Source organism: Schistocerca serialis, chromosome 4, assembly GCF_023864345.2.
Source record: "Schistocerca serialis cubense isolate TAMUIC-IGC-003099 chromosome 4, iqSchSeri2.2, whole genome shotgun sequence".
NCBI lineage: Eukaryota > Metazoa > Arthropoda > Insecta > Orthoptera > Acrididae > Schistocerca > Schistocerca serialis.
This window is the reverse complement of record NC_064641.1, coordinates 828852734-830006166: the sequence shown is the minus strand read 5'-3', so window position 1 is coordinate 830006166 and position 1153433 is coordinate 828852734. Positions and strand designations below refer to the sequence as shown.

The 1153433-nt window shown below is 43.0% G+C and overlaps 1 protein-coding gene, 1 non-coding gene and 2 pseudogenes across 2 annotated transcripts; all 4 read right to left on the bottom strand.

Annotated features, from left to right (window-relative positions):
* Window positions 1-254642: 254642 nt before the first annotated feature.
* On the bottom strand, window positions 254643-1115008 carry LOC126473435 (uncharacterized). The gene is made up of 21 exons (XM_050100479.1): window positions 1114507-1115008; window positions 1002513-1002566; window positions 644745-644784; window positions 557542-557640; window positions 503259-503359; window positions 472660-472804; window positions 445452-445602; window positions 426840-427072; window positions 377987-378012; window positions 361423-361598; window positions 355268-355346; window positions 348504-348669; window positions 339967-339983; window positions 337801-338022; window positions 337679-337701; window positions 328988-328996; window positions 327414-327490; window positions 305094-305274; window positions 298006-298217; window positions 277772-277868; window positions 254643-258487 (listed from the first exon to the last, which is right to left on the bottom strand). The coding sequence occupies exons 1-21, from the start codon at window positions 1114585-1114587 to the stop codon at window positions 258277-258279; spliced, it is 2400 nt and encodes a 799-aa protein (XP_049956436.1). The 5' UTR covers window positions 1114588-1115008; the 3' UTR covers window positions 254643-258276.
* On the bottom strand, window positions 316594-316711 carry LOC126475620 (5S ribosomal RNA; annotated as a pseudogene).
* Trnap-agg (transfer RNA proline (anticodon AGG)) lies at window positions 564904-564978 on the bottom strand. Its single transcript has one exon. It is a non-coding gene; the product is annotated as a tRNA-Pro (tRNA).
* On the bottom strand, window positions 994917-995034 carry LOC126475643 (5S ribosomal RNA; annotated as a pseudogene).
* Window positions 1115009-1153433: the final 38425 nt, after the last annotated feature.

The window sequence follows — 1153433 nt, the reverse complement described above, 5'->3', positions numbered from 1 at the left end:
CGGGATCTTTTGAATGATATGAACCGTATATTGACTGCAGAATGTGGACTGAGAGTAAATCGAAGAAAGGTGAAAGTAATGAGAAGTACCGGAAAGGAGAACAGCGACAAACTTTATATTATAATTGGTGACCAAGAAACAGATGAAATTAAGGAATTCTGCTACCCAGGCAGCAAAATTCCACATGACACAGGTGCAGGAAGGACATAATATCAACACTAGCACTGGCATAAAGGACATTCATGGCCAAGGAAGGTATACTAGTATAAAACATGAGTCTTAATTTGGGGAAGTAATTTCTGAGAATGTACGTTTAAAGCACAGCATTGTATGGCAGTGAGTCATGGACTATGGGAAAAACGGAACGAAAGAGAATCGCGGTATTTGAGATTTGGTATTACAGAAATATTTTGAAAATTAGATGAACTAATAAGGTAAGGAGTTAGGAGGTGCATCGCAGAAACTTCGAGGAAAGGAATATATGGAAAACACTGACTAGAAGGAGAGACAGGATGATAGAAAGTCTGTTCAGACGTCAAGGAATAACTTCCATGGTACTATAGGGAGCTGTGCAGGGAAAATCTGTAGAGGCTGGGATACATCCAGCAAATAATTGAGGACGTAGGTTGCAAGTGCTATTCTGAGATGAAAAGCTTGTCATAGGAGAGGGATTCGTGGAGCGTCGCATCAAACCACTAAGAAGACTGATGAATAAAATAAAAAGGTCCTTACGTGGTGGACATCGCTTAACAATGCTTTAAATGAATTCTAATGCTTGTTAGGTTATTCTCTTTATTATCAACTCTTTCCAAAATGTGCAGTCGTAAGTTAATTTGTTTCTTTTTCTCTAGAAGTAACAATAAGATAGTATCTGGTATTAATATATACACCACTAGAATTACAATAATTGAGATGGGTCCATTAGTATAGGTATCTAGTATTAGTTGGCAGTTATTACTATCAGTACCTTATAAATAGCTATATGTCCCTTGTTACCCTTGTTTTTTATATACTTAGGTGACAAAGGTCATGGTATAGTGGTATGCACACATACGGATGGTGGTAGTATCGCGTGCATAACGTATAAAAGGGCAATGCATTGACGGAACTGTGATTTGCACTCGGGTGATTAATGTGAAAAGGTTTCTTACGTACGAGGGCGAGTCAAATGAAAACCTTAAATACTTTTTTAAATATTATTTATTGTGCAGAAGTGGTACAAAGCTTTATCACTTCTCAACATTATCTCCCCTACGCTCAATGCAAGTCCTTCAGTGCTTACAAAGTGCATAAATTCCTTTAGAAAAAAATTATTTTGGTTGTCCGCGCAACCACTCATGCAAAGCGTAGCGTACCTCTTCTTCCTCGTTCTTCATACTGCAATGTCATTCAGCGTCACTCGGCGGTTTTCCTTCACTATGCCTTCAACTGCTGCAACGTTCTGTGGAGTCACAACTCGTTGAGCCTGACCTGGAGGAGGAGCATCTTCCACTGAAGTCACACCATTTGCGAACTTCCTACCCCATCCGTAGACTTGCTGCTGTGACATGCATCACCGTAATGAACGTTCATTCGTCGATGAATTTCAATAGGTTTCACAAAAAATGGTTCAAATGGCTCTGAGCACTATGGGACTCAACTGCTTTGGTTATCAGTCCCCTAGAACTTAGAACTACGTAAACCTAACTAACCTAAGGACATTACACACATCCATGCCCGAGGCAGGATTCGAACCTGCGACCGTAGCAGTCGAATAGGTTTCACATCTTCACTACGCAAAAACCGAGTAACAGAACGCTGTTCTCCCCTGGTGCAAGTCGCAAGTGGGACGTCCATCTTTATACTGGTACTGCGACGGTATGTGTACATCTGCACTATGCTGCTACCTACAGGCCATTCTGCACGCTGTTTGTAGCACGCTTACCAACTTACAGGATAACGGCGCGAAATTTCGATTTGTTATTACAAATTTAACAATGGGAATTAGCAGTCTCTAAACGCAGAATTGTAGTTGGGGCTAGACGCACGGGACATTCCATTCCGGAAATCGTAAATGAATTCAGTATTCTGCGATCGACAGTGTCAATACTGTGCCGGGAATACCATATTTCGCGTATTAACTGTCGTCTCGGACACCGCACTGGACGACGTATAATTGAACTATAAAATTCCAATTACGAACATGTAAAACCAATATAATAGCTGCTTTTTGTATTGGCGGTTAAATTCCGTAAACATTTCTACCTTAACGACAGAGAACTGCCACGTCTGCGCAGAGTTGTCAGTGCTAATAGACAAACAACACTGCGTGAAGTAACCACATAAATCAATATGGGACCTACGACGGACGTATCCGTTAGCATAGCGCGGCGAAATTTGTCGTTAATGGGCTATGACAGCAGACGACCGACGCAGGCGCCAGCACTACATCGCTTGCAGCGCCTGTCTTGGACTTGTGAGCATATCGGCTGGACCCTGGACGACTGGAAAGCCGTGTCTTGGTCAGATGAGTCCCGATATGAGTTGGTAATAGCTGACGGTGGGGTTCGAATGGGGCGCGGATCCCACGAAACCATGGACACAAGTAAGCAGCAAGGCACAGTGCAACCTGATTATGGTTGCATAATGGCGTTGGCGGTGTTTCCATGGAATGGACTGAGTCTTCTGGATGTTCGGGTACTTGTAGGCCATCTGGAGCCATGCTGGAGCCAAAACAGCGATAGAATATTTATGGAAGATAGTGCACCATGTTACTGGGCCACAACTTTCACGGTTGGTTTGAAGATCATTCTGGGCAACTTGAGCGAGTCGTTTCGGCCATCCAGATGGCCCGACCTGAATCCCATCTAACATTTATGGGAGACATCTAGAGGTCAATTCCAGCACAAAATCTTGTACTGCAGCTCTTTCTCAGTTTTGGATGGCTGTAGAGGCAGCCTGGCTCCGTATTCCTGCAGGGGAGTTAGTTAAATAATTTATCAATTGTGCTGAGTGCATTCCACGTCGAGTTGTTGCACTGCTCCAGGGAAAAGGAGGTCCGACGTGGTATTAGGAGGTGTCCGATGACTTTTGTGACCTCTGCGTACATTACAAGAACGCAGCATTTTCATCTTTTTTATGTAAAGTAGCGGCAGTTATTGATTGTAACATTAGTCCATTACTAAAATTACTACTGGTTCACCAAAAGTTATTAATCACAATTGATACACAAAATGTAAAGTGGAAGTAGGTGCCAAGGAATAACTGGTGAAATTACACACAATTTTCAGTAACACTCTTTATTTAAATTTGGTGCAAGATTTTACGATATTAAAAAAAAAAAAAGAAAAAACTATCATTTAACGAATAAGTCACAATTTACGATAGGAAAGGACTTTTAAATTATTAAATCATTATAAATACACTCCTGGAAATTGAAATAAGAACACCGTGAATTCATTGTCCCAGGAATGGGAAACTTTATTGACACATTCCTGGGGTCAGATACATCACATGATCACACTGACAGAACCACAGGCACATAGACACAGGCAACAGAGCATGCACAATGTTGGCACTAGTACAGTGTATATCCACCTTTCGCAGCAATGCAGGCTGCTATTCTCCCATGGAGACGATCGTAGAGATGCTGGATGTAGTCCTGTGGAACGGCTTGCCATCCCATTTCCACCTGGCGTCTCAGTTGGACCAGCGCTCGTGCTGCACGTGCAGACCGCGTGAGACGACGCTTCATCCAGTCCCAAACATGCTCAATGGGGGACAGATCCGGAGATCTTGCTGGCCAGGGTGGTTGACTTACACCTTCTAGAGCACGTTGGGTGGCACGGGATACATGCGGACGTGCATTGTCCTGTTGGAACAGCAAGTTCCCTTGCCGGTCTAGGTATGGTAGAACGATGGGTTCGATGACGGTTTGGATGTACCGTGCACTATTCAGTGTCCCCTCGACGATCACCAGTGGTGTACGGCCAGTGTAGGAGATCGCTCCCCACACCATGATGCTGGGTGTTGGCACTGTGTGCCTCGGTCGTATGCAGTCCTGATTGTGGCGCTCACCTGCACGGCGCCAAACACGCATACGACCATCATTGGCACCAAGGCAGAAGCGACTCTCATCGCTGAGGACGACACGTCTCCATTCGTCCCTCCATTCACGCCTGTCGCGACACCACTGGAGGCGGGCTGCACGATGTTGGGGCGTGAGCGGAAGACGGCCTAACGGCGTGCGGGACCGTAGCCCAGCTTCATGGAGACGGTTGCGAATGGTCCTCGCCGATACTCCAGGAGCAACAGTGTCCCTAATTTTCTGGGAAGTGGCGGTGCGGTCCCCTACGGCACTGCGTAGGATCCTACGGTCTTGGCGTGCATCCGTGCGTCGCTGCGGTCCGATCCCAGGTCGACGTGCACGTGCACCTTCCGCCGACCACTGGCGACAACATCGATGTACTGTGGAGACCTCACGCCCCACATGTTGAGCAATTCGGCGGTACGTCCACCCGGCCTCCCGCATGCCCACTATACGCCCTCGCTCAAAGTCCGTCAACTGCACATACGGTTCACGTCCACGCTGTCGCGGCATGCTACCAGTGTTAAAGACTGCGATGGAGCTCCGTATGCCACGGCAAACTGGCTGACTCTGACGGCGGCGGTGCACAAATGCTGCGCAGCTAGCGCCATTCGACGGCCAACACCGCGTTTCCTGGTGTGTCCGCTGTGCCGTGCGTGTGATCATTGCTTGTACAGCCCTCTCGCAGTGTCCGGAGCAAGTATGGTGGGTCTGACACACCGGTGTCAATGTGTTCTTTTTTCCATTTCCAGGAGTGTAGCTTCACGCCAGTAAAAGGCAAGTACAGGCAAGCAATTAACGTATACAACGCGACGCTGCATAATATTTCAAGCTCAGCTAAATTACGGGTGAATTTCACTCCATTAATAAATGAATACAATTTATTTGAATATATGACTTCACTGTTGGGCAGACAAATTTCCCATGTGGTTACAACAGCCGAACGTATGAGTCATGAACACGGGGCGGGGGGACACTCTCAGTTAATAACATTAACATTCCCAAAATATATAAAAAACAAATTTTACAAATTTCTGCCAGTTAACTTAAGGCAAACACATACGCTCTCAAGGTAGGAGTTGCGAACTTTTACAACATTCTCCTTTCAAGCCAACAATTTCTACCCGTAATGAAATGGCAAACTTTTACACGGCCTGAAACGCACTAATAATCAACTACCTGTTATTAAACACATAGGCACGTTGAGTAAAAGCCTTAAAAGGTATTGAATTGGAAAAAAACACACAACAGTTTTTGCTGACTAGAAACAATATAAGAAATCCACTACGCCATACATTAACAACCTTGCTCGATTGTAGCCAAATATACATAAACAGAAATTTACGGGAGTTAGAACTTCCAGATGAGCAGGAATTCATTATGCAATTGACTAGTTCTTACCACGATTCAAAAGGAATTTTTCTTCTTTCTTAGAGTACCTTTTACACGTGAGTCTAGTAATACTAGTTATGACAGGCGAGAGATTGGATCAGCTCTTGGCGCCTTGCATTTTAAACAGTACAGCCATTGGTGCCTTAGACTTTCACATACATGGCAGAGGCTAACAGTCGAATAAACCCGTAGGTAAACTGGGAGGGGAAAGAAGCAATCCGAACCACAGATTTACTCTGACCCCCCCCCCCCCACCCTCTTTCGTCCTCAAAAGGGGACAAACGGACGACCCTTTCTAATATTACCACCTCCCCGCGGGTGGGCAGACGAGAATGAATGGCGGGAAACCCCCAAAATATACGGCTGGTATAACTAACAAGACTAAGTAAATTGAATTGAGTTAAACTTCATAAAATCTGTTAACAATACTCAACTTCAGGTGCGTTACGACTCCAAGGACTGAACCAACGCAGCGCCCCCAAATGCTCTGTCGAGCCGCCCGCTGCCAGCCGTTTCAACGGACGCAGGAAGGCACGCCGATTTTCACAACCTCCTCGCTGATCGACAGCATACGACCGAACTGCAAATTAGGCCCCTCGCGGACCCACGCTCAGGAAGATTCCTTTCGCGACGAGCAGTTAACGCCCCATACCACGGAGCCGCTGCTCGCGTCACTTACGCTGATGCCGCGGTCTGCGTGCTGTCCCTCTAGCACCGGCAGAGAAGTCGCTTCTTGATGCCCCGACTGCCAATTCTCCACGAGAGCCCATACACGAGAACAGCCCACTTTTCCGCTTTCCCGCTAGAGGGAGACACCGAAGCCTTCAATTGCGACAACGGTGCCACCAGAAAACGGAGGGCGACAGCTTCACTCTACGCGCTGCGGCGCGCTTTCCAAAGCTAACTCTACTACGGCTCAATATCGGGAACGAAGACGGGCAGGAACGGCATTAGCAACGCGCAGGTGGAGACCAGAGAAGTGCATCAGAGCGCACAAACGAGTTGCCAAGGTCGACGTTATCGAGTATCGGACCTGGAGAGGAGGTGGCAGGCGCGCGTCTGCCCCGCTGAGCGGCGACGCGACCCAACCAACATTCCGCGGATGCTCAATGGCGCGCGCGACAGGGATTCCCGATCGGCACTGCCCGCCGCCACCTACCTGTGGGCGCCAGCGAAGGAGTCGTGGGGGCAACAAGGCCGTCCCGTTGCCGCGAGCGGCAGACAGATGTTCTGGCAACTGTACGGGCGTTGACACTGGAAATTGGAAATTTGTGGTAAGTCCTATGGGACCAAACTGCTGAGGTCACCGGACGCTAGGCTTACACACTACTTAATCTAACTAACACGCACCCATGCCGAAGGGTGAACTCGAATCTCTGTCGGCGGGGAGGGGGGGGTTAGTTGACCGCGCGGCTATCCTTTGCGGCGCTCACCCTGAGCATGCCCCATCATGGAGATGGTGAACGTCGATCTTTCGACTCTCTTTCCTGGTAAAGAATGTAATCGTCCTACGGCGACCCTACCACTAGAGTCATTTTACCATGAACTTCTTCGAGTCCTTATATTCAAGCGACTGCAGGGACAGCAGTCAAAACGCAACACTGTGCTGAGCAGCAACATCAGCACCTGCCGTATGTAGACGTTTCAGGGACCCCATATCACTCTGACTGCACACGCCCCACACCATTACAGAGCCTCCACCAGCTTTAATAGTCCCCTGCTGACATGCAGGGTCCATGGTTTCATGAGGTTGTCTCCATAACCGTACACGTCCATCCGCTCGATACAACCTGAAACGAGACTCATCCGGCGACGCACCCTGTTTCCAGTCATCAACAGTTCAATTATGGGCCCCAGGCGAGGCGTAAAGCTTTGTGTAGTGCAGTCATCAAGTGTACACGAGTCAGCCGTTGTATAGTTCGCACGCAGGGCACTATTCAGGCCAAAGACACATATCCCCCCTCTGTTCCACTCACGGATCGCGCGAGGGGAAAACGACTGTATGAACGCCTCAGTACTAGCTCTAATTTGAAAGTTGATGGCGATAATATATGCTCTACATCCTCGGCTAAGATCGGATTTTGGAATTTAGAGCAGCCCCTTCCGTTCAGCGCGGCGTCTATCTGCAAGTGGGTCCCACTTCAAAGTTTATATGAGGTTTGTAACGTTCTTGCGATGACTAAATGTACTAGTCACGTATATGTATTATGTACTAGTGACTGCAGATTGATTGTATCTTTCCTAAAGTGGAGATAGACAGCATAATCATTCAACAGAACTAGATACGAAAATCTTCTCACAAAATTCTTCCAACATCGAAAGCCTATACGTCTTACGACTGTACCTGTGCCGTCGAACCCTTTGGGATCATCAGATGAACAAGTTCCTTGTCCTCTGATACGATGCTCTATATGGTTCTTTTACACTGACTTTTTCTCTCGCACTGGAAAAGAAAACAACTTTCGAATTACTTTTAACATGGTCAAACCTTTTTTTACCAGACATCGATGCTGTCACAACGACATTTGTGACTTCAAAAGCGAATTATCGAGTTCTCGGTTCAAACTCACTACTATTTTCCTTTAAAACTGTGAGACGGCGCGTGGCCAATTACAAAAAACCATTTTTTATGTCAGATTATTACGGAATTAAGTTACACAGTTTTCTCTCAGAATGTTAATTAGATATCAACTTGTATATTAGAAACAATTTTACATATCATCGTTTCGAAGATATTGCATCGATACCTAACATGCCAGTTTACCTTCCGGGATGCGTTTTACCCCTTAGAAGTGAAACTGGGCAGAATCAAAAAATACGCGCCCCATTTTTTGCCTGCTTTACACACCCGTCGAGTTTCATCACTATCATTTATTGACACTTCGAAATGTTCGCTTGCAAGTTTACTGTAGAATGTGGCCTTGTTAGAAACGTGGTTTCCCTGTGTCTTTCATCTAAATCCCAATATTCGTGTGTGAAGGCGCTTTTCCTCGTTACGAGCTGAAGTTTAGCAGCACCAGGATGTGCTCCTCGAGAGAGATGTCATTCTTCTTGCTGTTTGGTTTTAGCGGTTTTCTTCAGTAGTACCTGCATGAACCTTACCTAGTCGAGGAAACACAATGTAATGTTCTCTGTCATCCTCTTCGAAAACGAGATAGAGTTTTTGGTATTATAAGCTACAACGCTAACCTGGTCATTGAACAAGCCGCATACAGACAAAGTTTCAGCTTGCAAGTAGGCACATACCCGTTCAGATTGTGGGAAAATTTATGTGTGTCTGGGAAGCTTATAACTTATATTGCACGAATTACGCACTGCACTACGGGATTCACGGGTGAGACGTCATTGATTCATTCGAAGTGTATCAGCTGTATTATCTAATGGCTTATCACAGATATAACATTTAACTTCATTCTTATACAATGTTTGAATCTCGGGTGCTTTAATTAGAGGAACAGTGATGTTACAAATATTAGCAGTTCCCTCTGCAAGTTCTTCAAACTCAGAGAGAAAACATTTCGCTTGTTTTTATTAATATATGTCTCTAAAGGATCAAGAGATGAGTCATACTAACACACGACTTCATAAGTGACTGCAAATGATGCATGTTGTTCTCTAATGATGCTATATGACGTAACTGCATTTCCCACGCAGCGTACCACAGGTTTGAGTAGACACTCGAAATCACCATACACAGCAAACGATTCTCGTTCCTTGCGGAGGAAATTCTTAAATTCAGAATTTATTATCTTTTGCAGATATATCTATACATACCCGAGATGTTATAGTACCGTTGCGTTGATACTTGGTAAGTTTTTCGATTGTGTAAAATTCGTTCAAGTATGTTTATTTAACTGAGGTGAAATAAGGCAAGATATGTTCTTTATCCAGAAATAATGCTGTATGTCACCATCAGTGATGAGCAAGAAATCTGCATGTTTTTGTCTCAGAGGAAAGAATTCGAAGAGGGGGCCTATCGTTTCATATGTAGCCTTTTCACTTTTTGTCATTTTGGACTTACCAGATTTTTAAGTACTGCTTTCAGAGCATAAATGATTCACTTCTACATACAATCAATAATTGCTTTAAGACTGGTACCTCTTGAGCACTAAAGAAAGCAGTCTTTTGTTAAAAGCATAATGGGAACATGTCCATTGTCACAGCTGGCATGGTTTCTAATGTCAGCGCATGGACTGTAAATAAAACGAATAGACTATAAGAAGATATGGGAGAAAGTACATTGAAATTTAGAGTTCTAGCCGAGATAAGCTAGTAATTACTTTGCAGAATTAATACATGTGAATTAACTAAAGAGTTAAGAAGGAGACTAAGCTGTTGAGCTCAAAAGAGTAACAACAGTAATTTCAGTTCTTTCAGAGTCATTGTACATCAACACATTTTTCGTTTTATTCCGGAATGGAAAAGGAGTATTAGGCAACAGCAGCGGAATGGTGTGTAGGAGTTGAAACGAAGCAGCCTGTGGTGGTTACTGGGGAAGGGAAGGCCTGGGCCAAGAAACTGAATATCATTCACCAAGACAGCACTATTTACTGTTCCCTGATGTAGGATTAAGAATAAAATCAAAAAGTTTTATAATACAGCAGTAGATACAAAATGATCAAACCGTGGGACTCATTAGCGGAAGTGCCTCTGAGGACAAAACTAAAACCCAGACGTCACAAAATAGTCTGGAGTTAACATAGAACCCGCTGACAAGATCATGTCAACATCAGATACTTGTAAGACATTTACACAGATACCTTAAAGAACAAATCTCAACAAATTAAATTTTAAAAATAAACAAACCAACAAGGGTCGACCCGACCAGTTAATAACCTCAAGCACAAGTTACATTCCTTTAGGAATGATAAGATCAAATAATTTATACACAAGGAAACTTCTGTTAGCAATAGTGAGTTTTAAGTAGTTTAAGCCCTACTTACGTACTACAAAAGAATGAGATTTAAACAAGATAAGCAAAAGGTAAATTATGGGAAATAAGATAAGTACAACTGAAAGGCCAGGTAAAGTTTATTAAAGACTTTGAGGTCTGCATACTCTCCCCTTTCGAATAACTCACTGTAATAGGATGTAAAAGAAATAACCACCCCCTTCAAAGTTTATGTATTGCCGCGATGAGTCTCCAAAACAGTCACAATTGCTATGTAGGTAAAACTTCTTAATGTAGTAATCTTAGATCATTAACATAAACCAAACATAATCTAGCAGAGGAGTTTGCGCACAGACGATCTGCAGTCAGTGACACAGGTAAGCAACCTCTAAAGAACGTAATTAAATAGAGAATAAGAAAAAATGCAGACCAGAAAGTAGACCCCGGGGGCGGGGGCTGGGGGAGAGAAGGCTGATGCATGAACCAGAACGCCAATAATCGGTAATCGAGCTCCGGACCGCAACGAGCGACGATGAATTATATGAGGCAGTACACTATCACCCACAATCACAAATATATGGGTTTGAATCGCACTCACCCGATATAACTCTTCCGGACGGAGATCTACCGCTGGTAGTTGACTTTCGTGGCGTGGCGGGTATTGTCCTGTGGCAGACAGCCTCTTCCTCCCAAAGCTGCTACCCGCCCCACCTGTGGGTGACACCTGTCCAGGCGATAATGCGTTCCTGATTACAAAGTGCTGGCCACGCTATAGAGCGGGCTCAGGCCGCGTGTCCGCTGACGATGTGACAAAGTCATACAGCAGCTGCTCGGGAAGGCAGCTGAATCTGTTCGGTCGGTCCTATGTTGCCCGGCTCGGTCGCCTTCTCTCGTCGCATCCGAGCAGCCCGCTCGGCTCTTGTCGACGGCGAATCCCACACCTCAGAGCAGCAAGGCGATGCAGGACAGTCGCAGCCATTTCCTTTCTCCACTCGGTACTATCAGCAACTGACCTCCTACATCGCGTGAGGAGCCGTTAAGAGCACACACCTCCTGGCGGTGGCAGTTCATCGACATACGTCTGTGGACGCAATGAGCATACCACGACCCATAGATTCTCCCGGGACCGCCAGGAGCGTACTACAAGTAAGGCAGTAAGAGTTCTAGCTCTCTCCCTGATCAAATTAAAGAAGAAGGGAGATAAAATATATTACTTTCCTTCTGGAAAGTTTTTCTTATTTTGGTTGTCAATCTTCTGAATGGTTTGACGCTGGCCACGAATTCTTCTACTGTGCCAACCTCCTCATATCAGAGTAGCAGTTGTAAAATACGTCCTCAATTATTTGCTGGATGTATTCCAATTTCCAAATGGTTCAAATGACTCTGAGCACTATGGGACTTAACATCTGTGGTCATCAGTCCCCTAGAACGTAGAACTACGTAAACTTAACCAACCTAAGGACATCTCATACATCCATGCCCGAGGCAGGATTCGAACCTGCGACCGTAGCAGTCCCGCGGTTCCGGACTGAGCGACTAGAACCGCTAGACCACCGCGGCCGGCTTTCCAATTTCCCTCTTCACTACAATTTTTAAACTCTAAAGCTCCTTCTGGTACCGTGGAAGTCATTCCCTCACGTCTTAATAGCTGTCCTGACATCCTGTCCCTTCTCCTTGTCAGTATTTCCCACATACTGCTTTCCTCTCCGATTCTGCGCAGCACCTCCTCATTCCTTACCTTATCAGTTTGACCTCATTCTCAACATTCGTCTGCAGCATCACATCTGAAATGTTTTGCTTCTCTTCTGTTCCGCTTTGCCCACAGTCCATGTTTCGCTACAATACAATGCTGTGTTCCAAACGTACATTCTCAGAAAGTCTTCCTCAAATTAAGGTCTATGTTTGATGCTAGCAGACTTGTCTTGGCCAGGAATGCCCTTTTTGGCCGCTTTTTACGTCCTCGTCGCTCTGTCCGTCATGGGTTAATTGCTACCTATGTAGCAGAATTAATTACCTTCATCTACTTCGTGACCACTAATCCTGTAATTAAGTTTCTCGCCGTTCCCATTTCCGCTACATCTCATTACTTTCGTCTTCCTTCAATTTATTCTCAGTCCATATACTGTACTCATTAGATTGTTCATTTCTTTCAGCAGATAATGTAATCCTTCCTCACTTTCACTCAGGATAGTAATGTCATTAGCGAATCGCATCACTGATATCCTTTCACCTTCAATTTTAACTCCACTTTTCAACCTTTCTTTTACTGCCATCACTACTTTTTGGATGAACAGATTAAATTGAAGTAGCGAAAGACTACATATGCGTCTTACATCCGTTTTATCCCGAGCATTTCGTTCTTGATCGTCCCGGTCCTACCATTTCTTCCTGGCTCTTGTACATGTTATGTATTAGCCGTCTTTCCCTATAGATACCCCTGTTTTTCTCAGAATTTCAAACAGCTTGCACCATTTTACACTGTCGAATGCCTTTTCCAGTTTGATAAATCCTATGAACGTGTCTTGCTGTTTCTTTAGTCTTGCTTCCATTATCAACCGCAACCGCAGAATTGCCTCTCTGGTGCCTTTACCTTTCCTAAAGTCAATATGATAGTCACATAGCACATCAGCAGTCTTCTTTGCCGTTCTTCTGTAATAGCATTCTTGTCAGCAACTTGGATGCATGAGCTGTTATCCTGATTGTGCGATAATTCTCGCACTTGTCACCTCTTGTAGTCTTCGGAACTGTGTAGATGATATTTTTCCGAAAGTCATATGGTATGTCGCCAGACTCATACATTCTACACACCAAAGTGAATATTCGTTTTGTTGCCCCTTCCCGCAATGATTTTAGAGATTACAGTCACTAAACTATGTACCTTTAGGGACTGGCCCATCCATGTCAAATTTTGAGATTTTCGGAGGCAAAATGATTCTAGAAATACCAAAAGCATTAGTTTCTAATACTTCTTAAGGATTTTAGTGAGATTTGTAAGACAGTGTATCCTCCACATATAATAATCTTTTATTCAGACCCATGTACTGGCCGAAACTTGAACATCAATATGTAAATACTAGAGCGTGACGTCTCAGCAATCGCTAACAATATCTTGGTATCAGGACATCCTAACTTACCTAATGATTGTGATTTTTGTTTAGTGGAGAAAGCCAGTAGATAAATTTTGCCATTTACACAACCATTGATTGGATGGATATCGTTAAGCAAGCAGAGGAAACGTCCTCTAGATGTGCTGTCACTGAAATGAAATTCTCACAGTTCTTACCCTTCAAAAACTTGGAGAATTCAGTAACGAGCAGAAAAATGGTTGATTTTTATGGAAATAATTGGCCGACTATGAGGTGGTAGCTTTATAAAATAGAATCTTCTTTAACCATCATGCTTAAGCAGGCTCTTAATTCTGATGTGTAGTTTCACAGAGCTGACTTAGGACAGAAACCCGACCATTCCATGACATACTTTGTAACATTTTGCAGTACCCCCTTTATACCAAACGTCGACGAGTCACTAAAGGACGTCAGGATTTACTAGTCTACATTACACCTGTCGAGAAATGCATTTTCTGTACTGTTTCTTTAATGAAACCTGGTGACTAGAGTAAGGAGGAACATACAAGTACAAAAGAATCAAGTCCAAAATTTTACTTACCTACTCAAGGTGGGGTCTAATACCACATAAATTTACCCTTCTCTAACATGGAATATATTATACGCTATATCATCTACCATTGAAAAATTTTGAAATCATGTAAACCTTTTTCTGTTTTTAATTATTCAGCAAAATATTTATTTCTGTTTTTCTCAAAACATTCTTAATGTGTCGTGTCCCCCTTGTGTAGTGAACGCCCCATATGTGGAATGCTAAAAATGATCAGTATCAAGATCATTAATGGGATACTCTATTCTCTCATGTTTATAACGCGTAGAAACAACTCATAGTTCGCAGGACGCTCAGGACTGTGCATGAAATTATTCTTGCATGCTAGAAGAGACCATGCAAAACATAACCCTATTTATTTCGAATGTTAACAACAGCACGTTCTAATGCTATATCCTTCAGAAGTTTGGTATGCGAAGTTCCTCCAGTTCAACAATCCTAGACGTATGCGAAATTGTCCAAGTGCAACACTCTGTTAGCCTGGTTTGTAAACAGTTATAAATCTATTTCTTTCACCATTTGGTGAGCGAGATTAATTCTACTCCATAAATGTATGATTGGTAGTCAACTGGAGCCATGTGTGTTAAGAATTTCAAAATCGCTGCAAAGCAATGCCTTAATTTAATAGCAGGACACTCTGGCTTCTTTAAAATTTTAGAAGCCCCATGTTCCCAAAAAAGTTTGCACATATTTAGAAATATGAGGGGATCGTGATAACCAGCTTGCGTTATTCTTTCTCGAAGCGCACCGCGAATCACTGAATATTGTAATTTTGTGGCAGGACGTTCATTATCAGAGGAGCTACTACTGTTATACCTTAGACCAACGGAATTGCTTGTGGGTATGTGTAAAGTTATCCATCTTGAACAGAGATGTTGCGGATACTAAGACCATCTCTGCTGCAGAGATGGTGTGAGTTGTACTGTCCGCACAACAAGCGAGCCAAATCCGAATACACGTTCATCATATTAAAAAAAATGGTTACAACTGTTAGAAATGAAATTGTGACTGCACTTTGGTAGGCAGGGTTTGAGGGGTCATGAATGGACACATTGCACTTGTCCCAAATTGCATTAAACACCTCGAACCAGAAGAGGTTGACATACACAGCCAACGTGGACAATGTGGATGTGAAGGCTGCGACAACTAAACATCCCTAAGAACAAACACCTTTACATAGGTATTGTATATTTCTTATAAGATGTACAACTGTTATAACGTTACTTGAGTATCACACACCTTGGGAGAACTGATGTACCGTTGAGGGAGCAGCAAGTTCTGCATCTGTACTGCGTTGGAGTTTTGGTATCTCCCTTTTCAAAATACGCACAAAATTTTCGTATGAGCCCTTCTGCTCCAAATCATCTTCACTGAACAATGATTGAAAGACCTCTTCATCTTTACGTTGATGTTGTTATTCTAAACCAGTAACAGCATCTTTCTGATTCAACTATATATGCCAATTTAGTTGATTAACTGTCATCAGCAACTGACACACTCACAGAGTGTGGCGAGTGAATAATCAAACAATGACATAAGTAGCAGAGGAAAAGTTACATTAAGACATTTAAAGCAATGTACTACTTACCAAAAGTTGTAGGTGATGGTCGCAGTGACTCCAAAATTTCTGTGACAAAACAAATATATAAGCATCAGATATCTAAAAATATTGTGCTGGTAGAAGAGGAGTATCTACAAGGGAACATTCCCAAGTGTTACAAACCGATCTTGATGAAACTTAGAGGGTGTATAGAGAGGGAAAAATAATGCAATACCAATTATTTTGTTTGTGCTAAGTTTCGTTTTTAAGTGATCAAATACACCTTGAAAGATAATTTGCATATTGGGTTTGGAGTAAATATCTTAGAAACGATGCTATATAAAAAGTGATTTTATATAAAGTTTGATATGTAATTGACATTCTTGAAAACTATATAATCCAATTTTGTAATAATACAAAATTTTGCGAACTACACCACAACTATTGACTAATTTGGAAAATAATTTTTTTTTCAACATAAATAAACTTGCAAGTTAGTTCCATACAGTGTAATAAAGTTGGTTCATGAAATACTATTTTTAGAAGATAATCTGTACACAATGTGCTGTCAGAGTATTTTCAACATACCTATCTAAAATATGTAAACATTAATTATTAGTCTAGCTATTGTTTTAACATTTTTTAAGTCTGAAATTGTTATTTTACATTTCCATTCATTTTTATATATAGTTCACCATTTCACATACACATATTTTGTTAACTGAAAATAACAAGTAACTTATTATTACACTGCAAAATTATTACAATATTGATAATCTGTAAATAAATGTTAAAAACATTACATTTTCTAAATTGTTACATGCAATTCTCTAAATATCCTAATCTGCATCAGGCACATTTTATGGTATTGGTAAGCTGTGAAGAAAAGAATCGATTATGCACTAGTGACTGCTACTTATTATATTTGTCTCAAGCAGAGATATACATCACAATTATTCCATATAACTAGATCTGGAAATCTTCTCGCAAAGGTCTTTCAGATTTGAAAGCCACACACATACTATGTCTGCACATGTGCCATCGAGTCCTCTGGAATTACCAGACAAACAAGTTTCTCGTCCTCGGGCATGATGGCCAAAGCATTTTCTCACACTGTCCATCTGCCTTTTCATAGTTTTAAAATAAAATTATTGCGAATTCGGACTGAGAATTCGAGAGCCTCTTTTTGAAGCCCTAATGTCCTTGTGGCAGCATCTAAATCTGGTGAACAAACATCTCATCAGGTTAAAAGATATTTGAAAGCTGTTTTCTTTATCACTGGGGGGGGGGGGGGGGAGGGTGAAAAATCTGTATTATCGTTAGAGTGTGAGGCTTATCAGTGTTATATAACCGTATAAGCATTGTGCCTAAAGACAATTAGCTTGTTCATTTTGTGATCCCAAAGGCCTCAACAGCACAGGTACAGTTGTGAGAAGTATGCAGCTTTCGATGGTGGAAGAACTTTGTGAGAAGATTTTCAGATCTAGTTCTGCTGAATGATTTTGATGTCACTCTCTATTTCAGGAACAATATAATTAAGCTGCAGTCACCAGTACATAATCACATGTTCCCAATTTAGTGAAATTTGCCTGATAGAAATCAGGATATTTAGAAGTTCACATGTGGCAATTTGAAATCTTGCTGAATTTTGTTTAATATTGTTTCCTCTGTCATGTATAATATATGAAGAAATTATGTTCATCTTATGTCCATATTGTAAGAAAACATTACGTTTAAAGCATTAATTCACAGATGATCGTTAATGTAATGATTTTGTATGACAATAATAAGTTACATATTATTTTCTGTTAACAAAATACACATATGTGAAATGGTAAACTTAAAAAAAATTTAAGATGTAAAATAACAATTTAAAACATTAAACGAATGTGATTTACATAAATAACTAGGCTGATAATTAATGTTTAAGTGTATTAATTAGGCATGTTGAGAATGCTCTGACAGCACATCATGTACTGCTAATTAGACAAAAACAGTATTTCTGAAACCAACTTTATTACACATGAATGTAGGTAGCTGGAAAACTTTTTCATTTTATGTTTAACAAAAGTTTTCATTTTTCAAAAGTAATTAATCATAGAGGGCCATTTTGCGAAATTTCAAATTATTACAACAATCTGTTATAAAATATTCAAGAGTGGTCGTTGCATACAACTTTTATATAATAAACATGTTTTTATATATCATCTTTTCTAAAATATTTCCTGCAAACTTAATATGCTAAATTACCTTTTGAGGTGTGTTTTACACTTTAAAAGTTAAGTTGGGCTCTAACAAAGTTATATGTATTGGTTTATTTTTCCCCCTGTACACACCCGCCAAGATTCATAAAGATCGTTTATTGACACATGGGGATGTTCCCCTGTTACTCATAAATGAAGTGCCACAAAACTCCCACATTTATGACTTACCAGGAGCCCGTAGAATTTTTTGTGACCCCGTCAGGGTCGTAGACATTCGAGGTAGCAGATATACTTAAATACTATTTAAAGACAGATATACAGAAAATTTGCTACTTATAGAACAAAGATTCAGGCACATCATTAACAGTAGATTGCTTCTTCTGACGATTATTCTTGTCGATTCTACACAAAAGATCCAAAGAAACTGGTACACCTGCCTAATAATGTGCAGGGGTCCTCGCGAGCACGCAGAAGTGCCGCAACAAGAGTTGGCATGGACTCGACTAATGTCCAAAGTAGTGCTGGAGGGAACTGACACCATGAATCTTGTAGGGCTGTCCATAAATCCGTAAGAGTATCAGGAGATGGAGATCTCTTCTGAACAAAACGTTGCAAGGCATCACAGATATGTTCAATCATTTTGATGTCAGGGGAGTTTGGTGGCCAGCAGAACTGTTTAAACTCAGAAGAGTGTTCCTGGAGCCACTCTGCAGCAATTCTGGATGTATAGGATGTCTCATTGTCCTGCTGAAATTGCCCAAGTCTGTCGGAATGCATAATAGACATGAATGGAAGTACGTGATCAGAAAGGATGCTTACATACGTGTCACCTGTTAGAGTCGTATGTAGATGCATCAGGGGTCACATATCACTCCAACTACACACGTTCCACGACATTACAGAGCCTCCACCACCTTGAACAGTCCTCTGCTGATACGCAGGGTCCATGGATTCATGAGGTTGACTCTGCACCCGTACACGTCCAACCGTTTGATACAATTTGAAACGAGACTCGTCCGACCAGGGAACAGCCCAATGTCGTTGTTGACGGGTCCTTTGTGTCGTGCGGTAACCAAGGGTACACGAGTGAGCATTCGGCTCCGAAAGCCCATATCGATGATGTTTCGTTAAATGGTTCGCACGCTGACACTTGTTGATGGCTCAGCATTGAAATCTTCTGCGATTTGCGGAAGGGTGCACTTCTGTCACGTTGAACGATGCTCTACAGTCGTCGTTGGTCTCGTTCTTCCAGGACCTTTTTGTGTCCGCAGCGGTGTCGGAGATTTGATATTTTACCGGATTCCTGATATTCGTGGTAAACTCGTGAAATGGTCGTGCGGCAAAATGCCCACTTCATCGCTACCTCGGTGATGCTGTGTCCCATAGTTCGTGCAACCAGTATAACACCACGTTTAAACTCACTTTAATCTTGATAACCTGCCATTGTAGCAACAGCAACCGTTCTATCAACAATGCCAGATATTGGTTGTGCTATACAGGCTCTGCCGACCGCAGCGCCGTATTCTGCCTGTTTACAGATCTCTGTATTTGATTAAGCATGCCCATACTAGTTCCTCTGGCGATTCAGTGTTGTTTTTAAAATGTCATTGTCAGTCACTTCTACTAAGATAGTAACATTATATGTATTCACCAGGTATGAAAAACGAAAATCCCATCATCATGTATAAATATAACTGATATGTGCTGAGTACTTCATGAACAGCGGGGGTACATCCAATCAAGTGTAGACGTGTAATCGTCGGTATATAGATTGCACTTCGTAACTTGATATCTCTATGAGGCAAGAGAGAGTAAATATATAAATACTCTGTCACAATACGAGGACACTGAGAGTCGCTTGAGTCCTGAAACCCATTAGCACTGTGTGGCTTAATGACGGTAGAAGATACCTCTGCTACGTCTTGCCTATTATACAGCGCAGAGACCTCATTAACGTAGCATCTATGCGTTCTCTCAGCATAGGGTAACACAAGTTCTGTTGTAAAAGATACAGGCGGTAGACGCACGTCTCGAATTTGCCCTGTGCGCTTGGAAAAAGTGTCGTAACAACCGACTGCTACTGGCCTGATGTTAGGAGAGTGTGAATCAGAACGACAAGTAAATGTAAATTGTCTTTTTTAATTAATATATTGCTAGTTGGGGTGGTGTACCACGCCGTGTCACGTTCACATCATGTTCGACACTAATTAAGGTAACTTCTTATTTGTTAACCATTTTATCGCCGGTAATACAATTACAGTTGGAGGAAGGTCATAGAAGTTCATCTAAGAGAAGGAATGATTCTTAAGCAAATTATTGGTAAACGTTTATGAAGAATAACTTACAAAGCTACTGTCCTCAAACTTATAAACAATATAATAGTCTTACATATGTTTTTCGATTGCAAAGTTACTTTTAGCAAAGGAATTTACTTCACTCACTAGTAAAACTCATGATGTTCATAACGCAGACCCTGCCACTATAAGAAACAAACACGCCTTCCGTTGTTCATAAGGGATATATGTATTAACAATCCGTAATTCATCCTGACGACACATAACATTAAGGTCATACGTTTGTGATTCTTGTGAAAATAAAACAAAGGTGGAAAAATTTCACTGCAAAAGATGTAGATACTATTAAACTTCCTTCTAATCTGCAGGAAGATGTCAAACCTGTAATCCTGAACTCAGCCAGTGCACTATATAGGCCTTCCTCAACGCTCTCGAATGAAAAATATTTTTCTAGCAACAGATATGAGTGTTATTCCCTCCACACACACACACACACGCCATGCCTCACGCGCTACATGTATACCTCCCCGCATATTGTGTGATGTGAGCTGGAAAACTGTTTCAGTTACAGAGGCTACACACTTGATACTGTGCAGCAGTGTAACCAGCGCTGCAACTAAAACATTATTCTTTATCATCGTATCGACTGTGCTAGTTTACTTCGGAGTTGGTGTATACACAAAAAAAAAAAAAAAAAAAAAATACTCACAGAACCAACATAACTATCGTACAAGCGACATCCATAGGGGTACATGTAGACTTGAGAGTGGTACACGTTTTGCTAGGTTCTGCATTCAGAACTTTCTCTGACTACAATTTAACGATTCTGTCAGCATTTTGATGCCTAGCTTAAAACGCGTACCACTCGATCTATTCCTACATAAACACTACAAATCGTCTTAACAAAAGCAGGAGTGTTTGAGCATAGTCAGAACGATTCAATTGTTGTTCGAAAATGGTATGATCGTTACACTAAAATCAATAGAAAGCCTACAAAGGCAGGTAGCTAATCATGAGTATGATGAGTTACATACATCTTTCTTTGGTTATGAATGATTACCAAACGTCTAGGATTTACTTCTCAAAATCTTTCACAACTTGGTTCCGCCTGTGGGCACTCAGTTCCGTGTCGCCTTCACTTTGCACCAAATGTCATAGCTGTTTCACACCTTGGCTAGGGCTTCACCGCTGTATCATGAATAAGTTTTACTGTAAATCGTTTCCAATTTTTCATCCTGTATTGTTGATCTTTGACCTATCAGGTTAGTGTTTGGACGCAGTGACGTGATAAGTGTTTAAACTATTCACTCTGTAACATGGTAACAACGTTAACAGGGCGGTGCCAGCTTTTAAAGCGAAAGTAATATCGGACCGTTATTTCCAACGGACGTAATTACTACTATGTCTGTATTGGTTAGCTGTAATCTCCACTAGGTAAAGTGCAAATGTTTACAATGATAATACTTTATTATCGTTGGAAGACTTACGATTTTGAAAAGGAAACGATAAAATAAGGCAGAAGGGATCGATATCATTTCTAAAATCATTAGGGGAGGTGGAAACAAAACGACATTCACGTTGCTTTATAGAATGTATGAGTCTGGCAATACACCGTCTGATCTGCGGAAAAATATCGTCCACACAATTCCGAAGACTGAAAGAGCTGACAAGTGCGAGAATTATCGCACAATGGGCGCAACAGTTCATGCATCTAAGTTGCTGACAAGAATAACATATAGAAAAATGGAAAAGAAAACTGAGGATCTGTTAGATGATGATCAGTATGGCTTTAGGTAAAGCCTCCAGAGAGGCAATTCTGACGTTGCGGCTAATAATGGAATCAAGACTAAAGAAAAATCAAGACACGTTCATAAGATATGTCGACCTAGAAAAAGCATTCGACAATGTAAAATGATGCCAGTTGTTCGAAATTCTGAGAAAAATAGGGGTAAGCTATAGGGAGATACGGGTAGTTACAATATGTACAAGAACCAGGAGGGAATAATAAGAGTGGAGGACCAAGAACAAAATGAGTGTAAGACAGGACTGTAGCCTTTCGCCGCTACTGTTCAGTCTGTACATCGACGAAGCAATGATGGAAAGAAGAGAAATTTTCAGAAGCATACTTAAAATTCAAGGTAAAATGTTATCAACGATATCATGATGACATTGTTGTCCAGAGTGAAAGAGAAGAAGAATTACATGATATGCTGAATAGAATGATTAGTCTAATGCATACACAATATGGATTGAGAGCAAACTGAAGAAAGACAAAAGTACTGAGAAGTAACAGAAATGAAATCAGCGGGAAACTTAACATCAGGATTGATACTCGCAAAGTAGTTGAGGTAAGGCAATCCTGCTAAATGGGCGGTAACATAACCAATGACGGACGGAGCAAGAAGGATATCAAAGGCAGACTAGAAATCGCAAAAAGAGCACTTCTGGAGAAGAAAATTTAACTAGTATCAAACATGGACCTTCATTGAAGAAAGAAATTTCTGAGAATGCACTTTTTGTGCACAGTATTGTGTGGTAGAGAAACATTGACTGTGGGAAAACGGGAACAAAACAAAATGGAAGCATTTGAAATGTGGTGCTACAAACGAATGTTGAAAATTAGATGGACTGATAAGGAATGAGGAGGTTCTGTGCAGAATCGGAGAGGAAAGAATTATGTGGAAAATACTGACAAGGAGAAGGGTAGGATAATAGGACATCTGTTAAGACATCAGGGAGTGACTTTCATGGTACTACAGGGAGCTGTTGTTGAAAACTGTGCATCCCATCATACTTAACAATCAGTGGGGGTTTAATATTTTTTTATATTGATTACCATACACAGTTTTCATTTTATCATTGTTTTCCTTATGTACTTTTGTCATGGATAGTATTTCTGCATGTATCTTTATATTTAACTTTAGAGTTCTGATACTTTTTATTAAAAATGTCAGAGTTAATAAACCAGATGTTGATACAAATTCTCTGTCTCTGATATGTATTACTTTCTTTTTAATTTTATCGGACATGTACCATGCCTACACAATCTTTCAATGCCGACACCGCATGTTCTATCTGAAGCTACAGTTCTATGTTAACTAATACATTCTTTGACAAATCATCATCCCATTAACCATTTGCTTTATTAATAACAAATTGTAAAACGTATTCAGTGCTTTTGGTAACAGGTTTCAATTTTTCTTCAAAATACTTATCTCTAGTCTGCTGTCATGCTCTTAACAACAGTAATTTTTGGCGAATAGTTTTATGCACATGTGTAATTTTCTGATTGGACGACTTTAGAGCGATTCTGTCGAAAAACGAAAACTATCAGTAACCCTAATCCAACCGTACTTAGTGGGGGACGCAAAACATCTCACCCAGTTTTGCCAGCGGACAGGATCCGAAATGATGCTTCCACTGACAAAGATGTTAAAGTCATTGGAGCCAGAACTCAGTGATATAGAAACGTGTAAGAGAGTTACTAAACGAACAAAAGAAGCCAAGCAGTAAGAAATACAACAACATTATTAAACAGTATTATCTAACAGAAATGGCGGCAGAACAAATGTTTACATGCAGCACGTGAAAATAGATAATCTGTCTACGCAATTTAAATATTACCGCGATTCAAACGAGACGGTTAATCGTGTACGGCTACTGATCGCTTCGGCAAATCTTGAGACCACACAGAATGTAATTTCGGTAAAATCAGAGCTTCAAGAAAGACGTATTATCGAATAGTGTAGCATGTATTTATCTTCCGTTTCACTAGAGGCTACGAAAGCATGCACTTCTGGTTTCCTGAGATGATGGCGGCAGGGTGCAAGCTATATACAACTGTGAAATTTCAGTTAAAAATTAAGGACAATGTAGATGCTGCGACTAGGCTTCGGGTTTGGACAGCTGTACAGAGCTGTGCACTAGACGTTGTTGTGAAATGAGCATTGTGTGAAACATTTTCTTTAATGTTCAAACGCACGAAGCCTCTGCTAAGGTTTATTTAGAATATTTTCTGTATTGGCATTCAGAATCAGCAACTCTCAATTTTCATCATGTAGGGAAAGATGCAGGGGGTTAGCTGAGAGAGCTATTGGTAGTTCTTACTCCTACCGGATACAAGTAATATTGTAAACAGGTGGTGAAAACAAGAGACATCACTTCCGTCTAGCACAGCTTTCAGTAAAACTTTGAAAGGAAGGAGTGTGTCACTGGCAGACAGTAATTACTTTCTCACTGGGTATTTCCGTACGTACGCTTCTGTTTCCATTGAGATTGTCGTGGTTCCACACACTATTAAGAAAGTGTGCTTTGCTGAGCGTTACGCAGTTATTCATGATAACAATTAGCACATTAGTTGTGAAATTTAGCAAGAACATTATGCCATTTACATACATGTCACAGGGTATGATGGCTACGAATCTTAGAGTACTGGCGACAATTGCACAGAGCTCAAAATGCGAGTAAAAATTAAGCTATTTATACACATGCCGCAAGGTTTGAGAGATCGGAAACTTAGAGTAGTAGCAAAAACTCGTAGCGGTGAATGTTTTTGTGAAATTTCACTTGAAGAATAAGCTACTTATTAACGGAATGCACGTTGCTACAGGCAAGTCTGAGACCTCAAGGCACCGCAGTTTAAAGTACTTAGCACAATCGCATACATCTCAAAATTTCCCATGAAAATTGAACTACTTACACATACACGGTCCAGTCACAGTAACCTGACCACCGACGTGAACGTGCATTTACGGGTAGAAACAGCGTGTTGGGAAGACAAGGAGAAATGGAGCAGATGATGCAGAGTATTATAACACATAAAAATGGGGCGACCTATCTGGCGTCCAAGAAGCCATGACCATTGGCTTTCAGGCCAAGGATGGAAGTATTTCCGAAACGGCAGTATGCAGTGATTGGCATTATGGCGGTATCCGAAACCAGCGCCGAGGTAACTATGGTTCACAACGGGCCATTATCTCGTAATTTTTAAAATGATCAAAGTAAATACTGCTTCATACAATGATAATTGTTCCGTTATTCCTATTGTATGAAATTTTTGTTAAAAGCCACGGGTTATTTTTCTCAGGGCGCTATCGCCAGAAATATCATATGTATCCCAACGTAAAGATATCCGTCTTATTCACGATGGATTAAAAATCTGTCTTTAATAATACGCCATAGTCCAAGAAACACAATTCTTAATTTTTTTATGTGGGGCTTGATGTTCCAGGAGAGCTGCCTATGTGCAATGGCAGCGTACACATTTATAGATATCACAGTTAATAAAAAAGTAGGTGCCTTTGGCCCAATATGAATCGGAAAATATTACAAGATGCAGTTTTCAGTTTATTGAGATTATTGTTTTTAATACTTTTAGGATTAAGTACTCGTTAAAATAAGTTATATGATCTTTGTTATATGATTTTTGTCATCAATGGCGTCGCTACAATAGTGAGCCTACACAGAAGGGCCAGGGCAACATTTAATTATTACGTAACTGAATCATATGCAGGATAGGTACTCGCAGCTGACAAAAACACATATTACCATAATTAACTTTATATATATTGAACAGAACGCTATTATTACTACAGATAATTGTATCAGTTACAGACCGTGAACAATAAGCTTCCGTCATCTAGAACATCAGAATCGATAAGGTAATGGAATAAAAATAAATAAATAAATAAAAATAAAAGTAAACTCATTCTTCTTCAACAAAAGGGCAAAGATCATAATAGAAATTGCTATTCTGAGCACGCAGATCACTCTTTCATTGCTGGGTATCGATAACTTATTTATACTCTTTTTTACCAGAGGCCATTCTATACCATATACTTATGGAAGAGATGAATGATTGCTGCGTAGATGTCTAATCGCGAATTGATGTGCTACTGTTGAGCAACTGACAGCTCAGATGAGCCATGGGGCTCCCAACAGTGTTCCCTCAATCACTGTTCAGTGAACATTGCACCGTACGTGGCCTCTGCAGCAGGCAACTGGTTAATGCATCCATGCTGACAGCTGTTCATCGCTGACGAAGGCTGAATTTTGCACGCTAAAATAGTAACTGGACACCACTGGGTACAGACCGGTGGAATTTTCAGATGAATCACGTTTGAGCTCCCCACACAGATGACCGTAGGCATGTACAGCGTGAAACATTTGAAAGCAAACACCCTGCAAGAAAGGCATTGCTTGGGTGGTCATTATGGAAGGCACAATGGATCAATACAAGTATGCATCTATCTTTGCAACCGAACATGCAGTTCGAGGGCATCTACCAGCAAGACCGCGAAGTGTGTCACACAGCTGGTAGAGCACATACAGTGTTCGAAGAGCAGCAGGATGGGTTTATCGAACTACCTTGGCCACTAAACTCCCCAGATTTAGATCCAATCGAGAATCTGTGGGACCACCTCGATCGGTCTGTTTGAACCATGGATTCTCAAACGATAAGGATAGAGCAGCTGCCCATGGCACTAGAGTCAACGTGGCTCGAAATCCATGTCAGTAACTTCAAGAACATCAGTGACTCCCTTCATGTACGTCTCAAAGCGATACAAGCTGTAAAAAGGGCTTATTCAGGCTTTTGACAGGTAGTCACGTTAATGTGACAAGACAGTATATTTATATGAAGTTAATAACTGCTCTCGAAAGAACAGATACCATTGATGACCATGCAGCTTCTCTAGAATAAATGATATTTAATTGAAACTCTCAGCTGCTGACGGGTGTTGTTGGTACACCTCGATGGGGACAGCTGAAAATGTGTGCCCCGACCGGGTCTCGAACACCAGTCAGCAGCTGAGGTTTCAATTAGTTATTAAAGCTGCACGGTCATCAATGGTATCTGTTCTTTCGAGAGCAGTTACTATCTTCATACACAGTTACGGGTTACCCAGCCACTGACCTTCGTCTGCGCAAATGCGCACAATTTGCCCGAACTCTTACGAAATCATCACCTTAGTGTGCGCGAGTAATGAGTGGTTGGGCAAATATCTATTAGGTACATTATGTATGTAGTTTGTGGACAGTTGGGAATGTGGGTCTCACGGGAAGAGTGCAAGGGGTAAGTCCCTGCAGTTGCGCTATTCATCGGTGTCCTCGGTGGTTCAGATGGATAGAGCGTCTGCCATCAAAGCAGGAGATCACGGGTTTGAGTGCCGGTCGGAGCACACATTTTCAGCTGTCCCCATCGAGGTATATCAACAACAGCTATCAGCAGCTGAGGGTTTCAATTAATTATCATTTACAGTATGTTTGCTTGTGTCGGTAGATATTGTTGTGAAAATTAGACGTGGCTCTGAAGCTTAAGCATTATTGTGAAATTGAGAAAATTTCGCTGTTTTGTTATAGCATTTACATGAATTTACGCTATTTACCTATGTCACTCGTTGAACGTGGAAACTCGTGCCTGTGATGTTAAGACACATGAGACAGCCTGTAGGCTGTGTGGTAAAACGATTTATCTATCGGTGTCAGAACCGTCAACACTTACTTTCATCGTATCGGAGAATGCCACGACTGTTAGTGAGAACTATTAGTTTCACTCCTACCCGATAGTCGGTATGCAAACAGGAGATGACGACAATTAATTAAACTTCCTTTTGCACAGCTTTTTGCAGAACACTGATATTTTAGAGTGTGTTACTAACAGCGGTTAGTAATTCAGCGTTTATTTCCGTATGATGGTTTCACAGGACGTCGAAACCTGGGAGTATGTTACGAACAGACAGCAGCTGATATTCCGTCTGTGTAATTCTGCATGATAGTCTGTACAGGAAATTGGGAACTGGAAGTGTGTTACCAGCAGATTTAATAGGCGTGTTGAAGAGAGGTGGAAAATCGTAAAACCTTTATTAGGAACATCATATAGGCCAGTGGGTACATGGATCAAATTACTGCACTCAGAACCTCGAATACCTGGATCTTAACACAATACACGTTGTTACAAACATACGTGAGCCTTCAACTTATTGAAATTTAGAGAACTTAAAATAACTATACAGGGTGTTACAAAAAGGTACGGCCAAACTTTCAGGAAACATTCCTCACACACAAAGAAAGAAAATATGTTATGTGGACATGTGTCCGGAAATGCTCACTTTCCATGTTAGAGCTCATTTTATTACTTCTCTTCAAATCACATTAATCAAAGAATGGAAACACACAGCAACAGAACGTACCAGCGTGACTTCAAACACTGTGTCACAGGAAATGTTCAAAATGTCCTCCGTTAGCGAGGATACATGCATCCACCCTCCGTCGCATGGAATCCCTGATGCGCTGATGCAGCCCTGGAGAGTGGCGTAATGTATCACAGCCGTCCACAACACGAGCATGAAGATGTTGGTTGGGTGGTTGTTTTTGTGGAAGGAGACGAGACAGTGAGGTCATCGGTCTCATCGGATTAGGGAAGGACGGGGAAGGAAGTCGGCCGTGCCCTTTGAAAGGAACCATCCCTGCATTTGCCTGGATCGATTTTAGGGAAATCATGGAAAACCTAAATCAGGATGGCCGGACGTGGGATTGAACCGTCGTACCCCCGAGCATGAAGAGTCTCTACATTTGGTACCGGGGTTGCGTAGACAAGAGCTTTCAAATGCCCCCATAAATGAAAGTCAAGAGGGTTGAGGTCAGGAGAGCGTGGAGGTCATGGAATTGGTCCGCCTCACCGAATCTGTTGTTGAGAAGCGTACGAACACTTCAACTGAAACGTGCAGGAGCTCCATCGTGCATGAACCACATGTTGTACTTGTAAAGGCACATGTTCTAGCAGCACAGATGGAGTATCCCGTATGAAATAATGGTGGTGAATCGAGGAAGTATAGTACATAATGACGAAACTAAACTGAGCTCTAACATGGAAATTAAGCGTTTCCGGACACATGTCCACATAACATCTTTTCTTTATTTGTGTGTGAGGAATGCTTCCTGAAAGTTTGGCCGTACCTTTTTGTAACACCCTGTATACAATTCAGCATTGTTGTGAAATTTCATGTGAAGATTAGTGATGTGAACTGACATGCCAACTAAACTGTTTTCACATGGCTCTGACGATTAAGCATTTTTATGAAACTGCAACAATTACGCTGTTTTGTTGTAACAGTCACATGAAGGTAGGAGTCCTTGTGAAACTGAGAGCATCGCTCCGTTTTGTTGTAACATTTACGTGAAAATATGATATTTACAGTTGCACAGGTCAAACCAGTGCCGCGAGGGCAGGGGCCTGGTGTAGAGGGCTTTAATCTATGGCTTTACGGGCAGGGACCTGGGGGGAAGGGACCTTGTAGACGGGGACTGGGACCTAGGGGAAAGAGGATTCGAACTTAAGTCCTACGGGCTGTACTTTGCACAATTATCTACACTAAACGCTTTTGTGGAACTTCTGTCACATTACATGAAAATAAAATATTTGCACATTCTGGGTGTCGAACCCTGAACCATTATCCTCCAGATTTTAAGCATTGCTGATAAATAATTTATGACGTCATATGTCCTTAGGCACACCTATTTCACTTGCACTATTGGAATGCGCAAAACTGGTTATGACTGGAGGAAAACGCGTAAACGTGAAATTAGATCAGTGTAATTATAATGTGACCCTGAAGAGCCGCTGACTGCCCATTACTAACCTACTTGTGGAGGCCTATCTTCGGAGCCTTCAGACTGCCAATGATGTTAGATAAGATCCATGGCAGAAGGTGGAGATGAACTGGGCCAACTTCTGGTGAAGCACCGTACCAAGGGACTGTTATGAGTCCCTTGCACGCTGTGGGGTTCTTTAGTCGATACAGGAGCGGGGAACAGATGCTGTCTATGTACAGAGAATTCAGATATCAAGTAGCAACAATAACACATCAAACCGTGGATTGCAGCCTCACTTGCTAACTGTAGATTTCAGTGTAGAGGTATATAGAGATACGAAAGCTTTATAAATGTGTCACTCTTTAGTACAATGTATATTCAGAAGGTGTCTTAACATCAGAGGCACGAGTTTCCACGTTCGACGAATCACACAAATAAATAGCGTAGATTCATGTAAATGCTGTATCAAAACAGCCACTATGAAAGTCTGTAAATGTTATTCAACCGGCAAACACACTAAATGGCGTCAGTACACGAATCTTTGAACTTGTGTAGATCCGCCGCTGGAGCTCCGGAGAGGGGATGCTTGCAGCTCATTAGCAGCGGCGTAATCTTTCGTGGCAGCCCCCTTGTGCTGCAGTGTTGGCTGTTAGCAAGTGCGATGGCGTAACTGCCGACGCGCTTGTTTGCAAGTGCGGCCGACCGGATGGCGACCGATACCGCCTGGACTGCAAGCTGCCGCCTTCAGTTTGTTTGGCAAGACACCTATATATCGCAACGTACGTAATACCCCCTCCCGGGATGTACACTCTGTTGCTGACTGACATCCTTCGCTTCTGATTTCTTGACATACGCCGTCAGTGGTGAGCCGTTCGTACACGCCTAAGCGCGCATCAGTCTGTGACAGCGCCGAGGGATGTAACACTTGCTGTTCATGAGTCGCTGTAGCCTTGCGTCTGCAGATTGCCCTTTCTGTCATCTGAACAGCATTATTGATTATTAATGCCCGCAGCCTCCAGAGTGTTGGGTTCATATTCTTCATGATGCATGGGTGTGCAACTCAGCGCACCTTCCCTCATGCCGGAAAAGATAACACTTGTTGGAAAATTATGAATAATAAATAGGTTTCTAGACAACGCTGTTTAACTAATGCCTTCACTTGTATGACAGCCAGCCTCACCGGCTCTCTTAGCTTGACATCCTCCACCTGTAGTGCCACCATCACACCTGTTCAGCCTCCACGCCCACTAAAATCCTGAGCTCAAGAGGTGCCCACTGCACAACAATCTAGTTTTGGCGTTGGAAGCATTCCTCCTCAAATCTTTTGTATCTGCCAGAAACACAAGTTGTCAAGAATAACCGTGATGAAGAGCACAGCTTTCATTATGTTTTCTGTAATATCCATAATGACAAATCAACTTACAATGTACTGCTATATTGAAGTTCTGATCTGCCTAAGATCCTCGTCAGCGGGGACTGAATCTGTAGAACTCATGTAACAGAGAGTATGCTCAGTTCCCTGTGTTATGTGGTGGTATGTTCTAGGGTATCTGCTGCGATTATAACAAGTATGTACCATAAAGTTAACAATATCGGAGGTAATCGTCGGTACCATTTGTCACGGTGTGTAGTGACCACCACGTTCCGAAATCACTGTCAATTATTCAGAGCTATGCGCCGCTAAAAGTTACAACATAATTTTCTACGCAGTATGCTTTATGGAGCGAATAAGTATCCGATGTCCTTGACCACATCACAAGATTTTACCGCGTGATAGTGATACGCTGCTTGACCCATCTTGAAACCCAGCCCCGGGAATTTACGTGATTCTCCTGTGATTGATATGTATCAATACACTTATACATCCTTTACTAGTGGTAATATTCCAAAATGGATCGAACAAGGGTTTAGTATGCTACTTCTTCAGTGGTTAGATTACTTTTGTTTTGAAATTCGTCAAATGTCTGTTTCTGGCACCTGCTCAACACAGCAAATAGTTTTCTTGGGGTTGTTGGTTATCTTACGATTGTCACTGTTACCTATGGCCCTTCGCCAGTTGCAGAATGGAACCATAGCGGACCTTACTAGCTATTCCGTCGTAATAAGTTTCATTTATTTCGATTGGAGATCAGCTTCCCGTCAACACATGGATCGGAGCTCCACTGGAGATATCCCAGCATTTCACTATGGTTTCATAGCGTCGTTGCTATATACATCATCGTCTGCAAAAAATCTCAAAGGGCTTTATCCCAAAATAATTGAAATGTTTAAAAACTTTGTGGAGTAATCATATGTGATTCTACAGGCTGACAAATTTTATACCTCAGTCAGCACGAAACGCACTAGAAATGTTAAATAAACTGTGCTTCGTTCGTTAGTGTTTTGTTTACGAGATACACACTGCCTCCCAAAAATGTGAAGCACCCAAAAGGAGACGAAGAAATGAAATGAAGCTTTACGGGTTAAAACGATGTGTGAGGTTATTACAGTGATTTCTAAATCGAGTCAAACTGACCAAGGACTTTGCAGTACAGCCTACTTATCAGTATAACGTTGCAACTTCTCTGGCCAGGATGAATGCAATGATTCAGTTGCTAAGGGTGTCGTAAGGCCGTTGTATACTCCCGTTTGGCAGGCAATACAACTTCGTATCTCTATTATGTCCTAATACTCCACAAATCTGGATATTGCACGATTGGACCAGCCAGCCAAATGAAGAGCCCTTTGTCAGGTGTTGATAACATTGTCTCACACGAATATGTGGGAACTCCGTGTCCTTCACACAATGATGACTCAACTTATGACGCCAGTTATATACCCCATGAGGCATGATTATGACACTAAACAGAAACAACACCAATGCACTCCAGTGGCGCTTCTATCTATGACAGAAACTTGCAACTCTAATCATTTCCATAGCCTATGATGATTGTCCGTGTTCGTATTCCACTCACATTTTATCATGTCAACTGGAAAAAAGGCAATTTTCTAGAAGAAATACGAAGAGAACGCATTTGGTTTCTCAAGACACACTTTATTACGCATTTTGTTCTGATATGAGCACCTGTATAATTTTACAGTTGTGGTAACCAGACTACTTGGTGGGATTCTGTGTTAATAGCTTCCTTCAGGTGGAAAGGAGAAAGGCGAAACTGCAGACCACGATCGCTCTTAGTTTCAAACGGCAAACTTTTCCATGTGTATTGTACAAATTACAACACATATACTGCGAATGAGTGGTGTAACAGTAATTTTTCGTAACCTAAATGGGACTTTCTGGTATTAATTTTATGTTCTGAACACTTATTCGCGCCAAAGTTGAAGATCAGCATGTTACGCTAAGCTCGTATGCAGTTCTGTTGCTGCATACGACGGGGCTCCCGCGATATCGAGTCTTGGCGAGGGGGAGGGGAGGGCTACCTAGGGCTATGGAAGTCGTTTACGGGGCGTCCTTGGCAAATAGTGGAAGTGGCGCCAGGAGAAGTAAGACGAGGAAGGCTCCAGGGGCAGCAAAGAGACAAGAACGGTGCAAGAACGTGGAGGACCATTCGCTACCGACGGCACGTTCTTTTATGTATTTGTCTCCTTATTTGCACAGTAGCAACACAAATTATATTTTTACAATTACACAAGTTATTAGCAATGGTACTTATAATTATTGTGATAGTAAATATTTCGTCCATGGAGGGCTGCATCTTGTGGGCTGCAGCTATAGATAAACATTAGTAAAATAATTTACTGCATCAGTCACTTCTTCATTTTCCCATTATGGTTTTCGATGGTTTACATCATCAGCTGTGTTGTTACATTCCTGGTGTCAGACTAGAGCACACATGCCTTTTCACATCACCACACTAAGATTGTGTTTGGTCTTATGTGGTGATAAAATTTAGTTTTCCAGTAAAGGCACTATCAAAATTTAAAAAAAATTAATTCGTAAGCTACAGTGTATTTACAAGGGTGCGTGGTGTTACGTGTTACATATGTTCTGCATTGTACATTACCTTTACACTGCCAGTTCATATAAAAATGTTATACGCTTCAGAGATATGCTTGCTTAACGTAAGTACAAAGGTGATTGAAGCATCCAGTTCCTGCACCTTGGCTATTTGATACGCACATCACATTTTAATTTTTATATTAAATGGTCGCGTGTGGGTGTTGTTTTGCATTACAAACCGTCGAAGTGCTCCAACAGAATTTGAACATTTGCACAAGCAGGGGAGAAAGTCATCTATGGAAAGAACGAAGCTCATTCAGTGATTTATAATTCAGTTGGGATTTGATGATAATTGTAACTGTATTATTGATTTAAAGAATAAAATATCTAAGAAAACGCAAAAATATAATGTTGGAGGTACCATAGCTTGGAGTTCCCGCTGTTTTATAAGCAAAAACTTTAAATACAGATTTATGTATATACACTCCTGGAAATGGAAAAAAGAACACATTGACACCGGTGTGTCAGACCCACCATACTTGCTCCGGACACTGCGAGAGGGCTGTACAAGCAATGATCACACGCACGGCACAGCGGACACACCAGGAACCGCGGTGTTGGCCGTCGAATGGCGCTAGCTGCGCAGCATTTGTGCACCGCCGCCGTCAGTGTCAGCCAGTTTGCCGTGGCATACGGAGCTCCATCGCAGTCTTTAACACTGGTAGCATGCCGCGACAGCGTGGACGTGAACCGTATGTGCAGTTGACGGACTTTGAGCGAGGGCGTATAGTGCGCATGCGGGAGGCCGGGTGGACGTACCGCCGAATTGCTCAACACGTGGGGCGTGAGCTCTCCACAGTACATCGATGTTGTCGCCAGTGGTCGGCGGAAGGTGCACGTGCCCGTCGACCTGGGACCGGACCGCAGCGACGCACGGATGCACGCCAAGACCGTAGGATCCTACGCAGTGCCGTAGGGGACCGCACCGCCACTTCCCAGCAAATTAGGGACACTGTTGCTCCTGGGGTATCGGCGAGGACCATTCGCAACCGTCTCCATGAAACTGGGCTACGGTCCCGCACACCGTTAGGCCGTCTTCCGCTCACGCCCCAACATCGTGCAGCCCGCCTCCAGTGGTGTCGCGACAGGCGTGAATGGAGGGACGAATGGAGACGTGTCGTCTTCAGCGATGAGAGTCGCTTCTGCCTTGGTGCCAATGATGGTCGTATGCGTGTTTGGCGCCGTGCAGGTGAGCGCCACAATCAGGGCTGCATACGACCGAGGCACACAGGGCCAACACCCGGCATCATGGTGTGGGGAGCGATCTCCTACACTGGCCGTACACAACTGGTGATCGTCGATGGGATACTGAATAGTGCACGGTACATCCAAACCGTCATCGAACCCATCGTTCTACCATTCCTAGACCGGCAAGGGAACTTGCTGTTCCAACAGGACAATGCACGTCCGCATGTATCCCGTGCCACCCAACGTGCTCTAGAAGGTGTAAGTCAACTACCCTGGCCAGCAAGATCTCCGGATCTGTCCCCCATTGAGCATGTTTGGGACTGGATGAAGCGTCGTCTCACGCGGTCTGCACGTCCAGCACGAACGCTGGTCCAACTGAGGCGCCAGGTGGAAATGGCATGGCAAGCCGTTCCACAGGACTACATCCAGCATCTCTACGATCGTCTCCATGGGAGAGTAGCAGCCTGCATTGCTGCGAAAGGTGGATATACACTGTACTAGTGCCGACATTGTGCATGCTCTGTTGCCTGTGTCTATGTGCCTGTGGTTCTGTCAGTGTGATCATGTGATGTATCTGACCCCAGGAATGTGTCAATAAAGTTTCCCCTTCCTGGGACAATGAATTCACGGTGTTCTTATTTCAATTTCCAGGAGTGTATTTCTTAATTTCTCTCTTGGGTTCCAAAGGTCATTAAAGCAGACCATATTTACTTGCTGTAGGTCGATTAAAACGAATCATACATATATACTGTAGGTGAAAATAATAGGTATGTGAATAGAAGTTTACACAAATTGCTGTGCACTGAAATTTATTGTAAATTATGAAAATGTTTCAAGTACTTTGTCAAAGATTTTGAAAACCTGATTGAGCCTGTTTCTTTTTCACTGATCAGATTTTCCCCAAGATTCTGTGGATATAAATTTCTAGTTCATCATTAACCCATCTGGCGTGCTTTGTTCATTGATGTGTAGCAGCTTTAGGTAGCTAGCAAATGGATGTCCTGTTATGCGGCGTGCTGTATCGGAAGGTGTTGAAGTGTTCTTTGTATCTGACGTGGAAGTTCTGACCTGTTTCACATATGCACTGTGGTGGGCATTTACTACAGATGATTTTGTATATTCCAGAGTATGAAAATTTTCCTTGGTTGCTGTTTAGGTCGTGAGAAAATTTTATTCAATGTTTGAAGACATTGGAACTTTTTGTGAGGTATTACCAAAGTAGGGAATCGATGTTGTTTGTTTATTTTCCTGGTTCTTATTTAGTTTACTTTCATTTCTACTTAGTTAAATTGTCTGTTAGTGTGAGTTTACACCACTTAGCGACAGCTATTTGTTTTACGAACCTCGTTTGTTTCTGGACTTTCTTATCACTCACTTGGATTTTTAGAGCTCTTTGAATCAGTGGGTGGTATGCTGCTAATTTCTGCATGTTGAGCTGCTAGAAGGAAACGTATATGTATGTCATTGGTGGTTGGTTTCCTGTGTATTTGGAAGACACATTTATCTTCTTCCTTGGGGATGATTTTATCAAGCAAGTTAATGGTATTTTTTGTTCATAGACGAATTTAATTACATCTTCATTCTTCACCAGAAGCTGATGGTGTGAACCATCGAAACATGTAGTGGGAAAATAAACAAATGTTTGCTATAGTAAAGTGTTTTATTTGTGTCCCTAACTGTTTAAACAATGCCAAGGAGAATTTAAAGCATGTGTTTTAAAATAATGGTATAGAATTTAACGTCAGTAAATGTTTTCAGTCCAGAAGAACCGTCTTTGGCAAAATGAAGACCTTCCAGTATACATGTTGTGAGACACACAAAGGTAGCACAACAAGTACTGCAGACTCTGCAGACTCAGAGATCGGTTTGTTCCCCAGACAGGATCAATATTTCGTTAATTTTCTTATTTTATCTTCTTTCTTTGCTCCTTACATTTTTATTATTTTTTTATTTATTAACATTACAGAGTAGCCCACCACCTAGGTAACAATAGTGGGTCATGTGCCACTACAAACTAGAAAATTTTCTGATTTTTAGTACATTTCTTGTTTTTATATAATTAAATCCCTAATTAGAAATAAAACAAAACAAAACAAGAAACACAAGATATGTAAAGCATAATTGAAAAATAAAACAAATTTTACTATATTCTTAAGAAGAAAATAATACAGAAAATGAAAGATTTAGAAAGCAAAAGAGGTCCCATTATGTTGCTAAGTGGGAAGGTTTCAGTAAACACTTCGAGCCTTTCTCACCTGAATTAGCATACTGCATTCTAGTACAGCTACTACTATATGTAAGTAAATCATGATATTAACTCTACGTGATTTGTGTACAAGGTACGAGAGTACTGTTTGATTACTACAATTGCTTCCTCCATTCAACGGCTTCATAGACGAGAGGAGCCTCAGAAGGTGCCCTTGATCCCAGTCTTCCCGACAGGCGTTTCTTTACTGCGTTGTGCCATTGTGTTGGTATATTTACGTCTTATTACACTGCATATGTTCGTTTTATGCACAATTTTATAAAGTTCACATGTTTTACAGTTTGTATCGTATACATTTCACAAATTACCATCTTTATATATTTGAAAATGATTATCTAAGAAACTAAATAATTACTTTTTTTACTTGCACTAGCAGGAAAATTCGTTGTTTTATTTCTATTACTGACTTATTTCTAAATTCCGTGTTTGTATTACTTGTAATATCGTTGCTGTCGTGTGGTCTGCTGCTATGCCATATACAAATATGTATCTGGTGGTATTGGAGTGTGCATGTCATCATCTGTGTCTATATGTTTATCTGTTTCCATATTACTGATAGAATCAATGTGGTCCTATGCATCATATTGTGGTATTGGATATGGTTCAGGTCATGATCTTGTATATGGTTGTTTTTGCTCATAAATCTTGTGTAGCGCTCTTTATATTTTATCAGTGATGTCGCTAATCATGCAAAGTTATCTAGGTCTCTTAAAGCTTGCTCTGTGTCTTCTATTTCTGACGACGTCACGTGTGTGTGGCACATTTTAGTGTTATGTGTCTGGGGAATCTATGTTGCTCACATTCATACATATCACTTTGGCACTGGCCAAAGCGGTTCAGGTGTTTAGGGTAAGGGCCATTGCCCGACAGCAAATGCAACATACCACAACTTGGCTCAACGTGTCTGAGCCTCAACCGTTCCCGGATGTTCGGGAAGAAGGAGAAAACCAGACGGCCCTTGTCAGATACTTCCCAATCTTTTTGCTACGTCTCAACCTTCCAAAGAGTTAATTGGCGTTTTTCTGTAATATGCTCCCCTATTATCTCATATATCTGAGACGGTAAGCTGCTGCTTTGTGTGTAATATTTACGTCAGTAAGGTATGTCGCAAGTACAACGCATAGCCCTTCCAGGGACGTGGTACCAAATGCCACTGACATTCTGAGCAATACACCTCTTTGTCCACACCTAACAATGGTTTTTTGGGTCATGAGTGACAGTCTGTGTGCCCAGGCACTTGCTGCGTAACACATTATAGGTTCAAAAGAGGGCTGTATGATACATTTGTAGCGTCTGCAGTGGTAGTCTATAGTGAATTGAGATTAGCGTGGTGAGTTTGTGTATGTTTTTTCGCTTTTTCAGTTGTACGTCATATGCTCTCGTTGAACATCAGCCGATCGTCAAGGTGTATCCCTAGGTATCTTCTTGTCATTTCCCTCTGCATGCTATTCTTATTCAGCATAATGGTGGGGTTTTTCCACAACACCCTTTTGACCAGCAAATATACTGTTTTGTTTGCCGCAATTGTGAGCTTGCTAAGGCTGCACCGTCACTTATTGTTATACGGAATTCTGTAGCCTTGCTTTCGAGTTGCATTCTCGAGTTTGCACTTATTACAGCTAGCAAGTAATCACCATAGGGTACTACACCGTTCAATCTACCATCTTCGTCCAGACTGTTTATGAGCGGTTCTATGGTAATACCCCAGAAAATTGGAACCACAGATTGATCCTTGTGAGCATCCTTTCCCCATTTCCTTGATAGCCTTTTGTGTACATGCTCGCCATTACAACATCCTACATTGACAGGAGTCGAGCAATCTATTGTATAAGACTCTTGATGTCTGCTTCCTTCGTAGCCTTGCGAACAGGGCAGGCCACCAGGGACTGTCGAAGGCGCCTGCTACATCTATTGCTACTGCTACTGCATAATTTTCTTGTGTGTCCTGTACTATTCCCGCCGCGTGCTTAACTTCATTGTCCATTGAGATTTACCTACTAAAACCATACTGATGTACACTAAGGCTGAAGAGAGTTCTGTGTGAGTGTAGTCGATTATACAGGAGCCTCCTGCACCTTACCCAAAGTTCAAGAGGCAGGTGGGCCTGTAAGTCTTTGAGTCTTTTGGGTCCCAAACCTCTGACTTTTTGATGATTACGACGTTCGCTGTTTCCCACATGGCCAGGACCGTATTTTGCAGCAGTTTCATTCAGTAACTCTGTAAGAATGAGGGTAACCTGTGCAACAGTATTTTTTAGTGTTTCTGAGTGTATGCCATCTGGACCGGGAGTGATCTTATTCTTTGATTGTCTTACTGCTAACGCAACCTCCTCTTCGGCCAACAAGTAACGGGGCCATTTATGTAGGTGTCCTCCATTTGTCTTCGTAAGTCTGTGTGAGTTTGCTGATCATTCACCTTCTCGTCATCAGGGAGAAGCTTGTTCAGTGGATGCTCTGCTGAACATCTCCAGCCTCTTCCAACAGTGCCGTCTGTGCGCCTAAGAGCTGACAAGGCTTTCAGCGTCTTTACCTTGTCTGTTAGAAGTTTAAATGTTCCCCCAACCCCCCCCCTCCGCTTGTATTGTTTTGTAGCTGAAGTTCGACAAAATTCTTCCAGCGGTCCTGTATGTTCTTGTACAAATTTTGAAAATATTTTCCACTTCTCTCTAGAGTCTTTTCCTTGTTTTATAACTCAGTAGAGTTTCTGTTTCGGTGTCCGATCGGTTTTTGGGGTAGCTAGTTTTTGTTGTTTTTGAAACAGGTTCGTCAGAATTTAAGCTTTATAGTCTATGGTACCACTGATTGTATGGAGAGAAAGTTTTTCAGTCACGTACCTTAATTTTTGCCGCACGAGATTAACCATGGACTGTGTGGTTGATCCCGGCGGAGGTTCGAGTCCTCCCTCGTTCGGGCATGGGTGTGTGTGTTTGTCCTTAGGGCAATTTAGGTTACGTAGTGCGTAAACTTAGGGACTGATGACCTTAGCAGTTAAGTCCCATAAGATTCCACACACACATTTTTGAACCTTAATTTTTGTCTGCCACCCGTGTTTAGAAAAAGTCGCTTATGGTGATGTGAGGTGTGTGTGTGTTCGTGTTTGTGTGGACGAGTATGGCGTTGTGTGGCGTTGTGGCCACCGTATGTTATGGACTTCGCATTGGCTAGTGAGATGTCAATATCGCTGGATCCTACAGCATTGTTGCAGTATTTACGTGTTGTCAGTTTTTTTTTTTTTTTTTTTAGAACTAAGAGGCTTCATTCATTTATTGTGTCAACTAAGGTTTGCCCCTATTTTCTGTTCTGTCTGCGTGTCATCGAGTCGATCGTGCACTGATGTCACTAACTGTAAGAAATCTTGTGTCCCTAGACAGTTGTGCTATACCTCTTATTTGATTAGCAGAATTCTCTATGTCATATGAATACTGTCTATTCATGGATGTCATAATCCAAGATTCTCATCCATGCGTAATTTCAGCAGTGGCTGCATGCTCTGAAAAAAAAGTTGTGTTATTTTTGTGACTGTGTTATTTATGTTGGCTGCTACTATTGTACGTTTATCATTTTGGGTCGAGGTAATTGTTATGACATGCATGGGAAGGTCTGGATAGCTCCAACCATGCATATATGGCTTTGGGAGACAGATTATATCTGCCTGTACTTCATTCAGAAATCTACCCAGTTCCACTGCAACCAATGTGTTCCTATTGCAGTTTAGTTATCAGATCTTCACAGGCACAGCACTAGGTGTTGTTTCGTTAGGGTCGTAATAAACGCGCCCATACCTCCTGTCGAGGTCCTCATAAACTTTTTCTATGTTTAAACCTTCATCACTTCGTGTGCACCCATGTCCTAAATATGTAGAGTCTACGATGGTCGGTTGGCGGTTCTCTGCCTAAAGTATCATTCTGTCGGTCTGTTCTGTTGCAGGAAAACATTTTTTCCCCTTCCGGGTGACTGGGCATATCATGAGACGCAGAGAAGTCTAGAAAATTTCGCTGTTTACTAACGTACTTAAGGGTAAGTTATTCACAAGATTGTCATAATCAATTACGTCATTATTGTGTTCTTTGGAGTTTCTGTGTGTATCCTGTGAAACATCCTGATATTTGTTTTCCTCTGTTGTTTGTGCACACTGGGAACTGTGTGTGGATGAAGTATTTTTAACCTTATTATTAAGTAGACTGCTTGTATTTAGCATGGGACTTTCAGTATCTTTGTTTTGGGACTACTGTTTGCCAGTCTTGAGGTTATTTGGCAACTGAGTATTTTTTTGTGGATATTTCCCTGTGTGTCTGTGCCGTGTGTGCTGCCGCCATATGTAAAATGTACCGAGTTTATGAATGGTCTGCATCTGCTGAAGCCCTATTCTGAATGAAATTTTAATCATATGTCTTGACCTAGTGAACTGTAAACGAGCCCTGCATCTTTTTGTGTTTCTTGTATTGTCGTGTCAACATGTCTATCTGTTCCTTGTTTTTCGGTGTTATGAGACGAATATTTGTTGGTATAACTGAGGTTTCCTACAGTATCCTTTTTGTGTTTGTTTTCCGATTGTTTTGTTACATTTTCCGCTACTTTGGTAGGAACGTCCTCTTGCAGCTCTTCCACTCGTAGCGAAAGTCCGGTCTCGAAGATTGCCCATTGGAACGTTTCGCGTTTTATCTGCTTTACTACGTGGTAGTCAATGGCTCCTTGCACACAGATGTCTTCTACGTAATCAACGACGTTAAAATATCCTTGGTGTATTAGTCACGCGTTTGCAGGATGTAAGTTTGTTTTTTCAAGATCTTTTAATTGTGCTATACTCAATCTTTCGTTTTAGGTGAGGGAGACTTATGTTTAGGCTTGCATGTATTGTTTCTTTGCATGTATATACCTGTATTTAAGGAGGGCTTTAGAGCCTAACCGTTGTAGTTGTATTCCGTGATAGTGAACGTTGTCGGTGATGTCATATTCGGTGCACTCTATTTGTCTCTCTTACTATTGCTTGTAGGTAGAGCAGTCATGTCCAGCTGCCTTATCACATGTCCTGTTTCTATATTTGTATGGTATACATCCTACTGTAGCTTCCTCTCGGCATTCTGACGCCTTGTGGCCTGGCTTCGCACATTTTCCACAGGTTGGTTCACGTAACGTTTTGGAAGGTGATCTAGGATCCAGCAATTGAAGCATTCCTGAACAGCCACAGGATTTTTGATATATAAGGACTTAGACTGAATATAAACTCTTTCCTTTTGCAGCAGAAGAAAGGGAATCCTTGGAGTGACTTTCAAGACGTTATAACTTGTTCGTTTAACTTGTAGGTCTATTTCGAGCTTTATTTTGATTTCCTCGTAGAACTTATAACACTGTAACTGCATTTACGTAGCTTGTGCAATCAAATACCAAGTTTGGTTTATTACGTACTGTGCCCCAACAGAACAAATAGTCCTGTCACGGAAAAGCCACGTATAACACTACCGTGTGCTAATGCTTATACCATAACCTTAAAGTTGGAGGCAGTTAGTGAAATAAAAGTATCTTGTTAAGGCAATTATGGTATAAAGCAACAGAGCAGTGTTACCCTCTGAGAGGAATTTTATGTTGACCGTGTTGTACTTAACGGAGGTGGCTTATCGGAAGTGAAAGTCAAAATTATGTAAACATTTAAACAGTAACAAACAATGTTTTACCTATCTACACTGTTCAAAAAATAAAGAAAACGATCGCCAGCCTAATAATGCAAGAGAGTGAGCAACATTCTTGTTCAAGATCTGAAAATGAGTAATTTCAACGGGCAAACACAGCCTATACTTTTGTCACTCGAGAGTGCAATGAACTCTGACACCTGCATATGTTCACGGTAAGGTTGGATCTGACAGAGCAGAACAAACTATTTCCGTAAATATAACAGATAACCATACACACTATTACTTTCAGGGCTTTTTCAAACTGAATGAACTTTATGACATTACTATTAATATTCACTGTAGAATCATGGATTGAACATAGGTTCAGTACTACTTTTCAAACATTTTCCTGTCTGACAAACATTGTAAGTGTAGCTCATTGCATTATTATGAACTGGTCATAGATTAAGTCTCTCTCAGCTAAATACTTTTCTATGTAGAATGAAAGATAATGTATTTCACTAACAAACAATTTCTCACTGAATTTTGAATAAAAAAAAGTTACTATTTTCATAGATAGTGATCTTTCTGTTAATTGTTAATTGTCATGAGCATAAAGGATAAACTGTGGATCCTATTACACTATTAATATACACTTTCAATACACAAGAGGAACCCAATATTGTACAGAATTTGACTTGAATAGCAAGAGCAATTAAAACTTTCTATAATTAAGCAACTCTGTGCATTTGAACTACTTTCAAGGGACGGGGGTGCCCTTAATCTTGACCACTGTAGCAAAGCAAACGAAACACACTTTCAATACACTAGAGAAACAAGTACTTAGCAAGTATGAACATACATCTCTCAACAGTTGCAGTTCTGAACTTTTACTGCAGTGAAACACAAAATTGAGATATTTGTAAGATCCTTTCAACAAACAATATTAATTTTAACACACTCTAATGCAATAATAATTTTAATATGCCTTCAATAAAGGATACTCGTTAGTCACTTTAGTCAAACGGAGAGGAACTTGAGAGGTGTTATGATAAGGAAAAAATCAAGGTAGATACATAAATTCAGTTATAAATTACCTTATATTTGAGCACACTAACACATCCAATAAGCTGATCCTTCACTGTACATTACAATAGCTCTTCTGTTCTATTACAGTGATTGCGCAATGTGGTGGCGAGTGCATGTTGATTGGGGGATTTGCAGATAGAATTGTTGGACTCTGTCATTTCTTGTTAGCGATGATAGATATCAATTCCAGAATAGTTCCAGCTCTTTATCCATCCATTCGAGGCATTGGAAAGCGTCAGGAGAAACCTCTCTCGGAACCAGCACAATACACCACTTTTAAATCAGCAGTTGACAGTTTTTTTTAATGGTTTTAGGGCGCACAACTACAGTGGTCATTAGCGCCCAGACTAAATTATGAATGCATTGCGAGGCACAATGTTAAAACAGCAACTAAAAAGGGCATCACTATGAAAGGCACACCAACAGGCAAGGGATTAAAAGAAAACAGCATAATCAAATGTCCTGAGACAGGTTTGTCAAGTGGATAAAACGAAGAACGCGGGCAGCTGCTCCTGGGTCATCCGCTAAAATTTCATCCAGAGTAGATGGCAGGCCAAGATCAATGCGCCGTGTATTAAAAGTCGGACAGGACGTTAAAATGTGGCGTACCGTCAGCAATTGCCCACATGCGCAAAACGGCGCCGGCGCAGCCGTCAGCAGATGGCGGTGGCTGAACCGGCAGAGTCCAATCCGTATCCTGGCCAAAACGACCTCCTCCCGCCGGGAAGGGCGTGAAGAGGTCATCCAAGCCGTAGGGAAAGGTTTCAAGGCCCGAAGCTTGTTTTCAGTAAGTGTAGACCAATCGGCATGCCACAGCGATAAAACGCGCTGACAAATGACGCTGCTAAAATCAGAGGAAGGCACACAACAAGAAGCTGTCCGAGGCCGGAGGACCGCAGCCTTGGCCGCGGCATCAGCAGCTTCGTTCCCAGGGATACCGACATGGCCAGGAACCCACAGAAAGGTAACCGGAGAACCGTCGTCCGCCAGCTGCTGAAGAGAGCTTTGTATCCGGTGCACGAAAGGGTGAACCGGATACGGATCACTGAGGCTCTGGATGGTGCTCAGGGAATCAGAGCAGATGACATAAGCAGAATGTCGGTGGCGGCGGATGCAAAGAACAGCCTGATAGAGGGTAAATAGCTGTGAACACCGAACAATTGTCATGGAGCCGGTATTTGAAACTGTGTGCCCCGACAATAAAAGAACACCCGACACCGTCATTGGTCTAAGAGCAATCTGTATAAATGAAGATCGTATTAATGAACTTCGAATGAAGTTCGACAAACCGCGAGCGGTATACCGAAGCTGGGGTAACCTCCTTTGGGAGCGAGCTGAAGTCAAGGTGAACGCGAACCTGAGCCTGGAGCCAAGGTGGCGTTTGGTTGTCGCCCACTTGAAAGGTTGCAGGGAGTGGAAAACCAAGTTGCTGAAGGAGGCGACGAAAGCGAACCCCAGGGGGTAGCAGGGCAGATACATACAATCCGTATTGACGGTCGAGAGAGTCGTCAAAAAAGGAACGATAAGACGGGTGGTCGGGCATTGATAATAGCCGACAGGCATACCGTCAAAGCAGTGTATCGCGCCGGTTGGTTAGTGGCAATTCACCGGCTTCAGCATGAAGACTCTCGACGGGACTCGTGCAGAACGCTCCGATCGCAAGACGTAACCCCTGATGTTGTATAGAGTTGAGGCGGCGTAAGATGGACAACCGTGCAGAGGAGTATACAAAGCTCCCATAATCCAGCTTTGAGCGGACGATCGACCGATATAGGCGAAGTAGGACGGTTCGATCCGCTCCCCACGACGTACCGCTGAGAACACGGAGGACATTTAGGGAACGGGTACAACGGGGAGCCAAATATGGCACTTGTGGAGACCAGCTAAGTTTCCTGTCAAATGTAAGACCTAAAAATTTTGTTGCCTCCACGAATGGGAGAGCAACGGGAGCGAGACGTAAGGACGGTGAGAGAATCTCTGTGTAGCGCCAGAAGTTAATACAGACCGTCTTCTCGGCAGAGAAACGGAAGCCATTGGCGGCACTCCAGGAGTAAAGACGGTCAAGACAACGCTCCAGGAAACATGTACGTTGCGCGCTGCAACAGATGATAAAATCGTCTACGAAAAGGGAGCCTGATATATCTGCTGGGCGGCAATCCATTATTGGATTGATTGCTATGGCGAAGAGAGCGACGCTCAAAACTGAGCCCTGAGGCACCCCATTCTCCTGGTGAAAGGCGTCGGACAGGACATAACCCACACGTGCCCTGAACTTTCGATCCATTAAAAATGCACGAATAAAAAGACGGAGGCGACCGCGAAGGCCCCATGTATGCATGGTGCGGAGAATGCCCGCCCTCCAACAGGTGTCGTAAGCCTTCTCCAAATCAAAGAACACAACCACTGTCTGGCGCTTCCGCAAGAAGTTATTCATAATGAAGGTCGACAAGGTAACCAGATGGTCAACAGCAGAGCGGCGCCTACGAAATCCACATTGTACATTGGTAAGTAGGCGTCGAGATTCGAGCAGCCAAACCAAACGAGAGTTAACCATTCATTCCACCACCTTACAGACACAACGGGTAAGGGAAATAGGTCGATAACTGGAAGGCAAGTGCTTGTCCGTCCCCGGTTTAGGAATCGGGACAACAATAGATTCGCGCCAGCATGTGGGAACATGACCCTCAATCCAGAGGCGATGATAAGTACGAAGAACAAAGCCTTTACCCGCAGGAGAAAGGTTCTTCAGCATCTGAATAGAATCAGGCCCCAGAGCGGAGGAACGTGACTGGGCAAGTGCACTTTCGAGTTTCCGCATGGTGAATGACGCATTATAACTTTCAGGATTCAAGGAGCGGAAGTGAGGTGGCCTTGCCTCCTCTGCCTGTTTTCGGGGGAGGAAGGCAGGGTGGTAATGAGCGGAGCTCGAAACCTCTTCGAAAAATCGGCCGAAGGTATTGGAGACATCCTCAGGGGCCACAAGGACGTCATTCGCGACCGTCAAGCCAGAAACTGGTGAGTGGACCTTAGCGCCAGATAGCCGGCGCAGCCTACCCCAGACAACAGAAGAAGAAGTAAAACTGTTGAATGAGCTTGTGAAAGCATCCCAGCTGGCTTTCCTGCTTTCTTTAATAACACAACCACACTGCGCACGTAATCGTTTATAATTAATACCATTCGCCATCGTAGGGTGGCGTTTAAAGGCAAGCACGTCCACGAGCACGTAAAGCGTCTCCACACGCTGCGGTCCACCAGGGGACCGGTACGCTACGTGGAGAAGAAGTAGTATGAGGGATGGAATATTCAGCAGCAGTGAGAATGACCTCCGTGAGGCGTGCGACCTATCACAGCTTGCGAAGCTTGGATCCTGAAATGTCGCCCTGAGAGAAAAGAGCCCCCAGTCTGCTTTGGAGATGTTCCAACTAGTTGAGCATGGAGATGGGATATGATGCAGGAGATGGATAACACAAGGGAAGTGATCGCTCGAATACGTATCAGAAAGAGCGTACCACTCAAACCGACGTGCAAGTTGGGTTGTACATATAGAGAGGTCTAAATGGGAATAGGTGTGAGTTGTGTCCGAAAGAAAAGTAGGGGCGCCAGTGTTGAGGCAGACAGGATTGAGGTGGTTGAAAAGGTCTGCTAACAGGGAGCCTTTCGGGCAGGATGCTGGAGAGCCCCAAAGGGGATGGTGGGCATTGAAGTCTCCAGTCAACAAAAATCGTGCAGGTAGCTGAGCAATAATTTGCATCATGTCTGCCCTAGTAACGGCAGACGACGATGGAGTGTAAACAGTACAAATGGAAAATGTGAAAGTGGGGAGAGTAATTCGGACGGCAACTGCCTGCAGATCGGTGTGCAATATGATGGGATCGTACTAGATATCATCCTGGACCAGCAACATAGCCCCACCATGAGCCAGAATACCTGCCACAGGGGGTAGGTCAAAATGCACACATGCAAAATGCACACATGCCAAGTCAATACGATGGCATGGGCGTAGCTTCGTTTCCTGAAGAGCTACGACAAGCGGACAGCGCAAGCGAATGTCGCGAATATTCCAATGAAGAAGTGCCATCGCGAGAAGAAAAAAATAAAGGAAAAGCAAGAAGGGGCCACCTCGAAGGCGCTGAGGGCCTGGCTTCGAGCGAGCACTGCTGCCGCTATCAATAGGCGGAGAGTCATCGTCCATTTTTTGAATATGTTCGTCGGCCATCATATTAAGATGGTCGGGAGGGGGAGCTTCCTGCGCCTGTGAACTGCCAGATGTTCGGCTACCAGCGGTGCGGCCGGGCGAAACGGATGACGGCCTGGGGCGTCAACCGCTGGGTGGCGCAGGAGAAGAAACGAGCCGTGGCGGAGAAAGAGAGCTTTTCTTCTTATGAGCCTTCTTGGAAGATCGCTTAGTCGAAATACTGGTCGATGGCTGGGAGTTCGGGGTACGTAAGAAGTCTTCACGGGATGGTTCCTTCCTGAAGGCCCGTGCATCTGACTTCTGGGTCTTCGTCTTGGCAGAAGCTGATGAAGGTGCTTGTTAGAGTCCTGCATGAGCGAGTAAGCGAGCACAAAATACGAGATGGGGAGAGCACACCCTAACTAGTTAGGCTGCCCGCACTAGTCCTAGTGACCGAGCAGAGAAGCCGTGACCGGATACATAGCACGAAACTTCAAACACATTACACGTGTCATTATCCGTGTGAGACTGCAGCCAGTACGGGCTTCTGGTTTGTGGAGTGTCTCTCTCTGTAATCATGCAGCGCGAGGAAGCCAGTGCTGTAAGACGTAAGATTGAAACCAGTGCTTACACACTGAAGAAACGGGAAGGACTAAAAAGCCAAGTATGGAGTACCTTTCTGTTGGTTGTAGACGAAAACAGTGTGTCTACTGGGTACGTATCGTGCATAAACTGCTTCACATTATTCCCGGGAACCACTCATTTAAAGAAACACAGTTGCAAAAAAACCTCACAAAGATACAGCTCCGTCAGGGATACCGGCAGTAATAAAAAATAGTATTACAGCAAAGTGTGTTGCAATGTGTGCTAAAGATATGAGACCTTTCAATGCTGTTTCTGGTGAAGGTTTCAGAGAACTAGGCCAAGAATTAATACATCTAGGTGCGCATTATGGAGAAGTTAACGTGGCAGATGTCATGCCACATCCCTCTGCTATAATCAGACATGTCAAAGAACAAGCTGATGCAATACGAAACAGTATAATGCATTCTGTTATTGCGGAAGTTATTAATAAAACATGTGCTGCGACATTTGATATGTGGACTGAGTGGCATAATCAGGTGCACTATTTGACGCTTAAAACACATTACATTAACACAGATAGGTCTCTTGTGCACAGTGTTTTACTGATAGCAAAATTGCCGGATGTTTGAAGACGGGAGTAAATATTATGCAATTGAAGAAGGATTGTTGATGGGAACATGTTGCCGGACATGTTGCCGGACATGTTGCCGGACATGTTGCACAGTTTTGTTTTTGTCTCCGACAAGGGTGCCAATGTAATAAAGTCTTTGGAAAATCACGAAGGAATTCCTTGTGCTGCTCATTGTATAAACACAGCACTTAGCCATACTTTCGACAAAGATAACTTCTTGTTAAATCATGCCCCGAACGTCGCATCAACAATAAATACTGCAAAATGCATTGTAAGGTACATTAAGAAAAATTGCCTCTGCTCGTCTTTGAAATCATCGTTGAAACAAGAGGTCTGCACACGCTGGAACAGCTTGTATACTATGCTGGAATCCTTACACACTCAGTATAACGAAGTTGCTGCTTTGCTGACGGAAATGGACTCCGCTTACAGATTGCAGGGATATGACAATGAGCTTGCAGGAAAAATTGGGCAGTTTCTGAGACCATTTAAAGAGGCCACATGATTTAGAAGGCGAAACAGAACCAACAATCCAGTTAGTTCTTCTTTGGTTTCACAAACTGCAACAAATTTGCAGTGTCAATGACACTGACTGTCAGGTGAGTAATTACTGCATTAAGGGCAGTGTTTCATTATGATACGCGATAGATTTATAATTAACTAGCGTAACTGATGCGTACTAACAAATATGTATTTTTTAGCAGGAGATACAAAAGATTAAAAATCGAGCCTTGACTCTCGTTTGTGAGAAGATTGTGATCACTTCCAGACATAAAATTGTTACGTTTCTTTGGCCATCTTTCCGTGATCTTAATACGTTTGAAATAAATGAAAAGCACGAAATTCTTAGCAATGTGCGACAAATGTGTGCTGCTTATGCAGGTACAACGCGCAATCATTAACATAATCTTTTTGCATAGTTAGTGGATAGTGTATTACAGAGAAACGGGAATGTCATAATTCTTATAATATTTCATTGACGTAAACCACCTCATTTTTACGGGAACGTTTCGATGATTTTCACATCAGTTCTGTATTAATTGTCTCTTTTGTTTATTATCATAGCTCCTTCAAGCACTGTGTCATCACCACCCAGAAAGAGAGATAGTTTCAAGGAATGAGGGAACAACAGATCATCCGCAGTAGATGAAGTAGATCTGTACATTTTAATGCACCCCGGAGATGATGATGACATCTTAAAGTGGTGGAGCAGACATGAAACAGATCTGCCAGGCCTGGCTGCAGTTGCAAGACGTATTTTATGTATCCAAACAACAAGCGCACCTAGTGAAAGATGCTTTAATAAAGCCGGCATGTTATTAACAAATTGCTGCAGCCAATTAAATCCGGAACGCGTTAGTGATTTACTGCTGATCAACAATTACTATAATTTTATTTCTGTTGCAAACAAGTGAAAAGTATGACAAGTTACGTCTGTAAATGTTTAATGTTCTTTGTATGCTTTCTTTACGAAGATGGTTGTCTTCTGGATTACAGGAACAGCACTTATTTAATGCATCCTATTAATGAAAGGAAAAATACATCTTCTGTTTGGGAATGAGACTCGTCTTCTATCCGCGATTGTATTGAAATATCATTTTACTTTCCAAGTGCTTTATGAATTTAGCTGTGTCACGCACCCGTTCTGGGAAAGGTTACTTTTGTTTTAAAAAGAGAGAGAGAGAGATACATTGTGTGTGTGTGTGTGTGTGTGTGTGTGTGTGTGTGTGTGTGTGTGTGTGTGTGTCTGAGAGAGAGAGAGAGAGAGAGAGAGAGAGAGAGAGGCGTTGGATTTGTACAGGATAGTGCAGCGAGCCATGGCGAGGGGAGGTGAGACGTCAGCGGTGCCCGGTCATGCTCGGTTATCCGCTGTCCGGAATCCGGGCAACAGACATGGGGCGAGTACGTGACCGAGCCGAGTCGTGTGGGGCCGGACACGAGCGGCTGGGTCCCCCCGGCAACAGGCGAGCCGTGATCGGTCAAACCATGGAGGTAAGAATAGAGGGAGCCGCCGTGACGTCACAGCTGTGAAGCTATGTGAAGCCGCGGGTAGCCATCTCAATCCGACCAAAACATTGCTGCTGTAAGCGTGTGTGCATAGGCTTGTCGCTCGCTTTTGGAAGGATTTTGCGCTATTATGGTGACTTGTGTGGTGTTCGCATGTACGAATCGTTCTGATTGTGATGCGAAATCGAAGGGAATAACATTTCATGTGTAAGTTGTCTCGTTAAGTGTGATTTTACAACTTCATTGTGAATGAACGTGTGCTACAGCGGTACTTGTACTATAGCGTGTTTTTCTCCTGTATGAATTTATAGATTTCTTAAAAATGAAAGTCGGAAAGCTCTGTGGGAGAATACCGTGAGGAGGAAGAATTGGCGTGCGTCTAAATGGAGCTCTGTATGTTCTCAGCATTTCCGAGAAGAGGACATAGACCGAACTTCCCTTTCAACAGTAAGGCTCCGAGAAAATGCTGTAGCATCAGTTTTCCCTACACACCCAAAACATTTGCAAAAGGTATGTTGATTCAAAGAATTAACTTCTTAGTTTCCAAGTTCACGTTTCAGTATAATACGTACGTATCGCCGATAGTCGAAGTGTTGAGTAACTCACTTTGTCTTCATCATGTACCAAATTAAAAGCTAACACTACAGTAACTGGTGTAAAGTATAGGCCTAAACAGGACACTGTGTAGATTTGCCATTCTGTGTACCGTATTTCAGTAAATATTGGTGGTAATGAACAGTGTTTCCCAGTAGTGTAACGTAACTGAAATGTCCCAGTACGTATTACAAACAAGATGTATTTATGGGGCTTTGGAGGGAGGGTACAGCTAACTTAGTTTTCAGTTTCTATTATTTAGTTTGTGATACACGTTTATTACTGAATTAACAAAATTGTATCGTTTACATTGAAGGCTAGCTATTCGTAATATTACATTAAAAACTATTTTTAATCAGAAGAAACGCGGAATTTCGCCTTTGCGAGATTTTGTTTTAAACAAAAACTTTGAAACAACCAATCTGATGACGTTACATGCGTATATGGTGCAATTAGCGACTGTAATACACGCAGCGCTATAGCACACTGGCAATGTTTTGGTCAGAGTGTCATGGCAGCGAGCCACGCCCCCATGGCTTCAAAACGTAGTACAGCTGGGATACGTAGCGCCATCTCCCCTTATTCTTACCTCCATGGGTCAAACGTTGAGAGCGTTGCAGCACTCTAGTGCTTGTGTCTTAGGGGTGACGGCAGGAAGAGGACACGTTCACTGGGCGATCTTAGCACTGGCCGAACGGACGACCGTAGCGCTAAAGGTCAGATCGCATTTCTGCGTCGATACGTCCCTGGTAGGCCGAGGAGAGGCGAGGACGGTGCTGTATTTCCCCGCTGGGAGCAGCATGGGCTTCCTGCTAGCAAAAAGCTTGCGAGCAGCCGAGGTGGACACTTTCTCTTTGACCCGAATTTCCTGTATACAGCGTTCATCCTTGTAGATGGGACAGTCGCGAGAGGACGCTGCATGGTCCCCCTGACAGTTCACGCAACGAGGAGACGGAGGTGGACAGTCACCCTCACGGGCGTCCCTGCCACAAGTGAAGGATTTAGCCGCATTAGAACAAGACTGGCGGGTGTGATTAAAACGCTGAAACTGGTAGCTGCGCGTAGGTGTCGGGACATAGGGGCGAACAGAAATAACCTGATAGCCCGCTTTCATGCGTGGCGGCAGCTGAACAGTATCAAAGGTCAAGAAAAGTGTCCGGGTCGGTACAAGGTCATTGTCGACCCTTTTCATGACCCTATGGACAGCCGTCACGCCCTGCTCAGCGAGGAAAGACTGAATCTCCTCCTCAGTCAAACCGCGACCACGCGACGAAGTGCGGTGAGCCTCCACCCGGACAGGGAACGTGTGCAGGAGTGTGGCCCGAAGGAGTTTTTGTGCCTGAAAGGCACTCTCAGTTTCCAACAACAAGGTACCGTTACGCATCCTGGTACAAGACTTGACAGGTCCGGCTATGGCATCTACACCCTTCTGAATAAACCGTTCCGTCCTCTGATCTAGAAACTACGAGGAACTTTGGGGCAGGCGGTAGTACTTTTGTCACTGGTGGCTTGTCAAGTTTCCGTTTTTGGGCAGAAGTCGAGAGAGAAGAAGAACACAAATCCATTGCGGATGAATCCCCCATGATTGCCAGCGTCTCCGATGACGCGCTCCTTCCTTGTGGGGACACTCTCAGAGGGCGCTCACGCCTTAGTTGTATGTTTACACCCCAGGTCACACCACCCGAGAAACGCACGGAGGGACCAATCGGCATGATCGGAAGCTGTCAGCTTGGGCAATCACCCCTCCTCGGGCCTGGCTTTTACCAGGGGGTACGTACGGGCCCTACTTGTCTACCCAGGGCGGGGAATTACGCTTTACCCCGTCACCGGCTATGAGTGCGAATGCGTGGGTCGGCCTTCAGGCACACACAGGGAGGAAAGAAGAATAGGAAAAAAAAGGGAGAGAGGGAGGGAAAGGACAGACTGAAACGCCGAGGCGGAGACCATAGGGTGGACAAGAAGGCAAGTAGAAGAAGGCAAGGAGAAGAAGGCAAGGTAAAAAGTAAGGAAGACAGTGAGAGAGGGAGAAGGACAATGAAAGGAAACAAACAAAGGAAGGAAGAAACCAGAATAAGCGAAAAACCAAAATGACCACAAATGTAAGTCTGGACGCAGGCGCGAACAGCTCCCTTGAGGGTGAGGGACTCCTTTTAGTCGCCTCTTACGACAGGCAGGAAATCCTCGGGCATATTCGTACCCCAGACCCGCGGGGGCACAGTTAACAGTTTGGTAGCTCGTCCCCGACTGACTCTTGGTTCCACGTTTTCTACCTAGGCCATCCACAATTTGCGCGCGCTACACAGTTCCGTTCCCGAGGGGAGCCACAACACCTCTTACATACAAAATAACTAAGAACCTTAAGTGAAGGTCAGCAGTTTACATAACAGCAAAGAAACACTTTAAATAAAACAGAACATTTGCATATATTGATAGTTCTACACAAAATTATTTAATTTTAAAGATAACCAAAGAGATTAAATGAGGAAGACAAAAGATCATTTGCTCATATTGTGTATATTACAGAGATTACGCTTAATTACAGTCTAAAAGACATCAAAGTTTTTACAAATAAAGGAGTATACAATTTTGTATTAAGGATTCAATCAAACACATTTACAGAAGCTCAACGATGTAACATTAAATAAAACAAAATGCAAAATAAATCAGTAGAGCATTAGAGCTATGGTGTTTCAAACTCTTCCTTGGAGATGTGTTCATTTAAATTGATCTCATGTGGTTACTCCAGGACGTCCTTATAAATTAGAGCAGTAGAGACCTGATTCAATACAAGGAGAGGTCGGGGTTTCTTCGTTTTTTCCACGTTTAATATCTTTTAGTTGGGCTATCTTTTCTATGATTTTCCTTTTATTTGCTTGTAGTTCCGTTTCTAAGTAGGCTGTTTACTGTGGGTCTGAATGCTTTTGATTTTACTTTGTCTTGTATGGGATTGATTATTTTAGTAATTTTTTCACGTATCACGTTGGCGTCTTCATTGTTTTCCGATTCGTAGAAGAGAACACTCGACTGTTTTGGATGGTTTGCTCTATGTGTTTTTTTATTTTGCTCTTCGGTTTTGAAGCTGAGCCAGCGGCCGCGGCTGCCCCAAAGGATAGTGGAGTTGACTCAATTTTAGTTCTTAATCTTTGATTTTCTGATTTGAGATAGGTTACTTCAGATTCCAAACGGATTTATTCGTTCCATCCCATCTGGTGCATGGCGTTAGCTAATTCTTTACGTAAACTTTCATTCTCTTACACAACTTCTTATTCTACCCTCCTAATTTTCCTTCAGTAATGACTAATGCCCAAACTTTGTTTTTCACTGTTCCTGGTACAGCTGTAACAGTTCTTTTGTGCCTCTCTCCTTAATCTAAGGGATAATGCAATTTTCCAGTCAGGATTTTCACTAGATCCTTGGGCTTCTTTGGGTCCGCACAGCCTTCAGTATAATGTTGAGCCTAGTTTACTGTGGCTGGAGTCTAGATGCACCACGTATGGTATCTAAAGGAGTTGTACTTCTCAGGAATTTTTATCTGGATTGGTTGATGTCAGCAAGTGGTTGATGGCCATAGAGAGAGTGATCTTTCATATGTTACATTTTACACACTCTTGCAGTTTTTGTTACTTCCCGCATTAAGATTTGTGCTGCAATTTGAACTAGGATACAACCTTCTTCGGTGGCTATCCACTTGAAACAGGTCATCTTCCCTGATTATGTTAGTGTCAATATTTGAAACAAATACGTATTAAATACAAAACATAATTTACAATACACACAGGTCTTTCAAATTTGCTGTTGCTATTAATTTTCGTTTTGTTTCATTATTTTCCGCTCTCTCAGTTCCTGATTTCGATTTTCAGGGTTCTGTGGGGTGGATCTTCAGCGGCCAAGGTGCTAACCAAGTCTCCACTGCACTTCACCCCTCATCTATTTCTGGTCACGAGGCTTCTGAGATTTCTCTGATACAGTTCTTTCCACTATTCCTGTTTTATGAAAACCGATATTCAACATACTACAAATCTTTTTTCATGACACTAAAAATATATTATTTTGAAACACTATTGTTCGATATATAACGTGAAAATGAAACCATCCTTTTCAAAATGATTAACTATCTGAGTTACACAGGTCACATTAGCCAAATTTAAGGCTCGTTTTGGATTTTATATTTCGCATAATCTTTTCGATGCTATATTTCAAAACTAGTTTTCATTGTCATTTTCCACTTCGTTTTACGGCAAATCTTCAGTCATCCGTTTCGTTTTACACTAACACAGTAGTTTACATACCATAGCTGTATGTAGTAAATCACTACGATTCTCAGTCTGCAATGGATTTTTTCTACGTCTACTGGAATTAGCCTACTTCTGGCGTTGTTTCTTGAAAGATCTGTCCAGTAATATACCTTACAATGTTTTCTAAATTTAGATTAACTCTCTTTTTGTACAGAATTGTACGTTTATGATGGATATTAACGAGGTAAATCCTTCCTCTATCTGCACGTATTGTGCAGGTTGTTCCCTTTACTTTAAATAGTTCTCCTTCTCACAAAAACTGCTGGCCTTACTAAGTATATTTGAGTTATTTGTTTAGGCGCAGGAAATCTTCGTTTAAAACATTAAGCTTTGTGTATGGTACACAAATTGATCAGTTTTACTCTGTGAATTTTCTCTATATCACACCACTGGCTTTCAGTTAATGCTCCTCGGAAGCTGTTTAGCACAAATCCTAGAATTTTATGGTTGCTTACAGCTGTTTCCCAGTGAGCCTGTAGATCGTCTTGCTGTATGAGATTCATTATTTTTACCAGTACTGCGATATCATCTGCATAAACTCTCACTTTAAGTTACTGTTAGAGTATATTTACTCCTGACATTTTCTTTATCGTGTTTGCAAAAAGAGATTCTAATGAGATAAACATTATCATTCATAGAGGACTTTTTTGGGGGACTCCATGTTTTATTTCTGTTTGCTTTATATGAATGCCCATTTACGCTAATTTTTGTGATGGTTCCCATTGTCATATTTGTCAATCTTTCCTGAGGCACATTTTCTTCGTTTTTTTACCAAATAGTTGTAATGGACTGTGTCATATACATTATGAAAATCCAACAATACCAAGCTATGCTTCATATTGCTATTACGCTACTATTTCATACTCGCTAGTAAGGGATGTAATGGGACTGAGATCCTTTAATTTCCTGTTTTCTTTATTCTTCGAAATCAACAGTATTCCCTTGCGTGATGCCCTAAGGGATTTTTTTTCTTCTTAAAATATCATTCATAATTCCTGTAATACCATTGACTGTTACATGTTTTGTCCTACAAAATTCTGTCGCTAATCTATAAGGCCCTGCCTACATAGTCGTTAGCGATTTGCAGATTATTTCGCGTATAACATTGTTGGAAAATTCTGGAAAGACATCGATGTTATCTTTTATGTCAATGTGATTTCCATTCCGTCCAATTCTTCTTAAATTGCGTTTTCACTTATTTCTAAATGAGAGTAAAGTTTTATTAAGTACAGATACGCTTCGCTCAGGACTTCTGACTGCTTAGTGAGTAAGTTTCCGCTGCCTGTTTTAGCTTTTCTATCGAATTTATTTTTCTGTACTTCCTATATTTTATTAAGCGATATAATACGTGGTTTCTTCCTGTATTGAAATTTAGGTTTTGGAGTTTATTTTTAACTCTTTCCAGTTGTTGAAGCTTTACAGAAAGTATTTTGACTTTAATTTTTTATATTTCTTATAGTGATCTTTCTGAACCCTTACACCGATTGTCTAAATGTTTAACACTTAGTAACAGAAATACAACAGTGTCTTTGATATTTCCAAAATTTTACTTGATGTAATTTATTGGTGGCCTTCTGAGTTCGGGTTTGCTACTTTAATCCAACATTCGACCAGTAATGTGACAGACATTTTTTTTCAGTGAAACAGTGACTGCATAATTATCCAAAAGGCACGCGAGAATTACTTCGAAATATAAGATACTCTTGGTTATATTCTCTGAGACATAGATACTATTTAAGCAACTGCACGAGTTTAGCCACAAAATTTTTAAATCCCCATATATAATCTAGCCCCTAGTTTTAAAAAGGTGCTTACATTCTTTGGGATATACGAAGTTTGGAATCTAATCTGTTCTGTGAGTCAAACGGTTAGAATGCCTAGTGATTGATAAAGGTAAAAGGTTTCTCCTAAGTAAATAGGTTGTGTCTTCTCTAAACCTAGCCCTTTGTGCCTTCTCAGTTATGCCTAATTAAAGTTTGCTATAGTAAAGTCGTAAATTAAATTGATTTCTCCTTCTCGATTCAGATTGTTTTAATTTTTGGGTTGGTATGTCTTCCATCCCCGGAACACTTGCTCCCGTCCGTTCCTCTAGCGATATATTTACATCTTTGTTGTATTGTGATCTATTGAATTCAGTGATGTTGACTTCTTGAACGAGAGACACAAGCTTCGTTTAAACTGACAACCATGTGATCTAGAGAGGGTAAGGCGAAGTTTAGTAAATGCGTGTTCATCCAGAGATATTGATATTAAGGAAGGATGTTTATGTAAAACTTACAATATTGAAAAGATTCACCAAATCCACAATTTTGAAGATACGCCAATGAAATTTTGTACCTTGCTTTACACGAAATTAACACATTTATTGTTAAGTTCCTTGGATCCAATATGTTTAGCATTTTTATGGCTTTAAAATATCTAGTTTTAAAAAATTAATATATGTACCTTTTCCTCAGAAATTAGTGAGTAGATTTCTACAAAGTTTTCTAAGTTCAATCGCTTTGCAAATAGTAAGTTTCTCTCATGAGGTTCTTTGCGTCTGTCGAACAGGAGAATTTTAATATTTTTAATTATGATTCTGTAAATACAATACGAAATTGATACACTGTTCCATGCACTTTGCCCCATATCTCAGCTTACGCTCACAATTTCAAAATCACATCATTTAAGGGTTTATGGAAATAAATGTACAAAATTTGATAGTTCTAGCCATCATAGATTCTAAGAAAAGGTATGGAAACGTTAAAAAACACAATTTTCTGGAAATGCAGTTTGAGATTCAACCTAAAGTTCTTTTGTGTCACCACTTCAGAAGGTTTCACATTGTACTCATAGCCCTTGTTCTCTTCATGGCTCCCCTTCTGGTTTCTTGTTTACTGTCTTCCTTCCTTTACCAGGTCTTCTACGGACTTTTCAGCTGCAGTTAGGCGCTGTAAATCCATTTTTCTCAAAATGTTTTCACTGAAATTTTCTATCTTCCAGCCATTTGTCTCCAATACCTTCATCCTCCCTATGTTTCCACTATTACATACATGAACTGCATCATGAGAAGTTGCAATTCTGAGAAATTTAGCAGATTAAAATGGGACTGTAGGACAGCGTATCCATATGAGTAAGTTTAGAGACTCATTTGAATTCTGGGGTTTGCCAAAAATACGCATTCTTAGAAGTTCAGGATTACTAAATCAGAGCACAGTCTAACATAGTCTCCCACCATTTTTTTCTGTTTGTATGTGAAGGCTGATTTCGTGATCTACTGTAGGGATACTGAAAGCACCGGGATACAATTTGAAATTTTCTCCTTGTGAATGCAGTGGTTGTTATCCTCGTGAGCCTGTAGATATTCAAGTTGTATCAAAAACCGTGCATGGCAGGAAGGTCGGCTCACGCATTTCATTATTTTTCAGGCACTTCGGATACGATTTCATGAGTTATACTTCGGGATCTTATTGTCCACGAATTCTGCTAACAAAGAAAAGAGATAATAAATTGAAAACTGAAGTTTTGGGTCGGTTTCATGAACATACCTCCTTATATTAATTTACATGTTTATATTTTACATCCCATATACACAGCCTTTATTGACTACAATAAATCTTTTATTAACAGAGCTAAATTACGGGAAATTTTAGGAAAAAATAGTATATCCAAGCATCTAATAAGTTTAATTCAAAGTATATACACACATATTAAAATCAAAGTACCAAAAAGAGGTCTGCTTGTGAGAAACATATGTTGAGGAGAGAGACAAGGGTGTATTTTGTCATCCACGTTATTCAGTACAACAGACTACATCACAAAATATGGCAGAATAAAGCAGTGCATCATCATAAGCTTAATAAAGTTATAACTGCACCTTTTTTGCCCGGGATCTAATATTCTTAGAAGACTCAGAAGATAAATTACAGAGATCAATTTGATCCTTGCACAAAATAGCAGATGATTATAGTCTAAGAGTGAAACTATATAAAGACATTCAATGGTAAGGAGCAGTTAAGTGCAGAAATTATAATTGATGATAAACCGTTAGAATAAATAAATCTTTTAAATGCCTGGGATATGACGTCTTATGCATCACACACAATGATCAAGAACAAAAATTTCAAAAATTCCAGTATTTGGTAGATACTATAAGGGATACTCTCCTCAAAAAAGTTACAAAAGAGACAGTACTAAAATTCTATAATGTGATGGGAGTACCCGATCTAATGGATGGGTCATGACTTGGACTCTATCCGCCAGTCAAATGAGGTAGCACAGATCAGACTCCTAAAATCTCTAGCTGGTTATAAACGCATAGATCGGATCAAAAATAGTGAAATATGGAATGCACTGGATGTCAAAAGCGTACTTCCGAAGTAGATGAGTACAGAAAGAAATGGCACGAATACATTCAAAGGATATCAGAAAAATGAATACCTAGATTAGTATACAAATATACACCTCAAGGGAAAGTGAATGTTGAGAGATGGAAATATCAGCTACATTCTACTTGAAACTGGAACAGGCAAGGACGCCTATGCCAAAACTGGCTGTGATTATGGTGATTTATAATTTTATTGTGCAGTGCAAAGGTGATCATATTCACTGCTAAACGACGCGCTATAGCACAGTGTCTTTCATTCGTGTAACCTGTAAGGGGGATAAATTCCATAGTGCCATTTCGCAAGTTTTAAGTTACATGCCTCTGGAAGAACATTAATTGCTTTACTATCTCATATCCGCGTCTAGATCATTTACTTTTTTTAATTTAGCTCATTTCTAAGTTTGATTTTTATCGTTGTTTCTTATGTTTCTCCTACATCTATTACTAAAGTAAATCCTTCACCACCTGCGCGTGAGGGCTGATCTCAGGAGATACAGTAGTACTTTGCTTACAGCTATGACTAACAGACAAACTGATTCATGACGAAAGTTTGCGTATATTATTTATAATTATAGTAATGGTGAGTGTATAATATCTGTATTGCTATCTGTTCCATGTGTAACTTGCCTTTGGAGTGACATCTTGTGACGGAAGCTGCGAGCTGGTCACAGAGATGGAGGTGTATTGTGGGGAAATCAATGAAGTAAACAGCCATCGCAACTCCAGAGAGCAGTAAAGCTTGACCAGAAGCTATACATATCTATACATATTACTAAATCAGAGCACAGTCTAACATAGTCTCCGAGCATTTTTTTCTGTCTGTATGTGAAGGCTGATTTCGTGATCTACTGTAGGGATACTGATATGATTTGCAGATACTAGCCTGAGTCACGAGGGAGATATCTGTATATTGCTCACTACCGCTATGCCAGACAAACCGGCGAGCAGTAGATATTAGTAAATTATTGACACATGTAATGCTATATGTCAAAACTCAGGGCTGTTACGGGCAGGATGGCAGACTAGAGATGAGTAGGTCCAAGAAAAATTGAAATATGTTGCCAAAAGCAATGAGTACGTTTCACAAAAAGTTATTAATAAACCTCCTGTTCAAGAGGATGATGATATGACAGAAGCATATACACTACTGGCCATTAAACTTGCTACACCAAGAAGAAATGCAGATGACAAACGTGTATTCATTGGACAAATATATTATACTAGAACTGACATGTGATTACATTTTCACGGAATTTGGGTGCATAGATCCTCAGAAAGCAGTACCAAGAACAACCACCTCTGAGCGTAATAACGGCCTTGATACACCTGGGCATTGAGTCAGAGCTTGGATGGCGTGTACTGGTACAGCTGCCCATGCAGCTTCAACACGATACCACAGTTCATCAATCGTAGTGACTGGCGTATTGTGACGAGCCAGTTGCTCGGCCGCCATTAACCAGACGTTTTCAATTGGTGAGAGATCTGGAGAATGTGCTGGCCAGGAGAGAAGTCGAACATTTTCTGTATCCAGAAGGGCCCGTACAGGACCTGCAACATGCGGTCGTGCATTATCATACTGAAATATAGGGTTTTGCTGGGATCGAATGAAGGGTAGAGCTACGGGACGTAACACATCTGAAATGTAACGTCCACTGTTCAGGGTGCCGTCAATGGGAACAAGAGGTGACCGAGACGTGTAACCAATGGCACCCCATACCATCACGCCGGGTGATATGCCAGTATGGCGATGACGAATACACGCTTCCAATGTGTTGCGGCGGCGCGGTTCTTTCCGTCGCTTTACGACTAACCTGTAAGTACCTGTGAACATTGTCTCAGCATATCATCAGTAGGGAAGCCGAGCGAAACCTACTGTACATCGACGTGAACCAGGCTGCAATTAAAGTCAGTAATCTACGATTCGGGAGAAAGTTTTCACACGAAATGAAAGGTTGGAAATTTTGTCCTCAGTTATTATATTCTGAAACTTAGGTGAACAAGTATCACTGCCAAGTCCGTGCTAGTCTTAACACAGTCACTCACAATCCTATTCACTCACGTTTGCAAGTTTATGGTGTTGCATTTCCCGAAAAAGTAATAGCTACAAAAATACTGATTGAGAATGCTCGCCAAATATTAAGTCTGTCGGTACCAAATGCAGTCACCGTCTTTAGCCTCCGACCTGCTCAATACGGCACGCGGAATATATGTCTTATCTTGTCACAAAATTCACTTAATAATTCCAAAATTTCTACACGCCCATCGGAATAATTATGCCGTCACTTTACCACACTTTTGATGTATGAAACACTGCTACATCGGGCAACTTATCGTTTCCGTCGGAACTACTACTACACACGTCCGAACTGTTTCATGGCTAGAGTCCCACTCTTCTCTAGAATACTCTTAAGTCTTCTCTACCAGCAGACAAAGGCGCACGAAGAATATTGCTTTACCATTGGTCAGTGTACTCAACAGCCAATTGGAAAACAACGTTCTCCCGCGTCAATCCGCGATTTTCATCAATAACAAATCGCAAAATAGTAATCCTAACGACTGCAGTTTTTACCGACGTAATTATCTAATATGCTGAAGTTTTGCTTATGCGCGAAGTTATTGACTATTGTTATTTATACCTGAATTAACTTTCCCTTTACCATAAACTTACTGTACAAATCTGTTCTACAAAAATCCGCTATGTCCATATCCATCCTTCTTCGAAATGTTCCCACAATAAATCCTGCCACATAATTCGTTAATCAATTATCTTAATACTAACCTTAAACCACACTCACGCACCATTCATACTGGTAAAACACATTTATAACCTTTATATACAGAAAAAGACATAATAACACATTATGAAAATACTATAACAGTTTATGAAAAACATTCTATTACTTTAGTGCACTCTAGTGGGCACAATCGAAACTAAAATCACAGTCCCCCTATCCAATATTGTCCTCTGTCGGCTGATACATAAACTACGTGCGCGTCCAGTCTCGCGTCACCATCTGTCACTATCCAGCTCTGAGGCACCCACTTAAGCGCCTCCAAGGCAGGATCTTTATATGGTGCTACGCCACAGTCCGTTTACTGCGATGTCACCAAACACGGGCGTGACCATCATGATGCTGTAAACAGAACCTGGATTCATCCGAAAAAATGACGTTTTGCTATTCGTGTACCCAGGTTCGTCGTTGAGTACACAATCGCAGGCGCTCCTGTCTGTAATGCAGCGTCAGGGGTAACCGCAGCCATGGTCTCCGAGCTGATAGTTAATGCTGCTGCAAACGTCGTCGAACTGTTCGTGCAGATGGTTGTTGTCTTGCAAACGTCCCCATCTGTTGACTCAGGGATCGAGGCGTGGCTGTACGATCCGTTACAGCCATGCGGATGCCTGTCATCTCGACTGCTAGTGATACGAGGCCGTTCGGATCCAGCGCAGCGATCCGTATTACCCTCCTGAACCCACCGATTCCATATTCTGCTAACATTGTATCTCGACCAACGCGAGCAGCAATGTCGCAATACGATAAACCGCAATCGCGATAGGCTACAATCCGACCGTTATCAAAGTCGGAAACGTGATGGTACGCATTTCTCCTCCTTACACGAGGCATCACAACGACGTTTCATCAGGCAACGCCGGTCAACTGCTGTTTGTGTATGAGAAATCGGTTGGAAACTTTCTTCCTGTCGGCACGTTGTAGGTGTTGCCACCGGCAACAACCCTGTGTGAATTCTCTGAAAAGCTAATCATTTGCATATCACAGCATCTCCTTCCTGTCGGTTAAATTTCGCGTCTGTAGCACATCTTAGTGGTGTAGCAATTTTAATGGCCAGTAGTGTATTAAGCAACATAGAGCTGCAGATTTAAATAGAGCATATCAAAAAATCGTATAGACTTGGTATACATCCGATTACATTAGGCAGGAAGGAATACATGTCACAGACAAGAAATTGATGACTACGTCTAGTTTATTAAACCTAAAATTCGTTAAAAAAGTCATCAAAAATCTGAAGTTACACAACAGAAGAGGTAAACACATGTGCAGAAATACTGCCTACGACGAAAGTATATGAGAAGAGTGACAGTGAATTAGAAAGTATATGTAATAATAAACATAAAAGTTATTAAAGTTACATTAGACAGTGTATATGGTGGCAGTGGAGAAATAGTTATCGACATTCAGCATAAAAAAATGATAACTTCACACAAGCAGTTCATATATTACGATGGCCAAACTAGCTTGTACAACATTTAACACTGTTGAAGAATCTGACAACTGCTGGCAACATGGCACATTATGAATCAAACAGTTTTAATTACTGCGGAACACTGGTACCGAGGCGTAATCAAATACGTATGGAACTATAATTAACGAACTTCACAGGCCGGCATGGAAAATTTTTTCTCGAAGGCGTTTTTGATATAATGATTGCACTACTTATGGCAGCCAGATCTTGTAGATATGAAACAACATGCAAAAGAGACTAAAGGTTTCAAATATATTCTAGCGATCATTGATAAATAATCTAAATATGGATGGACTATAACTGTAGAAAAATGCAGAAAATATCATTGCATGAACAATAGAACAACTATTGCAAACTGGAACCAATTGAATTCCGAAGAATCTACAGACAGATCACCGAAAATACGTTACAGTCATTACTTCACCACCATGATGAAACATTATCAAATAACCCACTATTTAATGTTCTCACATATGAAAGCGTCTATTGTGGAACGACTGAACAGACAGTATTAAACAGTAAGTGGAAACAATTGAATCTACATGGATCGTATACATGAGCTGATATATTTACTCAAATGATTCTGTGGCACAGCAATACCACGTATCATACGATGCATATGACAAAAGGTTTTATATTCGCAATGACATGCTTCTAGATACAGTATACAGTCATGTTAAAATGGCTAATCCACGCAAACAGGGGTTTAACGTCGCTAATTTCGTATGTATCTCAGAATTCAAGACATCCTTCAAGAAACGATATTACCGAACTGGTTGACAGAGGTATTTACAGTTTCTAAAGTACAAACCCTACGACCTGTATTATGAAAGACAGTAAGGGTGATGTTTCTACACATAAGAAATACAGAAAACAAATGAGCCAGATATGTAGGAAATGCAATGCTGTTTCGGTGGCTTGGGTTTTGGCTTGGGTTTCTGTGATCACGTGATAGATCGACTGCTATTAATGACTTGCTAAATAACAAGCTCAAAAGTGCAATCTACATAGCTGTTTAGCATGATTTCTAGAAGACGCGTAGTTTACGGAACAGGCAGTATTCTCGACCAACTGCGACTTTAACTACGTATACCGATTTTCAGTTACTGTAGAGCTGGAAGGAAGTTACGGAAACGTTTAGCGACAGATGATGATGGTATTAAAGAATCAGGCGAACCTGTAACATTCACGACGTCGCATAAGCTACAAGTAAATATACAACTGAATGTCACGCTTTAGCTAAGAAGACTTAAAAGATTGTTCGAGAAAAGACATACGTTTGAGACAACGAACTGCGGCGTTAGCAACTAATAAGACAATGAGGGAAAAAGTCGTATTTGGTGCAGGTATGAGTTTCCAAGTAATTGTGAATGCAGTTCGTCATTCAACAAAGCCTACTGGGTGTATATCAACATGTATTCGATCGTCATTAGCAGCTGTTAAATGGGCTGTAAAGCTGAAACGATGAGAGAAAAAAAAGACAAATTAAATTACTAGTTCTAGCACTACCTAAAACATCCGGTGGCGTTCTCCCTTTTATAATACCTACGTTAGCTGGCCTATCTGTGATGGATTTATTGGCAGGAGGACCTAATGCAACAGCCTACACGGTTAACAACGGAAAAACGCGCAACAGCAGCTGTACGAACCTCGAAGACACAAAAGTATTAATGGAATCTATAGCTGAAGGACTATATTCAAAGGCATATAGAAATGGACTAGGATCGTTCACAAAAAAAGTTCATGAGCATTTTGTCAGACAGACCCCTCATGAATGTATCTCTGCTTAGAAATGTGAAGAAATTCCGTATACGAGACATAGAGGAACTTTCATGCATGATACGCTATCCAATAAGGCGTACAGTAAATATAAATGTGGAGGGAGGACTTCGAATGTACTGGGCGGCACATGTTAAGAAAAATCTGACTGTTGTGAATGACTTCGACTCATTTGGGGATCTGAAACCTCCTGAGGAATCGCGTCACTATTTTACCGACAGTGAAGCGCTCTTTAATTTTCAACGATATCAAAACTTCAGTACATACCTATGCATTATGTTCCTCATAATCCAAGCAAAGAAGAGTGACATATAAAACGGTGTCCACTGGACATCTACACATCAGTTTAACTTTAAGTGTAGCGGATGTCAATACACTCACGTTTAGAGGAGGATTATCAACTCTAAGTGTGAATTACCTTCCCCTGTTACATTTGAGCAAAGCCTAGTGCATGTAAATCAACATGTATTCGATCATCACAAGCAGCTGCTAAATGGGCTATAAAGCTGAAACAATGAGAGAACAGAAATAGTTGAAGTACTGGATTGACATCTTTCGATATGTATAACTGTATTCCAAATACACTCAGGCAAACTGTAAACTACAGTCAACAAACGGTGATGTTACGCGGATACCATACGGCACATACGAAATTGGTGACACAAACTCACTTAAAACACAAAATATGTCGGTTCAGATTACGTGCAAACTCCAATACGCTCAAATCAGAGATAACACAACTGTTTATGGTCTCGATTTTTACAAAGGAAGATTCAGTAGAAATAATTTTAGCTTTTTCTAGAGCACAGTGTGATTGCTGACATGTTCTTTGAGTCTGATCTGCGTACAGATATTTTAACAAGTAAGGTAATTCATATTGAATGCAGTATAGCAACAAATATGTACTTCAATAACAAGTAGTTATGTATGATTCACTGGGTTTTTCTGGAGTAGGTTCTGGTTACAAAATACGAGAGGTCCCATCTAGCTTAATACGTCTTCCTGTAACCGTTCAGAATTGTATGCGCTTGAGCTGAACGTTGTCTACCAAGGTGGACTCCTTATCACCTCTTTCGCTGCTATGAGCATGTATACAACTCCTACTACGCTGTTACTCAGGTTTATGGACGAGTATACGCGCCTTTCTTGGATTTTACTACAGTGTCACGGACATCAGAATACAACATCAGCATCTGATGGCGGCGGACGAGTTGCTTCCATATCTGTATGAACAAAAAACATTCAAGTATTTACTATAACTCGTTACGATATCTTGAATCGAGTATGAGATACGACGATTGTTATGACAACATCGAGATGCGCGCGACGTCCTTTGGATACAAAACCCAATAACCCGGAACAGAAATGAGCTATCCTTCTGCTCTCAGTTATGAATAAAATTTATAAATGTTACCTACATTTCACTTACTCCAATGTGTTAGCTAAAATCGACCATATGTAGACTACATGCAATGCATTTTTACCTCAGCGAAATATTTAAAATTTCGTGCAATATATTACTTAATTTGATGCAGCTGAGTAACTATAGTACACAATGAAAATAAATTCAATCCTTTATTAAGCGAAAATATCAGACTGTAAGATGTGCAGATTTTTTCAACTGACAGTTTTCTTAAAAAACGGATGATAACAGCCAGCAAGTCCGCATGGGCGAATTGGGCGCTTGGCGCCCGATCGTCAGTCGGTTATGAAACACAGTAACTCGAAAACAAGCTGAGATATCGTTGTTCTCTCAATTTTAAATAAAAATTAAATACGTTATCTAAGTTTCATTCACTGCAATGTATGAGCTAAAATCAACCATAGGCAAAGTTTAAGCAATGCACTTTTGACTCAACAAACTCCTTAAAATTTCGTGCACTGTTTTATGTAACTTGATGCAACACTCTAAGTATGACCGAATACGAAATTATATTGAGTTCTTTGTCGCGTGAAGATATCTGACTGTAAGACGTGCAAAAATCAAATTTTTTACATAACAGCTTACGAAAAATCGGATGAAACATATTTCAGATCGACCACAACCCAGTCTCTCAGCATAGGTACCAGTATTTGCTGAGTAATGAAGCCATAACAAACGCCGTCTCAGCAAGGACAGCGAAGAGCACTTCTGTACCAGCGAAGGGATTAACTCTTCGTGGTGATGATACGGTTAATCTAAAGAAAGGGAATGGGGGTGCGACACAATGGCGGAATGCACACGCAGTAGGACAACAATCTTATGTTTAAAACCGTTGCATTAATACTGACAGACTACGAACATTTTAAATTATTAGCTTTGGAAGTACGCACTGTCATTATTCGACATAAAACTGTCTGTATAATTCGACGAAAGAGTTACGTGGTACGAGTATGTCTCACACAAACCTTATACATCAATGATATGTCATAATTCCGATAAGATCAGAATAACAATCCAACATCAAGACGCCATCACTCTTCCAAGCAGGAATTATTTATACATTAAAGCGAAATTCGTAAAACATTTGGATCTGACACGAAAACGTCACATCCAACACGTAACGCTTTCGCATTTCATTTTCAAGAAAGGGTATAAGAACTGAACAGTGTCGAGAAAAATCGGGGTTTGTAACGTACGCGTAACACCAGCTCTTAACATGTGTTTTAGCATCAACATCTGTGCACTGGAAAACGCAATATGGGTTATAGATAAAACACAGCAAACACCTTTGCCTGAATATAAACGAGTTTGTATACTACCGAATATTTTAATGGGGTACTTCGAAGATATGCAGAAAGTTCTTCGTTACCTGAAACAAGAATTAATTCTAATAAGAAACGCTACACACAGTTACTCTTACAGTCAAGGAACTGGGGAAACAGATAAAGGTGTAACTCACAAACTCGTATAGAAGGTACCGCACATTTCTGTAAACATCAACGAACGTCTACAGTTATTGAATGTTATTAGTTGAGGAGTTACACTGCCCTTGATTTAGGTCACGGAAGCTACACGAATACCCACTATTTGCACCATCTTCAAGACATTCATGGACTTAAAAATGTCGACACAGTTTAACTCTCCTTGTTATATCGCTCTTGCACTGCAAGACTATCCGTAAATCGAATCCTTAAATTAATTGTATTGTATTTTATAACTGCAGGTCAATAAAAGTTCCCAAACGATGCATTCCACCCTCACAACCGTCAACAAAATTATGAACAAAAATTGACACTGATTTATACAACGTGAATGCAAGATTTTGTAATTCGTATTATGAAAGCGCTTAAGATAACTGATGTGTGTTAAACCTCAGAGAGTTTAGAAATGTGGCACCTGTTGCTGTATTTGATTGTTCAAAGCAGAACGAATCTTTGACAAAGAGCCCTATTAATACGAAAATTGAGTTTGTATCCAAGGAAAACTTTCCTTCAGTTACATCGGCGTAGGCTTTGGCTTTACTCAAGTTGAAGCGCAACCATGATAAGAGACGCCTGGTGCAGATGCGAGTCACTCCGCGACCGCCTTACATGTCTATTATAAAAAGGTTGAACTGAAATTACTACGCGTCTCGGTGCACACATTTGCATAAAGAAAAAAACTAATTGGTATTCACTATGCAGGAATTTAAATCGAAATTGTTACTGAAAAAGCACAAACATAATCAAACTTTAACTCCCCAAAAAAATTGAAACACTGAAATTACGTAGGAATTCTATGAAACACATACCGTCACTGGCCCATTAAAAATCTGAATTATAAAGAAAATGCTTAGAATTCGCTCAATGGAAAAATGAGATGAGAAACTTGAGAACCGACCAAATTTGAAAAGAACCTCACCTGAAAAATTACAGCATTATTAGCAGCAACAGCACAGTATGAAGAAATAGCGTCAGTTAAAATATGCTACAGCAAAACTAAAATACTGGAAGGAAGAGAGGGATGATATTTTCATAATAAAAAAAAGAAAAGGAACCTCTTACTTGAACTGAAAATACTAATCGGTTCATTACAATGACAGTGTTGTATTTTTAAAATGAAAAAAAAAACTTTGCGTTCTTTACAAAAGTCTTACATGGTAATGGCTTTACAGTTATGCAAATTGAAATTAATTGAACTGAAATGACGTAAACTGAGGTGGGAAGGTGGACTGTTCCGTTGCAGGAATCGCTAACATTATCAGTATACACCAGCAAAAATTATTACTTTAAAACGTATCCATAATGCAAATCCATTCTCTCTGCTGTGTCGGTAAGTTCCTCCATGCGATTAATCGTTCCTAACAGTTGTCTTCAGCTAAATCCTCCCCCAATACGCACTACGCTAAAAGTTCTGCCAGCTCACTCAACGTCCAACACTCGACTACTCTCCGTTCTACAACTCAGGCAAAGATAGACGAGTTGAGAGATGCTACTGTCACTACCCTAAATCGACTATTTCACAGATGTCACACGCGACTGATTCGCTCTCGTAACACGAAATTTTCACCTATTGTGAAACTGCCCACGAATAAATGTCCTCTTCACCTTTACATATCCACCTTTAACAATCCTCCATACCATTTGATGAAATTTTCATACACTTTTATATTGTCTAACCATGTGAAATCTACGAAAATTTTGCAAGATGCATAAACATACAAAATTTTACGAAACATATAAACTGAAAACATGTATATAAAGAAATTGAACATGTGGTTTGTTTTTAAATCAGTGATCAGGGTATTGTCAAGTTCTAATTAGACACACAAATGAAACACTTAATCGTCACACGAAAATATAACGACAGGATGGAAGTCACGGCAGTCCATATAAATTCTTATCACAAATAACATCTTAACAGTCCATGATTTGCCTCAGTCAGTATATTTGTATTTGAAGCTGACATTTCAGCCCCTCGAAATCCACTTGTGAAATACCGTCATCACTATTGCAGTGGAATGACCAATGAGGGCTGGAGTTCACCCAAACGACCAGAAAAGATTCATCTTGAAATGGAACATCAAATAATGTTTAGAGTCTGGGCAAGTGAACAACAGAAACTCCTCTTGTAGTGGAACATTAAGCAACAACTGAAGTCAGACCAAGCGACCAGCATATAAAATTTTCTCCTGTCAGTCATGACCCATTTTGATAGCAGTGCTGAAGTTTCAAGATATGGAATGCTACAAGAAGTCCTTCACTGAACAACATAACGTCTTCCAAAACGAATTATCGCTTGTCCACCATAATTTCCTACACTTGTAGAAATTTACGTATTGCAATAGCGACTGATGCTTCTCGCTGACAAGTAAACCGTCTCTTGGCTGCAAATTTCGCATGCTGGAGAAAAAACTAAGTGATGCACAGAAAATCACAGTGCAGATAACAACACAGTCCTTCATTTACTAACCAGACAGAAAGTTATACCACATCTGAGAAAAGTTTGCACTAATGGTTTTATCCCTGGTACTTGCAAAAATATTACTGTGCTTGAAAATGATGTGCAACTTTTTACATGACATAGAATTATTCCCCGAAAAAAGAATTACATAAAAATATATAAGAAATTACGTAAAACATCACATATACACTTACACAATATGCTGATAATCATGAAAATTCAGACGTTCACAATAAACTGCTCATAACAAGCAAAAGATATGACATGTTGAACAAGCAATAAAATCACGTAAGATTCAAATACGAAAAATATAAAATAAGAAACTTAGTAGTGTAATAAGAATAAAGTCATGTGTGTTTAGAAGAAATATAAAAAATTATATATTAAAAAATGGTTCAAATGGCTCTGAGCACTATGGGACTCAACTTCTGAGGTCATTAGTCCCCTAGAACTTAGAACTAGTTAAACCTAACTAACCTAAGGACATCACACACACCCATGCCCGAGGCAGGATTCGAACCTGCGACCGTAGCGGTCTCGCGGTTCCAGACTGCAGCGCCGAGAACCGCACGGCCACTTCGGCCGGCTATATATTAAAAATTGGCATCTTTAAATATAAACCATGAAGAGCAAAAAAAATATAACCTGTCTCTAGAAACATATATTCTTTGCTACCACAATTACCACTACTATAAAATTTCAGATATTTGCCTTCGTTTCATGATGATGTGTTTAAAGAAGGGAAAAGGGAGATGTCATAGAGTCATGTGTCAACAACTTGTGTTCACCTAAAATTGTCAAACCTCGCCATGCATGCATCAGACACTTATTTCGTCATCAATACATCAAAAATTACTGAAATTATTTTCCATTCTTCAATTTCTTAAATCTTGGACAGCTTAACTACAAAACCTCATATTCATCACTCACATTTTACAAACATTTTATCATTAAATCGTGTAACTTCCACAGTACTCAAATTATACCTAGAATATTGCTCAAACTTGATACCTAAACTTCACGATATCCAAATTATTAAAACAATGAACTCAGAACCTTCTTTCTCAGTCATACATACGTCAGACCACCATTTCATATAAAACTATGTTCTTTTATCAAATCTTGAATCACGCATCATCACTTCAAATCATTTCTTTAACTCTCATTTGCCAATCGTTGTTAACTATCATCTTAACATATACCCCTAATATGTCAGTGCTAACTCATGAGTTTCTCCCTTATATCTATTGCTTAAAGTACGGAGGTCTTGCTAAAATAAGGTAGCACACCACACTCATTCACATAACATAGAATGAAGCTAAGCACCTAACTACAAGCAAAAGAAGCTCCAAGCAAATTATACTACATGACATCTTAAAGAAATTTCATCACTAATGGAACTGCAACCAAAGAAACACCGAAAACGCAAAACCATAGCAAAGTAAATTGTCATAGCACATCCAAGAATGTATCGCATCCTAGCAAAATTGACAATCCATTCTCTCTGTTTCATCAGTGCTGCATCAGTAAGTCCTTCCATTAGATTTATTGTTCCTAATAATTTTCTTCTGCAAAATTCACTTCCAGTGTACCCTACACTAAAAGTTCTTTCAGCTCACTCCAACACTCGACTGCTATGAGCTAAAGATATACAAGTTCAGAGATACTACTCTCACTGCCTTAAGTCGAGTATTCCATAGATGTCATATGCGACTGCTTCGCTCTTGTAACAAAAAATTTTCACTCATTTCGAAACTGTCCTGAAATAAATGTCCACTCCATATATATATATACATTCACCTTTCAGTAGGTATATGTAAACCCTATCAGAGGCAGTGAGGGTATATTTAATTTTTATGAAGTGACACTGTCGAGGTAGGTCCCAGGACACTACGGATCCTCTATGTTGTAGTATAGGTAAATATTATTTATTTATTTTCACTGTTGTTTTATAGAAATTTGCAACTGAGAAGTGTAATTTGTATCACAGATTATGATGATGAACTTGACTGAATGAGTTTCGTTGTTGATGACATACGTGAAATGAGTAGCGATGGCAGTTTCGAGTACTTTCATCTGCTGCAGCAGTAGCAGTCTCATGCTGAAGACATGTTTGAATCTTTATTCCGTAAGTAGTGCAATTGCTCTGTACATGTATTAAAATGAAATTAAGAGTATATTCTAATATACAAAGGGTGTTTCCATAATAGCGTGAAAAAATTTAACAGGACAAAGAGGTTGCTCCACCGAACAAATTGAGATAGCAAACCTGGGGTCGGAGAAGCCAGCTTAAGGAGGTAATAGGAATAAAATCATATTACTATGTATCTTATTTTTTACATACGTTACAGTTAACTGCAAATACCACCACTGACACAATGAACGTACCATTTGTACTGTATCTTACAATATGTGCGGGTAAGTGACGGCTATCAACCTCAATGCAAGCATGGCGTCGGAGAACAAGATTCTGCCGCGTCCTAACAAATATTCCTGGTGTGTCCAGAATGAAATTTTGACCCTGCAGCGGAGCGTGCGCTTATATGAAACTTTCTGGCAGATTATAACTGTGTGCAGGACCGAGGCTCGAACTCGGAACTTTTGCCTTTTGCGAGCAAATGCTCTACCAAGTGAGCTACCGAAGCAAGACTCACGACCCGTCCTCACAGCTTCCGTTCTGCTAGTACCTCGTCTCCCACCTTCCAAAATTCACAGAAACTTATAAAGGCACATTTGCATGCCGAGCGTGAGTTTCCTCGGAAACTCGAGATATTAATTAAATAAATAATCAGTGACAAATAAATAAAGCCTATGGCACACAACTGCAGCGCTGTGTCGCTGATAAAACAAAAGCACAATTACGTTACTCTTATGTTTGATTAAGAAAGAGAGAGCTCTGGTTGAAGTGGTGCGAGAAGCACGTATTTTATTTTATTGTCTGGCACACCGCCATATTTCATGTTATAGAAGAATACTGCGAGTTGCAACCACACTAGGCACTCGATTCTGTAAAGAATTATATTTATAAAAGTAAGTAGGATTATGAACTGTAGGCTTATTCATTGAATATATCTGATTTAACTAACTGTGTAACTTTTTTATGTTTAGTAGACAATCACCTCTGTACGACGTATTGGCATGGCTGGCAAATTATTGTAATATTGAGATTTAGATTATGAGTCCGCACCTACCGCAGCAGTCTTTGGAAACGATTTAATTACGAAGTCCGATTATTCAGTTTTATTTCACGGTCAACTACGAGTAACATTGCCTTTACGAAAAAGCCATTGTCAAGCGTCTGATACCGAATAATTAAACGTCCACATTCCAGATAAGAAAAATATTAATTACAATTGCAATCACAATCACCATCATACAGATATAATAATTAACATATTTAAAATAACAATATATATCTTATTTTATTTATTTTATATTGGCGACTGCGTGTCGGACTCGTTATTTTGTCATTTGTTACATTGTTCTCTTTGTTTCATGTAAAAAATCAACTTTCTGGACCTGGACGTCAATGTGTGAGAGATAACAAAATCTGAAGATATTTTCCAATTTTGAAATTTTGCGGGAAGACGCAATGAAACTTCCAGCAAAATAAGGTAAGATGCAGCATCTTTGCATTAGCAGGCTTGACCAGACGTATAATTCAGTGTATTAGCTTTTCAGTAAATTCTGTAGTGTTTCTTTTCTGCATAACAGTTTCAGTGATAAATTTCATTCTCAGTACTTTTCCCTAAACAATAACGTATGCAACAATACCAATACACGAGTGTACAATATGGCCGACTTCTGTACGATATCATGTAACATGGCTAGCAGCCATTACCAATAATCTCAAATTCAGTTTATATTTTTAAATTAACAGACAGCCATTGTTGCTACGAGCGATTCATGCTCAACTACATTTTATTTTAAAATCAGTGTCAAAAATTTTCTTGAAACATATATCACGTGTGGCATGGTAATAAGTAGAAAACAATACGCAAAAATCGAACAGCAAGGATGTACTATTCAGACGCAATCCGACTCGGACGTGAGACAAGTGTTAGAAAATGACTTTACGACAGCAACCGGTAGTGACGATTCATCAAACATTGACGCAAGTGTTGACGAAAATTTTGACGATAGGCCGTCCACTACAAAAATTTCAAAATCTCAATCAGAGCCCATGTTAATGCATGACGTCACGTCTAATGACGCGGCGGGGGCAGAGACCTTGCAAACGGTAAACATTGCCGACATGTTACAAATGCTAATGAAACAAAACGCAGAAAATATGGCAACCATAAGGAAACAGAACGCCGAAAACATGGCAACCTTAAAGGCACAATTAGAGACACAAAATAAACAGTTAAAAACACAAAATGACGAAATCAAATCTGATCTCATAGCAATCAAGATAGGTAATGACACTTTATGTAAGCGTGTGGAACTTATAGACGCCACACTGACCAAACAGATGACCGAACTCAGTACTAAATTTTCCCAGCTCAATACGAGACAAGAAAAGACTACAACTGACGTAGCACTTTTACAGACACAAGTAAAAAACCTTAATGTCACGTGTGAAGTTCTTACTGAACAAATTCAAACATATCCTTCAGTACATGACAACCTTGAAAAACGAATTACTGACGTACAGAATAAATTTGACAATGTTGAACAACACCTGACTGACATCTTACAATCAGATGCCACAGCTCATTTTCAAAATATTAATAAAGAATTTCATGATTGGGTTGAGAACAAAGACAAACATTTTGATAGATGCTTACGTGAAAATTTACCAACAATTGTGCACTACTCCGTAGCGCAATACATTACTGATAACAAACAGCTGATCAGTGACGCAGTACAATCCGTCACTGCACCCATGAGACAATTCACCGATCAACTACAGTCTGAATGTAACGAAAATATCAGTCAAAATGTACAGTTCAGAAACCAATATACATTCGAGTATGATACACACATTCCGCACACGACAAATACACAAGAACAAAACACACCACGACTACAACACATACCACGATGTGGAAACACAAACACAAGCTATTATCATGGTAAACCACAGCAACATTATCGTAATTACTCGCCAGCTGAACATACCAGTAATTACAGGGGAATAAATCCATATCACAATGCGAAGGAAGATGAAAGCTTAATGGAACACAGGCAATTTCAGATTTTTATCCCAGAAAAACGAACCATTCATCCGGTGATTTTTCTTAAATCTTTTAGTAACGCATTTCCACGCACTTGGAGTGACCGGAAAAAGATTTCATATATTGTCGGTCACATCCAAGGCGATGCAGCTGTCTGGGCATACAGTCAAGCTGACGTATGTACCACGTACAGTGAGTTTGAGCGTGCTTTTCTGAACAAATTGTGGTCGCAATCCGTCCAGGAGCGACTCAGAAGACAAATTTTAGAACCTGAAACTTTTAACAGTAAAAATGGTAACTTACGCAGATATTTTGAAAAATACTTGAACATGGGACATTTTTTAGACGAACCAGTCGCAACGCGTGATATACTCCGAGCGTTGAAGGCCAAATTGCCTTTCAACATTAAGGAAAAACTTCTACATATCCCGGATGACGATTCAGATTATTTTTTAACAGCTTTAGATTCGGTTGACATGTTACTTGAAGATCAGCGCTTCGCGCGGCAAAACAGCAGCCACAATGTTTACACTAGTGATATGCAAAACATGCAGGCTTGCCAACACAATTCTGGCGCGCCCACAGTTGGATACGCGGTACAACAAAAACAGCAAACTCACATGCCGTCTCAGTACGAAAATCAAAATCAACACGCGTATTCCAATCCAAACAATAGTTACAACAGTAATAACATTTCATGCGGCAATCCATACAAAAGGCACCGCGGTAATAACTACAACGGTAACAACGGATACAAAGGTAATAACAAAAACACAAACAGAAATAGAAATAATAATAACTACGAGCCAAGACAGCATCAAGGTTGGACTCGTAACGATCAGTACTTTCATTCAAACTCTGCTTTACCACAGCAGCCACCAGGACAAAATTGGAGCATACCTTACGACCGACAGGTAAGTTATAATGCGCAACAGCAACAACAACCGCAAAAGTTTGGAGATCATAATAGGCAATATCCGAATGTGAATATAATAGAAATGACACCTGATGCACAACCTCAATCTGTGTCAGTACCTAGTACAAATGATAATCCAACAAACTAGAAACAGTCACTACTTTGCCCCAGGTCGTGGCTGAAGAATTCTTGGGGGGCGACTTCAATGTTAATCAGTTATTTGACACCACACTTGAACAACAGAATAATGATATGCCGAGTAATTCTAAACAAAAACTACCTGTTTTATTTATAAGATACAACCACAATAACAATATATCAGATGAACTTTTACAAGACAGTACACAATGTCGTTTAAACACAAATGAAATTGTTTTAGCATCTACTACTGGTGTAGTAGGTGGGATTCCAACTACTATTATCCTAGATACAGGTGCAGCTGTGAGCGTTTTGTCTTTTAATTTCTATAAAAAGATGTGTGAATTGGAACCTGTGCCTGAGTTTCCTGCCCAAAACTGTAAAATAACTACTGCACTAGGTAATAAGTCATGTAGGGTTACGAAGCAAGTTTTTGTAAACGTTAAAATAGATAATGGAACCGTACAATGGCCATTCCTGGTTGTACAAAACCTTGTGACAAATTGCATATTAGGAATAGATATTATGAGCGAGAAGGACTGCATTATAGACTTCTCCAAAGGTAAATGTATTTTAAATGATAAAGGCAGTGTAATTATTATTGATTTGGACAGGAGAACTCTAAAGCATGACAAACACTGTACAGGGTACAAGGTTCAGTTAGTACTTGACAAAGACATTCAAGACATGCAAACACACTCATCTGACACAGAGATAATGGACTTGAAAACATTGCTTGATCATAAGATAAGTGAAGCTACAGCTCTCAGTGTACATGAACGTATAAAACTACAAGAAGTGTTATCCAAATATTTACAAGTTTTTACCAACGATTAGGTGTTATCAACACGTATGTGTACAAGATTGAAGTTAAGCCTCACAAGATCTTCTACCATAAGACATATAACGTACCGTTATCTCAACGACCTGCTGTGTGGCAAGAATTAAAACAAATGTTAGACTGGAAGGCCATTGAACCATCCACCTCACCTTATTGTAGTCCTCTACTTGTTGTCAAAAAATCAAATGGAAGCATTAGGTTAGTGTTAGACGCACGAGCTATTAATGAAATAATTTTACCGGTTCACACAAAACCTGAAAATTTAGAAGAGCAATTACAGAAATTTCTAGATGCAAAATATTTTTCCACAATAGATCTCACTAATTCGTTTTGGCAGATGGGTATCACTCCTGATTCTCGGAAATATACTGCATTTATGTTCGGGGGGCGAACCTATCAGTTTTGTGTTCTACCCTTCGGACTGAATGTCAGCTCTGGGGTATTCATTACAGCCCTGGATACCGTGCTTGGCGACGATTTAGTTGAGACAGTCACACACTATGTAGATGATATACTGATAGCTACACAATCTTGGAATGAGCACGTCGACACTCTTCAAAGAATTTTAGAAAAATTTGCTGGAGTCACAGCCAACCTAAGAAAATCAAAATTTGGTTGCAGTGAGATAAAGTATTTAGGACATATCATTAATTCACAGGGCATACGTCCGGATCCCAGTAAATTAGATGCTATCAGAAACTTTCCTAGCCCTCGAACTAAAAAGCAGTTAAAATCATTCCTTGGGCTATGTTCATTTTTCAGACGTTTTTTGCCACAACCACTTTTGAACAGTAAACATCTGCTAAATCTACTCAGAAAGAATCAAGTTTGGATCTGGTCGGAACAGTGCCAGAATGACTTTAATACAATTAAACATGCTTTAGTGAATGCTAACATATTGAGCCATCCAGATTTCAATTTAGATTTTTGTATGACTTGTGACGCTTCACGTACTGGCTTGGGCTGTTGCTTATTTCAAGTTGTAAAGAATAAAGAGGAGGAAGAGATAAGAATTATTGGGTTTGCGAGTCGCACTCTAACTGAATGTGAGCGTACATACTCCACTACTGAGTTAGAAACACTTTCCATAGTATGGGCATTCAAGAAATTCAATTATTATTTATTTGGAAAACATACGGTAATTTACACCGATCACCAGGCCCTGACATTTTTGTTAACTTGTAAACTTGTACATCCTAGACTATCACGATGGGCAGTTACACTTCAGAACTACTCTTTTGAAATTAAGTACATAAGAGGTAAGGACAACACCATTGCAGACACTTTGTCTAGACTTCCACAAGGTATGAATGATACCAACAGTGACTTAGAAAATATAAATGGCTACAGGATTCTCTTAATGCAAGACAAGCAGTATCACCAATATTATATTGATATGTGCAGAATCATGGCTGAATTACAAAAATCTGATCCTCACTGGTATAAGATAATAACATTACTGGTAGAAAAACACAATCATCCTTTGTCTAAGTATTACAAGTTACACAATGATGTGTTATTTTACCGCCGACATCCAAATGCTACTAACTGGTGTGTATGCATTCCCAAAGAGTCTGAACGTAATCTAATTTGGCACACACACTTAGTCTGGGGTCATTATGGGACGAAAAAGTGTTTGGCAAAGCTCAGTACATACTGTTATTTTAGCAATATGAGAAGAAAAATTTACAGGGAACTAAAAACATGTGTCATATGTCAAAAATCAAAACCTCAGAATTTATCCACAAAGACAGATTTACATTCTATTTTACCTAGTAAACCCCTGGAAATTCTGTGTACTGACATCAGTGGACCGCATCCAGCAAGCTCTGGAGGTGTCAAATATATCTTAGCTTTTTACGATATATTTTCTAAACACGTAAAACTTTATGCTTTAAAATCCGCCACTGCAAATGCTATAATACGAAGATTCTCAAGTGATTACCTGACGCACGTGGGAAAACCTAAAGCAATTCTATCAGATAATGCAGCATACTACTCTGGGTACAAATGGAGAAATTTCTTGAAGGACAATAACATTAAAAGTATATTTATTTCGAGGTTTAGTCGACAATGTAACGCGACTGAGAGACTTTTCCGAGAATTAAATCGATTCATGAGGACCTATATTTCATCAAAACATACTAATTGGGTGTCCTACCTAAGTCTTTTCGAAGACGTACACAATAACTTCAATATTTACGATACGAATTACACACCTAACGAGATCATGTTCAATTGCAAACAGAACGATCAGTGGATAGAACCATTACCTAAGTTGTCGGACAAGGAAATCACACCTGAACAGAAAATAAAAGAAGTATTGACTACATTGACACATCACGCACAAATACGAAACAAACATCACAGAAACATAATAAAAAGAAAACAAAAATTCGAGGTAGGAATGCTTGTACTACTTCGGACTCATCATAAATCTGTAGCACTCAAACGACGCGACGCTAAGTGGCGTCTGCTATATGAAGGACCTTATATAATTGTTAACATACCGCATCCTGGTGCGTATCTGTTACAACATCCTAGAACTAACAAAATTATTGGGCTATACGCACACCGAGATCTTAGAGCATTTCATGCTGAATAATGTCAAGGTCATACCCATCAAAGTATTGCTAAGCAACTCGAAAAACTCTGTTGTTACAACACAGATAATAAGTAGTATAGAAATTTTCATTTCAGCGGTTCCAGTGACGCAGTTGAAGACAGAAGAACTCTTCTTTCAGCGCGCGCCTCCACCTGAAAGACGGAATATTAAAGTAAAATTTATGATTACGTAGCAGTGGATGACATATTAATTTTCACGGAACATTTGTTACTGAAGGTACCACTGACTTGGTGTGACACCTGACCAACTGACAGACGTCATCTGTGAAGCGATCTTTTACTTTGAGAAATAGATTAGACGCACATCTCTCAACACGAAAAGCATCTATCAGTAGTCAAGGCCACACAGACACTCTACACACACGCACAAAACGCGAGGAATCGAACATTTTCTCTCTCTTACTATTTTGAATATTTATTAAGTAGTGAAAACGCCTGGTCTTGCCTACTGATGTAATGAATGTTGTGTCTAACCTATCTTAATTTCAGATGACATCACAAAAAACATCGATAATATCCCAGCAAAACCGCTAAAGAGGATGTAAATATCTGCAATTCATGTAATCAAATGTGACACAATGTAATAACCTATAGCGATGTAATGATGATGTAAACATGTTTATGTGCAACTATATTATGTTTATGCTAAGAAAATATGTGACGTGTGTATGTATAATTACTTATTTTTTTTAACTGATGTATAGTGCAACTGTTACTATGTAAAAATTTGAACAAAACGAGTGCCAAAAAGACATTGCATAGTGAACCACTGTTCACGGACATTAACGAACATTACTAACTCTGCAACTACGCGGAAACCTATGTGAAAGAAACTGTTAATGCCATTCATTATGCAGCGTATCTATGTGAACGCGATGAACGATTTCCTTGATTAATAACTACGAACATTTAGGTGAGCTATATTCAGCAAAAAACTGAAAATGTGAAGTGCATAATTCGTGCATCGTCTAGTGATATTACTACAGTACCCAACTTCAAGATGTTAACTGGATTAAATGGACACAAAGTGCCTGTCCAGAAAACAACACGACGGGTGGAAGAATTTTGGTTGGAACTTCAGGGAATGAAATGTTCTCGAAATGTGACGGACACTCTTACCTGGACTGTCCAAGGATCGACGCCAGCTATGTGCCGTCCGAGGTTCTGCAACCAAGCTTCCACGGAATGTAAAAAACGAACTGCACGTGGACCAATTACTCGACGGGTCACGTCTGATCTGTAATAAGCAATGCTTTTAGTCACAACGAACTGCATCACTACGACTATAATGGAAATGAGAAATGGACACGCTTATGTATTAATGACGTTGTTATACAACGATGTTACTGTGATCAAAAAACTTTACCACGACGATACTAACCTGTAAAAAATTATTGTGCAGCGGATGAATATGAACTGTAATAACGACACGATGTGGATAGGTCAATGCACCTGAAAAATACGGACATTTTTCTTTGAAGTATTTCAAAACAATACTATGTAACTAAAAACATTCAACAATCTAAGTTGTATTGTGTTATAACAAATATTGTAAATTTAAAACTAAGTTACCTGTCATAGAATGTAGTCTTCATATGTAATCTTGGTTGAATATTTTCTTTGTGCAACGACTGAAAAACGCGCGCACACGAACAATATGATCTGCAATACTGTGCCGCGTAATCTAACTGTACGATATAACGGCAGTGCCGCAGTTACACAGACGCTTCTGCGCATGCGCGCACTCTATCTGCCAACATTAGAACTTTTACGGCGCACCCGCGTCATTCAAATTTTGTATATAATGTGTATAATGTGTAATGTAAGTCATGTAAATAGTTGTAGATAACTTAGATTTTCTTGTGCCTTTAGGAGAATTGCTCGCCTGCAGGTGTGTCCTTTCGCCTCGCAATTCAGGGGGCAATATAAAGGCACATTTGCATGCCGAGCGTGAGTTTCCTCGGAAACGCGAAATATTAATTAAATAAATAATCAGTGACAAATAAATAAAGCCTATGGCACACAACTGCAGCGCTGTGTCGCTGATAAAACAAAAGCACAATTACGTTACTCTTATGTTTGATTAAGAAAGAGAGAGCTCTGGTTGAAGTGGTGCGAGAAGCACGTATTTTATTTTATTGTCTGGCACACCGCCATATTTCATGTTATAGAAGAATACTGCGAGTTGCAACCACACTAGGCACTCGATTCTGTAAAGAATTATATTTATAAAAGTAAGTAGGATTATGAACTGTAGGCTTATTCATTGAATATATCTGATTTAACTAACTGTGTAACTTTTTTATGTTTAGTAGACAATCACCTCTGTACGACGTATTGGCATGGCTGGCAAATTATTCTAATATTGAGATTTAGATTATGAGTCCGCACCTACCGCAACAGTCTTTGGAAACGATTTAATTACGAAGTCCGATTATTCAGTTTTATTTCACGGTCAACTACGAGAAACATTGCCTTTACGAAAAAGCCATTGTCAAGCGCCTGATACCGAATAATTAAACGTCCACGTTCCAGATAAGAAAAATATTAATTACAATTGCAATCACAATCACCATCATACAGATAGAATAATTAACATATTCAAAATAATATTTTATTTAATTTATTTTATTTATTTTATAAACTCTCCTAGCAGATTTGATACTGTGAGGACGGATAGTGAGTCATGGTTGGGTAGTTCAGCTGGTAGAGCACCTGCCCGCGAAAGGCAAAGGTCCCGAGTTCGTGTCTCGGCCCAGCACACAGTTTTAAATTGCCAGGAAGTTTCATTCCCAGTGTGTTTCGAAGCACATCAAAGGCAGCTACAGTTCTGACAACTAAACTGCTGGCAATTAAAATTGCTACACCACGAAAATGATGTGCTACAGACGCGAAATTTAACCGACAGGAAGAAGATGCTGTGATATGCAAATGATTACCTTTTCAGAGCATTCACACAAGGTTGGCGCCGGTGGCGACACGAACAACATGCTGACATGAGGAAAGTTTCCAACCGATTTCTCGTACACAAACAGCAGTAGACCGGCGTTGCCTGGTGAAACATTGTTGTGATGCCTCGTGTAAGAAGGAGAAATGCGTATCATCACGTTTCCGACTTTGATAAAGGCCGGATTGTAGACTATCGCGATTGCGGTTTATCGTATCGCGACATTGCTGCTCGCGTTGGTCGAGATCCAATGACGGTTAGCAGAAAATGGAATCGGTGGTTTCAGGAGGGTAATACGGAACGCCGTGCTGGATCCCAACGGCCTCGTATCACTAGCAGTCGAGATGACAGGCATCTTATCCGCATGGCTGCCGTTCGCAGCAGCATGGACTATCAGCTCGGAGACCGTGGTTCGGTTACTCTTGACGCTGCATCACAGACAGGAGCGCCTGCGATTGTGTACTCAACGACGAACGAGGGTGCACGAATGGCAACACGTCATTTTTACGGATGAATCCAGGTTCTGTTTACAGCATCATGATGGTCGCAGCCGTGTTTGGCAACATCGCGATGAACGCACATTGGAAACGTGCATTCGTCATTGCCATACTGGCGTATCACCCAGCGTGATGGTATGGGGTGCGATTGGTTACACATCTCGGTCACCTGCTGTTCGCACTGACGGCACTTTCAACAGTGGACATTACATTTCAGATGTGTTACGACCCGTGGCTCTACCCTTCATTCGATCCCTGCGAAACCCTACATTTCCGCAGGATAATGCACGACCGCATGTTGCAGGTCCTGTACGGGTCTTTCTGGATACAGAAAATGTTCGACTGCTGCCCTGTCCAGCACATTCTCCAGATGTCTCACCAATTGAAAACGTCTGGTCAATGGTGGCCGAGGAACTGGCTAGTCACAATACGCCAGTCACTACTCTTGATGAACTGTGGTATCGAGTTGAAGCTGCATGGGCAGCCGTACCTGTACACGTCATCCAAGCTCTGTTTGACTCAATGCCCAGCCGTATCAAGACCGTTATTACGGCCAGAGGTGGTTGTTCTGCGTACTGATTTCTCAGGATCTATGCACCCAAATTGCGTGAAAATGGAATCACATGTCAGATCTAGTATAATATATTTGTCCAATGATTACCCGTTTATCATCTGCATTTCTTCTTGGTGTAGCAATTTTAATGGCCAGTAGTGTAATTCCATTTCCATGTCCACTGGGGTCTCATACACAAATGACTTTAGATATCGCCGTAGGAAAAAATCAAGGGATCCAAGATTGGTGGCCTCACAGGCGATGGTGTAGGGCCCCCCCCCCTCCCCCCACCCAATCTCACTACCAGAAAATACAGCATTGAGATGGTTGCGGACATCCACATTGAAATGAGGGGATGCAACGTCGTGTTGTATCCAAACCCTCTCACGAACAACCAATGGTACGTTCTTCAACAACTCACGTAGAACTCTTTGCACAGACCTAAGGTACAGACGGCCATTCAGGCGGCCAGGTAGAGTAAATGGTCCAATGAGATTGTTACCGACAATGACACCCCGGCTCGTCTTCCTTGTCTCCTTACAGGTAATAAATAATGTACTCGTAAATAATCAGCACAATACGAGTAAATTTATACCCATGTTAGATGCAAATAAGCTTTAAAACAGTAATGCTACACAAAGCGGTAGACAAACTTACTTCCATGTCTCCTTAGGCTGGCTTCTCCGAATATTTCCGTATCTCCTTAAGCTGGCTTCTCTGAATCTACATTCCTTGCATCAGGTCGTTCAGAGGAGCATTTTCTATATCTTCTTACAATTTTTGCGCGCTGTTATGGAAACACCCGGTACATATTTCTTTTTTGACAAATGAATCTGTACCTGTGGAATAGTTGGAAAACCTTGAAGGGCCTAAAACTTCGTTAATATATAAGTTATGTTGTACATTTCTACTGTTTTCATATAATATGTGATCCTTATATATGATTGTTTTTGTTGCAGATAATTTAGCGTCATCTGTAAGCCCTGTATGGATTCCCGATGAGCTACCAAGCACTTAGTTTATGATTCAAGCGTACTATCACTTTTTGGATATTATGTATTACTATCATCCTTGTTTTTGTCACAGAAATTGTGGAATACTTGCAATCCTCTCCTCTCCTGTCTGCGAGTATCACATTATACTATATGTGTAACGATCTTTTTTCTGCTTCAGATATAAGCTGCTAGTTTACAGCTTCAGTAGGACTTGAAAAATGTATATGGCTGCAACATAAGTAGGCGGCATCAACTGATTTAGAGAACGTACAGCAGCATAAGGCAGAGGAGATTACTGGCATTCTGTTTTGCGCAGATCGTGGTTCAGTGTACTTGAGCACATGTGATGAGTTGATGCACATTTTGAAAAAAAAAGAGTTCCAAACCTTCACTGGAATTCAGAACTGGTACAAACACGGCGGCTATACGCAGTTTAATATGAAGTGAGTAACACGTTATAGCAATTAAGTATTACTGCTTGTACTATTATTTTTATGTACTACATGTTACTTATATTTTTGTTTTTTATACGGAAATAATGGAGTCGTTGCAACTCTCCCCCTCGCAACTATTGATACAGGAGGAATTGTTTTATTTTTATTTACACGTCAAGTTCCGTAGGACGAAATTGAGGAGCAAATCCCAAGGTCATGGAACGTGTCAGTACATGAAATTACAACATAAAAGTAATAACAAGTAAAAATAAATGTTTGTGAACCCGAAAAAAGTCAGTTAATAAGCTTATGTGCACGCAGTCAACAATACAATAAGAATCAGCTTAATTTTTCAAAGAACTTCGCGACAGAATAGAATGAGGGACCCATGAGGAAACTCTTCAGTTTCGATTTGAAAGCGCGTGGATTACTGTTAAGATTGGTTGGTTGGTTCGGGGAAGGAGACCAGACAGCGTGGTCATCGGTCTCATCGGATTAGGGAAGGATGGGGAAGGAAGTCGGCCGTGCCCTTTCAGAGGAACCATCCCGGCATTTGCCTGGAGTGATTTAGGGAAAGCACGGAAAACCTAAATCAGGATGGCCGCACGCGGGATTGAACCGCCGTCCTTCCGAATGCGAGTCCAGTGTTACTGTTAAGATTTTTGAATTTGAGTGGTAGCTTATTGAAAATGGATGCAGCAGTATACTGCACACACCTTTTTGCATACAAGGAAGTCAGATCCAAATGCATATTTGATTTCTGCCGAGTATTAACCGAGTGAAAGCTGCTTATTCCTGGGAATAAGTTAATATTGTTAACAAGAAGTGACAGTAAGGAATATATATATTGAGAGACCAATGTCAAAATATCCCGACTCGTGAACAGGGTTCGACAAGAGCTTCGTGAACTTACACCACTTATTGCCCGAACCACCCGTTTCTGAGCCAAAAATATCCTTTTAGAATCGGAAGAGTTACCTCAAAATATAATACCATACGACATACGCGAATGAAAATAAGCAAAGTAGACTATTTTTCGGGTCGAGCCATCACGAACTTCTGATACCGTTCGAAAAGTAAAAACGGCAGTATTAACCACTTCAACAATTTACGGCCTTGCCGCTGTGGCAGCACCGAATCGCGTCAGATCACCGAAGTTATGTCGGACCTGCTAGCATTTGGATGGGTCAGCGACTGGGAGAAATATACTCAGCTGCATCGGAGGGATGGCGTTACCGGTTTATAAAGCAGAGACAATGTAAATCCGGGGAGGTTGTTATGTCACTGTTCGGTGCAGATGGTGATTCAGAGGAAATGAATATGCATGATGATTTCATGTTGTTGTTGTTCTTGTGGTCTTCAGTCCTGAGACTGCTTTGATGCAGCTCTCCATGCTACCCTATCCTGTGCCAGATTCTTCATCTCCCAGTACCTACTGCAACCTACATCCTTCTGAATCTTCTTAGTGTATTCATTTTTTGGTCTCCCTCTACGATTTTTACCCTCCACACTGCCCTCCAATGCTAAATTTGTGATCCCTTGATGCCTCAGAACATGTCCTACCAACCTGTCCCTTCTTCTCGTCAAGTTGTGCCACAAACACCTCTGCTCCCCAATTCTATTCAATACCTCCTCATTAGTTACGTGATCTACCCATCTAATCTTCAGCATTCTTCTGTAGCACCACATTTCGAAAGCTTCTATTCTCTTCCTGTCCAAACTATTTATCGCCCACGTTTCACTTCCATACATGGCTACACTCCATACAAATACTTTCAGAAACGACTTCCTGACACTTAAATCTATACTCGATGTTAACAAATTTCTCTTCTTCAGAAACGCTTTCCTTGGCATTGCCAGTCTACATTTTATATCTTCTCTACTTCGACCATCATCAGTTATTTTGCTCCCCAAATAGCAAAACTCCTTTACTACTTTAAGTGTCTCATTTCCTAATCTAATTCCCTCAGCATCACCCGACTTAATTCCACTACATTCCATTATCCTCGTTTTGCTTTTGTTGATGTTCATCTTATATCCTTCTTTCAAGACACTTTCCATTCCGTTCAACTGCTCTTCCAAGTCCTTTGCTGTCTCTGACAGAATTACAATGTCATCGGCAAACCTCAAAGTTTTTATTTCGTCTCCATGGATTTTAATACCTACTCCGAATTTTTCTTTTGTTTCCTTTACTGCTTGCTCAATATAAAGATTGAATAACATTGGGGAGAGGCTACAACCCTGTCTCACTCCCTTCCCAACCAGTGCTTCCCTTTCATGCCCCTCGACTCTTATAACTGCCATCTGGTTTCTGTACAAATTGTAAATAGCCTCTCGCTCCCTGTATTTTACCCCTGCCACCTTTAGAAACTTTCATGTATATTCTGGAAAAATAAATTCCAAACGTTCAATGGAGTACGAGTGTACCCCTGCTCCAATACTACAACATCGCCCCTCTCAAGATGAGTAACATCGTAACAACTAACGACATTTCTTTAAGTGATCTCAGAGTTGCAACTTCCTCAACCGGAATTCTCGCAATAGTCCAAAATGTCATCTTCTCCACAGCCTTGCTCTTCGCGGTGGTTGACTTCCTCCCAGATGACTGCAGTGATACCTCAGTCCACGTCCACTCTAGTGCAGCCACAATTTCAAAGTAAGGGCAGCTCTACTTGTTATAATCTAACAGCTGTAACCATTTATGGCCTTACCAAAGCGGCAACACCGGTTCGCGTCAGATCACCGAAGTTTAGTTATGTGGGGCCTGGTTAGCACTTGGATGGGTCACCGTCTGGGCCTGCCAAGTGCTGTTGGCAAGCGAGGTGCATCCGGCACTTGTAAGGCCCATCGAGGAGGTACTTGACTCAGGAGTAGCGGCAGCGGTCACGAAAACTGACAGCGGACGGGACAGCTGACCAAATGCTCCTCCGTATCCACATCCGGTGACGGATAAGGGCTGAGATGACGCGACTGCCGGTTGGTGCCACTGGGTCTTCAAGGTCAGTTCGGACGGTATTTGTTTGCAACCAGTTACTTGTTTTTCGTTTATTGCAGCGACTGCGCACCCCACATCCACTCTGCAACAGATGCAGTCTTCACCAGTACCGCATCTAGAACTGTACCCGCAGTCCAGCTGTTCAAGATCGGTGAGACCAACACCAAAACCCGGGTGTTTGAGCTGGTCTACACCTCTACCACCTTTGAGGAGTTCCAGTGACCGAGGTTATATCAGCAGTACTTCTGCTAATAATGAATCAGCTTCCACAGAGTTACGATATTCAGTGACTAGAGATTGACTTAGAAATAGGATAACGCAAGCCCGAACTGAGAATACGACTGGTTATCACGACCCCTTGTATTATTAAATGTATGTGAACCCATTTGGGATGTAATGAATCCTCAAAACACCTGCATTAAATGTATTACTGTGTTGTGAGTTTCCTATTCTTAAACCGCACAGCACTAGTTAAATACGTGTCATCCATTTATGGAGAAGTATCAGTGTAATATCTCAAAGCCCTTCGCTCACTGATTGTCAAGAAAATCATATTTATCATCGTCTTCAAAACCGACAAAGAGAGTTGGAGGACAGAGAGTCCGATAAAGTGCTAAGTAATGTGTTGTACTCGGACGTCTTCCCGTACATCTTACGTCTACGACCCGTGTAGTAGTGGATCTTCACACATAGGACTCCCGAAAGATAAAGAATTGAAACATTTCAAGTACAATCCTGAGCGTGTGGTGTTACATTTAAACGCATTTTACAGAAACGGTCAATTAACAGAACATCAACGGAACTGTTCTAAAAAAGATTCAGTTTATATAAAAATGCCTGCAGAGGATAATAAATTCTTCAGTTTCAAGAATTTCCTTCGCAGGGAGAGAGTACCGTTTGCCGTGTATGCTGACTTTGAGTGTCTACTCAAACCTATAGCACATTTATGAGGGTAATCCTTCTATCACCCATAACACAGCTACGGAAAACCAAGTGCAATCTGTAGTCGAGTGTTCATATGATTCATTTCTTGATCATTTCGGATCATGTACTGGTAAAGACCTGGAGAGATGTTTGTTCTGTGAGCTTGATTTTGGAAAAGAGAGCTAATGGGCTTTATGACACCTGGTTTCTGTACTTAAAAAGCTCAAAAATTGTACGAGAGTGCAGTTAAATGTTATACCTGTGGTAAACCCTTAGATAGAAGAGTTGAAACACTTTGTATGGATCATTGCTATCTCACTGATAAATTCTGTGGTGCAGAACCTATTGGAATTGTACGCTTCCCCGTCATACCTGCTTTTCGCACAGTTTAAATGGTTCAAATGGCTCTGAGCACTATGGGACTTAACTTGTGAGGTCATCAGTCCCATAGAACGTAGAACTACTTAAACCTTACTAAGCTAAGGACATCACACACATCCATGCCCGAGGCAGGATTCGAACCTGCGACCGTAGCGGTCGCTCGGTTCCGGACTGTAGCGCCTAGAACTACTCGGCCACTCCCGCCGGGCCCACAGTTTAAGCGGATATGATGTTGTCTTCCTCGTTGAATCTTTAGATGAATTCGGATTACGTCATGAGCAGATTACCGTTAGAACTGAGATTACTGAAAAGTAAATCTCGGTTTTGAAGAAGATGACTAAGAATATTATGTCACGTTTCCTCGACTCACTAAGCTTCATGCTGGTGCAACTGCACAAAATTACTGAAACCATGGGACAGGAAGATTTACGTGTCACTCGGGCAACACACTCCAATGATGCTAAGTTTCATCTCATAACGAGGAAGGGTATCTTCCTTCATGAATATTTGGATTCAGAGGAACGATTCTGTGAAACTGGGTTACCTATCAAAGCCGCATTGTTCAGTAAACTTACTAGGAGCGGCATAACGAACGAGGAATGTTAACACAAATTCATGTTTGGACGAAATGTACTGTCTCCAATTTAGAGGAGGAGGCAGCTGATTCTAATGTAGGATATGTCCTGGACGTAGACATGACATATCCTACTAGCTTACATGATGCACACAGCATTCTACCCTGTGTCCAGAGCATAGAGTTTCACGGAAGGCTTCCCAGCCCAAACTAATGACAACGTTGAAGGCAAAAACGAGATATGTCGCACATCAGAGTTTAAAGCTAAAATCTTTCATGTTATTAAATGTTATGCGTCTGCCAGGTTGAAGAAATATATAGATTTAAATACTAAAAACAAAGCACTGCAAAGCATTAATTAGAAAAAGAGTAATTCTGTTTCTGTGAAAAGGATGAAGAATCTTCGAAAACATCGCGATATTTATTTGGTCAGTACATGAGGTTAGAATCGTGCCAGATGTCAACTCTACTATTTTCATTAAGGAGTTTGTTGCTCTGTAGATAGGAATGTTTCCGGCACATTTCGTGAAACCTGTTTACGTACATATGTGTACATTAGACCTGTCTAAGCTTCACAGGTACGTGTGTCGTATTTAGCCAAAACTCAGTTTAATCACCCTAAGTTATTTTACATGGACACTGACAGCTTTAATTATTGGGTGAAGGAATGTGATCCATTCAAAATTGCTGGTTATAAGGTTGATAATTCTTACGGCATGTCACCTGGAAACAATAACGTGACGAGCCTTGTGAAATTGGAGACGAATTGGTTGCGAAGAGAAGAGTTTGTTGGTATTAGTTCAAAATGGTATCCATACCGTACAGCTAATGTTTGAAGCTTAGACTGGATAATGGTGTGAGTCGTGCAGTACAAAAAATCTTACAGCTGATCAATACTTGAAGTGTCTCTATGACAGTGGTAGTGATGACGCTTCGCAGCATATAGTATATCAAGTGAATTTTTAATCATGAAAACATGTGGTGCACACTGCATTGCAACCGATGATCGGATTATTGCGTTATGACGATAGATAGGTTATGTGTGACGCTGTTCATTGAACTGCTGCATGTATTTATTGTGTGTGCAGAATAATATGACCTATTTATCATCGTTGTATGTATATATTTGCTGATTCTGTTATGATTTTTTAGTTGTAATGTTGTAATTGGGACTGCGTTAAGAAAAACGTATGTTGTAAACTGAATTGGTTCTTATTAACATGTTTTTTCGTACAGAAGTATATATATATATATATATATATATATATATATATATATATATATATATATATTCTTATTATTCATTCTGTCCTGCATCTCCACAATACTGCCTAAATAACTGATTCTGATACTCTATAAACTTTACTTATATAACGTTCCAACCAATAGGAGAAACATATGAAATATAGGATCTGTAATTTAAAGTTCTATTGATTCAATGTTTATGGGAGTAACGGCAGCAAACATCGGTACTGCATGCATACATACATTTATACATTGTTCTGAATCATCTTTTATGTTATATTCATAGTCCACAAAATGATCCAATACTGATTTCGCAAATGGTTTTAGTCGAGTGTTGCAATCCACAGTACGCTACATAACCAAAACAGATTATCTAGACTTGAATGATGTAAATAGACATACTGTAAAAGGTTTTCTAACGAGGGTAACTTATCTGTAGGAGCTCCATACAAGTCGGTGATGGTGGTCTTCTTCCTGTGGTTGGTGATGTCCGGAGGAAGGTGAGCTGAAACGAACTCTTTGTCGTCAACCTATTGATGTAATTTATTTGCCAGTACAGTTCAACAGACTCCATCTCATGAAGCTGCACTTTCGAGTTGCAACGAATATTTTCAGTTTCCCCTGTTATCTCACTGTCATTGTCTGATGCTAAACTGACAGTTACACGTTTTTATTCATACGCTGTTGGCATGTCCGTGTTGTACGCTGTTGGCATGTCCGTGTTGTAAAACAGTGACATTTAGTAACTAGCAATATGAGTTTTATGGCTTATAACTTCTCCACAGTGGTATGAGGCATAGAGTGAAAATTATAAAGGTACGTATTAGCACAGAGCTCAAACTTGTAGTGAACTTGGGGCGTAGAGCATCACTGCATGAAATTAGGCTGATTTGTTACGTGCATATTAACCCCAGCATTACCAACGGGGGGGCCTCGTAGGCCCACTGACTCAGTTTTTCTATGTTGTATCCACACCCTTTGATATATGAACTTGAAAGCAAAGGTAATTGTTCGTTATTGAATGTACTATTGACTCATTACAGAATTTCGGAATAAAAATGTAATTAAAATTCATTTACTTGATTTAATTCTCTGTGGGCCTTAGAAGCCCACCCGTTGGTAATAGCAAGGAAAGATTTACGAGGTTGAGTCTCTCGTTTCAAATTCTTACCATGAAACGAATTTTGGCATTGTTGCCTTCAGACATATTATTATGAAGCGGACCATTGTTATTTTCAGTGTTTCTGCTGCTGTTGAACCAGCAACATGAGTAGACATCGTTTACGTGATAGTTCCATTGAAAGAGTGCTAGAAGAAGTTTTGAACGAATCAGATTTAGAGGAAAGTGAAGTGGATGATGATGTGGAAGAAATTAGAACTGATTCATCGTCTGAGAATGAAGATGAGGTTGAAGCCAATCCACCAGATGATAATGATACGGAATGTGATAAATTCATTGCAAAAAGTGGACGAGAGTATATTACGAAGCCATCTCGACAATATCGGCGTTCTGTACAAAATATAGTGCGAGAAAGAATGGGGCTAGGACAACAAGGAAGAATTGCGTCTCCGAAAGAGGCTATAGAGCTCTTTTTTACACCTTTACACCTCAAATTATGAATCTAATAAAACTACACTCAAATGAAGAGGCTTCTCGACTAGGTATTCAGCACACAGATGAAGATGAGTTATTTTGTTATATAGGACTCTTGCTAATCATGGGTTCAAATCATGACAATAAGATACCTGTCCAAGATTTATGGTCTTTGCTTCAGGGCCGACAAGTGTACTATGGATCAATGAGTCGGACCCGATTTTTCGAATTGACTAAACTATTTAGGTTTGATGATAAGAACACAAGAGAAATTCGTCGCCAGACTGACAAGTTTGCTCCAATGAGGGAAATTTTTGAAAGCTTCAATTCTTCACTTCCATTGTATTTCGTTCCTGGTCTACATACAACAGTGGATGAGATGTTGTCTTTGTTCCGTGGTCGCTGTCCATTCAAGGTGTTTCTAAAAGAAAAACCTGGAAAATACGGCATTCTAATTCGAATGCTGTCTGATTCTGAGACTAGATATGTGATCAGCATGGACATCTATACAGGCAAGTCAGGAAATACCCAGCATTCAAATGGACCGATGGAAATTGTAAAGAGACTAATTAAAAACCTATTGAAAAATCAGGCCGTAATGTTACCACAGATCGGTACTATACTTCAGTAGAGCTTGCTGAGACTCTATGGAATGATTTTCACCTCACACTTGTTGGCACCCTACAGTCTAACAGACGACACATACCTGAAGAGCTGAAGACTACAACTGGCCGCAGTTTACACTCTTCCATCTTTGCTTATACTGACCCTCAGACACAGAGGCCACCAGTTACTCTTGCATCAACGCTAGTACGCGAGAAGCCAAAACGACTGCTGTTGATGCTTTCAACTTATCACTCAGAAGGGGTGTTGAATGAAGACTCAAAAAAGACTAACATAAATCTTTTTTATAATTCTACAAAGGGAGGCGTGGACACCATAGACCAGATGGCAAGACACTACAGCACAAAGAGAGGAACAAGAAGATGGCCTTTGTCCCTCTTCTACACACTCATTGACATAGCAGCAATAAATGCATATTCACTCATCCTCCTCAACTTCCCGAATTGGAAAAAGAATTTGCTAAACCGCAGAAGAGTTTTTATCACTAACTTAGGTCTCGAACTAATAAGATCTCAAGTAGATAAACGGGCACAAAATTTGTATGGACTTCAGAAGCCAGTAATAATGGCAATGGAAAGCATCACACAACGGAAGCTCAGCTGCTCTGTAGAACCATCATCCTCAACAGCAGAACCAGGAACACGTGGACGGTGCCACGTATGCTGCCAAGAAGCTGCATCTAAAAAGATCAAGTACAACAAGCTGGGAAAGTCAACTGTTATCTGCTCTCAGTGCCACAAACACGTCTGTGGGAAACACTGCAGGAAGACAGTGTTGTGTGAAAAATGCGTTGCAGAATGAGACAGTAAATTTTGTTTGCTTCATGTAGTGTATCGAATTAAAAAAGTCGTTTTTATAAGAAAACACTATTTTGAAACATTATTCCAAAAAATATATAAACTTAATCTCGTGATTTGTTCATTTTATTCCTATTATAATAACATCTTTTATTATCCAGTATACAAAAACAATGTCTAAGCATTTTGAATTGTTATTAGAGGTATCAGAAGTAAATAAACTTGATTTATGATAAAATAAATTGTGGTATTCTTTATGGGCCTTTGAGGCCCCCCCGTTGGTATTACATGTAACAAAAAATGCGTTGGTAATGCTAGGGTCAACAGTTTGAACTCGAAAGAGCGATCTGAAGTTCAAACGCTGTTTTGCTACACGCAAATTAAGCTATTTGCAAGCACTATTGCATGAAATGACACTTCTCAGTTATACGCAAGTTAATTTTTTTACTTATGCTGCGCTACAGGTCCACAGCTCGTGAAGCTCTCGCAACTGCGAAATTTTGGATAACTGCACAAGCTGGGGGTCGAACTCAGAAACTTTCGGCTTAAGAGTGCTTATGACGCCATACTTCCTTGGACACATACGCTAATAGAGTGCGTAACACTTCTTTTGTAATTGGAGCTAATTGCATGCATGTGAAAGTGGGTCAGACGAGTGGCTGAATGGGCCATTGTATATTTCACCTGCGTCGTGCGTGTAAGGTTGTTTAAGGGTTCATTTCCATTTGTTAGCTTTTCGTTCACATAAATTTGTATCAAGATTTATGTGCCAGTAAAATTACACCCAAAAAATTTCGAGATATTTCACTTCACGATTTCGACGTCGCTGAAAATCTATCACGATATTAAAACTGAGTTAGAGCTTTACATTATACTGTACATTTCACTACATCTGATCATCTACACTAAATACTCAAGACGTTCATATGCACTGACTGATAAAATAACAACACCAGGAAATAATTAATGCAGAATAATTAAATTTTGTGAATACGACTGCCTAGGCAACGCATTTAAGTGATTAACAACGCTAGATCACAGGTTAATGTAAGCGTGAGATTAACCATTGCGAATGTGAAATGCAGGTACATTACCAACCGGTATAACAACTAGAATCTTGAATTACAGCATGCAAACGTGCATGCATTGTGCTGTACAGGTGTAGGATGTCAGTTTGTGGTTGGAATTCCATGCCTGTTGCACCTGGTCCGTCAATACAGAGACAGTTAATGCTATTTGTGGATTACGTTGGAGCTGCCATCCGATGACGTTTCATATGTAACCGATTCCAGGCAGATCTGCTAACTCAGCAGGCTAAAGCAAGATGTGGGCACTTTGCAGGACAGTTGAGTTACAACAGCAGTGTGCTGGTGAGATCATCCTGTTGGGAAACAACCCAAGGCATGCTGTTCACGAATGGCACCACAGCAGGTCGAATCACCAGACTGAAGTACAGTTTTGCATTCAGTGTGCGTGGGATAAGCACGAGAGTGCTCCTACTTGCATACTAATTCACACCCCTGACCAGAACTGCACGTGTACGTCCAGTGTGTCTAGCACACAGACTGGTTGACTGTAGGCCCTCAACTTGCCTCCTTCTAACCAACACACGGCAATCACTGGCACGGAGGCAGAACCGGCTTTGATCAGAAAACACAAGACTCTCACCCCGTCTCCCAATGAGCTATCACTTGACACCTCTAACGTCTCGAATAGCGGTGGTTTGGGATCAATGGAATGTACGCAGGGCAAGTCGCCGACCGCTGGCCACACACCTGCACTGTCCGACGGAAGGAGGCTGGAGCGGGCACGACCGTTGATTGGTCCTTATGTCGGCTGTCTCATCGGGCGACGTGTATTTGGTCGCCGACTGCCTTTGGAAACTTGTATGTGTCGGCTTGTCGTTTCTCCTTGCTGTTCCAGGGTGATTGGTTTTAGGATTGTCGAAGTTCTTGGTGAAAGTGTGTGCGTGGAATTGTGTGTACTTTCTGTGATTTCCACTGAGAAGTTATGAACGCTGTCTGTGTACTGGAGTGGTTATTGTGCCTTGACTGTGTTTAGATGCCAATTATCGAGACGTAGTGCTGCTGCGATCTGCGTCCTCGCTGGTATTTTCGGTTGTCGTACCGTTGGTTGATTCGAAGGGAATTGATTAGGTTGCTGGTTGGTTCTTCCGCCGTCCCTGGGTCGTGCTGCCGCCCGATTATTTAGCGTTGCGCTTGGCTGCCTGTCTGACCTAAACTGTCCTTAGAGTTTCCTCCCTAGGCCGACCCTTGGAACACTTCAGAGCACCACTGTTCTGTCGTTTGTGATTGTTATTTTCTTTTGTCGCAATTACTGTGAAAGGCCGTGTATTAATTTTGTCTGTTCTATGCTCTCGGCCGAACCTTATGTGAAGTATTTTAAGAGTAGGCCTTCAGCCGTGTTTTATTTAAAATTCCTGTTTGCTCAGTATTGAGGCCTTCAGCCGCGTTTGCTTTAAAATTTGTGGCATTGAGCCGAAATGTGTAAATTCCTGTGGGTAAGGTTTCTCTTTATTCATCTTGAATTCTTATAATGGACTTCAGCCGTACTGTGTAAATGCTTATCTTAAGGTTTGTGTTTAATTATTTTGAATAAATGTTTGGGCCTTCAGCCGTTAAGATATTTCAGGTTTTCTTAAGATGATTTTCTGTTGTACTGTGTAAATGCTTGTATTTAAAGGCTGCCTTGTATTATGCTAAAATATTATTTGGCTTTCAGCCGAGGAATTAATTTAAATTTTCCTTTACATGACTTTTAGCCGAGATTTGTAAATGCTGGCCTCTTAAAGAATTTCCTTTGCTAATGTGAAATATTATTTGGGCTTTTAGCACAGAAGATATTTTGATTTTACTTAAGTAAGGCCTTCAGCCGTTTCTCTAAATCCTTGTGTTTTAAAAGAAATCATTTAAACTGTATTATCGAAAAGTTACTTGGGCCCTCAGCTGTGAATTGATCCTTGTTGGCCGGCCAGTGTGTCCGAGCGTTTCTAGGCGCTACAGTCTGAAACCCGCGACCGCTACGGTCGCAGGTTCGAATCCTGCCTCGGGCATGGATGTGTGTGATGTCCTTAGGTTAGTTAGGTTTAAGTAGTTGTAAGTTCTAGGGGACTGATGATCTCAGATGTTAAGTCCCATAGTGCTCAGAGCCATTTGAACCATTTGATTCTTGTTGTTTTAAAGAGAAAACTGTGCATTGGTTTTCGAGGAATAAAGTTGTATGTTCTTGTGTAACCGATTGTCAGGAGTTCATTGCATCACTGCGGTGCCAACTGCTAGTCAGATTGCTGCTGCAGATGCTGTACCATGCGCCAGAGCCATACACCGAACATGATGGTCTCCACTCTAGGTAATGCCACGTGAGCGTCTGAAGCATGGTCATTTTGAGTACTTACTTTCTCTGAACACCGCTGTCAGGAATGATGTACGGTGCCTACATTTCTGTCAAGTCTTTGTACAATATCGCAGAAACAACATCCTGGTTCTGTAGACCTATTGTACTATATCGCTCAGACTCAGTGAGGCGTTGATAATGGTGTCTTTCTCGCCTTAAAGGTGTTCTTGACTAACTTCAGCCAACATGTCGAATCTCAATGGTAACTAATGCTCATGACCGTTACAGCGTGTATTTAAAGCATCCTCACAGTGGCAGTACTAGCGCCACTCCTATGCGACTGGCGCCAAGTTTTAAACACTCGTCATCTTTCAGATGTAGATACAGGCCTACCAACTTTATGTTTTGTTGCGAAACTCGTTCTTGTGATATTTTTCCGTTAGTGTATTTTGCAAGTAAATACAGGGTGTTACAAAAAGATACGGCCAAACTTTCAGGAAACTTTCCTCACACACAAATAAAGAAAAGATGTTTTGTGGACATGTGTCCGGAAACGCTTAATTTCCATGTTAGAGCTCATTTTAGCTTCGTCAGTATGTACTGTACTTCCTCAATTCACCGCCAGGTGGCCCAATTGAAGGAAGGTAATGTGGACTTCGGTGCTTGTGTTGACATGCGTCTCATTGCTCTACAGTACTAGCATCAAGCACATCAGTACGTAGCATCAACAGGTTAGTGTTCATCACGAACGTGGTTTTGCAGTCAGTGCAATGTTTACAAATGCGGAGTTGGCAGATGCCCATTTGATTTATGGATTAGCACGGGGCAAAAGCCGTGGCGCGGTACGTTTGTATCGAGACAGATTTTCAGAACGAAGGTGTCCCGACAGGAAGACGTTCGAAGCAATTGATCGGCGTCTTAGGTAGCACGAAACATTCCAGCCTATGACTCGCGACCGGGGAAGACCTAGAGCGACGAGGACACCTGCAATGGACAAGGCAATTCTTCGTGCAGTTGACGATAACCCTAATGTCAGCGCCAGAGAAGTTGCTGCTGTTCAAGGTAACGTTGACCACGTCACTGTATGGAGAGTGCTACGGGAGAACAAGTTGTTTCCGTACCATGTACAGCGTGTGCAGGCACTATCAGCAGCTGATTGGCCTCCACGGGTACACTTCTGCGAATGGTTCATCCAACAATTTTCAGTGCAAATGTTCTCTTTACGGATGAGGCTTCATTCCAACGTGATCAAATTGTAAATTTTCACAATCAACATGTCTGGGCTGACGAGAATCCGCATGCAATTGTGCAATCACGTCAACACAAATTTTCTGTGAACGTTTGGACAGGCATTGATGGTGATGTCTTGATTGGGCCCCATGTTCTTCCACCTACGCTCAATGGAGCACGTTATCATGATTTGATACGGGATACTCTACCTGTGCTGCTAGAACATGTGCCTTTACAAGTACGACATAAAATGTGGTTCATGCACGATGGAGCTCCTGGACATTTCAGTCGCAGTGTTCGTACGCTTCTCAACAACAGATTCGGTGACCGATGGATTGGTAGAGGCGGACCAATTCCATGGCCTCCACGCTCTCCTGACCTCAACCTTCTTGACTTTCATTTATGGGGGCATTTGAAAGCTCTTGTCTACGCAACCCCGGTACCAGATGTAGAGACTCTTCGTGCTCGTATTGTGGACGCCATTCTCCAGGGCTGCATCAGCGCGTCAGGGATTCCATGCGACGGAGGGTGGATGTATGTATCCTCGCTAACGGAGGACATTTTGAACATTTTCTGTAACAAAGTGTTTGTAGTCACGCTGGTACGTTCTGTTGCTGTATGTTTCCATTCAATGATTATTGTGATTTGAAGAGGAGTAATAAAATGAGCTCTAACATGGAAAGTAAGCGTTTGCGGACACATGTCCACATAACATATTTTCTTTCTTTGTGTGTGAGGAATGTTTCCTGAAAGTTTGGCCGTACCTTTTTGTAACAACCTGTATAAATGTACCAAGAAACGAACTACCTTTTTTTTTTTGGTGTTTTGGCCAGATTAGTCACGCATAATCTCTGTGGTCTGTCACTGTTACAAGTTCCATAGAATCGTATCTACGTCCCCATGAATGTTGACGCAATGATAAAACGAAAGGTTAGAAATTTCATTCGGACCCAGTTCGGCATTCAGTCTTCACTTGTCTCTCTGAAGCAGGTTTGAACTTCAAATGTGCAACGCCGAGCTGTCAGAGAGAGAAAGAAAGCAGTAAACGCTAATTGCCCTGGTAACGAGAGGTTAGGAAAGACGAAAACGCGCCTGCCGTCACGGATGGCCCTGCTGAAAGCCGATGGGGAATTTCCGTCGCTGCGGCATTGCAGACAGCCGGACGGCAGTGAGAGCCATCGACGTAATTGAAATGCCACTCAGCGGCGTAGCGGGACTCAGCGGGCAGAGATTTGGACGAGCGGCGCAGTACGCGCTGCCAAACATGGTGCGCTAATGACTCAGCACTGTCAACGGCTGGACGGGGATGCGCGGCGAAGGCTGCACCGCGACGCGACGAAAACAGGTACACTGGAGCGACCAAAGGCGTGCGATAGCGACAGCACATGTATAAGTGGCAGTAGCAACGCGTATACGAGTTATAAAAGGTGGTGTGCATTGGTGAAGCTGTCATTTGTACTCAGTCGATTCATGTGAAAAGGTTTCCGATGTGATTCCAGCTGGACAACGTGAATTAACAGACTTCGAATGCGGGATACTTGTTGCGGTTAGACGCACGTGACTTTCCATTTCGTAAATAGAGAATTTAGGACTCCGATATCGAAAGTGTCAAAAATGTTTCGAGAAAACATTTCAGGTATTACTTCTCACCACAGTGGCCGACGGCCTTCACTTAACGATCGCGAGCAGCAGCGTTTGCGTTGAGACATCGCTGTTAACAGACAAACAAGTCGGCGTCAAACGCCCGCCGAAATCAATGTGGGACGTACGACGAATGTATCCTTCTCGACAGAGTCGCGAAATTTGGCGTTCGTGGGCTGTGGCAGCAGACAATCTACGCGAGTGCCTTCGCTAACAGCACGATGTCGCCTGCAGTACCTCTCCTTGGTAAGTGACCACATCGATTGCACCCTCGACGACTGGGAAACCATGACCTAATCAGATTAGTCCCTATTCAAGTTGGTTGGAGGTGGTGGTATTGTTCGATAATGGCGCAGATCCCACGAAGCCATTTCAACAAGGAACAGAGCAAGCTGGCGGTGACCCTGTAATCGTGTGGACTGTTTTTACATGGACAAGGGCGGATCTTCTGGTCAAAGTGAATCGATAATTGATTGGAAATGGTTATTTCCGACTACTTGGAGGCCATCTGCAGCCATTCATAGATTTCATGTTCCCAAACAACGATGGAATTTATATCAACGGCAGTTTTTTGCGATTGGTTTGAAGAACATTCAGGACAATTCAAGCGGATCATTTGGCCGCCCATCGTACATTCCTGGGCCCTAATAGTGAGGTCAGTTCGCGCACAAGATTCTCCAGTGGCAACACTTTCTCAGTTATGGACAGCTGTAGAGGCAACGTGGCTCAATATTTATGCAGGAGACTTTCGACGACGTGTTGAATTCATCTCACTTCAAGCGGTATTGGGAGGTATCCCGTGACTTTTGTAATCTGAGTATAGAACTCAGATAAAGGCTTTCTTTAAAATAAAAGGTATATTCCAAGGCAGCAGTCTTCTGTCAGGTATAATGAAAGTAATTTTTTGCTGCACAGAAAATTAACTGTCTGTGTGGCTGAGTGAACCCCTGGATTTATTCTGCCACTTTATGCAAGACTTTATATTTTACTCTATTTCGACGATTCGCGCCTCGACGAAGATGAGATGACAGGATTAGGACAACACAAACGTCCAATCGCCGATGAGGAAAACCTCCGACATGGCCAGGAATCGAACCTGTGACTCCGCGATGTGCACGCAGCAAGGCTAACCATTTTCTTCTTTTTACTTCTTTTCTTGGTTCGCTAGAACATGCTCTGCCACTTTCATCTTTTCTTTTTAGGACTCCTCTTTCCGCTCTCCATGGGTTGCCGTCTTGGCTTAGCTTCATTGCCTTTCAGATTCGGTGTTCTGTCTGCAAACAGTAGCCTTCCGTCGTAATGAGTAACGACTAACTTAACTTGTCTTCTTCGAAATAAAATGAAACAGTACTAAAAGGCGTGTTTCTTCTTTCCTTCTTAAGGATTTAGAATCGACCAACTCATAAAAATACCTGAGTGCAACTCTTCGTAGGGATATCAACTGGAACGATAACATACCTTCAGTCATGAGTGAATCAGGTGGTAGACGTTGATTTGCTGCTAGAATACTGGGGAAGTGCAATCAGGCTACAAAGGAGATTACTTACAAATGAGTTGTGCGACCTGTTCTATAGTATTGCTTAGTGTGTGGGACCCGAACCAAATAGGACTAAAAGGTATATGGAACATATACAGATAAATGCAGCACGAATGGTCACAGATTTGTTCGATCCATGGGAGATTATCACAGAGACACTGAAGGAACTGAACTGGAAGGCTCTGGAAGATAGACGCAAACTATCCCGAGAAAGTCTTAGCAAAATTTCAAGAAGCGGCTTTGAAAGATTACTCTAGGAATATACAACAGCCCCTTACATATCGCTCACATATGGATTATGAAGATATAATTGCTGCACTCTCAAAGGCATTTAAACAATCATTCTTCCCGCGCTCCATACGTGAATGGAACAGGAAGAAACTCTAATAACCGGTACAATGGTACGTACCATCTGCCATGCACCTCACGGTGGCTTTCAGAGCATTGATGCAAGTGTAGATGCCTTCTTCCGTGCTTATTATATCAATACCGACGGGTACAATATTCACTAAGCACTGCTGACCCCCTTGTAACTAAACTTCTTCGTTGAAACACACAACTATAAAATAAATCAGCTCTTCCTGCAGCAGGTATTGGAAAAAAAAAAACTGAGGTTTCTTCCATTTCGTATATCGTACTGGTTTTCTTCCACAATAAAAATTACCTTTACTGTCTTTTTTAAATAATACAAAATGAACACAACTTATTATTAGGAACTACGGCAACATATTGTGTCCCGTCACAGAACTGAACACGACGTTCAAACTCGTCACCATGCAATTCCTGGTGCATAGAAATATGGTACGGATGCAATCGATGTTGATGTAGCATTCTCAACACCGACGTTTTTGAGATTCCCGGTTCTCGCGCAATTTGTCTGCTACTGATGTGCGTATTAGCCGCGACAGCAGCTAGAATACCTACTTGGGCATCATCATTTGTTGCAGGTCGTGGTTGACGTTTCACATGTGGCTCAACACTTCCTGTTTCCTTAAAACTGTCCGACAACGGTCCGGACACTTGGATGTTGTCGTCCAGGATACCGAGCAACATACATAGCACACGCCCGTTGAGCATTTTGATCACAATAGACATACATCACCACGATTCGACCTTTTCTGCAATTAGTAAACGGTCCATTTAAACACGGGTAATGTGTCACGAAGCAAATACCGTCCGCACTGGCGGAATGTTACGTGATACCACGTACTTACACGTTTGTGACTATTACAGCGCCATCTATCACAAAGCGAAAAAAGTGGTCCAAAAATGGGGCTTCCTATTTAAAAAAAAAAAAAAAAAAAAAAAAGGCAGCTGACATCCGTTTGACTTATGGCAGCGCCATCTAGCGGTCCAACCATAGCGCCATCTGGTTTCCCCGTTCAAGCTAGACGAGTTTCGTTCTTTCTAGTTTTTTCGTTTGATGCTTACTCCGTAGATATCTGGCCCGGTCACTATCAATGGACCACCCTGTATATTTTTTTACATATTATTCTATTCTGCAAACTAGTTCCCTCAGCTTGGTACAACATTATTTTTCAATGCTGGTTGCTCTGCCGAAGATTTTCCGGTGTCCTACTGATACTATCATTGCCGTCACATCTGTTCGGGAGAACTAACGTGCCATTTCATACAGCAACGATCAAAAAACATTGGATAGAGTCAGACCGACTCTTCGCAGAGAGATAGATACATAGATATTCATATGAGCACCTTTTCATTCTAGTCGTCTTTCCTCCACTCCTGTCAGGATGTTAGTGATTATTTGTTCGTCCCCTGAACACGATACGACACAATTCCCATTGGGAAAATTTTTATAGGGCATTCATTGAATGTCAATGAAACTACCTACAATGCTCTTGGACGGGAACTCACACCGTTCGTCTATCCTCATAAACAACGGAAACGAAAAATGTATGAAAATTAAGTACAAGAGTCGAACAATATTTCTGGTAGTGAAGTGAAATGTGGTACGTGTCCAGCCTTCTTACGGAGTTGACCAGCAGTAAGCACTCATCACACACTGTACAGTGAGATAAAAAACTAGCGATATGTACATGTAGATATGGCGGCAGTATCGCATACATAAGCTATAAAAGGGTAATGCATTGTCGGAGTTGTCATTTGTACTCACGTGATTCATGTGAAAAGGTTACCGACGTGATTATGGCCACACGACGGTTATTAACTCACTTTGAACGCAGATATGTAGTTGGGGCTGGAAGCATGTGAAGCTCCATTTGGGGAAAAGTTGGGGAAGTCAATATTCCGAGAGTCACAGTGCCAAGAGTGTGCCGAGATTATCAAGTTTCCTCTCACCACGGATAACGCAGCGGCCGAAGGCCTTCACATAACGACCGCAAGCAGCGGCGTTTGCTTAGACCTGCCGATGCTAACAGACAAGCAACACCGCTTGAAATAACCGCAGAAAACAATGTGGTACGTACGAAGATCGTATGCGTTAGGACAGTGCGGTTAAATTTGGCCATAATGGGGCTGTAGCAACAGACGTACGACGCTAGTGTCTTTGCTAACAACACGAGATCGCCTGCAGTGCCTCTCTGCAGATCATGACCATACCTGTTGGACCCTAAACAACTGGAAAACCGTGACTTCGTCAGGAGAGTCCCGATTTCAGTTGGGAAGAGACAGTGGCAGGATCGAGCGTGGTGGACACCCCTCAAACCCGTGGACCCGAGTTGTCTACAAAGCACTGTGCAAGTTGGTGGTGAGTCGGTAATGGTGTGGGCTGTGCTTACATGGTATGGACGTGGTCCTCTGGTTCATCTCAATCGATCGCCTGCTACTTCGAGACCATCATTATTCATTAACCTCATGCTCCCTAAAAATGATGGAATCTTTATGGATGTCAATGCGCCACATCACTGGGCCACAATTGTTCGTGATTGGTTTGAAGAACATTGTGGACAATTCCAGCGAAGGATTTGGCCACCCACATCACTAGACATGAATACCTTCGAATATTTATGGGTCGTAATCGAGAGGACAGTTCCTGCACAAAATCCTGCAGCTGGAATAGTTTTGCAATGATGGACGCCTATAGGGACAGCATGGCTCAGTATTTCTGCAGAGGTCTTCCAATGACTACTTGAGTTTGTGTCACGTCGAGCTGCTGCACTACATCGGGAAAAAGGAGGTCCGACAAATATTAGAAGGCACCCCACGATTTTGCCATTTCAATATATTAGTTAATGGGAAAGTGTTGTGCCTGAGGTTTATTACCAATTTTCGGACATTGAGAAATGTCGAATCATTGACACGAAGGGCATGAGAGCATAATGCCAACACATGTCATACAGTTGCCTGTAGTGCATTGAATGTGGAAAGGGTGATGACGGGATGGTCTCAGGACAACAGCGTGGCAGGAAGAGTACACATGGGTCCTTCCAGAAGAAATGCGTCACGAGAAGATAGCGTCTGGCGAATAGACGGATGGCAGCAGCTGAAATCCTGCCGAGGTTTCAGGCTGACTAAGAGTCACTACGAACCGTTGTGAACAGATTCTGGTACCGCACACCGCGGAATTTGAATCCCCGCCAGACGTCATGGACGTCGAAGACCCCTAGAGGTCTCTGCACCATCGCGCCGTAAGCTGTGGCGGCGCGCGCCTCCTGGCCCGCATTTGGCTGCGTTCACTCTGCCGGCCGGGCCGAGCCGAGCCTGGCCGGGCCGCCGCCCGCTTTGATATCAAACACATGGTTTTGAATTGCGATGTTCACACTGGCGGCCGGGCCGCGCCGACACGGCGTGAGCCTCTCGGAGCTGAGCCGGCGACATCCCGAGTGTTTAATATTGCCGGCGCGAGCCTGTGGAGCAGCACTACAGCTTCTGCAGTACACGCATCACTCGTCTCCGTTCTGTGTGACTGCACACGTCTTTTATTTTAAGATGTTACCTCACATTTCACAATCAGTGAGGAAAAATTACGTTTATTATAATGATACATGCGACATTACTTTTATTTCATTTATTTGATCTACCGTATTTACATGCATTTACAACAATAGCTTGCTACTGAATAGTTCGCATTTACTTGCAAACGGAGGCAGATATGAGTGTCACTGAGGGACGGAAATGTGTCCCTACCAGATGACAATGCATTGTAAAGTCATGCTGTGGCACGCTACTATAAGCTGTTGTCTGTGACATTTTTTGCGATGTTGTTACTTTAATGAATGCAGAATAACATATACATGTCATTAACTTGTGTCAATCAATTTGGTATCAGAAATTCGGCTAGTGTGACTAATTATGCAGTTTCCAGATTATGGAACGAAGTAACCAAGGAGTGTGTTTCAGATAGTACGCACAAAATTATTTTCCTTTATAATTTTATTTGCTTTATTTACAGTGAAATGAGATACACAAAAATACAGTAATTCCAAAATTTATTTTTGAAAGGTTTTTTAATTAATTTAAGTTGCATTTTTAACAAAATATTCAACAAAAGTGTTCCTGACAGTTTTCGAACGTAATGTGGAATATCTGTTGAATGTGGCACCAGCTGTCTGCATATCAGCATTGTTACAAAACTTTTCAGCTTCAACATTGCATCCTTCTCTGTCAATGACAATATTATGAAGTAGACAAATGCACTTGACTGTCATCAGCTACGTCAGTGGATGTTTCAATTTCCTTCCTCAGTAGTATTGGTCATTATACCAAATGCACATTCAACAACTTTTCTTGCTGTGGAATGCATATCATTGTATTGAATCTTCTCGTTGTCCAAATTTCTGCGAGGGAAAGGTCTCATCAAATTCTCTAATAAGGGGTAAGCTTCATCTCCCAAAATGACGTACGGTAGTTCCTGACACATTCCTTCAAGTCTTGGTGGTGGCGGTATTAACAGCTCCCCATCTGTAAGTTTCTTATGTAACATACTTTCCTTAAACACGCCTGCATCAGATTGTTTACAGTAGGCACCACCATCTACAGCTATAAATTTGTAATTTGCATCAGTAACTGCTTGGAGTACAATCGAATAATACTGTTTGTAATTGTAAAACATGCTTCCAGAAAGTTTAGGACATTGGACACGTATGTGCTTCCCGTCTATACATCCAATAGTTTGGGAATCCCCATCTCGTATGCATTTCACTGGCAATTTCTTTAAATCGAGAAACAGTTGGCGTTAGTAAATGAATGGGAGCAAGTGACTCCCATATGGCCATACAAACGTCTTTCACCACCACTGATACGGTGGACACTCCTAATCGGAATGACGATGCTAGTGCATGAGAGGAGATGTAAGTGGACAGATACCTGAGAAAAAAAATCGTAAAATGTGTTACTCAAGTGTGGTGTTGGGCGAAGTTTTTACAGTTTTGTTTGCACAGTAGATATTTACTTAGTCCATGTCATTTCACAGTTATACGACAGTAAATAATTAAAGAGACATTTTCTTGCACCCTTCTATATTCTTTCAATTAAAATAATGAAATCGAAATGCAAAGACCTGAGAGACAGTTACAGAAAATAACTTGTATAACTTGGCAAAATAAGGTCATGTGATCCAGGGAATAGTGTATTAAAATGCAATTCCACTCGGGCTTTGTTCTGTCATACGATTTTCCTAAGTTCCAAGAGCGTTGCGAAACTAAGAAATCACGCGAAACTAAAAGTAGACTTTCTTTTTTCACGACGTAAGTAATGCTTTTAAGGAAAAAATAAGTTCATAAAACAATGTGGCGAAGTCTTATATACGGCTAAGAATTTTTAAAACACGAAAATCGGAGAAGTGGGTTTTCCCCCATTTCACCGTCCCGGCTCGGCGCGGCGCGCAATGTGAATGCATTACACGTCGGCCTGAGCTGGCTAGGCACGAGCCGAGCCAGTACACGTCATCCCGGCCCGGCCCGGCCGGCAGTGTGAACGCAGCCTATTAGTGTGGGAGGATGCTAAGTTCACCGGACTTGGATACGATGTGACGTCATTATGACGTATACATGCTACATCGAAAGCGATAGAAGCCGTATATCGACTATTCGACCTTTGTGAACTTTCGAGAGATTGTGACAGGGTAGCGCTTTGCTCTCCGCCATTCGTTTAAATGTGTTTTACGTTCCTTGTGTTTAAATCGTGTATTGTTCTGTGTTTGTGTCCTGTGCGTTGTTTTTCGTTTGCTCGTCTCTAATTATGTGTTCAGCATTCGAGAGACTAATGAGAGGAAAGCTTACCACCATGGAATTCTTTGACACTATCATACCACTATGGAATGCTTTGACACTGCATTCAATGATTTCATACGTCAATCAGTACTAGACCCTAACCCTTGGTTAAGATTACATTGAGAAATCCACTTCCCCTCGTATTTCATCTCCGGTCGACGATTTTTCTTCAACAATGCCTCATATTTTTCTTTTTAAGTTCGAAATTCTATCATTCTACACATCAGTCATTACTGGACACTAAGGTACCTCTCTCTGCCGTCCGAGTGTAAAATTACTTGGAATTATGGTTGATAAAAGACTGTCTTGGGATGGACATATAAATTACTTAGCTAACAAACTTGCACGAGTTCTCTTTCAGCTATATAAATTAAGAAAAAAAAGTCAGCAAGAGTATGCTGCTACAGTCTAATATGTACTGACAAAACCAATTGTATGAAACCATGCTAAAATGTTGATAATAAATAAATATTATTTTCGGCGTAAGCATTCAATACAACAATTACACAATCTAATCTAGTCGGGACATAAGAAGACTTCACTTTTTTTACGTGGTGTTTTCAAGGCCACAGTCAGGAATACTTCTATTAGTATCCAGCTCTTTTATTTTGGCGAAATACATATACGCTGCCACACTGAGCTGTTTTCAGAATCGCACGTGTCAAAACAAACCACTAGCTGACGACAGTTTAGAATCTCGAACGTTCGTAAAAGTCGGTAGGTGTGTTAATCGACTAAAGCGTATATACGACATAATGACGTCACGTCACATCATATCCAGATTGGGTGAACTTAGCATCTTCCATTATTGTGAAGGCGCCACAGTGGAACACGTGGTTCCAGCGGCCAATAGCGGCGTCCCCGGTAGAGTATTTAAACGCCGGCCTCTCGCTCAGCCAGCGAATGTAGTCGTTGCGTGAGTCTTCACATATCGCCTCGACAAGAGACAGCGTGTTTACCGTTCTTTGTTTTCATTACTAGTGTACGTCTTGGATTCGTTTGGTTGTCTCTGTCACTCAGTTGCTTCTTGCGTGTTGTCGTCGTAAGGTTTCTCCGTCGTTGTTTCGTGTCCGTCCTTTCCCTTCGTTTGTTTGTTCGCGGGCCGCTCTCCGTTTGGTCCCACCGCGCTTCGTTCTTGGCCACCCCGCGACCGTTCCGGTTACAACACAGATCACTGGAAGTTGGTTTGAGACCTCAAGTTGCCATATACCGCTTACTGCTGACACGATGCCACGAACAACACGGACGTAAATGGTGCAGAGTCAACTGGGATACTGAATGGCATTCTGCTAAGTTTTGTGAGGAGCCTCGCCTCTTATTGCGATGGTGATATCGAAGCTATTGTGTCCGTAAGTTATGGGGAGTAAGATCAAAGGAATTGGTGACTGTCGAGAAGAATATGACTCCTGAACTCATATCAGGAGTTACTGGATTTGACAGCAGGAATAATTTGGTAATTGTTAAAGGAAGCTCGAATACCAACCCATATATAGCATGGACCGTGAACACTGGAATGCTTTCATTGTAGCGGCAGGGAATATTCGACTAAGATATTTCGAAACCCTACAATGCACTTCACGTTGACTGGCGTTCACAGACCTCTGATTCGTCTCCCATGGAGGATGTCGGAGATGCATTGCGAAGAAATGCACTGATGTGACTAAATTCATGGGATACCTCGTAATATCAGGTCTGACCTCCTTTTGCCCAGAGTAGAGCAGCAACTCGATATGACATGGACTCAACAAGTCGTTGGAATTTCCCTTCAGAAATTCCGGGCCTTATTGCTTCCATAGCCGTCCATAACTGCAGAATTTTTTGGTACGATATGATGTCTCGATTATGTCCAATATATGTTACACGTGTGGCCAAGTCATACGTTCCAATTATCCAGGCTATTCAAACCTAAAACGAAAGGTTGTGGCCCAGTGACATGGCGCACTGTCATCCGTATAAATTCCATTGCTTGCTAACATGAAGTCCATGAATGGCTGAAAATGGTCTACATCTAGCCGAATAAAAGTATTTCCAGTCAATGATCGGTTTGAAATGTGACTCTTCTGTTTTCCAGTCGTCTAGCTTCCAACCGATATGGTTACGATCCCAGGAGAGGCACTTCGGGAGATGGCATACTGTTAACAAATGCGCTAGCGTATGTCGTCTGCTGTCACAGCCCCATTAACGGCAAATTTCACCGCACTGTCCTAACGGATACGTTCGCCGTACGTCCATCACCGACTTCTGTGATTAGTTCACGCAGTGTTGCTTGTTTCTCGTCACTTGCAGCTCTACCCAAACGCCGCTGCTCTCGGTCCTTAAATAAAGGCCGTCGGGCGGTGCACCGTCCCTGGTGAGAGCTAATGCCTCAGGTTTTAGGTACTCTCAGCACACTCATGACGCTGAGGCTCTCGCATTGTTCACTTCCCTAACGATTTCCGAAATGGAACGTCACATGCGTCTACCTCCATCTACAATTCAGCGTTCAAAGTGGGTTAATTTCGTCTTGCGGCCATATTCAGGCCGGAATCTTTTTCACATGAATCACCTGAGTACAAGTGAGAGCTGCGCCAATTCACTGAACTTTTATACCTTGTGTACGCGAAAGCACCGCCACCTGAATATGTGCATATCGCTATCCCAGACTTGTGTCACCTCAGCGTATTTTACGGTAGTATCACGTCGTAGCTGATTTGAAACAATTTCTTTTTGCTCCAATAAATTTGTAACATTTTTTTTCCAACCATTGTCAGGCTTTGATAAAGAAATTTTGTTGTTTTTCATTATGGATGTAAAACTAAAGCAGCTTTAAAGTTTTAGACCAATAGCCTATCGAAGTTAACGTAACGCTGGTAAGTGCATCCTGGATGGGCAAGCAAGTTAAATTCTGCCAATATATTTACAAAAAATACGCAATTAATACTGATTCATGCGTTTTCTTACTTTTTATGATAATCGTACTTTCCTGGAGGCGATGTTACGAAGAGTTGCGTCGGTGCGTCAACGTAGACGAATATAACGTATGTATACCGTTAGAATTAACATATTTACTCATCGCTCTTCTACCAGTTAGCAATCCCCATGGAGAGTAAAGCAAGCGTTCCACATGTTTAAATGCAGAACCACGTCAAACTAAGACTCTAATCCCTTGAAAATGAAGACACTTGTGCCTCGTATCCTCCTTGGGATGCGCTCAGTGTGACACCTAACAGGGGACTCGTGCTCTGTTCTCAGTTGGAGGCCAGTGTGGCCGAGCGGCTCTAGGCGCTTCAGTCTGGAACCGCGCGACCGCTACGGTCGCAGGTTCGAATCCTGCCTGGGGCATGGATGTGTGTGATGTCCTTAGGTTAGTTAGGTTTAAGTAGTTCTAAGTTCTAGGGGACTGATGACGTCAGATGTTAAGTCCCATAGTGCTCAGAGCCATTTGAACCATTTTTGTTCTCAGTTGGCGCGTTCTCTACGCGCCCTCTACCGTTCCGTTTGGCGCGCTTTTGCCACCATAGCACAAAGTACCGAAGACTTCCGTCATAACCTCACTCTGCTTGCGGCCTTGCCAAAGAAGGCGGAGGCGCGGACTGAGGTTGAGGGCACTCTCTTGCCCATAGTATTGCAAACTACCCCTAAAAGCAGAAGAATCAGCAATGATCAATTGCATGAGGACGCACATAGCACTGCATTAAAGAAACATGGCATGACAAAAAGTACCAACACAGCTGTATCTAGAGAATGTCTTTATTCTATCACACGACTAGTTTCGGCGGCACATTATCGCTATTTCCTCCTGCCTGAGGATGGCGGCAATGTGCCGCCGAATATTCCTGTGATGGAATGAAGACATTCTCAAGATACAGCTGTGTTGGTACTTTTTCTCATATGTATCATCAGCTGAAGTCCCTCGTCCATTCAGTAAGATGGACATCCATAAAAAGACACATTATGTGTATCACCGTACATGTGCGCTGATGACCTCGATGTTGAGCGCCCATAAACCCCCCCCCCTCCCCCCCCCCCCCCCCCCGTACATGTGGCCTGTAACATAAAAGTGTCATGAGAATCTCTACATTGGCAAAAGATTCCGGAATAAACTCGCTTTCGGATCACTGGGAGGGGACTGCCAAGGGAGAGGTAAATGGAAACGAGCGTTTGGCGTTATTGGCCGGGAGGCCGCTTACAGGGCAGGTTCGGCCGCCTTGGTGCAGGTCTCATTAAATTCGACGCCACAATGGGTGACCTGCTCGCCGGATGCGGATGAAATGATGATGAAGACAACACAATACCCAGTCCCTGAGCGGAGGAAATACCCGACCCACCCGGGAATCGAACCCGGTCCCATAGGACGGCAATCCGTCACGCTAACCACTTTTTTTCATTTTGTTCGGTATCGTTCGTTGCTTTTGGTCTGGGCGGACGTCACAGGACATCCGTTCAAGTTTATCGTTGTTTCCTTTACACAGTTTTCTTCATTACAGAGGGCAAGCGGCTCTCTGAATGAACACGCTGAGCTACCGTGCCGGGACACCACTAAGCTATCGGGGCGGACAAGGGAGAGATGACCATGAGAAAATGAACAACCAAGGAAAGGATAACGTTCTAAGAGTCGGGGCTTGAACGTAATAGAAAAGCTAGAAAAATCTGAAAAGGGAAATTCTGATGCTCAGTCTAGACATTTTAGGGGTCAGTGTAGTGAAACAGAGAGTAGGAAAGGATTTCTGGTCAGATGAGAATAGGGTAATATCAACAGCAGCAGAAAATGGTATAACGTGGTTATGATTCGTTGTGAATAGGAAGATAGAGCAAAGAGTGAATTATTTTGAACAGTTCAGTGATACGGTTGTTCTCACCAGAATCTACAGCAAACTAACACCGAGAACGATAGTTTAGGATACATGCCGACATCGCAAGCGAAAGATGAAGCGATAGAAAAAGTATATGAAGATACTGTACGGATAATTCAGTACGGAAAGAGAGATGGAAATACTGTATAATAGCCATGGGAGAATGGAATGCGCATGCAGAGCGAGTAGAAAAAAGGGCTGCGGGGCAGTAAGGGCATGGTACTAGAAATGACAGAGGAGAAATCTTAATGGAGTTCTCCAATACATTGCAGATTGTAACAGTGAATACTTTGTTCAATAATCAGAAGAGGAGGAGGTATACTTGAGAAAGGACGGATGACACGGGGAGATTTCCGTTAGATTATGGCGTGGCCAGGTAGACCGAAATCAGTTACTGGATTGTAAGGGGTAACGAGAAGCAGATATTGACTCAGATCACAATTTAGCAGTGATGAACAGTAGGCTGAAGTTCAAGAGCCTAGCCAGGAAGAATCAAAGCGCAAAGAAATGGGATACGAAAAGACTAAAGAATGAAGAAATACGGTTGAAATACTCAAAGGTTATAGACATTGCGATAAGGAAAAGATCAGTAGCCATTTCAGTTGAAGAGGAACGAACATCGCTGAAATGGGCAATCACGAAGCCAGAAACAAAAATACATTTACAGTGATGGTAAATGCAAAAAAAGAAAAAGGAAAAAAAACATGGCCAGCATAAGAAGTACTTCAGATGATCGATGAAAGAAGGGCCTAGAAAAATATTCCGGGAAATTCAGCAACACAGAAATAGTGGTCACTTAGGAATGAAATAAACAGGAAGCGCAGGGAATCTAAGGAGAAATGGCTGCATAAAAAATTAGAACACATCGAAATGAAATGATTGTCAAAAGGACTGACTTAGCACATGTAAAAGTCAAGAGAACTTTCGGTGAAAGGAAAATCATGTGTGATAACATTAAGAGTGCAATGGGAAGTCTTCTTTTAAACGTTGAGGAGAAAGTTGATAGATGGAAAGACTACTCGTACGTTGAAGGTCTCTATGACGTATCTGATGACGTGAAAGAAGAAGAAACAGGGATCGATAAGGAAAAGATAGTGGATCCAGTATTGCCGGCCGCGGTGGCCGTGCGGTTCTGCCGCTGCAGTCCGGAACCGCAGGACTGCTACGGTCCGCAGGTTCGAATCCTGCCTCGGGCATGGGTGTGTGTGATGTCCTTAGGTTAGTTAGGTTTAAGTAGTTCTAAGTTCTAGGGGACTTATGACCTAAGATGTTGAGTCCTATAGTGCTCAGAGCCATTTGAACCATTTTTGATCCAGTATTGGAATCAGAATCTAGAAGAGCTTTGGAATACTTAACATCAATGCATTTGGATTTCTAAAATCGTTGGGGAAGTGGCAACAAAACGATTATCCACGTTATAGAATTATAAGACAGGCGATATACCATCCGACTTTCGTAAAAGTCTTACCCATACAATTTCCAAGACTGCAAGTGTGGAAATTACCCCACAATCTGTTTAATAGCTCACACATCCAAGTTGTGGACAAGACTAATATCCAGAGGAATGGAAAAGAAAATTGAGGTTCAGTTGGGTGACGATCAGTTTGGCTTTAGGAAAGGTAAAAGCACCAGAAGGGCATTTCTAACATTGCGTTTGATAATGGAAGCAAGAATGAAGAAAAATCATATTCACAGGATTTTTCGACCTAGAAAAAGCGTTCGACAGCGTCAAATGGTTCATAGCGTTATAAATTCTGAGGAAAATGGGGGTAAGCTGTAACGAGAGAAATTCTGAGGAAAATGGGGGTAAGCTGTAACGAGAGAGGGCCAAAGAACAACATGTTCGACAGCCAAGCGGGAATATTATGGGTGGAAGACCAACAACGATGCGCTCAGATTAAAGGATGTAAGACAGGAACGTAGTCTTACGCCCCTACTATTGAATGTGTACATCGAAGAAGCAATGATGGAAATAAAGGAAAAGTTCAAAAGTGAAATTAAAATTCAAGGTTAAAAAATATCGGTGTTATGATTCGCTGAAGCTACTGAAATCTACAGTGAAAGTGAAGCACAATTACAGCACCTGCTGAATGTAGTGAACGGTCTAATGAGAACAGAATATGAATCGAGAGTAAATCGAAGAACGACGAAAGTAATGAGAAGTAGCAGAAATGAAAACAACGAGAAACTTAACATCAGCATTGGTGATCACAAAGCAGATGACGTTAAGGAATTCTGCAGCAAAGTAACTCATGACGGACGGAGCGAGGAGGATACCAAACGCAGACTAGTACTGGGAAGAAGAACATTCCTATCTAATAGAACGTAGTCCTTAATTTGAGTAAGAAATTTCTGAGAACGTACGTCTGGGGTTCAGCAGTGAATATTTGTGAAACATAGACTGTGGGAGAAACGGAACAGAATAGAGTCTTAGCGTTTGAGATGTTTCGCTACAGAAGAATGTTGAAAATTAGGTGGACTGATAAAGTAAGTAATGATGAGGTTCTCCGGAGAATCAGAGAGGAAAGGAATATATGTAAAACACTGACAAGAAGAGGGGACGGAATGATCTGTTAACATATGAAGGAATAACTTCGATCGGACCAGAGGGAGCTGTGGAGGGTAAAAACTGTAGAGGGAGACAGAGATTGGAATACATCCGGCAAATAATTGAGCAAGTAGGCCACCAGTACTACTCTTAAGTGAACTGGGAAGAGGTTGGTACAGGAGCTAAATTCGTGGGGGTCCGCATGAAACCAGTCAGAAGACTGTTCACTCAAAAAAAAAAAAAAAAAAAAAAAAAAAAAAAAAAAAAAAAAAAAAAATCCTATCTTCTATACTCTCGTTACAATACTTCTCGATCCGATACAAAGACCTGTAAACGATATCATGTTTTACAATTTACAGTACGCACAGAAAATTACCAAATTACCATATGACGTAGGTTGGTTGGTTGGTTGCTTGAGGTTAAAGGGACCAAACAGCAAGGTCATCAGTCCCTTGTTTCAAATAGACTCCATTCTACTAACGGGACATCTCAGTATAGTCAGAAAAATAAAACGGATAAAGGGGAAACGTAAAAGGGCAGTCACGTTGTCATTAGTAAAAACAAATGAGGGAAGTTGGCAAGAGAACGAACCCAACACTATGCTGAAACAGCATAGGCAAGACCACCTGTGACTTAAAAGGTACAACTGCTATAATGCAGAAAGTACGTATGGGAACAGAAAAACTAACCAAGCCTTAAAAAGAAGGGGTAAAAACAGAGTAAAAGGGAAAGAAAAGAGGATTCCGGTCAGGGAGGTGAATCGGGAATCTCTGAACACTGCCTACAGTGGGAGACACCCAAACACTCACCGCCCTGCCCCAACACCAGAGGGAGATTAAAAACTTTAAAACTGAGAATAAAAACCACTCTCCCGGAGGAAACCTAGAACCAGAGAGACCATCCGGGAATCGTCAGCCAACATCAAAGGTAAAGTGTGGGGGAGTCTGTACTTAGCACGCAGAGCCAAAAGAAGGGGGCATTCAACCAAAATGTGGGCCACTGACTGGAAGGCTCCACAACCACATAGCGGGGGTGGCTCATCACGCAAAAGGAAACCATGGGTCAGCCTGGTATGGCCAATGCGGAGATGACACAGTGTGGTCGAGTCCTTGCGGGAGAGGCGAAAGGAAGAACGCCATGGGCCTGTATTCACCTTAATGGCACGAAGTTTATTAGACAGTGGAGTAGCCTCCCAAGAATTGGCCCATGACTGTGCAAAGTGGGATTTGATGTGAAGCCGTAAATCCGCTGCAGGAGGGGTTACAGAAAATGGGGGGTAAGTAACTGCTCCCCCAGCCAAACGATCAGCGAGCTCATTACCCGGGATACCCACATGGCCCGGGACCCATAGGAAGTCAATGGAACAAGCAGCACGGTGAAGATCAGCGAGATGGTCATGGATGGCAGAGACCAAGGGATGGCGCGAAAAACACCGGTCAATAGCAAGAAGGCCACTCATCGAGTCCGTACATAACAAAACGCGGTTGTGTTGGGATTGTTTAATAAAGGTAAGGGCCCGGGAAATTGCCATCAATTCCGCAGTAAACACCCCACATGAGGGTGGCAGTAGATGATTTTCCGTTCCAACAAAGGACGTGAAGGCATACCCAACATGATCAGCAGATTTAGAGCCATCAGTGTAAAAAACAACAGCATTCCGAAACTCCCATAAAATTTGGCGGAAAAAGGAACGGAACACCACCGGGGGGATGGAATCTTTCGGACCGCGGCGGAGATCCATCCGAATTCGAGGCCGAGGAACTAACCAAGGAGGGGTGGAGGGGAGGGAGCGAGGAAGACAGGACAAAGAAGGAAGCCGAAAATCACAGGTAAGAGACGCAAGGCGCAGCCCAACCGGTAAACCCGCCCGAGGGCGGGAGTCAGGCGGGCGACGTCCATGGTCTGGGAATAGGATAGAATAGGAAGGATGAGCGGGAGAAGAACGGATAGTAAGGGCATAAGACACCAGAAGCTGGGACCGCCGAACAGAAAGGGGGGGGGATCCCAGCTTCAACCAGGAGACTATCAACAGGGCTAGTAGGGAAGGCACCGGTGGCCAAACGGATACCACGATGGTGGACTGGATCCAGCACGTGCAGCGTGGAAGGAGCAGCTGAACCATAAACTTGACAACCATAGTCCAAACGTGACAGAACTAGAGCACGATAAAGACGGAGGAGGAGGGAACGGTCCGCACCCCAGGAGGAGTGGGCAAGGAAGCGAAGGACATTGAGTTTACGGAAACATCCTACCTTCAGGAGTCTGATATGGGGCAGCCAAGTGAGCTTGTTGTCGAAAAGAAGACCTAGGAAACGAAACTGTGGAACCACAGGCAATCTTTGTGCAGCGAGATAGAGCTCTGGATCAGGGTGGACCGTAGTACGGCGACAGAAGTGGACCACCCGCGATTTTAAAGGAGAGAATTGAAACCCGTGGGAGAGGGTCCATGCAGAGGCACGCCGTATAGCCACCTGGAGCTGCCGTTCTGCAGATGGCATCGAGGAGGAACTAACCCAAATGCAGAAATCATCCACATACAGGGCAGGGGCGACCAAGGGACCGACAGAGGCCACAAGTCCATCGATAGCAATGAGGAAAAGAAGGACACTCAAGACAGAACCCTGTGGGATGCCCGTCTCCTGGGTCCGTGGAGAACTGAAAACAGTACCAACTCGAACTCTGAATGACCGATGGATCAGGAACTGGCGGATAAAAATCGGGAGTGGGCCCCGAAGACCCCACTGATGAAGGGTTAGTAAGATGTGATGGCGCCAGGCCGTGTCATAGGCCTTGCGAAGGTCAAAAAACACTGCAACCAAATGGCGGCGCTGGGAAAAAGCCTGCCGAACTGCGGATTCCAAGCGAAGCAAATGATCGATTGGAGATCGTCCCTCTCGAAAGCCACACTGGTAAGGGGACAATAGATCCCGAGATTCGAGGACCCAAGTGAGCCGACGGGCGACCAGCCGTTCAAGTAACTTACAACCAACATTGGTCAAACTAATTGGCCGATAGCTGTCAACAGATAGGGGGTTCTGACCAAGCTTAAGGACAGGAACCACAATGCTATCCCTCCACTGAGAAGGGAAGTCACCCTGGAGCCAGATACGGTTAAACACCCGAAGAAGATGGTGCCGTTGTGGAGCACTGAGATGTTGAAGCAGCTGGTTATGAATGGAATCTGGGCCAGGAGCCGTATCATGAGAAGCAGATAGAGCAGAAAGAAATTCCCATTCAGTGAAAGGTTCGTTGTAAGATTCTGACTCACAAGTGGTGAAACATAAGGTGACAGCTTCAGCCTGCTGTTTTTGATGAAGGAAAGCAGCTGGATAGGAGGCCGACGCTGATGCCACTGCAAAATGGGTCGCAAGATGTTCTGCGAGAACTAATGGGTCCGTACAAATGCCATCTGGGAGGTGAAGGCCTGGGAGGGTGGACTGCCGATGGCAACCTTGGAGAGAGCGAAGTGTAGCCCATACCCGTGACAGAGGGACAGTGGAACCAAGGGAAGAAACGAATCGTTCCCAACATATCCGCTTGCTCTGTTTGATTAAATAACGGGCTTTAGCGCGAAGGCGCTTAAAGGTAGAAAGGCTGGCTACAGATGGGTGCCTCTTAAAGTGTTGCAAAGCTCGACGGCGATCACGGATGGCAATGGCAATGGCCGTACTCCACCACGGGACTTGCCGACGACGAAATTGTCCAGATGAGCGCGGGACAGCAAGGTTAGCAGCGCGAACAATCGCGTCAGACACGTCACGTAGGACGTCATCAATACAACCCGACAAAGAGGGAGAAAACTCGACCTGTGCAGTATATAGAGGCCAATCGGCGCGGTGGAAAGACCAACGAGGTAACCTCTCCATCGGGGAGCGGGAAGGGAGCGTGATAATCAACGGGAAATGGTCACTATCACAAAGGTCGTCGTGTGGCGACCAGTGTAATGAAGGGAGGAGAGAGGGAGAAGAAAGAGAAAGATCAATGGCAGAAAAGGTACCATGACCAGCACTGAAATGAGTAGGGGAGCCATCATTAAGAAGGCACAGGTCGTGGTCTGCAATAAATTGGTCGATAAGAAGACCTCGTCTAGATGGATAGGCACTGCCCCACAAAGGATGATGAGCATTAAAATCCCCAAGGAGGAGGAAGGGAGGAGGAAGTTGCTGAAGAAGGGTGGTTAAGGCAGCAGGTGTAAGAGTTCTGTCAGGAGGGAGATAAAGATTGCATACTGTGACTGCAGAGTCTAAGTGGACCCTAACAGCAACCGCTTCCAATGTAGTTTGGAGAGGAATCCACGTGCTAGCAATGTCTGTACGGACCAACGTACAAACGCCACCAGAAGCCCGCAAGGGTCCGACCCGATTTCGACAGAAAACACGGAACCCACGGAGGGTCGGTGAGTGAGCATCAGTAAAATGAGATTCCTGGAGAACCACACAAGCTGCTGAGTAGGACGAAAGAAGGGATTTCAATTCCGGAAGGTGACGATAGTAGCCATTACAATTCCATTGGAGAACCACAGAACGATGGTTTAAATGAGGGCTGAACACGCTAAATCCAGTCATACCGCCGGGTCCCCACCCGTCACCGACAAGGAGGGGGCGACATCCATAAACGACAGGTCAGAATCCGGTTGTGAAGCCGGGGAAGGGACCTCCGGTGACACCAGAGGCTCTTTGTCCCGGGACTTATGTTTCTTCTTCTTTTCAGGCTGAGATCGAGGAGGGCTGTGTGGCATAATGGAGCCAGCTGCAGCAAGATCAGGAACAGAAAGAGACCAGGCGACCTGGGGGCCGATAGACCGCGGCTCTCGCGGTCGCCGCGCTGCAGCAGACCTTTGACCTGGAAGGTGCCGGGAAGGGGCATCCCGGGAGAGGCGCCCTTGACCAGCAGACGCCGAAGGAGTGGGACACTTCTCCGGCTGGGGAGGGGGAGCGGCGCCCAGAGGAGAAGGTGTGGGAGCCGCAGGGGAGGGGGGAAGGAGAGGGGTCCGGGACGGGGGTAAGGAAGGGGGAGGAAGGGATGAAGATGTAACCAAGGCGTAACTAGATGTCATGGACACAGGGTGCAATCGTGCATATTTCTTACGGGCCTCTGTGTAGCTTAAACGATCAAGAGACTTATACTCCTGTATCTTTTTTTCTTTCTTATAAACTGGGCAATCTGCTGAACGTGGAGAATGACTACCATGACAATTTACACATACAGGAGGGGGAACACAGGGACTCCCCTCATGGAGTGGACGTCCACAGTCACCACAGAGAGGGTCCTGGGTACAGCGAGAAGACATGTGGCCAAAACGCAAGCACTTAAAACACCGCATAGGAGGTGGGATGTACGGCTTCACATCACAGCGATAGACCATAATCTTAACTTTCTCAGGAAGGGTATCCCCTTCAAAGGCCAGGATAAAGGCACCAGTATCAATACGATTATCTTTAGGACCCTTCTGAACACGCCGAACAAAGTGAACACCCCGCCGTCCGAGATTGTCCCGAAGTTCCTCATCAGTTTGAAGGATGAGGTCTCTGTGAAAAATCACACCTTGTACCATATTTAGAGACTGGTGAGGGGTAATGGACACGGGAATTGTGCCAAGATGGGTACAGGCACGAAGGGCCGCAGATTGGGCAGCCGAAGCAGTTTTTATCAGTAATGAACCCGACCGCATCTTGCTCAGGGAGTCCACTTCGCCGAACTTGTCTTCAATGTGTTCCACAAAGAATAAAGGTTTGACACTGGTGAAAGTATCTCCATCAGTCCTGGTGCAAACTAGATAACGGGGGAAAGGTTTTGCCCCTAGACGACGGGCCTGACCCTCCTCCCAGGGGGTAGCCACGGAAGGGAAGGCCGAAGGGGCAAGAGAAGCAGCACTTGAGGAATCAGTACCACGCAGAGAGACGGCCGCAGAAGAGCGGCCAGAGGTTTGGACCCTTATGCGTTTCATCTGCATAGCGTCCGCCCTGATACCACCCACTCCGATCAGGGGCTCTCCTCACGGGCGCCACCCAGCCACAGCAAGGGCCGTCTGGCACGGCGGCCATTGCCGGGAGTTCCGATGCTCCAGGATGACGAGCAACCACTCCAAGGCATGCATGAGGAGGTCACAGCTCAGGTATCAGAAGTGTGATCCCTGTGTGTTCAGGGGGCTCAACCAAAAGGGTACATAGCGACCCCACCACACGGGCTGGCTACCGTGCTGGCTATGCACCCTAGCATCAGACAACGACGTAGAAGAAAAGGTGGAATATACTAGGAGGGCAAACGTCGGAGACACTAGGTAAGGTGCTCTTCCCCAAATGGCTCACACTACGGAAGAGGAATTTTGGAATGGAGGTCAAACCCCAGAGGGGGACCAAGGAATGCCAAAAGGAGGAGATGATTACGCAACAAAGCCAGAGTGTAAAACCAACAGAACCAGGAGGATAGCGGGGGCCAACATAAGCAAGGACACCAATAGAGGGAGAGGAGAGGGCGAGGGGAAAGGGGTATGGAGGGGAAAGGAGAGGAAGGGAAAGGAAATGCAGCCCGGGAGAGAAAGAAGGCTGCAATGGCTCGGGGCCCCGTGCTCGCCTCGCACGTATCCACGAAAGAGTTGTGGACCCCCTGGGGGGACCATATGACGTAGAAAATTACGACATAATTAGGTATGCACTAAATGTTGACAACGTCTGATTTAAAGACAAAAAATATAGCCAGTGACATGAAGGTTGGCGTAAGTAGATGGTGTACCTGCACACATCCACGTTTACACGCGTCTGGTGACACATCAACATTCGCCAACCATGTTGGGGATTTGGTGAAAATTTCTGTGTCGCAGAACCGTACTTCAGACTGGGACGCGAAGACGAGACGTGGCGTCCCAAGCACACAAACATCTTCTCTGGCGTCAAATCCTCTGTGCAGTCCTCGAGAAGGACTGAAGCTTCCCTCGCCCTGCGCCCCTCTGGTGATAATCCGCTTCTCTCCTTCTGAGCGACGCGACATCGCAGAATTAGGGTTTGCCGCAGTACGCGTAATCAAGGTTTCTGTGACACTCCCTATCCCTCTAAGCGACGTAATTACACTACTGTCGGTGGAGCTGGATCGATGTTCTGCGCTGCTGAATTAGCCAAGTAGTTTACGTAAATGTCGCCACGTGCAGGGAGTATGGATTGAGAATACGCCAAAGGATGTCTAATATGTTAAGGAGCTAATGAGATTACAAGTAATACGGGAGTTACGCTTTCTCTTGCGACTGTATTTAGTGCCATACAAGGTAATCCCTCGATGATGGTTCGAACTTTTCTGGCATTAAGGAGAAGGGAGGTAAATTTATCATTCCAAGCTAAGGGACCCTAGTCCGGAAACTACCCAGTCAAAAGGCAGAAGCCAAAATCCACTGAAGTTCCGACTTCAGCTGTCGGCACATGTACCGTGCTTTGGAACGTCATCGTTGAGCGGTGCCATGTTCAACGTGCTGCTCAACGCTAAGAAACGATGCGAATTGTGCATACGATACATGTGCCTCAAGGTGGTTCACGCCATCTCAGCGCTCTCCAGCGGCAGTTGTCGACTGAATATAGCTCGCAAATCAGACTCTTCACGAAGTGGATGGGCGTAAAATTCCTATGTCATCTATTAAAAGGCACCTTTTCTCCCTTGTCCATATGGTAGTCATGTTTTCTTTTAAGTACCATCACAAGCAGTGCGTTACAAATTTACAATAGTTCGCCTTGTAAGTTAAAAGTTATTAAGTCATTCTCACTTTTTAGTAAGACCCTATAGTTATTCTAACTTGATGACTATTCCTTTTCAGTAGCACAATACTTACAACATGTGAAACACAAAACTTAAAGCAAGAAAGTGAAAAGTATCTTGCTGTAATTTGTGCAAGCTACGGTGTAGATGATGCCAATCGAATGAATTCACATCTCAGAAAGAGCGCACTTATGATTACATAACATAGAATATCATAGAATATTAAACAAATCAGGAAGTATGGCGCCTCGCGACTCTGTGCTGATGAAAAATGGCGGCACATGACGTAAGTGGCGTTCTTCCAACTCATTGGTCTATATGCTAAAAATGTTCTAAGGCAAAGATCGCATAAATATTTATTGTTTTAAAACAAGCGGTTTCGACAGGCTTTGCTGTCTCCTTTAGGCCTTCAAAAATCTTTTTGTGGTGAAACGTGTTCATTTTAAGCTGGACCTCATGCCAAGTTGTCATGTGGATAAAAAAACAGGTTGTTCATAGCTAAAACACTTAAAAACCAAAGCATATTGTGCAATTGGCATTTAAGTATATACAGTATATACCGCTTACAGATGATTGTCACGTCACAAAAACACAGTACACAGTAGCACATCTGATGACATAAGATGGACATATTCTAAACAATGAAAAGCCATCTACTACCTCGTAGCAGCGAGAACTCTTTCCAGGAGATTCTCTTCATAATCGACAGGCGTCTCGCACACAATACTTTTCACAGGGTCCAACAAGAAGAAATCAAGTTAGGTGAGAGCAGGTGAACGTGCTGCCACCCTGCATGTCCTCTTTTCAGGAAATGTCTTATTGAGGTGTTCACGAATCCTCAGTTCAAATTGAAGTGCGGCTGCATTATGTTGTAACGACATCCGTTGATGATTAACAAGTTTAATACGTTCCAGTAACCTAGGTACCATGCAATCATAGCAACTGTACCAGTGCTTATGTTTCACTGTCAGAGGCTTCACAACCATTTTTGCTTATAACCGGCAACTCGGTCGATTCCGGACCAAGATCCGTTACTCAAATTCGTACATATACCTTTCTCCACCACCCAGATTCTTATTACCCATGTTTTCTGTCTCGGACATTGTTTCCATGCGAACATCCAAATCGAGAAGTTCGATTTTTATACTATACACTGCACCGACAAAGAATGTTTTCTTCTTTTTTTTTTTAATACCAACACCTCGTGTACTTCCCAAACTTTGTTCCGCTCCTGCGGAATGGAAGTGTCCTCTTTTGCTTTGTTTTTGTCGTTGTTCGTATAATAGGTGTCTTCCATAAGATTTGGCAGGCGTATTTTCTCTTGTGTTTCGGTAGATACTTTCTATTTCGTCTTTATATTGTGTAGCAGAAGTCCGCCCAAACAAACAATGCTCATCACGTCTTTCATGTGACGCTCAATGTCTTCGGAAAGCGTTGATTTGTTTCCCGTTACAAGCAAAATGATTTTTAGAGCTGAGTTTTACAAGCTCATCTATAACTTGTCCAAGATTAGTGCAGTGCGATATTCGTTTCATCGTTATGTACTAACAGGGACATTAGAACGGGAAAAATAAACAGTACGATAGTAGCGACAGGCCAGCGCTGCTGCATGGCGGAAGTTGTCAGTGCGGGCCAGGGCTGTGATATCGCTGCTGGAGTGCTGGTTACTTTTTCTGTTTCTGTATCCTTGATAATAAGTACTTGTGAAACGAATATCGCACTAGACTAACTTTTCACCGTTCCAAAGAATGGTCACGTAAAATTCTTCTTCATAAATCATTTTGACTGTAACGAGAAAGAAAAAGAAAACGACGCTTTCCATCAACAGTGGGCCTTGCGTCAAAGACATGCGGAGCAGTATTTGTTTGGACTATTTCCACAAGTACACAAACACAAACACACACACACACAAACACACACACACACAAACACACACACACACACACAAACACACACACACACACACACACAAACACACACACACACACACACAAACACACACACACACACACAAACACACACACACACACACAAACACACACACACACACACAAACACACACACACACACACAAACACACACACACACACACAAACACACACACACACACACACAAACACACACACACACACACACAAACACACACACACACACACACAAACACACACACACACACACACACACAAACACACACACACACACACACACACAAACACACACACACACACACACAAACACACACACACACACACACAAACACACACACACACAAACACACACACACACACACACAAACACACACACAAACACACACACACACACACACACACACACACACACACACAAACACACACACACACACACACACACACACACACACACACACACACAAACACACAAACACACACACACAAACACACACACACAAACACACACACACACACACACACACACAAACACACACACACAAACACACACACACAAACACACACACAAACACACACAAACACACACAAACACACAAGGGTCGCTACAGCGAGATCGTAACAAAGCGTACGAGGTGAATATGGTGTACAAAAACGTGCGAACGAGAAAATATTGAAATGTATGGAAAACACAATTTAAGATCCAAAAATGTGAGTCATAACAACTCCTTATAATCTCATACAACTAATTTATAAAGAAACCCACAATTTTGGCGCTGGCCACTGAAATTCGTTAAATGAAATGAAATGGGTCTTGTCAAAATAGGACTGGGTACAGTCACAAAAGACGGCACAACTCTCTTAAGGCTGTGACGGCGGAATAGAAGATCTTAAAAGTAAAAACACAGCCTTTAGAAATGAAATTATAGTTAGCATTAAAATTGTGGTTAACAGACTTTCGTAATTCGGGTGTGTTGTAAGCAAAGTAACGCGTGTTGCGGTAGCAAGAACAATACGAGGAATCACAGGTCTTATCAGAAACAAATTATTGAGAATGTACGTCTTAAGTGCAATACCGTATTGAATTTTACCACATCCTAACAGGAGCAGAATCGAAGCATGTAACGCGTGTTATGAGAGGATGCTAAAAATAAGGCTCAAAATTGAGAAATTCTCCTCCGACACGACAAGGAAAGGTATACAGCATGATTCAGCTGTCCTTACTTAGGTACACAGGTGTTTTATGCAAATTGCAGTGGCTTGAAATACCACGCACAAGATTTTTATATTCTCTCGCTCGCAACATGCAAACTATTGGTCCCACAGAGAAAATGAACTGGACCTTTTTAGAGCAAATTTGATATAGCTTAGTCATGTACTGTGATACGTTTTCCCTGGCGGCCATAGTTTTCGAATTATGTAAGGAAAATCTACAAAAGTGACATTCACACGCCATTATCATGAATAATTCGAAAACTGTGGCTTCCAGCGAAAACGTATCCTAGTACAACATTTAACTACATTAAATTTCCAACGAAAAGGCCCTGTTCATTTCTTCTTTAGGACTGTCTGTGCATAATGAGCAAGAGAATACGGAAATCCTGTATCAGATTTCGAAGGTGTTGCAGGTTGCATATAACCTACGATTAGGGGCAGCTAAATCATCGTGTGTATGGGAAACACCAACTAGAAAAACGGATAGAATGGCAGAAAATATGTTGGGGCGTTAAGCAGTAATTTTCGGAATAAAGTGGGGGACAAAATGAAACTGGCCAGAAAAATAATAAGGCTGATGCGAAAATGATCCTTGTTAATGAAGAGGATAACTGCACATCACAGAAACTGGGGGAAACCGTGATTTCGAACCACCAATAGATTTCTGCCACGCTTCTGTGCATGCACATCTCCTTCATAATCCGTCCCAGAACTTCGCTGTGTTTGTATTTTTGAATGAGTAAGAGCAACATACGAGCCTCGTAGGCAGTTGCATGCAATGGGAAATGGTGCTCACGATCTAAACAGCACTTTTTCGTTGTCGAGTGTTACGCGAAGCACAGTTTACGGAAAATATGAGGCGACTGAAAACCGTAATCATCCGACAAGGTTTCAAATCCGGAAAGTACTGCTAGAGTGATCGAAAGCCTGGAATAAGGTCCGAAGATATCTCAACGTCGTACCAAAAAGTTATCAAAATGAACCTGCATTTGTATCTTTTCAAATTTACTGTTGTGCATTAGTTAATGTTTCCAGACACGTCCCTTCGCGTGTTGAGCTCCTCCGGTGATTGCTGAGTGAAACGAAGTAAGGAATTTTGGATTGTCAGCTCTTCATTTCCTCTGATGAGACCTGATTCAGCTTGTCGGAGTATGTGAACTCACACAACATGCGCCACTATGCACCAGAAAATCCCCCACAGTACTTTGAAGTGCCGTTTCCGGACTAATTTTATTTTGGACACCCTGTGCTATGGAGCTGAAGAGGACAAAAATTATATGTTAAGACAGAAATCAGAAATAGTGAAAACTTATACATGTGAGAATTAGCGATATTATAAGCAAAAGCTTTCCAGCAAACATGGAGCAGGAAGATATTAGTGTTTAACGTCCCGTCAACAACGATGTCATTAGGGAAGGAGCAAAAGCTCGGATTAGGGAAGGATGGAGATGCAAAGCGGCCGAGCTCTTTCGAAGGAACCATCCCGGAATTTGCCTCAGGCAATTTAGAGGAATCAGGGAAAACGTAAATGAGGATGACCGAGTGCGACTCCAGTGTACTAACCACTGCTATACACTGCTCGGTCAGTAAATAGAGTTCCACAAACTAAGAGTTTAGAATATGATATCGAGGGGCCGGCTACGAGCCACCAGTGAAGATACAATGACGGACTGAATATTGCAACTCCACGAAGGGGTTGGGCGACATAAATGAAGGTTGACGGGTGACTTTCTACATCTGAAATAAGATGTCTGTTCAATTTTGTCACCAGTAGCATACGAGTGCGGTAGTACCGCTACTTTGATGATGCAAATCAGTTTTGCAGTTATCAACAACTAGCTGAGTTTGAAGGAGAGCTACGAGAAGCTGTATGTTCCTTCTGCCATATTACAGAAAAACTTTGTTGGAACGTAGCCACGGTACATGATTGCTACTAGCGGTGGTCACGAGCAGCGGATGTTTTCAAACAGAATAACTCTTCGCAAATTAACGCACTCTTCAGAGTGTCGACGTGTTGGCGGCCCGATCACCAGATTCGTCTCCATTTCAACAAATATGGGACATCTTCGGACGGCATCTCCAGCGTCATTCACAAAGAGTACGAACCGTCCCTGTATTGTTCGATATAGTGGAACAGCCATGGAACTCCATCGCACAAACTGAGACACGTCACCTGTACAACACAATGCAAGCATATTTACATACTTGCTTTCAACATTCTAGCGGTTACACTGGTTACTAATATACCAGCATTTCACATTTTCAGTGGTTTATCCTTCGCTTACATTAGCTTGTGATCTTGAAGTGGCTCCGTAAACTTTCCCCGCGTAATAATTGGGTGTATTCGTATCCAGCCGGAACATCTCGTTATCTGGACATAATATTTCGGTGGTCCACCTGGCCGACATCTTCAGGTGAATAGGCCGTTGCACTATCTCGCAGGAACCTAAGGCCGCAGCTCGTGGTCTAGGGGCTAGCATTGCTGCCTCTGGATCCAGGTGTCCCGGATTCGATTCCCGGCCGGGTTGGGCATTTTTTTCTGCCCGGGGACTGGGTGTTTGTGTTGTCATCATCATCATCATCATCATCATCATCATCATCATTTGTACGAGTGACTAGATTGGACTGTGAAAATAAAATGGACTGTGTAAAACCTGGGACTTTGTACGGACGCTGATGACCGCGCAGTTGAGTGCCCCACAAACCAGACATCATCGACGGAACCCTAAATCAAACACACCGCGGCGGCTCCTTTAAACACCAACTGTGGGTCCACCGCGCGTGCGCGAAGATAACTGCCCTCTAGTGACAGGCACCACAGCCCACCGATCGTGAAAGCTCGCGGAAACGATAAATCAATATTAAAAACTATCGACAATTTTTGAATACCGAGAAAACTACCATTATCTCTAAATGTGAAACATAATAGGGTTACAACTCTTACTTAAAGGATACCCCTTATCTCTGTTTATAATATTGTCAGATAGACGGATTTCGATGGCTTCTTTCAATACACAGTCGCAATACCGCGACGCAGTCTCTTCGTACAACATTTTATGTCCTTCAGTACGACAATGCTCCGTCACTGCGGATTTTTCTGGCTGAAATAAACGTGTGTGGCAATGGTGCTCCACGGAACGATCCTGGACCCTACGAGTCGTTTTTCCAATACAGATTTTCCCGCAATGGCAGGGAATCTTGTAGATTCCAGGCTTTCTCAAACCAAAACGCAGCAGGGCTCTGGTCTTAGCTGGCGGAAGGAATACACATTTAATATTAAATCTCTTTAAAATTCTAAATATTTTTGAATATATGCTCCTCGAAAAAGGAAGGAATGCCACAGATTTGCTTGCATCTTCTGTTGGTTCTCGCGAAAGTCCAATCTGTAGAGCACCACTGATCCGATTGTCAGTATAACCATTCTGCTTGAACACAGCTTTTTGATGGTCCAGTTCTTATTTCAAACTAGTTGCATCTGAGATGGCTTAAGCTCTTTTTACCAATGTACGTAGGGCCCGGTTGCGTTGGTATGATGGATGACAACTTTATGCGTGAAGATGCATGGGCTTACGAAAAAGATATGTCCTCATGTTACATCATCCCTCTCGTAGACTAAGTCATCTAAGAATGGAAATTTTCCATCCTTTTAAACTCCCAACGTGAACTTAATATTGGGATGTAGATAACTAAAATGACCTAGGAAACGATCCAGAGCATCCCTCCCTTGTGGACATACCATAAACGTATGGTATCTCCAGAAACGAGTTCGTTTTAAGAAGACCGTCCTCAGTGACATGTCCTCAAAATCTTCCATAAACATTATATAAAAAGTACGTCAACGTCAACACATGTCGACAAAGCTTAGTTGCTTCTTCGTCCAATTTTTCACTAATTAACTGCAAAGAGTCTTCAAGAGGAACTGGTAAACAGAGGCAACATCAAAACTAACGAGCAAATCCGTGGGACTGAGGCACAATGATTTCAAAAGCTAAATAAAAACCAGAGAATGGGAAATTTAGTGGTCGTATTTTCCGACGTGGGGACAGAGAGTGGACGCTAAATACTTGGCTAAGTTGTAAGTAGGGGCGCCCAAATTGCTAACAATACGCCGAAGAGGACCTCCTTGCTTTTGTACCTTGGGCAAACTGTATAATTTCGACGAGATTGCAGCACCAAGTCGAAGTTTCTTAAGAACATCGTGAACTAATAAACTCCTCTTCAAAGATGAGAGCGTCTTGCGTTTTATACGTTCAATTGGATCGTTCTTCACTCTTCGGTACGCCGAGTGTGCAAACAAAAGATTCATTTTACCCACATAATCCACCCGTGAAAGAAGAACCGTTGCATTGCCCTTGCTGGCTGGAATAATTACTAAATCCTTGTGTTCTCTTATGAACCTGTTCGCGGCTCTTACACGCGAGAAGATGTTACATTGCGGGGGTGGCAACGAGTCGACGTATTTGACACCTCTTGTCGAACCTCATCAGCCACAACGTACGGAAACCTACTTCTGCAAAAATGACGAAATTTCTCATCATAGATTTTCTTGAAAATGAGACATCAACTTTTGATATGAGAACATTTGCTCAGGTCATCCTTTATACAACATTTGTTAAAGTAATAGATAGTGAAGGTCTTCGAATGACTAGTTGAATTAATTAAGTTTTACTTCATACAATTAAAGAAACATATTTCCGAAATGACTAGGTTCGCATGTGCCAACACAGCAGAGCAGCTAGAGCCTTGGAATAGTCATGATAACACATGATGCAGAAATGTAACAGAGAGAGAGAGAGAGAGAGAGAGAGAGAGAGAGAGAGAGAGAGAAACACAATTAAGAAAGATCAGCTACATAGTTAAAACACCAATATAAACAGTTAGTTGGACTTGTACATATAAATCACGACATAAGCCAATTATACTTGATTAGGTAGAACTAGGGTTAATATGCCAGAATTGATCTGAAAACATTTAAAAGGTTAGAGCGGAATATAGAGAAATGGTAGTGTTTTTAAGTGCTACTAATACTACCTTCAGCTTTGGCACTCCCTAAATTATCACAATGACTTAAAAAAAAACAATAACTCTAAATGGCCCCCATCTGAGGAAGTAAATTAAAAAACGTTAAACACGGTAGTCAACAGTTAGCAAACGGTCCAGCAGAAGACAACGCACATACTACAAATACCTGCATTTGCCACTGCTTACATTAACATTCAAGTGATATTGATAAACACACAAGTAAACTATTAATGACGGCAAACACAAAATGTAAGTAGTCAGCCCAGTGTTCGTGTGAGATGAGAAATAACGACAGCAGCATGTTTGAAGGTGCTCGCAGAATAATTTTCGTCTATGATCGTCATGGAGTGACGGATTCACAGCCTTTGATGTCGTGTGATCAGTCTTTGTTCCCTCAAGCTAATTTCCTTCTCAAGGCGCTTAATCTAATGACAGCCAGGCCTGTACTGCTGAAAAGGACCAGTAGTAGACAGGCGCCAAGAGGATCTTTCTCACTCGGCCACAACATACAGGTGTGGTAATGTACGATGCCTTTCCCATGTCCGGTGATTGTGCCACAAAACTACAGTTCGGTAGCTTTGGCACAGTACATAAATGACGCAGTAAATGGTAGGATTACCGGTAGTATAGGTAGCATTGGTAGGGAAACAAACATCAATGACTGCATAAGACAGAAACTGGGAACCGACCACTTCTCTTCGTTTTTGTTTATTGTTTGTTTGTTTCGCACATAATTAAAAGCGTATATCGTTCAGTGTTAGTCCGCCGTGTATTTGCTAACCCCAGACAAAATTATGGGCAGCAAAATCAAGTTAATCGCTTAACTTCTGTGCTTTTGTGCAAAGTATGAGTTCTAATTGACAATTCGGGCGTTTTTACAACACAACTTTTAGTTACATGTGTCTACTTGGAAATGACTGAAAAACAACGAAAAGTCGCAGTCACGAAGCCAGTAAGAATTTCCTACTAGAGGCAACAAAAGATAACACAAGAGTCCGTCGTAAGACACATACACTTAATTCCAAATCCTATTCCGATAGCGAAGACGTAGTCTTCCATGGAGACATCCTTGGGGTCGGTATTCGGCGTGAACTCACGTCCGGTGTTCTTTTCTTTATTGTTATTTTAAAGCCTGTACAAAAAGCAGGTAGAGTGACAGCGGCACACTACGCCGCTCTTCAGCCATAGCGGTTACAATAGTAGAAGAAACGGAGCATGATAATGATACAAAGTGACGGGCAAAAGAGAGAGGTCACAGAGACACAAAAAACACGGAGTCGTTCACACATGACGATAACAACACTGAAAAACACGTTGGCACGGCGCACAGAACACTGACGAATCCGACGGCACAAGTGAATGTAGTAGTGGGACGGCGGACACCAAAAACACTAAACGACGTCACACACACGAGACACAGAAGGCGATGATGTCCGGCGCGCGAATGTTCACTTAGCGTGTGCGAGTCCGGCGACCTGCCAAGAGAGGAGGAGGAGGAAGGGGAGTGGGAGAGCGAGAGGGGAGAGTAGAGATGCCACGGGCAGGGGAGATAGGGGGAGTTGAGGAAGGGGGAGAGGAAGCCTGGGGGATGAGGGGGGAGGGAGGGGACTGGGAAAAGGAAAAAGAAGGGAAGAAAAGAGAAGGGAGGGAGGGTGCCGAAAGGAAAGGACACCGGAAGTGGGGGGTGGGGCTGGGTCAAAGTTGATAGGAGGGGTAGATGGAGGGGACGAGGACATCATCAGGGAGAGGGAGCTGGCGGAAGCCACCTTGGGAGAGGGTAAGGAGGGTGGAGAGATGGAGACCGGGCGGGACGTGGGAATACAGGCGCGGCAGCGGGCGAGGACGGGAGAGGATCGGGGATACGAGCGTGTGAGGAGGATCAAGATTATGGGAGGTGTACAGGATCCGTATCCTTTCAAGGAAAAGGAGGAGGTGGGGGAAGGGGATGAGATCATACAGGATCCGCATGGGGGAGGGGAGACGGATGCGATAGGCGAGGCGGAGAGCATGGCGTTCAAGGATTTGGAGGGATTTATTAAAGGTAGGGGGAGGGGAGATCCATGCTGGATGGGCATAACAAAGGATAGGGCGGATGAGGGATTTGTAGGTGTGGAGGATGGTGGAGGGGTCCAGACCCCACGTACGGCCGGAAAGGAGCTTGAGGAGACGGAGGCGGGAATGTGCCTTGGCTTGGATTGTCTGGAGATGGGCAGTCCAGGAGAGGCGACGGTCGAGGGTGACGCCAAGGTACTTAAGGGTGGGAGTGAGGGCGATGGGACGGCCATAGACGGTGAGATAGAAATCAAGGAGGCGGAAGGAAGGGGTGGTTTTGCCTACAATGATCGCCTTGGTTTTGGTCATGTCCGGTGCTGATTCTAGCCTTTAAATAGTATTGGCCAGCCAATCAGATGTTGGTGTAGTAATACTTCCTGCAGGCCATATCGAACTCCCTCTGCAGGAAGTAGTACGCAGAATGTCTGTTTCCTAAGCAGCCGATGTTTACCATTGCTTACGCCTTCAGGCCTAGGCAACCACGGGCCTGGGTCGTGTTGGATGTGCTGCCGACCCGCAGGGGCTACCTTGGCGACGGCGCAACAGAAAGCAGTTGTTTTATGCAAGTACAGTTTACACGCATAAACACAAAAAATCTATATAATTTTTGTTGTTATTTTGTGCTGAGTACAACATTTTTCCACTTGAGCAAAGGCAAGGGTGTCTTGTTATTGCTCATACGTGCTTAAGTTGTTTATGAATAAGAGAATGTTTCACGTAAGCCCGACGGAGTAGTAGAGCAATATTTGATACGTTTTTGTCTTGTTTTTTTTTTAACTTTACTTTTTTTGAGGAAATTGTGTTTTCTACTCCATATGACAAAGTTCCTCTGTGTCGTGGGACGGATCAACAGTTTTCGGATAAAGCCGGAATTAAACAGTGACAGTTTAAATTTTGGAAAAAATACTGTTTATTTTTATGTAACAGGTAGGGGGATAGCTCCGTATGTGGCCGTTTATATATCCTCACCTGTTTTTAGATGGTTCACCGCTTCCATTTACTGGGGAAATCCACTAAGAAACTGATCATGTTCGTAAACAAAGTCATAGAAATGAGGTAAAGCCTGGTAGGTTTGCATCACACCTAATGTACAGGTAACGCAGTTACGATCTTAGTTGACCGAAGTTGCTAGGAAAACTAGCATAGTCTACACTTGCTGATAATAGTCTACAGTAGTTCTGCAACTCAAGTCACAACGCACTCCAGCACATGATCAACTCAGCGAGCTGTGGGCGTTGGACAGTTAGTCTTGTGCCACCCTGGTGGGCATGATGTAATTTGTTTTGGGAACTATGTTTTGGAGAATTGTGATGTACACAGTAATTTTAATTTTGACGTACCAACGCAACGCTGATTTCATGTTTTATATACCGGGAAATTCAATGAAAAGATTTCGTGTGTAGCTGACACAAGATGTTTGTAAGAATCTTTATGACGATCTGAAGATGATAAATTAGTTTTACAGAAACCGGTTATCCGCCGTAAGGATTTTTATAGCGATCCCGGGTAAGAAGTTCTTTCTCTCCTAACTAATCTTACAGGTTGTCCCTTCTAGCACCACGTGAGTAAACTAATAAATACAAAACTGCTTCAGGACGTTAAATGTTATAACTTCCTGTACACTCGTAACTGTTAATGGGCGTATCCCACGTGTTGTCCTCTCGTTTGAGGCTAAGTACTTCACGCTTTGAGGTCACTGTTGCTGCCTCTCGATTGATAGTAGAAAGAATACAACATGCGGTTGAGCATATCTGTGATCAGTTACGAGTCTGATGTTTACTTGTTCTTAAGCACGTGACAGCACGTCACTAGTTAATGGGAGTCTTCTGATATGGTCGGTCGTGAACAGAGGGTCGGAAGAGGTATTCGGAATAGCGCAAGAGGTGTTATATATTTTAAGGTCCCGTGCCGGAGAAATACTGAACGGTAACCCGCAAGCAGGGACTGTCGTACAACTTGCAGCTTTGATAAAAGTTGTTTTATTCGAATCTCGTGGTATGATTTTGTTGCTATAATTGAACAATACAGCCGGCCAGTGTGGCAGAGCGGTTCTAGTCTGGAACTGCGCGACCGCTATGGTAGCAGGCTCGAATCCTGCCTCGGGCATGGATGTGTGTGACGTCCTTAGGTTAGTTAGGTTTAAGTAGTTCTAAGTTCTAGGGGACTGATGACCTCAGAAGTTAAGTCCCATAGTGCTCAGAGCCATTTGAACCCTTTGAACAATACATTTCGACAAGGGATGTAATAAATCAGTAGTGGCATCTCAATTCAGTGCTTCATAAACTCCAAGCAACCCATGGTGAAATAGTACTATCGATGAACGCATCAGCAAGAAGGAGAGAAATAATCAACTATCAGTCCCCGGATACCTCGTAAAGCCTGACAAGAGCACAGTTCACTGTTCCAGTATTTCAACCATTTCGACGGGAGTGCTGTACTCTTTGAAAGTTCCCTTTTCTTTCTGCACTTTCATTGCTACACATTATATTTTGTTCTTATTAGCTCGCAATAACCATCTTCGCTCTATTTCGTTCGAGTTGGCTATAATCAGTCTCAATTAGCCGACATAAGCACTGCAGCAGCCTCTTTGCTCTACATCTTTGGTGAGTCAGTTTGTTTTCCGACCAGCGGGATTCGTTCATGGTGTCGGACCTTTTGTCTCTGCTCATTTCAAGAGAATTAGCCATTCTGTTTCTATTGTTTGAGTTTAGATGACTTGTGTGTGCTGTGTTCCTTGTCTGGCAGTGTTTCATGTTGTTGGGCAGATGCTACAATGAACGAAGAACTAGATTTTAGTTTACTTACTGTGGTGAAACTTACCAGGAGAAGCACAGTTAAATTCGCTCTGCTTAGATGCAGTTGCTCCGAGAGCGCTGTAAAATGGATGCTCATTGGTTTCGCATAGTTTGCTGAATGGAAGCGGATTACAGCATCGCAAATTACCATTTGTATCCGTCGTGCCATAAGTTCACGATTGTCACTACTCCTGAGGAATTGTGAGAAGCGAGCGAGATGTTCTGTCTGGTCTTCTTGAATCTGAATATGTACTCGTGGGTTAAATGTCTAAGGTGATTTGTAAGTTTATTTAATTGTGGGCTGAAATAATACTATGGTTTATTGCTGTAATTCTTTCGAGTTCATTTCAAAATTACTTGCCTTTTTTGTTACTTTGTGCTTGAGATTTTTGCCAGGTCGCCTGTCAGCCATCGTGTTTTCAAGTGAGCTAACCACACGAGTCACATGCACTCTAATGCAGAGGCGATCAGCTGTTGACCCATCACTAAGGAATCTTACTAATAAGTAGTTATTCTCTTCATGCTAGTAGGTTTCTAAGAGCTGATAAAGGTTGGTCGACTTACGTTGCTTGCTGATCGTTGTTTGTAATACAGCCTGCTAGGTAATCCTGTCCAATACCGTGGTGTTATGCAAGAACGATACTCAAGATTTAAATAACTATTCATACGATTTAATTCTGTTTGCAAATCAAATTTATGTTTCCTCTAACGAAAAGACAACCTCATCGCACAGCTGCACACTATAAGCAGAAATCTTGCACTGTTCACAGAACGAGATTTTTTTTCTGCAGCAGAATGTGCGCCGTTAGGAAAATTCCTCTTTGATTAAAACTATGTACGAGACCGAGACTCGAACTTGCTGCCTTTGGTTATCACGTGCAAGGGCTCTACTGACAGAACTACCCAAACACGACTGACGAACTATCCTCAGCTATCTATTACCTTCCAATCCTCACAGAAGCTCTCCTAAGAAAGTTGCACGAATGGCGCTCCTGGAACAAAGGATATTGCGGAGACATGGCTTAGCCACAGTCTGGTTTGCGTTTCCAGAATGAGATTTTCACTCTGTAGCGAAGTGTACGCTGATATGAACCTTCGTTGGAGGCCAATATTATTTACACATATTTACATGATTTACCGTGTTATTAAAGCAGTGACAGCTATAAGACAGTTCACTAAATCGAAATAAAAAGTGTAACACTTACGACTGTTACTAAGATGTAAACTTTCACGCCCGGAAATATCATGTCCATTATAATTATCCAGGCTGTTATGCCGTAGTCGGTTGATGAATTCTGAGGTGATTCCCAACGTTTCGTCTCCGACTGCGGGAGACATCTTCAAGGGGGTCCGTAGCTTGATGGAAGGTCCAACACACACACTGGCTCACTACTGACTGCCACTAAATTTCGTGTCCACGCGCCCCCGCGCCGCGGCGTGACGTCACGTGTTTTGAAAACGTCAGTGCAATTGGCCGCTGCCCGTCGCCGTCGATCGCCGTTGCCATCACCCAGTAGTGGACGAGTGGTACACATCTTCTTTAACACCGGCATCCATATACCGTTTAATTTGACGCCCTCCTGCTTTCGGTTGAAATTATTTGGGTGTTTAACGATTTCGATTGCCTCCCTGTAGAGCCTTTCGTAGTATCCGCTCGTGGCCGCTAGTACTTGCGTCTCCTCGAAACGAATATTGTGGTTCCCTGGCTGGAAAGCATGCTCCACAACAGCTGATCGTTCCGTTTCTCCTCTTCTACAATTTCCCTTGTGCTCTTCCAAACGTGTAGAAACAGTTCTTTTGGTGGTACCCACATAAACATCACCACAGCTGCATGGGATCCTATACACTCCAGATTTTTCCAATGGTTTGCGAGCGTCCTTGGCAGGCCTAAGGTATTCCTGTATCTTCCTGGTGGGCTTGTAAATTACGGTAAATTGGCCAGCTTCGATGTGGTATCGCTGTTTACCACGGTTCCACTTAATGATGTATTGGAACAGCTGGATCGAATTTTTCCTGCCGATATTTTAGAGCTGTTTAAGTGTTGTTTGACGACCACATACTTCAAGTGGAATGAACAGTTTTATGAGCAAACGGATGGCGTGGCTATGGGAAGCCCCCTAAGTCCCGTAATTGCAAACTTCTTTATGGAGAAATTCGAAGAACAGGCCTTAGGTACTGCCAGCAAGAAACCAAATGTATGGTTCCGATACGTGGATGACACGTTTGTGTTGTGGAGACATGGTAGGGAGGAACTAAGCCGGTTCCACGAACATCTGAACAGTATAAACTCAAGAATTCAGTTTACTATGGAGGAGGAGGTAGACGGCAAACTACATTTCCTCGATGTGCTTGTGTTTAGAAACGAAAATTGGTAGTTTGGGCCACTCAGTGTACCGCAAACCCACGCACACGGACCGTTATTTGCACCGGGATTCGAACCACCACCCACAACAGAAGCGGGGTGTTATCAAGACGTTAGCGGACAGAACTAGAAATATATGTGAACCTGAGTTGCTCGACGCTGAGATGGAACATCTCCACAATGCACTAACGAAGAACGGATATTCGTCCGCCGAAATAAAACGTGCGTTGAGGCAGCCACGGAGAAATCATACTGACGTACAGGCTACTGCAAAATCTAAGGTTTTCCTGCCATTTGTTAAAAATGTAACGGAAAGAATAGGGAGGATCTTGACGAAGTGGAATATTACCGCAATTTACAAGCCCACCAGGAAGATACAGGAATACCTTAGGCCTGCCAAGGACGCTCGCAAACCATTGGAAAAATCTGGAGTGTATAGGATCCCATGCAGCTGTGGTGATGTTTATGTGGGTACCACCAAAAGAACTGTTTCTAAACGTTTGGAAGAGCACAAGGGAAATTGTAGAAGAGGAGAAACGGAACGATCAGCTGTTGCGGAGCATGCTTTCCAGCCAGGGAACCACAATATTCGTTTCGAGGAGACGCAAGTACTAGCGGCCACGAGCGGATACTACGAAAGGCTCTACAGGGAGGCAGTCGAAATCGCTAAACACCCAATTAATTTCAACCGAAAGGAGGAGGAGGTCAAATTAAACGGTATATGAATCCCGGTGTTCAAAAAATGGTTCAAATGGCTCTGAGCACTATGCGACTTAACTTCTGAGGTCATCAGTCGCCTAGAACTTAGAACTACTTAAACCTAACTAACCTAAGGACATCACATGCATCCATGCCCGAGGCAGGATTCGAACCTGCGACCGTAGCGGTCACGCGGTTTCAGACTGAAGCGCCTTTAACCGCACGGCCACACCGGCCGGCCGACGCCGGTGTTAAAGAAGATGTGTACCACCCGTCCACTACTGGGTGATGGCAACGGCGATCGACGGCGACGGGCAGCGGCCAATTGCACTGACGTTTTCAAAACACGTGACGTCACGCCGCGGCGCGGGGGCGCGCGGACACGAAATTTAGCGGCAGTCAGTAGCGAGCCAGTGTGTGTGCGTTGAACCTTCCATCAAGCTATGGACCCCCTTGAAGATGTCTCCCGCAGTCGGAGACGAAACGTTGGGAATCACCTCATAATTCATCAACCGACCACGGCATAAGAGCCCGGATAATTATAATGGACCTTCGACTGTACAGAAATTCTTTGAGAAACCAAATTTTCTTGATACCACTGTAAGCAGTGTAAGTGATGGTTTGCTTGTGTGTGTGACATTCTTTACAAAAGAGTAGGCATAATATTTGTAAGTAGACAGACGAAAATACTATTTCTAAATTTAGCATATTTAAAAAATTCACTTGATAGTTGGAATGAATTCTCGAAATGCAGTGTGCTAAGTGGGGGAAAAATATGTAACTCAGATCACGAAAGTCTTCTGCTCTATCAGAATTAGACTGAATCACCTGAATGTGCCAATTGACAATGCTTGATGTTAAATCATTATGTGTATTACTTCAAATATTTTGTTTTATACTGCCTCTGGATCAGATTTCTTGTTTAGATTAGTGGAATAACATATTTCTTCCATTATTTTGTTGGATTATTTCGTTAACTGAATTTTGTCCTGAAAAAATTTAATTTTAATTTTTTATATTTTTGCAACGAAGCGCTTGGTACTTTTGTTGTGTGTTGTGGAATTGGTACTATAGCTCTGTTTCAGCCGCACTGAGTGGCCGCACGCTTAGACGCGCCATGTCACTGATTGCGCGGCCCCTTCCGCCGGAGGTTCGAGTCCTCCCTCGAGCCTGGGTGTGTGTGTCGTTCTTAGCATAAGTTAGTTTAAGTAGTGTGTAAGTCTAAGGACCGATGACCTCAGCAAAATGGCTCTGAGCACTATGGGACTTAACTTCTGAGATCATCAGTCCGCTAGAACTCAGAACTACTTAAACCTAACTAACCTAAGGACATCACACACATCCATGCCCGTAGCGGTCGCGCGGTTCCAGATTGAAGCGCCTAGAACCGCTCGGCAACAACGGCCGGCGATGACCTCAGCGGTTTCGTTCCTTAGGAATTCACTATTTGAACATTTTTTTTGAACATTTGAAGTGCAGATTTATTTAATGTAACTAAGTTACGCAAAAGAAGATACTTACGCCTCCACAACTCCCATCTCTTTCACTGCACAGCTGCAATGCTGCTGCGTCCCTTTCGACACTTATCATTCATTCTTACAACTAGATAATGCCGAACACGTTTATTTATGACCATTGTAATTAATATTTTGTTGCAAATTTGTTAGTCTCCTGATCCTTCATTATTGAATCTTCAGCGTTTCTAGGTATATTAGTCATCGTGTAAATGTCTGCGACTCTCCACTCCTGTGACTAATCAGACGCGCAAAACAATTCAGACAGTGGTTAACTAGCCCACACCCAATATTTTACAGATCTTAAGCTGCGCAAATTACTCAGTTCATTTTGGTATGTGACTTTGGAAAAAAATACTTTTTGTGATATGTTTAGCATATATATATATATATATATATATATATATATATATATATATATATATATATATATATATATGCCTCAACTCAAGAAGGAGGACACAGCAGACGGAATTGGGTGTCATGTCGGCGTGCGCGACCGTCATCCTACGTCAATCATAATCTAGCATCCCAAAATTCAGGTGCTACAACTGGGAGCCGATCAGAAAGTGTATATACTCTTCGTCCATGTAAAGTAGGTCCACTGCATGGAATCGTGCAAATCCAGTAGAGAAAACTCTGATAATTTTGCAGTATTAAGGTTTTTTTGCCTTTAATATTTAAAAGAAATATATTTAAAATGGAATTTTTGTATCAAATGATAAGTAGAAGTGGTATAATTCTTTGCGATAAATGTTAACTATTGAACGTCAACTTTCAGATACAAAAAACTTTTCTTAAAACAGTGCTAATTTACTGTATTAATGAGAAATCGGGAAATTTCGTAAGACTACTCGGGTAATTTCGCAGTAGCAATTATAATTCTAAAAAAGTACTTTTGTTTCATCAGAACATGATTTAATGTAAACAAACACATTACACATTTAACATTTAATGTATTTAATTTAGTTAATTATTATAACTGATTTAATGAAAGGTAATATGATGTATTTTTACGTTGTAATAACTGTCTGATAGTTTAGACAACGTTAAGACAAATGTGTAACAGCTGTTGCATAAAATTTGCAGATAAACAGTATTTATCCTACAACGTTGGTCTGAGAATCGGGCTGCTTCTTTTTGTTTCTCTGCCATCTATCGAGAAAGATTCATTTAGATGACACTTCGGTAGAATATTATGCTGCTGTTATCCATCCTCTTCTTTCATTCTCATTTCTTGAAAAACATATTATAATCACACTATTAATACTTTTTCTAAAGCAGAGTTTGTAACATGTTTGCGTCTTACAAAGAACATAACAGGTCTGAGAACAACATATATCAAACTCTACATATGCTAATCTCACACCGACGCTCTTGGCCCAAATACTCGTATTTCTTTAACTATTACAGTTCCAGGTTCCAGAACCGACGAGAACAGGAAACAGTACAAATTAGTTATAACATGACTGTCTTAATGGAAACTGTTATTCAGGTTTTATTTGTATATTATTTTCTGAAAACTATTTTTTAGTTGAAAGTTGGTAGGCCTAATAATAAACATCAAAGGTTGGAAATTTTTACAATCTGAAAAATAGAAGCTTTCTGTTATTTTAGACAATCGATTTTATTGTCAGTAGCAAAATTAGAAAAAATTGTTAACGAAGACAGAAATTTTTTTGCATAAAAATTGAAGCACAAAAATGTTATCTTTATAATATATTTCATTTTTGATCATTTGAGTACAGAATTGTGATTCCTAATTTTTGTGTTCCTATATGAACAATAAAAATGTATTAGACTTCCAAATACACTTATCAGACAGAACATTATGGCCATCTACCTAATAGCCGGTGTGTCCAACTTCGACACAGATTACAGAGGTGCCGCGTCGAAACGTGGAAGCAATGAGGCCTTGGTAGATCGGTGGAGAGAGTTGGCACCACATCTGCACGACAAGTCACTTAATTACCGCAAATTCCGACGAGGGTGGCAATGAGCTATGACGCCATGTTCAGTCACATCCCAGCTGTGTTCCATCGGGCTCATATCTGTCGGGTTATGGTGCCAGCACATACACTAGAACTCGCCACGGTCTAATTCAAACCACTCCATCACATCTTGTGACTTTGCGCATTATCTTGTTGAAAAATGCTGCTGCTGTCGGTAAACATGATCGTCATGTACGATACTCCTTGGCCGCCATGGTGCCTTGCACGAGCTCCACTGGACTCAGGGATGCCCACGTGAATGTTCCCCAGAAAATAAAAGAGCCGCCGCCAGCTCGTCTCCGTCCCGCAGTACAGGTGTCAAGGAGTTGATCACCTGCAAGTCAACAGATTCGCGCCCTCCCATCAATATGATGAAGAAAGTATCGGGATTCATCACACCACGCAACACTGCCGCTGTGCCAATGTCTGGTGCCGATGGTCACGTGAGCATTTCAGTCGTAGATGCCAGTGTCCTCGGGTTAACAATTGCATATGTACGGGTCGTCGGCTCCGGAGGCCCATCGCTAGGAGTGATCGGTGCACTGTGTGCTCAGACACACTTCTACCCTACCCAGCGTTAATGTCGCGAGTTAGTTCCCCACAGTTTACCACGTGTCCAGTTGTACTAGTCTGCCCAACCTAGGATGCCCAGCCTCGCGATGTCTGGACGTGGTGTAACACTGGTTTCGCCACGTGTTGAAGACACTCACCACAACCCTCATCGGACATTCTGCAAGTTGTGCGGTTTCCGAAATGCTCGTGGCGAGCCTCTGGGCCATCATAATATGTCCTCGGTGTAACACAGACAGATCGCGCGTCTTCCCCTTTCTACACACAGATAACACGCTCGCTGATACTATATGCACTGTGTGTGTGTCTGACTAGCAGCCATTCCTTTGCGGGTGAGGCTGCTATCGCCTGCACCGCTTTATATCGATAGTAAGTCGATGTTAATAACCTTCTGGCTGATCAGTGTATGTTCAGAAATATCTACAGATGAGAAGAAAGTAATTTAAGTGAGAAAATTCACCCAAGTCTGACCGAAATTTATACGGTATCGAACACTTCGGTAAATATGAAAAAATTCAGAAGTGGATGAGATCATTGTGGAGAGCACTGACATCCCAATGACGCGGATAACTCTCAGTCTTTCCGGGACGCAGTTGAGATCACAGATGATTCTGTGGTCTTATGGGGACATATTTCATACCTTGACTTAGGGCTACTAATTCAGGTTAGCGTGAACACGAAACAGGATGTTTATTTCAACATTGTTAGTGATGGAGTACTGGACTTGCACTTGATGTGGACATGCATGCATATATTCGTGCTTTGATGAACACCCATGCACCCTACTATACCATACGTGTCCCGATAAATCATTTGATTCCAATTGCGTACATATGTCTACGACTGTTGGAAGCAGTGGCCGAAATATAGCGACTAACACTACCGAAATACGGTAGCTCTAGCTCATGTGATCATCAACGACTAACTGCTGCTGTCTTCCCCGCCAAACTGAGGCCGTTATAGAGGTTTGAATGGATATCTCCAAAACGGGCTATAACCAAAGTTGGGCAGTGTACTGTATCTCCTGAGGTGGTCAGGAACTTGAAGTGTGTAAATGCCATCTATCGATAATTATTGTCTCAATAGGTGGCGAAGCATGCCAGCGAGTAAACACTCGAGATTCTGTGTCTGAACTTTATACTCCTTTGTGTCTTCTTCTGTAATTGGACTTCAAGAGAAAAGATTGTCTGAAGTTCATCTTGCTGTAATAGTCTATGTAAGTTGAAAACGAAGAAAAAATATAGTTGTTCATAACTTAAAATTTGTGTATGGTATTCAATAATGTCTATTCTTCAACCTTACTTGTCCTAAGCAGACGTGGCCTGAACGGAATATTGACCATTGTTAAGCGCCATACTAGAAAATAATTAGTAATTTTCTTTCAGCTCATCTTCAAGACGTACCGCCGGTTAGGACACCAAACTTTCTTTCAGATTCTACGAACTAAGTGGCCGCTAAGAATAATTTAATATATTTCACTTTCAGATTTTCTCAAGGTTGCGGGATAATATCCCAGGCAGAGGCCTGGTCACAGGATTCTAGTTATAATATAAGATGTCTGCAGGAATGCAGACTGGAGGAATGCAGAGTATAGGCAATGAGGGTAACAATGTACTTAACATCGAAATGACGAAGGAGATGTGCAAGGAAACAGCACAAACCTGATCTCATATTTTAAGGAGAAGAACATCACACACTCAAGATATCAGCGGCAGCAATCGATCCTGCCCAAAATTTTTGGGCCATAATTCTGATAGCATGCACTTCCAATCATTTTCAAGTACAGCTTTTGTGTTTTCCTGCACACCGTTTGATTGTTATTGCTCCACCCCTCTTCAGTCGCCTAATGCTCCATCTCGAAGTACCGCAAAATTGGTGTGACAACCCGAGCTCTCCTATTAGCAGGATGTTGAAGGCTAGGGAAGAGGAGGGGGAAAGGTTACACATCTCCCAAACGTGTTTTCAAATCTTGTTTCAAAACACACCTTAGCTTACTCGAGAAATAGTAATTTGAGCACGTAATATGTCTACCTCACGCACATACGTTCAAAATCATTCTAACAATATTCTCGTACTGGCATTCTGTAACTATAAATGAGCCTGAGAGTCAAAGTGAATAAACCTTAGCGAATGAATAATTATCAAGGAAAGAAGTTAATGATTCTCGAGTTACATTTTCATCACGCAAATCACGTTGAAGAATAGCGCATCTCCTAAATATGTACTTCACTTTAACAGCACCAGCATTAGGATCCGAAGAAACTGACGCACGTCAGCGATGTTGATACTTAAGTAGTGCTGCGCAGCTTCTTTGGTGACACACATATTCGTTTCATTCAAATACACAGCGTTTGTGAATAGCAACATAGAAATCTGTTGTAACCGTGACAGGAACGGTCACGGGGTTGCCACTAACGAAAATGCGGCGGGACCGAACAGGAGCAGCCAGGGAACAAACAAGATGGACGAACCGGAATGGAAGGACAAGCACGACGACGTACAACCGAGCAAGATACCAAGATCAACAACAAAGGATTAAGCATCGGGGTCACAAGAGATAACCTCATGAAATCAAAACAACGTCCACTCGTAAACGGGAAGTAAGCACATGCAACGAAACACGATGTCTGTAAGCGAGATATCACCGACTCAACGTGAATACCAGACTGCCTGTCTGAGGTTTTTTTTAAATTGTCATTTCATTCCTCTGCCCCATGTGGGCAGGGGAGGGCTGTCAGTGGCACAATCCGCCGCTCTTCAGCCGGGTGACATGACAACTAAAACAAGAATAAAATGCCACATATATAAGACGATAAAAAAAGGGGAACATAAAACAGAGTAAGGGGAGATAATGGAGGTAAAAATACACTGACAGGGGGATGTTCATGGGGGGGGGGGGGAAGAAATTAAAGGAGTCATCATAAAGTTAAAATACACAGTTGGCGATTCTTAGAACACAAAGAAGACACTGAATGCACATGCACTGGTTAAAAATCGGCCACAGTATTAAAAACACTCCAGAACAACACACTTAAAACCCACTTATAGCACACATGGTGAAGTATAAAACTGCCAGGTGGGACCTGCCGAGGCAGAGGTCGGAGACGATGGAACGAAAGCGGTGAGCGAGGGGCAGCAGGGAAGGCGGCGGGATGAAGAGAGTAGGGGTGTCAGCAGGTACGCAAAGAGGCAGGAGACTGGTGGGGCAGGAGATAAGAGGGAAGACAAGGCAGGAGGAAGTGCAGAGATACTGAAAGGGAGCACATGAGAGGGGGGAGTAGGAGGGGGAAGCAGCTCAGGATAAGGGAGGGGGAGGAGAGGGAGCCCTGAGGAGGAGGCAGCAAGATGGGGTTAGAGTCGGTAGGAAGGGTAGATGTCAGGGCGAAGCTCATCATCTGGGAGGGGTAGATGCTGAAAGTTGCATGGGGAAAGGAGGCGGAGGGTGTGGAGATGGAGAGAGGGTGGGACGCAGCGGTAAAGGCGCGGCAATGTGTTGGGGGTGGAGAGGAAGGGAGACACCAGGGGGTGAGGGGAATCAAGGTGGCAGACAATATATAATGTGCGGATGCGTTCAATGAAAAGGAGAAGGTGGGGGAAGGGGATGAGGTTGTAGAGGATGCACGTGGGGGACAGAAGGTGGATGCGGAAGGCGAGGCTGAGCACATGGCGTTCGAGGATTTGGAGGGCTTTATAGAACCAGGGAGCGGCGGAAATCAAGCTGCACTGGCATAACAGAGGATGGTGGAAGAATGCAGACCCCACGTCTGGCCAGACAGGAGTTTCAGGAGGTGGAGTCTGTTGTGAGCTTATCTTTGGAAGGTAAGGAGATGGCGACTCCAGGTGAGGTGACGGTCGAGGTTGAGGCCAAGGTATTTGAGGGTAGGAGGTGGATAGGATGGCCATAAATGGTGAGGTAGAAATCATGGAAGGAGCGGGTGGTGTGGCCTATGATGATCGCGTGCCTCTCTGAGTGAGAGACAGCCGCCTAAATACACGACAGGGTATGTCGCTATTGGCCGCTGGGACAACGTGCTCCAGAGTGGCGCCCTCACATATACCTGGGGCCAGGAGCGCGCGCAGCCACAGCGTACAGTGTGACTGTTGCAGAAACCTCAAGTGGCCATCGAGTTCCATGCCGTCTTGCGCGGATACGAAACCCGCAGCTCTTGGTACCAGAAAATATTCAAAGCAAAGAGATCTCTGTCTCCAGCTATAGGTTAGAAACCGCTCACTTCCACGCAATGTATAAAGTGTGTAACCAATGTCAAAATAGTATTTCACAAAGCTCTTACTTTGTCCCAGACTTTGACATAGTGGACAAAGTGTGTCACCAGTGTCCAAATAGTATTTCACCAACCTCTTACTCACCCTACTGTACAGAACTTGGCGCTCGGGCATTTAAGCGGTTGCAGGATGGAGCGAGTGACAAAAAAACGGTGTATGCCAAAGTTTAAAGGCTGTAGTTTTAGCGGGTAATAAATGCGTACAATTACGATTATGGCGCAGATTTTCACGCTTGATAGAAGCTTACGGAAAATGTTCTGCTTGGCTGCTTCTCTCTCGTTAAAAAATGGGGTCAAGCTGGGCTACATTTCGGTACTAGTTAAGTAATTCTGGCACCTTGTAAGGAAAATTACATATGACGGACGAAGAAAGATGGACATAAAGGGCGGATTAGCAAAGGGAAGGAGAGCATTCCGGGCCAAGAGATGTCTGCTAATGGGAAACATCTTCCTTAATCTAAGGAAGAAATTAACGAGAGTGTACGTTTCGAGTATAAGATTGTATGGCAGTGATTCGTGGAGTGTGCAATGAGTGGGAAAGAAGAGAATCGAAAGGTTTTAAGCTGTGATAATTATTTGGACTTATAACATTAGAAATGAGGAGATTTTCCACAACATTGTCGATGAAACATACGGAAAACACTGACAAGAAGAGAGGACAGTATGACGGAACATGTGTTATGCCATCAGGAAATGACTTCAATGGTAATAGAGGCAGCAATAGACAGGGAAAACTGTGTCTCAAGACGGTGAATGGAAGACGTCCGACCAATAATTCAAGTAATTGTGAACGTAGGCTGCAAAAATCAAACCAGTGACCTCCCCCTCCTCCAACATCACCCCCTGAAGTAAATTAAGGCTACAGGCGGTGTTCCACCATATTAATGTGAGTTTTCCTGAGATGAGTATCATGGCCCTCAGCGTCGTTGTATGGATTAACGCAAGTGAGAAACATGAGGAAAAAATTATTTATAGGTCACCCAAATGAGTAGCAGGCTGTTGCCACACCCATGGACGTCTTCGAGAACACGATCGCCGCAGGACGATTGCGGGTAGTGGCCGAGTGCGAGAGCGGAAATACGAGGCCGGTCACCGCCTAAAGGACCAAATTGGCGTAACAGCGAGACAAACGGCTAACGAGCGAGCGACGCGTCGCTCACGAAATACCGAGCGTGTCTCGGAGGGACTCAGACGTCCAGGTTAAAACCACTCTGGATCTTGTTACAGTCACTTAATTGTTTCTACAGTGACGGAAGTCTTCTCCGGTGGTACAAAATGATGGCTGTTTCGTTATTGTAAGAATACATGGCTCTTCGTTTCTGGAGTGGAGCCAGCCCTTGATGCTCGATCCAATGATAGGTTTATCAAAAGGCAAGATTACAGCAGGTCTCTGTTACAAGCCCCTGGACAGTGTTCGCAACCGTAGCCGAAATCTCCAAACGGCACTCGTTTGCTAGCGCTCGGCGCCAAGATAGCTGGTTATAATCCTATTTTTCTTTGGGTTATCAGTATTCTGACAGGTTTTATGCTGCCTTACTCGGTTTTCTCTCCTGTACAACGTTTTCATCTCAGAGCAGCACACCCAATTGCCTTAGATGTATTCCAATCTGTGTAGTGCCCTACATTGTCCCATTCTACGGCTTCCTCTACTACTAAGTACGTTGTGCCCTAGTATCTTAATACATGTCCTCCCACATTAACCTTTCTCTTGTCAATGTTTCCCACACCGAGTTTGCGGGGAACCGCTTCATTCCTTATCGTGTCATCCCGCCCAATTTTCAACATTCTTCTGTAGCTCAACATCAGTATGTATTCTTAGCCAGTTCTGGCGCAGAGTAGGTTACTGATGAGTCATCGACCTCATCATCGATGGGTCAAGGGATTTTCGCAACCAACCCCTGCCCCATCTTCCAAAGGCCAATTTGCCTTTGTATAAAATGGCTAAAATTTAAATGTTGGTGGGAATTTCAAAAGTAGCACAACTGTGGTAGCGTTTTTCATGTAGTAGAAGGGCTGCTGTATTAAGTGTAAATTGTCATACTGACTGACTTGATATATTGGTCCTGTTATATGACATCACAATGGAGCTCACGACTGGTGCCCTAATCATAAACTGCTGGTAAAGGTAAGATGGCGCATTACCATGCGGGATGACTTGCGTAGTGTTCCACACTGTATGAGATCACAATCCGATTCACAACTGCTATGCTGTTTATAGCACTTGGTTCAAATGGCTCTGAGCACTATGGGACTTAACTTCTAGAACTTAGAACTACTTAAACCTAACTAAGGACATCACACACACCCATGCCCGAGGCAGGATTCGAACCTGCGACCGTAGCGATCGCGCGGTTCTACACTGTAGCGCCTAGAACCGCTCGGTCACCCCGGCTGGCTTTATAGCAGTTGGACTCCTGGTATGCTGCCTCAGAGTTGGAACACTGGCATAGTTCTATGACGTCACAAACCATCTCAGAAATTTTCCAGCATTTTATAACTGTTTGGAACTCTGGCATACTGCCTCAGACTTGAGATACTGTAATGGCTCTATTATGACGTCAGAATCCAACATGGGTGGTCAGGAATACAAGATGGCAATCGAACATGGCATCCAAAATACACTGGGACAGGCTCTACATCGTCAGAATGTGACTTATGGATTACTGGCATTATGACGTCAGAGACAAAACGCTTGTGCCATTTGCTAACCTACATGAAACGTTTTGCTTGGCTATGTTGCGTAATCCCCACCGCACCACCTTTTTACTTTATATGCAGTTTATATGGCATAATATTTTAATAAATTTTATACTGCTTATTGTTGAGAGCACTACAGATAAAATACGACGCTCACTATTAGTTTCTGCAGTTGAAAATATTTCAACTTTATGCACTTCGACCTATTATCTGGGGATACGCACGACACTGAAAGATTTCCTGCTGTGGCCGTACGATCTTTAATTTGCAAACTATTTTTATATAGCACTGATCCGACTTGTTAGATATGGAACATGGTGTCATTACTCTAACTAATTATGGAATAAAAAAATGCCCTACGCTACTTTCATCTCTTGAATGCACTGAAAATTACTCTTATTACCTGTACGGAAGCTACAATATGACATGTTCGCTAAATGTAAAAGCTGCAGTGATTTTTTTAAATATTTGAACACTGTTAACTGCCACGACTAAAATGAGAGCATGAACCTAAAAAAAAAAATGAAATCTAATTATTATGTTATTAGCCGGAACAGGTTTTGCACAGCAGTCTTTGATCACACACACATAAAATTTTATCACTCATGAGTTATTTACGTAACTGATAACAGCAACTGCCCATGTCCACCTGAAAATGACATAATAAAATCCACAATTTCCCTCTGAAGTCTCCAGAAAGCTGAAAGAGATAATTTTAATGTTCCGTTACCTGCCCGCTATTACTGCGAGAAAACTGCTTTCATTCAGTCTAATTTGAATTTGCCGCGACAGCGGCTCCCGCGATCGCTGCACCGCTCTGCGTCATGAAAAATTCCTAATAGGCTGAAAACGGCTAAGAATGTTGAGTGAAATCTTGGGCAAGCTAGCAATAAATCATTACAGGAAGTAATTTTAACAATTTCTATATTCAAAAAATCCACATAAATTGAAAGTACACACCTTTTACAAATATCACCCTCCAATGGCGACTTTCTCGATCAAAGGACAAACGAAGGCTACCTAAGCATTCAAGCGAGCGTCACAGGCTCTTACAACTTTAACGGCTACAAGAAGAGAGAGACAGGAATGTTTCAACCTCCACTATTTATAGGCAGATAAATATGCATCATTGTAATTATTTTTAATTAGCATTGTATGCTTCGATACATACATTCGCCGACCACAGACGTTATTTGTGAAATATAGATACATAAATATTGCACAAACATAAAACGAAAAATTGTCATTTCCTTTTATACATAATCTACAACCATTCATACAGTAATGAAGTAATAATAATAATAATAGTAATAATAATAATGGATGATCTAAAACTCCTGGCAGCAACAAATCAACAACTCAACCAATTACTAAGGATAACAGAAGTATTCAGCAATGATATAAATATGGCTTTTGGAACAGACAAATGTAAGAAAAATAGCATAGTCAAGGGAAAACACACTAAACAAGAAGATTACATATTGGATAACCACAGCGACTGCATAGGAGCGATGGAAAAAACAGATGCCCATAACTATCCAGGATACAGACAAAACATAGGAATAGAAAATACAAATATTAAAGAAGAACTAAAAGAAAAATATAGGCAAAGACTAACAAAAATACTGAAAACAGAATTGACAGCAAGAAACAAGACAAAAGCTATAAATACTTATGCTATACCAATATTGACCTACTCATTTGGAGTAGTGAAATGGAGTAACACAGACCTAGAAGCACTCAACATACCTACACGATCACAATGCCACAAATATAGAATACATCACATACATTCAGCAACAGAAAGATTCACATTAAGCAGAAAGGAAGGAGGAAGGGGATTTATCGACATAAAAAACCTACATTATGGACAGGTAGACAATTTAAGAAAGTTCTTTATAGAACGAGCAGAAACTAGCAAAATACACTAAGCAATCACTCATATAAATACGTCGGCTACACCACTACAATTTCATAATCACCTCTACAACCCTATAGATCACATAACATCAACAGATACGAAGCAAGTAAATTGGAAAAAGAAAACACTACATGGCAAGCACCCGTATCATCTAACACAGCCACACATCGATCAAGACGCATCCAACACATGGCTATGAAAAGCCAATATATACAATGAGACGGAAGGATTCATATTGCAATACAGGATCAAACAATAAACACCAGATATTACAGCAAGCATATTATTAAAGATCCCAATACCACAACAGATAAATGCAGACTTTTCAAACAACAAATAGAAACAGTAGATCACATCACAAGCGGATGTACAATACTAGCAAATACAGAATACCCCAGAAGACATGACAATGTAGCAAAAATAATACATCAACAGCTTGCCTTATAACATAAACTTATAAAACAACACGTTCCCACATACAAGTATGCACCACAAAATGTACTGGAGAATGATGAATACAAATTATACTGGAACAGAACCATTATAACAGATAAAACAACACCACATACCAAACCTGATATCATACTCACCAATAAAAAGAAGAAATTAACACAACTAATCGAAATATCAATACCCAATACAACAAATATACAAACGAAAACAGAAGAAAAAATTGAAAAATACATCCAACTAGCTGAGGAAGTCAAGGACATGTGGCATCAGGATAAAGTTGACATTATACCAATTACACTATCAACTACAGGAGTCATACCACACAATATCCACCAGTACATCAATGCAATACAGCTAAATCCAAACTTATATATACAACTACAGAAATCCGCAATTATTGACACATGTTCAATTACCCGAAAGTTCCTAAATGCAATATAACATATACCGTACAGTTAAAAGGAAGTCACGCTTGATCAAGGTCCGCGTCACTTTCCATTTTTGACCAGACATAACGTCTGAGAAAAGAAAGAAATAATAATAAAGATAAATGTTTGTTTTTATTATTTTTATATATATTATAACGATTATGTAAATGTCTTGCCAGGAGACGTCATAGATACTATGCACTGTGTCGTATGGTCACTGCCTCTTCTAACTCAAACTTTCACCTTCTCCATATGCGTTTTTGTTTGGCGTAAGCAAACACTGGGAGGAACACAACGAATACCATGAGTTAAGGTCTAAACTTTACACCATTTAGTAGGAACACTTGGGTCTTTATTTGAACACATACTGTTTCAAGGAGACCTCCTTTTTCGCGATAGATAAGTATGCCACCGCACACCACGCAGGTTAGGAACAAATGTCAACCTCCAAGTGACTTAAGATATAAATGTCACCGAGCGGGGTGGCGCAGTGGTTAGACACTGGACTCGCATTCGGGAGGACGACGGTTCAATCCCGCGTCCGGCCATCCTGATTTAGGTTTTCCGTGATTTCCCTAAATCACTCCAGGCAAATGCCGGGATGGTTCCTCTGAAAGGGCACGGCCGACTTCCTTCCCAATCCTTCCCTAATCTGATGAGACCGATGACCACGCTGTCTGGTCTCCTTCCCCAAACCAACCAACCAACCATATAAATGTCCGGCTGCCGATTGTTAGCATACAATCCGTCAGTAACGGCTACGGGCACAGAGGGACACAGAAACTACGATTAGATAACCTAGCAGTAGAGTGAACACTTGCACAGCGGATCTGAAGGCGCCCCCTCCCCAACCTCCTTAAAAAAGTATATATGTTAAGGACCTGTCTTCGTGAAACTCACCAGAAAATAAATTGCGTAAGGAACGGGCAGTGGCTATTTACCATCAATAACATAGTCATCGTCACAGAACAACTTCTTTTTGTTTTTTTCGCCCCGTAGAATGCAGGATCATCGTTAGCGGCGATCGACATGTCTTGGTGTCAAGTAGGAATGTGTGTTCACTTCATTTATTTGTTAATCTTTTGCGGTTAACTTATCAGGACCTTTGTGCTAGTCCGTAAGATACGTCCATCTGATGTAGTAGTTCATATTTTCATTGGAATAATGATCGTGGTACTTTATAATGGTGCCATGGGAGTGGCATTGTCCGACCTAATGTTCATATATGGTACACTGAGCCTTTCAAGTTGTCTACTTCATTATGTAATTTCGTCGGCCGTTTCCTGATTGCTTTAATTATTCATTCTATAAGGCGTTCGTTATGTAAACTATTCTGATGTAAGAGATGGCACCAAGTATGCATCGAGATATCATATTCCATACTACTTGGAGGTGATTTATCTGTGTTTGGCTGGACACACCCCAAACAGAGCTGTCGTACAGCATTTTTGGAAGGACTGTGACTTCATGCTGTCATAATTTGGCGGTGTTGCTTAGGTCCAGGCTTTAAAAAATGGAAAAAGTTTATTAGTCATTCCAGTGACTTTGTTTCTATGACCTTCTATATGTTTATGCAGGAAGAATTGTTTTTAACTCGTAAATATGTCGCCTTAGTACTCCATGGAATGTCTTGTCCATTCAGACTCAGTGTACCAAGGGTCGGTGGGCGTTTTTTTACTGAAATAAATAGCATTCATCTTAGCCAGGTATAGCTGCAATTTGTTAATCTTGCACGATGTCGCTGTGGCGTCGAATTGTTCTTGCAAACTTCTAGTATTGGCCCGGATGTGTCTTCCGCTGGTACAGTAGACCGTATCATCAGGAAACTGTGTTCTTTGCACTCCAGCGACTGCTGGCATATCGTTTACATAAATATTGAATGTCATCGGTGAGAGAACCGATTGTAGTATTGCTGTATTGCTACGCCCGAATTGTACTATCAGCCACTAGATGTTCAAAGATAAAGCGTAGATATCGCTTTCTAAAGTTTTGGTCACTCCGCTTAGGAGGCCAATTGGCCTATAATTCTAGGCTATCGCTACAATTTCCCGACTTTGTGATCGGCCCTACTTTAGCGACTTTCCCGGATGCAGGCAAATATTTGTGCAGGAGGCAACCTTTGTAAATTCTGGTAAACAGCATTTGATGTTATCTTGGCAAGTTCTTACTGTATAGGCTGCTTATTTTGTCAATGTCTGAAGCCCTATTCGCTTGTAGTTTCTTCATACCTTTCTTACCTCAGTTGATGTAGTGAGTCTAGGTTCCGATCTGTCTTCTGTTGTCATAATCCAGTTCAAAAGTTGATTGGTGGTACATTCAGACTCTCTCTGGGCTACGTTTAATGGTTCCCTCAGTAACGTCGTCTGCTGTTCGATGGTTGTTGCAAAACTTTACGCTTTGGTCAGTGGGACTGCCGTTAGTCCCTGTGGAGTTTGGATTGGTTTTACGGGAGTTGGATCGGTTCTTGTAGTTTTAACTAGTTTTCTTTCATCTTTCGTCTGGAGTAGGAAGGTGGACATCCTGTGTTCCCGCCTTTCCACACGCTATTCCGCTGTTCTTCACCTAAGTAGCCGTTAGAGCCTGTGCAACTGTTGGCGATACGTCGGGTTTCTGGTTCGTTGCCTCAGCTTATGGGAGAAGTTCTTCGGGGGTCGCAGTTCTTCTATGAGTGGTGGAACAGGTTCGCTAGTCGGATATTTCTCAACATACATCACAGAGAACAATTTATGCGCCATCCGTGTTTTGCGTGTTACGTAGTCCACTGCGTAGTGGATCTGAGCCTGTACCTGCACCTCCAGTGTGGGGCATATGTTGTTGAGGTATCTTTTAAAATGGGCCCAGTTATTTTCTCGGAATATTCGTTGGGAATGTGGGTGATTGGTTCTCGAAAGTGTGGCCAGAGGAAGCTCGTGGTACGATGATAAATCATTTATAGTGACCAGTTGAGGGTCTATTCTGAGTCCTTTGGTGATAACAATATCTAATACACCTTGGTGCTAGTGGCCAGGGTATGGGGTATGAGTTGGTTCGAATGGGCCCCAAATCATCAAGTCTAATTTCTGTTCTTGGTGATGAAGTTACAGGCCTCTCGGGTAGATGACTTGAGTACCAAGTAGGCTGCTTGGCCTACCAGTCACCTTCAATGATCGAACAAGGTAGCGCAGTGGTTAGCACCTGGGTCTCGCATTCTGGAGGTCGATGGTTTAACCCAGTGTCTGGCCATCCTTATTTAGGTTATCCATGATATCCTTAACTTGCTTCAGGCAATTGCTGGGAGGTTCCTTTGAAAGGGCACGACGGACTTCCTTCCTCATCCTTCCCTAATCCGAAGAGAACGATGTGTGTATGTGTATTGAACTGGGGACCTAGAAACGACTGAGAGGCTTCGTGGCACCGTAGTCCGCAGAGGTCCTCAACTCCACAACAGGCCACAGCAGACCACCCACCCCACGGACGCCCCACACCGAACCCAGGGTTATTGTGCAGTTCAGCCCGCAGTGGACCTCCCTCCCCCCCCCCCCCCCCCCCGCCTCCACCCACCTCCGGGAACGTCTCATACCAGACGAGTGTAACTCCAAATGTTTGCGTGGTAGAGTAATTATGGTGCATGCATATGTGGAGACAGTGTTTGTGCAGCAATCGTCGAAATAAGGTGAACCAGCCCTCATTCGCCGAGGCAGATGGAAAACCACCTTAAAAACCATCCACAGGCTGGCCGGCATATCGGACCTCGACACAAATCAGCTGGGCGGATTCGTACCGCGGCTAGCAGGGAGTGCTGAGACCGATGACCTCACCGTATGGTCTCTTCCACCAAATCAACCCGACTCACCTTCAACGTACGTCATTCCATGTGGTGCCAAGGCAGTTCTTAAGTCCAGTTCAATTAGAGTTGAGCTGCTGGGTGGAGATATGTCGCAAGTACAGTGATTTCTCCTAGGTCAGTCCAAACGGTAAATGCTGTTCAAATGGTTCAAATGGCTCTGAGCACTATGGGACTTAACTACTGAGGTCATCAGTCCCCTAGAACTTAGAACTACTTAAACCTAACTAACCTAAGGACATCACACACATCCATGCCCGAGGCAGGATTCGAACCTGCGACCGTAGCGGTCACGCGGTTCCAAACTGACGCGCTTAGAACCGCACGGCCACACCGGCCGGCGGTAAATGCTGTCGCCTCCAGTTCCGCAGTTGTGGTAGGTCTACTTCTCGATGGGTTATGGTGCGGCAGAGGTAGGTAGCTACATCTACATCTACATTGATACTCCGCAAGCCACCCAACGGTGTGTGGCGAAGGGCATTTTACGTGCCACTGTCATTACCTCCCTTTCCTGTTCCAGTCGCGTATGGTTCGCGGGAAGAACGACTGTCTGAAAGCCTCCGTGCGCGCTCTAATCTCTCTAATTTTACATTCGTGATCTCCTCGGGAAGTATAAGTAGGGGGAAGCAATATATTCGATACCTCATCCAGAAACGCACCCTCTCGAAACCTGGCGAGCAAGCTACACCGAGATGCAGAGCGCCTCTCTTGCAGAGTCTGCCACTTGAGTTTATTAAACATCTCCGTAACGCTATCACGGTTACCAAATAACCCAGTGACGAAACGCGCCGCTCTTCTTTGGATCTTCTCTATCTCCTCCGTCAACCCGACCTGGTACGGATCCCACACTGATGAGCAATACTCAAGTATAGGTCGAACGAGTGTTTTGTAAGCCACCTCCTTTGTTGATGGACTACATTTTCTAAGCACTCTCCCAATGAATCTCAACCTGGTACCCGCCTTACCAACAATTAGTTTTATATGATCATTCCACTTCAAATCGTTCCGTACGCATACTCCCAGATATTTTACAGAAGTAACTGCTACCAGTGTTTGTTCCGCTATCATATAATCATACAATAAAGGATCCTTCTTTCTATGTATTCGCAATACATTACATTTGTCTATGTTAAGGGTCAGTTGCCACTCCCTGCACCAAGTGCCCATCCGCTGCAGATCTTCCTGTATTTCGCTACAATTTTCTAATGCAGCAACTTCTCTGTATACTACAGCATCATCCGCGAAAAGCCGCATGGAACTTCCGACACTATCTACTAAGTCATTTATATATATTGTGAAAAGCAATGGTCCCATAACACTCGCCTGTGGGACGCCAGAGGTTACTTTAACGTCTGTAGACGTCTCTCCATTGATAACAACATGCTGTGTTCTGTTTGCTAAAAACTCTTCAATCCAGCCACACAGCTGGTCTGATATTCCGTAGGCTCTTACTTTGTTTATCAGGCGACAGTGCGGAACTGTATCGAACGCCTTCCGGAAGTCAAGAAAAATAGCATCTACCTGGGAGCCTGTATCTAATATTTTCTGGGTCTCATGAACAAATAAGGCGAGTTGGGTCTCACACGATCGCTGTTTCCGGAATCCATGTTGATTCCTACATAGTAGATTCAGGGTTTCCAGAAATGACATGATACGCGAGCAAAAAACATGTTCTAAAATTCTACAAGAGATCGACGTAAGAGATATAGGTCTATAGTTTTGCGCATCTGCTCGACGACCCTTCTTGAAGACTGGGACTATCTGTGCTCTTTTCCAATCATTTGGAACCCTCCGTTCCTCTAGAGACTTGCGGTACACGGCTGTTAGAAGGGGGGCAAGTTCTTTCGCGCACTCTGTGTAGAATCGAATTGGTATCCCGTCAGGTCCAGTGGACTTTCCTCTATTGAGTGATTCCAGTTGCTTTTCTATTCCTTGGACACTTATTTCGATGTCAGCCATTTTTTCGTTTGTGCGAGGATTTAGAGAAGGAACTGCAGTGCGGTCTCCCTCTGTGAAACAGCTTTGGAAAAAGGTGTTTAGTATTTCAGCTTTACGCGTGTCATCCTCTGTTTCAATGCCATCATCATCACGTAGTGTCTGGATATGCTGTTTCGAGCCACTTACTGATTTAACGTAAGACCAGAACTTCCTAGGATTTTCTGTCAAGTCGGTACATAGAATTTTACTTTCGAATTCAATGAACGCTTCACGCATAGCCCTCCTTACGCTAACTTTGACATCGTTTAGCTTCAGTTTGTCTGAGAGGTTTTGGCTGCGTTTAAACTTGGAGTGGAGCTCTCTTTGCTTTCGCAGTAGTTTCCTAACTTTGTTGTTGTACCACGGTGGGTTTTTCCCGTCCCTCACAGTTTTACTCGGCACGTACCTGTCTAAAACGCATTTTACGATTGCCTTGAACTTTTTCCATAAACACTCAACATTGTCAGTGTCGGACAGAAATTTTCGTTTTGATCTGTTAGGTAGTCTGAAATCTGCCTTCTATTACTCTTGCTAAACAGATAAACCTTCCTCCCTTTTTTTATATTCCTATTAACTTCCATATTCAGGGATGCTGCAACGGCCTTATGATCACTGATTCCCTGATCTGTACATACAGAGTCGAGAAGTTCGGGTCTGTTTGTTATCAGTAGGTCCAAGATGTTATCTCCATGAGTCGGTTCTCTGTTTAATTGCTCGAGGTAATTTTCGGATAGTGCACTCAGTATAATGTCACTCGATGCTCTGTCCCTACCACCCGTCCTAAACATCTGAGTGTCCCAGTCTATATCTGGTAAATTGAAATCTCCACCTAAGACTATAACATGCTGAGAAAATTTATGTGAAATGTATTCCAAATTTTCTCTCAGTTGTTCTGCCACTAATGATGCTGAGTCGGGAGGTCGGTAAAAGGAGCCAATTATTAACCTATTTCGGTTGTTTAATGTAACCTCCACCCATAATAATTCACAGGAACTATCCACTTCTACTTCACTGCAGGATAAACTACTACTAACAGCGATGAACACTCCACCACCGGTTGCATGCAATCTATCCTTTCTAAACACCGTGTGTACCTTTGTAAAAATTTCGGCAGAATTTATCTCTGGCTTAAGCCAGCTTTCTGTACCTATAACGATTTCAGCTTCGGTGCTTTCTATCAGCGCTTGAAGTTCCGGTACTTTACCAACGCAGCTTCGACAGTTGACAATTACAATACCGATTGCTGCTTGGTCCCCGCATGTCCTGACTTTGCCCCGCACCCGTTGAGGCTGTTGCCCTTTCTGTACTTGCCCAAGGCCATCTAACCTAAAAAACCGCCCAGCCCACGCCACTCAACCCCTGCTACCCGTGTAGCCGCTTGTTGCGTGTAGTGGACTCCTGACCTATCCAGCGGAACCCGAAACCCCACCAACCTATGGCGCAAGTCGAGGAATCTGCAGCCCACACGGTCGCAGAACCGTCTCAGCCTCTGATTCAGACCCTCCACTCGGCTCTGTACCAAAGGTCCGCAGTCAGTCCTGTCGACGATGCTGCAGATGGTGAGCTCTGCTTTCATCCCGCTAGCGAGACTGGCAGTCTTCACCAAATCAGATAGCCGCCGGAAGCCAGAGAGGATTTCCTCCGATCCATAGCGACACACATCATTGGTGCCGACATGAGCGACCACCTGCAGATGGGTGCACCCTGTACCCTTCATGGCATCCGGAAGGACCCTTTCCACATCTGGAATGACTCCCCCCGGTATGCACACGGAGTGCACATTGGTTTTCTTCCCCTCTCTTGCTGCCATTTCCCTAAGGGGCCCCATTACGCGCCTGACGTTGGAGCTCCCAACTACCAGTAAGCCCACCCTCTGCGACTGCCCGGATCTTGCAGACTGAGGGGCAACCTCTGGAACAGGACAAGCAGCCATGTCAGGCCGAAGATCAGTATCAGCCTGAGACAGAGCCTGAAACCGGTTCGTCAGACAAACTGGAGAGGCTTTCCGTTCAGCCCTCCAGAATGTCTTTCGCCCCCTGCCACACCTTGAAACGACCTCCCATTCTACCACAGGTGAGGGATCAGCCTCAATGCGGGCAGTATCCCGGGCAACCACAGTCGTAGTCCGATCAGGGGATGCGTGGGACGAGCTGGCCGTCCCCGACAAGCCCCCATCCCGACCCCCACAGTGATGCCCATTGGCAACAGCCTCAAGCTGTGTGACCGAAGCCAACACTGCCTGAAGCTAGGAGCGAAGGGATGCCAACTCAGCCTGCATCCGAACACAGCAGTTGCAGTCCCTATCCATGCTAAAAACTGTTTTGCTAAGAACGTCTGAACTAATCTACAGAGAGCGCAAACAAATCGACAAAATTTAAACGGTTATTAAAATACAAGATTGCCTAGTAAATGCAGTAATGCTGCTACTTGCGCACTGCTGACACTGCTCGGCGGCGGAAGGAGACTAAGCGAAATTACACTATTCAGGTACTAAAACACGATGCTACACTCTCAAATACTATAATACGCCCGAAATTTATGAATTAAACAATGCAAGTACCAAAAACACGCAAAGAAATTAAGAATTAAACTATGTAACAAATGAGTGAGCTAGGAGTATACGACTTGCTGCTCAGCTGCTTATCCAACGGCGGCAGGGAGCACACTGACTGCGACCAACCGACACTGGCCGTTCAAAACAAAACAGTAGACAAACGACTACGCGAATTTACACTATTCAGGTACTAAAACGTGATGCTACAACTCTCAAATACTATAATACGCTCGAAATTTATGAATTAAACAATGCAAGTACCAAAAACACGCAAAGAAATTAAGAATTAAACTATGTAACAAATGAGTGAGCTAGGAGTATACGACTTGCTGCTCAGCTGCTTATCCAACGGCGGCAGGGAGCACACTGACTGCGACCAACCGACACTGGCCGTTCAAAACAAAACAGACAAACGACTACGCGAATTTACACTATTCAGGTACTAAAACGCGATGCTACAACTCTCAAATACTATAATACGCCCGAAATTTATGAATTAAACAATGCAAGTACCAAAAACACGCAAAGAAATTAAGAATTAAACTATGTAACAAATGAGTGAGCTAGGAGTATACGACTTGCTGCTGCAGCTGCTTATCCAACGGCGGCAGGGAGCACACTGACTGCGACCAACCGACACTGGCCGTTCAAAACAAAACAGTAGACAAACGACTACGCGAATTTACACTATTCAGGTACTAAAACGCGATGCTACAACTCTCAAATACTATAATACGCCCGAAATTTATGAATTAAACAATGCAAGTACCAAAAACACGCAAAGAAATTAAGAATTAAAGTATGTAACAAATGAGTGAGCTAGGAGTATACGACTTGCTGCTGCAGCTGCTTATCCAACGGCGGCAGGGAGCACACTGACTGCGACCAACCGACACTGGCCGTTCAAAACAAAACAGTAGACAAACGACTACGCGAATTTACACTATTCAGGTACTAAAACGCGATGCTACAACTCTCAAATACTATAATACGCCCGAAATTTATGAATTAAACAATGCAAGTACCAAAAACACGCAAAGAAATTAAGAATTAAACTATGTAACAAACGAGTGAGCTAGGAGTATACGACTTGCTGCTGCAGGTGCTTATCCAACGGCGGCAGGGAGCACACTGACTGCGACCAACCGACACTGGCCGTTCAAAACAAAACAGTAGACAAACGACTACGCGAATTTACACTATTCAGGTACTAAAATGCGATGCTACAACTCTCAAATACTATAATACGCTCGAAATTTATGAATTAAACAATGCAAGTACCAAAAACACGCAAAGAAATTAAGAATTAAACTATGTAACAAACGAGTGAGCTAGGAGTATACGACTTGCTGCTCAGCTGCTTATCCAACGGCGGCAGGGAGCTGTGCTGCCACCTCGTCGTTGTTGTCTGTCTACGATATCCCACAGTATTTCGAAGTTTGAAGCTTTCAGTCGGTCAGAGGTGTCAGAATTATATCGTGAAATGAATTCCTGAAATTCATTCTTTTTGTGGCGAACACCTGTAGCGTTCTATATACAAATTAGAAGGTCCTGTCTTTGTGTGTCCATTATGTTAGTCTGACCTTTCGAGTTACATTCGGGTCTCTACTAAGAATGACAACTTGTCTTTTGCTGGCAGTATTTGTTTCCCAGCGAAAATCACAGAACAGTCCCACACACGAATTTATATACAGGGTGGTCCATTGATAGTGACCTGGCCAAATATCTCACCAAATAAGTGTCAAACGAAAAAACTACGAAGAACGAAATATGTCTAGCTTGAAGGGGGAAACCAGATGACGCTATGGTTGGCCCGCTAGACGGCGCTGCCATAGGTTAAACGGATATCAACTGCGTTTTTTAAAATAGGAACCCCCATTTTATAACATATTCGTGTTGTACGTAAAGAAATATGAATGTTTTAGTTGGACGCCTTTTTCGCTTTGTGATGGATGGCACTGTAATAGTCACAAACATATGGCTCACAATTTTAGACGAACCGGGTAACAGGTAGGTTCTTTAAATTAAAATACAGAACGTAGATATGTTTGAACATTTTATTTCGGTTGTTCCAATGTGATACATGATGTAACTTTGTAAACTTATCATTTCTGAGAACGCATGCTGTTACAGCGTGATTACCTGTAAATACCACATTAATGCAATAAATGCTCAAAATGATGTCCGTCAATCTCAATGCATTTGGCAATACGTGTAACGACATTCCTCTCAACAGCGAGTAGTTCGCCTTCCGTAATGTTCGCACCTGCATTGACAATCCGGTGACGCATGTTGTCAGGTGCTGACGCTGGATCACGATAGCAAATATCCTTCAACATTCCCCACAGAAAGAAATCCGGGGACGTCGGATCCGGTGAACGTGCGGGCCTTGGTATGGTGCTTCGACGACAAATCCACCTGTCATGAAATATGCAATTCAATACCGCTTCAACCGCACGCAGGCTATGTGCCGGACATCCATCATGTTGGAAGTTGTAACCTCCCCACAAAAATTAAAAAAGACAATATTACATAGAAATGGAGCCAAGAAGCAATATCGTCCCCACAGAAATATTTAAATAAAAAATATGATAATAAATGGGAGCCAAGTGTAACCTCCCGCAATGAAATCTACTGACAATGACAATTAAACAAAAATTAGCAATCTGACCCAAGTATAAGTTCCTCACAAAAATGAAAGTTCATTCAGTGATAAGAAAATCTCAGTGATAATGATAATCCAATTAAACCGAAATATCGGTCTTTGGCCCTGTGCAAAAAATCAGAATTAATTTCTTACCTCATTGAAACTGCTTGTCAAATTTCTGCTCTTATTGTTGGCCACGGCTTGGAGGAACTGCATTGCAAATAACATTTTTTTTTTTTTTTTTTTTTTGAAATTTAACTGAAACTTTTCTTTAAGGGAAATGGAAGGAAATCGTTGGTTCAATTAAATGATTTTTTTTTTTTTGTTAAAGATATTGCTTTGAAATGAAAATTATTATTGGGGCACTTGTTGAAAATTAATTACAATAAATAAACTTTACATTATCTGATGATTACCTTAATTAACAATATACCTCATTCAGCATCTTGACCAGAATGCCATGTGGACGCTCGCCGACTCCTCACACACACAACTGCACTCGACTGCTACTACCGACATACTGCACGCAACTGAACTGAGCTACTGCTATCGACAGACTGTACTGCACGACTACTACTAGCGTACTGCTCGCAACACTCGCGCGGTCAAGCGCAGACTAACTACGATAAATGGCTCTCTGGTCAAAGATTTTAACGTGCCTCACCATCGCTGCTACGTTACATACGTGTTTCATAACCCTCCACTGGGGGGGAAAAAATTTGGCAGCGATGGTGAGTCATTTGGACTTGCCATCGCAAGAAATTTTTACAATTTACAGAATATTCAAATGTAGTACATAAATTAAATGTGGTGCACACGCACCAAGTACAAAATATATCAGGCAGAGACAAAATGTAAGTACAAAACCTAGTAGCAAATCAGAAAAAAGTATATACAAATTATTTGACAGATAACAAAGTGCACACGCACTGAAAAAATTCTTTAGCATTTTCAGAACAAATAAACAGAATGGCAGAAAATCATGTTGACAAGTGACATGAGTGTACTCGCACTGGAGTTGAGAACATATCAGCAAATGACGAAATGTATATACAATGAGTTACAAATGACATAAGTGCATAATGAACATATCAGGAAATCATAAAAGGTATACAGAATGAGTACAAATCATATTGAAAAATGAGAAAAGTGCACAGGCACTGAAGTTCAGTAGAAAACATATTAACACATAATATAAGTGCACATGCACTGTAGTTCAGAACATATCATCAATATAAAAATGTATATGCAATATAAAAGACAAGAGTGTACATATACTGTACTTCAGAACAAATCGAAAAAAGTCTTTAGCATTTTCACAACAAATAAACATAATGGCAAAAAAATCATGTCGACAAGTGCTATAAGTGTACTCGCACTGGAGTTCAGCGAATCGAAAAAAAAATGTATAACCCATGAACATAAATGATGTTAGCAAAAAATGATCTTCATTATGTGGCAAGAATTAGGATAGGAAAGGGAAGGATTGCATCATGGTTGTAGCACTTTAGATAGCACATAGCTGTTCTGAAAGTCCATATCTTTCCACAGAAGTACAACACCAAGTGACACAATTTGAAGTTCTTTTCCCATCAGAATTTATCAGCGTACCCAAGACACTGAACTGTCGTAGTAATGTTCCATGTTTTCATTTTGGCAGTACACTAGGTACACCAAACAGTGGGACCATAATAACGTCTTCATCGCTCACGGTGGTGGACAGCATGTCGTGTCAACACCACGCTCTTACAAGGCACACCAACGTAGAATTGGTGCAAAAACCAAATATAGTGCTCCATGATCATGAGGATGGACAGGACAAATCGACATTGCAATAATTCAGGGTAGTTAGCTCATAAGGTGAAGGACTTTAAGTCACATAATACTGAGAATTACAGTAGTAGTTTGCGGCATTCATAGCCCAGTTATTGAACATTTCTGTGCCATGTATGTAGTATTACAGAAAAATGTTCATTAATTGTTTTACATAGAATCAGTAGCCTTCTTTTCCTAGTTACAAAGCATTATTAAATAATCGCATTCTTTTCCAGTTACAAAGTATAGCATAGTTAATTAATCATTTGTCATTCCAATATAGTATTAATCATTAGCCTTCTCCTAATTACAAAGCATTATGAAACAATCACATTCCTTTCCAGTTACAAAGTATGGCATAGTTAATTAATCATTTGTCATTTCAATATAGTACGAATCATTAGCTTTTTCCTAATTACAAAGCATTATTAAACAATCACATTCTTTTCCAGTTACAAAGTATCAACATTGAAAACAAAAGCTAATTAATGGCATAATTAATAACATAATTCATTGAGTGATATTAATTATTGGCACTCAGTGGCCAGCAAGTATTGAATAGAATAGAATATTGTTCATCATTCAGTATTATTCAGATCATTACGAAGTCATTATTAAAAATCAGTTAATTACAGTCATAGCATTAATAATCATGGGCATTATAAGTAGTCTCATTACAATAAACAGTGGCAGTTATTAGCCAGTTACAAAGCATTATTTTATATATATATTTTTTTGTATCATTAAGAAGTCATTACTGAAGTGACATACTATTCAGAGTTGATCAGTATTGTTCAGAATTATCATAAACTAGTGACATTATGTGGGACTGGTAATACCTCTTTTAGCAATGCATTGCGTTGGGATCGATAATTAATTGCTGAGGCATAACACTATTTGCTTTTGACCTATTGCTGCAAATGAGGATAGGTAATGTCATTCGTCATGAGTCAGCTGTAGCAAGGTTATGTAACAAGGCAGTATATGTGATCACATTTATAAATGATAAACACAAATGGGTAAAAAATACAAATGCAAGTACTAGAACAGGTATAATAAGTAACAGGTTTAGTAAGTATCATGAAAAGCTTCTCCTGGAAAAAATACAAAATGGATTATTGACCTGAAAGAAGAAACGCACACTATGCTGAAAAGTAGTGAACTTCGAATTAACAGGTAGTGAAATGTGTATAAAAATGTGTTCCATAGCTGTCCTTTCCAAAACCTTCAGTCATTATACTATGCAATATAACACCTGCTGTCAAAACAAACTGCAACAAATACTTAAATAACTACGTAGCATAAATACATAACTTCAACATTATCCTCATCTGTGAAGAAAAAACTTCATTATCAATCACTTCATTATCCATACTATCATAACTTCATTATTATCATCACCTGTAAAGAAAAACTTCATTATTCATAATAGCATATTCTTCATCATTATTCATCAGCATTCATTATCATCTGCAAAAAAATCACTTCATTACTCATTACATAACTGTTCCTTATCTCTAGCATATTTCATCACTAAAACTAAGATGTGTAGTTCTGTCTGACAGCCTGCATCAATCACCTTGTATTCTGAAAGAAAAAAATTAGTTAAGACTGCTATTCTACGATGAGTATAGTATATTCTTGTTAATGCTTGTTAATCCTGATCCATTTACTCTTCCTCATAAAGTTATTGCATCTTCTTTCGTTTATTCCGTAGGTGAAATTCCCATTTCTGTTGAATTTATTTCTTACGTGCATCATTTCTTTCTGAAATTGATGAACAGAGATTAATGTCTTGCATTTAAATCATATACCTACTAAATAATGACTGGTTTATGGTAACATAATTAAGTATACAGCATAACATGACAGAAAACGTAATATGTCAAAGACATTGACAGTGTTCAGATGCAAAAATGTGCACAGAATAATACAATGCAGCAGCAAACTGTGAAACAGTCACGATCTTGAGGTGTCATAGGGCAACAAAAATGTCAAAGTCAACTGCTGTGTGTTATATCTTAACTATTTCACAGTGCATACAAACAAAACTGAAGTACAATCATACACACACAAAAAAATGGAAAATGTACTCGGTCTGATGTGTAACGACAAGAAAAACGACCTGCTAACCTTACCTTGCCGGGCACTTGCCAAGAAAAAATACGATAATCATCAGTAATTAGTCAGGTGAATATAATTGCATTAGTAAATGGCATCATAGTGTGTTGAATTATACAGTGTCTTCATTCAATAAAGGGTTTAATATTTGACCAATGGTGGTTGCCTTTCGATTTTCTGGTTCTCAAAGTTTCGACGTGTACAACATTGGGGTGAGGGATGCTGCGAATCCGATATGGACCTGCGTATAGAAGTTCAAATTTACTGCACTTACCTTTTAATTTACTGGATAAATAGTGTGTACGTACTAATATTTTCTGTCCAACGTGAAAGTCGCGGCGTGCAAACCTGTTTTTGCTGTCTTCTCCGGCGCTCTGCGGCACGTTTGATGTTGTTCAGCGCAATGTCAATTATTTCGTGGTGTCTTAGTCGACGACATTTAGGGAAGTTTACTAATTCTTTAGTTTTGTTTGGTGGTTCAACATTTTTCAGTATAACAGACGGAGATAGCATAGTGGATTCATTTGGAATGGAATTAATTACATCTTGGAATGAGAGTATGTGTGTATCCCAATCAATATGTCTTTTGTGGCAGTATATTCGGCACAGCTTACCAATTTCTTTCATTAACCGTTCACAAGGGTTCGAAGAAGCATGGTACTTAGATATATAAATCGGAGAAATGTTTCTAGCTCGTAACATGCGTGTCCATATGCCAGAACGAAATTGAGATCCATTGTCAGAAATTACTCTCATCACATGCCCTACATGAAATAGAAAATGTTTTACAAATGCTTTCGAAACAGTTTTAGCAGTAGCTTTGCGTAATGGAGTGAAAGTAACAAATTTTGAAGTGAGCTCAACAGCGACAAAGATGTAGCAAAAACCTCTGTTAGTTCTCGGAATCGGACCAAAAATATCTACTGCGCCCATATGTCTTAATTTAACAGGTATAATGGGATATAATGGAGGAATATGTGAAGTGGTGTCTGATTTAGCTTTCTGGCAAATTTTACAAGACGCTAAAACTCGTCGTATACGTTTCTCCATGTTGGTAAAATAACAGTTCTGTCTCAGTATAAGAAAACATTTTCGTGCTCCGTAATGTGCGTAACTTAAATGAGTGTACCAGATTAATTTGTTAACCAGTTCGTCAGGAATGCATAATAACCAATTGTTGCTGTCAGGATGAGAGCGGCGAAACAGAATGTCATTGCGCACAGTGTAATGGTTTCTAATCGTAACATTATTCTTATCTTGCCAAAGGTGTTTAATTTCTTTCCACACATTGTCTTTATTTTGTTCTTGTGCTATGTCCTGTAATGACGATGAAATAAAATTTTCAAATGCAACTTGCTGAATGTACATGACACTGAAATTTGTTTTGCAGAAGTTGGTTGCTACGTCTTGCTGATTGTTGCTCAGAGAACGCGATAGTGCGTCTGCTATAACATTTTGTGTGCCGGGAATGTGAACTATTGTAAAATTAAATTCCTGTAAATAAAGTTTCCATCTGCTTAATCTATCGTGCGTGAATTTGGCCCAAAGTAAAAATTGTATCGCTCTGTGGTCTGTGTAAACGGTGGTATGTCTGCCATAAAGAAAGTGCCGAAATCTCGTGAAAGCCCATACAACACATAATGTTTCCAGTTCTGTAACAGAGTAATTTCGTTCAGCAGGTGACAAAATGCGACTTGCAAATGCGATGTTTTTAATTACTGTAGAGCCATCTTCTTCAATTTCCTGGAAAATGTGTACCCCTAAAGCGGTGTTGGAACTGTCGGTGGCAATGGAAAAATTTCTGGTAAGATCTGGGTGCGATAAAAGTGGAGCATTCAACAAAGCATGTTTCAGGTTCACAAATTCGGAATGTGCTTGCTTATCCCAAGACCAAATACTGTTTTTACCTGTTAATTGGCACAATCTGGGTGTGTCTAAAGCAGAGTGATGAATAAATTTACAAAAAAAGTTAATTAAGCCCAAAAAACTGCGTAATTGTTTCTTCGTCGTAGGAACAGTAATGTCACGTAGAGCTTGAAGTTTTTCCGGATCAGGCGCAATGCCTTCTGCTGAAATTACGTGTCCAAGAAATTTTATAGAAGTTTTGCCAAAGTGCGATTTCCTAAGATTAACTGTAAGTCCTTGTGCATGGAAAGTTTGTAACAGACGTTCTAAAATCACATTGTGTTCAGACCAGTTAGCTTCTGCAACAAGAATATCGTCTACGTACGTCGTAATTCTGTCTTTAAGTTCTGTCGGAAGTATTGTGTTTAATCCACGAATAAAAGCTGCAGAAGAAATAGTTAAGCCGAACGGTAATTTGCAAAACTGATAACAGTCCCCAAAACAAAGAAATGCTGTGTATTTTCTACAATTCAGATGAAGTTGAATTTGCCAAAATCCCGATTTCAAATCTAATGTAGAATAAATAGCTGTACCATGAAATTTCTGTAGAAGTTCCTCTAATGTCTGTGGTCGATCTGTTTCATTAATAATAATGTCATTAATGTGACGTGAATCAAGTACAAGGCGAAGTGAGCCATCTTTTTTCTTAACAATATGCAGCGGGTTTATGTACGGACTAACTGCCGGTTCTATAATTCCCTGATCAAGCATATCCTGCAACTCTTTTTTAACTTGTTCTCTGTGAATGTAGGGAATGGGATAATGCTTTGCTTTAAATGTGTCGTGCTGTTTCACTTGAAATTCATACATAAAACCGGACATAGTACCAGGAACGTTGTCAAAAACTGGAGCTTGCTGTAAAAGAATTTTGTGTAACTGCGTTCGTTCGTCGTCTGTATTTGCACTGCTTTGTTTAACGTTATCGGAAATCATCTGCATTACGTCGTAGTCAGTTTCGTCTGAAGTGTTATAGTTGTGTACGTACGTATCTGTGAACAATGCAGAATTACAGTCTTTGTTACGTGTTGCGGAAATGACCTCTGTGCGGTTAATTGTTTGTTCTTCCGCAGATAATGAGTGCTGAAATTCTAAAGCAAGTTGTACATTTTCATCCTTTAACAATAAATAAGAATTTTGAAAATCGATAACTGCGTCGTGTTGTACCAGAAAACTCGTACCTAAAATAACGTCTGTTGTCAATAAAGGAACAATCCAAAAATTAGAGTGGAAAGTATGACCTCCAATACAAAATGATAAATGCGTCTGTAATTTAACGTCTACTCCTTTACTCGATACTGCTCCTTTCACTTTTGTTTTGCCTAATGGTAATGTCGGATACGTATTCTCTTTGTTGCACTCGTTGAAAGTCTCCTCATTTATTACTGATATAGGTGATCCGGAATCGATTACTGCTGAGAATTTCGATGAACCAATTTTAATTTCGATAACAGGATGTGAAATGGTTTTCTGAATAACTGGTCTTTCCTGCAAGAGAGTGTCTCTGATATCGTCAAAAGTAATTACATTTTCGTGAACAACATTTTGCGTGTCTAAAGTAGTGCTCGTGTTACTGGAAGATGCGACCTGTACAGTATCTAGTCAGATTCTATCTGACGTGTTACTATTATTAGGAGGGTTCTGTGGCATTTCTACTATTTGAACTGTTCTATTACTTCTTCCAGACGTATTACGCTCTGGATGATACCTACTGTCGGGTTCATTCATGAGAATAGGTTCTTGTGTATAATTTTGCTGTTGGTATGTCCTACTGTTGTTAGATGTACGCTGAAAATTGTTCTCATTATTTTTACGTCTGTCGTAATAGTCATTTCTATACGGTGTATTGCGATAGGAATTGAAATACTGTCTTCTTTGTACGTAGTTGTTTCCTTGCTGCCGTGCGTTACTATTTGTTGGATCTGGGACTATACGTGCACGCGGCTGAACATTAAAGCCTGGTTGACCTTGTGCATTACATTGTTGGTTACGTATGCTAACCGGTTGACTTTCATGCTGTTGCGGTGGAAAACTTCTATTGTTACCAAAATGTGGTTCCTGTTGCTGACGATTTTGACGATATTGATAATCAGAATTCTGTCTGTGATTTAAGTTCTGGTAGTTATCGTTCCTAAAGCGTCTGTTACTTTTCCTATTGAAATTATTACGTCCCTGATCATAATTACTGTAAGTTTGTTGACCTTGGTTATTATACGAAAAGTTTTTGTTTACAAAAGAATAATCAGATTGTTGTACTTCCAAGAGCTGTAACAAATCTCTGAATGCTGAAATATTTTCTTTTTGCTGACCTGTTAGAAGTGACACTCGTAATGACCGTGGTAATTTGGAAATGCATAATTGTATAAGTGCGGATTCACTGTACGGTTCACTTAGGTACTGGTTCTGTTGCACCATGTGCTCAAAAAATTGCGTTACACTGGGAAAATTTGAGTTTTCATAATTTGGCAAACTAATTAGTTGGTCTTTAATTCCGCGCTGTGTCGTCTTCGACCAGTACGCTGACAGAAAAGCATTCTGAAATTCCTCTGCTGAGTAGCATTGCCTCGCGATCGGTCTCATACGAGTTGCCGGTTCGCCTTCCAAAAAACTGCAAATAAATTCAAGTTTATGCGTTACAGGCCAAGTCGGTGGAAGAGCAAAGCTAAATTGTTGAATCCAATCCAGTGGGTGAATCTGCGTTCTATCGTTTTTAAATACTTTAAACTTTCTCACTGACAGAAAATGTTTGTAATCGAAATTATCATCTCTGTGTGATGGAACAGGTTCAGGATCGTAAGAGAATCTATTGAACTGTGGTTGTTCGGAATCTAAGTCCCGTACTCTCTGTAGATTACTCAAATTATACGCGTTGCGCGATTCTGACAGATGTTCGCAAAGTGGCGTCTGCTGTGATGTGTTATTAACTGAAATACTTTTCATTTCTGTTACTTCTTGTTGTAAACTCGATAACTTTCTACGCAACGTGTTATTAGACGAATCGATCTCATTAATTGTCTGCTGTAAATTTTGAAATTCAGGTGTTTGGTTAAATGAAACCGGTGCAGTATCGTCTGATTTATTATCACTATTACTTTCAATAGCATCAATACGACTGGCTAATTCATCATATTTTTCAGTCAGTATTTTTGCCTGATCATCGGTTTTAGAATCGGACGCATTAATCTGTTTTTGCAACTTACGCGTAGTTTCGCTCAGTTTTTTAACATCAGCTTTGATGACATCGCAATCTTGTGTTAGTTCTAATTGTTCGAATCCGTCTATCACTGTTTGAATATTTACTGTGTGTGTATCTGTTTTTGATTTAAGATCAGAAATTTCATCACGTAATTCCGCATTCAACTGTTCTATGGTATTAATTTTGTCGGACACTGTAGTAATATTATTGTCTACATATGTCTTCGCTTTCGCGAACATTTTACGTTTGTCTTCTTCTCTTTGTGCAGTGATTGTTTCCATGACTTGTCGTTTTATTTTGTTTTGATCCTGAATAAATTTGCGGAAACGCGTATCACTATTTTGTATGTGAAGATTAAAGCGTTCGTCAATTTGAGAGTTCTGTTGGTCGAATTTCGCGTCTATCTTTTCATCCATTGCGCGCGAAAGTTCTGCAGTCATTGTTCTAAACTCGTCACGTAATTGTGTAACCTTTTCAGAGCATTGTTTAGCGACTCCGCTAATTTCGTCTCTGAGTGTTTCTGTTGCGGCTGTTTGCATTTCCCTTAATTCCTGAGCAACAGACCTAATTTCTTCGCTACTTTTTTTTTGAACAAGCCTCAATTTCCACGCGCAACTGTTCCTTAGTGTCATGGCACTGCGCGGCAACAGCTCTAATTTGTTCACTAAGCTGTCTGGAATTGTCGTCTAATTTTTTATTTAAGTGTCTGGAATTGTCCTTTAATTTTTCATTTAACTGTTTGTTCTGCTCACGAAGTTGTTTGAAATTTTCGTCATTATTGTCAAGTTTTTCATTTAAGTGCTGTTTGAGATTTTCGTTATCTTGTTTGTTATCTTCCCTCTGTTGTCTGACCTGTTCACTAAGTTGTTTGATATTGTTGTCTATTTTCTCACTTTGCTTTTCATTGCGTTCTATCAATATTGCCATAAATTGCTCCAAGGTGACATTACCTACTCTATTCTCAGTACTGTTTGATGGTGTATCTACAATTGTCGCGTTATGTGTGACCATTTGGTCATTCTGTAATTTACAAAAAGGTTTATCAGTCGTATGTACACTGTCGGTCACTATTTCGGAATTAAATGAATCCGTCCTACTTTGAGTATCCTGATCACTTTCATTAGAAGAATTTGTCTGAACGTTATTTGAATTTTCCAAATCGGGTGTGTTAAGCTCGGCAGCGCTCATTACAATAGAGTGTCCCGCGTCATCAATTGTCGTCAAATTAGCAGAGGAGACAATTGAGTTCGTTTGTTCATCACTAAGATAAAAGTCATCATTAGTGGTTGGAATGCACTGATTGTTAGTGAACGCAGGATTGTCATCATTACACTGCGTGTCACATGTCCTATCGGTAAAGTTGTTTGAGTCAGTAATTTCATTCATAATACCTCGCGATACACTATTCACAGTCTTTCGCGGCATTTTTACAATAGTCAAAATTTTTCACAAAATAAATAAGCACAATGCAAAAGCAACACACAAATACAACAGAGCAACCAATTGCTGTTGACCTGTAGAAAGAAAGTCACAAGTTAATAAAAGCGTTGCGCCAAATCCTAATTATATTTAAGCAAATAAGAGCAGATATCTGACTGTTGTTCAAAAGCCTCTCAACGAAATACGATCCTGGCAGGGTCGCCAAGTGTAACCTCCCCACCGAAATTTTAAAAGACAGAAATAATATAGAAATGGAGCCAAGAAGCAATATCGTCCCCACAGAAATATTTAAATAAAAAATATAATAATAAATGGGAGCCAAGTGTAACCTCCCGCAATGAAATCTACTGACAATGACAATTAAACAAAAATTAGCAATCTGACCCAAGTATAAGTTCCTCACAAAAAAAATGAAAGTTCATTCAGTGATAAGAAAATCTCAGTCATAATGATAACTCAATTAAACCGAAATATCGGTCTTTGGCCCTGTGCAAAAAAATCAGAATTAAATTCTTACCTCAGTATAACTGCATGTCAAATTTCTGCTCTTATTGTTGGCCATGGCTTGGAGGAACTGCATTGCAAATAATTATTTTTTTTTTTTTTTTGAAATTTAACTGAAACTTTACTTTAAAGGAAATGGAAGGAAATCGTTGGTTCAATTAAATGATTTTTTTGTTAAAAATTGCTTTGAAATCAAAATTATTATTGGGGCACTTGTTGAAAATTAATTACAATAAATAATCTTTACGTTATCTGATGGTTACCTACATTAACAATATACCTCATTCAGCATCTTGACCAGAATGCCATGTCGACGCTCGCCGACTCCTCACACACAACTGCACTCGGCTGCTACTACCGACATACTGCACTGCTCACAGACTGCCCACTGACAGACTGCTCACAACTGTACTGCACGACTACTACTAGCGTACTGCTCGCAACACTCGCGCGGTCAAGCGCAGACTAACTACGATAAATGGCTCTCTGGTCAGAGATTTTAACGTGCCTCACCATCGCTGCTACGTTACATCGTTACATACGTGTTTCAAAGTACATCGCCATTCTGTCATGCAGTGAAACATCTTGTAGTAACGTCGGTGGAACATTCCGTAGGAAATCAGCATACATTGCACCATTTAGATTGCCATCGATAAAATGGGGGTCAATTATCCTTCTTCCCATAATGCCGCACCATACATTAACCCGCCAAGGTCGCTGATGTTCCACTTGTCGCCGCCATCGTGAATTTTCCGTTGCCCAATAGTGCATATTATGCCGGTTTACGTTACCGCTGTTGGTGAACGACGCTTCGTCGCTAAACAGAAAGCGTGCAAAAAATCTATCATCGTCCCGTAATTTCTCTTGTGCCCAGTGGCAGAACTGTACACGACGTTCAATGTCGTCGCCATGCAATTCCTGGTGCATAGAAATATGGTGCGGGTGCAATCGATGTTGATGTAGCATTCTCAACACCGACGTTTTTGAGATTCTCTTGTGCCCAGTGGCAGAACAGTACACGACGTTCAAAGTCGTCGCCATGCAATTCCTGGTGCATAGAAATATGGTACGGGTGCAATCGATGTTTTAATTCCCAGAATATTACTTGAGAATGAAAATAATAACAGTATTACAATTAGCCTCGGCGTATTTGTGCTTCAAAGAGCATGGACTCAAACATTGAAGTTATTGTGGACTCGAATAACATTTGAAGAGTACCCCTCGGCCCATCATATTCCGGCAGTGGTAGTCGATTCCTAGCTCTCGGCGTAAGCTGAAAAGTAAAAGAATCACTCGCAGTCTAGCAGCCGACCCGAGGAGACAGCTTCTATCTGCACGTGGCGTGGCCGCCCGCTGACGGCTCTTCCGAGTGGTCTCTATCAAGCTACAAGAGGCGTAGCTGCCGGTGACGCTCTTCTGAGCGTCACGAACTAGCGCAAGCCGATTAACTCTCCCGAGTGCTAAACGGAAAGAGCTACTGCTCAACAATCCGCAATCTCGGTTGCAAACCCCCAGCAGGACTCTCTCGTTCTTTGGTAGGATTTTTTTCCGTGTCACGGGCTCGTTCATGTCGGATAAACCCTCGCACTGTCGGCCGCTCTCTTTTACCCGCGCTCTCTTGCGCCGCGCATTGCATGTCGCACAGATAGGTCGTAGCGACTCCCCTCTAGCCGGCCGGTGTGGCCGTGCGGTTCTAGGCGCTTCAGTCTGGAACTGCGTGACCGCTACGGTCGCAGGTTCGAATCCTGCCTCGAGCATGAATGTGTGTTATGTCCTTAGGTTAGTTAGGTTTAAGTAGTTCTCAGTTCTAGGGGACTGATGACCACAGATGTTAAGTCCCATAGTGCTCAGAGCCATTTGAACCATTTGACTCCCCTCTTCCGTAGGTACACAGTATACTGCACTCTCGCCGAAGAAAGTAAATGTTGTCGTTTCGAAAAGAGCAAAATTGTAGTACAACCATCCGTATCCAAATAAAACTTCCCAATGCAGGAAAGATGTCTGATCATTTCTGCATATCCCCACCAGTAACGCGCAGTAAAGCTGCAGCACAACAGGCGGTAAAGCTGCAGCACAAGAGGCGGGAATGCCGGCTGTTCTCGCTAGTATTTCCGTCCCATTCTCCACCTTCCAAGAGGCAGTTGCCTCTGAGGACCAGCAGATTGCAGATCAGCAAGAGCTCATCGAGCTGCTGATGGGGAGTGAACAAACACAAACACACGCTCCACACACACAAGCGCCTGCCGCAAACACGAGAGATATGCCCTGGCTCTCACCTCTGGCGGCTCAGGCACCGACGGAATCGGAGCCAGAGAAGACAGAAGACGCGAACAACTCCGAAGACGGACAGTGGCAGCAGGACGGTCCACGACGCAAACAGCCAACAAACGCACAAACAAGTGAGTCCACAAGCTCACGAGGCGCCGAGTGCTGCTGACAATTCTGACAATATCGCAAATTAACAACACCAGCAACACAGGGAACAATACGAACAACCCTGCGACTGCACCACACACAAACACACTAGCAGCTACGCAGAACCAGAACAAACCTTCGGCTGGCTTCCCAACGGTCATTTTACACAACTACGGAGACCTTAGTCTCCTAAACAAAGAATTTAATAAGAAACACAACCCCACAATATTCTACTCAAAACTCACCGGCGACCACGCCGCTCTGAACGTGCCAAACAAATCAGACTACTCGAATCTGCTGTTCTGAAAGAAAGAAAGGTAGAACATTTCACGTACAGGACAGTCCTAGAAAAAACACAGCAGTACGTGATTAGGGGATAGACCCACGAACCCCAATCGAGACGGTACACGAGGAACTCACAGCCCTCAGATGGAAGTCATGATGATGTTAAGGTCCCGAACTCCTAGGAGCGTAGGGAGCGATGCGGGAGACCCGCACCGCCGACTAGGCAAGGTCGTAACGGAGGTGGTTTGCCATTGTCTTCCTCCGACCGTAATGGGGATGAATGATGATGATTAAGACAACACAACACCCAGTCATCTCGAAGCAGGGAAAATCCCTGACTCCGCTGGGAGTCACACTCGAGCCCCCATACGCGGGAAGCGAGAACGCCACCGCGAGACCTCGAGCTGTGGACAAAGTGGAAGTGCATTCATGTAAATCGAATGACAGAGTTCGGCACAGCATGACCATCTCACATGGCGGAGTTGGCCGACACAGCCAAGTCCCGCGACCTGTTGAACTTAAAATTATTTCTTCACATGATCGTAAAAGTAGAAGTCTACAACACGCGTGCGCACCCCACAACAGTGCCACAACTACCAGTGCTTTGCACACGCGGGTATCCGATGCGGTCTCGCTCCCCACTGCCGCAAATGCGCTGGTGGTCACACGACCCAACACTGCAAACTCCACAACACAGCACTACGCAAATGCGCCAACTGTGGTGCGGCCCATACGGATAACTACAGGGGGTGCATTGCGTACAAAGAAGCTCTGAGGCACAAAATAGCAAAACACACTAAAACTACCGCCGTCACAGCTCCGAAACCGCCCCCGCGTCCGTAAAAACTGGAATATCCTTCGCTGGAGTGGTCGCCCGGCAGCCCCAGCACGCGGGACGGTCAGAGGAGCCTCAGAGCTCAGGAAACGCACAACAAACAACGCCAGCAACAGACACAAACCAATTCACATAACACCCAACACCACACCCGCATCGGATACACCACACAACACCAATAACAACACCACCCTACTCCCTTAGGTCGCGGACTGCAGCCCATCACAGGCTACAGAAAACGCACCAACACAGGGACAACCACAACACCAGACAAGGAGAAGGAGAAACAATCGGAACAGGAGGAACACGACCACACCGCAATAATCACACAGACAATAGGACGCCGGACGTCACGAACACAATTCGGACACCAACACAATGACCCACCCAACACACCCACTCACCACAGAAGCCACACAGGCACCCACAACCGTCACTCAAGCAGTTGACACACAAGCCAGCCCTCACCAGATGCCAACTCAAGCGCCAGCGGCCGCCAACACAACCAACAACTCACGGGCCGACACGCCCAACATTATCTCAATATTCCGGAGAATAATAGAGACATTATTCCCCGGATTCACGGCCTCCGAAGTAGTCATAAAGGTTATGGGATGTGTCACACAACTCCTCAGGGAGTTCATCTCGGACTCTCTCAACTGGACTAGCATCCAAGGCACTATCATGCCACTATTTACACCACTACATGGATAATGCACCACACCATTCCCGAAGCGCAGACCTTAACACAAATCCACAGATCCTGTTTTGGAACGCCAACGGGATCGCAAACAAAAGAGCCGAAATGGTCGCGTTCATGGAGCGAAAGAGTATCCGAATCGCCGTACTGAACGAAACACTGCTTACTCCTCGCAAACAGCTAAACACCCCAGGCTATTGAGTTTATCGTACCGACCGAGCGGATGGCAGGAAGGGAGGCGGCACTGCAATCATCATACACGAAAACATAGAACACACGAACATCGATCTCCCTGCGCTAGAGAGACTAAATGCCACAACCGTCAGGGTCACGTTCAAAGGAGCCTACACCGCACTGGTATCGTTGTAGAATCCTCCGAGTGATACAGTAACACAAGATATCAGCACAGTTCTCAACATAGCACCGCGGGTAATCGCCGCTGGAGACCTAAACGAAAAACTCCCCGATTGCAACTCACGAATACGTACCTCCAAAGGCAAGAAACTATACGAACACGCACTAGACCGAACTACTTGGGCCGGACGTCTCCACGTTCGTGCCTATACAGGCACGACACACGCCAGACATGCTAGACATAGCCCTCATCAACGGCATCACATGCACGCTGAACTTTATGGTTGAAAACAATCTGGACTCAGACCACATGCGTGTAATACTGCACACGGAAGAAACACTGCAGGACACAGAACCACGCAGGATACTAAACTACAAGCGCGCGAATTGGACACTTTTCAAGGAAACGCTCGATAGTCGTATTCCTGACACCCACGAAATTAACAACACGCAACAAAATGGATGAGGCTGTGGAGGCTCTTATTACTGCCGTCCAAGACGCAGTGACTGACGCCATTCCACGTACAACACCAAAATAACACTCGACGGCCCTGCCCCAGGAGATCCTGGGTCTTATCTCAATGAGGAACCGCCTCATGAGATACTGGCAGCGTACCAGGCACTCGTTCTACAAACTACACGTCAACAGACTCCAGGGTACAATACGGGACAAAATACAAACATTTAGAAACGAACAATGGGGACAGAAACTCGCTGGGCTAGGTACCACACGTCCTGGCGTGTGGAAGCTAGCCAGACACTTCACCAGGGGGAAACATTACACTCCCACTCTACAAGGACCAGACGGCCCAGCTTACTCCGCGACGGAGAAGGCAGAGCTTACGGCCACAACACTTGCAGCGTCTTTCATGCCGAATATGGCTCCTTCAGATCCAGTTTTCACACTTGAAACGGACAGCAGGTTACACGACTTGTAGCCCGGCCCACGCGTGACGCAATTAGATGCACTAGCACATATGAAATTACATGAGCTATCAAGCATACCAACGCTAGGAAAGCCCATGGGTCTGAAGGCATTCAAAACCCTGTCCTCCAGGAGTTCAGGGATAGAGCCGTAGAATACCTTACACACATAACGAATACCATTCTAAAATACCAACACTTGTTTGACTTTTGGAAGGCGACCAGGTCCTGATGTTCACAAAGCCAGGGAAAGACGACTCCTTCCCACAAAATTACCGACCCATCAGTCTGCTGTGCTCGCTCAGGGAATACTAAAACGCATCTCTAGGCACTGCTTCGCCAATGACACCCTAAGACCGGAGCAATTTGATTTTAGGAACCACTACTCAACAACACAACAACTCCTCCACATAGTCGAACATACTGTACTGTGTAGCACACGGGTACAACTTGAACAGAGGCACAGGGGCCATGTTCTTGGAAATCGAAAAAGCTTTCGACTGGCTTTGGTAAAACGGCCTTATACGCAAACTAAGCGAAACTGGTTTCCGAGACGGACTCGTACGTCTCATACACTCATATCTCACGAACAGATGTTTCAACACTGACGTGAAGGGCAGACAATCAACACAAGACGGTATCCAAGCTGGAGTACCCCAGGGAAGTATCCTAGGGCCCATCTTGTTAAACCTGTACATTAACGACTTCCCAGCAACACAAAACACGACGTTTCCCATCTACGCGGATGACACAGCCGTCATTGCGCAAGATTGGAAACCGTCGAACATTAATTCACGAATACAGACGCCACTCAGAACTGCCGAGCCTTGGTTGGAGCGATGGCGTATTAAAGTAAACGTCGACAAGTGCGAAGCAGTTCTGTTTACACACTGATCGAAACTACTGCGCAAACATCAATACAGTTGACAGATAACACTACATACACTCCCAATACGTTTCCGAGAAAAAGATATCTCGGTGTCTGGCTGGACCGGAAACTAACATGGGGGACCACATCGAATACGTTACCAACAGAGCGCACGCGAGGCTCAAACAAGTCTACCCAATGCCCAACAGGGAATGCACACTGAAGTGGAGGGTGTCGAGGTCCAAATACATGACACTGATTAGACCTCTGATGACGTACGCAGCTCCCGTCTGGGATATGCAGCTCCTACACGCCTACGCCGCCTGCAGCTCGTATAGAACAAAGTGCTACGAATCATTAGCAACGCTCCACGCTACAGACGCATCGTGGACCTTCACAATGAATACCGCCTTGAAACCCTCAAGACGACCCACCAGACGACTATACAGGAACTCGAGACACTCGAACAATCCTTTCATCATTACTCTGAGAAACTACGATCACAACCATAGGTGGAAGCATAAGCGGCCAAAGACTCTACTAGCTAGGGCATAAACACCTATGGCAAGCCAACATACACCAACAAGCGACAAACGTTGGCAACGTTGACTGGATGTACCAGTTGCTATTAATGTTGACCAAAAGGCTATACCATGGAAACCGACGAGCTCGCCCGCTGACGCACAAACAAATCGCCGACATCACCCTACACTGTGCATCTGATACATGACCTATCGGACACAAAACGATGATGAACCTAACTGTTACAGGTATGGTGGCACTGACCGAGAGATCAACACCGGCACCCAGCGGCAGCCGCCGAGTAACAGCACTGCACAGCGTCAAAAGTATCGACATGCATGATACCCACTACTAACAAAGCCTAACCTTGCATGACCTGTCGCAGGGAGCAAGACATCCGCTACTGCTCTTGCTACCCGACTTAACTATCGCAGAGATTTTTTTCCCCTGGCTCTTGCCGTCGCACTTTCTTTCCTCTGACCTTCAAACCGCTACCCTTCGTTCGACTTTCGACCCAATCTCCAGATGATCGCATATTAATGGTTTACCTTAACCAGACGTACGCAGACATCGCAGTACCCGCATCCTGCGACACCGCACTTTAGTGAAAACTAACCTTTATGCAGAGGTGGCAGTAGACCTTTTGAGATGGCCCTCATGCCGGTGTGGGCGTGGAGGGGCTCGACCTCTTGTCAAAAAAAGAAAATGAAGTAAAATCCCTGAAACTAATGTTTCTCTCCGCTGCGGCTCATTGCTGTGAAAAAAATTTTTGTTAAATGATAAAGCGGGCGATCTCAGCGCTTCCCTTTTGATTTCGCTTTTTTTGATCGACGCGCAATGGCGTCCGTTAAAGCAGTGGCCGCTAAAATTGTTGAGCTGTAAGCGTGTTACGAAAAATTAAACCAATGCAAGGACCATGACAGAGGGCTCACTGTACATCGAAATAACTCACATATAAACTTTAACGTACTATATTAACAAGTTTAACAGCACAAATGCTTACTATTGCTTTTGTGCTACGAAAAGATGTCTGCTTCTTGACATCAGGAACAGACGAAGAAAGAGGTAGAGAAGAACAATCTAGGAGCGTTCTTCTCTCTTATTAACGTCATAAAAGTTTACTCCTTGATACCACGATTAAATTTGATATTTACTATAAAACATGGATACTTTACGCCGCCTATGCCGTCGGTGAAATACATAAGGTTCGTGTACATTTATTCCGTCGTGAGATACGCCTCTGATCCAAGTTTTTGTTTTGTTTTAAATATCTTTACGACACAATTGTCGCTGGGACGGCACAATGCCCCCCCAAGTGCTCGTGGCACATCAATTTTTTTTTTTTTTTTTTTGTTTGTCGATAACATTTCTTTCCGTGCGTCCACAGCACTCGCACACTTTGTAAAGTCTTCACGGTTTACACTTTAGCAACAGTTTCAACATCTCGCTGAGATTACAAATTATTTTGGTTTTCATTTACATTCGTAGTCATTTAGACAAAACATGAAACTACACAGTACTTAAACAAGATAAACATAACATATACAAGTAGTGAAATTACAATGAATAAATGTTCAGTGTCTTGGTTTTGTAAAAAAAATGTAACTATATTTCTATACAGAGGTCGTATCTTACTTTGGCTGCTTTGACTTTGGCTGTTGCAGTTCAGATTGTGCTTAGAGGCACTCATATGTGGGTTAACTAAGATTTTGGAAATTCCCAGGGATTGTGACTATTCGTTCCCCATTTGGCATGGCCCGTGGGAAATCCCGGGGGAAAACCTAAGCGGAGCGCTAAACTAACCCATTTTCATAGTTATTGAACTATTACTTAATGCAAGATTTCGGTAATACCATAGGATGTGTTTGATTTTTGCCATGATATAGGCGTATGCGAAGTTATGTACGACAAATTGTTCATTCGTTGCGGAGAAAGCTGTTCTGCGTCGTGTTGTTGAGGCTGGTTCCCGGCGGTGCTGGTAGGTGCTGGCCGGTAACCGTTGGAGGCCGACGCCCTGTTCGTGCAGGCGCGTCTGTTGTGGACAGCTGACGCAGCGCCTTGCCATCGTTATCTGTCGGGTCGGCAGCTGAGCGAGTCAGAGTGGAGTGAGGTCCTCTCCACCCGCTCAGTGACAGGACTCCGCACAGCAACTCGTCTCCGTCAGTGTACATGGAAAAACATGCATACAACGTAATACTCCCTTCCCGCTACAGACGTTTTAACTAGTGGGAAAAGGACGAATCATTAATTTGGCACTTCAGTCCGGAACCGCGCTGCTGCTACGCTCGCAGGCTTGCATCCTGCCTCGGTCATGGATGTGTGTGCTGTCCTTAGGTTAGTTAGGTATATGGGATTGATGACCTCAGATGTTAAGTACCGTAGTGCTTAGAGACATTTGAACCATTAATTTGGCAGCTAATGTGAAGCTTTCACCGGTCTCGAAGTCGAAGTCTTGGCAGAACTCATGACAAGTTTTGTACTGACACGCAGTCCACACGTTATATTAGTTTCGTGTAGACGCCTCACTTTAGTTTCGTGAATGACACTTTATTGCACACTTCGCACTCGCAGGCACATTTTAGCGTCCAATGACCAGTGCGCTACTATTTACCAAGCATTCGTTGCGCCTCTGCGTTCGCTGTATTTCTAACAGTACGCGCATAGTAGAGCAAATGCGTATTGTTAGTCGAAATGAAAGTATAGTCTTGTCTCAAAGACATAGGCTTGTGTTCATTTCGTGTTAAAGTTCCCACACTTTTAGAGAAAACACACACAATTTTTCGTGCACGATATTGTCGTCTTCGTGTCTTTTCAATATATAACGTTCAGTATCTGGACTTCACTGCCTACAATAAAAAGTTTAACTTTCACATTTCCACATGGTTCAAGGTTATTTGTCTCGGCTAGCAAATTCAGCACTGACGCTTATAAATTCAAGTCAGACTTTTTTTCAGTTCATAATTATATTTTGCGTACGTATAAAATGCCTCCAACAGATTTTAGACAATACTATTGTATTTTCGTCCTATCTGTGGTGAGTCCCATGTCATGTCTGCACCTCATGCCCACTTGTCTCCCAGAGCCAGGCTCGACTTTACAGAAACTTTGCCCGTACTGTTATCTATGTATTTTTAATTTATTTTTTGACGTTTAAGACGTTCATATAGGCTCAAAGTGCAAGCTGCTAAGTTTAGGGCTGCCTAACGATTTCAAATCAATCATAATTATTTAAAGAAAAATATCTTAGTAATTTCAATCAAGGTAGCATTTTACAAGGTCCTATCTTCATGTTAAACGCGTAATTTCCTGCACACAAGACACATAAGTTATCTTTGGTGTCAGCGCACCCAACTCTCATTTTCGCCTCTCTAATAAGCTTTCGCACATTTCTCATTTCTTTTTCCAACATATATCCTAAGGACATAATATACAACATTTATAACTATATACTTAATCACTAACAAGAAATAACACCTTTTCTAGACACTAATGGAAAATTCAAATCAAAATTATTTCAGAATTTTGTGCTATCATTTACGCTTGGATAAGTCTTTAGAATATACACAAACTTATGGCAAACATCATATTTTTCAACATTTGAAATGATTTCAACAGCAGTAGTGTTTTGCACTTGGTATAATTACTCACATAAACTAACTTTTAATGCATGGTTTTCTCTACATACAACTATTGAAATATTCTGTCTTCCCACTAGAAAAAAAAGAAATATTACAAGTTTAAACTACTGTTTACAAATTTAGGTACTGTTCTACTTGACAAATCTTTGTACGTGTATAGTCCTTTGATTTACTGCCTCCTTTTTGGATTGTGGGACAGTGTAGTTAGCATGTCAAAGCGTGCTATGAGGCACTACTTCTATGTTGTAGGTGTAACCCTTGCTAGTAACCGGCCTTTCTGCGAACACATTCTCATATTGTATTAGCAACTGAGTCAGTTCTTTTTGTTGTGCAGGAGACAAAATGGTTCAAATGGCTCTTAGCACAATGGCACTTAACATCTAAGGCCATCAGTCCCCTAGACTTAGAACTACTTAAACCTAACTAACCTAAGGACATCACACACATCCATGCCCGAAGCACGATTCGAGCCTGCGACTGCAGCGGTCGCGCGGTTCTATACTGAAGCGCCAAGAACCGCTCGGTCAATGCGGCCCTTCTGCAGGAGACAACTATTCCGATTCTAGCACGTTACTTTTTATGAGTTCCCTTTTTCCTTCGGTGTTCTCATTTCTAAATTCATGAAATATTCGTTTGGTTCACATAAGCCTGCGTCTGAATGCATAGCCTGTAAACTTTGATAAATTACTCGAAAGCTTCGGCAGTACTTGCCGTTGTTTTCTTGCGTCCGTGACATTGGCAATATGACTCGCTTAGCCTTGCTTACAAGACTTAGTTCTCCGCACAAGAGGTCGATTATTGCGTCCCATTGGCGCAGGAACTCTTTTTCCAGGATGCAAGCAACCATCAATCCTTTGACTAATAGGAACCAGTTCTTTATGACTTCATTTCCTACTGTGAACTCAACTTGCGTCTGGTGCCTTAACGAGACTGTGCGCCGATCCCGCCTCTCACTCGGCAATTTTTAACCTGTAAGAAGGTATACTGTTATTTCGACTTATGTGCTTATACAGTTCTAGACTCTGGACGTTCACCGATGCGCCTGTGTCCACTACCACCTGGATCGGAACGCCAAGGATATCTACTTGTAATATGGCCTACACAAGATCTTTATCGCCGGCTGAGGTGGCCGAGCGGTTCTAGGCGCTACAGTCTGGAACCGCGCGACCGCTACGGTCGCAGGTTCGAATCCTGCCTCGGGCATGGATGTGTTTGGTGTCCTTAGGTTAGTTAGGTTTAAGTAGTTCTAAGTTCTAGGGGACTGATGACCTAAGAAGTTAAGTCCCATAGTGCTCAGAGCCATTTGAACAACATCTTTATCGGTTTGTTGACACTTCTGAGTTACGTTCATTAATTCATCCTCATTGTTAACCCCATTATTGTACTTCAGCATTTTTAGATTTGCGTCTTGTGTGTGGAATGTGCCCTCACTACACTGTCTCACAGTTAGCAATGGAGAGCAGACTGTGGCTGGTTTTAGTCTGACGCATCGGTTATAGTGGGTTGACAGTTGTCGGTAGTCACCTCCACTATCCTCACGTGTTGATTTTGATTATTATTATGATTGTTGGGTCTGCTGTTTTAACTCCCCCGTGGTGTAGTTTGATAAGCCGTATTATTTTGATATTGTTGCTAGTTGTTGTAACCAGCTGTCATATTCGGAGGTTGGTTGGAGTTCTGTGCCCATTGTGGCGCCGTATTTGGCTGCCACTGCGCTGGTTGTTCATTGTACTCGCTCTTTGGTTACGGTTACTTTGTCACTGCGGGTTACCGTTACCTTTGTATCCGTGGTTGATGTGCCTGTGGTGACGTCTTTTTCTACATTGATTCGTAGACCCATTACCATTAGTCGGCCCCCGATTTGGTTCCCTCCATTAGTTACGACTACCATTGCCGTCAGGTGTTTGGTTAATACCGTTGCTATTGTTTTCAGCTTTTTGCTTGCTACAACCTGCATGCTTAAGTTCGCTTTTCATGTCTTCGAAAAGAAAATCGAGAGAGTCAACAACTTCCATTAACTGTTCAGTGTCGTATTCCGGTACATTGATAAAGTACTTTTTATGTCACTAGGTAATTTCATTTAAATTAGCCTTATTATGTCTCGGTCAGACATTGGTTCATCCCAGTACCTAGTCTTATTAATGTACTTTTCTAACTATTTGAGGAGGGTTCCTAGTCTTGGATTGAACATCTCAGAACTGTAAGACTCTTTCCTTAATCTTTCCTGTATACAACTGGAACAGAACTTTCGTAGAAATGCGTACTCAACCTGCTGCATTGTATGGCATCTCTCGGACGCATCCGTTGCTCAGAGTGCCGCGTCACCTTGTATTAGTGGTACAATGAATTGAATTCTTTGCCTTTACGTTCATCCCCGTGGAAAAACATTACGGAAAGTTTTAATGAATACCACGGGGTGTACGGTCCGCTTTTCATTGTTGAATGGTTGAAAGTGCCTATGTTTAGTAACATTGTCCTCGTTATGCTACAGTGAATTAATTTCCATCCTCATATCCGGCGGTGAACCGTAAGGCATTCCGCACTGTGAATTACTGTTGTCAACCGGTGGGGCATACGCGTAGGCGCTCTGCATATTGTTTATGTTATTGCTCATTTCCAACAAAGGAATCTGACTGGCTACCGGTCTTCGACTGTCAGCTTGCTTTTCCTTTTCGATTAATCTCCGAGCGACATCTCCTTCCCAGACGAGTAACTCCGCTGGTCTACGTGACTCTAGCTGTGCGAATTCTGCTTGAATTGTGGCAGCGCTGGCGTCGGTTATCGCGCTCAGATCCGCTATCGCTTATTCAACAGCTGATTTTATGCCTTATGCTGAGATTTCGCGATACTTTACAGATAGCCACTCATCAAACTCATTTTAGACCTTTACTGTTTGGGCGTCTAGATGTTTTTCTGTTTACCGACGTGCCTCAAGCTCTATATTTTCGACACGACTTGCCAAGTTTTGAACTTCGTCTTTAAGGATACTATGAGCTATTTGTAAATTTTGCATCCGACTAGATCAGTTTTGGACTAGATCCGGTATTATGTTTTGCATAAATCACCCATTTCCACAAGTTCGGAATGTATGCTACTCAGTTTTTTTCTATGAAATTTGTTCTCTTTGTTCAAGGTTCTAATCGAGTCGTCTAAAAAATTCTGCGAAGGGGTCGGCAATAGGTGAACACACCGGTGTTCCACCCATCCCACCACTTGACTCGCCTCCCTGCACATGCAGTGGAGTTATAGGTATCACTTGTTCATTCCTCTGTAGTGCATTACCTGGTATCCACAGAGCCTCGCACTCGCTTCGGAAGGTATGTTTTCTTCATTCTGAACATTGTTTTCTACTTCCACATCGAGCAAATGGTGCTCGTGAGATACAGGTGCCTTTGCCTGATCTACTGTACCCATCATGAATTTAATGTGGCGCGACTTAAAGTTGAAACACTAACACAAATGTACATATATCCCTTCCAAAATAAAACACACAAATACATACACAAATGCACTCACTGCACTGTTAGCACTGCTTACCGGTTTTAGCGAGGATTCCTCATTTGCTTATGGCCTTGATATTTAGCACAAAATTTTCCAGGACTCTTGCACTTTAAGCCTTACTTTTTTGTTATACAGGTTTTGTAGTTTCAATTCCTTTCGTTTCCTTTCTCAAGAATATCTTCTTTCTTTTCTCTCAGGGTATCGGTTGTTATGCATGAAAAAAATTTTACATAGACATTAATATCACACAATGGTTATGTAAGTACATAAATCACACACATATACATATATAAATTTTCATGCGCCAAAGTTGGGCGCCAAATGAAGTGGCTGTTCTTCGGGAGGGAAGTATATTTATTTATTTTTTTGTTCGGTGTCGGTAAAAACACGCATAAACATAATTGTGTGGACCAATATGCAAAAATTGTTAACTGAGTTTTACTTCTAAGAATATTACTTGAGAATGAAAATATAACAGTATTATAATTAGCCTCAGCGTATTTGTGCTTTAAAGAGCATGGACTCAGACATTGAGGTTATTGTGGATCCACACAACATTCGAAGATTACTCCTCTTACCGTCATATTCAGGCTGTAGTAGTAGTCTAATCCTGGCTCCCGGCGTAAGCTGAAAAGTAAAATCTTAAAACTAATGTTGTTCTCCGCTGCGGCTCATGGCTGTGAAAAAGTGCTTATTAGATGCTAAAAACGCGTAATGGCGGCCGTTGAAGCAGGGACCGCTAAAATTGTTGAGCTGTAAACGTCTTAGGAAAAATTGAACCAATGCCAGAAACGTGACAGAGGGCTCGCTGTACATCGAAATAACTCACATATAAACCTCGACGTACTATATTAAGAAGGTTAACAACATAAATTCTTACAATTTCCTCCGTGCCACAAAAAGATGTCTGCTTCTTAAAACCAGAAACAAGCGAAGAAAGTGGAAGAGAAGAACAATCTAGGAGCGTTCTTCTCTCTTATTATTGCAATAGAAGTTATTACATAAATAGTTTACTCCTTGATACCACGATTAAATTTAATATTTACTATAAAACATGGATATTTTACGCCAGCTATGCGGTGGGTGAAACAAATAAGGTTCGTGTACATTTATTCCGTCGTGAGATACACGTCTCGTTCCAAGTTTTTTTGTTTTGTTTTAAACGTCTTTTAAGATACAATTGTCGCTGAGACGGGCCTTACGGGCGCCTCACCCAACGACTGACTGTGCTTTTGTTCACTGCCTGGTCTCCGTAGACATTCTGCAAGCTCCTGTGAGTAATTGTGATGTTCTGGTTTTCGGCCGAAAGATACGTACTGACAGTTCTCGGCTTGGAGCTAAACACCTTTTAATTACTGTGTAGGCTCAATTTAATCCCCTTGTTTATAAATTAAAAGTAATTTTCCCAAGCCAGCTGAAGCTTGCCTAAGTAGACGAGTATCGAATGACAGGGCGGAGGAAAAAATGGCTCTGAGCACTACGGGACTTAACTGCTCAGGTCATCAGTCCCCTAGAACGTAGAACTACTTAAACCTAACTAACCTAAGGACATCACACACATCCATGCCCGAGGCAGGATTCGAACCTGCGACCGCAGCGGTTTCGCGGTTCCAGACTGTAGCGCCTAGAGTCGCACGGCCACTCCGGCCGGCCATGGCGGAGTAATTTTCCTGATAAATGGTCATTTATATAGTAAAATACACAAGGTGGCGTATGTCTGCAGCAGTTCCAGCATATTCATGCCGAGGCAATGTTTGTGCGTAGGGACACCAAACTGTCCCGCAGTGAGGTATTTGGCACCACTGCCCTGGAACGTCACCGTGTGCTTTGGCGGGCCAAACTGACCGTCGGCGAAAGACAAGGTGATGTTAGCCCGAAGCTAAGTTGCCTGTAGTGGAGCTTTTGCTGTCGGAGGAAGCGCGCAGTGTGCGAGGATCGAAGAAACAAAAAGTGCTGAGAGACGACCTCTCGACCTCAGGTCGTTGCACTTACTGGTAGGGTATACTTCCCCACCAGCAGTTGTACGGTAGTTACCGCCATAATCGCGATGCATATGTTTCTGTCACTGCAGAAACATACACTATATTGTTACGTTCAGTTTCATCCGAGACATTCGCGGTAGAATGCTCGTAGCATATTTGCCCGCGATTAAGCTCCACGGTATTTGCAATGCTAGAGTGGTAATGTGCGCGCTCACTCAAAGCAGGTCTGTTCATGCCTCACTACCTTCGTTTCTGATTCAAATACCCCACATTGACCTCTACTTACTGCATTAATACACTCTGTAGGCTGTAGCCTAGCTATCATTAATTCTCATGTGCTTTTGCTTCGCCCATATCAAGCCTAAGAGTCGCATGAGTAGTCCCAATTTGTGGTCTGTTTGAGACTGTTCGCATTTCTACGTGTTTTCAAGAATATATCAAATTTCATTCAAGCTGTCTGACTGTTACTGGACTGTAGTGTCCCAGTGTTCCCCGCCATTAATCAGTTAATTTTAATTGACAATTGAAATCCCTGTAATAAAGGTAGGGATCTGATGCTGCTACGGTTTAGGGAGTAGGAAAGTATCCAGTGAGGACATTTTAATCTGGTGGCATGGAAGATGGTGAGAGGTAGAACACATATCCCTATCAAGCCAACCTCCTACAACATAACTGCGTAATTTGCGTAACATCTATGATTCATTTCTTACCCAAAATTTATAAACATACGCTGAGGTGATAAACGTCATTTGATACCCCCTGATATCGTGGTAGACCTCTTTTTGGTCAACGTATTGCAGCAGCTGTACGTGGTATGGGCTCAACAACTCGTTGGAAGTCCCCTGAAGAAAAGCTGAGACATGCTGTCTCTGTAGCTGTTCATAATGGCGAAATTGATGCCACTGCACAATTTTGTGCACCAACTGATATCTCGATTACGTCTCATAAATGTTCGATGCGATTCCTGTCAGGCGATCAGGGTGCCCAGAGTGTTCTTCAAGCAATTCGCGAACAACTGTGGCCAAAACATATGTCTCATTTTCATTTGTAAGAATTTCATCATTGTCTGGGAATATTAAATCCATGGATGCGTGCAATGGTCTCCAAGTAACCGAACTCAATCATTTCTATTCAGGCGCTTATACGACTGTTGTCCAGAAAGTAAGTTCCGATCGGTCGCGAAATGGAAACCACCGGGAAAATCTGGTAAAGCTTTGCACAGGTGTGTTGGGCAGTGTCTCTAGTATCCTTGTCGATCGTGTCGCGTCGCTCTTTTCAGTTTTGAGTGAACAGTGAGCACGTGAAGATGCGTAGGGAATAGCGTCTCCCGCCAAGTATGAGGGCCTGGTTAGAGATTTCGCCTGTGTCATGCAGCCCACATAACACAACTGCCGAGCAGTTCCTTCTTCATGCCAATTCTCGGCCGCACACTGCACGGGCAATGAAGACGCTCCTGCAGCGTTTCCGGTGAGAGTGATCACCCACTATACAGCCCGTAATTGGCTCCCCCTGAGTCTCGTCTCTGCTCACAAGAACCGCTGGCTATGAAGACAAAGTTTTTCCACAGACAACGAGCTGCAGACGAATGCAGGTACCTGGCCGAAATCACAGCACAGGCGGCTGCTTTCTATGACGAGGACATTGGAAAGTTGATACAATACTACGAGAAAACTCGAAATTGGAGCAGCGACTATGTAGAGAAGTAGGTGAAAGGTGTACCTAACTGTTGCAAATAAAATGTTCTGGTTTTCACAGTGGTTTCCACTTCGGGACCGATCGGAACTTACTTTCTGGATAATCATCGTATTCTCCTCCTGTAGAGGCCGCTCCTGACGTCTTCTCATGCCCTCTCTGGTTTTACATTCTTGATCGTCGTGTCGGCGCATCTCGTTACGCCGGAACATTATATGTGCATATCGCTATCGCATGACCTTTCTCACCTCAGTGCATCCCTGACGTGTATCGTGTGCGTAACATGAGATGACGTCTCATGTTACTCAAACAACTGGTGAAGCTCTTTTCCTTATGCCACCGTTGTAGTTGGATTTTTGGAAATGGAATAGTTCCGAAACACTTTGTGATCAATAAGGTCATTCTTCATCTGGTGTATGACCTTTTACGGGACCTATCCAGCTTAATTACAAAAAAAATGGTTCAAGTGGCTCTGAGCACTATGGGACTTAACTGCTGAGGTCATAAGTCCCCTAGAACTTCGAACTACTTAAACGTAACTAACCTAAGGACATCACACACATCCATGTCCGAGGCAGGATTCGAACCTGCGACAGTAGCGGTCGCGCGGTTCCAGATTGTAGCGCCTAGAACCGCACGGCCACTCCGTCCGGCGCTTGACTACAGATCTACGCATATTTACAAGAATCGCTGAAAGTCTCATACGTGACTTTATAGCTCACGTTTATTAATCTCCGTTCTGTCTGGTAACTGGAAATTGGTCCATTTATGTAGAATATTCGCTAGCAAACTGAAGCCGTGAACGACGAGCGCCAACAGAAAACGAGGGTCAGTAAACGGCAAACACCGCAGCTCCGCTTCCAGGAGCTGGGTGATGGCGGATGGGGACGCTTCTGCTTTCTGAATGTTTTTATGTGAACTATCACCAGTTCCTTTGTAAGTAGACTGTTTAGTTTTTTTATTGGTAACGCCACGTAGCGCTCTGTATCAAAATCACTGGCTGTGCTGTGTGCAGTCTGTGGCTAGTTTGCATTGTTGTCTGCCATTGTAGTGTTGGGCAGCTGGCTGTTAACAGCGGGTAGCGTTGCGCAGTTGGAAGTGAGCCGCCAGCAGTGGTGGATGTGGGGAGAGAAATGGCGGAGTTTTGAAATTTGTAAGACTGGATGTCATGAACTGCTATGTATATTATGATTTTTCAACACTATTAAGGTAAATACATTGTTTGTTCTCTATTAAAATCTTTCATTTGCTAACTATGCCTATCAGTAGTTAGTGCCTTCCGTAGTTTCAATCTTTTATTTAGCTGGCAATAGTGGCGCTAGCTGTATTGCAGTAGTTCGTGTAACCAAGATTTTGTGAGGTAAGCGATTTGTGAAACGTATAGGTTAATGTTAGTCAGGGCCATTTTTGTAGGGATTTTTGAAAGTCAGATTGCGTTGCGCTAAAAATATTGTGTGTCTGTTTAAGCACAGTCACGTATATAATTTTTCAAAGGGGACGTTTCACCTTTCCTGTGCCAAACTCTTCATCTCAAAGCGACACTTGCAACCTAAGTCTTCAATTATTTGCTGGATGTATTCCAATCCTTGTTTTCCTCTACAATTTTTGCCCTATACACCTTATTCCCTGATGTCTTAGCAGATGTCCTACGATCATGTCTCTTCTTCTTTTCAGTGTTAAACATGTGTTCCTTTCCTCCCTAATTCTTCGGAGAACCTCCTCATTTCTTATCTTATCAGTCCACCTAATTTTCAACATTCTTCTGTAGCACGACATCTCAGATGCTGCGAAACTGTTCTATTTTCCCCCCTGTCCATGTTTCGCTACCACAGAATACTGTGGTCCTAACGTACATCGTCAGAAATTTTTCCTCAAATTAAGATCTTTGTTTGCCACTAGTTCACTTCTCTTGGCCAGGAATGCACACTCTCAATCAATATTCTGTACTGATTAGACTGTTCATTCCATTCAACAGATCATGTAATTCTTCTTCACTGTCACTGAGGACAGTGTTGTCATCAGCGAAACTCATCATTTATATCCTTTCACCTTGAATTTTAATCCCACTCTAGACTCTTTCTTGTATTTTCGTCATTGCTTCTTCGATCGAACAGTAAAGGCGAGAGACAACATCGCAGTGTTATACCCTTTGTAATCTGAACACTTCGTTCTTGGCCAAAGGCAGAGACTCGGAAAATTGTTTGTATTCCTGGCACTGCCGTGCCAGACGTTGCAAGCTCTTTACGAGAAATTTGGAAAATATGATATTGCACATGGTCGTGGTGAATACGGTGAAAAGATACACCCTGGCGACCCGCCGCCTGCATGGTGATCACTTTACAATATGTCCCATCTGGCAGTGTGCCTTCTGCACAGGGCATTGTGCATTAGCTCTCGAGTTCGTGGAAGGTATTCTCTAGTCGTGAAAGCTTCGACTTGGGTGTTCTGAAAAAGACAGCTAAAGACACGGGTATCACTGAATTTTTTTGAGAAGGGACTGCGGATCAGTAGTTTAAGGCACGAAGTTCTGACAATGACCCGCTTCCCAAAATTCCCGAACAGTGCAAGTGGGAGAAAAGACCGTTGGAGGACGATTTTTAGAAAGATCATATTGGGAGAAAAGAAAAACTGCGCTGTTGCAGAGGGTTATGTGATCTTTATATCCATTGGTGGGAGATGTTGTTTCTTGGGGGAGGGGCGGGTGGCTCTGAGCGAAGCAAGCTCGGGAGACGTGTACTTTCTCATTCTGCCGGCAGACGGCAGTTTAACAGCTTCCACATTCTAGAATTCATTCAAGCAGTAGTTTTTCTCACCTGCAGCGTACTTCGACTCTGGCACCAGGTGGCTCTTAGAGAACGGGCTGTATGGTTCACATATATTTCCTGAAATTGTACACTGAAGCGCCAAATAAACTGGTACAGACATGCGTATTAAAATGCAGAATACGGCACTGCGGTCCGCAACACCTATATAAGACAACAAGTGTTCGGCGCGGTTCTTAGATCGGTTACTGCTGCTACAATGGTAGTTTATCAAGATTTAAGTGAGTTTGAAAGCGGTGTTATAGTCGGCGCACGAGTGATGGGACACAGCATCTCCGAGGTAGTGATGAAATGGGGATTTTCCCATGTGACCATTTCACGAGAGTACCGTGAGTATCAGGCATCCGGTAAAACATCAAATCTCCACATCGCGGCGGCCGGAAAATGATCCTGCAAGAACGGGACCAACGACGACCGAAGAGAATCGTTCAATGTAACAGAAGGGCAATCCTTCGGCAAACTGCTGAAGATTTCAATGTTGGGCCATCAACAAGAGACAGCGTGCGAATCGTTCAACGAAACATTATCAATATGGGCTTTCGGAGGCGAAGGCCCATTCGTGTACCGTTGACAACTGGATGACACCAAGTTTTACGAATCGCCTGGGCCTGCCAACACCGTTGATGACTGGAAACATGTTGCCTGGTCGCACGAGTCTCGTTTCTAACTGTACTGAGCGGATGTAGATGTACAGGTATGGAGAAAACCTCGTGAATCCATGGACCCTGCACCAGCGGGGGACAGTTCAAGCTGGTGGATGCTCTAATGGGGGGGGGGGGGGGGGGAGGAGGGGGGGAGCAGTTGGAGTGGTATGGGACCCCTGATACATCTAGATATGCCTCTGACAAATGAGATGTACGTAAGCATCCTGTCTGGTCACCTGCATCCATTCGTGTCCGTTGTGCATTCCGACGGACTTGGGCAAATCCAGCAGGACAATGCGACGCGCCACACGTCCAGAAAGGGTATGTCTATGGGACGCAGGAGGTCATACACATGGGGCACTTTGGTCACAGCGTCCTGGACACGCAGCAACTGCCGTCTTGGGTTGTACCCAATAGTACCCCACAGAATAAGACCTTGAGTTGGCGCTGTATGTCTTGTGCGAATGAAGTCACCGTAATGGAGCTCCCCTTGTCTGCGGCGAACCAAAATGCAGCCATCATTTTGAAACATACAGAACCTGGATTCGTCCGAAAACATTGTCTGGTTCCTGCCTTCAGTCACGTCGTACCATACACCATTTCCGTCCACCATGTTCCTGCACGTTGGTCAAAGGTAGACGGAGTGTGCACGACGCGCACGTAACCCATGCCGCAATAATCGGTGACAGACTGTCACCGCCGATGGTTTACGTTACGTTACACTGTTCCATTGTTGAGCCAGAGCCGAGGAGGACGCAGATACATTCCTGAAATGCCAATCGAATGACTTGTCGATCTTTTCGGGGCATGGTGTCAGTGGTGCGACCTGACCCATCCCGTTGTGTTCTACGCCCTTCCGTGAACTATTCTCACACATTCGTTGCACTGCTGAAACACTTCGTCCCCAACGAGTAGCAATTTTCCGGACGTATGCATCACATTCTCTCATGCCAGTAATGCGCCCTCTTTCAAACTCACTGATTTGACGGTCCAGTTCACGCATACCTCTGCGAGGCATCCTGCACGTCTGCTGTAGTCACACTGATCCATTCCCTTAGGTTTATAGTGTCAAGGAGAAGCCGCAGGCACATTTTACCGGGACGTGGTGTTGCGCAGCGATATCGATGTTGACCTTGAACCTGCGGGCCGACATGGTTCAAATGCTAATCATTTCTGCAGAACATAGTAATGTACATATCGTGTGAATATGAACGCCCTATCTCTAGTCGATGAAGGTGCTGGTTTTTTCATTAATAAAAAGAGTCAGGGTAGCATACGAGATGCCAGTGAGAACAATTTTTTAGTTCATATTTGTACTTTTTGGAATGTCTGTTCAAATGGCTTGGATCAAATGGCTCTGAGCACTATCGGACTCAACTTCTAAGGTCATCAGTCCCCTAGAACTTAGAACTAGTTAAACCTAACTAAACTAAGGACATCACACACATCCATGCCCGAGGCAGGATTCGAACCTGCGACCTTAGCGGTCACGCGGTTCCAGACTGCAGCGCCTAGAACCGCACGGCCACTTCGGCCTGCGGACTGTCTGTTCCTTCAGACATACTTGCACTGGGGTCTTGGCCGCCGAAGCATTTGAAGGTTTGGATCGGTTCTGGAAGTGTACACGGGTAGTGGAGCTGGTTAAGGCGATCGCTTGCGATAAGTGGGAAATCCGCTGTAGAGACCATGTCCGGCACAAATTTTCATGTGTGCCCAGTGAGTATTGGTACCGAAAGGGCATGTGAATCAAGCCAACACGTCACGGTGAAACACCATCTCCAACCGGGGCTACAGACGAATCGTGCCTACCTCCCCAGCGCATGGCAAATTGCCACACCAGGGTGTCTGGCTTCCGCTCCGAACTAATGCAAAGACCTCTGTAGCCGTGAGTCCGGTATACGATTAAGCGGGTTCCTCTCCGGTTTACGCAGACACCAGCCGTCGCAAAAGACATGCCAAGGACTTGTATTCTGAGTAACAAATGGAATAATCTTGAGTACTGTTTTGTTGTGTCTAACGACGCCACACAGCTCCTCGCTCTGCATCCTGATAAAACAATAGGGCTTTCCAGCCCGGCAGTGGACTACCCCTACAGTATTCTTTAATGTCAAAATTATTTGCAATTGCGATTAAAATTTCGGAATTCTGTATTACTGTACCAGAGTTTGGAATCCTTATCGAATAGGGCGACAGCAGACCTCGACCGAATTCTAAGACGTGCTGCTAACATCATAACAAGTGGATACAACCCATACACATGGGAGGTACAGTCCTAGAATGTATAAAACTTCCACATAACGCTTCCTCTCCGTCGGTGGGACACAACTTGAGACGTAAAGTGGCTAACTGCAACCCGAGCTCGAGGGAGCGCCCAGTACACTATGTGATCAAAAGTATCCGGACACCTGGCTGAAAATGTCTTACAAGCCCGTGGCGCCCTCCATCGGTAATGCTGGAATTCAGTATGGTGATGGCCCACCCTTAGCCTTGACGGCAGCTTCTACTCTCGCAGACATAAATTCAGTCAGGTGCTGGAAACTTTCTGGCAGATTGAAAATGTGTGCCGGACCGAGACTCGAACTGGGATCTTTGCCTTCGGCGGGTAAGTGCTCTACCAACTGAGCTACCCAAGCACGACACGTCCTCACAGCTTCAATTCTGCCAGTACCTCGTCTCGAGTCTCGGTCCAGCACACAGTTTTAAGCTGCCAGGAAGTTTCATATCAGCGCAAACTCCGCTGCAAAGTGAAAATCTCATTCAGGTGCAGGAAGGTTTCTTGGGGAATCGCAGCCCATTCTTCACGGAGTGTGGCACTGAGGATAGGTGTCGATGTCGGTCGGTGAGGCTTGGCACGAAGTTGGCGTCCCAAAACATCCCAAAGGTGCTCTATAGGATTCAGGTCAGGACTCTGTGCAGGCCAATCCATTACAGGGATGTTATTGTCTTGTAACCACTCCGTCACAGGTCGTGCATTATGAACAGGTGCTCGATCGTGTTGAAAGACGCAATCGCCATCCCCGAAAACATCAATGAAGGCCTGTGCTGTGACAGTGCCACGCAAAAGAACAATGGGTGCAAGCCCCCTCCATGAAAAACACGACGACACTTTAACACCACCGCCTCCGAATTTTACTATTGGCACTACACAAGCTGGCAGATGACGTTTACGGGGCATTCACCATATCCGCATCCTGCCATCGGATCGCCACATTGTGTACAGTGATTCGTCACTCCACACAACGTTTTTTCACTGTTCAATTGTCCAATGTTTACGCTCTTTCTACCGATCGAGGCGTCGTTTGGAATTTACCGGTGTGATGTGTGGCTTATGAGCAGCCGCGCGACCATGAAATCCAAGTTTTCTCACCTCTCGCCTAACTGTCATAGTACTTGCAGTGGATCCTGATGCAATTTGGAATTCCTGTGTGATGGTCTGGATTGATGTCTTCCTGTTAAGCATTAGGACGCTCTTCAACTGTCGACAGTCTCTGTCAGTCAACAGACGAGGTCATCCTGTACGTTTTCGAGCTCTACGTATCCCTACACGTTTCCACTTCACTATGACATCGGCAACAGTGGACCTAGGGATGTTTAGGAGTGTGGAAATATCGCGTACAGACGTATGACGCAAGTCACACCCAATCACCTGATCATGTTTAAAGTCCGTGAGTTCCGCGGAGCGCCAAATTCTGCTCTCACTCACGATGTCTAATGACTACTGAGGTCGCTGATATGGAGTACCTGCCAGTAGGTGTCAGCCCAATGGACCTAATATGAAGAACGTATGTTCCATGGACTTTGCCGTTGGTGGGGAGGCTTGCGTGCCTCAGCGATACAGATAGCCGTACCGTAGGTACAACCACAAAAGAGGGGTATCTGTTGAGAGGCCAGACAAACATGTGGTTCCTGAAGAGGGGCAGCAGCCTTTTCAGTAGTTGCAAGGGTAACAGTCTGGATGATTGACTGATCTGGCCTTGTAACAATAACCAAAACGGCCTTGCTGTGCTGGTACTGCGAACGGCTGAAAGCAAGGGGAAACTACGGCCGTAATTTTTCCCGAGGGCATGCAGCTTTACTGTATGATTAAATGATGATGGCGTCCTCTTGGGTAAAATATTCCGGAGGTAAAATAGTCACCCATTCGGATCTCCGGGCGGGGACTGCTCAAGAGGATGTCATTATCAGGAGAAAGAAAACTGGCGTTCTACGGATCGGAGCGTGGAATGTCAGATCCCTTAATCGGGCAGGTAGGTTAGAAAATTTAAAAACGGAAATGGATAGGTTAAAGTTAGATATAATGGGAATTAGTGAAGTTCGGTGGCAGGAGGAACAAGATTTCTGGTCAGGTGACTACAGGGTTATAAACACAAAATCAAATAGGGGTAATGCAGGTGTAGGTTTAATAATGAATAGGAAAATAGGAATGCGGGTAAGCTACTACAAACAGCATAGTGAACGCATTATTGTGGCCAAGATAGATACAAAGCCCACACCTACTACAGTAGTACAAGTTTATATGCCAACTAGCTCTGCAGATGACGAAGAAATTGAAGAAATGTATGATGAAATAAAAGAAATTACTCAGATAGTGAAGGGATATGAAAATTTAATAGTCATGGGTGACGGGAATTCGAGTGTAGGAAAAGGGAGAGAAGGAAACGTAGTAGGTCAATATGCATTGGGGCTAAGAAATGAAAGAGGAAGCCGCCTGGTAGAATTTTGCACAGAGCACAACTTAATCATAGCTAACACTTGGTTTAAGAATCATGAAAGAAGGTTGTATACATGGAAGAACCCTGGAGATACTAAAAGGTGTCAGATAGATTATATAATGGTAAGACAGAGATTTAGGAACCAGGTTTTAAATTGTAAGACATTTCCAGGGGCAGATGTGGACTCTGACCACAGTCTATTGGTTATGACCTGTAGATTAAAACTGAAGAAACTGCAAAAAGGTGGGAATTTAACGAGATGGGACCTGGATAAACTGAAAGAACCAGAGGTTGTACAGAGTTTCAGGGAGAGCATAAGGGAACAATTGACAGGAATGGGGGGAAGAAATACAGTAGAAGAAGAGTGGGTAGCTTTGAGGGATGAAGTAGTGAAGGCAGCAGAGGGTCAAGTAGGTAAAAAGACGAGGGCTAGTAGAAATCCTTGGGTAACAGAAGAAATATTGAATTTAATTGATGAAAGGAGAAAATATAAAAATGTAGTAAATGAAGCACGCAAAAAGGAATACAAACGTCTCAAAAATGAGATCGACAGGAAGTGCAAAATGGCTAAGCAGGGATGGCTAGAGGACAAATGTAAGGATGTAGAGGCTTATCTCACTAGGGGTAAGATAGATACTGCCTACAGGAAAATTAAAGAGACCTTTGGAGATAAGAGAACCACTTGTATGAACGTCAAGAGCTCAGATGGAAACCCAGTTCTAAGCAAAGAAGGGAAAGCAGAAAGGTGGAAGGAGTATATAGAGGGTCTATACAAGGGCGATGTACTTGAGGACAATATTATGGAAATGGAAGGGGACGCAGATGAAGATGAAATGGGAGATACGATACTGCGTGAAGAGTTTGACAGAGCACTGGAAGACCTGAGTCGAAACAAGGCCCCCGGAGTAGACAACATTCCATTGGAACTACTGACTGCCTCGGGAGAGCCAGTTCTGACAAAACTCTACCATCCGGTGAGCAAGGTGTATGAAACAGGCGAAATACCCTCAGACTTCAAGAAGAATATAATAATTCCAATACCAAAGAAAGCAGGTGTTGACAGACGTGAAAATTACCGAACAATCAGTTTAATAAGCCACAGCTGCAAAATACTAACACGAATTCTTTACAGACGAATGGAAAAACTAGTAGAAGCTGACCTCAGGGAAAATCAGTTTGGATTCCGTAGAAATACTGGAACACGTGAGGCAATACTGACCTTACGACTTATCTTAGAAGAAAGGTTAAGGAAAGGCAAACCTACGTTTCTAGCATTTGTAGACTTAGAGAAAGCTTTTGACAATGTTGACTGGAATAATCTCTTTCAAATTCTGAAGGTGGCAGGGGTAAAATACAGGGAGCGAAAGACTATTTACAATTTGTACAAGAACCAGTTGGCAGTTATAAGAGTCGAGGGGCATGAAAGGGAAGCAGTGGTTGGGAAGGGAGGAAGACAGGGTTGTAGCCTCTCCCCGATGTTATTCGATCTGTATATTGAGCAAGCAGTAAAGGAAACAAAAGAAAAATTCGGAATAGGTATTAAAATACATGGAGAAGAAATAAAAACTTTGAGGTTCGCCGATGACATTGTAATTCTGTCAGAGACAGCAAAGGACTTGGAAGAGCAGTTGAATGGAATGGACAGTGTCTTGAAAGGAGGATATAAAATGAACATCAGCAAAAGAAAACGAGGATAATGGAATGTAGTCCAACTAAGTCGGGTGATGCTGTGGGAATTAGATTAGGAAATGAGACATTTAAAGTAGTAAAGGAGTTTTGCTATTTGGGGAGCAAAATAACTGATGATGGTCGAAGTAGAGAGGATATAAAATGTAGACTGGCAATGGCAAGGAAAGCGTTTCTGAAGAAGAGAAATTTGTTAATATCGAGTATAGATTTAAGGATGTAGGTTGCAGTAGGTACTGGGAGGTGAAGAAACTTGCACAGGATAGAGTAGCATGGAGAGCTGCATCAAACCAGTCTCAGGACTGAAGACCACAACAACAACATGTTTTTTGGGGTGTCCGGATACTTTTGATCACATAGTGTATATGGGCAGTGTAGATGGTACCAGAGCCCATTACTTGATGTCGGTTACGAGATTCTCTCTGGTAATGCCTGTTATATCCTAGCCAGGAATGCCACCCGAGCCCGCTGCCAAAAGGTTGGCAGCATCAAAGTCCGGACGCCGTCCGCATAAGCAGCGCCAGCGAGACAGGAAATCGCCGCAAGTCTGCGCGCGCCACCGCTGGCTTCTGGTTTCTTAAGCGCTGGAGTCGCGAGCGCTAGGACAGTTCTGTATTCGCCGCTCAGTTGTATACTCGCCACCGAATTGTGTACTTGCTAGTCAGTTGTGTGTTCATCGCAGCAGAGTTGTTGTTTGTCGTCAGCCGACACTGACCTAGCCGCTCCGACTCGAACTAGACCGATCTCTGTAGACACGGAGTTCACTACTGTGTTTCTGTATCTTCGTTAATAAAGATAAGTACCGACTTTTATTTAATCAGAGTGTTTGGGTTTTCATCTTTCTGTTCACTGTTCCAGCGGACCGGTCGGCCCGCTATTAAAAGTGTGGCGGTGACTTCGTAAGCCGTTTCTACAGCGAATTGTTTGTCGCTACGAACGCCGCCACAAAACTGGCGACGAGGACTTCCGAACTCGTGTGCAGGGCTGGTTCAACTTGTTTCTGGTTATACTAATTATAGCGATAAAATTTTGGGGGCTGGTTTAATTTGTGTTCACTATGTCTGCCGAATTACAACAGTTGATCTTGTTACAGAGTCAGCAAATACAAAGTTTGGTGGAAGCAATCGCCAAACAAGCGGCTAATCCTCCAACACAAAAGGAACAAGCACAGGCAGCACCACCTTTCCGTGCTTTTGATGCATCTAGAGAAGAATGGCGAGAATATTTCGCGCAGTTGCAGGCGCACATGACAGTCTACAAAATCACAGGTACTGAGCGGCAGCTTTGTTTAATTTCCACTGCAGGCGTGGAAGTCTATCGACTGCTTTGTAAGTTGTTCCCGGAATCCAAGCCAGAAGCTTTAGACTATGACGTTGTTGTTAACAAGCTTGCTGAGTATTTCGAGTCGCGAGTTCATGTGGCAGCAGCCAGATTCAAGTTCTTCAGATTGAAGAAACTGCCACATCAATCTAATAAGCAGTGGTTAACAGATTTACGGGGCCTCACCCGTCAGTGCCGATTTAATTGTGTGTGTGGAGCTTCCTACAGTGATGTCATGTTACGAGACGCTATTACTCAAAACATTGCAGATTCTCGTATTCGTGCTGCTATCTTAAAGTTGCCTGACCCGTCATTAGAGACTGTGATGAACATCATTGAAGCCCAAGATACTTTTGACTATGCTGAGTGTGAGTTAGATCAGCCATGTATTTCTCAAATTGCCTGTGCTAAGCAAGTTATGTCACGCCCGCGGCCCCACCGGCAGAGTCAGACTGTCAACACTAGCCGGCCGCGTCATGTTAAACACATTCGTCTGCCGTGTGTGCAAAATGATAGAGTTAAGTCTTGCCCTAAGTGTTTTCTTGCTCATCCTCGTGAACGTTGCCCGTTAAGAAACGCGGTTTGTCACTTTTGTCAAAGGAAAGGACACATCCAGACTGTTTGTTTGCGTAAACGCAAGAACAATTCTAGTGCTGCCCAGCCCATGGATATTCATGTTCTTCAAAGCCAGCCCGCCCAGAAGGTCGCGTTTAAAGACTCTTCCACGGTTCGTGTGGGTAATAAACTTGTTCGCAATAAGCCACCCACCCAGCCCTCTGCTATGCGACCCAAGCGTAATTCAAACGCTGTAAAACGTAATGTACAGACTGCAAGTGAAGCGGGAGTTGTTGTTCCACCCGCCCAACCCACGAGTTGTCGTAAGCAGTGAACACGCGCTAAACGCGCTGATTTTGTGTCTTCCGCCTCCACTGCACCGATCCAGAGACAGTGTAATAAATTATTTGTGAAGCTACGCATCCAGGATAAGACCTTCAATTTACAATTAGACACTGGTGCGTCTGTGACTCTCATAAATAGTGCTACGTATGCGGCTATCGGCCGCCCTAAACTTTCAGCGGCAAAACATTCTTTGGCTACTTATAGTGGACAACAAATTCCTGTGTTAGGTGTATGTAGCGTGCCAGCCACATTCCGTGGCAATACAAAAACAGTTTCATTCACAGTGCTCCGCGCTACAGACAGTGTAAACATTTTCGGATTAGACTGTTTTGGCTTGTTTGGCCTGTCTATCCAAGACAATGTGTTGCAAATTAATTCTGTTGTTGTTCCTCAAGACAGCATAACCGATTTGTGTAAACAATACAGTGACATATTTAAAGACGAACTAGGTTGTGCTGCGAACTTTGCCGCTCATATTACGTTAAAAGATAATGCTCAGCCTCGATTTTTTCGTGCTCGTCCAGTGCCTCACGCCCTCCGGGCACCTGTAGCAGATGAACTTCGTCGTTGGCAAAACAACGGTGTTATTCAACCCGTTTCACCGAGCCAGTGGGCTTCTCCCTTAGTTATTATAAAGAAACCGTCTGGCAAGTTACGTTTGTGTGCTGATTGTTTTCCTTTGCCTAGACCGGACGAGCTGATGGATAAGTTAGGGGAAGCTCGTTTCTTTTCCAAAATTGATCTCCGTGAAGCATATTTGCAATTGCCCCTCGACGAGCAATCACAACAGTATTTTGTCATAAACACGTCGTTGGGGTTGTTCCGTTTTCTGCGTTTGCCTTTTGGTTGTGCGTCAGCTACAGCTGTTTTTCAGCGTTTTTTGTCACAACTTCTGGCTAATGTGCCATCGTGTTGCAACTATTTAGACGATATTATTGTGCCCGGTCTGACGCCTGCTGAACATTTCCGTAATTTGGAGTGTTTGTTTACAGTGTTGTCTCAGGCAGGCCTACGTTGCAACATCGATAAATGTTCATTTTTCCTTACGGAGATGGAGTATCTGGGACATGTTATTAATGCTCAAGGCATTCATCCCTCCCAGTCACATTTAGCAGCTATTCGTGATTTGCCCGCCCCTCGCAATCTGCAGGAATTGCAAGCAGTTCTTGGCAAATTGACATATCATATTAGGTTTATACCTAATGCATCACAGATTGCTGCACCGTTGCATCGTCTCCGCCGTAAGAATGTTCCGTTTGTGTGGTCAGCTGATTGCCAATCACCCTTTCAGCAGCTTAAAGAGGCTTTATTGAATGATCGTTGTCTGGTCCATTACGACCCTAACAAGCCTCTGGTGTTAGCTTGTGATGCCTCTTCTTTCGGCCTCGGTGCTGTGTTGTCTCACCGAGTCGGTAACACCGAACGTCCTATTGCGTTCGCATCTAAATTGCTAAACAAAGCTCAGAGTAATTATAGCCAATTGGACAAGGAAGCGTTGGCTATTGTGTTCGGTGTCACAAAATTCCATCACTACCTCTATGGTAGACCATTCTATTTAGTAACAGATCACAAGCCCCTGACGTCACTGTTTCATCCGTCTAAACCAGTTCCTCAGCGGACAGCTCAGAGACTACAACGTTGGGCTCTTTTGTTATCACAATACCAGTATGAGATACTGTATCGCCCTACAGCTCAGCATGCAAACGCTGACGCGCTTTCTAGATTGCCGATTGCTGCGGATGATGTCTTCGATTCCTCTGACGACTCTTGCCATCAGATTGACGCCGATGAGCATCAATCCCTCCGGGATTTTCCGATTGATTATCGTCAGGTGGCACGTGAGACAGCTACGGATCCTCATCTGAGTTTACTATTACGTTTTGTTCAACGTGGTTGGCCGTCCAAGGCAAAGGACATATCGGATCCTGTGGTTCGTCGCTATTATCCGCAACGTCATCTGTTGTCTGTTTCGCACGGAGTTTTGCTGTTACGCACCGAGAATGACCAGCTTCGTGTAGTGGTTCCCCAAGTGCTCCAATCCAAGGTCCTCGACTTGTTGCATCAAGGTCATTGGGGAGTGGTCCGCACCAAGCAGCTTGCCCGCCGTCATTGTACATGGATCGGCATTGATAAGCAGATTACGCAGATGTCTACAGATTGTTCGACGTGTGCCGAACACCAAACTGCTCCGCCTCAACGCTATTTTGAGTGGGCACGCCCTGCCGGTCCCTGGCAGCGGGTACATATTGATTTCGCTGGTCCATATTGGAATTCTCGTTGGCTCATGGTGATAGATGCATTTAGCAATTTTCCGTTTGTTGTGCCCATGCAGTCTACAACGTCTGCACCAACTATTCAGGCGTTGACTTCAATTTTTTGTATTGAGGGTCTTCCAGAAGTTTTAGTGTCTGACAATGGTCCACAATTTACCTCTGCTGAATTTGAAAGTTTTTGTTCTGCCAATGGCATTCGCCATGTTCTTACTCCGCCGTTCCACCCTCAATCGAATGGTGCAGCGGAACGTTTTGTACGCACTTTCAAGGATCATATGGACCGCCTTCGTGCTACGCACTCTCGTCAGCAGGCCCTCATCACGTTCCTGTCGTCGTACCGGACCACGCCACGCGACGGCCCTTCGCCTGCGGAGCTTCTCCACGGCCGTCGTCATCGCACCCTACTACGGTTGTTGCACCCCCCGGATCGACCCGCCGCTTCTGAGCATCGCACGCGTTTTCAGCGCAACGACGCCGTTTTTTTCAGAGTTTATCACGGTCACCGTCGTTGGGAACGTGGTACCGTGATAAGTGTCCAGGGTCGCGGTTTTTATATTGTTCACGGTGCTACTGGGGTGCACAGGAGGCATCAGAACCAGTTGCGCCGCGCTGGCCGCCCGGATTCTGCCGCTCGTTCTTTGTCCACAGATTTGGTCCGCGGCGGGTTCCAGCCGCGCCTTCCGACTTCGCTGCCGCCCCCAGGGCAGCAGCAGCAGCAGCAGCCGTCGCCGCTACCACGCCGACAGCCCGTCCCGTTGATGCCTCCCACGCAGCTTCATCCGGGAGCGCCCCAGGTGGTCGCTCCGGCGCCTGCGGTCCCTCTTCAGTCGCCACCGCCTTCGGAGCTGATGCACGTCGACCCCTCAGCCGGGCCGCCTTCCCAAGCGGTGGCTGTGCAGCCTGTCCTGCAGCCGCTTTCCTTGGGCACCCCCAAGGAGTCTGACACCGCAGTGCCTTGTCCGGCGCCCACTCAGCAGCCGTCGACGCAGCGTCAGGAGACGCTGCCTCTCTTCGTGGGTCCCGACGCCCCGTCGCGTCCAGTACCAGAAGCTGTGCCCGTGGTCACAGGCGTGCACCCTGACCTCGGTTTTCAGTCGGTGTTTCCCGAGGCCCCGCGCAGCCAATGCTGGGGTGCGGACCGGGGACTGCCACCGACAACAGTCTCCGCCCCGGTCTCTTCTGCTACGCCTGCGGCCAGACCCCACCCCCGTCGTCGACGCTCGCCACGTCATTATTCAACGACGGTGCGGCGATTTGGGGGGGGGGAGGAGGGTTATATCCTAGCCAGTAATGCCACCCGAGCCCGCTGCCAAAAGGTTGGAGGTGGCAGCATCAAAGTCCGGACGCCGTCCGCATAAGCAGCGCCAGCGAGACCGCCGCAAGTCTGCGCGCGCCACCGCTGGCTTCTGGTTTCTTAAGCGCTGGAGTCGCGAGCGCTAGGACAGTTCTGTATTCGCCGCTCAGTTGTATACTCGCCACCGAATTATGTACTTGCTAGTCAGTTGTGTGTTCATCGCAGCAGAGTTGTTGTTTGTCGTCAGCCGACGCTGACCTAGCCGCTCCGACTCGAACTAGACAGATCTCTGTAGACACGAAGTTCACTACTGTGTTTCTGTATCTTCGTTAATAAAGATAAGTACCGACTTTTATTTAATCAGAGTGTTTGGGTTTTCATCTTTCTGTTCACTGTTCCAGCGGACCGGTCGGCCCGCTATTAAAAGTGTGGCGGTGACTTCGTAAGCCGTTTCTACAGCGAATTGTTTGTCGCTACGAACGCCGCCACAAAAATGCCGACATTGTCGATAGTCATTCTTAGATTCTCAAATCTACGGTCGACATTAAAGAAGAATGATTAATGTAACAAGATCAATCACTTCGCCCTAGGAAGAGAATCAGGAAGGACGAGAAAAGATGGCCGGCCAAAGGGTAAGGTTTTCCTTCCATTCATCAGTACCATTGCAGATCGCATTGGGAAGTATCTTCAGGGTCACCAGGAAGATAAAAGAATATTTCAGATCGGCAAATAATATATGATACCCTTTGGCTACACTGGGTGTATATAAAATTCCTTGTAGTTGTGGACTGGTTTATACTGGTACCACAGAAAGAAGTGATAACATCCGTCTGGTTGAACACAAGAGGAATTGCCGCCTGGGAAATACAATTAAAACGGTAGAAGCGAAAACCTTTGTTGAGAGGGTAGTCATGAAATAAAAATTCACTGAAACGAGTGTCATGTCCAAAACATAGCATTATCGTGTGCGCATGTGTAAAGAGGCTATTGAGATTTATAAACACCGTAATAATTTTAAAAGAAAAGACTAAGGCGTTAAATTAGATAAAGTCTGGATGTTTACATTGCAGTGTAAGAATGACGATCGATTACTTCCAACAGAGAATGCTGGCTTTACCAGAGATAATCTCGTAGCGGACGTCACGTGACGGTTTCTGGTGCCCTATACGTTGCCCATATATTCAGCACTCTCTCGAGTTCTGAATGCAGTTTGCCATCTTAACTCTGATGTATCCCGGAGAGGAAACGGTAGGAGAAGTTTTATACATATGCAACTGCTTATTTGTCCGAAAGCCTTAAGAGGTGTCAGTAACAGCCGTGAAAACTTACATTGTATGAAGCTCTGAGAAATATGAATCCTTAGATGTCGTTATTGTGAAACCCCGTCGAGTATGTTTAAGGAACATAGATTCGAAAACGACAATGCGACTATTGTGTTGCAACTGACATATCCCAGGTTTGGGTGGTAGGAGAAAGACAACAGACATTGCCGAGTGTGCTGAGCCATTTTGATAATCTTATTTCCCTCATTATGTGAATGGGATAGGAAAGGAAACTGGTATCACGGTTACGATTTACCCTCCGCCACGGCCTGCGTAGTGGCTTGCACAGTATTTACGTAATTCGATCGAGGGATAAAGTGTTACTGTGGTGAATAGTAACTAGATGCAGCAAACTAGGCAGAGGTGATACACTACCCTCCATAAGTTTGCAAACACCATTATTACAACGAAGCAAGTGATCTATGAGAGTTATTGGTCACAATACTGAATAGTACGTTCAAACGAGATTAATAATGACACTTACAGTATTGTACAGATGATAACTGTATACACACACACACATACACACACACACACACACACACACACACACACATATATATATATATATATATATATATATATATATATATATATATATATATATATATATAAACTGACTTAACCTGTCCAAGCAGTTCTACTAAACACCCCGTTGGGGCCTGCAGACGGCACGACTGTGTAGAAGTGCGTTGTTTACAGTTGCGTTCAGGTCTAGTTCCGTTTGTATGAAGATAGCAGACACCGCAAAACAACATTAATCTAAAATAGCTTCAAAGTGTCAGATTCCTTATGGTTCATGGGTAAAGATAATAATTTTCCACCAAGCCAGCGTGTACGCAAATATCAAAGAAAGTGAAGATTTCCAACAGCGGAGTTGTCAAGCCCACACACGGGCATCGAGATACAGGCTCCTAGGGTGTTCGTCATTCCTCTGGATCACCCAGGAAAATATCAGACGGCCAGGAAAACAATCTGGTAATGGCCAGTAAACGTAATATGTTTAAAACTTCTGAACTGAATACATCCGGGGTATACCAGTGAGTGAGTCAACACTGAGACGGCGGCTCACGCAAAACAACTTCCTTGGATATATAGCACCAGGGAAACCATTGTTGCTCCCTGTTAACAAGAAGATAAGGTTTAATCGGGTTACGAGACCCCAATATCTGACAGCAGGGCATTTGGGACAATATTATTCATTTATGAGTCCAAGTTCGAAATATTTCGAAGTAAACACCGTCTATTCGTATCCCGTTGACCCCACGAACGCTAGAGCCCTCAGCGCGTATTTCCAACTGTGAAGCGTGGAACGGCTCCTATGATGGTCTTGAAATCTTTTGGAGAGAATAAAGTGGGAGATTCGATAACAGCAGATGGAAAAATTAACCAAAAGTATTATCATGTCAATCTCCAGAGACATGCCAAAACGTCTGGTTTGCGTGTGATTGGGAAAGGGTTAGTTTTGCAGCACCGCAACGATCCGAAACGTACATCCCGCTTGTGGCAGAAGTCTCTAGGCGTACAGAAAACTTTGAATACGTGCCATGGGCTCCCCAGTCCCCTGATTCCAACGCAATCGAGGTACTGTAGGATGAGTTGGTGAGGAGGATCCGAAGAGGAGGATTCTTGAGTGAAGACATACCTGTGGGATGTTCTGCAGCAAGAATGGAGACAAATTCCAACTGAAACCCTGGTAAAATGGACTCGTTGCGTTCCGAGAGCGTGCAAGGCGCAACTTTCAGTCATCAGTGATAAAACAATTAATACAATAAAAGTACAATTCAACTACCACCCTTTTAAAATTTTCTCCTAAAACAGCAGGACATTTAAAAGCAACGAAGGGTAAAGAGCAATAGCGCCACATGAAGCACATACAAGCAAAAGTCATATGCTACAGCGAAACGAAACTTAAATCGTGGCGGACCATAAAGTAGTGTGGAAAGAAGGTAAAATAGTATGGCACTGAAAAATCATCATCAACTCTTGAAACACGTCATACTGGTAAAATACTTAAACAGAAAGAAACCTAATACAGCATGTAACTTTAAAATCTATTCTAAATGACGCTCCATAAGTAAAGGCAGAAATTAAAACGCTAGTTTATCTCCTACATTGTACCAAATGTTAGGGCCCATAAGCTCACATACCGACTAGTATGTAAATATCACAATATCACATACGCAAAATATATTTAGGAGTTAAAGCCAAAGGGTAACAGCTATCCCAGTGAGAGGGAAGGAAAGGAACAACTCCCGGAAAAGAGGCGGAGGGCTAGGGAGGGGAAAGGGTGAAGAAAAGCAAGACCGAAGTGTAGCCAGAAGAGGCGATTGGTGTTAGGGGAAGTGCCCTTTTGAACTGCCCAAAATGTTAGGCAATTAAATAAACCAAGTCGAAATAAAAACAGACCTGATAAATATACCCAAAAATTTGAAATCCATGCAGAACGTAGTAAAAGCCTGAATGGAATATGAAACAACCTGAACTTGAAAGTAGTGAAAGAAGCTTGTTAAAAGGTGGAAAAAAATGCAACATTATACAGTTCGTTGTTTACGTTTAATTAAGAATCAGAACTGATAATATAGTCAGGAATGTAATGGGCATATCATTCACATGGGCTGTTCCTAAAATTGTTACAGACACGTTACGCTACTAAAAGGGACCCGGATTATTTTACTAAAAGTGCACTCAACTAAAGTAAAACAATTCGTTTATTTTTAAAACTTGACATAGTTGCAAGTATAAGTATAATCTTGACTTAGTGTGTGTGCTATTTCGGAATATACTGTTTTGACTGTCTTGTACGTGTATCCTGGTAAGATACGTTCTGTGTCTAGGTGTATGTATTCAGTAATTTTTAGCAGTTTCTTGGATAAACTGTAATTTTAACTTTCCGACTCGAGGAATGATTAGAAAATTAGTTCTGGTAACATAAAACCAGTCATCAATTATACAAATAGTGAATCTTGCAACTTTGGCTGTTTCTATATCGAAATGGTTAGCGTAAGATGCAGTCCTTCAATTCATACAGCATGCTTGGAATCGCTAAACATGATTTTAACTCTATGTCAAACACATACTGCTTCAGAGGAATCCTCACACTGTTAAAGAATTTAGGAATTATATGTAAACCAGCGTAAGAAAACCGGTGTATAAGGGTATGTTAGAAATAGTTGATCTAGTACAGAATTAAATGCATCAATTTGATGTGTTCATCACATTTTATAGCCATTATCAGTACGCTTCGTATTCTACTCATTATTTTCCTTTTTCTAGTTTTTTGCTTTATGTTTAATGCTCATTAACTAGATTAGTTTGATATAAATGACTCCTTTCAGGTTTGCAGAAAAGCGTTTTGAGTGAATGTGAATATGGGAAATATTCATCGTTTACTGTGACATACACAAAGTCGGGATATTCGTCTTCGAAATGTGGAAAGGATCTGAGACGTGAAATGTGTCCCCGATTCCTGTTTGGTCCTCTGTGTCGGATCACATTTCTCGAAATCGTCCTGTACGACGAACACCAAGTACTCCTAGAAGTCCGGTGGGAGATAGGGGTAATTAGCCCTTGCAGTAATCTTAGGCGGAGAGCGGGTTATCCCATGAGAGACCCTTACGTACTCTGGTCTGAGTTTCACAGGTTCCGGGACATCAGTGTAGGAGTTTGGATCTCTAAAACTCGAGATAATGAGAAGCCTGTCCAACATCTTGTGTTAAACCGACGTTACATCTACATCTACATCATACTCCGCTAGCCACCTAATGGTGGGTTGCGGAGGGTACTTACAATACCACTATCTGATCCCTGCCACCTTTTCCACTTGCGAAAAGTGCGTGAAAAGAATGATTGTCGGTAAGCTTGTGTATTGGCTCTAATTTCTCGAATTTTCTTCTTCGCGGTCAATACGCGAGATGTATGATGGGGGAATTAATATTTCGTTTAACTCCTCCTGAAAAGTGCTGTCCCAAAATTTCAATAATAAATCTCTCCGTGATGCACAACGTCTCTCTTGTAACGTCTGCCAGTGGAGTTTGTTTAGCATCCCCGTAACGCTCTCGGCAGCTACACGATCCGGCGTCTAAACGCGCCGCTCTTCGTTGGATCTTCTCTATCTCGTCAATCCGCCCTACCTTATAGGCATCCCAGATAGATGAGCAATATCCAAGAATCGGGCGAACAAGCGCCTTATAGGCCACTTCGTTCGTGGATGAGTTATATTTCCTTAAGAATCTTTCGATGAATCTGAGTCTTGTGTCTGGTTTTCTCACTATCTGTTTTGTATGGCCATTTCATTTACTTATCACAAAAGAATTTCCCGTTTGATCTACAACCTGAACACCTGCTACAGCAGAAAGGGCTCTTGTTCAATTACACTTACTCTGCATTGCAAGACACCGAAGAGAGTTTCTTATAGCAATAATACGTACTTTTTACAAAAAAAGAAGAGCAGAGAGAAGTTTATGTTTATTATCCCGTCGACGAGGAGCTCATTAAAGGCGGAGCGCAGACTCAGATTTGATGAGGAATGATTAGCTGTACAATTTCTAATTAATCGTAATTAAACCTTAAACTACTATGTAGTAACTATGTAGGAAAGTTAATCCAACAGCAATAGAGAGTTTTGTAAACCTTGTCGGGAAACAAGAGTGGCAGGGTGTTTATAGTGCCGATAACATAGATGATAAACACTATGCTTTCCTTAACACATTTCTCATGCTCTTTCAGAGCTGCTTTCCATTATAACGTTCTAAACTGGGTACTAATACTAACAGGCAGCCCCGGTGGCTGACTAGTGGGATAAAGATATCTTGTAGAACGAAGAGTGAATCATATCAAAATGTTAGAAGTAGTCAGAATCAAGATACAGTAGCCCATTACAAACAGTATTGTAAGGTGCTTAAAATGTTATTAGGAAGGCAAAGAGTATGTGGTATGTAAATAGAATAGCTAATCCACAGGATAAAATTAAAGCCATATGGTCAGTTGTGAAGGAAGTGTCTCGTCAGCAGCACAAGGTCGACGATATAAAGTCAGTTCGCGGTAAATATATTTCTGTTACTGATAAATCAGATATATGTACAGTATTTAACAATCATTTTCTGAGCATTGCTGCCGAATTAAATAAAAGTTTAGTTTCTACAGGAAATCATATAACTTTCTTGGCAAATGCCTTTCTGAGATTGATGTCTGAAATACTCTTCTGTGATACAGACTAGAGGGAGATGGAGTCAATAATTAAATCACTGAAGACTAAGGACTCTCATGGTTATGAGCGAGTCTCTAGCAGCATATTAAAGTACTGTGCTGCACATGTTAGCCCTCTATTCAGCCATATTAGTATTTTTACCTTTAGGAATGGTCAGCTTGCTGAGCGATCAAAGTACTCAGTAGTAAAGCCGCTTTATAAAAAGGGAGAAAGTGATAATGTAGATAATTTAGACCTATTTCTCTGCCATCAGTGTTTGTAAAAGTTATTGAAAAGGCTGTATATATAAGGATAATTGATCATTTTATATCACATCATTTGCTATCAAATGTATGGTTCGGCTTTAGAAGTCGTTTAACAACTGCAAATGTTATATTCTCTTTTCTCTGTGAGGTACTGCATGAGCTAAACAAAAAGTTTCGAACGCTTGGCGTATTTTTTGATATAACTGATGCGTTTGATTGTGTTGATCACAAAATATTGCTCCAGAAGTTGGACCATTACGGAATACGGAGAGTAGCTCACAATTGGTTCACTTCTTACTTTAGCAACAGATAGCAAAAGGTCATTATTCACAATGTTGATAATGGCTGTGATGTGGGATCTGAGTGGGATACAGTCAAGTGGGAAGCGGGGGCGGGGAGGGGGGGCGAGCCAGTGATGAATGTTGGGGCTGTTCCCTACTTATATAAATTGTATGCCCTCTGGTATTATGGGTAACTCTAAAATATTTCTGTTTGCTGATGACACTAGCTTAGTAGTAAAGGATGTTGGGCGCAACATTGACTCGGTTTCAAATAGTGCAGTACATGACCTAAGTTCATGGCGTGTAGAAAATAAACTAACGCTAAATCATAGTAAGACTCATATTTTACAGTTTTCAACACAAAATTCAACAAAACCTGACGTTTTAATTTCACAGAACGGGCATATGATTAGTGAAACTGGACAGTTCAAATTTCTAGGTGTTAAGATAGATAGTAAGCTGTCGTGGAAAGCCCACGTTCAGGATGTTGTTCAAAGACTTAATACTGCCACTTTTACTATTCGATCGGTATCGGAAGTAAGTGATCGTTCGACATGGAAATTAGTCTACTTTGCTTATTTTCATTCGTTTATGTCGTATGGTATTACATTTTGGAGTAACTCTTCCCATTCTAAAATGAAAATTTTGGCTCGGAAACGGGCGGTTCGGGCAATAAGTGGTGTAAATTCACGAACCTCTTGTCGACCCCTGTTCACGAGTCTGGGTATTTTAACATTGGCCTCTCAATATATATATTCCTTACTGTCACTTCTTGTTAACAATATCAGCTTATTCCCAAGAATAAGCAGCTTTCACTCGGTTAATACTCGGCAGAAATCAAACCTGCATTTGGATCGGACTTCCTTAACTCTTACGCGAAAAGCTGTGCAGTACACTACTTCAGCCATTTTCAATAAGGTACCAACCCAATTCAAAAATCTTAGCAGCAATCCATTCGCTTTCAAATGGAAACTGAAGAGTTTCCTCACTGGTCATTCCTTCTATTCTGTCGAGGAGTTCCTTGAAAAATTATGCAGATTCTTATTGTATTGTTGATTGCGTTTACTTTAACTTATGGACTGAATTTTTTCGGGTTAATAAACATTTATCTTTAGCTGTTATTACCTTTATCTTGTAATTTCATGTACTGACACATTCCATGACCTTGGAGATTTGTTCCTCAATTTGGCCCTACGGAACTTGATGTGTAAATAAAATGTAAAATAATAAATTCAGTGAACTCATGGAAAATCTAAATGTGGATGGTCGGACTGGCACCTGAACCGCCTTTCTTCCGAATGCGAGACTGATGTCTGAAGGGAAGCTGATAATTATTTAAGTATTGCATAAAACAATGAAAAAAAGAGATTGGTGAATACTAGGCAATACACGATTCGTTAATGTGGCCACCTTCAGTGTTCAACGTCGACGTGTATAACTACTTGCAGACGACAGGTGGCAGTACTAGCATTCCAGGATATTTAAAGGCTGTCCTGTTTAGCTGTAAACAGTGTAGTTGTTGGCGTATTGCTAGAACGGAGCGATTTTTTCGACGTCCAAAAGGGCACGATCACTGGCTTTCGGGCCAGGGGTGGAAGCATTCCGCAAAGACTAACTTTGTTAACTATACGCGTATTACCATGGCAAAACGGCGCTGTCCATAACATGCGACGAGGAAACTGTGGTGCACCATGGGCCACATATGACAGGGGTGAACCGTGGCTGCGGAGATGTACTCCAGCGAATAGACTTGTAGGCTCTGAACAACTTACAGACCTACTGAACAGTGTCACCTAAACGATTAATCACCGAACGTTGCTGCGAATGGGCGTCCACAAAAGGCGCCAGGTGCACGCACCCTTGCTGAATGCTGCTCATAGGCGACGCAGGCTGGAATCTGCACGCCAGTACCACAACATGACGTCAGCTGTGTGGCAAGAGGAGACCTTTTCAGATGAATAACGTTTCATTTTCCATCGGGCTAAATGCAAACACCCTGCAAAATATCACCCTGTATTTTGGCTCAATGTAGATTATGCTCACTCGATCTGTTAAGATGTAATTTTGTTCTGTTTTCGCATGAACAATTTTATAACTGTGCATGATCATACCTCAAGAACCCCGTTCGTCGGATATTTTGCACCACAGTACTGTCAGTATCTAAGTGATCGCCCGTTTTGACTCTATATGTTATAGTTCAGAAATCTGGTAAATGAGTGGATTGGCCTAACCAGAGTAACTGGCGCCCAGGACAGACTACGACTTTGCGCTCCACACCTCCAGTGCAGGTAGAACGCAAATTGGTCGGTAATCGGAGGGTACTGTAGTTGATGAAATTCTACTCTTGCCTTTTGAGAAGGGCTCACACCTTTTGGTCGCTTCAAGGGTCAAATTTATGGTGGTTTTGACTTTGAGGGCTCTTATGAGCTTTATTTCCACCCCTTCTTCGAAATCTTCTTTCGTAAGAATTCATTCAGCTGGTTGTAAAAGGAATTTCTCGTCTGACGTAATGTTTGGAAGTTTACCCGTGACTACTAGCCTTTGGCCATGGCTTAGCCAGTGGACGAAAACAGCAGGTATAATGAAATTAAAATCTTCTGGGTTATTAAGCCGCGTAATATTTCTTCTAAAATGATTGCCTTTTTGACCCCTCTGCTGGGATCTTCCTCAGGATAATCCGGTGTTCTCTACTGCAAGAACAATGTCAGAGACGAGTGCCCCGAGCTCTTATAAAGGGGAGTTTTCCCGCGTTCCTGCTGGAGAAGTTCAAGTGTGTGTGAAATCTTATGGGACTTAACTGCTAAGGTCATCAGTCCCTAAGCTTACACACTACTTAACCTAAATTATCCTAAGGACAAACACACACACCCATGCGCGAGGTAGGACTCGAACCTCCGCCTGGATCAGCAGCACAGTCCATGACTGCAGTCCCCTAGACCGCTCGGCTAATTCCACGCGGCCCTGCTGGAGAAGTGGTAGTATAGGTTAAAATTCTTATGGCTATCATTGGTGTGCCATAGTCATAGGCTAATATTCCCGCACTGATGCAGAAGAAGGGGCTAAACTCCTGTGGAAACTATTAGTGGCTCATCGTCGTTGCATAGAAAGGCACTATTCCACACTTACGCTGGAGGAGGGTTATTGGTCGAAATTCCTATTGACTGGCCGTCACCATTGGCTAGATTCGAAACGGACAGAATAAGGGAGGGAGAATGTTTACCTAAAATATTATTGTCCGCCGAGGTGACTTGTAGCGCGTTGTTTATGTCATTTGCACACCACCGGCGCATATTTACTTCCCTGATGGCAGGGAGCCACGATGCCGGAAGCCTTTAGGCTTCATCTCTATTGAAATTGGATGCATTCCTGGAAATTTCAAACACTTCTCGGACCTTTCTTCTATAAATTTTTGTTTCCTTAGCCAGCACACGTACGTTATTAATAAAGATATCAGAGCCACAGTTCTCATGATGTTCCGCTACTGCCGACTTTGCACTTTGTTTTAGCCGCATGTGCCGTTCGTGATCTTTAATGAGTTCTCTAACAGTTCTTTCCGTTTCGCCTGTATGTACTTAGCCGCAGCCACAAGTCACTTGACACACATCTGCATTGTGGAGGCAATCAAGTGCATCCGTTTTCCGTTGGTAAACCATCTTTTATTTTGTTTTGACTAAAGAAAGATGTCTGAATACCATTTTTCCTTAGAATTCAGCTTATGCGAACAGTGACCCCAGAACGTTACGGAGTGAGAAGCGGTTCCTCGCCATTCTTACTAACGTTATTAATATTCCGCCTAAAATCCCTGTCGATTGAAAAACTATCATAGCCATTTGCCTTCAAAGTCCTCTTTAAAGAATTTAACTCCGATTCCAAGTTGTCGTCGTCAATGACACGGAAGGCACGTGAAGACAGTATGTTGAGTACTGCTTGCTTCTGGGCTGGATGGTGGTGCGAAGTGGCATCTAAATAGCTATTTATATTAGTCGGCTTTCTATACACTCTATAACTTAGATTGTTATCAGGTCTTCTATATACCAGTACTTCTAGGAACGGGAGACCGACCTCACTCTCAACCTCCTAGGTAAATTTGATTTCGGTGTGAATTCCATTTAAGAAATTGTGGAACGCGTGAATTTCTTCTTCGCTGTGTGGCCATATAACAGATGTATCGTCCATATAGCGGAGCCAGCAAGAAGGCTTCAAAGGAGCAAAACTTAACGCCTGTTTCACAAAATGTTCCATAAAACGTCTGCTGTAACTGGCGAAATGTGTGAGCCCATAGTACGTCCGTTAGCCTGTTCATAGAATTCACCATTGTATTTGAAATAGCTTAAAAGAATACATAATTCAGTTAAGTCACAAACATTTGGAGCAACATTCTCCCTCATAATTTCCCTTGTATCTGATTCTGGAGCGTTAGTCGATAACGATGTCACATCGAAGCTAACAAGAATGTCACCTGCAGATATCTTCAGTATGGGTATAATTTCTAAAAGAAGTTTCGAATCCTTGTCTAAAATATTTGTTTTACCAACTAGATGTCTCAGTTTACCAGATAAATGACGTGCTAAAAAATAAGTCAGCGAGTTAACACCACTGACGATAGGCCTCAAAGAAACCGATTCTTTATGTATTTTGGGCAGTGCATACATCCTGGGTGAGACAGGTATTTGAGGTGTTAGATTCTATGCAAAAGTGCTGTCCAGTCTGGAGTCTGACATCAGTTTATTCTCTTTCCAAACGATTCTGTTCGTCGGATCGCTTTTTATCTTGCGATACAAAGGCGCAGCTAGCAGTTGTTGCAACTTCCTGTGATAATCCATAGCGTCTATCAAGTGTCGTGTGGCTGCGGCAAAGTGTATAGTGGCGAAATGGGAAGAACTGTTAAAGAGCTCATTAAGGAACACGAACGGCACATGCGGCTAAAACAAAGCGCAAAATCGGCCGTAGCGGAACATCATGAGAACTGTGGCTCTGATATCGTTGTTAATAACGTACGTGTGCTGGTTAAGGAAACAAATATTTATAGAAGAAAGGTCCGAGAAGTGTTTGAAATTTCCAGGAATGCAGCCAAATTCAATAGAGATGATGGCTAAAGGCTTCCGGCATCGTAACTCCCTGCCATCAAGGAAGTGAATATGCGCCCGTGGTGTGCAAGCGACATAAACAACGCGCTGCAAGTCACCTCGGCGGACAATAATATTTGTGTAAACATTCCCCCTCTCTTGCGCTGTCCGTTTCGAATCAAGCAAGTGATGACGGCCAATCAATAGCAGTAGGATGAATTTCAACCAATAACCCTTCTCCAGCGTAAGTGTGGAACAGTGCCTTTCTATCCAATGACGATGTGCCACCAGTAGTATCCACAGGAGTTTAGCTAACAAAGCTCCTTCTTCTGCATCAGTGCGGTAATATTAGCCTATGACTATGGCCCACCAATGGTAGCTATAAGAATTTCAACCAATACTACCATTTCTCCAACACGAACGCGGGAAAACTCCCCTTTATAAGAGGACGCGACACTCGCTTCTGACAGTGTTCTAGCAGTAGTGGACACTGGAAGATCCTGAGGAAAATCCCAGCAGAGGCGTCGAAACGTCGATCATTGTAGAGGAAATATGACGCGACCTAATCGCCCAGAAGATTTTAATTTCAGTTACAACGGCCACGAAAGCCTGCAGACTTACATAAAGCACATATAATGCATATATATTCTCCTACCCCTTCTGTCTGTCCATCCCCTCCTCACATCTTTTTCTGCCTGTCTCTTCATCTTCCCCCTTTCTATCTTGTCCTCTCTCTATGTCTGTCCACCCCTCTCGCAATCTCTACTCGTTTTATGCCTGCCCACTCTCGATATCCAACTGCCACCTGCCTGCCACTTCTCCCCCCTTCCTCCCTCTGACCCATTCCCCCTCCCCCTTTACCTCTGTACCTCTCACTTGCCCTCTTTTTGTCCATCTCCTCTTCTTCCTCCCACTCCTCCTCTCTCTCTCTGCCCATCAGCTCCGCGCCCTCTCTGTTCATCTCATCCTTACCCCCCTATCTGCCCATCTCCTACTACCACCACAATCTGTTCATCTCATCTTGCCCCCTTTCTCTGACCATCACGTAATCCCCCTCTGACTATTCATCTCCTCCTTCTTACTCACTCTGCTCGGCCATGCCCATCCAAACATATAGCTCTGAAACACAATCCAATGCTACCCACAGAATATGTCTGTCATGCAGAACAGCCTAGATGTCAGGAGTTACTAAATGTTTTCACCCCACACCCAACACTATGGGAGCTAGATAGGTTTTACCCCAGTAGTACTTCTCCCCAGATAGTACATTGTACATTTTCAAAATTTGGTTCAATTCGTTCCATTGGTTTAGGACGAGATGTGGAACACACCTCCCCCTGCCCACAGACACATCCATTTCTGTATATTCGCATGTTAATGGTCTGCCTTTTTTAGTTTCCCCAAACTTGATGTTTCATGTGCCTACTGCTTTTGCTAGATTTTTACGGTCTTGTTGCATCACTGTCTCACAACAGTCAGTGTTGCCCTGACCACCTTCAATCTTAGCTTTTATATGTCTGTAACCTTTTTCCCTAATTAGGCTGTCTCTATTTGCTTTTGTGTTGTGTTCGTTAGTGTACTTAATTGACAAGCTTGTGGCTTGGCTCACCTTCACCTGTTTTTCTGTCACCTCAGTTATACTGTGATTTCCATTCCGACTGCCACTACAGACGTGAAATATAGTGACAGTATTCTTCTTCTGCTTTGTGAAGTTTACTATTTTCCACTCCCAGTTTTCACTGTTTCTTCTGTAAGAGTTCTGTTTAATCCCTCGCATTTGTTGAATTGTCAACTCTTAGCTCCTCTATTTGTTGTCATATTCTCTCTTTCTGTTCCTTGAGAATGCCTGTAGGCCGCACAAGTAATGATGGCAAAGAGCACATGAAGAGACTGTGGTTTGACGAGCACATTTATCGAAGTAAGCAATTCTACCAGTTGTCTTAATCTGATATTTTCTTTGCTTATGATGCCTGTCTGTCCCTCCAATTATGATTTCACTAGTGCTAGGTTACCTATTACTCCTTACGAAAGCAGATATGGAGGAATCACTTTATTTTCTTTTAAGCTCAGTTACGAATTCACTTGCAGTAATCTTTCTTTCAGCTGGACATGTATCTAGTGGAGAATTAAGAGCAGTCATTGCAACAGGCCTTATGTGTTTGTCTCCATCATCAATTAACTGCGATAATGCACAGTGCTTGTCTCCATCTTGTGCTTGCAGCTTCAGCATGGAGTTGCCCTAATTGGTGTTCTGCTGCTTCTACTACAGCTCAGTTACAGTGCGTTGTAAATACACATTCTACGACTAGAAATTTATATATCAAATTGTTCAAATGGCTCTAAGCACTATGGGGCTTAACATCTGAGGTCATCAGTCCCCTAGACTTAGAACTACTTAAACCTAATTAATCTAAGGACATCACACACATTCATGCCCGAGGCAGGATTCGAACCTGCGACCGTTGCAGGCCACTGCGGCCGGCAAATTTATATGTCATACTTGCATGTAGGTTCCTTTTTACTCGTCCCTCTGGAACAAAACAGTCGACTGTGATGTAGTCCACATCAACATAGAAGTGGCGTGCAGTGGGGTATGGCAATCGGAACACGCATGACGATGGCACGTAAAAATCACACATGTAGTTCAATACTGGCGCTATTAGCACAATCCTGGGTATGTATTTTGTTTCCCTCTCCTGTAAGAAATGTTGTTGTCGTTGTTGCTGTGATCTTCATTCCAAGGCCTGGTTTCATGCAGCTCTCCATGCTACTCTATCCTGTTCAAGCCTCTTCATCTCGAAGTAACTACTGCAACCCACATCCTTCAGAATCTGCCTACTGTATTCATCTCTAGGTCTCCTTCTACGATTTTTACGCTCCACACTTCCCTCCAATACTAAACTGGTGATCCCTTGATACCTGAAAATGTGTGTTACCAAATGGTCTCCTCTTCTAGTCAAGTCGTGCCACAAATTCCTCATCTCCCCAAATCTATTCGGTATCTCGTCATTAGCTACATGATCTAACCATCTAATCTTCGGTATTATTCTGTAGCACCATATTTCAGAAGCTTCTAGTCTATTTCTGTCTAAACTTCTTATCATCCATGTTTCACTTCCATGCATAGCTACACTCCATACAAATACTTTCAGAAACGACTCTCTGACACTTAAATGTGTACTCATGTTAACAAATTTCTCTCCTTCAGAATTTATTTCCTTGCCATCGTCAGTCTACATTTTGTACCCCCTCTACTTTGAGTATCGTCAGTTATTTTGCTGCCCAAATATCAAAACGCATCTACTACTTTAAGTGCCTCATTTTCTAATCTAATTCCTTCAGCATCACCTGATTTAATTACACTATATTCCATTATCCTCGTTTTGCTTTTGTTGATGTTCATCTTATACCTCCCTTTCAAAACACTGTCTATTCCATTCAACTTTTAACTACAGTTCCTAGCCCTTTGCTGTCTGTGACAGAATTACAATATCATTGGCATACCTACAGTTTTTATATTTCTTCTCGCTGGATTTTAATTCCTACTCCAAATTTTCTTTTGTTTCCTTTACTGCTTGCTCCATAAGATTGAATAACATCGGGGATAGGCTACAAACCTGTCTCACTCCCTTCTCAATCACTGCTTCCCTTTCGTGCCCCTCGACTCATAACTGTACAAATCGTAACTAGCATTTCGCTCCCTGTATTTTGCCCCTGCCACCTTCAGAATTTGAGAGACAGTATTCCAGTCAACACTGTCAAAAGCTTTCTCTAAGTCTACAAATGCTATAAACGTGAGTTTGCCTTTCCTTAACCTAATTTCTATGAGAAGTCTTAGTGTCAATATTGCCTTGTGTGTTCCTACATTTTTTTGGAATCCAAACTGAAGAATCTGCAAGAATTATGACCTGATAATTAACGTAAAACCGAAGGAAAACACAAGAGAGGAAGAGAGTTAGAGATACGAGCTGGCACTGCTGACGAGACGCATCATTCTGCTTGCAGAATCTAGCCAATGCGAACGGATATCACAATAGATATCGACAGTCTCCACCAAAAATATTTAGTTGACAAGACAGCATATTCTAAACGGAATTCTGGGTGCAAATACTCATTAACTGTGATTCATGTTTACCGTAAATAAACATGGGTTGCTACCTGTAAATACAAACTAGTGCGGCAGTTCCGACTGCCCTTAGAGTATATAAAAGAATAGCAAATGGATCGCAGTATGCGTCGTGCACCCAGCTGGCGACTGGCTACACTTCCGCATGAATGAGTAACGCCAGCTATTAGAACTTAGAAAAATATTTCCTCCGCGTTTCCTTACTAATTGCCTCACGAAACATTCCCCTCCACTTTAGTGAAATTCTTCCAGAATTTTAGCCTTTTCTGTCTGTTTGGTTAACTATCTTTCGTACTACTATTTACTTTGAACCTTTTCCTTCTTTCATCACAAAGCATCTTATGATAGCTCATCATTATTTTCTAGCTTTTTATTTTTTCATTTTACTCTGACACCTCTTACCTACTAGTACTAACCCCTTCCAGAGGGATTTCATTGACAGTGGCTTCTTTTTCTGCCGGCCTCAGTGGCCGTGCGGTTCTAGGCGCTTCAGTCCGGAACAGCGGGACTGCTACGGTCGCAGGTTCGAATCCTGCCTCGGGCATGGATGTGTGTGATGTCCTTAGGTTAGTTAGGTTTAAGTAGTTCTAAGTCCTAGGGGACTGATGACCTAAGATGTTAAGTCCCATAGTGCTCAGAGTCATTTGAACCATTTGAGCTTCTTTTTCTAGCCAAAGCAGAGTAGAAAAATAAAAACTAGTATCACCATGTGACTAGTGCTTGTTACATTGATTGAAGCAATATTTTGTTTACGCTTCTTTTGAAATATCTGCACATGCTCCAACAGTTGATCTACCAAAATTTGCCCTCTTTCTGCAATGAGTAACTCATCTATTGAACACAGTAATGTGGGATCTAAATTATTAATTAGTAAGGTTAGGTTTTGCATGAGTAACACGCAGGAAATTTTGTCCGGCAAATGCTACATTGATCGAGTTCCTGTACTTATAGTGGTAGTATAAACGGCTATATTTTAACGTGCTTCTGCAGTGCCTTTGCTACCGTCGCCGTTGGTGGCGCATTGTACCTGTGTATAGATCTCTGAAGGCAATGGAGATCGATCTGGCTGGCCAATTTAATAAACAGCAACTGATTGCTGGCCCTAATGTGTTTCTTGGAATCAGACTGCAGTCCTCCTGTGATAATTGTAGTGGGGTGGTGAAACTTTGCTACGGCTAAATCACAATTGGTATCATTTACTGATAATCCACTTTGTTTTAAGTCTAATTTTCTCATGCGAAAATACAGCATATAAACAGCGACTGTGAGCCGTCTAAAAATGTAGCTGCGGCAACTACACTTCTGTTTTTACACCTTGGTGCTGCTGTTTTCTCCAGGAACAAGAATTTTACACGATTGTTTGTCGGTTCGAAGTATCTATGTTGGACTGTGTTGAAACAATTGCTAAGATCTCCTACTGACATAACAACATGTTTTCTGTGCAAATCAGGATATCTTGATTATTTATTTTATTATATTTATTTTTTGTTTATTTAATTATGTGCATCTCTTCAATCTTACACAAGTAACACTTCATTAGTACGCACTTCTGCCCTCTTATCAACAATTTTCCATTTGACCGGAAACAGATGGATAGTGAAACACTGGTAATGGGAATTTAAACTAGCAAAAGGAAACCCTATGTTAACATACACCCTAGCTCGTTCTGAACCAACATTATGTCGTATCCCTGTTGGAAATTCTTTGTCCGCTTTCTGCAGTCCCAAAAAAAGCTGTTGTTGTGTCAACAATGTTGTACGTGACTGTAAATGTGGGCATTGTTATATCGCTTCTTGTAACTGTTTGTTCAATGTTTCCAACGTTCCTTTCCTATACTGCTGCAGCTCGGTTGTTATTTCGTGCATATTTCTCGTTACGTTTAACACTCCCTGTTCCTTACTTGTAACTTGTGTCGTACGGCAAATAACTATTGTTTCTGTGTTCCTTGCCCTCTCTTGTACCATCCCTGTCGTACTTTTTAAACCTGTGATGTTAGCCTCTTCTGCTGGACCCAAAATCATTTTTAATAATTTCCCACTAGCATATAACCAATCTCTTTTCTTTCTTAATAGCCTTTCTGGTGTTACCTTTATCATACGCTGTCACTGAGCCCGAAGCTCCTCGTAGGAAAAAATCTATTCCTGGTATTCATTCTGCTTATCTGTTAGCATTTTCCCTTTGTCCGCTTCTGTGGATACATTTACGAACATATTCTGTAAACGTCGAATTTCATTGCCTTATTTCCCAAAAGTCAAACTTGAGTTTTAATGACAACTTGTGGTTCGTGGGAAGTTCGTATGATTGGTGTGATAACAAGATTCCCACGGGTAGATTTTAATGATTTCTGCTTCACATAGCTGTAAAAAGGTTATGCCCACGCTCACGTATCGTGACGTCATCTTCGACACCGCCTATGAGAAAGGAATTGCCACGAATCCCTTCCCTCCTCCACAGTAAGGTGTGTCTCACACAAAAACTACTATAGCAAACTAAAAAAAGGCTATATTAATCAAGGTGACGTAACACAAAATTAAACGCAATATACGAGGGTTTCCCAGAGAGTAATGCACCGCATTTTTTCAACAATTCTTTATTGAAATAATGAGAATGAGACACACGAAAGAAATCTCCATCCCGTTCTATGGCATTCCTCCAGAGCGAAACAAGGGCGTGTATACCATGTCGGTCCCAATCCTTGTTCTGGTGGCGGAACCAGTGCATTGCTGTGTGAATCACCTCCTCATCGTCCCCAAAATGTCTTCCACGAATGGCATCCTTTAATGGCCCAAACAAGTAGAAGTCGGAGAGGGCTAGTTCAGGCCTGTAGCGTGGATGGGGTAACACTGTCCATCTGTTTTTTGCAGTGAGTTGAGCAGTCCTCACACTTGTGTGGGGCCGTGCGTTATCGCGTTGCAGCAAAATATCTCCTGGGTTGCTGTGGCACCAAAGTCGCCGGAAGCGCCTCTTGAGTTTTTTTAATGTGTTCACATAAGCTTCTGAGTTAATGGTATCGCCTCCTGGTATCACATCAATGAAAATCACACCTTCAAAATCCCAGAAGACGGTGATCATGACCTTACCAGCGGAAGCAATTGCTTTGAATTTTTTCTTCTGTGTCGAGTAAGAATGGCACCATTCCATCGACTGTCGTTTTGTTTCGGGCTCAAAATGGTGAACTCAGGTTTCATCACCTGTCATAATCTGGAACAAGAAGGTCTCCCCATCAGCTTCAAAACGTTGCAACAAATCAAGACAAATGTTTTTGTATGCGATTTGTGATCCTCATTTAGACACCGCGGGACCCATCTTGAACACACTTTTGAATATCCAAGAGTGCGGATAATTGCATCCACACTTCCTTTGTCATATGCAGCGCTAACTGTGGAGTCCCTCTGTCCTCGCGGCTGACGACATCAGCCCGCTGCAACAGGCCAGGTGTCACAGCCGTGCATGGTGTCCCCGACCGCTGCAAATCGTGGCGCTGTGCCGAAGCGCCTTCTGATGACCTCACCCTCCGTTCCCAGCGGTTAACTGCACTTCTGTCGACAGTAGATGCTCCATAGACTTCGCAGAAGCGATTGTGTATGTTCCCCACAGTTTCATTCTCTGCAGTGAGAAATTCAATGACGGCACATTGATTGTAACGTACGTCACCTATAGATGCCATTTTGAAACTGTCCTGCAGGTATGATATCCGTCGGAAGTGACGAAAACTTGGCGCGTTCTCTCAGGAAACGTCAAATAATACATACGCAACGTTTTGCATTCGTAGCACTTTTTTCGGCTAAGAAAAACAGTGAGGTGCAAAGCTTTTTCGGCAATCTTCGTACTGATATTTTATCGCTTATCCCTCGATCTAAACTCGTTTCTTTCGTTCCATGTAATAATTTCTTTTTCTATGTCAATGTTGCAGGTATTTGTGGTAAATCATCAACTGTACCCTTAAAAGGTTGAACTTGGCTAACATGTACATGTACATGTACTTCTTGGCTCATCGGTGAAGGTATGTCCTCGAAACTTCTACAAAAGCCCGTACCGAGCTACTGAGCGTCTCTCTTGCAGAGCCTTCAACAAGAGTTTATCTATCATGTCCGTAACGATTTCGCGATTACTAAATGATCCTGCAACGAAGTGCACTGCTCTCCTTTGGATCTTCTCTATATCTTCTATCAACCGTATCTGGTACGGATCCCAAACCGGTGAGCAGTATTCAAGCAGTGGGAAACAAGGTACTGTAACCTACTTCCTTTGTTTTCAGACTGCATTTCCTCAGAATTCTTCCAATGAATCTCTGTCTGGCATCTGCCTGACCGACGAATAATTTTATATGGTCATTCGATTTTAAATCACTCCTAATGCGCGACCGCTACGGACGCAGGTTCGAATCCTGCCTCGGGCATGGATGTGTGTGATGTCCTTAGGTTAGTTAGGTTTAAGTAGTTCTAAGTTCTAGGGGACTGATGACCTCAGATGTTAAGTCACATAGTGCTCAGAGCCATTTGAAACATTTTTGAACTCCTAATGCCTACTCCCAGATAATTTATGGAATTAACTGCTTCCTGTTGCTCACCTGATACATTGTAGCTAAATGATAAAGGATCTTCCTTTCTATGTATTCGCAGCACATTACACTTGTCTACATTGAGATTCAGTTGCCATTCCCTGCTCCATGCGTCAATTCGTTACAGATCCTCCTGCATTTCAATACAATTTTCCATTGTTACAACCTCTCGATATACTACAGCATCATCCACAAAAGCCTCAATGAACTTCCGATGTTATCCAGAATGTCATTTATACATATTGTGAATCGCAACGGTCCTACGACACTCCCCTGCGGCACACCTGAAATCAGTCTTACTTCAATCCAATCACACAATTGGTCTGATAGTCCTTATGCTCTTACTTTGTTCATTAAACGACTGTGGGGAACTGTAACAAATGCCTTGCAGAAGTCAGGAATCACTGCATCTTCCTGGGAACCCGTGTCTATGGCCCTCTGAGTCTCGTGGACGAATAGCGCGAGCTGGATTTCACACGATCGTCTTTTTCGAAACCCAACAACTGATCGACGTTAGAGATATAGGTCTATACTTCTGCACATCTGTTCGACGTCCTTTCTTGAAGGCGGGGATGACGTGTGCCCTTTTACAATCTTTTGGAACATTACGCTCTTCTAGAGACCTACGGTACACCGCAGCAAGAAGGGGGGCAAGTTCTTTCGCGTACTCTGTGTAAAATCGAACTGGTATACCATCAGGTCCAGCGACCGATCCCCTTTTGAGCGATTTTAATTGTTTTTCTATCCCTTTGTCATCTATTTCGATAGCTACCATTTTGTCATCTGTGCAACTATCAGTCTCCCTCTGTGAAACAGCTTTGGAGAAAGACATTTAGTATTTCGGCCTTTAGTCTGTCATCCTCTGTTTCAGTACCATTTTCGTCACAGACTGTCTGGACATTTTGTTTTGATACACCTACTGCTTTGACATAAGACCCAAATTTCTTAGGATCTTCTGCCAAGTCAGTACACGGAACTTTGCTTTCGAATTCGTTGAACGCCTCTCGCATAGCCTTCCTCACACTAGATTTCGCTTCGTGTAATTTTTGTTTGTCTGCAAGGTTTTGGCTATGTTTAGTTTTCTGTGAAGTTCCCTTTGCTTCCTAGCAGTTTTATAACTCTGTTGATGTACCACGGTGGCTCTTTTTCATCTCTTACGACCTTACTTGGCACATACTCATCTAATGAATATTGTACGATGGTTTTGAACTTTGTCCATTGATCCTCAACACTATCTGTACTTTAGATAAAACTTTTGTGTCGAGCCGTCAAGTACTCTGAAATCTACTTTTTATCACTTTGGCTAAACAGATAATCTTCCTACCTTTTTTAATATTTCTATTTACGGCTGAAATCACCGATGCCGTAACCGCTTTATGATCGCTGATTCCCTGTTCTACGTTAACTGTTTCTTCGTATTGTGTTTTATTAATTTCCTTCATTTCGCTTGTACATCTGAAACATGAAGAGCAAGCTTCATTCTCGCACACAGTAGCATGTAAATGTCACATCGACGTTAAGTAATACACACATCAAAAAGAGTTCCGAGAGTTTCGGAACCTGTGCAGAATATTGAAATAGAGATCAACATAAATATCATTTCCGCCGTTTTTATTGCTCATGAAAACCACACGTTGCATGTTGTACCACCATACAGCGAGACCTTCATAGGTGGTGGTCCAGACAGGGGTACACACCAGTACCTCTAATACCCAGTAGCACGTCCTCTTGCATTCGTCGTGGCATACTATCCACAAGTTCGTCAAGGCATTGGTTGTCCAAATTGTCCCACTCCTCAAAGGCGATTCGGCGTGGTTCCTCCAGAGTGGTCCAAAACAGCCCTTTTCATTCCATCCCAGGCGTTTCGATAGGGTTTGTGCCTGGAGAACATACTGGCCGCTCTAGTCGAGTGATATCGTTATCCTAAAGTCATTCACAATATGTGCACAATGGGAACGCGAAATGTCGTCTATGAAGATGAGTGCCTCTCCAATATACTGCAATATCTGTCGGAGGATGAGATTCACCTATCTTACAGCCATTACGGCGCCTTCCATGACCACCAGCGGCGTACGTCGGCCCCACATAATGCCACCCCAAAACAGCAGGGAACCTACACCTTGCTGCAATCGCTGGACAGTGTGTCTAAGGCGTTCAGCCAGACCGGGTTGCCTCCAAACACGTCCTAGAAAGTTGTCTGGTTGAAGGCATATGCGATACTCATCGGTGAAGAGAACGTGATGCCAATCCTGAGCGGTCCATTCGGCATGTTGTTGGGCGCATTTGTACAGCGCTGCATGGTGTCTTGGTTACAAAAATGGTTCTCGCCATGGACGTCTGGAGTGAAGTTGCACATCATACAGCCTATTTTGCACAGTTTGAGTGGTAACACGAAGTCCTGTGGCTGCACGAAATGCATTATTCAACATGGTAGCGTTGCTGTCACGGTTTTCCGAGCCATAATCCGTAGGTGGCGGTCATCGACTGCAGTAGTAGCCCTTGGGCGGCCTGAGCGAGATATGTCATCGACAGTTCCTGTCTCTCTGTATCCCTTCATGTCCGAATAACATCGCTTTGGTTCACTTCCCTTGCTGAGAGCCCTTCCTGGCACAAAGTTACAATGCGGACGCCATCGAGCAGTGGTATTGAACGTCTAGGCATGACTGAACTACAGACAACACGAGCCGTGAACCTCCTTTCTGGTGGAATGACTGGAACTGATCGGCTGTCGGACCACCTCCGTCTAATAGGCGCTGCTGATGCATGGTTGTTTACGTCTTTTGGTGGGTTTCAAATGGTTCAAATGGCTCTGAGCTCTAGAACTACGTAAACCTGACTAACCTAAGGACATTACAAACATCCATGCCCGAGGCAGGATTCGAACCTGCGACCGTAGTGGTCGCGCGGTTCCTAACTGAAGCGCCTAGAACCGCTCGGCCACAGCGGCCGGCTTGATGGGTTTAGTGATATCTTTGAACATTCAAATGCACTCAATGTACAATGCTCACAGCATAGTTGATTGAATTATTTATGTGCTACAGACGGACGTAGATTCAAGAATGAACAGTTTAGCCGGTGTTCCATTTTCACACTCTTAGACTGCGGTCCATTCATAAGAGTTTTAACGACTGGTCCATGCAATTAAAATGTTTTTCCGTATATAGATATATCATTTGAAAATAAATTTTCTTGATGTACAATTTTCATGTGTGTACGTATTATGACAAGTGAACGAGGAAGTATTGGGCCTTTTCTTTTATCACCTGTTTAGTTATGCAAGGTGAAACCTCAGACTAGCACAACAAATATTACGGAAAGGGAAACGGCTGTTGATGTGCGGTTTTCACACAATGGGTTGGTGCTCAGGGGCACGAATTGTTGGCAAATAAACAGATTGCAATAATAATTAACAAGTTTATTATTTGGACAAACATGTACTTTTCGAATGGAAGAATGCTAACTGACATTAATAAACTATATTTAAGGTAAATTAGATAGTCAGTTGTGTTTTTGCAGGATTCTAGAGCGATTAATTTACAAGACATCGTATTTTTAATGGTTACCACACCGACACTTGTACAATATCCTTGGTAACAGACTCTAAAGTATAATACAAGTGCTACTCTAGTTACGTGGATTCTGACCAGTAAAGAGACAACTGACCATCACAGATTGTGTTAAAAATTATCGCCAGCAGCGGCAATACACGCTTTCAGTCAGGTATGGAATGACTGTTGTACATGTGCTAGCATTTCAGAGGAGATGTCCGAGCTAGCTGCAGTAATACGTCGTTGGATATCATCGGAAGTGGTCGGTGTGTAATTGTAGATAGAGCTTTTCAGCTTTCCCCACAGAAAGACGTCTGCAGGCGTCAAAGCTGGGAAACCTGCTGGACAATGTAAAGACTTTCTGCGTCCAGTCGAGTGACTTGGATACATTCTTGAAGACATGTTGTAGTACTTCGCCGGCCGGTGTGGCCGAGCGGTTCTGGGCGCTACAGTCTGGAACCGCGCGACCGCTACGGTCCCATGTTAGAATCCTGCCTCGGGCATGGGTGTGTGTGATGTCCTTAGGTTAGTTACTTTTAAGTAGTTCAAGTTCTAGGGGACTGATGACATCAGATGTTAAGTCCCATAGTGCTCAGAGCCATTTGAACCATTTTGTAGAACTTCGTGCACTATGGGTTGAACAGCCGTCAAGTTGATACCACAGGTTTCTCCTAGTCTACAGAGGAACGTCTTTTAGCATCCATGGAAGACTGTCTGTTAGGAGATTGCGATATTTGTACACGTTCACTGATCCGCGTATAAAAAGCGGACTTATGAGCTGATGGCTCACCATCCCACATGACACGTTTACAATCAATGGACACTGATGTTCCTCTTAACGAAGCCAACAGGGATTGTCAATAAACCAATAGTGCATGTTTCGGCGGTTTACCTGGTAAACGTGGCTTCATACCTAAATGAGGAACATGATACAACTGCAGTATCCTGTCTTAATGCCCACATACAGAAGTTAACACGATCCTCATAATCGTATTCATGCAGCTCTTGATGGATAGAGAATTCGTAGGGGTGGAACCTCTGTCGATTGAAAACCCGTAGGACACTTGCCTGACTCATGTCACTTCCCACTGCGACTGTGCTTGAGCTACCGTGCGAATAAACTGCAATAGCACCAAGAACATTATTTTCCACCTCTTCTGACGTCACTTGTTTCCTTCTTTTACGTTGTTCATGTGTTACACACCCACTTTCACGTAACTGGTTGAAGAGGTAGATAACTAATTACCGATATGGTTGACGTCTGTTGGGATGTCTTGGCGCATACACCGTACAAGAAAGGACTGCATTCTTCCTACCCTCGCCAGACACCACGAACGTGTGGCCTGTTTCTGTGTTCGTAAATACCATCTTCCACTCACGGCCTATTGGTTGAACTGGCGCCTCCTAACTGACCAGCAAGTGGCAGTGCACTCAAATAACACACAAGCAAACATAACAACATCGTACCTAGTAACTATGCAGATTGAATGGCACAGGCAAGTGCCGGTGTGGAAATTATATAAAGTAAGACATCTCGTAAACGACTCTCACTAGAATGCTACAAAAAACACCAATGACATTTTAATTTACCTTACTTTTAGTTTCTTGATCTTGGTAGCAATTGTTCCATTTAAAAAAAGTGCATGATTGCCCAAAAAGTATTCTTTCTAAGTACGCTACTGACCACTAAAACTGCTATACCACGAAGATGACGTGCTACAGACGCGAAATTTAACCGACAGGAAGACGATGCTGTGATTTGCAAATGATTAGATTGACAGAGCATTCACACAAGGTTGGCGCCATTGGCGACACCTACAACGTGCTGACATGAGCATAGTTTCCAATCGACTTCTCATACACAAACAGCAGTTGACTGGCGTTGCCTGGTGAACGTTGTTGTGATGCCTCGTGTAAGGAGGAGAAATGCATACCATCACGTTTCCGAATTTGATGAAGGTGGGATTGTAGCCCATCGCGATTGGGGTTTATCATATCGCGACATTGCTGCTTGCGTTGGTCAAGATCCAATGACTGTTAGCAGAATATGGAATCGGTGGGTTCAGAACGGTAATACTCCCGTGCTGGATCCCCATGGCCTAGTATCATTAGCAGTCGAGATGACAGGCGTGTTATCCGCATGGCTGTTACTGATCGTGCAGCCACGTCTCGATCCCTGAGTCAACACATGGGAACGTTTGCAAGACAACAACCATCTGCACGAACAGTTCGACGACGTTTGCAGCAGCATGGACTATCAGCTCGGAGACCATGGCTGCTGTTACCCTTGATGCTGCATCACAGACAGGAGCGCCTGCGATGGTGTACTCAACGACGAACCTGGGTGCACGAATGGCAAAACGTCATTTTTTCGGATGAATCCAGGTTCTGTTTACAACATCATGATGTTCGCATCCGTGTTTGGCGACATCGCGATGAACGCACATTGGGATCGTGTATTCGTCATCGCCATACTGGGGTATCACCAGGCGTGATGGTATGGGGTGCCATTGGTTACAATTCTCGGTCACCTCTTGTTCGCATTAACGGCACTTTGAACAGTGGACGCTACATTTCTGATGTGTTACGACCCTTGGCTCTACCCTTCATTCGAGCCCTACGAAGCACTACATTTCAGCAGGATAATGAACGACCACATGTTGCAGGTCATGTACGAGCCTTTGTGGATACAGAAAATGTTCGACTGCTGCCCTAGCCCGCACATTCTCCAGATCTCTCACGAACTGAAAACGTCTGGTCAATGGTGGCCGAGCAACTGGCTCGTCACAATACGGCAGTCACTACTCTTGATGAACTGCGTTGTCGTGTTGAAGCTGCATGGGCAGCTGTACATGTACACGCCATTCACGCTCTGTTTGACTCAATGGCCAGGCGTATCAAGTCCGTTATTACGGCCAGAGGTGTTGTTCTGGGTACTGATTTCTCCGGATCTATGCACGCAAATTGCGTGAAGATGTAATCACATGTCAGTTCTAGTACAATATATTTGTCCATTTTATCATCTGCCTTCCTTCTTGGAATAGCAATTTTAATGGCCAGTAGTGTATTATTACAATCTATTTGTTGGCGAACAATACGAGCCCCTGACTACCAATCCATTCTGTGAAAACCGCACAGCAATAGCACTTTCCATTTCTTCAATACTTGCGGTGCAAGTTTTCGGTGATTCGGACTGTATAATCCTTTCTGATGATATTTATTAATTCAGCGAAGCTGAAATCCATTATTCATGTACTAGGGCCTTTTTCTTTTTTAATACGCTGTGCAAACTTAAATTTTTAATTACGTATTTGAATGTGTCGGGAGCTTTCTGACTGCCTGGAAGTCGACCTGGACCAGTGTTTGTTCCGCTACCATATAATCATACATTAAATGATCCTTCTTTCTATGTATTCGCAATACATTACATTTGTCTATGTTAAGTGTCAGTTGCCACTCCCTGCACCAAGTGCCTATCCGCTGCATATCTTCCTCCATTTCTCCGCAATTTTCTAATGCTGCAACTTCTCTGTATACTACAGCATCATCCGCAAAAATCCGCATGGAACTTCCGACACTATCTACTAAGTGATTTATATATATTGTGAAAAGCAATGGTCCCATAACACTCCCCTGTGGCACGCCAGAGGTTACTTTAACGTCTGTAGACGTCTCTCTATTGAGAACAACATGCTGTGTTCTGTTTGCTACAAACTCTTCAATCCAGCCACACAGCTGGTCTGATATTCCGTAGGCTCTTACTTTGTTTATCAGGCGACAGTGGGGAACTGTATTGAACGCCTTCTGGAAGTCATGGAAAATGGCATCTACCTGGCAGCCTGTATCTAATATTTTCTGGGTCTCATGAACGAATAAAGCCAGTTGGGTCTCACACGATCGCTGTTTCTGGAACCCAAGTTGATTCTAGGTTTCGCGACATGATACGCGAGCAAAAATCATGTTCTAAAATCCTACAACAGATCGATGTCAGAGATATAGGCCTATAGTTTTGCGCATCTGCTCGACGACCCTTCTTGACAATTGGAACTACCTGTGCTCTTTTCCAATCATTTGGAACCTTCCGTTCCTCTAGAGACTTGCGGTACACGGCTGTTAGAAGTGGAGCAAGTTCTTTCACGTACAAGACCCGTATGTGAGATTCTGGATCTTAATGCTGCGTAGACGTGCACTGCCTGCATGAGTGTTCTGCGTGCACCAGGAGAGCTGCACCTTCACTACATGGCGTGACAAATCCGTACAGACATCGGCTATCATTTGACAGACTTTGTGTGGATGGCGATGTGTTTATTATTCTCTATGGCGCATTTCGGCCATAGCCATCAAAAGATGTAGTAAAGACATAGAAATACAGACACTTTTTGTGAATAGCTGCTGCTGTAAGAACTGAAGGACTTGAAAGGGAACCAGTGATAGAGAAAAAAGGGGGTGAGACACGGTTGATGAGTACTCCCGATGTTATTCAACCTGTAAACTGAGCAAGCTACAGAGGAAACCAAGGAGATTTTCGAAAGGGAATTGAACTACATGGAAAAAAGAGGACCTTGAGGTTTGCTGATGACATTTTAATTCTCTCAGAGACAGTACAGGATTGGGAAGAGCCGAATGGATAGTACCTTTAAAAGAGATTATACAACGAATAACAAAAGTAAAGCAAGAGTAATGGAATGAAGTCAAATCATCTAAGGTGGTACTGAAGATATTAGCGTAGGAACTGAGACAGTAAAGGTATTACTACTTGTGTAGGAAAATAACTGATTATAACCGAAGTGGAGCTGACGAAAAAGGCAGAATGGCAATAACAAGAAAATCGTTTCCGTAAAATAAATCTTTCTTAATATCTAAATACATTTATCCCTTAAACAAGTCGTTTCTGGAGGTTTTTGTCAGGGTTGTTGCCATGTACAGAAGTGACACGTGAAGCATAAACAGTTAAGCCGAAAAGTGAATAGAAGCGTTTTGGAATGTAAATAGAAGCGTTTTGGAATGTAGTGCTATAGAAGAACACAGTAGATTATTGGGTAGCGTAAGAACTGAATGGAATTAGAGACATAAAGATATCTGTGGAATACACTGCCAAAAGGAAAGATAGAGCATGTCCTGAGACATCAAGGAATCGTCAACTTGGTAAGTGTGAGGGAGACGATGGTGCAAATACAGGAAGTAGTTTGTAATGCAAGCAAGTTGCAGTAATTATGCAGAGATGAAGAGACTTGCAGTGAACAGAGTAGCATGAGGGGCTACAGCAAACCAGTCTTTGGACTGAAGACAACAATATGAGCAACAAGATCTTCCAGTCTATTTATCCAATGCTCGCGGATCTGTCACCTACCACTATTCAGATTATCGGCATGAGTTTCATTTTGTGTTTAAAGGAGGAAAATTTAACCGATGTTTGGTGAGTGCCCTGCTGTTCTTAAGACAAGCGAGCACCAACAAGGCCACTCAACAACCTCAAATTCACTGACCATCAAGAACATTATGTAGGTCGCGGGAAGAAACTGCAACCACACCTACACACACACACAAGTCACTTAATCCCTGTTAATTCGGAGGAGAGGGACGATGAGCTCTGACGCCATATTCAATCACATCCCAGATGCGTTCGATCGGGTTCAGTTCTGGTGAGTTAGGGGGCCAGCACATCAATTATAACTCGCTACTGTGTTTCTCGAACAACTCCATTACCCTCCTGGCCCTGTGACACAGCACGTTATCTTGCTGGAAAATGTCACTGCCTTCGGATAAATGTGATCGTCATGAAGGAGTGCACGGAGTCTGCAACCAGTGGGTGTACGATACTCCTTGGCCGTCAGTGTTGCCCTATACGAGCTCCATGGGACCTACGGATGCCCACGTGAGCGTTCTACAGGTCATAATAGAGACGCCGCCAGCTTGTCTCTGTCGAGCAATACAGGTGTCAAGGAGCTGTTGCCCTGGAAGACGACGAATTCGAGGCCTCCCATCGGCATCATGAGAAACGTGAGCCGTGTGCGGCTCGCGTTCTTGCCGTTCATAACTTGGCATCTTGTAATAGCGGTAGTGGCGTCTTGTTTCCTTCTTGTGTTAATGGCACCACTGAGTTTGCTAGTGTTGTTTGTCGGCGAGTGGCAGCAGCAGCGGTTATCGATAGCCGATACAATGGTACTATCTTTGGTGCCACGGCTAGTATTTCTATGTCGTCTCGTGTGTGAGGCAGTTCGGCTTAGGACAGAGCAGCGAGGAGGTCCGCAGTACGAGGGCAGGCCGGGACTGCTGGCGGTGTGCAGGCACTGTCGGACCGAGGGGCTGCAGATGACGACCGAACCAAGCACACTTGAAGATGAGTGACCCGAGTCCTGTACTGAAACCTCCACTGTTTGAGATCTTGCTGTTGTTTGCGTGTTGCTGCTCCCAGTGTCGGTGAGACCAACCGCAACAAGTGGAGTCTGTCAAGTTGGTGGAAGCTGTTAGCGGCCTTCTACTCCTTGATGTTAGTTTGGATTTAGTATTATTCTTATTAGTGAAGTGCAACCAGCGGTATTTTTTGTCTTGTGGCCGCTGACGCCCCAGTTACCTGCCCTGAATGTAAGCGTACTTTTCCGGCAGTGTACTTTTCCTCGTCGTGTTGATGCTTTCCGACACGGCGTGTAGTTCGACAGTCTCTTGAATTGTACTGTGCATTTGTTTTTGGGAGGTCTACCATGGTTCTAGTGTTTCCTTCGCCCTTGGATGCGTTTCTGAAGACGTGATGTTGTCCGTCTCTTCGCCCTTGCCTACAAATATTCCATCATTGTACCGGTGATCGGACGTTAGGCGGATTGGTTAGTTGGTCGGTCGGCGCTTAAGCTACTCCTAGCGTGAGTTGCCATCCTGTTACGTGAGTACAACTCTTGGCTGCCTGTCTCACCGCATACACAGCTGTAATCACCTTCCTCAGGTCGACACAGGGACCACTGTCTGTGGATCACTCTGTCTTATTTGGACGAGTTGTCATAATCATTTAAAATTTACCCTTATGTTTTAACATGTTATTGCCTTCCCCACTTGTAATTCTGGCCTTCAGCCGTTAATTGTTTGTAACACTGCTTGTGGCCTTCAGCCGACAATAACTTGCAATTCTTCTAATAAGGCTTTCAGCCGCCAGTGTAGTAAAATCTGTAAAAATGATTGTTGAGACTTTTGTTTTTTACAAATAAAGTGTACGTGTTTTCTGTGCAACCAACGGTAATTGATTAGGCCCCGTCCACACCTATCCTGCTTTCCCTAAGTCACGTGTCTCAAAAGGTATTGGGATTTACCAGACCATGCAACTCTCTACCACTGTGTCAACATCCAGTGCCGATGGGCACGTACCCATTTCAGTCGCAGCTGCTGATGTCATGGTGTTAACGTCCGACATCTGTAATGGGGGTGGCCGCCCAAACACACGACGTCTGGACGTTGTTTCACCTTGGTTTCGCCACATGTTGAGGACACTCACTGCAACACTCCTATAACACCCGAAAAGTCGTGCAAATTTCCGAAATGCTTATGCCGAGCCTCCGGGTCATCACAATCTGCTCTCGATCAAACTGAGATATGTCGCGCATGTTCCCCATTCTACACACTGGCAGCACACTCATTGATACACAGTCTGTGTGTCTGACTATCTGTCATTCCTCACCAAGTGACGCTGTTTATGTCGGTGGTCATAATATTCTGGCTCAGCAGTGTTGGTGTTCAAAGACGTATCTGGTCATCACGAACATAAAACCTATCCGCCATGGAAACTGTATGTGGAATGATAACGTAACTCACCACTCGTTCAGCTGGTCATTTACTGAAGCTTGAAGATATGTGAAAATTAAGACAAACGTTGTGGATAACGTGTAGCAACACAATATACGCCACTGATTTGACTCTACACATGTGGGCCTGAAGGACTGCCCAAGTGAGACATACAAATATTAACTGGGTCTGATTGACTTCCCTGTCCCTCTAAATTACTCTAAGAGTGGTGTATGTTGACAGTGCTATAGACTGTGTTAATATCGCTGACAGCGCTCTGTGCCCTCGGCAAGAGATTCTGTGGTTGGACGGACTAGCAGTTAGCAAGTGGATAGGTAAGTTTATGGACATGATATTCTTAGTGGAGACTCTGTGTTGGTAGGACATTCCTTGTAAAGTGACATGAAATGATGTGTATATTAGAAAATACGCGAGGAAATGTACCGGGTGATCAAACGTCAGTATAAATTTGAAAACTGAATAAATCACGGAATAATGTAGATAGAGAGGTGCAAATTGACATACATGCTTGGAATGACATGGGGTTTTATTAGAACCAAAAACATACAAAAGTTCAAAAAATGTCCAACAGATGGCGCTTCATCTGATCAGAATAGCAATAATTAGCATAACAAAGTAAGACAAAGCAAATATGATGTTCTTTACAGGAAATGCTCAATGTGTCCACCATCATTCCTCAATAATAGCTGTAGTCGAATAATGTTGTGAACAGCACTGTAAAGCATGTCCGGAGTTATGGTGAGGCATTGGCGTCGGATGTTGTCTTTCAGCATCCCTAGAGATGTCGGTCGATCACGACACACTTGCGACTTCAGGTAACCCCAAAGCCAATACTCGCACGGACTGAGGTCTGGGGACCTGGGAGGCCAAGCATGGCGAAAGTGGCGGCTGAGCACACGATCATAACCAAACGACGCGCGCAAGAGATCTTTCACGCGTCTAGCAATATGGGGTGGGGCGCCATCCTGCATAAACATCGTACGTTCCAGCAGGTGTTTATCAGCCAGGCTGGGGATGATACGATTCTGTAACATATCGGCGCACCTCTCACCCGTCACGGCAGCAGTTACAAAACCAGAATCACGCATTTCCTCGAAGAAAAAAGGCCCGATAACGGTAGATGTGGTAAATCCAACCCATACCGTGACTTTCTCGTCGTGCAGTGGAGTTTCCACGACAGTTCTGCGATTTTCGGTAGCCCAAATTCTGCAGTTGTGGGCACCAGAATCACGCACCTCGGAGAGTGAAATGAGCTTCGCTTCGTCGGTCCACAACACGTTACTCAACCAAACGTCATCTTCCGCCATCTTTTGAAATGCCCACACCGCAAATGCCCTCCGCTTCATTAAATCGCCAGGTAACAGTTCATGATGGCGATGGATTTTGTACGGATAGCATCGGAGGGTAGGCCAAAGTGCCAATCAAACAGTAGTGTATGGAATGCTTGTGCGACGTGCGACTGCACGACGCGCTGACTTCCCCGCGCATAGACGAACCCGCTACAGTCTCCATTTCTTCCTGAACTGTCTCAGCAGCATTACGCCTTCTGCTCGGTCGGCCACTACGGGGTCTATCGTCTAAACAATCCGTTGCTTCGAACTTCGAAATCATTCTCGGCACAGTTGCATTTGCCGACGAACATTTACCCGCTCGAATCCCCTTCCTATGGCGATAGGATCGTAACACTGAACTAGCACATTCCCCATTCTGATAATACAGCTTCACTAAAAGCGCCTTTTCAGGTAACGTCAACATGCTGCGACCGCTGGCTCATCTGATTATCTCTCTCATTACAGCTCCTTTTATACACGATTGTCATGCGAAGTCACTGACGTTTTGCTGTCCAGCACCATCTGTCGGACATTTTGTGAACTTTTTTTTTTATTCTAATAAAACCCCATGTCATTACAAGCATGTGTGTCAATTTTTACCTCTCTATCTACATTATTCCGTGGTTTATTAAGTTTTCAAATTTATACTGACGTTTTTATCACCTGGTATGTTGATGGATGTTTGGTTGATAATGTTTTGGCAGTGGAATTATTGACAACTATATAATTTTTTGGAGCTGAATGTCGCTTGTATAAGGTAAAATTTTCCAAATACATTGTTCGCTCGTCGACAAAATCTTTCCTTCGCTAACCATATGCGTACTAGTAGTAAGAGTCTACAGTAGTTAGAATCTTTTTATTAAGCTAGCCGTAGTTGCTAGTTGCTGTAATCGCTGTAGTTCGTGTTATGAAGATTTTCCGTGAGGTAAATGACTTATGAGAAAGAATGGGGTTTTCAATACTGGGATTCGTGATTGAAATGACTTTAGGCAATTAACGGAGTTGGAGGTAGTTTCATATTTCTTTAATTTCATATTTTTGGATTTGCATTGTTGTTGGGATTTCTTGCAACTCAGGGCCATTCTTTTGTGTTAACTATTGAAAGTCATGTTGTCAACGTATAGCAGTCAGACTGCGTTCTACTTATATATTGTAGATAATAAATGAATAGGTAATGTTTGAGTTGTCTTTGTCAATGAAAATTGTGTAGATCAGTATTTAATAAAACTAACTGAAGAGGTACTTTCACCTGTCGACCTTTAGCCGAGGATACTTCAATGAAATTATCTGCTTTCCTTGTAGTTTGAACAATTAGTTCATGATCGGAAATTAGTAATTGTTTACTGATAGCGCGTAATTGTATGTATGGAATTTCCTTTGGAGTTGTAGTTTATTATTTTTGTACTGTATTGTCATGAGCAAAGTAGTTGTGGCATGCATGTGGGTTTTCAGTGAGTATCTCACAATCACTTCTGCAACTAAATAGATATTTATTTTTTTCTGTGCTATTTTAGTATTTCTTCTTATTTGTGCTTTTCTAATCGTTTTTGTGTGTTATTGTGGAAAATAGTGTGATAATCATGGCGAGTGAAAAGCCTGACACTAGGCTGCAAATCAAATTGAGCAATGACAGTGACGACGAGCGTAGGTTGTTAGCGCCACCTAGTAACGAATTGACAAATGTTCATGAGAATAATTTGGTAACAGTGCATACGGACAAGGACCAGACAGTAATTAATGGGGTGGAAATTGAAACAGTCAGTGAACAGGGAACTGTTGACTATCAATCGGTCGATAACGGTTCGCCTCAGGAATGCGAAATAAGAGAAGAAAATCTTAAAAATACCGTAGATTCACGTTTTGCATCAGTAAACTTTTCTCAATTAAGTCAAGACGCACTCTCTGCTTTTCACAATACGAATACTGCTGATGGAAACGCACTGATGAAAAACACAAAGGAACATGTTCCAGTCACCAATGAATTGTTATTGCAATTAATTCAAAAATTTGATCAAACAGACTAAAAGCTTCAAATGTTAGACACAACTGACGAAATTAAACAAACACTTGGACAAACACGTGACGAGTTTACCGCCGAGATACACAAAATCGAATCGAAATATCCAAACATTTCTAAAGACGTAAACACACAAATTTGTGAGCATTTTTAGCCTAGACACAGTACAGTACCATGAAGCAGCAATAAAAGAACTGCAGACCACCGTACACGAAAATTACGACACCTTGCAGATTAAAACTGACGCTGTTGCATCTACCGATACGGTTGCGAAACTTTTAAAAGATCAGAAAAACTTAAAGGACACAGTAGATGCGATTACGACACAAGTGGACACTCTAAAACTTGACTCAGAAAAACACACGGAGGAAATCAGCACATTATCGGAAAAAGTAGCCGAACTTTCGGATCGGTTAACAAATTTATCTACGAATGTAGATAACGATTTGAATAATACAAGACCGGTGGAGTTTACTGAAACAGAGAAGTACGAGGAAATTAGCAAATTTAAACAGAGTCCTAAAGAAATTAATATGCAACACAAAAGAGGAATACGGGAAGTACAAAATCAGTTGGCACAGGTGATACAAGTGTTGCTTATTTCAGAGGATACTCACGCTCCGACACGGGAAGACGGATTTAGAAATACGCAAAAGTCACACGGTAATAATACATGGTATTTCGGAGATGGTCAAAGGAGTTGACAGGGAGCACCGCGCCTTGAGATGGATCCGCCGACACGACGTGACAATGACCGATTTGAGACTCGCCGATACGGTGACTTTGAGTATAAGCTCTTCATGATAACTTGTAAATTTAGAACATTCAAGAATTCTAGCAATGACATAAATCCACAAGCTTGGCTTCATCAATTTTCTCATTGTCTTTCTCCTGATTGGTCATTAGAGCATGGATTAGAATTTATGTGTGGCTATTTAGAATATCGACCACCTGTAAGAATGCGATCTGTTATTCATGAGTGCCAGAGTTAAGGAGATTTTTATCATGCCTTCCATTCAGCATATTGGTGTCAGACTACACAAGATCGAGTCAAACACAGTATTATAATGATGAAGCATTTCGAACAGTCTGAATTTTCCAGACCTGTAAAATATTTTCAAGATATGTTAGACAAGAATCAGTATTTGTCAAATCCGTACAGCCCGTAGGAACGTTTTGCATTTGCTTAATTAAATTGCCTGAACACTTAAGACATATTATTTTGGCTGGACGCTGTAAAGATGATATCGAAGCTTTTCAGGGACTTTTGTAAGAAATGGAAATCGACACGGACAATCGCATGATGCGAAAACAGAAAAAAAGCAACTATAGGTGACATCGATCATAATTTCGTGACGACAGGAACAATAATCGTACACGACAAGTCTACCGCTATAATCTAAATCGAGACAAAAACAGACACCACCCGTATGACAATCATTGGCAGAATAACAATAATTACAGAGACACATCACATTTCCATGGTAATGACTATGGTAAGACAACCGTAGAAACAGACCATATGGGAACCAGAATAATTATTATCAAGGAAGACATAATGACTTTAGACGCAAGAGTTCCACCCCGTAATTACGACTCTGGGAGGAATTCTCAGTCACCTAATCGACAAGAAAGAAACTACAGAAATTACCGACAAGACGACAGATCCTATAGTCATGACAACAGAACTAAATGTAATCAGAACTGGCGTGATTCAAGTAGGCCAGGGCTCTCTCGACAAGTTGAAACTGTAGAAATTAGACCGCAAAATCCCAGTAACGACGCGAGAAAACAAAGAGATAATAGACAATGACTCGCAGCGCAGGCAGGTACAAAACGTATTTATGAGGCTGACGATGTAGCTGCCATGACTATCAACTATGTGAAAATGGAAAACATTAGGGACATTTAACTTCAGGAACATGATCTGAATCAGAACAGTACCGTATAACCTGTAATTCACATCACAACAAATGAGATAAAATTTATCGCAGTAATTGACTTCGGCAGTCCCTATTTCGGTAATTAGTGAAATAGCTTCTTTCAGTAAAAGCAACAAATCGAACTTTTGCCCCAAACTTTCTATAGTAAAATTAAATTACAAAGTGCAGTTTTTGAGGAAAGTGTAGATGTACACCAACATACTAACTTAAAATTCCTTTGTCAAAGTCACAGATTTATTATGAATTTTCTTATTGTTTCATTATTGTCGACAGTGATTATATTCGGTGTAGATTTTTGGAATGAGTATAAAGCAATTTTAAACTTTCATGACGCTGAAATAACTTTAGAGAAAGAAGATGAGTCAACCGCTCTGAAATGTGAAGATTGGTTTTCAAACCATGATCATGAAATTAATCGGTTTTACCTTTTGTCAGATCACAGCTAGGAACGTTGACGGAATTTGACACTAATGATAACTATGCAAGAACTGACAGGGATGATACTGAAGACGTAATAGATACTAACGTTTCAGTTCAGAAAAAAAACAATTGAGACATGTAATGACACTGATAGGAAAGACCTTTCTGACATCTTACAATCCCATTCCACAGTTTTTGCTCACAAAACAGGAACAATTAAAGAAATTGAGTACAAGTTTCGTGTTCTTGAGCATAGAAAATTTTGCGCCAGGCCACACATAATTCCGGCGCATTATAGGGAGCGTGTTAGGAAGGAAATACAATCTATGCTTGACGAGGGCATTTGACAAATTTCGTTTCTTTCTTTCTGCAAAACATGTAAAAGTTTGTATTGATCATCGAGCATTGCAATTTCTTATGTCTTCAAAATTAAATCATGACCGGTTTAAACGTTTAGCATTATTTCTGCAAGAATTCTGCAATAGTCTACATTCCTGGCACGGAAAACATGGTTGCAGAAGCACTTTCACGTGCACGGGAAGGCCTTGAGAAAAGTATCATAGAAGCTAACCTTGAGAAAAATTTCAGTATTCTTGGCATTCAAAAAGTAGCATTTGAAAACTTCGTGACTGCATCTTTAAGGGACATTGCTCATGAGCATAACAAAGATCCGATTTGGAAACATTAAAAGTAAATGGCATGAAAAGACACACATGCAGATTCGTCAATGTTATCTGGCTAGAAATAATATACTCTTCAAACGTTGCACTGTTGATGACAAGCTACGGGTACTTTCTATTCAAGACGATTTTGTTAATAAGCTCATCTGGTACACTCATTTCAGCTACGCACGTTTAGGGTCACGAAAATGTTATAAAATACTTTGGACGACTTTTTATTTTAACAACATGGAAAAGAAAATTAGGAGAGTTCCGTCTATTTGCAAGCTTGGTCAAAAAACTAAACCATCTACCATCTCAAATCGTGCTCCATTGTTTCCTATTATTCCTACTAGATTAAAATAATTAGCTGCAGTTGACCTTCTGGGACACCTTGATAAAACACTGAATGTATTTTCGTACGTTTTCGTCGCTGTTGAACTGCCTTCAAAATTTGTTTCTTTCACACCGTTACATAAAGCCAGTGGACGTCCTGCATACAAAGCCTTTGTTAAAAATTTCTTATGTAAATTTGGCCTCCTTGACAAGGTTATTTCAAATACGGACAACAATTCAGATCTGGTATTGGTTACGCATGCTTTGGAATTGTAAAATCAAACCAGTTTCCCTTTCACTGTACTCTCCACATGGTAACCCATCTGAACGCATTATGCAAGAAATTAATGAGCTATGCAAACTTTATTGTCATAGGGAGCATCAGTATTGGGAGAGATACTTACATTTACTTCAAAATGTACTGAATGAAATGCCTCATGACTCCACTGCTTTGCCGCCTATTCTTGTACTGAAAGAACGAGTAACCTCCGAACAGAATCAGAGAGCTTGTATCTTTTCCAAATACATGTAAACTTCTACATAAAGACATAACTGATTTGGCAGTTATAAATTATGCTGCAGACAAAAGGAGAAAAACCACACGGTAAAATAAATGCAAAAAGTTCTCATTAAAGCCCGTTCATTGTCACACGAGAAGATACATTTGAGTCACAAATTCTTTCTTATTTACAATGGACCTTACAGGACCCATGGTATACCGCATGATAATTGCGTTGAAGCTGAAACTCCGCATATTAAGATAAGTAAAGGATTGCATCACATTTCACACGTAAAACCGTTTATTGAGAAATAATGCTTTCTGACTCAGTGTCTGCTATAAAATTTTTCGCTTCACGTTACTATTACACTCTGTTACATTTAGAAACTGTTAACATACAGCGATGTTTTGTAGTTAACTATTAAGTCAAGAACCTATACTTTGTGTACCATGCGTGTGGGAAGTGCAAGAACCCTTAGCTAATATGGTATTTGCTTACAAAGTTTTACACATCGGTACCATATTTCTATAACACAGAATTACACAGCTAGCTATCATTTAACAGAGAGAAATGAACATATTTACTATGTCACTGCCACATGTCTACATAATTGCACAGTTGGATTACTTTGCATTTATAAAATTGTACTTTGTCTGCATTTTGTGAACTATTCACATATATTTTCGAATATTGTATGTTATCACGATTTTTGAGGTATGCTTCAGGTAGATGACACTATTGAAATGGGCAGAGAGCTTTTTTTAAGAGGTCACTTCCGTAATTTTTCAACAAGTGAATATTTTTTATTTGTGTGAAGCTGTTGCTGTAGCTGAAGGTGCTGTTATAAATATTTTGGTGAAGAGTGTAAGTGAACTTGACGTAATGCTCTTCTGTGCTGAGCTGCGCGCTATCCACCTTGAAATATACCCATTGTCGTGTTGCCTTTCAACTTTACTGGAGCCGCTTCAGCCACTTTGAAGCTCGCCGCACACCTGCAAGCGCTCGTATAGCTGTAGAAAAGAGAGGCCATTGACCTCGATATTGACATTCCTTTGCAGAACACACCACAAACACGACATACACTGCTACTTCTAGACATATGATTACACTTCGGAGTTTGACCTTTGTGCTATTTACTGAAATGCTTATGCATTGATGAGAAATATTCTTACGTTTACACGCCTAATTATGACTAGTGTCTCTCTACGAGAGTTGAGAGGATTTCTACTGGCTTATGAAATATCACATGGCTATTTAATGCTGTTTTTATGGTTTGATTTGTACATATTTGCTTATTTTATTTGATGTCTGGTTTCTGGCTGCACTGCAGCATTGGTTTTATAAAATAAAATTTGATACACATGTTAACGTGAACACTTTCTGTCAATAGATCCATTAAATAATTTTATGACCCACATTCTTAAAAAAGGAGGACTCGGAAAGGAAAGAATAATAAGAACGAGAAGGGACTAGTAAAAGAAAGTGCATACATAAGTTTCTTTGCAAGAACTTAGAATTTTTTTTTTCTTTTTTTTTTGTACAAAAGTTGTTGTGGTGCAGCACTTTAGTGTTAAGACGTGAAATCGAACCACTGCATTTCACACAGTTGATAGTATCCCGTTCCTTGTGCTGACGTTTTGCATAGGTCTGATGATCACAGAGGAACACATGCTATTGTAAGCTTACACTACATTTCCTTTATCTGAACTGCTGTCTTTACTGTAATATTTTTTCTTCTTGTGCTTTGTTATGTTTAGGTATAAGTTATTGCGTTTGCTGCTGCTATTTGTCAGGCAATGTCCTACTGAATTTTACTTTGTATTACTGTACTAAGCCAGTTTTACCACTGATTTATTTTTCTTGTTTGCTGCATATTGCGTTATATTAGTTGTAACGTTGCATTTGCTTTGCTAATTTAGTTATGCTTCTGCTTGCTTTGCCAATTTGCATTTTCGTAATTGTTGTTTCTATTAATTTTTTGTGCTGCTGCATTTCCCAATTCTATAGTTTATGTATCAGGACTCAGTAGGTTTAAGTTAGGTTAAGAGGGGGAATGCTATGTAAGAAAATGAGTTGTGATGAGTTGGGAAGAAACACTTTGAGACGCTATAAGGAAAAGGTCTGGCCAAAGCGTATTGTATAACAAGGAACAATTGTTTTGAGAGAGGAAATGAACAGATGTAAGTAGGTTATAGTGACAAAAGCTTTAGGTAGGATTTTCTTGGAATCAAACGATGATGTAAGAAGAATATGGAAGTATAAGCACTGGTTGAAAGTATAAATACAGATAGGATACTTCGGTAGGATTTTTGTGGAAGCAAATGTTGAAGTAAGAGAGGTCTGTGAGAATTAAATGAAGTCTTGGCTGGAAATGAAGTAATTTTGGTTGAAAGTAAAGGAGACATGAGCATGAAGGATATTATTGAAAAGAGAAAAATGAAACAGAGGTACTAAATGCATATCACAAGCACTGCAGTTTCAAATGTTACACCTACACTTACACTCTGACGCGTTTACACTTGGAAACAGATCCTGTCCTTTCCTCTTGTGTTATTCCGATATGTTTAAGTGTACCCTTGTGCTTCTGTGTTTTTCCCATCTCTTTGTGTTCACCTGATAAGATAAATTTTGTAGAATGTTTTTCCTTCTAGTACAGGGGCGCATTCACTATGATGTGGGATACTGTTATCCTCAAACCGAATCTCTGCTTTTGTACCATGTTCTTTACGTTAGGAAGATGTTCAGACATTATTTCTTCTGTGATGTTTTCTTTTAATATTCATGTGTCAAGCCAATGTTTCGATTGCTAGATTTTCTTTTTCATTTATTTACTTATGTCATAATTCCGTTAACGCTCATGTATATGCTTATATCTGTTCTTTTCGTGAAGCCTGTATTACTACAAATTTCATTTGTATTATCATGTTCGTTACTGTAATGATGTTTTCTTTACATTTTTAATTGCAATTTTATGCTGTAAAATTGTAATTGTATAGACACCAGTTCTATAAGTTAGGTAAATAATATGGATTCCACATTTGTCTGTTGATCGTACTAAATGTATCAATTCTCAGAGATTATATGACTGTTGTTAATTCAGCAAGGGACTGTTTAACAGCATTGCTGGTTGTAAGGATATTGCGATAAAACTTAGTGAGTGCACAAGTGGTTGCCTAACCAGTGGTGGCTGATGGATTTCTATATAATCCTCAAGGCTCCTCAGTTGTGCTTGTGCACCCACACAGTCGCAGTGAATAGCTGCTGGCCATCTCTACCAGGACTACCGTGGGTCTGCACCTTCGATGCGCCACTTCTATCATAATCTCTACTAAGGCTACAGTGTGTCTGCTCTGTGGTGACCCAACAATTCTACCGATATTCTTCAAGACTTCGACTGATATCGGTGTCGGTGTGCTCTGTTGTGTCCCATTACCAATCTTACCATACCACTTCAAAACTTCATGTCAAGAGTTAGCAGTGTGTTTCTGTGGGTGGAACAACACTACTTCTTCAAGACTGCATGGTTGTCCACTGCTTACTTGTGCATTTTCATATACTGGTCAGCGTTTGTGCGTAAAACTGGCATAGACTTCTCCCCTGATGAATTATTAGGACTGCCTTCAGGGACTGTTAGGATAATTATTACTTTATTGAACAACAGCATATTACTTGACCTTTGTGTGCGTCTGCTCTATTTGATATTGTTAATATAAACATTTTAACAACTTAGTCTTGGCCACTGCACAAAACACTTAGTAAAAATTTTTTAGGGTAGCATGGGGGGGTATGTAACTACCCTTTTTGTATGTCGACTGCGCTATAGACTGTGTTAATATCGCTGACGGTGCACTGCGTCCTCATTAAGAGATTCTGAGGGTGGGTGGACTAGCAGTTGGCATGTGGATAGGGAACTGTATGGACATGTGAGACCCTGTGTTCGGAGGACATGAGCTGTAAAGTGAGATGAAATGATGTGTTTATAAGATAATAGGTGAGGAAATCTATGATGCTGGATGTCAGGTTAATAATGTTTGGGCAGCGGAATTATTGACAACTATATAATGTTTTGGAACTGGATGTCACTTGAATAAGGTAAAATTTTATAAATACGTTGTTCGCTCTTCAATAAAATCTTTGTTTCGCTAACCATATGCCTCATAGTGGTAAGAGCCTATAGCAGTTTGAATGTATTTATCTTGCTAACAGTAGTTACTTCTTGCTGTAGTTGCTGTAATTCGTGTTATGAAGATTTTGTGGGAGGTAAGGGACTTATGAAAAAGAATGGGGTTTGCACTATTGGGTTTCGTGGCTGAATTGAGTTTAGGCAATTAATAGAGTTGGAGGTAGTTTCATACTTCTTTAATTTCATATTTTTGGATGTCTGTTACTGTTAGGATTTCCTGTAATTCAGGACTATTCTTTTGTGTTAATTATTCGAAGTCATGTTGTCAATGTATAGCAGTCAGATTGTGTTGGGCTTGATTATTGCGGGTAATAAATGAATAGGTTAAGTTTTATTTGTGTGTGTCAGGGAAAACTCTGCAGGTCAGTGTTTCATAAAAATAATCAAAGAGGTAGTTTCAATTTCATTTAGAGACAAAAATACCCAGTTAGCAACGATTTCAAAATTTCGTAGTAAACATAATTTCTAGGTACAATGAATTAGATTCCAGATTTTTTTATTACTGTAACCGATATTTACTGTGACATATACTCATTTATAAAACCTTTTTCTTGCTTTTATAGTAAGTATTTTCCATGAGGAAAATATTGTATTACAGACAAAAAAATAAATGCTTTAGTCAAAAGTCTTACATCGATAATTTGTCTTTTAATAGATAAAAACATACAGAAATGATGGTCCATATGTCACCAAAGTCAATATACAAGTCATGTAATAACAGATAGTTCATACACAGACTTTTGTACACTTGAGAATGGTCTCTCCATTTTTTTCTGTCACAAGTAATAGACAACTTGTCCCAATTGGCAAATTTTAGGGTGTGCAATGTGGTGAAGATTTGACTGACACAGAACTACTAAGGCTGAGTCATGTATAGACAATGATTTTCTTCCGATGAATATTTTCAGCCATTTATATATACATACTTTCTGGTGGGGGAAAGGAAATATAACAGGTAAATGAATAAATAAGAATGATGACACTCTGCAGCAGAATGTGCGCTGATATGAAACTTGCTGGCGGATTAAAACTGTGTGCCGGACTGTGTGACTCGAGTTCGAGTCTCGGTCCGGCAGATAGTTTTCATCCGTCAGGAAGTTTTAGAATGATGACACTTGTTGATGAAAATTTTTGCTTATATAACGAGGTCAGTGTATAGAAGTGCTGTCTTTCCTAAATTTAGAACAAAGATAAAATTTGACAAATAAACTATTTATCACTCAGATTTTATTAAAATGTATTCCTCTTACACATAATGAGAATAGTTACGCAATTATACAAGACACTCGCCGACATAATTAGTGGAATTTCTTGAGTGATAGTTCTTTAGAATGGTATCTCTTGCTGTGTTTACAAATAGTTTTACAATGTTGTTTCCATATAGGGAAACGAGTGCATATTCCTAAGCATTTTTCAAAGTGAATGTACACTGAATTTGCACTCTCGAGTCAACATAAAAAAATTAAGCACTACAAAATAAGTAGAGAGCTGTTTTTCATTGAGTAGTAGCTTTGAATTACCACGCCATCGATTGCTGGACTTTGTGAAGTTTTTCAACGTGAAGAGGAAGAAGTGTCGTTGTTAAGAAAAAGTATCTGATCAACTTAGAATATGTGATAAATATTAAACTGTCCCGTGTTTTCATAACATTACAACCCATGGACCCTCTAGGAGCAACTTCGGTTATACCATATTTCTCATACATAATTTGTATTTGATTTACAGGCCTTCCTTGCTTTTACATTTCTAAGCTCATAACATTGGGTCTCTTAAGATTTAAATTCAACAAACTGGAAATAAGATGTTTCAGGTTTAAAAAGAAGATGAATTTCATTCTGTAAGTAATGAAATCACAGCTTGTCCGATTTGAGAAGCTCCATTTCTGTAACGCCAAGGAACAAATGTCGCAGGACTTCTGAAAGCATTTATGAGTACTCAGAAACACACAATATATCTGCACTGTATATTACAACGAATTAACTTAGTCCACTTAAACGAAGTCATACATGCACACAAACTATATGACAGCACAACTGAGTTCAACATACTTTTACATTCAACTGCAATGAGCAAGAAAATGTAACATTTGTTTCTCGAGCTTCAGATATACACATATATACGCACAGAGACATACACAAACATTTCGTGTAATTATTTACATCTCCCACTTTGTTTTATCTTTCTTATGTTTTGCATTTCTTTTATTTTCACTTGCTATACACTCATGTCATAAACATGTGTTATTAATCTGCTATATACACATCAGCTTGAATGCTTAAGCTCTTCGTTTCACAAAGGCGTAATTTTTGTGAAAGTAACTGGAATATATACAAATCATTCCAGTGAAATCCTAATTTAAGTGCCACATAATGTGAGAATTTTATATTCTTCGGCGCACTGAATTTTAATAATCCATAACAGAATTATCAAACATCAATTTAAACAATAAAGTCTAATGTTCTTTAGACTGCCTCACACAAATAGTTCTATATGATGACATTAATATTATAACTTGATTTAGATACGTCTGAATCAAAATTCTGAACAGCTGGATGTATAACCCCAGAATAATATCGTTAATCACATTGTCCAAAAACGTAGCTTTCAAAAGCTTTTCTTTGAATATTTCAAGCAATAATGACAGCAAGACAATCAGTGAACACCCAGTTTAGTTTCTGAAATGGTAATAAATGAACAAAGCATATGTGACAAGACGTGTCGATGACCATACATATAAACTGGCGCCAATGTGGCCTCAGTTGAGCTGACTTGGTCAGTGAATATGTGGTTAGCGCCTGCTTTTACCACTCTGTTCCGCCGCTTGCGGCAGGTGGTTATATCTGCCTGTGCTTGTTTCAGTGACTCTGTTTTTTCGATGGAGAAGTGAATATACACGTGGTAACTGCCGTGATGGTGCAGCTTTGGTCGCCTCAGTGTTATTTTTTGTCGTGCCTTGTACACGGAGTTGCGGTGTACTCAACGCCCCTATGGTAGAAATTTCAGTTTCGTCTGTCGACTAAAAAGCTGTTCACGATGTTTGCCGATATATTTTGGGGAGTCAGGGAACCATACCAATGCACTGTCCTTATGAGCAGTAGCAGCGTGAAAAACTTTTTAGATCCGACACTGCTGACGACGTATCACTGGCATTCTTCTGACCCTACTGCAGAATTTGTCAGCGGGTTTATGATAGTTCTTGGAGTCACGTTGTGCTCAGGGACATTATGTTGTAAATCACTCTTTCATCTGATTGCCAACAACTGATTATGATGCCAGCCAGAAGCCTTCTGGGCACTGATCAGAACGTTGTCTTCCTGACAGTGATTTTTTAGGATGAACACTACTGTCAGTCCTTTATTGGTGTTTTTCAAGGTGTCCAAAATAAAACTGGCTCAGAAAATGTTTCATGAACCTTATGTCAGGCAAACCATGTATGTCATCCGCAGCGGACTATGTAATTTGAGTTGCCTACCTCAACGTGCATGAATTGTCTTGAGGGTCAGTTTTATTTTTTCCGGCTCTGTAGACTCTGAGTTGCACCATTGGTGGCCTAACTTCCTCACAACGACTTCTGAGTTGTCCTGGTGGCCTACCTTCCTCACAACGACTTCTGAGTTGTCCTGTACTTGGCTGAGGAAGTGAAAGGAGAACCACACCGAATTCAGGCAAAGGCTGGTAACGAAGGTGCTGCTTACGGCAACGCTTTATCGGGAGAAATGTACAGTGTAACCGGGAACACAGGCGAATGCTGTACATGGAAGCCGTAAAGTGATATTTCCTATTGTACCACTGATTTGTAGTAGGAATGAACTAGTTTTGGGCATCATACATGCAGAATGATACCAGGCGCTTCAGTTTTCGAGTTGTATCACATTGTACAGACCGCTGATGCCGCTGCTGCTATTGAAGTTAATATGTAGTCCAAGCTGCGCGTTTTCTAAAGGATAGCCGTGGTCTCTGGATGGTGTGAGGAAAAGTGTTACCAGGTGGCACTCCATGATGACATCATTTACTGGAAGGTGACGCCGACGCGTGTTGTTTCTGACGCTGCTAGTTTTCAGTGGAAGAGTGTACAATGACTGGCTCAACTCCGCGTGACGTCGCGATGTTGACCGCGGTTGAGGTTGCAGCCGCCGCTGCAGCAGCTGTTCGGTGCTGGACTCGGTGGCGCCTGGTCGATCTGCCTGGCGCCTTCGGTCTCTTGGACGGCTGCCGCTGCTGCAGCTGCCCTGTTGGGGGGAGGAAGGCGTACTCTGGCTGAGCCGTCTGCTGATATCACATCCTGAAAGACGGCCGCCGCTGCTGCTGCTGCTGGTGCTGTTGCTGCTGCTGTTCGGTGGGAGGGAACGTGTAGTCTGGGCTCAGGTTGGAGAAGTCGACGTAGACAGGTCTGCGGCCCAGGGCGCCCTCCAGGTGCTTCGAGATGGTCGCGAACGACGGCCGGTCGTCCGCGTTGTGCGACCAGCACATCATCATCAGCGAGTACCTGCCGACAGCGACGTCACGGTGTGTACTCATGCAAGACGCTCTTACCGCTTTAAATCACATAGGCTATGTACATTCCGGAAAACATTACATGACACTTATAATCAATATTCAGTCGACAGGGGGATTCAATAATATATAAGAAACTGTCAGTCTCGATTGCGGTAATGAAACCAACCATTACCTAGTTTTCAACCCAAATAATTGAGACTTCTTCAGAAGATATACCTGAATCTATTATATGTCTAAGAGGGCATGGTCTAGAAATAAAACTGAAACAGCCTGAATAGGTGTAGTCACATTTTAAAAAAGCGGTACATAAGTACTAAGTCAACACCAAGAGCGCTGCAGTCATAGACTGTGTGGCTGGTCCCGGCAGAGGTACGAGTCCTCCCTCGGGCATGGGTGTGTGTGTTTGTCCTTAGGATGATTTAGGTTAAGTAGTGTGTAAGCTTACGGACTGATGACCTGTGTAGTTAAGTCCCACAAGATTTCACACACATTTGAACATTTTGAACAACACCAAGACTTAAGCTCTGGCGTCACCATGGACCCCATTAGGTGAGCCTCGGGACCTCACGTGGAACTAAGCAGGACTAGATAAAGCGCTGCAAATCAACATGGCGGGGAACATTGCGCATGTCTGACTGAGACCACGACTGTCAAAGATAAAAGACCAACGCAGTAATATCTTAAGACAAATAACTTACAGAAATGTTGAAAATCTTATACATAAACCCTGTGCACCAGGTTATGACTAAAGTGTAACAAACTATGCATGGCTTTATATACGTTCGAACACACTACCCCGACTTACCCTATCAGGATATATCGGCTCTTTCACAACGCACCCATCGTTATTTTATGTCCTATGCTATCTTTCATTAAAACGATGGGCCCGTTATGCAGAATTCGTTGTGAAAGAGCCGATATATTCTAATAGTGTAAGTCCGGGTACTGTGTTCCAACTTACATAAATCCATGCATAGTTTGTTACATTGGTGCAGAGGCTTCATGGTTCAAATTGTTCTGAGCACTATGGGACTTAACTCCTTAGGTCATCAGTCCCCTAGAACTTAGAACTACTTAAACCTACTTAACCTAAGGACATAACACACATCCATGCCCGAGGCAGGATTCGAGCCTGCGACAGTAGGGGTCGTGGGGTTCCAGACTGTAGCGCCTAGAACCGCTCGGCCACTCCGGCCGGCGCAGAGGCTTTATGTTTAAGATTTTCAACATTTCTATAAGTTATTTGTTTCAAGATATTACTGCGTTGGTCTTTTATCTTTGATAGCCATGGCATCAGACATGCGCAATGTTCCCCGCCATGTTGACTTGCAGCGCGTTATCTAGTCCTTCTTAGTTTCACGTGAGCTCCCGAGGCCCACCGCACGGCATCCATGGAGACGAGGCGCACGCCAGAGCTTAAGTAAAATCTTGGTGTTGACTTAGTACTTATGTACCGCATTTTTAAAATGTCACTACGCCTATGCAGGCTGTTTTAGTTTTATTTCTAGACCATGCTCTCTTAGACATATTATAGATTCGGGTATATCTTCTGAAGAAGTCTCAATTATTACCGCAATCGAGGCTGACAGTTTCTTATATATTAGATTATCACGATTGCTGACTGTGCTGCAATGCTGAAAGTACAAGGATTCAATAATATACATCCAGTTTCATAAAGCTATCTTTTCTATATCTATATAAACGATTTAGGAGACAATCTTAGCAGCCCATTTTAATTGTTTGCAGATGATTCAGTCATTTACCGTCTTGTAAAGTCATCAGATCATCAAAACAAACTGGAAAATGATTTAGACAATAGAGCTTTATGATGGGAAAAGTTGCAATTGACCCCAAATAAAGAAAAGTGTGAAGTCATCCATATGAAATCTGTTTCGGTTACACAACAAATCAGAGAAATTAAAGGCTGTCAGTTCAAATAAATACCTGGGAATCACAATTACGAACAAGTGACACTGGAACGGTTGCACAGATAATGTTGTGGAGAAGGCAAACCAAGCACTGCGTTGTATTGGCAGAGCAATTGGAAGGTGCAACATACTTACTAAAGAGCTTCTTACATTATTCTGCTAGAACACTGCTCAGCTCTGTGACATCCTTACCAGATAGGATTGGAGGATGTCCACAGAAGAGCTGCTCGTTTTGTATTATCGCGAAATAGGGAAGAGACATGGGGATCGTTAGGAAAGTCCAGGAAAGTGTAATAGGATCGTTATTCTTCTGTACATAACACAGACTTGCCCTTTCCATCTTAAAAACCGGCAGGCAGCTAGAGCCCTCAAAATCACGTGGGAAGAAACATCACTAGAACACTGTACGTATCCCAAATACCTAGCGGTCACCCTTGACCGTGTATTAACATTTAAGAGGCACTGCCTACATTCCAAGCAAAAAGTGGCAGCTAGCAGGCACAACGTATGGAGCACACGCCAACACTATGAGAAACTCTTCCCTTGCATTGTGTTACTCTGCCGGAGAATACGCAATCCCAGTGTGGTTCAATTCTTGCCATGCCTAAACAGTAGATATCGCTCTTATTGATACTTGTCGTATCATCACTGGGTGCCTGAAGCTTACTCCTCTGGATAAACTGTACAGCCTAGCGGGAATTACACCCCCAGACATCCACCGAGATGTAGCAGCAAAAAGTGAGAATAAAAATCAGAAATTTCCGAAGCTCACCCCCCTCCCCCCCAATACGGCTATCAACCAGCAAACCCACGACTAAAATCCAGAGGCTCTAGCTGGGGCACCACGCCAATGCTGATTCGAACTATGGCGTGCAACGCTTACCAGTACTGTGGGATGGATTACACCAAGCGAAAGACTACCACCCGGCTACACAGAGAATTCGAGTACATGGTGATCCCTCAACAGACTACGTTCGGGTGTCACGAAATGTAAGAGCAATCTAAGTGGGGTGTCCTAGAGGAATGGCCACTCTGTGTGGAGCTACGTAGACGACCTTCCACCTGCTCCAGTGTACCTAAAGTCCAGCAACATGCACAACAGAGGACCCGCTACATAGAATGCCAAATCCAACAGAGGTCGCTAACTTCAGGGCGGCAAAAGTGTGAATAATTGTCTTGTAAATATATATACACAAACGACATGTAAATATTGTACATCATTTTATACATCGTAAATCCTTGGGTAACAGAAGGGATAATGAATTTAATTGATGAAAGGAGAAAATACAAAAAGGCAGTAAATGAAGCAGGCAAAAAAGAATACAAACGTCTGAAAAGATGAGATCGACAGGAAGTGCAAAATGCCTAAGCAGGAATAGCTAGAGGACAAATATAAAGATGTAGAGGCTTATCTCACGAGGGGTAAGATACATACTGCCTACAGGAAAATTAAAGAGACCTTTGGAGAAAAGAGAACCACTTGTATGAATATCAAGAGCTCAGATGGAAATCCAGTTATAAGCAAAGAAGGGAAAGCAGAAAGGTGGAAGGAGTATATAGAGGGTCTATACAAGGGCGATGTACTTGAGGACAATATTATGGAAATGGAAGAGGATGTAGATGAAAATGAAATGGGAGATATGATACTGCGTGAAGAGTTTGACAGAGCACTGAAAGACCTGAGTCGAAACGAGGTCCCGGGAGTAGACAACATTCTATTAGAACTACTGACAGCCTTGGGAGAGCCGGTCCTGACAAAACCCTACCATCTGGTGAGCAAGATATATGAGACAGGCGAAATACCCTCAGACTTCAAGAAGAATATAACAATTCCAATCCCAAAGAAATCAGGTGTTGACAGATGTAAAAATTACCGAACTATCAGTTTAATAAGTCATGGCTGCGAAATACTAACGCGAATTCTTTGCAGACGAATGGAAAAACTAGTAGAAGCCGACCTCGGAGAAGATCAGTTTGGATTCCGTAGTAATATCGGAACACGTGAGGCAATACTGACCCTACGACTTATCTTAGAAGCTAGATTAAGGAAAGGCAAACCCACGTTTCTAGCATTTGTAGACTTAGAGAAAGCTTTTGACAATATTGGTTGGAATACTCTCATCCAAATTCTGAAGGTGGCAGGGGTAAAATACAGGGAGCGAAAGGCTATTTACAATTTGAACAGAAACCAGAAGGCAGTTATAAGAGTCGAGGGACATGAAAGGGAAGCAGTGGTTGGGAAGGCAGTGAGACAGGGATGTAGCCTCTCCCCGATGTTATTCAATCTGTATATTGAGCAAGCAGTGAAGAAAACGGAAGAAAAATTCGGAGTAGGTATTAAAATCCATGGAGAAAAAATAAAAACTTCGAGGTTCGCCGATGACATTGTCATTCTGTCAGAGACAGCAAAGGACTTGGAAGAGCAGCTGAACGGAATGGATAGTGTCTTGAAAGAAGGATATAAGATGAACATCAACAAAAGCAAAACGAGGATAATGGAATGTAGTCGAATTAAGTCGGGTGATTCTGAGGGAATTAGATTAGGAAATGAGACACTTAAAGTAGTAAAGGAGTTTTGCTATTTGGGGAGCAAAATAACTGATGATGGTCGGAGTAGAGAGGATATAAAATGTAGACTGGCAATGGCGAGGAAAGCTTTTTTGAAGAAGAGAAATTTGTTAACATCGAGTATAGATTTAAGTGTCAGAAAGTCGTTTCTGAAAATATTTGTATGGAGTGTAGCCATGTATGGAAGTGAAACATGGACGATAAATAGTTTGGACAAGAAGAGAATAGAAGCGTTTGAGATGTGGTGCTACAGAAAAATGCTGAAGATTAGATGGGTAGATCACATAACTAATGAGGAGGTATTGAATAGGATTGGGGAGAAGAAAATTTGTGGTACAACTTGACTAGAAGAAAGGATCGGTTGGTAGGACATGTTCTGAGGCATCAAGGGATCACCAATTTAGTATTGGAGGGCAGCGTGGAGGGTAAAAATCGTAGAGGGAGACCAAGAGATGAATACACTAAACAGATTCAGAAGGATGTAGGTTGCAGTAGTTACTGGTAGATGAAGAAGCTTGCACAGGATAGAGTAACATGGAGAGCTGCATCAAACCAGTCTCAGGACTGAAGACCACAACAACAACAACAAAAAATGCTTCTGACACGAATAAAATAAATAAATCTACATAAACAAATTTCTTGGCCGTCACGATGGGCACCAGTATGCGGTTCTTTCCTGATGATGCTGTGATGTACGGTAAGGTGTCGAAGTTGAGTGACTGTAGGATAATACAAGGTGACTTAACAAAATTTCTAGTTGGTGTGATGAATGGCTGTTAGCTCTAACTGTAGAAAAATGTATATTAATGCGGATGAGTAGGAAAAGCGAACCCGTAATGTTCGGAGACAGAATTAATAGTGCCCTGCTTGACAAATTTGCGTCGTTCAAATATCTGGGCGTAACGTTGCAAAGCGATATGAAATGGACGATAATGTGAGGATTGCGGGAGGAAAGGCGGATAGTCGACTCCGGTTTATTGGCAGAATGCTAGGAAAGTATGGTTCATCTGTAAACGCTGCTGGATTTGTTACTGGTAGGTTCGAACAACACGTAAGTTTTGCGGAGATGCTTGAAGAATTCAAATACGAATCCTTGGATGGAAGGCGATGTTCGCATTGAAAATCAATGATGAGAGAATTCAGAGGACCGGCGTTTGAAGTTCACTGCAGAATGATTCTGTTGCTTCTAATATGCGCTGCGCATGAATATGAGAAGTTAGGGCTCATACGGAGACCCATGGCGTAACGAAAGAATTGGTGTGCATTTTTTATCGATTTGATGCGTCTTTCTCGGATAATTCTATATAAATCAGAGTTCTTCCCCAATTTTACATTTATCTCGACTTCAGCGCCATCTATAAATGGTTTTAAAAATATGTTTCAGACAAAACTTGATTGCTTTTTTGTGGAGAATCCGAATCTGCAATAAAAAATCGGTGTTTCCATTTAAGATTTAAAAGTTTCCTCCTGCCCCACTCAAGGCGGCGGGGACTGGAGGTCACGTGTAGCATCATTTGATGACCCTCTTTGATTTTATGAACTTGTCTTACCAACTATTTTTACCTGATGTATAGTTTTCAACATAATCTCATCCGAAACTTCAGATGGACCACCCTGTACCTAGTTAAGTAACTCCACCACCGCTCCAACATAAAACTGTCTTGCAAATTGTGCACTGGTCGTTGATGTTGCTTATATGTTTATTACTTGCATATACTGAAAATTGTAGGCAATACTTTCGTCAGTTTTTGGTAATGATATGGTGCTATTTCTCAATCCTTCTTGTGTAATACTGCCGTACCCGCTGCACTGTCTCTTGGTTCGGTCCTGTTTGGTTTGTGGGATGCAGTTAGTGATCAGTATCGAGCTTAATGAACTGGCCAACATAAGGTTTGTTACACGCAGAAGTGGGTCATCTACTCTGTGAGTTGTCTTTTATCCATTTGTGTTGATGTAACCTTTTCTATGTGTCTTTCGTTCTTTACCTTTCTGGCGTTGGTTGACAATCCAATTGGCCCCTTGTGAATGTCTTGAGTGAATGTTGTCGTCCATTTTTGATCCAGTTTGGTCACTGGGATTGCAGCATTTGTTTCGCGAATATTCAAAACGTCGCCTCTTACACTATTAACAGTAGTCGTGATTGGACTCGAAAGGCGTGTTGGTAGGTTGACGGTACACAATAGATTCGAGTGTCGAGGTTGGAATTTCAAGTTGTGGAACAATATATGCGTGATTTGCTGACTCAGTTTGGGTTTTACGGTCTTATTTAATTGTAATGATTTATTGTTAGATTGAATCTGAATGCTACTAACGAGTGTTTGTTGGCGAAGTGCTTCGGTAAGGTTCTTGACTCGTGGCTCTGTCTGTATAGGTTACGGGTTCTGTTTTCATTCGCAAGGTGTCATCCCGTATGACGGGGTTTATTCGTTTTACTTTTGGTTTGCGGCGAAAGATGAGCATGGAGGTGACCTACGGCTCCATAGTACTCACAGGAGCGACTCTGTTGTTCAGATTGAATTAGAGTTTCTTATTCCTGTATATTTCGATAAGACGGGATACGTTTAAGGAGGTCTTGGCGCACTGCTCGTATACTGCTGTTGAAATTATGGTGTTTCAAACTAGGAGTAAGGGCAGCATCGGTCGTAGATTTTTAATCCTACTATTTCAACAAACAGATTAATAATTTATCAACAATGCTGTGCTTCCTGCTGCCCAGGTGATTTCTCCCAAATGTCACGTAGAAATGGTCACCCAGATCGCGTGATTTGACGCCATGTGAGTTCTTCTGTGGGAGAGTTTGAAATCTCGTGTGTGGGTCAACAGGCCACTATCACTTCCACAACTCAAAATCAAGATTCAGCGTTTAATTTCGGAACTAGAGATGCAACAAGCCGTAAAGTTAAGGAAAATTTCATCTAAAGAGCAAGAGTTTTTATTATAATTATATATTCAACTTTATCAATAAATTTCTATGTCTCTGTGCAGTCGAAAGCTTCGTTCCTTATGGGACAATTTTTATTTGTTAAAGGACATTTTCAAGTTTTTCTTCTCGGCGGTTTTTCATGTGTTGTACTAGTATCCTCTTATTAAACGGCGTACACAGGGTGTTACAAAAAGGTACGGCCAAACATTCAGGAAACATTCCTCACACACAAAAATAGAAAATATGTTATGTGGACATGTGTCCGGAGACGCTTACTTTCCATGTTAGAGCTCATTTTATTACTTCTCTTCAAATCACATTAATCATGGAATGGAAACACACAGCAACAGGACGTACCAGCGTGACTTCAAACACTTTGTTACAGGAAATGTTCAAAATGTCCTCCGTCAGCGAGGATACATGCATCCACCCTACCGTCGCATGGAATCCCTGATGCGCTGATGCAGCCCTGGAGAATGGCGTATTGTATCACAGCCGTCCACAATACGAGCACGAAGGGTCTCTGCATTTGGTACCGGGGTTGCGTAGACAAGGGCTTTCAAATGCCCCCATAAATGAAAGTCAAGAGGGTTGAGGTCAGGAGAGCGTGGAGGCCATGGAATTGGTCCGCCTCTACCAATGTATCGGTCACCGAATCTGTTGTTGAGAAGCGTACGAACACTTCGACTGAAATGTGCAGGAGCTCCATCGTGCATGAACCACATGTCGTGTCGTACTTGTAAAGGCACATGTTCTAGCAGCACAGGTAGAGTATCCCGTACGAAATCATGGCGGTGAATCGAGGAAGTACAACACATACTGACGAAACTAAAATGAGCTCTAACATGGAAATTAAGCGTTTCCGGACACATGTCCACATAACATCTTTTCTTTATTTGTGTGTGAGGAATGTTTCCTAAAAGTTTGGCCGTACCTTTTTGTAACACCCTGTATAAACGATCGGGAAGCGAGCACACGACGTGCAAGCATCTGAACCTAAACCAGAAAGCTAACTGCGTGCTACGCTAGTCATTTTAATAACTAATGCCACGTTATAAGACACCGTGTGAGCTCGCTTTCGTTGATTAATTCTGACGCTTGCACCTTAAGTGATCGCTTTCTCATCGGTTATATCCGCCGTTTAATAAGCGATAATTGCATAACACGTCGACACCTACGGCGCTCGAAAATTGCCCGTAAACCCGCAATTCACCAATCGGGCAAGGTGTGATAAATGGAACACTTGTGAAAAACATCAAGGGTGGAAAACTGCCAAATGGACTGTAAGAAATATGCGGCTGCGATACCCCACATGAAGAAAATGATTCTTAATTTGAAAATTATATTGGGCTACTGTTGCTTTTTTTTGTCTAGCTAGTCACTGAAGCTGTAACCTGCAAAAAAGGGGAAGGTTAAAAGTAAGGAAGTGAGTTTTCATTAAATACGATGATCACTTACACCCGATACAGACCCGTGGTTCGGAATATTTAATGACCGTGTGCCTACATCACAGGTAGCTGTTTCCAGTCGGCGCTTATCTTCTGAATGCTGCAACCAGAAACCGGAATTTAATGCTATATTTGTTTAATTAGTTAGCTGCAGGATGGAAGAGCACACACATAACGGGGACCACAAATATCTTCTAAAGATCCACGTATATTTTACCAGTGAAACACACTAATGTGGGCTGGACCACTCACAGACTGTTTTGATCCTACAATAGACGTAAGTTGCAATTAGCACATTAGTCACAGCGGCTTTACTAACAGTGCACTGAAATCTACTGCCGTGCTGTTCACTCACACTGATTGTTCACTACCGCCTCAGTCACTTACAAATCACTGTTGAGATAATTTGTTATCGGTACATTTTCTTATGATTAACATTAGTACATCCTAATGATGCTACCAGTCACTATCATGAGCGTACGGGTGACCTTTTCGCGACGTGCCTGGTTGTTGAGCTCACGTCATGATATACAAACGAAATTATCTGTTCTCGTGAATTTTGATTACGCAGTTTATAAGCCTTTCTCAATTAGAGTGTCCACTGAGCTATGATCGAGTCCTCATCTGTTGATGTGGATGATTTTCCTTCGACGACATGACACAAGAATGCGGAAACTATACTTTTCATAATAATTTCCAAATAATGTTGGTGCTCAAATACGATGTAAAACAAACAGATGTACGGCAAGGGTTTTTACGCTACTCGTCTAGAAATGCTAGTGGCGTCCACAGCGAAAGGTCACGCACCACTCTACACAATCACACCCAGCCCTCTCGAGAGAGTCAACTCTCGATTTGTAGGCGGGCAGCGATAGTATGGTAAGCTTACAAAATGTCGAGAGGGTATGTATTATCACCTAGTAATTGTAATATTCCGTTTTGACCAATGTTTTTATAACATACACTTTTAAGCGTTTCAGCTATGCTGATTCTGCATCAGAATCTGTTAGATAAAGAGGCAAATGAGACGTTCTGCTGCCCGGTTGGTTGGTTGTTTTGGGGGAGGAGACCAGACAGCGAGGTCATCGGTCTCATCGGATTAGGGAAGGAATGGGATGGAAGTCGGCCGTGCCCTTTCAGAGGAACCATCCCGGCATTTGCCTGGAGCGATTTAGGGAAATCACGGAAAACCTAAATCAGGATGGCCGGACGCGGGATTGAACCGTCGTCCTTCCGAATGCGAGTCCAGTGTGCTAACCACTGCGCGCTGCCCAATGATGCAATTTTATATTTAAGTAGGGTGTTTCAAATAATTTGTTATTCTCTCTAATTTACGAAACAATAAGTGAGAGAATATTTATTGAGATAGATTAACATAAGAAACATTACTCTTTCTGCGGAGTTAAGAAAACAGTTTATGTACTTATTCCAGAGAATTACACCAACGAGATATACTTTTTTCAAGACAATGTAATTTTTAAAGGTTTCAGGAATTACTGCAATCAATCGCCGTTTTTTCTTCAATTTTTTTCCAAATCCAGAATGGATAAAAGTTTTATAATTTAATTTTTATATCATGTAGATGATGTATTTTAACAAGTTGTGCACAAATCAGTTTAAATCAAATTTATAACAATTTCAGTAGAGAAGATAAAAGCATTCGAAGTTTTAGGGGCAGATGCAGCATTCCGTACATAACTTTCTGTGTTTAGATGGATTTTTGGGTGCGAAATGTTCATTTGAGGAGGTGTTCAATCTAGCGCTCATTTTATGGAATTTGCAACTCAATAATAAACAGAAGTTTTTAACATTTTACAACTGCCATTATTTTTAACCTTGCTTATCCTTTTAAGGTACTATTTTGGAAAAAATGCATATAGAAAACGTAAGTGGACATAATGGGTGCCGTTATCTTCCCTGCTTACCCTATGGCCTAAAGTTTTTCCCTTCCTTCATTTCCTATAGCCCTCTCTTCCATACTTTCGGTATAAATAGCACATGACAGCATTTTAAACCAGTCCCTTTTAAAACGTGATAATGTGATGTATAATCCAGTGACTTATTTTATACGTCTTTGCGATGTTAACAGTGCGTAACTAGAACTGTTAAATATCACGACGAAGCTGTTAATTGATTAATCACTTCTGAAGACAGTAATCAATAGCCGTAATCTGAACCTGTAGTTACTAAGCGATCTTCACGTAATAGATTACTTTCGTTTCTGGTTATGTTGTAGTATTAGGCGCAGGTTTCATCTTACTGGAAGTGGACTGGGAGACTCCACTTCTTATGGAGCAGTGACAGGGATGGAAAATCATGTGAAATGTTCTAAATACCTTATCTGAAAATTGCACTAAGCAGCATATCAGAGAACTAACTCGTGAGGGCAATGGCTACAAGCTTTTCGACTCAGTTAGCGTTGAACAGGGAATCGGTGATCATAAGAATGTCACAGCATCACTAAATAAGACTGCAAATAATAATATGTAGAATGTAGGAAGATATTTCCGATTGTCAAGAGTGACAGGAAACAGTTTTTGGATTACTATGAGCGGTCAACACGAAAACCGTTTCCAGCACTGATAATGATGAGTATCAAAGACAAAATTCGTGAGTGTTGTGCGGTACGCCGTAGATACACGAATATATTTGCCGAGCAAGGTTATGAAAAGTGTGAAAGACTCGCCGTCGTTCGCCAGTCACGTCAGAAAGCTGCTGCGAAAGCAAAGTGTGCTTCACTGCAAGTTAAACGTACCCAGAACCCTGTAGACAAACAAAAAAGGAACCAAACCAAATTTAGCGTGAGGAGAACCACGCGGGAAGCAATAATCAAATTCATAAGTAAATTTCAATCCACCGACTTGACAGGAAGTCCTAAGAGTTTTGGTCTTATGTTACACCAATGAAGGAATCGAAACCATCTGTCGACTCCGTGATCATGATGGGATCGAAACAGAGGATGACGGAGAGAAAACAGAAATACTAAATCGCGTTTTTACAAAACCATTTCCCCGAGGAATACTGTGCTGTAGTTCCTCCTTTAAACATACATAAGAACGACAATTATCGAAGTAAGTCACCATGGAATATCAACACGACCGAATTTGGTAAATAAAGGAAAATCCACTGAATCTGGCATGACATAAATTCAATTCTACGTAAAGTATGCGAAAGAACTTCTTTTCTAGCAAGTGTCCTGTAGGTGGCTACAGGGGCGAAGCTTTTCTATAGATCGGAAGAAAGCCCAGATCATTCCCGTCTCCAAGAAAGTTCATCGAACAGACACACAAAAGTATAGCCCTATGTCAATAAAACTTTTCAGGGTTTGTGACCGCATTGTCAATATGTGACATTTTTCACGGTGTTATTGTTTTTGTAAAACCATCCTGAAGAAGGTCACTTGCAATAGTGACCGAAACGTCGGTAGTTTTACATATTGGCAAATCGGTCACAAACCCAGAAAAATTTTGTTGATTGGCCGCGGAAAACTACGTTTATATATAGCCCTATTTCTAAAAGGTTCAAATTGCTCTAAGCACTATGACTTAACATCTGAGGTCATCAGTCCCCTAGACTTAGAACTACTTAAACCTAACTAACATAAGGGCATCACACACATCCATGCTCGAGGCAGGATTCGAACGGGTGACCGTAGCAACAGCGACGTTCCGGACTGAAGAGCCTAGAACCGCTCTGTCACAGCGGCCGGCGCCCTGTGTCTCTGACATTAACCTGTTACAGAACTTTGGAAAATGTTTTAACCTCGCTAGCTATGACATCTGTGAAGACCGAAAACGTTCTCTGTAGGAATTACCACGGGTTTCTAAGACAACTATCGTCTGATATCCAGCTCGCTCCATTCGTCCACAAGACGGCAGAAGCGGTAGATAACGTGGCTCATGTTGATGGTGTGTCCTTGATTTCCAGACGGCGTTCGGCACAATTCAGCACTTTCGCGAAATGAACAAAGTAAGAGATTGCGGAATATCAGACCAATTGCGTAAGTGCAGTAAACAGCTTCTAAAAACAGAACACACAATGTGTTTCTCAACGGAGGCAGATCTTCAGACGAAAAAGTCAACTCTGGCGTATGCGAAGGTAGTGATCTAGGGGATAACATCGGAAGTTCCATGAGGATTTTCACAGCTGTGATACACAAAGAAGACGCAGCGCTAAAAAAACCATACCGAAATGCAAGATGCCCTGCAGAAAATCGGCGCTTAAAGTAAGGATTACCAACGGGCTCTCAAGATTTTCAAAAGTAAGGTGCTGAGCATAAACAGATATGAAGGCGCGTTATTTTTTAATTACCGCTGAAAGAGGCGCATGTAGACCATACATAAATACACCACTGGCCATTAAAATTGCTACACCACGAAGATGACGTGCTAAAGACGCGAATCTGAACCGACAGGAAGAAGATGCTGTGATATGCAAATGACTAGCTTTTCAGAGCATTCACACAAGGTTGACGCCGGTGGACACCTACAACGTACTGACATGAGGAAAGTTTCCAATCGATTTCTCGTACACAAACAGCAGTTGACCGGCGTTGCCTGGTTAAAAGTTGTTATGACGCCTCGTGTAAGGAGAATAAATGCGCACAATCTTGTTTCCGACACTGATAAAGGTCGGATTGTAGCCTATCGCGATTGCGGTTTATCGTATCGCAAAATTGCTTCTCGCGTTGGTCGAGGTCCAGTGACTGTTAGCAGAATATGGAATCGGTTGGTTCAGGAGAGTAATACGGAACGCCGTGCTGGATCCCAACGGCCTCGTACCACTAGCAATCGAGATGACAGGCATCTTATCCGCATGACTGTAACGGATCGTGCAGCCACGCCTCGATCGCTGAGTCAACAGATGGGGACGTTTGCAAGACAACAACCATCTCCACGAACAGTTCGACGACGTTTGCAGCAGCCTGGTTTATCAGCTCGGAGACCATGGCTGCGGTTGCCCTTCACGCTGCATCACAGACAGAAGCGCCTGCGATGGTATATTCAACGACGAACTTGGGTGCACGAATGGCAACACGTAATTTTTTCGGAAGAATCCAGGTTCTGTTTACAGCATCATGATGGTCGCATCCGTGTTTGGCGACATCGCGATGAAAGCACAATGGAAGCGTGTATTCGTCAACGCCATACTGGCGTATCACCCGGCGTGATGGTATAGGGTGCCATTAGTTACACGTCTCGTTCACCTCTCGTTCGCATTGACGGCACTTTGAACAGTGACGTTAGATTTCAGATGTGTTACGACCCGTGGCTCTACCTTTCATTCGATCCCTGCGAAACCCAACATTTAAGCAGGACAATGCACGTCCGCATGTTGCTGGTCCTGTACGGGCCTTTCTGGATACAGAAAATGTTCAACTGCTGCTCTGGCCAGCACATTCTCCAGATCTCTCACCAACTGAAAACGTCTGGTCAATGGTGGCCGAGCATCTGGCACGTCACAATATGCCAGTCACTACTCTTAATGAACTGTGGTACCGTATTGAAGCTGCATGGGCATCTGCACCTGTAGACGCCATCCAAGCTCTGTTTGACTCAATGCTCATGCGTATCAAGGCCGTTATTACTGCCAGAGGTAGTTGTTCTGGGTACTGATTTCTCAGGAACTATGCACCCAAATTGCGTGAAAATGTAATCACATATCAGCTCTAGTATAATGCATTTGTCCAATGAATACACGTTTATCATCTGCATTTCTTCTTGGTGTGGCTATTGTAATGGCTAGTAGTGTATCTGGGAGTATGAACATGAAATTATTTAAAGTTTAATGACCCCCCAGGAAGCGAATCGCTGATAAGGCTGATGCCAGGCTGAGATTCACTGGAAGAATCTTCAGGAAGTATGCTCCACTGACAACCCTTGTCCGACCAATAAATGAGTGTTCCTCGTCGGTCTGCGCTCCGCGACACAAAGGACTGACAGAGGAAACTCAGGGGTTCCAAAGAAATGCAGCGCGTTTCGTTACGGGTTCGTCTGCTAAGCTCGAAGCCGTCACACACGCGCTCAGGTAACTCCAGTGGCAGAAGCTGCGGGGCGGCATTATGGCGTGGTTTACTGTTAAAGATCCGAGAGGATACATTCTTAGAAGATTAGCTTCCTGCTTCCTTTATCTCGAATTAAAGCCATGAACATAAAATAACTGAGAATAGAACCCGCACAGAAACTTCCCAGTAATCGTTCTTGCGTCGGACCATTCACGACTCTAGATGGAAATGGGGACAGTGAAAGTGGCAAGTTAAGTACCCTCCGCCACACTCCGTAAGTTGGATCGCACAGTTTAGGTGTAGCTGTAGATGACACATAAAGGTATTGTGTCTGGTATCACAAATTGCATCTGTTTTCCGAAACGCCTTCACCAAAGAAGACGAAGTAAATATTCCTGAATTCCAATCAAGAACAAGTGCCAAGATGAGAAACATAGAGGTAGATATCCAAGGAGTAACGAAGCAGCTTAAATCACTTAATAAATGCAAGGCCTCCGGCCCAGATTGCATACCAGTCAGGTTCCTCTCAGAGAGTGCTCGCTCACAGAAAGATCCGTACCTAAATGCTGGAAAATTGTTCAAGTCACACCAGTACCCAAAAAGGGAAGTAGGAGTAATCCGCTGAATTACAGGCCCATATCACTAACGTCGATTTGCACTAGGGTTTCGAAACATGTACTGTATTCGAACATTATGACGTACCTCGAAGAAAACGATTTATTGACACATAGTGAGCATGGTTTCAGAAAATATCGTTCTTGTGAAACACAACTAGCTCTTTATACTCATGAAGTAATAACTGATACCGACAGTGATTCCATATTTTTACATTTGCAGAAGGCTTTCGACACCGTTCCTCACAATCGTCTTCTAACCAAACTGCGTGCCCACGGAGTAGCGCCTCAGTTGTACGACTGGATTCGCGATTTCCTGTCAGAAAGGTCACAGTTCGTAGTAATAGACGGAAAGTAAAACAGAAGTGCTAGAGGCGCTCTGTTTTTCTTGATCTATATTAACGACATAGGAGACAATATGAGTAGCCGTCCTAGATTGTTTGCAGATGATGCTGCCGTATACCGTCTTGTAAAGTCATCAGATGATCAAAACGAATTGTAGAATTATATATATAAGATATCTGTATGGTGTGGAAAGTGGCAATTGACCCTGAATAAAGAAAAGTGTGAAGTTATTCACATGAGTAGTAAAAGAAATCAGCTAAATTTCGATTACACGATATGTTACACAAATCTGAACGCTGTAAGTTCAACTAAATACTTAGGGATTACAATTACAAATAACCTAAATTGTATCGATCACATAGATAATATTGTGGGTAGAGAAAACTAAAGACTGCGATTCGTTGGCAGAACACTTAGTAGGTGCAACAGGTCTACTAAAGAGACTGCTTACACCACGCTTCTCCGCCCTATTCTGGAGCACTGCTGTACGGTGTTGGATCCGCATCAGGTGGGACTGACGGATGACATCGAAAAAGTACAAAGAAGGACAGCTCGTTTTGTATTATTGCGAAATAGGGGAGATAGTGTCACAGACATGATACGTGAGTTGGAGTGGCAATCATTAAAACAAAGGCGTTTTTCGTTGCAACGGGATCTTCTCATGAATTTAGAATCACCAGTTTTCTCCGCCGATTGCGAAAACAATCTGTTGGCACCCACCTACATAGGGAGAAATGATCATTACGATAAAATAAGAGAAATCAGGGCTCGCACAGAAGAATTTAAGTGCTCGTTTTTCCCGCGTACCCTTCGAGAGTGGAACGCTTGGGAGACAGCTTGAAGGTGGTTCATTGAACCCTCTGCCACGTGCTTTATTGTGAATAGCAGAGTAGTCACGTAGATATAGATGTGTTTAATTTGATTCTGTAAACGACGCTACGTAATACAAGTAACAATGTTTGGGGACATTTACCCATTGTGCCGCATTTCAAGAAGATTCAACCAAATTTATTAGACTATATCTTTTACATGAATTAAACAGAAACCTTAGGTGAACGTTAAATTACGAATCGAAACCTAATGTTTACCGTGTGGCCAGTTATAAATATGCTTGTCGGGTAGGTTCTCACTGGAGCTTGCTCGCTTGTTCATTTTGTGCGTTGAGTCGAGAAGGCAGTAACACAGCAAGGAAAGGCGTTTTGCAGTCTTAATTTCAACAGTAGCAATTCAATTACAGCTGCAATTCTTAACTACGAGATGACTCAACGCTATATCGGCCACAAGATGCGCACGGATCTCACATTGAACTACTAGCTTCCACCTCAAATTACGTGAGTTTTTTTATTGTGGTGATTTACAAAAGATTCCGTTGTTTAGCCTAGACTTCCACCAGCTCGGGCTGAAGTGGAAGACGGCACCAGTTAATGAAGTATCTCCAGCCATGCTCGAAAATTTCTGGGACGAGGCTGGTTACTGTCTGGATGTGTCTCGCGTACCCAATTGAAAACATATTTAACGTTTTTGAAATGTAAATGGAACCTTTGGTCTTAACGGAACTGTAAAAAGTACCATAGAATTTTCAATACATTCATGTAAAAGATATCTCCTGGTAAAATGAATGTAAGATAATGCATAAAACAAAGAGAATGTACTCGATTGTAATTGATAACAAACTTAGCGGTGGGCAAGTTGAGCACAGTAAATCTCGTAATTATTTTCGTGCAGTAGTATGAAGTAACATCCAATAGTGTGACACGTTAAGTCTGTAATAGGGAAGGCGGCCGGCCGATGTGGCCGAGCGGTTCTAGGCGCTTCAGTTTGGAACCGCGCTGCTGCTACTGTCGCAGGTTCGAATCCTACCTCGGGCATAGATGTGTGTGATGTCCTTAGGTTAGTTCTAGGGGACTGATGACCTCAGAAGTTAAGTCCCATAGTGCTCAGAGCCATTTGAACCATTTCACTATGACAACCTGTCGTTCTGTAGTGAAGTGCTCCATTACTGAGGCCGGTATTGGCCTATCACATTTCTTTCAGAAAGAATTGTGATGATACATTCGTCGAAATTCTTTGACAAAAATCTTTGACGTGGCGCTATTACACTGTCATCATGTTTTTCGTCAAAGTTCAAGATGGCTGACAAGAACAACTTGTTAAAATGCGCCGCATTTGCTTTTACTACGGTTGCATTGTGTGTGCATTTGCAAGGGAAGCGGTGGGTGAAGCCGTGGGTTTTATCGCTGTAACAAAAGCACTGAGCAAAATTTATTACGAGAGCTGCAGGTGGAGGACGTCAAGTCTAATAAGAAATACTTACGTATGGTTGAGTGTGCATTTCAATATTTACTCAGTAAAGTGGCTTCTCATATTAAAAAGCATATTACTCACTTGAGAAATGCTATGTGTGCACAAGACAGGCTCGCCTCGCCATAACACAGCGATTGTTATTACAGAGTAGAGCTACTCTAGCTTACAATACAGCACCCTAATACCACAGTGCATTTCAACCGAAATAATACCAGAAATAAAGTACTGAAGGAAGGATGTTGAAAGCAAATAAATATGTCGTACACTATATGGGCATTAAGAACTATTTTTATTTTCGAATAATTTAATTAACAGAATTAGTGTTTCCGTAACTACAAAACTGATAAAAAGTACGAAACGGTGAAGCACTTTTTAACTTGTAGCATCAAGATTTCAAAAACAGAGAAAGTAGAATGAAGAGGTTATTTTTATTTTTATTTTTTATTTATTTATTTTATTTTTTATTTTTTTTTACCTTTAGGATCTATACTTATCCTCTATTCTGGTTTACTGAATAGCTGCCTGGATGCTTTCAGATGTAGAGGTGGATGGCTGTACCTGTGATTGTGGATTTAAAGTCGCCTGCAACGTATCCCACCTGCCTATCAGCACACGATTAATATAATGCCTTGTACCCACTGCTCATCCCCCACCCGAATCGATGCAAGGTTATTAAATAGAGTGGAAGGAACACACAAACAAAGCTTTGATGCCACATTTACAAACACACGGCAGACGTCAAATATCAGTAGTGACGGCAGCGCTCCAAGCGGTTGCATTTCACATTGCACTGAACAGAAGGCGAACGACTTTTATGACAAAATCTAGGGCGAGGCATTAGATTTACTCATATTTCTATGACGAAATGCGAGATTTGACAAAGTTTTCTACTACACTACCAAAGTTATTTGACATAAATATCTTCCTTATATCTTTGACGAAGCAATATGACAGTTTAACACCGATCTAACCATAAATAAAACAGATGAAAACCGTTCAAAGCGCTGTCACCTTAGTAGAACAGAAACTGCGGATTTCCCAAAAGTTTAATTCTTTGTGCGACAGTCTTTGATCAGCCGACTTCGTTGCTGCACAGGCGATGAATGCGCACTGCTGCGAAAGGCACGTCGGATACTCACAGTTCATCGGTGCAGTTGTCCGGCTTCTCCAGCCTGCGACCTTCCAGCAGGAACCTGAGCAGGTCGTGGTCGCTCACCGTCGGGTACGGGAATCCTCCTGCAACACACGTCAGACACACACATTGTCAATTATTGGTTCATTTTCATGAAAGTGTGCCCAATATCGGATTATGGACTTGACGACGCCAGATAACTACATTCCATAGAATGAGGCAAGATCCAGTGTCACTTGACCACTGTATTGTCTGCCATCGGGTTCCCCTAATTGGCAGGCAGCACCGCATAACAGCCACGCTATGAGGGAAACAAACCGACAGCCAAACAGGCGAAGACATCAGGTTAACACGCGGAATAGTCCAGTCGATTAATAGGAACCTCTCCTTGCAGAGGTCGCCGCGACATATCCGGCCACGGACTCCTACGCAGGGTTTCTATTGGCTCCAGCTCACTGTGTAGGCCCGGCCGGTCCAAGGCAGACGTCTTCGTCCGCTGCTAGTGGCAACCGCTCTAGCACAGTCTCCGATAAGATATCACCGAAGCCGCTGTACTGCACCGCCGATCGAAGTACCAGCCGACTGAGAGGAACCACATCTCCGGCTAGATCGACGGATGTCTGTATCTATTGTACAGCCAGCTATTGTATTGTAGAAGAAGATACGTTCAATAAACTGTTGGAGAACACAACAACCACTTAATTTCCTAACTATTACAATGAAATTTTTCTCATTGTATAACAGCCTCCCAGTTAAAATTTTCCCGAGCGATGATGATGAAGTCCCATACTCCTTTACAGAGGACAAACAAAAATTACGCGAAGCGAAATTTAGTGTGAGGAGGGCTATGCGAGAGGCGTTCAATGAATTAGAAAGTAAAGTTCTATGTACTGATTTGGCAGAAAATCGTATGAAATTTTGGTCTTATGTCAAAGCGGAAGGTGTATCAAAACAAAATGTCCAGACACTCTGTGACCAAAAGGGTACTGAAACAGAAGATGACAGACTAAAGGCCGAAATACTAAATGTCTTTTTCCAAAGCTGTTTCACAGAGGAAGACTGCACTGTAGTTCCTTCTCTAGATTGTCGCACAGACGACAAAATGGTAGATAACGAAATAGATGACAGAGGGATAAAAACACAATTACAATCGCTCAAAAGAGGAAAGGCCACTGGACCTGATGGGATACCAGTTCGATTTTACACAGAGTACGCGAAGGTACTTTTCCCCCTTCTTGCAGCGGTGTACCGTAGGTCTGTAGAAGAGCGTAGGATTGGAAAAGGGCTGAGGTCATCCCCGTTTTCAAGAAGGGACGTCGATCAGATGTACAGAACTATAGACCTATATCTCTAACGTCAATCAGTTGTAGAATTTTGGAACACGTATTATGTTCGAGTATAATGACGTTTGTGCAGACTAGAAATCTACTCTGTAGGAACCACCATGGGTTTCGAAAAAGACGATCGTGTCAAACCCAGCTGGCGCTATTCGTCCACGAGACTCAGAGGGCCATAGGCTCGGGTTCACAGGTGGATGCCGTGTTTCATGAGTTCCGCAAGGCGTTCGATACAGTTCCTCACAGTCGTTTTATGAACAAGGTAAGAGCATATGGACTATCAGACCAACTGTGTGATTGGATTGAAGAGTTCCTAGATAACAGAACGCGGCATGTCATTCTCAATGGAAGTAAGAGTGATTTATGTTGTGCCGCTGGGGCTGTCGTAGGACCGTTGCTTTTCAATATATATATAAATGACCTTCTGGATAACATCGGAAGTTCGTTGAGGCTTTTTGTGGATGATGCTGTAGTATACCGAGAGTTGTAACAATGGAAAATTGTACTGAAATGCAGGACAATCTGCAACGAATTGACGCATGGTGCAGGGAATGGCAATGTAGACAAGTGTAATGTGCTGCGAGTACAAAGAAAGAAAGATCCTTTATCATTTAGCTACAATGTAGCAGGTCAGCAACTGGAAGCAGTTAATTCCATAAATTATCTGGGAGTAGGCATTACGAGTGATTTAAAATGAAATGATCATATAAAGTTGATCGTCGATAAAGCAGATGCAAGACTGACATTCATTGGAAGAATCCTAAGGAAATACAATCAGAAAACAAATGAAGTAGGTTACAGTACACTTGTTCGCCCACTGCTTGAATATTGCTCACAAGTGTGGGATCTGTACCAGATAGGGTTGATAGAAGAGATAGAGAAGATCCAACGGAGAGCAGCGCGCTTCGTTACAGGATCATTTAGTAATCGCGAAAGCGTTACGGAGATGATAGACAAACTCCAGTGGAAGACTCTGCAGGAGAGACGCTCAGTAGCTCGGTACGGGCTTTTGTTGAAGTTTCGAAAACATACCAGTCAAATAGTATATTGATCCCTACGTATATTGATCCCTAAGTATATCTCGCGAAGAGACCATGAGGATAAAATCAGAGAGATTAGAGCCCACACAGAGGCATACCGAAAATCTTTCTTTCCACGAACAATACGAGACTGGAATAGAAGGGAGAACCGATAGAGGTACTCATGGTACCCTCCATCACCCACTGTCAGGTGGCTTGCGGAGTATGGATGTAGATGTAGATAGAGCGTAGGGGAACGATGCGGGAGACCCGCAGCACCGCACTAGGCAAGGTTGTAGTGGAGGTGGATTGCCATGGACTTCCTCCGGCCGTAATGAAGGCGACACAACACCCAGTCATCTCGTGGCAGGTGAAAATCCCTGACCCCCCTGGGAATCGAACCCGGGACCCCGTGCTCGGGAAGCGAAAACGCTACCGCGAGACCACGAGCTGCGGACTCCTGAGTGAGGCCAAGAATCGAATTTGGCCGGATGGAAGTTCGAATGAAACTAGATGCACATTTTTCGATGATGGACTGTTTCCTGCGGGATGCGCACAGCCGGATTTCTTCCATTAACTCTTTTTGGGTTATCGCTCTTCTGACTGATTTGATGCGACCCGTCACAATTTCCTCTCAGAGTTAAATCCAACTATTTGCTGTCGCGCCTCCTCTTTCTCTGAAGTTTCTGCTACCTCTAGTGACAGCTATTTTCCGACGTCTTAACTTCTACGATCCTGTCGCATCTTCTGGTCTCCACATATTCCTTTCCACGCCGATTCCGCAGAGCACCACCACATTTCTTATAATATCAGTTTGCCGTATTTTCCATATCTCATTGTGACAGCATAGCTCAAACACCCCGATTCTCTTCAGTTTCAGTTTCCAACATTCCGCGATTTTCAGATATTCCATATCTCTTGACAATCGTTGTTCTTACGTTGTTTTAGATGCCTGTCATTTAAACATCATTCCTTGTAGACGCTATGGGGTGTCGACAGAATCGATAAACAAACCAGGCAACTTCATTCAAGGTAGGTCATGATCACGTCCCAACACATCAGACGCTTTATGTCATTCTGTCTCATCAACACGTCGATCCACCTTACAGCACCTATTGCATACTACCGATTCGCACTCAAACACAACTTCATTGCCATGACTTACGACTGCAATGAAGGATCACATGGCCATCCGGTACCAAATCTACGCTATCTTTTATGTCCAAAACACACCAAATTCAACAGTCGTTTGGTTGCCACTTCCCCCAATGCTTTGTGAAATTCCAAAGTTGTGGTTTCTGTCTATTTGTCTTATTTGACCTGTGACTCTAATATTGGATCTCCGATGTCCCCTATAACGACTCTCATTTCTGCCTATATCGCGTGAAGTGACAGTTTCTGCGCGTCGTAGAGGCCTTCATTGCACTCATTCCACCAACACTCTGTGTATTTAACAATGGAGTTCCTCTTGCTCTCTCAATGTCACCACTTTATTTGAATTTCCTGTATGCTGAATCATACATTATAATGACCAGTTGTTCTCGAAATCCTTCACATTTATCCCATAGCCATTGCGCCTTGTCTTTGTTGTACTTTCACGTTATTCAGTTTTTGAGTGACTTAATCTGCTGTAATTCTTTCCTTCCCCGAACGTTTTTTGTGCTTCCTTCTTTCGTCGATGATTTCAAATGTATCTTCTGTTACCGACGGTTTCTTCGTAGTTGGCTTCCGTATATCTGTCAGTAAAAATTCAATGACTGCACGATCTAGAGAAGTCCATTCCTCTTCAGCTCAACGCCCTACTGTGGTATGTATTATCGCAGTATCTGTCTTTTTTGGAGAACTTATGACTCCAGATTTCTTAGTATATTGGCATCCCAGTTCTTTCCACGCCGATTCTTCCGAGGGATTGTCTTAAATTTTCTTCTACTCATCATCATTACTAAATATGTTCCGATTCTATATCTGTCCTTGTTATTCCTTACCGTATAGTACTTGATTTCTAAATCTCTGTCTGACAATGATGTAATCTAGCGGGAGTATTTTCGTCTCTTTAGGAATTTTGCAAAGTATACTTCCATTTCTCTTGTTTGACCAGTGTATTCTGTAATGGTACTTGAAAATTTTTGAAGGTCTCTATCAGTTTCATCCCTCACTCGTGCCTATTACCAGGCCCATATTCTCTCCTTACTCTGTTTTCTTTTCCGCCACCATACTACCGCATTCCAATCGCTCCACGATTATAAAAATATCTTCTCCCTTTTCATACTGAATTACCCATTCATTATCCTCATTTGCAGTATTTTCTCTAACTATTCATCTTCGTCTTCTGACGTCGGTTTGTATACCTACGATCTGGTTATTGGCGTAGGTTTGCTGTCGATTCTGATAACAACTCTATTACGGTACTGAACTGTTCACTATAGCTCGCTTTCTGCCATACCTTCCAATTCATAATAAATCCTTTCCATTTTACTTCACCTCACTGACCACCACTATATTAAATTGAGGCTTTTCATTCACGTGTTCAGATTTTCTAGCCTCCCTAACACGTTCTAACTTCTGACAGAGTACGCTCTGACACGCAGTATATTGCCCTTTCGTTAATTGTTCAGTCTTTTTCTCATAGGTACCTCCCTCTCGGCAGTCCCCTTCCTGAGATCTGAATGGGGAACTAACCAGTAGTTTGTTACCAATGGTGAGATCATCATGATACTTTTTCAATTACAGGTCACATGTCCTGTGGATACACATTATATGGATCAGTGATTTATATTGTCCGCCATATGCTCTTACTGCTGATCATTGCTGACTCTTCCCCTTTTATGGACAAGATCGTGACCCATATCAATGTGCGCTTCACTACCTTGCGTAAATAACAACGAAAAAATTGTCTGAAATCGTGTGTCTCTGCTGAGGAAGAGATGGCCACAATCAGAATTCGAGAATAACCTGAATTCCTTTATAATATTTGGTGCCAGGTGCGGATTCACACTGGATTGTTCCCAGTATCCGTTGCACTCCAGATGCAAGAGCAGGGAGTTCGTCCACAAAGCATTAATTGATCCCTACGAGCCATATCGTCAACATTCACAGTGGGCGCTGTTCTTTGGTCCAAGTCAGTGTAGATATTCTTTCTACAGTGCCGTCGTTACACAGAAGCATCGTGCGATGGACTGGCTGAAAGCCGCTATGTGCCAATTTTAACACCCGCTACAAATGCACTCACGCTTGAAGAAATACACAACTGGCCATAAAAATGATAAACGGGTATTCATTACACAGATATATTATACTAGAACTGACATGTGATTACATTTTCACGCAATTTTGGTACATAAATCCTGAGAAATCAGTACCCAGAACAACCACCTCTGGCCGTAATAACGGCCTTGATACGCCTGGGCATTGAGTCAAACAGAGCTTGGATGGCGTGTACAGGTAGATGTGCCCTTGCAGCTTCAACACGATACCACAGTTCATCAAGAGTACTGACTGGCGTATTGTGACGAGACAGTTCCTCGGCCACCATTCACCAGGTGTTTTCAGTTGGTCAGAAATCTGGAGAATGTACTGGCCAGGGCAGCAGTCGAACATTTTCTGTATCCAGGACGTGCGACATGCGGTCGTCCATTATCCTGCTGAAATGTAGGGTTTCGCAGGGATCGAATTAAGGGTAGAGCCACGGGTCATAACACATCTGAAATGTAATGTTCACTGTTCAAAGTACCGTCAATGCGAACAAGAGGTGACCGAGACGTGTAACCAATGGCACCCCGTACCATCACGCCGGGTGATACGCTAGTATGGCGATGACGAATACACGCTTCCAATGTGCGTTTACCGCTATGTCACCAAACACGGATGCGACCATTATGATGCTGTAAACAGAACCTGGACTCATCCGAAAAAATAACGTTTTGCCTTTGGTGCACCCACGTTCGTCGCTGAGTGCACCATCGCAGGCGCTCCTGTCTGTGTTGCAGCGTCAAGGGTAACCGCAGCCATGGTCTCCGAGCTGATAGTCCATGCTGCTAAAAACGTCGTCGAACTGTTCGTGCACATGGTTGTTGTCTTGCAAACGTCCCCATCTGTTGACTCAAAGATCGAGACGAGGCTGCATGATCCGTCACAGCCATGCGGATAACATGCCTGTCATCTCGTCTGCTAGTGATACGAGGCTGTTGGGATCCAGCGCAGCGTTCCGTATTGCCCTCCTGAAGCCACCGATTCCATATTCTGCTGACAGTCATTGGATCTCGACCAACGCGAGCAGCACGATAAACCGCAATCGCGATAGGCTACAATACGACCTTTATCAAAGTCGGGAACGTGATGGTACGCATTTCTCCTCCTTACACGGGGCATCACAACAACGTTTCACCAGACAACGCCGGTCAACTTCTGTTTGTGTATGAGAAATCGGTTGGAAACTTTCCTCATGTCAGCACGTTGTAGGTGTCGTCACCGGCGCCAACCTTGTGCGAATGCTCTGAAAAGCTAATCATTTGGATATCACAGAATCTTCTTCCAGTCTGTTAAATTTCGCGTCTGTAGCACGTCATCTTCGTGGTGTAGCAATTTTAATGGCCAGAAGAATCACGAAAACACGCCAATTATGGATGCCATAATCATTGGGCAGATTCGAGGAATGACGTAACAATATTGCATCGTTAATTAACACAATTAACCATCAAGATGTTCTTTCTACAAACGGGTCCAAATCCGGAAGACGCGACATTGGACACTGGACCCTTATTTCAACATAGTAGCGACGGTGTTGCTGCCCAACATTCCTGGTACACGTACCCGGAACCTGTCCGAAAGGCTATTGAATTTCGCAGGCTTAGCGCAGAAACTCATTACCCTGTTTCTCTTTGTCACACGCTAGAGGTCATTAAGTTATCGCGGAAGTGGGCTTTCAAAGCGCCGCTCGAACTCTATGCCGCATAGGCTTTCCCTCCTTGAACTCTTTTTCCGGAGAGATACTGCTGTAGCAGAGAATGACAACGAGCTTCTGTATTCCTGAGATACTGCTCCTCCATAGTTCGCAAGAACTTAAGATTTCTTAAGTTTTTCTTTCCTTTAAGGAGAGACCTTCAATTACATGCAACTAGCTTACGTGGGTAGGCAAATTTGAAAGTATGAAAATCCTTGTCATTAAATGGACATCGTATATGCATGAGAAATTCTGCAAAAACAGTTGACAGTCTACTTCAGGATAACTGTACATGAAATGATGATATGGCACACTCTGGTGAACACAACGTCCCCATTTAAGATTCCACAGTAGCGACTGTTTCTCGTCCCGTTTTCATGATTTTTTTCCAGGAAAACGTCTCATCATAATTTACGAGACATTATTTATGCTAAACTGGTTCCACCAATGGGATGTTGGTTTATGAGGCTGATGAGCACAATTTCAAATCTTGACAAGTATCCATTTCTGGAGAGAAAGCAAGCGTCATTGCTGGTGTGATACACACATGATAATTTTTTGTGTATATGCCAAATTTGGTCCTTCCCTATGATTTTACAATATACGGCTACTTCTACTCTCTTCCTCTCATTGGTGTCCACCTAATCCTTTCCATGTCAATCGCTATTTAATTTTCAGTGTCTCTCTGTAACACATCTCAAAGTTTTGATTTTCTTCTTTTTCAGCACCGTATGTACGTTTCTGATATTAAGGCTTAAGTTCGACAATATCAGACTGCTTTTGGGAAGGAAAGTGATTATATTCTGTGCTAGTGTACGTATGTCACCCTTGCTTCGTCATACCATTTTACAAGTCGTATAACTCTTCTTCATTTTGACGGAAGATACATATGGCAGTGAATGTTGACATCGATATCGTATCAACCCGAATGTTAATACCAGTACTGAACCTCTATTTTATTTCCTTCAAAGCTTCTTCGATTTAAAAGTTAACAATTAGAGGAGAAATACTGCATCTCTGTATTACACCCTCTTCAGAGTGAGGACTTTACTCTTGGCCTCCCATTCTTATTATTGATTCTTGGTTATTACACATTTTGTGAATACGATGAAGGAATGTAGACACGTTAGAAGAATACTGAGACACTTTTACAAGAACGGAATTCATATTAAAATTCGAACTGAAATTTACAGTGAAACTAAAAATCACGTATTCCAGTGCCACCTGCAACAAAAGGATGGAAACATGCTGACTGAAATATGTTTTAATTTTTCTATATAATATTGCAATAAAGTGCTTTAAAAGTACCAATTAAATCCTTTGCCGTACTTCAGTCGGTAGACACGCAATCCTTATACTATCACTTTTATGTCTGGTTGTCAAAAATGGTTTAAATGGCTCTGAGCACTATGGGACTCAACATCTGAGGCCATCAGTCACCTAGACTTAGAACTAATTAGACGTGACTAACCTAAGGACATGACACACATCCATGCCCGAGGAAGGATTCGAACCTACGACCGCAGCAGCAGCGCGGCTCCGGACTGAAGCGCTCGGTCACATCGGCCGGCAGTCCGTCTGTCTGTTTGTCCAACTGCCCGTGGCCACAACGGCCGGCTATGTCTCGACTAAGGCCTACCGTGTCTCGGCGTCGTGAAAAATTTAACCTTTTACAACAACGAAATCAAACGATAAGCTTTCTATAAAGCGTGTGACTGAAACAGAGGAGTCACGGGCTCGAATCTTTGTCACAACATAGAACTCAGTATTGGTTTTCACCTAACCTTCACCTCTTACGATGTGTGGAGTCGCCAGAAACAACACGTAGTTCGGATTCCATCTTAAAATTTAGGGCCTTTTTCCCGGTTGGATGAATGGGGTAAGTTAGGAACACGCAAGTCGCTGAAATGGCCTCCAATAGGGAAAACTTGCTTTGGGACATTGAGCCATACGAAATAATAATAATTATTATTGTATTATATTATATTATTACTCGCACTTGTCCGATTTTTTCCAGTCATCAGTCTTCTGACTTGTTCGATGCGGCCTACCACAAATTTCTTTTTTGTGCCAACCTCTTTGTCTCAGAGTAGCACTTGCAACGCTACGCCCTGAGTTATTGCTTGGATGTATTACTATCTCTGTCCTCCCGTACAGTTTTTAATCTCCCAAACTCCTTCTACTACTAGTGAAGTTATTTTTTGATGTCTTATCATCCTGTCACTTCCTGCTGCCAGTGCTTTCCATATGTTCCTTTCTTCACTGATTCTACCAATTCATGTAATTGTCAACATCGGTCTATAACAGCACATGTCGATTTTCTTCTTTTTCCGGCCTGGAATTTCCTTTTTGCCTATGCTAGTCTGCTCTTTATGCGTACGTCATGGATTATTTTGCTTCCAAGCTATCAGAATTCCTTAACTTCGTATATTTTACGATCACCAATTTTGATGGTAACTTTCTCGTTGTTCTCATTTCTCCTGATTCTCATTACTTCTGTTTTTTTTTCGGTTTACTGTCAATCCATATTCTGAGAAAAGTAATGTCATTAGCTAATCTCGTCTTTGTTATCATTTTATCCTGAATTTTACTACCGCTCGTAAACCTTCCTTTTATTTCCGTCGTTGCCTCTTTCGATGTATAGACTGAAATTAGGCAACATCGCTGACTAAATACTACTCTAAATAAAACATGGCGTTTCAGTCTTCGATCGTTATTCTTTATTTTCAATCACCGGTTTCGGGCTAGCTGCCCATTAGATGGAAATTTACTTTACTTATGACAGCGAACCGAGTGTTCTGTACGGACAAGTTACTCTGTAACTACAATATATGATTTGAAGATGGGCAGCTAGCCCGAAACCGGTAATTTAAAATAAAGAATAGCGATCGAAGACTGAAGCGCCATATTTTATTTAATGAACGATCGCGGAATTCCCATTGAAACAATCATGTCCAGTTTTGATAAATACTACTCTCACAGCAAGCTCCTCGTGGTTGGTCTTACATTCCTACAGTTCCCTATTGTTTATAGCACATCTTGCGTATAATACGCGTTTCTCCATCGGATACTCACATTTTCTCACGTTAGGACATCTTGCACTATTTTATAGTGTCGAATACTTTTCCAAGTAGACAAATCCTATGAAAATGTGTTGATTCTCAAAAGACTTGTGTTCACTATCAGTCGAAACGTCAGAACTACCTCTCTACTGTCCTCGTATTTGCCAGCCCCAACCTGATCCCATGTAGTAAAGTTTCAGTTTTCTTTTCCATTCTTCTGTGTGTTACTCGTCTCCGTAACTTGGATATAAGAGCGTTTAACGAGATTTTGCGCTAGTTCTACCGCTTATCTGCCCTTGCTATCTTCGGGATGTTGTGGACGATACTTTTCCCGAAGTATGATGGTATGTGTTCAGACTCATAGATTTTACACACCAACTTGAATAGAGGTCACTTGGTTACCACTTTTCCACTGATTTCATAAATTCCATAGGAATGTTATCCATACGTTATCTATCTCTGCCGCCTCATTTAATCAAAGTCATCCAGAGCTCTGTTATCTCTGCCTTCGCTGAGTACCCTATGTTTTTTTTTTTTTGTTTTCTTTACTGACTCTCATTTTTTCGTCAATTACTTCACCAGACAAGTCTTCCCCTTCATAGAGGTGTTTTCACCTATCTTTTTTCTTTCTCTCTCTGTCTCTCCTATGCCCTTAACAGTGGAATTTCCATTATACTCTTAATGTTGACAACCTTCCTTTAACTTCAGTTTTGACTTTTCTATATGCTGAATGAGTCTTTCCGACGATTTCTGTTTGGACTTCTTCACTTTCTTCCTGCACCCATTTAGTCTTGGCCTTCCGTGTTATTCAGTGTTTTTCTCTTGATCACATCCCACTTGGTTCACCCCTCCCGGAGATCCGAAAGGAAAAGTTATCATGATACTCTTCAGTTACAGGCCACATTTTCTATGGATACATGTTACGTGCTTGTGGTTCAGTTGTTTCAATTGTCTTTTGCGTCCTCAGGGTGATGATCATTGCTGAATCTTCCACCTTTTAAGAACAGTTTCCTATCGGAAGCGCAAGATGTTGCCCTAAAAGTACGACCGTCCACTCGCACTCTCTCACGAGGTCGATAGCAGAACGACTCCCCACCCTCAAAGTCTTCGAACACTACTGTTGATGACTTTTATTCAAAACAATGGCTGGGTTCGAACACAGGAACCAGGATGTGTCGACCACTAGTTAATGACGCTACCGTTTGACCCTAAACGAGTAAAATTTAAAGTAGGATTATTTCTATAGAGAGAGATTTTCTGTAAAAAGATGATTACAACGGAATGAATGGAGACGACCTACAGAAGCTAGACAAGCTCTTGCCTAATCAGTAGAGCTCATTCTAATATAATTTAAAAGAAAAAAAACTGGGCGCAAATGATCATGACTGGGACTTACAATTGCGACAAGATTCGATCAGATAAGCCAGAAATGAATAATGAATAATAATTCAGCGATTGTGAAATTTAAAATTTTTCCTGCGGGTTAAGTGTTCGAAGAGATTTCGGTACTGCAGCCGGTCGTCGTAAACTTCCCTCCACGATATTTCAACTGGACGCCTCCTCCCATCTTCAAGTGAGCAGTCGTGCGTAACTATCCATTCGCTTACAGTCGAGTGCTCGTCGGCTGTTGTCTGCGGTATACAGGGTGTTTGAAAAAAAGTGTCAATATTACTGCAGGAAGCATTATTGGTCAAAACTGGAAGAAAAGTCCCTGTAATAATATATCCGGAAACTAATACCTGTTCAGATGTTGACCAGTCTGTCTTCTCATTCCCATCTGTTTGTTTTGTACAAGAAGACACGTCAAGCAGTGCTGCATGCAATTACCACGCATCAAATGTTCAAATGTGTGTGAAATCTTATGGGACTTAACTGCTACGGTCATCAGTCCCTGAGCTTACACACTGCTTAACCTAAATTATCCTAAGGACAAACACACACACCCATGCCCGAGGGAGGACTCGAACCTCCGCCGGGACCAGCCGCACAGTCCATGGCTGCATACCACGCATCCTGAAGCACCATTTATACCTTCTTCACAGTGAATCAGGCACTCTTCGAAATACACCTGGCTTCATTCGCATTGTGTCACATGCATTGGCCACACGCTCCTGTATTGTCTGCACGTTGTCGGTGAATTGGGTATTCACCACTGTCTCAAAATATCCCCATAGCCACAAAACTAACAAATAAAGTTCTGGTGAACTGGAACGTAATACTAGCGGGCTACCTCAATTAACTCATCGCCCATGGAACGTAGCAATGAGGTATTGTCTTATCATCAGTAGAAAATGGTGTCGTGCCCAGTTCTGCACAATCGACAGTTGTTGCCTTTTTGCAAGGCTAAGGTTCTCCAACAACGCTGGTAATTCATTGGGCAAACACTGGTTACACACAGCACTTGATAATCTCTAAATTATCAGTCAGTCTGACACCCACAATCCCTGCCTATACATCGATGCCGAAGCGATCGATTTGCTAATAAAAGTCGCTTTTTCCTGTACAGATATTAGAAGAAGCCTATGGGATGTAAGAGTTTTCTTACAGCAATATTGCAAGTCCAGAAATTGATCATCTTAATAAATAAACGAATAATGTTTAGGCTAACGAAAATGTACGAAATATCACGAGTGTAAGAGCAAGATGAGCGCTGATAGGATGTGTTGTGTCTAGACAAGACAGACTAGACACAATGAGAGGAAGCCGAAAGGCACGCGCTTGAACTCACGCAGGCTGGCGTGAGGTCTGAAACAGGATACGTAATGAATGCTATAAAGAAAAGTACGTAGCTTCTGGAATACTTAACTTTAATCCATAATTGTAGAATATCGCTCTTGATGATTCATGCTTCATATAATAAATATCAATTGAATACGGCGCCTTGCTAGGTCGTAGCAATTGACTTAGCTGAAGGCTATGCTAACTCTCTTCTCGGCAAATGAGAGAGTCCTCGTCAGTGTAGCATCGCTAGCGAAGTCGGCTGTCCAACTGGGGCGAGTGCTAGTACGTCTCTCTAGACCTGCCGTGTGGTGGCGCTCGGTCTGCGATCACTGACAGTGGCGACACGCGGGTCCGACGTATACTACCGGACCGCGGCCGATTTAAAAGCTACCACCTAGCAAGTGTGGTGTCTGGCGGTGACACCACAGGATGCCTTCCGATCTAGTTCTGTCGTAATACCATGCTCTCAGGAAATTGTTCGTTTTCAGTTAATCTTTACTAATTGTGTCGATGTTATCAGGTTCTCCTGTTTAATAAATAAATACATCATAACGGCATTCCTCCTGAACGTTATCCCGAATAATGTAGCTTCCCGCTTCTTCACCAAGAATAACAGGAAGCTGAATTGCACTTTACAGAGAACCCGAGTGCGCTGATACTGCTTCGAGAGCTTCTCTGCAAAACGACTCATTAAGGTATTCTGGCACAACAAAATGGTTCAAATGGCTCTGAGCGCTATGGGACTTAACATCTGAGGTCATCAGTCCGCTAGACTTAACTACTTAAACCTAACTAACATAAGGACATCGCAAACATCGGGTCTAGTGAAGCAGGGGATACAACCCGTCGGCTTTGACCAATGACGTCATACATTAGTCATAGATAGTAATGTCTTCACTTCGAGGCATAGATAATAAAACAGTTCAGTGTTCCGGATAAGCGCTGTCATTGTACATTAAAATAATTATTCGTAATGATATTGAGAAAATTTGGAGTATTAGTTTGTTATTGTAGAACAATTTTTAGTGTCTTATTTTCGTTTATAGGAATGAACTTGTCTGTTTGTGGGTATGTAATTTTCGTTACTGTCTTGTCTAGGCGAGCTTCGGTTATTCCTCGATATTTCCGTGTGGTAAGTTCACTTTCCCATTTGCTTCTTTCACGGTATTTCACTATTTTGTTATTTCACTGTTTTATTCCACCAATATGTGTATTTTCGTGTTGTGAAGTACGTAATAGAAATTTCTCAGCTGAGGATCTTCTTTCGTTTCCCAGCACTAATATCAGTACGACATTTTCGAATGTGTACTTGCTATATAACAGGTGAAACCCCCCGACACAACTAAAATTTGATCCCGTCCTTCACTTCACCTTTACACTGATGACACAACTAAAATTTGTATCCCGTCCTTCACTTCTCCTTTACACTGACGCTATATATGTCAATTGGCGAGCAAGATACAAATGTTGCGTACAGCTATGTAGCTCAAGTAACGAATGGGATACTATTAGCGTCCAAGGCAACAAGAAAACTTTAACCCATTGTGAAGTACGGGATACAAATTGTACATGGGTCGTCTTCTTGTCTCCGTGTAGTTCAATTGAGGTACAGGTTGCAAATGTAACGTACGTCTATTTCCACCTTTCCGTTACCAGTGTACATATAGAGAGGTCAACGGAAGTCTGGTATACATATATTACATACGTAGGTCCTTCTGTCATCAGTAGTACTGATATGGACGTACGAAAAGACTGTTAGTAATAGCAGAGACGAAATAAACAACACATCTACAATTTGTATCCGTGTTCCAATTAGGGTTTACTGAAGCGGAGGATACATCGTTCATGTGAAGAACAGGACAGTAATGCTAGTGAAAACGAAGAAATCGACTTACGACAAACTCTTATTCCGTACTGTACTTAAGCAACACGCTTCGAATGATCTTTTCATTTGTATCCGGTGTTTCATTTACGGTTTAGTGAAGCAGGGTATACATAGTTCAAGTGAACAACAGGACCGCAATGATAGTTAAAACCAAGAAATCGACGTACGATTAACTTGTATCCCGTACTGCACTTGAGCAATACAGTTCGAAGGGGTTTCGAGATACAACTGACATACATGTAACGTGATGTATTCTTTGCTACTAATATATTTTACTCATTTATTTCCATTGTATTTTGTGGAGAAATACTAAGATACAAAAACGCGATATAATTAACGTGAAAACACTACTCGCCCTTATATATGCGAAGTACAGTTTTTCTCTCTTGCATTCCTTTGTTTCTGAACATTCTTCTCAGCTCTTTCATCTTTGTAATACATGCTCTCTGGCCAATTATGACGTCATTGGTCAAAGCCGACGGGTTGTATCCCCTGCTAAACTAGACCCCAAACATCCATGCCCGAGGCAGAATTCGAACCTGCGATCGTAACAGCGGCGCGGTTCCGGACTGAAGCGCCTAGAATCGCACGGCCACAGCGGCCGGCTCTAGCACAACACTGCAAGCGTCTTCCAAGCAAAATGTCTTCCCTGTACGGGAATGTACGCACTGGATGAAGGAATACAGGTTGCAGACACATGTTTGACGACGTATGGAAGTTTGGGACTGGCCGTGATTCGGGTCAACAGAAACATCCGATCTCACGCGTCGGCTTTGACCCGTGACGTAAGGGTGTTGTGGTGTGTGACGTCATTACGGCGCGGAGTTTGGCTTGTGAGTGTGGCGTGTTTGTAGATGTTGCCTCGTTGACGTTACCTTAGTAGGAGTTTTAGGGCCTGTAATATATAGTTTACCTTTTTACTGTACTTTTTTGTTTTAACGTCGTCTATGAGGCTTTTATCAGTTTGCCATTAGATTGTTCAATCTTTATGGTCTATATGTTTTGTCGCTACTCGTTATGTCTAATGAACCAATATTGTTTTTTTCTTTTTTTTTTATTTGTTTCTTTTTTTTATCTTTTGATTGACCTACACATTGATCTGTAGTGTAGCCCTGAATACGAGGTTAGGTTGGGAGTTTTTTTTGGCGGGGGGGGGGGCCTTGAGTACCACTTGTTTATTATTATCTTTGTTTGCTACTAATGTTAGCAGATTGTTCTTGTGAAACCTTTGTGTGTGTTGTTTTTCTATGTGTTTTCGTCTTTGTGATACGTATGCAACGTTTCTATATCCGCCATATTGGAATTGTCGTTTCCGCTATATTTGTGACGTCATGGGTCAAAGCCGACGGGTTAGATCGGACGCTTCCGTATTTCCCGTGATTCGCGCACAGATAGCCAAATGGTAAGGTGGCTTCTCGTGATAAGCGGGAAATCTTGGTTCGAGTCCTGGTCCGGTACAAATGTTCACTGACGTCATTCCATTCTAAAGCTGATTGTTGTCCATGTTTGCCATTGCGAACACATTTAATGTATAAGTTAGTACAAGGACGGGTTGTCTTAATCTCCACGAAATTTGAGTGAAAAAGCACGGCCAATCATACTCTGCTGGCAACACTTAAGAAGACGCCATCCTGACTCTCTTAGACAGCTGCGATCGACGTCAGTCGTTATGATAGCACATGGCGTCAATGATATACATCTTTGATATTTGGCGGCCATCTTACGACGTCTCCATGGTAACGGAGTCCGAAGATAGCATATTCAGGACAGAAGAGAGCGCCAATGTTCTACTACGAGGGTCGTTAAATAAGTAATGCCCCACACTTCTTTAAAAAAATCCATTAATATACATGTACAAACGTCCTTGTTGGTGCTTCCCATTTGACGTTTGTTCTCTGCGCCGGTGAAGTTTCGAACCGTTCTGGCCCGTAGCAGAGCCGTAGTACAGCTTCAAAATCGCGTCTACGTACGACTCACATGACAAACAGCGCGCTGTTATTGAATTCTTGTGTGTAGAAAAGGGGACCATAGTGAACATCCATAACCGTTTGTGTGCAGTGTATGGCGATGATGCAGTTGATAGCAGTTGGACGATAGGTAAAGAAAGTTACAGCCTCAGGAAATGCAGAAACAGAGCTCCATGATCAGCCACGCTCGCACCACAACTCGACAACTGGCTCTACAGTGGTCGGTCAGCATTGGAAGTGCGTCTCCAGTGGTCGAGACTCTCGGATATTCAAAGAGTTGCTCACGATGGGTTCCGCGAATGCTCACAGCTGACCACAAGATTCAAAGAAAGGCCATTTCATCTGAATTATTGGAGCGTTTTGAGACCGACGGAGAGGCAATTTTGTCACTGATCGTTACGGAGGACGAAAGCTGGGTGCATCACTTTGCGCCGGAAACAAAATGGCAGTCCATTCACCACAAAATAATAAATTCAAGACAACCGCCTCTGCCGGAAAAGTCATGGAGACAGTCTTCTGGGATTGTGATGGCGTTATTTTCGTGGATGTGATGCCAAGAGGGTCAACCATCAATTCAGAAGCATACGTGAAGACTCTGAATAAACTCAAGACCCGTTTCCGTCGTGTTGGATCGGACAAGAATCCAGTAGATATTTTGCTCCAACACGATGATGCACGCCCACACACACCCGGGAACACATCGCCAAATTGGTTTGGGCATCATTGCCTCATCCACCCTATAGTCCAGACCTAGCACCCTCGGACCTCCTACTCTTTAGGCCGCTTAAAGATTCTCTAGGGGGGAACACACTCTGAGGATGACAGGAGTTTAAGTCATGCAGTGAAAACATGGCTAGCCTGCAAAACAAGAGCTTTTACCAGCAGGCGATACATGGTCGTCGACAATGTTGGCGTACGGCCATACAACGTGATGGAGACTAAGTAGAAAAGAAGGACATGAACAAGACATGTTGATGTATATTCTCACCAAATTCTGGCTCTTAACAATAAATATGTTTTGAGAAAAAAAAATGTGGGGCATTACTTATTGAACGACCCTCATAAATTTCTATATAATACGGCATGGAGTGTAATTTTTGCATAAGTATCATAGATGATAATTATTTACACAAATCTATTAGGTTATTCTATTCACACATTCTATTGATTAAATAGCCGATGCTATGGATATATCACAATGGTTAAATAAAATATTTACATTAGATGGAAATCAGAGAAATAATTTTTAAATAATCTTATTACAGTTACGCACTATTTCTGACATCTGTTCTGTCCATAGGCACTACCTTTTTGTAATGATTCACTTTTAGATCAACTGAATCTTCAAATGATAAGTAATTATGGAAATCATTCCTCACTGGGTGACGTTCACGTCATACAGCACAAACGCGCCCTCGCCGGATCTATATAACGCAATGCTGCCCAGCCAACAGCAGACTGGGGTCTACTGGCTGTTCTGGACATGGGTAATAAATCTTCGATTTAATAAGTGTAAATTACTTTATTGTAAGTCACTGACTTATTTATGGAACTAGGCAGTGCTATTCTGAAGATGGCCTAAGTCCAGAACGAAAACGGTCATTTTAAATAAAATAACCATTGCGATCTAGAGCGTTTTTCACTAATTTTACATAGATTACAAGATCACTTTTTACCAAAGATTTTAAATGCATTACGTCATTTAAACCTTTCTCTACGGACTCACTGGCTAAGCTGAGACGTTTCTGGAGGTTTACGAGGTGCATTCAAGTTCTAAGGCCTCCGATTCTTTTTACTCCGGACTGGAAAGAGATAGAAACATGCGCATTGTTTTAATATGAGGCCGCGTTCATTGTCAATACGTCCCAGAGAAGACAGCACCGTACGGCAGATGGAATTTTACCGCCAGTGGCGAGAATGAGAACTGTTTTAAATACTTAAAATGGCGACGTTTTCCTTACTTGAACAGCGTGCAATCATTTGTTTTCTGAATTTGCGTGGTGTGAAACCAATTGAAATTCATCGACAGTTGAAGGAGACATGTGGTGATGGACTTATGGATGTGTCAAAAGTGCGTTCGTGGGTGCGACAGTTTAATGAAGGCAGAACATCGTGTGACAACAAACCGAAACAACCTCGGGCTCGCACAAACCGGTCTGACGACATGATCGAGAAAGTGGAGAGAATTGTTTTGGGGGATCGCCGAATGACTGTTGAACAGATCGCCTCCAGAGTTGGCATTTTTGTGGGTTCTGTGCACACAATCCTGCATGACGACCTGAAAATGGAAAAGTGTCATCCAGGTGGGTGCCACGAATGCTGACTGACGACCACATGGCTGCCCGTGTGGCATGTTGCCAAGCAATGTTGACGGGCAACGACAGCATGAATGGGACTTTCTTTTCGTCGGTTGTGACAATGGATGAGGCGTGGATGCCATTTTTCAATCCAGAAACAAAGCGCCAGTCAGCTCAATGGAAGCACACAGATTCACCGCCACCAAAAAAATTTCGGGTAACCGCCAGTGCTGAAAAAATGATGGTGTCCATGTTTTGGGACAGCGAGGGCGTAATCCTTACCCATTGCATTCCAAAGTGCACTACGGTAACAGGTGCATCCTACGAAAATGTTTTGAAGAACAAATTCCTTCCTGCACTGCAATAAAAACGTCCGGGAAGGGCTGCGCATGTGCTGTTTCACCAAGACAACGCAACCGCACATCGAGCTAACGTTACGCAACAGTTTCTTCGTGATAACAACTTTGAAGTGATTCCTCATGCTCCCTACTCACCTGACCTGGCTCCTAGTGACTTTTGGCTTTTTCCAACAATGAAAGACACTCTCCGTGGCCGCACATTCACCAGCCGTGCTCCTATTGCCTCAGCGATTTTCCAGTGGTCAAAACAGACTCCTAAAGGAGCCTTCGCCGCTGCCATGGAATCATGGCGTCAGCGTTGTGAAAAATGTGTACGTCTGCAGGGCGATTACGTCGAGAAGTAACGCCAGTTCCATCGTTTTCGGGTGAGTAGTTAATTATAAAAAAAATCGGAGGCCTTAGAACTTGAATGCACCTTGTAGTTCAAGTGGGTGGGTGGGGGGGGGGGGGGGGAGGGGGGGGGGAATTGCAACGGCTGGAAGCACAAGAAAATTTTATCCGGTCATATCGCCGAGAATCCATGCACAAATATTTGTTACTTGGTTACGAGCGATCAAATTGAACACTCCCTCCTAATAAGCTAATCTGATTATAGGAAGTGGGAAAACAGAGTGCCTGAAATGTACCTGCCTGGAGTTCGATTGTGGGGACTTACCGAGAGTGCCTATCTCCCAGAGGACGATGGCGTAGGCCCACACGTCGCTCTTGCTGGAGTAGAGGTTGTCGCGGATGGCCTCGACGCTGAGCCAGCGCAGCGGCACCTTCTTGCCGCGCGTGTTCACGTAGATGCCCGACCGCGACAGCCCGAAGTCGGAGATCTTGAGCGTCTTGTGCTCGTCGATGAGGATGTTGCGCGCCGCCAGGTCCCTGCGCACACCAAATCACACCGACAGCTTCATTATGTGTCCCACGCGATACAGAAAGCACTCTCGTGACTTATGCCAGTGAGCAGGTGAACTGGATATATCCTAGAAGCTATAGCTGACGGAGACTAGGACTTGGGTCATGGAGTCCTTGTGACATAGCACTTACTGCCGTTTCGATGAATCACAGCAGGCCACAATTCGCGATTACTGTTCATACGAAAAGTCAAGCCGTACTAGATGTGCTCGACAGAAAAACGCCTCGTGCATTGAGAAATGTCGAGATGACTACGTGCGCGCCAAGTAGACCTGTGCATCCTTTTTGAACTCATTGATATTTCATTTAAAGAGTCAGTATGTACAGATGTTTAACGGGAAAATCATTTTATTGCTACCGTCACCTGAATCCTACAGATGGAACATAACGACCTGTGGATCCTTGCGAAGCAGGTACAGCATGAAGACTGGGGAAAGTCTGGAGCGACATTCTAACCATTCAAATTTGATCATCATATGGCTGCTATCACTATGTAAAACGACCGATAGAGTAGGAGAATGTCAGCGTAGCTAGTTTTCTAGTGTATGACGTGCCAGATAGACCACAAAATAATTTGGTGGTTGGCTGATTCGGGGGAGGGTACCAAACAGCAAGGTCATCGTTACCATCGGGTTAGGGAAGATTGAAATGGCTGTGAGCACTACGTGACTTAACATCTGACATCATCAGTCCCCTAGAACTTAGAACTACTTAAACCTAAGTAACAACGTAAGGACACCATACACATCCATGCCCGAGGCAGGATTCGAACCTGCGACCGTAAAAGTCGCGCGGTTCCGGACTGAAGCGCCTAGAACCACTCGGCCACCGCAGCCGGCGGATTAGGGAAGGATACCCTTTCACTGGAACCATTACGGCAAGTGCCTGAAGCGATTTGGGGAAATCACGAAAAATGTAAACCAGGATGGCCGGACGCGGGTTTGAACAGTCGTCCTCCCGAATGCGAGTCTAGTGTGCTAATCACTGTGCCACCTCTCTCGGTATAATTTGGTGCCCAACATATGCCAGCAAATGTCAAAAAATGGTTCAAATGGCTCTGAGCACTATGGGACTTAACATCTATGGTCATCAGTCCCCTAGAACTTAGAACTACTTAAACCTAACTAACCTAAGGACTTCACACACATCCACGCCCGAGGCAGGATTCGAACCTGCGACCGTAGGAGTCGCGCGGCTCCGGAGTGAGCGCCTAGAACCGCTAGACCACCGCGGCCGTATGCCAGCAAAGCAGACAGCCACAGTATAGGCAAAGTGACAAAACTGTACCTATGGTGTGTAGGAGTGGCCAAACATTAAGGTAGCCGTTACAAATAATTACAATTCACAGTAACCGTAAAAACAAGTTACCAACCAAAGCTGTACGCCATCTGTTTCACGCGTTCATATTGCCATGGAAGTTACAAGTTATTTCGGGACATCACTATTCGCGCTGGGAAGAAGTCGAAATTCTAGAGAGGACTTCATCTTCTTGAAACGTGGGTGTGCAAGAAGCAGCTACACATCTTCTGAGGAAGAATGTGATTGATAAGGATACCAGATTTAGCCTGGTTAGATCATGGAATCCGACACTTTCTTTAAGAAAATCGCAAAGACGTTGCTACAGTGAAGCTCATAATGACATATCGATACACCAACATGGATCGACCGTATAGCCACAGATTCAGTTTATGAATACACTCTGCCACCAATCAATGTCTCTGCAGCTTGTGTATTTGCGATCACCTACGCAACAGCGCGGTATGGAGCGAATGCTGCTTCAGTCTATTGGCTCATTCTGAAGATGGCCAAAAGGAATACTGCAGAAATATTACATGACATTTTATGGATCATTTACTGCACCACGAAAACACTCAGTTACGCAGGACGATTCACAATTCCTATTACAGACTTCTAAGGGTCGTAGAAGGGATTTACTAGAAAAAGTTTTGATTAGGAATCCATATTGGAAAATGTAGAGTTTGGTTGTGAAGTAAGTTTGAACATCGCACCACTTTCGAACGTCGCGCTTCATGATGCGGTACATAAAGGCAGAGTTGCACAAGACATGAATGGATAATGCTTTCCGGATTGCCTCAGTCCATCACATACCATTTTCGCCCGACTGCAACAACATCTGCGAGGAACTGGTACGTACGGTCTAGGAGGTTTGACTGTGGTGCTCCACGGACACCCACAAGGGTTTGTAAACCTTGTGTCTGTAAGCGAGCTTCGCAGATTCACCTCGTACCGCACACACGTCAGAGCTCATTGTGTCAACTGAGTGCGTGCAGCGAAGTGGCAGATATGAAAGTGAGCCAGTCTTCAAACTTACTTCAAGTCCAAACAGTATACGTCCGGGCAAGGGTCCTTATCAAAACTTTATTCGTATTCCTCTAACAGGAACTGTGAAACACCCTATATAAAGGATGTTTAAAAGAGTATCATCTATTCCTACAGGAGGTAGTATCCATCAAAACCGGAAGAAAAGTTCCTATAATGATACGCGTGGAAACCAGAGTCAGTTGAGATGTGGGTCGCTGAAGATGTGCTATTTAAAAGCAGAAATTTACTTACAAACGAGGGAAGACTCATAAGAGATGGCATAGTATTACAGCAATACAGACGTATGGGCAGATGGAAATCCTAGAGCAATCATGGCGAGACATCAGGATCGCTTTACTATCAGTGTATAGGAGAGAAATATCGGTGACAAACTCACAAGGCCATACAATTTTGACAAAGAGATTAGCAGGTTGGATGTATCACCGATGTCTGCGCAATGTATTACCTGCGCTGTAGGAAAAATTATCCTTGAAGAAAGGCAACGACTGTAGTTTGCAATCCATTTTGTACGGACTGTGTGACAGTATCTCACCGCGATGTTTTAAATGTGATGATCGATTAGTCGAGGAGGAAAACTCATTTACTTAATTCTCTCTATACACAAGAGAAACAACAAAATTGAGTTCACCATTTATAGGCAACCCACAATCACCATAACCGTCACTGATAGCTAATCCAATCATCCCATAACTCATAAAGATGCCAGTTTCGGATATTTATTACATAGACTGAGCAGAACACCCATGAACAAGAATTATTACACAGAAGAACTGAACGCAATAAAACGTATTGCACGGGAGAATGTGTTTGATACGAATATAGTAGACAAAATAAACAACAAAATACAAAACAGCAACTCATAATATCGATACGTACACACACACACACACACACACACACACACACACACACACACACACACACACAGACGTAACACAGATCAGCAGACAGTAAGCAATAAATGGCACGTAATGATGTGCAACAACAAGGGCACACAGTGTGGGCAAAGACTTAACTTAGCATACAGAACCAACAACACAATACATAACAGCTTGCTAACTAAGCACGACAAACGTGAACAATACTTCAGATCTGCGCACCACATCCCAAACAAACACTCCCCAAATAAATGAGCACTACATAGCCAGAACACGTCACGGCGGAGAAAATTCTGTACTTGCCGAATGAACTGTAGATAATGCACATGTAACGACGGAAGAGAATGAAATAAGCGTGTTACCTCGACACAAACAAAGTGAAAACACCGGAACATCAAAAACTGTAAGTGACACCCTAAATAAAACGAGAAATAGTGATTTTCGGTCGGAAACGCATAATTAAAAATAAATAAATAAATAAATGAAATAACGGTTTGCTGTTTGCAGATGACAATGTGCAGACTGCGTAGGAGACCTAGAGCTACTGGTATAAATATCCAATAGTTCTTGTGAGGTACGTAAACAAATGCATACATCCACTTTATTTCCAAATATATGAAAAACTCGAACCTTTGGGCATATCGTAAATAAACAGCACAGAATGCCTCAACTCAGTGAATATGTTTCAGCTCTGTACTGTATGGAAAGCATTGTAAAATATTTGACAGTAATCGCTCATTTTTCAAATGTAAATATTTTGTACCAAATATTCTTTAAAGACTGACATGGAACAACAATTTTTCAGAAGCAAAATAAACAAAGAAACTCGCTGAAGCTAGCACAAGAAGTGCTGAAACACGTCTGGGTGAAAACAAAACTACAAAGGTATTAGCATAATGTGGTATCACTCCCCAATGACGTAATCCGAATAGAACTTGGTATATTTGAAGGAATGTGTGATTCGCTGAGAAGAATGGCTGACGGATGTGTCAGGGTGCGTGCAAACCATATACTGCGCTGCCTATAGTGTCTACTTCTACGTAGCACACAGATGGAGACGAGAGAGCTGATTGGGCCGTGCTTCAACAGGTATTCGGTATCGGGACATATCACCACAGGAACTTTTTTCTACTTTTAAGAAATATTACGTACCGTATGAATATGTGATACCCTGTGTGTTACTAATTAGAGTGTAACAGCTACATTGATCAATAACAGCAGGAACTGTTAAAACGTTGGCTGTAACAAGTCGGAGGAAAACAGGTTGTGAATTCGTAAAGATGGAAGTTCCCCACTGTGTGTTTCTGTACTGAAATTAGCTCTAATTTACCCCCCCCCCCCCCCCCACACTTCTTAAAACGTATACATATTACCAAAGCTATGGAACTGCAAACTGTTATCCAACTTAAACTCGTATGCTAAAACAGAACTAATTTGGATTGAACTATAGCTGGTATGAATAAAACTTGTCTTTATTTAAATGCGCAAATGAATTAAAAACAAGTACCTGGCCCTAATAAAAGTTTCCACTTATCTTGCGTCTTGACAACATTGTTGCAAGTTTCTCGAAAGGAGAAAAGCAAACAACAAGCAGGCAGCGATTAAGTTAGATTTCTATTGTTAAATACAGTTTCCAAACAGTATTCAAACAGTTACCTACCGTGTGGTAATGCGTAATGATAAACCTTCTTTAGAAAGTGGCGTGGGGACAGGAACTATTCCTATGAAATGATATTCTAAGACAAAGATTTTAGAATGAAGTATGTATTCAAAAAGACAGAGTGTTCTTCACAAGTACATTGTATCATTGGTCTGAACAATACAAAGTGAACAATGATTTAAAAACAGCATAATGCTAACAGAGAATTTCTATAGAAACCAAACAGATTAATCAGTTGATACGTTAACGCATGACATAGGGATGTGGGATCGTCTTTCTCTCAGCACTGAGCAAGTAAACAACTTTAACTAGCTGACAATAATCATTCCGGCAAACTGGCTGCGTAGTGCTGTAGACTTACTTCAGATTTCTTCTCCTCAAACAAATTACCGTATTCAAAATTTATATTTTTTCGCCTCCCAATATCTATATCATATTTATCCTTGCCGTCATCTACAGTAAATCATTCTTCATTTAACAGTTATAATCACAAGTCAACACAGCACTACTGAATACGTCCGTCACCTACCACACTTCAACTACACTGAAGCACCGAAGAATCTGGTATAGGCATGCGTATTCATGTACAGAGATGTGTAAACAGGCAGAATACAGCGCTGCTGTTGGCAACGCCTATGTAAGACAATAAGTATCTGGTGCAGTTGTTAGATCGGTTACTGCTGCAATGGCAGGTTATCAATATTTAAGTGTGGTGTCATAGGCGGCGCACGAGCGATGCGACACAACATCTCCGAGGTAGCGATGAAATGGGGATTTTCCCGTGTAACCATTTCACGAGTGTACCGTGAATATCACGAATCCGGTGAAACATCAAATCTCCGACACCGCTGCGGCCGGAAAAAGATCTTGCAGGAAGGGGACCAACGGCGACTGAAGAGAATATTTGAACGTCACAGAAGTGCAACCCTTCTGCAAATTGCTGCAGATTTCAATGTTGGGTCATCAACAAGTGTCAGCGCGCGAAACATTCAGCGTAACATCATTGATGTGGGCTTTCGGAGACGAATGCCCACTCGTGTACCCTTGATGAGTACATGACACAAAGCTTTACGCTTCGCGTGGGCCCGTCAACATAGAGAATGGACTGCAGATGACTGGAAACATGTTGCCTGGTCGGACGAGTCACGTTTCAAATTGTATCGAGCGGATGGACGTGTACGGGTATGGGGACAACCTCACGAATCCATAGACCCTGCATGTCAAGCTGGTGGAGGCTCTGCAATGGTGTGACCGTATGCAGTTGGAGTGATATGGGACCCCTGATACGTCTAGATACGACTTTGACAAGTGACATGTACGTAAACATCCTGTCTGCTCACCTCCACCCATTCATGTCCATTGCGCATTCCGACAGACTAGGGCAATTTCAGCAGGACAGGGCGACACCGCACCCATCCATAATTGTTACAGAGTGGCTCCAGGGACACTCTTCTGTGTTTAACCGCTTCCTCTGGCCACCAAACTCCCCAGACATGAACATTGTTGTGCATGTCTGGGATGCCTTGCAACGTGCTATTCAGAAGAGATCTCCACCCCCCTCGTACTCTTACGGATTTATGGACAGCCCTGGAGGATTCATGTTGTCATTTCCCTCCAGCACTACTTCAGACATGAGTTGAGTCCAAGCTACGTCATGTTGCGGCACTTCTGTGTGCTCGCCGGGGCCTTACACGTTATTAAGGAGGTGTACCAGTTTCTTTGGCTCTTCAGTGCAGGAATGTATCAGACTGCGCCACAACAACACCAAAGATTGATTAACTGTAACATAACTTTTTCTCTCTCTGACGTGCATAGCGATAACTTACAAAAATCGAAATGGCATGCCCACCTTACAGAGTGAGATTTAACAGTGTTACAGATCATGACCGAAAATGCCATTTACCGAACAGCAAAGTTACAAGTCCTAAGTGATAGCAGAGTAGTGGCTGACGCCGCGCCCACCTGTGCGTGATGTGCCGCTGCTCGAGGTGGGCCATGCCGCGCGCGATCTGCACGGCGAAGCTCTGCAGCTCCGCCGGGTCCAGCACGTAGTCGAGCCCGTGGCCCAGGCGCCCCGGACAGGGACTCCGCTCCGTGGGGGTGGACGGCGCGCCGCCCTCGCTGCTCACCAGGCTCCACTCGGCTGCAACACGCGACACACCACACCTGTCACCGTCAGCTGTCACCGCCACCACGCACACTCTTCGAATGGGTAGAAAATTGAGATACTAGCAGTCGGTTTTTACCAGTGACAAAGCGCACTTGCGAGAAATGTCGTAAACAACATCGATTCAGTTCGTTGTGTGTCGTAATCCCATTACAGATGTGGGGCCTTTCTCGGTTACTCTATTTCTTCTGTTTCCGATAAATAATTCAGGATCTTCTCGTTATAACCATTTAGATGTTGATAAGCACACATATTCGTAGCTGCCTACGGCAGTCTCCACACGAGCTAGACAGCTAAAGAACATTTTCCAATAGTAGCTTCCTTTTCTTTTAGATAAATATTTATTTTTAGCTCGTGTTGCGTATCGTGGCCTCCGCTACAGCAGTAGAGCAGTTTATACACTAATCGCTTCGGTTAGATAACGATAAATACACTACTGGACATTAAAATTGCTACACCAAGAAGAAATGCAGATGATAAGCGGGTATTCATTTAACAAATATATTATATTAGAACTGACATGTGATTAAATTTTCACGCTGTTTGGGTGCATAGATCCTGAGAAATCAGCATCCAGAACAACCACCTCTGACCGTAATAACGGCCTTGATACGCCTGGGCATTGAGTCAATCAGAGCTTGGATGGCGTGTACAGGTACAGCTGCCCATGCAGCTTCAACATGATACAACAGTTCATCAAGAGTAATGACTGGCGTATTGTGACGAGCCAGTTGCTCGGCCACGACTGACCAGACATTTTCAGTTGGTGAGAGATCTGGAAAATGTGCTCGCCAGGGCAGCAGTCGAACATTTTCTGTATCCAGAAAGGCCCGTACAGGACCTGCAACATGCGGTCGAGCATTATCCTGCTGAAATGTAGGGTTTCGAAGGGATCAAAAGAAGGGTAGAGCCACGGGTCGTAAGACATCTGAAATGTAACATCCACTGTTCAAAGTGCCGTCAATGCGAACAAGAGGTGACCGCGACGTGTAACCAATGGCACCCCATATCATCACGCCGGGTGATACGCCAGTTTGTGCGATGAAGAATACACGCTTCCAATGTGCGAGTCCGCGATGTCGCCAGACACGGATGCGACCATCATGATGCTGTAAACAGAACCTAGATTTATCGGAAAAAATGGCATTTGGCGATTCATGCACCCAGGTTCGTCGTTGAGTACACCATCACAAGCGCTCCTGTCTGTGATGCAGCGTCAAAGGTAACCGCAGCCATGGTCTCCGAGCTGATAATCCAAGCTGCTGCAAACGTCGTCGAACTGTTCGTGCAGATGGTTGTTGTCTTGCAAAAGTCCCCATATGTTGACTCAGGGATCGAGACGTGTCTGCACGATCCGTTACAGCCATGCGTATAAGATGCCTGTCATCTCGACTGCTAGTGATAAGAGGCCGTTGGGATCCAGCACGGCGTTCTGTATTACTCTCCTGAACCCACCGATTTCATATTCTGCTAACAGTCATTGGATCTCGACCAACGCGAGCAGCAATGTCGCGATACGATAAACCACAATAGTGTGAGGCTACAATCCGACCTTTATCAAAGTCGGAAACGTGATGGTACGCATATCTCCTCGATACACGAGGGATCACATCAACGTTTCACCAGGAAACGCCGGTCAACTGCTGTTTGTGTATGAGAAATCGGTTGTAAACTTTCCTCATGTCAGCACGTTGTAGGTGTCGCCACCGGCGCCAACCTTGTGCGAATTCTCTGAAAAGCTAATCATTTGCATATCACAGGATCTTCTTCCTGTCGGTTAAATTTCGCGTCTGTAGCACGCCATCATCGTGGTGTAGCAATTTTAATGGCCAGTAGCGTACTTAAACCTAACTAACCTAAGGACATCACACACATCCATGCCGAGGCAGGATTCGAACCTGCGACCATAGCGTCACTGCGGTTCCGGACTGAAGCGCCTAGAAACGCTCGGCCACATCGGCCGGTCATACAAGCAACAAATGACTTAAACAACATCGATTCAGTTCGTTCTGCTGTAATATGGGTCGTAAACCCCATTGCAAACGTGGGTCCATTGTGGGGTATTCGATTTTTTTCTGTTTCCGGTAAATAGTTCAGGATCGTCTTGTTATAACCATTTAGGTGTTGATAAGCACACATATTCATAGCTGCATGCCGTGTTCTCCTCTTGAGGTAGATAGATAAATAGCATTTTCCGATAGCAGCTTCCTTTTCTTTCAGATAAATATTTATTCTTTGCTCGTGTTACCTATCGTTGCCTCCGCTACAGCAATAGAGCAGTGTATACAGTAATCGCTTTGGTTAGTTTCCGATAAATAGTTAGAGTTGTTCTTGTCAAACACTTTTGGATTTACTCCTGACATGCACATAATAGGGTGATTCAAAAGCTATATCCCACATGATAAAGCGAATATCGGTGATTCGATAGTCTTAGCCCATAGGACAAAGACGTATTCAGAGATATCACAGGAACGATCATTGGAAGAGAAAACGTCTGATAAACATTGGTTCTAAAATGCATACCTCAAGAGCTATGAAAACTTTATCTGTGAAAAAAAATCTGTTCTACTGGAACCTCTTTCCTTTCCGTATTTTCGGAAGTTGTAGCTTGGACCAAAACTAGAAAAACAGTACCGTCAACATTAGCTCTAGAGTGCATACCGTAAGAACTATGAGACTTTGTTCATCTTCGCTACTGTGAAATACACCTGTTCTAATAGACAAGTGCTCATAGCTCTTAAGGTACGCTTCTTAGGGCCTATGTTTGAGAGTCAATTTTGTCTTGGTTTGGTCATTTCTGCCTCATCCCGACATATGGAAAGCGAATATTTTTCGATGCTAATTACTCACGTGTACAACTCGGTGGTGGTGGCTCGATGTCCTATGGTGGCATTACATGGTACCATCGTACAATTCTCGTGGTACTTGAGGGCAAGCAGGCCGCTGTGGACGAGCGTTTCTAGGCGCTTCAGTCTGGAGCCGCACTACTGCTACGGTCGCAGGTTCGAATCCTGCATCGGGCCTGGATGTGTGCGATGTCCTTAGGTTAGTTAGGTTTAAGTAGTTCTAAGTCTAGGGGATTGATGACCTCAGATGTTACGTCCCATAGTGCTTACAGCCGTTTGAACAATTTTTTTGTCATTTCCATTGGTAAACGTTTTCCATCGACGTTGTCATTCTCCTAGGTGATGTGACGCGTGCCATCAATTCTGACGCCTCACAGTAGCACAACATTTCACGTGCTTGCTGTTCTTTCTTCTGCAAATATCTTCTGTTCCACTTTTCATTTCCAAACAATTTCCCAGCGTTCCTGAAGCAAGCAACTGTGATATAAGCACAATATCTTATAAATTACCCGTGTAAGTTTCGCTGCTTATTACAATTCGTTTGGTTCACGCAAATCAGATGAGTATTAGCTGCTTCCATTATAAGTATGTTGCGTAAAGTAAGTCTGTCTTGTTCTTGTTCAAATTTCACTATTGGTGCATTCAGACAGCTTCACTATACACATTAATATGTCTAAACATTACATATGAGAGGGCTTACAATTTCGGGGAACTTGTAGGATATAGATTTGTATGTAATTCGAATTGCACTGACGAGCAGAGAGCTTACATGGTCAAATCCGACAGTTAGTATCGTTACTCCATACAGTAAGGAAAGAGCAATAGAAAAGCAAACTGAAAACATCTAGTGAAATTCCCTCGCTCCAACAGTAAGAGACTGAAATTTTACTGCCACAAATAAATGTTGGGTCCGATGAAGTCTGCTTTTAGTTTAATGCATGAGTAATACTTACCTTGAAGTTAAAATATTCTGGGTTACTAGGCTAAGGCACCTTTCTTACGGTATTCGATGGTTCGATCTCTCTGCTGGGATTTTTCTTTCATGATTCCAGAATTTGCTGAACACTGAAGATTGCTTAAGAATATTCCAGCAGAGGAGACGAAACGTCGAATATGGAAGAAGAATTTGGAAGAGAAAAATGAGACCACATAATAAAACAGAAGATTTTTTCTTAAATCCCTTACAGTGCTTACATCGTTGTGGGCTGCCTCACTTCACCACGTCAGGCGCAAATCCAGCGCCATAAATCTTTCGACAAGACGTACGTAATTTTTTAAACTTTCGTAAGAGCTATACCGATCTGTCAGAGTCTCAGCAGCGTGCCTGTGAATTCGTTGGTTGTGAGCTGCCGTGCATTAACAAGAATCGAAACACTCGAAGGGGCTGTAACTAGCGCAACTGGAGTCTTGTATGCGCTCTCCTTCACGTGCATTGCATTTTGGCAGAACCCTTCCACCCAATGTGCAGGCTGTGCCCTACAGTCGTAGGTATTTGACAAAGACATATTTCACAATAGAACAGAGCTGCCGATAAAATAATTCTTCACTAAATGGCGGTTAGATCATTCATCATCTTCAAGTAAAATGTAATTATTTACTCATTCTAAAGGTCGAACCTGAGTGTGAACGTCTTGCTTCTGTTGCGCTGCTCAGACCGAAGAATGGTTTGTTGCAGCTCCCCATGCAGCTCTATGCTGTGCAAACCTCTTTATCTTTGTATTACTGCCACAACCTGTATCCATTTGTCCTTGATTAGTATATTCAAGCCTTTAACTCACTCTACAATTCCGTTGAACTGCTCTTTCAAGTCCTTAGCTTTCCCTGACAGAATTACAATGTCATCGTCTAACAGCAATATTTTTATTTCTTCTCCCTGAACTTTAATTTCACTTCCACATTTCTTCTTGCTTTTCTTCAGAGCTTGCTCAGTGTATATTTTGAACCGTGCCTCGGTAGTATTCACGCACGTCAGTACGTACCTTCTTGGCATTGGAACCACTACATTCTTCCTTAAGTCTTACAGTACTTCGCTTGTGTCACACGTCTTGCACATTGGGTGCAATAATTTTGCCATGGCTGGCCCTATCAAGGGCGTCGTATCTCTGAAGGAACATCGTCTGTGTGCTCTAGCGACCTCCTTTCCACCACAAAGATCTCTCAATGCTCTCTTGAATTGTTCTTGCAGTATCATATTCCCCGTCTCATTTTCACCTGCTTAAAACGACTGCAGTATCGTACTTGAATTATTTTCAGATTTGGTATGGACTCTGTATGTGTTCGCACTTTTGTCAGGCAGAAGGTTCTACAGATTTTACGCGTTTCAGCGTAAACATGTGATTCTACCTGACAATGAGAACTATGTTTGAGAAGTTCGAATATGAATGTATTCATCGTAAAACCAGGACGGTTCTGAAGCAAGCACGCTAACTTATGTGCAGTATGTATTTGACCAACTCCTATTCATGCTGCTTGTAGTGAGAAACAATGCCAGTTTGCGCTGCTACTTGGTGTGCAAACAGAAGAGAAGGTGGATTTCGTATGCTCGTATTGTCACGGAATGAGGAAAGAAGAAATCTGTGGACACTTACAGTAAACAGAGTAGTTATAAAACACGAAGGAAAAATGCGTTTCCAGCTAACTAGTAAATTTCTCTGTAGATGCTGTCATGCTTTTCGAACACCTTTTTCACAAGAAAAATTCGAAACAGCTGTCGTTATAAATATTGGTCGGTTTCCTTTATTCACATTGAGTCTTAAAGTTAGAAGTGACCCCTTTCGTTCGTTCCTCTAGACGTCATTCGTACCATCGAGTGTTTCAATTTAGTGATTTCTGGACGTTCTGCGTTCATTTAAAATTTCGTGCATATGACCAACAGGTTTTACGAAGGCTACAGGTACCAGTCGTTGCTGATAATGTAAAACTTTGGCAATTTCTTTGCCATGGTTGTTCTAATACATGATGTCAGGTTCAGTGGTATTACGTTTCAGAACGCCATTCTTTGTTCCGTTTCGCTATTACCATAAACTGTTTGGCGGACCAGTTATTGGCACATATTTTTCGCATTTGTAGCTGCTTCCTTACCCGTCTGGATATCTGTGCGTGCTAAAGCGCCGTTTTCGAAACGGGGAGGGGCCCGGACCCGCACTGAACGCGTCCAGTGAATACCCACGAGGGACGATGTGCTGGTTAGCCTGGATGTCGTTATTAGGCGGTTTTCCACATCCCACGTATTGCTACTGCTACCCTATTCCTGACAAATTAACACGATTCACAAACATTTAGCAAACTTTCGCTCACTTTCACACGGCTAACACTACATGCAGACAGTTGGGGTACACGTATTCCGTCTCGTGGGATAGCGGGGTAACGACAGGAAGAGCATCTGGCTACCCCTTAAATTGAACATGCTAAATCCGCTAACAACCAGGCCGACTTTGCGCCGATGTGCGACAAAGATACAAAAAAAGGAAGGAGAAGATTTTTTTCTGTTTGCTTGAGCGCATTTCACACTAACTAAGGGCCCAGTTGAAGATATTTTTGCTGTGCAAATTGCCTTAGCATATTCTCACTGCAGCTGCTGATGCGCTGTGTAAAATAAGACAGTGGTCTTTCGTGTGGTGTATTATTCTTGTCAATTTTTACTTAGGTCGTTATTACAGTATAGTTAAATATTACGATATAGTTTAGTATTATGGGATCTATGAAAGCAATACAGGCTGAATCCGAAAATGGTTCTGCAAAAACGTCGTATAATTACTTTCTGTTATGCCGTCGAACAGTTGTCGACTATCAGAAACGGACGATAGTTTACAAATTTATATTATCCGACGTGACGTGTATTTCTTTTTTTTTTCACTTTTTGAACCTGACTTTGAAAACACTCAAATCTGTAGTCAGTGTTCTCGTTATGGCACTGATTTATATGCTGAACAAATTCAAGAGCGGATATATCTAGGTGCGTAAGTAGTTTTTACATTCACCGTATGAGCTAGAGGTACTGTAAGCGTAAATAAAACAAGGGGATGCTTTATTGGTCTAGCAACGACCGGACAGTTCAAAAAACGTTTACCACACACAACAAAGTCTTTCGTGACGGCACTGTTGTTTAAATGCCAGGAACACTGAGGCTGCGCAAAACATGAAAGGCACATTAAAATCGAGAACTGGAGAAATCTGCAGTTGCTGAGCACAGCCACACAAACAAACACAAAATATTATTTGACAAATGGAAGGTTTCTCCCATGTATCTACATATTGGGATTCTGGAACTAAAGAGCGTGTAAAAATGAGAATGTGCGAGAAGACATTCAAACCTGACAGCGGATACAATCTTAGCTGTAAACGGAAGCGAGCTTTCCATGTAGAGAAGAGTCAGATAAATTCGTTGCAGTATACAAGCTATTTCGGGAGCGTTTGCATTACCAAAGGAAACGTTGCACCGTCTGGGAAGTTGTACGTAATGACCACTAATCAGAAGCCGTCTATGGGCTGTATAAGGCCACTAGAGCAGCAGTTTTGACAGTCAGTTACTCCTGACAAAGATGATGGAGCTACTGGATTTTTTTTCCTTTATTGAATTTCGATTTTGCACTTTTCTATCGCCCGTCCGTACCTTTCGTCGCTGTGTGGACGAAACATCGCCGCCGTAGCGGCGTTGGCCACTCTAACTCCGTATAGGTATCTGGAACTACTGGCGTGCTCGGTGAACGCAGCACTACAGTCACTGCTAAGTCTGGCTAGCCTTCGAGTGTTTTGGCCGGGGCGGTGTTTGGGGTCATTGCCACATGTGTACGGCTCGCCGAGCGCAGCCGCTGTTGCGGCAGGAGCGACGTTCAACTCAATTACTGGCGCACGCACCACATACGGCGCTGATGGCGCACAATCAGATTAAGGGCAAAAGCTACGGCGGTGGCGTGGGCGGTCCTCTGCCAGTGAAGTTCAAGGCCGACGATGACATTGGTGCAAAAGCGCTCCACATGTGGACGCAACAATGGCTGTCAGTTATACTGCCGATGGGCGAGCAATGGACGCTTTCTTCTTCTCCTTTAAAAAAATTAAATAGAGTGAATGTGTTGAGCCAAATTGGAACATATGTCACATGGTTTTAACTCTGGTCTTGTCTCAGATTTCCATACTCACACATGTTTCCATCTGTGAGTGCTGAACGCCGCAAACTACAGCTTCCCCAAGGGGATTTGTGGGCACACCAACATTGAGGGAAAAGTAAAGAGAGGGTAAAGTCTGTGACGTAAGCCCATGACCGCAAATAGAGTGCAGTCTTTCTGTTAGCCATGCCACGAGGAAGGGGTGGAGAGGGGGTCTCCCGCCCAGGACGTTCTTTATCCTCAGGGAAGACCTCGCTGCTCATTCTGACGACAGGCTTATGAATGGACATACGTCAGTTCTCCAGGGCCTGGAACAGGGGAAAGTCACTGCCTCTACCCAGGATTAAATCGGGGACCATGAGGGCCAGAGTCTGAAAGAAAGAAATCAGAGTTAAAAGTCCGTCAATATCGAGGTCATTAGAGATTAGAGACAGAGACCTCTTCCCAAGTCTAAAGCAAAATTCGATATCTTATCTAAATTTTATACGCGGCATCGTATACTGTAATACGTACCAAAAGCAAAACCATAGCGTCCGCTTTTATGCATTGAAAACTCTTGGAATTTTGCACTATACCTTCCTTAAATGTCAATGTTATTGCAGGTATAACCATTAAGGAGATCATTTAACCATTAAGGTGATACGTAGATTTATATTTAATGTAAAAATCCTTTCTTAATGATCAGTTTCTGTAAATTCGTGCGAGAAAGACTGCAAAGCTAAGGCAGAGCGCGTCACGCTGTACACGTAATGGCACTGCTCCTCCTTCACAAGCAGGCTACCAGCGTTCTCCGGGTGCACCCACAGACGCGTACAGCTGCGCTGGACAGCGCAGCGAATCGGCAAGTTTCCTTCTGTTCTTACACTTGTTAGTTCAACTCAGCGCTCAGCCGGATTAGATTCTTTTTGCTGTCCGCGGTAGCACTTCAGTGCCATAAATTTTGCACCGTGTACACCCTAATTCAAGTGCAAATTTAATAGTCTGTTCTTCCTTCTATACTGTAAACACACAGTAACTAAAGACGTGTTATTTGCTATCTTTTTTACTGTTTCAGTTTCGGTGGCCAGTATTACACTTGTGGAGCCTCTCAGGACCAGAACTTGTTCTTCAGATTTTATTTCCTTTCTAGTGCTGTCATATACTTCTGATACTTGTCATTGTTCACATTCGACAAAAGTAGCAGAGAAATTTATTACTGCAGTGGTAATTAGGGCGCGGGATTAGCCGAGCGGTCTGGGGCGCTGGAGTCATGGACTGTGCGGCTGGTCCCGGCGGAGGTTCGAGTCCTCCCTCGGGCATGGGTGTGTGTGTTGGTCCTTAGGATAATTTAGGTTAAGTAGTGTGTAAGCTTAGGGACTGATGGCCCTAGCAGTTAAGTCCCATAAGATTTCACACACATTTTCTTGGTAATTAGGCCGACGTTTATGATTTACTATGTATACGTTTGCTGCCTCAGTTGCCATTATTTTTATCCCTACAATTCACTGATGCTGCAGTATGTGTATTGTAATGTTTACTGTACCTGTTACTGTTATTATGTACTGTTCATGTACTGCATCTACTGCTATGTTAACTCACTAACGTTGCCTATTTAGAATTAAGAAAGTGATTTAGATGCTCTAATAATGCGTGATGAAGTAAGTGAATCAGTGAACAAATAAGAGATAAATTAGTTCCCTAGTGATATGTTTTCCACATAACTCGACAAAGGACCTCATGTGTCACAGATGGAACCATGAGAGAGACACTGAAAATTTAGTTCAGGGTAGAAGGGTGCACAGACACTCTAATTCTTACATTTCTTCTTGAGAACATTAACTTCTGATTTCAGTTCTGTTTAAAGTCATGGGGATTTCTGGTCAGGCGGATATAGGGTACCATCAACAGAAGTGGAAAACAGTATAACGGGAGTAGGATTCGCTGTGAATAGGGAAGTTGGGCAGAGAGAGTTATAGGGTGACAATTCAGTTCAAAATGCTTCAAATGGTTCTGAGCACTCCGAGGTCATCAGTCCCCTAGAAGTTAGAACTACTTAAACCTAACTAACCTAAGGATATCACACACATCCATTCGAACCTGCGACCGTAGCGGTCGCGCGGTTCCAGACTGTAGCGCCTAGAACCGCTCGGCCACCCCGGCCGGCGACAATTGAGTAATAGGTTTGTTATCTCCAGATTCCTACAACGAGAGTCGTAAGCAGAAGATGAAAAGAGAGGAACTATGTAGCGAAAGTGAACTGGTAATTCAGTATGTAAAGGGAGATGAAAATTCAATAATCGTTGTGGATTGGGAAACGAGAATAGGGAGAGGACTAGAAGAGAGGTTTACGGGAGAATACGGCCTGGTAGTAGAAATGAGAGAAGGCAAAGGCTGAGTTCTGCAAGAAATTTCAGATGGTAACAGCAAATATTCTGTTCAAGAATCAGAAGGGGAGGAGATATACATGGAAAAGTCTCGGTACAAGGAAATATTCCAACTGGATTACATCATGGTCACACAAAGATTCCGAAATCAGACACTGGATTTTAAGGCAGATACAGATATCATAATTTAGAAATGATGAAGAGCAAACTGAAGTTTAAGAGACTCTTACGGAAGAATTAATGTGGTAGGAAGTGGGATGCTGAAGTGCTGAATAATGAGGAGACGCGGTTGAAGTTCGCTAAAGATGTGAATATATCGATAACGCATACCAGAGTGGGCACTTCAGTTGAAAATTTGTGGACATGTCTAAAAATGACTATTACAGATACAGTAAGGCAAACATGGGTACCAGGAAGGTAACTTCGAAGAAATCTTGAATAACAGAAGAAATATTTCAAATGACAGACGAAAATAGGAAGTACAAAAATGGTCATGGGAAGTACAGAAATGTTCAAGGAAAGACGTGGTTACTTCGGCAAAATTAAATGCAAGGATGATAACATAAAGACTGTAGCAGCAAATCCACTGTTAAACGGAGAGGAGAGAGGGGATAGGTTGAAATATTACATCGAAGGCCTGGATGAGGGGAAGACTTGTCTGACAACGTGATAAAGAAGCTGATAGGGAAAACACAAGGGATCCCATATCAGAGATAGAACATAAAGGAGCTCTGGAATATTTGAGATCAAATAAGGCATAACGTATAGATAATATTCCTTCTAAAACTAAACTCCTCCCGAACAAGCCATGAAGGCCCTACGGTACCGACCGGCCAGCCCATAGGCGTCACTGGATGCGGATATGGAAGGGCGGTCAGCACACCGCTCTCCCGGCCGTATGTCAGTTTCCGAGACCGGAGCCGCTATATCTAAATCAACTAGCTCCTGAATTTGTCTCACAAGGGCTGAGTGCACTCTGCTTGCCAACAGCGCTCGGCAGACCGGATGGTCACCCATCCAAGTGCTAACCCAGCCCGACAGCCCTTAGCTTCGGTGATCTGACGGGAACCGGTGTCACCACTGCGGCAAGGCCACTGGCATAATATTCCTTCTGCATTTCTAAAATCATTGGTGGAAAATTTCCAACCAAGTGACTATTCAAGTTTGTGTTCAGGCTCTACGACACTGGCGATGCATTACTAGAGTTTTGGAAAAATATAATCCGCAAAATGCCGATCATATCAATTGCAGGTAAGTACGAGGAGCTTAACATTTCACACACCCTGGTTGCTGATAAGAGCAATATAAAGAAGAGTGGAAAAGAAAATTGAGGGTACGTTATACACGATTATTCTGGCTTTAGGAAAGGTAAAGGCACCACAGAGGCGGTTTTGATATTTCGCTTGACACAGGAAGCAAGGGTGAAGAAAAATCAATATGCGCCAATAGGATGTGTCGACTTACAAAAAGCGTTCGACAGTGTAAAATGCTGCAAGGTGTTCGAAATTCCGAGAAAAATAGGAGTAAGTTATAGGGAAAGACGGGTGATGTACAGTAGGTACAAGGACCAATATGGAACAAGCCCAACAACGAAGTGTTCTAATTAAAGGGAGTAAGACAGCTATGCTGTATTCTGCGCCTAATGTTCAATCTGTACATCGAAGAAACAGTGACGGAAATAAAAGAAAGTTTTTAAAAAGAGATTAAAATTTAGGATAAAAAGATAAGAATGATAACATTTGCTGATTACATTGCTATCCTCAGCGAAAGTGAAGAAGAGCTGTTGAATGGAATGAACAGTCTAATGGGCACAGAATGTGGACTGAGAGTAAACCAGAAAAAGGGAAAATTAATGAGAAGTAGCAAAAAGGAGAATAGCGAGAAACTTAACATCAGAAATTGCGGGCACGAAGTAGACGACTTTAAAGAATTGCGCTACCTAGGCAGCAAAATAACCCATGACTGACGGGCCAAGGGGGACATAAAAATCAGCTAGCACTGCCAGAAAGCGCACTCCTGGTCATGAGAAGTTTACTAGTATCAAACACAGGCCTTAATGTGAGAAATAAATTTCTGAGAATGTACCTTTGGAGCACCGCATTGTACGATCGTGTATCATGGATAGTGAGGAAAACGGAGCAGAAGATAAACGCAGCATCTGCCATGTGCTGCTACAGAACAGTATGGAAAATTAGATGGGCTGAGGAAGGAGGAATAAGGACGTTACCCGCAGATGAAATGAGATCTTTATTTAATTTGATTGGGGAACTTCTTATAACTATTTATTTAGCAGTAGAACACTTCTGAAAATAATTCAGGTAGGAGACTCAAATTTCGTTAATAACGCCAAAGATGTCGAAAGTGGTGAGGTTAAGGCCGGGCTACAAGTGTCTATGGAGGACACTGAAAACAATGTTAAGGTGACTATCCGCAGATAACGGAAGAATCGGATTCCATTTCATTTTCAACGATTTATTGATTACAGTGCAGTTTCAGCAATTGTGAGCGGTATTCTTTGATACCACCCCCACTGGCTGCATTCACATCACTTGAGCTAACTTAATTCAGTTCAGATAAAATCAGAAGGATGCTCTCAATGCTCTTCCTAGAAATACTAGCGAGATTACAAAACCAATTCTCTTTCAACATTCGTACTCTGAACTGCATCGATGTCCTTCACAGCATATACGATTTTCGGAATTTACCCCTCTTGAGTAATTGTATTAGGGACACTCACATTGCAGAAAGTGGCATCCGCGTTTGGTCTGATTAATTATGTGTGGCGCGAGATCCAGAGGGTATGTTGCCGAAAACGTAATCAACTCGTCGAATTTCTCTGTACTATCTCTCTGTCTAGAGCCCGTTGCCATCCGCCACTAATATAGCAACTAATGTAACGATCATAAACTTGGCCCTATGTGGAAGCTGTTTCCCAACATTGTGATATTAGCACCAAATTCACCATGTCGTTCACGTTCCACCGGTTGCTACTATCATGATAAACATCGACACGTTCTACAGCAGTATCATGTCCAGACGAAGCATGAAGATCAGAAACGGCCATATAATATCATAGACATTACGACAGTTTTGTTCCAGACAAAGGCGATGGAGAGTATCACGGAACGATTCTGTTCTGATGCGGCACGAGTAGCGAGAGTATTTTGTACCAGAGATCATGTCGGTGACTGAAATGCCAGTCACCAGAATGTCAACGTCTGAACTGTCATTTCCTATGGGAAACGTTTTCCATCGACATCATCATTCTCATAAGTGATTTTACGTGTTTCCTTAATTTTAATATCTCGATGAAGCACAACATTTCACGTGGATGCTGTTCTTTCTTCAGCAAATGTCTTCTGCTCCAAGTTTCAATCCCAAACAATGCTGTGCTTTAGACATTTTACTTTCACTCCCTCGAAGGCACATTACTATCTGACCAAGTAAGACCTCCGTAATCTACATCTGGTATCATTCTTGGTTCCATTTTCCTCTGCCATGAATTAATATTGCGGCGAGCTGTGGATGCAATGCAATGTGACATAGCGGAAAGCATCGCTGGTTAACATGTGGCGGATTGCCAGTTCAAAATTGAACACTAGAACTATTTATTATTAAGTGTATATCGTTGCCGTGATGTTTTCGAAATATCTTACGTTTGTATACTCTTCAATAGTCGTTGTTTGTACGAACAGCTGCACTCTCTCTCCAGGAAGTCAGTTCTGTTACGACTACACTTTGGTATCAGCAATAAACGTGCTTTCAGTGCTAAGAGCAGTATTTCATGGGCATGCGTGTCATCGGATTTGGACTTTGATTCTCGTTTGGGGTGACAATATCAGACCTTCTACATTTATTATGTTTTGTTGTCTTTTCCAATACTGATCTTAAGCCGGATGCCGTTAATTTTTCTTCCGCTCAGTGTTAACTAACATTAACTGTTACCCTTAAGCTGGATTAGTTTGAAGCATTTTGTAGATGCATTTCAATAATTTTCAGCCCAAAAGACTATAACATCTGAGATTTTCCACACTTGTATTTGTACCTATTATTATCATTCTACTTGCGAAATTTTCTGTCCTTTGCTTTTTTGAAGTCCAACCGTCCCGACCACGCTACATGGTGACCCTCATTATTTAGTCGAGCCACACATGTCACGACATCGGTACTCGACGTAGCGTGCCCGATGTTTACAAGCCTTAACGTACCTTGGGGACCGTTAACTCGGCGATTACAATACTTTGCGACTATAAACAAGTACAGCTCCAATAGCTAGCACAAGCATAAACATCACCCCAGTACACGCAGTTCGAAATGGCTTTCCGTTTATATTCGCAGCTCAGGTGGCGAAACAAAGCGACTACGCAGTAAGTATATAACAGAGGTAACTGCACAAGGTCAACTGCTTCAAAGCGCGTGCTGCAGTTTTATCAATGGCGAATATACACTGAAGCCAAAATTATGAAAGGTAGATTTTGTAGCCCGCTTGAAACTGCATGTACTTTCGGCCGCTGCGTAATAAAAATCTATTCAACCGACAAACACGAAATCACATTTTATTAGGGAAATGCGACCAGTAAAGACAAAATTAGAAAAAAAAATGGATCCAACCATTCAATAGAAAACTGCCTTGGAAATCAAGCTCCGCGTGGTGTTTGTAGTAGCAGTTTCAATAACATCAGTGTTAGCCACATGGCAACGCTTAAGAGAAACCCTCCTATGCATTCCCAGATGCCTGATTACCGAGCTGTTTGTCTTAAATTGGTTTTATACTATTAAGTGAGACGTATACAGGGTACATAACAATCATGGTTAAGGTATACGATAATAAATATAAAAACGTTCACGTAAACAGGGATCCGTTGACGGATCGTTGCGAAATGCTTGTGAATATGTGGCTACGAGATGCCATTGAGTTCTGTACGATACAATGTCGCAGTTAGTAGGAATAACGTAAACTTTTCGGCCAAGTCCCCATCTAGATGGCCTTTAACTGCACCCTTAGCCCATGAATTTGGTTTGTGCATTATGGGGCACCCGCACATTTCGCTGCTGTTGTATGATAACATCGAACGCGTCAATGTGCTCCACGATGCGTAGCTCCATGAGGCTCTAGCTTGGCCTCACAGGTTAGCTGACTTCAATCCTGTGGATTTTTTAGTGTGAGGTCATCTCAAAACTGAAGAGGTACTTCCACCGATAATGTTGCACACTTGTAACAGCACAGTGTACGCTCACGTCAAGACTTGGGACATTGTGTAAGATTGTTTTGTACTGAGATGACAAAAGTTGTAGGATACGCTCTAATATCGTGTCGGATCTCGTTTTTCCCACCACAGTACAGTAATTCGACTTGTCACGAACTAGAGATGTTGCTGAAGACCTCTGCAGAAATACTGAGCCATACTGTCTCGATAGCCGTCAACAATTACGAAAGTGTTGCCGGCGCAGGCTTTTGTGCACGAACTGATCTCTCACTAATGTCCCATAAATGTTCAGTGGCGTTCGTGTCAGGCGAGGTGGGTGACTAAATAATTGGATCGAGTTGTCAAGAATGTTCTTCAAATCGATCGCAAACAATTGTTCAAATGGTTCAATTGGCTCTGAGCACTATGGGACTTAACTTCTGAGGTCATCAGTCCCCTAGAACTTAGAACTACTTAAACCTAACTAACCTAAGGACATCACACACATACATGCCCGAGGCAGGATTCGGACCTGCGACCGTAGCGGTCGCGCGGTTCCAGACTGTAGCGCCTAGAACCGCTCGGCCACTCTGGCCGGTCGAACAACTGTGATCCGATGACATGGCGCAATGGTATCCACAAAAATTGCATCGTTGTTTGGGAACATGAAGACCAGGAATGGCTGCAAATGTCTCTACGTAGCAGAAGATGATCGGTTCAGTTGAACGAAAGGACCCATTCCATTCCATGTAAACACAGCCCACATCAGCTTGCACAATGCCTTGCTGACAACTTGAGTCGTCGGCTTCGTGGGGTCTGCACTTCACTCCAACCCAACCATCAGCTCTTGCCACCTGAAGTCAGGACTCATACGACGAGACTATGGTTTTCCAGTCGTCTAGAGTAAATCGATATGGTCACGAGCCCAGGAGAGGCATTACAGTCAATGTCGTGGTGTTAGCAATGCCATTCCCGTCCATCGTCTGCTGCCATAGCCCATGAACGCCAAATTTTGCCGCACTGTCGTAACGCATACGGTCGTCAGACGTCCTACATTGGTTTCTGGGGTTATTTCACGCAGTGTTGCTTGTCTGTTAGCACTGTCAACTCTTCACAAACGCTGCTGCTCTCGGTTGTTAAGTGAAGACCGTCGGTCACTGCGTTTTCCTTAGTGAGAGTTAATGCCTGATATCTGGTACTCTCGGCGCACTGTTGATACTGTGTATCTCGGGATACTGAATTCCCTACCGATTTCTGAAATGGAATGTCCCATGCATCAAACTCCAACTACCATTCGGCTTCAGTGTCTCTTAATTCCTGGTGAGGCCACAATCACGTCGAAAATCTTTTCACATTACTCACACGGCTGTAAATGACAGTTCCACCAAAGCACTGCCCATTTATATCTTATGTACACGATACTGCAGCCATTTGTACATGTGCATATCGCTGTCCCTCGACTTTTCTCACCTGAATTCCTTAGTCATTGCTGATACCGATGCAGCTTTACATCGACACATGGAAACGACAGATCTGTTAATAGGAAGGCGTGAACACTTAGTTGCAGTATTTAATGAGATGAATTAGAATGGACAGAGGGTGAAATCTGAGCCCTGTCAGAGAAGGATTTGATCGAGGAGTTCACATTTAAAACACGTTATCTGATCAAAAGTAATCTGTAGCGAACATAAATATTCGGCGTGTCTATCCTTCACCTTTGTGATGGTTTGAGCACTTCCTCAAGAGCCGAAACCAGAGAAGATAGTGATAATGGATTGTGATGTTGGACGCTGATGTCTGGAGCAATGTCAGCTTCTAACTCATCCCAAAGGTGTTCCGTTGGATTCAGATTCGGCGTCTGGACAGGCCAGTCCAATTTAGGAATGTTATTGTCCACAAGCCACTGCCTTCAGTAGTGTTAGCTCTTTAAACTACCTCAAACATCTCTTAGCTTTGACGATAGAAATTCGTGGCTTAAGAGGAACTGTTCTATCACTGCACACCATTCTTTTCGACACCCCACGCACAGGCATAGTGCTATCAAGACCTGGGAGCTCTTTGAAATTCATATGTAATTCGTCTCCCTGATGTCATTCGATTGTTTTTGCAAACCCCCTTCGCAAAGCTGAACAGTCGCTGTGAGTCAGTACTAGGGGTTTGCCTGATCTTGGATACGTTGTGGCTGTTCTTCCAGGTTTTTACTTCACAGTAGTACCAGCAACAGTTGACTTGGGCAGGTTTAGAAGGGTTGAAATGTCGCTTACCGATGTGACATTCTATGAATAGTGCACTTTCGAAGTCAATTAGCACATTTCACCGACCCATTCTGCTCGTACTGCTTTTCTACTGACAGAACAATTCTCCCCGCCTCCTTTGATGCTGGCGGGTCTGCCTCTTGTGACACCTAGTGGTCGGTTCCGCATTACGTACTGGCATCCGGGTAGTTCTGCTCACATAACGTATCTCGCGAACGGGATATAGGTCGATCCATGCTCGTTGGAATGTTTCTGCTTCTGTTATTCTGTAGTCTCACCCATGTCAGTTTTCATTATTATTGTGGTATCCTCCGTCCAGTTTCCAAATTGGGAACCGCTATTTATAACAAGTCTGCTCTTCCAGTGGCGTCTCAAGGCCAGATATAGCAGTACTGAAAAGTGTTTCAGTAAATGAACTACAAAATCACTTTTATCTTACTTTAGTCCCCTTGTTTCAATCTTTCTAGCTGTAAAAGGATATGTGTGTATAGGTTAACACATTGACCGCCCTGAAGCCGCCAGCAGACACAGCAGAGCTTCACACGTGACGGAGTGTGCCCGACGGCGACCACACCGCCGTACCAGTTGAGTAAAGGACAGGCGAGGCCAATTCACATTAGCAAGAATATTTTGAATCATATTAAATAGGTGTTGTACCCCGGGATCATTTGTACTTGACCTTCATATGTCAATACTTTGAAATAAGGCCTAGGGTGCATGAGACCAACACCGACTCAAAGGAAGGCCTCGGCGCTTGTTGGTGATGTCACGTCAGCTAGGCACGGCGAACGCCAGGTCTGTTTCTAGCAGAAACGCCTGGGCGTGCTTATCACTATAAATCCCTTATTTTTGGACAAAATGTTTGGTATTGTTTTGGATTATGCAATTTTATTTAGATGAAAGATTTTCTTACTATCGTAAAGCTACAAATGAAGATCATAGTTCTGTATTACTGAATCCTGTCGAAACAAACGTAGATCAATATAAGAAGATGCTTTGCCCCATTGTAAGCTTAGGAAATTTTACATTCAAGTAACTATATTTACTTGATCCATTTTGTTATCGAAACTTACCCCAACCCCCTTACAATGGACTCGTTTCTTTTATTTATTTATTTATTTTCGTTTGACATTGTCACTGGAAATGTGAACTAGTTTACATGTGTAAATGTCCAACTGTTGCCAGTCATTAGATTACAGTCATTGTCAACTAAATGGATTCTAAACAGGAAACAAAATAGCTTCACACATCGAAAATGGTGCTGAGCTTAAAGTTTTTTAAACATGCACATTAGAAAAGATAAATATTCCGCTCTTGCAACTGAAAGGAGAAACTTTATAAGATAAAAAAAATTTATTTGATAAAACAAGTATCTCTCTTTTGCCTCTTCTTCTGCCCCCCACCCCTGCCCCAACGTGTACAATTGCAACATATTTCATTAACATTCAGTGCTCCTCACCCCACAGTCAACCAAGATACCTAAAGAAGAACACCAATACGTTGACAGTTTCTTGTAAAAGCAACCCGTACAAACGTAACTTCCTCAGATTTACAAATAAGGAAAAGAAGCACGAATTCTGCTGCTGCTGGACCATGAAGTTGTTTTTGTATGTCAATCCTTAAAACAGGTGGAAATTTAAGTTCAGGAGTACACTATTTGTTAAGATGTGTAATGAATTGCACAATTAATTGATTGCAAAAATCTCTCAGAACAATGTGTGTTGGTCAACTACCACCAATAGTTTCACATTTTCCTGTGTCAGAGAGGGAGACACCACCATTATGAGTATGCCTGCTGTATACAGTATACAGTGAATGCGGCACACTCAAGGAGCAAGTCTTTGTAGTGACAACTGATGTGACAGGTAGCCCATCAGCCCAGGACTATATAATAAGAAAATCAGATGAAATAAAACGCCTCACAGTAAAAAGTTGCATCAATAAGTAATGTATCTTGCTGTGGCAGCACCGCAGTCGAGTATTCCCGATTGCAGAAGATCGAAATGGTGTCGAATTGTTCCCTGCGATAGACTGTCCCAAGCATCTTGCACCTATTGGTGCAATTCGGCGTTGGTTCTTGTAGCCTCTGGAGAACGAATAAGTTCCCGCGGCATCATGTCCAAGAGGTGATCAATTTGTTAGAGATCCTTGTTTGTTACGACGATTGTTGTATACCAAGATAAGGGGTGTCTGTGTTACAGCTGTCGTATATGGAGTCGTGCTGAAAAAAGCCTTCCCGTCGAAGTAACGGCAGTGGTTACTTCACCCTGCAGAAATAACAAAAGTAACCGCAAGTATTATTGATGACCCCACCCCCTGCACCTCCGACAACGTGAAGACTGAGATGGGACCTGTATACACTCTGTAGTCTGGAATAGGCAGCTCACCAGGTCCACGCCACATTCGTGTACGTCCACAACTCGCATACAGATAGAACCTACTCTTCTCACTGGAAACAATACTGCGTCGTTCCAGTCTCCTGTCGACTCTTTGACGACACCGGTCTTGCTTCACGGCGTCGTGATATCGATAGTAGCGTGACCAGTGGCACACGTGATCTTAGTCTTCCTACAGAGGGACGGCTGGAGACACAGACATGAACCTGGATTTCTTTCCTGGATGATGTTCGGTCGATCACCACCACTCGCACACTGAGTCGGTGGTGAAGTGCGTCCATACTGCGCAGGTGTCCAGAATGTGGTCTACAGATGAAGGAATGTTCCATAGATGACTGTTTAAAGCAGCGACACGCCAACAATGCACGGTGGCCAACGTATGCAGCAATCCTCGAAACATCCTGTCGGCTTCTCACAGGCTCATAATGCGTTCCGATTCAATTGGCTAAGGGTGTTGCAGAGGAGTAAGTAATGGTTGGCGAGGCGGGGTTGTACCCAAGGTTGAATGTTTCACAAACTGTTCAGCTGTAATCTAAACTCAGTAGTTGCCCGTTGAGTCAAAACAAAGGTAGCACGGTCAAGCCACTGAGCGGCAAAAAAAAAAAAAAAAAAAAAAAAAAAAAAAAAAAAAAAAAAAAAAAAAAAAAAAAAAAAAAAAAGTGTGTGAAATCTTATGGGACTTAACTGCTAAGGTCATCAATCCCTAAACTTACACACGACTTAAACTAAATTATCCTAAGGACAAACACACACACCCATGCCCGAGGGAGGACTCGAACCTCCGCCGGGACAGCCTATGACAGCAGCGCCTAAGACCGCTCGGCTAATGTCGCGCGGCCCCTGAGCGGTGACACTCCCACGGTCCTTAATGGCGTTGCATTTCTTTTCCATTAATGTACAGTCCACTGAGTGTGCGAGCAGAACTGCGGACGGAGTTCCACAGCAATCGGCGCATCTGGGAATAACGAAGTGTTTATCTGGGAATGTCACTACTTCCTTAACTCGATTCAAAGCTTCACACAATCCAAAAAATTCAGGAATCTTCAAGTAGTTCAAATGGTATTTCTTATCCATTTTTTTATTTCAATTCCTTTCCTCCCGTAACCATCAGTCGTGGATTTTTTAAATTTACTTCTAGACCATGAGATCATGGTAATCCTTGTTGACCCCTAAAGGACATTGGGGAAGACATCGTAGCGGATTTGCTGTCCATAGGTGTCACCTCAGTGAGAAGTAATAACCATTGAATCAGTGCACAGTAATCTAAGAAATCGTCCGTCTCCGTAGCTGACTGTTCGACGTGGCTGACTGCCGGTACTACAAGGGAGTTTTCTTTGGTGGTGGGCTGCACTCAGCCTCTTGAGGCCAACTGAGCTACTCGACCGATTAGCAGTGCTTCCAAGGTCAAGAGAACCGACTGGGAGAACCGTGTGCCGATGACATGTCCCACGGTACTGCATCCGACGATGCCATTGGCAGAGGATGCCATGGCGGTCGGTGGACCAGAACGCTGAACTTTACTTACTTTACTTACTCCAGGAAATCTATAGCAAGTAGCACTGTAACACGACACAACTGCGTCCGAGGCCACACTAATAAAAGTCACCAATACGAAATAGCACTTGCCGGCCACGTTCACTCACAGCTTATCGAGAAGTTGCGTGTGGCTGTGAATGTGCAACAGAAATGCCGTCCAAAGATACCCTGTACCGAACAAAGCCAAGTTGGAGCCCGCCCGCAGTCGCAGGGTGTCTGACTCGGCTGTGTCGACCAACTGCTTCATGGCCGTCAACGTGGCTGGAGATGCATTGTGGCAGGTGCCACGGTGCCCTCCAGTCTGCGGGAACTAAATTATCGACGCATAAAAGAAATGGGAGGAAACTGAAACAAGACAACAGTTACACGTATTGCAAGGATTTATCAGTACTAGTGCTCCAGGAGGAGCCAGGTGAGAGGGTACTCACTCTCTGCGATGGACGGCCGCCCGCTCGACGAGAAGCTGAGCCGCGGGTCGGGCTGCACGTAGGAGCTCTCCGAGTCCCTGCAACACAACGACACAGCGTGAGTCCAGCTGGCAGCGGCTGCCGCCTCTACAACTCACAGACATGCCTGAAAGGACAGACAACACACGTTCATATAATTGATACGCCTAGCTGGACAATGGATCCATCTTCTTCAGTGCGGAAGTTGAAATACGTCTACTGTGGGAATCTCAGAGTAGCGGACATGGAGTCAATGGAGAAGGACTGCGGAGATAGTCCCCGCAGTTGCGACAACGCTGTGTTCCGGATGGAACAGTGGTTAACGCACTTGCCTAGTAAGTAAGAGATCCTGGGTTCGAATCCCGGTCCGGTACACATATTCGCACTGAGGAGTAGCGCCTTCGCATCGCTCCTGTCACTTGTCAGGACGATATCGTTATAGGCATGAGTCATCGACAGATGTCACCAGCTGACATGGACCTGAGTTACAGAGCTGCACGTAGTTGTACTAGTAGGCGGCAGAGATCAGAAAATGACGGACAGTGCTAGCAGTCGTAGTCAAAACAATGTTGTAAAGTTATGTTTGACTAATACTTAAGGTATTTGCATAATTATAATTGTTTTATATGTGTAGTAATTAGCAGTGTAAGTGTTGTATTAGTGAAGAAGAACAGAAGTAAATGAAAATTGTTTTGTTTATTCACGAAGTACCAATTAAACTATACAGGGGATTTACTATAATTAAATGTGCAGTCAGTTTATGGCACTAATAAATCGTGAGTAGAACACAAATTAATTGGTAATTTCGGGAGGAGTAATTTTATATTTTATACTTTTCTAAATTTATTTATTTAGCAATTGCCATAGAAAGAAATGTTTTACTATGATTGGTCATTGAAGAAAAGCGCGGGTTAGCGCGGGATAATACTGCAATCTGATTTGCTGTTTGTGATATCAGCAAATCAAAAAAATGCAGGCTCGCGCCAATCTATGCTGGGAACAAAGCCTTTGGTGTGATCTAAGTAAGTCGGGGCTGAGGGTTCGAACTAGTAACATCTCATTGAAAGCAGCTCCGACGAAAGTACTATAAAATCGCGGAAAAATGCTAATTACGAGTTCGCGAAGTAGCAAAATGTGTATTTAAGTGAAGGGTACAGTGGAAGTCGTGTGGAATTTCGGACGGAATATCAAAATTATTGCTTTTGACTGTTAGTTAAAACCGCGTGGCGTGTTGTGCGATCTAAGACTGGAACAGGTATTACGTGTAGAGCAGAGTGCACAACATTTAGCGAGCATTTTAATAACTAAACGATCAAGTGAACTGTATTAACTTCGGTAACGGGTGTCAATACCAAAAACTGTCTACGTGTGTGATTGTGGTGTGCGTGGGAAGTCTACATTGTGCGGCCACTTAGTACGACTTGGCAGTATTAACTGTGATCTCCATCGTAAAAATACACCTGAAAATTTACGTTGCGAAGTTAAAACTTTTATTTCAGTACTAGCCACATCCCGTTTACCGGATAATTCTATGTATGTTGCGACCTGCAGTAGACAGTAGTGGTCTAGTATTTTCTACTACAACTTTTAGCTGGACAAATGAACATTGCTGGACACTGGCAGGGCGGTAAAAAGAAACGTGCCGCGCCGCAGCACGTCGGCACTGATTCCGTGTAATGTCCCACTGCAGCTGACAGCCATAATCCCCTTCAATTTACATAGAACATATTTTCGCTTTAAAATTGTTCTGCGGTGGTAAAATTTGGTATGTATTAAGTTAACATATGCATTGCTACTCTGGCAGTTTAAGTGTTTGCTATTTCCAAAGCGGAGGTTTTATTTGTCCCCAACTACGTTTACTAAATGTAATAGTTTTTTCAATTCTTGAAACTGTAAAAGTGATGGCAAAGCTGAAACTGAAAGAACAAGCACTTCTTTCTTAATATATGTACCGAATATCTGGTTGTTTCTTAAATTCCAACATGCATTTAAATACGAAGAATTAAACACAGTGTTATAGTACTTACAAAAACTCAATACAGTTAGTACGAAACAGAATATACGCTTTAGCTTTCAGTAACTGATAAACTGTTTTATAGGCAAAAGAAGATAACCATGCCTAGAAACAGTAGTGCCATTGTCTTCTATTGAAGCCATAATCACAATGACACATTTTGTTATTCTATGTATTGTTTATGTTGACAAGGTAATATAAAGGTTCGTTCTGTAGGTAAAGCAACTAGGAATTTAAGCGTGTAAATTATATGCAGTAAATCAAGTGACCCTCTGTAGGGTACATTTTGCAAAGGTAATTTTGGGAGCCTGTTCGCCTTCACTGCATATGTAAAAAAACTGTTTACTGTAAAGTTCTTGAAAGACATTCCTGTTTTACCAGAGACACAAAGAATAACTAAGAAAAGCTTCAGTAGGATTTCTTTGGATTTGTGCTCTAATTGTTTCATGAGATAACTGTACAGTCCCTCAGAATCAGACACAGAAACAGGCTTCAAACATTAATCTCTATGAATGAAATTACAGACGCTGTAAATAAATCACTTTCTGAATTTGGTTTATTACATTAAAGAAACCTCGCTGAAGAAGAAGAAATTACTTTTTGAAAAGTCTCAACAGTCGTTACTGTCCTTACACAAAGGTTTCAGATGACTCTCAATCTAACGTCTTAAGCATCTGATACCTCTGATGAGTTCGTAAGATTAATTAAAGAGTTTGATAAGAGTTGGCAAATGTGAATGTAAAACGGCAATCAGCCGATACCAGTGCAGAAAACATTACAATAAATCCCACTTCTTCGTGTTACCTGGACGGTCTGGTATGCCCAGACACCTGGTAAAAAGAAGCAGGAAAACTAGTAAACTCAATGACTTTCTGCATGAAGTTCATAAAAAAAGTAAGCAATTAGCTCATGCTACTGTCACTAGGGTAATTCGGTTTATGAAAATGATCGTTATCATGGAATATGCCGAGAAGAAAATGGCTTTGTTTCTGTAAAACAACCTGCAGGATCTTACCGTGTCACAGTCCAAAACAGGTCACTTCTACGAAGAGCAAAAGAATATTTGTTAGATTTTGAAAATTTGCAAAAGTCTCCAAAGCATTGTAGTCTCCCACGAGCCCAATGAAACACAAAGCACCTAGCAGCCAAAAAAAAGCCTGTAAATGTCAAACAATCATTAAGTTCTCACATCAGAGGACACGTTTATTTGTGATAGAGATAATATTCCGTGTATAACCATCTGTTTATCAGTCAGGCTCAGATATTAGAAACGTAAATAGAACTGAAAGAACGTTTCATTAACAATACAAAAAATTTACACACGAAGGTAAAAACAGCTGTTTCATTCTGGTAGACTCAAAATCATTGTAAGTTTTCAAAATGTCTTCTTTAACACACTGTTCCTAATCATTCGTCACACTTTTAGAAGAAGGTCTTCTTTTGTATGAATATAACAAAGCGCCGAGTAGCAGCCGTTGTTGAAGGAAAAACCATGGAAATGGTAACAAGACATTAACTGTTAGTGAGCACTGATTCATATCAGTGGGGCAAGTTGAAAATTTGTGCCAGACCGAGATTCGAGCCCGAGTCTCCTGGTTACTAGGCAGATGCGCTGACGACTCGCCACTCGATCACAGTGGTCAAAATAACTGCACAGGCTGCTCTAGCACACCTCCTGTCAGACCCAAATTCTCTACTTCTTCACATACCACTTATGTAATAATCTCATAACTAACGGGATGTCCCCCACGTGGGAGATTCGTGTCCTCCCTCGGGCATGAGTGTGCGTGTTGTCTATAGCTTAGGTTGGTTTCAGTTAGATTAAGTAGTGTGTAGGCTCAGGGACCGATGACCTCAGCAGTTTAGTTCCATAAGATCTTACCACAAATAAAAAAAAATTTGCGGCTTGTCCCCGGACATCCTCGAAAGTACAGGCATCACATACAGGGTGAGTCAAAGAGAACTTACCAACTTTGTAATTATACAAAAATTTAGTGAGGTAACTTATAGAATCGGTAATCTGTCACCTTGTAACAAAGAACCTCAAGTTCCATCGGTACCTCATTGCACAAGCAGGAGCTCTAGCGTAGTACGCAGTTGAAACGGCTACTTTCACTGCTTCGAAGCGTGGTCCCTGTATGTTTGGGTTACATAAAACGAGCTCTGAAACAATTATTCGTCTTAAATTTCGGACCGAATATGCTATAGAACCTCCAAGCAGGAAAATGTACTCTTGTCAAACGATCTTTGTTGAGACTGGTCGTTCACTACGACATGATGAATCATCAGGTCGCCCGTTTGTTGATGATTACGTCGAACAAATTAGCGAGAGCTTGGTACGCGGGGAACAAAAACCAACACGACGTGCGTCTCGCGAGACTGGCATTCCACAAAATACTTTTTGGGGAGTACTTTGTAGACGATTACACCGGAAAACATACAGATTCACAATGAAACAGCACGTTAGTGATGCAGATAAAGTTGCCAATGGAGAATTCTGTGCAGATATGTTGCAGTGGACATTCCTGATCACAATAATCTTCATCGATGAGTCAACTTGTCATATAAGTGGCATGGTCAAAACCTTCAACTGCATAATATGGGGCAGCGAAAATCCACAGTCAAAGTTAATGTGTTTTGTGCTCTTAGCAAACAGAAAGTGTACGCCCCTTTCTTCTTCACGGAAAAAATGTCACTGGTATCGTGCATCTTTATATGCTTGAAAACTTTTTAATCCAACAGATCGATGTAGATGACCGAGACGCAATGTTTTACTGCCTGTAAGTCGGAGGCACCTCATTTTTTCACGGAAGTTCGAGATTTCCTCAATAAACGCTTCCCAAGTCGGTAGACTGGCCGTGTTGGGCCAATCGCTTGACCACTCTCTCCACAGACTTGACACCACTGGTTTTCTTTCTTTGGAGTTTCATCAAAGAAACTGATTACCAGTTGGATGTTCGCTGCATGCCAAGTGGTAATCATATCGAGCTGGAACATGTATCTCAATAAATTTTTAGAAAGTTGTAAAGGCCTTTTTGACTCACCTTGTGTATATACGACAAATTAAGGCGAGAAAGGCTAATGATCCCTTCAGTGCAGATGCTCATCAAGCTCGATCTCTTACGGGGATCGGCGAAATGCCAGTAAAAACATGGATAATGGGCAAGGATCACTACATCAGTAGTGATGGGTCCTATGGGAGGTGAGCTATGTTAGTGGGTACAGTTGTATCGACCACTGTATCTGGATGGCAGAGTGGTCAGTGTATTTGTCAAGCAGCACACCCAAGTTAAAATCCCGGTCAAGCACAAACTCTCTAGTTTCCCTATTTATGTAATTCAGTGCCTACTGGCAGCTAATGCCTTTAAATCTCTTGTGTCTTGATGCATAGTGGCTGCAGGAACAAAATAGTGTCTTTTCTTTCAGACATTTCGGAATGAACAGAAACCTCATGTATGAAAATGATAGCAGTTTAGCCTAACGTTTTCACTAGCTTCGAAGGGAGTTATAAGTTGCATCACATTAGACTATCTAAGCATAATTAAAGACGCACCCAAAAGATCAACAGTACCTCAGTATAAGCAAAGCCAAGAAACGGGGAATATGACAAGATACTGAAATTGAAAATGTGTAAACCGATAGATAATGAATAAATAGTAATCATGTTCTTAGCATAATACGAATGAAACAAGAGTAAATTAGTTTGAAAATGTTTAACACAACAAGGAATTTATGTTCATATTCAGTCAAGAATGCGAAAAACAAAATAGTATTCTTAAATAATGTGATTCGATTATTGACAAAATTTTTTTTTTGTATGTGACATTCAGCTTTCGCCTAGCAAACTTCTATGATTGAATTTCAAATTTTATTAAATTTTAAAAGAGTTAATAGTAAACAATAACAGCAAAAATATCGTTTGTTATATTTTTATAAGGTTGAAATGAAAATTTATAATCAATTTTTGGTATTAAAATGCTAGATCTTAATATTATGTACGTCTGTTATTAATTTTAAGGATCTAACTCCTACAGGTGTACTATTACGTTATTGTATGTAATACTTTGTGACAAAATTGCAAGTAATAAGGTAATTAATTTTATCTAAGTTATTTTCCAAAATTAATATCCATTTAATTTTATATATATTGTCATAAAATACAAGAAAGAATAACAGAGAGATTATTAAAGAAGTGTGCCAGAGATTTTAAGTTACATTTGCTGTTTTAACAGGACACGATGAAACAGAAGCGACGTAATATACTCATTAGCTGTTAAAACATGCTGCTTTTTATTTTATTCAACAGAAACAACTGCAGCTACATGGACATGTCGAAGGATATATGAAGAAAGACCTCCAGTATATGCAAGGTGTTGGACTGCTATTCAGACTACAAAGAAAGGAGCGAGTTTAGGATAATGAAACATTTAAATAATCGTGACAAACAAACGTTTGACACCAGTGGTTTGCGCAGAGAGACATGTTACGTCTGAATACATGAACACCTTGTAACAGAGTCTCTGGAAACCAAAATTGCAGATATGCCTTTAGGAGAAGCAGATTGCATTTGTTCAATATGGCCACCGTTCTTGACAAGGCAGGCTTCCTCATTAATGTCCGTACATGTTCAAAATGTTCCGTATGCGTTGACACCAATCCACAATGTGTTCACTGAGTCCATAGACACCGTCAACAGAGGTAGAATATAACAAATATTGTAAATATCTCCACACAAAAATGTCTAACATGTTCAAAATCAAATGGCTCTGGGCACTATGGGACTTAACAGCTGATGTCATCAGTCCCGAAGAACTTAGAACTACTTAAACCTAACGAACCTAAGGACATCACACACATCCATGCCCGAGGCAGTATTCGAACCTGCGACCGTAATGGCCGCGCGGTTCCAGACTGAAGCACCTAGAACCGCTTGGCCACAACGATCGGCTTACATGCTCAAGTTTGGAGACCTGAGAAGCCATGGTAGTGACGAGGCGATGTAGTACTTTGTCGAAGATGCGTGCTATGTATTCCCGAGCAGCCACTGGGAAGTGTGCGGGTGAATAATAACGCGTCTGCCACATACACATACTTTCACCATAACAGCGTTGGCATAACTCCACTTGTCACATGTTGTTACGGGAAACAGCTGTTTTCCAGCCCGACGTCTATCAAGATTATTTGCTTGTTTCATTGGCCTCTATTCACCCCTTTCAGCTGTACCTACAATAAGAAACACCCAATTCATCATAGTAATAAACCTGATGTAAACATTACGTCATGTATTCTTCCGCGTTTGCTTCAGTGTCATTGGATTTCGTTTAACGTGGAGCGGGAACCAAGCTGTGTCTAGTACAGTCACGTACGATCATAAGGATACGTTTTATGGCGTGTAACACGCACATAGACCGAGCGATAATGCGGGACAACGACAGCCATCTGCTCCAACTAACCTGCAAAGATATAAACAGTTGCAGTTGAGTCGTAAAAACAGACGAGCAAAGAAACACTACAGCTTCGAATGTTATTTAATTTTTACAGAGAATGAAATAATATTCGGCAAAACTCCAGCACCAGAGTACGCTTCTTATGTGGCGAGATGGAAAGCAAAGAAATGCTCTAGTTCTCACGTAACATAGCATTCTAATTAAAAACAAGAGTGATGAAAATTTCTGGCTTAAACACAGGGTAATATATCTGAGCGGGCTATGTGTGATGCAAAATCATACTGCAGGGATTTCACCATACTGTTGAACACTGAAGCCACAGAAAGTATTAATTACAATCAGTCGTCTGGTAATCTCTTAGCCCCTTCCTTATTCGAATCCAAGAAATACATTTCAGTTCTGCAACTGTTACCTGCTACGAACGTTGTTAACGAGTCAATCAACAACAGACTCCACGAAGTCAACCAGGCACCGCGTTTCATCCTCTTCTCTTACGAATTACCGTTCTATATCCCGCCAGCGTTCGGCAGTGACACTTGGAAAAGCTGCGTGCTTTAGTTCCAGGTGTCTGGCAGCCTAACAGTCTAGTTGTTTCTCGGGACAAATCCCTTAACTTGGCTCCGGATCAGTAATGTTGGTTTCATAACGTAATGGTACAGTAGCAAATGTAAAAATGTAGCGTCTGCATAGTGTGCAGGAGCCTGTGAAAATTATTGTTTTTCATGTTTCTACGACACTTATTCTGGTTCGCGTGAGGCTACATCTGTGGTGCGAAACAATGGTCATAGTCCACACAAAGAGTACTTGGTTTTTCAGTTAAGGTGCCTTTATGAACAATCTTCTACAAAAATCGATAATTAAGTATTTATATTTGAAACTAAAGCAGGAATTTTGCATGCAGTATGCAATTAGAAACAAGAGGAACTACATTATTCATAAAGAATTATGATGAATTTTATAATTACGAGATGTAGGCATTTTAAATTCAACGACAAAAAAAAGATAACTTAGGCGAGACCTGAACCACCGATCCATGAATTGCACTGGGTTATCAGTGTCCTAGCTACTATTCCGGTATACATCCGATGGATATAAATATCACATCTGTATTAAATACAGTCCTAGAAAAACTTCAAAACGGATTTGTTTTCGTTAAATTTGTGAAAAAAATTAAGAAAACCCTATTTCTCGGCACTTTTTAACTGTGACCGACAAACGTGTATCGCTACGGAACGGGAATCAGCCTCAGCCATTTTCATAATGCGAATTTACAGCGCGACAATCTGAACACAGCAGTACAGTGAGTGTGACTGAACACGATCATTGAAATAACAACTACTTAGCTAAGGCTTGATTGAGAAAAACATTGACAGCTGTTGTTGTTGTTGTTGTGGTCTTCAGTCCTGAGACTGGTTTGATGCAGCTCTCCGTGCTACTCTATCCCGTGCAAGCGTTTTCATCTCCCAGTACCTACTGCAACCTACATCCTTTTGAATCTGCTTAGTGTATTCATCTGTTGGTCTCCCTCTACGATTTTTACCATCCACGCTGCCCTCCAATACTAAATTGGTATTCCCTTGATGCCTCAGAACATTCCTACCAACCGATCCCTTCTTCTAGTCAAGTTGTGCCACAAACTTCTCCCCAATGCTATTCAATACCTCCTCATTAGTTATGTGATCTGTAGCACCACATTTCGAAAGCTTCTATTCTCTTCTTGTCCAAACTATTTATCGTCCATGTTTCACATTCCTTACATGGCCACACTCCATACGAATACTTTCAGAAACGACTTCCTGACCCTTAAATCTATACTCGATGTTAACAAATTTCTCTTCTTCAGAAACGCTTTCTTTGCCATTGTCAGTCTACATTTTATATCCTCTCTACTTCTACCATCGTCAGTTATTTTGCTCCCCAAATAGCAAAACTCCTTTACTACTTTAAGTGTCTCATTTCCTAATCTAATTCCCTCAGCATCACCCGACTTAATTCGACTACATTCCATTATCCTCGTTTTGCTTCTGCTGATGTTCATCTTATATCCTCCTTTCAAGACACTGTCCGTTCCGTTCAACTGCTCTTCCAACTCCTTTGCTGTCTCTGACAGAATTACAATGCCATCGGCGAATCTGAAAGTTTTTATTTCTTCTCCATGGATCTTAATACCCACTCCGAATTTTTCGTTTGTTTCCTTCACTGCTTGCTCAATATAAAGATTGAATAACATCGGGGAGAGGCTACAAGTCTCACAGCCTTCCCAACCGCTGCTTCCCTTTCATGTCCCTCGAGTCTTATAACTGCCTTCTGGTTTCTGTACAAATTGTAAGTAGCCTTTCGCTCCCTGTATTTGACCCCTGCCACCTTCAGAATTTGAAAGAGAGTATTCCAGTCAACATTGTCAATCGCTTTCTCTAAGACTATGACAGCTGTTGATACATTAAGATATCTAAACGTTCCATTTAACGTAACTTGGTAATAATTTATCTGATACGTAAGTACGACGTACTTCCAAGAGCGTAACAAGACCAGTGTACGTCTGATCGGCTTCTGACCAATCATCGTGTTGTTTTTGTTTACATCAGGTTTAATCTTATGATGAATGGAGTGTAGGTGAGCGGATACGAAATGTGAGGAGAGAAACGATCACCCAATATTTGGATTGAGAAGATTCAGTCATAAAAGAAGAAGAAGAAAACTGCTGAAGAGTTTACGGAGTGGAGAAGAGCGGATGAAAACAGTCGTTATGGGTGTGGTGGCTGGCAGGTGTCTGTACTCACGAGGACAGCAACAGGTCGATGTAGCGCGGCTCGTGGCTGCCGCCTGTGCCGGCGGTGGGGGCGGCCGGGGGCACGGCGGAGGCTGCCGCGGAGGCGGCGAGGGCGGCCGCCGGAGCGGGGGCGGGCGCGGGCCTGGCGCGGGTGCTGGAGAAGGGCAGCGGCGCGCCCGTGCGGCGCTCGTACTCGACGCGCAGGCGGCGCAGGTAGTGCAGCAGGTCGCCGCACGGCACGAACTCCATCAGGATGCAGAGCGGCGGCCGCAGCGTGCAGCAGCCCACCATCTCCACCACGTTCGGGTGCCGGCCCGCGTGCTTCAGCATCGCGATCTCCGCCTGGAACTCCTCCACCTCCTCCGCCGTCGCGCGCACTGAAACATCGTCGCAGGCAGGGTGACTCACACATGCAGCTCCAATGCGGGCACCCTGAACCCGCAGTCCCGCAAGGCTCGTTACTTGGCCCGTTCTGTTTCGCGGCCAACACAAATGATTTGCCAAAGAAACTGGAGGGCTCTTCAAAATACACTCCTGGAAATTGAAATAAGAACACTGTGAATTCATTGTCCCAGGAATGGGAAACTTTATTGACACATTCCTGGGGTCAGATACATCACATGATCACACTGACAGAACCACAGGCACATAGACACAGGCAACAGAGCATGCACAATGTCGGCACTAGTACAGTGTATATCCACCTTTCGCAGCAATGCAGGCTGCTATTCTCCCATGGAGACGATCGTAGAGATGCTGGATGTAGTCCTGTGGAACGGCTTGCCATGCCATTTCCACCTGGCGCCTCAGTTGGACCAGCGTTCGTGCCGGACGTGCAGACCGCGTGAGACGACGCTTCATCCAGTCCCAAACATGCTCAATGGGGGACAGATCCGGAGATCTTGCTGGCCAGGGTAGTTGACTTACACCTTCTAGTGCACATTGGGTGGCACGGGATACATGCGGAATTGCATTGTCCTGTTGGAATAGCAAGTTCCCTAGGCGGTCTAGGAATGGTAGAACGATGGGTTCGATGACGGTTTGGATGTACCGTGCACTATTCAGTGTCCCCTCGACGATCACCAGTGGTGTACGGCCAGTGTATGAGATCGCTCCCCACACCATGATGCCGGGTGTTGGCCCTGTGTGCCTCGGTCGTATGCAGTCCTGATTGTGGCGCTCACCTGCACGGCGCCAAACACGCATACGACCATCATTGGCACCAAGGCAGAAGCGACTCATCGCTGAAGACGACACGTCTCCATTCGTCCCTCCATTCACGCCTGTCGCGACACCACTGGAGGCGGGCTGCACGATGTTGGGGCGTGAGCGGAAGACGGCCTAACGGTGTGCGGGACCGTAGCCCAGCTTAATGGAGACGGTTGCGAATGGTGCTCGCCGATACCCCAGGAGCAACAGTGTCCTTAATTTGCTGGGAAGTGGCGGTGCGGTCCCCTACGGCATTGCGTAGGATCCTACGGTCTTGGCGTGCATCCGTACGTCGCTGCGGTCCGGTCCCAGGTCGACGGGCACGTGCACCTTCCGCCGACCACTGGCGACAACATCGATGTAGTGTGGAGACCTCACGCCCCACGTGTTGAGCAATTCGGCGGTACGTCCACCCGGCCTCCTGCATGCCCACTATACGCCCTCGTTCAAAGTCCGTCAACCGCACATACGGTTCACGTCCACGCTGTCGCGGCATGCTACCAGTGTTAAAGACTGCGATGGAGCTCCATATGCCACGGCAAACTGGCTGACACTGACGGCGGCGGAGCACAAATGCTGCGCAGCTAGCGCCATTCGACGGCCAACACCGCGGTTCCTGGTGTGTCCGCTGTGCCGTGCGTGTGATCATTGCTTGTACAGCCCTCTCGCAGTGTCCGGAGCTAGTATGGTGGGTCTGACACACCGGTGTCAATGTGTTCCTTTTTCCATTTCCAGGAGTGTAGTTGGATGGTTGGTTGTTTTGGGGAAGGACACCAGAGATCGAGGTCATCGGTCTCATCGGATTAGGGAAGGATGGGGAAGGAAGTCGGCCGTGCCGTTTGAAAGGAACCATCCCGGCATTTGCCTGGAGCGATTTAGGGAAATCACAGAAAACCTAAATCAGGATGGCCGGACGCAGGATTGAACCGTCGTCCTCCCGAATGCGAGTCCAGTGTCTAATTACTGCGCCACCTCGCTCGGTCAAAATGGTTGTTTTGGCAGGTGATACAAGTACGCTCATAGAGGGCCCAACACTCATCCAGACGAAAGAAAACAAGGAAGATAAAGTAGCGGAATGTAGTGGAAGATTTTAACATCGCTACTTACCTCATCTCTTCAAAAAGCAATGAGACAAATTATAAAATAGAAAAAAATTAATAAGAACACTAACAAGAAAATTTTTGTTTCAAGTGCCATACTACTAACGCCCTAAGTTTTATTTGTGAAAATACAAGTACAGAAAACCTGCAGTAATGTTTTAATCCTTTGAGCTCTGCAGGCAAATCCAGCCGCGCTCCACCTTCCCTCTTTGGCTGCGGACGTCGTTAGCCCCTCAAGTGGTATTTCCTACGGTCGCTACAGACGGCATCCACCGTCGCGGCCTTGCCAGTACCTGAATCCTAATGACGGCTTTTGCCGTCAGCCGGTTCCGCGACCTGTGGTCCTGTGGACGTCTATAGCCGCTCAGCGGTATTTTCGCCGGATTTCACAGTTGCCGTTCGACGTTCATGCTAGCTGGTTAGTGTGATCATCTGCATTTTGCTTTTGTGGTGTCGTTTAGCTTTCTACCTACACATCAAGATTTTTAGAGTGCTGTCGCTTTTGAGTTCCACAAACAAATGGCACTGCCTCGTGGTTGCACTGACGAAGAGATACTGGAGATACTCACAAGGAGTGACAGCGACAGTTTAAGTGTGGCATCTTCAATGACTGTAGTGATGGTGATGGTTCAGAAGAATCCCGTAGCAATACGTGTACATGTACTTCACCTATCGGAGCTCACCAGTATAGTTCTTGAGAAAATGAAAGTGAAGACGAATCGATCCGTAAAAGACCATGCCTTAGTGACAAATTTGATTGGCAATAGCGTGATTTCAGTCCAGTACTGCATGCTTTTGATGAGTCATCTTTAGGATATAATTGCGAAATAGCGCCTGATTCATGCGTTCTATCTTTTTTCATGCTATTTCAATCACAAAATCTGATGAAATTCATAGCACTTGAAACGAATCGATTTTACACTTTCACCATGGAAAATATGTCGGAATCAGTCCATACTCGACTGTCCAAGTGCAAAGTTACTGGTTTTGAGGCGCTGTATTGCTTCATTCGTTTTTGGCTTCTCGTGACTCGTGGTTAAAAAGTTGAAAATAAGAAAATATTGCTCCAGAGATGTACACTGCAATTTTGGGCGAAATTATTTCTCATGAACGTTTTGTGTTACTTTCGAGCACGTTGCATTTTAGTGGCAACTCTTCCAATCGTGGAGATGACAGTTTGATTAGAATTAGTAAAATAATAGATTTGGTAAGGCGTTCCGCAGTGCGTTTAATCCATACAAAAAGCTCTGTGTCGATTAAAGCCTATCATTGTTCAAAGGTCGCTTATCTTTTAAACAATTCATTCCTTCGAAACGAAGTAGATTTGGAATCAAGACATTCGTATTATACAACTTGAAACACGTATGTAACGTAGCAGCGATGGTGAGGCATGATAAAATCTTTGACCAGAGAGCCTTTTATCGTGGTTAGTCTGCGCTTGACCGCGCGAGTGTTGCGAGCAGTACTCAGTCAGTACTCTAGTAGTCGTCGTGCAGTGCACTCTGTCGGTAGCAGTAGCTCAGTTCAGTTGCGTCCAGTAGTCGGTCGGTAGTAGTCGTGCGAGTAGTCTGTCAGTGGGCAGTCTGTGAGCAGTGCAAATACAGACGACGAGCGCACGCAGTTACACAAAATTCTTTTACAGCAAGCTCCAGTTTTTGACAATGTTCCTGGTACTATGTCCGGCTTTATGTATGAATTTCAAGTCAAACAGCACGACACATTTAAAGCAAAGCATTATCCCATTCCATATATTCACAGAGAACAAGTTAAAAAAGAATTGCAGGATATGCTTGATCACGGAATTATAGAACCGGCAGTTAGTCCGTACATAAACCCGCTACATATTGTTAAGAAAAAAGGTGGCTCACTTCGCCTCGTACTTGATTCACGTCACATCAATGACATTATTATTAATGAAACAGATCGACCACAGACACTAGAGGAACTTCTACAGAAATTTCACGGTACTGCTATTTATTCCACTTTAGATCTGAAATCGGGATTTTGGCAAATTCAACTTCATCCGAATTGTAGAAAATACACAGCTTTTCTTCGTTTTGGCGACTGTTATCAATTTTGCAAATTACCGTTCTGCTTAACTATTTCTTCTGCAGCTTTTATTCGCGGATTGAACACAATACTTCCGACAGAACTTAAGGACAGAATTACGACGTACGTAGACGACATTCTTATCGCAGAAGCTAACTGGTCTGAACACAATCTGATTCTTGAGCAACTGTTACAAACTTTTCGTGCACAAGGACTTACAGTTAACCTTAGTAAATCGCACTTTGGCAAAACTTCTATAAAATTTCTTGGACACGTAATTTCAGCAGAAGGTATTGCACCTGATCCGGAAAAACTTCAAGCTCTACGTGACATTACTGTTCCTACAACAAAGAAGCAATTACGCAGTTTTTTGGGCTTAATTAACTTTTTTCGTAAATTTATTCATCACTCCGCTTTAGACACACCCAGGTTATGCCAATTAACAGGTAAAAACAGTATTTGGTCATGGGATTAGCAAGCACACTCTGAGTTCATGAACCTGAAACATGCTCTGTTGAACGCATCACTATTATCGCATCCAGATCTTACCAGAAATTTTTCCATTGCCACCGACAGCTCTAACACGGCTTTAGGCGTACACATTTTCCAGGAAATTGAAGAAGATGGCTCAATAGTAATTAAAAACATCGCATTTGCAAGCCGCATTCTGTCACCTGCTGAACGAAATTACTCCGTTACAGAATTGGAAACATTATGTGTTGTATGGGCTTTCACGAGATTTCGGCACTTTCTTTATGGCAGACACACCACCGTTTACACAGACCACAGAGCGATACAATTTTTACTTTCGGCTAAATTCACTCACGACAGATTAAGCAGATGGAAACTTTATTTACAAGAATTTAATTTTACAATAGTTCACATTCCCGGCACACAAAATGTTATAGCAGACGCACTATCGCGTTCTCTGAGCAACAATCAGCAAGACGTAGCAATCAACTTCTGCAAAGCAAATTTCAGTGTCATGTACATTCAGCAAGTTGCATTTGAAAACTTTATTTCATCGTCATTACAGGACATAGCAAAAGAGCAAAATAAAGACAACGTGTGGAAAGAAATTAAACACCTTTCCCAAGATAAGAATAATGTTACGATTAGAAACCATTACACTGTACGCAATGACATTCTGTTTCGCCGCTCTCATCCTGACGGCAACAATTGGCTATTATGCATTCCTGACGAACTGGTTAACAAACTAATCTGGTACACTCACTTAAGTTACGCACATTACGGAGCACGAAAATGTTTTCTTATACTGAGACAGAACTATTATTTTACCAACATGGAGAAACGTATACGACGAGTTTTAGCGTCTTGTAAAATTTGCCAGAAAGCTAAATCAGACACCACTTCACATATTCCTCCTTTATATCCCATTGTACCTGTTAAATTAAGACATATGGCCGCAGTAGACATTTTTGGTCCGATTCCGAGAACTAACAGAGGTTTTTGCTACATCTTTGTCGCTGTTGAGCTCACTTCAAAATTTGTTACTTTCACTCCGTTACGCAAAGCTACTGCTAAAACTGTTTCGAAAGCATTTGTAAAACATTTTCTATTTCATGTAGGGCATGTGATGAAAGTAATTTCTGACAATGGATCTCAATTTCGTTGTGGCATATGGACACGCATGTTACGAGCTAGAAACATTTCTCCGATTTATATATCCAAGTACCATGCTTCTTCGAACCCTTGTGAACGGTTAATGAAAGAAATTGGTAAGCTGTGCCGAATACACTGCCACAAAAGACATATTGATTGGGATACACACATACTCTCATTCCAAGATGTAATTAATTCCATTCCAAATGAATCCACTATGCTATCTCCGTCTGTTATACTGAAAAACGCCGAACCACCAAACAAAATTAAAGAATTAGTAAACTTCCCTAAATGTCGTCGCCTACGACACCACGAAATAATTGACATTGCGCTGAACAACATCAAACGTGCCGCAGAGCGCCGGAGAAGACAGCAAAAACAGGTTTGTACACGCCGCGTCTTTCACGTTGGACAGAAGATATTAGTACGTACACGCCATTTATCCAACAAAATAAAAGGTAGGTGCAGTAAATTTGAACTTCTATACGCAGGACCATATCGGATTCGCAGCATTCCTCATCCCAATGTTGTACACGTCGAAACTTTGAGAACCAGAAAATCGAAAGGCAACCACCATTGGTCAAATATTAAACCATTTATTGAATGAAACCACTTTATGATTCAACACACTATGATGCCATTTACTAATGCAATTATATTCACATGACTAATTACTGATGATTATCGTATTTTTTCTTGGCAAGTGCCCGACAAGGTAAGGTTAGCAGGTCGCTTTTCTTGTCGTTACACATCAGACCGTGCACATTTTCCATTTTTTTGTGTGTATATGATTGTATTCCAGTTTTGTTTATATGCACTGTGAAATAGTTAAGATATAACACACACCAGTTGACTTTGACATTTTTCTTGCCCTATGATATCTCAACATCGTGACTATTTTACATTTTTTATTATTCCGTGTACATTTTTGCATCTGAACATTGTCAATGTCTTTGACATTTACGTTTTCTGTCATGTTATGCTGTACAGCTAATTATGTCACCATAAACCAGTCACAGACGAACGTAAAAGTTTGATCGTTACGGATTCTCCAGCGTTTACATCGTAAGTTACGTACAAAAACAGATAATTAAGTATCAGTACTTCAGATAAGACTCAGACGTATACAGAAAACCTATCATTGTTCGCAAGAACTACTTGCGAATGAAAGGAAGCCTTTGATGAGGAGTTAACAGCATCGGCGGTCTGCCGAGCAATTCATCTGCATATTCAAAGCTATGAGGTAAGTATACAAATATACTGTATTTATTTGTAACGTCGGTAATCACACTCAGAATGCCAGAGAGCCGGTGAGCGCCCTGGCGAAGGACTCAGGCATTGACAGCAGTCCACGGTTATCAGTGCAGGTAAATGGATCAGGTGACCTCAAGAGCAAGCTCGACGTGGCCAGCTGGATGAGCAGCTGCAGCAGCCAAAGGGTTAATGAGTAGTATTATAGTCAACAGTAAACATTTTTGATTTATTTAAAATTTTTTGTAAGCTAAAAGCCTGTTGTGTACATAGTTCCGCGTAGTCAGCGCGTACACAACTTTCCCACAACAGCGCAGGCGCAGCGCTCGTCCATCTCCACACTATGAGATGGCGCTGCCTTAGAGACGGACCAAATTCTGCTTCCCCCGATCCGCGTATTAATATGTAACGCAGCCAATGAGATTGCTGCTAACGTAGAACCTATTCTCCTCACGGATCACACTCGTGCAGTGATACCTGAACGCGCGAGGTATTATAACGAGTGTACAGACCTCCAATTAGTCAGTCTGCATTAGTCTGCATTTGTCTGCACCAGTCTGTACCAGTCTGCATTAGTCTGTACCAGTCTATAGTCAAGTTTCAGTCTGTGCCTAATAAGATTACCATATTGCTGTACATAGCGATGAAGATAAATGAATAGACACTTTGTCAAGTATCAGAGATATGTGAGAATAAGATTAACGTACCAAGACCAAAGGAACTTCAGATTGTCAATTGTAAACAGCATCCAGAATCAAGTTACATAATGTCTATGCTTTTTATTATTTTAATAAAGGTGTGTGAAAATTAATCAAGTTCTATTTAAAGTTGGTCACCGTCAACCTGCTACTCTAAGCGTGCAAGTGGCATTTCTATCGTCTGACCTAACGGCAAAAGGTAAACACGCCACGATAAGACCAAGAGACATATTGCTGACACTCGCCTACTTCGTTAGAGCGATAAGTCAAATAATCTGATGGTGTGTGTACCGAAGGTCTTGCAGTACGCACACCACAAAGTCAAATTGACTAAAAATTCTTTCAGCACGGACGTCCTTCATGGTATGAGATGCACAGTTAACTGTGCACTTACCTGTGCTATTCAGGTCGGATTCCCAATATCGTCAAAAGTTCTTTCCGTTTTGCAACTGAAAAATATGTCTGGTCTTTCAGATGAAACGCGCGATGGCGCACATCAGCCTTAGTATTTCCTCTTTTTAAGACAATGACATTTTCCATTTTCCTGTTTCAGAATAAGAATTATTAATAGGTAATTGGGACAGATGCCTTTCACGTATTGATGACAATGCATTTGTAGATCTTACAAGAATGCATTGACTACAATGTTTCAGCTGTACTTTTAGAATAAAAGAAGTGGGCTATAAGCATCGGAATTACGTTGCATAGCCGGCCGGAGTGGTCGAGCGGTTGTAGGCGCTTCAGTCTGGAACCGCACGACCGCTACAGTCGCAGGTTCCAATCCTGCCTCGGGCATGGATGTGTGTGAAGTCCTTAGGTTAGTTAGGTTTAAGTAGTTCTAAGTTCTAGGGGACTGATGACCTCAGCAGTTAAGTCCCATAGTGCTCAGAGCCATTTGAACCATTTTACGTGGAATAGGTTCGTACTCTTAACTGACACGACAATCTTGGGTAAATCTTGCAGAAAAAAGGCCTTGTTTACCTTTCGTCTAACAAGACCCATCAAGTAATGCGTGTATGAAACATTTTCTCCATGATTTGGCACTTGCAATAATTCGTAGTATACAAAACAAAATAAATCAGAAACGATGTAGAAAACACCTAATGTGGGAAATTAATTTCTTTTATGAAGTTCATAATGGCTGTGGACACTATGCCATTATATTAGTGTTGATTATGTTTATTGCTTACAAAATATTTTTGCTGGAGCACGGTATTTGCAGTTAATAACAAATAAAAGGATAGATTGATTTATCTGCTGAAATGTAAATTAAATAATTTACAACTGCTTTTAGTTTCACCGGTGTTATATCTGAAACTTACCGGCAGTTTAGAACTGTGTGGTGGAGGAGCCCAGGGCGTTGCGTCCCAAAAGTACTGCTGTTAACGATTAAGCTCTCGATGTAAAAAATTTTTACTTATCAGTACCTCATTTGTCAGTAGAGGTTCTGGCTTTGATTTCTGGCCCAGCACACAGTTTCAATCTGCCACGGAATTCCAAAATAACACTGTTTATGATGAACAGTGAATGATTCATTCAGGTAAATGTGTTTGGACCACTGCTAGAATGACTGCCGTTATTCTTTCACAAGATTTGTTCTGATATTATTACTATACTTCAGTCTCACACTAAAATTAAAAAGAAAATAGAAACAGTTTGTAATAATTATGATAATAATACGTAATATTGAGGAGAGGCTGCGACTCAGAAAGAAATTACAGGACTCAAAGATATCCATGAGAAACCCGTCAAGTTGATTGTCATAGTATTTCATAAGTGAAAGAAGATGGATATGACTATGTGTTTATGAAAATCTCGAGAAAACTTTTAATTACCACATCGACACAAAAGTAATATCGGATTTTCGCAGATTGTTGAGAGAGTGCGTCAGTGTCTTCCAATGTGTATCGTGCGAGTATAGTACAATGTTCATCGTTAATCTCAGAGTAAAGCAACAGTTATTATGTGCAGTGAGTTGCCCAGATCAGACTAGGATACCAGTGCAAGAGACAATGACTGCCACTGCCTGTCACCGTGCATGCCAATGACTAACCTAGACCAATGGCCTTGCCACAGTGGTAACACCGATTCCCGTCAGATCACCGAAGTGCTGTCGGTCGGGGCTAGCACTTGGGTCAGTGACCATCCGGTCTGCTGAGTGCTGTTGACAATAGGGGTCCTATCAGCCCTTGTGAGGAGCTACTTGACTGTGAAGTAGTGACTCCGATCTCGTAAACTGACATAGGCTGGGAGAGCGGTGTGCTGACCACATGCCCCTCCACATCCCCATCCGGTGTCGCCTGAGGATGACACGACGGCCGTGTGGTACCGTTGGGCCTTCAGCACCTGTTCTGGCGGAGGTTTCCTGTAGACGCTTTGGTCAAAGCATTTGTTTTGTTTTCTGCAGACGAGGACGACGAAGAAAGCCAAGGCATCGCCTTTGCTACATCTTCAGTGAACTTGATGTTACTGTCAAAGGTGTTGGGACGTTCCAGACATTGTTCAAGTTTCTCGCGGCTCTGGTGAGTGTGTCTCCAGTGTGTCGAAAGAAATGTAAAGCAGCATCCTAGGGTTATTTTTTTTGTGATAAAAGGACGTGTCAGCAGACCTCTCAGCTATTAATCCACTGACAATGGCCAAACAGTACTGGCCACAAGCTTGTAGCATTTTAACCACTTGACGGAGCTAGAGGCCCGAGAACGCTGTATTCGGTGTTACTGCCGCGAAACTTGGAATTACCGGGAAAGCTGACCGACAGATGATACACTTTCGATTACTGAGGACATTTTGAGTGCCTGCGGATGTGCGACTGAAGTGCATGGTCCCCCATCACCTGGTCTGACGTGGGAAAATGTTCGACTGGAGGCACGTGGTGTACGGTGGTCCAGACAGGAGACAGGTGGTTACTCACGCTTCAGCTTCTTGACGGCGACGGTGCGCCAGCCGGGCACGCCGCCCACGGCCTCGGCTCGCGCCAGGAAGACGCGCCCGAAGTCGCCCTTGCCGATCTGCCGGCCCAGCTGCAGCCGCTCGTAGCTCACCTCGAACGTGTCCACCTCGCCGCGAGCCTTCGCCTCCTGCGGGACAGACACCAGGCACCGCGCCCAACGTGAGACACATTCGAGTTGAGGGTAACACTGTACTAAAAGTAAAACACAAATGATTATTATTTCTACTTAACTCAGCCCATTGTTAACTATACACGTCGTTCAAGAATTTACCGCCGAACCTGAAGATATAATGGCGGAGACAAGAGAAAACAACAAATATACACTGAAGAACTAAAGAAACTTGTACATCTGCCTTATATCGTGTAGGGAGCAAGCGAGCACGCAGAAATGCCACAACACGACGTGGCATGGACTCGACTAATGCCTGAAGTAGTTTATGAGAGAATCTACATCATGACTCTCGCAGGGCTGTCCTTAAATCCGAAACAGTACGAAGGGATGGAGATCTCTTCTGAACAGCACGTTGCAGGGCATCCCAGGTGTCTGGAGAGTTGGGTGGACAGCGGAAGTGTTTAAACTCAGAAGACTGTTCCTGGAGCAATTCTGTAGCAATTCTGGACGTGTGAGGTGTCGCATTGTCCTGCTGTAATTGCCCAAGTCGTTCGGAAAGCACAATGGACATGAATGGATGCAGGTGATCAGACAAGATCCTTATGTACGTATCACCTGTCAGAGTCGCATCTAGACGTATCAGGGGTCCCAAATTACGCACCCCATACCACTACACAGCCTCCACTAGTTTGATCAGTCCCCTGTTGACAACCGGGCTCCATGGATTCGTGAGGTTCTCCCCATACCAGTAGACGTCCATCCACTCAATACAATTTGAAATGAGACTCGTCCAACCAGGCAACATGTTTCTAGTCATCTACAGTCCATTCTCGGTGTTGACGGGCCCAGCGAGGCGCAAAGCTTTGTGTTGCGCAGTCATCAAGGGTATACTAGTGGGCCTTCAGCTCCGAAAGACCATATCCATGATGTTTCATAGAATGGTTAGCACCCTGACACTTGTTGGAGGCCCAGCATTGAAATCTGCAGCAATTTGCAGAAGGGTTGTACTTCTGTCACGTTTAAAGATCCTCTTCAGTTGTCGTTGGACCCGTTCTTGCAGGATCTTTTTCCGGCCGCAGCGATATTGGGGATTCGATGTTTTACCGGATTCGTCATATTCATGGTACACTCGTGAAATGGTCTTACGGGAATATCCTCACTTCATCGCTGCCTCGGAGATACTGTGTCCCATCGCTCGTGCGACGACTACAACAGTACATTCAAACTAACTTAAATCTTGATAACCTGCCATTGTAACACCAATATCTGATCTAAGAACTGCGCCATGCACTTGTTGTCTTACATAGGCGTTGCTGACAGCAGCGCCGTATTCTGCTTGTTTACATATCTCTGTTTGAATACGCATACCTATAATACCACTTTCTTTGGCGTTTCAGTGTACTTTGCTAAGCTACAAAGAAGTTTTGGAACTCCATGCTGAGTAAGCACGGAGTATCTAGGACGTCATTGAGTAAGATTGATAATAAAGCTGTGTTAAATCTTTTTCAGTCAGTTATTGCTATGATCTATGCTACAATAAATATTCAGAATGAGTAGTATTAACTACATAGCAGAACCGTTAACAGTGGAGCAGGATGTGTCATGTCCTGTACGAATGTGACCACTGCAAGAAATCTTGCAACTAATTCGTCTTCCGACTACACATGCGTTTCAAGTAGTCCCAGAGGATGAAGTTCATCAGACTGCATATCTCGCAGTTCTCTGCACGTGAACTGCCACCGTCAACTGCGTTGTAGTGCTTACTACAACGCTACATGCTGTTTACTGGCTGAACATCAGGACTTCACAAAACTAAATACTTCAAATCAACGGTGGTGTAAGTAAGTTCAAAGCAGTCACTTTCTCTAACGTTACCCAACTTAAGGACCGGAAGTACTGGTTGTGAAGATGATAGTTATAACTCACTTGGCATACAACAACTAATGTTAGGAGCGTAATCCTCAGCAACGCATTTTGGGAATCATGCCCCAACCACCTGGCAGTCTCTGTTTACCTTTCATAAACATGCACATAAAAAATGAAGTTATTTGGATATAAAGTGCTCATCTCCTCATAAAAACGGCAACACAAAATTCCCTGTTACGCTTATCCATATTTCCGCGCACTGACCGAAGTGTGTTCCTTTCGCATAGCGGTTCATGTCCCGCAGCTGCCTTCCACGCACCGACTAGCACAAGAATCACCTAAAGGGACCCAACAGACTGCACTGAGCCACCAGCCGTGCCATAGCATTCCAGAGATGTTACATGAAATGGGAAGAGACATACCAATAGTCATCTAAGCAAACCTGCTCACATACGTCGTATTTACGCTTATCTTAAAAATGTAACCGTTGAAGAAATTGTTACTACTACCGCCTGTTTGTACATAAAGTACAATATCGAATCTAACTCGGTGAACTATTTCATGCCGTTCGAGTACGTCAGTTTCCCTTCCTTTCCTCTCTACGAAATTATACAGGTTATTTTACAATTCTTATTACAGACTTCTAGCGATTGTAGACTGGGCTTAATACACGAAGTTTTGACAAGGAGATCATGTCCAGAAATGTACCGTTTGGGTCTAAAATAAGTATGAATATTGGATCATTTCCAAATCTCTCACTTCACGATACGCACACAAACTGAGAATATGGCGCCGTTGTGAGTCCAGGTGGTAATTATGACGTCACACTCAATTTCAGGCAGCCGAGTGCGAGAAACTGCTACGGTCGCAACTACGCGGCGTGACTGTGGAACTCCATGGACGCGCTGCAGTCTCGACTGTGAAGAGGAACTCCTTCGTAACGTAGAACAGAACCCGACGTGGAGTCTCGAAACGTTGCCCATGTCATGGGTTCTTATTGCGAACGCTGGTGAGAGATGAGTCTCCGCTCTGTGTGTACCACGAAGTACGTGATTTGAAAGTGATCCAATCTTCAAAGTTATTTTACATCCAAGCGCTACAATACTTTGCATTCGTTCCTTATCAAAATTTTATCTACCAAGACCGCTCTGTAACCCCAAACCCGTAACAGGAGTTGTGGAACACGCCGTACGATATCGTGTATTTTTCTGCATGTTTGTGCTAGTGTGTATGTAAAAACGATTGAATTTCTGTCCATTACAAACTTGTCTGCGATGTACTTCCTCTGTGTTGTTTAATCTAAGTGACTAAAAGCAATGTTGTTATTTCAGTGGTCGTACTTCTCGTCACATATTGCTAACTAATTTTACTGTGATCTACGATAGTATTAGATCAAAGGCGTAACAAAGATAGTTTCATGATTTGGCGTTATTGTGCCATACAGACGCGTTCGTTATAGTGGCAGCTTCAGTTACGCTAACGTGAGTGTCCGAAGTAGATGGCAGGCTCCACCATTTGTGTACATACATATTAACATTTTAGTGTAAGGCAAGGTACCATGAAGGGAGTTCGCAGCAATTTTGAGTCTCCTGTTCCTCATAGGCTTACACAGGCTGCTCAAAACTTCTGTGCCCGAAGTAAGAGGGATGATACAGGAGACAAAATCAAATATATTTGTGAAGCAACCATGTGTCGGAAACATGTATTGACTAAGCACTAAGGTAATACTCGACTGCAACACATAAAAGTCGTTGAGTCTAATGGTTTCAAAATTCGCATGTATGGTCGGATGAAATTCTTCCTTTGTGTGGCCATAATGTCCGTAGTTGCTTCACGGTTCTTGAGGGTATTACCGTTCCGTCCTTACAACTACAAGAAATTCGTTTTTTTTCAGCAGACGCGTTTCGCTTTATTGAGGTAGAGCATTATCAGTGGCATATAATTAAAGATATTTACAAGTTGATTTATTTGTAATATCAAAAGACAGTTTGTTAACAATATGTTGGTTTTTATTAGTTAAAACTTCTGGGCTGAGAGGCCGTGGTCCATCTGTGGAACTACTTCTTCCTGACGCTTCGTTGCCAACGTTTCATTAACCGGCCGTGGAAGCCTACGCGTTATGTTTGCTTTTACTTACGGTGATTTCTACCTCGTTTCTCGCCTATATCGGGAAATGCCGTCTGCTAGCAAATCTTTTGTGCCTTTCATTATTAGACACTGATACATGCAGTCTAATTTTCCGTTGCTCTGCAGAGCTTTGCATATCTTGCGTTTTTCACAGCACTCTTTTTCGAACACCACTGTTGACTGTTTTCTTTCTTTTGTACTTCTAAGTGGGTATTGAATTTTGTAGTGTTTCCAACGTAACATTGCCACTAGTCTGTCTTTGACCTATAGATTTTTTATTTTTTTAGTTAACTGCATGTGTGTTATTCCATTTAATTATATTGCTTTGAGGAGTGGTTTTCATTTTAGGTGGGGGAGGGAGAAACAATGAGGAATGGACATAAGTGTATAGTAGTGTGAGTTGGCGGAAAATGTGAGGGACAAGAAGGTGAAATGAAACTGGGATCGGGGGTGGGGAGGGGCGTTGGACCGGGAGAGGGTGAAGGTTGGGAATGGCTCTCCTCTTTTCCATGTAATTTTTTCAAATTGCCTTATATACTACTTTCCAATATTTATTTGGCCATTGAGTAACTGTTTATTTTGTGCTAGCGCTGATGATGTTTTACCTCAACAAAACGAGACGCGTCTGGTGAAAAAAAAAAACGAATCTTTTTGTAGTTGTAACGACGGGACGAAAATACCCTATGGTCGGATGAAAATCTACGTATTACCGTTGTGCAAGGTCATCAGAGACGTTCGCAGTCGACATGTGGGCCGAATCGTTGCGACTAATTACTTCGTCCTTACATGTTGCCTACTCGATTCAGTTGACCAACATGCACAATGTTCTTGGAAGTTCACCTGCCGCCGATAGTGGTGGAGGTTCTTTAAATATCAGGAGGACGCGGTTTCAGCATGATGTGGCCCCAGTGCGCTCCGCGAAATGAGTCCGAGCAGTAACAAAGCAGCACTTCGGGCAGTCGTTGGATCGGTTGGAGAGGACCCGTGCACTGACCTACAAGATCTCTGGACCTCACCCCATTAGACTTCTTTCTCTGGGGGTACATGAAGGCCGAGATGTATTCCACCTCTTCTGACTCGGAGGCGGAACTGGTCGCAAGAATTTTTGCAGCAGACACATAAACACAGAACACACCACGCAATTTTCCAGCGAGTACGCGATTCCCTGCTAAATCGATAGCAGGTCTGCGCTGAAGTTAATGGTGCTCATTTTGAACATTCATTTTGACGTAGTAGTGATCAGAACAATAAAGGAATGAAAAACATTTGGCAAAATTTTACTCACACTCACACACAATAACGTCATTCATACCTATTACTTCAACAATATGCGGTTGCTTAACGAAATATGTTTGTTTTTGTCTCCGTCACCATCGCTGTTAGTTTGGGCACTCAATTTTTGAGCACCCTGTATGTGAATGACCATCAAGTTAACATTCAATAAAGAGAGATAGTAATTTTTACAGACGACCCACACATTACGATCCATTCTGTTGAAAGGAAAGCAACAAAACATTATATTAACACAGTTTTCTAAAGAACTAATAACTGTTTCCCTGAAAATGTAGGATAGTTCTGAGGAACTCAGTGTATTTAACTATATACAGCAAACAGAGTAACATACATTTATTGTTTCTCAAGAACGGTAGTCGGTAAATAAAATTTTACAAATTTTTGAATTTTTATGTTGATAAGATCTTGAACTAGATGAAACGGTTTATTGAGCAGCTGGAACAACTAGCTTCATCAGATTTTGCTCTTCATGTAGTTGCTGCTTTTCGAAAAAAATCAGCACGTTAACATATTTTGCGCTTATGCCATAAGACATCAATGAATGGATAATTTTTTGGGGGACCACATCACTTAGACAGAAATTACTGACTGCATAAGACCTGGAAGTGTGAGCAATAGGCTGTGTGCCGTCACAATCATCTCGTAGGCGCATCTTGGAGGGTATTTATGCTCCGTGCCAAATTCATCTCATATAATCCTGCACTGCACGATTTGACAATAACTGCGATGTCCACAGATGAAACACATGAAGAAACGATGACCGTTGCTGATCCATCACTGAAGTTCTTAGTGGCTCATAAAGTAATCCTACAAGCAGACACTAGATTCTTTTCTCATTTGTACAACAACGTAAACTCACAAATAGCAAAGGAAATTTGAAATCTAGCCTATTATCATTTCTTGTCGACATCTCCTACTCTCGCATAAACTTTTCGTTTTAGCTCAAAAGAAGTAGCAGGTCTGGACTAAAGAAAAATTGAGTTTGTCATTAGTATATATTAGGAGATAGACTAATATCTTGATTTAGGAACATTAAACCAGAGTACTGTTTAATAACCTGTAAATAATCAGTATTTAGCCATAATAGCAAACATATCATGTATACGTAGCGTGTAAGCTGAGTAACGTCACATCATTTCGATAAAAACCGTGGAAAATATACTCTGAAAGATGTACCTAATTTATGTCACACGATTATATACTGTTACAAAATGACAATGACTGCCGATCATTAAGTTTTGCCAGCCTGTTGTAACAAAGTACGTGCTACTCCTAAAGACAGAAAATACTTGTCGAATATGTGGTAAGATCCTGTGTAGCGACTCACCTCTATCTCCTTCTCGACGTAGAGTATGCTGCGCTCCTGTAAGGCCGGGAAGGACACCCGCGTGATGCGGCTGCTGCTACTAAAACACCAGAGCAGAAAACGGTGTTGCTGAAATATTTGCTATCAGAAAAGGGGCTTTAAGCTCCTCAGAGATCGACGCACCTGGAGATGAAAGGATATATTTTGTAACATCTTGTAATGAAATTGGTCAGTGACACACTTGTATTTGATTGTATACAACACAATATACACAATAAATTCACCAATCGAACCAGTAATATTTCTGGCATTATACAAGTCATCATTTTTATTTGCCTCTACTCAGATGTAGTCAAGCTGTTTGCTTGTGTACTAATGTGAAAGAGATGTTTTTCATCCAAACAACGTAATTCCAAAGTTATTTCCAATGAAATATCATAATGTACAAAACTTATCTAAATTCTTTAGCATTTTTGAAATACTAGTATAGTTAATTATTATGTTTATGTTTTATAATTAGTGCAAGACTTGATTTCGAATTTGAAAATAATAAAAGGCAAATAAAAAATGCACAAATATAATTACATCGTATTGGCAAATAGTGTATATGTATAGGTAATTGGCCTTTGTTTACTTTTGGTGGGACTGCGATGTTGTGAGTCGAGTAAGAAGTAGCGTATTGTTGTGCATACCCAATGTAATTACTGTATTGCAACTATTGAATCTAAGAAGCATTAATTAAAATGTGCAAAAACAAACTTAATTCCTGTAACTCTTTGTTCGAACTTAAGCATAGGAGATATTACGAATCCAGTGACCTCTTTCTTAAAGCATAAACCATCATACTCCGAAGTTAGCTGAACGAAGAACCTGCAATCCAAATAGACCACAAGTTAAGTGAGAAACTCATCCCATAAACGTGCAGTCACAAATTCAAGACAAAGTTTTAATCTTACTCCTATACTGCTTTTTAACGTTTTGAAAGCATTAAAGCAAACCGTTGTACTGTGAAGTGAGAATTGTCACATATTACTTTAATTTTAAAACGCGGCATTATTAAAGGATATCAAGTTAGAACCTGACACAAGCCTAATAGTTTGCTTCCTGGAAATCGTATTGCTCTGTAAACTGAGACACAAATTTCGTGGAAGGGTGTGTGTGTGGGGTGGGGGGGGGGGGGGGGAAGAGGGGGGGGGGATGGAAGACGGTTGGGAGTAAGATACGATATGACAGTGAAACAAGAATGTGGGAGAACGATAAGAGAATCAAATCTTTTAAAACGATCAGAACAGACATCAAAGGCAACAACTACCAAAATTACTTTTTAAAAAGATATAGTTCGCCGTGAAGGATTATGAATATTATCCCATCTCCTGTTGATACGTAACCTTATGTAATTTTCTCAGCTTTGCAATACATAGCGAGGAAATTTTTTTAATTTATTGTGTTTCTCGTCTCTGTAAAAATGCAGAAACGTGATAATTCCATTAACACAGTGTACGTTGCTTGCACATTTGAAGCAGCAGAAGATTGGAAAGAAGACATCATGATTGATAGTATAGGTCTGGTATAGCTTTAAACTCTGGGGAAAAAATTATCAGCTCACTCTGTTTTTTACTGTCAAATATAGAAAAGAGGGTTGAATGTACATCGTATTACTAGACCGTCCCATTGTTCCTTGGCAGGATATTTTATATATTATAAGTAAAAAACAAACGACACTGCATTAATATTCTACAATATTTATTACTTTGCAGACAATCTGGCAGGACAATAACCACCCACTTGAAAGAAACGCCAAATAACAGGATATTTAGATAAAGTGACTTTGCTTTTGAATACCAGCCGCTTAATGTGACCACTATTACAAGGTGCAGCAAGAAGTACACAACGAGTGGTAGGCGAACTACCTTAAAATAACGGAAGGTAATAAACTTACATTCACTATCCAAGGCTTAGAACTGAATCATGAGAGACAGTTCCCCTAATCGCCACTTCCAACAGCTGATAATGCTAATTATCTAGCCTGGGCCATTTTGTAATCTACCCATCCTACTCACATGCTCCAGTTTTCTTACTGTAACATCACTTACCATATGAAAATTCTATTTTTACTTTGTGTAATAGTAGTTGTTTCATTTATCTGCTTGTCTCATTGTAATATTTTGCTCGTTTGTTATTTTGGACCTATTGAGGACAAGAATACCTTCCTCAGTCACCCCACTGGAACATTTGCACAGTTTACTGTGTTCAGCCAAGTTTGTGTTGTTCAGTCACCCACTTGGAACACATTCATACTGTTGTACTTAGTTCTCTTTTCAGAACCAGTGTTATAATTTGTCATATAGTTAATTACTTAATGTCACATTCTCATATTAACTACATATTTTTACATCATATTTTTACCGAAATAATTCCTCCCACTTTCTTCCACAAAAATTTCACAATCACATATATTTATCCTTCTATCTGACGGTAGCCTAACAGCCCGTTAGCGCTTCGTAAAGTAATAAATGTTGTAGCATATTAGAGCAGTGTCGTGTTTTTCTCACTCATAATGAATGTACTATGTTCATGTGTGTTATGTTGAAAAAACGAGAAAGGCCGTATAGTACACATGCTGTTTTTGCCACAGAGGTACTCGCTGGCTATGAGCACAAATAAATTAGTAATGATATTTAGCATTTTTCATTCACCAGTGCCCTATAGGACAGAATTAAGCCGTAGCACGTAACATAAGAACTTCCCATTGCACAAAACAAAATAATTAGTATTATGAGTGAGCTCCACACAATTTCGTCTTAAAAGCATCTGTTTAAAAGATTAGAAATATTATCTCTACAGTCTTTCCACATATATACTTTCTCACGAAATATGGTATTAACAAAGTACAGTAATTTTAGTGTGGTAGAAGTATTAACTTACAAAATACTAGAAGGAGATTTGATCTCCACTTGTATTTGCTGAATCAAAATTCGGTACTCAAATGGGACAAATACCCATCTGTAAAACTCTTTGACAGCTCACTAATGGAAATAAAACGCCTGATAGACGAATGAAGTATTTTAAAATATAGGTGACTTTTGTGTTTTCCTAAATGCTTCTGTAGCATAAAGGAATCCTCTAACGAACAGACATAAGCATTCACCTATGGCTGTCATATAGCCCTGTAAGTACATTTGTTTTAACGATCAGAATAATCTGTTGTTCAAATGGTACATTCCATAGTTTAGCATTTTTTCCGTTAAGATGCTTTGGCAAATGGAGAACTATGGATTTAGAAGTAGGAATCATTGGAGTGCGCACTTGTAATATTTCTGTAGTAGGAAACCCCAAATGTCAAGGTGATATAAAAAGTTACAGTAGAGCTTTCGATCGCTATCGCATGTTCTGATACATGACACAAACACCCAGTGTTTTGTTAGTCTTCATGACTGGCGAAAATAGTACAACAGAGGCGCCAGTCGAGGGCAGATGGCAGTTTATGACCGAATCATCAAACAGGACAATAAATTCTGCAGATATCGCCAAAGAAAACGTTAGTAAACGATGGAATGCTTTTATGAAGGAACATTATTGGTGCGAGCGTGTGTGTGTGTGTGTGTGTGTGTGTGTGTGTGTGTGTGTGTGTGTGCGCGTGTGTCTGTATGTATACGTGTGTGTGAGAGAGAGAGACAGAGACAGACAGAGAGAGATAGAGAGAGAGAGAGAGAGATAAAGTCAGTCAGGACGGTTTCGGAGCATTAAGAACTGATTGCCGGGGACAGTCGTGGCCAGTAAAGAAACTGAGCAAGTCAACCAGTTGTCACTCTGATGTCAGTTCACCACCAAGCACCTGGTGATGATAGACACTAAAGAGCTCCAGTAACAGTCAAACTGACAATCTTCTGTTTCTTTCAGAGAAATAACTAACACCAAAATAAGTGATCCTGTAATGACTATTAATGCAATAGTCACATTATTGCCATGCAATGGAAATACTATGACAGTTTCCGAAGAAGTTTTTTAAAAGGGTAATTGCAATTAGTGTATCTGTGGTTCAGCATAAAATAAAGTATGTGAAAGCAAACATGACTGAACTCTACTCTAATGACATTGCTACAGCTGACACATCTAACACTTGGCTGTATATGCTGCATTCAAGTGCTAAAGCGTACAGTTAATAAATACAATTTATGTGGCCATGGTGGTCCAGTGGGTAGAGCACTCGACTCCAGCCCTGGAGGTCCCAGGTTTAATTAACAGCGAGGAATCCCTGCAGGACGGCCGCAAGTCCACTCATCCTGTTATCACATGAGTACCAGCTTACTTTCTCGTGGATGAAACAAAGCCAGGGCGATGGGCTCGCCACCACCCCCTGCCGCCCCCCTCCCCCCCCCCGCCCCTCTGCTCATGGTGCTGTGGTGGAGAACATCTGCACTACATTCAATCAGGGCAGTCGCACTGTCAGAGGCTTTCACCACGTACTTTACCTCCACCTTAACATCTGATAAGTTTCCCAATCTGGACAACATAAAACTCATCACCATTTAATTACGTTCCTGGATTAGAGCCTAACAATGCGTCAGTAGGTAAATTACATGCTAATATTAACAATAAAAAAAACATGTTCCAGTAAGGAGTTATCGAAATGGGATAGAAATCGTTAAATGCGATGTACATTTAAAGACAAAGGATCGCAATATCAAAAAACTGTGACCATTAATTCAAGAGAAAGAGCTTCATATATTGAGCAAGTCAGTAGTGCGTTGTTCCACCTCTGGCCCTTAAGCAAGCAGAAATTGACTGACATATTCGTTCGATGTCCTCCTGAGGAATATACTGCCAGATTCTGTCCAATAGGCGCGTCAGGTCGTCACAATTCCGAGCTGGTTGGAGGGCCAGGCTAACAATGCTCCAAGGGTCCTCAGTTGGACAGCGATCATGCCACCTTCCTGGCAAATGGTTACCGTTCGGCAAGTACCAAGAGTAGTAGAAACTCTCTCCGTGTGTGTGTGTGGCGGGGGGGGGATTATTTTGATGTTTTGATGAAGTGTAAGCCCAGGATGGTGTACTGTAAAGGGCAACAAAGTAGGACGTATAATATCGCCAACGTGCCGCTGTGCTGACAACCAAAGGGGTCCTGCTATGAAAGGGAATGTCACTAAAGACCATGACTCTAGACTGTCGGACCATACAGTGACTGACAGTCACGTCGGTATCCCATGACTGCGTGAGCCGTCTCTGGACATGTCGTCAGCCTGACTGAAGTACAATTGTCTTCAGTCATGAGTTCTACTTTAAAAATGAGCGTCAGTGACCAGCTAGGTCACCGGATCTCTCCCCCAAATGAGAATGTTTGGTGTATTATGGGCTGGGCTGTCCCACCAACTTGGGATTTGGACGATCTAACGCACAAATTGGACAGAAATTGGCACGATATCCCTCAAGAGGACATCCGGTAACTCCATCAGTCAATACCAAGCCGAATAACTGCTTGCATGATGGCCAGAGGTAGACCAACACGGTACTCAAATGGTTCAAATGGCTCTAAGCAGTATGGGACTTGACATCTATGTTCATCAGTCTTCTAGACTTAGAACTACTTAAACCAAACTAACCTAAGGACATCACACACATCCATGCCCGAGGAAGGATTCGAACCTCCGACCGTAGCAGCATTGCAGTTCCAGACTGAAGAGACTGGAACCGCTCGACCACAGTGGCCGGCAACACGATATTCACTTGCTCAATTTGTAAAGCTCATTCTCTTGATTAACTCATCCAATTTTTCTGAAATTGTAATCATTTGGCAGTCTGTACATGTATATCATATCTACCGATTTTCACATCATCCGGATATTTCCTTCTTGGTGCGTCGTTTCCTTTTCGTGTTACAGTGTAACAGCTTCCTCACATAACAATGAAATTTGGGTACGACAATCTATTAAAGAAATCTGCGATTTGAAACCTTTTGAGTCTACTGAAGAGATTATCAAGTGCGCAGTGGGTGTTTCAGATACCTGATTTCGGGGATAGCATCTAATCACGTTACAGGAAGTGATGGCTCTAGAAGTAAGCGTCTCATGCAAGCTAGCAACGCAGTATTACAACCAGGCCTGGTCACTGCATTATATGTAGTTTTTGTTTGGTTTTGGGACTGTCGTTTCTGTAGTAGCTGGTCAGCGCTGTCCTACCTGTCGATGCTGACGGCCTTGTAGACGCCGCGGCAGCTGTAGACGGGCCGCAGCCGGCCCTCGCCCAGCTTGCGGCGCAGCCAGCCCGCGCAGCCGCAGCGCTGGTACATCATGGCCGCCGCCAGCGCCGCCGCCACCACGAACGACACCGTGGGCAGCACAACCACCAGCACCAGCTGCGACACGGCGGCCGTTACACACTGTCTACTCACACCGTCACCGCGTACATACCAGAAAATACACATGTCTACTCGGTAAACACTTTACATTATCTCCTCGAACAAGGGAACATCCGGGGTAGAATAATAACAATGTTACGAAAAGGGTAGTTACTACTCACCATATAGCGGGGATGCTGAGTCGCAGATCTATACTACAACAAGACTGTCTGACAAAGCTTTGGGCCAAACAAGCCTTGCCGGCCGGAATGGCCGAGCGGTTCTAGGCGCTACAGTCTGAAACCGCGCGACCGCTACGGCCACAGGTTCGAATGCTGCATAGGGCATGGAGGTGTGTGATGTCCTTAGGTTAGTTAGGTTTAAGTAGTTCTAAGTATACGGGACTGATGACCTCAGATATTAAGTCCCATAGTGCTCAGAGCCATTTGAGCCATCCAAACAGGCCTTCATCAGGTTAGACAACATACACAGACACACTCATGCAAACGCAAACAGACTGACAAGAGAACCCTCAACTGAAAATCATTGATTTTGATGCGCTTCAAATATGTTGTAGAGGCACCTACACTGAGTACCAGTCTATCTGGTTTTTTAGCGACGGGCCTTTGTTTTTGTGAAAATCGATTTTGAAGTTCATTGCGCGCTTCTTATACCCGTAACAGTACATATAATCCGAATAAGTCAGCGTAGCGAAGCGGTAAAGGACCACAGCTAATGCGCTGGAGGTACCGTGTTCGAATCCTGCTCGTGTACTTTTTTTCCAAAATCGACGGAATTTTTCAATTTTATTTCAAGGGATATCAACAAACAGTGTAAAGTGTGCGAAATTATAAAGATATATTCAGTCATTAATTTTTTAAAATATTCATTCCGTTTGTGGTTCCACACATATTCTCCCAATTCATCTTCTTCGTTGAAATCTATCAATTCATCATCAATAATGATCTGTCTTTCGGTCAAGAGACCCTGTATTGCGATACATACCTCATCGCCAATTGCAACGAAATTGGCAGAGATCACGCTGGCGGATGTATTCGTTACGACATTCAAATCGCGGAGTAGATTTTCGGCGTATTTAATGGCATTTGTGATTTCTCCTTATGATTCTTCCTTCAACTCCTCTACTTCTGGATCTTCTTCTGGCTGCACTACTGCAGAAACACTTGCTTTTTCCATTTCATATAATTTCTCTAACACGCAGCACTAGAGACGCTTTGCGAGCAATTGACGCTCTAGTTAGATGCGAACCTAAAGGAATGCAGCTCGTATCGTCATTTGCCGCAACTAGGGGCTGGGGTTCCCGTTATGGCTAACGGTATTCACGGGAGAGGGGACGGTAATGGGAGGAGATTGATTTCAGGCAATGCAAGAAGCGACCGTTGTACGAACATTTGGAACTGCAACTGCGAACCACAAACGGAACGAATATTTGAAAAAACTAATAACTGATATATAGATACCTTACACTGTTTGTTGATATTCTTTGAAATAAAATTGAAAAATCGGTTGATTAAAAAAAAAAAAAGAAAAGAAAAGTACAGGAGTAGGATTCGAACACGGTACCGCTAGCGTGGTAGCGCTTTCTCGGAATATGTGCATTGTTACGGGTATAAAAAGTGAGCAATGAACTTCAAAATCGATTTTCTCAAAAACCACGGCCCGTCGCTCAAAAACCAGATAGCCAAGTACTCAGAGTAGGTGCCTCTACAACATATTTGAAGCGCATCAAAGTCAATGATTTAGAGTATGGAGGGTCCCCTCCCTTGTGCGTATGGCCTAGGCGACCAGAGACTGTGGTCATGTATGTGTGTGATTCGCGTTTGCCTTAGTGGTCCCGTGTATGTTGTCTATTGTGATGAAGGCTTGTTTGGCCCGAAGCTTTGTCTGACAGTCTTTTTCTTGTGTATATCTGCAACTCAGCATCTTCGCTAGCTTCCGAGTAGCACCCATCCTTTTCATACTGTTGTCACATTATTTCCTCTTTTTTCTGGGCAATTAACTTAGAAAATACTCGTAAGTATTGGCTTTCCAGAGAACCTAGTGCAAGTGTCAAATTACTGTGATACATCTGTGACATTGCAAGTTCTTACGGGATAACGTATATGGTAGTAAGGTACCTAGACAAGGAGCCCGGTGAACGTACAGGAGGCTGCAAACATGTGTCTTAGTTATGACTCATAGCACATATGTCGCTACTAGCCAGCGTGGGAATGGGCTACTGTGTCACTTAGAATGACCCTATATTCATACCCCCTACGAATCTAAATTAAACATATTAAATATTAACCGATTACTTTCAAATTTGGTATACTATTTTTTGCTATTCAGAAGATCTCCTCCAAATTCAGAAAATTACCTAAAACTCACCAAACCGACACTTAGGTTGAAAAGTTCAGTTAGGAACGATTACAATTTGTCTTTTGTTACCATTTGAAATCATTCACAGAGTTCTCAATATATCAAATCAATTAGTTTGGATTTTTATTTTCTAAGCTTTAATTATTCTTCATTTCGTAGTATAAAAATTCTGAAAAAATTAGTATCTGTTTATTATGTTGTTGTATGAATAAATGAGAATGAGTAAGAGGGTGTATGTGGGACACACGAAAAAATTCAATATTATATTATGTACAACATTACATAATTGGAACATTGGAGAGATGTAATTGACTCACATTGCAGATGATGTATGTCAAGGGGTGATTGCTTTTGTAAGAAGGCTGGCAGAATATCAGTTTAAAGTGCCATAGTTTTCTAAATTACTTTCAAGATTAAATTTATTTCTTTTTGTTTTATTAAACATTGCGTTAGTATTTGCATTTTGGGATGACATAAATTACTTTCTGAACAGTGATTGGCTTAGGCGAGTTTTGGCGGAAGAATGATCACGAAGGATCATTCTGATTGGTCCGTCAGACTGCACAGTCAATGAGAATTAAGCAGTTCCTGCTCACAGCTAGTTAGATATGCTGTGACTGAGGCAGTACCGGGAGAGTTGCTCGCCAGCTTCAGACGCGGAAGGACATGCCAAATGCGATGATTCTCATTATGTAGGAATATTGAGCTCCTCGCGTTTAATACGTATCGTGACTAACGCTGATGTAGCTACGAACGGTCTGATGAAATTTTGGAGTTTTTGGATTGGTTTGTTGGAAAGTTACGAGCGTGTGAACTTTCGGCCTTTGTGAACAATCCACGTGGCGTATCATTTATGGTGTATTTGGCGAGCACTTTCTTTAAAAAAAAAACACTGAAAAGGACCGAATGTGAAACTCATTTATAGTAGCGGATGTGTGACTGTGAGGTCGCGTCATCAATCGGATCGGACTAGTGTAAATTTCTGTCTGCTTTGCGTGTGAAATTGGTTGTATGAACTGTGAACTATAGATACCTTAGTTAGGTAAGTGCGGACTTGATAGTCCTTTTGCATGTGTGCTAGAATCAATAAAAAAGCTTATCTACAAATGTTTTGAACATTTGCTGTGAGAAAAAAAAACTGCACCACATCACTACCCGAAATCTTTATGTATGTGAGATTGCAGGAACTGAAATACTACTAGAGTTTACGCGGACTTTACAGGACAGGCATTAGGCGGCGTTTCTTCCAGCGCTGCTATTTCGCCGTCTAGGAAGTATCTACGCTTGCAGGGTCAAGGGACTTCTACCAGAAGCCGTACTGAGGTATGTGGACGTTTATTTTCAACAGTACGACGAACGATTTTTTTTAACCTACCCTGCCTCACACCTCTATCCTCGTAGGCGCGGTTCCCCCAGAGGGGATACTATGTGTAATACAGAAAACACAGCTCGCGGTCTGCCTCAGTATCTGCGTGATTGGGGTGGCCAATTGTTAACTAAAGAGGCCCACGTTCGACTCCTAGACAGGTCGGAGGTTTTATCCGCTCGGGGACTGGATATTCTGTTGTCTTTACGGTCAGATCATAACTGACAAGACTCGTCTCCAATACGCTATCATATGGTCTTTCCACGACTGAGGCTGCTGAATCGGCAAGAACCAAAAGACAATTATATGAAATAAAATAAAATAAAATAAAAGTGTGTTAACACTAATATTGCCACCGGAGTAATACAACAAGTAACAAGACATAGTACAGTAGATGGCAATAGCCTTCTGTGTAGCGTGCAGTTGCTGACCTCATCATGGACAACGTCCAATAAATGCAGTGCATCACCAATGTAGTCAAGACGGCGAAGAGGTATGACGCACCTTTACAGCGTTAAAAACTATGTTAGCAACACTTTTTACACGGCAATGTTGGCACAGAATGCAACAGACGTAAACTGGCCACTGACTACATTTTTAACTGCAAACTTTTCGAAATACGCACGGTGTTTTACTGTGCCACAATAACTACAAGCAATATAGAAAAGAAAAACACTTCATTATCATGCTGTGGTATAAGGCCATAAGATGTGTAACTTTCTTCTTTACTGGGTAGTTTCCTTAGAATCGAATGAGGAATACCGCATAGCAAACAACATACGCATACGAACCTAAAAACTGTGGTCTTTTAATTTTTTTTCAGGAAACATAAAACCGATACAGAGAACCTAAGTAGAGAGACAGATGTAGCTTTGCTTCGTTTACATAAAACAGTTTCTTGCAACGCATGCCATATGACTCGAAGTTTGGTTCTCCAGTTCCCGTCTATGAAGGGACTATTGGATGCAGCAACGAGCATTCCTGAAAACCATGTTAAACAATATGTTGTAACACTTTTGCTTGTGATTAGTTCCTGGTTGATTCGATGTAAAAGTAGACCAGAGGACCCTAACACAGTAAGTATGAATAAAACAGTAGATAAATAAAAAAACTTGTTCATAAACACAGTTTTGTGTGAAAGAATGTTTCTCCAAAATTTTTGAAACTCGTTGCCCAAATGTTATTTGCTTAACCCTCAACAAATGGCTCTGAGCACTATGGGACTTAACTGCTGAGGTCATCAGTCCCCTAGAACTGAGAACTAATTAAACCTAACTAACCTAAGGACATCACACACATCCATGCCCAAGCCAGGATTCGAACCTGCGACCGTAGTGGTCGCGCGGTTCCACACTGTAGCGCCTAGAACCGCTCGGCCACTTCGGCCGGCTTAACCCTCAACAGACAAAATTTTTAAGCAATAACACTTAAACACGGTAAACATAATTAATGGCTGGCCAGGGATTTAACAGAGAACTAAATGCTAGTTGTACGTAGTTGCGAGACTGGGCATCTGTATTGTTTCCAGTCCACTTAATAGCTGTGTAAATAGCACATAGCGCAGTGTTTATTGTATCGCAGTACGTCAATCACATAGCGATTACGAGAAACGTGTGGTTCACGTTTGCATCTCATGATGTGCAACAGCGGGGCGTTTCGTTTATTTCAAACGTCAGTTTCACTTTTCAATGCAACCACTTTTTTCCATGTTATTGGTTGCATAAGAAATATTACGGGATGTCGATTAAAAAAAGAAAAAGAAAACGTCAGTTTGTGTTGAAAATAACACTTACTTACGTTTCAGAATGTCTCACGGTATTTACTTGTTATGAGCTCGTGCCTTATATTCATAACCGTGAATGTCGTTTTTCTGTATGTGTTATTGTTCCAAAGACATTTCCGCTAAAATTTTAAGTGAACCACCACGTATATACCTTTCTGACATACGAAATTATTTACCAATTCGAAATTTTTGCTGGACGGAGTGGCCGAGCGGTTCTAGGCGCTACATTCTGGAACCGCACAACCGCTACGGTCGCAGGTTTCAATCCTGCCTCAGCATGGATGTGTGTGATGTCCTTAGGTTAGTTAGGTTTAAGTAGTTCTAAGTTCTAGGGGACTGATGACCTCAGAAGTTAAGTCCCATAGTGCTCATAGCCATTTGAACCATTTGAAACTTTTGGCCCTCACAGTTTTCACTTTTTATGAAAGTTCAGGAAACAGCGTCCTTTCTTACCGATGCACAAATTAACATTACTCTTCTGGCAAGTAAATGCAGGACTACCTTTGCAGTTTGGAATCTTGTATACATCTCTCTACGCAGACACAATTAATTTCCAACGTTGTTCTAAAGAACAACCTTCTGGGGAAATTGACTTTAATGCCAGACCTATTTTCAACTTCGTTGCGTATTCAGAATCCGCATTTAAAGACGGTCTTTCCCTATTCTTCATTTTGCGTAGGACAGCAGCTACTTCATCTTTCAAGTGGCAAATTTGCCTCTGCTTATTTGTGGGTACACCATGAGAGACACAGTCCCTCCTGTGCAATAGCCATAGATTCACTTCCATCGTATCTAGGGATTGAGAAAATAGCCGATGGCAGTACTGCTTCGATGTTATGTAGCCTCTGTACTACGCACTTACACTACTGGCCATTAAAACTGCTACACCAAAAAGAAATGCAGATGATAAACGGGTATTCATTGGACAAATATATTATACTAGAACGGACACGTGGTTACATTTTCACGCAATTTGAGTGCATAGATCCTGAGAAATCAGTACCCACAACAACCACCTCTGGCCGTAATAGCGACCTTGATACGCCTGGGCGTTGAGTCAAACAGAGCTTGGGTGGCGTGTACAGGTACAGCTGTCCATGCGGCTTCAACACGATACCACAGTTCATCAAGGGTAGTGACTGGCGTATTGTGGCGAGCCAGTTGCTCGGCCACCATTGACGAGACGTTTTCAGTTGGTGAGAGATCTGGAGAATGTGCTGGCCAGGGCAGCAGTCGAACATTTTCTGTATCCAGATAGGCCCGTACAGGGCCTGCAACATGCGGTCGTGCATTATCCTGCTGAAATGTAATGTTTCGCAGGGATCGAATGAAGGGTAGAGCCACGGGTCGTAACACATCTGAAATGTAGCGTTCATCGATTCTATATTCTGCTAACAGTCATTGGATTTCGACCAACGCGAGCAGCAATGTCGCCATACGATAAACAACAATCGCGATAGGCTACAGTCCGACATTTATCAAGTCGGAAACGTGATGTTACGCATTTCTCCTCCTTACACGGGGCATCACAACAACGTTTCACCAGACAACGCCGGTCAACTTCTGTTTGTGTATGAGAAATCGGTTGGAAACGTTCCTCATGTCAGAACGTTGTAGGTGTCGCCACCGGCGCCAACCTTGTGTGAATGCTCTGAAAAGCATCTTCTTCGTGTCGGTTAAATTTCGCGTGTGTAGCACGTCATCTTCGTGGTGTAGCAATTTTAATGGCCAGTAGTGTAGTAAACGTAAGACAATCACTCCTCCCATAAACTTGTTGTAGAGAAGAATAATTAATGGAGAGTCAACTTCAAGCCTTTCCTTGGCCTTGTTATCCCATCGGTTCACCTAATTTAGTGTTTTCGCTGGAGGAGGTACATATGCAACACTCATCGCTCTCTCCACCGACCCACGAGCGACAATGCTCTTCTTCTTTCCATAAAATTTTGCACAGGATTCATTAGCTGAAGAAAGAACAGTTTACTTGATAGTGTCTAAGTTGACAAATTTGTAACGTGTAAAAAATAAGCTCACAAATTCGAAGGATAACTTCTACCATAATCCTTTTTTTAGAGAGATTTACATCGAAGTTACCCCCATCGCGTAATATTTGTATAAGTTCGATAACTTACGTTATTCAAGATCAGTAATATCAAATATCAACGGTTGAAATAGACGCGTCCATGCTGCACAGAGTTCCCAAGAGCTGTTCAAGTAGATGAAGAACATCTCACAGCGCAGCGCAGCGGCCCATATTTCAGTCTCAAATGTTAAGAATCTGCCTGTCACGGTGACTGCGAGAAAATGTTCTCTCTCTCCGCACATACAGAAACGTATTTTAGGCGTCACAGATTTGTGGAGAGGGCTACATCTATATGGTAAAACCCAGCTAGCATATTGGTTGCAATGTAATTCAAAAGGGATGTGAAAGAAGCGAACAAGTCAGCCGTGTATTATTTCAATTCGTCACATCCTTTGAGAGGGCTCGCATCGGAGCCAGAACCAGGGCGACATTATAGCGCCGGCAGGTCTCGGTGAGGCGCTGGGGCGCTGCCTCACTATACGACACGTGTAACGCGTGGGCGTGACAAAAGACCCACGTGTCCAATTTTCACGAGTGCTGCGGTTCCAATATTGCCTAGCCTCACCTCCCACGTCATCAGCGATTTCACCAGAGGCGCACATCACGCGCGGAGAGGCTTTGATGTAGACACGCTCAAACTCGCGCCGACACAGTGCGTAAAGTCAGAGAGAGAAATAGCTGTGAAGATTGAGGTTACAGGTGAATTTGACAGACAACTCAGCTTTAAAGGTGATGAAAGATTTACGACAGTTTATGCGATATCGCTTTCACTTCATCCTTTGCGTGTGCTTTTGTCCAGCATCAGGGCAGGGTCGGCATGGCTATTTACCGATGTGGCATGGTTAATTTTCAAAGGTGGCCCGATGTTCTCCCGTCATCAACCCTTCATCCCCCCCCCCCCCCCAATACGGAATACGTGTCCGCCAACTACCTGTGTTTAATGTTAGTCATGTGAAAGTGAGGGAAAGTTTTCTAAATCGTGGAACTGAAGCGCGAATTCTTCTTCTCCCTCTTCAATTGAGTCCTCTATCTTATTCCTGGTTTGATGTCGCCCGCAACGAATTACACCCCTGTGCCAGTCTTTTCGTCTTACAGTTGCTGTTTGAAGCTACGCCCCAAGTTATTTGCTGGATGTCTTCCCCTACAGGTTTTACCCTTTGCAGTTCCTTCAAATATCATGGAAGTTATTCTCTAATATCTTAACACATGTCCTATCGCCCCCGTCTCTTCTTCTTGCATGGGTTTGCCATATTTCTTTCCTCCCCGATTCTGCGCAGAACCGCCCCATTCCCTACCTAATTTCCCACATTCTTCTGTAGCACCACATCTCAAATGCTTCGATTCTCTTCTGTTACGGTTTTCCCACAATTCTACATTCTTAGAAATTCCTCCCTCAAAGTAAGGTCTATATTTCATATTTAACCACTAATCCCTTTTTTGCCAACGTTAGTCGGCTGATTATATCCTCCTTGCTCCGTCTGTCATGGGTTATTTCGCTGCCTAGGTAGCAGAATTTCTTAATTTCATCTAATTTCTAACCATCAATGCTGTAGTTAAGTTTCTCATTGTTCCTATTTATGCTACTTCTATTGACTTTCGTCTTCCTTCAATAAACTTTCAATCCATATTCTGTACTCGTTTAGCTGTTCATTCCGTTCAAAAGATCTCGTATTTCTTCTTCACTTTCCGTCAAGATAGTAATGTTATTATCAAATGGTCTCATTGATATTCTTTCAAGGTGAATTTTAATCCCACTCTTCAATCTTTCATTTATTTCCTTCATTGCTGCTCAGATGTATAGATTGGACCAATGCTGGCGAAAGATTACATTTCTGCCTTACACCCTTTTTATTCCAAGCGCTACGTTCTTGATCTTCCAGTTCTACTGTTCTCTCTTTGTTCTTGTATATTACCCGCCTTTCCCTAAGGGTTACTCCTATTTTTCTCAGAATGTCGAACATCCAGCAACATTTTACTTTGTTGAACGCTTTTTCGAGGTCGATATATCCTATGAACGTGTTTTCATTTTTTCAGTGTTGCTTCCATTATCAACCGCAACATCAGAATTGCTTCCCTGGCGCCTTTACTTTTTCTAAAGCCAAACTAATCGTCAGATAACTGATCCACTTTTCTTTTTCATTCCTCCGTATAGCATTCTTGTCAAAGCTTTCATGCATGACCTCTTAAGTTGACTGTAAAGTAATTCCCGCACTTATCGGCTCTTGCTATCTTCGGAACTGTGTGGCTGATGCTTTTCCGAAAGTCTGATGGTGTATCATGGGTCTCATAAATTCTACATACGAACGTGAATAGTCGTTTTATTGCCACTAACCCCAATGGTTTTAGGAATTCTCATGGAATGTTCTCTATCCCTTCCACCTTATTTGATCTCAAGTCGTCCAAAGCACTTTTACATTCTGATTCCAATAATGGATCCCCTATATGTAGCCTGTCGACTCCTGTTTTTTCTTCTTTTACATCAGACAAACCTCCCCCCCCTAGGGGCCTTCAATGTACTCTTTCCACATGTCTGCTCTGTCTTCTGCATTTCGCTGTGGAATTCCCATTGCATTCTTAATGTTACCTCTCTTGCTTGTTTTGACCTAGGTTGTTTTCGCCTAGTGAGATGACGGAAACCCTCTAAAAATCACATCCAAGATGGTCGCCATCCCGAACCCCGTCGTTAATCCGTGGGGCGGATTCACTCCACGGTTGGCGCACCTCCCCGTCATGGAAACCGCGCTTCAGAAGCATTGCTATCAGTTTAACTAACAAAATATATTTGGTGTGGACAATAGAATTCATGGAGAATATATTTTCTCGTAGTGTCTTATTTTGGTACAGTATTACTATTTTATTTTCAACTGCGTTTCGCTTTTAATACTAGAGGATTTGTCTTTTATATTTTTTGTTTCTTTTTGTCTGACTTCTCAGTTTACGGTGGTGCAGTCACGGATTAAGACGCGCATTTTCACTTCACTTGAGAAAGTTTGGCACTTACTTGTTTTTACAGAATTTGTTTGGCGTGTACAATAGGCTGTACAACATTGCTCTGGTATTCTGGCAATTATATCCGATTGATAACACAAGCAATGCGATTATTTTTTTCTGGAAGAAGACAATAGACGCCAAGTAAACGAATAGTTCTTCCAGAAAAAAGTCACCATATTTCTCGTTTATTCCAGGAACCACTGTAGCCATTGACATGAAACTTATACAGGACATTAAACTGTATGTTTTGAGTCTAATGAACTACAATAATTGCACTTCAGCCACTGCTTTCGGAAATACATTTTTTTAATCACACTGTTAAAAGTTTCTGTACATTATCCTAAATAATTTTAATTATGCATAACATTATGTTCTTCTTTTAGTTCAGTAGACTCAGGATATGTATGGTATTACTCCCTGAAAATTTTAATACTCTACTCGAAGTGATTCCTGAGATTTAGGGAAAAATGTAACAGAAAATGTAAAGTTTCAGGAACGGCTTCTAAAGTTTCAAAAGACTGCAACAGGCTGTTCCAGCTCGTCGGCTCCGTTGTGAGCCGCGGAGCGCTCCCTGCTCTAGGGAGCCGTGTAGCTCGCTGTGACCATTCCAGTGGTCCGGCACGTGGCACGGCTGGCTGAGGCAGGCGGCAAGGTGAGCGTTTTGATGTGCCAGCCGCGTCTTACAAGATCAACAACCTCATACACTCAGCTGCTAAGACGTGGTGACATGCTACACCAGGAAATACCCATGTCCAGGAAATAAATAAGAAACAACTGTTTTACAAGAAATTGCATACTAAATTTATTGGGCCTCTGTAGCTTGACATTATCTTTTCATTACAAGATCGGAAATATCAGGCGTCAAAGTGTTCGCAGCGTTAATGAGGAGAATGGCCTTCAGTGTTGCATCCTGAAGAAACGATCGTTCCTTACTTTTTACTCTTTTCATTGCCCAGAAAAGCTGCTCACAACGATACGTAAATCCAAACAAGCACATGATCTGAGCGGCATTGTTGTGAAGCTTGGGAAACGTTTTCTCCTGTAATGAACGATACCATCGTGACAAGTCCAACGTGTTGTAGTACCTCTCTTTCAACAAAGTTGAATTTTGCGAATCAATAATCTGCAACTGAAGCGACGATGAAAAGTCATCGGGGGAATCTGAAAAAGGAGTGCTGGACACCTCAAGTTCCATTTCCAAACTAGCGAGGTCTCGGAAACGTCTTTCAAACGACGTGATGAGCTGCTTTAACTTTGCTTGGCAATCGCCGAAAGTAGTAGCTTCGGGTAGTTTAAAGAAGCAAGACGACTGAAGAACGTTAAATGTCCATTATTCATCTGCCTCTCAAGTAAACGTAACTTTTCCATGAAGGCTTTTATCTGGTCGTGCATGTCAACTATTAGCTGCCCTTTGCCCTTCAATGACAGATTTAAATTATTCAAATGCATAGTTATGTCAGCTAGGAACGCCAGGTCTGTTATCCATTTTATATCTTTCAGACAATGCATTTCTTCCCTTTTCATTTCGAGAAAAAGGGATATTTCCTCACGAATGGCAGAGAAAACATCAAGAACTTTTCCCCGACTCAGCCAACGAACTGTACTGTGGTAAGGTATATCCCGACACTCCGCTTCCATATCTTTCAGGAATCCTTTGAATTGGCGATGATTCATACCGTGACGCCGCACAAAATTCACTCACTTCACGACATTTTTCATTACGCCACCTAGCTCTACTGTTTCAGCACACAGTGCCTCTTGGTGAATAAAACATTCAAGAGTCAAAATGTCTTTTCCGAATTCGTCCCTGAGTTTATTTTTCAAACGAGAAGCAAAACCTTGGTGACGCCCGATCATTTGTGGTGCACGGTCTGTCGCTACAGAATGGAGCTTATCTCACGGCAAATTCATATTGTCCACTGATTCACAAACAGCTTCAAAAATGTCACGTCCTGTTGCGATGTAATCGAGTGGTAACACCCCCAAGAGTTCTTCACTACCTGCAGCTCCATGTCGACACCACGCACAAAGACTGCAAGCTGAGCACAGTCCGATATGTCGGTGCTTTCGTCATGCGCTAGCGAAACTGCCACAAAGCTCTCCGTCTTTTTGCTGAGCTGTGTCACTAAATCCGCTGCCATATCCAGGATTCGACGAGACATTGTTTGCTTCGACAGGCAAACCCCTTCAATTGCCTGCACCTCACTTGGAAACAAACATTCTGCAACTGCTACCATGCACGATTTTACGAGTGACCCCACCGAAAACGGCTTGCCACTCGTCGCAATGATGTGAGCGACCCTGTAGCTTGCTCGAATTTCAGATTCAGTAGTGTTTTCTCCGCTCTCATTCACCTGAAAATTATAAACGCATTATAGAAAACGAACTATGTTGCATGTTTTGATACCCTCCGTATCACGAAACCGTTCTTAAACTTACGTCTCCTGATATGTCGTTCTTAAGCCTGGCTACCAGTTCTCTGCGTGCAAGGCCTTCTACCTGATCGTAGTGCGCTGGGTGAAGACGTGTATAATGTCGTTGTATATTGTACCTCTTCGCAGAATTAAATACTTTATGACATGCAAGGCCCTGCGGACGACCATCTCTCTCAATGAATAGAAAGGTATCCTGCTATAGAGGTACAGGGCTCCCGCAGCTAGTCATAGCTGTCATTGGATTATTGCGTCAGTTGCGGCTGCATGCGGCCAGGGGGCAGTGAGTTCGCTTTCCCCCTCCACGCGGGCTCCGAGCTGCCGCAGTGAGCGCTCCGGAGCGCTCCGGTTCCTGGAGCTCGGTTGGAACAGCCTGCGGGTATTTGTAGTCACTTAGAAGAACCCTGCGCCATACTGTATATCATCCTCTTGATCTTTTCCCGAGGTTTTTCTTCTTTTCTTATTTCTAGACTCCTTAGCCGCCAACTGTGCTGCATACTCTGCTTTATCAATGCGAATCTTGTCCATCTGTTCAAGTTCTCTGATGCATTTCGCACCAGGATTAAGTCCAATTTGCTGTAGCGCTTTCACCCTACCAATGTTGCCATCATGAAAAGCAATAACAGTATCACTGACCCCAACTTTAGTGTCCTCATTCCAACAAAAGCATTTTTTGCTAAGCGAGTCCATATGACATTATTGAAAGACTCATTTGGATTTTGAGTCTGACCATGCAGACATTTCTTCAGTAATTCAGGATTTGCCATGTCTCTGTAAATAGGTTTTATGATATCCGTGACTGCTGCTGGGATGGAGTGTTTATGGTTGTATGAACTGTTTGAGTACTGGGCATTGCGGTAGTTGCACCAAGAATCAGGCAGAGGAGGGCAAAGGTGGTGTACTCGTTTTTCATCAGTTGACAGTCTGTGGACGAAGGTAGCCCCTACTGCCTGCTTCATTTTCAACTAATCCTCAGTATTATTTCTAGTGGCCATCCCATAATACTACTGTAGTTCATCAGTCATTTAGTCCGTCAGCCTGCCTCTCATGGTTTTACCATCAGAAAGTTTCTTTCTTAAAAGACATCATAGTCGCCGTTGACTGTATGAAATATTTATTATTACGATTGCAATTTCGGCCTTAGGGCCATTTTCAAGTAACACTGCAAAAGTTACATGTCGTCGGCAAAATGCAGCCTTTTGAATGCGAGAATCCCACCAGATCCTATGAGCACTGATCGGATCTGGTGGGAGTCTCGCATTCAAAAGGCTGCATTTTGCCGACGACATGTAACTTTTGCAGTGTTACTTGAAAATGGCCCTAAGGCCGAAATTGCAGTCATAATAATAAATATTTCATACAGTCAAGGGCGACGATGATGTGTTTTAAGAAATATTATATGACTGTGAATCCCAATCATGAGAAGTCAATAGGAAGTTTCTTGTCTGTCAAACTTTGAGTTGCCCATTCTCTTCTGGACATGACCATTACAACACAGAAATCCCGAGTCTTCTACATAAAAGAATTACCAACTTTGCCGAGAACACTGTTACAGGTACCACATATCTTCCTGTGCTTTTAACTTTGTTTTCCGACGGCTGGAGACTGACTTGGACGACTTCATTTAGCAACAGGATGGGGCGCTGCCACACTGGCATCTGGAAGTTTGGGAATTTTTAAATCAAAGGCTTACTGAATCGTGGATTGGTCACACTGGACCAAATCATTCAGACTTAAGACCTGACTGTGTGTGTTTATTTCTTTGTGGGAGTTTCTAAAAGACTCTGTTGATGTGTCTCCATTACCAATGAATGATCTGAGACATCTCATAACAGCAGCTGTGGAAGCTGTAACTCAAGATATGCTCCCTGCAGTATGAGAACAATTTGAGTACCGCAGTGACACATGCTGTGTTTCTCAAGGGAGACATATTGATCACTTATGAAAAGGTATCAGAAAAACAAAATACATTGTTTATCTTTATTAGTTTCAGAAATATAGAAATGCCAAATCGAATGATACTTTTTGATATATATAATAAACCAAAAGTACAAGAGGCCTAGCAGATGTTTTGCGTTAAAGCTCCCTCGTAGTGTGTTGAAATTTAGTTGACACTGCACACTTATGGGCTTCCTTTAACTTACAAATTTAAGATGAAAATATGAAAATTAAGTTAATTTTTCCATTAAAAAATTTTTTTCTATCTTTTCTGTCATATTACCAGATACTGCTGATGTAATTTTAAACCATATTTTCTCCACTCCAGCTATCCGTATTACGTAAATGTTTATTACTAAAATGTAAAAAAATTGCATTTTTATGAGTTTTTCTGAATCATTTACTCGAAAAACCTCACCCGAAAACTTATAAGAATTACACAAAATATTATTAGGTTAATATGTTAATAGTCAGTGCAAACACAGTGGACAATATTTTTCTGTGTAAAGTGTTAAAAATTTTTCAACATTCTGCGTATTTCGCATCACTGAATTTCAACTGTAAAATATGCATGTTGGCAAAACTTTTTCCAGTGCTCTTCTGTTTGTAACATAATGAGTGAAAACTTGCACATAAACCAGCCTGCATCGAGTTTTGTATTTCGTTTGAACTTTTTGTTAGATACAATGTCAGTGAGGAAAAACAATAGTGAAAAAGTGAGATGTGTGGACTATGAAAAAAGACACAAGAAAGTGGTGCTAAAGAAAAGTGAAAAACACTTCCCAGTTGTTGGAAATTTGTCAGAGGTATTGCAGAAATATTTCAGTCTTCAAGTACACACATCCATTGTCCAGTAACTACTGCACTCACTACAAGAAGAAATTTAATGACAACCGACCTGAACGATCACCATCACATGAAAGTGAAACTTAAGAAGACAGTGCAGATGTGTTGAATGCACGTAAAAATTTTAAAATTTTCGAACGGTGCAGGCTATATCTAAAAAAAAGAAAATGAAATACTTCCCATGTGAGTTTATAAGTGATATACGTACATCACTTTATTTGGAAAATCGCAAATTTTATAATCAGATAAAAATCCGAAAATTTGTAAAAAAAATTTCCGTTCAAACTCCCCTTAACTGCAGCTGGAGAAACATGCGATGTGTCATAAATTTTTTCCTTTCTCAAAGCGTTCACGTATAAAATTCTGCAATACAATGGAACTGGTGTCTCCCTCTTCTCAGTAACGTAAGTGGCAGCAATAGACAACTGCATTGGTTGTATTTTAAAACATTATATTCCGCGATATACTTCCAACTTGAATGAGACAACTGAAATAAAATTTTATGATCCATTGTTGTAAATTCTATAGGTACTAACGAAGCTTATCTACGTAAGTACACTATTAATCAAAAAAAGTGAATTTTCTTCTTACCTCCACTTTTGACCTGGCGTTTGGATCTGAAAGAGAAGAAAACAGAGCAATGAGTTTTATTTCTAGAATAGTGTTTCAAGTTCCTTGTCTGGTAACCTTGCAATAAATATTCAGCAGCCACTACACTGTATTCAAGGAGGCGCAAAGAAGAAATGCGGGCCAATCTATTACTTCGACTTTTCATCTTATTAACTAAACTACAGTGTATTTCTGCGAGGTATGTTGATCTCCACAAACTTAACTCAAATGCGCTAAGAAGCTACTAACTGAGGTTTCTCAGCGTTCGGTATGGTAACTTTCATCCCTCATTAGATAACGGTCTGGTAACGTTGAACAATATGTCGAGCTTCCAATTTTTTTAACATTTTAAGACCATTATTCGAAAGACAGTAAACTGTCAGCCGCATTTGATCTATATCCTTTTTTCAATGTCTTTTACCAATAATTAAATTGTCGCTCCTGCGATGAAGTAAGGATTTTACCACCTCTACTGCCTCCTCTGAGACAACTTCTTAGTCACATTAAGTTATTCCGATTTCTACTATACATATAAGTGAATTATGAAGAAGTTGTCATTAATATCCATATCATGACACTGAAGAGGAAAATGGTTTATATTTCAAGATATCCCACGATCTCATTTCAGACTTTTGGTAACATTTTCAGAGAACAGCGATCTTGTAAGTTAAATGAAATTATTAAAAGGTAGTCCAGATTGCATTGGTTATTTTATTTAAAATGACCGGTTTCTGCCTAATCTTAAGCCATCTTCAGAATAACACTGTGAAGGATAGAAATCGTACGTAAGTCAGTGACTTAAAATAAAGTAATTTATGCTTATTAAAATCGAAGAGTCTTTACCCATCAGCTGAAGTGAATAACATTCAGAACAATCAGTAGACCTCAATTGCTGAAACTGCTGCTGTTTGATAGGCAGCATTGCGTTATAAAGGTCTGGCGAAGGCGCTTTTGGTGTGTATGTCATCGACGTCAGCCAATGGGGAACGATTTACATAAAGTACACATAATTTGAAGTCACAGCTTACCTAAAACTGAATAATTATAAGAAAGTAGCGCCTATAGGACAGAACACGTAGTTAAAAATAGTGAGCAACAATCTGATTTCTATCCTTCACAGTGTTATTCTGAAGATGGTCTAAGACTAAGCCAAAACCAGTCATTTTAAGTAAAGTAACCATTGCGATGTAGACTGTTTTTCACAAATTTTATACTATTCTCATCTACTGACTTTCCATTTTCTGCATCGATCAGCTTCGTTTGTGAGCTAAGGATTGTAATTATCTTTGCTCTTCGTAAGGGAAATTTTCGTATTTATAACGATCAACTAATTTTCCTTTTCCCAGGATAAATCAATCTTGCAACAGAGACAGCTCGGTTCTGAAACTTCCTAACTGACTGAAACTGTATGCCGGACTGGGACTCAAACCCAGAACCCTGCGAGGGTAATGCTCTTACCGACTGAGCTATGCAAGCATAGCTGACGATCCTTCCCCAGACCTTAGACTCTGCCTGCCCCTCTGTCCTACCAGAGGTTGAAAATACCGCTGCAGTTGTGAAGTTCTTTTATTATCACACGACCGGTTTCGGGATCTTACAAGCCCATCTTCACGTGTCGTACTAAAAATAGCAAGTGGCGGGAGATAATTTTTACACGCAGCAATAAGCATTAAAACAAGGATTTTCATTAAAAAATTTTAAAAACATTTCAAAACCGCCGGTCGGGCTAGGTGCTGTGAAACCTATGTCAACGTGAAAGCGACACAAGATAGTGCTACAGACGACTGCCTGTGTAGAGAGATATATAAATAATAGCAGGACACTTTGTGCTGTGATCCCCGAGAGCCGTTGTGGACGTGTACAATGCGCGGTTTACAACCTACGAGCGCACAACAGGGAAGAGCGGAAATTAATAATTCCTATCCCAAAGAAAACAGGTGTTGACAGATGTGAAAATTAACGAACTATCAGTTTAATAAGTCACGACTGCAAAATAAATGGTTCAAATACCTCTGAGCACTATGGGACTTAACATCTGAGGTCATCAGTCCCCTAGAAGTACTTAAACCTAACTAGCCTAAGGACATCACACACATCCATGCCCGAGGCAGGAGTCGAACCTGCGACCGCAGCGGTCGCGGGGTTGCAGACTGGAGCGCCTAGAACCGCTCGGCCACCAATGGCCGGCGGCTGCAAAATACTAACGCGAATTCTTTACAGACGAATAGAAAAACTAGTGGAAGCCGACCTCGGGGAAGATCAGTTAAATCGGGTGAAGCTGAGGGAATTAGGAAATGAGACACTTAAAGTAGTAAAGGAGATTTGCTATTTGGGGAGCAAAATAACTGATGATGGTCGAAGTAGAGAGGATATAAAATGTAGACTAGCAATGGCAAGGAAAGCGTTTCTGAAGAAGAGAAATTTGTTAACATCGAGTACAGATTCAAGTGTCAGGAAGTCGTTTCTGAAAGTATTTGTATGGAGTGTAGCCATGTATGGAAGTGAAACATGGACGATAAATAGTTTGGACAAGAAGAGAATAGAAGCTTTAGAAATGTGGTGCTACAGAAGAATGCTGAAGATTGGATGGGTAGATCACATAACTAAAGAGGAGGTATTGAATAGGATTGGGGAGAAGTTGGTGACACAACTTGAGTAGAAGAAGGGATCGTTTGGTAGGACATGTTCTGAGGCATCAAGGGATCACCAATTTAATATTGTAGGGCAGCGTGGAGGGTACAAATCGTAGAGGGAGACCAAGAGATGAATACACTAAACATATTCAGAAGGATGTAGGTTGCAGTAGGTACTGGGAGATGAAGAAGCTTGCACAGGATAGAGTAGCATGGAGAGCTGCATCAAACCAGTCTCAGGACTGAAGACCACAACAACAACAACATCGCAGCTTCCACTCAGTTTTACTACAATTCTGTACTGTCCTGTTCAACATGCTTCTTTACTACGCTTAATGTACTTTTAACTCATTTCGTGTCTTTTTATGTAATTTTTACGTTTTTTCTTCATTTTATCTGTAAAATACTAATTTAAATTGTGAAAGGCCGGACTAGTGGCCTCGCGTTCTTCTCCATGTCAACAGATGGCAGCACTTTTGCCACTCTGGTTTACCAGCTTGCGTCCTCCTTCGCATCCGCCACTCCCCCATCTGCGCTCGTAGGTAGGACGCTGCGCCTTGTACACATCCACCGCGACGCTCAGGGTTCACAGCACAAAGTGTACGTGTCCTGCTATTATTTGTGTATTTCTCTACCCAGGCAGTCGTCCGTAACACTCTCTGTTGCCTCTTTCGCGTTGACATAGGTTTCACAGCTCCTAGCCCGATCGGCGGATTTTTCAGTTTTTAAAAATTATTATGAAATTTTTGTTTCTTATATGTATTGCTGCGTGTAAAAATTATCTCCCGTCTTGCTGTTTTCAGTAAGACACCTGAAGATGGGCTTATAAGAGACCGAAACCGGGCACGTAATAATAAAAGAACTTTACAACTGTAGCGGTATTTTCAACCTCTGGTACGATGGTCAGTTGTGGATGTTCCTCCTACAGTATCGCCCTCTGTCCTCGTTTACAAACTTAACAGAACGTCGTTTGCATGTCATGCTGGACTAACAGCCTATCGGGGTGAAATGGTTTGGCCACAGGCCACTTTTTGAAAGTAGTGATGGTACAGCAGATCGTGCCAGGGAGCTTGTGAGTCATACCTAAACAGCTCAGAGCGCTGAAACGAAATACTCTTCATTTTAAGCTTCAGACGAAGAAATCTGTTATTTTTGTTCCCATCTATGCAAAATTTCACGTAATCAGATACCTTACTTAACGCATTTATTACTTCATTCCTTTAACTGGATCTGTGGACGAATTTACAATTGAAAGGTGCCTGTCAGCCAGGACTTTCATACCCACACAGTGTCTTTATGTGTCGCTATGCCTACATTTCCTATAATCTACGAGATCCTGCTATAACTAATTTCGATATATCGATGCCAGCCCTTTAGCAAATTCTTTGAATGCTCATTGCCACGAACTTTAGTCTCTGGCGATTCGGTTTTCCTCTCAGCCAGTAGTATTCGTTCGGGGGTGCGGAACATGCCGTGTTGCTTGTTTGAAAGGAGTTTGCTATTACTGTGGTCTTTTCTTGTCTCCATCTCGTGTAGTATTAAGGAAAAGGCAGTTTGTGCTGTGTTTGTGATGTTGAGAAAGAAGCCATGCTGGTCTGGCCTAAGCCCATGAAACTAAGCAGGCACTGCAGTGCACAAGGACCGGGTGAGAACAACACGATTTTCCTTCACGTGATGAAGGTTATCTCCGCTTGGCGAGATTATTTTGGGGATGCTTATTTGCAGTACTCCGCGCTTAGGTAGCCGATAGCGAGTTTCTGCACAGTGCAATAGGAATTCAAATATTGCAGTTCTTAAATGCTTCGAAGCTGGTTAGTGCATTGCTGGTTGCTTTAATCAGTTCCTTGCTATCAGAAAATCATCGAAGTTAGCTTTTCGTGGAGTGTAAGTTTTTTTAAGAAATCAAAATTACATACTTCAGGTGATGCTCCCTTTGTAAAGTTGAATGTAGGCTGGAATATCATTACAATGTTGGGAAGTTTTTCTGTTCTCTTTAAAGTCAACACAGTTTTTGTTTTACTTAACATACGTTGTAAGAATTTGCCAGAACTATATCACTCTTCTACTTTGAATGTGCTACTCTGCTAAGCTGCCAGCTGGTCGTGCAACTAAGGTTGAATACACAAGTTGTAGCTACTTATCCGGATCTCCACTCAAAAACAGATATAGATAATAATAAATAGAATCTCTTTGGATGCTAATCAGTTTTCATTTGCTGATAAAACAAAAATGGTAGGTCGTTGTACAGTTAGCTTCTGTTGCAGTGATACCTTGTGTTGTGTGGGCTGACTCACCCAACTAAACGAATTAGTAATTAGTGTTGCAAGTGCTCATACTGATAACAAACTCTTTTTGACATTTATGTGCACACACAAAAGGGGAGGCATACCCATGGCACAGCTGAATGCTATGAACGGAGAGGTAACACATGTAGCGTTCACGAACCTATTCATTAAAGTACTACTTACGCTTATTAGTCATGCAGAACCTCATTTCTTCACGTTGCTCTGAATCTATAAAGACTCTGTTGAATGACAGTACTCTACACATTTTCGAGTCAGATCGCTTTACTAAGTCTGCATGTCTTCAAAGTAGCAGAGTTTATTTGTAACTACTTACCTACAGCAATAAGGAATAGCTTAGGAGGCAGTACAGTTGAAGCGGAATGGCCATCTCTAAAAAGAGCAATTACAGAAGTTGGAAAGAAGAAGTAGGTAAAAAGAAGGTAACTGCGAAGAAAACATGGGCAAAAAAAGAAATAAGTTGATCGATGAAAGGAAGGAGAACAAAAATGTTCCAGGGATCTCAGAACTACAGAAAGACAAGACGCTAAGCAATGAAATAAATAGGAAGCGCAGGGAAACTAAGACGAAATGACTCCATGAAAAATGTGAAGGAATCAAAAAAATTACTGTCGGAAGGAAAGTCTCAGCATACAGGTCAAAACAACCTTCGCTGACACTAAAAGCAAGTGTGGTAACATTAACGGGAACTCCACTGTTAAATGCGGAGGAGAGAACGGATAGGTGCAAAGAATACATTGAAAGTCTCTATGAGAAGGAACATTTGTCTGATGCGATAAGAGATTCGATTTAGATGAGATAGGGAATACAGTATTAGAATCCGAATTTCAAAGAGCTTTGGAGGACTTAGGGTCAAATAAGACAGAAAGGATAGATAACATTCCAATAGAATTTCTAAAATTATTGACTGAAGTGGCAACAAAACCACTATTCACGTTCCTGTACAGAGTGTGTGCGTCTGACAACATACCATATGACATTCATACAAGTATCACCACACAATTCCGAAGACTGAAAGAGCTGAGAAGCACGAGAATCGTCGCACAATCAGCTTAACAGCTCATGCATCGAAGAATAATATACAGAAGAACTGAAAAGAAAACTGTGACTGTGTTAAATGACCATCAATTTTTCTTTAATAAAGGTAAATGCACCAGAGGCAACTCTGGCGTTGTGGTTTATAATGGAAGCAAGACTAAAGAAAAATCAAGACACGTTCATAGGATTTGTCGACCTGGAAAAAGTGTTCGACGATGTAAATGGATGCAATATGTTTGAAATTCTGAGAAAAATGCAGGTAAGCTATAGGGAGGGATGGGTAATATACAAAATGTACAAGAGCCAAGAGGCAATGATAAAAGTGGACGAGCAAGAACGAAGTGCTGGGATTAAAAACGATGTAAAGCAGGGACGTAGTCTTTTGCCCGCATTATTCAATCTGAACATAGAAGAAGCAATGGTGGAAATAAAAGAAAGGTTCAGAAGTGGAATTAAAATTCAGGATGAGAGGATATCAATCATACGATTCGCTGGTGAAATTGCTATCCTGAGTGAAAACGAAGAAGAATTACATGATCAGCTGAATGGCATGAACAGTCTAACGAGTAAAGACATGGATTGATAGTAAATAGAAGAAAGACAAAAGTAATGAGGAGTAGCAGAAATGAAAACAGCGAGAAACTTAGGATTTATGGTCACGAAGTAGACGAGGACTTCTGCTACTTAGGCAGTGAAATAACCAATGGCGGACGGAGCGAGGAGGACATACAAAGCAGTCTACTACTGGCAAAAAGGGCATTCTTGGCCAAGAGAGCCGGCCGGGGTAGTTTATGAGAAAATGAAGTCAGAATATTTAGTAATGCAACTGGTGAGGACAGTGTTGGTGGCCGACATTCGATGTTTATTCTAAGAAAGTTTTCTCAATTGTTTAAAGCAGTTTTTGGTGTTTTAGAATATCACTCCCTGCGGCACATTATTTCCTGAGGTAACTTCTTGCTCGCCTGTATTCAATTAATAGTCTACAGGCTTAGATCTGATTAAAGATTGCATTTTCGATAAGAATTAGTGGTGTAAAACTGTCTTATTTATTATTGGACACCCCCTTTAAATGTCTGTGTTACGACTGGCCAAATTTTAAGAGGGTTCTTCGACACCATTTTTAAGATTCTGGCTTCTTGGTTTCTTAATTATTAATAAAATACAAGGCTAATCAGGAGGTCGCTCCTCCTGGTAGTGATATTGTGTTTGAGTGCTTTAGCGAAATAAAGAAATGTTAAATTATGACCAAACTGTTACGCACACCTCTCGGGGATTCCCGTACTATCACTCCTAAACTCGTTAAACTTTCTTTGGAATAAATACAACTAAAGATAGCCATTGTTCCAGGTGTGTAATAATGAATCCAAGTATAATGGACGCGTGCGAGAAAACGCTTAATGTCCTTCGGGTCTCGTTTAAACAGCCGAAACTGGCGAACAGTTAAGGCAAACAATGACTACAGTCGGTTGCACAAGTATTGTCATTTCAGGCATTTAGTACAACTGTATTACCCGCTAGTAGAAAACTAAGGGTCATCATTATTTGTACATTGCCTGTATTTGTTTTAGCATTCAAAGATCAATAGATCTTCCTCGAGATACTATTTTCGAAAACGTTGAGTTTCTTTTATATCCACCTACCCCGCTGTCAATGTTTTGTTAGCCCCACTATGTTCAAACACCGGGTGGCAGTTAGAAAATAACGCCCCCCAGAATTAGCAGGCCGCAGCAACTGGCTCTGCCTTTTGAGAAGGAAATTTATAAGGTATTAGAAACCGGACTGATTCCTTACTCATTCTCGTCAGTTAATGGCAATCAACTTCAGTCCTACATACAGAGTGGCTTCATTAGGAGAACGAGAAAAGTGGACAGGCCATTTAACACTAATGAAACAGATCAGTGTTGATCAATTAGATGTATTCTGTCGGAATTCATAAACAGAACCGAACATAACCAAGAGCAGCCTCCACTGACGTGTTAACACCAAGTATGGATAACGGAGACGTTGGCAAGAAAATCAAACAATCGATACACTAATCAACATACTCGTATAAAGTTACAAAATGGCTTCGAAGGTACCAGTATTATTAACGTGCTGGGAAGTTCAAAATGTATGTGAGAATCGTGACATGTTAGAAAGGCAGTTGCCCCAGTGAGATAATGATGGAAGTGGCAAAAGCGGGCTGTAGCAGCAACTTGTTACCACAGGGAGGAAGATATAGCTTTCCGGCAGGTGCACCACGTAGTCGCAAATGCCGAGTGAGAAAAGGTGATGCCTATAGGAGACAGACATTACTAGCTTCTGCTCAAAGCGAAGAACAGGCAAACTTGAGACCGTTATATCCAAGGGCATAGCGCGTCGCATTGAATTCATCTTGATGCAACCAGGCCCAAAGAGAAGCTGCCAAATGGGTCTGGGCTAGTGGTGCTCTCGAGATTTATTTACTTGAAGTGATAACGCTCCAGTGATTGTAATACTACCAACTGCAGCAAGGGGCGGCTGCCAAGCTCTAGCTGCTGCAATTTAGAGAACAGGCAACGTCTTCTGTGTGATCTTCGTTGATCCATTATGGATCATTTAACCTACACCCGTCGTAGCTCAGCTTGTTCGGTCAGAGGGTTAACTGCCCTCCGTTAAAATCCAGTTATATGGCTCCTTCCGTGTATAGCGATTTTACGACTATGACGAGTGGGGCCTGAAGATGGCATCAATGTAATGCCGAAACTGGCAGCACATAGAAGTTCATAAAATAAAATAAATTTCTACAATACATACGGCTGTGGGTAAATTATTGCATCAAGAAGATCCGTCCTGGGAGGATTCCCAACGTGCCTGGGATACAGCTATCGAAACACGATCGCCTTTTCAGAAACAAGGTGGACAGTTTGAATTTTCACGTGAATTCAGTGATTACCGCGAACTTTAGCATACAATTAAATCCTCTAGAAATGGTCGCATGCGAAATCAGATTCTGGAAAGTTGTTCCTGGGTACCTCAGGAAACTATTACCGTCTTCCTCCTCTCTGAATTTATAACAAGGGATAAATTTGCACTTAATTTTTGTGGAGCTTCGAAATATAATTCGTAGCCCGATAGTAAGTTCACCACCGAGTTAAGGCAAATTCACACTGGCCGTCATATCACGCCACGTGACATCCTGCAAAAACACTCAACAAGGCATTTCAAATGACGGCCTCCACACTGGTCAAGTCACGTAACGCCTTGCCACGTCATCGGCAAGATGTCTCTGGAAGAAAGTTTTTTTAGAGCTGGTGTCATCATCCGTTGTTGATCACGTGGCCCCCAAGCACATTTCCTCCCGATACACAGCCATACGCTCATCCCCATAATTCGTTTCGTCGTGGTTTTCGTGGTTGAACTCTGTTGTTATTCTACCTTGCGAGGTGGCGCAGTGGCTAGCACACTGGACTCTTATTCGGAACGACGACGGTTCAATCCCGCTTCCGGCCGTCCTGATTTAGGTTTTCCGTGATTTCCCTAAATCGGTCCAGGCAAATTCCGAGATGATTTCTTTGAAAGGGTACGTCCATCCCTAATCGGATGAGGTCAATGCCCTCGCTGTTTGGTCTCCTCTTCCCACCCCCCTCCAAACAACCACATTCAGTTGTTATTCTAAGTGAAATGGCACAATTTCAGAGACTTGGTCTCATAAAGATATGATTTTATGTAGATAGACTGGATCGAGAAGGGAGGCGTGCCAGAGTAATTCGTGTAGCCGTGTGAACAACTGCGCCAAGGTGGCTTAACGGCTAACGCATCTGCCTAAAAAGCGGGAGACCCGGGTTAGATTCCCGGCCTTACAGATTTTTAGCAGCCGCTTCACTCTATATACACAAAATTATTCTAAATCTCTGTTGTTAGTCATTTTTATTATTTGTTACAAGTTGTTTCGTATCATAATTTTATAGTGAATGACTAAAGGAACAAATATACACCGACAAATATGCCGGACATCAATGACAGAGAAGAATACAGGAAAAGATTAGAATGTCACCAGTGGAGCCGCCAGGAGAAACGGAAACTGAAGATCTCAGAAGAAGAGCGGGAGAGAAGAAGAGAGAATGAAGAGGTTCTGGGAGAAGGAGAGGAAAATGCAGTCCACGAAGGGGCTACCCGTGGTCCTACAGAGGCCGTAACGCAAGAAGAAGAAGAATGACTAAAGATGAATTAAAGCAGTGAGACAGCAGTCAGCACTGTACGAGTTTCTAAATTACTTATCCACTGCTGCATTTATAAACAAGATAATTATAAATACCGGTGTCACTTTTAATATTTTACTATGAGAGTTCTTGCAATATGGCTGCAACTTTAAGTGGAAAAAGTGCTATATCTAGACTCAGCAAGTTTCCTTGAATTTTGTCAGGCAGCTGTAATGTTTCGTAAGGAAATGGACTGAAGTCTTCAGACAATACAACGACGGCAAAATGCTTTTTTTGTGAAACATACGTCAACCAATGTATTAGTGTCCTTTGTTAAAATACGTATTTGTGGAAGGCTTATTTAATGCTTTAATGCTCTCTGAATTGTATGCGAAACAGCTTTGGAAACATCAGTGGTCGATATTTATGTACTATCTAACCCCAGTACAAATAACGCACTTGAAGTATTATATGTAAAGTACAAGACCTAAAGAAAACCTATAAATCGTGAAGGGAAAGGTATTGCGGGAGATGCAGTTGCACAAAAATTGGCACTGAACTGACAACTAAACTTAAACAAACCTATTTTTTCAAGAGATGTGATGGTAGCTCGTACTATTATGTTCCTTTCAATAATCCTGGCTGCTGGCTGCAGTTTGACGTGAAAAAATGGAAGAACTGGTGCCACTACTTTCTAAAATATTTATAAAATGCAGTTTCCTCTTCCACGAGTTCCTTGTATAGTGTGAGTTTCCGCTTCTTGCCACGTAATGACGTTTTACGGACACATACTCTTTTTTTCCGTTGTTTTGCACTTCTGTCTTTACTCTCTAATATACAAGTAATCCTTGCAAGCCTTCAAACAATCTGGGTCCTGTAAATGTCATTTAAACTACACCAGTGGTATCTCTGCGTGTTCGCTCAGAGGGTGAACTGCCCTCTTTAACAAAAAAAAAGAACTGAGTGAAAGGATCAACGATGAACTTGAACAAGCGTCATGGGACGTCCTCCAAGACCATATCTAACGAAAAATAACAAATAAAATAAGACCAACGAGAAAGCAAGGATACCGTCTTTGATTACTAATCAAAAGAGTCATCGGTCCTGGTTTCAAAACCCGCCAACGCTTAAATTTTGAATAATAATCAGCATTGGCGGCCAAATACTTCACCCTCATTCAGCCAACGGCCTTGTCAAAGCAGGCGGAGGAGAGGACAGAGGTTCAGGGCACTCTCTTGTCATTAGGGGTGGGAAACTGCCCCTAAAGCCAACGACATAAGGATGCAGAAAGCAGTGGATGCCATTGCATTAAAGACACATAATGTCTATCCACGAGACATCTGGCCTGTAATTGGAAAACATCATGATCTCCTATTGGCAATAGATTCCAGAATAGTCCCCCATGAATAGGAAGGTAGGGTACAGAGTGTGATATAGTGAACAGTTTAGTGATAGGGTTGTTCTTATCAGAATCGACAGCAAACCAACACCGCAAAGGTAGGTCGGCCATACAATTCGACGTACTTAGCTGAAGATGAAGAGAGAGAGAAGGTATATGAGGATAATGAAAGAGTGATACAATACGTAATGGGAGATGATAATCTAACAGTCATGAGAGACTGGAATGCAGTTGTAGGGGAAGGAGTTGAAGAAAAAGTTACAGGAGAATATGGCCTTGGGACGAGAAATGAGAGAAACACTAATTGAGTTCTCTGATAAATTTCAGCTAGTAATAGCGAATACTCTATTCAAGAATCACAAGATGAGGAGATACACTTGGAAAAGGCCGGCTGATACCGGCAGATTTCAGTTAGATTACATCATGGTCAGATAGAGATTCCGAAACCAGGTACTGGACTGAAGGTGTACCAACGAACAGATATAGACTCAGATCACAATGTAGTAGTGATGAAGAGCAGGCTGAAGTTTAAGAGATAGGAAACGCAAAGAAGTGGCATACCGAAGTACAAAATAGTGACGAGATACGTTTGAAGTTCTCTAAGACTGTAGACACAGCAATAAGGAGTAGCTCCGCAGGCAGTATAGCTGAGGAGGAATGGACATCTCTAAAAAGAATAACCACACAAGTTCGAAAGAAAAACGTAGGTACAAAGAAGGTAGTTGCGAAGAAACCATGTGTAACAGAAGAAATAGTTCATTTGATTGATGAAAGAAGAAAGTGCAAAAATGTTCAGAGAAATTCGGGAATACAGATATACAAGTCACTGAGGAACGAAATAAACAGGAAGTGCAAGGAAACTAAGACGAAGTGATGGCATGAAAAATGTGAAGCAATTGAGAAAGGAATGATTCTCGGAAGGACTGATTCAACATATAGAAAGTCAAAATAACCTTTAGGGTAATCAGAACCAAGGGTAAGAATCGTAGAGTTAAGCGTGCAACGGGAATTCCACCATCAGATGGAAAGGAAAGAGCGGTTAGGTAGGAAGAGTATATTGAAAGCCTATATGAGGGGAAAGGTTTGTCTGATGTGCTAGAAGAATCCAGCGTTAGAATCGGATCCAGCATAAGAATCGGAATTTAAGAGTGCTTTGGAGACTTAAGATCAAATAAGGCAGAAGGGTAGACAACATGCCAACAGAATCTGTAAAATCAATGGAAGAAGTGGCAGGTTCAAATGGCTCTGAGCACTACGGGACTTAACATCTGAGGTCATCAGTCCCCTAGAACTTAGAACTACTTAAACCTAACTTACCTAAGGACATCACACACATCCATGCCCGAGGTAGGATTCGAACCTGCGACCGTAGCGGTCGCGCGGTTCCAGACTGAAGCGCCTAGAACCGCTCGGCCACCAGCGGCCGGCGAAGTGGCAGCAAAACGATAATTCACATTGGTGTGTAGAATGTATGAGTCTGGCGACACACCACTTAACTTTGGGAAAAATATCATCCACACAATGCCAAAGATTGCAAGAGCTGACAAGTGTGAGAATTATCACACAATCAGCTTCACAGCTAATGCATGGATGTTGCTGACAAGAATAATATACAGGAGAATTTAAAAGAAAATTGAGTATTAAATGACAGGCGGTTGGGCTTTATGAAAAGTAAATGCATCAGAGAGGCAATTCTGACGTTGCGGTTGATAATGGAAGGAAGACTAAAGAAAAATCAAGACACGTTCATAGGCTTTGTCGACCTAGAAAAAAATTTTCGACTATGTAAACTGGTGCAAGATGTTCGAAATTCTGAGAAAAATAGGGGTAAGTCACAGGGAGAGACAGGTAAATGCAATATGTACAGAGAGCCAAGAGAGAATAATAAGAGTGGACGAGCAAGAATGAAGAGTACGGATTAAAAAGGGTGTAAGACAAGTACGTGGTCTTTTGCCCCTATTGTTCAATCTGTACATCGAAGAAGCAATGATGAAAATAAAAAAAAAGTTTCAGGAGTGGAATTAAAATACAAGGTGAAAGGATATCAATGATAATATTCGACGATGAGATTGCTATCCTCAGTGAATGTGAAGAAGAATTACATGGTCTACTGAATGGAATGAACAGTCTAATGAGTACAGAATATGGACTGAGTAACTTGAAGAAAGACGAAAGTAATGAGTAGTAGTAGAAATAAGAGCAGTGAGAAACGTGACATCAGGATTGATGGTCACGAAGTAGATGAAGTTAAGGAATTCTGCTATCTCGGCAGCTAAATCATCAGTGACGAACGGAGCAAAGAGGAAATCAAACGCAGATAGCACTGCTAAAAAGTGTATTCCTGGCCAAGGGAATAGGCCTTAATTTGAGGAAGAAATTTTTGAGAATGTACATTTGGAGTACAGCATTGTAAGGTAGTGAAAGTGGGCTGCGAGAAAACAGGAACAGAAGAGAATCGAAGCATTAGAGCTGTCGTGCTACATACGAATGTTGAAAATCAGATGGACTGATAATGTAAGGAATGAGCAGGTTCTGTACAGAAAAGGAGCGGAAAGGAACATACGTAAAACACTACAAGGAGAAGGGGGAGCATGACTTCCACGGTACAAAAGGGAGCTGAAGACGGTAAAAACTGTACATGAGGGCAGAGATTGGTATACATCCAGTAAATAATTGAGGGCGTAGGTTGCAAGTGCTACTCTGAGATGAAGACATTGACGCAGGAGAGGAAATCGTGGCGCCCCGCAACAAACTACTCAGAAAACTGACGACTTAAATTCAAAGTCATTTTCGTACATGTGTGGACACCGGCGTCCAAGTATATAATTCACCGCTTTGTGTACGTGCATTGCACACGTAGAAACAGTATCATGTGGCGAAGGTCGCAAATCCAGCGAAAGAGCAGTTAAGGACAGGCACGCCGGCAGCTTTGGCCGAGTGGTTCTAGGCGCTTCATTGCGGAACCGCACTGCTGCTACAGTCGCAGGTTTGAGTCCTGCCTCGGGCATGGGTGTGTGGGATGTCCTTGGGTTTGTTAGGTTTAAGTAGTTCTAAGTTTAGGGGACTGATGACCTCAGAAGTTAAGTCCCATAGTGCTCAGAGCCATTTCAACCAATTTTTTTGAAAGACAGGCACGCGAGTTGAGATCATGGGACTTGAAGTGACTTGATGTGTCGTGAATTGAGTCACAATGTGAATATACCCTGACATGACGGTGCCGTGATGTGACTGTGCCGCCTTGCGGGCAGTGTGAATTGGACTTTATTCATTAAGAACGGGTCCGACTCCTGGAATGAAACATAGCGGTTGTTAATTACTCAGGATCTCTATCTTTGTTAGGTACCTCACGCGAACGCACATGTGTACCCTGACACGTGGTGAACCTGGCTAAGGTAGTTGTCTCAAGAGTTTCACAAACGTTGATGAAAGACTGAGCGAACGGTGATGATGTCGATTTGTATCTTTGCTATGTGTGGCAGAATCTCAGGGGCTGAAAGAGCTTCTCCGGCTTCTCTTCTCATCTGGAAAAGAAAATCTAGATCATTACGTATGGTAACTCAGCTAACATCTCTAAAGTTATTGATGATTGTCATTATTTAATTCTTGAAATGTATCTATTTATCAAACTTTCTTGATAACAACGGATCGTTACATGTAGAAGCCCGTTTATGTGAATCTACATGATAACCTATTTGTTTTTCTTTATTTTTCCTGTTCTAATCACTGAAGTTTATAGTCTATCACACTTCAACTACTATCGCTGTCATTTAGATGGCCACCACATACATTAGGGTATTATCCCAGATCGCCCTTGATAGTAAATTGATGAATTTTTTTTTTTGGTTGTTCAGTCCTACAACATTCCCCTTTCTGTTTACCTGAACGTCTGAAGCTCCATTCAAACTATAGGTCAAATAAAATTGGGAATATTGTATCGCTGTGGCTGATACTGGATGTCATTTTAAACCTCGCAAATATTTCTATAGAAAGTATTTCTGTGCACAATTTCTCTGCCAAAAGCAATTTGATAAATCAGAAACAAGGTCAAGATCCATTACAACGGTATAGCACTACTACGCCACAATTTTATAAAATATTATTCATATCCAGGAAGAATGATTCTGATGTTCTGTGGTTACCGGTTTCGACGGTCTCATAAAGGCCATCTTTAGATTAAAAAAAGAAAATTAAAACTTCTGTAATATTTGATGTAAGACATTTAAATGGTTGTAAAACAATAAAATGCTCATAACGTTCTGTACATTAGGAACACGCGCAATCGCCATACTGTACGTTTCAAACTGTCCAACTACGGCGAGCCTGGTCTTCCTTCGCTGCATGTATGTTTAAGAAATTCTGTTATGTTAGAATAATAATTGTATGTTACTTGGCACATGGTAAATTAGATAAAGGATTTTTCTATGTGAAGGTGAAAGTTTGTTATATATAGCGTCTCAGTCAAATTATATTAAAAAATACAATGCTTTGCGAGAAAATACATTATATGCTGTTTCTATCAGCGTATGTGTTTACTGCACCAGATACGCAGTCCGTGTAATTTTAATCTTTACTATCCCATGTACTTTTTCATGCTGATTTCCATATCGTAGAGGGAAACTAAAGTTAATTTTATTCTCTTTGAAGCATTATACTCACAAGACACAAATATTTGTTACGTGCAATTAAGTCGTTATTTTATACATTCGAGGACAACAAAACATCTTATTCTGGTGAAAATTACGAAAGTACTGACTATTTTATTTCTGTATCCTTGACATAATGATAATCAAAATGTATGTTGTAGTTTATTATTTTCTGCTCTCCTCAAAGAAACGTTGAGCGAATGCATAAAGAAAGAAAGGCAATCTAGTATGCTATCTATTTCTAAAGACGTCGTAACCATTAAATACATATTTCCTGTGGATGCTATGATTTATTCTGCCCTTCTTATCTTGTTGAAGATAAAATTTCACTTTTGGGGTTCATTGCGTATTCAGTCAATGTTATTACATAGAAAGACTTAGTAATCTATCGAAAAAGCTGATACATAAACTTAAATGTAAAAGGTAGTATGTAAACATAAATATTTTGTGTCTGGATACAACCATTATATTGACAAATTTAGCAACAGCGCACACTTCGCCAAAGATTGACATCAGCCTGTGGAGAGGCATTGTACACAAAAAGCGGGTTGAATCTGACGTCACACGCGCTCGCTTCTTACCTGCCAAAGATTCGTTTGCAGGGGTCAGTGTCTGATTGAAGAGATCCGCCGTGGTCCACTGCTGTTGCCCGCCTGGTGACAACATGGCGGTACCTGGAGGAGTCTCGGTGGTCGAAGATGAACGCAACGTAGGCGCTCTCCTTGTTGTTGTCGTAACATTGACTATAAAACACTCGATGTCAGCAAAACGATGTACAGCGGAAGGATCTATCATTATGGACGACACCTCCACGTACCCTGGACGACCAGCACAACCCATACGAAACAGCGACAACTGGCATTTGCCCAAACGAATAAAGCACTGCCGGTCGATGGCTTATTGTCTCAAGCACCCAAAGCATCTCTTGGTTTGTGCTTTCTATATGACAGCAAATGCTCCCACACAGAAGAGCGACCAAGGACACGTAACTTGTATGGTGCGTTTGGGCGACTACAGCGTCCGTGAAAACCCTCAAGACGAACACAAAGACACAACATTAACTACCAATACGTGCAATACTGACGACACATGTGCGACCCGCAAGCTTGTAAAAAATGTACAAAGATTAAGAAATACTAAATATTTCCACACAAGATGACTAAAAAGAAATAAAGAGTCATGGTGACGAAAGCCATAACTGCTACGTTCAGTCGGAAGACTGGCAGCTACATTTATTGCAAAATGCCATAGGCGCCGATGACCATCCTCACAAAAATAGAACATCTTGAACAGTCTTCTCGTATTTATCGGCTGAAACGGTATTTTCTGTCAAAAACATTTTCATCTAAACGTAATAAATAAAGCTGGACTATGTCACTTTACCTTGCGTATAATCATAACCTTAGTTTGACAGTTGTAGGTTTATGTAGAGAAATGGTCTGCTAATTATTTTTCGGTACCACTGGCTTTATCGAACCTTTCTTCAAGTTAATCATTATTTATATTCATAGCACAACGGCGCATAACGAAATGCCGCGTTTGATATGGCTCCTAAACTGAGATGGCTTTACTCAACGTCATCAAGGTACAAATTTCATTGACAAATGCACTGGTGTCAGTCACCTTGAAAGCCACTGCGGTGAAGTAAATAAGCGCTGTTCAAAAGGACAGTCGTGAGGGAAACAGTAAGCGAGGGAGGTATGCTATCGGCGTTTGAAGCCTACAGGCACGTTCATATTATCATAGGAGCCATGAAAATACTGGATGTTTCAGGGGAACGATAAATATTGTGGTAGTGTACAAGAATTCGGATAAAAATTCCATATAACATATGTGCAATTTTTCTTGACTATGTACAGCTGTTAGAACATAACGCATACAAATAACAAGGAAGATATTGTCCAAAGTGAAATGATTTAGTTCAGAATTGATTTTCATACATTCCACCTCAGACTTCAATGCACTTTCGGTTTTCTTGACAGCACCACGTGTAACCCTTCTGACGTCAACTACAAGTTCTTGTGTGAAAGACTCCCTATTCATAATTCCGAAGATAAATTTGTCTCTTGTGTGTACTTTTCCTTTATAGACTTCGCTTTTAACTATCCTCAGAAGCCCAAACCTGAAGCAGTTAAGATCTGGAACCTTGATAGCTAAGAAACGCAACCTGCCGATACCTTTTCTGCCGGCCGGGGTGGCCGAGCGATTCTAGGAGCTACAGACTGGAACCGCGTGACCGCTACGGTCGCAGGTTCCAATCCTGCCTCGGGCATGGCTGTGTGCGATGTCCTTAGGTTATTTAGGTTTAAGTAGTTCTAAGTTCTAGGGGACTGATGACGTTGGAAGTTAAGTTCCATAGTGCTCAGATCCATTTGAACCATACCTTTTCCGGGAAATGTTACGTTTTGATGCCATGTCATCCGACAACAGAATTCGTGAAGGGATTCCCTCAGGTGGCCAAAGGGACCTGTCGCAATACTTCTGAAAGCTCATTTTCAAGAAAGCTCATAGTCTATCTACCACATCACTCAGTGTTCTTAAAAATGTGCCTCTAGACGAGCGATGTGAGTTACGAGTGTTATTCATACCCTTACGATTGAAAACGCTTTCATCAATAAACAGTGTTAATGAGATTACTCGGCGATTTGCCATACCCTGCGACAAAATTCCAAACTCGTACGCTCATCTCCATCTCTAGGATGTCGAATCCGCTGCAAAATATACCTATAGAGACCGATACGTGTACAAATTCTGCATGTGCTCCTCGAAGGGCTACAATCTACCAGATGAATAATGTCTTGTACTTCATCTACACAGCTGTACGTTCTTTTGCGTTGTGATGAAATATGATTCCTGGGTACTGCACCAGTCTCATGCAGTGTAGTGAAAACAAGAGTAAACATTCTGGAATCTTATTGTCTGCAATTAGAAAATCGTCGTCTTAGTTATCTTCACTCTATGGCAATCGCTAAGGAACAGTGACACTCTTGGACAGGAATAATCATAGACAAATATGGGCGACATGAATCGCACTACATGTAATAGTGGTGGAATGATATGTTTATTTAAGAAACGGTACAGATTTCACTACAAGGGAAAGCAAAAAATAACGTTCGTTTTTGAAAAGCGTCAGACTCCCAGCATAAATGTCTATATCGGACTCTGAGTAGGGTATATGCCCTCCTGCACATTTTTCACCCGTTATTCATGCTAGCTATCAAACTGTTGAGGAGTTCTTGGGGGATATTGGCTCACTCAGTGTATTTTCAGTTCTTCATCGGTCGAGCATGTTCGTTGAGGAAGACGTCTGCTGGCCAGGCATGAATCGTGGCGTTTGGACTGAGAGAATACCAAAACCATTCCAGACGTTGAATGTTTTCACTTTCCAGTGTGTCAGACGCCTCAGCGGATCTGTGCGTGTGTTTGGGCGTTATCGTCTAGAAACAGAATGTCGTGACATACCGTGCGCAGCTCGTGGTCTAGTGGCTAGCGTTGCTGCCTCTGGATCACTGGGTCCCTGGTTCGATTTCCGGCCGGGTTGGGGAATTTCTCTTACCGTGGATTGGGTGTTTGTGTGGTCCTCATCATTTCATCATCATCATCATTCCTGACAGTGGGTAGATTGGACTGTGAAAAAGATTGGACTATGTAAAAATTGGGACCTTGTACGGGCGCTGATGACAGCGCAGTTGAACGTCCCACAAACCAAACATCGTCATCATCATCGGAACATACCGCCCGCAGCCTAAACACACGGATGTTATCCATAATAATCCCCCTGCAATACCGCTTTGATGTAACGTTATCTCTCCCTATGATAAGTACTGGCCATTGTGCCTAATGCCTGCCGAGACCGTACCGCGTATGCCATACCAATGAAATTCATGAACATTCTGTGGAGTATAAGGTGTTCCCTTCTCACTTCAAACTAAATGGTGTCCAGAATCACTTGCCACAGTGAAGCGGGATTCGTCGGAGAACATCACTCTGGATCACTGTTGCTGGTCCCAACCAAAATGCTCCCTACGCCAACGACCTCTTTCTTGACTATGACGTGTTTGAAGAGAGGTGCATTCAACCAGCTTCCGAGAGTAAAAATTACCGGATTTAATCGCCGCGAAATGGTCCTGGTAGACGCACGTGTACCAGTCCGGTAGCGGCTGCGAGGTCTGCACCGATCTGCCTAGGAGTGAGATGGCGTTTTTCGACATTAGAGCCACATGTCGATCTTCTTGCGGTTCGGTGGCCGACTACGATCACCGACATGCTTTCGAATAGCATTTCTAGCTTCAATATCCTTTTTTAATCGCGAGATAACGCTTTTGGACACACCCATCACTCCGGACACAGTAGTTAAGGTTTTGCTGCCTTTGATCCATCGAGCAGCTCGCCCACGATCGTAAGCACTCAAATGATGTTTTGCAGACATGTTGCTCTGCCACACGGAATGTCGCACTAATTGGCTCCACAACAGTCTTCGTCAAACACCCTGCTGCATGAACTACCGAATACATACAGAGCGTTCGTGCAGAATCTTCGTTGCAGTTAACACGTCCCGCCCTCTACAGTTCCTTTTATTATCATTACTTGGGGGTTTGGTAGCCATTTTCGGTGGTTCAGTAGCAACTATCAGTTACTCCTCAGCAACTGCCAATAATTGTACGAGCAACGACAGCAGAGATTCCATTGCAAAACCCGTACACAAATAGGGTATAGGCCTACACAGCGTTTGTAAATACCTGCAGCATGCTTTAAAGGTACTGTATAAGTGGCCACCAAATCTCAGTCATGATCACGGTTGAAAAGCTCAATTATAAGAATTCAAGTACAGCTTCACTAAGTAGCTATACAATTTTTTTCTGTTCTATCACTTTTAAAATGTTTACTATTCCCTTTGGAACATCCTGTATGTAGTAACGAAGTGATTCGGTACAAACCAGACAATACGAAAATTCGCACAGAGACATATCCACCAATGTGAGACCAAAAAAATGCAAAAACCTTGTGCTGCTACCAATTGATTCACTATAGCTGCTAATTAATCAAAGGGATGCCGCACATACGAGAGGTTGCCGGATGTTACTAAACTCACGACTTACATAACAGCTGACACAATCGCATTGTCATGTAATGCGAAATGTGGAAGCTCAGACATGTTATATAAAATCATATGTAACGTCGTTAAGGTGGAAGTTTCCTGGAAAGTATTTCTCTAGCCCGGTAATACGAAAATAATTGGGTGCAGCTTAGCTCAGTTCTTCTAGCATGAGTCCAGTTGAGTATCTGACAAATACCCCGCTAGAGAGCAGCTGCAGTTACTTGTGAGTAAGCTGTTTGGTTAAAAAACCTCGTGCAAAAGCGTTGTGTTAGTTCTGGCGAAAATTCACATTCTCTGTTCTGGTAAGCAGAAAAATGTTTTCGTGTGGTTTCATAATTTTAGCATTGAGGCTCAGTTTGCACAACGTTGATGCAGTTTTTTTACTGTGACCTTGACAAACGTGTTGGCATGAAACTAACCTCAAGTGGCCACCGAGATCGCTACCTGCAGATAGCACTCGGTATCGTCCATGTGTCCCAGACTTTCGGGCGAGATGGAAAGTGTCATTTGGAAGAAATGGACGGCTTGTTTCAATGTGAAGGAGATGGAGCACAATAAAAGTTAGCCACAAGGCAAGTCCAATAATGCCACTGGAGATTGCAGCAGTCTCTAATTTGTCGGAAGATACGTCTGTGTCAACAACTGAAAGACCTTTATCTCACACATAGGCCAACCATTCACTTCAAAGCCCATCTAAAGAACTAATGATCCCAAGCACATCAAAACTAGTGAATTACCTGCAAAAGTCAAATTTCGGCACAGACACAGCTTCGGACCTCACTCCTACTAAAACTTCCAGGATTACCAACACTCCAATACTGACTACTCGTAAGCAAACAATGACAAAACTTTTGGACAAAATGAAAACTGTTCTTCTATTGCCAAAACCCTGAATTTCAAGATGACGCCAGCAGCTGAATCGAGAGTGATAAGCTCTGCTGAAAATAGTGAAACCGAAACAAAAAAGATTATACGAAAAGATATGAAAGAGAAAAAGTCAAAAAACAGCATCAAAGTAAAATATTAGTGAAGAGAAAAACAGACATAAAAGATAAAAAGAAAATTATTGCCAATAGCTCACTATATAAACTGGCTGCAGAAAGCTACAATACTGAAGATTACGAAAGTAACTTTGATGACTGAGATGAGGATGAACGTGTTAGGTGTGGTGAAATCTATTACGAAACAAATAGTGTGTTGCCTGTTCAAGATGGTCACATGAATGTTGTTCAACATTTGGTTTTCAGTGCTTGCTGTGATGACAGAAATATGGGCTACGGCTTGAACAAAAACAACATTTCAATAGAAATCAAGATTTATAGTTGACTGAAAATTTATTTGGACTAATATATTTGATAGAATATTTTAATGCTTTCTCTAAGTCTACAAATGCTAGAAACGTAGGTCTGCCTCTCCTTAACCTATCTTCTAAGATAAGTCGTAGGGTCGATATTGCCTCGCGTGTTCCAGTATTTCTAAAGAATCCGTACTGACCTTCCCCGAGGTCGCCTTCCACCAGTTTTTCCATTCGCCTGTAAAGACTTAGTGTTAGTATTTTGTAACCGTGACTTATTACAGTGACAGTTCGGTAATTTTCACACCTGTCAACACCTGCTTTCTTTATTTAGTATTGGGGGAAGCGTGGAGGATAAATACCGTAGAGGGAGACCAAGAGATGAATACACTAAGTATATTCAGAAGAACGTAAGTTGCAGTAGTTACTCGGAGATGTAGAGGCATGAACAACATAAAGTAGCAAGGAGAGCTGCATCAAACCAGTGTCTGACTGGAGAGCACAACAACAACATTTGATAGTGTAATTCTGTATTCATTACAATATCTCCCAGATGAAAACAAATGTGATTTTAATTGATTCTTTTTTTTTCACGTATAATCATGTTTGTATGGTCTGTCTCTTCCTGTACACTGGTCCATCTCACTCATACAGCTATTTGCATTTTATCATATCTGTTGTGTTATAACTGGCAGTGCCTAAATAATACGTTTTAGTTAAGTTTTATGACACTTTATACGAACATGCTGCCAGAAGTCAAGCTGAAAAACACACAAATTTCATGTTGAACGAAAAAGTGATCCCACTCTCCCGGTCTTACCCTATATAACAGATACAGATGCAGCCTACACTCCATTATCGACCTGGTGTCCTGTGTCACCACTACCCGGCTCCAAACCATGGACCCGGACATTACACTTCACCCAGTACCGAGTGGAGAACATATGTGTTCTGGGGATCACCCATTCCACGCCACAACCTGCCAAGGGGCCCCCTTCCCACGTCATGACGCCGTTGCGGGTCAACACCATAAAGCTTGCACTGCTTTGTCGAATGGAGTGTGCTCTCCATCTTGCTTTTCGGATGGCGATCCGGGGCTGTTGCAAGGCGAATGCTGGGACACAAGCAGGGCTCGGCGTCAGCTGCAAACTCAACTCCCGTACCGTCATCGCTTGCTGCTATAATTGCCCCCCCCCCCTCTCCACCCCTCCCATCCCGAGCCATCAAACGTCGAAGCAGCAATCAATACTACACGACGGACGACAGGGGTGGAGAGGGGGGGGGGGGTTGTGTCTACGCCACTGGACATAACCGGAGCTGGAACTCTGAGTTAGTTTCCGACTGGTGCCGCTTTGAAGTTCGCCGGCAAGCACAAGAGCTGCTCAACCAGTAACCGCCGCGCAGCCGCCAATACGATGGACTCCCGCGTTGTGATAAGCGACGGCCAGAGGCAGCAACGAACGGTTCATGTTCGGTGTTGGCAGTACAACAGTTCTAGTTCGGAGTTCAGGGTTGCAGTTCGTAGTGGAGATCAGCCTGCCAGACTTAGTGAACAAGTAGAGCCATCTATAGGCTTCGCAGAAGGACAAGTGATTCCTACAGAGATTGGCAGCGTGGAGCCCAGGGCGGACAGTCTTTCTGACGTATTCAGTAATGCAATCTTTGGCAGGCGACTCCTTAGTTGAATCTGTCCGCAAGCACATCTAACGAGCTGCTGTACAACTTTAATTATGTATAGCAGCGCTATAAATTGTATATTTGTGTGTCACTAATTTGTTGACACTGTCGCAGTTCCTCCATCCGCCTTAGAGCACCTAGAAATAAACGACTTATGCGAGCCACTCCACCCAGACGACCAATACACCTCATATACTCCAAAGCTATTTTATTTTACAGAAGTTAGTTGAGTTCTTGATAATTAATTTGGTACGATAAGTTTCATTCACCATGTTTACAACAGCAGAGCGTCCTGATCGTAACAGTATGCACCGAGGTAACAAAAGTGATTACAGCTCTCTTTTAATTAATTTTGCCGTGTGTTCTATGTAGTCATTCAACTTTACACTGAGGTGACACAAGTCAGGGGACACCGATATACACTAATACAGGTGGCGATAGTATTGCGTACACATGAGGTGTAAAAGGGCAGTGAATTTGCGAAGTTGTCATTTGCACTCAGGTGATTCGTGCGAAAAGGTTTCCGACGTGATAACGGCCGGACAACAGGAATCAACAGGCTTTGAACGCGGAATCACAGTTGGAGCTAGGCTCATGGGACACTCCATTTCCGAAATTCGTTCTGGAATTCGATACTCCAAGATCCACAGTGTCAAAAATGTGTCGAGAATACCAAATTTCAGTCATTACCTCTCACCACGGGCATCGCAGTGACCGATGGCCATCACATAACGACTGAGTGCTAACTGACAAGCAACACTGCTCGAAATAAACGCAGATATCAACGTGGCACCTACGACGAATGTATCCGCTAGGGCAACGCATTAATAGGTTATGGCAGCAGACGACTGACGTGATTGCCTTTGATAAGAGTACGACGTAGCCTGCAGGGACTCTCCTGGGCTCGAGACTATATCACTTGGACCTCTAGACGACTGATAAATGGTGGCCAGGGCATATGAGTCCCCGATTTCAGTTGGTAAGAGCTGATGGTAGGGTTAGTATGTGGCGCAGATCCCGTGAAGCCAAACTCGTGGTGGTTCCGTAAAGGCGTCGGCTAGGTTGACATGGATTGGACTGTGTCCTCTGGTCCATCTGAATCGATAACTGTCTGGAAATGGTTGTGTTCGGCTACTTGTAGACCGTTTCCAGCCACTCATGGACTTCATGTTCCCAAACAACGGTGGAATTTTGTGGACGACAATGCGCCACGTCATCGGGGCACAACTGTTCGCGATTGGTTTGAAGAACGTTCTGGACACGTAGAGCGAATGGTTTGGCCACCAATGTCGCCTGACATTTATTTGACATAATCGAGAGGTCATCTCGTGCACAAAATGCTGCGTCTGCAACACTTTCGCAGTTATGGCGCTATAGAGGCAGCGTGGCACAATACTTCTGCAGCAGATTTCCAACGACTTGTTGAGTCCACGCCACGTCGAGCTACGCCGGGCAAAAGGAGATCCCGTACGATAGTGGGAGGTATTCCATGACTTTCGTCACCTCAGCCCACGGTAAGTAGACTAAACCTCTAGTGCTGCCATTAGCGGAGGAAATCGGCTCTATTTGGAAGAGACTCATTTGTCTCAGAACGCTGCCAATATTTCCGTTCGTATCAGTTCTGTTGTTGTATAAGCACAAAATACGTGTAATGTTGCCAGCACTGCGGGAATGAATCGGCGCTTTTCTTCCCTCACTGATCCTCTCCCCGAGGCGCTCATGTTGCGGGGCAAGGCACGCCCCTTGCTGTACCCAACAGACACCGATACAGACAGCTCACACGACCTCATGCTACGCGGTGTTCAAAAACTCTCCGCAGTGCCATATGATTGTTAGCCGCGCGTGCCGTATGCTGCAGTGGCTATACCGAATTGCAACTCAGTGAAATACATGTTATTAATTTATTGAATATTCATTTTTACTTACAAATTTTCACATTAAATGTCGAAAGTGGCCTCCTCCCCCCCCACCCCCCCCCCCCACCCTTTTGTTGAATACACAATTCAAATCGTCCAATCATGTTTCAAAACATAAGCTGTAACATTTCTTCTGTAATAGAAGCCATGAAAGTGGATATTACAGTTATCAATTCATTGATGGATTTTGGACGGTTTTTATAGACAGTTGCTTTCGCTGCACCCCAGAAGAAAAAGTCAGGTGGTGTTAGGCCAGGTGATCGTGGAGGCCAAAGTCCCTATGAAATTATGCGATCACCAAAAATGTCAGCAAGCAGTGACATTGAAACACGAGCTGTATGCGCGGTTGCACCATCTTGTTGAAAATAACCGTTCAGTATTTCGCTTAACACTAGTTCTCCTATGAATAGCTACAGAATAGCACTGGAGTATCGTTGTGCGTTTATTGCTTCGTTGGAAAATATGGGACCCACAATGCGACGTCTATAAATTGCAATCCAAACTCCTATTTCCGCAGACTGAAGAGGCTCCTCATGAATACACAATGGATTTGCAGTACTCCACATACGAGAATTTTGCGAGTTCCTGTACCCGGATAAATGAAACCACGGCTCATCAGTGAAAAACGTTTCATGAAGAATATCCCTTCTATTTTGGTGAACGAAATTTTTGAACTATTGACAATAATGCAGTCTCTTGCCATGGTCAGTATTTTTCAGTTCTTGCACGACTGTCACTTTGTATGGGAAAAGTTTCAGTTTTTTCCTTACAGCTGTGTGGGCCGTTCAGACACTAACATCGATTTCCAGAGCGAGTTTTCTTACTAACTTGTTCGGACTCATGGACATTTTATCGGAAATATCGAGTAGTTTATCCTCAGATAAAACGCTAGGACGACCACTTCTCGGTGTATCTGTCACCGAACCCGTACTTCGAAATTTGTTAATCAAATCTCGCACAGTATCGCGATTTGGGAGTTTTGTCTCCGGGAAAACTGAATTAAATGTTTGACGAACTGAAACTGTGTATTTACCACCAGCTTTGAACACCTGTTCGACTGAAAACACACGTTCTTCAATGGCTAGCGTTTTAACAGTGACAAAAACGAAACAAACGTACGAAGGAACTAAACTTGAACGTTCACATCAACACGTAACGACACACACCAACGATACTAATGACGCTGGCTGAGATAAATGAAACAGTGGAATGTTGGGAGAGTCCGCTTGAAGGGAAGTAACCCAGGCAGGCGAACAATCACACGGCACGTGCGGCTAACAATCATACGGCACTGCGGAGAGACATTTTGATTACCCCGTATTACGGATCATCTTTCATTCCAGTAAAGAAGTGGCGTTCCAGAATTGGCGTTTGATATGATGCCCAGTAAGAAAAAGTTTCAATAGTGTCTTATAAAGCGACTGCTAGACGAATTGTCCAGGCAAAGCATTAGGGACTTATCAGTGTTTAGCATTAAGGCCACTGCTCAGCAAGACTCAGTTGTAAAAATTTATCGTAAGATAACGAAATTATGAGGGACAGTGAAATGTTATCATGAATGGCGTTAAGACATATATCCTACTGGGACGAGAGGCGATCAATACCTGTTTAGTAGAGGCGGTCTGCCGCTGACGGATCCACAACCGCACCAACTCGTGCACTTCCTCGTCCAACTTGAAACGATATCCGTGAATGTCTGTCGCCAGGTGGACCAGACCGTAACGCTCATACCTCCGATCTATACCTTTCCGACGATTGCTGTAGGGCCGTATGCGCAAAAGACCACCTGTTCGATTGAGCATAGAAGGTGATTCATCTAAAAAGGCCACCTGTCGGGATTCAGTGAACATCCAATTGCGGTACTGGCGTGCAAATTTCAGCCTACGTCGCCGATGAACAGCAGGTGAATGAACCAGGTGCCTGCTGCAGAAGACCATACCCAGCAACGTTTGCTGAACGGTTGGTTGTTCAGGAGACACTGTTAGCCCCTTGTTTCATCTGGGCAGTCAGTTGTTCAACAATTGCACATCTTGTTCCATAAAAATACGGGAGAACTGCCGTAAGTCAGTAACATCTTGCCACAATATTTCGGTACAAAGTCTTTTTGCCATCTTCAGGTGAGTACAGCTGTAGAAGTACTAGCGAATACGCTTTGAGCTCTGCTGTTTAAAGCCAAAGGGGGCTGCATTGCGCATGCGCTGTGCGTGTACTGTTCAGCTCGCGCGTTCACAACTCCGTGCGCTGCGCCTGGCGCCCTCCGCCGTGGAAACTTGGCATTTTGGTATCAGATCGATCTTCATCTTTATATCGATAACTACGTTGACTACGAAGTTTCTCTACAACGGGATTCCAAGCGGAATTTAACTGAAAACCGCTATCTCGATTGATAAGAGTCTCGCTGTCTGACAATTTTGTTTCTATGGATTCATTTATAATTGAACTCCAGAAATTTGATGTTTGAGCCACAATTTTTGTATCATTGTAATTCATAGGGTGGCCAGTAGAAATGCAATGTTCAGCGATTGCGGACTTGTTGGGTTGGAGAAGGCGAGTATGCCGCTGGTGTTTCACAATACGTTCCTGCACCGTTCTTGTTGTCTGTCCTATATATGACTTGCCGCAATCACACGGAATCTTGTAGACACCTGATTTACGTAGGCCCAGGTCATCCTTAACAGATCCCACCAGTGATGATATTTTAGGAGGAGAGCGAAAGATGACTCTAACTTGATGCTTCCTCAATATTCTACCTATCTGTGACGAGATATTCCCAATAAAAGGTAGATAAGCCGTTGACCTGAAGACCTCATCTTCTTCCTTGTTGCGTCGTTTGTGGGATCTGATATCGAAATGCCAAGTTTTCACCGTGGAGGGCGCCAGGTGCAGCGCACGGAGTTGTGAACGCACGCGCTAAACAGTACATGCGCAGCGCATGCGCAATGCAGCCCTCTTTGGCTTTAAATAGCAGAGCTCAGCGCGTATTCGCCAGTACTTCTACAGCTGTACTCACCTGAAGATGGCCAAAAGACTTTGTGCCGAAATATCGTGGCAAGATGTTACTGACTTACGGCAGTTCTCCCGTGTTTTTATGGAACAATCAGTACGCCGGGAAAATTTCAAACATCACTTGCACATCTGTTATGTACACATCTTGGCAGCCAGCGATAACCCCTGTCATCTGTAGCAAGTGGCGCACCACAGTTGCCCCGGACCGGTTTTGGATAGCTTATTCTTTAACCAAGGCGGCCCACGAACAGTTTACAGCCTTTGCTATTTCGGAAATGCTTCCACCATTGACCGGAAAGCCAGTCATCATGTCCTCTTGGATGTCAGATAAATTGCTCCGTTTCCGTATTACGACAAGCATGCAAAGTCTCCCGCGTCGCCCCGGCACTGCTGACGCTGCCACCTGCGGTCTATGGGCGGTTATTGCTCTTTGACATCGAACAAAGGCGGTTACATTAATGTACATCTACATCTACATGATTAATCTGCAACTCACATTTAAGTGCTTGGCAGAAGGTTCATCGAACCACAATCATACTATCTCTCTACCATTCCACTCCCGAACAGCGCGCGGGAAAAACGAACACCTAAACCTTTCTGTTCGAGCTCTGATTTCTCTTATTTTATTTTGATTATCATTTCTACCTATGTAGGTTGGGCTCAACAAAATATTTTCGCATTCGGAAGAGAAAGTTGATGACTGAAATTTCGTAAATAGATCTCGCCGCGACGAAAAACGTCTTTGCTTTAATGACTTCCATCCCAACTCGCGTATCATATCTGCCACACTCTCTCCCCTATTACGTGATAATACAAAACGAGCTGCCCTTTTTTGCACCCTTTCGATGTCCTCCGTCAGTCCCACCTGGTAAGGATCGCACATCGCGGAGCAATATTCTAACAGAGGACGAACGAGTGTAGTGTAAGCTGTTTCTTTAGTGGACTTGTTGCTTGTTCTAAGTGTCCTGCCAATGAAACGCAACCTTTGGCTCACCTTCCCCACAATATTATCTATGTGGTTTTCCAGCTGAAGTTGTTCGTAAATTTAACACCCAGGTACTTAGCTGAATTGACAGCCTTGAGAATTGTACTATTTATCGAGTAATCGAATTCCAATGGATTTCTTTTGGAACTCATGTGGATAACCTCACACTTTTCGTTATTTAGCGTCAACTGCCACCTTTTCTAAATCGCTTTGCAACTGATACTGGTCTGCGGATGACCTTACTAGACGATAAATTACAGCTTGATCTGCGAACAACCTAATATAACTGCTCAGATTGTCACCCAGGTCATTTATATAGATTTGGAACAGCAGAGGTCCCAGGACAATTCCCTGGGGAACACCTGATATCACTTCAGTTTTACTCGATGATTTGCCGTCTATTACTACGAACTGCGACCTTCCTGACAGGAATGTAACTGGAACGTGTACTAACTTATATGCTGGCGCATAATAGAGAAAACTGTCTTAATGTTTATTAGACGCATGACAGTTAAAAAGATCGTATTGCGGAAAGGAAGCTTCCTGAGGTAAATAATAGGGCCATCAGCAGCGGATGTTGTAACATTCATTCAGTCCCAGTTCTCGCGTAACACATTTGCTTGCGAAGCGCGGACGCAGGTTTGGAGTGCAGAGATTGATCGATAAAGAGGCCTGTTTGCCATCATTCGAGTTCATAACAAACACGTGCGGCGCTAATCCAATAACGCATATCGCCCATTTCTGGCGACCGATATGCTCACAGATAACCCTGTGTAATCAGCAGGATATTTCCGGAGCGAACAGAATGAAGGTGATGAATGCTGCATTCATATTTAACACGCACTTGTTTAGTGGAAGCGATACGTATTTCCAATCAACAGGATCCTGTATGCGACTTTCATTCGGGTAAGCTGTCATTAATATGAGCCATGTATCCAACTAGTAATTCAACTCTCTATTTTAAAATGTCTGTATGGAAGATCCATTGTTATATACACAGGAAGGCTCATTGTCTAATAAGGGGAAAGCCTCAGCCATCGGCCAAACGATTCCGCTCATATTTGGCGGGTCGTTTGTTCACAGACTAAAATGGAAGACTGTAAAATATTTTGGCTCAACATCCCTCCGTTTTTGCAGAAAGCACCCTTAAGTTTCTGTATGTGCTACCGACTCAAAGGTGACAGGATCGATAGAGAAATTAAGACAGGATTTGTCATCGTCATATATGGTACCAGCAGATGCATGCTTTCCTACATATCAATGAAAGAAATGTTACTACTGCTTGCGAAGCACCCATAAGGTAGACACTGATAGACGAAAACTCCGCTGGCGTAGCGATCAAGGCATTCAGTTGAAGCACGAAACCTGTATTCGATTCCCAAACGAATTCTACAATTTTCTTTTAAATTTGTTCTTTCTTAGCCTATCGAAGTTGGTCGGAACAGGAAAGTTAATAAGTAAATCTAATCAACAATGAATAATAAGGTAGGAAAATACATTTATGAAACAAGTTGATTTTAAGTCTTGTTGTATGGAAACCATTTCGAGTAATACTGTTGCTTATTTGTCACGGGGAACCATAGGCAGGCAACCGCACGATGCTGTTTCCAGTCAGGCCCGTGACAGAATTGTATGTCGAGGCTCCAGAATTATAATGTTCTGCTGGAAACCCAACGGGAATTGACCAAACGCTCGAATGCATTAACGAGTCGTGATTAACTGTCAGCACTGATTTTTCGGCCGATGTTATCATATGTCTGGTATGCACCAAAATTGATTCCCCGCTAACGATTACTTTGAATGTAAACCAAATCTGTTTTCTCGCCGATTCTTCAGAAGGAACAGTACAATTACGTGAGGACTGTATCATTAAATATTTGCTTCTATTGTTCATAAGCCAAGTACCATCCACGTAGTTGTTCGAAGGAAAGTAAGGACATGCAACAGAGTGACAGAGTAGTTGTGAGGCGACCTGGAATGAAATTTTAACTCTTTATTAATCAAAGTAGTTCGAGAAATATATTGGCCAACCTTTATATTCTCCATTATTGTTTTACTTATTAAACCTTCTGTCCCTACCAAATTCGATACGAAAAAAATACAATTAAAAAACATGCCTTAGTCGCTACGCCAGCGGCGCTTTCGTTTACCAGCCTATACCACAAGCGTATATAAGATACAGTTGGAACTGCTTCTTCTCTCGATTTCTAGGTAATATATGCGTTCGCAGACTCCACAAAACCCGTCAACATTGAGTCGAGTGTGTGTTCTATGCTTTAGGGGTGGTTTTCTCGAAAACAGGAAGGTGTAGAGCCAAAATATCTTAAACGTTTTCCTTTTAGGTGGTACAAATATGAGCCGAATCATTCGGCCGTGTCTTCGGTCATCCACTTGCAAGTTTCGGGTGTTTTTTTTTTTGCTATTAAACTGAGCGTGGCAATACTCAGGCAACGGGTTATCCAAACTGAAGACGTGCAGTGTGGGACGAATGAGGTTGCGGATAGGTGCAGCTTGTAGCCAGAGTAGAGACACGTTCTCTGCGTTCTCTCTCTCAGTCAAGTGTGCAGTTAGAGTGGCATCACGTGGCTTGTTAACCGAATTTGGACGTGGGACGATGAACGCCACAAGATGCACTGGTCGCAGCGTATCGGTAATTACACGAGACCGTCGTTTTATGCAGGGGGACAGACCGAAAAACGGGGACTTTTGAAATGAGTACTGCTAGCCATACATAGTTGGCAGCACTGCGGAGCAGGGCCCTTGAACTGTATACATTCTCGCCATTTAGAAATCATGAATCAGTGGAACCGTCAGCAACGTCCGTTTGCCATAAAAGAGTTTTACACTGACAATTATAGCTTGGAAGGTGTGCTGAGGGAGTTCCGACTTTTTTTTTATTGGGACGTCATGGCAGGGTTCCCTCGAGACGCGGGATAAAAACTTTGATTAAAAATTCTGACGAAGCTAAATCTATTCTGAAAAAACCGACAACACGACCGAGGAATGCACACACTCCACAAAATATGGAAGCTGTACGTGTTTCAGTCTTGCGGAATCCACGAAGTTCAATTCTTGTAGAAGCACCTGCTGGCAGGGTGTCCCGAGAGAGTGTTTGCCGCATTCTCCACTTTGTCCACTTTAAAAGCTGAAGATCGAGCAACAACTGAAGGAGAACGATGTCGGGAAATTATAACAAACATAAACGAGAACACCGGCGAACTGTGGATGCGAGAAGAGGCCCATTATTATCTCACAGGTTACGTAAATAAGCGGAACTAACCTTTCTGGGCAGACAGAAATACTGTCAAGTGGTTGAATGTCTGTTACATGTCAGCAAGGTGACATTATCGTGCTTAGTTTCGTCACACGGGGTCAGAGGACCATACTTTATCTCAAATGAAGAGTGGATCACAGTCACTGTCACTTTCTTAATAAAACTGTTCGACATTATTTGTGTATGCTGCCTTTTCTCCGCGCCTCAACAGGTATATGACATATCTCTTTGTACAGCGAATTTCCTGCACTTTGTCTAATTTTCTTCTTTGACTTAATATTTCTGGCTTTTTTCAGATTTTCACCCTAAATTCCGGAAACCATTGCAAGTGGACTTTTCGAAAAAAGTAATGTCTTGAATGGCATTTGTGTCTTTCTTTTCAATCAATTCAGCCATTCAAGACCCATCGTGATCCAACAGCAACGTAATAAAACTGCTTGTTAAACGTATCCAAATTTTGCTCCCAATCAATAACTGAATGAAGGGAAAATGAGCACAAGGAGAGGCACGAATGAAGCTTTCAAGCAACTCAGAAGGAAAATCACACCTGTCACGCAAAATCCTAAGAATATTATGTCGATAAAAGGAACAAATTTATCAGTTTGGTCACTCAGTGGCCATACTGACTCGGAAACGGTGGCTGACAGAGACAAGACCGAAATAAATAAAAAAATCATGAAATAATGTCGAATTTGTTTGCGTCGTCATCCTCCGCAGCCAGCACAGAAATATTTGTTTTGTAAATAAAAATACAGTGCAGCGTGGTGGTTTTTATTTAAAAAAACAAATATGAAATATTTTCACTCAAAAGAGCACAGATGACTGACCTGTTGGAAAATCTGTAGAATATACGAGAACACTTGCTTGTCCCTAGCAGTAGGGTGCCGTAGATTGACAATGGAAGCATTCCTGGTGATTGAAAACTTGCGCAACTCTGTGCTGTGTTTTAGAAAGATCTTAGAGGAGATGCACAAAACGATAGGCCTATATCACTGCTATAGAATTCAAGAACGCATTTTATGTTCGCGTATTAAAACCTTTCTAGAAGGCAAATATCTCCTACGTAGAAACCAACACGAATTCCGTAATCAACGATCCTGTAAAACCCTGTTCGCTCATTTCGTCCGCACGACCCAGAAGGAAGTAGTGGCCGGCGCTCAGGTTGGTCCAGGCATTCAGGACAGCTCAGCACTGTCGCTTGAAGAATAAAATGACACCGTTCGCAATATCAGATCTGGTAACTGGTCTAAAAAGTTCACGGAGAGAAATCTTCAGACATGAAACAAATTTATGCGTATCGCAAGGTAGTGCTGTAAGAGCATTACTTTTCCCAATATTCTATATGGTGTTCGAAAATACCGCTTACAAACTCCTAGGGCTTGTAGTGGGGACCAAGCAGACAGAATTTTGAGTTGGAGCTCATGTCAGGAAACGAATTGTTTCCGTGCTACTGCCGTTTAAAAAACATGTTTGCTGGGTAGGGCCAGCCGGTGTGGCCGAACGGTTAAGAGCGCTTCAGTCTGGAACCGCGCGACCGCTATGGTCGCAGGTTCAAATCCTGCCTCGGGCATAGATGTGTGTGATGTCGTTAGGTTAGTTAGGTTTAAGTAGTTCTAAGTTCTAGGGGACTGATGACCTCAGATGTTAAGTCCCATAGTGCTCAGAGCCGTTTGAACCATTTTTTTCCTAGGTAGTTATGCAACATTGTACTCATGGTTGGGGGGGGGGGGGGGGTTGGTTGCTTACGTCGAATCGGCTGATGTAATTTGAAGTCTACCCTCTGTCCTGGTTCGAGTCTCATTCACGAGTCTGTGAGTGTTAGAGCAACTTCGATGAAGACATATTTGAAGAATGCACCGACATAGTCCTTTTTTACGGTAAAGCTCACCGCAGTAGAAGAACTGTTCGTCGCCTTTACCAAGATCGTTATCCACAACGACCGACTCCATCGCACACACTGATAGCCACAATTACGCAACGGCTTCGAGAAATTGGTACCTTCACCATCAGCAGGCGTGACTGTGGAGCTCCAAGGAGACGCCGCACACACGAATTAGAAGAGGCCATAATGCAAGTTTCGTTTTTTTTTTTTTATTTGGATATTAATGAGTGGAATTGTAAAACAAATGATTTACTGGGTCACGCATAGTAAATTACTTGTAAAATTCGTCGCGTTAGCAACGTTTTTCAAATGGCTGTAGCACAGTAACGGTGTGTTACCGGACGTGGTTTCCAATTCAAAATATCATCTACACAGTCCCCTCCACAAGTCCTACAAGTTTTTCAGGAGAATTTTCGAGCAGCCTCTTGAAATGGCGTAGTGCAAAAAGTTCCATGAGGATTTTGTGTACGATGCTGTTATGTATGGATATGTCGCAACGCTAGAAAATTATAAAGAAATACTGGAAGATCTGCAGAGAACTGGCGCTTGGTAGGTATAACAGATTTTGTAGTTGAACCTCAGCATCTCAACATGAACAAATGTAGCATATTGCTTATAAATAGACAGAAAGAACCGTACACAAATTCTGGACAATCACTGGATGCAGTCACACCCATCAAATATATGGAATTACACGCACAGAGTGATTTAAAGTGGAGCGAACACTAAAACTCATTTTAAGAATGGCAGACGACAGTCAGAGGTTCATTGTAAGAGTCCTAGGGAAGGGTAGTTCACCCTCGTAGGATGTTACTTACACAATCCTCGTTCGACCGATGCTCAAGTGTTACTTCTCAACCTGAGACGATCACGAAATGGAAATCACAGGAAAAATAGAGAAGGTCCAAAGAGGGTAGGGTTCATCGTGGCGTGGTTTTTTGCTAGGATTCCTGGAGGAACTCACCAACATAATGCTACCTCTGAGATATATATAGACAGACAGAGAGAGAGAGAAGGCAAGATCTGAAAGAAGTGGCCATTCCACTAGCGCATTATATATATATATATATATATATATATATATATATATATATTCCACTAGCGCATTATATATATATATATATATATATATATAATGCGCTAGTGGAATTGCCACTTCTTTCAGATCTTGCCTTCTCTCTCTCTCTCTCTCTCTCTCTCTCTCTCTCTCTGTCTCTATATATATATATATATATATATATATATATATATATATATATATATATATATATCTCGAGGCACTGAAGGCAAGATCTGAAAGAAGTATCTATTCGACTAGCTTATTCGGGTCTGGAACTGGAATGGGGGTAAGTCACCAACAGTGCACGAAGTGCACTCTGCCACTTGTGTAGTATAGATGCAAACGTTAATCGTGACATGTCTAATGGCAAAGAGAATCGTCAACTATGAAGAAAATATTATTCCAGGTGGGAAACGCAGGTATATTGTATGTACGAGGTCGCATTGTATACTGACTACAGTTCATACCTCTGGAAGCAGAGACGGACACCGCACACTCCGCAAGCGATATTTTGAAACTTGGACGCAGGCACATGCAGCCAGCTAGGAGACATGCAATCACAGCGCCGCAACATAAGCGTGACTCTCACCAGTTCGCTCCCACCACACTACAAGAGATGTTACAATAAGTAAGGGAAAGGGCCTTGTCCACTTGAAAAATCATCCTCGAGAATGGTGTGCATTACCATTTAACACTAAAGTGAATGTTTTACAGCTTTTCAAAATACGAGGCATCTTGCAAAAGGATGGCATGTTGTAACATCACAACGTATTTTTGCATAATACATACAGGAAATGTCATAAACATAAGGAAAATATCTGTGCACGCTGGCTTAAGTATCATATCTATGCAAGCTCCAGGTTTATGCGAGACTTTTATTTCAAACAGTCGTCTTTGTTTGTATCGATAGAGAAAACTTTGCATGATTTTTCTTTCTTTTTTGTAGTCCTTTGCTGTTTGACACATTGGTGTACATCAAGTATTGCTATTATTCACACTTGAATCGCATATTTTACATCTTGTTTTGTTGCTAGCGAAGAGACGCTAAATACGTAAACTACTGTACGTTGGAAAACAAGTTTAACTGGAATATTGAGACTGGTTCAGGAATTTCACTGCAGAACCAAAATCTTGATCGAACACAGAAACTTGCTGGGGTAGAATATTCCTTCCAAACGCAAGGGTAAAACTGTTGTTCTGCTGAAGACTCTGTATAAGTTCCGAAACAATACAGTAGTATGTCGTCTCCAAGATGTTAATGAAATTGGTGGCTCCTTACCGAAACAGACAATGAAATTGTCATTACTTAATGTCGTCTTATGTTGATAAAAATTAAAATAATTAGGACGTGATATTAATGTGTACAGTAATAGCCGTTGCGAAAAGCGTAAAGTTTTGAGATAGTAATAACCATAGTTCACACTACAATTTATTTCAACATTTAACAATAAACTGTTAGCCAAATGATAAAATAATGACATTAATTACGTACAAAACCCATTCAGTGACCCTCAGACAAACAGTCAAGCACTGGACGAAACATGCGAGAACGTTTATTGAACACAAATTGCAATATTTTTTATTTTACACACGTGCAAAGTGTGTTCACAAAACGTTTTACTCCTGAACATCCTGCAATATACAGCAGTTATACGATTAACAAAGGTGTACCAAAATATGTGCTACACAAAACGTACGAAAATATACTGCATGAGGAACACACAAAAAGTATACACAAAAGCAGAATACATGTTAACAAATGACAGCTACGAAAGATTCATCAATGTAAGGATTCAGTTATATACAAATACTTAGACAACTCAAAATAGTGGTTAGATTTATACTGATTTTACATGACTGTTTTTCATAAGCAAGAAATTTCTGAAAACTCCAAATATTATTGTGACACACAAAATGCTACAAGGAACATTGAAACTACTAGCTGAGTGCTCAAATAATCTAAAACAGCAAACAAAAAGTTTAACAGTAAAAGGAAAATTAAATATCCTTGCACTATAACGAAAGAAATATAACAATAAAAATAATTAAAAATTTTAGAACCATCAATTTTGGTTATATAAGAATATGCCTAAATAAATAAGCTCATAACTGCATCACTTAGGAACTTAAGCAGAGTCTTCTGGTTTTAGTGTTATAAAATAATATTTATTTTATGTGAAGTAACGATTAAGTGTTATAGTTATATATATTTGAATAGAACATCTTCTGAAGAGGCGTATACATGTCGATTTCGCATTTACTCTGTGAGGTCTTGCAGTAACTGAATCACAAAGGAAGTAGGAGCAACGATTCATACCTTATGAAGTAATGATAGTTAACATGAAAGTGCAGAATACTAGAAAATCTGGTGTAAATTTAGAAGCGATTTTCTGCTAACAAATAGAGTATTCCAGAGGGAATATGTACCTTCTCAGTTGTATTATGATGGTAGAGGAGAAACATCTGATATAATTTACCTTGAATTTGCTGAATTGGGTTTCTGAGCCTATTGGGAACGGGACGTGAAGAAGGGGACGAGTTTTCTTAATAGTGGATTAGGCGATCTCGATAATAATAAGTTTGGCTCAGGAGCTCTGCAGTCAGTTGTGAGTGGATCCACTGTCATGCCAAAGATATTTAACAACGTGAGTTTGTATGCAGAGGTGACATACATAAATGGGCATGCATCAGGAATAATCTGGCGTAAGGGAAATGGAGTGTCTATTTCCAGATAACCTAAAATCTTAGTCATAATCCCATTGGAACAGCTTCCCACTTGCTAGAAGGAATAGTTTAACGTGCATTATGTGCAATGCGTGCTACATTACTTACAACCGACGCTAACAAGATTCATAGCTGTGGTTCTACGTGATGTAGCACAGATAGAGGGTGGACAAAATAAAACTGGACTGTGAAATATTTATAACACTGATGCGGAATTGACCTTTGTTAATGAACAGGAGAATTGCCTATCACGGAAAATGATGGAAACCGTGATTTCGGTGCACCAATCAGGTCTGAATATGATTCCTGAGTGAAATGGAACCAAGACGTTTGGAGCCTCAGTTCTCTATTCTTCACATGGGGCCTGGTTCAGCCTTCCAGGACATGTGAACTCAGACAACATCGCCGTCATGTACGGGAAAGTTCGCATCAGTACTTTGAAAAACAGTTGCGCATAGTCAACATTGGTATTTTTTGAGTAATTTCTTCATCATAACACGATTCTTTTTCCAAACTGTAAGAGTTAACGGTTTTCATATACCCCAAAGACACTGGTGCATACTGAATCGAATCAAAATTTGGTAGGACAGATGTGGAAAATTACTGAACCACTAGTTATGAAATTTGTCCCCTGAATGAGACTACAGTGGAGAGCAACAAACAATACACCACATAACATTCAGAGCATTCGAAGGAACAATGCAAGACCTTCACAATTGGCTTGTGGAAGCTTCTGACTGGATCTTAAGCCTGGCCTTAGAGCTATGAACCCAGTACAAACTTGAGGTGGTTTGTATCTGTGTACAAGTATATATGCACTGATCAGCTAGAACGCTATGACCATCTACCTACTATCCTTATAAACCCGTCCAGGCAACAGCAGCGCAACCTCGCCCAGAATGACTCCTAGTTACACACATGCACGGTACATACAGTATCAGCAAGCGCGCTGTCCGTCTATAGAATGGGGAAGCCGCGTGTTCTAACTGAGTTTTGACCGAGGGCAGATTGTAATGAACCGGAGGCTCCGCACGAGCGTTTCGCAAACTGCTTGACTTGTCGGCTGTTCAAGGAGTGCTGTGGTGAGTGCTTTCAACACGTGGCGAAACAGAGGTGAAACAACGTTCAGACGTCGTGAGGCTGGGCGGCCACCCCTCGTAACACAAGTCGGACGTCGCAGTACTGGTAAAACACGACCGGTGGCAAATTGTGGCGGAGCTAACATCAGACATTAATGCTGGGCAAAGTACAAGTTGGTCTGCACACACAGTGCTCCGAACACTCCTAATGATGGAATCCCGCAGCCGACGAGCCATACATACGCCAACGTTAACACCACGACATAGGAAACTACGACAGAAATGGGCATATAACCATCGGCACTGGACGTCGGTGCAGTGGCAGAGCGTTCCGTGGTCCGATAAATCCTGACCTCTTCTTCACCACGACAATGGAATACCGCGAATCCGTCGTCTTCCACGGGAACAGCTCCTTGACACCTGGATTGCGGGACGGAGACGAGCTGGCAGTGGGTCCATTATGCTCTGGGCGACATTCACATGGGCATCCATGACAGCAGTGGACCTCCTGCACCGCGCCATGACGACCAAAGAATATCGTACAGTGGTTGCAGAATTGTAACACCCTTTAATCACTTTCCCTACTGCAGTGGCATTTTTCAACAAGATACTGCGCCGTGTCCCAAGGGCAGGAGTGTGAAGGAGTGGTTCGAGGAACACAGTGGCGAGTTCCAATTGATGAGCTGGTCCCCCAACTCGCCATATCTGAACCCGATCGAACACATCTGTTCCCCAAGGGTCGTTGCTGGGGCCACTGCTGTTTCTTATTTATATAAATGATATGCCTTCTAGTATTACAGGTGATTCAAAAATATTTCTGTTTGCTGATGACACCAGCTTGATAGTGAAGGATCTTGTGTGTAATATTGAAACAGTAACAAATAATGTAGTTCATGAAATAAGTTCGTGGCTTGTGGAAAATAATTTGATGCTAAATCACAGTAAGACTCAGTTTTTACAGTTTCTAACTCACAATTCAACAAGAACCGATATTTTGATCAGACAGAATAGGCATATTATAAGCGAGACGGAACAGTTCAAGTTCCTAGGCGTTCGGATAGATAGTAAGCTGTTGTGGAAAGCCCATGCCCATATCCAGGATCTTGTTCAGAAGCTAAATGCTGCTTTATTTACCATTAGAAGAGTATCTGTAATAAGTGACACTTCAACACGAAAAGTAGTCTACTTCGCATATTTTCATACGCTTATGTCGTATGGTATTATTTTTTGGGGTAAGTCTTCTGATTCAAAAAGGGTATTTTTGGCTAAAAAACGGGCTGTTCGAGCTATATGTGGTGTAAGTTCGAGAACCTCTTGTCGACCCCTATTCAAAAATCTGGGAATTCTGACATTGCCCTTACAGTATATATTTTCTTTAATGTCGTTTGTTGTTAGCAATATTAGCCTATTCCCAAGCGTTAGCAGCTTTCACTCAGTTAATACTAGGCAGAAATCAAATCTGCATGTAGAATGCACGTCCTTGACTCTTGTGCAGAAAGGAGTGCAGTATTCTGCTGCATCCATTTTCAATAAGCTACCACAAGAACTCAAAAATCTTAGCAGTAGCCCCAACTCTTTGAAGTCTAAACTGAAGAATTTCCTCATGGCTCACTCCTTCTATTCTGTCGACGAGCTCCTGGAAGGGCTAAAAAATTAAGCAAATTCCAATGTTACATTGTTGATTTTCTTCATTTAAACTTACGACTTGTCACCTGAATATGTTTTTTTATATTTCATTTTATCTGTTTCTAATATCGTGTTATATTTTCATGTATTGACTCGTTCCATGACCATGGAGACTACTCGTTAATTTGGTCCCACGGAACAATAAATAAAATACATAAATTCAATTGAACGTGGTGTCAGATCTCATCGCCACCCTCTCCGGAATTTACGGGAAATCGGGGAGTTGTGCTTCCAACTCCCTCCAGCAACTTGCCAAGGCCTCATTGCTTCTATGCCACGACGCGTCACAGCTGTTATCCCTGCCAAAGGTGGACTTACCGGCTATTAGGTAGGTGGTCATACGCTTCTGGATGATCAGTGTATATGCTGTACATAGTTGTGCAATATTTCTCGTGTCATCATACCATAAGTATATAAATAAAATCTACAGAATCAAATTCTATTTCATTCCCACTCCAGACAACTTTGTATTCCGTAGGTTTATTGCTGTGTATACCAAGATGTCTCTTTTAATAAGGATACCACTGATTTCCTCGCATATATTCCTCAAACAGACAAGAGACCCGTCAGGTGTGTTATTCATTGATTCTTATCGCCTTAGGTATGTTGTAGAGACACCTGTCCTGTGTAACTGGCTAGCTGCCTTTCATGCGACTGCCCCAAGTTTCCCCAAGTTTCCGATAAAATCGATACTGAAGTTACATGCATACGTGCTACATCTGTCACGTTAACGGTATTTCGGCCGGGCAAGTGTAGCTCAGGGGCCAAGGTTTACACCAAGCACGGAGGCTGTACACGTTCAATCCCCACCCACGTTTGTCTTCGATCGTATATAGTATCATTAAATGGTAGACGTCAAGTAGTATTATTCAAAAATACTTATTTTCCTGCAGTAATTTCATTAATAGTTCAGATATTACAGTAAAAAATCTTCAAATGCATATACCGTTTGTTACGCAATAGATGGCAGAATCGTCTTATTAGCTGTCGATTGCATCGCTTCCTCTGCTACAACAGAATTCCGGGCTGTGGTAGAAGTAACAGAAACACAAATGCACAGAGCACCAGGCACATTTAATGAAAGCTATTGCATTTGCAGCAGACAGATTTTTCAGACGCGTTACGGGAAAACACAGTACGTTTGGATTCAAAGGGACACTTCTTTCTGCAATGAACATCGACGCGAAGCACATGTATTTGATAATTAGAACTCAAGGACAATTTAATAATTCCTGTGAAAGCAGGTGCACTGAACTGACGCAGAATTAAACAACGTATGTTTATGGAATCTTGCCTCTAAGCGATATCCCTAGCAGACTAGCAGGTCTGGAGCATTTTGAGATTTTTCGTGAAAATTTTAACCTCTCTGTAAGAATGAACGTCACAGTTTCGGCAAAGCGCAGTGCATTTCGGTGGGATAGCATTTACGGTGCAGATGTACGCTCTAATTTCATATAAAAACATTTAATCGTAAAGCGGCTGAAGAAATTTTTCTTCTCCGAAGTAAACATAAGTGACATATTTTTAAAATCCTCCGTTCAGAACTCCCGTAACCCGGTTTCATGAAGGTCGACACTTTCTTTATGTTATGAAGTAACTCGTCATTTCTTTTCTGGACAAATCATTCAGATTTCCCGTATGGTTACATACATAACAAGGCGCAAGAGGAAACTTCTCCGGACACAGTCACAGTATACTGTGCTGTGAATGAATAATTAATCTTTTTCAAATAGGTTTCCGCTCCTTTTTCTACAAAAGATCTACTGTACGTCGATTGGTAGTGGCAACCGATTCGATTGGTATTAATTAAGTCTTGGAGTTCAAAGTTAGGGATGAGTACTTTCGTCTATATCTGAAATCCTTCCGCAGCTGCTAAGAATACGTCCATCGTTGCGAACTCTTTCGAGTTGACCAAATATTTGGAATTCTAGATACGAACCACAAGCAGATTAAACATTTAAAGAAAGTGTGCTATGGTGATTGATCTATTGATGAAATTACTTCGGTGAAAACCATTTTTGAGTAATTCAGCGTGACATATACTATAGAAAAAAAGAAGCAGGTAGTGATTGGACCCATACAGCTAGTGCGTTACCCGGAAAGCTTGGTGCTTGCTCTACACCAGCTCGGTCGATACATGATTAACGTGACGGATATAGCATGCACGCATAAAATTTCAACATGGATTTTCTCGGAAACCAGAGTCCGTAGCATGAAAAGCGGCTAGCCAGTTACTCAGAGCAGGTCTCTCTACAACAGAGCTGTCCAACGTACGGCCCGCGGGGCACAATACGACGAAGAAAGCTGCCAACAATTGCCCGACGAAGTTCTTGTTTTTACAGACACAGTAGTGAGACAGTTTAACATCAGATGGTGCGCCAGCAACGACGGGGAGAAAAAATGGATTTGTGACTTTAATGAGTAATAGCGTGACATGCACGACTGTACAACACCTCTGCATTGCTCAGAAGCAACAGCTGTGTGTGCAAAGTTCTCTATTTAAAGAATGTGATGGAAAAGGTACTATAGGCAGCCTATTTCAAACGCGGAAGAGAATTAAATCATAGACAGTTCCCGGGACACGATGATATCACAAACTGCAGCCGAGTTCACTGGTTCGGCAGATTAGCAACGCTCTCACAACTGTTGAGAGAAATAAAATCTCTTGTGGCTGGTAAAAGATAAAATGTCAGATTTTTGGATAATGAAGAGTGGCTGAATGATCTGGCTTTTTACTTGACCTCGCGGATCTGAATCTATAGCTAAGAGATAAATATCAAGCAGGTGTAGAAATGTGGTGTTATATTCAAATATTTTTTAAAAAGCCTGTCTTGTTCGAGAAACAGATAGGGGAAAGGCAGTTCTGTCAATGGGAAACGTTGTCTAGGTGATATCAGTTTCTTGAGAAGTACATATCTGTGCCGCAAAAAATAAAGAATGAGTTTGAGGAAAGATCCGAAGATTTTAAATATCGAGAGCCTTTCCCAAAATCCTTTTGACGTTAAGATTAAAGACCCCACGTTACACCTACAGATGGAGTTGACTAAACTTAAAAGTAATGAAAGACTTCAAACTGCCTACCATAATTCTCCGCAGAATGGAAATAGAATTTTATAAATATATATGAAACCTGATCAAATTCCAGCCTATCCAATCTAGCATTTCAGCATGTGTCCTTATTCGGAAGCACTTGTAACTCCGAGAAATTTTTTTCGATAATGAAAAATGTAAAATCTAAAACGATATCTTCGTTAACAGAAGGCTATCTGAGCGTAATTCTCAGAATTTCGGCATCGAATATCTCTCCAACATCGAGAAACTGCATGAGCAAAAAAATGGTATTTGTGTTATGGAGTTTACTAATTTAAGGAAACTTTGGAAGAATTAAGATCAAATAAGGCAGAAGGGATAGATATTCCATCAGAATTTCTAAAATCATCGGGGGAAGTGGCAACAAAACGGACTGTTCGTGTTGGTGTGTAGAATGTATGGGTCTCAAGGCATACCATCTGACTTTCGGAAAAATATCATCCACACAATGCCGAAGATTGCAAGAGCCGACAAGTGCGAGAATTATTGCACAATCAGCTTAACGGCTCAGTCATCCAAGTTGCTGACAAGAATAATGTATATATGAATGGAAAGAAAAATTGAGGATGTGTTGACGGTCAGTTTGGCTCAGGCAAGGTAAAGCCACAAGAGAGGCAATTCTGACGTGCAGTTGATAATGGAAGTAAGACCGAAGAAAAATCAAAACTTTTGATAGGATTTGTCTACCTCGAAAAAGCGTTCGACAATGTGAAATGGTGCAAGACAGTAGAAATTCTGAGAACAAATAGGGGTAAGTTATAGGGAGGGAAGGGTAGTACACAATATGTACAAGACCCAAGAGGGAATAGTAACAGTGGCCGACCAAGAACGCTCCTAGTAATGAGGGATATTATGGGGAAGTAGGTTTTCGTCCCTATTATTGAATCTGTACATCGAGGAATCAATGATGGAAGGGTTCAGGTGTGGAATTAAAATTCAAGGTGAAAGGATATCAATGATACGTTTCGCTGATGACATTGCTATCCTGAGTGAAAGAGAAGAAGAATTTAATGATCTGCTGAATGGAATGAACAGTCTAATGAGTACAGAATATGAAGAGTAAATCGAAGGAAGACAAAAGTAATGAGAAGTAGCAGAAATGAGAACAGCGAGAAACTTAATGTCACGAGGTAGATGAAGTTAGGGAACTTACTACCTAGGCAACAAAATAACGAATGACAGATGGAGCAAGGGGGACATCAAACGCAGACTAGCACTGCTAAAAAGGGTGTTCCTGGCCAAGGGAAGTCTACTAGTATCAAACATAGGCCTTCATTTGAGGAAGAAATTGCTTAAAATATACATATAGAATGGACAGTGGAAAAACCCGAACAGAAGAGCATCGAAGTATTTGTGATGTGGTGATACAGATGAATGTTGAGAATTACAAGGACTGATAAGGTAAGGAATGAGGAGGTTCTGCCTAGAATCGGAAAGGAAAGGAATATGTGGAGAGCACTGACAAGAACAGGGGACACGGATGTTAGGAAATCTGTTGAGGCATAGGGGAATGACTTCCATTGTTCTTGAGGGAACTGTAAAGGACAAAAACTATAGAGGAGGACAGAGTTTGGAATACATCCAGCAAATAATTGAGGATGTAGGGTGCAAGTGCTACTCTGAGATGAAGAACTCGGGATAGGACAGCAAGTCATGACCGGCCGTATAAAACCAGTCAGAAAACTGATTACTCAAAAAAAAATTTCGGTTTATTCTTCGTATTTTACTGTTATTGTGTCATTTTAAGTTTGTGATATTCTACTATATGTGTTTCCTGCCTCCCTTGAAAAATTGTTTTACACTGCTGGCCATTAAAATTGCTACACCACGAAGATGACGTGTTACAGACGCGAAATTTAGCTGACAGGAAGAAGATGCTGTGATATGCAAATAATTAGCTTTCCAGAGCAATCCCACAAGGTTGGCGCCGGTGGCTATACCTACAACGTGCTGACATGAGGAAAGCTTCCAACCGATTTCTCATACACAAACAGCAGTCGACTGGCGTTGCCTGCTTCAAACGTTGTTGTGATGCCTCGTGTAAGGAGGAGAAATACGTACCATCACGTTTCCGACTTTGATAAAGGTCAGATTGTAGCCTATCGCGAGTGCTGTTTATCGTATCGCAACATTGCTGCTCGCGTTGGTCGAGATCCAATGACTGTTAGCAGAATATGGAATCGGTGGGTTGAGGAGGGTAGTACGAAACGCCGTGCTGGATCCCAACGGCCTCGTATCACTAGCAGTCGAGATGACAGGCATCTTATCCGCATGGCTGTAAAGGATCATGCAGCCACGTCTCGATCCCTAAGTCAACAGATGGGGACGTTTGCAAGACAACAACCATCTGCACGAACTGTTCGACGACGTTTGCAGCAGCATGGACTATGAGCTCGGAGACCATGGCTGCGGTTACCCTTGACGCCGCATCACAGACAGGAACGCCGGCCAGAGTGGCCGAGCGGTTCTAGGCGCTACAGTCTGGAACCGCACGACCGCTACGGTCGCAGGTTCGAATACTGCCTCAGGCATGGATGTGTATGATGTCCTTAGCTTAGTTAGGTTTAAGTACTTCTAAGTGCTAGGGGACTCATGTTAAGTCTCATAGTGCTAAGTGCTAGGGGACTCATGTTAAGTCTCATAGTGCTCAGAGCCATTTGAACAGACAGGAGCGCCTGCGATGGTGTACTCAACGACGAAGATGGATGCACGATTGGCAAAACATCATTTTTTCGGATGAATCCCGGTTCTGTTTACAGCATCATGATCGTCGGATCCGTGTTTGGTGACATCGCTGTGAACGCACATTGGAAGCGTGTATTTGTCTTCACCATACTGGCATAACACCCAGCGTGATGGTATGGAGTTCCATCGGTTACACGTCTCGGTCACCTCTTGTTCCCATTGACAGCAGTTTGAACAGTGGACGTTACATTTCAGATGTGTTACGACCCGTGGCTCTATCCTTCATTCTATCCCTGTGAAACCGTACGTTTCAGCAGGATAACGCACGATGGAATGTTGCAGGTCCTGTACGGGCCTTTCTGGATACAGAAAATGTACGACTGCTTCACTGGCCAGCACATTCTCCAGGTCTCTCTCCAATTGAAAACGTCTGGTCAATGGTGGCCGAGCAACTGGCTCGTCACAATACGCCAGTCACTACTCTTGATGAACTGTGGTATCGTGTTGAAGCTGCATGGACATCTGTAACTGTACACGCCATCCAAGCTCTGTTTGACTCAATGCCCACGTGTATCAAGACCATTATTACGTCCAGAGGTGGTTGTTCTGGGTACTGATTTCTAAGGATCTATGCACCCAAATTGCGTGAAAATGTAATCACATGTCAGTTGTTGTATAATATATTTGTCCAATGAATACCCATTTATCATCTGCATTTCCTCTTGTTGTAGAAATATTAATGGCCAGTAGTGTATTTGCATTGGTTCTGTTCCGTCACAAAATGGTATTTGCTCTGGTCCGCTACAGTGACAAATGCTAATAATGTGGCATGCTTCGAAATGTGCTTGGGTACCCCTGCTCTACAACATACTAAGGCTCACCAAAATCCATGATTAATGGGTCTGATTGTCCTCTTGTGAGTTAGAACTAGACCGACATAAAATAGCTTTTCGAAGCCTCTTGAAATGAGAGGTGGAAGCAAACGATAAAAGTGTTCTAGAGAGGCGTTTCCAGTACAACTACGGACAGCAGCCACAGACAAGTCTCCATCGGACTAAACGACCTTCTGCAGTGGACATGGCCAGTGCCTAAAGCGTTTTGATCACAAGACTCCTGAGAGAGTAGTGGAGCAGGGAGCGATCTGGTGCTGAAGCCGGACATGGACACAGAGGGCGCGGGCTGCTGCAGCGGCTGCCGCCTCACCGAACGTGGAGAAGCGCTTCTCAGCGGGCGGCCCTCGGCACTCGCGCCTGTCGACCACGCGCACTTGCACCAGGTACTGGGCGGGTCGGCGCAGGTTGCCCTTCAGCAGATGCTCCATCCGCAGCGCGCCGCCGCCGCCGCCGCCGCCGCCGCTCCAGTTGGCCACGGCCAGCAGCACCTCGGACTCGTACTCGAACCAGTCGAGCAGCGAACTCACCACCTGCCGCCCCAGCCTGAGGACAAGTTTGAGATGCGAATGAGGCGGAGTTGGAGCCTGTTCCAGACATACGACGGTCTCGCCCTGTATAAGGTATGCCTAACTGAAAAGGATACCCTCATGTAGCATTCCTTGTAATCCCAGTGGACGAATGGGTTTTGCGAAAGATGGTGTGGTGCTATTTCCAGTTGCACAAGAGGGATTAACGGTTTCGCAGGAATTTCCTCAGTCCTGGAGAGTTGTTTCCACTGTTAATAGCGTGATGGATCTCTCCTGAACGGCATAAGGAGCGCGGAATCTGCTTCACAAATTTATCATAAGATGAAAGGAGTGCACGGAGAGCAGCGTCTCGCTCGGTGCACAATATTCCGGCATTGGCAGCGTAGCGAGGTGTAAACATCAAGAACCTGGGCAGGTGCAACCTGTCTCCACAAGTGTCATGATTTCGGCTGTGCAGGAGCTCACACGGAGGAATAATCGAACCACCACTCGCGACATTGCTGTTGAACTGTTGATAAACAAAGGAACTGCGCATCACACAATCTATGAGAACTTTTGATATGGAAAAAGTAGCATACAGTGCTTGTCCAAGCATCTTTCATGGAATCAGAAGACGGCCATAACTGATGTTTGCCTGCCCCATGGAGGAAGAAACGGATATTATTGCTAAGACTGCCAGTGATGAAAAGTGATGTCACCCCCTTCGACTCTGCCTCCAAACGGATGAATACCATCCCGCCCCCAAGGCTTTTTCGACCAGGACAGACCTGTTCTTATCGACTGGCTACAAAGGGGGTGGTGGGGGGGGGGGGGGGGGGCGCAACAGCTAACGCTGAGCGTTATTGCAGCACACCGCTGAGACTCAAACATGCATTCAAGAACAATTGCAGGGGCAAGCTCTCGAATAGGACAGGCTTCTCCAGGACTGAGCCAGCCCACATTAGCCAATAAGACCGTCGACCTTCTTCAAAAATTTCGAATGTGGATCTAGATACGAGGGACACTCTAAAAGAAATGCATGCTATTTTTGTAAAACTACAGTTTTCATTCTGCATGTGCGAAAGATTTACAGTGTGTAGACACATCCTTCCCGCTTGTTTTCTAACTTAGTTCAACCTGTTCCCGTGAGTGGCGCCGTCACAGCATTTGTCTTCATGATGTGTGTGAATGAGAGACAGATAGGGGGAGGGAGGGTACGAGGTAGCGAGGCAGTACAGATAAAAAGCAAGATTCCATACACAGTGGAGCTTTGAAACAGCACAAAACTGACGCTAATTTTCATTGAGACTGGATAGGATGCTACTAAACATTCGGGAGCACTGAATCTCAGAACGTTCTGCCGCAGCAAACGTAATCACGTAACCGTTTCATCAGAATACGGCTCAATAATTGCATTATGAGATGGTACGAGAATAGCCCAGCAGTAACGTAATTCGCAGTCGCGCATTCGTCGCATTGGACACGTAGCAGTCAGATAATGGCCTACGACAGACTTTAAAGTAAGCTAACATCATTGCAGCCCACAGTACATTATATCGAAACAAGCTGCTGTCCATATTTCAAATAACTGTCGGAATACAGCTTTTCAAAAGTCTCTTCACATTCAGTGCTCGTCATGAAGCGCTTATAATTTCCATTAATTACTGCACACGTGCGGAAACCGTTCGGCTTGTTGCCTGCGCAACCACATGAGCGTCAAATTCTTCGACACCTTCTCTCTCTCTCTCTCTCTCTCTCTCTCTCTCTCTCACACACACACACACACACACACACACACACACAGACACATACACACACATATGTATACAAACACAAACACATACTGTAAACCACTACAGTATTCCACTTGTGAATGAAGTATCAGAAAAATTATTGCCCGCACTCTTCTGTATGAGTCCACATTATCGTTATTTCATCTTTACTGTCCATACGCGAGACTACAGCTGGAGACAGTAGAACCGTTCTGCAATCTGTCGTGAATGTCTGTTCTTTGAAACTGCACAAGATCGTTTCTCGAGCAGATCAAGTTCTGCCCTCCTTAATCCTTGTGTAAAGATCGAACCTGCGGAGCCAAACCTACTAGCAACCCTGGGAATTGCTTTGATATCTCCCTTTAGTCCGACCAGGAGAGGATTACGAGCGTCTGTGCTGTGCTCGAGAATTGGTCGCACAAGTTACTTACGCAGCCTCGTTTGGGATCCGCCACACTTTCCGAGAACTTTACCACCGAGCATATCGCAGTCAGCCATTTGCAGTTAATGCAGCTGATCATACGTACTAGTTTCATTTCACGTCATTTTGCAACGTTACGCCAAGACATTTAATCGACGAGACAGAATCAAGCAGCATTAATTCTGAATTCGGACATTACAGCGGGAATGTGCATCTCATTTTTCCACATCTAAAGCAAACTGCCGACCATAACACCAAATAGAAATACATTTCGTGGCAGGTACCAGTCAGTATCACTAAGTCGCTCCGAGCACCGTCTGCTCACATCATCTGGACTTTGATCTGAGGATGGTCCCATATATCGAAACCAGTGACCAGAATAAAAAATAAATGAAATAAAATAAACATTGCGATCTGGATTGCTCGTTACTGAGCTAGAGATATTGTCTGAGTTACTCTGAATGCACCTACAATCAGTCTACGACAACTCTTTCTCAAAATCAACGCAATCGGAAATTTATAGTCTCAGGTTGTTACCAACACTACTACACGAATCGTTTATCTGCATGGAGACGTTTTTCCATAAGCAACAGTGTCGCAAGTTAACAGCCTCAGGTTGCAACCAACCCTATTCCACGAACCGTTTATTTACATGGAGAAGAGGAACTATATTGTCACACTTCACTGATCCAGTTCTGACGTCACCTCTCATCTACATCTACATCATACTCCGCAAGCCACCTAACGGTGCAGAGCGTAATTTCGGTACCACTATCTGATCCCTCCAACTCTAACCACTCGCAAATAGTGAGCGGGAAGAATGATTGTCGGTAAGCCTCCGTATTGGCCCTACTTTCTCGAATTTTCTAGTTGTGGTCAATACGCGAGATGTATGTGGGGGGGGGGGGGGGGGGGGGAAGTAATATGTTGTTTGACTACTCCTGAAAAGTGCTGTCCCGAAATTTCAATAGTAAATCTCTCCGTGATGCACAACGTCTCTGATGAACACTGACTCCCTCGGACATCATACTGGATTCAGACATTCAAAACGTTTTCGAGCCAGTTACGTATTAGGGAACCCATGTCCTGCGCTAGTATCTTTTTTAATACGAGGGTTGTCCATAAACTAAGTTCCGATCGGTCTCGAAATGGACACAACAGTGAAAATCAGAAACGTTTTATTTGCAGCAATTAGATACACATTCCACTTACTTCTCTACATAGTCGCCGCTAAAACTTCGAGCTCTGTCGTAGTGTTGTGTCAGCTCTCCAATATCCTCGTCATAGAAAGCAGCCGCCTGTGCTTTCAGCCAGTTACCTGCACTAGTCTGCAGCTCGCTGTCTGTGGAAAAATTTTGTCTTCATAGCCAGCGGTTCTTGTGAGCAGAGGTGAGACTCAGGGGGAGCCAATTACGCACTGTATTGTGGGTGATCAAACACTTCTCATCGGCAACACTGCAGGAGCGTCTTCATTGCCCCTGCAGTGTGCGGCCGAGAATTGGCATGAAGAAGGAACTGCTCGACAGTTGTGTTATGTGGGCTGCATGACTCAGGCGAAATCTCTAACCAGGCCCTCATACTTGGCGGGAGACGCTGTCCGCTACGCATTTTTACGTGCTCACTGTTCACTCAAAACTGAAAAGAGCGACGCTACACGATCAACGGGCATACTAGATACACTGCCCAACACGTCTGTGCAATTCTTTACCGGATTTTCCCAGTGGTTTCCATTTCGCGACCGATCGGAACTTACTTTCTGAACAACCCCCGTAATATGCACTATGGTGCAATGCCTTACATTTTCTGGAAATCAAGAAATAACAAGTCCTCCAGTTGACCGCCATCCACTGAAGTTGGAAGAGGTGTTCTCGTGATGAGAGTATGATCCCCGCCTCGCGATTAAAGTGATAAACGCGGAACGATGGGAATATATGTTACAGAATAGGGGCTGCGTACAGTATAGGAACATTTCGACGTTTCTAAGACCATAATTGTTTGCATAAGCATTGATATTATTAATTTTCACTAATATGTATTCGTACACATTTTATAGGATAGAATATATCAGCTTCCTGGTAGAAAAAACGACGATGTTCTATTCAAAAAATTGTAAATAGTTCCGCAACTCTCTGAAACAGCCGGGATGATTCCGCGGTCACTACCGATGTTATGCAGCCCTCAGTGTTGTATGTGGCCTTCATATTTTTCATATACTCTCGCTCGTGCTAATTATTAGTCCTGCAGAGAAAATGAACAGGACCTTTTTGTAGAAAATTCAATTCAGTTAAATTTTGTACTGAGGTACGTCTTCCTTAGAGACCACCGTTTTATTCAAGAAGAACGTACAAAAGTGACTGAAACGCACCACCATCTCCGTACTCAGCCCTCTTCAGTCACAATTTCTAGTATTTTGTTCGCGATACTCCCTCTTTCCACCGACTACAAAAGCTACCCAATATTCGACCGTTTTTGATATCTGTTGTTTTCGTTATTACGCCACCAGGAGAGTCGGCTGTTTCGTTAATATTATTAATTTAAAAGTGCACGTGGAGGTAATGAAAGAAAAACAACTTTTGTAAACGTTATGGTAAAACTAATCACCTTGAGAATTAGACCCATACTTAAATTTCACAAGTGCAGTAGCTTCATAATCGTGAGCCCTGGCGATAACAGGGTAACCGTTCATTTTATGCTGCAAAAATTCACAATATTATTAGGTAAAATTTACGCAAACGTCAGTTTTAAAACTTGTAATTGCTCGACAGTCGGTGGCGTAATACGGCCAGTCAATGAAGACCAAAAAAGGTCGAAAATTGGAAATAATTCATGCAGTCGCAAATTTTTGTTCAGTGGTGGGACGAAGTGCCGTGAAGAAAATGCCTGGCCGGTGGGTGACGAGTGTGGGAGTGGCAGTATTTCTAATGGGCACTTTTGTACTTTTTCTTGAATAACTCGAAAACTACGGCTTCTAGCGAGAACGTATCCCAGCACTAAACTTAACTACATTCAATTTCCTACAAAAAGGTCCCGTTAATTTTATTTCTATAGCACTTATAGCTTGTGAGCAGCGAGCGAGAGAACGTGAAAATCTCGCATGTGGTTTTTGAAGGTCAGATATAACATTGCGGGTTGCATAAAACGACATCAGTAGGAATAACTGAATCTCCCTGTATAAGGTATGCCTAGCTCCAAAGGAGACCCGTCAACCACGTCCACCCCGTACTTCGTTGCATTGTAGAACATTAGAGTTTTAGGTTTTTTATTTCCTTCCTAGCTTATTACTACTTCAGCATGCAGCGTACACAGAAGACTGACATTTTTATTCTTCTTTCCTTGGTATATCTCAAGGTGCAGTTTGTGTTACCACTGTTGTGCAGTTGTGGCGGAGTGTGTTTCAGCATTCGGCTTCCTTACTTCATCGGAGATTTCACGGCGGATCTTGTCCATTCTACCAAATAATGAAGTTTTCTTATCTTTGAGCCTTTTAGCCAGTTGAAGAGACGTAAAGAAATTGTCTGTGGTCACATTTCTTCTTTGATTTACAAATGGCTCCATGAGACACAGAACGACATACTCTCCAAGTGGTTGTTTCTCTCTATTTGCGTCCTCTTTGTCGAGGTATGGGAAAGCATTACATATATACTTTGTCGTTACATCAACAGCCAACCAGAATTTGAGACCATACTTGTCTGGTTTGTTGGAGATGAATCGCATCTGGCATATTGCTTTGCTTGGTAACAGTTGCTCGTCAATGGTTATATTTTCTCCAGGGCAGTAAGCTTGAACACTGTTTTCAATGAACTTACCCCAAACTCTCAGATACAAGAGCGAATTTGTTGGCTGCCAGGCGTTCAGTCCGTGCTGATTTTTCATCGAAGAGGAGAAATCTGAGAAGCTCGTGAAATCTGTCTCTTGGCATAATGTTCGTGATAAAGCAGGTCCCCAAGAGTGCAACCGGAGATCATACACGGACGTATCTTTTGTGCACAATACACCCAGAACCTACATGATGGCTATCAGTTTCTCCAGTTCCTCTAGTGACACAGTCCAGCCATTGTTCTTTAGTACTTTTTGAGCATTTGATTCTGTGTATTTCTTCATGAGACATAGCACTGCTTCATCAAAAATAAGACGGAATACACTGATGACACAGCTGTATACTCGTTGGCAAGCTTAAGCAGTCGGACCTCCTCTCTCCTTCAAAACATTCACAGCTGACCGCCTTTCAGAAGATGAATAATTTACGATCTCCCACACTGTTCCAACCGTTGCAATCATCTTTGTAGACACTTCCAACAGTACCTGAAAGAGGTAATGATTGACGAATATCAGCATCTGAATCCTCTTCCACTGATCACCCCTCGTTCACAAAGCCTTCTTCTTCCCTCGTGTCTGGTACACAATCATCATCTTCAACAGTGAAGTGAGTTAACGATTCAACTTCGAAATTCTCTATGAGATGTAACACTTCTACAGAAAGTCCGCTCTGACAATACGTGTTCGAACACGGGTTTCACGGACGAAGACTGCCTGAGTGACACAACATATGCTGTGGCAGACTGGAATGTACTCGTGCCAAGTTACAAGAATGAGGAGGAACTGCTCTGCGTTACTGCTCACCGTTGCCACTGTATTGTTGGATGATTTACCTATATTCGAAAGAGAAACTACAGTGGGGTCAAATTGACCCCTTCCGCCGTTCTAGGTATACTGAGTGAAATAGCAAACAACATTGAAATATTTTGTAAATAATCAAACATGTTCAGAAAGATGAGAAAAATTAGAAACAGTCATACAATTTCATTAACAAAGTAAATAAACTGGATACGACAATGAGCGAAAGAGTATGACAGGGGTCGTTTTGACCCCTTCGCCGTTCTAGTGTTAAAACATTTACTGAGTATTACAACAGCTATTTTGGATGATTTCTACTCTCAAGAACCTCCATATATACAGTTAGTTTAAAATGGAAATCTTTCGAAACAGCTGTCGTAATACTCAAATTTTTTACACAGTGCTACTGGAACCTTACTTATTATGTCATTCTTATACTTCAGGCACCGGTGCCTCTTCCACTGCAAGCTCTTTGGGATCCATATTTTGAGAGGACGCAGTACGGACCAAAACAAGGAAAACATCTAGTAAATACGGGCTCTAAAATGCGTTCCTTAAAACCTATGTGTACTTACTCAACTTTGCTACTGTGAAACACATCTCTTCTACTGAACAAATGCCCATAGTAATTAAAATTTTTCTGGGTATTATGCCGCGTCATTGCTAAAAACTAACAACAATACTAATCTTTAAAGGCGCTACAGTCTGGAACCGCGTGACCGCTACGGTCGCAGGTTCGAATCCTGCCTCGGGCATGGATGTGTGTGATGTCCTTAGCTTAGTTAGGTTTTTAAGAAGTTCTAAGTACTAGGGGACTGATGACCTTAGAAGTTAAGTCACATAGTGCTCAGAGCCATTTGAACCATTTTGAACCAATAATAAACTAAAACCGACGTTTCGGCCGAATTGCAACGGCCTTCCTCAGGGCACAACTGGTTTTGCATGGGGATTGGTGCTTCTATTTATTACAGACTATCGATGACTGACGTCACAGTTGTAATACTTTTAATTGGCCCTCTAATATGATTGGCTAGTCATGACGTAAGGGGAGATGGAAGGAAAGAGGCTATTCGTGGATGTCCATGTCGTTAACGATTGGTAGCCGTTCGCTACTCAGCGTTCGGCTTCTGGTCGGCAAGTTTTCCTCCTGGTGTTCGCGGAAGTGGACTGACAGTTGCTCTACAGCTGTCTGTGCAGATACCTCAGTGTCCCGTGTAGCTTTAACTCCGCGACCGCTCGCGGCCCGTTGGACTGGGATGGCCGGCAGCCAGGACGCCGGGAGTTTGTAGCCATCTTCTCTGTTGACGTTGTCAGGCTGCTTAATAATTTCGATCGCCTCCCGTAGTTTTCGTCTTCGCATCCACGACTCTTTCGCCAGTACTCGGGCTTCCTGGAAGCTGATAGGTTATCCACAATCACGGCGGTGTTCAGCCATCGCCGATTTATTATGTTGTTGTAATCGTACATAACGTTCGTGTTCTGCTACTCGTAAGCTGACAGGTCTCCCTGTTTCTCCTATGTAGGCAGCTCCGCGCTCACACCGTAGTTCGTAAACACCTGCAGTGTTAAGATTGTTGACTACATCCTTGGTGGAACCAATCACTTAGTGCTTCGAAAAATTGGTTTGGAATCTTGTCGACGGAGGACGTTGCCTAGCCGTTCACTGACGCCTTTCAGATATGATAAGTGTACCAGTGGAAGCTTCTCTTCATTGCCTTCTTCTCGTGTTCTGCTCCCTTTGGTTTGCCATAGTTGCCCATATTTCTTATGGAATGCATTTTAGAACGTATGTTCACTAGACAATTTTCTCTTGTTTTGACTCATGTCACTCATCCCAAAATACGGAAAGAAAAGAGCTTGCAGTAGAAAGGCTGCACTGTCAGAGTTATTTGCCCTTATAACTTTCGATTATGAGGAAAAATAAGAGGACTACAGTTGCAAAAATCTTGGCACAATTGAACGTCGCCCTCAGAGTCCAGTCAGCATCAAAACATCAAGAATGTGCTTTTGGTATTTCCATATTTTTGTTCAACTTATGTATCTGATGTTAAGTGAGAGATAGGTGTTAGATATTTATTTATGATTGAGCAGCAGTCGGTGACGACTATTATACGAATATAAATGCTTGGACGAATTGGATATGTTACAACCCTGGACCATAACTCAGTATAATTAACGTATTTGAATAGTAGTGATAGCAGTGTACAAGAGTAGCGCCAAACAATTACACAAGTGCGAGTATTTTGACTGCCTGTGTTACTCCTAATGTCAGATATACATCCCAAGTTTTTCTTTTCTTCTTTTACAAGGTGTACAACTTTACTTCCGCCGGTTTTTCCCCAACATTTGAAGCTTTAATGAAACAAATTGGTTACACATGTACAATTCAAAGTATTTTCCATCGCTTGCCACTACTTTCTCCCATCTTTCGGGCAGTGTACGAATCACGCGTCGAAAAAATTGTTCATCTTTTGAAGCGATCCACGAATCTAACCTCTTTGTGAATTCTTCATGAGATCGGAAGTGTTGGTCAGGCAGGCCAGGAGCCTTTGATCTAAACAGGTGATAGTCAGAGGGAGCAATATCTGGAGAATACGTCGGGTGGGGTAGAACTTCCCATTTTAACGTTTCCAAGTGCGTTTTCACCTCGAAACTTCCTGGCAGATTAAAACTGTGTGCCGGATCGAGACTCGAACTCGGGACCTTTGCCTTTCGCGGGCAAGTGCTCTACCATCTGAGCTACCCAAGCACGACTCACGCCCCATCCTCACAGCTTTACTTCTGCCAGTACCTCGTCTCCTACGTTCCAAACTTTACAGAAGCTCTCCTGCGAAACTTGCAGAACTAGCACTCCTGCAAGAAATGATATCAGCGCACACTCCGCCGCAGAGTGAAAATCTCACTCTGGAAACATCCACCAGGCTGTGGCTAAGCCACGTCTCCTCAATATCCTGTGATTGATTCACTTGGTTCTAACAGCGCATAGTACACGACGCCGAGCTGGTCCCACCTAATGCAGAGCATGATCTTAGAACCGTGAATATTTGGTTTGGCCGTCGACGTGGAAGCATGGCCGGGATTTCCCCATGATTTTTTGCGTTTAGGTTTATTGTAATAAACCCATTTTTCGTCTCCGGTCACAATGAAATGCAGAAATCCCTTCTGATTTTACCTCTGAAGCAACTGTTCACAAACACACAAACGCCATTCAACGCCTCTTGGTTTTTAGCTCACACGGGACCCAAGTTCTGTGGTATCGGTGGCTACGATGCCACGGTGTAGGTAAAAGTTCTTAGGTTGGCACTACGGCACCGACACCGACGACACCGCCCTCTAGCCGGCGCTGTGCAGCTCTACGAGCGCCACTCCACATTCTACCCATTTGATTCCGAGCAGACGAACAAGCAACATTGTTTCTATTTCATAGTGGGAGAGCCACTACAGATTTTGCCTGTGTAACTTCTAGCGTATGCTAGATTTGATTGATGTTCAGCTTCGCACCTACGTGCTCATTTCAGCGAAAGTTAAGTATTATCAGTTGTATATGTTCATACACCAGTAAAAGAGCTATAACGTATACGCAGTACCGAAGCATTTCACCTTTTTCTGCTCCTACTTATTCCCTACAATAGGCCACCCTTCATTTGACAGGAGCACACCCACGCGCCGCCTTCCAGACGGGATACAAAGGGTTCCTTCTTTCTGAATCATGCCCTTAGCCTTGAGACGTTTATAAATGGCTTACTGCGTCATTCCTACCAATCGTGCCAATTATTCTTGAGTCTGACGCGAGTCTTCTCTCAGCAATGCTTCCAATTCTGCATCTTCGAAAACGTTCTCTCTTCCACCGCTTTGCCGGTCTAAGACGTTAAAATCACCGCTCTTGAAGCGTTGAAACCACTCACGTTCTTTCACTAATAGCGTCCTTACCATACATACTCGAGAGCATTCAATGAAACTCAGCCGCAGTTTTCTTCATATTGAAGCAAAACAGTAACACCTCCCGGAAATGACGAGAATTAGACTTGTAAATCGACATTTTCAATCAATAACAACTTTACGATGCATACAGAAATCGACTAATGTTTGGATGAGGTTATGTTGACCGAGGTCCAAGCTAACTGCCTGACGTCTGCGATCTGTTTCTTTCGCTCGCTACCTACCTGTATCAAGTTTTATTCCCTGCAATGAATTGTAAGGTTATTGATTAGCGACCCTACCGGAGCCCAAGGGCGACAGCGTTTTCCGCGTTACAAATGCGCGCGCCTTATTGTGTGAGGTATTTTCGCTACATGTAGGACGGGGCCTCACAGTGAGGAAAGAATGCGATGGGCGGGTTATCTGCTGCCCGATATTGCCTTCAGCTGCTCCACGAGTAGTGCGCGTTGCGCGGTCCGGCGGCCAGGCACAATGGCTGTCGAACATGGCGAGCAGGAGTCCAGATTGCTCTCCTCTTTTTCAGGAAGTGGCGGCCATTCTCTGCAGGACGTTGTACAGTCACATCTAAACGGGACTGACGTGCACGTTGTACAGTCTGAGGACCACGGAGTGGCGTTTCAACACAGACAGGATGACAACTTGTCATTACTGTGGTGGATAGGATAGATTCTACTGATATGCTGGTGGTACTGTGGGTGGCAAATCTTGATGTAGATCGGAGACAGAGGAGATACTAAAAGATAGTTGAACAAACAGAGGATGAAATGACACAGTTTCAGAGACATTTAATTATGGTATCAGTATTCAGAATACGGATTACTCATCACCAGTACTCAAGTATCCGATTATTAATCGTCCTCTCTCTGATTTTCTTCCGAGGGAGTAATTTGTATATACAGTCTTACGTACTTCGAAGTAAGCCCACTAACAAAAATAGGAGTTCACCGGCATGTTAGTCATGAAGAACGGGTCCACATTCTGTGTATAAAGATTTTGTTAATGACCTCGCACGAATGCACACGTACACTTCTCAGCACATGAAAAGATTGGCCAGGGTCGCTATGTCACGATTGACTGCATCTTTTTCCGGACATTTTGAGGAAATATGCTTCGGAAACGCACTCATTATAACACCACTAATTGCCACTGTTTTGCACTGTGATAAACCGGATATAGGTACGGCAGACCACAGCATACACACAGCTCCTGGAGTCTCAGTAGTCAAGTTTTGTTGCAGCTAATTTGGGTATCCATAGCCAGTCAGCTTGTAGAATTCTGATTTTGGAGTCTTCTGAGTCTGAGATGTACATACGATCACACGATGTGAATTCAAGATGGACCAAACGTTGGTGTTACAATGGCTTTTGTAATCTTACAAATTTTTTAAGAGCAGTTTCTTCTTAGTATGTTTCCCTGTTTCTCTCTGTCCCTTCCTCCTAACCCCTCGTTCTCGCTCTCTCTATCTTCCACTCACGCCCCCTTCTGACTATCACATTCCAATCCCTCCCTCCCTCCCTCCCTCCCCTCTCTTTCCCTCTCTCCCCACCCCTTCCTACCCCTCTCCCATTCTCTCCTCTCTTTCCATCCCTCCTGCTCCCTTATTTCTCTCTATCACACCCTCTCCCTCCTCGTTCCTTCTACTCACCAACCCATCTCCCCTTCCATTCCATCCCCGTCTGCTGGTCTTCTTCCCATCCCTCTCTTGTTCTCTACACTTCCGCCCGTGTTTGTTTTCGGTACTATTTATGATACAGACTGAATACAAATCATGCACCTGGGTGCCCCTCTCAGGTTGGGCTTCCTAGTGTCCGCTACGAATTTTGAGACATTCAGTCAGAAATCTTAATGTTGTGGCTTTCTGGCTCCCCTCTCATGTGCCGATCAGACAGAGCGGTCGCAAATCAGTGTTGTGACTTATTTGTTTAATCGATATATATTAACAGGACAGTAACACGCGAAGAACAGCGGTAACCAGCACACCAGAGGTGACAGCGCCCTCCTGGCCCGCATCAACTGGTACCGACATACAGCAGTGCTGCTCAGGCGCTACTGGAGTACTGGTTCGTTTTCACGTTTTACTGTCACTATTAATACTTATATATAAAACAACTACCGCAATAGACTAATTTGGGACCATTCTATCGGATGGGCACGTAAAATTCCGTTTTAAAAATCATTTCGTTTGTTATTTGAGACAAACCGACGTTTCCCGTCTACAATGAGCGTCGCATGAAAGACTTGATGAGCAGTATTTAGTTGTCCCAACTCCAGAGACACACTGAGAAAACAGAATAGAAATACCTACCGGAACATAAGAGTAAACGCGACTGACGACTCTAAGGAGGGACACCAGGTGTATATGATGTGACAAAGAAAAGATGCCGAGAGTATCAAACAGGATGTATCGAAAATTAATAGCGAAAGTTGACGCGGAGAATAACAGAAGCAGAAAAGTTTGGTCCGCAAATAAGTCACATGCGAGGTAATTGGGAATATGAAGCAAGGAACCCACAGAACTTGAAAAGGAAATATTGTCCTACTTACTACAATGCATATGTAATCTAAACTTCTCGATCATGTCTTAAGTAGACTGACCCCAGTTAGATCGAGACTTACTGGAAAGACTCGTTTGCAGACCCGTGTGTTCTGAACCGTATCTGTTTCTACCATTGCATACTTTGTGGCCGTATTGGTGTACCGGCGGAGCAATGGAGGTGTCGGATTCAATCCCAGAATGGAACGGGGAGTATTTACTTATTTAGTTCCCTCCAGGGCGCCTCGTGTCCATTCAGCCTGCTATCAAACAAGTACTGGAGATCGTTCATAGGAGTAAAAGGCAGTTGTAGAGATGTACCTGGCACCATTCTCTTCCTAGTGCTGCAGAAAAGGAATGCTGTACTGTACCTACAGTCAAACCAATACTCCAGTTACGGGTTTGTACCACAGGCTTAACATTTTTGTCATCATGCTAGTTGCGAAACTCTACTGATCCCAAATCATTGCCATTTGCCACTTCAGTGGTATCAAGCGAGAAGTCATTGGAGGGCAGTGCGGAGATCTGTTCAGTGATGGCCGCTTTTTGATTAGGAGGAGGCCAGTTGTGCGCCTGCAACCAACCTGTCGTGCTGGACACATTGGAGCTGCACCTGCAGTTACGGTCTGTGGTGCGATTTCGTAAGACAGCAGGAGCACTCTCGTGAATGTTCCATGCACCCTGGCTGCAAATATGGTGACTCTGACAGTCGTACTTCCATTCATGAACAGCATTCCAGGGCTGTTTTCCATAAGGATAACGCTCGCTGTTCTAATCCAACATGTATTACAGAGTGTCGAGATGTTGCCTTGGTCTGCTCGATCACCAGATCTGTCGCTAATCGAGTACATGTGGAACATCACTGGACGAGAACTCTGGCGTCATCCACAAGCAGCATTAACCATCCTTGTATCGACCGACCAAGTGCAATAGTCATGGAACTCCACCTTACAAACTGACATCTGGCGCCTGTACAACACAATGCATGCACGTTTGCATGTTTAGATTGAACATTCTGGCAGTTACACCGGTTATCAATGTACCAGCATCAGCTTTACAATGGCTTATCTCGCGCGTACATACTCTGCGATCTTACAATGATAATCACTTAAATGTGTTAGCTAGACAAATTAATTCCAGATTTTTCATTACTCTTCATTAACTATTTTTTGGTTAAAAAATGTTCAAATGTGTGTGAATTCCTAAGTCACCAAACTGCTTAGGTCATCGGCTCCTAGACTTACACACTACTTAAACTAAATTATCCTAAGAACAACAGACACACTCACGGCCGAGGGAGGACTCGAACCTCCAGCGGGAGGAACAGCGCAATCCGTGACATGGAGCGTCAAACTGAGCGCGGCTGTTTTTTGGTGTTCCACCTTCTTTATGTCAGTATATTTACGAGAATATTTTAGTATTTCCAGACTTATGCAGGTTTATCGGTCGTTCGGCTGTATGAGACTGACAAGGAGAGGTCCCTAGGATAGGGATAGACTTTCTGAAACATTCTATATAGCGATGTAGGTTAAGGTTCAAGGAGTCAGACCCTGCAGCCATTCACCCTGGTGGGTGGTGGGCCCTCGTTTGCGAGTAATCGACGAAAACGGGTGTTTATTTATTCTAATCCTCCATTAGTCCGCCCCCTCCTCCCTCTATCCTCTCTCTGACCAGTTCCTCCTTCCCCAACCTTCGTTCCCTAGCTCTCTCCCTTCCTCCCTGGCCACCATCTTTGTCTCTCTCTCTCTCTCTCTCTCTCTCTCTCTCTCTCTCTCTCTAACTCACCCCACGTCTCTCTAACCATCCCGCCCTCATCTTTGCGCATCTCTCCTCCCCTCCCCTCTGTCCATTTCCTCCACGTTCTCTCTTTGTACATCTCCTTCAAACCCTTCTTTCAGTCTATCTTCTCCTCCCATTTCTCTCTGTACATCTCCACTGCTCTTCCCATCCCTATGGGGTCCAGTTGCTTCTTAAACGCAAAGCAATTCTTTCCAGATAGTAAGTAATCAGTAAACAACAGATTTTTTAAAGAATCGAACTCCCTAGTAAAAAACCAAGCATTTGATGTTAAATACTATTGTCGAGCTTGTAAGGAAAAGACTTTAGAATAGGCTTGTATTTTTTAAGGTCTGTTGGTAGTCGCTAAGTGCTCTCATTAACAAACACTGGATAATTCGTGTTTAATTTTAATTCTTCACGCATCTCAGTACTTATGACGATCTCCTGAACCATGTGCCACAGAATGATATCATTTTTAAGATACAGTCAGTGGTACATGTGGATACCATCTCCGAAATACGTTGCGAATACAGTTAGTATTAAAGAAGTAATACGTTAAAGCAACACGGCTAATGAAGATGTCTTACTGCATGAACAGCGAAAGAAAATGAAGTAAGCGATACTCGTTTTATCTTTTCATCATTTGGGGGATTGGGGGTGAGGGGGTGTAGTCGACTGCAAAAATAAAGGTTTGAGATAATGTGTGAAGTGTGTTTTAGGTTGCTAAGTGGTATCATTCTCAAATACTGGATGTGTATAGTTTTGGTAAGTGTGTGCAGCGTGTTACGCTTCCTCCCCCCCCCCCCCCCCTCTACCCCCCTCACCAGACTCTTTTCAGAGACAGGTGGTTTTTACCCTTACAGTGGTTCCTTGCAGACAGGAAGTGATATGTCTACCAAGTAGGGTTATAACCGATCCAGTAGTTTAGAAGGAAGTGTTGATCTTACATGCATACAAACATACATACATTTTTATATTACACTACTGTCCATTAAAATTGCTACACCACGAAGGTGACGTGCTACAGACGCGAAATTTAACCGACAGGAAGAAGATACTGTCATACACAAGGTTGGCGTCGTTGGCGACACCTACGACGTGCTGACATAAGGAAAGTTTCCAACCGATTTCTCACACACAAACAACAGTTGACCAGCGTCGCTTGGTGAAACGTTGTTGTGATGCCTCCTGTAAGGAGGAGAAACGCGTACCATAACGTTTCCGACTTTGATAAATGTCGGATTGTAGCCTATCGCGATTGGCCATTGCAGTTTATCGTATCGCGACATTTCCGCTCGTGTTGGTCGAGATCCAATGACTGTTAGCAGAATATGGAATCGGTGGGTTCAGGAGGGTAATACGGAACACTGTGCTGGATCCCAACGGCCTCGTATCACTAGCAGTCGAGATGACAGGCATCTTATCCGCATGGCTGTAACGGATGGTGCAGCCACGTCTCGATCCCTGAGTCAACAGATGGAGACGTTTGCAAGTCAACAACCATCTGCACTAACAGTTCGACGACGTTTGCAGCTGCATGAACTATCAGCTCGGAGACCATAGCTGCGGTTACCCTTGACGCTGCATCACAGACAGGAGCGTCTGCGATGGTGTACTCAACGACGAACCTGGGTGCACGACAACGCACATTGGAAGCGTGTATTCGTCATCGTCATACTGACGTATCACTCAGCGTGATGGTATGGGGTGCCATTGGTCTCGTCGTCTCGGTAACCTCTTGTTCGCATTGACGGCACTTTGAACAGTGGACATTACATTTCAGGTGTGTTACGACCCGTGGCTCTACCATTCATTCGATCCCTGCGAAACCCTATATTTCAGCAGGATAATGCACGACCGCATGAAGCAGGTCCTGTACGGGCCTTTCTGGATACAGAAAATGTTCGACTGTTGCCCTGGCCAGCACATTCTCCAGATCTCTCACCAACTGAAAACGTCTGGTTAATGCTGGCTGAGCAACTGGCTCGTTACAATACGCCAGTCACTACTCTTGATGAACTGTGGTATCGTGTTGAAGCTGCATGGGCAGCTGTACCTGTACACGCTATCCATGCCCTGTTTGACTCAGTGCCCAGGCGTATCAAGACCGTTATTATGGCCGGAGGTGGTTGTTCTGGGTACTGATTTCTCAGGATCTATGCACCCAAATTGCGGGAAAATGGAATGACATGTCAGTTGTAGTATAATACAGGGTGATTCAAAAAGAATACCACAACTTTAAAAATGTGTATTTAATGAAAGAAACATAATGTAACCTTCTGTTATACATCATTACAAAGAGTATTTAAAAAGGTTTTTTTTTCACTCAAAAACAAGTTCAGAGATGTTCAATATGGCCCCCTCCAGACACACGAGCAATATCAACCCGATACTCCAACTCGTTCCACACTCTCTGTAGCATATCAGGCGTAACAGTTTGGATAGCTGCTGTTATTTCTCGTTTCAAATAATCAATGGCGGCTGGGAGAGGTGGCCGAAACACCATATCCTTAAAATACCCCCATAAGAAAAAATCGCAGGGGGTAAGATCAGGGCTTCTTGGAGGCCAGTGATGAAGTCACGGGCTGCCTGGCGGCCGATCCATCGCCTCGGGTAGTTGACGTTCAGGTAGTTACGGACAGATAAGTGCCAATGTGGTGGCGCTCCATCCTGCTGAAATATGAATTGTTGTGCTTCTTGTTCGAGCTGAGGGAACAGCCAATTCTCTAACATCTCCAGATACTGTAGTCCAGTTACAGTAGCACCTTCGAAGAAAAAGGGACCAAAAACTTTATTGGCTGAAATGGCGAATAAATGTACAACTAAATCAAACTTTATAGCTCCCTTAATTCGCCGACAGATAGTGCTTAGCTCTGCCTTTTGTCGTTGCAGAGTTTTAAATTCCTAAAGTTGTGGTATTCTTTTTGAATCACCCTGTATATTTGTCCAATGAATACCCGTTTATCATCTGCATTTCTTCTTGGTGCAGCGATTTTAATGGCCAGTAGTGTATATGAAGACATTTAATCCTGAGTCCGCTTTCATTATTAATTATTCTACACCCTGTGTACAAGCTACTCACATACAAAAACAAAAACTGCTAAAAGACTGTTTAACACAGAATGATAATCACCTTGCTCATGAGCATATACACATCCCAAACGATTCTTTCCTTTGTGTAGAGACACCAATGGAAGTTAGCACCCTGCGACTATAGCTGTGGCTATACATCTGAAGCTAGAGTTGTCCGAAACACTGACTAGAATCAGACTGTCGATACCTGTACACAGTGAAAAGTCTCTACCATTCTCCCCTGGAAAGGCCGCAGGAGAAGAGGCGCAGACAAGCGGGAACTCACGTGAGGGAGATGTTGCGCGCGATCCGCGCCGCGGAGGCGTCCAGGGTCCAGGAGACGTGGGCTGTGCTGGAGTCGATGACGGACACTTGGACGTCACGCGGCACGGGCAGCTGCGCATTGCGCCTGCACGACCAGAGCTCGCCCACCCGCTCTGCAACAGGACACCGCCGACGGGGCTGTACTCTCCACTGACGCTTCGCAACACCTGAGTGGCCAAGCAAACTGATATTCACGCAACAACATAGCCTTATAATTAATATATTACCACATGAAGCCTCTATTCCTTTCTATGCAGTTTGGCTGCTCACACGTTGCCGGCATGGCCCAGTGATAATGTGAAAACCTCACAGACTTATTGGTGCAAAAATAGCCTGCAGCGCCGCTGTTGGCCGCATGTGCGCTGTGATTCTCGCCAGGGGAGGACATCGAGGTTGTAATTCATTTAAACTATCAGTGTGAAGGTCAAGATAAATTGTCCAGTTATTACAGATCAAGGGACACTCCGTTATCTCATGTAACGTGATGGCGAAGCACTAGGTGGAACAAAGTGTGACTGGTGGCCGTCCTTATTGCAGTTGCCTTCCACTTACAGGAAAAGTGCTTCAAGAATGGTCACAGACGTGGGAAATCTGACATCAGCCGTAATAATGCCGGGTATTCCTCGGAAGGCCGCGCGAAGTGGCCGTGCGGTTTGAGGCGCCATGTCTCGGACTGCGCGGCCCCTCCCACCCGAGGGAGGAAGGGCATGTGTGTGTGTGTTGTTCTTAGCTTAAGTTAGTTTAAGTAGTGGGACCGATGACCTCAGCAGTTTGGTGCCTTAGGAATTAACGCACATTTGAACATTTATTTCGCGGAAAACAAGGTTCTCCCAAATAAAACAATCCAGACGACTCAGTGCTACCATGACGCTCACCGTGCTGGATGAAACTTCAGCCATCTCCGTACTGCGAAATCCACTCAGCTGAGACTGCAGACCTCCACCATCTGAGGCTGGGTTGTTGACGCTATGACAAACGACGCCGCAAGTTTTTTAACGCCTTAATCAGAGCAGAAATTCCACAACCTACATCTGTGACGGACCTATTTCGACAGCTGTCCACAACAGACTGTGTCGGTACTCCCCTGCTTCTGCAAGAAGCGGATATCCTGTTGTAAGTCAGATGCAAAGGATCCAGGGTGTGAAGTTGTCATACACGTAATGTCTTGAGTGGGTGAATATGCAAAACGTACCATGAAGTTCGGCTGCAAAATTCCTAATATATCTGCTGTATGTATGATATTATCTACCAAACCTGTAGTTAATCACTTCTCTGGCTAAATGGTTAATCACAAAGGCCAATCAATTACAAAAAATAAAGAAAGAGACAGAGAGGACATCTAGCTAGTTTGAGTTTCGATCAGCGACCATCGCTGGACGTGCGATTAGCTGATTCAAGGTCACTCTACCCTTTTCGTTGCTAAATGGGCTTCTTTCGTTTACGCTTTTTCTCGGGTATCAGACACCTATATCTAGATTCATAGTCCACAAATTACTGTATGTGCATTTACAGAGGGTATTTTATATTGTAAGCACGTATTACGGTTTTCCCCTTTCCATTCGCGTATGGAGCGATGGAAAAATGAGTCCGTAAATGCCTCATTGTGTCCAGAATGAGATTTTCATTCTGCAGCGGAGTGTGCGCTAATATGAAACTTCCTGACATTAAAACTGTATGCCTGGCCGACACTCAAACTTGGGACCTTAGCCTTTCGCGGGCAAATGCTCTACCAACCTGCCGGCGAAAGGCAAAGATCCCGAGTTCGAGTCTCGGTCGGACACACATTTTTAAACTGTCAAAAAGCCTCAGTGTGTGCTGTAATTTTCATAATACTGTCTTCTCAGTTCCTTCAGGGGACCTGGTTCTTAATACTTTGTATACAGGCTTCTGTGGATTGGAACTTAACTTCAGTCGCCTGTCAGTTCAGGTGTCTTAGCATATACGTGGAAGTGTAAAAGTAATGGACGTGTGTCCACTGGCGCCTCCGTTTCATGTAAACGTTTACTTTCCACTTTTATTTGACGTACATCCCATACACCTGAGACTATATTCTTGGGGTGTGTCGCACGAATATTTTATAAGCAATGTTCTTTTTACACTGTCTGCGTCTTCCCAACATCTTACACATGAAACCAATGTACACAGACAGTAGTGCATGTTTTGAGCTGAGGAGCTAATATCAGGACGGACAATTACAAAAGACAATTTTGAAAACGAATTTATTTCGGACGTTTCCGATTGTAATCTGGGACAGGGGCTACACAGATCAGCACAACCGTTTCTCACTGGATTAGATTTAATAATTTCACTTAATATATCCGTTTTATTCTGTAAATTATATGTAAAAAATTTAAATGTTGCAGGTGTACATAAAGTATTTCGATATGTAAGTTTTAGTTATACGTAATTATCTACCTTCACTAGACAATATTCTCTGATTCACTAACCGTTCTTTTTTTTTCGAGTGTAAATTCTTTTCATATTTGTTGGGATATTTCTTTTTACACAGGTGTTAATTCCTTACGAATTCTTTTTCCTTGTATAAAATTGTTGTTTGTGATAATGTTCCTGTAATGATAATTTCTAAAATGGCAGAAATTATTGTGCATTAATTTTCACGTGGTATTTCCCACCAGGTGTAAAAGTGTGATCTACGATTTTAATGGTCGACTAGCACGATGGCAGTTCATAGTGGAGAGTGAGAAACGGAGTTGCGTTTTTGTTAGGGTTTTTACGAAAGTCTGTAAAAAGAAACGTGGAGCTGTTGTATCTTGAACTGTGACAAGTAAAAAGGATTATTAACAGAAATGCTACTCGATATAGTAAAAGGTGAAGTCGGCTTTGACATATACTGACGCGTGTTGAAAATTGTCGTGGTGTCGGCACGTAATGATTATGTTGTGCAGCTGTTTGATTAATGTTAAACTGAAGCATCGTCTATTAAAAGAACAAAAGGAAAGTGGATGTGCTGAAGGAAGCCACACTAGAAGACAGAGAATATTAAGAGCGGCCAGAAGTGTTTCTCCTGGTGAAGATTCGGAAGCAACAAGAACAATGTCGAAGATATTCTGAAAAGATAATGCTGGATAGCATACGTATTAATTTCGAGAAGTTTAATACGAGGACACCCAGGAGTGATGTAGACAAGGAGGAAGCATGAAGAGTTAATTCAGTCAAGCATTAATAAAGTGGTTAAGAACCTATCGTGAATATGGTCAGTGTCGTGTCGTTAGAAAGATTAAAAACATTACGTGGACAAAAGAGTTTCGGAGCAAAGGTAGAATTATCAAATGACTTTAAGGGTTAGCGTGAGGTAAAAATTGTTCGTAAATTTGGGCGTAAACAAAAAAATTAATTTAATATTGTGTGTACTGTCGTGTGTTCTGTTAAAACAGGGGTGGCCAAGAATTTGACTCTTGCGCCATGTCTTGGCGCGTTTCCCCCACTGGCCCCCAAGCTGTCTCAGCATCATGGGGGGCGGGGGAGGAAGGGGTAGGGGTAGGGGGGAGGGAACTGCGAATGCTCCAAATTTTAAATGGCAGTACAGCCGCACTGTGTACGACTTGGTTTTATATTTCACATTTGTCAGCAACATAAATATAAAAGAAAACAAATTTTCAGTATTGTTGAATTGTTTTTGACGCCCTGAAGACAAACAATTTTTTCCTGGTGCAAACTGTCCGCATAAAGTCAAACACAGACGATTTCACATCATTTCACACTCAGGTTGCCACGTAATCTTTACTTGTTTAATTTCATAATTGAAATAAATTTGTCTTTCACACACATACGCTCGTCGAAATGTAGATGTAGAAGCTACCAGAAGAAAACAATTTATAACACCTGGCAACGTCTTATTCTTGTTTAGTCCAAGTCCACTTAAAATGCAAGATCGGCAATCTATTCTGGATATGCTAATTTCGTCCCTGTACTCCTTTTTCCTTCATAAATTCAACAGTAGTGAGTTTTAAACCGAAAAATCATTTCAGGCTTTCTGCTTGGTTTAACCTATGTACTTTGCAGTCTTATATAAAGTTTCCTTGTCCTTTGTTTAGTTCCAGTGAAAACTGATGCAACTGACACACTGCTCACGACTTCTGAGATTTTACTATTCATAGCCGGCTGCTGTGGCCGAGCGGTTCTAGGCGCTTCAGTCCGGACTGCTACGGTCGCAGGTTCGAATCCTGCCTCGGGCATGGATGTGTGTGATGTCCTTAGGTTAGTTAGGCTTAAGTAGTTCTAAGTTATAGGGGACTGATGATCTCACATGTTATGTCCCATAGTGCTCAGAGCCATTTGAACCATTTTTACTATTCATATCACCAATTTCTGCACGCGATCCATGGCTGCAAATTAATCACAAACTTCTTTTGATGTACGGAATAATGCATCCCATAATAATGCATTGTATGTTTTTGCTCTTCATTGCCAGCTAAATCTTTAAATTCGTTCTTCATGGGTACTGTAATGTCGGTTTGTAGCAAATTTAGAGTACCTATCTCTAATGCGATTACGTGGTATATATCGAGAGTCCTCATCGCTCTCTTCTGTCATTCCTATTCGTTTTTAAAGACTTGTGACGGTAGATCGCTAGACTGCCTCTTTTTGTGCAATCAGCCACTGGACCTGTGGACATCCTTCATATCATGAACAAATAGCGAAGCGTAAACAGCTCTGACAACTCGATTCTGCAGAACTGAAGAGAGTTGTGCTAACCGAAAATTGCCACGCCGCAATACGAAATGTAATGTCGTCTTGTACCGGGTACTTCTGCGAAGGGTCGAGCAAAGCCCAGTCAGGCCTTGTCTTGGCATGCATGTGGCCTTCACACCCTGCACACGTGGAGTTTGGCATTCCGTGGCTGGCCTTGTGCTAAAGCAACAAGTCATATCCCTTCCAGAAATTTCCTCTCTATTATTTAAAGCTTTTGTTTCTCATCTGACGTAGATTGGGAGCAAGACTTTTATTCATTCAATTTTTGGTGGTATACGTTAGTAAGTGGTTGCCGAGGGTCGCCATTTGTCAGACTAAAACAATCAACTACGACGAGAGAGGAGCACAGATCACATAACATCTAGCCACAGAATCCTGTGACTTCAGGAGTGTTAGGAGGCCTGACAAAAACAGACGAATGTTGCAAACAGAGGCCAAACGGGATAGGATCTCCATTGCGGCATATATCCACACTGACAGCTGTGTAAATTAAATCATTAAAGCTTGATAAGACATTTGGATGTGAGAGATACTAGTTACATACAATAAATTAATTTTGAAAAGATTAATTCTTCAATGAAATCACAGCAAATATAATCAATTCGACTTGTTGATTATAATATAGACTACATAAAGTTTCTGTATCCCAAACGTGTGTAGGAACCGTTTATAAGCTCACTAAATTTACTTTTGCCTAGGAGAAACTACAAAACTAGAAACTACAATGCTTCATTGGACTGATAAAAGTAATGCGACCTTTTTTTCCTGGCTTAATTTTCTCATACAAAATTTGGCTAGCATGTAAGTCAGAATAACAATCAGATTAAAATGTTAGCAGCAATCTTCACATACCGTTACGTTCAGCTACAATCGTTTTAAATTTTAATTTACACATTAACCATTGCTTGTAATACCGCGTAGCTAAATTTCACGACTGATTAACTTTTAGCTATATATCCTATTTCACTAAGGTATGTTTGGTGTACCTAAAAGAATGAAAATGTACATGTATCATTTTTTAAGACATCAGTCTTATGAATGGTTTGATGCAACCCGCCACGAATTCCTCTCCTGTGCCAATCTTTTCAACTCAGAGTATCAGTTGCAACCTATGTCCTTAATTATTTGCTGAATGCTTTCCAATCTCAGTCTCCTTCTGCAGTTATTACCCTCTACAATTCCCTTTGGTACCTTGGAAGCTATTCCTTGATGTCTTAACGCATGTACTACCATCCTGTCCATTCTTCTTGTCAGTGTTCCCATGTGCTCCTTTCTTCACCGATTCTACAGAAAATCTCCTCATTCCTTACCTTATTAGCCCACCTAATTTTCAATATTCGTCTGTAGCACAGGATCCCAAGTGCTTCGATTCTTTTCCGTTTAGGTTTTCCCACCGTCCATGTTTCACTACCGTACAGTGATGTGCTCCAAAAGTAGGTTCTCAGAAATTTCTTCCTCAAATTAAGGCCACTGTTTGATTTTAGTAGATTTCTTTGATCCGGGAATAACATTTTTTCCAGTGTTGGTCTCCTTTTTATGTCCTCCTCGATCCGCCCGTCAAAGGTTATTTTGTTGCCTAGACAGCAGAATTCCTTAACTTTGTCTGCTTTGTTGTCCCCAATTCCGACGTTACGTTTCACGCTGTTCTCATTTTTGCATGTTCTCATTACTTCCGTCTTTTTTTGGTCTACGCTCCGCGCATATTCTGTACTCATTCGACTGTTTATTCCATTCAACAGATTCTGTAATTCTTCTTCACTTTACCTCATAATAGGAATCTCATCAGCGATTACTACTATATTTTTCGTTTCACCTTGAATTTTAATCCCACCTTTTAACCATCCTTTTATATCCGTCAATTCTTCTTTGATGTGTAGATGAATAGGAGGGGCGAAAGACCACGTCTCTCTTAGACCCTTTTAAAAAATGGTTCAAATGGATCTGAGCACTATGGGACTTAACATCTGTGGTCATCAGTCCCCTAGAACTTAGAACTACTTAAACCTAACTAACCTAAGGACATCACACACATCCATGCCCGAAGCAGGATTCGAACCTGCGACCGTAGCGGTCGCGCGGTTCCGGACAGCGCCTAGAACCGCTAGACCACCGCGGCCGGCAGACCCTTTTCAATCCGAGCACTTCGTTCTCGATCTTCCACTCTTATTATTCCCTGTTGATTCTTTTACATATTGTATACTACACGTCTCTCCCTATAGCTGAGCCCTATTTTCCGACGAATTTCGAACATCTTGCTCCACTTGAAACTGTCGAACGCTTATAAGGCATATGTGTTGAATGTGAGGGCTGTGCTTTAACACAGAACTATTTATCTTAGAGATATTGAATCTTGACATCTTGCCACACTCTGAGTAGATTATTAAGAATCTGTTTTCCTTAGGAGATACAGGAGTTCACTATAGAAGACAGACGTTGTTTATCCAGGAGTAACTGTGATTGTTATTTAGTGAGAGAGAGAGAGAGAGAGAGGGACGGGTAGAGAGGGGGAAGAGAGGTAGCGAGGGAGGGGTTGGGGATAAGGAAATGGGCAGAGAGAGGAGGGAGGGAGGAGCGCAGGGCGGAGGGGGGGGGGGGGAGGGGGAGAAAGAGAGAGAGAGAGAGAGAGAGAGAGAGAGAGAGAGAGAGAGAGAGAGAGAGAGGTGGTAGGAGTGTATTACGTAAGTTTTATTTCCTAAATATAGATAACAGCAGAGTAAATGAAGTATCGGAGAGTGTAGGCTTGCCAATGGCTCATCCACGAAAACTGCATTAGCAATGTTGGAATGCATCTATTTATGGTTCCGTAGTATTTGAAGTAAGCTGAAAATTTGCCGTGATATTTGAATTTGATTAAGGGGGATAGGACGTCAAACGGGCCGACTTCTAGAAGGAGAGACACCACAGGACATTTTAATTTTCACTGTCTATACTTTTACAAATAAATTCATAAAACATTGTCAGCATGACCAGGAAGGATTCAGGATTCACACTCACAGCAGTGGAAGCTCAAAAACACGAAAAAAATAATATTTTTAAATGTTAAATTTCACGATTTTTTTCACTTACTGTTTGCTGCATTTGTTGCTATAAGTACACTTTTCTTCATAAGTAAGAGAGATTCTTCGATGAATTTTGTACAGCTTACAAACCATACTAACAGGTGTATGAAACTCTAGAATTTATTTAATCTATGGAAAAATGAATGGGCTGTTACGTTTTAAACTTCGTGCTTAGAGAAAACTCGAATTTTATAGTTAATTATCTCAATTTTTACCACAGTTTTCAACAGATTTGTGAAATTCTAGAGTTTCATACACCTGAAAGTATGGTTTGTATGCTGTGCAAAATTCATCGAAGAATCTCTCTTACTTACGAAGAAAAGTGTACCTACAGCAACAAATGTAGCCAATACCAAGTGAAAAAATGATGAAATTTCACATGTAAAAAAAAATTGTTTTGCTATGTTTTTGAACTTCCTCTGCTATGAGTGTGAATCCTGAATTCTTCCTGGTCGTGTTGACAAAGTTTTATGTATTTATTTGTAAAAGTACAGACAGTGGAAATTAAAATGTCGTGTGGTGGCCTTTCGTGCTCCAAGTCGGCCCGTTTGACGTCCTACCCTCCTTAAGGGCAGTGCATAATTCTTGAGTTGTTGCTGGAAGCGGTAGACTATCTGCGTTGTGGACGGTGTGAGCCGAAGTTCCCAGCTATACCACCTCTTCTGTCTCTTTGCCAGTAACCTTACCTTTGGTGTGAACAAAGCACAATTAGTGACGTAAGACGATGAAGAGAATATCGTCTTTTCTTCACACCACTGAAAGTAATGCATTCAGCTAGCGGTGTGAACAACTGAAGCGTAAACGTTCCGGCCGAGTGGCGAGCAGCGACGTGCCAGCAGCGCCGCTCTGGCGTAAGCACGTTCTTTGATCCATTATTCAGACATGAGAAATTCCGTCGTGTTCAGAGGAGCACAATTGTAGCTTTTACGAAATTGTTTGTTCATTGGCTGTGACTTTCTATATTACGAAAAGACTAAAAGGGTCAGTCGCTTCCAGTTGTAAGCTGCTTCTCTAATGTCTTCGAGGATAGACAAAAACTTCATTTTTTGTATTTCATATGAAATTCTGTCGTAACCTAATCAAATGTTTTCTTTTACTTAATTTGCGCAGTAGGAGAGCATGCTTCAGAAATTTATCGTACGATCAAAGACGCCTCGCTCGGTGCACAATAGTCCGCTTTATACAATACTGGCCATTAAAATTGCTACACCTCTAAGATGACGTGCTACAGACGCGAAATTTAACCGACAGGAAGAGGATGCTGTGATATACAAATGATTAGCTTTTCAGAGAATTCACACAAGGTTGGCGCCGGTGGCGACACTACAACGTGCTGACATGAGGAAAGTTCCCAACCGATTTCTCATACACGAACAGCAGTTGACCGGCGTTGCCTGGTGAAACGTTGTTGTGACGCCTCGTGTAAGGAGGAGAAATGCGTACCAGCACGTTTCCGACTTTGCTAAAGGTCGGATTGTAGCCTATCGCGATTGCGGTTTATCGTATCGCGACATTACTGCTCGCGTTGGTCGAGATCCAATGACTGTTAGCAGAATATGGAATCGGTGAGTTCAGGAGGCTAATAAGAAACGCCGTGCTGGATCCCAACGGCCTCGTATCAGTAGCAGTCGAGATGACAGGCATCTTATCCGCATGGCTGTAACGGATCGTACAGCCACGTCTCGATCCCTGAGTCAACAGATGGAGACGTCTGCAAGACAACAACCATCTGCACGAACAGTGCGACGATGTTTGCAGCAGCATGGACTAACAGCTCGGAGACCATGGCTGCGGTTACCCTTGACGCTGCATCACAGAAAGGAGCGCTTGCGATGGTATAATCAACGACGAACCTGGGTGCACGAATGGCAAAACGTCATTTTTTCGGATGAATCAAGGTTCTGTTTACAGTATAAAGATGGTCGCATACGTGTTTGGCGACATCGCGGTGAACGTACATTGGAAGCGTGTATTCGTCATCGCCATTCTGGCGTATCAACTTGCGTAATGGTATGGGGTGCCATTGGTTACACGTCTCGCTCACCTCTTGTTCGCATTGACTGCACTTTGAACAGTGGACGTTGCATTTCAGATGTGTTACGACCCGTGGCTCTATCCTTCATTCGATCGCTCCGAAACCCTACATTTCAGCAGGATAATGCACTACCGCATGTTGCAGGTCCTGTACGGGCCTTTCTGGATACAGAAAATGTACGACTGCTGCCCTGGCCAGTACATTCTCCAGATCTCTCACCAATTGAGAACGTATGGTCAAGGGGCCGAGCAACTGGCTCGTCACAATACGCCAGTCACTGCTCGTGAAGAACTGCGGTATCGTGTTGAAGCTGCATGGGCAGCTGTACCTGTACACGCCATCCAAGCTCTGTTTGACTCAATGCGGAGGCGTATCAAGGCCGTTATTACGGCCAGAGGTGGTTGTTCTGGGTACTGATTTCTCAGGATCTATGCACCCAAATTGCTTGAAAATGTAATCACATGTCGGTTCTAGTATAATATATTTGTCCAACGAATACCCGTTTATCATCCGCATTTCCTCTTTGGGTAGCAATGTTAATGGCCAGTAGTGTAGGTATCAGTCTTCTGACTGGTTTGATGTGACGCGTCACGAATTCCTCACCTGTGCCAACCTCTTCATCTCAGAGTAGCACTTGCAACCTACGTGCACAATTATTTTCTGGATGTATTGCAGTTTCTGACTGCCTCTACAGGTCCTCTAATACCACGGAACTCATTCCCAATTGTCCTATCATCCTGTCCCTTCTTCTTCTCAGCGTTTTTCACATATTCACTTCCTCTCCGATTATTCGGAGAACCCCATTCCTTACCGTATCAGTCTTCTAATATTCAACATTCGCCTATAGCACTACATCTCAAATTATTCTATTCTCTTTTGTTCTGGTTTTCCAACAATCCATGTTTCACTGACATACAATGCTGTGCTTCAAACTATTCATTAAGAAGTAAAATTTTACGATAAAAGTTCAACACAATAATAATGCACAATAAGAAGTGTGCAAAACTGTAATGCAGGGAAAGACGACAAAAAGACAAGTATTAGAATTCGGAACTGTGAACATGTCGTGAAGCAGCGTAACTCACATTGTGCAGATCACCCGAACTATAAGCATCCAGTATTTAAAAACGAGAGCACTTTGTGACTTCCAAAAAATTTTACACATAATTTCAAATCTTTTGCAGACTTTTTCTCGCTGACACGCTCACAACGTAATGAATAGAATTTCTTCATGTGCGGATCCACATCCTTAATGAATAGCATAAATGATGGAACCATTTTAACCACATAAGCTGTCAGTTTATTGCCTTAGTGCACAGACATACAAATTACATTACTGGCTAATGTATGATATTGGTGGTGTGTCACATTTAAACATGTTTGTTGCATTTTATTTGGAGACAGACACATGTGTATGTGTGGGAACGTGTCGATACCCAATAACAAGCAACAAACAATTTTTAAATATGACACAGACATACCAATATCATACATTTGGTACCGGCCTATGGCCGAAACCAGCCAGTAATGTAATTTATAAACATGGTCCATTAAAGGAATGAACTGACACCCTACAATGGTTAATTTATATCCGTCATTTAGGAATGAAGTTTGTCGCTTGCTAGAAGGAATGCTATGCCACTTCTGGCACACCCTTCACATCAGTATTCGGTTGCTGAGGTCCTAACTTCATGACCCAGTGGCATTTTTCGTATAACTTCATAAATGGCCTTTTGACTTGAATCCTAGTGACGTCACGTTAGATCAACGATCTTGAACATTTGACGTCATCAAGATGGCGTACGGCGGGGAATCTAAAAATGAAAGATGCCGGATGGCAGGAAACTTTTATTCAGTCATTCACAGTGCAAGATGGCAAGATGGCTCCGGGGAAGCATTTTTCAGCCAATAGCAATGCAGCATATTTTGTCATGCGTGCCATATTCAAAGGTACTAACAGCAGTATCCAACAGCGCTATTTATAATAACAAATTTCATAAGCTCACAAGCACACACACACACACACACACACACACACACAAATCACACACACACACACACACACACACACACACACACACACACACACACACAAACACACACATATATCTCGGCTGAACTCTCAATAATGTTTCTCTGTCTCATATTCGAAAGTATTTATCCAAACAATTATATAAACGGTGTAACTTACAGCACTTCCACACTTAAAAGTACTTTACATACCATTAAAATAAAACAGCCAATCACAGGACAGCGATCTTGGTCGTATTCAAAAGTATCTGTACTGTCTGGAAACTCTTCTTTGCGAGATGTTCAGAAGTATTTGTCCAAAAAATTTTGTTAATGAGTTTTCGTATAAGTGCAAATTCCGGTTTCTGTGCCACACATGGTGTGAGGAACAATGGAGCCTGATATCAATTATTTTCCATATTTAAATTATTCTATGATGTTTCTCAACTGTCACAACGCAGGCAAGCAGGCATCAGCAATACTGAACTCGCTGACTTATCGTTTACCTTGTTCTGCCAAGTCTTGTCTTGGTGACACCCAATGCACTTGTCTCTTGGCTCACCGTAATATGACACGTATGTCTTGCTGCAGGACACACTTGCGCACTACTGCTGATATATTGTACTGTTTTGTATGAAACGGGGAACGTAGAAACGTTTGAGAGGGTAAGTACCGCCATAGCCCTCAGTGGTTCACAACCCCACAACAGACCACAGCAGTCCACACACCCCACCGCCGCCCCAACCGAGCCCAGGTTTATTGTGCGGTTCGGCCCCCAGTGGACCTCCCCAGGAACGTCTCATACCAGAGGAGTGTTACCCCAGATGTTTGCGTGGTAGAGTAATTATGGTGTACGCATATGTGGTAACGCTGTTTGCGCAGCAATCATCAACTCAGTGTAACTGAGGAACCAGCCCGCATTCGCCGAGGCAGATGGATGGCTGCCTTAAAAACTATCCACAGGTTGACCAACACACCGGACCTCGACACTAATCCGCCGGGCGGATTCGCGCCGGCACACCGTCCCGCTCGGGAAGCAGTGCGTTAGACCGCGCGGATAGCCAGGTGGGCACTGCTTGTATAACCTAAAAGATTATAGTCGAGTTGACAATGAGAATTACCAAAGCAAACAATCATAGACCTACTTTTAAATTCAATATAAAACTCGTCTGTAATACCGAAATCAAAGTCAGTCAAGCATTATAGTGACTTCATCCAAGGGTTTTAACTTCATCTTGCAGTACAAAATGTTTCGCATCTTCTGCTGATAATTTAAATTATGCTGTTACACATTGGAGACTATGTGACACTTCAGTGACATAGCATACTGAATAGCAGATGGTGACTGCCATTGCCCGAATCATGGTGACTACCATTGTCTGAAGTGATGACCGCCATTACCCTAAACAGTGACTGCCATAACCACAACCATGTATATCACCTTGACCCCAAACACATGTGGTGATTTCCATTACGTCGAATGGTGACTATCATTACCCTGCATAGTGGTTGCTATTAACCAGTCGTGTATGTTTCAATAACACTCCAGCATATATCCTAATAGTTTTGTTATGGATGTTGACTAGTGACACGATGTTTGACAAAAGAACGATTGATGTTTCTACGATGGCCACGTTGTGACTGGCTGTTTCATTTTAGCGGCCTGTAAAATACTTTTAGATATGGAAATACTGCAAGCTACACCCTTGAATATTCCATTTAAAGAATTCTCCACAATCATCATCTTGCCTTTCTAGCCGGCGTGTATGTCTGATTAATCTAAAAATTTCCCATTAAGCCCATCTTAAAATTTTTACTATTCCCGCCATTGCTTCTTTGGATTTCCCACCTTCCGACATCTGTAGTTCTTTCATTTTCTGACATTTTGATAACTTCATATATTCATTATAATAACGTGGTATCAACAGCCGTTATTTTGATATTGTTTTATTAGACAATCAGTTTGGACGTTCCAGTCACATCATCTACATGTCTGTCGCATAAATCACACAAAGTACCACTCTTGCATGGATAAATCAAGGCACCAACTTTTTTACTTACACACGATCGATAGTGGGCGTCAACCAGGTGAAAGATGGTTGGAAACATGTACCGCGCCACCGGACGCAGGTCTGTGGTAGCAGTGTTACGCAATGGAGCACATTTGTGTGGTATTTCACGCAACGTGTGATAGTAATCGCACGCACCATGGCAGCTGTGAATACTGGTGCGAACCACCTGCAACCCTTCCTACTTGATGGGTATCCTGAAGCCGATGGCATCTTCTAGCAGGACAACTGTCATCGTTATGAGACCACAGTGCTCCAGTGCTACAGTGGTTTGAGGGATATGACAGGGAATTCTCATCCGTCAAATTCTTCTGATCAGAATAGAATGGAATACATGTGCAACATTATATGGTGACAGTTCCACGCCCAGAAACTACTGGCCCGTTATCTTCGGGAATTTCTTGAGGAGTGCACACACACCAGATGTCACATTCCCGGAAACCTACCAGGGAATTGTCGCATCCGTGTCACACAGAGTCGCAATTATACGAGAGCTGTCCAGAAAGTAAGTTACGATTGATCGCGAAACGAAAATCACAGTGAAAATCAGAAATGTTTCATTTGTAGCAGTTAGCTACACCTTTCAGCTACTTCTCTACGTAGTCGCCGTTCTGACTCAGACATTCGTCGTAGCGTTGTACCAACTTTCCAATACCCTCATCATAGAAGGCAGCCACCAGTGCTTTCCGCCAATTCTCTACGCTGGCCTAAAGCTCGTTGTCTGTGCCAAAATGTTGTCTTCATAGCCAGCCATTCGTTTGAGCAGAGATGAAACTCAGTGGGAGACAATTACGGGCTGTATTGTGGGTAACCAAACATTTCCAATTGAAACGATGCAGGAACATCTTCATTGCCCCTGCAGAATTAGGCTGAGAATTGTCTTGAAGAAGAAACCGCACGATAGTTCTGTAATGTTGGTTGCATAGCTTCAGGGGAAAATTCTCACCAGGCCCTCGTACCTGGCGGGAGACACTATTTTCTATAACATCTTTACGCGCTCACTAAGAGCTCAGGAATGAAAAGAGCGACATAATTCTACCTAGAGTCATACTAGTGACACTCCCAACACATCTTTGCAAAGTTTTATCGGATTTTCATAGTCGTTTCCATTTCGCGACCGATCGTAACTTACTTTCTGGACAGCCCTCGTATTGCACTCCAAAGCTGAGCCAATGTGCTACATGTTTTGGCTCATTAGGGTATCTGAGACATTGTCGTCATTCTGCATTCGAAATGACAGTGAACTTCCCAGGAATTACAAAAGAAGTAGTAACCAACATTACAGATATAAAAAGATCGGCCGGCCGCGGTGGTCTAGCGGTTCAGGCGCTCAGTCCGGAACCGCGGGACTGCTAGGGTCGCAGGTTCGAATCCCGCCTCGGGCATGGATGTGTGTGATGTCCTTAGGTTAGTTAGGTTTAAGTAGTTCTAAGTTCTAGGGGACTGATGACCACAGATGTTAAGTCTCATAGTGCTCAGAGCCATTTGAACCATTTGAACCATAAAAAGATCACTTGAAGCAATATTTTATGCTACCTCCAGAACGCCCACTGAATCATCTGATTGTCGTGTGTGGGTGAGGTTCTAAATAAAACACAGGGATCTTCTGGGTCATTTGGATTGTTTATCAGTTCTTTCGGATTCGCTGTTTACCGTCCATTTGCTGCGACCGCGACCTTTCGTGACGACCGCAAATCGATGTCAACACTACTTATTCATGAGGCAATCAAGAGTTCGATAGAGACAGTTGCTGCCTGTAAGACATCCCCAGCTTCATCACACTGACCCTCTTCATACGCACCAGGAAGGCTGAGGACTATTCAGATACACTTTAAGGAATTACCCGAATGTGACGGAAATCGGTAGATGTGATGTACGCGTACAAACAAACAAATCATTACAGTTGCGGAAAAATTCGGTGATTTATTCTGGGGATAGAGCTTCACAGATTGACCAAGTCAATGACACGTTAATTCACCTCTGGCCCTTATGCAAGCAGTTATTTGCTTCTCGTTGGTTGATAAGCGATACTTCCTTCGTGGCGGGGGGCTACACTCATTTAAATTTTTTGAATGAAGTTTCCGCCATTTGACTCTTAATTGTTCGTTTATTGTGCACAATCGTGATTGCGGCTTTCTAGCCATTCTCAAATGAATGTTGTACTGTTAAAATATATATCATCGGTTGGATGTCCTCGTGAGGGATATAGTGCCAAATTCTGTCCAACCGGCGCATTAGATCGTTAAAATTCCGAGATGCCCATTGAGCCGTGGCGGACCGGTGCCAGTTATATCGTTGTGATCGATTTTGGAGGCTATATGTGATCTTTGGATATCGTGTGACTTTCTTCCGGGTTGGTGGGCTACAAGAGTCGGCCGTGAGCTTTCGAAAGAACAACATTGAGAGACTTGGGACGTCTCCGGAGAAAGGAGTGTCGACTGCGATCGGGTGTGTCCTATCAGCGTGATATGCCGCGCAGCTGTATTGGTCGGCAAGTCTGTGTTTTGGGGCAGCTCGGAGATCCAAGTTTCGTGATTTCTATCAAGGGAAAGGTCCCTGAAGTAAATGGGTTACGCTGCAGGAGCCGCTGAGTTGTGCTGTGTGCAAACATCAAGTACGTTGGCCGTTAGTGTATGTGGCTGAGCGACGTGTTAAGAGGTGTTTCACTCGCTAGATGACTGTTGAACTTACACAGCCGCTAGTCGAAAGGTATGTGGATGAGCTCCATGTAAGCTGGTTAAATGTTGGCTTCGCAGTGAGGTCTTAGTTGTAACTGTACTGGTTGTTCTCTGATTATTAAGGGTATTAAGTGACTGAAAACTGCACCTAAGTGATATTACTATTATCGGTGAACCGTCCTTAAATGGTTTCAATTTAAAGGTCAGTGACTACTGTGGACGGAACATTTTGTAGATGATGCATGTATGTCTGATGCAAGGATTCTGCCCTGTATTTTTGTGTGTGTTTCAGAGAGTTGCAACTGTCCTGCGTTTGTCACAAGCTGCTGTAAGCGCCAACGCCTTGGCGGGGAGTGAGGTGTAACCCGCAGCCTAGGTCCTGCTGTGTTTACGTAACCCTGGCATGGCTGGATTGCTTTGGGTGAAGACCCCATGCCTAAAGTTTAATATATCTTTCCTTTCCACCAAGACGGGTAAGACGCGTTTTGTAATTTGATTGTGATTTTCTCATGTTTAAGCAAATGTTTTTTTTTTGGGTACATAAAGATTGATCTGCAACTAAGTAAATGTTAGCAAATGGTTCAAATGGCTCTGAGCACTATGGGACTTAACATCTGAGGTCATCAGTCCCCTAGAACTTAGAATCACTTAAACCTAACTAACCTAAGGACATCACACACATCCATACCCGAGGCAGGATTCGAACCTGCGACCGTTGCGGTCCCCCTATTCCAGACTGAAGCGCCGAGAACCGCTCAACCGCATCGGCCGGCAAACGTTAGCAAATAGGTGTAAAGTAATTAAATTCTCTCTATTGATGGTCATGTAATTTTGGGCTAATTGCAGTGATCTGTCTCTGTAGTAATAGACAGTCCTCAGTGTTTTTTGAGCCGATGTCACATCTCTATTTACAGTGTGTAATCACGTAAGTGTAATACTAAGTGACTGCTGCATTGTACTGAAGATTGTGGCAATCTTTCTTGCTTCTGTTACATGTCCATGTTCTAGTCAATTGTGGTTATCCACGTGAGTTTTAAGTGTTGTTTGGGCCGTGTTGGGCCATGTAGTAACCAAATACATTTAAGCGGCTGGCCCACTCTGATAGGAACTGTAGTGTCAGTTGTAAGCTTTTGTTAAGTGTGGCCGGGCGGAGTGGTCGAGCGGTTCTAGGCCCTACAGTCTGGAACCGCGCGACCGCTACGGTCGCAGGTTCGAATCCTGCCTCGGGCATGGATTTGTGTGATGTCCTTAGGTTAGTTAGGTTTAAGCAGTTCTAAGTTCTAGGGGACTGATGACCTCAGCAGTTAAGTCCCATAGTGCTCCGAGCCATTTGAACCTTTTCTTAAGTGTGGTGAATCCACGGCAATACCTTGTTTTCTAGTTGTTCCTTAACTGATTTCACATTCATTTTATGGTTGTACTTCTTGGGTTCTGATAACTGTCTTGTTTTAATATGAACTTATACTAAGTAACTGCTGCATTCTACTGAAAATTGTGGGGAATTATCTGAAAATTAAGTGTGTGTAAATCAAAGTATGACTACCATCGCCATCCCGTTTACCGTCCTGATAATAGTTGCGGTATGGATTGTGCAAGTTAGTATTAAAGGCGCCACGTACCACCCATAATGCTCCAAACGTTCTTAAGTGGGGAAAGATCTGGCGATTTTCCTGGTCAAGGTATGCCTTGCACGCACATTCACAAGCAGTAGAGACTCCGTTGTGTCGGGAGGGCATCATCTTATTGCAACCCAAGTCAAGGATGGCTTGCCGTGAAAGGCAACAAAACGGGGCGTAGAATGTCGTCGACGTATCGATGTAATGTAAGGACGCCGCGAAAGAAAACCGAAGGAGCCCCGGTATGAAAAGAAACACCAGCCGAGACCATCACTCCTGGTCGTCAGGCCGTATGCCGGGCCTCACGTCAGCCCATGGTGTCTCCAGAAACGTTTTCATCCTGGAATCTCTTTGTCTGGAGTATACATGTCTTGGGTGATGAGTCCCGCTTCGAACTGAGGCCCGATGCCAGCAAAGACGTGTCTGGAGACGCTCCAGGCAGCGTTGGATTATCAACCTGACTCCAGCCCGCCGCGTGGCCCGACAAACAGGTTTGACGGTCTCGAGTGGCATTTCTTCATACCAGGACGCCTTTGGTTGTCATCCACTGAACACTTACACCACGGAGGTACAGCGCCAATATCCCGGGACCCATTTTCTTTACTTCAAGGCAAGCCATCCTGGTCTTACATTCAGTAAGATAATGCCCGTCTGCACATGGCGAGAGAGTCTGCTTCCTGCATTCGTGCTTGCCAAACCATACCTTTGCCAGCAAGGTCACCGGATCTCTCCCCAGTTAACAAACGTTTGGAGAGCTAAGCACAGGGCCCTCCAACCATCTCGGGATTTCAATTATCTAACGCGCTATTAGGACAGAATTTGCCTCGATACCCCCTGAAGATGGACCAACAACTTTATCAATCAATGTTAAGAAGAATAACTGCTTCCATAAGGGCCAGAGGTGGACCAACGCGTTACTCCCATGCTCGATATGTGAAGCTCTTTCGCTTGAAAAAGCCATCGGATTTTTCTGAAATTGTAATCACTTGTTCGTCTGTATATGTCTATCACATCTAGAAATTTCAGCGATTTCCACCCTATTCGGAGAGTTTCACTTTGATGCCTCTTTTTATATATTGGTATTTTCCGTGCTTGCAAGTCTTTTCTACATTCCATGAGATGCTGGAGAATTATATGAATGTCGAAACGCACAGTGCTTGACAAGAAAATTGTAGCAAGCAAAAGGCATGGTCAGATGTCAATGTAACTTCGTGTATGTCCACACAGCGTCGGCAGGTATGCAGATAACTAAAGTTGCAATTCTGTGTGACACATAGACTGGTCACTTGAGTGTATACGTCTTGTTCCTGTTTAGCATCGTTATCAGCACTGGTAGGATTTTAGAGGGGCGTCAACTGATTCTGCTGTGGAGTGCTCGCTGCGGAGGATAAGGACAGGCCGCGTCGCAGTGTGAGACAGCGTTATCAGCACCAGTAGTTTTGACACCATCTCACCAGCTAGTCGAATGCTGAAGTATCAGATGTGGCGCATTCCGGTGTGACAGTAGCCCTAAATTGGACTGTATGAGAATGTGAGGACAGGTACACTCGTCATTAAGGTTGTCAGCGACTAAGTGTGACCACAAAAAGGGAGGATAGCCCATACTGTGCAACAAGCAAGCTCTTTACATCTGCGCCTGCCATCACAGAACAAGCAATGGACTCCCAGCAATATTCATTGTCATCCCACACCATTGATCGGAGCCGGCCGGTGTGGCCAACCGGTTCTGGGACTACACAGTCTCAACCGCGCGACCGCTACGGTCGCAGGTTCGAATCCTGCCACGAACCCACTATTTCACCCCTACAAAAATGTCGAAATAGCTATTTCTTTATTTCTGACCATGAAACCGAATTCCAATTTTCATAGGTCTAGCTTCAAAATTGCCTTTGTAGCGACAGTTTTGAAAAAGCCCTTGATCTCCTATTTCACCCTTTAAGGTTGGAATTTCGAAAATCCCTCCTTAACTGACGCATACAGTATAAGATCCACACCTTCTCCAAATTTCTACCCTTATCGGTTTGCGATGGACGATGATGAGTCAGTCACGACATTGCCCGATATGTACAGAGATAGAAAAGATAGAAATGATAATATGTGACATCACCGTCAATAAAAATGGCTATTTCGAGGTGAACACAGCGTGGAATCGGCCCATAGCAAGACAAAGCAAAAGCGGCAGATGCGGTACGAAACCATACAGCCGGTAGCACAGCCGTATAAGCAAGAAGGCAGCAATCTCACATTAGCCAATTATAGCTTGACAAGGTCTGAGGCGCGCTCGCCCAAAATAATAATAATAATAATAATAATAAATAAAATAAAATAAAATAAAAAATAAAAAAAGTTTCAAATCGCTCTGAGCACTATGGGACTTAACATCTGTGCTCATAAGTCCCCTAGAACTTAGAACTACTTAAACCTAACTAACCTAAGAACATCACACACATCCATGCCCGAGGCAGGATTCGAACCTGCGACCGTAGCGGTCACGCGGTTCCAGACTGAAGCGCCTAGAACCGCACGGCCACACCGGCCGGCCTCGCCCAAAAGACCGACAACGTACACTGACTAAACACATGGTCATAGCCTGGTGCTCCACATTTGGAACACAGTATAGCAACGTAGTATGTACCTGTAGTCTACGGGTCAGTATACCCTCACTGTGCGCCGATCTGGCAGCCCTGCGTGTGTCGAACTTCAGTTTACTCTGTCTACTGTGTGCATCGGTCGATGTCACATCGCTCTTGCCTAGAGCAGTTCGTTTGTGTTTGTCTTCTGACATCGGCATTCTCTGCCGGCGCTCTGATGTCCGTCGAATCTCCCAAGAATATTCCTCGTCGAGGTACAGCAAGTTTCAGTTTTGACACGAGTACACTTCATATGTATCAGGACTCTCTAGAAATTCGCGGTTAATGGGTAGATACGATTGGAGTTACATCTGAACAGACAGATACTGCTTATTTTGATGCGGATCTGTATGCAATTTTTTGTGAAGTTTCACGATCCCTTGCAAGTAGACTGGGTTCTCTCGGGTTATTTCTCAGGTGGTGTTTACACAGTGTAATGGTTCTTTCTTGTAAATGCAGCGACCGAGTACATTTCGGTTGGAGTTTATAATCTTCCACCCGAAGTGGACGATTCACTTCTTACGACGGCGTTGCTTCCTTATGGCATCGTTCGGCATATCAAGCGGGAACGCAGGTCTGCTCACCGCCGCTTGCAATGTCACAGTGGTATCCGAACCGTAGAAATGTATGTTCAAAAGAATATTCCTTCATGCCGGAATGTTTGTGGTTACCGGACTCATGTTACGTATGCAGAACAAGAAGGAACCTACTTCTTTTATAATGAAAGTGGCCATCTCTGATCGAGTTGTCCTCTGCGTGATAATGAAAAACTTTGTCCACTGACATTAGGTGAGTTAGTGTCTTCGCAACCTGCTGTCAGTACTTCTCCAGCTGTAGAAGACATTGGGGAGACATTTGCCCCCTCCCCCCGCAACCCCCCCCCCCCCCCCCCCCCCCCCCACCGCCGCCACCATTCCGATCGACTTTCAAGCGTTGTCGTCACATAATACAGATGTGGCACCGGTAGCACAATTTAAACTCCGGTGGAGTCAGGGTGGTGAAGATTTTGAAGTCACCCCTCCGCAACCTCACCTCTCCGAGGAGGTGGTGAGGGCAGGGTAGTTCCCCCAGTGGTGATGCTATGAATACTGACGATAATTACGGTTCCTATTTCGGCAGGGATGACGAGACTGTTTCTGTTGACGTTGAAATGAATGTTGCATCTTTCCTCCACCTGTAGGAACGTCTATTCCCTTGGATCCAGATGATTTGACGGAGTCATTGTCTGCTTTTCTGCCCATAAAGAGTTCGAGCGAAATGCGGCCCCTTCCTCAATCGCATATGATGGAGCAACACGTTACTGCGGAATCTCCTCTAGTAGTCAGATGATGTAGCCAGCTTCAGACGCTGCTTTGTCTGTCTCTTCTTTATATAATGATGATGATGATGATAATGTTTATCGCTCCTTGTGGTGTTCCTCACTTTCTGTTGAGTGGAATGGGGACACTTACATCGATGCAGCGGACCTTGATGAGGCTCCTGCATATCCGCGTTAAGAAGTCATGTTGTCGCGGAGTCGTGTGAAACAACATTTGCAACCTGAGTGCGCTGCGTCGCGACGAGAAAAACAGAGCATGGAATGTGCACCTTCGAATTGAGAGGGTCCATATATACCGGTTCTGTGGACAGTGGGACGTGATGAATATTTTTTTTTCTAGTTCTACTTCCATATCTTACATGTGTTAACTAATGCAGGTGCATCTGTTTCTTTCCCTAAATGTTAACAGGATAAGGTGTCCGTTACGGCTTGCTGCGTTACGACAGTTTATTTATGATTCCCAAGCTGATTTGTATTTTCAAGATGTGCTATTTGACGTGTTTTGTCTTACTAGACATTATATGTCTTTTAATGTTGCGACAGAAAGCTCTACTGGCGTGGCAGTGTTTTATAGGGACTTGGAAACGCTGGTCAACGCTGGACACGGTAGGGATACTGGGTGTTATTTTTATGGTCTCGCCTTAATTTTTCTTTATGCTATATCTGGATCTGGTAGCAAATGTTACAGATCGCGCGTTTATACGAAAGGTACCATTTATTTACCTCGTTAAAACCCGAGAGACATTCTGATGGCCCTCTTTCTAACAATCTTAATTTTTCGTGTTCCTCTTTTTATTGCTTTTTATTACTGTAATGCCTTTTATACGTTATAAGCTCACTACAGACTTCAACTATTGTATCCCCCTTTATTTTCGCTGTTTCAATTAATTATTGAATACTGGTGTATGCCGACATTAGCGACAACTGGTGAACTTACAACACAAACTTCTTTTGCTACTGTACGGCAGTTTGTTTTTAACAGTAGTGCTACTGACAACATGACTCGTACATATGACGTTATTTATATGTATTTGACGATGCTGGTGCTGATTCCACATTTAACATTTCACGATGCCACTATGGCTGCAATACATTAGGCCGGCCGGAGTGGCCGAGCGGTTCTAGGCGCTTCAGACTGGAACCGCGCGACTGCTACGGTCGCAGGCTCGAATCCTGCCTCGAGCATGGATGTGCGTGATGTCCTTAGGTTAGTTAGGTTTAAGTAGTTCTAAGTTCTAGGGGACTGATGACCTCCGATGTTAAGTCCCATAGTGCTCAGAGCCATTTAAATCATTTTTTTGCAATACATTAGGACTTTGTTTTTATGAAACAGGTATGCCTCTTCATACTTAAAGCACACAAATTTATATATTGTCAGTACTACTTTTCTTTATGGTCTATGTATTGTTTTTAAGTTGTAGACAATCTGCGAGTGTATTTATGTTTTTCCCATTTTTGCTGCAGATCTGATGATGGTCATTAAAGACCGAAACCGGTAATCTGTTAACAAAAAGTTTGTGACCATAGACATAAATTAGAGGAAACATACTTAATGATATGGTGGCGTCACTAAGTCTGCAGGAAGCTTCGATCTGCAGGTATCGCACATTAGTGCGTTTTCGTATTTTACAGCTACTTCTAGGAGTCGATTGGATCGTATTTATTTGTCTGTTTTACCATCTGGCCAGCTCTTATCAATTAATGCAGTCTCTGCCAGCTTCACTTTTTATTGAATTTAACCTTGTGTTTGACCGATATAGTCACGATTTTCTGTAGCAAGTGCTGACGGCTGTTGGTTTTACTGATGCCGCACGACGGAAAAGACCTCTCTCATTATTAGCTTTCAAGGGTGTATTGAAGTGAATAGTCTCACTCCCAAGGTGTGTCAAGGTGTTCTGCAGGAAGTCCCCTTTTGTGCCGTTATTCGTGCTGTTTCTGAAACCGTTATTGCGGCCCATAACTGCTCGTGTCATTATTGGGAGAAAGGTTCATCTTTCACGCTTATACCTGTGATGTTATTGTACTTCTTTGCACTCATGGCGATATATCGATGCTCAATGACTTTTTCGAAGCATTTAGCCGTCTTGCAGAAGCACAGATTAACGATCGGAAGTTTCGGTTACTCATTCTGCCTGGATTTAACGTGGTTGAAATTCTACCGGCTATGGTGGTGGCCCGCTTTCGATCGTTGGGCGTTATAATCGACCGTTGTCCAATGAAGATGACTGCGTTACACTGGAAGTACGCCACTGACAGGATTCAAAGAGCATCGCTTTTTCTTGTTACTTCATAAGGTTGCGAGATACTCGTACCAAGGCACTGGACCATGGCCAGTCTGCCCTTTGTCAATGTGGCTTATGTCGGTGGATTTCTGTATTTGCGCCTCCTTCCCCCCTGTGATGATTCCGGATTCACCTGTGTTTAGATCATACACTTTCCTTACCACGTATCGTTCCCACAACGCCACCAGGCAGCATTTAGTGTCACAGTGGACAGTGGTTATACTTTTATGGCTCATCAATCTATAACTACTTGACGGGGCTGGAAGACAGATATTATTTTATTGAGTGCAATCACCGCGAATCCCTTCAGTCATACCGCCTTTAACTATGTTTTGTCCCGCACTTATTACAACGACGCTACAGTGCACTTGCACATGACAGTGACAACAACGATGAAACCTGTAGGCAGTACAAAAGTAAATAAAAGTGTTTATGCCTTCGGTCTTTGAAGTGATGACGTTACTTTGGATCACTGAAGCTGTGAAGCCAGAATATACAGGATGACTGAGCTGCTTCTGCCGATACCGTTTTATGAAACCCGCAATGTTATGTCGCCTTGAAAACCCAGGCGCGAGTTTTTTATATTCCCTCGGTCGCCAAGAGCAAACTATAAATCCTACAGAAAATATGAACAAGACATTTTTGTAGGCAACCGAATGTAGTTAAATTTTATTCTGGGATACGTTTTCGCCGTAGGGCGTAGTTTTCGAGTTATTCTAGACAAACATACAAAAGTGACCTTCAATCGCACTTCCACCCCTACACTGATCCCTCACCAGTCAAGGTATCTAGCCGGCCGAAGTGGCCGTGCGGTTAAAGGCGCTGCAGTCTGGAACCGCAAGACCGCTACGGTCGCAGGTTCGAATCCTGCCTCGGGCATGGATGTTTGTGATGTCCTTAGGTTAGTTAGGTTTAACTAGTTCTAAGTTCTAGGGGACTAATGACCTCAGCAGTTGAGTCCCATAGTGCTCAGAGCCATTTGAGCCCCAAGGTATCTAGTATGTTGTTAGTGACGCTCCACCTACCACTGTGCAAAAATTTACGGCGACACGAAGTATTCCAGATAAGCCTATTCGACCTTTTATGGTCTTTATTGACTGGGCTGATATGTCACCAGCATAACCCATCATTTCGTTAGCAATTTGTATTTTAAACGTGCCCACGAGTGTAATGAAAGAAAATCGACTTTTGTAAACGTTACACTGAAGCTAATTACACTGAAAATTCGTTAAAAATCTTCAACCTTACTAGTACAGTGGTTTCGTACTCAGAAAGCATGACGAATACTAAGGTGTGATTGTTTATTGTACGAAAAATTCACGACATTGTTAGATAAAATTTATTCAGACGCCAATTTTACAATCTGCAAGTGCTCGACTACGCCGGTGGTATAATAACGCCAGTCAATGGACACCAAAAATGGTCGAATGTGGGAAATAATTCATGCAATCACAAATATTTGTACAGCGGTAGGAGGGAGTAGCATGAACAACGTACTAGAAATCCTCACCATGTGGATGAGTACAGGAGTGGAGTGTGCTTGAAGATCACTTTTGTAAGTTTTCCTTGAACATTCTATATCCCAAAATAATTGTCGTAAAGGAGTGTGACTATACTGTAAGTATAAACTACAATAGTGAAACCACAGTCACTGTACATAAAATTTTACTTTAGAAAGGGAATTACATTACAGGCTTCAACGGACTATGTCATCATCTTCAAATGTAAAACATCAGTTCGAGAATATACCTCGTATAATGCGAATCATTAACAACTCCTTTTGCCCAGCTGGGCATTATGATTCTATATTCCGACATAACTATCTTAAAGGAGTGAATCTATGTTACAAGTTAAATGTTTATTTGACACTAAAATAATGGAGCCATAGTCACAGTACATACTACATAGCTGGGTAAGGAGTTTTAAATGATTCCCATTATATATTTTCCAATGTTTTACATTTGAAAATGACGGCGTAGTTCGTCGGTAACCGGTAATATAACACCATTTTTAAAGAAAAATTTTATGTACTCTGACTATGGCTTCACTATTGTCGTGTCAAATAAACATGTTCTTGAATAATTCGGAAACTAGAGTTTCTAGTGACAAAGTACCCTGGTACAAAACTTAACTTCATTAAATTACTTATAAAAACGTCCTCTTCATTTTTCTGTAGGACTAATAGTCTAGGGTAGCGAGAGAATATTGGAATCTCACGCATGGTTTTTGAAAGCGAAATGTAACACTACAGGTTGCATAAAATGACATCGTTAGGGGCAGTTGAATCAATCTCTATATGTTCCAGGTATCAAGGGACTAAGCTGACACGTCGAACACCGTTGTAAAGTGGTCTTTCATGAGTAAACAACTATCTTGCTAAGTAATAGCAACGAGGTGTCGCCGACCGAAGCCCCTATCCGAAGGACAGATCGAGTGTAGCACATGCCTCAATCCATGAGACAACGCAGACTCATTTGTGACTGACCCGAAAACACTAACGCTAAAACTGGTCATTGGAATTATTCTACAATCTATTCTCCTCCCCTTCCCGATGGAATAGTGTCTGTGAATATTTTTCCCACTACTGCGGCCTTGCAGTGGGTTACTTCCGTCGTGAACACCTCGTCACAGTCGTTTGCTAGCTACGACCCGAGATACTGTAGAGAGGTAACGTGGACAGAAGACGGTAGTAGGGAGTGAAGACTGGGGTAGATTGCGGCTCCATGGGCACGTCTGTTGCTGAAGCACAGCGAGACTTACCGGGGATGGTGTAGTTGACTTCGGCGGCGCGCCGGCCGTCATATGGCTGGGACTCCACGCGGATGTTGTAGCAGCACTCCTGCATCACGCGCGGGTCGTTCTTCACGTTGGTCACCTCTGGCGGGACTACCGCCCACGATGTCATCTGCACAAACAAGTAGAAGAAATGTACTCTGCAACATCTACGTATCTACGTACATAGTCCACAAGCCACAACACGGAGAGTGTCAGACTACCCTTGTTAGCACACCCCTGACATTAACACAGTGACCTAAGCAGGAACAGAGCACTCCCCATAAGACCATGTGAAATACTCTTTCGAAGTCACGCAATAGAAACTGATAAGTATCTGAGTTGAAACGAGGCTGGCACAATTAAACATGAAATATGGGTAGGGGAAGTAGGTGGTGAACCCCCATATTTCTCTTTACAAGTTGGTAACACTGTTTTTTGGCCGTTGGACCGTAAAGACAGCCGGTAAATCCAGCACCACCATGAGGATTGGTAGCGTCAGACATTGTTGTTGTGCAAAATAATTTGTTAAATTCTTGTGGTCGTGTATCCTACTTTCTGTTCTTTGTTGTTCAGTAAGGAACTTAAGACGTCGTAATAAGAGGATGGAATGAAAAATAATGCCTTCACCTTCGTTAGTTGCGTTTGGTTCAAAAGGCTCTGAGCACTGTGGGACTTAACATCTGAGATCATCAGTACCCTACAACTTAGAACTACTTAAATCTAACTAACCTAAGGACATCACACACATCCATGCCCGAGGCAGGTTTCGAACCTACGACCGCAGCCGTCGCGCGGTACCAGACTGAAGTGCCTAGAACCGCTCAGCCACTGTGGCCGGCAATTGGATTTGGATGGGAATATTTTTATAACTCAAACGCAGAAATAATTCTAAGAATGTGATCTTTAATTAGCAATATTCACTTTTCCACATAATCGCCATCCAGTTGGATACATTTCTGCCAAAGATGATCAAGCTTTCTGAAGCCGTCACGGAAGAAGTCGACACTCCATAGAGTGGCATTTCGTCTCCTTGTCATAAACGTGTACCCAAGTTTCGCCTCCTGTCACAATTGAGTGGAGAACGGCATCATCTTCATTCTTGTAACGTGAGAGGAGTTTCTGGCAAATTTCAAGCTTGTATACTTTCATTTCAGGAGCCAGCATCCAAGTTGCTCATCGTGCACAGATCTCCTAATAGCCACGCAAAGCAATAATGTGCCCCACACGTTCCTGTGAAATGCCGATTGTGCTTGCGGTTTCTCTCTGAGTGATACAACGATCGTCCTGAATCAATGTGTCAACATTTTGCTTGTGAAACTCGGTGGATGCTGTCACAGGACGTCCAACTTTTTTACGCAGGTCAGATATACCCGTCTCAACATCTTTAAACTTACTCGCCCAAAGATGCACAGTATTCACATCAATACAATCACCATAAACCGCTCCTTTCTGGTGACACCTTCTGTGGTCAAGAATTCAATGACTGAACGTTGCTTAAATTTCATTGACCGACCGTCTGCGCAGGGTTCCAAACTTCACACTGTAACAACAGAACCGTTCAAAGCTAAGCCTTCCCGCCAATTGGAACTGTAGAGAAGAGGCTACGGAACAAGCCAGTATCTTCCGAATACCAATGCTGCCAACTGTTGAAGAGTTACGAAGGTGAAGGCATTACTTTTCAGGCACAAGCAATGGGGCAAGAACCTGAACTCGGTGATATTACCCCATGACTTCGTTACATATAACATAGGCGTAACGTGAGAGGTATATACTTTTAACGGTACGCTAACTGTGTGTACACGTGTTAATAATTACATATAGTATTTACAATTACCTTGCTCCTATTTTTGGATAATTTTTGTCACTAATAACTTGATTAATTATCGTTATTGAAGAGGTATATTTTCATTTGAGATGGGACCATTAAACGCTTTATACAATCGGGAAATTAAGACATGGCTTAACAGCGATCCGGGGAAAGTGGCACCCAGTACCAAATTTCTCAGTTCTTCGGATTTGCGTGTAATAGAATAGCAACAATGGAAAATGACCCATTTGACTTTAAAAAAGACGTGTCTTTTTCCACTTAGTACAAATGCATTTGGCGAAGATGAAGTTTCACCATCAGATACAACATAAACAATAATACCAGACTGCCAGAACGCGAGTCAATTACTGCCTCTTCTCCACATCCTGGTCCGTCGACTGATGTTCAGACACAGTCTTCAGTCACCGTATTATCGGAGCGTGTAAGGTCAGTTCCATATTATGAGAGACCATCCTCAACCAGCTGAAGAGGAATGTGCGTGGTGTCCACGGAGCCTCCCTACAAAAATGCTTACAGTGCAACAAAAGCATCTTCCCGGCAGGTTAAAAAAAGGGTATTGCAGGACTTCTGGTGTAGACCACATAGAAGATCAGAGGACGTGTGAGGCAAACAGCTCTTCTGAAGGGGAGAATGAAACGTCTCGTATTCTTTGCGAAGAGGCATGCTCGTCAACAAGAAAATCAGATGGCGGGATGAAGCATTTAATGTGTCAGAAGTGGGTTCATGGGGATTGTACAGTACTTTCTGAGAGAGGTATTACCGTAAAAAAATCATAACTTTTATTGTGAAGCGCCGGCCGGAGTGGCCGAGCGGTTCTAGGCGCTACAGTCTGGAACCGCGCGACCGCTGCGGTCGCAGGTTCGAATCCTGCCTCGGGCATGGATGTGTGTGATGTCCTTAGGTTAATTGGGTTTAAGTAGTTCTAAGTTCTAGGGGACCAATGATCTCAGATGTTAAGTCCATAGTGCTCAGACCCATTTGAACCATTTTATTATGAAGCGTTCCTATTTAATCCACGTGTATCTCGCGTTACAGGGAAGCTTCTTCTTGAGCCCTCTTCTTCACCGTCTCCGTTCGCTTCTTCACGTCTACAGCTGCTTCGTCAGTAGGTTACGACACGCAAAATTCTTCCATTTTTCGAAGAATCTTACCTTTGCAATGATCGGACTATTCGCCTGAGGACACTCACTTTCCTGCGCTTGCTAACTTTATGATACGCGTAAACTTTGTAGTGAGTGGACTGCCTGCCCTTGGTCGATGTTGCTACTTTTCCATGTTAATAGTCACACTAGAAACTTCGGAAGCAAGGTAAGAATAGCCACTTGTGTTTCTGCTAGTGCTTCTAGGGGAAGATGGCGGCGGGGGGGGGGGGGGGGGGGGATGGAGATGGGTAGTGTAAGATTACGTAATAATATGCAGTGCGATAGTGGCTGCAAGTACACTCCTGGAAATGGAAAAAAGAACACATTGACACCGGTGTGTCAGACCCACCATACTTGCTCCGGACACTGCGAGAAGGCTGTACAAGCAATGATCACACGCGCGGCACAGCGGACACACCAGGAACCGCGGTGTTGGCCGTCGAATGGCGCTAGCTGCGCAGCATTTGTGCACCGCCGCCGTCAGTGTCAGCCAGTTTGCCGTGGCATACGGAGCTCCATCGCAGTCTTTAACACTGCTCAACACGTGGGGCGTGAGGTCTCCACAGTACATCGATGTTGTCGCCAGTGGTCGGCGGAAGGTGCACGTGCCCGTCGACCTGGGACCGAACCGCAGCGACGCACGGATGCACGCCGAGACCGTAGGATCCTACGCAGTGCCGTAGGGGACCGCACCGCCACTTCCCTGCAAATTAGGGACACTGTTGCTCCTGGGGTATCGGCGAGGACCATTCGCAACCGTCTCCATGAATCTGGGCTACGGTCCCGCACACCGTTAGGCCGTCTTCCGCTCACGCCCCAACATCGTGCAGCCCGCCTCCAGTGGTGTCGCGACAGGCGTGAATGGAGGGACGAATGGAGACGTGTCGTCTTCAGCGATGAGAGTAGCTTCTGCCTTGGTGCCAATGATGGTCGTATGCGTGTTTGGCGCCGTGCAGGTGAGCGCCACAATCAGGACTGCATACGACCGAGGCACACAGGGCCAACACCCGGCATCATGGTGTGGGGAGCGATCTTCTACACTGGCCGTACACCACTGGTGATCGTCGAGGGGACACTGAATAGTGCACGGTACATCCAAACCGTCATCGAACCCATCGTTCTACCATTCCTAGACCGGCAAAGGAACTTGCTGTTCCAACAGGACAATGCACGTCCGCATGTATCCCGTGCCACCCAACGTGCTCTAGAAGGTGTAAGTGAAGTACCCTGGCCAGCAAGATCTCCGGATCGGTCCCCCATTGAGCATGTTTGGGACTGGATGAAGCGTCGTCTCACGCAGTCTGCACGTCCAGCACGAACGCTGGTCCAACTGAGGCGCCAGGTGGAAATGGCATGGCAAGCCGTTCCACAGGACTACATCCAGCATCTCTATGATCGTCTCCATGGGAGAATAGCAGCCTGCATTGCTGCGAAAGGTGGATATACACTGTACTAGTGCCGACATTGTGCATGCTCTGTTGCCTGTGTCTATGTGCCTGTGGTTCTGTCAGTGTGATCATGTGATGTATCTGACCCCAGGAATGTGTCAATAAAGTTTCCCCTTCCTGGGACAATGAATTCACGGTGTTCTTATTTCAATTTCCAGGAGTGTATTATTGTTTAAGCTAGACCAACACGTGATTAATACGTATGCGTACGCGTGAGCTGGTCACGTTTGGGGGACAGTCAAGTGAAAACCGAACACCCGCCGCAACTGGCCTATGGAACGGTTCCATTCCATAGTACTCACCACACGCGTTAAGATAAACATGCCACTGGGAGACTAGATGATTAGTTCCCGTTTCGTAGAACGCTGTCTGCCGCTGAGGGATCCACAAACGCATCCACTCTTTCATCTCCTCGTCTTAATGGAACCTACATCCATGCACGTCTTTCTTCCGGTCGCCAAATATGTTAAAATCACAAGGTGAAGATCCGGAGAGGATGTTCCAACGTTTCTCATTCAAACTGCTGAAGTGTGGCCTTCCTCCGATTAGCAGTGTGGGGACGGGAATTACCATACATCAGGATGTTTCTGTCCGACAGCATTCCGTCAACCTGAATCCAAAGTGAAAAGCCAACAGGGGAACATCTCATATCTGCTCCGTCAAAGAAACCGAAAGCTTTTCACACAAGTTCCGGGAAGGTCATGATGACCTCCTTCTTCGACTGCAGAGAGCCTCTATTCTTGGGGCTCCTCTAGCGTCGAACCACAATCAATTTGCAGCGTGATGAATATTGAAGAAACTGCGATGCGCCGTAAAGTCAAAACGCCCGGAATGATGTCGGACGGAATCATCCTCAGGCATGATAACGCCCGCCCCCTCACTGCCAATCCGAGTAAGGGTGCGCTTCCGTGATTTTGCTCGAAAGCACTGCAAAATCCTTCATAGAGCCCGGATCTATCACCATGTGGTTTTCACACCTTGGGCGACTTGAAGAAATACATGCGTGGACGTCGTTTTAAGTCGGACAAGGAAGTGCAAGAGTGGATGCGGTTGTGGAACTTTCAGCGGCCGACCACGTACTAGGAAACAGCAACTGATCGTATCGTCTTCCAACGGGAGAAATGTCCTAAAGCGTGTCGTCATTTGAATGGAACCATTCCATGGTACTGTTTTCATTTGACTACCCGTTACATATCCATGATGTTTAAAAAGAAATTGCAGAAGGCATTGTATTGTTCAAATGTGTGTGAAATCTTATGGGACTTAACTGCTAAGGTCATCAGTCCCTAAGATTACACACTACTTAACCTAAATTATCCTAAGGACAAACATACACAACCATGCCTGAGGGAGGACTCGAACATCCGCCGGGACCAGCTGCACAGTCCATGACTGCAGCGCCTCAGACCGCTCGACTAGCCATTGTATTAATTGTTGGTCCTTACGATAGAGAACTGCATAATTTTGATTTGTTTTAAATATGTGTGTAAGTTTGTGATGCCACCTAAAGAATAAACAAAAAAATTCCTTAACTAGTATATTAATAGATGCCACTGGTTACCAAATTCGACTGTGACTGGGGCCCGTCCTCAACCCTGATGACCAGGTTCCTTTCAAACTGTACAAAATAATTATTAACTGTGCAGCCGTGGAACACTGGATCAGCGCAGACGTGTGTATCGGTATTAATCACGCGGGAGCGACCTCTCATGTCACTTGAGCAGAGCACACTTACGTATCCTTTACCAACCAGGCGCGAGCGACCACTTAAGGCAACTATTTGTGTGTAGCTTAAACAATAGTACTTGCGGCCTCCACCGCGCTGCAGATTGTTACGCAACGTTACGCGTCCGCAAATCTCCGGTGTCCGCAAGTCTCAGTGGCTGCATGTTTCTGGAGACCATACCGCCGCCCTCTGTACAGGCCGGATCTTTCAATGTGTTATTTTCACATCTTTGGCGAACTAAAAAGACATGCATGGACGTCAGTTGTAGTCGGAATCGGAAGTGCAAGAGTGGATGCGGTTGTGGATCAACCAGCACCCGACCGCATCTATGGGACAACGATTGATCGGCTCGCATCCCAGTGGGATAAATGTCCTAATATGTGTGGTGATTACTTTTCAATGACACCATTCCATAATCACATTGGGAAGGCTAATCGGTTTTCGTTTGACTCCCTCTTATATGCGAAGGCTATTCGGAAAGTGAGGAACGATCGGTCGCGAAATGGAAACCACTATGAAAATCCGAGGAGGCTTTTCGCAGACGTTTTGGGCAGTGTCTCTAGTATGCCCGCCGATCGTATCAAGACGCTCTTTTCAGTTGTGAGCGCACTGTGAGAGACAAAAGGTGCCTATAGCAACGATGTCTCCCGCCAAGTAGGTGGGCCGGCTGAGAGGCTTCGCCTTAATGAATGCAGCCCACACAACGCAACTGCCACGCACTTCCTTCTTCATGGCAATTCCCAGCCGCACTCTACAGGGGCAGTGAAGGCGCTCCTGCAGACTTTTCGATGGGAAGTCTTCGATCACCCACAACACAGCCCTAATTGGCTCGTCCTGAGTATCATCTCTGTTCACATGAAACGCTGAGTACGAAGACAACACTTGGGCGCAGGCTGCCTGCTATAGACCAGTGTAGAGAATCATCAGAAAGCACAGGCGGCTGCCTTCTATGACGATGGTGTTGGAAATTTTGTATAACTGTCCGACAAGTTTCTAAGTTGGAGCGGTGACTATGTAGAGAAGTACCTAGGAGGTGTAGCTAAATGTGCGAAGAAAAGAGTTTTGATTTTCACTGTGGTTTCCATTCTGCTACCGATCGTTCCTTACTTTCCAAACAATCCTCTTATATTCATGATGTTTAAAAAGAAACGTCTGAGGTCAAATGTTATGTCACCTACATTAAAAACTTGTGCTTTAAATCTCTGTTTGAGCGTAGGGATCCCAGAGACCCCCATTCCGTGAGTTAAGGGTTAAGATTACTTTCGCCCAGTTGAAAGATTTCTATAATGTTATACAGCTTTAAGCATTGATTTCATACCGCATAAAAGGAAAGAGGAGGTCAAAATACGGAAACACCGCACAATATAACACATTAGCATGCGTAATACGGTACTGGAAAACCAGTGTCATTCAAAACAGATTCCAATCATCTCGGAATGGATGAATACAGGTATTTTATAAGATTTCAAGGGAATCCTGTTCCATTCTTCTTGTAAAATACTCTCAGGTTGAGGTAACTATGTGGAGGTGGTTAACAATCACGCAGACTCGTCTCCAACGTGAATCACAAAGGCTCAATAGTACTGAAATCTCGTGACTGGTGGGCAGGCGACATGTGCCGATTCATCCTCGTGCTCCCAAAAACGAACACTGTACTACGGGATGGACCTGCCTAGCCAAAATGGTCACAACAATCCTTCGCAGTAACGCAGCCTTGTAGAGTAACCATGGGGCCCATGAAATACCACGACATGGCTGCTCAAATCATCGGTGAAACCCCGCCAAGTTTCACTCTTCGGGCGTAAACTCGACCAGAGCTTGGAAACAACAAACTGATCCGAAAAAATGAGTTTCTTCCATTGCTCCACAGTATATGTTTCATGTGTTCGGTACCGCACTTTCCTCTTACGGACATTTGCACCACTGATATCTAGTTTTAGAACTCTAGCTCGTCTTGAAATCCTCTGCTTGCGGAGCTCCCTTCGTGAAGTTCTGGTGCCGATGGGGGGCGCGAGAGCGAAATTCAGTCGTAGATTGACTTTTACAGCTGTCGTCTTCTATTTTTCATGACAATCCCCTTCCATGACTGTCTGTCACGATCACTCGACACACAAGTTCGTCTGCGTTGTGACTTAGCAGACGACGTTCTTTCTCTGTCCCTGTTTGCGGTAGATACATATCTTGAAAAAACAAACACTTCGCCCACCTTCTCTACGGACTACCAACAATTTTCGCATGTTCGAAGTCACTTAACTCCAACATCATACACCCGCAGCTACATAGAACACTCTTCTGACCACGACATTCACTTGCAACGTGCTGAGATCATTGCAGGGCTGCTTTTCGTCAAATACAACAACACACCCTGGAGGCTTGCCTACCATCTGCATTTATCTTGAAGGATGCATTTGTTGCAGTGTTTCCTTATTTCTGGCCATGTAAGTCTGGGAAAAAGTTTACATCATGTCAAATATCCTTATTAGTTTTTTATTTATATTTAAGTCGAGATAATATAAATTCGTCGTTTAATAAAACAATATTCAAAGCTACAACTGTGTTCACCATTGAGATCATCAACCTGAGCCTCAAGATACAGTTCATATTGATTAGCACAGCAATAGAAATATTCAATAATACTGAAGATAGAGTAATTCTCAGGAAAACTGATATAGTGATAGAAGAATGTGGTGAAAGGCTAAATTTTGTTACAGATGCTGAGCTGGAAGATCCTCACTTGACGTGCCTACTTATCTGTGGTCATGGTGCGATTGATCGAAACGTCTCTACTTGATGATGGTAAAACTGTATAAAGATATTTCTTATCAGTATCTAGACTAAAATGACTTCTGGAAAGATCTGTAATACTTTCCGTGCAAACTGAAAATTGTACTGTAATCTTCTAAAAAGTGAACTGTTTACATTCTATACATGTTGCTACCTTTGTCTCTAAGTAAAAAAGTTTTCCGAATCTCCAGATCGAAGGTACTATTGCACATTCGGTGCAGTGGCTGATGGGCCGTAGCTGAATCGATACAAACCGGTGGTACTCGACCGGCGCTGAAAGCTTTCTCTCGCCGCCAAACTTGCTTGACTTCGTTAGCAGAGAGCATTGATTGTAGGACGTTGTCCGGATACGAAAGCAAACTTGACTCGCGAAGTTAAGCAAAAAGAAAAAAAAATAAAGAGCACAGTGAAGGCAACAAAGAATTACAGAATATTAATAACAGTAGCAGTGTACAGTGCTTTGCAGGCTGGGCTAAGGTAGGAAGCGACCCAAAACAGGTGAACTTCGCTACAAATTGGCACACCAGAATTTAAGAATTTATTGGATACAGTGCAGAACATTTATATCTACTGTCATGTTATCTGAAACTGCCATGAGAGCTACATAAAATTCATGTGTAGATGTTATTATCAAATATCGAGTGTTACACTAAAAGAAGGTGGTGTTGAAAATTACCGGAACAATGATAATAATGTGCCACGATGCAGCGCGCAAGAATACATAATAAACACAAATGACACCTGTCAAATGCTTCCCCCACATTCCGCTAACAGATATCTCAGTGGAAATTACGCAGTTACACTGAGGTTTCAGAATTCTAGAAATTGAACAGATGTATAAATGTTGCCACATTAATCATTTCAGAAGCAATCAGGTAGGTTATAACCATTGTAATGAACTATTGCAGCTTGAACGTACAGAGTATCATAGAGGTATCTGGTCTAATATCTGTGATCTTTTACTGTTACTAATTATGTAGTTTTGACGTAAGTAGTGTAGGCAGAGGTTCGATAATAAACGGAAACGTGAGAAACTAGTCCCCGAATTGTCAGTGCAGTTGAGAGAGAAAATAATGATATAACATTTAGTATCGTTGCTGATCCTTTTGAGAAGGCAGCGTTGGAATTCCAAAAATAATAATTTTGTTTTAGATTAAGTGTGCATGATTGAGCATCATTGAGAAAAGTATTTTTATTTTTACTTATTTTGACTTTAGGCACCATTGAGCATACAGCCTGCAGTAACAGTATAACAGTACACAGTTGATAAAAAATCTTTGAGTTAAATTAAAGAGAAAGGGTCAGCTTAGCTTTGGAGATAACCAATATGCTGAGGAAATCACATTACCTACAAGTCTGTTCTTACAATGTTTTCACCGCGCGGGGTGGTCGAGCAGTCTACGGCTCGCGCGGCTCCCCCAGTCGGAGGTTAAAGTCCTCACTCGGGTATAGGTGTGCTTCTTGTCCCTAGCGTAAGTTAGTTTAAGGTAGATTAAGTAGTGTGTAAGCCTAGTGACCGATGTCCACTATACTTTTCATTATGAGGCGTGATCCAAGTCGACAATGGTCGGTGGAGGCTAAACAAATTTCATCTCAGTAATCCACTGGTAACATGAAAATACACAAAAATTCAAACTAAGACCGGATAAGCGGCTACTTTCAAGTACAGAGGGAGAGCTTGTAACAAAATGGCGCAATAACCAAAAAGTTGTTAAAATTGTATATTCTAACGTTGTACATCTTTCTAAAATTTGAAAATTATGTGTTTTCAAAGTAGCTTTACAACTTGTAATTTAGATTTTTAAGTTTTATTTAGTGGATATTGTTACTGCTTTCAGCCGCACCTGTCCTTCTTGGCGTAACGCGTGTATCTGGTGGAATTCATTTACGTCATTAAACGTCCTTAGTTCAGGTTCTTCCTCTTACGCAAACACCGTCGTATGGGCGTTACTAGTGATACATTTTAATACAAGTTAATTTTCACAACTTGATGACATTGTATTCAGACGTCCCAACATTCCTTGTTCTTATTAGATTATCCATGCTTTCGCCAGAAGATCACCGGACATTCGTTGTGCTAGCGCATCGTTTGTGCATGTGCGAGGCCTCTATGGGCTGGCTGTTAAATTTCGCGTTGTCAGTATTTTACAGTACACTGTCACATGCCGTGTTTATTTAATCTATATCTCCTTTTCCGTTAGTAAGTCACTTGCTCCATAGACATGATCCATCATCTTTGGGCTATTGTGCCACTTCGCTGGAAGCTCCCACTTTGTCTTTAAAGTAGCCGGTCAACCGATATTTGTATGGTTTTTTTTATGTATTTACATGTTACAGTAGATTATCATGATGTAATTTATTTAGGATCCACAGAGCTGTCTGACTTGAATAGCTGCGTCCGGATGATTTTGATTCGTTGACGTACCGCCATTTAGCGGCTTATTAGATGGTCACATAATATTAATTGGGTTACATGTTCCGGGCTGCTTCGTTCTTGTTACATATTTACGTGAGTACTATTTTCTATAGTATACATATTTTAACAGTTTTATTTTTTTTAATTTATTGGTGGATATTTTACGGTCTGTTATTCTTTCGTGGTTGATTATTGTACGGATGTCTCCTGAGGCTGTGAATTCCAGCGCCACAAAACTAGTTTTTATCTGGTGATTAAAAAATACAACTGAAGGGTTTTCTTAATCCCCAAGATGATTAGTCAGAGCTTTGGTAGCCCTGTCAACAAGTTTTCCTGTTTCTATCCGTCATTAGTGACATTCTGCCCGTAACCTCTCTCGGGTTCCAACAGTTGTCATCAAGTTGAACAATTCTACTACTTTATCTTGCCATAGTCCTTCTGGATGGACTGGCGTCTATTTTCCTTGCCACTCTCTTGTGCCTGACTCCACCAATGCACCACTGGCTTTGCAGTCATTACAATACGGCCAACTGCCGGTGCGATCTCTCAGCATATTCCCATGTTCCTAATGTTAATCATTCGACCTTTCTCAAAGTTTAGAAGGACACGTACCCACCCCTTTTTGCCACGTTGTTGTCCTGAGTCCACCACGTCACCACTCGTTGTCATTTCACAACAATCAACCGTCTACACTATCTGTAGCTACGATGCTCCCATGTACCAAATGCCAATGATTTGTACTTTCCAACGTACGGGATGTGGAGATAAGCTACACGTGCACGTCCTGTGAGCATTCTGTGTCTTAATTTCCATCTGAATGGTTTCACTAACGTTAGATTTGTTCAACAGACATCATGTTCTCACACCATACTTCAGCTGTAGCAATGGATTTTGTCTGTACTGAAAATAATGAAATTAAGCTCGTCCAATTCTTTTAATCACGGTATCTCACAGGCATAGAAATAAAGGACTCGCATTTCGGTAGCATTCGTTTTAGGTGTTCATGGTGCATTACTTGGCGTAAATAATACTGAAACCACTTCTTTTAGTTTGTGCTTTTAAAATGAATTTTTCTTCGCATTTTCCTATAACGAAGCTTCCATCACCCTTGACCAACCACATTGTGATCACAGCAGGAAAATTAAATAGAAGGCTTGTTTCTACAGGAAATCATATAATTCTCTTAGAAAATGGTTTTACAATACTGCCAGCTGAAATCCACTTCCCTGATGCTTGCAAGGGGAAGACTGAATCAATAATTAAATTGCTGGAGGCTAAGTACTCGTGAATATGATGGGGTATCTAGCTGGTTGCTGAAGCCCTGTGCTAACAAATATTAACTCACATCTGTAAATTTACGTTTAACAATGATCATTTTCCGGAACGATTGTTGTACTCAATAGCGAAACTGCTTTATACAAAGGAGAACGGGATATTGTAGATTATTTTAGATCTATTTCTGCACGTCTGTTATCTAGAAAAGTTACTCCAAAAGCTTTATCTATTGCAGAAATTGATCCTTTCATTTCACGTAACTTGCTGTCAAACGTACAGTTCGGTTTCAGAAGTTATTTTAAACTGAAAATGCTGTTTCTCTCTTTCTGGCAGTGAACGGGTTAAAAAATCTCTCTAACACTAGGTGTCTTCTTTGAGATAACTGAGGCGGTTGTTTGTATTCAGCGTAAGATATTATTGGAGGAGTAACTCCGAACCGATTCCTCTCATAGTTGAAGAACAGGAAGGAAAATGCCATTGTACGCAGTAAGAATAACTACTGTGAGATGACGTCTGACTGAGGCACTATTAAGTGGTGGAGCGCCCCACAGATCAGTTCTCGGACCACCACTGTTTCTTATGTACAGGGTGCTAATTTTAACTCAAGACATTGAAATATCTCTAAGACTAGACATCGGATAAAAAAAACTAATAATTCCAATTTGTTTGTCTCAGGGCAGAAGGGAGGGGCGTGGACATCAAACGATACTACGCTCGACCCTCCACCCCACTCCTGCGTGTGTGGCATGGGGCAATTTTAAATTTTAAATGGGAACCCCCGTTTTTTATTGCAGGTTACGATTCTTCGGCAAAATCTACATACGTTTTATCTGAAGCATTATCTTCGTTTCGTCACAGATGGCACTGTAATCGGAGGAGAAGAAATGGGTACACATTCGCAATTTACGACACGCTATTCAGTGGCTCTTGGATATCCAATGGCACGTGGGAATCAACTTCCATGCTGCGAGAATAGGACAGGCCAGTATTTCATAACTTGTAATTGGAAACCCCATTCGCAACGATACATCCCTCCGTCTGACATATCGAGCAGGATAGAACTTGATACGCCACCGTGGCTGTGTAGCGAACTACGACGTACTATAATAGGTACGACACACTGTGACCGGAACTCATGTATCGTGCAGATGTACAACACATAACTTCTCCAAACATTACAGTATTTGCGCAGCTTTTATTGCCTGCACACTTTCCTTTCATTTGGAGAGCAGACTTGCAAGCGGACAATGATTGTTGCAAACACAGAAGAAAAAATTGAAATGATTCTGATTTACGGAGAACGTAGGAGAAATGTTGAGGCTACTGTTTTCTTGCATGGCGAGCGTTTTCCAGAGAAAGCTCGATCTCGTTCGTTCTCTTACAAGATTGTGATCGCCTGTATGTCTCATGGCTGCGTACAGAACCGCAAAAGGAAGCGAAGCAAACGTGTTAAGAGGAGGAGCTAATGAAATAGCTGTACTACCGGCAGTCGGCAGTGCACCGCAACTCACGAATAAGCGACCGGCAGTTACACCGCAATTCCAGTATGTCCGTAGTAGTACTGTCAAAACACTGCAGCGCCATAAGTAGCATCCATACCACGTGTCACTGCGTCAAGAACTTCATGGCTCCAGTTTCCGTAATCGGACAGTGTTTTGTGAATGCCGCGCGGGATTATCCGAGCGGTCTGGGGCGTTGCAATCATGGACTGTGCGGCTGGTCCCGGTGGAGGTTCGAGTCCTCCCTGGGGCATGGGTGTGAGTGTTCGTTCTTAGGATAATTTAGCATAAGTAGTGTGTAAGCTTAGGGACTGATGACTTTAGTAGTTAAGTCCAATAAGATTTCACACACATTTGACCATTTTTTTTGTTTTGTGAATGGGCACGTCAACAAATGCAAACGACCCCGCATTCTTTGCCGAGGTACTATTTTCCGATGGGTTTACATTTGCAAATCATGGTAACGTTAAGCAGCACAACATGCATTACTGGAGTATAGGCAATGCCCACTGGTTACAGTGAGCCGTGGCGGTTGGCGCTATGGTGTTATGCTTGCATCGCTGATATCGATGTTCGGCTGTCTTGCTATCTTTGACTGCTCCCCCCAGTGGTTTTCCGGGAGAACGTGTGACGAGAGTGTCTCCGGTCGGCGCCCAGCTAGCCAACTTGCGTGGAAAACAAGCCGGCGTCCCTAACCGTGGTGCATGGGCCTCGCCGTGCTCGCCGTCCTTGTCTTTTGTCGCGCCGGATGTACGATGCCGATCATTGGACGCCGTGACGTGTAAAATTGTGGTGGGTTTGTCCTCTCACGCTGAACAGCTTCCCAGCTCGTAATTTGTAAGCTCCAAGTTACGTATGACTTTTTGTCTGTGTTTAACTAAGAAGATTGTTGAAACTTATTGTGGGGTGGGTAGCTGCCGGAGATGGTTCTGAACTTGGTCCCACAGTGGCTACTTTATGGAGGCTGATGTTCCTCATTTCGTTTCTCATCATCTGTGGAGTGTGTTTTTTAAGTGGTTTTTATGCAAGTTTTAACTTGTTTTAGGAAATAGTGACCGCTTGGGGACTGGTTGCCGTTGTGTACGCGCCCGGCAGCCGTAGAGTCAATTGTTTAATCATTTGCACGGCAGGATTCGGTATGTTTACTTAATATTGAAAGTGCCTTAAGGCAACTGGAAGTCATCAGTAAGTTTCCTGCTAATTTACGGGGAGGCACGTAATGTTAGAGTTTTGTTCCATAAGAATTTGGGGGCATGCTTATTATATATTCCAGTGTGGCTGTGATTTGACCTAGTTTTCATTGCAGTCTATTTGCGATGCAGGCCCTTTGTTAAGTCTGTTAGTTTCCTGGCGTCGGTGCGGTTATGTATTCTTGTCAGGACCGCTCATTGTGAGGCCGGTAGGACTATATATAAATATATACCGCCTGCTAGTAAGCCAGTGCACAAACCGTGGGGAGTGAACGCTCGTATTGCCTGCCGGCCGTAGCGTTTTTGCTTCCAAATACTGCTGTGGGCCTTAACGCTGTTCTCTAAAGTTAAGTGAGGCCACCTTGTCAATCTTAGCGTTTCTGTAAGTTATTTCACTGGTTGAGTTATTACTAGCCATTCTTATTTAACATTTACGTTAATAATTCGTGTATCTTTAATGAATGTGCAACTTGTTATTTTTCCTGTGCGACGTATGTTAAAGGCCTGCGTTTAATTTCCAGTTGACAGATGCAGACCTCATCAAAATCCATCAAACGGGTCATGAGCTACTCAAATTTTAATTGGGTAATACCTCAAGCTTCCTGGAGCTGTGCGGCAGCCCCATGCAGTTATTGCAACGCAAGGTGGGGCGATGCGAAAACCGAAGACATGAGGCCTCCATATGGAGTTGAAGTGAGGGCGTAGGAAATGTTATCGAAGCTTGGAACAGAAGTACCTTGGTGAAAAACTGAAAATACGAGGCAGTTTTTGTTGGGAGTCACCCCTTAGCAATAGTGAACTCGACCTTGGCCCTGAAGGGTGAGGGAAGCAGAAGTAATCCGTCCAGAAAAACGCCTTTTACTGGTAACAGAGCGACCCCAGAATTATTATAATGTGGATTATGCGTGGGTTTACTTGGGCGGAACAAGTGTGGAGTTTCACTATATCAGAATTGTATATTGTCGGAAAAGTAACGTGCGTGGTATCACTGTCACCTAAAATGTTTTAAATACGGGCGGAGTTCCTTGTTCGAAGCAATTTGTCATGGATGTTGGCTGAGGACTGACCTGTAGTCGATGTCCGTTCACAACTTTAGCGATCTGACATTTGTCAAGTCAAAAGAAGAAGAGTGAAATAGAAAATGACTTTAATTGATTTTCTACAGTTACTTTTTTGACTATGAGAATAGCTGTAGATGTGGAAGTGGTTAGCTCCGATGAACAAAGCTTGTGTCGTGCAACTAAGTCTTCTCTTACACTGATACTGTTAAGTAGGATAATGCTTTTTATCTTGCGGTGCAATTTCTCAGTGTTTTGTTGAATAATCTCAAACGACATTTTGATCGCGATTGTGGGCGTCAACTTTTATCGTCTTGCAGAATATTTAGATGCCAAGCAGCTTTAGAACTATTCTGGCCTTTCGTTTATCATGTCCACCGTGCCAACAGTGTCACTGTTTGATCTGAGACTGGAGCCGTTAGAGAGGAAAATTTACGAGAGATTAATGTTACTGGGAATTAGTGGCTACAGTGCAGGCTCATTAATTCTGGATCGTGACACTTTTATCTTTCCGCTTATAATGTTGCTGATGTACACCAAACTAATAGGAGGACACTGGACTCAGACATTATGTATTGTGTATTTACCAGATTCGTGTGTTACTCATTTGACAGTGTACAAACCTCTCCATTGGTTGAGTTCGGTAAGAGTAGGTATGCTAACACTGATAGAGTGGGTCCTCAGAACGAATGCAGAGCAGTTACGGACAGGTAACTAGTAAAACATCGACTGTGGAAAAACCGGAAAAGAAGGGAATCGAAGAATTTGAGGTGTGGTGCTACTGAACAGTGCTGAAAATTTGGTGGACTGATAAGGTACAGAATGAGGAGGTTCTGCGCAGAATCAGTAATGATAAAAATATATGGAAAAGATTGATAAGAAGATCGGACAGAATGACAGGACATCTATTAACACATCAGGGTGCTAGAGGGAGCTGTAGAGGGTAAAAACTGTAGGGGAAGACAGAGATTTGATTACATCCATCAAATAATTCAGGACGTAGGTTACAAGTGCTACTCTTAGATGAAGAGGTTGGCACAGGACTGGAATTCGTGGCGGTCCGCATCAGTCCAGTCGGAAGACTAATGACTCAAAGACGGAATTGTAACAGGTGGAAGCAGTGCCTATCGACAGCGAATGAACTGAAGCAGCAGGCAGGTATCAGGTACCACTAGATCACGCACGACAGTTATTCCGCCAATGTCTGCGAACTATTCGTTCTAAAAGACACTGTGGGTGTGCTTTTTCCGTCTTTGTCTTCTCAGTTCTTAATCTAGGCATTAATTATTAATGGGCAACGAGGATTGACGTTACAGTCCATGAAAAGCGCAGTTACAGAAGTTGGACAGAAAAAAGTAGATACAAGTAAGCTAAGGGCGAAACAATGATGGAAAACAAAAAGAAATAATTCAGCTGAATAACAAAAGAAAAGCCAGCAATACAGCAATGTAAATCACTTAGGAATAAAGTGAGTAGGAAGCATAGGGAAGACTTCGTGAAATGGCACCACGAAAGTGTTATGAAATCGTAAGGAAGTGATCGTCGGAATCACTGGTTCACGGCCGAAAAACTGAAAACAGTCTTCAATGAAATTAAAACCAAGAGCGCCAAATTTAAGAGTGCAATGAGAAGCCCAGTCTTAAACGCAAAGGAAAGATCGCATCCACCGACAGCCTCTACGACGGGAGGAACCGTCTGATGACGTGATAGATGTAGAATAAGAAGTCAAGTATTAGACTCAGAACTGAACATAGCTTTGGAACACCTGAGATTAAATAAGGCAGAAGGCATAGAAATATTCCTTCCACATTTCTATAATCATTGGGAAAAGTGGTAACCAAACGACCACAAAATCCTGCAGGTAGCAAGGGCGGGCAGAAAGGTTCGAGAGTTACGGTCAGTCACCTGAACATCTCACGTATCAAGGCTACAGACAAGAATAATTATGAGCGGAATGCCAAATAAAATTTAGGATCTAGTAGATAATTATTAGTCTGGTTTTCAGAAACGTAAAGGCAGCAAAGAGGCAGTTGATTACGGAACTATGATCTAAGAAAAATGACCGTGACCTAATAAAAATCGTCGAACTAGGAAAGAGTCAAAAATGTAAAATGGTTCAAGGCCAAGAAACATACAAGTATGCTGCAGACAAAGACGGGTAATATAGAATATGTTCAAGAAAGAGGAGAGGTCAGTAAGAAGACTGAAAAGAGTGGAAGACAATATGTTCAATCTATACTGGGTGGATATAATTACTTATCACGTTATAACACGGAAACTAATTACCGTCAGATTACGACTTGGTAGCATTAATGTCCAGAGTATACGGTGCATGATGTCTATGCGTCACAGCCCTACCGTCCAGTTCCAACTATGGCCAACAGGTGCCGTGATCAGTCATCGTGATGCATAGTCCCATGCACCTGACTAGTCCCAGTGCACTTGCTGATGTGTCAGTATTAGCTTGGAGAAAAGGAGCAGGGCATTATTGGTGAAGCTGTATTATCAAAACGACAGTAACGCTGCAGCGGCACTTCGAGAAGATCGCCGGCTGAAAGGATTACAGAAGGGTTCTCTTTCTCCACCCGCTGTGCGGAGAATGATGAAGTTCGAATCAACTGTAGAACTTGGCGTCGCTCCAGGAAGAGCCTGACGACCGGTGGCACAGCAGGTGGTTCATGAAATCGCTGTTGCTACGGCAGACAACGCTGCGCGCAATTTCCGGTCGTCAGGAAGTACGCGCGCTGTGTCACGACAGTTGAGCATTCCGTGGTCCACCGTATGGAAGGTGCTTCGAACCATTCTGAAGTGGTATCCGTACAAGATCCGTATCGTACAGCAGCTTGCACCACAGGATGCACCAAGACGTGTTGAATTCGCTCTACACTTTCTCACAAGGATAGAAGTTCACGAGGGCTGGCCCTGGACCAACTTATGGCCAGAGGAAGTATGTTTTTCTCTGACGGGTGAGGTGAAAACACAAAACTGCCAAGCGGGGGGATCTTCACCTCCAGTCACTATGCATGAAGTTCCTCTGGCTGGTGATCGTGTCACCGTATGGTGTGACTTCACGGCTACATTCATTTTTGCCCCATTCTTTTTGAACAGGTTGGCGCTCAAGAACGAAAGACGTGCAGTGTGACTGACCAGCGTTACTGCGATATGCACCACCAGCATGGTCGGCCGGTGTGGCCGAGCGGTTCTCGGCGCTTCAGTCTGGAACCGCGGGACCGCTACGGTCGCAGGTTCAAATCCTGCCTCGGGCATGGATGTGTGTTATGTCATTAGGTTAGCTAGGTTTAAGTAGTACTAAGTTCTAGGGGACTGATGACCTCAGATGTTAAGTCCCATAGTGCTCCGAGCCATTTTCTTTGCTACCTGAAGGACACTTTTTGCCAGGGGAACATTCACACATGTGCTGATGTGAAACGCAGCATATCAAGAGAGGTAGGCAGCATACTTATAGACATGCTTGTTTCTGCTGCGCAGTATGCAATCCTGCACTTTCAGTCTCTTCTATAGCCTGATGGGCACCATGCTAAGCCTCTTTTGGAACATTGGTTCAAATGGCTCTGAGCACTATGGTACTTACCTGCTTAGGTCATCAGACCCCTAGAACTTAGAAATGCTTAAACCTAACTGACCTAAGGACATAACACACATCCATGCCCGAGGCAGGATTCGAACCTGCGACCGTAGCGGTCGCGCGGTTTCAGACTGTAGCGCCTAGAACCGCCCGGCCACTCTGGCCGGCCTTTTGGAACATTAATGGTACCGGTATGTAATGGTATGATGCACTGTTAAAAGTGTTGCAATCGAACTGATTATGCATTATTTCTCTTCCCCATTCCCTTGACATTAATGCTATTAAGTTAGCTACTTGTACGGTAATTAGTTTCCGTGTTATAACGAGTTGAATAGGAAAAGTTTAATTATAACCGCCGGGTACATGGAAGAAGCAATAACGCAATGAGAGATAAGCTCAAGGGTGCCATTACGAAGAAGATCAGTGGTAAATTTCGCTGATGACATTGTGATCCTCAGTGAAAGGATGGATCACAAGACATGATGGAATGAACTGTCAAATGAGTTCAGAATATGAACCTACAGTAAACCGAAACAAGACGAAAGTAACGAAGACATCCGGAAATGAGATTAGTAATAAAGTTAACAACAAAATTGGTGACCACGAAATCGACGAATAAAAGAATTCTGCTAGCTTGTAGAAAGTTACATATGACGGACGAAGCAAGGAGGACTTAAAAAGAGACTAGCAAAGGGAAAGAGGGCATTCCAGACCAAAAGATCTACTACTGTGAACATAGGCCATAATATCTGAGAAAGTAAGTTTGCAGCACAGCATTGTTTGGTAGTGAATCATTGACGGTGAGAAAACTGGAGTAGATAACAATGGAAGGGTTTGGGATGTGGTGCTATAGGACGATGTTAAAAACTAGATGGAATGATACGGAATGTGGAGTTTCTCTACAGAGTCAGTGAAGGAAGAAACATACGGAAAATGCTGACACGATGAAGAGTCAGGGTGACAGGACAGCAGAGAAAACCTTCCATGGTACCATAGGGAGATGTAGGCGTTAAAAATGTAGGGAAAGGCAGAGAGTAAAGTAAGTCCAAAGTTAACTACAAGTCCTACCCTGAAATGAAGAGAGTAGATTTTGTGGAGAGTCGCATCTAATCTTCAGTTTACTGATTACAGAAATCTAAATAAAAAATATATAACTTCTGACATTATCTCCTCCCGGAGAACGACACAGTAATCTACTGCACGTCCAGGAAGAAAATGTACCTTCTTATTCCTCCTAACTTGCATCTGGATGCTTTAAGTAACACTGCACTGACAAGATGGTGCTAGAATGAGATTTTCACTGTGCAGCGGTGTGTGCGACGATATGAAACATCCTGGCACATTAAAACTGTATGCCGGACCGAGACTCAAACTCGGGACGTTTGCCTTTTCCAGGAGTGCTAGTTCTGCAAGGTTCGCAGAAGAGCTTCTGTGAAGTATGGAAGGTAGGAGACGAAGTACTGGCAAAATTGAAGCTGTGAGAACGGGTCGTGAGTCGTGCTTGGATAGCTCAGATGGTAGAGCACTTGCCTGCGAAAGGCAAAGATCCAGAGTGTAGGTCCGGTGCATAGTTTTAATCTGCCAGGAAGTTTATAGATGGTGCTAGTGTAGTACCCCAGTTCATGTGATCACAACAACGTTGTGATACCATCGAGGAACTTCTACATATCTCACAGTGAGTTGTGGTCGATGTTAGAGGAGGCATAGGATAGGATGGCTATTGGGATGCACTCGACGTTCATTCACTATCTTCAGGACGCGAGGGATGGCTATACGACGCTAGGCTGGTTTATCATTACACTAACATGGCTCCTGATGATTTCGCAGTACGTACTTATTTATTCAAATGTCAGCATTAGATACGCGAATGGCACCACTTTTCTCGTGTCGGGCTACTTACATGCTGACTAGAACATCGTAATGTGTGTGTGTGTGTGTGTGTGTGTGTGTGTGTGTGTGTGTGTGTGTGTGTGTGTGGACGCATCGAATATCAGGAACATTGTCAGACTGCATTCGTCGTCCACATATGGGTCAAGCACCAAGAGTCATTGTGTACGTGTGTGACTGATTACACATGAACATCTCTGGTCCTCATAGCCAGTAATATGGGCATCAGGCGCTACATTTATAAGGTGGTAAGACTTGTCCCTATCTTCAAGGTGTCCGTGATGCTATCTTTTAGCAATATAACACCGGACCGCATGTTTTACGTGCTGTCGACACCTACCTACATTCAGAGGGTGTTCGACTGCCTTCCTATCGTCGTCTCCAGATCTTCCACACATTGATATCGCCTGATCATAGGTTGCCGAGAGCCTGGCACACAAAGATTTGTCATCCGCTGTGTTTACTAAACTCTGGGGCAGAGTTGAAGTAGTATAGAATGACATGTCAGTTCCAGTTATCTAAGCTCATTTCGACTTGATACCCAGCCGTGTTAGAGACGCTACTGCTGCCATAGGTGGCACGTTTGTGTAATAAATTTCACACCCGGCAAAACTCCTAAATGACTTCTAAATTTGACCATGTATTCATGTTACGTTTCTTTACGCGGACCACAGAACTGGTTTACTATAGCCCAAATGCTCATCTTGTGAGAATCAGTAATTTTATTGATATTTAAGGCAATTCTCATTTATTGTTCCGTCTTACTTGCACATTTTTAATTAGATCACGTATTTCGATCACTTAGGATCGTCTTCATATCTAATTTGTAATTAACTGCGTCAGCAACCCGTCTTGTCTACTCAAAACCACATAACAGAGTACAGCAACCCCTCGTGTCTACTCATAGCCACATATCAAAGTACTGTACTCTGGTAAGTGGTCCTGAATCGACAAGAGAGGTAGTTGACGCAACTACTAATATCTGAAGATGAACCTGAGTGATCGAAACATGTAATCTAATTAAAAATTTGCAACTGAACGGAACAATAAATGATAATTGTCTTAAAAATTTCGTTAGCTGTTAGTCGTCTTGATGCTCCAGTTTCAACGGCTAACAGTGAATACATAGATACTTTTTTAACGTTCTATATAAATGAAATTCACCTCATGCTTTCAGACACGACAGGGAGTTTACAGTACGGTGGCCACAGCTCTATATGTGATCAAGTTACATTTTGCGCACCGGTAACCAAGTCCCGGGACGGCCAGCAGTGGAGTGCGTCATCTCTTCAGTTTGGACAAAATCGGACGGCTGGCTGCGCAACGGGGCGTGTGTGTGAGGAGAGGAGGAAGGGCCGTATCTCTTCTGCACGCTTGCCCTGCAGCTTTCCACCCGAAGTGTTCTGCGACATGTAGGCTGTATCCGCGGGGGTGACGCGCTGCCGCTGCTCAGTGCGACACGGCAGGGTGCGTCCAACAGTACCTCTCAGTACGGCTAGAGGCCAGACGCTGCCACGCCAAGACTCAGATCGAACTGTCGCGGCGCGGCAGGCGCTTCTAGGCTCTCGGTCTCCTGCAGACGTGATGGCCATCGAGAAAAGCCCTTTCGCTCGCCACACAACGGCACAGAAAATAACTTTCTCTAGTACTCGGTGCAAGTAACGATTTGCAACTGGCCTGAGCGTCACATACGCAACTGCCACTCTTACTTGAATCGTTACGGTCAACTTCGAAAACATGAGTCATGTCGGCGACGTATGTGAACTGTAGATTGGATTCATTTATCAACTATACTCTGTATAAACAAAATGAAATACACTTTCACGTTCAATACGCTATTGTAAGTTTTTAGTCTCGCACATATTGTCACAACATTAAATTAAAAATTAGTCCCATCCCTGGTTCTAGGCTACATTTTATGTAGGTCACCCCTGGTTGTAACGTAAACATAGTAACTGAAAGTCCCCTTCCAAATATTCCCAGTCGGGACTCTCATTCTCCCGCCACGAACATACCTGATTAGTCCCAGCCTCTACTTATGTCACTACTAGAATATCCTGTTCTTCCTAGAGAACAAGAAATAAGAAATGGCCAGTTGCAAGTAGGACTGGTCGACTGAAGGTTTCCTACAAACTTAGTTATACAGGGTGTTACAAAAAGGTACGGCCAAACTTTCAGGAAACATTCCTCATACACAAAGAAAGAAAATATGTTATGTGGACATGTGTCCGGAAACGCTTACTTTCCATGTTAGAGCTCATTTTATTACTTCTCTTCAAGTCACATTAGTCATGGAATGGAAACACACAGCAACAGAACGTACCAGCGTGACTTCAAACACTTTGTTACAGGAAATGTTCAAAATGACCTCCTTTAGCGAGGATACATGCATCCACCCTCCGTCGCATGGAATCCCTGATGCGCTGATGAAGCCCTGGAGAATGGCGTATTGTATCACAGCCGTCCACAATACGAGCACGAAGAGTTTCTACATTTGGTACCGGGGTTGCGTAGACAAGAGCTTTCAAATGAACCGATAAATGGAAGTCAAGAGGGTTGAGGTCAGGAGAGCGTGGAGGCCACGGAATTGGTTCGCCTCTACCAATCCATCAGTCACCGAATCTGTTGTTGAGAAGCGTACGAACACTTCGACTGAAATGCGCAGGAGCTCCATCGTGCATGAACCACATGTTGTGTCGAACTTGTAAAGGCACATGTTCTAGCAGCACAGGAAGAGTATCCCGTATGAAATCATGGTAACGTGCTCCATTGAGCGTAGATGGAAGAACATACTGACGAAACTAAAATGAGCTCTAACATGGAAATTAAGCGTTTCCCGACATATGTCCACATAACATCTTTTCTTTATTTGTGTGTGAGGAATGTTTCCTGAAAGTTTGGCCGTACCTTTTTGTAACACCCTGTGTATATGGGCATTTCATCCGTTCCAGGAATCGTGGATCTCTACGATTTTTGCGTGTTTCCGGCTTTGATACTGACACGATGTCGGTTCCAGAGATGCCAAGATTTGCAAGTATGTTTTAATTTCGAGTTTGAAGTCAGATAACAAACGGAAAGAAAATATTTTCTGTGCGACGTAATTACAAATTAACAATTTTCTGATGCTTTTCGATTACTTGTACTGTGAAACCTTTATTCCTGCCAAACTTCATGATTCTACTTAGACGGCAGATAATCGCAGTGTTTAATTACTGATTTTTCGAGTCACAGTGAAGTCGTTTAATTATCTGGGCGTAACGTGGCAGAGCGATATGAGGTGGAATGGGCATTTGAAAGCTGTGGTAGGGAATGTGAGTGGTCGACTTTGGTTTATTGGGAGAATTTTAGGGAAGAGTGGTTCACCTGTAAAGGAAACCGCATATAGGATGCTGGTGGACCTATTGTTATGTACTGTTCGAGTGTTTGTGATCTGCACCAGGTCGGATTGAAAGAAGACATCGAATCAGTTCAGAGGAGGGCTGCTAGATTTGTTACCGGTAGGTTCGAGCAAAAGGTAAGTGTTACCGAGATGCTTTGGGAACTCAGATGCGATTCCCAGGAGGGAAGGCGCAGTTCTTCTCGGGAAATACTGTTGAGAAAATTTAGAGGACCGGCATTTGGAAGCTGACTGCCAGAGGATTCTGCTGCAGCCAACACACATCGTGCGTAAGGAACACGAAGATTAGATACGAGGAATTAGGGCTCATACGGAAGCGTATAGAGAATCTTTTTTTCCTAGCTCTAATTGCGAGTGGAACAGGAGGGGAAACGGCAAGTAGGGGTACAGGGTTCCCTTCGCCATGCAGCTTACAATGGATTGCGAAGTTTCTATGTAGAAGTAGATGTAGATCAAAGTATGTGACGTAAGTGGCCGTATCTTCTGATTGCACTGACATAGAAGCTAACATTTATTACACTGCCGAGGGAAGACAGATCTTAGTATGTGATATAAGTATTAACTTGATCTATCTACCCATTCCTGAGAAAAAGGTTTTGAACAGTCGTATGGACAGACAGACAGACGGACAACAAAATGACCCTGTAGGGGTTCCATTTTTACCGTCTGAAGTACGTAACCCTAACTATAAAAAATCTACAGTGAGTGTGAATTTTATAAACTGGCATGAAAAGGACCATGAGGGTGGTAATTTAAATGAATGTACGTAATAACCCATCTTCAGCCACAAATTACGATGAATTAGTAAACTCAATTTCACAGCCAATATTATTCATTAATTTTTCCCTTCTGCTGCGTACTTCACAATTTTGGATGAAACACTATATTGCTAAATTGATTAGTGCTTCTAGTCTCTGATAAGCCAACACATTATATCCAGCTGGTTAATAACGTGTCGGTCCACCTTTGATACGCTACACAACAGCGATTCTATGTGGCATGGAGTCGGCAATTCCTGAGTATTTTTCCGGAGGTATGTAGTACCAGATGTCTACGTATATCTCACTGTAGTTCTCGTAAATTATGAGCTGATGGGGGGCGGGGGGGGGGGGGGGCGGGTCGAATAGGCGCCCGATAACATCTCAGAAGTCTTCAGACCGAGCGAGTTTGCTGGTCAAGACATGAATGTGAGTCCCCTGTCACCTTCCTCAGACCACTATAACAGGAATCTAGCCTTGCAGCGTGGACATTTATCCTATTGGAAGGCGCCATCGTCGCCATGGAAGACTTCATGCATGAAGGGGTGAAGGTGGTCCACAGTCACGTTCACTAGTCTGCAGTTGCCATAATATCACTGCCTGCGTCAGTGGCGTGGTGCCTGTTTTGAGCAGCCGTTCACCTGGGTAACGGGTTTTCGGGCACAACCACCGACCTGATGTAACAAAACCAGGTCACATGTTACCACTCTCCAGTCTCTATGATCTTGTCTAACTGATGATATCTATGTGTCAAAGTGGGAACATCGTCTGCTGCGGATCCCCATATGTAGCAATTTGAGCTGAACTGAGTGATCCGGCACGTGCATTGCACTCAGTCGTCGGCATCTGCTTACAGGTCATCGTCTCTCCTGCCTTACAGGACTGTCAAGCCTCCGACCTCCACATTTTGTGTTGCGTACCTCGAGCATCTAGTCACCAATCGTGGTGTCACGGTCCAACGACTGCCATAGACGCTCGCGGTAGTATCACGCGAACAACGGATTATCTTCGGCTTTTCCGAGATGCTCGTACCTATGTGCTGGACCATAAGAAAGTCGCTACGTTATAAGTCAGTGGCTTTTCCGATTTGCGGACCGTATTTTCGCTGGAATGATTCTGCGTTTGTCTCTGCACCACTTATACGGGTTGCCCCAGGACAAGTGGTCTATATACGGGGGTATAACAGGAACTATTATTCGAAGCCAAAAAGTCTGGTAAACATTGGCTCTAAAATGGATATCTCCAGAGCTTTCAGCACTTCATTTCGATACTGTAAACCCTATCTCTTCTACTGAAAGCTCTCTGCTTTCCATATGTTGCTACGGGGTGGTATGAAACAAGACAGCAGAAAACTGTGTAGTAAACATGGGCTCTGAAATGCTTGACTTAAGAGCTATGAACACTTGGTCAGTAGAAGTGACGTGTTTCACAATATCTAAGATGAACAATTGCTCATAGATCTTCAGACGTCTACCTTTGAGCTTCTTGTTTACTATACTTTTTGATACTAATGATCGATCCTGTTACATCCCTCAATATCGTCCACTCCTCCTGGGGCACCCTGTGTACCTACCTTACTGCGTAACAAACTATTTTACAACCACACCAAAAAAAGTTTTGCATCAACCCGGTTCCCAAAACTCCTGAACACAAACTTTGACTGTGGATATTGTATCACAGACACAGTCCCCTTTGACTATTCTGAGACGTCACTAAACTCGCTCAAAGATGTAAACAACCATGGACGACCAGCGCCTATTAGACGGAAAGGATCCGACAGCCGATCAGTTCAAGTCATTCCACCAGGAAGGAGGTACACGTCTCGTGTTGTCTATAGTTCAACCATGCCTAGAAGGTCAATACCGCTTTTCGATCGCGTCTGCATTGCTACTTTGTGTCAGGAAGGGCTCTCAACAAGGGAAGTGTCCAGGCGCCTCGGAGTGAACCAAAGCGATGTTGTTCGGACATGGAGTAGATACAGAGAGACAGGAACTGTCGATGACCTAACTTACTCAGTCCGCCCAAGGGCTACTACTGCAGTGGATGACCGCTACCTACGCATTATGGCTCGGAGGAACCTTCATAGCAAAGCCACCATGTTGAATAACGCCTTTCGTGCAGCCACAGGACGTCGTGTTACGACTCAAACTGTGCGCAACAAGCTGCATGATGAGCAACTTCACTCCCGACGTCCATGGCGAGGCCAATCTTTGCAACCACAATAACATGGAGAGCGGTACATATGGACCCAGTAGCATGTCGAATGGACCGCTCAGGATTGCCATCAAGTTCTGTTCACCGATGAGTGTCGCATATGACCAGAAAATCGTCGGAGACGTCTTTGGAGGCAACCTGGTCGGGCTGAACGCCTTAGACATACTGTCTAACGGCCGTTTATGGACGACGTGACACACCAACCACTCTGAGGGATCTACGCCGCATCACCATTGAGGAGTGGAACAATCTGGACCAACAGTGCCTTGATGAACTTGTGGATAGTATGCAACGAAGAATACAGGTACGGATCAATGCAAGAGGACGTACTACTGGCTATTACAGATACAAGTGTGCGCAGCAGTCTGGACCACCACCTCTGAAGGCCTCGCTGTATGGTGGTACAACATGCAATGTGTGGTTTTCATGAGGAATATAAAGGTCGGAAATGATGTTTATGTTGATATCTATTCCGATTTTCTACGCAGGTTCTGGAACTCTCGGAACCGAGGTGATGTGTTTTCATAAACAATTTTACCAGCTGTTAGCCGAATACTTCCTAACATCATTACCGCGTCGCGGTGGGCTGCGGTTAACATGTTTTCCATCTCCAGCGTTTAAGCCTTAACGTACAACAGTTTGTTCCCTGTAAGTTTACAAATTTAAATGTAGCTACAATCAGCATCTTCGTACGCTGCTATCTTTAGTTCGTTGCGATCAAATGTTTATAACGTGTAGCGCCCTTAACGGTTGCGAGGTTACTGTGTTGTATTACAGTATTTTCTGTGTTCCAGCGGGTGTTTGACGTTTGCACACTGCTAATAAATCCTTCCGTCCATAACAGAAACTTATTTTTATACTAACATTCTTTGTCTGTGTTCTAAGTCCTTTTAACACTATATGTAATAAACTATACGAAAGGATATGAAGAAGCTGATCCAAAGCATCTGTCGATGGACCCACAAGATTCGAAATGTCATACTGCATAGTACAAAGTTATTCTGAAGCGAGACGTTGCACATACATACAGTTTTGCTGACCTAAAGTACTGAAAGGCATTACGGGAACTGCATGTCGAATGAAACAAAGAGTTTATACCCACGATGCGGTTCGAACGTTTAAGACTCCATCATGAGGTGGATTTATATGTGTTCGTGCGACATGTTGCGTTAAGATTTTGGGATAATTTTTGGCTCAGTCTACAATGGTCACACAGCCGGCCGAAGTGGCCGTGCGGTTAAAGGCGCTGCAGTCTGGAACCGCAAGACCGCTACGGTCGCAGGTTCGAATCCTGCCTCGGGCATGGATGTTTGTGATGTCCTTAGGTTAGTTAGGTTTAACTAGTTCTAAGTTCTAGGGGACTAATGACCTCAGCAGTTGAGTCCCATAGTTCTCAGAGCCATTTTTTTACAATGGTCACAGGTTCCTTTCTCCATCGTAACACATCACCTGTAAAATGAGTTTTAAACCTACGAAACACGTCGTGGATATAAATAAACAGTGACTGGTAACAGTAAACTTGATGTTTCATTCGATGTCAATAACAGTCAGGGTGAAGCCTAACCTAAAATGTTCGCATTTAAAGTGAAACTGCATGTTTGGAGCTGAGCAGTGTTTGTATTTGCGGCAAGTAGATTAACAGATATTAGAAGATAGAAGTGAGAGTAAAGTGCTCGGCAGGTTTCAAGACACTACTTACAAAAATAGGCAGACATCGCATGGCTACATTCCTTGTACGGGAAATTGTTTTTCACGCTATATCTGCTCTGATTGATGTGCTGAATCATTTCAACAAATTTCTTATTTCTTGGTGAATAGAGGAGATGGCACCAATTAATCTTACCGAAGCGTTGCTATTCGTCGACCAGATTGCTCGGCTGTTATCACGAGGAGCCCATCAGCAAATGGAATGTGTTTCACGAAAGCTGGACAAGTGCGAACACGACCCGCTTTCTGATGGTTGTGCACAGACTTAATTATGTAGATTCTGTAGGTTCTGATGAGTGAATTTGTGAGTATCAAAATGTGCGACATAAATGAGCCTATCTTTTTACTGCATAAACCTAGCAGTTTAAATGCTCTACACCACCAAGGAACTGTAGACCTTAGCATATGACATAAATTTCAAATTCATACCTATACTCGTTCCTGCGAAAAATGGTTCTAAGCAGACGGAGAGACAAATAAAGTGGTGGTAACATAAGGATTCCGTTTATATCGATAGATATACAGAACCTCAAAAAAGAAAGAAAAAGTTTTGGGCGACTCTATGTCATGTTTGCGTATGACAATAAGAGGTACTATAGCCACACAAGCACAATAATCACATAGAGTAAGAGACAAAGGGTAAGAGATAAAGGTGAAGCTGCCACTCACCGTGTTGTTTATGTCCTCCATGAAGTCCATTATTTCACAGTACTCATGGGAGTCATTGATGGACTTCACTTTCAGGAAGTAGCCTTTAGGTAAGCGGCCCTCTGAAACGAAAATAAAATATATCACTTCTTTACCAGTGCTGTACAACTAGATTATTTTAAATCTAACTCAGTACAGGGACTAGAATCACTTGCTGTTCCTCCAAGTGTGTCGCTAGACAGTGTACCACGGGCCGACTTATTAACTGTTCAGTGCTGCATATGAGTCACTGAGGGTGCTGGCAGCCCCATACCCATAGAGAGAGGATTATAGTGTTTTGTCTTTTCTGTCAAGAAGGACATCTACATTGGAATAACATACAGGTGAGTCGTTCAGAGTATTACTGTGTCTCCATTTGGGAGTGTACGGCACAGTTCCGCTGATATAAACGAATTTCAGACAATTTTTTCTCATTTGTTCACAGCAATGCTCAGCGTGCAATAGTGTATCCTTTAACTCTGGAATGTTAATACAGCAAGGTAGACTGCTGATCACTAAGGCAGCAGCACTACGGAGGCGATGTTCAACAAGTGTCAAACCGGCCTCAGGTGTACTACAAGTTCGGATGTGCAAATGATAAGCATATTAGTGCGGCCACTCTAAGTAGGTATGATTAACGACACTAACATTATGTTCATGGGGAAAGATTACACGAAGGGTATCTTATTCAGAAATCAAATTTGATTGCTGTTTGTGAGAAAATCATGTTTTGCACCGTCGAAGAAGAAGAAATGTTTACTCGTACATGTTGAATTCGACATTGGCAGGATCGTGGCCAATCGATACTGTGGTTTATTGTCCTACAGTACCGCTGATTCGGATCCAGCGCACTGACATGCTTAACTGGATTGAATCAGGACGGCAGTAGTGAATGTCTTGTATAAACTAGTGCCTGAGAAAATATGTTGAAGATTTGAGTCTTCCTAAATTTTTCAGTTGTGTGTTCATGTCTGAGTGGTAGAGTAAGTCGAGTGTAGCTAGCGAGAGAAAGTGAAAACATTATGCGTGACGTTTGAAGGCGATGCGGGTTGCATAAAACCCATCAGTAGGGGCAGCTGTAACGCTGTGTACAAAGGGTATTCCAGAAATTTATTGACAAATTTTGAGGTGTTGTAGAGGCTTGTCTTGAGGAAAAATCAAGGATAGGAACGAATGTCTAGATCCGTCATCCAACGACACTACAAAGTTCCGAAGCTGCAGGCACGGGCCTCTTCCACCAGGACACCTCTTTGGCAGCAGACATAACTTTGCATTCCCACAGTCCATGTTTCACTACCATACCATGCTGTACGCCAGACGTGCATTATCAGAAATTTCTTCCTCAAATTAAGGCCTATGTTTGATAGTAGGATACTTCTCTTGGCCAGGAATGCCCTTATGCTAGTCTGCTTTTGATATTCTCCTTGCTCCGTCCGTCGTTGGTTATTTTGCTCCCTGAGGTAGCAGAACTCCTTAACTTCATCTATTTCATGACCATCAGTCATGTTGTTAAGTTTGTCGCTGTTCTCATTTCTGCTACTTCTCATTACATTCACCTTTCTTCGACTTACTCTCAATTCATATTCTGTACTCATTAGACTGTTCATTCCATTCAGCAAATCATGTAATTATTCTTCACTTTCACTCAGGTTAGCAATTTCATCAGCGAACCTATCAAAAGATCCTTCCACTTTGAATTTTAATTCCACTCCTGAACCTTTCCTTTAGTTCCATCATTGATTCTTCGGTGTATAGATTGAACTGAAGGAACGAAAGACTGCATCCCTGTCTTACACTGTTTTTAATACGAGCACTTTGTTCTTGGTCGTCCACCCTTATTATTCCTTCTTGGCTCCCTATAGCTTACCGCTATTTTTCTCAGAATTTCGAACATTTTGCATTATTTTACACTGTCGAACGCTTTTTCAAGTTCGACAAATCCTACGAACGCGTCTTGATTTTTCTTCAGTCTTGCTTCCATCATCAATCGCTACGACAGAATTGCCTCTCTGGTCCCTTTACCTTTTCTAAAGCCAAAATCTAAGTACACTGCGTAACGCAATGAAAATTCCACTTTCTTGAAGTCCCATAATTTTTTCCTGTTAGGACGCAGAAGCTTGAAATTAGGCGCAGAGGAGTCTCCACAATTCCTCTGCAATGCTGTCAAAGTGGGACACCCTGCGACTTAACCCAAGACCCTTCAAACAGCAGTGACACATGCGAAAAGCCCAAAGTTCATGTGAGATACGAGGGTTGGAACTTAAATAGTGGCAATAATTTGTTCACAACCGATACAAAAGAGTTCCATGTATGCACCTGTTACTGTCCTTCAAAGTAGTCACCAGCGTTGTGTAGAACCCGTTGTAAGCGATGTGGAAGGCGTAGTATACCGTTAGCATAGCCTGTTCTGTTGATGGTGCAAATGGAGCCGTCTACTGCCCGAACTCTTACGGGAATCGGTACATTGACTGCCGCAAGTAATGAGTATAGTCGGCAGGGGCACTACAAATGTAGTGTGTGGACAGAAAGTTGGAAAGTGTGGGCCTCACGGGGAGCGTGCCAGGGATAAGTCCCTGCAGTCGCACTATCGACTGTGTCCTCGATGGCTCAGTCGGATAGAGCATCTGCCATGTAAGCAGGAGGTCTCTGGTTCGAGTTGGGGTCGGGGCACATATTTTTCGACTGTCCCCGTTGATATTTATCAACGCCTGTAAGCAGCGAAAGGTCTATTTTTCATTATAACTCCATTCTTCGAGAGCTGCAAGATCACCAATGATATCTGTACAGATACCAGCTTCACCTAGCTAATAGCCGGTATGTGACCTTTGACATAACAGCTGCGATGAATCGTGGCTTCAAGCAATGAGGCCTTCGTAGGTCGCTTGAGGGAGTTGGCACGACATCTGCACACAAAAGTCACTTAATTCCCGTAAATTCCGTGGAGGGAGACACTGAGGTCTAACGTCACATTCAATCACATCCCAAATGTGTTCAGATCTGGTGAGTTGGGGGTGGAGGGGGGGCGGTGGACAGCACACAAATTAGAAAAAGCTACTGTCTTCCGCGAAACGCACCATCACACTCCTGACCTTGTGACATGGCGCATTATCTTGTTGAAAAATGCCACTGCCGTACTGAAACATGATCGCCATGAAGAAGTGTACATGGTCTGCAATAGGTGTACGATACTGCTTGGCCAACATGGAGCCTTGCACGAGATACACTGGGCCCGTGGATGCTCACATGAATGTTTCCCAGAGCACAGTGGAGCCGCTGCCAGCTTGTCTCAGTCCCGCAGTATAGGTGTCAAGGAGCTGTTGCCCTGGAAGACGACGGGTTCGCTCCGTCCCATAGGTATGGTACCGCAATTCATCAGACCATGCAACGGTCTGACGATGTCATGGCGTAAAGTCTTATGTTAGTTCCACCACAATTCATCACCTGTCCAGTTACACCAGTCTGCGCGACATCTGTAATGAAGGGTCACCGCCCAATCCCACGACGTCTGGACGTGCTTCCACCTTGGTTTCACCACATGTTGAAGACATTCTCCACAACACTGTTCGAACACCCGACAAATCGTGCAGTTTCCGAAATTCTCGTGCCTAGTCTCCGGGTCATCATACTCGGCCAGCTGACGCTGCTGTCACCTGGATGGGTTTATATCGACAGTAGGTCAGTGGCCATAATTTTCTGACTGATCAGTGTATTTCCGCACACTTTATAACCCAAAATTACACAAAAATTTAATTGTATATTCCTTCTACTGTACTGAAAACACACAGTAACTTTAATTTCTTTGTTTCGTACACTTTGTAGTGTTGCAGCTTTAATGTCCAGTAGTTTATGGAGGAAAGTATCTTTGGGCTCTGGAAGAGTACTACAGCGGTACTGGCAAATCGATGGTTTCAAGGATTAGAGCCGGGAAACATGAAGCATGCAAGGATAGCTGAGTTCCTAACAGTATTGTCGATGAAAGGCTAGGACCTGAGTTTGGTCACCCATACTGTCCTTTAATCTATCAGGAAACATTTTACAACATACCTAATGTTGCAAATTGACAGACATTTGGATGTTAAGTCGGCACCTTCACCGCATTACACTGCTATGCATACTTCTGGCCTATATATCTTTCCTGTTACCAGTAAGTACCGTTTTTGCGAAACACAGCTCGCCCTCTATTTGCACGGAGTATGAGCGACAGAAAAACTGAAGTTGATTTCATGTATCTAGATTTTCAAAATGCTCTTCACACCGCTCTCACACGAGGCTTCTAAATTAAAGTTGCGTCCCCACGCATGCACCACAAAGCAGGCTCGCTGCTCAGTCGCTATTGGAGTACGGACTATTCTTCATGTTTTACTCTCATTCTTAATACATACTGATAAAGCGAATCACGCGTTAGACTAGCTAGGGACCGCTCTATCGACAGGGCAGGCAAAATATTTAGATTTAAGAACCATTTTGTTTGTAATGTGACATAAACTGACGCTGTTCTTTGACGCCGGGCGTCGTATGAAAGACGTGATGAACACGATTTGTTTGGGCTGATTCCATCTACACGTTGCAAAAACGAAACTTCACGTATCTGCCGAAACATTGCGCCTGATGCTCCATTGGAGAGACGCCCAGTATATTTAGAGACAATCTGAGGAATCCTCTTAGGTTGTTTGAAGATGATTACCATCGCTTAGCGAGTTCTGAATTCAACAAATGATCAACATGGATTAAAATACGAAAATAATGCTTGAATGGTGTGGAGAACATCTCACTGTGAACGATAAAAAATGGTTACCTCCTCCTCAAGAGTATTAATGAAATTCCATTAAATTTCTTTTACATGGTAAACGACAGAAATTTAGAGTTTGTCGATCTAATTATATATATCAAATGATTGCAGTTAAGAACAAATTAAATGAGAACGATCATACAGAAAATAGTGTAGGGAAGGCGAAACAAACACTGCATTTTGATGGCAGAGCACTGAGAAGCTGCGACAAATACTCTAAAGAAACTGCTTGCGCTACACTTCTCGGTCATCTTCTGGAGTATTGCTGCACAGTACGGGGTCTTTACCGGATAGAATTGACAGAAGACAACGAAAAATTTGAAGGAGTGGTTAAGCGTGTTGTGTTATCACGAATCAGGGTCAGAAGGTTTGGACGGCACTCATTAAAGCAAAAGTGCATTTAACTGTGTCGAATTCTCCTTCCAAAAATTTCCTCAACAACATTCGTCTCCTAATGTCAACATATTTCATTGCTTCCCACTCACACAGGGAGTAATAATCGTCGCCATGATAAACGGAGGAAAAATCAAACCTAGCACAGAAAGCATTATTTTCGTATTTTAATCCATGTGCCCACATCCCCCAGACGCCATTCGCGACTGCAACATAATAGATGGAGTTTGGAGGTCTCAAGCGCTGAAAAGTAATTATGTAGGGGCAGATATGCATGTAGAAATCCGAGTAACGTGAACTTATCATCGAAATTATGATTGTGCAAACTATGAGAAATTTTTTTCAGATGTTGATACTAACAAATGCAATGTCCAAATCTCAAGTTTTGATGTGAGCAAAATAAAAAATGTAGGGACTCTTAATGAAGCGTGTCTGTGGTATTCTAGTGATTCTTTTTAAATTAAATATTGGTTGTCATAGCGCAGTTTTTCGTTTCCAAGTAATTTCACCGAGAGGAGAAATAATGGCTATGCCATCGCTGTTTTTCGTTTCCAGGTATTTTCAACATTTAGTATAGGGCCGATAGTTGATTTAATAAATTTTTATGCGTCGCCACTCCACTCCGTCGTTCGTGTTACTGCAGCGACGGACAGCCAAGCGACACGACCTTCAGGCGGAACTAAAACAAGCGAATACGGCGTAATATTCGCTGTATTTTATTAGAATACAAGAAAAAACTGTTTGATAAATATACGGGATAACAGTCGGGATAAAACTGTTTAATGTGAAAATAACATGACCGTCTCGTTTTCTCTAATAACAGTTTGACATAACAGATTCGGTGTTGCTTGTGTGGGATTTCTAAAATTATCTCTCGCAGTCAGCGCCAAACCAGTCGAAAGTAGATGGCTTTGAGGCAAAAGTACCTTTTTACTGCTTCTGACCGTTCTAAATCAGGCACATTTCTGATGAAAGTTCTATTAGTTGATTGTTAATTCAAGCTAAAATCGAGGATAAAATGGATAGTGTGCAAACTACGATATTGGGAGATAGGATTCACGATCACATTCCAGTCACCGTGTAGAAAACATGACATTTCGGAAGTGAGGTAAACACGTCTCTGTTGTAAATAGATTACTTAACCTCCATAATGAACGGATTTTGTCCCTAGCTCTTATTTCTAGTATAAATAAAATCCAAAATGGAATTTACTGCTGTTTATTTAAACATGGCAGCAGCATGACTCAGACAACAACATCCATTATGTAGGTGAATGTAGCCAATGTGGGCGAGTTTCTATTTTGAACTACACAGGTACTATTCAAACAGAACTCAACTCTAGGGTCTAATAGCTGTGTTTAAGAGCTTCCATTGCATCGCCATCTGCTCGGAAACGTCTTTCACGTAACGTACCTTTACGTAAGTTGTAAGTTGCAGGCGAGGCACAAGGACTCGTTATGCCCTGTTTACATCTGCTAGGGAACTCATATCATTGACTGCATTGCGAAATCGTATATGTAAGCTGTAGTTTAGCGCGCCCGGTTAGCCGTGCAATCTAACGCACTACTTTCCGGGCAGGAAGGCTTACTGGTCCCCGGCACGAATGCGCGCGGCGGATTAGTGGAGAGGTCCCGTGTGCCAGGCAGCCTGTGGATGGTCTTTAAGGCGGTTTTCCGTCTGCGTCGGCGATTGCGGACTGATATCCCTTATTACACTAAGTCGGTCGGCGACTGCTGCGCAAACACTGTCTCCATGTACGCGTACCCCATAATTGTTCTACCACGCAAACATTTGGGGTTATATTCGTCTGGTGCGTGACGTTCCCAGGGGGAAGGGGCGGAGAGGGAGTGGGGGGGGGGGGGGGGAATCGCACAATAGCCCTGGCTTCGGTGTGGAGGGGGGGGGGGGGGGGAATGAGTGGAACTCCGTGGCCTGTTGTGGGGTTGTGAACCACTGAGGGTTACGGCGGGGACGATGTCTCTCAGTCGTTTGTAGGTCTCCCTTTCCATTACAGTACAATACAACACAATACAAGCTGTAGTTTTGAGTTTGATAGGTCATGCGGACGGAGACAAAGCATCCTGTTCGAGCAACGTTCTTCTTTCGCTGACGGCTTGGGCTACTGGCATGCTTCTACACGTGTGCATGCTGTCTGTAAATTTCATCGTTCTGTTTGTTAATTCCAGTAATTTGTGGTGAGAACGTTGCCTCTTTTGGCGCAATATTCTTAGCTTTATACAGGGTGTTCGGAAATTTCCGTTACAAACTTCTAGAAGTTATAGGAGGTGAGTACGTAATATTTTCAATAGGAACCCATATCCGGAAAGCTTTACTATTATTATGTAACAATTTAAAAGGGAAGTTAAAGAAACATTCATTTATCACTTAAGCACATTTGTTTGCATTAAAACTTAAGCATTTCGCACTGTACGTGCAGAATGCTTTTGTTTTGGAATAATGTAAACATGTAATGTTGAGGTGTTAGTACAAACTGTCGTATCCTGCCAACTCGTCTAGTACAGGATGCCTAGGAAACTGTTTTTTTCCGATAGCTAGACAACAATTTAAGCAAACCTTACTAACAGAGTTTTTTACGGTAAGTAAAATTGACAATTTTTAAACTTTCGTATTTACGAAGATGGATCGCAAGCAAATGGCGACATACAAATAATGAAAGTCTTTCGATACATACAATTTCAATGCAAGCAAATAATACAGTTCACAAGTTACGGCTAAAGCGTTTGGATGACGGTTCGTCTTCTAGTGCCGGCCGTGGATTGGCGGAGCGGCGCTTATATTCTCTTCGTATAGGGGCCGCTCCTGCCGTGGTGTTATCCTAATCAGCGTTCTGTTGGCTGACGTCGTCTCACAGCCTTCTCTGTTGTAATGTTCCAGGCCGATGGGCTGGCGCTTGATGTTACGCCGGAACACAAACAAATGTGATTAGGTAATAAATGGATGTTTTGTTATGCTAGCTTTCGAATTGTTACCTAATAACTGTACTGCGGCACGCCTAATTCAGTTCTTCGAGCAGAAGAGGATGAGTTAAACATCTGAAATGAAACCGTCGTAGAACGGAAACGGTACTTTTCCGGACATAGGTTCCTATTCAAAATATTATGTACTCGGTTACAAGTCCTAGAAGCTTGTAACGGGAATTTCAGAACATGCTGTAGATGTGCTTTCTGTGTGACCAAGGTTAAATCCGTGGCTACAACGAAGATCAATGACAGTCTTTCATTAGCTCAGCTGTAAATATACAGGGTGTCCCAGGAGGAATTGTCATTATTCAGGGATGTAACAGGAGCCATAATTCGAAGCCAAAAACTATAGTAGCCATGGGTCCTAAAACGCTAGAGCTAGAGCACGTCTTCATGTTCGATAAAATGATACAAACTACTTCTGCTGTATGCTCTGTGCTTTCCGTATTTTGAAAAGTGTTAGCAGGGGCCAGAACAAGAAGTAAATGTCCAATAAACATGTGCACTAAAGAGCCTGCATTAAGAACTACACTCAAGAGTCAACGAAGCTGGTACATCTGTCTAATATCGTGTAGGTCCCTCCCGCGAGCACGCAGAATTCCGCAGCACGACGTGGCATGGACTTGGCTAATGTCTCTAGTAGTGCTGCAGGGAATTGACACCATGAATCCTGCAGGTCTGTCCATAAATCCGTAAGAGTACGAGGCGGTGGATATCTCTTCTCAACAGAACATTGCAAGGCATCCCAGATACGCTCAATAATATTCATATGTCGGAAGTTTGGTGGCCAGCGGAACTGTTTGAAGTCGGAAGAGTGTTCCTGGAGCCACTCTGAAGCAATTTTGTGGGGTGTCGCATTGTCCTGCTGGATTTGCCCAAGTCCACTGGAATGCACAATGGACATGAATGGAGGAGGTTATCAAAAAGCTGCTCATGTACGTGTCACCTATCAGAGTCGTATCTAGACGCATCACTCCAATTGCACACATCCCACACAGTTACAGAGCCTCCACCACCTTGAACAGTCGCCTGCTGACATGCAGGGTCCACGGATTCATGAAGTTGTCTCCATACCCGTACACGTCCATCCACTCGATAGAATTTGAAACGAGACTCGTCCGACCAGGAAACAAGTTTACAGTCATCAACAGTCCAACGCCGGCCGGAGGGGCCGAGTGGTTCTAGGCGCTACAGTCTGGAGCCGCGTGACCGCAACAGTCGCTGGTTCGAATCCTGCCTCGGGCATGGATGTGCGTGATTTTCTTAGGTTACTTAGGTTTAAGTAGTTCTAAGTTCTAGTGGACTGATGACCTCAGCAGTTAAGTCCCATAGTGCTCAGAGCCATTACCCCATTTGAACAGTCCAACGCCGGTGTTGACGGGGCCAGGCGAGGTGTAAAGCTTTTTGTGTCCTGTAATCATCAAGGGTACAGGAGTGGGCCTTCGGCTCCGAAAGCCCTTATCAATGATTTTTCGTTGACTGGTTATCACGCCGACACTTTTTGATGGCCCAGCATTGAAATCTTCAGCAATTTGACGAAGGATTGCACTTCTGTCACGTTGAACGATTCTCTTCCGTCACCGTTGACCCCGTTCTTGCAGGATCTGTTCCCGGCCGCAGCGATCTTATGCTTCACCGGTTTCCTGATATTCGCGGTACACTCGTGAAATGCTCGTGGAGGAAAGTCCTCACATCATCGCTACCTCGGAGATGCTGGTCCCGTCGCTCGTGTGCCGACTATAAAACCGCTATCAAACTCACTTAAATCTTGATTATCTGCCATTTTAGCAGCTGTAACCGATCTAACAACTGCGCCAGACACTTGTTGTCTTAAATAAGGGCTACCGATCGCAGCTCCGTATTCTGTCTGTTTACATATTTGTGTATTTGAATACGCATGCCTATACGAATTTCTTTGGCGCTTCAGTGTGTGATCCCTTGTCCATCTTCACTACTACGAAACATATTTCTTCTGTCGAACAAATCCTCATAACCCTTAAGGTATGTATTTTAGGGGCCACGCTTTTAAATGATCGTTCCTGTCATATCCATCAAAGCTGACCTCTCTCGAGAATCCTGTAGGTCATGCCTTATATCCTATTTATTTAATATTACTACCTGGATCTCGGACTTGGGAACCCTGTAGGTCATATGCCTCGTGTTAATATCCTGATTGTTTAATATAACTACATGGATGTGAGATTATATGACGTTCTTTAGTTCCATTTCATTGATTAGTTTTCGTATTGTTTGCACTAGGTCACTTAGAGGGCACGTGTAGCCTTATTACTAAATTCTGGTGCGTCATTGAATAATAACCAAAGGCTACTTCAAATTGCATTTAATTATTTTTCATCAAGCATTTTTCATAGCATAATCAGGACAATGCAGACATTTACTAAAATAGCAGTTTCCGTGGGTTTTTATACAAAGTAGAGTACGCGTCTCAAATGTATTTTCTGTATAAGAGAAGAGGCAATATACTTTCAAGTTGTGTTAGGAGTTTTGGACGTACTGGACGTGATTTTACGTTGCGTAAACATTATTAAGATCCTCCTCATATTTCTCACCGATTGTGAGCTATGGAATTTCCTTCCGCATCCTGAAATCCCGACAATGGAAATGAGATGGCGTTATTTTTCGTTCATGGGCCAAAATTTTGAGTACGAAGGGGGCTATTTTCATGGTATTAACACTGAAGTCACACCACTAACGCACTCAGATTAAATTTAAACAAGAGAAGGAGGCTTTCACGCTATACTTTCACGAGATAACGTCTGTTCACCTGGTAGGTCTCCTTTAATTTTAAACCAGTCTTATTGAGTTTTAACACGTTCGTACAACTGTGGGAACATTCCTCGAATTCTGAGTAACAACTATAGCCAGATGATGTGATAACATCCTTAATTAAGCTCTTCCTTCGCTGTAGATGGCGCGGAGCACCTGAAGCCAGAAAGAGAGAGTTGGGGCTTTAATACAAAAAGCACTGCAGACATAACAACGGTTTCACAACGCAGGCTGGTGCACGGCGAAGTTCTGGGAAAGGATGCTGGGATTATCGTTTAAGCGCTTTCACAGTATTAAGTAATATCACAAGAACAAAAGATATTTAATGAAACTGCAAAAGAATTCCATCTCACAGTAATAAATTATAAGCGTTGTGTCTGCAACTTTTCTCGCAGTTAAACTTTCATTCAGGTCTGGAATATAGTAGGTAGTTCACTTTCGTTTCTAAGCGAACGTTAAAAGTTAGTTAAAGTAGTGATGGATTTTTATACGATCCTACTCGAGAAACCAATTTTAATAATCCCATTTATGCACCGTAAATTTCTGCTGAGTGTGGTAAACCTAATCAATATCAAACTAAAAGACTGACTGCACATGATTTAGGAAGGCAGTCAGAGCTTATTAAAAACTCTGGTTTTCACAAAATTTATTTCTTTAAGGACCAAGAATACACTGTACAAAACTTCTTTAAGAACCATAAATATTATTCAGTAAACAGTAAGATGAAAAATGAAAACTAGATCGTTAGAGGTTTCCTTTCTACTGGATCATGCCTTAGAGGTTACCAGCACTGATAGTCATTGACTTTCATCGCTGGTGACTATGGGATGCACTACTCTTCTGCAACTAACTTATATCAGGTCTAATTACTAAATGTCCCACAGTGAGAGAGTCTCCACCCTGGCATTCTGCAAAGTTTTCTGTGAGCGTATACTTACTTACATCTGTGGGGTCAGATGAGATTTCTCATCTCGCAGCGCTCCGTTTAGTGGTAAATGCTCTGAGTGACTCGCAAGTCACTATCAACAAACGATTAACGCTGTAGAGTCAGAGTCACTATACTGCTGTTTTCATTAATCAATCACATTATTTCATTATCTCGATTGTCTATTGAAGGCCTCGTCCAAAAAGTTGGAGTAGAGAGAGCTCTGTGGAGACTTAACTACTGCCGGAAATAGATAAAAGTTCGGAACTGTGGAGAGTTTACGGGTCATTCTGTAGTGATATGAATATTCTGATTCATCGCCACAAAGCTATAAGTGTGACATTGAGGAAATGATGCGTATAGTCGTGTCAATGTAGAAGCACCCGTAACCCCTCCACACCTACACACTTGGTCATATTGGACTATTAAATAGGAAACACTTCCAGATGTTCTGGAAACTTACATTTATTTGATTCAGGTCTCATCTTAAGATGGCATGAGAAGCCGAAAGCCGATTCATGATCTAATAAACATAATTTTCCAAAAATGGTTCAAATGGCTCTGAGCACTATGGGACTTAACATCTGATGTCATCAGTCCCCTAGAACTTAGAACTACTTAAACCTAACTAACCTAAGGTCAGCACACACATCCATTCCCGAGACAGGATTCGAGCCTGCAACCGTAGCGGTCGCACGGTTCCAGACTGAAGCGCCCAGAACCGCTTGGCCACACCGGCCGGCTATATAATTTTGCAGAACATGAGAAACTATTTAATACTGTTTTACATTAGCATAGTGTTTCTAGCCTATATGGAAATTACTACCAAGTGATTGTATCTTGTCGCACTGAATTACAGATATGTTGTTATGCGTTTTTATATTTACCCCCTTATATGTCATTTATTGCTGTTACTGAACAACTTATTGTTCGTATTGTTTGGTTTTCAACAGTGATAATGATTGGTATAATACAACAGCATGGTAATAATGGCTTTTTACTGTTTTTAAGATTATACTGGTCACGTGAACTGATGTAATATTAGTTAGCGTACGCATATTTCATAATGAATACTGTCAGCATTAAGCCGATCCATTTTTGGGAAGTTGATGATAACCTTATGTTTGCTATATGCAGAAAAATGGTTCAAATGGGTCAGAGCACTATGGGACTTAACTCCCGAGGTCATCCGTCCCCTAGAACTACTTAAACCTAACTAACCTAAGGACATCACACACATCCATGCCCGAGGCGGGATTCGAACCTGCGACCGTAGTGGTCGAGCGGTTCCAGACTGTAGAGCCTAAAACCACTCGGCCAACCCGGCCGGATTCTCCATGCAGGGGCCTGATTACGGCGGAGTAGTCACCGAAACCGCTGGCAGTTTAATAAATACAAAGAAACAGCTGACGGTATTACACTCCTGGAAATTGAAATAAGAACACCGTGAATTCATTGTCCCAGGAAGAGGAAACTTTATTGACACATTCCTGGGGTCAGATACATCACATGATCACACTGACAGAACCACAGGCACATAGACACAGGCAACAGAGCATGCACAATGTCGGCACTAGTACAGTGTATATCCACCTTTTGCAGCAATGCAGGCTGCTATTCTCCCATGGAGACGATCGTAGAGATGCTGGATGTAGTCCTGTGGAACGGCTTGCCATGCCATTTCCACCTGGCACCTCAGTTGGACCAGCGTTCGTGCTGGACGTGCAGACCGCGTGAGACGACGCTTCATCCAGTCCCAAACATGCTCAATGGGGGACAGATCCGGAGATCTTGCTGGCCAGGGTAGTTGACTTACACCTTCTACAGCACGTTGGGTGGCACGAGATACATGCGGACGTGCATTGTCCTGTTGGAACAGCAAGTTCCCTAGCCGGTCTAGGAATGGTAGAACGATGGGTTCGATGACGGTTTGGATGTACCGTGTACTATTCAGTGTCCCCTCGACGATCACCAGTGGTGTACGGCCAGTGTAGGAGATCGCTCCCCACACCATGATGCCGAGTGTTGGCCCTGTGTGCCTCGGTCGTATGCAGTCCCGATTGTGGCGCTCACCTGCACGGCGCCAAACACGCATACGACCATCATTGGCACCAAGACAGAAGCGACTCTCATCGCTGAAGACGACACGTCTCCATTCGTCCCTCCATTCACGCCTGTCGCGACACCACTGGAGGTGGGCTGCACGATGTTGGGGCGTGAGCGGAAGACGGCCTAACGGTGTGCGGGACCGTAGCCCAGCTTCATGGAGACGGTTGCGAATGATCCTCGCCGATACCCCAGGAGCAACAGTGTCCCTAATTTGCAGGGAAGTGGCGGTGCGCTCCCCTACGGCACTGCGTAGGATCCTACGGTCTTGGCGTGCATCCGTGCGTCGCTGCGGTCCGGTCCCAGGTCGACGGGCACGTGCACCTTCCGCCGACCACTGGCGACAACATCGATGTACTGTGGAGACCTCACGCCCCACGTGTTGAGCAATTCGGCGGTACGTCCACCCGGCCTCCCGCATGCCCACTATACGCCCTCGCTCAAAGTCCGTCAACTGCACATACGGTTCACGTCCACGCTGTCGCGGCATGCTACCAGTGTTAAAGACTGCGATGGAGCTCCGTATGCCACGGCAAACTGGCTGACACTGACGGCGGCGGTGCACAAATGCTGCGCAGCTAGCGCCATTCGACGGCCAACACCGCGGTTCCTGGTGTGTCCGCTGTGCCGTGCGTGTGATCATTGCTTGTACAGCCCTCTCGCAGTGTCCGGAGCAAGTATGGTGGGTCTGACACACCGGTGTCAATGTGTTCTTTTTTCCATTTCCAGGAGTGTATTTGTTGTTTCGCATAAAGAAGGGAAGATACGCTGTGATCCATAAAACCGAATTGTACTTTCGCTAAGTGATCTGGTCATGATAAACACGATGTATACATCCTTTAGGTTTCGTGAGCAAAAAGTAAGTTATTCGAAATACAAATGGACTCACACAGGTTGATTTGTGAAGTCTGGTGTTACAGCATATAAGTTAGTACACGTTTCAGTTACATTCCTGTCAGGAAGGTCGCAGTTCGTAGTAATAGACGGCAAATCATCGAGTAAAACTGAAGTGATTTCAGGTGTTCCCCAGGGAAGCGTCCTGGGACCTCTGCTGTTCCTGATCTACAGGGTGATTCAAAAATGCATGTAAATATTTTAAGGGTGTATTTGTGAGGTAAATATAAGACAAAAATGTTCTATAAATGTTTTTCCATAAACGTTTAATTCCAGAGTTATCGTTAAATACTAAAGTCATGTCCGTATCAAAACGACGGCAGTGCAAGCAGCAGGATGCCATATTCTGGTACGTAATTCACATACGTATCTCCCAACAGTTGATTCGAAACTGCATGAATAGTGTTTGTTTTTGTTTGCACGTGATGTTTACTCCTACTGTACGGAAGATGGCGCTGATGTTGTTGGTAACGGAAAAGTACGTCCTGTCGTTCATTCATCGTCGGAAGGCTAAAGGTTTCGTGCACATGATGTACTCAAACAGTGAGTATGCTGATATGCACCTTGTGTATGGTGCAGCAGATGGAAATGCACTTGCAGCAAGACGAAGGTACAGTGAGCTGTTTCCAGGAAGACGGTTACCAAGTCATCAGACGTTTGTATCTGTGGACAGACGTATGCGGGAGTATGGCATTCGTCCTGGGCCACATTCAGGTCGACCACTTGAGCATGCAGTGAACGTCGAGGAACATGTTTTGGACCTGGTAGACCAAGATCCATCTATCAGTACGAGACAAATTAGTGCAGCTGTACGACTTCCACAATCTACTGTATGGCGGCTGCTTCGGAGACAACAGTTGCATCCATTTCACCTGCAAAAAGTGCACGAATTGACACCTGAAGACTATCCTCGCCGTCAGCAATTCTGCCAGTGGTTACAAGAGCGTCATTTGAATGATCCAATGTTCATTCGGCGGATATTATTCACAGATGAGGCCATGTTTACTCGTGCGGGTGTAATCAATTCGCATAATATGCACCAGTGGGCTGTCGAGAATCCTGGCGCGAGAATTGTGCGTGGATATCAACATCAGTTCTCCATAAACATTTGGTGTGGTATTGTGGGGAATTACTTACTCGGACCTCATGTTCTGCCTCCAAGGCTGAATGGGCACGCGTACTGCGAATTTTTGGAGGGAGAATTGCCTGGATTGTTACAGGATGTCCCTCTTGCAACACGAGCCACCATGTGGTTTATGCACGATGGTGCTCCCGCCCATTACAGCCGCAACGTAAGGGCGTACCTCAATTCTGCGTATCCACATCGATGGATAGGTCGCGGAGGACCAATTGCTTGGCCAGCCAGATCACCTGACCTGAACCCTTTAGACTTTTATTTATGGGGCCGACTAAAGACATTGGTGTATTCTTCTGCAGTACCGAACAGAGAAGTGCTACAACAAAGAATTGAAGGTGGTTGTGAAATTATTCGTGGAGAGTTGAACGGACTGTGTAATGTGCAGAGATCATTGATGCGACGAGCACGGGTCTGTCTGCAAGTTCAGGGACAGCATTTTGAACATGCATTGCATTAAGATTTGTGCAAATACAGTACAGTACAGTACAGTCTGTAAAATGCTTCAATTTTCCTTAGTTATTGTGCATTGCTGTAGTTCAATCAACAGGACCTAAATTAATACAGTGTTCGCGAGGAATTGTTTCAGTTTGTTACGTCACGTTTATTTATCAGTTTGCGTTGTTAGTCCAAATGCACTGTAATTAAACTGTGAACTCTGGGAATTAAATACCTTACGTTGTATTGAATGTATTATCCTGTTTTGTTCATAACTCTGTAATAAGCCAAGTATGGAAAAAATTGTATAGAACATTTTTGTCTTATATTTACCTCACAAATACACCCTTGAAATATTTACATGCATTTTTGAATCACCCTGTATATAAATGACGGGGTGACAATCTGAGCAGTTCTCTTAGGTTGTTCGCAGATGACGCTGTAATTTACTGTCTAGTAAGGTCATCCGAAGACCAGTATCAGTTGCAAAGCGATTTAGAAAAGATTGCTGTATGGTGTGGCAGGTGGCAGTTGACGCTAAATAACGAAAAGTGTGAGGTGATTCACACGAGTTCCAAAAGAAATCCATTGGAATTCGATTACTCGATAAATAGTACAATTCTCAAGGCTGTCAATTCAACTAAGTACCTGGGTGTTAAAATGACGAACAACTTCAGTTGGAAAGACCACATAGATAATATTGTGGGGAAGGCGAACCAAAGGTTGTGTTTCATTGGAAGGACACTTACAAGATGCAACAAGTCCACTAAAGAGACAGCTCACACTACACTCGTTCGTCCTCTGTTAGAATATTGCTGTGCGGTGTGGGATCCTTACCAGGTGGAACTGACGGAGGATATCGAAAGGGTGCAAAAAATGGCAGCTCGTTTTGTATTATCACGTAATAGGGGAGAGAGTGTGGCAGATATGATACGCGAGTTGGGATGGAAGTCATTAAAGCAAAGACGTTTTTCGTCGCGGCGAGATCTATTTACGAAATTTCAGTCACCAACTTTCTCTTCCGAATGCGAAAATATTTTGTTGAGCCCAACCTACATAGGTAGGAATGATCATCAAAATAAAATAAGAGAAATCAGAGCTCGAACAGAAAGGTTTAGGTGTTTGTTTTTGCCGCGCGCTGTCCGGGAGTGGAATGGTAGAGAGATAGTATGGTTGTGGTTCGATGAACCGTCTGCCAAGCACTTAAATGTGAATTGCAGAGTAATCATGTAGATGTACATTAATGTAACCGCCTTTGTTCGATGTCGACGCGCAATAACCGCCCATAGACCGCAGGTGGCAGCATCAGCAGTGTCGGGTCGACGCGGAAGACTTTGCATCCTTGTCGTAATACGGAAGCGGAGCGATTTATCTGACATCCAAAAGCGCATACTGACTGGCTTTCCGGTCAAAGGTGGAAGCATTTCCGAAACGGCGAAGTCTGTAAACTGTTCGTGTGCCGCCTTGGTTAAGGAATAACCTATCCAAAACCGGTCCGCGGCAACTGTGGTGCGCCACTTGCTACAGATAACAGGGGTTATCGCTGGGTGCCAAGATGGTTCAAATGGCTCAAATGGCTCTGAGCACTTTGGGACTTAACTTCTAAGGTCATCAGTCCCCTAGAACTTAGAACTACTTAAACCTAACTAACCTAAGGACATCACACACATCCATGCCCGAGGCAGGATTCGAACCTGCGACCGTAGCGGTCGAGCGATTCCAGACTGTAGCGCCTAGAACCACTCGGCCAACCCGGCCGGATTCTCCATGCAGGGGCCTGATTACGGCGGAGTAGTCCCCGAAACCGCTGGCAGTTTAATAAATACAAAGAAACAGCTGACGGTATTATTTGTTGTTTCGCATAAAGAAGGGAAGATACACTGAGATCCATAAAACCGAATTGTACTTTCGCTAAGTGATCTGGTCATGATAAACGCGATGTATACATCCTATAGGAACCTCCGAATTTTAGGTGGTATGTTTCGTGAGCAAAAAGTAAGTTATTCGAAATACAAATGGACTCGCACAGGTTGATTTGTGAAGTCTGGTGTTACTTTCAGATAGATAGCTCTGAGCACTATGGGACTTAACATCTTAGGTCATCAGTCCCCTAGAACTTAGAACTACTTAAACCTAACTAACCTAATGACATCACACACATCCATGCCCGAGGCGGGATTCGAACCTGCGACCGTAGCGGTCTCGCGGTTCCAGACTGTAGCGCCTAGAACCGTTCGCCCACCCCGGCCGCCCGGTGTTACTTTCTGTATCGGAAGTAGGCCGGAGGAAAAGATGGTGTATGAAAGGGATCACGTCATTGCCAACTTCGATCTGGGCACAGAGGAAGGGTCCAGCCTGGAATCTGTGCCCCTCGCGGCATCCGGCACTTAACACGTGAGTTCTCTCCCACGCTGACGTTGGCTACCGAGAACTGGCGCGTAGAGAGCTCACGTTGTCAGTGGATCACGTTGCACGCGAACAAAAAACCGTTGCCGAAGCGCCGAAGCGACGAACCTACTCGACATGCACGTCACGTTATTTGTGTTTCAACATTACTGGAGAATATTAAAAGGAAAAATCTATACGTATTGTAAAAGTGGATGAACTTATGTATATTTGTGTGTGTGTATGTGTGTGTGTGTGTGTCTGTCTGTTACGTGCTACATGCTCTCCTAAACCACTTGATCAATTTCAACCAAACTTGGCACATTTATGCCTTACAGCCTGGCGACAATCTGTGCGGAGTTAAAAATCGCTTACCGATCAGAGGAGGGGAGGTGGGGGTGAAAAAGAACCGTTGCCCGCAACGTATGAATTTCGAGACTTAATAAGTTCAGTATTTGTGAATGAGAAATGTTCAAATGTGTGTGAAATCTTATGGGACTTAACTGCTAAGGTCATCAGTCCCTAAGCTTACACATTACTTAACCTAAATTATCCTAAGGACAAACACACACAGCCATGCCCGAGGGAGGACTTGAACCTCCGCCGGGAACCGCCACACAGTCTGTGAATGAGACCACTTATCGATCTGCAACAAACCTTCCACATTATTTCAAATCATTATGAAACTTTTCTTTCTGACAGCCTCTAGAGAATGATAAAAGGAAAATAGTAGATCCCTTACTACTTTTCCTCTGTTCGTGAAGTTAGCGTACCGCATCAGGCATGACGTTATAATTTATTATTTCTTTCGTGCTGAGCATATACGCAACATATTTTGCAGACACTATACTCATATAGCACGGAACATAAGTGCAAAATTATATTATTCTATGAGACATAGTTCAGGAGATATGACGTCATAAAGAATGAGATACGTGAAAAACTGTCGCTTTGTTCATCACGTTTAAATGTATTACTTCGTGGCTACTAAGTCCATTCGCAACATATTCTGAAGACGGTATCCAAATGTCATGTTTTATCCCGTCAAATGAGGAGGCTTCATTTCTTATATAGGGATTGCAATCAAGACTGTAGTTCGGGTGGGATTGGTAGGGGTGGGTTGAGCTGTGGTTTTATCATCTGGATAGCCAGGGCAACAAAAGAGTTTATTGACAAGGTAACGCTCCTGCAACAGAAGCGATAGGCAAGAGACAATGGAAAGTAATTTAAATCACAGGCACTGCGGTCGGCAACGCCTATATAAGAGAACAAGTTCAAATGCCTCTGAGCACTATGGGACTTAACATCTGTGGTCATCAGTCCCCTAGAACTTAGAACTACTTAAACCTAACTAACCTAAGGACCTCACACACATCCATGCCTGAGGCAGGATTCGAACCTGCGACCGTAGCAGTCGCGCGGTTCCGGACTGAGCGCCTAGAACCGATAGACCACCGCGGCCGGCAGTCGCAACAGAGAGTCGCTGTTCCGTAAGTATGGCGTACCGATTCAGTATGCACTTCAACGGCGATTTTGGATGGGAGTTAGTTCACTTTTGCGTTCGCATTCTTTATGACGATTAACCTCTATCGGTAGGAGCAGTGCGAGGTTCTTGAGAATGATATTTCTGATATCGGCTTATTGAGATTCAGATAGAACCGAATTTATTCATTAATTGGTCAGGATTCGTGTGTCATGTGTCGAGTTATATTTCGAAATTCTATTTGCTGCGAGTTACAATTTGGCTATGACGATTCAGTCACTTCAGGAAAATGGTGAAATCTCTGTAAGTTGGAATCTTTGTGAGTGACGAACTATGCGTTGCATTACTTATTCAACCCAATCCTTGCTCAGTAACTATGATCGTTAAGTTGAAACAAGTAGTACAAGTTTATATGCCAACCAGCTCTGCAGATGATGAAGAAATTGATGAAATGTATGATGAGATAAATTATTCAGGTAGCGAAGGGAGACGAAAATTTAATAGTAATGGGTGACTGGAATTCGAGAGTAGGAAAAGGGAGAGAAGGAAACATAGTGCGTGAATATGGGTTGGGGGAGAGAAATGAAAGAGGAAGCCGTCTGGTTGAATTTTGCACAGAGCATAAATAATCATAGCTAACAATTGGTTCAAGAATCATAAAAGAAGGCTGTACACATGGAAGAATCCTGGAGATACTACAACGTATCAGATAGATTAGATAATGGTAAGACAGAGCTTTAGGAACCAGGTTTTAGATTGTAAGTCATTTCCAGGGGCAAATGTGGACTCTGACCACAATCTAGTGATTATGAACTGTAGATTAAAACTGAAGAAACTGCAAAACGGTGGGAATTTAAGGAGATGGGACCTGGATAAACTGAAAGAACCAGAGGTTGTACAGAGTTTCACGGACAGCATAAGGGATCAATTGACAGGAACGGGGGAAAGAAATACAGCAGAAGAAGAATGGGTAGTTTTGAGGGATGAAGTAGTGAAGGCAGCAGAGGATCAAGTAGGTAAAAAGACGAGGGCTAGTAGAAATCCTTGGGTAACAGAAGAAATGGCTACGCAACGATGGCTAGAGGACAAATGTAAGGACGTAGAGACTTATCTCACTAACGGTAAGATAGATACTGCCTACAGGAGAATCAAAGAGACCATGGAGAAAAGAGAGCCACTTGTATGAACATCAAGAACTCAGATGGCAACCCAGTTCTAAGCAAAGAAGGGAAGGCAGAAACGTGGAAGGAGTATATACAGGGTCTATACAAGGGCGATGTGCTTGAGGACAATATTATGGAACTGGAAGAGGATGTAGATGAAGATGAAATGGGAGATACGATACTGCGTGAAGAGTTGGACAGAGCACTGAAAGACCTGAGTCGAAACAAGGCCCCGGGAGTGCACAACATTCCATTGAAACTACTGGCGGCCGTGGAAGATCCAGTCCTGACAATCCTCTAACATCTGGTGAGCAAGATGTATGAGACAGGCGAAATACCCTCAGACTTCAAGAAGAATATAATAATTCCAATCCCAAAGAAAGCAGGTGTTGATATATGTGAAAATTACCGAACTGTCAGTTTAATAAGTCATGGCTGCAAAATACTAACGCGAATTCTTTACAGACGAATGGAAAAACCGGTAGAAGCCGACCTCGGCGAAGATCAGTTTGGATTCCGCAGAAATGTTGGAACACATGAGGCAATACTGACCCTGCGACTTATCTTAGAAAATAGATTAAGGAAAGGCAAACCTACATTTCTATGATTTGTGGACTTAGCGAAAGCTTTTGACAATGTTGACTGGAACACTCTCTTTCAAATTCTATAGATGGTAGGGGTAAAATACAGGGAGCGAAAAGCTATTTAAAATTTTTACAGAAACCAGATGGCAGTTATAAGAGTCGAGGGGCATGAAAGGGAAGCAGCGGTTGGGAAGGGGCTGAGACAGGGTTGTAGCCTATCCTCGATGTTATTCAATCTGTATATTGAGCAAGTAGTAAAGGAAACAAAAGAAAAATTCAGAGTAGGTATTAAAGTCCATGGAGAAGAAATAAAAAAGTTGAGGTTCGCCGATAACATTGTAATTCTGTCAGAGACAGCAAAGGACTTGAAAGAGCAGTTGAACGGAATGGACAGTGTCTTGAAAGGAGGATACAAGATGAACATCAACAAAAGCAAAACGAGGATAATGGAATGTAGTCGAATTAAGTCGGGTGATGCTGTGGGAATCAGATTATGAAATGAGACACTTAAAGTAGTAAAGGAGTTTTGCTATTTAGGGAGCATAATAACTGATGATGGTCGAAGTAGAGAGGATATAAAATGTAGACTGGCAATGGCAAGGAAAGCGTTTCTGAAGAAGAGAAATTTGTTAACATCGAGTATAGATTTAAGTGCCAGGAAGTCGTTTCTGAAAGTATTTGTATGGAGTGTAGCCATGTATGGAAGTGAAACATGGACGATAAATAGTTTGAACAAGAAGAGAATAGAAGCTTTCGAAATGTGGTGCTACAGAAGAATGCTGAAGATTAGACGGGTAGATCACGTAACTAATGAGGAGGTATTGAATAGAATTGGGGAGAAGAGGAGTTTGTGGCACAACTTGACAAGAAGAAGGGACCGGTTGGTAGGACATATTCTGAGGTATCAAGGGATCACAAATTTAGCATTGGAGGGCAGCGTGGAGAGCAAAAATCGTAGAGGGAGACCAAGAGATGAATACACTAAGCAGATTCAGAAGGATGTAGGTTGCATTAAGTACTGGGAGATGAAGAAGCTTGCACACGATAGAGTAGCATGGAGAGCTACATCAAACCAGTCTTAAGACTGAAGACAACAACAACAACAAGTTGAAACAAATTATTTTAAAGGAATCTAGATGTTAAGTACATAGACCATGAGGTGACAAAAGTCACGGGATAGCGGTATGCACACATACAGATTACGGTTCCACCCCGCACACACGGTATAAGTACGTTGGCGGATCTGTCATTTGTACTCAGCTGATTCCTGTGGAAAGGTTTTCGACGCCATTATGGCCGCACGACGGGATTTAACGGACTTTGAACGTAGAATTGTAGTTGGAGCTAGACGCGTGGTAAATATCGAAAATCGTTAGGATATTCAATATTCCGAGATCCACAGTGTCAAGAGTGTGCCGAGAATACTACATTTCAGGAATTATCTCTCACCACGGACAAGGCAGTGGTTAGAGGTAACGATCGACAGCATTTGTGTTTTCGTACAGTTGTCAGTGCTAACAGACAAGCAACGCTGCGTGAAATAACACCAGAAATGAAAATGAGACGTACGACGAGCGTATCCGTTAGGACAGTGGAGCGAAATTTGGCATTAATGGGCTGTGGCAGCAGACGACCGACGCGAATACACTTGTTAACTGCACGACACAGCCGGCAGTGTCTCTTCTGGGCTCGTCACCACATAGCTTTGACCCCAGACGGATGGAAAATCCTGGACTGGTCAGGTGAGTCCTGATTTCAGTTCGTAGGAGCTGATGTTAGGGCTTGAGTGTGGCGCAGACCACATAGGTCCATGAACCCAACTTGTCAACAAGGCTGTGTGCAAGCTGATGGTGGCTGCATAATAGTGAGGCCGGGTTTACATGTATTGGGCTACGTCCTCTGGTACAACTGAACCGATCACTGAATGTAAATGGCTACGTTCGGCTACTTGGAGACCATTTGTAGCTAATTCATTTCCCCAAACAACAATGGAACCTTTATGGATGACAATGCGCCACATCAGCCGACCACAGTTGTTCGCGATTGGTTTGGAGAACATTCCGGACAGTTGAGCGAATGGTTTGGCAATCCAGATGGTCCGACATAAACCCTATCAGACATTTAGGTGACAGAAACGAGAAGTCACTTCGTGCACAAAATCCTGCACCTTAATTACGGACGGTGAGGGACTTCCAGCGTCTTGTGGAGTCCATGCCACATCGAACTGCTGCACTACACCACGCAAAAGGAGGTCTATTTTTTTTTAAGAAACTTTTTTCATGAGCTATTTAATTCAATAAACTTCACCACATCTACATCTACATCCACATCTACATCCATACTCCGCAAGCCACCTGACGGTGTGTGGCGGAGGGTACCTTGAGTACCTCTATCGGTTCTCCCTTCTATTCCAGTCTCGTATTGTTCGTGGAATGAAGGATTGTCGGTATGCCTCTGTGTGGGCTCTAATTTCTCTGATTTTATCCTCATGGTCTCTTCGCGAGATACTCGTAGGAGGGAGCAATATACTGCTTGACTCCTCGGTGAAGGTATGTTCTCGAAACTTCAACAAAAGCCCGTACCGAGCTACTGAGCGTCTCTCCTGCAGAGTCTTCCACGGGAGTTTATCCATCATCTCCGTAACGCTTTCGCGACTACTAAATGATCCAGTAACGAATCGCGCTGCTCTCCGTTGGATCTTATCTATCTCTTCTATCAACCCTATCTGGTACGGATCTCACGCTGCTGAGCAGTATTCAAGCAGTGGACGAACAAACGTACTGTAACCTACTTCCTTTGTTTTCGGAGTGCATTTCCTTAGGGTTCTTCCAATGAATCTCAGTCTGGCATCTCCTTTACCGACGATCAACTTTATATGATCATTCCATTTTAAATCACTCCTAATGCGTACTCCCAGATAATTTATGGAATTAACTGCTTCCAGTTGCTGACCTGCTATATTGTAGCTAAATGATATGGGATCTTTCTTTCTATGTATTCGCAGCACATTACACTTGTCTACATTGAGATTCAATTGCCATTCCCTGCACCATGCGTCAATTCGCTTCAGATCCTCCTGCATTTCAGTACAATTTTCCATTGTTACAACCTCTCGATATACCACAGCATCATCCGCAAAAACCCTCAGTGAACTTACGATGTCATCCACAAGGTCATTTATGTATATTGTGAATAGCAACGGTCCTACGACACTGCCCTGCGGCACACCTAAAATCACTCTTACTTCGGAAGACTTCTCTCCATTGAGAATGACATGCTGCGTTCTGTTATCTAGGAACTCTTGAATCCAATCACACAGTTGGTCCGATGGTCCATATGCTCTTACTTTGTTCATTAAACGACTGTGGGGAACTGTATCAAACGCCTTGCGGAAGTCAAGAAACACGGCGTCTACCTGGGAACCCGTGTCTATAGCCCTCTGAGTCTCGTGGACGAATATCGCTAGCTGGGTTTCACACGATTGTCTTTTTCGAAACCCATGCTGATTCATACAGAGTAGATTTCTAGTTTCCAGGAAAGTCATTATACTCGAACATAATACGTGTTCCGAAATTCTACAACTGATCGACGTTAGAGATATAGTTCTATACTTCTGCACATCTGTTCGACGTCCCTTCTTGAAAACGGGGATGACCTGTGCCCTTTTCCAATCCTTTGGAATGCTACGCTCTTCTAGAGACCTACGGTACACCGCTGCAAGAAGGGGGGCAAGTTCCTTCGCGTACTCTGTGTAAAAGCGAACTTGTATCCCACCAGGTCCAGCGGCCTGTGCATTGCAGCACACGTTCCCTGCTCCTGGGACCTATAGCCTCATGTAACTTGTAAGAGAGAACTGATTGGAAATATTTAGTGAAGCGTAAACCCTGGCCGGTCGACCTGAAGTTCTGTAGCTGTGTTGCGTGTTTTTCTTTGTGGTGGGAATTAGGGCTAAATTTCTATTCATATTTACGTAACTTCGGGCGATTTGGCGCTTAAATGGCACTTATTTGAGACTTAAACGCTATAATTGTTCAATAGCAACCTCAAGGCTCCGAAACGTCCCTGCTACTGGCCAAAATTGCTACGCATTATAGAGTTACAAAAAATTAGGGCGTCTTATAAATAGAGAAAACTGACTATATTAACACTTCCTTTGAGCACGTTAAGTGTTCCCTAAGAAAGCATTCGTTCAGTACAGACTTTTATTCTAGAACTAGGTATCACTTTGGCTTCTACAGTTATGCAATATTAAGATTAAAGTGGTCGCCTAGTATCAGTTCTATACCATATGCAGTGCTACAGACTAATCGGTGAGCTGTTTTATAGGAGTGAGTAATATTTTGACACGTGACGAGTATTCAGCAGAAACAGTGCTACATTTAGACACAGCCGATGTTTCTTTGCCATGTCGCTCATCAACTGCAAATTCGGTTTCAGGAGATACTCCCTCAGTCTGCATGTTTTTCGATAGCACCTGATTCTCAGTCCAACAAAGAGAAAAAGAACTAAAGTAATTATTGTGGAATACCACATTCTCACGATAGGTTTCGTGCAAGTATTTCATCTGCACGCTGTACGGATGATATCGCTCTTACGGTGGTAAAAGTTGCAGCTAAGGAAGGACCGTAGTCACTATGGCGCAGTGTTAAGACAGGGCTTTGCCTAGATGACTAAAGCGTGCACCGTGTGTGAGAAGGAGAGCAGGCAATTTTCTCTAACTCAACGATAATAGTCGCGCGCCCCTGCCAGTTCTCCGTTTCTCCCTGCGACAGACGCCGCTAAGCCACTCGTCTCTCTTCTAGAGTTGCCCATTAGAGTCCTAGGAATGCAATTAACTCCGCACAAGTGAGCCCCTGCGTTGTTGCCTGAGTTTTCACAGAAGCTAATTCTTGTATAGCCAGCGCACATTCTACAGAGGCTAACCTCGAGATCCTAACATCCAGTTACTACTGTACTGTACTTTATTTCCTTTCTTCAGGTGTATTGTGTGAAGGGTTTATAAACGAACTCGTGCTGGCAAGCTAGACTGACGATTTATAGACTGATCTGGTTACAAAACACTGGTCCACATCGGACTTCGTGCAGAAATAAAAGTAGACAGTCTTTGTTGATTTCGGTGCGTTGAATACGAATATCACAACTGCAACTGTCTCGTAGCTCAGTGTTACGAGTAAGTTGATAGTTTACATTTCACGTATACTGTACTCAAGAGCATATGTACGCTGAAACGGCAAAGAAACTGGTATACGCATGCGTATTCAAGTACAGAGATATGTGCCGGCCGGAGTGGCCAAGCGGTTCTAGGTGCTACAGTCTCAGTCTGGAACCGTGCGACCGCTACGGTCGCAGGTTCGAATCCTGCCTCGGGCATGGACGTGTGTGATGTCCTTAGGTTAGTTAGGTTTAAGTAGTTCTAAGTTCTAGGGGACTGATGACCTCAGAAGTTAAGTCTCATAGTGCTCAGAGCCATTTGAACCATTTGAACAGAGATATGTAAACAGGCAGAATGCGGCGCTGCGATTGGCAACGCCTATAGAACACAAGTGTCTGGCGCTGTTATTACACGGGTTACTGCTTAAACAACGGCAGTTATCAAGATTTAAGTGAGTTTGAACGTGGTGTTATAGTCGGTGCACGAGCAGTGGGACACAGCATCTCCAAGGTAGCGCTGAAGTGGGGATTTTCTCTTACGGCCATTAACGAGTCTACCGTGAATATCAGGAATCCATAAAAAAATTAAATCTTCCACATCGCGGCAGATGGAAAGAGATCCCACAAGAACGGTGCCAACGACGGCTGAAGAGAATCGCTCAGCGTGACAGAAGCGTAACCCTTCCGTAAACTGCTGCAGATTTCAATGCTGGACCTCCACAAGTGTCGGCGTGCGAACCATTCAATGAAACATCGTCAATGTGGGCTTTCGAGGTCGAGGGCCCACTCATGTACTCTAGATGACTGCACGACAGAAAGCATTTCGCCTCACCTGGAGCCGTCAACACCAGCATTGGATTGTTGGTGAATGGAAACATATTGCATGGTCAGACGAGTCTCATTTCAAACTGTATGGAGACAATCTCATGAACTCATGGACCCTGCATGTCAGCAGGGGACTGTGCTAGCTGGTAGAGGCTCTGTAATGGTGTGGGGTGTGAGCAGTTGGAGTGATATCGGACCCCTGACAGGTCTAGATGCGACTCTGACAGGTGACAAGTACGTAAACATCCTGTCTGATCACCTGCATCCATTCAAGTCCATTGTGCATTCCGAGGAACTCTGACAGTTACAGTAGGGCAACGCAACACCAGAACCGCTGCAGAGTGGCTCCAGGCAAACATTTTTCACCGAAGTCATTGACCATCTTGTCCCACAATGGCATACATGTATTAACAGTTATGATGATTACTTTAGAAATAATAAACAGTTTACTTATTTTTATTCTGTTTCTCTCATTTGCATTTTACTGCCCCATATATAGTATGATATACAAATCTAGTACAATTGGTTCCAGTCTCTATTTGCAGTAATTCTTTCGGAGAGATGCATAAAACATGCAAGATTGAATTCACTATCATTTTTAAATAATCCATAACCAAGATTTCAGAAAATATCCTTGAACAAATTCCAAAATTTTGTCATTGGAGTTGGGTTATATTTGTGTAGTATACCACGGAAGGCAGACAAATAACAAGAGGATTGTAATAAGCAACAGGATAGTAATAAGCTTCTAAATAGCACAAAGTAAAATAAATAATTAAGACTTGATTATTATAATGACCCATAAGGGTGAAGGGATATTCTACAGTCAGAATGATGAGTTCACTGTTGTGCAGTTTTTGGCGCTTCCCTTCTAAAGGTATCTGAAATACACGAAACTTTCTATCCCTAGACGTATCCTGAATAAATATTCTTTTCTAGATACAGTTTAGACCCAACAAATGATTTATAACGCTATCTGGCTGTTATGTGCGACGAAATGAATATTTTCAAACGTAGATACAACTTACTTTGCGAAACGAAAGAATAGTGAGCATAAAGAATATTTGAAAAAGTTGTACAACTGAGTCACAAGCATTAAGTTCAAAATATGGTTTTAAGGTCATGTAAATAATCCACCGTTATGCACAATGGGCATGCACATCTCTGTTTGATAAGTTTTTCTATGTAGATATCGGAAATCTAAAGACACATTGTAACCATGTTGGATGAAAGGCCTGAGAAATATACAAAGAATTGCCAAGAGAGTTCCGCTAATTGCAGTTTTGAGAAATGTATAAACTATGTATAACAGTCGCTCTAAAGGCAGAAAATCTTCAAAGCTTAGCACCACAGTTCGATGCAGGCTGCAAAATGAACGCAGTACGATGAAAGAGTAGAATATTGTGCAAACAACTGCTGAAATGCAGTTTTTAATCACAGCATATACCACTCTGTGATCCTACAAACTGCACCACCCTCACCACAAACCGAGACATGTATAAGAGCTCTTAACTGAATAAAGCAAATGTTATGTTTGAACGTAGAAAAATGCTTATTAAAGATCTGTAAGCATTGCACATAATATTACGCCAAGCTGCAGGAAGTGAGCCAGAATATCTTCATAAAACTGTAACATATAATCTCAGGATGATCAACAGAAAGCAACTTCAAAGCAACTTAGTACATAACTCTTGCATTGGCAGCGCGGCTGCATCCGGAACTAGAGAGGAGAACTGTAGCTAACATGAGTTTAATGTTAAGGATTTCATACATCAGAGATCAAGACGTCGCTGTTACGGCAGTATATACTGGCTTCTCTCCTTCCTTCTGTGAATCCGAGAGTATAACGTGTCTGAGAAAGGTGGCGCTGCAGTCGCTTCATGAGCGGTTAATTGATGCCGATACTATTTAGATGTTAAAGGAATATTATGGCTTAATGTTACGTAAATTTAACGATCCCTTACAACGATCACATAGAGACGGTTAGTTAGTGGATCATCGTCTCTCAGGAAGTTCTTAAAATACCGATAATCAACGACATAACGTTGTAGCATTTTTTGTAAACGTCACTAAACAACTCCAGGCTGGTTTTTAAACTAAGCAACTTGGAATAGGAACCCTACAGTAATTTCTATGGTCGCACAAGATAGAATGCTATGTACAACATTCGAGGAACGGGACTACGAAACTAAACTGTAAGGTTTCTGGCTTTCAATGAAAGTGATGTGGCGTCTCTTTTCATTCAATATATCAGGAGTGCGGGTTACCTACTACAAACAGCATAGTGAACGCATTATTGTGGCCAAGATAGACACAAAGCCCATGCCTACTACAGTAGTACAAGTTTATATGCCAACTAGCTCTGCAGATGATGAAGAAATTGATGAAAAGTATGACGAGATAAAAGAAATTATTCAGGTAGTGAAGGGAGACGAAAATTTAAGAGTCATGGGTGACTGGAATTCGTCAGTAGGATAAGGGAGAGAAGGAAACATAGTAGGTGAATATGGATTGGGGGAAGAAATGAAAGAGGAAGCCGCCTTGTAGAATTTTGCACAGAGCATAACTTAATCATAGCTAAAACTTGGTTCAAGAATCATAAAAAAAGGTTGTATACCTGGAAGAATCCTGGAGATACTAAAAGGTATCAGATAGATTATATAATGGTAAGACAGAGACTTAGGAACCAGGTTTTAAATTGTAAGACATTTCCAGGGGCAGATATGGATTCTGACCACAATCTCTTGCTTATGAACTGCAGATTGAAATTGAAGAAACTGCAAAAAGGTGGGAATTTATGGAGATGGGACCTGGATAAACTGAAACAACGAGAAGTTGTAGAGAGTTTCAGGGAGAGCATAAGGGAACATTTGACAGGAATGGGGGAAAGAAATACAGTAGAAGAAGAATGTGTAGCTCTGAGGGATGAAGTTGTGAAAGCAGCAGACGATCAAGTAGGTAAAAAGACGAGGGCTAATAGAAATCCTTGGGTAACAGAAGAAATATTGAATTTAATTGATGAAAGGAGAAAATATAAAAATGCAGTAAATGAAGCAGGCAAAAAGGAATACAAACGTCTCAAAAATGAGATCGACAGGAAGTGCAAAATGGCTAAGCAGGGATGGCTAGAGGACAAATGTAAGGATGTAGAGGCTTGTCTCACTAGGGGTAAGATAGATACTGCCTACAGGAAAATTAAAGAGACCTTTGGAGAGAAGAGAACCACTTGTATGAATATCAAGAGCTCAGATGGCAACCCAGTTCTAAGCAAAGAAGGGAAGGCAGAAAGGTGGAAGGAGTTTATACAAGGGCGATGTACTTGAGGACAATATTATGGAAATGGAAGAGGATGTAGATGAAGATGAAATGGGAGATATGATACTGCGTGAAGAGTTTGACAGAGCACTGAAAGACCTGAGTCGAAACAAGGCCCCGGGAGTAGACAACATTCCATTAGAACTACTGAAGGCCTTGGGAGAGCCAGTCCTGACAAAACTCTACCATCTGGTGAGCAAGATGTATGAGACAGGTGAAATACCCTCAGACTTCAAGAAGAATATAATAATTCCAATCCCAAAGAAAGCAGGTGTTGACAGATGCGAAAATTACCAAACTATCAGTTTAACAAGTCACAGCTGCAAAATACCAACGCGAATTCTTTACAGACGAATGGAAAAACTGGTAGAAGCGGACGTCGGGGAAGATCAGTTTGGATTCCGTAGAAATGTTGGAACACTTGAGGCAATACTAACCTTACGACTTATCTTAGAAGAAAGATTAAGAAAAGGCAAACCTACGTTTCTAGCATTTGTAGACTTAGAGAAAGCTTTTGACAATGTTGACTGGAATACTATCTTTCACATTCTGAAGGTGGCAGGGGTAAAATACAGGGAGCGAAAGGCTATTTACAATTTGTACAGAAACCAGATGGCAGTTATAAGAGTCGAGGGGCATGAAAGGGAAGCAGTGGTTGGGAAAGGAGTGAGACAGGGTTGTAGCCTCTCCCCGATGTTATTCAATTTGTATATTGAGTAAGCAGTAAAGGAAACAAAAGAAAAATTCGGAGTAGGTATTAAAATTCATGGAGAAGAAGTAAAAACTTTGAGGTTCGCCGATGACATTGTAATTCTGTCAGAGACAGCAAAGGACTTGGAAGAGCAGTTGAACGGAATGGACGGTGTCTTGAAAGAAGGATATAAGATGAACATCAACAAAAGCAAAACGAGGATAATGGAATGTAGCCGAATTAAGTCGGGTGGTGCTGAGGGAATTAGATTAGGAAATGAGACACTTAAAGTAGTAAAGGAGTTTTGCTATTTAGGGAGTAAAATAACTGATGATGGTCGAAGTAGAGAGGATATAAAATGTAGACTGGCAACGGCAAGGAAATCGTTTCTGAAGAAGAGAAATTTGTTAACATCGAGTATAGATTTAAGTGCCAGGAAGTCGTATCTGAAAGTATTTGTATGGAGTGTAGCCATGTATGGAAGTGAAACATGGACGATAACCAGTTTGGACAAGAAGTGAATAGAAGCTTTCGAAATGTGGTGTTACAGAAGAATGCTGAAGATAAGGTGGGTAGATCACGTAACTAATGAGGAGGTATTGAATAGGATTGGGGAGAAGAGAAGTTTGTGACACAACTTGACTAGAAGAAGGGATCGGTTGGTAGGACATGTTTTGAGGCATCAAGGGATCACAAATTTAGCATTGGAGGGCAGCGTGGAGGGTAAAAATCGTAGAGGGAGACCAAGAGATGAATACACTAAGCAGATTCAGAAGGATGTAGGTTGCAGTAGGTACTGGGAGATGAAGAAGCTTGCACAGGATAGAGTAGCATGGAGAGCTGCATCAAACCAGTCTCAGGACTGAAGACCACAACAACAACAATCATACTTCATATCTGTACACTGGATATTTTTCACACAGAAGTTGTCAGTAGTCGATATGGAATGCCAGAGACGTTATGAGTACAAGAAGTGTGATCTTTCGTTTATAGTAGTGATGGGGAGCTCGTGAATGAATCGTTAAAATGAACGCTTCACTCCAGTGAAGTGTGAACTAACCACTCAATTTAAATGAACTGGTACTTCAAACTCTTCACAGATAGCACACTCTACACTTTTTTTAGTTCACTCACTCTCTTCCCCTCTCCCACTACATCGGCGCTGCGTCACTCATTCTCCCTTCACTTCTCCCTCTACTGCCTGTCGACGAATCGCGCGGTGTTTGTGGGGAACGATAGGTTTGCGCGGGATTGTCGAGGTGAGGTGAGGTGAGGGGCGAGGGGAAAGCAGTGTCAGTTGCTTCCGGCAATGCTGCCATCATTACCCGTGACTATTTGTGCAGTTAAACTTCGCGTCTACGGGTAGCCTACCGTTGGCAGCGCTTGCAGACAAATGAATATAAACGAAGAGGCTGGCTGTGTGAGCACGCACAGCCAACACGAAAATAAAAGGTTTGTTATTAACACTGAAAGAGGGATTTTACCTGAAATCGTACCAATGACTACAGGTGACAGTTTACGTTTTGAATCTGGAGCGTTATTATTCTTAACAAAAATAAAATCTACAGGAAAACATCTGAACAATTACTTACCGTAGGTACAGGGCTATTACAAATGATTGAAGCGATTTCATAAATTCACTGTAGCTCCATTCATTGACATATGGTCACGACACACTACAGACACGTAGAAAAACTCAAAGTTTTGTTCGGCTGAAGCCGCACTTCAGGTTTCTGCCGCCTGAGCGCTCGAGAGCGCAGTGAGACAAAATGGCGACAGGAGCCGAGAAAGCGTATGTCGTGCTTGAAATGCACTCACATCAGTCAGTCATAACAGTGCAACGGCACTTCAGGACGAAGTTCAACAGAGATCCACCAACTGCTAACTCCATTCGGCGACGTTATGCGCAGTTTAAAGCTTCTGGATGCCTCTGTAAGGGGAAATCAACGGGTCGGCCTGCAGTGAGCGAAGAAACGGTTGAACGCGTGCGGGCAAGTTTCATGCGTAGCCCGCGGAAGTCGACGAATGAAGCAAGCAGGGAGCTAAACGTACCACAGCCGACGGTTTGGAAAATCTTACGGAAAATGCTAAAGCAGAAGCCTTACCGTTTACAATTGCTACAAGCCCTGACACCCGATGACAAAGTCAAACGCTTTGAATTTTCGGCGCGGTTGCAACTGCTCATGGAAGAGGATGCGTTCAGTGCGAAACTTGTTTTCAGTGATGAAGCAACATTTTTTCTTAATGGTGAAGTGAACAGACACAATGTGCAAATCTGGGCGGTAGAGAATCCTCACGCATTCATGCAGCAAATTCGCAATTCACTAAAAGTTAACGTGTTTTGTGCAATCTCACGGTTTAAAGTTTACGGCCCCTTTTTCTTCTACGAAAAAAACGTTACAGGACACGTGTATCTGGACATGCTGGAAAATTGGCTCATGCCACAACTGGAGACCGACAGCGCTGACTTCATCTTTCAACAGGATGGTGCTCCACCGCACTTCCAACATGATGTTCGGCATATCTTAAACAGGAGATTGGAAAACCGATGGATCGGTCGTGGTGGAGATCATGATCAGCAATTCATGTCATGGCCTCCACGCTCCCCCGACTTAACCCCATGCAATTTCTTTCTGTGGGGTTATGTGAAAGATTCAGTGTTTAAACCTCCTCTACCAAGAAACGTGCCAGAACTGTGAGCTCGCATCAATGATGCATTCGAACTCATTGATGGGGACATGCTGCGCTGAGTGTGGGAGGAACTTGATTATCGGCTTGATGTCTGCCGAATCACTAAAGGGGCACATATCGAACATTTGTGAATGCCTAAAAAAACTGAGTTTTTGTATGTGTGTGCAAAGCATTGTGAAAATATCTGAAATAATAAAGTTATTGTAGAGCTGTGAAATCGCTTCAATCATTTGTAATAACCCTTTATATAGACTTTGTGACAGTAGTAAACATACTCATTGTACTTTGGATTAAATTTTAAAAGGAACATAAAATTTGACTGCATTTCGTTGGTAGCCGTAGTTTTCAGTCCATGAATGCAACAAATAATGTTTCATTTGGTAGATAAAGACTTTTTTGAGTGCTTCATGGGAAAATATCGAGCAAGATTAACTGTAATACCTTCTTTATATGTGACAGGCTTCTCTGTTTATCTTTCCTTTGTCCCCTTCGACCATGCTTTATTTAACTCAGACGCTGTAAGAGCGCAAAACGTTGCGTGCACGTTACTGCATAGTTTGGCCATATGTTGGTAAAATTATGAAGTATTACGAAGCTTTATTGTACGAGCGAGGCGAAGCGAGCGTAGCCGCAGCTGAGCGGCGAACTGGGCAAACCCGCCAGGCTTCCGTACTTCATGAATGAACTACTTCATTTGAACGCTTCACGGCAATGAGTGAAATGAATGAAGTAGTTCACGGGAATGAACGAGTTCGACCCACCTCTAGTTCAGAGTAGCATTGTCGCCAATGTAGCATTCAGTGAGAAGTCAGTGAGAGGGTCGGGTCTTCACCGTACTACTGAATGGTATGGAAATGGCTAACAGAACACTGAGATGCAAGACAATGCCGAATTTTGGAAATATTATTTTGTAAAGAATGATTTGAGAAGTGTGAAGATACTCGTGTAATGATGTCTCTGAATTTCTTGCTTGAGCGTATTTTATCTACATCAACATCTACATCTACCAGCTGTTCTCTGAAAATCACCATGAAGTGCATGGTAGAAGGTATGTTCCAATGCACCATTTGTTAGGGTTTCCTCCCATTCCGTTTCCGATGGAGCGCGGGAAGGATGATTGTTTGAATGTCTCTGTGCGTGATGTAATTGCTCGAATCTTATCCTTACGATCCCTATACGAGGGATACGTCGGGGATTGTAATATATTCCTAGAGTCATCGTTTAAAGATGGTTCTTTCACGTTTGTTAGTAAAATTTCTCGGTTTACTTTATGTCTATCTGCAAGAGTCTGCCAATTCAATTTCTTCAGTATGTCTGTGACACTTTCCCACGGATCAAAACCTGTGATCATTGGTCCTTCCCTTCTCTGTATACGTTCAATATCTCCTGTTCATCCTATTTGGTACGAGTTCCACATGGTTGAGCGAAATTCTAGAACATGTCGCAGGAGTGATTTGTAAACAGTCTTCTTTGTGGACTGACTGCAGTTCCCCAGTATTGACGACGAGTTTGCAGATGACGTCACAGGACCCGCTGGCATGTTCAAAGCGAATTTACGGAGCACGTTTCCGATATTTACCGCAAACACACTGACACGAAGCCCCAACCAGGCCTAGACTACCTTAGTGCTGTTTGAACACCCTACTCACAGCGAAACAGGCGATCGCACTTGCTGCCCGCTGGGTAAACCTACCACTCGGCCAAGGCATTCAATTGAGACATTTCTTCTAAGTTCGACAGAGACTGTCATGCTACCAGGGTTCTAATACTTGGTACAGAAACATCTTTGTAGTATGTTTCCGGGTTAGAATACACAGAAGGAATACCAGTTTTGAAAGTTGTCACTGTGACATGCAACATTCAGCAGTTGCCACGTCCTGTGCCATTACCCCAAACACGTCCGCTCCCCTATCACGGAATCCCCTGTTCTATCAAACATCTTGCATTAAATCTCTATAATTACATTCGCACACCGCTAGCACCGAGCACTCTTGGACGCTCTAGATGAAGATGGAATGCATTCATCGAAGGACACTATCTAGTGCGCGGAGAGGACTTGGCCGCTCCTCTGTGACTGCCTGACGGAAAAAAGCAACACAAAAAAATAATTAATGTAGAGTAATTAAGTATCGGGAAAACATTTGTCTAGGTAACATATTTTAGTGATTAACAGCGCAAGATCACAGGCTAATGTAAGTGCCAGAAAGTTGAATGGAAGCACGCAAACGTGAGTGCATGTTTGTGGATGACGCTCGAGCTCTCGTCAGATGATGTCCCGTATGTGATCGATTGGAGACGATCTGGTGATCGATCAGTCCAAGACAACATGTCGACACTCTGTAGAGCACGTTTGGTTACAGCAGTAGTATGTGGGCCAGCGTTATGCTGTTGGAATACACCCCCAGGAATGCTGTTCATGAATAACAGCACAACAGGTCGAGTCACCAAACCGACGTAAAATCTTGCAGTCAGGATGCATGGAATGACCACAAGAGTGCTCCCGCTGTAGTACGAAATCACACCCTAGACATTATCACCTGGTGTATATCCTGTGTGTCTAGTATACAGACAGATTGGTTACAGGCCCTAAACTAGCCTATCACTAGCACCGCGGCAGAACGACTGTTCATGAGAAAACACAACAGGCCTCCACCCTGCCCTCAAATGAGCCCTCACTTCACAAAAAGAAAATCAAATGTGTGTGATATCTTATGGGACTTAACTGTTAAGGTCGTCAGTCCCTAAGCTTACAGACTACTTAACCTAAATTATCCTAAGGACAAACTCACATCCCCATGCCCGACAGAGGACTCGAACCTCACTTGACTCTACTGAAGTGGGAAATGTGGGTTTGGCGTCAGTGGAATGCACGCTACAGTCTTGCAACGGAGGACTCGAACCTCGCTTTGCGACGGAGGACTCGAACCTCGCTTGACGCTACTGAAGTGGGAAATGTGGGTTTGGCGTCAGTGGAATGCACGCTACAGTCTTGCGACGGAGGACTCGAACCTCGCTTTGCGACGGAGGACTCGAACCTCGCTTGACACTACTGAAGTGGGAAATGGGGGTTTGGCGTCAGTGGAATGCACGCTACAGTCTTGCGACAGAGGAATCGAACCTCGCTTTGCGACGGAGGACTCGAACCTCGCTTGACACTACTGAAGTGGGAAATGTGGGTTTGGCGTCAGTGGAATGCACGCTACAGTCTTGCGACGGAGGACTCGAACCTTGTTTTGCGACGGAGGACTCGAACCTCGCTTGACACTACTGAAGTGGGAAATGTGGGTTTGGCGTCAGTGGAATGCACGCTACAGTCTTGCGACGGAGGACTCGAACCTCGCTTTGCGACGGAGGACTCGAACCTCGCTTGACGCTACTGAACTGGGAAATGTGGGTTTGGCGTCAGTGGAATGCACGCTACAGTCTTGCAACGGAGGACTCGAACCTCGCTTTGCGACGGAGGACTCGAACCTCGCTTGACACTACTGAAGTGGGAAATGTGGGTTTGGCGTCAGTGGAATGCACGCTACAGTCTTGCGACGGAGGACTCGAACCTCGCTTTGCGACGGAGGACTCGAACCTCGCTTGACACTACTGAAGTGGGAAATGTGGGTTTGGCGTCAGTGGAATGCACGCTACAGTCTTGCGACGGAGGACTCGAACCTCGCTTTGCGACGGAGGACTCGAACCTCGCTTGACACTACTGAAGTGGGAAATGTGGGTTTGGCGTCAGCGGAATGCACGCTACAGTCTTGCGACGGAGGACTCGAACCTCGCTTTGTGACGGAGGACTCGAACCTCGCTTGACACTACTGAAGTGGGAAATGTGGGTTTGGCGTCAGTGGAATGCACGCTACAGTCTTGCGACGGAGGACTCGAACCTCGCTTTGCGACGGAGGACTCGAACCTCGCTTGACACTACTGAAGTGGGAAATGTGGGTTTGGCGTCAGTGGAATGCACGCTACAGTCTTGCGACGGAGGACTCGAACCTCGCTTTGTGACGGAGGACTCGAGCCTCGATTAACACTACTGAAGTGGGAAATGTGTGTTTGGCGTCAGTGGAATGCACGCTACAGTCTTGCGACGGAGGACTCGAACCTCGCTTTGTGACGGAGGACTCGAACCTCGCTTGACACTACTGAAGTGGGAAATGTGGGTTTGGCGTCAGTGGAATGCACGCTACAGTCTTGCGACGGAGGACTCGAACCTGGCTTGGCGACGGAGGACTCGAATCTCGCTTGACACAACTGAAGTGGGAAATGTGGGTTTGGCGTCAGTGGAATGCACGCTACAGTCTTGCGACGGAGGACTCGAACCTCGCTTTGCGACGGAGGACTCGAACCTCGCTTGACACTACTGAAGTGGGAAATGTGGGTTTGGCGTCAGTGGAATGCACGCTACAGTCTTGCGACGGAGGACTCGAACCTCGCTTTGCGACGGAGGACTCGAACCTCTCTTGACACTACTGAAGTGGGAAATGTGGGTTTGGCGTCAGTGGAATGCACGCTACAGTCTTGCAACGGAGGACTCGAACCTCGCTTTGCGGCGGAGGACTCGAACCTCGCTTGACACTACTGAAGTGGGAAATGTGGGTTTGGCGTCAGTGGAATGCACGCTACAGTCTTGCGACGGAGGACTCGAACCTCGCTTTGCGACGGAGGACTCGAACCTCGCTTGACACTACTGAAGTGGGAAATGTGGGTTTGGCGTCAGTGGAATGCACGCTACAGTCTTGCGACGGAGGACTCGAACCTCGCTTTGCGACGGAGGACTCGAACCTCGCTTGACACTACTGAAGTGGGAAATGTGGGTTTGGCGTCAGTGGAATGCACGCTACAGTCTTGTGACGGAGGACTCGAACCTCGCTTTGCGACGGAGGACTCGAACCTCGCTTGACACTACTGAAGTGGGAAATGTGGGTTTGGCGTCAGTGGAATGTACGCTAAAGTCTTGCGACGGAGGACTCGAACCTCGCTTTGCGACGGAGGACTCGAACCTCGCTTGACACTACTGAAGTGGGAAATGTGGGTTTGGCGTCAGTGGAATGCACGCTACAGTCTTGCGACGGAGGACTCGAACCTCGCTTTGTGACGGAGGACTCGAGCCTCGATTAACACTACTGAAGTGGGAAATGTGGGTTTGGCGTCAGTGGAATGCACGCTACAGTCTTGCGACGGAGGACTCGAACCTGGCTTGGCGACGGAGGACTCGAACCTCGCTTGACACTACTGAAGGGGGAAATGTGGGTTTGGCGTCAGTGGACTGCACGCTACAGTCTTGCGACGGAGGACTCGAAACTCGCTTTGCGACGGAGGACTCGAACCTCGCTTGACACTACTGAAGTGGGAAATGTGGGTTTGGCGTCAGTGGAATGCACGCTACAGTCTTGCGACGGAGGACTCGAACCTTGCTTTGCGACGGAGGACTCGAACCTCGCTTGACACTACTGAAGTGGGAAATGTGGGTTTGGCGTCAGTGGAATGCACGCTACAGTCTTGCGACGGAGGACTCGAACCTCGCTTTGCGACGGAGGACTCGAACCTCGCTTGACACTACTGAAGTGGGAAATGTGGGTTTGGCGTCAGTGGAATGCACGCTACAGTCTTGCTCGGAGATCTCCTTATAGTAACAGATTTGTAACAGTTCGTTGTTTCACTGCGATTCCCACTGCTGCTCAAATTAAAGCTGCAGATGCAATACCATGCACCAGAGCCATACACCGAACCCGATGGTCTTCCCTCTCGGAGGTGCTACATGGCTTAGGAGACCGGTTTTCTTGCGGTCGTACTTTCTCGAAACCATTGCTGAAAGCAGTCATGCACAGTGGCTCCATTCCTCCCAATTCTGTCTGCAATATGGCAGAAGGAACATGCAGCTTCTCGTAGCCCTATTACACCACCTCGTTCATACTTAGTGAGGTATTAATAATGGCGTCTTTGTCGTCTTAAGGGTATTCTTGACCAACATCAATTCACCATGTCCAGCCTCAAAGATAACTAACACACATCTTGAAACGTCCCCTTTGAACAATTATACATGACTGTGCTTAACCTGACACACAATATTTTTAGCGCAACGCAATCTGACTTTCAATAACCCTACAAAAGAATGGCCCTGACTATCATTAACCTATGCGTTTCACAAATCGCTTACCTCACAAAAAACTTGGTTACTCGAACTACTGCAATACAGCGGGCGCCACTACTGCCAGCTAAATAAAAGATTCAAACTATGGAAGGCACTAACTACTGATAGGAATAGTTAGCAAATGAAAGATATTAATAGAGAACAAACACTGTATTTACCTTAATAGTCATAATATATAAAGCAGTTCATGACAAATTACAAAACTCCGCCATCTCTCTCCCCACATCCACCACTGCTGGCGGCTCACCTCCAACTGCGCAACGCTACGCGCTGTTCACATCCAGCTGCCGCTGCCCAACACTACAATGGCAGACAACAATGCAAACTAGCCACAGACTGCACACAGCACAGCCAGTGATTTTTATACAGAGGTGGTGTTACCAATAAAAAAACCTAAACAGCCTACTTACAATCTTCCTAATGGTACTAGTGGCACCACTCTTACCTGATTGACGCGAAACATTTATAGATAACTTCTTTCGGATGTAGAACCACGCCAACCAAATTTCTTTATGTCGCACAGCCCGTTCTTGGAGCTGCGACTTTCTTTTCCGCCATTGTATGTCGCTGCTGGATACCGGAGAAGCGCACGGAAGGAATACGTCAACTAGTAGGGTGTACATTGTGACACAGTCTGCCGGCTGGAGTCGCCGACCGGTTCTAGGCGCTACAGTCTGTAATCGCGCGACCGCTACGGACGCAGGTTCGAATCCTGCCTCGGGCATGGATGTGTGTGTTGTCCTTAGGTTAGTTAGGTTTAAGTAGTTCTAAGTTCTAGGGGACTGATGACCACAGCAGTTAAGTCCCATAGTGCTCAGAGCCATTTGAACCATATTGACACAGTCTAGATCAAAATAATACATGCCGTTCTAAATACATTGTCTCTAATTCAGTTGTACCAAAACTGACTGACTTTTTACATACATTTACGTGAATAATTTACACCATCACGCGTATTCAGTTATTGATACTTCTGCCACAATAATAGTGAGATTCTTCATTTTCGTGTCTATCTTATCGACGACTGCTGGTTAAATAGTTTTTTTTTTAAATTCTTGCACTGTGCATATAGCTGCTGAAATATGGCTTTTCGATACGACGGACTGTGAAACTACACACCGAACCAGCCTCGCTACGTGCCGAGATCCGAGTGTGAGCGTACTCGCGAGATTAAATAACAAAATAAGCGCTCCCAATTAATTAAAATGAGATTTCTGTTCCTATGAAATTTTATCACCTCGTCACAAATATCACTCCGGTGATTCCATTTTTCAGTACTAAATTTATTTCGATGTCTACGTACCTTTAAATGCAATTCATTCCTCTCACATAAATATTTGAGAGAAAACGATCACAGCTGAATTCTTTACATGCTGCAGAGCCGTGATACAACTGTCATGAGAGAGTAATTTATCCAAAATTCTGACAGCAGCTAGAATCCGCTGAAAATGTGAACTACACCTTCTTGCCCAAAGACGCGGCTCGATAAAGAAAACGACCTCCCATATGTTGGTTTGTGCCTAGGCAGGACTGGAGGTCTCCAAGGAACGAAAACATTATATGCTTTCTACGTCTGGTACGTAACCCAATTTTTGACATCAGAAGCTTACGTAGGAGAGGAAATTCCAAGATCATAAAAGTGTGGTACGCAGCCGTCTCACACATTTTTTTTCGATAGCCACGTCTGCGGTTAGATGATCGGAAGATGCCAACGGCTATCGCATTTGGTTATCAGGCGCTTGCCCCCTAAAACCTCATTACACTTTTGCTGTTCATTAACACACACACAGAAGCGTAATAACACCTCCGATAATGTGTGACCGTTTGAACGCGTCACGAGGTTGATGGGGGGGGGGGGGGGAGGTACTGTTTAATGACAGGAGAGCATTGTAGCAGCCCGCTGGATGCCGCAAGCTAACTTCGACATCGCCACTTGGCAAGATGGCATCGAAAGCTGTCCCCAAGCCCCTACGCCCTCCCTTTGTCATCTGGACTGGTGCAGTCATCACTCCGATAGCTCTCTGATTTATCTGGAAAACTTTCCCCTAACAGCGTTTGCAATGTAGAGGTTAAATTTAACTTCTAGAGTAACGACACGTCGTCCACTACTCTGTAGCCACTAATTCAGAGGCGAGCTGCTAGATTTTTTACAGGTAGGTTCTATCAGTCCACCCCGATAACTGAGTGCTCAGCGCGATGGTCTGTCACGCCATGGGGTCCGGGTTCGATTCCCGGTTGTGCCGGAGATTTTCTCCGCTCAGGTACTGGCTACTGTGTTGTACTCATTATCATTTCATCATCACCAGTGGAAGACAACGGGAAACCACGACAGGAATCACTTCCCTAGACGCTCATACGGTGAACCTCTCTAACGAGGCTTCCCACATGACAAGTCCTGCCGTAAGGCAGAACACAAAGAGAGAGCTTCTATCAACAAGCAAGTGTCGCGCATATCAATCGTGAGCTCCAGTGGATCGAGCCAGGTGACGCTGTGATTAGAACATTGAACTTGCATTCGGGAGGACGACGCTTCAAATCAGCGACCGGCCATCTTGATTTCGGTTTTCCGTGGTTTCCCTAAATCACTCGAGACAAATTCCGGGATGGTTGCTTTGGAAGGGCACGGCCAACTTCCTTCCCCATCCTTCCCTAATCCGATGGGACCAATGACTTCACTATTTGGTCCCTCCAAGTAATCCATCCGTATTTCCATCCAGTCTACTCTTTCCATCCAGATCAAGAGGGAATACCTGGAGGGATTTCGAAGAACATTACTGAGAAGGTTTAGAGAGCCGGCATTTGAAGATGATTGCAAAACGATCCTACTGCCGCCAACATACATTTCGCACAGGGACCACGAAGATAAGTTACGAGAAATTAGGGCTCATACGGAGGCATACAGACAGTCGTTTTCCCCTCGCTCTATCTGGGAGTGGGACAGGGAAGGAAACGACTAGTTGTGGTGCAGGATATCCTCCGCCATGCACCGTACGGTGGCTTGCGGAGTGTGTATTAGGGTTAAATGTAGATGCAGATGTTGTCTGCAATTAATTATTGGTTCAGACTGTGCTATTATGGAGGCTGTCCACGGTAATGCGAAAGTTACTGGTTCTAATATACGAATATGTTAATGTTAACCGTTTTCTTCCTAACTTTTATCCCCTGCCCATCTATTCATATTCCTAATTAATCAATTTACAACCACCTGCAAGTAGGGACGAATTACACTGCCTTAAACGGTTTAGACTGACACTAGGAAACATTACAAACACTGGAAATTATTAATCAAAATATCCACGGGTGTGCTGCCGGTCTATAGTGTCCAACGGGCACTATAGACCGGCAGCACACCCGTGGATATTTTGATTATCAAATACGCCGGGAGAAACTCAAGAATCACACTGGAAATTATTATTTTTGACTACCTACCAGGCATGAAAATATCAAACATTTACGACAAGTGTCGCCTTATTCACTTATAAAATCGTGACGAGGGGTATTCTTGTCTTCATGCTGGTCTCATACGAACTTCCTCATTTTCCAATCGTGTTGTACATAGAAAAACATAGAGAAAAACAAATTTCAAAGGCAAAATTCATGTGAAATGTGCAAGCAGGCAACGCATCTCTTCGTAAGCGAGTAACAGAAGACAGATCGCCTCCACGTGTATGTTTTAAGTGAATAACATGGAAAGTCTATGGTCATATCCGTTCCATACACAGTTAATATTATGAATAAAATATTCACATGGTTCAGTGTGCAGTGTGCGTTGTACTTTTGTACATATACAAACAGAACGCGAACAGCGATACAGAACGCAGTAAGTATCTCATGGTATTTTAATAGTACGACATTATTTTGTGGGTCAGACAACGCCATTTGTACTGCAATTTTATTTGGTTAATTACATATTGTTATTTTTCTTTCGTTCACCTCTCCCATCTATGTTATATAACATACGTTAATGTTATATAAAATACTGTACATCTATATTTTCTATTTTGTTGATGCTGTGCCAATAGAAATTAAAATAAATGTGTTATCAGCAGAACAGGGACATGGAGGTAGTTGAAAAAGACTTTAGTGGAGAGAAACATGAAATGCCATCTGTTCGGATAGATGGCAACATGATGCACAAGAAGCATAAAAAGTTACATCAAAGAACACTGAAAATGAATTATTGGAGTGTAAAGTTGTGTAAAGTGACAGCTGACTGTCGGAGTTCGGGTTGTGACGTTTAAAAGCAGTTGTTCCTGAACGTGTTTTGTGGTATGCTACACTTACTCAGAGAAAGACTGTTACTGTTTGTAAAGTCCTCTACATAAATCTTGCGGGTGTACTGCAGCTAATTCCATGTGATCACCAATCAATAAATAATCACCCATTGACTTGAACTGAGCGTGCGGGATTATGTGAATGATATCGATGTCCGAGAGCACTTAGTCCCTATCCAGACCTATCGTCATACCATAAACTGACGCACATAAATTTGATTGGCAGAAAATGGTATACTACAGCGATCAGTCATTTAAGCTTCATCAATAATTTTAATGACGAGTTACGTAATATTTAAGAAAGAGGAGTCAACATATTGGATACAACTTCAAAGATTGCTCTTCACTCACCGTGTTCCTACGTCATGGAGAGACCCTGTTTACCTACATATATCTTTGGATATCAAAAACGTTGATAGCAAAAGAGAACAAAATAAGCAGTGTCACTTGTACGTGGTTTAAAGACTTTATTTTATGTAACAAAAGAAACTTTTATTTAGAGGTAAGCTTGCAGGCGACAGTAACAGTGTACACCCAGCATATTCAGTTCTACACCACTATGGGTATTATGCTTTTGATAAGTGTAACACATGGTGAGGAAATAATAAATATTGTGGAAATTTCAAAATTGTTGGTATTGCTGAGAATTTAATCTGGAGAAAGTGCAGTTTGGAACTCCTAAAACAGTTTATTTCAGCCACATTTGCACTTAGAATCATTGAAAAAGGCGGAGAGAGTCAACTTGAAATGTATTCAGTCAGTACTGTTATGATGTAGCACAAAGAAAGTCTTCACTTATAAGCTCCCGTCTCCTTGTCCTTGTAGATTATATGGGTTAGTTAATTATTATTATGTTAGATTCCTCTTGTTTTAGTTGACCGTGTATTTCGAGACTTCGTTCATTGTTAAATGCAATGGTGTGGTACTTACTGATGGAGACGCATTAAGAACTGGTAAAATTTAATTTATTTCCTTTACCACACTGAACGAACATAAACACACTATTATTCAAACTGTGTGCCATTACTATTAAACTTAGAGATAAATCCTTCGCTACGCAACCGCCTTTGGCTCACGCAGCCTACACCCTCCACAGCCTCTCAACAACTGCCTCTGCTTGCGACTCTCTACGCCACTGGGCATTGTCGCCCTCCAAAGAACAACCACTTACAGGTACTACACACAAGTACCCTCACAATTGCCATAAACGAAGTGTAACATATGATGCTCAGCCATGATCATCTTGTAGATATCTGTTTAGGAAGTTGGGCATTTGTACTGTCATTTCTCAGTACATTCGTTCCCTCGTGATATTTGTTGTAAATAGTCCACTGCAATTCAAAAGGAACAGTGATGTACACAATTGAAATACATGAAAAAATTACTTTGATTATTCCACATTTAAGTTGTAATAAGCACAAAAAATAATGCACAGTGCTGCGGCTAAATTGTTTGATCTCTTTCTAGTGATATAAAATATTTGACAGGTACGAGAGTAAAATTTGAAGACAACCTGGAAAAAAATAAACTAGGAGACGAAGTTGCTTCAGTTGGAGGACTGGAGAGCTTCAATGAAAGAGACATTATTGCTTTCGGTACCTTTCAAATAATTCAATGTTATAATTTTAGTTAGCAGTAACTATCACATTTTGTACAGCTTGGTAGATTTATGAAATTTAGTATGTGGATTCTTCGGAAGTAAAGATATGTAGCGAGTGAGCATTGCTAACGAAGTAAAGTAAAGGAAAACGAAAGACCGATACGTAAACACATTGACCATTGGTAGCCTTATGGCGGAAGGGACAGAGAGGAAGAACTGTTGCCCGCATGCAGCCTGACTCTCTCAGGCTTTCTTCTCAGGTACCGGGTGTTGTAGGATTTACCGACTACAGCCTGTTATCCCTCGTCTGCAGTCACTACCTCCATCTCAGATGAACGAGCCCTCAAGCTCGAGGTGAATGTGTGTATACATTGCGCTACTGTGCTCTCTACAGATATCTGTAGTTGCAAAAGTTCCCATGTCCATGGGTACTTAGCGACATGACATCCGCTTCGCCTAATTTCGGGTTAAGTCCCTGGTTTCGAGTGATTAATTGCTACAGTAGAGCACTCAAAGTGAACGCCTCCGTTTTACAACACAGAATCAACTAAAATCTGGAAACAAACTACTGATAGAGGAAGCATACTGTACGGATTCCAAGATGTCTTGCTGGTCGTATTTTGCCTTTGTCGTTGTTTTATCTTCACCTGAATGACGTGTACCGCGTGTGGCAGTCGACAGTCTTAGGTGGTGCTTGTAATGTTGTTCATGTGTCGCTAGGTGACCGTATCGTATGAAGAAGTAAAGCGGAGGGGGAACCAATTAGTGGCACGAACGTTACGTTCACAAACCACAAGCTGGTCGCCAAGGTTACGTCTCCATATAAAGGACAGATAACCAGCCAGCAACGGTGACTTATAAAACAATGGAACATCACACACTAGTGCGACTACCGCTTTCCGCTGCCGTATTAATTATCCTTCTTTAGTACTTAAATACACTGGTGCGAAAAATGCAGCGTTCGCAGGAACAAGGTCATATTTCTGACAGGTAAAGTGACATTAACAGAAGTACACGATAACAGTGTGAAATACACATGTCACACGAAAGATGCGCAGACAGTCGCATCAGTGCACTGAGCACCCCTCCCAGGCGGTAGTATTTTCGCATACTAATGTGCAAACAATCATAAAGGTGCCGAATGGCTTCCTGCGACGCATTTGTCCCAATCGGTCTGCACCTTTTGTTGAAATTCAGCAAAGGTTCTTACAGGACCTAGAGAATAAGTTGCCACTTCATCATGTCCCATACGTGTTCGATTGGAGATGGACTTGCTGCTCTTGTTGGTCAGAGCTGTTGCTGTACACCACGAAAAGGACGTTGCCGGTGAGTACGTGCATTGTCCTCCTGAAAAAAAACATATCACTTTCCTGTTGAAGAAATGAAAGTAAATCGGGGTTACCAGCCTGCTTATTGCAGCAGGCTGTGGTTAATTTACAATTCAGAAACATGAGATCTGAACGTCAGTTGTCACTGACGACCCCTCCAAACCATGAGACCTGGAGTGAGGCCTGGGTTTTGTGGGCGAATGCACTCTGGAGGCGTCGTGCTGTCAATGATAGTCTGGCAAGCGGTACACTTGATCTTAATCTTGCTCCACGCAGGCAGTTCCCAATGGCCCCCGATGTCGCAGCAGGTGCAACACGAACTCGGATTTCGTACCTGGATGATGTTAGGCCGGCAACCACTGCTCACATATTGCGTCGATCATGAAGTGCGTCTGAACTACATGGACGTCCAGAACCTGGTCAACGGCTGTGGTAATGTTCTGCTGAAAGCAGTGACGAGCCATCTACACATTGTGCCCAACACGCGCAGCAATCCGTCCGTTTGTCCATCCAGCTTGTCGTAGGACCACAGTGTGAGGTACTTTAAACGGCTGGAACTGCTCCCTCTTCCATGGGACGTGGATGTACCATAACATGAATGCTGTACACACTATTCGCCTCTAAACTGAGCGCCGCCTGCCGAGTCTAAACATTGGGGACACAGACAAACATTTTCAGCGCCATGTGATGGCCAATGACCATGACAAATGGATCACTAGCACCACAACCCCTCAGTATGCTCATATTATACGCTGTTGCCACTGAACACAGTCCTTGAAGGTGCTGCATTTCTTCCAGCAGTGTATTTACAGTTTCAGTATCTTTGCTTTATTGTTAACATCCTAGTAAAAGCTACTCACAGTATTACTCATCGAAAGAATCTGCTTGGGCACAGCTTCAAAGCTTTCTCCGTGGTCGCGTCTTCCACGGCAGTGATGATACGGATCTAGGATCATTCCATAATCATTGATATTTGTAAAATACCGATTATGAGAGCTTTAAGGGTCAAAGTTTCAATATCGATACTGAAGTCAAAAAGATCGTAAATCTACGGTAAAGACAGAGTATCATCCTTTCAAGAAGGTGCCGGCCGCGGTGGTCTAGCGGTTCTAGGCGCTCAGTCCGGAACCGCGCGCCTGCTACGGTCGCAGGTTCGAATCCTGCCTCGGGCATGGATGTGTGTGATGTCCTTAGGTTAGTTAGGTTTAAGTAGTTCTAAGTTCTAGGGGACTGATGACCACAGCTGTTACGTCCCGGGTTTTTCTCTGCCTCGTGATGACTGGGTGTTGTGTGATGTCCTTAGGTTAGTTAGGTTCTAAGTTCTAGGGGACTGATGACCATAGCTGTTAAGTCCCATAGTGCTCAGAGCCATTTTTTAAGAAGGCAAAAAAAAAAAAAAGAAAAAAAGAATTAAACAGGCTACATTTTACCACTAGTTTCTAGTGCAGCAGCCATAACTCGTGCCATCAGATATTGCTCTGTGTCTACCGAAGTCTTGTAAATTAAACATTACTTACCACCCCAAAAGAATAGTCCACGGGAGTTAAATCCGGCGATAGCAGCGGTCACACGGTTGTACCACCTCGACCTACCCATCTTTCACCATATTGTACGCTGTGATGTCTCCGAAACCCACGTGGTGAGGTGGTAAACTATCATGCTGAAACCACATTTCCCAAAGGACGTTCAGTGGCACAGCTTTCAAGAACGGACTCAATACGTTTTGTAGGAAGATCAAAGGTGCAGGACAAGTTAGCTTCGGTGGAAAGAGGTGTGGCCCAATCACATGACCGACAAGAATACCTGCCAACAAGTCAATACCAAACTGGTGCTAAAAGCCCTGAACAGGTGTGGCACTAGGATTTCCGTCTGCCCAGGCATTGCTATTTCGCGAATTCAGAAAGCAGTCCCTAGTAAACTTACATTCATCTGTGGACGGAACTAGTCGTGGAAACAGAGGTGCGTCAATGCAGCGGTGCAGGAACAACATGCAGCAGGCAACGCGTTGTGAAAAATTGACTAGACGCATAGCGTGTACCCTTTGTAGGTGGTACGGACGCAACTGTTACTCACGCAGAACGTCCCAGACGAGCACTGACTCTCTCTGCCCACAAGAATTCATGAAATAACTTACAGGGTACTAGAGATAGCCGTAGGGAGCGTACACTGTAGTGAAATTTATTCAATAAATATAATCGTTAAGGACACTGGGTAAAAATGGCACTCCCACGCGATGTTAGTTACGTGTTATATACATCCTTCGAATAATTTTCTATACCTAAATAATATAGAATGAGTCACTTTACAAAATATTTATATGTGATTTGCGATTAATTTCAACATTAATGAACTTGTTTTTCGGTCGTACTCATGCATCTACACTTAAAACTAGGTTTCTCATTCTTTTATTTTCACAATTTTTTTTTTTTTTTTTTTTTTACAAGTTACCGATTTCTAAACATAAATTCGTTTGTGAAATAGATGATGTTGCCCAGAAAGAATGATTTTTTTTTAAAATTGAAACTTAACTATGCTACCTGTCAGAGATTTTGTATTATTGGTAAAATGCTTATAGTTTTCGCTATTCCCCTCAATTTGTGATGGATAATTTATGAAGAATTTCATTAAAGAATATAATACAGAGCTTCTCTAGTGTTTATCAGAATATTTTCAATATTTCTTTTGCAATGTGTAGCTGGAGTCAGCACAAACAGATACTGTTCATCACGTCTTTCAAGCGCCTTTCACTGTTGACGGAAAGCGGCAGTTTACTTACGTTTAAAATCAAATTGATTGTTAAAGCAAAATTTTGTGTGCCTATTTAATACAGCAGCCCCAAAATAGACTAGTGCGTTATTTGCGTTTCGATATGTGTTAGCAGTGACAGTAAAACACGAAGAATAGCGTAGTACTACAGTTGCAACTGAGCACTGCTGCTGCATTGCAGTAACAATCACCGTGGGCGAGGTTAGAAAAGGCGTGGTCTGAAAACTTGTAAAGGTACACCAGGGGATGCTGTGCTGAGAAATAACCGTTCACAAAAAACTCGATAAACTGCGCCATTCTAAAGGGGAACTACGACACGTTAGAGGAAGAAGCAAGAGAGGTAGGTTTAGAAGTAAACATCAACAAAAGAAAGTATATGGTGATCGGGGAGCCCAATATAAACAGACAAAAGAATTCAATAGTAATGAATGTGAAACAATATGAAAGAGTGAAAACATTTAAATATCTACGTTCTGTAATAACGCAGGACAATAAATTAGCAGTAGAAATTGAAGAACGGATTGCGAGTGGAAATAGTTGCTATTTTGCCTTGCAGAATGTATTTAATTCCAGTAATGTTAGTAGGAATACAAAAATCAAAACATACACGACCATATTAAGACCTATAGTAATATGTGTATCATAAGGCTGGTTATTGACATTAAAGGAGGTGAAGTGGTTATTGAGATGGAAAAGAAAGATACTTAGAAAGATTTTTGGAGCAGTGAGAGGAAGATGGCTGGAGAGCAAGGACAAATCTAGAACTACAAACACTTTTTGGACAGATGAATATTATTGTTAAAATTAAGCAGGTAAGAATAAGATGGGTAGGACATATACAGAGAATGCCAGAAACTAGAACTGTCAAGAAAGTTTTCATGGGAAAACCTGACTGGAGAAGGAGAAGAGGTAGACCAAAGAAAGGGTGGCTGGACGATATGGAAGAAGATCTAAAGGCGATGGGAATGAGAAATTGGAGAAGGAAGGCGATGGACAGAGAAGAATGGAGGCAGATGATACAGGAGGCCAAGGTTCTTCAGGGACTGTAGAGCCAACCAAGAAGAAGAAGAAAACTGCTCCGTGTGACAGTTATTAAGCATTGCAGATCGCATTTCAGGTCTTCGCATTGGCAAAGTCAAGCACTTTGTCAAAGACAGTGTCGCCAAACGTGTCTTACATTTCGTTTTCTCAAACAGGACAAACATAGCTTTTGCTTACCTAACTAAAAATTAGCATCGGAAAGGAACACATTTTCACTGGTGGTGAGCATCTGACAAGTGGTAATTCGCTGACCCATACATATATGTGCATTACTATATTTTAGCATTAAGTTGTGGCTGGCCGCATTAAAGCAGTCAGAAGTCACACAAGTAAAAAAGAAAAGGAATTTTTTTTTGTATTATGATGAGAGACTGACCTGTAACTTAATTAGATGGACCGACAGAAAGCAATTGCTAAACAGTCATTTATGTGCAACCAGAAGTTTTAGAAATGATAAGTACGGGTAGAGTTGGTTTCAACTTCGGCCACTTCTATTCTTCGATGCTCTAGTTCTCTGGGCGACAGTTGTTTTTCTAAGGCTACGCTTGCCACTGTCAGAGGCTGTCCTTCAGTAATATGTGGCGACCTGAAATCGACCCTGTGGCCGATGCCTCGCCGTTACTGGCGTGTGTTCCTATTATCCACAGCGACGCAAGCTCCTTGCAAAGGTCAACTGCAGGCTCGATTTACTTTAAGCGATCCGCTATCTGAGTGGGGTTCGTGCTTGTTTATCTGATTGGTGGATTCGAATAAAATGAACGTTTCTACAATGAAATTTCACCCTTCAGCAGAGTGTGCGTCGAAATTTGGAACGTAGGAGATGAGGTGCTGGTAGGATATGGGCTGTGAGGGCGCGTCCTAAGTCGTACTTGGATAGCTCGGTCGATCGAGCACTTCCCCACGAAGTGAAAAGGTCCGAGATTCGACACTCTGTTTCGGTCATAGTTTTAGCCAATTTAACTCCATCTTGAGTTCAGGAGCGTGGGACAACAGCATGTCGATGAATTGTATTAATACTGTACCAACAGCCGTTAGTTTGATATTGTATTATTAGGTAATGAGTTTCGAGGTTCCAGTCACGTCATCTTCAGACCCGTCGCATGAATGACACCAAGTACCTTTCGTGCATGTACAAGACAAGCCACCGATATTCGTAACTGGTTCCTTAGATATCAAAATTTCGCACATGCTGATGAAGTTTGAATATCTACGGAGCCATGTACGAATGTCCATCGGTTGCTTGCCTTATGCATGCACGAATGGTACTTGGTGTCATTCATGCAACAAGCCGGAAGATGATGAGATCAGAACGTCGAAACTTGCTCAACAACACAATATCGAAATAACGGCTGTTGGTACAGTATTAATGCATTACAGTTTCAGCCTGTCAGAAGGTTTCAACATGAACGTAATTATTCCCTGGACTGGAGTGTCATTCTGACTATATGGCCTGAGTCTCGACCTGTTATGTTGTTTACGTTCGGTGATTTTGGAAGGATGAACCAGATCACTGGTCATCCTTTCACCGCAAATAAATATTATTCCGTATTTTGTACAGTCTAAAGAAACTGTTTGCACTGGTCAGAGAATTGTGAAAATAGCTTTCCAACAGCCGTTATTTTTATAGCTTTTTATTTAGGCTAGGTAGTATGAACGACAAAAAGAATCCAGTCGTACTTGACAAGAAAACAATATCTGCGCCTAGTTGCCTGTTATACATCTGTATAACGGCACGCCGTTTGTCATTCGTACTACAGCCTCTGAAGACAGTTCTGTTGAGGAATCGACACTGGTAGCCTAAATAAAAAGACATAAAAATAACGGCTGTTGGAATACTGTTTGTACAAATCATCGACCAACCACTGTCCCATACTCCTTAATCACATGATGGAGTTACGTTTTCTGGTCAGAGAACAGTCCCCAAGTGTGCCATTCAGGATACAAGCCCCTGCTGTGTGTTCTATTTCATTACGCCATCCGTAATGGAAAATGGCTTACTTTAATAGTTCCAGGAACTCACAAAATGCCCTAAGAACAATCGAACAAGAACCATCAGGAAACTTATTTCCAGGAGCCCACAGGATACATCATCTCCGTCAGCTGGATGGCGTAGAAATTAGTCATCACATAATATCAAGATCTGTGAGTCAGAAAACATTTGCCTTGCCTGAACAATGTAATACATGCATAACATAGACACTACTCAGTGAGCACAGTACACCGGTATAAGACTTTAGTTGCAGCTATCTTACACAATAGCACAGGCGTCTTGACATCTAGTAACACTGCACTTACCTGTTGACGCTGTCCAATTAATGTACAACTGCACTTGTTGACACATTCCAGTTATTATAGGTACTGCGGCAGCTTACCTTTGGGCACAGTCCAGCTGATGTTGAGCTGCAGTGTACGCGCTTTCCTGTCATGCACCATGGGATGCACTTGCAGATTCGTCACCAATGCTACAGGCTCTGAAACAAACAGGCACCACGTTTAAAGATTACCACGGTGAAATACATTATACAGCTCTAAATTATCTCACATATTCCATTAAATTTTGGTAGTATTCCGGCTCGTCAGTGGGAAGGAGGTTTAATTTTTACATTTCAGTGTTGGGTATTGTGTCTCACGCAGCTGCAACAGTTTAAATGTTTTCAATGTGTGGATATACCGCGAACAGGCTCCTATCACCATAGAGGTGCTACATTGCCTACTCATTGAAAAGTTTATACACTGAGTGATATGGCAGTAAATCTCAGTTTGTGTGGTATGTTATCATTTGGTGCATCTGTGAATGCAAATATAATGAAAATTTCCAGTTTAATTGGAATGTTGCCACTTTAAATATCTTTGTATTGTGAACACATCAGCGATACAAATTCTCTAGTTTCCAGAGGTTACATTGTTGAGAAGAGCTCGGGCAGGTAAGTAGGTAACAGTTGAGTCGCAGTCTTGAGCAGCGGTAATTGTAGGGTAGCGAAGAGAGGGCAGAATCAGCAGCTTGGATTGCGGATGTACTGCACAGTACAAAAGTAGGGTAGCTACACAGAGTCACAAGTTTATTTTCAGATGTAGGGTAGCTACACAGATTCTAGATCAAAATCTGTAATCGGAATTTAGAAGTGAGACAGTTTTCAGATTGCCAGCGAGAAGTTCAGTTACACACAGTTTCAGCATATAACTTTCGAAAACCAAAACTTTCAACGTGACTGCCTAATTCTCAATTCGGAATAATTTCAGCATAATAAAGGAAAGTGACGCAACAGAATGTATCTAGTGTGTTAGCAATTTTCAAGCAAACTGCGTACTTCCACCACCCTCCACAACCAGTCCTCGGCACTCTCTGTCCTCTACTCCGTGTTGGAGTCGGTGATGAAAACTTTAAGATGAAGGGAATATTTAAATTACCAAAAGTAATTTGAATTTTTCCTACAATATCTGAATACTTTTTCCTATTACTTTATGATAAATGTCATACCCTCGCCATATAGATATTCCCCATATGAGATTTTCCATGTATTTAAAATAGAACAAGCGACCTATTTCCGTCTTTTCGGATATTTTTCCCACCTGATATATGGTATCACAGCACGAGGGAAGAGATGGCGGGATAGATAACGCAATTGAGGTGACGGTTTTGGCACAAAGAGTGAGGCGTACGATTTCAGAGAAACCATACAGTAGTTAACTTATCAGTAACAGTCACTATTATTTGTATAGCTATTTGAAAGAAATTGAATGGCATTTATACTGATTGCGTTTTAACTTTTCGTATCTGTATAGAGAACGTAAATTACGCAACTGTCACTAACGTGCACGGAGGTACAGATGACTTTAGTGAGAATCAGGTATGTCAAGCAATGAAGTTTTAAGAACTAGGCCTATATGATATGTGTAATCGAAATTTTAATGAAATACCTCATTCAGTAGGAGTCAGTTACTGACTTCATGCGATCTATATTTAAAGATGGAAGTTTGGAGATAATTGGAGTTATATAACAAGTTTTGGAGTGATGATGAGATTTGTTACGCAAAGTGAATATCAAGTAAGGGAGGCAACTTGGAGACGTGATTCATGACAAGAAAATATACAAAACAGTCCAAGTCAATGTGTGTACGTGAAATCTGCGATTAATAATTGCTGAATAAACACATGCTATTTAATTTATATACCAGTATAAGTGGCGACATAGTTGGCGCTAGTCATCTATTTTGGTCCCCGTGTTGTTGCTAGAGTTATTTCAGTTACGTCGAAGCACAATGGTTGGCTATATGTTCCAGGAGCAAAAAGAGATGGTTTTCGTCTAGTGTCAAACACATAGTAACGCTTTAGGGGCTGCACCAACTCGGCGAGCCACTTACCCTGATACACAATGCAAATCTATTCAGAAAACGTTTCCATCAATTTACCATGACACACCACCCGATGCACAAAACCTTTCCACTCATTTTCCAGGATCCGTATGAAGAGCTTTGCAGACAGCTTTGAAAGCACTGGTTGTGAAAGATGCTGCGATTAATGATTTTCACTCGAAGAAGCATGTGAAAAGTGTAGTTTATGTTGAACCAGTTGATACTGTGCCGTTCCTTGAACAGCATTTCCATGTTGCCTGAAACCGTATTGCGCTACAGCTTACAACTTTTCAAAAGGGTGCAGATCAGGGATGCGGCATGTGCTCGCTAGCTCTGTATCTCGTAGCCTCCGTGCTGACCATCTTTAGCACACGAAAAAATTTATCCCATGTGTGGTGTAGTATAATGTATCAAAACCGCCTGCTTTGTTGCACACTCGGTGACAATTTTCGGATACACATGTGCATACTCCTGTTTTTCCTATTCCTAAAGTTTATTCCATCACTTATACATCACTGTGGATATTGAAAGACCACAAAGCGCCACTTGGTCAGAAATTTTATGGCTATGCCTTTGTAGCGTAGTCTAGATTCATGTTTTCCTCTGTGATGCACCGTTTAGCATTCTTCCGCTGTATAAACAGAATGATATTGGACTTAGAAGCAAAACTATGTCAAAATTTTATTATTTTTCTTTGTGATGGCCTCTTTTAGTTGCCCAGAGGAGTTGTCTAAGATTTAAAAAATGAATAGAAAATGAAGCCAAAACAGACACACTCAGCAGGGAGAGAGAGAGAGAGGGGGGGGGGGGGGGGAGAGAAAGAGAGAGGGAGATGCGGACGGCGAAGAACTTCACGACGACGAAGAAGTTTACGACGGCGGCGCCAAACTTTTCCACGACGATGAGGATGGGATCGTCTCAGAATGGCTAACAACATGTGTGCCCTCTGCTAGTGCTTGGGAAACGTTCCAGAACTTTACATGCTCTCATTTGAGTGAACATTTACAAGGTACGTCGATTCAAAAGGATGGAACCACAGACGTTACGAATTCAGAGATCTTAACTGTTGTTGACCTATCAATCATCAGCAGAATTAACCATTTTAGTTCATGTTTCTGTGCAACGAACTAAAACCACTCTGTACTCTACAATACCGTTTCCCCTCATAACATTAAGATTATCGTCACGTGCTTGAAATACGCAGGGCGTCTCATAATTAATAGTGTAAACCGACAGCAATGAAATTATACGACAATTCAAGCAAAAACGCTCCAGTAAACACAGGCCGGTGAACGAACCGTTGGCGATTTATGTGGTTACCAGCCGATACTGACTTCAGCGTGAAATATTACCCCGGTTAATTCAAACGTATCTCAAACGGAAACTTTTCGGTGAACGTCTAATATTGCTCATATACTACCCATCACCTACCTTAACAAGAAATATAATAAGTAAATTTCGAGAAAGTTAAATGCCACAGTTTGCTTCACACTCGCGCTCCTTTAGGAGATATTCCTTTCGCCGTCGTCGCATTTGTACGGAATGCTATAACCAAGATAGATACGAAGTCAACACCAACGACAGTAATGATAACAACGTCCGCAGATGATGAAAATACTGAAAGAATATGTGGTGAGGCGAAGACTATTATTGTGATAGTTAATGGAGGCGAAAATTTATTTGCGATAGCTGCCTGCAATGACAGAGGAAGCCGGCTTCCTAAATTTTGCACACAGCATAATTTAATCATGTCTAATACTTGGTTTAAGAGTTATGAAAGAAGATGTTATGATCTGCATGCCATAACTTAAGAAATTGCAAAAATGGAAGAAATTAAGGAGATGGGACATAGGTAAGTTAAAAGAGTCGGAGAATACTGAGAATTTGAAAGGAAAATCTAGATGACGTTTGACTAGCACAAGGAAAAGGAATATAGCTGAAAACGAACGGATAGATTTGAGAGGTGAAATAGTGAAGGCAGTAGAGGATCATACAGGTAAAAAGAAAAAGTCCCAGTAGAAGTCAAAGCAGGAATAGATATATGGAAAATGGAAGGCTGTAAAACCATGTTTTACTAGGGGAAATATAGATGCTGCCTATATAAAAATGAAAAGACCTTTAGAAAAAAGAAAAGCAACTGTATGAATATCAAGACCCTTATGGTGTAAAGCCAAGCGCCAGCACGCCAATCGGGAACTATAGAGGGGAGATGGCTGTGACGAGACGTCAGCCAATCGTTCGCTGGCCGACCCCTCTCCAGGACGACACCCCGACAACAGCGGCCTCTGAGCGGAGGGGACATAAGCGCCGCGTCCGACTGGTCCCGGCCCAGTTCAAGAGTAACTTCAAGACTAGTCTATATGCTTGTATCAAGAGTGTTTATACTGATGAACCTTGCTAATTTTGCATGTAACACTTTGTTTGCGACACATCTATGTAATTCTCAAAGGTAGTTATTGTAAACTACTTTTCGTCATAAGACTCATCAATAAGATTTGGTTGAATTGTTGTCTAGTGATACGGGAAACAGTTTTCCTAGACAACCATATTCGACGACTACGCAGGATTCAACAAAGAGCTCAGATGGCAAAACAGTGATAAGAAACGGAAGGAAAGATGAAAATGGAGGGAATATATAGAGGTCCAATACAAGGAAACAAACTTGAGGATAATGTTATAAAAAGAGGAAAAGAGAAGAGGAAGTAGGTGAGGACGAGATGGGAGATATGCTAAACTACTGTTTACCCTGAACAGTAGTAACACTCATTCATATAGGTAAGAGGGTTACTGTGCTTTTAAATAATTTCAAAGACAGCCAAAGTAGTATAAACATAGTAACCCTTTTGTCTTACCAATGTGATTGCGTATTACTGCTGTTCAATATGCAATTTCATCGAAGTGTCATATAACTGACACGGTATGACAGGATAAATTAGCACTGTCGCCAGAAGATGACATAATTTTCATAGTGTGAGATATAGTTAATATCCTAGCATGGACGTCTCTACAATTTTTGGTTGAATTTGATGTCGTCTTTAGCTTAAATAAAACAAGTTTTGACAAATTAACATCCAAAGATTAGGGCTGTGTCAGTTCCTATAACTTTGCGAATGTCGCGTGTTTTAATCTCGAATTTTGGAGCACTACAATTAGATTTTGGTATTATTTAGTAGTTTATTAGGGAAACTAAGGAAATACTTCCTGCAACGTTTTAGAGAGCCTTGACCCAGTCGTCCCGATCGATGAATGTTCAAGAATTTCTCGGAAATTTCCTTCTAGTCGTAGCTTCATTAGGCCTAAAAATAAACTCTCAACTGGCTGGTTAGCGCGTTATTTCCAGTGACACGTATTTTGTATCAAATCTGACATGTAAATAGTGTTGTGTTAATTAATTTGAGGGTTAAAATTCATGTTTTAGGCATCACACATTAGTTGCTCTCTTCCAGCAGCTGACAGTTTTTTTTTTTTTTTGTCATCAGTCTACTGACTGGTTTGATGCGGCCCGCCACGAATTCCTTTCCTGTGCTAACCTCTTCATCTCAGAGTAGCACTTGCAACCTACGTCCTCAATTATTTGCTTGACGTATTCCAATCTCTATCTTCCTCTACAGTTTTTGCCCTCTACAGCTCCCTCTAGTACCATGGAAGTCATTCCCTCATGTCTTAGCAGATGTCCTATCATCCTGTCCCTTCTCCTTATCAGTGTTTTCCACATATTCCTTTCCTCTCCGATTCTGCGTAGAACCTCCTCATTCCTTACCTTATCAGTCCACCTAATTTTCAACATTCGTCTAGAGCATTCCGTTCATCAGATCATTCTCTTCTGTTCCGGTTTTCCCACAGTCCATGTTTCACTACCATACAATGCTGTACTCCAGACGTACATCCTCAGAAATTTCTTCCTCAAATTAAGGCCGGTATTTGACATTAGTAGGCTTCTCTTGGCCAGAAATGCCTTTTTTGCCATAGCGAGTCTGCTTTTGATGTCCTCCTTGCTCCGTCCGTCATTGGTTATTTTACTGCCTAGGTAGCAGAATTCCTTAACTTCATTGACTTCGTGACCATCAATCCTGATGTTAAATTTCTCGCCGTTCTCATTTCTACTACTTATCATTACCTTCGACTTTCTCTGATTTACTCTCAAACCATACTGTGTACTCATTACACTGTTCACTCCGTTCAGCAGAGCATTTAATTCTTCTTCACTTTCACTCAGGATAGCAATGTCATCAGCGAATCGTATCATTGATATCCTTTCACCTTGTATTTTAATTCCACTTCTGAACCTTTCTTTTATTTCCATCATTGCTTCCTCGATGTACAGATAGAAGAGTAGGGGCGAAAGGCTACAGTCTTGTCTTACACCCTTCTTAATATGAGCACTTCGTTCTTGATCGTCCACTCTTATTATTCCCTCTTGGTTGTTGTACATATTGTATATGACCCGTCTCTCCCTATAGCTTACCCCTACTTTTTTCAGAATCTCGAACAGCTTGCACCATTTTATATTGTCGAACGCTTTTTCCAGGTCGACAAATCCTATGAAAGTGTCTTGATTTTCCTTTGGCCTTGCTTCCATTATTAGCCGTAACGTCAGAATTGCCTCTCTCGTCCCTTTACTTTTCCTAAAGCTAAACTGATCGTCACCTAGCGCATTCTCAATTTTCTTTTCCATTCTTCTGTATATTATTCTTGTAAGCAGCTTCGACGCATGAGCTGTTAAGCTGTGCGATAATTCTCGCACTTGTCAACTCTTGCCGTCTTCGGAATTGTGTGGATGAAGCTTTTCCGAATGTCAGATGGTATGTCGCCAGACTCATATATTCTACACACCAACGTGAATAGTCGTTTTGTTGCCACTTCCCCCAATGATTTTAGAAGTTCTGATGGAATGTTATCTATCCCTTCTGCCTTATTTGACCGTAAGTCCTCCAAAGCTCTTTTAAATTCCGATTCTAGTACTGGGTCCCTTATCTCTTCTAAATCGAACCTGTTTCTTCTTCTATCACATCAGACAAATCTTCACCCTCATAGAGGCTTTCAATGTATTCTTTCCACCTATCTGCTCTCTCCTCTGCATTTAACAGTGGAATTCCCGTTGCACTCTTAATGTTACCACCGTTGCTTTTAATGTCACCTGAGGTTGTTTTGACTTTCCTTAATGCTGAGTCTGTCCTTCCGACAATCATATCTTTTTCGATGTATTCACATTTTTCCTGCAGCCATTTCGTCTTAGCTTCCCTGCACTTCCTATTTATTTCATTCCTCAGCGACTTGTACTTCTGTATTCCTGATTTTCCCGGAACATGTTTGTACTTCCTCCTTTCATCAATCAACTGAAGTATATCTTCTGTTAAAACTTCCTGGCAGATTAAAACTGTGTGCCCGACCGAGACTCGAACTCGGGACCTTTGCCTTCCTCGGGCAAGTGCTCTACCAACTGAGCTACCGAAGCACGACTCACGGCCGGTACTCACAGCTTTACTTCTGCCCGTACCGTTCCGCAAGGTTCGCAGGAGAGCTTCTGTAAAGTTTGGAAGGTAGGAGACGAGGTACTGGCAGAAGTAGAGCTGTGAGTACCGGCCGTGAGTCGTGCTTCGGTAGCTCAGTTGGTAGAGCACTTTCCCGCGAAAGGCAAAGGTCTCGAGTTCGAGTCTCGGTCGGGCGTACAGTTTTAATCTGCCAGGAAGTTTCATATCAGCTCACACTCCGCTGCAGAGTGAAAATCTCATTCTGGTATTTCTTCTGTTACCCATGGTTTCTTCGCAGCTACCTTCTTTGTACCTATGTTTTCCTTCCCAACATCCGTGATGGCCCTTTTTAGAGATGTCCATTCCTCTTCGTCTGTACTGCCTACTGCGCTATTCCTTATTGCTGTATCTATAGCGTTAGAGAACTTCAAACGTATCTCGTCATTCCTTAGTACTTCCGTATCCCACTTCTTTGAGTATTGATTCTTCCTGACTAATGTCTTGAACTTCAGTCTACTCTTCATCACTACTATATTGTGATCTGAGTCTATATCTGCTCCCTGGGTACGCCTTACAGTCCAGTATCTGATTTCGGAATCCCTGTCTGACCATGATGTAATCTAATTGAAACCTTCCCGTATCTCCCGGCCTTTTCCAAGTATACCTCCTCCTCTTGTGATTCTTGAACAGGGTATTCGCTATTACTAGCTGAAACGTGTTACAGAACTCAATTAGTCTTTCTCCTCTTTCATTCCTTGTCCCAAGCCCATATTCTCCTGTAACATTTTCTTCTATTCCTTCCCCTACAACTGCATTCCAGTCGCCCATGACTATTATATTTTCGTCCCCCTTTACATACAGCATTACCCTTTCAATATCCTCATACATTTTCTCTACCTGTTCATCTTCAGCTTGCGACGTCGGCCTGTATACCTGAACTATCGTTGTCGGTGTTGGTCTGCTGTCGATTCTGATTAGAACAAGCCGATCACTAAAATGTTCACAGTAACACACCCTCTGCCCCACCTTCCTATTCATAACGAATCCTACACCTGTTATACCATTTTCTGCTGCTGTTGATATTACCCGATACTCATCTGACCAGAAATCCTTGTCTTCCTTCCACTTCACTTCACTGACCCCTACTATATTTAGATTGAGCCTTTGCATTTCCCTTTTCAGATTTTCTAGTTTCTCTAGCACGTTCAAGCTTCTGACATTCCACGCCCTGACTCGTAGAACGTTATCCTTTCGTTGATTATTCAATCTTTTTCTCATGGTAACCTCCACCTTGGCAGTCCCCTCCCGGAAATCCGAATGGGGGACTATTCCGGAATCTTTTGCCAATGGAGAGATCATCATGACCCTTCTTCAATTACAGGCCACATGTCCTGTGGATACACGTTACGTGTCTTTAATGCAGTGGTTTCCATTGCCTTCTGCATCCTCATGTCGTTGATCATTGCTGATTCTTCCGCCTTTAGGGGCAATTTCCCACCCCTAGGACAAGAGAGTGCCCTGAACCTCTATCCGCTCCTCCGCCCTCCTTGACAAGGCCGTTGGCAAAATGAGGCTGACTTCTTATGCCGGAAGTCTTCGGCCGCCAATGCTGATTATTTATCAAAATTTAGGCATTGGCGGGGATCGAACCCGGGACAGAAGACGTTTTGATTACAGTTCACGGGTCTACCTTAGCTGACAGTTACAGAAGAGTTATTCAGACTGGCTATTTGTTTCTGTACTTATCTGTTAAGGATAGTAATTTAAGCATAGTTCATAAGTACGTGTTTTTTGCCGTTGTACCCTTGTTTAGGGTGTTTTTATGCCTATCCTCATTTAGGCCTGAAATGTCTGCTTCATGTGTTTTGTACAGTTATATAAAAACTTAGAAACCGAAACAGCATCGTGGAACATTTTTTTAAATTCCGCTGTCATATTTTAGGCCTCAGTTTTGACTAAAAAATATGTTTTGAATTGTAAATTTTTAATTGTTCGTAATACGAAGTATGATACAAAATCATTCATAACTGTTGCTTAATCTGTAAGTTCATGTTATGAACATTGTGTGTGTGTGTGTGTGTGTGTGTGTGTGTGTGCGAGAGAGAGAGAGAGAGAGATATGGTTTTCTTATAGAATAGCCTCAATTTACGCAACTCTGGTGGAGCTTATACATTTTTTAAAAGCAGATAATATTAGTAGCTGGAACTGAACATAGTGGATGCATACTTGTAGCCTGTATCGTCCATATTTCTTTTTTAATTTCCCACCAACGCATTGTCATAGAAAAGTGGCCTGGCCTGTGAATTCTTGATAGTTGCATCATCGACAAGGGTGATGACGTCATTGATAAGAGGGAGTGAGGCTTGACATGTTAGTTGGATCGCATGGTTCAGTACCACGTTTGTGTGCAACGTTGCCGCCATCTGTGATTGTGACGTTAGTGGTGTCAAGCATTTGAATGTAGTGTTCAAGTGCAAAGTGAACCAAAGACTACCTTGCTGTACTATTGCTGGCGTTGAAAAACAGAGGTAAGAGAAAAATTCTTTGCTTAAGATCAACGTTGCGAGTGACACAGTGCCAGAAGAAGTGGGTGAATTCCCCTATAAGGAATGTAAGATTACACAGTTTGGCCGGAGCAACGGAAATATCACAAGTAAATCTGAACAGGGGATGAAAGCATTATTCAATTAAATAACTCTACTGACACCAGATATTCATATAAAACGGAGGAAGATTATACTACTGCACTAAAATAAAACTTCGGCATGGGAAATCTGGTGAGAGGAAATTGGAAGCATTTAAATATGGCGCTATTGAAGAATGTGAAAAATTAAGTGAATAATTAACGCCGCCCTACATAGGAAGGAACGATCACCACGATATAATAAGGGAAATCAGAGCTTGTACAGAAAGATATAGGAGTTCATTCTTTCCGCGCGCTATACGAGTTTAGAATGATAGAGAATTGCGGAGGTGCTTCGATGAACCCTCTGCCAGGCACTTAAATCTGATTTGCAGAGTATCCATGTAGATGAAGATGTAGATGTAGATGTAAAGCAAAGAAAGATGTAACAAAGAGCATAGGTCAAGGAATTATTCTATGGATGATCCTTCCCAGAAGAAGGGGTCGGTTAGTAGGACATCTGACACATCATACAGGACTAGTGAATGTTTCGCACGAAGGAGCATTAGCGAGGAGAAATAGCAGCGACAGACAATGACTAGGATATGAAAAACATTTTATAGTGGTTGTAGGTTAATGTGACGAAAAGACTAACACACAGGTTAGAAGAGATAAAAGTTATTAGGAATAGCAGAACTGGGATTAGTGATTAGCTTACCAAATTGGGACCGCGAAGTAGATGAAGTAAAGAATATTGCGATTTGGGAAGCAAAATAAGGCATATTTGACGAAACGAAGACGACATAGCAGAGTAGAACAGGCATAGACTGTATTCCTAGTCAGAAGAAATTTACTAGTGTCAAACACTGATCCTAATTTGTGAAAGAAATTTCTTAAAATATACACTTGTGGCACTGCAGTCACGGACTGTGGAGAAAGCGGACAAGATGAGAATCGAAGCGTATGAGGTTCTATTGAAGGATTTTGGAAATTAGGTGGATCGATAAGAAATTACGAGGTTCTCCGAAAAATCTGTAAGGAGAGGAACATGTGGAAATTACTGAGAGGAAGGATTATAGCATATGTGCTAAGGCAACGATTAACTTCCATGGTACTAGAGGAAACTATAGAGCAGGGATCCCCAAACTATTTTGGACAAGTGACCCCTTTTCCAAAATGAACTGCTACCTCAGACCCCCATGGCCAAATTACCCACTTTTAAGATCAACCCCCTTATTCATAATGGTCCGCTAACTTAAAACAGCTGCTACAGAGTGTTATTTTTCATTCTGACTTAGGTCAATAGAAGAAGACAGAGTGAGAATTAGCAATGCTTTAAGTTAGCAGACTGTTGTGAATAAGGGGGCCTATGTTTAGTTTTTTCCTATTGATGCAAAATACCTAGTTACTAAGGTACCAATTGGATCATGATCATGAATTCGTTCGTGTTAAATCGCCTAAACGTCAAATAGAGAGCAAGTCAAAACGCGCCTGAAAGACGTACGCTCGAACTCATTATCTTGCACAAACTTGTCCACACAGACTTGCCGAGTTTTCATCTTGTACGAACTTGAGACTTTACATTACTACAACAATGCTATTTCCGACAAAAATATTAATTATTCTTAGTACACGTAACACTACTTAACAATACAGTACCTAGCTATTTTGAAAGTTTTAAATAAGAACTTGTGTTAATTTAATAGGGGTCGATTTTTAGACCTCGTCGACTCCTAAAATCAGTTTTCGTTTATGTCGACCCCTAGGAAACCGATATCGACCCCAAGGGGTCGATATTGACCACTTTGGGAAGCCCTGCTATAGAGGGTAACATACACAGTGGAACAAATATGCAACAAATAATTGAGGACATTGCGTGCAACTGACGCTCTGGAATGGTACAGGAGAAGAATTCGCGACAGTTCGTATAAACCAGCCAAAGACTGATGAAGGAAAAAATAAGGAATATGACGAAGATCTGAATATTATTGCATTTTCTGAACTTACGACCTTTGTTGTCGGCTTGATAATGGGAACTCAAACGGATTCATTGGTTACGCTGTCTAATTTGAGACTGTTTACAACCGAGATACATTTTATTCATATGGGTGAAGGCCCGCAATCCTACATTAACGCATTATACACGAATTTAATAAGCTAAATATCTTTTTATTAAATTTGTAATCACAACTCACAACGTAGAACTCAATTTTGTTACACTGTACAAACAGGGAAAAAGTTTAACTGACCATAAATCAGCGTTCATTTTCTTCGTATTTCGAGGGAAAAAATAAAAAGGGGCAACGAGGACTGCTTTTGATCGGAGAAAGAAACATTAATCACAAATGTGTATCGACGTTTCCCGAAAAATCTGTTGGACAGGTTCCTTATATACATGACAATACAGGAGACGCAACACTCTGTTAGTTCCAGTTTCGGCTCTGCTTTCTGGTGGATGATTATATGTAACGGAGAAAAGTCTTATCAGATGTGAGGCAAGGCACTGATATCCTGAAAATTTATTTACACAGATAACATCCCTCTTGCTGCCAACATACTAATACGACTGCTCTTGGACAAACTCTCACCCGATATCTGGAATTGATGGCTGAATACTTCAGGAAATGCCGACTAATCCAAAGCGCACTTAAAACTGAGACCTCATGCTTCCACCTAAATAATAGGCTGGCTAAAACACCTCTACAGATATCTCTGAATGACACTGCGCATCCAATTTCCATCCAAACTATGTGGGCGTAACATTGGATCGCACTCTCTCTCTTATAAAAAAACACCTATCAAACCTGGCCGAAGAACTGAAATCCCGGAACGACATACTCCACAAATTAGCGGGAACGACCTGGGGAGCTGGAGCAGAGACACTCCGTACGATCGCTCTAAGTTTGTTCTACTCAACAGCTGAATCCTGCGCATCGGTGTGGCTAAATAGCCCGCACGTGGGAAAAGTAGATGTGGTGCTAAATCAGACGATGGGAATAATTTCTGGAGCTATTAAAACCACTCCACTCTACTGGCTAGCAGTACTCAGTAACATCGGACCGCCTTATATACGACGATCCAACAAACTCCTAAGGGAGTTTAAAAAGATCTCCAGTAATACAGCCCTGCCAATCCACCAGGACCTTACTGTATTTAGTAGACTCAAAACCAGAAATCCTTCTGTGAAGACTGCACAGCAACTTCTGAACCAAAGCTACAATGGCGTTGAAATCTGGCAAACGGAATGAAGAAACAGAGCCGGTCCAAGATGGCATACTTTATTTGAGACTCCCAACCATCCACCAGGGGGCTTTCACCTCCTGAAGCAAACCTGGGAGACTCTGAACAGTATACGGACAGGTCATAGCCGATGCGGATCCTCAATGTACAGACGGAACTTGAGACCTGACCCTGGGTGCGACTGTGGTGCCAAAGAACAAACCACCCGCCACATCGTCAGCGAGTGTCCACTGAGAGCGTTCACCGGCACTGATGACGACTTCCGGAGGGCAACACCATAAACTGTGGAGTGGCTGCAGAATCTGATTGTGGAATCGTGATTGCTGAAAGTACTGGAATCTGAACCTTATGCAGTCTTATTGTTTTGTAATATAATTTTACATTTATTGTTATATGTCAATGTTCAAATTTCCATTATTTTATTATGTTTCTATCCCACATTTTAACAATGTATATTCTCCTTTATGCTGTTTACAATGTAGAGTGTCATACCACAAGCTAAATAAATAAACGAGAAATAACTACAATGCTGCAATAAAAATGTGTGAAAGTGCGCAAAATCTCACATTTATATTCGTAAGTTAATGATATACAGACAAGAAAAAATTACGCACCACAAATCAGTTATCCGAATGGGATGGAAATCGGTAGATGTGTAGATGTGTACATGGTTACAGACAAACAATTGATTACAGTTTCAGAAAAATTCGATGATTGATTCAAGCGAAAGAGCTTCAGATACTGAACAAGAAAATAACGTATTAACCCACCTCCGGCCGTTATGCAAGCAGTTATTCGGCTTGTTATTGATCGATAGAGTTACTGGATGTTCACCTGAGGGATATCGTGCCAAATTCTGCCCAATTGGCGCTTTAGATCGTCAGAATTCTGACATGCTTGGAGGGTTCTCCTCACCATGCCCCAAACGTTCTCAATTAAGGAGAGATCCTGCCACATTGCTGGCCGACGTATGGCTTGGCTAGCACGAAGACAAGCTGTAGAAACTCTCACTCTTGAAATTTTTTGCGAATTGTAAGCGCAGGGTGGCTTGCCACGAAGGAGAACAAAACGGGGCGTAGAATATCTTCGTCGTACGGCTGTGATCTAAGGGTAATATCAGGAATGGAGTCCGCCTTGATGCAAAACACCTTGTTATTCGTTTATTTCTTTATTATCCCAAACCAGTTTCGGCGACAAACAACCACGATCAGTGGGGTATTTCAAATCTAAAACATGCAGAAAATGGCATGGTTGTACAAACGCAGTAAAACATTATTACATTTTTACAATTCGTCTTTTAAAATGTGGTTTTCTGTTGATACTTTCATACTACCTTATTTATTGTATGTTACAGAATGTTTTGGCAATTATTGGTACTGTTTGCGACATATTTTCTGTGCTCTTTTCTTTCTGTTGCCGTCTTTTTACTTAGCGAACATCATGTCATCTCATGTCTTGCCGCTTATTCGCTCTGTGCCCAACGTTTAACAGTGGAATTCCTCTTGTAATCTTAACGTTCACTCCTTTGCTCTTAATTTCACCCACGTCTTCTTTTGAATTACTCGTCAGTTAACATCTTGTGCCACCCGGCTTCAATCGACATTAAATTTGGCTCCTACAAGCCCCTCCACAGGAAATCTGACGTTTCTTAAAATGTAGCACAGCAGGTGATTCCATTTGCGTCTGGAAGAATGTCTGTGTGACCAGGTATTTCTCCTCCTATACTTTGTGCCATAATTCTTAATTTAGAATCATGCGTCAAGAAATGCAGTGCTACGCAAACATTTAGAACACTTGCTCCTGGTTACACACAGAATTTACTCTATACGCAGACACATTGGATTCTCTGCTCCCGCCCAGCGGGGTGAGTGGGAGACTGATGACCTCAGATGTTTGGCGTCCTTGAGCACTTAAACAGCAGCAGCAAGAAACGTAGAAGGGGCGGCTTGGACGCAGACAGGAAAGCAGCGTCAGGACGTGTGACTGTCAGGCGATCGCTCGCCCGTCGACAGGGAATATCCGATAACCTCGCTCCACGCGCGCTCTAAATGCGTCACGCACATATCACAATTCATGGTGTTGCCTGTGACGTCAGCACGGGCGTACAGTGTTCTACGCTTTGTTGAACTTCAGCGTAACAAGTCCTTGTATCAACGAACGACGCAGTGACTCACGATAGCCCCTATCGAGTGCTTACGTTCGGCGGTGTGTAAAGGGTGCATCATAATTGATAGCGAAAACAACACGCGTGAATGTAAAAGGAAAACCGTTACAGTAAACAGAGTTACGCAAACGTATCGAAGGCAATCTGTAACGCGCCAATATGATCCGCAGACAAGAAAATGATCGTATACGTATTAATAATATAGGAGAGAACGACTGTGTGGCTTATTACAAAAAATTGTGATACGACAATACTTTAACTCAGACATTACCAGAACTAAATAACACAAAGGGCCTGGTTGGTACTGATATGAGAGAAACGACGGAAACTCTAAGAGCTACAAAAAATAGGAAAGCCAATGGTTTAGATGGTATTAATATGAAACTGTGGAAGTATAGAGGGTTATTCCTACATGTAAGACTTCTTCACATATTTAATCAATGTTTTAGAAATAAGAAGATATCAAAAGACTGACTGAGAGCCAAAGAAATATCTATTTTCAAAAAGGGCGACAAAAATAAATGTAGCAATTATTCTGCATACCTATATTCAGCCTATAAATTATATGCCAAACTTTTGAATGCAAAACTGAAAAATATCGGTGAAAAGTTAACCTTTGAGGAACAATCAGGTCTTAGGAAAGGAAGATCAACTGTTGTCAATGTTTTTATACTACAAAAAGTTAAAGAAAAGGGACGAGAGCTCAACAGAGAAACCCATCTCGCTGAGAAAGCTTTCGACAAAGCGAACAGAGAAATGCTATGTAATATCATGGATGGACGAGGATATGCATCTCAACTCACAAATGCTAATAAGAGTTAATACACAAACACCGAAATCGTTATAGGTATGGGAAATATAAAAGCAAAGCCAAAGGACACAAACAAAGGAGTACGACAAGACTGTGTACTTCTCCAACATCAGCAACTGGAAAATGTTGAACATAAAATAGAGATCTTTTAGATCGTAGCTCTAGGTTAAATATAATTTTATGTGAAGATGACCTAACTCTGATTACAGAGAATGATGATGACATTCAGATGGGAGTCAATATGTTGCAGCAGATAGCCCTAGGTTACAACTTACTTGTCGGAAGATGGCATTTCAGGGCATTCAAGCAGTAAGATCTAAAATAGTATTGAATATTAAATCTGGGAGCAAAAAACATTTTAAATATGTAGGATGCGACACCACTTACGAATATAAGCATGGCATTGACCAAAATTTATTTAAATATACTTCCATATGTGGAAACACAGTAAAAATTTTGCAGAATAAAGCACGGCAAGAACTCAGCTCCAGTTTTATAAAACAATAGCAGTACTAAACCTTGCTTATGAAAGTGAAGCGTGGGCAAAACAAGGCACCAAAAAGTGGAATGCAGGTTCAAGAAATGAGATTTAGAAGAAGAGTGGAACGATGTACAAGGGAAGATCGAAAAAGAGATGAAGTTGTAAGGAAACATTTCGGGATACACTACTGGCCATTAAAATTGATACACCAAGAAGAAATGCAGATGATAAACGGGTATTCATTCGACAAATATATTATACTAGAACTGACATGTGATTACATTTCCACGCAATTTAGGTGCATATATCCTGAGAAATCAGTACCCAGAACAATCACCTCTGGCCGTAATAATGGCCTTGATACGCCTGGGCTTATCAAACAGAGCTTGGATGGCGTGTACAGGTACAGCTGCCCATGCAGCTTCAACACGATACCACAGTTCATCAAGAGTAGTGACTGGCGTATTGTGACGAGCCAGTTGCTCGGCCACCATTGACCAGACGTTTTCAGTTGGTGAGAGATCTGGAGAGTGTGCTGACCAGGGCAGCAGTCGAACATTTTCTGTATCCCGAAAGGCCCGTACAGGACCTACAACATGCGGCTGTGCATTATCCTGCTGAAATGTAGGGTTTCCCAGGGATCGAATGAAGGGTAGAGCCACGGGTCGTAACACATCTGAATTGGAACGTCCACTGTTCACAGTGCCGTCAATGCAAACAAGAGGTGACCGACACATGTAACCAATGGCACCCCATACCATCACGCCGGGTGATACGCCAGTACGGTGATGACGAATACTCGCTTCAAATGTGCGTTCACTGCGATGTCGCCAAACACGATTATGACCATCACGATGCTGTAAACAGAACCTGGATTCATCCGAAAAAATTACGTTTTGCCATTCGTGAACCCAGGTTCGTCGTTGAGTACACCATCGCAGGCGCTCCTGTCTGTGATGCAGCGTCGAGAGTAACCGCAGCCATGGTCTCCGAGGTTCTTGTCTTGAAAACGTCCCCATCTGTTGACCCAGGGATCGAGACGTGGCTGCACGATCCACTACAGCCTTGCGGATAAGATGCCTGTCATGTCGACTGCTAGTGATACGAGGCTGTTTGGATCCAGCACGACGTTCCGTATTATCCTCCTGCACCCACCGATTTCGTATTCTACTAACAGTCATCGGCTCTCGACCAACGCCAGCAGCAATGTCGTGATGCGATAAACCGCAATAGGCTACAATAAAGAAAATGTTCGACTGATGCCCTGACCAGCACGTTCACCAGATTTCTCACCAATTGAAAACGTCTGGTCAATGGTGGCCGAGCAACTGGCTTGTCACAATACACCAGTCACTACTCTTGATGAACTGTGGTATCATGTTGAAGCTGCATGGGCAGCTGTACCTGTGCACGCCATCCAAGCTCTGTTTGACTCAATACCCAGGCGTATCAAGGCCGTTATTACGGCCAGAGGTGTTTGTTCTGGGTACTGATTTCTCAGGATCTATGCTCCCAAATTGCGTGGAAATGTAATCACATGTCAGTTCTAGTATAATATATTTGTCGAATGAATACCCGTTTATCATCTGCATTTCTTCTTGGTGTAGCAATTTTAATGGCCAGTAGTGTAATTCATTTTAGGTAAGTATGCAGTATCGTATCCAAAATGCGAGGGCGACCTCCGTCCTTAAGCAAATTTAACTTGAAACTGTAGCTTACAACATCCTGAAGTAGTATTATATTTCTTGTTAAGAAAGGCCCAGGGTCAAATGTGAGCCCTTTTCGATGAGTACTTCATCGAAGAGCTTACGTATCAAATACCTCTGTACTAAGTAGGACAATATTTCATACCAAAGTCAGAGGTGACTCCTAACCTCACACTCTTTCGGTTGCGGAAGCACGATTAAAATTGCTGGAATGTTTCTACATCTACAATTGTGTGCAAAACTAAAGGACGAAAATGAAATTTGCATGATGTGTCACTGTCAAGTAACATAGCTTGGTGGAACATGGGCCATACATAGAAAGAATTACTGCAGTATAGTACAGAAGGTACCGTAACTAAAAGGAATGCGAAATGAAACAAACCGAAATACTACTTTCATTCAAAGTCAGTGACTACACTTCCAGTGCGCTCTCATCGTGGCCAGAAGGTTGGGCTTCTGGTAGGGCGTTCTGATCCTCCACCAGCTTCGTCAACAACTTTTGGATGGTCATTAGTGCGTGTGGAGGTGCTACAGTTCGTCTATCTTCTAGCGCTCGTCCAAAAGCTCCTCGATGCGGTCGTGCGCTGTCATCCATCAAAATAAAAACAGGCCCGAATGCACGTTGAAAAGTCGAACCTGGGGAAGGAGCACCATATCACAATAATGTTGAGAAGTAAGTGCATTACTCGTTTCCGTCTCTCGCCATATGAGGGTGTGTAATGCGTTTCCGTCCCTCGCCATATGAGGGTGCGTAATGCAATCAGCAATATTTTCGAACGTGATCGTTTTGGTGGTTCAGGTGTTATGTTGCGGGTAATGCTATATGGTCGTACTGACCACCAAATTTTTGAAAACGGTACACTCAACCGTCAACGGTGCTGTGACACTGTACTCCTTCTTCAGGTGCATCTTTTGAGGGATGCGTTCTGCACAGACTTCTATTTTATGGATGACAAAAATGTGCGACTGCATCTAACAGAGCAGGTGGAGGAACTCCAGGAAGGAGACAATATTCAGCGAAGGGACTGGCCTGTCCGTCCATCGACCATGTGTGGGATGCGTTCTGGTGACATATTTCAGCACGTCAACGTGCAGTCGTCAGTCGTGCCGCTGGAGGAATGCAACACTCTACCAAAGAATTCCTTATCGATCCAGAGATCATCAGGGGCACACGTTGTACAGCCTTAAGCGTCTTCCGCGGTGATCACACATCATATTAAGAAGCATGTCCCGCCATTTTAAAGGTCCAGAGGACCTTCATAAATCGCTGTGACTGCGGTGTAATTTCCAAAGTGGTAAAGAGCAGCAATCACACGTCGTTTCCGTTCACGCTTTATTTACCCTGCTGTTCCAAAAATTGTTCAAAATGCTCTAAGCACTATTGGACATAACATCTGAGATCATCAGTTCTCTAGACTTAGAACTACATAAACGTAACTAACCGAAGGACATCACACGTATACATGCCCGAGGAAGGATTCGAACCAGCAGCGTGGTTCCGAACTGAAGCGCCTAGAACCGCTTGGCCACAACGGCCGGCGTACTGTTCCCTGACTACATGATGCTAGAGAACAAAAACTAAACCGGCTAACTACCTTGGGAGTTAGAAACACGAATACTGATTCATCTTCTGTGTATGAGGAAAAGAAGATGAAAACTGCATTTGTATCTAGAGAGAATATTCCAAAGAGTGCTAGTGTCGTTAATCCACGTGTGAAATTTTACGACCATTGTTCGAGATTGCCTTAGCCGCATGTTATTTGGACAACGAATCGTTATAGGTTCACAGCTTATGCACCTTAGACATCTTCTCGTGAGGTTACATCAAGCCCCTTTTGTACACTGTTATATCAATACCCTGAGTTGGCTGTGTGATCGGAATGTGGAGGCGGTTAACAGCATCACATCTAATAACTACGGAACGGTATCGGAACTACGGAGGAAAGGCGGTCGGTTTGTGTTTACATGCAATATGGCCACGCTGAACTAATATCCAGTGCCTCATATGTACCCTTGTTGTGTACATATATTTCCTATAGTAAACATGTGTTTCATGAAATCAGTCGTTACTTTGGCATATCCTGTATCTGGATTTGCGAGTTCCTTGCAATACAGAACGTGACAGTACACAGATTTACAAATTAAAACTTATTGCGAGCTGTTTTACGTTTGAAAGGTGATTCTTAATATTTCAGTACTGCTGATTTCAGAACTTACTTTCGTTTTCCCCATCGCATGAGGTTTTACGACAAATCACGAATGAAGTGTTCACATAATTTCTTCAAAAATGATATAATCTTGATTTAATAAGAGAATTAGAAGTGATTTGGTTTTTTGTATTACTAAGCATTGTATTTCCGTTTGTTTATAAGCAACACGTCAGTAAAATCTTGTTTCTTTGATACTAAATGTAGGTCTCTTGGATTCTCCTTTGCGTATTTTCCATAGAAACCCTAGACAGCATCCAGCAGTAATTTGCAATCACTGAATAATTCCATCGTCCCTGGTGGCTCCTCTCCATTTTGTCGAATAACCTGGTGGAATCTCTCTTCTCGTTCGTCACTGACCGCACCCAGGTTACCAGGAAATGCGTCCAAATGTGAAAACAGTAAGCGTAATTGGAGATTCAGGTTCCACCCCAAAGATCTCAACTACTGAAGCATGTTGTTCATTAGTTGGACATAATCAGGATGTGTTTTGTTTCTTACAAAATTTTCCATAACTTCTTTAAATGCATTCCAAACATTTATCTCTTTAGAATCATAGTAGCTTCCAATTTTATGTCTTTAGCTATAACTTCGATTTGAGGACTTACAAAGAGCCCTTCTTTAATTTTCGCTTCAGACAGAGCAAGAAATTTGTCGCTGAGATATTTCAAACAATTATCGCCGTGGTCACGAACTATCACAAACTGTGTCAAGAAGTTTTGTATGAAGATGTAGCAAAAGGATTTTCGTAGGGTCCATTAGGCTACCCTTTATTATGTTGCTACTACCTGATCTTAAACTTACTCTTCTGGGCCATTGTCTTTGTTTCCAATATTTGTCTCCCGCCTTACTGTACTACTCAAAAAATAATATGGATATTTTGCGAATCCCTGTCGTTAACCTACTGTCATGCAGATTACTATCAGGTTTCCACGCAACAAGCAGAGATAGTCAACATACTTAATTTTCTCCAAAACGTACTTCAAAATTTCATAATTCTCCTTCAGATTCACTGAGTGTCTACTCGAAGGGAGAGCATTACGATTGTGTAGCACCTCATCGTAAAGACTTCTTTTACTATACGTAGAGTCGGTAAGTAGTCTCCACTCATTTGCATCATGTTTAACGGAACTCAGTTGGTTTATTAAGTCTGTAATGTTATTACAGTAACCTAGAGTTTCTTCATCAGTGAATTACTGTAAGAGTTCTTTTTCTCTGTTCCTGTAGAAAGGCACTGGCGTAGCGATGCAGGTCAGCTGTTTTCTTGTAGTGTGGAACTTAAAAGGTCAGCTGAATGCTTAGGAAGGTGTAAACCCATTACTATATCGTGCATGTCTTGTGGTAATGGTTGTGGTGCATTTGCTGTTTCAGGAACGAACTCGTCCGACACCAGCGACAATGATGAATAACTGTTACTGTTTGTACCTGAAATACTTCCCCTTCCGTGTGTCGTTGGCTTAGGTATAGGAATACCAGGGCCATGTGCCACTGTGTCTCATAGCAGATGTCAACCTTATGGATTTAATTCCTTTTTTGTTCTTTGCGTTAGAACCATTCACACTGCATGTACAAACATAACAGTCAGTATTGTGATTTTTGAGATTCATCCCACACCACTAATGTTCCAAAACATGGGTTGTTTTTTCCTCGTTGTCAAATTTCGCAAGTCTTTAGCAGAAACAATGCATGCAGTATGAGGAGCCCAAGTCCTAGACTAGATTCCAAAGTACACTTGTAAGCTTTTGGTAAAAAATTAGGTTATGTTTTCATTACAATAAAAAAGATAACAAAATTCTTGTTTTATAGAACAAATATTACGGCCTATGTAGATAAATTCGCAATACAGAATGATGTCAGCAGGCTCCGATTTGATGACATTTACAGTAAGTCAACTAATTCCACTACATGGCTTCCTGGTAATTGTGCAATGGTTCATGTTCACACAAAAGGCAGTAAAATATATAACAATTGGAAATATTAATCTCCAAAGAAAAGGTATGTGATACAACTGTATCGCCTTTATTTTTAGAGTCATGACATGTAATTTATTACAAAAAGATTTGAAAACTAAAACTACAAAATCAGCGCTGACCTGCGTTTGAACCATTGATAATTGGCCATGGGGAACTTTACCGCACCGATAATACTTAGCGTTATATATGAATGTGAACGAAAATAACAGAACGAAGCGGTAATAGAAATTTCACTCTGAAAGATTGAAAGGGGCAGAAAAAAAAGGCACGTTCCTTATACAACAAGATTTAGAACTGTGGGAAGAGAAAAAAGACGATAAATGGTTGAAAAACAAAATGAAAAACGGGACACAGGTAAACTAAAACAAGGGATTTATTACGACCATGTTAGAAAGATTTCATAACTAAGGAAAACTCTTATCGATAAAAAATAATACAATTTCTCAGCTACTAACAGGCATAGGACTGGAACACACAGTGAATAAACGCAGTGGGACGTGAAGGCTAAGGGTATTAAACGAAAGTAGAGATGGCAATAGGAAATATACAAATTGGCAATGAGAAATACACAAATCAGGAGTTAAGAGTGATCTCGCGATATTTACCCTTAGGTAGGAGAGAAATCCAACTATCTAGAAGAAATTTTATCAATTAATGGAGGTAATAATAGCAGCAGAAGAACCTAAGATGCTAGTAGTTTTTTTTCAGAAGTTGACAGCTTCCACTGTGTGCGAAGAAACAGATGTGTGGAATAAGAAAGCTAGGGCCATAATTTCACTAATACAATTATCTTTGGGAACGAAGCTACATGAAAATTGAGACATTGTGAGAAACGACAAGGTGCCATGTCTTCGTCGTTCGCCTCGATCGGCAACCACTCAGACACCGAAGCATTGCAGGGTTGCATACGCACAAGGCGTTGCCTCCTCGCACTGCATCGATCATCACAAGGACGACATACGGCAGGATAAGCACCACCACAGGTTCTCGGTGCCAGGGACCTATTTCCTCCACTGTGTCACGTTCGCGGTACTGGATCGGTACGAATTTATCCGCGCCCCGGCTATATAGGGCGGCGCAAGCCAACACGCCGTCAATTTGCTCCACCGAAGCTCTGGGCCCAATTATTCACCGGCTCTTATCAGATGTTTAGTTAGTGCCCAGTCGGAAGCCACTGCAGCAGGTCCTACAGCTTCCCAGCGATATCCCAAGAAGCACCTGTCGGCCATCTACGCCGAACGCTCAGCCTCCGTCGTTACGGATTATCAGCGGCACGGTTTTCACGTCCCACCAGGTTTATTCACTGTTTGTTACAGGCGTATACTTGTTAGTGTCTAAGAATTTGAATTGTTTTTCATTGAGAAGAGTTCTCCTTAGTAAGTATTGTTGTTTACCAGTGTCCTATTATTTCTTGTAAAGCATCTCCCCGTGGTGGGAGGTATACTAGAAGGAATTTTATAAATTTCAAGAGCAAGAAGATTTGCCCCGAAACGAACAGATTTTATGGCACGCTCGCTCGATCGAACTTTCTGTGTTTGCCTAGCTTTCTGCTGTGTGACTTAGTCACTCAACGAGGACGGGGGTCCGGTTCGTCGTGTTATGCTCGCCTCTGGAAAATGTGTCTATCATATCGGAAGAATTATTACTTCTCTCTTCCTTCGTGGTTCGGGTTTGCGTCTCCCGAGTCGACACATTCTCATTTCTGCTGTCTCGGTTGAGGATGCTGCGGGGCCAGTATTTACTTACAGCGAAAGACTGCCGTACAAAGGAAGCGGTATGCATACGGCACTTGAAAATATATTGCTTCCCTCGGCCTTCGCAGTCGCGGTTTGTGCCTTCGGAGTCGTCTCGTTTATTGTTTATGCTGGCTTGGTTGTGTTTGCTGTGCCTGTCAGTATTTATTTACAGCCAAAGGCAGGCGTAGAAAGAAAACAGAGAGCACATTTTTGTTACGTGTAACTCAGGGTGGGTGTCATTCACGAAATATCTTGCTCGCTGTGCCTAGATTTGATGAGTCAGAATTGTATTTGTCTTAGCGCTCTATTGGATCAGCATCCCGTCTTATCAGAATATTCACGAGAGGTCGTAAAGCCTTCTGTAAAGGATAGTAGCATCCCAAACTGAAATTTTTTTTAAATGAAGCAAACGCTATTAAGAGTATACATTTGTACTCTCGATATCTAAATATTTATTTCTCAAAATAGTCAGCTTCGTGACGATCACATTTCTTCTAACTAGAGATTGTTGAAAACGTCACTTTGTTGACGGAGCCACAACCCCACCTCTGCTTGCATCAGTTTATCAATATCAATGTGTAAACTTAGAATGCGCACTTTGAAACAGATGAAAATCGGATGGAACCAGGTCGAGACTGTATGGACGATGATCGCCGACAGTGAACCAGAAGTTTCGGCTTATAGCATATGTCGCGGCGGTCGTTAGTGGCCTGGCACGCTGAAGGAGAGCTTGCTTGCTCCATGTTTGGACGAAGTCTTCAAATTCAAAACACGATTACAGCACGCTGCTTCGCACACATTAACATATATACGTTAGACAGCACCATGGTTCAGGATACAATTCGGAGTCCAATAGGGACAAAGGGCTGCAAATAAATAGACGTAAAGAATAAAGATGTACAATGTTAATAAGGTTTGTTTTATTTAAAAAGCTTTAAGAGACGTTACTTTCCAGCACGACCTTGCATATTAAAGTGAGGTGGCAAGTAGTAGAAATGAAATTTATGGTAAAACGAAAGTGTACAGTTTGGTCCATGGATCGTGACTGGGCCAAATATCTCACGAAATAAGCGTTAAACGAAAAAACTACAAAGAACGAAACTTGGCTAGCTTGAAGGGGGAAACCAGATGGCACTATGGTTGCCCCGCTAGATGGCGCTGCTACAGGTCAAACGGATATCAACTGCGTTTTTTTAAAATAGGAACCCCCATTTTTATTACATATTGTAGTACGTAAAGAAATATGAATGTTTTAGTTGGACCACTTTTTTCGCTTTGTGATAGATGGCGTTGTAATAGTTTCAAACATATGGCTCACAATTTTAGACGAACAGATGTTAACAAGTAGGTTTTTTAAATTAAAATACAGAACATAGGTACATTTGAACATTTTATTTCGGTTGTTCCAATGTGATACATGCACCTTTGTGAACTTATTATTTCTGAGAACGCATGCTCTTACAGCGTGATTACCTGTAAATACCACATTAATGCAATAAATGTTCCAAAATCATGTCCGTCAACCTCAATGCAGTTGGCAATACGTGTAACGACATCCCTCTCAGCAGCGAGTAGTTATTCTTCCGTAATGTTTGCACATGCATTGACAATGCGCTGACGCATGTGGTCAGGCGTTGTCGGTGGATCACGACAGCAAATATCCTTCAACTTTTCCCATAGAAAGATATCCGGAGACGTCAGATCCGATGAATGTGCGGGCCACGGTACGGTGCTTCGACGACCAATCCAGCTGTCATGAAATATGCTATTCAATACCGCTTCAACCACACGCAAGCTATGTGCCGGACATCCAACATGTTGAATGTACATCGCCATTCTGTCATGCAGTGAAACATCTTGTAGTAACATCGGTAGAACATTACGTAGGAAATCAGCATACATTGCACCATATAGATTGCCATCGATAAAATGGGGACCAATTATACATAATGCCGTAGCATACATTAACCCGCCAAGGTTACTGATGTTCCAGTTTTCGCAGCCAGCGTTGATTTTCCTTTCCCCAACAGTGCATATTATGGTGGTTTACGTTACCGCTGTTGTTGAATACCGCTTCGTCGCTAAACAGAACGCGTACAAAAAATCTCTCATCGTCCCGTAATTTCTCTTGTGACCAGTGGCAGAACTGTACACGACGTTCAAATTCGACGCCATGCAATTCCTAGTGCATAAAAATATGGTACGGGTGCAATCGGTGTTGATGTAGCATTCTCAACACCGACGTTTTTGAGACTCCCGATTCTCACGCAATTTTTCTGCTGCTGATATGCGGATTAGCCGCGACAGCAGCTAAAACACCTACTTTGGCATCATCATTTGTTGCAGGTCGTGGTTGACGTTTCACATGTGGCTGAACACTTCCTGTTTCCTTAAATAACGTCACTATCCCGCGAACGGTCCGGACACTTGGATGATGTCGTCCAGGATACCGAGCAGCATACGTAGCACACGCCCGTTGGGCATTTTTATCACAATAACCGTACACCAACACGATATCGACCTTTTCCGCAGTTGGTAAACGGTCCATTTGAACACGAGTAGTGTATCACGAACCAAACACCGTCCGTATGATACCATGTACTTATACGTTTGTAAATATTACAGCGCCATCTATCAAAAAGCGAAAAAAGTGGTCCAACTAAAACATTCATATTTCTTTACGTACTACACGAATATGTAATAAAAATAGGGGTTCCTATTTAAAAAAACGCATTTGATATCCGTTTGACCTATGGCAGCGCCATCTAGCGGGCTAACCATAGCGCCATCTGGTTTCCCCCTTCAAGCTAGCCAAGTTTCGTTCTTTGTAGTCTTTTCGTTTGATGCTTATTTCGTGAGATATTTGGCCCGGTCACGATCAATGGACCACCCTGTATATAAAATGATGTGTATGAAGATACGAGGAAAAAATGAAAATTAGAAAAATTCAACGACAGTTTCCATATGATTATACTTGTTCAATCAACTACTATCGAACATTAATGTATCGTAAGATCATTCGACAGTAAGAATGAAGAGCACTGACAGGAAAGCGAGCTGCGCGTCTGTCAGGTTATTGCATCTGATGTCTCAGAATACACTACTATATATGTTCGTCTTACGCCAACTGCGCAAGCAACACAACTATTGTCCAAACGTAAGGGTATACTGAATGCACAGGATGCGTCAGAAAGGACTTTACAAATCTGGGATGCTATAGAAAGTAATTGAGAAGAGCTACAGAATCGGTATATGTGTAACTTTGTAGCAAACAACCACAAATTTGGTTTAATGCTGTGCATCAGTAGCCACCTGTAGCGCCAGGGTCATACGAAGTTAAACTGGCTACTTTCGTTAGTGCAGAGTGGTCTCACTGTGTGGTTTGGTTTCATGAAACGAACTCTGCAACAACTGTTCGGCGTAAATTTCCCACCGACTACGCTAAAGAACCTCCAGGCAGGCCTACAGTTTAGTATTGGCTAAAGAACTTTGCTGAAACGGGTTGTTCACTGCGAGGTGGTAAATCACCGGGTCTCCTGCCTGTTCGTGATTACGTCTAACAGATGACCTCGCTGTTGAGGTACAAACTTTTCGACTCTGTATGTACAGAACAGGGAATCAGTGATCATAAGGCCGTTGCAGCATCCCTGAATATGGAAGTTAATAGGAATATAAAAAAAGGGAGGAAGGTTTATCTGTTTAGCAAGAGTAATAGAAGGCAGATTTCAGACTACCTAACAGATCAAAACAAAAATTTCTGTTCCGACACTGACAATGTTGAGTGTTTATGGAAAAAGTTCAAGGCAATCGTAAAATGCGTTTTAGACAGGTACGTGCCGAGTAAAACTGTGAGGGACGGGAAAAACCCACCGTGGTACAACAACAAAGTTAGGAAACTACTGCGAAAGCAAAGAGAGCTTCACTCCAAGTTCAAACGCAGCCAAAACCTCTCAGACAAACAGAAGCTAAACGATGTCAAAGTTAGCGTAAGGAGGGCTATGCGTGAAGCGTTCAGTGAATTCGAAAGTAAAATTCTATGTACCAACGTGACAGAAAATCCTAGGAAGTTCTGGTCTTACGTTAAATCAGTAAGTGGCTCGAAACAGCATATCCAGACACTACGGGATGATGATGGCATTGAAACAGAGGATGACACGCGTAAAGCTGAAATACTAAACACCTTTTTCCAAAGCTGTTTCACAGAGGAAGACCGCACTGCAGTTCCTTCTCTAAATCCTCGCACAAACGAAAAAATGGCTGACATCGAAATAAGTGTCCAAGGAATAGAAAAGCATCACTCAATAGAGGAAAGTCCACTGGACCTGACGGGATACCAATTCGATTCTACAAAGAGTACGCGAAAGAACTTGCCGCCCTTCTAACAGCCGTGTACCGCAAGCCTCTAGCGGAACGGAGGGTACCAAATGATTGGAAAAGAGCACAGATAGTCCCAGTCTTCAAGAAGGGTCGTCGAGCAGATGCGCAAAACTATAGACCTATATCTCTGACGTCGATCTGTTGCAGAATTTTACAACATGTTTTTTGTTCGAGTATCATGTCGTTTTTGGAAACGCAGAATCTAATATGTAGGAATAAACATGGATTCCGGAAACAGCGATCGTATGAGACCCAACTCGCTTTATTTGTTCATCAGACCCAGAAAATATTAGATACAGGCTCCCAGGTAGATGCTATTTTTCTTGACTTCCGGAAGGCGTTCGATACAGTTCCACACTGTCGCCTGATAAACAAGGTAAGAGCCTACGGAATATCAGACCAGCTGTGTGGCTGGATTGAAGAGTTTTTAGCAAACAGAACACAGCATGTTGTTATCAATGGAGAGACGTCTACAGACAAAGTAACCTCTGGCGCGCCACAGGGGAGTGTTATGGGACCATTGCTTTTCACAATATATATAAATGACCTAGTAGATAGTGTCGGAAGTTCCATGCGGCTTTTCGCGGATGATGCTGTAGTATACAGAGAAGTTGCAGCATTAGAAAATTGTAGCGAAATGCAGGAAGATCTGCAGCGGATAGGCACTTGGTGCAGGGAGTGGCAACTGACCCTTAACATAGACAAATGTAATGTATTGCGAATACATAGAAAGAAGGATCCTTTATTGTATGATTATATGGTAGCGGATCAAACACTGGTAGCAGTTACTTCTGTAAAATATCTGGGAGTATGCATGCGGAACGATTTGAAGTGGAATGATCACATAAAATTAATTGTTGGTAAGGCGGGTACCAGGTTGAGATTCATTGGGAGAGTGCTTAGAAAATGTTGTCCATCAACAAAGGAGGTGGCTTACAAAACACTCGTTCGACCTATACTTGAGTATTGCTCATCAGTGTGGGATCCGTACCAGATCGGTTTGACGGAGGAGATAGAGAAGATCCAAAGAAGAGCGGCGCGTTTCGTCACAGGGTTATTTGGTAACCGTGATAGCGTTACGGAGATGTTTAATAAACTCAAGTGGCAGACTCTGCAAGAGAGGCGCTCTGCATCGCGTTGTAGCTTGCTCGCCAGGTTTCGAGAGGGTGCGTTTCTGGATGAGGTATCGAATATATTGCTTCCCCCTACTTATACCTCTCGAGGAGATCACGAATGTAAAAGTAGAGAGATTAGAACGCGCACGGAGGCTTTCAGACAGTCGTTCTTCCCGCGAACCATACGCGACTGGAACAGGAAAGGGAGGTAATGACAGTGGCACGTAAAGTGCCCTCCGCCACACACCGTTGGGTGGCTTGCGGAGTATAAATGTAGATGTAGATGTAGATGAAGTCATGCATCGATGGGAAGGCGAGTGGCTGGAAATGACCGACATTGATCTCCGAGTAGAAAAGCCCCCAACTCGGCCGTGGCGTGGCTCCTTCCAGCCGCGTCGACGGCATGTGCTCCTTACTCGTCTTCTCATCGGCCACAGCCCTATGACGCATGGTTTCTTACTCCGGCGAGAGGACCCCCCGGCGTATGGCGTGCAGATCACTATTCGCCTCATTTTATTGGAATGTGTTTTATTTTCTGACGAACGGGCCGCGGAGAATTGCAGTCGGATCTGCCCTTTACTTTAAGAAATGTTCAAACGAATGGGGTCCAAGTTTTAAGCTTTTCTGTACAGTTCAACATCTCCCCCCAAGATTTTCGGGAGTTGGTTTTAATGTGTTAACACGGTGCCCGGCTCACCCATATTTTTTGTAAGTAGCCAACCATTGACATTTACCTGTGCCTTTATTTTAGCTCCTTTCTCGTTTTACTTTTGTTTTAATGTCATGTATAGCTACTATTATTTTTCTCTGTTATTTTAACGCATGTGAGGTAGAGTGATTTTGTCGTCGATTTGAGTGCATGAGTATGGAATGATTTTCGACCTTTTAGCCACATTCGTTTGTTTTAATGAGTGTAATGGCGCTGATATACTCGCCGCTGAGCGCCCATAAGCTCAAATCACACACACACACACACACGCACACACTCAAACACTAAAGATTAATTTTTACAATTAAATCCCGTATTGCCCTCGTTTTTGCTAACGATTCTGCTAATTAGAAAGTGCGTCGTTTAGCATCTACGGGGAGATTTTACGCCCAATGAAGTTAGCTTCTAACGAGGCATGGTTCATTAGGAGCTCATTACCGACAAAAGGGGTACACAAGCTTTTGTTCTGGCAATGAAAGGAGCGTGATAAGAGCTACATAAAGAGGTTTTGCAAGCACAGAAGGAACGAGCAGCTAAGAGCACCTTAATTCCGTTCACAAAGTGCTGATTAACTATGAATACATGTCACATAATATCTTTCTGCACCGTAGCAACAACGAAAGATTGTGCGAAATTATCAGTCTCTGTTAGTCCATCATGGTCAGGGGACATCGGCTGGTAAATAATTGCCAATATCAATTAAATTCCCCAACAGACGTATACTTTAAGAAATTATTTTATTTTATTCTTAAAGCAACCAATTTTGGCATTTCATTATTGCATCTTCAGGCCCCGCACGCTTCTATCCAAATAAACGAACTTATCGTATAGCGCCATAAATCACTGGATATCGTGAATTCCAATCGTTGTAGCAATGCAACTGTATAACGGTTACTTTCAAATAAAATAATATCTTAAAGTATGCGGCTGTTGGTCGATTTTATTGACATTGAAGAAATTCTCTGTAGTCAATACCGTAATTTTCGTATATTTCTGAACTGTTTTCTCATCATGGCTTCTTCATTTATTACACCAAATATTGAAGCGTCTTAACTTACGGAAGGTATACATCCTTGTGTTCATTTTATATCAACACCATGACATCGAACATACCTCATTCTGTGATCACATGCAGTCCTGCCCAGCCGATAACTTTCGGTGGTATTATAATCGATCTGTTAGCGATTATATGGATCTACCTTACGTGTTTAGCGTGCGTGTCATGTGTCTACACGGGTGATACTCGCAACTACTTGCAATGTTTGAAGTGGCTACTGCTCCTCAGTTTGTGTGTGTGTGCAGAGATATGACATTTTTCTTAAATCTTGGAGTAGCGTTCGCTTATTTAAGACTTTGACTTCTCCCTCACACCGAACGCAGTGGCCAGGCCCGGTGAGGCAGTGAAACATACATCACCGTCGGTGTCCCAGCTAACCTGTTAATTTCCACTTCCATTTCTTTTCCTCTCTTTTTTATTTCCGTCCAACTGTCGTTAGTCTACCGTGCAGAGGGAAGGAAGCGAAGAGACCATCCGTTTGAGATCTGTTAAAGTCTCTCTTTCCGTTTATTTCACAAGAGTAACTGTTTCCCTCTGTATAGGACCGAGACGGATTTAAGACTCTATGGAAGACAAGGGTTGCAGTCTCAGTCTGGAACAACGCTTTAATCTTTTAGAAAGTTATTGTTCTGTCCCTTTAATATGGTTGTTTCTGAGGCTAAAATGAGGCATCAAATCAGCATTTTTCTGGACACATGTGGCAAACTGACTTCTCTCAGATTCAGCAGCTTATGTAAGTTGTTTCTATTGCATTGCATTACTATTGATTATTTATGCGACATATTTAGTAACTGCAGATACTAAAGATATTCTCAAGCATCAGTTACAATATATTAGCAGGCTAATTTATCCACCTTTACAAAACTTTATGCTTATCAATGAATGATTGGCTACGCCATCGAGATGACACATTTGGTGTACAAAATGATGAGGAATATACAGTGATGAGTGAAAACACTGACATGAGTAAAACAGTAGCCAGTCTCGTGTTTCATTCTTTTTCACTCCGCACGCTTCGTTCCTTCACATGGTAGGTCTAATCCATCGATAAATTTCGATGTATATACAAAGAGCAGTATTATCCGTGGGAGTGCATCATGAATAAATTCCCATTGGTTTCCTTATATTCTGAAATGCATGGTGAATTCATTCTTCTGGTGGTTAGTAGGGAGTGAAAGCATGGTTTTTGCAGTTTCCATTCACTTCAACCAGTCCTCAGCGACCGAAGCGAGCGACTGGAAACCCGCCGTCGCATTTACTGCGGCAGAGGGTGCCTTGCGTCTTTGAGAAGATTATCAGTGTTCTGTGAACTCACCCACCCCTCTCCATTGATGAATTTGAATACGAGGGTTTTCCCTAAAGGAGCAGACCACCAACGCGAACGGCGTGTCCAATATGATAACATCGCACTGTTACGCAGTAGCCAGTGGGAGCGAGGGTCTTCCTTAGTCGATCCTTCGTCTCGTACCTATTTGCCGCCGCTGTCAAGATCTTAAACAGTGAGAAGGCGAAGTTGCAGAAAATTTTGGTGGGACGCCTTTTCATATGTTGGAGTCCGCAGTCTTTGGGAGCGGCGATTCGCCATACGACGGCAATCGCAAGTTTTTAGAACGAGGGGTTCTGATTGGCCATCGTTCAGCTATCTTCTAGAAAACGACGCCGTGCCTTTCAGAACAAATTTATTAGGAGTTTCATCTTGCAAAAACAAAGTATGCCATGTCGGTCTGGCGAAAATGTCAGTTTTGGCGGTTGCTTACCGCCAAGATGTAGGAGAGGTGGTGGTGCAGAAGAGGACACTTCTTCGCTCTGGGAGGAGTAAAGAGAACATTTCTTCGCTGCGAGGAGTAGAGTGTTAATGTCTGGACTTGGAGATGTGCAGTTGGTTCAACCATACGAGCGTCCGCTCCCCCTGCGACCTCGACACACCTTGTCTCCCACAACTGATACAAATTTCGCTGCAAAACGGCATATGAGATTCGTACAGGATTATAGGCATGCTGTTTCTGATTAATTAATCAGTCACTCTACGGTGACCTCTCAGGCATGATTTTACTGTCTGGGGTTCTATTTTTCTTTACTCACTAACCTTCCAGTCATCGCCACCAATTTAATTTCGCGAACTGAAATTGGCTAATACGTTTCCTCAGCCTGTTCTATGAGAACTTAAGCGCAACTTGCCCGCCAAATACCTACAGTTACTGCACGTTAATGTGCGTATATGCACTCATTCTCCCGTGAAGAGTATTTGATCCTTGTTTGTCTTGAGCAGTCATTGAGTTTTCAGCCAATAAAAATACGTGGTTGATGACCCTTGTTACAGTACAGTACTTGTTACTCCCAATCACTGCTTAGTAATTATGTTTAATCAGGGCACACAACTGCAGTTCATGTGTTAGGGCCAACCCTTTCATTCAGTTTCTTAGGGCACAGTTCCTTTATATACACGTGGACTGTCGTAGGGCACTTTCCCCTTCACCTGGGATACTCACTGCATGTGAATGGCACATCAGATTGACTAGAGCTTTAACCCTAGCAACACCTTACAACATCAAGAGTAATCTTTTTGTAGGGAGTACATTGTGCTCATGTGGCAGCAATCTAGATGCTTGTAAAACAATAAAATGATAGCCAAGATCATAGGAATTCCTTTTATTCCATGATTACCGGTTTCGGCGAAACTAAAGCCGCCATCATCCTAAGATCCGATGATGGCGGCTTTTGTTTCGCCGAAACCGGTAATCATGGAATAAAAAGAATTCCTGCGATATTGGCTACCAGTTTATTTATTAAGAGTAATCATTTAGTAGCGTGTTCGTCCAAATTTTGAAAGCAATGCGTCAGCGTTTCTGCGTGGAGTGGGTTCGACAACCCCTTGGTAGGTTAGTGGAAGAGTATGTCACGAAATGTCTAGCCCCAGGTCACGCAGTTCCCGTAAATTACGGGCCGGTGTTATAAGCGCAGAACGGTTTTCCATGTTGTCCTTGATATCTTCCATATCGATCAGATCGGACGAATTTGCTGGTCAAGATATCAACATGAGTTTACTATTATGCTCCTCAATCAATTGTAGCAGGTTTTAGGCCTTGTGACTCGGGTACTTAACCTATAGGGAGATGCCGTCTGCTTTGGAGAAGACGACGAGCACTAAAGGATGTAGGTGGTCCACAATAATGTTCATACAAACCAAAGGTGAATGTAATGATAATTAAATCGGCACCCTAGCTGCAAACAGGCGTTGATATACATCATTGGGGACACGTTGAAAATGTGTGCCCCGACTAGGACTAGAACCCGGGATCTCCTGCTTACATGGCAGACGCTCTATCCATCTGAGCCACCAAGGGCACAGGAGATCCCGGGTTTGAGTCCCGGTCGGGGCCACATTTTCAACATGACCCCAATGATATATATCAACGCCTGTTTGCAGCTAGGTTGTCGATTTCATTATCATAACATTCTAGAGAAGCTGCACGTTTATCAATGGTATCTGTTCTTTTGGGAACTGCTACTACCTTCATATAAAGGTGGATATCCCCCATTGGATAATACTGCCCTCACCGGTCTGCATCAGTGGCGTGATAATTGTTTCGAGGGGACATTTTCCTTTATGAGGACATATTCAGACGCAACCATTGACTGGAAACGTACTTTGTCGCACCAAGCGACTCTCAAGATTCAAACTCAGTGCCCACTGAAATCGTAATAGACGATGTCGCTGGATGAGCATGAGAATTTTCCGGCGTATCGACAAGCGCCGGCAGGAAGAACACAAAAGTAGAGAAGACTGTGAAACGAAGTCAGCCAATAGCCCGTTGACTAGGACCGCACCAAGTCAGGAGCGGCCTCTACAAGAAAAGAATATAAGCGCAGCTCCTGACAGCTTCTGCCTCTCAGTACTAGCCCGGCACTACGATAGCAGTTATTATTGATCCATGTACATTGGTTACATGGAAACTACACATAGTGAAGGACTCTGACTTACTTGCATGTCGCCCATCGCTTGCGACACGTTCTTATAAATACAAAGTTAGATATTGTCATTCTTATTTAGTGTAATAAAAATTGTTAATGCGATTTGCTTGAATTTTTGTGTAGCTATCCGAGAAAGCAGCATCATTTAGGCACCCTTTAAGAGACGAGTGGGCAGGACCTCACAGAGAACTACTGGGGGTCGTCTGTTGTAGGATTCTGTGCTCATCTATGTGCGTTGGACGATGTGCTCCAGAAATTCTGTGCACCAGTAATGTACGCTGTCGTCAGATCTGCCACAGATCACCGTCTGTCTTGCTGCAAGGAGCAGTGGTTCTGCGACGAGTCGTCGACGATCCAATGCCTCATTGCCTACTTGTTGTTTCATCATCCTTCAATGACAACTGACCAACTTCGTCTTGTCCGGCATATTCTTTCTCAGGCCATAAAAGTCTGCCGTCGCTTACGTATAACCCCCTATTTTTAGTCCGTGCCGTCAGTAGAACAATTCCACATTCGTCTCAGCTCCACTTATATCATTTCCTTATCACGTCAAGTGCTACAATGTTTTGGCGCAGTCGAAGAAAATGTAGTGGTGATACTATGCAATGTCAAGCTAATCCACGGGCTACGTGGTAAGGTTGGGTATATTCAGCTCTATCGTCTGAGTGCAAGTAATCCCTTCAACATCCCTTGGGTGCAGGCTGCCTGCCCTCCCGCCGGAGGTTCGAGTCCTGTCTCGGGCAAGGGTGTTTGTGTTGTTCTTAGCATAAGTTAGTTTAAGTAGTGTGTAAGTCTAGAGACCGATGACCTAAGCAGTTTGGTCAGGATTTCACATACATTTGAACATTTTTTGAACAGTCTGCCTGCCCTCAAATGCTAGAGCAGCCGTGAGGTTGAATGGGTACGGATGTGTCTGTCAGGTATATGTTTAACGTACTCAGCAAAGGTGCGTCGGTCACTCCGAGGGTGTTGCAGGACTAGCGGTGAATTAGGGGCTCTGTGGCGTTTTATGCACGCACATGTCAATGTTGTGCCCGCTATTATCATGCCACAGGAGGGCGAGTAACAAAAGGCTGGAAAATCATAAACACCTTTCCTTGCTTTAGAACACGGTTTTGAATGGTCCCTATTGGTCCCATACTGTATTAGCAAAACTTGCGGTCACTTTACACTCCAAAGGGGTCAGATCACGTTCGAAGGGGTTGGAGCCCCAAGATGTCCTTAGAGTCTGGTTGAATCGCCCGTCGTGTGTCAGCAGTGTGGAATGTTAAACCACCTCTGCCCTCTGATCTTTTCCTCCCCATGTGTCGACACCTCGCTGTTTGAAGTGACGTCGAGTACTATTGCGAGGTCACAGGGCGCCACGCTTTAGCACCGTTACAGACGAAGTTCTAAGCATCTTCAAGCCCAATTTAAAACTTGTGCGTTGCAATGGGAGACATTTACGTGGTCTCGAAAAAAATGATCCCTTAATTTTGATGTGTAATCTTTGGTGATTTTGGTGACGAAATACTGTTTCTACTTCATGCGTTTTCGCTTTGGCCAAAATTTAACAACTTCAGATGAAGAATGACTTTTTAGCAGACATATTTTTAAATTTTTCTAATCTGTGTACGAGAAATTTGAAAGGTAACAACGAATAATTAATAATTACACAGATAAATCATTCAGCCTCTTGTACATTTATACTTAAACACTTGTTTGGCTTTATAATATCGTATCACGTAGTAACTCTGTAGTATGGAAATAATTCCATCTGGTATGTGGCCTTCTTTCAGTGAGCTATTCAACCAAAATAAATTCGCTGCAATATGCATCACGTTTTTTATAATGACCTCTTTTCATGCGGTATATGTAGCGGAAACTTATCATCAGTAACCCTGAAGTTTATTTTAACTGAAAATAGTTCTAACTAGTTTAATGTTCACATTTGTGATTCCTCTAGATCAAAAATTGTTTCCAAGCTGGACGGTTAACGCAACTTCCTGGTACGCCCATAACTGCACCTCTTGAATAAATCAAATACTCCATTGTCATAAAATTATAAACAGCCAACCAGTTGCAATGGGTAAAGAAATTTTTACCTAGGTTTCAACAAATTTAAATTTGTCTTCTTCAGAAGGTGGCCTAAGGACAATGAACATCATAGCTTACATTAAAAGATATGAATTTAAGTCAAGAATAGATTTTAACACATATTAGAGAGCTCTTGTATAACAAAAATATGAGAAGGACGCCTGGTACTTACAATTTTACATTAGTATGGACTGATGTATCATCGCCGTTTTTACAAATGTCGGCATAGATCCATATGTCCAAATTAAAATATAGCCCTAAAAATAGGGTTTGTCATTTAAATATAAACTAGTCCATGGATGTTGCAGAGCTCACAAGCGACTGAGTGTAATCGGCCAGCGTAGTTACTCTGCGGCCAGGGCAGGTGGCGCTCAAGGCGCGAACCAAGTACCGATTGGTGTACAAAAGCAACGTGTAAATTATCAGTATTAATAGCGTCTTTAGATAAAGTAACAATAAAAAGAAGGAAAGCGTTTAACACTCCCGTCAATACAGACACGGTCTACATATGTACAACAGAAAATACCTGTTATTGTATGGCAACGTGCTACAAACAAGCTACTTCACTGCTGTGATTCTTTAGCTTCTCCTGGCATACTTTGTGCAGAAATAGTTCACGGGTGAACTGCTGGGCGTCAGTGTGCAACGGGCACTATATACCGGCAAACGACTACGTTATCATCATCAGATGCGCTGACGAACTGACTTATGCAGGGCCAGCGCTGCAGTTTTATCCCGTCCCTCTCTCCCTCCGATATGACGTTCCAGCGGCCGTCCGCGCCCAGCATCCCTATAACCAATGCTCTCGCCGACACAGTGCTCCGTCCTTGGTTCGCACCCAGATCCGCGTACTGGTGACACTACTGCTGTTCCTCCACCAGCCCCGAAGTCATTTCGATGTCTGGTATCTCATTCATCTTGACTGTTCCAGTAGCGGGGTCCACATTTCATAAAGTTTTATCGGCTACCACTGTTGTTCGTAAAGCTAGGTAGGTCAGGATGTGCCATCCCGTCGATTCTGAGCTCACAGAGATCGTGGACAATCGGATGGACGGGGAAGCGACAGAAACATGGCAGCGGGCGTTGATGAAGAGCCTGATCAACATTCCGTACCTGTTTCGATTTTGTTGCTCTTGTTATGAATACCAAAAAGGACACACTTCGTGCGTGGGAACATTTCGCCAAAATGAATTAGTTCTCTGTGGGAATATGTAACTAAACATTGTGTTCTGCCTTACAGCAGGTCTTGTCATGGAGGATGCCTCGTGAGAGAGGTCCACCGCATGAGCGTCTAGGGAAGTAATTGCAGTGGTAGTTTCCAGTTGCCTTCCACTGATGATGATGATGAAGTGATAGTGAGGACAACACAACACCCGGTCCCTGAGCGTAGAAAATCTCCGACCCAGCTGGGAATCGTACCCTTGCCTCTTTGCGTGACAGAACGCCGCGATGACCACTCGGCTATCGGGGCGGACAATGAGTATGTAAGCTGAGATGAATGCGAGACGACCGATTCCAATTGTGACGTCTTTGTTTACTCGGGGGGTCTATAACTGGAACAGCCAGAGACAAGGAGAGGCGTTGCTTGCGATGTAGTTGTTCTTCAAATTTCTTCAAGGAGAAGTTTGAAAAAAAAATGTGAAGCTATCTTCGTCTTCCTAATCACATCGGTCTAGAGACAAACTGCTTAACTGTCACATCACAACTAGATTCCCACGAGGCGCTGACACTAATGGACAACGGGGGGTAAAACACAATCATAATCTGAAGTAGTTGGGCTCTACCAGCCATGTTCCTATATATTCACGTACCCCAACAGTAGTCTTGTTTTGTGGGAGATTGCATTGTGTCATGAATGTATTTTTCAGGTAAGCTGTTGCCTTAGAGCTGTTGTACCCCTGCTACCGCTTTTTCATGCATATGCTGAAGATTACATAGTTGTTTTTCGTTTTGTGAACCCCACATAGGGAGGAAGCGCGATGTACTGTATACGGGTGATCTATAACTTAGTTGTAGAAAAGTAACCTTTAATTTTGAAAAAGGCAAATAACTTACAGAAATGTTGATACAGCACTGAAGTTCAAGTTTTATTTACAAATGTCGAGTGTGGCTACCTTCTGTAGCTTGACAAATGTCCCATCTGTAATCTGTTCCCTGTCAAATCCTATAAAGCAAGTCTTCATGTATGGTGGCAACTGCTTGTGTTATCCTTTGTCGCAGCTCGTCGATGTTTCACAGAAGCGGAAGAACAAAGTTTCAGTCTTTAAATCCATTGTGGATATCTCAAGATATTGTTCCACCAATCCCACTCCAAGTCGGCACATTTCTACGGGGATAAGTGACAACTTCACGACGACAATGTGGTAGCGCACCATCTTGCTGGAAAGTAATTGAAGCATTATATAATGTTCAAACATGTCCAGTTACTATATGCCAATTACAGTTGTTCAATTGCTGCGTCCTGGCATCCTAGGTGATACTACAGCCAGTTTCCGTGAAACGCTTGTTCCACTTAATAACATGTGGCGGCTTGCGATATTTACTACTGGATTTCCTCTGGACAGTAGTAGCAGATATGGATTCATGGACCCATAGAAAACACTGCAACGTTCTGCACCATTATAGTGCTCCGTGATGCCTGTTGGAATAACTCATTCGCACATACCACCTAGTGGGAACGTTGGCAACTAAAAGTGTTAGCCAGGAATGAAACATGAAAATATATTCCATTTAGTGCTGTGTGAAACATTTCCGTAAGTTCTTTATCCTTTTCACAATTAAAGGTTACTTTCGTAAAATTAATTTAGAAACGCCTGTATTTCGAGGCGCTACTGCTCCGTCATCTAAATTGTATCTTTACCTCTGAATAAATAGGCGATTTCTTAATACCGCCTACGGTAGTCTGTAACTTCTGAAAGAAATAGCGGATATTTTATTGTTGTAGAAAAAAATTGCAGATTGATCTCTAGCATTTGTTTTAAATGAAATGTTATAGTTTAAAGATAGGGAAGGAATCATAGGTATAGAGAGATAAATGCAAAGGAAGATAAAGAGATGTGTTACAGGGTGGCATTCGCCTCACTGTATCATTTGATCTGTGAACATAAAAGTGTTTCTGTTATGGATAAAAAGGCCACATATTACAGAAAAAATCCACACCACTCGAAAGTCAAAAAACAATTGTACTGATCGAATTTTAATATATTACGCAAACTGAGGATGAGTGAAATCTCGAAATGTGTCTTCCCATAAAATAAAGCTATACAAAAAAGTAACAAGTAATATTTTCGATTTGCCTCATATTTAAGTGTCATACAAAATTTTCACGTTCTGTCTAACCGACAATCACTTTTAATCATCTGCACACGTTCAGAAAAAGAGACGACTGACAACAGGCTGATGGATGAAATCATTGGGCGCTCATTGATACCAAAGTCAAATTCCACAGCTGTCGGATTAATGGCTGCAGTGATTCCCAACACAGATCTGCTTGGACTATTGTTTTGATTTACGATCGTATGAGCACTTCCAACGCAATGCTAATAAACAGAATCACGCACCGTAAAATTTGTCCCGAAACCGAGAATCATGTTCCTTGTTCAAGCGAAACAGATGGTGCACTTGTCAGTGTTCTGACGTCAGTGGAAGCATGCGAATTAATCGGCCGTACAGATAACGCGCAGCGTGAACTGTCCTGGTGAACAAAAGGCCTCTTATTAACGCCCCAAATCGCACTCGAGCACCAACATCTCCCAATATCGGCCACTCCTGAACGTTATCTCGTAACACCGTTGCCAGTTGCTGAAAAAATTCCGTGGTGAAAGGGTGTGTAAAAACCAATAGTGAAAACTGACGCCGGTGAAGGTATACCATAATAAATGTAAAGAGTTCTAGTTATTTGCAAGATTGTTGCGAATGTGTGGTTATGACTTTAGTATGAAATATTGTCCTTGTCGGAACAACTGTATTTGAAGTGTGAATTCCAATTGCGATTAAATTTATCTTTAACACTTAAGCTGTTCATTAGTTACCACAGTTTTTCTGTGATTATTAGATGATCTAGTTGATCGTCTCATTGGGTCACATATTGTTCCAAAACGTTTCAGTTCCCCCCTTGGGTTCTTCCTTGATAGCTCGACGATTTTCCCTTCGAGCACTAGGGAACGTGGTATATGCAGCGTGGGAATCTTAACATTTTGCTGCTGATGTTAGACGAAACCTAAAGCGCTATTTGGACCCGGATGAAGAGGTCAAGAACGGTTTATTTCTTGTCTCCCAAGATCATCTGACCTCGATCATCCGTATTTAGCTGTCAGATCATCTCAAAAGCGTTGTGTTGAGTAACTGGAGCAGCGAAATGTACAGTTTTGTCAAACTTAAGAGATGATCCGGAGGTGTTTGAAGGAATTCGTAGTTCACTGTAGAGACGAGTACAGAATTACATCCAGATTGCCGACCGGAATGGCCGAACGGCTCTAGGCGCTACAGTGTGGAACCGTATGACCGCTACGGTCGCAGGTTCGAATCCTGCCTTGGGCATGGACGTTTTTGATGTCCTTAGGTTAGTTAGGTTTAAGTAGTTCGCCCGCAGCTCGTGGTCGTGCGGTAGCGTTCTCGCTTCCCACGCCCGGGTTCCCGGGTTCGATTCCCAACGGGGTCAGGGATTTTCTCTGCCTCGTGATGGCTGGGTGGTGTGTGATGTCCTTAGGTTAGTTAGGTTTAAGTAGTTCTAAGTTCTAGGGGACTGATGACCATAGATGTTAAGTCCCATAGTGCTCAGAGCCATTTGAACCATTTTTTTTTTTTTTTGAAGTAGTTCTAAGTTCTAGGGGACTGATGACCTCAGAAGTTAAGTCCCATAGTGCTCAGAGCCATTTGAACCATCCAGATTTAAGAAACACCTCCTTTGACAGGTACGAATGTGACGTGGTGCAGTAGTATCGCACTTCATGCTGAGGTGGGCCAATCGTGAAATTTATGCCCAATTGGATATGTACTTAATAGAACAGTGTACATGTGAAATACACTTGCACTACCTAGGACAAACTTACTGAAGCCAGTGGCAACTCCTAATCACACATTCGTATCTATCTCATATACGGTTCGTCTGCACACCGATGTGTACTGTCATTGTGCACTTTGACCATTGTCCATCGTTGCCATTATTTACATCTTGTATAAACTGGGTATTCTAAGTACCTTGTCAGTACAAGCATTGTTTAACAGGTTTTAATTTTCTGCGTTCATATTTGATTTACGGTAGTTGATTTTTAGTGTAATCCATGTTTAGGATGAATGTCTAACTAGGAATGTTTAATTAGTTCCGTAGCACTGTGTTTTATGTCACGTAACTAATAAAAAAAGGTTTCGTTGTACAAAATTGGAAAGTTCCCAAGAATTCAAAAGTTGCACTACTATTACTCTGTGTTTCTACACGCTCAGGAACAAGCACTAGGATGAAAGTCATACAGGGACGTCCGGCAACACGAACTTGGTTCGATGCCAGCCACTTCGAGGGCTGCAAATTAATGAGTCCTTCATCATCTTGCTTTCTTATTGGGTAGTATAAGGTCTTCCGTATTTGCTTTAGTTTCGTTGTAAGCAGATGCTGGTTTCACCACATTGTGTTTCTGATTACGGCTACTTGCATGTATTGTACTCTGAATTGTCTTGTAAATATGTTGCTTTTATTCTGGTCGATATCTTCTCGCATCTGCAGCATTGGATAGAGTAAATAATTCCACATTTCAGTAGAAAGGAAACCAGTCCAAATTGCAAATTATTTACATTTTATTCATTCGATGGTTAGTTTCGACCCAAGACCCATTTTCAGATCATTCTACATGTCAGGAAACCAAATTTACACTCACATATAATATAGTTATTACCAGATTTTTAAGCATATGATAAAGACGCAGAACATTTTTTTTCCAAACTTACATAACATAATAGAAAATGGCATATCCGAAGATGTCAAAAATGTGCGATGAACGTTTACAGTGTATACAGGTAACTGGTAGTTTTTCTCCTTCCGCTGTCGTAAGGAAAATCCAGGAAGGGGGCGCCAGCCACCAAGAATACATTTCATACAATAACCGCAAAGTCAACAATAAAATTAATACTTTGTAAAATGTTTCCCAAAAAGTCAAATACTTAAAATCATTAAACAGGAAAATACAGCAGCGCCACATAAGGTGGGTATTACAAAGTTGTATGCCATGTTGGCACGTAAAAATCATTAAATGTGAAACCGCAGAAGTCAACAACAAAATTATTACTTTTTTAAATCCTTTAACAAAAACAGTCAACTATTTAATAGCGGTGAACATTAAAGCACAGCAGCCCAATGGGTGTTGGCCAGAAACTAGTCTTAGAATGTATAAAAAGTAAAAAAAAATTGCAGCTTGGACTGGTTTTTCGTTCTTCAGATTAACAGAAGTTGCTGACCTAAGCTATTCCAGAATGATATATGTTCGGAAATTCTGCATTTGTTATTCTTTTACATACAACAATTTTTGTTTCATAGAAGATGTTTGAGAATGACGTTTTAAAAATTTTGGGATCGTTTCCTTACAGCAAAACAAGGTAAGAAGTCCAGTAAAAATGGACTCTAAAAGGCATACCTTAATGCGTACCTTAAGAGCTATGAACACTTGTTCATCCTCAGTACTGCGAACCTCACCTCTTCTACTGCAGTCTCTTTGCTTTCCATATTTTTAAAGGAGGTAGTACGAATCAAAACAAGAAAAATATGCCCAGCAAACATAGGCCCTAAAATGCATACCTTAATAGTTGCGAGCACATGCTCAAATTCATTACAGTGGTACACATTCCTTCTCTTGAACAAGTTCTCATAGCTCTTAATGTACGCATTTTGAAACCCGTGCTCAGCGTACATCTTTTTTCCTGTTTTGATGTAAGAACCCTGTCCAAAATTTTTAAAACGTCTTTATGAAACACCCAGTGTGAAGATGGTTTCGTTGCAAGGTGTTCCGTGGAATTATTCATATTTGTTTCTGTTTATGAATCCGTGTGTGAACGTTAGATTTAAATGAATTGTAAGTATATTTCTTTAATTTTAGGTTATGTTTGTTTGCATTCGTTTCCTGTGATTTCTCGCATTTAATGGAGAGCTCCATGTTAGCAGATTTTGATACAACTGGTATTCAGTTTTATTAGATCTTGTCACGAAATGAGTATATAATTCTGCTTTGATAGTGTTGCATCTTGCAACCTAGTGCTAAGCGTTTCACAGTGATTTGCAGACTATGAATGTAGACGCTGGTGAGTGTGCTGTGTAGTCTTGGTGACTAGAGCATTCGTCCTTGCTAAAAGTGCAACAGTATTTACTAAAATTTGTTCACACATTATTAATAGACACTACAACAATATATTTTATCTGAAATGTATGTGCTAAAATCTTCCTCTCACTGTAATGCCACGGGTGACAACACGGTGTCGAGTATAGACCACTGGCGAAAACTAGCCCATGAGTGCTAGTAATAAGGATCCCACAGCAAATACGCAAAGGAAATCAAATAATGTTTTGGCAATGGTGGGTCTGAGGATGGCGGCTATACGACGCCGAAACTAGTCTTAGAATAAAGACAGTCTCAAGATATCGCTGTAGTGATACTTCTTCTTATGTATATCATCAGCTGAAGTCCCTGGTCCACGCAACAAGATGGACACCCGTAACTTGCGTAACATTATTACTACTGAAAAGCAACTGGTTTTATCTAGACGTTCAAGACAGTCCGCTTGTCGTATAATTACTATGTCGTTGCTGATTATGAAAACAGTGGTGGATTTCTATGAATTTTTAGCCATATTAGATTAAGCTACGAGAAATGTATATACTAAACTTTGGTTTTGACTGGGTGGAATTGATTTTACTAATTTGAAGAGTAGTGTCTTCATCTCATTGCCATTTGCCTTCCAAATCTGAAACGTATTAATGTCTTTTGATCTTCTAAATTTTCCTTTGCATTTGAATGCAGATGATGCTTTCCCTATAGACACTTTCTCTTAGTGAAGGCAATCGTAGAAATTCAAGACTTATTGCTGTAATAGCGTACGTCGTCAATGCAGAAGACTATTTCCGTACAATTTTGGCAAGTTGGCAATCGTGTTTATTCAATTAATGTATTGTGATTTCCAAAATTTTGTTAGGATATTAAGGCCACATTTTAGAGAAAAAAATAAACTTCAGTATATTTTTTACTGTCTAATATTGGTGTTTCTTTTATGGTGCAATAATGAATATCCTCTTACCAAGTGGGTGAACTTCATCTCGGTTGATTCGGGCTAAATGTAGAACCCAAAACAATTTTGATCAAAAAATACACACTGAACGTGAAAGACCTTATCCAACACTAGTTAACAAATGCAAACAAATTTTTCTACATCTGGTTTGTAAATGGTTGGATTTACCTAATTTTGGGGTGCTGAATACACGGGCAAAATCGGTTTTTCTCTATGACTTCACATTTCCTAGATACACCGCAGAATAAAAAATGGTAATAGCAAAAATTGACACAATTAAGTCAAACAAAACTACACATTCATAAAGTTTGAAATCAATACTATTTCGTATGTATATATAGGGATGATGACAATAGAAGGTCCAAATTAGTTCAGAAGATATTTTCACTCTTAATCGTCTTTGGTTTTTGAAAAATGCGACAACGGAGCTTTCCTTTTGTTTACAGTAACATCGCTATCCCTAATAAGACTCAAGCAGTAGTCACCCATCATCGAAGGGTTCCAATGGCCTTGGTAACGGTGTTCCATGGTAAGAATGTCTTGGTGAAAGCGTTCACCACGCTCATCGCTTACGGCTCCAAATTTTCCGGAAATCAAAGTTAGAATGTAAAAAGTGAATTTTAAACGACATTCTAAATCCCTTGCTCTTATAGCTGTCCAACAGATCATTCACAATGGTAACATAGCTTTGTCTTTTCTGTTACCCAAAAAGCCCTTCACAATTGCTTTAAAAGAAGATCTAGCAGCTAATTGGATAACTGTGAGTTTGGAATTAAAGGTTGGATCTTTCAGCAATTCTATTATTTGTGGTCCAACAACTAACTAAACAAATCTTTGACTTCTTTTACAAAAAAAGACTAAACCCAATTGGTTTAAGGAAGTGGAAAAGGATTTGAGAGAACTCCATTTTACCGAAGTCATGTTAAAGAATGGTACAGCCAAGACAGAGACCAAAGGCAAAACTAAGAGGTTCCAAGTTAAGATCAACACCAGGAAACCGATCATATATCAGAGGAAGAAAGAAAGAAGAGATCAGATAGAATGAAGAACTATTAGTCACGTTTTCAGGAACATATGACCTCCTTATAGGCCATCCCTTGACTGTATAGTGGTTCTTGGTGAACGGCTCTCCCAAAGGCACAAAAATCAGCAGTATTTCGTGAAGCCAGCCTGTAAACCTGTAAGGAGTGCAACAACTTATAAATCACAGCAAAGCTGCCATTCATGGTCCTTGTACACACCAAAATACATAGTAGTTGATGTATCACATTCCAGATGCAAAATGGTTGTTGGCCAGTGTAATAGGATCACTGAATCTGCAACACTATATAGCAGTAAGGGAAAGATAGGCGTTGGACCTCCCTCAGTTCTGAAAAATTCTGAGACGGAACAGGCCAGGAGGCCTAATCCTTGAAGACGAGGATTTGAATTGTTTATATTGAGGAGGTATGACGTAGATAGGCTGCACATATTTCCAATTTCTCAGAAAAAAACAGTTGAATAAGAAATGTGGGATTCCATATAATTTCTTAATGCCACACTTTATTCATGAAAGATTAACTTATCAGTAATTGTGTCAGTTTACTATTTTTACACACTGCGTATCAGAAAGCCAGTAAACAGCGCGGCTCAATTTCGTTGTAGTAAATTAATCGCAAACAATCTGTTCATTAACCACTTTGTCTGATTAGGAAGGAAAAGAAATACGAGACTCTCAGATTCATGAAAAGTTAATCAAACTTATACAGATAGTTCTACGAACAATTCCGGAATCTTTAAAGTAAATTCGAAAATCCTCTGCATAAACTCTTCATCTGCTTAATAACTCTCTTTCAGAATTAGATACCGTGCAGGTTTGAAGACTTCCATCTACTCATTCTTAAGACAATGACATTGTAATTATTCTCACGAATAAATTCCAATCTGTATATTTCGTACATAAAAGTCCGTATCATTATATTACACTCTTTTCTGTCAGCCTTGTAGCTTTTCCCTCTTACTTTAGAATTTACGGTTATCTCTCTGTGCCAAACATAGAAGCGAAAGCTCACGTCTTTTCCCAGATGGGATTTTCTTTTCTTTCGCTTCTCAGATTGTCACATCACTATCTTTCCTGTTTTCTCCACTATTTGTGCTCTCTCTCTCTCTCTCTCTCTCTCTCTCTCTCTCTCTCCCTCTCTCTCTCTCTGTCTATCTCTCCGTTGAAATCTACCTCCTCGTAGTCTATGTATGCTGCTCTGTTTTTCACGAATAAAAATCCACACGGTGAGGAAAATAGCTACAACAAGACATACTGGTTTTGAATAAATAATTTATTTCATTGTTCTTGGTTTCAGGCCAATGCTCATCGTCAGGCGGCAATGATGATTTTCTGCACAAATTTGCTATTTTTTTGCCCCTTAGTGTAAAAGGGTATAAGCGTTTTTGTGATTCACAAAAGTTTTTACGTTTCATACAAGGTCCATATATTTTGCTTACTTGTGGAAAAGTGTTATTCCATAATTGTATCGTGTCTGCTTCATTGTTGTGTGGCATATGAACCACAAGCTGGAACGAGGATGATATTGACACGTTATGTTTACGCCTGATGTCATATTAGGTAAGAGTTCGGATAGCTGCATCAAAGATGTACATTGACGGAATATTTCTAGAGTTACTATGTTTGTCAGTGTAAAAGCTTCTTAGGCTGAGCTCAGATTGTGAAGATAACTAAGTATTTAATTTTTACAGCTTATGCAAACTGCTGTCGTGTAATTGATTTTTCACGTTAATATCTAGCATTTCCAACTGAGTTACAGAACTATGGCAATATAAATATTTCAGCTAGCAATAGAAACCTATTGAATTGGATGAAATATTTTGTAGGAAAAATGATTATTTAACTCTCGTTAGTCATTCTGAATGCAGTTATTGTTGTTGTGACTCGTGGCTACATGTTTCTATTTCTTTTAACAAATACATTTATACTCGTTTCTCAAGAAATGGCAGTTCTCTCAGGTTTCTTCAGTGTTATTCTATGTGCCTCTGTGTTGAGCCACGTGAGCAGCAAAAGTTGGTGTATTTAAGTTTCTTAACGTGAGTTCATACACCTGTTTCGGAATCTATGGTGAAAAGTCCTACCACTTTCACCAGTACAAAATTTTGGGCAAGCAGAACAGTTCAGTTTACAAATGCTAGATCTGAGGTATGCATTGCTTTTTAAATATAAGTTGTGAAGTACTATTTGCTGAAAAATTATTTTATCATAAGAAAGTAATCTACGAAGAGAATCATGTTGCCACAAAAAAGAGTGGGGAGAATCAGTAAAGTGGAACAAACACACATAAAGGTAGAGTCATAGACACAGAAGTTGCACATATACGATTTTACAGCATTCTAACTTACAAAGCCACATAACCACCTCATGCAGAGCCTATGTACTGGACAACTTCATGTTGGAGAGCATGGTGGTATGAGGTGCAGTGATACTGAGAGAAAGCAGTTACCAATGGCATAGCCAGCCGGAGTGACCGAGCGGTTCTAGGCGCTTCAGTCCGGAACCGCGCTGCTGCTACGGTCGCAGGTTCGAATCCTGCCTCGGGCATGGATGTGTGTGATGTCCTTATGTTAGTTAGGTTTAAGTAGTTCTAAGTCTAGGGGACTGATGGCCTCAGATGTTAAGCTGCTGGTACGACAGGTGATCAGTCCTGCCAACAAAATGACTACAATCATGTACTCAGTACATTCAACAGCTCTCAATTCAGGGAATGGTTCCTCTAGAGGTAGAGGTATTTTGCTTGCTCTCAGCTCAAATTTTCAGGATCTTGCCGCATTTATCAGTGGCACCAACGTCTCACAGACCTCAGAGACACCATGGTGAGTTTGAAATGTGCAGAAGGGTCAGCAGGTACTGTAGGCTTAAGGTCAGGCTTGTGAGCATCCTTCTCTTTCCTGGAGTATATCCTGTGGCACGGGGTCTGTTGTTTTCACTATCTGTCACATTTTTTATTTAATTTTATGGTCGAATGTCGTTCTGGTCGCCATTGCTGTCAGTTACCCTAAGGGAAGGACGTTGCGCGATCCATCTGTCTGTGCGTCTCGTAAACTCTGTTCTGTGTGTCATGGTATTCAAGCTGTTTGTGTATAGCATTTTCTGTGGCTGAGATGGGGAGCCAAAAACGAGAGTGGAAAACAGCCTAAAATCCACACGCAAACTGTCTGGTGTACCAGAGTAACTGTCCTTTATCCGCTATGTGGAGTCAATCCGTGAATGGCTCACTTCCCTGAGAAGCAAGCTAGCCTGCTGCGCATTACCCTATTAGAGCAGGTTACTAGCGATCAATGTTATCCTTCCGAAAAAAAAACACCCAATTTCCAACGCGAACGATACATGAGAACGACCGAATATTAACAAAAATCGTGACACCCGACTTTCAGTCACAAATCAAAACTCGCAGGAAACTGGTCAGCAGAATGGAAAAATGTACTAAAGCCCAGAGATGCCGCGAAAGAAACGGGTACATAACAACTGCGTCTTGCAAATAATTTTTATAATTATTTTTGGGAAATATTTGAATCATGTTTGCTGTAAGAAACAGTCTTTCTAAATAGACGTCGTGGACGCGTAAAATTACTCCTGTGGCAAAGAAGATATAAATAATATATTATACAGATACGGAAAAATTGTCAACAGAAATCAATTAACTTAAAAGAGGCTACTGATCTAAAAATGTGAACTACTGACTTGCCTGATTACACGATGTACGGATATGATGAATGGCGGAGAACATTCGGTGAGACACAGGTATATGTTATAAAGTAATGAAATAACGATATGGGGCTCAAGCCTGTAATAAAATCATGTTGAAATTTTCAACTGGTCGTTACATAACTGACTGTATGTGTGATGTGTGTGTGTGTGTGTGTGTGTGTGTGTGTGTGTGTGTGTGTGCGTGTCGGTGTTCTAAATAATTAGTACGGTATCATAACACTGCTATGAAAAGCCGAAGAAATACGAAAAGATTCGCGCTCGAATATAATTTCATTTTCTTGATTGTGCCTTTGTCCGTGACGAGTCGTTTTCTACGCTCTGTCCTATTGCGTTACCGAATAGTATTAATCATTACAGTTTAAACTCTTCCTAGGTGTATGTAGCAGCCCTTCGAAACATTTAAACTACATCTGATAACGACGTGTGAACAAAAAGTAATTCTGCCTACTAACGTCCTCGAAGGGTAGAGATTGTTAATTTTAGTTGATAACGGGAGTCAAATTTCACTGCAAAGTTCACGCGTTAATGAATTAAAAAATAATATCCATTCGAAGAAGATTTAATATAGCAATGCCGGTTTGAAAATAATGTTAATTTTGTTTCTTGTTATTATATACGAAAATATTATTCGTACATGTACGACGTGTCTCTGCAAGAAGTGCTGAAAACAATCCTGACAGAAATATGTTAGATGCAGGACAGTATTCGCTCGGTCACCATTAAAGTTTAAATTCTGTAATGCGATTATATGAATATTTCACAGAAATTACGTATATCGTAATTAATAAAATATTGGCTGACAGATTGTTTTTTCTCTAATCACCAGTCTGCCAGCAAGATCCAATAAGTTCATATCGCGGGTGGAGTCTCACCCACTGCTCTAAATGTGTTCAAGCGAATATTGTTGTGGGTTGGCAGGAGAGCCAACACCTTAATACTAGAGGAAGCCGAAAGGCACGTGTTTTAGCTCACGCAGGCTGGCGTGAGGTCTGGAACAGGACAAGGAAATTAGAATTTAGAAAAATGGACGTAGCTGGTGGAATACTTAACTTTAATCCATTAATGGTGAACGTCGGTCTGACGGTACATGCCTCACAAGATCAATAGCAACTGATAATCGCTCCTTGCTAGGTCGTAGCAAATGACGTAGCTGAAGGCTATGCTAACTATCGTCTCGGCAAATGAGAGCGTATTTTGTCAGTGAACCATCGCTAGCAAAGTCGGTTGTACAACTGGGGCGAGTGCTAGGAAGTCTTTCTAGACCTGCCGTGTGGCGGCGCTCGGTTTGAAATCACTGTGATAGTGGCGACACGCGGGTCCGACGTATACTAACGGACCGCAGCCGATTTAAAGGCTACCACCTAGCAAGTGTGGTGTCTGGCGGTGCCACCACAAATACATTTAGTATACATTGCAGTATCGTTTGCATGTGCCTCCGGTATTCTAGACTTATAGACAACAGTTTGAAAGGTCTCCTATCTGTACGGCATGGCTGGGAAACTTGCTCTTTATATTTAGTAGGATTTCTCTGTATCGTCCCACCACATCCGTGATTAATGTGGACGGATAATGAGTAATGAATGCCTTGTACTCTGGATATAAAGGTATGTCGTTAGAATTTTCTGAGTTCTTTACTACAATTAAAGAGCAGCATCATCGATTTCCAGGACTACAGCATAAACCCGTAACCCTCCCCACACCCACATATCCGATGCCTTAAGGAATCGAAGTTTCATGTATAAAATAGTTTCAAACGTCTGATTACGTCGTAAATGAGATGATGTGTTTTAAGAAATGTTAGTTTTTCACAGAACTCACTGTATGTCATACAATAGTATAATTTTGCAGCTGCGTTCAGCTGAATATGTGGATACCGTCTGCGAAATGTATTGCGAATAGAGTAAGTAATAAAGAAGTAATAAATTAGAACGACATATCTGATGCTGGAATTTAATAGCATGAACAGCAGAGAATGGTAACCTGTAAACTTCCTACATTTTATTCTTTTGTTGGGTGGTATCTACGAGAAGATGTTTCGGAAAGGTTTCAAATTATGTTTAAAGCATTTTAGAAGTCACTACGCTTTCTCAATCTCAAATGCTGGTTCATTGCAGTCTGGGCAATTTCCACACCGTGATAAATTTTGCCTGAAGAAATACACAGTTTTTAACTGACTCTTGACTTATTGTTTTAAAGCTTTAACGTAAGGTTACACCTCCTAATGAGTAGATTATGAAAGCATTTCACATTTTTAAATTCGGTCAATAATTATTGAAATACTGAAAAATCTTGGTATTGCGAAAATAGAAAGCATAGCTGCTCTTGGCAAGGTTGGCTATGTCAACGATGGAAAAAAAGAAGATTGGTTACGTCAACGACTGACTACAATAAAACAACAAAAAGAGTGACTGTGAATGATGGTGGGTGATCCATATTGATGAGTATCAGGTGAGAAATGTTCTGTCACCGATATCCTACGATGTGATTGTTCACAGAAGGAGTTGTATCTTTATGAGTATATACGTCAAACTGTTGTTGAGAAGTGAGATGTGTTGTTTGTTGGTCCATCTAGCTGGAGGTGGTTACATAGTTACTTTTTTCTTGGGGTTATATTAATTGAAGCGAGGCAGTTATAAAAATATGTTAAAGAGTGTTTAAAATTATTCTGCAGTTTGTTATGGTAAGTTTGTGGTTGTCAGGTATTAGGGAACACCGCGTTGATTATGGATTTATGTAGGTAGAAGTTGTTATACTGAGGGCACTTAGGATGTTTAAAGGGGTGTTGAGTCTTGCTAGTTGTGGAACGAACAGCGCTGGGCACGGGGTTATGTGATTTGCCGATGCAGGGAAGCAGGTACCCATTTTATTTGGTGAACTAGGAAGAAAGTCAAACACTCATAGCCTAGTAATGATAGACAGTTCTCTTCATTTTGGCCCAAGATGCGATAGCTACATTATGTAAATCAGTATAAATGGAAAGGTATTGATGAATGTTTTACTTACAGAACGTTAGAAGCCACCCTATATTTAAAGATCTATTTGAAGTTTTAAGGCAGGTGAATTAATTGAGATAGGGCATTCCAATCGAGAATTTTGGTGACTATATTTTGTTTCGAGACAAGAGAATGGTTGAAGATAGAGCACTGAGAAAGTATATAAAGATTCTTTCTTCCCCGACTTAGGTAAATGACCAACCAATGTGAAAAATCACTTTCAAATGCCAAGATTTGCGGGGGTGAAAATGCGATTTAAGGAGTGAAATGTTATGATGAGTCCTGTGTGTATCAAACTGCGTGGACAAATCTTGAATCCTCGTTGATTATGAAACAGTGTACTGAAATTTTGAGCTATCAATTAATATGAAGTGAAAGTTGATGATAAAGACTGGACCGACTAGCAGTTTGTCATTTCAGATTATGTTCTTACACGTCCAGCCGTCTAGAAGGATGGTGTATTTTGTACGGTAATTATTAATTTATTTGGTCATGCCTAAGTAGTAATTCAGTTTCTTTTTTAATGGATCTGTTTGTTTTTACGTGGCTGTCAAACCATAGAGAATACATGTGTCATTTGTGAGTGGTGTTTTGGTATAGATTATTTTATTATTAATGAATGATTTTGTAATAATACCCAATGAGTCACGACTCTGATTCTGTATGACTGTCTGGCAGTTTCTCATTAGAATAAGTGGTGAGATTTCTTAATATATATCCCATATTAAATGACTGTTTTCGTCCAGACAGTTCGAGAAATGATTACTTCAATTTTTCTTATATGTCCTGATTATAACGATTATAATGATTGACAATGAGTGATGATATAATCAACAAGGTAATTTAAATGTTTCCATGAGGATAACTATGCAGATATTTGTGGATAGTTTGAGGACTCTGAACTATCACAGACTGCTCTGGAGAATGCCCTACACCTAAATGAGCTGATTTATGTGTGCTGTGGAGTAGTGAGTTGCAAACATGTTTGGGTTCGGTGGGAAAATTGTGCCAGTTTTTTGAGCTTAATTTAAGGTACTATTATTTATAATTGTACATTGTGTACAATGGAAACGAATTATGGAAATTGGAAATTTTTGGTAAGTTCTATGGGACCAAACTGCTGAGGCCCCTAAGCTTACACACTATTTAATCTAACTTAAGGTAACTTATGCTAAGGAAAACACACACATCCATGCCCGAGGGAGAATTCGAACCTCAGATGGGGGAGCCGTACGAACCGTGACAGTGCGCCTGAGACTGCACGGCTACCAAGCGTGGCAAAATGAATCATGACGAAAACATTTATGGTGCAGCATTTTTGTCCATTGGTGTGGGTGCATTCAGTCTTAATGTCACCTGTTACCTATCTTCCTTTGCATGTTACTTTCTTTCTATTAACTATATATTATCCTGTGGTAGTGTAAAGTACTTGCACGACATTGTTATGAACGGAACTGAGCGATGGCTTAGACATTAGTTACGTTAGTTATTTGTTTTGTTTGTTACAGTGCATACTACTGGCTCAGATATTACTTTCTTTTTGTTTTGTTTGGTGCACTGCATGTGTAAGAGGTGAATGAAGGGAATTGGCGAGCTGAGGACAGATATATGCACAACAATAAAGTAGCTTGATCACAAGGTGGTCACTAGCAATGGCTGAGGCGAAGGCACTTAAATTGCATTCAAACCGTAAGAGAGATAACAAATGACAATAGCCAACTGGGGACCTATATATAAATGTAAGAATACTCATGGTTGATAATCAAGCGATGTTACGGGTACATGACAACGCACAGTTACTGCATGTCTTCAATGGACGGAGTAAAATCTTAGTTTGCGGTAGGTGGCGCACCAGCTCGTTTCACCACTGACGTTGCTAGCTATTTAGAGGTGACGTCAGGATACAAGGCGTCACTTTTCAGAGCTGGAGCAATTATGCGCTTTCGATGAGCAGACTGGGGCTGTTAATACAGGCCATCAGCTGAGGGCTGTGAGTCTTATGTGACAGATACTATCATTTCCAGCATCCTATGGGTTCTCGGATACCACATCGCCGTACAATCTAACGTGATCTCTGCATGCTACTTACTTGTTATCATCTGCATATCAGCCAGTGTTCTTCCCGGTATCATTCTCCGTTTACAGAGTTAGTGATATCTCCCGTCATCGTAGCCCTGAAAGTCGTTATGTTCTGACTGAACGTGATAAACGAGTCTATCGTATACACCAAGTAACAATCCCTATTTTTCTTTCTTAGGAAAACATTTTGATGTTAGTATATTATGTTATGTACGTGGCATTTCTCGACTGCAACAATAGCAGTCATTTCCTCCCCCTTACCCGACATATGCTCAGTGAGTCTTACCTTTGTATACGGGTTAGAGGTGGTTTCGAGTGAAGTGCAGTAAATTTTCATTTGGTCGACAAAGGTAACGGGATCAACTACAGTTATCATTGTGCGTACTCCAACACTAAGCAGATGTTGTGTAAGACAGGTGATATGTATCAGATAATGAGCGGGAATATTCAAGGGATCGCAGTATATGCAACAATATGAGAAGGAGACAGCAAAGAAATCTCCTACAGAAGAATTGCACGTGACAGAGGAGAGGGATGAGATGCGGCCACGAGGACGTTTTTTGTAAGTTTGAAACGTACCCTTTTTTTTTAACCTGTGCCTCTGAAAGGCACACACAAATGGCTTTTTTCCAGGCGATTGTCGTGCAGCTGGGTGCCCACGGCGCATTACGTGCAGGTGGTCACTTAACTTTCTTACCGAAATATTTACGACACCAGTTTGCACTACAGTGACAGTCTCATATACAAATAGAATTTCACAAGTCGAGAAATTACAGTATAAAAGTATAGAAACAAAATCCTATAAATATAACAGTGTCCAAAAAATTTTCAACAGCATTGTAATACATTCACGCATTTACACACATTTCATAATTCTTAAAGTACGATTCTTGATTTCCAACATCATTTTTCACAAGTCAGAATCCCTAACCACTACTCATTAATCTTTACCTTACTACACATATACATATTCGTCGACACTTCTTCAGTATTTCGTCATAAAAGATACGTAGCATAATCAAATTCCTCATATAGCATCAGCTTATTGATCATAAACATACCTCAGCAGCATAATACACATCGTCGTCGTAATAATAACATCATAATACCTCAGTCAAATCTTGAAAACGTCGTAGCTTTCTGCAATAATTTCAAAACCTAAAAAAATTCTCTGCTCATATAAACAGTGTCATCTACCTCAAACGTACTATAAAAATCATGATCCCATATCATTCAAAGCTCTCATAGTATCACAATGGTTCCGAAAAAATATGAACAGTTCACAAAGTACAGACAAAATACAATTTCATAAGTATGGAATTATCCAACTGTGTAATTGCGTAAACATGTATCACTGATGTAGTAAAAAAAAAAATGTTTGTCTCTCAGTTAAATGATCAGATAGCTGTGTAATGTATGTGTTAGGGAAATATGGTAGCGAAGTGTAAAGTTGTATAAGCAAATACCATATTAGCTAGGGCTCCTTGTGCATGCCAAACACATGGTACACGCTTACTTTAAGAATTGCACGTGACAGAGAAGAGGGATGAGATGCGGCCACGAGGACGTTTTTTGTAAGTTGCTTGTACTTAGAACAGTTTCCTCGTGAAAGGAATTAAATTAATAATATTTGTGCGAAGTGGTTCCCGCTAGGAAACGTAACTGAGACGAACAACGTCAGCGAGCAAAGATTCCAACCGAACAAAAGTTTGGTCTTAAGAAAGATCGATACTGGTAACAAAATGTAGATTGTGCTAAGAAATAAGAGACTTTCGGCACTCTCTCTCTCTCTCTCTCTCTCTCTCTCTCTCTCTCTCCCTCTCTCTCTGCAGTAGTCTCCACATATAGAGCACAACAGGCAATTAAGTTTGTAGAGTTTTGTTTGGAGAACATCTTTCACTAAAACAGTTTCCAAAGAACTTCATAATGAGCTCCTTCAGACAAGAAGTCCTTAAGTATTGACCAGTGAGAAGCAGTTACTGAAAGTCCTTTTCCCAGTAACATTTGTGAAGTCACAGCACGGAGATCACGTCGGAAACGCCGTAGAAACAACTAGGTGCTAGTCGAAACATGCGTTCGAGCGAGGAAAATTCCCTCCGTCGGCAAAAAGACGATGTTCGCTCGTTGCAGCTTTCTTTCTAAAACGGCTGGAAGTAGCGATGCTTTGTGTAAAGGTAAATGTAAACAGTTCGACGAACTGACTCTACAGCGGGAGACATCAGTGCGGAAGAGACCGAAGGAAATTTAGAACTCCATCAGAAATCAAGAAGTACTGAATTCCGAGAGCAAATTGCCTGATATTTTTCTCTATGGTATTCAAATAACACATCACAAAACAGTTAGTAACTTGTAACTGTAACTTTGAATTAGTACGTCAACTGCACAGAAAATAATGATGTCGGATGCACGAAAACATCTGCTTACCTTTATGCTCCTTCAGAAGTTCCAGAAATATTTCCATAGGGCAAGAAGCTTAAACCTGTTCTACCAAATTTTCACCAGTGGGATGTAATCCAGCATGGCATGAGTAGTGAAATCTCTTAATGGTGTGAATGCTTGTATGTGTTGCATTTGCAACGTTCGTCTGTTTGACGCCCGTTATGTTGGCTGCGGCCAGACATGTTACGAGACTGCCATAAGCAGATTCTGTTTTATCGGCAACTCAGTGGGCATGCATCCTACAAAAAAAAAAAAAAAAATGGTTCAAATGGCTCTGAGCACTATGGGACTCAACATCTTAGGTCATAAGTCCCCTAGAACTTAGAACTACTTAAACCTAACTAACCGAGGGACATCACACACACCCATGCCCGAGGCAGGATTCGAACCTGCGACCGTAGCAGTCCCGCGGTTCCGGACTGTAGCGCCAGAACCGCTAGACAACCGCGGCCGGCATATGCATCCTACACCTCGCATCACATATTAACTACGATATCGGTCTTCTCACCGTCACTGATGCGCAAGGTCTCATTTATCTGGCACCCTAGCTTTGCTCATGCATAAAATGTAAACATTAAAAGTTTATTTTCTGTTTTTGTTGTCCATTTCTGAAACAAGCTACGCTGTACTCAGAGCAAAACTAAGAGCCCTGCTGCTTTTAAGAAGGCGAAGAACTTCCTTGTGCCATCTTTACAATTTTTGGCCGAAAATTAGCGTATGAGGCCAGTTTCTCTCTCTCAAACTTGGAAAAAAATGCTTCCATTTTCTTCCTGTTACGCTTCTTTCTCTTTTCATTCCCCAGTCAGTCATGCCACTTTCTTCTCAAATATCTTCCTTATCTGTGTTTTAGCACCTTCCTGTTTTCATGGACTGTGCGGCTGATCCCGGCGGAGGTTCCAGTCCTCCCTCGGGCATGGGTGTTTGTGTTTGTCCTTAGGATAATTTAGGTTAAGTAGTGTGTAAGGTCAGGGACTGATGACCTTAGCAGTTAAGTCCCATAAGATTTTACACACATTTGCACATTTTCATCCTTCCTGTTTCTCTTTCTCTTTGATCTCTTTTCGCATGTCTACCATTTCAAGCGCGCATAGCTTAAATCTGCCACCTGTAAGTTATTTAATTCTTTTGTTGTAATTCTCATGAACGAACGTAAAACCAGTGTTTTCTTCAGTGTAGTAATTTCTAACCGTTGAACTATGTATTAGATGTAATAACAAGCTTATCGAAATGAATGAACTGTGAAATCTGTGGAATAACTGGTTCAGTGTGAGAGAGGGCTTCATGGGCCTGAATTTTCTAGGATGAGTGCAAGAACGAATCTGTGCTGGAAAGCCATAGTCAAAAGAAACAAAAGTTGTGGAACTGAGTGTTTAACTACTAGACGTCTGAAGCAGCGCCCAGTTTGTGGCATCCATTAAAAAGTGAAGGATTCCTGATTGACACGGCAAGCTTAATTATCGGAGTGTACAAGACGAATTTAATGCCAAGCGACAACCCGCCGTAAAAATGAACATTATTAGAGACTGATAACTCAAAAAAATTTATATCTGTTTTTTTTTATAAATTATAGAGTGCAGCAATAAGTCGTCCTTGTTAGATTTTATTATGCAAATGCAGATTTCGGCTAGTAGCTAGCCATTCTCAATGCGCTATGTTTTATTCTCAGTGCATGTTTAAGACCCTGTTGTCCGGGCGTCAGTCACAGTTCTTTGAATACTACTCATGTATTCAACGAAATGTGACTGACGCCCGAACAACATTGACTTACATGCACTGAGAATAACAAAATAGCGCATTGAGAATGGCTAGCTACTAGCCGAAAACTGGATTTCCATAATAAATCCTGATTGCAGCACTCTATAATTTATAAGTCACATACAGTCGCTGAGTGCATCCACTTTCCGAATGGAAGGTAACCTGATTTATGCCTGTACTTTATAATGACTGCGAAGCGGCCACATCCTTACACACTGCAGTGCCAAGTGCGTATACTGGAAGGAAGATCCTGCTTTGCAGTGCGGTGCACCATATCCAGGCACATTTCAACAAAATTTCTCAGTTTAGCACTTCGACTCGCCCTTCTTTGCCTGCCAGGAGGTAAAATCATATTTATTGATAGGCATATTTTGTCCTGTACTCACGCTCCGGTTAATTACTGTAGCAAGGGCAGTACCTCTGACTCCACAAGATTAAGGAAGATAAAATTATTTTGGAACTTTAGTCTGTGGTATAGCACAATTGTCGATAGAATACAAAGGATATCTATTAGTTTCTGGTAACACTTTTTTAACATAGCCATAGTACGTATGCTAGGTAACGAACTGCCGACTCTTAAGCACAATGTTATTACACCACTGGCCATTAAAATTGCTACACCACGAAGATGACGTGCTACAGACGCGAAATTTAACCGACAGGAAGACGATGCTTTGATATGCAAATGATTAGCTTTTCAGAGCATTCACACAAGGCTGGCGCCGGTGGCGACACCTACAACGTGCTGACATGAGGAAAGTTTCCAACCGATTTCTCATACACAAACAGCAGTTGACCGGCGTTGCCTGGTGAAACGTTGTTGTGATGCCTCGTGCAACGAGGAGAAATGCGTACCATCACGTTTCCGACTTTGATGAAGGTAGGATTGTTGCCTATCGCGATTGCGGTTTATCGTATCGCGACATTGCTGCTCGCGTTGGTCGAGATCCAATGACTGTTAGCAGAATATGGAATCGGTGGGTTCAGGAGGGTAATACGGAACGCTGTGCTGGATCCCAACGGCCTCGTATCACTAGCAGTCGAGATGACAGGCATCTTATCCGCATGGCTGTAACGGATCGTGCAGCCACGTCTCGATCCCTGATTCAACAGATGGGGACGTTTCCAAAACAACAATCATCTGCATGAACAGTTCGACGAAATTTTCAGCAGCATGAACTATCACCTCGGAGACCATGGCTGCGGTTACCCTTGACGCTGCATCACAGACAGGAGCGCCTGCGATGGTGTACTCAACGACGAACCTGGGTGCACGAACGGCAAAACTTCATTTTTTCGGATGAATCCAGGTTCTGTTTACAGCATCATGATGGTTGCACCCGCGTTTGGCGACATCGCGGTGAACGCACATTGGAAGCGTGTATTCGTCATCGCCATACTGGCGTAGCACCCGGCGTGATGGTATTGGGTGCCATTGGTAACACGTCTCGGTTACCTCTTGTTCGCACAGACGGCACTTTGAACACATCTCAGATGTGTTACGACCCGTGGGTCTACCCTTCATTAGATACCTGCGAAACGCTACATTTCAGCAGGATAATTCACGACCGCATGTTGCGGGTCCTGTACAGGCGTTTCTGGATACAGAAAATGTTCGACTGCTGCCCTGGCCAGCACATTCTCCAGATATCTCACCAATTGAAAACGTCTGGTCAATGGTGGCCGAGCAACTGGTTCGTCACAAGACGCCACTCACTACCCTTGATGAACCGTGGTATCGTGTTGAAGCTGCATGGGCAGCTGTACCTGTACACGCCATCCAAGATCTGTTTGGATTAATTGCCGAGGGGTATCAAGGCCGTTATTACGGCCAGAGGTGGTTGTTCTGGGTACTGATTTCTCAGGATCTATGCACCGAAATTGCGTGAAAATGTAATCACATGTCAGTTCTAGTATAATATATTTGTCCAATGAATCCCCGTTTATTATCTTTATTTCTTCTTGGTGTAGCAATTTTAATGGACAAAACCAAACCATTATAACTAACTCATTAATAGCATTTCACTCTATCTCCAGAACGAAATACAACAACGTTTTTGAGTGGCTTGGATTCGACAACTCATTGGTAGGTTTCCGAAGGTATGTAGTACCACATGTCTATACTCAGGTCCCGCGGTTCCTGTAATTTATAGGCCAGTTATTTCTGCCGCAAAGCATGCGTCCCAGATGTGTTCCATCAGGTTGAGATCAGACTAATTTGGTTACCAAGACATCAACGTGCGTTCACTATCATGGTCACGATTCTGGTCTTGTAAGATGGGCAGTCAACCTGATGGAAGATGCCATCGTAGTCGGAGAAGACATCAAGCTCGAAGGGATGCAAGTTGTGCGCAATAAGTCTAAAGCTGTAAGGGTGCGCTACATCGCTACCGCAAGTCCCATGGGAGGCCAGATGGGGAACAGCATGTTTCGAGGAGCCTTTCGTGAACATGGCGAATCCGAACACGCCCATAGATCTCTGGTGTGGTAAGAAACGTGGTCCATCCGACAAGGTAAACGATTCTACCGATCATACGTCCAGTCCGATGATGCTGTACCAAGTGCATTCGTAGCTGGTGAAGTCCGTGCGTCAACCTGAGAAGACATGGAAGTCTTTGGCCGTGGAGCATCATGTTCATCATCTTCCACTGTACCGTGAGCACCGAAACCGTTACGCTTGCACTTTCACTGTCGTCAGATATGCTACAGCTCGCCGCAAAACCTGCCTTACACTGCGGGCAACCCCTCTGATCTCCACGTTCTGTGGTGAGACATCAATGATCAAAACCTTGTCACCTCGTCGTAATTTCACCATCCTTCAAGCACTTTGTATAGATGCTCACGACAGTAGCAAGCGAACAGTCGACCAGCTTCGCCGTTTGCGAGATGCTCATTCCCAGTCGTCGGGCTATAACAGTCCGCCCTTGGGCAAAGACTATGAATTTCCACATTTTAGGCCCGGATCAACGCTGGGCTGATTTCCCATTCGTCACTGCTCCGCCTATGTACTTCCCTTACCGCGTCTAGCGACCGTAACGCCACCAAGTGGCATTCTATCTCGGACTGTGCAGTGGTCATAAGTTTCCACTCATCTCGTAAATGCGAGTATACTGAAGCACCAAAGAAATTGGCATGGGCATGCGTATTCAGATACAAAAAATGGTTCAAATGGCTCTGAGCACTATGGGACTTAACATCTGAGGTCATCAGTCCCCTAGAACTTAGAACTACTTAAACCTAACTAACCTAAGGACATAACACACATCCATGCCCGAGGCAGGATTCGAACCTGCGACCATAGCGGTCACGCGGTTCTAGACTGAAGCGCCTAGAACCGCTCGGCCACCAACGGCCGGCGTATTCAGATACAGGGACGTAAACAGGCAGATTACGGCGCTGCACCTATATAAGACAACAAGGGTCTGGTGCAGTTGCTAGATTGGGTACTGCTGCTGCAAAGGCAGGCTATCAAGACTTAGCGAGTTTGAACGTGGTGTTATAGTCGGAACAGGAGCACTGGAACACAGCATCTCCGAAGTAGCGCTGAAGTGGGGATTTTACCGTACGACCATTTCACGTGTGTACCTCGCTGTCAGCAATCCGGTGAGACATCAAATCTGCGACATCGCTGCGGCCGGAAAAAGGTCCTGCAAGAACCTGACCAACAATGACTGAAGAAAATCGTTCAACGTGTCAGAAGTGCAACCCTTCCGCAAACTATCAACAAGCGTCAGCGTGCGAAACTTTCTGTACCTACGAAAATTCCTGTCGCATTACCTCACTTCGTCGATAATTACCTTTGACGATGATGAATTGTTTCATCGCTTGCATTACTTAATGACGGACTGTGTTAAGTTCACTAAGCACACTCGATTCTTAAGCCACTCTCAGGTTATTCTGTCATTTGTCTAATTTTAGATTTGAATGATAGTAACATAATCAAACCACGAGATTCAAATGTAATTTTAACTTCCCACGAATGATTCAGTCTTGGACCATATTTCCGTCCAGAGAATCCCTGTTAATTGTTGGTCCGACACGCAACCGTAAAATTCAGTGCACTACTTACACGATCTGCTGAATAAAATGAACAGTCTAATAAGTACGGAATGTGGAGTTAGAGTAGACAAACAAAAACAAAAGTAACAAGAAGTAGCAGAAATGAGAACAGGGAGAGGGTTAAAATCAGGACTGGTGATGACGAAGTAGATGATGTTAAGGAACTCTGCTGTGTAGACAGCAAAATAAGACGACGGATGGAGCAAAGATGATATAAAATTCAGGCTAGCACTGGCAAAAAGGTCATTCCTGGCCAGGAGAACACTACTAATAGCAAACGTATGCCATACTGTGAGGAAGAAATTTCTGACAATGTACGTTTGGATCACACCATAGTATGATAATGAAACATGCATTTTGGGAAAACCGGAAAAAGAGGTGAATCGAATCATTTGAGATGTGGGGCTGCAGAACAATGTAGGAAAGAAGATGAAATTATAAGGTAGGAAATGCGGATGCTCTCCTCAGTGACAGAATTGTACGACCACCTCTTAAGACATCACGGAATGACTTCGATGGGTGTGCTACGGGGAGCTGTAGAGAATAAAAACTGTAGAGCGAAACAGAGACTGGAATACTTACAGCAAGTAATTGAAGACGTACTTTGTAGGTACACTCTGAGACGAAGAGGTTGACACAGGAGAGGAATTGGTGGCAAGTCGCGTCAAAACAGCCAGAAGACCTGTGACTTATGTGCTGAGTCCACGTTAACGGCTGCCGTGGTGCAGGCGCTCAAAGACAAGCAACCGTAAAACTCACTGATGTGCCCAGAGTTGTTCAATCGTGCGTTGTAGCAGCTCCTAGTGCTTGTATTTCCTCTCGTATCGATCGAAACGCAGCAATGCTGACCCCACAATCTGTATAACTCGAAATAAGTAGGGCTGTATCCACCCTCGTGTTTCATTCTTTTTACCGAGCAAGCTTAAGGGGGGATGTACGAGAAAATACATCGGTACTTGTAAGCTAATGTAACTTTTACTGTTTGAGAGATAATTCAACCAAATTTTTCAAATTTATCGATATGTTATTGGCGTTAATCCGCAATTTTTTTCAAGTTTTTTGTCAAATAATTCAACCAGGACGCTGCTGGATACTTTCAGAACACACACTGTCACATGAGGAACATTATCTCAAAGGTTACTGTATTATTACTTTCAAAATGTTATAAGCTGTTCATCGTAATTAGATAAACAAAGCTGTGTACCAGTTTTTTAATATCACTCTTAGAACATTCGCTACAATTTTACAAATTTACGTGTACGATACATTGCAACTTTTACTTCGCAAAAATTTAAATAAATTCGACAGTAATGCACTCTGAAAAATTTTGCACCAGATGAAATTGTGTTATAGTTTTTAGAGTCTGTAGTAAATTTGACCTTTTTATCCGCAATGCTTCAGCAGAGAATGTTCCTTATACACTGAAAAATGAAATTTGTAGGAAATGCAGGAAAAAAATTTGTTATGATTTATTTATTCCATAATCGTACATTTGGTCTTTTTGGTCATAATGTATTTCTTTCCTTTTAGCCTGATCCTTCCGGAGTGAACTTTTGGCAATATCGTTCACTTAGATCTCTAAACCAGGAATGCACATCATCAGTCTTCTTCAATAGATTTTCACGGAAGCTTTCTGTATCAAGACCTAATCTCATAATGGTCCTGATTCTTGCGGTATTACCATCACTGAACACCAGACAAGCATCATATGAGGAAATTTTAACCACAGTCGACGAGGAAATTGTGGTGCTTGAGCATAATTTCTGAGGATATTAAAGGTTTCGTACGGGTTTTGTGTTCCACCGTGTTTGCGCTTCTTCAATAAGTCTTAACTAACCGCATCGTAAGTGGATTCACAGCCTTCTATAGTGTACATCTGTTTTCTCGATGGCGGAAAATAATAAAATACTGGAAATAGGACAGCCCTGTGCAAAAGGAAACATGGCGCTGCGCCTTGGTTCGAACAGGAAGGCCTTACATTGTAGGACGAATTAAACTCTGACAATTAAAGATTATATTTCTTACATGCTACACAAGTATCTGATGGCACAAATATTTCAACCTTTTTAACCAGTTTTAAGTACACCCCCCCCCCCCCCCCCCCACAATTCCTTGACGCGGCGGGGTAATTTCTATGTTAAAGTTAAAAAATATATCGGCTCAACCACTTGTTTATGGTGTAAAACACTGAGATTGACGCGTTTCGGAAGTCAAGCTTTCATCATCAGAATAATAAAAAGTAAAAGAACCTGTTAAAACTAGCTAAAATGGAACATGCACCAGGCACAAAAAAATTGATAATAAAATTAAAACATCGTGGCTACTTCCCTTGTTGCAGCCGTGTCTTCCAAGGTGCATCTCCACATAGTCGTCCAAATATAAAAAACTCTAAAATGGTGTCGCCTATGGTGTTCAATATCTAACCACATGGCTCTCTCCTCTATCGTCGTAAACCGCCCGCGCGTCTTCGTTGATACCACACACCACGTAGCCAAACACGACACTGAAACGCGAGTGAGCTCACGCGCAAGTAAACCAGGAAGTCACAGAGACGTCTATACGAACAGATAATGTATACATGTTCCAAGGACCTCATGAAATGATGGTATCCTGCCAATTGCTAAAAATGTTGTTACTAAAAGAAACCAGTGAAAAGTTTGAAAAAGTTATTTGTATCACCAGTTAGCTGTTCATTCAGTGTGATTATCCACGCTATGTATCGTGATTTCCAGCTGTTCTAGTAGATCCAGCTTTTTGCCTTTGTCCTGTCTATGTAAAATAACGAGATCCTGATCTATTCCCAACATGGGGTGTCCCGTTTGCCAAATATGCGTGGCTACAGCTGACTTTTCGAAATTATTAAGCCGGAAAGCATCGCTATGTTCTTTGTAACGTACTTTAAAGGACCTACCAGTTTGGCCTACATAGCTTGCCTTTCACGTGTTACACTGAATTTTATAGACCCCAGCTCTCTCATATTTATCGCTTTCCTGCTGTAAATTATTTCTTAGTTTAAACCGCAGCGTATTATTGTTAGTGAAGAGCAGTACATTAATAAAACATTGCAGTTCTTTTCGGAAAACGATATTACAGAAATCGGCATGGATTTAACAAAAAAGGTACAAGCCGAGTTAAAAAAGCCATCGAAGAGGACTTCCTTCCTCGGCTGCGTGGTGTGTGGTATCAACGAAGACGCACGGGCGGTTTACGACGATAGAAGAGAGAGCCATGTGGTTAGATGCTGAACACCATAGGCGACACCATTTTAGAGTTTTTTTATATTTTGACGACTATGTGGAGATGCACCTTGGAAGACACGGCTGCAACAATGGAAGCAGCCACGATATTTTAATTTTATTACCAATTTTATTGTGCCTGGTGCATGTTCCATTTTAGAGAGTTTTAACAGGTTCTTTTACTTTTTATTATTGTGATGATAGAAACTTGACATCCAAAATGCGTCAATCTTAGTGTTTCAGACTATAAATAAGTGGTTGAGCCGATATTTTTTTAACATTGACATTCACAACCACGACCTCTCATCCAGTATGGATAAAATCAAAGGGTAATACCTTTCGTAATATCTAATGTATTTCCAGTATAGAGCAGTACTATCCATGAGAGTGAGTGATGGTTGTTGATTTCATTTTTTTTTTTCTTTTAATTCTAAAATTCATGTTATGTTCATTTCCTTGGTGGTTTGTAGGGAGAGGTGTTATGGTCCTTCAGTATTCGCTACCCATAGTAGGCGAGGCGAATCGGTGGCCGCTCGATGGTGGAGGGAGGGGGGGGGGGGACAGGTCTGTTATTGCTCTTTGCTCTTGGGAGGAGACCCTTCGACCGTTGTCTGTCGCCGAGGGCAGCGCGAGCCTTTGACAGGATTAGCGACATTCTCGGAGGAGGGCGCCTGTGGGCTGTGAGTTCAATGACCGCTCTCAGTTCTCTCCGCAGTGACAGCCATGAATACGTAGTTTCTTTGAAGGTTCTTGACCACTTCTTTGTGCCTGGGAAAGTTATCACTTCACTGCGGAATTTGAGATACAGAGCGCCTCCGTAATCAAGCCTTTGTATCGTGCTGCCGGGACACTGCCGCCACGGTTGTAAGCCTTGCTAAAGGCAATTTACAGAAAGTTTTGGCGGAACGGCCTTTGGTTGGTCGGCACTTGCAACTTCTGCGAGCGGCGATTTACCACAAGCCGCGCTACGCAATCTGCCAGAAAGCGGCGCTGAAAGTTCTGCAATATAGCTATTTGAGGATTAAGACTGGGACAATAAGGGACGCGTCTTTCGATTGGCTTAAACTTCAGTTTTTTGAGGGATCATACCGCGAAGGAGAACAGAGCAGAAGTTCTCGTCATTCCATTTTGAAACGCGTGAGATTCAACATTCGTTCGAGAGACGGCAGTCGAGGTTCAGCATTCGAGATTTGATATTCATCATTTGTTTCTTTATTATGGCAGCAGCAGTATGTATTTCGTCGCAGTAGGACATTGTGCAGAGAATTAGTAGACAGTATGCTGCTTGACATTTTGTTTTTGCCAACCTTATTTCGGCTTGATCGTCTACATCAGTATCTCTAGAAACAATGCCATTTATTTATGTTTTGCATACATGTAATTTATAAAAGTTGGGTGTTGTACCCACGTTCCGACGTTGTAAGCGGACTATGTCAACTATGAGTAAACTATTACAGCTGTTCAAATGGTTCAATGGCTCTGAGCACTATGGAACTTAACTTCTGAAGTCATCAGTACCCTAGAACTTAGAACTTCTTAAACCTAACTAACCTAAGGACATCACACACATCCATGCCCGAGGCAGGATTCGAACCTGCGACCGTAGCGGTCTCGCGGCTCCAGACTGACGCACCTAGAACCGCTCGGCCACACTTGCCGGCCTATTACAGCTATCTGCGGTTCTTGCATGTAACATTTTTTCAGTAACTTTCTAATGTTGCTCGATGATTTGAGTTGTACCTATGTTATCTGAGCCGTGCTACGGCTCGCGTTTGTGCCGTTGACAGGTTGCGCGTCGTGTGTTCGGATTGTGACCTCTCGTTTTCTTAGTGCATTCACTGGCACCACTACGTTTTCACGCTTTGTCTGTCCGTCAGTGGCAGCAGCGGCGTTTACCGATAGCGAGTACTGTGGTACTATCTTTGGAGCGATCTCCACTATTTCCGTGCCGTCGTGTGTCGGAATTCGGTGGGGACGGAGGGCCAGTGAGGTCCCCACAGCCCCAGGACTCGCCGGGACAGCTAGCAATACATACACCTACCGATGGAAGGATGTGGTCACGAGAGTGCACGACCACGCCAAAGACCGGATTCAACTAGTGTAAGTTGAATGGATCGTTAAATCCGCGTAGTGAAACCGCCACCATTGTGTGTGTGTCCGTCCGCTGAAGTGACCTCATGGTAACAAGCTGTTAGTTGGCCATTCATACTGGGACGTTTGCCTTGCCTGACTTGATCGAGAGCGACCGTTGATTGGTCGTTCGGTCGGTCGTCTCAACTGGCGACGTGTGTTTGGTCTTCCGACGGCTTCTGGGTTCTCTGTGTTTGTGTCGACTTGTAATTCGTCCTTGTTGCTCCACAGTGACTGGTTTTAGTATTGTTTGAGTTGTTTGTGGAATTGTTTTCGCTGATCCGTGTGTATCTAGTGTGGTTTTGATAGAGCAGTCATTTTAACGCTGTGTGCGTACTGGATTCATGGAGGCAATTTGTTGTAATTACCTTGCATTTGAACAGCTTCTCTTGTATAATGGTTGTCGTTTTACGATGTTAAGAGTGTAGTCCGCCCGTTTGTCTGGCATGAGTTATTCTATCGTGTACTGGGCATCGGACGTTAGGTAGATTTTGCGAGGGTGTTGGTCTTGCGTTTACCTGTGACTGGTTTGAGTTGCCATCCTGTTAAGTGAGTATAGCACTGGGCTGCCTGTCTCACCTTACTTATATTTGTGGGACTTTCTCAGGTCGACCCTTGGAGCACTGTCTGTGGATCACTCCCTTCTTTATTTGGTATGATTGTGTAAATTACTTAAAAAATAATATTTTATTTAAATTATTCCTATCGATTGTGGCCTTCTGCTCACAAATAATTTGAATTCTTCTTAATAAGACCTTCAGCAGTCAGAGTAGGTCATGTTACAGTCGATTTCTTTATTTGGTTGTTTTAAAAATTATTTTGAATTTTTTTTACGTGTAATTGTCTTCCTCATTTGTAATTCAGGCCTGGTTTTTGAGTACTGCTTTTGGCAATCAGCCGACAAATAATTTGAATTCTTTCGTAATAAGGCTTTCAGCCATCAGTGTAGCCTGTGTAACAGTCAATTTTTTTTTAAATGATTGTTTTTAAAAATTTATTTCCTTAAATAAAGTGTATATGTTTACTGAGCAATCAACGGTAACTAAGTAAGGCCGCGTCCACACCTTTTCCTGCCTTCCCTAAGTCCCATGTTTCATTATCATACGTCGTTTTATTATTTTGACAGTCGTAGAAATTCAAGTTTGACAGCTGGCTCTTTACTCAGAGATATTTATGTTGTCTCTGTTGTTGACTGGAATACCCTTTCAAATTCTGAAGGTGGCAGGGGTAAAATACAGGTAGCGAAGGGCTATTTACAATTTGTACAAAAACCAGATGGCAGTTATAAGAGTCGAGGGACATGAAAGGGAAGCAGTGGTTGGGAAGGGAGTGAGACAAGGTTGTAGCCTCTCCCCGATGTTATTCAATCTGTACATTGAGCAAGCAGTGAAGGAAACAAAAGAAAAATTCGGAGTAGGTATTAAAATCCATGGAGAAGAAATAAAAACTTTGAGGTTCGCCGATGACATTGTAATTCTGTCAGAGACAGCAAAGGACTTAGAAGAGCACTTGAACGGAATGGATAGTGTCTTGAAAGGAGGATATAAGATGAACATCAACAAAAGCAAAAACGAGGATGATGGAACGTAGTCGAATTAAGTCGCTGAGGGAATCAGATTAAGAAATGAGATACTTAAAGTAGTAAAGGAGTTTTTCTATTTGGGGAGCAAAATAACTGATGATGGTCGAAGTAGAGAGGATATAAAATGTAGACTGGCAATGTCAAGGAAAGCATTTCTGAAGAAGAGAAATTTGTTAACATCGAGTATAGATTTAAGTGTCAGGAAGTTGTTTCTGAAAGTATTTGTATGGAGTGTAGCCATGTATGGAAGTGAAACACGGACGATAACTAGTTTGGACAAGAAGAGAATAGAAGCTTCCGAAATGTGGTGCTAAAGAAGAATGCTGAAGATTGGATGGGTAGATCATATAACTAATGAGGAGGTATTGAATAGAATTGGGGAGAAGAGAAGTTTGTGATACAACTTGACTAGAAGAAGGAATCGGTTGGTAGGACATGTTCTGAGGCATAAAGGGATCACCAATTTAGTATTGGAATCCAGCGTGGAGGGTAAAAATCGTAGAGGGAGACCAAGAGATGAATACTCTAAGCAGATTCAAAAGGATGTAGGTTGCAGTAGGTACTGGGAGATGAAGAAGCTTGCACGGGATAGAGTACCATGGAGAGCTGAATCAAACCAGTCTCAGGACTGCAGGTCTTGTACCTATGGGATTTTTATTGATGTTATCCAGCAACTATGGACAGTTTCCTCAAAGTAACAACAGGTGTGACCGAGAATTCGGCTAGCGGACCGTAACATGGCACCAGTACCATAGCCCTAAATCTGGTTGGCACGTTTCCCCCACTGCCATGAGAGGGAACTGCGAATGCGCCGCATTTAAATGGCAATGCACTCCGCTGTGTACGCCTTTGTTTTACATTTCACATTTCTCAACAACATAGATCACAAACAAAACAAATTTTCAGTATTGTTGAACTATTTATGGGTGTGCTGAAGACATCAAATTTTTATCCGGTACGAACTGTCGCTATTGACAGACACAGTGAATTTAACAGATTTTCACACTCAGTTTGCCACATAATCGTGACTTCATTAGTTTCACAATCGAAAAAATGTCTTTTACACACGTATGTTGGTGTTAATATTGTAACCCTTTTGCAACCTCATTATGGAGGGTTGGAGACACTAGCTGAGGAATGCAATGTTAACGTCCTGGACACATTTAACGTTAAAGGGATTTGTCTTTAAAAAGGGAATTTCCAGTCAGTTACATCTATACATACACAAGGGCGTTTCCAACTAAATCGACAAACTGTCTCGAAAACAGATGTAACCCATAACAATTTAAGTAGCAATGGTTTCTGCCTGAAATCACCATTATATTTTCATGTTTTCTTTCTTTCTGAAACCACCGATGCACTTGCAGCCATAGATGTAGCAGTCATACAGCGTTTAAATCAAAAGTCCGCGCGGAGATTGTACTACGTGGTTGTAGGAGATTGTGACGCGGTTTTTTATAGTGATGATACTGAAGAGATCATTGACAGCGAAAATAAGTATATCTAAAGTTTTTGTAACGTAAATTTGACTTTTTACCACTACTTTTACGAGTGGTTCCGAAGCTAAAGTATTGGGGCAATATGTACTACTGGTACAGATTTCTTAAAGTTTAGGCCGATCTTCACTTGTTATATAGAACTGTAGTTTTCTTAAGGCATCATGAGTTCGTGGAGACCTCTAGATGTGAGTCTGTATCTAGGACAAATGCCGGTTTGCTTTCAAATATATCTCACGAACTGCTGGACGTTTGAAAACTGCATGTCCCAGAGCCTCAAAACAGAAATCACGTCCTTTAAATAAGTGATTTACTTCTTTTTGCAAACTTCTTCTTTTATTCGTTGCTTACTGCGATAATAAAGGTTAACTTTGTAAAAGTTTTTAATATTGTATTCCAAAGTGAAATCATTTCCTTAAAACAACTGATTGTTTACTTTTTTCCAATTTCATCTTGTATTCGTTGCTTTCTATGATGATAAAAATCAATTTGGTGAAAAGTTTTAAAATTATTTTTTATGTTATTGGGGCTCAAAGGGTTAGAAAAATCCTTTAGGGGTCGAAGATTCCTGTCGGATGAGAATGTACAGCAGGCACTTACGGACTTCTTCACACAAAAGGGCGCGGTGTTTTGTGAAAAAGTTATCTTCAACATGGTGTATCGGTAGGGTGACTGGCTCAATGTTCATGACGTTTTTCCCTGATTGACATACCGACTGTAGGCTGTACGGACTTCGAAAGGAAACGGTTTTTTGCTGCTTATATAATGATCACAGTGATTGACACTATTTAGATATTAATTAACGTAAAAATTGTAGAATAATTTTTTCATTGTTGAAGGAAAATATTACGTTACCCGTCGAGAGACTATAAACTAACTGCTAACTAAAAGTCGGCATCAACTCTTCCAAATAGGATTGTGATGGCAACAGAAGATGTTATAAAAGTAGGATTGAATATAAATCAAAATAATTATCTCAAAGAGCAATTAAAGCACTGTAGTATTCCAAAGCTAGTGTTCAGGAAATGCGTCGTACACGAAGCATTTAATGTTGCTAAGGAAATCAGAATAAGCAAATACTATGCAACTCGTAAAACAACGACTACAGCCCGTTGGCAGGGAGTGTGAAGAAACTGAATGTTCTACCAATCGGACGGATTATTAGCAAACAGATTATGTACGTAGAACCGAAATCGATTCCCCTCAAAATACTCAAAGGGTGTTTCTCCCCACGGAACACTTGCTCTGCAGTCACAAAAGCTTCAGTGAGACTCTGCTCCTTAAAATTTTGCAAAATTGAGTTAAGGTATTAATTACGTGATCTCTGTAAATGATAGCAAGAGCACCACACAAATGTGTTCATCTTGAACACAGCCTTACTGCACGTCGCCAAATCTTCGCCCTGCTAACAGCCAACGTCTCCATCAGACGAACGAGAACATCCTGGATCGAGTGGATGGTATACATGCTCCGCGAGGACGAGGAATTTGGAACGAAATTTTTGTGTTCTGATGAGGTGCAGCTAAAGCGTAACGTTTCTATGAACTTCCACAATTGCGTCTACTGCATTAGCAAAACTCATTGTTTTGATGTGGTTAACTCTGAATAAAATGGAGCACATTATCGATAAACGTGTAGTTTGATTGTTCCCTTTTCTTCGATGATACCATACTTGCTCAGGTGAGTATTGATGTGCTTCGGCCAAGGATTTTGTCTGTCATCCAAATCTTGAAAGGAGACGAAATGTTTTACACGCAAGAGACAGAGCTCTACCTCATTGCCATCGAGAAGTCAGATGGTAGTGGGTGATTTGAGGCAGTGGACAGGTCAAAGAGGACCCACTCAAGACAAATCTCGATCTTTCGACTTGATTGCTACGGTCCTCTAGATGTAGGGAACCGTCAAGGACATCGTGTATCAGAAAGAAAGAACCATCTGGTATCGAGCAGCTGCGTAAAAAAAAAAAAAATTGACACCGTTTCATGTGTTGCCATTACGCCAAATGCACTGAAAGTCGTGGCTTAGTCTGCATTTCGGATCCATCAACGTTGTTTGGACACTCTTGCATTTAGAACATACAAAATAAAAAAGTTACAGCTGCAAGGAAAATTTTTAAGAACAAGTGTAATGTCAAACAGAGAGTATAACATTCGACTCAGTCGTATGATATGAGGAAAGCAATTTATGGAAAACACTAACCAAGGGCAGGGACAAAATGATAGGACATGTGTTATGACATCGAGGAACAACTTTCATTTACTGGTGAGAGCAGTAGAGAGCAAAAATTGTAGGGGAACACAAAGATTTTCTGTAAGTGATGCTCTGAAATGAAGAAATCGGATCACTAACAAATTTATCAAACCATAGATAGATAATTAATTTTTCGGTAGCAGAGCTGAATGTAAGGTAACTGCGGTACTATAGTCAAATATTACCAAAGCGTAAAAAGCAATACTCTCCTTTTATGTTAAAAATTTTGGCAAAAATATATAATACACCATTGAGAACACCTCATTTATTCCAGATGACAAACTGGAGTAAAGAAATAGGTATACTGCAATGCTACATGACTATCAATATGTGATACTGAGTTATATATATATTGTAAATAATGCTATGACTATGTATTTACTGTGCAATTATTATGCAAAATTTTAACTCATACTTTACAGAAACTAAAATAAATAAAATTAATTACTTTTGAATACATTATGGGAGTGGCAGTGACAATGTGTTACAAATATTTACTATTAAAAACAGTCTTGATCACGATTTTTATTTAACAAGGTGACCGGTTTCGACCACTGTTGTGGTCTTCAGACCTACAAGTTGTATACAAAGCTATAATTAGAGGGCTACATACATTAAAGAAAATGCATAAAGCAATAAAACGATGAATTACCATAGAGTAGGAACCTCTTACTGTTGGAGAATCACTACTGGAGAAACCAGTGCACGTCTTACTATATACAGGGTGTTACAAAAAGGTGTGGCCAAACTTTCAGTAAACATTCCTCACACACAAAGAAAGAAAATATGTTATGTGGACATGTGTCCGGAAACGCTTACTTTCCATGTTAGAGCTCATTTTATTACTTCTCTACAAATCACATTAATCATGGAATGGAAACACACAGCAACAGAACGTACCAGCGTGACTTCAAACACTTAGTTACAGGAAATGTTCAAAATGTCCTCCGTTAGCGAGGATACATACATCCACCCTCCGTCGCATGGAATCCCTGATGCGCTGACGCATCCCTGGAGAATGGCGTATTGTATCACAGCCGTCCACAATACGAGCACGAAGCGTCTCTACATTTGGTACCGCGGTTGCGTAGACAAGAGCTTTCAAATGCCCCCATAAATGGAAGTCGAGAGGGTTGAGGTCAGGAGAGCGTGGAGGCCATGGAATTGGTCCGTCTCTACCAATCCATCGATCACCGAATCTGTTGTTGAGAAGCGTACGAACACTTCGACTGAAATGTGCAGTAGCTCGATCGTGCATGAACCACATGTTGTGTCGTACTTGTAAAGGCACATGTTCTAGCAGCACAGGTGGAGTATCCCGTATGAAATCATGATAACGTGCTCCCTTGAGCGTAGGTGGAGGAACATACTCACGAAATTAAATGAGCTCTAACATGGAAATTAAGCGTTTCCGGACACATGTCCACATAACATCTTTTCTTTATTTGTGTGTGAGGAATGTTTCCTGAAAGTTTGGCGTACCTTTTTGTAACACCCTGTATAATGGAGGCTCCGCCCACTTCTGACAGTATGATGTCATTACTAACCAATGAGTTATAAGTCGAATAACATTGTAAAATTTCTTAGTTAAAACAACATTGTCAAGAATTAAAAATAAATACACACTAAACTTAGCTTATTAAACAGCTATTGTCAATTAAGAAGCGTTAAAAATATTTAAATATGTAGAATAAATGAACTTCGGTTTGGCAGTACATGGGTTGCCCTCTCAAGACCTCTTAGTGAACCATTTGGAACCACTGGTTGCCATGGTGAAGTGGGACTCATATTGATGTAAGAATGTCAATCCAGAAGCCTCGACCGAACAATAAGCAAGTTATCTTTGTTGTGACCCACTGTGCTCAAGCACAACTCCGGCGAAGAGATGTGAACCAGTGGGGGAATGCAACCTGTTATACTTTTTTTTTTTTTTTAACGGTCGCGTAACCAAAACATGTTGTGAGACAAGTTGAAGCATCTTGAAACTTAAGACTGAAATTAACGGTAATTAAGCTGCTCTGATGTTTGACACGAATCACAGATTAAGAGAGAGGAAATTTATATATGGTGAAAATTAGACTACAAAGTGACGCTAATGCAGCGGGATATATTAAAAAATTGTGGATGACGGTATACACTTAGCACAAAAGGTCTGTTTATCTGGGCAGCTTGCATAGTCGAAGACAACGTAACAACAAGAAGCCTCAAATACGAGGGCTGTTCTATAAGTGAAGCAACACACTTTTTTTCGGCCAACTTTGAACGAAGAAATGCGGAATTTGTTGTGGAAATTGTGGAATATTCCCTCTTCAGCCCCTAAAGTGCCATCACATTCCGGTAGCTTAGCAGCGCTTTCCGTAGCCTTCACAGTGGCCTCTGTAACGGTAGTGCGCGCCAGACAGAGACCTGTCATTGGGTCTCTTTTGGCTGAGAACCGGAGCGCTGCAGATATTCAGAGGCGCTACTTTCCGGCCACTCACAACTGACTCCTTCAACGTTCGAACGTGCGCGAACTCTCATTCGAACTCAACTCCACACCTCTGTTGGTGATGCTGACACACTCGTCCACTAGTTGGGGTATTCGTGCGCTCGCTGGGTTACTCTTCGCCTAACGGAAGACGATACAGAGCAACGAAGAACCATTTGTGAGTAATTTCTTTCTCGTTACAAGGATGATCGTGAACATTTTTTGTCCAACATCGTCACAGGCGATGAGACATGGGTTCATCACGTCGAACCGCAAACAAGACGGCGATCACTGGAGTGGCGCCAGAATTTTTTTCAAATGAAGTTCTCACTTGGCTGTGTGATTGTTCAGCGTTACGCGCCAAGAACTCTATCCAGAGCGGCGCAGTACTATTGATTCAACTATCAGTAGAGCGAATGCAACTGATTCTCCCACGCTGGCTAGATGGTTAAGTGGCATCGGTGTTTTTGAAGCTGTGCAAAAAAGGAGAACTATAGCTGTCAATTATTTTCTGGGGCCTGTAGGGCGGCTGTAGCGTACACTGCCCCCGGCGGACGCAGGCGCCACCCCAGGTCTCAGCAGCTGCAGACCGGGTCGTTGCCCGGATTCTGCGAACTGCCTGCTCTCCTCACAGGGGGTCCTTCTGCAACTAATGAGATACAGCGACGGTCTTTCCACCGACAAGGGAGGCCACAGAGGAGCTTCTGTCAGCAAAAGACAAGGTCGCGCCAGGGCGGGCGAAAGGCTGCTATCTCAGACACACAGCTCCAACTCAGTAGATAAGTCTGACATAGCCGAATTAAGTGAAATTAACGTCGCAGAATATCTGAAAGTAAATACCGACGAAAAGATAGCTTCAACCACGAAATGAATATGATAAAAAATGATTTCGGGACGCATCGGAACAGGTGTTTAATAGGGAACCAAAGGCTCATGCTACAACGCAGCGTCAGTGAAGTGCTAATGAGCTGGATGATGCCTGCGAGAGAGAGGCCTAAGCCGTACCGTCACATATTCGTACAAGTTGTTGTTCCACCAGCCTTTGCATCCCAGCGACCTGTAGCTAACGTGTGTGGTGTGTATTTGAATCGTCTACTTCTTTCTCCCGTATCATCTCAAATACGTGCCGTGAGGGCCCTCCCGTAAGGCCTTGGCTTCGTTCCCGTTTTACAATGTTGCAAAATAAATCTGCCGTGGAACATATTTCATTCAGCTCATGGCAGATAGCACAACGTACGTCACTCGCAATCGGGGTGGATGATGTAACTTGGGTTGCCTCTCTTAGGACGCATGAATTGTTCCCCTTATTTTGGCCACTCTGTAACTTTGTCCGATTCAAATGGTTCCCAGTCACTAATGAGATTGTAGGTTAACCTGTAGCCTGTTTTCATTCCTTTGTTTAAGTATGATCTACTTAAGACTTTGACTTACAGTACTGTTTACTGAGGCGATGCGAAAAATTCATAGACTGCTGATCCCGTCATTCTTAAAGGAGATACGATTTCGTACACTTTTTAATACAATGTCAGTCATATTGGGGGCGTCTAACAGTCTTCATTGGTGGCTAGTCTTCTTAATAAATACTGAAAACAATAAAAAGTCCGGCATTATAAGAAACGGCGAAGTTTACGCTGACGATAGACTGTGTTAAGTGCACCTGTACAGTCGATACTTTTGCATTACTGCAGACATGTCCAGGAAGGTAATAGTGAAGCGTCTTGGGAGTATCTCATCTACATGACTACTCTGCAATTCACAATTAAGTGCCTGGCAGAGGGTTCATCGAACCACCTTTAAGCAACTTCCCTTCTGTTCTACGCTCGGAGACAGGGCGGGAAAAACGTGCTAGTTCTAATTTCTCTTATTTTATTATGAGGATGTGCGCCAGCAAAATATTTTCACACTGTGAGGAAAATAAATAATAAATTCGTGTGACGAGGGCATCCCGTCAGATAGAGCGATCGCCTGGTGCAAGTCTTCCGATTTGACGCCACTTCGGCGACTTGCGCGTCAATAGGGATGAAATGATGATGATTAAGTAGGACAACACAACACCCAGTCCCTGAGCGGAGAAAATCTCCGACCCAGCCGGGTATCGAAACCGGGCCCTTTGGATTGACTGTTGCGCTGACCCCCTTTTTTTTTAATTCTCATTTTGTTCGCTTTCGTTCGTTGCATCTGCTCGGGGTGGACGTAGTAATATATGCGTTTAAGTTCGTTGTTGATTGAGTAACTCAGTTTTTTGTTACAGAGGGTAGCTAACCCTGTGACCGAACACGCTGAGTTACCGTGCCGGCACCACTCAGTTACCGGGGGCGGACACACACACACACACTGTGAGGAGAAAATTGATGATTGAAATTTCAAGAGAAGGCCCTGACACAGAGAAAAACGCTTTCGTTTTATTGACTGGCGCCCCAATTTTTTATTTCGCGAAGCAGAGTAGCAGCCCGCCTTTTAACTCCACCAAGTTGACTTTCGTATCAGTTTTACTGGAGAAGGAGGTGTCTTTCTGCTGGGTATTAGGATACGTGGATATTGCGGGGAACGAAAGGGTGGGAATCTCTTCGTTCAGTGTGCCATCCCTCTGCATGCTATCACCACGCTGTTGAAGTGCAGTCATGCGTCGGTGGGAGGATGAGTGGCTTGAAGTGACAGGAAATAAGCTCCGTGTCTTTTAGTCCACAACTCGGCCGTCGAGTTCTTCCTTCCAGCCACGTCGACGGGACGAGGTCCTTCCTACCCGTTTTTGTATAGGCCACAGCCTTAAGACGCATGGGTTCTTACTCCGGCGTACAGATCACTGTGCGCTACATTTTATCCAACCGTATTTTATTTTCCGATCGGCAGGCCGCTGCGGATTTGTCGACGCTTCTGCCCTCTATTTTAAGTAACGTTCACACGATTGTGGTTCAAGTTTTAAAGTTTTGCGAATTGTCCAGATCTCTCCCAAGATTTTAGAGAGATGGTTTTAATAAGATAACAGGGTGACTGGCTCTTCCGTATGTTTTGTAAATAGTCAGCCTCTATCTGTGCCTTTCTGTTAGCTCCTTTCACGTTTTACTTGTGCTTTAATCTCAGGTACAGCTACTTTTACCTTTTCTCCATTGTTTTACCTAACGCGAGATAGTGTGATTTTGTGATCGATTCGAGTGCATGAGCGTCGAAAAATTTCTACCTCTTAGTTACATTCATTTGTTTTAATGAGCGTAAGGGCGCTGATAACCTCGCTGTTAAGCGTGCATAAGCCCCAATCTGTCTCTCTCACCCTCCCACCCTCTCTCTCTCTCTCTCTCTCTCTCTCTCTCTCACACACACACACACACATACAGTTTAGTATTACAAAGCAGTATTCATAATTTTTTGTTGCGTCTCGAGTTGTATAAAGTGGATACCGGATGACAATTTTACTACAAAGAATGAAAACTGTATGGATTAATTTAGCACACTTTTATTTACAATACTTGTATCTAACCAAGTTGGCAAATGTAAACACACATACCGATAAAAAATTTCCAGATTTCCCTACGTAATGCGGAATGGAGCAGTAGATATGAAGAGAGGCAGACCCGCTAGTTCAAAATGAGGCGGAGAGTAATTCGTTGTGATTAGAGGAGCAATAACAGGAGATTGGATCGGTAACGAGAGCTCAGCGTCTTCAACTGCCGACCAGACAATGGCTGTCACCTGAGTAAGATATCCAAACTGAGCTTTCTGACAGCCAAATTGTCAGCTTACGGGCTGCAAGGATACATGACCGGGACACATCCAAGAGTAGGCCATACATGATGATGACGAGGCGCATCATGAGACATTATCCAACAACCTATCGGAGTCAGGCGAGAGATAAGCCTCGAAAGCGATCAGGAAGGTTTTTCTGAGAAGCTGGCAGCAATCTTCCTCATCATCATCATCATCATCATCATCATTTAAGACTGATTATGCCTTTCAGCGTTCAGTCTGGAGCATAGTCCCCCTTATAAAATTCCTCCATGATCCCCTATTCAGTGCTAACATTGGTGCCTCTTCTGATGTTAAAACTATTACTTCAAAATCATTCTTAACCGAATTCAGGTACCTTCCCCTTGGTCTGCCCCGATTCCTCCTACCCTCTACTGCTGAACCCATGAGTCTCTTGGGTAACCTTGCTTCTCCCATGCGCGTAACATGACCCCACCATCTAAGCCTGTTCGCCCTGACTGCTACATCTATAGAGTTCATTCCCAGTTTTTCTTTGAGATCCTCATTGTGGACACCCTCCTGCCATTGTTCCCATCTACTAGTACCTGCAATCATCCTAGCTACTTTCATATCCGTAACCTCAACCTTATTGATAAGGTAACCTGAATCCACCCAGCTTTCGCTCCCATACAACAAAGTTGATCGAAAGATTGAACGGTGCACAGATAACTTAGTCTTGGTACTGACTTCCTTCTTGCAGAAGAGAGTATATCGTAGCTGAGCGCTCACTGCATCAGCCTTGCTACACCTCGCTTCCAGTTCTTTCACTATGTTGCCATCCTGTGAGAATATGCATCCTAAGTACTTGAAACCGTCCACCTGTTCTAACTTTGTTCCTCCTATTTGGCACTGAATCCGTTTATATTTGTTTCCCACTGACATTACTTTCGTTTTGGAGACGCTAATCTTCATACCATAGTCCTTACATTTCTGATCTAGCTCTGAAATATTACTCTGCAAACTTTCAATCGAATCTGCCATCACAACTAAGTCATCCGCATATGCAAGACTGCTGATTTTGTGTTCACATAACTTAATCTCACACAGCCAGTCTATTGTTTTCAACACATGATCCATAAATAATATGAACAACAGTGGAGACAGGTTGCACCCTTGTCTTACCCATGAAACTACTCTGAACCATGAACTCAATTTACCATCAATTCTAACTGCTGCCTGACTATCCATGTAAAGACGTTTAATTGCTTGCAAAAGTTTGCCTCCTATTCCATAATCTCGTAGAACAGACAATAACTTCCTCCTAGGAACCCGGTCATATGCCTTTTCTAGATCTATAAAGCATAGATATAATTCCCTGTTCCACTCATAACACTTCTCCATTATTTGTCGTAAGCTAAAGATCTGGTCCTGACAACCTCTAAGAGGCCTAAACCCACACTGATTTTCATCCAATTGCTCCTCAACTAATACTCGCACTTTCCTTTCAACAATACCTGAGAAGATTTTACCCACAACGCTGATTAAAGAGATACCTCTGTAGTTGTTACAACCTTTTCTGTTTCCATGTTTAAAGATTGGTGTGATTACTGCTTTTGTCCAGTCTGATGGAACCTGTCCCGACTCCCAGGCCATTTCAATTATCCTGTGTAGCCATTTAAGACCTGACATTCCACTGTACTTGATGAGTTCCGACTTAATTTCATCCACCCCAGCTGCTTTATTGCACTGCAATCTATTGACCACTTTCTCCACTTCCTCAAACGTGATCCTATTTCCATCATCATTCCTCTCCCATTTTACCTCGAAATCTGAAACATTACTGATCGTATTTTCACCTACATTGAGCAAAATATTCCCTCCATCTGCCCAAGGCATCCACAGGATTCACCAGCAGTTTTCCTGACCTGTCCAAAATACTTGTCATTTCCTTCTTACCTCCCTTTCGAAGACTGCTAATTACACTCCAGAATGGTTTTCCAGCAGCTTGACCCAATGTCTCCAACCTGTTTCTAAAGTCTTCCCAAGATTTCTTCTTGGATGCTGCAATTATCTGTTTGGCTTTGTTTCTTTCTTCAACATAACTTTCTCTGTCTACCTGAGTTCTAGTATATAGTCATTTTTTATACGCCTTCTTTTTCCTTTTACAGGCTGCATTGACTGTGTCATTCCACCAAACTGTTTGCTTCCTCCTACTTTTACACACTACTGTTCCAAGACATTCTTTAGCCACTTCTAGTACTGTGTCCCTGTACCTTGTCCATTCCTTTTCCAATGACTGTAATTGACTACATTCAACTAACTGGTACCTTTCTGAGATCACTGTTATGTACTTGTGCCTGATTTCCTTATCCTGAAGTATCTCCACTCTTATCCTCCTACATATGGACCTGACCTCCTGCACTTTCGGCCTCGTAATCCCAATTTCACTGCAGATTAAATAATGATCAGTGTCATCAAAGAATCCCCTGAATACACGTGTGTCCCTCACAGCCTTCCTGAATTCCTGATCTGTTATTATATAGTCAATGACAGATCTGGTTCCCCTGCCTTCCCAAGTATACCGGTGAATGTTCTTATGTTTAAAAAAGGAGTTTGTGATTACTAAGCCCATACTGGCACAGAAATCCAAGAGTTGCTGCCCGTTCCTGTTGGCCTCCATATCCTCTCCAAATTTACCCATAATCTTTTCATACCCTTCTGTTCGATTTCCAATCCTGGCGTTAAAATCACCCAAGAGCAGAACACTGTCCTTGTCCTTTACTCTAACAACTAGATCACTGAGTGCCTCATAAAAACTATCCATCTTATCTTGATCAGTCCCTTCACAATGCGAATATACTGACACAATCCTAATTTTCTTGCTAGACACTGTCAAATCTATCCACATCAGTCGTTCGTTTACATACCTTATTGCAACTACGCTGGGTTCCATTTCTTTCCTGATGTAAAGCCCTACACCCCATTGTGCCATTCCTGCTTTGACTCCTGACAAGTAGACCTTGTATTCTCCCACTTCTTCTTCTTTCTCACCCCTTACCCGAATGTCACTAACAGCTAAAACGTCCAGCCCCATCTTACTTGCAGCCTCTGCCAGCTCTACCTTCTTCCAAGAGTAGCCCCCATTGATATTAATAGCTCCCCATCTCATTACCGTTTGTTTGCCAAGTCGTATCTTAGGAGTCCCTGGTTTGTCAGTTAGAGGTGGGACTCCGTCACCTCCAAAGGTCCGAGCCATCTTCCAATCTCTTCAAATTTGGGAGCACGGCAGTACAGCCCCTGTGAATCGTGAGTTATTCTTCACCACCCCAGGGGCTTAATATCCGGGAAAATGACACCTAGTTTCGTCAAAATAAGTGCAGCAGTGTAGGTTAATGTAGAATATAGTTCAGTAGAGTGTAATGTAGGGTTTGGTTGTGTAGTGAACTCTTGGACTACACATCACAAAATTTGTAATATAGTACTACAATATAGTACAGCAGCCCATGCGAATATGCTATAGATGATTTTGGGGGGCCCTCCTCAACAGGATGAAGGATCCCTACGGCCTCACACGACTAGTGCCCGAAAGGACGGGTATTGTTCACTTCGGAGCACCATGCAGCCACTGTCGTACCTTGAGCCAGGAAATGGGCTTCTTTGCTGCAATGCAAGTATCAGAGGTGCTACAAGCTTTGGAGCAACACGAACTGTCAGCACATCTGCCATTGTTTCGTCTTCCCTACACTCGGCAGTAGAGACAGATGTACCGGAAGCGGTATATCCGACTACAACACTGGACACAGGAGTGGCACCATGTTGTCTTCTCAGACGAGACCTGGTTCTCTGTAAAGCGTTACGATGGATATATACACTGAGGTGACGGAAGTCATAGGATACCGGTAGGCACATATATGATAGCGACAATATCGCTTACACAAGATATAAAAAGACAATGCACTGCCGGAGCTGTAATTTTTACTCAGGTGATTCATGTGGAAAGGATTCCGACGTGACTATGACCGCACGACGGGAGTTAACACACTTCTAACGTGGAACGGTAGTTGGAGCTAGACCCATGGGACATTCCATTTGGGAAATTCAAAGGGAGTCAAATACACCGAGATCCACAGTGTCGAGAGAGTACTGACAATACAAAATTCACCGAGGACAACGCAGTGGCTGGCGGCCTTCACGTAATGACCAAGAGCTGCGGCAATTGTGTAGGGTTCCAGTGCTAACAGACAAGCCACACTGTGTGAAATAACCGCAAAAATAAATGTAGTAGTTAACGACGAACGTATCCGTTAGGACATAGCGTGCCGTGCCTCTCCCGGACTCGTGACCATATCGGTTGGACCCTATACGACTGGAAACAGTGGTCTGGTCAGATAAGTTGGTAAGACCTTTTGGAAGGGTTCGATTGAGTTGCGAGACGCCACGACGCCACGGACGCAATCCTCTGGTCCAGCTGAACCGATCACTGAGTGGAAACGGTTATGTTCGGCTACTTGGAGACAACGTGCAGCCATTGATGGACTTCGTATTCCGAGTCAACGATGGAATTTTGTCAGTGTGCCATGTCGCCGGGCCACAATTCTTCTCGACTGGCTTGACGAACATTCTGGACAATTCGGACGAATGGTTTGGCTAGCCAAACCGCCGACATCAATGTCATCGAACATTTATGGAATATAATCGAGAGGTCAGTTCCTGCAATAAATCCTAGAACGGCAACATTTCCGCAATTACACACGTCTGTAGAGGCAGCATGGCTCAGTATTTCTGCAGGGAACTACCAACGACTTGATAAGTCCATGCCACGTCGAGTTGGTGCAAAAAATGGCTCTGAGCACTATGGGACTTAACTGCTGAGGTCATCAGTCCCCTAGAACTTAGAACTACTTAAACCTAACTAACCTAAGGACATCACACACATCCATGCCCGAGGCAGGATTCGAACCTGCGACTGTAGCGGTCGCGCGGTTCCAGACTGAAGCGCCTGGAACCGCTCGTCCACTCAGGCCGAGAACTGCTGCACTTAGCCGGGCTAAAGGATGTCCGACTCGATGTTAGGACATATTCCATGACTTTCTTCACGTCGTTGTATATCTGTGGAGACTCCGAGGTGAATGAAAGTCACCACATTGTTTTCGTCACCGTCATACACGTTCAATACTTGGAATCATGGTTTGCTACGCCACTGCGTACCCAACACGATCACCTCTAAGTCTCGTAGCTGTTAATTTGGACATCGGCCATCATACTTGTATTATGGAGGTGAATGTGGGTCTACCATGACTACCATGACTTGAACAAGATAACGCAGGAATATGTTAGCCGTGCTGCCTTGATTACCTCAATACGGACGCCGTTCGAATGTTGAGCTAACCGGATGTCCTCCAGACGTCATACCCACTTAAAACAATTATGCGCTATCAAGAGATTGGTACGCCTTCACTCGCCATACCCTACGAATCATCAGGTTTAAAGCGGCATGGAATGACGTACCTGTTTCTGTCTTCAATCGATGCCCAGCCGGGTTACAGCCATTATTGCCCTCAGAGAGTGAAAATGCCCCTTTCTTCAGTGGGACTTTCCATTGTCAAATGATTTAAATAGTACCAAGGTGAAACAACTTTTAATGGTGCCAACACTAAAAAGTGAAATCAGTGAAACACTAATGTAACTATTAGAAAAATATGGCAACTTGAATTTTTAACGAAATGGTCTGCAACAAAAATTATTCCGTTGAAAAGAAAAATCCCCACATTTTAGTTAAGCAGTACGGAATTCAACCCGCTAGTGGTAGAATTATTTCTGATCTTAGCCGTCTGAAAGGAATTTTTATTCGGTTAAACGACGTGATATTCTCTACCGTTGTTATCTTCATAATGTAATGTTAAATACCTATTACTGCACTAGGTTCATAAGTACAATAGGTCTTCAAAGATTGTATACCACGGCAAGGCAAGGCAAGGGTGGCTGTAACCCAGCTGTGCATCGATTGAAGACCGAAACAGGTACATCATTTCATGCTGCTTTAAACCTGTGCCAGTTATGATGAATCGTAGGGTATGATGAGTGAAGGCGTTCCAATCTCTTCATATCGCACGGGGTTCATTTTAATGAAGCTGGACATAGAACTGTATGTCAAAGTGAAAAATTTTACAAAGTGTGGGAAACGACTTGAAAAATACTACACCTTACACGTTGATAATGAAATGAAACAGGGCATACGCCATTTGGAACTTTTAGAAAAAAAAAAGACAAATTGCATGTTATGTATTGAAAGAAAGATAAATTTTTCCTGTAGTGTACTTACCAGTAATTATTTTGTTGTCCTGTCCTGCGATCCTGGAAACCTGCAAAAGAAAAGATTCCCTATTAAAACACACAAATGTAAATATTTAGGTGCATGTAAGTGCATTTATTGCAACACAGATGCTGAAATATTCATTTTGCCTATTTGTGTCCAGTAGACTAGGGTGGCTCTTAAATGGCGCTTTGTCTTAAGAAAAATTTTACTTGCACTAAACTTCGAAGGGACTCTTACGTCAGTAGGATAAAACCTAAGAAGAAAACATAAAAAAAACCTTTATAAATATTTCATTTATTGCAGGTTTTTACTTCAGTGTCCTTAATGGAATATGTCTTATCATCACAAATTGCACTGAACACATGACGAGACGGGTCAGGGGTCCTAAGACAAGCAGAGATTTAGATAAAACCCAGAGCTGACTGCGATGAGATATTTGGGGAAAATTTAAAGGTATATCCAAAGGTTAGGCTAGTGATAAATTGAAGTGCTGTACTATTGGATTTCCAGAATGCTGCGCTAACGACAGAATTGTAACTTGTGTTAACCAGTTTGATGTAAAAAGCATCCAAAGTTACTCAGATCTTTTTATTTAATTGATGACCGGTTTCGCACATCAGAACCGATTTTCAAGCCATCCAGACAGATAACATGTCCTGCGTGCTATCACGGAATACACCGTTTTTTCCCTGTTTGGATAATTTGAGAATTGGTTATGATACCCGAAACCGGTCATGAGCTAAACAAAAAGAACTGAATTTACAACTTCGGTCGTTTGCTACATTAAAAACTGCTTGACCTGTTGACAATAAACCCAAATCCGACGGGACAGAAATTGAATCAGCATGAGAAATCGTCAAAACACAGTATGAAGGATGAGCATAAAACTGTTATCACGTACTTCTAGCGATAACTGGACTCATCTCCTGGTGTAATCAAAGTTCACAACGAGATACGTTCCCCAATGATATTGGTATCATTGGAGGAGATTTTAAGTATCCAACAATCAACTGGGAAAATTACAGTTCAGTAGGTGGTGGGCGTGAGAAGACGTCCTGCAAAACATTACTACAGGAATTCTCTGAGAATTACCCGAAATAGATTATTCGAAGGCCCACTCACTTTAGAAATTTTTATAATCTAGTAACAACAAACAGACTTAAACCCCTTGAGGATGTACACATAGAAACTAGTAAACGTAATCATGAGCAGTTGTAGCAACAACGATACTAAAGTACAAAGTTCATATAAAACAAGTACGCCAGCCGCGGTGGCCGAGCGGTACTAGGCGCCTCAGTCCAGAACGGCGCGACTGCTACGGTCACAGGTTTGAATCCTGCCTCGGGCGTGGATGTCCGTGATGTTCTTAGGTTAGTTAGGTGTAAGTAATTCTAAGTTCTAGGGCACTGATGACATCAGATGTTAAGTCCCATAGTGCTCAGAGCCATTTGAACCATTTTTGAAAACAAGTAGAACGGTCTATATGTTCAAGAAACTAGACAAGGAGGCACTTGTATCCTATCTCAATAAGGTACAAGAACCATTTAGCTCTGGAGAGAAGCATGTAGAGGAACTACGTCACAGGTTTAGAAGAATAGTTGACTATGCACTTGAGAATGTTTACGTAGTAGAATGGTTTATGATGGAGGGACGTACCGTGCTATACAGTCAGCGTAAAGAAAATAGTAACAAAACAGAGACTACTACTTACCAGATGCAAAACAAAGCATAGGACTATACATAGAGAGATGTGAAACTCAACTAGAAATTTTCTTACGTGACACGCCGAAATGCATGAATCAAGGCAGTCAGTTACTGATTTCCGAAATCCATTAGATTCAGTACCAAACTAACATTTAATATCGGAAGTAAGATCCTATGAGGTATTTAACGAAATTTGGAACTGAGGAGTTTATGGAAGGAAGGATGCAACATGATGTCGTGAATGGAAAATCATCAAAAGATGTAGAACTACCCGTAACGTCATCTGTGCTCCATGGAAGTGTATTGAGACCGTTCCTATTCATGTGGTGTATTAATGACGATGTAGACTATATTGATTTAATAGCTACATCAGACTTTTCGCAGAATGAAATACTGACTGTGAAAACCTGTACGAACGCTCAGTGAGATGTTGATAAGATTTCGAAGTGATGCAAATATGGCAACTTACATTAAATGTACAAACTGTGCAGTACACCAAACGAAAAAAACGCAGTACCCCGTGACTACAGTACAACGAGTCATAGTTGGAATCGGCCAGCAGAAAAAATATCTGAGTTTTACAATTTGTAGGGTATGAAGCAGAACGATCACGTAGGCTCAGTCATAGATGATGCAGGTGGCAGACTTCGGCTCAGTAGAATTCTAGTGAAATGTATTGTCTAAGAGTGGAAACAGCTTACAACTCATTCGTGCGACACATATTAGAACACTGCTCCAGTGTGTAGGACGTGAACTAAATAGTACTACCAGAGGGTGCTGAAAATATGCAGAGGAGGGCAGCATGAATGATCACATATTTGTCTGACACATGGGAGAGTGTCACAGCTATGCCAGAGAAACACGACGTCAGACATTTGAAGATGTGAGGACTATTCGGAAAATGAGGTCCCATCGGTTGCGAAATGGAAACCGCTGTGAAAATAAAAACTGTTTTATTTTCAGCAGTTGGATACACCTTACAGCTACTTCTGTACATAGTCGCCGCTCTCACTTAGTCATTTGTCATAGCATTGCACTAACTTTCCAATACCCTCGTCATAGAAAGCATCTGACTGTGCTTTCCACCAATTCTCTACGCTGGTCTCCAGCCTATTGTCTGCACCAGAATACTGTATTCGCAGCCAGCTATTCGTGTGAACAGAGGTGAAACTCAGAAGCAGCTAGTTATGGGCTGTATTGAGTGATCAAAAACTTCGCACCGAAAACGCTGCAAGAGCATCTTCATAGCCCCAGCAAAGTGCGGCCGAGAATCATGGAAAGGAAAAGCATGACAGTTATGTTATGTGGGCTGCATGACATCAGGTGAAATCTCTCACCAGGCCATCATACTTGGTGGGAGACGCTATTTTCTAGGAATTTTTACGCACTCACACTGAGCTCAGAACTGAAAAGAGTGATGTGTCATGACTGGAATAATAGAGATGCTACAAAACACATCTGTGCAGAGCAACATCGCATTGTCACTACGGTTTCCATTTTGTGCCCTGTCAGATGTTACATCCCGAACAGCAGTCGCAAATGCAAACTATCTCAAGTAATCCTGTTAACAAAGTTTAAATGATAAATCTGAGAACCTGAGAGACAGGTCCCTTCTTTTTATCTACATCTACATCTTCATGGATACTGTGCAAATCACATTTATGTGCCTGACAGTGGGTTCATTGAACCACCGTCACTATTTCTACTATTCCAATCTCGTATAGCGCGCGGATAGAATGAACACCTATATCTTTCCGTACGAGCTCTGATTTCCCTTCTTTTATCGTGGTGATCGTTCCTCCCTATGTAGGTCGGTGTCAACAAAATATTTTCGCATTCGGAGGAGAAAGTTCGTGATTGAAATTTCGTGAGAAGATTCCATCGCAACGAAAAACGCCTTTCTTTTAATCATGTCCAGCCCAAATCCTGTATCATTTCTGCGACACACTCTCACATATTTCGCGATAATACAAAACGTACTGCCTTTCTTTGAACTTTTTCGATGTATTCCGTCAGTCCTGTCTGGTAACGATCCCACACCACGCAGCAGTATTCTTAAACAGGATGGACAAGCGTAGTTTAGGCAGTCTTCTTAGTAGGTCTGTTACGTTTTCTAAGTGTCCTGCCAATAAAACGGAGTCTTTGGTTAGCCTTCCCCACGACATTTTCTATGTGTTCCTTCAAATTTAAGTTGTTCGTAATTGTAATACCTACGTATTTAGTTGAATGTACGGCTTTTAGATTGGACTGATTATTGTGTAACCGAAGTTTAACGAGTTCTTTTTAGCACTCATGTGGATGACCTCACACATTATTTAGGGTCAACTGCCGCTTTTCGCACCATTTAGATACCTTTTCTAAATCGTTTTGCAATTTGTTTTGATCTTCTGATAACTTTATTAGTCGATAAAAGACAGCGTCATCTCCAAACAACCGAAGACGGCTGCTCAGACTGTCTCCCAAATCGTTTATATAGATAAGTAACAGCAAAGGGCCTATAACACTACCTTGGGGAAAGCCTGAAATCACTTCTGTTTTACTCTATGCCTTTCCGTCAGTTACTACTAACTGTGACCTCTCTGACAGGAAATCGCAAATCCAGTCACATAACTGAGATGATATTCCATAAGCACGCAATTTTACTACGAGTCGCTTGTGTGGTACAGTGTCAAAAGCCTTCTGAAAATCCAGAAATACGGAATCGTTCTGAAATCCCTTGCAATACCACTCAACACTTCATGTGAATAAAGCGCTAGTTGCGTTTCACAGGAACGGTGTTCTCTAAACCCATGTTGACTGTGTGTCAATAGACGGTTTTCTTCGAGGTAATTCATTATGTTCGAACACAATATATGTTCCAAAATCCTGCTGCATATCGACGTTAACGATATGGGCCTGTAGTTTAGCGGAATACTCCTACCTTTCTTGAATACTGGTTTTATGATTGTTCAGTATGGAGCTAATGAATCAGCATACTCCGAAAAGAACCTAATTGATATACAGTCTGGACCTGAAGAAAAAAATGGTTCAAATGGCTCTGAGCACTATGGGACTTCTGTGGTCATCAGTCGCCTAGAACTTAGAACTACTTAAACCTAACTAATCTAAGGAGATCACACACATCCATGCCCGAAGCAGGATTCGAACCTGCGACCGTAGCGGTCACGCGGTTCCAGACTGAAGCGCCCTTAACCGCACGGCCACACCGGCCGGCTCTGGACCTGAAGAGTTGCTTTTATTAAGTGATTTAACGTTAATGGTTTTCTTATTCAGTTAGCAAGCGTATATTTCTGTCCTGCATGGTGTAGGTAGAAACTGTTTATAATCATTCACTCTGGTGGATACACCAAACCACAGATAAAAGAACACATGTTTCTGTACATCCGCAACAGATTAAGTTCACAAAGTACACGAAGCCCTAGCGAATCCGGGATGTAGCGGAGTCGGCGTAGCAACACAACAGTTCCAAATCATTAACCACCCGAGGCTGGATACAAACTAAGTCATTGTAGCCATGCAGTGGCGTGATACGAACAGCTGCAAAGTACAACAAGGAGTGGGCCAAACACTAGCTCTGGCCAGAAGCTCAGCGGCAGTCATCTTCCACACAATACAATCCATCTCTAAAGATACCGAGGAGTTGCAGCCCCATTGAAGGTGACTGGCCCCTTCACAGTAACGCGTAACTGCAATTTTTGCTCTGGTACACAGAATGGAACCAGCAGGGACCTTTCAAAACCGTTTGAAGTATTTCGAACATGATTCCAGAGCAGGGAAAGGTGTTTATGCTTTATCAGACCTTCTGTTTGGCACCCTATTACGTCGTGGTCAAAGAGGTTGGGGAAGGCGGAGGCTACAGTGACCATTGATGCATACACGAATAAAACGGCTAAGATCCACTATTCGGCAACAGTCTTGGAGCCACCTTGCCACCTTTGTTGAGCACTTTGAAAGTTTCCATGGGCAGTGACCTTGACATGCATTCAGTTGTGTGGTGCTGTGGTGCTGCTCTTGCGCCTGAGGGTAGGCAACACCTTCGATACTTCTTAGATTCTTCATGCTCACAAGAAGGCAGTGGAGCACTACTCAGCTGAATAGGTGTTGAAGTCTCTGTACATGAACACTGTTTTAAAGTGATCAGTAAAGGTGCACAAGCATCACTGAGGATGTTGTCACATTGGGGGTCTTGGAGGGGCTCTTTGCCTGAAGTCATATGTGATTTCCCCCCAACACAGTATTGCCAGCAGTGGCACCACTGTGTCATATGTGCTGATGATAGTCATCAATGGTAATGCAGAATGACGATTCATCAGTGAACACAATGCAACGCCATTCACCCCAGTCATGACACTATTCGCCGACCGGGGTGGCCGAGCGGTTCTAGGCGCTACAGTCTGGAACCGCGAGACCGCTACCGTCGCAGGTTCGAATCCTGCCTCGAGCATGGATGTCTGTGATGTCCTTAGGTTAGTTAGGTTTCAGTAGGTCTAAGTTCTAGGGGACTGATGACTTCAGAAGTTAAGTCCCATAGTGCTCAGAGCCATTAGAACCATTTTTCAACCATGACACTATTCCAGACACAGCTGTTTGTGTTGTGATGTTAACTGCAGCTGTGTATGGGTTGGTAATTCCCTAGTGCGACTACTGTTAGATATGACACACAACGTTGCAGGGAGTGCATTATTTGTTCTCAGGTGGCAAGCACAGATGTGAACAGGTTATGATGTACTTGGTGCACAACACAGCGATCATCCCTTTTGGTGGTCAGTTACGGTCGACAAGAACCTTGATGAAGTCTCTGCCTGCCCTCACATTCCCATGCCATCCAACATGCAGTCCAGCTGGCCTAATGTTGACCCTCTTTATTAGGTGCTGAAAACAGTGCCTCACACGAGTTAGTTGCATCTGTGTGACCTTCACTGTGGTAATTCACTGTCTGAAGATGTTCATGCCCATTTTATAACCTACCAAAAAAAGTGTCTAATGAAGTTTGGTAGGCGTTCTGCCTATCACATAGAACTGCAATTCCAAAGATCTACGTATCCGCCAAAGATGTGTGTATTTATGAACGTAATTGACTTCTGACCATGAATGGGTGCTTCGCTTTTTCTGTCTGTTCGTTATTTTGTTGGGCAGGTTTATATGACGATGATGATGCTCTGTGTCTATAACTAGTCATTAATTTTTAAAAAAATACAGCAGATCCTAGCGAAGATTAGTTGGACGCTCTCAATTCTTTACTCGTCATAACCTTTTTGATGGCGGTACATACTTGCCTTCTGTCAGTCTTTGAAATGTTCAAATGGCTCTGAGCACTATGGGACTTAAAATCTATGGTCATCAGTCCCCTAGAACTTAGAACTACTTAAACCTAACCAACCTAAGGACATCACACACATCCATGCCCGAGGCAGGATTCGAAACTGCGACCGTAGCGGTGACGCGGTTCCAACTGAAGCGCCTAGAATCGCACGGCCACACCGCCCGGCCTTTGAAATGTCTTACCAAAGCAGATATGGACCTATTTCAACTAAGAATTCAGTTATAGCATTCACAAATCGAAGAGTGCAGGTGTTCTGAAGGGCGTGAAAGAGAGGCACATGTGATTTACTGAAGGCATTTAATTCACTTTAGCATCTTAGTTGGAGACCCTCTAGATAATACATAATGTCAGAGACGAACCATAGAAAGTTAGTCAAAAATATCAGCAGATTTGGATTCATTTCTGTAGAGTCATTTGAAGTATCAAGTGTGTGGCCAGCACTCTACAGACGTTTGAAATAATTGTTCAAATCCTAGAAATATTTGGTTATGAAAAGAAACTCATTTCCATCATGTGCTCATCCTACTTGAATGATAAACCATTACTGCTGTGATAATATGCCAGTAATAAAGAGGAAACACTAAATGCAATGTTTCAAATTTCTGTTTCTTGCTTAATTATAACATGCAATTTTCAAAAATTAAAAATGTACTAACATCCAACCTCTGCTTTACAATCCAGTGCAGATAGTTTTCAGGTAATCATCCCTAGGATTCTGTGTGAAAGCTGTTCACTTTCTCTGGTAGAGGTCGGGCAAATAATTTTCCTTGCATCAACAATTCCACTGGCAGGCAGGCTGATCAATGTTGGGAGAAACGTTTAACAGTGGCTTTCAATCGGAGAGCCGAGCTGAAATGAATTTCCAATATGAATGTTTGTACTTTAAATATTCCCTCGGACTCAGCATTCTGCAGTTCACACAGTAAACGGAACGCTGTCTGCTATCACATCGCTTCCAAGCCAATCGTGAATTATTAATGCCCATTCATTTTCATTCGAACAACTCTCACTGCAGAGCTGTTTTGAGTTAAATCGTTCAGATGATTTCTAAACAAAGGCTAGATTCCAGATTTTTTTTCATCCGGACAATATTTTACCGTTATCGCTTTCAGAGAACCGAATTACACAACTCTCTCCTAGTTTCTCAAACTTCGTTGACTTCACCTACTTACCTTGCTTATCTAGCAAGCTTACGAACTATATCGCAGATCATGGCGTAAGCACAGCATAGAAATCTAATTACAGGAAGGAATTTCATTCGACAACGATATATGCTCTTCTATTGAGCGTGTAAACGTGGGTAATGTTAGGTAATGATGGGGAAACTAAGGTTTGCTACGACGAGCATCGCTAGAAAACTCAAAACATGGAGCTATTCTTACGAAAGCAAACATCCAACCACATTTCCCAAGGCAGGAGTGCTATTAAATGATTTAATGTTTCTTAATGCTCGTTATACCATTGTATCTCTGGTGGAAAGAAGTGTTTATGAGAAAAATCAATAATCTTTGAGTTATGCTTACTACGTGAAGCGCCTACGAAGAAGTTATTTTCAGTTGTGCCTAAACCACAAAGTTTAATTAATATTATGTGTTTTGGAAAAAAAGTATTTAAATTGTGAGAAGCACTAGAAGTATAAAAAAGTAAAAAAGGATTCTCGTACTTCCCCGAGATGAACAAGGTGTCCATAATCAAAGATCCAGGTTGAAAAGGCTGTAGTAAGAGAACCACTGCTCTAGTCCGAACGGCATATCATTCACACAAGAGGAAATGTCATAGAGCAAAATTTGCCCATAGATAGTCTTTAAACGTCATAATATGCACACCAATAGACGCGTGGACTACGGCTGTTCCTCAGTTTGCGTCCGAGACACATGACTGTCTCCATGAAGGATAGCACGCTGCTGATGTAGCTCTTTTACAAGAACGGTGACTGTGCACCAGTGGCCCTACAGAACTTCCGGACACTCAAGGCTATGAAAAGAGATATTGAGTCGGTTTCTACAACGGGTCTGGAGAAAATGGTTGCAAAATTCGAGAAGACAGGTTATTTTGAAGTGCAGTGAGGCAGCGACAGGACAGCAGTTGACTAGACGTCTCTGGAATATGCGGCCACAGCATTGCAGGAGGGTTAGAGCAGTTGTGTGCAAACAGGCGGTTCACAGGGTATTGATCGAACATCTGACATGTCTGCGAGCACGGTGCGTAAAATCCTACGAAAGATACTGCATTGCTATCCATACAAAATCACGCATATTCAGGAATTGCTCCCTGCTGACTCGCCAGCAAGACACACTTCCGCTGTGTAATTTCTTGCTCGCATGGATTGGAAGAGAAGGAGGAGGATGATGAGATTAATGTTTAACGTCCCGTCGACAACTAGGTCATTAGAGACGAAGCAGAATCTCGAATTAGGGAAGGATAGGGAAGGAAACCGGCCGTGTCCATTCAAAGGAACAATCGCGGCATTTGCCAGAAGCGATTTAGGGAAATCACTGAAAACCTAAAGCACGATGGCCGGACGCGGGATTTAACTGTCATCCTCACAAATGCGAGTCCAGTGTACTAACCATTGCGCCATCTCGCTCGGTCTGCTCGCATGGAAGTCGAAAATAAATGGCTATGGAACATACTGTGGTCAGACGAAATCTATTTCTATCTCCAAAGACATGTCAATACGCATAATAGCATAATATTGGCAACGGGAAGTCGGCACGCATATCAACCGATACTGCTTCATTCTTCAAAGTTGACTGTGTGGTGCGTCGTTTGTCATAGGGCCTTATTTTTTTCCAAGTGATCAGTCCTGAGGGCCCTGTAACCTGTACCGTCACTGGTGAAACCCGTGACACTCTTTTTTTGCACCAGCGTCATTCTGGCACTTCAACAGTGAGGATGTGTGGGAAGGATCATTTTAATGCCAGATGGCGCTTCTCCACACATTGAACAGCTAGTGTAATGCCTACTTCAGAGGCATTTCGGAAATGCTAGAATTATCTGCCACTGTTTCCCTACTGCCTGGCTGTCCAGAACAAATGATCTTCAACCGCGTGACTTTTGGCGGTCGAGTTATCTTAAAGATAAGTACGGTTGCTCTTCTTATTACGGAAGCACAAAAATATACAATGATTATTAGTTTTAGCCATATTAAATCACCATCTTCAGATTATTTGCACAGAAAAAATTTTTACACGGTCAATCCATTTAGTCAACTATTCATATTACTGTGGAATATACAATAAGAAAACAGGTTTGCAAGACAGGACACAACATGAAAAGATTTTATACACTTCTTACGTGTTTTGTTTGTCTATGGCTACTGTGCACTGGTCACACAGCTATTCTCTTATTGTATAACGAGAGAGGGTAGTACAGAACATCGCCTCTAGCACTTGTGTCCAATTAACATAAACAGTCAACTGATTGGCACTGTAAAAATTTTTCTATACAAATGATCTGCAGATGGCTATTTCCTTTTGCTGGAACTAGTAACCACTGTGTATTTTTAAGCGATCCAGGAGAATAAACTTCTGTAGTAAGGAGGACAACCTTGTTTAGATTCTGAGATCACCTCCAGTACAGCTGACAATGTCAGGTAATAGCTTATGTGAAAGATGTTGCGTCCAGTGCACCAATTAGGAACATAGCTGAATTGAAAGCACGCGTTGAGCAACGCATACTGAATGTGACCGCGAGACATCCCGATGTGTTGTGAAACGTTCTTTTTCTCGATCTCAGCTCGTGGCAGTAAATGGTGGATAGCATGCTGAACATGTTTTGCACCAGTCTCACGACAAATTAGAAACCGATGCCATTTTGATTTTTATGCTTGTTTTTGGCCCCACGACACTTAAAAAACTTATACACTCCTGGAAATTGAAATAAGAACACCGTGAATTCATTGTCCCAGGAAGGGGAAACTTTATTGACACATTCCTGGGGTCAGATACATCACATGATCACACTGACAGAACCACAGGCACATAGACACAGGCAACAGAGCATGCACAATGTCGGCACTAGTACAGTGTATATCCACCTTTCGCAGCAATGCAGGCTGCTATACTCCCATGGAGACGATCGTAGAGATGCTGGATGTAGTCCTGTGGAACGGCTTGCCATGCCATTTCCACCTGGCGCCTCAGTTGGACCAGCGTTCGTGCTGAACGTGCAGACCGCGTGAGACGACGCTTCATCCAGTCCCAAACATGCGCAATGGGGGACAGATCCGGAGATCTTGCTGGCCAGGGTAGTTGACTTACACCTTCTAGAGGACGTTGGGTGGCACGGGATACATGCGGACGTGCATTGTCCTGTTGGAATAGCAAGTTCCCTTGCCGGTCTAGGAATGGTAGAACGATGGGTTCGATGACGGTTTGGATGTACCGTGCACTATTCAGTGTCCCCTCGACGATCACCAGTGGTGTACGGCCAGTGTAGGAGATCGCTCCCCACACCATGATGCCGGGTGTTGGCCCTGTGTGCCTCGGTCGTATGCAGTCCTGATTGTGGCGCTCACCTGCACGGCGCCAAACACGCATACGACCATCATTGGCACCAAGGCAGAAGCGACTCTCATCGCTGAAGACGACACGTCTCCATTCGTCCCTCCATTCACGCCTGTCGCGACACCACTGGAGGCGGGCTGCACGATGTTGGGGCGTGAGCGGAAGACGGCCTAACGGTGTGCGGGACCGTAGCCCAGCTTCATGGAGACGGTTGCGAATGGTCCTCGCCGATACCCCAGGAGCAACAGTGTCCCTAATTTGCTGGGAAGTGGCTGTGCGGTCTCCTACGGCACTGCGTAGGATCCTACGGTCTTGGCGTGCATCCGTGCGTCGCTGCGGTCCGGTCCCAGGTCGACGGGCACGTGTACCTTCCGCCGACCACTGGCGACAACATCGATGTACTGTGGAGACCTCACGCCCCACGTGTTGAGCAATTCGGCGGTACGTCCACCCGGCCTCCCGCATGCCGACTATACGCCCTCGCTCAAAGTCCGTCAACTGCACATACGGTTCACGTCCACGCTGTCGCGGCATGCTACCAGTGTCAAAGACTGCGATGGAGCTCCGTATGCCACGGCAAACTGGCTGACACTGACGGCGGCGGTGCACAAATGCTGCGCAGCTAGCGCCATTCGACGGCCAACACCGCGGTTCCTGGTGTGTCCGCTGTGCCGTGCGTGTGATCATTGCTTGTACAGCCCTCTCGCAGTGTCCGGAGCAAGTATGGTGGGTCTGACACAACGGTGTCAATGTGTTCTTTTTTCCATTTCCAGGAGTGTATCTTTTTGTTTTTTAAGCGGTTTATGGCCTCAGGACAATTGAAAAGCGATTTTTCCCGTCCGATGTGGAATGAGATTGCCATGATGGATGGGCTTGCCTAACTAACAGTGCCACTATGTATGACTGCCGAATCTGTGCAGTCATTGACATTGAAGGGTGCGGATGGTATAGCGTGCACCCCAAACATAGTCATCGTATTGCGATTCACACGCCATTTGCAGCCTTCGCCATTTAGTTAACAGGTTTACAGTGTAATTTACTGGTAAAATCTTCATTAAACTTTTTATCAATTTATTTATTTGTTTATTTACTTATTGTTCCATAACGTTTCCCCATGAGTCAATAATATGCCATTCAAATTTGACGTCACTCTGAATAGTGGTTTCTTCGTACAGCGGTTTGAAAGTGGAACTTTAGTTACGGACACCCCATACTTACGAAGCATTATTCTGGTGTTTCAAAGAACGAGCTGTGAACATGCTGTCCAAGAAAGATCCACTTTCAGATTACTTGCAAAGAACTACAGAGAATTTAATGTTGAACATATTTAATTTCGAGTATAACTGCTAGTAGAAAAATAAGCGATTCAGGAATTATGGTTGAATGCATGATTAAATATACCCGTTCCTTGTCGAAGCAACAAACAGAATCAACAGCTGGCATCAGCTTCCGGCAGGGACTACACGAAAGAATTTTCCGTTTCCTTTGTCACCAATTCTCCCTCAAATGTGGCCGCTTCGCGTGCTATTACCTCATTAACGACGCACAATCAACGTTAAATATGGGGAAAGTTTCTGATGGACACGTGACAGAAGAGGCTCTGGTGAAGGCGAGACAACACACGGCCGATTTATAACCTGCAATATTTGTCAATGTTTAATACGTCTAAGAGATACCCATTACAGTACAAGAGAGACCCGTTACACCGTAATTCTTCTGTTGCACCATGTTTCAAAGAATGCTCTTTTACTTTCTTTCAGAATTCCTTATCATTCTGCATTCTTCCGTAAACAATTCGTGTCATTGTTTTGCAACAAGGACTTATTAAACCGAAGGTTCGATGGAGATCTGTGTGTTTTGGAATGGAGTTATTACATTCTTCCTGACGTCCGAATGTATTTCACTTGTTACATATACCGACATGCATAGTATTTTATAAATTGTGACGAGAAGGCAAGTATTTAAAAAGTAAATTCGACTATGGAAATAGAGGGCGAAACTTAAAGAAACTGTAATTCCCATTTAAGGGAGGGTACTTTTACTCATCTTCGCAGACTGGTCTAACTTGTTATGTAGTACAAGGTAGAAAAGAATTGGTTTCTCGCGACAACCTTTAAAGACAATTTTTTGTTAACTCTAAACAAGCTTTCTTGAGTTACGCCTTTCTTCCATCCATGTAGTCGATTTTAGTTACGTTTTTTCCCGAAATCTCTTGCCATTTCTTCAAATCTCTTCATCTAGTGGTCGAGAGTTTTTAGCTCGGAACATCTGCAACAATGTGTTCTATTGTTGGCGCACACTTTCGATCACATCATTCGGCCAACACTCACCCGATGCGGCTATTTTTAAGAACTTGGTAGAGACAATTGTAAACAATGAGAGACTGGTGTACGAGGTAACGGTAGTGTCACATACAAGGGGAGAACATGGGAACGTCACTACTGTATCAGATGTAGAACGTAGCCATCTGAGCTGCAGCATACAGTAGTTCATCAACAACAGTGTCCCATCAGCATGTACACTAAGCCAAATCACTATTCCACAAAAGAATATTTCAAATGAGAACGTGAAACTTGAGAATTATTGTTTACATTATGAGATATTGTACATGATGTGATTCTACAGAACCACTACTACAATAATAAAGCATTCAGTTTTCATAAATAGCCCGATCTTTAAGACCGACAATGGCGATACACCGTAACACATTCATAAAAACAATATAACGAATATTACTGCGATCAGTACATCAATTAAATCTATTACTGCTTGTGAAACTGAAGTCTATCTGCAACAAAGTGTCTGTCACGGAGATGAGCCTAGACAGGATGTAAAAGTTAAATGAGGAGTAAAAGGTGGAACGGCCTCCATTTTGCAAATTCTTTTGAATGTGACCTTCTCGTCTTCATGTAGAACATTTATTTAGAGAGACAGGAATGCATATCTGCTTCATTTATACAGCTATTAATGTCATCTATGATGGATTTCGAAAGTTTACTTCATTTTCATGTGTAAACAGCGGGTCCTTAAACCACTGGTAACGTGCAGATGTGTATTTTCTCTACATGTAGCTATACGTCTGCTTTCAGTCTCCATTCACTATAAAAGTCAGTATGTACACCATGTTACCCAGAGTATGACACTAAAGAAGCACACTATAAACCATGACAAAATTACGAACTTTTGGGGTAAGATAATCTTCTGGGCTCTTATCTGTAGCGCTTAACGACTTACTGAACATAATGGACATGAATGACACACTTCAGTTTACTTTGTTGACCCCAGTTTTTCCAGAAAAAAATAATGAATATCGTTTGAAGGTATACAGGATAAAACTACTACTATTGATAGAAATCTCCTGCCATATTATACGAAGAAAGATGTAGTTTCTGTTATACAAAGTATATGAGATACAATTCATCACTAAAGTTTAATAAATTGCAGTCCACATTATTATACAAGCATATGGTTCAGCTGCCTATTAGCCATTACTCATAACAAAGAAATGTTCGAGAATGTGAGAAACTGAGCATACAAGAACAAAAATTAAGCCTACAAATTGTAATCGTATACCAAAAGAGTGTTATTCCCCACTTCGATTCGATGTATCAAAGTTGCAAAATTTTTCGGTCGCTTTGGGTAAGGATTGCACCTCTGTCAATAGGCTGCCAAGTAACGCGAAAACAAACATTGATGACCTATCCAATTCTGAAATGTACAACATTAAAATTCGTTTCTTAAGCAGTCAAATATTCGGACCAAATTCAGAGAATACTTTATTGGTATCTTCCTCTTATAAGGCAGCTATTGCTACATACATAAGCGGCAAAGGCACATTTTTGATAATATAATACTTCGTAATGATAAAGTATTCCATACATTAAACAAAAATCTCCTTTAATTATTAAAAATCTTCACGCGCAACAGTTCGGAGAAAACAACACTAAGCCAAACCATGGACACTAGCTATGTTAATTTTAAAGATGTTGTAGACTTGAGCTGGTACTGAATTCCTGTGTAGCAATGAACACTAATCAGACTTTCAACAACGATAGTATTTACATGGGCCGAACAGTCCTGCTGGAGGAACATCCACAACTGAACATTATAGCAGAGAATGAAAAAAACCGCTTCAGTTGTAAGGTTTTTTTTTATTTTTCACTGCTTAGACCACGACCTTTTTCAGGCTATTAAATGCCCACCATCAGGTGTGATACTGAAAATAAACAAGAGGCTGATGTTAATTACAGTTTTTACAGGCAATAAGACACACGATAATTAAATAATGATGTACCATATAAATTTTTAGAAAACAGCAGCCGGGCTAGGTGCCGTAAAACATAAATGAATGACAAAGTGACACCAGACAATACAACGAACGACTGCTTGGGTAATGAACACCAGGACACTTAACACTTACATTTCGTCCTACGACCCCGCGCGGCGCAGTATAGAGCAAAGGACGTGAAGTACCACCGTTGATTATGGGCTTGTAATAACCCGAAACCGGTGGTGTTCTTAGAATTTGAAAATAAAAAATGTTGCAACTGAAGTGGTACTTTCAATCCGTATTAATTACATGAGAGAGTTGTGCTATATAAAAGAGAACGGTTTATACACTCCTGGAAATGGAAAAAAGAACACATTGACACCGGTGTGTCAGACCCACCATACTTGCTCCGGACACTGCGAGAGGGCTGTACAAGCAATGATCACAAGCACGGCACAGCGGACACACCAGGAACCGCGGTGTTGGCCGTCGAATGGCGCTAGCTGCCCAGCATTTGTGCACCGCCGCCGTCAGTGTCAGCCAGTTTGCCGTGGCATACGGAGCTCCATCGCAGTCTTTAACACTGGTAGCATGCCGCGACAGCGTGGACGTGAACCGTATGTGCAGTTGACGGACTTTGAGCGAGGGCGTATAGTGGTAATGCGGGAGGCCGGGTGGACGTACCGCCGAATTGCTCAACACGTGGGGCGTGAGGTCTCCACAGTACATCGATGTTGTCGCCGGTGGTCGGCGGAAGGTGTACGTGCGCGACGACCTGGGACAGGACCGCAGCGACGCACGGATGCACGCCAAGACCGTAGGATCCTACGCAGTGCCATAGGGGACCGCACCGCCACTTCCCAGCAAATTAGGGACACTGTTGCTCCTGGGGTATCGGCGAGGACCATTCACAACCGTCTCCATGAAGCTGGGCTACGGTCCCGCACACCGTTAGCCGTCTTCCGCTCACGCCCCAACATCGTGCAGCCCGCCTCCAGTGGTGTCGCGACAGGCGTGAATGGAGGGACGAATGGAGACGTGTCGTATTCAGCGATGAGAGTCGCTTCTGCCTTGGTGACAATGATGGTCGTATGCGTGTTTGGCGCCGTGCAGGTGAGCGCCACAATCAGGACTGCATACGACCGAGGCACGCAGGGCCAACACCCGGCATCATGGTGTGGGGAGCGATCTCCTACACTGGCCGTACACCACTGGTGATCGTCGAGGGGACACTGAATAGTGCACGGTACATCCAAACCGTCATCGAACCCATCGTTCTACCATTCCTAGACCAGCAAGGGAACTTGCTGTTCCAACAGGACAATGCACGTCCGCATGTATCCCGTGCCACCCAACGTGCTTGGCCAGCAAGATCTCCGGATCTGTCCCCCATTGAGCATGTTTGGGACTGGATGAAGCGTCGTCTCACGCGGTCTGCACGTCCAGCACGAACGCTGGTCCAACTGAGGCGCCAGGTGGAAATGGCATGGCAAGCCGTTCCACAGGACTACATCCAGCATCTCTACGATTGTCTCCATGGGAGAATAGCAGTCTGCATTGCTGCGAAAGGCGGATATACACTGTACTAGTGCCGACATTGTGCATGCTCTGTTGCCTGTGTCTATGTGCCTGTGGTTCTGTCAGTGTGATCATGTGATGTATCTGACTCCAGGAATGTGTCAATAAAGTTTCCCCTTCCTGGGACAATGAATTCACGGTGTTCTTATTTCAATTTCCAGGAGTGTATGACCTACTCTGGAATATTGAGCTTGCCCCTGTAATAACCATTGATTATTTGTGTAGTACATAGAAGGCACACTGACTTGTAAAGCCATTTTTATCGTCACCTGCAGAGTATTACGACATATTTTATTTGCTAGTAATTTTAACAAATGCGTACAGCAGCCTGCAATGTCCAACTTACTGCTGATTCTCGTATAATAACTGTCAGAAATGGTTTCATAGGAAAACTGGACAAACTAAATCAGATTTCGTCCAATTAAGAATTCAGTGTTCCCTTACCTTGTGAAAGAACCAGTATTTCTATACCCAGACTCGTAGTACGTTATGAGAAATTTCTAATTCGTCCCCCCACCACAATTTACATTTTCCGTACTTCTCTAAACACACTCCAGGCGAATGGCTCTTAACACCGAGCCGAGAGAAATGATACAGCCGCAAAATGATGGTGGTTGAAACCGTTGCTCGGCCATCCACATATAGGTTCTACGTGGTTCTGTGAACCGCAAAAGGCAAGTGAATTGCCAGGATGGTTCTTCTGAAAATGACACGACTGACAAGCTCCCTCATACTTGCTCTCCATCTATAATGAACTTGTCGTTACCGTTATTTCAACCCCTTCTCCCATATACAAGTTGCTGTTAGGGACAGTACATTCGACTGTGGTAAAACGCGTAAAATTTCGTACAAAGAGGTATGTTAATAGATAATTTCCTTCAGAGGCAAATGTTCGTATTCGTCGGTAAGAAAAAATTTCAAGGGTATAAAATATCGAGTGAGATGACGTGCTGAACCGAATTGAGGCAGCAACTCGGCAAGAAGTATCTCGCGATTTAGATTTTTTACTGTCAGATTTAGGGATACAAGTTGTAGGGTAGTGTTACTAGTTTCATTCTCATTGCTACACATACGACTAGTGGTTAAAATAAAACTCGTGTATTGCACCAGCATGCTCCCCACTCTTCCACCTTCTCCCCTCCCCCCACCCCCACCCCCACCCCCCAAAAAAAGTGAATACATTCTGGTATCCCTAAAGGACTGCGAAACGTATGTCTATACGCTTGACTAAAAATCTGTGGTTATAAAAATCTGAGTTATAATTAATCATGGCGAATGCCATGCTAAGGAGGGAGTGTTGGCTATTGTGTTTTTCTATTAAATGGAGGTTTTGATCGAGACCAATGAAAAAAATTGACTTTTCCACATAATTTAGATCCTGAGATGTATAGATTATGCATGCAAAAGGATTTTTTGGTTGTAAAAGTACTTCATAAACTACAGCGTGTTGAATGTATTAGTTCATGAAAATATTCGACTAGTATATACGAGTATCTGTCCAATTAAGATCTGCTTAAAAGAGGCATCGTGGCCAGTACGCATAATGACAACCAGAACTTCAACGCTTACATTTGGAACGCCGCGGAGCAAGGAACATCTACATCTACATCTACATCTCTACCATTCCACTCTGGAATGGCACATTGGAAAAAGGAACAACTAAATCTTTCCGTCCGATCTCTGATTTCTCTTATTTTATTATGATGATCATTTCTCCCTATGTAGGTGGGTGTCAACAAAATATTTCGCATTCGGAAGAGAACGTTTGTGATTGAAATTTCGTAAATAGATCTTGGCGCAAAGAAAACCGCCTTTTTTCAGTGACTACCACCCCAACTCGCGTATCATATAAGTAACACTCTCACCCCTGTTCCGCGGTAACACGAAACGAGCTGCCCTTCTTTGCACTTTTTCGATGTCCTCCGTCAAGCCTACCTGGTAAGGATCCCATTCCGTGCAGCAATATTCCAACAGAGGACGGACAAGTGTAATGTAGGCTGTCTCTTCAGTGGTTTTGTCGCATCTTCTAAGTGTTCTGCCAACAAAGCGCAGTCTTTGTTTCACCTTCCCCACAATATTATCTATGTGGTCTTTCCAATTTAAGTTGCTCGTAATTCTAATTTCTAGGTATTTAGTCGAACTTACAGCCCTTGCATTTGTGCGATTTATCGTATACCCAAAATTTATAGGATTTCTTTTAGTACCCATGTGGATGACCTCGCACTTTTCTTTGTTTAGTGCTAATTACCACTTTTCTCACCATACAGAAATTATCTCTAGATCATTTTGTAATTGGAATTGATCGTCTGATGAGTTTACTTGACGGTAAATTACAGCGTCATTTGCAAACAGTCTAAGGGGGCTGCTCAGATTATCACCTAGATCATTTATCTAAAGCAGGAACAGCAGAGGGGTTATGACACTACCTGGCGGAACGCCAGATGTACTTCTGTTCTACTCGATGATTTACTGTCTATCACTACGTACTGTGCCCTCTCAGAGTTCGTCAAAAGAGCCCGGACTGAAAAATATACGGCACCAAATTCAGAGTTCTAGGCGCGCAGTCCGGAACCGCGCGACTGCTACGGTCGCAGGTTCGAATCCTGCCTCGGGCATGGATGTGTGTGATGTCCTTAGGTTAGTTAGGTTTAAGTAGTTCTAAGTTCTAGGGGACTGATGACCACAGTAGTTAAGTCCCATAGTGCTCAGAGCCATTTGAACCATTTTTGAACCAAATTCAGAACCAGGGTATGCTTAAGGAAGAGGATGGATTCCTGTATGGCTATGGAAAATTGACCGTGAGGTTTGAAACAACGTTTCTTTTTGTTACTACAAACTCTAAACGCGTTTTTTAAATTTTTAACAACGTTTTTTCAGCGCTCGAAGCGCTCTAGGGACTCGCTAGATTAATCGATTCCACTCAATTTTTTAAATGAATGATAATTAAACTTAGGAGGCCCTAGCTAGATTTTATTCATTATTCGAATCTTAAGTACTTGTTTTATACATTTGAACTTAGAAAAACATGCAAACAAAACTACGTTTTTGAGGTATTTTTGGAAACCTCATCGTGATGGGTTCCAAAATTCACTCTAATTTAAGAATTTTCTATTTTTATATGTTTCAAAAATAGCCACGACTCTGCAGAAGGCTTCACGCAATCTAGGATGCACCGTGAGGCGCGTACTTCGACAAGGCCTGCAGTCGTCATTTTTAGTTCGTTATGAAATAAAAAATGTTTTCCGTGCACGAACGTATACATAATAAAGTGGTAAAACTATCTTTTTTCTAAAAACAATTCTTAAATGAAAAGAATTCTAAACTTCGTCCCGTTTTCGTGCCTCTTAATGTCCGCACGTATATAAAAAGGGATGATTGAATATCAGTTGAGTTATATGGCATGGGTCCCAAACGACTGTAAAATTTTCGTTCGAAAGACCATGCAAATGGATTAAAAAGAACTGGATTATACCTTTAAGTAGAGACTGTCTACATCTGTTAAGTAATTTGAAAAGAAAATTGTGCCATTAGCTGTAAACGTTTTTGGTAATTCTGTGAGGGCTTGGATTGTTACAATCATCCTCAACAAGAAATACATTGTACATTAAACATACATTACCGCCATTATGAACCACACAAATGTAGAAGATATATAAATTTCATAATAATTTGGCTTAAACTGTCGATATAAACACAAAGTGTCTTAGCGCAATTACAGTAGTACACATTTGGTGATATTTCCACAGTTAAATTTCACTAAATAAAAAGTGCACTTGGAAAGTGCTCATTTATACTTCACTACCAGACGTCTGCGCGATGCTCGTATGTACACTTGTCCTCTGCTTAAAAGTTTTGCTAGTGCAGTCCCTAATTCATAGATTCCTGCTGTATCTCATATCTTTGGGTTGCACGAAAAGTAAATGAAGCAAAGAGAGGCAGGGAGAGTGAGGAGACGTGTCGATAAAGTTGGCTCAAATGGCTCTGAGAACTATGGGACTTAACATCTGTGGTCATCAGTCCCCTAGAACTTAGAACTACTTAAACCTAAGGACATCACGCACATCCATGCCCGAGGCAGGATTCGAACCTGCGACCATAGCGGTCACGCGGTTCCAGACTGAAGCGCCCAGAACCGCACGGCCACACCGGCCGGCTCGATAAAGTTGTATCCTGGGAAAAGAAGGGACTGATATTTGTGTTCATTCAGTCTTATGAAGCTGTTGTACTGAGCGGCTGTAATTAAATATCGAAAGTACATTAGTTCTTTCCGTGTTTTTTTCTTTCATTTACAATGATAGTGTGTTCGAAAATAGTTTCGAATGTAAATATAGTTTACTTTCTGTGTTCAGTTTTGTGATTGAGGAGGATCTATGGGACGTCGTAATATTCTTTAAAAATGTCTGGCAGATTAATTTCTGCTGTCAAGAAGGCGAATTGTCATCACAGATTTGTGGTGTTCATTTAAATGTGTAGCTGATATTGTCTCCAATATATTGTATCCCAGAAGATGTACCTACTACCTTTGTAATAAAAGAGACTATATGGGCCACGATCTTGTAAATATCTGGTTGCAGTTGTCAGAAATGACTAGCTTTGTTTTATTATTTGAAGTTAATGACATATCTTTTCAATTGGTTTTGCGTTTTATAGGCTATCCCTCCAATGAAACTGAATTTTGAAAATACCTTAAGTTTGTTCTGTCTTTTACTAACAAGTGTATTGAATCGTTACTAAACTTATCTTCGTTTTTTTTTCCATCAGGTAATAAACGTCGGCCTGCTACCTTGAACTGAAATATGCTCATCACTGGTATAAAACAGAAAATTAAGTAACAAAATGTACTTTGCCATTCTTCGATCCAGAAGGAGAAGGGTTTAACGTTAGTGTGATTTCCATTCCGATACATCCTGCCGTTAATTCACAGCCAAGTTTCCCATCCGAGTGAACGGAAGTCGGTGGAGGGAAATAGCTCAGGGCAGGCAAAAAACTACCGCAACGGATCCGGCAGACAGCACGGACTGAAGAGGTTTGCGATGTTTTTTAATATCCGCAGAGGCGGAAGCAGCTCAAAAGCTAGCGGGCTTACACCAGCAACTAGCGAATGCGATGCGGATAGCATTTCCAGCATAGTATTTCATCGAAAACTGACGTTATGAGGCCACGGCTGAATAAAGATACGCGATAATTCTTACAATAAAGTAAAACGACAGGCAGTGTGGTTAATAATATTATTTTTTAAGAATAAATAACATCGTTACTGGTTTTCGAGAGACAGGTTCAGCGTCAAACAGTTGTTCACGTTTAAAATTGCATTACATTTCCTGCTCGTAGCTAATACTAGTAAAAAGACCTATAAAGCAGTTGAGGTAAAATGAGATGTATGTAATTTTGTACGGGAACAGCCGAACAATTAAACTGTCTGTTCGAAACTGACAACAGCGCTTTTGGGCTTAATAACCGACATTAACATTGGCTGATTGTTGTTTTCCCTTTTTGGAGAAACTAATTGCATTTTTGTACAGACACGACATTACCATGACAGTATTCGACAAAACAGCGTTGAGATTACGTCGCCAGATTCTGACAATAGATGTTTATAAAAAAATTGTAAATCTAGTCTAATAAAGCTTAACCTGAATATCAAAGACAACAAAAAATATCCGTCTCCCCAGTTAACACCAAGATTAATACTAGTCACAATTTCTCTAAGATTAATACTAGTCACAGTTTCTCTAACATAATTAAAGGAAAATGCGCTAAATCTACACAAGGTAACAGAAGTCATGAGATGACGATATGCACATATATACATGGCGGTAGTATCGCGTACAAAAGGTGTAAAAGGGCAGTGCATTGGCGGAACTGTCATATGTACTCAGGTGATTCACTGAAAAGGCCAAACGACCCGAATTAATGAACTGTAAACGCGGAACGGTAGTGGAAGCTACACGTGCGATATTCTCTTAGGTCATTCAGTATTCCGAGATCCATAGTGTCAGGCATTACCTCTCAACACGGACAACACAGTGCAAGTAGGCTGTTTAGGTTTTTATGTTGGTAGCGCCACGTAGCGCTCTGTATGAAAATCGCTGACTGCGCTGTATGCAGTCTGTGGCTGGTTTGCATTGTTGGAATATTTGCTACTGTAGTGTTGGGCAGCTAGATGTGAACAGCGCGTAGCGTTGCGCAGTTGGAGGTGAGCCACCAGCAGTGGTGGATGTGGGGAGAGAGATGGCAGACTTTTGAGAGCGGACGATCTGGACGTGTGTCCGTCAGAAAAACGAAATTTGTAAGGCCGGATGTCATGAACTTATATACATATATATTATGACTTTTGAACACTATTAAGGTAAATATATTGTTTGTTCTCCATCAAAATTTTTCATTTGCTAACTATGTCTATCAGTAGTTAGTGCCTTCAGTAGCTAGAATCATTTATTTAGCTGGCAGTATTGGTGCACGCTGTATTGCAGTAGTTTGAGTAACGAAGATTTTTGTGAGGTAAATTATTCATGAAAGGTATAGGTTATTGTTAATCAGGGCCATTCTTTTGTAGGGATTATTGAAAGTCAGATTGCGTTGCGCTAAAAATATTGTGTGTCAGTTTAGTGATGATCAGAATAAGTAAAGAGAGAAATGTTTGAGTACGTTCAGTTTTGTTCAGCTGTTTGAAAATCAAATAACGTAAGAGGTTTACCAGCACAGGGGACGTTTCAACAGTGGCCGACGGCATTGACGTCACGAACGAGGGCAGCGACGTTTGTGTAGAGTTGTCGGCGCTAACATTCAAGCAACACTGCGTGAAATAATCGCAGAAATCATGCGGGACGCACGACGAACGTATCCGTTAGGACAGTACGGCGAAGTCTGCCGTTAATGGGATGTGGCAGCGCCAACAGCACCACATCTCCTACAGCTCCTGTCTTGGCCTCGGGACCACGTCGGTTGGACCGTAAACGACTGGAAAAGCGTGGTCTCGTCAGATGAACCCCGATTTCAGCTGGTAGGAGTTGATGGCAGGGTTCGAGTGTGGCGCAGACTCCAGGAAGCCACGGGTCCAAGATGTCAACAAGGCACTGTGTAAGCTACTGGTGACTCCACAATGCTGTGGGCTGTGTTTACATGAAATGGGCTGGGTCCTCTGGAAATGGTTATGTTCGGCTACTTGGAGACCATCTTCAATCATTCAGGGGCTTCATGTTCCCAAGCAACGATGAAATTTTTATGGGTGATAATGCCGGCCGCGGGGGCAGAGCTGTTCTAGTCGCTACAGTCTGGAACGGCGCGACCGCTACGGTGGCAGGTTCGAATCCTGCCTCGGGCATGGATGTGTGTGATGTCTTTAGTTTAGTTAGGTTTAAGTAGTTCTAAGTTCTAGGGGCCTGATGACCTCAGCAGTTAAGTCCCATAGTGCTCAGAGCCATTTTTGGGTGACAATGCGCCATGCTACTAAGTCGCAATTGCTCACGATTATTCTGAAGAACATTCTGGAGAGTTCGAGAGAATGATTTGGCCACTTAGATGACTCGGCATTAATCCCACAGAACATATATGAGATATAATCAAGAGTTCACTTCATGCAGAAAATCCTGAACCAGCGACACTTTTGCAATAACGGACGGCTGTAGAGACAGTGCGGCTCAGTAGTTCTGTAGGGGGTCTTCCAACGGCTTTCTGAGCCCATGACACAAAAGGAGGTCCGACACAATAATAGGAGGTATCCCATAAGTTCTGTTATTTCATTGTAATCATCAATGTGAACAAGCGTCCAACGATGGATCTGTCAGTACCAAACAGCTCGTGGTGCAATTTGGTTCAAGGAATAGCATTATTAACCGTGGTTGCTTCCTGTCTCTGTTTTATCGTAAAAATTAACGTCTAGTTCCCAGTACTCACATTCCATTGCTCAACATTTAGCGTAGGCGCGTCCAGACAAAATACACGAGTTCTATTTCTTTTTATTTCTTTATTTCTTGTGGTGTTGATAGCCAACAGAAACAAGTGTGCTAACATTATTCACGTCTTGGGTTCCGACTTCAGTAGAAAGTCTAACTAGGGTAAGACCCTACGCTGTAGACAGGCGTTGATATACTTCAACGAGGACAGTTGAAAATGTGTGCCCTGACCGGGACACGTACCCGGGATCTGCTGCTTACAAGGCTAACCGGCCATTGACCTTCTTCTTCTGTTCGGATGCACACCAATTGCCCGTAGTCTTACGGGCTCGGTAAGATTGTCTGCCGCGAGTATTAGTGTAATGGGCAGGGGCACTACGAATGTAATGTGTGGACATTAAGTTGGGAATGTGGGTCTCACGGGGAGCGTGCAAGGGATAAGTCCCTGCAGTCGCACTTTCCTCTGTGCCCTCGGTGGCTCAGATGGATAGCTGGCGCTGTTCGGTCAGAGGGCTGCTCGCCCTCTGTAATAAAAAAACTGCGTAAAGGAATCAACGATCAACTTGAATTGATGTCTTGTGACCTCCGCTCAGACCAAACGCAACGAACAACGCCGAACAAAATGGAACAAAAAGAAAAAAAAAGATGGATAGAGCTTCTACCATGTAAGCAGGACATCCCGGGTTCGAGTCCCGGTCACGGCACACATTTTCAACTGCCCCCGTCGATGTACACCAACGCCTGTCGACAGCGTAGAGTCTTGATTTAATTATCATTTCATTCTAGAGCGCTGCATGGTCACCGATGATACCATCTTCATATACCAACTAGATTAGTTTGAATCTTTTTCAGTCTGCAGTGTTATAAGCCTTCCGGAAAGTTCCTTAAGTAACAGACTGCCACAAAAATTATTATTTTTTAAATTAAACATATTTCTTTCTGACTGAAAGCGGTCAACTATAAATTGGTCACTATTACGCCTAGCAGATTTAGTAGGATATTTCGACTGATTTTCCTATTCATCAATGTTAAATTATTCATACCTTGCCTGTCTTCCATGAAGTTGTGCGATTTATGTGTGACCTACTCCTTTAATTTCCTTTTTTCGTTATTGAAGTCAGACAGCGTTACAAAATTGTTTTTGTTGCATCATGAGTTTGATTATAACAATGCATTATTTTACTAAATCACGGCTACCACTTATACAAGTAATTCAATTACTCATGTGGTAGAACACTTACGACGTTAATCTTTCTTCCTTCCTTACTACGGTGCAAAGACTTTCAGTGACCTCCCATCTAACATAATGCAAGGAATTTGAAATACCTACGAAGGATGAAGAAATTTAAAATGCAACTTATTTACGAGCCCTTCCATATTATCTAATTACATGGACTGAAGGATTTAAAATTATGGTTAGGTGCACAGAATGTACACGTACTTATTATAAAGCTACATTACAAGTACAATAGCAGCTTATCGTAAATGGGCGGAGCTAACTACTTTCTGAGAAAAATACCAGTGCAATTCAGTAAATAATAACATATCGGAAGATAATCAGAAGTTACTTACAACAACTGAGGAAACACAAACTTTCTTCAAAATCGAGTATTCTAGGTTAAATTTATCTCATTCAAGAACAAACAGAACTACCCGTTACAGAGACAGTTTATTATTAACAACATCTACAGATTAAGTCTATAAAAATTACATATCTTTTGCTGATATATTACTTCACTTCTTCCAACCACTTCTTGACGAGATATATGGAAAATCAATGAATGGAACGGTGGAACGATCGGCTTTTAAAACCTAAATTTCTAGTTCTCTGTTTAATGTTCAACCCGAAACGCAGTCGTCACTGCCAACTTTAGTACTCATATCGGTTCGCATTACAGTTTTGCTTGGCTAGCAGTTTTACTTGACTACTTAATGCAATAGACTCCAATGTTTTATTTTGACATATTGAACAATAGACTTTATTTCGTTGCAGGTACTGCTGATATTTTTTTTGTCTGTCTAATCGAACTTCAACTCTCTTCCCGTCGGAAATGAAGTATGGCCCTTTTAGTAATGAAATACAGTGTCGCAATACAGAAGTACGGCTACAGGGAACTGCGATTCATGCGTATCCGGGAAAACTGAAATTACAAATCATGAAATCGTTTCCAGGAACAGTGCTGCCACCCACGTAGCGACAGCGGAGACCGTTGTACAAGAGGAAATTAATGTTCGACTACTCGTTCCCAGTATGTTGGAAATTCTACGTGGTACGAATACAATTATCTGGAGCGTTGGGCTTCTAGAGAGAAGCATATGTAGCAAACGAAATTCCAAACGCTTTGCTTTTGCTTAAATGTCTTCATTAACAGCGGAATTACGCATTCGCAGACTAGTCCCCTTTCGATATTTACTGATAGCGGTTTGATTAATGAGTGTGACCTGGAAAGGTAGTTTGAAGAAAATACGAGTATAGTGAACACTTTTCCACTATTCCACAACTAGCAGATACTCGATCGTATTTGTGATTGGTGGAAACTAATAACTCGGTGTTTACATATCATTTTGGCACACAGGTCGGCGGTAATTCAGAGCACGTCCAACGTAAACACTTACATAACCGCTCATTAGGTAATTGCACTCGCAGTTTGAATTTATGAATCATGTTGATCGCTATTGCGCACGATATTAGTTTCCCTACAAACGTTTCTATAGAAATCTATGATTGGGAGATAGTACAAGAGCAGTTTGGAGAGCATCATAAATTACAAAAATTCCATACTATATCCAGTGTTCGTTGTCGTGACTCCAAGGCTCGAAAGCAGACACTTGAAGTGAAAAGACGCGAATCCACTTAGAAGGCGCTGAGAATAAAACCATTTCAGCCTCATAAAACAGAGTTAACAATTTATCACTAAGCTGCTTACACAAGTGAGACAGTCACTAGGAAAAAGTGAAAATAGTCCGTCCGATTTTTAGTTGTCTATAAACTCCTACCCGAAACATGCGGAAAGGTTCCTCAACAGGTTTCTGTCTTATTGAATTTCTTACGTGCTGTGCATATCACATAACCCAGTAGTTCCTGGGGAACAATAATGTAACATTTCCTATTAATTTACTGTTTTATCTTGAGGATACATAGTTTGCCTCTGTTATTAGTTGAAAACAGTGTTGGTTGAAATTTTAGTGTTTTTATTTATCAACTACACGTTTAACCTTATTTAGGCAAAACTCGCACTTGACTAGAAAATGATATTGCGAGTTTGTCGCTTCAAATGTCGACGTATCTTTCACATTTTAATGTAAGTATAAAATGGAAATGGGAAAGAAGTTCACCCGCATTACGTCTTCTACATCTACATCTACATTTATACTCTGCAAGCCACCCAACGGTGTGTGGCGGAGGGCACTTTACGTGCCACTGTCATTACCTCCCTTTCCTATTCCAGTCGCGTATAGTTCGCGGGAAGAACGACTCTCTGAACGCCTCCGTGCGCGCTCTAATCTCTCTAATTTTACATTCGTGATCTCTTCGGGAGGTATAAGTAGGGGGAAGCAATATATTCGATACCTCATCCAGAAACGCACCCTCTCGAAACCTGGCGAGCAAGCTACACCGCGATGCAGAGCGCCTCTCTTGCAGAGTCTGCCACTTGAGTTTATTAAACATCTCCGTACCGCTATCACGGTTACCAAATAACCCTGTGACGAAACGCGCCGCTCTTCTTTGGATCTTCTCTATCTCCTCCGTCAAACCGATTTGGTACGGATCCCACACTGATGAGCAATACTCAAGTATAGGTCGAACGAGTGTTTTGTAAGCCACCTCCTTTGTTGATGGACTACATTTTCTAAGCACTCTCCCAATGAATCTCAACCTGGTACCCGCCTTACCAACAATTAATTTTATATGATCATTCCACTTCAAATCGTTCCGCACGCATACTCCCAGATATTTTACAGAAGTAACTGCTACCAGTGTTTGTTCCGCTATCATATAATCATACAATAAAGGATCATTCTTTCTATATATTCGCAATACATTACATTTGTCTACGTTAAGGGTCAGTTGCCACTCCCTGCACCAAGTGCCTATCCGCTGCAGATCTTCCTACATTTCGCTACAATTTTCTAATGCTGCAACTTCTCTGTATACTACAGCATCATCCGCGAAAAGCCGCATGGAACTTCCGACACTATCTACCAGGTCATTTATACATATTGTGAAAAGCAATGGTCCCATAACACTCCCCTGTGGCACGCCAGAGGTTACTTTAACGTCTGTAGACGTCTCTCCATTGATAACAACATGCTGTGTTCTGTTTGCTAAAAACTCTTCAATCCAGCCACACAGCTGGTCTGATATTCCGTAGGCTCTTTCTTTGTTTATCAGGCGACAGTGCGGAACTGTATCGAACGCCTTCCGGAAGTCAAGAAAAATAGCATCTACCTGGGAGCCTGTATCTAATATTTTCTGGGTCTCATGAACAAATAAAGCGAGTTGGGTCTCACACGATCGCTGTTTCCGGAATCCATGTTGATTCCTACATAGTAGATTCTGGGTTTCCAAAAACGACATGATACTCGAACAAAAAACATGTTCTAAAATTCTACAACAGATCGACGTCAGAGATATAGGTCTATAGTTTTGCGCATCTGCTCGACGACCCTTCTTGAAGACTGGGACTATCTGTGCTCTTTTCCAATCATTTGGAACCCTCCGTTCCTCTAGAGACTTGCGGTACACGGCTGTTAGAAGGGGGGCAAGTTCTTTCGCGTACTCTGTGTAGAATCGAATTGGTATCCCGTCAGGTCCAGTGGACTTTCCTCTATTGAGTGATTCCAGTTGCTTTTCTATTCCTTGGACACTTATATCGATGTCAGCCATTTTTTCGTTTGTGCGAGGATTTAGAGAAGGAACTGCAGTGCGGTCTTCCTCTGTGAAACAGCTTTGGAAAAAGGTGTTTAGTATTCGTTCCACGCTGTGCATCTTTCAAGTGTAATAATTTTACTATGGTATTTTTATAAAAAAAAAATTATTGTTAGAAGTTCTTGCTCCGTATGATGCAGTATTGCGTGTTATAGATGGGGTTCTTCATCCGAAATTATGGTCCTGTGTTAGTAATGTTCTCGTTCTAGTGATATATGATACATAATACCTGTTTAGGCGCAGCATCTGTGTGTTGTATTATACACACTGGTATTATACTGTAAATTTACCGCCTTATTTTTAATTTTTACTCCGGCATAATTTTTGGGTAAATTAATGCACAGGTGCTGCTTCCAGCAATTCTATCTCATTAATGCTTTATGTGCATTATATTTATAAAGTTTTAGTGGCAATGTATATTTAGTTTACGTTCTCTCATTCTTACCAGCAGGTGCGTTGCAGCGCCACCTATTGAGGTGATTCTGTATTAGGCGTCAGTACTAACACACGACGCTGTGGTGCATTATGCTAACTATTAAAGCCCCATCTTATTCTATAATTTGCACCTGTGAACGTGTACGCGCTATGCAGGTCTTGGAGTAACTCAAGTCCAATAGAAAGGTAAGACCTTATCATAAGGCTTCGGCAGTATGATTGCATTTCTGAGTGTCCGATCATTGATAAATTCTCTTATCCGTTTTTACTATTTTATATTTCTAGTAATAACTGAAGTTAAGGAAGGCAGTGGTGGCCTGATGTATTCGATGAAGCCCCTCAGCTACACTGTCTAAAGGAACGTCCTAAGAAATACCAAATTAAGGTATTTGATCTTTCAGTATTTGTTCTGTTTATACATGCTTTTAGGTTATCCATGTCTGCACAACGCGATCGCGAACCTTAAACACATGTATTTGTTCCTTGTTTTCTATGTAGATCAGCCTGAAGATGCCTAAATAAGGTGAAACGCGTAGTGGATAAATAAAAAACTAAAACTGCAACGAAGACTGTTTTCAACTAATACTACTAAACACTAGTTTGCTGATTCATGCCACAGATGGATTGGATGAATTTCAATAGTTTGCCTCTGCTGGAGTCTCTCTATGAATATTTTTGTCAATTTCTTCACTGAACTGAATTTATGTATTATATCCAGTACTAATACGTATATTTAATTTTGGCTGATTAACACAGCAATGAACAATGCTGAATCCTTTACAGACACTGGTGTGTTTGTGATAGCATCTTTATGTATGAAAAACAAAACTGCAAAAATTAACCAAAGTATCATGTCACTGTTACCGATTACGGTGGAGATAACCGAATTACCACTAAAGAGCACCCTGCACTAGCAGGCTGGAAACAAAGACAGTTTAGCAGTAGCCTTGGACCAGTCGTCATCTAGCATCACTGATGTGAACACAAATAAGAGCGGTTGTTTTTTTCAAGAAATTGATTTAAAATACAATTTTGGCTCGAAAAAAGTCGATTAGAATATGATAGACACTGAAGTATACACAGTGAATTAATATTTCATATTTGTGGTGCTCGAACTGTTACGATGGATTTCCGCTATCAATACAATGATTCATTAGTTTAGACTATTACATGGGACTGATTGTGTTATGGCAGAGTTTTATTTATTTAACGTGGAGCAATAAATAATTTGTTATCCCACGCGTTTTAAGAGTTGGAACATTATTTTACTGACGTACCAGCAATCCCAAAATCGACACTGGCTTTCACTGACTAAAATAGCGCATTGGAAGCCGTGACGTACGGAGAAGAATTTCAGTGGTGTTAAGAAGGCAGTTATAGAAGATGTGAGATGAGCGGATCTCCACTCAGACAAATAGCTAAACTCTGAGTGCAAACTACAGTCTGTCCAACGTAGTGTTCCACTTGCAACTTCACATAAGCAATAACGTAGTCTTTTAGTGTGTTAATTTACAGTACTAAATCGTGTTAGAGAGAATCTAAATAGTCGTCTTTTACGTCAGAAGAGACTGTTATATTTAATTCAGTTTTATGAAGGGGAACCACCAAACCTTCTTGGTTTGGTCATGCTCTTCACTCCTGTAATGACGCACCATGTTTCTACAACATTCATCATCATATCCCATTCCCCACTCTTCTTCCACTAATTTTCAATATATGTATCTCATATCCTTTTCATCTTCAACTGCAGTCAAACAGTAGACTAAATAAATCCTCACTTCCAACTCAAAAGCCCATATTTTGACATTATTTCCACCAGTTTGTAGGGCCATCGTCAATACATATTTCGAACAAACAACTTTCTCTAAATTCGATGTCAAATATAAACTTCAACGAAAGGTTACTTACTTTGACTATAATTTTTTTCTGCACTTACGTCTGTTCCAACGAGTTAATATATATTGTAGAAACTTTTTTGTCTTTCATTGTTTTCCAGTAACTTGTGGTTTGTACACTGTCACATACCGGCTTCAAATTAGTAAACATGTGTAACCCCGTCCATGTGCGGTTACTTTTTCTGCCAGCTGTTCGACAAGGAATGTGTTGTTTGTGCGTGTTTCCAAATCCACTTTGTTCTTCGAAATTTTGTACCTCTCGGTTTATTGTCTGTAGAGTAACCCTCAGAAACTTTCTCATTCTGCTATCTTTCGACACCGAAACTGCGAGTAGCGTTACTGTTATTGAAAAACAAGTATAGTGATTGTTCTAATCAGTACGAACTGAACCATGAGAAAGTAGGTGACGAGCACTAAAAGTTTCTGCTCGAATGGTGATTTATTAAACAAAACCTCAGACAAAGTAGATTTTGCCAAAACATAAAACAGCAGAGAATACTGCTTGCTGTTACTTTGGCTAACTACTGTAATATGTATTATGATGGCAATAGTTTAAACGGTTTCTACATGTTTACGGAGACACGGCCTTATAACAACACTAAACACAAACAACACAAATGCACTCTGGTAGCCTTTCTAAATGTCACAGAGAATTAAACTCTATAATCATTCACATAGCCGCCAATGGGGTGTACGTGTACGAAACTGGAACGAGATCCGATAATGTCTTCTGTGTGCCTTAATTTTCAGGCAGTGTGTATGATGTTCTTAGTCGCAATTACTGGTTTCGCTGGCGCATTTTTGTTCTGGAATGTTCGATAGCTAAATAACATAAACTAATGAAAAATATCCTCAACAGCACAATTGTTTAGTAAATCACTGTATAGGAATCTAGTAGAGTGCGGTAGAGAGAGGAGACAAATGTTGCTAGGAGACAGCCACTGGCGTTGCGCTGGAGAGTGCCCTGGAGCCGTTTGAAGAGCGCCTTAGTTCTCGGTCGCAGCGAACTTCCTTTGAGTTTCACCCCCGCCGTCGCCTCCGCCACCGCCGCAGCCGCTGCCGTCGGTCTTGCCCCACGCATTGTTTGTCAGCCGCCGTCTGCGCACACCAGGTTCCGTCGCTGATTCTGAGGGACGGCCTGCGTGACCTCTGTCACCCCGCCGTCTGCCACTACGAACACTGAGGAGGAAAGAAGCAGAAAGCTTCTTTTTCGCCACAAGGTTCACTGTCCGGACTATTCACAAATATCCTCTTTTTTTTTATCAATCTTTTGAGTCCTCTGACTGGTTTGGTGCGGTGGGCCACGAATTTCTCTCTCGTAACAACTTCTTCATCTCGTAGTAGTATTTGCACCGGACGTTCGCAGGTATTTGTTTGATGTATTCCAATCGCGGTCTTCTCCTACATTTTGTACCCTCTACAGCTCCCTCTACTACATTGTCTCCCAACCTGGGTGCAATTGCATCCTGAGGTTTGAAATGTTCTGAGGGGTAAAAACAATAACATCCGATTGCCTCTCGATCATTAATCTAGATTATTTTCAAAATATCGTTACTTTTGTCACCATTTCGTACGACTCTAATACTGATTACATAAATTATCAATAATTACAATAACAAATACTAACATTAACTTGTGACACAGTGTGGTAGAGGTTCCAGGTTAGGAAATGAATGTATGACCATCTTCTTCCTCACATAGTCCACCCAATACACACGCACTTTGTACCATGCATCTGTGACAGTACAATTAAGAAACGCGTTATGAAAATGCCATCTCTGAGCTGTAGGCAGTCCTGATATGAGAACTGATCCAATATTTTTGTAGTCTGGCTTCAAAAATACAAAAATTCTTCGTCTCCACCACTTTTTCTTCACCAACTCTGATGCTTTGTAAGTCGTTATTCTCTTTTCTGCTAATGATTACTTTCCCTTTTCTCTTTTCAACTATAGCCCAGATTCAGTATTAAGAAACTTGACCAGTCAATTCAACAGTAATTTTCCGAAAATTAGATATTTGTTATTCATTCCATCACTTGTGTCTGTGTCTTGTTTATCTCAGATGGTTCAAATGGCTCTGAGCACTATGCGACTTAACTTCTGAGGTCATCAGTCCCCTAGAACGTAGAACTACTTAAACCTAACTAACCTAAGGACATCACACACGTACATGCCCGACGCAGGATTCGAACCTGTAACCGGAGCGGTTGCTCGGCTCCAGACTGTAGCGCCTACAACCGCTCGGCCACTCCGGCCGGCATTGTTTATCTCCAAGTCTCTCCAACCTGAACTCTAGGTTCAACAATCTGTAACTTATTCTAAGACATTCTTAGATTCAGTTAGAAATACTGAACGTTCACGGATGTTACCATTGGTTTTCCTATTTGCCTTCCCCTGTTCAGACCGTTCCCTCTATGTAGATTTCAAGCAAGGGTGATGACAACCTGCCTTTGAAACTCTTTTACATTATTTTAATTTTCTCATTATGCCCTTTTTCTGGTATTCCCATTTTATTTCTGTGGCTACTAGAGACAATCTTTACCTCTGTACTTCAGTTCCGTTTTATAGAGAGTGTGGCAGACACTGTAATGAGCGAAAGGTCACGTAGAACACTATTCCTTTACTAGATGTTGGACGAATGAGTATTGCAGTACGTTCTTAGTAGCATTATACATTTTATGCTTTTTATCCTCGTACTTGTTCCTGATAATCCTGGGACAGACGTTGTCATGTCTATGAAAGGTGGACTGGACACAGCAACAACTCTATACAACTGGATGCCTACCGTTTTGTGGTCAGTAATATCTCTAAAGTGTAAATGCAAAATTCCTTATCGAAATGTTGACGATGGAGCAGAAGATGCACATAACAATCACAACAATAGTACTTCTCTTCAATAGAAAAGTACGTCTGTGATGTATATTTCGTGTTCTAGCTGTGTACCTTAGAACTTTCATAGGCAACATACATCAAACTTTCCAGTCTGGATCCACAGTAAACATGGGACCGAAATAACGAAGTAATAAGAGGAAGAAAACTGAAGGCATGCAAGCCACAATTCGCAGAACGTGTAAGTGGGCTTCTTCTGTGTTGTCAGCACTGTCTAGCGCTTTGCACTGGATCTCACACTGCTCTTTCTTTGTGAGACTCTGTGGCTGGTTGGACTCGTTGTTGGAAGTTAATCGACAGTGGTGTTTGGCAGTTGGAAGTTAGTCGCCAGCAGTGATGGAAGTACTGTTCTACAGTTGGAGGTGAACGGCCAGCAGTGATGGATGTTAGATGTGCGAAGTTAGCATTGATAGAGGGTAGAGCTAGCGTAGGCTAATGATCTGTACATGTTCGACTTGGAGACTGAATATTATTCACCTTTGTACTAGATGTTTGTGTCTGAACTGGATGCCACATTACTAGTGTACAAAATACATTATTTGGCTTGCAACAAAATCTTTCCTTTGCTGACCACATGCCTATTAGTAGTTAATGGTTGTAGTAGTTAGAATATTTTATTTAGCTGGCAGTATTGACGCTCGCTGTATTGCAGTAGTTCGCATAATGGTGATTTTTGGGAGGTAAGTGCTTAATAAAATGTATAGGTTATTGGCAGGATTTCTATTTAGTCAGGGCCATTCTTTTGAATTAATTATTTGAAGTCAGGTTGCATATATTTTTTTTTTAATCAGTCAGATTGCGTTGCGCTAGAATATTGTTGGTCAGTGTTGACATGATAAGAAAAAATTAAGAGTAAGTAGGTCCAATAATCTGAGACGAATGTGGGGAATATCTAAAGAGCGATAAGAACGGTCTCTCAACAGATTTACAGAGTCTCTAACAATAAGCGATCAACAATAAAAGCAAGATTCTAACACCACCACATGACTCGGAAAGGTGGGGTGTTCCAATACAGAACGGCCAGGTGAAAATCGGCGATGGCAGTACACAACAAACACTCTGGGAAAAGTCTGTTGCAGAAACGTAAATTCGGTTGCGGCGAGACAGGGCCAGTGTCCCAGAGGCAGCGGAGACGATTACGCGTTGTGACAGCAGCCTGAGGGGAGACTTCCCGTTATCTGCGACGCGGCTGCCGATCAAACAGCGAGGCGCGCGCCTCGGGGTGTTTCGTGCCACAGACAGACAGGAAGCTCCTGAACAGTTAAAGGATGTGTAAACAGAGGCATGTTTACACCGGAAGATGGCAACAGCATCCAGTCGGAAACAAATGACATCGATGCTGAATGAGAAAAACCGTCATCTTAATTATGGTAGTTTCAACGGAAAAAATACTCTCCCACGATAGAAATTTTTAATATGAAGATAGTGTGTTTAAGAAACGAAAACTTTCACTCTGTGTATAACAAAAGTACTCCAGGAATTTTTGCTACGAATTCACTGGTAATTTGTAGTATTTTCTTTTAGACTTGCTAATAGTATCCTAAGTTAGTTTAGTCACGATTGAACTGAGATTTATGTTTACTTTCAAAGTTGATCTATTGAGTTCTTTAGTTCGATCAGACGCAAACAGAATACTGTCATCCGTACAACGAAGGTATTAACAAGTGTTTCTTCTGCTTTTCGCGGGTTTAGTTTCCGAAACATTTCTGTAGATGGCTTTGGTGGTACATAATCTCCTGGTCAGATCCCTTCTTCAGTTTTGAATTCCCCACCAATCTGATGAAGATTGTTGTGAGCTTAGAGCAGTGTCACAGCTTTTCGTTATGCCAATATGTTGAATAAGTGCTTTGTTTCTCAAAGCCTGTCGGGACATATTTTGCTGAAATTCTATCAGAAACTTTTTCATTGTGTACGATTCCCAGAGAGAGCAGCAGTTCGTTTCACTACTCAGCGCCATAATTAAGTTAAAGATGCCTAAATCCGCTATACTCCCAAATCCACTTTTAAGGCCCGTTTTTTTCTTTTTCTTTTTTTTTCTTTGCCTGATTGAAATCTACTATGTTTTCTCTCCAGTTACAGATAATATTAGAAAACATATTATACAATTCGGAGGGAGACTGGCTAAATGAAAAACTCATGATCACTGGCATCTGATACAGAGGACAACCAACAGTTGTATGTAGATCGACGTTTACAACATGACAAACGTGTACATTATACCAGAAACGTAAGTCCACTAAAATTACATTTTTATATACCATTGACACACATGTCATAAATTCTTTTCCACGTTCGGCTTGAATTCCATCTAGAAAGCAAACATCTATGTGGATACCTAGAATTCAATTTCAACACTGTTTATTTTAATATGTTAGATTACGAAATCCGCCTTACCTCACAGCACGCGGGTTGTCATGTACATTATCGCTGTCATTTGTAAGGAAGTGAGATTTCTTGGTTACATTTGAGGTAACTGTTATATAATTAAATATATAACTTACACATAATCCGAAAAGTCCATATAACATGTGTTTTGTTATTTCTGCAACTATGTTTGTCTACATCTGTGACATGCATTTATACATGAAAAATATCATGTTGGACTGTTAGTAAGTAACGGTAGAAAATACAAGGGGTATACAATTTTAAATGTACACTGACCATCCAGCACATTACGACCACAATTTAATAGCTCGTACGTCCACCTTTCGCACGTCGTGGCATGAAAGCAATGAGGCATTGGTAGACCACTGGAGGAAGTTCGCACCGCATCTGCACACACAAGTTACCTAATTTCAGTATTCTGCGGAGGATGGGGTGGGGGGGGGGGGGGGGCGTGGGGTCTGACGCCACGTTCAATCACATCCCAGTTCTGTTCAATCTACATCTACATTTATACTCCGCGAGCCACCTTACGGTGTGTGGCGGAGGGTACTTATTGTACCACTATCTGATCCCCCCTTCCCTGTTCCATTCACGAATTGTGCGTGGGAAGAACGACTGCTTGTAAGTCTCCGTACTTGCTCTAATTTCTCGGATCTCTTCGTTGTGATCATTACGCGAGATATATGTGGGCGGTAGTAATATGTTGCCCATCTCTTCCCGGAATGTGCTCTCTCGTAATTTCGATAATAAACCTCTCCGTATTGCGTAACGCCTTTCTTGAAGTGTCCGCCACTGGAGCTTGTTCAGCATCTCCGTAACGCTCTCGCGCTGACTAAATGTCCCCATGACGAATCGCGCTGCTTTTCGCTGGATCATGTCTATCTCTTCTATTAATCCAACCTGGTAAGGGTCCCATACTGATGAGCAATACTCAAGAATCGGACGAACAAGCGTTTTGTAAGCTACTTCTTTCGTCGATGAGTCACATTTTCTTAGAATTCTTCCTATGAATCAATCGGATTCAAATCTGCAGAGTTGGGGGACCATCACATCAATTGTTACTCACTACTGCTCCACCACACTCCTCGCCTTGTGACATGGCGCGTTATCTTGTTGAAAAGTGCCACTGCCGTCGGGAAACATGATCTTCATGAAGGGGTGTATGTGGTCTATAGCCCGTGTACGATACACCTTGGCCGTCATGGCGCCTCGCATGAGCTCCACTGGACCCATGGATGCCCACGAGAATGTCGGCAGGAGCATAATGGAGCCGGCTCCAGATTGTGTCTGTCCCGCAGTACAGGTATGAAGGAGCTGTTACCCTGAAAGAGAACGGATTCGGCCCTCCCATTGGGGTGATGAAATATGAATCGGAATTCATTACACCACTGCCATTGCCCCATCGTCTAGTGCCGATAGTCACGTGCCCATTTCAGTCGTAGTTGCCGATGTCGCGATGTTAATATTGGCACATGCACTGGTCGTCGGCTGTGGAGGCCCATCGTTAGGAGTTGTCGTTGCACTGTGTGTTCAGACACACTTGTAGTCTGCCCAGCTTTACAGTCTGATGTTAGTTCCGCCAAAGTTCTCCGCCTGTCCTGTTTTACCAATTTGCCCAGCTCACGACGTCCGACGTCTGTAATGAGGGGTGGCCGCACAACTCGACGCCGTCTGAACGTTTCGTCATGTCTTGAACACACTCACCACAGCACTCCTCTAATACCCGACAACTCGTGCAATTTCTGAAATGCACATGCCGGGCTTTCGGTCATCGAAATTGACCTCGGTCAAACTCAGATAGATTGCGTTCCTTCCCTAGTGACTAGTGTTACATGCACCGTGCGTGTGTCTAACTAGCGGTGTTTCCTCCCCAGGTGACGCTGCTGTTGTCTGGATGGGCTGCTATCGATAGTAGATCGGTAGGATTCATTATGGATAGGAAGGAGAGCACAGAGTGTGTTACAGCGATCAGTTCAGTGATAGGGTTGTTGTCACCAGAATTGGCAGCAAACCAACTGCGATAACGATGGTTCAGGTATAGATTCCGACGTCGCAAGCTGAAGATGGAGATAGACAAAATGAGGGTACTGAAAAGATAATACAATACGTAAAGGGAGATGAAAATCTGTTGGTTATCGAGGACTGGAATTTAGTTGTAGGGGAAGGAGAAGAAGAAAGAGTTACAAGAGAATATGGGCTTGGCACAACGAATGAGAGAGGAGAAAGAATAATTCACTTCTGTAATAAATTTCGGCTAGTAATAAAGAATACTATGTTCAAGGATCACACGAGAAGGAGGAGGAGGAGGTGGTGTACTTGGAAAAGGCTGGGTGATAAGACAATTTTTCAGTTAGATTACATCATTTCCAGGTGTAGCGTCCGAAATCAGATGCTGGATTCAAGGTGTACAGAGGAGCAGATATCGATCACAATACAGTAGCGATGGAGAGTATGCTGAAGTTTAAGAAATTAGTCAGGAGAATCAATACACAACGAAGTGGGATACAGAAGTATTAAGGAATGACGAGATACGCTTGAAGTTTTCTAATGCTATAGATACAAAAATAAGGAATAGCTCCGTAGGCAGTACGGTTGAACAGGAATGGACATCTGTGAAAAGGACAGCCATAAAAGCAGGAGATAAAAACGCAGGTACAAAGAAGGTAATTGCGAACAAACTGTAACAGAAGAAATACTTGAGTTAAAAGAAGAAAGAAGGAAGTACAAAAGTATTCAGGGAAATTCAGGAATACAAAAATAAGACTGTGAGGAAATAAATAAATAGGAAGTACAGGGAAGCTAGGACAGAATATCTGTATGAAGAATGTGAAGAAATCGAAAAAGAAATGGTTGTCGTAAGGAGTGACTCAGCATATAGGAAAGTCAAAATAACCTTCGGTGAAATCAGAAGCAAGGATGATAAGATTAAGAGTGCAACGAAAATTCCACTGTCAGACGCTGAGGAGAGAGAGCAGATAGGTGGAAAGAATACACTGAAAGCCTCTATGAGAGGAGAGATGTGTCTCACGTGTTAGAAAAAGAAACAGGAGTCGATTTACAGGAGACAGGGGATCCATTAGTAGGGTCAGAATTTAAGAGCGCTATGGATGACTTATCAAATAAAGCATAAGGGACAGATAACATTCCATCAGAATTTCTAAAATTATTGGGGGAAGTGGCAACAAAACGACTATTCACGCTAGTGTGTAGAATGTATGAGTTTGGTGACATACCATCTGAGTTTCGGAACAATATCATTCACACAATTCTGAAGACTGCAAGAGCTGGCAAGTGCGAGAACTACCGCACAATCAGCTTAACGGCTCATGCGTCCAAGTTGCTTACAGGAGTAATGTGCAGAAAAATGGTAAAGAAAATTGAGGATGTGTTAGATGACGATCAGTTTGCCATTGGGAAAAGTGAAGGAATGAGAGAGGCAATTCTGACGTTGCGGTTGATAACGGTAGCAAGAGTAAAGAAAAATCAAGACACGTTCACAGAATCTATCGACCTGGAAAAAGCATTCGACATTGTAAAAGGGAGCAAAGTGTCCGAAATTCTGAGAAAAATAGGAAATATAATAAAGATTTAGGGCTGGAATCAAAATTCAGGCGAAAGCGTACCAGTGATACGATTTCGCTGATGGCATTGCTAGCATGAGTGAAGGTGAAGAAGAATAACATGATCTGTAGGTGAATGAACAGTCTAATAAGTACAAAATATGGAATGAGAGCAAATCGAAGAAAGACGAAAGTAATGAGGAGTAGCAGAAATGAGAACAGCGAGAAACTTAATACCAGGCTTGACGGTCACGAAAAAGATGACGTTAAGGGATTCTGCTACCTAAGCAGCGAAATAACCAATGACAGACGGAGCAAAGAGGACATCAAAAGGCGACTAGCAGTGGCAAAAAGAGTATTCCAGGCCAACACATGCCTTAATTTGAGGAAGAAATTTCTGAGAATGTACATTTGGAGCATAGTATTGTATGATAGTGAAACATGGACAGTGAGAAAGACGGAACCGAAGAGAGTCGAAGGATTTGAAATGTGATCCTACAGAAGAATGTTGAAAATTAGTTGGGCTGGTAAGGTCAGGATTGAGGAGGTTCTGCGCAGAATCGGAAAGGAAGGGAATACGTGTAAAACACTGACGAGGAGTAGGGGGACATCTATTTAGACATGAGGGAATGACCTCCGTAGTACTACAGGGAGCTGTAGTGGACACAAACTGTAGAGCAAGACATAAATTGGAATACATACAACAAATAACTGTGGACGTAGGTTGCAAGTGCTAGAGGTTGGCACAGGCGACGAATTCGTGACTGGCTACATCAAATTAGTCAGAATACTGATGACTAAAAAAGAAATGGTCGATGATCAGAATTTTCTGGCTGAGTAGTGTGCATATCAAATAGTTAAAAGCCGATTCTAACTGTCACGAAGTACACACTGAGGAAGTTGGCCTTAATGTAAAATCTGTTTGTATTGTATAACGATTTTGTCAGTTCGGACTTGAATCCAATGGTAATCCAACATTTCATGTCAGATTATACAACTTCTCTTGTAGGAGATGGGGAAACCAACGACCAGACTTTGTCGGTTTTGTACATACGTCTTATTCTGTAATTGTTAGTTCGTGAAGTATTTTGTCAGGATGTTTCGTCAAATGAGTGTATATCTCAGTATCGTATGTTTACTAATCTACCATTTTCTGCTTTATTGAGAGTGTGTTGTCTTTATTTATGTCATTAGCAAAGTGTTTTTCTCTATTAAATGACCACTGAATGCTCAGGGTTTGCTTCACTAACATTAAGAGCTCCTCCAAATCTCATTTTGAAGTTTCCCCCTGTTCCCCCAACGCAAAATTTATCACGTCAGTACATGTCATTTTATATACACCGGGCACTTTATATACTTGTCTCTTCTCTGTGTTATACGTCATAGGTGATCTTATAGTATTCTCTGTCCCGATCCAATTTGCAGCCTAGTTTCTCGAAACAAACGGCTTATTTTATCGGAAATATGACCACAGTATGGCAATGTTATAAACTTAGCCTTTTTTATTTCCACGCTTTTTGTAGTATGATCTCATTTCCATCCTTAGCTTGTTCTTCACATCCTTTTGTGTATAAAATCGTAACTAGGTTTTGCTCAGGGCCATTGTTAGATGTATATGTGTATGTAATTCAGTATTAATATCCGCCTCGTTTAATGAGTGTTTGATTAATCCGTCAATCGTTGAGCAGAAATATGTTTCTTTATGGAATCGTAGATGGCGAAAACTGCTGTGAGTTATGCAGTTAAATGTTGTGGGTTTCCGGAATATGTTGAAAAGGTGGGTATCTCATTCTCTTTTAACCTTCAGGTCCTTAAAATTAATACTGCGTTTGTCTTTATGTTCTGTGGCGAAGGTGATATCCCTATCTAATTTCTTAAATCGGTAGTGACATCTATTACTCCCGCAAAGAGTGCCATCAAACAAGACTAGTGTGTCATTTAAGCAACGGCGATAGTACGCGGCGTTTTTTAGTCAAATTATCGCAGTTTTCAAAAAGTTTGTTGTCAGTGCGATCTAATAATATTTTGGAGCGTTCCTGATAAGAAATTTTCCAATAATTAGGCCTTCTTATGTTCATGCATGTGGTCATTGAACAGAAAATAGTTCTCAGACAGGACTAACACAATAATGATACCTGACTCATCACTTTCTATTTACCTCATGTTATTGAATTTGGTAAGATCATTTTGATAATGCATATAGTTTCAGCTTCTGGGTTTTTGTCAGATATATTAGCGCAATATAAGGAGAAGAAGCTACCGTTAATCATGAAAGCTTATCTTTCCTCTACTACATCAAATCATGATAAAGCAACCTGGGACGCTTCTTCTTAAATATAAAGCAATCTTATTATAGCAGAAATACATTAATAATAATAATATAAATTCTTCGAGATAAATATGTACGATATGGAAAAGAAAAAGATGGTAAGTAGTTACAAATTATGGACTGCTGAATATCAAATATATTAGCCAGTGCTGTGTTATTTTCATTTGGTTAACTTTCTGTGTGGTGAGGAGTCAGACAGGAGCTTTGCAACTAATATACAAGAAAGAAGTTAGTAATGTATAGTTTAGAGATGTCTTGGAATTAGTTACAGTAACACTGTTAGAGCTCAAGATATTTTCCTTTACCTGCTTTTACAAAACTTATGTACACAGTTTTATTTTTGCTTATCCTGATTTCATTTTCTTAATCAACGGTTTATTGACCAAGGAATTTGACCTTCATATACCAGTAGTTCACGAACTCTTTAACATGTTTATCATGAATTGAAGTGTTTCCAGGGATAGACATTCAACATGATAACATTCAAATTATTTTGTATTAGGCTACATCAGCATGAATTAGGCCACATTCTACGCCAGTACAGTCTAGGGAATCACAAAGAGCGTAGGTATGATCCATAGTTTTTAAAGAATTCTGTGAATCAAGAGTTTTTTTATTGCTTGATCATATGGTATAATTCCTAATTTAGAGTGGCATTAGAAAACGAGAATAGTGCAGTAAAAAAACCAGAAACGAGCTTAATAATGCGACCTCTGCATAACTGGTAGTTTTTGATATGTCCACCTGGCTTGATGAACAAAATGTTCATGTATAAATAGTAAAAAAATTATTTAACAAGAGAGAATTCAGCTACTCCGACGTGTCTCACAGACAGCATAAAATAAATCATCTTAGAAAAAATGTTTCCAATTGTGTAAAGAGTAAGTAGTATTGAAAGACTGTCTCTTCTCTACTATTGAAATAACCATGAAGTTTATTTGGAGACTTAGGTCAAAAAAAAAAAAAACTTCAATACTGTTTGAAGGCTGAAGGCCTTTAGGAAAACAACCACTGTTGGAAGACGTCAACAACTAGTAAATTCCAAACTGCACTAGCCTAGCCGAAGTTTTAGTCCTAACGGGAAAATCACAAGTAAGTCAAGAAAATTGCCATGTGTGTTCATAGGAGACGATAGTTTTAATTTTAAGGACTAATAAGCTGAAACCATTTAGGGAGAGTGCTTTAACTGCGCAGGGAAAAGAAAAATTCAGCTCAGAGACCCTGTGAGTTAAAATCCCAGAAGAAGAGACACAGTCAGTGTAGCACTAATGAAACTCTAGACAAGAAATCTTCTAAGGTCACTAGCTGATCACGAAAATCGGCATCGTCGCTGTTGCGTCTCCAAGGTTAATTCTTGACTGAGGATTTTCATAAACGACGTATGGCCCAGGATGCTCACTCGGAGTGAGCTGAACCGCCTGGCCTATGTTCCGGCCTTAATGCTGCCCGTACACCGAGATACCATAGCCGGTACTTCAGGTCACGTAACCCACGGAGAGGAATATCGGGCTAGCGACCTCTTTCGGCGATTGGGAAATCTCCTGGTGAACGACCGGAGCACAGCCGAGTTGCGTCTCTCTTCGGGAATACTCGCCCCTACGCGTTATATGATCGCTTCTCTCAGGTGTGTTGTTGGTTGCCGGCTGCTAGGCGGATGGCCTACCAACTAGTTGTAGTTTTCTTTTCCCAACAGAGTTTATGTCACTCTGCCTGAATGGTTTCAGTTTCTTGGGCCTCAAAGTAAAACCATCGTCTCCTATGAATACATACGGCAAGTTCCTTGAATCATTTGCGACTTTAGTCTCTTTTGTACGTTCAATGAGTTTCACAAGTCTCTTAAAACGTTTTTGTTCTGAAGATCACCTCCACTCAACATCATGCAATTTGAATAATGCAATAATACTGTAACTTCTCTCTGCTGTGGTAAGTAGAACCATACAGCGCTTGTGTTTGTTATTAAAGTAAAGTGAGCCACTTGCAGCTGAAGGAACTCTCTCTGCATATTTTCTACCAGCGCAGCCAGTGCAGTACTGAAAATTCCATCTCTTTGCAAAATCATATGCTGTGTAGGACCAGCCACATATTTCAGGTATGAACTGATGCATGTACTTGCATGCCTGAGATGTGTGGAGGCATGAGGGATTTCTTCATGCTTGTGTAAAACGCTTGAACGTGCGTGCTTGTAATCATATATTTACACGTGTAGCGACTTTATGAAGAACCTGTAATAATGGATGAAGAGATTAGATCACAAAAATACTTATGATAGAAGTTTACAGAAAACAATCTCTGAATAGTGACTTCCATGAAGCAATTCAGTGAACACCCACGAGAGCGTGTGTCCACTTAACAGTGCATTTAACCACCGATTGCTACCGCATTGCCGTGGGACTTAGTAGAAAATTAAAAGCATAAAACTACTCTAAAAGTAATAGTACAGCGAGGTACTAGGGAACCAGAGGAACATCATTATCAAATCCTACAGTCCTGATTATCGTACAGTATGATCTTTGGCAGTAGTGTTAAACCTCCTAGATTCTGTGTGATGTAAGGCGATTCGCTACCATTCTAGTAGCAATCGCATGAAGCATCAAACTGAGATGAGTACACAAGGACTTAGTATTGATTACAACATAACATTAGTCGTATTTCATGGACACCACGAAGAAGTCAAAAGATGCACAGTTTGCAAAAGTGCAATACAATTAAGTGATTTAACGCTACCAAATATTATAGTATTAAAATATTAACGTTCACTACAGTAACTTGAAATAGTACACTTAAGAGATTTTCTTCCACGTAGCAGAAGTAATTGCCCAATAGAAAGTTCTTCATTTCATTCTTGTACCCCGTTGTGATAACAATAAAGCATTTCAATTATTCTCACACGTCAGACACACTGTGTAAATTTATGTCATTCCTTCCACATTAATTTTAAGGCCTTACAGTTTTTGTAGAAATCATTTCTCATCTAAGTTCTATAACCTTGCTTCGCACTATTTTAAGAAAAAAACTGATTCAAGGCTAGTGGACAGTAGCAAGCATATGCTAAGTACTCTGAACGCTTAAAAAGAACGGTTGTAGCTGGTGCTTGACGTTCTGGATGCTGGGAGTCGATGTCCGAGCTCATTCTACACGTGTTCCAATGAGGACAGATCTGGGTTCTTGCTGGTCATGGGAGCACTTTAGAATCACGCAAATAGTTCATAGAAACATGTGCCACGTGTGGGTGAGCATTGCACTGATAAAAAATGGCACCACCATTATGTCACATGAGACGCAACACATAAGAACGCAGGATGTCCTTGACGTATCTGCGTGCCGTCCGAATTCCATCAGCAACTACCAGCCATGATCTCATCTCCCACAGCATGAAGCCAGGAGAATATCTCCAAAACAATGGACAACTGGAACCTCTCGTCAGGTAGCTGCAACATTCGCAAACGATGGTCATTCGCGGTGGTGCAGAATTGCGATTCACTGTTCGACAATATTCGACGCCGTTCATCTCTAGTCTCTGCTTCCCGGTCAGAGAATCACGCCAAACGCAACTGTTTGTGCAGGGGTATTAACGGCGGGCTACACACGGGATAGTAAGCTCTAGTCCGGCTGCTGATAGTCTACAACCAATGACACAGGCTGTAGCAGGGAGCCCATTATTTGTTCTCGAATGGCAGGTACAATTATGCAGGTGCACAATATGCAGATCCTACATAGTGGTGGTCAGACGTCGATCGGAAACCTGACAACAACAATGCCTGCACTCATGTCCCCATGCAGTCCAACATTGAGACGCTGTCACGTCCAATTGTCTCGGAAACCCGAATATTCTATAAATCAATCAGCCGAGCATATAGAGGCGCTCAATGCGACCCCTTTCAAATTCTGTCAAGTGCTGATAACGCTGTCTCAAACATGTACGCAGCATCGCCGTCTCCTTCACAGCGTTCATTCTACATCTGACACTGTTCACTCCTCTTTTACACCGTATGAGGCTTGGCAACAACGCGAAACACAATCAACACTAACACACTCTTGTGACTGTTGTGTCTGCCACAAAGAATTGCAACTCTGTAATCATTTACATACTTATCGGTGGTATACTTGTCTACAAATTGACATTGACAACCGACCATGTCTTGTGAGTGTTTCGCTTTTACAGTCAGGTGGAGTACTTCCCATACTGTAAGTTGTTAGGCTCCCACAGCTAGTGTCAATCTGAGTAAAATCCTGTTGGGTGCCAGGTCGCGTTATGAAAACATACTAAAAAAACTTGTTTTGTTTTAGTGCTTTGTAATGATGTGGCCCATTGCTGATAAACGAAAAGTAACACCTCTCCGCACGTAACAGATAGTTCATGTAATGCAGGAATTAGGTTACAATTGATTCGAACTCCCGTTATTTAATATCACCAGGCTATTCTTACAACTATTGCAGAATATCGAACGAGCATGTGCGCCCACCGGCTGAAACTGGTGAAACTAATGCAAGCTCTATTACGTAAGTGGCGAAGCGTGACTCCGCATTTTTTCAAGTGAACGTAAGTCTATGGCGGCTTGGATTCCCTTAGACATCCTGGGAATCTGAGCAATACAGACGAAATTGAGAAAGAAGGGTAGGGTACTGGTTGAAGGCGGGAGATGAAGAAAAATATGTCAACTACAGAAGAAATTACCGCACACCCCTACAACGAATGACAGTACTCCAGGGACATAGCAACAGCAGGAGAAACATATTGGTTTCCGTCCCAATGTTAAGGAGCATCTTAGCTTGATACACATGCAGCTGATGAGTGAAATCACTGTTTAAGTTGTCGTGAACCACATCGGAGCTATGTTGATTGTTTCCTGAATAACACTACGTGATTTTGTGTGTAGGAAACGGTGACTACCAGTTGCATGGACCCAAGTACCGGAAAAGAATGCGATACCCCCGCCATTCCCGGTGGTGTCGAGAGCAGAATTCGTTTCGAGCAATGGCACCTATACTGGACAAATAACGAAAACAACTTGGAAGTCGTCCAAAAGTTGTGTAAGATAACCGAAACCATAAACTCGCCCGTAGACCCAGAAAACAACAACAATGCTGTAAAGGAGGACATACTAGGTTAATTAGAAAATGTGAAATGGATGGTGGGCTTTAGAATTATTACTATGTTTTAGTAACTATTAAATTCATCAGTTTACCTTCCATTCAGAAAGCTGTTGCACGCAGCGCCTGTTATATTGACTTGTAAATAATAGATTTCAGCTATCAGTCACCCTTTTGAAATTTTTTATAGGCAGATCTAGATTTCAGCTAGAAACTAGCCGTTCTCAATGCACTATCATTTTTGATCAATATTATTCAATGAACTGTGGATGCAGCCCGACCAACAGGCATTACATGCATTGATCAAAAATAATAGTGGATTGAGAATGGCTAGTTTCTAGCTGAACTCTCGATCTGCCTATAAAAATTTTCAAAAGGACAACTGATAGCTGAAACCTTTATAACAACTATTTCTTTAATTAATTAAACATTTTTAAAATGTTTCTATGTATTGACTTTGTAGTCATTGCGTATGGGAAATCCATCTGACATTAGTATATGCAAAATTTCATCTGGTGAGCTAGGACTATCTACATGTCTAGAACAGCAATGTACGTCCTGGCTGGAGGTGTCTCCGCAAGGTGATATTTGTTGTTATGACCCGGGACGAAATCTTGGTGGAACTTTCAAAATTCGGATTCAGTACCCTCGGAAACATACAGAATGCGTGTCAAACAAACTTCTATAGAACTTCCCTCAAATAATCACCATTTGACTGGATTATCTTTACTACAAAGACATTCCTTCAGTCGAGTCAAGTTAAGCAGCACATTTGGCAGCTTTCAACTCCGAAGCGCAAACAGCTGTGGGCCGAAGCAGTAGCCGTCTAAAAAGCTATCAAGAGAAGCTAGCGTAGAGGCATTTAAAATATCGCGTTGTAGGCACGCGAAGCAGCTTTACTCATACATTTGACAAATGTGCATATTTCTTTGGACGACTCTTTCATAGCTTCAGAGGTCTTTTCACGAATGCGTGGAACAAAATTTTTAGATATCACACTACAAACAGAGTTAATTTTTGGTTTTCGTTTGTAAGAAAAATTTATCAAAATGAATTCCCGCACGATGGCGGGTTTGTAAGCTAGTATGTTTGTACATTTGGAAAATGCTATTTTCCGTTGCCTTCGATTGAACTGTATGGAGAAGTACTCATGCTATGATTTGCTGGTGCCAAAACCTGTTACATCAATCACTTAGGTTTTTGGTGATAACGTGCATCAACCTCACCAGGAATCTCCATCCCTCTTAACACTTAACGTTAGTAACCCTTACTAAACCTAATTTAACTTGATGATTAACCTTTTCGTTTCGACAATTCCTCCCCCAGATAACCTCCTTTTGGAGTGGTCCACCTGGGGCTCCTTATCGTGTACCAAATGTTTCGCAAAGTGATCTTTACGAGAATATATTCGAAGACTGGATAACCCTTGGACAGTATGTGTGTGTTTCTCGCAGGGGTTTCGACTGGTTTGCGTATGCATCCTCAAATTCGTTACTTCCGGTAATTGTTAGAACACTATGGACAATATACACTCCTGGAAATTGAAATAAGAACACCGTGAATTCATTGTCCCAGGAAGGGGAAACTTTATTGACACATTCCTGGGGTCAGATACATCACATGATCACACTGACAGAACCACAGGCACATAGACACAGGCAACAGAGCATGCACAATGTCGGCACTAGTACAGTGTATATCCACCTTTCGCAGCAATGCAGGCTGCTATTCTCCCATGGAGACGATCGTAGAGATGCTGGATGTAGTCCTGTGGAACGGCTTGCCATGCCATTTCCACCTGGCGCCTCAGTTGGACCAGCGTTCGTGCTGGACGTGCAGACCGCGTGAGACGACGCTTCATCCAGTCCCAAACATGCTCAATGGGGGACAGATCCGGAGATCTTGCTGGCCAGGGTAGTTGACTTACACCTTCTAGAGCACGTTGGGTGCCACGGGATACATGCGGACGTGCATTGTCCTGTTGGAACAGCAAGTTCCCTTGCCGGTCTAGGAATGGTAGAACGATGGGTTCGATGACGGTTTGGATGTACCGTGCACTATTCAGTGTCCCCTCGACGATCACCAGTGGTGTACGGCCAGTGTAGGAGATCGCTCCCCACACCATGATGCCGGGTGTTGGCCCTGTATGCCTCGGTCGTATGCAGTCCTGATTGTGGCGCTCACCTGCACGGCGCCAAACACGCATACGACCATCATTGGCACCAAGGCAGAAGCGACTCTCATCGCTGAAGACGACACGTCTCCATTCGTCCCTCCATTCACGCCTGTCGCGACACCACTGGAGGCGGGCTGCACGATGTTGGGGCGTGAGCGGAAGACGGCCTAACGGTGTGCGGGACCGTAGCCCAGCGTCATGGAGACGGTTGCGAATGGTCCTCGCCGATACCCCAGGAGCAACAGTGTCCCTAATTTGCTGGGAAGTGGCGGTGCGGTCCCCTACGGCACTGCGTAGGATCCTACGGTCTTGGTGTGCATCCGTGCGTCGCTGCGGTCCGGTCCCAGGTCGACGGGCACGTGCACCTTCCGCCGACCACTGGCGACAACATCGATGTACTGTGGAGACCTCACGCCCCACGTATTGAGCAATTCGGCGGTACGTCCACCCGGCCTCCCGCATGCCCATTATACGCCCTCGCTCAAAGTCCGTAAACTGCACATACGGTTCACGTCCACGCTGTCGCGGCATGCTACCAGTGTTAAAGACTGCGATGGAGCTCCATATGCCACGGCAAACTGGCTGCCACTGACGGCGGCGGTGCACAAATGCTGCGCAGCTAGCGCCATTCGACGGCCAACACCGCGGTTCCTGGTGTGTCCGCTGTGCCGTGCGTGTGATCATTGCTTGTACAGCCCTCTCGCAGTGTCCGGAGCAAGTATGGTGGGTCTGACACACCGGTGTCAATGTGTTCTTTTTTCCATTTCCAGGAGTGTATTACAAATCTGGGTTTGTAGATACTACAAGCAGGAAGACGAAGTTACACTGTCCACTGCGCACAGAAAAATCGAGCTTTACCAGAGGATGGACGGAGGGAGATGGTCTAAACAGGCCTGCAACGGAATGCGGCACGCACATCAAACGCGCCGAGGTCGAGGTAGAGCAGAACGCGCCCGCGCAAATAAACCGAGGTTTTTAAAACACACCTGTCCTGGGCAATGCATCATTTGACTCATAGCTAGCTAAAATAAGCGATGCGTCAACACCACCATGCGTATTTTCGTAATATTCGCCGGTATTCGTAAACTTTTTTTGAAGACGCTTCCCAAGGGTGCTTACCTTTGATGTCCGTTGCAGTGATTGCATCACATGTTTCTTTGCCTGCACCGGGTTCTTAATAATTCGCTACATGCGGCAGTGAACGCATCAATCCCTTGAAATCTGTCAAAACAGTTTATTCAGGTACGAGGGTTGCACTTTATATGCATCTCGTTACGCGGGGCATGGTCACTTTCTGTGTAACACGCCCTCCGGTTGCAGCAACGACGACACAGCGAGATGCTCGCGGTATTAGAAAGCCACGGACACCCTAACACACTATCTTCTCCTAACGTGTACAACTTAGGAAAATGTTTTCCGTTAACTGTAAATGATAAGCACAATATTCTGTGTGTTCTACTGTATTATATTATTTTGTAAACCGCGAAGTTTTGAACATGGCGGCTTGGTTCAGTGACCGTTTATAAATTAAAATTGAAACAAATGAGCCTTTGGCCACAATTCTTTAGTCTTATTAACCAGGTTTCAACATTTCTAAGAGTGACTTCATCAGAATTAAGACATTTAAAGTGGTTTATAAAATAGTTACAAATTTATGAGAAGAAAAAATGTTTTTATATAAAAAAGTGTAAGTACTGGTTAACAATACAAGACAGAGACAGTACTTACATGTCACGTATAAAATAAATAAGAGGCCGGAACGGCTTTCATCACAAAATATTTAAAAAGAATGTGTGAAGGCGATCATCTAAGGGCTGCTCATACAGCCATAGGTTGTCACGCAGTGGCTTTACTCCTGACGACGATGGTGGAGGTGGCAATCGGGAGGTAGAAAATTTTGTTTGAACTGACGCAGCTTTAAAACCGAGAACATGTTATTCAGACAAGCAGCCGCGAAAAACTCCGAGAATAAGCAATTTAGTTCCAATAATCCAATTGTCTGCTTCTTAGTCCTCAGTAGGTTCTAGTATTTTTTTCTTGCACACAGGTATGTCGCTTCATTCACACCTGACAATAGTTTTTTATATGAGAAATGTCCAGTTCCATTACTTTGGACAGGAAGTCTTTCATTGTGTCTGCGACCATATTTGGCTGAAGAATATACTCTTTTTTTGGTCACTATAGTCTTTTGAAGTCAAAGATAACAAATTACACAACATCAGAAGCTACAATGGCTCTCTCCGTGCGGCAAATTAGAAGGTAACCTTCTTACCTTCTCGACTATGTATGTAGCACCGTTAGTTATGATTTATATTATTAATATAGCAATAATATGTTTCCTAACGCACACGTATAATCGCAGTTTTTGTTATTTTTAAAAATTATATTGCAAACGTAGCGTCATGTGAGTCTGGCCACTCATCTTTTGACCCACAATAACGGAGTAAGTCTGAGTTTGAAACTATATACCCGAACGGGACTCGAACCTGGAACCTTGACGTACGTGGGCAATGCTGCTGCGCATTGCTCTGTCCAGCTATGTGCAGCGTGTGTGTTTCCTTGAACCACCCAAGTTAAACGCCAGGTTGATACCTCTGCAAAGGACACAGCCTTTTCTTTCTTTGTCTAACCCCAGCGTTTCTAATGACCACGTCATCACCGCTACGTTAAAACCTAGTCTTCTTTCCTATGCGCGCTACAAATATTACTACTTAAATTTTAAAAGTTTCAGTCGATGTTTAAGAAGCTCCAGTATTTAGCAAGCACTCTTTTAAAGAAAATCGTCAGTTGTGGACGCTTCAGATTTATGACAAAAACTTTCAATTCTGACAGCTGTCTTTCCTTCGAAAGTAATTAGGATGGGTTTATCATTCCCAAATAAACACAATAAAAAAATGGACAACTTATTGGCATGGACTCATAAACTAGATGAATTTCAGTATTTATATGAAGCTGGACTGATTTAAAATACGCTTTTACAAACAATTTGCCATGATATGCCGTTCGGCTCTGCGTGGTTCATAATGCCTGAAAACTAAATCTGCATTCATTATTAGAAAAACATTAATCCTCGCGCGTGTGTTTGTTTTCCTCTGACTGAACTCAATCCTTCTCCGAACTGCTGCAGTATAAATGACGTTTCTGTGCATTGAGCGTCCACAAACAATGAAAACCGAATTCAGTGTTTATTGCTCGTCAACATCTGGCTCTGAGAATATCACTGCTAGGTGGCCGTTGGTAGCGCTGATTCGTCGGCATTGCAAAAAAATAAAACTGAAACCAACAAAAGTTAAATGAGACCCCACGGTGCATTTCTGTACATTCTTCCCGGACTAACGTATGGTTTTAGTACTACTTTCATCTTAGTTTGTGACGTATTGTAGCCTAAATCTTTACAATCATTGCCAAGTTAATTATTGTTTACTTGTCAACTACTCGCAGTAAATTTAAATTTCCCCATATCCTGTCCGCCTGCTTACCTGGGTGGTAACGTGCTCGCCTACCATGTAAGCGGGTCCGGGTTCGGTCCCCGGCCAGGTTGAAGATTTTTTCCGCTCGTGGACTGGGTGTTGTGTTATTATCATTTCATCTTCATCACCGGTGCGCAACTCGCCCAATGTGGCGTCGACTGAAATAAGTCTTGCACTTGGTGGCTGAACTTCCCCAGTAAAGGCCTTCCTGCCAACGATGCTATACGCTCATTTCATATTATTTGCCCATACACTGTTGTGCTTATCATCATAACTACTTTCCTCTGATGGCCATATGGTATATTAATGGGCTCAAATTATAACAATGCCGCGCGGGGTAGCGGCGTCGTCTAGGGCGTTTTGTCACGCTCCGCGCGGCCCTCCCCGTCAAAAGTCGGAGGTTCGAGTCCTCCCTAGGGCATGGGTGTGTGTGTCGTCCTTAGCGTAAGTTAGTTTAAGTTAGATTAAATAGTGTGTAAGCTTAGGGACCGATGACCTCAGCAGTTTGGTCCCATCAGACCTTACCATAAATTTCCAAAATTTTAACAATGAATTTCTTTCCATTTCGATGGGTTGACCAAAACATGTTTAAAACTACGCACTCAAATTATGGAAGAAAGCCGTATAAAGCGATTCAACATTAAAAGGTAAACCCACAAACATTCGTCTGAATACAGTGTTCAACGTCCAGATTATTGAAAAAAAAAATAAACACGTGCGGACTTAATTTGTCAAGAGTTTTTCATCTTTTTTCAAGAGCCTCCACTTCAGAAATTGTGTAGAAGCTATTGGTTCATCACGTGTGGGAACAAGAGGAGAATTTTAACTAGGATTTGTATGCTAAACCTCGACAAAGAAAGTCAGTACAGAATTACAAAGAGAGAACGTCATCACACTTAGCGACTCGGTAGCTTGGCGACAAAATGCAACAATTCACTATACTGTTGTATGTAATGTGAGCACGGTAGGATGCTATATGGAAAAATGCTGTAGACCTATTCCAGATGGAACTTTGCGTTGTAGATCAGATGGATGGTTAATTCCCATCCCAAATACCCGTCGGGGAAAGTGTTATCTTGATATACGGTACTGCTCGGTCGCTGGAGGTACGACACAACTGAAATTCGAATTAAATCTCGTGCTGCGAAATTTTCCGATACAGTGCTGCTGTCGAGATTACCTCACTCTGATGTCACAGATGGCTTTTCTTGTAGAAGTAACGTTAGTTTTCCACTTCATTTTGGAAGTTATCTTACGAATGTACATACTGAGACGTTTTAAAAACAATAAAATTTTTCAGATTGCATGTATGGAAATGTTAAGAAATCGAAGTTATATCTGTTTTTGTTTATTTTTATGAAAATATATGATCAGAAACGGCTGACAGGTTCTGCCAGTCGACGGTTGCGCGATCTGCTAACACAGTAAAGAAATATGCGAATCGAACGTAACTAGCCCTAGGGCTCTACAGAGCAGCACCTACACTCAGCGATGTATTTACATTTTCAAAATAATAGCTTCGCAAAATATCTTTGTGTTCACAATGTAGAGCTATAGTTTGCCAACTGCCGTATCTGTAGGTAATAGCATAATATTGTGAGCGGTGGGTGGAATTATTGTTCGTAATGACGAGTGCATTGTTGTGATTTTAATTTAATAGACGTCTGTTGCAACTTCGGTCTCAAAAAGTTCTGGCGTAGGTGAACGTATGAAATCACGTAAATTAATACATTCAAACGAAATTAGGACTAATATACTAATTTACATGTGTGATTCTCTTCTTTCGCACATTTACGAAAGAACAGTTACCATTCTTGATCTTGCAATCATACATAGACATAATGAAATGAAATAAATTCTGACATCGATCGGTATTGGGCACAGAAATGTATTCATTGGCGACAAAGGGAAATCTATGCCGTACTCGAACGTGGATTTCACGCTTTATGCGAGCAGTCGCCGTAACCTATTCGTTTATCAGACCACACTTTCCTTCCCACCAAATTCTCATCGCACACTACTTACGTAGCGCCCCTTGTCCACCTTGCGGGAATCCAGAGACACATGGTGAGCAAAGAGCATGGTGAACAGGGCCTCTACGTCAGTATTGTGCGACAACATGGGAATCTGGATCGTACGAAAAGCGTTAATTCACTTCAGTTTCCAGTTGCGAACGAAGTCAGACTTTATTTCGGTTATCACTGTTAGCATTCAACCGCGATTCTTATACATATATTTTAACAACGCGTTTCAAGAGACAATGCTCTCATCATCAGGTTGTAAAGTCTATGTCATGAAATTAAACGGACTAAAAAGACAAAATACCATCACAAATAGTTGGGAAGTCCACAGAGTAAAACAGAATTAAAAGTGTATTGGACTGTGGGTCCTCGTCTTACAATGAAGTTGTTGACACAAGTCTGTGGCCGTCCCATAGCTACCAAGTATGCTGTCGCACTGTGCCGGCTCGGGAGCTGTTGCGGGCTGACGTGCCTAGGTGTTGGGGCGTGGTTACAGCCGTGTGCTTGACGGTAATTCTATGCTGTTGGTCGCCGTATTTCCTTATTGCATTGGTCAGCAATCGTTAGCCTCTCGCAACTCCGTCAGTGACATGCTACAGGTTTAAAGTCGTATACCTACCCTAAAATAATTCTAAAAACCCGCTAAAAAATCTCATTTCTTTAAAATTATCTTGTGCATTTAGAATATTGCTTTGTTTCTTTTCATGGATAGCTATCTCGAATTCATCTAGTAAGTCAAGCTTCTTCCCTTTCTTTTCTACATGCAGTATTTCTACGTTATCTTCTATGCTATTAAGGGGATGGCCTGTTTCATATATACGGTTCGCAACAGCTGATTTGTCATAATTTCCTAACCTGAGCGCATCTTTATGTTCTTTATACCGGATCGCGAATGATCTTCCTGTCTGCCCTATATATTTTACATCACAAGTTTTGCACTGAATCTTATAAACTCCGGATCTTTCAAACTTATTTCTCCTCTGGCCAATATCGTGCTTAAGGCTATACCTCACTAGGTTATTAGTCTGAAAAGCTATTTTAACATCGTATGGCTTAAAAATATTTGCTATCCTTTGTGAGACTGTTCCGTAGTATGGCATCGTGATAATTTTCACTTTCTCTCCATCAGGTTTTTTTCTTTTTGCGCTTATTACTTTTCCGTAACAGTTTTTTAACCATATCTATTCTGCAACCGTTATTCATCGCTATTCTCTTAACGGTATTAATTGCAGTCTCCCTATCTTTTTCGTTCATAGGTATATTGACTGCCCTATGCACGAGACTACGGAAAGCAGCTTCTTTATTAGCCTGCGGATGGCATGAATCATTCGGGATCACGGCATCAGTCGTAGTTTGTTTTCTACAAACGGAGAACGCATGTTTGTTGCCCTGCTTTTTTATATTCAGGTCCAGGAACTGTAAACAATTGTCAGTTTCATACTCCACGGTAAATTCTATTTTATTATGTGCGTCGTTGAACTTTTTTACTATTTCCTCAGTGTCCTCACGGGAACCATCGACAAGTAACAGAGTGTCGTCAACATAACGTTTGTAATAAACAATTTTATCCATAATGTTATCGTCAGAATTTAGAACTTTATCTTCAAGGTCATTGATAAAAATGTCCGCCATAGTTCCTGAAATACTAGACCCCATGGCTAACCCACTGTCTTGAATATAAAATTTGTTATTAAACGTAAAATAATTAAAACTTGTAATGAGCTGTAGGAGTTCAATAGATTCAATTGTCTCTTGCGTTGAAATTTTACCGTATTTAAGGAAATTTCTCTTAATGATTTCTATAGTTTCGTTAACCGGAACACTGGAGTATAAGTTCTTAACATCCAACGAAACCTAACGGTAGGTGTCTGTGACTGGCGTATCTTTAATTTCACCTATCATGGTCATACTACCACGCACCGAATAGTTATTTTTATACACGTCAGTCTTTTTCAGAATTTGGTTCAACAATTTCGTTATTTTATATGCTGGACTATTTCGACCGTTAAAAATCGGACGAAACCGGGTGCAGACCTTTATGTATCTTCACCTGTGATCTTAATTTGGGGACCGTTGGATTCGTGATAACACATCTTTTTTCGGCTTCTGTCAGCAGGAAGTGTGTGCGTTTAAGAACATTTTTTAGTTTAATTTGGAAATTGGCTGTTACGTCTTTCGGAATTTCCGTAATGCTATTTTCGACAAAAAGCGCTAAGGTCTTCGAAACGTACTCCTCTTCTTTTAATATTACCACCGTATTCCCCTTATCCGCTTTCGTGGCAATAGCTTTCACTTCATTAAGTTTTTTTATTTATAGAATCGACAGTTAGTCGGTCTGCTCTAGTCTTATGATTAACACTATTTCGCTTATTTAGTTCATTTTTTACTATTTTATGTAGCTTATGACCGACATGCCCGGTCCGCCCCAGTAGCTGAGTGGTCAGCGTGACGGATTGCCGTCCTCTGGGCCCGGGTTCGATTCCCGGCTGGGTCGGAGATTTTCTCCGCTCAGGGACTGGGTGTTGTGTTGTGTTCATCATCATTTCATCCCCATCCGGCGTGCAGGTCGCCCAATGTGGCGCCGAATGTAATAAGACCTGCGATATGGCGTCCGGACCTGCCCCGCGAGGGGCCTCCCGGCCGATGACGCCAAACGCTCATCATCATCATCACCGACATGCCCGGTTTCATTATTATTTAATTTGGCAATTTCTGTTGTCATTTTAGTGAGGGCAATTACTTCTTTCGCTATCTTCTTGTTAAATGACGGCTCAATATTAAACTTTAATGCCTTATTTAACATTTCTACTTCTGTATTATCAAATACAATATCCGTTTAGTTAACCACCCGTGGATAAATGTCTAAAGACGAAAGGCTTTGTTGTTGATCTTTTCCATCTTCGCGCGTGTTATTACTTAATTTACGAAGATTTTTATCTTTTTTTCTTTTTTCTTTATTTTTAAGCCATACGATGTTAAAATAGCTTTTCAGACTAATAACCTAGTGAGGTATAGCCTTAAGCACGATATTGGCGAGAAGAGAAATAAGTTTGAAAGATCGGGAGTTTATACGATTCAGTGCAAAACTTGTGATGTAAAATATGTAGGGCAGACAGGAAGATCATTCGCGATCCGGTATAAAGAACATAAAGATGCGCTCAGGTTAGGAAATTATGACAAATCAGCTGTTGCGAACCGTATATATGAAACAGGCCATCCCCTTAATAGCATAGAAAATAACGTGGAAATACTGCATGTAGAAAAGAAGGGGAGGAAGCTTGATTTACTAGAGGAATTCGAGAGAGCTATCCATGAAAAGAAACAAAGCAATATTCTGAATGCACAAAATAATTTTAAAGAAATGAGATTTTTTAGCGGGTTTTTAGAATTATTTTAGGGTAGGTATGCGACTTTAAACTTGTAGTATGTCACTGACGGAGTTGCGAGAGGCTAACGATGGTTGACCAATGCAATAAGGAAATAAGGCGCCCAATAGCATAGCGTTACCGTCAAGCACACGGCTGTAACCACGCCCCAACACCTAGGCACGGCAGCCCACAACAGCTCCCGAGCCGGCACAGTGCGACAGCATACTTGGTAGCTATGGGACGGACACAGACTTGTGTCAACAACTTCATTGTAAGACGAGGACCCACAGTCCAATACACTTTTAATTCTGTTTTACTCTATGGACTTCCCAACTATTTGTGATGGTATTTTGTCTTTTTAGTCCGTTTAATTTCATGACATAGACTTTACAACCTGATGATGAGAGCATTGTCTCTTGAAACGCGTTGTTAAAATATGTGTATAAGAATCGCGGTTGAATGCTGACAGTGATAACCAGTATAACGGCAACTGCTACCTCGACTCCATAATGGATTATATTAAAAAGACTTTATTTCATTTTATCATAATACATCAATGGCTTCGGCTTATAACCTTGTAGTCCATATCGAGATGTTGACCAAAATTTATTTAAAACAGTGCATTCAGAGTCAGGAAGAATACCGTATAATCCAATTCATAATTAAGAGCTGGGCCCATGAATATGTTTGGAAACGCTAAAGATTGTGTAGTTTAAATATGAGGTAGTACTTTACTGTCTCTGCAGTACGTGAAATTACGGTTTTTCTTTTCAGTAACTGAGTATCTGGCTTCATCCTACGAATTTTAACAAAAATGTAGTAATATACGTGTTTATGTTCTCAATCTTTGTTTGTCTAGATTGAGTTTATAGAACCATACGTCCGGTTTCGATAGTGCTAGCTGTTTTCTTCAGATCATAAAATATAGAGCGTAAGACGTCGCATCTGATTACAATCATCTACTGAGTCATTTGAGTACTTGATTGTACATCGTGTGACGTGTTATGCTGGGTAACGATATTTAATGACCTGATGATGATTGCTAGTACAGTCGAAAACGATCGTATCATTTATAAACCAGCGACGTAGACTAACAAATGTTATACTGAAAATTAAGGCTGCTGTTTCACAAATTTGACCATGTCAAGCCTTACGATGTTTTTGTTTGACAATAGGAAAAACTAATTCCATTCTGTTACAGAACTTAAAGAAAAAGAGAAATCAAACTGAACATTTTATTCACATACGTATATTTTTACCAGAATATTAAGATGTTCTCCACACCAATTAAAACTAAAATCCGATAATGCAAGTAAGTAAGTAGACCACTAAAACAAGAAGCATATGAGGTACATTACTTCTCTTAGATCACTCTGATGTGAAATATGTTAGGCTTTGTAGCGTGAGCACCAGTTGTTTCGATTTCTTTGTACATTTATTATATGACATACGAAGACTAGTTGAACACAACTAATTGCCTGCATTGATTCCGAAACTGAGGTTATTATCATGGAGGAAACGGATACTCTGTTTCAGTACTGCAGCTGCAACGCTGTACTGCTGTAGTTATAGAATCATTGAATGCAAAAGTTATTTCGTTTCGTGTACATGAATGTAATGGTAAATGTAAACGTCACACATAACTTTAAGGCGAGTAACAAAATAGGCTTATATTGTACTAGTTGTAGGAAAGTTGCATTCATGGCGTTACGGCTTATATATATATATATATATATATATATATATATATATATATATATATATATATATATATATATAGATATATTTTGCAACGTTGTGCTTCCATTTCAAAGCAATCGGTGGCGAACTATCGGAGTTATTCGATTTTGAACAAATGAATATTTACATTTTTATTTACATAGATCTGTCCATCGTTGTTTTGTTTCAAAATAACCCGACTCGGGTCATGTCGGCCATATCCTTGTTACAAAGTCAGCAGTCTTAATGAAACTACAAGTTCGCTGTCTTTTGAGACCTTCAGTTGCGTAAATTTTTACGACTGCATATTTGTAGTCTCCTTCGACAATTTTTCTCTAATATATCTTAACCTATTGCTGATGTAATAATATGAAAAACTGTTTCCGCCTGTAGAAATATCCGAAAACTGTCTTGCAAAGAGCTGGTTGTCAGCACAACAGGACATACCAGTGTATGACGGGAAAAAGTAGCAGTTTTAGACCACAGGTCACAAAACTTTTCCCATAGAAGGCCAGATAACGGACAAAATAAAGAACCGCTCGGGTCTCGTCAACATTATGTAGAATTCTTGCAAGCCAGAACGAATGTTCTGGGAAAAAAGACAAAATATAAGTTCACCATTCCGTGTTCTCCACATAACTGAGTTAGTCGAAACACTGTTACTTCGAAACAAGGTAGCTTTCATTCATTTTCTGTTTCTGTCACACGAAGTTGCCATCGGTAAACAGTTTTTCTCGTTCTACCACCTTCCGTAATTTTTGTAACTTCCACGAGTGAAGATTGATTTTCCTGTGAAGACATTTCCTTGGGTTTCTAAAACACGTTTCATGGACTCATAATTCTCAGAGCGTAACTTTCCAGAAAACTTCGAATACGTAGATAGATGTTTTCTTTCATAGAGACGCCGAAGATTGTACTCTTTCAAAACGTCAAACTTTTGCTGCATATTAAGCAAGTACTTTAATGGTCCATATAAATACTGTACTCTCCATTCTTCATTCAAAACGCGACACCCTGCGTCCAATTACAGTTTCTTAGTAGCCGTAATGAAGGGCAAAGCAAACGGGTTACGAACATGACAAGGACTTAGAATTATAAAGATAACCAACGAACCGGACACTGCCTCACTATTTCTACTCATATACGCGTATATATATATATATATATATATATATATATATATATATATATATATATAGATATCCTAAGGTGCACTCTTCCCGTCCCCCTCTTGCCCACCTACTTCTCCCCCGTTCTATGTTCATTTCCTCTCCCTTCTCTCTGCCCTCTTACCCTCTCTCTGACTATGAGATTTGTTCATTGTAATTGCGAACTGAAATCGCTTAAAATGAATTTATAAATCCTTCGGGCATTGGTGTATGGGATATGAGACAGACCTCTACAGTTGCTGGATTTCGAAGTATAGTGCCTCCAGTGACATGGTTTCAATCTGGGAATGGATAAACCTACAATGTTTCGGATGATGTTCACATTCTGTTATAACAGATAAGTATACATTATCGTTTAAAAATATATAGCCTAACTCTGATTATTTATTTGTGTATCGTGGAGCAACAAACCACTGTTTCCCCGTACAGTGTCTGATTCACGGTATAATCATACAAACTGTAAACCAAATGTCCGTACAACCGTGTTCTGCACGGTAGATTCCATTCCGGTCAACGGATAGCCATCCAAATGATGACGTCAGGACACCTATGAAATGAGGTAGCGTTTGCCGGGTAGCCCCACTTCACTGTCGCTGTGTACACAGGCGGTGCAGTATGGCACATAGAAGATGCCAACCAGACTCCCTGCTGTGGAGGACCACAGAAAGAAAGGATGCAGGACACTTGCAAACCGATTTGGACCGATGGATTAATGTGAATGGTTCTGTTGTTTCTCGGATGTAACGACAGAGTCCGGAACCGTATTCCAAAAGACCAAGGCAGAGTCGACCAGGTATGACTTCGGAAGAGAGGAGCGTTAATTGGCTGTAAGGGCACGCTAGTGCTGTCTTAGTACCGCACGGCAACTGACTTGTGATCACGTAGCATCCATTGGGCGTGTTCCACCGAGGCAAACGATGTGCAGAAGGCTTCGGCAAAGTGGCCTTCATTGTCGGAGGACTGCTTTATGTGTACCTCAGGCGCATCATCACTGAAGGGAACGTCTTGCGTGGAGTCATCAACATGTCACCTGGACGGTCGAACACTGGGCGAATTTTGTTTCCACAGATGAGTTCCGATTTAGTATGGAGCGTGTTTCTCGATGGATTCGCATCAGGAGGAAACAGGGAACACGATTTCGGGACCCCAAACCTTATGGAAAGAGACCGAGATCGAGGAGGTTTCCTAATGGTGTTGGCAGTGGTTATCTTTACCACACGAACCCCTCTACATGAAATTGTAGGGGTGAATCGGCAAGGTTTAACTGCTATCAAATATCGTGACGAGATCTTGGGACCTGATCTGCAGTTGCTGCGAGGTGCTGCGTGCCCAGACTTCGTATTGATGGACGATAATGCTCGATCTCATAAAGCACGAATGGTTGATGTTCTCCTGGAAATGAAAGATTTTGCACGTATGTCGTGGCCTGCTCGCTATCTCGATTTAAATCTCGTGGAGCATGTCTCGGATGCACTATGGCGGCAGTTTGTATCACGTCAGCATCGATCAACCACTCTCCAAGACTACGAGCTGCTCTGCAGGAAGAATGGGCGTTACTCCTCAACATGAGGCTGATGATATCATTCACAGCATGCCCCGTCGTTGTCAGGCCTGTATTATTTCCAAAGGTTTTCACAACCATACTGAGCACACTAACCAGTTGTCGGAATGTGTGTGTAAATCCGTTAAGTAGGAGAAAACAAAAAGCATTTTTGTTTACCTTTATGCAATTGTTTGCGTCCTGTATTTTTTTATATTGCTTCTGCTTTACTATCATCTGTTACTACTGTTCTGTGGTAAAATAAACGCAGCCGACCGGAGTGGCCGAGCGGTTCTAGGCGTTACAGTCTGGAACTGCGCGACCGCTACGGTCGCAGGTTCGAATCCTGTCTCGGGCATGGATGTATGTGATGTCCTTAGGATAGTTAGGTTTGCGTAGTTCTATGTTCTAGGGGACTGATGATCTCAGAAGTTAAGTCCCATAGTGCTCAGAGCCATTTGAATCATTTAAAATAAACGCAAACTTTCTTTTCGTTGCTTTAATTTTGGACACAGTGTATATAAACCACTTGAATATTCATTTTAGTCTTTGCGAGACACTTTATTGTAACAGAATAAATGCTGATGATGCAAAAATGTGAAGCAAATCGGTCAAGGATTTTGCTAACAACTTTCCCTATATAAATTACATATATATTTACGTATATTACAGGAATATATAGCCTACGTCCGTCCCTGTGTTATTGGAGTACTGTGTAAAAATCTGAAGTAAATCGCTGAAGATCATTTCGAGATTTTTGGTACCAACTTTACACAACGACTGATCTCTGTATAGTTGTATAGATTAAAGTCTTGGGATGGTGTGGAATAAGTGAACATTGCAGTAAACAAGAAACAACAGACAATAATTTAAAAGTGAACATGGTAAATTGAAGCCTTGTTTTATCGACCAAATTTTTGTATTGTCGGCGAGCCGGATGAACTGGTGCGGCGGTCGTAGTTTGGCGACTCCCCATAATAGGCGATGCTGGTCGGCTGATGAAGAATGTAATATCGTGCGTGCCTCTGAAGCTTCCGGCGGGATCTGCGCTGTTAACTCGATATACACGGCCCGCGCAGCTCCGGCCTGGTCATGTCACGTGTGTGTGTGTGCGCGTGTGTGTGTGTGTGTGGTACGATAGATGCCGCCCCCCACCCCCGGGCAAAGGGCATTGACCAGAGTGACCAGAGGGTCACAGAACCTACAGAGGCCGAGCCGCGGTATTTAGCTCTGCTTGCTTCGCGTTTGTGTGCTAACAGCCTCCATATCTAGTCTTCAGATCTGTCCGCTAACTGTTTCAAAGACAATAGAGCTCATATTGGAGCTTGCAGTTAACGTTGTTGCTGACTATCTTACAGGGTGTTTCACAACTGCTATTACAGACTTCTATGGGTGTAAAGTGGACTTAGTTGATAAAGTTTGTGGAACTCATGTACGGAGCTGTGCCGTCTGGATGTAAAATAAGTTTACGGATCGGACTACTTTCAAATCTGCCACTTCATGATACGCACACAGCAGGGACAATGACCTCAAACCTGTGCGCTTTGCGTGAGCGCATGCATGGACAATGTTTCGAATACCCGTCGACGGCTTCTCTTCCACGCGTCGAAGGACGTCTTCAAAGAGGAGAGTCCGGCGCGTCCCTGGAGCAGCACAGTCAACTCTCCTGTTGTGAACGTACCGATTCCTTGCAGCCGTTGTTGCAGTCGAACGGAAATGGTGTGTGATGTCAAATACACTGAACATTATGATCACCAACATTGTATGTATATAAACCCGTCCCGGCAAGAGAGGCCTCACCTTCTAACGTTTTGACGACTAAGAGTGTGTGAAGTGTATGTGCAAACTTCCCACTTCCCTTATATCAGTCGTCTTACTTGGTGTACACAGCCGATTTTCTTCTCTGGTTAGCGGGCTTCTCAAATCTCTATAAACTTCTTCCCCAAAGAATGATGATACTTACAGGAACCTTAAAGACTCTCTCTCTACTTGCGAAAGAATTAGGTACTCGAACAATACTTTTCAACAACTATCGGTATATTTGAGCTTCATAAAGAACAAAATTCACACTTCGCTCATAAACAATAGACTTCTTCTAAATCACTCGTATAGTCTCACAATAGTAACAGATTTAAGTACATTTAGCAAAGACTTGGCTTAATAACCATACCTCTATTACAAACAAATCGTAAAATACGTCTTGCCTCCAGCAAGCCCAAGATAAGAGTTTTTTTAGACTTCAGAATCTCAATAGTTCTTGTTATTTGTAATAACAGTAACTGATACGATTAGCACAGAATAACCTAGAAGTTCCATGGTTCTTCCGTATACTTTCACTAGAACTTCCATGGATCGCCCGACAAGTACTTGTCGGTGACCTTCTGCTCGCGACTGATTTCGCAACTGCACACACAAACATGTGACGCGCAGTAGGTAGGATTCCAGCATCCCACTCTCACATCTAAAATATCGTGTGTTTGAGACGGTAGAATGCTAAGTGGTTCTAGAATTTAAAGAAATTCTCGAAACACTACAACCTGGCGCGGAATGAGTGCTAGTCAGACACTCGCACAGTGTATGTAATATAAGTGAATGTGATGTCCGTGTGTAGATTGGAGTTTAACCGAGGCCAGAGTGTGACAGCTCGGAGGTTCGGCACGAGCGGGAAAGCCCGGAAACTGCACGACCTGTCGGATGTTTGAGGAGTGCGGTGGTGAGTGTCTTCAACACATGGTGAGACCAAGGTGATACCACGTCCAGACATCGTGGGGTTCGCCTGCCACCCCACATTACACATGTCGGATGTCGTAGGCTGAGCAGACTGGTAAAACAGGACAGCCGGCGAATTGTGGCAGATCTAACAGACTTAAATCTGCGCAGAGTGCAAGTGTGTCTGAACACACAGTTCGCCGAACATTCTTAACGATGTTTCCAGTTTTAATCTGCCAGGAAGTTTCATATCAGCGCACACTCCGCTGCAGAGTGAAAATCTCATTCTGGAAACATCCCCCAGGCTGTGGCTAAGCCATGTCTCCGCAAAATCCTTTCTTTCAGGAGTGCTAGTTCTGCTAGGTTCGCAGGAGAGCTTCTGTAAAGTTTGGAAGGTAGGAGACGAGGTACTGGCAGAAGTAAAGCTGTGAGTACCGGGCGTGAGTCGTGCTTCGGTAGCTCAGTTGGTAGAGCACTTCCCCGCGAAAGGCAAAGGTCCCGAGTTCGAGTCTCGGTCGGGCACACAGTTTTAATCTGCCAGGAAGTTTCATTCTTAACGATGGGTCTCCGCAGCCGACGACCATGCACGTGCCAATGTTAACACCACGATATCGGCAACTCAACTGAAATTGGCACGTGATCATCGGCACTGGACGTTGGCGCAGAGGCAGAGCCTTGCATGGTCTGATGAATCCCGACAACTTCTTCATCATTGTCAGTGTCAGTAAATTCACCTACAGCCGTGTACTTGAAAGCGTTATTTTATTTTATTCTGGAGGCAACCAGTTTCGGCAATTCATTGTGCCATGTTCAGGCACCATACGCGTCTATCCAAATAAAGGAACTTTTTATATAGCGCCATAAATCACTGGATATTGTGAATTCAATTGCTGTACAATTGCTTCATTCAAAGATGTGAAAGCGATGTAGGTTCCCGTCACGTCTTCGAATGAAGCAAAAACGTGTTGCTGTCACGTCTTCGAATGAAGTAATTGCATAAAGATTGAATTCACGATATTCATTGATTTATGGCGCTATACGACAGATTCGTTTATTTGGATAGAAGCGTATGAGGACTGAAGATGGCATAATTAATTGCAGAAACTGGTTGCCTTCAGAATAAAATGAAATATTGCCTTAAATCAGACAGCTGTCAGTGACTTTATTGACATTGACAATTATTTAACTAGCCGATGTCACCTGTCCATGATGGGCTAACAGATACTTGTTCATCATGCCGATGGCAGGGTTCGAATCCGTCGTCTTACAGTGGAACAGCTCCTTGACACCTGTACTGAGGGCGGAGACAAGCTGGCGACGGCTCAGTTATGCTATGGGGAACATTCACGTGGGTATCAATGGGTCCAGAGAAGCTCGTGCAAGGCATCATGACGGCCAAGGAGTATCGTACACTGGTTGCAGACCACGTGCACCCCTTCATGACGATCATTTTTCAACAACATAAAGCGCCATGGAATAAGGCCAAAAGTGTGATAGAATGGTTTGAAGAACACAGTGGCGAGTTCCAGTTCATGTGCTGGCCCCCAAATCACCAAAATTGAACCAGGTCGAACACATCTTGGATGTAATTGAACGTGGCGTCAGAGATCGTCGACCCCTCGCCAGGGAATTAGGTGACGTGTACGTGCAGATATCTTAAAGCTTGCTGGATCCGGTTTACGATGAGGTCCTGCACCCTCGTGACCACAGCCCTTCCGTCCAGCAGTCCATGCGTGCCACCAGCGGTCCCGACGTGTTCTCACACTGCGCGGACCTGGCTCCTCCTGAGTCCCCAACCGAACTGTCCCACTCACACGATCCAGAAAAATAACGACGTCGCCCCAAAGATAGGGCAACAGTTATATCGGTAACCGCCGTTGCTGCCACTAGCGGACAGTCAACGCTCGCGAAACCGAGTGGCACCAATCAACACGAGAAGAAGACAAACAGTCGCAAGCATGCTAACTAAACGATACTGTCCGGCCTCCAACAGAGGGCGGACACCTACAAACAGCACCAATGCGAGCCGCAGCAATGCCCAAGAAAGTACGTATCACAAACTTCGACGCCGGCCGGTGTGGCCGAGCGGTTCTAGGCGCTCCAGTCTGGAACCGCGCGACCGCTACGGTCGCAGGTTCGAATCCTGCCTCGGGCATGGATGTGTGTGATGTCCTTAGGTTAGTTAGGTTTAAGTAGTTCTAAGTTCTAGGGGATTGATGACCACAGAAGTTAAGTCCCATAGTGCTCAGAGCCATTTGAACCACTTGCACAAACTTCGACACCAGTTTAGTCTCGCGGCTGCTCTATTGTCTGAAGGCAAGCTAACCCCACGTAAGGGATGTCGAATTGGTTGCCCAGACCTCAGACGTTAGAGCAGTCACGAAGCTGAATCAGTGTCGAAGTTTCTGACAGCTACATTTTTAACATGCCGAACAATGGTGCGTAAGTGGCACCTAGAGTGTTGCCGAACTGGAGGTCTTAGAGGAAACCCCAGTGATCACGTCACAGCAGGACGTCAAACTCAAGCGCTCAGAAATAAAACCCATTTGGTGCTTTGTATCACGTTCAGATTACATCCAATGGTTTAGAACGGTTCCTAGTGGATCCACTTTGCATACCAGAGCAAAAATTGCCGTCTCAATAGAATGCAAAGGGATCGTAAAGTTCAAGGGGGTTGGAACCCCATGATATTCTTAGCGCGGGGTTGAAAGGCCCAGTGGATAGCAGCAGTGTCTACCGGTGCCAAGGACTTGGTGCTGTTGCCTATCCTACTGGAAACTGCAGTTTTCGACAGTGAAATGTGTGGGATTAAATTCGCCAAGGAAAGGAGTTGTTTCATTGAGCCCCTTGTGCCACGCCATGAGGCCTTCTCCTATTGATTCTGAGTGGTGGTGTCTCTGAAATGTTTCCCTCGCCCACGCATTAGAAAACCGTGTGATTTCAACGCTGGGCGTCGTGGTTCTGAGTTCCATCGCAGATGCAGCAATATAAGGGGTGAACTGTGGCTAAGTGATGGTGTGACGACGCTCGCTCGTGCGAAGCTTCCGCGGGGACATTGGTCAGAATTGCGGTGAAATTTGATACCCATATGACATTATTAGCCCACCTTAGACGTCATTTTAACGTCTGAGCATTGACCTTTATTTTCGAATTTGTCGACACCTTACTGATTGAAGCAGCGCTGAACCCAAGACTTACAAAACGCCACGTTTTTGCACCGTTACAGAGGAAGTTCGTAGACACCTTTTAGTCAAATTTCAAACTTATGCATCGGAACTGAAGACAATTATGGGATTTAGAAAAAGTTGTCCTTTAATTTTGTTGTGCATTGTGAATAACTAGCAAGTAAGAACCTGATTTTAGAGAAAAACATTTTAGGAAGTTATTCAAACCTTAGCTTTTACTGTCTCAATCTCTTGATCATCCCAAAACGTCATTATCCATTTATTTTAGTTGCATCATATGCGAACAATTTTAAATATATTAAACTCACCATTTAATGATAGTAACTCTCAAAACACGACTCCTTTTCCTCATGATTCTTCAAATGAATGTCAGGAAGTGTAGTCTACCCAACAAGGAGGCATGTTACAAAACCCCCATTTTACCGATACTTCAGTATCGCTCGTCACTTTGGTAGGACGTATAGAGAAGATAGACATGATCCAAAGAAGAGTACTATGTTTCGTTAGAGGTTCCTACAGTAAGTGCCAAATATTCATTAGTATGGTGATTTGGCTACCCTGGCAGACGCTACAAGAGACGCTTGTGGTTTACGTCTTCAAAAAGTAAGTTACATATGTCGTCGCACGCTATAATGGTTCGCAGCATCAAGGGCGCATTCTCAGAATAGAGAGTACATGTTCTGGCTGCTTGCAGAGCTTGCAGAGCTACTGCGGTGCGGATAACAGGAGCATCAGAGTGTGGGATCGAAATGGAGCGGTAACTGAAAGCGTTCTCCAAAGCTGAGGCACGCAGGCCAGTACGATAATAGAGAGCAAAATTACTCTAAATTGCACGCATATTTAGCGAAAATTCTCTCCCTAAGTGGACCAAATGCGATTCCTCATTCAGCCGTAGTGAAATGATGCCATCAATCTGACTTATGCCGCACAAATGCGAATAATGCTGATCGCGAGGAAAGGTATTCGGCAGCCACCTAATGTGGAGGCAGTCGGGGAACTTACTCGTAGCAGTCGCAGAGAGCCTGTTGTAGACGTTGTTCAGCAGATACGCATCTCAGTAGGTAGTGCTCAGTCCATCGCGCCAGATGGTGTGCAGTATTACAACTTATGCTCACGCTGGGTACCGACGTTACTTGTCACCTACACACAAAGACGCCATAAAAATAAGAGGCATAGAAAATTAAGTAACGGCGTAGTTCTCCAGCACGACAATGCAACACTCCACGCGACGCGCACAACGTTTGCTTTCGCGTTTTCATTGGGAGGTGTGAAAGAATTCAGCACAAGTCGAGTTATTCCACCATGTGACTTCCATCCCTTCGGCAAGCTCAAAAAAAATATTATAATAATCCACGGGGCGGGTGGGAGGGAGGAGGGAGAGAAAGAGAGGTAGAGACTTTCCAACGATGAGGACGTTCACACGGTGGTTCTAGAATTTATCCGTGATTAAGAAGTGAATTTTTATCGTAGAGGAATGGAACGATTGGCAGAACGTTCTGACTGTTGTTTACAGAGACTTGCTGAAAATCTTGAAAAAGTGCAAAGTATCTGCGTCATTCTGAAGTAAAGTGCAACAATGAATAATATGTAGCTTACTGTTTGATGTCTCCTCGTAAAATCACGACAGAATACGTTCGTGGAGGAGTCAATCTTTTACTTCCTCCTATATAAATCTTGCGTAAAGACCATCAATATAAAATAAATTGGAATAGCCAACATTCAGGTACCGACTGACGTAGCACTGTTACTGAGTCACACATTTTAAGCACATATTAAGTACTAGATTGGAATGTAATGGACTTGGAGTCACCAACAAAACACCGGTTTTCACTATTCAACTCTTTTTTTCAAAAGCGACTCTGACACTTGTAGACTTGAAGTCTACAGCAGTTTGCAGAAGGGTTGCACTTCTGTCACGCTGAACGATTCTCTTCAGTGGTCGTTGCTGGATTACTGATATTCACGGTACACTGTTAAAATGGTCGTACGGAAAAGCCTCACTTCATCGCTACCTCGGAGATGCAGTGTCCCATCGCTCGCGCGCTGACTGTAGCACCACGGTGAAACTCACTTGGATCTTGGTAACCTGTTATTGTAGCAGCGGTAACCGATCTAACAACTGCGCAAGGCTCTTGTTGTCCTACATAGGCGTTGCCGACTGCAGCGAAATATTCTACCTGTTTACTAATCTCCGCATTTGAATACGCATGCCTATTCTAGTTTCTTTCGCACTTCAGTGTATAAAAGGCAGTGTCCCGACTGACTCACTCACTCACACTTTACCGCCCAGCTCAAACCGTTAACAACCTGAAATTTTGAGAGGGTGTTGATCCTATAGAGCAGAGTCGTTTAAGAAGGGATATTTTGAAATTCCACCCCTATGCGAATGAAAGAAGGGATGAACGATTTTTTGAACATATGTTGGTACCAACACAATTTTGAAACTAGACCTACGAAAATTGGTATTTGGTTTCTCCCTAAGAAATAAAGAAATACGAGTTTCAGCATCTGTAAATTTAACCGCTATGTGGTGAAGTAGCTAATGATTTTTTTAACTAAATCATTATTGAAGGACATCTGAAGTGTTTTTAAAGCTAGATGTATGAAAATTGGTGTTTGACTTCTCAGTATTTCAGTGTTTTTGAAGTGGGAGAGGGGGTGGGGGTGGGGGGTGGTGGGGGGCAAATACGAAATAAAACTTTTACGGAAATACGAAGCTAAATGTATAAACGTTTTACTTGGCTTCTCCGTTACCAATAAATGAAAATACTCATGTCACTGTGTTTGGAAATTCAACCGCGAAGCCGGTGAAATACTTTATGAAAATATTTCATTGCGGAAGTATTTTTATACCTAAATCTTTGAATGCTGGTGTTTGGATTCTGCGTTAGATATAAAAAAAATACGTGTTTCACTGTTTTCGGAAATTCAACCCCTAGACATGTGAAATAGGCTATGAACATTCTTAAGAAAACATTTAGTTGCCGGTATACTAACTACTTTTTGAAGTTAAATCTATGAAAACTGGTAGTTCTCTTCTCGTTTAGGTATAAAGAAATATCTGTTAGGCTATAAGATTTTCATGGAAATATCTCCACAAAAACGCTAAAGGTATGATTAACAAAACCTTTTGATGAGAATTACATTCGGGAAAGACCAGGCATCTATAGCCTTAATTAGCGTGAAAAGTCTAGAAGGTGTTGCAGTGTGTGAAAAATATAATAGTTCGATTAAAGAAAAAGAAAAACTATTTGCACAGTTTACGCAAGTGAAGCTGCAGGCGCTGATATAGTCGATCCATTAAGAAAATATTTCCCTCGTTATCTTACTTAACACAAGCGCTGATAGTACTAACCATGCAAACAATTTATGTGCCTCTCTGCCTATCTGTAGGAAACAACGTTTCTGTGTCTTGAACCGTTCGCGTCATAAAAGCGGTGCAAATGTATATTCACACTGTAAATGATAAGTGATTCGGGAAATTCTGCACTGGCCCTTTCTAACGCACATTCCCTAGTTATTCCACTAGCATGTTGCTGTTAAGCACATCATACTCACCTTTTAAATGGTAGTGAACATTTGCTCTATGAACACTGCTTATTATCCTAAAGTCTGTTTTAAATATATCACCTACACAAGTCAATATTTTTAGTATTCGGTAAAAAACATTTTGTGGTAAGCCACATAATTGTAAAAATGATAAAGTCTTTTATGAACGTGTTTGAAATCTGGAAGTGAAAAGTGCAGGATGAAAAGAACACAAAGAAACGAACTGGAAATACAGAAGAATAAAAAAAAGGTGAGACTGATAAATCAGATGGCTCATGAAGAGGTATTGAATCGACTCAGGAGGAAAGAGAGCTTTATGCCAGAATTTGAATAATAGGAATAAGTTGGTAGGACAGACAGTGTGATGATGAGAGATGACAACTGAGCTCTTGACATGCCTCTCGTGACTGTTCCAATGGTCCACTCTGGTTAGACCAACTAAGAGACAAATGACTCCACATGACTCAGATGCGGTAACGAAAATCTGTCGTGCAATGGAATGACAGTATCAAAAGAAAATGCCATAGCAAATGAGTCGTGGTTGTTGGTGGCAAGAGGTGGCTGATTCGTGTTATGCTTTGCATTAACACTTGGTTGCTATTCTGTGATTAGTCTCTCACGGTTATCGCGATTATGCTGTTTCCCTCTCCCTCAGCGAGTCACAGCAGCAGCGTGTATCGATATTCGCACCCTTGTACTATCTTAGGCCTCGCGCTTATAGTTTCCGGCTGTGCCGTGTACGGGCAGTTGACGCGGAGCAGCGAGGAAGTCTCCGTGGCGCGTGGTTTTACCGGGGCCGCTGGCGCCGTCCAAGCGCGGTTTGAGTGTGAGGTGATGTTCCCATAGCTACGAGGTCCGTGGCTCACCAATCCCGGACACGAAAGTTGAGTCTTTACTTAAACTACCAGCCAGCCCCCACTGTTCACACTGTGTCGTTTGAATTTCGGTGTGGGCTGTTGTGACATTCCCGCGAGCTACAACGTGCGTTTTCAAGTTGGCGAAATTCTAGCCGCCCTCCTGTGGGGTTTAACTTAACTTGATTATTTTGGAATTGAAGAGCTCCAGCGGAATCTTCTGCCTGGTGACCGTTAACGGTCCGGTTACCTGCCCTGGCTGGTGACGTAAATCCAGACACTGTATTTTCCTCGTCGTGTTGTGGCTGTCCAGCACGGCGTGTAATTTGACAGCTGAATGTGTAATTCGTTGTGGGCGACGATACCTTCTGCGTTCATCCATTGAACCCCCTGTTGTGTGGTGGTTGGGTGGAGCAGAAGTTATCCTGTCGCTTGGTCCGTTGACTGTCTGTAGGTTGGGTTGCCGTCGGATTGAGAATTGTTGGGCCGACTGCCTGTCTCAGCTAAGCGGGCGTTAGTGTTTGAATTCCAGGCCGACCCTTGGAAACTTCTGAGCGCCGTTTGATGGGCCGCCTTTTCTTATTTGTCCTTGTTGCTTGTCTATGTACGGCTTCGAACCGATTTTAAATTAAAGTTGTTTTGCCCTTAAGGCTTGAGATTGTTTGGGCCTTCAGCCTAATTTAGAGAAATGTTTTAAGATGGGGCCTTCTGCCTTTTAAAATTCAAATTCTTGTTTTTCAGTCGTAAGTGATTGGCCTTCAGGAGGTTAAATTAAAGTTATTTTGCCCTTGAGGCGTGAGACTGAATGGCGCATTTAGCAGGGAATTAAGTTCCAAAGTTAATGTTTGGCTTTCTCTGTTTTTAATGTTTTCTTTACTCTTGTAATGTTTGTCAAATGAATAAAGTAGTATGTTCGACTGCAACTGACAGCCACTCATTTTGGCCCCTGTCCGCCAATTATACTATCTGTCCTGTCCTGCAGGTAAAGCAGGGGATATCAGGTACTCTCATAAAAATATAGACGAATAGATAATAAGACAGCTCAACATCAAAATAATGACATGAAAGAATGGTCAAAAATTAACCCCATCTTTTTATAATATTTTCTGTTATTAAACACGTGAACATGAAGTAATGAGAGGAAGTTACTGAAATCCATAAAGCACGGAGAAAGCTAAAAGTTAACATTTCAAAACATTGAACAAATCTAAGCTAACAAATGACAGACATGTCGAAGTCAGTATGGGTTAAATGAATGACCACGTACGAAACGACCTGACCGCGATGGCCCCATAGTGACTGCTCAGATTTCGCTGTATAGCTACCATATGGAAATACGAGTAATACGACTAAGTTCATCATGAATGAACCCTCAATTTACTTATTTATTTTTGTTTTTGCAGAAATAGAAATAGCCGGCAGTGGTGTGGAACAAACAGAGGGGGCTGTGGGGGAGGGGGGGGAAATCGGCCAAGGCGAATTCAGGAAGACTAATGTGGCAGACATCAACCTAGAAATTAAGAACTAGGATAGTATTGTTTTCAGTTCGGAATGTGATACTACGAGTTCCATCCAGCAAAATGTTTGTTGGATTTTCTTCACTTGCTTTCTTTCTTCTTATTCTTCTTAAAATCACTACCTTTGTTGCTACTTCTGTAAACATTTCAATAATGTATAGCTTAGAAACTATTACAATAGTACATTATAACTCATCTGACAGACGTAAATACCTGCCATTTTTTAATACTGGGAGGCAGGTCCGACGAACAAAGCAAAGAATAATTGCTATCACTCTGTGAGGTAATCGCTGCGTATATCAATGGCATAAAATATTCAACATCACTCTTTAATTAAATAATTTACAAGTTAGTTTGTGAATCTGTTTGTAAATTTACTTAACTAAATTAATTGCTCTCGATAAACAGTTCTTGCGCAACAAAGCAGAATTTCGCTACTGAGAGTGGCAAAAGACACAGGTATAAATACGTAATATTTGTGTACCGATTGTTTGCCGACAGTCAGTATCCAAACAATTACCGTTTGCAACACATGTAATTAATGTAATATATGTCGAGCTATTCAGTAGACAGAAGTAAGTAAATAATTACGCAAAGTAATTTTCACCGTTTGTTATATCTGTGTCACAATGAAATCCTTTTGAGATATAATGTGATCCGCTGTCTAATCCGAAAACTTCAGCCATCGAAAATTTACTGACATTACAGTGAATAGCGAAGCTGCAACAAGTTGCGTGCAGTCGTGAATGTCCTCGCAAATTTTAGCTGCAGATTAAGCTTCTAATTCTGGAAAGCACATTATCGTGGCGTGAGCGGTACGTATTAATCTCTGGACCTAAGGAATAGCATATCTTTTTACTAAATGAATTGCATAAAAATAAGATGCGATATATTCCATCCGAACTCGTTGTTGCATCATGTCGTCGTATTAAGGAAAGATGTAGGGAAAAATTGCGAAAAAATTCGATTTTTTTGTTGTGTAATTTATTAGATCGATTCCTTAAGAATAAAATCACAAAGTTTGATAATCGAATTCTGGATAGAAGTATGTTATAGAAAAGTTTCTTTGGGCATTTGCGTCAGATATGCCCCCTTTCTCTGCTGTGATCCACACTTTCTCTACGCTAGAAACTTTTTGTGCGTTACTGTTTCGTTCGTAGAATCGAAACGAACTGCAAATGAGTATAGAAGGCTGTGAGAATGATCTTTGCTTGTCCTTTGCTTATCAGGTGTCTTTTTAGGGTACATGCTATAACTTTATTTCATGTTTTAGTTTTGCATCCATCAACTTGTTTTGCTCTAAATGGATCGTAACAGTGGACGCAATATTAAAAAAAAGTGAGGAAATGTCGAATTTCACGGATAAAAGGCACAGAAAATTTGTATAATAGTGTTACAAATGTTGGTACTACGTGTGATGAACAATTTTCGACAAAGTCACTGAGTTCATCAAAGAAGGATATCAGTGAAGGAATTGATGACACCGTGTACAGTGCCAAAGACTGGTTTCCCAGTGGATTTAGGTTAATACCTTCTTTTTCTGTGCTATTCTGCTTTGTATTTCCTCCTTTCTTCACATTCCCTGTAGTATTTTGCTTCACAGAATACATGTGACCTACAATGACCTTATATGGATGCGTCGTCCAAAAGCAATATTTGTCCTCAGTTGCGATGATATCTGCTTGTGATGCCTGTCTAGTGTTCAGAAGTGGAAATTCCGGTAGGATTAAGTGAATGCAGAGACTAGGCCTCCATCCAGGTGCATTCACACTGAAGATAGAAACACTGATGAAGTACGAATGAACAAACCTCGGGCAGCAGAAGAAAAAATCAGAACTTGGCTGGACAAAGGAGGCAGGGGAAGAGATTTCTCTAGGAAGACGAGGAAGAGAATAAACATTATGGATGTGGACAGCATTAGTCACTAGAGGTAAAGCAATATTGTCAAAAATAGAAATAAAAGCTTTAAATGCGAATTGCCATAAACTGTCATTTTTGAGCTATAATGTACCATTACTAAGGAACTATAGAAGCATAATATCCTGAAATTTGGTATAGTTCTATCGAATTACTTACTGCATAATGCTTTGCCGCTGTTTTCTGTTATCTTTTCGCTGAGAAAAGGTCTCCATTAAAATTTGAGAAAAGTAGAGCAACATCCGGTAACAAAAAACTGAAAAATTAATTTCAAAGCAACTATGACCTTAAACAAAAATCTGTTCCACACTTTTTAGTAGCCTCTTATGCAGATGAAAACTGTAAGATTCCAGTTTTATTGCTTGATTACTTTACGAGGGAAGGTAGTTACAATAACAATGGTAATTAAAAATTCGAATCCTTATAAAATGGATGTTGACGCGCATTTTCAAACAAAAATTGCTCTGAATATCACGCATTATGTTGTACTTAACATTCCCAAATTTACTGATTGAGCTATAATACAAGAATGTATTTTTACCTACGTCTATCCTTATAGGGCAACCAGATACCTCCAACAGACGTACCTCTGGTCTGTTATACACTTGTAGAGAAGGCATCGGTTGAGCGATGTGAAGGTAGGCCCACACGAAATGTCGCAGAGCCTCCCTGAAGAGAGAGTCCTCAGGTTCTTTCCTATACTGTTGATTTTGAAACTTCTCTACCACTAACTGTTGATGTGAAACTTCCTGGCAGATTAAAACTATGTGACGGACCGAGACTCGAACTCGGGACCTTTGCCTTTCGCAGGCAAGTGCTCTACCATCTGAGCTACCCAAGCACGACTCACGTCCCGTCCCCACAGCTTTCCTTCTGCCAGTATCTCATCTCCTACCGTCCAAACCTTACATAAGGTTCGCAGGACGTCGTGTTACGACTCAAACTGTGCGCAATAGGCTGCATGATGCGTAACTTCCCTCCCGACGTCCACGGTGAGGTCCATCTTTGCAACCACGACACCATGGAGCGTTGTACAGATGAGGCCAGCAACATGCCAATTGGACCGCTCAGGATTGGCATCACGTTGTCTTCACCGATGAGTGCCTTCAATCAGACAATCGTCGGAGACGTGTTTGGAGGTAACCCGGTCAGGCTGGACGCCTTAGACACATTATCTAGCGAGTGCAGCAAGGTGGAGGTTCCCTGATGTTTTGGGTGGCACTACGTTGGGCCGACGTAAGCCGCTGGTGGCCATGGAAGGCGCCATAACGGCTATACGATACATGAAAGCCATCCTCCCACCGGTAGTGCAACCATATCGGCAGCATTGTAGGGAAGCATTCGTCTTAATTAACACAATTCGCGCCCCCATCGTGCATATCTTGTGAATGACTTCCTTCAGGATAAAGACATCGATCGACTAGAGTGGCCGGCATGTCGTCCAGACATGAACCCTATGGAACATGCCTCGATAGGTTGAAAAGGGCTATTTATGGCCGATGTGACCCAGCAACCACTCTGACGGATCTACGCCGAATCACCGTTGAGGAGTGGGACAATCTGGACCAAAAGTGCCTTGATGGACTTGTGGATAGTATGCCACGACGAATTCAAGCATGCATAAATGCAAGAGGACGAGCTGCTGGGTATTAGAATTACCTGTGTCTACAGCGCTCTGGACCACCACACTGAAGGTCTCGCTGTATGTTGGTAGAACATGCAATATGTGGTTTTCATCAGCAATATGTTTATCTTGATCTCTATTCCAATTTTCTGTACAGGTACCGGAATTCTCGGAACCGAGTTGATGAAAAACTGTTTCTGATATGTGCATATAGACAGAAATCTCAAATATGTGATCACAAATTCCATTTCCTCCTATGTACATAAATGAAAATGGGAACTACCGTAATAATTATAATAAAAGAGGGAAAATATATAATAAAATAAAAATTGAGTACACACACACACACACACACACACACACACACACACACCTCACACACAGGCAGGCAGAACTTACATCAGCATACATATAAACAAGATGCAATTGGATACAAACTGTGAGAAAGTTGGTAACACTTGTAGAAACTAATGACACTCTAGACATGGAAAGTGGCTACTACTGAGCTACATTTCAAAAACAATGACCACAACACAAACTGCAAGCTTTCACCCAGTTTGCCACGAGAGAACGCTATTTGAATTTCAAATTATGAACTAGACATTGACCTATAAGTACATTTCCATTTTATTGTAAAAGCTTCAGCGAATTGTTGTAAATCTACAACATATATCTGCAGAAGATAACCTACACGTACAAATAAAATCATCTTGTAATATTTCGGGACACCTTCAGAAACTGCCTTGTAAATAGGGCGAAACGCGTCTGGATGCAAAAACGTGCAAAAGATGGTTTCACTTAAAATGACTGCAATCTATAATATGTAATCGCTGAGAAAAACGTAAACAGATTGAGTAACAATCGATTAAAGAGTGGATAATATAGATGTTTTAATTGCAGTGGACGACGATACAAAAAAATTGTTGTGGTTAGCGGTGAGGCTTATAGCTGGAATTTCATCAACCAAGTGCACAAAATGCGTCGTGTCCTATAGTGACTTATCCAACAAAAATCTCGCGTAATTATCACCACACTTTAATTATAGAAATTCGGGCTCATATACTAGAACACCGACAATATTTCTCCCTTCATACCAACCACGAATATTGAATGTCAACGAGGGAAGACGGTGATGGATGACCATGCCATGTATCTTTTGGTACACACTTTGAGATGACTTGCAGCGTTTGTACATGCAGATTCTATTGTGCGGACGTCCCACTACATGTTGCCACTTGATATCTTCGATGGCGTGGATATTTTGGAACCACCAAGAGACTGCTTGAGTCAGTAAGAAAAATAGACTTTCAGTGTGAAAGCAATCGCTCCAAAACGTGCTATCAGATGACGATTGATGAACTTTAACAGTTCCAAGCTTATCGCTTAGTAGCTACTTCGATAACGATAAGGCGATAAGTTTTCGGTGGGTATTGTGGCATGTCATAATATCCAAGTATGAACTTGACATCGAAACAAAATATAATGCAATGACTGTGTAGACAAGCTGGAAATTGAAGCCCCATTCTTGTAGAATACTGAATCTAACATAAAGATGAATTGGAAAACCCAGAGTGATTTCTGATTACGTAAGTGTAGCGTAATGACTCGATTGATAAGGATAATTTCGAAAGACAGGGGTACGAAGTAACTTCGTTTCGGATACAGTGACGGAAAAAGTCTGCCAAGCGTTGTGGCCGCTCGGTTTGATGCGCCATGTCACGGATTGCACGGCCGCTCCCGCCGGAGGTTCGAGTCCTCCCTCGGGCATTGTTGTGTGTTTTATTCTTAGTTTATGTTAGTTTTAAGTGGTGTGTAACTCTATGGACCGATGACATCAGCGGTTCCGTTCCTTAGGAATTTATACATATTTGAACATTTGAAATAGTCTGATCTTGTAGCATCGCGTATCATATGGCAATAGAGTGGCGGGGATTCAACTATGAGTGTTTCATTCTGTCCTCTATAAGTCCAGTTGCCTGTTACGCAATGGTTGACAGCACTTTTCTTTGGTTGGTTAGCGTTCAGGTTAGGTGTGGCCCGCATAGATTTCCTATCCTGTGACTGTGTGACTGTGTATTCTCCTGAGAGAAGTATTTAAAACCAACGTACGCAGTTATTAGTTGCTTATACGGCAAAAACTATCTTCACCTACAATATTGTGCCTCTTTTACTGAGGAAGTTGTCCCAGACGTCTTAACACAGGTCTTGCCATCCTTTCCATCCTTCTAGTCACTGTCTTCCTCATATTTCTTCCCTCTCCAGTTTTCTAGAGAACGCCCTCTTTTATTATGAGTCCATTTAGCTATCAGAATCGTGCTTAGCCACCGCAGCACAAACACATTAATTCCCCTTCTTTCTGGTTGCCCAATAACACGTCACTTCCATACGTTTGTGTGTTCCAGAAAGACGTTCTCAGACATTTCTTCCTCACTGTTTTGCCGTCTCAGTTGCACATCTATTTTTATTGATCATCTTCATATCTATGTAGTTGCGCAAGCAAACCGTCGTATACGTATGTGACAAAAATGAAAGTGGAAATGAGGCTGTTGAATAAACGATAAATCTTAACTATTATAGTCCACCCTCCAGAAGCTTCCATTACAGTAACTAGTTCAGTCAATTCGTTAGGCTGAGAATCAAAGGCTCTCCATCTTGTTTGTATGAATCAACATCAGAACTGTCTCCACTAACGTCATCCAGACAGAATGTCAAATTCTGCAAGCAGACCGTGTTTGGTTAAAACACCGTGTGAATATAGAATGACTACAGAAAATTGTCCTGATTAAAACATCCCTTTTTATCCGTGAGTATCGATCTGTGAAAATGTTACTGTAAAGCGATATGACTTCATTTCAGGAGCAAGGAAACACAGATACCGCTCACTTTAAACAGTGGTTGATTTGTGCTTTAAGAATTTTTAAATTAACTTTAATGATTGAACTTGCTATTAACAGAACTATGATCAGACTTACGAAATGTTTAATATGTTCCACCATATGGGGAAAACACATCCATTGAGCATGCCTGGCTTGTAATCGTCATTTTAACACTTTTCTACAAAGGAGCTGAAAGTATTGAATAATAGAAAATCATGGTGTAGAACTTTGCATATCATTTGCTGCCCCAAAGCTCTCGACGAAAACATGCCTTCTGGAACATAAAAGAATGGTTTGAGAAATACTACCAAAAGTCTCATGCGGACTAAATTCGTGCAGGACTTAGAAAATCAATCTCAATGAATAAATACCCCTGCTTAACGTAAATTATCAGAGCCGAATCCCCATTACTGAATAACGTATCAGTCCATTACCACATAGCTTCTTCAAAAGAAACTACATATAAATGCTTGTAAATTAATGATAGGAATGAGCGTTTATAAACACAGAGATTTTATACTAATTTTTAATTATTGCAATCGGAAGACAAATCCATTTTATATGTTAGGTGAACTAAGTGTCACCTGTACCACTGCAAGGCTCTAACTACACTCACAAATTATTTATAAATCCAACGAAAATACAAAGAATCGTTAGTTGAATGAAGAACGGATTAACGTAAATAGCCTGTAAATAAATGCATGGCATAAAGAAAACTAATTATGACCCACATTAATCGAAACTGGATGTGCGAGAGTATCACTCACCGGTCATGAATACCTTGCATCAGTAAGGCCAGCCAAGCAGCGCACTGCAGTATACGGGGTGTTCAGAAAGTCTCTCCGCAGTGCCGTATGATTGTTAGCCGCGCGTGCCGTATGATTGTTCGCCTGCCTCCCAACATTCCACTGTTTCGTTTATCTCACCCAGCGTCACTAGTATCGTTGGTGTGTGTCGTTACGTCTTGACGTGAACGTTTAAGTTTAGTTCCTTTGTTCGTTTGCTTTGTTATTGTCACTGTTAAAATGCTAACCATTGAAAAACGTGTGTTTTTAGTCGAACAAGTGTTCAAAGCTGGTGGTAAATACAGTTTCAGTTCGTCAAACATTTAATTCAGTTTTCCCAGAAACAACACTACCACATCGCGATACTGTGCGAGATTTGATCAACAAATTCCGAAGTACGGGATGCACCGAGAAATGGTCGTCCTAGCGTTTTGTCTAAGGATAAATTACTCGATATCTCCGATAAAATGTCCATGAGTCCGAACGAGTCAGTAAGAAAACTCACCCAGGAAATATACGTTAGTGTGGTAACGGCCCGTACAGCTGTAAGGTAGAAACTGGAACTTTTCCCATACAAAGTGACAGTCGTGCAAGAACTGAAAAATACTGATCATGGCAAGAGACTGCATTGTGGTCAATGGTTCAAAAATTTCGTTCAACAAAATGGAAGGGATATTCTTAATGAAACGTTTTTCACTGACGAGGCGTGGTTCCATTTATCCGGGTACATGAACTCGCAAACTTCTCGTATGTGGAGTACTGCAAATCCATTGTGTATTCATGAGGAGCCACTTCATTATGTGAAAATAGAAGTTTGGATTGGAATTTCTAGACGCCGGATTGTGGGTCCCATATTTTTCAACGAAACAATAAACTCACAACGACAAAAATGGTTCAAATGGCTCTGAGCACTATGGGACTTAGAACTACTTAAACCTAACTAACCTAAAGACATCACATCCATGCCCGAGGCAAGATTCGAACCTGCTACCGTAGCGGTCGCGCGGTTCCAGACTGAAGCGCCTAGAACCGCTCGGCCACTCCGGCCGGCTGCACAACGACACTGCAGTGATATACCGTACCCATTCATAGGAGAACTTGTGTTAAGTGAAATACTGGACGGTTATTTTCAACAAAATAGAGCAACCGCGCATACAGATCGCGTTTCAACGTCACTGTTTGCTGGTGTTTTTGGTGATCGCATAATTTCACAGGTAATTTGGCCACCACGATCACCTGATCTAACACCACATAACTTTTCCTTCTGGGGTACAGCGAAATCACTGTCAATAAAAACCGTCTAAAATCCATCGATGAATTGAAAACTACAATATCCACTTTCACTGCTTATGTTACAAAAAAAATGTTACAGCTTGATTTGGAGACATGATTAGACGAATTGAATTGTGTATTCAACAACAGGGGGGACACTTTCAACATTGAATGTGAAAATCTGTAAGAAAAGTGAATAATCAATAAATTAATAACTTGTATTTCACCGAGTTTCATTTCGGTATATTTACTGCGCCATACGGCACGAGCGGACAACAATCTACGGCACTCCGGAGAGACTTTTTGAACACCCCGTATATCACCTCAATAATCGTCCCTCGTGACCCCTGAACTCAAATCGTAATTCTTGTTATAAGATTTCACATATAAACTCAAACTGTAAACAGCAACCAGTTTCTTTCCCCCTACATATGTCTCAGAGCAGCCACACTCCAGCCTTGCATCTGACACACAACAGAAGAGTAGGACAGAGCCTTTCGTTCCCCATTCAAACACCGGTCACGCTGCTCCCACAATGGACATCTGAATTCCTATTGCCGAGCCTTATCGCTCACCAAGGAGAGTACTTAAGTCAAACCAACCACAACTGAGCAACAGCTGACTGCAGCGCACTTATCAACTAGTGGCCACAGATTATCATGGCAAAACTGCTAGCGCGTTAAAAGACGTGCGAAGCATGATAAATTGCAAGTTGACAAATATAGAAGACATCTTCCAAACATGATCTTCCTTTCTTTTTCTTCCGACATCAAAAGATGATTTGCAATCATACAGAATCAAAAAACTGAATAAATCGTCTACAGTTAATTGATTATCCTTTGGGTACTTTAAAAAAGTCTAAATTTCAAAATATCTTGTAATCCTTTATTTCTATTCTCATAATATCTCTCAAATGACATACGTCCAACGGGAGTAGGTTAAAATCCTATCGCAGTAATTCACGTGAGGATGGAAGGCGAAGAAGGGGCACTTGGCCCCCTCCTCCACCCAGATAAATTTCTGTGGCCACCCGTACCTCAGTTACTTGCTTGAGTGCTTTTTCATGGCACTAGGCATTACACCACACTTATTGTAGATAGTTAACAGCGGTGGAGATTAACTTTGGAATTGAACTGTGAATTACTTCGTCAATTCGAAACGGTAACATTCACCAGACAGAAAAGAGAAAAGATGGTTCGCATAGTTTCCCGCTTTATCCGATTCATTATGCGATACTATAATGTCGTAGGTTGAAAGTACTTGTATAGCATATACACTCCTGGAAATTGAAATAAGAACACCGTGAATTCCTTGTCCCAGGAAGGGGAAACTTTATTGACATATTCCTGGGGTCAGATACATCACATGATCACACTGACAGAACCACAGGCACATAGACACAGGCAACAGAGCATGCACAATGTCGGCACTAGTACAGTGTATATCCACCCTTCGCAGCAATGCAGGCTGCTATTCTCCCATGGAGACGATCGTAGAGATGCTGGATGTAGTCCTGTGGAACGGCTTGCCATGCCATTTCCACCTGGCGCCTCAGTTGGACCAGCGTTCGTGCTGGACGTGCAGACCGCGTGAGACGACGCTTCATCCAGTCCCAAACATGCTCAATGGGGGACAGATCCGGAGATCTTGTTGGCCAGGGTAGTTGACTTACACCTTCTAGAGAACGTTGGGTGGCACGGGATACATGCGGACGTGCATTGTCCTGTTGCAACAGCAAGTTCCCTTGCCGGTCTAGGAATGGTAGAACGATGGGTTCGATGACGGTTTGGATGTACCGTGCACTATTCAGTGTCCCCTCGACGATCACCAGTGGTGTACGGCCAGTGTAGGAGATCGCTCCCCACACCATGATGCCGGGTGTTGGTCCTGTGTGCCTCGGTCGTATGCAGTCCTGATTGTGGCGCTCACCTGCACGGCGCCAAACACGCATACGACCATCATTGGCACCAAGGCAGAAGCGGCTCTCATCGCTGAAGACGACACGTCTCCATTCGTCCCTCCATTCACGCCTGTCGCGACACCACTGGAGGCGGGCTGCACGATGTTGGGGCGTGAGCAGAAGACGGCCTAACGGTGTGCGGGACCGTAGCCCAGCTTCATGGAGACGGTTGCGAATGGTCCTCGCCGATACCCCAGGAGCAACAGTGTCCCTAATTTGCTGGGAAGTGGCGGTGCGGTCCCCTACGGCACTGTGTAGGATCCTACGGTCTTGGCGTGCATCCGTGCGTCGCTGCGTTCCGGTCCCAGGTCGACGGGCACGTGCACCTTCCGCCGACCACTGGCGACAACATCGATGTACTGTGGAGACCTCACGCCCCACGTGTTGAGCAATTCGGCGGTACGTCCACCCGGCCTCCCGCATGCCAACTATACGCCCTCGCTCAAAGTCCGTCAACTGCACATACGGTTCACGTCCACGCTGTCGAGGCATGCTACCAGTGTTAAAGACTGCGATGGAGCTCCGTATGCCACGGCAAACTGGCTGACACTGACGGCGGCGGTGCACAAATGCTGCGCAGCTAGCGCCATTCGACGGCCAACACCGCGGTTCCTGGTGTGTCCGCTGTGCCGTGCGTGTGATCATTGCTTGTACAGCCCTCTCGCAGTGTCCGGAGCAAGTATGGTGGGTCTGACACACCGGTGTCAATGTGTTCTTTTTTCCATTTCCAGGAGTGTAATTTCAATAAGATAAAATAAACCATTTATTTTCAATACCTCAACCTTTTCCCGAGTGTATTATCGGAGAACTAAATCTATTCCATCAAGTACCTACAACTTCTAGCAGAAAATAAGGTATGTGCTGACCTGTGTATTACCCAACTCTCGGTTAAATAAGTCATCGCTGCAAAATACTGAAACGAATTATGTATGGTAGAATGAAAACAGAAAAGCAACTAGTAGAGGTGGACCTCAGGGAAGCTCATTTTGGGTACCCGAGAAATTTAGGAAGATTCAAGACAATACTGATCCTTCTACTAATCTCAGACGATTAAAGAAGTTTAAAGAAACGGAAACTTACCTTTATATCATTTGTGGATTGTGAGAAAACTTTTCACTGGACTACACTTTAAAATTATGAAGGTATCAGAAACAACATACAAAAATAGAATAGTCGAAGGACATAGAAAGAAAACAATAGCTGAGAAAGAAGTGAGACAGCTTTTGAGTCTACTCCAGATGTCACTCAATATGGATATGAACAAGCTGGAAGGAAACTAACGTTAGAATCAATTATTCTTCTCGTCTTCCTGAAAATATGTTTGCATAACGGCACAATAAAATTTTGTTACAATCGCATATCCTTGAAACTTCCATCTCTGGTAAATCTCCGTTTTTCCATTTCCTTACGAGGGTAATTTCCAAGCACTGAGCCACGTATGTTATTATCACGATCTGTGTCCACGCTGAATTAAACAGAGAAATAATTTAATTTTTGTTTTGTACCACAATACTGTGTACATTTCCTGATACAATTTCGATGAAATACGTATGGTGGCAGCGCCTGATCAGCGTGTGAAGCGGGCGGCTGGCGTCAGGCGCTAAATGGCGATCACTATCTCTGTGGGCACACACAGCACTACACATGACTCTGCAGAACCGTCTGCAATGCGGCAGAATTTATGCCCTGCAAACAAAAACACTCAATATTATTTGTGTGAGTCAACAAATACCGTCTACTGCTACTGTTGTCTTCAGATCGAAGATTGTTTTAATACAGCTCTCCACGCAAGTACTCCTTTGCCACTCTTTTAATATATCTGCACAGCTACCGCAGCTTTCATACTTTTGAACATGCCAACTGGATTAGAACTGTGGTTTCAATCTAAAACTCACTCCTTCCCCACCATTCCCAAACTATCCTCCATTACCAAACTGACGAGTCCTTGATCTCACAGGACGTGTCTTATTAATCGCTTCTTTTACTCACATTGTGCCATAAAATTTCGCCCTCCTCTCCCAAAAAATAATCCATTAAGTATAATTAATTATTCGATTTAATTTCCAACCTTCTCATGTTGCAGCACGTGTCGAAAGCTTCTACTTTGTTCTTGTTTGAGTATTTATCGTCCACGCTCTGCTTTCATACCAGACAAAACTCCAAATAAACACTATTTTGATTCTGCAGGTACTATCAATCAAGACACAAAGGAATTAAAGACATTGGAGGACAGTGGACATCGATTTATATCAATAGGGTAAGTTGAAGCTTTGTGCCAGTGCTCTACCTGACATGTTCGAAAGAACAGACACCACATATACATACAATTAAGGGAATGACAGTCAGTGATCCCTTCAGTATAAATGCACACCAGGCTTGGACTCTTACGGGAATTGGTGAGATGCTGCTAATAATGAAGCTAATGAACAGCGACTCTACATCAGTAATGTCTGGTGAAAGTTGAGAACTTGGATCAGGCTGGAGCCGGACTATGGTAGTCAATACGGTTGTGGTGACCATATCGTTCAGGTGGCGTAGTGAACAACGCAGTTGCCTAATAATGATGATAATCAGGAGATATGGGCTCGAATCCTAATCTGGCTAATACTTTCAACTTTCTCCATAGATTCAAATTAATGCCCACTGGCAGCTAATATCTCTAATTCCTCTGTGTCTTGATGCATAGTGGCTGCAGGATCAAAAGAGTATCCGGTTTTTCAGACATGTCCGAAAGACCAAACACCACATGTAAATAATATCCATTAAGTTCAACTGCGCTTCCAAGTCTTCGCCGTCTGCAACAAAATTACAGCGTAATTAGAAAACCTCAATGTTTTTACCTCTCCTCAGTGAACTTTGGTACCCCTTTTTCAAGTTTTTCCTTAGTTTCCTTTCAGATTTCTCAGTGCACATATTGGGTGACAGCTGGAGTAAACTCAAAACCTGTCCCAGTCCTTTCTCAGCGCTTGTTTTCGTTTGATGTCTTTTGACTCTTATAACTGGAGCGTGGTTTCTGCACAAGTTGTAGGTATCCTTTCATTTTTTGTATTTTTTTCTGATATCTTCAAAATTTTAAAGGTTAGTCCAGTGCAAAGCTTTCTCTAGATACACAAATGATATAAAGGTAAGTCTCCGTTTCTTTAAACTTGTTTTATCTTCAGACATTAGTAGTAGGGTCGGTATTGTCTTGAATGTTCTTACAATTCTCGCGAACCCAAGATGATCTAATATATAAGAAACTATCAGCCTAGATTGCGGTAATGAAACCACCCTTTACCTAGGTTTCAGCCCAAATAATTGAGCCTTCACCAGAAGATATACCTGAATCTATAATTCGGGTATATCTTCTCAAGAAGGCTCAATTATTTGGGCTGAAACCTAGGTAAAGGTTGGTTTCATTACTGCAATCGAGGCTGATAGTTTCTTATATACTAGATTATGACGATTGCTGACCGTGCTGCAATGTTGAAAGTACAAAATGACCTTCCCCGACGTCGACTTCTTCCAGTTTTTCTTTTTTCAATGTATTAAATTCGTTTCAGTATATTGCAGCCACGACTTATTTAACTGATAGTTGGGTAATATTCACAGCGGCCAGCGCATACCTTCTATGGAACTGGAATTATTATTTTCTTCTAGAAATCCTATGTACATGGTGAAACACCAACAATCTCAGTAATTCAGATGGGATGTAGTGTGCTTCAGAGGTTTTGTTTTAACTTAGCTTTTTCAGTGCTGTGTGTTACTCTTCCCCAAGAATGTATCTCTCATGTCATTTACTGCCTCTTTCGTTTGACTGATAACGTCTTCAACTTCTTTTGCCTTGTAAAGCGGTTCTATACATCACTTCTACTTTTCAGCTTCCACTTCTTTGGTTTACATCTGCATCTTCATAAATACTCCGCAATCCACCGTAAGGTACGTGGTGGAGGGTACCGTGTACCACTACTTGTCATTTCCACTCCTGTTCAAAACGGGAAAAGAGCATGGGAAAAACGACTGTCTGTATGCCTCGGTATAAGCCCTAAATTCTGGTATCTTATTTTCGTGGCCCTTACTGGCAGTGTACGACGGCGACCAGAATCCTTCGTCAGTCAGCTTCAAATGCCAGTTCTCTAAATTTTCTCAGTAATATTTCCCAAAAAGACCGCCGCCTTCTCTCTCCAGGTATTCCAATTTAATCTCCAGAAGCACATCCATTACACTTAAGCTTCGTTCGAACCTACCAGGCCGGCCGGAGTGGCCTTACGGTTCTGGGCGCTACAGTCTGGAACCGAGCGGTCGCTAATGTCGCAGGTTAGAATCCTGCCTCGGGCATGGATGTGTGTGATGTCCTTAGGTTGGTTATGTTTAAGTAATTCTAAGTTCTAGGGGACTGATGACCTCAGAAGTTGAGTCCCATAGTGCTCAGAGCCGTTTTTTGAACCTACCGGTAACAAATCTAGCAGCCCTCCTCTGAATTGCTTATATGTCTTCCTTCAATCAGCCGTCTCACGGATCCCAAACACACGAGGAGTACTCGAGAATAGGTCGCACCAGCGTCCTATTTATGGTTTCCTTTATAGGTGAACCACTCTTTCCTAAAATTCTCCCAATAAACCGAAGTCGATGATTCGCTTTGCCTTCCACAGGTCTCACATTGTCGTTCCACTTCATATCGCTTTGAGCTGTTACTCCCAGACATTTAAACGACTTGACTGTGTCAGGCTGGACACTATTAATACTGTACCAGAACATTACAGGTTTGTTCTTCCTACTCATCCGTATTAACCTACAATTTTCGACATTTAGGAGTAGCTGCCATTGATCACAGCAACTGGAATTTGTGTCTAAGTCGTCTTGTATTTTCCTACAGTCACTCAACTACGACACCTTACCATACACCACAGCAACGATTGCGATCAAAAGACCAGCAAGTGTTACTGCAGGACAACTCATCGTGGATGGTTTTGATCTAAATGAAAGCTGGAAGCAAGAATGGTGAAAAAAAAATTCGGAACAAGAGTCCATCACCTTGATCCCACAAAGAAGCCAAAGGGTTTTGACCTACCGAGGAAACTTTGGTGCCGCCTCAACAGGTTAAGGACTGGACATGGTTGTTGTAGCTACTTCAGGTACAAATAGGGCTGGATCAGGTCACCAATGTGTAAATGTAACAAAGAAGAGCAGACAATTAGAACATTTAGTCCAACGCTGTCCACTTCATTCGTACCCTGGAATTCCCGATGACTTGTTCACACTCACACCCAGATTTATTAACTGGTCGAAAAACACGAACTTTAAGATTTAATCTTGTCCTATATCATATGTATATTGCATCAAATCGTTTTCCTTATATCAACTGTATAGTGTATAAAATCACCATACGATTACATAAATAAATAAACCGTATACCACGGCATCATCAGCAAACAGCCGCAGATTGCTGCCCACTCTCCGCCAGATCATTCATGTATGTAGAGAAAAACAGCGGTCCTATCACACATCCTTGGGACACCCGTGACCATATGCTCGTCTCTGATGAACACTCGCCGTCGAGGACAACGTACTGGGTCGTGTTATTTAGGAAGCCTTCGAGTCACTCACTGTGGCGTATTCCATATGCTCGTACGTTCGTTAACAGCCTGCAATTGGGCACTGTGTCAAATGCTTTCCGGAAATCTAGAAATATGGAATCTGCCTGTCGCACGTCATCCGTAGTTCTCAGTATGTCATGTGACAAAAGGACAAGCTGAATTTCGCACCAGCGATGCTCTCTAAAACCATGCTGATTCGTGGACATAAGCTGCTAAGCCTCAAGAAAGTTTATTATATTCGAATGAGAATGTGTTCAAGGATTCTGCTGCAAACAGAAGTTAGGTTTATTGGTCTGTAATTTTGCGGGTACGTTCTTTTACCTTTCTTATATACTGGAGCAACCTGCGCTTTTTCACAATCGCTTATTACGTTTTGTATGTAAAAACCAGATATTTTAAAAATGGTTTGAATAAGTATTTCATCAAATTCTTTGTGTAAGTCATTGTAGCAATGCATCCAGAATACTTTCCTGTAGACAACACCATAGTCAGCAAACAATTTAAAAAGTTAGTCACTAATTCTGTTGGCTCGTTCTAGTTAATAATAGTTGTCTGGTCATAATGCACTATGGCACATTAGATATCACCATTATTTCTGATACGATTCGAGTTGGAGCGGTGGTAACACAATGACTCATATTCGGCACACGTGCAGTTTAATCGTTTTCCGCCAGTCGCGATTGAGATATTCCGTGATTGAACTAAATAGTTTAAGCCAGATGCTCGAATATGCCTGTACTGGAGGTCGGTATACTTCCCCATATGAGCGAACGGTGCTCGTAAAAATGCATAAACACAATCGTGATTACGAAAAACTAACAAGAATATGTAATGAAAGTATGTCAGTTCCATTACCGTACTGAATTGTTACTTAATAATTTTTGCCATTTTTAAGATGTTGAAAGTGAATAGGAAGAGTGAAAAAACATTTTTCTATAGACGCTTGCCCTAGCTTTTCGACAAGATTTATGTGAATTATCCTTACAGGCCGAAGTGGTTCTTGTTCCGTAAGGAGAAAAATGATACCACTTCTATCTGGAATTCATAATTTTTCTGTTGTAGACGGATCGTGACGAATTTCTAGAAGTATTCTAGCTTAAACGAGAGTGAAGAATTGTCCCTCTAAGCACAACGCTGAGTCAGCTTTCTCATGGTGACAGAGCAGACTCAGACCTCTTACTTCCAGCGAACGTAAGAGAGTTAAAAAGAGAAAAAACAAAACATAAAGCTATTTGCTTGTGTACAAAAAGTAACGTAACTTGTCTGTAGAGAAGAACATTGTTTAATTTACAAGCTGTGGGCGACGCTGAGTATTTACCGCCTCCTGCAAAGAGAGAGCGAGGAAAATAGACGCTAAAATTTCCTTTGTTTTCCCGGTGGGAAAGCAAATCAAACATGCTAAACGGTGATTGCTTCTCCTCATAAAATTGCCCACATTATGTCGTTGAAGCTGCCAACGCAACTTTGAGTGCTCATAACTGATTTTCTATTTGCTGACCTTCATAAAAATCTGAGTGTAAGACCACGGGACCCAGAAGGGTTAAGCCATAATGATCGCCAGATCATAGGTCTGACTGTTCGAAAATAAAGCAACTGGTCTCATATTACAGCCGAAACGAGGTATGGAAACATACATCAACTTACTGCCAAAAATGAAAGTCTCCTCTCCAACTCAGTTTCGAGAAATACACTGCCTCAAAGGAAGAAAGTGAAGAACCCAGAAGAGCAAGAGGAAACGAAATGAAACTTCACGGGTTGAGATTGTGTGTGCTGTTCTTCAGTGATTACAAAATGAAATTTACAAATAACTTGGCAGTATGACGTTGCATCCAATCTGACAGGAATCTATGTACTGATTTGGTTTTGAAGGGTGTGATGAAGCTATTATATCCTTTCCTGAGGCAAGCTGGCAATAGTCGTTGTATTTGGCCGTTGTTATTCTGGATACTGGCACTAGAACGCAGTTGACAGCTGAAATAGTCCAACATATTTTCTGGGTATCTTTCAGGTGACAGCAATAAAACAAATCACGCTGATGGATAGTAGAGGCGCCTGCCCTGTGTGGATGAGGACTGCCCTCTTGAAGGCATAATGATAGGCCTACTGCTGTGTGAGAGGTAAGCCCTAAGGGCGCAGGAATCCGTGACGTTCCGTATTGCCGTCAGAACTGCCTCACCCACCTCCAGCCGTGATTAGAAGGCACACCCCCTGTCTCTTTCCATCGTGAATCTGGTAAAATGGGATCTCTCCTCAAGTCATACGGGGCAGAACGAACCGGTGATTCATCGCTGGACGCAGTGCGACGCCATTCATCGACAGTCCATGCTTCCCGGTCATGAGTCCATACGATCATGATGACGATGGTGATGATGATGTTTAGTTTATGGGGCGCTCAACTGCACGGTTATCAGCGCCTGTACAAAATCCCAATATTTACACAGTCTAGTCTCGCCACTTTCACGGATGATGGAGACAACACAAACACCCAGTCTCAACCCGGCCGGGAATCGAACCCGGGACTCCGTGATCGATCCCATGCTAAACGCAGCCGTTTGTGTTGTGGTGTTAACGGCAGCCTACGCAATGAACAGTAATTCCCTAGTTCAATTGATGTTAGTGATGTGGTATGGCACAAAGCGTTTTTGAAGTCAGGCGCAGATGTGAAGGGGTTACCACATGTTTAGTTCACTATTTGCAGTCTTCCCTTGTAGTGGCCAGCCATGGTTTGCTTACACCGTGACGGCGACTGTGCCTCTCCGCAAGTTTCCATGCCAACCAGCATCGGGCCACAGCCACAAATCCTCCATAGTCGAACAGAAGGCGGCGAGGTAGCTCAGCGTGTTCGGTCAGAGGACTGGCCACCCTCTGTAATATATACACACATGAAAAATAGTTTTGCAACACCCTGCTTCCCAGAACTCCTGAACGTAGACGTCGATATTGGACACAGACCCTTTGACTGTTCAGAGATGTCTATAACCCGCCCAAAGATGTAAACAACCTGCATGAGCAGCCTTCATTAGACGGAGAGAGTCCGACAGCCGATCAGGCCCAGGCATTCCATCAGGAAGGAGGTACGCGGCTCGTATTGTCTGCAGCTCAATCATGCCTAGATGTTCAATACCGCGGTTCACGTGCGCATTGTTAGTTTGTGCCACGAAGGACTCCCAACAAGGGAAGTGTGCAGGCGTCCCCGAGTGAACTAAAGCAAAGTTGTTCGGACATGGAGGAGATACAGAGAGACAAGAACTGTCGATGACATGACTCGCTCTGGCCGTCCAAGGCTACTACTACTACTTATGGCTCGGAGGAAACCTGACAGAAATGCCACCATGTCGAATAATGCTTTTCGTGCAGCCACAGAACGTCGTGTTAAGACTCATTCTGTGCGCAATAGGATGCATGATGCGTAACTGCATTCCCGACGTCCTTGGCGATGTCCATGTTTGCAATCACGACACCACGCGGTGAGGTACAGATGGGCCCAACGGACCGCTCAGGATTGGCATCACGTTCTCTTCACCGATGAGTGTCGCATATGCCTTCAATCAGACAATCGTCGGAGACGTGTTTGGAGGCAATCCGGTCACCCTGAACGACTTACACTGTCCAGCGAGTGCGGCAAGGTGGAGGTTCACTGGTGTTTTGGGGTGGCATTATGTGGGGCCGACGTACGCCGCTAGTGGTCATGGAAGGCGCCCTAACGGCTGTACGATACGTGAATGCCATCCTCCGACCGATAGTGCAACCATATCGGCAGCGTATTGGCGAGGCATTCGTCTTGATGGACGACAATTCGCGCCCTATCGTGCACATCTCGTGAATGGCTTCCTTCAAAATAACGACATCGCTCGACTAGAGTGGCCAGCATGTTCTGCAGACATGAACCCTATCGAACATGCGTGGGATTGAAAAGGGGTGTTTATGGAGGACGTGACCCAGCAACCACTCTGAGGGATCTTCGCCGAATCACCATTGAGGAGTAGGACAATCTGGACCAAAAGTGACTTAATGAACTTGTAGACAGTATGCCAGGAGGAATACAGGCATGCAACAATGCAAGAAAACGTGCTACTGGGTATGATAGTTACAAATTTTACGGCAATCTGGATCATCATCCCTGAAGGCCTCGCTGTATAGTGGTACAACATGCAATGTGTGGTTTCCATGAGCAACAAAAAGGGCGGAAATGAGGTTTATGTTGACTATTCCAATTTTCTGTACAGGTTCCGAAACTCTCGGAACCGAGGTGATGCAAAACTTTTTTTGTTGTGTGTATATAGCCGGAAAAAATATCAGTACCGGTTTTAGACGTTTCAGTTCACTCCACATTTATTGTTACAACAGTGCGTACGGAGTACATGATTAAATCTTCAGAAATAAATAGAATAAACGTTTCGGAGGTGCCAGGTATCGACCCACGTTGAAACATTCGGTTTGTGTGTGGTATGGCGGCAATGCAGGCACTGCCTCCGGCATCCAGTTGATTGTACACAGTTGCGAATGCTGTCCTGGGATAGGTTATTCTACGACTGCTCGACCTGTTAATGTTGTTTTATAAGAGTTGTTGGCTGAAGAATCGCACGAGTCACCTACCGACCCATCATATTCCACGTGTGCACAATTGGAGAGAAATCATGAGATCGTGCAGGGCAGGAAAGTTGCTGTACGTCTTGTAGAGCACGTTGAGTATCACGGACAGTGTGTGGGCAAGCGTTATCTTGTTGGAACAACAGACCACCTTCCTGTTGCAAGAACGGCAATAACAACATACCGCATGCACCGAGCGCAGGTTAACATCCCCTCCAGGAACACGAACGGTGAATGGGAGTTCTAGTTTATCAACCTAGAACATAACGCCTGTGGTGGGGCCAGTGCCTTTGACGAATGTAGTCTGCTAGAAAGCGCTCACCAGGTCTATGCCGTACTCGAAACGGAGCATTACTTGCGTGCAGGCAGAATCCGATTTCATCGCTGAAGACGGCACCGATCGAGCCGTGTACGTCGATGCTGTGGCATGAGTGGAAGACAGGCTAGAGGTGGAGTGCGAGACCGTATTCTTACTGCTAATAACATGTTCGCAACAGTTCATTTTGACAAGTCTGGGCACTTATGCCGTTACCTGTGCGGTGGTAGCTGTAGGATTTGCCACTGCTGCCTTTACAATACGACGATCCTGGAGGGGGTCTGTGCTGCTTGGACGCCTGCAACATCATCTGTGTGTGTGAGAATGCTCAAGTGACCACTGTTACAAGCATCGTTGCACAAATCACGCTGCATGTCCAACTTGCGTGGAAATTCTCCGAAAGGATCATGCTGCCACTCATGCCACAATTTGACCTGTTTCTATGTCGCTCCGTGGCCAGTAGGAGAACGGGTGCATCTCCGTGCTGTAGTTGTCTGGTTCACACACCTGCACCACACCGAGCCTTCTGGTTGTGAACAGTCCTTATTAAAGGGTTAGCACTGGTGGTGCTCCGGTAGCTACGTTACTAAATTATCTGTTGCTCGGCGACGTTGAAGCCGTTATCAGTATATCTACTATTTCCCGGAAAGCATATGCCATCATCGATTCAAAATCAGCGTCGTCTTTCCAGGTGTATTAAATTCTTAGAAACAGATCCAGAGAAATAAGAAGAAAAACATAAAAGAAGAAACACTGATTGGCGTCGTGACCTTCGGAGCGGAAAAATCCGGCTCGAGTCGCGGCACATCTTCATTTTCTTTCTGTTGGATGGAGATATGGAACGGGGTCGAGTGAGCCTCGGGAGGCCAACTGAGTAGCTCCTTCAATAAACAAGCTGCGATAGCATACGGAGATAATTGCGTCATTCTGATCATATGTATCACGATCATAGGTCGATTCTCATACTGCTTAGTAGACAGCAGCCAACCAGTCGGAACAGGCCCAAGGCGTAATCTGTAAATATTGGTTACATTTACGTTTGCGTCAAACCAATTTCCACTGAAATATTCACTACCGAGCCCATAGGACGAAGTCGACGCTAGAATTTCAACATTATCATACATCACTGACAATGACCTCTCTGTGCTATGTGACAACTACACATACTTGCGAAATACTCAGTTTAGATAAACCTAAAACGTAAACAAAAGTCAACAGAAAAGAAATTTCCGTACATCCATATTTAAATTGGATGATGGTGGGACATCAGCTGGTATAATTTTTTATTAAAAATGAAACTCCTCCAGCTGTAGTTCATATTCATTTGGCTATTAGTTTAGACGTTGTGTCAACGCCATCTTCAGGCCCGTACGCAACGATGATATCAATTGTGTGGGGCTGTGAGACCAATACGTGCTCCTGATGGATGGAGGGCTGTAAATCAAGTCATAGCTGTGGTGTCACCGCCAGACACCACACTTGCTAGGTGGTAGCCTTTAAATCGGCCGCGGTCCGTTAGTATACGTCGGACCCGCGTGTCGCCACTATCAGTGATTGCAGACCGAGCGCCGCCACACGGCAGGTCTAGAGAGACTTCCTAGCACTTGCCCCAGTTGTATAGCCGACTTTGCTAGCGATGGTTCACTGACAAATTACGCTCTCATTTGCCGAGACGATAGTTAGCATAGCCTTCAGCTACGTCATTTGCTACGACCTAGCAAGGCCCCATTATCATTTGCTATTTACACTCCTGGAAATGGAAAAAAGAACACATTGACACCGGTGTGTCAGACCCACCATACTTGCTCCGGACACTGCGAGAGGGCTGTACAAGCAATGATCATACGCACGGCACAGCGGACACACCAGGAACCGCGGTGTTGGCCGTCGAATGGCGCTAGCTGCGCAGCATTTGTGCACCGCCGCCGTCAGTGTCAGCCAGTTTGCCGTGGCATACGGAGCTCCATCGCAGTCTTTAACACTGGTAGCATGCCGCGACAGCGTGGACGTGAACCGTATGTGCAGTTGACGGACTTTGAGCGAGGGCGTATAGTGGGCATGCGGGAGGCCGGGTGGACGTACCGCCGAATTGCTCAACACGTGGGGCGTGAGGTCTCCACAGTACATCGATGTTGTCGCCAGTGGTCGGCGGAAGGTGCACGTGCCCGTCGACCTGGGACCGGACCGCAGCGACGCACGGATGCACGCCAAGACCGTAGGATCCTACGCAGTGCCGTAGGGGACCGCACCGCCACTTCCCAGCAAATTAGGGACACTGTTGCTCCTGGGGTATCGGCGAGGACCATTCGCAACCGTCTCCATGAAGCTGGGCAACGGTCCCGCACACCGTTAGGCCGTCTTCCGCTCACGCCCCAACATCGTGCAGCCCGCCTCCAGTGGTGTCGCGACAGGCGTGAATGGAGGGACGAATGGAGACGTGACGTCTTCAGCGATGAGAATCGCTTCTGCCTTGGTGCCAATGATGGTCGTATGCGTGTTTGGCGCCGTGCAGGTGAGCGCCACAATCAGGACTGCATACGACCGAGGCACACAGGGCCAACACCCGGCATCATGGTGTGGGGAGCGATCTCCTACACTGGCCGTACACCACTGGTGATCGTCGAGGGGACACTGAATAGTGCACGGTACATCCAAACCGTCATCGAACCCATCGTTCTACCATTCCTAGACCGGCAAGGGAACTTGCTGTTCCAACAGGACAATACAAGTCCGCATGTATCCCGTGCCACCCAACGTGCTCTAGAAGGTGTAAGTCAACTACCCTGGCCAGCAAGATCTCCGGATCTGTCCCCCATTGAGCATGTTTGGGACTGGATGAAGCGTCGTCTCACGCGGTCTGCACGTCCAGCACGAACGCTGGTCCAACTGAGGCGCCAGGTGGAAATGGCATGGCAAGCCGTTCCACAGGACTACATCCAGCATCTCTACGATCGTCTCCATGGGAGAATAGCAGCCTGCATTGCTGCGAAAGGTGGATATACACTGTACTAGTGCCGACATTGTGCATGCTCTGTTGCCTGTGTCTATGTGACTGTGGTTCTGTCAGTGTGATCATGTGATGTATCTGACCCCAGGAATGTGTCAATAAAGTTTCCCCTTCCTGGGACAATGAATTCACGGTGTTCTTATTTCAATTTCCAGGAGTGTATCTTGTGATGCATGTACTATCAGACCGATGTTCACCAATTATGGATTAAAGTTAAATATTCCAGAAGCTACGTACTATTTTTACTAGACTCAACTCCTTTAACTGTTCCAGACCTCACGCCAGCCTGCGTGAGCTTAAACACGTGCCTTTCGGCTATCTCATAGTGGCTTAGCTGTCTTGCCAAGTCACAACAATAGCAATACAGTGATATCAGGGATACAATGAATTCATCAGCAGATGGACATTTATCGTCAATATCACTCGAACATATGGTAAAATATAGTGAGGAGCCTGAACGTCATCGACGCAGCCCACCCGGATACCGAGTGTTTGATGGCCTTGCAGGCACGTGATGAGGGTAAAGAAATTGTATAAGTGGAGCAGAGACGAAAAGGGAATCATTTTTGTGACGATACGGACCGTGAATGGAGAAATGTACTGATATTAACGACTCTAAAAAAATGGTTGAAAGGCGGTGAAACAACGAATAGCGACAAAGTGCTGGACATCCACGACTCATTACAGATCATTAAGGTTGGAGGCTAGTCCGCTCGGTAAAGCCGGATAAGCATCAGATGTGACGAGATAGTACAGTGCTGGTGTAGGCACAAGTGTTTCGAAGCACACCGTTCAGATCACGTTGATGAACATGGTGCTCGACGGTAGACGACTTTTACGAGTTTCTGCGTTGAAGCAAGGAAGAAAGTTGGGGTCCTGTCGACATGAAGGTCATTAGGGACGGAACACATGGTCGGAATATTTCAATGAATGGGCGGGTAGATGGCTATGGCTTGATTCAAATGGCTCTGAGCGCTGTGGGACTTAACTTCTAAGGTCATCATTCCCCTAGAACTTAGAACTACTTAAACCTAACTAACCTAAGGACATCACATCCATGCCCGAGGCAGGATTCGAACCTGCGACTGTAGCTGTGGCGCGGTTCCAGACTGTAGCGCCTAGAACCGGTCAGCCACTCCGGCCGGCAGATGGCTACGCCTTTTCGTAGGGACCATCCCGGTATTTGCTGATCAATTTAGGAGAAATCACAGGAAACTTAAATTCGAATAGTCGGACGCGTATTCGAACCGTTGCGAGTGCGAGTCCACTGTGTTTAGCTATGCGGCATCCCGCTCGGTACCCACGATAAGCTAATGAATCTGCAGTACTTTTTCAATGGGCACTGCGTCACCTAGATGGGTCAATGGAACGTGTCGCCTGACGGGATCAGTCATGCTTTTGCTACACCAGGTCGATGCTCGCGTTCGGATACGCCGTCATCCAGACGAATTGCTTTCCGAAGGACACATTGCGCTACGCGCGTAGCATGATGGGGCAGTATTATGCTATAAAGGACATTCACCTGGGATTCTATGGGAGCTGTCGTAGTAACTGAATGCACTATGACAACTCTAGACTACGTTGGCGTTACTGCTTTTTTTTTTCAGGCATCGTGTCTTCCCTCGTGGCGTTACCGTCTTCCAAAGAGTCGTTTGAGGAGCGCGGTATTGACTCACGTTGATGTCTTGGCCACCAGATTCGCCTGATTTGAACCCGATCCAATACATAGCACCGCTAGCGGGCGTCAGTTCTGCATCCAAAAACTACCCGGCAATAGCTTGCGGGAAATGCGTGACCTCTACGTATACGTACCGCTCCAAACCTACAGAGGAATTGTCGAACCCATGCCACGCGGAATCGTTCCATATGCCGAGCAATGCGAATTTAGCAGCTGGTCGTAATGTCTTGGCCCCTGTAGTTTGACTCTTTATTATTGGCTCGTATCATCTTTTATTGGCTTTTACCCAGAGCATTCACAAAAGCCTATTGGCGGATATTTTTGAGGGGCGTCTTCTTCGAATACTTACAAAAATATTTTTGATACATCCTGTATTTTAGTAACCCACAAGCAACAGCATTTAGAAGTAAACACTGTCGAGGAGCGAACTTCCGTTAGCGTCATCGTTCAGCTGTTTCCGTCAAACCACAAGGACAACGCTTTGCGTTTAATGTTGTTAAATACGATTTCACCCCCAGGGATTCGAACTGGATATCTCTAAGCCGAGCGCCACTGCACAAGTAATCGCGCCTGTGGAGGCGGATACATCGCGACAAATGTACTGAACTCACTGTCTTCATCCGTTATTGATTATTTACATGCGACTCCCAAACGTAATGCATTTGCGAAAGGTCGTCTGCAGAAACCAACTTACAGTGCCACGTAATCGTGATCGCAAACAGCTTTCATCGAAAGGAGGAAAATACGCGCGAAGTTCACAAATTATCCGTAGATAGGCGGAGCTGCCTGTTGCCTAGGGTGGTTGGTTGCTTGCAGCGTCCTCGACTACGTATAACTGGCCTCTGCTGTTTAGCAAACAGCGACGCCCCAGGGGGCGTGTGGCCTCCTCCGTCTATCCGCGGATCCCAGTCAAGGTGAACGCCGACACGCGTCCCCTCTCTGATACAGCCCGCGGGAACTAGAATGCCGCTGCAGTACCTGTGTAAGTAGGATGTTTAGGTTTTTCTGTTGGTAACGCCACGTAGCGCTCTGTATGAAAATCACTGACTGTGCTGTGTGAAGTTTGTGGCTGGTTTGCATTGTTGGAATATTTGCTATTGTAGTGTTGGGCAGTTGGATGTGAACAGCGCATAGCATTGCTCAGTTGGAGGTGAGCCGCCAGCAGTGGTGGATGTGGGGAAAGAGATGACAGAATTTTGAGAGCGGACGTCCTGGATGTGTGTCCATCAGAAAGAGTAAATTTGTAATACTGGATATCATGAACTGATATACTATATATATATATATATATATATATATATATATATATATATATATATATATATAATATGACTTTTGAACATTATTAAGGTAAATACATTGCTTGTTCTCTATCAAAATCTTTCATTTGATAACTATGCCTATGAGTGGTTAGTGCCTTCAGTAGTTAGAATCTTTCATTTAGCTGGCAGTATTGGCGCTCGCTGTATTGCAGTAGTTCGAGTAACGAAGATTCTTGTGAGGTAAGGGATTCATGAAAGGTATAGGTTATTGTTAGTCAGGACCATTCTTTTGTAGGGATTATTGAAAGTCAGATTCATCTACATCTACATTGATACTCCGCAAGCCACCCAACGGGGTGTGGCGGAGGGCACTTTACGTGCCACTGTCATTACCTCCCTTTCCTGTTCCAGTCGCGTATGGTTCGCGGGAAGAACGACTGTCTGAAAGCCTCCGTGCGCGCTCTAATCTCTCTAATTTTACATTTGTGATCTCCTCGGGAGGTATAAGTAGGGGGAAGCAATATATTCGATACCTCATCCAGAAACGCACCCTCTCGAAATCTGGCGAGCAAGCTACACCGCGATGCAGAGCGCCTCTCTTGCAGAGTCTGCCACTTGAGTTTATTAAACATCTCCGTAACGCTATCACGGTTACCAAATAACCCGGTGACGAAACGCGCCGCTCTTCTTTGGATCTTCTCTATCTCCTCCGTCAAACCGATCTGGTACGGATCCCACACTGATGAGCAATACTCAAGTATAGGTCGAACGAGTGTTTTGTAAGCCACCTCCTTTGTTGATGGACTACATTTTCTAAGCACTCTCCCAATGAATCTCAACCTGGTACCCGCCTTACCAACAATTAATTTTATATGATCATTCCACTTCAAATCGTTCCGCACGCATACTCCCAGATATTTTACAGAAGTAACTGCTACCAGTGTTTGTTCCGCTATCATATAATCATACAATAAAGGATCCTTCTTTCTATGTATTCGCAATACATTACATTTGTCTATGTTAAGGGTCAGTTGCCACTCCCTGCACCAAGTGCCTATCCGCTGCAGATCTTCCTGCATTTCGCTACAATTTTCTAATGCTGCAACTTCTCTGTATACTACAGCATCATCCGCGAAAAGCCGCATGGAACTTCCGACACTATCTACTAGGTCATTTATAAATATTGTGAAAAGCAATGGTCCCATAACACTCCCCTGTGGCACGCCAGAGGTTACTTTAACGTCTGTAGACGTCTCTCCATTGATAACAACATGCTGTGTTCTGTTTGCTAAAAACTCTTCAATCCAGCCACACAGCTGGTCTGATATTCCGTAGGCTCTTACTTTGTTTATCAGGCGACAGTGCGGAACTGTATCGAACGCCTTCCGGAAGTCAAGAAAAATAGCATCTACCTGGGAGCCTGTATCTAATATTTTCTGGGTCTCATGAACAAATAAAGCGAGTTGGGTCTCACACGATCGCTGTTTCCGGAATCCATGTTGATTCCTACATAGTAGATTCTGGGTTTCCAGAAATGACATGATACGCGAGCAAAAAACATGTTCTAAAATTCTACAAGAGATCGACGTCAGAGATATAGGTCTATAGTTTTGCGCATCTGCTCGACGACCCTTCTTGAAGACTGGGACTACCTGTGCTCTTTCCAATCATTTGGAACCCTCCGTTCCTTTAGAGACTTGCGGTACACGGCTGTTAGAAGGGGGGCAAGTTCTTTCGCGTACTCTGTGTAGAATCGAATTGGTATCCCATCAGGTCCAGTGGACTTTCCTCTATTGAGTGATTCCAGTTGCTTTTCTATTCCTTGGACACTTATTTCGATGTCAGCATTTCTGTTTCAATGCCATCATCATCCCGTAGTGTCTGGATATGCTGTTTCGAGCCACTTACTGATTTAACGTAAGACCAGAACTTCCTAGGATTTTCTGTCAAGTCGGTACATAGAATTTTACTTTCGAATTCAATGAACGCTTCACGCACAGCCCTCCTTACGCTAACTTTGACATCGTTTAGCTTCTGTTTGTCTGAGAGGTTTTGGCTGCGTTTAAACTTGGAGTGGAGCTCTCTTTGCTTTCGCAGTAGTTTCCTAACTTTGTTGTTGTACCACGGTGGGTTTTTCCCGTCCCTCACAGTTTTACTCGGCACGTACCTGTCTAAAACGCATTTTACGATTGCCTTGAACTTTTTCCATAAACACTCAACATTGTCAGTGTCGGAACGGAAATTTTCGTTTTGATCTGTTAGGTAGTCTGAAATCTGCCTTCTATTACTCTTGCTAAACAGATAAACCTTCCTCCCTTTTTTTATATTCCTATTAACTTCCATATTCAGGGATGCTGCAACGGCCTTATGATCACTGATTCCCTGTTCTGTACATACAGAGTCGAAAAGTTCGGGTCTGTTTGTTATCAGTAGGTCCAAGATGTTATCTCCACGAGTCGGTTCTCTGTTTAATTGCTCGAGGTAATTTTCGGATAGTGCACTCAGTATAATGTCACTCGATGCTCTGTCCCTACCACCCGTCCTAAACATCTGAGTGTCCCAGTCTATATCTGGTAAATTGAAATCTCCACCTAAGACTATAATATGCTGAGAAAATTTATGTGAAATGTATTCCAAATTTTCTCTCAGTTGTTCTGCCACTAATGCTGCTGAGTCGGGAGGTCGGTAAAAGGAGCCAATTATTAACCTAGTTCGGTTGTTTAGTGTAACCTCCACCCATAATAATTCACAGGAACTATCCACTTCTACTTCACTACAGGATAAACTACTACTAACAGCGACGAACACTCCACCACCGGTTGCATGCACTCTATCCTTTCTAAACACCGTCTGTACCTTTGTAAAAATTTCGGCAGAATTTATCTCTGGCTTAAGCCAGCTTTCTGTACCTATAACGATTTCAGCTTCGGTGCTTTCTATCAGCGCTTGAAGTTCCGGCACTTTACCAACGCAGCTTCGACAGTTGACAATTACAATACCGATTGCTGCTTGGTCCCCGCATGTCCTGACTTTGCTCCGCACCCGTTGAGGCTGTTGCCCTTTCTGTACTTGCCCAAGGCCATCTAACCTAAAAAACCGCCCAGCCCACGCCACACAACCACTGCTACCCGTGTAGCCGCTTGTTGCGTGTAGTGGACTCCTTTTCTTCCCCTCTCTTGCTGCCATTTCCCTAAGGGGCCCCATTACGCGCCTGACGTTGGAGCTCCCAACTACCAGCAAGCCCACCCTCTGCAACTGCCCGGATCTTGCAGACTGAGGGGCGTTGCACTAAAAAAAAATATTGGGTGTCAGTTTGGTGTTGATCAGAATAAGTAAAGAGCGAAATGTCTGAGTACGTTCAGTTATACCCAGCTGATTGAAAATCAAATAACGTAAGGGGTTAACCAGTACAGTAATTCATTAATTTCTCTAAGGGGATGTTTCACCTGAACTGTAGGAATGTACGTTTCCTGTTAACAGTCATAGTTATTCCGAGCTCATTTAGGCCTAACTGGGGAGAAATTACAATAGAGTTTAATCATATTACTTAAAGCTGATCTTAACTTTTTTTCCTCTTATCTACAAAAGAATCATGTTCTCTGAAATTAATGATGGTTTATCAGTTTGGAAGCACAGGTATTAATTAATTTCTTCTTTTTTCTTAATAAAATTTTGGAGGAGCTACTTAATAGCAAATGATGTGCAGCAGTTTTTCAGAGCCCTTCGTATAGGACCTGACTGTGTTCTCTAACTATGTGCTGTCCCTTGATCCAGGTTCTAGTTTGGTGTGCTAACTTATAATTATAGTAACAATATACAGAGTAAGACAGGGTTGTAGTCTATCTCCGATGGTACTCACTTTGTTCACAGAGCAAGCAGTATAGGAAACTGTTACGCATGAGGCGGAACTATGGGCCTCATGGAAAAAGGGTGACTGGCAGAGTCACGCAATTTGACTCTTAGTCTGATCAAGGGGTGTGGCCATTAATTGCACGAGTTGATCACGTAGGCTGACGTGAGGATAAATGAACTATACTATACTATATGTACCTGGAACATCTAAGGTGATTAGAAACTTAGTAGACAGGAATACATTTAAATATTTAGCTTCAATTCAGCATCAGCGGTGAACGTCGATCTTGACTTTGTACAATAATATTTATAAGTGCAGTTATAGACTGAACTACGAATACTTCTATGCAGTTCTGATTGATTCACACATATAGATCAATTGTCAATGCATAAGGTGTGTTGAGCCGTTGTGGTCGAGCGGTTCTAGGCGCTTCATTCCGGAACAGCGCTGCTGCTACGTTCGCAGGTTCGAATCCTGCCTCGGGCGTGGATGTGTGTGATGTCCTTAGGTTAGTTAGGTTTAAGTAGTCCTAGGTCTAGGGGACTGATGGCCTCAGATGTTAAGTCCCGTAGTGCTTAGAGCCATTTCAACCGAGCATAAACTGTATGTGGCGCCTGGCTAGGTCGTAGCTGCTGACTTAACTGAAGGCTATGCTAACTAGCGAGATCTCTGAAGCTATAACAAGTGAACCATTCCTGTTAAAGTCGGCTCTAGAACTGGCCAGTGCGCTAGCTTGTCTCGTAAGACCAGCCGAGTGGCGGCGCTCGGTCTGCTAGCGTCGACAGTGGCGACTCGCATGTCCGATGTGTACTGACGGACCGCGGCCGATTTGAAGCCTACAACCTAGCAAGTGTGGTGCCTTGCGGTGACACCACAGAAACTAAAGAAAAATTTGGAGTAGGAATTAAAGACGAAGAAGAAGAAATAAAAACTTTGACGTCTGCCGATGACATTATAATTCTGGCGGAGACAGGAAAGGACTTGGAAGAGCAGTTCAACGGAAAGGTGAGTGTCGTGAAAGGAAGATATAAGATGGACATCGACAAAAGCATAACAAGAATAACGGAATTTAGTCGAATTCAATCAGGTAATGGTGAGGAAACTAGATTAAGAAACGAGACACTGAAAGCAGTAGATGAGTTTTGTTGTTTGGGCAGCACTATAACTATGACGGCCATGATAGAGAGGATGTAAAATGTAAGACTGGCAGTGGAAAGGAAAGCATTTCTGAAGGAGAGAAGTTTGTTACCATGTTATCATCAAATCTAGACTGAAGTGTAAAGATTTCTTTTCTGAAGGTATTTGTCTGAAATGTATCCATGTACGGAGGTGAAACATGAACAATAAAAGGTTTGGACAAGAAAATAGAAACTTTTGAAATATGTTACACATGCTGAAGAATAAATGGGTAGATCACGTAAATAATGAGGTATTGAATAGAATTGGGGAGAAAAGAAATTAGTGGCACAACATGACTAAAACATGGAGTCGGCTGATAGTAACGTTCTACGACATCAATTTACTGTTGGAAGGAAATGTGTGTGTGTGTGTGGGGGGGGGGGGGGGGGGGGGGCATTGTGGGGAAGGAAAGGGAAAATCGTTGATAGAGGTCAAGAGATGAATACAGTAAGCAGATTCTGAAGGATGTAGATTGCAGTAGTTATTCGAAGATCAAGATGCTTGCGCAGGATAGAGTAGCATAGAGAGCTGCAGCAAACCAGTCTTCGGACTGAAGAAATCAGCAACAGTAATAATGAATGTGTAATGAATGTATTGCTATCTGCTCCATTTTTAATTGATGTTTGGAGTGACTTCTCGTGGCAATGATGCGAACCACGAGCTGGTTCGCTAGTGGATGCGATATCTGGCGCATAAGCAGTAAAGTAAGCAGTCCCCGCAACTCCAGAGAATACGAAGTAGGACCAGAATGTGTAGCTATCTGTTCATCTCATCGGAGAAATAACACAGCCAACCGGCTACAAACAATTGTTTAAGATAGTGACCTATGTTTTGACACGTATCAGGACGTCATCAACAGATATAAAGACATCATTAGAGGTTAGTGTATTAAACAATTATTTGCAACTGGTTGGCTATATTATTTCCTCTCTGAAACTTATACACGGTTTAGCCGCAGTATTTTTCTGCCTGTATGCAAAATATAAGCTCATGAACTACCATAGGGAATTTGATGTCATTTTTACAAGCAGATAGACTCACTGACGAGCAATGTTTGTGTATATAATTTATTACCGCTATGTCAGAAAAGTTATACGTCCGTAGATTCTTTATGCTACCCGTGCGAAGCTGGAGCGGGTCGATAGTATATACTACTTTCGTTGTGTTGACGACACCATAACGTTTGTCATTAATATCATGTAAGGAACATGTGTCTAACTAACTTGCTCAGTCGTATGGTTCAGCTTGGATAGCACTACAGAACATTTTAGTTGATGACCTCGTTAGGTAATCTTAAAAATTAGATGTTTGTACAGCTGGACAGTAAAACTGAAGCACCATGAGGCAGCATGCAGTACACGTCAGACTGCAATGAAGTACATAAAACCTTGGATACGCAAATGATTTGCATTACAACGGAGCTGCACAAAATAACTGGAAGTAAGGAAGGCTCTTGCTGCAGTTTCTCATACAAACATCATGTCTGAACGTTGTTTCTAAGATGATCTTGTTACGCGTCTTGAAACAAGGAGAGGTATTTACCAACACGTATCGAAATTCAACAGGCAGAATCATGACTTACCGAGACAGTGGTTTGTAGCTCCGCAATACTGCTACACGCCATGATGGGGGATTCCCTGAGTGTCACACGAAACTAGAACTGATGATCAGAAAGAATTATCACTCTGCGGGAGAATGTGCACTGATTTTAAACCTTTTTGGCAGATTGCACTAATGAGATAAAACTCATGTGATAGCGATATGCACATATACAGATGGCTGTAATATCGCGTACACAAAGTATAAAAAGGCAGTGCATTGATGGAGCTACAATCTGTACTTAGGTGATTCACGTGAAACGGTTTAGGACGTGAGTATGGCTGCACGCGACATTCCATTTCGTAAATCGTTAAGTAATCCAGTATTGCGAGATCTGCACCACACACAACTGAGCGGCCGTCGGCCTTCATTTCGACCGAGAGCAGCGGCGTTTGCGTAGCGTTACCAGCGCTGACAGACAAGCAACACCGCGTGAAATAACCACAGAAACCAATCGGAAGAGTACGACTAAAGCATCCATTAGGACGGTGCGGCGAAATCTGGCGTTACTGGGCAATGTAAGCAAACGACCGTCATGAATGCCTTTGCTAACAGCAAGACATTTCCTGTAGCACCTCTCATACGCTCGTGGCCTTGTCGGTTGGCCCCTAGACGACTGAAAAACCTTGGAATGGTCAGATGAATCCCGATTTCAGTTGGTAAGAGCTGAAGATAAGGTTTCACTGCGACACAGACCCAATGAGGCTATGGACCCAAGTTGTCAACAAGGCACTGTGCAAGCTGGTGAGGGCTTCATAATGATGTGGAATGTTTTTAAATGGGACACAATGGGTCTTCTGGTTCAACTGAACCGTTCATTAACTGAAAATGGTTATGTTCGGCTGCTTGGAGACCATTTGGTACTATTCATGCAGTTTACGTTTACGTTAGCATTGTCACAGGGCCATAATTATTCACGATTCGTTTGAAGAACATTCTCATTTACTGGAGCGAAAGATTTGGCTAACCGGATCGCCCGACATGAATCCCACGTATGTGGGACCCAATCGAGAGGAAAGTTCGTGATTAAAATCCTGCACCGGCAACAATTTCGCAATTATGGGGGCTATAGAGCGAGCATGAGTCAATATTTCTGCATGGGACCTCCAACCACTTGTTGAGTCCATGCCCTATCGAGTTATTGCACTACACCGCGCAAACGGCGGTCCGACACAATATTGGGAAGTGTCCCATGACTTTTGTCACCTCTGTGTAAAACTGCGTACTGCACCAGGACTCGAACCTGGGACGCTGGGGAGGCAGGGAGAGGTACTGGCGGAATCAAAGCTGTGAGGGCGGGTCGTGGGTCTCCATGGATAGCTCAGTAGAGGTCACTGGTTCGAGTCGTCGCGGTGCCACACACTTTTAATGTGCCATAAAATATCTAGAATTTATGGATTCAGAAAGTTCATAATCAACACCAAGCATTTTCTCAACAATCCCACTCAACTTTCGCCTGAAAGTGTAGTCATATTGTTCACTGTGCACTCGGCCGTGAATGATCGCTGACGAACTTCCCATACATTGAGTTAGGAAATGAGCTTGTTAGTAGTGAGACAGTGTCCATAGTGACAATACAAAGGAGTCTGGAGCATCACGGTAAGTTTGGTTGGCTACCATCCAGAGGCTGTCCTTGGCAAGACAGCACGTGTACGCTCAAGCACAATGATCAACGAACAGCATCACAATGACTGTATTCGTATATTGAGTAACCGAGGAGAAGGAACGTTGCTAGATTGATTCGTCATCATCGCTTGATGACGTGTAAATGGTGCAGAAGTTATCTCTCAAAGAGGTAACACAACATTGCATGTTACCCGTACTATCCTGACCTACATTTATAGGGAAGGTGTTTGCTATTACATGGCCGGTACGTTATTAACCATCTGGTGACCAGTTGCCAGAGACTGGCACATCACCTGTCGCCAACCACTTCGATTGATGAACAGACGTGAAGCTGCATGGAATGACGTATACATATCGAGTTATTGCACTACACCGCGCAAAAGGCGGTCCGGCACAATATTGGGAAGTGTCCCATGGCTTTTGTCACCTCTGTGCTCATTTCGATTTAATGGCCAGCAGCGTCAGAGTCCTTGTTGCTGCTACAGGCTGCAGTTCTGCGTGCGGGGTCTGTTCAAGAAATGACAGAGGACTCTGAGTTATAGTCTCTTAAGAAAGATCGTTATCGGGTTAATTAGTAGGAAATGTCTCTGACAACAAACTAAAACATATACATACATCACACATAATCTCGGGGCGGTTAGTAGACCCGCAACCGAGCGCCTCCCCAGGTGGCGGATAGGGGAATGCCTCCTAGATATAGGTGGTACCGAGGAAATGAAATACTCGGGGCGGACCAAAACTACTAGTAGCGTCTGTTCCCACAGTGGGCGGCTACAAAAGGCGTCTGCTCCACATGTCAGTGGCGGCCTCAACCAACCTCCTGATCTGGAAAGTCAGGTTGTACTCGGCAGCATGCCATACATCCAACTACTAAACATCATGATGGTACAACGAGAAAAATCTCATTACCCCGGGCCCCAGTCAATAGACTGGGATTGTCGTGAGCATCGGATTCCGGGGGCTAACGGACATCATGAGAAGAATCGGAGCTTCTCAAACTCCCTCAAGACCAAACGCAAACACTACATCGGCACACTCAACGTGAACACACTGATGAAGACAGGAAAGATGAAACAACTGACAGACACTCTCGAAAAATTTCAAATCAAAATATGTGCACTGCAAGAAACACGATTCACAGACGAAGACCATTTCAACACGGAGAATTTCAGAATATACAAAGGAAAACCATCGAGACAACTGAAAAACCTAAGGCTTTTTGGCACAGGATTTGCAGTACACAGGTCCATCACGGACAGCATAATCGACTTTTCGTCACCAAACGAAAGAATCAGCACCATCACAGTGAAATCAGCCAATAAATCCTACACAATAATCAACGCACATGCACCAACTAATGACTACAACAGGAAAAACCCTGACGAAATTGATGACTTCTGGACGACAATGGAAGAAACTATCAGAAAAATTCCTGCACATAGAGTCATAATAATACTGGGAGACTTCAACGCTAAACTCAGAAAAGAAAAGATATACAGACATATCACAGGAAAACATACTCCACACAAGGACACCAACAAAAACGGAAAACATCTGATAGACTTTTGCAAAAGCCACGACCTCGCCATTATGTCAACAAAATTCAAGAAACCAACACGAAAACTTACCACATGGAAATTCCCCAGCGGAAAGCAAGAACTACAAATCGACCACGTAATAGTGCAGAAAGACTCACAAAAAGAAATTTTGAACATAGACACTCGTAAAGGCTACTTCGACTCAGACCACCACCTACTACAGATCAGGATTCGTCTTTTGCCCAAGAAAAAGCTCCAGAAGAACAAAATTGTTAGACCAGATCCAGAATACGTTACTTTAAACCAGACACAAATATTACACAAAATTAAAATGGAGAAAACGACAGACTGGACACAACTTTCACGAAGAATCCGAGAGGCCATGAAACTAGCACAAGCACCACGAACACGGAAACACCGTTGGTGGAACCACACATGTGACCAAGCTATTGACCAACGAATCAGTGCATGGAAAAAATTTAGTTGCCATAAATCCCAAGAGAATTGGATGAACTTCTTGAAAACACAGAAGCAATCAAGCAAAATCATTCGCAGTGAAAAACGACAGTATGACAAACGGCGACTGACAGAGATCGAATCGGACTTCATGAAGAACAATACAAGAAACTTCTACAGAACGTTCAGAGAAAATATGACTGGATATCAACCACCCAACTTGTGCTTCAGAAGACCGGATGGAACCCTAGAAACCAATACTAAAAACAATTGTGACATTCTGGCAAAGTACTTTGAAAAACTGCTCAACACGGACCCCCCCATGGAAGAAATGATGACAGAAACGAGCACATACAATCCAGATAGTGAACCTCCAACTCTAGAAGAAGTTAAAGAAATAATAAAGTCACTCAAGAATCGTAGAGCACCAGGAGAAGATGGCATCATCGCGGAAATCTGGAAGTTACAAGACCCAGAACTCACCAAAGACATCCACAGGATCTTGGAAGACATCTGGAAGACCATGAAAATTCCTGACGACTGGAAAACTGCCCTGATACACCCAATACACAAAAAAGGTGACAAGACTAACCCGAACAACTACAGAGGAATATCCCTACTACCGGTCACATACAAGATCCTCTCTAAAGCTTTACTGAACAGACTAGAATACCAAACCGACCACTTGATTGGGGAATACCAAGCAGGCTTCCGTAAAGGGCGGTCTTGTGCGGAACAAATTTGGAACCTGAAAATGATTTTACAACACAAACAGAACCTGATCATTACCTTTGTTGACTTCAAAAAGGCGTACGACTCTATCGACCGGAAAACTCTCTTCAAAATTCTAGCAGAATACAAAGTAGACAACAAAACACGGGCTATCATAGAGCAAACTTTAACCAACACGACCTCCAAAGTAAAGTTCTGTGGGGAACTATCAGAGCCCTTCGAAATTCGCACAGGTGTCCGACAAGGCGATGGCCTCTCACCTCTCCTTTTCAATCTGGTGTTAGATAAGGTCATAAAAGAATGGGAAACATCACAACAGGGGATAACCTTAGGAAACCTACAGATTAAATGCCTGGCTTTTGCAGACGATTTGGCAATTGTCACGAAAGGTATAAAGGAAACAAAAGACGCTATTGAAAAACTGCACGAAATCGCTTCAAAACTGGACTACAGATCTCTTACGAAAAGACACAGTTTATGAGCACAAAGAAACTCTCATCTCTGAACACAAAGTATGGCACGATTTACAAAACAGCAAACTTCAAATACCTCGGTGAAACACTACAAATGAGTGGACATAACAGAGACTCAAATGAAGAAAGAAAGACTAAACTGGACAAGGCATACAAAGTAGTGTGGAATCATTACAACAAGAAGTCTATCTCACAAAAAGCCAAATTACGCCATTACGACACGGTGGTGCTCCCCGAGGCACTATATGCAGCAGAGACCACACTAATCCGAGGGCATACACGTATCAGACAATTAGAAAAAGTAGAACGGAAAATACTTAGGAAAATATTTGGCGCAACTAACAACAATGGAATATGGATCAAAAAACCTACAGAGGAACTGTACAAACATACGGAGACAATCACAGAAAAGATTAGAAAACGCAGACTACAATTCTATGGACACCTATACAGAATGCCATCACACAGGCTGACCAAACAGATCTTTGACTGGGTAACCACTAGAAACAACAAATGGGTGGCAGAGGTAGAAAACGACCTGAACCAGCTCAACATAACAGCAGACACAATAAACGACAGAATAAAGTTCAGAAACATCATTAAGAAAAGTAAACTACATGAGATACAATGCGATAAACGAACAGGCATAAAATGGACCGAAGAACGAAAGCAAGATCACAGCCAGAAGATGAAAGAAATATGGGCAACCAAAAAGGCAATCAAGATGAAGCCGAAGACACGAAGCCGACAAGAAGCATGGACAGAGGACCGGAAACAGAAACACAGCGAGCGAATGAGGGAAGTTTGGGCAGCAAGGAAGGCAGCAAAAGGAACTGGCCATGTAGTTTAGTCCAAATGCGCTCTTTAAGGGCAAAACACCAATAATAATAATAATAATACATCACACATAATGTAGTTATAATTAATAATACGTCCAGTCACCCGCAGCGTCGATAATTGCTTGGTATGTCTAAGGCGTAATTGAAACCAAGTTTTCCGCGTATTCACGTGGTACAGACTGCCACATGCGTTGACAGTTGTTTTAAAATGATCTTTTTTCCTTGCAACATCTTTTTGATGTAAGACCATAGACTTTAAATAAGATCATAATCAGTGGACTCTGTACTCCAATTCTGTATCTGCACAACTCTCTCCTTTTCCAGTCGCTGCAAGGTCTGCTGCGGTGCTACGGATCGTTGTCCTTCGCTTCTGTCGATGAACCGGCGTTTAGTAGTCGACATCTCTAGTGCATTTAAATTATTGGTAAACACGTGTAAATTGCCGAAGCACGGTTTCGATGAACACCCCCAAATACGCTTTATGTGCACTGCATAACGGACAAAGGTTCCCTCTTTCAGGCTGTGAAAGAACTAAGGCGACATCGTTTATCATCTGTGTGTATTATTGACGACGTTCTTACTTAACATTGTACGCGCCAACCGAAATATTTAGTGATATGCGGTCAGCGTTACAGTCTTGTACACTTTGTCTTTTGTAACCATGTGTATTTAGTAGTATTGATATCTGATGAATTCCTGATATTGATATCGGACTGCAATGTGTGTAAATGGTAGTGGCGATTTTTTAAATTTGCGATTTTCGAGAGCAACAATGCAAAATAAAGTTTTGCTTGGAACTGGGAAAAAACGTTTACAAAAACGATTCAACTTTTGAAACAAACTTACGAAAATGACGGTCTGGGTCACATGCAACGTTTCACGCCTTTAAAGTGGTTGTCACTCAACTGAAGATGATACTCGATAAAGAACGCTTTCCAACTGGTGACTCAGACGTTCAGAATATCAACGATATGGTGCTTACAAATCGCCAATTGACTGCAACAGTTACTTGAAAAACTCTACAAACGGGCAGCAGTGTTTTGGCGCGACAACTCATGGTTCTTGCAACACGACAATGCGCTCGTGAAGTCGGCTTTGTCAGTTGGTCAGTTTTGTGCCAAAAATCAGATGACTGTCCTCCAGCAGTCTCCTTACTCAACAGACCAGGGTTCTTGTGACTTTTTCTTATATCCTAAATTAAGATCAGTGCTGAAAGGGCACAGTTGTAAGAATACTGATAACATCAAAGCAAATTCGTCACAGACATTATGAAGACCATACAAAATGAACCTGCTCATAATTCCTTCGCGAAATAGAAACACCCAGCACCGCTAGGAAAAGCTTATGAATACGGGACAAGAACACTTTAAAGTGGACAAGCACCAATAACCTGAAAAGTTATAATAAAATTTAAAACTATATAGTTCGGTTATTTTCTGAACAGACATCATGTTAATGTTTGCGTCGTGTATGCTCTGCAGTCACCTACAGCATTAAATACACGAAGAGTGGATATGTCAGACATTCTAATTTCCGAATCTCACACCCGTCTGGAGAATTAAAAATCAATGTAGAGTAATTCTTTTTATACATAAAAAATAAGAAAGTATTCTGATACGACAAATAAAAGCTCCTCGTACTATCGCTGCAAAAATTAACAAGAAATATTAGAAAATAAATAATTTATTAAGAGCGTTGTATGTGTCATACCAGCGGACCAGTGGTTCTAAGTATCAATAAGAAAGTTTTTGTTTAAACTGTCACTAAAACTGAGGCACTATGTTTCATCTATGATAATACGTGTACAAAATTACAGCACTAATATTAATTAGTGGAACTGTAGCCAACAAAAACGATACCTCATATCTATTAAATTTTCTACAAGAGAATAACAAAATTAAGTTCAAGGAGAAAAACAGTCTTTGAATATTGGCTTCTGTTTATTATGCAATTCCGTTCCTGGGATCAGATGTTACAAGTTCACTGTAAAACTCCCTGTGATGTTGAGGAAGCTATGGGAGCATAGTCAAGAGTTCTTTCTGTTTTGCAGCTGATAAATATGACTGGTCTTTCAGATGAAGTGTGGCATACATCCGCCATGGCCTTTCCTCTTTTGAATACACTAACATTTTTCGATTCCTCTGCTTCAGAGTAAGACGTTTTAATATCTGTTTGACATGAATGACTATGAATTACTTTGATCAAACTATTTGGAGATCTTAAGCGCCGGCATTTCAACAGCATTTCAGTAGAATATTTATAATCAGTAATTTTTATGCATCGGAATGTACTGAATTACAAGCAATAGGATAATAGCTTCAGCAGATTTAACAATTTTTTCATAAATCTTGCGGAACGAAGTCGTTGCTTACTTCTCTTCGTTTAGCTATAGCTGAAAAATCTTTCTCTCAGTTCAAAAAACTGTGCAATCTCGCCAACAACTTGTGTGTTATCTCTTCAAAACATCTTTGGCTTACAAGAATCATCAAGAAATGCTATATCGAGGAGATCTTAACACTTGTCACTTAGAACTCCTGAGGGAAACACTGCCATTTCTTGGCACAAAGACCATGCGCCAACAAGCAATGAATGCTTGGAAACGTTTCTCCGTGATTTGGGACTCGGAACAAGTCTATAGATATTCGATAGAGTACCGACAACACAGGAGCACTGAAAACGTATTTTGTAAAAAAAATGGCACTGACAACGTTTGACATTGCCAAGCGTCTTCCTTTCATCGTGCTGTACTGTATACTCACAGCAAATAGAATTTCGTTATTTGATATCCTTCCATTTATTGAAATCTTAATACCCAGAAATGTAAATGGTACATGAGCACATGGAAAGAGGAGCACCATAATGCTGTAATGCTCTGGAATCAGAAAAAGGGAAGTAGGGCGATAGTTCGAATAAAATATCTTTGTGATTTTTACGGAAACTTCGGGGGTGGGCTAATATGCGGAATGTTTTTATGTATCCGAGAGACAGTTGCCGATACACTCCAAATAAAACTAACCGTTCGTATCCAGACTGTTATATTTGTTGGCACACCTTTAGTTGTGTTTTCGGAGACGCCCAGTGGGAGAACTATAGGTCTGCTCATAGTTCTGCTCGCTCTGCACCTAGACCACACCCTGCCCTGAGAAGTGTAGCTTAATCAAAATTTTGTCCAAGTCACTTCATGGTACACGGCCATTGAAAAGTAAGAAGAACTGGTGTTGAATGCAATGCTGTTATCTTAGGTTCCTAATCGTTACTGTGTTGTGTTGGTGCCTGCACCACTGGAACTACACTTTTTCGGCACACAATACCTACACCTCAATTTGTTTGCCATAGTACGCCACCTGCTTACTGCGAAAGCACATGTGCTGCTCTACTAAACAGTCCGAATGTTTCGCTCAAGGACAAGCAGAATGCTGAAACAAAAATTGGTGCGGCTCGATATGAATCAACTGTTAACGCATACTGTTGGCAGGCCTGTTTCGTCGGCATCACTGCCACTGCGTACAAAAAGCATTCCATTAATGTGTGCTTAGTGTCCGCACAATTAACTGACAATCATCTGTCCAATGACTATAATGTAAAGAGCTGTCGACCTAAAATAAATATGCTTATGTTAAACCCTATAATCTCGAAGCAAGTAAAGAAACGCTTTTCTCCATTATATGTCTGGACAGCTACAACTGAAGGCTATTTAGAACACCAAGGTAAGGCAACATTCAACCAGCGTGCGCGTTGAACTCGAGAAGGCACAAGAAAATTATTTAAACACATAAATTCACCGCTAAAAAGAATAGTCTCCTTTAGGAGACTTTTCGCTAATACCGTATAACACTGTAGGCTTCAAAATGGTCTTGGTTCCATGAAGTAGTGTCCATGGACTTCTTCAGAAATCCCATATACATCTGAAGTCTCTTATTGACGACTAGAGTTACGAAATTGCGGGGATGTTGATTGTTACGTTGATACAGTTGTCCAATTAGACCCAGACATTTTCTGTGAAAGAAAGGTCTGATGATTTGTCAAGGCAGTTTTTAATGTAATGTCCTCTTCACTTAACGCAAGGATATACTTTTGCCACTTCGGTTGCCGAATCGTCAGTGCCGCTGAGTGGTTTTATAAGTTGGAGAATGAATTTTCGTATTTTCCCTGTCCACCAGAGTCATGATATCTCAAAAGTATTGAGCCTTTGTGGTCTGCATTGGAGAGAAGCGTGCCTGATCGGTGTCGTGCACCATAATCGTTACCCGAATTTGCCACTATTTGGCAGGAAGGATGCTATAAGATTCTCTTGAAAACCGTGCAGGACCTATACAGATGTGGACACTAGTAAAACTGACAAACTGCAGGGACGGATTCCTGACTGGAAAATGGAGGAGAAAAGATCCTATGCACTTGTGCCCGGAAAAGCATCGTTACCACGGTAAATGATGCTGACGAATGAAAGTTCTTCTGACCACGTGCTGTGTGTTCCTTGTGTGTTGCAGGCGGTGTGATTGACGCAGCGTACTGTAGGCAGCAGAATGGACCGGTATTCACGATGGCCAAGCAGATGGAAACGGTCAAGAGGCAGCAACGGCTATACCAGGAAAAGTACCCTCACAGACAGCAAACACGCCACACAACAGTGAAACCATTTTTTCGGCGTTTGTGCGATCATGGGTCCTTTCAGACAGACGAGCGTGCAGGGAGGTGGCGACATGTACGTACATCAGATTTCGACAATCGGATTGTACGGGATATTGGGATGAACCCTAGTACAAGCTCGCCAATATGGTGTAAGCCAAAGAACAATTACGTGTACACTGTATGACAACCAGCACTATCCCTATCACCTGGAACGAGTGCAAGAATTATCAGCAGTGGATTTCTCTCTATGGAACGATTTTGTAAATGGTTTTTGCACCAGACTATCACTGTTATGGGATTTCAGTCCATTTCCAGTCAGGTATCCGCCCATACAGTTTACCGGTTTCATTAATGTTCACCCTGTATTTATCCACACCGAGACAACTGGAAGCTGCGTTGAATGCCAACGGGCTTGCCACACCCTACCAGGCTTGGTAATATGTAGCGGTTTTAGTGTTTCCATATTTTTGTCCATCCGCTTGCACATCTTATTCACACTCCACAAGCCAACAAACTATGAACAGCGGAGGGTACATTGTAACACTGTCAGACATTCCGTTTCCTGTTCCACTCGCAAATGGAGCGAGGGAAAACATCCATCTGTATGCTTCCTAGTACCTCTGATTTCTCATTTCCTCGCAGTTCTTACGTGAGGTTTATGTTGGTGGCAGTGTAACAGCTTCGTAGTAGTTGTCATAAATGTAGGATCTCTAAAGTTTCTCAATACCGTCTCGCGAAAAGAAAGTCTTCAGCTACACAGGAATTCCCATAAAAGTTCGCGGAGCATTTCTGTAACATTCACCTGTCGATTGTAGCTACATGTAGCAGCATGCCTCTGCGCCACTTCGACGTCTTCCTTGAACCCGACTTGGTGGAGATTCCAAACACTCAAGTAGTACTCAAGAAAGGGTCACAGAAGTATTTTGTTTACGGTTGCCTTTGTAGATATGCTACACTTTCCTAGAATTCTACAAAAACCATTCTCTCAATAAATAATTTCCCCAATAAACGATTCTCCCAATAAACAGAAATCAGTCGTTCCTTCCCTACAGGGGCCCTGTATACTCGTTCCAGTTAAAGTCGCTTTGCAACATTACGCCTAGATATTTAATTATGTGACTGTGCCAAACAGCACACCACCAATACTGTAAACGAACATTGCAGTATTGTTTCTCCTACTCACCCGCATTGACATACCTTGTTCCACAATTACAGCAAGCTGTCATTCATCACACCAAACAGAAATCCAGTCTAAGTCATCCACTACACTCCTACAGTCACTCAACTACCACACCTCTCTGTACACTAAAGATTCAACTCATTTATGTACATAGAGAGCCAGAGCGGTCCTGTCACACTTTCCTGTCCCATCGACTCCATTCCCCTATAGTGACATTCCCACACTTACAATGCGAGAACCTCTGCTAGTAGGTCACGGAAAACATAGATAGCAACGTCAGTGACGTGGAAAGCTTTGGCCAGACCTCCAGATGTGGTCGGATTGGCTACCGCTTGAGGTCAATGCTAGGGAAAGCAGTAAAACACGATGCGAGTCAAGGTGGGGCAAAAATTTTCGATAGTTGCTGTAGGTTTACGACAATGTTCTAATTGTCCTTTTTACAAGAGACGCAGCCTGTCATGGGAGTCGTTTATCCAATGTGGAAACCTCGGACTAAGGTGTTTAGACGCTGCAGCTAGCTGCTTAGCTGGTGTTTGTCTAGCAGACGCGTCCGACGACACCAGCCACAGACAACAATGACAGGAGAGTCTGCCGGCAACACGCGACTGTGTTTACCTGCGAGTATGACGTCTGCTCGAACTACAGCCGTGAATCCTGCCGCGGTCACCGCCTCCTGTACTCAGAGCTATATCCTCTGCGAGCACCTACACACCGCTTAACGACGCGGGTGCTACCGTCAGTTACTTCAGCCATTCGTAACCAGTTGGCAGTTGACCCTGAACGTAAATAAATGTAACGTGCTGCGCATACGTACGAATAGGAAATCCACCGCTATATAACTACAACATTAATGGCAAGTTACTGGAAACAGTACCTACCGGAAAGTGTCGAGGAATGACTATCCAGAAGTTGAATTGCCACACAAGACAAGTAATAGGAAAAGCAGTTGCCAGACTGAGATTCATAGCAGAAACTCTTTAAAAATATAAAGAATGAAACAGAGACATTTACCTGTCTACTGACTGGTTTGATGCTGAAAGCTACGAATTCCTCTCCTGCGCCAACCCTATCATTCAGAGTAGCACTTGTAACCTACGTTCTCAAAGCACCGGCAGCCTCCGTCCTATCTGGCCTTCCTCTACAGTTCATATCCTCTACAGCTCTGTCTCTCGTGCCGTAGAAGTTATTCCCTGACGTCTTAACAGAAATCTTATCATCATGTCCCCTCTTCTTCTCAATGTTTTCCGTATGTTCCTTTCCTCGCCGATTTTGCGGAGAACCTTCTCATTCCTAACTTTATTAGTCCACCTAATTTAAAACATTCTTCTGTAGCACTACATCCCACATACTTCTGTTCTTTTGCGTTCCGGTTTTCCCACAGTCCATGCTTCTTCGACGCACTGTTTGAACAGTAGCGGCGGAACGGTACAACCCTGCCTTACATACTTCTTCATCCGTGCAATTCGTTCTTGGTCTTCCACTTTTATTTCTCCCTCTTCGTTCTTGTACATTCGTTGTATTATCCATCTTTCTCTATAATTTACCCCAATTTTTGTCATACTTTCGAACATTTTGCATTGTGAACGAGTTATTCAGGTCGACTCGACAAACCCAATGAACGTGTCTTGATTTTTCTTGTCATGCTTTCATTATCAACCGCAACGTCACAATTGCTTCTCTGATGCCTTTACGTCCACTAAACCCAAACTGATCGACATCTAACACACCTTCTTTTGTGTTAGCAGAAGAGCCAATACCGTGTTCCGAGTGGAGGCCGAAATGCACGCGTTTTAGTTCACGCAGGCTGGCGTGAGGAGGGAAGAACTATACTGACGTGAGGTCTGGAACATGACAAGGAATGAGAATTCAAAAAGCGGACGTAATTAGTTTGATACTTAACTTTAATCCATTAATAATAAACGTCGCTCTTGACGGTACATGATTCACAATATTATCTGTTCAGAATACATTCTTGAAGTAATTATAGTAACTGAATATTGCTCCTTGTTAGGTCGTAGCAAATGACGTAGCTGAAGGCTACGCTAAACTGTCGTCTCTGCAAATGAGAGCGTATGTAGACAGTGAACCATCGCTAGCAAAGTCTGCTGTACAACCGGGGCGAGTGCTAGGGAGTCTCTCTAGACTAGACCTGCCGTGTGGCGGCGATCGGTCTGCAATCACTGATAGTGGCGACATGCGGGTCCGACGTATACTAACGGACCGCGGCCGATTTAAAGGCTACCACCTAGCAAGTGTGGTGTCTGGCGGTGACACCACACCTTCAATTTTCTATTCCATTGTTTTGTATATTATTCTTACCAGCAACTTGAAACCATCAGCTGTGAAGATGATTGTGCGATAATTCTCACACTTGCCGGCTCTTGCAATCTTCGGAATTGTGTAGATAATCTTTTTCCCCAAAGTATGAAGGTATACTGCTAGTCTCATTCATTCTACGCACCAACGTGAATAAAAGTTTTGTTGCAACTTCCCAAAATGACTTTAGAAATTCTGATGGAATGTTGCCTATCCCTTCTGTCTTAATTGATTTTAAGTGTTCCAAAGCTCTTGTAATGAATCTTAAGGAAGTGTAATTCATCCACGAATGAAGTGGTTTACAAGGCTCTTCTTCGACCTATTCTTGAGTACTGTTCATCAATCTGGGACCCTTCACAGGTATGACTGATACGCGAGGTAGAGAAGCTCCAAAGAAGAGCGGGTCGCTAGTGAAACTTAGAATACTTTCCGGGAATAGTCTGACATTATATTACTTCCTCCCACATACATTTCGCGACATGACCACGACGAAAAATTCAAGAAATTAGAGCTAACACAGAGCCTCACCGACAATCATTCTTCCCATGCGCTATTTAGGAGTAGTACACAAAAGGGGTGGGGAGAGGAGGAGGCGCAGAGGGGAGGGGGTTGGAATCAGTTACACTACCGGCCATTAAAATTGCTTCACCACGAAGATGACGTGCTACCGACACGAAATTTAACCGACAGGAAGAAGATGTTGTGATATGCAAATAATTAGCTTTTCAGAGCATTCACACATGGTTGGCGCCGGTAGCGACACCAGCAACGTGCTGACATGAGGAAAGTTTCCAACCGATTTCTCATACACAAACAGCAGTTGACCGGCGTTGCCTGGTGAAACGTTGTTATGATGCCCCGTGTAAGGAGGAGAAATGCGTACCATCACGTTTCCGACTTTGATAAAGGTCGGATTGTAGCCTATCGCGATTGCGGCTTATCGTATCGCGACATTGCTGCTCGCGTTGGTCGCTATCCAATGACTGTTAGCATAATATGGAATCGGTGTGTTCAGGAGGGTACTACGGAACGCCATACTGGATCCCAACGGCACCGTATCACTAGCAGTCGAGATAACAGGCATCTTATCCGCATGGCTGTAACGGATCGTGCAGCCATGTCTCGATCCCTGAGTCAACAGTTGGGGACGTTTGCAATACAACAACCATCTGCACGAACAGCTCTACGACGTTTGCAGCAGCACGGTCTATCAGCTCGGAGACCATGGCTGCGGTTACCCTTGACGCTGCATCACAGACAGGAGCGCCTGCGATGGTGTACTCAACGACGAACCTGGGTGCACGAATGGCAAAACGTCGTTTTTTCTGTATACAACATCCGTGTTTGGCGACATCGCGGTGAACGCACGTTGGAAGCGTGTATTCGTCATCGCCTTACTGGCGTATCTCCCGGCGCGATGGTATGGGGTGCCATTGGTTACACCTCAGGGTCTCCTCTTGTTCGCATTGACGGCACTTTGAACAGTGGACGTTATATTTCAGATGTGTTACGACCCGTGGCTGTACCCTTCATTCTATCCATGCGAAATCCTACATTTCAGCAGGATAACGCACGACCGCATGTTGCATGTCCTGTACGGGCCTTTCTGGATACAGAAAATGTTCGGCTGCTGCCCTGGCCAGCACATTCTCCAAATCTCTCACCATTTGAAAACGTCTGGTCAATGGTGGCCGAGCAACTGGCCAGTCACAATACGCCAGTCACTACTCTTGCGGAACTCTGGTATCGTGTTGAAGCTGCACGGGCAGCTGTATCTATGCAAGCCATCCAAGCTCTGTTTGACTCAATGCCCAGGAGTATCAAGGCCGTTATTACGCCCAGAGGTGGTTGTTCTGGGTACTGATTTCTCAGGAGCTATGTACCCCAATTGCGTGAAAATGTAATCAAAAATGGCTCTGAGCACTATGGGACTTAACATCTATGGTCATCAGTCCCCTAGAACTTAGAACTACTTAAACCTAACTAACCTAAAGACATCACACAACACCCAGTCATCACGAGGCAGAGAAAATCCCTGACCCCACCGGGAATTGAACCCGGGAAGAAAATGTAATCACATATCAGTTCTAGTATAATATATTTGTCCAATGAATACCCGTTCATCATCTGCATTTCTTCTTGGTGTAGCAATTTTATTGGCCAGTAGTGTACTAGTACCACACGCCGTTAGGTGGCTTGCGGAGTATGACGTAGATGTTGCGTGTTAAACTCTGAGAATTTCTGTTTCATTGCTTGTCGTGTTCTATGATAATTTGATTTGTTTTACTGCTGGCGTTGACTGAACTGCTCTGTGTTATGGGCTGTGGGCAGCAGTGGATTGGTTAGCCGACCGGTGTGGCCGTGCGGTTAAAGGCGCTTCAGTCTGGAACCGCGTGACCGCTACGGTCGCAGGTTCGAATCCTGCCTCGGGCATGGATGTGTGTGATGTCCTTAGGTTAGTTAGGTTTAAGTAGTTCTAAGTTCTAGGGGACTGATGACCACAGCAGTTAAGTCCCATAGTGCTCAGAGCCATTTGAACAATTTTGGATTGGTTAATAAGCCTGTGTAACTTGTCAAGAATTTAAGACAGCAAAATCCCAGCCACCGGTTCCTGCATCACTACAGTAATTATATGAATGTATTCCACCGTAGTTTGTCTTCTTATTCATGTTTCTTCTAGCAATTCTGTACCTTTATCTCCACATCACTCGCAAAGGAAGTTTTTGATGAGTTTACGCTTTCAAAGACCACGTCTTACTACCACGTTAAAACTAACAGGTGGCACAGGTTCAAACTTTATATTTCAGGCGCTTTGGAATTTTAAAAATACAATAATGCTTTCAATGTTCGTTTCTTTACCTGTACATACAGTCCTTTATCTTAAACTGCTCTATATACGGTAGCTTGATAACTAAGTGTCTAGGAAAAACGACCCAATATAGGCCTTGATGTTCCGATGATCCACTTCCCGGTGTAATGGGCTCCGATTGGATACCATTCTTGCATTTTGATAATGTCTTTTTTCGTCCGGAAAGATGAGAGTTTACACATAATTCCAACTTACACGTTGTTCGCTTCTTCGTACCATGTGTACTATGAGATGTGGCCAGCTTTAAAATCTTCTAACAGTGTCCCGAAAGTCAAGAGGAATAGACTGAATGAAGCATCGACGCGCAATAGTAATAACATTGCCTTTCTTCCGGCATTTCAGTGATGCAGTACAAGTCTTACTGTAAGTTATACCAGAGATCATCAGGCGGGCGGAGTCGTCACTACTGAATTCGAAAGAAAATGAATGCAATTTACACTGAAATTAAGTTCTCGGTTCTATGAAGACAGCTCTAGCTACCGTCCTCCACTTTCAAAGAGCGTTTGAAGTTCACAAAACCCCTGTGGGCACGTAATGACAAAACAGAGCTCTGTGAGAACGACGTATTTACGGCGGCTGACAAGCAAACCCTCAACAGCAGTGCTTTGTTCTGAGTCGTGCCTGGGCGCGATTTGCAAATGTCACCGGCGCAATAACTAACAGCACAGCTGCACTTAATGTCGTCTGCAGAGTTCCATATCGCCATTTAGAACACATTTTCGCAACACACATTGACGTTACTCACAACAAACAAGCGCGAAAGGTTTTGCATAATAAAGGGAATGGAAAATATGAGGAAATTGCGAATTCTCTTGTACTAACGAATGAATGGTTTAACAAAATGAAAATGCAGGAAATCTTCATAGCATCTGTAGATCTGGACCACGGCATCAGGTATACAAGGCGAATTGTTTCGCTCGCTGCCCTCAGCACAACGGACACGAATTCCAGGAGGAGGCGAACGATTTTCATGGGATACAACTGAGGGCAAATTACATTGAAAAACCAAAAAAAACAGGCACGCCTGCCTAATGTCGCACAGGGGACCCGCGAGTACGCAGAAGTGCCGCAACACGACGTGATATTGACTCGATTAACGTCTGAAGTAGTGCCGGAGGGAATTGATACCATGAACCCAGCAGAGCTTTCCATAAATCCGTAACGATTTGAGAGCGTTGGGATCTCTTCCGAATAGCACGTTGCAAGGCATCCGAGATATACTCAATAATGTTCATGTCTGAGGAGTCTCGTGGTAAGCGGAAATGCTTAAACTCAGAAGGTCGTTCCTGGAGCCACCCTGTAGCAATTCTGGACGTGTGGGATATCGCATTGTCCTGCTGGAATTGCCCAAATCCGTCGGAATGCACAGTGGACATGAATGGATGCAGGTGATTAGCCAGGGTCCGGCACCGGTAGCTGAATGGTCAGCGTGACGGAATGTCAATCCTAAGGTCCCGGGTTCGATTCCCGGCTGGGTCGGAGATTTTCTCCGCTCAGGGATTGGGTGTTGTGTTGTCCTAATCATCATCATTTCATCCCCATCGACGCGCAGGTCGCCGAAACGGCGTCAACTCGAAAGACCTGCACCAGGCGAACGGTCTACCCGACGGGAGGCCCTAGCCACACGACATTTCATTTCATTAGACAGGATGCTTACGTACGTGTCACCTGTCACAGTCGTATCTACACGTACCAGGGGTCCCTTATCACTCCAACAACACACACCCAACGCCATTCAGATCCTCCAACAGCTTCAATAGTTTCCTGCTGTCATGCAGGGTCCATGGATTCATGAGACTGTCTGCGTAAGCGTACTCGTCCAGCAGCTCGATTCAATTTGAAACAAGAGTCGTTCGACCAGGCAATAGGTTTCCAGTCAACAAGAGTCCAATGTCGGTGTTGACGAGCCCAGGCCAGGCGTAAAGCTGTGTGTCACGCAGTCATCATGGGTACAGGAGTGGGACTTCGGCTCCGAAAGCCCATATCGATGAAGTTTCGTTGAATAGTTCGCACGCTGACACTTGTTGATGGACCTGCATTGATCCCCTCCCACAAATCAAACAACCAACATCTTTAATTGTTCAGCGCTTCCTCTAGCCAATGGATCTGCAGCAATTTGCGTAAGGGCTGCACTTCTTTCAAGTTGAACGATTCTCTCTGGTCGTCGTTGGTCCCGTTCTTGCACGATCTTTTTTCAGGCTCCATCGATGTGGGAGATTTGATGTTTTACCGGATTCCTGATAGTCACGGTATACTCGTGAAATGATCGCACGGGAATATCCCCACTTCATCGCTACCTCGGAGATGCTGCGTCCCATAGCTTGTGCGCCGACTATAATACCACGTTCAGACTCACATAAATCTTGATAACGTGCCATTGTAGCAGCAGTAACTGATCTAACAACTGCGCTAGACACTTGTTGTCTTATATAGGCTTTGCCCACCGACGCGCCGTATCTCTGTATTTGAATACACGTGCATATATCAGTTTTTTTGGCGCTTAAGTGTAGATGTATTTGTGCAATATGGTACTACACACCATTTTACGAAGCGTAACATCCAAAACAAGATGTCCATGTGGACAATAACAAAATGACATAATAAAGCATTTATGGCAATTTCCAAATGCTCTATCGTTGCTAACTCTGAAATGGGAATGGAAACGAGATACATTTGATCAATTTTCCGTATTACTGTTTTGGCGAAGCATTAAAGTAATTAAAATGTTGCGAAGGAGAATAAGATGAATGTGTACGAATGTTAAGCCTAGATGCATTAAATCGACTTGGCAAGCTGAGTAGCGCAGAAATAGAATTAAGCATAACAGAACAAATAGTAGTAACGAAACGCAGTGCAAACTACATCAATGTGTTGTTGTAGATACACTAGAAGAAATGGAAGTCGTCTCTCGCCCAAGAAGCCAGCTCAGAAAAAAATGGGCGACGCAAGCGGGGGTGGAGAGCGGCGACTGGAGTAAGTGATGAAGCATTCCTTTTTTGATGAACGTTTGTCTTCATAATAATAGTAATGTTAGTAATATATTAAATGTATCCATGTAATAACCGACCGAAGCAGGTAAGGCAGGCCACCCCAAATATATCCATAACGTTTAAATACACTCCTGGAAATGGAAAAAAGAACACATTGACACCGGTGTGTCAGACCCACCATACTTGCTCCGGACACTGCGAGAGGGCTGTACAAGCAATGATCACACGCACGGCACAGCGGACACACCAGGAACCGCGGTGTTGGCCGTCGAATGGCGCTAGCTGCGCAGCATTTGTGCACCGCCGCCGTCAGTGTCAGCCAGTTTGCCGTGGCATACGGAGCTCCATCGCAGTCTTTAACACTGGTAGCATGCCGCGACAGCGTGGACGTGAACCGTATGTGCAGTTGACGGACTTTGAGCGAGGGCGTATAGTGGGCATGCGGGAGGCCGGGTGGACGTACCGCCGAATTGCTCAACACGTGGGGCGTGAGGTCTCCACAGTACATCGATGTTGTCGCCAGTGGTCGGCGGAAGGTGCACGTGCCCGTCGACCTGGGACCGGACCGCAGCGACGCACGGATGCACGCCAAGACCGTAGGATCCTACTCAGTGCCGTAGGGGACCGCACCGCCACTTCCCAGCAAATTAGGGACACTGTTGCTCCTGGGGTATCGGCGAGGACCATACGCAACCGTCTCCATGAAGCTGGGCTACGGTCCCGCACACCGTTAGGCCGTCTTCCGCTGACGCCCCAACATCGTGCAGCCCGCCTCCAGTGGTGTCGCGACAGGCGTGAATGGAGGGACGAATGGAGACGTGTCGTCTTCAGCGATGAGAGTCGCTTCTGCCTTGGTGCCAATGATGGTCGTATGCGTGTTTGGCGCCGTGCAGGTGAGCGCCACAATCAGGACTGCATACGACCGAGGCACACAGGGCCAACACCCGGCATCATGGTGTGGGGAGCGATCTCCTACACTGGCCGTACACCACTGGTGATCGTCGAGGGGACACTGAATAGTGCACGGTACATCCAAACCGTCATCGAACCCATCGTTCTACCATTCCTAGACCGGCAAGGGAACTTGCTGTTCCAACAGGACAATGCACGTCCGCATGTATCCCGTGCCACCCAACGTGCTCTAGAAGGTGTAAGTCAACTACCCTGGCCAGCAAGATCTCCGGATCTGTCCCCCATTGAGCATGTTTGGGACTGGATGAAGCGTCGTCTCACGCGGTCTGCACGTCCAGCACGAACGCTGGTCCAACTGAGGCGCCAGGTGGAAATGGCATGGCAAGCCGTTCCACAGGACTACATTCAGCATCTCTACGATCGTCTCCATGGGAGAATAGCAGCCTGCATTGCTGCGAAAGGTGCATATACACTGTACTAGTGCCGACATTGTGCATGGTCTGTTGCCTGTGTCTATGTGCCTGTGGTTCTGTCAGTGTGATCATGTGATGTATCTGACCCCAGGAATGTGTCAATAAAGTTTCCCCTTCCTGGGACAATGAATTCACGGTGTTCTTATTTCAATTTCCAGGAGTGTACATTGATATTAAATTTTCACTATGGTGTAGTAATCAACGTTACGAATTTTCTGACATACGCTAAGTATTTTTTAACTTTTGCAGCTGCCGAATGAAGACACCAAATTTTTAAATGGAACTGTATATTTTTTCTATGTTACCGGACAGGGCATTCGAAGAGGACTTCAGCGACATTTGCGAAACTTGGTCAAATAGTAACGGCAACCCAAACCTCTGTTCCCGCTCCACCGTGAGAAGCGCAATCCTTACTAGCATCTGCCAAGCTGTACCAAATGTAAGTCCCCTGATGGCAGAAAAACCCGCCTCATTTCTTTATCAACCCACTAAATATCTCAGTCCACTTGAATTTCAGCGTCATTGTGTAACACCACTTCTCAAACTTGTCGATTCTCTTCCTCTCCGATGTTCCAACAGTCATAGCTACACATCTGTACAGAGTTGTGTTCCGGAAGTGAATTCACAGAAATTTCTTTCTCAATTTATGGGTGGTTCAAATGGCTCTGAGCACTATGCGCGTTAACTTCTGAGGTCATCAGTCGCCTAGAACTTAGAACTAATTAAACCTAACTAACCTAAGGACATCACACACATCCATGCTCGAGGCAGGATTCGAACCTTCGACTGTAGCGGTCACTCGGTTCCGGACTGTGCGCCTAGAACCGCTCGTCCAACCCGGCCGGCAATATCATTGAATCTTTTCATCGATATTTTCTCCCATAAATTTATTAATTAGCCTCTTTAACCTTCCTTACGCTTCCTGTAATGCTTCAGTCTGGAACCGCCCGACGCTGCAGTCGCAGGTTCGAATCTTGCCTCGGGCATGGATGTGTGTGATGTCCTTAGGCTAGTTAGGTTTAAGTAGTTCTGCTCTAGGGGACTGATGACCTCAAATGTTAAGTCCCATAGTGCTCAGAACCATTTGAACCTGTAATGCTTCTGCGTTGCGTCTGTTAACCAACAGAAGCGGAAACTTCCACCTCCACCTTAGGCACCATTTAATCCGAGCACTGTATACATTTATTAATATTCTGTCTCGATCGTCGTTTTATCCGTATTTCCCTACAGCGTGTATCTACGAGTGGCGTTCCACAAGTACCGCAACACACTTTTTTTCTGAAAGCAGGTTCGCTTTGGGCATCCTTCATTGGGCAAAAAGTGTGGAAGCCGGAAGGTACGAGATCCGGGCTGCAGGGTCGGTGAGGAAGAACTGTCCAATGAAATTTAGTGAGCTCATCTCGGGTGCGCAGGCTTGTGTAAGGCCTTGAGTTGTCATGGAGGAGGAGCAGTCGTTTGCATTTTTGTGGTAACGAACAAGCTGTAGTCGTTTCCTCAGTTTCCTCAGGGTAGTGTGGTACGGTACTCTCCAGAGTTAATCGTTGCACAATAACGGAGGAAATCAAACAGTATATTCAGAGTCACAGAAGTCCGTCGCCATGAGTTTGCTGACTGAGGGTGCATTTTGAATTTTTCCTCCGGAGGAGAGGTGGTCTGACGCCACTCCATGGATTGCCCTGCTGTTTGTAGTGGTGAACCCCCGATTTGTCACCTGTACTGCTGTTCGACAAAGCAATTCCTCACAGAAAATTATTCTTTATGGTCTTCTGTTAAGCGTCGAGAAACCCAGAGGATACTCACCTTTCTGTACCCAACATTGCAGGAGTCAGCTGTGCGCTGCACGCGGGGATTCTGATAGGCTGCGGTAGCATCTTTCGATGAAGACAGCCTCGTCGCCCAACGACTCATCGCGCTTTTGTTAACTGCTACGTCTCCGTAGACACTCTACAAGCGCTTATGAACATCTCTGATTTTCCGCCAGCTCTCTGCTTGGAACGCACCTCCATTACAGACGCCATTTTGAAGGCTACGTGTTGCGCAGCCACCTATCGGAACATCATGAAAATATTGAGGCTAAAGCGAGAATATGCTACGATAGCTAATTCCGGATTTTTTAAACCGAAATTGGCCCAGAAAAATGAATGTTGCGTTACTGAACGCTCTTCGCGCTTTCTAGAGGTTTTCAGACATCTATAATTCGAGAGGACGACAGTTCAAACCCGCGTCCGATCATCCGGATTTCGGGTTTCCGTGATTTCCCTGAATGGCTTCTGGCAAATGACGGGGTGGTTCCCTTGAAATGGCACGGCCCCATCCTTCCATAATCGTATGGGACCGATGGCCTCGCTGTTTGGCCCCCTCCCACAAATCAATCAAGCAACATCTTTAATTGTTCAACGCTCTTTGTAGCCAATGGAACTGTTTTCATTTTTGTCAACTCTTGCCTCCATTTTCAAACTTAACGTCACTGTACGGTTTGTGGTACCTGTACCTCCCCTAAAGCCAAACTGATTGTCAACTAACAGACCCTAAATTTTCTTTCCGGTTATTTTGATCGTTATCTTGTGTACTCTAGTTTCAAGTAAACCGTGTGGTGTTCCTTGCTCTGCGAATACCATACCGTTGAGCAAACATTTATACTAGCGGGACAGAGACAGCTTTACTTAAGGGAGTGCACGTGTTTTCCCACAGACTGTTTTGCTGCCTGTCGTTGCGGAAGCACAGCGTGCATGTACGTGGCCCGCTGCACGCAAAGCTATTGTTTATGTGCCAACAGAAGCGGCGTCTAGCTGACGGTATGTATGTGTGTGCGCATGTGTGTGTATCTTCTTTCTTTGGCACGATCGTCGTACAGAAATCGTAACGTTGAAATACCGGGGAAATTTCCAGCGTAGTATCTCGTATTGCGATCAGTCGAGCCGTGTTGCAAAGCGGTCATAAGCGCTGCAATTTCGTATTATGTTACGGATATTAAGTCTGCAAATCCTGTGTGCCACAATAGAGCATAGAAAACGATGTGTGTGACTTTTTCGTAAAATACTTTGTACACCACACAATTATGTACTAAACTTTTCTTGTTCCTACTATTCCTCTTCTTGTGTTATGGCCTCCGTAGAACCACGAGTGGATTTTCCTCTTCTTCTCCCTGAACCTCTTTCCCTCTCGTTCTTCTTCCGGGATTTTCAGCATCCTCTTCTCTTGTCCACAACCCTGGTGACTCTCTATCCTTTCCTATATTCTTCTCTGTCGACGATCTCTGGCATGTTGGCCAGGGTGCACTTGCTTCTCCGAATTTGCTATCGCTACCTCCTGATCCTCGATTCCGGATTTCAGCAACCCACTTGGTTCCTTTCTTCTTGCTGCTTCACATACTCTTTTCTCCATTCTATCCATATTCGTGCATACTACTGTCCAGTAATCCTCACCCTTTCCACTACAGAGCTTTCCTAGGTCTTCGTATTCATCTCTCATCACCTCTTTTAGGGGCTGCTATTTTCAACAATTATTTTTCCTTTGAACATAGGTTCAGTGACAGTGTCAGAACTATATTAGAACAAATAAGTCCTCAGTCACAAATATTAAGTCAAAATTGACCAGGTTTCGACGCTACTATGAGCGTCGTCTTCAGAATTAAACTAACTGTACTATAACATAATAGGTATATAAGACATGAATAAACTAAAGTGTGTACTGACTGGAAAGAGATACAGTACTTACAAGTCACATTCTAAAAAATCTAAGCCGGAAAGGCGACGTCATGAAAAGTTGTAAATAAGATAAGATGGCGAGCCGCTAAGGGCTGCTCGTACCTGAGTGTGAGTAATACACAATTTTTCGAAGTGTTATAGTCTCAGCCGCGTTCAGTACTGCATTTGTAACTGTTGCCCCGTGGTGTCTCATCTTTGAATCTGTGTTTTTTTATCTTTATTATTAGTCATCAGCCTTCTGAATCGTTTCATGCGCCCCACCACGTATTCGTTCTCTGCAACAACCTCTTCATTTCAGAGAAGCATTTACACCTTACGACCTCACCTGTTTGCTGGATGTATTCCAATCTGTGTCTTCCCTTACTGTTTTTACTCTCTACAGTTCCCTCTAACACTATGGAGATTATTCCCCAAAGTCTTAACACATATCCTATCATGCTGTCCCTTCTTCTTCTTCTTCTTCTTCTTAATGTTTTCCATCAGCTTTATTCGTTGATTCTGTGGAGAACCTCCGCATTCCTTCCTTAATAAGTGCGATTAATTTTCAACTGTTTTTTACCATTACGTTTCAAACGCTTAGACTCTCTTCTGTTTCGGTTCTTCCACTGTCCATGTTTGACTGCCAGACAACCCTGTTATTCCAAAAGTTCATTCAAAGAAATTCCTTCCTCAATTTTACGCCTATGTTTGTTACCAATAGACTTCTCTTGGCCAGTAATGTCCTCTTCGCCTGTGCTAATCTGCTTTTTATGTACTCCTTGCTTCGTTCGTCAAGGGTTACTTTGTTTCCAAAATAGCATAATTCCTTAACATCGTCTACTTCGTGATACGTTTCTCGCTATTCTCATTTCTGCTACTTCTCATTACTATTGTCTTTTTCCAGTTTACTCACAATCTGTATTGTGTACGCGTTAGACTGTTCATTTCATTCAACAGATCTTGTAAGTCTTTTTCACTTCCATTGAGAATAGCAATGTCCTCATTCGTTGTATAGACTGAACGGTAGGTGCGAAAGACTACATCACTGTCTACTAAACCCTTTTCAATCAGAGCGCTTAGTTGTTAGTCTTCGATTCTTATTGTTCCCTCTTGTACATATGGTAAATCATCCATGTTCCCCTTCAGCTTACTCCCATTTTTCCCAGAATTTCGAACATCATGCACCATTTCACACTGTCGAATGCTTTTTTTAGATCGACAAATCCCATGAGTGTATCTCGATTTTCCTTTATCAAGCGCAAAGCCGGAACTGCCTTTCTGGTGTCCTTACTTTTCATGAAGCCAAAGTCTGTAGCTACATTACTTTTATTGAATGTAACGCACGATCTGATTTCATTTACTGCATCCTCTCTATCACTCAGCCATTGTTCCTGTTTCTTCCTTTTATATATTTCCCAGGCATTTAAATTTGTCTACCTTTTGCAAAGTGCCTTGAGGTGTTTCAAAATCCCCAGCGGTATTCAATGTCTTGTAGGCTTTCCTTAGTCTCACGCTTCTGGCTGTCTTCCTTAGGCTGTCAAGTATACCTTTATGTCTTCTTCCGCATCATTTACTATCGCTACGTATTCCGCAGAGGCTAGGCAGTCGACCTGGACCCCATTGTCCTTCGTGTCCCCTACTTGCGTCTTTGGTATTTCCATTTTCTGATATATTATTCTTCACTGTCTGATCATTTGTTCCACAGCTGTGCTGAACAAAAGTTGTGACAATCCATCTCTCTGTTTGACACCGGTCTTGATCCCAAACCCATCCGATAGTGCTCCTCTTAATCTCACCCTTGCCTTTGTGTCTGTCGCAATTACCGTTATGTTTTGTGTAGCGCCACCTGGCTCTCTGTCCTTTAGGATCCTACCAAGAGTCTGAAGATGGACTCATATTCCACGAAAACTACTGCCATCTCTTTGTTCCTTACAGCCATATATTCTGTCTGTTGTCCCATGGTAAATTTCTGCTCTGTGCATTTTCTTACCTTCCTAGCTCCCTCTTGATAGTCTCAGATGTACTTTCTATCTCGTCTTGAGGAGACATTTCGGCAAATACTTGTAGCCGGCATTTAGTAGCAGCATACCTGTATGGTTGTTTGCATCTCTCTTGGCCTCCATCTTTTGTATTGGTACTGTTTTCTATATTACATTGTTTTATGACCTTTTATGAATAAAATACTCATCAGTTTTTATTATTTATATGTAATCGTTAGTTTCGGCCGACCTGTTTCAGCTACTGACATGATCAGATCCAAACTTAGAACAAAGTTCAGTGTCACTACGCAACAAATCAATTGACGAAGTGGAGCGCTTACAACAATGTGAAAAATCCGAAATCATTATTCATAAATATACGACCATTAATGGCGCCGATAAACACATTACAGGAATACGGACGTGATTTCTGGTCTCTATAGAACATGCATCGTCTTGACGAACTACCGAAACTCACTAGCGGCAGATGGCGTCTACATTTCTGCAAGACGTCAGTGTTTCCTTTGAATGTCTTACTTTTGCAGCGGTCATCATTCGGCACGTTTCCACGGACAAATCAGCTAGCTGGCTGAGTGAGCAAACTGCTTTACGCTTTCAGGCTGATACATTATGCCAGTCTGGACACGACCGAACACCTGAGCTCAGCTTTTTCATATCGAGTTCAAGCCTTCTCGATCTGGGCGTCCTTGTTCGCCTTTCATCTGTTAGCAAAGACACGGAGACCAAGTAAGTTAACGGGACCCCATTAAAAGAGATATTGCAAAAGTAAAGATACCTGATTTATAGAATCACATTCACCGAAAGTATAGTAATGAGCCGAACATTAGAATCAGTGGCTACCACCACATCGAATGCCGCCTAATAGCTTTGCTGCCACGTGATGGTACGTGTTTTACCGGACGAATGTACCAGTACAGTCCTCCCTAAAGAAGGGGTTCTTTGGTTTCCCCCTGGAGGGGACCGAGTGGATACTACAACACATAAAATATTAGTTCTTCATTAATACATAGACAAGAAGAATTATTTAATTTGTACAATCCGCTTCCACAGGAATGTCTTGGTTTTTTACAACTGTCAGTTGATACAGTCAAATGCACAAGTCTCTCACGCGGCGTACATTTAACAACTGTCACATACAGCTCTGTCTAATAAATGGACTACACAGGCAGCCTTCTAGGAGACGATGCTGTCCTCTTAGTCGATGATGGCGGACAGGGCTGACCGGTCCTGTGATCGCCTGTAAGGAGAAGAGCGGTCATGGCGGCGTAGCCGAACATTTTTGTTCGTGAGACCTGAGTTTCTCCTGGCTTATACAACTTTCAAATAACTTCCGGGAATTCAGCCAGGTAACACTTTCAGCGACCGCCGATATTTTGACGGGAGAACACCCCGCCATTTTCAAGGCAAACTGCCAATGGAGACCAAGTTGCCTTGAAAATGGCGGGGTGTTCGCCCTCCGAAATATCGGCGGTCGCTGAAAGTGTTACGTGGCTTAATTCCCGGAAGTCATTTGAAATTTCTGTTCGTGACTACGCCGGTGTCGCTCATTCGTCGATACGGCTTGCAGCGAGTACCTTTACTTGTGGTTGTTTTGCGAGGTACCAACCTTGCTTTGCCACCTCGCTCTCCATTCGACGCAAGAGTACGGAAAGTATAGGGTGCTCATTTTAACTGAAGACGTTGATATATAACCAAAACTGCACATCGGATCGAAAAGAAAGTTGTAGTTCCTACTTGTTTATCTCGGAGGGGCACATCGAACGATACCACTCTCGAGCCCCCACCCCACCGCGTTCGTGGTAGGCGGGGAGGGGGATAGGGCGGCGGGGGCGACTTTGAAATCTTCAATGGGAACCCCCGTATTTTGATGCAGATTACAATTGCACAGCAAAGTCTACATACATTTTGTCTGAAACATTTTCTTCCTTTCGTCACCGACGGCGCTGTAATCGGACAAATAGAAATCAGTGCACAATTATAAATTATGACATGCTATTCAATAGCCCTTGAATATCCAATGACACATTGGACCCGACCTCTATGCTGCTAGGGTAGGATAGGCCAGTATTTCATAACTTCTGATTTAAAACCCCATTCGCAGCGTTGTATTCCTCCGATATATCGAATAGGTAACTACTCGACGCGCCAACTTCAATGCACTTAGTGATCCGCTTTTCAAATAACTATACACAGGACACAAGCATATCTGCAGGAATGTCAGTAGAGGCGTGTCTGGTGCAATCGACCATGTCTTCACGGTCTGTCGCACTTGCTGCCACACCTTATATTTTTAAATATCACCACAGAAAGAAATCTGGCGACGTCAAATCTGACGACCTAACGAGCCAATTAATAGGGCCACCTCTGCCGATCCACCGACCAGTGTAAACACGGTCCAATACCTCCCGAGCTTCAATTGCGTAATGCGCTGGGCAACCGTCTTGCTGAAACCGCATACCTTGTCGAATGTCCAGAGCCTCATCCTGGAGTAGTACCGGCAGTTTCTGATCGAAAAACGTTCGACTTTTCCGCCTGTTCAATGTGGTGTCGATAAAATACAGACCAATGAGTTTATTCCCCTTGAAGCCACGCCGTACTTTAACCTACGAAGGACGTTTATGGTCAACTTGCCGTAACCAGTGGGGGTTTGTCTACATTCCAATATGCATGTTATGCCGTTAAGGCTACTATCGCTTATGAATCTAGATTCATCGGAAAATAGTACCTCGGAAAAGAATGTGGGGTCGTTTGAATCTATTGACGTGCCCATTCACAAAACACTACACGTTTATGGAAATCAGCGCCATGAAGTTCTTTATGCAGGGACACGTGGTACGGATGGCACTTACGACGAAGCAGTATTGTGACAATACTACCTATGGTCATCCCGGAATAGCAGTGTAAATGTCAGGCGATTATTCGTGGGTTGTGGTGCACTGGCGCTAGTGCACATATTTCATTAGCTCCTCCTCTAACAAGTTTTCTTAGTTTCCTTTTGTTGGTCAGAAATAAAGTCGTTCACAACCTTCTAAAATAAAGAACAAGAGCGACTTTTCTCTGTAAAACGCTCGGCATACAAGGCAACAACAGTCTCAACATTTTTCCTACATTCTCCGTAAATCTGGATTTCAGTTTCTTCTTCTGTGGTTGCAACATTCACCGTCCACTTGGACGTCTGTCATCCAAATGACAGGTTCGTGTGCAGGCAATAAATACTGCGCAGGTATTGTAATTTTTAGAGCCGCTATCTGTTCTGCGCCTGCACGATACATGAGCTCCGATCGCAGTGTTCTGTCTGTTATGATACGTCGTAGTTCGCTACACGGCCACGGTGGCGCATCGGGTAGACCCCTGTTCGATATGTCGGAGCAATGCGACGTTGCGAATGGGATTTCCTATTCGATGGGTTCCCATGTGCCATTGAATATTCAAAGGTCATTGAGTCTCAATTACTATTGTGAACCCATTTGTGTTCCTCCGGTTACTGCGATAGCTGTAGCAAAACGAAGAAAATGCTTGAGACAAAATGTATGTTAATCTGCATCAGAAAACGTTGAAGATATTTGTCCCCATTAAAGATTTCAAAGTTGCCTCTCCCCCCCCCCCACCCACCCACGCACGGTGTGGGGTGGGAGGTTGAGTGTGATATCATTGGATGTGACCCTCTGAGACAAACAAATAGGCATTACAACTTTTTTTTGTTCCGCTGTGCAGTTTGGAGACATTTCAATGTCTTCAGTTTAAACGAATACCCCATATAAGCATTGTATAGATGTATCGAGGGTCATTGTACCAACGAATCGGAAAACTCAGACATAAGTGACTTTGAAAAAGGGCATTATGTACCGGCACCTCGAAACGAGCATTCGTTCTCTTACAAATCACCACACATGGATGCATGTGTACCCGGAACAAAGACTTGTAAGGTCGCTGTGCAGACAGTGGTGCTCTACCGTTGTCCCACTGTACGTGTGGGTACTTGTCTCTCTGCAAACGGGGCCATTTATTCATTCAAGGTACGTGACATGTACTATCATGCACGGCTAAACGTGCTGAACGTCTGTCCTCTCATTGCGGTTCGCGCGGCTGTCTGTTGACTGCTCTTGCTCGTCTTCCACGATGCGTGTCAGGCTGGGTATTTGTATGGACTCGTTTACCCGGTGTGGTAATGGCTGACTCAGAGAACCTTTTCATGCCTCACCCGCACGGGATCTCGCATGCTGCTTGACAAATTTGCTGGATTTTTTTCCTACATGACAGGAACGACTTTCTTGTATGCAGTATAACGCCTCAAGATGGGATTTATGTCCTGAAAATCGGGACGTATTGATGGGAGACAAGCTGGTGTAAACCACATCTTGTTTTCTTGTTCCAAATTTGATAATTAACGACCCGAATTTCTGAAGACTTTGATGAGAATGCGTTACCTCCTCCCTGAATCAGCGTCTTCTCTTCAGATTTCGAAAGACATTCGCTTGTATAAAGTGCTCGTCAATTTTCTTAAGTGTTTAGGGAGAAACATTGTGATTGTTATTTTCTTTTACTTGTATGACTTATTAGCCAACGGCCTTGCCGCAGTGATAACACCGGTTCCCGTCAGAACACGGAAGTTAAGCACTGTGATGGGTGACCATCCTGTCTGCTGAGCGCTGTTGCTAAGCGGGATGCACTCAGCCCTTTTGAGGCAAGCTGAGGAGCTACTTGATTGAGAAATACGGCTGGCAGAGAGATGCGCTGAACGCATGCCCTTCCATATTCGCATCCAGTGACGTGTGTGATCTGAGGATGACACGGCGGCCGGTCAGTATCCTTGGACGTTCATGGCCTTTAAGGGTGGGGCTTAGTTTAGTTTGTATGGCTTATTAATAAATTTAAGAAGTAATGTCAATTGATAATATAAATATCTTTAGTTCACTTATCATTCTCTTTCGGAAAAAGTTTGACAGCTTGAACTTTCAATTCTGTAAATATGCATGCATGTATTTTCTCTGTACGATTACGTATTTCATGTGAACATGGCTAAATAGACTCTGGAGGCCAAGTAAAACCAAACAAAGCAACAACAATGGCATACCGCTCGTGGGATCTCGACGAACGGCATTATCGGTGTCTCAATGCGCCACGATGCTACTGCTGTGGATTTCCGGCATGTGCCACATTCCACATGAGGAAAATCACGATCTTCTCGCAAAGAAACAAAATTCAATTCCAATTTCTAAATCACGAATCGCCTGTAAATCCTTGCTTATATACTGCAAGTACACTGCTTGAAAAAAAAAAAAAAAGAAGAAAAGGCACCCACAACACACGCTCAGTAATTTAGGACACGTACACACACAGTCGGTGGCTATGTAAACGGTTACGTTTTTAGCTCTCCGTGGCAATTGGAACCAACACTAAAGTGCGTTAGCACTGTTCGCCTTCAGTGTTGTTATCAAGCCTGGAACGGTATACAAGCGACGTGAACACCGTCAGATACTGAGAGATCACTATGGAAACACGGAGGTGCCCCGTACGCGCGTGAGACAGTGTTTTCAGCACTTGTCACAGTATGAAAGGATCTCCGTAGTGAGCCTCCATTTGGGTGGATGTTCGAATCGTGCAACATCCACGTTTGGGACGGCTTTCGAATGTGACAGTGATTCGGTGATGGGCTGCGTAGGAATGCGTCGGCAGCCATACTCGCCGTCGGCCATGTCTGATCACCACAAGGTAGGACTGCCATATTGTGCACCAATCGCATCGTAACCGCTTTCCAATTGCGCCGAGAATAAGTAAAGGACTACGTATAACATCTGTTGGACGTTAATAGCAGTCGGAGTTGGGTGGCGCATTGGTTAGCACACTGGACTCGCATTCAGGAGGGCGACTGTTCAAACCCGCGTCTGGCCATCCTGATTTAGGTTTTCAGTGATTCCGTAGATCACTTCAGGCAAATGTCTCTGAAAGGGCACGGCCTTCTTCGTTCCCCATCCTTCCCTTTCCCGATGGGATGGATGCCCTCGCTGTTTGGTCCCATCCTCCAAATCAGCCAACCAACTGGGGAAATATCGTCTCATTCGTCGGCTGCCGTTGACACCACAAACAAACGGCTACGTTCGTAATGATGTCGTGACCGGGAAGCAAGAACAGCTGATGAATCGCTGTTCTTAATCATACTGGATGGCCATCGTCGGAGAGAGTGGCGGCGAACTGCGGGAGAGGTCCCATTCTTCCGATGTTTTGGAGAGGCAAAAATGTTCAAATGTGTGTGAAATCTTATGGGACTTAACTGCTAAGGTCATCAGTCCCTAAGCTTACACACTACTTAACCTAAATTATCCTAAGGACAAACACACACACCCATGCCCGAGGGAGGATTCGAACCTCCGCCGGCACCAGCCGCACAGCCCATGACTGCAGCGCCCGAGACCGCACGGCTAATCCCCCGCGGCTTTTGGAGAGGCACAGTGATGTCACTTCGGGCTACATGCTGTGGGAAACCACGAGTATGACTTCACCTCACGATTTATAGTGATGAATGGTCTCTGACAGCAGAATAGTATGTCACAACATCTTGCTTCCTCATGTGTCACGTCCATTGCCACAGCACGTGGTTCCGTTTTTAACAGGACAATTCTCGTCCTCACACGGCACATGTGTCTCTGAACTGCCTTCGCGATGTTGAGGTACTCTCGTGGCCAGCAAGATCTCTCACTTTTGTCCCCAGTAGAATATGTGTGGGATCAGCTACGGCGTTAACTTCGCCCTAGAGCTAGCGTCCAGCATATCAAGGACCAGTTACAACTGTTTTAGCCCAGCTTAACTTAGAAGAGTATACAACGGCGTTAAGACACCCTCACCAAGCGATACAGTGCCTGCATCATGGCCAGACGGAGTGCTACGTCGTACAGTCATATTACATAATTCGATGTAAATTTGACTCTATTTTGTAAACACTGAAATAACATCACACACCCTCTCCACCAGTGGAAGTTCATGTAGTTGTTCCTCTTTCCCGTCTGGCAGGCCGCTGTGCCCAAACGGTTCTAGGCGCTTCAGTCCAGAACCGCGCTGCTGCTACGGTCGCAGGTTCGAATCCTGCCTCGGGCATGGATGTGTGTGATTTCCTTAGGTTAGTTACATTTCAGTAGTTCTATGTCTAGGCGACTGATGACCTCAGATGTTGTCCCATAGTACTTAGAGCCATTTTTTTCTTCCCCATCTGGGTGCTTCACTTGTTTTGTAAGGGAGTGTGAATACCTTTACTCCTATCTACAGCTCGCGGCGGCTCTGAAAGCCTAATATTTTGCACATCCAGTCATACTGTGCCCTTGATGCCAGTTTGACGTTTGTTGCATGCCGCCATCAGTGTTGTAATATTAGAACTAGGATTGTACACCTCGTATAGAGTAAATTTGCGATTTTGTTTGATTTATACCCATCATCCAATAAGTGAACGGGTTGAGTGTAATGCTATCCTTGAGCACTGTCTATCCTCACCACACACAATGTGGCTGTTTTCGGAGTGCTAATGTAGACTACACTGCGAATGTGTAACGTGAGGACTCGAAGATCAAAATCTCCAATAGGCAGTGTGTTGTGTAGAAAATGATTCAGATGGCTCTGAGCATCCTACAACCCTACAACCTGCACCAGTAACGGTCGCGCGGTTCCAGACCGAAGCGACTAGAACCACTCGGTCACTGCTGCCGGTTGTTGTGTAGAAACGCGAAAAAAATTTTGAGGCATATCATGAACACAAAGTTCATTACCCTACGCTGTGGGCGTTAATAGGACCACCTGTTACAAATACTTCGTTACGATGCTACTTTCGATTTTACAGATCAAAGAGGTGAAACTGTTCAAATTTTGGAATTGAACGAGGAGCGTTCAGCATGTAATGCAACACATTTTTTTCCGAAAGCAGGTTGGTTTTATTCAGTAATCCAAAATACAGTATTTTTAAAACTCTTTTGACTACAAAACACCACTTCAACATAATCTTCGTAAATTAACGCCACAATTTTGAGGAGGACCTATACGCCCGTATGGTACTGTACTGCTCGTCGACGTCGGTGCCAATGTCTTGCTGCATCAGTAATCTCCCCATCATCCAAGCACTGCTTCCTGCGGAGTGCACCTTCATTGGGTCAAACAGATGGAAGTCGGAAGGTCCGAAATACAGGATGTAGGATGGATGAGGAAGAACAGTCCAATGGATTTCACTCAAAGGGTTGCAGTTTAGTTTCAGGTTAGAGATTATGAATCCGTGTTTCATAGTCTGCGACGACTTTCGACAAATAAATGTCACCATCAGCCTCCTAAAGAGCAAGAAATTCCATCCAGATCGTCCTCCGTTTCTCTTTGTGGTCTTCTGTTAGTGGGTGAGGAATCCAGCGAGCACAGGACCTCAACGGGTGGACGAATGTGTCAGCACTACCAACAGAGACGTCCAGTTCAGCAGCAGGCGTTTGCTTGTGATCCGTCGACTACTTCCAGTGAGAGTATCCGCGAGTTCCAGCATTCCAGGAGTCACAGCTGTGGGCGGTCGGCCGGCTCGCGGGATATCGGACAGGCTGGCGCGACTTCGTTGCGATGACAGACGCCTCTCCCCTGAGCGTGCTTTTGTTCACTGCCACGTCTCCGTAGACATTCTGCATGCGCCTATATTTGCGAGGCTCTGGTTTTCCACCAAAAGAAACTCATTGACAGCTCTCTGCTCGCAAAGTACCACCGTTACAGAAACCATTTTGATGTCTACGTATGGCGCCACCACGCACAGGAACTTTACGAAACCATACGGACCGAATCGGGAATATTCCACAGCGTCCCACGACAAAGTCTACAGTTTGTGAACGGAAACTGTCAGATGAAACAGAATGCGTTACATACTTACTGAACGCCCCACTTAAACGATTATTTATATGTACCCTGTTTACAGTACGCAAGCCAAGATTTCTGATAGCTCTATTTTCTTATTGCTTTCACTTGCCACAGACATACACTATGTGATCAAAAGTATCCGGACACCTGGCTGAAAATGACTTAAAAGTACGCGGCGCCCTCCATCGGTACTGCTGGAATTCAATATGGTGTTCGCGCACTTAATGATAGCTTCCACCCCTGCAGACATACGTTCAATCAGGTGCTGGAAGGTTTCTTGTGGAATTGCAGCCCATTCTTCACGGAGTGCTGCACTGAGGAGAGGTATCGATGTCAGTCGGTAAGGCCTGGCACGAAGTCGGCGTTCCGAAACATCCCAAAGATGTTCTACAGGATTCAGGTCAGGACTCTGTGCGGGCCAGTCCATTACAGGGATGTTATTGTTGTGTAACCACTCCGCCACAGCCCGTGAATTATGAACATGTGCTCGATCGCGTTGAAAGACGCAATCGCCATCCCCGAATTGCTCTTCAACAGAGAGAAGAAAGAAGATACTTGAAACATCAATGTAGAGCGCTGCTGTGATAGTGCCATGCAAAACAACAAGGCTTGAAGGCCACCTCCATGAAAAACTCGACCACACAATAACACCACCGCCTCCGAATTTTACTGTTGGCACTACACACGCTGGCAGACGACGTTCACCGGGCATTCGCCATACCCACATCCTGCCATCGGATCACCACATTGTGTGCCGTGATTCGTCACTTCTCAGAACGTTTTTCCACCGTTCAATCGTCCAATGTTTACGCTCCTTACACTAAGCGAGGCGTCATTTCGCATTTACCGGCGGGAAGTGTGGCGTATGAGCAGCCGCTCGGCTATGAAATACAAGTTTCCTCACCTCCCGCCAAACTGTCACAGTACTTGCAGTGGATCGTGATGCAGTTTAGAATTCCCGTGTGATGCCATGGATAGATGTCTGACTATTACACATGACGACCGTATTCAACTGTCGGTGGTCTCTGTCAGTCAACAGACGAGGTCGGCCAGTACGCTTTTGTGCTGTACGTGTCTCTTCAGGTTTCCACTTCACAATCACATCGGAAACAGTGGACATGAATGTTTCGGAGTGGCTGGCCGGAGTGGCCGTGAGGTTCTAGGCGCTACTGTCTGGAACCGAGCGACCGCTATGGTCGCAGGTTCGATTCCTGCCTCGGGCACGGAGGTGTGTGATGTCCTCAGGTTGGTTAGGTTTAATTAGTTCTAAGTTCTAGACGACTGATGACCTCAGAAGATAAGTCGCATAGTGCTCCCATTTGAACCAATGTTTCGGAGTGTGGAAATCTCGCTTACAGACGTAGACACACGTGACACCGAATCTCCTGACCACGTTCGAAACCCATGAGTTGCGCGAAGCACCCCATTCTGCTCTCTCACGATGTGTAGTGACTACTGAGGTCACTGATATGGAGTACCTGACAGTAGCTGGCAGCACAGTCTACCTAATATGAAAAACGTATATTTTTGGGGTCTTCGGATACTTTTGATCACATAATGTGGTTCTCTACGATGACAGAGTGAATTCGGCCACTGGAATTGAGCAACAGAGTATCAAAACCTCCTGTAACAGCAGAGCGGAGAACTTCTGCTTTGCGCTGTGCTTGCAGCGGTGGTAACCGCAGAATTCTCTTACAACAGTCAGTGCCACGTTTCTCCTGTTTCGCGACGCGCACACAGGGAGGTGACGTGTGAGTGCGAGTACTGAAAAAATATTACTGTTCAAAAATATGTTTCCATCGACTCGGATGCGCCCTATGTGTGAACACCAAAGACGTACCATCCGCTTGTGTTTCACAAAGGAAACGAAAATGAAGCCTGACAACGCCCCTACACTGAAATAACATTTATGAGACACGACAGCGCAAGAACTTGAAAGGGTGCGTGGGTGCGTGTCCTGTGGCTAATTTTCATTAACAGAAATTTTATGATCCTTTTATCATATAGCCTTAATCTTCGCAACACCGAGCGGGGGTTGGGGTCTGAACCTATCAGTCTATCTTTTGAAAACATTGTAATCTAGTTAATTATTAACGATTTAACATTTTGAAAGTCATATTTGTTGTTTTTAATCAATGCTTTTACCAGATACCATAAATGTTTAGAATTTTTTCAGTTAAATTTAAACCAAAAATTTAACTCTGAGTGATGGATGTCACTTTCCCCAATGAATCTCATATTCCATATTTACAGCTTCAGCATCTTATTTACACCTCAGTATCTCTCTAAGAATTACGTTGAGAGTAAGTCAACAACGATCAAAGAAATGTGCATTTCTTCAATTTTTTGTACGGTCTGGCTAAAGTACCACACACCCCGTTGGTATTCCGTGTTACTGAAAGTGTGTTAATATTGCGAAAGATGTGCTACGAACACTACTAACACATCATTGCCTCTATAAAAAGTTGTTGATATAAGTCAACAACAAATTATGATTTTGCTTTTTTTAATTTTTTTAGGACAGGTATAAAACACTCCTCCTTGCCTCTCTTGGCAATGCGCGTTGTGGAAAATACTATTAGCTTTAAAGTAGTAAGTGAGTATGGTCCCCGCATTATTTTTAATAAAAATGAGGGTATTTTCCTAACAAGGTGAGTAGATTCCAGGACATGATTAAACATTGATACAGACATACTAGAAATTTATTTGGAAAAATGGTCAATGAGTTGAACGTTTTTAATTGAAACTGACGTAGTAGGTCCTTGATGAGAAGACATGTGCCTATATTTGTATAAACGAAAAGTGGAGGAACTGGCATGAGGCCCGCGTGTCTCGAAGAACCGATACTTACCTAAAAATTGTTCTTTAATCTTACTGATTAGTTCTTCGGTATCAAATGGCGCTGTGATATACAACTCCCACACCTCATACAGAGAGATTAAAGTGATAAACGTCTATTCTGGTGGAACCTATGTGCAATCGTACCGCCTTATTGGTGAGAGAAATATGAGAAGCTTTGGTGTATTACAAACTCACGCGACCATTAGAATCACCTCCTCTGTACGCGGTAACAGGAAAGATGCATTCTTACTCAAGACTTTCGAAAAAATATGCTAACAAAAAATACAAACCAGTTACCCGACTGAAAAGCAAGCTCTTGAATTCAGCAAATTCGCATCATCATGTTACTTCAGCAAGTGTGCCTCACACCAGATCTTCAAATTCCTACATCACGTCCAAAAACTGGTTTTGCATATCAGTGTGGTTACCCATTCCGTGCAGCATTCATTAAGAATATCCGCTGCCTCCCAGTCGCTTCACAAACAGGAAGCTATTTCACCACTGGCTTATTTCACAAAGCAAGAAGCCACTGTGAAATTAAAAGGTCGCGTTTCTCTTTAATACCATTTATGCCGTTGGCGCTGTGAGCTGCCTTACTTCCGCCTCCATCTTGTCTTCTGTGCTTGCAATTTAATGAGGTTCTCCCAGCTAGTCGACAAATTCCTTACAGCTTCCGACGGGGAACTTTTCGTCCTGTAGTGAAGTGCAAACTCAGCGATCTTATTTCCATTTCCCGTGTGCTTTAGGTACCACGAGCTAAAGGTTGTGCTCAGTGAACATGTTATTAATGTGAAACTACGATGAAATGAACGCCCTTAGCTGTTCACAGGCGTTGACATACGTCAACGGGGACAAACGAAAATGTGTGCCCCGACCGGGACTCGAACCCGCGATCTTCTGCTTACATGGCGGACGCTCAATCCATCTCAGCCACCGAGGACACAGAGTATAGCGCGAGTGCAGGGACTTATCTCTGGCACGCCTCCCGCGAAACCCACATTCTCAACGTATCCTCTGTGTCCTCGGTGGTTCAGATGGATAGAGCTTCTGCCATGTAAGCAGGAGATCCCGGGTTCGAGTCCCGGTCGGGGCACACATTCTCATCAATCCCCGTGGACGTATGTCAAAGCCTGTAAGCAGCTAAGGGTGTTCATTTCATCGTAATTTCATTCTAACGAGCTGCTTGGTCACCGATGGTGTCTGTTCTTTCGGACATGTCCGAAAGAACAGATGCCATCTTAGTAAATACGAGGGCCGTTCAGAAAGTAACCTCCGCTTGATTTAAAAAAATACCCCAAGTTAAATAAAAATATTTCAATATATACAGCTTACAACTACATCTTTGCAGTATTTTTCTACAGTCTCCATAGCGATTGAGGCACTTATCGTATCTCTTCACAAGCTTTGACATTCCTTCTGCATAAAAATCACCCGCTTGTGCCTGGAGCCAGCCTGTGACCGCATCTTTGAGCTCTTCGTCGTCATCAAACCGCTGTGAACCGAGCCATTTCTTCAAATGCATGAAGAGGTGATAATCACTTGGCGCCAGGTCTGGGCTGTAAGGTGGATGGTTGATAACGTCCCACTTGAAGGACTCAAGAAGGGCCGTTGTTCTGCGAGCAGAGTGAGGACGGGCGTTATCGTGCAAAAAAACGATACCGGAAGTCAGCATACCACGGCGTTTGTTCTGTATAGCCCGTCGTAACTTTTTTATTGTTTCACAGTACACGTCTTGATTAATGGTCGTACCACGTTCCATGAATTCAACCAACAACACCCCTTTGGCATCCCAAAACACCGTTGCCATCAGTTTTCTGGCAGAAAAATCTTGCGAGGCTTTTCTTGGTTTGGTAGGCGAATTTGAATGTGCCCACATCTTTGATTGTTCTTTTGTCTCAGGGTTCACGTACTTAATCCAGGTTTCGTCACCGGTCACGATTCTGTTTAACAATGGTTCTCCTTCGTCCTCATAACGTGACAGAAAGTCTAATGCAGAGGCCATTCTTTGAGTTTTGTGGTGGTCGGTAAGAATTTTGGGCACCCATCGTGCACAGAACTTACGGTAACCCAATCTTGCTGTCACTATCTCGTACAAGAGAGTCTTAGAAATCTGTGGAAAACCAGTAGACAACTCCGACATTGAGAAACGTCGATTTTCACGAACTTTTGCATCAACTGTCTGAACGAGTTCGTCAGTCACCAATGATGGTCTACCACTCCTCTCTTCATCATGAACGTTTTCTCGTCCACTTTTAAATAAACGTACCCATTCATGGACAACTCCATCACTCATAACTCTTGGTCCGTAAACGGCACAAAGCTCACGATGAATAGCTGCTGCAGAATATCCTTTGCCTGTAAAAAACCTTATGACAGCACGCACTTCACATTTGGCGAGGTTTTCTATTGCAGCACACATTTCAAACTGCCACAAAAACTAAACTAGCGCAGGTACGACGTTCACTCGACCACGGCTTGATGCCGACTGACCTGTTGAGTGCGTGAACGCACAGATGGCGTCGCTACTCCCCCCACAACCCGCACTGTGACCAATCGGAGGTTACTTTGTGAACCGCCCTCGTATATGTTATTAATGTGTTTATACGTTTCACCAGACGAGATTATGACCTTCAAGCCTTTTTTTGGATTTGACAAGACATGCTCAGAGATTATATTGTTATATAAAACAATAATAATGAAAGCTTTGACAACTGAAAGACATTGCTGCTGGTAAACCATTCAGGGTACTAGGTCGTGGTCAAACTCTTCTGTTCTTAACGTTTCGTCCAGAACTGCGCTGGTCGTCTTCAGAGGCCTTGCTCCTCCATTAAGTCTTGTCAGATTCTACATAGTGCCTTTATTCAGTATGATCCTAGTCAACGAACTTACGGTATTTATAACGGATATTTTCCCCGGAGATCTGTCTGCTCTTTGCAGACATTGCCTTAGTTCCAGTCAGTTCCCATGCGATGATGACTTCTATGAACAACTTGATGGTGTAGCAATGGGTAAGCGATTAGTTAATTTATATGTGGAGAAATTATAACAGTCAGCTTTAGAAATAGCAAATAAGAAATAATCTCGCTGTTATCGGATTGTGGATGACACACGTGAGGTCTGGCCACATGGGAAAAATAGCTTTGGACGAATTCTTTGGTTTTCTACAAAATATAAATCCAAAACTCCAGTTCATCATGGAAATAGAGAATGACAACAAAATAACTTTCTTGGGTGTTTATGTTATGAGACAGACCGATGGAAGTTTGGAACATAATGTTTTTCGAAAAGTAACGCCACGGACAGATATTTTACCTAATCACCATCCACAACAAAACAGAGATGTCATTAAAAGTCTTGCCTATAGAGCCAAAAGGATTTGCATTTCGGAATACCTGGAAGCCGAATTAAAACATCTAAAGCAGTATCTAAAGTTTTCTGAAAAAAAAATCTTTTATCTCCACGGCTATGAAGAGAAGTTAAGAATAATTTTAATAGGTAAGAAGAGACCATGAAGCTTACCGACATATGGCCAACATCTCTACAGGATTGCTAGACAGTGTTTTATCTTTGGCGGCAGTCGATAGTTAAGTTTTATCTTTGACAAGGATCATCTTTTCTTATCAAGTGTAACTCCGGCCACGCCCGTTTTTATACAGTATATATGTCGCTCTCCGACGTCCGACCCGTCAATCGGCAAGACTCACTGTAGGAGCAACTTCTCTGAAGATGTCCAGCGCAGTTTTGGACGAAACGTTAGGAACAAAAGAGTTTCGTGGACCACGACCTTATACTGTGAAAGGATTACCAGCAGTAATAATAATAACAATAATAAGATAGCAAATAGAAACGGAGGTATTATTCTCCAAGCTAATACTTAAGTATGTTCTTAAAAGGTACTGATACCTAGTCCGCTCTGAAGTAATACACAGAATAGGCTAAAACAATTCTCCAGACAGAAATCTGTGCGTAATCAGGACCAGGGTCGCCTATGTTTCTTACCATACTAATCTTATGCGAGCCTCTATAGTTTTTTACCGCACACACTTTCTTCTATTGCCAAATGGACTATTCACCGATGCGTCACAGGTCGTGTCAACCCATCCCTTCTTGTTGACGAATTGATAAATTCAACTACCATGTAATCTTCACCGTTCTTCAAATTGCTTTTGTTGATGTTCACGCTATAACCTCTTTTCCGTAACGCAGAGGTTCATATAGTGACTGCACAAGGTTATTGTAGATATAGAACTACGAGAATGTAAAACGCAATACCAATCAAGCGGACAGACGTCGACTTAATGCAACACATTTTGAGACACCACAGACAACGCGATATCAAGTTACCCTCGTTGGTAAAGAATAATTACCTCGGGAGGTACGATAGTATGTGCTTAAACCTCCACTGGCACATTGCAGGGCTCTAAGAGTATCTGATCTCTCAAACCAATGGACGAGCACAAACCTAAGTCGGTCACGAGACCTGGACGTAACACTATCGTATACTCCCAAGATATACAGTGCGCTCCAACTGAGCTGTTTATCTCAGATATTTCTTCATCCGTACAAACTCCGATTAGCAGTTTCGAAGAAACTACAGTATATGCAACTTATGATTTATCTGTTTTGAACATGAAATCGATTGCTGTCATAGGAGAAAGGTCGTGTTGTTATACGGAACAGTTTTATTAGCGTCATGTGGCGCTCCTGCTTGACGCATCTGAGAAAACCTACTTACAACAGAGTAACATTGGGGAAAATACTGGCCAAACTTTACTATAGGCCCGTGTGGATTGACCAGCACACCAGCTGGATGGCAAAAAATATGGCGTTTAAGGATGACTGACCAGTTAATTACGATAACAGTTCGCTTCTACCAGACCCTTGAAAGAAAGGTGCACACAAAAACTAAATGGATTTCTTAAAGAGGGTACTGAAGTAGAAAAATCGTTAAATAATAACTTCGAATAATAAGTTCAATGCCAAGACACATCTGGTACCGCGCGCCGCGGAATTTGAATCCGCGCCAGACCTCACGGACATCGAAGACTCCTGGAGGTCTCTGCACCATCGCGCCGTAAGCTGTGGCGGCGCGCGCCTCCTGGCGCGCTTTTAGTGTGAGGGCGCCACAGTGGAACACGTGGTTCCAGCGGCCAATAGCGAAGTCCCCGATGTACTTAAACACCTGCCTCTCGCTCAGCCAGTCAGTCTAACCTCGTGTACGTCTGTGGACACATCGCCTCGCGTTAGACAGCTTTGCGAGGTTTTCTTGTGACTCCGTTGTTCGATCTTGTTGGTGTTCGTTCTGTCGTTCGTTGGTCGTATCCGTCCTCTCCCGGTGTGTTATTGTTCGCGGGCCTCTCCGTGGGTCCCGCCGCGCTTTCCGTCATTTCAACACCGCGACAGACCCGGTTGCAGTTACAGCAACACACACTGCAGAGTTACGTCAGCCACAGTAACAACAAAGAAATCATCAAATAAAATGGTCATAAACACTTCCTTAAAACTCAATTTTTCATTAAGTACTCGAAATGCCACTGCATTACACATTTGTAGTTACAAGTACAAAAATTTCTGATGAGATTGCAGAGATTTCTCCGTTATCACTGCACAAGCTAAAACACTGCGATGTTTTATATCTTCTTGGGTCATCGGAACTTGTATATACTTTATCTTTGAGTTTAACTATGAGGAAAAGTCCAGTGCCGTCAAATCAGATTAACGAGGAAGCCAACAACGCATTCACGTACTCTTGAGCGACTACAAGAGAACTGAGTAAGTTGGGATGTTTGGGGATGTTTCGGGGAGAAGACCAGACAGCGAGGCCATCGGTCTCATCGGATTGGGGAAGGACGGGGAAGGAAGCCGGCCGTGCCCTTTCAGAGGAACCATCCCGGCATTTGCCTTGAGCAGTTTGGGAAAATCACGGAAAACCTAAATCAGGATGGCCGGACGTGGGATTGAAGTGAGTAAGTGTTTAAGTGTTATGCTGCCCACGGGCTCCACCTGTGCTGGTACCACATAAATCTGAGATTTCAAACGATATCTCTAGGAAGACCGATAGCACTTACGTAATAAACGATGAATATCTTTTACCTGTTTAAGTATCTCCAATGAAGTGATGATATATCACGTATCTCCAGAAATCCACACCAAAAGCAGCCAGTGCGGATTCTCAGTGGGCCCAATAATGGTTATTTCTTACATTCATCTCCACTTGATTTGTAAAGATAGTCATCGGTAAGAAGAATTGTTTCAAGAAATAACCCATGGTCGTGATTAGCACAGAGCGACAGAAGTGCATGCGTCCTCTGCAATTCTTCAGGTTAATTTGCTGGTGAAGTCACACATGATACTAATGCAAGTTGTTTGTCCACAAAATCTGAACAACGGTGGTATGATGTATTCCAGAGGCACTCTCAGTTTCCTTGGAGTTAACTTGTGCCTTGTGAGCAATGGCTGACACAACATCTATTGTGTTCGCTCCGGTGGAGGTTCAAGTACTCCCCCAGGCATGGGTGTGTGTGTGTTTGTCCTTAGGATAATTTAGGTTAAGTAGTGTGTAAGCTTAGGGACTGATGACCTTAGCAGTTAAGTCCCATAAGATTTCACACACTTTTTTTTGTTCACTCCTCTCGTTATAGGACTGCTTTTTACGTTATATGTATGACTAGTGCTCTTCCAGTAACAGTGCTTTTGCAAATTCGCTGAGCAGTAGGCGCCCCGGTGGTCCCGGTCGCCTACAGTGGACTGGAAGCCGAGTGTGATCTCTCCAGTTAGGATGCCAGAAAATGACTGTGAACGCAATAGAAATGCCTAAGAAACATTATTAATTCCTGACACCTTTATTCCTGCCGAGTACAATGTGGCCCGGATAACACAGGCTGGCTGAGCTTGGTGATATCAGTGACCTTCCCCGAGTCCTCGCTGACTCGGAGCGACGACACCAACTCAGGGCCGCACCAGTCTTGCTAGCGCAGCGCCGCGTGCTGTGACGTAGTGGTGGAATGCCCTTACTTCAGCCGCGCGTGGCTGGTGGCGCCCGGCTGGCCGGCCGGCTCGGCAGCGGACAGCAGCCCGCTGCATGTAGGAGGCTCCAGATTGGAGTCCCAGCGCTGTCGGCACGAGAAGCGTTCTCCTAGTGCATAGTGTACTCTATCCCACCCCGTCTTCTTCGCTGCTCCTCCTGGTGGCTCGTCCGCGGTGGACAGGCGGAACAGTCTGCAGTCCCCCAGCATCGTCAGATCACCCGGTTGTGACGGTGGATGCACAGGGCCTAGGCTCCGCACAATCTCGACGACAGCTCACTGATGTGGTCAGCATTGGCGGCGATCGAGTCTGCCACGATGTCTGCTAATTCTGGGTTGATGATTGACAGCGGCAGCAGAGAGGACCAGAGCTGGTACTGTCCCCTCACGTCTGCTGCTGGATGGGCTGCCCTTGCTGCAACATCTCCTTAATAAAGATGTCGATCACCGAGCTGAGCGCTATGCAACGTCCCAGTACACATCTAACTGCAAGTCTAACTGCGAGTGCCTTGTTGCTATCAAAGCTGGCGTATTTAAAGGAAGCACGAGCGACGTCCTGACGTCATGCTCGTTTGTAATGAACGCATTCGTTCCACTTATACTGCTGATTTATCTGTCGTACTCGCCCCTTAGGTGTTCTTTTGACAGAGTTACATGTTGTTACGGCAGACTTACGCGAAGTTATGAAATGCAGTACAGCTGTCGCTATACCTCTGTCTTACACTCTACGAAGGTCTCCGTTTGACACACACCCGCGTGCTAAGCAATTCTCTCTCGCCTGTCGTGTGTACCAGGCCACTGCCCCTGCGTGACGACACATTCCGATTCATGTACAATCCTCCTACCTCTTGGCTAACCTACTGCACATGGCTCTCGGCATAGGCAACAAAACTCTGACAATATTCCACATTTCCAACTCTTTACTATTCCGCAACACTACAGAACTGTCATCCTTGTTGGACGCTATTTGTCGGGATTCCTTTGTGCACACAACTGGCTCCTCTTTGCCTCGTTCTGCATTCTTCGTACGGAAGTAGCATATCTGTTCGTTTGTCAAGGACATCCATTTTTACAAGCCAACCAGCACCCACCACACGTCAACGACACAGAATGGAAACCAGATTTTCACCGTTACCATTTTATACCAGTATCGCGATGATGCAGCACTCGCTTTCCTCCTTATCCGATTTCACATATTTCCTTATTTAGGTACGATATCACGACTTCTGCGTACAAAAGCAACGAGTTTCACTTTCAAACCGAATAAATCCTAGGTTCTAAATATTGTAATTCCTCCGAAACTGCTAATTGTCTCTTTTAAAAATGCGGTACTAGCAGCAGAAAATAGCATAGTTTCTTTTGTAAAACATCCCTGTAATTAATATAGCTATGGAAAAAGACAGCACGTCATTTAGTGAGAATTTTCTCACTGGTTATTTCGGGGAAAATGGAATCTTAAAGCCTTAAGCGATTCAGAAAATATAAGAAATTCTCATCAGCGCACACTCCGCTGAAAGGTTAAAATTTCATTCTGGAAATATCCCTCGGGTTATGGCTAAGCCATATCTCCGCTGACCCTTTCTTGTAGAAGCGCTAGTCTATCAAGGTTCGCAGGAGAGCTTCTGTGAAGTTTGGAAGGTAGGAGACCAGGTACTGGCGGAAGTGAAGCTGTGAGGAGGGGTCGTGAGTCGTGCTTGGGTAGCTCAGTTCGCCGACGCTGTAGCTCAGTGCGTTCGGTCAGAGGGTTAGCTGCCCTCTGCAATTTAAAAGAAAAACAAACTGAGTGAACAGATCAACGACAAACTATAACACGTGTCAAGCGACGTCCGTCCCAAAGATATCCAACGAACAATCACAAACTAAATGGGATGAAAAAAAAAGGTTGGCAGAGCACTTCCTCCTGAAAGGCAAAGGTCCAGAGTTCGAGTCTCAGCCCGGCCCACAGTTTTAATCTGCCGAGAAGTTTCATATCAGCACATACTTCGAGAAAAGTTCATTCTGAATTTAACAGGTTAACTGATTTGCGGAATTATCTTGTACATGACTCCATTGATAACGACGGAAGGTCCATGAGGTTTTTCGTAGATGATATTATTGCATACAGAGAAGTCGCAAGGTTACAAGATTCTAGCGAAATGTAGGAATACCTGCAGAGGATCGACAGATATTGGCTAATGAACGTAATCTTAAACAAATGTTACGTTTTGCACATTAAATAGGCAGAAGAAGCAAGTACTGTGTGATTAAACGACTGTCGAACAAATGCTGCAAGCAGTCACATCTATTAGATCTGAATATCTGCGACACTACTTACTGTGTGATTTAAAGGATAACCATATGAAATACACGTAAGGTAGCCAGATGACAGACTGCTATACGTTGGAAGAATACTCACGTAATCCAGTCCACCATCGAAGCATGAATGCCACAAACACCTCGTTTGACGATTCTTAAGAGTTGCTCGTCGGTCTGGGAGCCGTACGGCGCAGTATTCATGTAAGAAATACAGAAGATCGAAGAAAGAGCAATGCGTAACAGGTTCGTTTAGCAACGACGAAAGCGTGCTGGACTTGTTCATACAACACCATTGGCAAACGCTAAAAGAGAGTTTTAGTCCATCACAATATGAGTTGCTCTTGAAATACTGAGAGATTTCCTACAAGATTCAACGAATATATTGTTTTCTTCTACGTATATCTTGCGACAAGACCATGACACAACAATTAGAAAGATTTCAACTCATGCGAAGGCCGATTAAGAATCGTTCTTTCGCGGACCATTCACGATCGTAAGAGGAAAGGCTAAAGTAACAATAGTTGGTAATTCTTCAGGCTTTCCCGGCGATCTAATGGCATCTTGGGTTGTCGGGTGTTCTGCCGGCTATCAGCGTCGCACTTGCACGATCTTTCGGTAGCATAGAACTACGCTACCGAAATATACTGCAAGTACGACGCTGATATCAAATGGTTCAAATGGCTCTGAGCACTATGGGACTCAACATCTCAGGTCATCAGTCCCCTAGACACATCCATGCCCGAGGCAGGATTCGAACCTGCGGCCGTAGCAGCAGCGCGGTTCCGGACTGGAGCACCTAGAACCGCTCGGCCACCACGGCCGGCCACTGATATCTGGCAGAACACCCGGCAACCCAAGATGTCAATAGTAGGTAAAGTACTCTTCGCTTTATATCATGAATATCTTATGGACCAAACAGTTTGACGAAAGCCCAACTCGAGAGTGCATGCCGCCTTGAGGCGTCGCGAGCGTGTGACGCTGTAAGTGTCAGGAGCTTTCTAGAGATGTTACGGGCTAAACATGGGGAAGTCCACTGACAAAAGGTGCTTTGACAACTTGCGGTTCAAATGGTTCAAATGGCTCTGAGCACTATGGGACTTAACAGCTGGGGTCATCAGTCCCCTAGAACTTAGAACTACTTAAACCTAACTAACCTAAGGACATCACACACATCCATGCCCGAGGCAGGATTCGAACCTCCGCCGTAGCAGTCGCGCGGTTCCTGACTGCGCGCCTACAACCGCGAGACCACCGCGGCCGGCAACAACTTGCGGATCGTTGTGGCCTGGCACCTGTGAATGAACACGTCGTAAACAGAGAGGCTGGTTAGCTGTTGGCATGCTACTGTCGTGAGCCCTAAGGAAACGGGCGAGAGGGCAATGAAATCACGTTTAGATGACAAAACGTTGAACGTCCATGCCTCATCACACAACACGAAGATCAGATGCTTGCCAGCTCTGTAAAGCAGTATAGGAACTGAGGCAAATATAATGACAGCGTACAATGCTGATGCAGCCACAAGCGTATCGGAACACGGAACACATCGTTGAACACGTGAATTCACAACAGATGTACCCCTACGTATTCTCACGTTACCACAACGATATCGATTGAAATTGGAGAGGTACAGGATCATCGACATGGGAACGTGTACCAATGGAAACATATCGGCTAGTTGGATTATTCTTGTTTCTTATCATACGAGATCGGTGACTGTGCACCTCATTTAGGCGAATGGTTTATCGAGACATGCACCGCGCCACGTACGCAAGTCGGTGAGAGCAGCATTATGTTGTGGGGGACATTTCTTGGACCGTATAGTGGTAACCGGAGGCACCACGACACCTGTGAAGAACGTGAACCTGTCCACGAACCACCTGCATCGCTTCATGCCTGGTATCTTTCCCGATGGAGGACAACTTTCCGTGTCACCACAAGACGAGGCTCTGCTACAATAATTTGAGAAGCCTAATACTGGATTCACATTGATGTCTTGATCACCAACTTGGCTTTGACTGAACCCTATGCAATATAGACAGATGAGACAAAACATTATGGCCACTCTCCACCACAAGGTTTAATGTCTGCTGGTGGTGTTGTGGGCACGTGACGCTGTAAGGAAAGAATGTACGCGAAAGAGAGACGAATGTGCAGTCATTACAGCGACGATACGGGCCATAAATGCGGAAATCCACTGATATAAACGGTTTGGACGTAGGGCACATTGCCGTAGCGCCGCGGCTGGGAACGCGAATCACTGAGACGGCGAAGCTTTTCGGTTGTTGGCGTACTACTGTGGTGAGCACCTTTGGAAAGTGGTTGAAGGATGATTCTTGTTGTCAGTCCAGAGACTGGTTTGATGCAGCTCCCCGTGCTACTCTACGCTGTGCAAGCTTCTTCATCTCCCAATACCTACTGCAACCTACATCCTTCTGAATCTGTTTAGTGTATTCATCTCTTGGACTGCCTTTACGAATTTTACCCTCCACACTGCCCTCCAGTGTTAAATTGGTGATCCCTTGATGCCTCAGATTATGTCCTACCAACCGATCCCTTCTTCTAGTCAAGTTGTGCCACAAATTTCTATTCTCCTCAATTCTATTCAATACCTCCTCATTAGTTATGTGATCTACCCACCCAATCTTCAGCAACCTTCTGTAGCACCACATTTCGAAATCTGCTATTCTCTCCTTGTCTAAACTATTTATCGTCGACGTTTTACTTCCATGCATGGCTACACTCCATACATATACGTTCAGAAATGACTTCCTGACACTTAAATCTATATATATACTAAGAGGGTATCTGTTCTTTCGGACATGCCCGAAAGAACAGATACCATCGGAGACCATGCAGCTCGTTAGAATGAAATTATAATGAAATGAACACCCTTATCTGCATACAGGAGTTGGCATACGTCAACGGCGACAAATGAAAATGTGTGCCTCGACCGGGACTCGAACCCGGGATCTCCTGCTTACATCGCAGACGCTCTGTCCATCTGAGCCACCGAGGACACAGAGGATAGCGCAACTGCAGGGATTTATCTCTGGCACGCCTCCCGCGAAACCCACCTTCTCAACGTATTGTCCCGCACTACATTCGTAGTGCCCCCGCCCATTATACGCATTACTCGCCGCGCGTTGCCGATTCCCGTAAGAGTTCGGGCTCTGTTTGTGCAGTCGCACAGAAGAAGAAGAAGATGGTAAAGTGGCCAGTGAGCCTTAACTATATATATATATATATATATATATATATATATATATATAATAAGATGGTATCTGTTCTTTCGGACACGTCCCCGTTGACGTATGTCAACGCCTGTAGGCAGCTAAGGGTGTTCATTTCATTGTGACTTAAATCTATACTCGATGTTAACAGATTTCTGTTCTTCAGAAAAGCTTTCCTTGCCATTGCCAGTCTACATTTTATATCTTCTGTACTCCGACCATCCTCAGTTATTTTGCTCCCCAAATAGCAAAACTCATTTATTACTTCAAGCGCCTCATTTCCTAATTTAATATCCTCATCATCATCCGACTTAATTCGACTACATTCCATTATCCTCGTTTTGCTTTTGTTGATGTTCATCTTATATCCTCCTTTCAAGACACGGTCCATTCCGTTCAGCTGCTCTTCCAGGTCCTTTACTGTCTCTGACAGAATTACAATGTCATCGGCGAACCTCAAAGTTTTAATTTCTTCTCCATGGATTTTAATTCCTACTCCAAATTTTTCTTTTGTTTCCTTTACTGCTTGCTCAGTATACAGATGGAATACGATCGGGGATAGGCTACAACCCTGTCTCACTCCCTTCCCAACCACTGCTTCCCTTTCATGTCCCTCGAATCTTATAACTGAAATCTGGTTTCTGTACAAATTGTAAATAGCCGTTCGCTCCCTGTATTTTACCCCTGCCACCTTTTGAATTTGAAAGAGAGTATTCCAGGCAACATTGTCAAAAGCTTTCTCTAAGTCTACAAATGCTAGAAAGGTAGGTTTTCCTTTCCTTAATCTGTTTTCTAAGATAAGTCGTAGTGTCAGTATTGCCTCCTGTGTTCCAATATTTCTACGGAATCCAAACTGATCTTCCCCCAGGTCGGCTTCTAACAGTTTTTCCATTCGTCTATAAAGAATTCGGGTTAGTATTTTTCAGCCATGGCTTATTAAACTGATAAAATGGTAAAATGTCGAATAGGCCGTATGGTACTTGTCGACGCTTCTCATCATAAAACGTAGAGGTCAGAGAATCCCCCACTGCGTAATCCAGGATAGGCGGCGGTCTGTGGCAGATTTGACGGCAGAGTACAATGCCGGTGCAGGCACAGGTGTTTCGGAGTAAGCCGCTCAAATGCCATTGCTGAAAGGGGAGCCCCATCACACGACTCTGCGTGTTCCTGTGTTGACCCAACGACACTGTCAGTTGTGATTGCAGTTGCTGAGGTTTGACGGTGGGTGCATAGACACGTGTCGCCAGTCGAATGACATTTCACGTTGCACCAGGTCGATGGATGGGTCCTTAAACGCCTTCATCCAGGCGAATGGCTGCACGAAACGTGCACCGCGCCACACACGGAGGCTGGAGAGATCATAATTATGTTCTAATGTGTATGAAATCTTATGGGACTTCATTGCTAAGGTCATCAGTTCCTAAGCTTACACACTACGAATACATAACCTAAATTATCGTAAGGACGAACACACACACCCATGCCCGAGGCAGGACTCGAACCTCCGCCGGGACCAGCCGCACAGTCATAATTATGCTATGGGGTACTCTGAGTTGAGCTTCCATGGTATCTGTGGTGGTAATCGAAAGCATTATGACAGAAGTGAACTATGTGAACATTATTGCGGACTACCTGCACCGCTTTGTGCCTCAAGTCTCCCCCTATGGCGATGATATCTTCCAGCAGGTTAACGGACCATGAGGTGCAAAGTCCTAATCTTTCTACAGTGGTTTGAGGGGCTTTATAGTGTGCTCATATTGATGTCTTGCCCAGCAAATATGCCTCATCTGTACTAACTGGGAGACATACCGAGCGCCAGCTGCAAGCCCGTAAATCATCATCCCGTAATTTGCGGGAATTGCTTAACCTGTGCGTAGACTTCTGGAATCCTGTCAGTGACTTGTAGGATGTATAGTAAGCAGGATTGTGTTTTCATTGTGGAACAACAAGCTACTGGAGAGGTGGTCGTAATCTTTTGGCTCATCCATATACACTGATGCTCATAAATTAAGGATAATGCTGATACATGGTGAAACAACTCTCTTGTGGGCGGTTTTCGGTTTTAAATCACCTCAGGCTATGACCATGTCGTGCATTTGACCTGCGGTCGTCGCATGGTGGCGCTGGCAGCAGTCCACATACGCAGAGGTTTGTTGGTGCATGTTAGAGTACGGTGCAACGAGTAAGTGTGCAGACGTTTTCAGACGTGCTAATGGTGACTGTGTGTTTAAAATGGCTCAAAGAAGACATATTGATGACGTTATGAGGGATAGAATACTGGGGCGACTAGAGACTGGTCAAACCCAGCAGGTCGTAGCACGGGCCCTCCGTGCGCCACAAAGTGTGATCTCAAGATTATGGTAACGATTACAGCAGACAGGAAACGTGTCCAGGCGCTACAGTACGGGAAGTACACAGTGTACAATGCCACAAGAAGACCGATATCTCACCATCAGTGCCCGCAGACGGCCACGGAGTACTGCAGGTAACCTTCCTGGGGATCTTACTGCAGCCACTGGAACAGTTGTCTCCAGACAAACAGTCTACAGACGACTGAACAGACATAGTTTATTCGCCCAGAGATATGCAAGGTGCATTCCACTGACCCCTGGTCACAGGAGATCCTGTAAAGCCTGAAGTCAACAACACAGTACATTGTCATTGGAACAGTGATCCCAGGTTATGTTCACGGACGAGTCGATGTATAGTCTGAACAGTGATTCTCGCCCGGTTTTCATCTGGCGTAAACCAGGAACTAGACACCAATCCCTTAATGTCCTTGAAAGGGACCTGCATGGAGGTCGTGGTTTGACGGTGTGGGATGGGATTATGATGGGTACAGTACACCCCTGCATGTCTCTGACAGAGGAACTGTAACAGGTCAGGTGTATGGAGACGTCATTTTGCACCAGTATGTCCACCTTTTCAGGGGTGCAGTGGGTTCCACCTTCCTCCTGATGGATGACAACGCACGGCCCATCGTGGAGGAGTACCTCAAAACAGAAGATATCAGGTGAATGGAGTGCCCTACCTGTTCTCCAGACCTAAACCCCATCGAGCAAGTCTGGGATGCTCTCGGTCGACGTATAGCTGCAAGTCTTCAATCCAGTACGACACTTCAGGAGCTCTGACAGGCACTGGTGCAGGAATGGGAGGCTATACCCCAGCAGCTGCTCGACCACTTGATCCAGAGAATGCCAACCCAATGTGCGGCCTGTGTACGTGAGCATGGTGATCATGTCCCATATTGATGTCGGGGTACATGCGCAGGCGTTTTGTAGCACATGTTTTCCGGGATGGTTTTCTCAACTCATCACCAATACCGTGTACTTACAGCTCTGTGACGTGTGTGTTATATATGTGCCTATGGTACTAGCGCCAGTTTTGTGTATTGCCACGTTGTGTGGCACCACATTCTGCAGTTATCCTTAATTTATGATTATGAGTGTATTTTGGACGCTATCCGTCGCTAGCTCCGCATTCGGAAACAACCTGGCTATAATTCATGGGAATTTTTTGACCTATGCGTAGACATCCCGTGCTACACACCTCCGGAGACCTGTAATACAACGGTTGCGTAGTTAATTGGTTCGTTGAAACCTTTAGACTATGACCGCATTAATCTTGTTTGTAGTTAATTGGCAATTGTAGTATAGTTAGTTGATTGTACTAACTTTGAGTGTTTGGCTGTCCTAGGAGGACTGTCTGCTAATGACCTGCGAAATACCAGATGTTACTTATATTTTCACAATGATTTTAATTTTTGTACGATATAATCTGACTGCAGAAGTAAATTGTAGCGAACGAGTTTGTGACATGCACTATTTAAACTTGAGCACTGACTCCCACGTCCGCCTACGCATCTGAGCAGCCGGCGTCGATGGCTGTTCGATTCCCAATACTGAAGGGCTTTTTCCTTTGTGTGAGGACTGATAAGGGTGCACTCAGCCTGGCGAGGGCAACTGACGAGCTACTCAATCGATTAGTAGCGGTGCCAAGATCAAGAAACTGACAGCGAGAGAGGTACGCTAACCAGATGACCTTCAATACCGCAACCTATGACGCCATTAACACATGATGACGTGGCAGTAGGTCGGGCCCGTTTACCCGTCTAGGGCTAAATGCCGTAATTTACTTTTAGCGAGTCCCATAGTCTTTATGTTAAAAGTTTCATGATTCGTTTTCTACACTCTCTGGATCAGACCAATTATGTGCTCTGTTTAAACTTCAAGAAGGCGGCAAGTCCTGGTTGAGCGAGTTTCTCCCCGAGTGGTGACGTTTCGTGGGAAAATGATTAAATTAAATCCTCAATTATTCCTTTAGTGCTATAAATTATAATTTTTCACTTTTTCGACACCAACTATTAATATATAAGACTATTACCGATTGCACTACTAAGGTTGATGGTGTCAAATACAGTTGTTTCACTATTTTACTTACAGTACACGAGTCTTTAGTCAATTGTCTACATTCTGTCCCAAATGTTAATTTTAGCTGTGTTTTTGCACGTATTTCCGCATCACTCGGCGTCGATACCTTCACTGCTACCATCAGACCCTCACTGAACTGGTCCCGCTTGTCTTGGGCGCGTCCATTTTCGTCGCACGCCGTAATTGCGTGAACAACCCGCAATGGTTGACAGCAAAAAACGAAAAAAACAGACACCTACCATGTGATCGTCAGTGAAGTCTAACATTCTTGTGGACAGTTTCTTTCCTTTACTGTACTTACACTCAAATAGGTATATCAAAGGGGCGTTGGCTTCAGGGACAATTTTGGATATTCATTTACACGTAAACAATTTTAATGATCTGCTTACTAATAAAAATGTGAGGTGACATCTCAGATCTCCGAACACAGGGTCACCTTAGAAACCTATGAAGGACATGTCGAATCCATACCAAACAGAATCACTTGTGTACTGTGTTCCAAAATTTTGCCAGTACCCTATTAAAAAGATGATTATGATGTTTTGGCTTATAAGTATAGATGTAAACTGCAACGCACTCAAGGACAAGGCCATTTTATTGAAAATTACTGGACAGGCAATTCATCATTGTAGGAGAATATGATAACGAAGTCATACCAAGCAGAAGACTCACGTCCGAAAGAACAGACACCATATCCATATGAATATATAGTTATGGCAATACCGGCCATGACCTTTTTATTCTGTGCGGCTGCACACATGTTCCCCGAACTGTTACGGGACTTGGAAAGAATGCCTTCCACGAGTAATGAGTGTGTTGGGGTTGGACACTACGGACGTAGTGTGTGGCTATTCAAGGTGAGAATGTGAGTTTCGCGGGAGGCGTGCGCGAGATAGTCTCTGCAGTCGCACTATCCTGTGTGCCCTCGGTGGCTCAGATGGATGGAGTGTCTGCCATTTAAGCAGGAGACCCCGGGTTCGAGTCCCAGTCGGGACATACATTTTCACCTGTCCCCGTTGATGTATATCAACACCCATGAGCAGCTGACGGTATTAATATAATTCTAATTTCATAGGTCTTGCAGGCTCTGGAGAAAGAGTAAGTTCTTGCTTCACCATGTCCCAGACATATTCAATTGGTGAGAGATCTGGTGGTCTTGTTGGCCAGAACAGTTGTTGTACACAATGGAGACCATGTTACCTAGCAGGAGGCATACATGAAGGTACACTGACTTGCTGAAGAAGCACAGTAGAAATGGAAGTAGCACGTGAATAACAACCTGTGCAATATAGTGGGCAATGGTTACGTTACCGTGCAGAAACACCAAATGTGACCGAGAGTTGTTGGTCCCACCACCAAGGAGCCCAGGGTGGGCCCAGTGTATCGTGAAGTGCACTCCGAATACGCAGTTCACCCGGTCTATGCTGAGGACGTGTTCGACCATAACCTGCACGCAAACAGAACCTGCTGTCGGCACTGAAGACAGCAGAGAGACTTTCCTGTAGAGCGGTTATGCTTGGCGGTGTCACAGTTCCAGTGGTAGTATGGCCGGATACACACTTCATCTTAGCCCTGCTGCAAGTAGACAGTTCCCAATGGTCGTTAGTGACATAACAGATGTAACATGTAACCAGGTTTCTTCCAGTGGTAGCATGGACGGATACACACTTCATCTTAGCCCTGCTGCACGCAGACAGTTCCCGATGGTCGTTAGTGACATACCAAATGTAACATGTACCCAGATTCCTTCCAGTGGTAGCATGGCCAGATACACACTTCATATTAGCCCTGCTGCAAACAGACAGTTCCCAATGGTCGTTAGTGACATGCCAGATGCAACACGTAACCAGATTTCTTCCAGTGGTAGCATGGTCGGATACACACTTCATGTTAGCCCTGCTGCAAGCAGACAGTTCCCAATGGTCGTCAGTGACATACCAGATGTAACATGTACCCAGATTTCTTCTCTATACGATGTTCGGTCGGCCACTGTCGATCTTGATGTGCGTCTGTACCACGCAGACATCCAGATCGTCATCAACGGGACGGGGAGTGTACAAGAGACTACTGCTGAAAACAGCGACACATCACCGATACTGTTACAATTCTCGTCGTCAGTTGTTATGATGATACATGGCCAATGCTAAATAGAAACTTATGTTGCAGGTTTGGCAGTAAAGCCGGTAAGGAGCTGGCTGCATAGTCTGTACCTGCAACGACTGAAATAATTAGTATTCGTTGGTAAAAAATAATGTATATTGTACTTGTGTTACAGGCTTCTTCATATGCTCCATACATATAATTACAAACAGGTATCTAGAGAGGCGTTACTTATGTCATACTTGATTAAGCGCCTTGTTAGAGGTTGCTTCCTATCATCTGAAGGCTGCGCTACATTTCTGGTCGACGTCCCGAGCAAGAGTGGACGAGAGCTCGCTAGATACTTGTCACCAGCCGCGGAGCGCGCTAGTCACGACTCGCGGATCCAGCGATATCTATTACGGACCGCGATCGATATCTGCAACCACTAACAAGTGTGGTATCGAACGTTGATACTACAGATACATTACGGCGAACACGTGCAGCAAGCCACCGATACGAATATTCAGTTTCCCTCTGATCCATAATGCGACCATGTTCAAATGGCTCAGTTGTTCAACAGGAGGACGTACTCGTCGGCAGAGCATGTGAAACGTCCCTTTAGAAAAATTAATGAATTTTTGTGCTGATGAACCTCTTACCATATCTGATTTTCAAACAGCTCAGCAGAACTGAACGTACTCAGACATTTCTCTCTTTACTTAATCTGATCAACACTGACACACAATATTTTTAGCGGAATACAATCTGACTTTCAACAATCCCTACAAAAGAATGACCCTGAGTAACAATAACGTATAACTTTCATGAATCACTTACCTCACAAAAATCTTCGTTACTCGAACTACCGCAATACAGCGAGTGCCAGTACTACCAGCTAAATAAAAGATTCTAACTACTGAAGGCACTAACTACTGATGGCATGGTTAGCAAATGAAAGATTTTGATAGAGAACAAACAATATCTTTACCTTAATAATGTTCCAAAGTATATATATATATATATATATATATATATATATATATATATATATATATATATATATATATATAATCAGTTCATGATATCCAGTATTACAAATTTACTCTTACTGATGGACACACTTCCAGACCGTCCGCTCTCAAAACTATGCCATCTCTCTCCCCACATCCACCACTGCTGGCGGCTCACCTCCAACTGCACAACGCTACGCGATGTTCACATCCAACTGCCCAACACTACCGAGCGAGGTGGCGCAGTGGTTAGCACAAAAAATGGTTCAAATGGCTCTGAGCACTATGGGACTTAACTTCTGAGGTCATCAGTCCCCTAGAACTTAGAACTACTTAAACCTAACTAACCTAAGGACATCACACACATCCATGCCCGAAGCAGGATTCGAACCTGCGACCGTAGCGGTCCCGCGGTTCCAGACTGTAGCGCCTAGAACCGCTCTGCCACCACGGCCGGCAGTGGTTAGCACACTGTACTCGCATTCGGAACGACGACGGTTCAATCCCGCGTCTGGCCATCCTGATTTAGGTTTTTCGTGATTTCCCTAAATCGCTCCAGGCAAATGCCGGGATGGTTCCTTTGAAAGGGCACTGCCGAATTCCTTCCCCGTCACTCCCTAATCCAATGAGACCGATGACCTCGCTGTTTGCTCTCTTCCCCCAAACAACCCAATCCAGTCCATGCCCAACACTACAATAGCAAATATTCCCACAATGCAAACCAGCCACAGACTTCAAACAGCACAGTCAGTGATTTTCATATAGAGCGGTACGTGGCGTTACCAACATAAAAACCTATACAGCCTACTTACACAGGGTGATACCATAGAATGAATGTTGGACACACTGTTGATCTCTAAACTCGGCACAGTTGTTGCCTTCAGAGTCAAAACGTAGGGGGCAGAGACAGGCGTCCAGAGCGTCATCTGATCACGGATCGCCGTGACAAATGAATCACTAACGCTACAACCACTCAGTATGCACATATTATATTCTGTTGCCACTGAACACAGTCCTTGAGAGTGTTCCACCTTTTTTTGGCAGCATAGAAAATGGTGTAACGATGATGTGAGATGTGGCAGTTACGCTGAAACGAAAGGGGCAGCTGATGAGGGGCGGGGAGGGAGACCTCGATCGAACTAGTAACCACATATATACTAAGATGGTATCTGTTCTTTCGGACATGTCCGAAAGAACAGATACCATCGGTGACCATGCAGCTCATTAGAATGAAATCACAATGAAATGAACATCCTTAGATGCTTACAGGCGTTGACATACGTCAACGGGGACAGATGAAAATGTGTGCCCCGACCGGGACTCGAACCCGGGATCTCCTGCTTACATGGCAGACGCTCTATCCATCCGAGCCACCGAGGACACAGAGGATAGCGCGACTACAGGGATTTATGTCTGGCACGCCTCCCGCGAAACCCAGATTCTCAACGTATTGTCCCGCACTACATTCGTAGTGCCCCCGCCCATTATACTCATTACTCGCGGCGCGTTGCCGATTCCAGGTTTTGGGCACTGTTTGTGCATTCGCACAGAAGAAGAGGATGGATAAGTGGCCGGTGAGCCTTAACTATATATATACGTAGATGGTATATGTTCCTTCGGACAAATGAATATAATGGGCGGGGGCACTACGAATGTAGTGCGGGACAATACGTTGAGAATGTGGGTTTCGCGCGAGCGTGCCAGAGATAAATCCCTGCAGTCGCGCTATCTTTTATGTCCTCGGTGGCTCCGGTGGATAGAGCGTCTGTCATGTAAGCAGGAGATCCCGGGTTCGAGTCCCGGTCGGGGCACACATTTTCATCTGTCCCCGTTGACGTATGTCAACGCCTGTAAGCAGCTAAGGATGTTCATTTCATTTTAATTTCATAGTAACCAGAATTGAAGCAGGGTCAGTGCACCAGTGTTCCCTGTTCCACAGAGGAATGATCGCGCAGTTTAAAACCGCCGACCTGCTGGAAGCGCCAGTAACCTCGCGATCCGCTGACGAAGTGTGAGCCGACACAATTGTCGGCGACCAAGGCCGCGCGGTCGCGTGTTTACGGCGAGCAAACAGCACGGGGCGAGGCGACAACTGCCAGAGCACACGCGACGCGCCTGGAGCGCCGTCTCTCGTCACTTTCCTCGCTGCACAGTGTCGCCGCCCGGCTGCGCCTTCAGCCTCGGTGGCGTCTCCACTGGGCCGACACAGTCGCCAAACCCATATGGTAGAGGGGGAAATGGGTTTCACCTTACGGTCACGCTGTTCTCCCATTCCTCTGCTTCCTCTCAGTCAATCCAGCCGAAAGCTAAACTGACTGTACTGTGTAAAATTTGAAATTTTCCTGACGAATCAATTGTTCAAAAAGATTTCGGGCTTGCAGCCGGTCGTCGTAAACTTCATTGCACGATATTTCGGCTGGACAACTGCCAGCCATCTTCAGGTGAGCCGAACGAGGACTGACGAAGACTTTCTCCGCTCCAGCTTATATAGTGCGCTGATAGTACTGCCGCGCATGCGTTGCAATTGCGGAGACAGAAGGGCACACCGCCCAGCGACAGCGCCCTCGCTGGTGGAACTGCAGTACTCAGCTGCCGTCGGTTTTGTCGCTGGCCGCAGGTATCGAAGTCTTCTGGCGTCTTCGTCTCGAGCAAATTTCGAAAATGACTGGATTCCATGCGTTATTCAATTAGTAACCACTGTCACGGTTCATGAGGTTTCCCGCAATGATTCTTTGATAATGGAGTCCCAAAAAGTTGTTGAAGTGGCCAAAATCGAAGTTTTGTCGTACTCCATTGAGTGTCCGTTAGAAATATAATGTTACGCAACTGCAGACTCACTGGGTTGCGGTAGGCGAGTGCAACGATGATGTTCATTACAACGCTCTTCCACTATACGCGTTGTCTGTCCTATATAGGCCATACCACATTGACAGGGTATTTTGTAAATTCCCGCCTTCCGCGGTAACAAATCATCCTTCACCGATCCCATCAAATCCGAAATCTTACAAGGTGGACGAAAAGCCACTCTCACATTAAAATGATTAAGAATCCCCCGCGAACGTCCCACACCAGACGAGTGTAACCCCAATATTTGCGTAGTAGAGTAATTATGGTGTACACGTACGTTGAGAAAGTGTTTGCCCAGCAATCACCGACATAGTGCAACTGAGGCGGAATGAGGGGAACCAGCCCGCATTGCCCGAGGCAGACATGAAACCGCCTTAAAAACCATCCACAGACTGGTCGGTACACCGGACCTTGACACTATTCCGCCGGGCGGATTCGTGCCGGGGTCCAGCACGCCTTCCCGCCCAGAAAGCAGTGCATTAGACCGCACGGCAAACCAGGCGGGCTAGCTAAACAGACCATTTGGTCCACAGCCTGACTATTTTTTGTCGAAGTCTGTAGCGCTCTGAGTGCCATGCCCGCAGTATTATGCAGGTGGTATGATTGTCCTAGCAGAAACGGTGGAAGAGCTCTAGCTGATGAGGGAGAATATTGTAAGTGTGGATAAAGTGTTTGGAATGAAACTGAACATTGGCAAGACCAAAGTGTTGAAAATCAGAAAGGAAGACGACACTATTAATATATGACTAGATGGAATGGTACTAGAACAGGTTCAGTCATTCTAGTATTTATGAAGCTGTAGGAAGTTGTACAGACGGAGTGAGACGCCGAATCTCCATGGGGAAGAGAGTTTTCGGGAAACTGAAATGTTTACTGAGAGCCAAAAGCATCGCCGTTACACTTTAGAAGAGCTTCGCAAATGTTTCGTCTGCGGTGCGGTGTCTCATGATTCTGAAACATGGCCAGTCGGACATAAAGGACAAAAATGTTTAGAAATTTTTGTAATGTGATCATGAACAAGAATGGAGACAGTACATGGATTGACAGAATGAGAAATCAGGAGGTACTGAGCAGAGCAGGAGAGGAGAGGAAATTCATGAGGATGACACAGAAGAGAGAAACATCTTGGATGGGATGTATATTACGTAGGAATGATGTACTAGAGAGGATCATGGGGGGGGGGGGGGGGGGGGGGTGAAGTAGAAGGAAAAGAGGGAGAGGAAGAAGATTTGGAATGCTAACAACTGTGGCGAGAGGAGAATGGTGAGGACAGAGATATAGAGGACGTTCAGATGATACTTCTCTGAGAACAGAATTACTGAAAGGAGAAGAAGAAAAAAAAAAATAAGGAGATTCTTTCCATCATAAGGCACCATAATTTTATGACAATACATTCAGACTGTAAATTTTTCCATTGCTTCCATGTGTTCCTCAGTGTTTTCTAATGTTGTGGTAATTTTTTAATTACTACGTAACCACAGTGCTGAGCATTAAAAATTGCAACACTGGAAAGGTTAGAAAATAATAGAATTTATTGTGCAATGCAGTTTAGTAGGTAGAATACGCGATTGCATTTGCAGGTTCCTTAGGGGGGTTATACAGAGTGCGAACTTCAGATCACAGAGCTGCCAGGTCTGGCAGGAGCTAGCACATCTGGGCATCAAGACGAACAGAGACTGGATGACAGGTTCGGGAACGTCGTTCCACGCTGCTTCATCACCATTCTAAATCTCAATAATCGTAGAGGTAGCGTGTCATTATCTCGGCAATCCAAGAGCAGACGTTTTCAGTGGGTGACGATCTGTGGAACGTGCTGGCTACAGAAAAAATCGAGTACCCTATGTACCGAGGTAGGCAGCACCGGAGCCCCCTCTTGTCTGAAAAGAAGACGTGGTGCCGCTCTTCTGTACATCCTTTCCGTTTCGCCCCTCACTATCTGTTAGTCTCTCTCTGTTCTCGCGTCAACAAAAGCCACAACAATTCCCGCCGTGCTGTAAGTCTTTTGTGCTCCAGCAGACAGCATCGCACTGTCAGTGTAGACAACTGCGTTGCAGCTACCAAGGCCATTTCCTGAATCAAATTACCTGTCCTGGGTTTAACATTCTGCCCGCCCTCCCCCCGCCGCTTCTCCACGCAAGACAAAAATACGTCTGACCTCTCGGGCGATAGTCGCGTGGGTTGCCTGGGACACTGAGCCCACGCATTTCATGAAGATAAACTACACAACTAGCCGAAGTGCAATGAGAAGGAATCGAAAGAAAGTATTCTGGACTCAGGAATTTGTATAAAGTGTCTGCCACTACAAATGATTCATACGATATTGACGCCTTATAGCTTCAGACATATAATGTCTATAAGTTTGTACTAATAATTGATGTCGTAACATGTTTCATTGTGATTCATCATGCAGCAAACTGACAGCAGTTTGCAAAATGGCAGCTAACGAACAGAGAGCATCTTGTGTATTACAATAAGAGAAAATTGTATCCGTAACGAAGTGCGTTCCGAAGTCGATGCAGCATACATCCACCAACCAACCAAAGGCCACTGCGGTGGTATCGACAGTTCAAGGACACAGGTTGCCTCTGTATAGGAAAAATCTCTGGAGTGTGGTCAGACCGCGTTCCTCCATAACCCAAAGAACCTACACAGCGTTGAAGTCGCGAACTAGGCACTCCGCAGCAGTGTGGGAGATTCTGCGCAAGCGACTACATCATAGACCATACTGCATAATAGACTCTTCCAGGAAGCAACGGATGATGGATCTACCCCCGCCCCTCCACCCTCCCCTGTGTTCAGAGAGGAGGCGACCTTCCTCATAAACGGTCTAGTGAATCATCACTACTTCTGCATGTACGGCACAGCAAAGCAAAACATTAGAGTGGAGATTTAAAGGTATTCACCTGTAGCTGTTTCGCGTAGCAAAGAGTACGGGCACTAATTTCTGCATGCGACGGTTACTACCTACGTACACATACTACAAGACTGTTTGTTTCCTAAACTGATGGCTGATGTCCTAAACTTCATATTCCAACAAGATGGAGCTCCGCGTCATTTCTATTAAGCAGTGCGACATCGCCTGAACGAGGAACTTCGGTGGATTGTGCGCTGCAATGAGGATAATTTGGCACTCTTTAGGTTGCCCAAAGGGCTCCTGACCTTACAGTTCCTGATTGTTTCCTTTGGGGATACGTGAAATACAATGTTTACGTACCACCTTTGCTGACAGCATTGACAATGGTCGTTGCTGTAATTACAAACCAGACTTATATCCTCACTTGTAAAAGATCGTAGCGGGTAGCAGGGAGAGGAGCGATGGTAATGGTGCAGGTTAAATACACCGGTAAAGGCGGCCACACACGCAATTTCATGCTTGACAATCAGGTTCGAGGAAGCGTGCTTGAGCAATCATGCACAAATTCCTGGCGCCTACACACTGTTCAAGCAGGCTTGTACTGGCATTAGTTTGATCACCAGAAGATGTCGAGGTCAGACGACTATGTGCTGGCTTTGGCGACCTTTCCGCTTGAGTTATCAAAATGAGAAAAAGTGATATGTGGAGTGAGTAGTGGTTAGAGAAACGAAAACTTTATTCCTGGACATAAGTTGCTACAAATCTCCTTTATGCGTGACGCCGATGCAGAAGTTGATCAACGCTGCGATGCAATTCCGAGCACCAAACGCGACATTACATCCAATTTGCAAACATTTTTCCAACAACACAATGCACTGATAAAATTATTCAAAACTTGAACTGACGGCTTACTGGCGGGTAATTACGCATTTCAAATAAAAGCCGACAAAACACCATTCGGACAGCATGCCAGACCCTCTTTTACCAGTCTCAGACTGAGAAACCCTGGCACTGAAATCGACAACAGCTGGGTTGTTTCATATTCTCCTTCGTCATTGAAAACATTTAAAGCTCAGATTCACGTCGAATATTTTCATCCCATCAAATCGATCGAATATATATGCAGCTACGTCAACAAAGGAAGCGGTATGGCAGTAGGCAATATTGATAGACCTGATGCGTACGACGATGAAGTGAGTCGGTTTCAAACAGGTCAACAGCAACGGGGTTGCATGGCGTATTTTGAGTTTCCCAATTCACACTCACCATCTCAACGTTCTTCATCTCAGTGTTTATCCTGAAAATTGACAAAGAGGCCATTTCACGGCAGACATTGCGCGAAAAGTTGTTGCTGAACCAGCTCACACAACACTTGCAGTATTTTTTGCGCTGTGTGGGAAAGATTTACTTTCCCAGACATTGTTGTACGTGTAAGTTCCAAATTAGGCCTATTACACATAGAATGCTACATCCAAGAAATTCTAACGATGTAAGCAAGGCATGCGTGGAATGCTATCAAAATCAGTATTCGTCTGATGCATTGTGCCATATTTACGCATTACAGCCAAATAATGCCGAGTGTAGCCATTTGAGAACGCTGTAGGTTAATCCACAGGGTTCTACTTCACTTGCAAAGCTGGGAGCAGTCGATGGCATAGAATGCCAGACGTACAGAGAAGCTTGCCAAAATCATAATTTGCTCGAAGATGATCAACACTGGGAAACAACATTAATGGACGCATGTGGCAGCTGTCATCCGCGACCAATTACAAAATTATTCGCTATCACTTTCACCACATGTTCGCCCTCTCACCCGAAAGATTTGTAGGAAAAAATTCAGAGATGATTCGAGCGAAGGTATTTTGCACCGTGTTCAAAACGTCAAGAATGACAATTCTATCGACTCTTCGGACAATATTTTTTAATCAAGCTTTGATCGCAATCCAGTACATATGCTTAACCATCAGCACCAAAGAACTCACTGATCTTGTCATGACTGCGACTTAGCGAGAGAATAACAGAACTTTCGCTTGAGGAACAAAAATTAGCCTACAACATAACTACAAATGCCGTGTCAAATGACAGAATTGGTCTTTTCTTACGTGATGCGCCTGGCGACAATGAAAAACGTTCCTCATCAATTTGCTGTTGGCTCACATTCGTTGCTTTGACTCTTGCCCCATCAGGTATTGCAGTTACATTATTAGACGGTGGACGTGCAGCGCATTTTGTGCTCATATTGCCATTGGATATCCATTTCTGGAAAGCCCCAACATGTAACATTTCGAAAGGATATGGCATGGCAAAAGTTATGAAAAGTTGCAAGGTCATTGTCTGGGACGAATTCATCCTGGTTCATAAGAAATCCCTTGAATCGTTTGATTGAAGTCTTAAAGATTTACAATCAAATGCACAACTGTTCGTGGGGCGCTCTCATTCTATTATCTGGCGATTTTAGACATACTCTTCCGGTGATACCTACATCAACACCAACTGATGAGCTCCATGCTTGCCTAAAAGTATTGTATCTTTGGAAACATATACGAAAAAAAATAAAGGAAATCACGTTAAAGACTAATATGCGCGTACATCTGTAGCGCGATGCGTTGACAGCTACTTTTTCAAAACAGCTATTGAACATTGATGTTGGAGAAGTACCAGTTGAGGCCACCACAAAATGTAGTTCATTTCAATTCAACTTCTGCGTCGTTGTGCCACCCATCGAGCAACTCATTCAGAAAGTTTATCGATAAATTGCCACCAACTACAAAAATTATAACAACGACGTCAATGCAATCAACCGGGCAATTCAATAACAAATTGCAGGCGATTCTCTTACCTACAAATAAATTGACAGCAAAGTGAATGAGGACGAATTTGATAACTATCCAGTTATTTTTCAATTCGTTGGTTGTTCCTGATGTGCCTCTGCACAAATTGCCACTAAAATCCGGCGTTCCAATTATTCTCTTGCGGAACATTAACCCACTCCGGCTGTATAATGTAACAAGACCAGCTGCGTAGAAGCTGATGCCGAATGTCATCGAGGCAACTATTCTTAATGGGAAGTCGAAAGGAGAAGATACGCTAACTCCACGCTTTCTCATCATTCCCACGGACACGCCATTTGATTTCAAACAACTGCAGTTTCCAATTCGACTTGCATTCTCAATGACCATCAACAAGGCACAAGATGAATACTTAAAGTGTGTGGATTTAATTCAGAAAATTGATGTTTTTCACATGACCAGTTGCATGTTGTATGCTCACGAGTCTGACAGCCATGAAATTTTTTGTTTCTACTGAAGACGGAAAAACAATAAACATTGCCTACTCTAAAGCTCTTGAATAATAAACTTAACAAAATAAAATAAATATCATTTACACTTCTGTTTTATGTGTCATTCAGTTTCAATAAACGCATTCATTATCGACAATAAAATAAATATCATCGTTTCTATCACTCCAAATTAAAAAAGATAACTCTTTCAAATTTCAAAAGATATTTCCACAATTATTTCTTCTAGGGAGCAACTCGCCGGATTTCAGCTGGTCTGCAATAACTATTTAAAGCTACTGAAACCAATAAATAAGCTGCAGTATTATTTCTCCGCACTTAAACACTTTTGTTGAATGTTTCTACAGCTGATCTGCATCAATTAAATCTAAAAGTTCGTTTGTTCAAAATCGTGTACCTCCGAAATTTTGACAAAACCATGAATTCGAATACGAGTGTGCTTTTAGATGCCTACGTCTTTAATACATGATTTATGTGTATAAATATATATTTAACATTTTGAGATTTTTATCTAACAACGTGCTTCTCTTATGCCGTTTATGTTGTTGTTGTTGTGGTCTTCAGTCCTGAGACTGGTTTGATGCAGCTCTCCATGCTACTCTATCCCGTGCAAGCTTCTTCATCTCCCAGTACCCACCGCAACCTACATCCTTCTGAATCTGCTCTTGGTCTCCCTCTACGATTTTTATCCTCCACGCTGCCCTCCAATACTAAATAGGTGATCCCTTGATGCCTCAGAACGTGTCCTACCAACCGATCCCTTCTTCTAATCAAGTTGTGCCACAAACTTCTCTTCTCACCAATCCTATTCAATACTTCCTCATTAGTTATGTGATCTACCCATCTAATCTTAAGCATTTTTCTGTAGCACCACATTTCAAAAGCTTCTATTCTCTTCTTGTCCAAACTATTTATCGTCCATGTTTCTCTTCCATACATGGCTACACTCCATACAATACTTTCAGAAACGACTTCCTGACACTTAAATCTATACTCGATGTATGCCGTTTCTATAAATTCAAATATTACACACACTTAAAAAATAAGTAAATATAAACACGCGAGTATATGAAAAATTGTGTTTAAATTTCAAAGCAGTCGTCGAAAACTTTCGGTGATTTGCGATTAGGAACATTGAAATTTTCTATACAAGTACAAACATAAGAATTCGTTTCTTGTAATTCTAAATCTCCGAAAATACTTCATGGATTGCTTTGAAATTTTGACATAACGTTCATTCGATTACTCAAGTGTTTTTATGTACCCACTGGAACGCCGTCTGATATATATGTACCATAAAGGGAAACGTCTTAAAACTGTAAATGTTGGTTTGTTGAAAATCGTTAGCCTCCGGAAGTTGTTGACCAGTTGCTTTGAAATATTCACACAACGCTGAATTCTAATACGGGTCTGTTTTTAGATGCTTAATTCTTTAGTGTATGTATATTGTTAATGTAATTAATGTACAAGTATATACAAGTAACATATAAAGGGGAAACATTGTGACCAAAAATCTCAAAATTTATCTTTGCGATTTACTTCACATTTTTACACGTTTGGGTGATCAAAACGTCAGTATAAATTTGAAAACTTAATCAACCACGGAATAATGTACATAAAGAGGTAAAAATTGACACACATGCTTGGAATGACATGGGTTCTTATTAGAACCACCCCATATTGCTAGACGCGTGAAAGATCTCTTGCGCGCATCGTTTGGTGATGATCGTGCGCTCAGCCGCCACTTCCGTCATGCTTGGCCTCCCAGGTCCCCAGACCTCAGTCCGTGCGATTATTGGCTTTGGGGTTACCTGAAGTCGCAAGTGTTTCGTGATCGACCGACATCTCTAAGGATGCTGAAAGACAACATCCGACGCCATAGCTCCGGACATGCTTTACAGTGCTGTTCACAACATTATTCCTCGACTACAGCTATTGTTGAGGAATGATGGTGGACATATTGAGCATTTCGTGTAAAGAACATGATCTTTGCTTTGTCTTAGTTTGTTATGCTAATTATTGCTATTCTGATCAGATGAAGCGCCATCTTTCGGACATTTTTTGAACTTTTGTATTTTTTTGGTTCTAATAAAACCCCATGTCATTCCAAGCATGTATGTCAATTTGTACCTCTCTATCTACATTATTCCGTGATTTATTCAGTTTTCAAATTTGTACTGACTTTTTGATCACCTGGTATAATAGTGAAATATTGTTAGCAAACAGGAAAGTTGTATTTATGACTCATTGGTTTATTGTTAGAATACTATTACATAATGTGAATTTGCAATAACGATAAACAAGGCCGAAGGTCAGTGAAAGGGGGAAGGAGAAGTGCATGGAGAGGTGAGAGGAAATTACATAGAAAATAGGAAGGAGGATATGCTATGTGGGAGGGGGGAGGAGATGGACAGAGAAAGGGGAGGGAAAGAGATGATGGGCTGAGAGGAGAAGATGGGCAAAGAAAGGAGGAGAGGCAGATTGACAGAGACAGGGGAGAGTAGGAAATTAGGATATATACCCATTACCCATACATACCAGAAACGAGAGCTTTCTCTCTTCTTTATTTTCCTTTTTAGCAGACTGAGTCACAGAAAAGCGTGGCTAGGTGCAGGTAGTTATTGAGTAAGTAATCAATCTATTCCCATTAATGTACTTCAACAGCTGATTCCATTTCATCTGCATTGCCTGTTACGTTCGTATTGGTATGACGTCACCGTATCAGTTTTTTACACGTCTGAAAATCACGAAATATCGTCAAGAACTGCCGTGCATTGCCCAAGACCACTCGTACGCGGTACAATATGTTGGGCAGTGTACTGGCCGAACGTCAGTATTTTTAAAGCTCTGCTGTGTTCTCAATATACTACGCAAACCGTCAATACCGCTCTCTGACGGTTAATATTATTGCGCAATACCGAGTATTGCGCAATAAATATTGAGCGTCTGAGGGCACCTTTAGTGATCTTGTCAGAACATTTTGTCGTGGATGCCCCGCCGTTTGCGTAGCGGGCTATTCTTGGAAGCTTTCTGCCGCTGGCCATCTGAGAGCGGCTCCATACCATCAGGAACTGGCCGTCTAATGCGCCACGCGTCCGTACGCCGTGTTTGTTTACAGAGGTCCACATCTGCGGGTCCGCCAGAACAACGGCGTCACTTTCGTCGATACTTTGAATGTCGCGGTCAGTGAGCTGCTACTTAGCAGCGGGAGAGGACGATTACTTGTGACGTAGCTTCCTAAAGTCCATAACAAATTCAGATACCGTTTTCTGCTGTTGTGTGTGTTAAAAACACTAAATCAGGTTTGCTAGCCTAGTTAAATATCGGTTTACCGATGTCCAGCTGTTTTACACAAACGGCGTCTCGAAACCAGCTGTCCAGGTTTCCCGTGTTGTGAACACAATGCCTGTTTCGCATCAGTATAGGAGGTAGATAAATTCTACTTTAGTGTTTCTGCTTCTCCTTCGTTACCCAAAAAGCCTCTTCGACCTTATTAGTCTACAAGTTTAAAAACATGACCGAACATGACAAGCCGAGCACTTTTCAAAAACGGTTGAACTTTTATGTGGAAGCGTGATGATTTTCGTGCAGAAGGTAGAGATTGAAAAGACTTCTTCAGTAGTAAGGTCTTCTATTTTTGAATGCTTAGAACACAACCGATTTAGGGCTATTACTGTCCATCAACTTGTGTCACATTGAAAATAAAAAAGAGACCGAAGCTAATAATTTTTACACGCGTTAGTACTCACGAGAAAACAAAACAGCGGTCGGGCTAGCTGCAATGAACGTAAGTCAGTGCCAAAGCGGCACCACAAAATACGATGGACAACGACTGCATGGGTAAAAAAGTGTGGATGAACAGTAGGACAGTTACACTACTGGCCATTAAAATTGCTACACCAAGAAGAAATGCAGATGATAAACGGGTATTCATTGGACAAATATATTATACTACAAATGACATGTGATTATATTTTCACGCAATTTGGGTGCATAGATCCTGAGAAATCAGTACCCAGAACATCCACCTCTGCCCGCAATAACGGCCTTGATACGCCTGGGCATTGAGTCAAACAGAGCTTGTATGGCGTGTACAGGTACAGCTGCCCATGCAGCTTCAACACGATGCCACAGTTCATCAAGAGTAGTGACTGGCGTATTGTGACGAGCTAGTTGCTCGGCCACCGTTGACCAGACGTTTTCATTTGGTGAGAGATCTGGAGAATGTGCTGACCAAGGCAGCAGCCGAAGATTTTCTGTATCCAGAAAGGCCCGTACAGGACCTGCAACGTGCGGTCGTGCATTATCCTGCTGAAATGTAGGGTTTCGCATGGATCGAATGAAGGGTAGAGCCACGGGTCGTAACACATATGGAATGTAACGTCCACTGTTCAAAGCGCCGTCAATGCGAACAAGAGGTGACCGAGACGTGTAGCCAATGGCACCCCATACTATCACGCCGGGTGATACGCCAGTATGGCGATGACGAATACACGCTTCCAATGTGCGTTCACTGCGATGTCACCAAACACAGATGCGACAATCATGATGCTGTAAACAGAACCCGGATTCATCCGAAAAAATTAAGTTTTGCCATTCGTGCACCTAGGTTCGTCGTTGAGTACACCATCGCAGGCGCACCTGTCTGTGATGCCGCGTCAAGGGTAACCGCAACCATGGTCTCCGAGCTGATAGTCCATTCTGCTGCAAATGTTGTCTAACTGTTCGTGCAGATGGTTGTTGTCTTGCAAACGTCCACACGTGTTGACTCAAGGATCGAGACGTGGCTCCACGATCCGTTACAGCCATGCGGATAAGATGCCTGTCATTTCGACTGCTAGTGATAAGAGGCCGTTGGGATCCAGCACGGCGTTCCGTATTACCCTCCTGAACCCACCGATTCCATATTCTGCTAACAGTGATTGGATCTCGACCAACGCGAGCAGCAATGTCGCGATACAATAAACCGCAATCGCAATAGACTACAATCCGACCTTTATCAAAGCCGGAAAAGTGATGGTACACATTTCTCCTCCTTACACGAGGAATCACAACAACGTTTCACCAGGCAACGCCGGTGAACTTCCTTTTGTGTATAAGAAATCGGTTGGAAACCTTTTTCATCATCACGGTATAGGCGTCCCCACCGGTGCCAACTTTGTGCGAATGCTCTGAAAAGCTAATCATTTGCATATCACACCATCTTCTTCCTGTCAGTTAAATTTCCCGTCTGTAGCACGTCATCTTCGAGGTGTAGCAATTTTAATGGCCAGTAGTGTATTATGTCCCATAAATATTCGATGGGATTCATGTCGGGCGGTCTGGGCGATCAAATAATTCCCTTGAATTGTCCAGAATGTTCTTCAAGTCAATCCGAACAATTGCGGCCCGGTGACATGGGGTATTGTCACAATAAAAAATTCCATCATTATTGGAAACTTGAAGTCCATGAATGGCTACAAATGGTCTCCAAGTAATCAAACATAACCATTTCCAGTCAACGATCGGTTCAGCTGGACAAAATGACCTATTCCATTCCGTATAAATACAGCACACATCACTATGGAGCCACCACCAGCGTGCACAGTGCCTTGTTGACAACTTGAGTCCATGGCTTCCTGTCTGTTCTCTGCGCCACATTGGAACCCTACTACCCCCTCCCCCCCCCCCCTTACCAAGAGAAATTGGGACGCGTCTGACCAGGCACGGTTCTTTTATCATTTAGAGTCCAACGGATATGGTCAGAGCCCAACATAGTCGATACAGACGATATCGTGCGCTTAGCAAAGGCGCTCGCGTCGGCTGTCTTCTGCCATAGCTCATTAACGCTAAATTTCGCCGCGTAGTTCTAACGTCTCACATTGATTTCTGCAGTTATTTAAGGTAGTATCGCTTGTCTGTTAGCACTGACAACAATACGCAAACGCCGCTGCTCTCGGTCGGTAAGCGAAGGCCATCGCTCACTGCTTTGTTCGTGGTCAGGGGTAACGCGTGAAATTTGGTATTCTCTGCACACTCTTGACATTGTGGATCTCCAAATATTGAATTCCCTAATGATTTCCGACATGGAATGTCCCATGCTTCTGGCTCCAACTACCGCTCCATGTTCAAAGTCTGTTAATTCGCCTTATGCTGCCACGAACAAGTACAAATGACACCTCCACCTGTGGACTGTCCCTTTATTGTGCCTGGTGTACGTGATACTACTGCCATCAGTGGGAACTGGTTAACTGGACTGGCAATAGTACTGCCATCTGCTGCCAGGGAGAATAGCACGGGGTCAACTAACCAGTCCGTCCAGAATTCAGATTCTTCGTATATTCATAATTGAAATGGATTGAAATGGACGATCTGGGACGTCAGCTAGTATAATATATGTTAAAAAATGACGAAATTCCTCGAGCTGTATACGTTACTATACTCCTGAGACCAAACAACAGTCTAAACAATGGGTTACCAAGGGAGAATCTGCAGCAAAAAGGCGAAGACCATTCCTTCGGCCGGAAAGGTTATGGCGACTGTCTTTTGGGATTCGCAAGGGATAATCCTCATCGACTATCTGGAAAAGGGTAAAACTATTACAGGTGACTATTATTCACCGTTATTGGACCGTTTGAAAACCGAGCTGCAAGAAAAACGCCGGTGAATTGACCGCAAAAAGTCCTTTTGCATCACGACAATGCACCAGCACACACCTCAGCAGCTGTGGTCGTAAAAGTAATGGAAATAGGATTCCAACTAGTTTCAAATCACCTCTGTTCTCCAGACGTGGCTCCCTCGGACTACTATTTGTTCCTCAATTTGAAGAAATGGCTGGCGGGACAAAGAGGTGATTGCAGCAACTAATAGCTATTTTGAAGACTTGGACAATTCCTATTATTCGGAAGGGATCAACAAATTAGGACGGCGTTGGACGAAGTGTTTAAGTCTAAAAGGAGACTATGTCGAAAAACAAAAAAGGTTTACCCCAAACACGTAAGTAGTTTTTATTTTTGCACGGACTTTTCATGTGTCCCTCGTACATCTACATCAGTTCTCCACAAGCTACCTGATGCGTGTGCGGAGGGTACTACTGAACCACTCTCAGTTTTCTCCCATATTGTTCCACTGATGTATGGCATAAACGAGAAAAGTTTACCTCCGCAAAGACCAGAGTTTTTATAGTTTTGGTGTTGTGGTCACTCTGCGAGACGTGACAGTCTACCTTTTGAGTCTTTCTCATGCAGCATTTTACTGGAAGAGCTCCATGTTACTGTAACACTTGTGTGCAACAGACATATGGTCCAAGAGATTCTAAATGCCAACGGCTACGTTGTCCAAGTTCATGAAACTCTGCGACTGATGTAGCAAGGCAGTGCTTACTATAATTTTTCTAGACCTTAGCGAGAAATGGTTGATTTTTTTTTTCTTTAGGAGAGAGAGTCATTGCGAAATATGGAAAAATGTTCTGAGAGATACTTTTCACTAGTTATTTCCTTCGGAAATTAATCAGTTTAGCACATGCGAGAATTTTGTACCAATACATACAGGCTTACATGTCAGTGAACCTACCTGAAATTCGATCTACCTTAGGTAGATTTTAGGAAAATAAATTAGTTTTAAGATATAAATATCAAGATTATAATAGAGTGCAAACACAATACACTTGTTTCTTTTGCGGGCACGTCTTTGCCTGCCATGTTTATTACTGGAAAAAAGAAGAAATGTTAGTTTAACGCAGTCATTACAGATAGAGTAAATGCATGGATACCAAAGGATAGGGAAGAAAATCGTCTGTGCCTTTTCGAAGGAACCGCCACGGCATTTGCAATAAGCAGTTAAACGAAACAAAGGAAAACCTAAATATGGATGGCCGAACGAAGCTTTGAACCATTGTCTTCCCGAATGTGAGTCCAGTGGCTTATTACTATCCCAACGTTCTTTCTTCGCAAAGCTGTGCTTCACAACACCGGGGTCGGCACACACCCAAATATACTCACTCAGTATCACATAAATAACAAACAATTTTACAAATCTCTTAATTGAACTGTGTAGCTTGTCACCAGTCAACCATACGTAAATGAATTTGATAATTATGAGAGTGGATTCTCCAAACAATAAATAAAAATAAGTCTTGACATAATCGTATTATCGAATCTTTCGTTTTAGAATTGAAAAAAGCAATATTGTACTAAGTTTTCAAGTCCCATAAATATAATGTCGTACAATTTCAAGCATCCCAAATCGGTATCGAATGGATTCTCAGGCTATAACGAAACTTTATGAAAGTGTCTCCGCTTCAGGTACGGTGTAACTGCTGCATCAGTCAAATGTATTAGTCGGCGCTACTGACAATAATACAAAGCACTGAGGTCAGGCGAATGTGGGCGTGATGGAAGTGGTTCATCTGTTATGGTACGTATTGCCCAGAGTATCAGCTGACTTCTTCGGAGTGTGTACAAAAGCCTCTTCAATTTAAAGAACGTCAAGCTGTCGTTTAAATGAGTATTTTGTTAAGCATTTCTGTCCAGTTTGGAGCGTGTGCTTATAACGTACCTATAAACATACTAACACACCATAATTAAATGGAATTCAAAAAATATAAAAATCTCTACAGCTAAACGGTATGTAGCTTTTTATCAAAACAAAAGTGTGATTACATACAAAGCTATGAGTGTAAGTAAACACACTATATTTATGGTAACACACGACATCAGAAACGGTTGTGGAGAATTTTATAGTCTTTAGCTACGTTAAATTATGATGTGTTATTATGAAAGGCGCACTTCAAAATGAGCACTCACTCGAAATCGGCAGCTAGTGCTTCGTAGAGTAATTGAAGCTAACAGCCTGTTGTCGATCTTTGAAATATTTCTGTGCATCTAGAAGAATGTGACTGTATTTTGGGGGAGTGCTACCACGCATACATTTATCTACAAGAACTTACTCCGTCATAACTCTGGAAATGCGATACATTAATCTAAACTGCTTCTCGTCATTAGCTTGAACCCTGCCATGTGGTTATTCACCCGTGTCGATGTTCTGGTGGTGAATGCTTTCCTCTCCCAGCAGTTAATTCCGAGAGACTCAACAACTGTAGTGATATTTAAAACAGAAAAGACGGTTTGTTGACGCAATTGCTTGCACCTGAAAATGATCCAGAGTGATGGGAACACATCAGATAATTAAAAATTGCAACAGGGACTGAAGCATAATGGAGAATCGTGTTTTCTCCTTTGTAAAAACGAAGGAAGATACGGACAATAGCTTCACAATATGAGTGAAGAGAATCATCACGTTCTCTCACGGTCTTTGATCGGTAAACCACAGCCGGCCAGAGTGGGACGAGCGGTTCTAGGCGCTTCAGTCTGGAACCGCGCGACTGCTACGGTCGCGGGTTCGAATCCTGCCTCGGGCATGGATGTCTGTGATGTCCTTAGGTTAGTTAGGTTTAAGTCGTTCTAAGTCCTAGGGGACTGATAACCTCAGATGTTAAGTCCCATAGTGCTCAGAGCCATTGGTAAACCACAGACCCAGCGGAAATGGAAGACGACGCGAGTGTGTGAACTGCCCTTGAACGAACGTTCATACGTCATGTGATGGTACTTGAACTTGTTTCAAAAGCTTGCAGAATGCATCCTCGCTTATGAGTTCTGAGAATAATGTCGATCTGCTGCAACTCATTGTTTGTGTTCTTGTGGGTCCTGTGTTAGCAACGCTGTAATAAACGGCAATAAATGGTTGTATGACTCAGCTATATTCTGTTTGGAGACGCCTTTCCAAATAACCATGCAACCTCACAACTCTTCAGACGGCCGTGCATAAAATTCAACTGAGACTATCCACCAATGACTTAACCTGTCGCAGTAAAATGGGACACCTGAAAGGCGCTAACTACATCTGCACACGTGGTCCGTTGAGGAACGAATGAAATCGTAAATGCACACAAGTGTAAGATCTAAAGTTATCTTCATAAACCGAAGATACAATTAATGTGTCAGTAGATTAATCTGAGTCTGTAATACCACTCGATAAACTAATAAAATGAGCTTTAATTTGCGGTTAGAAACGTCAGTTGCTCGTTTTTCACCTCGTGATACATAGAATGAAAATGTTCGTTTACATTTAAAAAAGTAGGAATTCGGAGGTAAGTTAATATGGAAATCTTTTCTTGAATGTAACTAATCTATCCCCAGACTTAATAGAAATATTCAATATAACCCTTGTATCCTCCTCCAGGAGAAAATAAATTTCATCCTCACTTACGGCCCTGACGCTGCGACGAAGACGAACTTTTCGCAGCATTGATTCTCACTGTAGTGTAGCTCCACAGCAACATAGATGAGCTTATGTTGGAATAAAATTTGATGCAGAGGAGTCAGTCGTGAATTCTATGCGCAAGTGGACCCAGTGGACGAGGTTGCGATCTGGCAGCTCAGTTCAAAAAATGGTGCCTGGATTACGGTCGATGTCCGGTACCCAATCTCAATACGTCACCAGTGATCACCAAAGATAGCACTCATCTCAGATGATGTGGAACTATTTTATATCAATGAAGACACTAATGACGTGCCGCTACATATATCTTTCGGTAACTACGGCAAGATTCAATCACTCTAGGTGAATTTATGTGGTTGAATAAACCGTGAAATGTTAATGTTCTGTACAATGTACAATGTTAAATAAAATAGTAAAAATAGTACGCTTTATGCACATTGACTGAATTATTAATCGTAAGTAAATGAGGAAGACGAAATAGATTGGCGTACAAACGAGCATACGTTCTAAGATTGTTAATAATTGATTAACGTAAAAAGCATCATCAATCATAAAGGTACTACAGGTGATTTTAGAGTTCCATATGAATGCTACGATTGCATTATGAGGTCTGCAGTCACTCCTGAAACGAAACCAGACACCGGTACACTTTTCGCTGCTCTGCCACAAATACAATTACACAATCTCAACCACACGCACTGAAGTTGTAATCTTACTAAGTCCTTCAACACAGGAACTTTGACAGAGCTGACAGAACAATGATCCAAGGTTCCGTATGAATCCAAACTTCGCTACTACAAGAGAAGATTTTCGTATCAAGGGTAAGGAGTCAGTGGAACAGTGGGGAAACATAATAAAACATATCCGGCCTGAGACAAAAAGCGGATGTATCAGTTCCTAAGAGTCACAGACAAGCCACGAATTTCAAACTGAAATAAGTGAATCGTTGGGAGTATGCTACATTTAATCACGAGACAGTGGGCCGCATTTGATTACACTGCGTTACAATTTACTATTTTCGTCGCCGCCCCGACTTAGACATTTGTCGTAGCGTTGTACCAACTTTCCATTACCCTCGTCGTAGAAGGCAGCCACCTGTGCTTTCCTTCAGTTGCCACGAAGAAAGAAACGCATGGTTGATATGTGGGATGCACGACATCAGGCGAAATTTCTCGCCAGACCATCATAATTGATGGGAGACACTATTTTCTAGGTACCTTTAGGTGCTCACTGTGTGCTCAGAATCGAAAAGAGGAATGTGCTGCGATCTCTACGCTCGTCTACAGCTCGTTGTGTGTGCCAAAACGTTGTCTTGATAGCCAGAAATGAAACTCAGGACAAGCCGATTACGGACTGCGTTGTGGGATATCAAACACTTCCCATCGATAACGCTGCAGGAGCATCTCAATAGCCCTCGCAGACGCCAAAGCATAAATTCTCGAATAATGGATTCCTTCTTTGGAAATAGGCTGCTCAGTCTTCACAAAACGCTAAATGTCTTTCTTATTTGCGTACACGCAAGGGCTCCAACGCTTTCATAACGTCACCAGGGACCTGCCTGTTTCGTACTGCATCCTCCTTGGTCTCCCTTTGGTTAGCAGGAGCGGCTGAGGTTCGTTAAGAGGCGTTCCACACCTAATGTCTGCTGTACCACCTTAAGCACTACGGTAGGGAGACACTACGCCATTGTGCTGAGATGCTTGTTCTGACATTTAGTCTAAGTAGCGGCATTATTTCGGAGGTCTCTCCCAGGAAGTGTTCACGAAGCTCGGTCGGAGTGCCTACTCGGCAGTAACGCGCACAACAGGACTGGATACGCTTGACCTTAATATGCCGTGCAGATAGCCAAGTGTTCTCGGCTTCCCGTATAGTACCACAGTGTCGTTGCTGCAGGAGCATCTCAATAGCCCTCGCAGACCCCAAAGCATAAATTCTCGGATAATGGATTCCTTCTTTGGAACTGGGCTGCTCACAGTCTTCACAAAGTGTCGTTGCTGGATATTTAACGTGTGACATTTATATTCTGGTTAACTTTAAGTGCGCTACAACTAATATTAATGACCAATCACCACCATTAGCTGCACACCGATTAAAGCCAGGAGAAGAAAAAGCTTCCCTGACGGCGAAAGCTCTGCACCAACATCAAAGTTCGCCCCTATAGCTGAGTGGTCAGCGTGACGGATTGCCGTCCTACGGGCCCGGGTTCGATTCCAAGCTGTTTTGTTGTCTTCATCATCTTTTCATCCCCATCCGGCGCGCAGATCGCCCAATGTGGCGTCGAATGTAATAAGACCTGCACCATGGCGGCCGGACCTGCCCCGCAAGGGGTCTCCAGGCCAATGATCCCAAATGCTCATTTTTATTTTACCAACATCAAAAAACTGAGCAAGGAACGTAGCAGAGGAAGTGCCTCGTTTAAAGCAGGCTGACTGGTAATATTAACAGTGTGGTAAATGCTCGCACCGTTCTAATTACGTTAATGTACAAGAAAAGGTTACAAAATTGTTAAGGCTTTCGTGGCCAGTTGTTGACAAATTGCCTATTGCCTTCAGTTTTGGATTCTTTAGCCGCCGTTTGTCTGATGATTTTTCTGACATTACGCCATCACAAGCGGCAGGCATTGTGAAAGCTTCACTCTACTTTGCTGATGGAGTCAAGCTCGCTGCCGCAGACTATATGTACGAGTATCTGACGCGCCAGCGTCCGAGGGCTTCTCCACGTTTATTTCCGGTGCGGTTCTCCTTTTGCTACCTGCGACGGTCGTTCGCTGCAGCTTGGGAAGCCACCATCCGTTTACCTTCAGGCTTTCTTCTTTCCTGCTGAAGCTATTCCCGTATTTTTGTATTTCTATAGGTTCTTTAAACAAGCGGGAGTGATAGTTTTTTACAGCCAAAACTTCCGTGTCGGCGAATTTTACTAAGTGATCAGTCTAACACAGTGCGTGCTCTGCCATGGCCGATATCTCCACTTGCCTCAATCTGCAATGTCGCTTATGTTCTTTGATTCTGCTGTTGATTGATCGTTCAATCATTCCGATATAAACATTTCCGCGTTTGCATAGTATGCGGTATATTCCCGACATTGCAAGTGGGTCCCTTTTTTCCTTTGCCGATCTACGACAGTCTTGATCTTCTTTGTCGGTTTGAAAATAGTCTTTACGCCCTGTTTGCGCAATATACGGCCGATTCTGTCCGTCACTCTGAGAATGTATGGCAGAAAGGCCAATAGAGAAACCAACTGGGGCAACGTCTGCAAAACGCAATGTAAGCAAACTGGTTACAGTTCAGTGACAAGAAGTGGGGAGCGGACGTTTGGACTTAAATCACACGCAGCGTCCTTGTGCATACCAGTGTACAGGTTGTGGCAAATGATATCTCGAACGTTCATTCCCCTGTCTGCTGTGATAGTTTTATACTAAGAGTTAGTAGAGGTAATGTTCGTGAAAACCGAAAAGGCATGCAAGACCATTGGCTTCTCTATAGCTTGTGCAATAAACAGTGCATAATAACGTGACAATTGGGCGTAAGTCTAATAAGAATGGTGAGTGACAAATTTATTTGTGATCTTCAATGACTGGAGGAACACCTGAAGGATAAATTTATGCCATCACTTTACTTCGGTCCAAATTTATCCCAGGGACGACGGGACACATTTAGCCCAGAGACGACGTCGACTACTGAGTCCAATGCAGCCAAAACGCCTACCAAAAATAACATGATGTCGCATTTTATTCAGTTTCTTCGAGTATGGAATATTTTTGATTAACTAGCAGCGTTTTTGACACACATAGGGCTTCTGCTTTACGATAGGTGTGGTAAACATGATTTGGGTCGTGGCCTACTGGAGAAGTCTGCTTGTCGTCCGATATGGCTGCCGTGTTTGGCTCTGTACCACACGTAATCTCCATAATCCTCTTGTATGGTCCATAAACCTCGCCCTGAATCGATAAGATAACCTATTCACGCGCTTTTTCTCGACATATGAGAATTCCCACGACCTGAGAATAGGTTAAAGTCATTTTACTTCCCATCAGGAAATAATTAGACTATCAATGTTGTACAAACGATATGTAGGACACTTGCAAAATGCTTATCCTTTTGGCAAGTATTCGAGGCGTCGGTAATGTAAATAACTGGCTCCGCAAATCGGCAACTTCTGTGCATGTAACTGCTTGTTTCGAAACTGGAACCTTCGGTTCAATTAGAGGGGTCAACTATTAGATCCACGACTTGTCTTGAGTTTAGGGGGATTTTTCGTTGTTATATTACCAATGCATTAAATGAATAATCTCGTTGAATGTTTTATTGTCAGTATTAGACCAGAAACATACACATGGAAGTACCACATGTGGCACATATTATGCGTCGACCTGCGCGCGTTATGGTGCCCACCTTTAGCTTAAGCAGATTATTTTGACGTAGTTGGTCATGACACGATTTTTAAAGCGTCGGGCGAACGGTGCGTTATAATGACGACACGTGTTACAATTCAGTATTCACTTCACAGAGAGGGTCAGTTTTCTGTACGGTTTAGTTCGTCATAAAAGAAATAGGAGTGTCTCAGAGACATTGCGATTCTGTGTGCATGAAAATCTCGTACACTGTATTCTGACTGAACCATACTAACGCGGTAATAGAAGTGCTAACGAGATAGAAAATAAGTTTACCACAAAATTATGAAAATAAATGTCAAATGCATTGTTACACTCATGCATATATGTCGATATGATCTGTGTGTAATTGAGTCAGCGACCATTCAGTATCCTTTTTGTGTATAAAGCTGCCTCCATCACTTAACATACGTCTCTAAATATAAGTTTCACATTAGTGTCTCAAAAATCCGTATCTTTGTACTCCTCATAATTACTCTGTTCGGACACATGTTGGCAGCTTCTCCATAGCCACTCACCCTAGCGTGATCCATCTTATTGCGTCTTCAAAACTTCCGCGTCGCAGATGGTTGACCCAAGATAGATGACAGAATGCGCATCTTCTAATACGTTAAAATGACCTATTAGTTGGACCTCTGTTCCTCGATCAGGTTAACATGAGTTCTGACTTGCTGAGCCTGTTGTCTAATGTTTAACATACACTTAGGTCCTTTACTTTTGTTATTAGCTCAGAAAGATCACCTTCGCTGCTGGCTAAAATCACGTTGTCGTCGTTAAATCGGTGGTTGTTAATAGTTCTTCGACCACTTGAGATGCGTGTAGTACAACCATCAACACCTTTCCTAATGGCATGTTCGGCTAAATGTTATACGGTTGGAGGAATAGGACACGGCACTGTCTGACGCCTTCTGATATACTGAATGTGTCAGAAGCGCCAGGATTTCTGATCAGAACAGTCAAGTGTGGTAAGACGCCTAAATCTGCAAACACCTGCTCCAGTTGTTCCCATACGATACAGTCGAAGTGTTACCGACAGGCAAGGAAGCATATAAAAAAAAAAAAAAAAAAAAAAAAAAACCAGAGCTCCCGTGATTTCTCAGTTTTATGTCGTATGTTTAGAATTTGTTCACGATTTCATTTTTCTTCAACAAAACCTGCTTGTATGTGGATATATGAGGCTTCTGATACTGCTTCAAGATGTAAAGAAAACTTTTTCTTCCGCGGGACATGAGAGCAACAGTTCTGTAGTTGAAGCAATTCCTGACGGACGCTTTCTTGTGCAGAGCGATGAAGTTAGGCTTCGACCAGTCATCTAGCCACTCTTCATTTTCCCACAACGTTTTACAAAATAAATGCAGCACATCAGTGCGTTGCCACCACATTTCTTGGAGCATTTCCCCAGATATACCACCTAGAACATGGGATTTATAGTTTTTTAGGTGTCGATTTACGTACTCTGTTTCATTGGGTTAGACTGTAAGCCCTAATGTCAACTATGTGATGAAAAGTATCCTGACACCTGGCTGAAAATTACTTACAAGTTCGTGGTGCCCTCCATGGGTAATGTTGGAATTCAATATGGTGTTGGCCCACCCTTAACCTTGATAACAGCTTCCACTCTCGCAGGTATATGTTCAATCAGGTTCTGGAAGGTTTCTTGGGGAATGGCAGCCCATTCTTCACGGAGTGCTGCACTGAGGAGAGGAATCGATGTTGGTCGGTGAGGCCTGGCACGAAGTCGGCGTTTCAAAACATCCCAATGGTGTTCTGTGGGGTTCAGGTGAGGACTCTGTGCAGGCTGGTCCTTTATAGTGATGTTATTGTCGCGTAACTATGCCACAGACATTATGAACAGGTGCTCGATCGTCTTGAGAAGCAATCGCCATCCCCGAATTGCTCCGAATTTTATTGTTGGCACTATGCACGCTGGCAGACGACGTTCATCGGACATTGGCCATACCCACACCCTGCCATCGGATTGCCACATTGGGTACCGTGATTCGTCACTCATTTCCACTGTTCAATCGTCCAATATCTACGCTCCTTACACCAAGCGAGGCTCGTTTGGCATTTACCGACGTAATGTGTCGTTTAAGCGCAGCTGCTCGACCATGAAATCCAAGTTTTCTCACTTCCCACCTAACTGTCATAGTAGTTGCGGTGGATCCTGAAGCAATTTGGAATTCCTGTGTGATGATGTGGATAGATGTCAGCCTTTTACACATTACGACCCTCTACAACTGTCGGCGATCTCTGTCAGTCAACAGGCGAGATCGGCCTGTACGCTTGTGTGCTGTACGTGTCCCTTCACGTTTCCACTTCACTATCACATCGGAAACAGTGGACCTAGGGATTTTTAGGAGTTTAGAAATGTCGCCTACAGACGTATGACACAAGTGACACCCAATCACCTGACCATGTTAGAAGTCTGTGAGTTCCGCGGAGCGCCCCATTCTGTTTCTCACGATGTCTAATGAGGTCGCAGGCACTGAGTACCTGACAGTAGGTGGCAGCACAATGCAGCTAATGTGAAAAACGTATGTTTTTGGGGATGTCCGGATACTTTTCATCACATACTGTAAGTTGCTCAACTGTCTGATTGTCCTTACTGTTGTTAATTCTGGAATTCATATTACCACATTAACTATGTCGAAATTTCCGCGTAATGAAGTCCCAGTGTTGACTGATTGTGTTCGTGGTACAGTAAAAATTCTCGCTTAATTACGTTACACTTCGATTCTTATATTCACAAATATACTATTTTTTACTATTTAGTGATCACTCTCGGTCAACAATGCAACATAAAGACACTGAAATTTCGGTATAAATGACCTAAAAATAAAACAGTTCTCCCTTTGAGATTCGTTTACACTGTTTTCATTCGTTACTACGTACAGTGTAAGGTGGTCATGTCATTGTATGCTATCGATGTGCACGTCAGAGCCTGATCAAGTTCCGTTACTGTTAATACAATCTTTGGTCTTGCTGTATCCTAGTCTTAGCCTCTGCGCAGTCTGATACATTCTTTGCTGAAGTGTAATACGTAATGGGCGTATTCAGTGGTGCTGTGTTGACTTGCGGTGGCATCTGTTAGACGAAGAAAGATTTATTGGAATGGATATTAAGGGAGAATATAATGTCTACAGGGTGAGTCACCTAACGTTACCGCTGGATATATTTCGTAAACCACATCAAATACTGACGAATCGATTCCACAGACCGAACGTGAGGAGAGGGGCTAGTGTAATTGGTTAATACAAACCATTAAAAAATGCACGGAAGTATGTTTTTTAACACAAACCTACGTTTTTTTAAATGGAACCCTGTTAGTTTTGTTAGTACATCTGAACACATAAACAAATACGTAATCAGTGCAGTTTGTTGCATTGTAAAATGTTAATTACATCCGGAGATATTGTAACCTAAAGTTGGCGCTTGAGTACCACTCCTCCGCTGTTCGATCGTGTGTGTCGGAGAGCACCGAATTACGTAGGGATCCAAAGGGAACGGTGATGGACCTTAGGTACAGAAGAGACTGGAACAGCACATTACGTCCACATGCTAACACCTTTTTATTGGTCTTTTTCACTGACGCACATGTACATTGCCATGAGGGGTGAGGTACACGTACACACGTGGTTTCCGTTTTCAATTACGGAGTGGAATAGAGTGTGTCCCGACATGTCAGGCCAATAGATGTTCAATGTGGTGGCCATCATTTGCTGCACACAATTGCAATCTCTGGCGTGATGAATGTCGTACACGCCGCAGTACATCTGGTGTAATGTCGCCGCAGGCTGCCACAATACGTTGTTTCATATCCTCTGGGGTTGTAGGCACATCACGGTACACATTCTCCTTTAACGTACCCCACAGAAAGAAGTACAGAGGTGTAAGATCAGGAGAACGGGCTGGCCATTTTATGCGTCCTCCACGTCCTATGAAACGCCCGTCGAACATCCTGTCAAGGGTCAGCCTAGTGTTAATTGCGTATTGTGCAGGTGCACCATCATGCTGATACCACATACGTCGATGCGCTTCCAGTGGGACATTTTCGAGCAACGTTGGCAGATCATTCTGTAGAAACGCGATGTATGTTGCAGCTGTTTGGCCCCCTGAAATGAAGTGAGGACCAATGAGGTGGTCGCCAATGATTCCGCACCATACATTTACAGTCCACGGTCGGTGTCGCTCTATCTGTCTGAGCCGGCGAGGAATGTCCACGGTCCAGTAATGCATGTTCCGTAGATTCACTGCCCCGTGGTTTGTGAAACCCGCTTCATCGGTAAACAGGTAGAACTGCAACGCATTCTCTGTTAATGCCCATTGACAGAATTGCACTCGATGATTAAAGTCATCACCATGTAATTGCTGATGTAGCGACACATGAAACGGGTGAAAGCGGTGACGATGCAGTATGCGCATGACACTGACTCAGTCCACCGGCTCTCGCAATGTCCCGTGTACTCATGTGTGGGTTCATGGCAACAGCAGCTAACACACCAACTGCACCCGCTTCTCCTGTGACGGGCCTGTTACGGACCCGTTTGCGTGCTACGACCATACCTGTCGCATACAGTTGGCGGTAGATGTTCTGCAATGTGCGGCACGTTGGATGCTCTCTGTCCGGGTACCGTTGTGCATACACCCTGCAGGCTTCAGCTGCATTTCGTCGACACTCGCCATTAATGAGTATTATCTCCGCCTTTTCAGAGTTCGAGTACACCATGGTCACAGTTCCTACAACACCGCACTATCACAGACGTCTGGTAACACGGTGTACTACAATTGGTCTGCGTGTGGAGACGAATGCAGAATAACAATAGCAGCAAGCGCTACATGCGGACACTGCGACAGCTAGACCAAACCACAACAGTGCACTACAGCCACACTCGTAAACACGGTCGTCATCGTAAACATGTCCCAGCAGATGCTGCTCGCCGACCGTGGCCCGTGTTTGTTACAACACGCAACTGAACGTCGGAGGTTTCAAGCGTCTACTTTAGGTTACAATATCTCCGGATGTAATTAACATTTTACAAAGCAACAAACGGCACTGATTACGTATTTGTTTATATGTTCAGATGTGCTAACAAAACTAACAGGGTTCCATTTAAAAAAAACGTAGGTTTGTGTTAAAAAACATACTTCCGTGCATTTTTTTATGGTTTGTATTAAACAATTACACTAGCCCCTCTCCTCACGTTCGGTCTGTGGAATCGGTTCGTCAGTATTTGATGTGGTTTACGAAATATATCCAGCGGTAACATTAGGTGACTCACCCTGTATATTCGAAAGCGAAGAGAATATAAATTTTGAATAATGTTACTTTTTGAAGAGAAGTAGTTCGAGGTTAGACTACAGCACTGCGCACCTAATTTTTGGAAATGATTATTGGCAGTTAGTCAGCTTTGTTCACTTGCTCAGAGCTGAGAGAAAGACCACCTCGCTACCCTGAGTCATCTATTAACATATTAACTGATTAAGCTGTTTGATTTTTGAGGAAATTTTCTGTTAACATCGTACCCTTCTAAAATCATTGTCCACTTTGTTACGCATAGCACTGTTCGCACCTGTGTTACGTGTGAATATCACGCGAAGTTTTACTCTACCTTTTTCGGATACATACTTCATTCTAAAATCGGTTTCTTGGAATATCATTTCATAGGGATAGCTGCTGACACCAGCTGACTGTTTATCATTACACATTACGACATTGCACCATGTTGTATGAAACAGTTTGAATGTAGTTATGGGTCGTGCGGTAGCGTTCTCACTTCCCACGCCCGGGTTCCCGGGTTCGATTCCCGGCGGGGTCAGGGATTTTCTCTGCCTCGTGATGGCTGGGTGTTGTGTGCTGTTCTTAGGTTAGTTAGGTTTAAGTAGTTCTAAGTTCTAGGGGACTGATGACCATAGATGTTAAGTCCCATAGTGCTCAGAGCCATTTGAACCATTTTTTTAATGTAGTTATGAAATTTTATTTACAAATAGAAATCCATCTTATCCTCTGCCTACTTGCTGTTGTGCTTTCGAGAAACCTACAACAACGTTGTCAAGGCTCGAGGTAAATGAAAATTGTGATTGCGATCAGATAATTGTTTTAGTCTCACCTCAAACTACTTGCGCATTTAATATAAAGACAAGTTGCATTTAGATCATTTACAGTTCAGTCCAAATTAAGTTATGTTTAGTCAAAGTTTAGCGTAAGAGTGTGAGTAGGATCACAGTTTTTTGAAGACATAATATGTAGATTTTGATATACCTGGAGTTAAATTTGGGCTAAATTTCATAAGGAAAGAAATGGGGAGATTACAACAGTTGTAGTTAAATATGTCCTTTCTCTCGTCGTTTTTTTAATTGGGTGCCACAACCCCAAGGTGGGTGAAAACGCCGACAACTAATATGAACAACAACAAATGCAATCCAAACTTGAGTAGCTGTGTGAGGGTGAACTTGCTGGTTCGAAACCAAAAATGGCGGTATTTATGTACATAAATAACATTATTAACAGTGGCAGTTTGCTGTTTTCTTCTTTATAAGAATCAACTTCTATTTTGTATACAGCCACGGCCTCAAATGTTATTTTTAGCCATAACATCATCCTACCAATGACTTTGAAATGTGACAAGAATCAAAGGACGTGTTAACAGCATGTGTGCAAGTTTGATTAGGGCTGAATGGTTGGTTTCTGGGCATTGGTAATAATAGGTAATTTTGTGTCACCCAATGCAACTCTTACGAACAGCACGCCACTTCGGCGGCTTGTGTGCTCCAAATCAACCTCCTCTGTCCAATTGGGGAAAGAGAGTCTACAGATTAACGTGGAATCCAAACCACTTGCCGTCCCTGGCAACCTCTCACAGTTAACACAAAAACTGGGGAGCGCGATGTAGATGAATTTCGGCTACTTTTGAAGCAAAATAACATATGAGGAACGAAGCAATGAGGATCTAAAAAGCAAATTAGCGCAGGGAAGGAGGGTATTCCTGGCCAAGATGCGTCGCCTGGCGTCAAACATAGGCCGTATTCTAAGGAAAATATTTCTGAGAATACGTTATTGCAGAATCTGTGACGTTCAGAAGTACGGTGCAATGAACAAAGGAACAGGTACTGTGACGACTACAGATATTATGAAATACACGAATTATATAAGAAGTAGGCAACCATCAGCTGGTATAATGGGATGACGACAGTGAAAATTTGTGCCGGACTGAGGCTCGAACCCTTATTTCCCGCTCTTCTCAAGCGGAAGCCATATCACTGGGCTATCCGAACACGACTCACAGTGAGACCTAAACTGCCATATGTCATCAGCCATGTGTCTACAACCTACACACAGTCATTATGCAAATTCTCGTTCAGGGCACACATTTTAATTAAAAGACGCTAGCCAGGTGTCGGCAGATAGATTCGATATCTCAGTGCCTGTGTTGTTCAGAAGCACAAACATGGACATGCGTGCGGGCAAGCGACCTTCAGTTCAAACGTCTCCCCTGTATGCGAATATGCGTAATGAATGTACGAGTGCTGGTGTAGACATATGGTTGACAACATATGGAGGTTTGAGCCTGGCCACGAGTTGTTCTGGGACATCCTAACGGTAAGACGACCGCTCGCGATAAGCGAAAAATCCGGGTTCGAGTCTCAGTCCATCACCAATGTTCATTGTCGTCATCCCGTTATGCAGTTGATGGTAGCCCACGTACGCAGCTACGAATACACTTCGTGTATGAGGACGTACCTTTGGAGCAAACCACTGTATTGTAGTGAATCATGAACTGTGGGAAAACCGGAAACGAAGAGACCTGAAGAGTTTGAGATGTGATGCCATGGAAGGATGTTCAAAACTTGGTGGAGGAAGTTATCCCTAGAATCGGCGAAGAAAAGAACGTATGGGAAGCTCTGAAAAGAGGGAAGGACAAGGTGGTAGGACGTTTGTTAAAACATAGTGGGATAGTTTTCATTCTACTATAGGGAGCTGTAGAGTGTAAAAGCAGTAGAGAAAGTCAGATATTGGAATATACTGCCTCAAATGGCTCTGAGCACTACGCGACTTAACTTCTGAGGTCATCAGTCGCCTAGAACTTATAACTAATTAAACGTAACTAACCTAAGGAAATCACACACATCCATGTCCCGAGGCAGGATTCGAACCTGCGACCCTAGCGGTCGTTCGGCTCCAGACTGTAGCGCCTAGAGCCGCACGGCTACTCCGGCCGGCTTGGAATATATTAAAGAAATAATTAGGGAACCCAGCGTGAAAAGACTATTATGTGATAAAGAGTTTGGCTTAAGGGGAAAATTCGTGGCGGGCAGCATCGAACCACTCAGCAGAATGAGCCCAAAAGAGGAAAAAAACTACCGTTACGCATGCACAGTTGTCTTGAATAAGTTGGCAAAAGTGAAACGTCAAACATTAACAAGCTGATGGATAGTACGCAAACGAAATATCTGAGAAATCTGGTTTAAAAGTATAAAGGATTTCAGTACTTTGCATCTTCCAACTGTCATATACTAAAGAAGAACATTTTTAATTGTTTGTACTAAGGCTGTTACTTACTTATTGACTGAGCTGTTTCGGGTTTTACCCATTATGACACGATATCCACTACAGAGACGAAATCTTATGAATGAGTGTGTCGAATGTGAATAACAAAGCTATCAGTAATAATATGGTCCAGATTGTAACTACTCAAGTGTCGGTGTGGACAGTTCTATTTATGTCATCACCTTGTAGACGTAGCTGAGATCTGCATTACGACTTGTCAGAATAATAGTTACGCTTTACTGTTATACGTCACTTTATGAGTAAAGGACATATATGTCTTAATTGCGGTGCCATCATTATCCAGCACGATATGTTCCATGTGACAACGATATTTCATACATAATGGAGAAGTGTTATCGTCCGAGTTCACTGTATGTCTCAATGGCTAACTTTTCGTGCGCGTTATCGTAAATTTGACAGATATTGACGCAAGGAATTTTATTGTATGGTGTTATTTAATTTCTGAAATATTTAATTTACTCCGCGATTACCTTTGACTTTGTTCAGTGTGACAAGCAATGTCCCATCAATTTATAGACGCATAATAAAAGTTTTACTTTATTTCTGGCGTCCCGACAGTATTGTTCAGGTGTTATTAACTGGATTCAGTGAATTGTTTACAGTCGCGTATTTGTGGAGTGTTTTAATGCGTGGTGAAATGCAATTCTTTTGCTGGCTTAGGTGCTCCTGACACACGTTGTCACCAGACGTAAACGCTCTGCAAACTGCTAGAAAAATACAGTGCCTGGTGCCGCATCTAAACAATCGATTCTGCAAAATGACACTGGACCAATTCAGCTCAAAGTGGTATAGTATATATAGACAGGCTCTGGTAGGTTACTTACCGCTTCTTGCGGTACCACGCTACACTATTATCCCCCGAAATCATTCTGTACGATCGAGTAAATTGAGAAACTACCACGATGTGCCACTGGTGTCCAGTTGAAATCGGAAATGGGTCACGTGACGTCCATCGATCGATGTGTGGTGCGATCTATGTCTTGACAGCCGAATTTACGAAGGCGTTGTTGAGGCTTCGATCGCAGCTAGATATATGTGACAAACTATCCTATAGATATAACTGCTGCTTGTTTCATTAGCTGCAATTTAAGCTGTGCTGTTAGGTTGCTGCCCAATAAGAGCCTCGAAAATCGCGACATATTCGGAAGTAAATATTCAAATATTGGTAACTGGCCAGAGTGTAAATCTCATTGCTGCTCATTCCACTCACAGGAATGTAAGCTGTACTCTTATATTCCTGCCTACCCAGACCCTCGGAAATCGCGACGTCCTGGAGGAAAACGGTCAAATATATGGCGACAGGAAAGAATAAAGTGGCACTGCCGATTATTACACTCGCAGCAATTTCATCATTCGTTTTTTAATCACACTGAAGTCACGAAATCGAAGAAACTCATACCGGATAGAACACGCTCTTAACTCTTATATGTCAATAACATCGAATATTGCTGAAAAGACTTGTGTTGCATGAATAAGAAGGTAAAAAATTAGCATGTAGAAGGACACAAACATATTTCCTTCGACTTTGCAACCGAGCGTCTTTAACCTCATAATCACAGCGATCGTAGGCAATTTCGAGTATGATAGTTATTGATCTAAGAATCTCTGAAGGACTTTTAGAGCTGATGTATCTTTAACTGACATTCAATTATAACGAATCGTATCTAGAGTGACATTTTTGTGATAAATCTTCAAAGCGTTGATGCCTTGATACCGAATACTGTCATAACAAGCAAGTCATAGTACAGAAACAACGAAATAAGATTAATCGTCTCAAAAGTAACGAGCGCGTTATGTCAAGTGACTGAGTCCCGATTTCAGCCGAAAGCTGTTGGAGATTTCTCGTTTTAGTCACCAGTCATTCTGTGGTTGTTTCGAAAGCTACACGGTACCTACGCGAACTTGTGAGAAAAACAGTTGCCGAAGTTTTTTCCGAAATAATACCTAACTTTTGCGCAGCATAGAACTGAATGCACTTCAGCAACAAAACTAAAAATGCATCTTACTTCAAGTGAACACTGTTATAAATATTATTAGTAAGTGGATTTGTGCTATTGTGTTATACACCAGCGCATTAAGGCCTCTCACGTATTTATCTTGTAAGTGCATATGCGAATTTATTATTAGGTTGTTGCAGAAGTTTGTAGCGTCATCTTACAAGTTTAACAAACACAATAGATACACAAAACAGTGACTTTAGTCACCAATAATATATTCCCCTCTACCATTTACAACAGTCTGCCAACACAGGCGTAGCTTTCCGACTCTGCGACAGTAGAGATGACTTGATTTTGAAGCGAAGAACTCGGCGAGCCACGTTCGGAGTGCATTTTCATCCGGAAAGGAAGTCCGTTAAAGACTGTTCGATAGAGAGCCGAAAATCTGAATGTCTAAGGGCGCGAGATCAGATGAAGAAAGGGGCTGCGGAATGACTTCCCAACTCGACCCCTCTATAGAGTTTTTGTCAATCTAGAGCAATGCAGACGGGTGTTATCGTGGAGTACCATCACTTCATGAAGTCTTCCTAATCGTTGTTATTGAACTGCGTCTGAAAGAGGTCTCAGTTGTTGACAATACATATCAGAAGTGATTGTCACACCTCGGGGAAGCAATCAGTAGTACACCACAACGTAGGTATTCCGCCATATATATAATATTATCTTTTGTGGTTGTGTGCATGTCTTAGTACTGAGAGTTGCAAATTTGTTCGGGCTTAGTTATCCCTTTCTTTTTCTTGTTGTTGTTGTTCTGGTCTTCAGTCCACAGACTGGTTTGATGCAGCTCTCCATACTACTCTATCCTGTGCAAGCTTCTTCATCTCCCAGTACCTACTGCAACCTACATCCTTCTGAATCTGCTTAGTGTATTCCTCTCTTGGTCTCCCTCTTCGATTTTTACCCTCCACGCTGCCTTCCAATACTAAAATGGTGATCCCTTGAAGCCTCAGAACATGTCCTACCAACCGATCCCTTCTGCTAGTCAAGGTGTGCCACAAATTTCTCTTCTCCTTAATTCTATTCAATACTTCCTCATTAGTTATGTGATCTACCCATCTAATTTTCAGCATTCTTCTGTAGCACCACATTTCGAAAGCTTCTATTCTCTTCTTGTTCAAACTATTTATCGTCAACGTTTCACTTCCATACATGGCCACACTCCATATACTTCCAGAAACGGCTTCCTGGCACTTAAATCTATACTCGATGTTAACAGATTTCTCTTCTTCAGAAACTCTTTCCTTTCCATTGCCAGTCTCCTTTTTATATCCTCTCTACTTCGACCATGATCCGTTATTTTGCTCCCCAAATGGCAAAACTCATTTACTACTTTAAGCGTCTCATTTCCTAATCTAATACTCTCAGCATCAGCCGATTTAATTCTGCTACATTCCATTATCCTCGTTTTGCTTTTGTTGATGTTCCTCTTATATCCACCTTTCAAGACACTGTCCATTCCGTTCAGCTGCTCATCCAGGTCCTTTGTTGTCTGTGACATAATTACAATGTCATCGGCGAACCTCAAAGTTTTTATTTCTTCTCCATGGATTTTAATTCCTACTCCCAATTTTTCTTTTCTTTCCTTGTTTGCTTCCCTTTTCCTTATGTTAACATAAAGACACAATTGCTCGCCACAAGTAACGACACGGGATAGTTATGGTCGGTGTTATTAACGAATCAGTTGATGACGAGCAAACAGAGATACACATAGAGCCGCCCACTGATATTTGTTACTTTGGCTTAGAGCGTGGGGCACCCATACACCCGATTGTTGAGACTTTCTCATTGCCTGCATGTGTCGACGGTCATGGAGTGATCGCAATTAATCACTTCTGCAAGTTCTCGAGTGCACTGATGTGCATCATCCAAAATTAATGCGTTTAAACGATCTTCACCAAACCCCGAAGGTCTTCCCGAACGTGGAGAGTCACTAACGTCCAAACGACCCCCTACAAAATGAGAAAATCTTTTTCTTGTCGTGATCTGTCCAACGGCATTATCGCCATACAGGGTGCAAATCTTGTGGCTGCCTCCGCTGCTGTCACTACTCTACTGACCTCAAACTGAAGAAAGTGTCAGAAATTTCTCCAGTTGGCACTCCATTTCTGAGCGTCCACAGCTCCACTCACTATCTCCAAATGACTATATCTGAACTCAAATAGGAACAGTAAACTACAAATAAAAAGTGACAATCAGTAACTAAACGTATAGCAATCGTAACACCAACCGGCAAAATAAACGCGCTACTTACTTACGCATCAGCCTAATATTTTACAATGTATTTCGTAATTTCCTTACGCACAGTCGTCTACCGTGCCCCATTGGGTAGACTTCCTAAAGCGGAGGGGTAGTTCAGTGTGCTTCTCTTTGGTTGCGGTGTTGCCTCTCTACGTTGTTGTGTCTCTGAGTCAGCTCCCTACACACACAGACATGCAGCCAACAGAAGCTAATATTAATAACAGCACGGGCGAATTTATGAGCGTTCGTGGTTCAAGTAGACTATAATAAAACAGCAAGTAGGGCCAGTGACAGCACGCGCCTCTGTGTGGCGGGGAAGATAAGATAGGGCCCCCCTCGCTGCACTCGAGTGCCGATAGGGCACTCCCGATTTCCGTAGATAATGCGCCGCCTGTCCGGATGTGCTGACGCATTGGCCTCCATGAGGGTCAGGTGCAACACCAGCCATGTCCGGAGTAAATACGTCCAATATTCTGCGTCGTCGTGTGCGACCCCCTGTTGGAGTACTCCTTCCGGTAACATCGTCATCGTTAGCAATGTGCGATATGTCTATTTCAGACTGTGTTACACTTGTTTTCCTACTTGTTCATCGATGAGCGGTGAAGTGGTCCTGTTGAATTTGGGTCACAATCCCTCAGGTTGTTGCTCATCCATTTCCCAACATCATTTCTTGCAGGAATGCTAGCCACACTAAAACGTAGCTCAGTCGGTAAGAGCTGTACCCCTGACAGGCAAGACTCCAGGTTCGAGTCCTAGTCCACCACAAAGCTTCAACCTGACAGGAATTTTGATTTCATTTTACTGATTGAATTCTTCCCAATTTTTCAGCGTGTACAGATAGGCTGTACAATTTTGTGTACGGACGGTCATACTCAACTCCCTTCCTTATTTATCTTTCAGCCTACGCAAGGATGAAATTATCAAGACAACGTTCCGTTGTTACAAAACAGAATGAGGACTCCTGTGAATTGTTTCCAGCTTTTCAACGCTAGTGTTGGCCAAGGGCCGGCCGGAGTGGCCGAGCGGTTCTAGGCGCTACAGTCTGGAACTGCGCGACCGCTACGGTCGCAGGTTCGAATCCTGCCTCGAGCTTGGATGTGTGTGACGTCCGTAGGTTAGTTAGGTTTAAGTAGTTCTAAGTTGTAGGGGACTGATGACCTGAGACGTTAAGTCCCATAGTGCTCAGAGCCATTTGAACCATTTTTGTTGGCCAGGGGAGCAGTGTACCTCTGGAGTCCAGTTTATTATTGGTAGCGAAAAGTAACGCCTTCCCCCCTTTGGCGGTTCGTTAATGCCGACCAGAGTGTTTTGTTTTTTTCATTTTATTTTCTTACGAGGGCGACTCCTATAATCTGATACTACACATCCATCTACCCTCAGCTCACGGCCAAGTAAGTGGGGCTTTTCCGGTAGTACTGTTATGAGTGAGTATCGATGAGTTTGTTTCGATAGCTACAGTATCGTAGTCGACAACAAGTGCATGCTAATCATATCGGTATAGTAACAGACTTCACGTGTTGAGTAAAATTATAAACTTTCACTATTAGTTATAAGAGGATTAAGGTTCGAGGCCCTCCATCCTCGGATGGATGCAGGAAATGTCTGCTGCAGCCGGTCGTCATTTTATCTTTTATCTTGAAGCTGTTACAATAGCCTGCTTCCTGTGGTAATTGTTATATATTATTAGATACAACTGATATGAGTTATATTTGTCTATATAATAAAGCCACCTTTTACCCGATAAAAATATCCTATGTCTCCCATCACTGATAAAACGCAACACTGATAGTTCTGTTACTCTTAGAGATCTGCGGCTATTGTAACAAGTTGTACTATTGCAGTCAGCTTAAAAGTAACTGTTGAAATTCTGAAACAGCGCGTTGCACGAAACATGGGGCAACGTCTTATTTACTGTCATGTCTCGCGAAATGACCACAACGAAAAAAAGGGGGAATAAGATCGAATACGGAGGCTTAGCGTCAATCATTCCTCCCACGTCTCAGTCGTGAAAGGAACAACAAAGGGGCGCCACTGTAAGCTGACATGTGGAGCACATAATAATGTAGATGTGTATGTAGACTATGTGTGGAGTATGAGGAGAGGTCTCGCTGAATAGGACGTTCCCAACCGTTGATCGCGTAAGAAGACGCACTGTTTGAGGTATCTTGTTGTGTAAAACTATTTATGTTACCAGTACCTGTCAGCTACCAAATACATTAATTATAATAGGTGTTACTGTAAAGAACATTAATCAGTTAAGACAATGAGGAACTCATCTTCATCACTTCGTCAGCTCTATACCCCACACTACTTGCTGTCAACTGCTCAGATTCTCTCATTTGCCTTTGCTATTTTGGACTTACTGTTTTAATGGTCGTGCTTTTCTCTAGAAATGTATACAGCCTGAAGCGACGAATGAAAATATGTACAAAAGCCGAGATTCGTGCAGTGGTAGTCCGTGAAGTTGTGCAAAGGCACTGTGCCTGGGTGGCGTAGTGGTTAGCACCTCAGCCTAGTAAGCGGGAGACCCAGGTTCGAATGCTGGCCTTAGTACAAATTTTCATTCGTCGCTTCAGGCTGCATATATACATCATGGCTGACTGCGACTTTAAAAAGAAACTGGAACCGTATAGTTTCATTTGATTTATCTGTAAAGCTGTTCAGTTACTCTCTATACTCACTTAATCAACTCAGTAACAATACTGTCTGCTGTTACGTTGTCAAGAATGAGGGCATTTTCAAAGCACTGGAGATTTCATTTCGTGAAAGTGGAGTTCAGTTCGGTCACTTTTACTGCGGAAGCAAAGACCGCTCGCTTCAGAAGTGACGGCAGTCGGTTTTATATTTGTAACGAGGCAGAAGGTACTGGCATCAAATGAGGTCATCCTGAGTGGAACACGAGAGTTGCCACTGACCTCAAAGTATACTCTTTTTTTAACCCGGTATCATGATTGATTAAATGGAAACATCGATGGTGAAAAGATGAAACGAGGCCATCGTATGTTGACTGGGAATTTACAGATAGGGTATCAACCAAATTAGGAAAATAGAAGTAATAAAGAAGCGGCAGATATGTAGCTTGGTGGAAGAAATGAAACCTCCTGACTGATATGGAGAAGGACAATTTCGAATGACAAAAAGAATGCTTGGCTTGCAGAAGAGGATGGAGAAGGACGTACTTGACACTAACAACAAAGCAAACAGTGCAGCCCTTGCCTTCGGCATATTTGACTGTCAGAGTTGGCGTACTACTCATATTGGTTTGTGTTTTCGTTGAACTTCTCGGCATATTAATAGCTCTTACGCTTAAGATGTTCGCATAATCGAGAATTCTGTTTAAGAAAATGTTGTGCTTGACACATATTTATTCCCCGTGTCATCCTAGAAATCGCCTTCCAAGGTGCGTGCACGATTGCTCAAACGCTGTATAAATACAACACTCTCGAAGGCATCACTCCACTTAAAAGATATAAATGTCGCATGGCACTATTGGTTGGGAAATCCTGCGGGTCGGTTTAGTTGCCTGTTGGAAAGGGCGTCCTTTCTCCACGGATGCCACCTCCTTCTCCTGTTGATATTTGAGTTTTGTGCCGTTTGTGTATCGGTGGATTGTACTACCCGACCACGATATTGCTGCACTGGGGCACCAGTAGCCATTATCAGAAAAATGTAATGTAACAGTAGTCAAATTCACTGGTGACTAACGAAAACTGTGAATGCTTTCAGGACAGTCGTGCATATCAAGTGGTCAAGGTCTCCTCCTTCGTGAAATATCACGATGAAAACACACGAGAAGCCGACCGAAGTGCCCTCACTCCGAGTGTAGTTATATTGTGGTCGACTATTAGATGAGTATAATGGATTTATGCACTGTGTAGTGTTACGTTTGTATTGTGTGGTGGTGATGAGAGAAGGTAGAGGGTGAAATCCAGAGCCAGCACATAGCCTACTTCTCTCGAATAACACCATGGCGGCCACTGAACTTAACGTCGTCATCCTATGGACTGATCACCATCAACAATGTCACATGTCCACACTTTATGAAACACTGCGGAGAGGTTCGGGATTTTATCCCAGGCGTTGGAGCTAAACTGGTGTTCAGGGACTTTACGGCAGCTCTTCTCCTCCCCTTGACCGGCCGAAGTGGCCGAGCGGCGAGCGGTTCTAGGCGCTTCAGTCTGGAACCGCGCGACCGCTACGGTCGCAGGTTCGAATCCTGCCTCGGCCATGGATGTGTGTGATGTCCTTAGGTTAGTTAGGTTTAAGTAGTTCTGAGTTCTAGGGGACTGATGACCTCCGATGTTAAGTCCCACAGTGCTCAGAGCCATTTGAACCATTCCCCCCCCCCCTCCCCCCTTGCCCGTCAAATACTAGTATTAAAAATTTCATTCATGACCAGGATCCGAAACGGCGCATGTCCGAGCAGAGCGACACAGCAAAGGCTGTGCTTATATACATGTACATGACACGTCCTGGCAGATTAAAACTGTGTGCTGGACTGATACTCGAGCTCGGCACCTTTGCCTTTCGTGGGCAAGTGCTCTACCAATTTTTTTAAGGAGTAGAAGAAATGGCCTCGGGGGCAAAGTGGGCAGGGGTCATAGCACGAGAACTGCTCACGATGTCCCCGTCACCAAAACATGAAACTGGGAAGCAGCAAAGGGCTTGACCGTGGTAGTACGCCTACTAAGCAACCCAAGCACGACTGACGACCCGTCCTCAAAGCTTTACTTCCGCAAGTTCCTCGTCTCCTACCTTCAAACTTCAAAGAAGCTCTCCAGTGAAAACTTGCAGAACTAACAATCCTGGAGGAAAGGATATTTCAGAGACATGGCTTTGACACAGCCTGGTGGAACCAGGCGGTGGCAAAGCCATGTCCCTGCAATATTCTTCCAGGAGTGCTAGTTCTGCATGTTTCGCAGGAGAGCTTCTGTGAAGTCTGGAAGGTAGCAGACGAGGTACTGGCGGAAGTAAAGCTGTGAGGAGCGGTCGTGAGTCGTGCTTGGGTTGCTCAGTTGGCTGCCGGCCCTATAGCTCAGCGTGTTCGGTCAGACAGCTGGATGGTCTATGTAATTAAAAAAAGAAACCTGAGTGAGAAGATCAACAACGAACTTCACCGGGTGTCATATGACGTCCACTATGACCAAATACAACCAACAATAACAAACAAAAAATGTTGGTATAGCTCTTGCCCGCTAAAGGTAAAGGTCCCGAGTTAGAGTCTTGGTCCGACACACATTTTTAATCGGCCAGGAAGTTTCATATCAGCGCACACTCAGTTCCAGAATGACAACCTCTTTATGAAATATATGTACCTGTTTAACGAAGACTGAAAAGCTGGTGGTCTGACCGAAACTCAATCCTGCAACCTCTCGGTTTCTCGCTTTACCGCTTTTTAAAACATATTGCAACGTAGAAATGAAGTGCGTTACAAGCAGTCATCCGCATCTAATTCCCAGGAGCACACGGTGATGCATCGTAGATCTTAATAAACTTAATCAATCACTCCAATGGGGCGGCACCCCAATTTTGGGTGCCGACCGTTTATCGGAGCCTCGCGTGTGTCCTTGTAGCCGTTAACCATTTTCCATAGGCCTCGCAAACATTATCCAATCACATCTGACGCCAACGGGAGGGGATGAGTCATCTTCACAGTGTTACACTATGCCAACATACATAAAGCCTCTGCTTCGGATGCAGTATCAGCAGTGATTTATTAACAGTCAGTGAATCAGTTGGCCGATGGCAGCGTACGTCTTCATGAAGTTCGGCTCTTTCGGTGCGGACGCAGCTGAACAATAAGGCCACTGTCCGCGATTTCAGTGGTGGGAGCATCGGCAGCAGCCTCTCGGGAGCAGGTGTTTGCGGACAGATGCAGGCCACGTCACGCCATTCCAGGCACACTAAGTTTGTTGGTTTCCAGCCCACACGACGACAGCATAGAGCGGCGTGGTGCAGCGTAAGGCACAGAGTTCGCTGGAGACAGATGAGAGCCCGCCTGCTGAGTGCTGCGGTGTTTACCTGACCTCCTCTGGATTTCCAACACTCTCACATTCGCACTCATTTGGGCCACTTCCTCCTTCTACTGCCCCCGCTCTTTGAAACAGTTCACACGTTTTTCCTTAATTCAGCAGGGTATGCGAATGAGGATGCACTAAATGACGATGAACTTGGCTTTAGGAAAGGTTAAGGCACGAGAGAGGCAATTCTGGCTTTGCGGTTGATAATGGAAGCAAGACTAAAAATAAATGAAGACACGTTCATAGGATTTGTCGCCCTGGAAAAAGCGTTCGACAATGTAAAATGGTGCAAGATGTTCGAAACGCGGGAAAAATAGGGGTAAGCTATAAGGAGAGACGGGTAATATACAATATGTACAAGTGAAACGTCCCCTTTGAAAAATTAAGAATGACTGTGCTGGTAAACTTCTACGTTATTTGATTTTCAAACAGCTGAGCAAAACTGAACGTACTCAGACATTTCTCTCTTTACTCATTCTGATCATCTCTAAATTGACACACAATGTTTTTTAGCGCAACGCAATCTGACTTTTAATGAACCCTACAAAAGAATGGCCGTGACTAACAATAACCTATATCTTCCATGAATCACTTACGTCACAAAAACCTTCGTTACTCAAACTACTGCAATACAGCGAGCGCCAATACTGCCAGATATATAAAAGATTCTAACTACTGAAGGCACTAACTACTGATAGGCATAGAAAATGAAAGATTTTGATAGGAAACAAACAGTGTATTTACCTTAATAGCGTTCAAAAGTCATATATATATAATCAGGTCATGACATCCAGTCTTACAAGTCTCCTTTTTCTGACGGAGACACATCCAGATCGTCCTCTCTCATAACTCTGCCATCTCTCTCCCCACATCCTCCACTGCTGGCGGCTCACCTCCAACTGCGCAGCGCTACGCCCTGTTCACATCTAACTGCCCAACACTACACTAGCGAATATTCAACAGTGATGGTTCAAATGGTTCAAATGGCTCTGAGCACTATGGGACTTAACATCCATGGTCATCAGTCCCCTAGAACTTAGAACTACTTAAACCTAACTAACCTAAGGACATCACACAACACCCAGCCATCACGAGGCAGAAAAAATCCCTGACCCCGCCGGGAATCGAACCCGGGAACCGGGGCTTCAACAGTGAGTCCAACCAGCCACAGACTGCACACAGTAAGGTCAGTGATTTTCATACAGAGTGCTACGTGGCGTTACCAACATAAAAACCTAAACAGCCTACTTACACAAGAGCCAAGAGGGAATAATAAGAGTGGACGACCAAGAACGAAGTGCTCCGATTAAAAAGGGTGTAAACAGGGATGTAGTCTTTCGTCCCCACTGTTCAATCTGAACATCGAAGAACAATGATGGAAATAAAAAAAGTTTCAGGAGTGCAACTGAAATTCGAGGTGAAAGGATATCAATGATTCGATTCGCTCATGACATTACTATCTTGAGTGAAAGTGAAGGAAATTTACAAGATCTGCTGAAGGGAATGAATTATCTAATGAGTACAGAATATGGACTGAGAGTAAATCGAATAACGACGAAAGTAATGAGAAGTAGCAGAAATGAGAAAAGCGAGAAACTTAACATCAGTATTGATGGTGACAACTAGATGAAGTTACAAAATTCTGCTACCTAGGCAGTAAAATAACTAATGACGGACGGAGTAAGGAGGACATCAAAAGGAGAATAGCAGTAGCAAAAAGGGAATGCTTGGCCAAGAGAAATCTTCTAGTTTCAAACATGGGCATTAATTTGAGGAAGAAATTTCAGAGAATGTACCCCATGGAGTACATCACTATATGGAAGTGAAACATGGACGGTGGGAAAACGAGAACAGAAGATAATCGATGCAAGTGAGATTTGGTGCTACAGACGAATGTTGAAAATTAGGTGGACTGACAAGGTAAGGAATGGGGACGTACTGCGCAGAATCGGAGAGGAAAGAAATAGGAGGAAAACACTGATAACGAGAAGGGACAGGATGATAGGACATCTGTTAAGAGATGAGGACAGTTGGACACGTTTCCACTCATTGACCCTAGTTGACCTATAGTTGACGATTTTATTTTTAGTCATTATGCATGTTCTGAAAGCTTTTTAAAACACTGGGGCTAGCGTAATTTGTAGCGGATGTTCTCTTCTACGTGTCTGCATTCCAGTTCCGTCTGTTGATCCATGTCTGAACTTCGAAGGCATGCAGTAATTACAAAAAAACACTGGAAAGAGCGGGTCAGGTGTTAGAAGAATGAAACAAGCCATTCCACATTCGCAGAGCAGTTATAGCATCATAGCCATCATCCTACCAATGCACCACAAGAGATGAAAATCGTCAGAATAAGTAATCACAAAGACGTGTAATCCTAATACAGGAATACTACCATATCCAGAACACCATTACAGGGAACAAAAATGCGATAAACGACCAGATATACAACGACACCAAATCTCTGTTAAACCTAATAAAAGAAATGAGTATATGAGAAAGGCAATACTAAAAAGTACAAATGCATACACTCCTGGAAATGGAAAAAAGAACACATTGACACCGGTGTGTCAGACCCACCACACTTGCTCCGGACACAGCAAGAGGGCTGTACAAGCAATGATCACACGCACGGCACAGCGGACACACCAGGAACCGCGGTGTTGGCCGTCGAATGGCGCTACCTGCGCAGCATTTGTGCACCGCCGCCGTCAGTGTCAGCCAGTTTGCCGTGGCATACGGAGCTCCATCGCAGTCTTTAACACTGGTAGCATGCCGCGACAGCGTGGACGTGAACCGTATGTGCAGTTGACGGACTTGGAGCGAGGGCGTATAGTGGGCATGCAGGAGGCCGGGTGGACGTACCGCCGAATTGCTCAACACGTGGGGCGTGAGGTCTCCACAGTACATCGATGTTGTCGCCAGTGGTCGGCGGAAGGTGCACGTGCCCGTCGACCTGGGACCGGACCGCAGCGACGCACGGATGCACGCCAAGACCGTAGGATCCTACGCAGTTCCGTAGGGGACCGCACCGCCACTTCCCAGCAAATTAGGGACACTGTTGCTCCTGGGGTAACGGCGAGGACCATTCGCAACCGTCTCCATGAAGCTGGGCTACGGTCCCGCACACCGTTAGGCCGTCTTCCGCTCACGCCCCAACATCGTGCAGCCCGCCTCCAGTGGTGTCGCGATAGGCGTGAATGGAGGGACGAATGGAGACGTGTCGTCTTCAGCGATCAGAGTCGCTTCTGCCTTGGTGCCAATGATGATCGTATGCGTGTTTGGCGCCGTGCAGGTGAGCGCCACAATCAGGACTCATACGACCGAGGCACACAGGGCCAACACCCGGCATCATGGTGTGGGGAGCGATCTCCTACACTGGCCGTACACCACTGGTGATCGTCGAGGGGACACTGAATAGTGCACGGTACATCCAAACCGTCATCGAACCCATCGTTCTACCATTCCTAGACCGGAAAGGGAACTTGCTGTTCCAACAGGACAATGCACGTCCGCATGTATCCCGTGCCACCCAACGTGCTCTAGAAGGTGTAAGTCAACTACCCTGGCCAGCAAGATCTCCGGATCTGTCCCCCATTGAGCATGTTTGGGACTGGATGAAGCGTCGTCTCACGCGGTCAGCACGTCCAACACGAACGCTGGTCCAACTGAGGCGCCAGGTGGAAATGGCATGGCAAGCCATTCCACAGGACTACATCCAGCATCTCTACGATCGACTCCATGGGAGAATAGCAGCCTGCATTGCTGCGAAAGGTGGATATACACTGTACTAGTGCCGACATTGTGGATGCTCTGTTGCCTGTGTCTATGTGCCTGTGGTTCTGTCAGTGTGATCATGTGATGTATCTGACCCCAGGAATGTGTCAATAAAGTTTCCCTTTCCTGGGACAATGAATTCACGGTGTTCTTATTTCAATTTCCAGGAGTGTACATACAAACGCACAACAGAAAAATAAAAGGAAAAATTAAACAAATTAAGAATAATTCTCCACATATCATATGTTAAAAAATGTTAATTCACAGACACACGTGCGCGTGCGCGCGCGCGCGCGCGCACACACACACACACACACACACACACACACACACACACAATCACAGATATGTGGACACACGTTTGATAGTTGGCAATAACATCCAAACATGACATGAAGTAAATAAGTGTCCATTTCCTAGTGCTGTACAACCGAAATTTCCAGTGGAAGTAAATAGGGGAAGAGAATTAGAAAGGCAGAACCCTTTATAATCTCTCTGCACAACAGCCAGTATGTGAAATAAGATAGCGTAAACACAAACATGTACATATTTAAGGCCACTGAAGATGCCTTTCACCTAATAAAGGTTAAGCAAGTGTGACAAGAGAGATTTGATTTATTCAGTTGTAAATAGACGAAACTAAAGTAATTAGTAATGTCCTATTACACGCAACTGAGTTCGACAAAGTTTTGGAAGCCTGTTCAAGGAGTTACGAATCCTAAGCGTTTCTTCACAATACGTATCTTTGCTAATGAATTTCATTCTAAATTACCAATCTCAGTTTGAGAAGAATATTGACGTTGAAAGCTACAACAATGTAGGAAAAAATTGCTTTATTCTATATTAATAAAGCTGTCAGTGACCCAGATATGTGTTTAATGTGCAGTAACAAATATTTTTGATCATTTTCAATACACCAAATCATTTTACAGACAGCAAAGAAAATTTCAGATCTCTTTTAAAATATTTTCTTATGGACAACTTTTCTCATTCTATAGCTGACTTTTCAAATGAAAACTGGTAACATGTGAAACTAAAAGAAAACCAAATTTTTTATTGTGTCACTAGCTACTTTAATAATATTCGTTATTATTCAGTTGAAGACAGTTTGCTATTTAGTAACCCGTAAATGGCTAGTATGTGGAATACTCGTAGATAAGTTGTACGTATGTAGTATGTAAACTGGTCGCTCCGCATCATTTCGACGAAAATGCCGAAAACAACCGACTTTACACACAACGAATTAACTAAGGGAAAATTCTCCAGGGCAGTTCAAACACTGTCAGAAACGTGTACATATGAAATAATCCTCAGACAGCATTAAATAAAACACCGTTATGATATCTTCTTGTCGGATAAAGCCGCAACTGTCACATTGCGTCTTCACGAAAGCAGATACTTTTCCGCTACCTAGTATTGTTATCGAGAATTATCACGTCCTGCCGTATACATTAGAGTGCTTTTTAAATATCATGTTACTATGTGCGTGTGTACTCTGAGTACAATTGAATGTAGCAACCAATTATCAACAACTTCTAGATTTGTATTTTGTACTATTGTCCAATAACAACCATTCAGTTTATTATGTAGAAACGAATTGAGGGGGTGGGGGGTATGTACCTGAACGTATAAGGAACTGTAATTACCATCTTATGGATCACTATCGTTATTTATTTCTAGGTAACTTTCATGCCAGAACAAGGATAACTTTGTGGTGGCTTTGGAATTTATCAGAATCAACACATAGTGAACCTAAGGTACAGGAGACATTTAATATAACAACACTTTTTTTCTATGACAATCCTAATATCTATGGGTTCCAGGTGCCAGTATGATCGGCTAATATATAGTTCACGCAAGTGCACACTATTTCGGTGGAGACTAACTAAATCAGACACAGGATTGTTCATCACAAGACGACAGGGTCAATTTATCACGTGTGACACTTGAAGTATTTGTGTTGTTTGGTGCTGCAGAAGAAAACGTTAAACTTCAGCCAGAGTGTTATCTAAGAAATGTTTGACTACTAGTAGAGCTATTTTAGAAATAGGTGTTTGTAGGGCTTACTATATAGGCAGGACTCAGTTTGGCGAGATACTAATAAAGCAACTGTAAGCAGACAATGCGACATTTCAAAAACAGAAGTGGATAAACAAATTTTAATGTGGAACATGAATTGTTTATCATATTAAGCGTACCAGATGCAGAATGATGAGAAGAGCGTGGTTAGATAACAGTGACGTCCAGCTGAAATTTAACTATAGCAGAGAGAGCACATTGAAATTATTTGTCACATCAGCACCATAAAGGAACTCGTATCCTTTGTTCTTCGCAGACGGTTCACGTAGATATTAAGCGTAAGGGGCGGTTCTGCAGAGCTCAGAACAAAATATGTCTTTCGCTGTACTCGATCCACACGCTTAAGCACCCTTTAGAGGTCATTTTCCAGCACTTTATGGTGGAGGAATTTATTAGAGTTACTGACGGCATCGGAGAGCGTATAGTTTTCGCGAAATTCTAAAATACACCTTCCACGAACATTACTCCACCAGCTTTCTGTAGATAGGAGCACAATAAACGCCAGTGCAATCCACGAGAACAATGAAACAGCGAGCCACGAACCGTTTCAGATTTCGGACTGCTGCTGTTAACTCGATTTGAAAGTATCGTACTGCAGCTGTTTCGTTATGTCGTTTTTGTATGAGTCCATTCTCAACCGAAATACAGATATAAATAAAATCGCGGCTTTAAGTAGGTTCCACATCAAAAACATATCTTTTGTGTCTGTGGAGTCTCATCTGCTGTGAAAATAAGAGGATTCAGCTTCAGATTTATGGAGATCCGCTTCTGTACGCAGTTTATGGATGTAAATACTCCAGAGGATAAAGGAAAGAGTAATAAGAGTGTATTTTCAGCAGGCTGAGCATAAATCCGACCTCAGCCTCTATCGTTGGCTGAATTCAAATTATATAAATCTCTTTCCTCGAAAGGTGAGAAAGACCAAATAGCCTGTTGATGCTTTTGTCATACATCAGAATATCTGTATAGAAGCAAAAAATTGTTAGCTTACTTCTCTACGTGCCTTCAGATGATTCCACGAAATGCAAGTATTTGTCTTCTCGTTTTGGCAGGCTGAGAATTTACTTTTGTACGCAAATTGTTAATGTAAAGAACCAGAAAGAAAAAGAATATTAAGACCACACATTCAGGAAGCTGAGTTAAACCTCGACCCAAACCTCTGTTAGTACATATGAAGATAGTAACTGTTCTCGAAAGAACAGATAACATCGATGACCGTGCAGTTTCTCTAGAATAAATGATAATTAATTGAAACCGTCGGCTGCCGACAGATGTTGTTGACATACCTCGGTGGTGACAGCTGAAAATTTGTGCCCCGACCGGGACTCGAACCCGGGATCTCGTGCTTACAGGGCAGACGCTCTATCCATCTTTCTTTTTCATTTTGTTCGATACAGTTCGTTGCGTTTGGTCTGAGCAGACGTCACAAGACATTCGTTCAAGTTGGTAGTTGAGTCCTTTACTCAGCCTTTTATTACAGACCGAACACGTTGAGCTACCGTGCTGGTGACCGAGGACACAGATGAAGAGCGCGACTGCAGGGACTTGTCCCTTGCACGCTTCCTGTGAGACCCGCATTCCCAACTGTCCACAATTGACATAGGTAATGTACCTCTGCTGTATTCTGAAGTTAAATTGTTTAAATCTCTTTTCTTGAGAGGAGGGAAAGAATGTACTGTTAATGATACATATATACATACATCAGAATAGCTATATTGTGACAAAATATTGTAAGCTTAGTTCTCTGTGTACTTTCAGATAGTTATGAAAAATGAGAATGAGTTTCCTAAAGATCATTGTGTTCATTGTTGACAAAGTGGAAGAAAGGAAATTACGGAATACCGTCAGTAGCACATAAATCAGCTTGATAGTATATGCTAAAAATGGTACAGCATTAATAATCTCTTTGATATTAGGATATCAGAGGTGACTTACAGTACTATTGCCTCGTTTGTGAGACGGCGCACACGCAATATAAGAACAATTTCAGTCCTAAATTGTTCTCGATATGATCATTTCCTTGCGACTCAGTTTCTTATGAAACCTTTTACCCAACTCTGACTTTGTAAGAAACTTCCTGTTACTGAATTTCTCAGTCATTACACTACTGTTGTTGGAAGTTTCATTCGTTTATATCTAGTATGACTCATCAGCACTTTTTTCATGGTGCTTACTAGCACAAATCACATAAAAAGTAACTATGCTGACTGCTTACTATATGTTTACGCACATGCGATTATGAAGCTCGCAACTGATTCCTGCGTGGAGAAAAGTATCTATCTTTGGGTTGATTTACGAAATTACTCATCAGTTCGTTGACACTACAAATCATTCATCACATTTTAAAGGTTTATGAGCTGAAAAGTCTCTCGTCATTTATGACAATATAAAATGTTTTTCTCTTTCTTTTTATATGAATGTCGTTATTACGTGGTGGGCTTTTCCCTAAATTAATTGCTAATTTGGTTATTATTTTAATTTTGATTTTTCTTTGATTTGAATTAAATTGCTTTTTGTAAGACGGTTTGTTCAATGAAAGTTATTCCTTAGTAAAATCATTAATCACGTTAGTAATTGTAAGACACACTGATATTTTAACACGTTACACGTAAGTTGAAAAATGAAATAAACTTTCTTAGGTTCTTGCCTCGGCTAAACGTTTCTGCTCAAACATGAGATCTCTGATTATTACTTGCATTTGTCCACACACGGCCGGCCGGAGTGGCCGAGCGGTTCTAAGCGCTACAGTCTGGAACCGCGCGACCGCTACGGTCACAGGTTCGAATCCTGCCTTGGGCATGGATGTGTGTGATGTCCTTAGGTTAGTTAGGTTCAAGTAGTTCTAGGTTATACGGGACTGATGACCTCAGCAGTTAAGTCCCATAGTGCTCAGAGCCATTTGAACCATTTTTTTCCACACACGGGGGAGAGATTAATTTCTTACCATTTTCTTTCGTAATGCATTGTATCTGAGTCGTGGCTCTGGATGTCGACTGTTTAACTGAAAATAAAAATCTTAAAGCTGTGTCTTCCGTTGCAGTGGCTAGCGGCTGTGGAAAAAATGTGTGTTATAACTGAAGCGGGCGAATAATTCGCTTCCGCTAATTTTATAAATTAAAACTGCTAAGTAATGGCGGCTGTGGCTGCAACGGCGGCTGCAATTGTTGCGCTGAAAATAACTTGAATTACTAATACTCAAAGGAAGCGGAGATGACATAAGGCTTGCCTCTTACAATTGAAAGTGAATAATAGCATGAAACTAATATATTATCTGATTACAAGTACAATAATGCTTACATTCAACAGCACTCGCCAAAATGTCCGACTACTCGCATCGAAGACAAGAGAGAAAGAGTATTAACGGATAAGAGATGACTAAAGATGATGGTTCCTTTTCCAGCTACGCGGTCCATTATTGCAGAGAGCATCTTTTTTATTCTTTGCACTCGAAAATGACGCACAGAATTTTATATGATAACAATAATAACAATAATGATACACATGAGAGAAAATTACATTCTAAGGTGCTCACGTATAATCCTGAATTTTTTTTTTCAAATACCACTTTCAAGTTTTTGTGATATTTCTACTGGGGACGGTACTAGAGGCAGCCAATGACAGTGGTACAAGTAGAAGAGCCAGGAAACATCGAATTTAACAAAGTTTATGGAGCAATCGACTGTTCCTCTCGGTTGAAAAATATCGCATTCAGATTGAACTCAATCATCAGTAGATCTTCTTACCGATGGCAATAAACATTTCATCACCATCATGATTCACACACACTTAGTGTATAATCACATTTGCGTTCCGCATTTCATCTCCCACATGCTTTCATTTCGGTAGACTTTGCCACGTGCAAGAACATCGCTTTGACAATACCTTGGCGATTTGTCTGCCGACGGTACTGTCGCCCTGCTCGTTATGTTTTCATCCCTTTGAGTCCATCTATGTACTACGTCTGTCTATCGACCATCCATTCACGTGGCAGCAATTTCTTTCCGCCCCTTTTTCAAGCTAGGTGTCGCCATAGTTATGACTTAAACCCTAATCACCTCTCTGATTTATTTTTCGACCTCGCGCAGTAGCTCCGAACAGAGATTTAATAACTGACCGTTAATCAAAGCTCATTTTTGCATGATTTTGGCTTTAAAAGTGCCTATCTCATTGCTATACGCTAAAACCGGTAATACTGTTGTAAATTTTCCTCTTGAAGATTTCGAAAACTTTTAGTTTATCCAAAACACTTCATGCCACTTTCACCGTTCTTTTTGTTTTTTTCCTTGTACACTAAATGCAACTTCATTCTTATGCTTTTACAGTTTTATTTTAGATACGTTTCTAGGTGTTATTGCAGTATTATTGCAAATTACACTGATGAACCGAAACCTTATGACTGCCTGATTAATAACCTGTTTATTCGTCTTTGGAACGAAATACATCACTCTGCGTACCAGGGATCCGACAGTTCACTGCTGGATTTGTGGAGGTATGAGGCATTAGGTACCTACGCACAGGTCATATAATTCGCGTAAATAACGGGCCGCTGATTTATGTACGCGGTGATGGCGCCCGATAACAACACAAGTGGGTGCCATAGGATCTACGATAGGGCGAATTTGGTAGCTGGAATCATAAACGTGAGTTCGCTATAATGCTCCTCAAATCACTGTAGTACGATTCTGGCTCAGAAACACCGACAGTTGTACTACTGGAAGATGACATCACCTTCGGCGAAGACATCAGCATGAAAGGATGCCGGTGTCAACGTGTCTTCGATTACTATCACAGGTCCCTTGCAAGCGCAGGAGAATATTTCCCATAGCATAAGACTGCGTGCGTGGCGCGCTGTACGTTTCGAACCGCCGTTCACTTCTGTAGTGGCGCTTGTGGAGACGAGATAGTCTGGCAAAAATGTGATTCACCTGACCCGATACATTTCTATTGATAGACGGTCGATTCCCAACAGTCCCGTGCCCACTGCAATGGTAACCGACGGTGTCGTTGGGCTAACATGTGGCACGTAGGGGTGGTCTAGAGCGGAGATACACGTTCGACAATGTACGACGAAATGCGTGCTCCGAAACGTGCGTGCACCAGCATCTTACTGTTCAGAGAAAACAAGATCTGTGAAGAGCCGTGGACGTCCAACCATTTAGCGCCAAGTGGTAGTTTCAGTGTCCTACCTCTTTCCGTACATGCTCAAGGCAGTAGCACGTGAACATTCGACGAGCTTCGCCATTTTCGAGAAACTCGTTCACCGGCACTGCATAATAATAATCTTCGCTTAGTCACAGTCGCTTATCTCAATGGATTTCTCCACCTGCAGCCCTTATCTTCGCTATGGTGATACCCCATCTCTGTCTGGTCCGCTTACATACAGTTGTTACTGCGTCACGTGCTCACAACACCACCACGCGGCTTTCAACGACATAAAGTTTTATCATATGGGTGTATCTTCAGTCAGTTATCAAACATGCTGTATTAAGTTCATCCATTGGTTGTCGAAGTTCGTCTGTACTTGATCGAAACTGCTGTACTGTGTCATGCAGAAGGTCACGGTGCTTTACGAATGTTCCGTTAGCACATATGCCTTCTTCATTTACCCACTTAAAGGCTGCGAAAGCTTCCTCTGGAGAGAATAATTTTGACGGTATGGATTCTCAAAATCTTTAAAATAACCATTGTAGTGTTAGGGGACGTCTTCAGACGCTTGACCTAGGAAAATGAAGAACGAAGACTGTAATGAGACTGTAGGGCAGGCTTTTCCAACCGAGCTCCATGGAGCCGGAGCGCTCCGGAGCGCTCACTGCGGCAGCTGGAGTCGGCGTGGAGGGGGAAAGCGTACTCACTGCCCCCTGGCCGCATGCAGCCGCAACTGACGCAATAATCCGTGTTCAATGACAGCTATGAGTAGCTGCGGGAGCCCTGTACCTCTATTGGAGGATACCTTTCTATTCACTGTGAGGGATGGTCGTCCGCAGTGTCTTGTATGTCATAAAGTATTTAATTCTACGAAGAGGTACAATATACAACTACATTATACTCGTCTTCATGCAGCGCACTACGATCAGTTAGAAGGCGTTGCACGCAGAGAACTGGTAGCCAGGCTTAAGAATGACATACCAGGAAGCGTAAGTTTAAAAACGGTTTCGTAATACGCAGGGTATCAAAACAAGCAACATAATTCGTGTTCTGTAATTCGTTTATAATTTTCAGGTGAACGAGAGCGGAGAAAACACTACTGAATCTGCAATTCAAGCATGCTACAGGGTCGCTCACATCATTGCGACAAGTGGCAAGCCGTTTTCGGTGGGACCACTCGTAAAATCGTGAATGGTAGCAGTTGCAGAATGTTTGTTTCCAAGGGGGGTGCAGGCAATTGAAGGGGTTTGCTTGTCAAAGCAAACAATGTCTCGTCGAATCCCGGACATGGCAGTGGATTTAGAGACACAGCTCAGGAAAAAGGCGCAGAGCTTTGTTGCATTTTCGCTAGCGCTTGACGAAAGCACCGCACATTCTGGGCTTGCAGTCTTTATTTATTTCCTGAACATCGTATTTCCTGGTGTAGAATGTCACCACGTCTTAGCCGCTAAAGTATGAGGTTGTCGATCTTTTAAGACGCAGCTGGCACATCAAAACGCTCGCCTTGCCGCCTGCCTCAGCCAGCCGTGCCACGTGCCGGCGTGCCTGCCCACTTGAATGGTCACAGCGAGCGACACGGCTCCCTGGAGCAGGGAGCACTCCGCGGCTCACAACGGAGCCGACGAGCTGGAACAGCCTGCTGTAGGGTATGCGCGGGGCACACGTAGCCAGTCGATTAAGCAGGAACGATTTCTGTCTAGCACCAAGGGGGCACATTCCGGATTTTTTTAAATTATTTTTCGAAACAGCTATTGCTAGACGGGCAACAGTCTTTTCCACCTGCTACCATCGAGGTAGAATAGAGAGCGTCACTGTGGAACCGGCGCCGCGAGGAGCGGCCGTCACTGACTATGTAGCCCCTCCCGCCGGAGGATCGAGTCCTCCCTCGGGCATGGGTGTGTGTGCTGTTCCTAGCATAGGTTAGTTTAAGTAGTATGTTAGTCAGGGGACCGATGATCTCTGCAGTTTGGTCCCTTAGGAACTCACACATTTGAACATTTTTTGTGGAACCAGACTGTGGCGCAATATCGCGAGTTCTAAACCTGAAAGTAATTAGCACAGTGAGCGATTTGGTTTAATAAATAAAAAACTGGCCAGGTTCATGCAGGACTCGCGCAGTAAGGATTCCTCACAAACTTAATATTAGAACCTCGACCATTTTCGCCTGTTATCAACATTAATACTGACAACATATCGGTCCCAGGGATACCAAAATTTTCGAGAATGTTTTAATTTCAGTAATATAAATGTGATATAAATTCATGCAAGAGCCAGGTGACCATTATTATAATAATCAGTAGTTTTGCGTTCGCCGGCCGCGGTAGCTGAGCGGTTCTAGGCACTTCAGTCCGGAACCGCGTGACTGCTACGGTTGCAGGTGCGAGTCCTGCCTCGGGCATAGATGTGTGTGATGTCCTTAGGTTAGTTAGGTTTAATTAGTTCTAAGTTCTAGGGGACTGATAACCTCAAATGTTAAGTCCCATAGTGCTCAGAGCCATTTGAACCATTTTTCCGTTCAAACTGACTGTACTGCAATAGTAAAGTCAAACATCAGCAGAGGGATGACTTTATTGCTCATATGACGCGTTTTGGAATTTATCCGTCATCATTAGACATCCCGGAGCAATTACTACGAACCTTTGTTTCACCTACAACATGAAACGCCGTATCTACGTGCAGTTGCCGCGGATGGATATCTGATGACGGACAAAATCCGAAACGAACCATAAGTGCCGTAAAGTCATTCCTTGTCTGATGTTTTACATCATCTGTTGCGACCCAGTCAGCATGAATACAGAACTAATTATTGTTTTAATTTCATGTTTGACGTCAGATAACTAATGAGAAAACATGTTTCTTTCGTGTCATATGATTATAAATTAACAATTTTCTCATTTTTTCCTTCGCCTGTACTGCAAAATTTTTCTTCTTGCCAAATTTCATTATTCTATATCAACCGGAAGAACTCTGTAAGGTTTGATGAGAGGGTTCAAATGGTTCAAATTGCTCTGAGCTCTATGGGACTTAACATCTGAGGTCATCAGTCCCCTGGAACTTAGAACTACTTACACCTAACTAACCTAAGGACATCACACACATCCATGCCCGAGGCGGGATTCGAACCTGCGCCTATAGCAGTCGCACGGTTCCAGAGTGTAGCGCCTAGAACCGCTCGTCCACGACGGCCCACTAAATGTGGATATTGTATCACAGACACAGTCCCTTTGACTGTTCAGAATTCACTGAACCCGAGCAAAGATATAAAAAAAAAACCATGCATGAACAGCGCCTATCAGATGGAGGGGGTCAGACAGCCGATCAGTTCCAGTCATTCCACCAGGAAGGAGGTACACGGCTCGTGTTGTCCGTAGTTCAGACATGCCTAGACGGTTAATATCGCGGTTCCATCGCGTCCGCGTTGTTCCTTTGTTCCAGGAAGGGCTCTCAACGAGGGAAGTGTCCAGGCGTCTCGAAGTGAACCAAACGATGTTCTTCGGACATGGAGGAGGTACAGAGAGACAGGAACTGTCGATGACATGCCTCGCTCAGGCAGCCCAAGGGCTACTACTGCAGTGGATAACCGCTACCTACGGATTATGGTTCGGAGGAACCCTGACAGCAACGCTACCATCTTGAATAATCCTTTTCGTGCAGCTACAGGACGTAGTGTCACGATTCAAACTGTTCGCAATAGGCTGCATGATGCGCAGCTTCACTAAAAATGGTTCAAATGGCTCTGAGCACTATGGGACTCAACTGCTGATGTCATTAGTCCCCTAGAACTTAGAACTAGTTAAACCTAACTAACCTAAGGACATCACAAACACCCATGCCCGAGGCAGGATTCGAACCTGCGACCGGAGTGGTCTTGCGGTTCCAGACTGCAGCGCCTTTAACCGCACGGCCACTTCGGCCGGCGTGCAGCTTCACTCCCGACGTCCATGGCGAGATCCATCTTTGCAACCACGGCACCATCGCGGTATAGATGGGCCTAACAACATGCCGAATGCACTGCTCAGGATTGACATCGTTCTCTTCACCGATGAGTGTCGCATATGCCTTCAACCAGACAATCGTAGGAGACGTGATAGGAGGCAACCCGGTCAGGATGAACGCCGTAGACACACTGTGCAGCAAGTGCAGCAAGGTGGAGAATCCCTGCAGTTTTGGGGTGGCATTATGTGGGGCCAACGTATGCCACTGGCGGTCATGGAAGACGCCGCAACGGCTGTGCGATACATGAACGCCGTCTTACGACCGATAGTGCAATCATATCCGCAGCATATTGGCGAGGCATTTGTCTTCATGGACGGAAATTCGCGCCCCCATCGTGCACATTTCGTGAAGGACTTCCTTCACGATAACGACACCGCTCGACTAGAGTTGCCAGCATGTTTTCCAGATATGAACCCTATCGAACATGCCTGGGACAGATTGAAAAGGTTTATGGACGACATGACCCCCCCCCCCCCCCCCAACCACTCTGAGGGAACTACGCCGAATCATCGTTGAGGATTGTGACAATCTGAACCAACAGTGCCTTGATGAACTTTGGATAGTATGCCACTACGAATACAGGTACGCGTCAATGCAAGAGGACGTGCTACTGCGTATTAGATGTATCGGTGTGTACAGTAGTCTGGACCATCACCTCTCAAGGTCTCGTTGTATGGTGGTACAACATACAATGTGTGGTTTTCAGGAGCAATGAAAAGGGCGGAAATGATGTTTATGTTGATCTCTATTCCAATTTTGTATACATGTTCGGAACTCTCGGAACGGAGGTTATGCAAGACTTCTTTTGGTGTGTGTACGTGAATGCTCAAGGTAACGTATTGAATATTTTATATGACAGTCATAGTAATAAACACACGAGACGTACCTGAGGTACATATTTGCTAGGGAAGTTGTTTGTGAGACCTGTTCTCTTGACGCCGAGATAGTGTTCTGCAACGCTTTTATGTTCTTACTGTTTGTTCAGATAAAACACGCCTTATGTCACTGAAGACCTGTTCGAAGACGACTCTTTATAATAATATAGTTACAATTTCCAAAAACAACACAGAAAATTAAATGCAATTGTAATCGTTAATTGTTACTAATATAAGGCAGAAAATTTGGCACATTAATCGTTGTAAGCTAGCGAAACCAGCACGCCGATATTCTTCACTATTTGATCAAAAATATCCGACACCTATTAGTTGAATTAACGTGGAGTACGTCCATCATTCGCCTTGACTATGTTTTGAACTGTGGTGTCGTTATGTCTGTGGATGAATGACACCTCATTCTCCCTCAAGAGCTGAGACCAGACCAGGTTTATTGGACGCTAGGGTCTGGGGCGAAGCTGACGTTCTAACTCATACCAAAAGTGTTCCGTTTGATTCAGGTGGGGAATCTGGACAGGCCAGCCCATTTCGGGCATGTTAATGTCAACAAACCATGCCTCACGTACACTGCTTTATGTCAGGGTGCACTGTCATGCTCATACAATCCTTGTATCCAAACTGGTCCTCCACTGCTCACAGTACAGAATGATGCAAAATGTTTTCATACACTTACTTTAGCGTTTTCTAAGGCCTGTTGTTCAGGCATTCATCAAACCGAAACCCTTAAATCGGATTGTCATAGGGTATAGCGTGATTCATCACCACTAATAATTCATTTCCAATTTCCTGTGCAGTGTATTCACTTGATACACCACGTCCATTATTGCTTACCATTGACTACAGAAATATATAAAGCTTTTGTATGTTCATCCTTTTGACAGGAGGTCCTTGGGGCGACGGCCGATTACTATTGTAAGAAAATAAAACGCCCACAGCCGTCCTTACGATTTTATTTATTTTGTTGCAACAAATTTCGGCGCTTCAATGCGCCATCTTCATGCTTTAGTTGATGCGGAAGGGGTTGACACGATCCCTGTGCATATCGCATCAGTGGCCAGAATAACTGGGTACGCAGACTCTCTGCAAACTTTGGTGTCAGCACTCTAACCATCAACTGACAGTTTATGGTTAGAGTGCTGGTTAGAGTGATGCAACGTATATATTATGCATCAACTACAGCCTGAATATGGCACACTGATGCCCCCGAAACAGGTCGTAACAAAATAAATAAAATGATAAGGACGGCTGTAGCCGTTTTGTTTTCTCATATCAGAAATATATGGCTTATGAGGTACTACCTCATCTCTGTACCCCATTGTTTTTAACTCCCTACCCAGACTGCTCTGCAACCCTTTGGAACTCATAAGTGATTCCTTATTATGATTTCATTCGATTTTTTTACAGCCACATTCCACAATGCTCGACGGCCCTGTCCGTCGACATATGAGATCTTTCTAGTCTTGTTTGGCTATGGTTTTTCCTTCGGCTTTTTGCTTCAGTCACATCACCAATAGTCAACTTGGGCTTCTTCATGAAATTTCAAACGTCGCTGATGACTTTGTTGCCAGGTGACGTCCAACGACGACTCCACATTCCAAGTCAATTGAAACTCCTGATCACCCCTTCTGCTGTCGCTTCTTCTACGCTTACAAAACAATAAGCCCCACCCCTTTTATACTGGCGATCCACCTCTCATGACATCTGGTAGTCAATCCTGCATTGCACAGGGCTGCATTACACGGTTTAACACATACAAGTGCAAACATTTTTACGCTACTGACCATTCAAATTGCTACACCAAGAAGAAATGCAGGTGATAAACGGGTATTCATTGAACAAATATATTATACTAGAACTGACATGTGATTACGTTTTCACGCAGTTTGGGTGCATAGATGCTGAGAAATCATTGTCCAGAACAACCACGTCTGGCCGTAATAACGGCATTGATACGCCTCGGTATTGAGTCAGAGCTTGGATGGCGTGTACAGGCACAGCTGCCCATGCAGCTTCAACACGATACCACAGTACATCAAGAGTAGTGACTGGCGTATTCTGACGAGCCAGTTGCTCGGCCACCATTGAGCAGATGTTTTCAACTGATGAGAGATCTAGAGAATGTGCTGGCCAGTGCAGCAGTCGAACATTATCCAGAAAGGTCCGTACAGGACCTGCAACATGCGGTCGTGCATTATCCTGCTGAAATATAGGGTTTCGCAGGGATCGAATGAAGAGTAGAGGCACGGGTCGTAACACATCTGAAATGTAACGTCCACTGTTCAAAGTGCCGTCAATGCGAACGAGAGGTGACCGAGACGTGTAACCAAAGGCACCCCATACCATCACGCCGGCGATGACAAATACACGCTCCCAATGTGCGTTCACCGCGATGTCGCCAAACACGGATGCGACCATCATGATGCTGTAAACAGAACCTGGATACATCCGAAAAAATGACGTTTTGCCTTTCGTGCACCCAGGTTCGTCTTGAGTACACCATCGCTGGCGCTCCTGTCTGTGATGCAGCTTCAAGGGTAACCGCAGCCAAGGCGTCCGACCTGATAGTCCATAGTGCTGCAAACGTCGTCGAGATGTTCATGCAGATGGTTGTTGTCTTGCAAATATCCCCATCTGTTGACTCAGGGATCGAGACGTGGCTGCACGATCCGTTACAGCTATGCGGATAAGATGCCTGTCATCTCGACAGCTAGTGATAGGAGGCCGTTGGGATCCAGCACGGCGATCCGTATTACCCTACTGAACCCACCGATTCCTTATTCTGCTAACAGTGATTGGATCTCGACCAACGCGAGCAGCAATGTGGCGATACGATAAACCGCAATCGCGATAGGCTACAATCCGACCTTTATCAAAGTCGGAAACGAGATGGTACTCATTTCTCTTCCTTACAGAGGCATCACAACAACGTTTCACCAGGCAACGGTTGGAAACTTTCCATGTCAGCACGTTGTAAATGTCGCCATCGGCGCCAACCTTGTGTGATTGCTATGAAAAGCTAATCATTTGCATATCACAGCATCTTCTTCCTGTCAGTTAAATTTCACGACTGTAGCACGTCATCATCGTGGTGTAGCAATTTTAATGGCCAGTAGTGTATATTTTGTACCTTAATATTACACACAACACTGCGCTGGTTTTTTTTCTCTCTCTCTCTGTTGAATAGTCTTCCCACAAACATATCATATATTATCTACATTTACATGAATACTCTGTAAATCACACTCAAGTGTCTGGCAGAGGGTTCATCCAACCCGCTTCGCAATAATTCTCTATTCTCCCAATCTCGAACGGCTTGCGGAGAAAACGAACACCTATATCTTTCCATGCGAGCTCGGAGTTCCCTTGTTTCATTATAGTGGTTGTTGCTCCCTTTGTAGGTCGGTTCAACAAAATATTTTCGTACTCGGAGGAGAAAGCTGGTGATTGAAATTTCGTGAAAAGATTCCGGAGCAACGAAAAACGCCTTTCTTTTAATGATATACACTTCAAGTCCTGTATTATGCCAGTGGCACTCTGTCCCATATTTTTCGAAAACACAAAACGGCCTGCTCTTCTTTTAACTTTCTTGATGTAATTCGTTAATCCTATCTGGTAAAGATCCCACACCGCGCAGCAGTATTCCAAAAGACGACGGACAAGTGTAGTGTAGGCAGTCTCTTTCGTAGATCAGTAGCATCTTCTAAGTGTTCTGCCAAAAAAGACAGTCTTTAGTTAATCTTCCCCACAACATTGTCTCCGTGTTCTTTCGAATTTAAGTTGTTCGTAATTGTAATTCCCAGGTATTTAGCTGAATTTACGGCCTTCAGATTTGACTGATTTATCGGGTACCCGAAGTTGTACGGAATTCTTTTAGCACTAATGTGGGTGACCTCACACTTTCAATAATTTAGGGTCAACAGCCAATTTTCACATCGTACAGATATTTTTTTAAAATTGTTTTGCAATTTGTTTTGATCATCTGACGACTTTACTAGACGATAAACGACAGCACCATATCCAAACAGTCTCAGACGGCTACTCATATTGTCCCCTAAATCATATAGGTGAGGAACACCAGTGGGCCTATTACACCACTATGAGGACTACACCTGTCAGAATATACTTACCTTTTTGCGTTGACGTGTCCACATTTCAATACCTGACCTGCTTCCCAGGGGAAAATAAGCATTAATGATTTATTCTTGCCGCATGTGCCTATTGTAGACAGTACCCAACCTAAAAACATGTGACTTGTAATAGCTGTAATTATTAGCCTGAAAATGACATAATACTTGTGTACTGTTGTTGAGTACACCGTCATCACTCGCCAGTAGAAATACAATCAGCATATGCACTTGTTACACCTTGAATAATCGTTGTGGTTATGCTGGAACTGTCCTCAACCTGTATAGAATGTTTGTGCAGGGGAGATAACTATAAACCGGATGATGATCCATTGTAGAGTCCGTACAAAATAACTTAAATTACCTCCTTCATGTAGAAAGCAATGAGACAATGTGTCCTGAGGAGATGTGGCTCACTGTTGCGCAGAAGTTCGCGGGACTGGCAAGGAGAATGAAGGAAAGACGCAACGCAGGAAGAAAAAGTAAAACTGAAGGTGGAAAATCACAAGACGAACAGTGTGGGGAAACTGCGCGCTGGGGACGGCAGGAAGGAAGCTCAATGAACGTCTAGGACGCTCTTTAGAAGGAAGGCGAGTGATTTGAGCTCCGAGAGTTGGTCAGAGGTTCTTCGTAGCATACTCGTATTGGAAATCTTGTTACTAAGAAACTATTGCCTTGGAAGACGCTTAAGAATTTCTACTGCACCTCGGACTTCAGTCGTCTGACAACTTCGAGCTATTGACGAATGTAACTTCCACTACGTACTCGCAGTCAAAGCGGAATCTAATATAGGAATGTGACCTTGTGTCTTGAGGTAGAACAACGGCAATGCGTTAATCAAAAGAGTTTCGCATTTTTATCGAATGTACTGCGGCTACCTAAAGGACAATCGTGAACTAGGCTACAGACTTGCATGAATCACTCCGGTTCGCGTAATAACGATAGTTTGTTTCTTTCTTTTTGTAGGGTCATTTCCCGCGTTGAATAAAATTGAGTCGTCGAAACTAAATGCAACTATAAAACAAAAAAAAACAAAAATAGTGAAAAACACTTTAGATCGCAATGGTTATTTGATTTCAAACCACCAGTTTTATATCGCTTCCGAGGTCGTCTAAAACAAGAGCCGTCCTTTCGAGCAGAAAGATATAATGCGAAACTTGACTTGGTGTTCATTGTAAAGAGTATATTACGGAGTAGCCAGTGCACTGGCTTATGAAAGAAGTCTTATTTAATTCTTTCTATCTTAATTACCTGGATGTTTTATATTGCGTTTGTTCAAATGCTGTATTACGACAATGTGAGTAATTACGATGGAATGGGAACATTCTGCTCAGAGACATATTGATCAATTACAGCTTAGCTGTATGTGGAACGTTTCGTATAAATACTCGTACGTTACGCCCGCTTATATGTGTATCTCTGATTTATAAAAACTACGATAAATTCATTTACACGAATCAACCAACCTATGAAGAGCCTTTCCGACAAAGATAAATGAACTGTTACCGGTTAATGAATAACTTTCAGGACGTCTTCGTCAGTACAATGTAGAAGTTTTTCTGACAACATAACTTTCATCTCAGGACATGCCAAAGGTATTTCATTACCAGCAGGAGATTAAAAGTAGGTTTTTTCTCTCACTGAGGAAACGTGAAATACCGAACTCTGGCCGTTCGAACAGTACTCATACATAACATCGTCCGTGAATAAGCTCCATATCCTTCTCTTTAACAAGATTTCCATGAACGGTGGAGTTATATCGTGATGTTACCAAGGCGTTGGAGGTTTATACAGATGCACTTTAAAATGAAATTTGGTAGTTCGATCGCGCTATAAAAAGAAGCAAATAAGGTAGCCTTTACTACGGGAATAAATGCTCCTTATGCAACATTCTCGAATACGAGAATGCAGTGCTTCTTTGTGAGACCATAGGACGGCGGAACGCCAAGAAATAGTCTTCACGAAGTCGAGTTGCTGCAAACGTAGGCCACCGTCGGGTTGCTTAGTCCAGAGTCGCTGCATCTTGTTCAGTTAGCGAAATGTTATGACGCTGCTGTTACCGGCTTGCCATAACGTGTCATTGTTCCCCTGAACATGTGCAACGTTATCGTATGCCTTCAAACAATCTGTCGCGCATTTCAATAAAACGGCGCCAGGTTTACACAAAACGGTTCAGCGATGTCTTATTGGTGAAACGCAAGAGTTTCCGATATTCTGCACCAAGAGAATTTAACAGTCTGTTTTCTTTCCGTTCAAGCAAATAAATACGTGATTGCAACGCTCATTCAGCAGCGACACTTTCGACGCACATGCGGTAGTCATAATGTTTTAGAAAAAAATATACTTACGTAATTACATGTCTTGTTGGTTAGTTAATTTATTTCATATCCCGTGGATCATTTGCACAACAAATAGTAATGATGTGGGACGAGTCGTTTTACATTCATATCACAAATTATTTTGTAAATATGCCTGAATGGTGATCATTTACAAGTTTTTTGTTTTTGTTGTTTTTGATATTATTATTACTGTTATTATCAAATATACAGATTTGCGTTAGTAATTCATACCAACCAGCTTTTACACATTACAGTAGTAGAAATTCTTCTACAGAATGGAAAACGTTGCCATGGAAAAACCTTTTTCAGTTTGTTTTCATTTTTTGCTTTTCTATTATGTCAGATATTTCATATCACTGGATAAGTGATCAAAAATTTTAGATGCAGCTCTGTGCAACCCTTTCTGTGTTAAATAAAATCTTAATGTGGAGTAATTAATTTTTTTCCTTCTTCTAGTATCGTAATTCTGTACATCATTGATCCTTTTGAGCAGCACTGGTTTATTTACAACTTCATGAGGGAATACGTATACTGTGAAGCGGTAATCAAACTGTCTAACAACTTAAACAGATGTTTACAAGATGATCGTAGGTGAGCCAACATATTATTCTCACAGCTTGTTTTTAAGCAATTGAAGACTGTTTCTAAACTACTAGTTACCCTAGAATATTATTCCAAGCGACATTACTGAATGAAACTATACAACATATATCAGCTTACTGGTTTATCTCCCACGAATACGGACACCTACGAATTTTTAACTGTCCTCCATATTTATTATTTCATCACCAAGTGTTAGCCTTATCAATGATGTAGTATCCTTAGATGTGAGAAACTTAATATGGCGAGTCTTTTTACATCTGTGGATGAGACCATTTGCAGGAAACCAGTCAATGGTACTTTTAGGAACCTTGTTTATTATTTCTTCTGTTTGCTTGGACTGATTACAGTATTAGTGTCGTATGCAAAATAGAACTAATTCTGCTTACGGTATATTACGCGGAAGACCGTTTATAGGACCTACAGCCTGTAAAATAAGAAACCTGTTGCCATTACACACAGAACGTAAAAGATATCACCTTAGTTCTTTCACAGCCTACTTGAGTGAACTCTTGTTCTTCATGAAATATCCATAAAGCATTAGTTTACTTTGAATTCTTGACTGAGATTTGCACGAGTTTACCCACAATTAAAATGCCCAGAAGATGTTAAAATATATCAGAGATGTTTGATGCCGACTCCCAAACGCTGGTCCATTGACAAAAAATGAATATTAGATATAATAGGAGGACAATGAGCGGAAGCACAAAGCATGGTTTGTAGCGGCGGGAAAAAGGAGAAAGGTGTGCAGGTACTGGTCGGCCCTCACAGAAAATGTGTGGTCTTACAGGAAAAAGAAGTTGCAAGGAAAAAAGGATCTCCACTTTGATACAGCTCTCAACGTTGATTTGACGCATTTGGATATCTCTTCTACGTGAATACTCGGAAACCTTGGTTTCAAGCATACCTCGGAGGTGCCAAGCAATTATAGACGCCGCGGTTGATAGTACGTATTATTGATTGTAACTGCATTTTTCTTTTGTTCACGTTTGATGTATGTATATATTTTAATGTTCTCGAACAGAATTTTCTACCGATTAACCCGACCACGGTCTTATTTAACATACTGTATAGATGAAGAACAACACAGGCCTAAGCCTTGAGAAACCTATACGTGATTTCTCTCCGGTTAGAAGAATCTCCCGTGATAATATTGGTAGGATTACTATGTTCAATATTCTGCTACCTTTTGGTCAGATATGACGTTATCCATTGCTTGGCTATAACATCAATTCCCTGAAAGTTCTGTTTATGTAGGAGAATGATTCAGAGAGTCAAATGCCTTAGAAAGTCGCAGAAAATACCAACTGGCGCTATTTTGTTACTTAATGCTTGTAAAATTTTGTGTGAGTGAACATGTAAATGGCAACTCTTCTGAAATCCAAACTGTGATTTGCTGAGATGTACAATAAAAGACCCGCGGCACTCTACTGCAACACGGAGCTATGGAATCAGAAACAAAAGTGATCATCCCCTTGATAAAGTGTTTTGCAGTAATTCGGTTTTTAGGCTCGAAGCGGAACAACCCACAACGGCTTCCAGTTTGTCAAACAAGTCTGAATGACGAAGTGGCAGACCATCTCTCTGTAAAGAGCCGGAAACAACGAAATCGAGGGGATAGTGGAACACTGAGAATCAATCACTGATTAATTTTAAACATCGTGCATGACATTTTGAACGTAACACAGGTCGTCGCCCGCTATACTACGAGACACCTCACATCCATTCAAGAAGCCTACCGAACCGTAGTAACAGCGGAAAAGCTGCTGTTGTGTTAGGACAATCGAGCTCACTCATTTGGCCGTCTGATCACCATGAACGAGTGCTGGACGTATCACTATGAGTACGAGACGAATGAGCGAGCAAGCAAGCAGTGATAACACGCGGATTGGCCTCTTCTAAACTGAGCGAAGAGGCACCATCATCGGGCACGTTCATACTGTCTTTTTGAAACTGCCGCGGTGTGGTACTCACAAATTACGCTCTTGGCGAGGTTACGGTACGCTGTCGAGAAGAAACGTCACTTGAAGCTGTACGAGTGTGTGCTTATTCTAGAATAACACCCCAGGTAATTCTGCGTAGGGCAAGTCACGTATAGTGCTTCCTTCGGCTATCAAATTGTCTCATCCCACGTATTCTTCTGACATGGTACGCACTGACATCTTCCTCTTTCCTCAGATGAAAAAAATATCGCATGAGAAACATTTCTCGAATTCCGACGTGACTGAAGTGGAACCTTAACAACGTAAATGCAGACTTCTGCAACCGTGACCGTCAAACCAATCATCTCTGCAAAACGTGTATGACACTGAAGAGTTATTATACACAGAAGGACAAGCACAATGAACATTCATGGTCCTTGGTTCGTAGATAAAAGATTATGACCAACCCTCGAATTTATTTACAGCTAACATTAAGAATGCTTATTTCAGTAACGAGGAAGAAATCCATTTTGCCGATAACCCCTACAAAGTCCATATTTTGGTAATTTTCCTTGCAAGTTCTTCGAACATTGTGCTCTCATTACCAATGAAGCTCTGTTATCTTTCTACAATATCGCATTGCAAGTGGGTTGGTGCAGAAGTTAGTAGCATTTTCCCACGAGTTTAATAATAAACACAACGGGTACACATTACAGAAACTTTAGTCATCAATAATATATTTACTATTACCAACAGTGTGCGAACACTGGAGTAACTTCGCGATTCCGTGACTGTAGAATTCACCTGGTTTTGAGATGAAGAATTCGCTGAGCCATATTCAAAGCGCATTTTCACACGGAAAGGAATTTCCTTGAATGTTGTTGAATAGGGCATAAGATGAAAATCTGAGGGCGCAAGATTAGGTGAATAAGGTGGATGCGGAATACCATCCCAACGCAATTCCTGCACAGAGTTTATTGTCAATCTTACTGAATGCGGGTGGGCGTCATGGTGGAGTAGCAACACCTCAGGCAGTCTTATTGATTGTTGTTCTTGGGCTGCGTCTGCAAGACGTCTCAGTTGTTAACAACAAATGTCAACAGTGATGGTTACACCTCAGAGAAGCAATTCGTGGCGCATCACACGGTCACTCTTTCACCAGATGCGTAACACTATTTTTGTGTAAGCGCGCAAATATTTCTACGGGTAGTCGCTGCTTTGTTTGGAATCAATCATCCCTTTCTTTCCCTTATGTTAGCGTAAAGACACCATTTCTCGTCACCAGTAACGATATAGAATAGGACTGGTCAGTGTGATTCACGAACCAATTGATGACGAGCAAGCAGAGATGTACATATGGCTACCCGTTGATTTTTGTGTTTTCGCTTAGAGAATGCGATACCCATACACTCGGGTTTTGAGCCTCCGCCATGGCATATAAAGATTCGCACAATGTGGAATGATCATAGTTCATCTGGCAGTTCTCGAGTACACTGATGTGGATAACTATGCGTTAATGCGTTTAAACGATCTTCACCAATGCCCGAAGGTCTTCCTGAACGTGGAGGGTCACTAACATCAAAACGATCCCCCTTAAAACGAGAAACGGTTTTCTTGCCATGTTCTGGTCAATGGCACTGTCCCGACACACGGCGCAAATGTTCCTGGTTGCCACCTATGCGGTCACCGCTTTACTGAAGTGAAGCAGAATGTTCCGATTTCTCCAGCTGGTACTCAATTTTCTAGCTTCCACAGCCCCACTCACTAACTCCAAATGACAAAATGATGATATGTAAAATCAAACGGTAACAACGAACTACAAACAGAAAATGACAGCCGGTAAATAAATCTAAAGTAACCGGAATAACAAGATGCAATATGGAAATTCTACGAACTTACGCACCAACATCATAATTCCTGTGGGAGTTCGCATATTGTCGGGAAAACTGGTGTTACGGATACGCAGAAGAAAAGGTACGGAACAACACTGTAGATATAACCGAAAGGGGTATTCAAAATGTGGTGTCACCGCCAGACACCACACTTGCTAGGTGGTAGCCTTTAAATCGGCCGCGGTCCGTTAGTATACGTCGGACCCGCGTGTCGCCACTGCCAGTGATAGCAGACCGAGCGCCACCACACGGCAGGTCTAGAGAGACGTACTGGCACTCGCCCCAGTTGTACAGCCGACGTTCATAGCAAAGGTTCACTGACAACTACGCTCTCATTTGCCGAGACGATAGTTAGCATAGCCTTCAGCTACATTTGCTACGACCTAGCAAGGTGCCGTATTCAATTGATAATTAATATTATGAAGCATGTACCGTAACGAGAGATGTTCTACAAATGTGGATTAAAGTTAAGTATTACATCATCTACGTATTTTATTTACAATTCTAAAGATATTGTCCTGTTCCAGACCTCACGCCAGTCAGCGTGTAATTAAACGCGTGCATTTCGGCTTCCTCTATAAAAACAGTGTTGGCTCTTCTGCCAACACTACACAAAAATAATCATCAGAGGTCTGAGCACAACCCACAGTTTCACGAGCTATTTATGTAGCTGTGACAGAATCCAATCTTCCACTGCGACCTTCAGTTCGAGTTAAGGTCCTTGTCTTTGAGGTTCCTTTTTTAGGGGGCCTAGCACATGGATCGACATGTCCGGACTGTAGGGCAGATGGTCAGGCTGCTTCCACATAACTTGGCCATTGCACTTTGTGTTACATTAGAAACGTGTGGACGCGCGTTATCGTGGGGCAGAGGTTACGTTTTGTGTGCAGCCCAGCCCGTTTGCTCTTGATGGACTTGCGTAGGCTACGAAATGTCTCGCAGTACACGTCACTGTTAATTTTCTTTCCATGCCGAAAGAATTCGATTAGTATCGGTCATCGGACGTCGAAAGACATGGTCAATACTATCTTGCCTGCTGAGGGCGCAGCTTTGAATTATTTAGGGGAGGTAACGACACCACACTCACGTCGCCAGATGTCTCACTACGTTATCCCAAAGCGGCAAACACTAACTTCAGCCGGTCTGGTTGTTACGACTTTTCATACCTTTTCATTTGAGCACCCCCTAAATCCACAGTTAATGCCATCGTCAATGCTACATAGCGGCCACGACGAAATCAACTCATTCAGTGCCTTGAAGGGTCAACGAAATGGTATTTGATATAAATAATACCACATCTCAGCAAGGGATACATTGAAAGTACGAGAACTATTCGTTCGTTAAGGTCCGACCGGTCGCGAAATAAAAATCGCAGCAAAAATTCAATGACGCGTCACACATGTGTTGTACAGTGTCTCCAATATGCCCGTCTATCACGCCACGTCGCTCTTTTCAGTTCTGTGCATACAGTGAGCACGTAACATTGAATAGAAAATTGTGTCTCCCTCAATGTATGAGTGACTGCTGAGAGATTTCGGCAGATTTCATAACGTAACTGTCATGCATTTCCTCCGTCATGACAATTATTCTCAGCCACTCACTGCATGGGCAATGAAGACGCTCCGGCGGAGTTTTCGATGGCAAAAGTTTGATCATGCACCTTAAACCCCGAAACTGGCTTCCTATGAGTTTCATCTCTGCTCACATGAACCGCTGGCTACGAAGACAACATTTTTGAGTCAGACCACGAGCTGCGGACCAGCGTAGAGTATTGGAGAAAACCACGGGTTGCTGTCTTATGTGACGAGGGCATTGAGAAACTTGTGCTACGCTACGACAAGTGCTTAAGTCAGAGCGGCGACTATGTAGAGAAGTAGCTGGAAGTTGCAGCTAAATATTGTAGTTAATATCTTTTTTGATTTTCACTGCGGTTTCCTTTCGCAATCAATAGGACCTTAATAAACGTTTAGCCCTATAATTGAAAGCAAATTTTAAGACGTAATCTTAAAGTTATGAATAAATTACACTGCGTGACATAATAAGTGAAGCACGCGGGATACATGGTAGAATATCAAAGTAATTTCGTTCAGCTATGTAAATGATTTGGCAACGGCCTTTCTGTAGTGGATACACCGGGTCCCGACAGATCACCAAAGTTAAGCGCTTTTGGGCGTTTCTGACACTGGGATGGGTGACCATCCGGTCCGCCATGAGCTGTTGCCATCTTTCGGGGTAAATTCAGCCCCGTGATGCCAATTGAGGAGATTCTCGACCTATTCGACCGGAGCCGCTACTGTTCGTAGCGGCTCCGGTCAACGGAAACCATCATAACGACTGGGAGAGCGGTGTGCTGACCACACGCCCCTGCTATCCGTATCCTCAGCTGAGGATGACACGGCGGTCGGATGGTCCCGATGGGCCACTTGTGGCCTGAAGACTGAGTGCTTTATGTAAATGATTAGAGTTATGATCCTATGTAAAATCGCTAAGTGACTGTAAGGCTTCCATTCAATCTCTTGATGACCAATGTAGTGTAGCAGCTGAAGACAGCAAAACGAAAGCTGAAGTTTTAAATTACACGTTCAAAAAATCATTCACATAGAGGGATCGTACAAACATACCTCATTTGACCACCGGACAGACTCCCATATGGACGACATAGTAATAAGCTTCCCTGGCGAAGAGAACAACTGAAAAATTTGATTGCAAATAAATCACCAGGTCCGGATGGAATCCCAGTTAGGTTTTACAAAGAGGACTCTACAACATTGGCCCCTTACATAGCTTGCATTTATCGTGAATCTCTCGCCCAGCAGCAAGTCCCAAGCGAATGCAAAAAGAGCAGGTCACTTCCGTATATAAGAAAGGTAAAAGAACGAACCCGCAAAATTACAGATCAATATCCCTAACTTAGTTTTGCTGCAGAATCTTTGAACAAATTCTGAGTTAGAATATATTAAACGTTCCTGAGACTGAGATGCTTTTCTTCACAAATTAGCGTGGTCTTAGAAAGCATCGCTCGTGCGGAATTCAGTATGTCCTTTTCTCACATGATACATTGGGAATTATGGATGAAAGGCAACAGGCAGATGCCATACCTCTAGATTTACGGAAAGCATTTGTCACGTTACGCTAAAGCACATGTTAACGAAGGTACGAGCATATGGAATAAGTTCACAGATATGTGAGTAGCTATATAATTTCTTATGTAACAGAACCAAGTATGTTCTCTTCGAAGTCATGTGCTCATCAGAGACAAGGGTATCGTCAGGGGTGTCCCAGGGAAGTGTGATAGGACCACTGTTGCTCTCTACACACATAAATGATGTGGTGGAGAGTGGGCAGCAATCTGCGGTTGTTTGCTGATAGTGCCGTGGTATACGGTAAGGTGTGGAAGTCGGGTGACTGTAGGGAAATATAAGACGGATAAAATTTATAGTTGATGTGATGTATGGCAGCAAGCTCTAAATGTGGAAAAATGTAAGTTAATGCGGATGAGTAGGAGGAAAAAAATTGTCGGATACAGTATTAGTAGTGTCCTGCTTGACACAGTGAAGTCGCTTAAATATCTGGGAGTAACGTTGCGAAGCGATATGAGGTGGAACGAGCATGTGAAAACTGTGGTGGGGAAGGCGAACTGTCGACTTCAGTTTATTTGGAGAATTTTAGGAAAGAGCCGCTCACGTGTATAGGGGACTGCATATGGGACGCTGGTGCGACCTATTCTTGGGTACTGCTCGAGAGTTTGGGATCCGTACCAGTTCGGATCGAAGTAAGACATTAGCTTGATCGGCTAATGGTTGGTTCGAACAACACTTAACTGTCACTGAGAAGCTTCGGGAACTCAAATGGGAGTGCCTGGGGGGAAGGCGACGCTTTTTTCTCGAGAAACAAATCTGAGAAAATTTAGAGAACCGACATTTGAAGCGCTCTATTTACAGGAAAGGAAATGACTAGAAGTGGTACTGGGTTACCCCCCCCCACCGGGCCACACACCGTACAATGGCTTGTGGAGTATCTGTATAGCTGTCCCATCAGAGTACATTATTGTTGTGTGTGTTTAGTGATATTAGCAGGTTTGGTAAGATATAGAATGTCAGATATAGAAAGACTCCTGTCAAGAACACGGTGGTGCCGCGTTAGACAGCGTTATCAGCGCTGGACACAGTTTGAAAGTGGCCTTATCGTTTGCTTCGTTCCACCAGCTAGTGGAACCACGCAATATCCCGATCTGTGCAGTATTCAGATGTGATAATAGCTCGATGTTTGACTGCACTGGAACTTGAAGACAGGCATTGTCGACGTCATGTTTCCGGCTGACTTTGTCTAACCTCCACAAGGGCGGATCGTAGTACTGTGCAGTAAGCACATCAAAAGCCCTTAACATCTGGGCCTGCCGTCCGAGAGCAAACAATGGACTCCCTGAAACATACTCTGTCAACACGCTCCACGGATCTGAGACTATCTACAGCCAAACAAGAGCAATACCGTCCCAAGCCTAAGCTGCTCTTGGGTTGATATAGTGATCAGGAAGCACAGACAGCAAATGAATGTCATCCCAATGTGCCCAGCAACAAAAATGTTCAAATATGTGTGAAATCTTATGGGACTTAACTGCTAAGGTCATCAGTCCCTAAGCTTACACACTACTTTAACCTAAATTGTCCTAAGGACAAACACACACACCCATGCCCGAAGGACGACTCGAACCTCCGCCGGAACCAGCCGCACAGTCCATGACTGCAGCGCCTTAGGCCGCTCGGCTAACCACGCGCGGCTGTCCAGCGACACATCGTCTCTCTACAGCTCTCTAAATGACCAAGGCAGGCGAATAAGGCGGTGACGTGGGAAGAGTTTTATTCTGCCAGTGTTCTGGAGAGGCACAGCGGTGCTACTCCTGGCATCATGGTGGTGATGCCATATGGTGTGACTTCAGGGCACGGCTGGAGGGAATTCTGACGGAATATATCTACGGCACGGACATAAAAAAAAGGGTTCAAGTGGCTCTGAGCGCTATGGAACTGAGCGCTGAGCGCTGAGGTCATCAGTCCCCTAGAACTTAGCACTATTTAAACCTAACTAACCTAAGGACATCACACACATCATGCCCGAGGCAGGATTCGAACCTGCGACCGTAGCGGTCTCGCGGCTCCAAACTGTAGCGCCTAGAACCCCTCGGCCACACAGGCCGGCCGCACGGACATCCTGCATCCTCATATGTTACCTTGTTACTAGACCTGCCGACAAAATATCGATATACCGATATTTCTTCCAAAGGTCGATAGTTATCTGCAGTCTATTTGATACACACACCGATATATCGGTTTGTAAGTGGCAATATGGAGTGACGATCTCACAGATCAACGAAATATTTTTTTAAAACATTTTTTACTTATGATACCTGCTCTTTATAGATTTTTATGAGCTGAATCCAAACATAGCCTTAATTTTTTTTGTATCACCTATAGTTTTCTAGCAATATGCTTTTTAGTATATAGTACAAAAATACTATGTGAGCCGTGGTAAAATTTTGCTGTTTTGAAGAGCACGCCGCAGCGCGTAGTGTAAAGTAGTCGCCCTCCGTTTCTGGCTGTGGCGACGCTGTGGCTATCGCGGCTTTGGTGTCTCCATCAGGTGTGGAAGGGGAAAAGTTGCCTATTCACGTGCATGTAAGGAGCGCAATGAGATCGGTGGGGGGGGGGGGGGGGGCGCAGTCTGTCAGTCTCGGCGAGTCGGTCAGTTGGTCAGCCAGGTCAGAGTGGGGCAGTCAGTGTCTGTCTGTCGTCCGGAGTGCTAGTATGTGTTAGGCCGCCAGTCTGCTCAAGTTTGTTCAGGCAATGGACATTGGCGGTTGGATTGATCGGTAGGTCTCTCTCTTTCCGGGGCAGGGATGTCGGGTAGCCTGAGGCCATGTTTCCTCTGCAGAGGTGGGTCCGACCGAGTGTATCGCTTAGTCAATGTCAGTCTGCCGTCTGGAGTGCCAGGATGTCTGTCGTTCGGATCGACCTTAAGGCCACTTGGATCGATCGGTTGGTCGGTCGCGCACTGAGACACATGAAAAAAACTTGGAAAATTGCTGCTCTCTCTTTCTATACAAATATATGCTGGTTCCAACTGCCAATAAGTTCTTCCTTTTTAATCTAGAGGCAAGCAATTCAAATTTTTTCTTTCGTTAAGCCCAGGTCCCTAACCAAATCGTCAAGCTCGGTCTGAGTAAACAATTTGGGCTCTAGACTTTCTGTGTTACAATGGACTTCATCGTCATCTGGTTCATATAAGTCAAATTTTACATCAGAAAATACTTCTATCGGAATAAAATTTAAATCATCTGATGGTTCAGGGACTGGAAAATCTACACCATGCCCTACTGGTCGAATGGCGGATGGAAGGTTAGGGTAACATATTACCTTCTTGTTTTTCGAATTATGACCCGTAATATTATCACTGCAAAAGTAGCAGTCATAGGAATGATTCCTTGGCTCCCTCCATCTAAAGGTTTTTTTCTTCTTTTTGGACCATTTGCTCGGATCTTTTAACACACACGTAACATACCTTATGCAGCGCCCAATATTTATCTTGATCACCAACTTTAGATCCTAAGTATGACACATAAACCTTTTTCACAAAGTCTTCAATTTCTTTGGTGTTTTTTAATCACAAATTCACTACAAATATAACAAAAACAATCAGCAGAGATTTTACAACCAAGATTAGACGTTGTACTGAGCACATGTACAGGAAACAGGAGATTGACGTTAGTCTGATAGTAAACAAAACACCATCTCTTAACACAAAACTGGAATCCACTTTTTTGCCAGCAAATGTTTTCAGCAGTGCTACCAAAGTCATCTACATTCATTACACCCTCTTTTTAAATTATTTTAACTATATAAATGCTGAAACTTCCTGGCAGATTAAAACTGTGTGCCCGACCGAGACTCGAACTCGGGACCTTTGCCTTTCGCGGGCAAGTGCTCTACCATCTGAGCTACCGAAGCACGACTCACGCCCGGTACTCACAGCTTTACTTCTGCCAGTATCTCGTCTCCTACCTTCCAAACTTTACAGAAGCTCTCCTGCGAAACTTGCAGAACTAGCACTCCTGAAAGAAAGGATATAGCGGAGACATGGCTTAGCCACAGCCTGCAACGCTTAACTTCACCACGCAATTTTGACGCTACAGCTGTTTTGTCGCTGGCGTTGGCAGAAATGATAAAATGGCGAAGTCGACATGAAGTGTTCCTCACAAATCCGGTATGCGACGGAACAATAGCGGACCCATTGGACAGTTTTACAGTGCCTCCTCCACACAGTTACCATTGTTAGGAAAGCTATTTTCGCCAAGCGTAAAGTACATCGTTGTCCTTTCAGTTCCTCTTCTAAGAGGGACAGGGAGGCTGCTAGCTTGTTGATGTACAGCGCATTTAATAATACATCAATACTTAAGTATATAGCTTAAAAACCGTCAGTATATTAACAATTTGCAACCGATGATTTTATAGGGCGGTTCGTCGATATTTTCTACGTCAATAAATCGATAATCAACATATTTTTCCACATACCGAGAACCGATAAGGATATTTTACGAATAGCGATGTATCGAATATCAGATATTTTTAAAAATATCGACAGTTCTACTTATTATCTCTCATGCAACGCCGTATTTCTATGGAACAATGCTCGTCTACACAAGGCACATGTCTCTATGAATTGGCTGCGCGAGCCACAGACCTTTCCCCCACATAACAGTTATAGAACCACTGCAGGTATTCAGAAAATAAAGGACCGAAAAGGACTACTCGCCACTAAATAAGAAGCTACCAGCAGATAAACCGATGACTTTATTTGCCGCGTTTCGGGTAGTACTCATCATCAGATTTCCTGCAAACCAGAAATACACAGCAAATAACAAAAATGGTAGCTACGCAAAAGATATACAAGAATATGAAACTACAAATATCATCAGACTTACACAGCTGAGATACACACCATGAACATCTTGGTGATCAGATGTATAAAGACAGTATGTAACTAACGAAGCTGTCGTGGCAGATTAACTGAGAGGCTACAACACAGTAGACAGCAAGACAATTTAAGCCGCCAGGAGGCGGTGACAAATAAAAAGTAACACCACACCATGTCTTTTTCATAAGAAATGTAGTATACAAAATTAACAATTTTTGCAAAGTTTACAAACTGTGAATAATAAAGGAAACGAGGAATAGAAATGTACAGTTATATAAAAACACCATCGACAAAAAACACATATATGTAAACTAACAGATAAACAGAACAGAAAAACCGGTCAGTTACATAAATTTAAAACTACATAAATAAAACAAGTGAAGGTACACAGTTTAAAGTACAATACCATAGAGATAATCAAAGCAATCGTAAGATAGGGCAAGAACTCTAACCCTCGCAAGATTAGGAAACGGAATTCGTGCAGATTTTGTATACTACATTTCTTATGAAAGAGAAAAAAATATGTTTTGTCGTCATGTGGCACTACTTTTGTCTTCATTACAGCCCCGGTGGCTTACACTGTTTTGCTGGTTATTCCGAGGTAGTTACTCATGCCATGACAACTTTGTTTTTTACGTACTGTGTTTATACAACTGATCACCAAGATGTTCATGATGTGTATTTCAGCTGCGTACTTTCGACTATACTTGCAGTTTCTTACTCTCTTTATAGTAACATTACCTTTTATTTGCTACGTATTTCTAAACCTCAGACAATTTTATGACGGGTTCTATCCGAAACGCGACAACTAAAGCCATTGCTTCATCAGGTAGTAACTTCTCATTTAGTGACCAGTACAGCAATTGTGCAGTACTCTTACTGATATGCAATATCGTCGCATACTTTGTCAGAATTACAAGGTATCAAGGATCATTTACAACAGTTGTGGTTAGTTTACATCAGGAAAGGATGCAACCGAAACACTCCGTAAGCCATCTGACGGTGTGTGGCGGAGGGTAGCTTGAGTACAGGTTCTCCCTTCTATTCCAGTCTCGTATTGTTCGTGGAAAGAAAGATTGTCGGTATGCCTCTGTGGGGGCTCTAATCTCTCTGATTTTATCCTCATGGTCTCTTCTCGAGATATACGTAGGAGGGAGCAATATACTGCTTGACTCCTCGGTGAAGGTATGTTCTCGGAACTTCAACAAATGCCCGTACCGGGCTACTGAGCGTCTCTCTTGCAGAGTCTTCCACTGGAGTTTATCTATCATCTCCGTAACGCTTTCGCGATTATTAAATGATCCTGTAACGAAGCGCGCTGCTTTCCGTTGGATCGTCTCTATCTCTTCTGTCAACCCTATCTGGTACGGATCCCACACCGGTGAGCAGTATACAAGCAGTGGGCGAACAAGTGTACTGTAACCTATTTCCTTTGTTTTCGGACTGCATTTCCTTAGGATTCTTCCAATGAATCTCAGTCTGGCAGTGCGTGCATGCAGGCCGTACAGGGCAGAACGTCATATAGGTAATCGGGCTCGTATTGCTAAGTTCATTGCAAATTTGAGTCGGTATTGTAATCACTAAAACAACGTCACATGCCTTCTCAGTCCGTGAAGTACCATTTCATTTCTTCTTCCCGTTCTCTTTGACGTGCGGTGTATGTTACTACTAAAATAAACGGTCGTGTGACTAGGGCCTCCCGTCGGGTGGACCGCTCACCGGCGACTTGAGCGTCGACGGGGATGAAATGATGATCAGGACAACACAACATCCAGTCTCTGAGCGGAGAAAATCTCCAACCCAGCCGAGAATCGAACCCGGGCCTTGGGATTGACATTCTGTAGCGCTGACCACTCAGCTACCAGGGGCGGACTATGTTTCTACTAAATACGTAACACAGGTTGCATGCAGGGTGAACTTGGAGTTAGTGATCAGGTGTATGACGTATAGGGGGGGGAGGAGGGGGTGGGTTACTCTATGGGTTATTAGAGCTGGCCACCTTTCGAAGGCAGCCTTCGGGCGCTGAGTTGGAAAAGGCTGAGACCCACAGTGTGCTACCTTTGAGGTCTCCAGCAATCACGAGCTGTCGTTCGACAGCTTGGCTCGGTCGGATACAGCTGGTGTGTTACTCCGAGTTTTCCGCGGGTCGAGTGGTCCATCACCGCAAAGGCTGCAGCGGTGGGGCGCGGCTGTTGTACGGGATTAGAAAGTCCGTCCGCTACAGCTGCTACCGCAGGGGGAAATGCTGGCGAAGGCAGGCTGCTCCGCTTACACTGTGTGTGTGTGTGTGTGTGTGTGTGTGTGTGTGTGTGTGTGTGTGAAGATGAGAGAGACGTTACGGGCATCCTTCGATTGGACGACTTCCAGTAAAAATAGAAGCCTGTTACTATAGGTAGGTGCGTCTTTAATGAAGATGATTACTCTGAAACAGCAGAGACACTGCTTTGGGATGTGTAGCTAACTGATTTTACTACTCTACCTCAGAATATGTTAAGAAGAGTTAACATTTCCTGTTTATTGCAACAACAAGCAGAAGTTGCTGGAAAATAATTTACAACTTACGATGACAGCATTCTCGCTACCAATTGCTTTTAAAAAAATATACCACCAGCGCTTAAACCAAACTGTATTAACATTTTCTTCTCCAAAAACTCAACAGATTTTAATTTAACTATTTCTGATGTTAAAACGACCCTTCAAAGTACGCATAAGGCAAACTCACGGAATTTAAAAAGTTTAGTTGTTTTTGCAAAAGGTACAAATGTTAAATGGGAGCGTGAAAAAAATAAAATTTAAAAGTTTATCATTATTTTAAAAAATAGGATAAACGCATGGAGTTGAAAGAAAGGTTCTTGATCAACCCCAGGATTTTCTTAACATTACATGTACACTCTGTGGTGTCACTGCCAGACACCACACTTGGTAGGTGGTAGCCTTTAAATCGGCCGCGGTCCATTAGTATACGCCGGACCCGCGTGTCGCCACTGTCAGTGATTGCATACCGAGCGCCACCAGACGGCAGGTCTAGAGAGACTTCCTAGCACTCGCCCCAGTTGTACAACCGACTTTGCTAGCGATGGTTCACTGACAAATACGCTCTCATTTGCCGAGACAATAGTTAGCATAGCCTTCAGCTACGTCATTTGCTACGACCTAGCAAGGCGCCATTACCAGTTTATATTGAGCATATTAATGTACCGTCAAGAGCGATGTACACCAATTATGGATTAAAGTTAAGTATTCCAGCAACAGTGTACCTTATTGGCTATCTTAATTACATTTAACTGTTCCAGACCTCACGCCAGTCTGCGTGTAATTAAACGCGTGCATTTCGGCCTCCTCTAGCAACACGGTGTTGGCTCTACTGCCAACACAGCACACTCAGTTTCAGTTTTACGTTAAAATGTGATAGAAACTTTTTTTTCTTCTGTTTTGTGGAAAAATACAGCCACAACCATAAGGGTGAGAATCGGAATTGAAAGGTCGCTGCAGAGTCTAATTTGCTGTCGATAATGTAACTACATGCTGAATTAAGACTCAGACGTGACTAACTGAAGATGAGTGAAAGCCTGAAACGCATATTAGATTAAATAAAAATAGGTAACAAAGTGGCTGGTAGCCGAATTCATTAAAATAATATAGTCCATAGCCATGGAGCTCAACAGCCAGTGAAACGGACACATTACTGTTAACAACTACAATATTGTATTAAATCACAAGTAAATCAAAACTAATTTGAAACTACTCAGCTATATGCGTTTTGATATAAATCATCGCAAAACGTGACAGGTGCTGCAGTGGTAAGACACTGGACTCACATTTGACAGCATGGTAGCTGTAATCCCTGCCTGGGCAACTAGAATTCCATTTTCCATTGTTTCCCTAGATGGATTAAGACAATTGGCAGAACGTTTCCTTTGCAGGTGACACGTTCGATTTCATTCTTCATCCTTACCAAGCCGAGTTAAATTTCCTGCTTCCCTCGTCTGTTGCAAAACTGAACCAAATAAGCACACCTGGCTAAACCTTCCAAACGCCCCCCCACCCGGCCCCCACTCCCTTAAAGAAACGTCACGCTAGTAGGTGGTAACACCGCATCTAGCCATGGCAACGGCATCAGTGAAGAAAAGGAGAGAATCCTGAAGCTTCTTCAGGTTAGTGCTTCGCTAAGAACAGAGGAGAGGGCCGTTACGTGTTGCCCCACTAACATGTCCCATCTTCTTGTATTGTTTTTACGTTCCGCAATAGCAAAATCAAGGGGTTCAAATGGCTAAGAGAACTAGGGGACTTAACCTCTGAGGTCATCAGTCCCCTAGAACTTAGAACTACTTAAACCTAACTAACCTAAGGACATCACACACATCCATGCCCGAGGCAGGATTCGAACCTGCGACCGTAGCGGTCGCGCCGTTCCACACTGCAGCGCCTAGAACCGCTCGGCCACAACGGCCGGCCAGCAAGAGCACCACAATTTTAAGTGATACTAATGTTTTCTGCATTTCCGATGGTCTGCTGATCTTCATCACCTGCATCGCTGATTATTAGGCCCTTCTCCGAGCTACGTGTGCTGTCCATTTCATTCAACACTTTACGGTTTCCTTACATTCGTCCAGAAGTGCTAAGTTGCTTATGTACTTTAGTATGCACGATAATGTTGATACAGTCACAAAACTTATAAGATATTCCATGTGACAGCATTTTCTTCAATTGATGTTGTGATTTGATTTCATAACCGATTATCGAAGCAATGTCAATAGCGACACAAAAAAAAAGAAAACAAAAATAGCGTAAAGTAAATTCAATTTTTTTTCTCATTCCTAAGACCTCTTTTATGACGAAATTACTGGTTACTTGCTAGTTCCGATAGCTAGCATACAATCCTTCTGAAACTGTATTCGAGATTTCCAATAAGAAATTCTTATTTCGAATTTTCGAACCGGTTTAATACATTATCCCGTATTTTTGTATCATCACCTTAGGATCCACAACAACTGAGGGATAAAGGCTCCATGGGAGTCCTGCTCACTCCGCTAATTCCATAATTGTGTCACGTTCAGTATTAAAATCCAGTTAAACGACCGTTCTGAAAAGTAACGTTTGTGCAGTAGTTGCTGTGTTTTACACACAACTGCAGCTCGCCTGTATCAATTGAATTAATTTTATTAAAATAAAAATCATAGTATTAAATTAATTCTCCATAGCATCTGAAGTAGTCCATTCACACAAACTCTAAAACTAATTTTGGTATCGACATTAAAATTCCTTTAAGATTAGAAACATCACATCGATTCTCAGTCGTATTGAATATCTTTTGCTAAGGTGGCAGACAAGTTTGTAGATATAATACTGGTCTCACATGAACATACATTCAAACAAATCAGATATGCAACACCAAAGGACTTTTAAGTTAATACTAATAATAATCAAATTAGCGCTAGTCTTCTGGTGATTTAATTCAGTAATTAAATACATATTTGTACTGCTTTCACTGGCTTCACATACTTTAAACTGGTAGCGAGAGGCACGTGTTTAAACAATTTTTGAGAGACACAAAGCGGCACTTTAGAATGATGTTGTGGTAGGTTCAAAAAATGGTTCAAATGGCTCTGAGCACTATGGGACTTAACATCTATGGTCATCAGTCTCCTAGAAGTTAGAACTACTTGAACCTAACCTAAGGACATCACACAACACCACGAGGCAGAGAAAATCCCTGACCCGGCCGGGAGTCGAACCCGGGAACCCGGGCGCGGGAAGCGAGAGCGCTACCGCACGACCACGAGCTGCGGACTGTTGTGGTAGGTCATGCAGACTCAAATTACTTTAAATTTTTTATGAAAGCTAAGCAAACTGGCAGCAGAAGTAAAACACGGGCAATTCCAGTTGTGACTGTAAGTATCTTTTATGAATTGTTCGCGAAATAATTACTGTGCTCTGAAGACGTGTTTTGATCTGTCAATAGTTACACTGTGCACAATTGCAAAATCCTTATAGCACCAGCGAACTTCGCGACGAGGAACCTGGTCTCGACTGCATCCATTGAAATCGTCACATGACACGGACGAAATCCACAAGCTCCGTTTGTGGCGTGAATGACTCGAGCCTCCGATTTTATTTTTGTAGATTCCAAACGCGAATAAAATCAACGGCGCCATACCCTTTAATAACCATCATGACCCTGTGCCGATCTGGAACAAATGTACAAGAACAAGAAGAAGATACGTAGATAATGCCACATTGTCCCCGTAAAAGTGAACCGTGATGCGGGGGAAGTCACTAGCGCGAAATATACGCCATGTTGATAGGCAACAGGTTTATTTCCCTTTCAGGAGGACACTTCTCTTACAACCAACAATGAAAAGAATTTTTACACTGGCGGTGACATTTAATCGTACAAGTGGCTCAAGCTGAAAGGCAAATAAAGACAAACCCAAACCTGATTTGCCATCAACTGTACTCGTGTGCTCAATTTTTCACGTCTCTGTTTATTACTAAATCTACTGACCCAGAGTGGTTTCACGTTAGGAAGCGCCCACAGTTTAGCCAAAACTGGTGGACGTACTTGATTTTGAAGTCACGAATTGGATGATACGATCGGAGGGTTGGGAAAGTGTACGTTAAGTCCTAATCTCTTTGCGAAAGTGTTTAGAAGGTGAGGGGTGAAGCAGTGTTGATAGCATCTTCTCCGTCAGATAACGTTAAACTTATCACGCGCGTATACACTGAAGTGTTACCCAACGCCACAGTAATACCATCATCTGTGTTGATTCACTGTGGTAATTCAGTATTCGTACTCATCCCGCCATATCACAAATTAGAAGGCAAAAAGACTTGGTATCTGAGGGTGGCTCACCAGCTAACTACGGTAACCTGCTATTGTTTCTGCCAGAGCCTTGAAAGAAAGGTGCACGTCAAACTGTGAACGGTTTTATGAAACAGGCCGTTTAAGTATAGAGACTTTTAAGTAAAAACTTCGCGTCATGGGTTTAATGTCAAGATAAACACTTACACTACAAAATTACATTCGTAACAAAGAGAAATCGCAAAACAATGTAGCCATAAACTCTTACCTAAAATTCCATTTTTGAAATCAAGTTATTTCTAATTCCCAGTATCTACTTTAATACACATTAGCAATCACATGGTGCAAAATATTCCGTATAGACTGCAGAGACTCGTTCCTTATTATTGCTTTTCATGCCTAAAAATCAATCAAAACCGAAGATCGCACAAAATATTTTTTATTCAAGACAAACAGTTTCAACAGTCTTAGCTGTCATCTTCAGGTCATAAACATATTTTTTTGTGTTAAAACAAGTTCATTTTCCGTTGACGTAATGCACAAGACGTCAAGTGGATAAAACTCAGCAAATTACCCACTTGACATGTTGTGCATTAGGTCAACGAAAAATGAATATGTTTTACTACAAAAAAATGTTTAAGACCTGAAGATGACAGCTAAACCTGTTGAAATCGGCTGTCTTGAATAAAAAACGTTATGTGCGATCTAGGCTTTTGAATGGTTTTCAACAATTAAGGCAGTTCGTTCTTCAATACTCTCATAACGTGAAAATACAATACGACGCCTTTTGTATTGTCGAAACTTGTGCATACATTTCTTTTGATCTAACCTCCAATGGCGTCATATCGGGCTAACGTGCAGGCTGGCTGATAACGCCTTCATCTCTTATCCAGCGATCAGGAAAAACTTGAATGAGTGCTTTCCTAGTCACAAGCAAACAGTGACCCGGGTGTCTATCCATCAAGCTGGTACTACAACCGTCTACATATTTAAGCAGTACTTGCACTTGGAGGGCCGGTAACACTTCGCTAACAAGTTATGAATATCTTTCTCCCACTAAGGTTTCTTAAATGAAGTAAGGACTAGTTTTGCGGGCTTCAATAATCCCGTACCATACGTTCACCACTCTACCGCCTCTGAACTGCAGTCTGCTTAAGCTAACGCGGGTTATCAGTGACCCCTTAATGTATATTCACTAGTTTCATTTTCTCATGGTTCGCTAAGGGAAGTTCATCGTTAAAGAGAATCCTTTGAAGAGAGAGCCTGTTATCTTAATGTCGCAGCAGTGCCGAGCGAAAGAATTCGCTGAGTCTTCCCTAGTCCCTCTGGTTAATCTTCTGGTGAATGGTAGTCACTTGAACAACGCTGGGCTGACTTGTGCCATGGGCATTCCCATTAACGCTTGGATTATGAGAAACGGCGGCCAGAACTTCTATTTCTTTCGCTCCGCTCATTCAAGCCACGTTCCTTACCATCTGCGTAGTTTTCCAGTGTCCTTCGAAATAACATATTTTTTGCACATTTGCTGATTTGCGATTTTCACTTCGTGTTCCTTCAGTCGCCTTAAAGACTTGACATATTTCATGTTAGCGCTGTAGCCGGGTGTCCAGCTGGGTGCAGTCGTTTTTGTAACACGATATTTCGATATGTTGATGACACGTTTGTGGTTTGGCCACATGGGAGTGAAAGACATCAGGAGTTTCTCCAATATCTGAACTGTCTTCACCCTAGTATCAAATTCATCCCGAGCTCGAAGAGAACAACGAAATTTCCTTTTTGAAAGTCATCGTCAAGTGCAGGACGGACGGCACTATAGGACGCAGTGTGTACAGGTAAGCCACCCACACTGATTTGTATCTCACGCTACCAACTGCCTTCATCTTTCATAGCGCGAACGTATGCTACGTACACTGTTACACAAGGCCCGCGCAATATCGGACGATGAAAGCGTGCCAAGAGCTTAAGCACGTTTTCCAAGCAGAATGGATACGACGGGAGACAAATCCGACGCGCTTTCAGGCGGAAAGTACTAGACGAGCAGACAGAAAACGACGACAACGAGAAGAAAACGGTTTATCTGCCGTTCGCCAGAAAAGTATCCAATAAAGTCGGCAGAATCCAGTCTCGACGTAACATCCATTGCGTTTTCCGTTAACCTCTGCAAACGCGTGCCCTATTATATACGGTGAAAGATGACTTGAAGATCGTAAACCAGGTGTTTACCATATTCCATGTAAATGCGGTAAGGCGCACACTGACGAGACGAAACGGTATGACTATCTGCGTAACAGACTGTTGAGCCATCTTTGTAACTCAGTATATCACCGATTCTGCATGTCATCGATTCTACAGTTCGTTACTAGTTTTGTGGTGTTGGTAGTTTTGTGGTGCTGTGTGGTACCAGGTGTCTGTGCACAGTTGCGTAATTCCTGTAAATAACTGGACGCTGATTTGCGTACGTAGTGATGGTGTTCGATAGAGACCCACTTGGCAACCATCGGATTCACATCAGGAGAATTTGGTGGCTAAGACATTAACCTGGTCTTACTATCATGCTCCTCGAAGCACTGTAGCACGCTTCTGGCTTTGAGACACGGACAATTATACAGTTGAAAAATGACAGCGTCATCAGGGAAGACATCAATCATGAGAGGATGCAGGTTGTTCGGTGCTGACATGGTGTCTTCGACTACCATCACAGGTGCTATGCCAGGCCAAGGGAATGTCTGTCACAGGATAATACTGCCTGCACCAGCCTGCGTCCGTGGCGCTCTGCACGTTTCGAGTAGCCGCTTGCCTGGATGACGGCGTTGGTGAAGACCAACATCGACTTGGTGGTGGCTATAACATGATTCATCTGACGATCCGACACGTTGCCAGTAATGTACAGTCCAATCTCGATGATCCCGAGTCCACTACAAGTGTTGTCTGCTGCGAAAGCCCTTGTTCCACAAAGTTGCCTTAAAGGTGTGCTCCAGAACACACGTACGTCCACCGGCATTGTACTCTTTCGCCAGAGATGCCACAGATCACCTACTTAACAAAGCAAACAAGCCTCCATACTCCACGTTCTGTGAAGGGTCGTGAACGTCCAATCACTTAGTGCCTTTTCACTGTTCTCCTACCTCTTTCCATAGAGTCTCGCGACAGCAGCACGTGAACATTCAACAAGCTTCGCCGTTTTCGAGAAACTGGTTCACAGGCTCTGTGTAATAATAATCTGCCCTTTGTCAAATTCGGTTACCTCAATTGATTTCGCCATTTGCACGAGATATCTTTGGTATGGTGATTCTACGTCCGTGTCTGGTCCGCTTACATACTTTTGTTATCGTGTCACGTGCCTGCAACGCCACCAGGAGGCATCCCACCTTGCAATGGCCATTGGTCATAATGTTTTGGCTGATTAGTGTGCGTCGGGAACACCGTACGGACAGTCGAACGGTCTAAGGCGTTACAGTCACGGACTGTGTGGCTGGTCCCGGCGGAGGTTCGAGTCCTCCCTCGAGCATGGGTGTGTGTGTTTGTCCTTAGGATAATTTACGTTAAGTAGTGTGTAAGCTTAGGGACTCATGACCTTAGCAGTTAAGTCCCATAGGATTTCACACACATTTGAACATTTTTGGACAGTCTAAGAAAGATGCAATGAACACGGGAGACACTCCAAACTTAACCAACCAACAAAATGTGGGGTTGCAGAACACTGCATGACTACAGGGAACATAATGAGTATGAAGAAACGGAAGTGGTAAGGCAGACCTCGTCGTTTTGGGATGTGTTCTGAAGGAGGCTATTTGAATGCGAGTAGCTGACGGGATGATCACCAGAGACTCTGGATTCTCTCTCAGCAAATCTTGCGAGGCAGTACACAGTCGTCTGAAATCGCAACTTCCGTTCCCGACGCAGGCCACAGGAGTACTGAGGCAGCAGAGTTAGTACCCAGCATCCGGCGGCGCTGTCCCCTCCCCACCAATCCATCCGTCGCTTCGTGTGACCGGCAGCGGAGAAGGCGTGGGGGCCGATAAGAGTATGAAGGAGGCGGGAAGTGGCAAAGACGCTTATTCTACCGGTGTCACCTGAAGATGGCTGCAAGGTACGCTGTCGAAATGTCGTGCTACAGTAACAACTGCAACCTATCAGCAGTCGACAAGCGTAAATGACACAAATAGAAGGAACGCTACATTTTCTCCGTGTCCCTTTTACACCGGTATCGCGGCGATGCAGTATTCTGTTTCCTACTTATCCAAAGTGACATATTTCATTATTTGGATGGAAGATCACACAAACGGCCACAAACGGTTTTATGTTGAAAACGAAGAAATCTGAAACTAGTAATGGGATTCTGAAGACCGGAACTCGGTTGACTGCATCTCTTTTAGATATACGACATTATCAACTAAAACTACTCTAATTAAATTTAAAAAAAGCGAAGTTGATACCAATATCTCTGTAATTAATATAGCTACGAAAAGATATCGTAAGTTGTTTAGTGAGAAATTTCCCACGATTAATCTGGGTGGAAACAAAATGGCTCCGGAAGTGTTTAAGTAAAACGTTTTAGCTAAATCACCCTATGAATCGCCTAAGACGGAACAGCCCTTATATTTCGTGAACTGCTCAACATATCTAAACGTTGTTTATAACAAATAATAGTATGCCTGCCGGCAGATAGTTACGTTTAATGGCTAACTTAATTCTCATATCAAACGATCGTACGGCTTTTTTGAATGGTACAAAGTACTTTTTTTAACGGAATTCGGAAGATTCTGAAATTACTGGTACAGTGACGTGACGTTCGTTACTGTAAGTGATGGACCTCACGGCTGAGGCAGTCGGTTATTGCAGTAAACACTGTCAGGGGGACGTCTCATGGCAGGCTCCACCGTCATATGCACCAACAAGATAGGCCTTCAATAATGAGATAAAACTTTACACGACGTAGATACAGGGTCATCTACGGTTTTTGTAAATCGAACTACAAGGTAACGTGCATTATGAGACGCTCCGGAAAATCATTTCCAGTTTGTGAACTTTCTCATGTTTAAGTGACAAACTTTACTAGAAACGTATAGAACAACTACTGAGCCTGGCATTGGAGACCTTCTTAGCGATTTTTACGCCGCAACAGCTGTTTACGTAACTGTGAGAGAAAGCCTGAATAACTAACGTAAGAATAACGCTCTACGAGCCGTTGATTCAACTGTTAGGAGTTTTAATGTGGTAGGGAAGACAGAGGACCTGAAAAGGGGAATGCTGAGGTTTAGTCTAGATGTAGTGGGGTCACTGAACTGAAATGGAAAGAAGACAAAGGTTTGTGATCAAACGGGGTTAGGAAAATATCAAGAGCAGCAGAGAATGGTGTAACGGGAGTAGCATTCGTTACTAAACGGAATGTATAGCAGAGAGTGAGTTACTATGAACAGTTTAATGACAGTGTTGTTCTCATCAGGATCGACAGAAAATCAACATCGACAACAATAGGTCAGGTATATATGCAGCCATCACAATCAGAAGATGAAGAAACAGAGATAATATGTGAGGATATTGAACGGGTAATTCAATACTTAAATGGAGATGAAAACCTAATAGTCATGCGGGTTTGGAATGCGGTTGTAAGGGAAGGAGCTGAATAAAGGACTACCGAAGAATGTAGGCTTGGCAGTAGGAATGGGAGAGGAGAAATACCAGTTGGGTTCTGCAATGAATTCCAGCAAGTAATAGCGAATACTCTCTTCAAGAATCACAAGAGCAGTAGGTAAACTAGGAAGTATACTTGGAAAAGGCCAGGAGATACGGAAAGATACCAGTTATATTATACCATGGACAGGCAGAGATTCCGAAATGAAATGGATTGTAAGACACGACCAGGAGCAGATACAGACTGAGATCACAGTTTATAGTGATGAGGAGTAGGCTGTAGTTCAAGAGAATAATTAAAAAGAACCAATGCGCAAAGAAGTGGGAACGGAAGTACTACGGACCAAAAAGATACGCCTTTGATTTTCTGAGACTATACATACTGCGATAATGAAGAGGAAGGGACGTCCCTAAAAAGAGCAGTCAAGGAAGATGGAAAGAAAAATTTAGGTACGTGAAAGGTAACTTCGAGGAAACCGTTGTTAATGACTAAAGAAGCAAGTACAAAAAGGCTAAGGGAAATTCAGGAGTACAAAAATACAAGTCAATTAGTAATGAAATGTAGGAAGTACAGGGAAGCTAAGGCGGAATGGCTCCCTGAAAAATGTGTGGAAATCGGGAAGGAAACGATTGTCGGAAGGACTGAGTTAGTGGGGTTCCGTTAAACGTATAGTCAGTACAACTTCCAATTACATTTAGGATAAGAAGAATTTAATGTGGAAATGTAGTAATTAGATATGACAATCACTGACATTAATTTCAATCAAACTTGTACCCTTGTTTCTAACTTGCAATTTATTAAGATTGGCTGGAGTAATTAATTTATTAGAATATAATTGTGGTGTGTGACGGTTTTGACAAAAGAGGTCGCACAATAGCATGCATTAACAAGTGTTATTTCACTGGCCACGTGTTTCCAAGGGATGTCTATGATGTTATACGTATAATTTTTACTTAAAGAAAACAGACTTCCTCCAGTAACTCCGTCCTTGCGACATGTATTAGTCATGCTACAATAATACGTGCCCATTTGCGTATTACCATTTACCGATATCGATATCTTAAAAAGAATGTTGTAGTGACAAAATTCTGGACTCTAATCTCAGACATTGTCGGTTTATTAAACTTATCAACTTAGAAGCATAGAATCAGTTCTGTCCCCGTTCTGTCTACCATCGTCTAACTGGTTTTATGCGGCCCGCTACGATTTCCTTTCCTGTGTCATGCTACTCATGTAAGAGTAGCCCTGAACCATATAGCATCAATTATTTGTTGGATGAATTCTAATCTCTGTCTTCCGCTAATGGTTTTACCCTCTGCAGCTCAGACTAGTAGTATAAAATTTATTCCCTGATGTCTTAAAACATTTCCTGTCATCCTGTCATTTCTGCCTGTCAATGTTTTCTACAAGTTGCTGTCTTCGCCGGTTTTTTCTGATTCCTCATCAGTACAGCAAAGTTTCATTGCCTTCTATTGCACTGTATCACAAACGGTTCGCTTCTCTTCTGTTCCGGTTTTCTCGTAGTCAATGTGTCACTGCCATACAATGTTGTGCTCCGTATGTACATTCTCAGAAATTTCTTCCTCCAGCTAAGGCCGATATTTCATACCAAGAGACCTTCCGTCGACGGGAATACCCACCTTGCCATTGTTAATCTGCTTTTTATGTCCTCCTTGATTCCCGTGTATTTTTCTTTCGGGAGTAGCAGGGTTACTTAACTTCTTCACCTCATGGTCTGCTACTCCTCATTATTTCGGTCTTCCTTAGGTTTTTTCTCAATCCATATTGGGCACTCTAAAGACTGTTCATTCCATTCAGCAGGTCAGCAATGTCATCAGCGAATCTTTTTATTGTTATCGTTTAACGCTGATTTTAAGCCCACTTTCGAACCGTTTATTTGCATCACTGTTTCTTCGATGTACAGTGACGCAACAATAGTGATGAACGGTGTACAGATGTACAGATGACGGTACTATCGCCTACATAAAGTATAAAAGGGCAGTATATTGGTGGAACTGTCATTCGTAGTCATGTGTTTCATGCGAAAAAAGTTTCCGACGTGAATACGGACCCACAACGGGAATTAGCAGACTTTGAATACGGAATGGTAGTTGGAGCTAGAAACATGGGACATTCCATTTCGGAAATCGTTAGGGAATTCAGTATTCCGAGATCAATAGTGTCGAGTGTGTGCCGAGAATACTAAATTTCATACATTACCTTTCACCATAGTCAACGCAGTTGCCGAAGGCTTTCACATAACGACCGCGAGCAGCGGCGTGTGCGTAGAGTTGTCAGTGCTAACAGACAAGCGACACTGCGTAAAATAACCGCGGAAATCAATGTGGGACGAAATTTGGCGTTAATGAGCTTTGGCAGCAGAGGATCTACGAGAGTGCCTTTGGTAACAGCACTACACCGCCTGCAACATCACTCCAGGGGTCGTCGCTCTATGGGATGGACCCTAGAAGCTGGTGAACCGTGGCGTGGTCAGATGAATCCCGATTTCGGTTGGTAAGAGCTGATGGCAGTGTTCGAGTGTGGCGCAGACTCAAGGAAGCCATGGACCCAAGTTGTTAACAAGGCACTGTGCAAGTTGGTGACTATGAAGGTGTGGGCTGTACTCAGAAACGATAAAAAAAATGGTTCAAATGGCTCTGAGCACTATGGGACTTAACTTCTGAGGTCATCAGTCCCCTAGATCTTAGAACTACTTAAATCTAACTAAGGACATCACACACATCCGTGCCCGAGGCAGGATTCGAACCAGCGACCGTAGCGGTCGTGCGGTTCCATACTGCAGCGCCTAGAACTGCACGGCCATCTCGGCCGTCCAGAAACGATCATTGACTGGAAATAGTTCGGCCACTTGGAAACGATTTGCAGCCATTCATGGACTTCAAGTTCCCAAAGAACGATGAAATTTTTATGGATAACAATGTGCCATATAATCAAGCTACAGTTGTTTCGCGATTAGTTTTGAAGAACATTCTGCACAATTAGTGTGAATGATTTGGCCACCCAGGTATCCCGATATGAATCCCTTCGAACATTTACGAGACCCAATAGAGAGGCCAGTTCGCCACAAAATGTTGGCCTGGCAACACTTTCACAATTGTGGACGCCTATACAGGCAGCATAGCTGAATATTTCTGCAGGTGGCATCCAACGATTTGTTGAGTCCATGCCGTTGCATTACGCCGGACGAAAAGACGTCCGACACGATATTAGGAGGTTCTCAGTGCCTTTTTTCTTCTCATTGTAGGTACTGAACAGCAGGGCCGTACTTGAATAATCGCTTGGTTTCCACTTTGCTAAGTGAGTTAAGCTATTGCAAAGGAATTTTATGGATCGTTTGTTCCCTATTCGGCCCCAACCTTTCCAAACTCCAATAAACTTAACTCCAGTGCTGCATCTCATTTAGATTCTTTAAAAAGGGCAGGAACTACTGACTTTCCATTATTATTCAGATTGCACAAAAGAAGAAAAAAGATTAGAACTTAACATCAACGCGGACATTGCAGACGGAACACAGGCTCGAGTAACCAAAGACTGGGGAAGGAAACCGGTCGTGCCCTTTCCAAATGAACCATCCCGACATTTTTCCTGAAGCGATTTAGGGAAATCACGAAAACGCTGGAATGGCTGGTATGTGGAGTGTCGTCTTCCAGAATGCGAGTGCAGTTTGCTAACCACTCCCTCGCTAATTCAAATTTATGCTTACGCAGAGAGAAAAGCGCAGGCGGTGGAACAAGTTCCCATAATTTACCGCAGCTGCGAAAGAAGCTCTGCGATTCACGTACAGCCAGTCTCCCTCCAGGGATGTGTGGGGCTAGCCAGCCGACGGGAAACCGAGGGCAAATATTCGCAGAGATGTACCCCGCGCCCCCATCATCCGCGGAAGATGTAGACAGCGCAGCCGCTCGCTGCCACCTACACACGGAGCGGCGGGAAAACCCAGCGAGGGCTCCAGCATTATGGCCGCGGCCACAGAGACACCGATATCGGTTGATTCCGCCGACGACCGGAATCGGTCGAAAACAGCAGATCTTTTCGAATAAGTACGCCACTGCGTGCGCGGTCACCTTGTAGCCCATCTCTTCGCCTAAAAGTACAGGTTTCGGACGACAATCGTTGAAATTCATATCAGATCGTTTTTCGGTCATAATTGCCGACACGTCACAAAACATGGACTCTGATAAACTGATAAGTTTAGTCAAAGACGCAGGACAAAAAATATCACAATCGGGATATCGACTGGACTGTATGGACTGAAATCGCAGCATTATTGGAAACCACAAGTAGGCAAAAATCTTAATAGGAAACTATAGGTGTTCTCCAAAAATAACTTGTTCAGGTGCCAAGGATGGCGCATCTTATGCTTAAAGTTACTGTAGTTAGCTTCTACAATCAATTACTGCTTCTTACTGGCGTTTTTATGCCAGTAGGGTGGTGGTTATGTTACATGAAGTGGTTTGTAAATGTGGTGTACGTACGTATTTGCACTTTTCGGTACTTTAGTTGTTCAGAGCATCTTATTCTAAACTTTGTATTTGTCTTTCACACGTATATTTATATTGAATGACAATCATTGAAGGTTAACTGACGTATACCTGCATAACTTCCTATAATTCAGCAAAACAGATTTCGAGAACTTGCAGAGGTGTAATTCGAGGTCTATTAAAAATCAGATACATTAGTGATGCAATTCTTCTGGCTCAAGTAAAATTAGAAGTGACAAATATTTGACATTTGGCGATTGCATCATTCCAACCATTACGCCTATACCACGTTTCGAGGAGTACCGGTTCAAAGCTTTATGTGGTATGTTGAATGGCATTTACGGTGCCCTAAATACTAATTTAAATTCTAATATTTTCACCCTTGCACCCCAAATACCGGGCCGGCCGGAGTGGCCGCGCGGTTCTAGGCGCTACAGTCTGGAGCCGAGCGACCGCTACGGTCGCAGGTTCGAATCCTGCCTCGGGCATGGATGTGTGTGATGTCCTTAGGTTAGTTAGGTTTAATTAGTTCTCAGTTCTAGGCGACTGATGATCTCAGAAGATAAGTCGCATAGTGCTTAGAGGCATTTGAACCCAAATACCGGTACCACAAAATTTTAACTTATTCAATGCTATGCTTCCTGTAAGTGCATTATAAGATGCTCTAATATTGTTGATTTTCTTTATTAAAGGCTACACTAAATCTCAAATAATACTGCCATCACGGATATTTTTTCTTCCTTTTTCAAATCCACTAGGCGGGTATTCAAATAGCAGTGTAGTGTACTTGAATCTGATTATCTGAATATACTGCCAGTGTTGCATTAATTTTAGAATAGAGAGAGCTGCTGTGAAACCGCAAATCTACCTTTAATTAACTGAATAATAATTGTTCTACTCACTCGCAAATTTTATTCACGGCATCATATAATAGAAAAATCTACGTTCACCACGAAAATTAATCATTATGTGCTCATAACCTCACTGGTAGATCTTTGCACATCGAAGGCGCACATTCTGACTCTGTAGAATAATGAACTATACTCTGAACAATACCGGGTTCCCGGGTTCGATTCCCGGCGGGGTCAGGGATTTTCTCTGCCTCGTGATGGCTGGGTGTTGTGTGTTGTCCTTAGGTTAGTTAGGTTTAAGTAGTTCTAAGTTCTAGGGGACTTATGACCACAGCAGTTGAGTCCCATAGTGCTCAGAGCCATTTGAACCATTTGAACAATTTGTTTTGGAAAGACCCTTAGCGCGGCGTATCATTCAAGCTACATATTTTCATAATACACATGTATAAATGTGTAAAATACCAGCTATGACGTGTTAGCTTTGGCAGGTGGGCCCCTTCTGACGCTAATCGATGGTGAGCGAAGGAAATTTGGATCAGAAAGTTTTTTTAAAGCGTTTTTGACTTTTTTGGCCTGGCGTTTTCCTCTTCATCTCATGTATTCGCAAAACTTGTCTCGTAATTCCAGTAACCGAAGACATATACATCTATGTCATACTCCGAAAGCTACCTAATGGTGTGTGGCGGATGGTATTTTTCGTACCACTAACTGAGCCCTCCAACCATGTTCGACTCGCGAATAGCACGTGGGAAGAATGATGGCCAGTAAGCCTCTGTATTGACTCTAATTTCTCGAATTTTCTCCTCGTGGTCATTACGCGAGGCGTATGTAGGGGTGAGGAAAGTAATATGTTGCCCGGCTCTTCCCGGAAAGTGCTCTCTCGAAACTTGAATAGTAAATATTTCCGTCATGCACAACGCCTCTCTTGATTCAAATGGCTCTGAGCACTAAGCGACTTAACTTCTGAGGTCATCAGTCGCCTAGAACTTATAACTAATTAAATCTATTGATTGGCGACTCCATGTTGTCTTGTGCACCACGACCAGATAACAGGTATACTTGAAAAAAGAGACAGCATAAGTCTATGTGATTGCCGTAAGCTTAGTGACAACAGTGCATCCCAATTTAAGTTATACAATATACACTCCTGAAAATGGAAAAAAGAACACATTGACACCGGTGTGTCAGACCCACCATACTTGCTCCGGACACTGCGAGAGGGCTGTACAAGCAATGATCACACGCACGGCACAGCGGACACACCAGGAACCGCGGTGTTGGCCGTCGAATGGCGCTAGCTGCGCAGCATTTGTGCACCGCCGCCGTCAGTGTCAGCCAGTTTGCCGTAGCATACGGAGCTCCATCGCAGTCTTTAACACTGGTAGCATGCCGCGACAGCGTGGACGTGAACCGTATGTGCAGTTGACGGACTTTGAGCGAGGGCGTATAGTGGGCATGCGGGAGGCCGGGTGGACGTACCGCCGAATTGCTCAACACGTGGGGCGTGAGGTCTCCACAGTACATCGATGTTGTCGCCAGTGGTCGGCGGAAGGTGCACGTGCCCGTCGACCTGGGACCGGACCGCAGCGACGCACGGATGCACGCCAAGACCGTAGGATCCTACGCAGTGCCGTAGGGGACCGCACCGCCACTTCCCAGCAAATTAGGGACACTGTTGCTCCTGGGGTATCGGCGAGGACCGTTCGCAACCGTCTCCATGAAGCTCGGCTACGGTCCCGCACACCGTTAGGCCGTCTTCCGCTCACGCCCCAACATCGTGCAGCCCGCCTCCAGTGGTGTCGCGACAGGCGTGAATGGAGGGACGAATGGAGACGTGTCGTCTTCAGCGATGAGAGTCGCTTCTGCCTTGGTGCCAATGATGGTCGTATGCGTGTTTGGCGCCGTGCAGGTGAGCGCCACAATCAGGACTGCATGCGACCGAGGCACACAGGGCCAACACCCGGCATCATCGTGTGGGGAGCGATCTCCTACACTGGCCGTACACCACTGGTGATCGTCGAGGGGACACTGAATAGTGCACGGTACATCCAAACCGTCATCGAACCCATCGTTCTACCATTCCTAGACCGGCAAGGGAACTTGCTGTTCCAACAGGACAATGCACGTCCGCATGTATCCCGTGCCACCCAACGTGCTCTAGAAGGTGTAAGTCAACTACCCTGGCCAGCAAGATCTCCGGATCTGTCCCCCATTGAGCATGTTTGGGACTGGATGAAGCGTCGTCTCACGCGGTCTGCACGTCCAGCACGAACGCTGGTCCAACTGAGGCGCCAGGTGGAAATGGCATGGCAAGCCGTTCCACAGGACTACATCCAGCAGCTCTACGATCATCTCCATGGGAGAATAGCAGCCCGCATTGCTGCGAAAGGTGGATATACACTGTACTAGTGCCGACATTGTGCATGCTCTGTTGCCTGTGTCTATGTGCCTGTGGGTCTGTCAGTGTGATCATGTGATGTATCTGACCCCAGGAATGTGTCAATAAAGTTTCCCCTTCCTGGGACAATGAATTCACGGTGTTCTTATTTCAATTTCCAGGAGTGTAGCACTGATGATGGTCACTCAGTGACAGAAAATCGATTTTGCAATAGTAAAAAAAAAAAATAATTAAATCTAACTAACCTAAGGGCATCACACACATCAATGCCCGAGGCAGGATTCGAACCTGCGACCGTAGCGGTCGATCGGTTCCAGACTGTAGCGCCTAGAACCTCACGGCAACTCTGGCCCGGCGCCTTTCTTGTAATGTCTGCCAATGGAGTTTTTTGAGCATATCCGTAACGCTCTCTCGCCGGCTAAACGATCCCGGGACGAAACGCGCCGCTCTATCTCTTCTATCAGTCTTATCTGGTAGGAATCCCAGATAGACGAACAATACTCAAGAACTGGTCGAACAAGCGCCTTATAAGCCACTTCCTTCACTGATGGGCTATATTTTCTTAAGATTCATCCTATGATTCTGATTCGGGCATCTGCTTCTCTCACTATTTGTTTTATGTGGCGCTCTGGATAGTTACACTTCGATATTTTACGGTAGATAGTGTTTGTCATCAACAGTTTAGTTATCCTCTAGTGGATTTCTTTCCCTATATATGTGTCGTATGTTACATTTATTTATTTTCAGTGTCAACTGCCATTCATCAATTCTTGAAGGTCATTCTGCAAATCGTTACTGTCTTCCGGCGTTGCTACTTTCTTACTGATAACCGCATCATCTGCGAACAGCCTTATAGAGCATCCGATGCTTTCTACTATATCATTTATATATATTGTAAACAGTAACGATCGTATAGAACTTCCTTGGAGTACTCCGGAAATTACCTTTATATCTTAAATATCTTCAACATTTCTCGGCCCTGTCAGCAATTGTATAAATATTAATTTTAATTTTAATAATCAACAGCCTCAGTTGCATCGTTTAGCTAAAGTTTACCTACGTTTCAGTCGGGATAACCCAATCCTTCTTCAAAATAACTGGGTTATTCTGAAGAATAACCCAGTCGATTTCGTTCCGTTAAGAGCGATGTGTTGAGTTCTATCTGCAAGCAAGTCTTAAATCTAGTCGCAAGTCTGCTCCGATGCTCGATAAGATAGTATTTTTTTCACTAAAAGGAAGTGCAGGACGGTGTCAAAGCCTTCCTTAAGGCAAGGAACACAGCATCAACCTGAGTGCGTTTTGTCCAGGGCGTTGTGGATCTCATGGAGGAACAGAGGGAGCTAAGTTTCGCAGGATTTCTGTTTTCGGAATCTATATTGATTTTCATAGGGGAGATGTTTATTTTCCAAAAACGTCATAATTGTTGAGCGTAAAACATGTTCCATAATTTTACAACAGATTGAACGATATAGGTCTATAATTGTGTGTCATCTATCCTAAGGCCCTTCTTAAAAGCGGGAAAGACCTGCGCTTTCTTCCAGTCGCTTGGTACCCAAGCAAAATCTCATGGTGCTCAAGCCATCTGCGATAAATTACTGCCGGAAGGCGAGCAACTTCTTTCACATAATCTTCGTAGAAACTTATAGGTGCCTCATCTGGTCTTGATGCCTTTCCACTACAGAAAGCACAGCGTGCAGTACCCGCCACTTACTTTTCGAGACAGCTATAGCTCATTTACGTACATTCAGCATAATTTTAACAGGAAACGGCGCACTGCAGCGTTCGTCTCCAAGCACAGAGACACAAACCAATCGGGGTATCCATTCCTCCCTTGGAGGTTACAATATAGCCTACTACATACAAGGATTAGATTCTAACGTAACCTAGTGTGCTCACCTAACCTAGTTGACCTCACCAAAAACTGACGAATGACATCTGACGCACAGGGATCAAGCTGTCAACCGATATTATCGGGTAATCATTGGCGATTGCGACTGACGATCGTTGTGTGTGTCACTGTGAACGCACGCAGCCTATGGCAAACATTGTGGACTCGGTTTCCTGCGTGCTATAAGCTGTTCCACTGTGGAACCGAAAATATTATAGTGACGACACGAGGCAAATTCGTACTCCACGTATCACTTTTATGTACATCTTCAGAGATTCGTAAAATTCGTGGCTTACAGCTGTTGTCCATATACACAAAAACTAGCGTCTACTAACGTAAGTGCACTGTACTGCTACTCCTAAGGTTAATAAATAGCTAGTTGTTACCTTAGGCCTGCAGTCCCGAGAACAAACACTGTTTTCTCTGGTCATTTCTAATCACACTGAACGAAAAAATCTCATCACCAAACAATAATTAATTAAGAGTAATGAAATTTCGGGAATACATTTGTCTAATTGACATTTTTTAGTGATTAACACTGCAAGATCATAAGTTAATGTAAGTGCGAGGTAAGCCAAGCTGGTACATTAACAACCGGTGTAACAGCCAGAATGTTGAATGAGAGTCTGCAAACGTGCAAGCATTGTGTCCTACGGGTGCCGAATATCTGTTTATGGGATGGAGTTCCATACCTGTTGTACTTGGTCGGTCAATACAAGGACGGTTTGATACGTGATTCCTTAATCGTACCACACTTACACACAATATCTTAAATACCATAAAAGAGGAAGCGGGATGGAATCATGGTTGGTAGTCACAATTTATAACTAAGACAGTTCATTGACATTACCCCTTTTAAAAAAATTGACAATTACAAATTGTGGACGAGCCGCTAGATAAAACTTTGCAAATACAGTTAGAAACCCAACGTATTCGGTTCCAAATTAAGAAAACAGGTTTACTGACAAACTTGAGAACTTCAGATTCTTATATAGGACTTCCCTCAAAATAGATATAATGAAAACAGTTACAGGTAAAGGGTGACTTAATAACACTTGAACACTAGTGCCAAGCTAGGATGCCATTAAATAACATGATAGAACCACTTAAATAAAAAACTACAACAGAAACACTGATCTTTAAAGAATAAATGTTCACGTGCTCAGACGTGTTAATACAACATTACTAGAAAAAGCTGCACAAGGCACTCAGCAGATGCTATGCAGTTTAAGGTTTAGCCAGTTGCCAGTCCCTAATATTTAGGAAAACAAGTTAATATATAAACAGGTTACATACAGTATACATATCTACCAGCTTATCCCCCCTTGACGGAAGGAAGATAAATGCTAAACTTTGGAAAACAGTTTGTGAACAACTCCGGTAGTGGCCAGGTTCTTAAACAGTGCCAGGCCTAGACCTCGGGTGACATTTCACTCCCCGCCAAGGCGCTGGCACAGTCAAAAGTTTCTGCCCGAATCACAAAGACATTCCAATAATTCTGAAACATAGAAACACTCGGCAAAACCTTTGACTCACTTACACATGGACAACTGTATTAATAGAGTGCAGGTTTTAAAAACGGCAACTTAGAATCATTTGATTGCAAGAGACACAAAACACTAATAAAATATCTGAGAATATTATCAAATAACGGCCTCCATTTGACTAGGCCAACAGAACTTTACTACACCGTCTTAAGGTTCGACTATGAAAGTCTCACCATAATAATAAAGTTTAAAATCTCTGAGTTCGTCGGTGAACAAACAATTACGACGACTTACTCCATATCAGGAACACAATACGAGGGAGCGGGTTCACAGCTTCACTGCTTCCCTTCAAATTTTGTTCCCAGCGATGTCACAGAACTTTTATCTCCAAGCTGCCCATGTCGGCAAAACGCCCAACCGATTTCACTCCACAACGTGTAACGGTCATCACGCTCCTTCGGCAGCCGTTGACACTCGTCTCCGCGCGAATGTCACGAAATCTCGAGGGTTAGCCGTCGAAGGCTAACAACCCACTCGCTTCGCCCGACAGCCGGGAAGACAAAACACGCGAAAATCAAAGATAACTTAGCTCAACCACAATCGATCTTAACGATACATGAACAAAATAACACTGGCGCCAGCTCGCCACGGCTCACGGTTAATGCACTGGAGTTGTCCTACAATGATGTACCATATGTGCTCTAGTGGCGACAGATCTGGTGATCGAGAAGGTTGAGGCAACACCTCGGTATACTGCAGAGCTTGTTAGGGTAACAACAACGTTTCGTGGGCGAGCGTTGTCCTTTTGGGAAACATGAATGGCAGCACAATAGGTCTAGCCAGCGGACTGACGTACGAATTTGTCGTCAGGGTGCCTGGAATGACCTTGCTGTCATACGAAATCGCAACCCAGACCATAGCTGAGGTGTACGTCCAGTGTGTGTAGCATACAGATAGATAGGTTAGAGGCCTTCAACTGGCCTTGTTCTAACCAACGCGCGGTAATCACTGGCACCGAGGCAGAACCAGGATTCATCATAAAACGCAACAGACCTACACGATTCACGAGTATGGAGCTTAAGAGCTAAACAATCCTGTACCGTCTGATGGTAACCTCAAATGCACTCCGCCGAACAGCAATTAAATCCACTTATTGATGGTCTGATCTCCCTCAACTCGAATCACAAGAAACGAAGTTGATCGCGTTGATACAGAATTACATTGACGGAAAAAATATCGCAACACCAAAAAATAATTAATGTTGCGTAATGACGTTTCTGAAACACATTTGCCTAGGTAACATCAACAAGTGTTTAAAACTGCAATATCACAGGTTAAAATAAGTGCGAGATTGGAAATGAGAAATACTAGTATATTAATAATCGGTGTAACCGCCAGAATGTTGAATGCAAGTATGCAAACGTGCATGCATTGTGTTATACGGCCGTCGAAGTCAGTTTGTCGGATGGAAAATGGTTGAAATGGCTGTAAGCACTATGGGACTTAACATCTGAGGTCATCAGAGGTACATTTGAAGTCTAGACTTAGAACTACTTAAACATAACTAACCTAAGGATATCAAACACATCCATGCCCGAGGCAGGATTCGAACCTGCGACCGCAGCATTGAGGGATGGAGTTCCATGCCTGTTGCACTTGGTCGGTCAATACAAGGACGGTTACTGAAGGACGGTTAATGTAGGTCGTGGCACTCTGCAGTGGATGCTGGGTTGCAACAGCGGTATGTGGGCGAGAGTTATGCTATTGGAAAACACCACCTTGAACAGTATTCATGAATGGCAGCACAGCAGGGAGAATCACCAGGTTAACTTATTAATTTGCATTTAGGGTGCGTGGGATAACCACCAGAGCGCTCCTGCTGTCATATGAAATCGCATCCCAGGCCATACTTCCCGGTGTACGTTCAGTGTCTTCAGCCGCAGACAAGTTGGTTACAAGCCCTCAACTGGCACCGAGACGGAACTATCCATCTAACACAAGAAAACTCCACCCTACCCTCCAATGAGCTCTCGTTGACACCACTGAAATAACAAATGCGATGGTTTGGGGTCAGTTGAATGCACGCTACGAGGGTCACTCCAAAAGAAATGCACACTATTTTTGTAAAAATACAGTTTCCATTCCGCATGTGTGAAAGTTTTACAGTGTGTAGATACATGCTTCCCGCTTGTTTTCAAACTTAGTTCAACGTGTTCCCGTGAGTAGCGCCGTCACAGCATGTCTTCAAGATGGCCGCTACATTTGACGTTCGTCAGAAGCAACGTGTGTAGTGGGACGAAATTAAGCGACACCTATCCACCAAAGTCAGCCCAGTTTGCAGGTGACTATAAGTTTAATTTAGTTTTTGTTTATGTGTTTTCTTATTATTTGTAATAAATGTGAATTATCTAAAAGTTTTGTATTTTTTTTATGTGTTTCATGTACGGAGAGATCGGCGCAACGAACGGGGACAGCATCTTCGTTGCCGCGACCAGAGAGGAAATGGCTGGCCGCTATACGTCGCGGGTCGACAGCCAAGGAGCAACAGAAGATCCTGGAACCGAGTTGTTGCGTCGTGTTTCTAAAAAAATTAAAAATGAATTTTTATACTCTTTTTGTACAACAATGACGTCATAATGATCTTAACCTTATTGAAAAGTTAGTCACTGTCTGTCAACGCTCAAGTTCACATCTGTATGTGTAGGAAGCTAATAATAGTGTATGCTACTAAAGTTTAAACACGTGTCTTGAAGATTTATTTATGAAGAGTTATGTGAACAGATTAATAATATATTTGACAAGATTATTGATTCAGACAGCGTTGGCCGAAACTTTGAATCTAAAAAGTTTATTTAATGTGTGATTCTGATATCGATTAGATCAAGATAACGTGTGTCGATATAATTTTCTGAGGAGAAACAAACGAAATTTAAATTCGAAAAAGTTACGAAAACCAATTGGCCCAAGTGATGTAATTCTCTGCACCCGACTCAACTGATGTTTTACAGTTTCGTTCAAGAACCATTCTATGACAATTTAAAAAGAATATAAATCATTTTTGAAGTGAGTGTACCTGACGTGGGTGACGAAGTCTGCACATGGTCATATATCAAACGCAAACCTAAATACGTCGTTACACCACACCGTGGCGACCTTAGAAACAGGACTTGTGTGCAACTAAGGCACACAGGTACGAAACAAAGCATCAAGAGTCCTTCGGAAGTCAACGCGAGTTTTCGTGGAGCCTTCACCAGCCAGCGGCGACTTCGTGGGTGGGGGCATCTGACGGAGCCGCAGCCAAGCAGTACGGTCACGCAGTTGTTCCACGAGAAGGCGCATCTGTTGGGCAGCAGCTGAACGCTGCAAACCCCGACAACCTTTTTTCTCCCTAAACTAATAGGCCCAGTACGTCAGCTGCGGGGCGTTCCTCCGGCTGGTATTAGAGGTGTTGCTGAGGGCTTCGCCTGTCTACGGCGGTGCCGGGCGTGGTTGCAGCCAGCGACGTTTCCGGTGTTCGACTCAGCGTCCTGCCGGTTGCGGAAACGGGGTCGCAGCATCTCAGCGGCTGCATCGACGGCTGTTACATCTGCAGCCCATAGCAGCACACTGATCATCGAGAACTACAAATTACAATATTAAGTGTCCGGTGAGTTTGTTTCAAGTTGGAAGTGGAGTGTTGTATATAGGGAGTGTGCTTTTACAGGATTGTTGATTACAAGTCTGCGTGTGTAGATAGTTAATATCTTACAATAATGTCGGGAAGTGAAATGTCAGACGAAGAGCAGTCCATGTCCGATAGGAGCATGAGATCCCTTTTTAGGGCGATCGCTAAATTAAAACAATCTAACGGGGATTTCCTAGCTGAATTAAAACAGTCTAACGAAGAATCTACTGCTAGATTAAAACAGTCTAACGAAGAATCTATGGCTAAATTGAAACAATCTAACGAAGAATCTACTGCTAGATTAAAAGAGGAATTAAAACAGTCTAACGAAGAATCTATGGCTAAATTAAAACAGTCTAACGACGAATCGACGGCTAGATTAAAAGAGGAACTTAAAGGGGAGCTAACAAAATCGACAGACAGGTTACAGGAACATCTTAATGAAACCAGTCGAGAATTAAGTGATAAAATAGAGGCTTCTAAAGTTGAAATGCAGGAAAAACTAGTAGGACTTAGTAATAAGATTGCTGATAATTGTAAAAGGTTAGAAGAACATATCCAGGAATCGCGCGAGGAAAAAGCTCGCATGCGAAACGATATCACTGACTTAACCGAGAGACTAGATAGTGTCAATATCTTAGTTGTAAATGAAATACAGAAAAATAACGATATGTTACGAGATGAATTTTCTATGCAAACAGAAACTGTTCGCAGAGAATTATTGAAATCTATTAAAGAGGTCTCTACCAAACCTGTAGAGATTTCTTCAATAGATAATGTAGAATTAGAGACATTAACTCATCAAGTAGAAAAGGACCATACCGAAATCGAAAACATGAAATTTTTAATTACTGAGATATGCAGTAATCTTGAGACTGCCAAAGATAATAATATTGACGAAGGTACAGAGCGTTCACATCGTGAACACAGTGAAGAATTGATATTAGCTAATCGCGTATCCAATACAGAAATGCGGATACAGGAAATTACTAAACGGTTATCGGAATTAGATAATAACGAGAACATTTCAGGTAGCAGAGGTAATAACATAATCAGAGACAACAGTCGCATCGAATTTGCTAGCACGGACGACAACAATATGAATAAGGCAATCACGGCAAGCCAATCCGATGCAACTCCGTCTCTGCAAGCTAAACAAAATCCGACTATTTCTCTCGCAGAATGTCTGGATGACATAACAACAAATTCAAATGTAGCAAGTCGATTTCCTGTATTCAAACCAGGAGGCGAACTTCACCCTATAATCTTTATAAAAGCTTTTGAAACCTCATTATCTCCTAAATGGAGTAATGAAAAACGCATTCAATTTGTAATAGGACATTTAGAAGCAGAAGCTGCGGAATGGGCAGTACTGCATAGAAATGAATTCAGGGATTGGGATGATTTTGTTAAGCAGTTTAAACAAAATTATTGGTCAAGAGGAAAACAACAACACTTAACTTTAGAGTTGTTAGACCCTCCTCCATATTCTAAACGGTGGGGAGGTTATAGGAATTATTTTGAATGGCATTTAAACCGTGCTAAATTAATTGAAGAACCAATTATTGAAAGTCATTTAATACGAGTCCTAATTAGTAGGTTACCGTATTACGTAAAGGAAAGAATGATAGAAAGAGAATGGTCACAGCCGTGCGAATTGTTAGGATATTTAGAGCAGTTAGATATACTTAATAGAGAAAGAGAAGACGAGAAGTTTAGATTTGGTAGAAATGACAATCCTCGAAACAATAATAATAATTCAGAACCACGAAAAGCTAATAACAACAATCATAGTCGGTTCTGTTATATAAAACGTCAATCTAAAGATAAAGAGAGCCAACAAAATCGTGGTAATAACTCTAAAGTGCGGAAATTACACAATAACGATCATGAGATAAATCATCCTCAAGTAATTAATGAAGGTCAAGTGGTAGGTGACGTCATCATAGAACGTTCGGAAAACTAGTAAAGTCCTTTAGTACGGGTCAACTAAAGGGAACTATTGGTCAAGATTATACAAGACCCAATTGCAATTTATCATTAAGCTGCCCAAAGGACGGTGACTGGCAACAAGATTTACTTCAGGAAGACAATCAGATAAGGGAGAATGTAACTTATAAACCCGTTATTAAAGGTTATATTAAAGATACCGAAGTAAATATTATAGTTGATTCGGGTAGTGAAGTAAGTATTTTATCCAAAGAATTATTTCAGCTTAAAAGAAAATATTGGAATTTCCCGACTTTACCTGTAACTGGGGTGAAAATTGTAGGAGTTACTGGTAAAAGAAGTCAAAATATTACTGAGGAAGTTTATGTAACTTTTGAAATTGCTAAACAATTAATTGCTCACTCTGTACTCGTCGTAGCCAATTTAAATGTGGCCATAATTTTAGGTATAGATTGGCTGTGTAAATATAAAGCTATATTAGATTTTAAAGATTCTTCCTTAACCATCCATAAGGAGGCATGTACTTTTAAGGTGAGGTTCTCTAACAGTCAAGTACCTGAAAATTGCTACGAATCCTTACAGATTAAGTACGCACCGACCATGAATCTATTAACAGATTTTAGTGATCTTGGGTATGCAGTATACCAATGTCAGGCTAGTAATAGTATCGAAACCGAAGTGAAAGAAAAATGTTTATCTACGAATTGTCTATCCGAGCAAGAAAAGGAAGAGTTGGAATCTTTGATGTTAGAATTTAGAGCCGTCTTCTCAGATGAACCGGGGAGAATTAAAGATTACGTTTGTAAACTTAAGATTAAAGATAAGAAACCATTCTTTAAGAAACCTTATCCTATTCCAGTACAATTCAAAGAACCGGCTAGTAGAGAAATAAGTAAGATGCTAGAACAAAACATTATCGAACGATCATGTAGCGCTTTTAACAGTCCGTTGTGGGTAGTTAAGAAAGCTACTGGTGGGGTACGACTGGTTCTGGATGCCCGTGAATTAAATAAAATTATAGAGATGGAAAGAGACAGACCTATTCCTATGGAGGACGTACTTCTTAAGATCGCTGGTTCTCGTTATATGAGTACAATGGATCTAACCTCTGGCTACCATCAAGTAACATTACACCCGGATTCACGGCAATATACGGCTTTTCTTTTTGAAGGCAAATCATATCAGTTCCAAGTTTTATCTTTTGGACTTAATATATCAGTGTCAACTTTCATTAGGGCATTAGATTCTGCTTTGGGTCAGCAATTGTTACAAAAGATTATTTTATATGTAGATGATATTTTGGTAGCTACTAAAACGTGGGAAGAACACGTAACGATATTACGGGAATTGTTTAACCGTTTAATTGACAGAGGAATTACTTTAAAATTATCTAAGTCTTACTTCGGAAAGGAGGAAGTGAGATTTTTGGGGCATATAGTGGACAGTAAAGGTATTAGGCCAGACCCAGCACGTATTGAAGCTATTGCTCGATGCCCGAGTCCTAGAAATCGGAAACAATTGAAATCATTCTTAGGAATGGTAGGATTTCTGAGAAGATTTCTTCCAGGGCAGGATATTGTTAATCCTACATTACTAGATTTATTGAAAGAGAAGTCAGTACGGCTCTGGGGACAAAAGGAAGAGGAAGTTTTTAATAAGATAAAAGGAGCGTTAACCAAAGCCAAAATGTTATACCACCCAGATTTCGATCAGGACTTTGGTATGTGTACGGATGCCTCTGATTATGGTGTGTCTTGTGTAATATTCCAAGGTGATCTGACCAATGAAGAGGGATTATATCGGCCTATTGGATTCGCTAGTCGAACTTTAAATAAACATGAAAGAAATTATTTTGTATCCGAGAAGGAAGCTCTCGCAGTGGTATGGGGTTTTCAACGATTTAGAGGATTATTAATGGGAAGAAAAACAATTGTATATACTGATCATCAGGCTTTAATCTTTTTGAACAATTGCCGGTTACTTCACCGTAGGCTATTACGTTGGGTATTATACTTGCAAGAATTTCAGTACGAAATTAGGTATATAAAAGGATCTCAGAATGTAATTTCAGATGCTCTGTCAAGGCTTCCCGTAGGAATGGAGAATATTAATATTGCAGAAGAACCAGGAACAAATTATCATGTTTACTTCCTTTTGACTAAGGAGAACGAACGTAAGGTTAAACGGATAGTAACTGCTGTTAGATGCAATCAAAGAAATGACGATCAATATAGGGACCTTATACAAAACCTTAATAATGGGGACGAAACAGTTAACACCCGGGGTGTGTGGTTATATTTTAACGACTTGTTGTATTGGAAAGCACAGAGGGAACACCAGAGATGGAAAATCTGCATTCCGGAAACTGTTGTGGACGAGTTAATTACTTATATTCATGAAGGTTACGGGCATTTCGGAATTCATAAATGTATTAAACATCTAATGAAGTATTATTATTTCAAAAATATGTCCCGTATTGTGAGAAGTATTATTAGGGCTTGTGAAACCTGTCAAAAGGTTAAAGTTAATAACAAATCCAAGCGTTATAAATTATATGCTGTAATTCCTCGAGGTTTGTGGGATCTACTGTCATTAGATTTTTTCGGCCCTCTGCCTCGGAGTTCAGGAGGATTAACATATGTGTTTGTTGTAATGGAATGTTGGTCCACACATGTGAAACTGTATACTTTGAAACGAGCAAATACAGCAAGCGTTATACGCTGCCTCACCCGAAATTACTTTGTTAACTGGGGCATTCCTAAACGACTTATGTCTGACAACGGTAGTGCCTTTATTAGTCAAAGATTTCAAGATATGATAAGACAATATGGAATCAAACATATCTTAATTTCGAAATATCACCCTCAAAGTAATTTAGTAGAAAGAGTCATGAAAGAATTAGGACGATTATGTAGAACTTATTGTGCACATAAACATACTCGGTGGGCCAAACTAATGCCTGAATTCGAAAAGATATTAAATGAATTGCCTCACCTAACGACGGGATTATCACCTATAGAAATTTTAGGCAAACGAATTATAGGTGAGCCTTTACTAGCTGCTTTACCTTGGCCACCAGTAAATGAGATACAACAAGATATTCCAGACGAAAAAGTTTGCGAACAGATTGTAAAAAATGCCGAACGGAGAATTAAAAGTTATAATCAACAGGCTATAGAACCCTCATTTCAGGTAGGAGATCTTGTGTTAGTACGATCTCATCCTAAAAGTTCTAAGATCGATAAGGAATGTAGAAAATTCTTCTTTATCTTTGAAGGTCCATATGTTGTACATAAGATTGTACATCCCAAAGCATTACTTCTTATGGAACCTTCATCAGGTGTAATTAAAGGATTATATAGTGTTGATCAAATGAAACTCTTCATTCCTAAATAAGTTAATATTTAGTATATGTTACATACGGAAGAGCGTTCATAGTTTATTCATGTGAAGTTTTCGTGATAGTTACGTATTATTTTAAAGAATAGAACAGAAAGCTTAAACAAGTGTTCTACAATAATCTACTGGTACTTCAAAAAGAGAAAGATAACCCAAAGGGGGATTTATATGGAAGAAATTTTGCTCTTAGGTCAGAAGGAATTTTGCGTATTTTAAATTTACTCGGATAGTAGGAACCAAAGGGGATGGTTAATAGTTTTAGGGACCATGGGCGTCCAGAGCTATATGGCTCACGAGAACATAGCAGAGTGCCTTTAATAGAGGTTTGTAATAGTGTTAATATAGAACACACCAAACGGGGCTCTCTCGCTTGTTTCTCCTAAATAAATGGCCATTACCCAACAAGGTGTCCGAAGGTAAAGAAAGCCGTGCCGAGATTCTAAAGAAAGTTTTGCTTGATTTCTTCTTGACCTCAGGCATAAATAAGGCATTAGGGAAAAGAATGACGTAAAGTAAATAGTACTATTAGATATTGTGAGAAACTTATTAGTAATATACATTCTTGAAAAGAATAACTCTAGTAAATAAATGAAACTATAACTAATCTATCACAATTTGAATGCTCTGTCCTAATGTACAGCGTTAAAGAACGTACTAAATTAGTATTTATTAGCAACTATTAACTGAAGAGGAGCAATCTCCCTATATTCGGTTACGAATTACCATAAGAGCACAATTAAGAGTAAATGACAAATAGTCACAACGGTATCGTGTTAAAAGGATTAAATCTATCTAATAGCAAGGACTTGAGGTTACGTAAAATGTGAGGAAAATGTATTAACAGTTAAATATTGTATATTGAACAGTTTTAATTCCGGTTAAAACCTGACAAACTGAGCTTGTGGGTGGGGTATGTAGTGGGACGAAATTAAACGTCACCCATCCACCAAGTCAGCCCAGTTTGCAGGTGACTATAAGTTTAATTTAGTTTTTGTTTATGTGTTTTCTTATTATTTGTAATAAATGTGAATTATCTAAAAGTTTTCTATTTTTTTTATGTGTTTCATGTACGGAGAGATCAGCGCAACGAACGGGGACAGCATCTTCGTTGCCGCGACCAGAGAGGAAATTGCTGGCCGCTATACGTCGCGGGTCGACAGCCAAGGAGCAACAGAAGATCCTGGAACCGAGTTGTTGCGTCGTGTTTCTAAAAAATTAAAAATGAATTTTTATACTCTTTTTGTACAACAATGACGTCATAATGATCTTAACCTTATTGAAAAGTTAGTCACTGTCTGTCAACGCTCAAGTTCACATCTGTATGTGTAGGAAGCTAATAATAGTGTATGCTACTAAAGTTTAAACACGTGTCTTGAAGATTTATTTATGAAGAGTTATGTGAACAGATTAATAATATATTTGACAAGATTATTGATTCAGACAGCGTTGGCCGAAACTTTGAATCTAAAAAGTTTATTTAATGTGTGATTCTGATATCGATTAGATCAAGATAACGTGTGTCGATATAATTTTCTGAGGAGAAACAAACGAAATTTAAATTCGAAAAAGTTACGAAAACCAATTGGCCCAAGTGATGTAATTCTCTGCACCCGACTCAACTGATGTTTTGCAGTTTCGTTCAAGAACCATTCTATGACAATTTAAAAAGAATATAAATCATTTTTGAAGTGAGTGTACCTGACGTGGGTGACGAAGTCTGCACATGGTCATATATCAAACGCAAACCTAAATACGTCGTTACACCACACGTGCTGTCATAGAATTCCTGTGCTGTGAAAACGAGACAGTGGGGAACATCCACAAGAGGTTTAAAAAGGTGTATGGAGATGCTGCTGTCGATCGCAGTACAGTTAGTCGGTGGGCAAGCAGGTTACGTAATGAAAGCGGGCACGGCAATATTGAGGATTGTCCTCGCAGCGGCGGGCCTCGTATTCCACACTCTCCAGACAATGTGCAGAGAGTTAACGAATCGGTGACTGCTGACAGACACATCACTGTGAACGAATTGTCACGCTACGTTGGGACAGGGGAAAGAAGTGTTTGCAAAATACTGAAAGTGTTGGCGTTAAAGAATGTTTGTGCTAGGTGGGTTCCCAGGATGTTGGCAGTGGCTCACAAAGAAACAAGAAAAACGGTATGCAGCGAACTTTTGGAACAGTACGAGAATGGTGGAGATGAATTTCGTGGAAGAATTGTGACATATGATGAAACATGGCTCCATCATTTTTCACCAGAGACGAAGAGGCAATCAGTGGAATAGCATCCTGCAAATTCACCCAAGGATAAAAAATTCAATACAACACCTTCTGCTGGAAAAGTTATGGCTACGGTGTTTTTCGATTCCGAAGGACTCTTGGTTGTGGATAATATGCCGAGTGGAAACTCCCTAAATTCTGATGCATATGTGACGACACTGAAGAAACTTCAAGCTCGACTGAGTCGTGTTCGACCACATCGGCAAAAGCAGGATTTTTGCTGTTTCACGACAATGCACGGCCACATGTCAGTCAAAAAACCATGGAAGCGATCACAAAACTCGGATGGACAACACTGAAACACCCGCCTTACAGTCCTGACCTGGCTCCATGCGACTATCATCTCTTTGGGAAACTGAAAAACTCTCTTCGTGGAACAAGGTTTGAAGATGATGACTCCCTTGTGCACGCTGCCAAACAGTGGTTCCAACAGGCTGGTCCAGAATTTTACCGTGCGGGTATACAGGCACTGGTTCCAAGATGGCGTAAGGCAGTTGAGAGGGATGAAAAATATGTGGAGAAATGAAAATATTGTTCCTAAAGGATGTATCTACACACTGTAAAACCTTCAAACATGTAGAATAAAAGATGGATTTTTGAAAAAATAGTGTGCATTTCTTTTGGAGTGACCCTCGTACAAGGCGTTTGATTCGGAGCTGTCTTTGATGTAACCGATTCGTAACAGTTCGTTGTTTTACTATGGTGCCAGTTGCTGCTCAAATTGATGCTGCAAATGCAGTACGATGCGCCAGAGCCATACGCCGAACACGATGGAATTTCCTCTCGGTTTTGCCACGTGGCTGTCCGGAGCCCCGTCTTCTTGCGACGTACATTCTCGTGACCAACGCGGCCAGCAATCATGCACAATGTCTACATTCTCGCCAAGTCTTTTTGCAATATTGCAGAACATCCTGCTTCTCGTGGTACTATTACACGACCTCTTCCGAACTCAGTGAGGTGTTTTTGTCACCTTAAAGCTATTGTTAACAACTCACCACGATCAATTTGTCAGTAACTAACGCTCACGACCGTTTGAGCGTGAGTTTATTGGAAACTTAATTTGTATCCTCACAGTGGAGCTACTACCACCACTTTTACACGAGTGGTGCGAAATCTCAATAGATATCATCCTTCAGAAGCAGAAAGACGCCTACCAACATTCGTCTCACAATTCCTTCTTGATAGTGCTATTTTTTTCCGTCGTTGTATGTGTGAAAGAAGAAGAAATCCAGGTGTGCAAACATCAAGAACTGAGAAAGCAAGCCAGTACAAAATGAAGATGGGACGGTTGAAATGTCTAAGCAATATAGAGGAATATACAACCTACATAACTTTCTGTCCAGAAGCAAAGTCGAAAGTTTATCACCAAATGTTCTTTTTTAGACTTCAGAGTGGCGGGGACATTAACCAGGATGACTGCATTTCTGCAGAATATCTTTTTTTAGTTGCATTTAGTATGTTTTACTCGATAATCCATTTCCTCTCCTCAAAACACGTTCAAATATGTACCATTCACGTAAACACAAAGTTATTAAAAATGTGTATTACTACAGGAAAGCCAAAGTTGGTTTTGCGTTACGTTTTCCATAACGTCATATTTACATGAATGGTATAATATCATACGTTTTTAAACAAGTTTTCAGGCGAGCAAGTGGATTATCGAATCCAAAATGCAAGGTACTGTTTAAAAAAGAACTTATTTTCGTTACGAATAAGAATAGAAAAAACGGAATCACAGCAGTTAAAGTCCTCCTGGACGCTTATTTGATATATTCTTTACTTTATTTCTGGAAAAAGTTATTTGGCGTGGAAAGGATGAATGAGACATCCTGAACAGAAGGACTACGCAAGGGAAACGAAGACACAGTTATCGAAACGTCAGTGGATAAAGATAAACGTGAGACATGATACCGTGCGAAGAATTTGACAGAGCCCAGAAAGAACTCAGCCGGAGCAAGTTACCTGGAGTAGACATCATTCCCTCAGAATTATTGGAATCGTTGGGAAAATAATCATAAAAGTATTCCACGTGGTAGGCAGGATCTCAGACAGGCGAAATATCCAATAAATGATGGTATACTAATTCAAAGGCCAAACAATGCCGTTGCTGACGGATGTGATTAGCAGACGTCCATACTTGCAAAATGCTGACGCAAATTACTTACAGAACAAGGCAAAGACTGGTAGAAACCATCTTTGTAGATGTCAGGAGGCTTGCGGAGCAATGTAGGAACAATCCGACCCTACGATTTACCCTATAAAGTAGACCAAACGAAAGATGAACTCACATTTACAGCATTGGCCGATTTAAAGAAAGCTTTTCCAATAGGAAGGTTCAATTACAGGGAGGTAAATGTTATCTATGAGTTTTCCAATGAGAATTGAGTGAAAAAATTATGTGATTGGAATCACAGATAAAACATCGAATTTCCTGGTAGAGAGTGCAAGCAATATCACATTTAATCGTTATGCAATGAATAGGTATTGAACTTAAACAAGGAAACGAGCAAGAATTTCACTTTAAAAAGGTAAAATCAGTACTGTGAAATTTAACTAAACGACGCTTACATAGATGGTGTAACGAATTTTGTTTTGCGGCGGACGCGGATTATCAGATGAAGCGGAATGAACACCCGAAGATACTAGGCAAGATGATGGGTATAATTATAATAGCTGGACAACAAAGGGAAGCAGTAGCCGAGAACAGAAAGTGTTCGACTTCCGGCCTATACCCCATTTTATTCAATAACTTGGTAAATCAGTTGAACGACCTAAATAGTCCCTTGGAATAAGGTTACAAGATGAACACAAACGCTACTGAAATAGGATAATGGAATGTAGTAACTTAGAGCTAGCAATACTGAGGGACTTAGATTATGAAATAAACTACTGAAAATAGCGCGTGAGTTTTACTGTTTTTACAGAGAAATATTTGCCAGTGGCCGCAGTAAAACGGATATAAAACACTTATTGTGAATAGCAGGAAAGAAGAAATTCGTTAACAGTAGGAACTCTTTTCTGAGCGTAATTACCAATACTTTTTGGAAATTAAACGTGAATGATAAACAGTTCAGACAACAAGAGAATAGGTGCTTTTGAAATGTGGTGATACAGAGGATGCTGAAGGTTAGAAGGGTAGATGGGGTAACTAATGAATAGGAAATGAACTGAAATGGGAAGCAAATAAATGTATGGTACAACTTGACTAACATAAGACGTCGGTTGATGGGAAGCATCCTCATGCCTGAAAGTATCAGCAACTTAGTAATGGAGAGGAAGTTCGCTTGACTGACGACGAACACCTTGAGCGCGAGTCGCAAGTTTAATCTCAATTAAGGCTCATTTGAAAGTGTTGTGTTAACAGTTACGACAGGAAAAATTCTAACTGCTAATGACTTAGCATGTGCATTACAAGAGCGACTGAAGCGTAGTGTCCGGGAGGTGCGGAGATCAACCTTCTCGCGATGTACGTATTACACTTCACAACATGAACATTGTCGACATTTAAGAAATGTTCAAAACAAACCATTAATTTGCATCGTGAACATCGAAAGAAAAATGCCCCGCTACAGCGATCACAAAGGTTCGCTCCAGCAAGAACTCCTTGGAGCTACAAAGGGTGCGAAACGTTCTGCAAGGAATCCACTTTTAAAGAATGCATATAGAATCATATTGGTGTAACAGGGTGTTGATAACTCTTGGAATGTGATGACATGCAACAGAATGAGTGTGTCTTGGAGATTATCAGGAAACTCGCTACCTTTTAAGGTGTAGCAGCAGGTAGTTCGATTATATGTTTCATAGGCACGGAAAAAACAAACATCTGGAGGCTGCCTTTTTCCAGTGGTTCCAAGTGGTACGAATTGCAATGTCACACGCTTTTTAGGAAGAACAGTTTGCTTTAAAGGAGTATGATTTTTATACACAGACCAGGAATCAAGCAAAATAAAGTTGTTTTGAACAGGTATTGGCCTAAAACAGTGTTCATACCATAGTTATGGTCCGCTTACACCCATTTTCCCACTGCTGCATGATGTATATACATTTGCTACTGCGCTTGCGAGATCTCGCACACGAGAAACAATCATAGGGGGCAGAGCACCTTCAACTTCTCGCGGTACAATAAATAACTTTTCAGCCAATTTACCATCCAGATCAACAGTCGGCATAATTGTATACGAATGCTTTAAGGCATTGATGTTAGTTGTTGTTGATACAACTCTCTTCGTACCTCTAATTTCCAGGATTCCTTTCTTATGCATTTCCTCTTCAGATCCCGACTGACCGGAGTTGAAAAGATATTTCTTACTGAACGACGGCATAAGTCTGTATATCTCATCTATAAATTTTCGAGCCGATTCCGCAGTTTGCTGTGCATGATCTAGCTGTCGCTATGTTTGAAGTTTCGTTACCTTACGTCCTCCAATCCTGTAGCGCTGTTTGAAGTTATACAATCGTCCACCGCTTCCCTTGAAATCACTGTACTCAATGTCGCACGCAATGTGATGTGCATAACGTGACGTCCTTTAAACGTGCAGACGACAAGTGCGCCTTTTCCTCCACTGAATACACTTAGTTTTTCTTATGCACCACACGCTCATATTGCTGCAGACTTATTCTAAATCTGTTCATAATTTGTTTTTACTATGCTCGGATGATTTTCCATGTGCGTAATTATGTTCTGTAGCTGCTCCTTAAACAACGATTATCATTTACTACGTTTCACTGGAGACGCTCATATTGCTGCAGACTTATTCTAAATCTGTTCATAATCTTTTTTAATATGCTCGGATAATTCTCCATCTACGTAATTATGTTCTGTACCTCCTCCTTAGACAAGCATTATCATTTACTACCTTTCACCGGAGACGGGATTTGTGGCTCTATCTCCGGCAAGGATTATGAACTACGTCGCTCGACACCTGTTTCACTTGTAATGCACGCATCGCCATCATTGTACTCCTCATGTACATTGTCCGCACAGTCGAGGGTACACGACACCACACATTCCACTGACTCAACTTGCAGAAACGCTAATATTTCATGCTAATTTGGATAAAACTGACATTGTGAGACCGTGGCTGAGTACAATTAATGTAGGTTAATTCTTACAAAGAAGAAGACAGCTATCTGCCACTATTAATGCTGCTATTTATTTAGGTAAATAACGCCGTCACCGGTTTCGAACTGGCAAGTTCATCAGACGGCAGTTCAAATGATTTTCAAGATACACTTTTCCGTCATCGTCCGTTCTCAATTTTTATTCTTCCACTGTGGCGAAGTACTCGTATTTTTGGTGTGTTGTTGCCGTCGAAAATTCCGCGCGATTTTGTTGCGTAGTTGCAGGATTGTATTTTTCGAATACTCCAAAATATATCCAGCACTTATGTACTTTGTACATCACCATACTGTGCAAAGCACCACACACACGCACACACACACACACACACACACACACACACCAAAAAGAGTTTGCCATATGTGAAGTTGTGACATATTCTTTTTGGTGTGTGTGTGTGTGTGTGTGTTTGTGTGTGTGTGTGTGTGTGTGTGTGGTGCTTTGCACAGTATGGTGATGTACAAAGTACATAAGTGCTGGATATATTTTGGAATATTCGAAAAATACAATCCTGCAACTTCGCAACTATATCGTGCGAAATTTTCGACGGCAGCAACACACCAAAAATACTTCGCCACAGAGGAAGAATAAAAATCGAGAACGGACGATAATGGAAAAGTGTATCTTGAAAATCATGTGAACAGCTGCCTGTTGATGAACTTGCCAGTTCGAAACCGGTAACGGTGCTATTTACCTAAATAGATGTCAGTATTAATAGTGGTTGGTTGCTGTCTTCTTTGCAAGAATTAACCTACATGCTAATATTTCATCTGCCACATCTTTCTAATTTCGAATTCCCTGGGTTCCTTTGTGATGAAAAGTCAACTTTAGCAACTGCTGTAGTAGATAGGATGCAATGTTTGCTTTTCTTATCGTTGCCAATGGTCTGCTTTGTATCAACACCACTACCACTACAGCGCCGTTGTGAGTTGTCATCTATCTATCTAAGCTACGTTTCGTGGCTTCATGCTGTACTGAAGGTTGGATATCTCCAGACCCGCCCCTTGCTGCCGTTAGTAGCCAATATTGTGGTTGCTCGGTACGCACTATGTGGAGCGTAGAATCCTGTAAACATCACTGGCCTTTTGCGATCTCGCATTCCTGGCGTTCCTTGTAAACAGATTCAGATAGCTCTAGATTGCGGAACGTGTGGAGGTCTGCACAGAGTAAACGGTCGTCAAATGAGGCTTCGGTTGGTGACCAGAAGAATAATAACAGTTATTTTGCTTCCCATAAATGTTTTTGACGAGAGAGTGTGTTTCCGATGACAGTTTGGTACGTAGTCGGAACACGGTAGCGTTGTTATTTGGAAATTTCGAGGAGCCGGTGACTAACCTAATCATCACTGAGTGAAAAATTATCTCATTGCAATCGCAGGTAAATCATCTTTCCCTGTAGAGAGTAAAATCAATATTACATTTAGTCGTTATGTAATGGATAGACATTGAACTCGAAGAAGGAAACAAGCAAGACTTTCATTTTAAACAGGGAAAATCAGTACTGTGACATTAAGCTAAACGATGCTTCCCTAAATGGTGCAACGAATTTTGTTTTGCGGCGAACGCAGATTATAGATTATCAGATGAAGTGGAATGAAACTCAGAAGACACTATGCAAGACGTCATTCTCACGTTATACCCTTCGAGCTGTGTCATCACTGTATAGCAACAAGTGTTTCGTAGCTACACGGTATTCCCATGTATACCGAGTTGTTAGTTGTTCAGTTGTTTTATGTGTGTGTGTGTGTGTGTGTGTGTGTGTGTGTGTGTGTGTGTGTGTGTGTGCAATACTTGTTTGGTGTGCATTGATTAGTGATGATATGTGAATAAATCGATTGACACTGTTTTGCGATTATTAGTTGATTAATTTGGAACGATGTGCTTCAGTTTTACTAATTATTTATTTAAACTACGACCGGTTTCGTCATTTTAAAATTCCAGCTTCAGTTGCATAGATTATTGTGTTTGGCAACACATAACAAGCGGTCGGGCCTGCCACTACACGTAGGCGTAAATTGTTCACTGCCGGGCAGCCGCACAGTAGGAACGCTAACTTCGACGTCAGTATAATTTCATACACCTGTTGACGGGATTTTAAAATACCGAAACCAGTCGGGATTTAAATAAATAATTAGTACAACTGAAGCTGATCTCTCAAAGAAAATTAATTATCACGGCACTCAGTTGCATTATTAGCTAAATGGTTTGGAAATATGGAGTATTAAACTGTTTTTGCACATAGCAACCATTCATTCTGGAAACATGCGTGTTGTGTGTGAGCGTAGCTGCTTAACTTTGGTGGCTATGGCCAGTGCGTGTCACGCCGCACCTGTTTCGTTGATGACGCTGCTGCTAACACTGCCGTCAGTTTTATTTTTCTGCACCATTATAAATACCTTATTTACGTCTTTCCATGAACTTCTTGACTCACTAGCACCTAGTCATAGATTCTGATTTCGTTCTACATATCGGATACATAGTTTTCAACATCTTCTGTAGCACTACATTTCATATCCTTGATTTTTCTTGACCTACGCTCAACTCCCAACATCATTACCGTCATAAAAGCTAGTACTACTCTCTCACATAAAGCACTACGGAAGCCTAATGAATTTAAGCAAAGTATTGGCGCATGACGAGCTTTTGGCCATCACATTTCCTCTCCAGGTTAGGACAATTCCGGAGATGAAAATCCAATATCGGGATTCCTCCAACTTCCTAACTCCTGATTACGCCCTGTAACTGGATGGCAGAGAAGAGTATGTGCGCGCTTTACCTTCGTACTTCGTTGTTAAATGCAGTATGTTTGCTGATAAGATGGTATCCTTACCTTCCTATTATACGGCAACTTTTCACGGCAACGTACAAACTACACTAATCACAACTCATAACTCTGCTATACGTAAATTACAGTTCATCTGCTGTATTTTGCCCATATTCTCCATCATGTATACTTCAACAATTCATTGCACATTCGTGTTACGGAATACTTTATCTACTCAGGCGTGCCGTATTGTTAGCCGCTCGCTTTGAAGTACAAATACAATAGAAGTAGCCAGACCAGAGTCGTTGCATTTACGAACACATCTGCATAGCGTCGTAAAACGTGAAACTGTTCGTTTCCGGTCTCTTTTAACATTTCTTCTACCGAGCAAAGTCAACTGAGATTAATTAACCAACTGTTTGGAATATATTCTCACTTAGGCTCATTCTAACTTAGCAGTGATTCCTCTCCAGAATTACCGCAAATTATGACAAGGGTGTTTGTAATTTAATAGGTACCACGAGATTCTTACGTGCAACTTACCATAAGGAGGCCACAGAACTTTTGACGAAGTAATTTTCATCGATAACATTCGCAATTGGACAAGAGCTCTTATTCATCCACGCAATGGAACCACACACTTTGCACTTTATTCGTATGAAAATCTGTGTAATATCGAGTTGCTGCTCAGAGTATATGGAAATCAACAATTAATCGTTTACATGAAAAGCCTTTCATCTATTCTTGTCCAGCTTTTGGAAACTGTCAATTACTACGCATTGTTTATAGCCGAACAGCAGTGATGTTACAAAATTGTGCAGTTAACATAAATGGTATAACCTTTGTGGTTTCAGTTACTTTAAAGTTACTTTAGCAGCAGCCACTACAGCGTCACCGGCTCAACACAGGAAAACTGAAAATGGTGACCTTAGCGGACAAAGAATTACCCCCAAGAGACACTCTAATAACCTGTAACATCGCCTCGGGCTTTGATAAATGCCCCAGTAAAGCCGGGAAGAGAGGACGCTCTGTAAAATAACTAAAAGCAGTAAAATGAAATCACCGTATCGTTGTGCCCGAAGCTTTTCAGATTCATTCTGTGCTCTCCTTATGTCGGATAGTACTACACTTCGATTCCTTTTCGATAACGCTGTGTGGCAGCTCTTCTGTGCAGTACAAACTTCAGATTTCTTCCTACTTTACTTTCGTTCTTTCGTTAACACGTATTAGCCATTTCCAGTCGACGGCTCCTGACTTACCAACTTTTCTTTCCATTTTCCTAAATTGCGTTTCATATTTGTGGGGCCACCTTCATGTTCTTTTAATTACGTCTTAGAATGCTCTCATCTCAGACTCAACTTTTTTTTTCCTGCCGTTCGAAATAAACTGGTATGATTGAATATCCGTCGCATCCTTGGCAGATACCAGGACGAGAATCATTAAGAGAATCCTACGGAATGTTATTCATCCTCGAAAAAGTTGGCTTACAAAACACACGTCGTAAAGATTCTTAAAACTGAGCAGCAGTCGTCAAGGGTCCAACCGATTTGGTCAAGAAGTCAGGGATGGAGCTGCAGGCAATGTCGTGCTGTTAGCAAACGTTCTCCCGTTGTAAGACTGCTGCTATAGCCCATCGCCCCATAGCCGATTAATACCAAATTTCGACGCACTGTCCTAACGGATACGTCCGTCGTACGTCGCACACTGATTTCTGCGCAGGTTCGAATCCTGCCTCGGGCATGGATGTGTGTGATGTCCTTAGGTTAGTTAGGTTTAAGTAGTTCTAAGTTCTAGGGGACTGATGACCACAGATGTTAAGTCCCACAGTGCTCAGAGCCATTTGATTTCTGTGCTTATTTCACTCAGTGTTGCTTGTTTGTTACCACTGACTACTCTGCGAAAACACTACGCAAACGCCGCTGCTCTCGGTCGTTATGTGACGGCCGTCGGCCATTGCTTTGTCTGCGGTGAGAGATAATGCCTGAAATGAGGTATTCTCTGCACACTCTTACCGCTGTAAATCTCGGAGTATTGAATTCGCTAACGATTTCCGAAATGAAATGCCCCTTGCGTCTAGCTTCGACTACTATACCGGCTACAGAGTCTGTTATTTCCCGTCATGGGGCCACAATCACGTTGGAAACCTTTTCACAAGAATCACCTGAATACAAATGACAGCTCTGCCAATACATTGCCCTTTTATACCTCTTGTACGCGATGGTACCGTCATTTCTATATGTGTATATTGCTATCCCAAGACTTTCGTCACCTCAATGTATTCCTACGAAATCTAATATTACACATTGTTTTTAAGGTCTCAAGACTTCGTATATCATCCAGACTTCTAGCTGCGACGCGCACAGTGTTAGGTCTTTCCTTCACTGTCCTCGTTAACCTCTCCAGAGTAACTGCTTCAACTGACAAGTATCGACGGTGGCGCCTTCCAGCAGCAGGCTGTATTATCGTGAAGTTAACTCTGGTCTTACCTGTTTTCAAGAAACATATGTACTCCTCCTCGACACAGTGGGTCGCTAAAAGAACTGTTGTCATGGCCGTGGACCCAAGTTGTCAACAAGGCACTGTGCAAGCTGATGGTGGCTCTATGATGGTGTGGGCTGCGTTTACATGAAATTGTCTGGGTCTCCTGGTCCAACTGAACTGGTCATTGACTGGAAATGGCTATGTTCGGCTACTTGGAGACCATGTGCAGCCATTAGTGAACTTGATGTTGCCAAACAATGATGGGATTTTTATGGATGACAATGAACCTTGTCAAAGGGCCACAATAGTATGCGATCGGTTTGAAGAACTAACACTTTTAGCGAATGATTTGACTACCCAAACGCCAGATATGGGACGTAATCGAGGCGTCAGTTCGTGCAAAAAAATTCTGCACCGCAACAGTTTCGGAATTATGGGCGGCTATAGAAACAGCATGGTTGCATATTTCTGCAGCGGCCTTTAAACAATTGCTGAGACCATGCCTTGTCGGGTCGCTAGGACGCCCGATAATAGCCCGTGACATTTGTCACCTCATAGTAAGTTCTGAGATATTGTAAAAGGACGGGGATTTCCGGTATTGAAGCGTGGGACTTAGGAAAAGCGGGAAAGGTGTGGACGGGGCCTAATAAGTTACCGCTGGTTGCACAGAAAACACATATACATTATTTTAAAAGATCCAAAACTCTCAACAATCATTTTTAAAGATTTTACTACACTGGTGGCTGAAAGCGTTATTAGAAGAATTGCAAGTTATTATCAGCTGAAGGCCGCAAGCAATGTTACACGCAATCAAAAGGTTCAAAATTATTCGTCGGCTGAGGGCCAGAAACAATTTCAAAAATACACAACGGCTGAAGGCCGGAATTACAAATGGGGAAGGCAATAACATGTTAAAACATTAGTGTAAATTTTAAACAGTTATGACAACTTGTGCAAATATTGCGGAGTGAACCACAGACAGTGCTCCCTGGATCGTCCTGAGGAACGTGACTACAGCTGTGTAAGCGGTGGGACAGGCAGCCAAGAGCTGTACTCACGTAAAGGGTGGCAACTCACACTAGGGGCAGCTTAAGCGCCGACCGACCAACTAACCAATCATCTGACCGACCGTGGGAGCAGCAACGCACAAAAACAGCGAGATCTCAAACAGTGGAGGTCTCACTACTGGATACGGTTCACTCAACTTCAAACGTCCTGGGTTCGGTCATCAGCTACAGCCCCCCGTTCCGACAGTGCCCGCACGCCGCCTGCGGTCCCGGCATGCCCTCGCGCTGCGGTCCTCCTCACTGCTCCATCCCAAGCTGAAATGCCTCGCACACACGACGACTCAGGACGCAGACAGTACATAATTACTATGATGAAGCCGAAAGGCACGCGTTTAAGCTCACGCTGGCTGGCGTGAGGTCTGGAACAGGACAAGGAGTTTATAGTAGCAAAGAACGTACGTAACTACTGGAATACTTAACTTTAATTCATAATTGGTGAACATCGCTCTTGACGGTACATGTTTTACAGCATCAATAGTAACTGGTAATGGCGCCTTGCTAGGTCGTAGCAAATGATGTAGCTGAAGGCTATGCTAACTATCGTCTCGGCAAATGAGAGCGTAATTTGTCAGTGAACCATCGCGAGCAAAGTCGGCTGTACAACTGCGGCGAGTGCTAGGAAGTCTTTCTAGACCTGCCGTGTGGCGGCGCTCGGTCTGCAATCACTGATAGTGGCGACACGCGGGTCCGACTGAAAAGATCCCAGTATAAATCGTCAGCTGACAACTTATTGCCATGAGGGCACTGCGACAGGCGGACACACACACACACACACACACACACACACACACACACACAGGTGAAAGCTACACTACTTGAATATCACGGTCCATTCAACTAAAACTCACTGAATCTGGTCCTTGACGTGGTCGTGCACTCTCGCGACCACATCCTTCCGTCGGACAGTGCATTCGTGTCGCCAGAGGTCGGTCGAGTCCTTGCTGTCCGGACCTCACCGCTGCTCCGATGCAATTCCCTAGCCCGACACACGACGACCCGGAAATACTAGAGGCCCCTCCAAAGAGTGTACCACAGTACGCGCTATCGATAACCGCTGCTGCTGCTCACAGACACACAAGGAAAACTAACGTAGTGATGCCAGTGAACACACTAAGCAAAACGAGACGCCACTATCGCCATTACAAGATGCCAGGCTATGAACGGCATCAACGCGAGCCGCACACGGCTCAGGTATGATGATTGTCACATGGTAATAACAACAGCACCACTGATTGGCGTAACAAGCGTGGGATTAATTAGGAGTATTAAGCTAGTTAAAAGACTGAGTTGCTATAAAAGTCACACAGATCGAAATTCTTCTTCTTTTGTGGACTGAAAATAAGCCAAAACGAATGGGGTTACATGCCCACATCCCAAGCTGACGATGATGAAATTGAGAATGTGCAGAAGTCTTATTTAAATGTGGCACCACGATGCTGGCGTGTGAGAGGTAACGCACGAGGACGCAGAGTGTCGGTGACGTACATTTTACCGTCAGTGTTCCCTCAGTCACCACCAGCCGTGACCGACCGTCCCCAAATAACTGGAAGAATAGGACGTCGCCTCTATACTCGCTGACACTGTCCGTCCGATGCTGCTGAAGCGTCGTTCATGACTGAACACAGTGGACGACATTCCTCAGCGGTCCGTGCTTCCAGATCACAGCATAACTTTAAACGCAATCGCTTGTATTGTGATGTTAATGGAGGCCTACGCTTGCGCTCGCTGCTTGTCTTCACTCAGTGGTACGAGATGACACAGTATGTCACAGGGAATCCGTTATTTTGCATTTATGGATGTCCATTACATGGACGAGGAACATCAGCTGATGATTTTGTGGACTGGCAAGACAGCCAATCCACGAGGACGGGAGGCCGAAGGGCACGCGTTTAAGCTCACGCAGGATGGCGTGAGGTCTGGAAAATGACAAGGAATTGAGACTAGCAAAAAAGGGACATAGCTGCTGGAATACTTAACTTTAATCCATAATTGGTGAACATCGGTCTGACGGTACATGCATCACAAGATAAATAGCAATTGATAATGGCGCCTTGCTAGGTCGTAGCAAATGACGTAGCTGAAGGCTATGCTATCTATCAAATGGCTCTGAGCACTATGGGACTCAACTGCTGAGGTCATTAGTCCCCTAGAACTTAGAACTAGTTAAACCTAACTAACCTAAGGACATCACAAACATCCATACCCGAGGCAGGATTCGAACCTGCGACTGTAGCGGAGTTGCGGTTCCAGACTGCAGCGCCTTTAACCGCACGGCCACTTCGGCCGGCATATGCTATCTATCGTCTCGGCAAATGAGAGCGTAATTTGTCAGTGAACCATCGCTACCAAGGTCGGCTGTACAACTGGGGCGAGTGCTAGGACGTCTCTCTAGACCTGCCGTGTGGCGGCGCTCGGTCTGCAATCACTGACAGTGGCGACACGCGGGTTCGACGTATACTAACGGACCGCGGCCGATTTAAAGGCTACTACCTAGCAAGTGTGGTGTCTGACGGTGACACCACAGATGATGTATGAGAAAAAGTACCACCACAGCTGCATCTTGAGAATGTCTTTATTCTATCACACGACTAGTTTCGGCGGCACGTTACCACCATCCTCAGACCATGTTAACCAAAGAACAATTACACAATCCCAATATTTTGGATAACTTTATATGCTAAACGCCGATCCACGTTTATGGGTATTTTATCGTCCTTTTATTGACCAGTTTGCTGCTCCTTGTCTTATCATTTTGGTGTAATCTTGATAATGAGTTCAGCTGTGATTTGTATTTTACCAGTCGTTTTATAGTTATCACCAAAGATACTCGTTCTGTAGTACATCATGCGTTCCAGAGTTCGCTTAGAAGTTTCTAGGGTCAGCAGTTCTTATCGTGGCATGCTGCACAGTTACTAGAATAAGGGTTTGGACCTCCTGTGAAGTTGTTCGTGTCCAATTAGGCAGTAGACTTTTATTATGGGATAGTCTTCCCATACTCTACTTCTTGCGGTGTAATACTTTGGTATTATGGAGGTCAAGGTCCAGTTTTCATTTCTTCTTTTCCCTTTAACTCCGTATCCATTACATGGGTATGTCAAAGCATGTGACGTTTCAGATATTGTAGTTTATCGTTTTCGTAATGAGTGATGGGTGTTTCAAAAGAGATTTTATTGTTGTTACACCTTACCTGACGGTGTACTGACATACATATTTATGTATTGTGTATGATTAGAGAGTAGAGGGTACCAGACTATCAAAAGCACCCATGCCCAACCCTGAACCAATGAAGTTGTAGCAGTTAGGTTGCTCACACTTAAATGTGTTTACAGGTTACTAGGTTTTATTTCTAGAAGGGTTTTATTAAGGAAGAATATACAGTTTGAAGTGGGTATTTCAGCTTTGCTTCTTGCGCTTAGGTATTGCTGTTTATCACGTAAGGGTGTAATCGTGAATAGAATATTCGTATTTGAGACGTGGTGTACTTGGTTATTTAAGGGTACTTAGTTATCAATGGTTTTCAGAGCAAGGCCTTTTCAGTTCATAGAGATAGGTTGTAGACAGCTGTGTGCTTCATGTACAGTTGCAGTCGGTCTATGGTTAGCCTGTTCCAGATTGGTTTCACTTTTACCTTTAGGTTCTTATATCACGCAATACACCTTTGGCGTACAGTAATGAACATGTGGAGTTGGATCATGTCTGTTATTTGTGACCATTTGTTAAATATATATCGAGGAATACCGTAGTTTTTTTTGTTTGAAATGAGCGAAAGCTGCCTTTTTTAGATGTCCTTTGCTTTTATGACAACAACCAAGTGTTTTGTGACTGTGATTTAGGTTTATTCTGTGCTTATGTTTCACATGCATTTCTGGACTAGAGCAGGAGAAAAAAATTGAGCAATTGACATATCTGTTTTATTGGTACTTTGCAGAATATTATCTTAAGGGTACTTTAACTAACACGTTAGAGTACCATAATTTTAAGTGTTCGTTGTTTCATGTTTGTTTGGTTTTCAAATATTTCCTTTGAGTTATTGTTCTTCCGTAAACAGGGCCTGAGGGCGGCGGTAATGTGCCGCCGAAACTAGCCGTGTGATAGAATTAAGACATTCTCGAGATACAGCTGTGGTGGTACTTTTTCTCATAGAATGGGTTTTTTCTTATTGGACGAGAGCCGTAGATGTGAAGTGGCTACGATGTGTTTGGAGCAACATAAGGCGATCCCCACTTGTAGGGCCACGCGTGGTAGGCCCAGTATGTCTGCCCTCACGTCCCCACGCCATCAAGCAGCGGGTTACTGTAACATCCAAATGCCCAAAAAATATCGATATTACACGATTCGACCAGCCGGCTAGATGGAGACCCAAAATGAGCCACATTTCAAGCCCTGTCAGGTGCTCATAATGCTATCACACACAAGTACATGGCATCTGAATGTCTTCGACAGTGGTCATTCAACATCTGACTCTGTTCACGTCCCTTAAATACCCTATGAGGATGTTCGAACCGTCATAGAGAATTGCTACACTGATAATTTACTTACCCACCGACCGTGTGTTTGTGTATAAAGCTACATCTGGTTTGACATCCTAACATTCTTCTGGGTGCTTTCAGGAAGTGTGCGTGACCGTCAACGAAAATTTAAAGAGTCCTTACTAATTGGAACTCTATTATAGGGAACAAAATGAATGTAAGTGTAATTGGGTGGGGGGCGAGGGGGGGGAGGGGGGGGAGAGGACGGGACTTGAAACATTGGTAAATATAATGGATTTGCCGTTTGGCAGGATATATAATTGCCTGCATTACATGTTTAGAGTATGTTTTTCCGAAAAAGTATATTAAAATTGAATCGGTCATTTACCTAGAAGTATTCCTATAAATTAGAAAATTCGTTAAAAGTGAAAAGGCAGCAGTCTCATTGCATGAACAGATCACACAGCAATTATTATAATGTTTACATTCTGCATGAAAAGGATTTGTAGCGTACTCGCAAATACTGCATCACTAGTTCGTGTTAGTTCATCACCATTATGAACATCTGACGAAAAATTGCTTCGTAGAATGAAATGCATAGAACCAATGCGTTGTCAACTGCAGGTATATATGAGGTGTGAATGTACAGTATTATTATTAGAAACCTTTCTGAACTGCTGCAACCAGGATATGTGTTTTCAGTAGCTTTGTATACCTCGCAATTTTGTAAATGATTCCTGTTGTTGGATGTCTGTGGATATGCCTATAAAATTTGTCTTATTTTTCTTATGCCCACCACTAAATTCGACAGTTTGTCGGTATTGTAGTTTGCATCCATCTTCTGTTCTTTCGGGGTAGAGTATCTGTCCTAGAATATTGCGTTCTTCTTCGATGATTTCTTCCAGTGGAGTGTACGCGTTTCGGTAGTGTACAAGATTTCAGTCTTGATACCTGTCTTGTGGTACCTGATTTTTCGATTTTACTGTGTATGGACATACACTTTTTGGTTCCCAGGACTCCTGAAGATAGACGATAGACGTTGACTGTGGATATTGTACGCAGGTTCTACGCAGAATCGGAGAGGAAAGGAATATGTGGAAAACACTGATAAGGAGAAGGGCAGGATGATAGGACATCTGCTAAGACATGAGGGAATGACTTACATGGTACTAGAGGGAGCTGTAGAGGGCAAAAACTGTGAAGGAAGACAGAGATTGGAATACGTCATGCAAATAATTGATGACGTAGGTTGCAAGTGCTACTCTGAGATGAAGAGGTTAGCACAGGAAAGGAATTCGTGGCGGGCCGCATCAAACCAGTAAGTAAACTGATGACAAAAAAAAAAAAAAAAAAAATTGTAGCACACACACAGTCCCTTTGACTGTTCAGAGATGACACTAAACTCGCCCACAGATGTAAATAACAATGTACGAGCAGCGTCTATCAGACGGATTGGGTTCGACCCGATCAGTTCCAGTCACTCCACCAGGAAGGAGATACACAGCTCGTCTTGTCTGTAATTCAACCATGTCTAGACGGTCAGTACCACGGATCGATCGCGTCCGCATTGTTACTTTGTGCCAGAAAGGGCTCTCAGCAAGGGAAGTGTCCATACGTCTCGGAGCGAACGAAAGCTATGTTGTTCGACATCGAGGAGATACACATAGGAACTGTCGGTGGCATGCCTCGCTCAGGCCATCCAGGGGCTACTACTGCAGTGGATGGCCACTACCTACGGATTATGCCTCGGAGGAACCCTGAAAGAAAGGCCACCATGTTGAATAATGCACTTCGTGCAGCCACAGGACGTCGCGTGAGCAATAGGCTGCATGATGCGCAACTTAACTGCCGAAGTCCATAGCGAGGTCCATCTTCGCAACCACGACACCATGCAGCGCGATACAGATACGCCCGGCAACTTGCCGAATGGACCGCTCAGGATTGGCATCATGTTCTCTTCACCGATGAGTGTCGCATATGCCTTCAACCAGACAATTGTCGGAGACGTGTTTGGAGGCAACCCGGTCAGGCTGAACGCCTTAGACACACGGTCCAGTGAGTGCATCAAAGTGGAGGTTCCCTGCTCTTTTGGAGTGATATTATGTGGGGCCGACGTACGCCGTGGTCATGGAAGGGGCCCAACGGCTGCACGATACGTGAATGTCATCATCCGACCGATATACAACCATACTGGCAGCATATTGGTGAGGCATTCGTCTTCATGGACGTTGAGGAGTGGGACAACTTGGACCAACATTGCCTTGATGAACTTGTGGACAGTATACCACGACGAAAACAAGCGTGCATGAATGCAAGATTGCGTGCTACTGGGAATTAGTGGTACCAGTGTGTACGTGTGTACAGCAATCTGGACCACCACCTCTGAAGGGCTCGCTGTATGGTGGTACAAAATGCAATGTGTGGTTTTCATGAGCAATAAAAACAGCAGAAATGAATGTTTACGTTGATCTCTACTCCAATTTTCTGTACAGGTTCCGGAACGCTCGGAACCAAGGTAATGTAAATGATTTTTTGATGTATATGTATATATGTTTGTGTGTGTGTGTATATGTGTGTGTGTGTGTGTGTGTGTGTGTGTGTGTGTGTGTAAATATACACAGTCAGTTCAGTGGGGCTCAGTTCAGAGGTACGAGAATGTCTGAAAAACGAAAACAAAGAGAAGATAATAGCTACAGGGTAAAATGATTTTTTACATAAGCGCGCGTGATGTGTGTTGTTTAACATGAAGTTACCAAAATCAGTTCTACAATGAATGTAATGTTCTAAATATACGTAGCTGAAAATTCTGGATAATGGCAGAGTGGATTAATTCTGCACCATTACTGATTTTTATTTTAACTCATATCTCTCTGCATTATATTCAAGCTCTTGATGAATAATGTGTAAGTAGGCTGTTTAGGTTTTTATGTTGGTAACGCCACGTAGCGCTCTGTAAGTCACTGTCTGTGCTGTGTGCAGTCTGAGGCTGGCCGGCATTGTTGCAATAGTCGCTATTGTAGCGTTGGGAAGTTGGCTGTTAACAGCGCGTATCGCTGCGCAGTTGGAGGTGAGCCGCCAGCAGTGGTGGATGTGGGGAGTGAGATGGCGGAGCTTTGAGAGCGGATGATCTGAACAGAGACAGTAAATTTGTAAGACTGGATGTCATGAACTGATATATATATATATATATATATATATTATGACATTTGAACACTATTGAGGTAAATACATTGTTTGTTCTCTATCAAAATCTTTCATTTGCTATGCCCATCAGTAGTTAGAGCCTTCTGTAGTTAGGATCTTTTATTTAGCTGGCAGTATTGGCGCTCGCTGTATTGCAGTAGTTTAAGTAACGAAGATTTTTGTGAGGTAACTGATTCGTGAAAGGTAGAGGTTATTGTTAGTCAGGGCCATTCTTTTGTAGGGATTTTTGAAAATCAGATTGCGTTGCGCTAAAAATATCGTGTGTCAGTTTAGTGTTGATCAGAATAAGTATAGAGCGAAATGTCTGAGTACGTTCAGTTCTGCTTAGCTGTTTGAAAATCAAACAATGTAAGAGGTTTATCAGCACAGTAATTCATTAATTTTTCTAAGGGGACATTTCAAATGTAAATACTAAAAATTATTCGTCTTTTTTTGCGTAAAATAGCGTATATCGATAGTATCGTTAGCAGTCTGACACTTTTTGCGAATAATTTGACTTGAATAGCTCCAGTACATTAAGATAGGAATAAAGGTTACAAGTGACGTAGTTAATCTTCTTTCCTCGTTAAAACACCGTGAGTTACACAGTATTTACTAAATCGCATTTACGCAGTTTGAACACTCCCCATCTGCATAATGTACGGCCACCATTCCATTGGGCAAATTCATTTAGTCACCTAATTTCTAGTACAAAGTATCATATGGCAATGTAAAGGCTTCTTCAGGGCCTGGTCTTAATGAGTTTACTCATCACTCATCTCGACTAACTGCTTGAGCAGCAATTACTCATTGCCAGATGCGGGGGTAATCCAGTGAGTACTACCATGGAAATAAATGTGAGTGAATGTAGCCAGTTGGTGCATAAATACCGATATTTTCGTGTTACAGTTTTCGCGGGACGTCGAGTAAAAGTGGAAGAAACATTAAGATTACGGTAGTAGATTCACTGAAGATCCCATGTTTTGCCCAAATGTTCGAAATACTATCGTACAGTGGAGAAGTAGACCAGAAAAACAAAACTCCAGAAAAGAAAAAAAAGCAAGAACGGAAACTTCTCTTAAATTTTATGAAATTATGCCGGTACCAACACTGCTGTATGGAAGTGAATCTTTGTAACTGGAAAATAGTAAGATTACAGACCAACGAAATGAAATTCCTTAAGAACGTAACAGGATACCAAACTATAACATTATATATATATATATATATATATATATATATATATATATATATATATATATATATATAAGAAAGGAACTGAAAATATTTGATAGAAATGAAAATATTGAATAAAATAGGAAAAAACTGATAGCCCATCTCTTGCGAATGGAGTAAAGATTATAACGTTTCTGTGCAATATCTTAAACAAGCTGAAAGATAGAAGATAGATTGGAAGACCAGTATAAAGATAGAAGAAGCAAATGTAGCTGCAACAAGCTGAGCAAGGCCTAACGCATGACTGAGGAAGAGGAAGAAATAGAATAAATTTCAGTTCAAAAGTACGCAGCAATTTAACGGAGCTAATGTCCAGTCAATAGAAAAATGCTCCTGAATATACGAGTTGCAGTACACAGAATTTCAAGGTTGTTACCCTTTCGAGTTGTTGGTTGCTTTCGGCATTCGCGATTCTTCTGAACAGTAGAGAAAAAGCAAAGATTGCTCGCAACACTAAGCAATTACTGCACTTATAATTTTTGTCTCGAAAAACCTCTTGATGTGCGATAAATTTCATTGAAATAGTAGACTCATTTATTTTGCCACGGACGAGTTGCGCTCCCTTGGAAGATGTCAGATGCTACGAAACGCACATAAGCCACAAAGTCCTTTAATTTGTGTATTTACGAAATAAGTTGAATCAGCGTTGGGCACTTTCAGAGTGGGACACTTTCAGAGTGGGACACATTTTTTAGTGTTCATTTTCACTCTATCCACAAATGGTATCTTCATCTGTGATTTTTCATAGATTATTATAACACTGTAATTATTGTAATTTGTATGTATTTAATACGTAAGTGAAATGAAGCAAAAGATGATGAAAGGTACTGAACACTGAATGTAAGGTAGACGAGGGAGAGTGAATTAGCTATGAGGTCCCAAAATTTTACCTCTACTTTTTTTCGCTGCTGGAACGTTTTTATTTCTGATCTCAATACACCATTTGAATTTCAGTATACTTCTCTAATACAACGTATCTTCCAGCTTTCCTACAGTGCATGATTCTCGAGGCGTATATTCCTAGAAATTTCTTCCCCTAATTTCGGTCTATGTTTGATACCAGCACACCATTTAGTGAGAAATACTCTCGTAGCACTTACTGTAGTCCGATTAAAATTACTTGATAGTTGACACTTCGTGCCTTGGACCTGATTTCATCCAATCAGAGCGCTCAACGTCATACCTGAACCATACACCGTTGCCAAACACCCACAACAATTGGCCAGTTCACTTACAATTCCTTGTTTAGTTTCCTTTCCTGGAGTTTTTTGATCCAGAATCCTGAGTCTGGCCATTCAATACGTACCTGCTTTTGCCCGCGACTTTGTTCGCGTGGATTTCGAACCCACATGAATTCTGAAAAGTCCTTAACTATATTGTCGGCGAGAAAAACGGATACAAAAAAAACCAAGATGAAGCTGTCAAAAGAGGCCAACTGTAAAGAATAGATGTCTTGGTAAGCACAGATACAGACATTATAAGTATGGAATAAGAATGGACCTGGGTAGAGGAATAGCCTAAAGCTGTATTTAAAAGAAATTACGAAAATTACAGAGTATGTGCTTTTAAAAACATCAGTTCTTTACCGTTGTGCCCTTTTGGCAGTTTCACCTTCACTTTTTATATCCGTTGTTCTTATCGACAATAAGCTTCCGGATTTTTCTAAATTCATGAGGGATCAACAACATCCACGCAAACGATGTCGCGGGCAAGGCATTATTACTACTCGAAGAATTAATTCAAGAATGAAATAAGTTAAACGAAGAAAGACACTAATACGAAATCACAGCAATTATATCACTTCATTTATATCGATAAGACGCTACATAACCTCTGAAGAAATGTACGAAATTGATTTTTTGTGTCAACTCGACAAGCTTATCAACGATGATGGGTTTTTATTGTCAACTCGACAGACTTATCAACGATAATAGTAGCGTCAACTCGACAAATCTATCAACGATAATAATCCACCGATTCAAGAATGAATTCAAAAATGTCTATGGGTAATGGGATTAAAGTGTTAACATTATTATTACGATTATAAAACGTTACAAAGTACTACTTTTTAAGGACTATATCATTTCTATCTTGGTTTATTTAGTTTAGTTTCATAAAAATTGTGATTCAGATTTTTTCCTTCCAAATAGTAAAATGATCCTTACACGAAACTGAGTCGATCGAAATAATAAAAAATAAAAGTTAGCCAGTTTTACTCATTTTTGCGAAAAACTCACAATTGAGCACAAATTTGCTTATGGCAAAACTATTTTTGCGAAAAAGAACCCAATTATTCCTAAAGCAGTTTCCCTGGATCTCTTGTGGCTTCCGATTTCACCGTACTGAGCCAGTTAAAGAAAGTACTTTGTATCTATAGATACCTCGGCTTCAAGGCGACAAATCAAGATGAAGTATGCACCAGATTTTAAGTTAAACCTCCAACAAGACAACTCTGAATACCTGATCCAACTTTGTGCAGTAGTTTTTTGGTGATGCACGTAGAAACATACAGACAGACAAACAGACAAAAATTCTAAAAATAATTATTCTTACACCTACTGTTGTTATAAAGACCTCTCATGGTATCTCCTATATACGGACATCGAATAGTTACAATTTTATTACATGTATACATATATAGATTTCATTACAAATTAACACACACACAGACACACACACACCGCCGCGCGCGGTAGCCGATCGGTCAAGACGCCTTGCCACGGTTCGCGCGGCTACCCCCGTCGGAGCTTAGAATCCTCCATTGGGTATGGGTGTGTGTGTTGTCCTTAGCATAAGTTAGTTGAAATTAGATTAAGTAGTGTGTAAGCCTAAGGACCGATGACCTTACCACAAATTTCCACACACACACACACACACACACACACACACACACACACACACACACACACACTGGTGATACGTTTTATACAAAGCACTAACGAAACAAAACAACGATTCAGCCTTAAATATACAGTAATTACAACAATCGGCTTACACTAGATAAACTTCACACGACATTGTACCGAGCGAGGTGGCGCAGTGGTTAGACACTGGACTCGAATTCGGGAGGACGACGGTTCAATCCCGCGTCCGGCCATCCTGATTTAGGTTTTCCGTGATTTCCCTAAATCAGTCCAGGCAAATGCCGGGATGGTTCCTCTGAAAGGGCACGGCCGACTTCCTTCCCCATCCTTCCCTAATCCGATGAGACCGATGACCACGCTGTCTGGTCTCCTTCCCCAAAAACAACTAACAACCAACCACGACATTGTGTGAAGTCCAGGCTGCAATTCATCATAGCGAGTCGGTTACCAGAGGGATAAATATAACAAGCCAATGTAGTGTTGTGGCGTAGCGTAGTGGTTGGCATATAAATCTAATGTGCGGAGGGTAGTAGATTCGAATGTAACGAAACTCTTTTTATTTATTAATCTAATCGAAAGACTATGATCATTATTTTTATTCAATTAATTGGTTTGAATGTATTTTATATCTCTAACAGTTTGCGGCGCCGTTTTCATCACCGTACTGACGTTTTTATTTGCTATAATTTTTCTTCCCATCATTCCTTTTTCAATATTAATCCGCCAGTGTCACCTACAATCCGCGACCAACACCAACCACGACTGTGACGTGGCGGTTTGTGTAGCCAGTGTGAGAATAGTCATAGGTAACCAGTGATGGCGAGAAATTACATTTCGCTTTTAGCGCTGAGACTCAAATTATTCTATCTTGAGTTTGATCTTAGAGTTTAGCTTTAATAGCCGTGAACAAAGTAATCGTGATCTCACTTCTTCCGCAGATTGTTAATCGCCGTTTTTCGGATGCATTGCACAGAACAAGGTTGTGGACAGGTTGGGATATAAGTTTAAATTCAGGGCTGCCAAACGCGTAGTCTGCGGCAGTTCAGTATTTGGTCACTCAAAATCAGCTGTTGGCAGAGCATTTCCCATTTCCGTCGTATCTCGCGGCGGTCGCTTCCAGCATTGCTCCGCGTTGCACAGTAACAGCTTTTGTGAAGAGATCCGCCGTGTCCGTGTGTCGCCTACAACGGAGCGGTAGCTGGTAGGGGATGTGAGAACGCTTTAGCGGAAACCGACACACATCAGATCTCAAGCAATTTTAGTCGGATTGTAGTCTGATTCATATGTTGTCATTGTTCTGTACGTCATGCCAGAGTTCTTACTGCCACTCAAAATTTTGATTTTATATTTGCTGCTAATCTCACTTCTGCTGCTTCTCTACGGCCAACATAATAATAGCAAAATTAGATTTGGAAAAAATCCCTGCTAAAGACGTTTATCAAAGTTCAGAATATAAGACTTTCAAGAGGAGTAGCAAAATGCAATTGATGTTCAATGTAAATGGGAAATTCTTTAAAATCTCTGCATTAACTTAAACTGGTGCTCGAACGAACTCACCAGAAAGAATTCACAATATTTCTCACAATAAAAAACTGAACCTTTAACATATCTGTTCGAAGATAAATAACGGCAATAATGAAAAATTAAAGGAGGAGATTGGAAGGAGGGGTTGGGAGAGCACTGACTGCTGCAGAACACTCAGCTAATGAAAAAATTATGTGTAATCAGTAGAACAGAAACAAAGAAATGTGGGAAGTCATAAAATAGTAGAACGGGAGAGACAAACACATACATATCAATATGTAGGTAAAAGACATGGAGGAATATATTGCAAGAACGAGTATCTTTTAAGTATCACAGAAAAACAACGATAAGAGTTTCTAAAAACCGCTACAGTACTTGGAAATAATTATGCTCTAAGTGCAATAATGTTATAACAAACCATAGACCATGTAATTAAGGAAATGGCAAGAAAATGCTTCAAAAAAGTAAAGTGAATAAATTGTGGAAATAGAAAATATTCGAAAATTTGCTGCGCTAGACCGGGATACGAACCCACATACACCTAGCCCTTACTAAAATTTTCGTTGTTACTCGCTTGGTTTCCCTCGTTGGAAAGGTACACAATCAGGCACAGTAGAATTTCCATTATTCTGACAAGGATTATTTTGTCACAAGCATGTGTTTGGATCTGCCAAGCTTTTTTATGCTGTCTATTGCAAGCTTCTACAAAAATAGCCATAATAATTGGTAATAACAGGTGGAGTTAACAAATCATCAGAGAGCGAGAGAGAGAGAGGGAGGGGGAGGGATTTGTGTACCAATGAGAAGCTGATGTAACCAAGCATGTTCAGCTTATTAAGAGGCTTTATGGTCGAAAGACTTCATTACTGCAACACCACGGTCTGAATAAAGAAGAGTACGAGAGGAAATGGGCCGTTATATTTTGTAGAGAAGCATGCCGTATATATTTCAAGTAAATTTTTACAAATATAATATATTCACGATAATTTGATAGCCAAAAATGTTACACTTTAAATAAATGGTCTTGATATTATATTCGTAATATTTTAGCAGTGTGAAAACGTTGGGCTTTATATAAACAGTCTGGATGATACATTCACGACATTTTTACAGTTCTTCAATTACGTAGATATGGACACCATAAAAAGAGCGTACAATGTTTGTGGTACACGTTCTGCTGAGAAAATATTCTGTAGGAAAAACGCTGGTGACGAAACTAGAAAAGAAAACTAAACACTCCTGACGACTGCTGCTGCATGAGAAAGATTCATCAGTTTCCGAGAATGTGTATATGCGATTTACGTATCTTGATACGAATGGACTCGAAATGCGAATAGCGTGACTGTATATCTTTGCTCTACGAGCCAACGTTGACCTCCTGAACAAGCAAATTGCGGTTCTCTCACAGCTATGACCTAACCTATATTCTGCTCTAGCTCGACAAACCTCTTCGTGTCCGCACGTGTTTGCCGTGCCGGCAATAACAACATACAATCATGTCGTTGGGAAGTGGGCGTTACATCTGCGACTGGTCGCATGTAAACATTAATGCTATAACGACGGCTGTAGCTTCACATTCATGGATTTACTTGTTTGCAAATTTTTACTAAGTTTCACATGGACGGATTTACTTTGAGAGCAGACGATGATTGAGTAAATCATGGTCGACTGCTTGCACGACATGCGATCTAATCCACTGTAAACTGGAAATGCGAGTATATGACTGTGTATGGCGATAAGCGTAAGAACGTATGTAAGAATATCCATCGAAGTCTATTCTTACTGACTTCCTGACGTCACTTACTGGAGCAATGCGAACTGAACATGTGACATACATATCTACTGCCGATACATCTCTCCAATGGGACGACCGAAACTGGAGCATGCTGAGCATCGCATTATGGAATGTTGATTTGCTGGAGTTTGATGACGCCAGGAGACAGTCGCTCTGCAGCCCACGACAATCCGTAAATACAATGACGGTAAAAAACGCAAGAAAATTAATGTAGAGTAATGAAATTTCGGAAATACGATTGTGTAGATAACATATGTAAGTGGTGGACATAGCAAGGTGACAGGTTAATGTAATTGCGAGGTAAGCCACTTTAAATGTGAAATGCTGGCACGTCAGTAATGACATATTAATAAGCGGTGTGACTACCAGAATGTTGAATGCAAGCACGCAAACGTGCATGCATTGTGTTGTGCAAGTGCCAGATGTCAGTTTGTGATATGGAGGTCCCTGCCCGTTCTACTTGGTCGGTCAGTACAGGAACTGTTAATGCTGGTTGTGTGTGACGCCGGGGTTGTCGTCCGATATGTGTGCAAGTTGCGTTTACGTGTGTGTGTGTGTGTGTGTGTGTGTGTGTGTGTGTGTGTGTGTGTATGTGTGTATGTGTGTCTACTGCTGGCAAAGGCCTTAATGGCTGAAAGCTTTAATTGTGTGAATCTTTTTGTTGTGCCTATCGCGACTCAGCATCTTCGCTATATGGTGAGTAGCAACTTTCCTTCTCTGGTATATGGCTCGAAGATACAGTATGTTGTTACAAAATACAATGTACAATTATTTTCATATTTACAAACATGTACAGGTTTAGACCTCGATCTATGAGTAACAGCAGAATTATTACAGATGTATGTCCAGTGTCCTCAACCACTCCGCAGCTTCCTCATTGGCCTGATGGATCTCCTCCATTAAACCACTGAACCTTCCAAAAGGATAGTCCATGACAATGTGGCTGGTGGTCTGCGACGTGTCTGCACAGTGGCAGAAAGGGCTATCAGCACTCTTACACTTGTGCTTCCAAAACTGGCATCTGCCAAGTTGGATTCTTATCCGGTTAACTGATGTCCAGATTTTCCTGGGTTGGTTGAAATTAGAAGGTTGCTTGGTTGGGTCGGAGATCAGTCCAGGTCTGTCTGGGTTTGAAGACAGCCAGTCGCTGTGCCAAGCTTCACTTACTGTAAACTGATCTTGGGCCAGCCTCTTTCCTAGAATCCAAGAAGGGTTCCGAGATTTCAGCACAATGATTTCCCATATATGTTAGATTGGAGACAGATCCAGCGATCGAGCAGCCCAAGGCAAAAAATGGATACTCTGTAAAGAGTGTTGGGTTACAACAGCAGAATGTGGGCTAGCGTCAGCCTTTTGGAAAACACTCCCTGGAATGGTGCTCATGAGAAGCACCACCACAGGTCCTGCCACCAGACTGACGCACGAGTTTGCAATCAAGGTGCTTGAGATAACCACGAGAGTGCTCTTGCTGTCATTCGAAATCTCAACCCAGACTAGAACTGCAGGTGTAGCTCCAGTGAGTCTAACTTGCGGACACGTAAGTTGCAAGCCATCAGTTGGCCTGCTTCTAACAAACGCAGGGTCATCAGTAGCATCGAGACAGAACCAGCTTTCATCACGAATCACAACACACCTCCGCCGTGCTCTTCAACGAGCCCTCGCTTGACAGCACTTAAGTAGGAAATGGCGGTGGTTCGGGGTCGGTGGAATGTGCGCTACAGGGTGGTTGGCTCAGACCTTGCCTTGAAGTAAACGTTTTATAACACTTCGATGTCTCGCTGCGGCGCCAACTGCTCTTCGAATTGCTGTTGCAGATGCAATGCTATTCACCAGGGCCATACATCGAACATGACGGTCTTCCCTCTCGGTAGTGTGGCCGTTCGGAGCCCGGTCTTCTTGCGACTGTACATTCTCGTGACCACCATTGCCTGCAGTCATGTACAGTGGGTACATTCCTGCAGGGTATTTTTGCATTATCGCAGAAACAACTTCCAGCTCCTCGTAGTCCAATTAGACAGTTTCACTGAGGGGTTGATAGTGGTGTCTTTGTCGCCTTAAAGGTATTCTTGATTAACGTCAACGCACCATGTCCAATCTCAAAGGTAACTAATGCTCACCACCGTTACATCGTTTATTTAAAGCAAACCTGATTTGCATCCTCATAGTGGCGCTACTAGAAAGAATGAAGCTGCTGGCGCGAAATTTGAACAGACATATTTCAGATGTAGAAACACGCCTCCAACTTTCTTTTATGTTGCACAACTCCTTCTTGTTGATGCGATTTTTCTTCCGTCAGTGTTGCACTTACAGGTGAAATAACTTGACCGTTACAGGTGTCCCATGTCTTTCCACACAGGGGGGTAGTCACAAGGTTTCAATTATGACCTCGAAAAATGTTGCGTACTTAATTTTAGTTTATTGTCTACAGTCATGGCGCACACCGAAATCCTCACACTATAGAACCACAGCACATCGCTAGAGAAGACAAGACAAAATCGCGTACCCGTATGACAAAAATTATGGAGTATTGTGGAGTACTGTGAAGGAGTTGGTTTGCTGCGTGTGAATGGGAACAGCGCTGAGTTAGGGTAAGCGTAAGGCAACTATGAATAGTGGAAAAAGTGAATATTAGTTATGGGCAAGTTTTCCGCATTTTGAGCATAACAGAAAACGCCACCATTCGGGTTCTTCGACTGCTCATATCCACTGAAAAAGCCCACCGAACCGAGATAGAACGGGAATATTGTAGCTGTCTCTGACCAATCCAGACGCTCTCTTTAGCCGCCTATTCACCTGGATTAGTACTGGGTGTATAATTATGACTGCGAGACGAAGGTGCAAAGCAAACAGGGGAAGCGTGTGGATTCACCGTCACCTGAAAAGGCGAAAACCAGTCGTAATCGCTCAAGATGATGCCAATAGCCTTTTACCATTTCCAAGGTGAGGTGCTAACAGATTATCCTCGTAAGATGCAAACCGTCTCAGGTGCATGCAATGTGTGTCATCTGACGAGTTACAGGGTGTTTTCTCCTCCACTACAGGTGCTTCTATGTGCTAGCACATTTTGTCTCTTCCCCGTTATTCTGCAGTCATTGCATGTACATACATCTTCCTCTTTCGTCGAATGACGAAACAACTACGTGGCGGGCATTTTCATAATGACGACGAGGTGTATTTCCAGGTGAAACATTTTCTAAAATGCAGAATGCAGACTTCTACAACCAAGGTCTCTGCCAAGTCAGCCGTCGCTGGGAAAAGAATGTTGTCTAGAAGCGTGAATATGAGAGAAGAATTAATACCATCACGAAGTTCCATGACCGGAACTCATAATGAAAACTGTACGGCTACCCTTCGCAAATAACTGAAGAATTTCTAATACCATGCCACTACAAATCTGCTGGAATAGCTATGAAACATGGTTCTCTAAGGCTGTAAACTACAGTGAAGTCGTGTAGCACTGTTAACTTCGAGTCGCAAAAGGATCAGACGTCCAACAGGATAGGTTATCCGCCGTGGCTGACGCGGGCATAATTCCGACGCGAACCGCGAACGCCATCTCAAGAGTACCTGTCCTATGGAGCTGACCGTGAAGAGTGCGCCAGCAGCTGCAATGTCACGTTTGTGTCGTTGGCGGCGATGAGAGAGGGGATGGGGAAAGTGAAATTCGGTGGCAACACGTAGCATATTCCTTTGGGATAGCATCAAAGCTCATGTTAGCCTGCTCGGCAGTGGAACTTGTTATTCAGGAGCCGCGCATGCCAAGAACTTGTAACTGTATAGAGAAGCAACCGAAGATAATTTAAGTTAGTTTCCTTTGAGACGGTAAGGACCACTACATATTAGGCTGGTGCGTAAGTAACTAGCGTTTTTGTTTTGGGTGCTGGTATTCCTGCCACTGTGGGATTATTTATTGATTGCCATTTTTTAATACGTAGTGCACTGTAGCTGCTTGACTTTACGTATTTGCATTTTGTCATTTTGAAATAGTGTGTGGAGCTGTGAATGGAGTGCCAAGTGGAGAAATCGGAACATTTTCAACATATCCTTCTGTTTGAGTTCAGCACATGTGTAACAGCTGCTGAGGCAGCCAGAAACATTTGCGAGGTGAAACAGAGTAACGGCACTGGACAGCACACTCCAAGAAAATGGTTTCCTCGTTTTAAGGACGATCGTTTTGACATTAGCGAATCCCCACGCTCAGGAAGACAGTGGGCAATTCACACCGCAATTGTACACGACAGGTGCAGTATCTGTCCATCTTTAGTTAGTGTTCACCTCACCACAAAGTATCGGATGGCTATAATTAAACATTTCCTATTTAACATGTTATAACACGGAAACTAATTGCCGTACAAGGACCAAACTTCGTAGCTTTAATGTCTGGGATATGAGGAAGAGAAATAATGGAGAATCAATTCAAGTGAAACATTTTAATGTGGTGCTACGGTACATCATACCATTACAGATCGGTACCGTTACTACTACAAAAGGGCTCAGTTTGACGCCCGTCAGTGTCCAGAAGAGTCTGAAAGCTCAGGATTGCATTCTGCACAGCAGAACGAAGCACGTCCGTAGGTATGCTGGCTACCTGTCTTGATTGCTGCGCTTCATATCAGCACATGTGTAAGTGTTCTCCTGGTAAACCCTGCCCTTAAGGTAGCCCTACAGCCAGAAATCACAGGGAGTGAGATCAGGTGATCGTGCTGGACAAGCATTTGGAAACGATCGGCTGATAATTCGATCGTTTTCAAATATGTTTCGGAGAAGCAGGTGAACTTCACGAGCGATGTGCAGTGGGGCCTCATCTTCCATGAAAACTATCGAGTTCAATGCGTCTCTCTCTCCTGTAGGACGTGTATGACACGCTGGCGAAGCATATCGCAGTAACGATGGTTAGTCACACTGCACGTCTTAGGTTCTTGTACGCCAATCTGTTCAGAGAAGGTTGGGCCAATGACGAACGTAGCCTTGAAGCCACACCACACGGTGACTCATTCACCATACAGAGGAACTTCATGGACAGTGACTGCTCTGTGTGTCCACGTCATCAGCCAGAGAAAAATGAGCTTTGTCCGTCCTTCGGATGGTCCAGGGCTAGCCGTCGTCAACTTCAATCAAATGGTTCAAATGACTCTTAAGCACTATGGGACTTAACATCTAGGTCATCAGTCCCCTAGAACGTAGAACTACTAAAACCTAACTAACCTAAGGACGTCACGCACATCCAAGCCCGAGACAGGATTCCAAACTGCGACCGTAGTAGCCGCGTGGTTCCGGACTGAAGTGCCTTGAACCGCTCGACCACAGCGGCCGGCCAACTTCAATCTTTGCGAGAAAGTGGAGAGCAAAAACTGCTGTACGATATGAGTCTTGTACGGATACCATTTGAGAATGGTTCGAAGCACCTTTCGTACAGTGGGCCACGGATGTTCAACTGTGGGGACTCAGTGCGCGCACTGCCTGACGATCGGGAATTGCACGCAGCGTTGTCTGCCATAGCAACAGCGATATCTTCAACCACCTGCGATGCAACCGGTTGTCGGCCCCTTCCCGAAGCGACGCGTAGTTCTCCAGTTGATTTGAACTTCCTCATTATGCTTCGCACAGCAGGTGGAGAAAGAGGATCCTTACGTAATCCTTTCAGCCAGCGATATTTTTGAAGTGGAGCTGCAGCATTACTGTTGTCTTGATAATGGAGCTTCACCAAGAATGCCCTGCTCATTTTGTCCAATCTTATGTTAACTCGTCTACAAGTGCGCTGTGCCTGGTCGGGTGTGTGAGACTATGATTCATTGTTGTACATAGACGGTGACGCTGCGACGCATGGGAATTATGAACCCCATACTCTGGACAATAATGCTACCAAGTTAGGTACTCGTACGGTAGTTAGTTTCCGTGGTATAACTTGTTAAATAGGGAAAGTTTAATTATAACAGACAGGTATATAACGAGATAACACACAGTCGCTGGATTCAATTTAAGTAATGCTGTTACGCTACTTGTGGTTTATACTACGCTTCAGACTAAGCTCACACAATGCAAATGCATTAAGATTTACGCAAAAACTTGTAATCAGTTAGTATACACTAGTCAGTACACTAAAGCACACAGATACAATTCATTTCTTCGCAGAAGCGCATGAAAACAAAAACTAAACTAGATCCTCCTTCATAAACAGTAACTTCTGCTGCTCCTGGCGTGGTCTCCGCAGGTAAAACATCTTAATGATAATTGGTAACTTAGTATAACTACGTTTCAGCTCACAAAAAGCATGGCAATATATCCCTATTCATTATCTGTATACCATCTCTAACATTGCGATGGAAACTAATATGAAAATTTGTGCCCTCATTGATTACCGAAGTATATGAATCATGTTTCAGCCGAAAATATTATAATTTTCTTTACTGCAGTCGTTCATAAATGGTTATCGTTCTATCAAAGTCCTTTGAGGGCGCAGCTTCCAAGTCTTTTATGGTATATCTGTTGCTATGTTTTGAGAGAAGCAGTAGTGGATGGCGGCAGGCAAGCAGTAGAATATGGACAGCAAATTATAAATGTTGTTGCTTTTAGCAGCTACGTAAAGACTAAAATATCATCTTCTTCGAATACGGTGACACATCACATGACAACTATGGACGCAGTATCAAACCGTGCAGTAGAACTGTAGTGGTATTTCCCCACTCTGTAGATGACGTTTCGTTGCGTATACTCACTGAGTTTAATAACTCATGGTTGCAAAAATACTAACACAAATTCTTTACAGAAAAATGGAAAACTATTTGTAGAAGCTGATCTCTGGGAAGATCAGTTTGAATTCCGAAGAAATGTGAGAAAACGCGAGCCAATAATGGCCCTACGTCGTATCCTAGAAGGTCGGTTAAGGAAACGGAAACATACGTTTATACCATTTGTAGACTTACAGAAATCTTTTGACAGTGTTGACTAAAAAAGTCTGTCTGTAATTGTGAGGGGTAAAATACGGAGAGTGGAAAACTATTTGCAACTTGTACAGAAACCATACGGCAGTTATAAGAGTCGAGGGGCATTAAAGGGAAGCAGTGTTCGAGAATGGAGTGAGAAAGGGTTGTAGCCTATCGCCTATGTTATTTAATTTGTACACTGAGCAAGCAGTAAAGGAAACTAAAGAAGAATGAGGAGTGGGAATTGAAGTTCAGGGAGAAGGAATGGAAACTTTGAGATTTGCCGATGACATTGTAATTCTGACAGGTAAAGAAGAAGATTTGGGAGAGCAGTTGAACGGAATGGACATGTGCTGACATGAAGATATTTTATGAACATTAACAAAAGTAAAAAAAGGATAATGGTACGTACTCGAATTAAATCAGGTGATGCTGAGGGAGTTAGATTAGAAAATGAGACACTTAAAGTAGTTGATGAGTTTTGCTGTTTTGGCAGCAAAATAACTGATGATGTTCGAAGTAAAGAGGAAATGACAAGAAGAGCATTTCTAAAAGAAGAGAAATTTAGTATCATCGAGTATATAAAATGTAAGGAAGTCTTTTCTGAAGGTATTTCTATGTAGTTTAGCAAATGGTTCAAATGGCTCTGAGCACTATGGGACTAAACATCTGTGGTCATCAGTCCCCTAGAACTTAGAACTACTTAAACCTAACTAACCTAAGGGCATCACACACATCCATGCCCGAGGCAGGATTCGAACCTGCGACCGTAGCAGCCGCGCGGTTCCGGACTGTGCGCCTAGAACCGCTAGATCACCGCGGCCGGCCTGTAGTTTAGCCATATATGTAATTGAAAAATGGGCGATAAACAGTTTAGACGAGAACAGAGTAGAAACTTTTGAAATGTGGTGCCACAGAAGAATTCTGAAGATTACATGGGTAGATCGCTTAACTTATGAGGAGTTATTGAATGGATTTCAGGAGACAAGAAATTTGTGGCACAAGTTGAGTAAAATTAGGAATCAGTTGATAGGACACATTCTGAGACACCAAGAGAGCGCCAGTTTAGTATTTGAGGAAAGTTTGGTGGGGTAAAATGGTATAGGAAGACCGAGAGATGAATGCAGTAAACAGATTCAGAAGGATATAGGTTGGAGTAATTATTCGGAGATGAAGAGATTTCCTAGGCGTAGAGTAGCGTGGAGAGCTGCGCTAAACCAGTCTTCGGACTGAAGATCACATCACCACCTCAATGAGCTTATACGCACTCATGTTGCGTGATTTGTCAAAAGAATAGATCGCAAACGGATCCACAAATCCAACAACTTCGGATTACGTGTCAAGGGTATCAAACGATCTCGACATTCGACTTAGTGTAAAAAAAAAAAAGGTAGGTAATATCCCCATCACAGAGCAGGTTACTGTGATATCCGTTCGGATACTTGTGACTTGAGTCACCCGCTCAGCTGCAGCGCACGTCGTCCTGCGCTGTAGTCTTCGCCTCGGCCTTGGTTACAGAGTGCCAGTGTCAGTTTACACAGAAGAAACAACGGCGGCGTGCCGAGTTTACTCTACCTGCCAGTATAAACTGTTGCTCCTCTCCGGGGCCCGGAGGCCGCCACCATAACCACAGACAATCCGCAGCTGGCAGCTGCAAATTTTCCTGACACAGTACTCGCTTGTTCTACGAAACGAACCTTACGACTGCTTAGTCACTTTCCTATTTTCTGAAATTAGCGGTTTTCTGCTCCACGTACGATCCTTAGCCTCAACTTATCTTCATGACTGTATGGTTCTGAGAAAGAGGAGGGCAAGAGAAAGTCAATCCTATATTGTTAGAAACACACCTGAATGTTCAGTCCACTTAGCGGTCGTTCGTTGTAAAACAGCAATTCATTGCTGTACGCCAACGTAGTGTTATTTTAAACATCTCATCCCTGCAGATATTCCAATAAAGCCGCGACTGACTGCAAAATATACAGAATGGGCGAAACAAAACTGGTCCTGAATCTTAAGACACACAATCCAACTGACATCACCTGCAGGGATGGGAAAAAACAGAACGGCTAGATCCGATTGAATAACCGGTATTTGTTGTTTTTTTTGTTATTGATTACAATAGGTGTTTTTTTACTTTTTACGAATAACGAAGACAAATGGCTAAAATATTAATTACCAATAGCATCAGGGCTAAAACACTTCATTTTTTAACAAACCTTCGTTTTAAAAAGCAGTATTTCTATTCGTAATACTTGCATTGGTGTGAAATATTACGTTATTACGGAAATTGGTCCTATTTTAACTCAGACATCAGGTTCAATATAATAATACCTAATTTTTAGACAATTTGTGACAGCAAATGATTTCGTTCACCTTTGAGACCCAGTGGCCTGTTTTCTGGACATCTGTCGCTTTTGAAACTTCCTGGCAGATTAAAACTGTGTGCCGGACCGAGACTCGAACTCGGGACCTTTGCCTTTCGCGGGCAAGTGCTCTACCAACTGAGGTACCCAAGCACGATTCACGCCCCGTCCTCACAGATGTACCTCTGCCAGTACCGTCTCCTGCCTGCGCGGTTGGCCGTGCGGTCGAACGCACGGCTTTCCGGTCGGGAAGGAGGAGCGCCTGGTCCCCGGCACGAATCCGCCCGGCGGATTTGTGTCGAGGTCCGGTGAACCGGCCAGACTGTGGATGGTTTTTAGGCGGTTTTCCACCTGCCTCGGCGAATGCGGGCTGGTTCCCCTTATTGCGCCTCAGTTACACTATGTCGGTGATTGCTGCGCAAACAAGTTCTCCACGTACGCTACACCACCGTTACTCTATCGCAGCAAACATAGGGTTTACACTCGTCTGGTGTGAGACGTTCCCTGGGGGGTCCACCGGGGGCCGAACAGCACAATAACTCTGGGTTCGGTGTGGGGCGACGGAGGTGTGAAGCGGACTGCGGCAGTCGTCGTGGGGTTGTGGACCACTGCGGCTGCGGCGGGAACGGAGCTTCTTCGTCGTTTCTAGGTCCCCGGTTAACATACAGTACAATACAATACCTCGTCTCCTACCTTCCAAACTTTACAGAAGCTCTCCTGCGAATCTTGCAGAACTAGTACTTCTGAAAGAAAGGATATTGCGGAGAAATGGCTTAGCCACAGTCTAGGGGATGTTTCCAGAATGAAATTTTCATTCTGCAGCGGGGTGTGCGCTGATATGAAACTTCCTGGCTGATTAAAACTGTATGCCGGACCGAGACTCGAACTCGGGACCTTTGCCTTTCGCGGGCAAGTGCTCTACCAATTGAGCCACCCAAGCACGACTCACGCTCCGTTCACCCGTTCGCAGGAGAGCTCCTGTAAACAGAATGAAATTTTCACTCTGCAGCGGAGTGTGCACTGGTATGAAACTTCCTGGCAGATTAAAACTGGTTCGCAGGAGAGCTTCTGTTAAGTTTGGAAGGTAGGAGACAAGGTACTGAGAGAAGTAAAGCTGTGAGGACGGCGCGTGAGTTGTGCTTGGGTAGCTCAGTTGGTAGAGCACTTGCCCGCGAAAGGCAAAGGCCCGGAGCTCGAGTCTCGGTCCGGCACACAGTTTTAATATTCCAGGAAGTTTCATATCAGCGCACTCTCCGCTGCAGAATGAAAATCTCATTCTGGATCTGTCGCTTTTAGTTTAATGATTCTTGTTGACTTCTGTCCCTGAGTGGTGTACTACATTGTAAAACAGTGAGGGTGGCGGATCCATTTATCAATGCTCCAGGGAAGTCATATTCAGGCATTAATTACCATAATGTGCACCCTTTCTGCTGCTCAAAAAATATCACGAGAATGAGGTATCTATAAAGTTTGTGATGACTGTTAACTCCTTATATCGCATCCTCAACTACCTTTCAGACCGAATGTCAAATTTATTGGACAACTTTTTTTTTATAGTTTCGAGCCACGTATGTCAAATATTTAGTTTTCTCAAATATAGGTCCATAAATACATGAAAAAATGCAAGAACATTTTTTTTCTGTTTGTAAAATAATTCCGGACTGGAGGGGTAATAACAATGCCGACACAAACGAGCAACAAATAAGTGGTATAAGAATAGGTGCTGAGACAAAAAAGAGTTATTAGAAACGAAGGAACGGATTTCAAACATTTATGTCTTCCAGAATACAAAAAATGGCTCTGAGCACTATGGGACTTAACATCTCTCGTCATCAGTCCCCTAGACTTAGAACTACTTAAACCTAAATAACCTAAGGACACCACACACATCCATGCCCGAGGCAGGATTCGAACCTGCGACCGTAGCGGCCACGCGGTTCCAGACTGAAGCGCCTAGAACCGCGCGGCCACACCGGCCGGCTCCAGAATACAAAAGGTAGAGTCATAATTCTAACGTTCCTAGACAGACAACAGTTTAAAATTTGAACAGTCTGGGTAGACGTTCCGGTTACGGCCGCATTGGCGCTGTTGCTTTCTCCTTCATGGAGAAAACTGTGATAGGACTTACCTATCCAGACAGGTTTCAAAACTGTTTATACCCTGACCTTTAAGATGATTCAGATGACTTCATCTTTAAGCAAGATCGTGTCCCGCCTCATTTCTCGAAGTACGTCCGACGTTGCCTGAATGACATCACTCCAGGACAATGGATTTGAAGAGAAGCAGGAGAAGATGAACATTGCCGGTGGCCTCCCAGGTCTCCATACCTCACACCTTGTGATTTTTATCTGTGAAGTTACGTAAAAGATCGCGTTTTTATCTCCCCCACGGCTGACACTCTTGAAAGTCTGCGGCAACGCATTACTAAAGCTGTGAATTCGATAACGAGAGACCAACTGCTTCGCTTGTTTCAGGGAATGAGCCACCGCGTAACACATGGCGCTTACGCTGAATGCATAAAAATTTGAACTTTTCTCTTTGCAGGAACCTTGGAGCAGTGTCTCTGTCTTTTGTCGTTTGGAAGCAATAAATATTTGAAACCTGTTAAATGGTTCACATGGCTCTGAGCACTATGGGACTTAACTTTAAGGTCATCAGTCCCCTAGAACTTAGAACTACTTAAACCTAACTAACCTAAGGACATCACACACATCCATGCCCGAGGCAGGATTCGAAACTGCGACCGTAGCGGTCGCGCGGTTCCAGACTGTAGCGTCCAGAACCGCTCGGCCACCCCGGCCGGCTGAAACCTGTTCTTTCTCTTTGAATAGCCATGTACTGTCTCTGTCGTCGTGTGTCGTGGCTTAAGGTACGTGGGTGCTTGCAGTGTGAGAGACTAGTCGGCCTAGACGTACGTGGGTAATGTCCCGCTGTCCTTGCTGGACATCCGTTGTATTTCAGAAAGGCACCAACCCTAGCACAATGTTTCGTTTGCTTAAAAGATTGAAGAAATTTCTGCGAAATAATAAAAGAAGGAAATTATGATTACTGGAGTAAGTTAAAAACTTCACGGCAGCGCGTTCATTGTATACAATGAAAACAGAAAGTTGCTGATCTACTGCCTGTGTTTACACAATATGGCTTCATCTCCTGGTATCCCATAGAAACTGACAAAGTAACTCGAGAAACTGAGTATTCAACCTTAGTTTTCACCCTTTAGCCATGACTATTCGTAATGTCCAATCACTGTTATAAAAATAATAATGAGCGTATGGCATTGGTGGCCGGGAGACCCCTCGCGGGGCGGTTCAGCCGCCGCTCCATAAGTTCTTTAACGCCACTACGGCATCTTGCGAGTGAATGAGGATGAAATGATGATGAAAGACACACAACACCCAGTCATCTCGAGGCAAACTAAATTCCTGACTCCGCCGGGAATCGACCCCGGGCCCCCGTGCGCGGGAAGCGATATCGCTACCGCAAGAACACGAGCCGCGGACAATCAGTGTTATGATCTCCTATTACAACACGATTTTTAGCGGGGATTCAAAAACTTAAAGTCAATAGGAGAATACTGGTGACTTTTTTGTAGTATTAACCGCTTATTACTTTTAGAGAAAAGCAGCGAAACGTGCACGGACAAAGTTTCCTTCTATTTGCCTATTTAATATAATATTCGGATTCTATGTATCACTGAACATGTCAGAATTTTTCAACCTTTGCTCGATTTCTGCATCTGTTCCAGGAAATATTTGGAATTAAGGACCGAAATTCTGTTATCTCAGTAACTTGTTAGTTTGAGCGGCTTTAATGCTCAGATTAAGCTGGCGTGAAATAAAGAACGATAGAATCGAAAACCTGTTGATTCATCGATAACCGCCATCCCTAGTTGAAGGTGGTAGGTGATCGTCTCGCTGGGATACACGTTCTTCCAAGAAAATATGATTCACAATGGTGCTTTCAATTTCTGCGGTAATGTCTTTCAGTACTACTTGAGGTTCCCACTGGGGAGTGTGGTACATATGCTATGAGGCACAGAATTATTTTTCTGTTGATGCAAGACGACGTCTGGCGCGCCATTATGCCCCGACGAAATACAGGGCTATTACAAACGATTGAAGCGATTTCACAGCTCTACAATAACTTTATTATTTGAGATATTTTCACAATGCTTTGCACACACATACAAAAACTCAAAACGTTTTTTTAGGCCTTCACAAATGTTCGATATGTGCCCCTTTAGTGATTCGACAGACATCAAACCGTTAATCAAGTTCCTCCCACACTCGGCGCAGCATGTCCCCATCAATGAGTTCGAAAGCATCGTTGATGCGAGCTCGCAGTTCTGGCACGTTTCTTGGTAGAGGAGGTTTAAACACTGAATCTTTCACATAACCCCACAGAAGGAAATCGCATGGGGTTAAGTCGGGAGAGCGTGGAGGCCATGACATGAATTGCTGATCATGATCTCCACCACGACAGATCCATCGGTTTTCCAATTTCCGGTTTCAGAAATGCCGAACATCATGATGGAAGTGTGGTGCAGCACCATCCTGTTGAAAGATGAAGTCGGCGCTGTCGGTCTCCAGTTGTGGCATGAGCCAATTTTCCAGCATGTCCAGATACACGTGTCCTGTAACGTTTTTTTCGCAGAAGAAAAAGCGGCCGTAAACTTTAAACCGTGAGATTGCACAAAACACGTTAACTTTTGGTGAATTGCGAATTTGCTGCATGAATGCGTGAGGATTCTCTACCGCCCAGATTCGCACATTGTGTCTGTTCACTTCACCATTAAGAAAAAATGTTGCTTCATCACTGAAAACAAGTTTCGCACTGAACGCATCCTCTTCCATGAGCTGTTGCAACCGTGCCGAAAATTCAAAGCGTTTGACTTTGTCATCGGGTGTCAGGGCTTGTAGCAATTGTAAACGGTAAGGCTTCTGCTTTAGCTTTTTCTGTAAGATTTTCCAAAGCGTCGGCTGTGGTACGTTTAGCACCTTGCTTGCTTTATTCGTCGACTTCCGCGGGCTACGCGTGAAACTTGTCCGCACGCGTTCAACCGTTTCTTCTCTCACTGCAGGCCGACCCGTTGATTTCCCCTTACAGAGGCATCCAGAAGCTTTAAACTGCGCATACCATCGCCGAATGGAGTTAGCAGTTGGGGGATCTTTGTTGAACTTCGTCCTGAAGTGTCGTTGCACTGTTATGACTGACTGATGTGAGTGCATTTCAAGCACGACATACGCTTTCTCGGCTCCTGTCGCCATTTTGTCTCACTGCGCTCTCGAGCGCTCTGGCGGCAGAAACCTGAAGTGCGGCTTCAGCCGAACCAAACTTTATGAGTTTTTCTACTTATCTGTAGTGTTTCGTGACCATATGTCAATGAATGGAGCTACAGTGAATTTATGAAATCGCTTCAATCATTTGTAATAGCCCTGTATATACACCCAGCATGACCTGCGTTGTTCCCCAAGATCCCCTCCATTCCCAAATGTCGGGAACGACTTCAGAGGAACCCGATAACTGGAAGCCGGCCGTTGTGACCGAGTGGTTCTAGGCACTTCAGTCAGGAACCGCGCGCCTGCTACGGTCACAGGTCCGAATCCTGCCTCGGGCATGGATGAGTGTGGTGTCCTTAGGTTATTCAGATTTAAGTAGTTCTAAGTCTAGGGGACTGATGACCTCAGATGTCAAGTCCCATAGTGCTTAAGAGCCATTTGAACCATTTTCGAAAACTGGAGTCGTAAACAGCGGATTGAGGGACACTATCCTACATTTAAAAGACTCAGTGAGGTTTCTGGGGCTTATTGTTTACTCAAAACTGTCGTGGTTTCCACACCTGTATGACCTGAAAGCCAAAGAATCGTAAAGGCAACATAATGAAGTTCCTTAGCCACAGGTCTTGGTAAACAGAGAGAGCGCGTCTGGTCCAATTTATAGGACTTTCGTGCCTAGACTATGGTTGCACAATTTATGGATCAATGAGACCTTATTTGTAGATAACTGTCGCTGTCATCACGAGGAGATTAGGCTACCACAGTGAGTGTAAAACCAGCCTTATACCCAATCTCTATGCTGAGGCTCTTGAACCGCCACTTATAGTCTGATAGCAACTCCCCAGGCATGTAAGTTAATAGCAGCACCGAGTTCATCCGCATACCATTCCGTTGCTCGTCCGTCTAATTTTAGATATAGTGCATTACAGGATAGATTGTACTCCTGCAAATGCTTCTACACTCCTGGAAATGGAAAAAAGAACACATTGACACCGGTGTGTCAGACCCACCATACTTGCTCCGGACACTGCGAGAGGGCTGTACAAGCAATGATCACACGCACGGCACAGCGGACACACCAGGAACCGCGGTGTTGGCCGTCAAATGGCGCTAGCTGCGCAGCATTTGTGCACCGCCGCCGTCAGTGTCAGCCAGTTTGCCGTGGCATACGGAGCTCCATCGCAGTCTTTAACACTGGTAGCATGCCGCGACAGCGTGGACGTGAACCGTATGTGCAGTATGCGTATAGTGGGCATGCGGGAGGCCGGGTGGACGTACCGCCGAATTGCTCAACACGTGGGGCGTGAGGTCTCCACAGTACATCGATGTTGTCGCCAGTGGTCGGCGGAAGGTGCACGTGCCCGTCGACCTGGGATCGGACCGCAGCGATGCACGGATGCACGCCAAGACCGTAGGATCCTACGCAGTGCCGTAGGGGACCGCACCGCCACTTCCCAGCAAATTAGAGACACTGTTGCTCTTGGGGTATCGGCGAGGACCATTCGCAACCGTCTCCATGAAGCTGGGCTACGGTCCCGCACACCGTTAGGCCGTCTTCCGCTCACGCCCCAACATCGTGCAGCCCGCCTCCAGTGGTGTCGCGACAGGCGTGAATGGAGGGACGAATGGAGACGTGTCGTCTTCAGCGATGAGAGTCGCTTCTGCCTTGGTGCCAATGATGGTCGTATGCGTGTTTGGCGCAGTGCAGGTGAGCGCCACAATCAGGACTGCATACAACCGAGGCACACAGGGCCAACACCCGGCATCATGGTGTGGGGAGCGATCTCCTACACTGGCCGTACACCACTGGTGATCGTCGAGGGGACACTGAATAGTGCACGGTACATCCAAACCGTCATCGAACCCATCGTTCTACCATTCCTAGACCGGCAAGGGAACTTCCTGTTCCAACAGGACAATGCACGTCCGCATGTATCCCGTGCCACCCAACGTGCTGTAGAAGGTGTAAGTCAACTACCCTAGCCAGCAAGATCTCCGGATCTGTCCCCCATTGAGCATGTTTGGGACTGGATGAAGCGTCGTCTCACGCGGTCTGCACGTCCAGCACGAACGCTGGTCCAACTGAGGCGCCAGGTGGAAATGGCATGGCAAGCCGTTCCACAGGACTACATCCAGCATCTCTACGATCGTCTCCATGGGAGAATAGCAGCCTGCATGGCTGCGAAAGGTGGATATACACTGTACTAGTGCCGACATTGTGCATGCTCTGTTGCCTGTGTCTATGTGCCTGTGGTTCTGTCAGTGTGATCATGTGATGTATCTGACCCCAGGAATGTGTCAATAAAGTTTCCCCTTCCTGGGACAATGAATTCACGGTGTTCTTATTTCAATTTCCAGGAGTGTAATACATTATTTCATGATATTTTAAATGAGCGCCACGACCCCGATGGTTGCTCCGTTTTTTTCCCGGATCATGTTCTCAAGATCCGAATTCCTCAATACCTTACTCTCTTCGATGCAGAATTACATGCGATCTTGTGCGCACTAGAGCAGATGAGACGTTCTTCCGGTGCTAAATTTCTTGTCTGTTCCGATTCTCTGACTGCCCTTCCATCTCTACAGCATCTGTACCCAGCAGATATAGAATCCAGAATATCCAGGACACCCTCCTCTGACTGAGGAAGGAAGTGTCTTTCTACTGGGTACCAGGGCACACGGTTATTGTGCGGAACCAAAGGGCGGATCTAACGGCTGAGAAGGCGTGTACTATCGCCATACATGCTATAGCCCCTCTGTTTCGATCCAGACTTCTGCGTTGGCGGGAGGATTAATGACTGTGAGTGACAGATAATAATCTCCGTCTATTAAAGCCGACAACTCGGCCGTGGGATACCTTCTTCCAGCCACGTCGACGGGACGAAGTCCTCCTTACTCGTCTTCGCATAGGCTACAGCCCTACGAAACATAACATCTTTCTCCGGCGAGAGCACCCTCCAAAGTGAGGTGCTTGTGGCGTACACATCACTGTGGGCCACATTTGAGTGAACTGTGTTTTATTTTCCGAACAGTGGACCGCGGCGAATTTGCCGACGGATCTGCCCTCTATTTTAGGTAACGAATGTGGGGGGAGTTGTAAAATTTTTGAATTGTGCAACATTTTTCCCAAGGTTTTAAGGAGATGGTTTTAGTGTTAACAGGGTGACGGACATACCCATGTTTTTTGTAAGCGGTCAGCCACTCACATTTTCCTGTGCCTCTCTTTCCGCTCTTCTGTCGTTTTACTTGTGTTTTGATCTTCTGTACAGCACCTTTTAGTTTTTATTCGTTATCTTTGCGCATATGTTACCATTTCCGTGAGTTTATTCACATTTTTTTCTTTTCAGGTGTAAGCTCCAAACACAAACACAAACACACACAAAAACACACACACAAAAACACACACACACACACACACACACACACACACACACACACACACACATCGGATTGACAGGTAGCAACAGGAGGACAAGAACGAGGAACAGACAGGTGGACATGGCATAAGCAAAGTTCAGTGATCGATCCGGAGAGAGAGAACCTGAGACGTAAAGAAAGTGGAGACCAAGAACCAATGCTGTGTAGCGACGACTCGACAATAGCGACGCGAATACACTGTTGAGCCCTATCGTGCTACGTCTCCAACCGTAATGGTGACCGTGAGTTCTGGCCAGCGGAGTGATGTGTGGCGCCGGGGCACTCACGGCTGTAACAGCAATACCGAGCGGCCGAGATCCAAGTCCATGCTCGCCGGCGGGCTTTAACGTAAGTCTAAACAGGTCATAAGAAACAAATGTAATTGCGATCTCGACTGGTGTTTTAATCAGAAACAACTCAGGTATTTAAGACAGCTGATTTGGTTGCAGAGACTCCATAACTTCCTCATAATTAAATACAATTTACTATCGTTGGTTGCATGATTGGGAGTGGGCGGGTATGGAACTGACCAACCTCCGTCCAAGAGTGGTGTGTACAGTGGTAGAGATATCCATTGAGAACGTTTTCTGGTCTAGTCGGGATATATGCAGTACAACAGTAAAAGCGAGAAGGCTAAGAATATAATGGATATCTTTTGTACCGTCAGCAATAAAATCAAGACGAAGGAAACAAAGAACTCAGCAGGTGGGCATCCCCAGGGCTCCGGAAACGTCGCACCTACAGCTGTCCCACCCCTGATTCATTACAACCACGGACGCCGACTTTGATAGCTTTGTAGTTGTAGACAATAAACAATGGAGATTGAAGATGTTATTTGGTTACAGGGCGAATGCTTTTATCGAGAAAGAACAAATATGCGGACAGGCAGCGGAGGCGGAAAATGTCAGTGATTGCAGTGACACAGTGAAATTGACTGGAATTACAGTCTATCTCCTGGTATTGGCTTTCAGAGGTAAACGCTGCATGTGGAATATCAGTGAAATGATGGTGTGGCATTATTGACCGAGAGACTCTGTCTGAGGCTGTTCTGCCACCTGGTGCAAGTCTTTCTATTTGAAGCCTCTTTGGTAACTTGCTAGTGTATATTTATTGGAATGAAAATGTGTCACCCGACTACCAATACTTGCTATTTTAAAAATATAGAAGGGTGTGTCAACAGTCACAGCATTTCTCATTACGCAGGGAAGACTCGTTTTCCAAACCCGCAGATAGAATCATCACAAAATCGTCTTCATAGTAATTGAGAAACCTAAATCTACACTGAAGAACCAAAGAAACTGGTACACCTACCTAATGTCGTCTACGGCCACCGCGAGTGCACAGAAGTGCCCCAACACGACGTGCCATGTACTCGACAAATATCTGAACTTTTTCTGGAGGTAATTGACACCATGAATCCTGCAGGGTTGTCCATAAATCCGTAAGAGTATGACGGGTTGAACAGCAAGTTGCAAGACATCCCAGATATTCTGAATAAGTTCATGTCCGGGGGTTTGGTGGCAAGCGGAAGTGTTTAGACTCAAAATAGTATTCATGGAGCCATTCTGTAGCAATTCTGGGCATGTGTGGTCTCGCATTGTCCTGTTGGAATTGCCCAAAAAAAATGGTTCAAATGGCTCTGAGCACTATGGGACTCAACTGCTAAGATCATTAGTCCCCTAGAACTTAGAACTAGTTAAACCTAACTAACCTAAGGACATCACACACATCCATGCCTGAGGCAGGATTCGAACCTGCGACCGTAGGGAATTGCCCAAGTCCGTCGGAATGTACAATGGACATGAATGCATGCATGTGATCAGAGAGGGTGCTTACATAGTGTCACCTGTCAGAGTCCTATCTAGACGTATGAGGGTCCCATATCTCAGCAACTGCACACGCCCTACACGATTACAGAGCCTCCACCAGCTTGAACAGTCCGCTGCTGACATGCAGGGTGCATGGATTCATGAAGTTGTGTCCACTCCCGTACACGTCCGTCCACTCGATTCAATTTCAAACGAGACTCGGCCGACCAGTCAACATGTTCCTAGTCATCAACAGGCCAATGTCGGTGTTGACGGCAGAGACGACGCCTAAAGCTTTGTGTCGTGCAGTCATCAAGGATATAAGAGTGGTCCCATACCGACGATGTTTCGTTGAATGGTTCGCACGCTGACACTTGTTGACATCCCAGCACTGAAATCTGCAGCAATACGTGGAAGGGCTGCACTTCTGTCACGCTGAAACATTCTCTTCAATCGTCGTTGGTCCCTTTCTTGCAAGATATTTCTTAGGCCGCAGCGATGTCGAAGATTTGATGTTTTACCGGATTCCTGATATTCACGGTACAGTCGTGAAATCGTTGTACCCGAAAATCCCCACTTTACCACTATGACAGAGATGATGGCCCCACCGCTTGTGCGGCGACTATAAGACCTCGTTCAAAGTCTGTTAAATATTGATAACCTGCGACTGTAGCAGCAGCAACCGATCTAATAACTGCGCCAGACACTAGTTGTCTCATATGGGCGTTGCCGACCGCAGCGCCGTATTCTGTCCGTTTACATATCTCTGTATTTGAATACGCAGGCCTATACCAGTTTATTTGGCGCTTCAGTGTATATACATAGTCCGGAACTCTCTTTATGATGTGTCGCGCGATATATACGTGGGAGGCAGGAATGTACTGTTTGACCTTCCCAGGAACGTACTGTCTCTGTATTTCAGCAATAAACCTGATCGCGATGCACAGCACCGCTCTCAAAGCACCTAACACAAGTGTTTGATGAGTATCTCTGAGTCCCTTTCGTGTTTACTAAACGGACAGATGACGAATCGCGCTGCTCTTCTTTAGATCTCCTCGGTTTACTCTATCAATGCTGTCTGGACCCGGAACGAAGAAAAAATAAGTGTCGGACGAACGACGTTTTGTACAGTACCTCCTTAGTGGGTTGAATGCACATCCTGAAAATTCTGCCAATGAATCTGTTTGGTATCTACTTTTTCTGCGATTTTTATTATGTTATTAATCCACTTTAAATCACTCCATATACGTACTTCCAAACCTTTAATGTATGTGACTGCATCCAATGCTTACTTTTCAAAAGTGTTATCGCGCAATAATGGGTCTTTCTACCTATTTATGCGTGATTGTTACATTTATGTATGCTGTCGTCTGTCAATCTCTGCAGCAATCGTCAATTCTCTACAGGTCTTCCTGTATTTCGATGCAATAACCTAGCGGTGCCATTTCTCTTTAGATAACAGCTTATTATGAAAGCGACCTTGTGGGCCTTTCGACGATATCTGCTTGTCATTTACGTATATTATTAATACTAACAGTCCTATAACACGAAGTTATTTTTGTGTTTCAACATTTCATACCCTTGAAGCGTTCGAATTTAAAAAAATTATTGGCTTAGCTGGTAAGCAGTAAAACGATGATTACAGGTCGCCAGTAAACTCACCGGTAGGCAGTAAACTGCTAGTGTGGTTACTACCTGAGCGTAGTTAGTGATTGTAACGAAGTGATTTTATCTGTAGGAACGTAAGAGAGATAGAGAGAGAGAGAGAGAGAGAGAGAGAGAGAGACAGGGAACTAGCCCATTCTGCTGTTGGGTTAACTGAGTTCCTCCAAACCCTGTTAGATGAGAGAAAAGCAAAACTAAGTTTACGATTATAGACTGTTTGTGTCATTGGTGAAAAATTATTTGTCATAGCATTAGACAACTGTTTTCCTAACTTGTAAAGGGTCGTTTGAATCTACCAAAACCGAACGTCGACTTCGACTAGTAAAGTAATGACGTGGTGTGTAACTACAAACATGTGAGAACAGAGACAGAAAAGAACGCAGAGAACCTTCTCATAAGGTAGCGCTCTCTGTTCGGCACACATTCCGCAATTTATTTTAAATTAACTTCGCAATGAGGCATAGAATTGAAATTTTAAACGTAGCACAGAATTGGATGACAATGCTATATTAACTCACTCACTTGTCTGTCTGTTCCACGTAGATCCCACGATGGCGGAGGGGGGTGGGGAAGGGAGGGGGAGTGAATAAGGGTGGTAAGGCCAGCACGACCGGCGTGTTGTGCGGGTGGTATCGGAATGTGTTGCAGGCGGTATGCGTGGAACTCGATGACGACCGCGAGAGCGCACTGCCACATCTGGAACGCTCGTATCGCCTTTGCAGCGGTGGACACACGGCGCTACAGGGCCCTGCCCACCTTACCAGCCAATTAGTGCCTCTGACTTCACTACAAAGCTGGCAGCGCCACGGCTCTGCCCTCAGCTGTGTATTCGCTTCGCTCTCGTATTGTTCTCATTACATACCGGTTGTTTGGTCTCAGCGCTACACCTGAGGATTTCGCTCACAGATTACTCGTTTGAGCTTTGTTATCCTGCCATGCCATCTCCATTTTCGATTCTCCTCCCGTTCAAAGGCAGGCGCCTGGCCAGTGCCAGTCTCTGCTGGTTGAGTCTTACTGATCATTGTGAGATTACTGTCGTAATAGTTCGCAACAATGAAAATAAAAAATTTTAAATAAATAATAAAAAGTTAATCTTGCTCCCTCCTTTTTATTATTTTTTTAGGAAAATAACATAGGCTCGATATGTTCATATGTTATCTTTACAACTTAAAACTTGTACTAGGTACTGGGAAATGGTTTTTAACTTATAACACGATAACTGCAAGCTTTTTTTAAACCTTCCAGGTGATGCAGTTTTTACTCAGAATGTGAAAACCTGATAAAGTGTGGATACCGCAATAGAAAGCTCAGTGTATTGCTTGGTTCATACAGACGAGGTTCGATACCCAAGGCCAATGAAAGTTTCGAACACCAACTGTTCGACTTGGGATATGTCATTTACGGAAACAGGCAGTCTTCTCCATAAAAAGGGGGTGGTTCGACCATTTGATTCAGGCGACAACGAGGACAAGGTATGGTATCGATGCTTCCGATGCCACAGCGTAGGTTGGCACTACGAGAGCGGACGTTCTACACCGACGACAGCGCCCTCTAGCCGACGCGGTGCACTTCTACGAGCGCCGCTCCACTTTCGCCCCAGTTCATGAAGAGCAGAGGCCGAGAACCATCGCTTTGGCTTAACTTGCTATTGAGACTTTCTTATCTGGACTTTGGCGGCACACCTACGTGCTCATCACCTTAAGTTATATAATATGTTTGCATATGTTTATACACTAGTAAAAAAAACCTTTTACTTTACTTGCAGTACCGACGTGCTTTACCTAACCTGCTCCTACTCGCTTCCTTCATTCGACCTCTTTTTCAGAATTCAGGAGCAGACCCACGCGCCGCCTTCCAGGCGGGATACAAAACAAGGTATGGAAGGCGTTCGCAAGGAGTCCATCAAAATGGTGCGTACAGCAGCCAGAGACCTGGAAATAAAACGATCAACAGTGGACAATGTCTTGCATAAGAAGTAACGCCCATATCCCAACAAGATGCAGCTACTTAAACCGTTAGCCTTCGGATACAGCCCAGCGCGAACAGTTTCCAGAGGATATGCTAGGCAAGAATGACGCAAACGATGATTTTCCGGAAAAGATTCGTTTCTATTACGAGGATACGTTTCATGTATCCCGTTGACTGAATCGTCGTAACGTTCATGTATGGGGTTCACAGCATCCTCATGTTACGCATGAAGTGGAAAGAGGCAGTTCCAAGATTAACATTTGGTGGGGACTGATCTACAACTGCATCACTGGTCCACTCTCTTTCATCGAGTGGGCCGTCAACAGTGATGTTTACCTGGACATTTTACAAACGCCTGCTGTGCCACAACTGAAACACTTGCTGCCTGATGTCATATTCCACCTGGATGGGGCACCTCACCGTTGGTCCCTAAATGCCTGTCAATTTCTAGATGAAAAGTTTCCGGATGGTGGATTGGACGAGATTGTCCAATTTCATGGCCGCCACGAGCCTCTGACCTCACCACCACTAGGCTTATTCTTGTGGGGTTTTGTAATCTAGTGTACGGAACTAAGGTAGAGACTACAGGACTAGAAGGCATGCTTTCGCAATGCATTTGAACATGTCACCGTGGAGAATTTGAATTGTGCGTGGGGCGAAATGGAATCCCTAGTAGACATTATCCGTGCCACTAAGGCTGCACGTATTGATGTGTATGAATTGTAAAGACGATCTATGGACAACCCGTACTATTCATAGACAAGTATAAGACGGTTCTGTTTAAGATTATTAGGTGAAAATACGCAGAAATAAACTTGAAATTTAACATACTTCTGTCTTATAATCTCATCAAAATGTTTAAAAGCCACTGATAAATTTCACACACACGGGCTAGAAAGCAGAAAATAATTATTTGAATAAAAATATAATAGAATGAGATTTTTACTCTGCAGCGGAGAGTGCGCTGATATGAAACTTCCGGGCAGATTAAAACTGTGTGCCGGACCGAGACTCGAACTCGGGACCTTTGCCTTTCGCGGGCAAGTGCTGACATTGACACCGGTGTGTCAGACCCACCATACTTGCTCCGGACACTGCGAGAGGGCTGTACAAGCAATGATCACACGCACGGCACAGCGGACACACCAGGAACCGCGCTGTTGGCCGTCGAATGGCGCTAGTTGCGCAGCATTTGTGCACCGCCGCCGTCAGTGTCAGCCAGTTTGCCGTGGCATACGGAGCTCCATCGCAGTCCTTAACACTGGTAGCATGCCGCGACAGCGTGGACGTGAACCGTATGTGCAGTTGACGGACTTTGAGCGAGGGCGTATAGTGGGCATGCGGGAGGCCGGGTGGACGTACCGCCGAATTGCTCAACACGTGGGGCGTGAGGTCTCCACAGTACATCGATGTTGTCGCCAGTGGTCGACGGAAGGTGCACGTGCCCGTCGACCTGGGACCGGACCGCAGCGACGCACGGATGTACGCCAAGACCGTAGGGTCGTACGCAGTGCCGTAGGGGACCGCACCGCCACTTCCCAGCAAATTAGGGACACTGTTGCTCCTGGGGTATCGGCGAGGACCATTCGCAACCGTCTCCATGAAGCTGGGCTACGGTCCCGCACACCGTTAGGCCGTCTTCCGCTCACGCCCCAACATCGTGCAGCCCGCCTCCAGCGGTGTCGCGACAGGCGTGAATGGAGGGACGAATGGAGACGTGTCGTCTTCAGCGATGAGAGTCGCTTCTGCCTTGGGGCCAATGATGGTCGTATGCGTGTTTGGCGCCGTGCAGGTGAGCGCCACAATCAGGACTGCATACGACCGAGGCACACAGGGTCAACACCCGGCATCATGGTGTGGGGAGCGATCTCCTACACTGGCGGTACACCACTGGTGATCGTCGAGGGGACACTGAATAGTGCACGGTACATCCAAACCGTCATCGAACCCATCGTTCTACCATTCCTAGACCGGCAAGGGAACTTGCTGTTCCAACAGGACAATGCACGTCCGCATGTATCCCGTGCCACCCAACGTGCTCTAGAAGGTGTAAGTCAACTACCCTGGGCAGCAAGATCTCCGGATCTGTCCCCCATTGAGCATGTTTGGGACTGGATGAAGCGTCGTCTCACGCGGTCTGCACGTCCAGCACGAACGCTGGTCCAACTGAGGCGCCAGGTGGAAATGGCATGGCAAGCCGTTCCACAGGACTACATCCAGCATCTCTACGACCGTCTCCATGGGAGAATAGCAGCCTGCATTGCTGCGAAAGGTGGATATACACTGTACTAGTGCCGACATTGTGCATGCTCTGTTGCCTGTGTCTATGTGCCTGTGGTTCTGTCATTGTGATCATGTGATGTATCTGACCCCAGGAATGTGTCAATAAAGTTTCCCCTTCCTGGGACAATGAATTCACGGGGTTCTTATTTCAATTTCCAGGAGTGTATTACCTGTTCCATATACCCCATGTTTTTCGTTATCAATCTTTCAAGTATTTTTATAGCTATTAAAAATTCACAATCCCGAATTATCAGAACTACGCATATGGGATTTTGAATCTGTATGAGGGTGGGAGAAATTATTTTATACTTTTCAGTCCGATTTTAAGAATTCCATATTAAAAATTTATTTTTATTAAAATAATTATTTTTAAGTGTAGGTTTTGGTCCCCAGAGTGATCTGCAGCACAGTCTGAAGTTTGGGTCGGGCTGGAAGGTGACAAGTTAGTTGCGATTCGCTGAAGCCGCAGAATATCATTTCATGAGAATCAGTATAATGTAATGTGTATCCACGGTGGAGCTGGTAGCAAAAACTTTCTTTGTTATTTTCCGCACTGCCAAAGGCCTTCCGGCGATTTTCATTTTTCAGGACCGTACAAATGTTGAATATCTGTGTGAATCGAGCTGACATCTACTTGAGACATATTCAGTCCGCTTCCCGACAAACACAATTGGCTCTGTTGTGGTACTAGCGTATGTTTTGTGGGCCCAGTATGTGCCGTATCTATCCTTGTTCCTTGAGTTCCACAAGGAAGTGTTGCAGACCAACCGCCCTGTAGCATGCATTCCACTGACCTCAAACTACCGCCATTTGCTCTCTCTCAAGCGCGAGCTCATTGGAGGGCATGGTGGAGATCTGTTGTGTTTCCTGATGAATGCCGGTTCTGCCTCTGTGGTAGTGATCGCCGTGTGTCGGTCAGAAGGAGGCCAGATGAGCGCCTGCAAGCAACCTCTGTCTGTGCTAGACACACTGTATCTACACCTCGAGTTATGGTTTGGGGTGTGTTTCCTTATGAGGGCAGGAGCACCCTTGTGGCTATCCCACGCGCCCTTACTGGAAATTTGTACTTCAGTGTGGTGATTCGAAATTGTGTGCTGACATTCATGAATAGCATTCCAGTGGGTGGTTTACAACAGTAAAACGGTCGCCCACGTACCGTTGTTGTAGCCCAACATGCTCTACGGAGTGTCGACATGTTGCCTTGGCCAGCTCGGTCCCCAGACCTGTCTCCAACCGAGCACATATGGGACATCACCGGACGACAACTTCAGCGTCATCCACAAACAGTATTAGTCGTCATTGTATTGACCATCCAAGGGCAACAGGAATGGAATTCCATCCCAGAAACTGACATCAGGCACCTGTACAACACAATGCATGCACGTTTGCATTCTTGCATTCAATAGTCTGGCGTTACTCTAGTTATTAATATCCCACTGTATTTGGTTCAAATGGCTCTAAGCACTATGGGACTTAACATCTGAGGTCATCAGTCCCCTTGACTTAGAACTACTTAAACCTAACTAACCTAAGGACATCACACACATCCATGCCCGAGGCAGGATTTGAACCTGCGACCATAGCAGCAGCGCGGTTCCGGACTGAAGCGCCTAGAACCGCTCGGCCACAACGGCCGGCCACTGTATTTCCCTTTCGATATGGTGCATCTTGCACTTACATTAACTGGTGATCTTTCACTTAAATACGAGGTTACCTAGACAATGTATACGAGAAATTTAGTCACTCTCCATTAATTATTTTTTGTGTTTCTGTCTGTGTTCCAAGTTTTAGCTCAAAATTGACTTGCAATGTCAGAAACCATTTAAGTATATCATTCATCCCTGTACGTTTAGTAAGTGTAGAGAAAAGTGGGTGTTGACTTCAGAAATGATATATATGATTATGAAAAGTAGCGGCGTTATGATCATCCTCTGCAGTCTACCCCAATTTACTTCTACTTCTTTTTGTGTCGTCGTTGCCATTGTAAGGATTTGTACTAGGGGAAGCAAGAGAGAGGATGCTGTTTGGTGGTCGGTATCCTCTTTCTACAACACAACTGCATATATGTATTAACAGGGTTCTACCTTAACAAGAGCAAGAAGCTACGTATCTTTAAGCTTCCATGTATTGGGTACAAGCTCTTCCATGGTAGTCCACGTTGGCCTCACTGCTGGTGAGGTACAAGTCCCGCTGTAAATACAACACTCTCGTAGCTGGTGATGTGAACTGACAGACGCCAACTAGAATAGTGACTGCGCTAGTAATTGTGACTAACTGGAACTCCGTCTGCGACTGGGGTAACTCTCAGTGACTGACCAGCCCTCCAGTCCCTGGTGGAGATCTCAAAATTGGCGGTAGAGAGGGCGTTGGCGGCACGTTGCATGCAAGTCTGCCTTTGGCCTCTCTCCTGATAGGCGCACTTGATTCAGCGGCTATTATCCATCTTCTTGCAAGCTCTTTGCCGATCGGTGTGCTGGCGACAGCTTATGCCAGCACACGTCATTAAGAATGACATGTTGCATGTTGTGTCATGTGTGCAGTTATGTACGGATTTCAGAGAGTTATTTACACTTATCTTCCCACGATGAGACACATACACAACAAGAGTGTCGCAATGTATCAAGAGAGCTCATACTCCCTTTCTCCTGTGGTCAAAGGGCTGTTGCTGGGATGGATAATGGGTGCAGCAAATGGCATGGAAATTCTAAATGTACTCCACAGCTTAAGTACGTGGAACGGTATGATTCTTGAGGGGAAAACGTCTAAATTTTCGAGCGGATTAATTGTGAAATTCTGGCGACACGTGGACTAAATGCTGTGTCCAGCAGTAATAAAACGAACCCAACAATGTGACCAAGGCTGCACAGTCGTGGGTTATGCTGACAGGGAAATCTCGATGTTTCATCGTGCGAGTTCCACCTTTTTGGCGATATGACAGGAACATCCGAGAGGAGAGAGATTTTCCAATAATGGGGACGTTCACACTGCAGCTCTCGGATGGCTCCTTGAATAACGAGGGGATTTCTATCGCCGAGGAACTGAAATATTGGTACAGTACCCTGAGCCTTGTTCCCAGAGGATTGATGGCGATGTAGCATTATAATGTCATATATCTGTGTCACTCTGAAGCGTAGAGAAACATTCAGTAAAAGTTCCTTGGCCTACCGTGATAATGTGTGACTTTTCGAAGTCTCCTCGTGAACCTCTTGGCAAAGGATTGACTATTAACCTCCACTTTTACACGCATTCTAGCACAAGGAGGCTTAGATTCTTTAGATCGTGCTCCAACGTGGCGGAATTGTGACGTAGGGTGCTAGCATTCAGGAGGACAGCTTTCCAAAATTTGTCCTGACACCGTTATCCAGGCTTCCATTGTTTCCGCCGGCCGCTGTGGCCGAGCGGTTCTAGGCGCTTCAGTCCGGAACCGCGCTGCTGCTACGGTAGCAGGTTCGAATCCTGCCTCGGGCATGGATGTGTGCGATGTCCTTAGGTTGGTTAGGTTTAAGTAGTTCTAAGTCTAGGGAACTGATGACCTCAGATGTTAAGTCCCATAGTGCTTAGAGACATTTGTACCATCCATTGTTTCCGAAGACAGCTTAAGGAGAATAGTGGGATGGTTATTTGAAAAGAACGAAGCTGATTCCTTTCGCATTCTTCTTACAATCCAAACTTGAGGTCCTTCTCTCGTCGACAGCAGAACGTTAACCCTATCAATGCCAACTTATTTTATATAAAGCCTGTTACCAGTGAAGGGGCGGGCTGTACCTAACGACCACCCTAGGAAGTTGAAAAGTACAAAATTCGTTAACTGTTGTAGAAATATTAACAACATTTTTAAAGACGTACAGATGTTTTAGCAGTGTCCCGAACATGAGAATAAATTTTAGCACACTCCAAGTAACATCAAACCAACGGCCTTGCCGCAGTGGTAACACCGGTTCCCGTCACCGAAGTTAAGCGATGTCGGGCTTGTTTAGCACTTGGATGGGTGACCATCCGGTCTGCCGAGCGCTGTTGGCAAGCGGGGTGCACTCAGCCCTTGTGAGGCAAACTGAAGAGCTACTTGAGTGAGACGTACCGTCTCCGGTCTCGGAAACTGATACAAGGCCGGGAGAGTGGTGTGCTGACCACATGCCCCTCCGTATCCGCATCCAGTGATGCCTATGGCCTGAGGATGACACGACGGCCGGTCGGTGACGCTAGGCATTCATGGTCTGTTCGGGAGGAGTCAAACAACACCAACGCACTGTCAGTAACGTGTACTATCGGAACGATGGGGGGGGGGGGGGGGGGACGATTTATGAACTTTTTAAAGAAATATTGTTGTGTAAGTAAGGTTCTGACCCTGAACGTGTTGAATATGACGTTCATTGGAGTTAGTGACGGATACTACTAAGAGTTAAATTTTTAGATTAAGTGTGACCGAAGAATTTAAAATATTTGTGGAATCTGCTGGAAGAATAGGTTAAAGGCACTAGATATTTTTTTTCAAATTTATGAAATGTAAAGTAACTGACTGGATTACAGCATTTTCAGAAGGTGTGCACGAAATACCCTTCTCCCCTTGGTATTGCGAGTGTTAAAAGCTAAACTGCGATCCTACCGAACATGCAGTGAGCCATGCCGATTGGTTTCCCAAACCTCATTACGACAGAGGTGGAATTTTGTTTGCCGTTTCTTCTTTTAACGTTAGTGCTATTTATTCAGGAAGCTGGCACACAGTAGCCAGCACACAGTAGACATCTGTAGGTCTCTGCAATGTTTAACGGCAAATACCGAATCGGTTTTATCGTAATTGAAATCCAACAGAGATATTGCTAACTTCATGCTACGCGTCGAAGAGCCTAAAATAGGACAATTAGAGTCCATTAGGCTTGATGGCCGGCGCTAAGTGCGTGGTAAGATTGGCAATTAAAGTCTGCTTGCTGCGATTGCCACATAATTTCCACTGGATACGGGCGGCATTGAAATTCGCACCAGAATGCTTAACAGTTACGCAGCCTCCTGCGTTGTTACTTCGTAGAAACATTCTCCTGAAGTGCTGTTTCTATTTATTTTCGTAATGAATATTTCACTTTCGATTGGTCAGTGAAACGACACGTTTTCCAGACTTGTATTTCGCAAGATCCTCTAGATAAATTACGTAAATGACCTTAGTTTTGCAATTTTCACCTGTTTAAGTTCACTCGGGCATTAGGTTTCTACGTACTGTGCTTTCGATCACTATTTTTAATGGAATCTCGTCAAAGAAATATTAAGATTTTTGCCATTCCTCACTACGTATGAGGTCCGCAATCCATTCATGTACACAGATGCAAATTTCAATTTTTGATAACCTTATCTTTCCACAGATGTTTCACTTATTGCTACTTATTTTATGTTATGGAGTGTTCGGTAAACACATACTGTGCTTAACTTAGTAACCATCATTTCAATTCTGTAATAGATTTCAAATACTTCACGGTTTGGAACTTCAATTGTATATCTTTTTTGTGGACTATCTATATGGACAACGCATATTAATAACGTATCATACCTCCCTAGTTTTGTAATTTTTTACTCGCGCAACTAAAATGTTTTGACCATTAATTTTATATTTAATTATGCATATTATATAGGAAACTACATTTTGTGTTTGTGGAATGTGCCCTCTGATAGTCACTGGATATTCTGTAATTTGTAAGACCTTGACGCATCATGTTATTGTGTTGCGAGGCCTAAGAATTCACCAACACGGAAATCTATATCATTTGACTCTGTCATCACCAAAACCACAACGTTTACGGAAATAAGTTTCGTGAATATCGAGAAGTGAAGGATGCACCAGCTGAGCCACTTTTGTCGAAATTTGAGTGCGTATTAAACAGCACATGTCATACTGAACAGTACAGCGTATCACAAAAAGTGTTAGGGTTATTTGGAAAACTTGTTTTACGTGTCTCTTTCTGTGACACGCCTTTGACCACTACCAGTGGTCCTGTAAATGTAAATCTGAACTACGAACATAAAGCCGGAAAAAGTAGAATATTGGCAGTTTATGTTCTAATTGATAAACCAGAAGCAGTTCTGAAAACTAACTCGACAGGAAACCGTCAGTATTTGTCATAACTTGTCTAACTAGCTTATTTTATTACTAGTAGTACAGGGGCAGCGTCTTTGAGTACCAATCGAAAAGTCCTGGGTCCCGGTTTGAACCTTGCCACTATTTAAATTTTGAAAAAAAATCGTCAGCGATTCCGGCTTAAGAAGTCACCCTCGTTCTGCCAGTGGCGTTGTCAAAGTAGGCAGAGGTACGGACAGAAGCCCATTGCACTGTCTTGCCCTTGGAGTGGTAAAATACCCATAACAAGCAGAAGAATCAGCAGTGATCAACGGCATGATAATGCAGAAGGCAATGAAACCTCTTCATTAAAGGCACATAATGTGTATCCACAGAGAATATGGCCAGAAATTGAAAAAATGTTATGACGATCTCTCAATTGACAAATGATTCCGGACTTGTCCCCCACTCGGATCTCTGCAGGGGACTGCCATTAGGGAGGCTAGTATGAGAAAAAAAATTGAATTACCAAGGAAAGGGTAACGTTCTACGAATCGGGGAGTGGAATATCACAAGCCTGAACGTGGTACGCAAGCCAGAAGATCTTAAAAGAGAGACAATAACACTCAATCTCAATGTAGTGGGGTCAGTGGAGGGAGTAAAGAGTAATATCTGGCAGCGGAATATGGTATAAAGGGAATAGCGTTCGTTATGAATAAGTACGTACGGCAGAGAGTGAGTTGCTATGGACAGTTCATTTATAAGGTTGTTCTCATCAGAATCCACAGGCCACAGTAGTTCAGTTATACATGCCGACGTCTTAAGCAGAAGTTGAAGAGGTAGAGCATGTGAGGATATTGAACAGAGACTTCAGTACGCATAGCGAGATGAAAATCTAACAGTCATGGGGGATTGGAATGCGGTTGTAGATGAAGGAATAGCAGAAAGACTTAGGGGAGAATACAGGCTTGGTTTTAGCAATAAGGGAGGAGAAAGATAAATTGAGTTCTACAATAAATTTCAGCTAGTAAAGCGAAAATACTATTCAAAAATCACAAGAGAAGGAGGTATACTTTGAAAAATCCGGGATAAATGGTAAGATTCCAATTATATTGCATTTGTCCGGGCAGAGTATCCGAAATCAGATACTGGATTAAAAAACCGGGCGTGAGTCGTGCTTCGGTAGCTCAGATGGTAGAGCACTTGCCCGCGAAAGGCAAAGGTCCCGAGTTCGAGTCTCGGTCGGGCACACAGTTTTAATCTGCCAGGAAGTTTCATATCAGAGCACACTCCGCTGCAGAGTGAAAATCTCATTCTAGATACTGGATTGTAAGGCATACCCACGACAAGATATAGACTCAGATCACAATTTAATGATGGGAAAGAATATGCTGAAGTTTGACTAGTCAGGAAGAATCAATGTACAAAGAAGTACTAAGGAAAGAAGGGAGACATCTGAAGTTATCAGAGACTATAATTACTGCTCAGTAGCTCAACTGGCAGTTAAATGGACACCACTAAAAAGGGCAGTTATGGAAATTGGAAAGAAGAACACACGTACCAGGAAGGTAGATCCTTGAACCCACGGCTAATAGATGAAATACTTAAGGTGATCGTGAAAGAAGTACGCACAAAATTGCGTACAAAATCGAAGAATATAGAAATGCATGACAGAAATGAAATAAACCGATAGTGCAGGGAAGCTAAGGTGAAACGACTACATGAAAAATGTGAAGAACTCGAAAAAGAAATGAGTCTTGGAAAGACTGTCTCAGCGTACAGAAAAGTCGAAAAAGCCTTTGGTGAAATTAAAAGCAAAGTCGGTAATATTAAGAGTGCAATGATAATTCCACCTTTAAAAGGAAAGAGAGAACGGATAGGTAGAAAAAGTACACTGAAGGCTTCTTTAAGGGAGAGGACTTGGCTGACGATACGATTGAAGAAGAAACAGGAGTCGACGGGGTTGAGACAGGGGATCCAGTATTGGAATCTGAATAGAAAAGAGATTTAGACTCAAACAAGAGCGGGAATTATTGCACGATCAGCTTAACAGATCATATATCAAAGTTACTGACAAGAATAATATACAGAAGAACGTAAAAAGAAATTAAGGATCTGCTAGATGACGTTCAGTTTCGCTTTAGGAACGGTGAAGACATGAGAAAGGCAAATCCGATTTTGCATTTCATAGTAAAACCAAGACTGAAGAAAAATCAAGACACGGTCATAGGATTTGTTGACCTCGTAAAAGCGCTCGACAGTGTCAAATGGTGCAAGATGTTTGAAATTCTTAGAAAAAAAAGGGGTAAGCTCTAGAGGTTAAAATGGTTCAAATGGCTCTGAGCACTATGGGACTTAACATCTATGGTCATCAGTCCCCTAGAACTTAGAACTACTTAAACCTAACTAACCTAAAGACATCACACAACACCCAGTCATCACGAGGCAGAGAAAATCCCTGACCCCGCCGGGAATCGAACGCGGGAACCCGGGCGCGGGTAGCGAGAACGCTACCGCATGAAGCTCTAGAAGAAGACGCGTAATATACAATAAGTACAAGAAACAAGAGGGAACAATCAGACTGGAAGACGAAGAACGAAGTGCTCGTATTATAAATGGTGTAAGATAGGAATAGTCTTGCGCTCCTATTGTTCAGACTATACATCGAAAAAGCTATGACGGGAATAAAAGAAACTTTCAAGAGTGGGATTAACATTCGATGTGGAAGAATATCAGTGACCTGATTCACTGATAAAATTGCTATTCTCAGTTAAAATGAAGAAGAATCACAGGATATGCTGAATACCAAGAACAATCTAATGAATACAGAATGTGGGCTGAGAGTAAATCGAAGAAAGACGAAAGTAAAATTGAAAATTAGGTGTATGGTTAAGGTATGAGGAGGTTCTTCGGAGAGTCGGTGAAGAAAAGAATATATGAAAACACTGATCAGAAGAAGAGACAGGATGATAGAACATCCGTTAAGACATCAGGAAGTTAATTTCCATGGGAACTATAGAGAGTAAAAGCTATAGAGGAAGACAAAGATTGGAATACACACACCAAATATCGAGGACCCACATTGGAAGCGCTACTCTCGAGTGAAAAGGTTGGCACAGGAGAGGGATTGGTGGCGGGCATCATCAAACCAGTCAGAAGAACGAAAAAAAATCCACTTCATCATACTGCTTTCCTTCCTTCCAGTTCATCATATTAGTTAACATTTCGCAGAATGTTGCTGAAATCCTAGAAGGCTTGATGCGTTTTTTGTGGACGAAACAGCTTCTCAATGTAAAATTGCACTTCATGGCGTCACAAAACTCGTTCTGTTCCAAGCCCAAGTTAGCTTTAGGGAGAAATTTCTTACACATGTGCGGTAATTGAAATAAACAGAGCCTAGCTAAAAACAGTGTTCATATCGTGATAGTGTTTCATTGCTGGCATCAGGGGCTAAAATTAGACCTTCTAGGATTCAAAACGATTTCAACCAAAACATAAAAATCTGAGAAAGAACACTTGGTAGTTAACTGCCAATCTCTGTTTCGTTGGAAGGAAGTACGTCTGGATGACATGTCTTTTCTGAATTTTTGTGCAAACCACTCCACAACACAGGTAGGGAAGCTAGTATCAGTCCTTAATTTTCCTTTTAGGAACGCAGACTCAACCTCCCGACCTTGTTGCTAGACGGGTAACCAGAATTATTTTTCATACCAAAAATTGGGAGGCAAATAGCAGGGGTGCTGTTCAGCGACGGTTCCAAATTATTTTGAAGGGGAATTCGCGTGAAATAATATGCGCTAAGGGTCACAGTACAGTAACTGTAGACCGTACGTAAACGAATAAATAGTAGTTGAAAGGTCGCCTAATTTGATAGGGGAACAGCAGTGAGACGCACTCTGCAGCCGTATTTGCAGTTACAAACGTAATATTCGGTGAGCCAACACTGCTGGGTCACCGGAAAAAGCGAAATGACGTCGTTCCACGTATAAATTAAAATTTGGTCCTCTTTTTTTTCCTCCTGTCAGACTGTGCTCTTTAATTTCGGTTGTTTCAGTGCTGTGATTTTTAAGAAACAAACAGGTAACAGAATCCCTTCCACTGTTTGTGAAACATTGCCTGTGAAAACATTTTTTTTGGCACGTAGCTATTATTATTTTATTAAACGATGACGTGCGGGTGCATCAGAGATGTGAGCAGGTTGTTGGTATCGCTATAGCGTAGAAATTCTGGTGGTCTACTTAATTACTGCAGCTAAGGTCTACCACACTATTATAGATTATTTTTACATATTACTAAAAAGTTTATTCCTGCATTTTAAATTTCGTTTTCTTATTGCACCTGAGATGTGTGACGTAAATATGTGGCCACAATATTTTAATTGAAATCTTCACCAACCAAACGGCAGTCGGGCCCAGAACGCATTCAGTATATTTCAAAGTGCTAATGTTAAAATTGTTGTGAGCTGACTATTTCTGGATACTGTAACAGCGGTAGAAAACGAATAACCGATGTGTGCTGCATGAGAACGAATTACAGTGCACAGGATTTGCTCGAAGCCGTTACTATTGACATTATATGATCATCATCATCGATAATCATTATATAGGCACACTAAAGTCAGCCACTGCGGTTCTGTTTGTATGTTTAGGTTATTGTCAGAAACTGCCATAAGGATTTGACAACGTTTTCATTAAAATATAGACTAATTTATGTGCAAGGAGTTCGGATATTCACCGCTACATAGATGGCTCTTCACTGAGATGACAAAAGTCACGTAATATCGACATGCGCACGTACAGATGGTGAGAGTATCGCATACACAAGGTATGCATCGACGGACCTGCCATTTCTACTCAAGTGATTCATGTGAAACGGTTTCCGACGTGATCAAGGCCGCAAGAAGGGAATTAACAGACTATGACGCGGAATGGGAAGTAGAACTAGGCCCATGGGACCTTCATTTCGGAAATCGTTAGCGAATTCAATATTCAGAGATCCAAAGTGTTAAGAGTGTGCCTAGAATACCAAATTGCGGGCATTCGGTCATCACGGACAACGCAGTAAACGACGTCGTTCTGTTAACGACCTAGAGCAGCGGCGTTTGCGCAGAGTTGTTAGTGCTAACAGACAAGCAACACTGCTTTAAATGTGGGACGTACGATAAACGTATCGGTTACGACGCTGTCGTGAAATTTTGCGGTAGTGAGCCACGGCAGCAGATGACCGACCCGAGTGACTTTGCTAACAGCGCGATATCGCCTGCAGCGCCTCTGCTCGACTCTTGACCATATCGATTGAACCCTAGAAAACCTTGGCCTGGTCAGATCAGTCCCGATTTCAGTTGGTAAGAGCTGATGGTAGGGTTCGATTGTGACGCAGACCCCACAATGCCATGGGCCCAAGTTGTCAATAAGCAGCCGTCCGCTGTGGCCGAGCGGTTCTAGGCTCTTCAGTCCGGAACCGCGCGGCTGCTACTATCGCAGGTTCGATTCCTGCCTCGGGCATGGATGTGTGTGATGTCCTTGGATAGGTTTAAGTAGTTCTAAGTCTAGGGGACTGATGACCTCAGATGTTAAGTCCCATAGTGCTTAGAGCCATTTGAGTTATTTGACAATAAGCCAGCTGGTGGTGACTCCATAGTGGTGTGTTTACATGGAATGGACTGGGTCGTGATTGCATTCAGCTACTTGGAGGCCATTTCCAGTCATTCATGGACTTCATGTTCCCAAATAAGGATCCAATTTTTATGGATGAAAATGTACGATCCGAGCGACTCACATTTGTTCGCGATTGGTTTGAAGAACATTCTGGACAATTCGAGCGAATGATATGGCCTTCCGGATCTCCCGACATAAATACTATGAAGATTTATAGGACATAATCGAGGTCAGTTCGTGCACAAAATCCTACACCGGTAACATATTCACCATTAGGGGGACTATAGCAGCATGGTTCAATTTTTCTGCTGGAGACTTCCAAAGACGATTCCATGCCACGTCGAGTTCCTGCACTATGTCGGGCAAAGGAAGGTCCGACAGGGTAATAGGATTTATTCCATGCCTTTTGTTACCTCAGTATAGCACCGTCTACATTCCTTTCGTTTACGGAAATATTTTTAAGAATGTAGCTTATAATAAAATACTGGACCACGTTTCCGGCAATTTTCAACACTTTCTCAGAAGAAGCAATAAGTTGTCTCATAAACTGAGTGTCGTAGAAGTAAGCAAGAATAATTACTCTATTAGCATTGTGATTGCGTAGCTCATAATTTCTACCAGGGTAAATAAAACTGGGTTGTGTTAATTACATCCCCATACTATTAACAGGCTTTTATCATGCTTGCAGAGTACGATTTGTCACATTTTTAAAAAAATTATGTAACTGGAATGAATGTACATTTGGTATGGGGAACATTAAGTATAAGTGCCCCCTACATAGTACATTGATACACTTTCTTATTTCATTTGTGAATGTTGGCAGTTGCTTACTATACGCTGCAGTCTTTTTCTGAAATGACAATAATTACTCAAATGTGAAAACATATTCCAATGTACAACACGGTCATTTATCTACGAACCTTGATAAAACCTTCTCAGTACTGCATTCAATAGTCTATGTCATACATTGTTACTGTACTACACACCAATAACCAGTAAGAGAAATCAGATTAAATGTAAGTACTATAAAAGCAGTCGCAAGTTAAATACACTTTTAAATAGAAGCTATTGGGAAGTAAACTACTTTCCAGTTTCAAGGGAGGTAAAACTGTTAAGACACTAATGAAACTTGTTAAATTGCAAGTGTCACATGCTCCATGGTAAAAGACCTTCATCTGCATCAAGACACATGCTGCAATTGCGTATTCTTCCGCACCCAGAATCAGTTGACACAAGAATTTCTGAGTCTAGTACTGCGTCATAATGCAAAAACGTATACTGGAGAAACGAACGTTTCGGCCACTGTTGCGCTTACCTTCCTCTGGGCTACTGTAACCACGCCGAAACGATCGTTTCTCCAGTATACGTTTTTACATTATGACGCAGTACTAGACTCAGAAACTGCTTAAGACAAGGTACATAATGGTTCACAGCCGACTAAGTACGGCTTAACTCTCAATATGTTATACAAGTAGTTCTAAAAATGTATAGCAGGTTACTAACCATAAAATTCTGTACCTGACGCGAAATGTTTGAAAACGCAGCACAAAACACAACCTTGTCGACCAACACCAAACATTTAGGAAATGGAAGAAACTGCTTGTGTACCTCCCTAGCACGCATTCCATTATGTGATTCTAAATTCAGTTACTAGACTGGGGCATCGACAAATAACTATCACGTGTCACTAGGAACACGTGTCACTAGGAACACTATCCTCCTGCTAAATGTGATCAGTATAGCCATAAGAGACACACCCAATAGAATAAGCGGACATAGTGGAACTGGCTCATAGCAGCAAGCTGAACTCTTAATCTGACGAAGATTTGCGTTCTGCAATTACAAACCAATAAAAATTTCTTACAGATACGAGATGCAGAGCACATTAGAGACTAAATGAAACGACTGGTATGAAACTCCAAAGCATCTAGGTGTGTCACAAAGTGGTGTGCGGGTACCTTGTGGATAAGCTCACAAACAAATTCTGTTCTGCCTATTCGTCCCACAGAAAACTATCTCGCTGCATTGACCTGCAGACGGAATTTCTAGCATACTTTGCATACTTTCACTCAACTGTTCTCTGGCACAATCGTCTGGGCCTATGCAGATAAAGTCAAAACATTGCTTACTATACGAAGGCATGACGAAAAGTAATACTCTCGAATTTTTTTATGCGAACTCTCTTAAAGCTTCTTAAATAAATCGAACGCTATTAAAATTCTACATCTCTATTCTTCACGTCATGTTTGCAGACTTCTGGGCTAGAGGCCCCAAACTGTAGCTTGTAACAAGGCGGTGGGTAAAGTAAGTGCGTCGATGCGTAAGGAACAGCGTGCTGTAATCGAGATCCGAATTCCAGGAGTTCGTCCACACATCGAGCACTCTCTCCTTTATCATGACAATCCCAGCTCACACACAGCCACTGCGACATCTACAACAATCTGATTCGTTGTGTTGACTATCATTTATTGACAGTCCCGGTCTGGCCCCATCCGATTTTCATCTGGTTTCAAAAATTAAAGAACACCTTCGGAGACTTCACTTTGATAGTGATGAAGCGGTACAAGGTGAGGTTGTGGGTCCGTCAACAAATTCAGTTACAGTTTCTCGTTGAGGCAAATTGTTCATCGCCATCGTGACTATATTGAGAACCAGATAACATGAAGACTCAAGTTGTAGAATGAGTTTTCACATTAAAAATTCTAGGGCACTGATTTTCAGCAAACCCTGGTACAGACGTCTACGTTATGAAAGTTATATGAGGCTATTACAGAAGCTTCTTCTGAATCCTTGGGATTCTTACACTCATTCGTTATTACTTTTACTCTCTGCCTCTATTTGCGATTAATACAGTAAATTTAGGATGCACTGTGAAATTCAGAGAAATATAGAAACTATGCATTTAGATTATGCGTAGCTGTCTAGGTTCCAGAATGGAATTTTATATTTTTGTGCAAATGTTGCCGGTAGACACCACGTCGGAAGCCGCCAGATATTACGAACAGAGGAAAAGAGTATCTTGTTAGCCCCTGCACCTATTCAGCAGAATGTTTCGATTCGGGAATATAAATTCCAGTGAACACCGATGTTCATACCGTAACCGGTTCTAATTTGAGCGATCGAGCGAGGCAGCGCAATGGTGAGCACACTGGACTCGCTTTCTGGACGACCACGGTTCAGATTCCCATCTAGACATCCAGGTTTACTCACAAATCGCTTCTGGCAAATCTTTTCTTTCAAAAGTTTATGGCTAATTTCTGTGGTGTCGCCGCCAGACACCACACTTGCTAGGTGGTAGCCTTTAAATCGGCCGCGGTCCGTTAGTATACGTCGGACCCACGTGTCACCACTATCAGTGATTGCAGACCGAGCGCCGCCACACGGCAGGTCTAGAGACACTTCCTAGCACTCGCCCCAGTTGTACAGCCGACTTTGCTAGCGATGGTTCACTGACAAATTACGCTCTCTGTGGTGTCACCGCCAGACACCACACTTCCTAGGTGGTAGCCTTTAAATCGGCCACGGTCCATTAGTATACGTCGGACCCGCGTGTCGCCACTGTCAGTGATTGCAGACCGAGCGCCACCACACGGCAGGCCTAAAAAGACTTCATAGCACTCACCCCAGTTGTACAGACGACTTTGCTAGCGATGCTACACTGACAACTACGCTCTCATTTGCCGAGACGATAGTTAGCATAGCCTTCAACTACGTACTTTATTTGCTACGACCTAGCAAGGCGCCATAGCATTTAATATTGATCTTGTGAAGCATGTCCAGTCAAGAGAGATGTACACCAATTGTGGATTAAAGTTAAGTATTCTACCAGTTACCTCCTGTTTTGCTAGTCTTATTTCTCTGACCTGTTCCAGACCTCACGCCAGCCTGCGTGAGCTTAAACGCGTGCCTTTCGGCTACCTCATAGTGGCTTGGCTGTCTTGCCAAGTCACAACAATTTCCTTCTCTATCCTTTCGTAATCCGAGCTTGAGCTCCACCGCTAGTGCCCACATTGTTGACGGGCGTTAAACTGTAATCCTTCTTCCTTCCCTCTCATTTTTCCATAGTTAATAACATAAACAGGTCATCCTTCATCGTAATCCGTTTTCAGAAGCATCATAAATAATTAACATGGCTGCAAAGCTGCAAGGATAACAGGGATAACCATCTGAAGAAATTGCGTTGCAATGAGCCACTGCATATAAATGGCATGTCGTATCAAAACTCTCAGTAAAGAAACCACATTAACCTCTTAAACATTGACTGTACAGTTTGAACCATCGTTTCGGATCGCTTCTGTTCTCAGTGCCTCCTAAAACGAATCAAACAGAAACGTTCCTTTACAGATTATACATTTCCTTTAAGAATAGTTATTCATTTAAACGATTTAATAGAAATATGACAGAATTATGCTACACTTAAAATATGAAAGTAATCGATTTTCGTTTAAATTCATTAGGCTGCGTTTCGTTGAAAATTCATTTTCTCGTTACCGGCTGTTGAACAATGTATCGACAATTGTTTCGTAAATCATAATCCACTATCATTTGGGCTGCTTGCAGTCTCAAACTTACATACTAATCTTTAAGATTCGTTGTTGCTGAAAGATCTCTACAAAATATTCCTAAGGATGATTGTGAGCTTCTCGATTTCTGCTCGCTCACGCTGTGGAGGCATCACTAGTGGACCTCCAAGTTGCTCTGAGTGTCCTACACGATGATTGATTTCCAGGTGTGTTACATGGCTGCTGGTGTTCATGTTGCCCGTTAGTGACTTCGTGGATGGTGTTAGTTACAGTCTCAGGATAGTCGCGGGTACTGGAATTATCTGTGTGACACCTCTATGGTGTAGATATTGCTGTAACAGGCAGCCGGATCGCAACAAAATATCAACCTACAGCATAGAGCGGCGTTTACGAGTTGATCTTAAGTTACAGAATTGTAAAGCTATGCAGCCCACAAAACCTGTAAGCGTTGCATGCTTGGAACGAACTGCGAAATTCTCAGAAATATAGGAGATAAAAATAATTTTCCATGTAGATTATGCATGCCTGTATAGAGAAACTCTCGTCCTACGTAGAATGGCTAGCGACTCGTTGACCAGTCTTGTGTGATAGTAGAAGACAGCAAAAGTAATTTCGCTTTTAAGAAATCGTCCACGGAGGAGAATCTTATGAACACACTGTCGGTTGACCATCACACAGACTCCTGTATGGAGGAGGTTGTAATAACCTAAGAAGCCTCGGTGGTTTAGAGAAACAACTGAAAGAGTTGAAAACAAATAAGTCGCTAGGTCCGGATGAAATCCTAATTCCGTTTTACGAAAAGCACTTGGCAACTTACTTAACTTGCATTTATCGCGAATCCCTCGCCCATCTCAAAGTCCCAAACGACTGGGAAAAAAGCAGGGTAAGAAGGCTAAAAGAACAGATCCACAAAATTACAGACCAATGTTTTTGACATCGGTTTGCTGTAGAATCCTTGAACATATTCTCACTTCGAATATAATAAATTTACTTCGGAGCGGAAAGCTTCTGTCTCCAAATCAGCACGGTTTTTTAAAGAATCGCTCTTGTGAAACTCAGCCTGCCCTTCACTCATCTGAGATCCTGCGAACCACGGATGAAGAGCAACAAGCGGATTCCATATTCCTAGTTTCCATAAAGCATTTGGCACGGTGCCACACTACCGACTGTTAACAAAGGTACAAATGTACTGACTAGGTTCCAGGTACCACCATGGGAGTGGCTGGAACACGTCTTGAGTAACGGAACCCAGTCTGGTGTCTTCGACGGTGACGTATCGCCAGGAGCGCCTCAGGGAAGTGTGTTAGAACGACTGTTATTGTCTATACATATAAATGATGTGGGGGACATGGCAAGCAACAGTCACCGGCTGTTTTCTGATAATGCTGTTGTGTACGAGCGGGTGTCGTCGTTGGATGACTGTAGGAGATTTCTCTCTCCTCCCGAACAGGCCACGAAGGCCCAACGGTACTGACCGGCCGCCGTGTCATCCTAAGCCCGTAGGCGTCACTGGATGAGGATATGGAGGGGCGTGTGCTCAGCACACCGCTCTCCCAGCCGTACGTCAGTTTCCGAGACCGGAGTCGCTACTTCTCAATCAAGTAGCTCCTCAGTTTGCCTCACAAGGGCTGATTGCACCCCGCTTGCCAACAGCGCTCGGCAGACAGGATGGTCACCCATCCAAGTGCTAGCCCAGCCCGACAGTGGTTAACTTCGGTGATCTGACGGGGACCGGTGTTACCACTGCGGTAAGGCCGGTGGCAGAATACAAGATTACTTGACAAAATTGCTAGTCAATGTGATGAATGGATGAATGGCAGCTTGCTGTAAATGTGGAAAAATGTATGTTAATACTCACAATCAAGAAATAAAACATAATGTTCGCACACAGCGTAAGTAGTGTACTGCTTCATATACCTAGGTGTCATGCTGCAAAGCAATTTGAAATAGAATAAGCATGTAAGGACTGTAGCAGGAAAGGCGAATGGTTATACTGCCACATACTTTACACATGATCTCCGTTTATTATTTCATATTGGCAGTTCCGTAGTAAGCAACTAAATTTTTACCCCACATTGTTTTGGGTTATTTTATTTATTAGATATGCGACCATTTCTTTTTAGTTGCCCTATTGAGGAAGTATTGATTTTGAACTTAAATTCTTCTCGAATTACTGGTCGCACTAACGCGGTAGTTTCCAAACTCGCCAGCTATAGCTTATAAGTTAGGCATAGGCTTCAGCTGTCAAACTTCACCTCCTCTTCCTGGTGGTGCTCGATCAGGATGGAGTCCCACCGCTGTCTCCTTCACTACTGTGCCATACGTGCAAGTACGAGTTATTTCGGCCCCCTCTACGTCTAGAGGATACAGAGAAAAGTAGCCCTTATGTTCACAAGCTTGTTCTCCTAGCAACACATTTTAACAGAAATGGAGAAAAATCTTAATCGGCTGAAATTCGGAAAACATGCATACATCTGAGAGCGACCTGTTTAGCAAAACTTCTACATACGTCTCCCAGAACAGAAAGTACGAGTACTCTTTTCCCTTACTCACGTATCCAATTGAGGTCGAGTATATAATGTCGAGGAATACCATCTCGTACGTCAGTGTACAAATGGTAGTTTTTCCGCATTCAATTCGTGAATGGAAAGCAAAGAAATTTTAATCAACTGTACAAAAGAGTGCCCGCCGCAACGCACTTCGCAGAAATTTGCAGAGCTCAAATATAGATACACATCTGGAAACATTTGTGGAATGTTGGTGAGTTCAGTCCTGGCTCATAAGCTGAACTGCTATTTAGGGTGACCTTTCACTTTCTGTGTTCTTCGTGGACCCTAAGGAATTTTTATTACTTGCCATTATTGGACCCGGAGTGAGACTCGCGTTCGCAATTCTGGGGAGAGTTTCCGCTTGGAATTTTCAGTAATTGTTGCCTCGGGCGTAACTGCCCGGCAACGCATACGTTCTGTGCATAGCGACGAGCATTTCCAAAAGACAGTCAACTTCGTTCTGGTGGCGGGAGAGTGGCATGACGATTTCTAGAACTTAATTCATTTTTGTTTTCGCTACAAATTAGACTGGCAGCTCCGCGATAATTTACTATACCTCTTGTAGTTTTAAGTCACCAGCCTGATTCGATGCGTCTCTACACCCTAGTTTGAACTGTACAAGTTTCTTTACTTCATCATAAACACAGTAACCCACGTTTATTTGAAACTGACAACACCATTCAAGCAGTGATCTCCCTCTAAAGTTATCACACACGCACCTTTTTCCATTACCAAACTACCGATTCTTTAATGCATCACCATGTGTCCTGTCAACATATTTCTTCTTTCAGCTCTTTATATCCCAGTATTGTTCAGTCCCCAGTTGTTATCTGATCTGCCCGTTTTGTCTTCAATATTCTTAATGCCACGGTTAAAAAGCTGTTAATCTGTTCTTGTGCATATTTCTCGTCAACAATGTTTCGCTTCTGTACAATACGTCACTCTAGAAGAACGCTTTGAGAAAAGCTGTCTTATAAGCGTTGTTAAGATGTCTTCCTTGCTTCTCCCGTGTTCAGTTATTTAGCCACCGATGTAGCAAAATTCGTCTCATCTCTTACTTTCCCTGATTTTATTCATGGCGTGTCAGTGACGTCAGCGCAGTATCTATAGTAGCGGCTTGAACTAACAACTGTAAATAACAGATGTGAATTTCACCAGTCAGTTGTGAACAGGGAGTGTTAAGTAGTTGACGTGTGGCCACAGTGTGACAGAATTGTTGTGCCACAGACCGCAAATGGAACAACATTTCTAAATCAAATGTTAAAGACTATTTCAAGAATGCTTTGAAGAAGAAAAAAGTATAAGGGAAGTTTGTTCCGCACACCTTGACTCCCGAACAGAAGAACAACGAGGCGGGGATGCCTCTTGCGAGTGCATTCATATGCAAAACGTGGAAAGTCCTTTTCTGGTAATCATCGTCATGGGTGACGAGGTCGTATTGTCAATAAGAAACTACCACAATACAGGAAAGTACAGAAATTTATATGAAGGGTGCACGCTTTGACAACGTAATCGACTTTCAAGCGAATGTGATGCATTGATGCAAGAGTTGAACATCTCAAAGGGGGGCTTATCCGACAGTTTGGCATGCGTATATGCACGTTGTTCATATTGTACTCAAGTGGGGACTCTGTATGTGGAAGACTTTCATCATTAATTCCACCACTTAACTTTTTTCTTTTTTTTATTAAACCAGTCTCAAATGTTTGGAATGATGGTGAGGGGTAAATACTACCTAATTGGCCATCTTAAAATCTTTACGTTCTTACTACTTCTCCTATCCTGTCTGCAAGGCCGCAATGAATTCAATTACAAATCCGGTAACCTTGTATTTCTGCCACTAAACGACTGTGCCTTTCGGAACTCAAAAAATACAACATTAACCAATCCAAAGACTATTTCATTTGTCTTTATTGCGCTTGTAATTCAAAGTGGTAGATATTTCTAGTTTTTAAAGGGTGCAATAACGTAGTACGTTCAGTTCATGACGTTTCCTTTCGTATCACAAACTTATGTCGAAAACTACTAAAATTGTAATTATGAAAGATACTCACATGCATTTAGCTGTTACTTGCACAACAGCAGAATAATATGCATATTTCTGATACAATATATACTCTGATGAGCCAAAACATTATGACCACTAGCTTAATAGCTTGTTTGACCGTCTTTGGAACGAGATATATCACTGATTCTGCGTATCAAGAATCCAACAGTTTGTTGGGAGGTTTGTGGAGGTATGTGGCATTAGACGTCTGCGCAAAGGTCACTTAACTCGCGTAAATAACTGGCCGCTGATGAGCGTACTCGGTGATGGCTCCCGATAGCGAGTCAGATGGGTTCCATAGGATTCACCTCTGGCGAATTTAGTCGCCGAGACATCAACGTGAGTTCCCTACAATGCCCCTCAAACCAATGTAGCAAGGTTCTGGCTCCGAGACAGGGATAATTATACTGCTGAAAGATGACATCGCCGTCGGCGAAGACATCAAGCGTGAAGGGATGCATCTACCACATGTCCCATGCAAGCACACGAGTATGTCTCCCATCAGCCTGCGTCCTTGCAGTGCTGCAGGTGTCGAGCAGCCTTTCACTTCAATGATGGCGTTTGTGAAAACGACCCATGGCATAGTGTAACGACAATGTAATTCACCCAAAGAGGCACCACGTTTCCATTGATCGATGGTCGAATCTGTATGGACCTGTGCCCACTGCAATCGTAACTGACGATGTCGTTGGATCAACATGTGAATACGTACGGCTGGTCTGTTGCGGAGTTGCATGTTCAACTATGTACTATGTGCTCCAAAACAGTGATGGGTGCACCAGAATTGAGCTCTTTCGGCAGATATGCCTCACACCACCATCTACCCTACTCTACAGAGCGGACAACCCTCCGAATCCCACGTTCTCTGAAGAGTTGTGGACGTCCAAACATTTAGTAGCTAGTGGTAGTTCCACTGTCCTTCTACCTCTTTCTGTAGATACGACAGTACCACGTGAACATTCGACCAGCTTCGCCATTTTCGAGATGCTCGTTCACAGGCTCTGCATAACAATAATCCGCTCTTCGTCAATGTCGCTTGTCCCAATGGATTTCCCCATCTGCAGACCATATCTTCGCTAGGGTGATCCCCCACCCGTGTGTGGTCCACTTACATACTTTTGCTACAGCGTCGCCTGCTCGCAACGCCACCACGCAGCATCCAAAGTCCTGGTGGGCAGTGATCATAGTGTTTTGGCTTATCAGTGTACACCCTCAAATATGTTGTATTTAGCAGGTGCCGAAATGTAACTATGAGTTGAGTGTGGGTAAATTTCCATTACAATACTAACTTACAACTGAATTATGCGATTCATGCATTATTTATTTTAAATTAAAGCACGTAATTAAAAACAAAATCAGAAACGAATGATCGATGTGACAAATTATATTGCTTTGATAGAGTCTCTTAAATACACCATGTGATCAAAAGTATTCGGACACCTGTTGCTCGACGTTAATGTAGGGTGTGGACACTTTGAACGAGGTGTCTGAATGTCAATGGAGGAATAGTAGCCCATTAACCCTCAAGACCTGAAACAAGAGAAGGTACTGATGTTGGACGCTGGGATCTGGACTGCAGTCGCTGTTCCAATTCATCCCAAAGGTGTTTCATTGTGTGCACTTAGGTACTGTGGGCAGGTCACTAAAGTTCAAATACCACTGCCTCACAGACGCGTCTTTACGACAGTGTCCAATGTTATGCTGATACAAACTTCTTCTGCTAACTGTTTCTTTACTGTATACAGTACACAGTGCTGTGGAATTTGTCGATATTACTCAGCATTTACCGTTTTTGTTAATAGCAAAGCGGGGACCACGCCTTAATTACGAAAAACACCAGACAACTCATGTTGTTCCAGCTGGGCATACGCGGCGAAGGCTACAACGTTATATTCTACTTTTGACAGGAGCATTGCTGCTACAAATTCTGACTATTGCTTTTTAGCAATGTAATTTTACGATTTAGAAACATGTGTCCTGATGAAGACACCCATAGTAGGTAACGAAACCGAGGTCAACGTACCTACCGTTTATGTGCAACTAGTTTGCTGTTTAATTCTATGTTGAAACAAGTATACGGTTCCTGAATAACAGCGATGTTCAAAACTGTAAAAATATTATTTTCTATATACACTAAAAGCAGTTCATAAAATAAATACAAATTTCATATAATATTGGAAGTGGTGTCTTGCTTCAAAATTCAAGAGTTGAAAAACGTTTTCGCTTTTGTCCTTCCATTTTGCAGTTGCCGTAGTTTCAAGTATACAGCTGCTGGATTTTTGATTACTGGCGGTGAAACGGGAGTTCTCCCCCGTCCACCCGCTCCAGCGTCAGGATCAACTCTCAAATAATGAGCATTAAGGTCTACGTGTTCTCAAGTCACTTAATCTAACATTTGTTTCATCACTGAATTCACACCTTTTACGTAAGTAATCCGCTGTTTCTATCATAACTTCAGTTAGAGTATTGCCAGTTTTCTACAGACGTTTAAAACGAGAGAAAATTTTAGTCCCAAGGTCTATCCGAAACAGTATTAATTTGGTATAAGAGCTGAAACACTTTTAGCTATAAATCAGAAATAAGTATTTCACCAGCTTCTACCATATGTTTTGCGTTTGCAAATACCAAACAACATATGTAATATGAACCATATGTAATAGTCACTGTGGGTCATCAAGTCAGAGAAAGAGTTTCCTTTTTTGCCGAAATTCTTTGATCAGATCGATTAATTGGAACAACACGCGTTTAACTAATCGAAGTCAAAAGGCACAGGGAAACTCGTCATTGTACAGCTCTTCTATGAAAGATTTGAGCTGTCAGTGTATTTTGGCGTTTGATTGGACGTAGTTGACAATTTTTACAATTAACTGCATGATGTGTGGATACTGAAAATATCTGTCACACACAGTGTATAAAGGCGACCAGAAAGTTGCTCCTGTATAGTGTTGTCGACAAATGCCGCTCTGTATTGTGGCAAAGCAGCATGCGGCTCGCAAGCCACCTGGTAAACTCCGCAGTTATACAGTGTGTTTAGAACGGGCACTAAATCATTAATGCTGTAGTGTAACCGCCAGAATATTTCGTCAGGAATTAGTTAGTTGACATCTTATTAAAAAGTTTCCTAAACTATGGAAATCTGTCATGGAACTTCTTAGTTGGAATCTGAATATCATGTTATAAACTGGGCCATAAAAATTAACGGAATAAAAGAAAAAGGCCACTTAGACAGTGAGATAAGTTTTCTTGGTAGTCCTTAAAAGACTGTAAAGTTAAATAAATATTTGAAAGTTTGGAGGAAACAATGAACAATAATAAAACTTAACATCACTGGCATCGTTTCTGATCAGTATCTTATACAATTGTTATCACTGATGTTCCCCATAGGCTGCGTTAGGATTGTGTGAATCAGCTGCTGTATCATATGTTTACTTTTCCACTTCCCGGAGGGCTGTTAATAGTTTGAAGGTGCGAGGAAGACAGCCTCAGTGGAGTATGTACCGCAAAAATAAGCAGACATGGCCTGGGCTTTCAGCTGAATCGAAGGAAAACACAAATGTTGATACTGGCGCCTGTTTCTGTGAAAAAGAGCCAAGTTTTCTTTTCGCAGCGGGCGGTGCATGGCTATAGTTCACTCTCCCATTTCAAGCACTCTGCCTATAGACTCGATGCCTTAAGTGTTATTCAGATAGCGATTAGCCCTTCTTCATTTAAATAGAGATGAGTACAGAACCACAAATTTTATTTTTTAAGCGTCTCTAATCACTTAAATCAACCGTAACCTGCCGGCCGCGGTGGTCTCGCGGTTCTAGGCGCGCAGTCCGGAACCGCGCGACTGCTACGGTCGCAGGTTCGAATCCTGCCTCGGGCATGGATGTGTGTGATGTCCTTAGGTTAGATAGGTTTAAGTAGTTCTAAGTTCTAGGGGACTGACGACCACAGCTGTTAAGTCCCATAGTGCTCAGAGCCATTTGAACCATTTTTGAATCAACCGTAACCACCAACAAATAAGCAGGAAATGAAATAAAATTTGCTTTTGTAATAGTACGCCAAGTGGTCTCGCAGTAACGTTTGGTTGTATTTTATCTTGTGCTGAAGTAGGTTCCTGCCTTGCTTCACGTGCTCTCGGTAACTGTTTTTCTTTCCAAATAGCAACATTTGATTAAATATAGAACGTTGACAGATTTTTATTAACTTCTGGACCTCAGAGTCTCTGGCAAAACGGAGACAGAAAGCGCACAATAGATGACGTAACTTAGGCACACTGAAAATCTTGTAAACGGTTACATTGTAGCGAGGTGCAGTTTCTAGCGAATGATAATCCGTAAAACGCTTGTACTTTTGTGTATTACAAGCACTGTATCTTTTTTATCTATAAAGCTACTGAGAAATCTATGGTGTTTCTTAAATCTATGGAGATCAGCATTCGAAACATAGAATAGTTAGTTCCGCGATATACCGATTTTTAAGGTTTCGTAGCGAAATATTTGGGGCAAATTTTTTAAATAACAAGCGTAAGTTTCCATTCACAATGTAGTCCTAATATTTTACCGACAGCCTAGAACGTATAGATTAGCATGATTGTGAGCCATGCAACAGTTTTTCGCAATAATTAGTCTGTTACTGTAAAATTATATTTGGACTTACGTCTCTTTTAACATCGCTCTCAGGAACTTCTGTTGGAGATGGCTGCATGAGAACCTGTAAAATAAAAGTTGTATAAATAGAAAAGAGAAGTACTACAAAAAGATAATTGAGAGCTACTGCCAAAAGGTGTCGGATATTGTAAAAAAAAGCTTCTGTAAATCCTAGTAATTGTTTAAACCTCATGGTAATAATTTTCTGTGAAATACGTGCAAGAATTTTTTCTATCTTTTGTTTTCATTTTGTTTTGTGTTTTATGATTAAATATAAAAGATTGGATTTATCTTATTAATTTTAATTATTATGGAATGATTTGCATGTTTGTTTCATAGCAAGAGAGAAACAGCTTCGTTTTTGAGCTGTTTGACAGAATAATGAAACCGTTACGACAGAGGAAAATCTTTTTACTAAGATTTCTTGAATACTGGAATGTGACGGTTGAGCTGTTGTACCTGTGACATGAACTTAAATGAAAAATCATGATGTGAGCGTCAACGGCCACATTACAGAATGATTGTTCAGAGAGGTCATTTTTTTCCTTTATTGTTATTTTAATACCTGAACAATCAGGTAGGCTGTCAGCGGCATGCTACGCCGCTCTTCGGCCATAGTGTTGACAATAACAGAACACAGAATTGAGAATCAGAATGAACATAGTGACGGGCAAAAATAAAAAATAGTGGTCACAGGTACACAAAAAACACGGAGCACTTTACACTCGACGATAACGACACTGAAAACACGTTGACACGGCACAAGTGAACGTAGAAGCGTGACGGCGGACACTAAAAACACAAAACGACGTCACACACACACGAGACACTGACAACGATGATCTCCGGCACGCGAAAGTCCACATAGCGTGTGCGAGTCCGGTGACCTGCCAAGAGGGGAAGAAGGGTGAGAGGGGGTGGAGAGGGTGGAGAGTGAAGAACAAAGATGCCAATGGCTGAGGAGATGGGAGGAGGAGTAGAGGGACAGGGGAGGGGAGGCCCGGGGGAGGATTGGGGAGAAAGGGAGGAGGGAGGGAGGGTGCCCAAAGGAACAGACACAGGAAGAGGGAGGGAGGATCAAAGTTGGTAGGAGGGGTATATGGAGGGGAGGAGGACATCATCAGGGAGGGGGAGCTGGCGGAAGCCACCTTGGAAAGAAGGGTGGAGTGATGGAGAGTGGGTGGGACATGGTAATACAGGCGCGGCAGCGGGCGGGGGCGGGAGAGGATGGGCGAGACAAGCAGGTGAGGAGGATCGAGTTTGCGGGAGGTGTACAGGATCCGTATCCTTTCAAGGAAAAGGTGGAGGTGGGGGAATGGAATGAGATCGTACAGGATCCGCGTGTGGGAGGGGAGACGGATGTGATAGGCGAGGCGGAGAGCATGGTGTTCAAGGATTTGAAGGGATTTGTAAAAGGTAGGGGGAGCGGAGATCCAGGCCAGATGGGCGTAACAAAGGATTGGGTGGATGAGGGATTTATAGGTGTGGAGTATGGTGGAGGGGTCCAGACCCCACGTACGGCCGGAAAGGAGCTTGAGGAGACAGAGTCGGGAGCATGCCTTGGTTTGGATTGTCCGGAGATGGGGGGTCCAGGAGAGTCGATGGTCGAGGGTGACGCCAAGGTACTTAAGGGTGGGGGTGAGGGCGATAGGATGGCCGTAGATGGTGAGATAGAAATCAAGGAGGCGGAAGGAAGGGGTGGTTTTGCCTACAATGATCACCTGGGTTTTGGAGGGATTGGCCTTGAGCAACCACTGGTTGCACCAAGTGGTGAACCGGTCAAGACGGGATTGGAGAAGGTGTTGGGAGCGCTGCAGGGTGGGGGCAAGGGCAAGGAAGGCGGTGTCATCGGCAAACCGAAGAAGGTGGACGGGGGGTGACGGCGGCGGCTGCGGCAGAAGGGGAGAGAGGACGGAGCCTTGTGGCACACCGGTGCAGGGAAAAAAGGTGTAGGAATCCATGTTATGGATGGTGACGTAGGAAGGACGGTGGGAGAGAAAGGAGCCGAACAGAGAGACGTAATTAATGGGAAGGGCGAAGGTTTGGAGCTTGAAGAGGAGACCGGAATGCCACACGCGGTCATAAGCACGTTCGAGGTCCAGGGAGAGGAAGATTGCGGAGCGACAGGAATTAAGCTGTTCGGAAAGGAAATGAGTGAGGTGAAGGAGAAGATCGTCAGAAGAGAAGGATGGCCCAAAGCCACACGGGAAGGAGGCGGTGCTGGCGGAGATGCTGGTGGATGCGTCGGGTGAGGATAGATTCCAGGACCTTGCTGAAGACCGAGGTAAGGCTGATGGGACGGTAGGAGGAGACGGCAGATGGCGGTTTACCAGGTTTAAGGAATACCAGGATACGGGAGGTTTTCCACAGGTCGGGGTAGTAACCGGTGGACAGGACTACATTGTAGAGCCTGGCCAGGGTGGAGAGGAAAGAGACAGGAGCTTCACGAAGGTGACGGTAGGTGACACGATCGTGACTAGGAGCGGTGCTGCGTTTCGTGCGGAGTGTAGCAATGAGATCCTGTGTAGCGATAGGGGCATTGAGTTCAGTGTGTGCAATGTTGTCCAAGTACTGGAAACCAGGAGCGAGGGGAGGACAGAGGTGTCAGTTAGATCGCGGCAGAGAGGTCATTCTGTACCGAATGTTAAATCAGAACTTCATAACTCCCAATATAAATTTATGTCACACATAATTAGAAAGTAAGGGTTGACTTCTTCCCTTGTTTAGCGACGAGAAGGGTGAGTTTTACGTATCTCAGCAATTGAATCGTAAAGTTTCGTCAACGTTTTTCCCCCTAAGTATACTTTGTTGATCGTAAGTTCAATCAAGAAGTAAACAAACGGACTCTCAGTGCACTCGGAGACTGGTGCTTTTACGCCTAATGTCCCAACGCGACTGCAGGTAGGTACTATTTATCAACTTTGTTGTTATTATAGTCTATATGTCACAATGAGCAGCGCTAAAGCGTAGAAAGTCTTCATTGTTTCAGATGATAACCGTGTTAAATGTTTAACTCATGTTTTACTTGTTTCCGCTAGTCGTTATCGTGTGGTTACTCATAAGCGCCGTAAATACACTCCTGGAAATTGAAATAAGAACACCGTGAATTCATTGTCCCAGGAAGGGGAAACTTTATTGGCACTTTCCTGGGGTCAGATACATCACATGATCACACTGACAGAACCACAGGCACATAGACACAGGCAACAGAGCACGCACAATGTCGGCACTAGTACAGTGTATATCCACCTTTCGCAGCAATGCAGGCTGCTATTCTTCCATGGAGACGATCGTAGAGATGCTGGATGTAGTCCTGTGGAACGGCTTGCCATGCCATTTCCACCTGGCGCCTCAGTAGGACCAGCGTTCGTGCAGGACGTGCAGACCGCGTGAGACGACGCTTCATCCAGTCCCAAACATGCTCAATGGGGGACAGATCCGGAGATCTTGCTGGCCAGGGTAGTTGACTTAAACCTTCTAGAGCACGTTGGGTGGCACGGAATACATGCGGACGTGCATTGTCCTGTTGGAACAGCAAGTTCCCTTGCCGGTCTAGGAATGGTAGAACGATGGGTTCGATGACGGTTTGGATGTACCGTGCACTATTCAGTGTCCCCTCGACGATCACCAGTGGTGTACGGCCAGTGTAGGAGATCGCTCCCCACACCATGATGCCGGGTGTTGGCCCTGTGTGCCTCGATCGTATGCAGTCCTGATTGTGGCGCTCACCTGCACGGCGCCAAACACGCATACGACCATCATTGGCACCAAGACAGAAGCGACTCTCATCGCTGAAGACGACACGTCTCCATTCGTCCCTCCATTCACGCCTGTCGCGACACCACTGGAGGCGGGCTGCACGATGTTGGGGCTTGAGCGGAAGACGGCCTAACGGTGTGCGGGACCGTAGCCCAGCTTCATGGAGACGGTTGCGAATGGTCCTCGCCGATACCCCAGGAGCAACAGTGTCCCTAATTTGCTGGGAAGTGGCGGTGCGGTCCCCTACGGCACTGCGTAGGATCCTACGGTCTTTGCGTGCATCCGTGCGTCGCTGCGGTCCGGTCCCAGGTCGACGGGCACGTGCACCTTCCGCCGACCACTGGCGACAACATCGATGTACTGTGGAGACCTCACGCCCCACGTGTTGAGCAATTCGGCGGTACGTCCACCCGGCCTCCCGCATGCCCACTATACGCCCTCGCTCAAAGTCCATCAACTGCACGTACGGTTCACGTCCACGCTGTCGCGGCATGCTACCAGTGTTAAAGACTGAGATGGAGCTCCGAATGCCACGGCAAACTGGCTGACACTGACGGCGGCGGTGCACAAATGCTGCGCAGCTAGCGCCATTCGACGGCCAACACCGCGGTTAATGGTGTGTCCGCTGTGCCGTGCGGGTGATCATTGCTTGTACAGTCCTCTCGCAGTGTCCGGAGCAAGTATGGTGGGTCTGACACACCGGCGTCAATGTGTTCTTTTTTCCATTTCCAGGAGTGTATGTGTGAAGTTGCCTCCTGTCCTGTACTCAAACATGTACGCAGAAAACTGTTAAAAATTAGCTACACATATATAGTAGTTAATGTCTTCGAGACGTACATGTATATGATTATATGCACCAGAATAGTCCACGCATTTGCGTTTGACGCTGTGTCCAGGTGGCGTAGTTTTAAACGAAACTGCTTAGTAAGCAGGAGATCCTTAGTTCAAATCCCGGTCAGGAATACATTTTCAGTCGTCGCGGCTGACTCCTCAAAAAGCCTCGATGCAGCTAATGTCATTTGTTCTTTCCTTTTCCTCTCCTTTCTCCCATCTCCACCCTCAATTTACATAATAATTCGTGAAGTTTGTTGAAAAAAAGCATCTATCGCTACCAATGTGACACTGAGTTTTTCGAAGCGTATGTGTCGAATGTATTAAGTGCGCCATGAACCATGGACCTTGCCGTTGGTGGGGAGGCTTGCTTGCCTCAGCGATACAGATGGCCGTACCGTAGGTGCTACCACAACGGAGGGGTATCTGTTGAGAGGCTAGACAAACATGTGGTTCCTGAAGAGGGGCAGCAGCCTATTCAGTAGTTGCAGGGGCAACAGTCTGGATGATTGACTGATCTGGCCTTGTAACATTAACCAAAACGGCCTTGCTGTGCTGGTACTGCGAACGGCTGAAAGCAAGGGGAAACGACAGCGGTAATTTTTCCCGAGGACATGCAGCTTTACTGTATGATTAAATGATGATGGCGTCCTCTTGAGTAAAATATTCCGGAGGTAAAATAATCCCCCATTTGGATCTCCGGGCGGAGACTACTCAAGAGGACGTCGCTATCAGGAGAAAGAAAACCGGCGTTCTACGGATCGGAGCGTGGAATGTCAGATCCCTTAATCGGGCAGGTAGGTTAGAAAATTTAAAAAGGGAAATGGATAGGTTAAAGTTAGATATAGTGGGAATTAGTGAAGTTCGGTGGCAGGAGGAACAAGACTTTTGGTCAGGTGATTACAAGGTTATAAATACAAAATCAAATAGGGGTAATGCAGGAGTAGGTTTAATAATGAATAAAATAATAGGAGTGCGGGTTAGCTACTACAAACAGCATAGTGAACGCATTATTGTGGCCAAGATAGACACAAAGCCCATGCCTACTACAGTAGTACAAGTTTATATGCCAACTAGCTCTGCAGATGATGAAGAAATAGATGAAATGTGTGACGAGATAAAAGAAATTATTCAGGTAGTGAAGGGAGACGAAAATTTAATAGTCATGGGTGACTGGAATTCATCAATAGGAAAAGGGAGAGAAGGAAATATAGTAGGTGAATATGGATTGGGGGGAAGAAATGAAAGAGGAAGCCGCCTTGTAGAATTTTGCACAGAGCATAACTTAATCATAGCTAACACTTGGTTCAAGAATCATAAAAGAAGGTTATATACCTGGAAGAATCCTGGAGATACTAAAAGGTATCAGATAGATTATATAATGGTAAGACAGAGATTTAGGAACCAGGTTTTAAATTGTAAGACATTTCTAGGGGCAGATGTGGATTCTGACCACAATCTATTGGTTATGAACTGCAGATTGAAACTGAAGATACTGCAAAAAGATGGGAATCTAAGGAGATGGGACCTGGATAAACTGAAAGAACCAGAAGTTGTACAGAGTTTCAGGGAGAGCATAAGGGAACAATTGACAGGAATGGGGGAAAGAAATACAGTAGAAGAAGAGTAGGTAGCTCTGAGAGATGAAGTACTGAGGGCAGCAGACGATCAAGTAGGTAAAAAGGCGAGAGCTAATAGAAATCCTTGGGTAACAGAAGAAATATTGAATTTAATTGATGAAAGGAGAAAATATAAAAATGCAGTAAATGAAGCAGGCAAAAAGGAATACAAACGTCTCAAAAATGAGATCGACAGGAAGTGCAAAATCGCTAAGCAGGGATGGCTAGAGGACAAATGTAAGGATGTAGAGGCTTGTCTCACTTGGGGTAAGATAGATACTGCCTACAGGAAAATTAAAGAGACCTTTGGAGATAAGACAACCACTTGTATGAATATCAAGAGCTCAGATGGCAACCCAGTTCTAAGCAAAGAAGGGAAGGCAGAAAGGTGGAAGGAGTATATAGAGGGTTTATACAAGGGCGATGTAGTTGAGGACAATATTATGGAAATGGAAGAGGATGTAGATGAAGACGAAATGGGAGATAAGATACAGCGTGAAGAGTTTGACGGAGCACTGAAAGACCTGAGTCGAAACAAGGCCCTGGGAGTAGACGACATTCCATTAGAACTACTGATGGCCTTGGGAGAGCCAGTCATGACAAAACTCTACCATCTAGTGAGCAAGATGTATGAGACAGGCGAAATACCCTCAGACTTCAAGAAGAATATAATAATTCCAATCCCAAAGAAAGCAGGTGTTGACAGATGTGAAAATTACCGAACTATCAGTTTAATAAGTCACAGCTGCAAAATACTAACGCGAATTCTTTACAGACGAATGGAAAAACTGGTAGAAGCGGACCTCGGGGAAGATCAGTTTGGATTCCGTAGAAATGTTGGAACACGTGAGGCAATACTAACCTTACGGCTTATCTGAGAAGAAAGATTAAGAAGAGGCAAATCTACGTTTCTAGCGTTTGTAGACTTAGAGAAAGCTTTTGACAATGTTAACTGGAATACTCTCTTTCAAATTCTGAAGGTGGCAGGTATAAAATAGAGGGAAAGAAAGGCTATTTACAGTTTGTACAGATATCAGATGGCAGTTATAAGAGTCGAGGGGCATGAAAGGGAAGCAGTGGTTGGGAAAGGAGTGAGACAGGGTTGTAGCCTCTCCCCGATGTTATTCAATCTGTATATTGAGCAAACAGTAAAGGAAACAAAAGAAAAATTCGGAGTAGGTATTAAAATTCATGGAGAAGAAGTAAAAACTTTGAGGTTCGCCGATGACATTGTAATTCTGCCAGAGACAGCAAAGGACTTGGAAGAGCAGTTGAACGGAATGGACAGTGTCTTGAAAGGAGGATATAAGATGAACATCAACAAAAGCAAAACGAGGATAATGGAATGTAGTCAAATTAAATCGGGTGATGCTGAGGGAAATGAGACACTTAAAGTAGTAAAGGAGTTTTGCTATTTGGGGAGCAAAATAACTGATGATGGTCGAAGTAGAGAGGATATAAAATGTAGATTGGCAATGGCAAGGAAAGCGTTTCTGAAGAAGAGAAATTTGTTAACATCGAGTATAGATTTAAGTGTCAGGAAGTCGTTTCTGAAAGTATTTGTATGGAGTGTAGCCATGTATGGAAGTGAAACATGGACGATAACTAGTTTGGACAAGAAGAGAATAGAAGCTTTCGAAATGTGGTGCTACAGAAGAATGCCGAAGATAAGGTGGGTAGATCACGTAACTAATGAGGAGGTATTGAATAGGAATGGGGAGAAGAGAAGTTTGTGGCACAACTTGACTAGATGAAGGGATCGGTTGGTAGGACATGTTTTGAGGCATCAAGGGATCACAAATTTAGCATTGGAGGGCACCATGGAGGGTAAAAATCGTAGAGGGAGACCAAGAGATGAATACAGTAAGCAGATTCAGAAGGATGTAGGTTGCAGTAGGTACTGGGAGATGAAGAAGCTTGCACAGGATAGAGTAGCATGGAGAGCTGCATCAAACCAGTCTCAAGACTGAAGACCACAACAACAACAATAAAAATGAAATATAAACTGCCTACCGAACAGACGAAAAGACGAGAATCGCGTGTGCAGGAAAAATCTGATGGTTTTGTGAAAAATATACCTTTGTGATGGAAAGTGGATGCATCAGAATCGGATGGCTACATGTTATGGTTGATCGGCTCGTTATCAGTATAGCTGAAGTGTTTCATGGACCACGACCTTACATCCCGGAAGGTTTACCAGAAGAGTATAGCTACAGTTGCGATATGGATTACCCAGTTACCATATGCACAGAGTTGAGGAATTACTTGTAGTGTTTCCCTCTGTTACTTCATCCCTAGGTTAAACGGTGAAATGTCGACAACAAGCTTTTATATTACATTTACTTCATGCAGATAAAATATCCCACTTTTCTACAGGTCCTTTCTGCTGCATGTTCTATTTCGCAGGTTCCGATTACCACCTCATACCCTGTGAAGAGCGTTACTGAGTTTTTCGGTGTGCTATTTCACGAACCAAAATTGAAATAAGTGTATTCGTGCTGATTGTCGTTTCTATGACTCATTTATACAAGAAAACTGACGTTTTGTTCAATTTATGCATGCCCATCTTATTGCATGAACAAGGGACTTCAGCCGATGATATACATGAGAGAAAGTACTACCACAGCTGTATCTTGAGAATATATTCATTCTAACGCAAGACTACTTTCGGCGGCACATCACCGCCAGCCTCATGCCCCACCACTGCCAAAAGGCTATATGATTTCCTTGGCGCATTTACTACGGGGTCGTTGATACTATCACACGTGGGCTAGGAACAAGGATCCCACGGTAAATTCGGTAAGGAAATCTAATCATCTTTTGGCAGTGGTTGGGCCCGAGGATGGCGGTAATGTGTCGCCAAAACTTGTCGCGAGTTAGAATAAACACACTCTCAAGATACAGTTGTGATGGTACTTCTTCTCATATATATGAAGTTTTGCTGTTCAGCTGTTAGGATGCGCTAGTTTGTACTCTTCGCTTGGCTCTGTTGTTCCCGCTGCAGCACAAAAGTACCCCAATAATAGTACGCGACTGTACCCGACAAGGGTGTAATTTAAGTTTGCGCGAGAATGAGACTTGAATGAGGAATTCAAATAGCAATCTTCACTTCCGTGTTAAAATTGCGATGACCAGAATATAGCACCGAGCACTGTTAATCCTTATCACCATAGACGTGATAGGTGCGCGTGGTGTCTAAGTAATGAGAATCTCTCTGTACATCCGATGTACTAAGCGTGCATGTTAAACTGTTGCATGTTTAGAAACGCGAGGCACCGCGAGTCACATCGGTCACCCACTCCACGTGTTGCACAGTAAATTCATTTCCATTAGTGTAGGACAAAGCCGTTTCCCACCACACCCGGAAGTCAAGCTGTGGCTGACGCCTCTGCGAACCACTGTGCCGCGCACATAAACCCTCTGGGTAACCGCACGCACACAGCAGCCGAGATACACGCTTGGCGGCGCCAGTGCGTACAAAGCCTCACACTGAAGTTAGCCTTAGATCTGCCCCCGGGGCAGGGGCCCACGCGTTCACCCAGAGGTCACTGACCACTATCCGCGCCTGCAGCGAGAAGTTCCGAAAACTGCTGGCGCCAACAGCCGCGCCCTGGGGCAGGGTGTGTTGGCCCGATCCGCATTGCAACTCACAGCAAAGAGGAGGAAAAGCCGATGGAAAGTAACACCACCTTCAAACTGTGTTGTTTTCATACTAGACGGAACATCAACACAGCGCTACGTCGCTCGGTCTAGGACTGTACAGTGAAACATATTTATGGGGGACCATCCTTGTTAACAAAACAAAAAAAGACAAAAAAAAAGGAATATAGTATCTGCAATAAGGAATTATCAATTGCAATAGCTTTATAAATTCATACGTCTTTGTCTTGCTGTAATATAATACTTGTTTACCTTCCCGGCAACGTGACATCTTTCATATTAAAGCTTTCTTTAGTGGAATTTCTTTAACAGCACAGTTTGGTTTCCATAACACATGTGGCACTTGTAGATTGCAAAGAGTACATACCATAATTCTTACGTCAGCAAAATTTTACTCGAACATGAACTCATTTCATGCGCGGCGAACACAATATACAAGTGGCCTTGCGGTTCTAGGCGCTACAGTCTGGAGCCGAGCGACCGCTACGGTCGCAGGTTCGAATCCTGCCTCGATCATGGATGTGTATGATGTCCTTAGGTTAGTTAGGTTTAATTAGTTCTAAGTTCTAGGCGACTGATGACCTCAGAAGTTAAGTCCCATAGTGCTCAGAGCCATTTGAGCCACAATATACACACTTTTGATGCTCCTCCATGATCGGTTTCGACAGTTTTATGCCACCATTATCTACTCTTTTGGAAATGGCGATAAAATTACCATGTTACGTTACATGAAGGTGTTGTGGACTGGCAAGACAGCCAATCCACAATGACGGGTAGCCGAAAGGCACGCGTTTAGCTCACGCAGGCTGGCGTGAGGTCTGGAACAGGTCAAGGTCTTATAGTAGCAAAAATAGTACGTGATTTCTGGAATACTTAACTTTAATCCATAATTGGTGAACATCGGTCTGACGGTACATGCATCACAAGATAAATAGCAATTGATAATGGCGCCTTGCTAGGTCGTAGCAAATGACGTAGCTGAAGGCTATGCTAACTATCGTCTCGGCAAATGAGAGCGTAATTTGTCAGTGAACCATCGCTAACAAAGTCGGCTGTACAACTGGGGTGAGTGCTAGGAAGTCTCTCTAGACCTGCCGTGTGGCGGCGCTCGGTCTGCAATCACTGACAGTGGCGACACGCGGGTCCGACGTATACTACAGGACCGCGGCCGATTTAAAGGCTACCACCTAGCAAGTGTGGTGTCTGGCGGTGACACCACAGAAGGCAAAGCGTGAATGGCACTTATAGTTAAGTTCAAAAAGATCAGATGATGGCAACATAAGACTGTTAAAAACGGTCGTCTTGGAACAATAAAAGTGTCTACAATGCGATCGCGGCGTATGAAGTATGTTCAGTAAGTGTGTTCAGCTTCAGCCATAGCGATCGTCCCACGGCACAGCATGTGTACCGTACAAAATTTTACACATTCGTCCTGCTGAAATCTATATTTTCTCCCATTGGTCACATCTTCTATAGTTGTGAGGAAAAGGCACATATTCACGTCGAGATTTATTATGTTTGTTAGATGTCATGCCCTGTTTTCGTTACCTATGTGACGAAGCATGTTACGGAGACAAATCTGAAGTTCTATCCGATCAGCAGTGAAATATTTCTAATCATTTAGTTGACGGAAAACGAGGCATAACTCCACAAAACCGAAAGCTAACGACGTGTACATGTGCCGAATTTTCGTAACTGAAGTGGCAGTGCTGCCTCTAACCTAAGACCATATGTAAGAGAACGCAAATTTTGGTCGCACATACGACTTTGTGTAACTAAAAATTTATTCTCACAAAAACTGCAGTGTAAAATGACTAGATTCTACACTAATCACATGAAAAGGCAGCGGCCTGCAGCGGTGAACGAGCGGTTTTAGGCGCTACAGTCCGGAACCGCGCGACCGCTACGGTCGCAGGTTCGAATCCTACCTCTGGCATGGATGTGTGTGGTGTCCTTAGGTTAGTTAGGTTTAAGTAGTTCTAATTTCTAGGGGACTGATGACCTCAGAAGTTAAGTCCCATAGTGCTCAGAACCATATGAACCATTTTTCTTGAAAAGACAGCAAGTATCATTCAAGAAGAAGATCGATTGAAGAGGCCTTTAATACAAGAGGCAAAACGCTTCCACCACATAAATAAATCTTACGGTACAGCAAGGTGTTTAAATTTTTTTGAGTAATAAATGTTTACTGCCACCCTTACAAACTTGTCAGGTCCGCAGCTCGTGGTCGTGCGGTAGCGTTCTCGCTTCCCACGCCCGGGTTCCCGGGTTCGATTCCCGGCGGGGTCAGGGATTTTCTCTGCCTCATGATGACCGGGTGTTGTGTGATGTCCTTAGGTTAGTTAGGTTTAAGTAGTTCTAAGTTCTAGGGGACTGATGACTATAGATATTAAGTCCCATAGTGCTCAGAGCCATTTGAACCAAACTTGTCATGGTAGTAGAGTTTGCTACTATCGAAAGTGGTATTCATGTGAATGACCAAAGAAATATGATAAATTCAATACAATTTTGCGAACTGATGCAAAAGGAAAAGCGCTGCACCAAACTTTCAAATCATCTGCAGTAATACACGCAAGACACAGTGATTGCCTTATAAATAACTTTTTTGGGGTGCTCTTCTAGCCTCTCCAAATGATATCACCGCCAGCATCGACTCCTTACAAAGGTTACTTTACACACCTACATGTTACACTCTACAGTTAGTATGCCTCTAGTGGCAGAGGACTGCAAATATGCAAGCATGATAAATACAGATGTATAATGTTAGTAACAGTTGTTTCATTTAAAAAGCTTTAACAGTTTCCGAATAAAATTTTCGGAGGCATTACTCTCCAGCACGGCCTCGTATTTGCCTTAGCCCTTGCTTTTCGTTTCGTTTCTAATTCACAAATTGCGAAATAATTGTATTTCTCTCTCTGAGGAAATGACTGTTTTACCGTTGAAGTATTTTGATTTAAGAAATTGTTTCTACATGTTTATGTTCTTATTTAAGCACAGTGTAAGTTTTTTTTTTTTCATTTTGGGGTATTGTGAAACCAAAATTATTTGTCACTTTCAGACACTGAGCCTCTTTTCTGGAACAAATTCAACGTTCATAGCGCATCACGAAAATGAAAAAGTCAATAAAATAAAGATAAATAGACACAGAAAGATAGTATCCACTGCTAGAAGATGAATGTGAGCTGCGAGAAGAGTTTAACTTCTAATGTTAGTAGACCGTGGTAACTTTAAACTTTCTTCCAGCAAACCTTTGAAAGCGAAGTGCTGTTCCGTTCCACACTTTTGATGGTGTGTTAATGCCACCATTCGAAATGCACTGTGGGATATGTTCCATTTCATGACGTCAAGATTGCATCGGCCTTATACAATATATAAAACGAGATGACAGTCCCAGGTGATGCCAACATAGAAAGAAGAGAGGCTCAGCGTAAGTAGTGAACACCACAACGTGAGAAGAAGAATCCCGCAGATGAGGCTTGTAGAAAAAGTCAATTCGTACCAAGCCAAAATAAACTCTTCTTCAGTTCGCCAAATATACGAGTGTGATGGCGTCCAAAGCGTAGTGGGACTTATCTTCGATGTTATAGTGTTAATATGTACATCTACATAATTACACTGCAATTCACAGTTAAGTGCCTGGCAGAGGGTTCATCGAACCACTTTGAAGCTTTTTGTCTAGCATTCCACTCTAGAGCCGGAAAAACGGAAACTTAAATCTTCTCGTGCGAACTCTTATTTTATTATGATGATCGTTTTTCCTCATGTAGGTAGGCGACAACAAAATATTTACACATTTTATTTTATTTACCGTCTGGCGATACGTATATAAAGATTAGAAAACTACTGCATGCCAATAGTTAAACACATCCAGAATGATATTTTCATTCTGCAGTGGAGCGTGCGCTGATATGAAAGTTCCTGGCAGAATAAAACGGTGTGCCGGACCGAGACTCGAACTCCGGACCTTTGCAAAGGTGCCGAATTCGAGTCTCGGTCCAGCACACAGTTTTAATCTGCCGAAACATTCATTAAACACATCTCTCCAGCATTAAATGACACAAAGGAGAACAGTTACTTACAGATATCAAGTACTTTTATGTTCTTTTTTATCACTCGTCGCTGTCAAGAAAACTTCGAAAGGACCCTTGTAGGTACGTGCAGAACATGTTGATACAATATGGGCAACTGTCTGTCCTTCGCACTGCAGTCACACGAAAGTGATGAAGATTTGCCGGGCTAGTGTAGAATACCTGCACATCTTACGTAATCGGTTCAGTTGCGGTTCAGAGTAATCCAAATTTCCCGAGGCTGGTCGGATCCAGATGGTTTCTTCTGGATGCAAGGCAGTGTCATTCATTCTGGAGAGCAGTTTTGCTACCAGCAGCGTTTCCATTCATTGATGATACTGAACTCCGTTTTCATGAGAGTCTTGGCTGTGATGAGAGTAGAATGTCTTGAGCTCCTTTCCGCTTTACTGGCGATATATTGTACAATATTGGAAAGTCAATGTTATCAATAATCTTCTGGTATCTACGCAGTAGCGCGCTTTCCGATTGATATCAGGATATGGAATGTGCCTGAAGACAGGTAGTCAGTTCGTGGAAGTAGGCCCACTAACAATGGGCTTGGCCTCGTTGAGTTGCACGTTTAACTTCTTTACATGGGAAATAGTAAGTCAGAGAGGCGCACAGTACTCTGCTGCTGAGTGTACCAGTTGGACCCGAAGAACGTCTGCTAACGATCCCCAACGAGTGCCGTAGAGTTTACGTAGAATGTTGTTTCTGCTTTTGAGTTTACTAGATGTTCATGTCAGCAGCACCTTAAAAAGAAAGTGTCTTATCTTACGTAATCCCAAGGCAAATATCTAAAGCCGAAACGCAGAGGCAGCAGATAATCTCAAGGGTCTCTTGGCTAAAATGAATTTGTCACAATATTTTCACAATTTGAGGAAAAAGTTGCTGATTGAAATACCACGAGAAGGTCCTGCTGCAACGAAAACGCCTCTGTTTCAATGAGTGCCACCCCAATTCGCGTGTTATATCCAAGGCGCTCGCTTCCCTATTTTGTGACAGTTCAAAACGAGCTGCACTTCTTTGAACTTTTCCGAAGTCCATCGTCCATCGTCAATCCTTCTGATGCGGATCCCACACCACACAGCAGAATCTCAGAACAGGACGTACTAGCTTAGTATACGCAGTCTCTTTAGGAGACCTGTTGGACTTTCTGTTCTGCCAATGAATTATAGTCTTTGATTTGCTATCGCCACAACATTATCTATGTGATCACTCCAATTTCAGTTATTCGTAATTGTTGTAATCCCTAAGATTTAGTTAAATTTACAGCCCATAGATGTGAGTGATTTATCGTGTAACCAAATTAGCGGATTCATGTGGATGACTTAACGCTTTTCATTATTTAGAGTCAATTTCCACTTTTAGCATGACACTGTTATCTTGTCCAAATCATTTGGGGACTTCATGTGTTGTTGTTGTGGTCTTCAGTCCTGAGACTGGTTTGATGCAGCTCTCCATGCTACTCTATCCTGTGCAAGCTTCTTCATCTCCCAGTACCTACTGCAACCTACATCCTTCTGAATCTGCTTGGTGCATTCATCTCTTGGTCTCCCTCTACGATTTTTACCCTCCACGCTGCCCCCCAATACTAAATTGGTGATCCCTTGATGCCTCAGAACACGTCCTACCAACCGATCCCTTCTTCTAGTCAAGTTGTGCCACAAGCATCTCTTCTCCCCAATCCTATTCAACACCTCCTCATTAGTTATGTGATCTACCCATCTAATCTTCAGCATTCGGAGACTTCATAAGATCGTAAATAAGAGTATCATCCGCAAAATATCTAAGAAGCTGCTCATATTGTCTGTTAAATGGTTTATGTGGATCAGGAAAAGCATAGAGCATGTAACACTTGCTTGGCGAGCGCCAGACGTAACTTCTGTTTTCTTCTCAGTGACTTTCTTTTACTGGCATTTAGTGTACTTTCTCAGTCTTTAAGATGGAAGTTTTAGTTTTGTTTCTTACTGCTATTTTGTATGCTGTTAATAACGGTGCAATACAGAGCTGAAGCGTTTGGTACTCAAAGAATGTACCACGACAAGTGCTGATTATCCCGAAAGTCATGTGATCAAAGGTTTTAACGTTTCGCTCCTGACTGCGGCCTTTTATGCCTCCAATATCAGTTTTGTTCCGTGTTGTAGTTGAACGTTGGTATTGAGCTGAGATTAGCTCACTCGTCATATCTTTCATTTATCACTGATAACGCAACTTTATTACATTTTAATGTGTTTCTCATGGTCACTGTCTCATATTAAAATGATGGTAGATATGTGAGGGATTTTCCCTTGTTTCATGTTTCACTGTCTTGTGAGAAAGTTTTTTGCGTCGTTTTCTGCTGCATAATAGATTTAACGCCAACATATAGCCATCATGTCTTTCTTTCGCGTCACTGTCTTATCGACTTGACGCTCTCCACTGTCACATGAGAAACTGTAAGATACTGACCTCTCAGTACCTTAAAGGAATAAGGAAGAAAATCCTCTCATTCGATGCCAGTTTAGCTGTACTTGCTACATGAGAACATAAAGAAACTCACCATCCATGTGAACTGAAATCACAAATTACAGTTTTTAGGGTGAGGTAAGTGAAATATAAGAGTGAGTGGCTTTGAAATAAATGTCGAAGTAAAGAGTGAGAGAAATCAAAGAAATAATATAATAACGATTGTAAGTCAGAGATAAAATTCAACAGTTTTGATTTCAGAGTACTTATAAACAGTTGAAAACATAAATAAAAATGAAAGAGGAAAAGGCTGTCAGTGCTAAAGCTACATCTCATTGAAAATATGGACGAATTAGGAAAATAGGGTCATATCATCAAACTGACTACAGCATTAAAAGAGAAGATTGGTGTAGAAAAACACAGATTTATTTTAGTAGGTAAGTTTACGTTTGTGAAATATTGAATTGGAGTCTACTAGCTTATGAAAGTGAAACCTTGACAATGAAGGGAATGACGTGTTTTGATGTAACAGGCAAACTGAAACGACGAATAAATTTTTTTTTTACGAATACCAGGATTCGAACCCGATTCGTCTACTCGCTGGGCCGATGCGCTAACCACTACGCCGCCCTGGCACAGCGGCTTTGCGTACCTACATGGAATACAGTAGCTCACTTTATTCCTCAATCTAAATTCCTATTCACACCTCAGCCCACTTGGTATTCCCCCTATACTTGAACAGCAATGCAGAGGCTCTCTGACTGTAAGGGAATAGCACCTCAGCATCGAACGAAACGTTAGGTCCTGCCTGAAACCCAGGAACAGGTTGGGATATTGGATAGCGCATCTGCCTAGCGAGCAGGAGATGCATGTTCAAATCCCATCCTTGGTAAAAATTTCCGTTCGTCGTTTCAGTCTGCTCGTATACACGCTTGACTAATATCGTGTGAGGCCGCCACGAGCACGCAAAGTGCCACGCAACGACGTGGCATGGACTCGTCTAATGTCTGAAGAAGTGCTGGAGGTAATTGACACCAAGAATCCTGCAGGGTTGTCCATAAATCCACAAGAGTACGCGGGGGATGGAGATTGCTTCTGAGCAGCGCGTTGCAAGGCATTCAAGATATGCTCCATGATGCTCATGGGGAGTTTGTTAGCCAGCGGATGTGTTTAAACTCAGAAGAGTGTTCCTAGAGCCACTCTGCAGCAATTCTGGACTTGCGGGATGTCGTGTTGTCCTGCTGGAATTGCCCAAATCCGTGGAATGCACAAGGGATATGTGCGGATACAGGTGATGAGACAGAATGCTTCCATTCAAGTCATTTGTCGAAGTCGTATCTAGAAGTATCAGGGGTCCCATATCACTCCAACTACACACGCCCCACATCAATGCAGAGGCTCCACCAGCTTGAACAGTTCCCCTGCTGGCATGCAGGGTCCATGGATTTATGAGTTTCTCTCCATACCCGTACCCGTATAATTTGAAACGAGACTCCTCCGTTTCCAGTCACCAACAGTTCAATGCTGATGTTGATGGTCAGTCAGGTAAGTCAGGATTCCCGTTTAGTTCGATACTGGTGTGCTATTCCAAGACGGCTTTCGCACAAATTTTCATCCTTTGCTTCAATCTGCATACATACACCATAGATTAAAATGTCTGTAGAACCATATAGCTTCATTTGAATAACGATTTCTTGTTTGACTGTGACATCCTAATTCTGTCAAAGGGTAAAGGGCTTTGAGGATCAGTTGAACGGATGGACAGTGTGTTTAAATGAGATCACAAGAGCAATTTAAACAAAAGTAAAAGACGGGTAGTGGAATGAAATCCAGTTAAATCGACAGATGGTGAGTGAATTAGGTATGAAAGTGAGACACTACAAGTAGCAGATGAGGTTTTTGAAAAATGTGTAATATAAATTTAAATGTTGGGAAATCATTTCTGAAGATATTTTCCCGGACTACTGGTTTGTACGGGAGTGACATGTTTGCTCCTTTCGTATTTGTGTATTGTTCAGCCTTTTTACCTTTCAAAATGCAGTACCACCACACTCTCAAAGACTGCGTTTATTGTGTGTTCCCTCAAACTCCTCCATTTTGTATGAACTTTTAACATGTTTGCAGCCCTGTCAGCAACTGTGATAAATTAATACGTCAAAGATCCGCCTCAGCTGCGAAAAGTTACTGGTCTTTACCCAGGTTTCAGCTAGAGTAATCTAGCCTTCTGGTTAAAATGGCTCTGAGCACTATGGGACTTAATATCTGAGGTCGTCAGTCCCCTAGAACTTAGAACTACTTAAACCTAACTAACCTAAGGACATCACACACACCCATGCCCGAGGCAGGATTCGAACCTGCGACCGTGGCGGTCGCGCGGTTCCAGACTGAAGTGCCTAGAACCGCTCGGCCACACCGGCCGGCAATCTAGCCTTGAAGAAGCATAAAATAAACTAATACATGCCATAATAAGGTTAGATTACTCTAACTGAAACCTGGGTAAAGACCAGTAAGTTTACGCAATTGAGGCGGATCTTTGACATATTTCCTCCATTTTCCTGCATTTATTTATTTCTACTCATGTTATTGACACCGATTGAGTTCCTTACGTATTCTTTAGTTACATTGATAATTGTTTCTGTGGTGTCACCGCCAGACACCACACTTGCTAGGTGGTAGCTTGTAAATCGGCCGCGGTCCGTTAGTATACGTCGGACCCGCGTGTCGCCACTATCGGTGTTTGCAGACCGAGCGCCGCCACACGGCAGGTCTAGAGAGACTTGCTAGCGCTCGCCCCAGTTGTACAACCGACTTTATCTTCTGGTAAACCTTCCGGGATGTAAGGTCGTGGTCCATGAAACTCTTCAGCTCCTAACGTTTCGTCCAGAGCTGCGCTGGACATCTTCAGAGGGGTGTTTCTCCTCCGGTGAGTCTTGCCAGCAAGATTCACCGGAGGAGAAACACCCCTCTGAAGATGTCCAGCGCAGCTCTGGACGAAACGTTAGGAGCTGAAGAGTTTCATGGACGACGACCTTACATCCTGGAAGGTTTACCAGAAGATATGTCATCCGGTCGTGAAAGCTTTCATACTACAACCGACTTTGCTAGCGATGGTTCACTGACAAAATACGCTCTCATTTTCCGAGACGATAGTTAGTATAGCCTTCAGCCATGTCATTTGCTACGACCTAGCAAGGCGCCATTATCAGTTGCTATTGATATTGTAAAGAATGTACAGACAAGAGCTACGTTCAACATTAATGGATTAAAGTTAAGTATTCAATCCGTCACCTCCTTTTTTTCTAAGCTCTAATTACCATGTCCTGTTCCAGACCTCACGCCAGCCTGCATGAGCTTAAACGCGTGCCTTTCGGCTTCCTCCAAACTCCGTGGGTTGGCTCTCCTGCCAATCCACAACAGTTTCGTCTTTTAATTGGTTTATTTATCACTCTCCATGTTTTATACCTCCTGAAGTAGCCTTGTCAAGTACTGTTTTTATTTTACTAGTTTTCTTTATTAATAGAAACTGTTACGTAGTCATGCTGTTCCTATTTTGTGTTACTGTTTTTCCCGATTACTTCATTTTTTATTTATTTACTGTTCAATTTTTTACTTTTTCGTTGCATTACCACCACACTATCAAAGATGCTACTTACTGTATGTTTCTGCTTCAATCTAGACGTGTAACTTCTCTTCAAATCGTGTTTACAAGCATTGTAACTTGTTTGGTGACAGTACTCAGTAAATGTCTGAAGATGGCCCTGTAAGCCGAAAACCTGTTGTCACAATAAGAGTAGTACTGTAGAACAAAATCAAACTGGTGCTTTTAATTTATTATAATGCTGTTCAATCAAGAACCGACAGAGTATTCAGTTAACATGAATTCCATCGTTGCTGAGAACATGACGCTCATGAATGGCTGCAGTGGTCAACAAGCAGCCGAACATGCAGAGGACGCAGTCCATTCCATGTAAACACAGCCCACATCATTATGGAGCCACCACCAGCTTGTTGTGCAATGCCTTTTTGACAACTGGAGTCCATAGCTTTGTGGAGTCTGCGCCTCACTCGAACCCTACCATCAGATCTTACGAATTAAAATCTGGACTCAGCTAACCAGGAAAACGTTTTCTAGGAGAGGAGCTGCGGTCGATGTCGTGCCGTTATCAAAGGCACTCGGGAAAGTCGTCTTCTGCCGTAGCCCATTAACGCCAGATCCCAACACATCATCCTAACGCATACACTATGTGATAGAAAGTACCCGGACACATGGCTGAAAGTGACTTACAAGTTCATGACGCCCTCCATCGGTACTGCTAGAATTAAATATGGTGTTGACGCACTTTATGATAGCTTTCACTCCTGCAGGCACACGTTCAATCAGATGCTGGAAGCTTTCTTGGGGAATGACAGCCCTTTCTCTACGGAGTGCTCCACTGAGGAGAGATATCGATGTTGGTCGGCGAGGCCTGGCACGAAGTCGGCGTTCTAAAACATCCCAAAGGTATTCTATAGGATTCAGGTCACGACTCTGTGCAGGCCAGTCCATTACGGGCATGTTATTGTCGTGTAACAAGTAACGTACCCTCTCTGTTATTGTTTTTTGTTTTTTTGTTATTTTTGTTTTGTTATTGTAGTTGTAGAGAGATGAAATTATTGTAGCGATTTGCGTACTTCGGAATTTTTTGACATTAAATGGAGCCTGAAACTTGCATAATAAATACTTTGCGTGAAGTGCGATTTGCGGCATAAACAAAAATTAATTGCGGAGATGCAATCCACAGAATATTAACAGAAAAGTTTTAGAACAATGCGCACGACTGACTAGATACATTCAGAGGGTACGTACATTCGCGTACGAGTGGTTGCGATCTGATGAGAAAGATCTATCTTAATTTTTTTTGTGTGAAACAATTACGTCGTAACATACTCGGAGATTGCGAACGTACAATCAGGGTAAAGGCACGTACCTTCTATCATTCCCCGCGGCCTGGGTAAAAGAATTTCAATTATTTAAATTTAAGAATATTTCTTTTTCAATCGGACTCCTATTTTTATACGAAAAGGAAGATTGCAGGTTCTGAATGTCTCGGCAAAAACACATCGAAATTAATCTCAGCGGCCACCAAAGGAAAGAAGTGAGCACAACCACGTACCTCTCTTGTTGAGCAGCGCCGTCGTAAGGATCGTCGCCTCCATCTAAAATTCGCCTTCTCGAATTAACAGAATAATTTTTAATCCATTGGTATGGGATTTAGGCTTGATCTTGACAGAAATTATAAAACACATTTTTCATCATTTAACACACACATAGACATGAAACTATACAGTACGTCATTACGCCAGCACATGAGAACAAAAAGGTAGTTAATACCAGAAGTAATAAAAGAAACTCGAAGTTAGTCCTTTGTCTCCCAATGATAAAAAAGTTTTTTAGAGTATTCCTCTGGTATGACAGTCGAACAAATTTTCTTCTTGTATCTTTGAAATTAAATTACAACATTTTTTTAGTTCCTTTCCAAACCACACCGCCAAAGGCCGTGCATTATGAACAGGTGCTCGACCGTATTGAAAGATGCAATCGCCATCCCCGAATTGCTCTTGAACAGTGGGAAGCATGAAGGTGCTTAAAACATCAATGCAGGCCTGTGCTGTGATAGTGCCACGCAAAACAACAAGGGGTGCAAGCCCCCTCCGTGAAACACACGACAACGCCATAACACCACCGCCTCTGTATTTTACTGTTGGTACTACAGACGCTGGCAGATGGCGTTCACCGGGCATTCGCCATACTCACACCCTGCCATCGGATCGCCACATTGTTTACCGTGATTCGTCACTCCACACAACGTTTTCCCACCGTTCAATCGCCCAATGTTTACTCTCCTTACACCAAGCGAGACGTCGTTTGGCATTTACCGGCGAGATGTGTGGCTTATGAGCAGCCGCTCGTCCATGTAATTCAAGTTTTCTCACCTCCCGCCTGACTGTCATAGTATCTACAGTGGATCCTGATGCAGTATGGAATTCCTGTGTCATGGTCTGGATAAATGTCTGCCTATTACACATTACGACCCTCTTCAACTGTCGGCTTTCTCCGTCAGTCAATAGACGAGGCGGCCTGTGCGGTTTTGTGCTGTACGTGTCCCTTCACACTTCCACTTCACTATGACATCGGAAACAGCGGACCTAGGGATGTTTAGGAGCGTGGAAATATCGAGTACAGACGTATGACGCAAGTGACTCCAAATCACCTGACCACGTTCGAAGTCCTTGAGTTCTACGGAGCGCCCAATTCTGCTCTCTCACGATGTCTAATGACTACTGAGGTCGCTGATACGGAGTACCTGGCCGTAGGTGGCAGCACAATGCACCTAATATGAAAAATGTATGTTTTTGCGGGTGTCCAGATACTTTTGAGAACATAGTGTACAATCATCGTACATCCGACATTGATTTCTGCAGTTATTTCAAGCAGTGCTACTGGTCTGTTAGCACGGGCAACTCTACGCAAACACCGCTGTTCTCGGTCATTAAGGCCGTCGGCCAGTGCGGTGTCCGTGGCGAGGGTAAAGCCTGAAGTTTATTATTTTCGGCACACGCTTGACGCTATGGATCTCGGAAAACTGAATTCCCTAACGATTTCCGAGATGGAATGTACCTGCGTCAAACTCCAACTACCATTTCGCGTTCAGTCTGTTAATTTCCGTCTTGCGGCCATGATAACGTCGGAAACCTTGTCACATGACTCACCTGTGTACAAATGACAGCTCCGTCAATGCACTGGCCTTTTATGCCTTTTGTACGTGACACTACTTTCACCTGTATACGTGCACATCACTATAGCATGACTTTCGTGATCTCAGTGCATAGTGTCGAATGGGTTCAATATTTCGGCCATCAGACGTGTCGCCATCGTCAGGCGCACTGAACAACTGACCTTGTGGGGGCGCGCGACTGACATTTATCCCGTCCCTTCCTCGGCCCGTTCCGTTTGCAGTCCGCGCTCGAGAACGAGCGTTGACGGCCGAAAAGGCGGCGGAAAGGCGACTGCTCCTACATCCACGCTACCGCAACTGGGGTACCCTGCTTGTAGGTTCTGGCCACGGATGTCGACGCAATCGCCTCTTCTGTGTAATATCGAAAAAGAGTTTTCCACAAGCAGTGTCTCTTCAGTACAGAATCCTATTGTTCTCAGGTTTAAAATTTGTCTTCATCTATCCTCTATTCCCTGAATGACTTTTACAAACACAATTTTTTGTCATATCTCCACACTCATATTCCAGACCGTGACTACATACCAATCACTGTTGCCACTCCGACCTGTTTCACTCTAGAAAACCATGTGTGTTGTCACATGCTAGTGAGACGAGCACAATAATTTTCTGATTTATTACTTTTTTTTCCCGCTGCATTCATAACCGAAGAATTAAATCAGATATGATTAGGGTCTAGTTCTCCTTCTTCTTCTTCTTCTTCTTCTTCTTCACATCAAAGTTTAGACAATGTGCCTGACCAGAATTGACATATTAAGCACCACCTTGTTTTTTATTTATGGATTCTTCCGTCGCTTCTTGGTAGAACAATTCCATATTGAGGGTTGAATAACCGTTAGTGGGTTTTTTGTTCTACTGATTTTTATTTGCGTGTACTAGTTTTCGGCTTATTAGGCCATCTTCAGATAACTACTGGCTATTGTTTACAAGGAGCTTGTGTTCCTACGAACCAAACATTCTGGACTAAGACACAACTCACATATATACGATCTTCAGTTGTGACATTGTCTTTGGAATTGTCAACAATTAGTTTCCAGTGCAACAAATACCAAAACACTGTAATTTGTGATAATGTGTATTCTAAATAATTCTAATTGTTGTCATACATGGTACTGACAAACCATAAAATTTGATTTATTATGTTAAAGAACAGTTTTACAGAACAAAAGGTAAAAGACTCGTTTGACAATTTCAAAGACAATACCACAACAAAAGACTGTATGTAAGTGCGTTATATCTTAGTCCAGAATGTTTGGTTTGTAAGAACACAAGCTCCTTGTAAACAATAGCCAGTAGTTATTTGAAGATGGCCTAATAAGCCGAAAACAAGTTTATACAAATAAAAATCAGTAGAACAAAAACCCGCCTAAGTGTTATTCAAACACCTTGTTTCAATTTTCCAAAGTCTCTTTTTTCCTGACAGCTTACACTTGTTTAGAGTGACTGGAATACAGTCTTGTTCCACACGATTAAGATGTTGCCTCCATTCTTACACATCGTCTTTCAAGTTAAATATCCCTAATTCTTCTCGTATAATCTCATTTCTTATAAGAGGCCTGCTTGACCAATGTTCGACGCACCTCAAAAATCTCATTTCAGCCGATTGCGTGCTGCTTTTGTCTTTCTTTTTGTCAACCCAAGATACACTGCCATACAGCAATTTGGTCACAGCCATTGTTTTGTAAATCTTTTAATTTATTTATTTTCCAGTCTTGTTCTTTAATTTTCTGTTTGCACTGAGGTGACAGAAGTCATGAAATAGCGATATGCTCAAATACAGATGGAGGTAGTACTGCGTACACAAGTTACATAAGGGCAGCGAATTGACGGAGCTGTGATTTGTAGTCAGGTGATACAGGTGAAAAGGTGTCCAACGTCATTACGACCGCACGACAGGGACTAACAGACTTTCAGCACTGAATGGTAATTGGAGCTAGATGCGTGGCACGTTCTTCGGAAATCGTTAGGCAGTTCGGTACACTGAGATCCACAGTTTGAAGAGTATGCGGAGAATACCTGATTTCATGCAATAGCTCTCATCACGGACAACGCAATGGCTGAGAGCCTTCACCTGACGACCGAGAGCAGAGGCGTTGGCGTAGAGTTGTCAGTGCTAACAGACAAGCAACACTGAGTGAAATAACCGCAGAAATCAATGTGGGACGTACGATGAACGTATCCTTTAGACAGCAAGTGGAAATCTGGAATTAATGGGCTATGACAGCAGACGACCAACGCGAGTGCCTTTGCTAACAGCACGATATCGCCTGCTGTGCCTCTCCTGGGCTTGTGACCCCTAGACGACTGGAAAAATGTGACCTGGACAGATGGATCCAGATTTCAGTTGGTAAGAGCTGGTGGTATGGTTGGCGTGTGGCGCAGATCCCACGAAGCCACGGACCAAGTTGTCGACAAGACAGTAGCAAGATGCTAGTGGCTCCCTAATGCTGTGGGCTGCGTTTAAATGGAACGAATGGATCCTCTGGTCCAACTCAACCGATTAATAACTGTAAATGATTATGTTCGGCTACCTGGAGGCCATTTGCAGCCATTCATGGACTTCCTGTTGCCACACAACGATGTCGTGTCGCTGGGCTACAATTGCTTTCCATTGGCTTTAAGAACATCCTGGAGACTTAGAGCGAATTATTTGGCATTCCATATTGTCCTGCATGAATCATATCGAACATTTGTAGGACATAACCGACAGGCGAGCTCGTACACAACACCCTGTACCAGCAACAAAAAAATGGCTCTGAGCACTATGGGACTTAACATCTGTGGTCATCAGTCCCCTAGGACTTAGAACTACTTAAACCTAACTAACCTAAGGACATCACACATATCCATGCCCGAGGCAGGATTCGAACCTGCGACCGTAGCGGTCGCGCGGTTCCAGACTGTAGCGCCTAGAACCGCTCGGCCACTCCGGCCGGCCATGTCGAGTCCATGCTACGTTGAGTTGCTGTACTATGCCGGGCAAAAGGAGGTTCGACACGATATTAGGAGGTATCCCTAGACTTTCGTCATTTGAATGTATAATTCCACATATGTCCGCCCCCGGTAGCTGAGTGGTCAGCGCTACGGAATGACATACCTAACGGCCCGGGTTCGAGTCCCGGCTGGGTCGCAGATTTTCTCCGCTCAGGGACTGGTTGTTGTTTTATCCTTATCATCACCATTTCATCCCCATCGAAACGCAAGTCACCGAAGTGGCGTCAATTCCAAAGACTTGCACCAGGCGAACGGTCTACCCGTCGGGAGGCCGTAGCCACACGGCTTCTCCATTTCCATACCACATATGTGTTGAAATTTACTCATTTTATGCTGTGTATCATTATCGTTGTTTAGACTGCTATCGCGTTCTGAACATCTAAAACTGGCGTCTTGGTGCAGTGCGTTGTCTAGAAATGGCAATTTTTGATCGGACTGGGTGTTTTCCATAGTGAGCCAGTTTTAGTGGTGGGTATTTTCAGATATCAGTATCGTCGTCCTAATTCAAATAACCCACAAGCCGAATGCTGTAAGATTACCTCTTTATTCTGCATTAAGACTACATTGTTTGCATATCGTATCTCGTTAAGATGATAGCTTCTTTCCACTTGTATACAAAATAAATTGATTCTTCCATTTTCTTATAAGATCCTCCATATATATGTTAACGAGTGTAGTTGACAAGCTACTCGTTTGCCCATCAACTTGAATTATTATTATCTCTTCTGTTTTTGAGTGGTCTGTGTTTACTTTGAAACTTTAAGATTTTGATTGTCTGTACAAGATGTATGGGATATCTCCTTTGTTCCATTACTGTTGCGGTCGGTTTCTAACGACAGAGTAAAAACTTTTTTTTTCACTTCGCGCCCTTTTTCAAAAATACTGTTTGTGGGGTCTTGCCCACTCGTCTCGTATAAGATGCCTAATGGATGCTACGTTCTCAGAATGCTATACAATGATTCAAGCAAATAAAAATTAGTAGTTTTATTTCAATAAATCAGGTTGATAATTCTTAACTTTGTCTTTACCACCAGGGTCGCAAGCGGTGGGCTACAAGCAAACAGTACTGTTCTTCGCTATAGACAATTCCAAACAAGCAATGGATATGGAATACTAATAACTGCTATCGTAGCATTCTCTGCTAGGCCGCGTTAGTGCTGTCGAATACTGAGCCGATACTGAGCGGCCGAGGTTGGCAGGAGCGGCGCTTACATTCTCCTCTTGTGGAAGCCGCTCCTATAGTGGTGCGCTCCTAATCAGCGAACAGTTGGCCGACGTCGTTTCACCGCCATCTCTTCTCTCGCATTTCTCATCTTCGTTCCGGCGCTTGTGATTACACCAGAGCACTGTTAATGCTAAAAATATTATCCTTGCGTTCCTTCCAAAATCCCTTTGTTCTTCTAGCAGAAATACATCTTCCATTGTCGTCAAGAGATTATTTAATATTTTTAGTAGATTATCTAAACTGAATTTAAAATACTTTTAAGTACAGTCACATACTCTTTCAGAAATTAGAAATAGAAATTACCTCTGCGCCGTTCCAGTCTGCCGAGACTTAGTAACTTCGCCAGCATTCATTGAATAAATGTAAAAGCCTTAACTCACGCAGCGTGGAATTTATTCAATCTGGGAAGCAAGCTTTACGAATTTTTAGATTCTTTAAAACCTGTCGGAGCTGAGTCAATTATCTTACTGCGCTGGAGCGCCACGTATTCTTCTGTTGTTGCAGCAATTTCATTATACCATAGGTTGCTTTTAATGTTTTATACATTACTCTTTATTGGTTTATTAACTCTGGTACTCTCTCCTTTAGGTTGATGTAAGTTTTTCAACATTTTATAGAAAAATTCTATTTTCCATGCATTTTATGTTCAATGTTTTAATCAATTTATCCGAATACTGTTGGTTCCCTTTCCTTATTAGTTGTTTTCCGTGGTTTCGCTTATTTTTGTACCGCCGCTCTTCTTCTTGCGTTTATTTTTGTGGTGAGCTTCATTTAGATTTTGATTTTCTTTCAAGGATTACTCTGTCCTCAACTCCATTTCTCTTCTTACTTTTTTCTTTCTTCCGACCGCTTTAATTGCTGCAATTTTACACCATCTCTAGTATTATTCCACTCACTCAGTCTCTATATCATTCGCTGTTGAAGTGCTTCATAGATGTTGCTCTAACCTGTTTGATAAAGGATTCTCACACTTCCTTTCTCCAATAAATATGCTTTGAATACTTCTGTAAAATTTTTTTTTCTTTCTTATATAAAATTTCATCCATTTAGCAGTTCACACTAGGAGGAAATTATCTTAATATATGTCCTTTCCCTTCTAAACTCTTATATCTTGTGCCTGGTTTGTCATTTTGAGGTTACAATCAATTAATATATTATAAATTTTAAACCTCGAGCCAACCACTTATATTTATGTCTACCCTTTTTCCTGCGGAATAAGCTGCATGTTTTTAGCTGATTACGTGTCGCAAACTGTTCCATCTGTCCCCCATTATCATTAATTTCTTAAAATCGAAAACCACTTCTCTCATCGGATGGTTGCCAATTCGTGCATTTAAGTTCTAGATATTATACATGATCTTTCTTATGTATTTTATCTATTTCCTTCTGCAGGACACCACAAAAATTTTTGATCTTCTTTCATTCTTTCTTCTGGGGCGTAAGCACCTACCATGTGAGATATCCTCCGTTTACTTTAAATCTGATTGTGACAGTTCACTCATTTATATGGTTATAACTTATTGTGTTGTTTTTCCATGTACTATTCATTAAAACCGCTGCTCCAAAGCGTGTTCTTCTGTTTTCTGGAACACCACAATGTACCTAATTCTACTGAACGTTTCATTTTTTCCGTTATAACTACTATATAGACTTTTTTTAGAATTGTGTTCAGGTTCAACACCTTTATTCGCAGTTCTGCTACACTCCAGATTTCTGCTTTTGCTCGATCCAGAATTCCAAATATTGGTCCTTAATTTTGTTCTTAGGTCGTTTGCCCATGGCTCCATCTGATTGCTTTCTCTTTTCTTATTGTGAAGATTAACAGATGGAAGATCTCAACGGTGGCTGACGAAAACAATGTGCCAGTGAAAGAGCTAGCTCATCAGTGATGATAATATAGCTGGTGGTGGGCCTGAAGGCTACAAGGAGGCAACTCCTCCGGTGGACTTTCCTGGCTGGTTCCCTATTCCAGGATCTGAGTCCAGGGGCAAATTCAAATACTGCTTTACAGATTAATAATTAACGAAATGTGTGTTAGTAAAAATGTTAGGTTTCAAGGACATGGCCAGGTTACAAATATTTTGGCCAAACTGCGCGAAATTACCAGCAATCGTCCTATGTAAGTTACTAAAGATGTGACAGTACACACTACTAACTGGACCGAGCATGGTTAACGTTCAGAAAGCCCTCACTCAGAACCCGCGGCTGGCGCTCCGTCTGTGAATGCCCCCCAGCCATTACGCTCCGCATATAAATGCAGTGGGCATGTCGGACAGGTAGCGGCCAGCCAATTGGAGCACGTCTGTTCCAGCTCCAGCAGGTACGCATTCTCTGTAATCCCCAATTACGTCACTGCCAATGTGGAACTCCTTATTGACGCCCGTAGCGCTCCACCAAACCCGAGCCACAGGGGGAATATTACTGTGTCCGATTCACGAGGTATGTGAGTGTGACACTTTGCTGAAGTGCACATTTACCGTCAGGGATTTTTAACACCCGTATTGGGGAGGAGACCTGAATTGAACGCCGGCCGATGTGGCCGTGCGGTTAAAGGCGCTGCAGTCTGGAACCGCAAGGCCGCTACGGTCGCAGGTTCGAATCCTGCCTCGGGCATGGATGTTTGTGATGTCCTTAGGTTAGTTAGGTTTAACTAGTTCTAAGTTCTAGGGGACTAATGACCTCAGCAGTTGAGTCCCATAGTGCTCAGAGCCATTTGAACTATTTGAATTGAACGGGTCCTAAGCTTGAGAGCGATCCGTAAAATGTGAACTCAGCATGGAATGAGAGAGACATAACCTACTTGCCAGGGTTGACGTTAGTCTTGGATCTGGCTGTTATGTACGTTGTGTTGTGCCTACACAGTTCCCTTGCATCTGTTGCTCCTGTGACTGTGTGCGTGTATTTTTTCATACGGTATAGGTGGGGGGCTTAAATAACGAGTTAAATAGGCACATGAATAAAGAATTTCACAGGACATGTTGTCAGTTGACCATTTCATCAATCACGACCTGTTTGCGGCACTCGCTCGGCAGCCAACAGAGCTAAATAGTGCAATGATACGCAGCTACGTCGGATGCAATTCTCGAAGACACACTTAAACGCTGTCGTGTTGTCGTGTGTGGAATGGCTCCTGTCGCAATGTGTGTGACTTTCAACTCGATACTGACTTCTGCAAATTCGAGGGCGATTCAAATGAGAACCTTATAAACGCAGTACAGTTCCTAAAACTTGTGCTCTCGTTTTGGCGTCTGGCAGGAGTTGTCCATGTATTGCGACAGAGGACCAACAGTTAGCAGCTTGTTGTTGCGTGACTTTTTTTTTAACCTGTCAAACCTATGTGAATGCAACGCAGAGTGAAATCAAGCATAGTACGGTTACTCGTTTGTGTGTTTGTAGCAAAGAGTGCGACTGGTGCAGCCGATGTAACGTCTACGGAAGACACTCCGTGTCCGGCCGAGGCACATTGCGTAGCGACGAACTAAAACCCTGCCGCAGTAGAAACGCTTCTGAAGGAAATGAGGGGTATTCTTGTAAACGAAACTGCCGCTGTTTTCGATATTAGGTTTTCTAGGTGCGACATATTGTCCTTGATGCGCGTTGATTCAATAAAGTGTCTGCGAGATGGGTGCCACGTCTGTTGACTGTTGAGTTGAGAGCTCGTCGAATCAGTACTTGTGAGGAATTTTTTTGTCATTTCCAGGTAGAAGGTAAGGACTTCTGGACAGAAATGCTACAACAGATTAAGTCTAGTTCACCGTTACCAAACAGAAATGAAAAGATTATGGTCGGGTGGGAGGCACTGTTCTTCGATGAAAAGTTGAAAATCGTGGTACTAGAGTGGATGCATTCCCAAAACAAACGAATTCTTTCTTACGAGATACTCGTGCACTTCCGAAGCGATGTAACGCATAATATATCATGGGAAGTGATATACATGTAATTTTGCTGTAGTGTGTCATTGTCGTAATAGTAAATAATTATGGTATATATTTTGATCATCCTCGTAATATTACTTTATTTATTGTAGGAAGAGAAACAGCCCTCGGTCACTATATTTTTAACAAATTAACCTGGTTTCAGCACTGCTGGGAGTGTCTTCTTCAAAATTTAAAACAAAGAATGTTCTATTTTCTATAACATGGTCACAGAATAATGACTAAAAACGTACTATAGGGTATAAGTACGGAATCATCGTAAAAGACTGACAGTACTTATATGCCATTTATAAAATAATAAATATACCAAAAGGGCATTAGTCACAAAGTTATTTAAGATAAAGAAAACTGTGATGGCGAGCCACTAAGGGCTGCTCGTTACTTGCGTGGTGCAGGTTGCAAACCGTTTTGCGATTTGTTGTAGGTGCAATCACAAAACACCTATTTGGAACATATATTGACCATATTCAGAATTAAACATGTTCTGTTGTAGGGTATCAAGTAATAAAACTAAATGTATAACATATGTCAATTACTGCTCTGTATAGAACACATTTTTTTTCCAAAATACTGTTTCATTATTGTGCGCAATCTGCCTTTTCCACAAAATACTATGGGCTGTGTGTGGAGCAAACTTATATAAACCTTTTTGATTATTGCATGCTCTTGCGATTACTACAAGCAATGTTGAATTAAGAGAGAGTTAACTGTTCAGAAATGAGATATGGATTCAAATTATGTACTTTATAAGAAAAGTATGCTTTCTTTCCACTATCTGAAACTTTTTCATTGTCTACTACATGCTTGCATTGTCGAAAGTGGCAGTGTTAGACAGTTTATCCATTGGAACAGAATGAATATTTCTCCGGTAATAATTTTTATAGTCGCACACAGCAGGTATCTGGAATTCGTAATAGCAGTAACTAAAGAAACAGGAACGATTGAAATGTGACGACGATACGATATTACTGTGCTTGTGTTGTTCAAAAGTACGATGGAACCGAAAGAACAGGCACTGTGGCGACTACAGGCGTTATGAAATACACCAAATATATTTGCAGCGGCGAATATGGATAACCATCTGATGACTAATTGAATGACGACAGTGAAAATTGGTGCCAGAGCAGGACTCGAACCCTTATTTTCCGCTTACAGCGAGCACACTCCACGGCCGGATCCGGATTTCCATTGTGTCGCCAACAATATGTCAACAGTCTGCACTTGTACATACATTTTGTATATTTCCGCTTTTCAATTGAAAGTCGCTTGCCCAGTTTCATGCACGCATTCCGAAGGACACTGCAGTATCTTACTTATCCGCCGAAACAGGGCAATCGACTTCCGATGAAAATACGATCTTTCACTGCCTGTGTTATTCCGAATTAATATGCAATGTTCCCTTGGACATGCATGCATATGGAAGTTTTGAGTCTGACCGTGAATTGTGGTCTATTCGGATGGTAAGAATACTGCTAGTGATAAGAACGAAATCCGTGTTCGAGTCCCATCCCGGCACAAACTTTCACTGTCGTCATTCCATTACACAGTTAATGTTTGTTCATATTCTCAATTACGAATACATTTGATGAGGATAAAAATGTAGCTTACAGATCTAGGTCTAGGCACAACGAATGCCTAATAAAAAAACTGTGGGATAAATTACTGAGTTAAAAGGCGTAGATGTAGAGACAGGATACAAGATTTTGAAGACCTGGAAAATCTGAAGAGGAGGCGAAGCTATCAAGTGACGAAAAGTGAAAGGTGAAGTGAGATCGGGACAACGGCGAGGCTTCGGCTTGGGAACGTGATGGCGAATTGTCAAACGTGTCTTGTGACGTAGTCTCGTGATCTTGTCTTGCGATCTCTGAGTATTCCTAGTACATCATCCTAGCACAATTTATTACCAGGCTGTGTCACGTAGGTAGTGCACATAAAATTATGTCTGACTAAAGTCTTTCGCAGTCGCCATGCAGAATGAAACGCTCTCGGTTTCCCGTCGAATTGTACCAAGATCGCACGATGGTTCGGCGTCAAATTTAGTTGCCGTAATCACTTGTAAACCAGATCATCGGAGTATTGTATTCTAAAATAATGAACGATGTGTAAGCCGGCGTTCTGAATTTGACTGCGTGATGCGTAGTTGGGTAGAAGATGTAGAAGCTGCAGCTATCTGCACGGTATGAGTGCGGTACGACGCCAGCTGTTTAGTGCGTTTCACGGTTACTGCGAAAGCAACGGGCGCCGCGTCGGCAGCCCCTGAGTTGACATAGGTGTGACCTTACGCAGCGACAGAGCCAATAGAGACAGTACCAATGACATCGACAGAAAGTGATCTGCAAACATTATCTCACTCCGACGTATTGTACTAGTTCGTGGAACTAATCCATTTATTCGCTACTAAATGAGTCACGTGACCTTTGTACACACACACACACACACACACACACACACACACACACACACACACACACACCTCTCCGTTTCTAGCGTTTGCATCAAATTACTGTCATCGACTCGTAAATTTCATCGACCTGAAACCAGAAGTCTTCTTATTCTCTCGGTTTTTGTCACAAATTCATAATATCTGCTCACAACAAGCATCCAATAATTACGCTGCGCCAGTCGTTCCCGTGTAAGCCAGTTAGCAGCGAATTTACTCGTTTACGAGTGACGATCAGCAAAGCATTTTACAAACGAGCCACTGTATTGTAATACGGTGAAATGCGGTTTCTTGTCAACTCCTAAATTGTCCTCCATTAAATATTTTGTTTGTGTTACTTCGATCCTGCACAACGAAAAGCACTTGTGAGCTGCGCAACTAGCGCAAAACTCTTGGAGATACAAACTGTTTAACGTACTGCAATTGTTTTTTTCGCCTTAAATGCTTTATCTGTCTTAGAGCGATGAGGAACAACATAAAACACTTGTGCCATGTGAGCTCCACAACTACCGCAAAGTTTGCAGAGAGATAAACCATATAAAATCCTTTGTATTAGTAGCAAAGTTAGTATTTATTGCTAATAAACTACCGTGCAGAAAATTGTTAAAATCGAGAACTTCCATCGACATTCATGTCCATTGCACATTCCGACGGACTTGGGCAGTTCATCAGAACAATGCGACACGAAACACGTCCATAATTGCTACAGAGTGGCTCCAGGAACACCCTTCCGAGTTTAAATACTTGCGCTGGCCGTGTGAAACATCCCCTTAGACAAAATTTATAAATGACAGTGCTGGAAAACCTCTACGTTATTTGATTTTCAAACAGCTGAGAAAAACTGATCATACTCATACACATATTCTGATCATCACTAAACTGACACACAATATTTTTTTTGCGCAACGCAATCTGACTTTCAATAATCCCTACAAAAGAATGGCCCTGACTAACAATAACCTATACCTTTCATGAATCACTTACCTCACAAAAATCTTCGTTACTCGAACTACTGCAAAACAGCGAGCGACAATACTGCCAGCTAAATGAAAGATTCTAACTACTGAAGGCACTAACTACTGATACCCATAGTTAGCAAATGAAAGAGTTTGTTAGAGCAACTACTGATAGGCATAGTTAGTGTGGTGTCACCGCCAGACACCACACTTGCTAGGTGGTAGCTTAAATCGGCCGCGGTCCATTTAGTACATGTCGGACTCGCGTGTCGCCACTGTGTGATCGCAGACCGAGCGCCACCACAAGGCAGGTCTCGAGACACGGACTAGCACTCGCCCCAGTTGTACGACGACTTTGCTAGCGACTACACTGACGAAGCCTTTCTCTCATTTGCCGAGAGACAGTTAGAATAGCCTTCAGCTAAGTCCATGGCTACGATCTAGCAAGGCGCCATTAGCCTTACATAGTTTGATAGTTATCGTATGAAATGTCTCATCAAGAATGCTGTATTCACACAAGGAATAAAAGTTAAGTATTCGAGGAGCTGCATACTTTTCTTATTAGAATTCACTACTTATCCTGTTCCAGAATTCACGCCCGTCTGCGTTAGATAGCGTGCATTTCGGCCTCCTCTATCTACAAGGTGTTGGCACATTTGCCAACACATCAGTTAGCAAATGAAAGCTTTTGGTAGAGAACAAACAATGTATTTACCTTAATAATGTTCAAAAGTCATCATATATATATCAGTTCATGATATCCATTATTACAAATTTACTCTTTCTGGTGGACACACGTCCAGATCGTCTGCTCTCTCCCCACATCCACCACTGCTGGCGGCTCACCTCCAACTGGACAACGCTACGCGCTGTTCACATCCAACTGCCCAACACAACAATAGCAAATATTCCAACAACGCAAACCTGCCACAGACTGCACACAGCACAGTCAGTGATTTTCATACAGAGCGCTACGTGGCGTTACCAACATAAAAACCTAAACAGCCTACTTACACATGAACATTATTGAGCCTATACGGGATGCCTTGGAACATGCTGTTCAGAAGAGATCTCCACTCCGTCGTACTTTTACGGATTTATAGACAGTCCTGAAGGATTCAAGGTCTCAGTTCCGTCCAGCAGTACTTCAGACATTAGTCGAGGTCATGCCACGTCGTCCTGCGGCTCTTCTGCGTGCTCGCGGGTGCCCAACACGATATTAAACAGGTATACCAGTTTCATTGGCTCTATATGTACAAGAGGTGTACAGTACGTAGTGTAACATCTTTCTCAGCCACTTTCAATTGATAAAAGCAGAATTTGCCGTGAGACGCCGTAGATTATTGCCGCTCCAGCGTCTATAATTTCGTGAAGTTGCGATGGGTGGTGGCGCTATACCAAACCCTCAAAAAGGAGTCTGTAGTGAATGTGCGTTACAAGTCGCGAATTGAGTTTCTTTTGGCGGAAAACCAGGGCATCGCAAATATTCATAGGCGCTGGCAGAACGTGTGTGGAGATCTGACATTGAATAAAAACACCGTGAGTCGTTGAGCGAGGCTTCTGTTATCGACGCAACAAGGTTGCGGAAACCTGTCCAACATCCAATTGCCGGCCGCACACAGATGTGGATCCTGCAATGTTGGAACCTGCGGACACTCTCAATATAGATTACTCGAACACTTCGCTGCACAACTGGACATCTCTGTTGGCAGTGCTGACAAATTCATTCGCCAGTTGCGATACCCTGAGGTGTGCGTCCGCTTCTTTCCTCGCGGCCTATCAGGAAAACGTAAAGAGCAACGAGGGATCATCTGTGCCGAATTGCTTGCGTGTTACGAGACTGATCTGACCGTGACAATTCTTTTTCGAACGTCGCCACAGGCGACGAAACGTGGTTTCATGCCTTCGAACTGGAACGAAAACGGCCATCCATGGCGCTACGCCACCTCTCCTAAAACAAAACAAAAAAAGTTCGGAGCCGCATCTTCAGTCTTCCGCCATTAAAATCATGGTGGTCGTCTTCTGGGACTCTGAAGGCGTTGTTCTGTTTGCTGTACTTCCTCGATCAGAAGTGTATTGCGCTACCTCCAAGAAACTGAACGAACGACTCCAGCGTGTCCGTCGCCACAACAATGCAAACGAACTCCTACTTGACAAGGCAAACCCTCACACCACAGAGGAGCACACAGTACTTCATTGGGCAGTTCTTCCTCTTGCAACCTGTAGCCTGCATTTCACACCTTCCGCCCTCCATCCCTTTGGCCCAATGAAGGATGCCCTCCGCGGGAAGCAGTACGTGGAAGATGGGGAAGTTATTGATGCAGCGAAACTGTGGCTCTGACGTCTACCAGTCGAGTGGTACCGTGTGGACATACAGGGCTACTCAGTAATGTAGCACAAAGCCGGCGCATTGAACGTAAAAAAGGGTTGAAAAATCCGGTTCTGTAGACAAAAGAGTAGGGAATAACATGGTGTACTGGAAGTCTAAATAAAACCAATCATCTTTCAACAAAGGAAAAAAAAGAAATAAATTAATTTAATGTCCCTCACTGCATTTTTCTGTCTTAATGTCAAGGCTAATATCAGGAACTGCTACAAATATTTTGGTACGTATTTCACTGACACACTGCAGACCGATTCACGAGGGATGTTTGTGTATATAATTCCCTCCGCGGCTGAAGCGTCGTCTGCCTTAGGTATTTAGTGCTGTCCTTTGCAAATCCGGGGCAGGCCGCTATCATTTATTTATTTTTCAAACGGCCGATGATTTCGACCGTCGGGAGTGGAGCAGGAAATTACTTCAAATCCCAGGCGCAGTTTAATTTTAATCACATCTTAAACCTAGAAAAGCTCTTTATGAACTGCGAAGCGCGCAGAGGGGGTGGGAGGGGAGGGTTACTCGCCAACAGCGGCGAGGTGGTACACTCTCTGTGGACGAACTCAGAAAATTGGTAACGTTGCAGAAATGTTGTCGTATCCGCATATAGAGGAGCAATTTCCCGCGATTTCCGCAAGTCACCTCGCAGATTTGTAACGTTTATGAGTACAGGTACAGGAGGTAATGCCCGCTGTAACAATCTACTAAACCACTTTTGCAGTTGCTAAACAACACATTGACTCGGCTGTCAACCCGAGAAGATTTTATCATCAAGATTCGCCGAGAAAGCCTGCATTCTCATATAACACTTGTACAGTTTCATCTCGGAAGTTCAAACATGGACAAATTTCTTTCATTATTGTGCTGTTCGTCCACGAGACTCAGAGGGCCATAGACATGGGTTCCCAGGTAGATGCCGTGTTTCTTGACTTCCACAAGGCGTTTGATACAGTTCCACACAGTATTTTAGTGAACAAAATAAGAGCATATGGACTATCAGACCAATTGTGTGTTTGGATTGATGAGTTCATAGATAACAGAACGCAGCATGTCATTCTCAATGGAGAGAAGTCTTCTGAAGTAAGAGTGATTTCAGGTGTGCCGCAGGGGAGTGTCGTAGGACCGTTGCTGTTTACAATGTATATAAATGACCTCGTGGATAACATCGGAATATCACTGAGGCTTTTTGCGGATGATGCTGTAGTATATCGAGAGGTTGTAACAATGGAAAATGGTACTCAAATGCAGAAGGATCTGCAACGAATTGACGCATGGTGCAGGGAATGGCAATTGAATCTCAATATAGACAAGTTTAATGTTCCGCAAGTACATAGAAAGAAAGATCCTTTATCATTTAGCTACAATATAGCAGGAAAGCAACTGAAAGCAGTTAAGTCCATAAATTATCTCGGAGTAGGCATTAGGAGTGATCTAAGATGGAATGACCATATAAAATTAATCGTCGGTAAAGCAGATGCCAGACTGAGATTCATTGGAAGCATCCTAAGGAAATGCCGTCCGAAAACAAAGGGAGTAGGTTACAGTACACTTGTTCGCCCACTGCTTGAATACTGCTCACCAGTGTGGGATCCGTACCAGGTAGGGTTGATAGAAGAGATAAAGAAGATCCAACGGAGAGCAGCGCGCTTCGTTACTGGATCATTTAGTAATCGCGAAAGCGTTACGGAGATGATAGATAAACTCCCGTGGAAGACTCTGCAGGAGAGACGCTCAGTAGCTCGGTACGGGCTTTTGTTGAAGTTTCTAGAACATACTTTCACCGAAGAGTCAAGCAGTATATTGCTCCCTCCTACGTGTATCTCGCGAAGAGACCATGAGGATAAAATCAGAGAAATTAGAGCCTACACAGAGGCATACCGACAATCCTTCATTCCACGAACAATACGAGACTGGAATAGAAGGGACAACAGATAGAGGTACTCAAGGTACCCTGCGCCACACACCGTCAGGTGACTTGCGGAGTATAGATGGAGATGTAGATGTAGATTACTGATATTAAAATGGAAAAGTTGTGAGTTTTAAAAAATATTCTACGAGAAAAGTAAATTTGAGAGGCGTCAGGACAAAAAATTGCTTCGGTAGACATTATTCCGAAAATTTGCGAGCCTTTTCTTTAGACGTTACAGATTTGTCTACTCAGTTAATTTGGTCGACTATCAGTCTTGCATCATTTAATGAAAAGAAGTCTGAAGCGGCCGTGCGGCAGCCAGAGAAGATGGAGAGAGTGCTGATACCTGCATGAGTGGTCCTGATGATAATGGTCTGCTCCGACTAGTGGGGGAAGGCATAAGGCTATTCTGAAAATGATAAGGTTTCCGCTTTTATCTGGTTTTGTACTGTGGCGTTGATTAGAACTTTTTCTACATTATTACTTCTCGAAAAACAGACATTTGTGTAGTTCTTCTGTAACTCTGAGATCCAAGTTACTCACGACGGTAGCATTGGCAGTGGCCAGTTGTACCTGACAAGAGAGGCGAATATAAAACACCGAAGTGCAAGTCTGCGTTCAGCATAATGCTGATCCGTGCATCGACCAAACAGAAACGGTTTTTCTCGATTTGCGCATTAAATAAGGATTATACAGTTTAAAAGTAAAGAATTATTGTGTATTTTCATACAGCAGAAAAGTAAATCTGTAATTATTCAGAAACCAATATTTAATTCATCAGTCAACTAAAATCTCTACTTTAACAAATATGGAACACTGCATGTAACATTATATAATTATAGATAATAGATATTTTTGTCAAAGTGTGTTTACTGTGAACATTAAGTAACCAAACAGGGTCCTTTCAATTTTTTGTCTATATTTGTTAATACTTCAGTCCCTAGAGCTTTTAATAAAAGCTATGGGAGTATTCAGGAGAATAGATGTAAGCTCTGAAGGAGCGGAGAAAAAGTCAAACAGGCATTTACATCCTTCAGAGTAATGAAATTCGTTCCAGAAGCCATAATTTCCTGAAACTGATTTTCTAAAGTATAGCTTCAGCACTGGGATCACGAGTTGTAATTCACGATGATTTTAATCGACCGTAATTTTCTGTCGTATTCGATGTAGTTAGAACACAGTTCATGGTTTTGAAAGCAATAATGCACAATGACTGTCGAATATTTCTTACTGAATACAGTGAGCCGGCCATTGTGGCCGAGCGGTTCTGGGCGCTTGAGTCCGAAACCGCGCTGCTGCTACGTTCGCAGGTTCGAATCCTGCTTCGGGCGTGGATATGTGTGATGTCCTTTGGTTAGTTAGGTTTAAATAGGTCTACGTATAGGGGACTGATGACCTCAGGTGTTAAGTCCTTTAGTGCTTAGAGCCATTTGAACCATTTGAACTCTGTACAGGCCAGTCCATTAAAGGGATGTTATTGTCGTGTAACCACATCGCCATAGGTCTTCCACTATGAACAGGTGCTCGATCGTCTTGAAAGATGCAGTCGCCATCACCGAATTGCTGTTCAACAGTGGGAACCAAGAAGTTGTTTAAAACATTAATGTAGGCCCGTGATGTGATAGTGCCAAGCCAAACAACAAGGGGTGCAAGCACCCTCCGTGATAAACACAACCACACCGTAACACCACCACCTCCGAATTTCACTGTTGGCACTACACACCCTGACAGATGACGTTCACCGGGCATTCGCCATACCCACACCCTGACATCAGATCACCACATTGTGTACCGTGATTCGTCACTCCACACAACGTTTTTCTAGAGTTCAAGCGTCCAATGTTTACGCTCCTTACACCAAGCGAGTCGTCGTTTGGCATTTACCGGTGTGATATGTGGATTATGAGCAGCTGCTCGACCATGAAATCCGAGTTTTCTCACCTCCCACCTAATTATGAAAGTACGTGCACTGGATACTGATGCATTTTCGAATTCCTGTGTGATGGTCTTGATAGATGTCTGCCTATTACACATTACAACCCTCTTCAACTGTCGACGGTCTGTGTCAGTCAACAGACGAGTTCGGCCTGTAAGCTTTTGTGCTGTACGGGTCCCTTCACGTTTCCGCTTCATTATCACATCGGAAACAGAGGATATGAGGATGTTTCGGAGTGTGAAAATATCGCGTAGAGGCGTATGACACAAGTGACACCCAATCACCTGACCGCGTTCGAAGTCCATGAGTTCCGCGGAGCGCCCCATCCTGCTCTCTCACGATGTCTAATGACTATTGAGGTCGCTGATATGGATTACCTGGCAGTAGGTGGCAGCACAATGCACCTAAAACGAAAAACGTATGTTTTTGGGGTATCCGTTTATTTTTGATCACATAGTGTATTGCTGGGCTGTTCGGCAAGTAAGTTCCGATAGGTTGCGAAATAGAAACGACAGTGAAAATCCTATGAATCTTTGCAGAGATTTGGGCAATGTGTATAATGTCGATCGCTTCACGTCGCTCTTTTCAGTTCTGAGCACACAGTGAGCATGTGAAGATGCGTAAAACAATAGTGTCTCCCATCATGTATGAGTTTCTGCTGCGAGGTTTCACCTGATTTCATGCAACTCCACATAACGTACCTGTCATGCATTTCCTTCTTCATGCCAATTCTCAGCCACAGCTGCAGTGGCAATGAGGACTTCAGTGCAGAGTTTTCGATGAGACGTTTCTGACCACCTAACATACATCTAAGACTTGGCTCCCTAGACAACAGTTTGGCACAGACAACGCACTGCAGTCCAGCGTAGAAAAGTGATGGAGAGCACAGGGGGCTTCCTGCTATGACCAGGATATTGGAAAGTTGGTACAGTGCTAGAACAAATGGCTATGCAGGAGCAGCGACTATGTAGAGAAATAAGTTGATTGAAGGTGTAGAAAACTGATGCGTATAAAACCGTTTTCACTTTCACTGTGGTTTCAGCTTCACGACCGATCGGACCTTACTATCCGAAAAGCTCTCGTATTTCTCAAGTCAACATCCCATTTTCTCAACACTTACTTCTCTTATAGGGGTGAGTGAGATATTTTTGCATACCGATTGTAAGTCAAAAAATTTCTATTTGTGGAAAATTTTAACGCAAAAGAGACTGTTAATTATCAAAGGGAAAATGGAATCATTGGTGCCCAGATTTAAGCCTGTACCCTATTGTACGAAGCTAACTTATTAATCTCAAATAAGAGAATCCGTTTTCATATCATATTACCTTATCACATATACCATTTTATTTGCTTTAAAGTAATATATACAATTATGTATGCAGAATTGTCATTGACCTCTCTGCCTGTCATACAAGTTGACTTTAATACACGAATATTCTTTCCGAAACTAAAAACGTATTTGTCATAGTTCAGCTTGGATAATGATTTACCTACTGCTTCTATGGCCTAACGCGACTATTGTAATCGAATTTTGTTCAAAATTATGTGCATCGAAATATACACACCACGATGTATCATAAATTCACAATTATTATTTGGCGTCCTTCAGTTCATTTTTAAAGATGCTACACTTATTCCAAATACTGTCATTACTTACAGTCATAAAAGCGCGGAAACTTCTCATGGGTCATCTGCTTACAACCAAAGTTCAGCTGGTTGACCGCGAGAAAACTGTTGTAATACAACAGGTAAACTTAACACCATCTGATCCAAGCATGCCTTTTCAATTGACACTAAGACAGTTGCCTATTGAAATTGCATGTATGATTACTATAAAAATGTCGCATGGATAAAAGATTTAAAGAGCAGGGTTGCATCTACCAAACACCGGCATTACTCATAGACAATTGTACGTAGCTTTCCAGGAGTAACTGAATCAATTAACATTTTTGTATCACTTAAACAAAATGCAAAACAACAAATACACAAAGATTACATTTTTCATCAAATATTGCTTACACGAAAGTATTGTAATGCTCTGTAGTGAATTTTGTTCACAATTATGTGAATGGAAATTTATGCACAATGATGTATCATAAACTCATGGTTATTGTTTCACACTTTTGGTTAATTTTCAAACATGTTTTCATTCTCACGACTACCATTATCCCAGCTACTACATTTATTCCAAATACCATCGTTGTTTAAAACTAAAAGGTGCGAAAGTTTTGCGCGGGTCACTTGATCATTTACGTTATACTAAACGTTCCATATCTGTTTCACAAACAGGAGTCAGGTAAGGAAGCCAGGATTCTAACAAACGGAGTTTCATGCAACAGCTTCCGTGTAGTTTTGTGGCTGTGTTTATTAACTCTGTGACTTCGGACACGATGTCTGTTGTGTCTGGCAGTATAGTGAAAACATTTCCAGGACACATATTCGAGCCAGAATTTTGGCATTCTGCCCAGAGAAGGAAATACTAATGAATTAAAGAATAATTCGCTTTTACAAGAAAGAGACGAAAATAGTGTTACTGACACTGTCACTTAATATTTACCCGAAAAGTAATCATTATATCAGAAATTAGCAGATATACTCGCGGAGTGGGCTTCCGTCCTTAAATTAAATACTACTGCCGATATCCACGTATAACTGCATCGGAGTCGATCTCTAATAATAGCCAAGCGAAAGAACTGCCTCTTTCCTCGTCCTCTACTTTCTCAATCCCCCCGCCCAGCCCCACCCGAGAGCGACGAGGAATAATACACTCCTGGAAATTGAAATAAGAACACCGTGAATTCATTGTGCCAGGAAGGGGAAACTTTATTGACACATTCCTGGGGTCAGATACATCACATGATCACACTGGCAGAACCACAGGCACATAGACACAGGCAACAGAGCATGCACAATGTCGGCACTAGTACAGTGTATATCCACCTTTCGCAGCAATGCAGGCTGCTATTCCCCCATGGAGACGATCGTAGAGATGCTGGATGTAGTCCTGTGGAACGACTTGCCATGCCATTTCCACCTGGCGCCTCAGTTGGACCAGCGTTCGTGCTGGACGTGCAGACCGCGTGAGACGACGCTTCATCCAGTCCCAAACATGCTCAATGGGGAATAGATCCGGAGATCTTGCTGGCCAGGGTAGTTGACTTGCACCTTCTAGAGCACGTTGGGTGGCACGGGATACATGCGGACGTGAATTGTCCTGTTGGAACAGCAAGTTCCCTTGCCGGTCTAGGAATGGTAGAACGATGGGTTCGATGACGGTTTGGATGTACCGTGCACTATTCAGTGTCCCCTCGACGATCACCAGTGGTGTACGGCCAGTGTAGGAGATCGCTCCCCACACCATGATGCCGGGTGTTGGCCCTGTGTGCCTCGGTCGTACGCAGTCCTGATTGTGGCGCTCACCTGCACGGCGCCAAACACGCATACGACCATCATTGGCACCAAGGCAGAAGCGACTCTCATCGCTGAAGACGACACGTCTCCATTCGTCCCTCCATTCACGCCTGTCGCGACACCACTGGAGGCGGGCTGCACGATGTTGGGGCGTGAGCGGAAGACGGCCTAACGGTGTGCGGGACCGTAGCCCAGCTTCATGGAGACGGTTGCGAATGGTCCTCGCCGATACCCCAGGAGCAACAGTGTCCCTAATTTGCTGGGAAGTGGCGGTGCGGTCCCCTACGGCACTGCGTAGGATCCTACGGTCTTGGCGTGCATCCGTGCGTCGCTGCGGTCCGGTCCCAGGTCGACGGGCACGTGCACCTTCCGCCGACCACTGGCGACAACATCGATGTACTGTGGAGACCTCACGCCCCACGTGTTGAGCAATTCGGCGGTACGTCCACCCGGCCTCCCGCATGCCCACTATACGCCCTCGCTCAAAGTCCGTCAACTGCACACACGGTTCACGTCCACGCTGTCGCGGCATGCTACCAGTGTTAAAGACTGCGATGGAGCTCCGTATGCCACGGCAAACTGGCTGACACTGACGGCGGCGGTGCACAAATGCTGCGCAGCTAGCGCCATTCGACGGCCAACACCGCGGTTCCTGGTGTGTCCGCTGTGCCGTGCGTGTGATCATTGCTTGTACAGCCCTCTCGCAGTGTCCGGAGCAAGTATGGTGGGTCTGACACACCGGTGTCAATGTGTTCTTTTTTCCATTTCCAGGAGTGTATGTTCACACAGTGAACTGCGCCCAGTGAAATATGCGCCCAGAAAAGCTCAATAAAGGGTACACTAATCCTTCTCTCTAAGCCGTTACATCCCTGTCAGGCAGAGGAGCCAAGAGCTCTCGCGTGGTGTTTTACTTCATAATAAGTAATGTAATAGCTGTAATGTCAAAATTTGATAGCCGTAAATCATTAAATTTTCTTTTACAATCTGTCTGACGCAGTATCAAAATTTCGGCTTATGACCAGATCTTCAGAAAGCATAACAGAAAACACAAAAAGGAAATTAGAAGCACGCAATTTAAAAATCGTATCCATGGCATACTTCACAATAAACTCATAACATATTGTCGATAGTAGTAGATCAGTGGATTATACTTGCAATATATGTAATATGTACTATCGTAAAAACTAAAACACCAGAAGTACGCAGGTACGAGAACGACGTAAGCTACACCCTTCTCCTCCCGTTACTAATTGCGCTTCACGCGTGGATCGTAATAATGTGACTCCAGACCATGAAAATATTGTTTTCAGTAATTATAATTCTGTGTGTCATTGTCAGTATTACCAAGTGGAAGCTATATGAGCATTATAAAAGTGTGTATTAAGTAAGTTATACTTTAAAAGGCCAGAGTATGTACTATTAAAAAATCAAACTATTTTTTGACAGTGCATAACACGGTTTTGCATGTTATGACACAGTATGCATAATAAAGGAGGTAAAGCAAGATAGAACCAGAGCAATATTCGCATGTTAAAGGCTGCATTGTAGATCATTATGTCAACCATTGGTGGCGCGCTCTTTTTTCCGTCAGCTGGTTCTTTACCCTGCTAAACATTTCCATGGCGACGTCAGAGCGGACTCGAGAAGGTAGCACAAAAATTCACTCATGTATGCCAGCTAAGGGGTTTCGAAGTACACATAGACTATGGCTCATAGGGAGCATTTCCGTTGACAAGAACTCTCAGTGTGCAGATAGTATCCAGGGAGACTGGGCGAAAAGTTCAAATTTCACAAATTTCTGTTTGCTCGCCATTTTCACTGGCTGCAGTTTTCACACGTCCGTTAAGGGCGCTGATAAAATATTTTTAGTAATACACCCAAATGGCGGGTATCGTCTGAAAGAGGGAGACCTGAGATGAGATACAGTCACGAAATAAAACACCTCAAGGTCACACCCGATCCGTTCAGTCACGCGGCGCCTCATAGCTTTGTTGCCACATGTTTGCTGTCAGTAGTCTATAGCTCATTCCCGCTTCGTGCGTTTAGTGAGCAAGTTCTGCCTGTTCCCGCCTCTGTCGTAGCGCTGCGAGAGCTTCCTCGCTTTCCCTGAGCGCCATGCGAGTCTTCGTGTGCGTCACGTCGTTGTTTGTCTCTCAGCGTCTCGTGTTTGTGATTCAATTTTGACACGGTGTTGTCTTACGCCGAGATGTCGTCCATGGCTCCTGGGGAACATTCCACATGCTGGTATGGTCAGTTTTTGTTTTGACATGTCCAATTAGCAAGCTCAGCTAACTACATTAGAGATGCATTACTGGCTTGTAGAAATTATCAAGGTAATTTGAGAACAGGTTCACATTTTTTACTTCGATTCCGAAAAGTATGTGTTCTTATGTCAACTTTCTAAAGACACTGTAGCCTGTCAGTTTCCTATTGCAGCATGGAAAAGAAGTCGCTTTTACTCATCATGATGGTTGTAATAGTATAGTTATTCTCGCAAACACACTAGTGGAATATATTAATACTAGGATGTAACCATACTCCCGAAGTTGATGAGAGTTTCCTCAAGATTTCCCTGCTTCGTTTGGGTGCCTACGGAATATATGGCGGGAACGCTGCTCAGCCTAACATCGTTTACAAGCTTATAGCGGTTTCAGCTAGTAACAGTGAATACTTCGTGTGGTGTCACCGCCAGAAACCACACTTGCTAGGTGGTTCGTTAGTATACGTCAGACCCGCCACTATCAGAGATTGCAGACCGAGCGCCGCCACACGGCAGGTCTAGAGAGACTCCCTAGCACTCGCCCCAGTTGGACAGCCGACTTTACTAACGATGATTCACTGTCTACATGCGCTCTCATTTGCAGAGACGGCAGTTTAGCACAGCCTTCAGCTACGTCATTTGCTACGACCTAGCAAGGCGCCATATTCAGTTACTATTGATATTGATATTGTGAATCATGTACCGTCAAGAGCAACGTTCCTCATTAATGGATTAAAGTTACGTATGGAACTAATTATGTCCGCTTTCTGAGTTCTAATTCCTGGTCATGTTCCAGACCTCACGTCAGTAGAGTCCTTCCCTCCTCACGCCAGCCTGCGTGAGCTAAAACGCGTGCATTTCGGCCCCCATAGTAACACGGTGTTGGCTCTTCTGCCAACACAGCACTTTGTTCAAGAATCACAAGAGGAGGGAAGTATACTTGGAAAAGGCCGGAAGATATGGGAATATTTCAGTAAGATTACTGCATGGTCAGGCAGAGATTCCGAAATCAGATAGTGGTCTGTAATGCGTACCCAGGAGCAGATATAAACTCAGGTTACAATTCAGCAGTGATGAAGAGCAGGCAGAAGTTTAAGAGACTAGTCAGGAAGAATCAGTGCAGAAGGAAGTGGGATGCAGAATTACTAAGGAATAAAAAAATATGCTTGAAGTTCTCTAAGGCTATAGATACTACGATAACGAATCGCTCAGAAGGCAGTCCAATTCAAGAGGAATGACATTTTTAAAATCGGCAAACACAGAAGCTGGAAAGAAAAACCGGGGTACAAAGAAGGTAACTGTGAACTAATCATGAATACCAGCAGAAATACTTCAGTTGATCGATGAATGAAGGAAGTACAAAAGTGGTCAAGGTAATTCAAGGATAAGCAACTGCAAGTCACATAGAAAGGAAATAAATAGAAAATGCAGTGAAGCTAAGGCGAAATGGCTGAAAAAAAGAAAAAAAAAGAAAAAAGAAAAAAAAGTGAAGAAATCGGAAAAGAAATGATTGTCCGACACAGCAGAACTTTGTTACAGTGGTTTAAGGAGCACTATCGTGAACTCATGTTGATGTCTCGGCCACCAAATTCGCATGATGTAAATACTATGAAACCCGTCTGTGTCGCTATCGGGAGCCACTACCGCGTACGTAAATCAGCGGCCCGTTATTTACACGAATTACATGACCTGTGTATAGACATATAATGGCAGATACCTCCACAAATGTATCATCGAACTATCGGACCCCTATATACGCAGAATCAGTTATGTATTTCGTTCCAAAGACAGACAAAGAAGCTATTAAGCAGGTGGTCGTCACGTTTTGACTCATCAGCGGAAATTACGCAATCTGACGATCTTGACAGAAAGTTACTGTGTATAACTGTACTTCAAAACTACGACAGACGAAGGTATTCCACGGCCAGAAAAATACAGAATGTTCTCCGTGAAACAATTCATTAATCTGGGTCAGAGATATCCGTTCTTTGTCTCCTCCTCACCCTTGGTTTTTGATTCAGAAAGTTTAAAGATGGGTAAAAGATTTTAATACAGAGATATTTGAACAGAAAGAACGAAGTTTTGTGTAAAATGCGTGCAGAGAACGTCTTGTAGTGTACTTCGATAAGACTTGGGATTCACAAAACCATACGTGGCAACATATTTTGCTCGACTTTAACGGAAATATCAACCTGAAAATACCTACAATTACTTTTGTAGAGCATATGTCGGCGATTTGGATGAAGGCTGCAGTGACGAAGGGTCAGAAAGAGCTGTAAATAAAAATTTTCGGCACGTATGTAATATTCTCAGTCCTGTTATGGCGAGCCGTCAGAACTAAAATCCTGGCGGCAGCATAGAAGTACCCGCGTGTTGTCGCGCACGCAGTCTTCCGTAAACAAAATGCTTCCACACATGACCCGATACAGTAATGATGTCTCAGACATTAGCAAATTAATTTCATAGTTTTCTCAATGCTGCAAGTTTCTGCAGGATACTACAAAACATAAATTCATCAGCGACGACATTCTTCGTTAAACAGGCGCAAAAAGCTTCAAATCTCTTACGGTATTTTATTTTTTATCTCGGAATACTTTTATGTTTTCATGATGAAATATGTATCACATGCATCTATACACTTCCGGGTCCTCCCCCGGTAGCACCGGCACGGTAGCTCAGCGTGTTCGGTCAGAGGGTTAGCTGCCCTCTGTAATTAAAGAAAACTGAATTAATGGATCACCGATGAACTTGAACAAGCGTCATGGTACGTCCGCGCCGAAGAAATAGAACGAACTCGAGGAAGCTGACACGGTAGCTCAGAATGTTCGGTCAGAGTGCTGGTTGGCCTCTTTAATAAAAAAACTGAGTGAAAGGATCAGTAACGAACTTGAACGGATGTCATGTGACGCCCGCAACAACCAAACGCAACGATAAAAAAAAAAAAAAAATAGTAGCTGAGTGGTCAGCGTGACGGATTGTCAATCCTCTGGGCCCGGGTTCGATACCCGTCTGCTTCGGCGTATTTTCTTCGACCAGGAACTGGGTGTAATGCTGTCCTTATCAGCATCCTATCATCCTCATCGACTGCAGGTCACCGAAGTGGCGTCAAATTGAAGGACCGGCACCCGGCGAACGACCTGCCCGACGGAGGGCCCTAGCCATACGATTAAATAAATATACACTTTGAGAATGTTATTGTAACAAAAATTGACCTGGTTTCGACGCTACTATGAGCGTCGTCTTCAGAATTAGACTAACTGTACTAAAACATTAGGTATATAGTACATTAATAAAATTAAAGTTTGTACTGACTCGAAAAGATGCAGTACTTACAAGTCACATCTTAAAAAAGATCTCAGCCGGAAAGGCGACGTCATGAACACTTGCCAGATGGGGAGCCGCTAAGGGCTGCTCGTACTGTGGACAAGGGATGCAACAAGACTTTGAGAATGTTTTGTTTTTCGCTGTTTGAACTACAAAAAATGTGTTTCTTCAGAATTGGTTGTAACATTTGTTTTTACTTTTTTCCATAGCAGCTGACAAGAATTTGCTTTTAGAAAATATTCAATCATATTTTAGACTAAAAATAGAGACGTCTAATTTTTCTTCGGAATTTTTACTAACGTTTGGAATTATAACTGACTGGCAATGCTGTGGGGCAGTGTGATGACCTTGAGGTGGCTATTTTCGTGACGGCCGCTATAGCACTGCCGGAGACTCGAGTGCGTGGGAGTTCAGAGAAGTGACGTAACAATGCACGCTGTCTGTGCGCGCGCTTTGCCCGCAATCCGGTAGTCGCGCAGGATATTTGCGGCCCGCGCGAATAGCGCTGTGTGTTTACGGGCGGAACCCCGCGGGCTTCGACGGTGTGTACCGCGGTTTACGCCCGCGCGAACAGGAATAGCGCGCCGTGTCACCCCGCCTAACCCCTGGAGCCGCCGGTGACCTTGCCCCTCCCCGCGAACTGGGAGCGGTGAACCGCGGCGCGAAACGTTCGCCTGCGTTAGCGCGGGACATTTACGGCCGGTAGCCTTTGTTACGTGTCACTCTGCAAAAGTGACTCAGTATGCCCTACGTCTCGCGGTGATGGCACTGAAACCGTGTCTACTGTACACATCCACCGTTTATTTGTTGTCCATTGAGGAAGCACGTAAGAAAAATTACGATGTTTTTGTCAGGCAGGAGTGAAATACGGTTCCGAAACGTGGGTCACCATGAACATGTCAGCGTTGTACCGATCAGAAAACAGGACGTAAAACTACAGGGGGTTAAACACCACTAAAAACTTCCCACGCTCTAAGAGTCAAGGCCCAGAGGATGCCTCGCTCAGTCAGAATTGGATTTCTGATGGTATTTTCGTTCCTACGTTACGAGAAAATGCATGTTTTTTCGCCAGATGCGTTTCGCCTTATTGAGGCAGGGCATCATCAGCTGTCTGTAGTAAAGATGTTTACAATTCTATTCGGTTTCAAGATCGAAAAAAGAAACGCATTTCTTGTAGTTGTAACGACAGAAGAAAAATACCCTCACGAATTGTAAAGCAAATACGGACAATTTGGCCATACAAATGAAGAAAGAATTGGATTTCATCTTCATATACAACCAGCGGTAAATACTTCTATCGGGGCAGAAGACATGCGAATATGATCCCGTTTATTTAAAAGACTAACTGAAAATAGGGGTACCAGCAGCCTATTTCTATCTGCCCCAAGAATGTAGGCATGCAAACGCAGTCACTCTTTTTTAAACATGCAGCTCACCTCAAACTCCCACAAGCGCCTCTAACTGTAACTCACTCACACCCACTAGCCCACCGCAGTAGCTCGCACGTACCCATCAGCTCCCAATTGTTTAAAATGACCGTAAAGGGTCTCGACCGCAAAAAAACCTTTGTTTCTGTGCTTAACGGTTTCGGTCAGTTAGTGACCATCTTCAGACCTCATGCCGCTTTGGTAGGCGGTGGCAGTCAATACAGCAGCGTTACGATCTCCACGGAAGTCAGCTGCCTTCAATAGAGTTTGTAATGCCTCCTGTGTTCACCGCCACCGCCTACCAAAATGGTATGGGGTCTGAAGATGTTCAGTAACTGAACAGAATCGGTAACCACAAAAATAAAGGTTTATTGCAGTCGATAGTGTTTATGTTCATTCTAAAGTACTAAAAAACAACGCTGTTCTCCACGGGAAATGTTCTCAAAAATTACTAACACATTTTCGTTATCTCTTCGTATCTCTGTGTCATTGCCTCGCGTGTCGCTGCTGCAGTCCTCACCGTTCTGTCCTATTATTACGGTCTTCTCCCACTGTCACTGTCTCCCTTTTGCTCTGTCTTGTTGCCAACATATTCCTTTCTTCCTGCGGCTACTGCCTCTTCTATCTCTCGCTTTCTCGTTCTCACTGTCACACACTCTCTCATTATCACTACCTCTCATCCACTTCCAGTTTCTCCTTCTCTTTACTCCCCCCCCCCCTTTCCCGTCCCTTGCACAGCCTCATTCATTCTTTTCCTTCCTCACTGTTCTGTCAATGCCAACTATGTTCCACTGCCGGTTTCTCTCTCTCTCTCTCTCTCTCTCTCTCTCTCTCTTTCTTTTACTCTGCCGTTGTCTCCAGCTCTTTTCATAACACTACCAGTGTCTACTTTCTTCCAGTGTTTATTACTTTTCCGTCTATTTACCATTGACACTGTCTTCTTCTCTTTCAGGACAACAAAGCGCGAATATGTTCGCATAGCAAAATTTGTGTGAAAATTGTTAAAGACTGTGACGAAGGTAGAATCAGTTAACTGGTACCCCACTTTTCAGCCAAAGCCTTTTAATAAACAGAAACATATTCTTATTTTTATGCTGTCTTAGGACCATTTTTCCACTGGTTCTCTAATTTTCTCTGCTGTAACAAAGCATGTAACTTGTAAGAAAAAAATTCAGCTCCGGCACACAGTTTTAATCTGCCAGTTTCATCTCTACGAAATTTAATAAAAATAAGACTGACGCTTTATGGTGATAGACTTTCCATTTCCCTCGGCGTTGTATGAACTTCTGCAGGAGCCCAATTGTTATGCTGATAGAATCTGTAAAAATTGATTGGCTTTGCCTGAAAACAGTGAGAAGTTCAAGGTACTATAACAAACATATTAAGTTAAAGGCGAGAAAAACAATACTGTCATGGTACAAAGGATCCTCAGAAAGGATATATGATTTTGCTCTACATTTTTTACATTCCAAATGTTTATCACCATGTGTGCTTATGAATTCATAATGATGTTCCTCCATTCTCCTAGAGATTACCCACGCTTCGTTTGCATCTTCATAATCGGCTACGAAAATTCACGTTCACTGTTGTAGACTGTGCTGGAGGTCGTCCACGAATATTGCCTTCGTTTGAGAGGCCGATCGAGAATCGGTTGCCACAATTATACTCAAATTCATTAGTCTCGATTTCCCGCACACTGAAGGCATCGACGATGCTTGCTTATCATCACTTTAGTCTCCCGTGGTGGAACCTCAGGATGATTTACCATTCGCTGGCGATTGTGTTTCATCCCACAATCAGTTATCCTTGGACATGATGCTGTTCCGACCTTGAGAGCTTTTACATCTTTGGGCCTTTAAAGGCTCTTTTACATTATCCCCTTCAATGTTGACACCCCGCCACAAACCCTGTATCTAATCCACATTTGTGGTATTCTTTATTAACTTAGCACAACATTTGACTAGCATTTACAGTATCAACTGGCAGATATGCTAATCTGGAGAAATTTTTTCTAGCCAGGCAATCAGGAGAGGTATTTCGAACAGAAATACGAACATTTCACCAAGTTGAGTGCAATAGCTAAAGAAGGTATTTCTCATAACGATATGGCTGGTCAAAAGGGGTAAGGATCAGTATCGTCGGTGACAGCCTAACAGCTACTAGAACTTAGAACTAATTAAACCTAACTAACCTAAGGATATCACACACATCCATGCGCGAGGCAGGATTCGAACCTGCGACAGTATCGGTCGCTCGGCTCCAGACTGTACCGCCTAGAACCGCACGGCCATTCCGGCCGGCAGCCACTTGCAGCTGCTGTGGATTTGTCAAAGTCGGTTCCAAGGCTCAGGAAGAGAAAATTAGACACACACCACCCTTCATTCTAAACGTTACATTACTTCTGTTCTCTGTGACCCATACAATATTTGAGCAGTATAGGCTGCAAAGTGTTTTTATGTGATCAGTTTGGTTGACAACCAGCCATTTCTCAGTGTCCTACAAATGAATCAGAACTTTCCGTTTGCTTTACTCGCAACCGAGTTCAAGTAATCGTATCAGTTCATATCTATACACAATGATTTTTCTCAAATATTCGAATGAGATGACCGACTCCATAAGTGAGTCATACATCCTATAGTCAAAGAAAACAAAGTGCATACCGCTCCATTTGTGAACGTTAAGAGCTAGTTGCCATGCTTTACACCAACATGATATTTTGTCGAGATGCAGGTTTTAAATGGATATAAGTGCAGTTATTCACGTTTATTACACACCAGATAAATAACGCCCTATCGTGCGTATGGGCGTAGTGTCTTTTCTGTGCCCCGAACATGCATAGCTATAAATCACAGCGATTTCTATATATTAAATAGATTTTACCACCTTCGATGATGTAGGGCAAACATTCATATTACTCTCTGTGCATTCTTCTGACACCCTGTTTTCGAAGACGGAGATGATGGCACAGAAATTACTTCTAGCTCGTCGTTGAAGACTATAGGACGCTTTTCCTTAACGGTTCCTCCATTGTCAGATATTCGTAATTATAAGATTGCATATGAACGCGGAGGGGTACTTCAAATTACTGTAAGATAAGAAATGTGTTTAAATGCAAGATCATCCTCGAGGTAATATTGTGGAAAAAAACACTAAGGTAAACTCGAAAGTTGTACTGTCTTGTGTATGTTATTAACGCAAACGATTTTTCCCCTCGGAATCACACTCATGAAAAGCCAACAAAGTATTTTATTATTATGATTTTCCAAGTCCAAAGTTAGAGGCGACACGGTACATAACTGTGCAGCTTGTATTGAACAGATAAAAGAAAACATAGGTAAGATATCTTTATATGAAAGACATAAGTTACCAAAAGGAAAAGAGAGAAATAAAGGTCTATTATACGAGTAAAGGGCTAGCAGTTGATGATGGTTGTAGCAATGAAGACGATAGAGGAAGTCTAGCCAGACGATATAGAGAGCTGCAGCACAATGAACCGTAGCAGTGACTAGCAAAAGCAACACAGCATGTCGTTTTTAACGGCGAGAAATCATCATACGTAAAAGTAACTTTGCCTGTACTCCAGTGGAGTATTACAGGACCATAACTTTTCAAAGTACAGATAAATGACCTAATGTATGATGTCGAAGGTTTCAAGAGGTTGTTCGCTGATGTACTGGTATACAGACAAAAGACGCTACGCTATAAAATTTTAATTAATGCAGGAAGAACTTCGGAGGATCAACGCTTAGCGCAGTGATCTGCCGTTAAATGTCAACGTCAACATACGTACGTATAGCACGTAAATAGGATGACCAATTATTTCATGGTTCAAATGGCTCTGAGCACTATGGGACTGAACATCTGTGGTCATCAGTCCCCTAGAATTAGAACTGCTTAAACCTAATTAACCTAAGAACATCACACACATCCATGCCCGAGGCAGGATTCGAACCTGCGACCGTAGCAGCAGCGCGGTTAAGGACTGAAGCGCCTAGAACCTCTCGGCCCCAGCAGCCGGCCACACTTTAGCAAATAATAATCAAGTATGAATGAATAAGTAATACGGAGTGGCACCTTACAACTTAAAGACGTAACACCCATATAGGAATTTAACACTTTCTCATGTTCACATTTATGTATGATAGGGTGTCCAACTGATGATTAGTTCACAACAGCGTAAACTAACTAATACTGGGAAAATTTATTGCCATACTGCGCGGCATATATGAGGTTTCAGATAGTTTATACGTAGGTTGGAACTTAAATAGTGGCAACACTGCTGTGGAGACACTATGCAATGGAGTTTACTATTGTCGCTGATCATACACGTTGTTGACATACCTACCTTACCTCCGAGCAAATGGACTCCCCGTCCCACGTCACCGGCGTGCGCACAATCGAGGGAAAACTTGTGAGCAAGCAGTCTAATGTAACGGTGTCACTATGTTTTCGAAACAGGAGAAACTGAGTTGGACCAAGATTGATAATGCCAGAGGTCGTACAGCACGACAGTCTTATCAAGGTCTTCAAGAGGCGTGTGGGGAATCGGCATTGCCGCACAGAACAGTGGCACGTTGGGTAAAAGCCTTCAACGAAGGTCGGCAAACTGTGGCAGACATGCATCGGGCAGGTCGTCCTAGCGTCTCTGAAGAAGACGTGCATGCTGTTGCCGCGTTAGTGGACAGTGATGGACGTCATATGAGCTCGCCCACGAAACCGGATTAGCGCATACTACTGTCTTCGCACCCTGAAGGAACGCCTGCGCATGCGAAAAATTGCATCACGATGAGTTCCGCATGACTTGACGGAAATGCAGGAATGGATGCGTTACGGCGCTTCTCAGACGCACTAGCGCTGTGAGCGCAAAGGAGAGGCTTTCTTAGGCCATATCGTAACACTGGATGAGACATGGGCCACATCGTAATAGCCAAAACTGAAAGGCCAATTCAACGAATGGCGTCATTATGGGTCGCCGCGAAAGTCGAAAGTGCGTCAGAGCCCCAGTATGGTGAAAGTTATGGTGATTCTCGTGTACGACTGCGATCGTGTTATCCTTACGTATTACGTTCCTCCACGGCAGACCGTCAATGCACAGTATTACTGTTCGTTTTTCTAGCATACCTGCAACCAGCTTTTCGAAAGAAGCGGCGACACTTTCTGCGCAAACCACCCATCATTTTTCAGGACAATGCGCGGGTGCATACAGCACAAGCTGTGGCTGCTCTGTTCGGCCGATGGGACTGAGAAGTACTGTACCATCCACCATACTCCCCGGACTTAAGTCCTTGTGACTTTGATTTAATTCCGAAGGTGAAGGAACCACTCGGTGGCATTCACTTCAGAACTGTTAAAGAGATTCGACAGGCAGTAGACCGCTTCATTCACACCATCAACAGAAAAGGTTCTGCTAACGGTATACTACGTCTCCCACATCGCTGGCAACGGGTTCTACACAACACTGGTGACTACTTTGAAGAACAGTAACACGTGCAAACATGTAACTCTTTTGTATCGGTTGTGATTAAATAGTTGCCACTGTTTAAGTTCCAACCCTTGTGTAATGGTAAGACAGAGATTTAGGAACCTTATTTTAAATTGTAAGACATTTCCAGGGGCAGATATGGACTCTGACCATAATCTATTGCTTATGAACTGTAGATTAAAACTGAAGAAACTGCAAATAGGTCGGAACTTCAGGAACCAGAGATTGTTTAGAGTTTCAGAGAGAGCTTTAGGGAATGACTGACAAGAACAGAGGCAAGATATACAGTAGAAGAAGAATGGCTAGATTTGAGAGATGAAATAGTGAAGGCAGCAGAGGATAAGTAGGTAAAAAGGCGAGGGCTAGTAGAAATCTTTGGGTAACAGAAGGAATATTGAATTTAATTGATGAAAGGAGAAAATATAAAAATGCACTAAATGAAGCATAAAAAAGGAATACAAACGTTTCAAAAATGATATCGATAGGAAGTGCAAAGCAGCTAAGTAGGGATGGCTAGAGAACAAACGTTAGACTGTAGAGGCTTGTATCACTAGGGGTAAGATAGATACTGTCTACAGGAAAATTAAAGACTTTTGGAGGAAAGAGAACCACTTGTATGAACATCAAGAGTTGGGATGGAAACCCAGTTCTAAGCAAATAAGGGAAAGCAAAAAGGTGGAAGGAGTATATAGAGGGTCTATACATGAGCGATGTACTTGAGGACAATATTATGGAAATGTAAGAGGACGTAGATGAAGATGAAATTGGAGATATGATACTGCGTGAAGAGTTTGACAGAGCACTGAAAGACCTAAGTCGAAACAAGGCCCCGGGAGTAAACTACATACCATTAGAACTACTGATAGCGATGGGAGAGCCAGTCCTGACAAAACTCTACCATCTGGTGAGCAAGATGTATGAAACAGGCGAAATACCCTCAGACTTCAAGAAGAATATAATAATTCCAATCCCAAAGAAAGCAGGTGTTGACAGATGTGAGAATTACCGAATAATCAGTTTAATAAGCCACAGCTGCAAAATACTAACACGAATTCTTTACAGACGAATGGAAAAGCTAGTAGAAGCCGACCTAGGGGAAGATCAGTTTGGATTCCGTAGAAACGGAACACATGAGGCAATACTGACCCTAAGACTTATCTTAGAAGATAGCATTTGTAGACTTAGAGAAAGCTTTTGACAATGCTGACTGGAATACTCTCAAATTCTGAAGGTGGTAGGGCTAAAAAACAAGGAGAGAAAGGCTATTTACAATTTGTATAGAAACTAGATGGCAGTAATAAGAGTATGTACAGTCGCAATGAGGCACGCCACCGGAAGGCCACATGGTGCTACCGAGAGGGTAGGCCATCGTGTTTGGCGTATGGCTCTGGCGCGTAGTACTGCATCTGCAGGAGCACTTTGAGCAGCAGTTGGTACCACAGCGACACAACGAACACTTACAAATCGGTTACTTCAAGGACAGCTACGAGCCAGACACCCTGTAGCGTGCATTCTACTGATCCCAAACCAAGGTCATTTGTAACTTCATAAGTGTCAAGAGAGAGCTCATTGGAGGTAAGGGTGGAGGTCTGTTACGTTCTCGGATGAGAATCGTTTTTACCTCCGTGCCAGTAAGGTCCGTGTGTTGATTAGGCGGAGGCCAATTGAGAGCCTGCAGCAAACATGTCTGCATGCTGGACACACTGGACCTACACCAAGAGTTAAGCTCTGGGGTTCGATTTCGTATGACAGCAGGAGGACTCTCCTGGTTATCTCACGCACCCTGACTGCAAAATTGTTCGTTAGTCTCACCGGTTCGACCTGTTGTGCTACCATTCATGAACAGAAATACAGTGGTGGTTTTCCAACAGGATAACGCTCGACCACATACCGAAAAATGCTCTACAGCAGCGCTTCACAACCTTTTCAGCTGGCGGACCCCTTCTACAGCCGAAAATACATGGCGGACCCGTAGTCAGTCAAGAGCATAGTAACTTTAAATTTCAGAGTGAAACCCATGGGAACTGAACTGAAAGCTTCTTAATACAAGTGCCATGTTTCCAATGACAACCCCCCCCCCCCCCTCCCCCCGAAGTATCAATAGTCTTTGGAGCTTCTTGTGATTGTTCTTCCTTTGGTCGTCCTCGCACCTCATTCATTTCAACTGGAAACTTCCCTTGTTGTGAAGGCGATGGAGAAACCGCACCCTTCTTCAATGATCCCGACTTCAGCCGCGGATCCATGTTAGAAGTAATAAACTGGTCAAAAATCGACTTATGAAATAGGTAGTGCACTGACAAAGCAAGTTTAACATTTAATGATGCCTGGGGGCGCATACGTACCAGCGAGCGCTGTGATAGTCGACAAAGCTCGCTCCGCGCATGCGTAAAAGGTTTCAGTGCATCTAGCGTCGTGAGCCGGGGCACAAACGACCCCCGTATTGTTGCGAAACAGTCTATCAGAGAAGCCGCATTCTCTGGCACTAAACTGTGTATGCCTTCTCACTTAGGAACCGCAAAGGCTGCTTGGGGATACGACCTGAAGTAAAAGTACACGTTTTTCACACGAAAAAAAGTGATGAATTTGATTTTCATATCTTTATTCAATAACTTTACTCATTATTTTACACAATTTGTTGAAAGGTGGCTGCGGACCCCCTAGAAAGAGACGGCGGACACCTAAGGGTGCGCGGACCACAGGTTGGGAAGCCCTGCTCTACAGATTGCCAAAATCTTGCTTTGGCCTGCTTGATTACGAAATCTGTCTCCAATAGATCACAAATTGGACATCAACTGACGACAAATCCAACGTCATCCACAAACAGCATTAGCCGTCCCTGTACTGACCGAACAAATGCAACAGACATGAAAATCCATCCCAGAAACTGATATCCGTGAATGGTACAACATAATGCCTGCACGTATGCGTGCAGTTACACCGCTTATTAATGTGCCAGCATTCCACTTTGGAAATTTATCTGGCGCTTACATTAACCTGTGCTGTTGCAATATTAATCACTTAAATGTACTGCCTAGACAAATTTATTCCCTACGATAATGCTGGAAGCTGAAGAAATGAATTAAAGTCTATGCCACGACCAGGACTCGAGCCCCGCTCTTCTTGCTTACTTGGCAGAAATGCTGACCATTACACATCCGCAGCACTATGATGAACATTGCTGCACGAACTACCCAAGACGAATGCCCTCCACAACACACACTACAATTCATGTCTCAGCTTATTTCTCCCTTACATTGTCACTATTACCAGGGCTCTCCGGAAATGGAACAGCACCCTAGCGTTGGATGTAGTGGGGAAGTCCTGTACTGCATGTTATCGTATAGATCCTATGATTAATTTTATGCCCAAAATTTCATTACTCTACATTAATTAGTTGTTGAGGTTGCGCCGGCTGGTGTGGCCGAGCGTTCCTAGGCGCTACAGTCTGGAACCGCGCGACCGCTACGGTCGCAGGTTCGAATACTGCCTCGGGCATGGATGTGTGTGATGTCCTTAGGTTAGTTAGGTTTAAGTAGTTCTAAGTTCAAGGGGACTGATGACCTCAGATGTTAGGTCCCTTAGTGCTCAGAGCCATTTGAACCATTGTTGACGTTGCGATTTCTTTCCGTCTGTGTACGAGAGGATAAAGTCAAAGGCTGCGAATGGGCTTTTCGTGAATCATACTGCTGTACAGAGAGAAGTCGCAAGGCTACTAAATTTCAGCGAAACGCAAGAAGACCTGCAGGGAATCGACGTTTGATGCAGCTACTGGCAACTGACTCCCACCATAAATAGATGTAAAGAATTATTCATAAATAGGTTGAAAGACCCATTATTGTGGACTACACCATTGCAGAACAATCACTGGTAGCAGTCTCGTACATAAAATATCTAGGAGTATGCGTATGGAGAGATCTGAACTCGACTGATAACATTAATCGAAGATAAGGCTGTGTACGCCTTCGCCGGCACACCGGTCGGCACTAGGAAACATTGTCTAGCAGGCGCTGAACGAAGCGCGCCTATGACGGAAGAAGACCAAGACAACGCCCCCCACCGATGGTGCCCTCTCGGCAGCGTGCGTATAGGCTGCCGCCGCCAACCGAGCTGTCTCAATCTCTGATGCTCTGTACCTCAGTACATCGCATGGGGACCCAGTTCACATTGCACCTCAGTACGTCGCACTGTGCTCCACAGTGATCGTCGGTCGTCGCCTCGCACCTTAGCTAGCTGTAAGGGAACGTTAGTCGTTGTATATGGTTGTGATATAGGCACGGACAAGATTCAAATATTAGTACATGTTATTTGATTATTGTTAACCACAGAAGTTCAGGACGGACATCATTGAAGTTAAGTACTCAATTGGTTGCTGTAATAAAGTGTATTTTAACCACGTGTGCATATTGTGTTGTAGTGAGAGGAAACCGGCCACCCACTTATCATACCACCCTCTCCTCATACAGCAAGAAACCTCAAATACATTACAAGAGGGCAGAGCCACGACAAAGGCAGATACGAGGTTGAAATTCACTGGAAGAATTCTAAGGAAATGTAGCTAATCCAAACCCAAAACCTTCGTTCGACCTGTGCTTGAATACTGTCCGTCATTCTGGGATCCCTTGCAGACGATATGGAGAGAAGATCCAAAGAAGAGCAGCGCGTTTCGTTACGGATTCGATTAGTAAGCACGAAAGCGTCACGGAGGTGCCTACCCAGCACCAGTGACAGACAGTGCAACAGAGGCGTTCTGCATCAGAGTGTGGTCTACTTTTGAGGTTCAGAGAGCATATGTTCCTGGAGGAGTAAACTATTTATTGATCAACAATTGAAAGAAAACAGCCCTAGGTCACTATTATTAAAGAATTAACCAGGTTTCAGCACTGCTAGGAGTGTCTTCCTCAGAATTTAAATCAACAACATGGTCACAGAATTATGACTAAAAACGTATGATACGGGGTATAAGTATAGAATCATCGTGAAAGACTGGCAGTACTTATATGTCATTTATAAAATAATGAATATGCCAAAAGGGCATTAGTCACAAAGATCTTTGAATTGTGATGGCGAGCCACTAAGGGCTACTCGTTACTTGCGTGGTGCAGGTTGTAAACGGACTGAGGTGCCCGCGTTAACAAATGCGGCCAGGTGAACATGGCACTGCAACGAGGGAGCCATGTAGTAGCCGTAGATACAGTTAGGCTACTTCACGTTGAAATACAGGCATAAATGATTATAAATGAACAGTATTTGGTACATAATGGTTCAAATGGCTCTGAGCACTATGGGACTTAACATCTGAGGTCATCAGTTCCCTAGAACTTAGAACTACGTAAACCTAACTAACCGAAGGACATCACACACATCCATGCCCGAGCAGGATTCGAACCTGCGACCGTAGCAGTCGCGTGGTTCCGGACTGTAGTGCCTAGAATCGCTCGGCCACCCCGACCGGCAGATACATAATGGATGGCAATGTTTGTTTGATAGTAGCATACAACATAACATTTTGTCTACATCGAAGCTTATAACACTAAGATAGAACATGAAAACATCATTATGAAAATGTAGATAGGACTGAATGACAACTTGTAGAAAGCAATATTGACGTGAAATACAGCCAAGAAATATTTGATAGTTAGAAAACATAGGACTACCGTAGAAAGAAAAGAACATTTCGACAACCTGCACAAGGAGACCCGAAATCAGATATTTAGTAACAGCTTTATACCGTTGAAAAAAATTTTGTTACGTAGCTGTAGCTGTTCGTTAAGGATGAGGCTATCCTTTCGAGCAAGATGTTTTAAAATCTCTAATTCTTATTCTAGAATATCTAGTCTACGCCCTTTCTTTTCGTTGTGCAAAACGTTGCTATCGCAGATGGCTTTAGTTAATGACCTGTAATTAGAAGATGGTCGGCAAAAGACGAATTTTGGAGGGTAGTGCCATTTTTTCTTAGCAAGTGTTCAGAATATCTCGTAGTGAAGGCACGTCCAGTTTGTCCTATATAGTAAGAGGAGCAAATATCGCAAACAAGTTTGTAGACACCAGAATTTTCTAAAGGGGAACGCATAGAATAATATTATTGATCCCCTCTACGTATGTCCCGCGAAAACGTCATGACAATAAAATTAAAGGAACTCGAACCCTACGATTTACCGGAAATCGTTGCTCCCCACGAAACATTCGTGAGTATAACAGGGACAGAAGTAAGCGACATTAGTTCACAAAGTACTCTCTGCGGCACACCATAAGACGGCTTGCAGAACGTAGATGCAGCTGTAATTCAGTTGCATGATCTTTCACAAAATACCTTAGGTACTGCTTTCAGATTCCCTCTCTACACTACCTTGTTTTCACCTTGACAGGCGACAGATTTGGAGATGAACCTAACGGATCTGCAAAAAATACGCTCAGACAGCGGCTTCCCAGTCGCAAACACCTTCCCGCTCTGGGTTATCAGCGAGCTCGTTGCGTTCTGCTTATCTAATTTTCCCGATAGTGAGCTCGATAAAAGAACTGCTGACATGTTTCAATATCACACAAAGAACGCAAAAAGGATAAACATCCGATAACGCACTTCGGCCGCGTCTGCTGAGAACGCGATACTTTGACTACGGCTCGTTGCATGTTGATGTGTAATAGTGCGGCAAGCGGGCGTGAACACACACTGAGCTGACAAAAGTCATGGCATAGCGATATGCACATATACTGATGGCGGTAGTACATCTACATCTACATTTATACTCCGCAAGCCACCCAACGGTATGTGGCGGAGGGCCCTGTACGTACCACTGTCATTACCTCCCTTTCCTGTTCCAGTCGCGTATGGTTCTCGGGAAGAACGACTGCCGGAAAGCCTCCAAGCGCACTCGAATCTCTCTAATTTTACATTCGTGGTCTCCTCGGGAGGTATAAGTAGGGGGAGCAATACATTCGATACCTCATCCAAAAACGCATCCTCTCTAAACCTGGACAGCAAGCTACACCGCGATGCAGAGCGCCTCTCTTGCAGAGTCTGCCACTTGAGTTCATTAAACATCTCCGTAACGCTATCACGGTTACCAAATAACCCTGTGACGAAACGCGCCGCTCTTATTTGGATCTTCTCTATCTCCTCTGTCAACCCGACCTGGTACGGATCCCACACTGATGAGCAATACTCAAGTATAGGTCGAACGAGTGTTTTGTATGCCACCTCCTTTGTTGATGGACTACATTTTCTAAAGACTTTCCCAATGAATGTCAACCTGCCACCCGTCTTACCAACAATTAATTTTATATGATCTTTCCACTTCAAATCGTTCCGCACGCATACTGCCAGATATTTTACAGAAGTAACTGCTACCAGTGTTTGTACCGCTATCATATAATCATACAATAAAGGATCCTTCTTTCTATGTATTCGCAATACATTACATTTTTCTATGTTAAGGGTCAGTTGCCACTCCCTGCACCAAGTGCCTATCCGCTGCAGATCTTCCTGCATTTCGCTGCAATTTTCTAATGCTGCAACTTCTCTGTATACTACAGCATCATCCGCGAAAAGCCGCATGGAACTTCCGACACTATCTACTAGGTCATTTATATATATTGTGAAAAGCAATGGTCCCATAACACTCCCCTGTGGCACGCCAGACGTTACGTTAACGTCTGTAGACGTCTCTCCATTGAAAACAACATGCTGTGTTCCGTTTGCTAGAAACTCTTCAATCCAGCCACACAGCTGGTCTGATATTCCGTAGGCACTTACTTTGTTTAGCCGGACGGAGTGGCCGAGCGGTTCTAGGCGCTACAGTCTGGAACCGCGCGAGTGCTACGGTCGCAGGTTCGAATCCTGTCTCGGGCATGGATGTGTGTGATGTCCTTAGGTTAGTTAGGTTTAAGTAGTTCTAAGTTCTAGGGGACTTATGACCTCAGCGGTTGAGTCCCATAGTGCTCAGAGCCATTTGAACAATTTTGAACTTATTTTGTTTATCATGCTACAGTGCGGAACTGTATCGAACACCTTCCGGAAGTCAAGGGAAAGGGCATCTACCTGGGAGCCTGTATCTAATATTTTCTGGGTCTCATCAACAAATAAAGCGAGTTGGGTCTCAGACGATCACGGTTTCCGGAATGCATGTTGATTCCTACAGAGTCGATTCTGGATTTCCAGAAATGACATGATACGCGAGCAAAAAACATGTTCTAAAATTCTACAACAGATCGATGTCAGAGTTATAGGCCAATAGTTTTGCGCACGCGAGGTACAAGAGAGCAGTGGATTGGCGGAGCAGTCATTCGTTTTCGGACGATTCGTAAGCAAAAGTTTCTGAAGTGATTATGGACGCACGACGGGAATCAACAGACTTTGATCGAAGAATGGTAGTTGTAGCTAGACGAATAGGACATACCATTTCGGAAATCGTTAGGGAATGCAATATTCGGAGTCCCAAAGCGTTAGTAGTGTGCCGAGAATATGACATTTCAAGGATTACATCTCATCATGGACAACGCAGTGGCCAACGGCCTTCACTTAACGAACGACAGTTCTCGTATTATGGCGTTCTTAGATAATACAAATCTCCTTCATCATAACCAACATGGATTCCGCAAACAGAGATCATGTGAAACTCAGCTCGCCCTATTTGCCCAAGAAATTCACAGTGCCGTAGACACTGGCGAGCAGATTGATGCCGTATTCCTGGACTTCAGGAAGGCATTTGATACGGTTCCGCACTTACGTTTAGTGAAAAAAATACGAGCTTACGGAATATCGGACCAGGTTTGTGATTGGATTCAGGATTTCCTAGAAGAAAGAACACAACATGTCATTCTTAACGGTTCAAAATCTGCAGATGTAGAGGTAATTTCGGGAGTACCGCAGGGAAGCGTGATAGGACCTTTATTGTTTACAATATACATAAATGACTTAGTTGACAACATCGGTAGCTCCGTGAGGCTATTTGCAGATGACACGGTTGTCTACAAGAAAGTAGCAACATCAGAAGACTCGTACGTACTCCAGGAGGACCTGCAGAGGATTAATGCATGGTGCGACAGCTGGCAGCTTTCCCTAAACGTAGATAAATGTAATATAATGCGCATACATAGGGGCAGAAATCCATTCCAGTACGATTATGCCATAGGTGGTAAATCATTGGAAGCGGTAACGACCGTAAAATACTTAGGAGTTACTATCCGGAGCGATCTGAAGTGGAATGATCACATAAAACAAATAGTGGGAAAAGCAGGCGCCAGGTTGAGATTCATAGGAAGAATTCTAAGAAAATGTGACTCATCGACGAAAGAAGTAGCTTACAAAACGCTTGTTCGTCCGATTCTTGAGTATTGCTCATCAGTATGGGACCCTTACCAGGTTGGATTAATAGAAGAGATAGACATGATCCAGCGAAAAGCAGCGCGATTCGTCATGGGGACATTTAGTCAGCGCGAGAGCGTTACGGAGATGCTGAACAAGCTCCAGTGGCGGACACTTCAAGAAAGGCGTTACGCAATACGGAGAGGTTTATTATCGAAATTACGAGAGAGCACATTCCGGGAAGAGATGGGCAACATATTACTACCGCCCACATATATCTCGCGTAATGATCACAACGAAAAGATCCGAGAAATTAGAGCAAATACGGAGACTTACAAGCAGTCGTTCTTCCCACGCACAATTCGTGAATGGAACAGGGAAGGGGGGATCAGATAGTGGTACAATAAGTACCCTCCGCCACACACCGTAAGGTGGCTCGTGGAGTATAGATGTAGATGTAGATGTAGACAGCAGCGGTGATTGTGTATAGTTGTCAGTGTTAATGCCGGCCGCTGTGGTCGAGCGGTTCTAGGCTCTTCAGTCCGGAACCGCGCTGCTGCTACGGTGGCAGGTTCGAATCCTGCCTCGGGCATGGATGTGCGTGATATCCTTAGGTTAGTTAGGTATAAGTACACTACTGGCCATTAAAATTGTTACACCAAGAAGAAATGCAGATGATAAACGGGTATTCATTGGACAAATATATTACACTAGAACTGACATGTGATTAAATTTCCACGAAATTTGGGTTCATAGCTCCTGAGAAATCAGTACTCAGAACAACCACCTCTCGCCGTAGTAACGGCCGTTATACGCCTGGGCATTGAGTCAAACAGAGCTTGGATGGCGTGTACAAGTACAGCTGCCCATGCAGCTTCAACACGATACCACAGTTCATCAAGAGTAGTGACTGGCGTATTGTGACGCACCAGTTGCTCGGCCACCATTCACCAGACGTTTCCAATTGGTGAGAGATCTGGCGAATGTGCTGGCATGGGCAGCAGTAGAAAATTTTATCTATCCAGAAAGGCCCGTACAGGACTGATACACCATCATTACTCTACCACGCAAACATTTGGGGTTACACTGGTCTGGTACGAGACGTTCCCGTAGGGAGTCCACGGGGAGCCGGACGGTACAATAACCCTGGGTTATGATGTGGGGCGGCGGTGGGGTGGGTGGACTGCTATGGATTACGGCGGAACGAAGCCTCTCCGTCGTTTGTAGGCTCCTGGTTTAATACACAATACAGAAATGTGTACTGAAGTCAGATTTTCGGCATGGGACATCCAGATATTTTGCTAGACGTAGAGCTCTGGATTGCGGGACTGTGAGGATATCCAGAATACCTGGCTGAGATACACCGGCAAACGTAGGATGGGGATTTGTTAGTTTACGCCGTCTAGGATAAATCGAGGCAGATTTGCCATATACTCCACAGAACAGCAAATCAAAGCTCTACGGAATATATGTGGAATGTGCAGCACAAAACACTCCTTTCTGATGTGTAGTGAACAAAGAGTTAGCAGGCACGAAGAGTTTTTTTTTTTCTGTGTAGTATTCACTGAACATGTACTGAAATATCTTTCGATTTAGTCTGTATTACCAATTGCAAAGCCGATAGATAAGTAAGTGCTCAGAGGTTTAAACTATTCAGCGGCCTAAGTGAAGTTCGTTGACTGCCCCTTTAAGGGCTAAGAATATCATCTGGGAATCAACAGAGTTGACCAAACGATTCGCGCCAATAAGACATAAGAAACTAACAGTAAGTAAAGTATACAAGGTTGCATATTTCACTGATGCTTGGAGTAAGTAAGGTCACGGATCCTTTAAAAAAAACTGAACTCTTTAAATTGACATCATACGAATTTTACATGTACTCCTGGGACAAAATGGTTGAGATTTTACACACAACAGAGACACAAGCTCAGCCGTTGTGCTACCTCTACAGAACACAACAAGCCTATTCGAAAACGTAATTCAAAATGTTAAAGTCCTCCACCAATTAAAAGAAAGCCATGAAATGGATTTGTTGTAAGAACTGGAGACACTTCGTCAGTTTAGCAAATAAAGACCGAATACTAAATGAAACACGTAGAAGAGACTCAGTGATTCTTCCGAATATAGCTGTTATTATTACTAAAAGTGTTCTTTACACTTAGCTGTAACCGCAATGCTGACGCAATGTAACAGTAAATATCTGTGTCTAGATTATTTATATTTCTTTTCTCTGATGTATATCTTATCTACACACATATAAAAACGATTGTATCACCCCAATTCCCAAAACGGAAGATAGACGTTGACTGTGGATATTGCATCACAGCCACAGTCCGTTTTACTCTTCAGAAATGTCACTAAACCCGCCCAAAAATGTAAACATTCGTGCATGCGCAGCGCCTATTAGACGTAGGGGGTTAGAGAGCCGATCAGTTCCAATCATTCCACCAGCAAGGAGGTACACAGTTCGTGTTATCTGTAGTTCAGCCATGCCTAGACGGTCAACACCGCGGTTCGATCGCGTCCGCATAGTTACTTTGTGCCAGGAAGGGCTCACAACGAGGCGGAGTGAACCAAAGCGATGTTGTTCAGACGTGAAGGAGATACAGAGAGACAGGAACTGTCGATGACATGACTCGCTCAGGCCGCCCAAGGCTACTACTGCAGTGGATCACCGCTAAACGGATTATGGCTCGGAGGAAAACTGACAGCAACGCCACCATGTTGAATAATGCTTTTAGTGCAGCCTCAGGACGTTGTGTTACGACTCAAACTGTGCGCAATAAGCTTCATGGTGCGCAACTTCACTCCCCACGTCCATGGAGAGGTCCATCTTCGCAACCACGACACTATGCAGAGCGGTACAGATGGGCCCAACAACATGCCGAATGGACCACTCAGGATTGGGAACACGCACTCTTCACCGATGAGTGTCGCATATGCCTCCAACCCGACAACCGTCGGAGACGTGTTTGGAGGCAACCCGGTCAGGCTGAATGCCTTAGACACACTGTCCAGCGAGTGCAGCAATGTGAAGGTTCCCTGCTGTTATGGGGTGGCATTATGTGGGACCGACGTGCTCCGCTGGTGGTCATGGAAGGCGACGTAACGGCTGTACGATACATGAATGTCACCCTCCGACCGAAAGTGCAAGAATATCGGCAGCATGGACGACAATTCGAGCTCCCGTCGTGCATATCTTGTGAATGACATTCGGGATAACGACATCGCTCGTCTAGAGTGGCGAGCATGTTCTCCAGACATGAACACTATGGACGACGTGACCCACCAACCACTCTGAGGTATCTACGCTGAATTGCCGTTGAGGAGTGGGACAATCTGGACCAGTAGTGCCTTGATGAACTTGTGGATAGTATGCTACGACTAATACAGGCACGCATCAATGCAAGATGACGTGCTATTGGGTATTAGCGGTCCCGGTGTGTACGGCAGTGTGGGCCACCACCTCTGAAGGTCTCGCTGTATGGTGGTACAACACGCAATGTATGGTTCTCATGAGCGATACAAAAGGCGGAAATGATGTTTACGTTGATCTTTATTCCAATTTTCTGTACAGATTCCGGAACTCTCGGGACCGAGGTGATAAAAAACTTTTTTTGATCTGTGTATTTTTTTTTTTTAATGGTCTGGTTTTCGCCGAACTCAAGTATTGTGCTTACGTGTTGCAACATAAACTGATAACAGTGCTCAAAATTCGAAAACTTCTGTTGTCTTTCTCTGTATCTGTAGACAGGCAGTTTCAGTGAACATACAGATATGGATATTCACTTGCAGATAAGTTTACATACTGACGAAGCAGTTGACAGAGGGCATCACATTTACACCGCCTCGCGAAAACTGGGTTTACAGACACACGCGATGTGCACCAGCTGCTTTCTTAGTCTGGCTCTTGTCTTCAGCGCGTACATGTGAACAACGCGTGATCTGATTTTGAACTATAAAAATCTTATTTCTCATCTCAGACTGTATATTGATTTTATGCTGTAAATTAGTGTGATAATTGCCATGATAAGTTGTTCCGAAGTAAATGAATGAAGAATAAATAGGCAAAAGTGTTTCAGTCACATCTGACTTTGCGTAACGAGCTGGAAATATTAATAAATAATTCGTAATCATTGCATTCTTTGTAATTATTTCTTCCCTTTGTTAATAATGTAATGCAAGCATGGTGAATTCTAATACCTAATGGACTTAACTTCGATTAATGTTCGACTTTATGACTTATTGGTATGGGAGAGATCATTAACAACCCAGTAGCATTCTACGTTGCGTATTCAAGATAAATGATGCTGTCGTATAGCAACAGCAAATGTTGCAATGCGAAGAAGAAAGCATTTCATTTGCACCGCTTTGTTGCAGTCTACAGTTGCACTGTTACTGTGAAGGAATTCAGCTTCAACTATCGTTTTTCCTAAATTCTCTGTTTGAGCCGAAACGTGGTTTTTGTTTTGCTGTGTGGTCTCCTGGTCAGCAGTCGATGAGACAGTGGAGAGAGTGTCTAGGGAAGATAGTTGGACGACGTGCACCAGGCTAGAAGGAAACTTGTAACATGCGCAGCTGCAGATGGCGTCGTGTACAATACATGTTCACGAACAGATGCTGCCTTTCAAATCACTTACCGGATGAGTTGTCACCCGCCACATGCGTTAGGCAACTGTGTACCAGTCACAAGGTCTCGTTTCGCAATTACGCCGCATCCACTTGTCAATACTGTGAAGTGAACTCCACGATCGACTGAGTGACCAGTGGAATGGTGAGCGACTGCACTGCCATCCTGTCATCAATGCACAGCCTCATGGACAATCAGATGATGAGCACGCTTTCCAGTAAAATCGACCTCCCCGCACGAAGTTACTCGTATTACTGGTACTCAGTGCTCACGAATCTCCCAACCAAGAAAAATGCTTGAAACCTCTAGGAGTCGAACCTCCCCTGATATCTAACCTTTTGTCATTTTTAAAGTTACTCATTTATTTGTTCCATAGATCAAATTCACAATAAATCTAATTACATGGACATTCAACAGAAAAAAACATAGGATACTTATGTACACTAAAAAAATAAACAAAAATAATGCTTAGGGGGCGACATGCTGGTCATTTAAAGAGTTTTCATTGACTTTTTACTAACTAATTATAACTAAAGAATTTCTCTACGGTATAGAAGAATTCGTCAGGAAGAAACATCTGTAATCGACATTTGAAGACACTTTGGCTATCTGTCAGACATTTAGTTTCCACTGGCAGATTGTCAAAAGTTTTATAGCTGTATATTTCACCCCGTTCCGTGTCACAGTAACACGGGAGTAGCACAGATGGCCTTTCCTCCTAGTGTTGATCTTTCTGAATATCACTGCTACTCTCAAACTTAGATGAATTTTTGACAAAAAATTTCGTAACTGAATAACTATGATGCTGTGGTTAATAGTATATAATTTGCGATGTGAGGTCATGGTCCAAGAATCTCTTCTATTCCTGACGTTTCACCCAGGACTGCGCTGGATGTCCTCAGAGGCGCTCCTCCGCTGGGTCTTGCCGACTGACCGGTCGGACGTCCGAGAGCGACATACACGAGGAGCGAAACGTCAGGAACAGAAGAGTTTCTTGGACCACGACCTCAAATCGCGAAAGGTTTAGCAGCAGCTCTGTCATCCGGTCGTGAGAGCCTTCATTCTATGTGGTTAATATCCCCAGTCGCTTAAGCTGCTTTAAGATATAACTGTAAGATGTACGTGTGCAAACTACACGCCTATTTATAATTAATTTCTTCTGCGGAATGGATACTTTTTGCGTAGAATATTATCCTATAACACGTCAATGAATGAAAATGTGCAAAATGCGTTAACGTACTAACTTCTGTAACCCCAAAGTTGGGTATTATTCTTATGGCAACAGTAGCCGAACCGAAATGTTCTAGCGGGTCTGCTATACAGTTTTCCCAGTTTAACTTTTCATCACTGTGCACGCTTAATAACTTAGAATTTTATATCCTGTTTATTATTTCTAGATGATCCATTAGATTAATAGGAGGTAAAATGTATATTACAGTACAAAACACGATGAACTTTGTTTTTTTAAAGTTTCGGGCTAGATCATTTGTCCAACAGACAGAAAAACAGTTTACTATATTCTCTGTTGATATTTCTTTGTCCCGCTTCACAAAAATTCTTGTATCACCTGCAGACAGGACTAATTCTGCCCCATTCAAATAAAATGGTAGATCAATGACTAAAGCAAGAACTGCAGAAGGCCAATGTCGAACCCATTGCGTTTTTCATCAGACTCCATGTAGATGTACCCATGTCCAAATACTTTCGCCGATTGGTAAAGACTGCAGTGCATGTTGTTACAGGGCCTGGAAAAACACACTGACTTGGTTTCCTGAGCACATAGCTCGAAAATACATTTTGAACTTCGTTTTTACTTACGGTTCATTGCTGTAAGTCCGTACTGAACAATAGTCCTCGTTCCCATGAGACTGTCACCTGTTAATATATTCCTGTGACGTCTGCCGATTGCTGCAGCAAATGGAAAACAAATGGGAAATAACACCCTTCATCGTATAAGCAGGAATAATCACCGACTCATAAAACGTTTTGAGGTCATCGTTACATAAATTGAAGCAAATGAGCAAGTAAATACATTCAGAGCTTAGTAGATCACGATCTCATTGCGGCAGTAAATACAGTGTAAAGGCAAATCGAATAGCGAAAGATACAGATAGGAGCAGAAGACATGTGGGCGTAAAACTACCGAACACACATATCCTCTTGAAAATAAGGCAACAATCGACATTATAGAGCCAGTAATAATGGAATGAGAGTGAATCAATGAGAGGTAAATGCTACGCAAGTTAATAGTCATTCACACTATGACAGCCTTGGTTTGAAAAGACCAGATAATCAACAAAAATAATGAGAGTCTATTGTGAGAATGAATCTCACTCATAGATCTCCCCCCCCCCCCCTATTTACATAAAATCGGCCGTATTGGGCATAACCTACAGTCAATGTGATGATGTAACAGTAGGTGATGCAGATCACATCCTCTTTCAGTCCAGGAGCTGAGTCAGTTTTCAAAGCAGCTCTCAACACTTACAAAGGAAACTCCCCATTGAATCCACCTCAGATTTGGTGATAAGAGGGCCAAGTGGGCAGCCAGTCAAAACCTGAGCACGGATCGAGAATGAAAACAGGAAGAGGGATACTAAACTGTGAAAGAAAAGTAAAACAGAAACAGTGAACGGTACAAGAACCAGAAGTGCAATACTGAGCTAGCGATAAGAGAAATGGCCTCGTGCTTAATTGGTTACGGTATTGGACTGCTAAGCAGGCGAGAGGTGTTCAAACCACCCTCGTGCCACTTTTATTTCCGCTGTTCGCTTTATTCAAATTTATGTCTGTGTCGTAGTGTAACATATGTTTGCAACCGCTAGGTATAAGGTAGGGACTTATAAAGGAAGTTGATTCTGGACAAGTACCCTATTAACAGCCGAATGGAAGTGGCTGTCGAATGGGAACCACAAACGTTTGATGTCAAGGTGACAAGTCATCCGGATCCTCCAACGGGAAACACCACCGGTGCGTCATACACGGCATTAGTGACACAGTGCGTGTGTCATATGATAGGAATCTCTTATCGACGCCTCTAATTTCTACGAGCGGTAAGTGAGTGAGATATGCCTCCTTGCCCGATATATGTATTCGTATCAATGTAAAAGTCATCACTCACAGGGAAACGATGAAAACATAATAGTTTGTCACATAAGCTCCAACAAATGAATGGAACAGTTCCACAATCACACATTTTCTCTGTGCTCTGTCAAAACATATGTTTTGAACGATTTTGAACTTGCGTTCCAGTTTGGAAGTCTTGACTCTTAAATTCCTTTGTCGTAACATATTTTACATCCGTTTGTTTGTTGTTTTCATTTCTGGGAGACGTCTATGTGGTAGCTCGCCTTCTCTCATTATTCATCACATTTACCTGCGACGGTAACGTATTCTTGCTACATATTCTATAACCACGACTGAAGAAAGAGAACAAATATGTCAATGACCGGACGGACAGGCCATAATATTGTGAAAAAAAAAAGAAATAAATGGTACGTGGGAGTTTTGAACATTCGCACGCTTGGCAGTCCAACACCATACCACAAACCCACGACGTCGCTGTAGTTTTAATCTGCTCTTTATCGCACTTCTTGTTCTTCGATCGTTCGCTGTTTCTATTTTGCTTTCTTTTTCTCACAGGTGAGCACACCTTCTTCCTGTTTTCATGCTTTACCTGTTTTAGTTTTTGACGGGATATCCACTGGCCCATTTTACCACAAAATCCGAGGGGGGGGGGGCGATGGGGAGTTTCCCTTGATAGTAACTGCTTACCATTTTGTACCGTCCCAGTTGTTGGAGTTAGTTCACTTGACGCCATAGCCACGTCTGTATCGCGAAAAGAATTCAAAATCTAATAAGAATGATGGGCGTTGAAATTAATAAAAAACTAAATTAAATGCTTTAATACAAACAAGTGATCAGCTAGCAATTTACGGTTAGTGATTTAATTTTATGTCTGCAACACTTTGAGCCTGAAGGAAAATTTTAGAATGACTGCCCTACCTTTTGTAAGGTATTGAGGACAGAACAACAACTGTGTAAGCTGTAAATATATTTGGTTTGATGTTCCAATCTTATCACAGAAATACTGGCATTTACACAGTTTACAATGTGTCAGTGTTACAACAGTTGTCAAACGAAAGCATCTCGTCCCCAGAAAGTGAAATAATCATAAACACAACAATGGTAAATTTTATCTAGAAGTTTCTTTACAAAATTATTCTTCTTGACTACTTCATGATGTTGGCCAGTACTGCAGTGAATCATTCGATTCCAGTTCAAAGTTAGGTACTATTTAGGATGACAATCAAGTCTATGGAGGATGGTTAGTTTTGTGACAAGTTGAGCAAAAGGTTACCCTAGGTCGCTCGAGTTTACAGTGGACGTAAGCTGGTGAATCAACAGGTTTACACCTCTGCTCACGGTACTTACCTTAGCTGCGATGAGCTGTCATCTGCATGGCTGCTCTCGTCCTCTGAAATTCCTATAAAAACTAATTAAGCCTTTGCCGATTTTTCCAGCAGAAACTCTCCCCATGTTTCTCGTTATGTGAGAAAACATGTACTCATCCCTAGTCTTGGGATATGGCGATATGCACGCGCATGGCTGGAGCAGTGTGCATAATAAAATTCCCTCTCAGTCCCTGGAAGAACAATTAACTAACTGGCTGGCTCGTTTCTCCATAGCTGGAGCTCAACGACGCTACAGCTAATATCCAGCTGAATGTCAGCCGAAGTGAACACAGTGTTCACACAAATTTCTCCTCTGCGTCGTACAGAGCGTTTTGCGTTCCATTCTTCACTTCATTCCAGTTCAGAGAAGAGTCCTCGAAATTTTCGGTCTTGTCTTTCTCGTAGTTGAATTGTCTCCCCATCTGGGTTCTTTCATTCTCCACGTCACGGCTTTTACGAAATATAGGAGCATTCCTCTTATTTTTGTGGAAACTCTCTCTGCCATTCGCAAGGGCCCTACCATTTAACTGCATCGAAATCCCGGCACTTTACTCCTTCCTAGTTCCTTTCCGCCAATCGGACGTTTTGTGCTCGCTCCAGACGCCTAAAAGTAGCGTGCATACATCACATGTGTACCACTCGCTGTTCACGTGATCAACTGCGTCACTGGTTTTGTTTGTATCCATTTGGAATTCCAAAATGCAGTTTTCTCAAACTTGCTTCTATCTTCCTTCTGGTGGGCCGTTACTTGCTCTCCAGTATGCGTCACTTGTCCAGTCGCTGACTCCCACCGCGGAACGCCCCCGTAAGAGGTTTTCGTGGTGCCTCCCATGGTGCAGCCTCTGCTTCTACCCATGCCTGCTTCCACACAATACGTTTCCTCTCGCTGTTTGTTTCACCTTCTCCTCATTGACATGCATCATATAGGAGCGATGTGATAATACCGTCGATTGAGTGTCATCTCTTTTGCATTACATACTTATAGGTGTAGTGGTGTCACCGCCAGACACCACACTTGCTAGGTGGTAGCCTTTAAATCGGCCGCGGTCCGTTAGTATACGTCGGACCCGCGTGTCGCCACTATCAGTGATTGCAGACCGAGCGCCGCCACACGGCAGGTCTAGAGAGACTCCCTAGCACTCGCCCCATTTGTTCAGCCGACTTTGCTAGCGATGGTTCACTGACTAAATACGCTCTCATTTGCAGGGACGACAGTTTAGCATAGCCTTCAGCTACGTCATTTGCTACGACCGAGCAAGGCGCCATATTCAATTACTATAACCTGAACAGTTAATATTGTGAATCATGTACCGTCAAGAGCGACGTTCATCATTAATAGATTAAAGTTAAGTATCAAACTAATTACGTCCGCTTTCTGAATTCTAATTCCTTGTCATGTTCCAGACCTGTGCGCTACCCCGACACAGTCGCTTCAGTCTATATATCACACTTTTGGGTCTGGAGAAGGTGTGTGAAACCATATATAGTTGCATTTGATTAAAGAAAATTCTGTTTGCATCAGTGATCTTATAATTTTTCACAAGCAGTTAATGAAAAAACTTGGTTAATTATACTGAAACATTCTTAGAAGTACATATTCAGCGCTAACATCGATCGCATTCGATGCTTTTTCATTTCCCACACCCTTCCCACTCCCACACGCCTTCCCAGCAGTGCTAAGTTTGTTTCACCACACACAGTAATTGTTCTCCTTTGTAGGGAAGTCTATGTGCGCTACGTTTGCTTGAAATTTCTCCATAATTCTAGAGAAAGGCTTTCGTATCATACCCCTTTCCCTCTACTACTCACAATTCGATCCAAGAACTGATAGTGTGGCATACTCCCACAAATTTGCCTTTTTTCTTGATTGTTTCAAAATAGTAAGTCATGTGTGTAGCAACTTGGCCTGAATACTGATTCAGCATGGAGCTAGCGCTGTAATGTGCAGTTTAATTTGACGCCTGCGAATATATTTTAGTACTTTAATGGTATCCAGGAATTTTGTGTCTTTTCATTCTTTGTTTCCCCCACGGAGTTTGACGAAGGTTTCATGTTATCATAGGTAGACTGTTATGTGCTGTCCGGGCTCGTATTTTGACTGTGTTTTGGAGATGTACTACTGATGATGCATGGTTTGGATTCGGATGCCCATCTGCCGTTTCACCCAAGGTTTTACTGGGGAGTTACATGTTTTTATTCGCACATGGAATTCGTGAAACATGAAGTAATAGCTTTATATGACCAGTAGATATATCTCCAGGGTATGAAACCGGTCGTCATACAGTGAAAACACAATGAACAGCTACTGGGGATTTGGACTTGCACTCAGTTTAATATAGACTACACTCCTGGAAATTGAAATAAGAACACCGTGAATTCATTGTCCCAGGAAGGAGAAACTTTATTGACACATTCCTGGGGTCAGATACATCACATGATCACACTGACAGAACCACAGGCACATAGACACAGGCAACAGAGCATGCAAAATGTCGGCACTAGTACAGTGTATATCCACCCTTCGCAGCAATGCAGGCTGCTATTCTCCCATGGAGACGATCATAGAGATGCTGGATGTAGTCCTGTGGAACGGCTTGCCATGCCATTTCCACCTGGCGCCTCAGTTGGACCAGCGTTCGTGCTGGACGTGCAGACCGCGTGAGACGACGCTTCATCCAGTCCCAAACATGCTCAATGGGGGACAGATCCGGAGATCCTGCTGGCCAGGGTAGTTGACGTACACCTTCTAGAGCACATTGGGTGGCACGGGATACATGCGGACGTGCATTGTCCTGTTGGAACAACAAGTTCCCTTGCCAGTCTAGGAATGGTAGAACGATGGGTTCGATGACGGTTTGGATGTACCGTGCACTATTCAGTGTCCCCTCGACGATCACCAGTGGTGTACGGCCAGTGTAGGAGATCGCTCCCCACACCATGATGCCGGGTGTTGGCCCTGTGTGCCTCGGTCGTATGCAGTCCTGATTGTGGCGCTCACCTGCACGGCGCCAAACACGCATACGACCATCATTGGCACCAAGGCAGAAGCGACTCTCATCGCTGAAGACGACACGTCTCCATTCGTCCCTCCATTCACGCCTGTCGCGACACCACTGGAGGTGGGCTGCACGATGTTGGGGCGTGAGCGGAAGACGGCCTAAGGGTGTGCGGGACCGTAGCCCAGCTTCATGGAGACGGTTGCGAATGGTCCTCGCCGATACCCCAGGAGCAACAGTGTCCCTAATTTGCTGGGAAGTGGCGGTGCGGTCCCCTACGGCACTGCGTAGGATCCTACGGTCTTCGCGTGCATCCGTGCGTCGCTGCGGCCCGGCCCCAGGTCGACGGGCACGTGCACCTTCCGCCGACCACGGGCGACAACATCGATGTACTGTGGAGACCTCACGCCCCACGTGTTGAGCAATTCGGCGGTACGTCCACCCGGCCTCCCGCATGCCCACTATACGCCCTCGCTCGAAGTCCGTCAACTGCACATACGGTTCACGTCCACGCTGTCGCGGCATGCTACCAGTGTTAAAGACTGCGATGGAGCTCCGTATGCCACGGCAAACTGGCTGACACTGACGGCGGCGGTGCACAAATGCTGCGCAGCTAGCGCCATTCGACGGCCAACACCACGGTTCCTGGTGTGTCCGCTGTGCCGTGCGTGTGATCATTGCTTGTACAGCCCTCTCGCAGTGTCCGGAGCAAGTATGGTGCGTCTGACACACCGGTGTCAATGTGTTCTTTTTTCCATTTCCAGGAGTGTATTTTATCATCTCTGACTTTAAAATGTTTGGTCAGTCAGAGATGATAAAATAGTCTATATATATAGACTATTTTATCATCTCTGACTTTAAAATGTTTGGTCGTCCTTCATGTTATGCATAACTTAATAAAGAAGCACAAACAAGGAAGAAAGGCTGACTGGAGCTTAACGTCCCGCAGAAGCAGAGGTCATTAAAAACGGAGCACAAACTCTGATTGTGAATAATAAAAGGAAGTCAGTCACGCGTTTCTAAGGAACCATCTTGGCATTTATCTTGCATAGTTAAGTGAAACGAAGGAGAAAATAGATCTTTTCGCGTGAAAAGTGCCTTACTAGCGGGCCACCGGTCAGGTTAAACAAGCGAGTTCTTGAATCTCAGTAAGCCTACAGTACTAGACGAGATTGTAAATGTCGTCTTTAATTGATTTTGAGTGCCTTTAGGAAATGGATTGTGCCCAGATTTTTAACACACACCACTTTCACTATATGAGAATGCAGGCTTTCTCGGCGTTCTCGATGACAAAATCTTCTCGGTTTGGCAGCCGAGTCAATGTGTTGCGCTCCAGCAACGTTTCAGCAAGTTTCAGCAACGTTACTGGAGAACAACATATTGACTGGGCTGTAAACCCGAGAAGATTTTATCACCACTCTCACTGTCGCACAATAAACGAAGTCTCAACGTTTTCTTCCTCGGCCTATGCCAGTCTTGTTAACATCCTTCTATGTGTACTGCAGCATCTTCTAATAAAATACTACAGGAAAGCCGCTGCAACAGGGCCGAAACGTTAAACATTTAAGTACTTTAACATATTATCTTATAAGATGATGTGGCTGTACATTTCTGAGGAGCATTCAAGAGAATTTAAATTGAAGCAGTCAAAAAATGGAGAGATCAAACCACGTTGAGAATGGAAAGAGTAATTTGATGCAGTTACCTTATTTTCATAGAATAACGTTGATAGAATTATGTACTGGAAAAATTTAGTAATAAGAGAGCAAGTTGTCATCGTACCCAACCGTGTGATGTGAGCAATTTTCTATGCTCAAGCAGAATCATTATACACTGAAGAGCCAAAGAAACTGGCACACCTGCCTAATATCGTGTAGGCCTCCACGAGCACGCAGAAGTGCCGCAACACGACGTGGTTTGTACTCGACTAATGTCTGAAGTGGTGTTGGACGGAATTGACGCCATGAATCCTGCAGGGCTGTTCGTTAATCTGTAAGAGTACGAAGGGTGGAGATCTCTTCTGAACAGCAAGTTGCAAGGCAATTCAGATATGCTCAATAATATTCATGTCTGGGGAGTTTGGTGGCCAGCGGAAGTATATAAACTCGTAAGAGTGTTCCTAGATCCACTCTGTAGCGATTCTGGACGGATGGGAAGTCACATTATCCTGCTGGAATTGCCCAAGTCCGTCGGAATGCACAATGGACATGAATGGATGCAGGTGATCAGACAGGATGCTTACGTACGTGTTACCTGTCAGAGTCGTATCTAGACGTATCAGGGCTCCCATATTACTCCATCTGCACACGCCCCGCACCATTACAGAGCCTCCAAAAAAATGGTTCAAATGGTTCTGAGCACTATGGGACTTAACATCGGAGGTCGTCAGTCCACTAGAAGTTAGAACTACTTGAACCTAACTAATCTAAGGGGATCACACACATTCATACCCGAGGCAGTATTCGAACATGCGATCGTAGAAGTCGCGCGGTTCCGGACTGAAGCTCCTAGAACCACTCGGCCACAGTGGCAGGCCCATGGATTCATGAGGTTTTCTCCATACACTTACACGTCCATCCACTCGATACAATTTGAAACGAGACTCGTCCGACCAAGCAATACTTTTCCAGTCAACAGTCCGAAGTCGGTGTTGACGCTTTCTGTCGTGCAGTCTTCAAGGGTGCACGAGTGGGCTTTCGGCTTCGAAAGCCCGTATTGCAGCAACTTGCCGAAGGGTTGCACTTCTGTCACGTTGAACGATTCTTATCAGTCGTCGTTGCAGGATATTTTTGCGGCCGCAATGACGTCAGACATTTGATGTGTGGTGTCACCGCCAGACACCACACTTGCTAGGTGGTAGCCTTTAAATCGGCCGCGGTCCGGTAGTATACGTCGGACCCGCGTGTCGCCACTATCAGTGATTGCAGACCGAGCGCCGCCACACGGCAGGTCTAGAGAGACTTCCTAGCACTCGCCCCAGTTGTACAGCCGACTTTGCTAGCGATGGTTCACTGACAAATTACGCTCTCATTTGCCGAGACGATAGCATAGCCTTCAGCTACGTCATTTGCTACGACCTAGCAATGTGCGATTACCATTTGCTATTTATCTTGTGATGCTTGTACCGTCAGACCGATGTTCACCAATTATGGATTAAAGTTAAGTATTCCAGCAGCTACGTACTTTTCTTGCTAGTATAACTCCTTTAACTGTTACAGATCTCACGCCAGCCTGCGTGAGCTTAAACGCGTGCCTTTCGGCTACCCGTCACTGTGGATTGGCTGTCTTGCCAGTCCACAACATGATGCTTTACCGGATTTCTGATATTCACCGTACACTAGTGAGAGGTCGTACGGAAAATCCACGCTTCATAGCTACCTCGGAGATGCTGTGTCCCATTGCTCATGCGCCGCTAGAGCAGCACGTCAGACTCACTTAAATCTTGATAACCTGCCACTGTAACGCAGTAACAACTGGGTCAGACACTTGTTGTCTTATGCCCTATAGGCGTTGCCAAAGCCAGCGTCGTATTCAGCCTGTTTACGTATTTTTGTATTTGTATACGAAGGTCTATAGCAGTGTCAAAAATGGTTGAAATGGCTCTGAGCACTATGGGACTTAACATCTGCCAGCCGCTGTGGACGAGCGGTTCTAGGCGCTACAGTCTGGAACCGCGCGACAGCTACGGCCGCAGGTTCGAAACCTGCCTCGCGCATGGATGTGTGATGTCCTTAGGTTAGTTAGGTTTAAGTAGTTCTACGTTCTAGGGGACTGATGACCTCAGTAGTTAAGTCCCATAGTGCTCAGAGCCATTTGAACCATTTTGAACTTAACATCTGAGGTCATTAGTTCCCTAGAACTACTTAAACCTAACTAACCTAAGGACATCACACACATCCATGCCCGAGGTAGGATTCGAACCTGCGAACGTAGCGGTCGCGCGGTTCCAGACTGAAGCACCTAGAACCGCTCGGTCACAGCGGCTGGCTATAGCAGTTTCCTTGGCGCGTCAGTGTATGAACAGCTGCTTGAGGACTTAGTATTTTAACTAATTTCTTGCACTAGATATGCATTCTCATACATTTTTATTTGTTAAAATAGCGTTGTTCTCGGAATATTATATCAAAAAATACCATAGTTACTCGTCATTAAACTGAACTTTTGCGCAGAGAGCGGTTGGACAACTTCTACTCTGAACCTTGTGTTCTATGTAGTCCAATATGTTGCATTCTTCTGTCGTTATGATGTATCGTAGTAATTGTATTCTAACTTTCTAACTTCTAAAGCTAAGGGGCATGGAGAAAAACGAGTGTTAGAACATGGTTTTGAACTGCTGACTGTCTGTCAAGTTTTGAATCTGTTGTTCGAAATCAGATGTAGCGATCGGAAACCAGGAAAGAGAGCGTCACAGATTGTTCCCGTGGTGATTAAAGCTTCCGATTTACCTATAAGCGAGAACTGAAAGAGAATGCTACTGCAGAGCAATGTTTAGGTGCAAAATACCCTTACCTGATAATACCGTACTTGTCTTTGTCAAACCCAATATGCCGGCGGGTCATTACCACTGTCATCTCAAACACCGTCTACATTCAGAGCGTTCGAATCAAGTTCATTTATATTCATAGTCTCTGTGTAGTAATAAATCAGCAGCTCTAACGGCCCTGATTGCTGTCGAATTGGTTTGCTGTGGCGCAGAACTTGCCTCATACATTCTGAAAATGTGGATTTGGTCTTACTTCAAATTGAATCTAGTCTGAAATGAAAGTTAAACTCATCGGTGGGGTGTTCGCAGATGATGGTGTACCTGAAAGGATTACACTAAAGAAGGTCTAAAACCGTAATGTTCTCTATCACAAGCCTCGTTGAAACTACAGAATGATTACAACAGTCTCCAAAATCAGTCCTATTGCTCCGTCTGCCACTGAGTTTCTATTGCAGTTCGAAACTCCAGTAAACTTACCATACGATGTTTTAAGCTAGATAATTTTGGAAGAAGATGGGGTGGAGAATTCCATAGCACCAGTCGTGGTTTATTTCTGATACTCCCGTTTCTTTACCGGCTCCAGAGCGCATTACGCACTTCAGACTAATATATTCCGACACTGGGACACGCCTTTGATACGAACTGCCATTAGTTCGAACCTGAATCAAAAAGGTTAGTCAGGAAAATTAATATGCTGCAATGAGTTCTTCCACGCTTATTTAGCCGATTGTATTAAGGTTCAAATGGTTCAAATGGTTCTGAGCACTATGGGACTTAACATCTGTGGTCATCAGTCCCCTAGAACTTAGAACTACTTAAACCTAACTAACGTAAGGACATCACACACATCCACGCCCGAGGCAGGATTCGAACCTGCGACTGTAGCAGCAGCGCGGTTCCGGACTCAAGCGCCTAGAACCGCTCGGCCACCGCGGCCGGCCGAAAATAGCTGTGCTGGATGCTCTGTTAGCTTTCAGTGACGCTGCAGTGTCAAAGTTAAAGGCTATGGAATTCATTTTTATTTAACGGTAACATTTTTGAACAGAATGACGGAGTGGCTATGGGTAGTCCTTATCACCCATAGCCGCCTATTTATTTATGGAGGACTTCGAGGACATGGCACTGAAGACTTCAGCTTTGCAACCAACGTGCTTCTGGAGATACGCGGACGATACCCTCTTCGCCTGGCCGCATGGACGTGATGCTCTTAACAGATTTTTGGACTACTTCAACTGTCTTCATCCCCGTATCAAATTTACAATGGAGGTTGAAAATGATGCGATGCTTTCATTTTTAGACGTAATGGTGTATAAAAAACCAGATGGAACTTTGGGACACAGTGTTCACCGAATGCCGACACACACAGATTGGTATCTGCACCCTAGGAGTTTTCATCCACCATACCAACGTAGTGGCGTCCTTAGAACTTTGGTACGGAGAGCATATGCCATTTCCGACGCAGACAGCTTAACCCAAGAACTTGAGGATTTGATGACTGTTTTTAAGGAAAATGGATACACCGAGAAACAGATTCGTCGGGCTATGGACCATCTCCGGAGGTGTACGAAGAGTAACATAGATCTGTGGTTCAAAAATGGTTCAAATGGCTCTGAGCACTATGGGACTTAACATCAGTTGTCATCAGTTCCCTAGAACTTAGAACTACTTAAAACTAACCAACCTAAGGACATCACACACATCCATGCCCGGGGCAGGATTCGAACCTGCGACCGTAGCAGTCGCGCAGCTCCGGACTGAGCGCCTAGAACCGCGAGACCACCGCGGCCGGCAGATCTGTGGCCTTTCTTCCTTAAGCTGGAGGCTTATCGCTTAAGATTGGACGAATTTTAAGGAATTTTAACTTTAAGAGTGTGTTTCGTCCACCTTCTAAGATTAGAGCTCTTCTCGGCTCTGTGAAGGATGATTTGGAAACCCGGGGTGTACAAAATCCCGTGTCAATGTGGGAAAGCTTACGTTGGCCGTTCTATTGGCACAGTGCATGACAGGTGTGTGGAACATCGCCGTCACACGAGTCTACAACAGCCGGAAAAATTGGCCGTAGCAGAACACTGCCTAAATGAGGGACACAAAATGAAATTTGAGGGAACTGTTGTGATTGCCAACATTTCCGGTTTTTGGAATAGTGTCTATAAAGAGGCGATTGAAATTAGGTTGGCTGATAATTTAATCAACAGAGACAATGGGTTTCCTCTTAGCAAAACGTGGTATCCTGTATTATCTCGCGTCAAAACTGAACGCTCTTCGGTGCGGCCTTGATTGCGATATATCGTTGCCAGCAGTGTTTCACTAAGGGCGGCGACATCTCCGTGTTTTGGAAGGCAGAAACCGTGATGGGCGGCGCATGCGCCGTGTACTGAACGGTGGCCTATATAGGACGTCGAATTGCAATCTTGCGTCAGTTCTCAGCGGGACTCATCAGCAGAAGCAGCATTTCCTGAAGATGGCGAACAGTTGGATCGCCGAAATATCGAGTCAAGTTGATTTTAGGATCCGGCAGAAAACCCGAAGAGACTTTCAAGACTTATTACGCCGGGAAAGCCTACGTAATCAGAGAAATCAGTGTTAGGAACCACCAAAGATGCAAAGTATGAGGAATTCTGAAAAGAGGGAGAACAACACCAGAAACAAGATCAATATGGGCGTGGGATGCATTAATGTTATGCAACTTAGGTAGAGAGTTAAGCTCTGAGTTTAACTTGAATTTCCCAGAAGTTCACTTTTTTGACATTCTGGTACACATTGGTTAAAAGCTATTGAAGGTAAAGGGCTGAAATTTTGTATACTGTTTTAGAACAAACATAACTAAAAAGTACGCTGTTCTTTTGACTTAAATGTGAAAATTAAAGACTTTTTCGAAGGAAAACTGCAAGTTAATCTCCGAAATTTCTGATAATTATTACTAAAAATTTGTTCAGCCATAATGAATTACACCGACATCTTTTTAAAAGTCTACATTAAACACAATAGTGCAAAGATCTTCCCGAAAAAAATCAGGCTTTGTTTTTATTTAGAGGTACGTGTACCTATGCTATACCCAAATAATTAATATGCTTTATTTCACTTGAAACGAAAAATATAACCGCAAAAACAGGCAGACCAAAATCTGTGGTTCATACATGAATTTGTTCCCAAAAGGTCTGTCAAAACGTGGTATGCATTACATGGGCTTACAACTCCTATTTTTTGAGCTACACTACTTACAAAACTGCCCATTTTTCAAGAACTCCACTTGTGTTCACGAACCAATCCCCTTAAATGTGAAAGCGTAATGTCCACTATCTAAGGACGGATTACCATCAATAGCACCACTTGTCCACGATCTTCCACTTGGGCGACTGCATTCGTGTGCCCCGTCCGTTCCCTGCTATAGTAACCGACTACACTTGTTAATTGGCTAGCGACGTTGGCTACCGAGTCAAATATTTAGAGACAGCAGACCAAGAATTTGGTGTGATGCATTATTACCACTCGCGACTTTGTATACTTACCGAAAAAAATAATCCACCTGGAACATCTACAGCTAAATACACAACAAGTTCCTTATTACTGGTCACTGTTCGGTTATTTACACAACGGATTTAGAAGTTTTAAACCTCCGTCGTTATGTGGATTTATCTGGATTAATACGACACGTACATATTGTTTTAGGCCTCTGAAGCAACCTGACGTACTATCTCGCAGCGAAAACCAAAACACTATTTCAGTAAATGGCCAATAGTTTTATGGAGTTGGCTGCAAGAATGTACGAAAATATCAATATTAAAGTAAAATAAATAAAACAAAAATACCTTCAGTGGTCGCAGACTCCTCTCACCATGACACTTTGTAAACACCAAGGGAACAAAGATGGCTTCTAGAGTATAATACGCGCAAAGAGCATACAGTAAAACAAAACCATTTCGGAACAAGTCTCAAGGCATTGTTGAGACCTTTGGTGTGTTGACGAATAGATAGGTAGTTTTAAATATCTCCATTGGTCACAAATTCTTCTCAGGGGGGTTTACATAATACCTGATACTTTGTACACATTACATTTAAGTAATCATGGTGACGTTTTCGGAACATCAGAAGTAATAATTATGATACCATAAAACTATGAGACAAGTACTGAAATACGCTACTGGCTATTAAAACTGCTACACCAAGAAGAAATGCAGATAATAATGGGGTATTCATTGGAAAAATATATTATACTAGAACTGACATGTGATTACAAAAAATGGTTCAAATGGCTCTGAGCACTATCAGACTTAACTTCTGAGGTCATCAGTCAGCTAGAACTGAGAACTACTTAAACCTAACTAACCTAAGGACTTCGCACACATCCATGCCCGAGGCAGGATTCGAACCTGCGACCGTAGTGGTCGCGCGGTTCCAGACTGTAGCGCCTAGAAGAGCCTGCCACCCCAGCCGGCCATATGATTACATTTTCACGAAATTTGGGTGCATAGATACTGAGAAATCAGTACCCAGAACAACCACATCTGGCTTTAATAACGGCCTTGATTCGCATGGGCATTGAGTCAAACAGAGCTTGGCTGGCGTGTACATGTACAGCTGCCCATGCAGCTTCAACACGATACCACAGTTCATCAAGAGTAGTGACTGGCGTATTGTGACGAGCCAGTTGCTCGGCCACCATTGACCAGTCGTTTTCAGTTGGTGAGAGATCTGGAGAATGTGCTGGACAGGGCAGCAGTCGAACATTTTCTGTATCCTGAATGGCCCGTAGAGGACCTGCAACATGCGGTCGTGCATTATCCAGCTGAAATATAGGGTTTCGCAGGGATCGAATGAAGGGTAGGGTGGTAACACATCTGTTCAGAGTGCCGTCAATGCGAACAAGAGGTGACCGAGACGTGTAACCAATGGCATCCTATACCATCACGCCGGGTGATACACCAGTGTGGCGATGACGAATACACGCTTCTTATGTTCGTTCACCGCGATATCACCAAACACGAATGCGACCATCATGATGCTGTAAACTGAACCTCGATTCATCCGAAAAAATGACGTTTTGCCATTCGTGCACCCAGGTTCGTCGTTGAGTACACCATCGCAGGCGCTCCTGTCTGTGATGCAGCGTCAAGGGTAACTGCAGTCATGGTCTCCGAGCTGACAGTCCATGCTGCTGCAAACATCGTCGAACTGTTCGTTCAGATGGTTGTCTTGCAAACGTCCTCATCTGTTGACTCAGGGCTGCACGATCCGTTACAGCCATACGAATAAGATGCGTCATCTCGACTGCTAGTGATATGACGCCTTTGGGAGCCAGCTCGGCGTTCCGTATTACCCTCCTGAACCCACCGATTCCATATTCTGCTAAAAGTCATTGGATCTCGACCAAAGCGAGCAGCAATGTCGCGATGCGATACACCGCAACCGATATAGGCTGCAATACGTCCTTTATCAAAGTCGGAAACGTGATGGTACACATTTTTCCTCCTTACACGAGGCATCACAACAATGTTTCACCAGGCAACGCCGACTAACTGCTGTTTGTGTATGAGAAATCGGTTGGAAACTTTCCTCATGTCAGCACGTTGTAGGTGTCGCCACCGGCGCCAACCTTGTGTGAATGCTCTGAAAAGCTAATCATTTGCATATCACAGCGTCCTCTTCCTGTCGGTTAAATTTCACGTCTGTGGCACGTCATCTTCGTGGTGTAGAAATTTTTATGACCAGCAGTGTATTTTGTTTTCCTCTACTACAAACTATTACAGATTACTCCAAATTCGTAACACAGCACGCACCTGCCACATTAATACATATAAATCCTCCTGATGATAGAGGTATGATCTTCGAAACGCCTTGTGTAAATAAATAAACAGTGACTTTTAACAGTAAACGTGTTGTTTCATTCGATATCAGCGATAGTCAAGGTGAACCCTAACCAAAAATGTTCGCGCTTGAGGTTAATCCACATCTAGCTCGTTACTCTGCAAGTCAGTGTTTAGTGAGTGGCGAAGAATAGCTGGCGTCATGAGCGAGAGAGTTACAATTGTCTATTGACTCTGCTCTCGCCGTAGTCGATCTTATCTTGTTCTCACAGCTCTGAAGGGAGATATATGATACTCGCAGAATAGCTCACAGAGTCTTCCTCCGATACCGATTCCCTAAATTTATTCAACAGGATTTCAAAAAAAATGTGTGTGTGAAATCTTATGAGACTTAACTGCTAATGTCATCAGTCCCTACGCGTATACACTACTGAACTTAAATTACCCTAAGGACAAACACACACATCCATGCCCGAGGGAGAATTCGAACCTCCGCCGGGATGAGCCGCACAGTCCATGACTGGAGCGCCAGAGACCGCTCGGCTAATCCCGCGCGGCAACAGGATTTCAAGAGAAAAACATCGCCTTTATTCCAGAGATTGCTATTTACGTTATTCAAGCACCTATGATCCATTGTCATAAGTGCTACACCGACCTACTACATGATTCGCTACGATGCCCTCAGTTCTTAAGAATTCTCTTATCGTGCGTATTCTGTAAGAACTTCGAAGTGGCAGAAACTGCAATACTGGCCTTTACAGACACATTTGCCCTGAACGGATGTAGATCTATCATTTACCTTAGCTAATGTAGATGATACTTATTTGTCCCGTTACCTGTCGTTTGTTATTGCTACCCATAAATACAAGTATACCTCGTTTTGAGAGGGCGTAGCAAGAAACTAAAACAAATATCCAGTAAACATGGGCTCTGAAATGCATAACTGGAGAGCCGTGGGCACTTCTTCATCTCCACTGCCGTGGAACACCTCTGTTCTTCTGCAAGCTCTTTACTTTCCACATTTTAGAGGCAGCAGTATGACCAAAGCAAGGTAAAAACTCCAGTAAACATGGGTTCTAAAATGCATACCTTAAGAGCTATGAGTACTTTTGATCTTTCTGTCGTTCTCCTTCCAATATAACGAACTGTGTCCTCTTGAATATTTCACCGATACTCAATCGAGTGGCATCGTCCGAAGTGGGTGATATTTCAGCAAGGCGAATCCTTGCCATCTTCAGTCGTTCCCGATGATTGTGCAAGACGCCTCTGATACTGAACATTTTATCCTAACTCTTACCTTATGAATTGTAGAGCCCATATTTCCAGACATTTTTTTCTTGTTTGGGTCCGTACTACATGCTTCGAAAATAAGGAGAAAAATTTTTAAACGGTTTAGAGGATGTGACGTACGCACGATGTTCATTGCTAACCTCGCAACTGGGTACTATCATGCTCTTTCTGTTTGTTACGTGCTTTGTGCTACATTTATACACATTTAGAGAAAGCTGTCATTTATTACAAGTTGGAATCTTATTCAGAGCTTGACTTGAGACATCTCCCTTCGGTTGACCAACGACCATAATTTTCTGCGGACAAAGAGCAAACAACGTGGCAGTGATTCTGACTCTTTCTAATAAACATTTTATTATACAGGGTGATTCAAAAAGAATACCACAACTTTAAAAATGTGTATTTAATGAAAGAAACATAATATAACCTTCTGTTATGCATCATTACAAAGAGTATTTAAAAAGGTTTTTTCACTCAAAAACAAGTTCAGAGATGTTCAATATGGCCCCCTCCAGACACTCGAGCAATATCAACCCGATACTCCAACTCGTTCCAACACTCTCTGTAGCATATCAGGTGTAACAGTTTGGATAGCTGCTGTTATTTCTCGTTTCAAATCATCAATGGTGGCTGGGAGAGGTGGCCGAAACACCATATCCTTAACATACCCCCATAAGAAAAAATCGCAGGGGGTAAGATCAGGGCTTCTTGGAGGCCAGTGATGAAGTGCTCTGTCACGGGCTGCCTGGCGACCGATCCATCGCCTCGGGTAGTTGACGTTCAGGTAGTTACGGACAGATAAGTGCCAATGTGGTGGCGCTCCATCCTGCTGAAATATGAATTGTTGTGCTTCTTGTTCGAGCTGAGGGAACATCCCGTTCTCTAACATCTCCAGATACTGTAGTCCAGTTACAGTAGCACCTTCCAAGAAAAAGGGACCAAAAACTTTATTGGCTGAAATAGCACAGAAAACGTTCACCTTAGGCTAGTCACGTTCATACTGAGTTGTTTCCCGCGGATTCTCAGTGCCCCATATACAGACATTGTGACGGTTGTTTTTCCCGTTAGTTCAAAATGGTTCAAATGGCTCTGAGCACTATGGGACTCAACTGCTGAGGTCATTAGTCCCCTAGAACTTAGAACTAGTTAAACCTAACTAACCTAAGGACATCACAAACATCCATGCCCGAGGCAGGATTCGAACCTGCGACCGTAGCGGTCTTGCGGTTCCAGACTGCAGCGCCTTTAACCGCACGGCCACTTCGGCTGGCTTTCCCGTTAGTGTGGAAAGTTGCTTCATCACTAAACACAATCTTTGAAACGAAAGATTCATCTGTTTCCATTTGAGCAAGGATAAAATCACAGAAATCGATTCTTTTAATCTTATCAGCTGCAGACAGTGCTTGAACCAATTTCAGACGATAAGGTTTCATAACTAACCTTTTTCATAGGACTCTCCATACAGTTGATTGTGGAATTTGCAGCTCTCTGCTAGCTCTGCGAGTCGATTTTCCTGGGCTGCGAACAAATGCTTGCTGGATGCGTGCTACATTTCCATCACTCGTTCTCGGCCGTCCAGAACTTTTCCCTTTGCACAAACACCCATTCTCTGTAAACTGTTTATACCAACGTTTAATACACCACCTATCAGGAGGTTTAACACCATACTTCGTTCGAAATGCACGCTGAACAACTGTCGTCGATTCACTTCTGCCGTACTCAATAACACAAAAAGCTTTCTGTTGAGCGGTCGCCATCTTAGCATCAACTGACGCTGACGCCTAGTCAACAGCGCCTCAAGCGAACAAATGTACAACTAAATGAAACTTTATAGCTCCCTTAATTCGCCAACAGATAGTGCTTAGCTCTGCCTTTTGTCGTTGCAGAGTTTTAAATTCCTAAAGTTGTGGTATTCTTCTTGAATCACCCTGTATTTTTAACATTGAAGGTTGTTTCACGTCTTCTATGGGCACACCAAATGCTGCTGTCGTTTTGTGTTGTTCTTCGTATAGTATGACGTACTGAGTTCTCCTGAATATCTCTTGGATATTAGGCTGGACCTGACGATCAGAAGGCCCGATATTTCGGCAGGCTGACTTCTTGCCATCTTCGAGCGTTACTGTTGACTGACTGATATCTGCTGGATGTCGTGTTTACATCCTCTCCTCACCTCCCCCGCCCTACCTTCCTGCAGCCACCAACCAGCTGGCTGCTGGAGCAGGGTGTTGTGGTGGAGGGAGACGCGAGATGTCGGGTGTCGATCCAGTGCCTTCAGTAGCGGACGCGGTGGAATCTCTGCTGCCGAGGCGACTGTGCGTCCTCGTCTTCTTGAGCTGTCAGAACGGGAGCAGATTTCCACGTACATTGTGATTTGATCGTGCTCAAGGCTGAGTCCCAGGCCTTCCTTAACTGAAAGCCGCTGTCCTTATTAGCCCATTATGTAGTCGGATCTCTGCAGTCTTTTTGAGAATACAATCCCAGAAGGTGTCGTAATTCACTGTATATCCGTGAGAGACGCAGTACTCTGCCACAGCAGACTTTGTCGGCTGTATGTTGTCTATGAGTTTTTTATGTTCAGTGCATCTCTCCCGTACTGACCGGATAAATAAAGACACCGACTCTCAATTACGCAAAGCCTGCGACCCGGTCTTGAGCAGAATCTTAGCACAACGGAAATCTACTTGGACATCCGCTCCCGTCGTGACAACCGAAGGAGACGAGGACGCATTGTCGCCTCGCCAGCAGCGATCCGCGTCCAACGCCGGCCGCGGCCCGACTGGAGATCCTGGATCGACACCCGACGTCGCGAGTCACGCACCATCGCAACAGGTCTGCTCCCGCACGCGGCCGGCTGGTGGCTGTTTGAGGGCTGGGAGACGAAGGACCAGGGAATATAAAGGCCTGTCCCCAGCAGACACGTGTAACAAACGCACGGATCGCCCATCCGCAAGTATGGCGTGAACAAAAGTGCCCATATTATTGAAAGAGGTCCGACAGCAGGAAATTAAACCAAATCAATATAACAATGCCTTTCAGAAGTCTAAGACAACAGTATCTATCTTTTTACCTGAAACTTACGAGCGTTTGTGTGTGAATAAAGCAAACGTGTGTTATACCACCTTAGTTTGTGTAAACCTGTCATTCGTAGGATATAACGACGTTTGGATATAAATTATTAAGCGAAAACACATAAAGACAATAGAGGGGCAAAAGCCAAAGATCTTTCAAAACAGACTGTGACGTGATGACCTTAGTGATGATAGGAACTTTCATTTTATAACGGAATCTTTCCGATAGTACGTCTTTTTCAGCAATCTGGAAGAAATTTTGAAGGGTTGCTTTAATTACATCTTTCCATGTGGTGCCCGTAAAATATGCGAAGATCAATTTGTGGTTCATATATAGTGAAACGTTTCACGAAATAATAATTATTTGATTGACTTTTCTCATTTTCAAGGTATTGTAGGGCGATCTATTTTAATTGTTAGAAACCATTCAAAAGCCAAGATCGCATAATATTTTTATTTAAGACGACCGGTTTCAACAGCGACCATCAGGTCTTTAACATCTTTTTGATCTAAAACAGCCGGCCAGAGTGGCCGAGCGGTTCTAGGCGCTTCAGTCTGGAACTGCGCGACCGCTACGGTCGCTGGTTCGAATCGTGCCTCGGACATGGATGTGTGTCATGTCCTTAGGTTAGTTAGGTTTAAGTAGTTCTAAGTTCTAGGGGACTGATGACCTCAGAAGTTAAATCCCATAGTGCTCAGAGCCATTTTAAGCATTTTTTAAATCTAAAAAAATGTTCATTTTACACTGAACCTGACGCACAAGGTGTCAAGTGGATAAAACACAGCAAGCTAATGACTACCAAGATGAACCGAATGGCCAGTTAGCAAAACAGAAGGTACGGCAAAATGTTGAGTGACTCCCATATCTCGGCAGCCTTATCTGCAATAATGGGTACGTAGATCCACACATCACCAGCACAACTAGGAAAGTTTCTGTTGTTCTCCAACGAATGCGATCCATATGGCAATTAGACTCTATAAGTATGCCCACAAAGTTTCGATTGTTCTCCCCTATCATGGAAATATATGGGTGATAGACCTGGAAGATGGCACAAAAATCCGCGTAGAATCCTGGTGGTTTTCCCCAAAGATGCTACAGAATTTTGAACTTCGGCTGTCGCGATCACGTCTCAAATGATGTACTGAGAAGTCGGGGTCAACGCTGTCTGCATAAAAAAAGTTGCTGAAAGAAGACTAAAGCTTGCAGGATATGTTCTGCACGCGGAAGATGTAAGAACCCTCGAATTAGCATTGTTTGGGAACAAACAGATGGACAAAGAAGTAGAGGAAGAATTTTAGCACCTGAAAACGAACTTTTCAAAAGGATCTTTGTGTGGTCGCAAGAAGTCACTTCGCTGCGGCAGTTTGAAAATGCGTGCGAACAGAGTTACGGCTGCGGCAGCACAACTCCATGAAGGCGCTGTCAGCAAGAGCGCCATGAGACCAGCATTGGCGCTACTGGGTATGTGAGGCCAGCTGGACACACCTTCCAGAAGTGGGAGTGCGACTGAGCGACTAACATAGGAGGGAAAGTTGGAGCACCACCAGGCAGTTGAACAGGACAGATCTGACCTGGTGAAAGGGTAGCCACAGTCTTCTCTGAGGCATACTACTTAAGAAGTGTGTGTTATCTGATCAGTGGAAATACGATAGTCTCGGTGCTGTTTGCTACAGAGCAGTCTGTTACTGTAAGGCAGGCAGTTGGTTGGCGTCTTGAGCTATGGTAGTGTGTTATCGCAATTGCCTCCCTCATTTCTTGGGCAAGTTGTAATTATTTCGCAGGTATCAAGCTGATAGGCAAGAGCAGTCAGTGTTACTGACGTGTACATATGTTCTTCGTCTGTGGAAGAGTAACTGTTCAACACTAGACAGCTGTTAATCACTTTCTGTAATAGATTACACCTGATGCTCAGTCTTCTATCCTAATCATTTCCGTCAGTTGCGCAGTAGTAATCATTGAACCACTAGGCTATGCGTTTGTACCTTTGGCCGGGTGCTGTAACAATGGCTAAGTAAAGCAAACCGTTCTCATATTTCATGCTTTTTATCTAGCGTTGTAATTACCTCTGTAGTTCTTTTCGAAATGAGGAGTTATGAGACCTGCATTTTCTTATTATTGTTGTTGCCCATAATGCTACTTTTGAGTGCAAGAACTGACACTGTTTTGGCTAGTTTTTCTCCCATTGTGTTGTAATTTTGAATTCTAACGAAGTTGCCTACAACTTTTGATACTGATTTCCGATTTCGTCTCACTGTGTTGTTCGGAAGAGACTGAGGGCACCGCTATTCAGAGCAAGATTTCACACATACACAGCGAGGCAGCTAATACAGGCAACCCCAAGTACATACAGTATGAATAAATACACCGAGGTGCAGTTTTCGCCAAGTTATAGCGGAGAATATGGCGAATTTCCTAATGTTCGCAAGTAATTTTTATCGTTTGTAGTCGCCGAATTACGACAGCGATTTCTTTTCGTAATGCAACTATATACTTTTTGCTGTGGTATTTGAAAGAGACTTCTAAGTGACCGTCAACGACATAGTGTGTATTTTACTTGATGAAATAGTATTAAGTAACAGCGCTGCAAACCACCGCCCCGACGTCAGGAGAATATATTCCAGAAACGTCTGCATTGTTGTTCCAGATCTCACCAAACAAGTAACTCAGGTGCGGTTCGTGTATTTATTATCGCGGCTGTCACAGCAAGTGCTCAAAATGTTGAACTCGAGCATTGCTACATGGTATAAAACGATTCTGAAGAAACAATACTACACGTTGAATTTTATCTGGAGTTAAAGGCGGCGCTGGCCCGTGTGGTGAGGCATTTCATACCTTCGAGAGTCGTCAGTGTTTCCTAGTAGATCTGTTTTCTTTTTAATTTTCGCCATAGACTAAAATAGGGAGGTGTTAAGTTTGGTGAGTGTGCATATCATTTTGCGTTTCCTGAACAGCCGTTCCAGTGCTCACCAAAAGTTCTCTTAAGAGGGTCTATCATTACATTTGAGGAATAAGAGGGACATCTGTCTTGTTGGTACCACACTGATTATGTGCTGTCGGATGACCTCCAATAACTGCAGCAGCAGCGTACCTTAGTACTTCTCGAGTGTATTAAGATTCCCATCAATACAACAAGGATTAATGCCTTTAAAGACATGCACCAAACGTTGACAGCAAAAGGGTGTTGTTTATATCCACCTCTTTGAGGCAGCGCGCATTTTCAACTGATAACTGGAGTGTATAACGAAGATTGACTTCCCCATCATTTGTAAAACGATGCTGCTCCTCTAAGCAAAATTTTGCATAAATATGCCGAATCACTTTATACTGTTCTTAGATAACATTTGGAACTCCGTAACCAATTTTGGAAGTCATCGCTATGAATATGTAATTGCAACGGACTGTCGAGAGGATGAAATGCGGTGGATTGTAGTGTTGGCAGAACATTCGTTTGGTTGATACGTCACGTACCATCGAAATGACTCTTAGTAGTATTTGCTGGTGTGTTACTAGTGCTAAAATGTTAGTTTCCTCTTGTTTTTCCTTGGTGTATTTCATTACAAGAAAGACAGATCGTGAGTGTTTGGCTAGAACTGGATACGCTGCAACATACAACCACATCGCTCCTCTATTAGTTTGTCGACATTCGCTATAAACGATATTCACTTTTTCTACTGTCATGTACACTGTGAATGTCTGAACAGGAATGACTGCTACGACAGCAGAACACAGACTGATGAGCTTCAGCGGGCCGCGGTGGCCGAGCGGTTCTAGACGCTTCAGTCTGGAGCCGCGCGACCGCTACGGTCGCAGATTCGAATCCTGCCTCGGGCATGGATGTGTGTGACGTTCTTAGGTTAGTTAGATTTAAGTAGTTTTAAGTTCTAGGGGACTGATGACCTTAGAAGTTAAGTCCCATAGTGCTCAGAGCCATTTGAACTATTTCTTTTTTTTATGAGCTTCAAGTGCACAGATAAACATAACAATCACGCCTGAGTCACGTGTTTGGTTATATTGGTATAGGAGGGCAGACGTTTACGGAACCTCTTCGCCAGACGGCGCTGTTATTACCTTAATACTGTTTGATCACGTCCCATATGTGTTTATCGTTGATATTCTCTTAGTAGCTTGTTTCAAATGCAACAGGAAAAAAGTACATGATTACATCAGGTGACAAAAAATAAAAACGATACCAACGACAAAAGTTGCTTTGGAACGTCATGAAAGTTTCCACTACAGCTCGCTGAGTATCGCACCTCCATATATTTATTCGTTCTGGATATATCTGGGGTGGCATGTCTTCGCTGCCTCACCTTATATACAATGAAGAACCAAAGAAACTGGTGCACCTGCCTAATATCGTATAGGTCCCCGCGAGCACGCAGAACTGCGGCAACACGACGTGGCATGGACTCGACAAAGTCGGAAGTAGTGCTGCAGGGAATTAGCACCATGAATCCTGCTTGGCAGTCCATAAATCCTTAAGAGTATGAGGGGGTTTGATATCTGTTCTGAACAGCACGTTGCAAGCCACCCAAGATATGCTCAATAATGTTCATGTCTGGGGAGTTTGGCGGCCAGCGGTGTGTTTAAACTCAGAAGAGTGTTCCTGCAGCCACTCTAAGCAATTCTGAACGTGTGGCATGTCGCTTTGTCCTGCTGGAATTGCCCAAGTCCGTCGGAATACACAATGGAACATGAATGGATGCAGGTGATCAGACTGGATACTTATGTACGTGTCACATGGCAGAGTCACATCTAGACGTGTCAGGGGTCCCATATCACTCCAACTCACACACCCCACACCATTACAGAACCTCCATCAGCTTGAATGCTGACATGCTGACATGCAGAGTCCGTGGATTCATGAGGTTGTCTCCATAACCGTACATGTCCATCCGCCCGATACTATTTGAAACCAGACTCGTCCGACCAGGCAACATGTTTCCAGTCATCAACAATCGGTGTTGACGGGCCGAGGTGAGGGGTAAAGCTTTCTGTCGTGCAGTCAGAAAGGGTACACGAGTAGGCCTTCGATTCGGAAAGCCCACATCGGTGATGTTTCTTTGAATGTTTCGCACGCTGATAATTGTTCAAGGCCCAACACTGAAATCTGCAGCAGTTTGCAGAAGGGTGGTATTTCTGTCACACTGAACGATTCTCTTCAGTCGTCGTTGCTCCCGTTCTTGCAGTATCTTTTTTTTCGGCCACAGCGATGTCAGAGGTTTGATGTTTTACCGGATTCCTGTTATTCGCGGTACACTCGTGAAATGATCGCACGTGAAAATCCCCACTTCATCGCTACTTCGGAGATGCTGTGTCTCATCTCTCGTGCGCCGACTATAACACCACGTTCAAACTCACTTAAATCGTGATAGCCTGCCATTGTAGCAGCAGTAACCGATCTAATAACTGCGCCAGACACTTGTCTTATACAGGTGTTGCCGACCGCAGCGCCGTATTCTGCTTGTTTACATACAGGGTTATTTGGTAACCGTGATAGCATTACGGAGATGTTTAATAAACTCAAGTGGCAGACTCTGCAAGAGAGGCGCTCTGCATGGCGGTGTAGATTGCTCGCCAGGTTTCGAGAGGGTGCGTTTCTGGATGAGGTATCGAATATATTGCTTCCCCCTACTTATACCTCCCGAGGAGATCACGAATGTAAAATTAGAGAGATTAGAGGGCGTACGGAGGCTTTCAGACAGTCGTTCTTCCCGCGAACCTTACGCGAGTGGAACAGGAAAGGGAGGTAATGACAGTGGAACGTAAAGTGCCCTTCGCCACACACCGTTGGGTGGCTTGCGGAGTATAAATGTAGATGTAGATGTAGATCTCTGTATTTGAATACTCATGCCAACAAAAATGGCTCTGAGCACTGTGGGACTTAACAGCTATGGTCATCAGTCCCCTAGAACTTAGAACTACTTAAACCTAACTAACCTAAGGACATCACACAACACCCAGTTATCACGAGGCAGAGAAAACCCCTGACCCCGCCGGGAATCGAACCCGGGAACCCGGGCGCGGGAAGCGAGAACGCTACCGCACGACCACGAGCTGCGGACGCTCACGCCAATACCTGTTTCTTTGGCGCTTCATTGTATGTACTCACTGTTGCAGTAACATTGTATTTGCTGCTCTGGCCCGTGTGCAGTCACTTCATTTATGAATCTGCTATTTGTATAAACTGTAATTATTCCGTAAGTTGTTATTTAGCTTTGATATTGTTTTAATTCATTGTGATGGTTCTTGCATTGCGCCTTGATATACACGGCATTAGTCATTTTACATATTTATAGTCTGAGTCACTTGTTCCTTTTTTAACGCATTGCTGTTGTATGCTATTTCAAGATTTATTGTAGTATATAATCTCTGTCATGCTACTAAACAAAAGTTTTAAACTCTTGATCACGTACCGGCGAATCCGGCGCTACCACTTCCGTGCTGAAAACCTGTCAGCTGAGAGGCTTGTTACTGGAAATGCTGCCTATCTTTCGAAGAACAAAGTCTTTGTAAATCTAAGTAATGAGCGCTGTTCCGCTCTCGTGGAAACTGGAATAATGAACAGCACACTCCGGACGTGTTCTCTATGAAATCTGAATGAAGCGTGCATTAGACCAGGGAACGCAACAGGTTCTGGCCCACTTATCGACCGATTCTGACGCAGGCCGTTAGTTACGCTTGCGAAGAAAGATTACAATGTGCTGCTGCTCCAGTCTGTTGGATCCAGGGACCACTGTGCACATCTCCAGAGCGATACAGTGGAAGAGAAAGGTATCACACTGCCGGCTCGGGGGCCACATGACTGGATAGGTTTTCCTTCCGTTGCTTACAACAGCGTCGTTTATAGCGATATGCGAAGAATGTGCCAAGAGTGAAGAACAGAAGTGGCAGTGTTACAGTATTTGGATGTTTTTCCTGGTTATGGTGTACTCAGTTTATCGCAATTTAGAAAACAGTAAATACCGAAGCGTGTGAACATATTCGACACTACAGTGTGTAAGAGGTCCATGTTTGAGGAATTTGTTGTTAGCGCACTCGAGCAGATGTAATTTCGATGGATTGCTCACGCGCTGCCTGCGATATGTAAGCTATAAGAGAATCTGAGACCAAAGAGCAGTGTTGACTGCAGTAGGAACTGTGTAGCAGTAGTAGTAAGTAGTAGCTAGCAGTCTGGAGTGTGAAGTTGGCTGGGCCGGTCGTGTGGAGCGATGGCGCAGCCTGAGCGTTGTAGTATAAGGTAAAAGCAGCGTCGCGCATACGTAGTATTTTTACATCAAGTCCCACGTAAATGTTTTAAAAAAATCTGTTAATAATAATCTTTCTCATGAAAAGTAACTTTTGACATTCATCTCAATTTAAAGAATTCACTAATTTCTCCAATGCATGGTCATCCCGATTACTGTAAAGAAAAATCAGTTGTTTCTTTTTATACATGACAAATCTATCGGCCAGCATTGCACTGGGCTGTGCCAGAAAAGTTTAGTTTCATATAGGAGCAGATATATATGCGTTATCCGGCGACTAGACTGAGGTAAGAATTTTCAATTTATTCAGTATGATCTTTCAGGGCCATGACGCAGCACTGCTGACGTCCAAAATTTACCAGGTTAAATTGACAGTCAATTATTGAAAGGTTATAAGTGAGTCACATTTTTTTATTATTGAGAGATTAGTCACATTTTATTATTGATAGGTTACGCAATTTTCCTGTTGGTAGGTTATACTGAATGTGAACGACATAATTATATTTTTTACTGTTGAGAGGTTTAGGAATTTTTCTGTTTTGAGGTTACATTAAATTAGAATATTATTCATATTATTTTATTGTGGGGAGGTTACAAGTGTACTGCGTACGGCTGGGGAACAGTCTGGAGGCGTTGATCGTTCAAATCAGCATGATAATGCTCCCCGTCATGAAGCATCATTTTGGAGGCAATGGTTTTCAAAAGTAATACTTCTTAAATGAACGTGTGTGCACAAAGTTTATATCTGAATGCAGCACAATATCTTTGGGATGATTTACAACGGCCACTTTGCTCTACCTTTCTAGTTTCGGCTCTTTAGGGAGAATGGGCTGCCGTTCTTCCGCAGAGATACAGATACCTCACTGAAAGTTTCCCCAGCAGTGTTCAGGCCATCATAAAGGCGAAGGATAGACACACCCACAAATAGCTGTCTGGCTAAGCTACAGGGTGGTTCGGAGTCCAAGTTTGACTATAGTACCATTATAATTTTTTGATTCTTGTTATGGCTAAGAATGTAAAAATGAGCTCTTAATTTTCAGTATAAAACTTATTCATATACATCGCAAGTTCATAAAACGGGATGGCCGATTTCGATTATTCTAGCAATCATCTTCAGCTCTAAAAAAAAATGAAAGAAGTACTGACAAGTTGCCTGTTGGCTTCTGTCTCGGGTTCTTCGGCTGAAATTTGTTTGATATATTTTCTTACATTTCGCCAGTAAGAGTGGCTGACATCATGAAGGCATATGGTGGACGTATTGCTCCAAAACAGTTCCAAAGCTTCTTACAGTATGTACAGTATAAAATAAAAAGAAAGTGATCGAGAACATACCATAAAATATCGTTGCAGGATGTAAAATGTCATACATTGTACAATCAAATACTGTATTTAAATTACTGTTCGCTCTCTGGCACCGCTATTTATGATAAATAAAAACGTACATATGTTAAAAGGCACTGCTATATGCACAGAAATTGCCCCTTAATTAGCTGTCGGGGTCAAATCGAAAATCGGAGGAAAGTAAGCGCTTTCCGACTCCCGTAGCATCACGTTTAGTAATGCACTGTGGAGCTCAACATTTGAGTTTACAAAATATCATTTCTGCGAAACAGAACTGGCTCTTTATTCACACGAAGTAATGAATGCTATCGACTGAGGATCGTAAGTTGCTTCCGTATCACTCTACATTTCTAGAAGGCTATTGACACCGTTCCTCATAAGCGAATTCTGACTAAAGTGAGTGCCTATGGAGTAGGCCATCATCTCAGACGCGCGGCTGGATTCGTAATTTCCGATAAGGAAGATCACAGTTAGCAGTAACTGATGGGGAATCATTTTGTGAAAACGATCTGGGGTTCCCCATGGAATCGTTTTGGGCTGTCAACTGTTGTTCTTCTTTTTATTGTGCCTTTATTCCCCACCGGCACAGGCTCGACATGGTTATCAGTGGGTTAATTTCAAGGGGTGGCCGAATAGCGTTCCTGTAGCCTCTCCGTTAGCTCCAGGCCGGAATATATGCACCCCAACTGCCTGCAAGTAGTGACATTCAAGCGAAAGCACGTGAAATGTTTTAAATGTTTGCGAATCGTGTAACTGAGACGGGACTTGGATACCAGCCCGATATTCACCTTGTGGGATGTGGGAAACCGCCGAAAAACCACGTCCACGCTGGTTGACATACCGACCCTCGTCCTTAATCCGCTGGGTGGATTCGATGCACGGCCGACGCATCTCCCCCTCCCTGGAGCGCCACTTTAACAAGCAGGGCTGTCCAGACAGAGCGGGTACGCTGCTGTTGCTAGTCAATATAAAATATTTATGAAGTAGTCTCAATGGCCCTCGTATACCTTTTGCAGATGATGGTTTCGTTTGCCGCCTAGTAAAGTAGTCAGAAGATAGAAATGATTCACACAAGATAACAGCATGGTACAAAAAGTGACAGTTAACCCTGGACAATAAAGAGAGTGTTATATCCCACATGAGGCTAATAAAATTCCGCATATTTCAGTTACACAAAAAATCACATCAACTCTAAGGAATATCACATGTTTTCGCAGTTGCGAATAATGACAACCATCAGCTGTACAATGGAACGACGACAATGAAAATTTATGCCGGACCCGCGATTCGAACCAGGATTTCCCGCTTATCGCTCGTAGTTCCTTACCTTTTTTTAAATTTTTTTGGTGATCTCATTTCGTTCGTTAATGTTCGTTGCCTTTGTTCGGGGTGGACGTCTAATGGCACCTGTTCAAGTTCATCGTTGATCCGCTCTCTCAGTTCTCTTAAAACAGAGGGCAGCTAACTATCTGACCGAAGAGGCCGAGGTACCGTGCCGGCATTTTTTTAACTAACTAATGCCAAGAACAACACACACATCCATGTCCGAGGGAGGACTCGAACCCCCGGCGGGACTGGCCGCTTAATCTGTGACATGGCGCCTCTAACCGCGAGGCCACACCGCGCCGGCCACCCTTTGGCCATCCGTGCACCGCTCACAGCTAGACTCAAACCTCCATATACCGGGACTTAACATCATAGGCCATCAGTCCCCTAGAACATAGAACTAATTAAACCTAACTAACCTAAGGACATCACACACATCCATGCCCGAGGCAGGATTCGAACCTGCGACCGTAGCAGTCCCGCGGTTCCGGACTGCAGCGCCTAGAACCGCACGGCCACCACGGCCGGCGTAACATTCCAGAGCGATATGAAGTGGGACAAGCATGATATGGCCGTTGTGGGGAAGGCGGATGGTCGTCTTCGGTTCATTGGCAGGATTTTGAGAAGATGTGGTTCGTCTGTGGGGGGGACTGCTTGTAGGACACTGGTGCGACCAATTCTTGAGTGCTGCTCGAGCGTTTGGGATCCATATCGGGTCGGATTGAGGGAGAACATAGAAGCAATTCAGAGGCGGGCTGCTGGATTTGTTGCTGATGGGTTTGATCATCACGCGAGTGTTTCGGAGGTGCTTCAGGAGCTCGGGTGGGAGTCTCTGGAGGAAAGGAGGCATTCTTTTCGTGAATCGCTACTGGGGAGGTTTGGGGAGCCGGCGTTTGAGGCTGACTGCGGTACAATTTTACTGCCGCCAACTTACATTTCGCGGAAAGACCACAGGGATAGGATGGGGGCTCGTGCGGGGGCATATGGGCAGTCATTTTTCCCTCGTTGTGTTTGGGAGTGAAACAGGGAGAGAAGATGCTAGTTATGGTACGAGGTACCCTCCGCCACGCGCTGTGTGGTGGGTTGCGGAGTATGTATGTAGATGTAGATGTAGATGTAACGGGGTTGGAGGGATCAGGTAGTGGTACCGTAAGTACCCTCCGCCACACACCATTAGGTGGCTTGCGGAATATGATGTAGATGTTGATGTAGATATGTCGAAAGGATAACACAAGCGCTGAAATTTCGTATTTCTCTGACGATATTGAGCAAGCGACTATCAAGTACAACGTCTGACCTGTGAGGGAATATGGATGTACGAGTCCAGGTCGTAGACGCATGGTTGACGACATATGAGGGTTTGGATCGGCCCGAGAGTCGTGAAAGGACAGCCAAATGATAGCCGGCACGGTAACTCAGCGTGTTCGGTCAGAGAGTTAGCTGCCCTCTGTAACAAAAAAACTGAGTTAATGGATCAACAACAAACTGAAACGGGTGTAAAACTTCCTGGCAGATTAAAACTGTGTGCCCGACCGAGACTCGGGACCTTTGCCTTTCGCGGGCAAGTGCTCTACCATCTGAGCTACCGAAGCACGACTCACGCCCGGTACTCACAGCTTTACTTCTGCCAGTACCTCGTCTCCTCCCTTCCAAACTTTACAGAAGCTCTCCTGCGAACTTTGCAGAACTCTCGGTCGGGCACACAGTTGTAATCTGCCAGGGAGTTTCATATCAACGCACACTCCGCTGCAGAGTGAAAATCTCATTCTGTGAAACGGGTGTCTTGCGACGTCCGCACTGAGCAGATGAAACGAACGAAAACGAACAGAATGAGATTACAAAAAAAAAAAAAAAAAAAAAAAAAAAAAAAAAAAAAAAAAAAGCAACAACAAAAAAAAATGGTAAGGCGACCGCTAGCGATACGCTGGCAATCCGGGTTCGAGTCCTGCTCCGACATAAATTTTCATTGTCGTCATTCCATTCTACAGCTGATGGTTGTCATTATTCGCAATTGCGAATACATTTAATGTATTTCTTATAGGCTGTAGTCGTGGAAGTGCCTTTTCTATTGGACATGCATTTGTGTCTAAAGGGACTTTCATCGTAATCTGAATAACACAGGCACTGCAATATATTAAAATTTAAGGTTCTCGAATCAATTAAAGACCTTGGGATTACGAAAAACTTAAACTGGAACCATCACGCAAAAAATGTTGTAAGGACGCTAAACAAAAGATGCGTTTTATTCTTAGAACACTTAAAAAGATACAATAAATCTACTAATTAGATTGACGAAGACATCGAAAAGTTCAACGAAGGGCGCTCGATTAGTGCCATAATGAAACAGTAGAGACAATGTAACAGATATGATGAGCGGTTTGTTGGTGGCAATGATTAAAACAAAAGCGTTTGCGTTGCAGCGAGATAATTTCACGAAATTTCAAACATCTTTCTTCTCCTACATCGCAAGAGAATAATCAGAACTCTCAGGGATAGATTTAGGTATCGTTTTTCCCACTTGCTGTTCGAGAGTGGGGCGATCGAGAAATGGCCTGAAATTGTTTGTATGACCCCACTGATAACCATCTAAACGAGAACTGCACAGTCATGTAGGATGTAGAATGTAGCTAGTCAAAACGACTGTCTACAATTTTTGGTACACATTTTGATCTCTCTGGTCACAACACAGTGAGACTTTTGTGTAGACCGTAACACGTGTCGGCTCTCTGAACCTTGTTAGTAGTGCTTCGCGAGAAGAATGTCATTTTTGCCGTAGAGTATTCCATTTGGTGCAGTTTTATAGAGTCTTCGAGCGATCTTGGCTTGATTACCTGTGCACGGTGTACGCGTTTCCACGATCCTCTTATTTAAAATTGTTGGGCGAAGCGCACCATGATGGAATTCGGGTGGCCAATGGAGACCTGAGAACTATTCCCATACTGAGCCTTTGCGCTGAGGCCAACGAGCCGGCGCTTCACGTAACGAGACGACTCCGCGAGGTGTGACAGACGAATTAAAGCACTGTGCTCGCCACACGCATCAGTATACCATACCGTTGCTCGGCCACCAATAAATAGATTCGAGGTCCTATGAGATCTGAGCGAAAAACTGCTTTTCATATGATGTATGGTGTGTGTCCTTCCGGACTAGTATGGAAGAAAAGACAAGGAATTATTGATGTCAGCTACATCGGGACTTTATGCAGAATCAGCGGCGATGAGTCAAAATGTGTACCAGACCCGGATGGGAACCTGGGAGCTCCTGCTTAGGACACATTTGCGTTGTGTCGCCCGGACACATTGTTCATTGCAGTTACACTCACTACCTCCGTACGCCTATAGGCCGACCCACATTCTCAATTAGCGCCACCTACCTGCAGTCCCCATCCATGCGCGCCGAGCTCGCTGCTTTGAAACTGCCGCAGTAGGCCGGACGTAATTCTGCATCTGCAATGAAGGTGGTCGACATGTCCGAAAGACCGGACGTAACTCATTCATATAGTTGATTCGCCTCGATGGGTAACGAATCCACTTAGAGATTTTATGTAGGAGCACAAGACTATACACTACTGGCCATTAAAATTGCTACACCAAGAAGAAATGCAGATGATAAACGGGTATTCACTGGACAAATATATTATACTAGAACTGACATGTGATTACATTTTCACGCATTTTGGATGCTTAGATCCTGAGAAATCAGTACCCAGAACAACCACCTTCGGCCGTAATAACGGTCTTGATACGCCTGCATTGAGTCATACAGAGCTTGGATGGCGTGTAAAAGTACTGCTGGCCATGCAGCTTCAACACGATACCACAGTTCATCAAGTGTAGTGACTGGCGCATTGTGACGAGCCAGTTGCTCGGTCACCATTCACCAGACGTTTTTAATTGGTGAGAGATCTGGAGAATGTGCTGGTCAGAACAGTAGTCGAACATTTTCTGTATCCAGAAAGGCCCGTACAGGACCTGCAACATGCGGTCGTGCATTATCCTGCTGAAATGTACGGTTTCGCAGGGATCGAATGAAGGGTAGAGCCACGGGTCGTAACACATTTGAAATGTAACGTTCACTGTTCCAAGTGCCGTCAATGCGAATAAGAGGTGACCGAGACGTGTAACCAATGGCACCCCATACCATCACGCTGGGTGATACGCCAGTATGGCGACGACGAATACACGCTTCCAATGTGCGTTCACCGCGATGTCGCCAGACACGGGTGTGACCATTATGATGCTGTAAACAGAATCTGTATTCATCCGAAACAATGATGTTTTGCCATTCGTGCTCCCAGGTTTGTCGTTGAGTACACCGTCGCAGGCTCTCCTGCTTGTGTTGCAGCGTCAAGGGTAACCGCAGCCATGGTCTCCAAGCTGATAGTCCATGCTGCTGCAAACGTCGTCAAACTGTTCGTGCAGGTGGTTGTTGTCTTGCAGTCGTCCCCATTTGTTGACTCAGGGATCGAGACGTGGCTGCACGTTCCGTTACAGCCATGCGGATAAGATGCCTGTCATCTCCACTGCTAGTGATACGAGGCCTTTGGGATCCAGTACGGCGTTCCGTATTACCCTCCTGAACCCACCGATTCCATATTCTGCTAATAGTCACTGGATCTCGACCAACGCGAGCAGCAATGTCGCGATACGATAAACCGCAATCGCGATAGGCCACAATCCGAACTTTGTAAAAGTCGGAAACGTGATGGTACGTATTTCTCCTCCTTACACTAGGCATCACAACAACGTTTCACCAGGCAACGCCGGTCAACTGCTATTTGTGTATGAGAAATCGGTTGGAAACTTTCCTCATGTCAGCGCGTTGTAGGCGTCGCAATCGGCGCCTCCCTTGTGTGAATGCTCTGAAAAGCTGATCATTTGCATATCACAGCATCTTCTTCCTGTCGGTTAAATTTAGCGTCTGTAGCACGTCATTTTCGTGGTGTAGCAATTTTAATGGCCAGTAGTGTAATATTCTAGGCTAGATATTTCACCATCGTGTTGCAGAGGAAATTGCTGTATGCGTCGCACATCTTGATAGGTACACAAATTTCTACTATTTCTTTTTGTCTCTCTGCAGTTCTTAGCTGTTTTGTCAACCGAGCATGCAACAAATTCCATTTCTCCAAATTTTTGTATTAAACCACTCATGTTGGTAGATTGTCTACGTAAGCTGCTAATAACTGCTTATCTGCTTTCCAACATAGAAATTCTCCTAAAATTCTTGACGGATTTATTATCTTTAGTTATCATCGTGGCTTTCATGACATCGTGCAAATCCATTTCTCTAATCTGACACCGCCGACAAGGTCAAGACTGTTTGTAGGTACGAGGTTTAAAATATTTCCAACACGTGTAGATTGTCGCTATGTTTTTCAGACAGAAGTATTTAAGTGTTACATATACTCAGGTAGTTGCCACAGACAGTTTTACCTTCTGTGACAAAACAACCTTTCACTGTGATCAGCAAATGGATCATCAAATTAAATGCTTGTAAACCATCATTAAAGAACTTGTCTTCCATGAGGAACACTTTTTGTAAGAAATGAAAATTGCTTAGACGTTTCTTGAGATGTAATTAACACCCTACTGTTTCCGATATCCGTCATCGTCAAATACAAATTTGTAGCGTGACTATTCTGACATTAGATTTAGACAAAATATTGTGACACATAGTTACTGCAAAATCTGGGAAAACGTTTTGCATCCGTCTTCTTTTCGTCTACTGTTGGCTGCTGGGTGCACTGAAGTAATGCGACATTGTCACTCATACAGTCAGTCGCACTCCTTTTTGGGACCATTACACTGAGGGAAAAAGCTGTAGCGGAAGTCAGAGATTGGAATACATCCAGCATATAATTGAGAACGTAGCTACATAGGTTGCCGTAGCCACTCTCAGATGAAAAGGTTGTCACAGGAGCGGAATTCGTGGCTGGACGCATGAAAATAGTCATAAGACTGAAAAAATCGATTTTCAGTCATTAAATGTCAATTTACTTCAATGGACAAGCTGTTTTGAAGTAATAAGAACCTAAGATGTCATAGTTTAAAAAGGCGTTGTGTTTGCGTACATCAAATGGTTCAAATCGCTCTGAGTACTATGGGACTTAACTTCTGAGGTCATCAGTCCCCTAGAACTTAGAACTACTTAACCCTAACTAACCTAAGGACATTACACACATCCATGCCCGAGGCAGGATTCGAACCTTCGAACGTAGCGGTAGCGCGGTTCCAGACTGCAGCGCCTAGAACCGCTCGGCCACCCCAGCGGGCAGCGTACATCATCTTTAAAGAAAATTAACAATCAAGACTTCGGAGAAAGTGAGAGTAAAGAAGTAGGAGGAGAGGTTTAGAAAACGAATAGAAGACACAAGATGTAGTACATTAGCTCAGTATACAGCGTAACGAAGAGACCAGTATATGTGTTGTTCCACTGTTTAGTTTACGTGGATCATTTGACAGTCGCTATGTTTCTCTAACAAAAGTATTACACCTACATGCGCATCTGTACCGTTAAATATATTGATCTGATTCTTAAAACCTTTCCCAGGAAAAAATATATTTTTGTTATATAAGCTCTTTTCCAACTAACTCGTCAGTTTTAACCGTTTATCTCATAATTTCCAAGATCTGAGGTTATTACGCGACTGGACCGTGGTTGTTGCCATGGCTCTTAACAAAATTCGAATTGTATTTCAGGGTCTAATTCCGGGGTGCTAATACGAAATGCAAATGTTGTCACAGCCACTTAAAGGCAACGTGTCGTGTTTACTGCCTGGTTACGTTTCATGCACCTCCAGTCTCAATATAAACAATACGAGAAAGAAGTCGTATAAAAGCTTTCAGCGCGCAGTGCCGCCCTACGAACGACAGACGTTGAGTAGGGCGATAATGAAAAGCAAACAGGTTTATCTTCCGGCGCCGTGCCCTGCGTGGATTAGTTGCGCGGAGGTAGAATGCCCCGCGATCCACAAACACGCTAACGGCGCAAAGCTGTTAGAACCAACTCCGGCGAGCCCCTCTCAGATCAATATAATCCACGTAATGCTATTTCCGGCAGTACGATAAACCATTGAACAACGACAACATTGTGAAAGTCAGGTATACCTCCTGCTACTTCAATGTACCTAGAATTATGTTCCATTGACAGATACCTGTTTAACGAAAACACTGTCGATAGCGGTAAATTTCCAGCTCATTTGCGCATAACAACATCTGAAAGCTACTCTTATTTCAGGAACTAGAAGCGTTGCCTCTTTCCATCACGAGACAGACACACAAGAATATTAAACGCAAGAAGCATGAGACCACTTAGCAAACTGAGGTTAGTGGCCGAGCGGTTCTAGGCGCTGCAGTCTGGAACCGCGCGACCGCTACGGTCGCAGGTTCGAATCCTGCCTCGGGCATGGATGTGTGTGATGTCCTTAGGTTACTTAGGTTTAAGTAGTTCTAAGTTCTAGGGGACTGATGAAATCAGATGTTAAGTCCCATAGTGCTCAGAGCCATTTTTGAAACTGAGGTTAAAAACAGCCTCTCCTTCAGGGCTGTAAACAACTGAAAAACAACGTGTTTTAAATTTGAGGTTGCTCCTTCCAACGAAGGGAAAGCAACAAGTGGTAAAGCCAGCAGCGTAAAGGCTTCAGAAGTGGGTCAAGAACGGAAGGAGACGAAGGCCATGGTTTGCTCAGTAGGGATACGTCTTTGTAGGTCTTTAGATCTAAACGTAGGCGTCCACAAGGCGGGAAAGAGATGAAACTTCCCCCGCCCTTGGAATCTGAAGTACAAAGTTTTTCTTCATATACTGACTCAATAATGTTCAATTTTCAGGGATATAATAAGCTTTCTTGTGTCACCTATCAAATGTAGTTCTTATTCCACCCAGTTCCTCGAAACTGACCAACTCGTTTATATAAAAAGTTACAATTATAGAGCCTTACCCTCACCTGTAAAAGTTTCAGCAGACGCAAATGATACTCAGTAGTTTCTTTCATGTGTTTCGTGGTAGATTAATTAAAGAGAAAACAAAGGAAAAAACGTAAAACAAATACGGGAACACACCTTTCAAGAGGTAAAATCTGTAGAACTAGCTTGGCTTTTTAGTCTGATTTTATTAACCGTTGTTTACTCGGACGTTTGTGTTACTTGCTTGTTTGGTTGCTGAAATTAGAGTGTTTTATTAGAATCTTTTACAGCTCCTGTGTGAAACTGTTTTATATCCACAGTTGAGGCGATCTGCAGTGTATGATAACCGAAGAAAATTTTGTAAGAGAAGATGACTAAAAACACATTTTACTTTATGACGAGTTTTGACAGAACTATGCTTTCATCATCGGTTCTTATACTTTAAAATTCAAATATAAAAATTTAAACTTCAAACATAAACACAACTACATTGCCGATTACAAGTGCTTCTGTTCACCACCAGCTGGAAACCAACAGTAGTGGTGTAAACACAACGACAGTCATGTATGTACGCCAGATGGCACTGTGGGGGTCGGCTGGATTATCGCCTTGTATAAAGCACGCTATATATGGGGTTGTGTACGCACATAGTGATCGTTATGTATACACCACTACTCTCGGTTGCCAGTTGGTGGTGAGCATAAACAGCTGTAATCGGAGCAATATAGCTGTGTTTATGTTTGTACATAATACTTTTATATCTGACTTGCCGATCTGTTGTGATGGAAAGTGCATAAGCGACGTGAAGTGACGTGCATCACTAATGGACAATATGTTGTAAAAAAGTTTAAAGGATATTATCCAATGATGACAGCGTAGATTTGACGAAATAAGTCATCCAACGTAATGCTTTTTTAACGATCTTGGTTTATGACGTTTTCTTTAGTTGTCATGGAATTCTTTTCTTATATTAATTCGGGGGTAATTTTTACTCTTTGACCACGTTTTCTGGTCCAAATGAACGGTTTGTAGCAACAAGTGTCTGGTGCAGATGTTAGATCGGTTACCGCCGCTTCAATGGCAGGTGGTCAATATTTAGGTGAGTTTGAACGTGGTGTTGTAGTGCATTTCGCAAAGTGACACTAAATAATTTTGTATCTCCTTGGAGATGCTGAAAATAACGTTTTTAAAGTGATCTGCTTCTTACAGTTCACGAACCATTCCTCGTAACGCGAGTTCACGCACACCTTTACGCCCATCAAGTCTTCAGCCTGTGAGGTGACGAAACAAACAATGATTTGAAACGTAGAGAGCGTGTGTGGTACTTACCGCATCGCCGATGATGCTGCCAGGAAACGCCGCAGCCACCAAGGTCCAGAAAGCTATCAATTCCATAAGATGGGGCTTCATGACTTACGGTCCTACGTTGTCCATTTCGTGGTCGCCCGAAATTCCGCACGTGTTACACAAAACGAATTTTCCGTACACTTACGACGATTCACAGCACCAAAATTCACTCTCACTTTTCCCCACAAATACGGCCCAAAAACAATATATGTATGTTTTTATTTTTTTTTTCCACACGAAAGCAAGCCACAAAAGAATGCTTCAAACTGTCTTTGCACTTCACTGCAAACTAGAGTATTTGGTTGGTCCTAATTGCCTTGCGCTATACGAGGAGTGGAGGTGCGACTGTTGAGATGGGAAGGGATGGGAGAGGACACAGAACTACGAGTCGGAGAGCAGGCTCGTGGGAATGCGCAGCCGCCGCCCCTTTCAGACGCCAGCACGCCTGCAGAAACGTTGGCCGTCGACAGCAGACCACTTGAGCAAACAAGCGTCGCTGGCGACCAGTGACGTGCCGGCGCTCAAAAACACCGCCGCTTGCCCCTGTCTCCCGCGCACAGTGTTGTCGAACGCAGAAGCCCTGCGCGACGTAAGCGCACCTCTGTTGCCCAGTTTTGCGAGTGTCGCACCACAGAGCGAATATACCGAATTTCGCTTCTCTGTTCACTTGCCGGAACGCTGCCGTCTGCTTCCGGAACTACGAAGCGAGAGGAGCGATGAAGTTCGGAGACGTGGCCGCTATCGACGAAACCGGTGCTCGGCCCACGACCAGCTCCGGTATCCTAAGTGGTGGTAACAAGGAGGAAGGTTGCTCCGTCCACTAGCAGAGGCAGAGGAAATCGCGAAAGAATTCAGCCTCTTGAATTTCACACAGGTCACCAAACCCTCCCTCACAACTTTCACAGGGGAAATCTACACTCCGATCCGGTACTACATACTGCTGGAAGTCCGACGCCCCGACGACGGCACAACGAGTTCGTGTGTGTGTGTTCCGCACTGTCTCAGACTCAAGACTGAAGCTACTGGCGACGTCAGAGGAACGTATCACCTGATAGGCTATCGCACAGATATGATCCGTAGACTGCAACTGTGCCACTTTATCGCATCTCAGATTCGCGTAATTACACAGTTAACCACGCGCTACTTAGTAATCCACACTTCTGATACGCGCCTCCCCACCGCAAAGTGTCTGCGCGTGCGGTTGTGACTAGCGAAATAGTTTCGTTTACGTTATCTGGTCGATATCACGGCGCGTCAGTGACCATGTCGGCGCGTACATACGGACGCAGCGAGCGTTGAGTTGGGCAGGCTGGGCAGATCATGAGTGGTGTCGTGAAACCTGCAGGAGGTACGCCGCGGCGTTGGCGCTTTCGGACGACGACGGCTCCGTGGCAGCGCTCGTGTTGGGCGCCGGTGGGCGACTGGCGTTCCTAGCCGACGCTTCGGGGCGTCTCTCCCGTCTCTAGCGCGCATGCGCCGCCGGAAGCAACAGGTGACGCCGCGTCCGCCCACGCGCCACAGGAAACACTTGGTCCTGCTCGTGGGACCTGCTAGACTACCTTCAAAGCCCTCATTTCCACCTACAGTTGCACAGCGGGTTCGGTTAAACTCGAGAGTAACTCGCTGTTGGCGGCCGTAGTGGCCGAGCGGTTCTAGGCGCTACAGTCTGGTACCGCGCCAGCGCTACGGTCGCAGATTCGAATCCTGCCTCGGGCATGGATGTGTGTCATGTCCTTAGGTTAGTTATGTTTAAGTAGTTCTAAGTTCTAGGCGACTGATGCCCTCAGAAGTTACGTCCCATAGTCTCACAAGGGAAGCTCCCCATCCCACCCTCCTCAGATTTAGTTATAAGTTGCCGCAGTGGATAGGCCTTGAAAAACTGAACACAGATCAATCGAGAAAACCGGAAGAAGTTTTGTGGAACTATGAAAAAAATAAGGAAAATATACAAACTGAGTAGTCCATGTGTCAGATAGGGAACATCAAGGATAATAAGAGCTGAGAAGCGCCGTGGTCCCGTGGTTAGCGTGAGCAGGTGAGAAACGAGAGGTCCGTGGTTCAAGTCTTCCCTCGAGTAAAAAGTTTACTTTCTTTATTTTCGCAAAGTTATGATCTGTCCGTTCGTTCATTGACGGCTCTGTTCACTGTAATAAGTTTAGTGTCTGTGTTTTGCGACCGCACCGCAAAACCGTGCGATTAGTAGACGAAAGGACGTGCCTCTCCAATGGGAACCGAAAACATTTTATCGCAAGGTCATAGGTCAACCGATTCCTCCACAGGAAAACACGTCTGATATATTCTATACGACACTGGTGACGGCATGTGCGTCACATTATAGGAATGTTGTCGGCTCACCCAACTTGTACACTTGGCGAATGGGTAAAAAGATTCTTCTACCTTGCCCGATTTAGGTTTTTTTGTGGTTGTGATAATCACTACCAAAAAAGTGATGAAAACATAAGAGTTTGTCACATAAACTGCAACAAATGAATGCAACAGTTTCATAGTCGCACAGTTTTCCCTGTACTCTGTCAAAACATATATTTTTTAACGTTTTCAAATTTTTCCGTGCGTAGACCGTCAAATTATCTGAAAATGAAGATAGCAAACTTTTCACTTGAGGGAATACTTGAGCCAAGGACCTCTCGTTTCGCAGCTGCTCACGCTAACCACGGGGCCACGGCGCTCCTGAGCTCACAATCTCCTTGATGTTGCCTATTTTGCGCGTGGATTACTTAGTTTGTATATTTTGCTTATTTTTTTCATAGTTTCACCCAACTTCTTCCTGTTGTCTCGATGGATTTGTATTCAGTTTTTCAAGGCCTATCCACTGTGCCAACTTATAACTAAATCTGAGGGGCGTGCGATGGGGAGGTTCCCTTGTCAGAGCCATTTGAATCATTTTAACTCGCTGTTCCCAGTAGTCCACCGCCTCCAGCATTCTGCACAGCCATCGTAGGAGGAGACTAGAGCTCCCATGGGGACGATCACTTGGTGAGAGACAACGGAGGAACGTTCATATTGTGTGCTCGGTGACACTTGTTAGCGAAAGTGAGAAAGGAGTGCGTGGAATGAACAGTGTAATGCAGGAGCATTGTGGATTGAGTGCAAACCAAAGAAAATCACACGTAAAATTATTAGCAAAAATGAGACTAGCGACAAAAACAACAAAATTTGGTACCTCAAAGTAGATGAAGCGGAGGAATTCTGGAAGCAAAATTGCGCACTAAGTACGTAGTGAGCAGGACATACGACAGCAGGTCGGATACGAGTGCAGACAACGCTTAAATAAGGCAATTGTGTGGCGCAGTTGTCAGATCGGTTACTGCCGCTATAGCGGCAGCTTATCAATATTTAAGTGGTTTGAACATGGTGTTGTTGTCGGCGCACGAGAGATGGGACACAGCATCTGCGAGGCAGCGGTAGAGTGGGGATTTTCCCGTACGACTATTTCACGAGTGTACCGTGAATATCAGGAATCCGGCAACAAATCAAATCTCCGACATCGCTGCAGCCGGAAATGATCTTGCAAGAACGGGACCAATGATGACTAAAGAGAATCGTTCAATGTTACAGAAGTGCAACCCTTCCGCAAATTGCTGCAGATTTCAGTGCTGGGCCATCAACAAGTGTCAGTGTGCAAACCATTCAACGAAATAACACCGATATGGGCTTTCGGAGCCGAAGGCCCACTTGTGGACCCTTGATCACTATTCGCCACGAAGCTTTACGCCTCGCCTGGGCCCGCCAAAGTCGACATTAGATTGTCGAGGACTGGAAACAAGTTGCCTCGTCGGACGAGTCTCGTTTGAAATTGTAACGAGCGGATGGACGTGTACGGGTTTGATCCCTTCATGTCCATTGTGCATTATCACTGTCTAGGGCAATTTCAGCAGGACAATGCGACACTCCACACGTCCAGAATGGCTACAGAGGGGCTCCAGGGACACTCTTTTCAGTTTCAACACTTCCGCTGCCCACGGAACTCCAGACACGAACATTATTGAACATATCTGTTATGCCCTACAACGTGCTGTTCAGAAGAGATCTCCACCCTGTCGCACTCTCATGGACAGTCCTGCAGGATTCATGGTGTCAGTTCCCTCCTGCACTACTTCAGACATTAGTCGAGTCCTCGCGACGTCGTGTTGCGGCACTTCTGCGTGCTCGAGGGGGCCCTATACGATATTAGGCAAGTGTATCAGTAGTTCTCATTACATTGTATTTATTTATACTTTCATAAAAAGCTTGAAAACGAAAGGCAAAGGAAAATTTGGAATGAAAAAAATTCCCAGAAATGATTCTACTTAGAGCGACCACGATGTCTCTGCAAATGGCTTCCAAGAAGGAATAGTGGTTGCAGCTTGGGGAACTTCGTATTCCGTTAGTTTCGTTTTGCTCCTACAGCAGTCCTCGGCATCTGCACACGAACAATCGGTTCCCGGTGCAGTTAACATCGGCCCATTGGGAGAGAGAGGGAAATCACATCCTGAGAAGAGTGCATCAAAATACATTCCGTTGTAATTCATCAGCTACACTCACTAACAATTGGTGAAATGATGCATTACAAGAAGTTTACTGACAAATTGTGCGATGAGAGATTCTCTTATGAATGAAAACCAAGGTAGTTTTCCTACAGAAATTTTAATGCTACCATGTAACAGGAGAAAATGTGGCGTTCATGATGTGTGCAAGATTCCGAGACAATTTCTACTTCCCCTGTTCCTGCAATGAATATTAACCCAGCAAGTGTAAACCATCAACTGTAAAGTAATAAAACTATCTAGTTTTATATGTGAAATTTTCGTATGCGTCCTAAAAACCCTTTCTGGAAGCTTATTTCCAATCCTAAATTTTCGTTTGCTTTTCCTTTTCATGTCTTTTATGAAAATATCAAGAAATACAATACGAGTGCTATTTATAAAGTAAGATCTGAAGTTGAAAATCCGATGAATATTTGCACATATTTTTGGGCTGTGTCTCTAGTATGTCTGTCTATCACGTCACATCACTCTTTTCAATTTGAGCACACAGTGAGCGCGTAAAGATGCCCAGAACAATATTTGTCTGGCCAAGTGTGCATGTCCAGTGAAAGGTTTCGCCTGATTTCATGCAACCCCACATGACATAACGGTTATGCAGCTCCTTCCACATAGCAGTTCTCAGCCGCACACTACAGGGGCAAAATGAAGACACCCCTGTAGCATTTCCGATCGGAAATGTTTGATCACCCGACACACAGCATGTACTTAGCTCCCTCTGATGTTCATCTCTGGTCACATGTACCACTGGCTATGAAGACAACGTTTCGACACAGACAACGTACTAAAGACCAGTGTACAGTAGTGGTAGAAAGTATAGGCAACTACCTTCTATGACAAAGGTATTGGAAACTTCGTACAACGCTATGACAGATGCTTAAATCGGAGTTGTCACTACGTAGAGAAGTATTTGGAAGATGTAGCAAACTGTTTCAAATAAAACATTTCTGATTTTCACTGTGGTTTCCCTTTCACGTCTGATGGGGATTGTTTTTGTATAGCCCTCGTACACTAGACATTATTTCCGTTTATTTAGAGTATAAGTAAATTAAAAACAAAAAGATTTCACATTGCGACACGAACCAATGACCCTCGATTTACCGTTCAGTGCTCTTTCCAGTACATGAACCACTGCCTGGGAAATACGTTACCATAAATGGCATGTGTCCTGCGACCTTTGACAACCGTACCACTTTTTTGAATGAAAACCAAAGTAGTTTTTCTACAGAAATTTTGATGTTACCATGTAATGGGAGAAAATGTGGCGTTTATGATGTGTGCAAGATGCCGAGACTATTTCTACTTCCCCTGTTCCTGCAATGAATATTAACCCAGCAAGTGTAAACCATCAACTGTAAAGTAGTAATACTATCTAGTTTTGTATGTGAAATTTTCGTATGCGTCCTAAAAACCCTTTCTGGAAGTTTATTTCCAATCCTAAATTTTCGATTGCTTTTCCTTTTCATGTCTTTTATGAAAATATCAAGAAATACAATACAAGAGCTACTTATAAAGTAAGATCTGATGCTGAAAATCCGATGAATATTTGCATATATTTTTGGGCTGTGTCTCTAGTATGTCTGTCTATCACGTCACATCACTCTTTTCAATTTGAGCACACAGTGAGCGCGTAAAGATGCCCAGAACAATAGTTGTCTGGCCAAGTGTGCGTGTCCAGTGAAAGGTTTCGCCTGATTTCATGCAACCCCACATGACATAACGGTTATGCAGCTCCTTCCACGTAGCAGTTCTCAGCCGCACACTACAGGGGCAAAATGAAGACACCCCTGTAGCATTTCCGATCGGAAATGTTTGATCACCCGACACACAGCATGTACTTAGCTCCCTCTGATGTTCATCTCTGGTCACATGTACCGCTGGCTATGAAGACAACGTTTCGACACAGACAACGTACTAAAGACCAGTGTACAGTAGTGGCAGGAAGTACAGGCAACTACCTTCTATGACAAAGGTATTGGAAACTTCGTACAACGCTATGACAGATGCTTAAATCGGAGTTGTCACTACGTAGAGACGTATTTGGAAGATGTAGCAAACTCTTTCAAATAAAACATTTCTGATTTTCACTGTGGTTTCCATTTCACGTCTGATGGGGATTGTTTTTGTATAGCCCTCGTACACTAGACATTATTTCCGTTTATTTAGAGTATAAGTAAATTAAAAACAAAAAGATTTCACATAGCGACACGAACCAATGACCCTCGGTTTACCGTTCTGTGCTCTTTCCAGTACACGAACCACTGCCTGGGAAATACGTTACCATAAATGGCATGTGTCCTGCGACCTTTCACAACCGTACCATTTTTTTTTCTAAATACTAAGCCGTTTGGAGCTCCCGTTTCTGTCTCTTTCATTTATGGCCAAGCCCTATATACACCATAAACTTGGACGAATTCAGTGAAGGCAAGTAGGTGCGGTCCCCCCGTTAAAGTATATTACGATGATAACGGCAGTTTAAAGACAATCTGCAGGCCGTCTCCTATTGCTGGTTCAACAAAGCTTTCAACAGTTTCTTACACGAAGTCCAGAAAAATCTGTTATTCGTGTCAGTTGAACTTCCGATATTTCCCATGAATCATTGCGCTCTTTACGGCGACGTCTGTGTATCAGACCAAAAGTGATTCAGTTGCTAGACGCCCACGATAACGGTGACAAACATCAATGTGTAGAGCGTGGAGATGGGCGGGAAGATAACAATTTCCTTTCACACTGTAGAGACTCTCTTTCCTCCCACCAAATTGGGTGAATTACAGTGTCTCATAGCAACAACAGTATACTAAGACCAGACACGGACATAAATATATGGCTATGGGGAGTATGTTAGTATTGCGTAGATAGACGGCACATTCAATTATTGTAAAACATAAATTTTTCCACTCCACGTGTTGTCGGTGTTTATTGTTAATAGACAGGGAGGGTACACGCTGATGAGCCCAAAATATTATGACAACCTGCTTAATAGCTTGTTTGGCCGTTTTTGGAGCGAAATACATAAATACTTCTGCATATCAGGGATCCACAGTTTGTTGGTACATTTGTGGAGGCATGTGGCATTAGATGTCTGCGCACAGATCATGTAATTCGCGTAAATAACACGAATAAATTTGTGTACGCTGCGATGACGCCCTATAGAGACGCATTAGAGTTCCATAGGATTTACGTCAGGCGAATTTGGTCGGCGGGACATCGGAGTGAGTTCACTACAATACAGCTCAAACCACTGTAGCGCGGTTCTGGCTCCGACAGTCGGACAATTTTACCTCTGTCGCCAGTCGGGGAAGACATCAAACAGGTGGTTTGCAGCTGTCGGCTTGTGTTCAATTACTGCCACAGGTCCCACACAGCATAATATTCCTCCCAATAGCAATAGCATAATACTCCTCCCTCCAACCTGCGTCGTGGCCCGCTGCACGTATCAATTCCGATGGTCTGGTGCTCACTGGAATTGCAATTGAAGATGTCATTGGGCCAACATGTGAACGCGTTTGGGGTGGTCTGCTGCAGAGCTTCAGGTTCAAAAATGTACGATGAACGATGTACACTCCTGGAAATGGAAAAAAGAACACATTGACACCGGTGTGTCAGACCCACCATACTTGCTCCGGACACTGCGAAAGGGCTGTACAAGCAATGATCACACGCACGGCACAGCGGACACACCAGGAACCGCGGTGTTGGCCGTCGAATGGCGCTAGCTGCGCAGCATTTGTGCACCGCCGCCTTCAGTGTCAGCCAGTTTGCCGTGGCATACGGAGCTCCATCGCAGTCTTTAACACTGGTAGCATGCCGCGACAGCGTGGACGTGAACCGTATGTGCAGTTGACGGACTTTGAGCGAGGGCGTATAGTGGGCATGCGGGAGGCCGGGTGGACGTACCGCCGAATTGCGCAACACGTGGGGCGTGAGGTCTCCACAGTACATCGATTTTGTCGCCAGTGGTCGGCAGAAGGTGCACGTGCCCGTCGACCTGGGACCGGACCGCAGCGACGCACGGATGCACGCCAAGACCGTAGGATCCTACGCAGTGCCGTAGGGGACCGCACCGCCACTTCCCAGCAAATTAGGGACGCTGTTGCTCCTGGGGTATCGGCGAGGACTATTCGCAACCGTCTCCATGAAGCTGGGCTACGGTCCCGCACACCGTTAGGCCGTCTTCCGCTCACGCCCCAACATCGTGCAGCCCGCCTCCAGTGGTGTCGCGACAGGCGTGAATGGAGGGACGAATGGAGACGTGTCGTCTTCAGCGATGAGAGTCGCTTCTGCCTTGGTGCCAATGATGGTCGTATGCGTGTTTGGCGCCGTGCAGGTGAGCGCCACAATCAGGACTGCATACGACCGAGGCACACAGGGCCAACACCCGGCATCATGGTGTGGGGAGCGATCTCCTACACTGGCCATACACCACTGGTGATCGTCGAGGGGACACTGAATAGTGCACGGTACATCCAAACCGTCATCGAACCCATCGTTCTACCATTCCTAGACCGTCAAGGGAACTTACTGTTCCAACAGGACAATGCACGTCCGCATGTATCCCGTGCCACCCAACGTGCTCTAGAAGGTGTAAGTCAACTACCCTGGCCAGCAAGATCTCCGGATCTGTCCCCCATTGAGCATGTTTGGGCCTGGATGAAGCGTCGTCTCACGCGGTCTGCACGTCCAGCACGAACGCTGGTCCAACTGAGGCGCCAGGTGGAAATGGCATGGCAAGCCGTTCCACAGGACTACATCCAGCATCTCTACGATCGTCTCCATGGGAGAATAGCAGCCTGCATTGCTGCGAAAGGTGGATATACACTGTACTAGTGCCGACATTGTGCATGCTCTGTTGCCTGTGTCTATGTGCCTGTGGTTCTGTCAGTGTGATCATGTGATGTATCTGACCCCAGGAATGTGTCAATAAAGTTTCCCCTTCCTGGGACAATGAATTCACGGTGTTCTTATTTCAACTTCCAGGAGTGTATTACGAAACACTTTTGCGTGCTCCCACATTGTTCTGTTTCGGCAGAGATGCCATAAATCACCTTCTATCCTACTTTACACAACAGACATGCTTCCGAAACCCATGTTCTGTGAAGAGACGGTAGTCCCACTATCTTTCCTCCATCCATAGATAGTTACTGTAGTCGCACGTGAACATTCAACCTGCTTCCTCATTTTCGAGAAACGCTTTCAAAAAAATGGTTCAAATGGCTCTGAGCACTATGGGACTTAACATCTGAGGTCATCAGTCCCCTAGAACTTAGAACTACTTAAATCTAACTAACCTAAGGACATCACACACATCCATGCCCGAGGCAGGATTCGGACCTGCGACCGTAGCAGTCGCGCGGTTCCGGACTGCAGCGCCTAAACCTCGTGGCCATGGCGGTCGGCGAAACGCTTTAACATGCTCTGCGTAGGTCACTTTTCTCAATGAATTTCCAAATTTTCAACCCATATCTTCGCTAGGGTGATCCGCCATCTGTGTCTGTTTCGCTAACGTATTTTTATTACCTTGTCACGTGCCCGCAATGCCTTTCGGGTGACGGCTGATAATGACTAAGGAAAACTTGATACCAAAACGGTACGTCATGGACATTCTGGATCCTCATTTTTAATCTCCGAAGTGTCAGCACCATAGTACGAGGTGCATTCAAGTTCTAAGGCCTCCGATTTTTTTTCTCCGGACTGGAAAGAGATAGAAACATGCGCATTGTTTTAAAAAGAGGCCACGTTCATTATCAATACGTCCCAGAGATGGCAGCACCGTACGACAGATGGAATTTTACCGCCAGCGGCGAGAATGAGAACTGTCTTAAATACTTAAAAGGGTGACGTTTTCCTTACTTGAACAGCGTGCAATCATTCGTTTTCTGAATTTGCGTGGTGTGAAACCAATTTAAATTCATCGACAGTGAAGGAGACATGTGGTCATGGAGTTATGGATGTGTCGAAAGTGCATTCGTGGATTGCGACAGTTTAATGAAGGCAGAACATCGTGTGACAACAAACCGAAACAACCTCGGGCTCGCACAAGCCGGTCTGACGACATGATCGAGAAAGTGAAGAGAATTGTTTTGGGGGATCGCCGAATGACTGTTGAACAGATCGCCTCCAGAGCTGGCAGTTCTGTGGGTTCTGTGCACACAATCCTGCATGACGACCTGAAAATGCGAAAAGTGTCATCCAGGTGGGTGCCACGAATGCTGACGGACAACCCCATGGCTACCCGTGTGGCATGTTTGCCAAGCGATGTTGACGCGCAACGACAGCATGAATTGGACTTTCTTTTCGTCGGTTGTGACAATGGATGAGACGTGGATGCCATTTTTCAATCCAGAAACAAAGCGCCAGTCAGCTCAATAGAAGCACTCAGATTCACCGCCACCAAAAAAATTTCGGGTGACCGCCAGTGCTGAAAAAATGATGGTGTCAATGTTCTGGGACAGCGAAGGCGTAATCCTTACCCATTGCGTTCCAAAGGCCACTACGGTAACAGGTGCATCCTACGAAAATGTTTTGAAGAACAAATTCCTTCCTGCACTGCAACAAAAACGTCCGGGAAGGGCTGTGCGTGTGCTGTTTCACCAAGACAACGCACCCGCACATCGAGCTAACGTTACGCAACAGTTTCTTCGTGATAACAACTTTGAAGTGATTCCTCATGCTCCGTACTCACCTGACCTGGTTCCTAGTGACTTTTGGCTTTTTCCAACAACGGATGACACTCTCCATGGCCGCACATTCACCAGCCGTGCTGCTATTGCCTCAGAGATTTTCCAGTGGTCAAAACAGACTCCTAAAGAAGCCTTCGCCGCTGCCATCGAATCATGGCGCCAGCGTTGTGAAAAATGTGTACGTCTGCAGGGCGATTACGTCGAGAAGTAAGACCAGTTTCATCGATTTCGGGTCAGTAGTTAATTAGAAAAAATATCGGAGGCCATAGAACTTGAATGCCCTCGTATTATTTATCGGGAGAAGAGTATGTTATGATGACGACGAACGAGTCGTCGCCAATGTTAACTGGTGGCCAGTGCTAAACAGAAACATATAAATCACAGCCGGTTGGTCAGTAACGTCGATAAGGTGCTGGCTTTATGGTCTGTATCTGCAACGACTAAAAGAGTTAGAAGTCGTTGGTAAAAAATAATACACTCCTGGAAATTGAAATAAGAACACCGTGAATTCATTGTCCCACGAAGGGGAAACTTTATTGCCACATTCCTGGGGTCAGATACATCACATGATCACACTGACAGATCCACAGGCACATAGACACAGGCAACAGAGCATGCACAATGTCGGCACTAGTACAGTGTATATCCACCTTTCGCAGCAATGCAGGCTGCTATTCTCCCATGGAGACGATCGTAGAGATGCTGGATGTAGTCCTGTGGAACAGCTTGCCATACCATTTCCACCTGGCGCCTCAGTTGGACCAGCGTTCGTGCTGGACGTGCAGACCGCGTGAGACGACGCTTCATCCAGTCCCAAACATGCTCAATGGGGGACAGATCCGGAGATCTTGCTGGCCAGGGTAGTTGACTTACACCTTCTAGAGCACGTTGGGTGGCACGGGATACATGCGGACGTGCATTGTCCTGTTGGAACAGCAAGTTCCCTTGCCGGTCTAGGAATGGTAGAACGATGGGTTCGATGACGGTTTAGATGTACCGTGCACTATTCAGTGTCCCCTCGACGATCACCAGTGGTGTACGGCCAGTGTAGGAGATCGCTCCCCACACCATGATGCCGGGTGTTGGCCCTGTGTGCCTCGGTCGTATGCAGTCCTGATTGTGGCGCTCACCTGCACGGCGCCAAACACGCATACGACCATCATTGGCACCAAGGCAGAAGCGACTCTCATCGCTGAAGACGACACGTCTCCATTCGTCCCTCCATTCACGCCTGTCGCGACACCACTGGAGGCGGGCTGCACGATGTTGGGGCGTGAGCGGAAGACGGCCTAACGGTGTGCGGGACCGTAGCCCAGCTTCATGGAGACGGTTGCGAATGGTCCTCGCCGATACCCCAGGAGCAACAGTGTCCCTAATTTGCTGGGAAGTGGCGGTGCGTTCCCCTACGGCACTGCGTAGGATCCTACGGTCTTGGCGTGCATCCGTGCGTCGCTGCGGTCCGGTCCCAGGTCGACGGGCACGTGCACCTTCTGCCGACCACTGGCGACAAAATCGATGTACTGTGGAGACCTCACGCCCCAAGTGTTGAGCAATTCGGCGGTACGTCCACCCGGCCTCCCGCATGCCCACTATACGCCCTCGCTCAAAGTCCGTCAACTGCACATACGGTTCACGTCCACGCTGTCGCGGCATGCTACCAGTGTTAAAGACCGCGATGGAGCTCCGTATGCCACGGCAAACTGGCTGACACTGACGACGGCGGTGCAAAAATGCTGCGCAGCTAGCGCCATTCGACGGCCAACACCGCGGTTCCTGGTGTGTCCGCTGTGCCGTGCGTGTGATCATTGCTTGTACAGCCCTCTCGCAGTGTCCGGAGCAAGTATGGTGGGTCTGACACACCGGTGTCAATGTGTTCTTTTTTCCATTTCCAGGAGTGTATATATTGTATTTCACTGGTTGTACATGATTCTTCTTGGCTGCATACATATAATTATAAACGGATAGGTATTGAGGCCTGAATTAGGCCATACGTTACTAAGCGCCTTATTAGAGGTTGCTTCCTATCAGATGAAGGCTATGCTACTCTACTACTTGACGTCCCCAGCAAGAGTGGACGAGAGCTCGCCAGAAACCTGATACAAGCCGCGGAGAGGCGCTAGCGGCGATAGTCGCGACTCGCGGGTCCAGCGATACTAATACGGACCGCGGTCGATAACTGCAACCCGTAACCAGTGTGGTATCGAACGTTGATACTTCTGAGTACTCGTCGCACGTGACATGTATCGCTATGCGATCTGTGTGTGATGCACTCCCGTGGCCCAGGCCTTTCCCCTCATCGAACATGTTGGGATCAGCTCGGATATTTGTTCCGTCCCAGTACAATGTAGTATCCTGATATCAAAAACTAGTTACAACATTTTTGGGCGATTTTGGCTCGGGAAAAAATACATCAGCTTTATGACACCCTTTCCAACCAATCAGTGTTTGCACCCACCCCAGAGGGCGTGCAACGTCTTACTGAGATGTAGTGTCATATAGCCAAATTCTCGATTGTGTAATCACTGAAACAATGTCACATACCGTCTCAGTGCCTGAGGGTTTCGATAGCTTTAAGTCTAACTTCATCCGAATTATAAAAATTACCTAGAAAATGTGTAACGTACAGGTAATATACGCCAAATAGTTACATATGTGAAAATTCTCAGATAAAAATCAGAAAACTGTACTTACATGAATTCACATGACAACATTTAAATTTTCAGCAGCAGTGCTATAGTCAAATGACATTTACTAGTATTTGTGCCATGGTTCAGATGGTTCAAATGGCTCCAAGCACCTAACATCTGAGGTCATCAGTCCCCTAGAGCTAGAACTACTTAAACGTAACTATTTTAAGGATAGCACAGCGTCTTGTTACTAGATGGCACTACTAATCGTCGTGTCCATCTCATGACAGTGTCGGCTTACACGCCGTTTAGTCTGATGCCTCTTGCGCTGTGTATGTGCCGGTCTTAGCCGACTGCAGCAGTTAACTTGTGCCGCCGCTTGCAACTATGATTATTATTTTATTATTTTATGATAATGTCTTTTCTATTCTATATTTTTGACTCATGGCACAAATACATGTCATTTGACTATAGCACTGTTCCTGAAAATTTAAATGCTGTCATGTGAGGTCATGTAAGTATATTTTTCTCGTTTTTATTTGACAATTTTCACAGTGTAACTATCTGACGTATATTACCTGTACCTTATATATTTTCTAGGTAACTTTTACCATCCTGATGAAGATAGTCTTAGAGCTACCGAAACCTAGTTAATGTGTTTTAAAGTATTTAGTGCAGTCGGTTGGCTGACTGTTACATTTTATATACCTAGAATCTATCAGAAAAATTTGTTTTCCTGATGTGCCTCCTGTGATTTATGATTATCTCAACGATATACTTCCACTTAAATTTCTATTGTCATTCTCAAGGTTAGAATGCAATTCTGCATAAATCAAGCATACTCGGCTGTGTGCAGAGGTTCAGTTAATATAAACTGCTAGTCAATGTGTAAATAAAAGGTGCGATGAAAAAGTTTCAGTTTGGGGAAGTTGCTGCTGCTTGCCTGCAACGCAGAGCAGTTCCGAAGGCAGGTCCCGACGATCACGCAGCCAGGTGCTATCCAGACTCGACAGCAATTAACTTCGGTGATCTGGCGGGAGCAACTGTTACCATTGCGCCAGGGCCGTTGGGGACAACAGACTGTAATAAAGCAAAACCTTTAGTCCAGCTGCACTGTGGGTTCTCGTGAGTAAATCGAGTAAATGAACTAGTAGGACTCTATGCAATTGATAATCTTAGCTGCGTTGAACGGAAGAATAAAGGAAGAGCAAAATTGACTGGTAAGCAGAAATTCTCATTATTTGACCAAATTTCTGTGTGGGTAGAATGTAACAGTATTATGAAAAAGATAGTTGCTACTCATCAAATAGCGGAGGTGCTAAGTCGCAGATAGGTGCAACCAAAAGACTGTCACAAAATAAGCTTTAGGTCAACAAGACCTTTGTCAAAAATTGTCAAGACACACACACGCGCGCACACACACACATTCAAGCAAACGCAACTCCCACACACATGAGCACAGTCTCGTCTCTGGCAGCTGAAGCAGCGGGTGATGGGAGAGGCAACTGGGTGGGGATAATGAGTATTCTGGGGCGGGAAGGTGAGGGATAACAGGGTAGGGTTGGGGGTCAAAGTGCTGCTGGGTGTGACATTACAGCCTTTATCACTGCGATTTTTAATATGTAAAAGTTTTTTTTTCTGTATTCGCGTCAGTGTGTGCGAACTTTTAACATATACCAATGAATGTTGTAACCAGATATCTTTGCCGCGCTCCTGAAAAGCGCAGAATATCACGATAGCTATAAACTGTTATACACTGCTATCGATCAGTAAAAAAAAAAACGATGCACCTATGTTTCAAAATAACAATTGCCAGTTTTTACTTCTGCAGGGAGCCGCGCCGCTCTAGTTCTTCTGTGAATGTGTTGCGAGCCGGACGCAAAAGTATTGTGCTCCATACTGATATAATAATTTTATTGTGACTTTAAGAGTTTAAGTGATTAAAGATATATGTAGCCACAAACAAGCGAGAATGTGTATCAGGAAAATTCGCTCCACCGCCACAATGGGTGGCCATGTTAATGTAAGTTTCCGTTTCATAATATAATACTTGAAGCCTTGAAGTTTATTTAATTTCAAAGAAAATCTCTCAACCTTATTTTCATTAATTATACTTGTGATAATCTTTCCTGTTTAAGAGATTTATGCAGCTTATGATCCAGCGTGTGTTCTGTCGGGACAGGAGGCTGTCGTGACGACATCGTTATAGTATTTATTCCAAGTTCTTTCAGTTCCGTTTATATGTTCGTACAAATCCAATTAGTTGGTCCCTTAGGTTTCTTTCATGTAACTTCTGTCTGTTTTCTCCGCGCGATCTTCCTCCGAAAAAAAATTTCTGTTCATTTTTTAGTAATTTTCGATATCGCGAATGAGAAAAGACAGCCGCCTCCTGCTCCGAACGGAACACCACAACTTTTCTAACGTCGGAGAGTACCGCACGAATTTTCCGCTAAAAGGTAATAGAATTTCTTAAAGCTGGATCAATTACACATGTTGCTGCTGTTCTCCGACAAATCTGGTGTGATTAATAGTAATTTATTCTGTCACGACAAAAAAGAACCAATTTTATTTTTACCAAAGCAACAAAGCTTTCAATTAAATTACTTAAAAAAAAATCATACCAGATGGGGAGCGTGGCATGTGGGTAATTATTCGAATAAGGAGATCATTCAAACAAATTTATTCACCAATAAATTATTTGTGACTTCAATAATACCACTATGTTTTGTTTGTTTGCTTTTTGTATCGAATTCTACGTCGGTTTGTTCCCTTGTCTCAGAGCAGATTCTATTTGATAACTGAAATATTAACGTGAAATACTGTACGTAAATGTGCTTTGGTGACAAGTGAAATATTGTATGTAAATGTGCCTCTGAGGCACAGTGGGTTAGTTGGCACAGTAGCTGAGGGTCTTTAGAGGACTGACCACACCATAAAATAAAAAGGCGAATGAAATTCTCACCGATAGAATGTAAAAGATGTCATGCGACATCCATAAAGAACCAATGACGACATAACTACGGAGAACAAATGGCGTTTAAATTACGAAATTCCTCGTTGAACCTACGACTATTTCTGTTACTAATCGGTTTTTTCATCTCTGAGACAAACACCAACTACTTATGCTGGAGTGCTTTTTGAATTGTAGATCCCCTTCTAACTAGCTCTATAAGTCGGTTCAGAGGAAGTGAAGGGCTCAGCACCATGCCCAGGAAAGCACTGCTGGGTTCAAACGAATCTTCGGGTTGAGCACAGTTTTACCTGCTTTACAGTGTAACAAACGCCACACAAAAGTACTTCACAGGCAGACGGCCTCAGTGGCTACATTGCCGACTCGGCCTAGTTCAGCTCTGCACTTGGCACTAATGTTCTCCTCCTCAATATCTACAATGCTACTGTGCGAACCACTGTGATGTGCATAGTACAGAATAAGTCCAGTTATTAGGGCTTCTCCAGTTTCATTGATGTATGGAGCGAGGAAGGAATGATTTTTATACGACTCTGTGTGCTGTAAGATTTTTAATCTTGTACTCACGATCACTATGTAAGCAATATGTAGGAAGCAGTAGTACATTCCTAGAGTCGTCATTTAAAGCTTGTTCTTGAAACTTTGTTAATAGACTTTCTTGGGATATTTTCCGCCCTATCTTCTGTGACGTTCCCTCGTGGCAGAAACAAACCAGCAACCATTTGTGCTGGCCTTCTCCATATATATTCAGTAACCCTTGCTAGTCCTATTTGGTACATGTCCCACACACTTAATCAATGTTCTACGATGAGCTGTACGAGTGAATTGTAAGCAATCTCTTTTGCAAACTGACTTCATTTCACTAGTGTTCTGTCAATAAACCGAAGTCTTCTACTCGCTCTATCCACATCTGAGCTTATGCGATCGTTCCATTTCATATACCTACCCATGCTAACATTCGAAAGCAACCAACATGAGAATGTAGCCAACATAAACTCTTAATCAGGAGCACCTTTCTCCATTGGACTTTGATTGCTAACACTGTCGGATATCGGTATATCCTTCATATAATTTCTCAATTAGTTATTGTTTGTAGTGCTACAAACTGAGTGGTCAAAGTAAGAACTCAGTTGCTAACGACAACACATGATAAATGTAAAGAACCTCTACACTGTTTTTGGAATGCTGGTGGATGTCCAAAGTCATCCAAAAATGTTTTAGGAAAGATTCTGAGTAAGCTTTCCAATCTGAGATGCGTTTATTCACTTTCATGGAGCATTAAGATACAAAAATTTCGGAATAGACAATGGGTTTGAGTACATAATAGTTCATAATGTTGCAGAAAACTGGAAAGTGTTTTATCAAGAAACTGTCTAGAGACGACTGGAAAATGTTTTTCGGCTTTCTACGCTCATTTTAATTATTGCAGCAACATGTTACCACGATTTATATTGCCTGTGTTGCTGTCCATAATAATGGGAGGCTACAACAACTTACACACATATAATAGCCAGACAAATGTCAAAGAAAACGGGTCACAAGTTTCGACTTCATATGAAAAGAAAAACTTATTTTTGAATATTTTATGTGTAGTGTCAGTGGGAATCACAACGAATTATTTGCCAAAAGCTGCAGCGGAACTGGTGATGTCTCAATTTTTGCTGAAGAAGATTCATATATCACAATCATGAAAAAAAAAAGATTTCAGTACATATAATGCAGCAATATCCTCTTTGCATGTGTGGAAAGCATTTTCCTTAGCGTCACAATGGCAAATCTTAGAAAATCAAATAATGTTTCTAATGAAATCTCTGAAAAAAGAGTTATTCTGAGAAAAAAAACCTACAAAACGTGCTTTCCTTCAGTAAATGACAAAGAACTAGAGCAATAAACGTCATTGGACTTGACAGAGAGGCTATGCCACGCAACAGTTGACTAAAACAGAAAACATATACCCTGCAACATAAAAGGGAATTTTGAGGTTATGTATGATTTAATGAACTTTCAGTGTTATTTACGTGGAAGAAAATTTAAGGAGGCAGTTGGTCACTCAGTATTACAGTGGCTGTTACACTGAAAAGATCCATCTAACTAGCTAACAGTCTGGACACCAAAACATAGTGAGTTTGATTTTGAGATAATCTGTCGAGAGGCAAAATAGATGTAAATGCTAATGGCCTAAGTCAGAAAATTAATGCATAGCAACAGGTATTTTCAACTACTGCAAAGTGACAGAAAGCGCAAGTTTCTGATGAAAACTTCAAGCTATTTGTAATGTAACAACAGTTCACTGTGCACGGTGGAGCATTATGAAAAGCTGTAGGAGTCGCAGAACCATAGAACAACGATAGGTTAGATGTAATGGTAGGAAACACGTAATTTATATATGGAGCAATATGAGAAGAACCATGTAATATGCACACAACGAACTGAACGGAGTCATCAGTTCATTCCACTGTAAGTAAACCATTTAAATTGTTAGGTTTGGACATCTTAAGCCCTTTAGGATAAACCCCGCCAGGCAATCTTTATGTAGTAAAAAAAAAGAAGGTCACTTGTGGAAAAACGTGCAGATTGTGGCTATTCCGAATCACAAGCTGGCAAAGTGCCTCAAGCCAAGGTAAATAATTGACTGCTGAAGTTCAGTGTTGCACACATGTCAATTACAGACCAAGCCACGAACTTTGTATCGACATTATTGAAGGAACTTTGTCGTTTATTACGAATTCATAAAGTAAACAATGCGCATTGCACCCACAAGCATATGGAAGAACATAATGGGTTCGCCAGATAATGGAAAATAACGTAACTCATTCTGTCAACAGTCCTCAAAACAATTGGGATACTCTATCATCTTATGTTTCAGCTGCATATGACTCTGAGAGTCAAGAGAGCATGTGTCTATCATACCGTACAACATACTGGATGGATGGAAAATTCTACCATTATCTGAGGTAGTGAAGCGTAGAGTAGGGAAGTCAACTGCGAAAAGCAAATAAGAATGCTCTGGAAAGACAGGAGTGAATGTGACAATGGAATGCTTGTAGCACAGTGGGTGAAGTTAATGAGCCCTTGCATCCTGAAGGGAAAGGCCATTCGCCGATCCCTTAATCATCCTTTGTACCATGTCCTCTTTGCAGACGAGGGATGTCACCCTCCTGATAACCGCCCTCAGGTGGGATTGCCAGTTAGGCTGCAACTCACTTCCACCTGTCAGGATCTCCATCGCCTCACTGGAATGCGCCCCATGTATTTCCTCCAAACCCCTGCCCCCTTGAATCTACATCTACATCTATATCATATTCCGCAAGTCACTTAATGGTGTGTGGCGGAGGGTACTTTCGTTATCACTATCTGATCCCTCCAACCCTGAGCCACTCGCGAATAGTGCGTGGGAAGAATGACTTGTGGTAAGCCTCTGTAGTCGCTCTAATTTCTAGAATTTTGTCCTCATGGTCAATACGTGAGATGTCTGTGGGGGTGAAGTAATATGTTCTCCAGCTCCTCCTAAAAAATGCTGTCCCGAAATTTCAATAGTAAATCTCTCCGTAATGCCAGTGAGTTTGCTTAGCATGCCCGTAACGGTCTCTCGCTAGCTAAACGATCCCATGACGAAACGTGGCGCTTTTCGTTGGATCTTCTCTATCTCCTCCATCGAATCTTCTTGATAGGTATCCCAGATACTCAAGGTACTCAAGAATCGGGCGAATAAGCACCTTATAAGACACTTCTTTCGTGGATGAGTTACATTTCTTTCAGATTCTTCTGATAAATCTGAGTCTGGTACTTGCTTTTCCCAGTTTCTCTTTTATGTGGTCATTCCACTTCATGTCACTCTGTATAGTTACGCCTAGATATTTTACAGCACCTCCAGCTGTTTGTTATCAATAGTGTAATTGTACAGAAGTGGATTTATTTTCCTATATAGGTGCAATACGTTACATTTATTTACGTTCAGGGTCAACTGTCAGAGCCTGTACCATTCAACAATTCTCTGTAGGCCGTTCTGCAAATTCTTACTATCTTCTGACGTTGCTACTTTGGTATAAATAACTGCATCATCTGTGAATAGCCTTAATGAGCATCCGACGCTTTCTACGAAATCTTTTACATATACTGTAAACACCAACGGTCCCATCACATTTCCCTGTCGTACTTCACCTTTACAACTGTCGATTTAGTTCAGTTAAGAGCGACGTGTTCAGGTCCATCTGCAAGAAAGTCTTGAATTCAGTCGCTGGTCGCTGGTCTTCTTCGGTACTCCATAAGCTCGTATTTTTTTTCATTAAACGATAATGCGGGACGGTGTCAAATGCCTTACTGAAGTCAAGGAACACGGCATCAACCTGAGCGCCGTTGTCCACTGTGCTGTGGATCTCATGGAGGAACAGAGCAAGCTGAGTTTCCCTGGATCGCTGTTTGCGGAATCCATGTTGATTCTTATAGAGGTGATGTTCATTTTTCAAGAGCATCATAATTCTTGAGCATAAAACATGTTCAATAATTCTACAACAGCTTGAAGTCAACGAAATAGGTCTATAATTGTGTGGACCTGTCTTAGGGCCTTTCTTAAAAGCAGTGCCTGTACCCGATTAGAAGCGACCTATTCCAGGGTCCTTAGGTCCCTATCGCCCCTATGTTTTTCTGGCGCCTCGCACTTTCCATCCTTACAGAGTTCAGGGTGCCACCATCTGCTACACTGATGGTTCCAAGATGATATGTAAGGCGGGATACGTTTTCACGTCTCCTACAGGCTTAGAATGCCATTTATTGATGGTATCATGTGTGTGTTCACAGCAGAGATACTAGCCATCAACAAGGCCCTCCATTTTCTTTCTCAGGCCTTCCTCCACAGTGTTGAATATGCACCGTCTCAGTGAGAAGCCTGCAGGCTATCGACTGATGCTGCTATCTTCGCCCTGTGCCTCTGCTATCCATGACCCTCACTCTGCCCTTGGCTGTGCTGCCTGCTCAGTTGTCTTTCCCTGGGTCACAAGTCATGTGGTAATGTCAGGGAATGAATTGGCTGATCATTTGGCTAGAGAATCAGATACTAACCCTCTATTCCCTCTCATGACTCCAGATGCAGATATGTGGATCTACTTCAGATCCCTCTTTGCCCAAAAGGGGAACGACATGTGGTATGCTACTACTCTCAGTAATAAACTCCGCACAATCATGGAGTCTACTGTAGTTTGGGGCTCTTCCTTCTGCTTTTCTTGAAAGGAGTCCACTTTTTTATGCCGTCTACGCATTGGTCATACCAGGTTCACTCATTGTTTCACTTGCTTAACGAACCACCCCCGCAATGTGGCTGTGGAGCCGGACTGACAATATCCCATATGTTAGTGAAATGTCCCCTTTTTTTGGCCCTTCGTACTCAGTATAGTCTTCCAGATTCCTTAAATTTAATATTAGCACACCATTCACAGACGGCTGAACTGGTTCTCAGTTTGCTCCGTGAAAGTTGTTTTCATTTTCAGATGTAAGGTTAAGCTTTACTACTGGAGCAGGGATAGGGTGGGTGTGGTTGAGTCCTCTCTTCGTGTTTTACAGCGCTCCTCAAAAAGAAAATCGCCTTCCCTCCAGGGATTCCCACAATAGTTCTCGAAGCATCTCCGTAACACCTGTGAAATGCCCTGTTTAACCCGCAGTACAGGACATATAGAATAAATTGTGGAAAGGGGCCAAAATAAGGGCTGTCAGTTACACTCGAACATACAACTTTATTATTTGATCACACATTACACACAGCTTTAATCATTGGGACTCAATTACGACTGAAAGCCACTTTAATTTAAAAACGGCTGAAGGCCAATTACTTAAAACGCAAGCATAATCAGAAATTTTAAAAGGAAAGCCTTATCTTAAAACAGTTCTTTAGTTAGGCTGAAGTAAACAAGCTAAATTCAAATCGGCTGAGGGTCGAACACTTAAGACTCCAGAACATTAATTTTTGTTACACCAAAGTCCTTACGTGAAACAGTTCTTTAATTTTGGCTGAAGGCATTAAGAACAAACAACTGAAACTCAAACCGGCTGAAAGCCGAAGACTTAAAAACTCAGTAGATTGAAGTAAACAAGTTAAATTCAGATCGGCTGAAGGCCGAAGACTTAAAAATTCAATTTTTTTTAAATGCCGAAGGGCTTACGTAAAACAGTACTTTAAACTAGACTGAAGGCCTTAAGAGTAAAACAACTCTAATTTAAAACACAAAATCGGCTAGAAGCCATTCAAGTACCAACAACAAGAAGAAATTTAAAAAAATAAAGCAGTACACACAATGGCGCCCAGATGTTCGGGGGTCGGCCTGTAATTCAGCACTAACGCTCGCTTGGGTGAGACAGGTAGTCGGGCCAACCATTCACGATCCAACGACAACCCAACCGACCGACAGTCAGTGGACCCACCGACTAGATAACTTCCACTTCACCCGGCCAGGGCACAACGGGGAGTTCAACGGAATAACGTAGAAGATACTGGTGCCCACAACCAATCATACACGGAGCTGTCAAACTACACATCGTGCTGGACAGCAACAACACGATGAGGAAACTACACTGCCTAAATTTACGTCAACACCCAGGGCAGGTAACCGGAACGTTAACGGCCACAAGGCAGAAGATTTCGCTGGTGCACTTCAGATCAAATAACCAAATACAACGAAACTCCACCAGAGGGTGGCTGGAATTTTCCAACTTGAAAACACACGCTGTTGCTCGCGGGAATATCCCAACAGCCGACAACGAACTCCAAACGAAACAATGTGAACAGTGTTGACTTGCTGGTATGTTAAATCAAAACTCAACTTTCGTGTCCAGGGTCGGTGAACCACGGACCTCGTAGCAATGGGAACAGCGCCACACTCTCCGACACCGCGTAGAGACCGCCAGCAGGCCCCGGCCAAACTACGCCCAGCCGAGAATTCCTCACTGCTGCAGCCAACCGACCGACTGCCACAGATCAGCACGGAGAAAGCGCTAAAATAACTGAGCAGTCGACATCACAAGCTACACACAGTTTCACATACATTTGCACGAAGGGCTAGACAATACTGGACCCGCGCGACCGCTACGGTCGCAGGTTCGAATCCTGCCTCGGCATGGATGTGTGTGATGTCCTTAGGTTAGTTAGGTTTAAGTCCTAGGGGACTGATGACCTCAGATGTTACGTCCCATAGTTCTCAGAGCCATTTGAACAATTTTTGAAATATCCATGAAATTAATATCAGGTGCAACATTCAGGTATATGTACTGGTTATGAATTGTTTAGCAACACTTAGCTCAAATATCATTGAAATTATTAAACAATACTTTAACTAACTGTATTAATTAACCACTCTTGTTTGAAAACAATATATGAAGTATATTTCTGGGTCACTGGGCTTGGCATAATGAGCAGAATGGCGCTTTGGAATGGAAACAGCAAATGGACAGGATAACAAATAACTGATGACCGTGACAGACAGAAACCAAAGAAATTAAAAACAGCATTTAGACCATTAAAATAAGAATTTAAACACAAATCAAATATGACGACTAAAAGCGCGTAGAATAAGCAAACATATATGGCTGAAACTTTAAAAAGTTGGGAATTACAGAAGAACACAAACAAAGATAGTTATGATTGAGTGCTGTTCAATGCTTTTTGCTTTAGCACTCCCGACATCAACTTACCTTAAAAAAAATTAACAACTGTTATCTAAAAACGTTTCCACAACTCTGGTAATAATAATGACAAAAAAAATACAATATTCAACCGACATCTTGTGACTCAGAGGAATATCAGTTTGTACCACTCAGAACAAATGACACTGAAGAAGAGAAACACAAAATGTCCACAACGGCTGACAGCAATAAGTTCATCACCATTCTTCAGTGAAAAACAAAACAAACAAAAAACGAAGGCTCTCACCAAAATTATTTTCCTCTGTGACCTTCCTAGAATAACGATTTCACACTCGGCGCTGTCGAGTGCGAATGCTAATGTACTCGGGCTCGCTTCCTTCTTAAGGTGCTTCTGGACGTTAACAGCCTGGTGTGGAGTGCAGGAAACGCACCCGAAACAAAGGTACCAAGCAGCAGCAACCCGCTCGATCACAACAAGGAGCGGTACGACCAAGCAGTACATCTGACCCACGAGCGAAGACACTGCTCCTGCATACGACTAACCTGGCGAGCACGACCGATCCGCTTAAATCGGCATATGCCAATTGCCCCCTCTGGGCGAGGAATGTAAACATGTACTCGTGAATCTAGCGAGGATACACACACACACACACACACACACACGCGCGCGCGAACGCGCGCGCGCGCGCATTATCGATCCCGCAATCGTACGGATCATTTTCCCTAAAATAACTTGTCAAAACGATCGACAGTGTGGGCCATGTGCTCTGTCTCGGCCTGTGGAACATTCATGAAATATAAGTGAGAGCTGCCCTCATGGTAGTTACTGCTTCCCCTGTACTGTATTTCGACGTCAGGGAGTCAGAGAACAGCAGAAGACTGCCATGATCTCGTAAAAACAAAAGAGCCGCCTAGGGAAGCGGCTTAGTAAGGCCACGCCCAGTTGACCTCCGGCTTTATCTGTGGCCCCAGGCGAAAAGGGCAGAGGCCTGCAAAGGTCATGGCACAGACACTCAACGTCGTTCTATCTCATTAGAGAGTTAACCTGCAGAGCTGATTCTGCCTTATCTTACATAATCACAGGATTTGTCTTTCACGTTACTTTCCTTTGTTCACACTGTTACATCGTCGGCGCTCATCGCACACTCCTTTCATTCTGATTTAGACATATGAAATATAGTGAGGGAAAAAAAATCGTAGCACCAAGAAGGAGTTTTGCGACGTAAAAGTTGATAGGCGTGATACTATTAAAAATGGTTCAAATGGCTCTGAGCACTATGGGAATCAACTGCTGAGGTCATTAGTCCCCTAGAACTTAGAACTAGTTAAACCTAACTAACCTAAGGACATGACAAACATCCATGCCCGAAGCAGGATTCGTACCTGCGACCGTAGCGGTCTTGCCGTTCCAGACTGCAGCGCCTTTAACCGCTCGGCCACTTCGGCCGGCAGCGTGATACTATACCTACTCCAATTTCGCCCCAGCCGAAAAGAAGTGTCGGTAGTGTGGACACTATGAGGGTACAGATAAGGCAAAATAATGCAAATGTGTGTGAAATCTTATGGGACTTAACTGCTAAGGTCATCATTCCCTAAGCTTACACACTACTTAACCTAAATTATCCTAAGAACAAACACACAAACACCCATGCCCGAGGGAGGACTCGAACCTCCGCCGGGACCAGCCGCACAATCCATGACTGCAGATAAGGATTGCTTGAAATACATGGTGTAACGGCCGCGGGCGTCACACACCTCTGAGACTGGACGTGGTGAGTTGATGTTAGTCAAGAACACCTTTAAGGCGATAAAGACGCCATTACAAATACAACTCCAAGTTTGAATGACGTCTTGTGACAGGGCCACGAGAAACTGGATGTTCCTTCTGCGATATTGCAGAAATACTTGGCAGGAATGAAGTGGTTGTACATGGTTAACGGCAGCGGTAATCACGAGAAGACTGGCCTCCAAACGGCCATGTGGCACTAACGGCAAGGAAGACCATCACGCTCTGTTTACGGGTCGGTCGCATTGCACTGCATCTGCAGCAGCAATTTGAGTAGCATCAGTAAACACTTCCGGGCTAAGTTGCCGTGGTCGATCTGTAGAACTTCTTCTCCCTGACGTTTCGTTCTCAACTACGGAGAACATCTTCCGAGGTGAGTCAACGACTGGCTGCTAGGAGCTGGGGCCGCCGCTTATATGCATATCGTAGGGGGCGCCACCACACGTCACGTGGAGTCGATGTGCAGCTATCTCTGGCTATCGTCTGTTCTCTCGATTGCAGGCAATCGATTGTCACGTGATTGATGCAACGTCGACCGCCATATCTTATCCAATTTTAATCCTTCTTCTTTACGATTAAAATTGTATTGATGTTTGTGGATTTCAATTGCCTCTCTATACATACGTGTATAATAGTGCGACGTCCTCGCTAGCACGCTTGTTTCACCAAATTTTATTTCGTGATCTCCATCCTTAAAAACATGTTCCGCTACTGCCGATTTGTCGATATGTCCCAAGCGACAGTTTCTTTTGTGCTCCGTCAACCGTGTATTGATGCTTCTTTTTGTAGTTCCTATGTAAACCCTGCCACAACTACCCGGAATTTGATATACCCCTGGGGTGGCTAGGGGGTGACGAGCATCTTTTGTTGATCTTTGACATTCACTAATTTTCTTAGTAGGTCTAAAAATGGTCTCTACCTGAAACTTGGCTAGTACTTTGCCAATGCGATCTGTGATATTATGGATGAACGGAAGAAATACTTTTCCAGCTGATGGTTGTTGCTGTCTCCTATTTTTAGGCATTTTTCTATTTGGGTGAAGTGCTCGGTTAATCTCATTTTTCGTATAACCATTTTTCGCAAAGGCCATTCGTAAATGATTTAGTTCTTCTTGTAAGTAGCCTTGTTCACAAATATTATTGGCCCTATCCACTAGTGTTTTTATGACCCCCCCCTCTTTTGCCTAACGTGGTGGTTTGAGTTATTATGGAGGTAGCGATCAGTATGTGTACCTTTCCTGTAGACCTTATGGCCTAAGGTCCCATCCGCCTGTTTGATAACTGATACATCCAAGAAGTTAAGTTGTCCATTCTTCTCCTTCTCCATGGTAAATTTAATCTTTGGGTTGATGCTATTTAAGAGGCAGGAATTCGTCAGTTACCATCATATTCTGCTGATGAAATTTGGATGGAAACCTCCAGGATACTACGCAAAGCTAAGCCACCCAGCAGCAATCTGTCTCAAGGGGAAAGGAAGGCATTGCGGGAGATCAATGCAGACAAGAATGTTATTATAGTTGCCGCTGACAAGGGATATGTTACTGTTTTAATGAATACTGAGGATTATCACAAGAAGATCAGTGATCCCCTGGAACCCAGCACATACAAGAAGTTGAAAAAGGATCCCACAACGAATGTGCTGAATGCCACCAATCGTCTGATAAAACAGTCTTCCATTCCTACAGAAGTTAAAAAGTGTCTTTGTAAAACGGAGGCTTATCCTCAGAGATTAAATGGATTACCAAAGATACATAAACCTGATGTTCCTTTGAGACCAATAGTCAGCGCAATTGGAGCTCCTACCCAAGAACTAGCCAGACACCTTGCCTCTTTGTTACAACCTCACATAGGCAAAACTGAGAGTCGTATTAAAAACTCTCTACACTTCATTGAGAAATTGAGGGAAATTACTGTCGGTCCTAATGACATCCTTGTCAGTTTTGATATATTGTCTTTGTTCACGATGGATCCAGTTGATGAAGCTCTCTCCCATATAGCCGATATGTTCCCTACTGATATAGTAGCCTTGTTCCAATACTGTCTATCCTCGACCTATTTTCAGTACAGTGGTGAATTTTATGAACAGATCGATGGGGTAGCCATGGGAAGCCCCTAAGTCCCGCAATTGCGAATTTATTCATGGAATATTTTGAACATCAAGCACTGCAGTCGGCCGAAAAAAAGCCCCTCGAAGTTGTATCGGTATGTGGATGATACGTTTGTAATGTGGAATCATGAGGAAGAAGACTTGAATGATTTCCTGGTACACTTAAATAGCATCAACCCAAAGATTAAATTTACCATTGAGAAGGAGAAGAATGGACAACTTAACTTCTAGGATGTATCAGTTATCAAACAGGCGGATGGGACCTTAGGCCATAAGGTCTACAGGAAAGGTACACATACTGATCGCTACCTCCATAAGAACTCAAACCACCACGCTAGGCAAAAGAGGGGGGGGGGTCATAAACACACTAGTGGATAGGGCCAATAATATTTGTGAACAAGGCTACTTACAAGAAGAACTAAATCATTTACGAATGGCCTTTGCGAAAAATGGTTATACGAAAAATGAGATTAACCGAGCACTTCACCCAAATAGAAAAATGCCTAAAAATAGGAGACAGCAACAACCATCAGCTGGAAAAGTATTTCTTCCGTTCATCCATAATATCACGGATCGCGTTGGCAAAGTACTAGCCAAGTTTCAGGTAGAGAACATTTTTACACCTACTAAGAAAATTAGTGAATGTCTAAGATCAACAAAAGATGCTCGTCACCCCCTTGCCACCCCAGGGGTGTACAAAATTCCGTGTAGTTGTGGCAGGGTTTATATAGGAACTACAAAAAGAAGCATCAATACACGGATGACGGAGCACAAAAGAAACTGTCGCTTGGGACATATCGACAAATCGGCAGTAGTGGAACATGTTTTTAAGGATGGAGATCACGAAATAAAATTTGGTGAAACAAGCGTGCTAGCGAGGACGTCGCACTATTATACACGTATGTATAGAGAGGCAATTGAAATCCACAAACATCAATACAATTTTAATCGTAAAGAAGAAGGATTAAAATTGGATAAGATATGGCGGTCGACGTTGCATCAATTGCAATTGAGAGAACAGACGATAGCCAGAGATAGCTGCACATCGACGCCACGTGACGTGTGGTGGCGCCCCCTACGATATCCATATAACCGGCGGCCCCAGCTCCTACCAGCCAGTCGTTGACTCACCTCGGAAGATGTTCTCCGTAGTTGAGAACGAAACGTCAGGGAGAAGAAGTTCTACAGATCGACCACGGCAACTTAGCCCGCAAGTGTTTACTGATGAAGACGCTGCCCGTGAAAGCCTACATGGAATAATTTGAGTAGCAGTTGGCACCAGAGTGACTCACGAACTATTACAAATCGGTTACTTCAAGGACAGCTCTGAGCCTGTAGTGTACATTCCACTGACCCCAAATCACCACCATTTGCGACTTCAGAGGTATTATGCGAGAGCTCACTAGAGGCAAGGTGGAGGCGTGTTGCGTATTTTGTGAAAGCTTGTTCTGCCTCGGTGCCAGTGATGCCCGTACGGTGGTTAGAAGTAGTCCAGTTGAGGATCTGCAAGCAACCTGTCTGCGTCCTAGGTACCCTTGACCTACACATTGTAAGAGGTCCATGACTAAGGAATTTATTGCTAGCGCACTCGAGCAGATCTAATTTGGATGGATTTCTCACGCGCTGCCTGCAATATGTTGGCTGCACTAAGAGCAGTGTCAGTAGGAGTAAGTTATAGCTAGCAGTCTGGTGTATGAAGTTGGCTGGGCCGGTCGTGGAGAGCGATGGCGGTGTCTGAGCGATGTAGTATAAGGTAATAGCATTGCGCGCATATGTAGTTTGCTACAACAAAATTTGTACTATTGTTGTATCAAGTCCCATGTAAATGTTTCAAAAAAATCTTTTAATAATAATCTTCTTTATAAAATTAACTTTTTGGCAATCATTCATCTGAATATAAGGAATTGACTAATTTCTCCAATCCGTGGTCATCCCGATTGTCGTAAAGAAAAATCAGTTGTTCCTTTTTATACGTGACAAATCTAGCGGCCAGCACTGAACTGGGCTGTGCCTGAAAAATTTCTTTTAGGAGCACATATATAGGCGTTATACGGCGACTTCACTGAGGTAAGAATTTTCAATTTGTTCAGAATAATCTTTTAGGTCCATGACGCAGCACTGCCGACGTCCAGAATTTACCAGTTTAAATTCATAGCCAGTTAATTATTGAAAGGTTATATGTTAGCCACAATTTTCATTGGGAGGTTAGTCACGCTATTATTGCGAGGTTATGGAATAATAAACTGTTGGGAGGTTACACTGAACGTGAATATTATACATATATTTTAATTGTTGGGAGGTTACACTGAATGTGAATGCTATGTATATTTTTTCTGTTGGGAGGTTACAACATGAAGTTATGGTCTCGGGTTGCCATTTCGTATGACAACAGGAGCGCTCTCGTTGTTATGCCATGCATCCAGACTGCGAATTTGTACGTCAGTCTGGTAGTTCAACCTGTTGTGGTGCCATTCATCAACAGCAAAAATGGTTCAAATGGCTCTAAGCATTATGGGACTTAATATCTGAGGTTATTAGTCCCCTAGAACTTAGATCTACTTGAACCTAACTAACCTACGGACATCACACACATCCATGCCCGAAGCAGGTTTCGAACCTGCGACCGGAGCAGCAGTGCGGTTCCGGACTGAAGCGCGTAGAAGCGTTCGGCCACAGCAGCCGGCATGAACAGCATTCCTTGGAGTTTTCTAACAGGATAATGTTTGCTACATTCTGCTGTTGTCTCCCAACGTGCTCTACACGGTGTCGAAATGTTGCCTTGCCTGCTCGATCGACAGATCTGTCTCCAGTCGAACATGCATGGGACATCATCGGACAACTCCAGCGTGCCCCACAAACACCAATAACTGCCCAGTGTTGACTGATTAAGTGCGACAGGCATGGAACTCCATCCCACAAACTGACATCCGGCACCTGTACAACACAATGCATGCACGTTTGCATTCTCGTATTCAACATTCTGGCCGCTACACCTGTTATTATTGTACGAGCACTTCATATTTGCAATGGCTTTTCTCGCTTCTACATTAATCTGTGATGTAGCAATGTTGATCACTTACATATGTTACCTAGAAAAATGTATTCCTGAAATTTCACTGCTGTACGTATATTATTTTCTGGTGCTGCAACTCTTTTCCGTTACTGTATAAGTTCGATACGTAAAACCTAAGTAGAACTTAACCATAAAACAAAATGAAAAAATAAATCGTTATTCATGTGGTTTCATCATTAGTAAACTGTTTGACAGAGGTAAGGAATGCAATTCACTAATCTGAGAAGCGCATCCATCAAATCACGGGCTCATCGACCTAATTTCAAAAGACGCTGAATTGCAACAGGCGCCGTACATTCTTCGCTCAAGTGTAAGACTGCCGCCACTGGGGTTAAAAGGTTATCTTCCTTTCTCTGAATGAAAGAAATATTTCGCTTTACCAAATTCAAATTGCATGAAAGCAACGCCATATCAAAATCTGAGCGAAACTTAATTAATATCTGCACTTCAACACATCGGCAGACAGAGAACATCCAGGCAATCTTTGCTCGTGTTTTGTACTGCAGCACAATATTTTTCTGTCAGAGTTTCACCCTTAACATTAGAAGTACTGGAATTCGCCTTAAGTGATTTCGCCGTGTAACCGTCTCACTTCACGTTACTCTGCACAATACGAATGTTAACGTTGTTGTGACAGTACATCGTATTAATTGGTGGAGTCCTCCCACGTAGCACTCGCATACGTTACGATAATATACGTGGGTTGAGTTTGTTTGTGGATGAAACTTTTTCACTAACGTCCAAAGGTCGTTACGTAAGCCAGTCACATATTTTACTTCATTTTACGTTTGTTTATTGTGACAAGATAATAGTGCGCTCATATTGTGTAAATAGTTTAAACACGTAATTTGAAGAGAAGAGTAACCTTAGCGTAAATTGTGCTTCGTGACCTGAGACACTGACAGTAATGATAAAGTCAAAACAATGGAGGAAAATGAAAACTGAAGGCCATCAAAAACTATCGCCACATAATAAATGATTTGTTAAACATTAAACAAGTTTCAGACTCTATCTCGTAGAAATAAGCGGTCATTTATATACGAAAGGCCGGACTACGTGTATACCGCCATCCCACGTATGAAAAGGAGACGCCTGATAATAACGTTGAAGCAACACAAAATGTACTTGCAGAATAGTTTGCAGAATCAAACGTACAGGACGAGTAAAACTGTGTGCCAGATAGGAATTCGAACTCCGAACAATGCTGTAACCGAAAATATTTAACTACATTTCATTTAATAAATAAAACAGTTTAACAATTGCATAACAAATATATGAGTACACTAATTTTCATTTCAGTTTTCCCTATAAATATTGTCAAGGAAGGCCATTTTTTAATGAACCTTCTGGTTACTTTCGTATGTGCAACACCTTGAAGCGTACATAGAAGTTACGACCGCATCAGCATTTCTCTGGACCGCTGTCTGTGTGTGCAATTTGCGACCTAATATACTGGCTGGAGTCGTTATGGTACCACAGGGGCCGGTCATTCATCAACGCTCTAAAGCCCGTACCTTTATTCCATTATTGATTCTTAGTCCTTTAAGCAAAGCCGTCGGCACACGGGGCAAGTCAGCTAACGTTGACATGGCGCTCTGCGAGTTTCCTGGCATTACTTCCTGCTATTTCTGCCGGCCGAAGTGGCCGCGCGGTTCTGGCGCTGCAGTCTGGAACCGCGAGACCGCTACGGTCGCAGGTTCGAATCCTGCCTCGGGCATGGATGTGTGTGATGTCCTTAGGTTAGTTAGGTTTAACTAGTTCTAAGTTCTAGGGGACTAATGACCTCAGCAGTTGAGTCCCATAGTGCTCAGAACCATTTGAACCTGCTATTTCTCATTGAGGAGCCATTTCGTCACGTCAAACACAAAATAAGTTCGCCGATACTTCAGCAATGTGCCACGTTAAGTAGAAGCAGTGGGAAGTGAGAACGCTCTCTACGTCACAGGCAGAAAACAAGACACCATACTGTATTTTTCGTGGTCGGTGGAAGCCCTTATCCGGAGGGTTTTAAGTTGTATGTTAATCACTATGAATATATGTTGCTTCTAAGCACGAGACCAGACAGTGTCTCGAGAACGAATCGTTATTCGCACGATTTGTTGTGGTAAAATGACGGGAAGCGTCATACTGGTGGCTGAAAAATTTTCGCCTTTAGTTATTTTCACGTTAAAGCTCGCGTGTTGTAAGAGAAAGCCGTTTTAAAGCAACAATCTACATCTACATCTACATCCATACTCCGCAAGCCACCTGACGGTGTGTAACGGAGGGTACCTTGAGTACCTCTATCGGTTCTCCCTTCTATTCCAGTCTTGTATTGTTCGTGGAGAGAAGAATTGTCGGTACGCCTCTGTGTGGGCTGTAATCTGTCTGACATTATCCTCATGGTCTCTTCGCGAGATGTACGTAGAAGGGAGAAATATTCTGCTTGACTCCTCGGTGAAGGTATGTTCTCGAAACTTCAACAAAAGCCCGTACCGAGCTACTGAGCGTCTCTCCTGCAGAGTCTTCCACTGGAGTTTATCTATCATCTCCGTAACGCTTTCTCGATTACTAAATGATCCAGTAACGTAGCGCGCTGCTCTCCGTTGGATCTTCTCTATCTCTTCTATCAACTGTATCTGGTACGGATCCCACACTGCTGAGCAGTATTCAAGCAGTGGGCGAACAAGCATACTGGAACCTACTTCCTTTGTTTTCGGATTGCATTTCCTTAGGATTCTTCCAATGAATCTCAGTCTAGCATCTGCTTTACCGACGATCAACTTTTTATAATCATTCCATTTTAAATCACTCCTAATGCGTACTCCCAGATAATTTATCGAATTAACTGCTTCCAGTTGCTGGCCTGCTATATTGTAGCTAAATGATAAGGGATATTTCTTTCTATGTATTCGCAGCACATTATACTTATCTACATTGAGATTCAATTGCCATTACCTGCACCATGCGTCAATTCGCTGCAGATCCTCTTGCATTTCAGTACAATTTTCCATTGTTGCAACCTCTCGATATACCACAGCATCATCCGCAAAAGCCTCAGTGAACTTCCGATGTCATCCACAAGGTCATTTATGTATATTGTGAACAGCAACGATCCTACGACACTCCCCTGCGGCACACCTGAAATCACTCTTACTTCGGATGACTTCTCTCCATTGAGAATGACATGCTGCGTTCTGTTATCTAGGAACTCTTCAATCCAATCACACAATTGGTCTGATATTCCATATGCTCTTACTTTGTTCATTAAAAGACTGTGGGGAACTGTATCGAACGCCTTGCGGAAGTCAAGAAACACGGCATCTACCTGGGAACCCGTGTCTATGGCCCTCTGAGTCTCGTGGACGAATAACGCGAGCTGGGTTTCACATGATCGTCTTTTGCGAAACGCATGCTGATTCCTAAAGAGTAGATTTCTAGTCTCCAGAAAAGTCATTATACTCGAACATAATACGTGTTCCAAAATTCTACAACTGATCGACGTTAGAGATATAGGTCTATAGTTCTGCACATCTGTTCGAGGTCCCATCTTGAAAACGGGGATGACCTGTGCCCTTTTCCCATCCCTTGGAACGCAATTCTCTTCTAGAGACCTACGGTACACCGCTGCAAGAAAGGGGGCAAGTTCCTGTGTAAAATCGAACTGGTATCCCATCAGGTCCAGCAGCCTTTCCTCTTTTAAGCGGTTTTAATTGTTTCTCTATCCCTCTATCGTCTATTTCGATATCTACCATTTTGTCATCTGATCGACAGTCTAGAGATGAACTACAGTGCAGTCTTCCTCTGTGAAACAGCTTTGGAAAAAGACATTTAGCATTTCGGTGTTGGGCTGTCATCGTTTCAGTACCATTTTGGTCACAGAGCGTCTGGACATTTTGTTTTGATCCACCTACCGCTTTGACAATAGACCAAAATTTCTTATGATTTTCTGCCGAGTCAGTACATAGAACTTTACTTTCGAATTCATTGAATGCCTCTCGCATAGCCGTCCTCACACTACATTACGCTTCGCGTAATTTTTATTTGTCCGCAATGCTTTGGCTATGTTTAAGTTTACTTTGAAGCTCCCTTTACTTCCGCAGCAGTTTTCTAACTCGGTTGTTGTACCACGGTGGCTCTTTTCCGTCTCTTACGATCTTGCTTGGCACATACTCAACTAACGCGTACTGTACGATGGTTTTGAAGGAAGTTTCATGACAATGTGTCATTCTTGCTAGGATTTGTTACAGTTAAATATCAATAACATTTCGTCAAATGAAGCTTTTAGAGCACTGTAATGTAAGATTCGACAAGAATTGAGGTGGATCATTAGCATGGCGTAATTGGTTGAAACGCCACGATGCGGAATCACGGTGTCCCACTGTACCGCCGTCCGGAGTGGCCGAGCGGTTCTAGGCACTTCAGTCCGTAACAGCGCGACCGCTACGGTCGCAGGTTCGAATCCTGCCTCGGCGAATGGATGTGTGTGATGTCCTTAGGTTAGTTAGGTTTAAGTAGTTCTAAGTTCTAGGGGACTGATGACCTCATAAGTTGTCCCATAGTGGTCAGAGCCATTTGAACCATTTGTACCCTAGATTTTTTTTTTCCATCTTCGCGTGCTCTGAAAGGTTGTGGGAGTCTCATATGAAATTAACAGAATTAACTTCTTTAATATTTGACGTTATGTAATCATAAGGGCGATCTCAATCAAGGGTGAACTTTTTTAAACGCGATGTCCACCCTGAGTGGTCATGTATCTTTCATTGTGGTCTCACTACACGTTCCAGGATGTTGATGTTTTTATTTATGTATAACAACATGACTAACACATGGTCAAGATAAGAAACGTGCGTTTTAATAGCGCCAACGTAGAAAGTCTACGCGCATCCTTTTTCGTGAACAAACTGTTTGGTTTGGGAGTCAAATAAAGCCTCTGGATAGTGCGGAGAGCGCGAAACCACGTTAAGGAGGTCGTGTCGCTTGCCGATGGTGCTGTGTGTCGTGGGGTGGGATATCTCGTCTACGCGGTCGTCAACGCTACCTGTCTCGTCCCGTGTGTACGGTAAGGAATAGATCCAGAACACCATCGTTCAGCTTTCAGAGGTTCTTCCTGCCACAGTTAGCTTTGTATCTAAATTCCACTGAAAATGGTACACAACAGTGCATACGTCGACGATTTGTGCACTCTGTATTGCTTGGAAACAAAGTTGTTCCAGTAATTCACAGTACTTCCTATTCACAGCAGCAACGCCCACTTCAGACTACGCCGTTCAAATGGTTCAAATGGCTCTGAGCACTATGGGACTTAACATCTGACGTCATCAGTCCCTAGAACTTAGAATTACCTAAACCCAACTAACCTAAGGACATCACACACACCCATGCCCGAGGCAGGATTCGAACATGCGTCCGTAGGAGCAGAGCGGTTCCGGACTGAAGCGCCTAGAACTGCTGGGCCACAAAGTCCGGCACTACGCTACGCCGTCGATCCTGCATTCGGCAGTGCTCGATTAGGTCTCGGGTTTGTTTTTCCAGCAATGTAAGTTTCACGTAAACTGTGATACACAGCAGTAGACTTACACAGAAGCGCCAGAGAAATTGGTATAGGCATGCGAATTCAAATACAGAGATATGTAAACAGGCAGAATAGGCGCTGCGGTTGGCAACGCCTATGTAAAACTACAAGTGTCTGGCGCAGTTGTCACATCAGTTTCCGCTGCTACAGTGGCAGGTTTTACTTGAGTTTGAACGTGGTGTTATAGTCGGTGCACGAACGATGGGACTCGGCATCTCCGAGGTAGCGATGAAATGGGGATTTTCCCGTTCGACGATTTCACGAGTGTGCCGTAGAGATCAGGAATCCGGTGAAATATCAAATCTCTGACATCGCTGAGGCCGGGAAAAGAACGCGACCAATGATGACTGAAAAGAATCGTTCAGCATGACAGAAGTTCAGCCCTTCCGCAAGTTGCTGCAGACTCCAGTGTCGGGCTATCACCGAGTTCTAGCGTGCGAACCATTGAACGAAACATCATTCATACGGGCTTTCGAAGCCGAGAGTCCTCTCGTGCATCCTTGAAAACTGGCCACGACACAAAGCTTTACGCCTCGCCTGGCCACGTCAACACCGCCTGTGCACTGTTGATGACTGGAAACATGTTGCCTGGTCGGACGAGTCTCGTTTCAAATTGTATCAAGCGGATGGACGTGTAAGGGTATAGAGAAAACTTCATGAATCCATGGGCCCTGTATGTCAGCAGGGGACTGTTCAATTTGGTGGAGGCTCTGTAATTGTGCGGGGCGTGCGCAAGTGGAGTGATATGGGACCACTGATACGTCTAGTACGTCTCTGACAACTGATACGTACTTAAGCATCCTGTCTGATCACCTGCATCCATTCCTGTTCATTTTGCATTCCGATGGACTTGTAGAATTCGAGAAGGACAATGCGACACCCGACACGTCCAGGATTGCAATAGAGCGGCTCCAGGAACGCTATTCTGGCCGCCAAACTCCCCAGACATGAACATTATTGAGCATATCTGGGATGCCTTGCAACGTACTGTTCAGAACAGATCCCCACTCCTTGGTATTCTTAAGGATTTATGGGCAACCCTGCAGGATTCATGGTGTCAGTCCCTCCAGCACTACTTCAGACATTAGTCGAGTCCATGCCATGTCGTGTTGCGGCACTTCCGCGTGCTCACGTGGGCCCTACACGATATTAGGCAGATGTAGCACTTTATTTGGCTCTTCAAAGTAGATTCAGTGATGAAGAGCAGGCCTCGCGTGAGGGTTCGCCGAATGCAACGGATGAGCGACGTTATGCTGAGATGTTCCTGCGGAGACGAAAACCTCATCAGATATTTGCTATCTGCACGTAGGCGCCTAAGAAAAACTGGAATGAATGAATGTATATTATAGTCATTGCCATTGATCCGATGGGCGTTCAATAAGCAACGCAACATATTGTTTGCCTGAAACAGGTTGGTTTTATTCAGAATTCCAATACACCATACAGGGTGATTCAAAAAGTATACCACAACTTTAAAAATGTGTATTTAATGAAAGAAACATAATATAACCATCTGTTAGACATCATTACAAAGAGTATTTAAAAAGGTTTTTTTCCACTCAAACACAAGTTCAGAGATGTTCAATATGGCCTCCTCCAGACACACGACCAATATCAACCCGATACTCCAACTCGTTGCACACTCTCTGTAGCATATCAGGCGTAACAGTTTGGATAGCTGCTGTTATTTCTCGTTTCAAATCATCAATAGTGGCTGGGAGAGGTGGCCGAAACACCATATCCTTAACATACCCCCATAAGAAAAAATCTCAGGGGGTAAGATCAGGGCTTCTTGGAGGCCAGTGATGAAGTGCTCTGTCACGGGCTGCCTGGCGGCCGATCCATCGCCTCGGGTAGTTGACGTTCAGGTAGTTACGGACAGATAAGTGCCAATGTGGTGGCGCTCCATCCTGCTGAAATCTGAATTGTTGTGCTTCTTGTTCGA

Bases quoted from the DNA above. Each gene is read 5' to 3' on its own strand.
- LOC126473435 (XM_050100479.1), bottom strand. From the start codon at position 1,114,587: ATGAAGCCCCATCTTATGGAATTGATAGCTTTCTGGACCTTGGTGGCT. The intron at 378,013-426,839 runs GTGAGGCGGCAG...CTTCTCTTTCAG, and splicing joins GAAGCGCTTCTCCACGTTCG to ATCCAAACGCCAGGTCAAAA. The intron at 337,702-337,800 runs GCGCCCGCCCCC...GGCAGCCACGAG, and splicing joins CCAGCACCCGCGCCAGGCCC to CCGCGCTACATCGACCTGTT.